The following is a 1,104,301-nucleotide window of genomic DNA, read 5'->3' as shown; positions in this document are numbered from 1 at the left end:
TTTACCAGGTAACTTTCACTAAGTTAAGGTATCTGTTCTCAACGATGGTATTTCTCAAACTACCCACTACAGGGTTTACCTCTCTATAGGACAATGTATTTATATTATGAAAGAACCCATGATGAAACTTGGAAGGGGACTAAGCAACTGGATCTCTGCATTCACTTAGCTGTCTTGAAACTATTGGTTCCTAATGCCCCACACTATCAAGTGATGACCTGCTTACTGGTTCCTCTTCTCCATTACACTGTGGGCAGGAGAGGCAGGGCTGCTGACTTGTTCTCTCCTCCATCCCCAGTGCCTACACAGTGCCTGGTACATAATGTCCCTCTCCTTCCTCACTCCGCAACCTCTAAGTGCCTGGAGGCCCAGGTGGGGCTGCCTCACTTTGTGGCCAGTGGTAGGGAGCCCACACCCAGAAGTCTGTCCTTAGGCTTGCTTACAACTCCTAGCTGGAATGAAGAACAGATGTTTCAGGGTCTGGGCAGGGCTCCAGGCGGACAGACAAGGTTTGCCCACCAGGCACTCCTGCCAGCCCCTCCCTCTCATGGTGCTGTGGATTCAGCACTTCCTTCTCGAGGGCACACACAGGCTCCCTGGGCAAGGGTAAAGGCTGGCGGAGAGAGATTTCTAAGCTCACACTTTCTCTAAGGATACTGCTATGCCCACAAATACAAAATCATCAGTTATGAACTATTTCACTCATGTCATAAGCAGGGGCCCCTGGGGTGCTGGCCGTGTTTTATTTCTTGACCTGGGTGGTGGGTACAGGATATTTGTATATCACAGTAAGTCAGTAAGCCACACACCTTTGTTCCATATACTTTTCCATATGTGTATTATATTTCACAACAAAAAAAGAGAAAAAAAGAAATCCCTGCCCCTTCCCCATCTCTTAATCTGATCAGTCCATTTTTAACCCATGCCTACATGCACCCAGACCCTGATGGAAATGGAGATTCTTGTCTTGAAGGAATTTCCTGGAAGAAGCTAGGTAACTGAAAACAAAACAAAAAAAAACCCAAACAAACAAAAAACAAGACACCAAAGCCCGCTCTGAATTATATCTGGCAAAGAGCCATGTTGTCATTATTTTGAGGAGTCCAGAGGTTAAGGAGGTGGTGAGGCTCCAACCTGGGCCTGAATATACAGGTGGGATTTAGGTAAGTGGAGAGAAGCAGAGGAGGGCATTTTAGCTGAGAGAACACTGCGAGCAGAAGCTATTAACTGGGGCTCAGCCTGATGTGTTGGGGGTAGAAGGCAATGAAAAGATCTTGGTACTGAATAGCTTATGGGGGCAGGGCAGTACTATAGAGCCCTAGATGCTGCCCCCAGCCTCAAGCATGGGCAAGGGGATGCCACTTACAGCGCAAGGCTGCCCCATCAGAATAGGGGGCTGTGGGCTCTTACACCAGGGCAGACGGTGTGCGATTTGCATTTGTCGGTTGGTTCTGTGTCTGTCCTGTTGTTTTGCTCATGCCAGCGGCCCATGTAGCCTCATAATCCTCATCCCAGACAGACTGAAAGTTCCATCTGCCAGACACATTCCACGAGCACCTGCAATGCTGCGGAGACACTTGCTCAACCCTGACTTTTAACCCTGACCCACCTTGTCGCCACCTTCAGGTCCATGCACTGATAAGGTGTGTAGGAGCAGGAGTGTGGCAGGGGGCAGAACTCCGGACTGAGATTTCAGTGCGGTGGCATGGGACAGGCTATGAGGTGACTCCACCCAAGCCCCAGAACCCTGGACCCAGGGACTTTACCTGCCTTCACTAAGGAGGGGGCTGGTTATCTGAGACTGTCGGTAAAGATGCCAGGAAGTACCGGGAGCTTCTCAAACTTCACAAAGGGCTGCTAAGTTTAATATAAGCAGACGAGACTAGGCTGTTTTTCCACTTACTTTAAGGCGTGGAAACCATCAGCCACAGGCAATCTGTATACACAGAGTGATTGTGAAGAAGAATGAGGTCTGAAGCAGAGAAGAGATGCTACTAACACGTAGTGGTAATTGTAGTAGTGATGATAACTACCAAGCATGATAATTAACTACATGCCTAGCATTATGCTGAAAATTCATTTCTTTTATTTAATCCTCACAATAATCCTATGATGGGGATGCTATTATTTCTATTACACAGATGAGGGAAATGAAGCCTCAGGGAGTGAGCTGCTTTGCCAAAGTCACAGATGGTGGTAAGTGCAGCACTAGCGTCTGCATTCCGGCAGTCTGACTCCAGAATCCATCCCGTGGAAGCTGGCGGTGCCCAGGTCAGCCCCATCTCAGCCTGGGGAAGATACCCTCCCTCACCAAAGCAGGCCAGCCCGTGGTGGGAGTGGCCCCCTTAAAGACCATCTGGCAAATTTTACTTGCTCTGGTTTCTCATTAAACCACTTTTGGATTGTCTTCCCATGCGACTCATATACTAGGGGGAAAGGCCAGGATCTGCCAACACCACAGCTGTATTTTTCATTAGTAAATTAACAAACTGGCCGTCCGGTTCACACATACATATCCATTTCTGATGGCTCGGTTAAGGTGAGCCTACTCCAGATCTGAAGCCCACCATCGGCCAACTTAATTGAGATTCCGAGCTCATAAGGGGAGCCCCCGCTTGGCCTGTGTGCCAGGGAAATCCCTCTTGGCCTCCTCTCGCAGACTTGGCCAGCCTTCCCCAGTGACAGCCTGGCTCTTTGGCTCAAGCTGCCTGGGCAGAATGTGAGGGTCGTCTGCAGAAAGAAGAAACAGTGCCAGGTTCCACTGTGCTTTCCAAGTTCTGCATTCCGCCTGTAGACTCCAGGCACCAGAGCAAAGGCTGGCCCTTGGCAGTGGACCGGTAAGGCTTCCTCTGGTACAGTTTTTCTTCTACACGCAGAACCTGGGGCTTCCTGGACGTCTGCTCTCTCTGCTTCCATTGACACTGGCTCCCAAATCTGGTGACCAGCAGAGTTACCCAGGGTGTCTCCCCCTCCCCAGCTATTAGTCTTATTTAAGAGCAGATAATGTTTTTCTCTATTTACAAAAGTGCCATTTTTAAAAAGTGACATCCTAAATTGATGAGGGAATTTTTTTTTTAACTTCCAATAACAGTTTGTGAGGATAAACCCAAAGTCTTGGTCTTTGTCACCATTACTGGGTCATTTTCCACCAAGTTTGGTGAGTAGTAAGTACATCTTTCTGGGATACCACTCTATTTTTTTATTGTGTTAAGAAACATAGAGCATGAAATCTACCCTCTTAACAAATTTTTAAGTTACATTGCAGTATTGTAAACTATATGCACATTGTTGGACAGCAGATCTCGAGAGCATTTGCATCTTGCAGGATTGAAACTCTATAGCCATCAACTTCCCAACTCTACCTCGCCTTTGCGCCTGGAAGCCACCATTCCTTTTTCTGTTTTCATGAATTTGTCAATGTTAGATACTTCATTTAAGTGAAATCATGAAGTATTTGTCCTGTGACTGACTTAGTTCACTTAGCATGATGTCAAGGTTCATCCATGATGTAGCAGGTGACAGGATATCCTTGTCATATGTTGAAGCAATATAATAATCTATTATATGTATATACCACATATTTTTTAATCCATTCAACTCTCAGTGGCACTTAGGTTGTTTCCACCTCTTAGCTTTTGTGAATAAAGCTGCAATGAACATGAAGGGAGAGTGACAAATATCTCTTTGAGGTCCTATTTTCAATTCTTTTGGATAAATACCCAGAAATGGGATTGCTAGATCATATAGTAGTTCTGTTTTTAACTTTTTAAGGACCTCCATGCTGTTTTTCATAACTGCTACACCATTTTACATTTCCACCTATATTTCACAAAAGTTTCAATTTCTCCACATTCTCCCCAACACATTTATTTTCTGTTTTGTGTGTGTGTGTGTGGGGGGGGGGTTTTTTGTGAGAATGGCCGTCCTAACAAACGTAAGGTGATATATCATTGTGGTTTTGATTTGCAGTTCCCTGATGATTAGTGCTGTTGAACATTTTCTTATATACCTTTTGGACATTTGTACATCTTCTTTGGAGAAATATCTATTCTTTACTTGTTTTCTTTCCTCCTTTCTTTTCTTTTTCTTCTTTTAAAAATTTTTTTTGCTATTGAGTTTTGCAAGTTTCTTATATAATTTGAATATTAATTTCTTATCAGATATATGGTTTGCAAATATTTTCTCCCATTCCATAAGTTGCTTTATTGCTATACTAATTGCTTTCTTTGCTGCAGAGAGTTTGAATTTGATATAGTCTCATTTGCTTTTGTTGCCTATGCTTTTGGTGTCATGCCAAGAAATCATAGCGAAGACCAATATTATGAAGATTTTCCCAATGTTTTCTTCTAGGAGTTTTATAAGTTTAGCTCTTATGTTTAATCCATTTCAGTTGATTTTTGTGTATATAGGTATTCAGTTTTCCCAATAGAATTTATTGAGGACACACTATCCTTTCTCCATTGTGCAGTCTCAGTGCCCCTGTCGAAAACCATTTCATTGCATATGTGTGGGTTTACTTCTGAGCTCTCTGTTCTGTTCCTTTGCTCTGTATGTCTGCCTCATAAAATGAATTTGGAAGTGCTTCCTCTTTTTTTTTTTTTTTGGATGGGGTAAAGTTTGAGAGGGATTGGCATTAATTTTTTTTTAATATTTAGCAGAATTCTTCAATATAATCATCTGGTCCTGGGCTTTTGTTAGTTGGGAGGTTTTTAATTACAGACTTAATCTCTTTATTAATTGTAGATATGTTCAGATTTTCCATTTCTTCATGATTCAGTCTTGGTAGAGTGTATGTTTCTAGGAATTTATCCATTTCTTCTAGGTTTTCCAATTTGTTGGCATATAATTGTTCATAGTAGTCCCTTGTGATTCTTTTTATCCGTGTGGCATCTGTAGTAATGTTTCCTGACTAGAAAACTTTTGGACTAGATCTGCCATATTGTCTCATTATTATTTGATGACAAAAAGACGGTGAGTGTAGTAGAGAGAGAACTCTACGAACCCAGGTGCAAGTCTTTGTTCTTCTAAGGTATGACCCCAGACAGGTTGCTTTCCCTCTCTGGGCCTCAGCTTCCTCGTCTGTGAACTGAGCGGTGGATAGATGGTCTCCAGGACCTCCTCTATGGACGCTCACTCTCTCCTTCCGCCCCTTCTGCACTCCGCAGCTAAGGAGGTGGAATTCTGGAGACTCTCCCCAAACTCAGCCCTAATCAAAGGATCCAGAGGGCCTGCCACTTCTCCCTCCACCTCCTTTCCAGGAGCAGCCATGGCCCTGAGTGATGTTGATGTGCAGAAGCAAATTAAGCACATGATGGCTTTCATTGAGCAGGAAGCCAATAAGAAGGCAGAACAAATAGATGCCAAGGCTGAGGAAGAATTCAACATTGAGAAGGGACACCTTGTGCAAACCCAACAACTGAAGATTATGGAGTATTTTGAGAAAAAGAAAAATCAGACAGAGCAGCAGAAGACAATCCAGATGTCTATCATAAGGAATCAGGCAAGGCTGAATGTCCTGAGAGCCCCAAATGACCTCGTCTCAGATGTGCTGAATGATGCAAAGCTGAGACTCATCAGGACTGTGGCAGACCCAGAAGTCCACTAGTATAAGTTAGCGCTCCAGGATCTGTTTCGACTGTGGGAGCCTGTGGTGATTGTACAAAAAGCAGTACAAGAAAAGCATCCCTGAATACATGTCAGTCTCCCAAAAACGTGTGGCAGTTCAAGTTGATCGAGAGGTGCACCTGGCGGTGTGGAGGTCTACAGTGGCAATTTTAGAATAAAGGTTTCCAATACCCTAGAAAGTCGACTGGATCTCTTAGCCCAGCAAAAGATGCCAGAAATACAAAAGGACTTATTTGGAGCCAATCCCAACAGGAAGTTTTTAATATAAACCTCTGGGGAATGAAGCTCATGTTGAACTGCTAAGCCATAAAAGCATAAGTTATTAAGGCAAAGGAAACTAACTGGTCATATTTCCTTCTTGTTGTTGCTCTGATATTATTCTGTGTTCTTTTATGAAATACCCTTTGAATAAATAAAGGCATTATACTTTGGAATAAAGCCTAACTTAATGCTTAGAAATCTAATTCCAGCTCATCCATACATACCACTGCTTCTGGTCAGCTCTGCAGTCTGGCTTGAAGGGAGTAGAGGTGAGATGCCTGCTCTTTAGCTCATCCTCCAGGTGAGGATGTAAGTGGTGTTTTTGCATTATGGGTCTGAGAGATCTAAAGTTAATATCTATGTGAAGTGTGTTTTCCTTTTTTTGTTTCAACTTCCTGTACTTATGCTATTTAATGAGATTTAGAAATCTTCCTTGTGTGTACAGGGTAAATTTCACGGACATATGTAACCAGTTCAGCCACATGGGGATCCATGTTCAGGGGAGTTTGGAGCTTGGGATTTAATGCTCTGTAGCCACTACCTTGAAATTCTTAATTTTATCTTTGAGTGTGTGTGTGTGTGGGGGGGTGTCCCATGGGACTTTGGAGCACAGTGCCAATTCCCAAAGCCTACTCCCCTCTCTGGGATGGGCTCTCAACCACCACTTCCCAGCTCCCTGTGCCCCAGCCTTGTCTTCCCTCATCCAGTGAACACTGCTGCCCTCTGCCCCTGGTGAGGGCCTGGTGTGCATGCAGGGAGGGTTGGCGTGGAGGTGCATGCTCCACAGGGTCTTATGCCTGGGCATAATAATGGTAGTCATCTGTACCCCTGGTTGGCAGCTCTGTAGCACATGCAGCAGGTGGCTCAATGAGATTGAGTATCTCATCCACCAGATACTGAGCGCATCCTGGTGTGGAGGTTAAAGGTCCCAGGGTTCACTCGTCTACTGTGGGTTTGGTCAGCCAGGCTGGTGTAATGGGAGGTGTTTGGTTGGCCTTCCCTGACGTCAGCCAGTGCATAGCACATAGATTTGTGGGAAGGAGGATGCAGCAGCTCTCAAGCTTGCTGGGCCTGAGTCTCATGGCAGGACTTCAGGAGCTTGTGAGGGTCTGCACTCGCCCTGTAAAGTATCCCCGTGCCTGACATGGTTCTCCATCAGATAGCTCAGTCAGTGCCTAGGAGACTTGGGGTCACCTCTTCCCATCAGCTTGATGAACATTCTGGGAGAAGCCAAGAAACACCGACTATAATTTTGGGGGTTCTCCATATGGGCATTGCACAATATAAAGATAAATAATAAAATTCATGCTAATGATTTAAATTTTTAATTTTCATGTACATAGACATTAAATGGCAAATAAACACCATGACAAATCACAAGAGAGACAGCAGGGGGAAAAAAAAAGCTTTATATTTTAGTACCTTTAACTGTACTTTTTGAAGCTACCACATTTTTATTTTGCATTTTGGGCCCTGTAAATTATGTGGCCAGCTCTACACGGGTATGATGATTTAAAGTCTAATCTATGCCTGAGTGTAATTTATGTATTGAAATAAAAGTTTTTTGAAGAGAAAAACCCCAAGTAACTCGGCTAAGAGCAAAGGTCGGCTTGTGCGTAAGGACTGTATAAGGAACAGAAATCCTGTGAAGCTCAAACACAAATTTGGGGAAAGGTTATTACTCAGCAGGGTGTCTCCCAGAACATAGGGACAACACTCTCTCGTGGTCTCAGAAGAGAAGTGGACTTGGGAATCAGAAAGCCCTCTGAAATCCTCTATCTGGCCACTTCATTTTCTTTCTTTTTTTACTTGCCTTGACTCCTAGAGTATCTGGGTTAATTGATCATGTATTGGTTAAGCACGATTCTCACCTGTGTCACATTTTTAGACAATCTCAGATCTGTTTGGTTTTCTTCCCACTTATCAGCCACCCGTGTCTCAGCTGTGTCTCCCTTCTCTCCTACCAGGGGCCCGTCTTCCTCAACCAAGATCTTTTCCACAGTGAATCCCTATTCGCCCTTGGTAATGGAACATTTTTTAATTTCTCGGTGTATTTTCTCCCTCATTTCTGCTTCCGCCCTGGAGCTAAGCATTTTCTTTAAGGAATGACTCTCTCTACGGTCCAGTTGAAATGATGGACTAAGCATGCCTCAGAAAGTTTACATGTTGTGGTTCCAAAAACAACTTTGCTTCTCTTGGAGTTCGTCCCATTTTCCTGAGAGTCCATTTGGCCTAGCTCGGGTCAGATGTCCACCTCTGGTCTAGTTGGTATTTGGGAGCCATTCTCAGAGAAAAGGGGGTCTTTGTCAGCTAGATAGATTTCCCCAAAGGTGTCTTTTATGTGCACCCTTTGGAGTTGCAAATTCTGTCATTCAACAATGCTTTCTGAATGCCAGCAATGAGCTAGGCCTTGTGCTAAGTGCAGAGCTGCAAAGAATATGACCTGGTCCTGTCCTTTCACTAGTCACAGACACGTAAAGAGATGATGTTCATGGTTATGATACAACGTGGAAGTGCCAGCCTAGTGCTATATACAAGCTACTGTGGGAACATAGTAACAGGAAGAGAGGGTCACAGAGGCTTCTGGGGTGTGGGCAATGGAGCTGGGTAAAGTACTCCAGGAAAAGGGTCCCTAAGGTGAAAAATCAAGTGGTGTTAGAGGAACTGTGTGTAGTTCATTGTGATGAGTGTGAGTTGTGAGGGGGAGGTGACAGGGATGAGGCTGGAAAGCTGGACAGAGCCTGATCGCATGGTGCTGCCTACAACCCGCTTGGGAGTTAGACTAATGCTGGTGGGTGGGTGATGAAGGGCCATTGAGGGCTCGCGACAAGAGTGAAACCATGGGAACAGGACCTTTCAAAGGTTATTTCTGTGTCACTGTGTGTGGAAGACACATGGGGGGAGGTAGAAGCCCTGTCAGGGGCAATTTCTCAGGCTGAGTGGGAGATGGTAAATAATCTACCCAGCTCTTTTGTGAGATCGCTCAAATTCATTGACACATAGACTGGAAGAGATTAGAATCAGTGACCTGTATGTCTGATCCACTGCTGCCTCCTCTCCTCCCACCCGAATAACTACTCTCACTTGTCCAGGACCTGAGGCGTTCCATCATGATTTCACATCATCTTACAAATCTTTCTTATCAAGGTCCCCCTACTCTCAGAGCTTCTAACTTTCTCTCCTAACCATCTTTCCAGGCCCAGCAAAGCTGTCTCTTCCTAGCTGACCTAATGCCCAGGCCCCAGCTGCTCCCTGTCTTGAGAATTTTGATCCCACTTCCTGCTGTAACTCAGGAGTGTCTGGACCCCATTGGCCTACCCAGCTCTGGCCCTCTGAGCTGGCTCTGATTCATGATTGGGGCCCCAACATTAATTCATGTCCAAAAAATATTGAAAGGTAAGTTTTATTGAAAGATTTAATGACTTTGGGGTGAAATCCCCCTGAAGTCCCATTTAAACATCTCTCTGTTTTCTCCCAATTTTCTCTCTCTCAAAACTGCCAGTTTCTCTCTCCTCACAACCTTCTCCTCCTCAGACCCCTCAACCCATGGGTTCCAGCGCCCTCCCTCATAATGTCCCCTTAGCAAAAGAATAACTGATGGCCAACAAGCCCCACCACCATGCCACGGTCCTGGTTGCAAGGACAGCAAGCCCCCAGGAGTCCTTCCCTGCTGTGCCTTGATTTGCTGGGAGCAGCTTTTAACATGTCCCACCTTTTTAGACTCAGCTCCATGTGGGCAGGGACAGTGTTTATTCTTCCTTCTTTTCGTTCCCTGCTGCCTTGTTATTTCAGTGCTGACTTTGGGTGTGCACGTAGTAGGTTCTGAACAGACATTTATGGTTGCTATGTGCTTCCCTGCCTGGCTCGGGTTTCTGAATGGAGCCCTCCAATATCTCTCCCCTTCTACCCATAGATTGTGCCAAAGAAAGGGACAAGGATATGAGATGGAGGAAGGGGAGGGACAATGGGGACCTGCACTGTCATCCAGAGATGGTGCTAGACAAGAAAATCCTTCTCTGCTGCTCCTGGGGACGGGGACGGCTCTGAACGGGCGGAGCCTGAACTCCAGCAGGACTGTGCCCTCGGCTCCCTCAGTCAGAGCCTGGCTACCTCCTGGACAGACCTGGGGTTTTATCACGTCTCTCCTTCCCTCGGAACTACATGAGGGAGGGGCTTTGCTTTGGACCTGGATGCAGATTGAAGGGCTAGGTCATCCTCTGGGTCTCAGCTATGGGAGGTGAGCATTAGCCCTCACCTTTCTGTAGCCACCAACACTAGCCTTAACCCATGGGGTAGGCTGCTGTCACCATTCGAACAGCTGCACACTTGTAGAGGTCTTTGCATTAGAAATGCACACACTGGCTCTGTGTTAGATGACTGGTACTGATCCAGTCATTCTTTATTATTGTTAACCAGGAGCCCCCAAACTACAGCCAGGCCTGTGGGCCGCATGCGGCCCCCTGAGGGCATTTATCCGGCCCCTGCCGAACTTCTGGAAGGGGCACCTCTTTCACTGATGGTCAGTGAGAGGAGCATAGTTCCCATTGAAATACGGGTCAGTTTGTTGATTTAAATTTACTTGTTCTTTATTTTAAATATTGTATTTGTTCCCGTTTTGTTTTTTTACTTTAAATAAGAAATGTGCAGTGTGCATAGGGATGTGTTCATAGTTTTTTTATAGTCTGGCCCTCCAATGGTCTGAGGGACAGTGCACTAACTGGCCCCCTGTGTAAAAAGTTTGGGCACCCCTGGTGTTAACTGTTCTGTACTCAAGAAGGAGTATTCCTATTTTAAGCTCCTCAATCCCCGGGAGCCAGGAGCCGATAGGAGTAAACTGCTGGATCCACAGGCAGGCACAACCCTTCGCCACCCTTTCCTCATTAACACTTCCTCCCAAAGTGCAAGGGAAGCTGTTGGCTGCTGTTGTGGTGAGAGACTTGCTTAGAGTGGGGCTGCTTAGGTAGGCTCACTCCCTGCTGGGGGAAGAGGAATGGGACTGGCTGGCAGGGAGGGGGTCTGAAAACCCCTGCAGCCAGGCCCTGCCCCTTCCTGAGGCTCCGCCCCAGGAATCCTGTTGGCCAGGGTAACTTGGTGGAGGTATATAGTACAGAGTTAGTTCTGATTTTAAACTGCCTGGAGAGCCAGAGCAAAGGGGATGCTTTGAGCATGGGCAAGAACCTCAGAAAAGGCAGGGAAGGCTAACCTACAGAGCAGAAAATGCTGCAAGGCTTCCTGTCTGTCCCTGGGGTTCCAGGACCCCCAGAGGTGGGTCAGTAGATCTATTCTAGGCCAATCCTAACCACCCCCACCTCTGGGGAGCAGGTGCTCACTGAGCTCTGTGGGGGAAATTGCTCCAGTCTGCCCCTTCCTATGCTTTTCTATGTGTCTGTCCCTGTACCCTTCCAAATCGTTACTTCATCCTGCAATCATGCCTGTTACTGACAGCACCGGGAAAGGATCACGTCTTCCCACTCCCACCTTTCTAAACTGTTTGAAAGCATGATAAAGCTTCACTCTCTCATAGCACCCAATGCTTTCTGGCCCAATCTCAGAACTCACCAGCAACCTTGCCCTGCAGGATGGCAGCCCGTGCCAGGGAGGCAGACTATTCCACTCCTCTCTGCAGACACAGCAAGGGACTCCCCAAGTCAGAGAGAGTCCTGGCGGGCCCTTGGCCCAGCCACCACACCCTCCCACACACTCTTGGGGTGATGGAATTGAGCACATTCTTTTGCCACTGGGAGAAGAGCCCATAGAAAGTGATGATTAACTCGTCCTGGCCACTGCAAAGCTGAGTGGATTCACATCCTGGAGGTTCCAGAATGTTTGAAGGGATCTTGACAATCAAAGGTTCATCTGAATTTGAAGCTCAGAGGAAGCAAGGAAGCAGTTCAGGGTCATCATTAGCTATTAATACACTTGGGACTACAAAGAAAAAACCTGAAAAGGCTGTGTTGTTGTCATTCATTTTATGAAAGACTTACTCCATAGATGCTCTGGAACTTTGGCTCCCTGCAGGGCAGATACGTTAGCAAATGCACGGCCATAGCCATAGCCATAGCCATAGCCATAGCCATAGCCATAGCAGAATCCTCCTGGAAAAAGCCTCCATTGTTCTTTCCCAGGGTATTTCAGCCTCAGGGCTGGGCATACTGAAGGCCCACAGAGAAGGGGTAGCAGTGGGTGACTGCACCAGGGATGTGACTTGAGGGGGCCCAGGAAAGACTGGGACCCTGTGGGAGGTGAGGGCACGGGTGCGGGGGCATGTTGGAGAGCAGGGTAAGTAGGAAGGTGGCACAGTACCTAGCCCAGAGCTGGCACAGAGCAGGTGCTAATGAAGCTCTGTGAAAGGGGAGGAAAGGGAGAGAGGGAGGCAGGAGAGGAGAAAGCGGGAGCAAGGTGCACTGTGCTCAACTGGAGGAAGGGGAATAATAAAGAGTTCCGAGATTCTTGTCTTTCCTGGGTTGGCATTTGAGCCCTGGGTTTCCACTTGGTTAAATTTCAATCAGCAGACCTCTTATTCATTCATTCATTCATTCCACAAATATTTATTGAGTGGTTACCAAATGTCAGGCGCTCTGCCAGGCTTTGCATCCTTTGCAGTGAGCAGGACCGCTAAGGCCCCAGGCTTTCACAAAGGGGCATTCTAATGTGGATGGATGGGGGTCAGGGTGGTAGGAGGAGTCAGGGCTAGAATGGGACTCCAAACAAGTAGATGGCTGATTTCAGGCTGAGCTCACTGCCTTGGAGAAGGCAAGGGCTACGGGCAGTGAAGCCTTCCCTGACTCCTGTTCAAGTCGCCTGAGAAGGAGCCGGCCATGCAAACAGCAGAGGAGGAGGGTGGGAGTGGGTGGAGGGAAGGGCATTCTGAGCAGAAGGAACCACAAATTAAGGCACCAGGCAGAAAACACAAGGAGCAGAGAGGATCTTCACTAAGTGAGTGACAGGGAGAGAGAAGGGGCAAGGACACATCATACAGGGTCTTGTGGATGGCACTTGAGTAATTTAGATTTATTCTATGTACAGTAAAAGCAATTGAGGGCTTGCACGCACGAAAGGGGTATGACCTCATTTTACTGTGTAAAATGAATCAGCTTCTCCGTTAGGTCTCCAAGACTGTACTTGCCTCTCCCCTTCTTGGCACAAAGGAAACCACATTGACCCCACAGAGAAACAGCAAAGCAAATCAGCCAGCTCAAACCAATGCACAAGTCTCTTTATAGGCAACACCCCCCCCCCATCCAAAGCCCTTTGTAACATAGCTTTTCTTATAGAAAGTACCATTAACTTCACTTTATCTTCAGTAGCAGGAACTACTAACTTTCAGGTATTCAATGGTTTTTACTCTAAGGTGGGAAAAACCACGTAAATACTTATTTATAGAAATCACCCTAGCCAAGCACTCCCACCTCCCTCTCTCTTTATTCGGGGCTCACCCTGCCATTGGGATTGGTAAACCTAGTCTGAGTTACCACTCTTAACTTCTTGTGACATTGCCATATCTATGGAATTTTGCTAATTTACTCTAAGAAACTCGCCTTCTCTTTGCCTTAACTTTTTATCAGTTAAATCATGGGGGGGGGCTATTCTCATTGGGGTTGGGGTGATTTTGGCAACGCAATGAGATAGAACAGATTCCCATGCGTTTCATGCTAATTTTGATTACTGAACCTTAACTCAATGAAAATATTTTTTTTGTAATACAAGAAATAGGAAAACATTATAGAAGTTCAAAGTTTTAAAAATCACATATAATTTTACCATCCTGATAGTTATCCTTTTCTTTCTCTTAGATTTTACAGTAATATCCTCAAATAATTATGCATAATATGCCTACCATGTTTTACCTTGACCTTTTACATACTGATATTACTGGTCTTGTTACCTTCATTTTCAATGCCAGCAAGTTATTGCATCTGTTATGTTCCATAATTTATTTAACCATTCAAACAGTAATTGACATTTGAGCTTCTTTCAAGTTTTCATTATAATAAATAATACTGTAATCAGCACATGGCTTTTTAGTGGAATTTATCTGTATATAACATTTTGCCTACTCGTTAAATAAATGCACATTTAAAGACTCAGAATAGTAAAAGAAATTTAACTCTCTGGGAATTGTACCACTGGGGGATACTATTATGAAAGTGTAGAGTCTGATCTTCTATGTGTTTTCTTTGCATATGTTGTGTGTAGGGGCACACATATGAATATACATCCTTGACCTGATGGTGTGAATGTACAATGTTGTAAGCAGTTAAGAGCATGGGAGTTAAGAGACTGGGCTCTAGATTCAGATACTCTGACTTCCAATCCTGCCTCTGCCACATACTCAGTTAAGCCCTTTGAGTAAACTGGAAGCCTCATTTTTCGTACCTTAGCTAGTCAACGTTAGGGAAGTTCCTTCTCTAGGCCACAGTTTTTAGGAGGATAATGATACTATCTGTCTCCTAAGGTTGTAAGACTCAGCCCATATAAAGCATTTAGCAAAATATCTGGCAAATAGCAAATACTCAACAGATGCTCCCTATGGCCATTTATTTTCATGCACTTTCCATATCATGAAAATTTCTTGGAAATCATCGTTTATAATGACAACACACTATTATATTGCTCTTTACTGTAATCTATTCAATTCCATCATATTTTTTTTTTCAGTTTTAATAACAAGGCAGTAAATTTTGTGTACCTAAACTTTTGCCCAGTTTGGATTATTCCCATAGGCAAGCATCCTAGAACTGGAATTAATGGGTTAAAGAGTATGATGATTTTTAAAAGACTATATGCTGCCTGTCCAGATGGTGGTACAGTGGATAGAGTGTCAGACTGGGATACAGAAGACCTAGGCTCATGACTCTGAGGTCGCCAGCTTGAGTGCGGGCTCGTCTGGTTTGAGCAAAGCTCACCAGCTTGAACCCAAAGTCTCTGGCTTGAGCAAGGGGTCACTCGGTCTGCTGTAGCCCCAGGGTCAAGGCACATATGAGAAAGCAATCAATGAACAACTAAGATGTTACAACGAAAAACTAATGATTGATGTTTCTCATCTCTCTGTTCCTGTCTGTCTGTCCCTATCTATTCCTTTCTCTGACTCTCTCTCTGTCTCTGTAAAAAAAAAAAAAGAAAAAAGAAAAAAAGAGAGAGAGTCAGAGAACCTTTTTTTCTCTCTTTCTCTTCTTTCTTTCTTTCCCAGACCTTCAGTTGTAGCATTTGGAACCATACTGTTCAGGATCCTAGACTTTTGAGACGGTCCCTTGGAGTGAAAGGGGCCAGCGCACCGGAGAGGGAGGAGGGAGAGATACTGGTTAAATGTCACAAGCCCTGACTGTCTTAGTGATTGTACCACAGTTGACAGATGCGGCAGCGGTCACGTGGCCCAAGCACGACCTAATAGCTGCCACCTACCCCCCCCCCCCAACTCCCGCACCTCCCCCCCTCCCCCGGAGCGGACCCAGCGGTGGCTGCAGAAGGGAGAGGGCTTTTTTTCGTCACTCCCAGTTAGCAAGTTACCTAGAGCAGACCTGAGGATTTGGTAACAGTCCTGGGTCTCCTGAGAGAAGAAGAAGGGGTACGTTAGAAGGCCCAGACTTCTGTAATCATTGGCCATCGAGAAAATTTAACTGCATGATTATCAAGTATTTGCTGAAGGCAGCTGGGTGCTCAGTTCTGGCTGCAGGCCAGACTTGGTGCCATACTCTGTAAATTTCATCTTGCTTAATTCTTATAGTATTACCCACATCTTTCTTACTGCTGAGGGAAGTACATTCTTGGAGACACAGATGAGAAAAGTCATGACCTAGTTGGGGAGTGAGGACTAGCTCAAAGCAAAGGAAACTGGAGGAAACAGTAAGGGCTAAGCAATAAAAGTGCCACAATGGCTGGGGGTGCAGGTGGGAGCACTGTCCACCAGAAAGTTTCCGGAAGAAAAGAAGGGTTGAGACAGCTTGGGAAAATGCAGAACAGATTTCACACAGACCCGATGATGGGAAATGTGTAGTGGAGAGCATGAAACTTTGGAGGAATGCTTAAAATAAAACAAGAAAACAAAAAAAGACCAGAGGAAAGTATTGATAGGATGAAAGGGGAGCTCCTTGGTCCATTTCCCACCAACTGGGCACCAGTGAGAGTTCTCTCCCCCTTTGAGGGTGCCCACAGGTTCCCGGAGATTTAGGGAATATTCAAAGCTGTTGATTTTGCATTCATTGTAGGCATTGTAGGCACACTCCCTTGCAGGGAAGAGCCAGATTCCCTGACCCTGGTTCACTTAACTTAACGTGTTTCTCTCTCTCTCTCTCTCTCTCTCTCTCTCTCTCTTTCTTTCTTTCTTTCTCCTTCTTTCTTTCTCTCTCTCTCCTCCCTCCCTCCCTCCCTCCTTCCTTCCTTCCTTCCTTTCTTTCTTTCTTTCTTTCTTTCTTTCTTTCTTTCTTTCTTTCTTTCTTTTCCTTTCTTCTTTCCCTCTCTCTGTCTCTCTCTCCTTCCTTGCTCCCTTCCTCTCTCCCTCCCTCCCTCCTTCCCTTCCTTCCTTCCTTCCTTCCTTTCCTCCTTTTTATTTTTTTGCTAACTCCTAAAAGAATTTTAAAAATCTGTGTACCCCTTTGCACATTTTTAGAAGCAAACATTCACAAAATTTTCATAGTATAAATACTTATACAGGGTGTGCTTTCTGGTATATGCAAATATTGACATTTTAAAGTAAAACTGTTTTAGTACTTTGAAAAAAGTTTCTAAATGAAATACTCTAATGATTGAATATCTACCATCAATCATCCTTTTAAAAAATACACGAAGTTCTTTAAATGTGGAGAAAACTTCACTTTTCTTTTTTCTCCTTGAATTTATATTTCCACTTAACTGCTCATACAGAATTTTATCCTAATATATTTTTATGATTAAATGTCTTTTATGTACCACCCTATTGTACTTTCCTCTAACAAAGCTGTGTATATAAAATGAATTTATTTTTTAAATTTCCTGTGACCATAGACTCCAAATGTTAGAGAATATTTTGTCTGGATTTGTACCATGACAACTAGTACACAATTAATCAAAACAAATGCTATTAGAAATTTTAATAGATACTAAGGAAGCATAAAAAATAAAGCTTAATTGGAAATGTATTTCTTAATGAGATGAAACTATTTTCCCCCCACACTAATTAGTTCATATATCCTTGGATGACTATTACTCATTGCTAGAAGGGGTCAGGGGTCAGTATTTTATTTATTACTTTTTTAATAGATACAAGAGCTGAGCTACAAAATCTTTTCATACACATGAGCACAATGGCATGTAAAGAGTTTTGTTACAGCGATGTCACTCGATTTTACAAATTCCTTTTGAGTTGAATGTCAAAGGTCACATGAGTGGATATTAAAAATCTATCAATAGAGCCCTGGCCGGCTGGCTTAGCAGTAGAGCATGGGCCCGGCGTGTGAAAGTCCCAGGTTTGATTCCTGGCCAGTGCACACAGGAGAAGTACCTATCTGCTTCTCCACCCTTCTCCCTCTCCTTTGTCTCTCTCTCTTCCCCTCCCGCAACCAAGGCTACATTGGAGCAAAGTTGGCCCAGGCACTGAGGATGGCTCCATGGCCTCTGCCTCAGGTGCTAGAATGGCTCCAGTTGCAATGGAGCAAGGGCCCCAGATGGGCAGAGCATCACCCCCTAGTGCAGTGATTTTCAACCTTTGTTTCTCATGCACTCATAAACTAATTACTAAAGAAAAAGGGGCCCTGACTTCTTCTTCTTTAGTAACTAATTTATTTGTGCCATGAGATGAAAATGGTTGTATTTAGTCAGGGGCACTGATCTTAGTAATTAGTGTGTGTTTGTGCCATAAAAAAAAAAAAAGGTTGAAAATCACTGCGCCTAGTGGACATGCTGGGTGGATCCTGATCAGGCGTGTGTGGGAGTCTGTCTGCCTGCCTCCTCCACTTCTCACTTCAGAAAAATACAAGAAAAAAAAATCTATCAATTGACAAGTAGAATAGATTCTCCTTCATTTTTAAAAGTTAATCTTTATTCATTTGAGAGAGAGAGAGAGAGAGAGAGAAAGAGAGTCAGATAGACAGATAGGAAGGGAGAGAGATAAGCAGCATCAACTCATAGTTGCGGCATCTTAGTCATTCATTGATTGCTTTCTCATATGTGCCTTGACCAGGTAGCTCCAACTGAGCCAGTGACCTCTTGCTCAAGCCAATGACCTTGGACTTAAGCCAGCAACCTTGAGCTTAAGCCAGTGAACTTTGGGCTCAAGTATGCAACCATGGGGTCATATCTATGATCCCATGCTCAAGTTGGTGAACTCACAGTTTTGAACTGGTCCTCAGCATCCACTGCACCACCGCCTGTTCAGGTGATTCTTCTTCATTTTAAATTAAAACAGAATTGGAAGCTAGCTGATTTGCCCACTCATTAGTCCCTTCCATTTTCAGCACAGATACCAGGATTTAGATTGTCCCTTTGTTGCACTGTTCAATTTTCCCCACATTTATATGCCTTGGCAAGATTTGGGGTGGGTCAGAAGTGTGCCTTTCTTTTGGGAAGTGAGAGGAAAGTGATCATGAAAGGAGATGTATGTGAGAGAACCAGCGGCAACCCTTGTCCATGTGCTCAGACAGGATACCTGTGTGAGAGAGCATGTGCAGAAGTGGAGCGCTTATGGTGGGAGGCTCTTAAAAAGACCCAACCCAGAATATGTACCCTCTGGAGAGTCTTCATGTACCTCCAGGAGCGTTTGTACCTCAGATTGATCGGGCGTATTGTTGGACAGATGTGCAAAAGAAGGGAAGGTAATGGGATGAGGGGCTCTTCTAGGTTCTGAAGGTCTATCTGTAGGAGGGAAGGTGCTCTACGCAGAGGTGACCTCCCTGGGAAAGTGACCACCTCGCTGTAGGGCCTTTCTGCTAAGGGGACAGAGCAACAGTGACCTGAACCACAGTTCACTGGATGCTATCTGCCTCCTGATCCAGACTCTTCTCTCAGAGCCTTCCTTCTCCTTTTGGTTCAACCTGCTTTGAACCCTTGAGTGAACTTCCTTCTCATTCTTCCATGTGTGGCCTCTGCAGGGCACGGGGTGGGGGGTACCCACAGACCAGTCAGAATGGAAAGGAACATAGTGGGGCCAACGAGGGCTGGACAAAGCTAGAGTCTCTGTCAGACCCTGACAGAGGGCTGGTTCCTTTGCTGGCCCGCCTCTCCTCTCCATCCCAAGACATGCTCATTCTTGACTCCTTGGCTGGTCTATGTGGTGCCTTTGTCACTAGAGAAAGGCCTCCTCTGGGCAGATGCAGCATCATGAGCCTATGAGATGGGGAGCACAAAACACCTTTGTACTAAGAATAAGGCGCCCTTTCCTCTGGACCAACGCAACCCAGTGCATGGAGCAGGGCTTCGCCAGAGAGGGCAGGCTGCATTTCAGCTCCCACTTGTCCCCTCATCTGGACACTTTCAGGCACTACACAGCCATGTGGGGCACGTGGCTGGTTCCAGCATCTGCCTTTGAGTGCACTGCTACCCCCTCTGCAGTGTTGGCCTTCTAGCTAACCTAGCCAAGTCTCACCCATTCCTGGAGGCCAAGATCGGCGCTGCCTCCTCCTTCAAGAACGAGGCTCCTCCAGCCCACTCCCCCCACCCCCAGGCTTCCTGCAGCTCTGTCAGCCTATACACAGAACCTACACTGGAGATGGTGGGGGTTTACACTGGAGCAGTGGTTCTCAACAGGGGGCAATATTGACCCCCAGAGGACAGTGTCTGGAGACATTTTTGTTGTCACAATTAGGGGAGGGAGCCTGATAGAGGTATCTAGTGGGTAGAGGCCAGAAATCCTGCTAAACATCTCACAATGTGCAGGACAGTGCCCCTGCTCCCTGCCTCCAGCAAAGAATGACCTGGACCAAAATATCAATAGAGATTTTGATAAATGAAGAAACTCTGGATGAGATGATCTCCAGTCTTAAAAAAGATTTAATGTCACACCTTAAATGATATTGTGGGGTTTTTGTTTTGTTTAGTTTTGTTTTGCAATGTGTTTGAATGACTTCAGTGTCAGTGTTATTCCTCAACCAGATGGTGATTTGTAGGAGGACTGAGATCCTGTATGTGTCTTGCAGGCCCCTACCGCTAGGGCGCTAGCACAGGACCCCCCAGGGTTCGGGGCTGTCAGGAAGATGTAGAAGATAAATAGTGCTCTCTGGCCTGCCCCAGTCCTCTCAGATGTTTCTCATGAGCTTCTGCTAGCATTTCTTGCCAATTGGACTCTATTACATTACAAGAGAGCCAGACAGACATGGAATCCCTTAGTGTGGCTTATGCAACCACCCCAGTCTTCAGCCTACACCTCACTACATGCCTAAGCCCAGGGCTCGGCTGAGAAAACGTTACAGAAAATCATTAAACTTCCAGGTGTGGGGAGGCATGTGTCAGCTCTCTCTTTAGCCTGGAGCAAGGAGTCCACGAACAGTGTTTCCTAAATCCCTAAACGCAGCCTGGGAAAACCCCACACCAAGATTCAATAGAAAGAAAAGCTCTGATAGATTTTGCTCTTAAATGCAGCATCTCCCAGTAGGTGAGACGTTTCTGCTTGTGGGGGTCCAGAGCAAGAGGACAAACGAAGGGCCACAACTCACGTGTTTAAATACCTTATAATTTTATGGCTAGTTAACAAACTGTTCAGTGTCCTAAACTCCTATCTTGAAAAAAAAATAGCTTCATAATGATCTGGAAGTTCAAGTTGAATTGAGAATTTCCATACTTACATCACCATGCTGGAATATGGTGATTGTGGGGAGACCCAGAGCTCCCCTGATCTTATACTGATGACACATGGCCTGCCCCCCTTTTTCTCTTCCCCAGCTCTGCCTCATCCTCTGAGGGGCCTGGTAAGGACATCCCGGCCTCCCTATCCAAGCTCCAATCGCACCTCTGTGTGCTCACCCTCAGTTCAGTCTGCCTGGGGAGGCTGGACCTGGGGAAGAGGCCTGCAGGCCTAGAAACTGGTTTGGGACCTTTCAGGCAAGCAGTTCCTGGGTCCTGTATACTTGGGGTCTAGAAAGAAGGTGTGAACACAGTAGACACATCCACCTGGCCTCATAGGCTCCTTACCTGAGAGGAAGGGAGAGACTAGAGAAGAGTTAGAGTGGAGTCCTCTAAAAGTGCCAGCCCAGCATGATGTCCCTCTTATCAGATCCAAATCAAACTTTTTATAAAAACCGCCCACTTTTGCAGTGCTGGTCAACCTGGTCCCTACCGTGCAACCAAACAGCGCTGCGATTGGCCCACCATGAAAGCTGGACCGCCCACTAGTGGGCGGTAGGGACCAGGTTGACCAGCACTGCAAAAGTGGGCGGTTTTTATAAAAAGTTTGACGACCCCTGAAGGGGCTTCAGGAGGCCGACCCCCCCACACACACTCACCCCCACCACATGCAGAATTGGCAAGAATCTCAAGAGCCTCTGTGTGTGTGTGATATAATTCGTATACTCATAATTCATTCACCCATTTATAGTGTACAATCCAACGGCTTCTAGTATATTCAGAGCTGTGCAACCATTACCACAATCAATTTTAGAACATTTTATCACCTCAAAGGTGATAAACCTTAACTGTCACCTCCCATTCTCTCCAGCCCTAGACAACCACTAATCTACTTTTGTTTCTATAGATTTGCCTATACTGGACATTTTATATAAAAGGACTCAAATAATATGTGGCCCTTTGTGATTGGTTTCTTTCACTTAGTGCAGTGATTTTCAACGGGTGTGCCACAAGAATTATTAAAACATGCCATACCTGAATGTTTAGTCCTCTTTTCCCTTAGATTGTCAAATAAAAAAATGACAACAGCCAACACAATAGCTGTCAGGTGTAAATGCCCTGTCTTGAACCATAAATGTATAGGTCATATAACAGAATTGTATCTTATCAGTCATGTCACATAATAAGGTTGAGTCTTATTGGTTAGTTCGTGGCTCCAAAAATCCTTATATACAAGTATAGGTACCTGATTTTTAAAAAAGTCACTTTGAAGCAAAAAGGAATTACTATTATGATTATTTTTTGGTAAATCAATTAAAATTATACCTATTTTTTGTCAGAATGACAAAAAATATAGTTTTGATCTGTCACAGAATTTTAGTAATTAGCTTATGTGTGCCATGAGATGAAAAGATTAAAAATCACTTACTTAGCATGTTTTTCAAGGTTTGTCCCTGTTGAAGCATATGTCAGTGCTTTGTTTCTTTTTATTGTCAAATAATATTCCACTGTCTGGAATATTTCTCATTTTAGTTATTCACTCATCAGTTGATGGACATTGGGGTCATTTCCAGATCTTTCATGGAAAAACAACCATATATTTTTTAAAAACTTATTGATTTTAGAGAGAGAGGAAGGGAGAGAGAGAAACATCAATTTGTGGTTCCACTTATTTAGGTGTTCATTATAGGTACCCTGGCTGGGGATCCAACCCACAACCTCGGCATATGGGGACAATGCTCCAATCAACTGAGCTACCCCGCCAGGGCTCACGGACTCTCTTCTGAGCACAGTGCTCTGTACTCTTGGTCGTGCATAGCATATGCTTGTCTGTGGAGTTTCCCACTGGGCGTCCTTGCTCAGTTGGGCCATGCTGCCATTTCTGTTGACACTGTCATCAATGTGTCCACCTTCATGTTGCCAGAGCAGGGCTATTTTCCCTCAAGAAGTGGAGAAATCGCTCCTCTTCTGCTGAGGGGCACATGAGAGAACTCTCACTCTCTCCACGTTTCCCAAACACCCTTGCTCAGTTTCATCCCCACCACTTTTTTCATAGAGCAGGCTGGGAACAGTTGCCATGATACTTCGTCCATTAGTCATTGCTAAGCCCAGGTTCCAACTCAGTGAATCCTTTCTCTTTAGCCAAATGGGAAAGTGCTTGTCACTTAGAACTCTTGGTTCCAAGTGACAGAAAACCCAATTCAAATTAAAGTTAATACCAACTGAAAAGCTTTAAGATGTCTCTTATTTTAGGTGGATCCAGGGGCTCAAATCATGCTGAAATCCTGCTACCCCCACTCTAATCTGTGTCTTCTCATCTTTTCTTGGCTCTGCTTTTCTCTCTATTGGTTTTATTCTCAGGCAGGCTCTCCCCAAGTGGAACAGGACGGCCACCACTAGTTCTAAACAATATATTCTGACAGCTTAGTACCCAGTGGGAAAGACAGTTTACTTTCCCAAGAACTCCAGCAGAAGTCATAGTTCTGAGACTCCTTGGTCAGGTTTGGATCATGTGACAACACAAAAACCAAGTTTTTTGGCTGGGAGATAGTGGTCAGGGTTGGGTCCAGGGCCCACCCTTGACTGAGTCAGCTCACCTGAACCTCATGGACAAATATTGAGGAACAGGGAGTTCCCTGAAAGAAAATCAAGGGAAAATGAATGTTGGACACATCTAGCAGATGTCACTGGAACCATTCTGTGAAGTGGCCTGTCTGGGGTCCGCCCTACCAGTTTATCATCTATGTCCAGATGTGCCGGAACCTGAGTAGTGGGCTAGTGGGCTTCCCTGGGCTCCAGCTGAGATCCCTGCTACCTGTGATAAACTAATTTCTTATTAGATTCTAGAAATTGATATTCAAGATATTACCCCTCCTAATGATGGTCTGTAATTGATCACAAACAAATCCTTAGTTTCAGAAATTTTGCCCTAATGGTAAAATTATAGGCTTCATGGCAGAATAGTGGATAAATTTTTTTTTTTTTTTAATTTAGGAGGCCTTCTGAGACCCAGGGACACAGTAAGTGGATACTCATTCAGCCCACTCATGTTTAGGATCTAAACATCCTTGATATAATTTCATAGTAATGTGTGCAGGCTGGGGTGAGCCGAGTCAGGTGGGGCAGGAACCAGAGGGCCAGGGAGTCGTAGGCACGGTGCCTGGTGGAGGAGAGAGATGGCTGTAGACAGCAGCACAGCAGAGTTCTTTTCTGAGATTCCCCCCTCAGTCTTTCTTCCCCTTTCCTTATTTCTTTGTCACCATGACAACTAATGATGCTTCTTCCTCCTGTTCCCCTCTCTGGCCGTTTCTAGTCCCCAGTTCCCACTGCTCTGTCTGACCAACTTCATAGAGTTGTTATCAGCCTCTCTCAGTATAACTCAGCCTGGGCACCCTGCTCTTCCCTGCACCCCAACATGCTCTCCCTCCTCATTCCTCTGCTTCCAGGCCTCTTTAATTCTAGTCCAGGCTCGAGCCAAATTCCCATTTTTCTTCAAGAAGTTGTGTATGCAAATTAGATTTTTGCCACTCTAACCTGATTTGAAGTGCATTAAGAGGTCTGCCTGTCTCTTGAAACACCTGAAGGTGAGGCAATTTGTGAAGAGAAGAGTACCTTACAGCTGCTTCTGGGCTTAAACCCTGTGCTAGTGACTCATAGTCTATTTTGGTACTAGGAGTGTTTCTGTTTAAAGAAATCCCCAGCAGGTCTCTTTGTGAAGCAGACTCTACAGTAAGGGAAATCACACCTTAAGTTCAGAGATTGTGAGCTGCTGGGCCCACAGACTTCTGTTAGGTCCAGAGAGAGTGGCTAGGAAACTTGAACCAGCAGTTGAAAGTCAGCAGGTATCACATAAAAAGATTCGATTCCTGGCTGCCCTTGAAAAACTGTACATGAAGCCTGCATCCTCACGTGGTCAAAATGGGCAGGAGGGAGGTGAGAAGTGGCTGCTGTTTTTACAGTGGCTCTTCTTCTTCTGTGAGCTGCACTGGCCAGCCACCCTCTCGCACCTGCCTCGCCTGGGCGCTGTCCACATCCCAGTTTCTGGCCCCTGCCATGACCAGTCTGCTTGGAGAATTGGAATGGTCCTACAGCGTGTGGTTTGCTTAGGGCAGTCATCTGAAGTAAGCTCTGGGTGAGAGCCTGTGAGCTTTTTACCACTTTGCTCTGCCACCAGCATCTTCAATCAAAGCACATCGTTTCCTGGGAACCTACGGCGGGCTTTGTGTGTGTGAGGACACAGACACCACCCAGAAGTGGAAGTCAGTGTGCGTGAACTGTAAGATTGCTCTCTGGATCTGACTACCTCCCTCTTCTTTCTCCTACCTGCCGTAGTAACCTGGTCTCCAGAGAGAGAGTGAGGTCTAGCTGATTCAGGAGGGAAGACCCCAGCCAGCTACAGACACACCCACCTGACTTGAGGGACAAAGTGGAGTTGAGTGGGGTCCAGAGGAAGCCATCCAGGGCTTTGAGTACAGATCTCCTGCTTGCTTCTCGAGAAAATGGCGGGGCTGTGAAAGGGTGTGGGCCAGCGAGTGAGCACTTACGTCCCTGTTCCTCTGAAAGATGTTTCCCGCCACGCCTTTGGTGGGAGGCAGTGAGAGAAGGGGAAGAATAAAAGGGTAGGTCTTTAAGCGAATCTGCTACCACTAGGTGTACACATAGACACAGTACTATTTGAAATATAGTGACAATACTCTCCACATGTTATCAAAGCAGCTCCGAATCTTCATCCACAAAACTAAATACACAAGACGTATGTTTTCTTCAAATTAACTTTTATCTCTTTGCTTCACTTGGTCTCTGCCGCCTTCCTGAGGAAGCTCAGGCAATTAGTGAGCCTCTCTGCGTCTGCTTTCCCTGCTGAGAAGTTAGGGGGTAGCAGTGCCTTTTTTGGGGGAGCATGGATAAAGTAAGGAGACAGGGTGTTGGACAGGCAGGCAGAATACACAGCAGGTACTGCGTGCTCCTCCCCTTTCCAGGAAGCCTTCAGAGAGCAACAGCTCCCAGAGCCTTTCTCGGGTTGCTCCTGGCATCTTTTGTTCATTAGATCACTCATTCATGTATTCCTCGGCCGCTGATGGAGCCCCCAGCGCTGGGGTGCCCTCTGCAGCCGTACCACTCGCTGTTCCGGTGTCTGCTGGCTGCAGCCAGAGCTGGGTGCTGGGAGAAGAGCTGCTCGTGGTGAGGAGCTATGGCACTGGCCCTACCTGGGGTGGGAAGCCGTGGAAACCCCCACCCACCCACCCCACCTCCTTAGCCAAAAACTGCCTTGCTCAGCACTTTCTGCCCAGCTTCCTGGTGGCTGGCTTCCAAGGCCTGCTCTCTGTCCCAGGACTGCACAAAGGCCCTTTTGATGAAAAGTTTGAGGCAAAGTGACTGTGTCATTTGATACAAATGAGGCTCATGGGGTGGTGGTGGTGGTGGTGGTAGTGGTAAAAGTTGAGCTTTGTTTTTCTATTTTTGGATTTTATAGCCCAGGCGAAACGATCAGCTGAATGGGGATAGAGGTGGAAGCCAGGAAGGAGGAGTTGGAAGCTTGAGGCTTCTGCTAGCCCTGAAATGAGCAGCTGCAAACTTGGGGCGTGACCTGCCTGCAGAGAGCTGCCTCCTACTCCCTGATGCTGCTTCCAGAACCTGTGGCCGAGCCAGGCACTCACTTTACCTGGGAGGAGACCTCAGCTCCTCCACCACTGGGCCTACTCCAGTCAGCGGTCCCCACCCCCTTCTAAAATGCACAGCACCTGCTCCCGTCCCCCCTGCTGCTGGCCTGTCCAAGGACATAGTCTCTCAGGGTGGAATCTGAGAAGCATACCCAAAGCCCCTTACCTCAGGGGGTCTCCTTCAGAGACCCCCAGGGCTGGCTCATGGGTAGGCCTCCAGGGCAGTGGCACCAGGCCCCCTGCTCAGGGGTATTTCTGCGAGCAGAGGGGACCCTTCTGCTGGAGGGATGCCCCAGCTGAGAAGGGCCCCCACATTCAGCGAGGGGGCCACTTGGCTTCAGGTTCTGTGTCATCACTTTGAAATTCTGGAGCCTGTCCTCTCTGCTTCCCCCACTTCTTGAAATCAGGTGGGCGATCCCTGCATCCTCCCTGTGCATCTCTTACTAATCCCCGTTCTTTGTCTAGCTCTGCATTTACCACGAGCTTGCGCCCCCTCATCATAGTCACCTGTCACCACAGCCCTGGGAGGTGGTAACATCACCCACTTGAGGCTGACGAGAAGGTCATTTGTGAGGATTGTTCCTTGACCTCGAGTCCTTTGCTGCCTCCCCAGTGTTTCCCTTGAGGAACAAAAATGTCTACCTCTCGACACATCTTTAACCCCTTCCTACTTAAGGGGAGGGAATTTGCTGGTCTGAAGCGGATTCTCCACTTTGCTCTGAAAAGCCAACCAAGCCCTCTGAGGGTGCTTAATAACTACTGACTAATAAACCTGCAGCTGCTGCTCCTTTGGCTAATTAAGTCTAAATAAGTCACAGACTTTAAATTATGCAACAAGGCTTGGCCAAAACAGCTTAAAAATGCGGGAGCCCCAGCTTTTCTGCCGTACCCTGTGGAAAAAATCCCATCTTTTAATCATGCTTAACCTCCCTGAAGGAACAGTGGCAGCCTTTAAATAATGAATGAACATATATTAGCAAGATTTCCCCAAAGCGACACACATCAGAGGCACATCAAAAAAGGGAAGGAGGCAGAGACAGGCCTGGGGCATTCCGGAAGTTTCTGGTGAATCCTGGAGCACAAAATCATATGGTTCTTTAGAAGCCCAGAGCAAGGACTGTGAAAGAAAACAGAGGGTGGCCAGATGCGGCTGGGCTGGGCTGTGCTCGATGCTGATGGAGGCTCCCGTAGCACTCCCAGGGGCTACTGCTCAGTTATCCTTTCTCTCTTCTCCTGCTTGTCTTGCCTTCACATCTGCAATGTGGAGGGCAAATCCAGACCCTCCCTGCCAAGAGCAGGTCTTCACAACAAGGCATAGGTAGAAGTGAGTCACATCACCTAGACTGGAGAGCTTCCCAGACTTTCTAAGATGCCCCAGGCGACATGGATGCAGCTGGTTTTCAGATGACAGGTTGAGTAGCAAAGATTTAGGTTTTGTAATGTGGCTGCCCATTATAACCAGTGGAGTACTTTAAAGGCCGGCGGCAACTCTCCTGGATCAGAGAGGCCATTGCAGATCAATTAAACCCAACAGTAGGCTTTGATTGTTTTTAGATTTTTAAAAAATGGAGTTAGAATCTAGGTAACTTACAGGTCACACAGATGGAGCTTAGAAAGCTTAACCGACTTGCTGCAGTCAGTCATCTGTCCAAGTGGGACGAGAAACACATGGCAGAGAGGTGGCCTTTGGGGCCAAGCTTGTCCCTCTTCCCTCTACAGACTCCAGCTGTCTCCAGGACTCGAGTCTTGTCCTTGAGCTCCTGGTTCCCACCTGTGTCATTCCATTTGGGGACAGATGCGCCCACCTTTCTCTCTCTCTCGACCTGACTAAAACTTAGCTCTTGGTGTTTGATTGTTTGGGTGAAAGCTGAGGGCAATGTGAGGCTGTTACATACTCAGTCTTTAGCTGCTCGGTGTGAGTGGGCTGACAGGCGAGATGTGTGTGTATGTGGGGCACTGGGCTTTGTTCTGCGGGATCTGGGACTCAGGAGGGGGAGGGATCTAGTGGCAAACTTGCCTCCTCTTGCATCTTTACTGAAAGTACCCGCACAGAGGGGCATGCCCTTCTAAGTCCTGAGGTTGCTGTCCCGGGTGTGTAAGGTCACGGAGCCTCAGGCAGAGGTCAGGAGGATGAAGGCAGAGCTGTTCCAGTCATTTGTTCAGAGAAAACCATGACCTTCCTGCTGTGGAATGTGAATCAGGCCTTAAGACAGAAGTGGGCCAGGCCCAGATTGGCTACAGCTGTGCTCCACCCAGTTGTCTCAGCTCCACCAGAGTCGGGCTCAGTGTTGGGTAAGGGAGTGGGAGCTGGGCCTAAAAAATGCAGGGTATGGTAGACACAGTTGCTTATTCAACATCCACCCCACCCTCCCGATATACTCTCAGAATCCTGGTTTGGTTCAATTCTTCAACAATGTCCAGACAAAGCAAAACAAAATGAAAAAACCACACACACACACACACACACACACACACACACACACACACACACACACCTTGCCACTTCAGATGCCCTGCAGCTAAGGGCAGCCATACGACCAGTCTGAGCAATGAGATAAGCAGAAGTCTCTAGGCGAGTCTTTCTGAAAAGCTTCTCAAAGGCTTTTCTTTTCCCCCTCTTCTGACTTGGAGTTGTGGACCTGATTGATACCTGGAGCTGCAGCAGCCATCTTGAGATCAGCCTCCTGATCTCAGGAAGCCACGTGGTGAGGAGGATAAAAGCTGTGTGCTAAGGGTAGTAGAACAAAAAGAAGCCTGGGTCCTCTATGACTTCTTGGAGCAGTTTCATTGGTCATGGACTGCCTTACCTGGGACTTCTCAGTGTGTGAGAGACAGAAACCTTTATTTGAGTAAGCCACTGTGGCTGGATTTCTTCTACAGCGGAATGCAATCCTCACACACAGGACCTTAAGAAGAATGTTCCTAGATTGGAAATGGGAAGAGAAGCTCAAGACAAGAACATGATCCCCTGAGAGAGGTGGGGAAAGGGGCTTTCTCCCCCTTTTGCTGGGAGGGTCACTAGAGATTTTAAGGATTCTCTATTTCCGAAGGTACTGAGTTCGTATTCCCCACACCAACATTCAGGACTATAAGATTTGGCCCCAAATTAATTTTCCAAGGCTGTTACCTTTTTACACCATTCACTGGAGCAAGGATGAGCCCCCTCTCTCTCCTGACTACAGCTTATACATTCCCATCCTGATCTCAGTTCATGTGAGTTCTCCCTCCTTTCCACCTGTCCCAAGTTTACCTGCCCCTGTGGGCTGCTCTTTTGAGAAGACTTCCCATCACCCTGGGCTCCAGGGACCTCTCCTCCTTCGATGTCCTTCACCACTGACTGATAGCATCTTCATGTTTTCCTGTGTCTCGGCCTTATTTCCCTAAAAGGCTGTGAGACCTTCTCAGCCAGAATCTCGGGAGCAGAGTAGTGAGTGGTGTAGAGAGATCATGTACTTGGGAATCAGACCTGAGATCTGAGATGATCATGGGTATGTCACTTGACTTGAGCCTCAGTATCCTTCTCTGTGAAAGGGGGTTGTAATGCTGGTGGCCAAGGCCAGGCAGGTCCACACTGGATTCAGGCAGACAGTACAGAAACTCAGGCAATCTACTCTCCACCATCCACAATCTCCCTGAGACCACGCACCCATAGCTTTATATAGGCTATGCCAGTGGTTCTCAAAGTGTGTGCCAGGGTGCACTGGTGCACCCTAGAAGATTTCCAGGTGCGCCCTGTGGTATTCCAGAGAAATATGTGCCTGTTGGGGACCAAAAACCAACAAGATTTTTGGAGTTTAGATTTTTGAGGGACAGAGGTGTGGGGAATTGGCTGTAAGCTGATAGTCTACCCAACCCCCCACCTCACCTGCCTGATTCAGCTGCAAAAGGCTGTTAAGCTGTGGTGCTGGATTGTTTACACTACCCCCCATGTTCCCCAGAAAGACTGGAGGCAAGTTTCTTCTATCCTTTGTTTGATGTAAAGTTAAGATGATATGTCTGGTGGGGGTTTTCTTCTTCTTCTTTTTTTTTTTTTTTTTGTATTTTTCTGAAGCTGGAAACGGGGAGAGACAGTCAGACAGACTCCCGCATGTGCCCGACCGGGGGCGACGCTCTGCCCACCAGGGGGCGATGCTCTGCCCCTCCGGGGCGTTGCTCTGCCACGACCAGAGCCACTCTAGCGCCTGGGGCAGCGGCCAGGGAGCCATCCCCAGCGCCCGAGCCATCTTTGCTCCAATGGAGCCTCGGCTGCAGGAGGGGAAGAGAGAGACAGAGAGGAAGGAGGGGGGGTGGAGAAGCAAATGGGCGCCTCTCCTATGTGCCCTGGCCGGGAATCAAACCCGGGTTCCCCGCACGCCAAGCCGACGCTCTACTGCTGAGCCAACTGGCCAGGGCCTGGTAGGGGTTTTCTTCACTCAACACAATTAAGAGTAAAAAGAGAGGAATTCTTCAATGTATTGACAAGGAAACAAGAGTTTGCCTTTCAAATATATGCCCAAACTTCGAAGAAATCACTAGGACACATCAGGCTCATGTTTCTCATAAACACAAGAATGAAAAAACTTAACACATTTGTGCCGGGACCTGCCAAATTTACTAAATCTTACTAAGAAGGTATCTATCTATATATATATATAAAGATAACTTAAAAAAATTTTTTTAACCCCTCCTTTTTACAAATTCTAAAAAGCATAACTCAAAAAATGTAACATAGGCCCTGGCTGGTTGGCTCAGTGGTAGAGCGTTGGCCTGGCGTGCAGAAGTCCTGGGTTCGATTCCCGGCCAGGGCACACAGGAGAAGCGCCCATCTGCTTCTCCACCCCTCCCCCTCTCCTTCCTCTCTGTCTCTCTCTTCCCCTCCCGCAGCCGAGGCTCCATTGGAGCAAAGATGGCCCGGGCGCTGGGGATGGCTCCTTGGCCTCTGCCCCAGGCGCTAGAGTGGCTCTGGTCGTGACAGAGCAGGGGTCCCCAAACTTTTTACACAGGGGGCCAGTTCACTGTCCCTCAGACCGTTGGAGGGCTGGACTATAAAAAAAACTATGAACAAATCCCTATGCACACTGCACATATCTTATTTTAAAGTAAAAAAACAAAACGGGAACAAATACAATATTTAAAATAAAAAACAAGTAAATTTAAATCAAGAAACTGACCAGTATTTCAATGGGAACTATGGGCCTGCTTTTGGCTAATGAGATGGTCAATGTGCTCCTTTCATTGACCACCAATGAAAGAGGTGCCCCTTCCGGAAGTGCAGTGGGGGCCGGATAAACGGCCTCAGGGGGCCGCATGTGGCCCGCGGGCCGTAGTTTGGGGACCCCTGCGACAGAGCGACACCCTGGAGGGGCAGAGCATTGCCCCCTGGTGGGCAGAGCGTCGCCCCCTGGTGGGCGTGCCGGGTGGATCCCGGTCAGGCGCATGCGGGAGTCTGTCTGACTGTCTCTCCCCGTTTCCACCTTCAGAAAAATACAAAAAAAAAAAAAAAAAAAAAAAAAAAGTAACATAAAATGTTTTGTTTTTTTTTTATCAGAGACAGAGAGAGACAGAGAGAGAGGGATAGATAGGGACAGACAGACAGGAAAAGAGAGAGATGAGAAGCATCAATCATCAGTTTTTCGTTGCAACACCTTAGTTGTTCATTGGTTGCTTTCTCATATGTGCCTTGACCATGGGCCTACAGCAGACTGAGGAACCCCTTGCTGGAGCCAGTGACCTTGGCTCCAAGCTGGTGAGTCTTGCTCAAACCAGATGAGCCTGCACTCAAGCTGGCAACCTTGGGGTCTCGAACCTGGGTGCTTGGCATCCCAGTCTGATGCTTTATCTACTGCACCACCGCCTGGTCAGGCTATAAAATGTTTTTTAATGCCAGAATAAATTTAATTTTGCCGTATTTATTTTGTTTAATTACCGTAAAAGCATGCTTAGACTTTATATATTTTTTCTTTAATATTTGACTTAATTATTATAACATATTTCTCAGAAATTTGTATATAGTGCACCTACAATTATTTGTAGGATTTTAAATGTGCCCCAATTTCAAAAAGTTTGAGAACCACTGGGCTGTGCACCCATGCCTCTGCCAGATGCTCATGCACTAATCAAGCAAAGCACTTGCAGCTGGTACACCAGCGAGCAAGCCTAACACAGCCGCCCCACGGGGTAATATACATTTCTAGCTCCCAAGGTTTTGGTCAAGAAAGCCTTCATAAAGTACTTAGCGAAGTGCCTGGCACACTGGAGGTGCTCAAGAGTGCCGTGTGTTGACTTGTTGCCTGCTGGGCAGCCCCTCAGCTGGGCCTCTCCCATCCTTTGCATCCCTCTCCACCCTTGTCTCTCTCCCTTCTGATTTTCTGCTTTGCACTTGAACTGGGAGGCCTGTGCCAAGTTTGAGGAGTGACCCTGGGCTGTTCTTATTTTCCCAGGGAAAAGATCTTTGGCTACTGGCTTCAGTCTTCAACCACAGTAGGAGGCGTAGAAGGGAGATTTTGTACACATTGCTGAAGGGGGCGATGAGGTGCTAACTTAACTGCTTAAGCGAGTTGACTAAGTCTTTCCCTGAAGATTTGTAAAGAAAATGGATGTATCAATGCCCAGTTTTACCTGGACAGGCGATGGACTAAATGACCCTATAGCACTTGGTAATTTTTTACAAACTCTCAGTTCCATCTGCTATAACAAGGCAAACATCTGGACCTTCTTTTTTTGGGGGAGGGGCTATCCTGATCTCTCCTTTTGCTGCAACTCCACCCCAGAAACTCAGATCAGATAAAATGGTTGTGAGAAGTGACCCACAGCAAACCCCCTATATTGAGCATTTAATGAGAAATGACAGCTTTACTACTTCCCATTAACCTGTCCCATGGAGCTGTAAATGGGGGTGAATGCCTTGGGCTGAGTGGAAGATGAGGAGTCACTGTAGACTCAGATGGCAGGATGCTAGGTACTGACATTGAATCCTGGGGAGGTCATCTTCTTTTCATGCGTTTTCACTGAGCATCACTCAGCCTGAGACAGAAACTTACTGCTTTGTCCCTCTTATGGCAGAGCTCTATACCTGGGAAGAGGAGGGGTTCCTAAAGACTTGATTGATTGTACAGCTGTCTAACCTCTGTGAGTTGCTGCATTATCCCTAAAGTCTCCTATACCTTCTTAGCCAGCCGGCTAGCCATCATTCCTGGGCGGGGCTGCTGGGGTCAGTGCAGCTGACAGTGGGCTAGGGGTGTGTTCTCTCTCCTCTCTCTCTCTCTCTCTCTCTCTCTCTCTCTCTCTCTCTGACTTCAGTGTTGGGCTGTGTGGCCTGTGTTTTTCTCCTCCCAATTTCCCACTAGAGCAGCATGGCTGACTTGCTCTGGGTCTAATCAAGGGTTCAGCTCCTCCTTCCCGGTGCCCCTAGGAGAATGCCCAGGTCTTGCTACCCTGCCTCACCAGGCAAGCAATGTGCAGCGACAGGGGCACCCTCCACCAGGCAGATTCTGAGAGGTCCGTCCCGGGCTCCCTGGGGCTTCTGCATCACTCTTTTTGAACTGTATGTGGCCTGAAGAAAGGCCACATGACTGGGCATGTTCAGTCCTGCTCAGGCCCAGTGCTAAATAGACCCTTGCCAGTGGCTTGGTGATGCTGTGCAGCTCTTTGCAGAGCTGAAAAGAGCTTGGGGAGTTGTGGATCCTGTATTCGTTTCCTTTACTGGTGTTGCTGCATTACCCCATGATTACAAATGTAGTGGCGTAGGGCAACTCCAGTGTATTCTCTTATAGTTCTGGGGGTCAGAAGTCTAAAATGGGAGGGCAGGGCTGCATCCTTTCTGAAGGCTATAGGAGAGAACACATTTTACTGCCTTTTCTAGCATCTAGAGTAGTGGTAGTCAACCTGGTCCCTACCGCCCACTAGTGGATGTTCCAGCTTTCATGGTGGGCGGTAGCAGAGCAACCAAAGTATAAATAAAAAGATAGATTTAACTATAGTAAGTTGTTTTATAAAGATTTAGTCTGCCAAACAGCGAAAATTCTACATAAAGTACTTGGTAAGTAATTATTATTATATGCTTTAACTCTGCTTTATAAATTTTATAAAGTAAAGTTACTTCCCTACTTTATAAATCACCATTACTGTGGAACTGGTGGGCGGTTAGAAAAATTTACTACTAACAGAGATACAAAAGTGGGCAGTCGGCCTGACCTGTGGTGGCGCAGTGGATAAAGCGTCGACCTGGAAATGCTGAGGTCGCCGGTTCGAAACCCTGGGCTTGCCTGGTCAAGGCACATATGGGAGTTGATGCTTCCAGCTCCTCCCCCCTTCTCTCTCTCTCTCTCTCTTTCTCTCTCTCTCCCTCTCCTCTCTAAAATGAATAAATAAATAAAAATAATAAAAAGTTATGTATATAAAAAAAGTGGGCAGTAGGTATAAAAAGGTTGACTACCCCTGATCTAGAGGCTGTCTGCATCCCTTAGCTAGTGCGTCCATGTCACTCCAATCTCTGTGTCCATGGTCACTCCAACCTCTTTTCTGGTCCTCACCCTCCTGTTTCCTTCTTATGAGGACCCTGTGATTACATTGGGCTCACCTGGATAAAGCAAGATCATCTCTTTATTTCAAGGGTCCGTAATTAATCACCTCTCAATCTCCGTTGCCATGTAAGGTGACATTCACAAGTTCTGGGGACTGAGACATAGACATCTTTGGAGGGCCTGCCCCCAAGCCTACCACAGTGCTCCCTGCCTCAGCGACCTTTAAAAATGAGAAGTGATGGGTCCCAAGCCAGCCTGGTCATGTTGGGATCTCTGAGACTCTGGAAAGGCTTTTGAAACCCCTTTTTACAGATACCTCCCTAACCTGCTAAGTTGGGGGCTCTTCCTCTTAGCAGATAAAGCATCTTCACCACACGGACAGCTCAGGCTCAGTAGGTGGCCCGAGCATGGCACTCACACTGAGACGTAAGGGGCTGACAGCGGCCACTTCGAACACCAAGTTCTGATTGCAGGGAGGCGCCACGTCAGGGCAGGGGGTGCCCGGGAGGGAGGCGGCAAGGCCGTTCGGGCTAACTCGAGTCACGTCCCGACCTCCCAGTGGACCTCCCCGTGGTGGAGAGAACAAAGGCACTTACAAGTATGACCATAAAGTTTTAATCAAACAGAGCAAAATAGCTGCGATGCAGAACAGGTAGTGCTTGGAGAAGAGAAAGAAAACCATCTCCTTGGTGACGTAGATGGTATGTATGAAGATGAAGCAGTACAGGAACATGGCAAACTGGTTTTGGGGGTGCAAGAGGTCCGGGAGGCCTGCTGAGAACTGTGGGGGAAGGAAGAGGGTAGAGCTGGTGAAACCAGGGCGTGGGCCCCAGGGCGAGCCAGGCTGCAGTCCTGCTCTGTGCCTTCCAGAATGTGACTTCCAGCAGGGCGTCTCCCTCACCTGAGGGAAGGGGAACAGTGCTCCCCTCACAGGATTATGAGGAGGGAGAGGCAAGACATCAGAAATCCCTAGCAAGGTCACTGGCACATAGAGGGCACCCATGGGCATGTGCTCCTTGAGCTTCCTCTGTCCCTCTGGTCTCAGGCCTTCCTCCCTGTTTGTTTCATCCTGCTTCTGACTCACAGGGAGGCAGGCTTCTCTCTCTGAGATCCTAGATTTGGAGGGCAAGTCTTGGCGTGCTCTCTGATGGTTTGCCCTGATAGGTAACACCTTGTTTTCTAAATAGTAGCACAACAAGAGAGTGTCCCTTGGGCGCAACTGACTGTTTCTGACTCTCTTGGTCCTGGCCCATGTCCCACGGGGACAGCCTGTGATCCGTCAGCTCAGGGTTTGGTCTCTCCTGCGTACCAGTGGTGAGATGGGTGGTGGCTCTCCCTACGCCCTCAGAGTCTTGGGCACTGGGGAAAGCTGCTTGTGCCACCTATGATTCTGCCTATGTGTTGTTCTGTCCTGGAATCTACATAACTGAGGTTTGACAGAGCCCCTTTTAACTGTAGAAAGCATCAACATCTAAGTAAGGCACAAGCTGATTCAATATGTATATATATTTTTCTTTTTGTATTTTTCTGAAGCTGGAAACAGGGAGAGACAGTCAGACAGACTCCCGCATGCGCCCGACCGGGATCCACCCGGCACGCCCACCAGGGGCGATGCTCTGTCCACCAGGGGGCGATGCTCTGCCCCTCCGGGGCATCGCTCTGCCGCGACCAGAGCCACTCTAACGCCTGGGGCAGAGGCCAAGGAGCCATCCCCAGCGCCTGGGGCATCTTTGCTCCAGTGGAGCCTTGGCTGCGGGAGGGGAAGAGAGAGACAGAGAGGAAGGAGGGGGGGGTGGAGAAGCAAATGGGCGCTTCTCCTATGTGCCCTGGCTGGGAATCGAACCCGGGTCCCCCGCACGCCAGGCTGACGCTCTACCGCTGAGCCAACTGGCCAGGGCTGATTCAATATTTTGATGTAGTTGAGATACCACCCGTGGTTTATTCTTTAAAATATCTTGTAAAATCGTGCCACATTTTTTTTGTAAGCAGGCAGATGGTAGGGACTTTGGTCCCCTAAACTAGCTAGAAACACCCTCACAGAGGTACTTTTCAATACAATGAAATTTATCTACCCAGACAAAAGAGAGAGTCTAAATATCAAGTCAACTCTCCATTCAGTAAACCACTTTTGTCAGCTATTACTGGAGACTTGGGTTTTGGACACAGCATTGTTGAAACCACTACATAAAATGTGAGGGTGACTAAATCAAACTGAAGGGGGCGAGGAGAGACAATGACTCCAGTGATGCCAGCTCTAGAATGAGTATCCAGGAAAGTTAGAGACCAGAGGAAGGAACCCAGTGTTCCAGTGGGCTCGGAGGGCTGGGCAGATAGAAGGTTTCCCTATAGACTCCGTGCAGCTTTGGATCTGTGGACTCAACTTTCTGCCTTTTGCAGTCTGTGTGGGGTTTCAGTCTGAAATGCTGATGGATGACATGTACAGTTTCGATAACAAAACATGCGTTTGTGAAACCTTTTAGACTTTTTAAAACACTCTCAAGGGTCGATCTTTTGAACAGAAGACAGAAAGCAAACAGGACTATACACCAAAGGTTTCCACCTCATCCAGCAAGGAGAATGGTTTTCAAATTGAAAGGGGGAAGTAAGTCTGGTTAGGAGGAGACATCAACCAAAGGCATAGTACCATATATACCTGCTTGTAATAGTTTCACATTCCAACTTGTAACACATTTTATCCCAGGATACTGAGAAAAAAAACCCCCACAAGTTTGAAAATGGAACTTATTTGTGAGATGTCAAAAATATCAGGAAATGTGCCGGAATCTTAGAGCCAGGCAAATATTTTCTAGACTTTTTAAAAAGGGGGCAGGGGAGGTGGGCCCTGGCCGGTTGGATCAGTGGTAGAGCATCAGTGTGTCGTGTGGAAGTCCTGGGTTCAATTCCTGGCCAGGGAACATAGGAGAAGCACTCATCTGTTTCTCCACCCCTCCCCTTCTCCTCTCTCTTCCCCTCCCACAGCCAAGGCTCCATTGGAGCAAAGTTGGCCTGGGAGCTGAGGATGGCTCCATGGCCTCTGCCTCAGGTGCTGGAATGGCTCTGTTTGCAATGTGGCGATGCCCCAGATAGGCAGAGCACCGCCCCCTGGTGGGCATGCTGGGTGGATCCTGGTCGGGCACATGCGAGAGTCTATCTTTCTGGCTCCCTGCTTCTCACTAAAGAAAATTAAAAAAAAAAAAAAAAAAAAAAAAAAAAGGTGGTGGTAGGGGGGATGGATTCTGAAAATCCCCATTCAATTAGCTTGACTTGGCTCAGCAAAATTATTTAATGTATAATTAAGCAGGTATTATGTGAGCAAGAAAAAAAAAATAATTGTGAAGAAGCCAGCATGTTTGTTGAAAACAAATCATGCAAAACCAGCCCTATTTTTTTTTTTTTTTAAAGAAAGTTGGGGAAATGCTGCAGGTAGTGTAATATCTTAATTCTGGGAAGCTGTTTGACAGTGTGTGTATCCATAAAAACTATCTCAGGATAGAAAGTAGAGAAATGTGAGCTGGATAACATGCAGGAAGGGGTGGTGATTGATGGTACACTGCTAACCTATAGGGAGATCTTTCAGTGATATTCCCCTTAGGTCATATCCTCCTCAACAGTGATAGCAATGACTTGGATAAAGACAGAAGGAAGTTTCTCAGAATTGAGGCTGACTCAGAGCTGGGAAGCATAGCTCATCCGTTATATTCCAATAAAACTGAAAAATGATGAACGTGAGTTGTTGCACTTGGGTCAAGAGGTGAATTGCATGAGAACATAAGAATGGTAATAACTAACATTTATTGAGTGCTTACCTAATGTGGGAGGATCATTGCAAAGTGCCTTAACATGCATTCTCTCATTTCATCCTCACAATGACCCTATGAGGTAGGTACTACCTTATGGGTGAGCAAACCCAGTTAAGTAGTAAGTTGACTTGTAAACCGAGACAAGTAGTAATTTGACTAATGTGATGCAGTTTATATGTGGTAGGGCCAGGATTTTAACCCAGGACTGTCTGATTTTAAAGTCCAGAGGACACTGCTTAAAACCATCACATCTTTCATTACTTAGTGCTCATGATGGCTCAGTCACAGTGCTAAATACTTCACATCCCATTTAATTGTAAGTAGGTGTTTTCAGCTCCATTTAGTACAGATTAGGGGAGAATGGTACATTTCTTGCCAAAAGATGTCTAAGTTTTAGCTGACAACAAGGCAGAATGATCCAACAGAATAAATGCAACCCTGATCAGGGGACGGGGTGGTTTTATCCAAGCCCACTGGGCAGACTGCAGGAGGGGTGCTGTGTCTGGCCCAGGGGAGGGGGTGGTTTTATCCAAGCCCACTGGCCAGACTGCAGGAGGGTGCTGTGTCTGGCCCAGGGGAGGGGGTGGTTTTATCCAAGCCCACTGGCCAGACTGCAGGAGGGGTGCTGTGTCTGGTCCAGGGGAGGGGTGATTTTATCCAAGCCCATTGGCCAGACTGCAGGAGGGTGCTGTGTCTGGCCCAGGGGAGGGGGTGGTTTTATCCAAGCCCACTGGGCAGACTGCAGGAGGGGTGCTGTGTCTGGTCCAGGGGAGGGGTGGTTTTATCCAAGCCCACTGGCCAGACTGCAGGAGGGGTGCTGTGTCTGGTCCAGGGGAGGGGTGGTTTTATCCAAGCCCACTGGGCAGACTGCAGGAGGGGTGCTGTGTCTGGTCCAGGGGAGGGGATGGTTTTATCCAAGCCCACTGGCCAGACTGCAGGAGGGGTGCTGTGTCTGGTCCAGGGGAGGGGTGGTTTTATCCAAGCCCACTGGCCAGACTGCAGGAGGGGTGCTGTGTCTGGTCCAGGGGAGGGGTGGTTTTATCCAAGCCCACTGGGCAGACTGCAGGAGGGTGCTGTGTCTGGTCCAGGGGAGGGGTGGTTTTATCCAAGCCCACTGGCCAGACTGCAGGAGGGTGCTGTGTCTGGCCCAGGGGAGGGGATGGTTTTATCCAAGACCACTGGCCAGACTGCAGAAGGGGTGCTGTGTCTGGTCCAGGGGAAGGGGTGGTTTTATCCAAGCCCACTGGCCAGACTGCAGGAGGGGTGCTGTGTCTGGCCCAGGGGAGGGGGTGGTTTTATCCAAGCCCACTGGGCAGACTGCAGGAGGGGTGCTGTGTCTGGTCCAGGGGAGGGGTGGTTTTATCCAAGCCCACTGGGCAGACTGCAGGAGGGGTGCTGTGTCTGGTCCAGGGGAGGGGATGGTTTTATCCAAGCCCACTGGCCAGACTGCAGGAGGGGTGCTGTGTCTGGTCCAGGGGAGGGGTGGTTTTATCCAAGCCCACTGGCCAGACTGCAGGAGGGGTGCTGTGTCTGGTCCAGGGGAGGGGATGGTTTTATCCAAGCCCACTGGCCAGACTGCAAGAGGGGTGCTGTGTCTGGTCCAGGGGAGGGGTGGTTTTATCCAAGCCCATTGGGCAGACTGCAGGAGGGGTGCTGTGTCTGGCCCAGGGGAGGGGGTGGTTTTATCCAAGCCCACTGGGCAGACTGCAGGAGGGGTGCTGTGTCTGGTCCAGGGGAGGGGATGGTTTTATCCAAGCCCACTGGCCAGACTGCAGGAGGGGTGCTGTGTCTGGCCCAGGGGAGGGGATGGTTTTATCCAAGACCACTGGCCAGACTGCAGAAGGGGTGCTGTGTCTGGTCCAGGGGAAGGGGTGGTTTTATCCAAGCCCACTGGCCAGACTGCAGGAGGGGTGCTGTGTCTGGCCCAAACATTGCATCTCTAAAGAGAGATGCAGAGAGGAATGGAGAGTGTTGGCAATCCAGGCAGAGAGGAATTGCTGAAGACTCTTCCCCGAGAAGGACAGCATGGGCAGGTGGGAAGACGAGGGCAGTCCCTCCCAGAGGCAGCTCTCAGCATGGCACGGAAGCTCTAAAGCAGTGAGTGCCCAGCTCTGGACCAGGGCAGGATGCTGTGTTGCAGCAGGGAGGGTGGGCTTTAGGGACAGAGGCCCCCTCATGTCGAGTCAGCCCCGGGCCCTGGGGCAGGCAGGACCTGCAGAGGTCCCCCTTCCCTGTCACCTACCAGGCGGGGCGCTGCCTGCTGGTGCAGCTGCTCCATCACCGCCTCGTGCTGCCGCTGCCGCTCATTCTCCTGGTGCAGGTACTTGAGCCGCTTGAGCTCAAACTCCATGCGCACCTTCTCCAGCTCCCTCTCAGTGCTGCACTCAGTTCCTGGGGTCCCCAGGGCTGGGGGCCGCTCTGCTAGTTCAGGTCCATCGCCCGCCTGGCCCTTGGTAGCGGGGTTAGCCTTGAGGGACAATGACTTAGGCGGTCCTGAGCAACCTCTGTCTTCACAAATTTCCATCTCCTCCAGGTAGTCAAAGGAAGAGTCTGGCTTAGGGGGCTCTGTCTCCTGAGGCAGGAAGGGAAAGTCAAGGAGTGGTGAGGAGTCAGCCTGGGGCTGGCCTCCCAGTCCACCTCAGAGCACTCCCAGAGCCCCAGGCCACAGTGGACTGCGGTGTTTGCAAGAGTGGCTGCTGTGAGCTTTAAAGATCTAGGCTGAGTTCTAACTAGAAGTGCACCTACACAGATTTATCAGGACCTGCACCGAGAAGGAGGAGAGGGCAAGCTGACACAAAGGGATGAAACCCTAAAGTGGAAAGAAGAGGCATTGGGGAGTAGAAGCAGAAGGCTTTCTTCCCGGTGATTTTGAAGTCACCATAGAGGTAAGCTCCCCAGCCCCTACTCCGGCTACTTTGAGAGGAGTTGGACACTCAGTCCTCTGGGGACTACAAGGAGAAACCCGAGGTCTGTGTTGAGAGGACCTGAATCCATGTGGACCAACAAAAGGGGTGTGGAGGAGCTGGATCCCATTCACAGGGGGAGAAAAGGACACCACGTGGGGAGGTAGAAAGACCAAAGTCATCTTCAAGTGACTTCATCATCTTACGATGGGCTCCCTGGCCCCTGGATACAGCCGGGTGCCAGTTGTGGGGACGGGTGCACATCACCTGCTCTTCTTGGCAGCTCTCTGACATCTCATAGCTCTCAGTTCCTATCACATGTGCCCACAGTGCTGTCCGACCTCCTAGGGACAGGCTGGGGCAGTGAGGTGAGGCACCCTCCTTACCAAAGCAGCCCTCGACTTCCCTTCAGACATCGGGTCATCAGGCGCCATCTTGGGGGTGGCCGGGCAGCTTTCTCCTGCCCCCCGGGCTTCCATCGTCTCTCTGTCCTCTGTTGCCATCATGAAAATGACAATGCTGCCAACTGGGGCCAAAGGACATCATTAGAGGCACTAACATTTGGCCTCCTAGATTCCACAGCCTGGCCACCATCACAATTCCCTGTCCTCATAATAACCCACATTCTACCAGTTGCTAGGGACCCTCTGGCAGAGGGTGTAACACCTTCGAGGGGCCGTTATTAAGAACTGCAGGATGGGCCTTTGCCACCCCTAGGGACTTTAAAAACTAGAATTCTACCACTTGAAATCCATATATTGAAGTCATAACCCCCAGGACCTTAGAATGAGACCTTATTTGGAGATGGGGTCTTTACAGAGGTGATTACGTTAAAATAAGGTCATTGGGGTAGGTTCCTATTCAGTATGACTGATGTCCTTAGAAGAAGAGCAAATTTGGACACAGACATGCACAGAAGGAAGATGATGTGAAGATAAGGGAGAAGATGGCCAGCCATAGACCAAGAAGAGAGGCTTTGTGTGAATCAGGGTTCTCTGGAGAAAGAGAAGCAGTAGGATGGATAGATATGTGTGTATATGTTATACACGTGCTTTATTGTAAGGAATTGGCTTATGTGATTCTGGAGGTTGAGAAGTGGCCCGATCCACTATCTGTAAGTGGGAGACCCAGGAAAGGCAGTCTGAGCCCCAAGGCCTAATAACCAGCAGTGCTGCTGGTGTGCGCCTCAGTCCAAGGCCAGGACAGACCGGTATGTAGCTCAAGCAGTCAGACAGACAGAACCAGTTCAGCTTTCCTCCACCTTTTCTTCTACGCAGGCCCTCAAAGAATTAGATGTTGGCCATCCACACTGTGTAGGGCAATCTGCTTTACTCCGTCCACCAATTCTGATGCTAATCTCTCCGAGAGACACCCAGAAATAATGCTAACTCATATATTTGGACATCCCATGGCCCAGTCAAGTTGACATATTACCAGTCTGTAATACAGCCTTCAGAGGGAAGCAGTGCTTGGCTGACACCTTGATTTTGGAGGTCTAACCTCCAGAACTCGAGAAAATAAATTTCTGCTATTTAAGCAACCCAGGCTGTGGAACTTTGTTATGAAAGACCTAGAAAATTAACACAACTGCTGTTATTCATAGAATGGATGGAGGGGGACCAGCAAAGAGATCGGGGGGCTGGGAATACACTTTGCTGTCTTCAGTTTTGTAAAAATGACATTAATCATTTTTGGTAGTTGGAGGTGGGGATGTATTATGGAAAGAGAAAGGGTTGCATTTGAATTGTAGCTTTGCTATTCTGTCTAGCTATCTCCTCATTTGTAAAGATAAGGATTCAGCACTGATGGAAAAACAAGATGTGTATTTGCCCACTACCTGCCTATACAGGGGCAAAGTAAATAGTAACCATGCTATCATGATGATAAGGTGAGGGTTTGTCACTGGAGAAAGGAAAGTGCTTAAGAGCTACCTTCTTGCAGGTCTCTAACTGAACCACGACTTTCCTCTCCCAGCATGTGATGGTGACCATGGGAACTATCTTACAGCTATTGTGTAAGATGTCAGTCCTGCCTCAAGCACTAGGAGAAGGCTGGCCAGATAAACATAGGATGCCTATTTAAATTGGAATTTTAGATAAATATTTTTTAGTATACATACATTCTAAAAATTGCATGGAGCACACTTACACTAAAATTATTCATTGTTTATCTGAAATCAAGTGTAACTAGGAATCCTGTATTTTCAGTCACTAAATCTGGCCATTTTAACCTGCTCAGAGAGACAAAGAAACAATGAACTGCTATTTGAATCACCAACTATAGAAATGTACAATAAATGCTCTGGGTAGTTATGTCAGTTGTGTATCAAAACAACCAGAAAATCTCAGTGGCATACAGCAATACACATTGATGTAGCTTGAACATCTAAGAGTTAGTTGATCCTGGCTGGGCTCACCTAGGGGGCTTGCCCAAGGCAGCTTTGTTCCACATGTCTCTGGTCCTCTTATTGGGAATCATGGGCTATCCTGGGCATGCTCTTTTCATTGCACTGGAAGTAGCTCAAGGGGTCTTAGAACTGGAACGTCATCACTTTTGGCCAATGATATAAGGTGTTTATATGCCCAAACCCAAAGTCAAAGGATGGTGAAATGTACTCTGCTCCTTTAGGGGGAGGAATTGCAAAGACCATGGGCAGAAAGTGTGGGTATGGGACAGGATGAAGAGTTGGAGCCTGAGAGGCAATCTGTCATCATAGTCACGAAGGTTGGTGCTGATATGGTTGCAATAGCCAGGGACAGTTTGTTGGATGAAGTGACATGAAGGGTGGGTGGGATTTGGGTAAGAAGAAAGGACCAGCATGAGTAAATTATTATCCATTTGCCTCTCAGTTTCCGTTCTCTGCCCTTTCCCTAGGAGGCAGGCCTCCAGGAAGCTGCATTAATTCGTTAAGCAAAGTAATATACTCTAATGCAAAATGGAGTTTAGGATTCTCATTTCCCCTGTCCCAAGGTGGAATCCTCACACAGGTGTCCTTGGGGACCCTGCAGGAAGCTGGGAAGGTAGGTCTCACAGCCTTGGGTTGGTTTGGCACTTCTGTCAGCATGGAAAGGGCCCCCTTCCACCATGGAGCCCAGAGAAAGGAATGTTATAGTAAGGCCACAGGAGAGGCCAATGGGGACAGGAGAGGGACTTGGGTGACGGGGGATTGTGCTGGATCAGCAGCCAGGGCTGGTGCACCCTCACAGGCTTTGTCATTGTTACAGCCCAGCTGGTTCTGGCGTTTCTGCTGCTCTGTATCCTCCCACTTCTTACCCTTTCCTGACATTTTTCCTACCTCCTAGCTCCAGGGTATTAGAGGTTTCTGCTTCCTCCCAATTTCAGTTTTCTTGTAACCTCAGCTTCCAGTGGCCCTTCATGGCCCTGACTTCAATGTCTGTGCATTCAGTGTTGTATTTGTCCTAACTCTGTTTCCCAGTAGGCTTTTCCAAGGGCAAGAATCAGAACGATCTGGCTTGCCTCTATTTGGGCAGAGCGTTTCGTTCTAGCCGCTGGCAGCCTACCGATTGGGAAGATGCCCAGCGCGGTCAGTCAGCCGTGGAGAAGGGGAAAGACGAGGAAGGCAGGAACCCACAGCACAGTGCGCAGCAGCCTGGGGTTGTCCGTGAGCAGGCGCTGTATGTGTGGAGTCAGTTTCCCTTAGAAGGGGCATCGGGTGCCGTGGGCACCATGTTGAAGATTGTGGGCACATTCATAGAGCAAAGTGTCAATCACAGATGTGGCAAATAACCAGAGGAGAGACTTGTATATTATTACAGCACTCACAAGCTTTCACGTACATGATCTCATTTGATTCTCAGAATGCCCTTGTGAGGCCATTTAAAGCAGGTGCAATTATTGCTGCCTGGCAAGCAGGGGACCTGAGTCATACAGAGAGATGAAGTGATTGGTGTCTTGAGTGCAAAGGAGATTAGCGGCTGAACCGGGACTGGGATGCAGGCTTGTCCATCCCCCTTTCTGTTTTGTTTTGTTTGTTTTGTTTTGTTCTGTTTTATACCCAACTATGAAGATGGGTTTTAGGTGAGATAATTTTCAACCTCAAGAAAAGAAAGAAGGCGGTATGTACATAGATGTTTATTAAAACACTGCTTATTATAGCAAAAGGCTGGGGGGAATGAACTTTCCGCCAGAAGGGATCTGGTTAAATATATAATTAGTGCTGTATCCATATTGAGAATAGTATGCAGATTTTAAAAAGAATAAGCTTTAAAAAGTATCCTAATACGTAGGTGCATCAGTGCAAATGTGGAATGTCCTCCAAAATATAATATTCAGTGGAAAAGCAAAAACAATATAATATTTAGTGGAAAAGTGCATGTATTAGAATGTGAAACTGTGTTATACTTGTGTATATGCCTAGAATATGCCTGGAAAGACACACAAAAATGGTGCATGATGGCCATCTCTGAGTGGGGGGGTTTGGGGTGGGAGGCGGACATTCTTAATTGTATAGCATTTTGTACACTTTGACTTTTTAAAAAACAATTTGCATATATTGTATTTTCAGTTAAAATTTTAGAAAGGGGTCTGGAAGAGAGAGCTTTGCCCTGTACGGGGAAAGGAAGTTTAGGATGTATAACTTGCTCTAGTTGAGGACAGCAGGCATCTTGGACCAATGAGTCACATCCAACCTGCACATCATCCCCCCACCCATGGCCCTCTGCCAGTCTAGTGTAGTCGTTAATCAGATATGAACATCTTACTACTGAAATGTCCTCTTCCCTTCCTGGCTCTCCCAGCTACAGACTGTTGTGGTTTGGGGACACTTCAGCTCAGATATGCTGGAGCAGTGAGGAGATTATAACAGGAACGCTATAATAGCTTACATTTATTGGGCACTAACCATGTACCAGGCTCTGGGGATTTTTCATGGATGATTTTACATAATTTTCAGAGGAACCACATGAGTTAAGTACTATTATTTCTTTTATTTGTATTTATTACCTCTGTCATTATAGGAGTGGGAACTGAGTTTCAGAGAGGCAGAATCACCTGGCCACCATGACCGTTAGGCACGGGTGAGCCCAAGACAGAAGAACCCAAGTCCAGGTATTAAATCCCTTCCCGCTTGCATACTGAGAGTGCTGTCTGTTTTCCTGGCTGAACTCTGGCTGACACAGGGTGTATTGGAGGGGAGGAGGTGACTCGAGATGCTCAGAGGATCTGTTGGGGAAATTCCACTGAGAAGGGTGCAAGGCGTTGCTAGAGAGGCCCCCAGAGCATGTGCAGGGGCGTGTGTGAAGCCCTGCCTCTGAGCGTCGTGTCAGCCGGGGCCCAATAAGGAGACAGAAACTACACAGTCATTCCAACAGGGAAGGTCGGCTCTAAATAACTATTAACTACTAACAGGTATTGGCTACTTAGGGGTAATGAGAACTCTAAATAACCCAGAAAGGAATAAATTTGGGACAGGCATTCCTCTGAGGCTGAAATTACAATCTCATTGGGGAGAGCATGGCTGAACCTCTGAATGGTGTGAAAGCTCACTGAGGTCGAAGTCAAGCAGGTCAAGGCTGGCAAGAAACTATTCACTGTCAAGCAACAAAATGGACTAGGAAGCAGCTTAGGGGGTGTTGTTGAACTTGCCAGGAAGTCACTGGAAAGAACCTGTGGTGGGAAACTCGAGAAGCTGCACCCTAAGGGGTCCAAGGAGTCTTGGGAAGTGAGTGACACTAACTAGGTGTGCGGGTCAAGCATGACAGCACTGAGGGAGTAAGAAAAAAAGAAGGTGTACCAGAACCAGAGAGCAAAGCCCCTTCCCCCTGCGATGTCTCTCTGGCACCCTCTACTGACAAAGTTTAACATCGGGAGCTGGCAAGGGAAATGTTCACGATCAGCTTGACTGGCAGGGCAATGAAGGGTGGATTTTCCCGGGAGAGGCAGTAAGTTGATAACTGGCACAGCAGGTGTATACTAGGATTTCAATTTCCTTTCAACACACTTGCCTCGTTGTCCTGGGAGAATGTCTTGCCTTTTGAGAAGTCAATACTACACAATACCAAAACAATACTTCACAGGCCCCTTCCGGGTCCATAACCCTGTGCGAAGTAAGGGAATACCAAGGATGATCGTATGCACTATGCCATCTAGCTAGGGAGAGAGGGAGAGCTTCCTGACGTTCCCCGCCTTCGTGGCCCGCCTTGCTGACTTTCTGCTCGCTGTTTCCTTAGCCTATGAAACACTCTCCTTTACCTCCGCCTACGACAATCCCCGCTGGTCTTCAGGACATTCCAGTCACTACTCCCTGGGCAACCATGTGCTTTGTGTCCCTGGCTGCTTGCTGTTAAAATGACATGATGTTTGTGGCATCTCTTCTCCTAGAATAGAGGCTGGGTGAGCACAGAGCATGCTGCCTTGCTTCCAGTAGGTGCTGGTAAAGGGCCGTTTAGCCAATGGCCCTGGTGGGGCCGTGCTCCCTTCTGGCTAGTGAGTGTGAGTCTGGCTAGACAGGCAGACCAGAGGGGCGTGGAGCTACCCATTCGGTCTTCGCCTGCTCCAAACAGAACCAGAGGCTCGGCTTCCTCAGCACATTCCTTGCTTGATCCTTCTACTCTAATGGGGGTCAGTTAGAAGTAGATGAATTGGTCAGAGTAATGGCGGGGTAGGAAGCGATACTGATAAATCTCCCCCAAACCTCAACAAGATCTTCAACCAGAAACAGAAAAACCTATCCTTGGAGCCTCCAGATGTTTCGCAATACACCCAAAGGTATGATTGAGTGAAAAATTGGCTAAATATATAACCAAACCCCGAAGGAAATAGGGAGTAAGAAATGCTCCGCCTTCCTCACTAACCTAAACAAGGCGGTTTTCACTGGAAACTGAGCATATAGAAACTAAGGCGGGCAAAGGGGGTGAATAGATCCAGGCCGCGGCACAAACGGCCGAACCAGGCTGTGGCACGGAGATCCAAGCCGAGGAAAAACTGTTCCTGTGGCAACCCGGGCAATACAGCTAACACTCACGCCAAACCCAGACAAAGAAGGACAAGCGGGGCAGCCATTTTACCTGATCCCCTGGTCGGCGCATAGTGGGCGAGAGATTCCTTCCAAAGCCCCGGAAGGGTGCGCCCGTGTTACTCCACAGAGAGGCAGAGTCAGAGGCCTTTGTGTGGGCTGAAAGCCTCCGGGCCACCCCAGCACCCTGGGAGAGCCACACACGGGGAGGGAGCGAGAGCTAACTCCAACACTGGAACTTCTCAGTGCGGGCGGGAGGTTTCACTCAGAGGGCAAGACTCCGGCCTCACATCCTGGTCTGTGAGCATGGAGAGTGGGCAGGAGACTCCTCCCAGCACCTCGGGAGTGGGAGCCCGTGTTGTCCCACGGAGGGGCAGAGTCGGGGGCCTTTGTGTGGGCCGAGGGCGGAGTCTCAGGCCGCCCCAGCGCCTTGAAAAAGCCACACACGGGGACAAAGCGAGAGCCAATTCCAACGCTGGAACTTTTCAGTGCGGGCGGGGGTTTCACTCAGAGGGCGAGACTTCCGGTCTAACATCCTGGTCTGCGTGCGCAGATAGTGAACGAGAGTTTCCTCCAAGCGCCCCAGGAGTGGGTGCCTGCCCGTGTTACCGGACAGAGTGGCAGAGCCAGAGGTCTTTGAGTTGGTGGAAGCCCCGGCTAATTATGCTAGCGGCTCTGACTGACTGAGCCTTACCCAGAGCCCTGTGCTGAGTGGGAATAGAGTGGGGAGTTGCCAGCTCTTTGAGCCTCTTACTATCCAGGCAAAGGCAGCAGCAACCTCATAGCTGGATTCTCAGGCTACTAATTGAGGAAGGAAAAACTAGGAGAGAGGCTCCAGGAACACGGACTCTCTCACTGTCGGAGCCTATAAACGCTAATGAGCCTCGACTGCCAATGAGACCGAAGCACAATACATGACATCGCCATAGAGACTTATCAACTGCAAACCTCTACCTGAGCGTGCCAAAGGGGCAGAACCCGGGGTACAGAGTCACTGACCAGGAAGAGGGAGAGAAAAGAAAAAGCAAGAAGATAACCTCTTAAAATCAGAATAATCCGCAGACTTTATAACCTATCCCATTTTATTATATTTGTTCATTTGTTTCTCTTATCTTCATCCTTGATTTTTTTTCTTTTCTTTTTTTTCCTCCTCCAATTTGGTTGTTTAACTCTCTACCGGTCTTACTCTCTCCTCTCCTTGAACTATACTACCCATAAGTGTTACATCTCCCATTATCTTTTCTTTCCTCTTCCTTTCTCTCTATGAGGGTTGCACTCCAAAACCCTTAACTCTCTCTCTCTCTCTCTCCTCTTTTTTCTTTTTTCTTCTTTTAGTGGTTCCATCTTTTTTTCTCTCTCTCTCTTTCTTTTCTCCCTCTATATTAGTTTCTTCCTTTCTCCTTTATGTCTCCTTTCATTCAAACCTCAATAACAAACAAATTATTTTATCTGGGACTCAAACTTATGTTTGTGGCATTTTGGGGGGTTTTTACTTCACCTTTTTAACTCACTAGCAGTGCTCCCATCCCTGGCTCTCCATTTTATCAAGCTCTTGTTCCACTAAATACAATAGTAATTTTTTAATTTGTCCCCCCATTTTCCTGTTTCCTTCTTACTCCTCTCATCATAACTCTTAGTCAACCAACACCTAAACGCAAATCATTTTTTTTTAAATTTTTTTAAATTCATTTTAGAGAGGAGGGGGGGGGAGAGAGAGAGAGAGAGAGAGAAGGGGGAGGAACAGGAAGCATCAACTCCCATATGTGCCTTGACCAGGCAAGCCAGGGTTTTGAACCGGCAACCTCAGTGTTTCCAGGTTGACGCTTTATCCACTGCGCCACCACAGGTCAGGCTCAATCATTTTATTCTTGATCCAAATTTTTTCATTATTTGCTTTTTGTGGGTCCATACCCCGCCCCTTTTTTATTTTTATTTATTATTATTTTTTTATTATTTTTTTTCTTGCCCCTTTATTACTTTTCCCCAATTCAGGCCCTCCATTACAGGCATTGTTTGTTCTATTAAATACAATATAATTCACAGTTCACCACAAGATTTTCTCAAGAAAGAGGGGAGAGGAGAGGAGAGGAAAAAAGGAGGGGGGGAATAATTTCCTTTTTTAAAATTTTTACTTTATTTTATTTTTCTTTATTTCATTATTAATTTTTTTTAAAAAAACCAACTTTTTTCGATTTTTAATTTTTTTAATTTTTTATTTTTTATTAAATCTCATTAATACTATCAACAAAACCACCCTCAGATGCCATTATGGAAGAGAAAATCGAATATCATGGATACAAAAGAAAGAGAGGTAACACAGATAGATGAGGAAAAATCTATGGAGAAAAAATTTAATATATTGGAAACCTTGGAGTTAAATGACAGAGAATTCAAGATAGAAATCCTAAAAATACTCAGAGATATACAAGAAAACACAGAAAGGCAATTTAGGGAGCTCAGAAAACAACTCAATGAACACAAAGAATATATGTCCAAGGAAATTGAAACTATAAAAACAAATCAAACAGAGATGAAAAACTCAATTCACGAGCTGAAAAACGAGGTAACAAGCTTGGCTAATAGAACAGGCCAGATAGAAGAGAGGATTAGTGAAATAGAAGACAAGCAACTTGAGGCACAACAGAGAGAGGAAGAAAGAGACTCAAAAATTTAAAAAAATGAGATAGCCCTACAAGAATTATCTGACTCCATCAGAAAGAATAACATAAGAATAATAGGTATATCAGAGGGAGAAGAGAGAGAAAATGGAATGGAGAATATACTCAAACAAATAATAGATGAGAACTTCCCAAGCCTGTGGAAAGAACTAAAGCCTCAAATTCATGAAGCAAACAGAACTCTGAGTTTTCTTAACCCCAACAAACCTACTCCAAGGCACATCATAATGAAATTGGCACAAACCAACGGCAAAGAAAAAATTCTCAAGGCAGCCAGGGAAAAGAAGAATACAACATATAAAAGAAAGCCCATTAGATTATCATCAGATTTCTCAGCAGAAACTCTACAAGCTAGAAGAGAGTGGACCCCAATATTTAAAGTCCTGAAAGAGAGGAACTTTCAGCCACGAATACTATACCCATCAAAGCTATCCTTCAAATATGAAGGAGAAATAAAAACATTCACAGATACAGAAAAGATGAGGGAATTTATCATCAGAAAACCCCCACTCCAGGAATTACTAAAGGGGGTTCTCCAATCAGATACAAAGAACAAAAAAAAAAAAATAAAGCCACAAGTAAAAGCTCCAAGAAGAACACAATAAAACCAAATTTAAACTGTGACAACAACAAAAAGAAAGGGGGGAGAGGATGGAGATTAACAGTAGCAAAGGACGATGGAGTGCAAAAGTACTCACAAAATAGTGCACTACAATGAACAGGGTAGGAACCCTTTTCATTACCTAAAGGTAACCACCATTGAAAAAACCACCACAGAAGCACATGAGATAAAAAAGATAGCAACAGTAGAAAGATGTATGGAATACAACCAAATAAAAACAAAAGATAGAAAAACGAAATAGAAGGATCAAACAAGACACAAAACTAACAGAAAGCAATCTATAAAATGGCAATAGGGAACTCACAAGTGTCAATAATTACACTAAATGTAAATGGATTAAACTCACCAATAAAAAGACACAGAGTAGCAGAATGGATTAAAAAAGAAAATCCAACTGTATGCTGCCTCCAGGAAACTAATCTAAGTAACAAGGATAAAAACAAATTCAAAGTGAAAGGCTGGAAAACAATACTCCAAGCAAATAACATCCAAAAAAAAGCAGGTGTAGCAATACTCATATCTGATAATGCTGACTACAAGACAACAAAAGTACTCAGAGACAAAAATGGCCATTTCAGAATGGCTAAGGGGACACTGAATCAAGAAGACATAACAATTCTTAATATATATGCACCAAACCAAGGAGCACCAAAATATATAAGACAGCTACTTATTGACCTTAAAACAAAAACTGACAAAAATACAATCATACTTGGAGACCTCAATACACCACTGACGACTCTAGATCGGTCATCCAAACAGAGAATCAACAAAGATATAGTGGCCTTAAACAAAACACTAGAGCACCTGGATATGATAGACATCTACAGGACATTTCATCCCAAAGTGACTGAGTATACATTTTTCTCCAGTGTACATGGATCATTCTCAAGAATTGACCATATGTTGGGCCACAAAAACAACATCAGCAAATTCAGAAAAATCAAAGTTGTACCAAGCATATTTTCTGATCATAAAGCCTTGAAACTAGAATTCAACCGCAAAAAAGAGGAAAAAAATCCCACAAAAATGTGGAAACTAAACAACATACTTTTAAAAAATGAATGGGTCAAAGAAGAAATAAGTGCAGAGATCAAAAGATATATACAGACTAATGAAAATGACAATACGACATATCAGAATCTATGGGATGCAGCAAAAGCAGTGATAAGAGGGAAGTTCATATCACTTCAGGCATATATGAACAAACAAGAGAGAGCCCAAGTGAGCCACTTAACTTCACACCTTAAGGAACTAGAAAAAGAAGAACAAAGAAAACCCAAAACCAGCCGAAGAAAGGAGATAATAAAAATCAGAGCAGAAATAAATGAAATAGAGAACAGTGAAACTATAGAAAAAATTAATAGAACAAAGAGCTGGTTCTTTGAAAAGATCAATAAAATTGACAAACCCTTGGCAAGACTTGCCAAGGAAAAAAGAGAAAGAACTCATATAAACAAAATCCAAAATGAAAGAGGAGAAATCACCACGGACACCGTAGATATACAAAGAATTATTGTAGAATACTATGAAAAACTTTATGCCACTAAATTCAACAATCTAGAAGAAATGGATAAATTCCTAGAACAATACAACCTTCCTAGACTGAGTCAAGAAGAAGCAGAAAGCCTAAACAGACCTATTAGTAGAGAAGAAATAGAAAAAACCATTAAAAACCTCCCCAAAAATAAAAGTCCAGGCCCTGACGGCTATACCAGCAAATTTTATCAAACATTCAAAGAAGACTTGGTTCCTATTCTACTCAAAGTCTTCCAAAAAATTGAAGAAGAAGCAATACTTCCAAACACATTTTATGAGGCCAACATAACCCTCATACCAAAACCAGGCAAGGATGGCACAAAAAAAGAAAACTACAGACCAATATCTCTAATGAATACAGATGCTAAAATACTAAACAAAATACTAGCAAATAGAATACAACAACATATTAAAAAAATAATACATCATGATCAAGTGGGATTCATCTCAGAATCTCAAGGATGGTTCAACATACATAAAACGGTTAACGTAATACACCATATCAACAAAACAAAGAACAAAACCCACATGATCTTATCAATAGATGCAGAAAAGGCTTTTGATAAAATACAACACCATTTTATGTTTAAGACTCTCAACAAAATGGGTATAGAAGGAAAATACCTCAACATGATAAAGGCCATATATGATAAACCATCAGCTAACATCATATTAAATGGCACTAAACTGAAGGCTTTCCCCCTTAAATCAGGAACAAGACAGGGGTGTCCACTCTCTCCACTCTTATTTAATGTGGTACTAGAGGTTCTAGCCAGAGCAATCAGACAAGACAAAGAAATAAAAGGCATCCATATCGGAAAAGAAGAAGTAAAGGTATCACTTTTTGCAGATGATATGATCCTATACATCGAAAACCCCAAAGAATCCACAAAAAGACTACTAGAAACAATAAGCCAATACAGTAAGGTCGCAGGATACAAAATTAACATACAAAAGTCTATAGCCTTTCTATATGCCAACAATGAAACAACTGAGAACTAACTCAAAAGAATAATCCCCTTCACAATTGCAACAAAAAAAATAAAATACTTAGGAATAAACATAACAAAGAATGGAAAGGACTTATATAATGAAAACTATAAACCATTGTTAAGAGAAATCGAGAAAGATATAATGAGATGGAAGAATATTCCTTGTTCTTGGTTAGGAAGAATAAATATAATCAAGATGGCTATATTACCCAAAGCAATATACAAATTTAATGCAATTCCCATCAAAATTCCAATGACATTTTTTAAAGAAATAGAGCAAAAAATCATCAGATTTATATGGAACTATAAAAAACCCCGAATAGCCAAAGCAATCCTAAAGAAAAAGAATGAAGCTGGGGGCATTACAATACCTGACTTCAAACTATATTATAGGGCCACGACAATCAAAACAGCATGGTATTGGCAGAAAAATAGACACTCAGACCAATGGAACAGAATAGAAAGTCCAGAAATAAAACCACATATATATAGTCAAATAATTTTTGATAAAGGGGCCAAGAACATACAATGGAGAAAAGAAAGCCTCTTCAATAAATGGTGCTGGGAAAACTGGAAAGCCATATGCAAAAGAATGAAACTGGACTACAGTTTGTCCCCCTGTACTAAAATTAACTCAAAATGGATCAAAGATCTAAACATAAGACCTGAAACAATAAAGTACATAGAAGAAGACATAGGTACTAAACTCATGGACCTGGGTTTTAAAGAGCATTTTATGAATTTGACTCCAATGGCAAGAGAAGTGAAGGCAAAAATTAATGAATGGGACTACAACAGACTAAGAAGTTTTTGCTCAGCAAGAGAAACTGATAACAAAATAAACAGAAAGCCAACTAAATGGGAAATGATATTTTCAAACAACAGCTCAGATAAGGGCCTAATATCCAAAATATACAAAGAACTCATAAAACTCAACAACAAACAAACAAACAATCCAATAAAAAAATGGGAAGAGGACATGAACAGACACTTCTCCCAGGAGGAAGTACAAATGGCCAACAGATATATGAAAAGATGCTCATCTTCTTTAGCTATTAGAGAAATGCAAATCAAAACGGCAATGAGATACCACCTCACACCTGTTAGATTAGCTATTATTAACAAGACAAGTAATAGCAAATGTTGGAGAGGCTGTGGAGAAAAAGGAACCCTCATACACTGTTGGTGGGAATGTAAAGTAGTACAACTATTATGGAAGAAAGTATGGTTATTCCTCAAAAAACTGAAAATAGAACTACCTTATGACCCAGCAATTCCTCTACTGGGTATATACCCCCAAAACTCAGAAACATTGATACGTAAAGACACATGCAGCCCCATGTTCATTGCAGCATTGTTCACAGTGGCCAGGACATGGAAACAACCAAAAAGCCTGTCAATAGACGACTGGATAAAGAAGATGTGGCACATATACACTATGGAATACTACTCAGCCATAAGAAATGATGACATTGGATCATTTACAGCAAAATGGTGGGATCTTGATAACATTATACGAAGTGAAATAAGTAAATCAGAAAAAAACAGGAACTGCATTATTCCATAGGTAGGTGGGACATAAAAGTGAAACTAAGAGACATTGATAAGAGTGTGGTGGTTACGGGAGGAGGGGGGAAAGGGAGAGGGAAAGGGGGAGGGGGAGGGGCACAAAGAAAACTAGATAGAAGGTGACAGAGGACAATCTGACTTTGGGTGATGGGTATGCAACATAATTGAAAGACAAGATAACCTGGACTTGTTGATCTTTGAATATATGTAACCTGATTTATTGATGTCACCCCATTAAAAAAAATAAAATTATAATTAAAAAAAAAAAGAAGTAGATGAATTCCCACAGAGCTGGGTGTAAATCAAGGTCTGGTAAGTTTAACTGTATTTTGGGAAGTAAGGTGATGGATATGGGAACTTCGCTGCATAAAGGAGTTCTGTGTATGATTTCACAAAGATGCTTTCACTCAATTTTATGTAAATCCAACAGCCACTCATGCCCTGGGCTTGTTAAAGCAGAGCCCACCTGTGGGGACCCACAGGTGCCCCTGTGCTCTAACTGGGTTGGAGCTCCAATATTCCAATGAAGAGCCTGCTTAAGGCTGAACTTCTGGATTTCGGTCAGTCAGTGCTGGAAGTAGCTTGGAGACCCTCCAGCCTGGGCCACAGTGGCTCTCAGGAGCAAGTTCTGATGAATTCAGTTGGGGTCAGAGGAGCAGCCTAGTGGACTGTATAGGAAACTGTTGAGCACCAGTGATAGGGGTCCTGGGGGTCTGGCCCAAGCTCTGCCGTAGCTCAGCCAAGACCCTGGCAAGCCGTCGAAAGCCCCCAGGGGCACGGCGTCCGCATGTAAGATGCTGGGAAGTCAAAGCTGCCCGCTCCATACAGGCCTGTTGCCATGGTTTCTACCTGAAAGCGGTGGGCTTGGAGGCCTGGGGTGCACTTGCCGCTGGGGCTGCCCCACCTGGCCTCGTCCACACGCTTTCCAGTGCTGGGTCCAATGTCACTAGACCAAGTAGTGACATTGACATGGTTAAAGTTGTCCACACGCTTTCCAGTGGTGGGTCTGGTTGGGCTCAGCTAGACCAAGTAGTGACATTGACATGGTTAAAGTTGTCCACACGCTTTCCAGTGCTGGGTCCAATGTCACTAGACCAAGTAGTGACATTGACATGGTTAAAGTTGTCCACACGCTTTCCAGTGCTGGGTCCAATGTCACTAGACCAAGTAGTGACATTGACATGGTTAAAGTTGTCCACACGCTTTCCAGTGCTGGGTCCAATGTCACTAGACCAAGTAGTGACATTGACATGGTTAAAGTTGTCCACACGCTTTCCAGTGGTGGGTCCAGTTGGGCTCAGCTAGACCAAGTAGTGACATTGACATGGTTAAAGTTGTCCACACACACACACAAAAAAAGCCTTCTCGAATGTTTTCTATGACACCCTTTTTCATTTCATGTAAATTTACCTAACGTGAACTTATTACCACGGAGAACTGTCCTCTCCTCACCTGTGGGCTGCCCCATCCTCCCTCTCCCTCATGCGGGAAGGTGACCTCAACTCTGCGAAGATGGTGTGGGCCAGGACTGCCGCCTGGTGCTCCAGCTTGTCCTCACAGGGAGGCTTTCTTCCCAGAAGTTTTTCTAGGGTTCTGTTCCTGGCCATCTGCAAGATCATCAGAAGGGCATCTCCGAAAAGCTGAGCCCACAAGACCCTTTGGGAGGCATTCCAGCCCAAGAGAATGCCTGGCGGCAACGCAGTCTGCGGAACTGGCTCGTGGAGGCCTGTGTTCCTGGGAGGAGATTAAGGTGCGGGTAACCTGTCAGCAGCAGAAACATGTGGGCACAGCCCAGCCTGAGTCCCGAGAATGAGCCCCATGATGAAAAGGGCCACGAGAGGAGCATTCGGCATTGGGGACATAGAGGGAAGCAGTGGGCCGCCCTGCCAGCAGACAGGAGAGCTGTGACAGAAAACAGCGGGGTCTGTCCTGGGGCTTGGGGTAGGACCACTGATCCTTGAAGGAGTATAGGGCTTATAGGGCTATAAATGCGGGGCCCGAAGTAGAATGACAGGCAGACAATTAAGACAGGAGGCAGGGAGGGTCTGGCAAGGGAATTGTGTTGGGTGCTTAGAAAATAAGGTAAGGGAACAAGGGTAAGCAGTCAGGTCTTGGAACTGGGGTAGTAGGTAGGCTCAGTTACCAGAATTGGAGGTCAGGGTAGAGCAGGCCTGGCCCTGAGTCCGACCTGTGCCTGTAAATGTTAGGCAGTCACTCAGGTGACTAGTAGCCTCGGGACAGCAGGAGTCTCCAGAGGGAGCCGAACCTGTGGGGGTGGATTAAGTCCCTCCAGCTGTACGTGACAGGCTGTCATTTCAGGCCCGGGTGTAACTTGTTACAAATTCTGAAAGAGCTGAGCTTCTGGAGCTGACCCCTGCAAAGCACCCCACCGACCGAATCATACCATGTCTGCTGGCGGCTGGAGGCTCGGCAAGCCCCTCCTCCTAAGCATATTTGCATTTGGACTGGCATCCAGGCCTCTACACCCCAATGATGGAATTTTAGGTACAGGAGGAGAAGGATGGGAGAGATGGCTGGGAGCTTGGGGAAAGCTTCTCAGAACCTCTCCTTGCCCCACAAGACAGTGGACACCCATCAGCTTAAGATCCAAGCACTTACCGTGAGATCCTCCTTAAAAACCCACAGGTGGGCCATGGCTATGCTGTCTTTGCTGGCTAAGAGGCTAGTAGGATCAAGAATGGTTCACTCTGATAGGGACTGTGTTAGCACCTGTGTCCTGCCTGCTATTCATAGGAGTTTTGGATGTGGCTTTGCTTTCGAGTGTTATTTCCTCCTAAAGCCAGTTCTGAGGGATGCACGTGAAGGTCAAGTTTCTGTGACCACATCAGTTTGGGAAGCGCTATACAGCACAGCCCCTGCTGGAATCCCCATGTGCACTGGCAGATTCAAGTCTGAGAAGCCTAGCAGTGAAGGAACCGTGTACTTCTGTTTAGTGCCATTTCCCAACTTCATCTGATCTGGAGTCACTTGCCCTGCACGCTCTGTGCTTCCTGCCCTTAGAACTACTTCCCACGGAACTCACAGGGAACCTGTCTGAGTGTCGCTGGAATCAATTAGTCGAGGGCAAATCAATCAAAATGAAGCTCAGACCTGCAGAAGCTGCCTGAGTTCCCCCGAGGCTTTGGGGGGCTTCCGAGGCAGCCTGAATCCATCATCTCCCTGGGCTACCTTGGGTCACACCCCCAACATGGGATTGACATTAGGGCTGCCAGATTTAGCAGCTAAAATCACAAGGGGACCAGCTAAATTTAAGTTCAGATAAACAACAAATAATGTCTTTAGTATAAGTATGTCTCGTGCAGTGTGTGATAACCCCATTTTAAAGACGACTGTGAGGTGTGGGAGAGTCTCTGGGAACAGGTGAGTGCATACACGGCTCCACCAGAGCTCTACGAGGATCTTGACATCACGCCCTGATGTCCCCCAGCCAGTCACTTATGGTGGCCAGCACGTGTGAGGCCTTGGGCTGGGCTCTGCATGCATTGCCTCATTTCCTCCCCCTCAGGAGTGGTTGTTATTATCACCCTGATGTATGGCAAATCCCCCCCCCAAAAAAAACCACAAAAAACCCCCCAAAAGACAACCCCCCCAAAACAAAAACCTGGCTCAGAGAGGTTAAGCAATTTCCCCAGGTCACACAGCTGTTAAGTAGCAAAGTTGAGATCCAGGTATTTTTTACTCCAAAGTCTAGTGTTTTACTTCCTCTCGGCCACAGCACTTACTGTCCCACGCCCACAGCCTGAGCCTATGGCCCTAAAAGTGCCCTCACATCATCTGCAAGAAGATCCCCTAACGTTTCACCTCTCCTACTTCTCTGGACGCCCCGGAGGTTCCAGCGACCCGTGTTCTACTGACAGTGCTGCTGACCACTACGGGTGTGAGGGAAGTGCTGCTGACCACCGCGGGTGTGAGGGAAGTGCTGCTGACCACCGCGGGGTGTGAGGGAAGTGCTGCTGACCACCGCGGGGTGTGAGGGAAGTGCTGCTGACCACTACGGGTGTGAGGGAAGTGCTGAGGCTTTCCGACTCAGTGAGACTTACTTGACCCTCTGTGCGCTCCCTTGGGGCTGCTTACCATCAGTCAAATGTCACATTTTCTGTTCCCGGGAACCACTTCTCCTCTCTTCCCCAAGTCGACTTCCTTTCTGGGGCCTTGCAGCATGTGGCCACCCTTGGTGGCCCTGCACATCGAAATGGTGCTACTGGCTCACATGTTCCTGGACCTCTGGACTTCAGGTTTCTTTCTTTGTAAACTTAATTTTTTTAAGAGAAATTTTAGTTACATAGAAAAAGACTTTAAGCTTCCCTCCCTCCCTTTCTCCCTCCCTCCCTTCTTTTCTTTCTTCTATTTCTTTATTTCTTAGAGGACCGCCTGATCCATTTCTACCCCTGGACCTAGTATGACATCTGGCACATAGTAGGTACTTAACTATGTGCTTATTGAATGTAGAGAGAGACAAGACAAGTGGAAATGATTAAAAACAGAAATAAAGAATGCATCTTTGCTGTAGAAAATGAAACTTATTACAGGCATAGCTCATTTATTACGCTTGGAACTTCACAGATGTTGTATGTTTTACAAGCGGAAGGCATGACCCTCCACCAGCAAAAAGATTACGATTCACTTTATTATGAGACTCGCTCTGTTGTTGTATTCTGGAACTGCACCTGTAATAGCTCTGACATATACCCTTTGCTGGCTTATTTAAAATAAAATTTTATTTAGAAAATTAACAGGGTGACGTGATCAATAAGAGTACATAGGTTTCAGGTAAACATTTCTATAGCATTTGGACATTGTTCATTATGTTGTATGCCCATCACTCAAAGTCAAATCATTTTCCACCACCATATATTTGTCCATCTTTACACCTCCCACCCCCACCTGGCCCCGGACCCTGTCCCCCTTCCTCTCCCCCTGGTTTGCTCTAGAAACCTCTGCCCAAGAATTCTCTCCCTGGAAACAGTACCGCCTTTGTCCACAAGATGGCGGGCGAGGCCAGTAGGAAAGCATCACGCCGCAGCGGGCCGCCAAGTGAGTACTTTTCCTAACAGATGAAGAAAATTGAAACCTATCAGCTAACCCTATAAAGGCGCTTGGATGATTAAGAACTGGTTCTCTGGCTGATCCCTGTGAAAAGCAGCCTTTTGAAGAGACATTGTGACAGCTGGCCACAAAGTGGCTGCTCTTCATAAACCTTTGGAGAGTGTTTCCAGAAATGTGTGGAAATGAACTTAGTAAAGACGGGACACAGCCCTCAGACTCTAAATGACTCAGGACAATATCTTGTTCTGTCTCATCAAGCACATTTGCTTTGAAAAACTCCCAGTTCTGTGGCCGTCTCCCCAGCTGGAAGCTTCTCTCATTTCCCATCCCTCTTTGTACAAGTCTGCGCACTCTGAAGAGGTAAGCAAAGACTTTTACGTCTTGAGGTAACTGGAAAGAGGTGATAGCCTAACAAAATGGCCTGGGGAGTTTCCAGTATGATGGGAAGTTGTCAGATGGCTCCTTTGCAGGGCTAATAAGGGTTACCAATAATGTCTTCTCAAAGTCAGCACTAGCTACTAAGGCAAGGCCGGATCTCCCAGCCCCGGGCTCAGGGTCATAGGTATGACTATGGAAAGAGGGGAAACATCTTTCTAATCCTGTGCTAAAGCAGATTTAAGGCTGCAGCCACCCCCACCCCCACCCCTACTTTCTTTCTGACCTAAATCCTCCCCTGAAGCTGAGCTGGGCTCTGGGCCAGGGTGTCCACTGTGGACAAAGGCGCCCTGTTTGAAGGTCTGGCTACTGAGTTTCCTCATACAGTCTGACAAATGGTGTCAAACTCCCCCAAGTCAATGTGATAACACAGAAATAGGCACAGATGGCAGTGGCTTCCGCCCTACCTCCCAGGTAACCAGAAACACTGCCCCCTTGTGTCTGTACCACATAGCAACAGGGCTGTTTCTATGAAGCTGCCATGTCTGCCCCTTGGCCCCCCGCCCCTCCCCCGGCTGGCTGATCACGTGGTAGATGTGGGCTGGATGCTTCCTTAACCAAGAGCTTGCCCTATTTTTTTCTGGCTGACTGGGGAGCTTCCCATTACTCACAGCTTTTCCTCAGGGTCTTTGGAGCGTGAGTGAGTGACATCTCTATCACCCCCCTTGACCCCTTCTCCCCTCCTCCTTCCAGCACCCTGGGTTCTTTTCCTCGGGGTAGTGGGAGAGGACGGGCTGGGCTGGAGACCAGGACTTGTTCTGCTGAAACTGCCCATCTCTGTGCAGACTCAGAGACCGGGCGTTTAGCTCGTTAGGCAGTTTCTGCTCCTGCACATGGGGAGGTTAACATGTGCCCTAACTCGCCGGCTGTCTGGGGGCCACGCTCATTCAGACGGCACAGATGACAAACGGGGTGCATTTGAGATGGGCGGGGCTCTCTGTGGGCCGGGAAGTGAAGGAACAGGGGAGGTCAGGAGGAGGAGAGGGACTGGACATGTGCACACTGCCCGGGTGGGAGGGAGGGAACAGTGGCACAATAGCAGGAGTCCACGGCATGTTTCCCGGGAACCCTGGGTCCATCATGCTGACTTAGTCGAAAGCTCTGTGTGTGTGTGTGTGTGTGTGTGTAAGTATACACATGCACATGTGCCCATAGTGGGGATACGATTTTGGAAACTTGGTATGAGGCCCAATGATGGAGTATCTTGAAGTCCGGCTCGTTACTTTGAGGGATATTGTACATGTATGAGCAAGGATCACATATGAAGTAGTGGGGGAAAGATTAATGTGGCCATTTGTGTGTGAGTTAGGCTTGGAGAGACCGAGGGGAGGGGGCCAAGTTAGGAGACGGTTGTAATTTCTGGGTAGAGAGACTGGCGTGGGAGACCAAGATGGCACCCGGGGGACACATAGGAAAGCCGCGATGCAGGAAGAATCAACAGGACTCAGCGAGTGCAGTCTCAGAGATCAGGAGGATGGTGGTACATGGAAGACACAGGCAAGGCCAGCGGCAAAGCCTGCTGAGGGGAGAAGGTTCAGCTTGAAGGGGATCCCGCCTGAGGAGACTTGGTTCATTTGGCCAAATATAAGCAGTAACAGGTCAGGAGGGAAGATGCTCACAATTGATAGGACTCCTCCAACAGACTCTCCTCACACTCTAACCCAGGGGTCGGGAAACTTTTTGGCTGAGAGAGCCATAAATGCCACATATTTTAAAATGTGACTCCATGAGAGCCATACATGTACCTTACACATTATCCAATAAAAATTTGGTGTTGTCCCGGAGGACAGCTGTGATTGGCTCCAGCCACCCGCAACCATGAACATGAGTGGTAGGAAATGAATGGATTGTAATACATGAGGATGTTTTATATTTTTAACGTTATTATTTTTTTATTAAAGATTTGTCTGCGAGCCAGATGCATCCATCAAAAGAGCCACATCTGGCTCGCGAGCCATAGGTTCCCGACCCCTGCTCTAACCGAAACAAAACATGCTCTTCACCCTGCCCCTGCGTCTTGCCTCAGCCTGACCAATCAGCTGAAGACAGTGGGCCTGCTGGCCTGCTCTCTGATGAGAGAGGTCTGACCTTGGCCTGGGCAGAAAGACCCCTGGCTACGGCAGGGCCCTACCTCACCGGGGCTGGTGTTCCTATCCCTACAGCGCCAGGCCTCAGCTGTTTTTGCTGGGTAGGGAAAAGACTCAGCCGCCTTTGTCAGGCTCTGTCTGGGGAGTTGGAACCCGGAGTTCTGTCTAGAAATGGGCAGAGGAACAACACAGGTGGGCGATCATTTCCTGGGAAAAGCACAAGGCAGCAGGAGGCTTTTTGTTCCTCCAGTTCGGATCCTTTCAGACGGCTGCTCATATGATTGATGGAGACGTTTATTGGCTGCAATAGTCTTGGAATTAGTCAATGCTCAGCACCCCATGGGAGAATGCTGTTAGCATTGTGAGGTGTGCGTTTTGATCTCAAGGGAGTCAGAGATGCAGGCAGGACACCGATGAAGGTGTCAGTGCCCACAAAAAGGAGTTGGGTGGGCAGGGAGGGCAAGCGCTGTGGCTAACCAACCCCCTCTTCCCTTCAGACCTCAGTTTTCTCACCTGTAAAATAAAAGTCTTGGCTAGAGGACCTCCTCACTCCTTTTGTACCCTCGTGTTCTGTGACTCGTTTTGTGCCACTGTCCCAGCCTGGACCCAGAGTCTGGGGGCCATGGTGGAGAAAGAGGCATGGACTTTGTCATCTGGAAAAGGCCACTGCAAAAGTATCCATCTCAGGCCCCTCAAAGACTCTTGACCCAGTCCTGACCAGCTGAACTAGAATTCCGGTCTTGCTGTTCAATGTCAAACCTTACACTGTCCAGAATTTGGCTCCTCCCGAAAGCTGGTTGTAAGAAGTAACTTTTATGAGATGGTCAAAGACTAATTATCAAACATTTTAAAAGCAATTAAACCCGGGTTTTTTTGCGAAGAGAATTTTATGTGGACTTCAGATAGCACAGATAAGACTCTGGCTGTTCTGGTGGAAGGGACGTAGAGTCCCCCCGCTTCTCCTCAAACCTGCAGGCTCGGAAGAGCAAGGTTTAAAAGTGGCTGCCCTGAGGGTCAGACTATCTAATGACAGCCACAGGGACAAGTCAGGTCCCTGACTCCATGTCCACCTTATGCCTTTGCATTTTAGCGAAAGTCACTTTAGGAGCTAAGCTGTGAATGTCCCTTCTGCCTTTCATTGAAGACACTGTACCTTATCATCATGTAACGTCCACTATGGAATGTCCCGCATGAGAAATTTTCCAGCACTTCATATTAGGAAAAATTTTTTTTATCATTTTTGGCCGCAACTGAGATGTACTTCAGGTTATTTTCTAAAACACATAAACAATAAATAAGCGAACAAACACTGTCTCCTCTGAGAGGACCTCTCCCATATAAAATATGTCCCTTCGTAGAAATCTCTTTGTGCAGTGGGCTGGGTGCCCTGGAATAGCATCCATTTCAAGCTCCTCCTGTGTGTCTTCCTGTACTGAAAGGCTGGAAAGCTACAGATGACATTTCTCAGGTTCCCCTGTTCATAGGATGCTGGATTTAGTTCCCACCATTTGATGCGCTAATGCAGTATCTGGAGGTGGATGTGGAGGGGCCTGTTGTCATGCTGTACTGGCTGTTGCTGGCAACCGCATGATTCTGAGTGTGAGCTGTGACTCGATGTGCAACCACTAGCACCATGGGTGTCATGGCCCGTGGGTGGGGTGGCAGTGCCTCCCTGATCCTGGGACTGGTGTTTCGGCGGTTTGTTCTTGATGCCCATGATTCTGTGTGTTGGGCTTTGATTCTCTGCCATCCCGATTGTGTCAGAAGTGGCAGCTCCCCTGGAGGGCAGGTTGGATGTCAGGGTTCTGGACGGCATTTCTGATGGCCCAGCCTAGAGCTCTCTTCTCTGCTCTTTCCACAATATTTTCTATAAGCACCAAATGTTTTAAATCACAGAACTTTTTTTCCCCAGCCTGAACAAGCCTTTGTTTATTGACAAAAATCACAGTACAGTGATTTTTGTTTCTTAGCTGGTGATCAAAGGTGGTTATATGCCTGGCCTGTGGTGGCGCAGTGGATAAAGCGTCGACCTGGAAATGCTGAGTTCGCCGGTTCAAAACCCTGGGCTTGCCTGGTCAAGGCACATTTGGGAGTTGATGCTTCCAGCTCCTCCCCCCCCTTCTCTCTCTCTGTCTCTTCTCTCTCTGTCTCTCCCTCTCCTCTCTAAAAATGAATAAATAAATAAATAATTAAAAAAAAAGGTGGTTATATGTTGAGTGAGAGAATATATCTCTTCCAGCTACCACCTCTCAGAAATTTGAGCTAATTCGACTTTAAGAACTAGAACTGCATTTCCTGGAAACTACACAGCAATCGTCACCCCAGAATTTCTGTTTAACGAATAAGAGTGGATTCTGTTTCTAGTACTTGAATCCTGACTGATGCTCCTGAGATACCACAATGCTTCGATTGGAGTCTTTCCGCTCTTTGTTGAAACCTGAAGCTCTCGGACCTTAGTCTCCACATCTATAGTGCCATGATGGCATTAATGATCTCACTGTATTGTATTGGAATCGCTTGTTTCCTTGTATATCTCTCACTGTTGGCTCCTACATCTGTTTGAGGTTTTACAGTTTACGAAGCCCTTTCCCTTATTATCACTTGACCCACACAAACATCATGGAAGGTCAGTAGGGAGGGCTCATTATATAATTACAAGATTACAAGCTAATTACCACAGTGGAGGCATGTGCAAAATGTGGCTGGAGAATGAGGGGAATGCCTGGGGTTACCTGGGGGAATCAGATAAGTCTTAAGGAATATGTTATGCGTAAGCTTCAGAAAACAAGATCTCTAAAGACAGATAAGCAGGGGTAGGACATTACCAGGCATGGTATGCACAAAGGCTTGGGGGCATGAGTGTTCTGAACCAAGGAAGGACATTGTATAGCTTATGCTGTAGAAAGGGTATTCTGCCTACGTCACTGATAATAGAGTGCAGGCAGGGGAGTAGTCCAGGCAAGGGGTGATGGGATCTTGAGTTAGGATGATGGCACTGGAGGTGATCAGAAATGGCAAATTCTGGATATATTTTGAAGGTAGAGCCAACAGAAGTCCTGACTGGACCAGGCTGTGGGGTCTGAAAGAAAGAAGAAAAGGATTGTTTTGAATTTCTTAGCATATGCAACTGGAAGGATGGCATTGCTCTTAAATGAATTGTCAAGAGTTGTGGGTGAAGAAGGTTTGAGATTGGACATCAGAAGTTTGGTTTTGGACATGTTGTGAGTTTAAGCTGTCCATTAGACATCTGAGTACAGATGTTGACAGGGCATTTTCAGTGGCACGAGAGGGGTGGAAGCCAGATTATTCACGTTGGGGAGTGGATGGGAGGTGAGAAAGTGGAGCCTGAACCTGGGCCATGAACCTGGCGGTAGGAGGAGGGTGTTCTTACTGCACGGTGGAAGGAGGGAGGGATGGGCTGAAGGAGAATTTTCTTTAAAAGAAGAGGCATGAGATTGTTTACAGGAGGAAGTGAAGAATCCAGTGGGAATTCATACGTTGACAGTCATGGAAGAGACATTGTTCCTGATGGAGACAGGTCCTCGAGGAGGCTGGTGGTATTGGGAACATGTGAACATTCAGCTTGCCTTTTCTTCCTCCAAGGGGCCATGCTGAGGACAGAGGTAGTGGTGATGAAGGGCAGGAAGCTGAGAGATTTTAATGTATATTTCTGCAAAATAAGAACTAGGGACAACTAACAGAGAGGCTAGTTGAATTTGGGAAGGAGGAAAAATATAAAAGTTAGAAGAGTCCTTGAGGGAAATGAGAGAAATCATGGAGTTGCTGAGAGTGATGAGAGTGTAGCTGATGCTGTAAATTCTTCATTGTGGTGAGATTCTCCAGCCGTCCTAAAAGGCATCCTGGTAAAGAAGGTGAATATTTAGATAAATCCAGGATTAGGATTACAGTGGGTGGATGTGACTTAAAGACAAGCAGATGATAAAGCTGAGGTGGTTTTCAAGAGAACAACTGAAACGGTATGATCTTGGCTAGCTGGGGAGGAAGTGAAGTCAGAAGATGGCTGGACGATATGGAGAACCAGGTAGAGTCAAGTGCTCAGAGGTCAAACGTAGGTGTAGGGGAGAACCCGCGGGAGAGCTGGAGGAAGCAGAGGTTGTGACGTGGGAGTGGGGTATTGAGGGTAAGACTTCAAAGATGAGGTGGTTCTCAGTGGTTGTAATATAGAAGGTGGGGGCAGGGGGGTGAGCAGCCCACGACGGAAAGGAGGTGAAGGTTACTGAAGCTGAAAATGTTAAGGATTTACAGATTGGGATGTTAGATATCATTTAACTACATGCAAATCCTTCACAGATGATTCCGGGAATTGGGTGAAATGGAAGTCGTGGGTCTGGGTTCAATGAACTCCTCAATCTAAGTTAGGGAGAATGCAGGCAGTCCCTAAGGAGTCATGATAATGGGGGGGTGGTCAGGGAGGATGTGATGGTTGGCTTAGTCCTCAAAGAGGGAAGGTGTTTGCCTCAAAGCTGAAGAGGAATAGCCTGCTAAGCTTGTTCTTTCTGAGATTCCTCTGCATAAGTTTTGCATCTATCTGACAGCCTGTATTTCATCCGGCCTCCTGCTGTTACTTACCTTTTTCAGTCTTTCTTTTACCATATTGTTAGGTCCTTGAGGATAAGTCTGATGTACTTGAAGATGGGTATAGTGTACTGTCATGTTGCAGGTACTTAAAAAAAATGTTGGTTTAAAAATGGAAAGTTGGCCAGATTGTGACTTATTTGGGTATATTACCTGAGACAAATTCTTGGGGGTTTTATCCCCCCCTCCATCAATGTGTATTTCAACATGAATACCCTATCTCCTAAATGCAAGGTCAGCATGGTTTGTCTCTCACATGGAGAATAAGAGAGACTGAGTTCCGTCTCCTGGGGCCTTGGGGTCTGAATCTGTCCCTGAACCTGAGTGTGCTCAGGCTCCCAGTGACCTGCTGACTGATGGGGCAACACAAGACGCCAGGCCCAGTAGGGGCTGCTGGAAACCAAAGACTCTAACAGAAGATCAGTGCACAATGAACAGCGAACTGTACGCAAAAGCAAATATTTAATTTGAGGTGGAGCTTTATTTTCCTTATATCAGAATAATACAGACTTTGGATCAAAGCCTTGGGGACTAATGTCAAAAATATTAAATTAAGTGTAATTATATGCCACTCAAAGACTCCTGGGAAGCTATTCAAATATGCAAGTGTCCTTTGTGAAAGGTGGAGTTAGTTCGTCCTGATTGAGAGAGGCAAACTGAAGAGGAGGTGGGTTGAGTGGAGGTAATTGCGTTTGATAAACTCAATTACCACTTCTCAGCAACTGTAATGGGTTCTGCTCAAACAATGGAAAAATAATTATATGTTTTATCCCTTTGATGATGCAAGTGAATAAAAGAAGAAATAACAAAGTTTCTAGAACCTGGAAACTTTAAGGCCAGACCAGAACTTAAATTATGAAAGCTACTTCAAGACTCATTAATACATTTTAGACTGACCCCATTAGCCTTCTGGTGGTTAGCAGATATTTGAATGCCAGGGACAGAGGGATGTTGGGAGCCCCATCAAGGCAGGACCATGTTTAATACTCTTGGGTGTCCTCCTGCATGTGGCACAGACTTGGGCCACAGTTGGTTTGGGAATGCTCAGTTTTGCACCCGTGAATAAGGAGGACTTGCTGGTTTTTCTGATGCAGAGTTTTCTCTTTGAGAGTGATTGTAAAAAGCAGTTCTAGTTCACACATTGATTCCATGTTATCCCTTAGAGACTTAGATCTGTAAAAACTAGCAAACAAAAACTAAACCATAGCTTTAGCCAAAAAATAGATATGAGTAGAATTAGATTAACAATATTCTCTTTTCATATCATTGGTGTTTTGCCTCATCAATTTTTACCCCTATCTTTATCTTCATCTTCTGACCACATGTGCAGCAGTTTACTGACTGCTTTCACGGGTCCTTCACTTACAGTCCTTCCCTTCTCCCCATGTTGTCCCCCACTGTTCTCCCCAGTGTCTCCACCCAACTGGGGTCATCTTTCTCTCTCAGCTAGTCCAACCGGTACTTCCCTTCCCAACTTTCCTCTAAAACCCGTCCTCTTCTCCAACGCCAGGAACACAGTCCTAGCTCATGTCCCCGCTACCCATGACTTGGATGGGACATTTCTCTGCTGGCCTCCCTGACTGTGTCTTCTTGCAGACCCTCATTTGCATGAAGACAGACTGATCAGGGGCAGGGACTCTTGTGTTTATAAGCCAGCACCCCTCTGACTCAGAGACTACACTTTCTTTTTCCATGGAAGAAGGAAGAATGAAGATTGCATCTTCCCGGCTGAGCTGAAACGATGAAGATGTCTCCCCAGAGCAGAGCGAAGCAGACTGGTGTGCAGTGCAGCAGAGCAGAGCAGAGCATGGCAGCACAGCACAACCAACCCCAATTTGAGAATTCCTGTTGGTGCTGACTTGGTACCAATAATCATCAGTTGACACATTCAGTCAGGCTTAGCTATCATTAGCCTTATGAAAACCCTTCAGTGACTGCCTGCAGCTTATAGTAATGGGTTTTGCACTGTGTTTTACGGAGGCTGGGGTATATTTTCAATGTAAGCTTTTTGGTATTCCTGGGTATGTACGGGCAGGTAAGCATTGGCACATAAAAGATTATTCAGGGTCTACTTTTGTTTCAAAATGTATATTAACATTATAAGTATGAAAACTCTTTAGTTTTCTCTCGAGCTTTTAAGTTTAACCTGAAAATTTCATAATTCTTTTTGTCAATCTGGCAAATATTTAGAATCACATTGAAGGGGGACCATTATATTTATACTATTCTCTAAAATATTCAAACTGCCTTTAAAATTCAATATATTCCATTTTTAGGTTTAAGTGTGCCAACTCTCTAATTAATACTATCTTCTAATTTATGTAATACTTAAAATGTTTTTCAAAAATATATTAAACATAAATATGGTAACTCCAGTATTTTCTATAAAGTTAAGGAAGTACCTTAGCATTTTCAACTTAAAATCATAGGTCTAGAGGTAACACATTTATTTTAGAATCACAAGTCTAATTTGTTAGATACTCTAAAGTACAAATTCTCTTATGCATTTATGGACTTGGATATTTATTTACACAAAAATGTTTCTAAATGTAGCATTTTACCTTGAGTATGGATTTGATTTATTTAATAATTTTTATAGTTTTAAATATGCTAGGGTTAGAAGCATTTATTTAATACAACAATTATATGATTTCAACTTGAGTAGCTTGGGGCTTCTGATACCATGTTGCAAGTTTCTCATTGATCAGAGAAAATGGGGCCTCATGCTTGCCCAGGGTGACACTGGCCATGGGGCTTGATGCTCACCCAGGATACCAGAGCAGGCCTCATGTCCCTGGCCTCTAAATGGGTACTGTAAGGCCACTCTTCTGCATTCAATATCAGTTTACACATTGTCTAATTTCCATAGCAGTCTACTAGCTCACCAAGATCACAACAAACGCTGCCACTCCTTTAGTTCAAGTTTGCATTTCTTTGACTTAAGGTATTTGAATGCATATTGCTCCTGGACCTTTATACCCTTGCAAAATAATTTTGGTCATCTCTTTGAATTTTATCATCTGATTTAGGAGCAGGTAACCCCAACCCCCATATTTTTTACTTTTTAAATATCAACATAACCTAATTGATACGTTATAGAACTCTACTTCAACAATAGCACGATATAGTTGTCAAATATACACAGAAAATTTACCAAGATAGAATATATTCTAGGCCATAAAGCAAGTCTCAACGCATTTAAAAGAACTCAAGTCATAGGAGGTATATTCTTTGACCTCAGTGGAATTGAATTAGAAACCAATAAAAGAATATCTGAAAAGCCCTCAAATATTTGGGTACTGTAGAACACTTGTAAATAAATAACACTTGAAGAAAAAATAAAAAGTGATATTAGATATTTCATTTTATGAATGGAAATGAAGACAGGATTTCAAAATTTGTGGAATGCCACTAAAGAAGCACTTAGCAACGTTGTAGCAGTGAAATCCGTATGTTAGAAGAGATTGGAGGTCAATAACCTCAGCTTTCATCATCAGAAAGCAGAATAAGATGAGCAAATAAAACCCAAAATGCAAGCAGAAGGGAAATTATAAAGGCCAGAAAGGAAATCAGCAAAAATGAAAAGGAGCACAATAAAGAAATGGCACTGTGAGACAATCAAGAAAAATGATAAACCCCTTGTCACACTTACCAGGGAAAAAAAAAGAAAGCCCGATGACCAGTGTCAGGAATGAGTGAGGTGTTGTATGAAGAGGACAATAAGAGAGTAGTATGAACAAATTTATGTCAGTAAGTTTGATAACTTAGATGAAATGAACAAATTCCTTCAAAGACACAAAGTACCCCCTTTTTCACTCAAAAAGAAATAAACTAAATATTAAATAAGTTGAATATGTATGTACTATACTGAATTATGTTTTCTAGCAATATGCAGATTTTGGTGTTTTTTTTTTGGGGGGGGGTGAGAATCAAACAGACAAGACTGACCTTTGGAGTATGACCCACAGAGGCAGGGGAGTGCGCAGGCACATGCAGAGGCAGGGCTGGTGTGGACCAGAGGAGACCAATCTTTCATTGTGCGGTATTAGAGCAGGTACTGGAGGGCAAACACTGGGCTGGATGCTCTGGTCAGCTAACGCATTGTGACTTTTTCCAGGTTATGAGATGTTCAACAACTCCAGTAAAATAGATACGATTTATAAACCAGGTAAATATAATAAAATCGAGTGCCTAGGTTTAGGATTTTAAGGGGCTAGAAAAGTCCATGTATCTCCATCTGGAAAGGTCCTTTGGGATCACTGCTCAGAAGGGACATCAGGCTTGGGGGGGAGGAGGAGTGAGCAACCCAGGGCTTCGGCACATGTGATTCTGGGGACTGTGTTTTCTCCAGGGAGACAGGAGAGAGGGGTACACTGGCTTTGATCTGCAACATTGACGTCACCAGTAAAAGTTCTTTAGCTTTCCTAAGAAGTGGGAGGGCTTTCTCCCTGACTGTCAGGTTGTGGGGAATGTTAGCGTGTCAGTAACTCAGAAACACTGGAAGGAGAGGGTACTATTTCAAAGTACTCCTATGGCTGTGGGTTCACTTGGAAGAACAGGTCACCAGAGGATAAGGATGGCGTCCAGGGAACTTGACTCTGCAGCAGGAGAACTCGGCTAAGCACATGGAGTCATGAGTCCCATTCCAGGAACCAAGCTGGGGACTATGCCTCATGTCCAGGGTCTGCGGGGTGTTAAGCTTTGAATGAGCAGCAGGGCACCAGCTATCCCCGAAGGAAGATGAAGCCCTGAGCGGTGGGGCACCAGCATTTTGGAGTGGGTATTGCAGTTGGTATCCATGCCTTCACTGGCGGCCTCTTCCTGTGGTGAGGGCTTGAGAAATTTCCTGGCTAAGAAAATGAAGCATGAGGCTTATTGCTATTTTCTTATGGGGGTGTCTCCCATGTGTGAAGCTTGTAGCTTCAGAAAGAACAGGAGGTGGCAACTTCAAATAAAAATCAGATTAAATAAATCGGCTCCAGTTCACACGTGAGTGTGTTTTGGGGAAGGAAACTGGCCTTCAAAAGGTAGTGCTGGAAAAATAGTGCTGGAAAACTTGTTTATATAAATTGTTTTGTATTACTTGCTGTGCAACCACTTTTAAGAATTTAATAAAAAATTTAAATTGGGGGAGAGAGAAGAAGGAGAACCTGCCCTTCAAATAATTCTCCCCTGAGGTCATTTCAACTATTTGCCTTAAACAATTTTTCTTTTTATATAACTTCACATATGCATGCATAGTGGGTAGAGTTACGACCCTACAATATGTAGTTTTTTTCACCTTGCCTTGGAATCTTTATACATTGGTTCATGGATTTGAAATTTTTCTCAGGGCTGCATAATATTGCAATACATGAGCAGTGCAGGATTTAATGAAATGTTCCTCTTACATTGAAGAGATAAGAGGTTTATAGACAGTATTGCAACCATGCCACATTTAACAATTTCTTAAAGAAGAATATTTTGGGTACAAATTAGGGAACAATTTAAGAAGGAAAGCTAAGCCAGGGATCCCAGAAGTGGGCAAAGAAACTTGCAACCAGTACAAGAGTGGGTCATAGTCAGTGTCCTCTGCCTCCCAGGGTGACCCTAGAGGGGGGGTATTCTCCTGGATGCCGTGAGGTTTGTTCTGAATCCCCTCCACTGCCCTGTGTGAGGCTGGCTCACGTGCTGTGTCGGCAGCTGGAGTTTATTCTTCTCTATCCAGCATGAGGAGGGTGGGACCCTCTCTAAACAGAAAAATCCAAACTTGTAACATTTTTCACTCTGCAAAGGGATGATTGACTTTGAAAAACCTTTTACTAATGAGCTCTATGGCATCTAAAATGTTTTATTCTTGATCACATTGGTGGGACTTCTGATTGGGAGCGGAAATGGAAATTAGGGGACTTCAAACCCAAAGTCTGGGAGTCTTTGTCCCCTTGAATATTGATGGAAAAGCAATTAGTACAGTCACACAGCACAAGGTTCAGTTTGGAAGAATTTAGGCAAGTTAAAAAAAAAAAAGACAGCTAGAAAGTAAGGCGAGCAATGTTTGCTGAGCTTCAGCATCAAATCTGTGGTGGATTCATCGAATCTCAGCCTTGGGCAGGACCCTCGACCCCTCGCCCTGCTCAGCGTATATTCTTTGAGGCCGCCTGGCAAATGGGCATGGAGCTTTGGGTCTAGAACACTTCTTGGGGTGTGGAGGCCACCACCCCGTGAGATGCTTGTGGGTAAGCTCTTCTTCCAGTGGTGATGTCATCTGCCTCCCCCGGAGTTTTCTCTGGTGGCCCTGAGTTCAGCCCTGTGGTGCAACATCAAACCTAACCTCTCTGCCCACCTTTCAGCTGGCTGCGGCCATCACCATGTTTCTCTTGTCTGCTCCTTTCCAGCCTAAATGTCCTCATTCCTACTCTTTCCTCATCAGACAAGGTTCCCAGACCCTCCCTTGTCATTCTAGTGTGTCTCTGCCAGGCCAAGGCCAGTATGTCAATGTCTAGCAAAAGTGTAGTACCCATAGTGACAGACCTGGGATGAAGACTTGATGATCAATACCACTTAAAGCCACCATGGGTAAAGAAAACCTTGCAGTGACTTTTTCTTCTTTGTGGGACAGTGAGAATAACAAACAAACAAAACAAACCTAGTAATTCCATTCAACTTTAGTTACTCATTGGCTCTCTAGTGATGGGGACACTTTTCTGTCGTTACGGGTCATGAGGGGGAGAATGGATAAAGGAGCATGATAAAGGAAGAGCTGGTTTGACTCACTTCCTCCCAGCACAGAAAACAAAATCCCTTTTATTTGCAGTCATAGAAAGTAAGAGCTTCACATTTCTTAGAGCTCACTTCCATCAACCTCTTGATGTTCATATGACAAAACTAATGCCTAGAGAAGTTAAGTGACCAGCTCAAAGAGATTAATGACAAGTCCTAAAGCAGAGCCCAAATCTCTAAGGTTCTTTCCACCAATTCCTGCTGCCTCTACGCCTCTCCCTTGCCTGCTCTCAGACTCTACCTTTGTATCTACCCCCAACCATCAAACCTCTTTGTCCCTCTGACCAGTGTTTTTACTTGAAAACTGCATTTTAAAAATACAAGCACCAAAGTCAGAAGATACCTTGGCACCTTTTTTTTTTCCCATGAGAATCTTTTGCACTGTGGTTTGTGGAGGAAGCTGACTTTACAATCTAGTGCCGTGGTGGTTATCAAAAGAGAACAGTGGCCGTTGAGATAATGTATGATCTAAATATGTCAGCAGGTGTAAGAGATGTCTTGTCCCACTGGGGCTACAGGAAATGTTTTTACCCAAATATGCAGGTCACAGATAGGTCAGAGAGATAGTGCAGTACCAAGGGGGTAAATCAGTCACAGTGTGGTTTCTATAGACTTGTGGCCTGTCTAGGGCCAGGGGAACAGAAATGCCCATCTCTAGAAATTGCCTGATTGTTCACATGGGCACCCACAGGGAGAAATTCTCATTTAAACAAAATTTCTCCAGAGTCAAGGGCCATCTTTAGTTTTAGTCTCGGGTCTACTCAGGGCCCCTATAGCTTGGACGTTTGAATCTGTTCATTTGTGTATCTGCTTCTGGTGCATCCATTCGCTCATTCAATAATTATTTTTGAGTACCTCTTTTAGGCTAGCCATTTTCTCCTCTTCCCTATCTGAATTCTACTTTATTTATTTATTTATTTATATTTTTCTGAAGCTGGAAACAGGAAGAGACAGTCAGACAGACTCCCGCATGCGCCCGACCGGGATCCACCCGGCACGCCCACCAGGGGCGACGCTCTGCCCACCAGGGGGCAATGCTCTGCCCCTCCCGGGCGTCGCTCTGCTGCGACCAGAGCCACTCTAGCGCCTGGGGCAGAGGCCAAGGAGCCATCCCCAGCACCCGGGCCATCTTTGTTCCAATGGAGCCTTGGCTGCGGGAGGGGAAGAGAGAGACAGAGAGGAAGGAGGGGGGGGGAATGGAGAAGCAAATGGGCACTTCTCCTATGTGCCCTGGCTGGGAATCGAACCCGGGTCCCCTGCACGCCAGGCCGACACTCTCCCGCTGAGCCAACCGGCCAGGGCTTGAATTCTACTTTAAATCCTTTAAGATTCAGCTGGAATCTGACATCCTTTGGGATGCCTTTGTTGTCCACCCCAACCTACAGAATTCTCCCTCTGTTGTTTGCACTTCCTGTGCCTCTCATCTGCTTTGAACGCTTGATGCTCTCCCATGTGGACACTGACTTACCAACTGGATAAACAAACCTAACTTTCGTTTAGTCATTTGCAACCAATCAAGTTTATGTTTATTTTCATATTTTGTCCTCACAACATTAGGTAGGTATTATCATCATTCTCCTAGCAAAGTGAGAAAGATGAAGAATTAAGAAACTTTCTTGTCACATGGTTGGTGGTTATGGTGCAAGACTCAGGACTCAGGCTGGTCCATCGGATCTCCTACTAAATCTTCTATTGTTTTGTCTTCCACCACACTATACTTGCCTTAAACTTCTTTTTATTTTCTATCGAGTTTTACATATTGTCAGGACTCAACTACATTCTCATTGATTGAATTGCTCTAAAACTTTTCTGCTCCAGTTTAATAGTTATAGAAGCACACTCTCACTTAGAAACTGTCACAGAAAAGAGGAAATGTTGAATTGTATTGTGGCCATTTTTGTTTCTAGTGTTTTGTTGATTTCTTGGGTTGAACCTGCAAGAAGATGAAGAGGTGAAATAAATATATTTGCTATTATAAAGCAGCTTATTAGTACACAACTGTTACTTCACGCCCTCCCCTCCACAATAGAATTTGATCTCTGGGTTGGAGGAGGAGAGAGAGTATGCTACTAAGTTGGCCTAAACAGAAAAGATGACTTAATGTCTGACATTTAGTAAAATTCTTTACTTTTTTTAATCTAAGTACCTTAGCATCTATAGCAGTGGTAGTCAACCTGGCCCCTACCGCCTACTAGTGGGCGTTCCAGCTTTCATGGAGGGTGGTACTGGAGCAACCAAAGTATATACATAAATAAAAAGATAGATTTAACTATAGTAAGTTGTTTTATAAAGATTTATTCTGCCAAACTTAGAGAAAATCTGACATAAAGTACTTGGTAAGTAATTATTATTATATGCTTTAACTTGCTGTAACTCTGCTTTATAAATTTTATAAAGTCAAGTTACTTCCCTACTTTATAAATCACCATTACTGTGGAACCTGTAGGTGGTTAGAAAATTTTACTACTAACAGAGATACAAAAGTGGGCGGTAAGTATAAAAAGGTTGACTATCCCCTGATATAGCAACTCAGTTTAAATTTGCTATTTTTTTTGTTTGTTTTTTTTACAGAGACAGAGAGAGAGATAGACAGGGACAGACAGACAGGAACAGAGAGATGAGAAGCATCAGTCATTAGTTTTTCATTGAGCATTGCAACACCTTAGTTGTTCATTGATTGCTTTCTCATATGTACCTTGATGGTGGGCCTTCAGCAGACCAAGTAGCCAGCGACCTTGGGTTCAAGCTGGTGAGCTTTTGTTCAAACCAGATGAGTCCGTGCTCAAGCTGGCGACCTCGGGGTCTCAAACCTGGGTCTTCCGCATCCCAGTCCGACGCTCTATCACTGTGCCACCACTTGGTCAGGCTAAATTTGCTATTTAAGCTGGGGGTTTAGTTGGTTGGCTCTGGCAGGTCTCTACTCTAGTATGAGCTTAAGAAATTAGTTTCACTATCTTGATTCAAACTTATGCTACCAAATTATTAAAGGTCCCTCCCATACTGGGTGCCTTGTTGATCTATTTCCATAGGTAAGGAATAAAGACAATTTCATTCCTTCCTTTCCCATCTATATACCTTATCCCCCCCCCTCATCTTATTTTAGCAGCCAGGACTTCCAGCATGATTGTGGAAAGGAATTGTGAGAGTGAACATCTTTGCCTTGTTCCTGATTTTAGGGGGAAAGCCATCCATTTATCACCATTAAACAAGATGTTAGCTGTACATTTTTTTTTGTAGATGTTCTTTATCAAGTTAATAAAGTTCTCCTCTATTCCCAGTTTGCTAACTTTCTACCATGAGTGAATGTTGGATTTTTATCAAATGCCTTTTCTAAATCAATTAATATGTTCGCATAAATTTTCATCATTAGCCTATTGATGTTATGGATTACATTGGTTGGTTTTTGTTTTTTTGTTGTTTTTTTCTAGAGAAACAGAGAGAGAGAGTCAGAGAGAGGGATAGACAGGGACAGACAGACAGAAAGGGAGAGATGAGAAGCATCAATCATTAATTTTTTGTTGCGCATTGCGACACCTTAGTTGTTACATTGGCTAATGGTGAACTAGCCTTGCATACCTAGAAAAAATTCTACTGGGCCTTGGTATAATTCTTTTTATTCATTTTTTGATTCTGTATGTTAATATTTTATTGATAATTCACACAGCTTTATTTTAGCCATAGCCATGAATAAATCAAATCATTCACTCGTTCAAAGGTCTCAGTGGCTCCCAAGAGTCATTAACTAAAATCCTTAGTCATTCAAAGTTCTCTATAATCTGGCCTCAGATCACCCTCTTATGCTTCTCTCTCACTACTTTCTGTGAGGTACCCTCTTTTTTTCCTAAATATCTTTGTAATTTCTCATCATTCTGTTTTTTAATATCTTCTTCCCTTCATTGGCAGCTATGCATAATATTAACTCTTTTCCACTCTAATTTTCTGAAATCCTATTTTTGTTTAATACCAAGCCCAAATTTTAACCCTTCCCCATTTTGGGAATTGTGTCTGTTACATCTCTGTGTCTCCTGAAATACAGTGTCTCATATATATAAGAAAAAAACCAATTAACAAAGAAACAGCAGACTTAAAGGACATACTAGGTCAACTCAATTTAGTAGATATATTCAGAAATTTCACCCTAAAGCAGCAGAATATACATTCTTTTCAAGTGCTCATGGTACATTCTCTAGGATAGACCACATGTTAGGGTACAAAAGCGGCCTCAACAAATTTAAGATGATTGAAATCATATCGAGCACTTTCTCTGATCACAATGGCATGAAACTAGAAATCAACCACAACAGAAAAACTGAAAAATACTCAAACATTTGGAAACTAAATAGCATGTTATTAAATAATGAATGGGTTAACAATGAGATCAAAGAAGAAATAAAAAAAATTCCTAGAAACAAATGATAACGAGTATACATCAATTCAAAATTTATGGGACACAGCCAAAGCAGTCCTGAGAGGGACGTTCATAGCATTACAAGCATACCTCAAGAAGCTAGAAAAAGCTCAAATAAACAACTTGATCCTGCATCTAAAAGAACTAGAAAAAGAACAGCAAGTAAAGCCCAAAGCTAATAGAAGGAAGGAAATAATAAAGATCAGAGCAGAAATAAATGACATAGAGGCTAAAGAAACAATACAAAGGATCAGTGAAATCAGGAGCTGGTACTTTGAAAAGGTAAACAAGATCAATGAACCTTTAACCAGACTCACCAAGAAAAAAAGAGAGAGGACTCAAATAAATAAAATTAGAAATGAGAGTGGAGAAATAACAACTGACACAACAGAAATACAAAATATTGTAAGAAAATACTATGAAGAACAGTACACCAAAAAACTAGACAACCTAGGTGAAATGGACAAATTCCTTGAAACACATAATCTTCCAAAAATTAATCTGGAAGAATCAGAAAACCTAAACAGACCGATTACATCAAATAAGATTGAAACAGTTATCAAAAGACTCCCAAAAAAGAAAAGTCCTGGGCCTGATGGTTTCACAAGTGAATTCTACCAAATATTTAAAGAAGAACTAACTCCTATCCTTCTCAAGCTATTTCAAAAAATTCAAGAGGAAGGAAGACTTCCAAGCTCCTTTTATGAGAAGAGTATAATTCTGATTCCAAAACCAGGCAAAGACAACACAAAGAAAGAAAATTATAGGCCAATATCCCTGATGCATTTAGATGCTTAAAATCCTCAACAAAATATTAGCAAACTGGATCCAGCAATATATGAAAAAAATCATACACCATGATCAAGTGGGATTTATTCTTGGGAGGAAAGGCTGGTACAATATTTGCAAATCAATCAATGTGATTCACCACATAAACAAAAGAAAGGAGAAAAACCACATGATAATTTTATAGATGCAGAAAAAGCATTTGATAAAATCCAGCACCCATTCATGATCAAAACTCTCAGCAAAGTGGGAATACAGGGAACATACCTCAACATGATAGAGGCCATCTATGACAAACCCACAGCCAACATTATACTCAATGGGCAAAAATTAAAAGCAATCCCCTTAAGATCAGGAACAAGGCAGGGGTGCCCCCTTTCACCTCTCTTATTCAACATAGTGCTGGAAGTCCTAGCCACAGCAATCAGAAAAGAAAAAGAAATAAAAGGCATCCAAATTGGAAAAGAAGAAGTAAAACTATCATTACTTGCAGATGATATGATATTGTATATAGAAAACCCTAAAGTCTCAGTCAAAAACCTACTAGAGCTGATAAATGAATTCAGCAAGGTGGCAGGATATAAAATTAATACTCAGAAATCAGAAGCATTTTTATACACTAACAATGAACTGTCAGAAAGAGAAATTAAGGAAGCAATCCCCTTTACTTTAAGCAACCAAAAAAATAAAGTACCTAGGAATAAATTTAACCAGGGAGATTAAAGACTTGTACTCAGAAAATTATAAAACATTGATAAAAGAAATCAGGGAAGATACAAACAAGTGGAGGCATATACTGTGCTCATGGTTAGGAAGAATAAACATCATTAAAATGTCTATATTACCCAAAGCAATTTATAAATTCAATGCAATACCAATTAAAATACCAATGACTTACTTCAAAGATATAGAACACATATTCCAAAACTTTATATGGAACTAAAAAAGAACACGAATAGCCTCAGCAATCTTGAAAAGGAAGAATAAAGTGGGAGGTATCACACTTCTGGATATCAAGTTATACTACAAGGCCATTGTACTCAAAACATCCTGGTACTGGCATAAGAACAGGCATATAGATCAATGGAACAGAACAGAGAACCCAGAAATAAACCCACAGCTCTATGGACAACTGATATTCGACAAAGGAGGTAAGAGCATACAATGGAGTAAAGACAGTAAAGAATAAGTGGTGTTGGGAAAATTGGACAGCTACCTGCAAAAAAATGAAACTAGACCACCAACTCACACCATTCACAAAAATAAACTCAAAATAGATAAAAGACTTAAATGTAAGCCGTGAAACCATAAGTATCTTAGAAGAAAACATGGGTAGTAAGCTCTCCGACATCTCTCACAGCAATATATTTGCTGATTTATCTCCACGAATAAGTGAAATAAAAGGCAGGATAAACAAATGGGACTATATCAAACTAAAAAGCTTCTACACAGCTAAAGACAAGAACAGAATAAAAAGACAAACTACACAATGGGAGAATATATTTGACAATGCATCTAATAAGGGGTTAATAACCAAAATTTATAAAGAACTTGTAAAACTCAATACCAGGAAGACAAACAATCCAATCCAAAAATGGGAAAAAAAAATGAATAGACACTTCTCCAAAGAGGACATACAGATGGCCAATAAGCATATGAAAAAAATGCTCAACATCACTAATCATTAGAGAAATGCAAATTAAAACCACAATGAGATATCACCTCACACCAGTCAGAATGGCGCTCATCAATAAAACAACACAGAATAAGTGCTGGCAAGGATGTGGAGAAAAGGGAACCCTCCTGCACTGCTGGTGGGAATGCAGACTGGTGCAGCCACTGTGGAAAACAATATGGAGATTTCTCAAGAAATTAAAAATGGAACTGCCTTTTGACCCAGCTATCCCATTTTTAGGAATATACCCCAAGAACACCATAGCACTGTTTGAAAAGAAGAAATGCACCCCCATGTTTATGGCAGCATTGTCCACAATAGCAAAGATCTGGAAACAGCCCAAGTGTCCGTCAGTAGATAAGTGGATTAAAAAGCTTTGGTATGATACATATATACTATGGAATACTACTCAGCCATAAAAAATGATGACATTGGATCATTTACAAAAACATGGATGGACCTTGATAACATTATACTGAGTGAAATAAGTAAATCAGAAAAAACTAAGAACTGTATGATTCCATACAGAGGTGGGACATAAAAATGAGACTCAGAGACATGGACAAGAGTGTGAGGGTTACGGGGTAGGGGGTAGGAGAAGGAGGCGGTTGGGGAGGGGAGGGGCACAAAGAAAACCAGTTAGAAGGTGACGGAAGACAATTGGACTTTGGGTGATGGGAATGCAGCATAATCAAATGTCAAAATAACGTAGAGATGTTTTCTCTGAACATATTTACCCTGATTTATCAATGTCACCCCATTAAAATTAATTTTAAAAAAAGAAAAAAACCAAATTCAGCTTTGACCTCATTTTTCAGGATCTTACTTTGTCTTTGTTTTTTGATTTCAGATTTTGAGATCATCTAGTTTGGCTTTTCAAGCTGAGTAGCGATCCCTGTTATATTATTTCAGACAGAACGTTGTTTCTGTGCTAATTATTTACTACCTCATGGTCTATTTTGTTGTTGGACTTTGTAACTGTTAGAAGGTTTATGTGATATTGAGCCAAGGTTTGCCCAACTATGACTTCCATCATTGTTTCAACAGTCACTGGAGAAGCTTGTACCTGTTCTGAAGTGTTTTTAGGGAGACAGCAGTGGAAAGAGCTTAGGCTTTAACACTGGGCAGTCTTGGGATAAAAGTCCAGTCTGCTGCTACCTGTTAGCTGCACTGTCTTGGATGAGTCAATGGGTTTCCTAGAGCCTCCATTTCTCATCTTTAAATGGGGATAATAATGCCTTGTTAGGAGAACTCTTAGAATGAGTGACAAAGTGAATACATGAAAAAAATTATGTAAAGCTTCAAGTGCAGCACCTGTAATAAAGTTAGTATTCACCAAATGATAACAGTTAATAAACTCCCACAGTACATGCAGTGCTCCACGAGGTGCCATGGAGAATCAAAGGTGTATAAACTAAACTTTCTCTCTTAAGGCACTCAAGGCTAATTTGAATTGTGTTCCAAATTCATTGTTCCAGATGAGTAACAGAAGACACTTTGCTCCTTCACTTGCCCATGGGACGAGTCCAGCTTGGCAGATGAGAGTTGTGATTTCTGATAGGGGCAATGTCATAGTTTCTTGGGATCAGGACTGGCCTCCTAGACTTACATGATATATGAGTAATCAGTTCCATTGAAGTTGGTGGTGGTTTAGAAAGGCTAGACTGTCAGTGTAATGCTTGTGTGGGAAGGAAAAAGTGAAACAGACTTGTAGGTTGATTGGGTGAGCTGAGTGAGCTGTGGACAGTGGAGCTGAGGGGAAAAACAAATGACACTTCCTTAGAACTTTCTTTTCATGTCATCAGAAGACTTTGGTGGGGACAAGTATCTATTTTTATTTGCTTTTTTTTGGCTGTCAAATAATCTCTGATTGAAATATTTCCTTTTGGAGTTCTTAACTAGCTGGGCATTCTGTTAATGTCATCTATGATATCATGAGGGTGGTGGCCACCAACATTTTTTTTCTAAGCGCCTTAGATGGGTTGGTCGCCCACAGATGGGTTGGTCCCCAGGATCTATTTAATGGTTCCAGAGAGTTCTCTAGGTAAAGATTGGTACCACATCTGTTGAACAATGTTGACGATCTCATCAAAAGTGATATTTCCGTTGTGCTTTATGGTTTTTTTACTTGCTTGTTTGTTTGTTTGCTTCCTTTTTGTCCCGTGGCGGTTCTTTGAGGGCTCTTATGATCAGGGCAGAGGCAGAAGGCACTACCTCAATCTGGGCCTGTCTGTTCTGAATGGTCGGTTTCACTGTAATCCTCAGGCCCTTTAAATCACTGCTTGCTCTGGTGATGTTGTCGCTTTTTATGGAGACCAGTCCAGGAGGTTGACCTTGGGGGCCAGGGCAGATGTGGCACCGACTTTCCCACCATTGCACCTGAGGTATACAGCTTTGATCTCATTGGGGTCAAACTTGAGAGGTATGGTGGAGGCTGTCCTACCCTATACTTGGCTTATGGTCAAGGCCTATCCAGTCTTCCCTTAAGAGAAACAATAGGTTATCTGAACCTCAGGCCTTTGGTTGATAGTATAACTTAAACTCTAGAGCCTCAGAAGCTCATTTTTAAGAAATCATGTGCATGGAGGATTACTTGAAGGTTAAATCATTCATCTGCTTCTTTATATTCTAAATCTCATTCTTGGGTCAAAGGATACTGTCAGATGGTTACAGACTTGGACTGCATTGTCTTGGTTTTTCAAATAATTCATTCTGATGAATTGAACTTGGACTTGTGCCATTAGTCTGTATTGAAAAATAGGCAAAACTTTGAAACCTGCTGTTGTATTTATTTTGGGCCATTACTGAAGGCGAGATTCAACACACTACATTGGGGCAGGAAGGAAATTCTCTCTAGTTTCAGTACCAGTACACCTGTGCTTTACCTGGGCACCTGTTTTTACCTTTTAGAAACTAGGAAACTTATAACCAGTACCATGCTCTGTGCACTTGCCCCGGGAAGCATACTGTTAACCTTGTGGCCATCTCTCTACCTAACATTGTATCTTACATCTTGTTTTTTGCTTTTGCCTATTTTATTTTTCCTTCAGCACAATATTGTCATTGAAACAAAACTCTAATTGTGCTGTATGGATATTTATAACTGGCACAATTCCCTTCCTGAGCAGGTCAGGGCAAGTCTGAATTCACGAAAGCTTACTCTCCTTGATGAAGGTCAGCATGGTATGTGGAAAATTCCAGAGAAAAGGATGAAGGGGAGGCATTCTCTTCAGAGACCACAGGTCAGCATTTGTTTCCATCTCAGTGCTGCAGAACTTTCCCTCACAGGGAATACACGCAGGCCAGCAGGCTTGGTTTTCTCAGGAAATCATGGAGCCATGTCAGAAATGAAAGTCTGGGCCCGTTGACCAGAAATGCCATCATACTGGGTGGATGATTGCAGTCACAGCCAAAGATACCCTCTCTCTGTTAAGACCCCACAGCCTCAGTCTGCCTCACCTCTGGGAGGAGCAGCAGCTGCTCAGAAGACGCCCCCACCCCCACATGGCATCCAGAGTTCACGTATCTCTGTGGCTCTGCTCATATCTGCAGGCCTTTAATTAGTTGTCTGTATTTCACCCACCTACGAGACAGATGGGCTGGTGAGCTCTATACAGTCCTGATGAAGAAGAGGCAGAGGTCACTTGCCATGACCCCTCGGAGAAGTCATGGACTCCTCAAACTGAGACTGTCTCCTCAGCCATGGCCTCTCCCCTAGAGATGTCCCCAGGCTGTGCCCACCTATAGCAGCCTCCTGAGCGCTGCGCATCCTTCAAGGCTCACTCGAGTCCTTGGAGTTCTCTCCACACCACTAAGGGCTATCCCTCCCGACGTGCAGTTACTGCAGCCTTCGGTCTGGAGCGTGCTTGGTCCTTAAATTCTGCTCTCCTTGTGTCTAGACCATTTTATTTGTCCATGGCTCCACTCCAGCTAGATTTTAAACGTTTAGAGGCAGCATATATGTCCTAACCTTAGTATTACAGTCCTCACAGACATCAACCTGATTCTAAGCACAAATAGATACCCAGAAATGTCTCCTTCTCTCCTCCTGTTGCTCTGTGTTGCCTTCTTTCTGTTCCTCCTGCTTTTCCTTCTGTCCATAGGCCTCTATTACTCAGTTTTGCTGCAGTCAGAGGTAACCCCAAACCACAGTGACTTACAGAACACAGATTTGTTTCTGTGTTGTGAACATGCTGGGTCCGCTGTGGCTGTGCTCCACATGGGATCCCTTCTCGTGTGGGATCCCTGCTGCAGGGGAAGCTCTGATCTGAGAGGCGTCATGGCTGGAGGAGGGAGCTAGAACTGGAAGAAACGTGCACTGTCCCTAAGGCTTTTTCTCTGTTACTTCCCTTCGTCCCATTGGCCCAAGCAAGTCATGTGGCCAAGCCTGACATGGGCAGAAATGTGAACCCCACCTACGGGAAAGCACTTAAGACACATAGGAATGGTGGGTATGTGATTATCTTTCAAGGAAGGGAGCCAAGAGTTGGGAACAATGAAACATTTTATCAGGTAGGTTCCTGGCCCTGCTGGGAGCATCACATAGACAATGTATGCTCATATCTAGGTGTAGGAGTTTTAAGGAATGTAACAATTTTAGGTCTAATTTATAAGAAGGAAACAGAGGCTCAGATAATTTAAGAGTTTTTGAATGAATGAATGAATGAATGAATGAGTGAGTGAATGCGACTCACTCAGGCCCAGCCCCAGCAGTGTCTTCCTTCTCTAGATGGTCTACCATATCACTCACAGTTTTCCACATGGTCCTATAGAAGAACATTCAGTAGGGTTTAATAGATGACTTGTTATCTCTTCAGATTAAGATATTTAGATGCCCAATGCCTAATGGTGAGTCTGTGGTGGAAACTTCAAGCACCACCCACAGGTAGGACTAAGGGAGTTTTGTTTTATTTTTTTATTTTATTTTTTATTTTTCTGAAGCTGGAAACGGGGAGAGACAGTCAGACAGACTCCTGCATGCGCCCGACCGGGATCCACCCGGCACGCCCACCAGGGGGTGACGCTCTGCCCACCAGGGGGCGACGCTCCGCCCCTCTGGGGCATCGCTCCATTGCGACCAGAGCCACTCTAGCGCCTGGGGCAGAGGCCAAGGAGCCATCCCCAGCGCCCGGGCCATCTCTGCTCCCATGGAGCCCCGGCTGCGGGAGGGGAAGAGAGAGACAGAGAGGAAGGAGAGGGCGAGGGGTGGAGAAGCAGATGGGCGCCTCTCCTGTGTGCCCTGGCCCGGAATCGAACCTGGGACTTCTGCACGCCAGGCTGACGCTCTACCACTGAGCTGACTGGCCAGGGCCTAAGGGAGTTTTGTTAATAATACATGTTAAACTTCTCTTAATATATGTTCCAAATCTGGTCTCAAGTCATTAGTGGGTTGTGACTTGAAATCAATTTAATGGGGCATCAAAAATATTTTTTAAATGAAGTAAAAAGTATCAAACTCCATAGCATGTAACAAGAATAAGTTTCATCAAACTTATGTCTCAGTTACGTGTGTGTATGTGTAATCCAAAATGTGTTTTTTATTAACTTGCTGTCAAAAAAACCCCCATGTTTTGAAAGCCATTGCTTTAAAGAATACCTCCCACTGTTTATTCACTGGGTCCATCCCTTCTGGGATCCAATTCAATGAGTAGCCATGGGAGTGGAGGAGCTGACCTGGGTAATAAGGATGGGCTCTCTCTCTCTTCCAGGTGTCCAGGGCCTAGGACTAGGGATGCTGTAGGCTTCCAAAAACAAGATGGTTGATCAAGACACTCACTGTAAGGCCCCTTTTGGCTCTATGACTCCATGAGACTATCTTTTTTGTTGCGGAAAAAAGCGATCCACTAAAATATCTCATTATTTTTTTGATAACATTAAATTCCATTTTGGGTTCTGTCTTTATAACTCCAATGCCTGTGTCGACTAGATGATGTTAAATCCTCAAATATTTGCTAATTCATAAGGATAATAAACATTTTTTTTTCCTCTGGCTATCCCTCTTTCCTGCCAATCTGTCCTACTTTTTATGAACAACATTCAACCATAGTAATCCCACCAAGGGATAAATGTGACACAACCATTAGAAACCTTTCTCAAGATTTTTTTCTAAGGAAACCAAGATAGTTCTCCCTTTCTCTGTACTCATTGCTGAATACTCTAAATGATGTTAAGCCTAGAGCCTTTTCTGTCCCCCATCTGCGCTGTGCACAGTAGGGGATGAGGGCCACACTCCGAGAATGGGTCTGTGGTGGTAGTTTCAGAATAAAAGGGAAATCACAGAACACACCTCTAGTTGAAGACACCATGATTTGAACTCTTGGATCCATCTGGCCTGAGGTTAGATTTCTTTTTTTTTTTTTTTATTCCCAAGGCACATGTTCCAATACATTCTTTTCTTGTATAAACTCATTTTAGTTTCTGGTCACATATCTTTTGTTAAAAAGATTACATTTCTTCTTTCCACAAGTATTTATTGAGCACAAAAATGTACCATACACAATGTTAGATCTAGATAATAACAATTACGAATTATACCTGCGTCAAGTTCTGCTTCAGCTTTTTTCAATTTTTGTTTAGTGTGAAAAACATAACGTCATAAAGAAAAGTTTTCAAAGGCTGAGATGTATCTCTGTTTCCATCAGTGTATGTTTTTGTTCGTTTGTTTCCCATGGTTCCATTCGGTGTTCCCTTATATGCAAGATAGTTTTCCATGGTTAAAATCCCAGTATATCCCAAATTCAGAATTCTACTTTTTCTAATAACATTAAGTCATAAAGTATTCATATTAATAATACTTAATTTCTGTATAAGAGGGTTTCTTAACCTCAGCCAAACTGACATTTTGGAGCCTGCTGTCCTAGGCATTGTAGAATATTTAGCAGCATCTCTGGCTTCTCCCCATTAGATGCCAATAGAACTTACCTCTCCCTCCACTGGGACAACAGAAAATGTCTTCAGACACTTTCAAATGTCCCTTAAAGGTGGGTGCTGGGAAAAATTGTACCCAGTTAAGAACTATTGCTGAATAATATTCCTTTGATTTAACATCATAATTTTTAAAACCATTTTGCTATAATTTGGATTTTGAGATTACCGTCAATTTATTGCTATTACAAATAATGCAGAAATGGATACCCTAGCATGTACTTATTTATATTATGAAATTAGTATCCTAAGAATAAATTCATCAAGGTCAAGTGGTAGAAATGGTATTTATTGTCAAGTTGCTTTTCAAAAGAATTCTACCAGTCTCTAGTATATGGTAAAATTTTAATTAATTAATTGTTTCCTTGCCACCTTGCCAGTATATAATCTAATATGTTGCAATGTCAATGCAATTTCAGCTTCATGTGGTGAAAAGAATCTAGAATGTGGAGTCAGACTGGTCTGGATCAGAATCCAACATTAGCACTGATAGATTGACTTCAGGTACTTTCTTAATCTCTCAATCCCATGTCCTCATTTGTAAAATTGCTCTAACAATCCCTACAAGGGTTGTTGTTCTCAGAGCTATGAACTGTTATTGATCTTTTTTGGTTTGAATGTTTAAAATACCTCTGCCTGTGATGTCTGCCCTGGAAAATATCATTTGTGCTTTAAAAGGCCTGGGGAGTAGAAGAAATTGACAGTGATCACATAGAAGATCTGTTTTCCTCACAGAGGTGGAGGTTTATTGCAACAGAGAAGTTGTTGCTGCACATCAGCCCCTGCTTCACATGGGCTGCACTGGGTACCCGTCTAGCTGAAGGCTACGGGGGGCCGTCGGAGAAAAAGGAGGCAGAGATTGCTGATACCTGGAATTACAGGAGCAGTAGGCAGAAATGACAAACTGAGGGCTGACCTAGGTGGAAACCTGTAATAAGGGCCGTGAGTGAGCTCAGAAGGATGGGAGTCCCGGGGGCTCTGGGGTCGGGGGAGAAGGTTTTCTGAGGACTTTGGGTAGGCTGCAGGGAAGCACCACCGAGGTAGGGAAGATGAGGAGGTGGCGGTTACAGGGTGTGTCAGTTAGTGGGGGCAGGGAGGGGCCGAGAGGTGCGAGGAGCCTGAGCCAGCACTGCGGGGAGCAGGACTGTGGTGGGAAGGAGTGGGGTGTAAAGGAGGACAGGCAGGGTGGGGCACAGGTAGAGTCAGGACAAGGCGACGGGAGTGGCCCAGCGCTCCGTCCTGCTGCTGCTGTTGGGGTGTTTGAGACCAGTATTTGCAAAGGAACTGATGGATCGCTGAGCAGACCAGAAAGAGGATTTGAGCCTATAACCATAGGACGCTTCTTGATAAATGTAACAGAAATATAATATATACAACTTTAAGCGAGAAGAAAATGCTACTATTCGTTATTCCTCAAAAAGTTGAAAGAAGTTGCATATGACCCAGCAATTTCACTCCTAGATATATACCCCCAAAATTGGAAACAGAGGCGGGAACAAAAACCTTAAGTGCAGGGTCATAGCAGCACTATTCACAATAGCTACTCAAATGTCCACTGGTAAATGAATGGATAAACAAAATGTGGTATAACTGAATAATGGAACCTTCTATTACACACTACAACATGATGAACCTTGACATCATGCTAAGTTAAAGAAGCCAGGGCAAAGGTCACATGTTATATGACTCCATTTATATGAAATGTCCAGAATAGGTAAATCCATAGAGACAGAAAGAAGATTGGTTGTTACTAGTATTGGGAGTGACTGTTTAATGTGCATAGAGTTTTCTTTTGGGATAATACATGTATTTTGGAATTAGATAGGGATGGTGGTTGCACAACATTGTGAATGTGCTAAATGCCACTAAATCATACATTTTTAAATTGTTAGTTTTTTGTTGTGTGGTTTTCATCTCCTTAAGGGTCACTGCCACAGGCGCAGGAACGGTAAGCACACTGCTGGTCCTCAGAAACAGTAGGAAGTGGGATTTGAAAGCCTGTCAAAGACTTTCCTCTGCTGCTTTCTGGGTACCAGTGTCGGGGACTCTCACTCCTCATGGAGGAGATGCAGCTCTGAGATCTCCGGGATGCACTGAGCGCGGCGGCTTCCCAGACTCTCCATTGCTATGACAGTTCCTTATTGGTTCAGCATGGATCAGCTGCTCACTCCCATCGCTCCAATGCAGCAGGACAGGGTCTTACAAAGCCTTCAGGGTTTGGGGCACCAAATGGAACTGACATGCTGGGATGAAGTCACCCGGAACCTTCACCTACATGGACGAGATGCGAGAATGAAAAAAGCTCCCCAAGTACATCCATCTCTCAAATTTAATACAAATGTTCAAAGTAAATGCCACCTTTCTGAGGAGTACCCACCTCCAGCCCCTCACCCCAAGTTATTATGACAAATAATTCTCTTTCAGAGAGTCCAGAACAGATTTATGAAGGTGGCTTTGCTTTGCTGCTGCTGGGACCCCGCAGGGTCAGCCCTGCACAGAGTAGGTCCTGAGTACATGCTCGGTGCTGCTGTTGATTCTAGGCCTCCAAGGGTTCACCTCTCTCCTTCATTCCCAACACTTCCTCCATCAGCAAGTCCGGTAGCCCTACATCCACTGTGTGTCCTGATTCCCTGGACCCTCTCTCTCCAGGAGGCTTCTGCTAGTGTCCTGGCTTCTGCTGTTATCCCTCCACGTCTCCCTTCCAACACAGCACAGGCCCCCAAGAGGTAAATCAGGTCATGCCACACCTTTCAGTGCCTTCCCACTGTATTTTGAATAAATGCAAACTCTCTTTTGGGAACTGCAACTCTGTACCTCAGTGTCTCTCAACCCTGCTTGTGCTTAAATCACTGGGAATGCTTTTTTGACTTACTGATATCTGGGTTTTCCAAAGACCAAAGGAATCAGCATCTCAGAGTGAGGAGATTAGGGACTGAGCATGAATATATCCTAGAAGCTGTAGAGCTGATTCTACAGTGCGGCCAGAGTTGAGAGCTACCGCCCTACACCCTACTTGATCTGGTAGTGGTCTGACTCTCTGAATTATTCTCTATCACTGTCTCCTTCATTACCACATTCCTTTCACATTGGCCTTCTTTCTGCTCCTCAGGCTCAGGCAAGCTCATGCTGACCTCAGGGCATTTGCACTGACTCCTTACCTGGCCAGGAATGCTTTATCTTCAGATCTTCACTTGACTGGCTCCTTCTTGCTTTTCTGATCTGTGCTCAAATCTTCCCTTTCCAGAAAGTCCTGATTGTTTTATCTGAAATTGTTTTACCTTTTTTTCCTCCAGTTGTTTTCTATCAAGTTACCCTGCTTTTTTTCCCCCACAATACTTGTCACCAGCTGAAATGAACTTAAAAAGAAATCTGTTCATGTCCTGTGTCTCCTACAAGTATGTCAATTCCATGAGAAAAGGGACCTTTCCTGCTTTATTCACACTTTATCCTCAGAGTCTAGACCAGTGTTTGGCATTCAAAATATGACTGAACCATTGCATCTCAAATACCATACTGTTTAAATATGGGTTGTTCATTTGGCTACTGAGCCCTTGAGATATGGCTAATTTGAATTAAGATGTGCTGTAAATGTAAAATATCACTGAGTTTTCAAGTATAAAAAGAATGTAAAATACCTTGTTAATAGTTAAAAAAAATTTTATTACATGTTGAAATGATAATATTTTTTTGTATATTGGGTTAAATGAAACATTAAAATTTTCACCTTTTAAAAATCTTTTGGTAATGTGGTTAGTAAAAAAATTTAAATTACAAGTGGGTTACATTAAATTTCTATTGGATAGCTAAGGAGTTGAAATAGCAGGTGACTTTGTCAGTGGTGTGTCCCCATTGTCTCCCATAATTCCATAGGCCCTACACTTGGAGTTTCAATTCTAGATAGATTTGCTGACCTTCACAGTTTTCCTATTAATGCAGACAACATCCCACGGCTTTGCCAGGCTAGGGACCTTTATTACATTGCTTTGAGCCCTCTCCCTGCTTCTGTTTTTTCTTTCCTTTCTCACCCTGAGTCCATCTCTGTTCTCTTCTAGAGCTTTTGCTGTAATCTTATGAACAATCGGATACTATGCTGTTTGGCAATCATGTTTTTTTTTGTTTTTCATTGTATCTTTTCTAAGAGCCACAAAACCCAAAGGTATACTCATAAAAGGTAGTAGGCTTAAGCTTAAGGGATGGAGGACATCAACTTGAAGCAACTAATTTGTCACCTTTTAAACCCCCCCCCACCATGAACATGGGACTACAGGACAGTGGTTTGCCCAGATTTAGACAGTTTCCAGAGGTAGACAGTCATCTGAGCACCCAGGGATTCCTGAGCCAAGTCTGGTATTAAAATCCTTACTTTATCAGGCTGATTGGACATTTCTATTCTAGAAAAGCCAGGTAATAAAGTCATTCATTCTACAAGGTCACTTGGAGAACCTACTATATGTATCATATCAAAGAACCTACTATATGTAAACACACAGTTGAACTTCACAGTCAGCTGGTACCAAAAGGAGAGATCATTTGAAAAGAAGATAGCAGAGCAGAGAGATGAAGAGGACCTGGTATTAATGGCTTTCCTGGGTCTCTGAATGAGCCAGCCCTGCAGTTTGATCTATGTTTGGATTTTCTTTTTTTAAGGTTTTTTTTTTTTTTTTTTTAAATCAAGGTTTCCTAATTGCCATCAGCTGAAGTATCCTAACTGATAAGACTGAATGTTCTTGAGTAACATTTCTATTCCTGGCTGTGTTCATTGCATCAATTCAAGATCCCCATTGCCTCTCAGTGAGATAAACTATAGAAAGGTACAGAATTAGATGACAAAGATGGTGACATGGTTTTCCTTGGGGCATCCACTTTCCATTGATCCCTTTTCTATCTCCCAACTCATCAGCATCCCCATTCTTTATGTTCTTTCTAACCCAGTTTAGATACTTTCATCTGTCATTTGAGGATTACTCTTGCCAATATCCTAAAACTTCATCCTGCATCAGTTTTGCTGTCAGCTGTCTTTGTACATTCATGCTTTCCTATCTCAACTCGACTCTCAGGACTGGTCAGTGGTTGCACCATGTTTCTCTCGTGAACTCACTTTCTCACATTCTACAAGGACTACTTGAAAACTCTTTATTTTTGCAAACTTCTATTTCACTCCTCAATATCTCTCCTAAAGCTAAGAAAATTGAAGTTATCAGTTGGGAACCTTCTTCAATTCCCATACCAATCTACAAACCAACCAATATTTACACCCACCTTTTCTTTCTTTCATTTTTATAAATGTGGTGTTCCCTTTGCTTTCTAAAGCCCTTCCTTTCATCTGGCTTAAATCTTCTTGCACCAATTGTCAGCCATTTCTCACTTTTGTAAGCACATTTAAGTCTCTCCCATCTTTAAAAAAAAAATCTTCTTTGATCCCATGACCTATTCTAGCTATCACCCTATTTTTCACCTCCCCGCACTGCCAAACTTCTAGAAAGAGTTGTCTGTACTTTGATTAGGATTGCACTAGCTCTATAGATTGGTATGGGGAGAAATGATATCTTTAAAATATTGTTTTCTAATCCATAAACATGGTAAAGCCTTTCATTTGTTTTCATCTTTAATTTTTCTCAATAAGGTTTTATATTTTTCTATATGAAGGCTTTGCAAAACTTTTGTTAGATTAAGTCCTAAAAATTTACTTCTTTTGCTGTTGTAAATGGTATTTTTAAATTTTCATTTTGTTTCTTGCTTATACATATCTAAAAATATAATTGAAACTTTTTGTTGAGCTGTGGCAGCAATCTTGCCTAGTTCACATATCAGTTTTGATAATATATCTATAAATACCTTTAGATTTTTTATGTACACAATTATATTATCTGCAAATAACATTTCTTATGTACAGTCCTTTTCATTTATGTACTTGTTTGGTACCTCCAATATAATGAGGTAGAGGTAGTGATAGTGTAAATCTTGTCTCATTTCTGAATTTAAAGGAAAAGCTCTTAATCTTTCCCCATTAATTATAATGTTTGATGTAAATTTTTTTTAATTTTATTTCTTTTTAATGGGGCGACATCAATAAATCAGGATACATATATTCAAAGATAACAAGTCCAGGTTATCTTGTCGTTCAATTATGTTGCATACCCATCACCCAAAGTCAGATTGTCCTCTGTCACCTTCTATCTAGTTTTCTTTGTGCCCCTCCTCCTCCCCCTTTCCCTCTTCCTTTTCCCCCTCCCCCGTAACCACCACACTCTTATCAATGTCTCTTAGTTTCACTTTTATGTCCCACCTACGTATGGAATAATGCAATTCCTGTTTTTTTCTGATTTACTTATTTCACTTCGTATAATGTTATCAAGATTCCCACCATTTTGCTGTAAATGATCCGATGTCATCATTTCTTATGGCTGAGTAGTATTCCATAGTGTATATGTGCCACATCTTCTTTATCCAGTCATCTATTCACGGGCTTTTTGGAATGTAAAGTAGTACAACCATTATGGAAGAAAGTATGGTGGTTCCTCAAAAAACTGAAAATAGAACTACCTTATGACCCAGCAATCCCTCTACTGGGTATATACCCCCAAAACTCAGAAACATTGATACATAAAGACACATGCAGCCCCATGTTCATTGCGGCATTGTTCACAGTGGCCAGGACATGGATGTAAATTTTTTAAAGGTGAACTTTATTAGATTAAGGATGTTCCTTTCTATTCTTGGTCACTTAAAAGGTATAGATTCTTTTAAATTATGAAGGAGTTTATGTTAAATTTTATCAAATACTTTTTTTGTATCTACTTATATAATCCTTTTTCTTTTATTCTATTAATGTGACAAATTACATTAATTTACTGTTTGATTTTATATTCCTGTAACAAAATTTGTTAGGTTATAATTGGTTGTGATGTTGTATATCACTAGATACAGTTTACTAATATTTTGGGTAGGAAATATTCATCTATGTTCATAAGTGAAATTGGCCTATAATATTTCTTTTCTTAAAATATCCTAGTCAAATTTTGGTATCAAGGTAATGTTAATCTTATAAAATCAATTTTTAAGCTTGCCTCTCTTGGTTCCATGAAAGATTTTGTATATGACTAATAAATATCTTCACTAAATATTGGGTAGAATTCACTTGCAAGCATCTAGGCCTAGAATTTCTTTGTGGGAAGGATTATAGAATAACTTTATTTATTTTTATTTATTTATTTATTTATTTATTTTTGTAGCAGAGACAGAGAGAGTCAGAGAGAGGGACAGACAGACAGGAAGGGAGAGAGATGAGAAACATCAATTCTTTGTTGCGGCTCCTTAGTTGTCCATTGATTTCTCACATGTACCTTGACCGGGGGGCTACAGTAGACTGAGTATACCCTTGCTCGAGCCAGCAACCGAGGGCTCAAGCTGGTGAGCCTTGCTCAAACCCAATGAACTCGTGCTCAAGCTGGTGACCTCGGGGTCTTGAACCTGGGTCCTCTGCATCTCAGTCCAATGCTCTATCCATTACGCCACCCCTGGTCAGGCTATAGAATAACTTTTTAAAAATAGTAAGATGACTGATTAAATTTTCTATTTTCTCTCTTATCAATTTGGTGCAATTTATTTTTCTCAAGAATTTGTTCATTTCATTCAAATTTTCAAAACTGTTTTAAATTGTTCAAAATTTCTTTTATGATCTTTTCATAGGATCTGTAGTGATATCTCTGTTGTTTTTCATAATATTAAGTATTTGAGCTTTCTTTTTTTATTTGAATAATCTCATCAAGATTAATAAATTTTATTAGTATTTTCAAAGACTCAACTTCTGGCTATATTTATCCTGCACCAGACATTGTGGAGTCTAGGGCAAGAGTACATATATTTATATATTAAGTAGAAATATATGTACAAATATATGTATATTAAGCTAATATTACATATATTTATAATACATATTTAAAATAACAAATATGTATCCTTCCTCAACTAATAAAACTACATAACAACAAAACTAGAATATTTAAAAACTGTGATTTTTATATGGCTAAAGTTGGTAAAAGATCAGATACAACTGAATTTAATTTTTATCGGATTTATCCAGGTGTTCTGTATATAGACTAATACTTTTTAAATTAAACTTTAATTTTTCTTCTTTTAAACCAAATTAATAACTCTGTTGTTATAATCAAGGTTTTCACATAATTTGTGTTTGGTTGACAGTATTGCCAAATTAGACATTCTTGAATCTTTATTATTCCTAATTTTAAAAATTAATTTTAATTAAAGAAACTTCTCTCTGCTGAAGCAGTAGCAACTGAAATTGTCAATTAGATACTTGAAGCATTAGTCAATTTGGAAATGAACCAAGAATTTTACATACAAGTACAAGTATTATAATCAGGTTGCATAACATAAACTATTGTCACTGTAGAAATATAACAAAATATTTTCATTTTATTAAACAAATATTTAAATTAAATTAAATTAAATTTAAATAAATTCTTATCACCAGAAATGAAAGCAATATCTGGATCTCTATAGTATTTTTTTAATTGTTAAGAAAACTATTGTGGTTTTATTGTATCATGAGGCACTGAAACATCTGAACAAATTAATATTGGGGTGGTGAGGCAGCTGCTTTCTTCTTCACTTTTTTAAAAAATTGTATTTATTGGGGTGCAGTTTCTGGTGTGAAACTCAGTAAAACATCATCTGCACACTGCACCATGGTGCACCCACCACCCCACACAGAGTCTCTTTCGTTCCCATTTCCTCGCCTTTTTATTTTTTCTGTATTTTTCCAAAGTGAGAAGCTGGGGTGGGGGTGGGTGGGGAGGCAGACAGACAGACTCCCACATGCACCCTACCCGGACTCACCTGGCATGCCCACCAGGGGGCAATGCTCTGCCCATCTGGGGTATTGCTCTGCTGCAATCGGAGCCTTTCTAGTTCCTGAGGCAGAGGCCATGGAGCCATCCTCAGCACCTGGGCCAAGTTTGCTCCAATGGAGCCTTGGCTGTGGGAGGGGAAGAGAGAGAGAAAGGGGAAGGGGAAGGGTGGAGAAGCAGATGTGGGCACTTCTCCTGTGTGCTGTGGCCAGGAATTGAACCAGGACTCCACACGCCTGGCTGATGCTCTACTGCTGAGCCAACTGGCCAGGGCTCCTTGCCTTTTATATCTCTACCTACCCACCTTTCACTCTGGCTTATCACCACACTGTTGTCTGTGTCTATGTTATATATATATATATAAAAAATAAAAACATATATATATAACATATAAAACATACATGTACAAAACATAAAAACATATGTTCTTACATAGATATATGTTTTTACATATATGTAAGTATTTGAGCTTTCTTTTTTTTATTTGAATAATCTCACCAGGATTGATAAATTTTATTAGTATTTTCAAAGAATCAACTTCTGGCTATACTTATCTCACCCCAGACATTTGAGGAGTCTAGGGCACGAGTACAAATAGAAGCTTATATTACATATATTTATAATATATATTTAAAATAACAAATATTTATCCTTCCTCAACTAATAAAACTACATAGCAACAAAACTAAAATAATATGTGAAAAATGGTTTTTTTTTTTTACTTGAAGAATCTTACCTGGCCCTGGCCGGTTGGCTCAGTGGTAGAGAGTCGGCCTGGCATTCAGGAGTCCCAGGTTTAATTCCCAGCCAGGGCACACAGGAGAAGCGCCCATCTGCTTCTCCACCCCTCCCCCTCTCTTTCCTCTCTGTCTCTCTCTTCCCCTCCCGCAGCCAAGGTTCCATTGGAGCAAAAGTTGGCCTAGGTGCTGAGGATGGCTCTATGGCCTTTGCCTCAGGCGCTAGAATGGCCCTGGTTGCAACAGAGCAATGCCCCAGATGGGCAGAGCATCGCCCCCTGGTGGGCATGCCAGGTGGATCCCGGTCGTGTGCATGCGGGAGTCTGTCTGACTGCCGCCCGGTTTCCAACTTCAGAAAAATATCATACAAAAAAAAAAAAAAAAATCTCACCAGGATTCATAAACTTTATTAGTATTTTAGTATTTTCAAAGAATCAATTTAAATATATATAAATTGTTTTTGTGTTGTAAATTAGATAAGTTCTTTTTATTGTCATTGTTTTGAATAGCTATCACATATTATACACACACACACACACACACACACACACACTTTTTTTAAATCTCTTTACCCTTTGTTCTTCACTTCTTCGGGTTACTAGAGCAACTTGTCAGTGTATTATTTTTAAAAGAAGAAGACAGTCTTACGCTTTATTGAAGTCTTTCCAAGTATGCACTGGTACAACACAAACCTCTGCTGTCAGAGGTAACTAGTCTAGCATCCCAACATCATGCACAATATCTAGGTAACCGCAGCGCACTGCGCCCCCTCCCACTCAAGCGGCTCTGCTCATTTGTATAAGATATTTGAAGCATCTAGAGGAGTGCAAATAGGATCCGGAAGAGGAGGGAGGAGGAAATAGCTGGGAGGAGATAAGCGAAAGTTTTGCAGGGCAAACCTGAATGTATCATTGGTGTAAACCCAAGCGCCGCTGATGTTCTTTAATAAGAACCTCTGGTAGAACTCCATGATGGGGTCTTCATCGGTCTTAAGCTGGCCCAAAACCATGCTGCTGAGGCAGTGGGTCTGGTGTGGGCGGATAGTCCTGCAGAGGGTGATGCCACGGTCGAGTTTCCGGAACCAAAGGCTTAGACAACTTCTCCCCGATGACAGCTGTTGGCTGGAATTGCTGTCCTTCTCATGTAAGACATGATGCGTCAATGTAAATCGCGCCTCCTTGGGTTCGGTCGTTATCAAATAACTGGTGGTAATGTTGACTGAAGCTGGGTCCAGTCTGCTCTCAAAGTAGCTTGTCTCCCGTTCCGGAGTGTCGCCTGGCCTCATTGAGACCCGAGGGGCAGGCACTGCAGCAGCAGCGGTAGGCAGCGGCAACCCAGCGCGGTCTTCTAAATTCGTAAATTCTTCTTTCCTCACACTTTTCAATACTTAGAAATTACCAAAAAAGTAGCATTGGTTGCTTAATTTCCTCCTCCACCGAAATTTCCTTCAAGCAAGACTACGGTTTGAACTATAATTGTCTGAAGACAGATTATAAAAATTACATGCGGGCTTATTTATAGGTGAATCATCTCCTTTATATTTATGCAAGTAGTTTTATTTTCTTGTTTCAATTTTCTCGTTTCTTATTGGACTGTCACTTGATTGAATATTTCTCATGTAGTGTTTTTTTTTTGTTTTGTTTTGTTTTTACTTTAAAAAGTAATTTTCTCTAAAACCTTGGTGTTAAGTGGAGTGTTAAATCTTCCATGTTTGTCCAGTGGAATATTCTAAACATTAATTTACATCAGATTGTATTTTGTGAGAAAGGTGGGTGCCCTTTCTTAGCATCACTGTCCAATAAGCAGAATAAAACTATTTATTAATGTTACAAATACAATTTTCTTATTTTAGTGGGAAGACGAGTTTAATTTGTTGCTTTTGTGTTGTTAATTAGATAACTTCTTTTCACTTTTTTTTTGAATAGCTATTACATCTTTATCATGAAGTCACAAGAATTTCATTTGATGTGTTCAAATTGTAGAATTCACAAGAATAATTTTCTTGCTTGTTAATGTTTTGTTAAAAAATGTAGGCTTTGTTGAGTAAAGATACTCTAATGTCTTTTTCTCAAATTCTATTTCAGGTCATGCCTGACAGAATTCTGTTTACTTTTATTACTTCCATTATTTAGAAACTTAAGTATATCATTCCTTAGAGTATTTTTCTATTACCTTTTTCTTTTCAACATTTTTCTTTCCTGAGTTTTAATTAGCTATTAAAAAATAATTTTTCAGTTACGGTTGATGGATGATATTATCTTAGCTTCAGATGTGCTTTAGTGATTAGATATTTATGTACCTTATGAAGTGATCACCTTGAGAAGTCTAGTGTCTAGCTGATATTGTACATAGTTATCACAATATTATTAACTGTATTTTCTGTGCTGTACTTTACATCCTCATGACTATTTTTATAACTAGCAATTTATACTTCTTAATTTCTTTCACCCTTTTCACCCATTCTACCTAACCCCCTCACATATGGTGACCATCAACTTGTTCTCTGTATCTGTGAATTTGTTTCTGTGTTGTTTGTTTATTATTTTTAAATTTTTATTGAATTTTTGGGAGTGACAATGGTTACCGCAAACTTAACAAAGTTATATAGGTTTGAGGTGTAGAATTCTATTCTACATCATCTGTATGTTGTGCATTCACCACCCAAAATCAACTCTTTCCTCACCATTTATTGCCCCTATAGAGCTTCCTACCTTCCCCCTTCCCTCTGGGAATCACCATACTGTTGTCTATGTCTATGAGATATTTTTTTTTTGCTTAATTCCTTCAATTTTTTCACTCAGCCCCCAAACCCCCACTCTGTTAAGAGCTGTCAGTCTGTTTTCTGTATCTATGAGTCTGTTTCTATTTTATTTATTTTGTTCATTAGATTTTACTTGCTTTGTTTTTTTTAGGTCCACATATAAATGAACTCACATGGTATTTGTCTTTCTGTCTGATTCATTTCACTTAGCATAATAGCCTCTAGTTCTGTCCATGTTGTTGGAAATAGTAACATTTTGTTCTTTTCTATGGCTGAGTAATATCATATGTGTATGTATATATATGCCACATCTTCTTTATCTATTCATCTATAGATGGACATGTAGGTTGATTTCATATCTTGCCTATTGTAAGTAATGCTGCAGTAAACAAGAGGTATATGTATTTTTTTAAATCAGTGTTTTGGAGTTTTTTCAGGTGAATACCCAGAAGTAGAATTGCTGGTCCATATGGTAGTTCTATTTTTGATTTTTTGAGGAAACTCCATTTTGTTTTCCATAGTGGGTGCACCAATTTTACTTAGTAATTTTTTTATTTCTAACATGTCTACTTCTATACATGGTCAAAGATTTAGCATTAAAAATTTAAATTTATTCAAATAAAATACAAGTGTTCAAATACATAAAATTTGAATATAGTATACTAAAATAAATTATAGTTATTATTAAAAATTAAAATTATTTTATATGTTTCAAAAGTTATGTATTCTAAGCTATGCTAAATTATTTACTAAAAATAAAAGTAAGATACAAACTATAATTAAACTATCAAAATTTTAAATACAAATTATATAAATCTGAAACATTTAAATATGTTACTATTTAAAACATTAAATGTTTTTAATTGAAAAACTACTTATAATTCTAACATTTAATGTTGATCTAGTTGCCTAGATGAAGAATTAGAATTACATTTTGTTCATGTCACATGTAGCCCCACATATATACAAATTTAAGAGTGATATGAATGGCTTAATATTGTAAAATGCTCCTCAGTCATCATGAGCAGCTATTGTGAAATCTGTAGTAATATGTGAGTACTGCCAGAACCATTAGTTGGAATATAAATAAAGCAAGAAAATGGATACTCAGTACTGCTGGAAAATAGTAATTTTTTTAATGTAAGAATGTATTGAATTGATGCTGAGGGTTAGGATTTGAGAAGTTAATCAATTTGCCTTTTTTTTCCATCTAAGTGCTCTGTTACTTAAATCCTCTCTATTGCTGATGTTGGCAGTGGTAGGGCCTATAAATCTTCCTGGACTTCTGATGGGTGGAAAAGATTCTTTGAGAGTCTCTGGAAGTTTGAATGGTGTTAGTCATGAAAATGAGTATTTAGATTATATATTGTGTGGGCACTAGGTGCCAGATCCTAAGTGCCAGAGGCGACCATATGTTCTTCAATTAACTGTGTATCTGCGTGTGTTTTTGGATGTTGCAAAGTATGGAAGGTATGGATGGAGAGTCACTTTTTCTGCATGTGAATACCCAATTGTTCCAGCACCATTTGTTGAAAAGTCTATTCTTTCCCCACTAATTTACCTTCGCATTTTTGTCAAAAATCTACTGACCATATCTGTATGGGTTAATTTATGGACTCTATTTTGTTCCATTGTTCTATATTTCTGTCTTTAAACTGTCCTTATTATCAGTAGTTTTTTAATGTCTTCATTATTATAGCTTAATAAAGCCTTGAAATTGGGTCGTTTATGTCCTCTAACTTTGTTCTTAGTTTACAGGGTTGTTTGTGTTACCATTTGAATTTTAGATTTAACTTAATTTCTACAAGAAAGCAAGCTGCAATTTTAATTGAAATTGCATTGAATCTGCAGATCAATTTGGGAAAATTGACCTATAATTAATGTTGAATCTTCTGGTTTATGAACATGCTATATCTCTATATTTAGCTTTTTCTTAATTTTTTTATCATGTCAGCATATTATTTAATTTTCAGTGTATAGGTTATAAAAATCTCTTGTTAAATATTTTCCTAAGTGTTTCATATTTTTGATGCATTAAATATTTTAAAATTTTATACTTGTTTATGGCCAGTTTATAAAAGTACAACTGATTTTTCCTGGATGGTGATCTTCTAGCCTACAGTTTTACTGAATTTATTCATTAGTACTAGTAGCTTTTTTGTAGATTCCTTAGAATTTTCTACTGAGATAATTATTTCAGTTGTGAATAAAGACAGTTTTATTTCCCCCTTTGCAATCTGGATGATTTTCATTTACTTTTTGTTGTTGCTTTATTATAATGGCTAAAACCTCTAGTACAATATTGATTAGAAATGGTGAGAGCAGTAAACTTGGCATTATTTACGATCTTAGGAGAAAAAGTAATCAATCTTTTGCCATTAAGTAAGATGTTAGCTGTGGGCTTTGTATAGATGTTCTTTATCAGTTTAAAGAAGTTATCTTTTACTACTAGTTTGTTGAAAATTTTAAAATCAGGAATGGATGTTTAATTTTATCCAGTGCTTTCCCCTGTCTATTGATATGATTACATGGGTTTTTTGTTTATTTGTGTGTGTATTAAAATAATGAATTATGTTGATGAATTTTTAAATGTTAAATCAACCTTGCATTCTGGTGATAAACACCACTTAGTCACCATTATTATTATCCTTTATATATACCATTAGATTCAATTTACTGAGAGTTTTGGGAAGAATTTCTGTACCTTTGTTTTATGAGCGAAACTGACCTACGATTTTGTTTACTTGAGGGTCTATCTGGTTTTGGTATAAGGGTAACGCTGGATTCAAAAAATGAATTGGGAAGTATTCTCTTCTTTTCAATTTTTAGGAAGAGTTTGTGTAGAATTGATATTATTCTTTAAACGTTTGGTAGAATTAATCAATGAAATCATTGGGGCCTGGAGACTTCTTAAAAGATACAATGCCATTTTGTTTATTCATTTCTTCTTGACTCAGCTCTAAGTATTTTATGTCTTTCAAGGGATATGTCCATTTCATTTAAGTTTTTGAACTTATTGGCATAAAACTGTTCATAATATTCACTTATTATCCTCTTAGTATGTGTAGCATCTGTAGTGATGTCACCTTTCTCGTTCCTGATATTGGCAATTCGTGTCTTCTCTCTTTTATTCCTGATTCATTTGGTTAACAGTTTATCAATTCTATTGATTTATAAGGATCAGCTTTTGGTATCATTGATTTTTCTCTTTTGTTTTTGTTTTTCTTGTTTTACTGATTTCTGCTTTTCTCTGTCTTATTTTATTTTATTCTAGTTACTTGTGTTTAATTTTTTCTCTCTCTCTCTCTTTTTTTTTTTTTTGTATTTTTCTGAAGCTGGAAACGGGAGAGACAGTCAGACAGACTCCCGCATGCGCCCGACCAGGATCCACCCGGCATGCCCACCAGGGGGCAACGCTCTGCCCACCAGGGGGCGATGCTCTGCCCCTCCAGGGCATCGCTCTGTTGCGACCAGAGCCACTCCAGCACCTGGGGCAGAGGCCAAGGAGCCGTCCCCAGCACCCAGGCCATTTTTGCTTCAATGGAGCCTCACTGCGGGAGGGGAAGAGAGAGGCAGAGAGGAAGGAGAGGGGCAGGGGTGGAGAAGCAGATGGGCGCTCCTCCTGTGTCCCCTGGCCGGGAATTGAACCCGGGACTTCTGCACGCCAAGCCGACACTCTGCCACTGAGCCAACCGGCCAGGGCTAATTTTTTCTCATTTTTAGGCTGAGATCACTGAGTTCAGACATTTCCTCTTTTCTGATTAAAGCCTTTCAGTACTATGATATAAAATACTTACAGTAGTTGCATTTCCTTTCTCCTGACCTTTTTTCTGTTGTCATATATTTTAGTTCTACATATGTTATAAGTCTCAAAACACATTGCTATTATTTTTGCTTTTAATATTTAATTATGTTTTAGAGACTCTAAACATAAAATAAACTTTTAAATATTTACCCACATATTGTTTCTTTATTTCTTTATGAATTTGATATATTTTCCTTTTGCTTAAAAGGCTTTGTTTAATATTCTTTTTTATAATGCAGATCTGCATCTGATGAATTTTTTTCAACTTTTGTAATCTGAGAAAATCTTTATTTTGTATTTCTTTTTAAAAGATTTTTATTAGATCTAGATCAATAGTTTGACAGTTTTGTTTTTTTCTTCAGTATTTTCAAGATTTTATTTCACTTTTTCTAGTCAATATTGTTTCTGATGAAAATTCTCATACTTGTTATTCTTTATGTAGTATATCTTTTTTTTTGGCCTCCTGATCTTTTATTTTTATTTATTTTTGTTTTTTTTATTATGTGTTTACATAGATTCTAATGTCCCCTGTGTTCCCCAGTACATTTCTCCTGTCCCCCTCCCTGTAATGCCCTTCCCCCTTCCCTCCAGGATTTGCTTTTCTGCTCTTGTCCCATCCTATCACCTTATCATCCCATTTCCCTCTGTCTGCTTTCCTTCTGGATCCTTTGATCCCGCCTCTGTCTTTACACCGCTCCTCCATTCATATTGTTTATCAGATTCTTCATATGAGTGAGGTCATATGATATTTTTCTTTCTCAGCCTGGCTTATTTCACTTAACATAATAGTTTCCAGTTCCATCGATGTTGTCACAAAAAAATATTTCCTTCTTTTTCATGGCCCCATAGTATTCCACTGTGTATCTGTACCACTGCTTTTTTTTAAAAATTTTTAAAAAATTTATTCATTTTAGAGAGGAGGGAGGAAGGGAGGGAGAGAGAAAGAGAGAAAGGGGGGAGGAGCAGGAAGCATCAACTCCCATATATACTTTGACCCAACAAGTGCAGGGTTTTGAACCAGCGACCTCAGTGTTCCCAGGTCGACACTTTATCCACTGCGCCACCAGAGGTCACGCCATACCACTGCTTTTTAATCCACTCATCCACTGACGGACACTTGGGCTGTTTCCAGATCTTGGCTATTGTGAACAATGCTGCCACAAACATGGGGGTGCATTTCTCATTTTGAATCATTGATGTGGTGTTCTTGGGATATATTCCTAAAAGTGGGATGGCTGGGTCAAAAGGCAGTTGCATTTTTAATTTTTTGAGGAATCTCCGTACTGTTTTTCACAGTGGCTGCACCTGTCTGCATTTCCACCAGCAGTGCAGGAGGGTTCCCTTTTCTCCACATCCTCGCCAGCACTTACTCTGTGCTGTTTGTTGATGAGTGCCATTCTGACTGGTGTGAGGTGATATCTCATTGTGATTTTAATTTGCATTTCTCTAATGATTAGTGATGTTGAGCATTTTTTCATATGCCTACTGGCCATCTGTGTGTCCTCTTTGGAGAAGTGTCTATTCATTTCTTTTGCCCATTTTTTGATTGGACTGTTTATCTTCCTGGTGTTGAGTTTTACAAGTTCTTTATAAATTTTGGTTATAACCCCTTATCAGATGGATTGTCGAATATATTCTCCCATTGTGTGGTTTGCCTTTTTATTTTGTTCATATTGTCTTTAGCTGTGCAAAAGCTTTTTTTTTGTTTTGTTTTTCTGCACTTTTCTGAAGCTGAAAATGGGAAGAGACAGTCAGACTCCCGCATGCACCCGACCGGGATCCACCCGGCACGCCCACCAGGGGCGAAGCTCTGCCCACCAGGGGGCGATGCCCTGCCCCTCCGGGGCTCGCTCTGCCACTACCAGAGCCACTCTAGTGCCTGGGGCAGAGGCCAAGGAGCCATCCCTAGCGCCCGGGCCATCCTTGCTCCAATGGAGCCCTGGCTGCGGGAGGGGAAGAGAGAGACAGAGAGGAAGGGGGGTGGGTGGAGAAGCAAATGGGCGCCTCTCCTATGTGCCCCGGCCAGGAATCAAACCCGGGTCCCCTGCACACCAGGCCGATGCTCTACCACTGAGCCAACCGGTCAGGGCCTACAAAAGCTTTTTAGTTTGATATAGTCCCATTTGTTTATCCTGTCTTTTATTTCACTTGCCCATGAAGATAAATCAGCAAATATATTGCTGCGAGAGATGTCGGAGAGCTTACTGCCTATGTTTTCCTCTAGGATGCTTATGGTTTCATAACTTACATTTAAGTCTTTTATCCATTTTGAGTTTATTTTTGTGAATGGTGTGAGTTGGTTGTCTAGTTTCATTTTTTTGCAGGTAGCTGTCCAATTTTCCCAACACCATTTGCTAAAGAGACTGTCTTTACTCTATTGTATACTATCATCACCCTTTTCAAATATCAATTGTTCATAAAGGTGTGGGTTTATTTCTGGGTTCTCTGTTCTGTTCCATGGATCTATATGCCTGTTCTTATGCCAGTATCAAGCTGTTTTGAGTACAATGGCCTTGCAGTATAACTTGATGTCCGGAAGTGTGATACCACCTACTTTATTCTTCTTTTTCAAGATTACTGAGGCTATTCGTGTTCTTTTTTTGGTTCCATATGAATTTTTGGAATATTTGTTCTATATCTTTGAAGTATATCCTTGGTATTTTCATAGGAATTGCATAGAATTTATAAATTGCTTTGGGTAATATGGACATTTTAATGATTTTTATTCTTCCTACCCATGAACACGGTATATGCTTCCACTTATTTATATCTTCCTTGATTTCTTTTATCAATGTTTTATAATTTTCTGAGTACAAGTCTTTAATCTCCTTGGTTAAATTTACTCTTAGGTATTTTATTATTTTTTTTGTTGCAATAGTGAAGGGGATTGTTTTCTGAATTTCTCTTTCAGACAGATCATTGTTAGTGTATAAAAATGCCTCTGATTTCTGAATATTAATTTTATATTCTTCTACCTTGCTGAATTCATTTATCAGGTCTGCTAGTGTTTTGACTGTGACTTAGGGTTTTCTAGGTACAGTATCATATCATCAGCAAATAATGATAGTTTTACTTCTTCTTTTCCAATTTGGATGCCTTTTATTTCTTATTGTTGTCTGATTGCTGTAGCTAGGACTTCTAGAACTATATTGAATAAAAATAGTGAAAGGAGGCACCCCTGCCTTGTTCCTGATTTTAAGGAGATAGCTTTTAACTTTTGCCCATTGAGTATGATGTTGGCTGTGGGTCTGTCATAGATGGTCGTTATCATGTTGAGGTATGTTCCCTGTATTCCCACTTTGCTGAGAGTTTTTATCATAAATGGGTGCTGGATTTTATCGATTGCTTTTTCTGTATCTATTGATATTATCATGTGGTTTTTTTTCTTCCTTTTGTTTATGTGATGAATCACATTGATTGATTTGCAAATGTTTTACCAGCCTTGCCTCCCCAGAATAAATCCCACTTGATCATGGTGTATGATTTTTTTCATGTATTGCTAAATCCAGTTTGCTAATATTTTGTTGAGAATTTTAGCATCTAAATTCATCAGGGTTATTGGCCTATAGTTTTCTTTCTTTGTGTTGTCTTTACCCGGTTTTGGAATCAGAATTATGCTCATCTCATAAAAAGAACTTGGAAGTTAACTCTCCTCTTGAAGTTTTAAAAATATTTTGAGAAGGATAGGAGTTAGTTCTTCTTTGAATGTTTGGTAGAAATCACCTGTGAAGCCATCTGGTCCAGGGCTTTTGTTTGTTAGGAGTTTTTTTGATAACTGTTTGATCTCATTTGTTGTAATCAATCTATTTAGGTTTTCTGATTCTTCCAGATTGATTTTTGGTTATATTTTTCAAGGAATTTATCCATTTCACCTAGGTTGTCTAATTTTTTGGCATACAGTTCTTCATAGTATTTTCTTACAATTTTTTGTATTTCTGTTGTGTCTGTTGTTACTTCTCCACCCTTATTTCTAATTTTATTTATTTGAGTCCTCTCTCTTTTTTTCTTGGTGAGTCTGGCTAAAGGTTCATCAATCTTGTTTACTTTTTCAAAGAACAAGCTCTTGGTTTCATTGATTGTCTCTATCGTTTCTTTAGTTTCTATCATTTATTTCTGCTCTGATCTTTATTATTTCCTTCTACTTCCTCTGGGCTTTACTTGCTGCTTTTTCTCTAGTTCTTTTAGTTTCAGGATTAAGTTGTTTTTTGAGCTTTTACTAGCTTCTTAAGGTATGCCTGTAATACTACAAACTTCTCTCTCAGGACTGCTTTTGCTGTGTCCCACAGATTTTGAATTGTTGTATGCTCATTTTCATTTGTTTCAAGGAAAATTTTTATTCCTTGATCTCATTGTTGACCCATTCATTGTTTAATAACATTCTGTTTAGTTTCCAAGTGTTTGAGTGTTTTTTAGTTTCCCTATTGTAGTTGATTTCTAGTTTCATGCCATTGTGATCAGAGATGATGCATGATATAGTTTTAGTCTTCTTAAATTTGTTGAGATTTGTTTTATAGCCAAATATGTGTTCTATCCTAGAGAATGTATCATGACCACTTGAAAAGAATGTATATTCTGCTGCTTTAGGGTGAAAGGTTCTGAAGATATCTATTAAATCCAGTTGATCTAGTGTGTCTTTTAAGTTTGCTGATTCTTTGTTAATTTTCTTTCTTGAGGATCTATCCATGGATGTTAGTGGGGTATTGAAATCTCCTACTATTGTGGTATTTCTGTTGATCTCTCCCTTTATGTCCATCAAAATCTGCTTTATATATTTAGGTGCTCCTATTTTAGGTGCATAGATATTTATAATGGTTATCTCTTCCTGTTGGATTGCTCCATTTATCATTATGTAGTGACCTTTATCCCTTACTATAGTCTTTGTTTTAAAGTCTATTTTGTCAGATATAAGTATTGCTACCCCAGCTTTTTTAAATTTCCATTAGCAAGAAATATTTTTTTCATCCTTTTATTTTCAGTCTATGTGTATCTTTTGTTTTGAGGTGCATCTCCTGTAGACAGCATATGTATGGGTCCTGTTTTCTTATCCATTCAGACACCCTGTGTCTTTTGATTGCAGCATTTAATCCATTTACATTTAAGGTTATTATTGATACGTAGTTGTTTATTGCCATTTTATTACTTAAAGTTATATTCTTTTTTTACTATATTCTTTTCCTCCTTTTTTTCTGTTTATAACAGGCCCCTTAACATATCTTGCAGCATTGGTTTGGTTGTAATGAATTTCTTGATTTTTTTTTGTCTAGGAAGCTTTTTATTTCTCCTTCAATTTTAAACAATAGCCTTGCTGGATAAAGTAGTCTTGGTTGTAGGCTCTTTTTCTGCATTACTCTGACTATGTCTTGACATTCCCTTCTGGCCTCAAGTGTTTCTGTTGAGAAGTCGAATATCATCCTTATGGGGGCTCCTTCATAGGTGATAGCCCTTTTTTCTCTAGCAGCTTTTAATATTTTTCTCTTTACCTCTTAGCTTTGATATTTAATTATAATGTGTTTTGGTGTAGATTTTTTTGGTTTCTCTTTAATGGAATTCTTTGTGCTTCTTGAACTTGTGTGACTTTTTCCTGCATCAATTTAGGGAAGTTTTCAGCCATGATTTCATTGAACAAGGTATCTATCCCTTGTTCTTTCTCTTCTTCTTCAGGAACCCCTATGATGTGGATGTTGTTTCTATTTAGGTTGTCACAGACTCTCTTAGAGTTTCCTCAGAGTTTTTCAGTCTCTTTTCTTTTTGCAGCTCCACTTCTGTGCTTTCACTTATCTTGTCCTCTAAGTTGCTGATTCAATCCTCTGCTTCATCCAGCCTGCTTTTAATTCCTTCCCGTGTAGTCTTCATTTCTGATATTGTATTTGTCATTTCTGTCTGGTTCTTCTTTATTATTTCCGTGTCCTTTTTGATGCTTTCAATTTCTTTATTGAAGTGTTTATTAAGTACATCCATTGTAGCTTTGATCTTTAAGCATTCTAAAAATCATTATTTTATACTCTGCATCCAGTAATTTGATTACTTCCGATTCACCCAAACTTTATCAGAGGATTTATCTTGTTGAAGCATATGACTTATGCTTCTCTGCCTACCCATTATTTTCTATGACTTGTAGGTTTCTTCCAGCTGTGATCTCCTTACCTAGTAGAGCCTCTTTGAAGTCTTGATTTGTTTGTTTTCTTCTCAGTTTTCTTAACTCAGTGGTAATCTTGTTTACTGATCTCAGTAGGGTGCTTATTTGAAATTGTATCCAAGAATACGGTGGGTGTAACCTAAGACTCTGGAGGCCCAATCTGCCAGCTTCTCTCCAGGGGCAGGGTGCTTTCTCTGTTTCAGTAGGGGGAGGTGTACCTCAGATCTCCATGGAGACCTGAGTTACTGCCCCTCCTCCCCACTTCCTATTTTCAGCTGTGTCTTGTTGCTCTGATTGGAGCTGGAGAGCTTTCTGGAGATGGGTCACCTGGAACCACTTTAGGCTTGTGCTGTGTTGAGAGATCAACCCCTCCCCCAGCTATGGCCACCTCCACACTAGATGAGTCAGCTTCTCAGGTCATCCCATGCATTCCTCTGCCCATCACTGTCTGTCTCTCTTTCCCTACTTTCCTTCTGGAAGACAGTCCAGCTCTCTCAGCACACCTCATTCCCAGGTCCCCAGGCAAGTGACTGTGAGTGATATTTTCTACTCTTCTCCTTGTAACGAGAGCCCTTCTGGGCTCTCAGTCTCACCCCACCTTCACTCCTGGAAGCAGGGGAGTCCCCCCACCATGGCTCAGAGCTCCCTACCAGGCTCGATGTGGCTTCTTCTTTGCTCCTTGGTTTTTGAGACCTGTTCTTTTAATCCAAGGTTGGTTTTTCATACTGATTGTTCCTAAATTAATTTGTAATCCAGTTTGGTGGTGTGAGCTGGGAATCTGTGCATCTGCCTACTCTGCTGCCATCTTGGCTCTCCCTTGGCCTCCTGATCTTAAGATTTTCTCTATCTTACTAGATTCATGTCATTTAATTACAATATTCTTTGGTGTAGCAGTATTCATTTTCTTTTGCTTGGGGCTTGTTGAGTTTTCTGTATCTTTGGACTTATGGTTTGCATAATTTTTGGAAAGTTTTGGCCATTTTTTCTTTGAATAGTGTTTCTGTCCTCTTCCCACCTCTCCAGTGCATGAGTTTTGTTCTCTCAGCTCACTGATGCTCCGGGTTTTTTTGTTTTTCATTTTGGATACTTCTATTGCTATATCTCTTCAAGCTCATAAATCTTTGACAATGTCTAGTTTCTTTTTAATCCTAGCCAGTGTTTATTTTATTTCAGACATTGAAGTTTTTATTTTTAGAGTTTGATTTGGGTCTTCTTTTTTTCCATTTCCACGTCTTTACTTAACACAGTCAATCTTTCCTCTACCTTCCTAAACACATGGAATATAGTTATACTAATTATTTTAATATTAGTTTTATCTACTAATTTTATTAATTGTGTTATTTTCTTATCTGTTTCTATTGATTGTTCACCCCCTCTCCTATATGAGTTGTACTTTGCTGTTACTTTGGATGCCTGACAATTTTTTATTGGATGCTAGACATTATGAATTTTAGCTTTTTGGGTGCTGGATATTCTTATATTCCTTGTATTTTGTTCTGAGATGCAATTAAATTATTTAGAAGTAGTTTGATACTATTGCAGCTTGCTTTACCGTAGGAGGGGACATCATAACCTTTTGTTTAGGGCAGTCTACCTGATATGTCATGAATTAGGCGGTTTTCTATTCTGGTTGATGGGAATACAAATTGCTCCTAGCCCTGTGTGAGCACTGGTGGTATTTCTCCTCTCTTTTTGAGTGGCATTTCTTCAGTCTCAGGTAATTTCCTCATATGAATGCATTGATTCCTTCCCAGATAAATACTCACAGGGGCCCCTCTGCAGATCTTTGGGTTTTCTCCCTCCCATCCCTTATGCCCTGAGAACTCTAGCTTCTTTGAACTCACCAGACTCCCAGCTCTGTCTCCTCAATTCAGGTTGACATCCAGATTCACCTGGCTTTCCTGCCCACACTGTGACTGGTAAGCACTCTCCAGCAGAAAGCTGGGATGATAATGGTGCTCATGTTGTTTTTCATCTCTTAAGGATCTCTGCTCTGTGTGACCTGATAGCCAAAGTCTACAAACTATTTTTTCCCCCAGCTTCTCTTATTGTTGAAGATGGGAGGGTAAATCTAGTCCATGTTACTATATTTTAGCCAGAATAAGAAGCTCAAACCTCTTTTGAACTCAATGGATATTGCCTTTCTACTTCCTACAATGTATTGTCCCAAGCTTAACACAGTACTCTGAAAAACACAGTAATTTTGAATTGCTAAAGTCTGTTTAAAAATTCTCATTGCTTCTAAAACTGTAGGTACAATAAATCCATATTGGACTTTTTAATATGCCATCAGATTGTTTGAAGTTCACTGATGGCCAACTGTGCAGTAGGCCCTGCTCTCGATACTGGGAATATGGCAGTGAACAGATTATAAGAGAATTCTTGTCCTCAGGAACTTATATTCTAGTGAAAGATTCATAGATTTGACCATGTAATAGCTAACATTTATTGAGTGATTACTGTGTGCCAAGGATTATCTTTGGCTCTTTATATTTGTAAATTTAATATGATCCTTAAAACAACCCTATGTGATAGGTACCATTATTATGCCCATTTTATAAAGAAAAGGAAAGGTAAATTACATGCCCAGGGTGGGACAGTTAGTAGGAGGCAGAGCTGAAATTCAAATTTAAGAGTCTGGCCTAAGCACTATGCTATATTGCCTTGCTATGTGTAGTAATGCATATGGTTTCTGGGATTGGCTTGCCTCAGGTATGCTTTTTGAGCTCAGATCCCATTAATACATAGCTTTACAAATCAAGGTCATATGCTCCAAATTATGCAGAACTGAGACCGTTCTCCAGTGGGTCTCTTTTTTTTTTCTTTTTGCTAGTAAATACAATGTCACCTTGAGAAGAGGTCTTGTTCCTCTTGAACCACTTAAGAGCTGCTCAGAATGTTGGGATCCAATCTCTCCTTGACTTTATCATTTCTATAGGTGCCATCTTGACCCCTTCAGAGAAGGTAACTCTCTACCCCCTCAAATCATCCAAGTGGCTGAGTGAGTATTGCTTCTAAAACAAATGCCAGGATTTTGCACAATGAATTGCAAGTTGGGGCTTCTTGGTCCAATGTTTTACAAGAAGTGCAGACAGGTTCCAGGCACAGCTTTTCCACTTTAGAATGTGTTGTCACACCTCGGGGGAAAGTCAGGCCAAGAGTATTAAAAGTGGGAGTATTTGATTCTGGGCTGGAATCAGTTACGACATTGGGCTGAATTACTGACCATGATTGAAGAAAGAGACTGTCTGGATTATTTAACTGACAACTTTTAAAGCTGTGGGTCCTGTGCTATGTTATCTTTTATTTAGCTTGTGCTACCTGATTCAGATCACACGCTTCTTGGGAGATGAATACAGTCAATATTCAGTTAAGGTGAATTCCAGGGAAGAGTGCCTTGCATATTGTCTGCCATACATATGACAGTAACTTGTCCATTCTGCTCCAGTTATATGGCTATTTAAAAATCCTAAATATGTAGACCTGTAAATAATTAAATATTATTTATTTAATTATAAATTATACATGAATTATATAGTTGTAAATCAATTAAAATTTAAAAATACTAAACACAGTATGACTATTGGACATGTTCAACAACATAAGTGGTGATGTGTTGATCTCATGATTTGTTTTATGGAATGTCAAAATAACTTTGGGCTCAGAAAGTCAGTCTAAATCTGTAACTTTTGTTTGAAAATCATAGTTTTAATGGCTGTATATGACTTAGAACAGCTTTTGGCCAAAACCACAAGTCTTTACCTGCCCAAGTGTGGATATTTTAGCTCCAAATTAAAAAAAAACAACCAATATTTGGCTGGGAAGTAGAGTTGGTCTATTTGTTATTTGCACAGTAGGCATATTTCTTTTATTCTTATGTTTTAAATCAGGAGCATTAGAGCACTTGGCTTTGTATTTTCTTGCCCACTCTGGGCTGTTCATTTCTGTGCTTGGCAGAAAAAAGAACCTGGAGAAATTAGCTGCTCAAATGTGTGATTTTCGGTCTGCCAGGCTGGACACAGAGCAGGTGCTCCTGGGGCATTCATGGGTTGTCCAGGCTGTTTGTAAGGGGACCAGAATGTGCCCACTCTGTCTAGATGCTGCAGCAGTGTTATTTTCCCGTGTCTTATGGGTTCCAGCAACCTAGGCAAGTCCAGATCTTTCTAGTTCTCTGTGACAGATGCTGGCTGGTGATGCGTGGGGCCACAGTTACTCCTGAAACTTGGAGAGGAGGGGAGCAGGGAGACGGGCAGTGCTGTGTACCCTGAAGAGCCCCAAGAAGGGGTGGGCATGAGTGCTGCAGAGCCTCCAGAAGCAGACGTGGGGTCAGGCTCATGGGCATTTAGCCTCTTCCTTCCTTGCCTGGAGTCTGTGTAAAGCAGGGACTGAGTGAATGTTGAAGACCCTGGGCTGTGTCCCTAGCTGGTCATGGGACAAATAATTTCTACATCTGTAAATGCTGTAAATGAGAGTGTTGGACTAATAAATGATCTGTCAGGTCCCTTTGAGGATACACATTCTATAGTGTATGATCCTCCCTTCTCTGTATATGTTCTTTTCTGTCACCACTTTGGGGCCAAGAATAGGTGTGCTGTCTGTAATTGGAAACAGAGTGGGGGAGGGGTGTCAACTGAGGGTGAGGGCAATATTTCCCCTGTCCCTTTGGCTCTCACTCTCCCTCCTTTCTTATCCTCTCCTCTTCCCCAAGAAGAGAGTACTGTGGAAATCTGAGAACTTGGAACACCCCCCAGTAATTGTTGAAGCTCATTATGTGAATTATTGAACCAGACAAGGCCTTTCTCTACTAACAGCTCTTAGCTAGATGAACTGTTGAGTTGTTGAGAGGGAAGGAGTGTGTGTGTGTGTGTAAGAGAGAGAGAGAGAGACTGAGAGAGATATATCACCTGAGCCAATGACACATTCAAACAGGCGCCCTGGACCAGTGGCTCTCGAGGCTGAGGTAAACACCTTGAGAAGCTTTTGTTGACAGCATCTCAACCTTGTCTGCATGTGGCCTGGGAGACAACATTGGGCCTCACAATAGCCCAGAGAGGGTTGGTATACTTCCATGTAGAGTACTCAGTTTTGTCTCTAAAAGCTGAGCCTAATTCTTTCAGCCTTCCCCTCCTAGGGCCTCTGGGGGAGGAAGCTAATGCTGTGCTTGCCTCACCAGCTCAGGGAGGATATGTGTCTGGTACAGGCTCCGGAAGAGGGCCAGTCCTGCCTGTGCTCTCTCTCTGGGCTGTGGGGAGGATCTGCAGGGTAAGAGGCCCAGCGCTAGGGCAGGCTTCCCCCAGCAGGCTGGTAGGGAGGGAAAGGAAGGTGCCTTCTGGGTCCTCCTGGGGAGTTTCCTGGCTGCTGGACCTCTCCCTCAGGACCCCTGGCAGGCCAGAGCTCCTCTCTTCACGTTCAGCACTTTCCCTTCTCCTTCTCACATACTACCTGACGATCTCATCCCCCGGTGCTCTAACTACACCTCACTTCTGCTAAGCAATAGACACTCAACCAGTATGTCAAGGTTATTGAGGAGCAGAGCAGTTAATAATGCAGGCTCTAAAAACCACATCATGACTCTGATACAAGTTTTTAATCACTCTATGCCTTGATTTCGTCAGCTGTAAATGTGGCTAAAAAGCAGCACCCTTCTCAAAGAGTGATGTGAGATTTAAATGAAATAATTTATATAAAGCTCCCAGATAAGTACCCAGGTCCTATTATTTTGTTATTTCTCTTCTTTACCCTCCCTCCTCCAAACGGGCCCCTGCTCCAGTCTTCCTGGTCCTGATAATGGTTCTGTTGATGACTCAAGTCATCCTGGACTTGCCTGTTCCTCATCCTGCGACTAGGCACCTCCAGGCCCCAGAGCCTCGCCTCCTCTCTGGTGTTGCTGCCACTGTGTTAGCTAGGACCTCTTTATTCCTCTTTCCTATCACAGTAGGCTGCCTGCTGGGCTCCTCACCTCCAGGCTCACTGCCTCCAGTCTAGCTGCTTTCTGATCCTTCCCCCAGTCGGACCATTAACAGGACCAAACCCACACTCTGTAGTGCGCACAGCCTGGCAGCATCAGGCCTCTGCCTGCGTCTCTGGCCCCATTTCACCGTGTGCCCCATGCAGCCACCGTGCAAGCCGCAGCATGTGGTTCCACTTCCCGGCCTCTCTTCCTGCCGTTCCCATTTCCTGGAGCACCTAGACCAGGGGTCCCCAAACTACAGCTCGTGGGCTGCATGTGGCCCCCTGGGGCCATTTATCCAGCCCCCGCCGCACTTCTGGAAAGGGCACCTCTTTCATTGGTGGTCAGTGAGAAGAGCACATTGACCATCTCATTAGCCCAAAACAGGCTCATAGTTCCCATTGAAATACTGGTCAGTTTGTTGATTTAAATTTATTGGTTCTTTATTTTAAATATTGTATTTGTTCCCATTTTGTTCTTTTACTTTAAAATAAGATATGTGCAGTGTGCATAAGGATTAGTTCATAGTTTTTTTTTATAGTCCGGCCCTCCAACGGTCTGAGGGATAGTGAACTGGCCCCCTGTGTGTAAAATGTTTGGGGACCCCTGACCAAGACCCTTCCTTACCAGCCAAATACCTGCTTCTCCTCCAAGACAATCATATTAATAAATACAAAATCTAGTATCCCACACCATTCTAAATGTGCTCTACAAGTGTTAATTCATTTTCTCTTTTCAACCACCTTATAAAGTAGGTGCCATTTACAGAATGAAGAAACTGAGGCGCAGAGATGTTAATAAGTTGATCAGCTCGTAGAACTAGTAACTGGCAGAGTGTGGGTGCGAACCCTTGGGGCGAACTCTAGAACTGTTCCCGACCTCCACAGCACACTTCAGGACCCTCGGGGGCACTGCCCTCCCATAAGCGCCCCACCCCCATCCCATACTCTCCAAGCTCGGTTGGTTGGTTTCTTCCTCTTCCATGATGGTGACTGCTGTTCCTTTGTCACAGTGTCTGTCATTTTACTTTCTCCTGTGAGCCTCTGGAGGTCAAAGACCATGTTCTACCCATTTCCACATCCCTGGTACCCTCAGTGCTTGGCACTTAGTGGGTACTTACTACATATTAAATAAAAACAAAAGAGCTAAGGGAGTGACTTGCTTTCTCCAAGAAGCCTCGCCCGCCCTCACTCTATTCCTCTGTTTGAAGCATTCCTCTCCCTTGCCTGCAACTGTCTACGGTCAGCTCTCAGCTGGGTCTGCTGGTGGCAGAGGAGACCAAGGAGCCAGTTGACTTGGCAAAGGCCCTAGTTTTCAGCTCTCTCTGGTTTGGGAGAAGGAGGCTTGGTGGTCAGACCTTGCCCAGCTGGCCGGAAGACAGAGTGAAGAAGGGTGTGGGGCAGAGGGCAGGAAACAGACCAGCAATGGATCCTGTCGGTACATCTCTCTGCCATCACAGCTGCCTTCTCTTTAATGACACAGAGAGTGGCAAGTAATCCAAATGCAGAACTAGGGGCCATCCTATCCCCACATGACTGTAATCAAGGAATCCATATACAGAATAAAGGAAGTGTCTTTCTCACAAAGTTTTTATTCTGAAACCAAAACTATGAGTCAGGGGTCACGCAGGGCACTTTGAGGCCAATGCTAAGTTCCCAGGGCTCCTAGAAGCTCCCTCGGTCTAACAACCTGGGTTTACAGGTGCTGACAGGGGTAGCAGAGTCCCCCCACTGACTGTGCATCCCTGTGCCCTTTGCATACAGTCCTTATGGAGGCTCAAGTGCTGAGGATCATGTCCTTTGTTCGGAGGGGGAAACTGAGTGGAGAATCAGCTTGCCACCCCAACTGTCTGTCCCCCAGGATGTCTGGTAGCTCTAACATCAACCACACAAAATTTAGGATACAATTCTTCTCTTTTTGTCCCATCAAGGGGGATGCACACCCCAGAGGAACTGAAGTCTATGAGCTTTGGCATTGTCGTCGCTTCCTCCAGGAAGCCTTCCGTCTTTAAATGTGTTTTGTTCTCAGATGCTTCCTGCAACTCTACTGTACACCGTTCTGTCCGCCACCTAAATATAGCAGTGTGCCATGAATGTGTCACAGTGTCCCTGCCCTAATGTAAAATCATTGGTTATTTTTTCAGTTAGCAAGTACTCTGTCCCTTCCTTGGCCATCTCATCCAACCTCATCTACCTTGACCCCCACACTCCATCCCTGACTTCCTCACCATCCCTCATCCCCTGCTTGGCCCTCAGATCCCAAGTGATGAGGGGGGAGGCAAGGAGAGACTAAAGCATTTACACATTACTTTGTAGTTTTTCAAATGCTAAACATTTAGTATGTGTGTGTATTGCTGTGTTGGTTTTAGTTGGCATTAAAATATCCCCAACATGAGACCTGTTCTAGAGTATTAAAGCTTGGGGATGTCCCTGGGAAGTGCCCCTGCAGAGGGTGGGGCTTCCTGACCACAGCCTCAGATATGCAGACCTGGCCAGGCAACAGGTTAGTTGGGACATTAGTGTTCTTGGCCACTGGGCCCTGCTAGCTCCCTTCTTGACAATGGGTGGGTGCTAAGAATCCCAAAGAGCACAGCTGGGCTCAATGTACACAGGGCAGGCCACCCCAGGGGTTCAGTTGGGGCCCTCAGAGAGTTCAGCCAATCCTGGTGGTGGCCACAGGGCCAGGAGGGATGCACTCAGCTGAGCACGCGTGGGCTATGGAACCAGGTCACTGAGCTCCAGCTTTGCTGCTTACTATGTGGGTGACCTTAGACTGGCTCTGTGACCACTCTGAGGCTCATGTCATAATTCATAAAAGGATAATTATACCTTTCCTTTAAATTTGTTCTAAGGGTAAAGTAGCAATGTGAGGTTCTCATAGTTCATATTTCTCAGAATTCTATTGACCTGTGCAATCTCCAAACTTACCCTTATTCCTGACATTTCTTTATCTCCCCCGACCTCCGCCCTGTTAGGAACATAGCAGAGTTTTGAGAAAGATTTTCTGTACAACAGTGGTTGCCTAGAGATGGAGGGGAAGGAAGGAGGAACCTTTTGGGGGTGATGAATCCATTTGCTATTTGATGATGGTTTTATATATGTATGTCAGAACTGATCAACTTATGTACTGATCAAATGAGCACAAAGAACAAAAATATTCTTTAATGCTACATTCACATTTTATTAAACTACAACAGAACATTTCACAAAAGCTTTGTTGGTGGTCACATTGATAGACCACCACTGTGAGCTGGGCCAGTACGTTCTATAGCTCATAAGCTCTGTAAGGCTTGTGTTTGTGGTTATATCCTTATGCTGAGCCGAGAGCCTAGTGCCTATTAGGTATGCAAAAAGATTGATGGCTGGCTGGATGGGTTGATTGAATGGATGAATGGATGTGGAAACTAAGCTTCAGTTCAAAGAGTGACTGGACATTGAACCAGATCTTCTATATCAAGCCTAATTTGAAGCAGGAAAATGTCGTCAGTAGTTTTCTCTGGTTTCCCCCACCGTCCATCTGCCCAGGATGCTACGTAGGAGTCACCCGCCCTGTCCCCTGCACCCTCCTCCGGAAGACCTGCTTTTCCTGTACACATTAACTGGGGCTTTTGTTACTATCTGACAGCTTCATCTGCACACAGATGGAAAATAATGGTGTCTCCCAGATGATGTATTTTGCATCCAGAAGGAATGTAGACAATGGGTGCCTCAGTCTCCGCCTGGTGCCTAGTGAGGGGTTGGACTGGATGGCCTCTGCCCTGCCCTTCTCTGGTGTCCTCGGGTGCTTTCATTCCTGGCCACCATCATGAGGCAAAGACCACATTTCTGTTTGGATTAATAAATTTACACTCTGGTACCAAATTGAAAAGGTCCAACAGGGTGATCCCCCCCCCCCGTAATTCCCCTACCCCCCTGGTGATTCCCCTCCCCCCGTGATTCCCCCCCCCCCGTGATTCCCCTCCCACCCCCCGGGTGATTCCCCTCCCCCCCCCCCGTGATTCCCCTCCCACCCGGCTGATCCCCCCCCATGATTCCCCTCCCACCCGGCTGATTCCCCTCCCACCCGGCTGATTCCCCTCCCCCCCAGGTGATTCCCCTCCCCCCCAGGTGATCCCCCCCCCCGTGATTCCCCTCCCATCCGACTGATTCCCCTCCCCCCCCCCGTGATTCCCCTCCCCCTGGGTGATTCCCCTCCCACCCTTGTGGCCTCTTCTCCTGGTGCCCAGCCACAGAGGCTGCCGCCATTGCTCACGCAAGGGACATTCCAGTGTAAGTAAACCTAGAATGAAGATTTAGGACTTGGGCCAGATGGGGTCAACATTTGTTGGTTTTTAACAGTGATATGCTATTGTTTAACTGTCCCATAATTTATGGAAACAGTTTCCCCGCCCCTGACATTTAGGTGTGAACATAAGGCTGCGATGAATATCCTTGTGCATCATTTCTGTGCACACGTGAAGGTGAAACTGCGAAAACGCAGTAAGTTCAAGAGATATACACAGCATCTCAATTTGTGTAAATATGACCAGACTGCCTTTCAAATATATTTACAATTTACACTTCTACCCACAGTATAGAGTGCCCGTTTCCCCATGTGCACTAATAATGAAATTTATGAAACTTTTTTTCCATTTGATAATATTTTACTAAGGTATAAAATTCTTGCAGAAAAGCTCACAAAGTTTAAGAGTAGTTAGATAAAGTTCCCCAAAGTGAAACATAGCTATATAACTACCTTCCACGTCAGAAAGAGGATGTTTAACAGTAACCTCAAAGTCCTTCTCCTGTGCTTTGTTTTCTCACTACTCACCATTCTGTCCAAAGGTGACCAATACGTGACTTATTTATTTATTTATTTTGACAGAGACAGAGAGGGTCAGAGAGAGGGACAGATAGGGACAGACAGGAAGGGAGAAAGATGAGAAGCATCAGTTCTTCATTGCTGCATCTTAGTAGTTCGTTGATTGCTAGTTCATTGATTGCTTTCTCATATGTGCCTTGACCTGGGGGCTACAGCAGACTGAGTGACCTCTTGCTCAAGCCAGCGACCTTGGGCTTCAAGCCAGTGACCTTTGGGCTCAAGCCAGCGACCCCACACTCAAGCTGGTGAGCCCGCACTCAAGCTGGCGACTTCAGGATTTCAACCTGGGTCGTTTGTGTCCCAGTTCGACACTCTATCCACTGTGCTACCACTTGGTCAGGCACCAATACGTGACTTTTAACACCATCAATTAGTTTTGTCTGTACTAAGCTTGTACACGGAATGCAGTGGTTTGTAATTCATTGCTATGGTTCCTAACCCTCAACATCTATAAAATTCATCCATGTTCTTACATGTGGCAATAGTTCATTCCTTTACATTGCTGCAGCATATTCTATTTTTTGGATATACCACAACTTATTTTCCCACTCTATTGCTGAAGAATTGGGGCTGTTATTAGTCTGGGGCCATTGGAAATAATGTCACTATGTATATTCTTATACCTGTCTTGCAGGACAAATGCGTTCGTTTCTCTGGGATATGTCTATGAGGAGGGAAGCTGGGTAAGAGAATAGGCTTGTGTTCCATTTTACTTAGTGGCTGTATGTATTCATATCTTTCCCAGGGCTGTATGAGAGTGCCAATGGCTTCCTATCCTCCTCAGGACTCAGTGTTGACAGATTTTCAACTTGAGCCATTTGGTGGGCATGTAAGTGGTTTCTCATGGTTTTAACTTTCATTCTCCTGATGAATACTGAGTTTGAGCTCCATTTTATGTTATAATTGGCCATGAAAACTTTTGTGAACTGTTAAAGGCTTTTACTTGTTTTTCTATTGTTTTTTAAAATTTTTATTGATTTTAATTTATTGTGTTTACATGGATTCAAGTGTCCCACTGAATATATCTTCCCCACACCCCCGTGTTCCCCTCGACACCCCCCTTACTCTCTCCCCCCAGCATCTTCCCCCCCTCCAGGATTTGCTGTCCTGCTATTCATAACATTGTGTTATGTATATATAATTTCACTAATCTCTTTCCCTTCTCTTATCCCATCCTCTCATCCCCTTTCCCTCTGTCTGCTTTCCCACTGATCCCTTTGATCCCGCCACTGCCTCTCTTCCATTCCTCAGTTCACATTGTTCATTAGATTCCTCAAATGAGTGAGGTCATGTGATATTTTTCTTTTTCTTCCTGGCTTATTTCACTTAGCATAATAGTCTTCAGGTTCATCCATGTTGTCGCAAAAGGTAAGATTTCCTTCTTTTTTCACGGCCACGTAGTATTCCATAGTATATATGTACCACTGCTTTTTAATCCACTCGTCCACTGACGGACACTTGGGCTGTTTCCAGGTCTTGGCTATCGTAAACAATGCTGCTATAAGCATGGGGGGGTGCATTTCTCCTTTTCAAACTGTGCTATGGTATTATTAGGATGTATTCCTAAAAGTGGGATAGCTGGGTCAAAAGGCAGTTCCATTTTTAATTTTTTGAGGAATCTCCATACAGTTTTCCACAGTGGCTGCACCAGTCTGCATTCCCACCAGCAGTGCAGGAGGGTTCCCTTTTCTCCACATCCTCGCCAGCACTTATTATGTGTTGTGTTGTTAATAAGTGCCATTCTGACAGGTGTGAGGTTGTATCTCCTGTGGTTTTAATTTGCATTTCTCTAATGATTAGTGATGTTGAGCATTTTTTCATATGCCTATTGGCCATCTGCATGTCCTCTTTGGAGAAGTGTCTATTCATTTCTTTTGCCCATTTTTTGATTGGATTGTTTATCTTCCTGGTGTTGAGTTTTACAAGTTCTTTATAAATTTTGGTTATTAACTCCTCATCAAATGTATTGTAGAATATGTTCTCCCATTGTGTGGTTTGTCTTTTTATTTTATTTATATTGTCTTTAGCTGTGCAAAAGCTTTTTAGTTTGATATAATTCCATTTGTTCATCCTGTCCTTTATTTCACTTGCCTGTGGAGATAAATCAGCAAATATACTGCTACGAGAGATGTCAAGAGCTTACTGCCTATGTTTTCTTCCAAGATGATTATGGTTTCACAACTAACATTTAAGTCTTTCATCCATTTTGAGTTTATTTTTGTGAATGGTGTATGTTGGTGGTCTCTAGTTTCATTTTTTTGCAAGTACCTGTCCAATTTTCCCAACACTATTTGTTAAAGAAACTGTCTTACTCCATTGTATGCTCTTACCTCCTTTGTCAAATATCAATTGTTCATAAAGCTGTGGGTTTATGGACATTTTTGGGTTCTCTGTTCTGTTCCATTGATCTGTATGCCTGTTCTTATGCCAGTACCAAGCTGTTTTGAGTACAATGGCCTTGTAGTATAACTTGATATCAGGAAAAATACCACCCACTCTATTCTTCTTTTTCAAGATTGCTGAGGCTATTCTTCTTCTTTTTTTGGTTCCATATAAATTTTTGGAATACTTATTCTATATCTTTAAAGTATGTGATTGGTATTTTAATTGGTATTGCATTGAGTTTATAGATTGCTTTGGGTAATATAGACATTTTAATGATGTTTATTCTTCCTACCCATGAATACGGTGTATGCTTCCACTTATTTGTATCTTCCTTATTTCTTTTATCAATGTTTTATAATTTTCTGAGTACAAGTCTTTAATCTCCTTGGTTAAATTACTCCTAGGTACTTTATTTTTTTTGTTACAATAGAGAAGGGGATTGTTTTCTTAATTTCTTTTTCTGACAGTTCATTGATGGTGTATAAAAATGCCTCTGATTTCTGAATATTAATTTTATATCCTGCCACCTTGCTGAATTCATTTATCAGGTCCACTAGTGTTTTGACTGAGACTGTAGGGTTTTCTATATACAATATCATATCATCTGCAAATAATGATAGTTTTACTTCTTTTTTTCCAATTTGGATGCCTTTTATTTCTTATTGTTGTCTGATTGCTGTGGCTACGACTTCCAGAACTATGTTGAATAAGAATGGTGAAAGGGGGCACCCCTGCCTTGTTCCTGACCTTAAGGGGATTGCTTTTAATTTTTGCCCATTGAGTATGATGTTGGCTGTGGGTCTGTCATAGATGGCCTTTATCATGTTGAGGTGTGTTCCATGTATTCCCACTTTGCTGAGAGTTTTGATCATAAATGAGTGCTGGATTTTATCAAATGCTTTTTCTGCATCTATTGATATTATCATGTGGTTTTTGTTCTTCCTTTTGTTTATGTGATGAATCACATTGATTGATTTGGGAATATTGTGCCAGCCTTGCCTTCTGAGAATAAATTCCACTTGATCATGATATGTGATGTTTTCATATATTGCTGGATCCGGTTTGCTAATATTTTGTTGAGAATTTTAGCATCTAAGTTCATTAGGGATATAGGCCTATAGTTTTCTTTCTTTGTAGTGTCTTTGCCTGGTTTTGGAATGAGGATTATGCTCACCTCATAAAAGGAACTTGGACATCTTCCCTCCTCTTGAATTTTTTGAAATAACTTGAGAAGGATAGGAGTTAGTTCTTTGAATATTTGGTAGAATTCATCTGTGAAACCATCTGGCCCAGGGCTTTTCTTTTTTGGGAGTTTTTTGATAACTATTTCAAAAAACTGTTTCAAAAACCTGTTTAGGTTTTCTGATTCTTCCAGATTGATTTTTGAAAGATTATATTTTTCAAGGAATTTGTCTATTTCACCTAGGTTCATGATGGCGAACCTTTTTATAAAAACCACCCACTTTTGCAGTGCTGGTCAACCTGGTCCCTCCCGCCCACTAGTGGGTGTTCCAGCTTTCATGGTGGGCCAATTGTGGTGCCGTTTGGTTGCTCTGCTACAGGACCTAGGTTGTCTAATGTTTTGGCATATGGTTCTTCATAGTATTTTCTTACAATCCTTTGTATTTCTGCTGTGTCAGTTATTACTTTTCCACTCTCACTTCTAATTTTATTTATTTGAGTCTTCTTGCTTTCTTTTTCTGGTGAGTCTGGTTAAAGGTTCATCAATCTTGTTTACCTTTTCAAAGAACTGGCTCTTGGTTTTATTAATATTCTATATTGTTTTTAAGCCTCTATGTCATTTATTTCCACTCTGATCTTTATTATTTTCTTCCTTCTACTTCCTCTGGGCTTTACTTGCTGTTCTTTTTCTAGTTCTTTTAGATGCAGGGTTAAGTTGTTTATTTGAGCTTTCTTTTGCTTCTTAAGGTTTGTCTGTAATGCTATGAACTTCCCTCTTAGGACTGCTTTTGCTGTATCCCATAAATTTTGAGTTGTTGTATGTTCATTTTCATTTCTTTCAAGGAAATTTTGATTTCTTTCTTGATCTCATTGTTAACCCATACATTATTTAATAACGTGCTATTTAGTCTCCCAAGTGTTTGAATGTTTTTCAGGGTTTTTTTATTGTAGTTGATTTCTAGTTTTATGCCATTGTGATCAGAGAAAGTGCTTAATATGATTTCTGTCTTCTTAAATTTATTAAGACTTGTTTTGTGTCCTAACATGTGGTCTATCATAGAGAATGTACCATGACCACTTGAAAAGAATGTATATTCTGCTGCTTTAGAGTGAAAGGTTCTGAAGATATCTGTTAAATCTAGTTGATCTAGTGTGTCCCCTAAGGTCACTGTTTCTTTGTTAATTTTCCTTCTTGAGGATCTACTCATTGATGTTAGTGGGGTATTGAAATCCCCTACTATTATAGTATTGCTGTTGATCTCTCCCTTTATGTCCATCAAAATCTGATTTATATATTTAGGTGCTCCTATATTAGGTGCATAGATATTTATAATGGTTATATCTTCCTGTTGGATTGCTCCATTTATCATTATGTAGTGACCTTATTTATTCCTTACTATAGCCTTTTTTTAAAGTCTATTTTGTCAGATATAAGTATTGCTATCCCAGCTTTTTATTCATTTTCATGAAATATTTTTTCTATCTCTTCACTTTCAGTCTGTGTGTATCTTTTGTTTTGAGGTGTGTCTCTTGTAGACAACATATGTATGGGTCCAGTTTTTTATCCATGCAGCTACCCTATGTCTTTTGACTGGAACATTTAATCCATTTACATTTAAGGTTATTATTGATATGTAGTTGTTTATTGCCATTTTATTCTTTAAATCTACATTTCTCTTTTTTCTAGATTTTTTCCCCCTGTGTTCTGTTTACAACATGCCCCTTAACATTTCTTGCATCATTGGTTTGGTTGTATTAAATTCCTTGAGTTTTTTTGTCTGGGAAACTTTTTATTTCTCCTTCAATTTTAAATGATAATCTTGCTGGATAAAGAAGTCTTGGTTGTAGGCTCTTGTTTTACATTACTTTGAATATTTCTTGCCCTTCCTTTCTGGCCTCAAGTGTTTCTGTTGAAAAGTTGGATGTCATCCTTATGGGGACTCTTTTGTAAGTGATTGACTCCTTTTCTCTTGCAGCTTTTAGTATTCTTTCTTTATCTCTTTACTTCGATATTTTAATTATGGTGTGTCTTGGTGTAGGTCTCTTTGGGTTCCTCTTTAATGGAGCTCTCTGTGCTTCTTGATCTTGTGTACCTTTTTTCTTCATCAATTTAGGGAAGTTTTCAGCTATGATTTCTTCAATCAGGTTCTCTATTTCTTGTTCTTTCTCTTCTCCTTCAGAAACCCCTATGATGTGATGTTGTTTCTCTTCATGTTGTCACAGAGCTCTCTTAGAGTTTCCTCAGACTTTTCAATCCTCTTTTCTTTTTCTGTTCTGCTTCCATGCTTTTGTTTATCTTGTCCTCTAAATCGCTGATTTGATTCTCTGCTTCATCCAGCCTGCTGTTAATTCATTCTAGTGTAGTCTTCACTTCTGATATATTTGTCATTTCTGACTAATTCTTTTTTATGATCTCAATGTCCTTTTTGATGCTTGCTATCTCTTTATTTAGGTGCTCATTATGTCCATCCATTGTTGCTCTAAGATCCTTGAGCATCCTAATGATCATTATTTTAAGCTTTATATCCAGTATCTTGGTTATTTCCATCTCATTCAGTTCTTTTTCTGGGGATTTCTCTTGTTGAGTCATTTGAATTGCATTTCTGTCTTCCCATTTTGTCTGTGTATAGACTGCTCCTTTGGGTGTGCTGTTTGTGTATCTAGCTGAGTACAGAGTTGATGTTGTCTGCCTCCAGTGGTGTTGTTTCTACATCTTCTTGGGTTGGCATCAGCTGTTTTTTGTAATTGCTGTGGGCTACTTGTCTGCTGCTACTACTCTTTTTGCTATTTGTGTCAGCGTTTTCTATGCCTTAGCTGGGTCAGGTATGAGGAGCCATTCCTTAAGATACCACTCTAACTGGGTTGTTAGGATCTGAGCTGATGCTCTTCGTATCTGGCTCCTGGATGTGCCAGCCCTGGACCTCCCTGGCCAGAACCTGGTGCAGACCAGTGGGGATCAATCACTGGCTATGACTGGCCCTTAGCAACCTTCTTGGAGCTACAGGCAATCTAGAATTTGTGGCTGCCTTTGCTGGGCCCAGGTGCCATTGTAAATACAGCAGCACTCCTTGGCTAGCTTTTATCTACTCTTGGCCAGTGGGTGTGGTTTCTGTGTTCCCGAGGTGTGGTCTGCCTGCTGACCCACTGCCACCACCACCTCCTCAGGCATTCGGGCATGGGCACCACTGGGTATATGGGCTGCCTCACCCTGTCACCATAGCCAGGCCCACCCGCCCTTTGGGGGGGTACTCAGCAGCATGGAAGGGTGGTATAGCCCAGACCTCAGCACTCAAAACCTGTGTCCCTGACCACCCCTTGCTTCTAAGTGACTCTTTCCTCTGACTGGAGTAGGAGAGCCTCTGGTAGATAATTGCTTCCCTTTGCTGATGATGCTTCTCCCAGGAAAAATGGCCATTTTAGGTTTAGGGAGTGACTCAGCAGCACAGGGGTCAGGGTGGCTGTCTCCCACAGCATCTCTTCCTGTGCCTTTGAGATTACACACTCCTCTTACAACTCTAGTCCTCTTGGTGCTCCCTGCTCCTGGAGCCCTGGGTAAGTGGCTGTGAGCGAGGTTTTCTGCGTGGTCCCTTTAAGATGGAGCCTGGGTCAGAGGGTTCTACTGTTCTCCCTTTCACAAACAGTAACCTAGTCCTTTTTTCAGCTAAATACTGTCCATGCGCCTCTTCTAGTCTGTGGGGCTCCAGGCTGGGGCTCTGGTCCTGGGGCTGAGGATCAACAATTCTCCTGGCAACCCACCCACCATGAAAGACTCTCTGGGCTGCTGCTCACTCCTGGAAGTGGGACAGCCCTTTCCACATCTCCTATCAGTCTCAATGTGGTTTCTTCAGTAATCCTTGGTTATAGATTCCTCTTAGTTTAGTCCAAAGTTACTTTTTCAAGATGATTATTCCCAAGTTAAGTTGTAATCCACATTGGTTCTGGGAGGTGGGAGTTAGGACATCTGCCTACTCTGTCGCCATCTTTCTATTGGTTTTTAAATTGATTTGAAGAGTTATCCTGGATGTAACATTTTGTCAGATCTGAATATTGCAGACATTGTATCCCATTCTGTGGATTGACTTTTCATGTTTAAGAAGTCTAGAAGTCTTGCCTATTTTGAGGTCATAAAGATATTGTCCTATGTTATTTTCTAGAAGCTTTATTTATTGTTCACATTTAGATCTCCATTCCATCTGGAAATTTTATGTTTGGTATGAAGTAGGAGCCAAGAATAATTTTTTTCCCCAGACCTTATTGACTTGGTACATTTATTGAAAATATTCTTTCCTTATTATTCTACAATGTTACCTCTATCATATAGTGTGTGTCCACATATGAGTGGATCACTTTCTGGAGTGTGTTTTTTTGTTTTATTGGTCTATTTGTTATTTGTCTATCCTTATGGAATACCACACTATCATTATTTTTGTGGCTTAAAAATGAAGGTTTTCTTTGTTTTTGTTTTTTTTTTAATTAAGTGAGAGACAAGGAGGCAGAGAGACAGACTACCATATGCACCCCAATGGGGATCCACCCGGCAAGCCCCCTACCAGGTGATGCCTTGCACATCTATGGCCATGGCTCTGTTGCTCAGCAACCGAGCTGTTTTAGCACCTGAGGTAAGGCCATGGAGCCATCCTCAGTGCCCAGAGCCAATTTTCTCAAACCATTAGAGCTATGGCTATGGGAGGAGAAGAGAGAAAGAGAGAAGGGAAGAGGAAGGGGTGGAGAAGCAGATGGCCATTTCTCATGTGTGCCCTGACCAGGAATCAAACCCAGGAGTTCCACATGCCAGGCTGATGCTCTATCACTGAGCCAACTGGCCAAAGCTAAAAATGAGTTTTAATATCTAGTAATTTAAGTCCTATAACTTTGCTTTTCTTTAATATTGTTTTGGATGCTCTTGGTTCTCAGAATTTCCACATAAATTTCAGAACATGTTTTTCAGACTGCACAGACACTTATACATACCAACTAAACTTTAGTATTCTGATTGGAATTGAATTTAATATATAGCTAAATTTGAGAAGAATCAACATGTTAGACATGTTGACTTTTCCAGTCCATGAATATGGGGTAGCTCTTTATTTATCTTGGTATTTATTCTCAATATTTTTAAAAGTTTTATATTTAGCACTCTTATACATCATTTATACCTATTCTTAGATATTTTATTTTTTATTAAAACCAGTACAAACCTGACCTGTGGTGGTGCAGTGGATAAAGCATCGACCTGGAATGCTGAGGTTGCCGGTTCAAAACCCTGGGCTTGCCTGGTCAAGGCACATATGGGAGTTGAAGCTTCCTGCTCCTCCCCCCCTTCTCTCTCTCTCCCCTCTAAGATGAATAAATAAATAAAAATAAAAAACAAAACAAAAACCAGTACATAGTATTATTTAAAAATGTGACTTTTTAGTTATTTGTTGTTGGTATGTAATAATATGGTTGATTTTTGTACCTTATCTTTGAACTCAGCAATCTTGCTAAACTCACTAGGAAACCTTAATGGTTTATCTGAAGATCCTTTTGAATCCTATTGACTCAGTACATTTATTGAAAGATCATTTATATACACAGTTATGGTGACTGAAAATAATGACAGTTTTTTTCCTTTTAATTCTCATACCATTTATTTATTCTTCTTGTTTTATCTCACTGGCTAGATCTTCTAGTATAATAGAAGTGAATAGAAGTGATATAGAAGCTGAATAGAACTAGTAATAGTTGGTATCTTTCTGTTGTTTCCTTCAGGGGGAAACTTATATTAGTAAAGTTTTAATTTTACCACTAAGTATAAGATTTATTGCAAGTTTTATCAGTTTGAAGAAGTTACTCTCTACTCTAGTGTGCTAAAAAGTTGTTTTGTTTTAGTTTTTTTTTTTTGTATTTTTCCAAAGTTAGAAGCAGGGGAGGCAGACAGACAGACTCCCGCATGCACCTGACCAGGATCCATCTAGCATGCCCACCAGGGAGTGATGCTCTGCCCATCTGGGACATTGCTTCATTGTGATGGTAGCCATTTCAGTGCCTGAGGTGAAGGCCATGGAGCCATCCTCAGCACCAAGGCCAACTTTGCTTCAGTAGAGTCTTGGCTGTGGGAAGGGAAGAGAGAGATAGAGAGAAAGGAGAAGGGGAGGGGTGGAGAAGCAGATGGGCACTTCTCCTGTGTGCCCTGGCTAGGTATCGAACCCAGGACCTCCACATGCAGGGCTGATGCTCTACTGCTGAGCCAACCGGCCAGGGCCAAGAGTTGTTTTTTTAATAATGCATTTAAAATGTCATCAAATGTCCTTTTTCCATGTATTGAGGTTTTTCTATTTATTCTACAAATATGGTAAATTACTTTGATCAGGTGTTTAGTGTTACACTAGCTGTGTATTCTTTAATAAACCCATTTTGCTCACAGTACATTTCCCTTTTATAGAATAATGGATTTGATTGGGTGATATTTTGTTGAAGATATTTGAGTAGATGTCTGTAAGAGAGATAAGCCTTCTATAAATTGTTTTTCTTGTTAAATGCTTGTCAGGCTTTTGTATCAAGAGTATGTTGGCCTCTTAAATGACTTCAAAATGTTCCTTTTAAATCTATTTGTTAAATATGTTTGAGAAAGTGATTTCTTCAAACATTTTAGAGAATTTAATGATGAAGTCATCAGGGACTAATTTTTTTAGTGGGGAAGTTTTATTTAAGGATTCAACTTTTTAAATAAATAATAGAATTCATATTTTTTATTTTTTCTGTCAGTCTTAATAAGTTTGATTTTTCAGATACTCTATTTCATCTAGTTTAATGGCATAAAATTATTTCTAATATTTATTTATAATCTTTAATTTTAGTTTCTGATACTAGTGATTTGCAGCTACTCACTTTTCCCTGATACATCTTGTAAGGTATTTATCAATTTGATTACTTTTTTTAAAGAACTAACTTTATAGCTCTGTTGCTTTTTCTCTATTTTATATTTGTTTTTTATTTCATTAAGCTTTTCTTTCATATTTATTTCCTCATTTCTGTTTTCTATTAGGTTTAATTTTGTTTGTTTTCTAACTTCTTGGTATAAATACTTATATCACTAGTTTTCATCCATTCTTCTTTTCTAATATATCCATTGAAAGTTATAAATTTCCCTTCAAGCATGGCTCTAACCAAATCCCAGAAGCTTCAATACATTGTTTTTATTAATACTTAAAGTATGTTCTAATTTCCAATGTGACATTTTTTAACCCATAGGTAATTTAGAAATATATTGCTTAAATTAAACACACTGTAATTATTTTTGTGTGTGTGAAAGTTTATTAAAGCTGGAGGCAGTGAAACAAGGAAGGGTTTAGAATAGAAGAAGCCTTATGGGAAGGAGATGAGCCCACATTGGGAAGTCAGGGAAAAAGGGGGCCTCAGAAACAGGTTCAGGGGGTTAGCCCACTGTCCACTGTTTCCCAGGTTGTAGTCTCATGAGGACCCTTTAAGTGTAGGAAATATATGCCTGGTGTGGGGGAAGGATGGGAAAAAGGGAAGAATGGAAGGAGAAGAAGGGATGAGGGAAGAGGGGAAATGGAAGGGAGGGAGAACACATTTGGCCCTTTATTTTGAGAGTGCTTTTAAAGACTGGGAGTTTAGGGGTGGTCTTAGGGGACAATTCAAATAGAATATTCATCAGCTTTATGGGGATGTGCCAGAATAAGATTTATTTCCTTACCTTCATCCGTCCCTGGGTGTGGTTGGCAAACTTGGAACTAACTGGATTTCTGCTGTCTCCCGAGTAGGGTGATTTAAGCTTTTATCCCTTTGTTTGGGAAGGAGAAGTATTGTATAAACCATTTACATTTGATTACAGAAGGTAGGATTTTATGATTTACTAGATGGCTGTAAACTGCCTGGCTGTTTAACTCTCTCAGTTTCCCTGTTCCACTTGTTCTGGACTGTTTCATTCTCCCCTCAAAGACCTCCATCGCTGAAATCTTTTAGGGGTGATGAGGGAGGATGATCTGTCTTCAGTAGCTGCTTCCTGCTGACAAGGCTGTGGTCCCTGCCTGGGTAGGGTATGGGAATCTCCCCCTGCCTGATCTAAGGGGTACAAGGGAATGGAATCTGAGACTGGAACAGAGAGGCTGTCAGCTGATTCTTCCAAAGTAGAGATTGGTCTGGAATCTCTGAAGCATCACGATATTGATCTGGAACTGTTGTATCTCTCCAGAAGCAAAGGTGAAAGCTTGCTTTATATTTCACTGATTCAGTTACGTAGTTGTGAAAAGAAGTCAGTTCAGTTAAATTGTTGAGTCTTACCTCAGGAAGTGGGAATGCAGACTGGCTTTCAAAGTAAGACCTAGACTGCACTCGGATATTTAATAAGGGAAATGCCTATGAAAACAGAAGAAAAAAAAACACACAAAGGTTAATAATTATAGCAAATTATAAACTAGTTTTAGGCTGTCAGTTGTGAAGATTCTTAGATGTAAGACTGAAAGTTTCTTTTGCTGGAATGAAAGCAAGCAGGGACAGTCTGACAGATTCTCATCTGTAGTTTAAATATTTCAGATGATGTCAGAAAGTGTTTAAGGAAATTACGTATGGCTTACACTTAATAATTCCAAGTCAATGGATGTGAGAAAAATAAACATTAGTTTGGAAGGAAACTAGAAAAATTTAAGTCAGTTTAATTTGTAGAAAACGCCTTGTGATTCTTAAATTTGCATTTGGTTTACTGACTTCTAATTTAATCTCGCTGTGGTCAGGGAATATACTGTGAGTCATTTTAAACCTTTGAAATGTGTGAAGGCTTGCTTAGTACTGACACTGTGGCCTAGTACCTGGCTAATTTTAGTAAATTCCCTACGTGTCTATTTTGTAGTTGTTGGGCACGAGGTTCTATATATGTCAATCAGGTCTTATTTCTAAATTGAATACTTCAATCTTTTATGTCTTTATCTACTTTACTTTTTATTGAGATATAATTCAAATACCATAATATTCACTCTTTCAAAACTGTACAATTTAGTGGTTTTTAATATTTAATAAAATTGTACATCCATTACCATTATCTAATTCCAGAACATTTTATCACTTCAGAAAGAAACCTTCCACTTCCCCCTTCCTCCAGCCCCTGGAAACCTACTTTTTGTATCTATGGGGTTTACCTGTTTTTTTTTGTTTGTTTTTTTGTGGGGGTTTTTTGGTATTTTTCTGAAGCTGGAAACGGGGAGAGACAGACAGACTCTCGCATGCGCCTGACTGGGATCCACCCGGCACGCCCACCAGGGGCGATGCTCTGCCCACCAGGGGTTGATGCTCTGCCCCTCCGGGGCATCGCTCTGCCTCAACCAGAGCCACTCTAGCGCCTGGGGCAGAGGCCAAGGAGCCATCCCCAGCGCCCGGGCCATCTTTGCTCCAATGGAGCCTTGGCTGCGGGAGGGGAAGAGAGAGACAGAGAGGAAGGAGGGAGGGGGTAGAGAAGCAAATGGGCGCTTCTCCTATGTGCCCTGGCCGGGAATTGAACCCGGGTCCCCTGCACGCCAGGCCAACGCTCTACCGCTGAGCCAACCGGCCAGGGCCAGTTTACCTGTTTCTGACATTTCATATATATATCTAGTATCTTTTACTCAGCAGAATGTTTTCAAGATTCATTTACTTTGTGGCACTTTATTATTTTATATGACTGAATAAATATTTCACTGTATAGACATACCACATCTTGTTTATGCATTACCCAGTTGATGGCCATGTGAGTTGTTTCTACTTTTTGGCTATTGTAAATAATGCTGTTATAAAAATTTGTGTGTAAGTTTTAGTGTGAACGTATGTTTTTCACATCTCTTGGGTATTAAGTAGGAGGGGAAATGAAGGGTCATATGGTAATTCAATGTTTAACATTTGGAGGACTGCCAGACTGTTTTCTGAAGGGTGGAACCATTGTACATTCCTTTCAGAAATGTATGATGTTACAATTTCCGTACATCCTCACCAACACTTGTCAGTGTCTACCTTCAGATTTTAGCCATCCTACTGGGAGGTGAAATGGCATCTTTTTGCAGTTTTGATTTGCATTTCCCTGGAGCATCTTTTTATCAGCTTATTGGCTTTTGTATATCTTCTTTGGAAAAATGTCTAAAATATCTTGCCCATTTTTAATTGGGTTGTTTTCCTTTTAATTGTTGAGGTGAAGTATCCTTTATATATTATAGATCTTTGTCCCTTATCAGATATGTTTTGCAAATATTTTCTCCCATTTTGTCAGTCATTATTTCATTTTCTTGATCTTTATTTACTTTATTCCTGCTTATTCTATCAGTCACTGAGAGATGTGTGTTAAAATTTTCTATTATTATGGGGTTTCTATTTGTTCTAGTAGTAGTATCAATTTCTGAGGCTTATTAGATACCTATAACTATAGAATCATTATATCTTCCTGTTGCATTGATACTTTTTATTTTGTCCCTTTTTATTTTAGTAATACTTCTTCCTTACAGTCTACCTATCTGATATTTGTAAGCTACACTGGCTTTTTAAATTTAATGTTTGTATATCTTTTTTGTTCTTTAACCTTCTCCTGTATGTATTCTTATTTAGGAGGGATATATCCTGGCTTTACCTATGGTGGCACAGTGGATAGAGTATAGATATGGGTTGCTAAGGTCTCAGATTTGAAACCTTGAGGTCACCGGCTTGGATACAGGCTCATCCAGCTTGAGTGTGGGTTTGCAGGCTTGAGCATGATCCCATGATTGCTGGCTTGAGCCCAAAGGTTGCTGGCTTGAAGCCCAAGGTTGCCGGCTTGAGTGTGAGAACCTCAACATGATCCTATGGTCGCTGGCTTGAAGCCCAGTGTCTCTGGCTTGAGTGTGAAGTCATCAACATGACCCCATGTTCACTGGCTTGAGTCCAAAGGATGCTGGCTTGAAGCCCAAAGTTGCTGGCTTGAGCGAGCGTGAGAGCATCAACATGATCCCATGTTTACTGGCTTGAGTCCAAAGGATGCTGGCTTGAGCCCAAGGTTGCTGGCTTGAGCAAGGGGTCACTGCTCAGCTTGAGTCACCCAGTCAAGACATGTATGAGAAGCAATCAATGAACAACTAAAGAAATGCAACTATAAGTTGATGTTTCTCATCCTTCTTCCTTCCTGTCTCTACCTCCTCTCTCTCTCTCTCCCTTTTTCTCCCTCTTTCTCTTGCAAAAAAAGAGATATCCTGTAAGCAACTTACATTTTACTCAGTCTGACATTTTTAATTTAATTGAAATGTTTAACCAACTTATATTTTATGTAATTATTGATACATCTAGATTTAAATATAGTATCTTATTTTTTGTTTTCTATTTGTCACACTTATTCTACATTTATTTTCTCTCCATTTTAGCCTTTCTTTGGAATAATCATGTACTTTTTATTTTTTATTCTTTTTATTTTTTATTTTTTTTGTATTTTTCTGAAGCTGGAAACGGGGAGAGACAGTCAGATAGACTCCTGCATGCGCCCGACCGGGATCCACCCAGCACGCCCACCAGGGGTGATGCTCTGCCCACCAGGGGGTGATGCTCTGCCCCTCCAGGGGGTCGCTCTGCTGCGACCAGAGCCACTCTAGCGCCTGGGACAGAGGCCAAGGAGCCATCCCCAGTGCCTGGGCCATCTTTGCTCCAATGGAGCCTTGGCTGCGGGAGGGGAAGAGAGAGACAGAGAGGAAGGGGGGGGGTGTGGAGAAGCAAATGGGTGCTTCTCCTGTGTGCCCTGGCCGGGAATCGAACCCGGAATCATGTACTTTTTAAAGATTCTACTTTCCTGCCCTAGTAGCTTGTTAGTTATACCTTATACTGCACATTTTTAGTGATCACCCTACTGATTTGTGATACCTTGACTTATTGAAGTCTAATATAAATCCGTACATTTACCCCTTCCTAGACAATGCAAAGAATAAAAGTCAATGCCATTTACCCCTTTCCACCATTTATATTCTTGTGTACACGGTCATTAATTTCATGTTTATTTTAACCTCACAATATATTATTATTATTATTGTTTTTTACAGTCAATATTCACTTAGATTTACTCATTTATCTATCCTTTTCTCTGTTCTTCATTTATTCCTGCACTTCTTTGTTTTTATATGACTTTTTTTCATTAAATAAACATTTCTGTTTAGAATAGTTCTTTTTTTTTTTTTTTTTTGAGAGAGAGAGAGAGAGATACAGAAGCATCAGTTTTTTGTGCCACTTAGTTGTGTAGCCATTGATTGCTTCTCATATATGACCCTTGACTGGTACCCTTGGGATCAAACTGGTGGCCCCATGATCAAACTGGTGACCGCAGATCACACTGGTGATCCTGGGATCAAACTGGTGACCTTGGTGCTTCAGGATGACACTCTATCCGCTGTGCCACTGGCCAGGGCTAGAATTGTTTTAGACTTACAGAAAAATTGCTAAGATGCTACAGAGAGTCGCCATTTACCTTGTGCCCATGTTCCTTCCCTATTACTGTATTAACATCTCACATTACTATGGTATATTTTTTATAGTTAAACAACCAATACTGATACATCATGTATTAACTAAGTACCTTCTTTATTCACATTTGCTCAGTTTTTGCCTAATGGTTTATTTATTCCCACTTAAGTAATCATAATTACATTTAATCATCATGTCTCTTTAGGGTCCTCTTGACTGTGACAATTAGTCAAGTTTACTTGTTTTTATGACTTTGAAAGTTTTGAGCAGTATTGGTGAGTTATTTCACAGAATGTTTCTTCATTTGGGTTCCTCTGATGTTCTTCCTGTGATTAGATTGGTATAGGTTGTGGGATGAAGAACCACAGAGGTAAAGTGTCGCTTTAGCACATCATGTCAGGGGTACATGCAATGAACAGGTCCCTCAAATTCTGGCACACTCTGGATCTGCCCCAGACTGTGGGTAACTCTGCCCATTGACTCTTACAGGAAATGACCAAATGTCCCTGACATGAAGAGAAAGGAGTTGTGGATCAAACGTCTCCTCAGGGGCCTATTCCAGACCTTACCCTTCACGGCCACTGCACTAACTGTCGGGTTTTGCTTTAACAGGAACACCTTCCTAGCCGGCTTCTACTCTAAAGACCTAATTATTGAACTGTTGGAGTGACGTCACGGAAATGGCGCCGTGAGCAGCGCGTCCGACAGCTCTCCCCTAAATCACAACAAATTTATCAACTAGAAACAGAAAAATTTATCCTCGGAGCATTCCGGAGTTCCACACAAACTGATAGCGAAAGGACTGTTATCACTTGAATCTGAGAGATGAGGGTGTGGAGGAATCTACCACAGGGACGTTCTTTCAAACCGCAAGGAAGTGCGCCTGTGGTGAGTCAGCCCATATACTTGGGAACCGCGAGCGGCTGACGCGAGCCGCCACCGCGAGCGGCCGCCACGAGCCGCCGCCGCGAGCCGCCGTGAGCAGCCGCGCGCGCCCGGTCTGGTTGAGCACCGCTGACGTTCCCAGTGCCCGCACACTGCGAGTGGGGGTCGCCGGCCACCGGTGCCCGGAGCGCGTGCCTTGGGCATTCCACGCGCCCAGGGCGCCCTGCTGGCCCGCACACCCAGGGGGCTCCATTATCCTGCGCCTGGTGCGGTCCAGCCGCCAGCGGCGGGGCGAGCGGGAGAGGCTTGGGAGATTCTCTCCGTGGGCGGGGCACCTCACCCAGCCATTCAAGCTAACAATCAAGCGTTGGGGGAGGGGCGCGCGCAGGCAGCCTAAAATACCTTCGGAAGCACAGCTGCGACCCAATCACTGAAATTAGCTTAACCCATGAAATCTGCGCACCCTCGGTTCTAATTGATAAGATCTCTCTCAGTTCAGCGATCCAAGACAAGAGGTGTGATATTTTTTAGTGCCTCTCGCTAAAGGGGCGGGGGCAACTTCTGATTGATAGAGCCTCCATATTCAGGGATAAACGCTAACAAGAAGGACTTGGCAGATAATAAGGTCTATACTACACTAGTCGTAAGCAGAGACTAGTGCCTCTTCTACCCTGCAAAAACAGGCTACAAAGTGTGGAAAGCCTGGGTTGAGAGGTCCAACTAAATGATAGGCGCTGAACAGTCACCTTGACAACAATTGACTCCCACCCCCGCCTGATTACACTGGAGGCCCTGACTGTCAGAGCCTTTCCCAAAGCCTTGCACTGAGTGGGGATAGAGTGGGGATTTCCCAGCTCTTTGAGCCTCTTACTCCCCAGGCAGAAGCAGTTGCAGCCTTATAGCTGGATCACCAGGCTGCTAATTCAGAAAGGGGGGACTAGGAGAGGGAATCCAGGAAAGCAAACTCTCTCATCGTTGGACCCTGCAAACGCCAACAAGCCTTTACTTCCAGCAAGACTAAAGCCAAATATATGACATTGCCATAGAATCCCATCAACTGCAAATCCCTACCTAAGAGTGACACAGGGGCAGAGCCTGGGGTACAGAGTCACCGACCAGGAAGAGGGAGAGAAAAGAAAAAGGAAGAAGTTAACCTCTCAAAATCAAGAAAAACCCACAGACTTTACAACTTGATCCACTAATTTTTTTTTTTTGTTGTTGTTGTTTGTTTCTTCTATCTTTTTGCCTATATTTCCTCCACCTCGGTCCTTCTATTCTCTGCCCATCTTATGCTTCCCCTTTCTTGAACTACACTACCCATGAGTGTTGCATTTTATTTTTCTTCTTCATCCTCACCCTCCTTTAAGGTTATACTCCAAAACACTTAACTCTCACTCTCTCCTCTTTTGTTTTTTTTTTTTTTGTCTTGCTTTATTTTGTTTTTTTCTCTTCCTATTTTATTTCTTCCTTCGTTTTTCTCTTTTTCTTATTTTTTCCTTTCTATTCGTTTTTTCTTTTCTCATTTTACTTTCCTCCCATATAATCCTCAATCACCAACAAATTAGTTAATTTGGGACTCAAGGCTTTTTTTTGGTTTTATTTCTCTTTTTTGCTTTTGTTTTTATTTTTTTTTCTTGTTTGTTTATTTTTGTGGCATTTTGGGTCCTCCCAACCCAAGGTCTCCATTGTATTTAGTCTTCGCTCCACTTAATACAACAGATTTTTACTTATTATTTTTATTTTTTCTTCTTTATTATTCTTTTTTGGTCCTTTTTTTCTGGTTCCCTCTTATCCCTCTCATTATATCTCTTAGTTGACCATCACTTACAAGCAAATCATCTTATGCTTGTCTAAGATTTTCTTCCTTTTTTTTTTTTTTTTTTTTTTTGCATTTAGTAGGTCCCTACTCCCTTTTTTTTGCCCCTTGAACTCTTCACCCCAAATCAGGCCCTCCATTATAGGCACGATATTTCCCTGAGGAGGGGAGAGGAGGGAAAGAGAAGAGAGAAAAAAAGGGGGAAATAATAAATTATTACTGGTTTTTTTTGTGGGGTATTTTACCCTTTTTTTAATTTTTTTTAATTTTTACTTTTTACTCTTTATTAATTCTAATTAGTGCTATCAATAAGACCACCCTCAGATGCCGATAAGAAAGAGGAAATCGAATATTATGGATACAAAAGAAAGAGAGGTAACACAAATAGATGTGGAAAAATCTATGGAGAAAAGACTTAACATATTGGAAGCCTTGGAGCTAAATGACAGAGAATTTAAAATAGAAATCTTAAAAATACTCAGAGATATACAAGAAAACACAGAAAGGCAATATAGGGAGATCAGAAAACAACTCAATGAACACAAAGAATATATTACCAAGGAAATTGAAACTATAAAAACAAATCAAACAGAAATGAAAAACTCAATTCACGAGCTGAAAAACGAGGTAACAAGCTTAGCTAACAGAACAGCCCAGATTGAAGATAGGATTAGTGAAATAGAAGACAAACAACTTGAGGCACAACAGAGAGAAGAAGAAAGAGACTCAAAAATAATAAAAAACGAGAAAGCCCTACAGGAATTGTCTGACTCCATCAGAAAGAATAACATAATAATAATAGGTATATCAGAGGGAGAAGAGAAAGAAAATGGAATGGAGAATATACTCAAACAAATAATAGATGAGAACTTCCCAAGCCTGTGGAAGGAACTAAAGCCTCAAATTCAAGAAGCAAACAGAACACCAAGTTTTCTTAACCCCAACAAACCCACTCCAAGGCACATCATAATAAAGATGAAACAAACCAATGACAAAGAAAAAATTCTCAAGGCAGCCAGGGAAAAGAAGAGTACAACATATAAAGGAAGGCCTATTAGATTATCATCAGATTTCTCAGCAGAAACTATACAAGCTAGAAGAGAGTGGACCCCAATATTTAAAGCCCTGAAAGAGAGGAACTTTCAGCCAAGAATACTATACCCATCAAAGCTATCCTTCAAGTATGAAGGAGATATAAAAACATTCACAAATACAGAAAAGATGAGAGAATTTATCAACAGAAAGCCCCCACTCCAGGAAATACTAAAGGGGGTTTTCCAACCAGATTCAAAGAACAAAAGAAAACAACACCACAAGTAACAGCTCCACCAAGAACACAATAAAACCAAACTTAAACTGTGACAACAAAGGAAAAAAAGGGGGGAGAGGATGGAGATTAACAGTAGCAAAGGATGATGAAGTGCAGAAATACTTATAAGATAGGGTACTACAATGAATATGGTAGGTACCCTTTTCATTACTTAATGGTAACCACCCTTAAAAAAACCACCACAAAAACACTTGACTTAAAAAAGGTAGCAACAGAAGAAAGTATGGAACACAAACAAACAAAAACAAATGATAGAAAAACAAAAGAGAAGAATCAAACTAGATACAAAACTAACAGAAAGCAATTTATAAAATGGCAGTAGGGAACCCACAAGTGTCAATAATTACACTAAATGTAAATGGATTAAACTTACCAATAAAAAGACACAGAGTAGCAGAATGGATTAAAAAAGAAAATCCAACTATATGCTGCCTACAAGAAACACATCTAAGCAACAAGGATAAAAACAAATTCAAAGTGAAAGGCTGGAAAACAATACTCCAAGCAAACAACACCCAAAAAAAAAGCAGGCGTAGCAATACTCATATCTAATAATGCTGACTACAAGACAGAAAAAGTACTCAGAGACAAAAATGGTCATTTCATAATGATTAAGAGGAAGTTGAATCAAGAAGACATAACAATCCTTAATATATATGCACCAAACCAAGGAGCACCAAAATATATAAGACAGCTACTATTGACCTTAAAACAAAAACTGACAAAAATACAATCATACTTGGAGACCTCAATACACCGCTGACAGCTCTAGATCGGTCATCCAAACAGAGAATCAATAAAGACATAGTGGCCTTAAACAAAATACTAGAACACCTGGATATGATAGACATCTACAGGACACTTCATCCCAAAGTGACAGAGTATACATTTTTCTCTAGTGTACATGGAACATTCTCAAGAATTGACCATATGTTGGGCCACAAAGACAATATCAGCAAATTTAGAAAAATTAAAATTGTACCAAGCATATTTTCTGATCATAAAGCCTTGAAACTAGAATTCAACTGCAAAAAAGAGGGGGAAAACCCCACAAAAATGTGGAAACTAAACAACATACTTCTAAAAAATGAATGGGTCAAAGAAGAAATAAGCGCAGAAATCAAAAGATATATACAGACAAATGAAAATGAAAATACGACATATCAGAATCTCTGGGATGCAGCAAAAGCATTAATAAGAGGAAAGTTCATATCACTTCAGGCCTATATGAACAAACAAGAGAGAGCCGAAGTAAACCACTTAACTTCACACCTTAAGGAACTAGAAAAAGAAGAACAAAGACAACCCAAAACCAGCCGAAGAAAGGAGATAATAAAAATCAGAGCAGAAATAAATGAAATAGAGAACAGAAAAACTATAGAAAAAATCAATAAAACAAGGAGCTGGTTCTTTGAAAAGATCAACAAAATTGACAAACCCTTGGCAAGACTCACCAAGGAAAAAAGACACAGGACTCAAATAAATAAAATCCAAAATGAAAGAGGAGAGATCACCACAGACATCATAGATATACAAAGAATTATTGTAGAATACTATGAAAAATTATATGCCACCAAATACAACAATCTAGAAGAAATGGATAAATTCCTAGAACAATACAACCTTCCTAGACTGAGTCATGAAGAAGCAGAAAGCCTAAACAGACCAATCAGCAGGGAGGAAATAGAAAAAACTATTAAAAATCTCCCCAAAAATAAAAGTCCAGGCCCAGACGGTTATACTAGTGAATTCTATCAAACATTCAAAGAAGACTTGGTTCCTATTCTACTCAAAGTCTTCCAAAAAATTGAAGAAGCAATACTTCCAAACACATTTTATGAGGCCAACATAACCCTCATACCAAAACCTGGCAAGGATGGCACAAAGAAGGAAAACTACAGACCAATATCTCTAATGAATACAGATGCTAAAATACTAAACAAAATACTGGCAAACCGAATACAACAACATATTAAAAAAATAATACATCATGATCAAGTGGGATTCATCCCAGAATCTCAAGGATGGTTCAACATACGCAAAACGGTTAACGTAATACACCATATCAACAAAACAAAGAACAAAAACCACATGATCTTATCAATAGATGCAGAAAAGGCTTTTGATAAAATACAACACAATTTTATGTTTAAGACTCTCAACAAAATGGGTATAGAAGGAAAATATCTCAACATGATAAAGGCCATATATGATAAACCATCAGCCAACATCCTATTAAACGGCATAAAACTGAGGACTTTCTACCTTAAATCAGGAACAAGACAGGGTTGTCCACTCTCTCCACTCTTATTCAACGTGGTGCTAGAAGTTCTGGCCAGAGCAATCAGACAAGACAAAGAAATAAAAGGCATCCATATCGGAAAAGAAGAAGTAAAGGTATCACTTTTTGCTGATGATATGATCCTATACATCGAAAACCCGAAGGACTCCACAAAAAGATTATTAGAAACAATAAACCAATACAGTAAGGTCGCAGGATACAAAATTAACATACAAAAGTCCATAGCCTTTCTATATGCCAACAATCAAATATTAGAAAACGAACTCAAAAAAATAATCCCCTTCACGATTGCAACAAAAAAAATAAAATACCTAGGAATAAACTTAACAAAGAATGTAAAGGACCTATATAATGAAAATTACAAAGCATTGTTAAGGGAAATCGAAAAAGATACAATGAGATGGAAAAATATTCCTTGTTCTTGGATAGGAAGAATAAATATAATCAAAATGGCCATATTACCCAAAGCAATATACAAATTTAATGCAATTCCCATCAAAATCCCTATGAGATTTTTTAAAGAAATGGAACAAAAAATCATCAGATTTATATGGAACTATAAAAAACCCCGAATAGCCAAAACAATCCTAAGGAAAAAGAATGAAGCTGGGGGCATTACAATACCTGACTTTAAACTATATTATAGGGCCACGATAATCAAAACAGCATGGTATTGGCAGAAAAATAGACACTCAGACCAATGGAACAGAATAGAAAGCCCAGAAATAAAACCACATATATATGGTCAAATAATCTTTGATAAAGGGGCCAACAACACACAATGGAGAAAAGAAAGCCTCTTCAACAAATGGTGTTGGGAAAACTGGAAAGCCACATGCAAAAGAATGAAACTCGACTACAGCCTGTCCTCGTGTACTAAAATTAATTCAAAATGGATCAAAGACCTAAATATAAGACCTGAAACAATAAAGTACATAGAAGAAGACATAGGTACTAAAATCATGGACCTGTGTTTTAAAGAACATTTTATGAACTTGACTCCAATGGCAAGAGAAGTGAAGGCAAAGATAAATGAATGGGACTACATCAGAATTAAAAGTTTTTGCTCAGCAAGAGAAACTGATATCAAAATAAACAGACAGCCAACTATATGGGAACTGATATTTTCAAACGACAGCTCAGATAAGGGCCTAATATCCAAAATTTACAAAGAACTCATAAAACTCAACAACAAACAAACAAACAATCCAATAAAAAAATGGGAAGAGGACATGAACAGACACTTCTCCCAGGAAGAGATACAAATGGCCAACAGATATATGAAAAGATGCTCAGCTTCATTAGTTATTAGAGAAATGCAAATCAAAACTACAATGAGATACCACCTCACTCCTGTTAGATTAGCTCTTATCAACAAGACGGGTAATAGCAAATGTTGGAGAGGCTGTGGAGAAAAAGGAACCCTCATTCACTGTTGGTGGGACTGTAAAGTAGTACAACCATTATGGAGGAAAGTATGGTGGTTCCTCAAAAAACTGCAAATAGAACTACCTTATGACCCAGCAATCCCTCTACTGGGTATATACCCCCAAACCTCAGAAACATTGATACGTGAAGACACATGTAGCCCCATGTTCATTGCAGCACTGTTCACAGTGGCCAAGACATGGAAACAACCAAAAAGCCCTTCAATAGAAGACTGGATAAAGAAGATGTGGCACATATACACTATGGAATACTACTCAGCCATAAGAAATGATGACATCAGATCATTTACAGCAAAATGGTGGGATCTTGATAACATTATAAGGAGTGAAATAAGTAAATCAGAAAAAAACAAGAACTACATGATTCCATACATTGGTGGAACATAAAAATGAGACTAAGAGACATGGACAAGAGTGTGGTGGTTACCAAGGGTGGGGGAGGAGGGAGGACATGGGAGGGAGGGAGGGAGAGAGTTAGGGGGAGGGGGAGGGGCACAGAGAACTAGATAGAGGGTGACGGAGGACAATCTGACTTTGGGCGAGGGGTTTGCAACATAATTTGATGACAAAATAACCTAGACATGTTTTCTTTGAATATATGTACCCTGATTTATTAATGTCATCCCATTACCATTAATAAAAATTTATTAAAAAAAAAAAAAAAGACCTAATTATTGAAGTCACCAATACATCGTACACCAATGCCTGAGCCCTATTAATTACCCTTCCAGCCACCTCCCTCAGGGTGTCTGTCACCACTGCCCTGTCGAGGCGTGAGCACCCTGCTGTGCTGGGTATCGCTGTGTTTATAGACCTGCCTCTTTACAACAGCCATTTCATTGGTGCTCATTCAGAGAAACCACAATTGTTCCGACACTGGAGGAAGAACTGGCTGTGCTGGGCCGACTGAGAGGTGAGGTGGCAGTTCCAACCTGGCCACACCTTTCGTGGGGGTTCCCAAGGGTAATTTTGACTCAGGTGGTTTTTGCTTTGCTCACTGACTATAGATGTGACTCCACAGTATCTCCCAAAGAGAAGCAGCAATTCTTAGTGACCATACAGCCTAAATGCATATTTAGAAAACATTTTTTTGCCTGACTAGGTGGCACAGTGGCTAGTGTTGAACTGGGATGCAAAGGACCCAGATTCAAAATCCCAAGGTCGCCAGCTTGTGTGCAGGCACATCTGACTTAGCACAGGCTCACCAGCTTGAGCATGGGGTTGCTGGCTTGAGCTCAAGGTCACTTGCTCTGCTGGAGGACCCCCCCACCCCCGTCAAGGCACATATGAGAAAGCAATCAGTGAACAACTAAGAAGTTGCAATGGAGAATTGATGCTTATCTCTCTCCCTTCTTGTCTGTCGCCATCTGTCTTTCTCTGTGTGTCTCTCTGTCTCTGTCACAGAAAAATAAAAAGGAAAAACTTTTTTTTTTTGTTTTTGTTTTTGTATTTTTCTGAAGTTGGAAACGGGGAGGCAGTCAGACAGACTCCCGCATATGCCCGACCGGGATCCACCCGGCATGCCCACCAGGGGGCGATGCTCTGCCCATCTGGGGCTTTGCTCTGTTGCAACCAGAGCCATTCTAGTGCTTGAGGCAGAGGCCATAAAGCCACCCCCAGTGCCCAGGCCAACTTTGCTCCAATGGAGCCCTGGCTGCAGGAGGGGAAGAGAGAGACAGAGAGGAAGGAAAGGGGGAGGGGTGGAGAAGCAGATGGGCACTTCTCCTGTGTGCCCTGGCTGGGAATCGAACCCAGGACTCCTGTATGCCAGGCCGACGTTCTACCACTGAGCCAACCGGCCAGGGAAGGAAAAACATTTTTAAAGTCTTAAGTTCAACATAATTTGTATTTTTCTCTGTGCAGACAGGAGATAACACTTAAGAGATAGTGCCAGTTCCTCTCTGCTTATCCTGGATTCCATGGGCAATCTTTGTCTGATGGCCAGCATTTATCTACACAAAGATCTGAGCAAACATGTGAAATTATGGCTTCTTTATCTTTGCTTTCATTGGTGGTTATAGAAAGGCTATTCTTTCTCAGTTATTCTGAGAAAGCTAACACTGATCAGAATTAGAGGAGTGAAATTTACTCTTGAGCATATTTGCATTGAGCAGAACTCTTGTTTTGTTTTTGTTTTTTTGAACCATAGACCTAGTGCTCTACTGTGTGGCCACCCGGAAAAACTCGACACATGTGTTTGTTGATATTTGAAGGTGGGCTTCTGAGCTCCCCAATCTTATTTCTTCCTGGACCAACTGTCTCAACTTCTCCAGTCAATTGTAACACAATATCAAGTTTTATTACCATTTTATTCACTTTCTTTGAACAAATTTCTATTTATCTATATGTCTACTGAAGTGTGGTGTCCAGCGAAGGACATGATATGTTGGAGTTGCTGCCTAGCCCATGGTATTGTGGAACTATCAGCTCCCACAGCTCAGTAAGGCTCAGAGTTTGTGCTTAACCTTCAGGTCCTTGATATGTGGGGTGGTGGGCATAACTGACCCTCATGGCCGGACCACCTGGTCAGCACAGCTACCTCCCTATATTTAAGCAGCAGCAGGAGCAGAGACACATACTATGGACTTCTCACATCCATCCAGGTCCACCTATCCCTGTCCAAGTCAACTCTCTCATTTGTATCTGAATCTTTAGTTGAAGCCCTGCCTTATTCTTTGAGCAAGGTCCCCCAAATGGTGTCAGTGTTCATGCTCAGCTGCTGTCGATTCAACCAGGCTAATGAGGACAGGAAAACATCCCATTGTTTCCAGCCAGTGGGTCCTCCAACTGCAACTGTCTTTCTTTGTTCTTGGAAATGCTGGGCCCACCCACAGGGTTTAAAACTAAGATCCTGGCAGGCAGAGAGGGAGAGCCACCCCCTGGCCACCCTCACACCTGTTGCTTAGAAAGCAACAACCCCACCTTCCATTCAGTGCGTGCCTTTGCATGATGGTCCCCAGGTGCTGCAGGATATAAGGAAGGCCTAGAAAGTACCACAGACTGGGCAGAGGAGCTGCTATACCCCCTGCCATGCCCCCGGTCTTCTAGCTTGAACCTCTAAGAGATCTTAGGATCATATTCCATCTCTTCCAGTCAGCATTGGCAGACCAAGGCTTCCGGGTCATCTGTCACCACCTGGCCTTTGTCCCTGGACAGTTCATTCTCTCCCATCTTCCACCTTTCCCACCCTCCAGGCCCTTCCACTGTGCTCTCTGGAGCTCTGTCTGACATCAGCCAGCTCCTAGGTCCTCCCTTCATTTCAGAAGGTACCTTCACCTTCCTTTTTAGCTGGAGCCCCACTGTGCTGAGGGCCCCTGCTCGCTGCAGACCTCAGGGCGAGGCCAATTCCTTCTCCCACAGGCAGTGATCAGGCAGGGTCCGGAGGGGGAGGGGATCCTTCTAGCTTCTCCATGTTGCTTTCAACCCACTTCTTCTCCTTTTTTCCTCCCAGTCATGTCATTGAACTTCTTGTTTTTCCTCATGGCTGTGAACCCTGGCCTCTGATCATTCTTCCTTCAGTGATGTCCAGTTCCCAGTTCCTATCTCCTCATCACTAGGCTTAGAGTCATTGTAACGCCACCTCGCCAACCAGACAATATCCTCTGTCCCCTGCTTCCTCAGACCTTCTCCTCCATGTTATTTCAGCCACTTCTGAATCTCAAAATTGTTTTCTTTTTAAATTAAACTATAGTTGACATACAGTATTATATTAGCTTCAGGCATATAAGATAGTTATTCAACATTTATATACCCAACAAAGTGACCACCATAAAAGTCTAGTAACCATCTGTCACAGTAAAAAATTATTACATTACTGACTATATTCCCTAGGCTGTGCATTATATTCCCGTGACTTATTAATTTATTACAGAGCCTGACCTGTGGTGGCGCAGTGGATAAAGCACTCCCTGGAAATGCTGAGGTCGCCGGTTCAAAACCCTGGGCTTGCCTGGTCAAGGCACATATGGGAGTTGATGCTTCCAGCTTCTCCCTACCTTCTCTCTCTGTCTCTCTCTCCTCTCTCTCTCCCTCTCTGTCTCTCTCTCCTCTCTAAAATGAATAAAAAAATAAAAAAATCTTAAAAAAAAATTTATTACAGAATTTGTACCTCTACTCCCCTTCACCCCACGCCTACCCCCTCCTCTTTGGCAACCATCACTATATACCATAGCAGGGTTAGCAATAGAGAGAACTGGGTGCAGGATCTCTCTGCTATCCTTCCAACTTCTCGGTACAGTATATCTGAAATTATTCTAAAATAAAAGTTCATTCGATGCTTAAAAGGAACCACCCTGGCCTTCTCCCTTTCTAGCTCCACCCCGTGTCCCTGCTGCCCTACACAGGGACAGCTCTTGAAAGAGTTGTGCATGGCTGTGACCCCCGTCCCTCCACCCCAGCGAGCTCCTCCCTCAGTCCACTCCCGTCCACTACTGTCCTTAGCTCTCCGCCAAAACATCTTCAGTCAAGGTCAGTGATAATCTCCAACCCCAGAGCCAAATTTTTCTTCTTATCTTGCTCTTCTTGTGGCTTCTACAGGCATGTACGTGGCCCGCGGCTCTGTCTCAGGACTCTACTGCTTGTGCCCTTATCTCAGAGGTATATTTCACAATCTCATGGAGTTAAGTACAACTTAACTACTACTAATGGGAAAATCTCTATCTCAGCCTTAACCCTATGAGATAAGGACTGTTCCCACGCTCATCTCATGGCAAAACAGACACAGGCTCTCACACATTACGGGGCTTCACTGGTGTTGCACAACTAGGAGCCGCAGGACTTGAACCCAGGTCTGGCTGACTCCAGGCCTGTGCTATGAGTGACTACGCTGCCCTGCTGCCCTCTCCCTTCATCCCAGCTCCCCATTTTGCTTGCTCTCCGAGTTCTCCTACATGTGCTGCTTAGTCTGGTCTCCTGCCTTTGTCCTCCTTGTCACTTCTCTTGCAATGATTTCCCTCTGCTTCCCCCTGTCTGACCCTCTTCCCTCCCAGCTCTGGTGGGGGGGCGGTTCTCTACTCCTGAGGCCCAGGCTGATCTCTCCTGGCCTCCTCTGCATTCCCACAGGACCCAGAGTCCACCCTAAAGCAACTGAGAGCTCACTGGCATCTCTGAGTTTCATGCTATCTGAACCCAAGATGGGCCCAAGTAAAGTGCACACTTGGGGACATGGAAGCACAATGTCTGAGATCGGGACTGCTGGGAAAAGTGGGCCATGGCCTCCGCTATTATGCACCATCTCGAGGGGGCGGAGTTGTCCAGCGTTATTTTTACTTTGTTTCTTCCACTAGCTGGTGAGCTCTTGGAGAGTGAGCATAACTTCACCAAATAAGTATCATTAAGAAAAGTGTGTTGTGTGTATGTGTGTGTGTGGGGGGTTAGGGGCGTATGTATTTTTGATCCACAGTTGGGAATATACATATGCACAGTTATATGTGGCTTCAGTTATATGTGGATTCTTGACTGTGTTGGTAGTCGGTGCCCCTAACCCCCGTGTTGTTCAAGGGTCAACTGTACTTCAAAACCTTATTCTCCCGCGTCCTGGGAAGCCAAGGAAAGTTCAGTCTAGAAGTGAAGGAACTGCTTTAGACTACACCAAGGTCACAGAGAGGCCAAACAGTTCCCATAGGGGCCACTGAGTTCAGAAACCATGTTGAAGAAATGGGGCTGACGCTGTGATAGTGATCGTTCTGGAAGAACTGAGAGTTCTCTGAGGGAGGAGATCTGCGCGGAGGTGTGGGGGTTTGGGGAGAGCTGTGTGTGGGAGGGGCCTGAGTGCTGGTTGAGAAATGGAGAACTGATGTCATGGGTATCTGCACTTCCTGCATTGGGGCCGGGCCATTGGCCCCTTTGATTTACAGTGAGTTTGGCCTCGGTCCCCATGGTACTGGCCTGGGTCCTGTGCCCAGCCCTACCACCCTTCCCTGTGTGACTGTAAGCAAGTCTACTTGGCCTCCCTGAGCCTCGGTCTCATTTCTAAATGAGGAGACTAAAAACCAAATGATGGGACCGGGATACGTCATTTCTAGCTCACTCTGCTTCCTTCATGTTTTGTCTCAAGTAATTCAGTGAAGATTGACTTACAGGTTCCTGATGTCATATTTTACTTTCAAAATGCAGGTGGCTTCAGAGTAGGTATGTGTCTACTCCTTTTTTCAGCATCCTGAGTCAGTCTGGGAAAATACATCCAGGCCCATCTTACTGGGGCCTCCCCCTGGCTCAAGAATGGAAGAGCCGTCTGATTAATGGTGACTCAGTGAAGAGAGCATTGGCCTGGGATGCTGAGGTCCCAGGTTCAAAACCTGAGGTCATCTGGCTTAAGCACAGGCTCATTAGCTTGAGCATGGGGTCACTGGCTTGAGTGTGAGCTCATTGAAATGATCCCATGGTCACTGGATTAATCCCAAGCTCACTGGCTTGAGCCCAAGGTCGCTGGATCAAGCCCAAGGTTACTGGCTTGAGCAAAGGGTCACTGGCTCAGCTGGAACCCCCTGGTCAGTCCAGGCACATATGAAAAAGCAATCAATGAACAACTAAAGAGAGGCAACTATGAGTTGATGCTTATCTCTCTCCTTTCCTGTCACTCGCTTGCTAAAAAAAAAAGAAAAAGGAATGGAAGAGCCAAGTTAGCGTGATCATTCTTACACAGGCCTCCTGGCAGAAGTTTTTTCATAGAAAGAGGATGGACAAGAGCTGAGGAGAGCAGGCTGTGGATGATTAAACCGTGCCTGTTGTGGAAAGGGCCTGCATTTTTCTCTAGTAAAACCACAGTCCAAACCCCCAGCCCCAATCTGAAATTTGCATCAGAGACCACATTTCAGGGGGGGAAATTCTGCCGAGTGGACCAGCGGGAGCCAGGGTGGCCCTTCTCCACCAGGCGGGGCTGCCTCCTCCCGCAGCTCTGGGTCTGGGCCCCACTCCTGGGGACACCTCTCAGTCGGTGGCTACCAACCAAGGCAAGAACTGGGAAGGTGTCACTCTTTGCTGGGACTTGCCTGCCTAGAGAGGAATGAATCTAGAGTCAGGAGCAGCCCCCCGTAGCTGAATGAGTATTAATTCTGCATACCCGGCCATATAGGCACATGTCTACTCCTAAGCCACCTGCATTTTGGAAAGTAAAATATGACATCAGGAGCCTTTAAGTCTGTTTTCACTGGCTTGAGGCAAAACATGAAGGTTGCAGGGAGAGCCTATCTTGGGCTTGAGTGTTTCTGGAGGCCAAGCTCCTGTAATCCATTGGGACAATGGCCTTGGTACACCCCTCACCCCTGCCCCCTTACTGGACTTGGAAGCAAGCAGCTCAGAGCCGCCGCCACCCCCAGAGGCTGGAGGACACAATCACAACCTTCAGGTGGTTAAGGCCAATGGTCTTGCCCACGGATGCTTTGTAGAACCACAACCCACTAAAGTTGTTGGGGTCCAGGAAGGTAGTGCCCATCCATGTCTGAGTCCTGAACCTGCCACTGCTCAGAGACAACTCTGCTGTTGAGGGCCTGGCTGAGATGTGTCCCTCACGAAACAGCTTCAGAAAGAAACAGATGGATTTTTCGGCAAGTCCAAGACGGCAGGTAAAGGTGAGTAGGAGCTGGGCAGAGCCCAGAAAGTCTAATCTGAAGTCCCAGGAGCCAGGTTTGGGAAAAGATAAGGAGAGTAAGCAAAAGAACCGGAAAAAGGTCCAAAGGTTAAAGTAATAAAGACAGGAATGTTCTATTTGGCAATGAAAACAAGAGTTCTAGATTAAAATATACCTCCCAGCCGGCCGAGTCGCTGGGAGAGAGTAGCAGGGCTAACACTGGCTGACGTTTCCTTCCCTTCATTTGTAGGGTGTGACTTGTAGAAGCCGCTGAACTGGACTCGGTGTCGTCTGTGAATTGGGTGCTCAGAGGATTGCTCAGCTTGAGGGTCAAGAGAGCGAATAAGGTATGTGGGAGAGCACGCTGTGTGGACTGAACCGTTAGGCAAACAACGTGCAGGATGCTGGAACGGCTGGTTCTAGGGCTGACAGATATGAGCAGAGGCGGCTGCTGGGCCTGCCCCCAACCCTCACTCACACCATGGAGAGAGCCGTCTGTGCATAAACATGATTTGGAAAAGTAAAATTTGAATTAGGAAACCCATCAAGCCCATGTCCACTTTGGGGTTTTCACTGAGCTCTGTCTGCCTCTGGCTGAGGTATTTTTCTTGGCTCTTCCCACTAGGAAGTCCCCACGTGAGCCCTGCCACCGTCAAACTAAGTCCCTTCTGACCGCCGGAGCCCAGGGCCCATGGCTTTTTCCCTTGGTTCTCCCACTGGCAGAAAGGGCCCTGTGGCAGAGGGAAACATGACCACGCAACGTGGCTGTCCAGTCTCGGGCAGCTGCCGGGTGTTAACGTCACTCTTTCTGCCTTCGCCCGCCTTCCTGTCAGCTGGCCTCTGTTGTCTCACAAAGATCAGTGCCCACGTTTAATAAATCCTTTATTTATGTCAGGGTAACCGCAATAAATCGCAGGACACAAACAAGGACCACCAGTGGAAGGATCAGAATACTTTAATAAGATATCAGTGTCAAAATACATTTCCTTATAAAGTTAAGCTCCCATACAGTAATAATGTTGTCAGTAGGAATTCAACAAAATAGTAATGTACATGTAATTGTTACACTGACACGTAAAGTTAATATTGAAGCTGGGGATAGTTTTCAGAGTGTTTAGTAAAACCGCGAGGGTAGATACCCATGGTGCAGGGGAACCGAACACCGTGCGTCCCGGCAGGAACCCTTCAAGCCCTGTTGCCGTGTGAGGAACAAAGCTGTGGTGCTGAAGCATGACCTGGGCAACACAGTGAACAGGCGATTTTTCTCGTATAGCTTAGATTTCTTTTGAAATTTAAATTTCGTTTTGTTTTTGGCAATGGGCCCATCCAGGCTTACCCAATTCTTGGCCAGTTGTGCCTTAAGTGTGTGTTTCTAGAAACTGCTTCATTGCACCCAGGACAGAGAAGTTCTACGTGATTGGTGTTTAAAAACCAAAGGTATCGTCCCTCTTACCCGGTGAGTTAAAGTGCTCTGAGAACACTCCATTTCCAGTGCTTCCTACCTATACAAGTCACTTCAAGTTACAGACAGACCTGGGGGAGGGCTGGGGCTGGGGCTGTCCCTGAGGTCCGCCTGCTGCTTGCCGGCGGGGGACACTGCGCCCCGCTCGGCCGATCAGGGCGAGCCGAGGGCAGGCTGCGGAACGGGGCACCAGGATGGGGCTGGTCAGGACTAGCTGCCCCCACTTTCTGCACCCTCTCTCAGTCCAGTGCCACGTGCTCCGAGGTGGTGAGCTGGGAAGACATGGACTGGCTCACTGATCCATTTCTGAATCCTTTCTTTCTCTCATGGATTCCCATCTAAACCATCTTATGGTAGTTCTGAAAATATCCAAATGTGTCACGCCAAAGCCATTTAGAGTCCCATAGCTCAGTGCACTTGAAGGGCTAGCAACAAAACCTTAAGAAAAGTTAAAGCACTTCCTCTCCCTTAGACTCGCCCCACCCCACTCCTGTACCCCACGATGTGCCATCAGACCCCCCTTGGCAGCAATAATAATATATACATACATACACAATACATACAGAACACGAGGAGAAGACAGCTCGCAACGCTCCCACTTAATGATTCCACTCTCAGATTGTTTGTCACGCAACAGCATACCCCCAAAGCCAAAGCCAACAGAAAGGAACCTTGAGCGGTGCTGGGACAGGCCCGTGCAGTACTGTACAGTTCTGCAGTGTCCGCAGGGGGAAAAAACCAACAGCTTAAAAAAAAAGATTTTAAAATGATTTTGTGAGAGGATTCCATTTCCGTTTCTAAGTGTTTAGATATTACAAAGTACCCATATATATGATAAAACACTTAACCCAGATATAAATTTAAAAAAACAACAACTCAGTAATGATTTTTGAATAATAATAATTAAAAAAGAAATCCACTGACTGCGGGGGTGGGAAACACCAAACAGCTCGGGAGAAGCTGCACGCGCGGCTCTCACAGGGAACCACGTTCAGTGGAGTTCGCCCTTCACATTTCTTTCTCTTTCCCAAAAAGTCATCAACATTATTAGACCGAAGAGTTGGCTTACCAAAAAAAAAAAAAAAAAGTAATTTACAATATGGTGATTAATTTTTAAAAAGAAAGGAGAGAGGCTTTGCCAGGGCGAGGCCACAAATCAAGCTTGGAAAGCAAAATCATTTTGTTTCTCTTTGGCAACAACACAACCTTTTTAGTTAAATGAAGCCAAAGCTTTCCCTACAGCAGAGCAAACATGCACCGGACTCGTTAGTGTGAATATCAGGGTGCGCATGAGAGAGAGGCCTACGAAGAATATAAATTAGAAGTCATTGAAGTGGGGAGAAAAATCTTACAAAATTTAAGAACAATTTCATTGACAGAGGAAAACACAGCAGGTAACACAATTGTGTATTTTAAAAATATGGATAATAAAGTGAGCATCTTCAGAAAAAAGGCCATTACTTGGTAACCTGGGCAAGTTGGCCAGGTAAGTACATCTTGTAAAAAGTGTGTTGGTGTTAGAAATACCTAGTTTTGCAAAAATAGACGTAGAGAGTGAAGCTGGCGGAGGGTGCGGCCGGGACACCCGCCCCGGGGGCGGCTCCGGTTCAGGTGGCTTGGTCCAGGGCCCTGAGAAGGTCCCTTCCTTGCAGGAGCGTGGAGCTTCCTGGGACAGGGACGTTCACCTCACAGTCGTATCTGGTCAGTTCGGGCAGCAGGTAGGGCTCGAAGGAGGGCCCGAGCAGCCGGCTCGCCGTACCTGAAAGAACGGTTGGTGCCCTCTTTCAAAACCTAACCCATCTGGAAAGGGTTCTATTCCCTACGAGGCTAGCAGGGACGTGAAGGGCACATGCGGAGAGGTAGACGTGTTTCCAGTTTTCGTGACTTGGGGGGGGGGGCTGACTTCACTGTGTCTTCATCGTCACCTTACCTGAGTGACCTACTCCATGCTCAGAGGGTAGACCCGGCAGAGAATGTGCCTGCCTCTGAACCCATCTGGCCAGGTGGGGTGCTGAGCTCCAAGAGCGAGAATGCGAGGTACAGACAGCAGCGAGAGGTTTTAGGGGTGGGGTTGTGGGGACGAAGCCCCCACGAAGGCTTCTTGGCCTTGAAGGAGGAGATATGAGTCTGAGCCCAGGACCGTGTCCGCGTGCTCCGGCAGCAGGGAGGGAAGGGCGAGTGGAAAGAGGGAATTCTGAGCCCAGGACTGTGTCCGCGTGCTCCGGCAGCAGGGAGGGAAGGGCGAGTGGAAAGAGGGAATTCTGAGCCCAGGACCGTGTCCGCGTGCTCCGGCAGCAGGGAGGGAAGGGCGAGTGGAAAGAGGGAATTCTGAGCCCGCTGCTAAGTGCACACACAGCACACATTTACAGGCATATGTGCCACTGCTCGTGTGCATGAATATGTACACACACAAACGTGTATATGCACATGTGCATGGAAGGGCAAAGGGGGATCTCACAGTACCCAAACCCCACTTCCCCGGGAGGTCCAGGTACCCGGAGGACTGCCTAGAAGCCCTTTGTGGGGTCCCTTTCTATAGGTCACCCCTCTCCCTTCCCTTGGCTTTTGTGCAGTGCCCCCTTTCCACAGTCCATGCCTGCCTCCCCCACTCGAGGGTCTCCCGCCTCTCTGAAGCCCCCGCAGGGGCGATGGGTACTTCTCCTTTATCCCTTTCTAATGCCCCATTCTCTTCCATACTCTCAGAAATAATTCCCCTTGATTTCTAAGGTTCAAGGAAACTTGTGGGTTCACAGCAGGAACAATAATGCTGGTTATTATTTACTGAACACAAAATATACTAGAACTTAACACTTTGAATGCAAACCTCTCATTTGAAGGTGTGGCTTGCTGTGTCCACCCACTGGTCGGATACGGCTGGATTTAAGCCAGGGCCGTCCGGTGGCTCTAAAGCCTGGATTCAGAAGCACTGGACAGCAATTGGCCCAAACTGCATTGCTGAGGAAGCTGCCCTCTTTTAGGGCAGGGGTCTGGGATGTTTCACCATAACCTTGAACTGTGTTTGTGGTAAGTTAGCAACCTTTGGTGACAACATCTGTGCTTTGCAAGACGGTAACCGAGGGCATCAGGCGGCTAACCCTGCAGAAGGTCCAGTAGGGCTCCCTCCCCCAGAGCTTTCCAGCCACTGTCCCCCCCACTAGTATATGATCCACGCGTGTCCTCAGCTCCTCTCCCACCTGAGCTCACAGTGATGCCCCAGTAGGCCAATGGGGCATTAGGTGATTCGATAACAAACTGAGTAAGACACAGGCTTGAAGACTCTGGATTGAAAGAGCCTGGGCTGTTTCCTGATTGGTGGAAGGTTCCTTCTAAAGCCCTGTAGACAGATGTCCTTCTAGAGCCTGCTGCGACACTTCTGAGAAGGAGGGCTCATTGTCCCTCTTAAGGCAGTGGCCTTTCGTGGCAGCAAGCTCACCCCCATACTGAGCTGAGACACGCTGCCTTGTGATGTCCATCTCCTGGCCTTGCCACACACACGTTAGACCCTGGCATGGAGGCTCCAGGCCCTGTGTGTACCCACCTGTCGCCTTCTGAGCTGATGGCAGACTGTAGTCCTGGTACTGAAATGCACAGCATGGCAAGGGGAACCTGCTCTTGGCATCCCCCTCGGGGCTCATGGCAGATGGTGGCTGTGGTGGTGGCAGGTGTCTGAGAGGCTGACTCGGTCCCCTCATGGAATTTTGAGTGAACTCCTCTGAGAGATTAATGTCAGAGAGTGAGGGCAGTGATGACTTGAGGGAGGGGAGAGACCATCAAGTCCCCAGTGTCCTCCCTCCCTTCACGAAAGGTGCTCGGAACCACGAGAACTAGAGCGAGCTCGAGGCCTCAAAGCCCAGAGGCCTCTGACGGTGTCATCTGAGCCAGAGTGGAAAGGGGAAGGTGAGTGGGTAGTAAGGTGGGTGGTGAGTCAGTGGGAGAACCGAGATGGGCCCCTGAGCCCCCGGCCCTGCCACCTGCACCCCCCAACCCCAGGGGGCCGGGCCTGCTGCTCACCGCTGGGGATGTTTGCGCTCAGCTGCCTGTCGGGCATTGGAGGGCAGTTCGTGCAGCCCCTGAGACTCTTCATCCTTTTCCACATCAGATGGGAAGGGTGGCTGCCTGGTGGGTCCCCCTGGGTGTGGGAGGAGTGGATGTAGAGGGAGAGGGCCAGAGAACCAGGTCCTCAGACTGAGTCGGGCCGTGGCGGGTGGGGTTGATGCAGCTATGCCCAGAAGTGGGCGGGTGCTCCCTCTCTCTGAGAGGCACACCTGAGCCTCACAGAGTATGGGAGCCTCTTGACAGCCTCCTCCTCTGTTCTCAGCTCCAGTTCCCTGCCCCGCCCGCCCCATGGGCTGTGGAAGAGACCCACGGTGGCGCTGGTCAGGAGGTGGCTCACCCCACTCATGTCCTGGAAGGCTTGCTCCTCATACTCCAGCTGTCGCTTCAGCTTCAGCTTGTTGGAGAGGGCGACCATGGCGGGGCTCATCGCGTCCGGGCCCTGAGGCCTGAAGCCCTTTGCAGACCTGCCAAGCCCGAGAGGGGCGGTGAGGGGTCTGCAGCCCCGGGCCCCAAGGGCTTTCACCTAGACTCGGCCTTCACAGGGCCCTTGCAGGGCTAATCCTTATGACCGTGGTGGCTCTAAGACCCAGAGGGACGAGTCTTAGAGGAAGGCTGTGGGCATCAGGGCCTGAGCTTGGTTCAAATCACTGCACCTCCCTCCACGTGTGCCCGCCTGCCCAGCTAGGCGACATCAGTCTGTAGGAGGGTTTCTTCTGCCCCGTCTCGCCCTGCCTGCAATGCGCCCACTGAGGACTGCTGAAGCTGCTCTGTCCAGGGCATGTGCCCCAGGGCAGTGGACCCAATGGGCCCTGGGGGCTGGAGGTCATACACCAACTGTTGTGCCTCAGCCCAGTGAGATCCCCGCTGGCTGCAATGGAGCTTGCTGGGAGTGCTGGAGGGGCCGGGGGAGGGGAGCATGGGGGAGGATGGGGAGGAGCATGGGGGAGGGGAGGATGGGGGAGGATGGGGAGGAGCATGGGGGAGGGGAGGAGCATGGGGGAGGGGAGGATGGGGAGGAGCATGGGGGAGGGGAGGAGCATGGGGGAGGGGAGGATGGGGAGGAGCATGGGGGAGGGGAGGACGGGGGAGGGGAGGATGGGGAGGATGGGGGAGGGGAGGATGGGGAGGAGCATGGGGAGGGGAGCATGGGGGAGGGGAGGAGCATGGGGGAGGGCAGCCAGGGGAGGGGAGGGTGGGGAGGGCAGTGTAGGGAGGGCTCCGCTGGACCGCCAACAGGCAGGGGCCCCTTTTCTCTTTCCCCAGCCAGGGTTCCTAGGGAACTGAGGAAATCACCACGCAGATAACTTTGTGTTCTGTGGCTCAGATAATGAACTCGAGATTATAAAAGGTACTATAAGGGGTGCTCCGGTTAAGAAGACATTGACATTCAAGGCCTGAACAAGCTACTTCTCTCCCTTTTCCTGTCCTCAAGCTCCTGGTCCCTCCAGCTCAAGGCCTCAGCCCTCGGGTGACCCCTCCCGGCCTAAGCTCTCGCAGTTACAGTTCCGAGAAGAGCTGACTGGTGGAGCTGGAGTTGGTGACAGAGCAGGGAGTCCTCCTGGGCCCAGGTCCCCTCTCCCCCAGCGGGTGCCCATCCGCTCCCTGCCTTTTCAGCACAGCTTTCACTGAAGCAGCCAAGGGCAGTGCCACTTACCGCTTCTGGAGCATGGAGAGATGGGGCGAGGTGACGGGGGACCCCAGTGGTGATGCCCCCAAGGCCTCGCCACGCTGCTCTCCCATGGGGCACTTGGTGGGCCTGAAATGTAATGGTGGATCAGGGGGCCACTGTGTGTCAAATCTGCCCCCCAAAGAAGAGAGGGGGGTGCTGGCCTGGCCGCAGCACGATGGCAGGGACACCTTGCTCCCGCCATCAAAAAAGATGGAGGACAGGGGCTGGTGCTCAGGCTCTATCTTCTTGCTTTGCAGCTGCTGCTGATACTTGTCCAGGAGGAAGGGGTCGTGGGGAGCCACAGGCTCCAGCGGCTGGAAGATGTTCGTCATGGTGCTGAAGCAGTGCTGGGGGGTGAACGGAGGGTTCTCCGGCAGCAGGCTCTCCTCCGGGCAGATGGGGCTCAGCTGGAAGTCCTCCCCATCCATGGGGATGTAGGGCGCCAGCGTCTCCAAGTCCAGGTCATTGAAGTCCGTCTGAGAAGACACAGAGCAAAGGCAAAGAGGTTCAGTGGTTGGCACCGCCTCACATACTCTTCCATCTCAGCCCCTCACTCCCGCCCCGCCTCCCCTGCCGGAGTCCTTCATCCCAGGCGCAGTGACGGGCACGCCCCTGCTCCAAGGCCTTTACGGGCTCACTGTGGCCCATCAGAGAGAAACTCGGACCCCTCTTCTGGTCTTCCCAAGCAGTCCCTCCCCCTTCAGCCTGGAACACACATTTCCACACTCCACTCGGACACCCCTCCGAACACCACACTGGCGTCAGTCACTGCTGCCACCCAACCCAAAATGCTCTCCTCTCTCCACTCTGCCTGCCTACACCTGCTGTGTCTGAGCAGGCCTGGGCAAGCTCCGCCTCTGCCACAAACCCATCCCTGCCTAGTCTGGGCCACAGCTACTGTCCCATCCCTGTCCTCACGGGACATTTAGGACTGTGGTACACACAATGGCTCCAGAGAGCCAAGGGCTGCTCGGTCTTCCTCTTCCTCATGGGTCTCAGCACCGGCCTAGACATGTGGTCCGCGGCAAGGCACACCTGTGGATTGCTCACGAGAGGCAGCTGGCCCCAGGAGGGACTTTCATTCCAGTCAGCAAGTCCTCAGAGATGGCGCCTCAGGTTCCCTGTGTCCTTTCTGGGCAGCACAGGGAATACTGACACGCAGAGGCAGAAAGAAGTTTCTACCTTCTGAGATTGACGCCCTCACTGGGGGGATGCCGCTTAATGTATTGATGATTACAACTAAACCAAACGGTTAAAGACAGAAGCAGACAGGATGAGGTACCCAGTAATAAATCCTATCGGAGTTCAGAGGAGAGAGAAGGGAGGGCCGAGTGTGAAGTTTGGCGGAATGGCTGGAACTCGTGCCAGGCAGGATAAAGATACAAGCTGGGGAGCAAGGAGGAAATCTGAACAAATAACCCAGACTAGGACAGACGGGAATTGATGATTTTCCTTTGAGTTTCGTGAAACATGCACCCAATCAGCCCAGTTTACACAGTTTTTGCAAGAGCATTTGGCCTTGTGTCATAAATGCTTTCCTGGAAAATTATATATGTAAATGAAAAAGTTATGAATCAGATGCATTTTTAAATGCATTCAAAACAAAATAAGTTTGTGAAGGGAGTAATTATCCCCTATGCTTATAAATGTCTTCTACATCTAGAAGTACTTTTTAAATATCGGGCTTCCTTAAAGAAAGTTTTAGTTGGAGTTCTGGTTTTCACGTGCTCTAAGGAAGCTGGCCCAGGGAGTAGGAGATAAACCAGGTGAGTTAAAGGGGAAGAGCTGGGACTGACACAGGGAGAGCAGAGGGCAGTAGGAGCAGGGACCGCCACGACTTCCCTGCACCCTCGCCCAGTTAGGGACCAGGGCCTTGGCCAAGCACCTCCACTGCTGTCACAAAGAAGTGAGGCTGCAAGACCGATGGGAGCCTCCATCTGCACGGCACACCACCCTGATCTCCGTGCCGCCTACCTGGGTGTTACACTGGTCCTTCGCCTCCGTATCCATGGCAAAGAGCTTCTCAATCACTTCAATCTTCAGATCATCACTCAGAGTTGTGTAGTAATCTTCTGGGCTGCTGGGCTGGGGGCCAGGAAGGAGAGTGACTGTGTCAAGGGTGTGACACTGGTCTCCCCTCAGTCCCAGGTGGAAGAAGAAATACACTTTTGGGCCCATAGATCAACTTCATTCCACCCAACAAGTACTTGTAGAAGGTCCGCTCCCTACGAGCTGTATGGATTAAGTCAGTTTATCAGCCTCTCTGCAACTCAGTCTCCTCGTAAAAGAAGCCTTTCTTGAGGAGCAAATGGGATGAAGGCTGTGGCCAGCAGGGGTCTGGGGAGCTGTACAGCTCTGTGCCCTGAGCAGGGATGGAGCTAGGAGCTCAAAACTGTGTGCAACTCAGCCCCTGTCTTCAAAGAACTTGTCATTTCGATGGGGCTGGACAATGACTGCAGGTACGCAGCTTGAATACCTGTCAGGTAAGTGCTGCCACCTCTCTAAGGGAGGCTTGGATAACCTGAGTAGGAGGGGGCAGGACTTCTGTCCAGACTGTCCAGCTATCCAGCGGCCAGAGGAGCCCACCCCCTCCATGGCCTCACTCAGGGCTCACCGTGGAGCAGCTGCTGCTGCTGGTGGCACTGGGGCTGGTGTCCCCTGGGGCAGCTGCCTGGGGCATGGTGAAGGCTGGCAGGCTTCCGACCTCACTCTGGGCACCGTGAGTCCTCAGCTCCTCAGCCCACAGCTGGCTGGGGTGCAGGATGGTCTCGCCGTAGGCCGATGACTCCTCGAAGTTCTGGTTTCCTGTGGAGACGAGGGTCTGGCTCGGTTAACACCCACAACCGCTGGGCTCAACCCCAGTGCAGAGAAGACCAAGAGATGCACAAGAAGATCCCTACGGGGTCTGGAAACCACGCCTGGGGCAAGGCCCTCAGTGCTCTGAGGCTTGCTGGGACAAAGGGCCTTTAACGGGGGCTTTGAGTCAATGTACAGACTCCCTTTTCAGAGGACAGCCTCCTAGAGCTTTTCCTTTTCAGAGACTTCACGGAGAAGGAGCCGCTTGGCCTTGACGAGCGACCCGGAATGTAGATGAGGCTGCGAGAGGAGAGCCGGGCAGCTTGCCCCGCATTCCCACAGAACGGGAGCTGCGAGACTTCCCGTCCCAGGACCGTCCACCAGGACTCTCTGAAGCTGCTCTGCTCACGCGGCCTCTCAGGAACACCTCTAACGGGGCGAGGCCACCCAGGGCAAGCACAGGAGTGGCACCTCCTTCCTCAGCCGCCAGGACAAGGCTGTGGGCCACACGCAGGGGAGAAGGGGGCCCCAGGGGCACAGCAGGGTGCCTCCAGCATGGCAGCCGGGAGGGACTGAACACTCCCTCTGTGGCCACAAGACCCCACGTCCCTGTAGGACTGGGACACGTTTTAAAGAAGTAGTGTCTATAAGGGCTCAATCTGGGCCTGAATCTTTTCCTCATCCATGTTTCTGGAATCATTTCTCCCAACATTATTTCAGTTTAGCCCTCTGCCTACAAAGCAATCTGTCCTTCCAGTCCTAGGCGAGAGCTGCCTGCCCTGTGAAGTCGGGCCAGGGGCCTCAGAGCAGATGTCCTGCGGTCCTCTCCTCTCCTCTCCGACTCCTACCCCTGTGGTGGAGCTGTGGCCACTCAGGAGGGAGTCCTCCATCGCCCCTCCCAGCTCAGCACCTGCCGAGGTCAGACTTAGCAGTCTGACTCTGTGCTAGGTGTGTGTACTGTTCTTTTGCGCCCAGAATCTGGTCACTAACTGATGATTCATGAGACTTAGGGAAGAAACGAATATCTCTGGTGAAGGAAAAGCTGTAGCCAGGGAGGCCTGTTATGGTAAATACCTCCCCCATCCCAAGAAGGTTCAAAGACACCCCCCCCCCAAGCTCAGCACCCACCAAAATCCAGAGAAATGATGGCATCTCCCGCAGTGGGGGCCAGCTGGGCCAGCTCCTCTGGCTCCTCCTTCAGCTTGGTGAACAGGAAGTGATTCTTCTCAGACACAGCCACCTCGCTACTGTTGTCAAAAATGCTGTTCATGGCCATCAGGTGCGGCTTGAACAGGGATTCAGTCTGGTCCATGGAGAACACCACGTCATTCTTCTCGATCTCACTGATGGGACAAGAGGGTGCTTTAGACCTTCCACATTTTCTAGCAAAATCCTTTTGCTCCCCAGACAGGGAAACCCTGATGCTAAGCCTCTTAGCTGAGCACATGGGTATGGATGCCCTGTGCCGTCATCTTGTAAAGAACCACACAGCGGAAGTTCGGAGTTGAGGTAGCAATGTGGAGAGTGCTTTCGGACTATGAATCTGTTTTGGATGCTGTGTGAGGTGCACGGGTGTGAAGGTTTCTGTCTGTTTCCCTCGAGCAATGACTTTATCCAGCTTCCTTCCCAGGTACAACAGAGTGGAGGGGTTACATCTTCTTTTCTCAAAACACATGAATGTTTTCCCCATTCAAAAAATACTTACTAAATGACAACTTTGTTCTATCTGCCTCCCCATGTGGGCCAGAGGCGTGACATAGGTGCTAGACTAGGGAAAGGGTCAGAAAAAAACACTGGAAAGGGGAAATCCCAAGTGTCCCACTGTTCCCAAGACACCCATGGAACTCTGGGCCATAAGGATCAGCACCGCAGAGAGCTCACAAAGCGGCTTGAGAGAGGCTGGGTGTTCCTTGGGCCTGCCACTCTCGGTCTGGGGAGCTCAGGCACCCCACACACCCCATCCCCCACACCCCGGCTCCCACCGGCCCTCACACACTCACCTCAGGACATAGTTCACACACATGATGCACTGGGGCTGCAGGTTGCGAGGGTTGTAGATGACTGTCCCCTGCGTCTCCAGCCACACGTAGCCCCCGTGCTTGGCCAGCATCCGGTACTGGCCGCTCACCACCTGACCCTTGGTGCACACTGCGGGAGGAGAAAGGGAGCCGGCGGTCAGGGAGGTGGGGGAGTGGAGACCCCACGGGAGGGCAGTCTGAGGGGGAATGGATGGGACTAGGCACCAGACCACAAAGACCGGAGCTCATAGATCATCTCACCCAACTCCTCATGTTAAATACAGGGAAAGAAGAGCCGGAGGGGTTAAGTGACTTGTCCAAGGTTGTCAGGTGAGCACGTGTCCCGTTGCCAGTCCCTTGGTGAGTCCTCTTACCACTCACCTCACTGACTAGCTCTGTCCTATCCACCCCCCTCCAGGCTCAAAGACAGGAGGCTCCACAGGGGCGACAGGGCACCCTCCTCCGCCAAGCACTCCAGGTCAAGGTGGGCACAGCGTGGGGAAGGCTTCTCTTCGGGGCAGCCCTTTAGAGCGGACCTGCCACGTTACTCAGCTTGTGAATGTATGAAGTCTTTTTTAAAATGATATTTTCGATTGTTCCAGGCCATCTGCCGGGCCTGCCACCACAGGGCCACAGCAGCTTTGTGGCCGGTAGCGAAGGCAGAGGGACGAGGCTGGGGCTGAAGAAGGCTGGGCTCCTAGCAGCCTGCACTCGGCCTCTTCTAAAACCATGGCAAGTCCTTCCTGTTCCTCCTCCCGGCTGCCCAGCGGGGCTGCCTGCTTCTGACCTGTTTCCAACTCCAGTTCTAAATGTTCACTTAACACCTGTGTGTGTAACACATTGAGGAAGGGGTCCCACATCCCGGACTGTCCTCCTCCTCAGTCCGGAATGCTCTATCTGCTCCCCCTGAAAAGGAAGCAGCAAAACCCTTTAAAGGAGAGTCTACTCCTGTTAGAGATCTCTGGGAGTTTTCTGAACTGCCCAGTTACTTTTATCCCTTGGAAATTCATTCTTCAGAATCCCAGTTCAGAAAGCCCCGAGTCACAGAGGGCTGGAACATCTTGCTAGCCTGGGAACTCTGGGAAAAGAACACTCTCCTGGTTTTGGTCCCCCCCCCCCTGCAAAATGGGCATCAATAAAAATAATAGTAATGGTAATAATCATCATTATTAGCTACGAAGTATACCACAACTGTTTGTACTGAGGGACAAATCTACCCTATCAGGTACAAGAATGTGGACCGAATGTCACTGACAAATACTATATAGGAAAAGCCACCGCTTTCCCAAAGTTACTAATACGGATCGCACCCAGGCTCTGATACATCTGCAGGACATGTCTGTGAACAGTGCTGTGAAGGGCCCTGTGGGAGAACATCGCAGGGCCACCTCCCCATTCACCTCCGCTGCGTGGCTGAGAAATGCAGCTTAGTCCCATGCTAATGCTGCTTGTCATCCTTTACATTTAAGTTTGGGCAGAAATTACCTTCTTCAAGTTTAACAAGCACCTCCAAAGTGCAGGAAATACCACCATAGCTTACATGTGTACCGTGCTTTGCAGCGTTCAAAAACGTCTCATAAGATGAATTCTGCCAAGCAATTACAACCGTGCCTGGCACATGCAGCGCCACCGAGCCTTGTCCTCAGCTCATTTAGGATGCAGTAGCACCATGAGGTATCTACTACCGTTCCTGTCTTACATCTGCAGAAACCGGGGCTGGGAACTATTGAGTGATTTCCTGAAAGGCCCCCTCGGTGGAAACAGTAGACAGGATTACAGTCCAAATTAAAGACTCCTAGTCTAAGCTTGCTTTTGTTTAAAGTCAACTTGAGTGACGTTTAATTTACCTCACTTTAATTGACCTCAATTTAATTAATAAATGCACCCATTTACGCATACAGTTCAATGAGTTTTGACAAATGCATACACCCTTCTAACTATCACCATGATCAAAGGTATGGTGATTTTTCCATCACCCCCTCCCCATCAAAAAAAAAAAAAAATCCTTGTGCCTCTTGAAAGTCCATCTCCATTCCCACCCCTGGTCTCAGGCAACCTCGGATGTGTTTTCTGTCTCTAAATACTGAAATGCTCTCTTCTCCTCTTGCATAGAAGTGGAATAATACAAGTGTATGCATACTCTTTCGTGTCTGGCATGGTTGGTTGGTTTTTCACGCAGCATGTTTTCCTGATTCCTCATGTTGTTGCAGGTTTTTGTGGTTTGTTCCTTTTCACGGCTGAGTACTATGAGTATTTCACTGTACGTATGTACCATAATTAGTTAATTCACCTGTCAACAGATGTTTGAACTGTTTTCAGTGTTTGGTGCTTATATGAATATAGTTGCTATAAACAATTGTGTGCACACCTTTGTATGGACATACTATTCATTTCTCGTGGGTGTAGCTAGGAGTGTGATGGCTGGGTCATATGCTAAGTATACGTTTACTTTATAAGAAACTGCCAAATTATTTTTCAAAGTGGTTGTATCATCCTAATCTTTTTCAGAAAATCCTGTGCTGCAGAGAAGACAGAGGTCATCTTCTTTGAACACGAAGAAACCGAGGCCAGAAGGATTGCTGACCTGCTTAACATCACCCGGGACAGGAGCGACTGGCTCAAGCCCCGTCTCGTGGCTCCTGGTTCAGCACTCTCTGAGCCACAGTCCACTGCGAAGCCTAAATTTGCTGTTGCCCCTGTCCTGAACCACCGTGGACTCTGCCACCAAAGAAATGACTTCTGTCCTCCTTGACTTCACTTTTTCTCTGCCCCTGAGGCTCCCCTGCTGCAGCGAAATGATTCTTGCACAATTTCAAGTGACTAGAGTTAACTTATTTAGATGGTTCTTAATGCAGACAAAATTCAGGGCTCTTACTCTTGATTAAACAGTGCAGCGAGCAAAGGCTTTAACTGCATTTCTAGCGATTGCAGGCGAGGGCCTGCTCTGTCAGTAGAATATAATTACGCCTGCCTTCTAATCATCTGCTCATTAATGCCAGCCTTGGTGAGGGGCCTGCTACTTGGTAGATAGGCTTTTTATGACCTTTAATCTTGTTTTCCTAAGAGCACATAATGTCCTTACACAACAAAGAGAAACCAACCCCCCCAGCCCCTCCCCTCTGAGGGTAACAATGTATAAATTACTAATCCATTTGGAAATGAGGGCTTTCAATTATCTGAATCTGGTTCGAGGGCTGAGCATCTCCAGTAATTTCAATGGTAAATGTTGACAGGCTAAGACATATACGTGTGAAAATCTGGGCTGCTGCTGTGCCAACATGGACCAGCCTCAAACCTGGGCCCCCAGCTATTTCACAGCATGAGTGTGGGTCTGTGGTGCAACTCTCTTTGCACAAACCAAGAGGGGGGTAGGGAGAAAGGGAGAGGGAGGGGGAGAGGGAGAAAGGGAGAAGGAGAGAAGGGAGGGAGAGAAAGGGAGAGAAAAAGGGAGGGAGAGAGAGAGAAGAAGAGGGAGAGGAAGGGAGAAGGAAGGAGGAGGAAGGGAGAGAGGGGCAGGAAGGGGGAGAGAGAGGGAGAGGAAAAGGAAGGAAGGGAAAGAGTGAGGGAGGGAGAGGGAGAGAAGGGGGAGGGAGAGAAGGGGAGGGAGAGATGAGGAGGGAGGTGGAAAGAAGAGGAAGGGGAGAGAAGGAGAGGTGGGGAGAGAGAAAGAGATTTTTGTTTTAGCCATTATTAACCCACTTTCCAACCCACTCAGATTCCCTTTGCTGGATTTGGGCTTGCTGGCTGGGCACATGCCTCTGAGCCCAGGGCAGCTTTGCTTGGTTCCACCAGGGGAAGAAGGGAGCCTGTGATTTCTATTTGGGCTGTAAATTACCTTTAAGGGTTCCTAATGCGTAAATACACAGATTAAATAAAAAGCACATTTTCCCTGGAGTCAGCAGAAAAATGGTGTGACAAATTTTTATCCCACCTCTTTTTTATGAGTCAAAGCTTTTCTACGGAGGTATATAAAGAATACTTCCTATATGCCTCAGAGAAGTTGGCATTTTTGTTCCCTTGGACAGCACTTTCCTTTCCTTTCCCATTCCAGAAAATAAAGTATGCCACTGTTGTCCAAGAACGCCCAGAAATATTTACATTTGTCCCCTGCTTTGACTTCACCCTTGGCCGAGGGGACAGCTGGGCTTCCCCCCAGTTTTACACCTCTAGGATGGAGGACCCAAAAGCCTAGCCCCAGGGAGGCAGGGGGGCAGTTGAGCCAGAGCCTGGGCCCCGAGTCCCAGTGTTAGGGTACTTTGGGACGAGGACCAGTCATGGACCAGAAAGCACGCAGTGTCAGGGCACTTTGGGACGAGGACCAGTCATGGACCAGAAAGCACGCAGTGTCAGGGCACTTTGGGACGAGGACCAGTCATGGACCAGAAAGCACGCAGTGTCAGGGCACTTTGGGACGAGGACCAGTCATGGACCAGAAAGCACGCAGTGTCAGGGCACTTTGGGACGAGGACCAGTCATGGACCAGAAAGCACGCAGTGTCAGGGTACTTTGGGACGAGGACCAATCATGGACCAGAAAGCACGCAGTGTCAGGGCACTTTGGGACGAGGACCAGTCATGGACCAGAAAGCACTAGGAACTCCACAGTGAAGGCTTGACCCACAGCCTACAAGTTCAGAGTTGGGGCAGCTGGGGCTGGATCACACCCATCCTGTGGGCTGGGCACACACCACTCCCTCCCCGACCCTCGGTCCAAAATGGGGCTCCATCTAGGTCGTTTGTTTGCATGGTTGCTAGCTAGCATGAGAAGCTTTTGTGAAGTATCATAAAGGACCCTGTATCGCTGTCAGATCAAAACCAAAAGCCAGGGGAAGCAGCAGAGAACCCAACTAGAGAAGACTTCACTCTATAAGAGGATATTAACTGTGCTCAGATACTGATATGCTGATCTTTAGCTGCTCTGAACTTCAGCTATCCTAACCTTGGGATAGATGGGTGGATTTAGGAACAATGGGCAAACAGCTGTACTTCCATTTTCTGCATTGCCACTCCAAGCCACAGCTAATCCTGGGAGCTCAAGACCAGCAGAGCCACTGGGAAGCTCCTCAGACTTACCCATTTCCAACCCTGTAATCCTCTTGACACCCGTGTCTGTGCCACTGCAGGCACTTATTCTGAAGCATTCTTTTCCAAATGTATTTTATGCCTTTGGGCTTATAATTTATCTAGTGCCTGTAGTGTATCTAACGGTAGGCTAGATACTGTGGCTAATGGTATGAGCCTGGATCCCTGGGAGCCCACAACCCTCCTTCCCCCTCAGAAATGAGATTCCACAGGGGAGGAATCAAGTCTATCAATTGCTGTGTCCTTCAGTGGACCAAGTATGAGGATTATAAACACTGAGTCCTTGCATGTTGATGGGCTGTATTGACTCAAGAAAATTGTTTTGGATCACGTGCAAATGGAAAACATTAACTGGCAATATGTGGCCAAGTGAATGCACTAGAACTGCCCTGCCACAAGCCAAATAGAGCTATTTACGTTTAATTAAAATTAAATTAAAAATAAACTCAGCTCCTCAGTGCCCTAGACATATTTCAAGTACTGCATAGATCACATGTGGACTATGCAGATGTAGAACATTTCCACTGCAGATAGTTCTACTGGACTCTCCTGTTCTAGAATCCTTTCGTAACTTGAGTTTCTTTCAAGCTGCAAAGCAGTTTCCAAATGCCATCACTGGTGGCCTGGACAGCCTCCTCCAACTGAGTTCTCTTGATCCAGCAAGCATGCTTGCAGGGAACCATGGCCTGCCTCAACACATTGATTACGGCTGTGCCCTACCACCTCCCCTCTGTCTAACCCTCCCCGTCCTTCAGGGCATACAGCGCAAATGCCCGTGCCTCTCCTTTCCTGCGCTTCCCTAGCACTTCTCTTCTCCCAATGAACCTGCTTGCTTCGAAAGCACCTCACCCAAGGCGATTACATGTTGTCCCGTGTTACCCTCTACACGGCTGTTCCACGGGATTGTGCAGACCTCCGACTCCATTCACAAGAGTGCTCAGGAGAGATGGCACCTGGGGGCTGAGATACAGCCCACCTGCTACTCTCCAAGCTGTTTTGCATGTGTGGGTGTGTCCCCCTGGAGGAAGGGTCCCTTTTCTAATTCGCATGAAGGTGTCAAACAGGCTGGTGGCAGCCCTGGTTCTCTAACCACCCTGAGGTTATGAGTCTTTCCACTGCACGAGAGAGTGGCTCTGTGAAGGAAGTGGCTGGGCTTCCTCCTGTCTCACCAGTCAGGCCCCAGTCAAAGCCAAGTTCCACAGCCCCACAGGGCACACCAGGAACTTACGGTTCTGGTGGCTTTTGGTCATGTTCTCTGAGTCCAGTGCGTGGTAGAACTCGTAGGCTGAGCGGCCAAGCAGCTCCTCTGGGTGGTAACCAACCAGTTCTGTGATTCTGAATTAAAAACAAAACAAAACAAAACAAAAACATATGAACATGGGCAATGGCTCAAGGAGCTAAATCCAGAAGGTAAACCAAATGAACACGTTTCCTGGACACACCATGCATGCAAACAAGAAACACACGGTGGCCAACCTGCAACCGTGGGTCCCCCCAACCTCCACGCTTTCTTCCTGCCCTTCCTGAAGGCATTTGGGGAGGAAGGAAAAGCAGTTCCTCGGGGGACTCCCCCGCAACCCAAACACACACACATGCCTAGCCTCCAGCAGCTGTGACAGGCTCTCACAGCCCCTCCCCCAGTCTTTGCAGATGAAGGAGTAGGTATCCAGGGAGGGAAGACAATTTTCTGAGGTCCACACATGTGTCCAGGGACAGAGCAGGAGTGAAAACCAGGGCCTCCTGATGACTAGATCAAGCTTACCCTCGTAGGGGGTCATATCATGGAAAGTGAAAATTATGTGGCCCCAAGCGGGGAGAAGCAGGGAGATGACCTTTGTCTGTGTGTGAACCCCAGAATGAGGAGGAACCTGGGTCAAGGAGAACCCCAGCTTAAAGCTTCACTTTTCTGGTTGTTTCCCCTCATGTCCTGTCCGGTGAGCTCAACTTCCTCCTGGACGTAGGGTCTGCCTTCCATGGGTCCTTCTACTCATCCCTCCCTATTTCAAGGAAAGGAAGGAGACAGGCAGTACAAGAAGAATATAAGATCATAGTCATTGACACGTGCCTCTCCTTATAGTCTCCGACAAACCTGCAGCTCTGGAACGACATGGCCCGGCTGTCCTAAATGTGCCTTGCTTCATCCTGTAAGGGGCGTTTTTGACGAAAAGTGGGTGGAAGAAAGGAAACGTGGAGAAATACGGAGAACCATGAAGAATCACTTCACACTCCAAGGACTCCTCGCTCTGCGTAGGACTCATTAAAATAAACCAGACCTACCCAAGAACCACCAGATCTGCCACAACCCCACATCAGACCTAAATATTATTTTTCATCATCCTTGTTATCTCACACAGTGTTTCCTAATGGGCTCATTGTCTCGTTAATTTGGCCTATCACAAGTTAGAAACACGCTCTCCTCCTCATCCCAAGCTCTATTTCAGAATGCGGGACTTTTACATACGGCCCAACACTTACCATCTAAGTTAGAGACTAGTAGTAGGGGGAGGAAAGCAGGAGCAGTGTCTCTGCCCTCCTCCAGGGGTTTGTACACATCTACGGGAGTAAGCCATCCGTAAGATACTACCTCCATCCTGCCACGCCCCGATTTAAGCATCTACTGCTTTCCCTATTTGCAACCATATCCGGAGTAAATAAACTCTGCCTCACTTCCAAGTCCCCCCAGAACCTAGTCTCCATCTTCTATGTAATTTGATTTTCAACAAGCCTTCAGCGTGTCTTGTACCCGCTGCCCTGGCATACCCCTCTCCTTGCCGTCCCCGCGGCTGGCCCACTCATTCTTGCTGCAGAGCCTTGCTGCCTTCTTTCCCCCTCTCTCCTCTAAGTTCTGGCTGTCGCAGGGCCAGCGCGAGGCCTCACCTTCACCACGGAGCCCTCGCCAATTCCTCCAGCCCTCACCACTGTCTCCTCACGAAGTCCTTCCAGGTAAACACAGCGTCACAGAGGATTATGTCTTCGTCTTTCCACATTCTACCTAGGCCGTCAACCTCGGAAGTCAGGGGCTAAAGAATCGAGCAGCTAACCCGTGGACTGTTTCCCTCTGAGGACCTAAGGTACAACCAGAGCCCTGTCTGTCTGCACTGCTCAGGGATCTGGGCACCAACTCTCTGCTTTTCCTCCCAGAACATGATCAACCGCCTCAGTGTGTGCTGTGCACGCACACACACATGTACATACGCATGCACACACACAGGCCTCAGCAGAAACCCTCATGACATTTGATCCACTTTGTCATTTTGGAAGGTGTGTCGTGGTGACGTGAGCAGAGAGGAGGCAAGCTCTTGGCCTAGGTGAGACTGAGGATTAACGCCTTTGGCAAATGAGTGACAGCCCAGCAGGGCTGAGAAGCTTAGGTCTCAGCTGATTCAGCCCAGGGGAGATTTCTCCACGAGATTCCAGTAGCTCACTTGCACCAGCCAGCTGGTCTCAAACTAGGAGGATCTGTCCCCTCACTTGGCCTTGAGCAGAGAGTCTCTGAGCTCATCAGCAGGGGACATGTTCCCTGTCATCCGGCCCCCAGGGCTGGTGCCCGGTGGCACCTTGGCCGAGGTGAAGACTGGGGGAGAACGAGGAGACGGAACAGTGCTGGTCCCCCTGACAGATCTGCTCTGTCGGGCCGGGGCCCACCTAGCTTGGCCTGGGAATCAGAATTGTTCGTGTAGGCCCTGCGGGCAGGGAGCCGGGCAGGCTCCCAGATTTGCCAGAGAAGCTGCTTCCTTTCCTGGACAGGTCCAGGATTTTACGGAGACGCAGAAATAAAGCTATTCTGTGAAAGATTTGATTCTATTTCCTGAAGAAGTTCAATTCTCTTTCAAGATTAGAATCTTTAAATTAAAATGTTCAAAGCAAATGTTTGTGATAAGTAGCCTCATAATAAAATATTTTAAATCTAACTAATGTACCAACCATTCAAAGGCATACAATGGGCATGTTCGCGAAGTGGACAAACAAACCTAGATGTCGGGATCAACTGCTATCTTCCCAGGAGCAGCCTTCATTTATCTTGTCAACTAAAATAAATATTTAATGTCTCCTTCTTCATTTCTTTAAACAGACTATAAAAACTGGGAAATACGCATACACCAAACACAATTGAAGAACATTCAAGTTGTCAGACTTCACAAAGCCAGGAAACCCCAACTTAAAGCTAATGGTCATTTGCCTTCATGTGTAGGCACGCAGACGCCAACAGGGCGGTTAATGAACCCAGCCTGTTTACAGGGTCGGCTGCTGCGGCACCGAAGGGCCTCCCTGCTCATTTCCCTGCGTCCCAGAGAGGCCCCCAGAGCCGGGCTGCGATAACACAGTTTCATGTGCTGTCTCTATAAAGGATGCTTTTATTTTTCTTTTCTAATTAAGAACCCCTGACTCACTCTCAGGAACAAACAAACCGGCCTGGGGTCGCCCATCAGTTTAACAAGTCCACGCAGAAGGGCTGGCCTGTCTTCAGAGGAGAGGGGGCTGTAGAGAGGCTCACCTTCCTAGACCTCAGAAACGAGAAGAACAGAGGTCTCCCGTCCATAATAAAGTAGGGAAAGAAGCAGATCGAGGAGGAGGTGGGGTGGGAGACGGAGACACAGGCAGCCCCGGGAGGCAGAGGAAGAAGGAAGAAAAAGAGAAAACAAAATATAGCGAAAAAATGGTTAAATTCTGTGTTAAATTCTGAACTTGGCGTTAGCCTGAGTAAATACGTGGGTCATACTACCTGGGTCTGCACTTCAGGGTTAGATGTGCCTTTGCAAGTAAAATGACAGTTACTCACTGCTCTTCATGCTGAAAAGGGTTCAGAGGCTCTTTTCAACATGGGCTACCTGAGCCCGAGTGCTAGGAAGGAAAGGATTCTCTTGGCTACAGTGTCAGGACCACCACCACCTCAAGAGGCAGAGACGAACTACAGTGAGGACCAAGAGGCTTGATACTCTTCCCAGGGACCCTGCAAGTGCCTGCCCCCAGGGGGCACGTTAGTAAGCTCCCTGATTCAGAAGCCACTGCCTGGAGTCAAAGGAGGTCTGGCTGCAGGCTTTTCCTTGTTCCCCACACGAATAAAGGATTTGCTAAGTGAATTAATCATGTAAACAAGATAGGTTAGAGTATTTAAACTATTAAAGAGGATAAAAGTTTTAAGTACTTTATAACCACTTACTTGTTTTGCAAAGAATGTATTTGCTAACAAGCCATACTTCTTTTAAAAGTCTGCTTTCTTTCCTTCCACCCACCCTCCTGGCCAGGGCCTCTCCTAGGTAACACTGGCTTCGCCTCATTTTGGTTTTTATATGTGCATATCAGCTTTGGAATTGCATTTCCTAATGTCCAGACTATTTCTAACTCAGATTTCAATGCCTTCTGTTTCAATATATTCTTACTCAGACTTTGTTGGTTTTAAACAACAGTACTTTCAGCCTTGTGCTCTCCTCAAATGTGACACGATTATGTGAAATCTATACAGCCAGCTCTCCAGCATGGGCAATCAATTTCCATCCTGTCTGTGTGATGTGTTCCGGGCTGGGTTAACTTATTCATAGGAAGGCTGTCCTGGCTCAATCCTGGACTGACCCCGCTCTGACTGCCACGAAATGCCATGGCTACCTTTCATGACCTTGGAACCCACACACAGTAGGAGGAAACCTGCCCTGCATTACAGTGAGAGACATGCAGATTGTGTAGAAGGAATTCCTTTTGAATTGTGAGGTCTAATCAACGTTGAAATAAGTTCCAAAGAGAGTTTGTAAAGCTACCCCTTGCAGAGATTATTTCAAGTAGACTAGATTAGACAGGACAATACCCAGGCGTTTCTCATATGTATGCTCAGACTGATTTCAGAACTTTGTCATTTGCAGGAGACAGCAACACACAGGAGGAGCATTTCAAGTTTCTCCTAACTCAGGGTTTTAAAGAAACACACTCTCCTCTCCTGCAAGAGAGATGTAGAAAAAGGCTAATTCCAGAAAAGGCAAAAATATGTAGAAGGTATATTAAACTAAAAAAATACACATAATGTACTAATCTGAAAGATCGTCTTGAAATTAAAAATGCCAAATATCCTCTAAAAAAGTAAAACAAAACAACTTATTAAATGTATCACAATACGCAATGAAAGTATATCATCTTTCACTATAATTTGCCTGAATCAGCCCATTTTCTTCTCAGACTTCAATAATTTCACCTTCCAGGTGTTTTGATATATATCTGTTTTACAACTCATGGCTCTTTATATTTTCTTCATTGACATTTTCTGTATAAGCCAATTATCATTTTTGCTATTCCCACTTTGTATAAAAAGAAATACTAAATCTGATCCACAGAATTTAAAATGCAGGCATCTTTATTGAAACTTATTAATATTTTGATATTATTATGCCCTATGCTGCCTTAATTCAAGAACAAAACCAGGTTGCCCTCAAACTCTGCCCGTGAAGATTACAAAACCCCTTTGTTAATTTCAAATTTTTACTGTAATTTTGATGCCTTCCCCCCACCGTACTCTCAGTAGTACCGATCCCACTCACATAATTTGCTTTTATAATTGACTTCTAAGATACAGGGAGACTCATAAAACTGACAAAAATCACAGTGGAATTATGTAAAAATCCAGATTTTGCTGTATCCTCCTTGATGGTTTGGCTTCCTTCACAGTTATTCTCTTTCGCCACTAGATGGCACCTCCACCTGAATAGAAGCACCCCTTTTAAAGCTCAACCACTTGGGAACACATTTTGCCTTCCTTTTGGGTGACTGGAATGCTCTCTATTTTGTAGCATACACTGTGGTTTCATTAAGTTGCTCATGTATCAAACTGTACACTTTTGGAGATTAGGCACCACCTCTTTTACTTCTTTAATATAAAAGTCTCTGGCACTGGGCTAGATAATACAGCAGATGTTCAATAAATAAGAGTTCATTAATTGGCTGCCCAGTATTTTAGAAAAAACAGAGGATAAATGAAGATGAGATGATCAATTACACTGATAATTGGGACATTATTCTTCCTTAACCTTGTTACTCAACTTGACCCTCCCTGTCTAGAGCAGTAGACCATATACACATAAATGGGATAGACATATATAAATTGTTATAGAATTCACTTTAAAAATGTTTACTATGTTTCAGATAGTTAACACAGGACTTAATATGGTCCTTTCTTTATTAAAAGGAGCAGGAAAAACACATTTTGTACCATCTGCATTCCTTCATTCAGGTTCAGGTATTCCAGATGTTTCAGGTTGAGCTGATTTTAGAAACCTGAAAACACAAGACGAGAGTCCTCTTTTCTTTCTTCTTTCATTCCCTCTTCCCCAGGTTCCTCTCTGTTCTCCCTTCCTTTTTTTTTTATATGACCTTTCCCCTTCTTTTATTTATTTGGTTTGATTAGGTCTGTGATCTCAATATATCTAAGAAAAAGTACCAAACAGTCTCAAAAGTGATCCTGTGAATTCTGATTGCCTTATATTTTCATCAAATTCTAATCCTCCTTATGGTAAATGGTGATTCTCCTTCATGGGAAATCATAGCCCTTCATGTGTGTGACATCATTAAATCTAGTGAATTTCATGATTAAAATGAAAAGCCTTCCCATCAGCTATCATGTGCAACTGTTTGTTTTTGAAACATTGATCTCGGAAGGGTATTAAGAAAAATGTGTGTGTGTGTGTGTGTGTGTGTGTGTGTGTGTGAGAGAGAGAGAGAGAGAGAGAGAGAGAGAATATGAGAGACTAAATATGCTTTCTCCCCATTTCAACACAAATAAGGAAAACAAAACTAAGCTACCCAAACTAAAAAATACCAGTCCTCATCAAAGCAATTGAGAAAAACACTTAAGGATTAAGGACTTAAAATAGTCGCTTTATAAATGGTCTAAGCCACGTCTGTGCCCTTGTTAACTAATCTGCTAATCGGTTAAACACAACTTCTGTGTAGCACAGCATTCTATGTCTTCAAATACCTCTGCATTCATCTCTCTGGCACCACGGAACTCAGGGTCCGAGCCATATAATTAGGGTTCGTGAAAGGCGAGATTTTGCTGAAAGTGCAATGTGTCCCACACACAGAACTTACCAGAAGGATCACCCTCCACACTTTGAGTCACAAAGCCCTAAAATCACAGATTTCTTCAAGCCAGTGTGGCCTCTGCTTACCAGCCTTGAACCCAACTAACCAGTGAGTGTGGGGTTGCTCCCCTTTCTGTCCCTTTCAACCACTTCCAGGCCCCCAATTCCTCAGGCTTTTTCCCTCCTTTTTTATCCGAAGGTTGATTGCTTTCAGGAAAGTACCTGAAATGCACTCAAAACAAGGCAATGAATAAAGAATAACCTCAAATTACTGTTTTCAGATTATTTTTTCCCCCTCCATTTTAACAAGGATCAGTCTTAAGCTTAAAAAAAATCCCTCCTTTCTATTATCTAGGAATGACGAGTTATTTTCTAGGACAGTAGGGTTTTCTCAGCATGTGTGGGGTGACTCTGGGCACGTGCTGCTACCTGCAGCTTTCGCTGTCCACAGCAGCACAGCTGCTCCTGAGCCGCGGGGCCCCCTCCGAAGCCAGAGACGCACGGGCTCTGCAGCAGGGTGTCCCTTGTCACCCAAGAAGGCTACGCAGAGGGGTGCGTGTTACAAAACTGTCTTCTGCCAAGAATGTTCATTTTAATACGAAGACTGCATCTGATAAATAACCTTACATACATGCACGGATTTCTCTGGTGCCTGCCTTTGGAGCAATCTCTCTCTCTAATCATCATCATCATCATTACAATAATAACAGTACTAACAACTGTAATTAATGCTGACTGTGTCAGTTCCAGGGCAAAAGTCTTCACATGTGACATTTTCTCCCTATGAGGTGAGAGCACTTCTTTCTACTTATATAACCACCCACTACCTCCAAGAGCCTTGAGTCCTGGCACTAGGATGATCAGGACTGGGGGACAGAATGACTCAAGGATATGGTTACAAAAATTCTTCAATTGTCCTGGAGTGGTGGCCTATTCTAGGAAGAGGCGCCAGCCAACATCAGGATAGTCTAGAATCAGAGGAAAGAAGCTCAGCCTTGCCTAGAAAGCAGGCCCCGCCGTGAAGAGAGCTGCGTCGCCCTGAGTGGCGGGTGGGTGGTGGGAAGGGGGCGGGCCTGAGAAGGTGAGCAGGGCTCTCTCTGGGCCCCGGTGGCTTCCTGCTGGCTAGGAAGGCACAGCAGTTCTTGCTGGGGGTCTTTCCTTCCAGGCCCCCAGCCACCACATGCTTCCAGATGTGACTGAGTTTAGTGGGGAAACTTGCTTTGGGGGAGGATAAGGACAAGAAGTAAGACAGGAGCAGAAACACAAAGCTGAACATCAGTTACGGTGTTTGGACCTTTCAAAGTGCTTTCATAGTCATGCTCTCACTTTGCAACGATCCTGTGGAATGGGTTGAGACAGTATCATCGCCACTTTAGACAAGGGGAAGCTGGGATCTCAGAGTCTGCGGAGAAACCCTGCCGGTGAAGAGTGACCACAAACACTGGGCCTCTGGAAAGAAATGGTGACTCTGGATGCCGCAGAAAGCTGAGGTCAGGGCGAGAGGTCCCTGCCCTGAAAGGCCTACCTAGGGACACTCTCATCAGGAGGCCGCAGTGGCACTGACCTGACGCAGACCTATCGGGCCCAGATGCTTCTCCGGGCACTTCCTTTCCTCCTGATGGTGTCACTGCTCACGGCTTCTATACTCCTCTACCTTCCTTTCTCTGTTTCCTGACCTCCCCGCATCCCCAATACCAGGGCGCAGAGGGGAGGGCAGGGGCGAGACAGCGGGGCCATCAGGAGCCCCTGTGCAGCTTTACCACCCCTCCTGGGCCCCCCTCCCAGGCCCCCCTCCGCAACCCAGCCTCTCCACCTGTTTCAACATCACCCTGAGCTAAGATAGAGCTGACCCGGCTTGCTTGTTCCCTCTTCGGTGCTCCTTTGACAACTTCCAGAAACCATTTAGGGTGAGAATAACAGGTAACACTGAGCATTTCCTATTGGATTTGAACCTAGGTCAGCTCGCCCCAGAGTCAATGCGCTTTACCCGAGAGAACCTCCAGTCGGGCCTGGCTTTCAGGGTCCGAGTCTGGCTTAGGGTCTCTTCCTTGAAAAGCCTTCAAAACTAGGCTGGACAGTGGCCAGGACAGAGGTGACACAGGAGGAGCAAAGACTGAGGGGAAAGCGTTCAGCAATGGGAGAGAATCCATGCCCACCATGTGGCCGTGGGGCAGTCTCCTCCAGAACCCGAGCTCCGGGCTGGCGCCTGAACTGGGAGTGCTAATGAGAATCTCTTGCCCCTCATCTCCTGGGGCAGCAGCCTGGCTTGGGTGTTTCCTCAGGAGCCTGACACATATGTGGAGGAATGTGCACGTCACAACGATCAGCGATGACAACAGTGCCGCACACCAGCACGGCGCTGCCCTCAGACCCTGACGCTGCGTCAACGGGGAACCAATGGTGTTAGGAATCCCCTCGCTGCAGGGATGGAGGGAAACAGCGGCACAGCCCACACGCAGGTCAGGTACCCAGCAGTACAGCATTGATGGCCCAGACCCAGCCTTTACCACAGGCACAACTATAAACACACACTCACACACACACACACACTCACACACACACTCACTGCCCACAGCACACACACTCATGGGCTCTACCTGTCATCGCAGTAGGTGAACTTCATGTCCATGCTGTGGCGGCTCAGGAAGGTCTTGCTGTCCAGGGGAATGTCCATGTGGGACGGGTGCTGGATGGGCTCACACATGATGATGAGGCAGGACATCAGGGGCTCCTTGTAGCCGCAGAGGCTGCTGTGAGGGGCGCAGTTGCTGTAGACCTTCACCTGGCCAGTGCAGTGCAGGACCTGGGGAGCAGCCGGGCAGGGTTAGACAGGGGGGCTGAGAGCATGGGGCGGGCGCACAGCCGGGGCTCCGTCCCCTGCCTGATGTCATCCTACCTTCCAGGTGGCTGACTTGAGGTTGACAGTTCGACCTCTGTTGGTGACTGTACACTTCATCCTCATGAAGAAGTCCCGCTCTGTGGACACGTCTTTGCCTTTCTTCCCAAAACCAGAGCCTAGATGGCGGAGGGTGGAGGGAACCAGTTGAATTTAGTTTTTCATTTATACACAGGAGAGAGACCCAGCTGCAGGGTTGTCTAAGCAAGTATGGTGTGTATTTGCCCAGGATGTGCCCTCTCAGCACCTGTAGCCTGCTATGAACACCGAGTACCACCTTAGCCTCCGGACTACAGCTTCCTCATCTCCAGCTTGCCTCCCCAACCAGAGCACACGCCCTTGAAGAGTAGGGTGCTATGCTGCTTTTCTTTCACGGCACCTAGCACGTGGGCAGGGCTCCCTCCAGAGCAGAAGGCTATGAGTGACTGTTAGCCACAATCTCAGCAAATCTCCACTGGAGCAGGTCCAGGCTCCCGAGGAGGAATCCCAAGGGACAGTCAGAGTGAGACTACGATTACTACAGGAGATAAACTGCTCAGATTAGCAATGTCCCTCAGACACTCCTGTCTTTTCATCATTCCTGTCCCACAGGAATTTGAACCTTCCTGTGTCCTGTGTTCAACCAGTAACGGCTGCATTCAGGATAATGTACCCTCAGCTTTGCTTCTACCACGACATAGGTCAAGCTCAAGAGAGACCTCGGGTACAAATCTCCTGGGATTTGTTGAGCAAGTCCACTCTGAGGATTAACTCAACATGGATATCCTTTCTCAGGCAGAGTTACATAAATCACCGAGACACACAATATAGCTTCCTTCCTCATAGTCTCCAAGTAGCCTGCCTGTTCAGTAACTTTCTCCACTTTCTGTAAAACAAAGTGACAAATGCAGTAAGTGTCAACTGAGTCCCCTTATCCAGGTCTAAATTCTGCCTAGCCCACCATCCTCACCCTGGGTCTCCCAAAATACACGCCTGCTGCCCTTGCCCAGCATCAGTGAATAATCCAGAGGCTTGTTTCAAATACTCCCTCTCCGCCCTCCAGGCATAGCCACCAGCCTCTGCACCTAAACCTCCAGAGGGCTTTCATTTACTCAACTGTCATAAGCCCAGAAATCTGTGGGGCCACTGAATTGTGTCATCTTTGAATCTATAGTATCTTAAACATCCCTAGGAAAGCCCACTATGTGATGGACCAAATGGTGGATCTTTTTTCTTTTTAGAAAGACCATTCCTTCATCATGATCATAAAACCATGCCTTCTATGCTTAATGATGTATCTTACAATTTTATTTTTCATAGATGGGGTTGGCATATTATGAGATATTCTTCTATCTGGGCCTGGGGCCACCACCAGGACCAGCTCACGTGTTGGAGATAAATGTGGCCGTGGCTTAGGTTATTATTATTGTGGCCTCCTAACTTGTTAGCTTCTGGATCCTTGCCATTCTACCATTTGATTAATCCTTCTAACCACAGCTCCAATCAGATTACTCCACCCCTGCACAAAATCCTTCAGCAGCTCCCCTCTGTCTACAGGATAAAGTTCAAGGCCCTCCACCTGGCCTTCAAAGTTTTCCACAATCTGCCTCCTGGTCTTATCTTCCTCTAGGTGCCCACATTAACCCTATGCTTCCAGATCATGAGTCCACTCAGGCCGGCACCTTCAATAAGGAGCTTGCTGATTTGCTGAGCTTGATCCCAAGTCCCCGATACATGGGCCAGGAGACCTAAAGTTCTACTCAGATAAATAGACTAGGCTCATGCTGTGAATCATGGAACCCGAGAGCTGGAAGGCCCTAGACCTAGACTTTGCCTGGGACAGCTGTCAATCTGAAAAGAAAGATTCCGAGGAACCGAGCAATGAAGCGACTTGCTTCAGGTCACATGGTCAGACCGAGCCTGAGAACCCAAGGACCAAAGGGTTTCTGGAGGAGAGAAGATATGAGACTTTGATGTTCTTAGGCTTCAAGCACATGCTTTAGGAAGGAATGCAGAAAGACTGGTAGCCCCTTTCCCATAGAACCAGACAGGACTTTCTCAGCAGCACAGATAAGACACTGAATAGCCCATGGAGTGCTCTCCAGACTGTGTACTCTAGGAGCTAGGCGGTCCAAGGCCTTTAGGGAGAGAGCAGAGGGACTGTATGAGGGCTGAGTGGGTGGGTGGGGTATGGGGCTGCTTGTAATCCTGCATTTTGTAGGCCCACACGGCAAGCTCAGTCTGTAACAAGGGTAGAAGTGGACCAGTGAATTGTCTGCTTTAGCAGTGTGACAGTAACCATGGCCAAACCTTGCAGGCGCAGTACCACTGCCTCTATTATTCAGGTTGGACAAGCATACATCACGGTAGTGACAGGTGAGAGATGTTAAAGGGGCTGTTTAGACATGGGCGGAATCTGCCCAGAGCAGTGATCAATGTCAGGTTCAGAAGGGACCTTGCAAGTCACAGAGCTCTACTTCTGCCCAAAGCTCCAGTCCTCTTGATAATATCACCACACATATCTTTGCCTGAATGCTTCCATTTATATGAGATGAAGGAAGCAGCAGCTCCAACTGTCATTGCAAAGTGCTTTCCGTTGTATGGCCCTCCCACTTACCAGTGTTTCCTGGACGCCCCACAGGTAGTGTGCGAGACCTTTTACATTTCTTTTCCAGCAGAAACTACCTGTCCTTTGTTTCCACAGGGGGCCAAATTAAGTCTTTGCTCCAGGGGCAGCTAGTTTCCAAAGATGGCCCCGATGAGCCGGCTTCCAGATATTCACGACCTGCGTAGCTCCCTTTCATGCTGCCTCGGGGCGGACTCTGACTCGCTCTAACCAACGGAGTGGGGCAGAGTGATGCTGCCCCAGCTTCAGAACTAAGCCTCGGGAAGGTCTGGCAGCTACTACTTTTGCGATTTTGGGAGCCCTGGGCTGCCATGTAAGAAGTCTGGCTACCTTGGAGACTCCAAGTGAAGAGAGAGCGACTCTGAGACTCCATGAAGTGGGACAGAAGTCCAGCTATTCCAGCATCCCAGCTCAGCCCCAGCCTCAAGCCACACTGTCCCGGAGATGTGGGTAAGCCGCCTTGGTCATCCCATCTAGCTGATACGACACGGAGCCAAAGAACCAGTCACGGAACCCACAGAATTGTGGGAGGTGACAAAATGATTGCTTAAATCACTACATTTTGGGTGGTTTGTTACATATCAATAGACAGCCCCCACAGTTCCCATGAACACTTTGGTACAGATGAATTTGTTGATTTGGGTGCCATTTGTGGCAGAGGTGCTGAACTCCAGGTGCTAAAACCTCCCAGAGACACTGTCCTAACCCAAAGGAGTGCCCCACAAGCTGGTACTGGGCACCAGGCAGGGCCAGAGGGGAGTTTCTGAGTGTCAGGTCCTCGCGGGGCCCTTCATCTCATCTCACAGGCTCTGCTGGAGTTCTTTGCATGTCAGTTTTTTCTAGATCATGATACTCATGATCCATCTCTCCTACATTTGTACACAAAGGGACTACAGACCCCCTCCCCGGTGTCAGAGAAGGAAGGAGACACACAATAAAGAATACTTTACCATCTTTGAGACTCAGGTTCTCACGGATCTCCTCATGGTCACAGGGGTGAGTAAAGTCAAAGATACTGTGTCCTGTTAGCTCCACCTGTTTCAAAAACAAGGTCGGGCTTCATTATTCCTAATATTGAAGTAGAAGTTCCCAAGAGGCAGCTGAGCCACCTTCTAGACTTGGAGATAGGGAAGAGACTAAATGAGGTCTTCTCATATTCCTCATTCAGTGTTAGGTCCACAGACATACAGATGTACCAGAGGACTGCTGTGGATGTTAGAGACTTAACTCACAAGGGCTGAACTGTTAACTTAAGAGTTTTCCACCAGGATGGTCATCAGCAATGCCAAACCCAACGCCAGAGGGTGAAAATGTGGTCCTGAGGCTTGTGGGCTGAGATCAGAGCGGGGGCAGGGTGGGTGCGTGCAGGGAGGGGTCAGGAGGGATGTGATCAGAACCTTCCACCAACTTCTACCCCCAAAGAGAAACATGCCCCCTTTCTGAAAGGGCCAGAGGAAGGTGTCACCTGTGTGAGTCCCATGAACTTGCTGATATTTTCCGACAGAAAGATCATGTCTCCATCTTGGGTCACCACAGCAATGAAACCCTCCAGAGCTTTCAGGTACAAGTTGTCTATCTGCTGGTCAGCCTCAGCTTCAGACTCATTTTCAGAGCAAACTGGAAAGAGAGAGGGTTTGCATGGCTCACGTGGATGTGGTGTTAACACAGATGTGGACAGACAGACGTCTGCCAGGGACAGTACAAAGGCGTCAAGTGGACTCCTCTGGAAAAGCACGCTGCCAACCATCCAAGTGTCTGCCACATGCCCAAACGGGGACCACAGGATGAGCACACAGGGTCAGTGAACACGCCAGAGTCATAGATGCTAGATATTTCTTCAGAGGAATAGGACAGGCCCATCTAGGGACAAGCCAGCCTTCAGAGTCAAGAATTGGGCTGGACCGAGTGGTATCCTGATAGCTGGCTTTCCCTCTGTTTTGCTAAAATCGTGGAACCAAAGGGGGGAAGTTCTTTCCTCTCCACACTCTGGTTCAGGAGACCAGCCTACAGGAGGGGAGACCGTCTGGGAATGGCTTTATACTACACACATAACCACACTTGATCCCTGCTTACCTGGGTGTCTGCCAACTAACTAGTCAGCCAAACTGATGACAATGAAGGGAAGTGCAGGTGAGGGTGACACCCTTGACAATGTTAGGGTTCTCAGTTAACATCTACCTTTAAGCAGAGGCTTTAGGACAGACAGTGACCAGACTCAGTGCTTTCAAATCTCAGCAAGTACCAGAGTCTCCAGAGCAGTGTTCTTCACCCGATGGAGCAGAAATTGTGCGCCAGTCCGCGGAAGAGTTAACCATCTTGATGTTGTATATAGAAGTCATACACTCATGAAGCGGGCCCTAGACGGGCCCCGTCCCCAGAGCTCCTAATGCAGTAAGTCTCAAGTCAGGGCTGACAACCTACTTTTCTAGTAAGTTCCCAGGTGCTGTCAAAACTGTTGGCCCTAGTATCGCAGCTTGAGAATCACCACCTTAATTCCAGGTCCTCCAAATGACCCTTATGCTGGGAAAATCAGCCTATTTTGGCAAGTGGTGACCTATTTTGGGATGCATGAGGAGAGGTTTTCAGCACCATTTAAATCACACCAGATAGGTGACCACCTTCTCCAGACAGCAGAGGCCAGCCCTGTGATTTCTGGCCTATGAAGAAGACTTTTTTCTCTCTTTAACTTCTTTGATCTCAGTGGCAACACTGACTTCAAAATCTGGAGTAATCCCAAGACAACCTTATTTGGGTTAACTAGGCCCAGAGGAAATAGTTCTGCTTAAAATTTCCTGTTTTTAACAGTTCCGACACAGCTCAACTGGTTTCCATCCATGCCCGGTACGCTTGCTTCCAGGAGGTGGCGAAATCGGCTACAGCAGCTGGCCAGCTGGCCAGCTGGCCTCTGGGAAGGAGGGAGAGGGTTGCTCGGGGGGCCACAGATGGAAACAGAACATCTTGGAACTGAAGTCACAATGGCTGGAGGACCAGGAAGCCAGCAGGCTGGGCCCCCAGGGACCCTGGGACAGGCGGGCCCCTTTCTTCTGTGAAACTGTTTGCTCTGGCAGCACCTGATTACCTTCCTTGGGGCTTCTACAGGAACCTGCCAGCTCCCTGCCAGCTGGGGGCTGAGGGTGAAAATGGTGGGTAGAGGCAGACCATGCAAGAGGCCAGGGCCATGCACATCACCGCCGCCCCACCCCCTCACAGTGAGCATCGTGTCTTCCCTAACGTACCATTAATCTCCAACTCGGTGCTAGGCACACGGGAAATGCACTCACTAACTCTGCAGTTGTTATTGCTCCTACTATGTATGCGGCTGCTCTGTGCCACCACAAAGCAGGAAATCAGGCATCTGTCATCAAGTGCCACTCACTCTGTGCTAAGTCCTGTCCTAGGAAGTACAAGGATATGGAGAGGTCTAAGAGCCATCCTTTCCCTCAAGGACCCTCCAGGGGCGGCAAAGACAAAGAGAAACCACTGTAAGGTCACACAACCAGAGACTCTCTAAACTGCCTTGGGTTCTTGCTCTCAGTTACTTGCTTCCCAAGACCCTTCAGAGTCTGACCCCAGAGAAGAGGGACAGGTCACCAAAATCAGAGGCACTTTGCTGAGATGCAGCCTGCTCAGCCCTCCTCTGCCCAGGGAGCCCAACAAGAGTCTTTAATGCTAAAAATAGCCCTGTAAACAGGCTTTGATGACTCCCCACCGCCAGGATATGCGCGGGCTGAGGTTTTGGAGCACTTTTTCCGGAGCATCGCTCATTTCCTTCAGGCAGCACCACCCGGGTGGGGTGGGACCCATGGGCAGCAGGAGTGGGCACGGTGGCGGGGCAGACACTCCTGACCAGGTCTCTGAGCCCAGGTCGTCACAAGGGGCTGCTGTTGGTTAAGATGCATGACCCCACAGGGGTCATGTTCCCTCGGTTTTCTACTCTGAGAGGTTCCAGCACTGCTTTGACTGTTCTTACAGGACCATTCTGCTGTGATCTTCCCGGTTCAGATGTGCTTGGCCCTTAGTTACCCTCACAGGGGCTTTCCTTTTTTTTTTTAATTTTTCATGAGGTGACAGGCAGACGGAGCAGATGAGAAGCATCAAGTCAGAGTTGTGGTACTTTAGTTGACCACTGATGGCTTCTCATATGTGCCTTGACCGGGGGCTTCCAGCTGAGCCAGTGACCCTTTCTCCAAGCCAGTGACCTGGGGCCTCAAGCCAGCAACCACGTGATCATGTCGGTGATCCCATGCTCAAGCTGGTACCCTCAGCATCCCAGGTCCGTGCTCTATCCACTGTACCACTGCCGGTCAGGCAGGGGCTTTCCTTTCAAACCGGTTCCTCTCCTCCAGTTCTCCCAGGGCCATAGACACCCCCCATCACCCTATTCCTGGGTACGCTGACTACACAAGCATTCTCAGTCAAGCCATGAGGACGTTATTTTTGGATCACTTGCGGTATCATTAGCCATACCTATAAACTCCAGCAGTATCAGGTAGTAGGCTTGGGCTACCCTCACAGCTTTTGCAGAAGGCATTGGTTTTACCTGATCTTTCTGGCCTCCTAAAGGACCTGGAAATTCCATCCTTAGAGATTCATTCCTCTGCTCTTTACATAACTTCCTATCCTATCTAACCTCACTCTATTCACCTTCATAAGCCGTAGCACAGGACAGGGGTGAGCAAATCTACTGACTGACCAGATTCTTCTTTGGTTGAACAATTTCAGTATCTCTAGAAGAGATTATACATCAGCTGCTCTTAGACATTAACATCCTAGCATGAATCGCCTTATCAGCTCCTCTCCGAGCAGGACAGAAAAGGGCCTTCATTTGGAAGGTGAATGTGGAAGGGGAGGAATAGTAGAAAAGTAGGGGGTGGAAAACTAAGGAAAGAAGTCTGAAGGTGATGCGTGAGAAGGTACCAGAAACCATATCTGCCTCCACAGTTCTCCCCTCTGGTTCCACCATTCCTGCATGAAAACGTCACGGTAAAAACTTCAAAATTACTTGCCTTACATTTTCTCATACCTTTCCCTTAATAGTCTAAAGATCAGGAAATCATCATTTCTTATTAAGACTGATGTCTTCACTAAGCAAGTGCCAATGAATCAATAGTAAACCTGACATGTCTCTTTAGAAAGCTGGCTTCACACTAAACTCCAGCTCGTGTGTAAACTGAATTTGCTTTCCCCACACACAAGTGTGGGGAAGTCAAAAATCCTCTTTACAGGTGAAAAGCCAATTTTGCATATTTACTGCTATTTGATGCCCTTCAAATACAAAAGTGACCTTCATTTGGTTATGGTTTGTAGAGCTCATCTTGAAAGAGGAATTAAGACAATCAAGTGGTATTTCCACCGATGTTCCCGTCAGAGTGTGTTCTGTTCTCGACCCAGCGTGGAAGCTAATATCATAAAGCTATTGTTTCAGTTTGTTTCCTGTGATACAAATCTCAATCGGCAGCCCAGACTCCTAGCCTGACTTTCTTAGCATTGAGGTTTCCTCTCCAACATTCCCACACAGAACAGCCTACTGTGAAAATCAAAGGGAAACATGTTACTAAGTTAAGAAGAAACTTTTCTAAAGCAAAACCTGGTCTTTTTTAGCCTTTTGAACTCTGAGGTATGCAACCAGCTACTTCCTATTATAAAATGAGCCAACATCAGTGCTCACCTTTGTCAGAAATGTTTCAAGAATCAGCCTATTTTGATTTGGCAACTCTGCATTTTGACAGAAATTGTCGAAAGACAGGTAAAGAGGATAATGTCCGTATTACACATTATTTATATATACTTACTATAAATTGATTTATTTATTCCTAGTCATTTTGATTCTAAGCTATAACCTATTGAGAGCCTAATATGTGGCAGGCAGGAGGAAAAGTAAGGGCTTTATAACCTTATCTCAATCCATCAATAGCATCGCTTAGTTAAGTGCTGTTGTCCCCTTTGTGCAGATGAAGAAAGTCAAGCTCAAAGACAGTGAAGAGGCAGACTGAGGTTCCCTGCAAGTCTGTCTGTCCACGGATCCTTACTCCTTTCCATTGAGCTGCATGTGTTGAAAAAGCAAAATATGACTAGAAAAAATAAAGATCCTGTTTCCCACACAATTCCTGGAAACAATTTCAACAACTGGCGGAGGGAATGCGTGGCGGGAGCCTGGAAGACAGGGTCGAGAATGGGGTGGAAAAGCCGTCCGTCTCCTCCCTCCCCGGGCGACACTTGTTTTATGAGAACTGCTCCTTCAAGGACGCCCGGATCAGACGGCTCTTTATCCTTTTCTGTCATTTCTTACCTGGGGACAAAGAGGACCAGAGCGGATATGCTAAGGACTCTGGTTGGTCTGGGGCCAAACCCAGTCAGGGGGCAGCCAGTTTGTGTCCACAACTTGCAACAGCTCCTGAGTGGAGATGTCTCACCGTGGCCAGTCTAGTCCTAACTCCCTTGGTGAGTCTGGTGCACAGGGGTCCACGTCGGCACATACACATGCAGACGTGCTCAGACGCCCAGCCTCAGGTTCACGGTCCCCTCGGTTCAACCTCTGAACCACGGAGAGGCTTACGAGTGGGAGAACAGAGAAAACAGGCTGTGCAGCAAGAGAAAGGACAGCGACAACCCACCGAATGTGGGGGGGATCTCCTCCCTCCCCGCCCCCACTGCTCATGGTTGGCCCAGGGCACATCCATTTAACTTTGGTCCCCTTTTCCCTTTTCTTCCCGACACACCCAGCCCCTGGTCACCATCTTCATCCGACCAGGTTTGCGGAACGCTCCTGCCCTCCTGTGCCTGTCTCTCCCACGGACCGAGATTCAAACTGACTTCCATTTCAGGTGCAGATTCCCCGTGTGCTAAACGTGTGACTGTGGGCAGTTTTAGGTTTCCCAGGTTTCACGTTTCATCACCTCTGAAATGTCCTACAAGGCCAAATTCAATCAGAGAGGTGTCCCAGAATTAATGGCTTACTCCTCCTGGGGCTCTCTGGGGGTGCAATGATTAAGCCAAAAGAATTAATGTCTAAGAAAAGAATTTCAAGTACCATCACTGGGAAGTCGAGAAGATGTTTCTGGGTGTCGGCAAGGGTCTTCATCTGTTAAATCCTCCGCTGCCTACTCTGTGTGTATGTAAAGGTGAATCCAACACTACCAGACACTGCCCTCACCTTCCAGGAAGACGAGCCTCTTTAAAAGAAAGAGGGACACACATTCCCTGAGAGGGCATCCCCAGGCCTTGGTACACTTCAGCCCACTGTGCCCTCTTCCTGTAGCATGTATGGCAATGGAGCTGCAGCTTCTCTGCACTGTTTCTTTGCACGTATTTTATAGAGCATGCCTTTGCCCTTGGTGCTCCCCCTCCACCTGCACTTTCCCAAGACTCTTTAGGCTTGTAGTACAGGGTTACCTCCAACCCTTGGACCCACTGAGCTGTCATCCTATTTTCTGAAAATCTTTCCTCCATATCCTTCCTGTGCTCCAGGGCCCAGAATAGCACATGCCGGTCTGGCCTCCCAGCCTCACGCTGGATTCCCTTTGCTCAGGGTTTCTTTCCCAGAATAGCCACTTCATAACAGGATGGCAGCGTGCACCCGGCTCCCAGGCACCCGCTCACTCAGGAAAACTGGACACGAACCACACAGAACCCTCCCTCCCCCGCTCACCACCTTGGATGCTTCCACCTGTCGTACCACACCTGGCAAGGAGGGACACGGCCCACTGCCCCGTTTCCTTACGAAACTGACAGACTGGACAGGACTGTCACATGGGATCTGAGGCTGGGAAACTCCTTGGGCCACCTCTTTCTGGTCAGGACTAACAGGAAATGGCTTTACGAAGAATGTAAACTCTGAGAAAGAAACGTTTTGTGAACTCGAGACTTGCAGAGATCCCAGGGAGGGTGAGAATGAGTTAGTGCCGTGGGGAGGTTGTTATCCATCCTAGACTTCCCGGTGTGAATGAGGGTGGCTGGGCCAGGTGCCTTACAGACACCATCTTGGTAATTCTCACAGACACCCTGCGCAGTAAGCATTGTTCACCCCGGTTTACAGTGGAGGAAACTAATGGCAGAGACACCACAAACTCTGGCTGGCACACTGGCTAGTAGGAGGAAAAACGACCACATGGGCACACCTCTGCCCCCCTGGAGAAAGCAGCTGGAAGATAAGCACTAAAACACTTCCCAAGGATTCAGTCTGGAGTGCGGGGTGGGTCGTATGGCCGATGGAAAGGCCTCTGCAAGGCCAGCAAAGGCTGCTGTGCTCCCCTGGCCCTCTCTCTCCTCCTCAGCTTCCGTGCCCATGCACTCCCTTAGTCCTGGCCTTGCCCTGCATCTCACGGCTGTCTTCACTGTCAAGGGCATTGCTGGGAAGGAGATGTGTAACATGCAGGAATGAAGTCACATGATGGTGTTTCTGTGGGTGGAAGTTTTGCAGAGTGGGAGCTCCTGGTTGAGAAGACCTTCTCAGTGGTCCTCTACCTCTGCCACAACGGAGCCTCCTGGCGGAGTCTACCAGCCTCACCTGAGGACAGGAGCTTGTGAGTTCGCAGGAAGCTGATGGCCAGTCGCATGATGGAGGCCTTGTCCAGGTGCGAGCTCACGCTGTGGGGCAGAGGCAGCTCGTGGGCCAGCTCATAGAAGACCTCCGTCTCCTTGCTTCTCCTGCAGCGCGCTGCATCCCGGGACTTCTCCTTCCTCCTCTCCGAGCTACTCCTAGAATGAGAGAGAAGAGGTTAGCTCCCAAAACGTCACTAGCATTCTAGCAATCCCAGACCAAGACACCCCAAGGGCCCCCAGCCCATGGTACAGCCAAACTCTCACAATGAACCGACACGGACTCACAGTGGTCGGCTGGACCACACGGCCTGTGTTCTACTGTCAGCTCTGCTCTCATGTGCACGTGTGTCTAAACCGCCTCCCCCTCCTGCGTGCCCACAACGCCCTGGACAGCGCTTCACACGGGGGGGGGGGGGGGGTTGAGCAAAGACCTGTCAATTAAGTTCATCCACTGGCAATGCCTTGGACGTGGTCCTGGGTTATCTTGGGACTGAGGTGACTGTGCAGTGATGGGCAGGGAACTGTGAGGAAGCTATGGCCAGTGACCTAGGTGGCTGTATCAGAAACCTTGGAAATCAAGATGAAAAACTGCTTTAAGGTTCCCTTTCTGGATAAAATGAACTTAGAAAAAAATTAAGCCCAGATTCCATTTCATACTGATGTCCATGGCAAACACTGAAAACGCTATTAGAGCCCAAGAACAGCCAGCCTGATGCCTGTCAGTCTGGTGTCCCTGAGAGCATAGCCCCTAAGGGTTACAGAGGAGGGGGCACATGTTTTCTCTCCAGTCCTGCCAGCATAGGTTTCCAGCCTGTCTCACGCTCATTTTCCTTCTTCTTTGCAGGACAGAAGGAAAGATGACTCACACCCAAACCTGCCTCTTTCAGGAAGTCCTAACAAAACCTGAGATCTCCTTATAAAGCCCATGGTACAGTCTAACATGTGCAAGTTTAAAAGCCAGCTTCTCTGTATTGAAATTCTAACTTCTCCTCTTGCCACCTCTACACACTCAAGTTATTTAAACTGCTTAGCCTCAGTTTGCTCATCTGTAAAATGGTCATAATAGTACATATACCCCACACAGTTCTTGTGAGGATTAAGTATGATAATTTATGTAAAATCTTTAGCATCAGGTCTATCCCAACTGGAAGCAATCAATATTAGCTATTGACAAATCTATCCATGAAAAGATGGTCACAAGAGTAAAAACATTAGAAAAGTGTACGATATAATCTGATTTTCACAGAAATGTATTCTGTATAATAGTTCTATGTATTAGAAAAAGTCTAGAAACAGAATAAAATATTATTCTTACAGCTATCACATTGTATTCGAGGTACTGTTTTAAGCACTACGACCTTAGCTTCTTTAATTCTTACAGCTACCTTTGGAAGTTATTGTCATTATCCTCTCTAGTTTGCAGGTGAGAAACTGGGTCCAGAGAGGCTGGTTTTCCTGCAGCTTCATGGCAGACGACTGGGAAAGTGGGACTTTGCAGTGGGCTGGTGGGTCTCTGAACCCAAGCTCTGAACCATGGATGATTGTCTAGTCTCTATATATAAAAATGTTAGCAGTTTCAGGTTGGTGAGACTATGGGGGATTTTTTTTTCCTTCATGCTTATCCATATTTTCTTATGTGTTCATAAAAAATCTGTACTGCATGGTTAATAAACAAGTTTGTGTGTGTGTGTGTGTGTGTGTGTGTGTCTTTTTTAACAAATGTCCAATGTAGTTCATGACTCTCAAGCCTCATCCAGCCAGATCCAGCTCATTCTCTCTGTCCTCCCTTCAGAGATTTCCAAACCATGTGCTGCTGCTCCTTTTGTTTGGTTTTATAGTCTGTTATCTGGACAGATAATCAGTATTTTGGGATTCATGGAATGTTGACATGCCTTTCAAACCCTTCAAGATATGGGGCAGAGGCATGGTTTTGACTTTATGACATGTTTCATTTTAAAAAACGTAACATCCAACTCCCTGGGTGGATTAAGCACCATTTAACTCTGACTGCAGAAAGAATGTCCAGGAGCTGTTGATGGTCCAGAAGAACCCTCAGAAAAACTGAAATGGGTACACTGGTTTTTATCCAGTTTTTTCTCTTTCATGTTTCCTTTACCTAATCCCTGCTCTCTCCTCTCCCCGACTTCCAGTGCCCAGCACTTCCTCCCCTGTGCCCCACCGCTCCCCACCCTTTACGGTCTGCCCTCACAATCATGTTGCTTTGGCACCAGACCTGTAGTGACAGTTTATATATTAGTTTCTCCCATTTGCGTTTGAATCCTGACCTCTGTGTGTGGAGCAGAGCACTTGTTCAAGGTTTGCAGGCACCCTGGCACAGGAAATAAGGGTAGGAAGGGGACACGAAAAACAGCACACAACATGCCTATGTGTCGTGAAAGTCAGTGTCTTAGAGATGCTGGATCCCATTCTCCAGCGCCTTGCACACCTTGACAAAAGCAGCATCAACATATGACCAGTCAGCAGGGGCACCTAGAGAAGCCATGTGGGGTGGAAAAGACTCTAAGAACAGGCTATGACATCAACTCCAACATGTATATGCACCAGCTTCCCTTTGCCATTGTCCCTTCCTTAGAGTCGAAGAGCTGTCAAAGCAGAGAGAACAAGGGAGGGGAAGGCAGTCTGGTGTCGGTGCTGTCTGGCAATGGAATTGCACATTTGGGTCCTACCATGCTCTTTGGACCATGCAAATATTTGTTGAGATCTACTACTTTTGTGCTCGGCACTGCACCAAGCACCTTACGTCTGTAACCGCATTATAATCCTCCTAACAACACAACAGGGTAGGTACTGTGAGCACAATGTACACATGTGGACACTGGGGCTCAGACATAATATGTAACTTGCCCAGGATCACAAAGCAAACGCCTGCATAAGCCCTTGAAAATTGTCAGTGAACAGACACTTAGAAGTCCTGAGACACAGAGGTGACTCCTTAATTCTACCCTCATACTCCATAGGCGAGATAGGCAAGAAAGACATTACTACTGTCCCCATTTCACAGACCTGGAAACTGAGGCCTGGCCTGGTTAAGTGACTTACGAAGAGCTGTCCAGCTACTTAGTGGTAGAGATGGGGCTAGAACCCATTTCTTCCCAAGCCAATACCCTTCCCACTGCTTAATGGTAGGAGATGGCTTTAGCAAGAAATAAAGAAACAGTAACATCTTAACTTTTAGGAAGAGAAATATTGAGAATCTCACACAGCTGCTTAGTTTAAAAGTCATGAGCTCCATTTTAGCTACCTTGTTTTAACAGTTGCACTCTGGGGACTAACATGACTTTAATTAAATTGTCAAGTTAAATGTGACACAGCCCAGAGATATCTGTCTAATGTTGACTCTTGGAAGAACAGACAAAAATGTGTAACACTGCCATGATTTAATTAGAAACACTGAAGATCAAGTATAATTAACACAAAGTGTGAAGGTGAGATGCCTCCCCCACCCTGCACCACTGCCCAAGCCAAACTAATGCATATAGTCTACTTCTTCACCTAATTGATCATGGGTTTGGTCTCTTAGCAAATAGAATAGGGGACTGGAAGTTAGGAGGACTCATGTTTTAATATATTGGCTACAAGACTAGCTATCTGATTTTGGACAAAAAAAAAAAATGCATTCTTAATACCCTTATAGCCTCATCTGTAAAATGAGAGAGAGCTCATGCTTATTTGTCAGGATAAAATAAGATGAATGTAGAAGCGTTGGAAGTACAGGTGTACCTCGTTTTATTGCTCTTCACGGATGTTACATTTTCTACAGCTTGAAGGCAAGACCGGCCACAAACAAAGATACTGACTCACTTTATTGCGATACTCGTTGCGGTGTTTGAGAATGGAACCCACACTCTCTCTGAGGTATGCCTGTACTAGAAAGCTCTCCACAAATAAAAACCATCATGACAGATAACAGTAATTACATTATCTGGCTAATGTGAGTATTAGTCACATTCAGACTTTGGCCATAGCAACTGTTCTTCATTGCCGAATCAATGCTGTCCCCGGGCTGGAGGCTTACTCGTGGCCAGGTTGATCTTGACCAGTTCTTTGTGTCATGTAGCTGAATCTTCTTTGGTCAACAAGGCTTTGTTTTCTAGAGCTTTATTTTCTCTCCCTAGATGGGTTCTAGACTTAACTGCAATAGACCAGATTTTTAAAAAATGACAATTCTAGACATGACATGTTAGAATTCTCTGGCTTCTTATAAAAAGGTATTTTATCCTAAGTTTTCCAAATCATCAGAAAAGACTCAGCTATTTCTTTCTTACTCCAAATAGCTCTTTTGACAAAGTTCCTCCTCCTGTCTTTCTTGGTGGCCCTCCTGCGACCACAGGGTGGTCTTATATAACATTTCATATATGGGACACACAATGCAAACTGCCCCAAGTAGCTGGGCCCTCATGCAGACACAGAAGTGTTCACTGAGCTCTGTATCGGTCTTTGAGGAACTGTAGAGTGGTTAAGGCATATACTCCTTGTTTTCTAGGGAGCCAACAACTTGAAACATTTCTGTTAACTACAGAAATAAGTACAAACAATAAGCACTATAGGCAGTTAAGATAAGAACTAAGCTGATGTGAGTAAACAAAGCCAGGGAAGGCTCCTCAGGGAGGCAGGATTTCAGCTGATCCTAGCCAGACAAATGACAATACCTTGAAGGTATTTGTCGGGTTCAGAGAACACTTTGCTTTCCTACTTGTGTTATCTCACGTGAGTTTCACAACGGCCCAGAGAGAGAGAAACTATTATCCCCATTTAATAGATGAAGAAGTGGGGATTTAGCCATCTAAATGGCTAAATCACTTTAAGTCACTTGCTAAAAGATACCGTCTCCAGCCCAGTTCTTCTGGGTCCAGGATCAAAGGTTTCTTCACTGGCAGCAAGGAACTCTTACTTATTGCAGACCTCTGAATGCATGGGGCTGCATTAGATCCTGTCCCTACACAATGGATGCCCACATACTGGACAGAAGGAGGAGCAGGATTTAGGTTTAAATGAGAGAGTGACATCTATCTAGACCTTAGGAGTAGGGTTAAAAAATAATATCTGAGTTAAAATGAGGGTGTGAAGTGCAAAGAAGGGGAAGCAGTGCTGTGGGTGTTTGCAAGAGACTGCCGGCATCACTGCAGAGCTGGGGGGCAGTAGCAGAATGACTCCATACTGCTCCCTAAATGCTGCTGGTCCAGCCCGCCCGTATGGAGCTCTCCATGCTGCAGGTGGAGAACAAGCAGTTTCTGCTTCTTTCTTTTTTTTTTTTTTTACAAAATTTTTTTTTTTTTTTTTTTTTTTTTTCATTTTTCTGAAGCTGGAAACAGGGAGAGACAGTCAGACAGACTCCCGCATGCGCCCGACCGGGATCCACCCGGCACGCCCACCAGGGGCGACGCTCTGCCCACCAGGGGGCGATGCTCTGCCCATCCTGGGCGTCGCCATGTTGCAACCAGAGCCACTCTAGCGCCTGAGGCAGAGGCCACAGAGCCATCCCCAGCGCCCGGGCCATCTCTGCTCCAATGGAGCCTTGGCTGCGGGAGGGGAAGAGAGAGACAGAGAGGAAAGCGCAGTGGAGGGGTGGAGAAGCAAATGGGCGCTTCTCCTGTGTGCCCTGGCCGGGAATCGAACCCGGGTCCTCCGCACGCTACGCCGACGCTCTACCGCTGAGCCAACCGGCCAGGGCTTTACATCTTAATATACATAAATTTATACTTAAGTCCTCCCCCACCCCCTACCCCCAGTTGGAAACTCAAAATCTGAAACTAAGGGAAGTAACCACTGAAGGACCAGACAGCCACTCAAAAGGCAAAACAATATTGATTGTCCCAAAGTTCCAGCAGGTATATGCTACAATTCAACCAGGAAAAACTTCTGGGGCCAGAGCTTCCTCAACTTAAAAATGTCTCTCTAACAGCTGGTTCATTGCTCCAAAATGGAACCATTACCAGTTCTTGGGCAAAATGATCCTGGTTTCTGACTTCCAGGAGAACACAGCCTGATGGGACCTTCAAGGTGTCACCAACTGCAACAATGGGGTTGGTTGCCTAATTTGCTAGTCTCCTATGTTTAGTGTGATCAATACCTCAACAATGAACACCTGTGGGCCATCAGGGTATCAAAACCATATGTCCATCACCTGTAAGGTTAGATGGCTTAGAAGCAGAATGGATTACAGGTCAGGGAGAGAGACTGAAGCTAATTAAGCCATCTTAGATGAGTCTATTGGTTGGTGGTGAGATTCTAAGTGGGTACCAATTTGCAGGAGTGGTGAATGGAGGAAATGAAGGTCAAATGAAATTAGGAGGAGCTCTTGTGACCCCCTCAGTGAGGCTGTGCAGCTGCTGCACGAAGGCTGCCTGACGGAGGCACAGACCAGCCTCAGGCCTCAGAAGTCAGGACAAGTGGCTGGCCCGCACACCCAGGGGTGGTTACTCGGTGGACTGAATTATATAGCTGAGCCAATGCCAGTGCTTCCCAGTCTTGGCTACTCACTGGAATCATCAGAGGAGCCTTAGACATTGATGCCTGGGTCCTCTGTGGGATCACCCTGAGATTCCCACATAAAAGGTCAGGGTACAGCCTAAGCATCAGAGGTTTAGAGGTTTAGAGCTTCTCATGTGATTCTCAAGCACAGTCAGGGCTGGGAACCACTGTTGCAAACAGCATTAAAATAAAAAGCCCGCCCCCTCCCCTTTTCAGTGATGGTGGTGGTGGTAGGGGGTGCGCCTAGTTGTGTTTCATAAACACCTTCATCCAATCCACACTTAAACTGTGCAGTGTTTTTGTCCTATTTTTGCGGGAGCAGTGGTTTGCAACTTCAGCCTGCAGCATAGTGACCTGGGGGGCTTAGTGGACCACAGGTTTCTGCACATGTGCTCACATGCCTGTGGAGGACTGACACCCTGCCTGCTCTCGCTGACAGAGGGAGGAGAAACGAGGAGGCAGAGATTTGAATAGCTGCCACATAAAAGGCAGCTGCCCCACAAAATAGCCACCTGGGAGAAAGTACAAACTCTACCCCATGAAGTGGTCACTGTGCTAAGTATTTTGTGAGGTCTTTTTAGAATTAGTTTCAGAACCACACAAGAAAATCAGTCATAACATTTCACAAAACATGCTTCATTCTAAACCCTAAATAATATTATCCTGTTACCCACCCCCTTCAGTGGCCAGACTTGGCTGTGGATGGAATTTGGTTGTTTGGAAGAAGACAATGTGCCCTCAGAGATAAGGCCTTGCCACAGCTGAAGGCTTTCAAAAGAATGGTCTTTGGCTCCGAAGACAATTCGAAGGGAGTGGCAAAAATGTTTTAGAAGAGGGTGGTGTTCTTTCCGGGGACGTTCTGATGTCTATCCAGCGGCAGTGGTGAGTAAGAGGGGAATGCATTATACCGGGGAGGAAAAGGCATCAACAAAGGCCAGTCAAAATAGAAGAAATCGAATTAGCAAATTCACGAGGAAGTGGGCAGAGCAAACAAACCTGGAGGCGGGGGCAGGGCACCGAGGCACCTCAGGACGCAGACTTGTGAGGGCACGAACTCTGCCCTGACGGGGCCCACAGCACAACTGGGAGGCAGCAGAACCTATCAGAAGTCCTCACAGAGGGGCTGCGAGGAGGAGGTGAGAGCAGGAGAGGCTCAACAGGAATGGATGTTTTCACTCACCCCCTCCCTGAAGGAGGAATCCTGAAAAGTGTCTCATACCTCAACCTCCCAACCTCCCCTCCTTTGGGGCCGAGCCCCCAGCTCCCTGACTCGCTCTGCTGGCCTGTGCCCCTGGAGAGAGGGCCTGGACTGCATTCAGAGCTGACAGTAATGTCTGAGGCCCACCCAACATGGCCCTCTAATGGTCAATTCTGCTTGGGGCCCACTGGAGATGCTTATCTGGTGGCCTTCTCTGCTCCAGGCAGCCTCCGAGAGCAGCAGATGCAATTACAGAGCAGCCCCATAGGTACAGCCCATCTGGGGCTCCTGATAACCCAGTGCCTTGCATAAGCAGCGGACGTGTGCAGTCCCCAGCCCGGCGGGGAGACGCGTGCGTGTGCAGGAGTAACACTGACAACTGTCCCTATGCTTAGCTTCACCAAGCCAAGTGTTAGCAGGGTTCTCTCTATTCAACACATTAATGAGTAATACCACTTTACACTCGTGTCACTCATTATAAAGCACTTTGTAAGTAAACCTGTGAATCTTACCCAATAGGATAGAAAGAGCAGGTATCATGATTCCCATTTTAGAGATGAGGAAAACTGAGGCTCGGAAAGGTAATGGGAATATGTGGAGTTGGAGCAAAACCCCTGCGCTCTGACTCTTTCAAGGACACATGAACAGAGAGCTCATTGCCAACCAGCACCAGACATGTCACACAGTTGGGAACAGACCATCGTGCGTTACCATCTCATACCCTAATTTATCTTAACAGATCATGTCCTTTTTAAAAGAAAGGCTCTCTTTGAATATATGTACCCTGATTTATTAATGTCATCCCATTACCATTAATAAAAATTTATTAAAAAAAAAAAAAGAAAAATTACAAAAAATAAAAAAAAATAAAAAAAAAATAAAGGCTCTGGTGAAAATAAGGGCAAAGCATATTTAGTTTAGGCAATTATAAAAATACAGAAAGATAGAAAGAAAAAAATTGAAATCCCATTGAATTTACGGCATTTTACTTAATATTTTATCACATTTTAAAAACTTCTTTACACATCTAACAGCCAGCAATAGCATGTTATGTGGGTGGATCACAGTGCGCTTAACTGTTGTTCAGATATGGTTTTTAATTTCTAGCTGTTATAAATAACACTGATGTCTACCTTTTCTCAGGTGTTGTGCTTTATTGTTTATAATAAGAGATGACACGTGTCCAGCTTGCTGCCCCTCCCCCCAGCCGCCTCCCAGTGGTCCCCTGGGAGAGTTGGGGAGGCGAGTTTGGTCACGGCAACACCGTCAGGACCATGGCCACCACTGCCGAGTGCAGAGCTCCGGAGGAGGTGACGCAGAGACAGAGACGGGGAAGGAAAGCACGCAGGGCCCGCGCATGCGCACCATCTCAGCAACCTGCCCCGCCCAGTCACCGGCTCCCCTCGGCTGCCTCTTCCCAGGGTGCCACACCCAGGGTCAAGCATCTGAACAGAGATGACCAACTACTGAAACTGGGGAGTCCAGTTGTGAAGATGGCCGCTCTCGTTCAGCAGGACCTCATCCCCCAACATTAGGACGGAGTGATCTCGGTCTCCCCGGACCCAGGGCACGGTCAGAGGAGAAGCGGTGGCATCTGCACCCACGGAAAGGGGAGGACAGCCAGCAGCCACAGCGGATGTGCCTGTCTCTCCACGGCTCTCTCTGGCCTATCCCCCTACACTGGGCAGACTCCAGCTGAGGGACTCCTTGATCCCCGCAAGCTCAGAGGCTGCTGCAGTTAGGAAAGGACCATATGCAATACTTGCAGAATGGTCAAGAACTCTCAGCACACTGCCTCTGATTTAATCCTGACATAATCTCATGAGGGAGGTATGGTCTCATCTCTATTTTACACACAAGGAAACAGGCCCCAAGGATATTAGTGACATGCCCAGTGTCACCCAGCACTTACTCCTATCCTTTGACCCTAAACCCCATATTCTTGATGGAAATTGGGCAACTTTTCTCCAAATGCCCATAAGGCAAGCTCCCTCTTGCAGAATCAAAATGTTTAGCCGAGTTGGGTTTACTGGGGGTGACGCCCTCTAAGGACACTACTTGATGAGCTCCTGATGTGGGAAGCAGCAAAGGAGATATCTTGACCACCTTCTTGTCCTAGATCAGCCCTTAACTGAGTAACAGGCCCAGTGAAATCCTTTTTCTCTGCTTGGAGATGCCTTTAGAAAAAAAAAGTTCTTACTTTGCTAGCAGAATCTACAGACGGCACGGGTTAAATGTTTTATTCTCACTAGACTATTTTCTTTGGTGCCACTTCCCTGGGCTTGAGGTTGTATCTCCACACCCAAGCTGTGATCAGGACCGATTTAGGGCTTGTCTTTAGGGCTTCTACCCATCAGCAGCCTTCTTTCTTTGGGTCCCATAAGCTTCCAACAGCACAATCTATGGTTTGGCTCAAGCCATTCTGCATGTATAGTCATCCTGTTCCTATAACACTGCCTTCAGCTAAGAACACTGACAAAGAAATTACACAGCAGAAGGATAAAGTGCCCAAGATGGAAAACAGGTTCCCTAGCATGAAGTAAGCGTTCTTTTCTGGAGCAAGCGGGGAGCAGCTTACTGCCCATGTAGCCCCTGAGACAGAGCCCTGCCCCTGCCCCTTCCCGCACCCTTGCTGGAGAACACACTCTTCTCTCCTTGGCCTGTCCAGATCACACTCATCTTTCAGCATCGCGCACAGCTCATGTTTTCCCAGGAAGGTCTCACCTGTGCTGACCTCGCTGCACCCTACTTCAGAGAGTCCACACTGCATGGTCCAGCCCCGTGTTTGTCTCACTTCTGCAGCTTCTGTCTCCCTAACTGGGCCACACATTCTTGCGGGAAAGGACCCCCTCATCTGTTCCTTTGGTGTCTCTAACGTAGAAATAGTACAGAGTGGTACAAATGGAAGACACTGGATCAAAACAAATGAATTACGTCTGTGAATTCCTCAAAGTCACTCACTGTTCTAGGTTTTTTTTTTCCGTAAAAATTCTATTCCAATTCTTAATCAGAATAAAAGGTTTCCCTCTGGAAAGAGCCCCAGTGCAGACACTCCATAATGCTTGTGTGTGTGTGTGTTCTCCACTCTGAATCAAATCTGGGCTCCGAACTAGAGCTGCGGACAACCGCCCACGGTCACACAGTCGGCCCTTCTCAGACTGTGTGTACCAATCACCCAGGATCTTGTTACAGTGCTGTTTCTGACTCAGTAGATCCGAGCTGGGACCTGTAGGTCTGCACTTCTAACAAACTCCCAGATGGTACTCATTCTACTGGTCTGTGACCACTGTTTGAGTAGAAAGAAACCCAGGGACACAGGAGATCTCGAGACCAAGGACACAGTGGAGATGCCAACATCTGGCAGGGTTAGAGCTACCTTCATGGCATTCTCACAGAAGCCCCCTAGTCTCACCAGCCAGGTCTCCTCTTCTGCCAGGAAGACTCTTACTCTCGTTTTATGTTTCTTTATGGGATTTCACTAAGCCCCACTTTGATGTCTCCTCCTCCACACCTTCCCCATCTCTATCATCTCACCCTTCTTATTTCTTCAAACCCTGTCCTCGGAGCCAGTTCAAGCTCTGCTTCCCCCCAGACGCTTCTCTGGCCACCCTCACTTTCTCCTCCAAGGTGCTTCCTGCCCACATTACTCACTTGCCTTCATTAAAGGCCTCCCTGTCTTGCTGGCTTTTCTCTGCAAACTTTCTGCTGCTACAACTGGACTGTAAGTAGTCTGGTGCCTTGGGGTGGGGGTGGGCATGGGGGGGTGGGTAGGGCACAGATACAGCATCTACTTCTGTGCACCCATCACGGGACCCTAGGGCACGGCAGACAAATGGGGTAAATATCTGCTACTTGAGTGCAAGGATAATTTGCTCTTCTCCTTTCCCTCTTGGAGAGGAAAGCAAAAGTGATCCCAGCTGCCTTGGCCTCCATCCCCAGCCTGGGGGGGGGGGGTTGCTCCTCTCCCGGGAGCTGCAGCTGGGCCAGCCTAGGTCTTCGTTCTGTGCCACGCCTCTTCCCTTCAGTGAAGAGTTAAAGCATCGGGAAGGCTGCTTCCCACTTGGAAATCTCCATTTCCTCATGCTGCGTGAACAAGAGAACATCTATGGACAGAGGCTGAGCGAGCCAACTACACAGGGAGTGAACTCACATTGAATGGGGCTGTTCTAACCCCGGCCAAGTCCAGTCATTAAGATGCCATCCCTGAGGTGCAGCCCCCAGCGTCACCTCTAGATATCCCCTGAAGCCTTGCTGGCCAAAAGGATGACCGGGGAGCACAGAGCCCAGTGCAAGCAAGCTCTCTCCCGAGCAGGGGAAGTGAGGACCTCTGCTTTTGCACTCGAGTGGGGGTTGGGTTCTACAGGAGGCAAAGGCGAGGTCCTTCTCTCTCCTGCTCCCCCCCTTCACCACACTGAACTGAAATTAACCCCCTGATTTATGCAGAGTTGCCAAAACAATTGCTTCTCAAAAGGCAACCTAGGTGGGGGCTTGGGGGGGGATAATAACATTAGAGAAAATATGTGCAATGCCAAAAATAATCATCATGTCATGAGAAAACAGAACTAGGCTGCCTCAGGGGCCAGTGCTGGGTATATTCAGGAAGGAGGGGACAGAAATTTCCCTGGCGGTGTCATCAGACATTCTGGGTGAAAAAAATTAAAAAGCCATAACTGGAAGAAGCAGTTGTCAGAGAGAGCTCGTTTCAAGGACAGAATATGATTTTAAGGGTCAGTTCTCTCTTCTTTATTTCAGACACTTTAATTTCAAAGGAAATAACATTTGTTTCATCTCCTAATAGGGCTGATGCTTAATCATATGCTAATAGTGAGTTACCCTAGGATCTGCCTTGCTAATTCCAATTTGACGCCAGAAATTCTGGTGCCTGGTATTTAAAGTATTTCCAAATGCAAGAGAAGGGGGTGGGGGGGAGGAGTATAGGATCTCTCACTTTCCTCCCCCCATCCCATAACCCCTTCTCCCTATTCAAAAGAAGAAAGAAAGAAAGGCAAAGGAACAGAGAAAGGACAGAGAATCCCAGAGCCCCTTTCTCTCCTGGGCTTCCTTTAGAACCCTGATTTCTAGCCTATTTACATAGTCACATGTCCAGAGCTGTGGGATCTGATTCATGGCCACAGAGCCCATGCTTTCTCCCAATTCCACCCCGTCATACTACGATGAGACGTGAGACGTTCATACGCATTTAGGAAACTACATTCCATTCCTTTGTAGAGGAGTCATCAAAGGCTGTGGGAGATGCCAAAACGTCTTTCCCAAGTTACTACTACTCTCAAACGATACGATGGAGCAATGAGGGATATAGGGCCGTTTTCCCCTCCAGCAATAGCTTTTTTTTCTTTCTACTCATTCATCACATATCTACGAATACCTCTTCATGTGCTGGGGCTGTACATAAGAGAATGAAACATGACACCACTATTCCTGACCTCAGGGAGGTTGTAGAAAAATGAAGGGCTAAGTCCTGAAGGACTGGCTTAGTGACAGTGAGGCAGTGGGAGTCTGAGAGAGGGAAGTCTGCAAGGCTGGGCATACAGGGAGAAGGGAAAGCTCAGTGCTGGAGGTGTGCTCTGAAGAAGGAACAGAGATGAGGGGGCCATCAGGAGGGCAGGAGGGAGGAGAAGGACAGAGATGCTGCTGGGGCACAAATAGGGGTGCCGGTGGTCAGGAGACAGGCTGGAGGGCAGGGTGCACGACAGGAAAAGTCTGAGTAGGGAGAATGCGTTCAGTCCACAAACACCACCGAGAATCCACAAGGCTTCCAACACAGACAGGGACTTCAGCAACCAAAGGACTGATCAATGAAGTCAAAGGATCTGATAACTGCCTAGGCCATTGACGAGTTAGAGGCTGATGTTCTAGGTGGCAGAGGGCCGGGAAGAACCCAGCCTAGACCCCTCTTCTGCTGGTGCGGCTTTGGCTGCACTGTATAGCAACTATGAGAAGCCCACTTTCTCTGCAGCAAAGCCAGGAAAAACTAGTTCCTTTGTTAGGAGCTCTAAATATGGCAGCAACCCCTGGGCCACCACAGACTGGAGCTTCAGCTCAGCCCACAGAGACCTTGGCAAAGAATTCTTGCTGAACAGTAACTCATAAACACTACCCATGGGACAAAAAGCAAACTTCACCAAGGGCACAGGCCTACTCTGGTTCCAGTGGGGTTCTGCTTATTTTCAAAGACTTGAGCCCCAATCTTACAGCTCGTTCCCCTTGCCCCTCACCTTCTTGACCACTGCTCAAATGGAATACAATTCTAACCAGGAAGCAGAGAGAGGACAACTCGCCAGTCCACACCCCTCTTCCCATTTACATTCTGGCATGTCACTGTGGACTTAAAAATGAGAGTGACTCCCTACTGCCCTCGCAGTCAAGTGCAACCTCCAGGTGCCTTTTGAGGTCTGCCAGCCCCAACCATGCTCTTCAACCTCGTCTCCCACAGGCCTGCAGCACCTGCCCGCCCCACCAGCTACCTCCACACCGACACCCACCGCTCCGCACTCCCAGCTGCCAGCCGGGAAACGTCATCCTCCTCTCCCACATTCCAGACCCCAGGCTTCTGGAACCAACGTAGGCCCACCACCCCACAGAGCTTTTCCTGATCGCTCTCCCTCAGCCCACACTGCTCTCCCCACCCACCCCTACCCGGAACACCTGGAGAATTGACCTAAACTCCTTAACTGCAAGGTAGCCTCACTTCATTATTCTGTATCTTCCAGGGTCTTCTCCAAGGGCACAGGTAGAATGTCAATAACAGTTTTGTCTGGCTCCTTCAGATCCAGTATGGAGGGCTGGCGTGAAGGCTAAACCAGGCATGGCTCCCCGACTGCAGGATTATTAGGATTGTAGAGTTATATGCTTTGGTGCTTTCCAAAGAAAAGCACCAAAGAAAGTGGTTGATAAAGAGGAGTGATATAGCGGTTGGATTCGTCATTAGGTTACCTAATATCCAATGACTCCTCACTGTCCCCAGGAAGCTGAACCCATCCCCTAAGGATGTTTTTAAACAGAAGTTGTTGGCTGTGTCTCCTGCCCTATCACAGGGGGTGTTCAGTGAGCCAGATGCCAGCCAGCTTTCACTGATACTGGTGAGCAAGCCTGGACAGGGGTGGCCCTCTTCCTCCCCCTCCCTCCCCCTCCCCTGAGACAAGAGACCAGGGAGGTTTCTGCCTGTGATCCTACCTCCTTGACACAACAGAATAATCTGTGGCCCAACACCACCCATCACCCAAAGCCCTCACATCACATGTGTGCATGCCCTCCTTAGAGTCAGGTTTCTGCCAGGGAGGATGCCAGCACTTGGCCAGGTTTGCCCCTTTGGTGATGTAACATGGAGGTGAGAAAATGAGCCAAGGGGGGGGAAAAAAAAAGTCCCTAAACACAAAAAATCCTAAGATAAAACACCAAACTAATTAAAAACGATAAAGGTCAGCAAGTGGGGTTTGAGAATGACCTACTTAGTGATAAATACTCTCTGTTATCCCAAAGTTCAATGTCTAAAGATCTAGATCCCAAACCTACTTCTCAACACACGCATCTGACCTGGAGGGGTTAACAGAACCCAGCTGCTCCCCTTATCTGGCTAAACTGCTAATGGCGAATCTCTGCTACTGAGATTCTATCAGTGATTTCTGCAAATCACTTTTATTAGAGATAATGTCATTTTTACTTCATTATCCAGCCCCGCAGTCAAAGGGAAAACAAGTTGATATTTTTTCTTTGAAACGCCAGTTCTGTCCATTAATGCTGACAGTGACGGCAAACTGAAACTCTTGGCCACTATTTTGAAAAGATTTTGGTCAATTAACCATGGGCAGTTAACCCTCTGTGTCCTGAGCCGAGCACAGCACCCCCAGCAGCCTCTTCCCCAGCGACTCTAAAGCGAAGGTTGGTTTCTGTGTTTGTGCAGCTAGCTGCCCTGACTGCTCAGCAAGGGACCGCGGTTCCTCTGCGACAGTCCTGCACACTCCGTCTACCCGGCAGATAAAACAGTTTTATAATACCCAGGCAGTCAGTTGCAACGTTAATTCCACTTGGTGGAAAGCAATAATTAACGTGTGAGTCAGCAGCAGAGAAAGACTTTAAGCCCAGGGAAAGAGCCCCGAAGTCCCTGAAGGCTCGGAGACCTCACTGTATTCAATGAAACGACTTACAAGATCAGCCCGGGTGTGGGGGAACCCGAGCAGTGGGTGCTGGTGCAACTCCAGGGCTCTCGCCAGCCGGCCCTCGGCGGGGCCAGGGACACTCACGTCCTGCCACCAGGGTGGACCAGAGAAAGGTTCCTTTCTCCAGAATCAACTCAGAAGGGCTCTTCTCGGTGTCCCTGCGTAGTTCCTTCTCCTAATTATTTTAAAAATGTCAGATGTAGCTTTGGTTTCATTGCAGCAATTTCTCATTGCCCCAGAGATGGTGACAAATGTGTCCTAAGCCCACTGCAGTCGGCCATATCCCACAACTGTGACACCTAGAAGAAAGTTCTGAAGCAACCCGGGCTCTAAAAAGCCATGAATGAGCAAAAAGAGCAAGAACTCCTTTGCATTTTAACACTTTTGCAGGAAATGAGGCTCTCTGGAATTAATATCCTGTCGCTGTTCATGTGCGGTGAGCCTTTGCTTTCATTCATTCAGTGATTACTGAGTGCCTTCTCTGTGCCAGGCCCTGAGGATCAGAAGGAAGACTGGTCTCTGCCCTCAGTGAGCTGAAAGCCTGGTGCTGGAGACAGATAAGCAAAGGACACGGGGCCTGATGGACTGTCTGGGCTTGGGGGCTTAGCCTCTTCCTCTGTGACCAGGGCAAGTTACTTAGGTTTTTCTAAACCTCAGTGTCCTGTAAACAGTTGCTCTGAAAGCCTCTGCCTCCTAGAGCTCTTGTGAGGACTATAGTAGGTACGCGTAGCCTTCTTAGAACCATGTCCGACACAGACCATGCACTTGGCTGTGTTGAAGCTATTGCTACAGAAATCAGGAACAAGTGCTCTGGGAGCACAGAGTGTGCCATCATGCAGAGTGGAGAGAAAGGGAACCTTAAGCTGAGCTTGCTTGGTGGGATTTTAAGAATGGGAATAGCCAGGAGGACAAAGAGATAGTGAAGGGGTCCCAAGAAGATGGAGCAGACTTGGGCATGTGAGGCCTGCTAAAGCGGCACTCAGCTCAGGCTTTAAGAGCACAGGCCTTACCATTCGAGGCTGGCCTCCAGAGCAATGGCTGGGACCGTCCCTCCTGGGGTGTCCCAAGGTGCCCTCGGCCAGGAACAGAATCCTGGGTTAGCTGACCCCCGGGGCAACCCTGTTGTGGCATTTCTTTATTTTCGCATTCCTTGTGCTTTTGACAATGAGATGATTGTGTGGATATTACAAGAGGTGATTATCTCCATGGGCACTTAGCCTATTTTAGCGCAAAGACCTTGCCCAGCCAGAGCCAAGACTTCTGAGGTCATCATGGAGTTGCCAATTCTAGAGACCCTCCGACAGACGTCAAAGCCAAGAGGGAACCTGCTCTTTGTAGGATGACTTATTTTAAAAGATAAGTGGCATGGACATGGAACTGTGTACTAAACATCTCTGTGTGCCTAACTTTGTGTACAGGGATTGGAAGGAAGGAGTAACAGCTCAGGAATGAGCATCCACGTCTCTGGATTCCATAAATCCTCTTCCAGGAGACCTCGGTGGGAACAGGAACACCTGGTGCAAGTTCACACCATCACAGGGGCGGGAAAGCACAGAGCTTGTCTGACTCTGCCACCACTGAAAGCATTAAGATGGAAACTTGAAGAAAAAGTTTCAGGAAAAAGGAAACAAAATATCACTGGTTCTTCTACATGTTACAACAAACACAGGGCAACTACACATGTTCTGGGACCTCAATCAGAATATGTTAAGCAGTTGCGCATTCTTGGTTGGAGTTAAGTCATTCTGAGAATGATTCACCCTGATGCCTACAGGCGAACTTCCTGGCTGCGAGGGGAGAGATTACTCGGGAAATGAGAATGTATGATACGAGGCATCAGAGGCTACACAGGCAGCCAGCAGTATTTTATCTTTAGGAAAAATTTCTGGGCTTTTAAAATATAATTTTATTTTTTTATTGATTGATTTTAGAGAGAGGGGAAGGGGGAGAGAAAAACATCTTGTATGAGCTCTGACTGGGGATCAAACCCACAACCTTGGCACATTGGCACAATGCTCTAACCAAATGAGCTACTGGGCCAGGGCAGGTATTTTTTTTTTTAAAAAGAAATCTTACTATTCTTATGATTTCTTGAAGTACAAATAGAGATGAGTAAGTACATGAACAGGCAAGGATTCCGGGGGAAAAAAAGAACCCTGGTCTTACAGGGAGAGGCCCTTGGTCCTAGTCCCTTTAAGCTGCCAGCTTCCCTTGAGCATCTTCCTGCTCTTTTCTGGCCTCCCCTTGCTGCAGATGAGGAAAGCCCACACGCTCCTCTCCTGCCTCACGAGGATGGAGAGAACAGAGACCGGGTTCTAGGAAAGCAGGAGCATTCTAGAAATGGCACCTCCTCCTCCGCTGTTGCCTAGCACCCGGGTGACGCTAGATCCCCAGTCTAGCGTCAGCAGCCAACCACAGGTCTCCACTTTTGGACATGGTCTAATCAGCCAGGAAGGATTTCTAGAACTGACCTTATTAAGGAAAAGAAATGTAATATGTAACTTGTCTTAAAAAATCCAGGAAGCTCTAACACTCTATCAAGTTCTTAAGACTTTTTCTTTCCTCCATAATCCTTGGCCGAGTTCAAAGGTGAGCCCTTTCCCAGAGACTCATTAGGAATAATGTTTATTTCATACATTTGGAGGTTGCAAAGTTTGATTCCATCTTGCTTATTTGGAATTTTTATTTTTTTTTTAATGAAAGCAAAGGAGGGGGGAGGGGGAATGAGACAAGGGTAAAATATGGAAGAGAAGAAAGGTGCTTAGCACACTGGCCTGGAGAGCAGACGCCAGTTCTGACCGTTTTTCATCTCTGATTTTCTCTGAAGGGTTACAACGGCAAGTCACTGCGCCTCTCACCCTTCTGAACCTCCGTGACCCCATCTGGCCTCCCTGCCTTTGTGGGTGCTTATGTGAAGGTGTGTTTTGATGGCAAATGTGATATGTACTTGTGCCTCACAGATGGTGCTTGATAAAGAAAACGTACTGACAAGTCTGACCGGGATTTCTGGGTTCTTTACTGTGAGGAAGATTCAGCAGGGAGCTCTGGGAGGGTGTGTGGTCTGCTCATCTGAAGCCAGGATGCCACATATTAGCCTATCAGGCCAGGCCATTGCTGAGTGCGTAAGTGATGAGTAGGAATTCTCAGTTACTGAGAGGCCAGGGAGTTCATGCTTGGGCCTCATCTATCGTTGGCATTTCATTTCCTTCCCCCAGAATAAAGCTCCAGACCCATGCAGTGACTGGCTAGTCAGGAGTAGTATGAAGGGTGCTGGGTGACCCGGCCTCTAGTCTCTCTTCAAGGCCCGCTCAAGCCTCAGCTCGCCCCTTCCAGGAGGTGCCCTCAGTTGGGGTGACCTCAGTGTCCACAGCACTCTTTTAGCATGTAGGAGTCTCTGCCAAGTATTATTAAGTCTCCTGCTGCTGGTATAGGCCAGGGTCACTAACGGCTCAATCTGTTTATCTACCTTGAGGGCCTATGGGATAGTGAGGTTGCAGGAGAAATTTGAGGCTGTTGCCAAAACCTAAATTCAAACACTGCTGGGAGGAGAAGCCTTGTAGTCACTAAGATGGGGAAACCTTAGGGAGCAGGAGAATTCATCTTGATCAGGAGGGCTCAGGAGGAGTGAGGCTACAACATAGCTGTGGCAGAAGGGCTCTACAGGCCCGCCTCTGTGTGCTGCCCTCTAGAGGAGGGGCAGGCTGCTCAGGGCTGTTCAGAGCTGTAGCATGCAGAGCACTGGATTTTCCCACAAGTCATTCAACGGATGGACTGTCTTGTGCCAGGCATTATGCTGTACTGGAATAATTATTCAAGAATACATGGAAAACCAATGGAAGCATCTACATAGTTTCAGGCCATACTACTGCTCTGGGCAAGGAGTTCTAATCTTGTCCCGCCTAAATACCAAACAGTTAACTGTTGTTTTTCTATAATTCAACTTTAACTGGAATATTAATGCAATGTTCCAAGCTTCAGAATTCTGAGATTTGGTAAACAAGTCTGAGCGCCTATGGTCTTTGAGGTTCTATATACTGGATTTATGGTTGCTACCAAGTCTCCTGGCTACTCTGTCTGGTCCAATCTAGACTCTCTGTTCCTATTCTCTTACCACCATACAACTAAGTTTTAATTTCTAATATTCTTTAATTCTCTAATAGTCTCATGAATAGTAATGGCCTCTCCTCACTTAGATTATAGCTCCTTGAGGGTCGGGACCACATACTCTACTTCCTCTTTTGTTCCACCATGCTCAGCACAGTACTGGGCACACAACACTTAATGTCTGCTTGCTCACAAAATAATAGAATTTCAGAATAAGCAAAATGTTAGTATTTATCTAGTCCTATCCAGAAGCCCCTTTAACATACAGATGAGGAAGCTGGGGATGAGAGGTTGTCAGTCACTAACTCAAGGTCAGCCCGGCCCCTCCCCTCTAGCCTTGGAGCTAAGATCAGTGTTATGAAAAGACTTAAGACAGTGGTTTTTAACCGCCAGTCTGCTGACCAGTGCCCAGTCCATCAGAAATTTCATGCTGGTCCACGAAAGAATCAACCACCCTGATGTTGTACAAAATTATAGAGTCTATAAGCACTGGGTCTGTAATCCTCATACAACAGCAGGGTGGTTAACTCTTTCATGAACTGACACAAAATTTCTGGCATACTGGCAGTTGAAATACTGCTTTAAGACACACCCTCTGACATAGAGACTACAATAAGCCCCATTTTGCAGTTGAGGGAACAGGTACAGAGTGTTAAGGTAACTTATCCAAGATGCCTCAGCATCTTGAAACCTAGATGATCTTGCTCCAGAGCCCACAATTTCACCTCCACTACAGCCCATTTCTCCTTTTCAGGACTCCCTAGAACCATTTCCCTCACTTCCCAATCGTGGCATTTGCCATCTCCTGCCTTGACTGTGATCAGCTGCATGCTTGCCTTCCCCCTACCTAGCCCGCACTAGACTGTAGTTGTTATGGGCAGGAATAAAAGCATCTGATTTTCCTTTCATCTCCGGGGTCTCCAGCCCAGTGCCTCCCCTCTAGAATAGGTGTTTGTTGAATAAAACTCTAGCAAGGTACAAATGAAGTATGCTATGCTAAGTAAGGCGATCAGTTTCTTGACCCTAAAATGCTGTGCAGAACTGTTAATACAGGTGTACCCCTGAGTTGTCATCTTTTGCTGATAGAGGGTCTTCCTTTCAATTCGTAAGAAATGCAACATCTGTGGAGCGCAATAAAGCGAGGTTTGCCTCTACTTGTTTCCCCTACGGGGGAGATAGGGATCTACTAGGAGCATAAATGCCTTTGCCAAGGCCACTCCACCCTGGCCAAACGTTTCCCAACTCTTGCACAACCATGAAGTAACATGGGAGCTTCAGCCCACAGGCAGGTGATCCAGCTACTCTTTTCTGCACCCTATTCATGCTTTTCATTTCCTTATTCTTTCATTCTATACAGAAGACTCCATCCTGCCCCCCCCCCACACTTAAGCCACTCCAAAAAGTCTTACTTCCCTTGATATTATGTATCTGGGACTGGAAGCTGGTGAAAAGCAAATCTGCCCCTCTTCCAGCTTGACCCCCTGCTGGTGGGAGAGTCAGCCATGACTACTAAACTCCAGAGCTTCCCAAACCCAAACAGGAGAGGAAACTGGGCTGTCCCCAGGGGCAGCTGATGCCCGGAGGGAACCGCCTTGGTGCCAGCGGTACCGTCATTTCCATTTTACGTTGAATGTCACCCTTTTCTCAAATATTCAAAATAGCATCCACGCTATTCCAAGGCTGCCTTCGATGAAGACGAACTGGGCCCTGTAATTACAGTTTCTTTGCAGGAAGTAATTGCTACAGCTCAGCTATTTTCTCTCTTCAGGATTTGGAGGAGTAGAGGTGAGGGGCTCACATTAACTTTACTTTGTAGATAGCTGTTTTCTGTTTCTTCCATATTTTATGTCCTATTTTTAAAAGCAAAAAGCCCTAACATGGATTCTGAAGAACACATCACAGTCATATAATTTCAACTTTTTAAACAAATTTTTCATCCATGCAGCCACAGCTATGGGTAAAGGTATGTAAAACCTCCTGGAAGTGAAGGTGCACATCTCAGGGGAGTGTTTCTGTTGCAGACGGCAGGGACAGAAAACACGGGCCCCACAGGCCGGATTCTCCTGTTGAGCAACAGAAAGGCTGACTAGCTTCCATAAAAGTACCCTCTATTGATCCGATTCACCTTGAATCTCAGCTGGACTATCAGGAGGTCACCACCAGAGTGAATCATATCATCTTTCACCTGCTTACATGACATTCTTACCCCAAGACTATTAGGGCTTTTATCACAAAGTAAGTGTACTCTTAATGCCTCTCCTAGTTCCCCAGCCTCCAGAAAACACCCATATTAGCAGTGTGGGTTTTTTTTTATTATTACAATCTGTTTTACATGTTTCTCTCCCCCTCTCCCATCTCCAATGGATAGGACAAAACAGCCCCCCCCCCCTAACTAAAAGAATTTCAAAGGACATCAGTATTCTTAGAACTATTTATCATCTAAAGACTCTGACCTAAAACACCCACTGGAGAGCAATGGGTCGTCCAGGTCCTAGGAAGCTGCCTTCTCCTGCCTGTAGGTAGAAAGCATACTCCTCCCAGGATGTGTCCTTAGGGGATTTCCCTGCTCCATTTGAATAGGTCCAGTCCACCCTAAGGATGAACTGGATAGTTTTTCTTCACTTTCAATATTAAATGAGCTATAGAACATACCTAAATATTAAACAACCCCTCTGTCAATGGGGAGCTTCCCAATCTAACTTTAGCTGAAGTCTGTACACACGCTTGGTAGGACAGAGTACGGCTCACACAGGCTGTAAGACTGGCTCCAGCTGAATCTCTTTTTGTACAGAGCAGAAACATTAACAGATTTTGGATTTCCCTACCCTGACATTTAACAAAACGGCTCCAAAAGGAGGACCCTGCCTCTCCTCTAAAGCCATTTATAAGGTGCTGTTAGTTTCCCACCTACGTAGCCACTTTTAATACATGGCTTTAAAATTTAATGTGGAAAAACCTTAGCATCCAGGAGCTGCCCAAAGAGGACCATTTTGCATTCTAACTAACTCTAGTCTTGCCCACCATGGGGCACCATCACAGCCAAGTGGGCAGCAGAGATGATATCCTTCCTTTTGGGGGGGCTCGCAACATCGACACGCTATTCCCAAACCAAGATAGATTTGTCAAGGTATGGATACTATTCAGCCAGGGCAGGAGAAATCATGGAGGATCCTCTTTTTTCTCTAGAGGGCCTATTTTCAAGTTTTTAATCATTAAATAATCTGTGCTCATTGATTTATTTCATTTGCTCTGCATCACCATGGTCAATGTCTTGCAATGGCCAATTGAGTCACCATTGTGTCTGCATGAGCCCAACTTTCAACCACCCGCATGGTCTCATCAAAGGCAGATGTGGTCTTTTGGAAAGCTTTCTTGTCTCAGGATATATCATTGGATAAAGTTTTCTTCCTCCTTCTGCCAATTAGGCCATACAAGAGGTCTTATTAAAAATAAGTAAATAAAAGATAGCATGACGATGCACATGCTCACACAGAAACACAAGCATTAAGAATGTACAAAGTTAAAATTTCTGTACAAAGGGGGTCTCCAAGGTAGGGATGGTCAAATACCACAGTCTTTCCTCTCAAAACAATCAACACAGCCAAACCAAGGCAGGCTCGTCAAGGAAAGAAACACAATTGCTCCCTGGAACTGCATCCTGGTTTAGCCAGAGACAGCCTTGGACCAGTTTGTTCTCAGGGTTTCTTTTCTCCCCATTCAACACATGACCTCAGCTCCAATCTTCCCCGCAACCCCATCAGGTGCCCAATTCAGATCTGAAATGCAAAGACATCCAATACTTAAAAAGGTACACACACACACAAATACCAACAGACACATACTTTCATGTCAGATATACAGGGTAGATGTGCACAGATAAGCATGCCTTACATGTACGCTAAAATCATCATACTGCTTTTTCCCCAAGGTTTTAAAAGGAGATCTGTACTTTCAGATAACAAATACTTATTGAGTATCTACTACACATCTACTACACATAGGCCGAAGTACTGTGAGGCACTTGAGACATAAAAACGTAATTCAGCCTGCCCTTGCTTTTAAGCTGCTTACAAACACCAAATGATACTAGATACTACCTTCCTGAACACACAATTGAAACAGACCTAAATATTTGTTGTTGGTGATGACCAGAGTCAGATATTGTTTTGGCTGGCAGAAACATGGAAAAGACAGCAGTGGGTTATTCCAGAAAATGGGAACATCACACCTGATGTAATCAGTTTCCTTTGATCACTCAGGTATAGAGTTTAGAAGACTCTTGACCTTTGTAAAATTCTGCTTTCATTAGCTCCCATATTTTATGTCCTATTTTTAAAAGCAAAAAAAATTCTGCTTTCATTAGCTCCCATTGTAAAACTATAAGCAAGATTCTGAGGAACATAACAGTGGCAATGCCTGACACAATAAATGACTTTTATAGAAAAAAAAGACATATTCCCTTGATCTGTCCATTTGACTAGTTTCCTACTAGTTTCTCATTTCATAAGACTGTAGAGAAGATATAAATCTATGGATGCCTTTAAAACTCAGATGTGCTACGAAAAAAGCAAGGTGTTATCTCTGTTCAATCTTACTTACTCCTTCAGTTCATTTATTAGAAGAGTTCATCAAGTGTGGACATAATTGTCTCTGACAACTACTTTATGTTTAGCTTAATAAGTATAGAGCACTATTTTCTACCCATCACTGAACTTAGTGCTAAATAATGACGCATAATATTTGAGTAGAGTATAGCAGAGATGAATTAGACAAATTATGGCTACTTAAAAAAAAATTCTCCTTATTCACGTCACCTGGATTTTAAACTTTTTAAGGCTAAGTGTTCCTGGCTGAAGCATGAAGTCCCAGCACGATTTTGGACAGGGACGCTTCCTGCTGCTCCCAATCCACCAACCACTTCCCTCCTAAACAGAGCACACTGAAGCTCAGGCTGGGGCTCTTTTTTAGATGTTAAGAGATTGTTTCTTGCTAATAATGTCTCTATTTTAGAGAGCTTACCTGCTTGTCCCGGGGTGGACTACATGAGGGATGCTCAAGGGCTGTGCACCTGCCACTCCTGATACAATGGGAACAGCAGAGGCTCTGGCGTAAGGACCTCCACTGTCAAATCTGGGTCTTGGCACTCTTGTCTATATGACTCGAGGCAAGTCATTTGGCCTCTGGACAACTCAGAGCCTATAAATGGGAATAGTATCTATTTCACAGGGTTGATATAAAGCAGTGGTTCTCAACGTGTGGTCGCCAGACCAGCAGCGTCAGCGTCACCTTGGAACTTGTTAGAAAGGCAAATTCTCAGGCCCGACCCCAGACCCTAGACCTCCTGAGCAATCAGAATTTTAATAAGTCCTCCAAGCGATTCTGATACACGCTAAAATTTGGAGCTCGTATTGTAAAGAGTCACATAGTAAGTCCTACAGTACTCATTTTAAAGACAGAAGTCATGTTTTCATCTGCTACAGTGACTAGCAAAGTGCTCAATTAATTCTAAGTTTTTTCCTTTTCTTGTCAAAATACAAGCAGCCAACACAAGAACCTAGGCAGTGGGGAAGAAGAGGGGGTGGGGATAAAGAGGGGGTGGGGAAGAAGAGGGGGTGGGGAAGAGGAGGGGTGAGAAAAAAGAGGGGGTGGGGAAGAAGAGGGGGGAAGAGGACGGGGTGGGGAAGAGGAGGGGGTGGAGAAGAGGAGGGGGTGGGGGAGAGGAGGGGGTGGGGATGAAGAGGGGGTGGGGAAGAAGAGGGGGGTGCGCATATTATTTCAGGTGGCAAAATTAGACAGGGGGGTTAGTTGAAAGACCTAAGAAAACTGTTGGCAAGATGTCTGGGGGATTTCCTCCCTAGGGAGAGGAAAGAGGACAGGCTTCTGCAACCAATGACAACAATGACCCTTCTCAGGGAAGAGGGACACTCATGCCCACACATCACACTAAAGCAGGAAGGAGTACAAAGAGCAGGCCCAGCCCACTGCAAGCTTCCTTAGTTAACTCTCATCCAAAGAGGTGCCATTACTTCAGCCTCTATTCTAAAATAGTTTTATTTACTCCACAGTAAAAACTTTGAAAACAGGTCTACTGAGGCAAATAAACTGCTAATCACTAGGGATATGCAAGTTAGAACCAAATGAAATATCACTTCGCATCCACTAGGATGGCTTTAAAAGAAAAAAAATAGAAAATAACACGTTGATGTGGATGTGGAGAAGCTAAAAGCCTGTGCGTTGCTGGTGGAAATATAAAATGGTACAGTGGCTGTGGAAGACACTACGGTGGTTCCTCAATGAAATTAAACGTAGAAGTGCCACATGATCCAGCAACTCCATTTCTAGGTACATGCCGCGAAAATTCAAAAGCCAAGCCTCCAACAGATATTTACGTATAGCCATCCATGTTCCTAGCCACATTATTCACAACAGCCAAAGGTAGAAACAACCCAAATATCCATTTACAGAAGAATAAACAAAATGTGATATATCCCTACAGTAGAACATTACTCAGTCTTAAAAAGGAATACAATTCTGACATGCTACAACATGAGTGGAACTTGAAAATACTATACCGAGTGGAATCAGCCAGACACAAAAGGTCAAGGGCTGTATGATTCCACTGTTACGAGCTACCCAGAATAGTCAAATCCACAGAGAAAGTAGAATCGTCGTTAATAGGGAGTTACTGTTTAATGTATATAGACTTTTCAGTATGGGACGATGGGAAAGTTCTGGAGATGAATGGGGTTGACGGCTGTGCAGCAGCATGAGTGTACTTACTGCCACTGAACTGTACACTTGCAATGATTAAAGTGGTGAATTTCACAGTACATTTATTTTACCACAATAAAAAAAAAAAAGTTAACCAGCTTTACCCCACCACCGCCACCAAAGGAAAAACACCACAATGTAAACCTTCGACAGTACTACTCCTAAACTCTCTAAGTAAACGTCTTAAATAAAAAGGACTCCAAAACCTCCTCATGCTTGAAATCTAAAATTATAATGGCAGCTACACCCTTTCAAGACAAACAGTGTTCCCAACGTGCTTCCCAAGCCCATCTGATGGGAAAAAGAGACACCACAGCTGTGGCTTTGCAGTGTGTGCACTCGTTGACTTCAAAATCCCCATCCTTCTTCCTGTTAATGAAGGTTTGCTTCGACCTTTCCATTAGCCCACAAACTACTATTAAAAAAGCCATTTATCAGATTAACACTGAGTACTGCAAAAGTCATCTGCCAGCAGCGTGTGCTTTTCCACGTAGGGGTTGCCATGCCAACAGCTGCTGCACGTTCACTGTACAGAAGTATCAATTTCAACAAAGTCCTGTTTCATAATTCTGAGGACCAATTCAGTCTTGTTGTCCCTCCTCACTTCCCAATAGCGCACACATGGCGAAGACCCCACCCAAATCAGGTAATGACCAAGAAAGGGAGCAACTACAGAATCAACTTGCTAAAGTTGTAAATGTTATAAAACAGGCAAAGATGATACTATTTCCTCTCCCTAACGCTTATCCCCCTCCTAATACCTCAGGAGCACAATACAGAATTTGATGTAATAATAGTCTGGCCAGTAATTCTAGAAAAAGGAGTCCTGGGTGAACAATCTGAAGGACCAACTATAATAATGCAAATTGTCATAATAAGAGTATTTCCCTGGAAATAACCAATAGGGTAAAATACTTGGATTCTATAGACGCTAAATTCTGTTGTAAATTTTTGTTTTAAACAATGGCGGAGGCCTTTTGAAGAAATGTGTTTAAACTGACCAGCACTGTCATGCCTTTTGATTTAGAAGAAGAGTCTGAAACAGCTCTAGAAAACAAAAGTAAGCCTAACCGCAATTTCTAACCATAAGCAATGAGCCCCAGCCTCATACTAAAATTCCTGATTAAATAAAAGAAATAGCCAATCCAACTTAAAAATGATTTCAAAGAAAACAAGCAAATGCTATAGACACCTATATGGCTCCCAAATGAACAGGAGTCATCTCCATGTTGAAGTTCATGGTAAATTTAGGGCACACTTCCAACTGTGACCAGCAGTAGCAGAGAACAAACTCATCACAATCCTTAGAAACAGATAGCCTTCAGATATTGGACAGAAACGTTGGATTGACAGCACTGTTTTTATTTATTTATTTTAGAACTTCTAACTGTAACAAATATGAATGATACAGAATACGTATTAAAGTTTTCAGCACAGTAAATACACTACTGTGTAAAGAGGAAAGGGAATCCTTAAAAGACAGGGATTGTGTCACAAAATTTTAGGAGGACAATCACCAATTAAAATTTCAAATGGAGCTTATTTGAAATCTTGGGCACAGTAATGCCTCTGAAGACAAACTCGTTCTCCCAGCTAATAGCTTCTTGCTCAAAGCAGACACATGGTCTGCGCTGGGAGACCCACCCCGGCCCTGACAGTCCTCACGGCCACAGCCTGTTCTCTGTAATCACGTGAATTATTCTAAGCCTAGAGAAAGGCCTGGATGGACACAAAACCTTTTAATTTGTAGTTATTTCTGGGACACCAGAGCTAGCTAGCACATTGGTCGGGCATATGGAAGAGATGCTGTTTTCAGCTTGGTGAAGGATCTTCAGGCTGGTTAGAACTTGTTTTCTGAGCCTGGACATGTCAACAAACAGGGGTGGCATTGTGACACATCTTCCATGGAACTGAACACAGCTTTATTAAGTCTATGTGCCTAGATAGAGATAATTCGAATATATTGCTGTATAGAAAACGCATTTTCACAACAGTATATAATAATTCTGTAGTTACTTATCCATTTTTATTATAGAGAATACGTATGTTCACTGAAGTGTTAACAATAGTTACCTCTGGGTGGTGGCATGTTGATAATTTTTATTTTTATCTGGATGCCTTCCTGTACTGTGACTTTTTACAGAGAGCATGTATATTTTTTTAAAATCAGAAGAAAACAACTTAGCTACTTTAAAAATAATGTTACAGGAAAGATAACTTATGGGACTGGTGTTTGTGTGTGCATGTGCGCACGCTAGCCCAGTCTCCCTAACTACCCTTACGCTACAATCTTCTGCCAAGTAATTTTGGGAGCCCTGTCCCTCCCACTCGCGATCCACAGGGCCCAGTGCACCCCTGGGTGATGTTCGCACATCCCTGTCCTCCCTCCACATCCTGCTCTCCGGCCGGCAGCGTCAGTGAGCTGCCCCCGCGCTGGGGGCAGCCATTCAAGAAGCAAGGAAATATTATGCAAGAGCACAGGAAGTCAGAGGAGACAGGATTCTGGGCAGGCCTGGCAAAGAGTCTGTGTGAACTCCAGCGAACAAGCGGACTTTGCTCAGTGGGGCCAGAGCCAGAAGAAAGCCTTCCCAGGGCGGCAAGGGAGAGCCGTCCACCTCAGGTCTCCGGCCAGGGGGAAGCCATCCAGAACTTGATGTACCTGATGAAACGCAGATAAACTCAAGTCCCAATATTTCTACTTTTTTGGCACAGTTTCAAGGTGACTCCCCAACAGTCATGCACTGTGCCTCACCTCTGTCCCACAGTGCGCTCCCCCTCCTCCCCACGACAGCAGAACTCCATTCAGTAATTTTCAAGCCTGTTCTTCTCAAGGCCACTGGCTTTCTAGCTCAGTTCTCTCTCTCCCTCCTCCCCTGCTTCTGCCTCACATCAAACAACACTGTACTTCCAGGTGTGTGTCAAGATGTGTTCATCGTTGCACATCAGTATCCACCCTGGGCGCCCAGATACGTTCACTTACAGACACATAAATATATACACGTGTCTATACAATCACAGCGGTAATAATCCCCTCTTTTGTAGAATGTTGTCTTCCAAGCCCCAAACCAATTGGCAAGGCATCAGTGAATGCAGCCATCTGACAGATGTGGAAATTGACCCTCAGAATGAGTTCACCAGAGGCTGCGGCATGGTGTCAGCGCTGGGAACCAGGTCTCCTAGTTAAGGGTTCTCTCGCTGGCCTAGCAACCCACCTCCTCCTTCCCTGGCATTAGGAGACCAGACACTGTACTTCCTGATAACACAGCTGTTCCCTTTTGTAGAAATCACTGGGCAGTGCACATGCTGTCACACCTCAACCCACTTCCTTCTTAAAGGTGGTCCTGCTGTGGAAGTGAATCCAGACCCTTCTCTCTGGCATCATGCCGTGCCCGATAGTGATTTCCAAGTGTCTGCCCCTCTTCACTTTAACACAACCTCCTCTTGTAGAGGGGGTGGGGGGAGTCACAGGGGAACTCAAGAGGTTGCCTCCAACTCCCCACTGATCACCTTACGCCTCCCATCTCCCTTCCCTTAGGAAGCACCTGGAAACAGGGTCAGAACCAGGCTCCACTCAAGACTTTACTTCACAGTGGAATTGGAGCACTGGAAGGGATGGTTGAGTTTCTCTCGCCTGGTTTCCACCTACTGGCCCATTTTAATGATGGAGAAACTGAAGTCCAGAAGTCACCCAGCTGGTTAGCACTCCTCTTCCCTTTCCCACCAGGCCACAGGAATTCCACTAGACACATAAACAAGACATGTCCCAAGCAGAAAGGGCCTGGATGTGTGTGGTAAGATAGATGGTACCTGGCAGAAGTGGGGGTGTGGTCCTAGGACCCCCATTCCCCTTTGCCTTCGTTAGATGCTGGCAGTGGTGTTTCAACATGCAGAACTAACCACATAGGGAACGACACCCACCCAGTCACTACCCCTGGCCTGACAATTGCTAATTGTGGTAAGGACCAACAGTGGCATTCTCCTGGGACTCTGTTGTGTATTTCCAGACGCCACCAACACACAATAGCTTCTACCTCTCCGGTGTAAACACATTGCCAAATAAGACAAACAATAACATCACCATGAGAGAAAAATAAGGTGCCTGGAGAGACGGCACTGGCCAGGGGAAAGAGGCTGGGGCTGGGGACTGCTTAACACGGGCTCTATCACTCTCTGGCTTTGGGATCTCATTGTTTGCCTCAGCTATGGGAAGGTAGATGCTAGCCTCCAATGTCTAGCTTTGGCTAGATTTATGTATCACTACTTTCTAGCCTATGGGTTTCTTAGGATGACCCGGAAGCAGCTTCCTGGGGAATGTCTACGGCCCCAGGCAGCCTCATGTCTGGAAGATCTAACTCAAGAATGACATATACTTGAATTAACATCATGAGCTCTGGAAAAAACAAACACTAAACAAATATAAGAAATGAATGCAGAGTTGAAGCCAAAGACCCAGCAACCTTGGGTTAATATATCTCTTAACCTTGCCTGACCAGGCAGTGGTGCAGGGGATAGTGTCAGACTGGGATGCAGAGGACCCAGGTTCAAATCTACAACATTGCCAGCTTGAGCACAGGGTTGCTGGCTTGAGCATGGGATCATAGACATGACCTCATGGTTGCTGGCTTGAGTCCAGAGGTGGCTGGCTTAAAGCCCAAGGTCGCTGGCTTGAGCAAGGGGTCACTTGCTCTGCTGGAGCCCCCCTAGTCAAGGCACGTATGAGAATACAATCACTGAACAACTAAAGGAGCCACAATGAAGAATTGATGCTTCTCATCTCTCTCCCTTCCTGTTTGTCCCTATCTGTCCCTCTCTCTGTTCCTATATTACTTGCTTTAAAAAAAAAAAATTCTTAACCTATATTTAAGGAGCTTCTTATGTATGCTCAGAGCAAATCAGCACAGTCCCTGCCCTCAAGGAGCTTACAAACCAGAGGTGAGCAACAGACCATAAGCAGACAAATAATTACAGCATGTAGGGAGTGTTTCTTTTTTATTTTTTTTAAAAATAGAGATGGAGGTTAACTGAGGGAAGTCTAGAAAGGCTCCCGTGAGGAGGTTATTTTTAAGCTGAGATCCAAGGCCTAGGTCAGCTAGCCAGCCCCAGGTTAGGGCTGCGGGAAGGGTAAGCTCAAGGACGAGAGGTAGCAGGGGTGCTGCAGATGATGAGTCTGAGGCCAGAGTTGAGAGACCTGCCAAGACTCCTGGTCATTATGTGGCCAAGCCAGACCCTTCCTACCCAAAGCCTCTTCCCAGCTCTAGTAACTCCCGCAGGCACAGCGTCTTCTAGGCAATGGCATGCCCCTCAGTTCTAGATCTACCAATAAGCTGCCTGACATTTTAAAGACCTTGGGTCAGGCTCTCTTTGGGAGCCCACCATGTTGTACTGCATGCAAGATATTAAGCAACAAATGGAACCTGAGCAGATGTGATGGGGATACAGTCATTTAGGTCTAGAGAGGTGAGGGTGCTTAAGCAAAGGGCAAATTCCCACTCATGACAGGGTGGCAGCTGGTGTGGACCCTCTATTTCTCCGGGTGAGGTGAGACCAGGCTAGGCATGGAAAGGGGTACAGCTGAGGCCAGACCATTTTTCAGGAGTCCTACAGGGCTCTGTGGTCTTTTTGTGTGGTCAGGTTTCCTTGCATCTCAGAGTATGGGGAAAATATATCATACCCTGACATCACTATTGGAAAGAGCCCATAGTGCTGAAATGCCCAGCCAGGGGATGGAGATGGCAGTGGGATTTAAAAGCCTGAGAATAAGCATCTCCTTTTAGAATCTCCTAAGACTCCAACTGCAGTCAAATCCCTCTAGTGGGTCATGATGTGCCAGCGACTACATTGCTGTGCTTGTCAATGATGCCAAATGGTCTGCACTTTAAACTTTTCAAAGGTCTTCATAAGTGAGATAATGGTTGCAAAAAATATCTTAAAAGTGTAATATTCTTTAAAATGTGTGGTTTTATTGATATTCTGGCTTATATCAATCTCATAATAGTCCTCTTAAAAAGCAGTTTGTGTGTCAAACCCCCAAATAGGAATTAGAAACATGCAGAGAGATTCAACGACCTGTTCTAGGTCACACAAGTCAGAAAAGGATCTAGAACAGTCTTTCAGATTCCTAGAGCCTTTTGAGAGCTCCCCTGAACCTCATATGCAGGCAGGGTTTGCCAAGGACCCAAAAGAAGGTGGCCCTGGGAGCATTTATAATCTGTTTGGAAAAACAGATGCTAAGAAATATGGCACTCTTGTGGTCAGCCTCTGACACTAATTTTGGAGGAATTCAAGTGGGTGAAAGTTTACCTGTTTCCAAAATAAACATGTACTCTGCCTTGGCCCGGAAGAGCTAACTCAAGGAGAATTAAGCTGTCATCATTACCCTCGTAATATTTGGATCCATAGAAGAAGCTATGGCTGGCCCACGATCATAAGACTTATGTTGATCTGAATATGGAAAATGGTTTCTAATGTGCTCAAATGAATGGCTCAGAAAAGAAAGAATCAACGTTCACAGGCATCTCAGCCTCCTAAGGCTTGAAGCCAGCCAGTGGCTGCGATGACCATACCATCCCCGGGCGTGCCGGGTCCCATCACCTCACTGATCCTGGTAAGGAAAACAGTTGGCTAGGAATCCAGCAGATACATAGTTAAAAGTTTCAAAAGGAATTTTTACTTTGAAAAGGAAGAGAAATGAAAAAACAAACAAACAAACAAAAAAACAACCCAAGAGTAAATATACAGGTTTCATACCCTAATGGTATATACAGTCACACAGCAGCTTGGTTAGGACACCTTCCTTTGCCTTCGCGTGGCCTGTCTGCAGCTACAGGAAGGTAGAGGATAGACTCCAATGTCTAGCTTTGGCTCGATTCAAGTGAACACCAGTTTCTAGCCTATGGGTTTCTTAGGACAACCCTAAAGCAACTTCCTGGGGCATGTCCAAGGCCCCAGACAGCCCAATGTCTAGGCTGCATTGGCTCTGCAGCTCTCTGCCTTTGAAGTACCAGAGGAGGGCTTCCACCGGGCTCCAGAGGCCCCTCCCTGGGTTCAGGTCCAATGTTTGGTAGCCTGTATAGAGTAGGTGCTTAAACGATTACTGAGCATACCACTGAATAAAGCAATCCTGCCTGGGCTGGGCAGCAGCTTCCCAGTTCTACAGCCATTTACTGATTACAGAGGGGATAGAAAAGGAATGAGATGAGACAGGTAGTTGTCACGATGAGATTGAATTCCAAGCCAAGAGCACTGAGGAGATGCAGCCTCCCTCGAAGTACCACTGGCCAGGGCACACTCAAGTGACTTGCTTGGCCTCTGCTGGTGTGGGATCTTCTCCAGGGATTCAGGATCTCTAGCCAAGACCCTGCTTGCCAGTGTCCAGCCATGACCTTAAGAGCTTCTAAATACCTCCAGGGGAAAGGTTAGACCTACTGGGGGAGGGAAAAAGCCCCAGCTGCCCTACCCAGGTGACTCCAGAAAGGTGGCTTCTTTTTCTTTCTCTTCTGGCAGTATCTGGCCAACAGCATTAGGGCTCGGGCTTTAGGGGATGGTGTGACACCTCACAGGGAAGGAGAAGGCCAAGGAATAGCTCAGCTGCAGTGCTGCACACAGGGAATGAAACAGAGTTATTGGTACGGACGACAAAAGAGGTAGTTGGACTTGGATAGGGCCCCCTACCTTCAAATAGGGGAGTGTTGAAGGGACTGTTCCTATATTTTTGTAATGATCAGATCCTAGAATCTGGATCAAGGGCAAGATGGGGTAGAATGAAAGCCCTTAGAAAATTCTCAAGGGGACAAAGATTTTACCATCAAAATGAGAGCAGAAGATGAGGGTCAGTGCACTCCTTCCCAGAGCCTTTAGGATGCAATATTAGAATACGTAAGCTGTCCCCTTCCAGCTCCCCCTCTGCACACTGCAGGAAATTCATTCCACTGAATGGTGGTAAAGTTTGAAAACACACACATATACATGCCAGAGTGATTCGGGCCCGTTTTCAGGTGAGTGATTTCCTAGGGGAAAGAGTGGGACATTTTCAGCCCCTGAGGTCGTTCTTACAAAGAACAGCCATAGCCTTCTCCAGCCACCCCTTGGCGCTCACTGTACAGCCAAGCTCCTGGTTAAAAGATAATGGAGGTGCCCTGAGCAGCTCCCTCAGCTTCCACTAATTCCTAAGAGAGGCATGCACTGCTCCCATGGCCCCAAGGCATCCCAAAGACACCATCATAACATGACTCAGGGAGGACTGCCCCTAAACTCCCCAACACCAGCTCAGGCCCGGGCCCCATCTGCAGCTCCATTAACAGAGTTCCAGATTCAGTCCTGGGAGAAGCTGCTCAGCAGCCCTCGTCTGCTCACCTGACTCAGGCTGTTCGCCCCAACTGGAATGCCCCAAACCCATCTGCCTATGGAATTCCACTTCATATTCAAGGACCTAAATCTTTACCCTTCTCCATTAACCTCCCTCTAATCTATGCCGATCTATTCACAGCACACAAGATTCACCCTTATTCACTCTCACTTAATTACTGCCAATCCTCTATACTGTTTGCTTCATGTTTTATCTGAGATACTTTTGACTGCCTAACAAGATAGCAACATCTTAAAAGATGTTTCTAGACATCAGTTAACAAAACCATCTGGCAATGTTGCAAGAAAATAATTTTAGAAACTTTTGGTGTTCCAACTAGACTAATAAGGGTCCTAAAGGCAGGGGGTCCATCTGATGCCTCTTTGTAACTTTATTTCAAGGCATGGATGGCACCTGAAGTGGGTAAGTAACTTACAAATGTTTACACACAGTGATGATACTGTCATTCCCACAAACTCACTACATGCCCGGTGGGTGACCAAGGAGGGTGGGTCAGTTGATCTGAAAAAAGGTTTCTGCCTGTGCTTCTTCTAATCCTCTGCGCTAAGCTCCCAAAGTTTCTGATCTAGAACTCCTGAGTCTACACACAATCATTACTGGGCACCTAAATGCAGGCTTCTGTTCTGGGTGCTGTGGGAAGAAAAAAGAAAAAGAAAAAGATGACGATATCCCTGCTCTTGGAGAGCTTACCACCTAAGAGGTGGGCAGGGACAGTTACACACACATACACACACACACACTCCACAAAAGTTGTAAAAGCATCGTCATACAAGTAATAAAATACAGGCTAAAGAGCATGTGAATACAGGGGTAACCTATGTACTGCTAGTCAGGAAGGGCTCCGCAGGGAAGATGATTTCTGAGCTGGGAGCTAGGACTCCCGTGCACACATTCTCTTGCCTGGCTTTTTCATCTTTGAGATCAAGCGGGAGAGTTTTGTTCAGCTGGGCACTCTTGAAGTGAAGCACTGGCCTGCTATTGCCTCTGATGTAAAATCATTTACCAACAAGACCTGCCTGTGATCCCCCGATGTTTTTCTTTCCCTTTTTCATTCTTTTTAAAGCAAAATGAGTAATTTCAAATCTACATGAATGAAAGCAACAGAGCAAGAGGCAGGCTTTCCAAGGACCCAAGGGACAACAATAAAGCAATGCTATGATTTTGTAAAATTATGACTTTTAGTGACTCAAAATATGCAAAATATCACAGAGGCACATCAGAAAATTAGACATCCTTGCCCTTGAGCAATAGGCAATCTTGTTGGAAAGACAAGTTTGTTGGAATGTCATTAGATGACAAGGAAATATAATCAGGCAGCCTCTTTGGCAAACATAACGAAGACTTAGAAACAAGTGGAGGGGGAGGTGTCAGCGTGGGAATTACTACAGAAGGGTTTGTAGGAACTGGGGGACTTGAGCTCACACTGGGAAGTGGGAGATATTTGAGTAGAAATCTAGAAAAGGAGCATCCAACATGTAGGGACTTGGGTGAGAGAACAGGGGTAGGAATGAGTCTGTGACACAAAGTAAACAACCCTTTGGAGCAGAGGGAGGAGGTTTGCATACCTGGAGCTCAGGAGGCATGTTGGGTGATGGTGAATGGGGTGAGAGTGATGGGGTGAGGTCCTTTATTGTCAGTGACATGAATTCCCACTGCCCTGTAGACTGCCCTTGGGAAGAAAACTAGCCCAAGAACTCATGTCTTCCTTCAGGCTCTGAGTGTGTCTACCTAATCCTTGATGATCTTTAAAAAACACTCAAATCCACAAAAGACACCCCTTTCCCACCCTGAGGACTCTTTGTGCTCTGAGGACACGACCACACTCTGCCTAAAATATGCCTAAAACTATTAGGACAGTCTCAGCACCTTGCAAACCTCTTCTGAGAGGCTAGGAAAGCTGTTAGCAGCCAGAATGCCTCCAGTTGGTCAGACAGCAGAGAAATGCACAGGACACTAATGTCCATGGAATGCCAGAGGCTTGAGACTGGGGCAGCCACAGAGTGCACTAAGATGTCCCCCTCACTCTTGACCAACCCAAAGGGCCTCAGCGAATGGGAGTGGCACCCTAGGTGCACCAGGACGCCTAGAGTGAAGGCAAGAAAGTCAAAAAACTGGGAAGGATCTTGGCTAGCTCCCAAGCCCCTCCCACTATTAATTCCCCTAAGCCCCTGGTATAGAATAAAAGACAGACTCCTGCTACATGGTGATATGGTTACATTTATAGAAGCTCTCTTGTCACCAGTGAAATGTGACCTTCATACTTTTCTTATCTTAATATCTGGGTAAACACCTGTTGTGCAAGCACACAAATAAAGGTTCTAAAGGTGAAATGCCGTGTGTCCAGTAACACCACACTACTCCAGACCCAGGCACCAGAAAGTCCTTTTGGCACTGCAGATGGCTTCTTTCTCCCTTTAACCTGGGCACCAAAATTAGCTCCATCAACCTCAGCCAGTGCTGTAGTGAAGGCTGCCATTCTAAAATAGCATCTGAGAACTCTTGGAAACATGGGAGAGGAATACAAGGGTACAGTGCTTTACAGACACTCCCTGGAGAAAGCAATTTCAACAGAGTGCTTTGCAAACCAAGTAAAAGGAAATGAGCACTACTAAGATTTGTTCTAGAATCTTTGTAGAGTAAATGATATCCTTCTTAACTCCCCAAGTCTGCCACATAGCATGTTGTATACATTCATTTTTATACCATTAAGCAAGATGGTTTTCATTCAGAAAAATACCACAGAGGTCATATATTCATAGAAGAATGTTCACCAAATGACCTGTGCTTTAACTCAAAATTTTACTAACTTGTACAGTCCTGTTGTTTCTAGAATAAGTTCTAAAAATACCATAAGATGTCATATGTCCCATTTCCCCATATATTTGATAATCTAGAATTGATTTTTTAAAATTGTCTTGAAGTTCAAAGAAAGAACTCTCAAACAGTTCCCCAAGCACAAGTTTTTGTTGTTTGCACACAGATCTCATAAACAGAGCCGGGCAACTGATTTGGTGTGTGTGCTTAGAGCCACTCTTTCTGCAACTGTGTATGACGTATTTTTCCAGGACAGTCTTTCCCAATACTCCAAAGTGCTTCAGCAACAGGAAGTCGTAAAGGTAGGAAGGAGGCCTGTAAATATTTGCTGTAATTACTCATTAGTAATGAGAATAGTTAGTATTAAAGTTTGAGTCATCCCCTTTGTGCTCCAGCCTCTTCATCACTTTGTCGCAGGAGCCCGAGGTGAGATATAGGGGCCTCGCTTCACCGGGGACACCAGGGACATCTACATTTCCCTGCAGATGGCACGGCGTGCTTCTTTCAGCAGCTCATTCCCCAAATATTAGGATAACATGCTGCCCTTCCTTCCCTCTGTCCCTTACCCCCTCCCCAGAGGCAGTCAGACAAACCTTATACGAAGTGGTAATAGTATAAAAATTCTTTCATCAAGAGTAAAATATGTGTATTTGTTAATATAAATATAACATCAAGAGACCCAGAGAGAGCACCATCTGGCTAGTCGGTGATTTAAATGATTACTACCAAAAAATAACCACACGCTGTCACTGATGTATTTTTAAATTTTTATGAAATGCTTCTGAACTGTCTCAGATTGAGCCTATGTCCTCTTATTCATAGCAAACCACTGACACCCCACTGTCATCAAGTTATGAGCAGGGGCACTTGAGGCTGAAAATGAGACCCAAAGAGTCAACTAAAGCTATCATAGAGTTGGCTCATTTCTAAAAGCACTATCCTATTGGCTGTACCCCCAGCACTTGTGAGCAGCCGGCACGGCAGTGGGGGTTAACCTCCAGCATCACAATCACAACTGAGCAGCATAATGGAGTCGTTTTCCCACTCGTGTTCTATCACACAGCCTGACCCAATAAAAGCCCTCATCAGTCAGTGTTCCTGGCACTAACTGGTCAGGTTTGATGTTTTTTACTGGAGGGTACCTTGGAGAGGGTGTACACTGGAGGGAATTCGTTGAAGGAATCTAAAAGAAGAGAGTTACAATAATCCACTGTCATGGCTTTTGGAGCTGGGAAAATGCCAGGTGGATGAACAGCAAAGAAACATGTTTTTTAATCAGGTCATTTTCCTTACTGACAAACCATCCTTTCTAAAATATCTTTCCCTGTGAGGAAAGGAACTGTTTCCCAGAGTCATTACCTTGCACAGAAGTTGCTTGTAACTCTAAAACTGAAGAATTTTGACATTGAAGGGGAGGAGGGGGGATGGGCCCCCTGGGAACACATGATGCTTCTGGTGGTCATGCCATATAATAAGAATTTTGCTGAGGTACAAGTGGCCCCTAGAAACAGCCTAAGGCAGTCAAGCAAACCAGTATTTCTTGAGGAACTAGAAAAAAAAAGCCACTTAGCAGTAGATAACATTCTGGTCCATTCCACACCTGTGTCCTCAGCTCCAGAAATCTTCACGGGCCTTGCCACTCATGCTTGCAGATTAGTTCTGTGGCTTCCAAGAGCAGGATCAGACAACTGGCACCAAATGACACCCAACCTTGACTTGAAAATCACAGAGCTGTGAATGGCATGCACCCATGCACGACTGTCACACACACACACACACACACACACACACACACACACACGGTGATGTGCAGCTGCCAACATGGCTGGCTTCTCTCTGTGTCATATGTGTTGGTGCAATCGCTTTGCAGCTCTGCGAAAACTCAAGACGACATCTCAGTTAACAGTGCAGAGGCCAATGGTGAGATGGCTGCGAAAGCTTGGGGCTCAGGAGGGAAAGGGCTCTATAAAAACGCAACATTATTCTTGCAACGATCATAGCTATTCTTTATTCCCCCATCCATCTTTCCTTCCTGTGCTTGCAATTTCAAAAGATCAAAAAGAGTCAGAGGAAGTCTTGTGCATCTTGATTTGGAGATGGTTCTTCAGAAGCCACGGAGGAACACTTCTAACAGGTTCTTCTGCACAATGCATCCGAAGGCTAAAGTAATTATTGAAGTCTTGCCACCAGTTAAGGGAGGAAGGTGGAAGGCTTTGAACTTCTTAAAGGCAAGAAAGAACTGCCTCCTTCCAGAATTGAGGAAAACCCATGAAAAATAAGAATTTCCAGGACTGCCAAGTCCACCCTTCAGATCTTCCATTTCTGTCTGAGTGTGAGGTTCAATACAAGTGATGAGTCACAAAAGGGAAAAGTAATTATAGTAATTACAAATCCAACAACAAAAGCACTTATCATTTATGGACTACTTACCACCAGTCAGGAATGGTAATAAATACTTTATAGCTATCTTAGGGAAGGTAAGGCATATGCATCACTGGTTAAGAGTATAGACTTGAGAGATTTTGCCCTGTTCAAATCCTAACTCAGCCCGGACTACCTATTTGACCTTTGGCAATTTACCTTTCTATACTTCAGATTTTCCATCAGTGAAATGGGGATAATAACAGAGCTTATCTCACAAGGTTGTTATTAGGATTTAAATAGTTAATCCATGCAAAGTTCTAAGGACACTACCTACACAAATAAGACTAAATTTTTCAGTTTTGTTTTGTTTTGTCCTATTGCATATATAATTTCTACTAGGACATACAAATGTATTCCTAGTGCATAAAATGACCTCCAAATAACTGTGCAGGGCCCTCTGCTCCCCTTCCTTCTATGATGGGGCAGACATGGGGTACAGGTAAGGTTAAGTTGCACCACAGAATCTTTACTGGATTTATGCACCAATTCCCACCCCCATCTCCAAGACAGTGAGGGACAATGGCAGTGAAACATCGGAAGAGTTTGGGACCCAAACAGAAAGACACTGAAATGTAAGGCAGTCAACGAGCCAGACATCTAAGAGCCAGGGCTTACCTTTTCCAAATCATAGAGCCTTTGAAAGGTTATTAAGAACCAAACAGACTTCCCTCAGGAAAAAAAAATGCTTATATATAATACATAATACCTTGTATAGAATTTCAAAGGGCCCCTCACCATCCTCTGAAGCCCATTCACAAAGTCTAACTTAAGAAGCTCCCCCCACCTTGGCCTTCCTGGAGTCATGCAGCCTCTACCATTATCCTCAGTTGATCAAAACTTCAAGCCCTATCCCCCTAGTAGGTGCCTTGCTCTGTGCCCAAAGTAAGTGTGTAGAGAACAGCATTCATTGTTTGGGGCCTTTCTGATGATGGTGTCAAAGTATACGATAGGGAATACTCTTGAAATCCATTTTTTCTCTATCCTCCTAACCCTTTACACTGACTACCTAAATCTGACTTCCCTCAGAGCTGGTCTTTATGCTGGTGGTCAGCACCCAACCTGCATAATTCCAGAAAGGACTATGAACCAACTCTCCCACCCCCAAACATACACAATACCTTTTAAATAATCGTGTGTTGGTTACTACTGCCTGAAATGCTACTGAGAGCTTCTTATATTTAGCTTCAAAAGATTTGATCCTAACAGAAAAGTCACTTGTAGCTGCCAGCTACCTATGTATTTAAACTTCCTTGTATGTCTACCCTCCCAACCCCCACCAAACAAAACAATCTGAAGACAAGGACCACATCCCCTATTTTTTAGTCTCCTCCTCAGTATTTTATTCATAGTAGGAATAGATGTTCAATACAGATTTGTTGTCTTACGGATTTACATCATGGTGTGAATGAAGAGCAGAGCCGGTTTCATCATGAGAAAAGACAGCATAGTACTGGGGAGAGTTGGGTACTGGAGGCCCAGTGAGCAAACTCTGCTAACTTGACATTATTGGAAAACACCCTCCCTATTACGAACTATCAGCGATGGGCAGTACAAAAAGCAAGAGGGAAGATTCAATAGGATAAAATGAAGAATTGGTACGGAACAAAACTGGGGAAAATACAAAAAGCGAATACTACTGGACAGATTTCCCAAGAATTAGAAAAGCCTAGATCTTGAGATTAGTGACAGCAAATACAATATTTTCAAATGTATTGGGCTAAAATCCTGGGGCTCTAAGACTATCTAATTGGCTCCTTCTATTTGTAAACATTTTACAATAGATTCCTAGAAAGTTGAGAATCACCCTATACATACAGAGGGGGGGGGAGAGCAAAGAGAGAGGGAGGGAGAGAATAGAGAGAGAGAGGGAAGGGGAGGGAGAGAGGGAGAGGGAGAGAGACAGGGAGAGAGACAGGGAGAGAAGGAGTAGAGGAGGGGGGTTTACATTCAAAGTGAATTAAACAGTTTTAGGGTCTCATAGTTTTCATTACTAGTGAAAATACCACCTAACTCAGTATAGGAAAGAGTCCAGTAGCTGCTTAAATGTCTCCTCTAACAGGGAGTTCTCTACTTCCCAAAGCAATTTGCTCTACTGGGGAACAGCCCTTGCACTGGTTTTGCTTAATGAGATCCACATATAAGTGAGATAAAGGGGGTGCACCAAAGCAATGAATTTGCAAATTCCCAAAGTTTATAGACGCTGGGACCAGCACAACTCTACTTCCTCTTTTGCAAAAAAAGGAAACAAAATCACTCCTGGTGTAGCCTGGAGTCTTTTATAATCTAGCAAAGCAAGTCTCTTTTTAATAAGACTGAGTTTTGGCGTGGAGAGGAGGTTGGGTGGGGGGACATGGTAATCCTTTGGAACTTACCACCAGTCAGGAATGGTAATAAATACTTTATAGCTATCTTAGGGAAGGTAAGGCATATGCATCACTGGTTAAGAGTATAGACTTGAGAGATTTTGCCCTGTTCAATTTTGCCCTGTTTTCACTATCTAGAAGCACTTCAGGACCTACGGGGGCACTACTTTGTTAACAATAGAAAAATACAGACTTAATTAAAAGTAATGAACCAGGGTTCTGATTCTTACCAGCACTAACTTTCCTTTGTGACTGAAGGTGACTTAACTTCTCTTGACCTCAGTTTCTGTATCCAAAAGGGAAACATTTGATAGGATGACTTCCACAATCCCTTATTAAATAATTCTAAGCTCCTATCAGTGACACAGAAAAAAAAAAACAAAAAAAACCCAACCAGTAGCCACGGCATTCTTGCACACTCCATGAAAGCTGTTTGAATGACTTGTTAAATACCTGAACCCATAATGTGTCACATCCATTCCTCATCCCTAAATTCTGGCAATGCCACAGAGACAGTTATCAAATGTTGAAGGAATATTTACAGAAAATATATGTAAATCGAGAAAGACTATTCAGCAATAGTTCTGCCTTCAGCACTGGAAAAAGATGGACATGGGTTTTATTTTAGCAGAGCAACAATTATGTCCAGCTGGCAGGGGGAGGAGAGGATGGTTTGAAAACTTCAGATCCAGGTGTCTCTTACTCCTTGTACCACTGGCCCAACACTAAGTGATATGAGCCTTCACTGGAAAAGGTGTTTTGAGCTGGGTCTGGCTTTGGGAATGGGCTTTGATCCACACTATCGAAGGATCTCATTTACATTTGTTGGAACCCTTTCCAATCTCTACAGTACCTTAAAACTTCCAGACTCTTCTCTCTCCCAGGGAAGGGTCTTAGAAATTGTTTTATCAGGAAGTTAATCACCCAGACACTTTCCAGCTCTTCATCGAGTCAGGAACCATGATTAATGAGGCCTCCACTTCACTACTGACAGCTCGGTGCAGAAAGGGACGTGCAGCACCTCTACCAACCTTCAGTTTCTGACCATCTCTGATATCAACGGGAACGCCCACTACCACCAAATGAGTGCACTTTGATACCTTCTATCAAGGCCAGCCAGCCAGCCAACTCTTAGAAAGCAAACTCTTTTTGTTATTAAACATTAACATCTCCATTGACACATGAACATTTTGGAACAAATGATCCTGCCCAGTTCTTGAAGGGCCGTTAGAAGAAACATTGCATGTATCCATGCATCTTGAATTTGGGGGAAGAAATGGCTCTACGGAACCAGAAGAATCAAAACTCGTAGGAACTGAGGTTCGGAATCATCATCTCAGAGCCCCCTTGGCAGGCAACACACTGCACTTGTGTGGAACTGCAAGAAAGTTAAGGACAGCCACTTACTTACATGTTACGCTAACTCTCAATGTATTGGTCACATATTTTAATTATACCTTTGTCCTGCAAGGAGTCTGCAGCCAGCAAACAGAGACATACACAAAAAGTAAACATGTCTCTAAACAATTAGCCCAACAGGAATTGGACAACCCCTCAAGGGGCTCTGGACAGTGAGGGTCATATCATTGTTGCCCTGCCAGTCTGCGACACAAAAATCAAGGCAGGTCGCAAAGGGCAACCGCACTGGGCGATGTAGCACCTGAAGCAGCCTCCTAGGCAACTCTCAGACAATCTAGCATTGGTTCTTATACACGCAGCTCTCACAAATAATCCTGAGTTTGATTACCCCACTTTTTTTCCTGTTCCCCTTCTGGCTACCTCTGTCTCTAATGAAGGAGGCACTATGGACGGATATGTCGAAATAACTTGTCCCCTGTTCCCAAGTTTCTTGCAGCGATTAACACACATAATGCTGTGTCGCACAGGGGAAGCGGAGACTGCACACATCTGTCAAGATTACCGTCAGGCCCCACCTCTGAGATTTCAACATTCACCAATATGCTCTGCCAAATCCCGTGCTGAGGAGCTGACTGTTTTGAGTTTTGTTTGTTTTGATTTTTCGGTCATTATTATTGGTATTGTAAATCAGACTACATTGATTTTACTAAATGCGTTTCAATCTTAAACTCTCCTCCCTGCTTCGCTGCCCTTCAGAGACACAGGACTCCAGAGCTGCTCCGAGGCACCAGAAGCGCAGTCCCAGGGCCCACGGGTGGCCGGGCCAATGCCCCCTCACCCGCCTCAGGCTTGGGGGCGCCACAGTGACGTGGGAGGGAGAGCTGCGGTCGGGAAGAGGGAGCTGGGCTTAGTCCCCTCCCACCAGTGATCAGAGAGCGAAGGGTCTGGGCGCCAGGCCAAAACCGGCGCATTTCGCTCCCTTTTATCAAATCCTTATCGGTGCCCCGAAGTGGGAACCGCCGCTTTCGACCAGAGGATACACGGTTTCTGGCTCCCATCTCTCAGTCGAAGTCAGAACAAGAGCAATGCCACAGAGGCCACTGAGGAGCTCGGGGCCGGTCACCTCCTCCCTTCGTGGCTGGGTCCCGCATGCCCGCACCTTCTCACCGCCGCCCAGCAGCTGTTCTCCCGACACTCGGCTCGTGCAGGCGGCCGTGCGTCCGATCCCCGTCCCCAGAACCCAGCCCCGCCAAGCCGCGGCCAAGCGCGGGGCTGAAAGTTTCAGCGCGCTGGGGCAGCACCAGGGGAGACAGAAGTGAGGGTTTGGCGGCGAGCGGTGCACGATTGTGGGAATGAAGCTGTACCCACGTCTGTGAGGCCGCGCGGCGCGCTCTCACGCTCGCCAGGAGAGAGCCGGGCGGGGAACGGCCGGGAGGGGGCGGGAGGGCAGTGAGAGTTGGCCGAAGTTGCCTCTTACCCAGTGCCTAGAGGCTCGGGAGGGCAGGCAGCAGGAAGATCGCGGCTGCCCTTCTCTGTCCTCTTGAAAAAGAAACACCAGAACCAGCCAGGAGCGCCGGGTGTCGCCAACACCTCGCCTCACACCCAGACACCTGCCCTGCGAGGGAGCCCGCTGCACGCCCCACTCTGCCCCGCGGAGTCAAGGTGCAGGATCAGGAAGGGAATTTCTCCAAGTGTCAGTGGGATCTGGGGACCCGAAGTGGGGCCCGTTGTTGCGTCCCGGCCCCTCCGCGTATTGGGGCCGCGCACCCCCTCCGACCCCTTTGTCACTTTGGAGCTCAGAGAGAGCACAGCAACTCATTTGGAAGGACTCAAAGAATCCAGAATGCATGCTTCCCCGCAAGCGAGACTTAAAGTTGAAAGCTGACCTGAGTTAAATCAACCCAGAAACATTTCAACCCGCTGGTGCGGGAGATTTTGGAAGATACCGCGTGAGCACCTCCGACCTGCAGGGCTCTCTCCCTCAGCCTTCTGGCCTCGTTGCACACTCAAATCCCCCAGTTCCTTCGGGCCACACAACTCTTCACTGCGAAGCCGCAGCCCTGAGTCCCCAGACGGAGCATCTGCTCCACCATCCTCCCCCCAAAACTTTCCAAACTCCTCCTCGGGCCTCAAAGACCTCCGCACTCCTCTCCCAGCTCCTCTGGGCAGCGCCGGCCCGGGGAAGTTCGGCTACCCTCTTGGACGAACTCCCTAGCCGGCTCGGACACCCCTTTACCTTTTCTTCTCCTTGTCAGCTGTCATTGTAGTTGTGGCCCTTTGAGACGCCGAACACTTGGGCTTGCTCCCCAGCCGAGGAGGTGGAGAGGTGGGGGGCTGCAGCCGCTGTCCACGCTCTGGCTCTCGCTCACTCCCTGAGGTCCCGGCCGGTGTTAAAGGTCCTAAACGCTCGCAGGCCCGAGAGCCCTACACGATCAGGTGGAAGTTTGCGGGAGGCTGGCAAGGTGCGGGGAAAGAGGGTGGAGAAAGGTGACAGGGAGGAACCTGCAGCCGGAGGCGGGGTCGGGGAAAAGAGTGGGAGGAGGCTGTCAAAAGCCAAAAAGAGGGCAGCGAGAAGGGGACTGAAGTTCCTTATTTCCTCAAAGAAAAGAGTCACTTTCCTGGGTCTTCAAAAACAAAAGTAAAGAAGAGAAAAGGAAAAGGAAGAAGAAGAAGTGGCTCCAACGACAACAGTTAGAAGAATCTGGGGACGGGCGGGCGCGGCGGCTGAGATGACCATACAGTCTCAGGACACTGCCGAGGATTGTACGGCCGGCTCAGGAGAGCTGGGCGGGAGCGCAGCGGACGCCGGAGCAGGGCGGCGGGTCGCTCCCGAATGTCTGGTTCCTGGGGCTGCCTGCCCACTTTAAAAACTCCGGCGGCCCACGCGGGGGAGGGCACGAGGAGCGCGGGCTCAGGGGGCGGGGCCGGCGCGCGCCGAGAGGCCCCGCCCGCGCCGCGCAGCGAGCCCGGGCAGCCCACGCGTCCTGGCCAATGGGAGGCGCCGCTGCAGCCTCGGCCCTGACCGCGGTCCGCCCTCTGGCACGCCGCTCCGCTGCAGTCCGCCTAGCCGCCTTCTCCCTCCGCTGTGGCCGGAGTTGTTTATGAGGTTGGCAGGTAGCAAGGTGGGACTCCGCGCCAGGTAGGCGCAGTTTATGTGGACTAAGCGACAGCAATAAGTCGGTCTCCGGGAGTGCCCCTCTGAGCTGGTGTCCCCCCACCCACGCCGCGCCCTTGAGACTAGGGCAGAACAGCGAGCGCAAGGGTCCCGCGCCCGGCCGCGTTTGGCAGAGCGGCTCCGCCTTCCCTTGCCCCACTGCGTAGACCCTAAACTGAGTGGGAATAATTCTGAGGGCCCCAGCGGCTGCGGTGCCGGCTGGGGCGATGCATTGTTTCGGCCGAACGCGCTGACTTTACCTTTTGAAAAAAGACAGGGAAACCGATCATCTGCTCCTGTCGGGTCTGGGGAAAACAGTGCAATCAAATTGCAGTAGCGCTGCACCTGTTTTTTCTTCTTCAACCGGCAGTTTGGTTGCTTGCGGAGTTGTATTGAGAGGTATGCCGGTTTTGGGGATGCATGCGGGAGAAGGCCTCTGAACTGTCTGGCCTGGCACACCCTACTCCCAACACCTGGCCATCTGGGCAGTTCAGAATTCACAAGGGAGTCTGGCTTCCCAGTGTTATCTTGGAATAAGAGTGACACCGCGTCCTCCAATCATGAGATCTCAGGCTTGCCTAAAAGGTGTCTCCAGGGTCTGAATGAAGGCCTAGGAAAGTGAAGGCTGCAAGTGTTAAGTGTGTGGAGATTAGAAATCTGAGGGTTAGGTGGTTAGAGCTCAGGGATTTTTCAGATGCGCTTTAAATGCTACTCTCAACACACACCTGTGTCTTTGCCCTGCACTCAGCTACTCTCCCAAGAATCCCACCCCATTTCCTACCTAGATTACTGTGATCCAACAGGGATAGCAGAGGAAGGGACCAGGAGCACTTAATCTTTGAAGCTCTGAGAGGGCCCACTGGCTTCACAGGTGTGAGTTGACCAGAAGAGGAAGCAAGGGCCAGGAAACTGGTCCTCCCTGTGACCTGAAACTTTGCCATACCTTTTCCCTTTAGCATCACCACATGTTATATTAAAATAATCTGGCCTGACTTGTGGTGGTGCAGTGGATAAAGCGTGGACCTGGATTACTGAGGTTGCCGGTTTGAAACCCTAGGCTTGCCTGGTCAAGGCACATATGGGAGTTGATGCTTTCTGCTCCAACCTCCTTCTTTCTCTCTTTCTCTATAAAAATGAATATATAACATTTAAAATAAAATAATCTGCATGATCAACCTTCAGGACTTGATGCTAAGTGAAATAAACCAGTCACAAAAGGACAAAGACTGTAAGATTCCACTCATATGAAGTATCTAAAGTGGTCATCCATAGAAACAAAGTAGAAAGGTGGTTATCAGGGCCTGAGGGAGTGCAGGGGAAGAGGTGGGAATCAGTGTTCAGTGGGTATAGAGTTTCAGTTTTGCAAAATGAAAAAGTTCTAGAGATCTGTTGCACAACAATCTGACTATTTAACTATTGAACTATACACTTAAAAGTGGTTAAGATCTAAAATTTAATGCTCTGAATTTTTTTTGCCATAATAAAAAAATAAATAGCAAGAAAAAATCTAGCTAAGCTCAGTTTTGAAAATATAGTTTTGTGTCACCACCAAAATACAAAATAAATACATTTTTCCCTTGCACATGGTCAGAGGAGCAGGGATAACTTTAAGTAAACTTTGGAAGGCATTGTAAGGCAGAATTAGGGATAGATAGAAAAACCTGCAAAGGATTGGGGACTTAAGCATGTTTCTCATTTCCCTAGAGCCACTGAGCACTGTGCACACAGCCTTTAAAATCAGCTGTCAGGCTTAACAGTCAAGGAGTTCAAACAAAAATTGAAAATTTCTCTAGGAAGTTATTTCTTGGGGCTGGTGAGTTTCAGGAATGGGGTGATTTCAGACTGGGCTTCTCCAGCCAGCCAATCTTAGTGGACACATATATTTATCTCAATGAGGAATTCAAATTGGTAAGACAGGGTTCTTCCTTAATCAGCCATTAGCTTATCTCACCTGGGACTGGAGTGAGAGAAGGAACAGGCTCTTTGATGGTTTCCAGGTGCCCAAAGCCATTCCTTGCCAGAGCAAGGAGAAACCACTGAGTCCTGGGCTGTGCTTGCAAGTCTCAAAGCAACACCTCCAACCCATAGAGAACATTTCAGCAGGTCTGAGTTTATGACAGTAGCTTTTTAGAAAAAAACAAGAAGAAGAAAGGTAAAAGGTCACTGAAGAATATATTAACCATATTAATACTGTATAGCTCTTTCCCCATAGCCAGCCTGCCATCTTTCTAACTGGGATTTTGCCCTCTAAGTGAAAAGTCCCCAAGCTAAGATAAACAATTGGACAGATTTTGTGGAAATCCCAGTGAGTAACTTTGAAGTCCAGGATTTTGACACTGTCTAGGGACTGACCAAAAGACTGTATAATTCCCAGAAGTGTTGGACCCAGCCTAGGAGCCCAATGACCTCTTAAGATTTCTCCCAGGATATGGTTCAACAAACTTTGCAGGAAGGAGCTGGAAGTCTAAATAAGACAAAGGTTTGCTGCTCGAGTGTCCCGTTTTAATTTTTAAAGCCCACGGGAACTAATAGAGAAATGCTTTAAAAGATGATGGCTGGGAGAGGTAAGGTGGATCCCAGGACTTAAGAGTGTCTCTAGAGACTTTGATATTTTGGCCACAGAGGGCAGCAGAGGGCACCACTAAGCAAAGCTCCCGGGCTGCTGAAAATGAGACGGATCTCCCTACAAATCTCTCCACCTGTCTCAGCGCTAGACTAGACTGCTTGATAACAAAGGCTGTGACAGCAGGGAAACACCCAGTTGTGTTAACAAGGACAAGACTGGGTCTCTAGCTTCTTCTGTCCTCTATAGAGCACATCCTTAGGAGGACGGGGTAGAGATAGAAGTTAGTTTACAAACTTGGTAGAGCAGGCACATGGGGTGAAATAGGCAGGTGGAAGAAAGAGGGGCCTCAGGGATCCCATTACTACACAGACACTATGGTCCAGGCTGGAATGGGTGGAATATAACAGCAGAAGAGATCTTGCAAGGCTGGGCTGTTTCTGTAGTGTTTTATAACTTTCAATGCATTAAAGCAAGAGAGGTGCCTGGGGTGAAAAAGAGGGCCCTCACTCTCTGAGTCATGCAATTCCCCACACTAGTCCTGGTCTCCCATGTATGTTACCTCCAGGATTACCCGTCTGGCCATGTAGTTGGTTCGGGGCTAGAGAGAGCACATAAGCTAAGGAGCAGAGATGAAGAGAAGGACAATCTGACAGAGGCCATGGCTTCTCTATTGAAATGCGTTTACTGAGTCACCCCTACACTTGCATGTTACTCCCTCCAAACAAAACCAACTCTTAAATTGCGACTTCCCAATATCCATCTTCACATTCCCTGTCACTGAACTCCAGGATAGGAAACCCCCCCACCCCATGTTTGGCTTCAAACCAGAGCTGCGGGATATTTCACACAGACATACTATGCCATAGCTACCATTAAATTGTGACTTTTGATGTCACAAATCCAGAATTTGTTATCTTTCACAGAGTTCTGTGATTTTTATTGAGAAAGGATCGAGCTTTCTTTTTTCTACTGGTAAGGGTACAGTTCTAAAGAACCACAGTTCCTCCCACCCCTCAAATCTGGATTATCAATGACATAGAGACTAATGTCTTCCATTTCTAAGTCTAGGGGTGAGATATTTGTCCAGTGAAGGTCTTGGATCTTATCATTCTGTCATTCAATTAATAGAGAAGGAATCATTGGTCCACGGCCACCGTGCTCTGCTGCTTCAGGAGACTAGAAGGCATCTCTTCTGGAAAAGAGAGCCTTCTGTCCAGGAGGAAGTAATCCAGTTGTGTGCACATTGCATTTCCCAGATTATGATATACACGTTTACTCAATTATTAAGGCTTCTGAAGTTGATAAGCATCTCTTAATGCAGTAATGATTCCAAAACCATTTTTAAATTCATATATACAATTTATATATTCTTAATTTTTAAAAAATATAAAAATTGAGAGCAAAATTATCTCGTCTAAACAATAGGTGTTGTAAGAATTTGGTGGTGGTGGGTGAAAAGGTGGAATGAGTGAGTGAAAAGGCAGAAAAAGCTATGGTCCCAGCTATGTGCACTGCTGGGACCCAGAAAAGCCTCACCTACACTGGCCCACCTGCCAGGTGATTAGTGAAATCTCTGGGCTGTGAAAATATCTCCCATAGGAAAGGAATAGTAGGAAGGACATGCCAGCCCCACCTTAGAAAGAAAAGGCACAGCAGAAATGAAGGTGCTATCACTAAAAATGGTGGCACTGGGCCTGGAGCCTTGATAGCTAAGAATGACACAGAATGGGGGTCATAGATGCCTTTTCCACTCCTGTAGTGTGGCTTCAGCCTGTAACAAGAGTTAAAATGGGACTTTTTCTAACTCAGTTTCAACTGAGGTCCCAAGACATCAGGCTGCCCTTGGGAAAGGATAAGATCTTTGACAACAGCACTTGGAGGAATATGTCCTTCATTCCTGACGAGTGAGCTAGGCAGCATCACAAGACCTAGCACAGTAAACAATGTTTGCAGAACAGATGGGGTATCCACAGAAGGAATGCCCATCTAGGATTTCTAAAGGGATCTTGTTCATATAAGCTTCTTCAAGCAGATCTCAGCAGAAGAAGGTGGGGGTGCCACTGGAGGTAGAAGCTAAAGGCAGATCACAAGTGGCTAGCTGAAGGAGATCCTTCTGGGGCCGTGAAGGCTGCTAAGACATCGAAGAGGGAAACAGCTGCCATGGCCAGAGAAAACCAGGGAGAAATTACACTGATGCTAGTAAAAAACAAAAAAAAAACCTCAAACAACATCAACAACAAACTGTTCTTACTCCTCAGGTAGGCTGTTGGGGGGATAGGAGCAGAGCTGCGAGGTGAGGATTATTTTAGGATTCTCAGTGCCTAGCAGGATACCAGGCATAAAATGGTCACTCAGTAATGCCGACCAAATGAATGTATGAATAAATGAATGTATTCATCAAGGGTCTAAGTTACAAGTAACAGCTACATCTGTGCTCTTGTCCACACAGGATGAAGGAAGTCTGAATTAAGGAAGACAGATTTTAATTTGGGATGAAGCTTAGAGTTTCCATTATTATACTGGACTCAGACTTTTATTAAGTATGAGAAAAGGAATGTCTATTTTTATTATCTAAGGGTGATTAGAAAATTCTTGGGAACTAAATGAGGTTTTATGCAAAGTGGGAATGCAATAATCCAACCAATAGTCTACTTAAAAGTTTAATGGAAGAAAATAATAATGTCACCTTCTAATTGTATCATACAAATCCTACTTGTCAACATAAATATTTCAGGGACCTTTTGGGCCATTTCAAGTCTGTGCATGTGGATGATGTCAGAAGCCACAACAATGCTGGTGACTCATTGGAAGGGACTCAAGAAATGGCCCAGAAAAATAAAAAAGGTGAGCCCAGGAGGCAGTGGCAAGGGTTTTAACCCAATTTTGAAGAAGGCTTTAACTGTGGACATTACAGGAAGTGCTGTGGAGCATTGGGAAGCAAATGGCAGCTACAGACAGACAAATGCTGCAGGGACTGCCAGAAAGAAGTGATAGGGAGACCGCAAGAGGGAGGGACATTTTTGCACAAGCCAGCCGAATGGAAGCATACAGAGCACGAGTCAGCCAAACGCACAATGGACTGACGTCCTGCACTGTACATTTTCTCAGTTCATTCATGGTAATGGGCAGATTTTTTTTTCTTTTTAGCCCCTTAACCTCTAGACCTCAGCGTTTTTCTATGTTTATGGAGTTCCTCACTCATGTTATGAAGCAAAACTTTCCTTTCACTGCAGAAAGTATAAAACACCAGATACTCTCAGCTTCCCTGGAAAACTGGGTATGGACATGGCCCCAGGTTCTTTGAATCAGATATATCTACCCAGACATTGAATCTAGTGATTGAGGGAAACAGGCACCTTGCAAAGCAGGTGCCATGTCGGGGGCAGCAGTTGTGGCATGAGCGTCCAGAGTTGTGAGTTGGTGGGCTGGCCACAGAAACTTCAGCCACCTGCAGCAGCCGGGTGGTGTTCTTGCCTCCAGTTTGGGGCTGCAGTCCCGGTTGCTGAGTCTCTGAGCCTAGCTCTCCAGCCCTCCCAGAGATCTTGTGAGATACCCAGGACCTTTATTAATGAATCATTTCTTCTCAAATTAGCTAGAGATCATTTCTGTTACCTGAAGCTTAGATTCTTGTCTGATGTATTATTCATTCATTCACTCACTCATTCATATACAGTATTTACTTGGTCAGCATCTGTTGATTGCTCACCTAATGCCAAGCACTCTGCTAGGCCTTGATGACACCAAGGTCAATGAAACATACTCCATTTGTCAAGGAGCTGATAGTGTGGTATGAGTTTCTTGAGCAACTGAGTTTCCTTTCCTTTAAAGGGAGGAGACTGATCTTTTGAGTTCCTTTAAGCTCTGACATTTGAGTGCTTTGCTTCATTGAATTCAGTGGTGGTCTCATAAGTCTATGCTCATAGAAATGTGAGGCCATCTGTGGACTGCTTAGGGTCAGGCCATAAACTGTGTCATCAGGGCTTTCATTTCCTACATGGGAAACTAACCACCCTGGCATCTTGTTTTGGCAGATGTGCTGCTACAGTCTGACTTGGCAGGAGTTAGTCTCCAGTGTCTCCTTGCCTCACCTCATTTAGAACAGTTCCCCTGCCAGCCTCAAACCACTCTTTGTGGCAGATGACAGAGCGCCGAGCGGTGACCTTCAGGGAGCTTCGGTACTGACAGAAGATCATGATCGTATCTGATCTGCTCTCCAGATTTACCAGATTTAAATCTCAGATTTAAACTAATAGTGAAAAGTGAAATGGGAGGGAAGAGCCTTACAGACTCAGAAATAGTTTTCCCTCCAGATCAACTTGTTTCCCCACAAAACCCCTATAGATTCAAGAAGTGCTCCAAGATAGCAAGACAACTAAGGCTTTGGACCAAGTTAATTAAGAAAAGTTACATTTTGGGGATCTGGATATGGCAGGAATTTGATTTTGAAATGTATCAATATACAAAGAATGAGGGAAATGTTTGCCTCTTTATGATTTCTGTGGCTACGAAAAGGCCTTTTCTATATGCGTCAGTCTGGGAAAACTGCAGTTGGATCCTTCTATAGTGTTGGCATTAGAAGGGAGAGCATTGGGACAACTTCTAAAGCACACATAAACATACTTCTAAAGTACACTTGCACATACATATGCACATGTACCTACCCAGGTATGGAGCCAACAAGTTCCCACAAAAACCTCCTTTAAAATTTTTCAGTTCTTTTGAGTGCATATCTCTGTCTTTCCCCTTTGAAGAAAACCAGGGATACAATGCTGAGAATGTGGCTGTAAATACTTAAGATTTTAAACTTTGAGGATTTTTTTCTCAGTCTCCCTCCCACCAAAGGTTGTACTCTCTGATGCATGAATGCTGACGTTGCAAGATTAGCTCTGACCAATATGCTCAATGATCTACCCCAGTGGGAAGAAGAGAAGGCACAGGCATTTCAAAGCCTTTGGGTCTTGGCCCGCCCCATCTTAGTTGGTTAATTTTATATCATAGCAGATTAGCCCCACTAATTATTCTACCTTGGGCTAAATTAAAGTGGATCCTTATCAGACAGTAATTTTTTGTAGAGAGATGCCTTCTAAACTAAAAGCACGCCAGTAGTAAAGCTCTCAGTGAGTAACTCCAAAGCAGAGAACCCAGAGTTCACTGTGCATGAGAGCGTTACAGAGTGAGATATGGCCAAGGTTTAATAATTAAGGCCATAACCGGAAGAGTAATGGAAAGACCCATAGACAATTACAAGCTAACTTTTCCTATTAGGAGCAGAAAGTGCATCTTTGAACTAAGAAAACTGCAGTGTTAATAAAATGCAACTTTCTAAATTCCATTGCACGTGAGGCATCATCCCCTTTGACTATGTTCCAATCTTTGTTTAATTATTAAATATTTTCATTCAGTCAGTCATTCTTCCATTCTTCAGCATTCATTGAATGCCCACATCATCAATGTGGTTGAAACTCAGCTTAGAGAAATAAGACACAGCTCTTCCCTCTACAGCTCAGTCTACTGTTGGAGGCAAACTTATAAATGGGTAAAATACCACACCTAAGAAGTTAAAACCCAGTTCTTCTGGAGATTCAGAATGGAGACCAATTCTGTCTACCTGGTTAGGGGTATCCAGAAAAGGTGACTTTTTGTCTGGATCTTGAAGGGTGACCAGAAGCTTGCTCATCAGAGAAGAATCAGAAGAGCATTCTGGACTGAAGGTAGGGACTAAATTCTTTCTCCTAACTCTCAAAGTCAAGGACAGAGACAGAAGCAATTCAGAAGATCCTTCGAGGAAGTTTAGTTGTTGTTGTCCACGGGAGATTACCAGCTGTTACTGGCTTTGCACAGCACTTAGAACACCTGAGTTCATGCCCGATAAGGCGTTTTGAGGATGGCAGTGACACCTGTACTAGTGAGGAATGGGATGTGACCCTTATCTTTTAGCCATGACACCCCAGCTTTCCCACCATGGGTTTGTTCCCAATAATTAGGTGGCCGTCATGGCAGTAATGACACCGAAGTACACTGATGAGTATTTCTCTGCAAACTGCAGGGGCATCCGTGGGACAGAGAGCAGATGTCCTTGACCTGGGCAGCCTTTGGCTCAGGTCTCCAGGTACCTTCTTCCGGTCTTTCACCAGAATAGTTTTTCTTGTGCAGCCCAAGTTTTATCAAGCTTTCATGCTTTCTTTATACTGAAATTTTGCACAATAACCATTTGCATCAGAGAAAAGTTTCTGTGGATTCTAGAATTTCCCAAGTAGGCCCCCTCTCAGCAAGGAGGCAACTAGCATAGCCCTGACATGGAAGGGAACACTGGTCTCTATATGTGGCCCTGGAAGTCTAGACGGGTGGCTCTGAAGTACAGTAGGGTCAAGGGCAAATCAGACTCTCCCCGCAGTCCGACTCGGAGGTTATTGAGGTGTGGGCATGAGGATATCCCTGCAGCTGGGAGTGGGCCTAGAGCAAGTCCCCAGCCCTGCAGGCTTCCATGCAATTCTTGCCTTGGCCAAGCTTGTCCCTGACCTGCTTCCTGTTCCTTTGCTTCTTTTTCTCCTCTCTATTTCTTCTTTCCTCTTTGCCCATTCCTCTTTCCCAGTGAATATATAATTTTTCTCCAGAAGTTTCTTCTGACTTTGAGCCTTTCAATGACTCAACCTTTCCCGACCATGATGAGCACAGGATAAGAAGGTCATTTCCATTCATCTCTGCAAAAGAGAGAGCAGCGAGGGGGCCCCTACCTGCAGGCCTGGCTGGGATGCTCATGAGGAACTGTAGGGAAAGATGTGCATAGGGGAGGTCGTGCTTCAGCCAGCTCTTGTGGCTGGAAGTCACTCAGGCCAGTGCTAGGGGATCCAGCACCAGGCCTTGGGAGAGGCGCTGGGGAGGGCGTGGGGACAATTGACGCTGGAGCGGTGTGGCAGACAGAGCTAGAGGGAAGGTGTCAGGGACAAACAGTTCCATTTCCCATTTCTTTCTACATTTACTTTTCTTCCAAATTAAAGGAAAGCTATCTTTCTTACAAGGTGAAAAATTAAGTGAGACATAGGATGGGAGAAGTCTAAAGTTCTATAAAACATTAGGGGCTTGATACGACTGAACTGGGTCTGTGTGAGCTAAGGTTTTCTGACTGGGGTGAATCCGGAAGAGGAGGCAGTTGAAAGGTTTCCCTTTTCTCTTTGAGGCCCAGAAGTTTCTACAGTTTCTACATAGGGGGGTGATTTGGAGCCCACTGGGCAGGGCTTGGAGTCTGAGGCCTAGAGCCCAGGTGATGATTTTCACTTCTTCAGTGACCACCGACCCATTCAACATCTCTAAGTCAACATCTTCCTCGTCTACAAGATGAGAATACTAATAATGCCGACCTTACGGACTTAGGGACAGACTGAGCTGCAGTGCAGTGCCCAGAAATGCCTTATAAACTAGAATACACACATGGTTGTCAACATCCTACCAATATCATATTTTCTTAACGGATCTCCAGAGAAAGATCATTAACAAGACAGAATAGTCTCAGAATGGACAAAAAGAAAACCTAAATCTTGCACACTGAGTTCATACTGATTCTATATATTTCAAAACTTAGTTTTTATTTGAGATCATTTTAAATCAGTTATATTAAAATTAAGAGTAAAATTTTTAAGACTTAGCAAGGACCCCGGTCCCCTGCTCTCTGCCATTGCTAGGTTAGCCTGCCGGAGGGGAGGGCCCATGTCCCCCTCCCCACCCACTAAGGCAAGGCTGCTTAGGTGAACTTCTGCCTGAACAGATGGGTGGGACAAGGTAAGCCTCTGGTTACATTTTTAAGATAGTGTTGAGAGAGAGAGGGAGAGAGGCCCACCTGACAGGAAGGGCAGGTTCTTCTGCCTCCCTCCCTGCCCACAGTCTCAAGGAAGGCCAAGCAACTGAGCCCACACCCTGTCACCTTGTCACCTCAGAGGAGCTCACGTTAGAAGGCTCTGCACTGGCTTCACACAGTCCACAAGAATCTGTCCTTCCCACTGATTTCCCCTTTTCCCCAGAGGCCTCCCCCACCTAGAAAGAACTCCCTTCTCCTAAGACAGTTCCTGCACCCGGGCCCTGGGCAGCCTCAGTCCCCCTGCCAGCCATCAGCTAGGAGCTGGCAACGCAGAGAGGATGGCTCTGGAGGGGAGATGGACGGTGGGGCCAGGGTCACCTGCGCCAGCCTGGGCTGTGGGTATGGCTGTATTTGGGACTCCCAGAGTCCCAGGCCCTGTGAAGGGAAGCAGTCAGGCCCAGGGCTTTCCCATGGTGGCAGCTGAGCCCATGGCATCACCCTCGGCCTCCTTTCTGTGGCCACAGACCCTGCCTTCCCTAAGCTCTGGTTAGCTCCCTCCTCAGGGTCTGGCACTGCCCCTCCACTGGGCAGAGATGAGTCTGTGTCTTTTTTTTTTTTTTTTAACATTTTATTTATTGATTTTATGGAGAGAGGAGGGTGGGGAAGCCAGAAGTATCAATTCATAGTTGCTTCACTTTAGTTGTTCATTGCTTGCTTGTCGTATGTGCCTTGACCAGGCAAGCCCAGGGTTTTGAACCGGTGACCTCAGCATTGCAGGTCGATGCTGTATCCACTGTGCCACCATAGGTCAGGCATGGCTATTTCTTGCTCTTGAGTTATTCTCAAGTTTGTACGCTTTCTGCCTCCCCTGCCAACCTCTCACTCAGGCCCACGAATGATATTTGCTGGAATGTTGGTTATTTGTCTTTTAAAGGACTGAATGACAAACCAACCCCAAGAGGTCTAAGCTTGTCCTCAATCATTTCAGGCATGAGGGGTTCCCAGGAGTCTAGAGTGCTGGCCTTCATGGAAAGAATGATGGAGAAGCATGTCGAATGCTTGAGGTTGTAAGCCTGAGGACTAGGGTGCACAGGGCCTTAGAATTAGGCTGACCTGGGCCAGCTACTCCCAGCCCTGGAACTCATCTGATATCCTTGGACAAATCCATTACCTTTTCTGAGTATCAGTTGATGATACCAATTTGTAGGGATTATGTGAGGATTAAGTGAGCTTTCACACATACACACATACACAGTGCTTAAGCTAAAAATTAGCTAAATACCATTCAAATTGTGCATGTGGCTAGAGTCTGGCTTCTTACTTTTTTTTTTTTTTTTTTTGGTTTGTTTGGTTTGATTTTTCTGTTTGTTTTGCTTTATGCACATGTGTTTTCAGAAAAATTCTCTTCTGTTGAAATTCAACCTGCAGGGCTGGGGCTAGGTACAAGGTGACATGTGCTGGGGGAATACAAAAACCTTTCTTGATGTGTCACAGGCATGCTTTCCCAATCCACTGACAATGGGAGCAGTTCGCTCAGTAGCAACGGCAGCACAACTAACACACCAACGTGTCCCAAGGGTTTCTGTTGATCCCACATCTCCCTGTGAGGAAACCAGGACAAGGTTCTTGCCCCTATTAGCCTTAGAAAAAAATCACCTTGGGAGAAAAGCGAGGCAACTCAGCCGGCTTGAAGCTCATCTTCAAACCCAGATCACATTTTCTCGCACAGAGGGTGGGGGCCTGCCTCAGTGGTAGGGAAGGACCACTCTCTCGGTGGGGCTGGTGATGATTCGTGACATCCAATTGGAAGCTGTCTGATCAGCTTGGGATCAGGAGGGTCAGGATCTGGCTCGCACTGGGGTGCCTCAGTTGTTTGGCCTCAGCCTAATTAGCTAACCAGCTGTGAGTGAGTCAAATCTCAGAAGCCATAATGTTCATGTAAGAAATTAACTCAAGTTATTATTAGGTAGACCCCACTTAACCAATTAAATTTAGTGAGTATTTAATATACTGAGCAATCAAGAAGATACCATCGCCTTTGCTTGTCTATAGCCTTTTGTTCTTTAAAAGTAACTTTTAAAATGGTCTAGCACTGCTTGCCACCCTGTCTCTATGACATAAAGAGCACAGACGGTACCATTGGCACTTTAAGGACAGATAACAGGGGACTAAGGGACATATCTAAGATCGCACATGGCATATTGAGGAACCCAGGGCTCCTATCTCTTAGTCCATTGTTTGGTTTTGTTTGGTTTTCTCTTGTCACTGCTACAGACTATTCTCTACACAGCAGCCAGAGTCATCTTTTAAATCTCAGAGATGAGATCCTGTCACTCCATTGTTTATACCGTCCAATGGTTTTCCATTAGGGGCAGAATACATTCCAGGTGCCTTACCTGGTGCAGCTGCTGCTCCTTCTCTAAGCTCCCCCGTGCCTCTGTCATGCTGTGCCGCTAGCATTCTGACCACGTGCAGACCTTCTTGTGATGCCCCTTCACCCCACTGGTTCCTTGCAGCCTGCCTTCTCCTCATCAATCCCAAGCCTTCCCAGGCTTCCAGGCCCTCTACACCACCGGAATATTTGTTCTCTGGAATCATGTTTGTTTCTTGTCTCCCACCATCAGAATATCATCTTGGTGGGGTCGGGGATTTGTCTTGTTCATGCTTGAAGAGAAAGTGAGGAAACGAAATGGAGTCACTATAGTCAAGCCGCTAAATTACTAAAATGCAGTAGTCTAAGATATGAGCAAAAAATTCTACTCTTGCTTTAATGTCCTGGGAATGTAAACTTTTGAACATTTTAGTTGCGCATCAATGCCTGAAGATATATAAATTCCAATAGATAACCCTGTGGAGGACTTAGGAAAGAATGAAGAGTACAGGAAAGAATGTCCACATGTCCACATTGCCTAACATTTATTATCTAGACCACTGGACATCTGTAAAATTACCATCTTGGACCAATCCAGAGGCTAAGAATGCAGGACTCTGAAGAGTTCTAACATTTTCCTGTTAAAACTCTCAGTTTTTCTTTCTCCTTCACGACACTTTGGTTATTGCCTATTGAATTTCCCATTAGTAAATCCTAAGACCCTTGAATAAATCTCTTTGCCATTCATTTCTAGCCAAAGCCTGCTGACTCTTTAGTGCTCGGTTGACATTTAAGGCGCCACGGTTGTAGAATCTGAAGAACACTCTGCATCAAATTCTGGTTCCAACCTTGGATCTGAGCAAGGTAACCGCCTGAGCACTCTGTGCCCTGGGATTCCCATGGTGAGTTCCGTCAGTTCTGAACTTCCTGTTTTCAGTTGAGGTTCAGATCTTTTATTCTTGGGCCCTCTGATACCGGCTTTTTGTCATGGGCAACCTCTGTCTAACTCTGCTTGGGAGGGACAAGCCCATTCTGGAACACCGCTGGATTTACTGTCCATCCTCAGCTAAATATTTCTCTTGATGAGCTTTTGGTTCAAAGGACAATTTGAAATTACAATGGCCACTTTAGGGATCTTTCGAGATTCCGAAATTAGTATATTTTCACGCACAGTTAGAGAATCTTGGAAATGCTAAACAAGCTGAATGGGAAGTATTTTCCAACTGATATTTAGAGGACTTTAAGAAGTTAAATGATTCCAAGAGAGCCACGATGTCTCTTTTTGTCCAGCCACGACAGCTTTCGGGGAATTTGTGTTTAACATAGGACCTCCATCCTCTAATAAAAGTTCCCCAAAAGTTTCTTCCTTGGGAACTCTAATTATATATACAAATATTTTGGTTCCTCCTCTTGTGCCTTTTTAGTAAAATGAAACAACTTAGACAAATCATTTAAAACTCTGATGGCCATTCAGAAAAACTCTATTGATTGATTTCAGTGAGAGAGGGAGTGAGAGAGAAAGACAAGAACACTGTGTTTTCCTGTATGTACCCTGATCAGTGATCAAACTTCTGCATTTTGGGATGATGCTCTAACCAACTGACCTATCTGGCCAGGGCTGCAAACCTTTGTTTTAATTTCACCTCAAGGGCCATGCCTAAAAGAGAGAATATCAAATCTCTGGAGGACAATGGAATGCATTCTTTGATTAATATGCAGAAGCTTCTAAAAGACAAAATGACTTTTTTAAAAAATCAGCTCTAAAAGGATCCTAAAAGAAACTTTGGCCATCTGAGCAAGTATTTTATTTATTTATTTACTACTTTTTCTCCCACTTGAAACCTGACAAGGTAATTGAAGGGATTTAATAACTTTTTAAAATCAGAAACATGGCAAAATTAAAAGCTAAATATTTAAAGTCTAATAAAAAATATTTTAAAGTCTAAAACCTCCTCCCCTGAGCTAAAATAAAACTATGTACCCAAAGGGAAAATAAACTAGGAATTATATAGTTGAATGAGTAGATCACCCTATGACAGGGGTCCCCAAACTACGGCCCGCGGGCCACATGCGGCCCCCTGAGGCCATTTATCTGGCCCCTGCCGCACTTCTGGAAGGGCACCTCTTTCATTGGTGGTCAGTGAGAGGAGCATAGTTCCCATTGAAATATTGGTCAGTTTGTTGATTTAAATTTACTTGTTCTTTATTTTAAATATTGTATTTGTTCCTGTTTTGTTTTTTACTTTAAAATAAGATATGTGCAGTGTGCATAGGAATTTGTTCATAGTTTTTTCCGGCCCTCCAATGGTCTGAGGGACAGTGAACTGGCCCCCTGTGTAAAAAGTTTGGGGACCCCTGCCCTATGATGTCATGTAAGTTAAAACCCAATTCTTTGGGGAATTTGACAGTAACTGTCCTTATCTTACAAATCTTTGTGAAACCAGAAATATAACTCTAGAAGCAGTTCCAAACACACCTATCTTTACCATCTTCAATTCCTAAGATTGAAGGAGAGGAAATATGAAATGAGCAGTTTTATTTTAAAGCACAAACTGCTGCTTACCAAGAACAAACAACTCTTAATTGTCTTTTCCACAAATATTAATGAGAAAAAGCCTTAGGCATTTGAACAAATAAATTTAACTTATTCCAATTGCTATAAACTAGTGGGGTTTTTGTGTGCCTTATTGTACCTGTCTCATTACTAAACTTTTATTTTTAATTTCCCAGTTATAGTGGCATTCAATATTATATTAATTTCAGGCATACAGCATAATGGTTAGACATTTATATACCTTACGAAGTGTTCTCCCTGGCAAGTCTAGTACCACTGACAGCATACACGGTTATTATAATAAATTTGATTATATTCCCTATGCTGTATTTTACATCTCCATAACTATTTTGTAACTGCCGATTTGTACTTCTTAACCCCTTTATTTTTTCACCCAGCCCCCCAAACTCCCTCCCACCTGGCAACCATCAGTTTGTTCTGTGTATCTACGAGTTTGTTTCTGTTTTGTTTGTTCATTTATTTTGTTTTTTAGATTCTACATGTAACTAAAACCGTGGTATTTGTATTTCTCTGACTTATTTTACTCACCACAATATCCTCTAGGTTTATCCATGTTGTCACAAATGGTAAGATTTTATTCTTCTTTTATGCCAGGTAACGTTCCATTGTATGTATGCACCACATCTTCTTTATCTATTCACCCATCGGGGGACACTTAGGCTGCTTTCATATCTTGGCTATTGTAGATACTGCTGCAATGAACATAGGGGTGCATATTCAAATTAGTGTTTTGGGTTTCTTTTTTAAATTATGTTCATTTATTTTTTATTTTAGTGAGAGGAGGGGAAGCAGAGACAGCCTCCTGAATGTATCCCGACCAGAATCCACCTGGCAAGCTCACTAGGGTATGATGCTCTGCCCATCTGGGGCCCTTGCTCCATTGCAGCCGGAGCCGTTTTTAGTGCCTGAGGCAGAGGCCATGGAGCCATCCTCAGCACCCGGGGCCAGCTTGCTCTAATTGAGCCATAGCTGTAGGAGGGGAGGAGAAGAGAGAGAGAGAGAAGCAAGATGAGGAGGAATGGAGAAGCAGATGGGCGCTTGTCCTGTGTGCCCTGACCAGGAATGAACCCAGGACTTTTACATGCCTGGCCGATGCTCTACCAGCCAGGGCCTGTTTTGGGTTTTTTTGGATAAATATCCAGAAGTAGAATTGCTTGGTCTTTCTTTATGTCTTGTTAATAACCTTTGTTTTAAAGTCTACTTGTCTGATGTAAGTATTATTACCCTAGCTTTTTTTTTTCCATTTGCATAAAATACCTTTTTCCATCCATTTACTTCAATCTGTACTTTGTCTTTCTGTATGAAGTAGTCTCTTGTAGGCAGCATATGTATGTATATTGTTTTCCTATTCATTCAGCCAGTCCATGTCTTTTGATTGAAGCATTTAATCCATTTACATTTAAAGCAATTATTGATAAATACATAGTTATTGCCATTTTATTATTCATAATTTTGATCTTTTAAAAAAAATTGTTCTTCTTAGAGCATCGGCCTGGCGTGCAGAAGTCCCGGGTTTGATTCCCAGCCGGGGCACACAGGAGAAGCGCCCATCTGCTTCTCCACCCCTCCCCCTCTCCTTCCTCTCTGTCTCTCTCTTCCCGTCCCGCAGCAGAGGCTCCATTGGAGCAAAGATGGCCCGGGCGCTGGGGATGGCTCCTTGGCCTCTGCCCCAGGCGCTAGAGTGGCTCTGGTCGTGACAGAGTGACACCCCGGAGGGGCAGAGCATCGCCCCCTGGTGGGCAGAGCATCACCCCCTGGTGGGCGTGCCGGGTGGATCCCAGTCGGGCGCATGCGGGAGTCTGTCTGACTGTCTCTCCCCGTTTCCAGCTTCAGAAAAATACAAAAAAAAAAATTGCTCTTCTTAAAAAACATATCTTGTAATACTTGTTTGTATTTTGTTTGGTGGTGATACACTCCTTTAGCTTTTCCTTGTCTGGGAAGCTCTTTACATGTCCTTTGATTCTAAATGATAGCATTGCTGGGTACAATAATCTTGGTTGTAAGACTTGCTTTTCATCACTTTGAATATTTTGTGCCAGTCCTTTTTGGTCTGAAAACTTTCTGTTGAGAAGTCAACTGACAGTCTTATAGGAGCTCCCTTGTAGGTAACTAACTGTCTTTCTCTTGCTGCTTTTAAGATTCTCTCTTTGTCTTTAACCTTTGGTGTTTTAATTATGACGTGTCTTTGTGGGGGCCTCTGGGTTCATCTTGTTTGGGACTCTCTGTGCTTCCTGGACTTGTGTGTCTATTTCCTTTTCCAGGGTAAGAAGGTTTTCAGTCAGTGTTTCTTAAAATAGGTTTTAAATTCCTTGTTCTTTCTCTTCTCCTTCTGGTACTCCTATGATGCAAACATTGTTATGCTTGATATTGACCCAGAAGGCCCTTAAACTATCCTCATTTTTTAAAATTCTTTTTTCTTTTTGCTGTTTGAATTGGCTGTTTTCTGCTTTCTTCTCTTCCAAATCACTGACTTGATCCTCTGCTTCATCTAGGCTTCTGAATATACTAATTCTTTCTGGTACATTCTTCACTTCAGTTACTGTTGTCTTCATTACTGACTGGTGATTTTTTATGGTTTTGATGTCCTTTTTTATGCTTACTATCTCTTTGTTGAAGTCCTCACTAAGTTCTTTGAATATCCCTATGACCAGTGTTTTGAATTCTGTATCTGGTAGATTGCTTGCCTCTATTTTGTTTAATTATTTTTCTGAAGTTTTGTCCTGTTCTTTAATTTGGGACAGGTTTCTTTGACTCCTCAGTTTGGCTGACTCCCTATGTTTGTTTTTACATATTATGTAGATCTTCTATGTATCCCAGTTTTAGCAGCATGGCCTTATGTAGTAAGTGTCCTATGGGACCTAGTGGCACAGTCTTCCTAGTCCCCTGAGCCAGATGCTACAGGGGTGTCCCTTGTGTGAGTTGTATGTGACCCCCTTGTTGTAGTTGAACCTTGGTTGCTATTGTCATATTAATGAGGGGAACTGAATGAACATCAGGCTGACTGGCTGTGGATACTGGCTGTGACTATAGTGGGTGAGTTATTGTGTGTGGGCTGACCCCACAGAGTGGGATTTGCTGTAGCGGGGATTTGGTGTCTGCTGAATCCACCCTTTGGATGTGTTATTTGTGGAGGTAAGTAGATGATATCTCCACAATAATTGGTGTGGTCTGAAACGAGTCACTGGGTGTTAGCTCTGCGTCCCCTTAGAAGGAGCTCTGAGGCAGGCCCAGTCAGCCACTGCCTGCACCCAGCCCAGGGCCACTTGGTAGGAGCTACAAAGTTATCCACAGATGGTAGCTGCCTGTGCTGGGCTTGGAGGCACCTAGGAGAGGCTTTGCTGCAAACGAAGACCAGCTGCCACTAGTGCTGTGCTGTGCTGCTTATGCTGCTTAGCAAGAGGTACAGGGGATGCTAAGGCCAGTCACTGATGTCTGGGGTTTGTGGTCCTTTCAAAGATTTCAGGGAAGTCCACAGCATGGGCTGAGGCCAGCTGCTTGAGAGTAACGGCTGCTGAAAGACATTCTAGCCTGTATACTAGTTGGTGGAATGGGTTCTCAGAGAATCACTAGAGTGGGGTAAGTTTGATAAAGAGTCAGATTTGGTGCCTGCCTGTAACAGTAGGCTAGGTTGGCGAAGGGCTCAGCAAAGGAAGAATGGCTATCTCTGAGGGGGGAGGGCTCCAAGCAAATTGGTGGAGAGAGCTACCTCTCCAGCCTCTGTTCCGAAGCCAGACAGTTCTGTTTCTGTTCATGTGTCCCTGGTACTTTTTGGTCTGCTGCCCAGCATTGGAGTTCAGAATGAGTAAGTCCATCAGTGAGTAATCTGCGCCTGACCCCTTTAAGAAGATGCCTAGGCCTCCAGAAGACTTCTGTCTCACGTGGACGGAACCCCCATAGATTTTCACAGCCAGCTGTTAGAAGGTCTTCTCTTCCGCGCATTGGAGGTTTGGGCTGGGCTGTCTGGTGTGAGGCTGGGCACTCTCACTCCTCAAGGGGGATCTTTGTAGCTGAAATACCCCTCTTGATTCTTAACCACCATGTAAGGGTATGGGGCCAGCCCATATAGTGTCTCTACCCCACCTACCAGTCTCAAGATGGCTTTTTTGTTTATATCCTTAGTTACAGGAGCTCTGTTGAGCCAGCTCTCTGGGTGGTTCTCAAGGGTGCCTGTTCTATAATTTAGTTGTAATTTTGATGTTATCATGGGGGGAGATGAGTACAGCTTTACCTACTCTACCATCTTGACCAGACCTATTCATGGCTGACACTTTTAAACAAAACTATTGGATCTCTGGTTGCATCTGTCTATATATATGTATATGTATGCCTATCTCTGAAGGATATTACTAGAATTGGTTTGTAAAAAGCTCTGTTTAATTGGCTTAAAGGAATTAAATGTTTATACAAAAATTCTCAGAAATATAATAAACATTAACCCAAATGCTTTTCAGAATCAGGTGATCTGGGAACATATTTAATACTAAAGCTGGTTTGAGTCTGGTTTGGTTAAATAGGCATGTCTTTAGAGTTGTCAGTATGAAGCATATTACTTTTGTTCTACCTGGGGTTTTTAGTCAAATAAGTTCATGTTACCTCTTGCAAAATTTATCAGCAAAAAATCTCAGTATGATAAAATTTTCATAAGTAATCTAAACATAATTATTAAGAACTAGTAAATCAAATAAATGTAAGTAGGATAAAAAGGTTTTTTTTAGTTGAACTCTTTAGCAATAATTACATTTGATATGTACAAAAATAGTTTCCTGAAATCTTTTGAAAACTTGAAAATCTACAATTTTTCTAGTTGAACTAAATAATATATAGTCATTCACTATTCATACCATTTACAAACAAGATAAAATACTGACATATTAATTGCCAAATAAGTCCAAGTTTGCCTACTGTTGATGTCTTTTTTGTACATAAACTAAAAGATAAGTTTGGATTTGTTAATGAATATATGTAATTATGACTAGTAACAAGGGAAATTACTTTGAATATGAGGAAATAGGATGTGTGTTCAGTAAATAAAAGATATACAATATAAAAATGCATTTTGGGGGGATTTAAAAAAGTGGTTTGTCTTAAAAGAAGTTGGTTATTTCTGAATGAGTAAGAGACAAACTAAAAGGGACAAGAAAGTTGTAGAGTTTGTTAAAAAGTAATCTTGAAAAAGGAAATTTTATGTGTGGTCAAGCTAAATAAGATTAAAATGAATTTAATAAAATAAGTATTTTATTATTGTTATTTTTTTATTAAGTGAGAGGCAGGGAGGCAGAGATAGACTCCCGCATGTGCCCTGCCCAGATCCACCTGGCAAGCCCCCTACTAGGCGATGCTCTGCCTGTCTGGACTGCTGCTCTCAGCAACTGAGCTCTTGTAGTGCCTGAAGCGAGGCCATGGAACCATCCTCAGTGACCGGGGCCAACTTTGCTCGAACTTTGCTCCTGTGTGCCCTGACTGGGAATAGAACCCAAGACTTCCATATACCAGCTGACACTCTACCACTGAGCCAACCGGCCAGGGCCAAATAAGTAAATTTAAATATCAAAAGTAAGCTGATACAAAATTTGAGTTTGATTCTTTCTCTGCTAAAAGACCAAATTTTCCCTATACTATTGGTATGCTCTAAGAGATTATGAAGGGAAAGCAAAGATTTTGTGTTTTATTGAAATGATTTCTTATTCTTTGTATCTTCAGGTCGTTGATGACTTAGGTAATCCTCAGAATTTCAGCTCTGCTGAGGATGTTGCTCCAGGGCCCCTCCTTTCCCTAAATATCAGTGCAGGAGATAACAAGGAGTCCTTCCAAGCCTTGGGAACATACAGGTGGGGACAAACCAGAGATTGTGCAGCTACACACCTATATGGAAAGGCTTTGCAGTTTTCTGAAGGGTTATGAAGGGATGAGGGATACTAGGAGCGTGTTGCTAAACTTGGAGGCAATGATTAGAAAGATGCAAGCTGGCACCAAGCCAGACTCATTCCTGGTTTGCACATCCTCCAGCACGTTGTTCTTCCTCCTCCTCCATGAATGTCCCCAACCCCTCCAACTGCTGACTTCTTCTACTCATCCTACATTAGAGGCTCCGGTGGTACAATGAAAAACAAGATAAACTGTTTATCAGTGAACTCAATACCCAGCATATACATGTTGATTCTAAAACTGCAGATCCTAGAGGAGACACTGCTGTCCGATCTCAAAAGACCATGTGCCGGAGCATCCCACATTCGAAAAGACCTTAACAGGACTGAGAAGCCCCCAGTTGAACCATCACTTTGCTTAGATAAGGTCCAAGCAGCCTCAAAGCCAGAGCAGGGGTGTATCACTCCTTCTGACCTGGCCAAGATAGCAAAAGTGATGGAGAACTTAAGTTCCACCACTAAAGATACTGTTATCATTTCCTCACCTTTTCTTCTTCTTCTTTTTTTTACTGATCATGTGTTCTGAAGCTAGTAAAACTTGGGTTCAAATCTCAGTGAGACCACTTACCAGTTGGATGGCCTTGGATAATTCACTTTCCTCATTAATTCTTGGTTTATTCATCTGTAAAAAATAGGGATATTTTCTTCTTTATTTGGAAAATTCTTCAAGGATTAATATGATAGGCATAAGATTAATATCTTTAAAATATAAAGAGCTCATTTAAAATAACAATACAATGAAACAAAAACAGTTAAGTGGATAAGGTTCCTGGAACAGATAATCTCAAAAAATGAACTATAAGTAGCTGATAAACATTTATAAACATGTTTAATATTATTAATAATAAAAGGGAAAATTAAAGAGATGAAGCACATTTTGCTAATGAAAAGCTACTACAGTTTTAATTTATAATAAGCAATATTTCAAGGGTATGGTAAGATGGTCGATCTCTGCTTAGTTAATAAGAATGCTTTTTGGAACACAATTGGGCAATATGTACCAATGCTTTGACAATGCTTGCATACTTTGGCTTAGTAATTTCACTTCTAGGAATATATTTGAAGGATATATTCAGAGATGAGGTCAAAGATTAATATTCACAGATGTTCATATATTTATAACAGAGTTATTAATAGGAAATTTTGGAAACAAAAATCTAAATGGTTATGTGTGAAAGAACACTTAAATTTATATGCTGCATTCTTAAAGTGGAATTGCACAGCTGTTAAAAATAATATTTTCAAAGATAATTTATAACATAATGATTATACTAAACTTTGTATATACTATGTAATACTAATTTTATGAAGGTATATTTATTTATACCTGTATATATATATCATTGGAATAAAAGACTGAGAAATAAACACACAAAAATGTTATACTAGTCATTTGAAAAGTTATAGATGATACTTTCATGTGTTCTAAGTTTTTCACAATAAAAACCTGTTACTTTTAAAATCAGAAAACGAAATCACTACTTAAAATCACAATTGCACTGTTTGACCCAGTAACTCCACTCTTTTTAGTTAGCCTAGGAAAAACTAAATTCAGATAAATATGTTCATACAAAGATATTAGTGAACTATTATTTTAAATTTCAAAAGATAGAAAAACAGATATTTCGCAGGTGGGAAGCAGTGAAGAAACTAGTTGCATTCCCACATAATGGGCACCAGGAAAGCACTACAGATGCTTTTTTCAAATTTTTAATGACATGAAAATATTTTTGTCAAAAAGGTCAATTTTTAAAAAGATAATAGTTGTATATGCAATGTGATATTTCATGTGTTTAAAATGAATTTTACAAACTGGAATATACACATGTAAGTGCTAATAATTGTATCTTTGCTCTGAGAGTATAGATGCTTTTTCTTTTTTCCATGTACTTTTATATTATTATTATTATTATTATTATTATGACAGAGACAGAGAGAGAGACAGAGAGAGGGACAGATAGGGACAGACAGATCAGAAGGGAGAGAGATGAGAAGCATCAATTCTTCACTGTGGCATCTTAGTTGTTCATTGATTGCTTTCTCATATGTGCCTTGACCAGGGGGCTCCAGCAGAGTGAGTGACCCCTTGCTCAAGCCAGTAACCTTGGGCTTTAAGCCAGCGACCTCTGGGCTCAATCCAGTGACCATGGGGACATGTCTATGATCCTACGCTCAAGCCAGTGACCCCTGCTCAAGCTGATGAGCCCGCGCTCAAGCCGGCAACCTCGGCATCTCTAACCTGGTTCCTCCACGTCCCAGTCCAACGCTCTATCCACTGTGCCACTGCCTGGTCAGGCTATTATTTTTTTATAATATGTCTCTAATGAACACTAATTACTTTATGACCAGAAAAGAAAAAATAAAGGAAAAACAATAATGAAGAAAGGGTGTGAGAGGAAACAAATTTCTGTGTTGGGAATTCAGCTAATGATAGTGCTATCCTAAGATTGTTGGGAAGATGAGATGAGTTTAACAAATGGGAATGTGGCTAGCACAGTGCCTCGCTCATAATAGGTGTTCAATAAATGCAAGGTCACCCCTCCCTTTCCCTCTATCCCCACATTTGTGTTTTCCATTCTGAACCCTATGCACCATTGGCGTTGTCTTGGTCTCTTTGTTTGAGTAACATTTGTCTCCCCAGCAGATCTGTTAGCACCTTCCCACAGGTCTTCCTTTCAGGCAGGGTGCTGGCAGGAGCTCCAGGCAGCCTTGCTGACCAAGGACAAAGGGACAGGTATGACACCTGCTCTCCTCTGCTCAGGCAATCTATGCACAAAATTTCTTCTCAGGGATGACATCTAGAGAGGTAAAGTTTGCATGGAGTGAAGGAGTGAGAGGTGAGCTTCCGGGTAAGTGGGTAGTACCTTTCTCCTCTTTCTGCCTACAAGCCCAGACCTGGCAGAAGACCCAGGCAAAAAAAAAAAGGCAGAGAGAACAGGGTATCACTGAATAAACCTAGGACAGAAGTGTCTGAAGATGATTCTAACATTGGCAGGAGAGGACAGAAACTGTTAGGGGGTGGAAAGCAGTGAGCCAGGAGACAATCCAGGCCACCCATCCATATGTGAAGACAGGGACATGGATGAGGACTGTGCAAGTGGGGATGGGGATGGAGAGTCAAGGACGAGGGCTTTTAAAGGAAGACTGGGCAGGCCTTGGGGGCCTAGTGTGGCTGACCAGCCAGCTTGCTGCACTCTCTGTACATGCCACTGCCCCAGGAGTGCTCCAAGTCCCCAGGAGAGGGAGAGGAAGCCCATTTCTCACCAGGGTTCCCAGGAGTTATATGGCCAGCCACAGACTAGCTCTCAGGGAAGGGGTGGAGCAGGGAAAGGCAGTCTCTCTTATTCTCTTTGACAACAATGCCCTGTAAGCCAGCCATTTTCTGTGGTTAAATTGAAGGCCTTTCTCTGTGCCAGTTCCTCACCCACAGGAAATCTGTGTCCTGGGAGTTTCCAGCTGTGAATAAACAGTCTGTTAAATAGCCCCGGGAGACAAGAGCCTGCCTGACTCAGGCCCCCAGGGCCCTTCCAGGAGACCAAAGCAGTCAAGCCCTGGGCACTCAGGCCTTGACTGAATACCCACTCTGTGCCAGGGGAGTGCTGGAGGCTGGGGATACAGAGGTGAGGGAGACAGGGCCACAGTCCACTTGAGCCTTGAACAAGTCAACACATAAATGCAATGCTGCCAGACACCTGCCAGTCAGGTCTGTGCCAGGCATCATGGAAGCAGAAACTGGGGCTGGAATGTTCAGGGGAAAGTGAAAGAAAGCTTCATGGAGCTGGTGATGTTGAACAGAATCATGAGGGAAGAGTAAGGGTTTGTTAGGTGGACACTGGTAGAAGGCGAGTGTATGACGTTCCCGGGAGATTCCTTGTGCCAACGCCTGAGGCAGCACGGTGCACCTGGGGAGCCACAGGTCAGGGGTCAGGTTGCAGGTGTAAGAAAGGGGTGGGAAATAGGCCTGGAGAGAGAAACAAGGTCCAGGTAATGAGGGTATCTATGGGCACCCCAAGGTATATAAATTATCTTGCAGATCATGGGGAGCCGTTGGAGCATAGTTGTGGCTACCACTGTTGGCCCTGCTTCAGGGAGATTGTTTTTCCTCCAACTAAGCGCTGGGAGTTCAGGTAAGCCTCTGTTTATAACTCATTTCTTCCCTACTCAGAGCTTTGTATAGTCTTTCCTTTACCTAGACGCTCTTCCTACAGATAGCCCCCACCCCACTATTGATTGCCCCACCCCACTCTACTCTTTCTGTCCACAGCACTCACCATCTGCTCTATCACCTGCCTACTTATGTGTTATATCTGTTACTCATTGTCTCTCCACTGGAATGGGAGCTCTAGGAAGCAAAGATCCTCGTGTATTTTGTTCCCTGACTGCATCCACAGCACCTAGAACAGTGCCTGGCAATGCAGAGGCTCAATAACTATTTGTGAAAGGAATGAGTGGATGGATGGATGGATGGATGGATGGATGGATGGATGGATGGATAAGGCAGAAACTGTATTTGCAATTCCAGTATCCAACACAGAGCTTGGGAGTAAGCCCTGTAATGATTAGGGAAATGAAGGAAGGAAAGAAGTGGCAAAGAAGTGCGTGTACTCAGTTTCCCCTGCAAACAGCAAATGACCTGGTTTGGACACCAGCATGGTGCCACACCCCACCCCAACCCAGCAGGGCACTTGGCACAGCCAGAGGCGAACGTGCCACTTGGAGAATCCAGTGCTTCCTCGGGCGGGACCGTCTTGCCAGGCTGCCCGGCTGTGGGTCCCGGAAACCCTCCCCTCGATTCAGGGCCGGACTTGGGCACAATGGCTCACAGGAAGACAGTGCGGTCAAGGAAGCCTGGGCGGGGTTTTCTAGGAAGTGGCCCCTTCGCCTGGCCTCCTCCTACTCAGAGAAGGAGAAAGAACGTGGGGTCTTTGGGGCCAGCCCTCTGCTGTGCGACAGCTGGCTGCTGGACCTCAGAGACCCCCTAAACAGGGCCACTTCCTAAGCACTGACGATATCATGGAGTCCTGGCTCCCATTTGTAATTGTAGACTTACATAGCATTGATTAATTTTGTTAGACAAATAGAGAGCTATATGAACTAACAGAAACATAAGTTCAGGATTAGGGCATGGATGTAAGGACGCTCAGCCTGTCTATTCTTACAAAATAAAATAATTGGAGGCAAAGGTGAAAAAAAAACTTAGCTTAAATTTCAAGTAGTAAAAACGTGATGCTGGTTATATTATTCTTTCCACTTTTCTGTAATTCTAAAATATCTTGAGATTAAAACATATATATCCATAAGTAAGAGTGACAAGATCCATATTTTTTTCCCTATAACTCTGAATTGACTGAATTAATTCAGAATTTACTAAATTAATGCTGGTTGCAGCCTTGGTGCTGCTGTTTCACCACTTGGGAGGCCAAGGCGCCAGGACAGTTCTGAGGGCAGAGGAGATTGGTGGGGTGCGGGGAGGGGTTCAGAGTGTGGGGAGGTGGGGCTGTCTCGCAGGGTCTCTCCGGTCCGACACCCAGAGCGCTACCTGCTCTTCCCACGTAAAGGCCGGGCCCACTTCCTCGGCTTCCTGCATGTTTTGTTCTCTGCCTCTGAGCTAGACTTCAGTTGTTGCCACATGAAGGGGAGGGTGGATGAGTTGGATGGAGGGAAATTCGTATGTGAGGTGGTACCTGGCAGGAGGGACGGGACCAAGAGCATCATCTGGTAACTCAGGTCTACATCTATCACTGTAATTTCCGAGGGAGTGAGGGGTTTAAGAAGATTCTCACGAACTCCTAAGATACAATAAAACTCAGCACTCCAAAGTAGCACTCTCTAGGCCCCAGGAAAACATATGAAAATTTTGCAGATTTCTAGTTATCCATAATCCCATGAAAGTATAAACCAGGGGTCAGGAAACTTTTTGGCTGAGAGAGCCATGAACACCACATATTTTAAAATGTAATTCTGTGAGAGCCATACAATGACCCATGTACCTTACGCATTATCCAATAAAAATTTGGTGTTGTCCCGGAGGACAGCTGTGATTGGCTCCAGCCACCCACAACCATGAACATGAGTGGTAGGAAATGAATGGATTGTAATACATGAGAATGTTTTATATTTTTAATGTTATTATCTTTTTTATTAAAAATTTGTCTGCAATCCAAATGCAGTCATCAACCTCGCGAGCCATAGGTTCCCGAACCCTGGTATAAACCATAGAAGAATTTTTCCTGCTTTTGTGACAGACAAGGGAGAAATCTTTCTTTTTTGTAATGCTTTGAGCATTTCATAGGGTCCCATAAGGTTGGTGTTGACTCAGTGCCATCTCTTGAATCTCCATGAAATCAATATCCCTCTGATGGTGTTTTTTGCTATTGCAAAAAAAGTGGTTGGCTTAACAACAGACAGTTATTTCTCATAATTCTGGAGGCTGGGAATTTTAAGATCAGGGTGCTGGCTGATTCAGTTCTTGGTACGGCTTATTGCCAGCTCTCTTCTTACGTCATGGTGGAGAGAGGAAGTTACAGTGTCTCTTCCTCCTCTTCTTATAAGGTCACTGACATTTTCATGGGGCCCCACCCTCAGACCTTATCTAAACTTAATTACCTCCCTAAAGCCCCATCTTCTTATACCATCACATTGAAAATGAGGACTTCAACATATAAGTTTGGGGCACACAGACATTAAATCCACAACAGGTGGGAAGTGTCGTGGGAGCCAAACCTCGTGGGTGACATAAACACCCGCCCTGGCTGATGCATGCTCGGTGTCCTTTCGAACTTCCCCAGCGGCAGGAAGCTTACTCCCTCCATCCGCTGAACACAGCTCTGGTTGGAGATGCACCAAGTCTGCCTGACCCTTATCCACAAGGCTTCCCTTCCCGTATTTGCAGGCTGAGTCTTTCTCCAGGCTGAAAGCCCTGGCTCCTCCCAAAGGCCGCCTACTCTCTGACTGAACAGGTCTGTGCATGCAATGTGAAGGCTGTTCCAAAGGGTACTTTGAAATCCCAAAGTATCCTGAAATACTCCTGACACATTGGAGAAAAACTGGTTAAGTTTGCTTGACAGAGCTGTTCTTTCTAGATTGATAAATGGTCAGTCTACTAGCCATGGAAATTACAGCTTGGAGTTAACTGAGCTATAAAATTACCCAGAGCTATTCCAGCTCAGGTGGGTTACAGAGTTAAGTGAAGATAGAGTAACCTTTTAGAATTATTTAATTTGGGGCTCACATTGGGCTTAGAAATTTTAGGACATTTTTCCAGGAGTATGCATCCCATCATTGCTCCATGAAAGTTGTCAGGTATCAACTTCTCTGGGCAATGGAAGGCTAAGGAATCGTCTACATTTAATTCAGAAAATAGACAGTGTAGCCTGACCTAAAACCCTTAAAAATACACGTCTTATTTAGTTTCCATGACACTCCATGTATCCCCATTTCAGGGGTTGGGCACAAAATTCAGCTATGGCAAATGTTTGCTGTGAACGGGAGGTGTTGGCCAGGACCCCTGATCTCCGGGGAGAGAGCTGCCAGGCATGGGGGTTCTAATGACAGTGGAAGAATGGGTCCTGGCTTTCTTTCTGAGATACTGAATCATCTTGCCTCTCTCACCCAGAATCTGGTTCAGTTCCCCATTGGCTCCTCACTCTCTTTACCTCCACCCCAGCCTGAGATTTGCTTCAGAGATATCGTTCCATAGACTGTGGACACAATGAGTGAGCCATTTTAAATCTAGGTTGCCTGATCACTCATTTTGACTCTGGATAATGACCCTGGGCTGGGCACAGAGTCTAATGTAACACTCTGCAGCTCAGCTCCTGGGACCCAGCCTGGCATCCATATATGTCAGGAGGCCCTAGGGAGAGAGAACAACAGAGAATGAATCTAGAGACCCAAATAGTGACCCAGTAACATAGGTGCCAGGGCCTGGGCACCTAGCTTAGTAGATGCCTCTGGGGCATAAGACAGTTTTTCTGAATGCCTCTGTGGTTTCTTTCTAGGCCTGTTACACATATTGAGGAGTCAATATATAAACTGATGTTTCCTCCACCCAAGCTCTGAAATACAAAATCAGCAGGTAGGCGGGAAAATGTCACCTTTTGTTACCTGGCTGGGCCCTGCTTTTGACCAAGGGGAAAGGATGGAGCAAGCAGCCAGGAGGGTACAGGAAAGTCCCCCCTCATGGAAACCACAAGACTGGGGAGGAAGCCATCTCCCATTCCGTAACTTTGAGGAAAGAAGGTTGGGAGGCGAGGTAAAGAATTGGGTTAGGAATTGACTGGGGGAGTTGGAAAGGACTCACTGAGGCAGGACAATAAGTCTCTTGGCAGGGAGCAGGGAAGAAGCGTTCAGTTCAATTCTGTGTGAGCATCCACTCGAGACAGGCACCATGCTGAGGACTGGGCATACAACAACAAGTACAAGAGCCTGCCTTCTCCATTCCCCACTGGCGGTCATAGTGTGCTCTCTGGAACTAAGGTATGAATGCAGAAAAAGAGGAGGGAGCAACGTTACTGCAGGAGGACATTCTAAGGAAGGTGAGCAGGTGAAGGGAGCCCTAATGGGAGGAAAGGCATGGACACATAGCATGAAGCTTCTATGACATCCTGTCCAGAGGTAGGGGGCTGTGCCACTTAACTGGCCTCTTAAAATCCCCAACAGTAATTGCAGGGGTGTTTATGTTCCGAGTAATAATCCCTCAGGGAGAGAAGCAATCCCACATATGTCCCAGCTCAGCCAGTTTGCCAGCACCTCGGCACTGGCCACGGCTGCACCTGCTCCACGCACACCCTCACTGGCTGGACTTCTCCCCCAAGTGTCCTCACAGAAGCTTTGGGGGCCTCACATCAGTCTCCAAAGAACCGATGTTGTCTTCCCAACTCCTCTGTAAAAGTACGAGGCTTTTGAAATCAAATGGCAGGTCAGGTTTGGAGAAGTTTCTTAAGAGTGTCCCCTTTGCAAGTATTAGAATTGTCTGCCCTTTGGGGCAACAAGTGTTTTCACCCTAGAAAAGGGACCTGCCTTTTCTAGAAAACTCTTGCAATCACAACAGTCCCACAGGACTGACTGTAACTGACTAGAACTTCCAAGTCCTGATGAATTGCTCCAGGCTATGGCCACTGCCACTGTACCCAGGCAAACCAAGGTCCTGGCTTCTGTCCCCAGAACAGGATTATGCCCAGCTCTGCAAAGCCATTACCCTTAACACACTCACAGGCCAATTATAGTCCACCCTGATTTAATAAGATGTTAATGCCAAACAATAACAAAAGATTAACTTAAGCAAATAGAGAAGCCCGAGCTTGGACACTGTGTGTCAGATTGATTTGCTTTCCTCGGGGCCAGGGCTGGGTCCTGGGAGGCCACAGGGCTGGTGGAGGGAGCTGTGCCAAGGACAACTTCCGAGGGGAGGTGTGCCAGGAGAAAGGGGTAGGGTTGCTTGAAGGGCCCAGGGGCATCGGCAGCTGTCATATGCTAAGGGATTTGTCTGGTGGCATAAGTTTGAAATGAGACATGAGGAGGTTCCAACCAGGAGCTACCTGTGTACGGTGGGGCCAGAGGTCTGACCTCTCTAGGTCTTGGTTTCCTCATCTGATCTGAGGGCAGGAAGATACCTCAAGGATGTCATGCAAAGGAACTATGATCAAATAGTCACATGGTAAACTCTTAGCAGGGAGTAGTGTGAGCTAACTTTTCCTTGCGTCTTCTACAGTACTTATCAGAATATTCAGCTCTTAGAAGCCACTCAAGAAAATAAATATTTGTTGGATAAATGAATGAATCTGTTTCCTCCCAGAAATCCCCCATCCCCAAAGGGAAGTCGGTTTGGGGTGAGTCACAAATATTCCAATTGTATCCAGGACCCTCCACTTCCACATTGTCTGTCATTCTAGGAATGTGCTGAGAAACATCAGCACAATAAGGCTTTGCTTTATAAAGAAACAAAAAGTTGGGTCTAAGTCAGATTTTTTCAAACCATTTAGTATTTTAAATGCACAATGGGAACTGGCTTTTTAAAGAACACTGCAAATGAATATAGAACATGAGTAATTTGTTAAGTTTGTTTAAAGTGAAATCCAGCTAAATCACAGAAATGAGGCTAACAAAGGTACATACTCAATGCATTCTCCCCTATCTTTATCTGATGCCCAGATTACATTAGGTTAGTCAAAAAGAGAAACAGGAGAGAGAGAAAAAAAACCCCACTAGTGCTATTGCCTTTAAAAATGCAGATAAGTGATAAGGATTCTCTGCTCTTCCAGGATTGCAGCCTCTGATTCCCAGGAGGAGCTGACAGGAAAATAGGCTGGGGCATCCCTAATCGGCCTTTCTGATGATCTTCTGGGAAGCCGATGAGTCACACAGTGGCCCCTGCGGGCAGCCCACATGCGCTCCGCGTCAGCTCCTCGTCAATGACCGTGAGTCTGCTCTGAGAAGAATTTAGGATGGGATGCTCAGAGCCATCTGGGCAGACCCAGCTCAGAGTGTAGAAATGGACTCAGAAATGAATAGACATGGAGGAGACCAACGGAGACTTCTAAACCCCAAACAAATCCCCCTAACTGGGCTTTGCAGCCTCGCCTGCAGAAGGTAGAGGTGTTAAGCGTTCTTTCGGTGGGGCAAAGGGTGTGGGATGAAGGTGGGAGTAGGGGTGGAGTTCTCTCCAGCCCCCCAAATTCTTCCTTCAGAGGTGAGAGAAGTGTTGGGGGGCTGAGTTGGGGCTGTGTGCTTGTAAAGCCAGTAGTCACGGCCAGGGCCACCAACACAGCAGCCTCCTGGCCCATGCAGGTTCGCATTGGATTCGGACAGTCGGTAAAGAAACAATGGAGCCAAAAACTGGTGGGCCATAGTCTTTAATCCTAGCTTGCACCTGGCGGGCAAGTAAAAATACACACTGGGCTCCAAAACCCACTCACATTCAGTGCTCACAAAGCCACTGACTTATCCGAGTTTCCTAGAATTAAAGGTTTCTAGCTCACCAGATTTATTCTCCTCAGTTTCCCATCTCCTTCCTTATCCCAGATACAAACTGCACAAACTGGCTTCTCACTCAACACTCCGCCATCTTGGCTGCTTCTCCTGGCAACATGGCCTCTTTCTGCTCTCTGCTCTGCTCCCTCTGCTCTCTCATGCTAATCATCCCAGGAACCAAGAGAGCAAACTCCTGTTCTGCCCCCATTTTATAGTGTAGCTTCACAACCTCTAATCCAATATACAAAATAGGGAAGTCTCTAGTAGAGTCACTTCTCTGAGGCATGATTGGATTGTACCACCCCACATCAAAAAGGGTGGGAAAGGCTTAATCCCAAAACCAAGCCCCAGGCTACAAGGATTCTCAACACACATTAATATCTCCTGGGCGATGGCCTCACGTGGGCAGCGCCATTTTTAACAAAGTGAACATAATACATTTTATCTGCCCAACAGTGCTGTATTACTGTTCCCTAAGAGTCAGGGTTCTCCCTGCAGGATTATAACTTCCCACCTATGTTAAATCATGCTGGATGGGCCACACAACATGCTTTAGACAATGAAATGTGAGCAGAAGTGACCTGGGTCATTTGCAGGCAAAAGCTGCAAGAGCCAGCACCCATGGTCACCACAGTGTTCCTTAGAGTGGCTGCAGCAGCCTCCTAGCTCCCAGAGGGACTATGACACAGAGAAGAGCCCAGTCACCCTGTGGTACATGTGGAGAATGAATAAGAAATAACCTGATGTTTTAGGCTACTGAGATTCGGGGGTTGTTTATGACCACCATATTGCCCATACAGAAGACTTCATGCATCAATCCCATTGGAAGAAGCAAGGAGCACACATAACCTGAGCCAACCCCTCGGGAGGGTGAAGGAGGAGGATGGAGGGCGCCATGCATCTCCAGGTTACCCCTGAGACTCCAGTAACCAGGCCTCAGAGATCTGAGGAAAGGCTTGTCTTGTCTCTGGGAGATTAAGATAACCTTCAATGAAACCTTGTTAATAGTTTCCCCCAAGTCAACAGAATTTTTCTTTCTGCACTCTGCCCTTTTCCATCTCGTGTCGATCCCTATCTGTGGATTAAGCAAGAACTAATACCCAGATCTGTCTCAAAGAGCAAACTGCGTTCCAGCCCCGGATCACATGGAGCGCGGTCGGGAGGAAAAGTCTAACCTGTGGTAAATATGTAAAAGTGAGATAGTGCAGAATCGAATGGTAAACTCCGCCGTCCTTGTTTTGTTTTAAATTATGGTTAAACACATGTAACTCAAAATTTTCTATCTTAACCATATTTTAAGTGTCCAGTTCAGTGGCATTAAGTACATTCCCATTGTGCAACCATCACTACCACGTACATATCTCCAGAACTCTTTTCATCTGCATTACTGCAACTCTGTCCCCATTAAACACTAGCTCCCCATTCCCCCGCCACCAGCCCCTGGCAATGACCCTTTGACTTTCTGTCTCTATGAGTTTGAATATTACAGGGATCTGCAGTACTTTTTGCTCATGCTGAAGGACAGCGATCTCCAAATCTTTTTAATCATGAGCTCCCATTGGTTAAATAAGTTTGTACACAGCACCATGTATCTACAACTGCTCATTTATAAATGAATACACATACCTCTCTATATTAATATATATTGTGTTTTAGAACATAGAGCAGTAAAGCTTTTATTCCTTCTTTTTTTATACTTTTTCTTTTGAAAAAGAAATTAGACTTATATAAAATTGGCACAAATAGTGCAGAGTTCCCGTACACCCTTCCCCCAGTTTCTCCTAATGTTACTGTCTTACACAGCCACAGAACGACGATGAAAGCTAAGATGGTAACATGCGTACAATACTGTTAACTGAGCTACAGACTTTGTTTGGATTTTCACTAGTTTTTTTCCACTAATATACATGTTCTGTTCTGGGATCTAGTCCAGAGCCCCATATCATTGAGGTGTCATGGTACCTTGGTCTCCTGGTCCCATCTGTGATAGTTTGTGTCTTGCCTTTCGTGACTGTGACATTTTGTAGAATATCCCTCAGTTGGGATCTGTGTGAAGCTTTCTGATGTTTAGATTGTGGTTCTACATTTTTGGTAAGAACACTATAGAGCCAATGTGCTTTCCTTGGTGTGTCGTGGCAAAGTCGCCGGGATGGCCACATGTCTCGCTCTGGTGATGTCCACTTTGATCACTTGGTTAAGGTGGTATCTGCTGGGTTTCCTCACTGACAAGCTACATTTTCCCTTTTATAAATGATAAATATTTTGGGAGAGGTACTTGGTGATTATATCCACATTCTCACACTTTTGCCCACTAATTCTAGCATCTGTGTGGCTCTTGCCTGCAGCGATTACTATGGTGGGGGTCTAATAATGATTTTTCTATTTCCTTCATTCTTTCTACATTTATTAGTTGTAATTCTTCTGAAAGGAGGAGCTATTTTTTTCACTTCCATGTATTTGTTTATTCACTTATTTCTCTACATCAGTATGAATTTATTGATGGGGATGTGCTTATAATCTAAGATTATTATTATTACTATTATTATTTATTTCGTTCCTCAATTTGTTCTAGCTCCGGTTGCTGGGGCTCTTTCAGTGGCTCCCGTGTCCCTCTGACACAGTCCCACTCATTTTTCTTTAGCACTTCCTTACTCTCTGGCTCGACAAGATGTTCCAGGCTCATTGTATATTTTCCCTGTCCCAGGCCTGGAATCAACCACTTCTCCAAAGAGCCCTGGTTCCTTTTATTGGAGAATGGCATTTATAAACCAAGAACTGGCTACTGGGTGTGTTCATTGTCACTGGTATCATTGCTTTCAGGCCCTCTCATCAGAGGGAAACACAGGTCTGCAGACTAATACATGGATATACCAGGCGTCCCCAAACTATGGCCCACGGGCCACATGTGGCCCCCTGAGGCCATTTATCCGGCCCCCTGCTGCACTTCTGGAAGGGGCACCTCTTTCATTGGTGGTCAGTGAGAGGAGCACTGTATGTGGTGGCCCTCCAATGGTCTGTGGGACAGTGAACTGGCCCCCTGTGTAAAAAGTTTGGGGACCCCTGAATTCCATATTTCTGTAGCTAGCTATCTGAATGGATAAACAAAATGTGGTATATACCTACAATGCAACATTATTCAGCCTTAAAAAAGGAATAAAATTCTGACAAATGCTGCTACAGGGAGAGCATTATGCTAAGTGAAATAAACCGGACAGAGAAGAACAAATATTGTTGTATGCTTCAATTTACATGAGACACCTGGAACAGGATTATCCATAGAGACAGAAAGTAGAATAGAGGTCGGTGGGGACTGGAGGGAAGGGGGACGTGGGGAGTTATTATCTCACAGTTACAGGGCTTCTGTTTGGGATGAACAAAACATTCTGGAAATGGATGGTGGTTATGGTTGCACAGTATTATGAATGCACTTAATGCCATTGAATTTTATATTTAAAAATGGTTAGAATGACAAATGTTATGTGTATTGTACCAAAAATTACAAACAAACAGAGTTCATGCTGATGCCTCTGAATCCAATCCGGCACCACAGAGTTCATTCTGACCTCCCTTTTCTTATTTGTCACTTCTTTCCCTGCCAGTGAGAAATCTTCCTCCCTTTATATATATTTACTCATTTGTTCAACCTAAGTATATCCATTTTCAGAATAGCTAATGCATACCTCTTTGAGAAACAAATTTACTAGTCACGTTATTTGTATAATATATATAGTTCATTTTTTCATTAGCCTTACATGTTTTTCAAAATTAAGTAGGTTAGTTCTTTTCTTCCCCACTCCCCTCACTTTGGTGACATTATTCATTTATAATACAGTTAAGTTCATTTGTGACAATTTGTATTCTATTTTAAGTTCACCCCAAGTCCTGGTTCTTATTTTTTTCTTAATTTATATACCATAAAATTCACTTTCTATAATGTTCAGTTTTATGGGTTTTAAAAAATGCATAGAACAATGTATTGACCACCACAGACACATGATACAGAACAATCCCATCATCTCCAAATTCCCTCCTGCTGACTCGGTCATCAACTCCTCCCGACCTCTGGCAACCACTGATTTATTCTCGATCCCTATCGTTTTGACTTTTCTGGAATGTCATGGAGACAGAATTATACAATGTGGAGCCTCTTTGGCTCTGGCTTCTTCCACTTATAAAACACAGTTAAGATTCATCCATGTCGCTTGAATCAATACTTCTCCTCTTTCTATTGCTGAGCAACCCACCTTATCAATGCACCATAGTCTGTTCCTTTACTAGTTGAAGGATGTCTGGGTTGTTTCCAGTTTGGGACAATTATGAATAAAGCAGCTACAGGCATCCACACACAGGTTTTTGTGTGAACTTAAGTTTTTCTTTCTCTTGAGTAAATACCTAGGCGTAGGATTGTTGCATCATATTCGGTTGGCGTATATTTAACTTTATAATGGTTGCAAAACTGTTTTCCAAAGTGGCATTCCCACCAGAAATCTATGAAAATGCCAATTGCTCCAAATTCTTACCAGCACTTGGTATTATCAAGATTATGGATATTTATGCTTGCTTTTATTTTATTTTTTATTTTTTTTACAGAGTCAGAGAGGGATAGACAGGGACAGACAGACAGGAATGGAGAGATGAGAAGCACCAGTCATCAGTTTTTCTTTGCGCATTGCAACACCTTAGTTGTTCATTGATTGCTTTCTCACATGTGCCTTGACTGTGGGCCTTCAGCAGACTGAATAACCCCTTTGTGGAGCCAGCGACCTTGGGTCGAAGCTGGTGAGCTTTGCTCAAACCAGATGAGCCCGCGCTCAAGCTGGTGACCTCGGGGTCTCGAACCTGGGTCCTCAGTGTCCCAGTCTGACGCTCTATCCACTGCTCCACTGCCTGGTCAGGCTATGCTTTTGGTTTTTGTTTTGTCTTAATTCTAAAGTATGTGTGGTGGTATCTCATTATGGCTTTAATTTGCACATCCCTGATAACTGATACTGAGAATCTTTTATTCATTCCTGAAGATAAAAAGTAAATATGAGGTAGGGCTCCAGTATTTCCCAGCTTGACCCTAGTAATAGGCACTTGGGAGGCCATCGCTATAGGAGGTGAAGACAAAGAGCTCAGCCCAGGATGAAGTGGTCCAGAGAAGTGCCTGGGCACGGAGTGGGTGGGTGCAGTGTGGTAGGGAGTGATGGTGTTAAACTGGCTCTTTAGCAGAGAGGAATATCTGGCCACTGCATTCTGCATCCCAGCTTGGGGTCACCTATTCAAAGTCGTGCAGGTGAACAAGGAGGTAACAATAAGCCCCAGGTGCAGAATCTTGTCTTTACTAATCCCTGCTTGATTCTCACAACTAACTCCCATCCATAAAGTGCTTGTACATTTCATATTCATGATCTCCTTTAACCTTTATAACTGCCCTTTGAGGTAGCCGTTGAGACTGCTCCCACTTTACAAATGAGGAAACTGGCTTGGAGAGGGTAAATAACTGGCCCAAGATTATCCAGTTATGAGCAGCAGAACTAGGACCCAGGTCTAGATCAGCTCCTTCTAGATCTTGGGCTTTTGCTATTATTTATGCATGATGGAGGGGGATGCCATTGTTTTCACAACTGAATTAATCCTGGCTTTATTTTTACAGACAGATATACCCATGTAGTTTATAGATATTTACTGAGTCTTTATAGTACTCCTAGTTTAGGTGGGAGTTCAAACATAATTAAGACACAGTTTTTACCTTGATGGTCCCTACCCAAACACAATTAACATAAATATGATGACTCTCAAATGTACATCTTTGGCCTGGATCACTTCCCAAAATTGTACTCTCATATCCAACGGCCTACCTGACATCTCCACTTGGATGTCTAACTAACACCTCAAACTCAAAGTGTCCGGAGCCACACCCCTGCTCTTCCCCAGCCCCCACCAGCCCTTCTTGTGTTCCCTCAGTTAGTGACCCTCCTCTTCTAGCTAAAGCCTTGGAGTCATCTGCAAGTTCATTCTTTCTTTTATATCCATGTTCCATTCATCAGCAAGACTTATGGGCTTTGCTTTGGAACATATCCAGCAGCTGACCACATCTCACCAGCTGCAACACAACCACTTTGATCCAAACTGCTGTCATCTCTCCTCACGTCTCCTACCATCTCTTCTCAACACAAGTGAACCTGTTAAAATGGCGTCAGGCCAGGTCATGGCCCCACCAGAAAAATAAAAGCCAGTGTTCTTACAATAGCCTCTGAGGTCCTGCCTGATGTGGTTCCCTGTGGCCTCTCTGACCATCTCCCACCAGTGTCCCCACCCTACTCCACTCCACTCCAGCCACCTTGGCCCCCACTGCTCCTGCTGGCACTCGCTTGTTTTTGGTGGCTTTGTACTTGCCTTTGTCTGGACCACTCTTTCTCCAGATCAACCCAAGGTTTACTCCTCAACTTCCTCAGGGCTTTCTCAAACTTATTCTCACCCCCTCCACTCATACACATTACCTAGTCCCCTTTCCTACTCTGAATTTTTCCATAGCATCTATCACCATCTGATGTATGTTATAAATATAGGATGTTTTATTTCTTATTGTGTCTGTCTCCACCAGAACATAAGCCCTATGCGGCATCAACTTTATCTCTTTTGTGCATGATATATCCCAGCCCCCAGAACAGTGCCTGGCACACAGAAGGTCCTCAATAAACAAACACATCTTGAGGAAAGGAAATAACTGATAGTAGAAGGAAGGGATTCATGCCCCAGGTGACAAGCAGAACAGGCGCCATAGGATTGCCTAAGAGATGTGATCACATCAGGGGTAGCGAGATAAGAGGGGGGAACTATAATTACTGGAGGAGAAAAGGACTTATTTTGTAATTCTGCATGCATGCCTACATAGCTTGCATTTTTCTACTATATCTTCCCAACTCTTTGTTTTGAAGCATTTAAGATCAGGATTTATAAGTAAAACAACTTAAAAGTAAAACTGTCCTTATCACAACTGTGTGCTTATACACACACAAACGCAAATTGTTCTTTAAAAAGCTGATGTCAAACAACCCCTATCTAATGCCCTTCTCCCCCTTCTCCACTGTTCCAAGAAGCCGCTATGGGCGCAATGGCTGGGCAAGAATGCTTTCCTGACAGCCCTCGCACCTGGTGCTTCCCCCAGCCCTACACTGACTGCTTATTTTCTCCTGTTTCTCACCTCTTTTCTTGTCACTGGAGTGCCTTAAGGACTCAGGAGCACTTTTTTCCCTGTCCAAATCTTTCTCACACCAAAGAAATTTAAAACAAACCCAAAGAGTAAAATGGGGCAGCTTTACGAGGATTTTTTTCCCATCAGACCCAGTGAATCAAGGAGCAGTGGCTTTGGAGGCCCCTCTGATCAGGCCTGCAGATGATATGAGGTTTCTCAACCATGCCTGACTACAGATCTATTAACCCATTCCACACTGCCTAGCTGGCTCCAGCGTCACCCAGTGTGAGAAAGAGAGAGAGACTGTCCAAACCAGAGACTCCCGGCATAACAAAGTAGAAAGCCTTTCTCTCTTTCAGCCCCAAGTCCAGACCCTTCCTCTCTACCCTCTGCAACATTCTGCTTTACAGAATTTGGATACTGGTTCCTGTCCTGCCTTCTTCCTTCCCCAACTCAGGCAGGGCCCACCCATACCCCTGAATCACTCACTCATTCAGTCAACAAACACATACTGTCCTCCTACTTGGTGCCAGGTCCAGAGCAAAGTTGGGGGCTAGAGAGACAGGTAAGACCCATACCTACTCCTGCAGAAGTCCTGAACTTCTAGTGAACATGCCTCATCTCTCTATGTTTTGGGGGCTGGTCTTCAAGAAAAGCTATCCCTGAAAGTTTTGGGAACTTCAGGATGAAGTGAGGGAAAGTTTGGGGTAAGGAGAGATAATGGCAAAAACAGATAAGATGGACTAGATGACCTTGAGGTTGGGAAGATGTCTCTAGGAGAAAAAATATTATAATATGTATATTCCCCTAAATAGTAATTCCCCTAATAGCATTTAGTGTTTTAAAATATTCTTTTTAGAACCTTCCTATGTATTATTCTCTGTGAAGGAGGCAAGGCAGGAACAATTATCTCCAATTGACTGATGAAGCAAATGAGGGCTCAGATGGGTTAAGTACCTCATCCAACATTGTAGAATGAGTCAGCAGTAAAGCTGAAATGAGAATTGGGATTTTCTTTCTCTTCTGCTAGTGTCAAGGACATTATCCTATTACGATGATGTCATATGAGGCATGTGTATGTGTCTCCTAATTAGATTCATTTTAGCCAATTAAGCACAATAATCTTCTGTGAAGACCAGAGGCGGTGCTCTTGCCCCAGCCTGTTTTGATCTATGGTTGGTTGGCCAAGACAGTGGGCACTTTGGTGATGGGTTGGCCACCAATAGCTCACAGGCTCCAAGCAAAATATTTTGTTAGGAGTGGTCATTATGGATGTTGGTGTGGTTGAGATTCCTAAAATGTTAGTTGGGTGTCTATTCTCAAGGTTGTATGCTCTAGCAAACACCCTTTTCTGGAAATAAAATAAAGAGAGAAGCCTATGGTCTCTGCTCTCATGGAAGTCCTTCATGTGGTGAAGAGGGAGCCCTGAAAGGGTCCCAAGTCTGAAGACAGAGGCTCAGCCTCCCCTTCATCAGTGAGCCACCTGCCTGGGAGGAGTGGCATAGCCAGGCTACGAAGGGCCTCCTGGTTTGATCGTCTGGGTTGGCACCTCAATCCATTCTGTAGGTTTCTGATCCAGAACCCTTTCCTTCCCCATATAGAGCTCAATGTGCAAATTCTCCATAATCAAGGGTTTCCTGGTCAGTGCCGGTGAGTGTAAGAGACATGGCATGCCTCCTTGGAGTGAGGGTCCCTTTAGATCAGAAAGAGATCACTCAGCAGCACCAGTTGCTCTCCTGTTAAAAATGTAGGCATAGTGTGACCATATTTGATAGTTTTCTAAAAGAAACGAAAAATCAGATTTTAAAATAAAATTCGCCAATGTTTAAATACTGGCTCAAAATTTTTTTAAACAAGGTAAACTTCATGTAATATATTTCTATGAGCTAGAATCAATTTCTTTTAAATTTTATTTATTTTTCTAACTCTATGATATTTAAAATGTCAAATCCAGGGAAGTTGAAAAAGGAGTAAGATGAATATATCAATACATATTCCAACTTCACCTCGACCCACCTATTGTTAGCATATTACCACATTTACTTAGTTTCTCTCTATACACAAACTTTCTTTTTGGCTAAATGTTTGAGAGTATTTTTCAAACACATAATCCAAATACTTCAGCGTGTATGTCCTAAGAACAAGATCTATTCCTACGTAACCAGAACATGATCGTCACGTTTAAGAAACTAAACATAATATAATGTTAACTAATAATGTGGTCCATATTCAAACTCCCCAGCTGTCACAATAATTTCCTTTGTGACTTCTTTTTAAAATCACGACCTAATCCAGAATTACACATATCTTTAGTGTCCTTTACTCTTTCACAGGTCCCCTGCCTTCTTTGTCCTTTATGACACTGACAGTTTAGAAGAGCCCCAGGCCAGTTGTTTGGAGACTGTGTCTGGGTTTGCCTGATTGTATATCCTCTGGAGTAGAAGGTCAGACATTTTTGGCAAGAATACCACATAGGTGACTCTGTGTCCTTCTCGGTGCATCACAGCAGAAGGCACATGATGTCAGTTTGTCCTCTTGTTGGTGATGCCAAACTTGACCACGTAGTCAAGGCGGTTTCTACCAGTTTCTCCATTGTAAAGTTACCTTTTTCCCTTTGTAACTAATAAGTCATCTGTGCAGTGATATTTTGACTGTCATCTTTGGTTTATATAAGCACCTTTCCAGGTGTTTTGGGAACACAAAAAAGAGACAATGGTACGGCGGTAACCAAATGCCTCTGTTCCCAAACACTAATCTGTGGCCAGGTGCACTGGAATCCCCAGGGGCCTCTGAAAGCTGCTGGCCTCGGGACTGGGAGCTGTCTGTGACCGTCAGGAGTGCGGACTGTATTTTCCACAAAAGACAGAGCATTGTTAGTCTGAAACACGCATGCACACTGGTGTAGACAGAAGTTCAAGGACAGCTACATCAGGAAGACCCCAGCTACTTCTTCCCATACACTTCTGCTTCCCCATCTGTAGAGTAGATTGTTATTATGTTATTTTTTCCAAAAGTCCATTTCAACTGTAATATTTTTATTGTTAAAATTATTGAGCATCTACTATGTGCCATGAGTTTTTCCCATATCATATCTCATTTAAGTTGCCAAAAACTCAGTTTTTATGTATGAGAATTCTGAGGCTGTAGATGGATGGCTAAGTAACACCCCTGCAGACACAAGCGTCCTTAGTAGGTGAATCAGGGTTTGAATTGTGGTATTCCTGGGTACAAGAGTAGTGTGCCTTAGTCCATAGGGCAGGAAGCAGATGAGTGGCTGTGCCGTTTGGGGAGAGAAGAATGGGCAGTGACAGTGTAATGGATACAGGGGTTCTTTCTGGACTGATGAAAATGTTCTGGAATCAGTGGTAACAGTTGTACAACATTGTACATGGACTAAAAGTCACTGAATTGCACGCTTTAAAAGTGTTAAAATGGTGAATTTTATGTGATGTAAATTTTGCCTCGATAATTACAAATATATAAGAAAAAAGTGTGCTTTTTCTTTATAGCATGTTGACTTTCTGGTCAAAGAATAAACTATAAATTAGTCAGAAATGTGAGCAGATTTGCAGACGGATGCTAGCCTCATTATTCTTCATTAAAATGAAAACTCGGAAATAACCTAAATATCCAAGAATAGGAAATTAGTTAAATAAATTGTAAGATAGCCAACGAGGGAATGTTATGGAGCCATTCCAAATTATGTTTCAAAGGAACTTTCGATGACATAGAAATGTGCTCATGATATAATGTTAAAGGAAGGGAACAGGATGCAACACTATATATAATTATGCAGAGTGCGTGTGCTCACGTGTGCGCATGTGTGTGTGTGTGCTTAAATGAGGTCTACATGGAAATATGCCAAACTCTTAATATTGGCTATCTCTGGGTTGTGGGATTATGGATGATTAGTTTTCTTCTCTATACTTTTTTGCATATTCCAAGTTTTCTCTAGTAAGCAGTTGTTACTGTTATAATAAAAAAAAAGTACAGTAAATGTTATTAAAATAAATTTAGCAAAGTTTTCCCTGTGCTCTGGGCATAGTTCCCAGGACCTCTCCTCTCCTCTCCAGCCTGCCCAGATAAATAACAAGCAGATAAATATTTCAAAAGGTCCTGATCTCAGATGCTGCCCAATTCCAGCAGCAAATTAAAGGGACACTGTGCTGCTCACAGGCCCAGAGCCGGTTATGGCCCTGGAATGCCTTATTTTTATGGTTGGAAGCCCTAGAGAGCCTCTTAAGAATCCAGACTCCCTTGTGGGGGCAGCCAGAGGGATAGAAGGGAAAGGATATGAATGCAGAAGGTCCCCATGGCTCCTCATGTTTAGTGCAAGAGATGTCTTGTCAAAAAGCTAATTATCAGTCATTGACACCTCAGTGTGACTAAGCTTGTCAGTTTCCTGAGAATGGGTTGATAATAAGAGGATGAAGTCACACTCCCGAGAATAATTACAAAATCCAAGTTAAGTTTTTCTAGCTCTTTGGACACAGGCTTTGAGCAGTGACTTTTATAAATATACAACATTAGCAAGGATTGAGGTCATTTTAGGGATAGGGACTCTCAGCCCTAGCTGCACACAAAAACAGCTGGGAAGTTTGAAAAAAGACCAATGCCCAGCACCATCGCCCAGAAACTCTGATGTGATTGGTCTCAGGACCCAATAATCAGTATTTCTTAACACCCCCCCCACACACACACACACACTGAGATTCTCCCCCCCACACACACACACACTAAGATTCCTGCCAGGGTTGAGAAGCTCTGAATTTATATATCTTCTTACTACAGCTCTTTGCTGTTAAAAATAAAGTAATTTAAAGAGTATTGCTATGGGTAGAGCTACAGGTTATTATGCTAAGTGATGTCAGAGAAAGACAAATACCATATGATGTCACTTATATAAGGAATCTAAAAAAACATAGAAAATGAACAAAGAAACAAGACAAAACAGAAACAGACTCATGGATACAGAGAACAAACTGAGGGTTGTCAGATGGGGGCGGTGAGGAAATGGGTGAAGAAGGTGAAGGGCAATAAGAGATACAAACAAACTCCCAGTTAAAAAATAAATAAGCCATGATGATGTAGTACAACACAGGGAATATCCACATGTCAATAATATTGTGATAACTTTATATGGTGACAGATGTGGGCACCAGAATTACTGTGGTGAACACAGTGTAAGGTATATAAATTTCAAATCACTATGTGGTACACCTAAAACTAATAGAATATTGCATGTTAACTCTAATTTTAAAAAAGAGTGCTGCTAATAAAACTTAAAAGAATTCATAAGCACTTGACAAGGAGTGATTTGTTCTTTTCTGAGGAATAATGTAGGATAAGGAAAAAAAAGACAACCTCATCTTACACTTGGGCATAACCCAATTATTCTACTGTTGGGAAGAGAGCCAGAGGAAATGATCAGAGACGCAAAGAAAGTCTTATTCAAGATATGTTATAGAATATCAAACATTTTGAGACAATATTATCATCTTTTGTTGTTGACTCCCAGAAACCTAATACAAATTGAGATTGGTCAAGAAAAGAAGCAGGTAAATGATTTTAAACACAATACTGAGTTTCCATATTCCTCTCCGTGTGAGTCAGGTCCTTCTGTTTGCAAATCGAGGAGATGCGTTTAGGTTTTTCAAAATAACCTAACAGGAGACAACCTCAAATATACTAAACAGCCAAATCTCCAGGAGCCTGAACTGCCAGCCTGAACTGGAAAATATTTGAGTGTTTAGAATACAACACAGCTGTAGTAACACAGTCCCCTTAGCAACAAATACTGAAGCTCTTTCTGTCTCCATTATTCCAATGACTGGAACCTTCTCTGTCCTCTGACTGAACTGACTTCTTGAGTCTTTCCAGGGTGGACTCCCAGGAAAGAATATAAGTGGTATAATCATTTTCTAACTCATTAATTCAACAAAATTTATTAAGTACTTACTATGTACCAGGCTCTTTTCTAGGTATCAAAGATATACAGCATTAGGCAAAATATACAAAGTCCCACCTGATAATGGTATTTATATTTTAGTGAAGAAAGACAAAAAAAAAATGACATATACATGCATATGTCAAATGTCAGATAGTGCCACATGCTGAGAAGAAGAAAGCATCACACAGGAGGAGAGTGAGAGGAGATGGTGTGTTTCCTAGAGCAGTAAGGGAGGACTTTGCTGACAAGGGGAAGATCGAGGTGAGATCTGAAGACAGCAAGGGAGTGAGCCTAGGAGCCAGTGGAGGAAGAGATCTCCAGGCAGCGGGGAAGGCAGAGAAGTAGGCTTGCTGTCTGCAGTGGAGGAAGAGCAGCCAGGTCATTGGCTGGAGTGTGATGAGGCTGGGAGATGAGGGTGTAGACCCCACCACAGGTGGCCTCGTGGTGGCCGTTGTAGGGGCTTTGCCCCTCCTCCCAAGGTGAGGTGGAGGACCCTGGAGGGTTTAGAGCAGAGATGAGACATGATTTACGTTTCTCCCCAAATTAATAGACTATTTTTTAGAGCAGTTTTATGTTCATAGAAAAATTGATTGTTAAATACAGTTTGTACATACACCTTCCCCCAATTTCCCTCTATTATTTACATTTTATATTATTAGCATAGTATGTTTGTTACAGTTGATGAACCAAGACTGAGACATTATCAACTCAAGTTCATAGTTTATAGTGGGGCTCACTTGTTCTGTTGTATAACCTATGGGTTTTGACATATGCATAATGTGTTCTACTTTTATGTCATAAAAGCATTGGTCTGGCTGCCATGAGTGAAGGATGGGGACAGGGATGGAGCAAGGAGAGCAGCGGAGAGGCTGTGCAGGCCTCTAGGTGAGATGAGGGTGAGTTGGGCCAGGATGGTGTGTGCAAAGTGGTCAGGTAGATAGTTACTGATGGATTATAGTTAGAGTATGAGAGAGAGAGAAGAATCAAGGATCAACAAAGGTTCTTAGTTTAAGTAATTGAAAGAATAGAGTTGCTAAGATAGGGAAATACTAGAGAGGAACGGGTAGAGGATATTAGCAGTTTGGTTTTGAACAGTGGCATTTAGGGGAAGTTCTGGACTGAATTATATATTTATGATTATCCGTGTATTCGCAGTTGAATATGGGTCTGGGTAAGCTCAACTGGAGAGCAAGTATAGATAGTGAAGAGAAGAGTTGAAGATTGAACCTTAGGGTCCTTCAACTTTCAAAGATTGGGAAAATGAAGTGGATTGTGCAAAAAAATAAATAAATAAATAAAAATAAAGTTGAGAAGGAGCAGCCAGTGCGGTTAAAGGAGAACCAGGAAAGAATGGCCTTGGACTTCAAAAGAAGAGCTACCTCAAGGAAGAGAGTGAGCAACTGTATCAAAAGCTGCTAGGGGCCTGATCAGGCAGTGGTGCAGTAGATTGAGCATCGGAGCCAGGTTCGAGACCACAAGGTCACCGGCTTGAGTGCAGGCTCACCAGCTTGAGAGCAGGGTCGCTGGCTTGAGGAGTGGGATCATAGACATGACACCATGGTCACTGGCTTGAGCTGGCTTGAAGCCCAAGGTTGCTGGCTTGAGCAAGGGGTCACTTGCACTGCTATAGCCCACCCCCACCCCCCATCAAGGCACAAATGAGAAAGCAATCAATGAACAAGCAATCAACGAGCAGGTAAGATGCTGCAATGAAGAATTGATGCTCCTTATCTCTACACACACACACACACACACACACACACACACACACACACACACACACACAGAAATAAGCAGAGGAGAATAACTCCTTCTCCCAGGAGACAGTGAGTTCAGACAATCTTTTGAAGAGTTTTGAAATAAAATGTAGTAGATAAATGAGGTGATGGCTATATAGGGTTGTGGGTTCGGGAAGATTTTTAAGGTTGGGGAATGGACCTGCATGCATTGTGGATCACTCAGTTAGCACCCAGGGGAGTGCACCCCTTGGGGGGGAGGAAGCAGAGATTGCATACATGCTATCTTGCCAGCCTAGGGTTGCCTACACTTACCCCTTATCCTTTTGGCTATAGACCAAAGGTGTGTCATGTAGTACTGAGCCTGATGACTCCTAATGGGAATCTCAGGGTGTGGCATGCAGCACCCAGGCTTCCGGTAGGGTCCATTTATGATCAGCACCTTGTATGGCTAGTCTGGAATGATCTTTTTCTTTAAAGAAAATAAAAAAATAATGTATTTTAAAATTCATCTCCATGAGCCCAAGCTTCCCTTTCTGCATGCATGTGGGGCCATGCCAAGGAGAGTGGCTGTCTGCCTTGCCCTGTGCAGAGGAGAAGGGTCTGGGAATCAGGCCAACCCGATGTCAATCCCAGGTCTGTGTGACTTTGGGTAAATTACTTAGCTTCTCTGAGTTATATCCAGGAAGTAGGGCTGAGAATTTCTATTTAACTTTAGTATCTTCATTTATTAAATTAAGTGTCTGTTCTTTTGAGGTATTAGAATCTCTTCTTCACAGCTGCATAGTAATGTCAGTATTGATCGTCACACCTTGCTGTGCAGGAGAACTTTATATTTTTCCAAGCTTCTTCACAGACATATTCCATTCAAATCTCTCAACCCCATGGGGTAGGAAGGGTAAGTATTATTTTCCTCATTTTATAGCTGAAACCTAGAAATGTTAGTGACTTGAATAAGGTCCACAGGAAGCTGGTATTAGGGAGCAAGTGTCCCGTTTCTAAGGCAATGATCTTGATTTTATCAGCTTGCCTAAGTGGTCAATCAGATCCAAGATCTGAGGTATATACAAAAACGTTTTGTCTACATTGAGGTGCAGGGCGGAGCCTGAGCCTCATGAACCCTGTCTATGATCCAGACACAGGGGTGTGATGGATTCCCTTGGTGGTCAAGTTGGTGGTCATGGTCCAGAGAGCATCATCAAAAAGCTTCGGTCCAGATAGAAGACCCTACCTAGGGTTACGCAGAGCCTGAGAGAGCAATCAGATTAACACCTCCATTTGACACACATGGAACTTCTGGCCCAGAGAGCAAAGTAACAGCCAGCCAAGTGTCTTGGTTCCCAGTCCAGCTGCCTCTCCTCTTGCCATATTCTCTTTGTTCTTACTGTGGGGTTTCTCAAAGTCTGGTTAGCAGTGGTGATGAGACTTGGCCATTTTGGAAGTTCTTTGGTCAGGTCTCAAATCCCACTCTAGGGAGTTCTTCTCCTTCACACAGGCCCAGCCTCTTTCATACTTGACTCTGGGCAAAATCTGGCCTCTGGTGTGAGCTCCAACTTCCCTCTCCTTTCTAGACTTTTCTGACTTGCTTTCCAGGTCTCTGGGAACACAGGACCTGCCTTCTGCCCTGGGGCTCTCCTGCAGCAAAGAACAGCTGCTTTTTCTCTTGGGGGTAATCAGCGCTTAAAAGGGAAGAGCTCATAATGGGAATATTTTGTATGAAGGCATTTCCAGTGGCTCCCATGGGCTTCTGGGGAGCAGAGGACCTTCCCTGCAGGCTTTAGATCCTCTCTCTATCCCCTTGCCTCAGATCCTGAGCCCTCCTTTCCGACTAACGCTCAGTCTTTCTTAGCTCCCTCTGCCTCTGCCTCTGCCTCTCTCCTCCTCCATCTTTCTTGGCACACCACCCATCAAAGTAGCTGAGTCACTCGGAAAATGTGAGAAATCACTTAATAAAGAACTGCCCTGGGGAAATGCACAGGTAAAAGACTATAAATAAATGATTTCATCTCATGCTTAATTTAATAAGAACTAGGCCCACAGTATCTCCGCTAGTAAGGAAGATAGACGGCAGATGAGTGAAGAAGACAAGCAGTCCATCAGTGCCCAGCATGTGATCTCTGCGAGCCCGAGGTTCCCTCTCCGGGTGCATGTGGGGCCATGGCAAGGACAGCGGCTCTCTGCCTTGCCCTGTGCAGAGGAAAAGGTCTGGGAATCAGGCCAACCTGATGTCAATCCCAGATCTCTGTGACTTTGGGTAAATTACTTAGATTCTCTGAGTTATATCCAGGAAATGGGGGTGACAATTTTTATTTAAATTTAGTATCCGTGTGTGTGTGTGTGTGTGTGTGTGTGTGTGTGTACTATGCTAAGTGCCAGGCACCATGCTAAATGTTGGAGACACTCAATAAAGACAATTATGTCAGGCGCACCACAGACTGAGGCGAAATAATGAGAAGACTGCAATGATAAGGCATAGGGGGTGGTCAGTCTTGACCATCAAGGGTGAACAGGTGCCATTGACATTTGATATATCGTGGTCAGGAATCCTGGAAAGTCAGACACCTGTCCTGTTTATAGTTTCTTCTCTCTTCCTCTCAGCCCCATAAAGCATGTACCTTAAACCAGTGGTCCCCAACCCCCGGGCCGCGGACTGGTACCGGTCCGTGGGCCATTGGGTACCGGTCTGCAGAGAAAGAATAAATAACTTACATTATTTCCGTTTTATTTACATTTAAGTCTGAACGATGTTTTATTTTTTAAAAATGACCAGATTCCCTCTGTTACATCCGTCTAAGACTCACTCGTGACGTTTGTCTCGTTAGTTTAACAATTATATTTAAAAATATCACAGTTTTTACACCGGTCGTATAATTTTATTTTGTGCATTTATCCGTCCCACCCTAAAGGCTGGTCCATGAAAATATTTTCTGACATTAAACCGGTCTGTGGCCCAAAAAAGGTTGGGGACCACTGCCTTAAACTCTAAGTGGAATAGACTTCCTAGTTCTCTGTGGCCCAAATCCAAAGTCTGTGAGCTCACCAGCTTCTGTCCGGGGCTGCACGAAGGAAGTCAAGGAGAAAGGGAAGTAAGATGACCAGGTTTGTAAAGTAAGACATGGCCTAATTTACTAAGTCAGCCTGTCTATCTAGCTGACTGCAGAAAGACAAGTGGATGTGGATGACTTGCTAATGCATAGCACTTCCACGTACTTCTCCATGGGGCCGTGTCAGCAGTTCTCAACTTTAAGCATTTGGGTTAGTAACTCTCCTTGGATTGGAGCTAGAAAGAGGGTAGGAGCTGAGGTTATAATAAATTGTCCTTTCTCCTATGAGAAAAGAGTGAAGAAATGGCATCATTGTATAGCCAAACTGTTCATTACTAAGACCAAATAGGCTGAGGCTTGAGGAAACAATTCTACTCTGGCTTTAACTAGCCTGGGAACTTAAACTCTGAACTCTTCAATTATGTCTGAAGATATGGACATAAATATATACATCCTATAGGGAACCCTCTCAGTACCCCCTGAAGAATGTAGGAAAGAATGTTCACATGTTCAACTTGCTTGACAGCCATATCCAGACAACTGGACTTCTGGAAGATTACCATCTCAGGCCAGTCAAGAGGTTAAGAATGTAGGAGTGATTCTTCTCAAAAATGTGTTTTTACTATAAAATTCTCAAGCTTTTCTTTCTATTTGGAACACTCTAGGTATTGCCTAGTTGTGTTTCTGGTTTGCAAACCCTAAGACCCTTGAACAAATCTTTATATTTTCTTTGCAAAAGCCTCCTGGTTCATTAATACTCGACTGATGCCTAAATCAGTCAAGTTAAGAATCCAGAAGCCCAATGGGAAAAAAATGAATGCTTCTCAACCAGGTAAGTGATGAGCTGAAGTAAGATTTGCATGCAAAAAAAAAGTTTTGTAATGTTAAGGACCATTATTCCTCCTTAAATTAGTTATGAACATATACTAGTTAAAACAAAAAACACAATAGATCAGCGATTTCCAACCTTTTCTATTTCATGGCACACGTAAACTAATTACTAAAATTCTGCAACACACCAAAATATATATTTTTTGCTGATCTGACTAAAAAGAGGTATAGTTTTGATTGATTTACAGAAAAACTAATAATAGTAATTACCTACTCTTTTTTGCTCCAAAGTGACTTTTACTTTTTTTTTTTTTTTTTTTTCATTTTTCTGAAGTTGGAAACAGGGAGAGACAGTCAGACAGACTCCCGCATGCGCCCAACCGGGATCCACCCGGCACGCCCACCAGGGGCGACACTCTGCCCACCAGGGGGCGATGCTCTGCCCATCCTGGGCGTCGCCATGTTGCGACCAGAGCCACTCTAGCGCCTGAGGCAGAGGCCACAGAGCCATGCCCAGCGCCCGGGCCATCTTTGCTCCAATGGAGCCTTGGCTGCGGGAGGGGAAGAGAGAGACAGAGAGGAAAGCGCGGCGGAGGGGTGGAGAAGCAAATGGGCGCTTCTCCTGTGTGCCCTGGCCGGGAATCGAACCCTGGTCCTCCGCACGCTAGGCCGACGCTCTACCGCTGAGCCAACCGGCCAGGGCTCCAAAGTGACTTTTAAAAAACTCAGGTGCCATGCTTGTATATAAGGATTTCCAGTACCAAGAATTAACCAATCAGAGGCAACCTTATTATGAAACGTGACCAATAAGATACAACTCTATTATATGACCCATATATTTATACTTATAGACATGGCATTCACCACTGTATGGCTACTGTTGTGTTGGTTGTTGTCACTTTTTAAATTTGACAATCTAAGGGAAAAGAAGTCAGCACTCCTGGCTAAATAGTCCGGTATTGCATGTTTTAAAAACTCTTGTGGCACACTGGTTGAAAATCACTGCAATAGATGAATAAAAGGCAAAATGGTTACAATTGAGAAATGAACTCACAAACCAAAAGATGAAATTGAAGAAAAACTCCCGCACAAAAAAGGGAAAGAAATAGAAATCGTGCCAAGAAAGTTAGGAGGTACAAATGAATAAATTTGACTATATTAAGATTTTTTTTTCCCAAGAAGCAACCTAAAGAGAGTAAAAAGACAAGTAATGCATTAGAAGAAGATATTTGCAATATACACAACTGCAAAGGATGAGTATGAAAAATATATTCTCTTATGTATGTAACCATCACCATCTTAAATAAAAAGATGGGGCCAATCAAACCAAAAGAAAGATGACCTGCAGACATGTACAGGGATTTCACAGAAAAGAAGCACATATGACCAATAAACATACAAAGAGATGTTCAACATGACTGGTGATCAGAAAAACACACATCAAGACCAGAATAAAGCATCCTTTCACACCCATTCAATAGGCACATTTTTTAAAAAGTCTGACAATATCAAGTGAGAGAGTATGTGTAGCCACAGCCACACAGCCCCTTGTACATTGCTGGTGGGAGGGCCTTGGTGGGGCCAGTTTGAAAAAACAAAACAAAACAGCCTTCCGTTATTTACTGAAGTGAAAATTAACGTAACCTATGCCCCAGATTTGTACTCGCTCACGTGTACTCAGGAAACATGTGTAAGAGTATTCATAGCAGCACTATTCACAATAGCAAAAATCTGGAAACAACCCAAATGTCGGTCTACAGAGAGTGGAAGAGTATACTGTGGTATATTCCCACGCAGGGGTTAAAAGAAACTGCAGTGACAGACAACAATATGGATAAAACTCAGCAATACAATAGTAAGTGAAAAATAAAAAGTCCCTCTCTCCAAATTACATGTAGCATGATATCATTTTTATATAGTTACAAATAGGTAAAAAAAAAAATTAAATAACATTTTAGGGATTGTATAGATAAAGAGTCTTAAGAAGGAGTACAAGGAAATGAAGAATGAGGAACTCAGAATTATTATTACCTAATGGGAGGAGAAGAAGAGAAAGGTTAATTGTGAGGAGTTACCACATTATTAGATATGTTTTTATAGACACAGAAGCTCAGTGGTTGCCATGGGTCTGGGGGCGGGGTGGGAATGGGGTGGGGAGGATGGGGAGTGATTGCTAATGTGTACAGGGTTTCTTCTAGTGGAGATGAAAACTGTTCTGAAATTAGGGGGGATAATTACACAACTTTGTGAATTCATAAAATCCACTGACTTGTATACTTTAAATGTGAATATTATGATATGTGAATTATATTGCAATTAAAAACAGGAAAAAAAATCTTATAAAACTACAGTAATTAATAGTATATATTGGTTTGAAGGTAGATAAATAAATTAATGGAACATTATAGAGTCCAGAAATAAATCCACAGGCGCGTGGCCAATTGGTTTTTGACAAAGGCGGAGAAAAAATTATTATAAAAGTTCTAGAAGAACTTATAATAGGCGAAAATCTTTATGACCTTGAGTTTGACAAAGATTGTTTAGACACAACACCAAAAACATGATCCCTTTTATTTAAAAGGGGATTTTAAAAAAAGGGCAGGGGATAAATTAGATTTTATCAAAATTAATAACTCCTTTAAAGACATTTAAGAGCATGAAAAGACAAGCTACAGACTGGGAGAAAATATTTGCAAATCACATTTCTGAGACAGAACTTTTTATGCAGAGTATGTGCAGAACTCTCAAAATTCTGTAAGAACTAAACAAACAACCCAATAAAAAAAATGAGTAAAAAATGTCACTAGACACTTGACCAAAGACAATACAGAAATGGCAAAGAAAAGCACATGAAAAGATGTTAAACTTCATTAGTCCTTAGTGAAAAGCAAATTAAAACCACAATGAAATGTCACTACTAATTTTAGTATGCCTAAAATTAAAAAGACTGATCATATCAACTAACTGTTGGGTACAGCTGGTGGGAATGTAAAAGAATACAACCACTTTGCAAAAGAGTTTGGCAGTTTCCTAAAAAGTTAAACATACCTTTCCATATTACGCAGTCATTCCTCTGCCAGCTGTTTGCCCGAGAGAAATATAATCAGATGTATACACAAAGACTTACACAGGAATGTTCATAGCAGCTTCATTTGTAAAAAACTTTGAACTGGGAAACAGCGTGAATGTCCATCAACAGGAGAATAGATAAACAAATGGTATGTAATATGTCTCTACAATGAAATACTACTCAGTCAATAAAAAGGAATGAGCTATTGGTACACAGAACAACATGGAGGGATTTCAAAGCAATTAGTCTGAGTGAAAGAATCCAAGAAGAGAGTACACAGTATATAATTTTATTTATATAATATTTTAGAAAATGCAAACTATTTTACATTGTCAGGAAGGAGATCAGGGGTTGCCTGGGGGTGAAGTGGGGTGGGAATCAGGAATAGATTTCAAAGGGGGACTAGGAAATTTTCAGTGGTGATAGATATGCTCATTATCTTGATTGTGGTGATGGTTTCATGGGTATGATGTCAAAACTTACGGAACTGTGCACTTTAAATATGTGCAGTTTATCGTATGCCACTTATAACTCAATAAAGCTGATAGATGCCCTTGGCCTGTGTTCAGAGTTGCTCATAAATGGCATATGGGGGCTCATTATACTATTCTCTCTGCTTTTATACATGTTTAAAATTTTCCCTGTTAGAAACAAAAACATGTACGTAACTGTGACCGTTGTAAAATATTTTCATAAATTCTTTGATATTCTTCCCTTCTACAAGTGAAATCTAATTCCCCTCCCCTTAAGTGTAGGCTGTAATTAGTGACTGGTTTTCATGAATAGAAACAGTGTAAGTGATGATGTGTGACATCAGAGACTAGGTCATAAATGACAGTGCAGTTTCCTCCTTGTTCTCTCCTACTTGGATCACTCACTCTGGGTGAAGCCAACTACCCCATCATGAGGACACTCCAACATCACACAGAGTAAGGAATGGAGGCCGTCTGGCTAATAGCCAGTGAAGAACTGAGTCCTCCTGCCAACAGTCATGACAGTGAACTTAGAAGCAAATCTTCCAGCCCAATCAAGCCTTCAGATGAGAGTACAGCCCCTGAAAACATGAGAGACCCAGAGCCAGACCACCCAGCCCCTTGGCCACTCCAGAATTCCTACCCATAGTAACTGTGAGATAATATTTGTTGTTTTAAAGCTACTATGTTTTGGCATAGTTTGTTGGGCAGCAATAGATAACTATACTAAATATACTAACATCAAAATAATCAAAAGATAGGCAGAAAAATTACTTGTCTTAAACAGGATTGGACATCTTAACCAATCAAAAGTGTCAGCTTCTACAGCAAGTGTCTCCTGGCTCATCCAGACTGCCCCCTTTCTAAGCGACTGCAGGCCCTGCTGTCAGGCCCATGCAGTTAGTCCACACTGCCCTGGACACAGGCACAGAGCTGTCTCCCCAGAGCCAGTCTTTGTGCCTCTAGGGAGGCCTGAACATCCCACAGTCCACCCCTGCTTGCTGCAGATTACCCTATGCTGGGCGTGGCTCACGGGAATAACTACTTTGGCTAGACAGAAGTCAGGGAATGCAAACAGTACCATTCTCCACCTGATTCAAATTAGGGAAAGATTGGAAATTTCTTTGGAGAGTACTGTCTCACTTCAAAGAATAATGAAACCAAAAGTAAACAACCTTCAAGGTAAGAGTTATCATTTCTGCTCTACGATGAGGACACAGAGCCTCAAAAAAGTGAAGTAATGATCCTGAGTTCGCATGTCTAAGGGAAGTGGCAGTATCATCATTAAAAGTCAGGTCTGTCTTGACTGGGCACTCGGGGTGTTCACACCAGGGCCCGTCCTCTCTGCACTGTTGAGGGAGGTCAAACCCATGAGTTACGAAATAGTGTGTGCATTACCATCACCCTAACCGTGTTGTTCCTCCCTGTTGAGGATAACCTTCCTGATCCTCTGAGCCCGCCACCCCCCGCCCCGTCCTCTCTCTGCACTGCCTCTCAGACCCTCCAACCCCCCATGTGCTTCCCTACTGACTGTAATTGTCCAGCCCTGCTTTCTGAGCTTATTACCCACATTCCGGTGCGAGCAGACTGGGTGTATTCAGCTCCTCTCTCCATGGGCAGGAAATGCAGCTCAGAGATTTCCCCCGCAGTGCCGGGTGCTTGTCCTGGCGTAGGTTACATGAGGCAGCTGCAGAGAATACGGCCCATAGCCACCACCTCGCCCAGACCCTGAGGCTGCGGTGAGACACCTCCAAGGTGGCTCCTGGCCCCAGAGCATCTGGCCAGGTGCCCTTCAGGGGTCAACTGCACCTGGTTCAGGCCTCCGTGGGAATAGGGCTTTGGACCATACTGGAAGCACCACATAGTTTTATATTAAAGCTGCAGGGGAGATGGGGAAGCCCTCCTCCTTCCCACTTCCTCCCCACCCAGGCCTGCAGACCCAGTGCTCTGGGGGAGGGGTGTCAGAAGTGAAGGGTTGGACGGAGTGCAGGCTCCAGGGTGCGGGGGATGCTGCTCTTTCTGTCCCTGTCCTCAGAGCTGTAGGAGCCCTTTGGGACAGTCAAGCCAGAGTGCCATCGCTGCCGTAAGACTCCTCCTCCCAAACCAGGAAACTCTCTTACAAGAGACTCCTCCGGTCACAGTGTGTCTGATCTGAGACAACACAAACCCCTACCATGACCTTGAAGCTGTCATTTATCACCACCGTCATCCTCATCTTGTCGGCATGAGAGTCTGGGGAACAAAGGGATAAAAGACACAGTCCCTACCCTCAGACACATACAATCTGGTCAGGGAGGTAGGTACTATGTCTTAAAAGTACCGTAAATATGTTGGAGACAATGGCGAGGAGTGTAAGTTGGGATGGCAGCTGTGGCACACTAGGATGCCAGGAGCTCAGAGGCTGACCCCAGGTTTTGGGCGTGGAGCCTGAGAGGCAGGCAGAGCTGAGTTCATTCCCAATGGTCTCAGTCTGCTGGTGAGGCCGTGTGACCTCAGGCAAGTTCTTAGACATTCTTGGACCTTGGTTTCCTTGTCTTGAAAACTGAGGTGTTCATAATGCCTATTTCATCACATTATTGGAGAATTAAATAAGATTGTGTGTACACCAAGGTCCATAGTGTATGCAATTCATGCTTCCACCATGCCGGTGCCCAGTGAGCTGGTGCTCAGGTAGCTGCCAATGTTCTTTGTGGCAGAGGGGGCCCTCAGTACTGAAGGAAAGGAGGGCGTGTCAAAAGAGAAACAGCCTGAGCGAAGGTGCAGAGGCAACACTGGGTAAGACTTACTTAGCAAAGAACAATCAAGTTCATTGTTTTCCTCCTGGGTCTGAGTTCAGGAGAGGTTGGGGATCTGGTGGGGTCTCCCAGAGTTTCACAGGCAGAGGGACCCTAGGTCCTCTGCATAACAGCTATGCCCTTTATCCTGTCCCATGCTCAGGCCTTCCTTCAAGAGTAGAAAAAAAGTGGAAGCAGCAGACTTGGAGAGGGCTGAGCCCCGCTTGCTCCTACAGCTCAACTCCACCCTGTGATGCTGAGGGAAGACTTCATGGAGCATGGGGCGGGTCGGGGAACGTGAACAATTAGGGGAGCAGAGACAGCCATCCCAGAAGCTGCAGAGTGGTGAGGAAATGGCTGTACACGCACTCTACTGATGCCTACACATAGGTGCCCCCTTCCTGGCCATGGGTACAGAGAGGCTCACCAGGAGATTACATACAGCACAGCCCTTTGGTCTGGGTGTGGTGTGAAGTGGGTTAGCAGTTTGTCCTTCTGGCTCCTGCTCTGTCATAGAGGGCTCTGTGGGAAGCTTACCCCAGTGGTCAGCAAGCTGGGCCCATGGCCCTGAGCTCCCTTAGGTGAGTCAGAGCCCTCTGCATCACAGTGTGCCTCAGACAATTCCCTGGGCTGAACTTCAGAACAGCTGTGCCAGCTCCTGTCCCCTTCTGGTGTCATCTGAGCCTCTGAGCACTGCTAGGGTCAGCGGCATGCTCTCCATTGACTGGGGAGGAAGACAGGCCCTGGCCCAACCAAGCACAGGCAGTGAGCTAGGAGGCTTCTATCTCTACACTAAACTCCCAAAGGCAAGGCGTTTCTCCCAGGGGACTTGGCCAGATCCTCCTCTCTCCTTATTTCACAACCCGTCTCTTGACAAGTCTTGCAGAAATGCTAGAAGGACATGAGGGTGATGTCTGGGATAGTCGGAATATTCCCAGGTGAAAGGAGCCAGACACAGGGGCCACAGTGGGAGCTGAGAGGAACAGAGGGTGAGGCAGCTCAGGCACCTTCTTTCAACCCCTCTCTTCCTATTTCTCCATCCTCAGAAGAGCCCTAGGGCTTCCACGCTGAGGACTGGAGGGGACTGTGGAAACCAGCTCCCTCTGGCCTCAGCACTTTGGGGTGCCCTATAGGACAGAAAGTTAATTAGCACTCATACACATCATGATTTGCATAAGGCCAGTGGTGAGCTGGATGCTGGTTATACTACACTAGGCAAGACTGAAGTTAGATATGAAGAAGGACTTTCTGTCTTTGGAGCTAAAATGCAATGCAATAGTCTGTGGGTCCAATTATAACAACAGCTATGACTTTGAAATCAATTAGGACCAACCAGGGTGCAAGGCTTGTGGGGAGTGTCATCCAATTCTCTGGTTCTCAAAACCTGCTGACAGAAACGATACCAAGTAGCATCTGCACATCTTTGTTTACTAACTGCTGTCAGCTGTCATTCATTTTTGTCAATTAAAACCAGGAGGAAGAATTCATGAGCCCAGAGTAACTGCCTACAGTAAAAAACTAACTCCATCATGTTCTGTTTGGGCTGGGGCCATCTTTCAGCTTCTCTGAGCCCCGGTTTTCTTATTTGTAGAATAGAGATAAATAATACCCACCCCCTGACTTGACGGTTAAAGGAAGTTGTTAGTGTGATGACTGGCACCCAAGAAAGTTCAAGAGATGTTAGCAATTTGAGTTAAATAATTCACTGATTGATGCCCTGCCTCTACCTCTAAAGTTGGCTGCAAAATTGGCTTGAATCCTTCCAGCAGTTGTGGAAGGAGGGGGACGTGGCTCAGGAGCCAGAGAATCTCAAAGATCGAGTACCTCGCCCCAATCATAGCTTGTTACTCAGGACGCTCTCCCAGATCTCTGACTCCAAGTCCTGAGTTTGTTCCCTGCACTGTTTGTTGATCCACTGTCCTGTCACACAGCACCTGGAGCAGGTGTGGAGGGGGTGCCTGGGAAAGGGGTGGAGAAGGCAGGGCCCCTTAGCTTCAGAGCTGGGTGCTGCTTGGCAGTCCATATACTCGCAGGGCACGGGGTCTGGTGATGTCTCCTCCACTGCAGATCGAAAGGCTGATCTAAGGGCGGTTGGAAGGGGAGGGGCTGAGAGGGAAAGTGTGTGAGGAATCTTTCTGGGGAGACAGGAATATTTTATAACTTGCATAGTGGCTGCACCCAAATTATCAAGAATGATCAAACTGATATTCACAGTTTATTGATGTTAATTTATCCAGTGATACCAAGTTTTGATATAATTATATCAATTCTATAAAAGAAATAGTTCAAGCCTGCCATCTTTGAGCTCAATAAGGGCTCAGTGCCCGCTGCAGCTCTGCGCAGTGGCCCTGGCGGGGCGTAGAGACCCAAGTAGAGGCTTCTCCGGAGTCTGCTGTCAAGAGAGTGCACCCTTGCACACACGCACTCAAGCACACACTGAAACCTGATATGGCCTGACCTGTCGTTGTGAAGTGGATCAAGTGTCAACCTGGAACTCTGAGGTTGCAGGTTTGAAACCCCAGGCTTGCCTAGTCAAGGCACACATGGGAGTTGATGCTTTCTGCTCCCCCCTTCTCTCTCTCTCTCCCCCCTCTAAAATGAATAAAAATAAAATCTTTTTAAAAAAAGAAATAAACCTGATGTGGGTTTAAGTGATTGGAATAGGGTAGGGGGGCGTAGGGCACTAGCAGCTGACCTCTCAAGGTATGTTTGAATCCCCTGTTTACCCCGTAGAGCTGGGTACTGTGGAGGGCACCAGAATAATGTGGGGTGGGGGTGGGAGCGGAGAAGAACGTGCCCTGAGCCGCAGCTGGAGTGAACTGGCTGTCGCCCCAATTTCACTGCCCCCTGTCCGTTTCCTGGGCCTCCCCCTCCTGGGAGCCCTCCAGACACCCTGCTGGACTGAATCGGCTCTCTGTCTAGGACCAGGGCATTCATCCACGAATGGAGGTGCTGGAGCCGCGTCAGAGGAGAGGGGAAGCTTCAAGGACGTGAGGGAGAGCACGCTGGAGCTGCCCGCCCCTTCCACTCTGCCCTGGCCCCAGCGGCAGACACATCCCCGGCTGCCCTGGCAGGCCCTCCATGCAGAGCCCATGATCGCACAGGCTCCCGGGTGGCCCACGCTGCACCCACCACAGGCTGCCCACTGGGACAGAGGGACGAACCCTGGATCTGGCGGAGGAGGAGCTAGTACAGGGTGAGAGGGGAGGGGCCTTTCAACTCTCAGGGTTTAAAATGTGTTCTCGGTGTTTAAAAAAAATGTATAAGATACATCTAAGAGAAAGAGAGTTAATTTGGGGATAATCTGCTCTGCTGGTTTATCCAGATCATTTATTCATTTGTTTATCCAACAAAGTAACTGAAATCTCAGTCTATGCAATGTTCTGCATTAGGCACTTGGATTATATACATAAAAATGGATAAAATAGTTTCCATTTTCCCAGCGCCTACAACCCAATTAAGAAGACAGGTAACAACTCACAGTAATGAAAGAAGGAAGGAAATCAGTGCTAACAAGATATTATTAGCAACCAGCCATAGGTGCCCAGAATGAGGTACTCATTATAGCTGGAGGGGTTTAGCGAAGGCTTCCTGGGAGGGGACAGCTGGGGTGGGGAGCACGGATCTGAGTCCCAAGAGCTGAGTGTGGCTGGTGGGGGTTCCAGTATGGGAAAAGATGAGGAAGACTAGAATTGCACTGTGGGTTCTCACACAGCTAAGCCTCTGGAGATGGCGGGTCTGGGTCTGGCCGCTGAACAAGGCAGGCCAGGCCTTAGAGGGCTGGCCCATCAACCGAGGATGAGGAGACCCGCTCACCCGGGACCCGACCTCCCTGCCCCCGTTGATTCGATTAGGCTGGGCACCTGCGCTAAGGTGGTCTGGCAAGCTCTACCCTAGGAATATTGTGACCAATTGGATCAATGGATTCTTTCCCTGGGGGTGTTAAAAGTAGAGAGAAGAAAAGCATTTAGCTGGTGGTGAGAATAGAAGGAAAATGTAGATGGAGGAGAGAAAAGAGGGTGCGTCCCTCTGTGAGGAGCAGAGAGAGTTCAAGTGCTCAGAAGGTAATGAGTTGGCCAGGCTGCACCTCTACCAGCCTCGGGAGCCCTGACCCCGCTGTACTCTTTGTTCTTTCTTGGTGGCTTTTCCTGGCTTTTTGCCAGAAGTGTCTTGCTCTGTGGCTGAGGTTTGTGCTGCCCACTTGCTGGTACACCTGGCTTCCCCATCTTTGCTAAGGGGGCAACCTGATCTGTAAAACTAACATCATAATGAAACAAGCACCATGCAGGGCAGGCTAAGACGCTAGAGTTTCAGCTTCTGGGCAGTGGGGCCCGAGGAAGCTGTTTTAGGAATACCTCGCAGCAGCAGGCAGGAGAACAGGACGGTGCAGAGCAAAGCTGGAGGAAGGGACGGCCATCAGGAGGCCTCCCTTTGCCCCAGCAGAGAGCCCTGGAAGTGCAGCTGGGCAGTGGCTGTGGGGTGGGAAGGTATGAATGGACTTAAATAACCGTAAGGAGGTAAAATAGGCCAGATGGGGAATTAAGGATGAGGGAAACAGTCAAAGATTCCTGGGTGCAAAACCATGAGGGAGGAACAGGTTTGGGAGGGAGCGTGGGTTGAGTTGTAGGACCTTCTAAGACATTCAAGTGGAGCTCAGGAGGGATTTTGGGGTCAGGGCATAGAAAAACAGCAGGTACAATGAGAAGCTCGAAACTACAAAGCATGACCAACCCCGTGGGTGGGTTGAACTAAAGCTGTATCTGAGTGACACTGTCTGGAACTCTGTCCCTCCTCTTGGATCAAGATAAATAGATGACCAAGGGTTGAGGTACAAAGACATCCGAATGTGAATGAGGTGACCAATAAAAAAGTGAGCAATAGCCTAGAACAAGAACTTTACAAAAGAGGACATCCCACTGCCACAAATGTGGAAAGTTATTCAACAGACCCACCTTGACATTTTTGGGAGGCTCAGACCCTATACGTCTAGTGGCAGCCCAATGAACAGAAGTCTTATATTTCAAAGTTTAAAACTGAGTTAACAAACTATTAAGTAAAATACATTCTATCCTCCAAAGTTCACAAGTACACATTCATAGTGACCTAGAAGGCCAGGCTCAAATTTAATACTTAGAAGTCAAAGTTTTAAACTTGAATTTTTTTTTTAGATTTTATTTATTTATTTTAGAAAGAGGAAAGAAAGAGGGGAGGGAGGAGCAGAAAACATCGACTCCCAAATGTGCCTTGACCAGGCAAGCCCAGGGTTTTGAACCAGCAACTTCAGCATTCCAGGTAGATGCTTTACCTACTGTGCCACCACAGGTCAGGTCTTAAATTTGAATTTAAATGTAGCAGTTCATGTAGAGAGGTGCCCAGCCTTCAGCACCAAGCCCATTCTCTTCTGAACCCCAGCCACATCCTGCACTTTGGAGGACTTCACACTCATTTGTGGGGACATTCCAGTCTACATGTCCATGTCCACCCACATCTAGCAAACTTGCCTTGTGACCACCCTTGAGACTAGAGCTAAAGCATGTGCATAGTACGGTCCACAGGGCTGGGGAAGTGGGCTGTACAGGCTACAAAACCCTGTTTGGGAACATCTGGGCGAGGAATTCCGGAGTCCTAAGTACCAGCTCCATCCCTAGGTGGATAACTTAACCTCTGTGAGCCTCAGTTTGGTCCCTATAAAGGCTTAACAAAAGCTCCTCTACTAGGTTGTTATGAGATAAAAACATTATGTAACTAAATCCCCATTGAAATGTTAGTCCGATAAATGTAGTGGTACTGGGCTGGGTGCTGACCTGACAGCTTATCCCAGGCTGTGCTGTGTCACCCGGCATAGTGACAAGCTGAGAGGGGGCTGGGCTCCACCTGAACCTGGCCTGCAGCCCCACTGCGGGAGGGGAAGAGGCAGCTAACCAGCACCAGCTGTAGCAGTGGGCCAGGAGGACAGGAGCCTTGGCCAGTCTCGGCCCCTCTGGGTGATCCACAGCTTTGGCCCGGAGGCCGGAGGCCCGAGGCCCGACTGCTCCGAGCTCAGGCGCCACCCCTGCATTGGGTAACAGAATTCTGGCCCCCACAGGGTGCCTGACAACTGGGCTGGCTCCCAGCGTGAGTGGGGTGGTGTGTGTGCCAGAGCGGGGAGACCTATTTTTGCTCCAGCCACAGGCCAACAACGGCTGAAAAAAAGTTAAATTCAGATGACTTTGCTTGTTCTTGGCAAAGAAACAGTGCAACTTGCCTACTGTTTAGCAGAAGTGATTGAAGAATCTCTTCAGTAAAGATGATGAATCCTGAATGTGTGTAGGTCTGCCCTGAGACTGGCAATGTGAGAGGCAGGGTGAGGGCTGAGGACAGACGGGGAAGAAGTGAGGGAAGGGGGAGGGAAAAAGAGAGACAGAAAGAGAGATGAGAGGGAGCGCTGGAGGGAGGCTGGAGGGAGACAGGCAAAGGGAGAGAGGGGGGAAGAGGGAGGGGGGGAAGAGAAGGCCGGTACAGACACACCAGAGGGTGAAGGAGGGGAGGGGACAGAGGAAGAGACCAAGAAACAGAGACCAAGAGATGTAGATGGACAGAAAGAAAAGGTTCTGTGGGTTCTGAGGAGCGTGTTGATGGAGATGGTGGGGGACTGTGTATCTGGATGCGACTCGTGCTGGTTAACCACTGTTCAAGCTCAATTATTCCTCTCTGTGAACTCACGGAGGGGCCACGTGAACTAATCCAAGCAGTCTGTACAAGAGGAAATTATTCTCTGTTACCCTAAGTGCTGTTTCAAGCCCAGGGACCACCTTCTGGTGTCCCTGTCAGTTCCTGTTAACAAGGACAGGAAAAGAGTTAACCTGGAGCAGACTCCAGTGGACAGGTGCAGCCCACCTCGTGGTGAAGACATTCAGAAACAAAGAGCCTTCCAGAAAAGCGTGGTCCCAGGCCCAGTGGGCAGCTACTTCCCAAGATGAGATTTGAGAAGCACTAAAGAGACAGCCTGTCCCCAAAATATCTCCTCCACAGCTTGCCAGGGCTTTGACTGCCACCTCAGGGTAACAGCTTCAACTGAGGCAGGAGTCAGGAAGCTGAGCTCGGGGTCCCTGGCAAAGCCTCCAAGTTCTAATGTTCACTCTCTGCCCATTTCCAAGGGTTTCTGTGACGAAAGATAGGCAAGATTGTGGCCTGGTGTCCAAATCTGACTCTGCTCCTAACTAGCCAGGCAGTTTGGGCCCTCGCTTTCCTCACCTGTAATATGAGAAGAAATAAGGCTGTTGTGACAATGAAGGAAAAAGTATTATTTGAAATGATCTGACACCAGTTGGTGGCCAATAGAAAGTGCTTAGTTACTTTCTCGCCTATAAACTGTAAAACTAAAACACTATTAGGATTCCTTTGTGTGTAGGGATCCATATTCCTTTTTGGATCCAAATGCATATATTCCTGGGAGAGAAAGACACCTAATCCATTGTTAACATCTTTCCATAAATATTTTTCAGCAGGAGAAAATTTCAGCAGGAGAAAACAGCTGAGAGCAAGTTTTCTCATAGCAACACAGCACAGGTGAGGTTCTATAAAGATAGATGAACCGGCCTGACCTGTGGTGGCGCAGTGGGTAAAGTGTCAACCTGGAAATGCTGAGGTTGCCGGTTCAAAGCCCTGGGCTTGCCTGGTCAAGGCACATATGGGAGTTGATGCTTCCAGCTCCTCCCCCCTTCTCTCTCTCTGTCTCTCTCTCCTCTCTAAAAATGAATAAATTTAAAAAAAATTAAAAAGAAAAAAAAAAGATAGATGAAACGTTTTTCCGAGGTTGGGCACTGCCTGCCCAGGCAGTGTGTTGATTCTCCACCTGGCACATTCTAACATGTTCTTTAAGACTCAACCCAGATGTCAACTTTACAAAGCCGCCTTCCCAACGTGGGACAGTTGTTTCGTTGAGTCCCACTACTCTCTGTCTATAGTTGTTCTCTTGCATTTCTCCTCCCTACCACACATTCGAAGAGCCCACATATATTAATATCAAATAAATAAGAAAGGAAGAATTCAAACCCCCTTAAATTGGTTTCAAGCCAACACCATAACCACTATGTCTTTCTCCATGGTAGAGGTATTAGTAAAATTTACATAACTTTGTCAAGGTTAAATTATAGGTGAAACCCCTATATACCTCTATGGCATACCCATTCCAAACAGGCTTCCAAGATGCAACCTCTCCTAAAATTGCATTTTACTGCAATTATTAGTGGTATCTCTTCCCAAACTGAATTCTTTGAAAGCAAGGACTGCATCATGTTTAACTCTGGATCACCAACCCCTGGCATAGGGCCTGGTCCAGAAAGACACTCAAGGTTCATTGAATAAACACCGAGGCTGGCCTTCCCTCTGGGAAAACCAGAAAACAGAAATGTTTAACCTTTGAGGGGATCCTTCTTGCTGTCAAAATCAAAGCTCTTCCCTTTGTGCAGCCTTGACAGATTCCACGCCGATATCCCCATGACCTCATCTGCTCCTCACAGCAGCCTCATGAAGTAGACAGGAAAGGTCTTGTGCCCTGTGACAGCTGAGAAAAGCAACTAAGAAAAGGCAAAGGACTTACTCAAGGTCATCCAGCTAGTGAACAGCTGAGCCAGGACTGGCACCCAGTTCTCCTGAAGTCTAGTCCAGAACAATTCTGCTGAGGTCTAACTAGGTCAGGAAACTCACAGGCCAGCTGGGGAAAGAAATGGGGGATATTATTTTCTAGGTTTTTTGAAGCTAAAAGATTGTACTTTTTATAGGAAGCTTGTTGTTTAAAAAGAAAAAATGAAAGTCCAATAAGTAAAACACACAAAAGATCTGAAAGCAGAAAGTTATTTGTTTTTTTTCTAAGTTCAAATTTATTACATGTAATCATTATTAAGTTGATGAATGAGAATAAGAAGGCTGTTGTAAATCACACAAAAATGTAAAGTCAAGAGTATACATGACCTCTGCAGCCAAGGGAGCCTCATTATCAAATGAATTTTTGTATTTTGTTTTGAATTGCAATCATTGTTGAGTCTTGTAGCTTACATTAGAGAAAGTAGCTAAGTACTTTCTAATGACCATCAAGTCGGTTCCAGGTCATCACAAGCACTCTTCCCCTTGTGTCACACAAATGGACTTATAACTGTAAATACTGCCAGAAACTTTTAAACTTAAAATATCTTGTCCTCGCCTCGATCTGAGCATACCCAGAGCATCCTCTCTTCTTAATGCTGCAGAGCAGTTTGTGTGCTATGGACGGAATGTTTTCTTCCCTCAAAACTCATGTGTGGAACCTAATCACCAATATGATGGTGTTAGGAGGTGGGGCCGGTGTTAGGGGATTAGGTCACGAGGATGGAATCTTCATGAATGAGGTTAATGTCCTTATAAAAGAAATCCCAGAGAGTTTCCTCACCTCTTCCACCTTGTAAGGACTTGGAGAGAAGTGGGTCCTCACAGCTGTCTGTGAACCAGGCAGCAAGTGTTTACCAGATATTAAATCTGCTGGTGCCTTCATCTTAGACTTCCTGCTTTTTAAATTGTGAGAAAAAAAATGCAGTTGTTTATAAGCCACCCAGTTATAGCAGCCCGAACAAACACACCACGAGTAGGATGCATCATTATTTGTTTAGCTAAATATATGGAGACATTGGTGTTATTTCCAATGGAAGCCTTTGAACATAGACTGTATACCTGTGGAGTAAATGTGTAGGATAAAGTCCCAGAAGAAGGGTTGTTAAGTCAATATTATACATTTCATAGATATTTCCAAGTTGGTCTTCAATGAAGTCTACCCTATCTACCTGCTAATCTGAATTTCTTTTATAAGTTTTGCAAAAGATGAATATAAAATTATTTTATTCTGTGTCAATATGCTACTAAAAATTGTCATAATATCATGTTAGTTTGTATTTCTTTAATTAGGAATGAGATGGAACATTTCTTCATGTGTCTATTGATGATTACACTTCTTTTTTCTGTAATGCCTATTTATATTATTTGCCTATTTTTCTCATGGTCTTGTCTTTTCTCCCATTTTGGTTTATTTATCTCTGAATATTAAGGGGTTTCCACCCTGACCCCACCCCCATCAGGTAAGAGTCCTTTATCAGACAAAACTGTCCTTTAAAAGTGGGAAAGAAGTCGTGACATTGACAGACAAACAAAGGCTGAGTGAGTTCAAGCAAGAACACAAGCGACCACCTCCCGGGCACAGTCTATGTCAAGTTCCCATGTGAGGTAGACGCAGAGTGGGCGGTGGGTGAGCTCAACAATCACTGATTCAACAGGCAGGCTGTGTGTGCTGAGCTGTCTCCTGTCATCAACTATTGGGAGTCATGCTGTTGGCAGTACAAAATGGGGGAATGTACCCTGGTGGCACCTGCAACTTCATAGACCTGTGACCCATCTCCTGGGACTTCTGGCAGCAGCTCTATGGGTGGGGACCCAGGCAAAGTTACCCTAAGACCAGCCTTCCAAGATTTCCTCATACCTTAAGGCCCCTATACCTTGAGATGAACCTGATCCTATGCCTAAATACAGTGTCCCAAGCATTTTGTACCTCAAGACTAGTACCTAAGTCCCAATGGGGGGAGGGGAACAATTTTTTAGGTTTTCTATGTCTTTATTGATATTTACATAGACTTTACATATTCCTTTGATTTTTTTTTTATTGAGAGAGAGACAGAGAAAAAGAGACAGAGAGAGAGAAACATCAACTTGTTTCACTTAGTTGTGCCATTGATTGCTTCTCACATGTGCCCTGACTGGGGTTTGAATGGGCAACCTTAGTGGTTGAGCCAGCACCCTTGGGATCAAGCTGGCACCCTCAGGGTCGAGACCTCAATGGGGCTTAAACTGCTGCCCTCAGGATCAAGCCAGTGATCCTAGGATCTAATCAGCAACCTCAGCACTTCAGGGTGATGCTCTATCCATTGTGCCACTGGCCAGGACTTCTTTTAATTCTAAAAGTACCTTTAAGTTGATTGTTTTAAGTCCTTGTCTAGTAGATCTGTTTTTTTTCAGGAACAGTTTCTGTTGATCATTTTTTTCCCCTGAATGCGCCAAACTTTCCTGTTTCATTGTATGCTTCTTGATTTTTTGTTGAGAACTGGACATTTAGATCTAATAATGTTATAACTCTAGGAATCAAAGTCTCTCCATTCCCCAGGGTTTGCTGTTTTTAATTATTGTTTTTGTTTTGACTCTTATATTATTATAGGCTGTCTCTGTGACATAGCTATGTCTGAGGTGTAAATTTAAGATCTTCTCAAGTGTTTTCTGAGCCTGTACCTCTTCCTGGGCATATGTGGTCGCTTTCTAACTTTCCCCATATATGCAGTTGCTTTTGAATATCCTAGTTTTTAATGACTGGCTCCAAAGAGGTGAAAAAGAAAATTGAAAAGTCACCCACCTCTGTTTACACCTCTGTGATCAGAAACAGCAGTCAGCTATCAGAGCCCAGATCCCTGATATTTTGAGGACAGGGTCTGTTATGCCCACCCTGGTTTCCACAAGCTTCATGCAAACTCCTGAAATATGTGTACTCAGCTGCCTGCCGTGGGGCTGGTGGTGAGGGGTGGGTAGCTGCAACAGTGCTAAGAACTGAACTTGACTGAAATTAATAGCAATTTATTGTTCAAGTCTTTCCCTGGAAGTTCCAAGCCTTCAATAGACTCTAGACTTCCAAAATAGTCACATCAGACAGATTCTGCTAGGGTAATTGTTGACTAGGTAGGGAGAAAGATTCCTGATGCTTCCTACTTTGCCATAGTCTCAGAATCCTATTTAGTTTTGTTCTTATTAAACTTACATGAACAAAGTTGAAAGATTACACTAAGTATACAAGGAGCATTATGAAAATTAGCACCTCGATCCCCATATCCTCTGCTAATTGCTGTTCCCCAGAGGCAACAATTTTCAATATCCGTGGTGGATTTATTTGGTATGCACACCCACATCTCTAAGGAACATGATACTGCTACTTATTGATATTTCAGTTCTAGATATTATCTATTGATTTCCCACTATGGAAAATACAGTTAGTTCTCTTTTACCCCCTGGTCTGCCCTATCACATACATGCACACTTTTTCATTCCTCTGCCCTTCCAATACAGTTTTTTCACTATTTAGTTACATCACTATCTACGTTTTTTGTGACCTTTAAGTCCCAGTCCCAGCTGAGACATACAGTAAACTTTGATTGCTTTACCTTTCCTGCACAGTGTTTTGTTTTGACTGGAACACCTGTTTTATTTACTCATCATCTTACTTTACTGATGACCTCATTAGTAGTTCTATTTCAGACTCTCTCCCAGTTGTGTAAGTCTCTCAATATGTTCAATCAATTAGGTGTCCTATCAATTTAATCTTCACATAGAACAATCTCCTGAATCTTCTGACTTGTTCGGGTCTATTTTCTTTGCCCTCTGCACTTGGCACATAGCTGTTGTCCTTGGAATTTCTTTCTCCATCATTTTGAGAATTTCCTTTTATTCTTCCTTGTATTGAATGTTTTGTTTCCTGGATCCTTTATTTTCCCAAAGTTTCTGAGACAGGGTGTGTAGAAGACAATTTTTTTAACTTGAATATCTAAAAATGTCTCTACTCTACATTAAAACTTGATTGATGGTTTGTCTTGAGTATAAATTTCTATGTTTAAAATATTTTTTATCAGAATTTTCTTTATTTATTTTGGATACCAATCTTTTATTATTTATTTGAAATGTAAACTTCTTCTACAAATATTGTCTAATTTTTTCACATTATTTTTGATTTTATAATTAAATTTATTGAGGTGACTTTGGTTAATAAGATTATATAGGTTTCAAGTGTACATTTTTATGATACATAACTGTGTATATTACATAAATACATTGCTTTATTATATTGTCTTACAAAGTTGCCTTTGAGAATTATGAAGTCATTCTGATTCTAAATGTTTGTATGTGATATCCTTTTTCTTCCTTCCCAGAACCTTTTGAGATTTTCTCTTTGACGTTTAGTGCTCTGAAATTTCATATGCTTTGGAGAGGGTCTGTTTTAATCTATTTTGCTAGAAATTTAAGAGCCCTTTAATCTCAGATGTCATGAGCTTCTTCTTCTCATCTAGTGAATTCTCTTCTATTATTTATTGTTTTTTGACCCTTCCCAGGGATCCCCATCTCCTAGCATTTATTCTCTTGTATAGCCCATTTAAAATGGAAAGGGGTGACCAGTTGGATGTTGTAAATGATGGATGATATCCAAAGGTAGTCGTAAAAGACATTTCCTTGGTCTCTAGGATCACTTGCTTGGGGAAAGCCAGCTGTCTCAAGACACTAAAGTCATCCTATGGAGAGACTCACACAATGGGGAACTGGTACTTTCCACTAACAAAGAGCGCAACCTTGATGGTTATATAAGCAAACCACCTTGAAAGCATATTCTCCAGCCATAGTCAAGTCTTAAGAAAACTGCAGCTCTGACTAACCTCCACGTGAACCCCTTAAAAAATCCAGAGCCAGCACCCTTCACCAAAACCATCCAGCAAATAACTCCTGACTCATGCCCACATAAACTATGTAGTACTCATTCACTGGAGAAAAGTTTGAAACCTTTCTACTAGAGATCTGTTGTTTTGTTTGTTTGGCATTTATACCTCTGGTGAAAGAGTATCTCTTATCCTCTGGGAAATCACTTGTGTACTTTGGACAGGGCCTGCCCCCTCCCCTGACCCCAGCTGGAAAGATGAGTCAGATATGATCAGTAAGACTCATTGTCAGGATTTCGTTAGAACTATCACCTAGCGAATTATTCCTCAGTACACAGAAGGTGAAAGCCTGGAGCTGCTGGTGGCCATCTCACACTGTGCGCAGGGAGCCTGCTTAAGAATGAAGTCAACAGAACAAAGCAGAGCCAGCAGAGAGCCAGTTTTGTCTTGACTCTGCTGGAGGCTTGCATTGTAACCATTACTAATGTTAATAATGCCCTCTAACCTCCCAGTTACCTGAACCAATAAATTTCTTTTTGTTAAAAAAAAGGGGGGGGGAATCTGTGAGTGCCGTATCTGTCTCTGTCCTGACTCACGTGTTAAAAAGTGTGTTTTTTTATTATTTTTAAAACCAAAACTGAATGTTTATCTTTTAACAAATATTTATTTACATCTATAAAAATTATTATTTAAGTTTTGAATTATTAATATGGTAAATTATATTAATTGATTTTATTATATTAAGCAGTGGTTCTTGACTAGGGAAAATATTTTTTATAGCTTTAACAATATTTTTTTAAGACTTTATTTATTCATTTCAGAGAGAAGATAGACAGGGGAGAGAGAGAGAGAGACGAGGGGAGGAGCAGGAAGCTTCAACTTCCATATGTGCCTTGACCAGGACCTCAAACCAGTGACCTCAGGGATCCAGGTTGACACTTTATCCACTGTGCCACCACAGGTCAGGTGACCAGGGACAATTTTGCAGAGGACATTTGGCAATGTGTGGAGACATTTCTGCTCATCATGAATGGGATTGGTGGTGCTATTAGTATCTAGTAACCTCGGCCAATGATGCTGCTAAATATCCAGCAATGAACAGGACAGTCCCCCACAACCAAAAATTATCCAAATGTCAATGGTACCCAGGTTGAGAAACCAATCTCACATTACAAGTATAATCCAACTTGCTTGATATATTTATTTATATTTTATTTGTGTGTGTGTGCATATAGATATATAGTTAGATTCAGTTTTCTTTTATTATGTGCAGAGCTTTTGCATCTTAAGTTGTTGAGTGAGATGGGTCCTTAATCTATTCCCAATATCAATTGTCTTATTTTGATATCAAGATTTTGTTAGTCTTGTAAAATAAGGTGTGGGGTATATACTTTCTTTCTGTTTTTTTGCAGGTTTGCATAAGATTGCAGTTATTTATTCCTTTGATATTAAGTAGAACTCATCAGGGACACCCACAGTTTGGAGTTTCCTCTGTGGAAAAATCTTAAGCTGCTGTTTCAATTCATTTTATAATTATATGATTGTTTAGGATTTCTGTTTTTCTTGTGATAACTTGTGGTTTTCTAGAAATTTAGAAATTTATATAATTCTCAAATGTATTGAAAAAATTTTTATAGTATTGCTTTATTGTCTTTATAAGATCTGTAAAAAATGTAATGCTTGTGGCCTCTTAAATTTATAATGTTTGTTAGGTATGCTTTTTTTCTTTTATTCTTGACTAGTCTAACTAGAGGTTTATCCACTTTATTAGTCTTTCCAAAGAACCACTTTTTTTGTTAATTCCACTCTTTGATTTTTTATTTTTTTATTTTGTTAATTCTTGCTCTGATCTTTATTCTTCTTCTCTTCTACTTTTTTTGGGTTATCCTGCTGTTCTTTTTCTAACTTTTTGAGATGAGTGGTCTATTTCTGTTTTCTATTGTTTCTGTAACTTTTCACTACCTTGTTTCTTTTTGTGCCTGATATTTTTTTAAAAGATTTTTTTTTTTTTTACTCATTTTACAGAGAGAGGAGGGGTGGGGACCAAGAAGTGTCAACTCATAGTTGCTTCACTTCAGTTGTTTGTTGGTTGCTTGTCATATGTGCCTTGACCAGGCAAGCCCAGGGTTTTGAACTGGTGACCTCAGCATTCCAGGTCGATGCTTTTTATCCACTGTGCCACCAGAGGCTAGGCTAGGCCTGATGCTTTTTGATTACAGATTGGTAGAGTGTATCTGAAAATTATTTTGAGGGATATTTTTACCCCTTTAGTAATGTTATCTTCCTTTGCAATAGATCTTTGCTTGCTTCTGCCAGGTTGGTACATGTTTCTCCTGTCTAGGACCACCTTAATCCAAATTAAAGACTTGAAACACCCTTGACCTTCAGTTGGTGCCAGAGCTGATTTATTTCTGGTTTATCCTGAAGACACAATAAGGAGTGCTTTAACCAGAATGCCTACTTCTGGTAAGCTCTTGACTTTGACTTTTGTCCCAGCTCCACAAGGCAACTAGGAGTTCAGGTTGGCTTCGGGTAAGCTGTTCACCCAGGTATATAATCTCATGGCAAACATGGCTTAAAGCGCTTGGCTTCTTCTTGTTTCCTAGCAATTCCTGAGCCCTTGGTCAGTTCTTTGATGTTTCTAAAACAATTTTTAAGAATATCATGTTTTGCTTTTTGAGCAATTCTCAGTAGGAAGGTAGGTTAGAGATACCTAATCCACCATTATCAGAAGGGAACTTTCATTATATAACTCTATACCTTTTAGTTTGTGAGGCATGAGAATGCCCTATCTATCTATCTATCTATCTATCTAAACAAACAAACAAACAAACAGAAAAAAAATTTAAAACTACGGATATCAACTTCCAGTTTCCGGTTCTGTATATAAGGAGCTTTGAAATTGCCACTCAATCCGAACAAATAAAAAGCCAAACAAACTGAAAAATCAACTTTTTTTGAATCCATAGGAAAGGTGAGGATACAGGGCACATGGCTGACAGAGGGATAAACACAGGTAGTCTCAGCTTACTGAAATAGAGACTCTTTAAACTACCATGTTGAACCCTTGGCTTGCAGATTTGGGAGCCTGGAAGTTGAGCTAGTTTAGGGGAAGTTCCCTCAGTGGGTCCTCTGTGGAGGGGGGAATAGGGAGGAAGGAGAACTCCTTGGAGGTGGGAGTGTGTCAAAGGTTCACAGCCCAAACCACACCTTTGCAGGTTGCAGTGGCTCTAGAGGGCAGCGGCCTCAGGGGGAGAGGAGGGATGAAAGGTTTCTGGGCAGAGATAAGGTCTAGAGGAGATGGGTTAATCAGCAAGTGGTGTCTTGTCCCCTTATCCTTGCTCATAAACTCAGATTCCAGGAATGTTGTTGACTTGGGCTAAGCCCACAGCAACAGTATGGGTCAGATACGTAAACAATAGTTTCAAGGAGCCCCGTCAGGCCAATGCCGGGGAAGGACAGCCCTAATAACAATGCATGCTGGCCATCCCCTAGGTCCTGAGGATGCCTATGGGGCCACCAACAGCTGGAGGAGAGGAGACTGGTTTCCCTCTCTAGGCAGGCATCTGGGCTCTGCCTTAAACAGGGGTGAGAGAGGCAGCTGCCTGGAGCTGCCCGGCACAGCTGCCAGCCTACCTGGAATCCAGATGCCTGTGGAATCATAGTCAGAGATTGATTCCTTGGGTGAGGCTTATATCTCTAGCTAAAATACAAATCCCTTTAGGGCTGGGGGTAACACACATCAGCTATTATCAGATGACTATGGATGAGTTTGTCATATCAATGTACTGGGAGAGTATACAACAAAAAGTACAAATCTTTGTTCAATAGGAGGAATAGTGCTAGGTCACAGCCCTGGCAAGTATCAGTGAGAAAACAAGGGACCTGCCCTCTGGAAGGACCCACAGGGAAAGTGGGGAGAAAACAGGGGCAGGTTCAGAACCCTGGGCATTACGCTGGAGAAGCAGGTCTGGGAGTGCCTGCAGGTCTGGCAGCTGCTAGAGCACGCAGGAAATCCAGACTTTACAGAAACAAGGACGGCTCAACCACTGGACCAGCAATGGGGAGCAGGTGCTTGGGCCCCTAGAGAGGAGGCTTTGTGGACAAAGCTTCCCCATGGCCTGGGAATGGCCAGGGAGACTTTTTAATGCATCTTGGAAGAATCTGATGTGGTGGAAGTTGGCTGGGAGACGAAGGGAATGGGCAGAGAAACAGTACGGATAACAGGCATGTCTGTGCAGAGGACCCTGCATTTGAAGGAAGAGGGTGGGCCAAGAGGATGCGGCTGGGGGCCTTGCTAGGCCGATCAGATACATAAACAATGACCGCTGAGGGCGGGCTCTGGCCACTGGCTGTATTCTCTGTCAGCAGTGCCTCCTATGCAGTTTCAGAAGCAGCAGGAAAGGTGGGAGGAAGGCAGAAATGATGGGGTCCCTGAGCCCTCCACACCTAGGCCTCAGCCCTAGAGAGGCCCTCCCTGACCCCCACAGAAATCTGCCCCGATGCCTTCCATGGAGGAAATATTTTTCTTTCTACCCTTCGAGGTTCTGTGGCTATAGAAGAATTAGGTACATTGACATAAGACATTAACAGGAGAAAAAATAAATAAACTATTTTTATTATCTACATAGGCGCAGAAGCCCCACGGAGACCCAACAGGAGGCCAGGCAGTTGAGGATTCAACGTTATCCTGAGCTAAGTAAGGAAAGGAAAGGGGCCCGGGGCCTTCGCAGGGAGGAGGCAGTTCATGGGCCGATGGGAAAAGGAACGAGTTGAAAAACAAAGTTTGCCCTGCTACGCAGGAAAGTCTCCCAGGGGAAAAGAAGTCGTCTCTAGCGGTCTCTTCTTAGTAGAGAGAGGGGGATACCTTACTAACGAGGTCTCATTTACAAGTGTACATTTCCCTGGCAGAAGGCTAATTCCTACTCTGTTTCTGGAGCTTCTCCTGTGTCTGTACTTTTTCAAAATAATCAGCTCAAAAGGAACCCTAGGCCCATCAGGTGTATTGTGGGGTGGAGTATCTGCTCCCCTTCAGGCCTCTGTCCCTCCCATGGCCCCTCACACTGAACATCTTCTACAAGATAAACTGGTGTTTTAAAGCTCTAGCTCACGTTCATGGGAAGAGGAGTACTCAGTTCCACTCCAGCCAAGGACCTGGCCCGCTCTGGCGGGGTGTTTTCTCCCTCCCCCAGACGTGGCTGGGGACTGCAGTGCCTCTGCAGGCAAAATAAAAAGGCGGATTAAAGAATTACAACCTTAAAAAAATAAACTAAAAAAAAAAAAAAAAGCCCAAGAACAACAGGAAGCTGAACAGGAAGTTCCCATAGCAGATGAAAATATTTGAGAGTCACACTGAGAGCAGAGGCTGAGGGCAGAGGGGATTTCAGGGACACACAGCCCTGGTGGTGGTCCCTGCCACCCCCTTCTCCCACCCTTTCCTGTCACAGGTGCCCCCAGACCTGCTGGCCAGGCCCTGCCCACTCCCAGGGGCTCTGCAAAACTGTGCTGAAACAGGCCCATGCACACACATATGTGCACACACACAACTTTCACATGTGCTTGCCCAGACAGGCCCGTGCATACACATGCACACCTGTACTCTAATGGCGTGCCAACTAATAGGCGGGCGTGGTGAACCTGTACGCACACAGATGCAGAAGGCCAATACTCAGAGATGCCCCGTGTGAGCACATGTAAAGAAAGTGAAAGTCAGGCTGCAAGGCCTTCCTGTCACTTGCTGTGTCTAACCACCTCTTTTCCAGGCAGACAGGCCTCTGATGATGTTTGGCCGCAGTGAGGCTTCTCATGACGTGTCCCCCACCCCATTCCACCCAACTCACCCCCACTCAGGGCAGCCCTCCTTGGGCAGGATCTTAACTCTATCTTTCTAAAGCTCAGATAGTAGTTCGTAGGCTTTTTGATATCAGAACCCTTTTATACTTTTAAAAATTATAAGTCTGGCTTGTGGTGGTATAGTGGATAAAGCGTTGACCTGGAATGCTAAGGTCACCAGTTCAAACCCTGGGCTTGCCTGATCAAGGTGCGTACAACAAGCAACTACTCTGAATTGATGCTTACCACTTCTCCTTCCTCTTCCTCTCTCTCTGTTTCTCTCTCTCTCTGTAAAAAAATTATGAGGACCCCAAAGAGCTTTTATTTAGGTGGGTTATAGCTATCAATATAGTAGCAATGTTTTCCATTTCTGCAAATCTCTTTAATGTGCCACTTAATAGAGGACAGCTGGATTCCTCTATTAACTCTCCAGTGATGTGTTTTGGATGAAGTGTACAAAAATCCAGCATTACAGAAATATGTAGTTGGAAAAGAGAGAGCCTCCTGGATTCTCTCTAGAGGGTGACAGGCAGCCTCTAAAGTCTCCAGGGGTCCCCACCTCCTGGTCTCCAGACCCTGTGGAAGACCCACCCTCCCTTTGGGTGTGGGCTGCACCTGGTGATTCCATTCTAAGGACTAGATATGGCTACAGGGAGGGGACATCACTTTGAAGATTAAGTTACAAAGACTGTGGCTTCCACCTTGAATGGGTCCCCTCTTGCTCTCTCGCACTGAGGGAAGCCTGCTGCATTGTGGAGAGCCTCCCCCCACCCCAGCAAGGAACCCAGGGAGGTCTCTGGCTAAGACCCAGTGAGGATCAGAATCCTGCCAACAACCATGGCAATGAGTGTGGAAGCAGAACCTCCCCCCTAGTTGAACCGTCAGATGAGACTGCATCCCTGACTGACACTCTACTGCAGCCTGTGAAGGACCCCAAGGAGAGGCTTCCAGCTAAGCCATGATGAGGTGATAAATGTTTATTATTTAAATTTTGGAGTACTTTATTAAACAGAAACAGATTCCTAATACACCCTATGAAAAGGTCTTGGCGACCCCAGGAGTCCTCAGACCTCACTTTGAGAACGGCTACTGCAGACCCATCAATCCTCAGCTGCTCTGGTGGCTTTTTCCCTGGCAGTCTCTGTCCTTCTTGCAGTGACCTGCTCTACGCTGACACAGGAGGAGGGCTGGCAAAAGAAATGGGCCCTATGCAGTGGCCAGTGCCAGGTAATGTGCAGGTCAGGGGCAGAGAAATGCCAGTGCACGAAGTGGCTACTCCCTGACCATGGATTTGCAGGCAGTGTACACTTAATACAGGATTCGCTTATTAATTAAGTTAATAAGTACAGGACAGAGGCAAGGTTTCAGGTGGCCACCTGTTCCCTCCAGAGCCAATCCATACTCTACACACCCCCATCCTGGTAATCTCTGAGGAAACAAACCGTCACCTTGTAGCTCCCGTTCTGGGCCTTCATGGGCTTAATCACACACCATCCCGTTTCCTCTACCTTTTGGGTCAACACATACATAGCTGAAATCCAACCCTGTCGTCCCATCGGTGAAAAGTCTTCCCAAAGTTCCCGAATGGCTGGTGTCACATCACAGCTCTCTTTACAGATGGAAACACTGAGGCAGGAAGAAGAACCCATGGTATCCAGTCAGGGCTCCTTCATCTGTGATGGAACCGGAAAACCAGGGCTCAAACAGAAGAGGGATTGCTTGAACTCTCATTGACCACACAGAAGTGAAAGTGCCTCACCAACTAAGTCCTCCTGTTTGGCTCTCCTGCTTCCCAGAGTGACATCAACCCTGACCATGAGGCCTTGCATCCTACACCACCTTAGGCTTCCACTATTGGCATGTGCCACTGAGAATCAAAACCTCAGAGAACACCTGGGCACATGGTCCCACTGCAGAGGACTGCGTGGAGGTGATGTGACCAACACAACGGCACCCAACCAACTAGAGGTTTCAGACAAGGCTCCTGTTCCCCTCCTCCCCTCCATCCCACTTACAATCTGATAAGAGTTTCATGTGTGGGGCCTGTCTCCTCCCTGAGGCTGCAGAGTCCATGAGGGTTTTGCTGGACTCACAGTACTTGGCACTCAGTAGAAGCTGAGCGATTAGGAATGGGCGAGGAGGCTGTCAAGTATTTGAGTTTGGTCTGTGGCCAGAGTTAGAAAGCTACGCTGCGGTTAGTATTGAAGGTTAGTTTCTGACAAGGTCAAGGTTAGAAGGCCAGTCTGTAGCAGGATGGGGAAGTCAACTGTAGGAAGGGGCTATGAAGTCAGGCTTTGTGAGGGTCAGCCAATCTCTGACGGGGTTAGAGAGCTCTCTGGTTGGGATGAAAGGTCAGCCATTGGTTGGGGTGGTCAGTAGTCAGTATTTGTTCCTTGCATAGCTAATGAGCTGCTTCACACGGCATCCCTGGCATCCCAAGCCCTCTTGCCCAGCCCAGAATGCCTAGGATCCCAGAAAAATCAGGTCCAGCTCCAGGAGCAGGGGGAGCGCCTAAGATAGCACTAAGGACCACAGTCTTAGGGCTGGAGGTCAGGGTTACCTTCTTCCTAGAGTTATCCTCAGCAGCTGGCCTAGGACGCAGACCCTGTGTGCAAGGAGCAGCCACTTAAAGGACTTCAGACCCTCAGAGGCATTTCCTGTTTTGCAGTGAGCTGAAAACTTGGCTTCCTGCTTAGAATAGTCCATAGGGATGGTTTCTTTTTTTGGTGGTGGGAGGAGTGTCTGAGGTGGAGGATGCAGGCGTTGCTGGGCGGGCAGACCAGCTCTCGGGCCCTGCGAGGAGGTGGCGGGGGAAAGGGTGGGCCAGGAGAGACGGAACCCTGAGGCCTCTGCACTGTTTCCTGGCTGTGCTCTAGTATTCACATTCAAAGCCGTGAGGAAGAGTGACACAAGTCTAAGTCCATCAGACAATCGTATAATTTCAACGGAGGCAAAATTTCTCTGGAAAAGAGAAAACAAAAAGCGAGCAGGACTCATGTCGGGATGGTGACCAGGAGGAGCCCGGTGGGAAGAGCTGGGTCTTTGGCACCAACTCGAAGCAGATTCAAATCACAGGCCTGTGTCCTGGGAGCTGACTACATGTGGCTCAGACGATTCTCTCAGCTCACTGAGCCTCAGAGCCCTTATTTCTCAAATGGGAAGCCTGATGACATTCCCGGTGGCCTGTGGCAGGCACCTTAGAGGTCGGTCTCCTTCCCTCCAACGGAGCCCAGGGGAGACAGGGGTACCTGGGTGAGAGAACAGAGGTGGCTCTGTTCCCACAGTAAGCTTCAGCTCCATTTCTTCCAAATAACCTGCTAGCAGCTACCGCTGACCCCTCCCAGCCCCTCCGCCCGCTCTCCTTGCTCTCCTTCCCACACACTGCAGGCACGGCCTAGGCTCCAGCTCCTCACTCCACTTAGCTCTTGGCTCTTTGATTGCTTTGTTGGATTGGGTGACTTTGGAGGATAGGTTTTCTTCTTCCCCTGCAAGGTATCAACCAGGAGTGCCCCCCACCACCCTGCCCCAAACAGCCACAGAAAATATAGATTAACACCCCAGGCTCGGGATAGAATATGAAGTAGGCCCACTTAAGGAAGGATATTAGCATAGACCATAATGTTTAAGCAGGTATTGGTGAGGTCAGGGCACTTGGATTCCGCCTGATCACGGGGCTGAGCTCCACAGGAGGAGCTGGCCTTGGCTGAGGTGGAGGAGGGCGTGATGCAAGGGTGCGTGGGGAGGGACCATCCTCTCCTGCCCTATTCTGATCTCAGCTGCAGATCTGAAATCTCTGGCGGCAGAGTCAGCTGACTCACATCACCCCAGCAGGGCCCACGCCAGGCCCACAGGTCACTTGAATAGTAAGCAGCATCACTGTCACCGTGTGGCCCTGCTGGCTCCTCCCTCCTAGTCTTTCTCCTCCCTGAGAAGTCTCTCTTTCCTCATGCTCTCCTCCTACTCTCTAAATTCAAAACTGGCCTTCCAGGATGTTATTAAGGTGTCTTTTGTCAAGGCATGGGGCTAGAACACATTTTATTTAACAATAGTTTGATTTATAACTTAAAAAAGAAGTGAGCCCTGTGGCCTGGGTCTTCCTTTGTCCTCTTGCTTCAAATGTTAGGAGAGGCCTGGATCTCTTAACACATTATATGATTCACTTAATGGTCAGATTTATTCTTATTGCCTGTCGACACCCTGCCCCTAGATAAGTTCTGTAAGGGCACAGGTTTTTGTCAGTTTTGTTTACTGATGTCCAAATGAACAGCCGGCACGTAGTAGGAACTCAATGAACATTTATGGAAAATATGAGAGAATAAGTAGGTTTGTTTCACCTGTTCTATATGTAAATACTTTCCGTCCTGTCTGGACTTGAACTGTCACTGGGTCTGAGAATGTGAGCAATTTAGTTTTCTTATCCGCAGAACGAACATGCGGATTCAATGCTTTCATGGAGCTGTGAGGATCAAATAAGTTCTATGGTTTCTGAGCTTCCATTTTCTCATTTAGAAAATGGGACTCTATCTACTTCACATAATTTTTGTGAGGTTTAAATAAAGTACCTCTGTGACATGCTTAGCACAACATCTGGAACAAAGCAGATAATAAATGTGAAATGACTGATACCCTACAGAAGGAAGCGTGAGCAGTGGGGTTCCCTGACCGGTGCCCAGCAGGGCCTGCGGCACAGCCTCCATAGGCAGCCCGTGGGCGGCCGCCCGCCCTGGTGGGCAGAGGCAGAGAGAGGATGAGGGCTGTAGTCGTTTCCTGGCAGGTCCCAGCACTGAGGCTGGCCTGCTCTAGCCCTCAGGCAGCATCTACCTGACCCGTGGGGAGGAGCAGGCAGTGAGATGAACTCTCCAGGCACACACAGAGACAGGCTACCTCCATAGAAGGGCTGTGCTACGCTCTCTTAGAGACACCATCAAACCACTTTGAAGGATTGCCATGACTTTGACAATCGATTCATGTTGAGAAACGAGCCACAGATGGGCTTTCCTAAGGCAGGTCCAGAGCCATCTAACCCTGGCCAGGGACCAGTGGTCATGGCTTCCCTGGAATGGACCTGCCTGGAATGTGATTGAGGTGGATAGACAAGTTCCAAACCAGGGATGCTCACGGGCAATTGGCCTTTCTTATAGCTTCAGCGTAATTTGTGGAGCACATAGGTTTGGGAGAATGAGTTCTCTCATCTCCAGGACTTCGGAGCTATCTCTTCTGGGCCCCTGGCAAGAGAGGCATAGACTAGTCTTACTTCAGTCAGTGAAATGCCTGGGGCGTCTTCTGGCCTTCCCAGAATGGCTCCTCTTGATTTGTTTCTTCTGATTTTTATTTAAATTCATGATAAGACAGACACAGTGGTGGGATGCTTGCTTTTCCTGGGGTGGTCACATAACTAGAAATCTGATCAGAGAGGAAAATATATGATAAATACAACCTTTTTGGGGTGGGTCTGAGGTCCATCTTGATGTAAGCAGGAGACGTTGCCAAGAGGAGGGCCCTGTGAGAGGAAAGTGCTTTCAGGATGCTGCACAGACCAAAGTCATTCCATACCAAAGTCATTGGTGAGCTTATGAAGAAGTGATTTTGTGGGCTAAGTTTGGTCATCCTCTCAATCTTAAAATGACACAGTGCAACTGCAATCTTTCCCATAACTCTTAAGGAACAGGGAGTTTTGGTTAATTAAAATTCCTGGTGTACTCAAGTATTTTGAGTTTCAAATGTTCTTGACAAATCCATGCTGGAGAAAGAAGAGGAGGAGCCTTGTAGAACCAGCACGGCATGAGTCGAGTGGCAGGAAAGGAGCCCTCAAGTGAAGGAGGAACTCAGATGGCCATGAATCTTGGCTGAGCAGGGGAGGTGGGCAGGAACTGAGCATGCAGCTCCACTGGCCTATCTGCATTCCCTGCCCAGCCCGCAAGGGGCTCTCAGACTGGGAGGGGCTTCTTGGACTCCAAAGGCCTGAAGTTCTGAGTAGCAGGTCAGAGACTGAGTGAGTCCTGAAGTGGCATGGCTGGGCACCGGCTGCAAGAAGATCCAGCATTTGCTTCTCGAGAAAGACAAACACAAGCACACCGCCTGTTGGGTTTACCCGGGTCCCGGCACTTCTAGTGCTCAGGGCCACAACAGCTGTGCGCCATGTGCAGGACACTCAGGCCCCCTTCGTCCCTCTGGGTGGCAGTCCCAGAAGCACAGAGGCCAGTCAGGGGGAGGCAGAGGGTATTTGTAAGTAAGGTTATCGGCGACTTTTGTGCAGCTTCAAAGGATGAGGGGAAAGCTGGAACTATGCCCAGGCTTTCGAATTTTGGGATCTCTCATTTCCAAAAGGCAGCTTCATTAGTGCCACCTGCCACTCACAAAGGAGAGAAACATACTCAAGGGACTGAGAAGTAAGATTTAACATCATTGTATTTATTAGGTTCTGAAACAATACACATTCACATCCTTTTGAATACAGTACATTTGGCACAATGTTTACAATGAAATAACACTAACGAATGGCAAGAAATTACAATTACGTCCAGAAGGGAAAAAATATACAAATAAAGCATCACAATACAAAAAAAAAATCCCTAAAATTGAATACATTTTCTATTTAGCCAGAATTACTTTGCACATAATTTAAAAAGAGGTAATTTTTTAGCCTTTTTTTTTTAAAGCAAGAATGCATTTTTTTTCACCTTTGGAGGAAAAAAATATGTTTCCACTTCACAAAGTTTCTCACTTCCATAATGAGAGAACACAGGAGGACAGCCATCCTTCATATATTTTTTGGCTTTTTTTTACACTTCATTTTTTTTTTTTTAATCTTAGAGAGAGCTGGAAAGATTAGAAAGAATCAGCAGAAATGTAACTGTGTGTCCACTTCCAAACTCTTGTGAAAACTAAAATGAAACAATGAATGCTCAAGGAACACACAAGCGTTTTTCTATAGACTACATGGGATTTGAATCTGCCAGTGTGAAAATTGAGCAGCTCCAACCCCAAGGAAGTGGCGTCCCAGCAAGTGTGGAACTTTGGGTACTGACCGACAGGGGGCGTCTCTGGGTCAGGCGACCTATTGGAGCTGCCGGGTGGAATGTATTATTGTTTGACTTCCCAGCAAAAACGCCAGGTGTCCTGCTGGAAGGGCCCAATCCCCACCGACATGGGAATGCCACCAAACCTTGGCCAAGGCCATCTGGCATTGCAGTTAGAGCTTGCTTGGCTGTTCAAGGTCCATCATGGTGAAGGAAACAGAGGAAAAAGAGAGCAGTAGTGGTGCATGAGTATGATGGGCAGTATTGTCGTGTCTTCCTAAGAAATGAGATGATGCCACCATGAAGATGTTTCTGTGCTTGTACTCAACTCCAGAGATAGTCTCTCCCCAGTGCGTCAAGTTACCGAAGATAAATTAAATTAATCTACTGTTCCTCATCACTTCACTGGTATGCCAAACACACAGATTGATATAGCATAATATTTGAAATTATCGTAATAACAGATAATAATTACACCTGAGTTTTTAAAAAATAAAAACAAAAGAGAACTGAATGTCACCATTAGTAACAAAGGCTATGACCAGCCAGGTGCAAATATGGACACCAACTCCCTATGGGCTCGAGTAGTCACTGTCCAAGCTTTGACACCACCATCAAAAACATTCCTTTCTCTTCCCCATCTCTATCAGGGCATAATAGAGCACAGGAGAACTATATTTGAGATTTAATATAGCTTAATATATGTTGACATCTTTTAAAACAAACCAAAATGAAATAAACAATACAAAGGACCCCCCCTCCCCACTCCCCACCAAGGAAACAAACACACCTTATCTCTCGGTAACTTGAACCAATACACATACAGAGTATTGCACCTGGACATTATTAGAATTATTCTTTCATAGACTAAAATTTTATAATATGCCTGAACATGCAGCAGTTGATACCTCTAAATTCAATGAATTAATTCCACAGGCCTTGCAGCAAACACTATATACAAAAATCTCAAATGTACAAAAGGCAAAAAGCTTCATTAGTGCCACTTTGCCACTCACAAGTATATATATTTAGGGGGAGCTGGGAAATCCACGTGCAACAGTTGGAATGGATTCCATTCCCTGATAAATCAGTTCAGGAAAACAGATAATCAAATGACCTTCGGGAAACATATACACAAAGCCACAGAGAACCCTTGCAAATCAAAGAATGTAACACTGTTAGCATATCTACAGGAGGTAACATCGCATCCATTAAATAGTGTCCGCATGAGTTGCCATGACATGTCACACAGAAACAAGCTTCAGAGTCCGCCTTGCCACACTGTCAGTTTTCAAGCAAGTTGCTTTTCAGTCCCTTAACACCCTCTGCATAACCCATGTTTAACCTCATTCTGCTTGTTCCGAAAGCAGATATTTCATAGTCCACTTTACATGTTTAATGTTTAAAAACCACGACACAGTAGTACTACCATTTTGTACAAGTGCGCAAAAATAACACACTGCTGAAGAAAATAAACAGAGCTTATACTGGGAACTCAAGACAAAACTGGAAGAGAATTGGAGAGCCACGCCTTCCTAGACCCCCAGGGTCTCGGCCATCAGTGAGGTGGCCTTTGTGTTCAGGCAAAACTTCAATAATGAGGACCACGGCCTATTTCCTTTTCTCTCAATTTGTACAGACCCCATGTGCCACTCACGCATTAAGAGCATAAACCCTGGACAAATTGGTTACTCATTGCATATTAGCCCTTTAGTATCAGCCTGTATTAATACTGGAATTTATATCTTTTGGCCAATGAGCAAATTTGAGACTATATTTTTCAAATGTTAAGAGAGTTCAAAATTAAATTTCTTCTACAGAGTGATTTCTTCCAAGACGTACATGCTTCCACAGCTTTGGCATGCCCCAAAGCCAAAACCAAAGCAAGCAAGAATTAGCCATTCCAGACAAACCAACACAGGTGGTAACCTGTGCACCACCTAGTCTCTCTCCTTCGTGGGCACACCCCGAGGGCGCCTGCCCTCATGCTGAAGAAGCACAGTCTCTTCTCCTGGACAGAAGGCAGAGGGTGGCAGGTGGGAGGACTGGAGGGTTGACAAGCAGAAGTCACTGGGAACTCTACGTCCAAGAGCAGAGCCTGAGACTTCTTGCTTGCTTTTCAAAATTTCCTTTGCAGGAAAAGAACTGAAGTTACCTCACTGCCAGGAACCCCCGAGACATGGAAACAGGATTGCCAACAGATACCACAGCAACGTGTCCAGCTAACGGAGGACCCAGCATGATTCTGCTTTACTGGTGAGTCAGGAACCAAGAGTGCCTTCTGGTCACCAGGCAGAGGAGGGAGGGACTGGCCTGGGGTGAGGAGATGCAATAAATAGAGTGGGCAGGGACTGGGGCTCTGGGAGGAAAAGTAGTTCAAGACCTTCTGAGCCTCTGAAAAGCAAGAATCTTCTCGGCACCCCTTCTTGCAGCATCACCAAACTCCACCTGGACGGACTGCTCAGGGCATCAGGTCTTCACCAAAGTAGGAGAAGCCTTTGAACTCCTCCTGGTTGATCTGCTTCACAATCGCCTCATCCACAAGCGTGAGGACCGGCTCTTCCCGGGTAAAGTCTTGGTCAAAGTTATTGACGTCTCTTTTGGTTTTCTGTGAGAAGAAAAAAAGATAGCACTGACTCCAGGCTGACCTTCCTCCCTGGGGCCCCCCCGTGGGAAGTGGCCATCACGCTGACCAGCCTCTTGCCAAAGCGGGCTGCTAGCTACCAACAGCAGATATAGAGCTGTTCCGATGAGGTCATGATGGATGGCCCCAGGACCGGGAGGTGACAGAGGACTTGAAGAGGAAAAAATGAGTTCAGGTGAGAAGGAAGAAGGGGTGACAGGGTATGATGGAAAAACAGGGAAGTGGGATCCCCATAGACTGCGTGTGTGTATGTGTGTGTCTGGGAGAGTGGGGGAGACGGCTCCCATCTCACACTCCTCCTGCCAGCATCTGCCTTACCCTCTGGCTCCATTGAGAGCCCTTCCCTGGGACCCAGGGGACAAACTCAAACCTCCCCCTTCCATAAAGTCTCCAGTGCTCTTTTCCCCCACAAGCAGACCCCCTGACTTTGCCGTGTCTGTTCCATATGATGCCCTACCTAGCGTGGACAGTGAGTAGGCTGGGCACATCTCCTGGAAAACCTGCCTTGGTCCCCACCTGCTCTCCCTATTTTGTGGTCCCACATTCTTTCCCTTATTACAATCAACACTCTAGCTTGCAATGAATTGTTTATGCTTTTGTCTCGACTAAGAGCTCCTTAAAGGCAGGGGCCTTGTCTTAGTCAACTTTGGGTGCCCAGCAATAAATGTGTACTGAGTAACTGAATGTGCAAATAAATAAACCCGCCCTTGACTGACCAGCTCAAAAGGACCCATCCCCAGTTGGAGGTTCAAGCTCTCCAAACAGGGCTGATGGCAGTCAAGTCCTGGATTGGGAGACACTCAGGAAGTGTAAATGACGCTCTCTGCCTCTAGGGGCTGAGATTTGAGTGCCGAGCCAGTGTTCCTGCCTGGAACAGTTTGCAACGGTTAGAAAAACTGGCCTAGAGAAATAGGAGCTTGGCTGAGACTTGAAGACTGAGTTACAATCGTGTTGGTAGAGATGGAAGAAGGGCACTGTGTCAGGAAGAAAGATGGGACAAGAGCAGGGAAGCAGGGACACGGAAGATGTGCACACAGGACAATGGGTTCAGCAGGCTGCCTGGGGCCGAGTCCAACGTGAGGATGGCAGGAGGTCAGAGTCCGACTGCAGATGCCTCCAACACCAGGCCCCCTGTCCCCCACAGCACACAGCACACAGCACACGGCACACAGCACGATGCCGGGAGGATCGAAGGGGCTCCGGCAATACCTTTTCAGACACTGATTAACTGGTGGTACCCAGGATTAGTGACCTAGATGATGGATTATTACTTGTAGGAGGGATAATATTAATATATGTTGTGTTCTGTAGAAACCAGTAACCTGAAAGATGTTAATAAGTAGCCTAGGAAAAGAGTAGTTTTGAGATAAAGCTGTATTTCATGCCTGGCTCTTGGATCTGCCATGCATTTTGCCAGATTAAAGCCTCTGAGATGCCCTAGAGTCAAGAAACCCAGTTCTCACTGTTTGGGCCAGCCTTCTGCAAATGTGGCATAATTTGTTTTTCCTGAGTAGCTTATTACGATTTCTTCCTGAAGCAGAACTCTGCTGCACCTGGTTTTGGAAGTGCCGCTTTACAACTTCCAAAGAACTCTCACATTCATTTATTCATTGATCCTTGGAAGAGGGATTATCACCCCAATGGTAGAAATGAGAAACTGTAGTTCACAGATATTTGGGGACTTGCTGTAGTCACCCAACTAGTGAAGAGCAGCACCAGACTCAGATCCAGGTCCCAGCATGACGCCTCCCGTGGTGTGGGAAATCTGCAAGGCTGGACGCTGGAGAAGTGGGAAGACGCAGCCAGGGTCAAATTCAGTCTGGAGACGTTTGGGTAAAGCCACTAGGCTGAAATGAAGCCAGAAAGGCCCGCCAGCAGGCCAGCATGGTGGCACAGCACCGTGAGTCCAGGAGAAAGTGCATAATGTGGACTGGACAGCTCATCAGGGGACTCTGTTTTCAAACTGTCCCAGATTGAAATTAGAATCAGATGGACAGCATGGAACAGAGATGCAATAATGTTCCAGAACCCATCAGTGAGGCGTGGCATCATCTCCTGGGACCTAAGCTGCATAGCAGGTAGGGCTCAGAGACCTCGGTGGGGAGACAGAGGGAGACACAGAAAACCCGAGGGATGGAAACAGGACCTGAAGCTGAAGGAAGCACATGTTGCCCTTGAAATGGGAAGCCCAGTGCTTAGTCATCCCCCCAGGAGGGCTGGCTCCAGGCATGGGGACTATCTGTGTTCCATCTCCAGTATGTACAGAGCGAGAGGAGGAGGGCCCTGCGCGGAGAGAACAACAAAGCCCATCCCCACAGTGACGCACGTTGGACACGAGAGGCCCCACGCCTGGGGAAAAGGTGTGCTGACGCCACTCCTGAAGATCTCTATCGAAGGAGGGATGGGTGCCCTTGGACAGAGGGCGGGGGACAGAAAACGGGCCAGCGGTGCAATGAGTGTAGAAGGAGGACTGAGAAGGGGAGAAGGTGGCAGTGACTCGGGAAGCACCGAGGATCACCCCAGAAGGCGACCATAGGGCACCCTCAGTGGGGGCAGGAGTACAAAGGGGACTGACGGGGAGGAGGGGCAGGAGCCGGGTGAAGAAGAGTGGCGGAGGGATTGGGCAGGGGGAGACTCCACGTGGTATCACCAAGGTGGGCCGTGCCCAGGTCTCCTGTCTCAGGGGCAGGACCACCTCTTCGCCAGCCCCCTCCCACCGGTCCCTGATGAGGGGAGTGTGCACAGAGAACCCGGGGAACCTGCAAGCGCTCTGGCATTGGCTCTCCCGGGGCATCCATTTGTTTGTGCTCCACCTTCCCGTCATCGGTGTCTATTAGTCATGAAAACTGGTTTTGTGTCCTGAGGTCAGCTGAGCATGGTAACAGACCAAGATGCCACGTGATGTTTAAATTTCACAACTTGCTGATTATGTACCAGGAAATCAGGCTCAGTTAACATGGCTTAGAGGACCTCTAGCTCCCTGGGGGTGGGAGGTGGGGGCTAGCGTGGGGAATCATCTAGTTCCCTCTGGGCTTTCCATGGCTCTCAGAATCATCTGTGGCACTTGAGCGAGTGTGCCATTCTTGAAGAGCACTACAGGAAAGCACTTGGCTCACCCACCCGGTTGTGCAACCTGACCCAGGCCCTATTTTCCTTGGACATTTTAGGTGCATGTCAGCTACTCACTTCCAATTCATATAGCCAGCATCCCCACTCTGCGCAATTCCTGATGATTAACCACAGAGACTTGAGAAGTTTTCCAAAGCAATTATCTCTGGGAAACACCACTGCCTATTAATAATAGTATGTCTACAGCATAGCATCCTCAGATTTGACGAGGACTGGGGATTACATCCTCACTGTTTTTATTTTTTGAAAAGCTGCTGCCTCCCTCGCAGGCACAAGACTGGACTCCACGGTTCTGACAGGCAAATTCCCAGAGACACCCCCTATTCACCTAACTCGTTGGTTATCCCGGATGCCTCCCCTTACGTCTAAGCCAGGTTCTTAGCCCACACCGCACAGCCTGGGAGGTGACAGTGGGCATGTGGGACGACCTTCTAACTCTTCAGACCTTTGCTCCTCCTTGAAGCCCCCCCCCCATCCCATGGCCTCAGTGTGGGGAGGGTGCTCAGAGTAGGAGGAAGCTCACTGGCTGACCTCTTATCCCTGCAGTGTCCCTTCCTGGTTAGATGACATTGTGTGAAGTCACTCTTTGAGCCTTGGTCTTTTGATCTGGAGAATGTGGTGGTAACAGGTGCCTTGAGGACTAAATGAGATGTCATGTGTCAGGTGCCTCAGTGCCCCTGATCCATAATGGGCACCCAATAAATGTGAGTTCCTACTCTGCCTCCAAGTCTTAGCACTTGTGTGCCACGGGCAGGCACCACGCACAACTTGGCTGCATTACCCAACAGTCCATGTGATCTGCCCATCAATGCCACGAGTTTCTTGGAGGCAGGGACGAAGCCTTACATTTCTCTCTAAGCCTCTGGATCCTGAACTACTGCTGAGCCAAGGCCCACCTGAACACCTGAGTGCTTCCTCCAGTAACTAGGGTTCTTCTAACAGCGCTTCACTGCCCTTGGGAAAAGGCCCGATTCTTACACACACCCTGTAGGAACCCGAGGCCCTTCAGGATCTTGTCCCTGCCTGCCTGCCCAGCCTCATCTCCCGTGAAGTTCTCTGGACTCACGGGCTTGCTCCTGCCTCCAAGCCTTTGCACAGCTGGTCCTCTACCTGGAACCGTCTCCCCTCCTTACCTTCTGCCCCATGTCCTCGTCACCAAGCTGACTTCTGCTCACCTTTCCTATCTCAGTTTAGAAGGCCTCTTACAGATGTCCATCATTTCTCCTAGCCCTTAACACAGCACTCAGCACACTGGATGTCCTCCTCTTCTCCACTAATCTGTGAGCTCCTTGGGGGTGGGGGCTGGGCCAAACTCACCGTTCCATCTCCCACCAAGCACAATGCCTGGCATATAGTGTGCGCTGAGCAGACATCTACTAAAAAAAACATGAATAAATGCACCCTTCTTGAGCCACTTTATCTAGAGCAAAAAGTGATGTAGGTTCAGAACCAGTGGCAGCTGACCTGCCAGAGGGTTTTCCATTTGGGAAGTAAAGGTGGAGTGGGGAGAAGGCTGCGGTCTGATTCACGAAGGGCCTGGAACGGGGCGGCCCAGACCACTGCAGCCGCACAGGGCCTGGAGAAACCGACAGGTGGACACCTGGTCAGCGGTGTTTCCTCTCCCAGCAGCGGTCAGCTTGGGCATGAGGGTTCCCTGATCGCCCGGACAAGACAGAAACAGGTTCAACCAGGATTTGGGAAAACTGCATCAAGACAGATGGGTCAAGGGGTGTTTAGGGACTTGGTGGCTACGTATCTAGTCCTTGTGGTTGGGGTTCAGGGAAAATGACATTTCTTTTCCTCTGGCATCCCTTCCGAAGTAAGGTCCTGGATTTGAGAGGTCTAGGGGTGATCTTAGTGAAGGGGCATGACTCTGGTGTCAGCAGTGGGGGGTGAAGTAGAACTTATGGAAACAACATTATAGTCATCCTAGATCCATCAGCTGCATCTGAGCAGCAAAGCCACCAAACTCATCTTATAAAGCGCTCCAAGGCCACTGAGCCCTGGGGTCTCGGCCGGTGTGGTGGTGCTTGGACCGCAGCATGGCCAGGGACGGGCGGACTCCATCCTCGCTTCCTCCACAGCTGTGCAGTTCCCTCACAGCCCTGCTGTACTGAGTCAGAGACAGGGTTTCAGAGGAGCCAGGGACACGTGCTCCTGTCCTCATCTGGTCGTCAGCAGATCCACACATGGCTGTGTTCTAACGCCCCGAGAAACTCCCTGATCGTCCAGGCCCGGGCACGGGGCGGCTGCCCTGCTGTCCCCATGGGGTCTCCAGAATGCCGGTTTCCCTTCAGGCCCCTGTTGGGCTCCCCCTCCCTCTGAGCCTTCTCTGACACCAGCGTACCCCCATCTCACCAACGGCACCTCCTGGATCACGCATTGGGTTCCTCCCTCTAACATTTCACGTGTGTCCTAGTATCCTTTCCTATCCCGGAAGGGACCTAATGCAAAGCAGGACACACGGCAGACTCTGAACATTCATTTACTTGAAATAATTTTATTCACTGTAACGGTCAAACCTACAATTCCTCCTACCTTTGAAATGTCAATAGGCTTATCTAAACTCAACTTTCTTTTTTAAAATATTCTACAAGAAAAAGCAAGAATTTCATAATTAAAATGCTTGTACAACATCGGTGAACTGAAACTTGACTGCCTAGTGCCTTGCCTGGTTGGAATGCTGGGTTGGAACAGAATTTTAAGTTATCATTTCGCTGGAATTTTCTCTAAATATAATACTCCCCCCCCCCACCTACTTTTAATTTCGTTAACCAAGAACTGGTTATACTTTTGGACTTTCTTTATAGAAACAGGACAAAACGTCCGGACAGTCCAGCCTGTGCTGGGCTGCCCATGACCTGGCCCGGCACCCCCGTTGCCCTGTGCTTGCTGTGGTTCCCGACCGTTTCTCCGCCATCTCCATCTCAGAATGTGGTAGCCAGAGCTGACTGATCCGTTCCCCACTCTGGTCTAAGCAATGCCATGTTCGGTGGAATGACCCCCTACTTGGCAGAAACCCTCAAATTAATCTGATGCCTAAGATAATATTAATGTTTTATCATTTCTTAAGTAGTTGTGATTAATCACAAATTTGTCCAATCTAATTAATACTGTTATAGGTTGAATTGTGTCCCTCAAATAGATATGTAGAAATTCTAACTCCCAGGACCTCAGAATGTGACCTTATTTGGAAATAAGGTCTTTGAAGATGTAATCAAATTAAGATGAAGTCACCAGGTTGGGCCCTAATCCAGTATGACTGATGTCCTTATAAGAAGGGGAATTTGGACGCAGAGACAGACATGCACAGAAGGGAGGTCACGTGAAAAGCCATAGACAGAGTGACACTGTCACAAGTCAAGGAACCCCTGAGGCTAGTAGGAGCTGAAAGGGGAAAGGAAGGATTCTTCCTCGCAGGTTTGGGAGGGTGCATGTCCCAGCTGACACCTGAGACCTCTAGCCTCCAGAAGGGACAATTTGTTATTCTAATCTCCCCGGTTGGGGGCACTTTGGTGTGGTAGCCTTAGGAAAGTAATACACACACCCAATTTTCTGAAATTGATTTTCCAAATCCAGATGCAATCGTTTTTATGTAATCTTGATTTCTTCTTATTTTTGGAATTTATTTCTAGCCTGTCAATGATTCTATAATTTCCCTCCCTAAGTCTCAGTTTATTTACCAAAAAGTGGGGATAATAAATATACCTAGATGCTGAGCTCATTTAAACTCTGAAGCACTATGCAAATGTCATTTTCATTCTGTCATAGACCTATCTGCTATATCCTTCAGATTTTGGTCATCCTGAAATTTGACGGGCATGCCTCCTGTCGCTCTATCCAGATGCACATAAAAATCGTGTGCAAGACAGGGTCAGGCTCAGAACCCTTTCCCTGGCCCTCTACAAACGTCCTTCTCACAAAGCTGACATCCAGTCCCACCAGCTCACTTTGTGAGTGTGGTTGTTAAAAATCCATTGTGAACCAACCAGCCATGGTCATTTCCTCCATCTTGTTCAGGAGGATGATAACAGAGACTTGCGTTAGGAGGCTAGTTATTCATTATGTTAGGAAACATTCATTTTGTTTAGGAATATGGTATAAAAGGTTCATGTTAGATCTCCTTATTTTTTAATGTAAGCCTGGCTGAGTGGGTCCCCCAGGTGGTGACCTCTACTCTATTGGGCAAAGTTGCTTCCACCTTTGAGGGGAGAAGAAAAATCAAGACCCCTTTGCTTTATAAGCCCAAATGATTAGCTTCATGGCATTTAAACACGAGAAGCCACTTGGCTCCCGGCCATTCCCTGGTCCCAGGGAGAGAGCCATGGCAGCACGGGGGCCCCTGCTGCTGCTTGCAGGGGCAAAGTGCCTCCGGTGGTGGCTTGAGTGCCTCGACCCCTACAGTCTGGTCTGCTACCTTTCATCCAAACCACTTCTAAGAGAAAGCTGCTTCACTTCCAGGGCAGTCTGTATATATAAGGTCTACCGGAAAGTTCTGTCCGTTTCTATCACAACAAGTTTCCACACGTAAGCACATGTTTATTTGGCGCATGTGTACCTCTCTATTTTTATCACTTAATGTGTACATACTGATGTAGCAAATTAACTAAAACAAAGTTGATTCACATTAGTCTTATGTGTGAAGCGATAGTCTACCCATGGCTACTGATAAAGTTCATTTACGCCACTGTAATTTTTATGAATTTCAACAAGGAAGAAATGCTACAGAAGCATGTCTGTCACATCCACCATATTCCCCAGACTTAGCACCCTCCAACTATCACTTGTTTTTGTCCTTACAAAATTTTTTGAAGGGCAAAAAATTTAAAAATGAAGAAGATATCAAACAAGCACTGGTTCAATTTTTTGCATCAAAAGATAAAACATTTTTCAAAAATGGGATATACAAATTGCCCTCACGCTGGCAAGAAATCATTAATAATAATGGCAATTATATTATTTAATAAAGTTTATTGACGGTAAGAAAAATTTGTATTTTGTTTTATTCCAAAAATGAGCAGAACTTTCCGGTAGACCTTATATAACTATAGCTCAAAAACAGACCAAGTCCCTCGGATCACCAGGCATTCTGAATAGACAGCCACAGCTAAAGTCTGTCAAAGCAGCTTTTGATGGAATTCAACTATTTCCTCTCTCTCCTTGTCCCCTCCTTATTGCTGGAATATAAAAGATACACATTTCTACACACTCTATTTGAAGCATTACTTTGGAAACTCTTATTAGCTAACACTAACCTTCTCCCTCACACCTAGCAAATATTCCAGCTATCAAAGGAGTTCAGCTAGCTACAATGTGTCTATGAATCAGACGAGACTTCTATAGGGGTGTTTAGACCCAGCTCTCCTGACCTGCATTATAGGGGAGGGAGGATCCCCGTTATAAAGCAGTTGTTACCAAACTTCGAAAACTTGTTATGATGCTCTGGAAACAAACTTCAGGGAAACTACCCGAAGGCTGTCTGCAAGGCTGCCAGTTTAGAAACCTATGGAAGAGTGAAAGGAGAACCCAGGACATGACCCCCCGAACCCTGCTTCCAAAGACACGGGGAGCACCGTCCTCGTCTGCCCTTGGTAATGGGGGTGCTTTTCAAAGGCCCTTCTCCATCTAAATTCTATGGCTCAATCATTTGAAGTAAAAGTGATGCATTTAAAGCAAGCCTTCTTAACCAGGGTTCCTGCTGTGAAAAGCAGGGGCAGCAAACTCTCTGTGAAGGGCCAGCTGGTCAGTACTTTAGGCTTAGCAGACCACGGGCTCTCTGGCACAAAAGCAGCGGCGGACAAGACAGAGATGAGTAAGCATGGCTGTCTTCCATCAGAACCTACTTTATGGGGACTGACATTTGAACTTCATACAATGTTCATGTGTCACAAATGGTTCTCTCCAACCATTTAAGACAAATGCAAAAACCATTCTTAGTTTGAATGCTGCACAAGAAGAGGCAGAGGGCTGGGTTTGGCTTGAAGGTCAGGGTTTGCCAACCCCTACATCAGCTTTCCTTGAGGTCCCATGTCAGGCTTCTTCGAACCCCATAAAATGCAGCACAGTGTGCCATGTGTATGGGCGGGTTCAGATTTTCCTGGAGAGAGTTCACTGTATCAGATTCTCAAAGGGCTTCCAGAGTGGGGGCTGACTTCACGGCAAAGTTAAGAACCACAGATTTTAAAGTTTTCCCTCAAACACAGCCTGAATTTCTCAGTACTACAATAACTCTCTGAGAAATCCATACAGAGGAGGAAGCCCTGAGAAGCAGGCTTAGGACCTGAAATGTCCTCTTTCGCTCCGACCATGGGGTGGGAGAGGAGGCAGCACAGGGGGTTCTCTCTGGCCGCTCGTTAGGGGACCAGCAGGAAGGCTGAAGGTCCCTGTGGAAATGGCAGGGTCAAGTCCCCCAGACATAGACTGTGTATTGAAGGCTCTTCCCAGAGGGGTCTTTTAAGACCAGGTGAAGCCATTTACCTCAAAGTTTTAGCTCCACAGAGTCAGTATTTCTTCAGTCCTTTTGGGGAAGGAGGTATTTCTGGGTAGTCCAGAAGGACAGTGCTGTACCTGCTTCCTTGACCCCCCTCCCCAATCCCCAGCACACCACCCTCCCAGGCCTGCCCAGGTCCACACCTGTGGCTGTGACTATTTAACTCTAAAATTTGGTAACAGAAGTATACAGTATACGTTCCAGCCAAAAGTCCTTTTGAGTCCTCATCACCTGTAGAGGGAACTCGGGCCCTTGATGACATTCAGTATAGAATTTAGAAATGGCCTAAAGGTATCTCTAAGTGCCCCATGGATCTTGGCTCCTCAGTGAGACAGGCAGTGTCTCAGGTCACAGGCTGGCCTTGCCAGCTCCCGTTCTTTAAATGGACCCTGCTGAGTCCTCAGAGGATGGCAGAGAGCAGTCGCTTTTCTCATACAGGTGAGTGTACCACCCTCCAAGGTCAGAAACGAGAGCAAAGGAGGGTCCATTTCCCTCTCAAATGCAGCAGAGGAGCTCCTCAACCATTTCTGAGGCCACCAACAGGATGGTTTTTACACTGCTCTGCGGGGGAAGGCACGCTTCTTCCTGGGGAGGGTCCCCAGCCCAGGCTGGTCCCCGCACACGCCTCCATCACCCCGAGCCTCTCTTTCCTGGCACTCTTTGTAACTGGGACCAGCCAGTGACTTACTTGATAACTGTTTGTCCCCTGGGCTAGTGGCTGGTTCCTGCTTGGGAGCCTGTCCCAGCACAGTGCTTGGCACTGCCTCAGTTTCTTCATGTGGAAGATACAATAGAGCTCACCAATGGAGACATTTCCTAAGAGCTTTACCTTCCTGACTCATTTAACCTCACACACCACCCCCTGGGAGTGCCACCTCCCACTCTGTAAAAATGAGAAAACAGCTTGCCCAAGGTGTACGCCGGCCAGCCGGAGGCAGAGCCAGGGCCCAATTCAGCTTGTTCTGACCCTGAGGCCCTGTCCCTGGCGGGTGCTGGCCTGCCTCCTGCCTCGAGGCGTCGATGCGGTCATGTGTGCAAAGGGTTGAACGGTTTCTGCCGGTGGTGTTGTTGCTGAGTTACAAAGAAGTAAACAAGCAAACCTCTGCATTCTGTCCTGTACCCCTCAGTGTGCACGAGGCCACCACCTCCATGATGTCTTTTGGGGTCATTTCTTAGACATCAGGGTGAAGAGAGGCACTGCCCCTCAAAACTTTTCATTATAATTAACAGTAAGAAATACATTTTTTATATGACCTGGTGCACAGCACCTCATTGTACTACCCCAAGAACAGACTCCTCAAGCTATACACTACCTTTACTATATGTGATGCATTCTGTGTTCCAGTCAGTGTTCTGCTCCATCCCACTCAGCCCATCCTGTCCCAGCCCACCCCCCCACCCCCCCACGTCCCATCCCGTCCTCTCCAACCTATCCTTCTTTAAAAGGTTTTCTGTACCAGGCCACTGAACTGATTTTACAACCCACTGTTGAGTAGACCCCGAAGTGGAGTAAAGGGGTCCCCATAGTGGTGCCTGGAACTGAGAAAGTGCAGAAAGCACAGTGTGGATATCCAGGAACGATGAGCCTCGGAGGAGACAGCACCCAGCCTGCCATGGCGTGCCTGAGGCCGCGCTGCTGAGCCTGGCTCCGCAGAGAGCTGGCCGCATGCGGCAGGACGTGCTGTGGCAGGACCCGTTCCTGCTGCTGCACCAGGGGCCTGGGTCTCTGGCTGACAGGGGGGTGGCTCACGGTGGCAAACCTGGCCCCCCCTCTGCTTCTCACCACACGGCCCTTTCTCATTTATCACCCGCTTTGCGAAGTAGTGTTATTAGTGACAGCTCTTGGGTTTAGCTTTCCAGGGATAATTGTTGGTACCTAAAGCAAAAACTTTCCAATCTGGTTCTGGCAAAAGCCCTGAGCCTCCACTCACTAATCTTTCCCCTCCTTGTTTATGAAAATGTTCTAGATAGAGATCAGTCCTCTCTTGGCCCAGGATTCATTACTGCTGTGCCCGCTGGCTTTGAAACAGGAACTGTAAATAATATATGCCTCTCAAGTCAAGATGAGGTCACCCACCTCCTTTCACCATTCAACAAACTCAGGTATCCCAATGCAGGGTCTTATTGCCCCAAGTTCCCGGCAGACACTGAATTCGGCCTCGGGCCATAAAAGGTGAGAAGAGAATTCAGAGATGGAGCTAAGAGAGAAACATTTTCCAGGAAAAACCCTGTAGATCTCCACAATTCATTTATTCCACAAACAGACCGAAGCCCTACTATGTGCCAGGAGCTGTTGCTGAGGACGCCGCTGAGACCGTAACAGATAAAAAGCCCTCCCCTCACAGATCAACCAGGCCAGGCTAGTTGATGTGGGTGATGGATACATGGGCATTCTCTCAACTTTCCTCTCTACTTTGGTATGTACTTGAAATTATTCCATAATAAAAACTTAAAAATAGAGTTCTCACATCTCAAACACATGAAGCTGAAAAAGCCAGACACAAAAGAGGGACATGGCTCTCTCTCTCTGACCTGAGTGAAGATGATTTAGGCCCAGTGACAGAGAGCAGATGGGGGACTTGCCGGAGGTAGAGGGCACCTGGGACCTGGCAGGGAGCCACGTCCTAGGAGTCATTGTGCTCAGGGTCACGGGGTGTGGCCATTCGTTCAGGCGCATCAGAATGGATACTTGAAACGAGTAGATTTTATTCTATGTCAATTTTATTACAATAATGTTGATTTTTTAAAAAAATCCTCGAGTCCCTGTCCTCACGGAGCATGTTTAAATGGAGCGGCTGTGGCTGGAAGAAAGCTTAGGTCTCATTTTACAGGAAGGACCAGAGAAATCCAGGGACTTGCTCAGGGTCTCACAGATGCTGATAGCAGAAACTAGTGCCCAGCTCTGTCCAGCATTTTCCTCTTAACTCCCTGCCGGTGGCCCAGGCGGGGCTAAATCCTGGAATCCCATGTTTGGGGTGACTGTTCTGAGGCATCAGGTAGAACAGCCGGATCCCAGGTGCCTGGCTATGTGTTGTACAAATCTGTGTGCCTCTCCAGGAGACCCCCTATTATTTTTAAACACTAGCTGAGAGGCCAGCAGCTGTGGGGAATGGCAGGGAGTCTGCCTGATGCCCCAAGTCAAGGTCTGGCTTATTTTCTAAGTCATCTCAGTTGATAAGCTCTATTCTGGCTTATCTTCCCATCTCTATACTTAAGGCAAGAAACATATTTCACTGTCCCAGTCATTCCCAAGCCCCCTCTACACCTGGCTGGGCTCACAAACCTGAAATCCACTATTAACTTCCAAGCTCTGAGCTCTAAGAAAACTCCTTTGTGGTTGGAGTAGATCCCGGATAGGATGAGCCAGAAAATATGGAGAGTCAGTGGATACAGGTTCAGAGGCCAGGTCTTCTCACTTGGAAGAGACCAATGTGGAACCTTAATGAATTTTCACAAACCAATTTGTGTTTGTCAGGTCCCAGAATTCTACAATATCATTTGAGTGTCATGCTTAGGCCAAACCCTATTGTTGCCACCTGCTACCCCAGCACGCACAATGCGGGATAAACAGGGCACCAGTTCCCCCCTATGCAAAACTGGGTTTTCCACGAGGTTCTTTCCTCCATGACAGATGTGCCCTGGAGGATCCAGGTCCTGAACTTGGAGACTGGTGTGGGCGGCAGGGGAACCCAATCAGCTTGTCAAATGTCCCTTGGTGCCTGCACCCTTCATAGAGCAAATTCTGGCCTCAGGGAAAGAGGACTGAGCCCCTCCAGGGGGAAGGTTTAGTGTTCTTTCTGCTTTTACTTTGATGCACATTACTCAGCCTCTGACCACTGCCCCTCCACTCCTGGCTGCCGGTCTACCCTGTAGCCTTCTCTGCAGAAACGGGCAGGAAGGCACTGTTCAAATGGCCCCACCTGGACAGGATCTTCTACAGGACCCCAGATGGGAAGAGGCTCCTGTGACAACAGAGGCCCCGCCTCCCAGCCTGTCCTCTACTAAACTTCTTCCTCTCCGTCCTCTACCAGACCTCAAGACTCCCCTCCCAAGGTCAAGTCGTAGATTTTACCCTATTGCCTAGTATTCCTCAAGTGTCTAGTGACGCATCTCCTCCTGTCATCTAAACTCCTCCGGGTGGTGATATTAACGTGATAGCAGGGGATGCTTTTTTTCTCAAGTCAACCTTCTCCTCCGGGGCTTCACGGAGAGCACAAAGTGCATGCTCAATAACTACCTGCCAAAAAGCTTATCGGAATCCTGCCTCTGTTTTCCATGCCTTTTCCCACGTAGTCCACTCTTCCTAACTCTTCCTGGCTTTCTCTGCCAAGATCCAGCTCTTTAAGAGAACCTTCCCTGACTGCTCCTGCTCTTCCCTCCGTCCCACAGACACAGCCCAGTCGGTCCCATGTGCCCAGGCTGGGGTGTTACCAGAAGTGCCAGTGCAGCAGGGAAGAGATTAAATTCAATGTTCACTAGTCTGATGAACCCATGATGTCAAATACCAACCTAGAAACCTTTGGTACTTATAGAAATACCAGCCTAGGTCTCAAATTCCTACTCCACTCCTTCCACATGGTGGGGGGAGAGCAGAACTAAAGTGATGTGCAGGCGGCCCCCCTCACCCCAGGCTGCAGGAACGCTCCTCCAATGAGAATTCACAGGTGGAGAAAGCTATGTCAAGATGCCCCACTGGGGCTGTGTGGCTTAGAAACACTTGGGAACCTGCTGTACTAGCATGGAGTCTCACCACTGATGGCTACCATCCCAGGGCTGGGCACCGAGAGCCACACAGCTATGCTCAGCAGAAACACCGCTGAGAACAAAAGCAGAAGAAAGAAAGGTGATGAGCAGGTTCACAGAATAATGGGGAAGGGTCAGACGGTGTGAGAAACCGGGGTGCTATTCCAAGGGGCGGGGAATTCTGGCATCTAGGTGGAGTCGTCTATGGTCTTGCATCGCCGCCCTTCTCCTAGGACTCCCCCAACTTAGATTTTAAGCCCCAGCAAGCTCTCTGGCAGAGTCTGAATGATGTTTTTTTGCCAGTCTTCAGCTGCCTTCCCTGACCACATGGTGTCATCCTGCATCTGAACTCCTGGCCCCTTCACCCCTTTTGGAGCAGGAATATTGTTCAGTCTGCACCTCCCCCCTTCTTAGACCGCCACTGTCTCCAGCACTGTCAGCATCACGCCATCCCGAGGGCCCACTGCACATAAAGGACTGTCCTAAACAGTTCACACACACAATTAGGATTCTTACTCTTCACAGCAATCCAGTGCGGTAGGTACTACTGTCCCTACTCTGTGGATCAGCGGAGTGAGGCTCAGAGAGATGAGATGACTTGCCCAAGATCCTGCAGCCCAAACCGGAACCTGGTGGCATCTGATTCTACAGGCCAGCCTTTAAACCTCACACTACTTCCTGCAGTCCTTAAGTCTTGATTCTGGGAATCTTGGGGTAAGAGGAAGAGGGGCTTTGATAGACTGGGTGAGGGAGGATGGTGAATGGAGAGAGAGGAGCTAAAATTTACTGAGAACTTACAGTGAGCAAAGCATCTCGGGCTTGTTATCTAATCCTGTTCATGATTCTCAGAGAGGGTATTCTCATTCCCATTTTATAGGTAAGGTTGTCAGGGTGCAAGGAGGCCAGAAGTCTGCAGGTGGAGTGAATCTGCAGGTTCACATGGCTCTCCTGTAATAACATGTTTATTCAACCTCAGTCTCTCTGAAGTCAAGGCCAGTACCATGTCCACTGTCCCATGCCACCACCTGGGCCAACTATCAAAACTGGGCTCCTGGACTTTTCCCATGCCCTCCAGCCCCGTGCCGGAGTCCTAGCTCTTCGAGGGCCCTTGCAGCCTCTGGGAGGCGAAGGGCTCTCACTACAGCCTGGACAGTGCTGGGGGCGCCGTCTGGGCCCGGCTTCTGCTCTGTCAGGGGGATGATGAGGGCAGTCTCTAACGACCACCTGGGCTCTGCGCCTTTGTGGTCCCTGCCATCAGGTGGTCTCTGGGCAGGTGGGCTGACTTTAGGGGAAGGGGCTCTTCCTCGGGCCACTAAACTGGTGAGGGTGTGAGGGTCTCGAGCCCACTTCCCAGGTTTCTCCCAGCACGGCCCGGTCATGCAGGAGCATGCAGGCAAGGCCTCCCTCGCGTCCCGCCATGCAGTGTGGATGGCCGGATGAACGGAGCATGAGGTTGAGCGGGGCCTCCACGCCACCGGGCCTGAGGGCTCACCTACCTGGACAGACGCCCCACTCTGGAGGCCTTACCTTAAAGAGGGATATTCACACTGAAGCGAACTTGAAAAGAGAGAACACGTACACAAGAGAAGTTTACTTGGCCAGCATTTTCCCTCATTGCCTTTGGCTTTTAATGAGGACGGCTAGGTTTTTGGGGGTGCAGGTCTCTCGCTCCTCCACTGGCTCCCCCCAATATGTTGCCAAAACCCGGGGAGCCATAATCTCAGAGCCTAAGGCTTTGTGTGTGTGTGTGTGTGTGTGTGTGTGTGTGTGTGTGTGTGTGGTGAGAGGAGTATGCAGGAAGGAAGCTAGGAATGAACAAAATACTTGCAAGATCTGCAAGGTCAGATGATGCCCTTCGACCACACCAAACATATCACTTCTGCCCTGTATGGTCCCAGAGTAGACAAACTCACCAAAAACACAAAAGCCAAACGTGCTTCGTTTACTGGCAACTAGATCATGCCATCATCTCGGACCCAAATCCGCCGCGGGACAGACCAATGCATTCTATGCTTGGAGACTTTTTCCAGCATCCAAGGCCTTGGCTCCAGCCTCTCTGGCTTTTCCACTCCCCCACCCACTGCTGTGCACCCTGCTCTGAAGCCAGCCACCCCCAGGAAACTGAACTGAGCACCTGGCAGCACAAAGTCTTTGGTTTAGTGTCGATGGCACATTGCTTGCCCAACATCAGTGGAGTGTGAGCGTGGACAGGAGGAGGAGAAAAGGGAAAGTGGAGGGTGGGCAATGGCTGCTACAGCCAGGAGGAGAAGCACGAGGACAAGCTCCACATGGACGCAGGAGCCACTGAAAACGTCCTGGGGAAGGGGCCAGAGCAAGGAGCATACACAGACCCGAAGGCAGGACACCCAGGGAACTCGTGACAGCTCGGGAGTCAGGGCAGGGGTTAGACGGGGAAGCTCTGGCGCCAGGGAGCAGAAATATCAGTTTAGCAAACATCCCAAGAAGGCAAAGGCCCGGAGGGGACAGCAGCCCGTGGAGGTATGTGATAGAACCTGACCAGAGGCCAAATTCCAGTGGTGAATCTGGACAATCTCCTTTGTGCTATCTTCAGAGGGGGCGGTCCTGGGGAGGCCATGGGAACCAGGCCCAGAGCTGAGCTCCTGCCATAGCCTCAGCCCCTGTGGGTGACCCGGGGCCCCAGCCTCCTGCTGCGCCAGCCTGGGCAGAGTGCGGGCTCACTGTGCCCACCACAAGGTTCTGCCAAAAAGGGGATCCAAGTATTTATATGCCATGGGAGTGGGGATAGGTGGGAGCTCTGGAAAACACGCCACGGCATCTCGGCTCTTTTCAAGTCCTCGACGGGATGGCTTGCCCTCTCCCAGCCTCACCTCCAGCACCTGCCACCAGGCAAAACCAAGTCCTTCCTGAATCAGACAGACGCCCCACCCCAGATTCACTACGGCCCGCCGGGGTGCAGGACAGTGGCTATTCAGCAGGTTTCTGGGATGGGTGGCATTCTTATGTGGTGTCAGTGGGCACGGGAAGGAGCAAGTGGAGCTAGTGCAGGACGGAGGAGACCCGCTGTTCCCTCACAGCCCAGGCCCTTGACCGGACGCCGAGATCAGGGGTCCGTGCCCGGGTTTCCCTGCCTGCTAGAGCACATGCGCCGTGTCTTCTAGGGCCACCACCAAACTGCAAGGCTCGGGCCGTTTGCTCAGACTTGTCCCCCCCTTTTCTCCCAGTGTCCTCCCTTTGACTTGGGGTCTGTGCCTAAGCTCCAAGCACCTCACTCCGTCCCCGGCTGCCCGCCACCCACTATCCAGGCTGCTTCTTCCTGATGACACCCTCCACGCCTGCTTTCCTTCGTTTCCTCCTCAAAACCTTTCTCTCCCAGCGCTCCTTGAGAGGCACCTGATGTCTCCTCAGGTCATGTGACACTGGGAGCCTGTCCTGTGATGGAACTTCCTGTCCCATGAGCTGTCCTCACCGCCGGTTTCTGAGCCAGGCAGGGACCCACACACCCAGGGCTAACCCTGAGTCAGTGAGGGGTGGGGGAGGGGCGCGAAGGCTTATAAAACCCTCACAGAAGTTTTCACATTGGTCCTGCAAGGCTTCCAGTGATGAGAAGTACAGCATATGCATCGCTGTGGTGGGATTTAACCCAACTTAAAATTCGCTTCTGCTGCACACACGCCCACAGATGACTCAGAGTGGTGCCATTCATGTTTTTCAGAAAAGAGCTTTCAGCTTAGGGGCAGAGGTGGGACACCTTTCCAGCCTGCCAACTAGATGAGGACTATTCTTTCCTTTCCTTATTGTGGTATTTCCCTAAAGAGAAATCTCTAGTCCAAAGGATATAAATGTGATCAGATATTTAAATAACTTGTCTTTAAAGACCTGTAGCTGAGAACTCTGTAAGGATCAGTATCATTCAGCTCAAAATGTGATCGGAAACACCTTGTTGCACAGTGTGCGTTTCCATTTTTATTCTTCCTTCAGATGTTCCAGTTCTTTCCTCCAAACTGAATTCAAATTAACTGAATAATTGCCCCTGACCCCCAACAGTGGTGAGGGTAACTCTGGGGTGGAGTGGGGCATAGGAACAGGTACAGAAGCTGATTCCCAGGCTGTGATGAAATCAGGCTTCAGGAAGGCGAAGACACTGAGATTGGCGGGAGCTCCTGGACAGCCCCTCCCTTTTTCACTGCTGTCCTCTCAGGGGGCGGTAAGGCTCTGAGGCTACCTGAGCCCCTCAGCAAAAGGAGCATACCAAGTGTTGCCCTCTGCTCCCAGGTGGGGGCTTCTCTGGAGGTCCAAGGGAAAAAGCATAGGTCCCTTGTGCCCTAGGTAGAGATGGAGTCCCATCTAACCCCCAGGTGGTCCCGACCCAGGGATGTACTTCTCTTGCTGGTATCCGAGGGCCCCCTCACACCCCTGCCCACAGGAGTACCTGCACTCCTGGCCAGGGACACTTTTTGGGGCTCTCTGCCTGTCTGGGCCCAGTGAAACTTGCAGACTAGTGGGCCGGGTCCTGTGCTCAGCCTCCTGCTTTATTCCTCGCTCTTCCCTGTTCCCTGTATCATGTGACTCCCATAGAAACCTCCTGACTGTTCTGCACACCTCTCCCTCGCTCTGGGGAAGCCTGGCGCTGCTCCAAATGTCTCTCCTCTCAGGTCTGCCCTTTCGTTTGGCTCCGAGTTCAGACCAGAGGGCGGAACCCCAGCAAGGAACCCCAGTACTGCTAGGGCTTTGGGAAGGGTTTTGGGGACCAGAGCTTCTCAGCCTCCTGAGATCTCATAGCACTCTCTGCTGGATTTGGACAACATTCTGCCACCTAGTCTGTGTCAGTGAGAGGCTTCCCCGTGAATCCACACTTAAAAACTTCCTTGTGCTTTTTATCTTTATCGCTACAGATCTTCCCAAGTGCTTGCTTCCTGTGATCTCTTAGCAAGGACGCAGCCTCTCTGCAAAGACCTGCTGCACGCCCCTGCCCGACCCCAGCCTGTCTCCCCTGTACACTCCTGCTGATGGTCCCATGGGGCCCGTCCTCTCCTCAGTGTCACAGGATGGGCTACTCCTCCAGCCCCACCCCAACCCTCTGCAAGCTTAGCTTCAAGTTGTTTTGTTGACCTGAAGTTCAAATTGATGGTTAACTCATTTAGTAGACCTGCGCTGACCGATCCGTCCTTGACCTTGTACTGGATTTCTGTTTGTTTGGCCTGGATTCTTTACTTTGCCCTATTTCCCAGTTTTATTTGGGCTGATTAACTTAGATTAAAGCCAAATTAACATGTCACCCTCCTATCAAGACTCTAGTTTCTCTTCCTTCTCTACTTGGCCTCGGCTTTCCAATTTCCCCTCACTTTGCCAGGAGTAGAGTTGACCTTGTCCTTAGACCACCTGCACAGACCCCGGGAAGGGCAGGACAGGCTTCCGCTGGCTGGCATGTACAGTGGCTCCCGTCCCAACCCCCCAGCACGGGCTTGGCTGAGCTATGGGGGAGATGGGTTGGGCTGGGGGTGAAGTTAACCAGGAAAGAAGGTGGACCTGAATCTAGCTTGTGCCAAGCTGTGTGCTAGCCAGTGAAACCTCATAGAACTAAAGAAGAAAGCAAATGAAGAGTGATGACAGGCTGAGTGTCTGGGGCCGGTCCACCCACCATGCTCTAGAGTCTGGCTGAGGCCTGGACCATGCCCTTCAGCTGAGAGTTAGTCCCTCCCCACCCCGCCAACAGAACACTTCTGAGAAGCACAGCAGTCAATACTCGCTCCCCAGAAAACCTTCTGGAATAGAATGAGAGTCCTCTCTGATGACTCGCAGCAGAGGAGATCGTTGGTGCCCCTAGTAGTGAGGGAGGAGGGGTCATCTGACAAAGGGGGCAACTGAGGGCTGACGGGGGCTTCTGCCTGGTAAAGTCTTATATCACACATCCTTCTTAACTCCCAGTAATCAAGCCAGCTGGTGACCCAAAATTCCAGCCTCATCATCATGCTAAAAGTCAATGGAATTAAGATATCCCCCCCAGATATGCACACGTGTGTGTGCGTGCACGCACACACACACGTTCTTCAAGGAGAGCAGCACCAACCTTGTCCCCTTCCAAGGTCGCTGTCAGGAGACAGTCTTTGCTCTGAGTCAAGGCCAGACTCAACAGTTCTATTCCTCTTTCCAAGCTCTGAGCTTCCACCCGTTATTGTATCCCTTCGCTGGCCACATCCTAACAGGCCTAAGAACCTGGAAGGAAGTGTGTGCTGAGCTGGATGGAAGTCAGAAGGGACAGCGGGACCAAGGAGGGACAGGGGACCTCTGACGTGGCCTGAGGAACTGGCCTCCTACCGATCTGGTTCCCTAGGGGTTCCCGGGGGACAGTCCTCAAATGTCAGTCACTGAGTCCCAGCTTCATGCTCTCTGCTAGTTCCACACAATAACTCTTACTTAGTTAACATTTTTCTCTAAATTGACTCATTTAAAAAACAAACCTGTGTATTTATAAAGAAACCTTATATTGCTGCCATACACGGAAAACTATTATCCTCTGTAATTTTGGATAAAAATAAGTAAGCAAATCTCTATTAAAGTTAATAAAAAGGTCCTCCTGTGGCCCATAGAAATCACCATCTTGGTTATGGCTGTAGGCTGTGTATTTTCTACAGTAAACTCTCAGGGCTGCAGAGACCCTTTCTTAGGGAATGTCCTGACTTCCTTGTGCCCTTGTCATAGCGGTTGTAAGATGTGCCTCAGACCATCACCCCACGCATGGAACCCAAGCCCAGCCCATGGGATGGGATGAGCTCTGGGCCCTACTTACAATTCGAGGTTTGAAGGGTGGCTTGATCTTCTTCTGCTCCAGGAGCACCCAGTCAATCTCCTTGAAGAACGGGTGCTGCTTGATGGCATCTTCGCCATTCTGTGCTGCCACGCAGCCCAGGCGCTTGTGGGGGTTCTTGGTCATGAACTGCGAGGATGAGGACAGAGGACAGAATTAGTGACCAAGGCCCAACAGGCACAGGCCTTGAAGGAAAGCAGAAGTCAGCCAAGGTAACATCTTCAGTGTCACTGCTTTCTGCACTTTTAGGGTCTTACCCTGCAGGGTCCTTGTTAACTCTTATATAGAACTTGCTATGCGCCAACCACCATTCTAAATATAGTATGTGATAGTGTGTGTGTAAGTATGTGTGTGTGTGTGTGTGTATAAATTCATTTCAGTCAAATGTAACCCTCTGCGCTACTATTATTGTCCCCATTTTATGAGTAAGTAGTTGAGGCACAGAGACGTTAATCAGCTTGGCCAAGGTCAAAGAGCCAGCAAGGTACCAAGCTGGGGTTAGAAATGCAGGCTCTTACTGATGCTGCCTCCCCTCAGATTCTAAAGTCCTTTCTTCAGGGAGACAGAGGTCTGATAAACCATTTACATTTGAGAGGTCAATGGTCCTTTGCGAGGTGTGAAAAGAGGATCAGATATTCCTATTAAGGTAAATTATCAATGGTACCTTCTGCCCTTTCCTTTTTCTGGACCTGGGCCCTCCTGGTTTTTAAAGATTTGAATTTGTAATCTCCAGCCAAAAAAAAAAAAAATGCAGATTAAAAAAAATCAAAACAAGAAAAAGGCTTATTGCTTCTTAATGCTTATCCATAACAACCACATTGATGGGTTATATTTTTGGCTGGTGTCTTATGACCCTGAACACCCAGCAGAACTTATTCTTATTAAATGAGTCAGTCTTGATGACAAATATTAATTTAACTGAGTAGCTATGTAACAATATAACCTTGGGAAAAAAATCAGTGGTAATAGGTGGGAATATTTCTGATAGCCACCCAAAATAAAGGTAGAGGTATGTGTGTGTGCATGTCTGTGTATTAAGAGGGACAAAGTGTTAAGTTTCATAGCATGAAGGCTGAGTCTGTATTTATATAAAGAAACTTAAGAGGAAAAGCCATAAACCAAAGGAATAAATCTATAATGGTAGAAGTTCAGACTTCATTAGCAAGAGAGATTGGGAGAGCCTCCTACAATCTCTTACCTGGTATTCCTAAAACCAAACCGCATGGGCACAGACCAAATGCTACTGGAGGGGTGAGAGCCGTAGATAAGAGAGTCAAGGGGTGGTGAGTAGATGTGAGCTAGGAATGGTACCAACACACTTCATCTTTCTAATCTAAAAGTCAGCAGGGTCACCTCTGCTTAGACATCTTCGATGGCTTCCCGTCACCGGCAGGATAAACCCCCGGCTGCATACTTTGGCACACAGAAACTTCTTGGCCTGAACCTAATCTATTTTGCTGGCCTTTTACATGTCCCCTCATTGGATGCCCTTCTCCAGTGCCTATGCACCCTCTACAAACTAGTCAAAATGCTGCCTCCTCTGTGAAGCCTCCCCGAATTTCCCCCTCTGTGGAGACCTGGGACCTCATGTTTCTTATTTAAATTATAATTTGTCTAAACAACCCCTTCCCTTGGCCATCTCTGTGATATAGACGTCAGTCTGACGTTCCCAGCCCCTGCCTCAGCGCTGGCTCCACTGGCACTCTCACCACACTGACATGAGTGGATAGGGGGCTGAAGGCCGGGCGCTGGGCGCAGGGCGCAGCAGCGAGGCAGGGAAGCAGCAGGACCCGCACTCACTGTTGCACAGGTTGTACCCTGCGTCACTCTAGGAGGCAATGGCCTTCGCTAGGGCCCTCACCACCGTCACATAGGCAGCAGCCCTCAGAGACACAGCTCAGTAGCCAGTCATGGAAAATCTAGCCTGACCCTAAAATCAAGTGACAATATGAGGAAGTGAAGTGCTCCAAGGCCAAGGGAGTAGAAGACTGCTCCTTACTTCCTGAACTCTCCCTGTCCTCCCATTCTGGGAGGGGACAAATCAGGGCCACGTATAAACTTAGGTTTCGATGCCTCGGGAAGCAGCCCCTGAGCCAGTGGCTCTTCTCACAAGGAAGATGTTTTCTCTCCAAGACATCGCTGTTACCAACTGGTGACACAGGCATGATCCCAAGCTTCTGACTCTGTAGGTCAAAGTTTCCCAACCTCTGTGCTAGTGACATTTTGGGCCGGATACTTTTGTCACAGGGGCTGCCCTGTGCATTGTAAGATGTTGAGCAGCATTCCTGGCCTTTTTCCACTAGTGCCCGTAGCACCCCCTGCTCCAAGCTATCACAACTAAAAATATCTCCAGACGTGGACACTGCTCTGGGTCATCCAGCTGGGGAGCTGGCAGGGCCGGTCTCAGGAGGGTGTGTCAGGCTGGTGCTCGGAGCCTGGGGGGCGTGGCCGGCTCTGCTGGGCTGTGTCCCAGCTGCCGGGGGTGCACGAGCATGGGGCCTGCCACCCACGAGATGCTCAAAATATATGCGTTGAATAAATGAATGACTAAATAAACAGACTCCTTTGCTAATCTTATACCAACTGCGACCACATAAAGACTATTTTTTATGTATTGCCCACCTTCTCCAGTTGGACTGCAAGCTCCACTGAAAGGGACAGCTGCTGTTACAGGCACCAGCACTTATGTAGCGTCTAGCACAGTGCCTGGCACATTGGGAGTGCTCAACACATACTAGTTCAATATTAACTGAAGTAATTCACAGAAGGGAAAAAGGGAAAGAAAGGGAAATTGATAGGGAGGGAAAGAATGAGGTGAGGGACAGAGGAAGGAAAAAAAACCCCAACTATAGCTAAAAGTAACATGTTCTGATGTGACATTTTCCAAAATATGGTACGTGACCCCCTACCCTTGGCCACCTACAGAATCACTTTAGATCTTTTTAACATTTTCATGTGATGAATTCTGTTAAGTAGTTATAGCAAATAATTCTGATTTTCCATTTATGATAATGATATAAAGTTTCTTTGTAAAATACATATAACTAGGTAAATATAGGGAGGTAACCGAAAGAACAAGTAAAGGAAATCATGGTAGAGAGGGCACGAGGAGAGGGCAAATTTGGCGAATGTGGAATGCCAACTACTGACCGTCGGGCTTCCTGGCAGGTGAAAGAAGCCAGCACTGAAGCCAATGCTCCTGGGCTGCACCGGGGTCCTGCCCAGCAGGGTGACCCTTCCCAGGTAAACGGGTCTGCTATTCTCTTTACCACAGCCTCCGAGCTTCCCCAGGGAGACAGGTAACCACTTATGTGCCTCAGTACCGTGTCTTATGGTGTAGAAATGGCTGCCTTGAGCGAGCATTAAGCACTTTCACATGGGAGGGATTATCTGCGGGGTTGGGGACAAATTATTATATTATAGGTCTGAGCCCAGCACAGCTGCATAGATCTCCCAATCTACGGACACTTCTTTCCTGATCAGCTCTGCAGCCACAGTGAGGCTACCGTGGACACAGGAGCACAGTGCCTGCCCAGTTCTCCCCTCCCCTCGTCCCTGTCACAGGCCCCAGAGGAAGAGAGGCCACAGAACAGGTAGAAAAGGAGGGTCCAGCTCAGAGCCTCAGCAGCAGGGGTGACCCCAGCACAGTTTGGGTTGGTTTTGCTCCCTCTGAAACACTCACTGGAGGACCCGGTGTACTCAGAGCCCCCTCAGGAAACACAAACACACTCCTTTTTCCACAAGAAGAACCATACCCACCCGGACCCGATTCTCTCGGCAGTGGCCCTCTGTTTAGGGCCTGCACCCCCAGTGGGGACTGCCCTTGCCTCCTCCATCCATTGTGGAGGGGCGGGATGGGACAGGACAGACAGAGGCAGAGAGAGGGAGAAAGGGAGTGTGCAGGGAGGGAGGAGAGAGAGAGATGGTGGGAAGGCCAGGGGAGCAGAAACATGGGTGCAGGGTGACAACTCACAGCTTTCAGGATGCTGACGGCCTCCTTGCTGAGCCACACAGGGTAGAGCACATCATCATGGAGGATGGACTCAAACAGGTCGTCCTCGTTGTCGGCCTCAAAGGGGGGCTGCCCAGCCATCATCTCATACATCAGCACCCCCAGGGCCCACCAGTCCACTGAGGGGCCATATTCCAACTCCTGCAGGATCTGTTCAGGAAACACACGATGTCAAAGCCCAGCAGACTGCTGTCTGCAGCCACGGGCACCACAAGTGCCCACAGGAAGTGCCATGCCTGCGTTTCCAGCTTGCTCCTCCCTGAGCAGAGCCATGTGTTATATCCAGGTTCTAAACCAGCAAATTCAGTGACAGTTCAGTTTGGGAGGCACTATATTGGGAATCAACTATCAACTCTGCCAAACCAATATCTGCTGTGGAGACAATTCACTGCTTCTTTGTTTGAGCACCAGCTCAACAAGTTCCTGACTTGCATTAATAGCCACCTTAACAAAAAATAAAAAAGCATATCTTTGACATTGAAATCAGAGTCAGAGGAGCAAGATGCAGCTTAACAGAGACACAAGCAAGCTGTAAGTGACTGTGTGCAGCAAATTCGGGTCTCCTGTCGCACACGCAGGCCAAGGGCATGGCTCATTGAGTGGAAAGGTGAGCAGAACTGCAGTCTTCTTTCAGTGGTGACAATGTTGAATTGACCTGAGCCCTGTGCTCTTGAAAAAGAAACTATAGTTAATCAGTCTCCCCACTCTTGTGTTCTGATCTCAAAGGAACACTATACTCTTGCATATTCCAAGGAAAGACCCATCTCCAATGTTTTCCATGACTCCCACAACACTTGCTGATGAACCCCTCATTTACTCGCCTCTATAAAGCCCCACGGCCCTCCTCCTTTTATTTGAGGTGCCCCAAATGGCAGAGGCCATGTCTAATCATTGCAGCTTGAAGGACACCTCAGTCAAGTAACTTCTCAGATAACTTGTTCCAGAACAAGGCTCCAGCTCAGTTCTCAGATTTCAGGATAGCCAGGAAAGAGGAGGCTGACCCCAGCATATGGGCTTTCTGTGGTCTACTCCAAACACCTCTCTAGAGATTACAGATTGCTTGAGATTAAATAAAAAGACCTGGGTAGATTTTGAAAATAATAAAAACACATTCCAAAAATCCTTTTAATTTAGAATCAAATGGAATACAGGGGGTCCTCGGGTTATAACAGTCTCAACCAGTGGTGGGATTCAGCCAGTTCAGCAGAACCAATGAGATTTGCACTGGTTCAGCAGAACCAATACCTAACTTTTTGTTGAGTTTGGCAAACTGGTTGTTAAAATGGCACTTGTAATCAGGCTTTTCTCTAAGGTGGGCACCTGGGCAGATGCCCAATGTGGAAATCACAAATTGACATTCCTTACTCTTTTTTAATTTTCATCTGCACAACAGCATGTTCTAAGAGCCATTGTACACTAAACTAAATTATATTATAAGAAAGAGTTTTGAAATATTAATGAAAAAATAATAAATAATACCTGACAAAAAGCAATAAAACTGTTATTTAAGATATTTCCATATTGCTTCTTGACTGACATCCTTACTTGCAATTTTTTTCATCTATGGACAGAATGAACATTACCATTAGTTTTGCTTTTTGTCAGGTATTATTTAATATTTTTTCATTAATATTTCAAAACTCTTTCTTATAATATAATCTAGTTTTCTATACTTCTTTTATTGTTCTCATTTAAGTATTAAATACCATGTGGATGTCCTGGGTTTGATTCCTGGTCAGGGCACACAGAAGAAGAATCCATATGCTTCTCCACCCTTCCCCCTCTCCTTTCTCTCTCTCTCTCTCTCTTCTCCTCTGCAGCCAAGGCTCCATTGGAGCAAAGTTGGCCCAGGCGCTGAGGATGGCTCCATGGCCTCCGCCTCAGGCGCTAGAATGGCTCTGGTTGCAACAGAACAACGCTCCAGATGGGCAGAGCATTGCCCCCTGGTGGGCTTGCTGGGTGGATCCCGGTTAAGTGCATGTGGGAGTCTGTCTCTCTGCCTCCCTGTTTTTCACTTCAGATAAATAAATAAATAAATAAATAAATAAATAAATAAATACTAAATGCATGAAATAATAAACTATCTTTTAGTGTATCTTTTTTTATACTTAAACCTCCATTAGGGCAGAGAACTGGTTGTTAAATTATTTGAATCCCACCACTGGTCTTGACATACAATTTCAAGTTTATGATGCTCTCTCCCATAAAAACTTTAAAAAATTGAGACGTGAGCGTTTCAGCTTACACCGTTAGCATTGTACTTACGGACTACGTGGGCGAACTAGTTTGGCTGCGCATGGCGGAAGAATACACAGTACAGTGTACAGTACAGTATATTTGTGTTCTTTTCCTTTTTCTGTGGCTTAGTGGTATTTTATGTTCTATATTATGATTTTACAACTATGTAAGCATAGGTAAGTGACTTAGGCTAACGTGTGTTTCAACTTGCACCAAAATTTGCATTACATCACTGTTGTAGGAACGGAACTGTGTCATAATCCAAGGACCTCCTGTATAGGCAACTCTAAATTATTTGGGGCTGGTAAAGTGTATGGTGAGTACCTTTGGTCTTTGAGCCCAAGGGCCAGCACGTGGTATCAGTTAGAGGTCAGAGTTATAGGCTCCACTGTCCTGGGAAGTCAGTAATGCTGCTGGTCCAAAGCCAAAGCCAGTGCCTCCCTCAACCTTGAAAATCCAGACCCCAACCTGTGTCACTACAAGACCACCCGTTTCTGTCCTTCAGGGTCATGGTTACCACCCATCTCTTCCAGAAATCTTTCGTGGATCTCTCCAGTCCTCCTATCCTCAGACCCTTACCTCTCCCTAACATCTGCAGGCACCTCCCACATACTACCATGATTTTAGTTATTTTCTCATGGTCAACTGTCTTTCTAAGGCATCTGTAAGTAAGCAGATGGCAGAGGCTCTAGCATTCTTTTGAGTCCTGACTATGACCAGCCCGGTTCTAACATTCAGGAGACTGGTGACCACATGTGCCCATTGTGTGTGCCTTTGGGCATGCTCCTTTCTATCCTTAGTTCAGGGGACTCTGAGTTCTAAGGTGGCCACCCTCCAGCCTCCAGGAGGTGGCACAACTGAGTTCTATGCCTTGGCATGGTGATGGGGAGGTAGCCTCCAGGTGGCCTGTGTGTGCTCTGACAGGATGGCACTGTGGGAACCACAAAGTGGCCCTGCCCACCCTTCCCCAGGTCTCTTCCAGACCCTGCCCATTTGGGTGGCATCTTTTGTGAAATTCCTTTTAGGCTTGACCTAATTATCTGCTTTCTAGTTGGCTTGTTTGTGATGGAGTTTGTGAGAATGGCAAGGCTTCGCACGCTATGGGAGGGCACCCAGCAAGGCAGTCAACCCTTTGAGTGGGTCAGAGTTGCAGTAGAGAAGGGTAGGCATTGGGTCTGATGACGCCAGGAATTACCCAGGGCTGGCTGCCATTCCTGGGGGAGTGGGGGAGGGCATGGAGAAGGGAGAAGTGACACGGTGGGGGTAAGCCAAGGGCACAGGGTGGGAAGAGAAGCCCCGGGGCAGAGCTAGTGCCTCAGAAGATGTCTCTGGTTTCAGTTAGCTGCCACCTCACAGCCCTTCCTCTTTGAATTGAGGCTTATGCTTTCTGAAGTATATTCATGCTCCATGCTTTAATCTCATTAGATACTCAAACAGCTTGACAAGATGGGTAGGGCAGGAACTGTTATTCCCATCGGAAAGATGAAGAACCGGAGGGTCAAAAACATTTTGTGATTTGACCAAGGTCGCACAAGGGCATCAGTGGTCAAGTCTGGCCTGGGATCCCAACTCTCGGATCTATGCTTTTCCCACCCCAGTGCACAGTCCAGCAACCATGGTAATGATAGAGCACCTGTTTCTTACCCAGTGCCTGCTGTGGGCCGGGCACTGTGCTAAATGCTTTAGAGGCATACTTCCATTTAATCTTCCCTGTAGCCCTTGATAAACATAGCCATACCTTTATCAGCTTACCTACAGTAAGACCAGGGATTATTAGCCATGTCACGTGCTGTGGTGATTGTGGCTAGTGGGCACGAGTGTAGAATAGGAAGGAAGAGTGTCTAGGTCTCTTAAGCAGAGGTCAGAGTAGTTCATTGTGAGTCTTGCCAATGGATTGCCTTTCATGAAAATTTCGTTCATGAAAAGGTGAATGTTTGTCTTGGGCTGGGCCCTCAACTGTTACACTGGCCTGTCAACCCTATGACTCTGGCATCAACTCAGAGGGACTGGAACCAAGCATTCTGATGATAAAGGATGAGTGAGGAGGATGCTGAAAAAGCATGTCCAGTTGAAAGCCCTGACTCTAACTGATTTCTCCTTGAAGGTTAAATACCTAGTATTCCTGCTAAGGGAACACACTGATAAAGACTGGTTGAAATCTCACCTCTTCAGCTCTCTTAGAAGATAAGATTCTAATGAGAATTTACCTGTTGCTTGATTCTTACTTCTCTGACTCTCCCCAGGCCTCCCCATATCTCATCTGGTCTGTGAAAAGTCTCTCAACAGTACTTGCCTCTCACTTTGCCCTCTGATCCACACTAATGATGCCCATCTTCTTTCCAGGACAGGTCTGATTATGACCCTTCTACACTGGGGAGTCCTTAGTGGGTCCACAGATTCTACAGGATAAATGCCATCTTCTTTGGGCCTTTATTCTAATCATGTTCATTGCTAAGAGCATGAAGAAATCCTCTGTTCTAGCTACACTATTTTACTTTCTTTAAAAAGGCCAAGAATGTTCTTATGTTGGAATGCCCCAAGTTCTCATTCTTTTATTCATTCAACAAACCATTACTAAGAGCCAGACTTCTGTGCTGAATCCAGGAAGTACCCAGATTAGAAACACTGCTCCTGCCCTAAAGGATTCCTAGCCCAAGGTTGCTGAACCTCCTCCCCTCCCCCACTCCCACTCAGTCCTCCCTATTGTTTTCAGGAATGTTCCCCATCCCCATCACCAAAGGAAATCCTGCTAATTCTTTACAACTCAAATCATTCACCAGGTGTTCCAAGAAGCTTCCCTAATTCCCCAGGACCCCATCTTGTGTTTCGTACCTATTTATTCTACTTAATTAGTTGTTTACTTACCTGTCACTCCCTCTAGACCAAAAGTTCTTTTAGGAGAGAGACCAGTGTCTTATTCAATCAATTATCCCCTCTTTGCTTTGTGTCTAGCAGGTGCTCAAATAGTGCCGGCTGAAAGGAAATGAAATCTAAATGTGCTAACACACACCTATCCACCATGGGCAATGTTTAATGGGGATCAGTACTTCCTTCCCATCTTCCAAGTGTCACAACCCTCAAGACCATTTTATTTTGCATGTCGGGTACGCTCTGTCTTAAATCTGAATCATGTCACCCTAGGCATCACTCGGTTGGGCAAGCTTGACTAAAGGCAAAAAAACACTTTACAATGAGCAAAACATCTAAACAACTTTCACAAAAGGCAACCCATTGGTGAGACTCAAAAGGAACATCTCAGATCTCCATTTATAATGAGGCAGTTAATCTCCTCCTCCCCCTCTTCTTCCTCCTCCTCCTCCTCCTCCTCCTCCTCCTCCTCCTCCTCCTCCTCCTCAATCCTGTGTGTTCCTTATGTAGAATCACCACTACACTAGAAATGGCAAATTAATCCTGGTTTTACTGTAAGCAAGTTATAGCCGGTTAAGTTAATTGCTGCCTTTATCAGTGGTGCTCCTTTATTATGGTTAGAAGTGAAAGCAATATGTCAACAAATTTCTCTTGGTCCCAGTTCCATTGGAAGTTCTGGGCTGGAATGAAAAGATAATATTTAGAAGGACCTGCCCAGATTTGGGGAATGGCCTGATACTTTCAGCTCACCCATTATCTCCTCTATCACCACCACTTCCTTATGCAGAAATCAGCAAGCCTTTTCTCCTTTTTCCATGGAATCCATCCTGGTTTTCAGGAGCCTTCCCCCAGCACCACCAAGTGGCCTCCGTCCATGGGAATGAAGCCCTGGCTCAGCCGTGGCAGCAGGAGGAGCTGGCCCTTTGCACACAGTCTCACCTCAGGAGCGATGTAGTCAGGAGTCCCACAGAATGTGGTTGTTGTCACACCATTCAGAATCCCTTCTTTGCACATCCCAAAGTCGGCCAGCTTGCAGTGACCTTCTGCATCCAGAAGGATGTTGTCCAGTTTCAAATCCCTGCAAGGCAGGCCAGAAGCACAGAGTTAATGCTTCACTCATCCCAATATGGTCCTTTCAGTTAGAGAGGTGCACATCTCAGGAAAACCTGCTACAAAATGGAAAGTTCTGCCTGACCAGGTGGTGGCGCAGCGAATAGAGTGTCAGGCTAAAATGCAGAAACCCCAAGGTCGCGGCTTGAGGAAGAGGTCACTCACTCTGCTGTAGCCCCCTGGTCAAGCAATTAATGAGAAAGCAATTAATGAACAACTAAGGTGCTGCAATGAAGACTTGATGCTTCTCATCTCTCTCCCTTCCTGTCTGTCTTTCTCTGCGTGTTCCTCTGTCTGACTCTCTCTCTCAGTCTCTGTCAAATAAATAAATAAATAAATAAATAATAGAAAGTTCTGAGGAGGCTTAACCTGCCAGTAACCAACCTCAGACCAGGTCTCTCTCCCACGATGGCCAACCCCCAGAGGTGTCTCCATTCTCCCCAACATGAGGGAGGGGCTTCACAACCCCAGGACAACTGCAGTGTAAAAGATTAAAGTTAGTGGCTATTAATTGAAGCTATAGTATGTGCTGAAATTCATATTATTTAGACCTTGATATGAGAAAGAAGCAACTATGTCCCTGCCTTCATAAGTTAACCACGCAGATCACCTGGAGGAACAAGACTGGCACCTGTGAACATCTGTGAGTCAGGTGAAACCACACAAGAATCAGGTGCCAAGCATGTGAGCTATTGCCTTTCAAGGGGAGGCACTGACAGCTGGTGGGGGCAGGAGGGCTTCCGGGAAACAGTGACTCTCAAGAGAAGCTTGGGTAGATGGTAAGGTTTGGAAAGAGAAAAGGTCGGAGGGAGGAGGAAGCTAACACAGTAGACGCAAAAGGTAGTGAAGACCAGAGAACTGGGTCCCAGTAAATGGTGAGGCAGGACTGGCATGCTGAAACCAACCACAAAGAGCCCCGAATGTCAGGAGGAGGGGCTTGACATTCGTGCTGAGGGCAGTGGGAGCCCTACCTGCATGTGCACCATGTATGTGCAAGATCCATCTTCTGGGAGCAAGCAGGCTGGGTGAGGGAGTGCCCGGGGCAGGAAGGAAGGCACACTGGTTGCAATAACAGACCTCTAGAGCCCAGGTGGGTCTGCGCATGAGTGAGGATCGTGGCGGCAGGTGGATCAACCAGTGCAGCTCCCTGTGGCCAGTGTTACAGTTTCGGGGTCTGTGTAAGATCTTGTGTAAAATCTGGGATTTGGGGTGAGAATTACCTACCAACCAAGTCTGCAAACCCTAGACCTGTCCCATAGAAAGATCTAGTCTTGAATGGAGGCCCCCCAGGGACTTCCTCAGGAGCCACTGTGGCATGGGGTGGGGCCTTGCAAAAAAGGCCCATTCTCCCACACACAGAGCTGGAGGGTCCTTTCTTCCAAGCCTACTGGCATCTGCACTTGAACCCCTCCCCAATCAGGAATCCGGGCCTGAGCGCAAAGGTGGGGCAGGAAGCACTGGGGCCTGCCTGCCTCACAGCCGTGGCCACATTTCCACTTGCAGTTGGGACTTCTTGAGAAAAGAGCACATAAAATGTGCTGCTCTAAGCAAATGCTCAGGAGCTGCAGAAAGAACAGTGAGCCCAACCAGCCCAGTCACTGTGACTGGGATGCCCGACTCCCCTACCCCACCCCATCCCCCAGCCCTGGCCACTGTGTGTGGTCAAGGCTCCGCTTCAGCTGGGGGTGGAAAGCAATGAGATGAACAGCAGCTTGGAGGCTGGGTTTTAATCACTATAGTGGCCGGATCCTGGTAAAGTCAAGTTGCTGCTCTGTTACCTCTTATCTGTCAAGTTGGACCAGATACGTTCCTGCTCCTAGGCTTGTTTCTGTGCCTGAAAAGTAGCAAGGTCTTAAACATTGCTATACCCACTTCCTTCATGAGGAAACTGAGTGGGAGGGAACAGGTGTGCTGTCAGCCCACCAGCTGGAGTCCTTGAGAGGTGGATGTATAGGCCCAGAACTTTCCGGCCCCTCCATACTCTTTAAGTTGCCTCTCCAAGACCCAGGTGCAGGTGTAATGATCACCATGGCAACACTCACCTTAATAGTAACAATAACAACAACAACAGCAACATGTGGAAAGCACCCCAGTCTACAAACCACACTCAAGTTCTGAACAACACTGAGAGTTAGGAAGAGCACACTCAGCTATTATTTTGGCAAAAATAAGTAAGCACAAGCCGGAAGAAGGTAAGTGATTTCTGTAAGGTGACAGGGCGTTGGTGGAACTAGGGCCTGAACTCAGGTCCCCAGCTCTGGGAGCTGGTGTTCTTGCCTCCGTGGGCTACACATACTTCAATGCCAGCCACCAACCCCAGCTTTATAAAGGACCCCTCATGCAGCTGCTCAGAGCACTCTCTTCTAAAGCCCTTGCTGTTATAGAGAGGACTACTTCTAATTTGTATGAATGGAATAGATTCAGAGGATTCCACACCAGCCTGAACCTTGCCCTTGTTCCGAAAATCGAGACTCAGCATTTCCGGCACATCAGGCTCAGCCTTTCCCTCAGCTCAGGGCTCCGGCTCAGGGTGAGAGAGGGTGGAATGTCTTATCCCCCCTGCCCCCTCCACCCTGCTGCCCTCTCTCCCTGCCCTGGGCCAGAGGCACACCAGCCCTGTGCTGCCTGACCCCCTTCTCTCCGAGGAAGAAGCTGCTCTTGCCGAAGGCTCAGAGGACCCTGTCGGGCAGGCAGCTGCCTCTCTGCAGCGGTGAGGGAGGCCCCAGGCTGAAAGGTTTCTTCCCACCGTCCTGCCACTGGTGCCTGAGATCCCTCCACTAGTCACTTCCTCAGAGCCCCCTCCATTGCCTGCATTTTTCTAGAACTCTAGTTCCCCACATAAACCAAGTCCCATGGACGAGGCGGTGACTTAAGTTCTTTTCCTTTGTGACAGGGAAACTAATGAAGCTTCAAAGACCCCAGAGGGCCAGAAAGGCCTTTCCTAGAACATTGTTCCTCTGGGATTAGTGAGTTTCATTAAAAATAAAAATACTGATACCACTGGGACCAAATTTGTCTGGTCCTGGGTTCTCAGTGAGTTCCTGAGTGGGATGTCAATAGATGGGAGAGCTCGGGGCAGCCCAGGGCCATGCTCGCTCAGACAGAGAAGATGGGAGGAAAAAAGGCCCTTCCCTAAAAGGGAGTCGGGGGTGAGGGCTGCTGAAAGAAGGTGGCATCCCTGGAGTTCTGCTGCTGCACAACTGGCTGAGGGCTGAGCTCCCCTCATGCTCTCTCCCTCCTAGCACAGCTGCCCCAGGACCCCAGACATTCTACTTCCTCTTCCTGCTTCTCCCACCTCTTGGCTTTAAGTGCTGCCCCTTCACTAGGGGCTTCCAAGTCTTCCCTGCCCCCTTCCCAGTCCTGCCTCCTCTGAGGCCCAGCTCATCAAACGTGCTGACTGACAGCTCTGCAAAGAAGGACGTCTGCTTAGCTATTAATCCCTGTCTACTCGGTTCTCAAATACAAGGCCAGGGCACTTCTGAGCACTGGGGATAGTTCCAAGGAGTGGGGTCATTTTTTTTTTAATAGTGGGGGGAAAAGGCAGCAAAATCCCTGTCCCTATATATAAGCCAATGTGACTAGCCTTTGCTTATTACGTTTATCTATTAATAGTTTCATTTATTTTTTTCAGTTGGTAATACATTCATATATTCATAAAGTCTAAAACATAAAAGGGCATGCAGTATATACTCTCCCTCCTGCACCTGTTCCTCAGACACTCCTTTCTCCCCCTGAAGGCACTGCTTTCTGTTTAGCTTCCATGTGTCCTCTTGCTCACACTGTGTACGTATATGAGAAAATGTGAATATATTCAGGCACACTTTGGAGATATCGTGGGTTCAGTCCTGATCACCACAATAAAGTGAGTGTCAATAAAATGAGTCACATAATTTTTTTGGTTTCCCAGTGAATATAAAAGTTATATTTACAACACCCTGTGGTTTATTAAGTGTGCAATGGCATTGCCTAAAAAAATGTACATACCTTAATTAGAAAATACTTTATTGCTATAACAATGCTATCAGCTAAAACTTCGTAAGTTGTAACTGTTTGCTGATAGAGTAACATCAAAGATTACTGATCACAGATCACCATAACAAATATAATAAGAGAGTTTGAAATATGAGAATTACTAAAATGTGAAATAGAGACATGAAGTGAGCAAATGTTGGGAAAACGGCACTAAAAGACTCGCTTGATGCAGAATTGCCACACACCTTTAATTGTAAAAAAAACCCCAATATTTGTGAAGTGCAATAAAATGAATATTCATTTACCCCCTTTTAACTAACTGGAGCTTACTATATATACCTTACTTTTTCCACTTACTATAGAGTAAATATCGTTCTGTCTTGGTACATAAAGAACCTCCTAATTATTTTTTATGGCTGCATAATACCTCACCCTCTTTACTGGGGAACATTTAAGATGCTTCCAGTACTGTGCTATTACAAACAGGGCTGTGGTGAATAAGCTTGTATACAATATCTTGCATATACATGAAGGTAACTATATACATTTCCTAGATATGAAATTTTTGAATCTGAGAGTACAAGAATGTGGATTTCAATAGATATTAGAAGTTGAATAATTTACACTTTTATCAGCAGTATATGATAGTACTGCTCACCAACATGATATGTTAGCAATTTTTTGGTTGCGAGACAGTATCTCAGTATATGCTTAAGTCTATTAAGTTTGAGCATTTTTCATATATTTTAAAGTGATCTGTATTTTTTATCTGTGAACTGTCTGCTGCCCATTTTCCTTTAGTGGTGTTTGTTTTTTTAATGATTTTTTGGAGCTTTTTATATATTAAGGACAAACTAGGTATGAACTAAAAACTATATTTGTCCTAGTTTACTGTTTTGAAATTCACTTTTGACATTGCTTGCAGCGGTTTTGTCATGCTGATACAATTTAGTTTTATGTAATTGAGTTGATCTTTAATTTTTATGGTCTTTGGATTTCATGTCTTAATTTCAAAGTCATAAAACCATTCTCCCAAGGTTTCTCATAGTACTTTGATGCTTTCATTTTATAAACTCGTCTTCGATGTATTTAGAATTGGTCCTGATAAAGATGTGAAGTATAGATCCAACTTTGTTTCCAGACATTTAGTGAATTGTTCTAATCTCATATGTTAACTAGTTCATATCTTTTCTTCACAGACTGAAATACCACATTGATCAAATACTGGTGCTAGATCCCCACATGTATTTGGATTTATTTCTGTACTCTTTATTGTATAATACTGATCTATTCCACACTTGTTTACTTATTATAGGCTTATAATATGTTTTAACATTCATTAATAAGGCTGGTCCCCTTATTACTGTTCTTTTTCAAAATTACTGACGACTCTTGCTTGTTCATTTTTCAATAGAAACCTTAGCCTCATCTGTCTAGTTTTAAAAAGTATCCTGGTGGTGATTTTATTTGGAACATGTTTAAAATTATAAATTAACTCAGGGAGAATTGGTATTTTTATGATGTTGAGTCTTCCTATCTAATAATAGTGTTTGTCTATTTGAGTCTTGTCTGTGTCCTTTAGGAGGATTTTAAAGTTCTCTCATATAGATCTTGTCCATATCTTGTTATATTTTATGGCATTTTGATAGCTGTCCCAATATTCATTCTCACTCTCTTGCTTAGTGAGAGAATTTTTTTTAAGCCATGTACATAGTGACATAGCTGTAAACTAGAATTCAAAGCCTTCCTCAAAGCTAGGTGTGGTTATGTGACTAATGTAGCCAATCAGATGTGAGAAAGTCTTCTTAAAAGGAACAGCCTTACTCTGCCTTTTCTCTCCTTCCTTTATCCTGTTGCCTGAATGAAGATATAGTGCCTGGAGTTCTAGCATATGCTCCTCTGACCAAAAACACAAGGACCAGGCCCCAGGAATGGTCACTGGAATCCCACCTCTCGATATTTACCTTATTTAAAGCACTGTTGTCTGGAGTTTACATGGTAATTGAAGCTGAATCCACTTTAAATAACCCAAATTATTTTTTATCTTAAATTCTTATTGTAGATAGGGTCTTTTCTTCCATTCTATCTTTAATTTTGTTGCCTATGCATATGCAAGCCATCGACCTCTGCTTATCATTCTGTGCCCTGCCACCACACGGAACATGACTTTTAAAGAGGAGTTTCCCAGTTGATTCTCTGGATTTTCCAAATCATTTGGTACGAATGACTATTTTACCTTCTCCTTTGCAGTGTTTATGCAGTGATTGTGTAGACTAGAATCTTAACAACAAAGCTAAATAATAATGGTGATAGCAAGCATCTTGGTAGTCCCCGATTTTTTTTGGGGGGGGTACTTCCAGCATTTCTCCCTCAGGAAGAATTCCTTTATCATTGCCCTTGCCACCTGACATCCAGATTGAAGGCTACCTTACTGTATCCTGCACCAGAATGAGGACTGTGAGAGCTTCCATAGGACCTCCCATCCACCCCAGCTACCAGAGGGCCAAACGGACTGTGAGGACAAGGGGAAGGAGCAGGCCATGCAGTGTCCCTTCCATCGAGCTTTTCTCAGCCGTGGCACATTGGAGCTGGATTAATATTTGAGGCTGCACAGTTCTTTGTTGTGGGGGCTGTTCTGTGCACTGTAGGATGTTACACAGTATCCCTGACCTCCATGCATTAGATGCTATTAGTAACACTTCCTGGCAAGTTTTGAGACCTAAACATGTCTCTAGACATTGCCAAACGCCCCCTGCAGGGTCTGTGGTGGGCAACTACTACTTAATCTAAGCTTTAGCAGTGATCAAAGCTCCAAGATGGTCTGGCCCAGATCATTAAGCCGAACAGGAATTCGGGAGCAATGTTGCAGCTGTCAGAGAAGAGTGGGTTTGCCTAGAGTGCCCCTATGATTTTTATCCCTGGGAGTTGGCAATCCTGACTATCCTATCCCTGTTAACATTTGAAATGTATGAGGAAACTGAGACTCAGAAAAGGCAAGTCATTAGGTTGCCAAGCTGGTAAGAGACAGAGCCGGGCTGACTCCATATGACCATGCGTGACCATCTTTCCCAGGGGTCCCCAAACTTTTTACACAGGGGGCCAGTTCACTGTCCCTCAGACCATTGGAGGGCCGGACTATAAAAAAAAACTATGAAAAAATCCCTATGCACACTGCACATATCTTAAAGTAAAAATACAAAACGGGAACAAATACAATATTTAAAATAAAGAACAAGTAAATTTAAATCAACAAACTGACCAGTATTTCAATGGGAACTATAGGCCTGCTTTTGGCTAATGAGATGGTCAATGTCTGGTTCCATATTTGTCACTGCTAGCTGTAACAAGAGATATGACGCACTTCCGGAGCCGTGATGCATCCGTCCCTCATCACCAGAAGTAATACTGTACGTGAGCAACGCCGCGCTTTGTGGCGCCACCACAGTACTCCAGGAGCATCCTTGCTCCTCTCACTGACCACCAAGGAAAGAGGTGCCCTTTCCGGAAGTGCGGCGGGGGCTGGATAAATGGCCTCAGGGGGCTGCATGCAGCCCGCGGGGCCGTAGTTTGGGGATCCCTGATCTTTCCGGTCAAATGTAAAACCCATGAGTTGGAAGTCCCTATCTTCTGGTTTTACCCAACTTTCTTTGGGCTGGGAAAGGAAGGCTTTGTGGTAGGAAGGGGAATACAGCTGCTGCCAGGGAAGAACTGAGCTAGAGGCTGCATGGTATAACCCAGGCTACCATGGGGTGGGCACACAGATTTCTTCCAGAAACTCAAAAAGCAGCAAGAGAGGAAATTCCAAAAACAAAAAAATCCATTAAAAAAAATCTTTAAAACCTGAAGGGAAAAAGAAAGATCTAGCAGTTAGTTTTATGAAGGAAAAAAAGAAGTTTTTCTAAGACCAATTATGCTTCTTTACTAGGGAAGGGGAAAGGGATCTGTGAGTAAAAGCAAAGACCCCTAAAATGAATTTTCTGTGAGGTGGGGAAGAAATGGTTTCACGGTGAGGGAGCAGTGGTAGGTCACATTATACTTTTACTTTCAATGAAAGTATACTTTTAAAGTGATAAGAAATCAATTGTTGATATCTCTAGAAATGTGGGTGATTTGGCTTTGAAGAATTGCCATCCCCATAGCTACCTTTGCATCTTATCCGGTGTCTGGCTTACATATAAGCCATAGCTGGCGCCTACATGCTATGATGTGAAGTGCTGGGTGGCTCCCCCAGTTTCTCTTTTCCTGGGGTGCAGGTAGGAGGTAAAGGAGTTCTGAAGCTGAATCATAACTCTGCTGCTTACTAGCAAATGATGTTGGGCTGATCCAAACTACCTCTGGGATTCAATTTCCTTATCTATGAAAAGGGGATAATCTTGCCACATTGGAATGATGTCGCAGAGGTGACAGGGCCTGATACATGGAGGTTACCTTGGAACCTCTGCCCTTGCCAGCCATCTTCAACAGTCATTTCTTTCTTTCTTTTTTTTTTTTTTTTTTTGTATTTTTCTGAAGCTGGAAACAGGGAGAGACAGTCAGACAGACTCCCGCATGAGCCCGACCGGGATCCACCCGGCACGCCCACCAGGGGCGACGCTCTGCCCACCAGGGGGCGATGCTCTGCCCCTCCGGGGCATCGCTCTGCCGCGACCAGAGCCACTCTAGGGCCTGGGGCAGAGGCCAAGGAGCCATCCCCAGCGCCCTGGCCATCTTTGCTCCAATGGAGCCTCGGCTGCGGGAGGGGAAGAGAGAGACAGAGAGGAAGGAGGGGGTGAGGGGTGAAGAAGCAAATGGGCGCTTCTCCTATGTGCCCTGGCCAGGAATCGAACCCGGGTCCCCTGCGCGCCAGGCCGACGCTCTACTGCTGAGCCAACCGGCCAGGGCCTCAACAGTCATTTCGTAAAATATACATCCTTTGTGAGGGAAAGTCATGAGATCCCTAACAACTTTTTTAATTTTTGAAAAATACTTATTACCTTCTATTGTGTATAAGCCACCGAGATAGATAAGGTCGAGACAGATACTGTAGGATGGAGATAGGAAGCATATGCAACTATAACATATGGGAGGAAGTGATGAATAATACTTAAATGACAGAGAGAGAGAGACTGACACTGTCGGTCTGTGAGAGCATCGGGGACCCCTTTCCTCGGGGCCTGGGGAACGGCACTGCGTGGGAATGCCCAGAGTCCCAGGGGAGAAAGCAACATGGGGGGGCAGGCAGGGAGTAGGGGGTAGGGCTGCACGGGTGTTACTAATCAGGGATGTGACAGCTTCCAGATCCTAGTGAACCTCTCAGGACCTGGGATGGCCATGCTGTGAGTGGGGGTGCATGGGGGGGCTTCTTCAGAGAGAGCCACGGGAGCTGCTGTGGTTAGCAGCTGTCTGTCCTGTGCTCTGGGGTCCCCCATGTGCTGTCACTCACCTCACCACCTTTACTGACCACAACAGTCCTGGGCAGGGGTATCACCATCCACACTCGACAGATAAAGGACTCAGAAAGCACACGGCTCCCAGGGGAACTGGACCTGATCATCAGAAGTTGCATGGGATCCTGTTTTCTTGATAAGCCCCTTCAGTGGTGTCATCTGAAAACTCATCCTTTCCCATTTATAAAAGTTTATTTTCCCAATTTGACTGTAGATTCCTCAAGAATAAGGGCCGGAAAACTCTTCTCTGGGAACCACACAGCACTAAGCAAAGGGCTGGCACACGTGACAGCCTTTACACACAAAAACTGAAAAAAACCTTTTGCTTGACTTGAAAACCCTAAAGGAGGAGCCAGGAGCCCCTATGCTCTTCGCCCAGGCTCTGCGGCCCCCACTCCCCGCATGCTGCCCTCCTGGGCATGCTCATCCTCAGAAGCTCAGGCCTGAGGGCCACCGCAGGACAGCAAATCCTTCTATTTACTTAGAGATAAAAGATGAGAACTATTAATTCGCAGATGCCAAGTATCTGGATCACCAGAGAACAGGCCCTCGGGGAGGTTATGAAGAAACTGTGCTTGTTTTTGAACAAATAGTAGAGACTTGTGAATGACTGTGGTTAATCAGATGGGAATACAGGCTCTTCTGGTAGATGTTGCCAGACACCTTCATAAATTTAACAACATATTCAAGAGGAAGACAATTTCCCTCTTCAGTGGAGTCAGACTCTCCTCCATGTTGTGACCAGTGTTGGTGACTGGCTGGCACCCTCTACCAGCTTTCTCTGCACAGCCCCCTCCGAGTTCCCCCCAGGAACGCCAGATCACTCAAACCCCACCCAGGCCACACGGGACGGCAAGCAAGACGTCTGGGAACATGCGCCACTTGCCTCGCCATCATATAGAAAAGCAAAATTTGCTTGTATCAGAGTCAAGGTAAAGATTTCAAAATTCTCTATTGCAGTCCTGACACCTGAGAGTCAATGGTAATATTTCACTCTGGGCCATTCTGTAGGTAAATTCTTCTCCAAGCCTTTCAATAGAAATAGCTCATTCATTTAGGAACAAAATAATAACTACCTTCCCCCCCCCCCAAAGTTTCTGTATGTCACGCACAGTGTTTAAGTCTCTTATATGATTTATCTCATTTTATTTCACAAATAGCCTATGAGTCTGGTAGGACTATTATTATCTCCATGAAGAAGAAGGATATTTGGGGTCACCTACCTGGCCCTGGACACCCAGGTGGTGAATGACAGAGTCGGCTCTGCCTGACATTAACCCTCATGCTTTTAACCACTTTGCTCTGTTGCTTGAAGAGGAAAATAATAATTGTGTCTACACTCCTACCTTTCTGTGGGATTGAGAACACAGCTGATGCTGTTGAGGTGATGGTTGTTTTTGATTAATAGCAACATAGTTCTAAGATGTAACTGATAAGCTAAATGAGGCATTTTGACCAAACAGATGACTCCTTGTCCGAAGTGAGCAGACAGACCTTCAGCTACTACAGTGACAGCGGGAAACCTGAGGTGTGAACCAGTATCCCCATTCACAGCCAAAATAAACAGCCTGAGACTCTACCTGGCCCTTTAAACCTGGAATCATGACAGAATAACTTACCTGATTGCACGGCTGCCCAATTACTTATTTTATCACAGCAAGGAAAGCAAATTCTTATCCTTAATGCTGATGGATAATAAATATTCTGACCTCCACTATGAAAAAGAGGCCTTGACTTGTGTCCCCAGCAAGCGGGGAGGGGGCTGCACTCCCTGTCATGACACTACACCTAGTACCCCTATTCCTCTCCAGGCTATCGACCAGCTTGCACTCTGAAACTGTTATTTGGGGTTCAGTGTGCTGACTGGAGCTAAGGATAGCAGTGACCTCCAGCAAGCCACTTCTCTGAGTTAACACGGCTCAGAAAATGAGATAACACGGCTGGATGAGTTAATCCCCAAGGACCCTTCTTGTCTAAGATCCTGGGAAGTGAAGGCAGCTGGAGTCCATGAAACTTGAACTTACAATTCTGGCTGTTGCACACCAAATGTTTCCCTTTCCACTTCGGAGCAAACCTTTGCCTGGCAGGCGTATTCCACAGCAAGTAAATCAGACGAAGCTCTCCTCTGGCTTGCATTCTTTAATGACGCCCCATGGACACGCTTCCTAGAGTGACGTGAGAGGCCTCTGGTCTCCACCAGTCTGGCCTTTTAGTCTCCTACCTCACCACCACCCCCCAATCCAAACCTGGGGTCTGAGGACTGTGGGAGGGGGCCCAGATATGTCAGGTTATCTCCTGCCTCAGTGTCCCTCTTGAGTATCTGTCTTCCACAATGGAGCCATGAGGGCAGAGCCTGCAATCCTCCCAGTGCCTGGTGCATCCTAGCTTCTCTGTACCTGTTGGTCAAATGGATGAAGGAATAAATGAGTGAGTGGAGAGGTGATTTGTGGACCATGGCTCCAGGCAGCCAGATGACCTGAACAAACATTTTCAGGTAACATATGGAACTATTAAAACATGTTATTTAAAAACTATTACAACTAGGGCCCAAACCATCAGAGGCAGCTGAATATGACATTCTCTCAAACTTTTTAATCCCTTCTCCTATTACACTCAGGAAGAACCCCTTGGCTAACTTCCAGCAGCTTCCATGGCAGTCAGAGTGGACCTCAAGCGCCTCATTCTAGCTCTGGGGATGGCTGCCCTCTCCCCGTCTGTCCAGTCTCTGACGGTTAAAGCTCACCAAGCACTTGCCTGCCTTGAAACCTTTGCCACACTGCTGTTCCCTCCCCCTGGAGGACAGACTCCTCAGCATTCAGGTGTCTGTCTCCATCCCCTTTTCTCAAAAGAGACTCTCTTGTCTACCCTGTCTCAGCCCCTTACTTTACTCTCAGTCACCTTGGTTATTTTCTTTGCAGCAGTGATCACAATCTATAACTACTTTCTTGTTTATTTCCTTGAGTTTTCCTCAGTGAGCTCCATGAGAACAGGGGCTGTGACTTGACTTCACATTCACGGTTTGGTCCCCAGAGCCCTACAAAGTGCCTGACACTCGATGTTCATTGACTGGATAGGAAAAGATAATGGGCAGGATCTTGATGAAGTCCATTTTAGGGCCGGCCTAGTTAATGGCAGGATTACTACTACTAATACATTGCCTAGTTGGCCCTATTATGTAATATTCTACAACATTTACGGAGTTGCCACTCAAAAGTCTGTTTTCGTGCTAGGTCTGGAGGATACTGAGAGAGAAGACACAGTCCCTGCCCTCCAGGAGGGGACTGGAGGGAGCGGTAGACACGAGGGGAGAATTCTTGGGTGGTAAGTTCTATACCAGAGGGACGAACAGGACACCACCATTGCCCTTAGAAGGCAAGGGCTGCCGGTCTTGCCTTTTTTGGGCCAGTGACTTGTAGCTAAAAATCCAGCCAGCATACTGTCATCACAGAAAGGGCCACTCCAGCCAAAGGACCAAGAGTAACCTTTGTGGGGGAGGCGTGCTGGAGCCTGGCGGAAGCAGACTGTAGAACCCTCCACGGGGCAGAATTCCTGGACCCCAGGGCCAGAAAGCCACTCTTCAGGTTCCTTTGTCCGGAGAGAAGTTGCCAAAAGTAGTAAGTGTAGGTCTTCCATGTCCAGCCACACAAGGAGCCACGTGCTAAGAGAGCGGTCAGCACCTCGCAGGTCACCCCGCCCCAGATCGAGAGCTGAGGAAACACAAATGGAGCTCCACACGAGTTGAGGGGGATGTAGGGAGAGCACGTCTTCCTGGAAAGTGGGGGTCACCCAAGTGACGGAGGATATCAGAGGCCTCGTGCAAGGCCAGGGAGCTGAAAAGGGCTGACCTCCGAGGGGACAGGGAACAGATTTTATTTTTCTCAAAAAAAGAAGTCTTACATTTGTATTTGTTTAATTTGGCCACTTAAAGCAAATTTGGTATTTGCTTTAAGAGCGTGTGGTGCTTTTCAGCTAATCAGAAATGTGAACGCGCGCACACGTATGTGCGCCTGCGTACGTGCAGCGGAGAAAGGCTCTAGGGCTGTGCTCAGGCCCATACGCGTGTCTGTGCGCTCGGGCCCACAGCTAACGAACAGGGAGAGTACATGGGTCCATGAGCATCAGGCGGGTTAAGAAGACTCCTGTTTTTCATCAGAGCGGACACATCCTGGTAGAGTTTACAAAACAAAGACAATGAGAGCTAAAGACAGTCTTCATTGCTCCACTTGATGAATATTGACTGGGTACTTACTATGTACCAGGGAGGGCCAGGTGCTGGTGTGAGGGCAGGGCTCTACCACACACACAGTCTGAGTCTGAGGTACCTGGGAGACCTTTAACCGGATGCTGAGCGGGTGGTGAGATATAAAGGTTTGGGCTGGGGAACCAATGAGTGTAGGTGAATTTTTCTGAGAAGAGGATATAATCTAAGAAAAGAAGAAGGCTAGAACTGGTCTGTGAGCGAGTCCAACAATTAATGGGCAGGAGGAACAATTGAACAACAGCCAGAGAGGAAACTCAGATGACTGAGTGGCCAGGAAGCCTCAGGAGAAGGCGGACTCCACCCCAGGTCACGGCCAGTCACTGACACGCTGTCTTACGTCTGGTGATTTAGCCTCTCAGAGATCTTTTTATCCAAGGGAAATAGAGTTATTTGTCCTTATTTATGGTTACCGATACTTTCTCTTTATACGTTGAGAGTCCAATTTAGAAATAATAATAATAAACAGCAATTTTCCAGAAAAGACTTTCCAGCTCGACTCAAGTGTCATGTGTTAGGGTCTACCCAGTGAAAAGTGTTAATAATAAAAAAAAATTGTAAGCTTCAAATCTGCCAGTGAGAGGAAGAGAGGGATTTCCAGAATTCCACTAAGAGAGAGAGATAAAAAGGGAAAGCAACAATTTTGTAAGCGACATTGGGAGACATGCCCTTGTACAGCCATCTCCTTGTCGGAACCCCCGTTCAGAGAAAACCTAATGGAGCTCCATGTTCTCTTGACTGGAGCCTTCCAGTCTCCCACAAGGAGGACCTAGCTGCTTCTTCTCCTCCTCCTCCTCCAGGAGCGGAGGAGTGCACAGTGCATGTACACAGTGGGTGCACTGTGCTGCAGTCCAACAATAGTTCAGTTTTCTGCGCCCTTCTCTCTCCACTCCACCAGGCCCATTGCCTTCTGGCTGTCCTCGCTGGCACACCTACCTACCACGCCATCTGAGGGGGAGACTGTACTCTGGATAGTTCTTAACCTCCATATAAAAATCACCTCCCCCCAAACTATGAGCCCTTCTGAATACCTTGCAAATCTGTTCCATGTCATTGAGCTAAGGTAGCCACTATGGCTTGATAATGTAACTTCCCCCAGAGAACCCACATATACGAATCAGAAGCATAGATTGCTTAGAAGACTCTGGAAAGTTATTGGAGATGGGGTGTGGGCACAGCTTCCATAACACTTCTCAAATCCTGGCTGGAGGAGGCCTAGATCCCTCCAGGACCCTCCTAGTGGCCACAGCCTCATCCCCACCTCTGAGTCCAGCCTGATTCAGTCACTTTTATTTCCCCTTAATCCCAGGACCATTCCTGAAGCAGGACTGTGGGATATTTTAATGTCATTCAGCTCAAATTCAGAGTGCTGTTCATCCCCTGACTTGGCTGGCAATCACTGACTGCATGTTATCCTCACACTGCAGCAGGTTGCTTGGGAAGAGATGTGGGTGAAACAGTAGTCAGTTATGGTCAATGGAGGCAGGTACTTACGGTTGACCTGTCTCTACTTTGGGAAAAAGTGATAACCAGCTTTTAAACAAAATCTCTTTTGATTACAATCAAGGTCATGGCAGTGTCCTGAGCACATGGGGACTTACACGCATTGCAGAGAGGACCCTGAGATTGAGCATTTATAGCGTTACTATTCCTGAGCTACCCTGAGGGCCCACAACAAGTAGCAATTGCTACCTGTATTGAGCACATATTTCCATTGGGACTTTAAGCTAGTGTGTGGTATAAGCCAGCTGGCCAAGCAAACGAGCCCAACCAAGTAGAAACAGCGACAAGGGCTGTGAGAGAAACAGTTCTCAGCCAGGAAGCAAGTGGTTTGACCAAATTAAACACAGGGATGTGCAAATGGTTGGTGGTTCAGTTCTGTGACAAGTCCTCCAAAGAAACTATTCTGAAATAAAGAAATCATGATTTATGAATTTATTTTAGCAAGTGCTATGGCACAAATTGAAACATCAGTAAAACTAAAAGGGTGGTTAACATGAACTATGAGTATGTACCCAGGCAACACATAACTCTCAACATCTCTCTATATATATATACAACATCTTTGTTATATTAACAATATTATTTATTACACACATATTTCGTTATATATTGTATATGTACTTTATTACATATATAATTAATATATGTAGTTAACTAGAAAGATATAGCTATATAGAGAAATGTTGGAAGTTATGTTTTGTCTGTGTATATACAAAAAAGTATATGTGCAATAAAGTAGTTAACACGTAGTATGAGAATGAGGTCAGGCAATATATAACTCTCAATTTTTCATTCTCTTATATATTAATCATACAACTTTATTGTATGTTATATAATAAGGCATATATATAATAAATACATATGTATAATAAATATACAGTATGATTAATATACTCAATATATAGATATTAAGAATTATGCATTGCTGATATGTACACATAAAGTATATTGATAAAGCATCTAGTGTCATTAATATTTGTAACAAATATTTAGTATAAGTATCTGTATATGTGCATTTATATTTTATATAATATATAATATAATACATGTCCCTATAGTGTATGTTTTATATAAAATCAATAGAAGTTTAAGTGACTCCTTAGATTATATTTGGTGTTGGTCTCTTCCCAAATTTGCAATATATTTTACTTACTGCTTTATGCTAATGGAGCTAAAAGCAACAGGAACAATCACTCTTGAAGCCTTAGAATAGACAAATGTAAAATCTGTCATCTTTTCAGGCTAGAAAAATAAAATCACTATTTTTATGTGCTAACAGCCCCAAATGGAGGTTAATTAAACAAATGTCAATTTCCTAATCTGTTGATAACTGTCAAGCAGTTTTTATTGCCAGAGATTAGCTGTTAAGATATACATACCCACAACCATACCTGCTCTTTTCTGAAACATAAATGTTCTGATTTAATGGAAAATCACTGCAGGGCACAAGTATAACCTATAAAACAATTAAAATCATAAATCCAAATGGCAGCAATTCCCAGTGAATCTTACAACATCAAACTAAGCAGCTGCCAATCTGAAAAGCTCTGCCCTGGGCCCTGCAGGTGAGCTGGCTGGAGCTGGGGCCAGAGGCAGGCACAGGCGGCTTCCTGCGGGTGGCCTCCAACAAGGACCCAAGGCTGGCTGGCGTCCCATGGGACAGTGGGAGGGCCAGCCCCAGGGCTTAGGAGGCTCCTTCTGCCTTCAGAGGAGATGCCATTCATTCATGCATTCAAATATTTACCAAGCAACTATTGTTGTGACATGTACTGTTGTTGGCATGGAGGAAACAAATTCTTTGCCTTCATGGAGCTTACATTCTAGTGTGGAAAGAGACAATCAGTTTACAGAACAATAAATAACATGCTAAGGAAGGAAAGTGCTATGAACATTTAGACTGGGATTAACTCTGGTGCACATCCATGTTTCTCTTTCTTAAAGTGACAAGTATTTATTGGGCACCTTCTAAGTGCCCTGGCCTTTGTGAGATTGCTTGCAAGAGACAGAATTCTAAGACTTGGCTTCTGCCATCCACAGGTACAACAAGGAGAAAACCATTAAGCCACGTGCTCAATGATTTAGTGAGTATTTACTAGTGCACATCATGTGGATTATCTCACTTAATGCTCTCAAAAACTCTCTAAAATGGGTACTACTATCACTCCCATTTTAAAGATAAAACTGAGACTTAGAGAAGGTATCTCGCCCAGAAGTCCACAGCTGGTACAGGGGTGGTATTTGTACCTTGCAGAGGGAGCTCTTAAGCACAGACTCCACGTGAGTCTAAACTGGGTGGTACAGACAATCAGCACTGAAGGAATTCCTGAAAAGCTGTAAGCCACTCAAAGGAAGACCCACATCTGCTACATTGTCTGTCTTCTCCTCACATTCACAGTGTCTGCCCCAGTGCTAGGTGCCAGGAGAGGCCAGCAAATATTGACTGCCTGGTCCGGTTCTGGGGTCTCACTGTAGGATCACCCACATATCCATCCCAGAAGAGCTTTAGGTGTGTGGTCATTCAGTCTTAACTTCTCAGTAATGGCATTTCACTGGCTTATCAATCTTTTTTTTTTTTTTTAACAGAGACAGAGAGAGAATCAGAGAGAGGGATAGATAGGAACAGATAGACAGAAATGAGAGAGATGAGAAGCATCAATAATCAGTTTTTTGTTGTGACACCTTAGTTATTCATTGATTGCTTTCTCATATGTGCCTTGACCAGGGGCCTACAGCAGAGTGAGTGACCCCTTGTTCAAGCCAGCAACCTAGAGTTCAAGCTGGTGAGCTTTGTTCAAACCAGATGAGCCCACGCTCAAGCTGGCGACCTCGGAGTCTCAAACCTGGGTCTTCTACATCCCAGTCTGACGCTCTATCCACTGTGCCACTGCCTGGTCATGCTCAATCTTATTTTTAATGGTCAATCAGTTCTGGCTAGTTGGCTTAGTGGTAGAGCATCGGCCCAGTGTGTGGATGTCCCAGGTTTGATTTCCAGCCAGGGCACACAGGAGAAGTGCCCATCTGCTTCTCCACCCCTCCCCTTCTCACTTCTCTCTCTCTTTTATTCTCTCTCTCTTCAACTCCTGTAGCCATGGCTTGATTGGAGCAAGTTGGTCCTAGGCACTGGGGATGGCTCCATGGCCTCTGCCTCAGGTGCTAAGAAGAGCTCTGTTGCTGAGCAATGGAGCAACACCCCCACATGAGAGGAGCATTGTCCCTTATCTACCTGGCTTGCCAGGTAGATCCCAGGTGGGATACATGAAGGAGTCTGTCTCTGCCTCCCTTCCTCTTAATGAATAAATAAATAAATATAAATAATGGTCAATCAAAATCTAGGAAAACTGATTAAACATCAAGGACATAGTATTAGGGAACATTTACCAAAACAGAACTCTCCATGATGCTACTTAAGGATGAGTAAGGCTGAGATGCCTGAGATGGGGCAGGAGACTATGTCAGCTCACAGACGTGAGTTTGAAGATTACTCTGGCTCTGACTTATTAACGATATGTGAATGAAGTCACTGAACCTCAATGGGCCTCAGGTTTCTTACCTGCAAAATGGGGATAACTATATTCATTTCATAGGCTTACTGTGATGCTTACACGAGATAATGTGTAAGGAATTCATCACTACACTCACAAAGTGAGTACTTGACAAATAGTTCCAATTCTCCTTCATGAGCAGTTTCTAAACTTGATTATTCAAACCACTGGTTTCAGACACCTCTCTTGCGTATAACTAAATGACTTTCTGCCACATAAATAGATTTAAATGTCTGCTGTTTTTGCAGATTGACCATGTTCCAAGTGATTCTGTAAGGGAGGAACACAATGGCAAACAAGCACAACAATCAGAAGGTGAAACCAAAATGAGAAAATATAAAGGGAAATTACAGAGCGATGGCTATACTCTTGCTGCTTTGATTTCATCTTTATTTCCCACTGTAGCCGACTTTGTCATGGGTAGGTGGGGATGGTACCTCAGAGCATGAGTTGTGGAAGGACATGAGACACCAAGTCTTGGCCACTTTGATACTCCCTGTGACTTCTGAGGCAGGGTCATGAAGATGAAGGGACTATGAGCTGACCAGGCTGTGGTGTCCCATGGTCATGTGTAAGAGTCATGGCTGTGTCCAGCCTCTTTGGTTCCTACCCATTTTCTACTCATTTTTCAACTTATCCATTTTATCTACAACCTGTCCTGTCTCTGCTCAGCAAACTCCTTTTTGTGCAAGTTAGCTAGAGCTAGGCTTACTACTAAAACCCCTGACTGAACCCCTTGTCCCAGGCCAGTCTAAAAATTCCTTGTGCATTAGTGGTAGCAGGTTGCCCATCACAACAGCCACTCACTGTCAGACTTACAAACTTGGAACTCAGGATCCTGGCCAATGTATTTTGAGAGGAGAGGCCCTACTGGCCATTATACATTCACAAGCACCTGTTGATTACCTACTATGCTTAACAGCACTGAATGAGAGCAAGGCCAACACTGTGAATAGCAGTCAAGGGCAGCAGAACCAGCAATACCAAATGCATTAGGCCTCCATGCTCTATGAGAAGGCTGGGGCAGATAGTGGCCACTCAATGCATGTTGACATGACCTATTGACATCCAGAAATTGAAAGGTTGGGATCAGATGCTGGTTGAGGGCTCTCTTTAAAAAGAAAACAAACAAGCAAATGAAGTCTAAGGAGCTGTTTCTCTTCCAGATTCAAAATAAGAGAAAACATTATGCATATTATTAAAACCTGGAGGAGTCATTTTAAGGGACAAGGTATTAACAGAGATTCTAAGAATCCAGGGTTTTAGCAATATGCCAAGGAGGTATCAATGACAAAGTGCTTAAGGGCAAGGATCAATGATTCTGAACTGAACAAACCTGGGAGCAAATGAAGAATTGAAACCGAAGCCACAGAACTAACCAGGACGGCCCAGATCAGCAGGCTTTCCGGAACTCAAGCCGTTCTATTTCCGTACTTTGCCCTTCACTTCCTAGGATAAGGGTCTAGAGGTTTAAAATAGCACCACTGATTTTAATTTTTAAAACTGAATAACAACACCCATATTTCAGAGTCGCTCATAGTGGATAAGTTATTAATGCCAGGCCTTAAGAAAACTAAAAATGCCCAGATAAGTAAAAGCTAAAGGAATTCATCACCTCTAGATGCTTCAGATTGGAAGACACACACAGACTGAAAGTAAAGGGATGGATAAAGATAGTTCATAGAAATGAAAAAACAAATCAACCAACCTGGGGTAGCAATACTTCTATCAGAGAAAACAGACTTTAAAACAAAGGCTATCACAAGACAAGAGACAAATAAGGACATTTCAAATACAATAGCCAAGATATGGAAGCAAGGGAAGTGTCCATCGATAGATGATTGGATAAAGAAGATAAATGGAATATTACTCAGCATAAAAAAGAATGAAATCTTACCACTTGCAAAAACACAAATGGACCTAAAGGGTATTATGCTAAGTAAAATAAGTCAGACAGAGAAGACAAATACCATATGATTTCACTTATAAGTAGAATCTAAAAAACAAAATCTACAATCAATCAAAACAGACTCGTAGGTACAGAGAACATTTTGACGGCTGCCAGATGGGAAGGGGGTTGGGGACTGGTTAAAAAAAGGCAAAGGGCTTATAAGAAGTACACATTGGCAGTTACAGCATCGTCACAGAAATATAAAGTTGAGCATAGGGAATATAGTCAATAATATCATAATAGAAATGTATAGTGCCAGGTGGGTACTGGATTTATCAGAGGATCACTGCGTAAGTTATCTAAATGTCTAACCAGTCTGCTGTACATCTAAAATTAATATAATATTGAATTTCAACTGTAATTGAAAAAAAGGTTTGTTTGTTTTTTAAAGAAAACTGTAAATTAGTGAGTTGTGACTTCACTAGCAGGAGCCTCTCCTCGCCTCCCCCGTCTCTCCTCAGTGCTGCCCTCTTTCTGGTCCAGAGCCCGCGGCCTCTGTGCTCTCCCACAGCCTCCTGGCCAGCTCCCGGCAACAACAGGACAACAGTGTTCATCCTCAAGGGTGGACGCCCAGGTGAGAGGGAGGGGACGCACCTTTGTCCAAGCTTTACCATATATCAGATTCTGTGCTAGGTTCTGTGGGGGAGATGCCACCGAATGTTAAGAAAGGATTTTTTTTTCCCACCAGGAAAAAGTTTTAAGTCTGGTATTAAAATGGGAAACATATATTTAAGTGTTAGTAAACGTCAAATAAACGGTATAAATAGTAAGTGTTCACTTTGGGGCTTTTGCAAAACCTGTTCTCTCTGCCTCCCCAGCCCGCGCTTTGCTGGCCACCTCCCATCAATCAATTCCTGCAAGAAGCCCTCATGGACACGCCCATTTAGGTTCAGTGCCCCTCCTCAGGGGTTCCAAGGCACCTGGGCCGCCCCTGCCATAGTGTTCATGACAATGAAATTCAATGTTTGCTTAGTTGCCTGTCTTCCCCACTAGGCAGTGAAGTCCACAGAGAGGGGATGAGGACAGGGATAGAGGGACGGAGTCCGGTTCACTACTTTACCCTCACAGGACCTTGCAGTACCTGGGAGATAGTAGGCACGTAGTAAATATCTGATGGCTGACTAAGAATGAACATAGGCACGGAGGGGAGAGCCAGAGAGTTCTCTGTGGGCTGAGGGGGTCAGCTTCCATGACAGCAGGCACTAAAGAAAAATGCATTAAATAATTTTCTTCTGGAAACTTGAGTGTTTCCTGTGCCATGGCTTGGATGCCAATCTGATAAAACAACACTGCCTGTACCCACTCTACAAGAACCAACCTGCTGGGTTATTCGTACCCGGGCTTGGCAGCCACAATCCTGTTGCTTATATCTGCCGTGCTATTTGCACAGATTAACTTGCCTTAAATAATTTTTAATCATTTTAAACAGGTATTTCACTTAGACACAACGGAGACACGTACAATCCGATTTTGATTCACACTCCATTTTGTCATGGCAGTCATCATGTAAAGGACGGGCTTGGATTTTCATGCTTAATTAATCCTCATGTGAATTAGGAATGACTCATTGTCATAGGCACAGCGTCTGTTTTTCTCAGAAGGTCCTTACTTAGGTTACCTACTAAGTATCTCTGTACTTTAATTTTTTTTTATATCTATATTTGTTGCCATGTGTGAATTTAGGAGAAGGGAATTACTCAAAGACACCGAAAAGTGGAAAAACTCCATCAGGCGGTTTTATTTGGCTGGATGAAGTCAGTGACTAATACATTTCCCTCCTGATGATATACAGTTAACCACATCCAGGAAATGGACTCTCCTTCCCCTCTTCCCTACTTTAAGCCAACCTCTAGTCCAATCTACCAACTTTAGAAAAGATTCCTTTCTTCTAGACAAATTGATTCCCATATGCTCACACTTTTATTTAAAACCCAGTCATTGTTACCAAAATGTCCCCCAAAACTCACTGTTATTTTTCACTTCTCAGCTGGTTTCAAAAAAAATTTTCTAGAGGAGCACAGTATATAGCAGTGGTAGTCAACCTGGTCCCTATCACCCACTAGTGGATGTTCCAGCTTTCATGGTGGGCGGTAGCGGAGCAACCAGAGTATAAATAAAAAAATAGATTTAACTATAGTAAGTTGTTTTATAAAGATTTATTCTGCCAAATTTAGTGAAAATCTGACATAAAGTACTTGGTAAGTAATTATTAGTATATGCTTTAACTTGCTGTAACTCTGTTTTAGAAATCTTATAAAGTAAAGTTAAACTTCCCTACTTTATAAATCACCATTACTGTGGAACCGGTGGGCGGTTAGAAAAATTTACTACTAACAGATACAAAAGTGGGCGGTAGGTATAAAAAGGTTGACTACCCCTGGATAGGCATCATATCCTCTGCTTTTTAAAAATCACTTTATGCCTTTTTGCTTTTATGAAAGGCTGACATTAGTACCTGTTTCTGATAACTAAAAAAAAAAAAAAAAAAAATTCCAAAAAGAATTTTTGCTCTTAAAAAATAGGTATAATGCAAAAACAGCGATCAGCATTTGTTTGACAGTGAGCTGTTAAGGAGGCAGGTGCACCCAGAGCAGCAGGAGCAGCCTCACCGGGCTCCTGCCCTGGGAATCGGGTGTTGCAGCATCAAGCTGCAGAGCTCTGAACTGTGTCTGTGATGTCTGTACTTCATCTTGATTTACAGGGTGCATCTTTTAGCAAGATGTGTCCTAAGGTCATTCCTTTTTTGCTTTACGCCACTTCAGTTTACAAAAGGTTTCTTAAAAAGGCTCTGTAACACCTGTATCAGAAACCAAATAACCCTCTCTGTCAACCTCATAATAGGGGCCAGGCTTATTTTTCCTTTCTATCAGAATTTGGATTACTGCAGAATGGATCAACTATTGTAATGGCCATCAATTCATTTTCCTAAACACTCTTTCCAAAGATATTTCTCCTAAAAGTTAAATAAATGTAATAATAAATCAAGTAAATTCTAATTCTCTAAAGCTTATATACATATATATATGTGACTTAAGCATGGCAATAAAGAACTTGAGAAATTGCTACAGAGAGAAAGTATTGGCCAATTAGTGGCTAAAGTAGTCATGAAACAAATAATTATGCCATGCCAATAATTATCTAAATGTTTTATTTGTGCCCCGATAAGATAGTACAAGTCAGGCATCCCTTTTCCCAGAAAAGATGTAACTGTGTGTGCAAAAAGTTCTTTTCAAGACTCAACATATTTACCAATTAAGTAGAGGTTGCTAGTGGAGAAGTATTTTTAATTGTCAGGGCCACCTGACATTACATAAACACGCAACATAGCCATTCCTATCATTCCCCAATTGACTGCAAAGGTCTTTGCTAGCTGTAGTGGAAAAGCAGAGAAATAAAAGACTTATTCCCAGTCCTTAAGGAGTTTGTAGTTTGTCAAAGGTAGATCAATGAATAAAGTGTTGGGTGCAAAGAAGATGATCTCTTTCCTCTACCCAGAAGCCCTCACACAAATGCAGGATCAAGGATTTTTTTTTATATGGTCTTTTTTAAACATAAGTAGGGAATCTCCAACTGGGGAATGAACATAAAATTATATGGCAGTATCAAGGGCACTGATCAAATGTTTTCATAGAGGAGAATAGGCTTGATTATGTTAATAGCTATTGATCAAACTATTATTTAAACGGGAATTCTAAGATGGTTGTCTATTCATATTCCTTATGCGTATCAGGAGGCGGCAACACCATTATGATTAGAAATGTAAACTGCCTGACAGTAGCATCTATTCATTAACAAGCAAACATTTAAAAACTACTTTTCAAACTAGTACAGCTTGTAAAATCACTTGATAACTATCAATTCCTTGAATTCAGCAATGCCTTGAGTTTGCTTCCGTTTAATCAGTTTGTTTCTTCATTCATTGTTTGGTAACTTAATTTCTTTGTACTTGGAAAGGCACTAATCCTTACCATCAAACACCATAAGAGGGTCAAGAAGGATTAAGATTCAATTTAACAAAAATCATTACATTTGCTTTTGGTCTATGTGATACAGAACAGATTTCTTAAGGATTCTGAGAGTACCAGGTAAAATCATTCATTCCTCCAATAAAAGTAATTCCTTGCTTTTGATTAATACTTTTGACTCCCCCTCCCCCAATTTTTTTTATCCTCATTATCTCATTGCACCTTATTTCAGTCTCACTTCTTCCCAGTAACTGTCCCACAATTGGAGGTAACAGTTTAAGACATTAAAGGGGGTTGACTTGCTTATCTTTTTACTCTGAGTTTCCTTTCAACAGTGGGCAGACAAAAAAAGGGGAGGGAGGGAGCTCAAGTGTTTTCCTTTGTAAGGCTTTTCCTTTCCTTGTATTTGCACATTTTTGCTAGTGAACTTGAGTAAACTTTCTTCTTAACTTTTAAACATACATTCCATAGAGAGTTCAGAATCTATGACCATTGGGCAGTAAATATCGCCTTGACAATGACCAATGGCAAGGAGGTCTTGTAAAGTTTTCTAGAACCTCTTCTCAAGCTTCACCAGGGAGGACTGAACTCGATTTTATAGGAAAAGCAATTGGGCTTCACCAGCTCTTCTAAGTATAATGGAGGCAAACACTTGTTGGCACAGAGCTAAAAAAACAGACCCTGGTGCCAGAGCCAGGTTCCAGTGCTGCTCCCCTGCTTCCTGGTTGTGCGACCTTTCTGCTTCCTACTACAACTTGAAGTCTCAGTTTAGTCATCTTTAAAACAGGGACAATACCATCTACCCCACAGGCTATGTTCCCAAGGGTTAAATGAGAGAATGTAGGGAAAACACTTATTGACAGGAACAATTTAACCCCTCAATAGTAATCATTAATAATTTTCAAAGTGGGGAGCTTCACATGTCAACCAACCTCGGGCAAGATAGGAGGGCTACAATAAGGGCTATTGAGGGTATTTCCCCAGGAAGGTCATTTAAAGAGACATTAATATAAAACTTATCTATGGGTCAGAATGGTGAATACCTCTGGGGGTAGGGGTGGGGGTGGTACTGGCTGAAAGGGCACAGAAGAGGCTGCTGGGAGCTAGAAGTAGTCTACACAGTGATCCGGATTACATAGGTGTACAGTCGTATAAAATTTTGTTGACATCTAAAAACTGTGGACTTTACTGGAAGCCTATTATGAAAAAAAATATATGAAAAAATAAATAAAAAAGGAGGGAGGGAAGATGAGAGGGTAGGGGGAAGGAGGGAGGAAAAAAATGTGGGGGAAAGCAAAGAAAAAAATGGGGCAGGCATAAGTGATTTCTTCCCATGGTCTGCTTTACTCCTTCTAAGCTGCACACAAATTCAGGGAAGGCTTGTTCAATGAGTGGGTAGACTGGCTAGAAAAAATAGTGCTATCTTTCCTCCATGAACAGATGCTAACTCCTGTACAGAGGCATCCATGAGTGTCATTTTTTGGTATTTCTTTTAGGTATAGGAAGCCATGGGGCATGTGTTCAGAGATGGCATGTTGGTCTGCTTTCAATCCAAATGTGCCTATTGACATGTGTTCAATGCCTAGCGCTACGTGAACCTTGCACTGATACTGGTGAGTCTGACCTTCAACCCAGAATTTCCCACCAATAAGTTGGTCAACATTTTGTAGCCATCTACTGCAAGCCTCCCACTCTGCGGGGCCCCGTGAATTCCCTATGGGTGACTATACATCTCAGGAGCCACCTGCTGGCTGTGCAGACTGGGCAGGTGTTTGCAGGCACCCAACCATGGGTGTCAAAGACAGTAAGAGAATGTATCGGGCACCGTGGTATCAGAGAGAACAGAACCAGGTGACTTCCCTAGTGTGCGGGGTGGAGCCCGTCTCAGGACATAGGGCTGGTGCCTCCTCAGACTGACGCATGTCATAAAACATTCAAGGCAGTCTGGTCCTAAAAGGCCATAAACAAGGCAATGTCTACTTTACGATGGGTGTACTGAAATGGAAATGAAAACTGTCTCCTTGTGTATTCTTAATCCTTTTAATCCCAAGAACACCAAACCATTACTGGCATAAACTTCCCCATAAAAGGTACTGAAAGGGTGGGGTGATATCAAAGTGCTCTGGTTCGATCAAGTTGTGACAGTAAAATGACTTTCTTTAAAGAATTGTTTTGTTCGAAATAAAATTTATCCAGGGAGAAGTGGCTTGAGTTTGGGCATGAATCCAAGCAGTTCCAAAGGATACTGCCACATGCTCATGTTAAACACACATAGGGCCATAGTGGTGGGAAACGGATATTAACACATTAATACGAAGAGGGGAGCATTTTTAGAGTATTCTAGTTCTTACATTATGACTAGATCAAATCTTTCTTGATTTAATACTTACAGAAAAATCACTCTAGTTTTTCACACATGGGCGGTAGTCTTTGAAAGAAAGTTCAATACAATCTGAGAAGTTATACTATAGAATCTTAGTGAGTGGAGAAAAAGATATAATAAATGGAAGTCTCTCATTTATGTCACACCCCCCCCATCTTCAAAGGGGTTCAAAATGTCTTCTCCATCTTGACCTGATTCCATCAGGGTCTGAAAACACTGCAATTCTGTCTGTATAAACCTTAACAGCCAAAACAAAGGACCTATTAATATTAACTCAACAACCTCTCCAAGCCTGGACCAGTTGCATAATGATAGGACGTTAGGGCAGAGTTTTTCAGCCTCGGCACTACTAACGTGTTGAGTTGAACAACCTGTGGTGGGAGCCATGCTGTGCTTTGGAGGCTGTGTAGCAGCCCTTGGCCTCCACCCACTAGATGCCAGCAGCAGCCCCCCCTCCCCCAAACTGGCAGAACCAAAACTGTCTCCAGACATTGCCAAATATCCCCTGGGTAAAATCACCACCAGTTGAGAACCACTGTGCTGGCAGAACATCAAGAATCACCTGGTCCAATCTCATCAGAGAGGTGATATGTTCTGAACCTACATTCAGCACTTTTCCCTTTTCCCCTGTCAACAGTGTTGCCACTTAAGAACCATATTCCTTTTTTTTTTTTTTTTTGCCTGAGTTCCATGGTGGGGAACTGAGTTTCCTAAGTTTATTGTCCAGAAAGACAACACCTCCTGTAACCTCTTGGCTGCAGGCAGAGTGCAGCATCTCTGAGACAGTGCCCAAGGGGCCGCTCATTTGCAAACTCCCAAGGAACTGACCAACTGAAAGCCAGGAGATTCCAACAAATTCCCAGGTGGCAGTTTAAAAGATGCCTTGTAACTGCAGACTTCAACTGCTCTATACAAATTCCAGCAAAGGAACTGAGAACCCCTACAGCCAAAATGAAGACGTCCTAAATGAATTCCACTAACAGGCTGGGCGGGGTGCTCGCGGCTAGCTCTGGGTTGGTGAGAATTTAGCTTTCTGCTGCCGGAATGTTGTGTATCTGTAAGTTCATTGGTTCAGGAGGTCTTGTTGCAGGAGTGTCTTGACTTGATAAGAGCTAATAGTTTCTGAGAATAGAAACCTCTGGAAACAGTATTACCTCCCCTGAATAATGTAAACCACCTTGCAAAAGGAGGCCCTGGGCAAAAAGCTAAACGCATCCTGTTCAGCCATTAGAAATTGTAGGAATTCAGAAAACATGAGCCTCCTCCCCCCCCCCCCCCCCCCCCCCGCCAGGGCTAACAAACCATATTTAGAACGATTTGAATGCATTTTATACTTACAGGAATTTTATTAATGATAAGAACTGAATGTCTTTTGACCCCCACCCCCTCCTTTATGAAGATTAAGTGACATCATTTAGCTGGAGTACTGAGTGCCCTAAAAAGAACAGGCCAAATTGTTTCTACCATTTCAGAAAGGGGGAAAAAAAAGAGACCCAAACTAAGCCTAACAAACCCTCTGTTTTTTTTTTCCTTCTTTACAAAAATAACAGAAGGAAAGCTGCTACTGTAATCAGCAGTGATTGCAGGCATTTCCTGTATTTTTATATCAAGCTGGTTGTTTGTTTTCCATTACATACCCAGTGAACTCTAGTTAGGTCAAGACTAGAGAGAAACAGGACTAATTATGCCTCCAAACCCACAAATCTGCCTACTTAGCTCTCTGCTAATTTTATTGGGTTGGCTCCGCAGTTCCCGGAGCCAGGGGGAGGAGAACCTCCGTGAACCCTTGGTTCTGCTCTCCTTCCCCGGAGCCCAGTCCTGGCTGTCCCCACCCCCCCCCCCCCGCCCCCCATCCTACCCAGTTTACTGCCCAGCATCCTAGGAAGGAAATTTTGCTCTACCTGCCATAGGTTGACATTCAATCAAGTTGTTCAAATGGGAGAGTTCTGAGTCAAATATCACCTTTCTCATAAGCTCCCTGGGGTCAGTACCCCAGGCCGGCCTTTGGACAGGATAATGCCTCACTCCGCAGAACCCAGAGCTACCCTTGTCCATCACAAGGATCTTCATTCTTATGTTTTACCCCAACAAGGGCAAGAAGGTCTTCTTCCTTATGCCTTACCTCTGTGTCTTTGGGTTTTAGGCCGTTTCTTCCTGTTTTGTCTTGTATGGATGCAAGAGAGTATTAGGGGCCTCCTTACTGGAGTCAATTACTATGCAGTAACCATCAGATAGCCTCTGTTTCTCTTTTGCTAAGACTTTCCATGAAAGGTGTACTCTATTGTGTCTCTGCCTTTTTGTCCTGATTTTTCATATCTTGCTTATAACACTGGTTTTTGCAGTCAGCATACTGTTGGGGTTTTTTTTTTTTTTTTTTTTTTGCCATTGCCAGTATCTAGTTTCACTTTCAAACCTTCTGAAAAGCTGTGAAAACCTTCTTTACCAATTTAAGAACATTGCAAAATGGTGACGACATCTTTGGCCAAACTTGGGCATTTACTCTCTCTCCACCCTTTCCCACAACCACGCAAGTGCCCACTCTCCTTTGTTTTAGGATTTTCAGGTAGGTTTCCTTTTGGGGACGCCTCTCATGCCCAAGTTAAACAGATTACTGCATGGTTTTAAGTGACGAGGCCACAGAGGTGTTTGTTTCTCCAGTTGACAATTCCCCAACACTGTCCTCAGGTGATCAGGCCATTTTCCCTCTAAGTTGTACCTGCAGGGTTACTTGACTCTGACAGTTTATTCTTCAATTATCCATGCTACTTAACATTTTTTCCTATTGTTCATATTAATTCTATTGTTTGATGTAATAGTCAATTTCATCAACTATTAGAGCGGGGTGGAGCTTTTAGGTAAATAAATGCCATTCTGAAGTAGTTTCACAAGATTAAGGATTAGAGATGTTTTCCTTGTCCTTTTGCAGTTACCTCGAGTGACCCTACCCTTCAAATACAGGTGTCCATGCAAGCCCACACCTGACATCTCTAGCATCAACCTTGCAACCAGTGGACCGATTTTAAGTGATTACCTACCACATACCTGGCTCCATAGTAAGGTATTATAAGAGAATAATAACAATAAACAATTACTAAGCCCTTCCTATGTGTTTTTCCAGCATTACCTCATTTAGCATTCATAATAATCGTAGGTATTTTTTAGATGAGGGAATTGAAGGTCAGAAAGGAAAAGAACTGGCCAGCGTGCAGAGCCAGGATCCCATCCATCCCAGGTGAGTCTGGTTCAGTTCCCAGACGTTCCTGAGCAGAGCACTGAGGACCTTCTGCTCACTTGCTTTCTGGAGCTTGTGTAGAGTTTCTTTCAGAATCCACCCATTCAGAAAAATCAGGGTTTTTCCATTATTATGATACACACATTATTTTTGATTTACATGATTTTAGAAATCAGATTTACCCCCGAAGGAGAACTATTACACAAGAGACTATTCAAAGAAAAACCTAGAGAGGACTGTATAAATACCCAAAGGAAAAGCAGTATTTTTGCCCTGAGAATCAAGTCTCCCAGGAGGACTCTTTTAAAGGAGATGACAATACTCATTTGGTTGTATAAACTTTGCTATGTTTGCTTTAAGAAAAAAAAAAATCAGTCTATTTCCTTATGGAAGAATTGAGAAACTCCCAGCCTCCTGGTGCCCTCCCATGCTTTCTGGAAGAGCCTATTCAACAGGATTCTGTAGTACTTTGCTAGTCAATTGGTTTTTTTCCCCACTCTCCTTCAAACATTAAGTTGGGTTCTTAGCTATTAAAGATAAAATCCTTAGTTTCATGTTTCTTATTATGTGAAATCTAACCTATCATTTTCTGTACCACTGGTTTCCCTTTAAACAACAGCAATAAAAACCACCCCAAATTTTGTTAAATCCAAGTGAAACATCTTTCTAGTATCCGCAACTTGGTCTCCCCTCTGCAAACCAGACCGCTGCGGTCCTGAATTCTCATCAGCTACTCTTTCTCCTTCCCCTAACTTCAGCCTAGGATGTTTTTCATCCTCCCATTTCTCTAGCCTGACTTTCAAGGAGTTTTTTTTTTAACTGACATTCTCCTCAGAAAAAGCATTATTTGTGATTTTAAATTTATTGTCCCTGGCCAACCACATACAGAGTGAAGATGGACAAACATATGGACCATAAACTTGGTTAGTAAGCACATGAAGGCTGTGGGATTAGTACTGTTATAAGAACAGACCCAATCCCACCAATTAAATGCCCTCTTGTTTGGGGGTGAGGGCAGAGGGAGGGGACTCAGGGTAACCCAGCCTTCTTATTTCATAATTGTTCCAAGATGTCAACAGTACCAGGCAGGCTACCCTAGCAGCTCTCCAATTTCCTTTCACATGTTTCTTCATCGTGTTATTTTATTTGAAACTGGAATGCAAGCATCCAGGTCACAGTGGCCAAACTGCTTACTGCTCATTCAGAGGGATGTTTTAGATTACAATCCTGAGGCTTCTGCTGTGGGCTGCAGTTGCAAAGTGCCCTGTATCCACACGTGCACCCTGCTCTCTGAGAAGTTCTAAAAGGCAACTGCCATTTGACATTCTTCTCCATCTGTGGAAATGTGCCCACCTGCCAACCAGGAATATTCTCCCAGAAGCAGGCTTCCCTCACACACAGCCCTATGCCAGGTGCATTGGAGGACCCGAGAGGAAGAGGTGTGGTCCCTACCCAAGGACTAACAATTTAGTTGGGGAGACAAGACTAACAAAAGTGAAACAAGCTGAGATGGAGCAAGCACTACATCCCTACCTACACTCTGAAATCCCAGAAGCCATTGGGCAAATGCTCCTTCACCTTTTAGGGAAATCTCACCCCAGCAAGATCTTTACCTCTGTCACTTTCGGGCTTTGTTTCCTAAAGGTAAGGAATTTAGTTTGTCTTATCATGAAACGAAAAACAAAGATGAAGAGTCATATCCAAAGATAAAAGAAAAGGTGGCAAATGATGGGAAAACTCTTTCTGAGCTGTGTTCCCCAGGGTACCTTCTGTGAGAGGGTGCTAATTACAGAGGGGAAAGAAACCTGTGTCTGATTCCAAGCATGTCCTAATTATAGCTCTGAATCTTGCTTCCATTGAAACCACTGATTTATAATTCAGACAAACACACACAAAAAACTTGGTAGCTTTGAAGCAAGTACTGACGCAAATATAGATAGCTCCAAAATGTGGCCTAATGCATGCAAAGTCATCTCTCTCATTGATGGTCAGGCACCGTGTTATGTGCACACAAATGTGCCCTTAGACAGTGAAAGGTTCCCACTGGAGAATGCTGTGGGACCTGAAGGAAAGTAGGCTTCCGGGTTTTTACACCCCTCAGCTATTTTTTTCTAGGGATGCGTTCAGTGGCTTAAATCTCTGGATAAGTGACTTAAATCTCTGGATAAAACAGACTGGATGGACATTCTACACTAGGGATTTGGGTTCTATGAGATATGTATTTCTTTGTGCAAAATTAAGGTAGGTTTTCAGACTTTCACCAATAACCATCCCTTCTGCTAACTCACAGGAACCTGGAAAGGTTGGGAAGCAGTGTCTGGGAACAGGCCTTGTCTGTGGAAGCTCACTGGGTCAGGCGGTGAGCGTTCAAGTTGACAGGCTAAGCTTGGAAACTTTGTTCTGCTTTGGATAGTTGATAACTTGTGGAAATAGTGTTTCCCTGCCACTTTATCTAAGTATAGCCCTCCAGTAGCTAGGATTGAGGCTTGAACTTCACTGTGGTCAAGCAGGAACATCAGATAGAGAAATTCTCCCAGTGTGTGATTCATGAGGAGGGTGCTACTCAGGACAGGCAGGCTATCTCATGGGACTGTCCCTGCTTTTCTTATACAGCCCAGGCCAATGAGACAGGGTTTCCTGGGACCCTCTAGAACATATAATCTTGGGAAAAGGGATCCCTAAATATATATTATTAAGGCCTCGAGTAAATTTTCTCTAAATCCTGCACTTCCCTTGGCTTCAATCATCCAGGAAATTTTTCTAATTCACCATAATTTTTAAACACATGTCAGTATATCGCAGAATTCTCAGTGAGTCATAAAGGACAGCAAAGGGGCTCTCTTGAGAGAAAGAGTTTTAGATTCTTCTAGAAAGTTTGGATCCCAGAAGGACATTATTATTTTCAGCCACATTGGTCAGGTGATGTCCAGGCTCTGGGAAAGTTGAAACCTTGACTCAGTTTCTATAGTCAGAGGTCAAAGTCCTGACTATAGAAAACTAAGACACATGGAAATTCCCTCGCCAGGCAGGCCAGCTCTGCACATGTTTAGTTCTATGCTGTGCAATGTGCCCGTCACCTCTGTGAAGCACAGTCAACTCTACGGGATTCTGCTGTGACTGTAATCCTCACTGCTCATCTGGGTCCAAAGGCCCAGCCTGGTAGCTGTTCATTCATCAAAAAATGTATCTGGCGAGTAAAGAGAGAGGTAGTGATTCATTTCCATTAAATCCAAACTGCAGATTCAGGGAAGAAAAATATAAGAGAAAAAAGAAATAAGGAACTAGAAGGAAATGAATAACTAGCAGTTATCTAGCATATTTTTCGGGACAAAACTGCAAAGACAAAGCAGAACCCCTGTGATGGCCTGGAGTGAGATGCACACGCAGCCATACGAGGCGCCACAGGAAGCAGCCCACCCCTTTACGTGCCCTGTCCTTCGTCAGCTCCTGAGTACTCCTGCCTAGAGTTCCCAGCACAGACAGGGAGACCGAGTTACACAGGGAGCACCTGGCTTAGAAGAAGAGAGACGATGACAGGCAATAACAATGATGGGCTCTACGATTTGGGATCCTGCTAGGTCCTGAGCCCATTCTATGATGAAGGTATTAATACAAACATTTTACAGGTAAGGAAACTGAGACTTAGAGAAGTTAAGAAACTTACATATCTGTAAGTGAGTTTTATATCTGTAAGTGGCAAGTCTGGGACTCAAACACAGGGCGGACTAACTTTAACGGTAAACTACAGAACAATCAGGCTAAGAGAACATCCTTGCAGGAAGTAACACAAAAAACAAACAAACAAACAAAAAACAAAAAACCCCAAAAACAGCCCAGTACAGAACTATAGTCCTATGTATTTAAAATACTTATCTTCATCTGTGATGCAGTGATGGAATTGAGGTGTCTAAAATAGATGTAAGGTCCATAAAGTAATTGGGTAGTACTAGTACAGTAATTATGGTAACGGTTAATATCTAGCTTACTGCCAATCTAAATACTGTGCTAAGTACTTTGATGCATGCACTCAAGCCCCATATCCACCCCATGAGAGGGTACCACCTTTCACAGACTCTAGAATATACTTTTTTTTTTCACATTTTAACAATTTTGAAGTTAAGTTGCATCTTACAACTAAAATTAGCAATTTTTATTTCTAGTAAAAAAAAAGCAAGAGAAAAAGGGGGCGGGCAAGGGAAATAAAGGACAAATATAATGAACAGAAAAGAGTAACAAAGATGGTAGAGATTAGTTCAACTACATCAAAAATCACTTTCCTGTGAATGGTCTGAATACTCCAGTTAAAGACAGAGATTGTCAGAGTGAGTTCAGAAAACAACAAACAAGACCCACCATACGCTGTCAACAGGACACTTATTTTAAGTATAAAAATTCAGATTGATTAAAAGTAAAAGGACAGAGGAAGAAATACCATGTTAACACTAATGAGGATAAAAAGCTGCATTTATGTATATTAATGTCAGACAAAGCAGATTTCATAACATGAAAAATTATCAGGAATGAAGAGGCAAATCAGAATGATAAAGGGGTCAGTTCTTCAAGATGACCTGGAAATCCTGAACAGGTATGCACCTAACAACAGAGTATCAAAATAGAGGCAAAAACTGACAGAACTCACCCCACAGTGGGATACACATCACGTCCACTTGGGTATAAAAATAAAAAAGACAGAAAATAACAAGTAGGGGTAAGGACATGGATAAACTGAAACCTTCATATGTTGCTGGTGCGAATGTAAATGGTTCAGCCACTTCAGAAAACAGTCTGGTGGTTCTTCAATAAGTTAAACATAGTTGCCATTTGACGCAGCAATTCCACTCCCAGGTGCATAACCAAGATAAATAAAAATACACGTCTGCTCAAAAACTTATACACTAATATTTGTAGCAGCAGGTGCACAACCCAAATGTCTATCAACTAATGAATGAATAACCAAAAGGTGGTATATCCATACATTGAAATATTATTCAGCCAAAAAATAGGAATGGAATACTGATACATGCTACAACATGGATGAGCCCTGGCACCATTATGCTAAGTGAAACAAGCCAGACACCAAAGAGCACACAGTGTATAGTTCCATTTATATGAAATGTCTAGAACAGGCAAAATTGTAGAGAAGTAAAGTAGATAAGTAGTTGTCTAGGGCTGGGGGTGGGAGGGTGAAAGGATTGGGAATGATGATGATGGGAGGATTGGGAGGATGATGTTTAAAAAAGAACAGAGGGGTTTTTCTTGGGGGGGGGGTGACGAAAATGCTCTAAATTTGATTGTGGTGACGGTTGCACAATTGTGTGAATATACTAAAAATCATTGATTCTACACCTTCAGTGGGTGAATTGTATGGTATGTCAATTATATCTCAGTAAAGCTGCTAGAAAAAAAAAATTTGAGCTAAAAGAAGAAATGGCTCTGGCCATTTGGCCCAGTGGTAGAGCATTGCCAGATGTCTCAGGTTAGTTTCCCAGTCAGGGCACACAGGAGAAGCAACTATCTGCTTCTTCACCCCTCTCCCTCCCCCTTCACTCTTCTCTCTCTCTCTCTCTCTCTCTCTCTCTCTCTCTCTCTCTCTCTCTCTCCTGCAGCCATGGCCCCATTGGTTAGAGTGTATCAGCCCCAGGTGCTAAGGATGGTTCCATAGAGCCTCTGCCTCAGGCGCTATAAATTGCTTGGTTGCAAGCATGGCCCAAGATGGGCAGAGCGTCCTCCCCAGACCAGGGTTACCAGGTCGATTTATGTTGGGGTGCATGCAGGAGTCTATGTCACCTCTTTTCACTTGGAAAAGAAGAAAAAAAGAATAAGAGTAGACAAATGCCCTCTTCCCGTGATGAATCAAGCAGGTATAAAACTAATAACAACAGAGTTGATCTGAATTGCAGTGCCCAAATGAATCTATGGATTCATCTTATAGTGGTATATTGGTAAATGTTTAACCATACCTCTCCTGGAGGAACAAAGCTTGATATATAATTTGCTGATTTTCATGGTATAAATATTTCCCACCATCTTTGACTTCAAACTACCAACAAAAGTATTTCTGCTCATGGACTTGGGAAGAGATGTGCACAATCAGCTTTCTCTATGGTGTGCTGTAGTTGGCACAAATCAGATTGTGAAATTTTCAGCAATTTTGTGAGCTGACTGTTAAACATGGTTAGTTTGAAATGGGCCATGGTGGAAAATATTTTCACATGAAAGTCAGTGATAAATAGGTGTTTCTGCTGGTTCAGAGCTAGTTTACCAACCCATACCAGCAAAAAAACACCAGAGTCCCAACTCATGGTTCTTCCTGTGCCACCAAGAAACGATGACCTTGGCCAAGTTACACAACTTCTCTGAATCTCAGTTTATTTGTCTATCGAAGATGGAACTGGAGTAGCTGACCTCCAGGTTTTCTTCCACTTCCGAAATTCTATTAAATAGTATGCCCCACTTCCACAGTTCTGACATACAGGACCACATCAGTGTGAACGCACTTCTGGCAGTCATCCTGTGGCCCTTCAGGATTGGGTCTCTGGCCTCCCTCAAGCCTTGTGGCTCACTAGGCCTCCTTCTGTGCTTTGAGTTCCAGGTATGTAGAAATTCTTCAGCCCACAGTCCCATTTTGCTTCCCCCTACCCTAAGCTTTCACACTTCCTGTTCCCACTCCTGGGCACACTCTCTCATGTCCCTTTACTCTGGCCAACTCCTATGTACCTCTTTGGGCCTCTCTGGGAGGCGTCACTTCCCCCAGAAAGCCTTCCTTGATTTCCTCCAGTAGCTGAGGTATCTCTGCTATATGGTTCCCTGGCACCCTATCTTTTCCCTATCATGATCCTTATCAGTTTTTATTGTTACTGATTGTTTGATTGCCGGCCATCCCCACCCAAACTGCCAGGAGGGGCAGAGAATGTGTGTCTCTTGTATCATTGTATCAGGAAGGCCACACAGGTCACACTATGGCTGAAAAAATGACGTCTGCTTGAACAGATCTTCTCCACACAACAGACTTCTTGGTTGCTCCTCCAGGGAAGGTACAAAACCGTACAGAAATCCCTTTCAGATGAGTGCTTCTACATAAGCAGATTTCCAACAAGGGAAGGAATTTCCTCTGAGAAATGGACCACTGCTGGGAGGGTTCTGACCCATGGCTGTGACCTTCTCCATCCCGAAGAGATTACAACTTTCTAAGCAAGCAGCCCTGCTTCTCAGCCGGTTCTTGCCTATGTGGTGGGTATTGGCCCCTTGAGGAGGGAGATCTGCTCACAACAGGGATTCACACTCAATTTGGCAGTATCAGAGCCTTGAAAACGATTTATTCTTAATAAAGGCGGGGGGGTGTACATATATTACAGAAGGGAAACCTACCTACAGTGATTCGATACTCAGAGAGCATGGGCCACCTGGTGATGAAATTTCACAATCCAAGGAATCATGGGCCAGGACCTCTAAACCCTCCCAGCGGGCACTAGGCATTCTCACTCCCTGGATTCACTTCCCTCCAGAGCCTCACTGAAGCCATTTGGAGAAGCCATTTCAGAGGTTCATTTTCAGATTCTGTTCAAGGCATTCCCAGACCAGCGATCTTGGGATCACAGAGCCAGATCATCCAATCCAACTGTAATGTATGGACTGAGGTCCAGAGAGAAGTAATTTGCCTGTGGTCACTCAGCTGAGGCAGAGGTTTATTAGAGTTCTGGCCCTGTGGCATTTCCACGGCAGTGCTGCCTCAATAAGACACTGTGTAGAACAAAAAGACCCATGGAATGGAGCAGGGCACACAAAAAGGAGGCCCAGGGAGGTGTTAGTCCTGCAAGAAGTCCAATTGAAAACACTTCCTGTGGCCAAATATGCTTAGAAAATCCCTCCACCTCCCTGCAGGTATCTTCTGGGTATATTTGAATAGGTTGGTCAAGAAATCGAGAGCCATTAGGTAAAACCATGAGTTTAACATAATCTGATAAAGCTCTATAAGAACTTCCAACCAAGAAGTGGTTATACTACAATGTCAGAAATGCTCTAAAATAATGTAGCAGACACAATGTTAACTGGGGGAAGAAGATGCCAGCTTTGCTCGACAGGGTCAGGGGAAATGAGCTAAAGCTGAATCTTAAAGGTTGGGAAGGGTTAAAGGAAAATAAAAAGTAAAAAAAGGAGGTATGGCATTCCAGGAAAAGGTATGGTATTTCTAAGCAAAGGGAGGGGTCACGTTGTGACTGTTGATGCCCAGGATCTAGGTAATAAATGCGCACTGTGTGTGGCTGTGTTGATGAGGACACCTGTTAGGCTAGAAGAAATGTAAGGAGGAGCACAGCAGTAGAAGCACTTGGGAAGACAGGGATAGAAAGAAACTTGTATGCAAGTGCCAGAGATTAACTTGTGAGAGGGTTAAGCTTGGGGTAAGAGGCAGAGGAGTGTGGACATTATCCCGAGGCAACATGGAGTCACTGCAGAATCCTCAGCAAGAAAGTGCCCCAACTCCTTGTTTTATGACAACTAATCTGCAGAAATGGTCAGCCTGTTACCACATGACCAAAGAGAGAAGCAAAGCCATTGCAGTGTGGCCCCTATGGCCTCCACATGCAGGGGCATTCCTGCCCAACCCCACCGCAAGTCATCTTGGACTCAACCAGGGCCCACAGAGACTGCGGGACCAGCTCAGATGTCCACACAGACTCTGCTTGCACGTGGCAAAGCCACTGCCCATTGTTGGCTAAAACAATTCCTGTTTTTAGTAGCTCAATCATTAGCCAGAGTCATCGAAGAAACATCAATATGACTTAATCCAGGAGAACAGGCTCTACTATTGGATACATTGCACTAATATCATACATGTCCCAAGATTTCTATTTTCTGTAGAACACTGCACAATCATAAGATAAAAGCTAATATATAGACATTGACTTTCCTTCGTAAGCTAGGCCCCAGCTCCTCCAACTAGCTGTTGTTCAGAAAACTTTAACCTGACACAGTGTTTTCATTCGTTTGCCATCTGGCAGGATACATTCAGGGTGAAATTTTCTTTTTTTTTTTTTTTTTACTTTTTTTTTTTAGATTTTATTTATTCATTATAGAGAGGAGAGAGAGAGAGAGAGAGAGAAGGGGGGAGGAGCAGGAAGCATCAACTCCCATATGTGCCTTGACCAGGCAAGCCCAGGGTTTTGAACTGGCAACCTCAGTGTTTCCAGGTTAACGCTTTATCCACTGCGCCACCACAGGTCAGGCCAGGGTGAAATTTTCAACATGGACAAAATGAATCTCATCAACTGTCCCCTTAGCCACTTGTGAAATAGAACAATGATGACAAGAGTAACAGCAGCTAACATTTAGTGGCTACTTTCTCTGCACCAGACACAATCACAATTACTTTATACATGTATTAACATGTATTCGGTTCTCACAATGTCTCTTTGAGGGAGGTAATATCCCCATTGTACAGATGAAGAAATTGAAGTTTAGAGAAGTAAGTTGCTTGCCCAGATAATATAGTATCTGCTGAGGAGTAGAGACAGGGTTTGAGCCCAGGAGTCCTCAACCACTACACTGGGTTCTCAGTCCTACGTGGGTATCATGAGACACACAAAAGTAGGGTCCCTGATAATTTTTTCTTTGAACAATCTACCAGCTGAACCATGCAAACAAATTTAATCAAGAATTTCCCTCTGGTTCCAAACTTCCTGTTGCTCTGACCTCCAATGTCAGTGGGAGTCAGAATTCTACTTCTGATCTGGTCAGCAAGAATATGGCTTCTTCAGAGGAATGTCAACTTGTCTTTCACCCCAAACACTTCAGTCTCCACTCTCCCCTCCCCTTACCATGTTGCAATGACTTCACGATCACTGGCAGGTAACAACACCATGTGCTGGGGTGGAGATCTCATGTTTAAGTAACCCTGGGCCCAGAAAGCAGTGACTGTTCCTGAAAGACTCAGGATAATACTTAGCATTCCTTTATCAGGAAGACAAGCCCTTAAATTAGTCAACAGGGTAGAGAGATGGAATGACTTTATCTCATTACCAAAATGCTTATTTCTAATGACAGCTTATTTGCTGAAACGGGTCATTTAGGGCCCGGGGGGTGGCAGTGCTTATGAAGATGGACAGATGCAAAGGGAGCCCACCAGGGAGGCTGTGGCACCAAAGCCAGACTTTGCAGCTTTCCAATGCAAGCACACCTGTCAGTTCTCCCAGCCTATGGTTACTGCCACATGCACTGATTAGTACTCACTTATCCTGTCCCTGGGTCCCCAAATGTTCATGCTAATGGAATATTGCCAAAGAGAGGCTCCCTTCTCTGGAGTATTGCCTGGCCTTGAAATCTGGCCTGGCCCTAGATGGGCCCTTAACCTGCAAAGGGGGCCCACTCTCACATGCTCACCACCCTGTTCCACCCCTTACCCAGGTAGGAGCATTGCTGCACTGTCATCATTGCTGGTGGTCTATACTTTCCCCAGACCTGGCTTCTATGTCCATTAGCTTATATAAATCTTTCAATTTATGCCCAAACTGCAGGTCTGGCCATCTTTTTTTATTTAATATCAGTTCAGCTCCATTTTACAGATGAGAAAACTGGATCAGAGAGATTAAGTCATTTGCCTGGGGCTATACCATTAGTAAGTAGCACAGCTGTGCTTTGAACCTGGGTCCTCTGCATTAGTTTGCTGCCTTAATTAAGTACCACAGACTGGATGACTTAAATAATAAATATTTATTTTCTCACAGTTTTGGAGGCTAGAAGTGCCAGATCATGGTGCTGGCAGTATTGGTTTCTTCTGAGGCCTCTCTCTTAGGTTTATAGATGGGTCTTCCCAAGTGTCTTTGGATGGTCTCCCCGCTGCATGTTTCTGTGTTCTAACCTCCTCCTCTATATAAGGACACCAGTCATATTAGATTAGGGCCCACCCATATGATCTTACTTACCTTTAAAGCCCTTCTCTCCCAATAGAGTTATATTCTAGGGTATTGGGAATTAGGACTTCACCATAAAATCTGGAGGGGACAGAGTTCCGCCATAAGACCCCCTGACTCCTTAGCTCTATGTTCCCATTCATTCAACCAGCATCCAGGGAACCTCCCAGGTACCAAGGGTTGTACTCAGCACTTCTGCAACTGTTTCCTCGTGTAATTTTCGAAACAGTCCAGGGAGGTTAGTGTTTTAATTCCCATGGTACAATGAAGAAACTACATTTCAAACAGTTGAAGTATTCTGCCTCCCGCCCAAAGGACAGCAAAGATGAGGCAGACCCAGGATTCCATCCTCCCAGTTCTCTAACTCCAAACTCAGCACTGTCTCCAGCATACAACTTTGCTTCCCACACAAAACCACAGCTGGCAGCAATGGGAAGAATGGCCTGACAGTTGCATCAACGGGGTGGAATTGGGCAGGATCTCCTTTTTTGAAAAGATCATAAATCCCATGCATAATATTGGGACCTACCAAACAGGGTTATTGTAATGATTAAATAAATCACAAAGTGCTCAGAATTGTGTTTGGCTTGTAACAAAGGCTAAATAAGTTTCTTGCTATCGTTGTTGTTACTACTGCTAGAGTGGTTGTTATTTCTATTAGTATTATTATTGACTTCTGGATAAAGAGAGTAGCTTGAATACCCACAACTATATGTTTCTTCTTCCAAAATTATACACAAAGGCTTAAATACACAAAGATGAGGAGAACAAGGGAAGAAACAATAGCAACACAAATTTGGAATCTGGAAAGCAAAGGGGTGAGTGGTAAATGACTAAATAGACTCCAAAAAAGAGCTGAATCCTAAACTAGCAATGGGGAAAGTCGAGAGCAGTCAAATTTATGCTGCAGAACTTCCCACCTTCTGCCCCACCAAAGCCGAGGCTCGGGAATTTGCAGTAACAATTATCTCTGGAGGTAAGGGTGATGTGAAGAGAGACAAAATATATTTGGTTGAAAAGCAACTATAGACTAGGTTTTCTTCTTTACATAGCCCGTTCCTGCCCCCAGGGGTTTATTCTCTAGAGAAGAGAGACAGAGGGTCCCCAGACCCAGGGTGGGAACAAGGAGAAAGGACAGGCACCATGGTACAGAACTGAAAACAAGCAAATTAAATGGACATGTGTACTCTGGGAGCTGATCCTTCAAATCCACATCCCCCCTCATTTGGCTCCTACCGTATTAGCTGCCAAGCCCTCTGTCTTCAGGTAGGACTCTGGAAGTGTCTTCCCAGTAATCTAACACTCTCAGAGGAGAGGTCCAAAAATATTGATAGTCAAGGCTCCCCTACTAAGTGGTCAGCCAGATTAATCTACTATGAACCCCAAGTTGACTAATCCGATATCTGAATAACAGTTTCAGAAAGAGAAAGCAGAAGAGAAGAAATTATTAAAGAAATAAACATTTTCCAGAATTAAAGGACATGACCTTCTAAATTGAAAAGTCTATCCAGAGCCCAGTGCTATGATAAAAAAGGCCCTCATCACATCAGTAAGCAATTAACAAGCTTCAGAAAAAAGGAACAGGTCCTTACAAGGGATCAAGAATCAAAATAGTTTTAGATTTCTTTTTTTTTTTTTTTTTTTGTATTTTTCTGAAGTTGGAAACAGGAAGGCAGTCAGACAGACTCTCGCATGCGCCCAACCAGGAACCACCCAGCAGGCCCACCAGGGGGCGATGCTCTGCCCATCTGGGGCGTCGCTCTGTTATAATCAGAGCCATTCTAGAGCCTGAGGTAGAGGCCACAGAGCCATCCTCAGCACCCGGGCCAACTTTGCTCCAATGGAGCCTTGGCTGCGGGAGGGGAAGAAAGAGACAGAGAGGAAGGAGAGGGGAGGGGTGGAGAAGCAGAGGGCGCTTCTCCTGTGTGCCCTGGCCAGGAATCGAACCCGGGACTCCTGCATGCCAGGCCGATGCTCTACCACTGAGCCAACCGGCCAGGGCCTAGTTTTAGATTTCTTAATAGCAACACCAGGAGTTAGAAGGCAACGGAACCATATAAAATTTTGAGAAATAATAGTTTTCAACCTAGAATTCTGTAACCAGCCAAACTCTTCATCAAGTTTAAGAGTAAGATCAAGATGATTTCAGATATAAAAGGAAGGTCTCAAAGATTTACTTCCCATACTGTTTCTCAGAAAACTGTTGGGGGTGCTTTCCCATATCGAGGGAACATATCAAGAAAGGGGAGACAGGAATAAAAAAGAGAGGAGCTTCCATGCCAAAGAGAGGCAGAAGGAAGCCTAGGACAACAGCACAGGGAGATCCCAGGGTGACAGCTGTGCAGCAGGCACGAAGGACAACCATTCAACTGGGGCAGTTTAGAAGGCTCTGGGAGAAATGTTCCCAGGACTATAACATTGATAGAATTCCTATGGCACCTAAACATCCTGAAGGGAGATGTGGACATTCTGTAGAGAGTCTGAGTTGAATTAATAATAACCACATAGAAAACCAATGGATGATTCTTATCTGCAGGGAACACAAAGAAATTGTATGGGAAAGGAGAAGTAATTACAGCTTACCATGTGGCTTAGTTCCAAGTAATATTTCAGTCATAATAATGCATACAATGTATATTCATCTAACCAAAATTACAGTAAACTTTATCAGGAAGATGGGAGGATGGGAAGGGTGGGGCAGAGAACTGAACTCATTTTCATAGTGGCAAGTCATTAGATAATGCCTGTAACAAAGTTTTAAAAAGGAACAATCAACACATATTATTTAGAAATATACAGGCCCATACCCAAAGTGTCAGCTAAAAGAACTGAAAGTGGTTGTCTCTGTGGAAGGGGAATAAGGGGGCAGGGGAGGAGGGAGGGCAGAAAAAGGCTTTTTATTTCTTTAAACACCTGGTAGAACAGTTTGACTTTATCTATATGTACATCTTTGATTAAAATAACATCTGAGGTTTATAACACCTCACTGTATAAACTTGGATGTGTTACTGCCCAGTTAGGGTTTCCAAATTCCATCTATAAAATGGAGTTGGATTAGATAGTCTCTGGGCCCAGCCCTTGCTGATCCAACCTTCACACTCGAGACTCCTGCCATGGTGGCTGCATCCTCCCATTACATACTCAGCCCTTAGACCCTTAGGAGTTTTATTAAGTATCATTTTCTACTTCTGGTGAAGATGGAGAAGATAAGGATTCTTACCAGGAGTGATACTGGGGACTATAAAAAGACGGAAATAAAATTTGTGTGTGTGTGTGTGTGTGTGTGTGTGTGTGTATCCCTATGGATGGAGAAATGTCAACAGATGAGACCAATGCTCTGTGGAAAAATAGATCCCCAAGTGCCCTAAACTGATTTTCTCAGGGCCAGGTCCTAGAAGACTGGGAAGGAGAAAGGGATCACCCCAATTCCTTCTCTTCCCTTACTTTGTATTAACATCAGATTAATGAAAAATGTAGTGAAAGATGAGACTCTAAATATTAGCTCTTCCACTTAGTAACATAGGCTTTAACTAGAGACTTCAAGTCAGGAAATGCTCACTGTGCTAATGGTAGGAGCTGATTCCAGGGCTCAAGGCAGGCACACACTTTTCCTGCCATCAGCTAGCAGGAAGGTGAGACTACAGTGTACATTACAACTTCATATGCATTTTCCAGGGAGGCCCGGCTTGCAGAGGGCAGCCAGAGACCTCAGTCTGTCTCCAACTTTTTCCAGGGCAAACCTGTCTAAGCCTCTCCTTTTGGGCTTTGTCTACCAGGCCTGGAGAGAACAAGACATTTAAGACTCAGGTGTCTGAGGTTTGACTATATATCTTTGTTCCCTGCTCTTAATTCTTATTTGACTTTTTTATAAACATTGTTATTGGCAAGGAAAGCCTTTTCTGAGCACCTCTTGAATAGGGAGAGACCTAGACTGGGCCAGAGCAGAGACACCCTCTGTCTCCTCTGGTCTCCCCACTGGCCACCCAGTTCTGGCAGCTGGCATATGACAGGCTCCCAGGGTGGACTGACTCTGGGAGAGAGATGATGACGGCTCATTGAAGATGGAAAGTCTTGGAGAACTTAAGGAGCAGAAGGGCTTTAGAACTTATAACTTCCTCCTCTGCTGGATAAAGACCAAATTTTAGTGCTTCAAGTGACAAATGTTAATCATTAATAACACTTTACACAAATAAAGTACCTGTCATTTCTCACATGCTTTCATATCCTCCACAGCCTGACTTCCAGCCCTCACTCTCAACTTCCATATGGAGACAAGGCAATCAGTCTCTGAACTGCTCAACGGAAGCCGGTCTCAAGGAGCTTCACTAACTTGCCCAACAAGATTTCTTGAATTTTCTAGAAATGGTTCAACTGTTTTACCTTGGGGAGCTATGAGGTTGGTGAAGGGAAAACTGACTTTATACCTTTCTTTGCTGCTTAAATTTATATTTTTCACATGACTATTATTTTTATAATTTTTCAAAAAGGAGTTTAATTTTATAGGAAGGAAGGAAGGAAGGAAGGAAGGAAGGAAGGAAGGAAGGAAGGAAGGTTACCCTGAAATCATCATTCTTTAAAAAAAATTATTATTATGGCAAATTCAAAACATACACAAAAGTAGAATAGTGAGCCCACATGTACCCATCACCCAGTATCAGCAATCATTAACTTTTTTCTTGCCTATGTCCTTATCTATTTCCCCTCCTCCTATATTATGGAATCTACATATTTTTAAAACCAGGAACTCTGAGGCAGCCAAACCATGAATGTGAACAGGGAACTACTCACTGACCAAGACACAGAGGAAGAGCAAGAGAAATCCAGGGACAGTGGGAACACAAGGCTCAGAAAAATGAAAGAGAATGGTATTTGGGGGAGAACAACAAATAACCCAGAATGCTTGCATGGCAGGGGACATAGTCAGGACAACGGTGGTTAGGGTCAAAGGATTGTTGCAGGTCACCAGGGCCCTATTCGCATATATGTGTCTTTTTTAAAAACACGAAAAGGCGTCTCCTCTGGGTAGTAAAAGCACTCTTTTCTCGGGCAGACACCAGGCACACAGCAGAGAGAGCCCCACCCCCCACTCACTGCCCGCACTCTTCACTTCTGTGCCCAAACCACAGAGCTGTGCACAACAGCCTGAGGACCAGGGTGTCAGGGAGTCTAAAAGCTGGTGAAGGGGACAGTGCTTTATCTTATAAGGGATGTAGGATGTAAGGAAGGGAAGCATGTAACCATTAGCCTGTACTTTGAAAGACTGCTGGGCAACAATCAAGTGAGGGGGTGGAAAGAGAGAAGGGCGGAAAACCAAGCAGCAGTGAGTCACGTCTATAAACTATTGCAAACTAGCCAGGGAAGAAGGCAGACGGCCCTGAAGGTCAAGTCCTGAGAGTGATGTTTGAGAGGAAGATCTTGTTTGGGGTTCCAGAGGAAACCGGGGGGTTAGGTAGAGTGATACGAGAGTCGCTGGCACATACGAGTCCTTTGTAGGCAGGCAAATGTCGAGTTTGCTCAGGGAGTGTATTTAGGGTACGAATAAAGCGAGATGAAGACCCTGGGGAAACCAGCATTGAAAGAATGGGGGTTGGAGGGAAGACGGAGCCAGGCCAGGTGATAATAGAGACTGAGGAGAACCACTCAGGGAGGTGAGAAGGAGAGTGGGGGAGAGAAAGTATGGCTCATAGAAGCCAATAAATAGAGCAAAGGTGTTCACAGGTGTGGCGTGAGGGACATATTCATTTGAGAATGTGTATAGGAGAAGAAAACTAGAAATGTAAGGGAAAGTCAAGTCCTGGAGTACCTGGAAAGACAAGCTAAAGAGTTTTGGGCTTGGACTTGAAGAGGCTGGGTAACAAGTGTCATCGTGTACAGCATTAGCTTGTTGATCCATTATACTTTCTAATGGCCATGGGGAAATTATTCAAGGTAAGCATGTCTCTGAATCCCTGCTAGTAAGCTGTGGATGATGATATCCACTCTAACAGGGATGGTATGGGGAACACATCTCAAAGAATGAATTCTTCTTCATGTCACGGTACCTAACAATGCACTGCCTTGTAGTATTGGTGATCTTTATACACATCTAACTCTTATATCTCTAACTAGCTTGTAAACTGTTCTGGGGGCAGAGATTAGGGTTTTAAACTAATTGAAGTTAATGATCACTTGTTGACTATTTACTCCTTGCAAGATGAGAAGAGCATGTAAAATAAAAAGATTAAAAGGTCAGAAAAAAAAAAGAAAAAAGAAAAAGAAATGGTCTTTGTAAGTCCAGTAGTCACAGACAGCCTCCATCACAGCCGCCTGGCCTGTGCAGGTTCTTATTTGATTAGATGTTAATGAAACTGTGGAGCCAAGAACTGGTGGGCCATTTTCTTCATTTCTAGCCTCATATTCGGCTGGCGAGTAAATACACCCCGCGAGAAAACACTTCCCTTTCCATTCAGGGCTCCCAAAGCCACTGACTCATTCCAAGAACCAAAGGCCCCACCAGTTCAGCGGAGCTTACAAAGCCCCTCTCCTCTGTTTCCCATCTCCCTTCTCCTCTCTCCACAAACTGGCTTCCCCTTCAGCTCTCCTCCACCTTGGCTGCCTCTCCTCTGCCACAGCGTGGCCTCTTCTCCCCCTGCAACAATGTGGTCTCTCTCTCTGCCCAAAATGGCCTCCTAGCTCCTCCTTTTAAAACTTTTCAGCAGGAAAGCCCTCCTCCAGCACACATTAGCATAACCAAACCCCTCCCCAAGCATGAAGGTAGTTAGCTGCATCACCTGGGTGATGCCCATTCACGTAGGCAGCACCATTTTTAACAATAAAAGTGAGCAAAACCAGAAAATACAGATTTTACAAACTCATTTGCCCTACAGTCCTTAAGAGGGTTTGCAACTTAGTGAAGGATCCACATGGATGCCTAACCCTAGCACACAGTGAATAGTGGTAGCTGAAGCCATGAAAGTCTCAAATTGCAATTCATTCCCAAATTGCAAATAAAAGTATGGGGGGATAAAGACACTCTGGTGGGAGGGCCAGGCTTTGCGCAGGCAGGCGGTACTGCAGGAGGCTTCTGGGTTGGACACAGGATAGAGAGGAGGGGCATAAGCACAGGAAAGTTGGGAAATGGCAGATGAGTTTGAGGAAAGCTAAGAACCTTGGTGGGTTCAAAACAAGGTATTGTGGGAAATGAGAAGACAAAGGTGTATTGGACTGTAGCAGACAAAAAGCTAAGGTGACTTCCGAGGATTCCTGCTCTGGCAAATTCTATAATCCACCCCCCTCTTGAGTTTGGTTAGACTTACCTCTAACCAAAAGAATGTAGAAGAGGTGATGGGACATCACCATCTTGATTATGTGATATTACAGGGTAAGGGCAAAGGGACTTTGCAGATATAATCAGGGTCTCTAATCATTTGGCTTTGAGTTAAATGAAAAGATTATCTTGGTTAGGCCTGATATAATCCAGTGATTCTTTTAAAGGAGGGTCCAGGCCTTACTTAGAGACTTTCTCTCCTGCTAGCCTTGAAGAAGCAAGGCACAAGAAGTCTAGAGCTGCAAGGAAATGAATTCTGCCCACAATCACATGAACTTGGAAGAGGACCCCAAATTTCAGATAAGGATGCAGCCTGGCTGACACGTTGACCAGAGCAGAGAGATCATGAGCACAGGGCCCACATACACCACGCCTGGACTCCTGACACGTGGACACCGTGAGATAATAAATAAATGTTGTGTTAAGCCACTCGGACGGTGGTGATACGTCATGCACCAACAGGAAACACGTACATGAACTCACAACACAGAGGGCCATGAACAGCAGGCTGGAAAGCACCGGCATTTTATACAGCTCACAGGGAAGCACTGACTGCTTCTGAGTGGAGACACACATCCTTTAGGAAGCTGGCAGATGTCAGGAGGAAGCCAAGCCTGGGGTAGGAGTTGGTCAGAAGCCCTTTAAGAGAGTTCAGTCAGGGCACTGCTCCCAGGAGCGGGAACTTTACTGACCAGGAAAGTTCTCGTGAGTGACTAAGTTCTGAGGTGAACCACGCCCATTAATCTTCCACCCAATTAAAAAAAAAAAAAAAAAAAAGGAGGAGGAGAAAGCAAAATCCAAGATATTGATAGTCACTTTAAAAACCTTAAGGAACTTTAGCATCTTGGTTGCTAATTATAAATATTTACTCCTCCCAGAGCTCCTGACCTCACAGAAGAGCCTGCATAAATAGCCCCCTGTTGCCTTACTGGAAAATGTGTGTGTGTGTGTGTGTGTGTGTGTGTGTGTGCGCGCTCACGCGCGCGCATGCTTGTGTCTCGTGTTTTCTTGGAAGGGTGACAGGGCAGCAATATGGGACTAGATGATCTGCAAAGAGTCACTTCCTGCTGGATGTTGTCTAGTTCTCTTCCCCTCCTTGGCCGGGACCATAAACCCTGGGACCCCCAAGCAGTTCCTCCTCCTCTGAGTCTATCTGCTGGAGACAACTAAGCCAAACAAACTCAGGAAGTGGCAAGGGGTTGGGAAGGGGAGGAAGTTCGTGGCACAGAAGGGAAAAGTAAAGAGAATACCCTGATGTTGAAGGAAGAGGGTGGGGAGAGAAAGAAATGAAGGTCACCCCAAGGTTGTTGGGCGCCAGGCCTTTAAAATGTCGTTCTTGGGCTTTCAATCAAAACTGGCACAAACAGTGGGTCTCCCGGGGCTCTTCAAATATTAACATTCATAGTGATAAACAGCCTCCCTGCCCCCAAAGTCCTCTGTAAGCAAATTAAAACGAACAGCTAATCTAAAGCGGGTTGCTAAGCGATCCAGTTGGGCAGGAGCCAAAGTCAGTTCAAGTGTCTGGAGAATTCCTTACTTTTTCACTTTCACGAAAGAGAGGAGAGAGGTGCTACCTGTAGATGACTCCATGTTGGTGGAGGAACATGAGGGCGGACGTAACCTCAGCAGCATAGAACCGGGAACGAGGCTCATCGAATTTTCGGGAGCGCTGAATCTGGAACATGAGGTCTCCTCCATTTACATACTCCATGACGAAAAAGAGGCGGTCCTGAAAGGACAGAGAACATGTCCTTTACTAGTGCTATCGTAGCTTCCCTCAGGGCCGCATGCTGGGAGCCCAGAGTGACCAAACCAGACTGCCGGGGAGGAAAGTACCACATGGATGAACGCTGTAAGTACGTACACAGTCCAGACAAAAGGTGAGTGAGCACAGCACACAAATGATGGTCTGAGGTGTTATTCTAACATCTCTTTCTCTGCATTACTTTCATGGGCATCTGCCTGGTCTAGTGGAAGAAGTCCAAAGCGACATAAGGAAACCCGGGTCTTTGTCCGATTTCTGTCACAACCTTGAAATATGGCCTTGGACAGGTCTGGAGGTTCCAGGAAAGGTTCCTTTACATATGTGGCAGGTTGAATAATGGCCTCTCTAGAAGATGTCCCCAAACTTATAAACATTTCCTGTGATGGCAGAAAAAAGGACTTTGGAGATGACACATTAAGGATCTTGAGATGGGAAATTATCCGGGATCACCAGGGTGGGCCTTAAATGCCATCACAAATGTCCTCATAAGAGGGAAATTTGAGAAGGGAGGAGAATGCAACATGACCACAGAGACAGAGATGGGAGTGATGCGGCCACAAGCCAAAGAAAGCAGCCACCGCCGGAAGCGGAAAGAGACAAGATTCTCTCCTAGAGCCTCTGGAGGAAGTGTGGCCTAGCCCACACCTTGCTTTGGCCCAGTGACACTGGTTTTAGACTTCTGGTCTCCAGGACTGTGAGGAAATAGATTTCTATGGCTTTAAGCCACCAAGTTCATAGCAATTTGTTAGGGCAGGCCCAGGAAACTAATACAAAGTAGCATAGAATGATGAGACTGCGAGAGCCTCTTCCCCGGAGGGCCCCTTTCACTTTGGATGATGCTCTTTCTGGGATTCCCACTTCAGCCAAACCACAGTCACAACTCATGGTGGGTGGTGCCTTCTTACCCCCATTCCATGATAACAGGGGAAGAAAATGGACTAAAATTCAATTTTACGTAGGTTCTTAGCTACTTTTTTCTAAGCCTGTAGTGGATGGGGTGCTATGCTTGGCAGGAGGTAAAAATGATAAGCCATCACTGTACTTGGGGGCTTATTATCCAAGGGTGGAGATGGAAAATGGGCAGAATGATAAAAACAAAAATAGGAGCAGAGTTCCTTTAAGACTCTCTGAAAGGTGCTGGAAGGGTCAGAAAAAGGGAGAGCTCTCTGAACTAGGGTGTGTGTGTGGGGGGCGGTGTCCATCGAAGATTTTAGATGGGGTGAGCCCTGGAGAGGAGGAGGAGGTGGGGGCAGACATGACAGATGCCTGCATGTGGAAATGCTTAGGGACCGGTAAACTGAGCAGATCCACTGGGGTGGGAGGGTCACGGAGCAAGGGGGGAGCGGTGATGTCTGGGAGGCCCGAGGAGCACGGTGCCTTCTCACCATAAAGGTAGAGTACAAAGTGAATCTCCCAGGAGAATGTTAGCATATTGTTTTCAATCAAAAACCACAGAATCCTTTCCATTAAGACGGAGTAAAAATCACAATGATACTTCACCCATGAAACTGATAGCACACCGACTGACAGCTCTTTGAAAATAAGTCCCTTGTTAAGAATTGTTAGAGGCCCTGGCCGGTTGGCTCAGTGGTAGAGCGTCAGCCTGGCGTGTGGAAGTCCCGGGTTCGATTCCCGGCCAGGGCACACAGGAGAAGCGCCCGTTTGCTTCTCCACCCCTCCCCCTCTCCTTCCTCTCTGTCTCTCTCTTCCCCTCCCGCAGCCCGCAGCCGAGGCTCCATTGGAGCAGAGATGGCCCCGGGCGCTGGGGATGGCTCCTTGGCCTCTGCCCCAGGCGCTAGAGTGGCTCTGGTAGCGGCAGAGCGACGCCCAGAGGGGCAGAGCATCGCCCCCTGGTGGGCAGAGCATCGCCCCTTGGTCGGCGTGCAGGGTGGATCCCTGTCGGGTGCATGCGGGAGACTGACTGTCTCTCCCAGTTTCCAGCCTCAGAGAAATACAAAAAAAAAAAAAAAAAAAGAATTGTTAGAAATTCAGACTACCTTCTCTCACACTACAAGCTCCACCAATTTTCAGGCTTTACTGGTATTCACAAAGGGCCCAAGGTCGAGTCTTCCATTTGCTCTGCCCTGCCCCTTCAAGATTCGCCTCACTTTCTTATCAGAGTGCAGTTTTATACTCAGAAGTACAGAGGCTGCCTGCGAGCATTCATTCAATCATCCATTCCCCGTCTAAATCCTCATTTCAAATGCTCAGGACAACCCCAGCTCAATGAAACCAGAATTTCTGAGGGGAGACCTCAGGCATTAGTCATTTTCAAAGCTCCCCAAGTGATTCCAGTGAGCAGCCGCTGCTGAGAACCCCTGACTCTCCCTCCATCTGGTTTTGGCCGGCGTGTTTTGCACCTATGAGATGTATGGGTTATAAATTATTCGAGTTTTCCTTTCCTTCTTTCTAGTCAGGGATCTGCAAGAGCAAGGATTCTTAAAGTTGTGCATCAGAATCACACGAAGGTTTGTTAGAATGTGGATTCCCGGTTCCATTTCTGATTCAGAAGGTCAGGGATGGAGCCTGAGAATCTACGTCCCCTCGCTCCCAGGTGACGTTGATGCTGCTGGTCCGGGGACCCTGAATTTGAGAACTGCTGCCCTCGAGCCCTCGTGGAAGGGCTTTCACATGGCAAGTACAGCTGTGTCGTGTACTCAACACTGACCTAATCTAGCTGAACCACACCATCAGAAATAGCCTCTGAAATACCACTCCAGGGTCACCGACCTGGACTTGGGCTTTAGTGATCGCGAAGTATTGCCTTGGCTGTGTTTGAAAGAATCCAAATCCTTCAGGAGGAAAAACCTGCCCTCCCTGATCACCCTCCTTTGCTGTGTTTTCCCTTCTAACACGGGACCCATGGCATCTAAGAATAGGGGCTGTGAGTGCAGGAGAGCTCACCCCGATTTCATCACTTACTGGCAGTGACCTCAAGCAAATGACATCATCTCTCTGTGCTCAGTTTTCTCACCTGTAAAAATGAGGGTACAAGGACCTGCCTGACAGACTTCTTATGTGGATTAATTTGTATGATAAAGTGGCTGGCTCACAAGTAGTGCCCCAAATTGTCTATTACTATTGTTTCTGACGATATTATAGCGTTATTCTGGTCATGATTGTCTTTATTTTTCCTGTCCTTCCAGCAGCATTTTCCCCTGATCGGTTTCTCTTCCAACAAACACTGGCTTCCCTTGGCTTTCAGGCTGGTTTTCTCCCTATGTTTCTGGCATTTTCTGTTTTTCTGCTTCCTCCTATAGGCTTCCCCTCTCCCCGGGCATTAGGTGCTGCAATCCCACGTGGCTGGGTTCTGTACTCACAGAGTGATGTCGTTCACACCCCAATGTCCAATGTACCCTAACTCAGAGGACTCAAGGTCCCCTAACTCAGTCTGCCTCCCTCCGAGACCTCTCCTCCAAGCTGCACATCCATTTATCCAACTGTATTTCTGACATCTCCGTCTACATGCCTCAAAGACACTCAGACCCAATGTGTTCAAAATGGACTTCATAATCTTCCCCCCACGAATGGGGCCTCACCCAAGGTGCCTGTCTCAGGGTGGGGCTTCACCATCCAGCCAGTGTGCAAGTCCGAAACCAGAAAGTTGTTCTTCACACCCCCTCTCTTTCACCTCTGACACCCCCACCAAGCCCTGCTGCGTTTACCTATTGTATCTCTGTACTTACTGTTTTGTACCTGTTCTATCTGTCTATTTCTGACCATCTCCAGCACCACCATGGCCACCATTTGGCCCAAGCAATTATCACCTGCTGTCTATATTCTTGCAAATACATTTTATTAATGCTCCTTACCATAACTCCAGTCCCCCCAACAAATGCTGGTCACACTATAGGCAGAGAACCTCACTAAAGTGAAGTTCTGATTTGTAACCCATTCCCCTTCCTCCCCTCATTCTACTGATTAATTCTTTTGAAGGTTTCCTTTTGGAATAAACAGAAAACTCCTTAATCTGCCGCGCAGCCCATGAGTCTGGCCTGCTTACCTACTGAGTCATCTCACTCCCAGGTGTCTCTTGTTCCCTCTTCACCAATAGCAGGCTCCTGACACCTTTGCCCAGGCTGTTCCCTTTGCTTAGAATGTTTCCCCCTCTCCTTTCACCTGGTTAATCCCTCCTCATCCTCAAGATTTAAGTGCAGTCATCTTGTCTTCTAGGAAACTGTCCTTGACTTCTCTGATAAGGTCGAATCCCCTAATATGTGCTATGCTCTCCATAGTAGCACTCAACACAGAGAAAGTTTTATTTGTTTAACTTATTAATGTATTTCTCTCCCAGTAGTTTGTATACTCAACGAAGGCAGGAACTGTGGGTAATTCCTTTTTTTTTTTTTTTTAAGCTCAAAAGAAAAGTTGCTGCAATTTCCTTTAAAAACAAGCACTGTGTGGATAGAAGAATAAATAAGGTTAGGTGCTATACCAGAGAAAAGCAACCAAAGGGTGTTCTGATATTTATATCTGCACATTCTTACTGCTTAGGGAGTTAAAGACGAGTCAGCCTGCTGCCCTGAGACTCCTGCCTGCGGGATCAGAGATGGATGCCCACTCTGGCCGTTCGCCCTTGTGGGGTCTCTCTGAACCAGCACCCACTATTCAGTTCCAGTTTTGAAGAGCACTTTTATTGTGTGGACAGATGTCTTTACTTTCCCATGAGATGCTCAGTTTCTTGAGGAATACATCTTATTCTTCCTCCACCACCAATGGCTCTGAACTCCATAACTTGGGAGGCACTGGATAAAAACCTGCTCATCTAACCCTCCCTCCGTGTGAGCGCCGTGAGGGCGGGAGTTTTGTTGGTGGAGATCCTTACTGTATCTCCAGCAGCTAGAACGGAGCCAGGCACACAGTGGGCTCCTAGCACATCTCTGTCAAATGCAGGGTTCCTCAAACTTTTTACACAGGGGGCCAGTTCACTGTCCCTCAGACCACTGGAGGGCCGGACTATAAAAAAACTATGAACAAATCCCTATGCACACTGCACATATCTTATTTTAAAGTAAAAAAAAAAAAAAGGAACAAATACAATATTTAAAATAAAGAAGAAGTAAATTTAAACCAACAAACTGACCAGTATTTCAATGGGAACTATGCTCCTCTCACTGACCACCAATGAAAGAGGTGCCCCTTCCGGAAGTGCGGTGGGGGCCGGATAAATGGCCTCAGGGGGCCGCATGTGGCCCACGGGCCGTAGTTTGGGGACCCCTGGTCAAATGCATAAGCTACCAAACACTCACCATGGTCAAGGCTGTCGATGCTGGAAATTCAACAAGAAACCGTAGTTGGTTTCCCCGTGTTATGTCTATGGTTAACCTCATTTGGAATTATTCTAACTTTAGCCCATTTTGAACTTCAGTTTTAACCTGCTTTCTACTCAACACAACTGAATGTGCATGGCCTCAAAACATAATGAACCCTTTCTACATAGCAAGGAATGTTTTCAAGCAAGATTCATTTCTCACTTGCCCTCCCTTCATTCAGCAAGTCTGGATTCTTTCTGGCCTCCACACCTAACATATCTGAGAAGCATGTTTCGGAGCCGAGTGAGAACCTCCAGTCATTCTGGGAACTGCCTAATTACATAAACTGAAATCAAAAGAGAGCTGGCAAACCCAGCGGCTACTCATTAATCCTCTCTTGGCATCCGTCGAAAACAAAACAAAAGAAAACACCAGCTTCCTGGTAAAGTAAGCAAATACGTTTTCTGAGGTAATCAAATATTTTAAAAGCTTTATTGCATCTCCTCCTCCCTTAATCTCACCTGAATGCCTAAAAAGTTACGGTCTTGTGATACCAAGTAAAATAATAAAATTATGAAAGCGATTATATGTCATGGTCATTTAGGGTAAGAATCATTAAACAATGACCTATAAGCCGGAAGGGCCACACCATGTGTTAGAAATTCCCATTGGGCTCCATTTTCCCAGAGCGCTAACCTTTCTTGCCTTTGAAGGGAAGACTAGGCCCGCCCTCTTCATCTTTCAAGGTGTGATGGATAGCCAGGGGCTTCCTCTCCGCAGCACCGCGTGTCCTGCCAATTGGGTTTGTTTGGACTCACACTCTCCATCATTTGTTAGCTGTTTATATGTGCAAAGATTCTATCGCTTTTGAATCAATTTCACATACATGCCCAACAAAAGCCTGGACTTGGAACAGTAGGCCTTGGACGTGCCAGTGACCGGATGAACCATTTCTCCAACGAGCCGCCTGGAAGTCCTCACTCTACACTCTGTCACATCTCCTTTTTCTGAGTGTCTCCGTCATTTAACCTATCGGTATCACAGGTCTCTCCTGGGTGCCCAGCTCCAGGGTAGGTGCTTGGAGAATATGGAAGATGATATAAGCCATGGCTCTGGTTTCTAGGAGCTAAGAATTAAAGACAGGAAACCATAGAAAGCAACACAATAGGCTCTGTCATTAGGTGCTAAACTCTCCTATATCAAATCATATTGTGACATCTATGTATCTGGGTCATATTTTCCTGGCCCCTCAGAGAATAACAGTCTGGCATTGAGGGCTTACCACTTATAGAAGACCATTATAGGAAACAGTCATATGAAAATCCTTTCTATATTTTATTTTTCATAAAACAACTGATATCGATGGAACGGGCCATTGCTATAGCAATTTGGTGAGGCAAGTCTAAACTAGGGGAAAGATTGTACTTGAATAAGGTCTTGAACACTGGGAGGAGGGAGGGATAAGGAGGAGAAGGCCTGGCAAGTTAGAAGCACAGCCCTGCAGGGCAGCAGTGAGCAAAAATGAACATAGTATGTGGGGATGAGCAGGATAGGAGAGAGCCAATGAGAAAACTCGCCATCCAGGAAACAGCGCAGAAACTTTGGATATGGGCAGGAAGGAGGCAGGCTGAGTAGTGGCAGGGCAAGGGAGAGGTGGTTCTGACAGCACAGGTGGAAAGTTAATAACTCTAGAAATCTTTTGAGTTACAAAATGACATCAGAAAAGCTGATGTTAAGAAAACTATTCCAGAAGGCAAGTTCAAGGTGGACTGAAAAAGGCGGCCTGAAGTTCTTCCATGTCTTCCCGATTACCATTGTCCTGAATATCTTATTATCCTTGAGAAAGAACAAGCAGCCCTTGGTAGAACCAAGGGAAAGATCCACCCTCTCTGAGGAGCTTAACCAAATCAACTTTATTTCTCCACAAAGAAAGCACAGCCATAATTATAACAAACTAAAAACAGTCCATGGTGAGTGGGACTTCCTAGCTCTTTAAGCAGACCGACCACGCGTGGGGATAGGCAGAGCCTGTTTAAGTGAAGTCGCAGACCTGTCAACTATGTACTGTTGAAAAAGGTGGTGTAGATGATAAAAAAGATCTTTGTTCTTACTGGAGACTTACCTGTCCATTAATAGAGAATGAGAGTGTCATCTAAATAAAAGTAATTATTAATAATGTAACTTTTTCCTGTGCAGTAACAATAATTATCATCTAAATAATATGTTTTTTAAATGTCATTTTTGCATATTCTCAGCTAATAGGCCTTATCTTCCTTTCACCTCCTAAAGTCTTACTCAACTAATGACCTGTGGTCTTTCTCCAAATTCAGATTTATTTCAATCAAATTTCTAGATGCAATGTCAACACCAATAGTAGTACGGAAAATAGAGAGTGGGTTTTCACATGGATGTTTCTTATAATGACCTTCTGTAAGCCATGGAGGATAGAGTCCACCTTACTGTGGGTACAAGAGGGATGCTTGTTTTCTTGGGGGAAAGCCTTAATCTAATCTGACTAGCCAGACAGTAGAAATTCCACATGGCAGTCTGCTGGTTGAGAAAGTATCAACCTCACTCATGTACATCTGATTTTTGTTTTCAATGCTTAAAACTATGATTATTTGACTTATGTCGGATGCCCTAAGTTTAAATTGACCTAAAGCTGTACCAAACTGCCTTACACAATATAGCTCTAGTAAACATTTCCCGCCTCTCATCAGAGCTGCGTTTAGCCTAGGGAACAACTTCGAGTTACTGCCAACGTGCCCCATGTACTGGGATCTGTGCAGGAAAACCAGAGGAAAGGGAACAGTTTGGGTTCAATACAAGAGAACTTACCTCATACAAGGGTGATCAACATCTTATGATGTTTCTATCATGTGGCATGACAGTACATTTGCTATAGCCCACCAACAGGCTGCATCTGGGCAATGCTGACCACCAGGCTAAAGTTAAGTGGGAATTATGACTTGTCCTTCGTTTCCTCTTTGAAAATGAGAGAATCAATGGGTTTGGGGGGCCACATGGCCAGTGAAAAGAACAGCGGTGCTTCTGCTTCCCCACTGCATGCACTGCATCATCATAGGTCACTGTCTGGTACCTCAGTGTCACTTCACGGTACCTGGCTTCCTTTGAGTCCGTCAATTGACTGCTTTCTCCATCAAGCCACTTCTGTGGCATGGCATCCGGCTATTGTTTTCTGTCCCTGGCAGTTGACTCGGACTCCAGGGAAGCAGAAAGGTGTCGGGAACCCTGCTCCCCCTCACTCATCTGTCCAGCTTACCAGCCTGGCTATCTAGCAGAGCTTTCATGCTCTGTGGTGCATCTGTTGCCCACCAAGAATCCAGTCTGCGCACTCTGGGAAAGATGGTGACATAGGCCAAATCTGTCCTGGCTGATACTGAGATAATTTAAACAGAAAGAAAACATTGATTGCTCACTAGAGCCGACTGTCACCAGTAGTCAGCTATTTGAAGTCAAAGTTAAGGATCTATGACAAGTTCCTTGTGTTTTTAAGCATAGGAATAAAAGTATTCTTGTTTTAATCCCATTTCCCCAACCAAGCCAAGATCACACGACAGTCTTGTCCTTGAACAACGCCCTTCCCATGAGCTCAGGCTGTTCTTCCCAATTCAGTGTGTGACTGCGTCAAACTCTGATTATTTCCCACACATGTGTCTTCCTGTGTCCTCCACAGGCCATAAGCAACAGCTGTGGCTCAGAATGCCCCTTTCTTGTGTATCCCCATCTTGTCTTTGCTCAGTGTATCTGTTGCTCATGAAAGAACTGAGTTTCTGCCTGACCAGGTGGTGGCACAGTGGATAGAGCATCGGACTGGGATGCAGAGGACCCGGGTTCAAAACCTCAAGGTCACCAGCTTGAGTGCAGGCTCACCAGCTTGAGCATGGGGTCGCTGGCTTGAGCGTGGGATCATAGACATGACACATGGTTGCTGGCTTGAGCCCATAGGTCACTGGCTTGAAGCCCAAGGTCGCTGGCTTGAACTCTAGGTTGCTGGCTTGAGCAAGGGGTCACTCACTCTGCTGTAGGCCCCTGGTCAAGACACATATGAGAAATCAATCAATGAACAACTAAGGAGTCACAACGAAGAATTGATGCTTCTCATCTCTCTCCCGTCCTGTCTGTTTGTCCCTATTTGTCCCTCTCTCTGTCTCTGTCACAAAAAATAAAAATAAAAAAGAACTGAGACTCTCTGGTTTCCAGCACAGATGCTAGAGATGGACTCCACACAGAATTGAAGCAGTCCATGTAGCTGCTACTCTGATTCCAGAAACTCAGACATCACCTTACTGTTTGCTTTGTGCAAAACAAAACGATGCACCTACAGTGTGATCATACTGGAGGTGTGGCTTCCAGGAGGTTCGTGCACCTACTCTGGTAAATAAAGCCTCCAGTCTCATGTCAGATCAATCCTTGAACCGTGTTATTGCTGCTGCTTTTTCTTTGTTTTTTGTTTCTTTGTCTGTTTGCTTATTTGGAAAGAAATTCTACTCACCAATCAGGGGATTAGACTGCACCCCCATTGATGTTAAAATAATCAGTCTATTCAGTGGAAACCAATCAAGGAAATCTTTTTCAATCTTGTGCACATACAACAACTGACTAGTTTAACTGTTTACTTTATAACCAGCTGTCAACATCACAATAGTTCTCTTTCCTTCCCTTTTCTTCCCAAAGAACATGCAAAGGTAGCAAATACAAGGTAGCTGACCTTAAATAGAGAGGGTACATCAATATTTCCTTTAATTGTGGGAGAAAACATAACCTGTTTTAGGTGGAAATATTTAGGTTGAACACATCATTCAGAAAAGAAAGAAATGCTGGTTGTCTGCTCAGAGCCCCAAGGCTTTGTATAGCAGTCAGAGCTGATCCTACACATAAGAAGCAATGATGTGGTGAGAGCCTCTATTTAGCTTGCAGACCAGATAATACATACATACTGTGGTCTGTGCAGCAATTTTCCAAGTTGTCAATGAAACTTCATTTCTCTACTAGAAGGATGATACCTCTCTTCCATCCCAAAGTTTACCCAATTCACTATGACCTGGCTCATTCCTAGTAAGTTCAGGCAACCCTGACCTTTTCCCTTCCTGATTGGCTACGAAGCTCTCTGTCTGCATCAGTGTGGGCCCTTGGTTATCTATACAGCCCTCTTTAGTGGGAGCAGGACATAGGTAGCAACGGTTCCTGTAGCTCTTGTTGGACTCTGTCGGTCAGAACCCATTGCCAATGTGGTGTCTGATTCTGGGTACCATATCTGACACGGACAAACTGTAGTTCATCCAGAGGAAGGCCACAGGAGGGCACGGAGAAGCTGGGACTCATAAGATGTGGCTGAAGGAAGTGGCAATGATCAGCCTCCGTATATCCACTCTAAAAGGACGCCGACTGTCCAAACTGTATGAATGAATGAACAAATGAGTAAACACATGGATTGGCTACCAGACAAAGGAACAAACTGAAGAGGAACTCTCTTAAAACATCTGAAGGATTGCCATGTTGGTAATCAAGCAAAGAATTACCATATGGGTAAATTCACTCTGTTACTGCAGAGAGTACAACTAAGATGGACAGGCAGAAGACAGAGTGGGGGCCCCTCTTACTATAATCTAGGAAAGACTTCCAAGAACTCCAACCCTCTGTCCAACATCGGATCCCACTGTCTTCTTCTGCGGTGAGTTCCTTGCAGCCCAGGATGGCAGCCTCGGCTGGACGGTCTCTTTGCAGGGTTGTTAACAGAAACCCTATTTGTCCATGGAGGGGAATGAACCAGATGAGCTGGCTGAGCTGAAGAATCCCTTGGGGGCATTTTAAAGCATACAGAGTTCTAGTCCTTCTATCAGAGCTTCTAACTCTGGGGTGGGCTCTGGGAATGTTCATTTAGTTTTAAATTTCTCAGGTAGCTCCTAATGATCAGTGAGGTTTGGGAACTACTAGACTAGGCGACTGCTCAGGCACCTCCTACCATCAAGATGTGATTTCACTGCGTTTGGTTCCACGTCTTTCTGTGAGAATTCCATGTGTTGATAAGTCCAACCAGAGTGTAAGTTCTTGGGCCAGTGGTTTCCAGACATCCTCCATCCCAGTATGACGATGGACAAGCTGTACTCACTCTCCTTGCATAACAGAGGATCCCTCCTGGAGTGACCAGGGCCCTGTCTCCTGTACCTGGCCGCGTCCCTACAATCCTTACTGCCATGCTGGGCTCATCTCAGCCATTCCAGTAATGCCGTAACAGATCACATACTGTGCAGCTGATACTGTGCTTCTACAACTCTAGAGCCCCGCGAAATCAAAGCAAGGGCCTGAAATCTCCACCCGTTGCTGGAGAGCTGTGCTTTCACTACATAATCGTAGTTCTTGTCTTTTTCTTTCTCTCAATCACACTTGGCTTGACTTTTAGTCCTACAGACATGCTGTTGGGCTCATATGCATGGCTGCCCCGAACCAAACAAACCACTCCGTGCCAGCGAGAAAGCGCGGTTGACACCACTGTGCTAAATCCCCTTTCATGTGCTGACTCCTTTAATAAAGCCCAAATGAAAATGTGCTAATCTGGGGGAAATTGGCAACTTGGAAATAATACATTAACGTATGAATACAACCCAATCCTGTGGATTCTGAACACTTACTCACATTGTTTTAAATCTTAAGTGGCAGGGCTGGTGGCTGCAGGCCTGCGGACAAGGATTTCCATACCATTTCACTAATGCTTTCCTCTGATGACAGGTAGAGCGTGAAAGGAAATTTGTTGATTACTAAAGTCTTTGATCTCCCTCCGCACTTCTGTCCAGGTTTACTCTGAAGGCTGAGCACTGTGGTGAGATAAACTTATAAATATTTGGTGTAATAGCACAGGGCCCTCTCTGAGGAACCGTTTCATCACGATTGTGCTGGTATAAGGAGGTGTTAGTTGCGGGCATGTGTTGTTTTATGAAAATCAATGAGCACAGATGCCAATCAACACCCTGCGGTCCGCACCAAGCAGGCATAGGTGCTTGAGGAAGCAGAACAAAAACAGCCTGTGTTTAATCTGTCCACAGACCTTTTGTCTGTAAGGACCTGGAAAGGTAGTGATGTAGACAAAGCCAGCGGCAGTTCCAGGAGCGAGTGGCCTCTCTGTCATGGCCCCGGGCCCTACAACTTGGACAGGCAGCTGGTTTCTCTAAACGGAGAAAGCCATGATCTAAAACAGACTCCTAATGCCAGGAATGGGAAGAAAAGACTTGGGAGCTTGAGAACCTCAGCCGAAACAGATAGTGACTTGACTGTGTTCGGTCCCTGCGGAACCTGTCAGGGGTGTTTTTGAATATTCTGATAGCTTTTTCCACACACATCTGCACCTACATAGTCCACACGCAGCCACTGCATCCCGTCTGCCTGTGTTCGAATCCTGACCCGGCTACTTACTGGCTTTGTAAACTTGGCCAGGCAGAAGTGTTGGTTGCCCCAGCGGTAAAACTGAGATTCAATAATAGGTATTTCACGGAGAATTAAAATAGATTATCCTTAATTGTAGATGTCTAGCAAAACAAAAACAAAAACAAACACAAAACTGCTCAGGAAAATATTAATTCTAATTTTTCATGCACAAGCCTCCATTTGGCAGCTGCACATGATATGGTGATAGGCAGATGACAAATCAGTCAATTACTTTGCATTTCTAGATGACCTTCAGAAAGGCTACAATCTAGTTGGAGAAATAAGAAATTCCAATGCAGTAAGACTTACCACCACAAGACAGGATTTTATTGTCTGTGATCTGTGCTGAAGAAATAGCAAAGGCAAACTCCATGGAAGAGCAGGGATTTAGAGGGCAGAGGGCATCACAGTGAGTAAGGGTTGGGTATCCCAGGTGCAGGCAAACCACGGAGGCATGAATAGGGATGCATCCGGTATTCTTAAGGAACAGGGAGGAGACCTCGCTGTCTGAAGCAAGCCAGCTCCATCTCGGCCTTTTGTGTCTTTCTTAGAAAAATGTAATCTAAGGTTAATGTGAGACAATTAACAAGGAGAGATTAATAATGGCTAACATTTATTGAGCACCTACTACATGTGAATTACGAACGACCTTCCCACTGACGCAAGAATCTTGAAAGCAGGTGTTAGTTAATATCGGCATTTTTCCATAAAGAAATGGAGACTCAGAGGAGGTACATAGTTGAGATGCCCAAGGCCACAGAGCTGTTCAGTAAATACAGCCAGAATTTGAGCTCAAGTATGTTTGTTCCAAAGCCAGGCCTCTTTGCATTATACCTAGAGTCACCCCTAGCATCATTCAATAAAACTGACAATAGAGCTCACATTTTATGCTCCAAAAATAAAGGTGCCCGGGACTAAGATTCAAGACCATGTGTTCGGGTCTGCACATGAAGCCTTTGCTCAGGCTGTATTTATAGAGGTGGTTTCGAATCTCTAGGACAAAAACTCCGCTGCTTTGTGAGACAGCACAGGAGGGATCTGTTCTTCTCTCTGGGACCCTTCTTGCCCTCTCTAGGGTCAACCTAGAGTCTAGTCTAGGTGAATACAATATCGCATCCTTTATACGGTCCACTTCCTGGCAAGCTCCAACATCAGGACCACTGCTGACCATAAGGGGGAAAAGGTCCTCTAAGGGGAGAGGGAAACACTAATGCCGAGGGCCACGTGATGAACAGTAACAGACGCGAACACCACTTGCAAGTCTGTGGGCCAAGAACAACTCTGTGATACTGTAGGCAAATTTAAGGTTAGGATTTTAACCTGAAGAAAACTCTCTTCTTTCTTGTTTCCTGGAGCAGTAAGATGGGAAATAAAGGCATACGTGATTGCTAGAACTGACCAAAAAATTGCCAACCTGGGGCTCTTTAGAATAAGAACAGCAGTCCTCACTTCTTATAGCCCAGAAGGCATTATCATACCAAAGTCACCAAGTGAAACTAAACTAATATCGAAAATTCTTTTTACCAAGACTTAAAATTATGAGCTAATTTTATCATCATAATAATTCCATTACAGTGTGGAATTACCAAATAAAAGGAAAACTCTCCCAGTTTCATACCTATTCAGTGCAGTTCGATGTGTGGGCTCACGCACAGATTGTTTAGGGCTCCTTAGGTAGCTATCCCGTATAGCCTCTACAGACTCGTCACTGACTGATGGCCTACCAGAACAGGGTTTCTCCACCAAACTGCTGGTTTCCTTCAACTGCTTATCCCACCAAGTAATGTTATTCCTATGTGGTGGCGCTTTGTTATAAATGCGCTGATATTCATGTTGCACTTTGGTCATGGATTCAAATTTAGCGAGCCACAGAACACACTGAACTTTCCTCTGTACCATCCACATCTCAACTGGCATGCCCGTGGGCTGCTCCACTGTATACACGGTGTATATACATGCTGCAACATCATCCTACAGAAACTGGGAGGGTTTTCCTTTTATTTCGTGCAGATTTCACATTTCTATCGTCTTTTGTTGCGTTCCTATGACTGGTCAAAAGTGCACCATGAACCCTGGCCGGTTGGCTCAGCGGTAGAGCGTTGGCCTGGCGTGCAGGAGTCCCGGGTTCAATTCCCGGCCAGGGCACACAGGAGAAGCGCCCATCTGCTTCTCCACCCCTCCCCCTCTCCTTCCTCTCTTCCCCTCCTGCAGCCAAGGCTCCATTGGAGCAAAGATGGCCCAGATGCTGGGGATGGCTCTGTGGCCTCTGCCTCAGGTGCTAGAATGGCTCTGGATGCAACAGAGTGACACCCCAGAGGGGCAGAACATCGCCCCCTGGTGGGCATGCCATGTGGATCCCAGTCAGGCACATGCGGGAGTCTGTCTGACTGCCTCCCCGTTTCCAGCTTTGGAAAAAAGAAAAAAAAGAAAGAAAAAAAAAAAGCACCATGACTTTACGAACACACTGTATATGATTATACAGTGATGTAGTTTGGGACATTTTTTTCCATTGAAAAGGTTTACCAGTTTATAAGAGCCCATATTAACTAACTATATAATGTGGAAATCTAAATTGCCCAATAAAAACCAGATAAAGGAATTGATTCGAAATGGTGGGAACTGACTTTTTTAAATGGTCAGAAAATATATGAATGAGTATATTTCACACAATAAAGCATTATATAGGTGGTGTTTCCTATTGTTGGTGATTTATATACTTTTTGCAAAACACTCACCTTAAAAAAATCCCTACTTATAAAAACAGACCATAGATACAGAAGACACCATTACTCGGACAAGGCCTACCCTTAGCCTTGAGAAACCACTTCTGAGAAGTGTTAAATGACTCTGAAGTTATATGACTTGTGAATAAAAAGTTATATGACTTCAGCTTCAACAGTTAGATGACTGGCAATTTGGACAGATTTCATCTCACAGATGGTAAGCACAAGTGAGAAGACTGAAGAGGCTTCCATGTAAAAGTCACTTCTGAAATGCCCTGGATTGTCAGCTCCCTAAAGTGCACTGCTCACAAAAATTAGGGGATATTTTATAACTTCATATTCATTTTGAAATATCCCCTAATTTCTGTGAGCAGCATACATGCCACAGCTTCACTCAAAGCCTTCGCTGTCATTTGGAACAAAGCCCGAGTTATTGGTAGTAATGCTTTTTAAACTCTAGCATGCACAAAGAATAAACTGGACACTTCAAAAACAAAAACAAAAAAACACACACACAGATCCTTGGGTCCCACCCCCCAAAATTCTGGGTCTGTAGGTCTAAGCTGGGACCTGAGAGTCTGCATGTCTAAGTAGCTCTCAGAGGTGCCATGTGGCTAAAGATCAGACTTCGAGCAGGTTAGGTTGGAACCTTCCCCGGTCTATCTCCACTACTTCCTACTTAAGATGAACAACTTGATTTCTTTTCACATCGCAACCACCTCTTGCTCTTGGTCACTTCTGAACCATCCAGGCAACTCTGCTCCAAGTCCCTTTTCCCCACATATCAAACACTTCCTCTTTCCATTCTCCTCCTCTCGGGCGACGCCTTTTCCAATGAAGACTGCATTTACAGAACTCTTCCTCTTGAGAATGCATGGTGGTACTTCAAGCACTCATGTGAGCATTAATCATATCCTATATACATTATAACCTTATACCACTGTTAAGGGGCTAAGGTTATTTAACTCTGTTATTTTTCCACCCTACTTCCTCAATTGGCCTTTTCTCAGTCCTTGAGAGCAGGAATTATACCTTGCATATATATATATATATATATATATATATATATATATATATATATATGAGTCAATCAATAAATAATGACTGACTAATGAGACTTATCCATCAATATAGTTAACACAATTTTGGTTTTACTCAGCTAAGATTGCTTAAATCACCCAGGTGGGTGAGCACCATTACCTTTAGACAACCCAACTCAACAATGCTTCGTGGTCTGGGTTCCCATAGCAGCCCCTGAGGTCTCTTTCTGAATCCTTTTACTGAACCTAACAGAGTAGGCATGCTAATCAGACGGGTGATTACTTAAGCAGCTCAGTGAAATAGATGACTTCTCTTCATCCTGGATACAGGCCAGCTGAGGTTTATACACATTCATGACCCTTCTTTTAAAAATTCCATAGGGGGAACCTACCCACTGATGATGTAAAGTGTAAGCAAACCACCAGAGTCTCTCACAAACAATGAAAACAAAAGAGATTTCAATTGTCTTCTGACTAATCCCCTAATTAGTAAAATAATCAGTGAGTTGGTGAGGAAACTCTGCTTTCAACCACAGTATTATGTTTAAAATGTGTAATCTTTTGCAATACTGACCTACAAACAATCTAGTGCCAGGAAATTTTAAACAAATGCCTGGAAAAGGGATATATTTCCAGATACACATGACTTTTACTGTTTCTCTACTTGGTGTCAGATTCTTGATGTGCCGAGGAGGAGGAGAGCTGAGGGTGATGAAGTGAGATGGTTTCACCAGGACGGGCAGTCCCGCAGCCGTGGCTCCCAGACTTGGCCACCTGCACTGGGAGGCTGGCACGTTAATGTCCTAAGTGCCAGTCACTCGCTGGCAGCCATCTGTTGATCTTCCCTGAGATGCAAACCAGTGTCGCCTCCAATTTGTACACTGTTCATTCTCTGCCTTTCTCTCAGAACTCCAAGGCACGTCTACCCTTGAAGTTATAGCTAGTGTTTTATTTTGTACTGTGGTGTCGAGGCCTAACTCTGAATATTGACTGGTGATGCAGAAGAGCTCACTGCCCTGGGCTGGGCTGACAGTGACAGGTGTCTCCTCACCTCGGCCCTAACCACCTGTCCCGGGCCACCTCTGGCTCTCTCGGGGCCCTACACCACTGCATTAGTACCATTTTCTTCTCTTGAAATCAAACTGTTTGAACCAAATTATTTTGATAAACAAAGACTCACTATAGAGTGCACTTCATCCATTTGGCATTTGTTCACATAGGGTATTGGGGTATCTTGAACAGCAGCAAACTGAAGATTTATTTTTCTAAAGGAAAGCACTGCTTGGCCACTTCATTGCCAATTCAAATGCAGGAAAATTTGCAAACTAATTTAAGAACACAAATTTTTAAGCACATGGATGGTACCTGTCTATTTAGCAAATGTGCTAATTAAAATTACCCTTACCTTTTCTTTTTTTTTTTTTAATAATGGAAAGTTCTGAGGAACTTCTATCTGGCAACAATTCATTAGCAGTCCTAATTCCTGTCCATGCCCAGAAGTAATATAACATCATCTTTTTTAACATATTCCATATAATTCAGATTTGCCACCAATGCTCACTCCCCAAATGAGTTTTTCTTTGCTGTGTATCTCTGTTTGGATAAGATAAAATTCTGCCAACTTGGTTAAAACAGAAGCATTGACAATAATTAGCAAGAGCTCCCCACCAATCCAAAGGCAGACTTCACCACAGAACTCACTCTCCTCCTCCTCTGCTCTGGGAAGGCCTCGACCCAAGTTCCCACATACTTACAACCCAGGGTCAGCCAGTGACAGCAGTGGCCTGGAGTCTAACAGCACAGCAAGAAATTTCTGCCCTGCTCCGATAATCCAAATGGTAAGTTAAGACAGACACAGACAGATAAGTTCAAAGACTATGCCTCAAGCACTAGAAATAACTTATTTTCACAGTCTACTTGGACAAAATTACTAGGTAATATAAAGTTTTAAATGAATAGAAAGAGGTCTAGGATTTCTAATCAGTGTACGTGGTCTCCCACCCCCTTTCCCAGAGACTGAAAAAATCAAGATGCAACCTACAGTCATAGCCCTAATTCAACCTCTGCTTACCTATTTCCATTCCTAAATTTGGGGGCAAAGAAAAGACGGAAGAAAGGCAAGATCTAAATTAAGGGAGGTGACTCTTATTACTTCAACATTTCCTTTGGGGTGACTTTAGCCAAGCCGGCACTCAAATGGGTATACTGGCAGAAACAGGGGAAACAACTCTACACAGGAAAAGAAGTTTATAAATCCTTCCCCTTTATCTAATATGGATTGTACAGGGCTATCTTACCTCCCCCCTGCAGAACCCCAAAGCCCGTTACCACTTCCTTGTCCTTCCTCTAGGGCACAGACGGCTACTCCCATATTCTCTCAAAGGAAATGACAAGTTAACATGGCTGTTGAGCTATCAGCACCCAGCCCTTTGGAATGTCTGTGAAGCAGTAATCTCTGGAGGGCTGCTGCTTCTAGATCTTTGCAAATAAGCAGGAGTTGAGGGGGGGAAGGAATGGGGGGAGAAAGGCAGCAATAAGGTCTCAGAAGAGACAGTTAAGACAAATCGAAGAGCAGCATCCCACAAGCCCGATATGCGTAAGTCAAGGGTGCCTTCGCTTCCCAGGAGACAACACCATCAGTTTAAGCATGAATCAACTGGTCTGCTCTATTTTCTAAACTTGCGCAAACACTTTCCTGGAATCAGCAACATGACTCAAAGCACCTGTGATCATTTATGGCTTGCAAATAGAATAAAGATATTTCAGGATAATTTTCCAATTATAACATTTTTAAATTTCTTCTTTTTATTTTGCTTATATTTCTGATCTCTAGTCACATCATACCTTGATCATTAATATAAAGCAAAGACCTGGCCAAAGTATATGATTCTAGAATAAGAGGTACAAGGGTTTCTGCTAAAATCTGGAAAGAAGTTATAGTAGATCTTATCTGAACTGTGGTCCTTACATGTAAATAATATTTGGCAATTCAATGGGAAGAACAGCAAATCATTTAACAAAATGGCCGTGTTCTTTTTCAGACTGTGAAGCTTAAATAAACCAATAATAATGATAGAAAGTCTGTTGGAAGAGTCAGAAAAAGCCGTTGTAGGAAATGACGTCTGTTTTCACTTGTTGGGAAATAGACTATTTCAAGAGTAAATTAGAAACTATAATAAACCCCATACACTGTTTCTCAATGAGATTTCTGGAGGTGTTACTACACCCATAGACACATTCCCTGCCCTTTGAATACTATTATAGATAAAGAGCATTTTTTCAAGGTTTTGAACAGCTGTCTCTCTCCTCTCTCTTTCCTCGGTAAGTAGGCATCTAGGCTTAAAAAAACTAGGAATTACATTAACTCCCCTATTCCTTTACCTGTCTGAATAAAAGAAGCTTGAATAATTATTATCAAATATACTCTACGATCCTAGCTCTGATGTCTAGAATAAATTAAGTAAAATATTTCAAAAAAAAATCAAGAATGTGCAAGGGTTACATAACTTAGAAAGTCAAGATCTTCTTCTTTATATTCTAGTTAAAAATGAAGAGCAACATCTGTAGAAAACTCAAGCTCACTATCAACAACAGTAGTGCCCCTCCTATTCCTCTGTCCTCAACCCAGGGAGATACATTCCACAGATCACAAACCAGGGACTTAGACAACCAAAGGGAGACAAGTTAGCATAAAGTAGCAAAATTCCACAATACTAAGGAGCCCAAAGAGAGAGCCCAAGAGAACTAGAAAAAAATCTGTAACTGTAACTCTGCCTCCTGTAGTAATTTATCATGCTGCTAGTTTTAGACAAATAAGTCACTTTGCAATTCCTACAATTTGTACTGTCACCTGAATCTTAGTATATAGCCAGCCTTAGAAAATGTTTCCTTGTATTTCCCTGATTCTTCTTTCTATCTAATCTAGAAAACAGACACCATTCAGTAAGACTTTGCTTCTGGGCAGGCTTCTGATGGTAATCTAAATCCCTTGGGCTATGATTTGAACTTTTGTTGCCAAGACTGTTCTTTCCATTGCCATGCAATGCCATTTTCCAAAGAAATCATCCGTGCAAAGAAACAGTTCATGTGAATTTCATGTGTAAATATATTTACATGATTTTGGGTGTCAAAGAAATAAGGCTAGAAGTGAACTTTTCTCATATAAGGCAAAATGTGTGAATGAAGGGTTTAAAGATTAAAACCTCATTATAGTCAACAACTCTTGTGCCTCAGAGAGGAACTAGGATTCTGTGAAGTCATTGGAAATGACGTCTCTCTCTCCTCTTCCCAGGTTATTTAATAACGTACATCTTCAATGAGTTTGTTAGGGAGATGCTGCTCCAATTTATGGAGGAGAGGAGTCACTAGCAAGGATTATTACAGCAAAAAGAACAGGGACGAGGTTTTGTCTGGCATAACACGGCAAATCCTTTCCTGCCCGTTTCAAGATGGTCACCGTTGCAGAACTTTCTGTCCTGGGAGCAAGTATGACTTCCATTTTCAAATACAGAGGAAAACAAACAAATGAGCCGCTTCACAGAGCCTCAAATAGCTTTTCTCAAAGATGGCTTCATCCCTCATCAGATGGGTTTTTGAGGGCCCAGACCACAGAAGCTGTCTGGGAGTCTGTGCTCAAATGTCCAGAACAATTCAGAAATTATTTCAGCTGTTCTCATTTTAGAAGTACAACAAAAACACCCAGTAGAAACAAACACATGCTTCTATGTATCTATTTTTAAAAGAGAAGCACCACTATGCCCCTGACTTCTTGTTTTTTTTCTGTTTAACTTCAAGATCTTGCTCACAAAAAATATACTGCAATACTGGAAATGGGGGCAATTACAAAATTTCTTCTCCTTGCATATTAAAAATTTCCTCATTTATCTTAGCCTAAACCATTTTACGTTTTTGTCTGCTCTTTTTGGCCCTGGATCAAATGTAATAACCAGTTGCTATTTCATCAAAATCCGTTGGTTCTATATTGACCTTCTCGGTTCTACCTTTCCAACTATGATCACCCTCTAGTGGCAAAAGAGGTTAACTGCAGGCTACTCCACAATTGGATAGTAGAGGGAAAAACATGACCAGTTTTTGCCCACTAGACCTTCTGATACGATGTCAAAGATTACACTTAGAGCTTGAAAAACTCTGCTTGAAGATCTGCATGCTATTTTTTTTAAATGTAAGAAAAACCTACATTAATAAGCTGAGTTTTTACCCTTCAACTCCCAGTTAAAAGAATATGGGTAGCAAGGAGGGGAGTGGCCAATCCAAAATAAAACAAAAAAGTTATTACATTACAAAGAACCTCCGCCATCATCTGTCTGATTTCCCTATGTATCTTAGTTCCCACAGTGTGTGTCCAGTCCCCAACTCCCAGAGAGAGTTTTAGAGTCACCGCAGGACTTCCTTGGCATGCTGGCTTCACATCGTTTCCTAAGGGGAATGCTCTGTGTGAAGAGGCTGACTAGATCTGGTAAGACACACCCACCCAGGGAGCGCCCTGGCGGGGACAGGCGTGACCTGTCACCAGAACACACAAATTAGCCCATGCACTGAGACAGCCTTGGCTCTTAAACCTCTAAATCCCTCTCCTCGGCCAGAGGATAGGGACCTGTCTGTCTTACTCATTTCCACATCACCAGCATCTAGTACGGCTTTATACTGAGTAAAAGAGCAAGAAATATTTAGTATATGCCTGAATAAGAGCAAGACGCTGAAAGGGTGCTCAGGAAAGCAAGTGCAATGCTAATTAAGCTCCACGAGACTCTGACCCAAGGTCCTGTTGTCCCCTGACACTTAAAAGAGGAGATTTTAAACTCTATTGCAGGAATCTTATTAGTCAAGGAGTGCACAGGGGGCCAGCCGCCAGGCAGCCTAGTCCCCGGCTCCCTTGAATAAAAGGGGATTCCCTTCTGTAACTTTGCAGAGTGAGTGCTCTGTAGGTTTCATTCTGAGAAAAGATTCTGTTACTATAAACAGCCTGAGATGACTGCTCTAGGCCACCGGCCTCAGCAGGATAACAACAAATCAGAGAGAACAAAGTCTAAACACATTGCAGGGGGGAAAGAGATCAAATAGGACACAATTAAGAAATAAACTCTGACTGTTAGGTTGACAGGATTAGATAGAGTATTCCTTGGGTTACTGGGATGCACACTCAGATGCAGACACCCCCAATGTGAGCAGGGGTGAACATCGCGTAAGCACACTGAACTATTCCCAAGGCCCATTCCCACTGCCCACTGTGAGTCAGTGGCATCGGAGGGAAGGACTGCTTTGTGTGGCAAATGCGAGTGGGAACTGTTTGCCTCTCTGGTCTTGTCCATTTCCCTCTGGATGTCGTCTCTTTCTCAGCGTGTTTGGGGGCTGCCCTGGGCAGTAGAGCTCTGAACCTTAACCCTCCACTGCTTTGCCCAGACAGAGTCTCCTCTGCAGCAGGCATCATGAGAGCTTGGAGTCTTCTCTCCAGTGGGGCAGGTCCTTGGACTGTCCAGGCAGCGCTCACGGAAGGGAAGGGCTGCCTGACCTTATGTGTAGGGGTTATACATGACCTTGCCTCATCAGTTCCTCTTGCTAACTTCAGTGGTTTTTTTTCTGGGGGGGGCGCTGAAGCCACATTCCTAAATAAAATTATATGGTCTTTAGAGTAAAGATATACCACAAAACTACTTCTCCCAGCATTTAATAGTACACAATTCAAAGCTAAAAACATGCTCTGCTGTTCTTTAATAGAAATACAGAATAATTCATGTTCCATTAAAGCAATGCCTTTTTTCCCTCTAGTCCTTTTAAGGTTTGTTTTGTTTGTTTGTTTGTTTGGTTTTCATTTTTACCAGACGTGTGGTAAGAGTGCAAGCACATGACCCTGAGTATAAGGCAGTAAGGAAATGTCAAATTAGTGGTAAGAACATACCCTCGCTGGCTAATCTCTAAAATGTTCAACATCTCTTGAATTTTAGTTTATTTAAGAAATAATTCAGATATCATCCTAAATGAGCTCATTACAAGTGGCGAGCAGATGGCCCAAACCAGACTCGGGGTTGAGAACCTTGGGATGCCCAGGCACAGGGGCAATAAGCAAAATGATGGCACATCTGCTCGGAAACATCCACAAACCCACTGATCCCTGCACAAGCTAAGTAAATTCCAATGGTCTCGGAGATGAATTTTTCTGAATCACATTCTGGGTTAGTCAGTTTGTAAGTTCTAACCGATGACTTACAGCCACGTGGGTTACGTAACAGAGCTGAATCACAAGAATTATCCCGGCTGATGCAATGAGCTAAGGAGCCGAGGCCACTGGACTCAAGAAGTTTCAGAAGAGGAATTTATTGGCCAAAGGAAAACAATCGAAAGTGCAGGCAAACAGGCATTCATACTATTTTATTTCACTTAAATGTATCATTCTGAGCTATAGTGCAAAGGGTCATTCAATGGGACCATAGCATTTGGTGAGGCTTTTAGGACACGTGGAAGACTGGAAGCACCTGGGTGTGTCCTGCTGCGGTGGGAGCCCAAACCTCCTCTCCCCAGGTGACATGCACAGTGTGTCCTGCAGTGACATCTTTGCCACAATTTTCTGACTGGAAACACCTCTGGCTTTCCCTTCCCCATGGCCTGCTCCCTCCAGGACAAGGTTGTGGGATTTAAAATCCAGACTCTTTGGCTTCTTCAGCTAAAGTTTGGTTTGATCAACTAAATATTTAGCATCTTAAACAATGAACCAGTTCCTTTGGAAACATTTCATTCCATCTCCACACAATGAGCACCTGGCCCCCAGCCAGTCCTGTTCCAGCTTTCCAGAGGCTAGAGGGACGGGGTGGCCAGCTGACCTCCTCTTGTCCTGACCTGCCACTTAGCCCAGGGCATTTGTGTCCTGTCAGAAGAGAAAGCTATGGTCACCCGCTCCCCTCAGAAGCTACGATCCCCAGTCTAACTCCTGCGTGCGCTGGGGTAGGCCACTTCACCTCACAGGAATCAAAGTAGATGATCTCTGCGGTTCCTTCCAGCTTGAACTGCTAGTGCTGATAAAGGCACGGCTTCGGCCCTTATTTTGCTGTTGCAAACTGCAAAGTGAGGGCAAACCAGCGGCAGAGGAAAGGGAACTGGGTTAGAAGGTAACTCCTGAGTTCTAAATCTAACTTTTGCTTTTTATCTGTTAATCACGTGGTAAGCGGACTCTTGCCTCCATGATTTGGCTACTGTCAGAAGGGTCACTGAGAATAATCCTAACAGAGACATTTCTACTCGGCTCTTCTCACAAGTGGTTGCCCTTCTGGTCCTCACAACAGCCTGGCCAGGGAGACCAGGTAGCTATATCTAAGTCTCCATTTTTGTGGAGGAACAAGTTGAACTCCTGAACACTTGAGTAAAAAATCACACACACACACACACAAACACACACACACAAACAAAACAACACAAAAGACTGTAGAGTTGAGCCATTTAGCAAATGAAAAGAAATTTGAAGAGAGAAGCTTTGTTTTCTTATCCTAAATCTCATTCTCCTTCTAACACTTCATAGTAATCAGTTTATCAGCTATGTTTTTAAAGAGTCCTACTTCAGGAGGGATGGGTGGGAAGAAGATTGTGTTTTCTAGATTGTTGCCACAGAATTTCTCATTCCACAGCCCCCGAGACCTGCGTGGGCTCTGGGGGCCGCAGTGGGGCCCTGGGACTCTCAGGGTTTAATCACTGAGGACAGGGCAGCCTCCACATTGTTCACAGGAAGATTCTCTCTGGAAGTCCTCAGCCACCGTGTGAGCAGTCTGGCTGCCCTGAGGCCACCACGGCTCTGAGGAAGCCCGAGTCAGCCCATGCAGAGAGACCACACAGAAAACTCAGAGACCTCCCCGAAAAGAGAGAGGCCCAGGAAGCTCCCAGCTGCTGCAGCCCCCAGTGTTCAGACCAGCACCTGACGGCAGCCACCGAGCCGGGCCCTCACGTTTTGAGCCCATCGCCTGCGCAGCCCTGGGAATCACAACAGTTCCCAGTCCCCGCTGTCCATCGGGGCGGAAGTGCCTTCACCTGCATTATACACTGGGGTTTTCTCTCTATCAGAACCAATTCTCACTATTACTAAAACCATGAATTCCACCATTAAATAAAATAAAATTTAAAATATAAAATTTAAAAAGAAAGGGTGTAACAGCTATCTTTAAGAATGGGAGCAGGTAACTTTAGCCCAGCCACCACCCTTTGGAAGGATGTTGTGATGAGGGCACAGTCTACCTCCAGACATGACTGATATGTAATAGTTATATTCAGATGTAGAGATAGTTACAATGCATAGTAAAGCTCTGAATGAGCAGCAATAATGATTTAAGAGGTAAAGATCTAAAATCTGTAAACACCTAAATTCACTAATTGCTACCAATTTCTGTTGATCAACACAATACCTTTTGAAAAGACAAGACGAGAAGATTTGGGGTAAGTGCCATGCGATCCCTCCAGGTCACACTATGGGAGGAACAGTTCAGCACTAGACCTCACTAGGATATATTAATCCCACCTAAAAGTTACTGGTGCTTAGCTCACATGGGGGCATGGGCAGAGAGTCAAGTGGGTACCGAGATCCGTTCTGGTTTCTATTTTTGGGACAGATATTGGAAGATTAGGGACACCCAGAAAATCAAAAATTTCAAAGAGATGGGCCTGCAAGTCACTAGATGTAATAAAGGAATAGTTTAAAGAATCAGGGGTATTAATGTGAAAAAGTAAGATTAAGATAGAATGTAATTGTTGTTTCCAAATATGGTCACAGCGAATAGCTACTGAGCTTCTGCAATGTGGCTTTCCAGATGTATTCCTCTAAACAGCTTGTTTCCATTTTATAGATGAGGAAACTAGGGTTACAGAGTGTGTCTGTGCAGAGTCAGGACTCAAACCCAGGAAATCAGGCTTCTGCATCCCGCTTTTAACTACAAAAACTGGAATATAAAAATTAGACTTACTGAGCATTGTTCTAGAGAGTAGAACCAGAATTGAGAATGGATGTCACAGCAAGGCCAATGCCAATGCCAACTAGGGCTCACTGTTGGTCAAATAAGCTTGTGAATATGATATATGTTTGCTTGCTTATAGTTTGTATTTGGTATGGGGGACAGGCTGTAAGCAGGCCCGGTCGTTTTAGCACTCTCATGAGGAATCCCATTATGCCTCAGATAAGTGACTTTGTATTAGACACTTCCTTATTTGTATATTGGATTAAATGCTTTGATTTCTATACTATAAAGTGGGGCAGACCAGGAGCTTGCTCTCTCTCTCTCTCGGTTCCTGCTATCACCATTGCAGGGGCCTCCCTGATCCCTTCATGGGCAAAACCTGCTTTTCTCTTGTCTTCTCTTGTGGCTTGCCTGTCTTGGTGAGACACCAATAAACAGAATGGCCCACCACCCTCCAACTCTGCCATTTCTTTACAGTCTGCCCGAATCCAATGGGAACCTGCATGTGAATGGCCACGATGGCAGCTCCTGGCCTTGCACTCACAAAGGAGTATTTTCTATCTAGCAGGGGTATCAAGTAACTGACAGCTACAAGGTATGGAGTAAGCTTTCTCTTGCAGAAAATGCACAAATAGAAGCTATCTAACAGCTTTCGACGAATTTTAGTTCAGATGGAGAGACCAAAATAGAAGATTTCTAAGGGAAACCTTTGAACCCTGGGATTCCGTGCATGGTTGAAATTGTGGAGATGGTAAAATTGGACAGGAGATGCCCAAAGGATTGAAGGATTTTTGTTCTCTTGTAATGGTTTCTAACACCCTACATATGTGGAATGTGAATCCTCAGTGGGCAGGGGCTGGTAAGTAGAAAAACACTAGATGAAGTGATATGGAACTTGCTGTACAACCTTGAACAATCACTTAATGTCCCTGAACTGTAGCTTCCTCAATGATTGAGTGCAAGCGATAAGAGGCAGTACTGGGTGGGGTGAGGAGCCACAGTCCTCTCTCTAGACACCTGGCCTGAATTTGTGCCCAGCTCTTCATCTGAATAGCTGCAAGTCACAACACCACTTGTGCCTCAATTTCCTCTTTTGTGAAATGGGAGTGGTCACAGTTCCCACCTCCTAGGGCTGTTGTGGGAATTCAGTGAGTTAGTAATTTGTCAAATGCTAGGATCAGAGTCTGGCACAGACCAAGCAGGATATAAGTGTTAGCTAAAAGGAAGGTGATGGAACTCTTCCTAGCTCACCAGGAGCTTGTGAGAGTGAAAAAAAAAGAAGGAGGAGGAGGAGGAGGAGGAGGAGGAGAAGAAGAAGAAGAAGAAGAAGAAAAAGAAGAAGAAGAAGAAGAAGAAGAAGAAGAAGAAGAAGAAGAAGAAGAGGAGGAGGAGGAGGAGGAGGAGGAGAAGAAGAAGAAGAAGGAAAGAAAGAACTATATATAGTAAATAAGAAATAAATTTGAAATATGATAAGAAGGAGCTGTTTTATGTTAAAAAGTAAGCTCCCTTATAACATAGTAAAGTTCCTTGAGGTCTTTCTCTCTCTCTCTCTCTCTCTCTCTCTCTCTCTCTATATATATATATATATATATATATATATATATATGGAGTAAGCTTTCCATATATATATATATATATATGGAAATATATATATATATATACATATATATTTAAAAAAAAATTTTTTTGACAGAGACCATATCAGAGAGAGGGACAGATAGGGACAGACAGACAGGAAGGGAGAGAGAAGAAAAGTATCAATTCTTCATTGCAGCATCTTAGTTGTTCATTGATTGCTTTCTCATATGTGACTGGGGGACTCCAGCAAGTGAGTGACCCCTTGCTCAAGCCAGCGACCTTGGGCTTCAAACCAGCGACCTTTGGGCTCAAGCCAGTGACCCCACACTCAAGCTGGTGAGCCCGTGCTCAAGCCAGATGAGCCCATACACAAGCAGGTGACCTCAGGGTTTCAAACCTGGGTCTTCCATGTCCCAGTCTGATTCTCTATCCACTGTGCCACCACCTGGTCAGGCTACATTTTTTTAGACTACAAATGTCTAGTGGAGTCCAAACAGTGAAAGAATGTTTCTTCCTCAGATGAGGAGTTCTCACCATGTTTTCACTATTTATTTTTCTCTCACATCCAGTTATTTCTTTGAAATCACTGAGGTTCTCGACAAAAAGCTAATCTTACACTCCTGCGTAACCCTTCCTGTCAGCACCTGTAGCCTTCAACATTCTCATCCTTGTAACTTTATAAGAAGTTGGATGGCAAGCTTTACATTTAGGTTTATGATCACCTTGAGTGGACTTTAGTACATGGTGTGGTTTGCCATTTGTTCAAAGAACCATCCTTTCCCACATTGAATAACCTTGCCACTCTTGTTGAAAATGAACTGACTATAAAGGTAAGGATTGATATCTGGACTCTCAACTCTGTTCCATTGATCTAGAAGTCCACCTTTATGCTGGCACCACACTTTTAATTATTGTAGCTTTACAGACAGTTTCAAAATCTGGAAATGTGCATCCTCCAACTTTGTTCTTCTTTTTTAACATTCCTTTGGCTACTCTGAGTCCTTCGAATTTCCATACAAATTTTAAGATCAGACTGTCCATGTCTGCAAAGAAGGTTGCTGGGATTTTAATAGGAATTAGTTGACTATGTAGACTAATTTGGGGAGAAATGCCATTTTAATAATATTGAGTCTTCTAATCTATAAACATAGACTGTTTTTGTTGTTGTTATTTATTCCAGAAGAGAGTGAGGCTTTGACAAAAGGGAAGAAAAATGGGAAGAGACATCTTCAAAATGTGCCAGCCTGCCCCCAAATTACTCCCAGGACAGGATTTTGAAAAAAAAAAAAAAAAAATCAAAACTCTACCAGGAGTTCTTTCCACGGTGAAAGAACTTTTCAGTGTCCTGAAATTACCCCCAATTACCTTTGGAACGTCATCAAAAGGCCACTGTTGTGGGAGCAGGAGGGAAGAGGAAACAAAATCTTTGTTCCTTCGCAAGCCCCAAGATCACACCCAATATTTTCTAATCCATTCAGCTCACTAGGGAGGGGCAAGGAGAGAGACTGGAGGTGGGAAAGGCAGGAAAGGAAACCAAAAGACTAGAAGTAATGTTTCCTCTCCACTACAACCCACATGGTTGATAGCCATTAAATCCTGAGCTGATTAGAGAAATCAGACACCTTTTAAGGAGCGGAACACCAGAGCCTAGGTGTGCCCCAGGACGGGCATGCAGGGACGGCTCCAACAGCTTCTCACGGCTGGCTCAGGGATTAGGAGGAAGACTGTTGACTTAAATTTCAAAAACTCTACAATCACAAAGGGCTCATAAGAGATTACCAGTGCTGGAGTCTTGGTGGCAGTGCCTCTGTTAAGCTTTCCTCCTTTGGCCTTTTTCTTGTGAAAGGTAAACATGATCTAAGGGTCTTAGAGTCATGATGGGGAAATAGAAACCACAGGAAATTAATCACAGGACATAAAATGGGAGGTCCTGAAGACCTAGGGTCGTGTAAAGCGGGAGGAGTTGGGCAGAGGGAAGCCACGAGGGGAGACCAAGCCAGGCTTTCTAGAGCAGGTGGGACTTCCCAGAGCACAGAGCAGAAAAGCGGAGGGGAGATCCCTCAACCCTTGATCACACATGGAATCCAGGGAGAGTACTTTCTCATAGCTACAAGGAAACCCGAAGGTATTTCCTGCAGTGGGTATAAAACCTTGCCCCTGACCAGAATACTTCTCTGGAACAATTCAGGCTTAAACTGGCTTGACTTCTCAAGGCCTGGACTCTGGTCTGTTGCAAAATGTAATATGTTAAGGGCTTTGCACCAATCCAGAGCATGCTGTTCCATCTCATCCTATCTCAGACACTTTAAGTCAGCAGAGGCTTAAAGGATTTGTAGGCCTAAGAGAGGGCTCGGCTGTGTGCGCCGCCAGGATGGAGAGATACTGGAGCAGCACTGATCCAGGGGTGGGGGCTCCCACCATACTCCAGGCCCGTTCTGCAGCCAGTGACTACTTGGGAGTCTCCTAAGCAGAAACCCTGAGGCCCCTGGAAATCAAGAAATCGGGTAAAGGATGGGGTAAGTGAAAGACCAGGAAGGATGGGTCTGAAAAGAAAATCTGCCCCAAGCTCAGTCCAGAAGGGGAAACCAGGGCCTGGTTTTGTCCTCCTGCCCCTCCAGTTCTGACTGTAAAGGTCAAGGCATCTCCATTAGGGATTCCAAGGAAAGCCTGGCACTCTAGATGCAGGGAAGAGCCAAACAAATTGCTGCTTCTATCAGATACCACGGGAATGTTATACGACCAGGTCCAATTTCTATACTCCGTGGCTTTTACATGTGGAGGACTGCATTTTCTTTGGGAAGGAGAATAAAAACAAGATGGCAAGAGTCACAGGTCTGGCAGGATGACTAGAATTTCCCCACATAGAGAAGGCTCTGAGTTCACTGTCCTATTTGCACTCAAAGCCCAAAGTGTTTCCCACCTGAAGGAATGGCTCACCATCAGACACTGGTTTCCTTCAGCACCACCACAACCCCCACGCCACGCAGAACAAATCACTTCCAGCTATCACCTGTCTCTCTCTGGAGAAAGGCCAAGTGTCAGGAAAAAATGTGATCAAGGGCAATTGGGCTGATCTCTACATTAAGCAAACCCACCCTTCCCCTGTGTTCCAAGACTCAGATCCTTGCTCAAAAAGCCATCTGCTTGGTGGGAGGTGCTGGCAGAGGCGTGCACTGACTGTCGTGAACCAACTCCACGTGGGTCTCTGCTGAAGGTGAGGAAAACCAATGGGGGGATATAAAATACAAAAGCAGCACATGGTGGGACTTTTCTATTTTACTAATACTCTTAGGACTTTTCAAAATGCTGCCCTTTAAGTCTCAGGACAGATCTGTGAATGAAGTAGGCAAGGAGCATTGTCCCCATTTCACAGATGAGAGAACTGAGGCTTAAAGGGACCATCCTGTAGTTGCTCTAAGGCTCTACATTTGTCAGAAAAAGTGAAAAGAGAACTTAATTCTAATTTTCCCCACATGCCCTTATGTAAGTCACTAAATTTCACAGAGATGGGTGGGTGAATTTATCTGTGGAGTTACTGTCCCCTGAACAGAAATATATGAGTTAACACTGATTTTGTCACTGTTGATAATAGTTAACATCCATATTGGCCTGATAATGTTTAAAGCACTTTTTACACTTAAATGAGCTACCCATAGAATATGTGTCACCTCATACTGCTGGAATTGCATTTTAAAATCAAGTTCAGTTTTCCAGGATTTTCTTGGCACTTGAGAGAAAACATCCTGTATGCAGGTCAGAGGGCAGTCAGCAATCAAAGTAGAACTGCTTTGACAGAAGTTTTTTAGGCCAAAATATCCTCTGTTAAAAAAATTTTCCCCAACTTTTTGCTTTTCTGTCATTCAGCAATCTCACTAAAAAATAAGTGAGTTAATTAAGTAAATAAATAAAAGGAGGGGAGAAAAGGAAATGCTTTGACCTGAAGCTCTGAACAAGTCAAACAACCGACATTGTCAAGTCTGTCCTGATGTACTTCATTGTTTCGAAATGCGCAGCTTCTCAAACATTTAACATCTAAAATATGATTAATGGCTCAAAAGTTATGGTGAACTGTAACTCAGCAACTTACCCAGGATGTGCCAACTAAGTCCCTTTTTGTGTTGCACACATGGCACCGTGAGCTTGGCAGCCTGCTAGGTGGGCAAAGGGCATGATGACCTACTAGAATGACATTTTTCATGACATGTGTCTTACCTATTTCTTGTTTCAACCACTGCCTTCATTGCTCTATAAAAGAGCTCTTACATCATCAGGTATCAGCTCATCAGGTATCAGTTGTATGAGTTGTATGTATCAACCCCTAGGGAGACCTTGTCAAGTTCAAAAGCCTGGGGTTCTCTTGACCAACTGGAGATCAGATTTTGTGCTCTTTAGAACTCTGATCAAGATGGAGGCATAGGTAAACACAGTACTCGAATCCTTCCACAAACATATTAAAATTACAACTAAATAACTATCATTTAGAACTGTGTGAAATTGAGCTGAATGGAAGTCCTACAACTAGAGATTTCAAGAAGAAGCCATACCAAGATTGGTGGTGGGGGCGGGGGCAGAGACATGAACAGGCTGGTCCCATACCCGCATGTGTCAGATAAACTGGGAGGGTTATCTAGGCTGCAGAGGTCTCCTCTGAGGATCTAGGGGTCCCAGATCCATACCAGTTCCCCAAGGCCAGGGCTCCAGTGCTGGGAAGAGAAGTCCTTATAACGTCTGGCTGTAAAAACCAACAGGAGTTGAGGCTGAGTGAGACAAGGGCTGCTGGAGTCCCAGACAGTTAAAGGGCCCACGCCCTCAGATCTACTCCCCCTGAGGTACAGCACTGAGGTACAGCTCAATAGGCACCGGGGACATAGTAGGAGGAGCTGAAGTGTCTGCATCAAGGCAAGAGCTGTGGAGGCAGCCTTCTCCCAGACAAAAGTGCTGGCAGAGGCCACTATTCCTTTGGTGAGCCCGCTCCCCACAGAGATGGCAGGTGAGCACCACATCAGAGTCTCCATCCACCTGGCCATCTCTGTTTACCCTGCCCAGGTGAGTCCCTGAAACCCTGCCACACCAAACTTGAGGGCCCACCCAAGTTGTTTCAGGTGCATTTTCCATATGAATGACATGTCTTGGTTCATGCTTCAGATTTTCCTAAAATATCTCTAACAAGCAGTATCTGACCTCTGCATGCTCTGTACCTCTTGCGAAGCGGTCCCAGCCCGGCACTAGTAACAGCCAGAGCTGTGGTTCACAGCCTAGCCTCTCCTGGGCACTTCCAAGCCCAGCACAAGTAGCAGCCAACTGCAGATTGCTTTGTAGTTCAAGTCAGGTGGCCCTGGGCAGAACACAGGTGGCAGCTGACCTTGGTCTGCACCTCCTAAGAGACCCTATAGCTAGGTCACCCAGTGGACAGCTTCAAATCACATCTAAACATCACCCCACCACCTCTACAGTGACACTCAAAGGGCAGACTCAGCAGGCACCAGAGCCCTGCGGAAGTAAGTCCTGCTCTGTGGGATGGGTCCCTGCATAGCTGATCCTTCACAGTGGTCAGTGGTTGGTGGTTGCAGCAGTCCTTGCAGTGGATAACCTGGGGGTAAATCCCTCCCATTGAGGTGCTAACAGCAATCAAGGTTCAACTGGTGGGATTCAAGGGCCACAGTTGGAGTGCCCAGTTTGATTGGTCAGGGAAGCTGTGCCACTGGACCCGACAGAGTGGCTCGGGCCACTCTCCCGAGCCCAGGAGACATAGCAGCTCTACTTAATACATAGAACCAAACACAGGGAGGCAGCCAAAATGAGAAGACAAAGAAACATGTCCCAAATGAAAGAACAGAACAAAACTCTGGAAAAATAACTAAATAAAAAGAAGACAAGCAATCTACTAGATGCAAAGTTCAAAACAGTGCATGTAAGGATGCTCAATGAACTTAGGGGAAAAGTAGTTAAACTTAGAGAGAACTTCAACAGCATAAAAAAAGAACACGGAACCCATAAAAAAAAGTCAGAAATGAAGGATACACTAACTGAAATAAAGAAAAATTTACAGGGCATCAACAGTAGATGAAGCTGAGAATCAAGTCAGTGATTTGGAATATAAGGAAACAAAAACACCCAATCAAAATTGAAAAAAAAAAAAAAAACTAAACTAAAAAAATAAAGACATTATAGGGAGTCTCTGGGACAACTTCAAGTATATCCACATTTGCATTATGGAGGTGCTGAAAGAAGAAGAGAGATCACAGGAAAAGTTCCCTACCATGGTGAAGGAGACATACAAGCCCAGGGAGTGTCGAGTTCCAAACAAGATGAACCCAAAGAGGCCCACACCAGGACACATCGTAATGAAAACGCAAGAGGTTAAAGACAAAGAGAGAAACTTAAAAGCAGCTAGAGAAAGCACTTATTACCTACAAGGGAGCTCCCATGAGACTGACAGTTGATTTCTCAACAGAAATTTTGAAGGCCAGAAGGGATTGGCAAGAAATACTAAAAGTGATAAAAAGCAAGGATCTACAACCAAGATTACATTACCCAGCCAAGCTATCATTTGGAATGAAAGGATATATAAAGAGCTTCTCAGGCAAAAAAAAAAAAATCTAAAGAAATATTACATAAAATGTTAAAGGGTCTTCTTTAAGATGATGAAGAAGAAAAAATAAAAAATATGAACAATAAAATGGCAATAAATACATCTCTGCCAACAAACAAATCTAAAAATCCAAAAGATAAACAAAGAAGTAGAAGAACAGAAATGGGCTCATAAATACAGAGAACATTTTGACACTTGCAGATGGGAGGGGCTTTGGGGGAGATGAGTGAAAAAGATGAAGGGAAGTACTAATTGGTTCTTACAGAAGAGTCACGGGGATGTGAAGTGCAGCATAGGAAATACAGCCAGTAATATTCTAACAACTATGTATGGTGTCAGATAGGTACTAGATTTACCTGGATGATAATTTAGTAAGTTATATAATGTCTAGTCACTGTGATGTACACCTGAAACAAACACAATATTGTATGTCAACTGTAATTGAAAAACAAAAGTGGTTTTAATTTTTTTAAAAAAGATTTTTGTACTCTTTTTTTCCAATGAGTTTTTAGAAACAGCTTAGCAAAGAGTTATCAGACGAGCGGCACAGCGCAGTAAGAGCCCTCGGCCGTCGGCTTGCCTGGTCCAGCCTGCTCCAAATCCTTTGCCTTGAAACTTCTCTAAGTGGGGATGAATATGACCAGAAATGCTGGATCTCCAGGAGGAAAAACAAAAAAATCCACTGGATTTCTCAAGCACTTCTTGAACCCTATCCAAGTGATTATAAGATGGTATTTTAGACAGGATTCCTGGAGTCTTACTCAAGGTAGAGGCCCTATGGGCAGTGCTATACTGTTGCCCTTAAAGATAAACAGTTGAATCCCTGCCCCCCTGCCCATTTAAGTTTTCAACCAGCTATGTAAAAATCCTGACCAAGAAGAACCCAAATTAAGCCACCTTAAATGTATTTTGATTATAAAATAATATACCCTACATGCTTAAGTTTTTCCATCTTTCAACATAATAAAAATTACATTGAAATTCTTACATTGTAAAAATTACATTGAAATTAAAGCTGAAATTCTCAAACTTTAATGTGCAGAAGAACCTCCTAGTTTTGAAGGCTTGTTAAAATCACCTGGGAATTATCCCAGAGATTCCACTTCAGCAGGTGATTATTATGTGGAGCAAAAATTCTCTGGGCCACTTTCTGGTGCTATGTGTCATCACATACTGCTAGAAAAATCACCTCTATAGCCCAAGAGGCAGGGCAAGCTCAAGAGCCACACCAGAGTGCTGGAGAATGCCAAACCAGGCTAGACACAGGGACCGGCTGCTTGGCCAACCTTTGAACAGCTGGTTTGCTCAGAACAAAGGCAGCTGACCTTTTAGGAACTGGGCTTGCTCCCATGGCCCTCACTCTAGGTCTCCTACCAGGAATGAATCCCAGCCATAGCTTGCTGGGTGAGTGGGAACACGAATCTTTCCAGAAGGTGGGGAGGCATTTCATTTACCATCAGACACCATCTTCCATGACAGCTGATAATGTTCTCTGTGATTCAGGTCTCCTTCCAGCTGTTGTCTTAGCTCTCCAGAGATGCTATTCTGGCCTCCTACTTGCTCACTCAGTTCCCTCTTCCAGGGCCCCCACCATATATAGGTCAAGACCTTCAGCCTAACACTCCACTTTCTACAGTAGAGTGGACATCCTTTGGTACTCCAGAGGAAGAAGAGAGAAGGAATGAGACCAACATGCAGATCCTACTCATCGGATCCCGAGAAGTCCCTCCAATACCATCAGCCTAAACTCTCTGTGAACCAGCGAATGCAGTGATAGGCTGTCCTAGGCAGGACTGGGAGATAAGTCCTTATGTGAGGCATAATTGTGTGTGTCAAAGTACGGCCGGCATTGCTTTGAACAACCCTTAAATCAGTTTTGTTTTTTGAACAACACACAATGCTGATGATATGTATGTGTAGACACACACAGCCAATGTATTCACATATATGAGGGTAGAAATATGACAATAAATCCATATTTTCTACATATACATCCATATGTGTATACACACAAGTCGCTGAAATGTTTCCCAATGGAACTGTTATCTCTACTTCAAATATGGGTGTACTCTTATATCTTCTATTTTATGCTATTTCACTAAAGAAAAAATGTTCATGGAGACACACTAAAGGAATTTCATGACCCACTAGTCCAACATGGGCTAGAGTTTGAAAAAGGCTGCTTTAACTCATCTGGAGAGTACAGAATACACGGTTCTGTGTATACTGCTCTGTGAAATAAAATGTGAGTACAAATACATAACATGCCCAACAAAGTACACTAACGAATAAGAAGGCACGGGCTCATGCTTAACACATCCCAGCCTCCCACTCAGTGTGCAGAGCTGCCCTCCTCCCGAGGAGAGTCACTGGCCTGGACAGGCAGGCAGGAGGCGCTGACGATCCCTGGACACCGAGTAGGTCCACAGCTCACTTGCCCCAATTTATTTATTTGCCAAACACCTATAATTAAATCAGCATAAATGAAAGCTTTGTGTGTGGTGACCCTATGACATTTCTATGGCTGTCAGGAGCTGTTGGGTGTTCCAGGTTTTGACAGGACTTTGCATTAAAAATGTTAAAGGATGCAAACCTTATATTGAATAACAGCTGACTAAATCAGGAACTCCCTCACCTCAAGAGTAAACATGTGAAGAGAAAATTCTGAGCACTGGCACAAACATGGGACCACGTCACAGCTAAATACAACAGTATTGGTTATACGGGAGGTCTTCGGATAAAAATCAAGTTGTCACACGTGAATGAAAGTCCTCAAACCACCAGGTGAGCTCAATTGCTGGCCTTCCATGAGACATAACAGTGTAGGGAACGGTTAATGCTCAATGGAAAAACTGACAGAGCCACTGGCCCAAGTGTTATGTAAGGAAAGATATTGATACTTGAACCACTCCACGAGAATGACAAAGCCATTGTATGATATTTATTGTCCTACAATTTCCAGTACAGTATACATAGCGGTGGGCCCACTGCTCAGTCAGAGGCAGTTTTATTGTGTGTGTGTGTACAGCTCTATAACACATCATCTGCACACTGCGCCATGCACTCACAACACAAAATCGGTAATTTCCCACCACTGTTTTTCTCCCCTTTACTCTGTTCTACTTCTTCCCACCCCCTTTCTCTCTGATAATCACCACACTGTTGTCTGTTTTTGGTCTGTTTGTTTTGTTTAATCCCCTTATCTTCCTCACACAGCTCCTCTGTGTGAAACCCCGCCCCTCTGACAGCTGTCAGTCTGTTCTCTGCATCTATGAGTCTGTTTCTATTTTGTTTATTAGTTTATTTTGTTCATTAGGTTCCACATATCAATGAAATCGTATGGTATTTATCTTTCTCTAATTGGCATATTTCACCCAGAATAATACTCTCCAAGTCCATCCTTGCTGTTGCAAAAGGTAATATTTCTTTCATTTTTACAGCTGACTAGTATTCCATTGTGTAAAAGTAGCACAGCCTTTTTATCCGCTCACCTACTGATGGACACGTGGGCTGCTTTTTATCCGCTCATCTACTGATGGACACTTGGGCTGCTTCCCGATCTTGGCTATTGTAAAGAATGCTGCAATGAACACAGGGGTGCATATATTCTTTCAAATCAGAGTTTTGGGTTTCTTCAGATAGTCCCAGAAAGGGAACTGCTGGGTCATAGGACAGTTCCATTTTTAATTTTCTGAGGAAACTTCATATTGTTTTACACAATGGTTACAACAATCTACATCTCCACCAAGAGTGCACGAGGGTTCCCTTTTCTCCAAACCTCACCAACACTTATAGTTTGTTGATTTACTGATGATAACCATTCTGAAGGCATGAGGTGCTATCACAATGAGGTTTTAATTTGCATTTCTCTGTTGATTAGTGAATATCAAGCATCTGTTTATACGTCTATTGGCCATCTGTATGTCCTCTATTTACTGTCTATTTAGGTCCTTTGCCCATTTTTTAATTGAATTGTTTGTTTTCTTGGTGGTGAGTTGTACAAGTTCTTTATAAATTTTGAAAATTAACCTCATCAGATGTATCACTGGCAAATATGTTTTTCCACTCAGTGGGTTATCTTTTCATTTTGTTTATGGTTTATTTTGCTATGTAAAAGTTTTTAATTTGATATTGTCCCATTTGTTTATTTATTTTTTTTTTGCTTCCCTTGCCCAAGGAGATATATTAGAAAAACACATTTCTCGTAGAAATGTCTAAAGATTTTACCGCCTATGTTTCCTTCTAGGAATTTTCTGGTTTCAAAAGTTAATCCAGCCCTGGCTGGCTGGCTCAGTGGTAGAGCGTCAGCCTGGCATGTGGAAGTCCCAGGTTCGATTCCCGGCCAGGGTACACAGGAGAAGCACCCATTTGCTTCTCCACCCCTCCCCCTCTCCTTCCTCTCTATCTCTCTCTTCCCCTCCCGCAGCCAAGGCTCCATTGGAGCAAAGTTGGCCTGGGCACTTAGGATGGCTCCACGGCCTTCGCCTCAGGCACTAGAATGGCTCCAGTTGCTACGGAGCAACACCCCAGATGGGCAGAGCATCACCCCTTAGTGGGCTTGCTGGGTGGATCCTGGCCAGGCGCATGCAGAAGTCTGTCTCTCTGCCTCCCTACTTCTGACTTCAGAAAAATACAAAAAACAACAATAACAACAAAAACAACTTCATCCATTTTGAGTTTATTTTTGTGTGTGGTGTAAAGAGGTGGTTTAGTTTCATTTTTTTGCATGAATCTGTCTAATTTTCTCAACACTATTTATTGAATAGACTGTCTCTTTACCTCATTGTCTGTTCTTGCCTCCTTTGTCAAATATTAACTGACTATAAAAGCATGGGTTTATTTCTGAGCTCTCTATTCTCTTCCATTAATCTATATACCTGTTTTTATGCCAGTACCATGTTGTTTTGATTATATGGCCTTGTAGTATAGCCATATATATATATATATATATATATATATATATATATATGTAGTATAGTGTATCAGGTAGCGTGATACCTCCAACTTTGTTCTTTCTCAAGACTGCTAAGGCCATTTGGGAGTCTTTTGTGGTTCCACATAATTTTTTGGAATACGTGTGTGTGTGTGTGTGTGTGTGTGTGTGTGTGTGACAGAGACAGAGATACAGAGAGGAACAGAGAGGGACAGACAGACAGGAAGGGAGAGAGATGAGAAGCATCAATTCTTTTTTGTGGCTCTTTTGTCTCCTTAGTTGTTCATTGATTGCTTTCTCATATGTGCTTTGACGGGGGGGGGGGGGGGGGGGCTACAGCAGAGTGAGTGACTCCTTGCTCAAGCCAGTGACCTTTGGACTCAAGCCAGTGACCAGAGGGTCATGTCTATGATCCCACACTTAAGCCAGGAACCCCATGCTCAAGCTGGCCCATGCTCAAGCCAGCGACCTCAGGGTTTTGAATCCAAGCCTCAGTCCAACCCTCTATCCACTGTGTCGCTGCCTGATCAGGCAAAGTTTTGGAATCTTTGTTCTAGTTCTGTGAGATATGCCATTGATAACTTAATAGGAATTGCACTGAATCTACAGATTACTTTGGGTAGTATGGACATTTTAATAATGTTAATTTTTCCTATCCATGAACACAGTATATGCTTCCACTTATTTGTATATATATTCCTCAGTTTCTTCAGCATACATAATTTTCTGAGTATAGGCCTTTTACCTCCTTGGTTAAATTTATTCCTAGGTATTTTATTTTTTGTTTTTGCAACTGTAAATGGGATTGTTTTCTTAGTTTCTCTTTTTAATAGTTCACTATTGGTGTATAAAAATGCCACATATTTCTGAATATTAATTTTTTTATCTTGCTACTTTTCTGAATTCACTTATCAGTTCTAGCAGTTTTTTGGCGGAATCTTTAGAATTTTCTATATACAATATCATGTCGCCTGTAAATGACAGTTTTATTTCTTTCTTTCCAATTTGGATGACTTTTTTTTTATTTTCTTGTTTAATTGGTGTGGCTAGAACTTCCAGTACTATGTTGAATAAGAGTGGTGAGAGTAGAATCCTTGTCTTATTCACAATCTTAAGGAAAATGCTTATAGCTTTTACCCACTGAGTATGATGCAGGCTGTCATATTTGGCCTTTATTGTGTTAAGGTATATTCTCTCTATGCCCACTTGGCTGAGAGTTTTTATCATAAATGGATGCTGGCTTTTATTTTTTATTTTTTTTATTTTTTATTTTTTGGATGCTGGCTTTTATTAAGTGTTTTTTCTGCACCTATTGATATAAACATATGTGTATCATATTTATTGATTTTCAAATATTGTATCAACCTTGCATCCCTGGAATAAATCCCACTTGATCATGGTATATGACCTTTTAATGTTTTGCTGGATCTGGTTAGTGTTTTGTTGAGGATTCTAGCATCTATGTTCATCAGGGATATTTGCCTATAATTTTCTTTCTTCATGGCGCCTTTATCTGGTTTGGTAGTAGGATAATGATGGCTTTGTAAAATTAGCTTGGGTATCTTCCTTCCTCTTGAATTTTTTGGAATAGATTGAAAAAAATAGGTGTTAACACTTCATTGAACATTTGGTAAAATTTGCTGTGAAACCATCCAGACCAGGACTTTTGTTTGCTAAGAGTTATTTTTTAAAAAATTACTGCCTCAATTTCACTAGTTATAATTGGTCTATTCAGGTTTTCTAATTCTTTCTGATTTAATTTAGAAAACTGTAGGTTTCTAGGAATTTACCCATTATGCTCAGGTTATCCAATTTATTGGCATCTAGTTGTTCATATTTTCTTACAATCCTTTGTATTTCTTTGGTGTCAATTGTTACTTCTATTCTTTCATTTATGGTTATATTATTTAAGTTCGCTCTCTTTTTTTCTTGATGAGTCTGGTTCAAGGTTTTTCAATCTTTTAAATTATTATTTTTTATTTCATTTATTCATTTCAGAGAAGAGAGAGAGAGAAGGTGGGGAGGAGCAGGAAGCATCAACTCTCACATGTGCCTTGACCAGGCAAGCCCAGGGTTTCAAACCAGCGACCTCAGCATTCCAGGTCAAGGCTCTATCCACTGTGCCACCACAGGTCAGGCAAGGTTTTTCAATCTTGTTTATCTTTTCAAAGAACCAACTCTTGGTTTCATTGTTCATTTATATATATGGTCTTTATATCATTTATTTCCACCCTAATTTTTATTATTTCCTTCCTTCTACTTACTCTGGGTTTTGTTTTTTGTTTTTTATCTAGTTCTTTTAGGTATAGGACAAGATTGTTTGAGATTTTTCTTGCTTCTTGAGGTAGGTCTGTAATGCTATAAATTTCCCTCTTAAGACTGATTTTGCTGTATCCCATAGATTTGGGGTTGTTCATTTTCATTTGTCTTAAGGTAACTTGATTTCTTCCTTGATCTCACTGTTGACCCATCCACTCTTTAGTATCGAGTTTTTAGCCTCCAAGTGTTTGAGTGTTTTTCAGTGTTTTCATTGTAACTGATTTCTAGTTTTATACCATTGTCATCAGAGAATATGCTTGATATAATTTCAATCTTTTTGAATTTATTAAGACTTGTTTGTGTCCTAATATGTGGTCTATCTTAAAGAATGTTCCATGTGAACTTAAAAAGAATATATATTCTGCTGCTTTGGAATAAAATGTTCTGTAAATATCCATTAAATCCATCTAGTCCAGTGTGTCATTTAAGGTCATTGTTGCCTTGTTGATTTTTGTCTGAAAGCTCTATTCCTTGATGTCAATGGGATGTTAAAATCCTCCACTATGACTATATTACTGTTGATCTCTCCCTTTATGTCCACCAAGATTTTCTTTATGTGTTTAGGTGCTCTTATGTTGGGTACATACATGTTTACAAGGGTGATATCCTCTTGTTGGATTGATCTCTTTAGAACTGTGTAATGTCCTTTCTCTCTTGTTATAGCCTTTGGTTTGAAGTCAACTTTGAGTCAGAGATAAAGTTTTAGACCTACCAATGGATTCACACTTGCTCCTCCAGCCAGAGGAAGACTGTGGACCAAATACATGTCTGTTTTGCCTCATGTTATCCAATGAGGCAGCTTTTTCTCTGAGTGGGATCTATCTACAGTCTTTGATCATCTGGTCCCATCCTCCCTTCCCAAACTCTTCTTCCTGCTCCCACTCCTCTGGTCAGGTAAGAGTCCTCATTGTCCTCCCTAACCCTGACCCTGCCCTACCACTCTCCCTCTCTCTCTGCTTATATCTGTCATCAAAACTTTAGTTATGCAGATCCCTGGCCTATAGTGTTCCCCCACTGCTCATCTCTGGGAATTCAAATGCTACCATTCCACTTCCTTGATGAATGAATGCTTTTCCTGACTATCCTAGATTCCATCAATATCCCTTTTGTCTAACAAATAGTGTTATATAATTGGGACTTAAAGTTCCCTTTATTTCATGTAGCTAAATCATCCTTGCTAAATAAGAATATAAGTACCTTAAGGACTTTTCACCCTCTCTCATTTATTCATTGAGTCATCCAACAAATATTTTTATCACTAAGCACCAAATTATCCTTCTCTTATATTCTTAGTCTCTAGACCAGGGTTTTGCAGAGCCTCCAGTCTATGCTTATTTACTGTACAGAATTGAATTTAATGTGCATAATTGGTGACCACAATTAGAAGTATACTTTGGCCTCAGATCCAAGGTGGTTGACCTGAAACCCTAACAAAGACAGAGCCCAAGATGTCACCCATCACTGCTATGTTCCCAACATTTAAGCCAGTGGGCCCAGACACTCTGTAGGAACAGCCTCCCCCTTCAGAATTCTGCATCTGTGTGAAGATGGTTGCCATGAGAATTTATGAGACTCCTACATAAAAACCACTATTTCACTCATAAAAACACCCACATTTTCAGACATATTGAGAAGAGCTATAATGATTCATGAACATAGAAATAGAAATTCCTCTCTGATTCCTTCACCTGGAGTTCCATAATGAAGATGCAGAGGAACAACCAGTAGTCACAGAACACCTCTCCTACCTTACTTTCTCTGAGAGATCATCTCAGTTGCCAAAAACCCTTCCCCGTGTCCCTCACCTCCAACACATCACCAGTACCCATACACAAAACCAATGACTTACTGTTTTTTACTGATAATGATAAAGTTTGGTGGATCTTTCTATTAACTTACCATTAGTACCTTATCGGCAACAATTTTCTTCAGACCCATATCACCTTAGGAGTATTCTATATAATCACCCTTTGAGTTAAAAATTTTTAATGTAATATATTATAAAAGATACCACCTGAGTATTTCTAATATTACTTTTTCAAAAAGTCAAACTGGAATAACTACCACGTATATGACTCTTACCCTTCACTGTTGGACTGAATGTTGTTTTTCTTGCTATATAAGCATGTCTATAAGAAGTCCAAACAAGCTCTGGGTTATATAACATATTTTGCATTTTGGGGGGGTTATAATTAGAGTGATAAGATTATGGCAGTGATCCTAGAACAGATTAAGGACACAATTGTGATGAAAGAGGGCTTTGGGTCAGTAAAAGTGCAAATCTGAAACTGTTTTATTTAACATGATTTTGGCACAATGCACAGTAATAATCCCATATTTATAGAACACCTTTCAGAAACTGTTTTTATGAAGGCCCCACAGAGTTTTCCCACGTCAAATGTTTAATTTGGATGGGAAGTTGCCTTGTGAGTTTCAAATGAAGTTCTATAACAAAGAGGGTCTCTCAGGAAACCACCACAAGCTTAAAAGGGCTTGAAAAGGCAGGAGCTACAGAGGCCAATACTGTTTCGGAAATTTGACTATGTTCCTCTTCTGTTAAAAATGCTATGCACAAAACAACAATATTGGTATACTGATGTTTGAAAATTAAAGTGCTGACAAGGTCAGGGCCTGTGAATAGCCTGTCCATGGAGAAGCCCAGAGCCAGGCTGCAGTAATCACACTGGTTAACCTGGGAGAACTAACAGAGGGTCTCTTAGGCTGGGCTGTAGGGAGTGAGCCCCTGCCCCTCACCTCTGGTGATTTATAAGATGGATAGAAGACTTCTGTGGGAAAGGCCTGGGGAAGAGCTCTTCTCCCATTAGTTACTTAACAGTACTACTCAGGACTCATGCCATTGGCTGAAATGAAACAGAATGGCCAAGAGGGATTACACCATGGGCTTTAAAGGGGGGCAGGTTGACCCTGGTTCTCTAGAGGCAAAGGGGAAAGAACCTCAGGCTAGTGTACTTACCTCTTAATTTGGGCTGGCCATTCTGCTCTGTGGCTAGACCTTATTTAAATTTGGAACAGCCTCTTGCACTCTGACCTCTCCTGCTTATTTTTGTTTACTTTCCCTTCTTACCAATGTTCCTTTTGAGAAACTCTAACTGACCCAACCCCCTGGGTCTCTTCTCTCATAGTGCCCCATGCCAGAGCCAACTGTGGCCTGGAGCCATTCCCTGGTTTCTGCCTGTAGGCGGCAGGCACTGAAGCAGGTTACACAGTGTGTGTATGTGTGTGTGTGGGGGGGGGGGGACTCCAACTGATCTAGGCAGTAAACAAATGGGAAAAACATTTTTCCTCACTTTAATAAATATAAAAAGGGGCAACATTATTTTTTGGAGGACTGGGATGTTGGGGGAGGGGAAGGAATAGTAAGGGGGAACTCACAGAGATGGAATGTGGGTCAGCAGTAGCGGCCTTCTTAGCTGAGATCCACGTGCTATAGAGACCATCAGGTTACGGTCCATAATAAACTGCTAACTTATTAATGTTAACTTTTCCTTTTCATATTAAAGTACTATTTTCAATAATGTTAATATTAACTGGCTGGGTTTCCCAGTAGTCAGCTTTTGGAGTTTAGCTAAAACTCACATATAAAAGATACAACAAAAAATAAAAACGGGATTCCCGGAAAAGGGACAGCCACATCAAATGATATGACAAGCCATGCTATAGAAGTCACACACTGCACTAACTAAAAATCAACCACAGGAAAGAAAAGCTCACACAATGTCTTCAGGGTAGAAAACAAGAATATGCAAGCTGACGTGTTAAAACGAACACTGGCACTGTTGGCAGTGCCACGGGGTTCTAGGGGTGCTTCCCCTAGCTCAAACAGTTTAAACTCTACAGAGCCAAGTAATGTAAATTGACCTATACTTTTCAATGATGCAGATGGAAAGGTATTCACAAAGAACCGTTTCAGTACGATGGTGCTTATTCCACTTTAAGCAAAAAGCTATTTGTGATTTGCCAGTTAGTTTGGTAAACAAACCCAAAGTCACTGTCCTCAAGTCACTGGCCAGTAAGAGTGAAGCCTGTTCAAGACGGTGCTGAGTTTCTCAGAGCTCCTGAAAATGCTACAACTTTCTGCTCTGTGAATTTTCCTGCCTTTCTTCTAGAGGACAGCATGAATGTGACCTGAATTTGGACAGGCGTAGGGAGAAATACGTATTGTTCTATAAGTGTATATGACGTTGATGAAAGCTCAAGCATCAGGTAGGGAAAGACTAATGAACCAATCCATCCATGAAAAGCATTTTGTTTTGTTTGAATACTGCTTTAAAATTCTTACATAGAACATGGGCATACCCAGTATTCTATGATCAAGATTAATTGTTTGTTAAAGTTCTATGGCTTAATTACTGGTACTAAGATAAGAAACACTTAATTCTGTGTCTTTGTCATGAACTTGAAGACCCACGGAAACAAACTTATTTATGAAATGAATATCTTATGTCACTGACGAACAGAAATGGTTTTCAAGATGTCAGGATATGACAGTTAAACTGAATGATTTATTTTGAAAACTGGAAATATAAACAGTTCCCTAATTAACGTGCAAACATCTCATTCCTGGTCCATATGGTAGCTTTTGCATGGACTTAGATATAGGCTGAAGTCTGAACTACATTGAGATTAGTCAGTTTGCAAGCATTCAGGAAATCAGCAATTTTCAGAGTATGAGAGTTATGATAAAGGAAAAGTAAGGATGGTGAAGTCTTAGTAAGTCTTCAGCATTGCTCACCCCATTGTTATTAGTCCTTATTGCTAATTCTGTATCATGAACAGATCTCTTGTATTGATTCTTATCCAATTCTTTCTGAGGTCACTCTAGAATTCTAAACTCCAGCTTGGGAGACTTGGCAGATTCTGCCATTTCCCCAAGATTGTTGGCACTTGATATTAAAAGAGGCCTCCTGGTGTGGGACTCTCACCACATTCGGTAAAGTTACCTTATACATCCTAAGTCTGTGGTTCTCAGCCCATCTCCAGAACCCTCCCCAGCCCCAGGTCCAACTGAACTAGGGTGAGGTCAGGAGGGGATATGTTTTGAAAGTAGCTCAAATGATTCTAACCTGAAGCCAGAGTAGACAACGCTGCTCTAAAGTATTCAGAGCATGCTGCCCTCTGTCTGTCTTCCAATTACTCTCATAATTCAATTGCGGTATATTCGCTGTTTACCCTTCAGAATTCTTGCTCCCTCCTGTGTCCTCTTTCATGTGGAGACCTCTCCCTGGAATGCCCCTAACTCTCTAGTTCTTCTAGCTGCAGTCTGGTCCTCCTTGGAGGCTCAGTTCAGTTCAATCCAGTTAACATTCCCTGGGCACCTACTGTGAGCCAGACACTGTGTTCAACTCAGAGGATTAAAAAAAAAGTGCACAAAACCTAGGACCTGCCTTCAGTGAGCTTCCAGCCATGGTTGAGAAGTCAAAATTTTCTGAGATATCAAATGTCTACCCTCAGCAGGTAAAAATAGCAATTCTAGAAATAGTATAGGTTTTTGAGCATGGCATCCCAGCACAAGCACAGTAAATTCAAGTAGGGGATAAATCAATCTAGCATGCCACAGAGACCCACAACGAACCCCAATGAGTGCAGACGGAGTGGAACCCCTAACCTCCTCCTCCTCCTAGACGGGGGGCGAACATGAGCTGCAGAGAAAACTAGCAAGCACAGACTTGGGTCTGAACAAGAGGGCCTTATTCTGAATGTCAATATTGTCATATTCACGATTCCTTGAATAAACAATAAGTAAAATGAAAGAGAATGTTAGCCAGAGCATGCTTCTGGAAGAGGAAGGCTGAGTTGATCCAGAGATCCAAGTGATATCGGGGGAGCAAAGTTGTTTTTTGTTGCTGCTGTTGTTTTTTTAACAACATGAACCAATATACAGCCAGAAAAACACGATCAGAAGAGATAAAAAGGACAGCCTAGGTTGAGGTTTATTCAGTGACAGTTTTTTGGAACATCAGTGTGGGGACTTGGGACTCCGACGGGTCAAGTGCAACAGTGAAAAGAAAATGGCGTCAGAACTGACCACTGATCTCCCAGCTCCCTGGAACTACTCTCACAGAAGGAAGGTGGGAGAAGCCCAGAGAAATTGGGTGGGAGGCAGGTGAGCAAGAGATGGTAAACTTAAATGGAACAGTAATAAAAATCGTAGCGAATCGTACGTGTTGTATGGCTTACTAAAGATTCATATTATAATTACTCAATCTTCAAAATGATCCTACTACTGTCTTCTTCATTTTGCAGATACAGAAACTGAAGCTCCTGAGAGGTTAAAGTGCTCGGCTACAATCACACAGCCAGTTAAAACAGACATGGAATTAAACTCAGGCCATGATCTTACCACCATGCTAAACTGCATTTTAACAGTAGGCAGGAGGCCGTGGGAACTAGATAATTTGCATTTGAGAGACACTTTCTGAATATGAACTAGGAGCCAGGAACACGCTGCCACTTCAGATGTTGATTAGTAAGATCTAGTCCCCCAACTTGAAGAGATTCATAGTTGCTACAGCTAAAAGTACAAAAATTCCAAGTAAATCGGCATTACAAAAAAATAATTCAAAAAATCATCTATTTCAGTCATTCCCCTGTTTGGAGTTGGTAGAGGAGCTGTGTTTATCATTACAAAGTAGGGCTAAGTCTGGAAGCTTGATGTAATGGAATAAGAAGCTTACTCACAAGGAAATATCTGGAAAAGTGCTGTGTGTGAGAGTGTATGTATTCGGGAGGGAAGTTGTTATCACTATGCCTTCATTTCATCTTTCCAGATATTTAACACCCTATCGCCAAGGACCGTGTAAGCACTGGGAAACATTGGGGAGGCAGGAGCATTTGTGGGTCAAAACATTTTTCGAGCCTCTGCTGAAGCCAGTTCACTTTAAGTTCACACATCACTTGGGAGCTAACAGTAGTTTGAACTTTTGGCCTGCAAGATATCCTGCCCATTGGTAAGTAAACATGCGGTGGGGACAAACAGTTTTTATATAACTCTTTCTTCATTGTACAATGATAAGATCTGGGGAAACTTTTTTTTTCCTAATTTAGATTTCTTTATTCAAATATCACACTCAGAAATTCCCCATCCCACTTTGCCAAGACGCAACGTTTGTTCCTTCGTCTGGGAACTTCAATAATTTGGCAAATTGCTACAAGCATGTTTTCTAAAAAGAATTTTAAATGCTATGCTGCCTCTTGAATTTCTTTCTCAAAATTATACCAAGAGTGTAATTGGCTTATAAAGAAGATAAATATAGAGAAAAGGCCTGTAGCCCGCCTTTCAGTACCACACCCAGCTGGTTTCCGGTTACCATGCAAGGCATTTCATATACATCCTCACACCCAGCTCTGGGAGATGGTCATTATCACCCTGTCCTCATTGTTTCCCAGCTTTATTGAGATATAATTGACAGATAACATTGTGTAAGCTTAAGGAATACAATGTGTTGATTTGATACTTATATAATAGAAAATGACTATCACTACCGCGTTAGCTAACACCTGTCCCATTTATCAATTTAAAGTGAAAAAAAAAAACTAGGGTTCAAGGAGTTTCAATAATTTTCCCAAAGTCAACCAGCCTTCCATGTAGAGAAAACATGTGTGCCTGGGTTTGAAGTCAGTGATCATTTCCTCTTTGCTGGAGCTAAGCTGCCATCTTGAAGATGTTCTCTTCAACTCCCAAAGGCCTCTTAATACTCCCTGTAACCTGACAGTAACCCAGACCAGTCTGTACAGGTTAAAGGGTGGCTGTGGAAAAAACAATAGCCTCACAAACATCCTGCCCACAGAAGTAAGGTTTGAGAGTTGTGGTTATTTCTTTCAAAAGTATTATTACTAGGCTGAATAATGGCTTGGGTATTTTTCTCCCTCTTTTAAAAAATGGCAAGTCAAACAATACTCAGCTATAGTGTTACCAACCCGGAGATGTAAGCATTAGCCCAGGGGCCATGTACACTCCCTCAGAGTCGTTTATGTAACAGTGCCTCTCTGAATCAAATCAGCAGGTGATCCACTTTCTGCCATGTCTTACAGCAGCAAAGCCTCCCTGCTTTGCTCACACACGGGAGATCCCAGGTGGAAGGAAAGAGCTGAGCGAGCCTTAGGGCTTGTTTGCAGGGATGCCTGACTTGAAGATGGGATCCTTATCTTCAGCTCTTGCACGCCTTTTTAGTCCAGAAACTGAGCAATACTTTTCATAAGAATAGCTGCCCACCCACCCCCTGCCTTTGGTTCCAGAAGGACTGAAGGAGAATTCCTGCAGACCTCAGAGATTTCTGTCTGGGGAGGGTGGGACCCAGCTTGTGCTGCTGGCAGAGCGATAGTCATCACTGGAAGAGATACAGGAAAGTCTGAGTCATCGATGGACGAGTTGAACCCGAGGCAGGGTGATGGGACTGGGCCTGGCTGGGTTTGGGAAGCTTTCAAGAGCTGGCATCTTAACTGGGCCGGGCCAAGCTGCCTGTTTGGGGGAACGGAACATGGGACAGCCAAGCTTCTGTTGATTTTTCTCATTGCCATCCAAGACCCTTTACACACAGCACCCACCTCTGTGTGCAGCTACCCCTCCACCTGAGAGCCAAAGCAGATCAAAAACAAAAAAAATATATGAGTCCCACCTCCTCTCAGAGTCTAGTTTGGTGGGAACTACTGACATGGGCATAACTACCTTGTGAAGAGGCATGAGGTGCAGAGACCACAGAATCACAGAGTCCGGAGGACTAAAGAAAGACATTAGACCTGTTTAGAAGGAGAGGAGGCTGTAGAATCTACAGTGTAGATCAGAGGTCTCAAACTCGCAGCCCGCAGACTGGCCCGCAGATTAATCCACGAAGTTTGATTAGTCTGCGGGCCGCACAAAATTGGTGGGCGGGCCGCATGGCAACGAGTTTGAGATCCCTGGTGTAGATCATGCAGCTATTGCAAAGAAAGAGACATGGACCTTAAAGGTTAATAGGAGAGAAAATTCTCTTTCTCTCTCTCTCTCTTTTTTAACTGAGACAGAGCCTTAAAAATGACTCGAGGAGGCTTGCTAACTTTCCCTAGTGTGGGGTGGCAGGGAAATCTCAGCTGAGGGTCATAGGGCCTGCACAACAGGCTCGATTCCACCCCATACCACTGTGGAACTTCAAAAACACCCCACGTGGGTTCTTACCTATTAAAGGAGGTGACAGTTTCCTAAGTTTCACCAAAGGATCACATAAAGGTGGTGCATCAAAAATGTGGACCATACTTTATAAGCAATATCAAGGTATAAATACCGAGAACTTCCACAGACCACAGGTTATGCGGCCCCAGGACACCCTTTATTTCAGAGCAAAATCTTTAAAAGCCCAGAGTGTGTCTGCCACCAACAGCGTGGTCTGGGCTAAGAGCTCACCTTCTGATGGTGGGCTGAGCCACTGCCCAGTCTTGGTGCCCATTCCAGGTTCATAAACACCAGATTCCAGGGAGCCTCGGTCAATGCCCGCTGAGCCTATGACTTTCTTGAAACTGAGACATACATTTCAGGCTGGTGAAACAGCAATCTCGAGGCTGCTCTCACACTCGTGGCCCATCATCACAAAAGCCCTCTTTCTCCTCGAAGTCACTGGTACAAAACCTACAGCCCTGCAGGCTCAGCCAGCACAGACCCCATGCCTAGTGGGCCCTCTGGGAACTCCTTCAGCAATTCACCATCTGTTTCTGTCTAAGCCTGCACGGCCCGCTCCAGGTCATACACATGCTTCATGAAGATAAGGCTCAGAGCATATGAATCTCTTGCAAATGCCAGTAGGCCAAGAACCATGCTGATTGGCTTTAAAGCCAACTCTCTCCAACGGTAGTTAGCTATGCCACTATCAAGCACTCCTTCGCAAAGTGTGGTCAGTGACTACTCTGCACCCCCCCACACACAGACACACACAAAAGCAAATCCTGAGTCCTGTTGAATTAGAATCTCCAGGGGTGGGAGCTGTAACCTGCTATTCAAGCAGCTCCATGAGAGCTGCAATGCACACTAGTGTTTGTGAACCCCGCCATGAGGGCTAATGCAAGAATCCACTTGGCAAGATCCATGCCTGACAGTGACCAGGAGACAGGGTGTGGGGCTCTGCTGTGAAGACCAAGGAAGGCTCCATTTCTCGTCACACCTAGTGACAGTGAGGAGGAGTGATGGGGGCTACCCAGCCCCTCTGCTGCTCCCCAGATGCTGATGTGGTTAGGTTCTGTCATGCCTGCAGATAAGATGAGAGACTGAAGTCCATACCTAATATCTGGTTTACCTTTCCTCCTCTAATCCTCCCAGAAGCAATGATCTTTGTAAATACTACATGTTGATTTCTTACTATTGCAGCATGTGTGGAGGGCAGCTGGTCCATGCTTCTGCACCTTCCACACTGATTACAGATGAGAACGGGCCTTTCTCCTCCAACTGGATGGCTCCAGTTCTATAAATGAAACCTTGACCTTTAGAAGCAGCACTGATGATAACTACATCATTTTCCATACTTTCCTGTTTCCAGTACATGGTGAATTCTTGGCAAAGAGTTCCTTTCTCACAGCCGAAAACACTGGCAGGCCACAGATGTGGAAATCTCAGCTGGGAAACATGAAATTTCATTAATATCCCCAAACACACACACCTCAGAAGAGAAACTTTACCCATGACTAATTAGAGCGTCACTCTTAATGAGGAAATAATGGGAAGGATTAACATGCTTCATCCCTTTCTCTCAAGCTCTTGATGGAGAATGTCTAAGGTTTCTGGGGTTCTCAGAAATCGCCTCTTGCTTTGCCCATCTGACTCCAGGCCTCCGCGCACCCTCACCGCCTGGGTTGTTTGCTGCCTCGCCAATAAAAACTCCCAACTCACCCTGGAACTTTCTGGGATAATGAGGATGCAAGAAAAATACATGGTAACCTTTAACAAATCCTGTTCCTGGGGGCAAGCAGAGGAGAAGTTTTCGGAAGGCTGGGGTGAGGGGGTGGCCTGACCATAATGAGGGCCAATCCTGCCAGCAAACTCATGGACATCATAAGAGAGGGATGGGAGCGTCCTCAGGCAGAGCCCAGTGCTGGGGTCCATCCCATAGGTGCAGGCTGCCCTCTCCCCATCGCCCGGAAATGAATGCAGCCTGGAGGGTGGTGCTGGAGTGGGCATGGGCCACGTGTCATGGGCCCGTGAGCAAGTCCCTTCACTGATTTGAGCCTGTTTCCTCCTCTGTTAAAATACACTACCCTCTGCTTATCTCCTAGGTTCTGTGAAGACAAAGTAAGGTGATAATGGGCAAGAGACTCGGGGCGGCGGTTTAAGAGCTGCACGGGCTGCCCGCCAGGCACGTACGAACAGGAACATTCTCACTGGATTCTCACGGCAGCCTCTGGGGGGGGGGGGGGGGGCATTGCTACTTCCGCCTTGGGCAGGAGAAAACCAAGATTCATGGGCATCCTTAATATTTGCTGGTAGCTAAATAAATAAATAAATAAATAAATAAAATAATAAGAAGAAAATCAGACAAAACAATAGGTCTCTGAAAACTAAACGCCTGTTCAAAATGAAATACCCTGATCCTAGGGAGCTATGAGATGAGTGTGTGTAAGGCAGGGGTCCTCAAACGACAGCCGGCCCCCTGAGGCCATTTATCCGGCCCCCCGCCGCACTTCCGGGAGGGGCACCTCTTTCATTGGTGGTCAGTGAGAGAAGCACATTGACCATCTCATTAGCCAAAAGCAGGCCCATAGTTCCCATTAAAATACTGGTCAGTTTGTTGATTTAAATTTACTTGTTCTTTATTTTAAATATTGTATTTGTTCCCATTTTGTTTTGGGTTTTTTTTTTTTTTTACTTTAAAATAAGATATGTGCAGTGTGCATAGGGATTTGTTCATAGTTTGTTTTTTTATAGTCTGGCCCTCCAATGGTCTGAGGGACAGTGAACTAGCCTCCTGTGTAAAATGTTTGGGGACCCCTGGTGTAAGGTGGTTCTCTCCCAAACTGACTGCAATCCATTAGGGCGTGGCTGTGAAGGGCAATGTGAGGAAATAGTGTAGAAGAGTGGTTTTCAATATTTTAACACTTTGGGGACTGGTGAAAATAAAATTATTTTGTGGACCACTTAGGCAGAAATCACCCTGAGCATACATGAATTCAACCAAGGTCACTGGGTCTTTAATCTTCATACAATATCAGGGTGGTTAACTCTTTCGCAGACCAGCATGAAATTTCTGGCAGAACTGTCCATGAACTGGTGGTTGAAAAACACTGGGATAGAACCCTGCTCTGGATTCCACAGCCAGGTGAGGAAAGCGGGAGGATGAAGAATTAATTAGCTGCAAGACAGTAGCTAATAAATCAGCTGATTTTAATTCCTCTGAAATGATTACTGCTGGGTGTGATCACACTCCACAGGATGTATTTCCTGAGCACTTACTCAGGGTAAGTGGGCTTTTCTGGAACACACACACACTTAGAAATTTGCATTGGCTGCTGGGTGTTTATCGTTGGTTTAAGGACATAAGTCATTTGTGCATACAAATCTACCAGAGAGTCAGGTTGTATATGCTGGGTGCCAAATGAGAAGAGCAATTAATAACCACTAAAGGATTCAGATGAACTGAAGAGGCTAGATGTGAGCAGAATGGTGGGAAATTTGGAATCAGACGTGTGGCTGCATCATCCTAGGCAAAGAGGACAGGCAGGAAGGCAGGTGTTTGTATGGCACGTCTAGAACTCGGGCAGGGAGAGGGAAGAGAGCAGGTCGAGATCCGACAAAGGACATTTTATTTTATGGGCCATGGGCGGTGCCCAAGTCTCAGAATAGGGTGGTAAAAGTGGGCAAGCTCTTTTGGTCTGTTTATAAAACTCTTCCACGAGTGATTCATTTCAAATAAAAATCAAAATGGCTGTCCCACTATAATCTATTGCTCCTGTTATTACCCAAAATAGTGCTTAGGGGAAGTCTATTTCAATATTCATCCCTGCTCACGTGAAGCTTGCTACATCACTCACAAGGAAGCCATATAAAAATAGTACGCCCTAAAGCAGGGGTCGGTAACCTTTTTGGCTGAGAGAGCCATGAACGCCACATATTTTAAAATGCAATTCCATGAGAGCCATACAACGGCCCATGTACGTTATGCATTATCCAATAAAAATTTGGTGTTGTCCCAGAAGACAGCTGTGATTGGTTCCAGCCACCCACAACCATGAACATGAGCAGTAGGAAATGAATGGATTGTAATACATGAGAATGTTTTATATTTTTAACGTTATTATTATTTTTTTTATTAAAGATTTGTCTGCAAGCCAGATGCAGCCATCAAAAGAGCCACATCTAGCTCGCAAGCCATAGGTTCCCGACCCCCCCGACCCCTGCCCTAGAGGTAATGAGTTCAAGGAAAAGTGCAAGCTACACACCCCAGAGAAGTTCCAACCTATCATGAAAGGAAACTCAAAATGAAAACAACCATTTTCAGGGAGAAAAACTCGCTCATTCTATGGATGACGAAGATGGCAGGATGCTAAAGTTTGTGGGGCAGGGAGACAGGGACTATCCCACATCATGTGGGACAAGGAGAAAGGTGGTAGGTTGGGACAGGGAAAGGCAAAGTCATGCAAGCGGATAATTCCTTTCTGCTATTGTTACAGCTTAGTTACAATTTGCTATAGGAAGTGCTACTCTAGCAGAGGCCTTAGAAGACATTGATTTCAGCAATCCTAAAGGTAGACCCTTACATCTTACACATCCCCCCAGTCACCTCTGAGAGGAGCCATCACTCTTCAGAAGTTCCCCTGATGGGGAGAAGGGACAGCACTTAGAATCCTCAGGATGGTGCAGGGTTGGAGAAGCCCAATGGTCATTCTGATGGTTGCATATTCTGCCCTTTTCTCCCTTACTCCCTAACCCCCGACACCCAAATACTGCTGTCCTGAGAGATTATGAGATGACAGGATAAGCTTAAGTCTGATGATCACCAAGAAGGTCCTCCAGAGAGTCCCTGGTGTGGATTTAAAGGATGCAGATATTAGACAAGGAGGTTTATGGCTGGGGACTGGGGTTTTTCTCAGCAAGCTGGCTGCGTTTCTGAGCGTTTCCTTATCTGGACGCTTCTCCAGTGCTGCCTTTCTTCTCCATGTGAAAGGGAGATGTCTACCACACTGCCCATGTTCTTAGACAACAGAGACAGAAGTGGACATGTCCCACCCTAGGATGTAAGGACCATAAAATACTGTCTGCTTCGTCACCCCACTCAGCCGCCCAGCAATTTTGTAAGTGAGGACTTTTCACCACTTCCTGATGAGAAGCAGCTTAACTTTTTAACGGATGCATAGAATCTTCCAGTCACGCTTTGCAGGTAGGCTTTCCTCCTTCTACCTCTCTGAGGGCACTGAGAAGAAAGCACGGGGTAGGAAATATTTACTCAGATATAACGCAACTTGAGAAGGGGGTTCATTATGTATGGAACCTTCTATTACAAGGATCCCAGCAAAACCCCCTAGACATCATTTCCTCCGCTTCTATTAAAAAGAGAGCAAGAGCGGGCTGGAGGAGCTTGATATTTTCTTAGTTTCCTTTTTCCTGACTCTCTCTGCACGAAATGATGTAGTTGTTTACTTTAAAGCTCAGACGTCAGCCAGCATTGTATAAAAAGCTTTCCCACAAAAAACCCATAATAAGACAAACTCCTTTCCATGAAGTCTAAGCAATCGGCAACACATGCACGGGCTTGCTCATGCTCTCGCCCCAGGATCTGCCCCTTCCTCCTGTTCTAGGAGCCAAACACCCCAGGACTGGGGGACACGGGGAGGACTTCTCATTTTATGGGGGGTTTGGAGGTGATGCGAAGAGGGAGATAAAGAAGTCAAGAACAATGAACAAATGAATCTTCACTGGTCCCATCCCCAAGACACTTTCAGAGCTCCCTCTGTTCAACCCTCTGTGAAATGAAGTTGTGAACCTCAGTATGCTCAGCCTTAAAATGGGGGAATAAAAAAAAATGGTCAGAGATAAATAAATAAACAAATTAATAAACTACTGTAAGATGTGTGGTAAGAGTAAACCAAACCTGTCAAGTCATTGGCATGTTATCTGAGACAGCACAGCAGAATGGTGTGCACTAGGGCCCAGTTAGTAGAGGCTGCCTAGGTTCAAATCTCAGTTCCACCACTTCTTAGCTGTGTGATTCTGGTGAGGGCCTTCTGCCTCTCCTCGTCTCTGCCTCTCAGAGCCCTAGCAAGGGTTATGTTAATCAATATATATAAAGAGGCCCTGGCCAGTTGCCTCAGCGGTAGAGTGTCAGCTCGGTGTGTGGAAGGCCCAGATTCGATTCCCGGTCAGGGCACACAGGAGAGGCACCCATCTGCTTCTCCACCCTTCCTCTCTATCTCTTTCTTTCCCTACTGCAGCCAAGGCTCCATTGGAGCAAGGTTGGCCCAGGCACTGAGGACGCTCCATAGCCTCCGCCTCAGGTGCTGGAATGGCTCTGGTTGCAATGAGCAATGGAACAACGTCCCAGGTAGGCAGAGTATTGCCTCCTAGCAGGCATGTCGGGTGGATCCCGGTCGGGTGCATACGAGAGTCTTTCTCTCTGCCTCCCTGCTTCTCACTTCAGAAAAAGACAAAAAAACCAAAACAAATATATATATGTAAAGAGCTGTAAGAAGTACTGGTACAGAGTAAGCACTGTCAAAATGCCAGTTGCTATTATTGTTGGCTTCCAGAAAACATCCTATAAATGTTTGCTGCTGGTGATGGCAGCAATGAAAGCGATTTTCAACCAGTGGCAGGAATGAGGGAGGGCGGCACAGGAAGGGACAGGTCCCCGACAGAGGATAGATACGTCAGAATCTTGAAAGCACATTATGTATACCGCTTAAAAGCAGAACCAATTTATAATTTTGTAGATGGAAAATGTAAAGATGTCTATGGTTTTCATCATTTACTAAATGAAATGTTTGACTACCTCTTCTTGGCTCTAGAACACATAGCTTAAAAAGTATTGAGAAACACCAAAGTTGTGAAAAGCAGGGAAGGGTTCTCTCCTACTGACAGCTGCATGCTAAGAGGAAGGCTGGGCTGGGGTTCTTCCTAAGAATTCTCAACCAGTGAAAGGGAGGCCCTGGCTGGGCGGAAGTGGGCCAGCTTTCTGCGGATAACCCCTGATTCCAGCCCCAGCTTGGCCTTGGTCTTGGGTCAGGGGATGGGGACTCTGCTTTATCCTTTCAGCTAAACAGACCATGTGACCAGCGGCCACACTTCCTCCGTCCTTGAGACAGTCCTCACTGCCAAAGACAACAGGAAAAATTCAAGACTTCGTGGCAAAATAATGTTATGCAGACACTGTCCTCAAGCTCAGTTTTCACTACAGTGAGAATTTTTCTTCTTTCTTTCTTTCTCTTTCTTTCTTTCTCTCTTTCTTTTCCTCCCTCTCCCTCCCTTTTTTTAGATATCATTATTTAAAACACTAATATAAATCTATGGCAGTCTGAGTATCTTCATGGTCTTGTTCTCCTCTTCCCTCTTTCATTATAAAGTATACCTTCAGAAGAATATATAAAACATACATCCACATTTTAAAGAATACTCCAATAGAGCAAACTCCCATTTAGCCATGACGCATCTTGACAAACAGAAGATGATGACCGGTCCTCCGAAGCTCCCATAAACTCTGATCACACCCCCCCCTCGTTCCCTCCGTGCGGGGGGTGGAGGAGGTAATCCTATGAACTTCCCTGGTAATCACTGCCCTGTTTTTCTTTACAGTTTCATCACCAATGTGCTTATCTCTAAACAATATATTGTTTAGCTGTTCCTATCTGGGGAATTCACATAAATGTAGTCATGTAGCATGTATCTTTCCGGGGCTTACATCTTTTATCTGTGTATCCTCCTTTTTAATCACCGAGTTTTATGGCTCAGGTCTCAGTTCTTAAGGGGGTATCACTCTCCCTCTTTTAAAAATATCCTTAAAAAATCCCTCAAGCATTCTCCTTAAAATATGTCACAGCAACTGCACTGATTCATCCTGTTCCCTTGGATGCAAACTGTGACATTTAGGTCGGCTGTGGCCAGTGCCTCACCTTTCCAATTCAAATATTTTCTTACATCAAAGTGACATTTTTGGTAAGTTTAAAGATCCAAGCAATTCATTCAAACATTATCATCTTCCAAAAAGAGACACCCCCCCCAAGCACCATAGCATTAATATTGTTGTACAGTCTTTATGTTTCTTTCTAGTTTTGTCCAACTGCTCACATTCCCTTCGTATTCTTGTCCTTCTTTACCTATGCAGTCTACATATGCCTTTTTATAAAATTGGGATTTTTAAGTTTCACATCTTCACCTTAAGCTTTGACCAGTTTCTATAGATTAGAAAGAAATCCACTAACCTTCAATTTTTCACTCCCACAAAAATGCCTATTTGGATAAAAATGGGCTTTTTACTCTCATAATCCTGCAAACTGTTAGTACCGTTTCCTGTAGATGAGGAAGGAATGTCTGAATGCCTGCATTTTATGCTCAAGTTTATGTCTTCAAGATTCAGGAATTAACGAGTAGCTCAAAGAGCTAAACAGAACCCACCCTTCTGGTGATAGAGCGGTGCAGGAATCACACGGGTTTTGAGCTGGAAGCATCTGTCATTTAAAGTTTTTGGAAGGACCCAGTTTGTTCCAGCCTGTGACATCCACAAGATATTGACAACTGTCATACCTCCTGGTAGCACTTCTGATGTAGGACCATTAGTTATTGAAAGTGTGTTTGAACTTGGAACCCGACAGCCTTGTGGACATAAAGGCTTTGATCAAGGTAGAGACCTTCACTGAACTGCGCTTGGAAAAAGGAACACTAGACAGAAACACTTTTCCCCCGTGCATTAGAAACAAGTCTGCACTGGTCCCATGGTGTTTACCAATGAGTTGCATTTTCACAGATCTTTAGAATCAGGTTTGGAAATCTTAGAGACCATGTTGTTTAACTCCCCTCATGTGTTCTCGTCCATCTTTCACTATGAGTGAAGAAATCAGTGCCTAGAGAACTGCCTCACAGCAAGCTTCAGTGGCAGAAGCCAGAGCTAGAACCACAGCTTGACTGATGGTGCCTTCTTTCCTGTATCCCACGTTCACTACAAATCAATACAGCACACAGGAACATGCATCGCTCAGTGGGACGTACCCACCACCTGGCAAGATCTTCAAAGTCAAAGCATGAAGGACCAGCAAGGTCTAAAGTACCTGAGACCATTGGGATAAAAGTTCAAGTTATATGAGAAAAGCCATTGTTTAATCTGCATAATCTCAATAGACTGGAAAGAAGTTTCTCTGCAAAATACCCCATCTGTAACACAACAAAGATTCAGTATGAATCTAAAAATAAACACATTTATAAAAAGAAAAAAAAAAGGCAAATCCTGAAATCCAATAGATGGCACTGGAGGGTTACGGGAGGTCTGACGTCAACCAATGAGGAAACTGGCTTTGTTGGGGGAACGAAACCAGTTACATAACTTGGACCTCTGGTTTTAGATTTCAAGATGAAACTTCTTATTTAAACTTGACCATTATGTACCCATTGAACTGAGGGTACATGACATCTTAGAAAGATATAGGTCATACAACCCAACTGGCAGCGATTTAAGTTCTTGTTTCTCATCCATCCAGGGTTACCCAGCCAATATTTTCTAGAGTATATTTTTTTTTTGTATTTTTCTGAAGTTGGAAACGGGGAGGCGGTCAGACAGACTCACGCATGCGCCCGAATGGGATCCACCCGGCACACCCACCAGGGGGCGATGCTCTGCCCATCTGGGGTGTCGCTCTGTTGCAACCAGAGCCATTCTAGCACCTGAGGCAGAGGCCACAGAGCCATCCTCAGCACCCGGGCCAACTTTGCTCCAATGGAGCCTTGGCTGCGGGAGGGGAAGATAGAGACAGAGAGGAAGGAGAGGGGGAGGGGTGGAGAAGCAGATGGGCGCTTCTCCTGTGTGCCCTGGCCGGGAATCAAACCCGGGACTCCTGCACGCCAGACCGACGCTCTACCACTGAGCCAACCGGCCAGGGCCTTTCTAGAGTATTTGATGGAGCGTTCTACTTTCTTCACAAGCAGGCTGGCCTTCCCGGATCAGAGGGGAAATGGGTGGCCCCTGACAACCCGCTTCTGTTCTCCCGCTATGCCTGGATCTGTGTTACTGAAACAGCCTGCTCTCCAGTAGCTCTGCTTTTCATTTTTCCCTTTAATAAACACCACACAGAGCTGCCACATTGTGCCTTCTATTTCATCACTTCCTGTGATACCTTCCAGGAATCCTTTACTTCCAGCGTAAGTCCAAACTCCTCGCCTGGCATTGTAAGAACTCCAAAGCTGAGCCAGGATCTCCCTTATGAAACTGCCTTTCTCATGCTCTCCCAGTGTGCGCCTGCTGTTTCAGCAGGACATGGCATTACTCTCCTTAAATCAGGGGTTTCTTCCTGCAAACTCCTCCCTGCCTGAAAGTTGCCACGCCGCTCCTCACCCTCCATGCAGCGACTCCCCACCTCCGAGAGCACATTCCTCTCCCGCGGTGGTCCTTCCCTCCCACAGGAGGCAGGACTACAGATCATTCAGCTGAGCCCCAGCTCTCTCACTGAACTGTCTGTGTGACCCTGGCCAAGTTGCTGAGCCTCCCTGAGCCTCAGTTTCTTTACCTGTCCAAAGAAATGACAACAATATCTCTACCACATGGAACTGTATAAAGCTCATAAAATTAGTACTTGCACAAGGCTTGCTACAGAGTAGGTGCTAAGTCTCTCCCTCTTTATCACATACTACTTTATTCTAAGTTACTGTTGGATATATATTGTCATCTCTCTTTGAACACAAGAGTCCCTGTCCCTCCCCTCTCCCAGGGGCACCTAACAAGGTTCTGCCACAGAGCAGAGTCTCATGCTCAGAATTGGGGATCCCTCCTATCCCAGCCACATGCTCTCTATCACTCTGTCTTTTTCTAGGATGAAAAACCTCCTTCCAGGAGCCAAAATGGTTTAAGCACAGGCTTTTAGGTACTTCTACTAGTGACCCACCCAAATGAGAGACGGCGCTCACAGAGAACGCTAGAGATGGACATTTCCAGTCTGCTTCCCAAATTCCATCTCTACTCAAGTCTCAGGAACATGCCCTTATTAATAATGGACAGACACTTGTAATGGAAACCTCCAGGAAACAATGCTGGTGTATACACATCTGATTACATTTAGGTAGTTAAAAATCATCAAGACCTGCTCCAAACTCTCAGCAGACATTGCAGTGGTTTTAAACTCCCTGGCTCTCCCAAAATGAAATCCTCTCTTCAAATGAAATTCTACTTGGAATACTAATATGTGAAGCAGCTGAAAGTGGAATTTCTCTGAATGGAATAGGAGGAGCATGAACGTCCTCTCGCCACTGCACACACACAGGGCCTGTGTGTCCAGAAGCTTGTGCATGTTTGTGCACACGTGCAAAGGGGAACTCCCGAAGTACCTCCCTAAAACCTAATTCAAAAACTACAACTTAGAAGAATAAGTGGATAGCTGGGTGACTATACTCCTTACTGGTGATATCAACATACAAATATAATGTCAAAGGAGTTTAAATCTCATTAATATAAATCAGAAAAAGCTAAAAAAATGTATGATTTCACACTTAGGTGGGATATAAAGTTGAGACCCATGGACATAGATAAGAGTGCAGTGGTTACCAGGGGGCGGGAGATGGTAGGGAGAGGGAGAGGGAGGGGGCTTGGGGGAATGGTATAAAAAGGGACAAATATAAGGTGACGGAAAATGATTTGGCTTTGGGTGACGGATATACAACATATAACTGACAATTCAAATGATGTAGTGATGTTTGCCTGAAATCTTTGTGCACTTATTGATCAATGTTACCCTGTTAAATTTAATCTTCTAAATTAAAAATAAATCTCATTAATGTGATTTACCCATGACATACATTAATGTCAGATTCTTTACAAACTGTACTCAAGTTTGTTATAGAAAGAGAGGACTATAAAGAGAATGAGGCAGTTCTGTGGCACCAAGGCAAATGCCATCTCTGGGCCACCCTGGGTAGTGCATTCTGGGTCACTTACCACTAATAGCACCGCCCAGGGAGCCAAGGACTTATTGACAACCTGCAACCACCAAACGCAGGATTTCTCTGCAAGGAGCCCTCCCATGTTGTAGAAACTTAGAAACCATTTGGTTGAAGAATGTTTAGTGACAATAAAAGCAGTCACAATATATATCACTTAGTGAAATATTTTCATAGAGGAGTATGGTACCAATTTTAGAAGTATATATGTATAAACAGATAGGTGTTTTTGAACTGGAATTAGACACATCAAAATGTTAATAGTCATTACAATCATTCTCATTGTCCCCTATGAATTTTCCAATTTTTTAACAATCAACAAATATTATTTGTGATAAAAAAAATTAAATATTATTTTTTAAAAGCCAAGGCCAACAGTTTCTGAAGGAGAATGAAGCAATGAGTTCTAGGCACTAGCAGAGGCCAGCATTTTTCACATTGTAGAACAACAACATGTTCCTGTGTTCCCACTAAAGCCCTCAGCAGGTGGCACATCGCCCCATGGCACGGGACATAGTAGGTACTCAATAAACAATGGCTGAATAGACAAGTGTGAGTGCCTCGTCTCGCTCCAACCCATTTTAGATATAATTCCTGTGCCCATGTCCCTTTCTCTCCCCTTCTCTCTTGCCTTCTCAGTAAACAAACATTTCTGCAAACAGGCTGATAGATCTTACTACTCTCACCAGGTCATTAATTTTTTAATTCCTATCTCATTGAATGCAAGTAAAACACACCCTTTCTCACGTGTGTATGACAGCAGATAGGAACTGGAGAGAGGAGACTAGGAGGTGAGACTATTTGAAGTAGAGAATTTGGACAGGAGGGAAAGGCTGGAGACACAATAATGTCCTATCAGGGAAACCTTGATTACAATCCTGGTGCTTTTACAAACAGGCCTGAGACCTAGCTGAGCCTGTTCTCTTATCCCTAGAGGGAAGCAACAATCCTTGCCTCACAGAGACATCAGTAGGAAAAGGTAGGATGGCTGATTCAGTGAAGCCATTTTTTAAAGAAACAGGCCTATTCAAATGCAAGGTTTCCTTAGAGGCAAAGAAGTTACAAACAGTAGGCAGCAGCATTCTAGACTAAGTGCCAACAAGTACGCCTTTCTGCCTTGGGGGGACATATGAGCATCAAATAAAGTCCACAACCTTTTGTTTCATCACACAGAATGCTTCCTGATATGCTTCCAGACCTGGTTCTTCTACTCCATGAAGCCTTGCTTGATTATGAAAACCATGATCTGTTCTCTTTGACTAGTTTGGGCACCTCTGACCTATCTGCACATAGACATCCCTCAACCCCACCCACCCTCTCATTCCCCACCAGTCCTCATAGTCATTAAACCAGCCCTCCTCAAGTGAATAGAGTTTATAACCCCACAAATTAGACAGAGGCATAACAGTCATGTCATACCCTGCGGTGCTCTGCACATTGTAGCCCCTCACTGAAGATGTCTTCTTTAGCTGATTAAAAGAAATGGCATTGTTGACCAACCCACACTCTCAGGCAAGAATGATCTTCAGGACTAAGGGGATGGACTTTGCTGGAGTCTGATCACTTTGACAATTGACTCTGCCAATGCTAAGTGCGTACCCTCTGATACAGAGCTCATTTCTACAAAATCTGTTAAAAATTACTGAGGCTATCTTGACTGGAAACCTTTTATTGGCAAGCATATTGATTCCCAGGTGGCTAGCTGGCTGCCTGACCCACAGACTGATTCTCGGGTTGAACATCTCAATTCCCTTTTGTGAGACAGTAACCAAAACCAACCAGCCCGCCCAGGCCCTCGGGTCCATGCGGCCTCGGACGGTGCATTCAGAGCAAAGAGACCCACACTTCATTCAATTGTCTCCCTGAGTCTTTTAGATTTAAACGGACACAGCCAAATCTTTTATTTTTATTTTTAACAAAAACCTATCAAAGGCCTAATTTCTTAATTTGCTGTTTTGCTTTCGTGTTTGCTATACTTCAGAGTTAATGGTCAATATACACATCAGAGTTCCTTGAAACTACAAGTTTACTCTGAATTGTCAACTCTCTTTCTCAGTAGTTCTTACCCCATGCGCACACTGGTTATTAAAACTCATTTGAAAAATGTTTCTCCAGTTGCTTTTTAAGGATTTTTCCATTCTGCATTTCCCCCAGGGCAGCAAGGGAGGCTGGCCAAGGGAGATTCTCTAGGAGTTCGCCCTCCGTTTCCTGTGCAGGCAGCTCACACAGGCAAAGCCCTCCTGGAGTTGGCTTCCCAGGCCTGGTGGGAAATGCCAGAGGGTGGGGGATGGGGACAATCAGGGAGAGGTTAATATTAAAGAGGAAAAATCATGTATGGGCTTACTCAAATCAGGTTTTGTGGGATCCAGTTGGAAGAGATGATGTCACAATGGGGATCATACACAGAATCTAAAATGCCTGATAATTGTATTTCCTGTAACTATAAAAACAAAAACAAAAGCAAAACAAACCCACCAATCAGTGGCTCTCCTATCGCTAGGAGAATGGGACCCCACAGAAGCAATTCTTGAAATCACTCCTCCCCCTAAGCCCATAGTTCAAAGCTTGCTGAGTATCCAACCCAAACCAGCAGCCCCAATATTACCCTCCCCTCTCTACCATTCAGCAGTTGATCTGCAGATGCAGGTATTCCTTCTTTATTTTGCAAATACCCTTCCCTTTCTTCCTCTCCTTCTTGTTGTTGTTCATCCATTGTCATTTCCTTGGAAGAAGTAGGATACAGAATGAGTTGGGGGTTCTGGCTTTGGAAAAATAATAATGCAAATGAGATTTGGGATTAAGTCTAGATCTCATCAACTATTTCTTTGCCTTCATCCTTTTCCAAATGCTACCCATGCTTCAAGGTCTATGTTAGATCCCACCTCTTCCAGGAAGCCTTCCAAACTACCTTCAGCAGAGCTTCAAAACAATCACCTAAATAGGTCCATTAGAAGAGTTACCATGCTACAGGGTATCACTCTTCATGTGCCTCTCTTCCCACTAAACAGTAACCTTCAGGAGTTTGGAGTTGTTATCTTTTGAGCTTTGTAGCTCCTGAATCTAACAGTGTCTGAGATATAACAGACACTCAATAAATACATGTACATTCATTAAAATTATTACAGGCCATACTTTTTTTTCTAACCAAGGGGCAGTTATTATGTATGTGTATATGTATGAAAATATTAAACACTGCTACTAACTCTATGTCATTCATTAAATCATCTGGCAGTGTTAAGTAGGAAAATTTCAGTTTCTGGTGCACATCAACAGATAGTACAATTTCTATAATTCTTTATGGTTGTCAGTCTTCAATGGCATAATGCCTTTATAAAACATGAATTATGCCCAGGGTTTTTTAGTTGTAAGAGAGAGAAGCTGAGAGGAATGAGGCTACTCCATCTCGGCTGGAGTCAGAAGTCTCTTATCCCCTTTTCATCCCACACATTTGATAGTTAATTAAATACTCTTGTAGTTTTCCCTAGCTGTTTCGGTTTATTCTAGCATCCAAAGAGCATGCAATATAGTGGGAAGTGGAGTCAAACACTGGATTAAATGTGATTTAAATGCACGTTATTTACTTAATTTACTGGCCTGTCTGCCTTTTCTCACTAGCCCTGGAAAGCTGGAACCATTTCATGGTTTTTTTTTCCTTCTGGATCCCACAGAGAATGATCAGCGTACAATGAGCTGAGGTTAGGCAGGCTTGGTAGAGAAGAGGCCAAATCACTCTTCTTTATTATATGCGGCTTAAGTGTCTGTTTGTCGCCAATAGCTTATTGGTTGCTTGCGTAACTGTACTAGCCAATGGGGTGAAGTTGCCATGGCTGAACGCAAATTGAGCGGGTCAGGGGGAAGGTGAACATTTGTTTGCATTGGCAATCATCTGCTTTTGAAACAATTTAAGGCTGAATGCAAATTGAGCGTGTCAGGGGGAAGGTGAACATTTGTTTGCATTGGCAATCATCTGTTTTACATAAAAACTACGTCTTAATGTAATTTCTTTTAAGAATGCCTCCTAGAAAATACAGCACTGAAGAGGAGAGAAAAGGAGCTAAAGCTGCACAAAAATGGCTTTCTCGACAAAAAGAAACCACTGAGCCGAGAAAGACAAGGCTTGCTTCAGTCGCAGAGCAAATGCGTCTTTCTCAGCAAAATGAGACTGATGAGCATAGAGAAACAAAGCTTGCCTCAGATGCAAGACAAAAAAGCCTGTCTCGACAAAATGAGTCCCTGAACAAAGGCAGAGAAGGGAACGACACGACATATTTAAGTGTTGATTCCGTTGTAGCTGATAATAAAGCAAGTGCCAACAACTTTCCAATGGAATTTTTAAATAGTCTGTTGCCTTCTGGCATGCCACCTCACAAATTGAGGTTAAAGATTGGAGCAATTATTATGCTGTTAAGAAATCTTAACACCAGAAGGAGTCTTTGCAATGGTACAAGACTAGAGGTTCTCCAACTGAAAAATAATGTCATAATAGCTAAGTCTTGGACTGGCTCCTCTAAAGGTGAAATACATGTCATTCCAAGAATTGATTTGGCTCCATTTCAAACAGGGTTGCCATTTCAATTGAGACGTAGACAATTTCCTGTAAAACTTGCCTTTGCTATGACCATCAATAAGTCTCAGGGCCAAACGCTTAAGCGTGTTGGCATTTTTTTACCTGAGCCTGCATTTGGACATGGTCAACTTTATGTTGCCTATTCAAGAGTTCATGAAAGAACGACGTAAAATTAAAAATAATTGATGGTCCTTGCAAGGCGAGCTTAAAAATGATGGAAAGATCTACACAAGAAATGTTGTGTACAAAGAGATCTTTGACATGTGAATTAACATTTTATTATTTAAATCACCTTTATTTATTGAGCTAGCGGTGGCTCTTAAGAAATGTACCACCAGTGGTTTCCTTCATTGCACTCTACTTTAAGCAATTAAGCAAGTAGAAGGGGGAAACCCCGTGGGGCAGTAAGCAAAGGGGTGTCCTCGCCGCCTGCCCTGGGTAATTCAGTTTGAATTAGCAGACACCTTTGCACAAATCATTTTAATTATAATTTATAATATCTAGAACAGTGGTCATTTCGTATGACCACTGGGCTTTCTAGTTAAGAATAATGTGCTTATTCAGTGGGCTCTAGGGACCAGAACTAACCCGTGACCCTACTTCAGGATGGATGCCTATGGATTTGCACAATCATTGCACATCCTTCCCAGGCCTGAGACCCACACCGCACACACTCAGAAGCCGAGTGCAGCCTATCAGAAATATTTCCACCGGGGTTCCTTTCAACCCACAAACTGAAAAATAAAGTCTCAAAAAAAAAAAAAAAGGTAGAAAGGCTCACCTAAAAATAATTAAACCTGACTTAACATTATCAATGCTCTGTGTGTCTAAATTAAACAAGAAGGCAAGACATCTTAATTCGATTGCAGTCAGGTCTCGCGTTCCTTAATGATGTATAGAGTCTTTGTCGGAACCAGGTTCACAGTGGCTCAGATGAACTGCCCTTCCCGTTCAGGAAAAGTGAAACTAACTGAAAAAAAGCAGGACTGAACTCTGGCTACTTAACTCAGCTCCCATTCCCACCCGCTCTTCAAAGCCTGGCTTACGCTCCTTCACTTCTTCAGACACCAAAGAGCACCCTCCCTTCCAGACCCTCCCGGTTTGCACATACCACCCAGACTGGAACCCGAACTGTGCAGTGCTGTCTGCTGCTCTGATTGCTTATGGAAATTAGTATAACCTTCCCCTTCCTTATTGGGTAAGCCCCTCCACTTGAGAATCATCTTTCTTTTTGCTGATAGCCCCACATAGAGCACCTACTTCGGAGTCACATGAATAATAGCCACTCTTTAAAACCATGACTATTGGTTGTCATAAAAAAAGTCACGTTTTCTAAAAGTTCAGTTGGAGGTTTATAACATAAGTCTATATAAGATTCCTTTCATTTTCCTTCAGTGAGGTTAAATATGATCTTCTTTAGAAACATTAGATGCACATACATCTGTTGTGCAGAGTAAGGTGTGCTGGGTTGCGCTGCACAATGGTGGCATGGGACATAGGGAGCAAAGCTGCTCCAGTAACTGGCCACCGGACATTTGATTGGCCTGAGAAAGAGTTAATTAATCTCTGAACCACAGAGGAAAGTTACTTCTCTCCCCAGCCTCAACTTGCAGCCATCCAGATTCCCATCTCCATGTCAGCTGGGTTACTGTTTTCCCATAAAGAAACCCATGGTGTCATTCAACACCATTTTGTGCCCCCAAAGCTGTTACACAATGAGGAGAGTCAGCCTTGATATTCTAAAATGTGCTGAGGGAATACGGCTGGCATTGGGGACACCCATTTGTACTACCCCACTCACTCACCAAGAGGTATAGGGAAGCTGACCTTTCACAGTGACTCCCCAAGCTCCACCATATACAGGGGTCTCACAGGGTCCCATGACTACAATGGACCCCTCCTAGGATGTTGGGTCTCTTACTGACAGATCCAAAGAAAGAACGCTAGTGTAGATCCCTGCTCAGGATACCACCGCAGGCAGTGAAAGGCATGGCTGACCTACTAGGGGTAGGAGATAAGGGGTGTCTCCCACAGAGGGGGTGTAACACTATGAAATCAGAGCAAGGCTCTACTGGATTGGGAGTCCCAGAAATCAAATGGTTATGTCCAATTTGGCCAATATAGAGCGTCTGTGTGCAAAAGACTTTGACTTCTCTGAAATCTGATTTTCTCACTGGTGAAAAGACTAGAAGAGTTCATTTAAAAAGTCTTTCAATCCTCTGATTCTGATAGTGAACAGCTACCAGCTGTGATAGGCCCTGTGACAGGCACCATGGGACATAAAGAAATATTAGATACATTTCTCATTAATCTATAATTATTCAAGTGAAGAAAAGAAGGAAGACCTTAAGACTAATCTTCTATTAAAATGTTGGGCTTTGCATGTGTACATATCCACACAAATGCATAGATCCAAGAATCTTAGGTCTTACATAACACATATCAAAAATAAGAATAGCTATTACAAGTCCTTTACTTGTTTAGAAAAGGGAGTTCCAGATTTTCTAAAGATATTTCTTATTCTCCTGCGGGATCAGACTAATAGAAAATTTTGGTGGGGCAGAGTTTGGGATCAAATAATTAGGACATAGTAGATTAAATAAAGGTAACCATTTTTTTTTTCATTGCAGGTCTCCTTGGGGACTTTAATTAGCAAATGTATATTGAGGTACTAGAAGAGAGGTCAAGACTGCAGTGTTCCAAATTATAGGTCACAGAGTCCTTTAGTCTTAGAGTTTCTCCAGTGAGGAGGGTTCTGAGAAATACCCTTTGGGAAACAGGATACCAAAGAGCTATGAATTCCCTGAAGTCAGGGACTGTGCCTTGCTTACCACTGTATCTCCGGACCCTGGCACGAGGGAATGACTCAATAAAATATAATAAACCAAAAATCTGCCAAATGAATAACTGTTGAATTGTAGATGCGGAGAGTGGCATTCACCATGACAGAGGTGAGAGTATGCCAAGGAGCAAGGACTCGTCTCTAGGCAATGGCACCCTTTGGTCTGGGCTCCGCATGGGCACAGGAGAAAGTTTCAGGTAAGGTCACCTTCACCTTTCCAAGAAGCCAAGGGCTACAAATCTGTAAGGCACCCTAAAGAACTTCAACTATTCTTTTTTCTAAAAAAAGAGGTAATAAGAGCTTCATAAAGAAATGTTGGCATTTCTCTTCCTTACTAAGTAAAACTCAGTCAGAGTTTAGACTCCCTAATGTAGTTACAGATTATCTTCGTTTCTTTACTGCCACCTTCTGGTTACCAGGTTCCTACACGGTGAATTTGAAATGCCACCTATATATTGCACTACGGCATTTTAAGCACTTGTTTACAACCCTTGCCTCACACGGACATTACGCAAGTTAGGAGCGGTTAGGGTGCCCTTCATTCTTTTTCATTTTACCTGAAAACAACACAGAACTTGAGTGATTTTGCGTAGTGATAGTAAGTTACGAGTAGTGCAAGGGCTAACCACACCTGTTTGTTTCTCTAAGGAGCAAACACAGGGTTTAGTCCTTTGGTTTTGTCCAGATACATCTGTAAAGAGTTCCACGGCTCTCTCAGCCCCTCACAAGCACAACCTTGAATGGAAAATTCCATGCCCTTAAAAAAGAGGATGCTGTTCAAATACACCCTGATCTTTCCAAGGGTAAAAGTCATTCCTTTTTACAAGGTTTTAGGGAAATAATAGAGCAGGTCTATAACTGATTTTTCATTTGACAGTTAACACACCATACCCAAGTTAAGATGCTATCCCAGGACAGAGATCCAGAGGTCCACCAGCTTCTTCCTACCCATACCTTGGTTTGGAAGCAGCAATAGAGTTGGGTTAGGTACGGGTGTTTCCGCGCTAGGGCCAGAATCCTCTTCTCTGTCATCGTGCAGTCCACATCGTCGTCCTGAAGGATGACATCCTTCTTTAAGACTTTTACAGCATATACTTCATCTTTGCCTTTGAGCTCCGCCAACATGACCTGCAATCAATCAAAACCACCCTCGTCAGCCTATACATGTAGGGAATCAAAAGAAGAAACACAAGTCAATACCAAATACTTAAAAACCTGGCTCCTTTTTTCTATCATTAAATAAGTATGACAGCCTTAAAAAAAAATTTTTAGAAACAGTACCCAGCCCAATACAGTTACTACCATTTATTTATTTTTAATTTCTAACACAGTATCCACGTAAAGAAAAGTTCAATGCACATCTGTTAAGTAATTACTCATATGTTCATATAGCTTTGTCCTACTTGCAATTATAGTACAGCAAATACAGCATAGCATTTTTTTAAATCACACAGTATTTCATAAGCATTTTTCTACAGTCTTTATCATTATCGTGATTTCTGATACTCAATCCAACTAAATATATTATAATTTATTGAATGTTTTACCTCCTCTTAGACAAAACAGCATAGAGTATTTTATTTTTGTACATATAATTTTTTTTTCTTTTAAATCATAGCCTCAAGATAGAATGTGTTAGAAGTGAATGATGGGGTTAAATATTTGCACATTCCTAACTGATTTTCAAAAAGGACGTACAATATAATCGGCCACTAGCAACAGGGAAGTGCTTTCGTTTCATGGCAACTTAACAACATGGCAGGCTTTTCGACTGAAGTTATTTTGCTCAGGTACTAGGTGTGTAATGTTACCTCAATGCTGTTTTAACTTGCAATAAAACTTTTAAAATATTTGTTTTCTAATTAAATTTTTTTGTGTGTGTGAACTATTTCTCTCAGTTTCCTCTGTCTAGTCATCTACAGTTTTTTTATTTTCTCACATATTTGTATAAGCCTGGTATATAAAGAGATGAACACTTTACTTTCCACCACGGTTTTATTAAACTTGTGTAATAGCTTTCTGTTATTTTTTTTTCTGATTGAACAGGATTATTTCTCTTTCTGTCATTGAATCATCCCTTGTTTACTTCTGTGGTTTCTTTCATAGCTTTAGAGCTAGGAGTGTGATTCCTTTTCCAGAGAACAAGTTAACAGTTCTACTTCTTAAAGTCTTTTTTGTTGTTGTTGTTTTCCTTTGATACACTTATTTCCCTACAACTGTGACAGCCTTTCTCCCATTTAATAACCAACTCCTCAGTAGAGTCGCAACTTACCCTCCAGGGTAACTTGTTAGAACTTAAGAGCAGGAACCCAGAAGTCCAATGAGAGAATCCAGGATGTTAACCTGAAGACCTTCAGTTACCCACATAAAATGCAAACTCTTTAAAACTGCCTCACTTCAACTGATTTTTCCTGAGAAGCAATCTAAATCAGGGGTCCCCAAAGTTTTTACACAGGGGGCCAGTTCACTGTCCCTCAGACCGTTGGAGGGCTGGACTATAAAAAAAAAACTATGAACAAATCCCTATGCACACTGCACATATCTTATTTTAAAGTAAAAAAACAAAACGAGAACAAATACAATATTTAAAATAAAGAACAAGTAAATTTAAATCAACAAACTGACCAGTATTTCAATGGGAACTATGGGCCTGCTTTTGGCTAATGAAATGGTCAATGTGCTCCTCTCACTGACCACCAATGAAAGAGATGCCCCTTCCTGAAGTGCAGCAGGGGCCGGATAAATGGCCTCAGGGGGCCACATGCGGCCCATGGGCGGGCTGTAGTTTGGAGACCCCTGATCTAAATGCTCCAGAGTCATCAAGTTCTTATCCTGCCTGCAAACATCATATGGCAACCCAAGGACTGTGGGGCTACTCGTTTCCCTTAAATCTTGCTCACAATGAAACCTGCTCACATCCTCAGGGGATGCCTGCCAGAGGACTGGGGTCTGCTCCTTATTTAGCCAGCCTCTAAAGAATGTGATTACTTCAGCCTTTGCATTTCAGTAAACCCAGTTGCCTCCCTGCAGCACTGATCTCATGCTGAGATGGGGCAGGGAGATGGGCCAGGAGCCACACCCTGGGCCCCTGGGGTTTTAACAGCCATTCTCTTTGAAGTGAAGTGGCTCAGTCCCTCAGCAAGCCTCTGACCCACTGGCTGACTGCCACGGAGGGCCTGTGATCCCTGGGAGCTCCCAGAAGCAGGTGTCCCGGCTCCAGGGCAGGGCCTTTCTGCCCTGGGAGAGCCTGAAAGACCACACCCACCCACTCCCAGGCACTGCTTTGCGCACAGCCGAAGAGCTGTGGAATAATCAGAGATCACAGCTGAAATGTTAACCAGCTTCTTCGTCTCTCTGCCCTTCCATCTTTTTTCTAAAATGAATAGGGATTATTTTTCCATTCCACCCCACCTTCAGGACGGTGGCTGATCACGAGTGCTTTCTCTGTGCACTTTCTGCATCTACGTCCCAGACCACTGTGTTCATCTCAGTGGGGGACCAGCTGGGGGGCACCGAGGGCAGAGAACCCAGATCCAAGCTATGAGGTGATTGTTCCCATCCTCTTGCCACAAATGGAGCATAAACAAAACATTTAGTAAGTACCAGAAAAGTCAGTTACACAATAGCTAATTTCCAAAATAAAGCATGCTAAGATTTGTTTTGAGCCCTAAGTTCACTGAGGGCAGAGATCCTAGAGTTCATTTTCAAAGTTTCTGTAATGAATTAAAACCAGAACTTCAGATGACTCTCTGAAGGAGGGAAGACATGTATTGTTACTATTATTAATAATGGAATACCAAACATACGTAAAGCCATTTAAACTTTTCAAGATGCTTTCTCACTCACGAGGTCACTTGATTCCTGCCCCGACTGAACAAGTGGGATATACTGAACCTCAGAGAGGTCAAATGCCCATATTCGGATCCCACAGCCAGTTCAGGATGGAATGGCTCCTGTCTACCTCTGGCCACTTCCATTCCATAAGGAAGGAAAACATATCAAGACCAGGTGGAAAGGTGCATCGCTTAATCACATCCAACAAATGAGGGGACTGATGCCACGGGGTGGAGAAAATTGGCAGTTCTACCCACACAGGCCACAGACCTTGCCAAAGCTGCCTTTGCCCAGCACTTTGATGAAGTTGAACTCATCCAGGCCCAAGCGCTTGGCCTGGCCTTGCCGGACTTCGCCGTTCTCGCCGGGGCTCGCCAGCTGGCCGTCCGTGGACGCTGCTGCCCTGTGCTCCTCCCCGCGGTTGTCAAATGACAAGGCCTTCCGGATGTTGTTTTCAAGTTCTTTTAATTCTAGGGCCAAGGGTGACAAGATACCGCATTACTACACACCTCGCAAGCCCTTCTCATGAGGACTCACAACTCAGAATTTCACCCCCATGAGCTCACGACCCTCTTTTTGGGTCTTCATGGCAACAGATCCAGGGTGGCATTCCTTTTTGTCCTTCCTCTGCTCTACACACTTTCATTGGCACCTCACATGCAGCAGGACCTGGGCACGCATAGAGGGGTGCAGAGCCCATCGACCCACTCCTCTGGCTTAGACCAGGAGCTGGCCACCTCTCTGAAAGTCCCCTTTGGATAGGAGTCTGTTCAATAATTCTCAGTTAGTGCAAGAACCTCAGCCTTCTCTGGAACCTTATAGAGTCCCAAAGACAATGGATAACCTTTGCCTCTGAAGACTAGAAGAATGACTCATTGAGAACTGTTACCACAGTGATCTTAGTGATTAAATGATTTCACCTTCTAAAGGACTTCTGTGTGTAGTTGGTCCGAAGGTGGTGGGTTATTGTTAAGCTGATTAAAGGACTTCTGTGGCTGGGTTTACTCCAAATACCCATCTCATGCAAGGCTTTCTTAACAAAACGAGCAAGGAGCTTATCATTAACCAAAGAACACGCTTCCCAAAAGTGACATGCTGGAAATTTATCCCAGATGGAGCAGGGATTCCTCAGTCCGATGTCATAATGGTGAGAGAGTCGTGCACCCCTCTGGAGTATGTGATGGAACTCCCTGGGGATGATAATGCCGAATGATCCTTTTACCTTTTCTCTTAGACAAAGCTTTACAGTTAGCTGTTAATTCACCAAGACATACACTCCTCCGTGTAGAAATGGGCATCTTGAACCCGGGTTCGATTCCCGGCCAGGGCACACAGGAGAAGCGCCCATTTGCTTCTCCACCCCTCCGCCGTGCCTTCCTCTCTGTCTCTCTCTTCCCCTCCCGCAGCCAAGGCTCCATTGGAGCAAAAATGGCCCGGGCGCTGGGGATGGCTCTGTGGCCTCTGCCTCAGGCGCTAGAGTGGCTCTGGTCGCAACATGGCGACGCCCAGGATGGGCAGAGCATCGCCCCCTGGTGGGCAGAGTGTCGCCCCTGGTGGGCATGCCGGGTGGATCCCGGTCGGGCGCATGCGGGAGTCTGTCTGACTGTCTCTCCCTGTTTCCAGCTTCAGAAATAGCAAAAAAAAAAAAAAAAAAAAAAGGGCATCTTGAGCATAATCCAATTTTAAGACACCCAAGAATAAAGCTGGGATTACAGAAGGGGAATGTGGACTCTTGTCACCTGCTTGACTTAGAGAGGTCCTCAGCTTCTTTTCAGAAGCAGTGAGGCTCATAATAGCTCACTCAAAGAACCTGGAGATTTTTCTTAGATCTGGTATTTGGCTCCCCTGAAAAGGGGAGGGGTGAGGAGAGCTACTGAGTGCCCCCGCCCCATAATCAGCAGTTTCCCATCACATTCTCTTAACTAAGTATAACTTTTAGTCTCAGCAGAGAGCAAGAAGCCTCAGTTCCCAAGGCAATTTCTTTGATGTATTTTGGAAGGTAGAGCCTGGGTGTATAGGAATACTGAAGTTTGAAGAAAATGTCTGCGTGTTCTTACAGTGGAGGAAAGAGAAACCGTATCTTAGCTGTGTTGTAATAATGCCATGTCTTGCTAAGAGGGTTTTCACATTCATCTGTGCTCACGTCACTGCTGGGGAATACCGGTGCCTGGGGACAGAGAAAGGCCCTGGGAGGTTCTGCACCCTGCAAAGGCTGGACAGCACTCTGAGCAGGAACAGGCCTAGAAACCTGGTCACCGCACTTTATACTGAGGGTCTTTTCACCATACGACACCATCTCCTTGAAGTTCTCAAAGGAGGTCTCAGCATTTTAAAGGGAAACATGGAAACACCTACACTGGGTCCAGGATAACACCTACTTGTCTGGAGGTCACAGAGCATCATCAGATAACTCACCAATGGGTTAGGTCTCATTTGGAATGATGCTCAGTGTTCATGTGCAGAGTAATCAGAACAGCACCAAGTGAGACTCAGCAGTTACTCTGTGGCCTCAGGACTGGCACGTTGGCCCTGCGGCTGCCTCGTTCACTCCTGGGCAAGAAGAGCTGGGTCATAACAATGACCTCACAGCAGGGTCTGACGGCACAGATTCTGTGAGTAGGGTCTCCAAACGAGGAGGGGCACGGGCTCGCCCTCACCACTGGCTTAGACCCTGACTTTTGGACTTTTTCAACTCTCTAACCTTTCACTTCCTGCCCTGTCACACGGGGACAATAAAGGAGCACCAGCATAGAGTTGGTGTGAAATGAAATTCAGATAATGACTATATACAAGGGGCTACAAAAAATCAAGGCACTGCAACGGAGTGAGGATGGACCCTGCTCCGCAGCTGCTCACAGATGCCTCCTTTCATTCCCAGGGCTGGCTGGTTCTGGTGACCAGAACCGAAGGTCCGAAATGTGTAAGTCCCTCCTCAGCCTCGCCATTCCGGCCTATAGAGTCAGAAAGCTCTGACTGCTGTCCACTATTCCTGCGGGGAAGAAGGAGACAGCTGCGCTGAGCTGGAGAGGGGTGTGGCCCAGAGCTGGCCTCCTGCCCACTCCCTGCAGTCTCTTCCCCAGCTCTGTCCGAGTCCCTCTCCCACCTGGGCCGGGGTGAGAGACGTTCTGCCCCACCCTTCCCCTGATTCCTGTCCTGATCTCAGGTTTTGGGCGTGATGAATAGTCAAGAAGGAGGAAATCAGACTCAATCGAGTGGAACTGACAGGCCTAGGGCAGACATGGGGACAGAGTGGTAAAAGGAGGGCCTGGACCCCCTCCCTCTCCTTCACTCGGAGCCCGGGACAGAAAAAACCACAGCACCAGTACTCCTGCTCTCTTACTCTGGCCTGGAAGGGATTGAAGGCAAAAAGGCATTGAGTGCCATGCCCTCAAGAAGGCCTTGTAGAGAGAAAGAACAGCTCTTGTAGGGAGAAAGAAAGTGTGTCTGAAGACCTTCCAGGGCCACTGGCTATTTCGGCTAACACAAGGCCATTCTTGGGCAGAGAGGCCTCAGCTCCTCAGAATTTCCAATGACCAAGCTCTGAGGTAAAGAAGCAAATCTGAGGGTCTCACCCTGGTCACAAGGGGAGGTGGGTGCTGACTTGGACCGATCTTCCTCGGAGGGCGAGCTTCCAGAAGCAGGCTGTGGGGACTCGGCACCAGCAATGAGCTAGAGAGAGGGGAGAGAGGCATCAGAAGGGGGGGTGGCGAGTCTCCCTGAGGTCAAAAGCATCAAGATCCCACACCAAGCTCCAAAGGAGTTTCTGTTGCACAGCGACGCTTACTGACAGTCTGCAGACAGTCTCGAGGTGTCATTTGCCAATTTAGGGGAAGAAAACAAGAGACTTCAGTTTGTTTAATTTTAATTCTGGCCAAATATGACTGATCTTGTTAAGTAAACCTCAAACATACCCCTTTCCATAAAACCTCCCTTGCCTGTCCAAGCAACGCAACTTACCTCATCCGAAGCAATGGGACCCTTAGTGTCTCTAACACCAGTTTGGCATCAACTCATTATCTTGTTCAGCTTTAGTTAATAATACCGGTGTGTCTATATTATGGGGGGCTCTCTACTTAGGGAGACAATAGGTTTCCTGAAGGTAAGACCCTACCCAGTACGGTATCAGCATCGCCCCTGGTGTTTTACACACAAAATGATATACAGAACAGATACTGAGGAAACAGTTTCAGATGTATTGATATTTGTTGGCCAAGTTCACCAGACCGTGTCCAGTGAACTGTATTTTCTACACAACAGCTGGCATGTCCATTTCAGTTCCCATGAAAGCCAGAGTTTTGGACTGAGAGACCACAACACTTCGGTTCCCTTTTCCTCTTGGTCTCCCGGCTACGCGCACATGTCCTTACTGGACGCCAGGCTGACTATTTGCAAGGGGCAACCCGGGAGCTCCAGCAAGCCTGACCCTCCTGCCAAGAAGCCCTTCAGCTTCTGACCCAGGGCACCTGTCTCCCAGCCTCTCATACTAACGTGAGCTTCTACTTAGTTCACTTTGCTTTTTCCAACTTTTGCATCAGAAGTATTGCAGAAATAAAAATACCGGGACTGAGCTGCCTTAGTCTTTTACTCTGCTTCTTCCTGAATTTCTCCATGTTGGCTTCTTACCACCAGGTTCTCCAAATCCAAGACAGACAGAAGACGCCTGGCTACTGGCTCATAGCTCCTGTACACATGGGGGAGAGGGCAGGGACTGAGTTGTTTTTCAAATGTTTCATGACAATAAAGATTCTGTCTCAATTTACTTCTAGCAAGGAAAAAAAAACAAACCATCTTCTGAAAATGGCTCTCTCTAGTGCTCGCCAATGTGCGTGTCCAACATCATCCTCACAAGGTGTTTGCACAACCCGCCTGCTCGGTGGGACCCTAGCACGCTGGGGTGCTGACATTTTGCTGACAGTTTCAATGCCTTGGGTCAAGGACTGGAGTCCTGTCTCCACCAGTGGGGTGTACAGAGCTGAGCAGGGCCACCAGCAGCACAGAATCTCACAGTTCACCAGAAAAGGTGACTTGGTTTCTGCAACCCCTGCCAAAGAGCTTTGCTTATTGGGAAGCTAGAGAAGAAGCAGTGTAAGAAGATGAAAGTAATCCACACCTTCCTAGTCAAGGGAGAAGGCTTTCTGAGAGGCACCAGGAGAAAGGCGTGGGCAGTTTCTACAATGAGATAGGAAAACACAGAGCTATTCAGATTGTACGTTAGGGCAAAATTTAGGGGAAACAACTCTTCCACCAGGATTTCTTGCCCAGTTACCTTGGTTCTGATTTTGTCAAAACTTACTAAGTTAGCAGCCAAGGATAAGAAGGGCCTTCAAACAAAATGCTATGGATACCGTTAACTCTCATTTACATCTGTGGGCCCTGATTTACCAGAACAACATTTTAGCACATGGATCCCTTCCCACTGACATTCAGAATGTCACAGGAATAGAGACAGGACAAGCCCAGATGTTCCGTGTCATGGGGCATTAACTATAAGCCCTGGGCAGCTGAGTGCCGGCACTATCGCAAAGCTTCTTGGCTTGCTCTGGAGAAAAGAATGTGGTCCCAGCTCTTCCATTTATCCTCATTACAGCGATACCAGGGGTAAAGTTCAAACACTGACATTGCTCTCATACCAGCTCTGGAGGCAGATAAGTCTCTGTCCTTGTCTAGAGTTGTCCTGCATTTTTCTAGAGGCAATTCCCAAGTCTCTATCTCAAAGTTTATGCTCTCTGGAAAAACACAACACTTGAGGCTTGTTTTGCCCCCCCCCCCCCACATCTGGGTCTCAAAGATACTTTAATGTTACCTGCCTGCCCTCTTTTTTCTTGTTTTCCCCCTCTTTTAAGCATATGATGTTTTGAGTAGAGTATCTCAAATCCAACAAGTGTGTCACCTCACCCAAGGCACCCTCAGCAAGGCAGCCTGGAGACGCTAGTCCACAAAGAGCTTCAGAAACACCACCAAGCGGCCCCTCACCTTTTTCCTCCTCTGGCCGCTGTTGGTGATTTTGTCTGGAGTGACGCCAAGGTCAGCCAGGACTTTGGCGATGCCCCTGGCATCCACACCACAGTTGGGGGCCACGTTGGTCTCACAGCGTCGGTGAACGTTCATCTTGCAGACTGTAAGGAGACATGGAGAAGAAACCTCACAACGTTCATGGCCTAAAACAGTACCTGATGTTTTGTCTGATTGTAAAAGTACTACATGTTCATTGGCTAGGGATTTGGAAGAGGCAGAAAGACAAAAAGAGACAAATAAAAATCCCCCATCATCCCATCACACAGAACTAAACTCATCCATCAAACTACCATTCACAGGTAATCACTGTTTAGCAATTAAATCTCACACTTAAGTTTCCTTTCAGGGAACAGAAAACTGACTGTAGAAGAACTTAATTTGTTTATCTGAAGAAAAGTTCATTTGGATTGTGAACCCAATAGGGTCATATGTATAATCTGCTGAAAGGTGGGACTATCACCCAGTGAGGAATATCCTGAAGAAAGCCTATTAAGATGCTCATCTGAAAATGTGGAGATTGAATGAAGTGACCTCCAAAGCACCTTTCAAACCTAAAATCCAATTTCAGTGGAACAAAGACCATGCTTGAATGTCTTCATTTTGTCCACACCGCCTTGATGTCCTTGATATAGGACATCAAGGAAGAAAACAAATGACTCTGGTTTCAGGTTCAGCATGGGAAGGAGCTTGGAAGCAGTCACTCTGTCCTAACAAGTAAAAAGCTGATCAAACTGAAAAATAAACCACTCTTATTGGATTTATCAAAGAAGTAAGGTCACAGGGCAAAGCTTCACCCCAAAACGGAGAGACAGGCGACGACAGTGAACGACAGTGAATCACAACTTACTGGAATAGAAATTGACGGTAGCAACCTCTGCAGCACCAGGGCCGGGGTAGGAAAATCTGAACTAAAATCGGCTAATTGCTGGAGTCTCACAGAGGACAAGTCTGAGGGCCAAAAACTTTAGGCAGATCTGAGTGTTTGTGAGTTTTACCTTTAAGAGTTCGACAAGGGTATCATAGCAAATATTGGGGGGGGGAACCCCATAAGCTTCTGGCAGAAGGAAGAATAAAGAAACCATTTTAAATATATCAGAGCACTCCACAGCCTAAACTATTATAGTTTTATCAGGTCCTAACCATCTGTGGGAATAAAAATACCCAATGCCAGCCTGCTCTAGCCATCCTGTCCTGCCTCCAAGGGGAGAGAAACCCGAACTTAGGAAGATCACAGTCCAGCGGCACAAACTCACTGAAAGGCAGGTCTAGTCACGGGGCCATGGAACATGTCCCTTCCCCACACCTCACCACCGCATTACTAATGGCCTCTCAACTGTGCATCATGTCCAGCTATAGAGGAAAAATTACAAGGCATACTAATAGGCAAACCACATCGCTTGAAGAGGCAGATCAAGCATCAGAACCAGAACCAGATATAACAAAGATGCTGGAATTATCAGACTATGAATTTAAAACAACTACAATTAATATGTCAAGGACTGTGATCTATAAAGTACACAGCATGTAAAAACAGACAGACAATGTAAGCAGAGAGTTTAAAATTCTAAAAAAGTATCAAAAGCAAATGCTAGAGATCTAAACCCCTGTAGCAGATGTGAAGAATGCTCTTGGTGGGCCCATTAGGAGAATGGACATGGCCGAGGAAAGAATTTCTTAACTTGAAGATATACCAGTAGAAACTTCCAAACAGAAAAGAGAAAAAAGACTGAAAACAAGGAACAGAATATCTAGGAACTATGGAACAACTACAAAAGGAATAACATATATTTTTTGGGAATACTGAAAGGAGAAGAAAGAAAGAAACAGAAGAAATATTTGAAGCAAAAATGACTGTGAGTGCCCTTGAATTAATGTCAGACACCAAACCATATCATGACCAAATGGGATTTGTTACAGTGTGCGAGTGCTAGTTCAATATTGGAAAATCAGTTAATATAGGCCCTGGCCAGTTGGCTCAGTGGTAGAGTGTTGGTTCAGCGTGTGGAAGTCCCGGATTTGATTCCCAGCCAGGGCACACAGAAGAAACGCCCATTTGCTTCTTTACTCTTCCCCCTCTCCTTTCTCTCTGTCCCTTTCTTCCCCTCCCACAGCCAAAGCTCCAATGGAGCAAAGTTGGCTTGGATGCTGAGGATGGCTCCATGGCCTCCACCTCAGGTGCTAGAACGGCTCTGGTTGCAACGGAGCAACACCCCAGATGGGCAGAGTATTGCCCCCTAGTGGGCATGCTGGGTGTATCCTGGTCGGGTGCATGTGGGAGTCTGTCTCTGCCTCACTGCTTCTCACTTCAGAAAAATGCAAATAAATAAATAAATAAATAAATAAATAAATAAATATCAGTTCATGTAATCCATCACATTCACAGGCTAACAATAAAAAAACTTACAGATTCCTATCAATAAATGCAAAGAAAAGCATTTGATAAAATCCAACACCCATTCATGATAAAAATCTCTCAGCAACCAAGAAATAGAGGGGAACATCCTCAACTTGAAAGATAACATCTATAAAAACCTACAACTAACATCATACTTAAAGCTGATAAAGAAGTTTATACATAATATGCAAAGAATTATTAAAAGCTAACAAAAATAAAATGAATAACCCAATTAATTAGTGGTCAAAAGACCTGAATAGAAACCTCACCAAAGAAAACATACAGATGTCATAAAAGCACTTAAGAAGATGTTCAACAGATGTCATTAGAAACTGCAAACTAAAGCAATGTGATACCACTACACACCTATCAGAATGGCCCTAATCCACAACACTGGCAACACCAAGTGCTAGTGAGGATATGGAGCAACAGGAATTCTCCTTCAGTGCTAGTGGGACGAGAAAATGGTCCAGCCACCTTGGAAGGCAGTTTGGCAGTTTCATATAGAACTAAATGTACTCTTAGCATATGACCCGGCAGTTACACTCCTGGCATTTACCCAAATGAGTTGAAAACTTATTTCCACACAAAAACTGGTGCAGGGATGTTTACAGTGTGCAGTTTTCTTCATAATTGCCAAAACTTGTAAGCAACCTTGATGTCCTTCAGTAGGTGAATGGGTAAATAAACCGTGGCACATTCACACAATGGAATATTATTCTGCACTAAAAATGTTAGCTTATCAAACTATGGAAAAACAAGGAAACCTTAAATGCATATTACTAAGTGAAAGAAAGTAATGTATTCAATATAGTCTGTAATTCCAATTATATGACATTCTGGATGAGTAAAACTAGAGACAGTAAAATGATCAGTAATCGCCAAGGGTTAGAGAGAGGCAGGAATGAACGGGCATGGCACAGGGGATTTTCAGGGCCGTGAAACTACTCTGTATGATACTATAATGGTGGTTCATGTCATTATAGTGATACATTTGTCCAAACTCATGACATGGACACCACCAAGAGTGAGCCTTAATGTAAACTCAGTGATAACGATGTGTCAGTGCAGGCTCATCGAGTGTAACACATGTACCACTCTGGTGGGGAAGGGGTATAATGGGAAATTTCAATGCCTTCACTTCAATTTTTCTGTGAACCAAAATCTGCTCTTAAAAATTAGGCTATAACACACAGGCACCCTTGTTTATGGAATGAAACCAGGCAGGATGGCCAGACCTCCTGCTGGCCTTGCATGGCCTGGTCGCTGGCCTGGAGGGAGGGACAGCTCAGATGCCACCCTCCTGACCACCAGCCCAGGCTTGAAGAGTTCACCATGAGCTCTGAAGCTGAAGGCGTGTACAGAACCACAGGTGGAGGTGTGGGGGTGGCGGTGCTGGTGGAGGAGGCTTTCTCAGGAAATACAGCAAACAAGAAAGCTCCACCACAGCCTGGCCATGGTGTTGACTTGATTCACTGAGTATCACTAATGATGCCTGAAAATCCACAGACCCATCATGTATACCCTGGGGAACAGCATTCTGTTCTGAATTCCTTCCTACTTCCCTTAGCAACAGCTACCCTTTGACACTCAGTGCATTTTACCTGCGCCTACCCACCAACGCCATGAACATCCTATTCGTTCTTTTCATCAGGCAACATAAAGCATGTGGGAACTGAATTTCTTAGCAAGGGCATAATTTAACCATTGGCGCCCTCTAGTGTTGAAAATCTGGACCTGCCTGTCCTAAAAAAACAATTAGCTTGGTTTGACAGGTCAGCAAAATAGAACCGGTCTTTGAAGACTTCTTTTTTTTAATGTTTTAAAATGTTATTTACCTGGATGAGCTGTGTAGTTGTGTGTAAAAAAAAAAATCCCAATTTCATGTCTGTTAAAAATGATGATATGAGATTGACTTTGAAAGTGCTTTTAAAAAGTCTGGGATCAAGAGGGCAAAGCTTGCTGAGGGTGAGGAACTTGAGATACTTCAGGCAGCCAGAATGGGGCTCCTGCAGGCAGGAGGGTGACAGCTGGAGGCTGCAGTCCGGTAGAAGAGAGTGGATGCGCCATTTGGAACCAAAAGAAACCTGAAGTTCGTTTACAGTGATGAGGCCAATCCAACCATCCAAATGCCCAGCCTCCTACCCCGTCACTGCTGCTGGGCCCACGCGGGGCCCGAGGACGCCCCTGCGGCTTCTCTGTCCAGGCTGCCTCTCATTGCTCATCGTCAGCTGGTTTTGCAATAAACGGGCTGTGCCGGGAAGAAACAGAGCAGCCTGGCTGGGGCTCTTTTGAAAGGAGGATCATTATTCTACCACTGCCAGTTTTTCATCACATATTTGTTGAGCTCCTACTATGTGCTGGGTGGTATTGCAGCAGCAGTGTCGCCCTCAGGACGCATGGGGGTGTGGGCACACGGGTCTTCATTTTGGCCTCCATGTTTCCACCCTTTCCATAGCTGAGATGAAAGGAATCCTTCCCAAGCAAGCAGACAGTGTTCTGCGAACAATGACAAAGCCACGCCTGAGGAGACAGGCAGGCCTGTGTGCCCCCGCCAAAATTTCTTTATGTTAGGGGGCTTTGGCCCATCAGGATGAGCCAGGGCAATTGTCTGATTTCACAACAGGTTAGAGTCAGCCATGCCATTCTCGGAAAACAAGCCATTGTGACCAGGAGATTGTGTGATTGTGCGGTGGAAGCTGGCAAAGGACTGCCTGCATAGTCCTGGGCAGCAGACGAGAAAGGGAGGGCGGAGGGGTCACTCCACAGAGTCACGCTGGCCACCGATTGTCACCTGATCGGGAATCGGGAGACCTAATTACAATGGAAATGTCAATCAAAACTTTCCAGAGACTATGACAGGCCAACTGCCTGCTACGCAGCATTCCTCAGATGAGAACATTGACGGAATCTTCTGCCCACCTGCCATGCATGATGGGGGCATGGTCACTAAGTCTTGATTTACTTTTTTTTAATCACAGCCGTAGAACCAGGCTTAAAGCTGGGCAAGAGGGGGCCCCGCTCTGGCCCAAGCTGGCCTCCTCTGGCCACCACCTTCCCCATAGTAAGGCGTGTAGAGGAGTGTGAAATCTGAGGCTGAGAAAAGATCAAGAGAGAAGAGCAAACACGAGGGACTTGGGGACAGTCAAACTACTCTCTGTGAGACATGTGAGGGTGGGTGTGTGTCATCACACATTTCTCAACACATTGAAAGTCCAACAAGAGTGAACCCCGATGCAAACTATGGGCATTGGACCATCAGCGTGTCAGTGTCGGTCCCAGCAATGGTAATAAACGCACCACTCTGGTGGGGCATGTTGAGGGTGGGGAGGCTCAGTGTGTGTGAGGGCAGGGGGCATAGGCAAAATGTCCGTGCCTTCTGCTGTGAGCCTGAAACTGCTCTAAGAAATCACGTCTACTGAGAGAAAGGGAGGGAGCAGGGGAGGAGGGGGGGAGGTAAGGGGAGGGCAGGTGATGATGGGAGGGAAAGGGTACGGAGTAGAAAAGAAGCAAGGGAAACAAACTGTCAGGGTAACAGAAGAACAGGAGAGAGAACTTTTGATGGGGGCCCTAAATTCTCAACAGTCTTTGCCTTCTAGTCTCCGCATGGCCTGACTCCGCCACGTTCTCTGGGCTCCGGTGAACAGGTATCCTTGCTCCTGGCAGCCTCATTCTCCCATCCTTTACTTGAGCAGATGGGAGAGTATTTCTTTCCAAAACAGGGCTGAGAACACAATCTCTGGGCCCTGCTTCTTCCAGGGTCATCCAAGGACCCACAGCCTAGCAGCGACATCCGGGTGTCTGGGTTGCTTTCTTAAAATATCAGTATTTATGAGATGATGGTATCTTCATTTGAACTCCCTAGAACAGGGATCAGGGAAACTTTTTGGCTGAGAGAGCCATGAACGCCACATATTTTAAAATGTAAATCCGTGAGAGCCATACAACGACCCGTGTACGTTATGCATTATCCAATAAAAATTTGGTGTTGTCCCGGAGGACAGCTGTGATTGGTTCCAGCCACCTGCAACCATGAACATGAGCGGTAGGAAATGAATGCATTGTAATACATGAGAATGTTTCGTATTTTTAACATTATTATTTTTTTAATTAAAGATTTGTCTGCAAGCCAGATGCAGCCATCAAAAGAGCCACATCTGGCTTGCGAGCCATAGGTTCCTGACCCCTGCCCTAGATAGATCAATAATTAATACATTTACTCAAACCCAGACATGGCCTCATCGTAGTCGCATCCAAAGCAGGCTCTGTGTTTCCCAGCAACTCTACCCAACCCTCCAAAAACTCAGCACTCCTCTGCTGAAAACACTCAAGACTCCCGTTCCATTAGTTTCCTACTTTTCCTCTGTTTTAATGTCATTTAATGTCAAAAAGGACTCCTGCGGACTCCGTTTCTTTCAGGACCAGGTGCTAGAACACTAGAAAGAGAGACAGGAATGTCTGGGAGCCTCACACAGGACTCCACGTATGTCGACAGTCAGCATGTCCTCCTGTCCCGGGTCAGATCGTCCTCAGTTCCCACCAGGGCCGTTTGCAGCCTTCGCCCCCCTCCTCGTGCCTTCCACACCCCTACTGCTCACCTCAACTTCAAAAAGGATCTAGTTCAGAAAATAAGGGAACTCTCACTGCAATGCCCTCAACAGACTCAGGACTCCGATGACCACTCTGCCCCCTCACCACCTGGACGCCTGTTCCTGGACACAGTAAAGGTATCACTACCCAGGCCGCTGCTCAAGGCTTTCCCTCCACCTCCCCCCCCCCAAGGCCCGTCATCCCTTCTCTGCCCCTGTTGTATCAGTGGTCCCCTCTCCCTCCTGACTCATTAATCTCTCCTTTTCCACTGGATTTTTTGTAATTATATAAGACATTCTGAAAATGCTACACCCTCCAGCCTCTACTCAGCCTCTGCCTCTAGGCTTCCATCTCCACCATCCCACCAAGACAGCTCCTGTCACACTAGTGGCCTCTTCGTTGTTCAGTCCAACCCCGTCTTCCACTTCTTAGCTTAAATAACCTCTTAGAAGCACTTGGCACTACCCATTGCTTCCTTCCTCATTTTAAAAAAATACTCTCTACTCTTTTGGCTTCCACAATGCCATCTCTCAATACTTTTCCTCCTGTCTCTGAGCTCCTTCCCTATTGCTTTTGCAGGCTCATCCTTGGATGCTGGTGCCCCTCCTCCCCCCCGAACCCCAAGGCCTTAGCTTCTCCCTTCACACTCAACATACCTCTCCTGGGGATGACACCCACTCTATAGCTTTAATGACTACTTCACATTGACAAATCCCAAATCTAAATACTTGGCCTAAACCTCTCCCCCAATTTCAATGAGAATGTCCAGAAGTTGGACAGCTCCATGTAAATTTTCCGCAGGCGCATCAAATTAACAGGTCCCCAACTCAACACATCCGTAGTCTCTCCTATATTCCCTATCTCAGCAAATGGTGTTATGGGCCCCCCGGGTGGATCTGGACGCCCCAGCCTGGAGCTCACTCCTCAGCAGCGCTGAAGCCATGTGCCTCTTCCTGGTTCCCACCGAAGACATTGTCTTATTTCCAATCCCAACAATTTCCCACTGGGATCCCTTCAATGACCAACTTGTTCATGGCCTCAGTTTTCCTTCTTATACTTTACCTCCTTCTCTAACTTTTCCACAATGGAAATTAATAATAATATATTCAACACCAATAATAGAATACTGTTTTTAAATAGTGGCCATGCAGTATTCCTGCCTAATAGTTCATAGTTGTCCAACTCCGTGAGTGGACTGGACCAGATTATGAAAGTGGACACTCTGTTGAGGCCCCCAGGTATGTCCTCACCTTCTCAGATTACACACTATCACCCACGTTGCCTAGCACGCCCATCTGTGCAGAAGATAATCCTCGGGCAGGCCAGCAGGAAACAGAGGAAGAAACTCCAGCACCAAGAGTCAGAGTTCAACTATTAGTGCTAACAAGTCCTGTCACGGGAACCAGTTACATAGTCTCTGAGCCTCAGTTTCCTCACTGGGGACATGGGGATAACATAAGGTAACCACAAGCCTATGAAGGATCAATAAAGTATCTCATGTGACAGTGTTGTAGCATGGCTCCTTCCAACAGTAAGCTCTGAATCATTTGTGACAGAAAAATATCTATTACTAATTTCAGTGCCTGACTCCAAAAATATTTGTTCCCTTCTGTTCCAATGTATCATTTCCTTAAATTATCTCTATGCTCTTATAGACTCATCTTGTCTCCCCAGCTCGTTAGCTACCCTAAAAGGTGAGGTCACGCCTTCCTCCTCCGCGTTCCCTCTGCCAGTGTCAGCACAGCAGTTATTGAACAAAATTGCAGAGTAACTGATGAGAGCCTACCCAGACCTTGTGCTCAGTCCTTCTACCATGCCTGGAACTTGCTTTGGAGGCTCTGAGAATAGAGAAAGGTTTTTAAAAAGAGGAGACAACAGAGGCTCGGAGCTCCTTACCTTTGCACTGCAGACCTTGCCGCAAGAGGCCCCAGAGCAGAGACCCACAGTGGTCGCAGAAGGTGGGGACCTTGTAGTTGTGGATGCTGAACTTGTGGGGCATGTTGACGCTGAACCGCTGGGAGCCCACCTGCAGGGACAGCAAAACACAGGGTCATGGCCACGCTCCTGTGTACCCTGAAGTGCTTATCACAGGACCTCCCATAAAACGTCTTTCCACATTGTAGGTGGCAGGCCCTAAATTGGCTCTAAAAGCTGCCCTGAGAAATGAGAGGAAGAAAACCTCCCTCCTACCCCAGGGCCTTTGCTCCTGAGGCCCTTAATATTTCCTGCCACTCTGTTTGACCCTGTGAGGCCAGTCGTGCTCCCCCGTGCAGTCCCCTCCAGGATGTCTGGCCTCTGCCTCTCAGGGCATACAGCACTCAGTTTGCTCGGGGTCATCAATGAGATGTCACCATGTGCTTTCAACGCTGCTTTGTGCATGAAAGCCTCATCTGGGCAGAGTCTTTCGGTGGATACGGAATTACAGAAACACCCTGAAACCCCCGCCCAGCTGCAGAAGCTGTAGGTTGTCAGGACAAACACGGAGCGGAGCAAAGACAGCTAATACAGAGTGGTGACCACGAAGGGTGCTAAGGTGTCAGCGCCAACCACAGGCCAGGGACCAGCAGCTCGGAGACACCTCACCACCCCCCGGCGGGGTGGGGACCAGTGGTGGCCCGAGCCTGCAGATGAGGACATTACGGTGCAGGGAGATGAAGAAATGTGCCTCTAAACTGATGAGGGGCAGAGCCAGGATTTGATGCCCACGGGTCTAAATTCAAAACCCAGGCCTTTTAACCACTATGCTGCCACTTACTGATTATTTAAAAGGAGTAAAGAGAAGGCGGCAAGGTGGACGGGAGAGGCGGGGAAGAGGAGCAGGCAGGCCTCTGTGGTGCCCGATCTGTAGGGCTGGGTTGGTTACCAGACACCCATGAGGTCTCAGGCCAGTTTTCCAACTGCTTAAGGTTCCAGCTTTCTCATCCGGCAAATGATGATGGTACCCCCATCCCACCCAATGTCACAGGACCGTGGGGTCGAGGACCAGGGGAGGAAGAGTGGGAAACATCAAGTGTCCCACAGAAGGGGTCATCAGCACGGCCTGGCTTTCTGTGTCTTTTTGATGCTCCACAGTGCCACTCTCCACCCGTATCTCTAGGGGATCAGTCACAGGAACCCGGTCCCTCTCGAAACAGGCAGGGGGCCACCACCTGAGACCCCCACGGGCTGGGGAGAGGGTTGTTCTTGCTACTCTGGGAACCAGGGAGTGGAAGGCACACAACAAGGACGCTGTTGTTGGCTCGCTGCTGACTGGTGAGTGGCAGGCCCCGCGGGGGACTGCGAAGGGGGACGGGAGCTGCACAGACACGGACATGACGCTGATGGGGACATGGACTGGCACACCTGCACAAGGCATGTGCGTGCATGCACACACACTCGGGGCCACTCGACTTCATAAGAGTTCCTATGATCCAGCAACAGGGAACAGTCCATCCTTCCACTGGACTGGAATTTTGCTGACCCCTGCTTAAGATGCACAGGCTACTACTGAGGGTCCTGTCCCAGTACAAGATCCCAGCTTTGCTAGAAACAATAGTAATTACCCCTCCTCAGATTCACAGCTTAGGTGTGCCTGTTTGGGAATGCAGTCACGTCAACTCTACGTCCACCTGTTAACCGCAAGGATATTGGAGATCACTGCGTCCACGCTATTCCTGCAAATGCTGGTGACTTGGTGGGCTTATACAGAGAATAGGTTCGTGGTGTCCAGGAGTAGCTGCATAGGGGTGCGGATGACAGACAAAGGTGACGTGTTGGGGAAGAGTCCCGGGTGGCTAGGAGGTTCAGTGTGGAGTGGGACAGCTGTCTGCCCCTCAGTGGTAACCACTGAGGACTCTAAGGTATCAGAGAAGGCCGAGAGGAGGAGGATGAAGCACACACAAGAGCATGCCTCAGAAGGGGAGCAACGTGAACCAGACACAAAGGCCACATGCGTGTGCACGCACCATTCTGAATGGGGGAGGCTCGGAGACAGAGAGCGCGGGAGACCAACAGAGAGGACATGGGGAGGAAGAAAAGGTGGAAAGTTAGAATGAAAGACTAAAAAAAAAAGAAGAAGAAGAAGAAGAAGAAAAGAAAAGAAAGGAAGGAAGGGGACATCGAGAGTAAGCCATCTCTTTCTTTTGTTTATTTGTAAGAGAAACATACTCTGGATTATGATCCTAGACCAGGTTATGATCCTAGACCAGGAGTTGGGAGAGTTGGGTGGTGATTGATGACCTGTAATTTCAGCCAGGATGGCAGTAGCCCTGCAAACAAATTTGGTTCTGGGCTGTCTGCCCTGTGGGGACATGGAAGGTTCCATCTAAGCTTTGTCCCCTGCTGCTTTCCAGGAATAGTGGGGAAGCAAAGGGACATGAGAGATGGGAAAGGCTTTGGGTGCCAACACGTCATTTGGCTGAATCATTTTGAAGAAGCAGGCAGGCCTCTGAAAGTCTCTTCTTTTGGAAGCCAAATTATAAATCCACCTGGTTCTAAGCCCCTCTACTGTTTCTGACCCCCAGTTCTAGTGGCCTATGATTATGCAGTACTTTTTATTTCACTGAGAATCAAAACATGGCTTTAAAATCAACCACTGTGAATACAGATGACACCGATACTGACATTCACACCCTTCTCTCAAACAGTCAATAGCAGAAACCTAGCTTTGCTTTGAATTTTCTTGTTTCTTTACCCTTAGCAACTTCCCCAATGGTCAGTCTGACACTAGTTTGTAAGGTTAAGAGACAACAAAGTGCAGCGGTCAAGGGCTCAGACTCTGGAGCATACCACCTGGGTCTGAACGTAGCTCTTTCACATACTAGCTGTGTGATTTGGGGCAAGTTAGCTCGACCTCTCTTTGCTCCGATTCTCTCTATTGTCAAACAAAGATGATAATAACATTAATAGCATTAAGGTTGTTATGGGACTAAATAATATATGATAATATATATGATAATAATCTATGATCAGGGCATGGTAAGTACCCAGGGAATGTTGGCTGTTGTCATTGTGGTTATTTCCGCCTCCTAAGTGTTTCTTGGGTTTGCTAATTCTACTCCATTCCCTCGTCACCTCATAAAGATAAGGTGCCTGCTTGTGCCTGTGTCTCTCTCGCTGTTTATGAGCGGTGTGGAGCCATCGACATGTCAGCTGCTTTACTGTTCCAATGAGATAATGGCGTAAAACAATTCACATGTTCCTCGTGGGCTTTCGCTCTGGGATCACACAGCTCTTGGCATTACATCCACAGATGTAAGACTGAGTTTGAGCCACACTCACTCTGTAGACTGTGCCTCATGCCGGAAGGCTGTGGACAACTCCCTTAGTTTTTGATCAACACAAGGAGGAAAGCAGTGGGATCTCAGAGAGATAAGGTTGTTCTTCAGGACCACAGAGGAGGCAGCGGAGGGCAGGGATGGCAGTGAAGAAAGCCCAGAGTTCCAACGTTATAAATATTTACCTCGTCGGGCGCTTCCTGTTTCTTTAACCCAGCACACTTCGTAATGATGAGCTCATGGCATCGCTTGTGGACCACGCAAGTGCAAACTGCAAACAGCAAAACACGGGAAGGCTGAGTGACAAGTAAGGGAAGGAAGGTTCCACCCCAAGATTTAATCAGGCTTCAGTGAAGGGACGAGGGGAGCCATGGTGCCCCGTCTACCACCGGGTCTTAATGTGAAGCCCTATGGAAGCCCTTCATGTGGGTATTTCAAAGCCCTATGCCACCAGAGCCATTAAGGTTTCTTTTTTTTTTTTTTAATTATAATTTTATTTTTTTAATGGGGCGACATCAATAAATCAGGTTACATATATTCAAAGATCAACAAGTCCAGGTTATCTTGTCTTTCAATTATGTTGCATACCCATCACCCAAAGTCAGATTGTCCTCTGTCACCTTCTATCTAGTTTTCTTTGTGCCCTGCCATTAAGGTTTCTTAAATGCTCTGGAGAAGAACAAACCGTTTATACCCAAAGGGCATTGGCAGTTTTTTCTAGTTCCAGGAGTACTGATCAGTTGTCTTGCTTCTACATGCCAAGGTCAGGGAACAATGTCCCTTCCGTGAAGCACTGTCTACCCAGAGGCACAGCAGCCCTCGTGTGTCCCCTCAGGGTCATGTCAGGGGTGGCTGGTGTGTAGGAAGGACCATCGTGGGATAATGCAGGTTTTGTGGCACAGAAGCTCTTAAGCTTTTGATGTGGTTGTGTCCTTATATGCCAAACTTAAAATTTTCCATTTAATTGACCAACTCCACCAGAAGGGGCCTGCAGTGCTGTCTTCAGAGTCATGGGGCAGGGTGGGCAGTAAGTGCTGATGAGGTCAGTAACTGTCTGCACACATGGCAACGTCCAGAAGAACCTACCCAAGTCTCTGGAGGTGGGGCAGGGGGAGGAGACCCAAGTTAACCAGGGGCTCAGTGAAGAGACAGAAGGATCTCCCAGATCAAACCGCAGAGAAGCCTCCACGCAACCACCACGCCCTCCAATTCTGGACAACAGAACCCTTCATTTGTAGTCAACTAACTGCAAACAAACAAACTTCAATAACTTCAAGTGAGTTTTAAATGTTTAAGAACTAAGGATTCCAGAGCAGAGACAAAAGAAGAGACTCAGCGAGGACCACCAGCAACAGTGAATAAAACAAGCAGGTGTGAACGTTCCCCTGGGGAGTGAGAGAGTTAGGGAGCTCCAGGAGTACACAGAACCTGGCAGAGTGCCTGCTGGGCCTCTACTCAAAGCACGTGCTCAGTAGGAAAGATGGGAGCGATACCTACAAACAGGCTAGACCCTGGGACACCTGGAGAGCCGTGGCTCCTACGAGGTACTCCCATACGTCGCCTCCCCTAGTGCGTGTGGGAGCGACGGCTAAACAGCGACAGGGAAAACAGGGTCCTGCTCCTCAAAGAGCATGGAAGCTGTGCAGAGCCTCTAAGTGTCACCAAATCCAGCACACACCTCCTACGAGCATCAGTAGCATTAGATCTGGATGGTTTTGTGGGTACCCAAGGGTTTAGTTCATATAGTACCTCTTACCTTGACATTGGTATCCCTGCTTTCCTATGACACCCCTGAAAAGAAGAACACAACCCTGTAAGAAATCTTAGTAGGTCAGAGACCACACAGAGCCACCCCGTGCATGCCGGTCACCACCCACCAAGCACCTAGCACACTGAGTGGACCTGGCACTGCTATTCCCCTCCAGTTGCCAGTTGCCCTGAAAAGACTCCTGCAGAAGGCCACGCAGAGCAGCCCCAGCGCTTGGAAGGAGTGCAAGGTTTGGTCAGTGTCAGGGCTTGGTATCCTATACAAACAGCCATGCCAGTGGGACCAGCAGGGCTCTGGAAAGCCACAACGACTCTGCTCGCTCTCTGCAGGCCTCAGTGAGCCGAACGTGCCTTCCTCGTGGGCAATCGTGGAGGAGGGCTGGGCTGGCAGACACAGTCTCCGAGCATTCCAGAAGTAGTCAGGATTATAGGTTAGTCTGTGGCCAGGACTGGGAGTTCAATGTGCCACTTGGGTGAAGGCCAACATTAGAAGTTCTTTCCATGGCCAGAACAGAGTCTCCTGGGGCCAGTTTAGGGTCAGCATGGACACAATCCAATCAACCTGGCCTGAGCCCTGTCCTTAGTGCAGCAACAACAACTGGTCCGGGAGCTTCCTGAAATTCCCAGCCCAGGGGGCGGAGCCAGAAGTCCTTCGGGCTGCCCCTCAGGAAACCTAGAGCTCAGTGGTGCTCACCACTGCTTAGCTGGGACCCGAGTCTGTAAGACTCCACTTTCAGAGCCTCTTCCCTCCAAACACGCAACTTATGAACAAAATAGAGAAAACGGAGGTCAGAGGATTGAGTCAGCCCTGGGAAGGAGACCTGTCTGTGGGCGGGAGCAGGTGCTATTTCTGCTTCTGCTGGGCTGAGTTGCCCTGAGCTGTGTCGTCTCAGATCTCCATGCCAATCTCAGTGACAGGTTCCGGAACACCACAAGGAGAGGACGATCGAGCCACTCCTGGACCCCCTGGGGATCCAGGGGGTCCTCCAGAGTACCAGTCAAATGTTCCCCACTTGGGTACCCACTGCAACTTGGCCTCAGTCACTTCTCCCCACTGGATCCAAGTGTGTCAGCAAACTCTAGTCAGCTTCAAAGAACTCCGAGAGGTTGCCAGAAAGGCTGGTAGGATGTCAGGAAAAGCCTGAGCTTTTAGCTGTGCTCAGCAGGGGTGGAATCCAGCCTCTGACACTTCCCAGCTGCAGGACAGCAAGCTAGTCCTGTTTTAATTGATGAGCCTCAATAGTGTTGGTAGGGGAATGGGGTTCGTAGCACATAGCTCATAGGATACCAGGAAGATTTAATTAAATATTTCCAGCCTCTGAGAAAGAATCTGGCACATGGTAGGTATTCATTAAAAGCCCTTCCCCCCTCCAATCCCCATGGCCAGTGTTCCTTATCTTTTTCCACCTTCCAATTAGGCCTACTACTTACTTATTTCTATCAAAATCCTGCCCTGGCCGGTTGGCTCAGCGGTAGAGCGTCGGCCTAGCGTGCGGAGGACCCGGGTTCGATTCCCGGCCAGGGCACATAGGAGAAGCACCCATTTGCTTCTCCACCCCTCCGCCGCGCTTTCCTCACTGTCTCTCTCTTCCCCTCCCGCAGCCAAGGCTCCATTGGAGCAAAGATGGCCCGGGCGCTGGGCATGGCTCTGTGGCCTCTGCCTCAGGCACTAGAGTGGCTCTGGTCGCAATATGGCGACGCCCAGGATGGGCAGAGCATCGCCCCCTGGGGGGCAGAGCACGGCCCCTGGTGGGCGTGCCAGGTGGATCCCGGTCGGGCGCATGCGGGAGTCTGTCTGACTGTCTCTCCCTGTTTCCAGCTTCAGAAAAATGAAAAAAAAAAAAAAAAAATCCTAGTGATTATGAAAAGATAAGTACCACCTCCTCCAAGAAGCCTTCCCTGAACACTCGAGCTGATGCTGCTGTCTAACGCCTCTAAAATCTCCACATCATAGCAGCACCAGTGTTACAACAGTTACTAAAAACTGCTTTGTATTATCAATATTGGCAATCAAGTACTTTTTAACTTTATTATGGAAAAATTCAAATGTATACAAAAGTAGGGAGATGGACCATTATGTACTCCTCATGGAGTTCCAACAATAATCAATACATGGCTGGTCTTGTTTTGTCTCTGCTCCTCTCCCTTTCCCCTCTCCTTCTACCTTTTTTTTTTTTTTAAAAAAACAAATCCCAGAATCACATTTCACTTGTAAATAATTCCGTTTATCTCTCTAAAGATAAAGATTCTTTTTAAAGAAACCACAATCACAATATTATTGTGGTTATAAAATCTTAACTCATTAAATGTGACAGATGATTATGATCCTAAGTATAAAGTCACCAGAAACCACAGTTTCTTTCCATTTACTCGCCCCCAAAGCACCAAACACTCAGACTTCCAGAAAAGTCTTCTGCAATTAAATCAAGAAGAAATGCAGCACATCAGCACTTTCTACATAAAGTTTGTAATCTCCCAACGTCCTGTCCCAGAGAGGGCACAACTAGCCGCCCCGTCCCGGGAGAGGGGGCCTTACCAGATAAAGTCTCTGCAGTGGGAGCAGTAGGTGGGCTGCCGAAGGTAGGTGGCCATGAACTTGTGGCCGTTGACCTGGTGGACCCTGCGCCTGACGGCCCCCTGCCGCTTCCGGGGTCGCATGCGCTCCCTGAACACGCGTTCTTCATTGTCCTTAGGGGCTGGGGAAGGACGAGAGCAGAGAAGAAAACAGTCCGGGTTAGCACGCTTTCAAAGGGGCCTGCTGCAGAGAGCTGCCCCCTCCTCAGGTGCCGGGAAGTAGGAGGGGATGTGGGGGGCAGCCTTCACTGGTGGAGGGCTTTGGGGGTCTGAAGGTCCTCACTGCTCAGCTCCAGTGAGAGGCCACAAAGGGCGGAAGGCCCAGACTGAGGTTTCCAACACTAGCTGCTCCCTTAGCACCCACCCCAACCCCGTCTCTGCTGCAGGCGTGGCTGCTCGGCCGCTCCCACACCCGCTACACTTCGTGAGGCTGTGAGGCCAGACGGCTCAAGGTTCAAATCTCACTGCCACTTCTGAGCAGTGAGTGGCACATTGGACACATTGCCAGTGTTTCCTCGGTGGTGCCCTCTGTGGGCATCGCCCCGTCAGTGGGGATGACAGTGCCCACCCTGTGGGGCACCATGGTGTCCATGGTCTGACTTCCCTCCACACTCAGCCACCTGGCTCAGAGCAGTGGCTGCCTAATACATTTGACTCTTCTTCCTCCTGCTTCTTATCTACATGAGGACAACAGCAAGCCTTCCCTCAAAGGTCAGAAGGAGAGGGAAGTGTAACGTTTTGGAAGGAGACAGTTTCTAGAAGGCTGAACGACCACCACCATGGTAGCCATCGACATGTCAGGAAGGGGTTCTCACCAGAACCCAATCGTGCTGGCATCTTGGTCTCTGACTTCTGGCCTTCAGAACCGGGAGAGAGAAAGTTCTGCTGGGTAAGCCACCCAGTCTGTGATAGTTTGTTTAGGCAGCCTGAGCTAAGTAATACAGTGAGGATAATAGCTGACATTTATCAGACTTACTCTGTGACAGGGGAGGTTAAGTATACTACCTAGAGTAACCCACTGACTTTCTGCAATTACCCTATGTGAAGGGTACTGCTGTTAAGTCCATTTTGCAGGTGTGCAAACTGAGGAATAGGGAGTTTAAGTAACCTGCTCGTAGAGCTATGAAGTAGTGGAGCTGAGGTTCTAATCCAGAGAGCAGGGGAGAAGCCAATGTTTTCTGGTCCACTATCGCTACAGCAAGGCCCAAAGCTCTCATTCAAGTGGCTCTCATTATGGAAAAGAGTCTAGCCTCCTGTGGCTTCTCCGAGGGCAGGAGAGGCAAGCCCTGAGTGTCCTGCCTGGCTCCTAGCACTAGTTCAGGCCCTGGAAGGTTGTTTGCATGGCATAGCTTAAAATGCACTGGGAAGGCTCTGTGTCCCCAAATACCCTTACCCCAGACATCCCACCATAACAGTGTCAATCCTGGGGGGAGCACTACCCTCCCTGGACCTCGTGGAAAACAAGACTCCCGGCAGGGGAGATCACATGTGTGAGCCAACAGCTGCTCAATCCAGGGGCATCCTGTCTGTCCAGAGAGGGTGGGGGTAGAGGGCGAGTGAAACTCAAGGGGGGAAAAGGCAGAGCGTGGACACATGTCCAGCGAGGGCTTTCAGAGGGAAGCAGCCTCCAAGCAAACGGGGGAGCTGAGGCCCGGGAGGCTGCACCCTCAGCACAGACACCGATGACCAGATGCAGGTCTACTTGCAGCCCCTGCTTCCCAGTGCCCAAGCCTGCTGCAGCGCCCTCTTCCACTGGTGCTCAAGGTTCAAAAGGTCTCTGACACTGACCACCTTTGGGGTGTGGAAACCCACCACCTCCTACCCTGCCACGACCTGGGGGCCGAGACCAGCTGGCCAAATTCTCATGTGAGGACCGGAGTTCCGTTTAACACAGAAACATCTATACCTACATGCATGCACGCACACAGACGCACATACAGAAACACAGCAATCATCACTCAGTTGTGCGGTCTCAGGTGATTTTCACTTCTGCCACATGCTTTTCACGACATTGAGAATAGTCTATTATTTTTATAAGCTGGAAAATAAATATGGTGATTTAAAACAAAAGTCTACTCAGTGGCCCTTACTTCCTACAAACCTGATCTACAAAACCCAAACCAAAAACCCAGGCGTGGGCAGCTTCTGCCAGAGGGTGGGAATTCTGTCTGCCAAAGGCTTCCTTCCAATTCTTTTACAGAAGGACTCGCCAAGGACTATATTTAAACAGTAAGCCAGTCCGTGGCCTAATGCATTTAAGATACAATTTAATTTACAAACCCCTCAAATTTATTAGTCATTTTAGTCCTAGAAAATTGTATTCTCGGTTAAAATGGTGATGGGTTCGATCTGGCTTTATTAAGGGAGCACTGCTCTAATGGGGTCGATCGCCATCCCTGAAGGCCTTAGCTTTCAACTTTTTACAGAGATGACCAGCAACCAAATGTTGTAAACTGTGTTTACGTAGATTTAATAGGTAAATACAGCAACTGATCTATTTAACTCCATTTATTTTTAAAGACTTCTCAGAGAAGCGCACTGACCAGCTGGGTGGGGTGGGGACATGGCAGAAGGTCTAGGGGGCCAGTGAGACAGAGAGCCAAGGGTAACTCCTGCTCAATCAGGGTGGCATTGAACCTCCCCAATGGGTTCTGTCACTCCTGCCTGTCACACTGCCTTGTAAGTCAGATTTTATGTCAACGATGTGGGAATTCTCACACGAAGACCCAAGTTCTGTTTCACACAGAGGCATCTATACCTACGTGCATGCACACGCACGCCCGTGCATGGACAGAAACATGGCGATCGCCACTCAGTTGTGCAAACAGAAGGCTACAGGAAAGGAAGAACATGAGTACGCTTCATGTTCTGGATGAGGTCCCCCTTCCTAACCCCTGCATGCAAAACAGCAGGACAGGCAATCAGAGGAAAAAGGGGGCCCCTAGCTGTGGAAATACCACATTCCTCTGCACCGGGGAGCAGAGAGTCTGGCCGGAGAGCCTTTGTGCCCATCACCCACGTGCACAGAAGCAACAGCACAGTCACGTGAGGAGGGGAGCCACAGGGCTCCTGAGCCTCGGAGGATGACATTGCTGTGGTCGGGAATCACCAATGGGAACTGGTCCTTCCAGATTTCCCACTGCTGCAAAGGGTCTCTGTTAAAATGCAGCTCCCATGGGGTAGGGGTAATACAGTGTGTGTGTGTGTGTGTGTGTGTGTGAATGAGAGAATTAATAGTAGTGTGCCTGACACAATCGATTTATAAATGTGTGTATAATATATCAATTAACTTAATATATAATGAATAACATGTATTTTAATATATTATATTTATATATTTTGATGAATATATCATTTATAATTTAAACATAATATATAATTTAAATATATAATTAATATTTTAACATAACTATAATTATAATGTAATTATATTAAAAATATCTTTAGTAATATTCACTATGATAAAAACATAGTTTTACAGAGTCAAGAAATTTAACATTGATACAACATTATCTGATATATAGTTCATATTCAACTTTCTCCAGTTGTCCCCAAAATACCCTTTATATTAGTTGTTTTAAAACTTTTTATCCAGGAACTAATTAATCATGCATTTCATTTAGTTGCCATGTCTCTTTAGCATCCTTAATCTGGAACACTTTTCTTGATTTTTTTCCTTTTTATGATACATTTATGAAAAGTTTAGGATGTGGCCTTCTGGAATGTTCTCCAATCTGGATTTGTTAATTTCTCCCAATCAGTTTCTGATTAAATGGCAAGAACATCAGAGAGGTCTATGTATCAACAAGTCCAAATATATACATCAAGGCCCTTACATATAACTGTGTAAATGTCATGAATAGAAGGAGAAATATAAAATATTCATTCTTATCGGAAATTTTTAAAATGCAAAACAAAGCAGTTTTGATATACCACTAACTTATCATTTGATACCTAATAAAGAAACAAATTGTTTTACAATGGTATTATCCACTAATGGGAAAGCTGCTGTAAAACTGATGTATTCATTCATTGCTACAAGCCATGTAACAACATTTTCTGAAAGCAACAGGGTAATACATAGCAAATACAACAAAGAGATTCGTATCCTTTGATTTGGCAATGGCTTAGGAATTTACTCTAACTCAATAATTAAACAGAAATAAAAGCTATACACTTATAACTAATAGATGTTCACCCATTGCATCTATATTGGCCAACATATTGTAGTAAGTGCCTAACATTAGGAGAATGTTCTGTTATATTATATGCACAGCAATTTAAAAATGGTGAGGAAATTCTATGTAGGAACATGGGGAAACGTGATAAAATGTAAAAGCAGAATGCACACTATTTAAAACTATCTGCAGGTTTAAAGTAACACAAGAATAATTATGTTATACTAGGATGAGGGGGTTGTGTATTGTCATATCTGAAAAAAAATCTCGAATGCTCTTTAGTCACTTTTAAAAGTAATTCTCTCTGCTAAAAGCATTAGGTAGTGGAAAGGTCCCTCATGTTGCAGGCGTGGAGGGGCTCCACAGCATGAACAGGAGAGGAAACCAAATGTTGCCATGTAAAAACAGGACAGAGAACAAATTTCATCAGTTTCCCAGCTGCCCATGGTTCTGAACTGAGTGAAGAATTACCTCGATCTGCCCCCTACACCTGTGATCTGTCGGGTACGTCTGTACCTCACTCTGAAGGAAGCTCATTGCTGTCATTGGATGCACTCAGCCACACCCACCTGGTGTGACCATTTATTGGCTGCAGCCGCTGAGGCAAAATCAAAGCTGGCTTTCCTCCCAGAGGGCCCAGTGGCCCCTTCCAGATCCTTTGTTTTATGGCTGCATCTGCCACATAGCAGAAGGGGTGACCGCAATTCAGGGAGAGGCTAACACAAAGCTGGATAACTTTTGTGAAACTTTCTGCGGAAATGAAGTTCTTGGCTGGTCAGATACAATGACAAGGATTCACAAAGGCATAAAGCAAAGCAGAGACATCGTCTGAAGCAGCTATGAGATCCTCAGTAATCCTAGCCTCCAACAACATTCCATCAAACTCCTAGGAACTTTTACACCAATGAGTATCTTACAGCCCCAGTGCACAAAGAACCTATAACAGATTGCATGTTGGTGGCAGGAGCAACAAAAAGAATCCCCACCTTGCAGTTATTATTCTGTCGATCTGACCCCACCTGGCCCCTTTTCCTTGGACAGAGACTTCTCAGACTGGACCAGGGAACACTCACAGCCTCAGTGAGAGGCAGCCCCAATACCAAACCTGACATCACCTTTTCTGACCAGTCTAATTACTGAAGATCTCACTACTCTGCCATTATCTCCGTCACCCTGTCTCATCTCCTGCACAGAGAGGGAGTCAAGATGACAGACTGGACACATGAGGTTAAGTGCTCGTGGGGTGCCTTTTGGGTTTGGAATATCTACCAGGAGATTTCTAGCAGGCCCAGACTCATGAATGCCAGCACTTCTTCCAGAGTCTATGTAGCAAGACTGCCAAACCCCAGCATCCATCTTGCCCAAGCCCCTTGATGAGACTGACCAATTAAGTCATGTCCGGCCACCTGGAGGCACCACTGTCATTCCTCACTGCAGGATGTTCACCCACCCTTTACGTTCAGGGCACACAGGGTCCTTCCCTGGAGCAAGTAAGTGGTGGGGGGTTTCCTTTATTTTTTCTGAGCTACCACTTTTGACCTCTTGCTGCCACTATGGTTAAACTAGGTGTTAAGAGATTAGACAAATTTTGCCTTTGCTCCAGACCTGCTAGTGTTATGTTCTCAAACAAGTCATTTAATCTCGTTGGGCCTCTGGTTTCTAATCTATCAAAAGGGAGTAATGTAATAGCTCTGACTAAACCCCAAGGTGGTACGCTTCTTTCTCTCTCCCTGCTGCCAACGTGACACCTCACTACTGAGGAAGAGTGAAACAGCCTCAGCTCCACCCTGCATCACCTACTGATACCCCCTTCTTGTACCCTCCCTGATGGGGTCCAGCTGCCTCCAGATGTTCCACACCTGCCACTGTGAGTAAAACAGAAAGTCAGCATTATCTCCCCCACCTCCATCCCTGAGGGGCTTTAGAAAAACAGATTCCATCCTCAGACTTGGAAAACTGTCAGGAAGATTAGGCTCGGCAAGGACCACTGACTCCGTCCCAAGACAAAAGCAGTAAGAAATGTGTCTGGTTTGAGAAAAGGCTGGGCTCAGAAGACTAACCCAAGCAAATAATGAATTCTGTCTTCAAGGCAGGTAATTTCACCACACAGAGAAAACAATTCAATCATCCTAGCGTTTTTGTCTACATAGCTATCAAACCAGCTCTAGCCGGTGGCTTAGGGATAAAGCGTCAGGTCACGTCGGAGAAGCAACTAAATGGAACAATTAAGTGAAACAAGGAGTTGATGCTTCTCTCTCTGCTCCTCTTAACCCCTCCCCCCCCTCTCTCTCAAATCAACAGAAAAATGAAAAATAAATAAATAGTCAAACCTTGGACTTTTTTCAGAAGCTGAAAAATAATAGCTACCACTGATGGGACCCCTGCCACATGCTGAAAATCATTCTAAGTATATTACACCCATGAAGTACTATTCCATAAACATGAGGTACTATTCCATATTTCCATATACATGAGGTACTGTTCCATATACAAGAGGTACTATTACATACTCATGAGGTAGTATTACATATACATGAAGTACTGCTGTATACCCATGGTGTTACTGCATATTCATGAGATACTATTAGATATACATGAGGTACTATTACATACCCAGAGGTATTGGTTACATACACATGAGATTTGTAGGCAACTTACATATATCCTCTAATGCCATGAGGTAGTATTGTTCTCAACTTGCAGACAATGAAATCAAGGTTCCAAGAGGTTAAATAGCTAATTTATTGAAGGTCACACAGCTAACAAACAGTGAATGTCAGTTCAAGAATTTCCACCCTGGCACATCCATTCATGCCTCCTGAGGACAGCAGAAAAGCCTGGGCCCCACTTGTACCCAACTCTGTGCATGGAAGTCCCCTCCGCTGCCGTCCACCCCTGCACTCATCTAGGGACTTAGAAAAGAAAGCTCAAGGGTTCTGACTGATTCATAGTCCACCCACATCATGGAATTGAATGCCATAATTTCAAAAAAGCAGATTTGCTAAGTCCACCAAAAAAACCCCACAATAAATGGAAAAAGAAAACCAAGAAACATGTGTATAGTCTATACTTGTATAAAATAAAAGAGAGAAGTGGATAAATATACTCAAACAACATAAGTACACATAAACACTGAGAATTTCTGAAGGGTATAAAATAAACTGATCATCCAAAAATGTTTATTGTGTGGAGACTGGGTGCCAGGCATTGTTCTGGGCACAGACCCTTGGCCACAAAGGATGAACTATGGCCACTCTCTCAGTTATGTATTATTCTCTGACTTTCTGGATTTAGTCCTTAATAGACAGGCCCTCACTAATAGAGCAAGGAATTACCTTGGCATTCCAGACAGCAGTGATGGGGTTTGCTCCTGACAGAAGCTACATGGAACCTTCCCACTTAATCTCTGAGGAGTTAACTCTCACTCTCAATAATTCTCAGGTTTGATTTTATGGCCCCATTGGTTAAAAAAAAAAAAAAAAAAAAGGCAAGATCAATAAAAGAAAAAAAAAATTGAAAACTAGGTACTGAAAACCAAAGGACCAGTGCATTTTATTTTGCTTCGAGGAAAACAGGTTATATGTTCAAGTCAAATAAATGCTTCAGGACAGTTTTAACTACTAAGTAAATATTTATGTGATGCCAAAGAATATGTTCCGCATGTTGTACTCACACAATACATTACAGAAAATTTCTGTTCAAAACAGGAAAGAGGAAACAGCAATGAATTCCCTGGGAGGGATTACTCCACGCTATCAGTATCTTCCCAGAGCCACGCGGAGTGGATCAGAAATGTCTGATGGGAGAGGCTGGGGACGGCCGCCATGTTGCTCTGTGTGTGATCTAATCAGAGGAGACCTGGTGGCGTTTAAGATTAGCATTTCAGATTTAAGGTAAATCGTTTCCTTCTCTCTCTTCTTCACTTCCTGAGTGATCTGTTCTGTGCATTGCTTATGGTCTGTCCACTTATTAAAACAAAACTTAAGCTAGTTTTGTGCTTGATAGGGAAATTTTTAAAATGCATGAAAAAAATCAGACACACATGAGGTAGGGAGAGCAGCACTAGTGTAAACTGAGGTAGAACACAGTGGTCGCTGGACGATGGGATGATCATGACCAAGGAAGAGGCCAAGGGAGAAAGCTGAGGCCATCCCCCCAATCCCACCACCCCATGCTCTGATGCAAAGCACACATGGACCCGAAGAACCACTGGAGAGCAGGGATTCACTAAAGCAGGAAGTCTGCTTGCCTCCTGCCCATCTGTACTCATTCATTCATTCTCTCCCTCCCTCCCTCCTCCATCCATTCAAAATTACATATGAGTCACTGAAACTTTACTGTATGCCTCTGGTACCCAGGAAAAGTCACTACTTGCCAGAAGGAAACCACACAGCAAAACCCCTCCAGGCAAACCCGCTAAAAGCTCAAAGAGTATGCCCAGCCTGGGAAGTCAGCCAAGTGAGGCACCAGCCCAGGGTGGGGCCGGAGTCCCTGCTGGTGCCAGGGATGGGCCTGTGATTCATGTAACAGGAAACCGAGCTGGTGCTGAATTCTTGGGTACCTGAGCTCTATGGGGCTTGTGTCCATGAGACCAGGTTCTGTCCATTGTTCATATTTCTGAAGTGCTGTATTACAAAATGCCCATGGAGGACCTGAGGCAGAGTCCCAGCAGGCCGGCCATCTATCCCACGTGCTAGCTGGTGGTCCTGGTGGCTGCGGCGGTTGGGGGGGTGTTAATGTCAAGTGAAGGTTGACAATCCCCCACCACCACCCTCTTCCAATATATAACAACTCTTTTAATGCCACAGGCACTTAAGCTAAAAGGTTTGGGGGTTATTATTGAAAAACGCACACCTACCCAGGGCAGTTGATATCAGCCATTCCTGATTAACCAGACAGCAGCAGGCAGAGTTCAGGAAGATTTTAGCAGAGTGAGCTAACACTCATATCCTCTGATGCCCAAGTGGCCCCCACCTACCTACCTCACTGGGACTCTAGAGAGCTTCTCAAAATCAAGTACCTGCACAGGTTCCCCAAATGCCACGATGCACTCACTCTTCATTCTCCCGGAGCGGCTTCCTTGCTAAGGCAGTTTTGAGCTCTTTCACTAAGGTTTGAAATGTAAAATTTAAAAGAAAAGACCTGGCCCATCCTAGAGAGAGCTGGAGTCCTGAGCAGGAAACCTATTAGGCTGGCCAGGTGGGTGTTTCTCATTAGATGACCTGGGAAGGGAGGAGAGTTTCAGGTCATCAAAAGGTTATAAAGGAAGAAAATAAAAGCAATGAAAGAACGACAAGACAAAGGAGGTGAAGAGAGAAGATACAAAGAAGATGACTATGAAGTCACAAAGTCCAGGCTGGCGATTGGCTAACTGAACTCCTCATCTTCTCAGGAAGCAGATGGACTTGTCTCAAGTGACACCTTGCTCGCCCCAGTGCACTGGTCCGTACTGACCGAGAAGCGAGCTCACCTTCCGTCCACCCTCCAGCCTAGCGGCCCAGGCTGGCTCAGCTCCGGCAGGGGGCCCGAGGGTGCCGGACCTTCCCTAGGAAGATTAACCTGGGGGAATAAGCCCCCAAGCTTTCTACAGAAACAGCTACACTGGCCATCCATAGCTCTTGAAGAATTTATATCTTTATCTCTTGTCAAAACCTGCTTAAATTAAACTTCTTCTTACAAGTTTTTTATCCTACTGAAACTGGGACCAAAACTCTGCACATGAAAACAGGGATAAGACAGTCACAGCTGTAAGCATCCCATAATCCAAACTCTGCTCTGACCCCCCCCACACACACACACACACACAGTGTATGTCCCACTGCCACCCCCACCCCCAAAGCTGGCACTTCTCCCCTGCCAGGGGGTGCTGCTCATTACTTCTTAGGGACCCTGAAGCCCCCACCTCCTCCCCAGCAGTCTTCCATGGAGATATGAGAATGCTGGGGAAGGAACAGCCGCCATGTGAGGAGAAAAATATGTTTCCAGTTGCGCTGCGAAACAACACAGACATCCGCTCAATTATGGGCTGCAGAGCTATAAACTCCCAGACAGTGAACACAAAAACTGCCAAGGGCAAAAAGGGGGAGAAAACTTTTTTTCTTATTTTAATGAACCTAAGAAAATATTCTGAGGCCACAGTTTCTTAGGGGAGATGCTGTTAGCTTAGGTCTTAGTGCTAATAAAGTGTGAGTGGAAAGCAAATTCCCCAAATAAGTCAGTCATCTTTGTCCTGAGGTTCAAACAGCACTGGCCACAGGCTCTGGCTTGAACGAATCTCAGCAAACTTTTTGCAGGTATATTCTTGGTCACCTGGGGAAGAAGTAGTTATGTCTCAACGCTACCCAACCCATCCTATACTTCATTACCTCAGGACAGGCCAGGAGTGAAGTTGTGTCTTTTATATATAGACGGTGGCACTTTCCTAACACAGAAATCTGAGCCCTTCAGGCAGTGAAGTTACCTGCCTGCCCTTTCAGTCAGTCTTGGTTTAAGCGGTAACTGGGCATAGGCAGCAAAGGTTAAGCTGAAGTTAAGGTCTACCATACAGTCTTAAGAGTCTTAAGAATCCTAGCAACGGCTAAGCCCTGCCCCTGGCCCAAAGCACACTGCTTCCGCATCTCTGAAGGGTGAGCGGGTCCAGCTATCCCTAATGAGCCCCGAGATGCCTAAGAGGAGAGAACTGAAGTCTATCTAGAGGAAAGAAAAACTTCTTGTCATTTTGGTTTCTGGGAGAAAAAAGGAAGGGTTGAATAGGAAGTATGGTATCAATTTCCAAGATGTTCCCCCGTGACTCCTGCTTCCTAGTATCCACACCTTGTATAGGTCCTTCCTTCCCACAATAAATGGAGATGACCTGCTGGTTTTTGTAACCACAAAGATTCTGCAGAAATGACAGAGTGTAACCTCTGAGGCTAGGTCATCAAAGACCTTGTGGCTTCCACCTTGCTTTCTCGTGAATCACTCACTCCGGAGAAAGCCAGCTGCCGTGTCACGAGGACTCTCTGGAAACTCTATGGAGGGATACATCTGGTGGGACACAGGCTTCCTGACAGCAGTCAACACTGACCCATGAGCTGTGTGTGTTTGCCATGTTGGAAGTGGACCCTCTGGCCTCAGGTGAGTCTTCAGTGGAACAGAGCCCGGGCCACCATCCCAACTGCAACCTCATGAAAGACCAGGGGCCAGAGCCATCCAGCCAAAGCTGCTGACTCCCTGACCAGCATGAACCTGATGAGATAATACACATTCATTATCACCTTACGTTGCCAAATTGGGGGCGATCTGTTATGCAACAAGGGACATCTAATTCAAGAGAAAAACAGATAAACCAAGCAGGGGAAATATAGAATAGACATGAGAAGGAACAGTGTTTAACTGTGAGAATTATTCATTCCCTCAATAAATATTTACTGAGCACCTCCCAGGAGCCAGGTACGGCGTCTCTACTTTGTGTTACACATTAATCTCGCCTGCGGAGAGAGAGAGAAAGGAAGAACAAATATTGACAGGACGGGTTACATAAGACTCACTGTCACATGGATCCCTGTAATATGTAAAAGTGAGTTAGGTGACCTGGTTCCCGAGAGCTGGGAGATCAGAGGTGCCGGTGTCCTAGAAAACAAAACGAACCCTGTTGCTCTCAGCTCCACTGTGCTAGCTTTATCCCTTGAGCTTGCGGATCTGAGCCCTGTTACAACACTGGGCCTCTGGGAAGGCCGTGACGAGTTCAGCGCGGATGGCTTCCAGATCCCGTTGGAGAGAGGTCCTGTTGGGAAGCTGGGGAAACGGTGGGGAATAAAGTGCTGTGGGGCCTGCAGGGAGAGTGGCGGCAGGAGAAAGATTTTAGAAAGTTTACGGTCAAAGACTAATGGGTGCTTGGCATAGCTCAAGCAAAAAAGATCTAATAATAAAAATAATAGGCGCCACTTAACTATCTAACGTGTGATTAGAACATATTTTCTCTGCTTCTCAAAAGGATCCTACAAGATTGGTATTATTATCTACACTATAGAAACGAGGAAAGTGAGGCTAAGAAAATCGAGGTGACCCGCCCAAGGGTGCATAGTTATTAAGTGCAAGAGCCTGGTTTTGTACCCGGGTCTGTCTGGCTCCAAAGCTCGTGATTTCCCCACCAAACACCACATGTTAAAGAATATGGAATGAACACTATTTTCCTCTTTTCATCTCATGTAGAAACTGGGAAAAGCACTTAAGAAAATTTGAGCATGGTGTTCATATTTCTAACACGGGTGTTTATAGACTTTTAAAAAATGAAATTTCCTTCTCAAATAGTATAAAGGAAAAAAAAACTTTTGAGAAAAATTATTAACAGATTGGAAAGGGAGAGGCCAATTTCTTTCAAGTGAATATGGGGATTGATGAGAAGTTCCAAAAGTTGTTTTGGAAACCAGACGGCTGGCAAAGTAACAGAAAACAAAAACTCAAAGAGACAGCTCTGTCTCTCATATGACAGTCCCCAAGCACTGGGAGTGACAGAGACCAAGACCCCTACTTACAGACCTAATGTACTGATTCCAGTCTTTTCCTGCCAAACTTTGAAAGGTACGACACAGGAACAAATACAGTCCTTTATATAGGCAACCATCTCCTGGAACAAAGAGTTGATATCTGCTTGAGTCAAGCATGCAAGAAAGGTTCAGATCTAAGCATTCCCGAAATCTGTCCCAAGCCATCGTGTGTTTGGCAGGAACACCCAGTCTAGTCTCTTCCAGGTCAGTCCCCTCCTCAATCCTAATGCTAATGCTACAAAGGTGGTAGTTTAATGCTGCCATTTTCAAAGTAAACATTATCCTCTTTCTCCAAACAGAGCACATTAACAAAGGCCCAGACCAAATCTATTACTGGAAAATTAGAATTGAGAGGTTAAAAGTGTATGTGTGTATGTGTGTGTGTGTGTAACATTTAAGAACTAAAAAAAAAAAAAAAAAAAAAAAGATATGACAGTATATCACTTGTTCTTTCAAACTATCTTCCTCTATCTGCCTGAGAAAAAGAGTGCTGTGTTACAGGAGACATTCTTCCTGTGCTCGAGCCGCTCTAACCTCTGGCTAGCAGCCTGGTCCAAATGGAAGAATGGGCGATGATGTTCCTCTTGAACTGAGGAAGCTTGAAGCTTCTTCAAAGTTTGCACAATATTCTATACTCCTGTCTGCAGCTCAAGAGAACTCCAGTTGATTTCAGAGTGAGGATGACCTGAAACTTGACCACTTATTAACCAGAACCACTGGCTAATTCTCAACCCATGAACCTGAAATGTAGACCCACTAGACCCCTGATGTGGCTCTATCTGAAGTTGATGTCTCATTTGAAAACCTTCCTATATATCAGAAACAGCTTCTCATTTCTCAAGGGGAAATCTCATTTCCTGTTGGAGTATGATAGCTAAGGGAGTTCAGAAAAACATTTTAAAGACTGGAAGTGAGGAGAAAATGGATCTTTGCTCTTTCAAATAGACAATGGCCACAGTGTCTTATCATATCAAAATTAGAACACAGAAGAACCTATATCAAGCCCATTAACATAATTCCAGCACCATTTTCCTCTAAATGACCTACGTTCTGAGGTCTTTGCCTCCTTAAAATAATACCGGTTCTCAAACTTCAGCCTATGTCAGAATCACTTGGAGGGCTTATCGAGATACATACACACTGTTGGACCCTGTCCCCAGAGTTCCTTTCAGCAGGTTTGGGGAGTGGCTGAGAGTTTCATTTTATTTTATTTATTTATTCATTTTAGAGAGGAGAGAGAGGGAGGGAGGGAGGGAGGGAGGGAGAGAGAGAGAGAGAGAGAGAGGAGAGAAAGACAGAGGGGAGGAGCTGGAAGCTTCAACTCCCATATGTGCCTTGACCAGGCAAGCCCAGGGTTTCGAACCGGCGACCTCAGCATTTCCAGGTCGACACTTTATCTACTGCGCCACCACAGGTCAGGCCGAGAGTTTCATTTTTAACATGTTTATAAGTGATGCTAATGCTCCTGGTCTCAGACCCCATTTTGAGAAGTGTCACCACATTAGCCACCTTACCTGAATAATTTAAAAGTGATATACTTATTTATTCAAAAGTAACTAGGACCTGCTCAGAATATAGGAAGCTAAAAACATCACCACTCCAACCATCACAACAAAAAATAGGGAGACAGATAGATCAAGGGAACAGAACAGAGCCTAGGGATTAGCCCACACACACATGTTTAATTGATTTTCAACGAAGATGGAAAGGCAAGTCTATGGAGAAATTATAGTCTTTTCAACAAATTATGCTGAAACAATTAGATATCCATAGGCAAAAAATAAGCAGAGATCAATGCATTTTGTATAAAAATAGACTCTATTGCCACAAAGGGACTTTTGAAGGGATAAGTGGAGATTTAAAAAATAAAATAAGAAGGCAAGGAGGCTTTTTGTGCTGTATTCTCTAAGTCATTAATTGATGGATATTGCCACAAAGGGAATTTTGAAGGGATCAGTGGAGATTAAAGAAAAAAAAAAGACTCAAAATGGATGATTGACAAAAATATAAAGCCTAAAATTACAAAGCCTCTGAAAAAAAAAACATAGGAGAAAATCTTTGTGACCTTGCAGTTAAAGATTTATTAGATATGACACCAAAAGCACAATTCATAAAAGACTGAAAAATTAAACTTCATCAAAATTAATAACTTCTGTTCAAAAGACACTGTTAAGAGAATGAAAAGATCAGTCCCCAAGTGGGAAAAATATTTGCAAATTACATATCTGTTAAGGCATTTATGTCTAAAGTATCAAAAGAATTCTCAATAAAGAACCTAATTTAAAAAATGGGCTAAAGATCTGAAAATACCTCATCAAAAAAGATATAAGGATGGCAATTAAGCACATGAAAAGATGCTGAACATTAGTTTTAGAAAAATGAAAATTAAAACCATAGTGAAACCACTAAATACCTGCTGGAATGACTAACTTTAAAATAATAATAATAAAACATGAAAATATGAAGCACTGATAAGGATGAAAAGTAACTGGAATTTTCATACATTGTTGGTGGGAAAAGAAAACTTTCAACACTTGGAAAACAGTTTGCAGTTTCTTATAAAATCAAGCACATACTTGACACACACATCCCAGCAATGCCGTTATAGATATTAACTCAAGTGAAATAAGTTGCATTACACAAAAACCTATATGCAAATATTTGTAAGAGTTTTATTTGTAATAATTAAAAACTAGAAGGCCCTGGCTGGTTGGCTCAGCAGTAGAGCTTTGCCCAGCGTGTGGATGTTCTGGGTTCGATTCCCGGCCAGAACACTCAGGAGAAGCGACCATCTATTTCCCCACCCCTACTCCTCTCGCTTCTCTCTCTCTCTCTCTCTCTCTCTCCTTCTCTCTTTTCCTCCCCTCCTACAGCCAGGGATTGATTGGAGCAAGTTGGCCCTGGTGCTGAAGATGGCATCATGGCCTCCACCTCAGGCACTAAAAAAATGGCTCTGGTTGCAACAGAGCAAGGGCCCCAGATGGGCTGAGCATCGCCCCCTAGTGGGCTTTTCAGGTGGATCCCGGTCGGGGCACACGTGGGAGTCTGACTCTTCCTCCCCTACTCTCACTAAAAATAAATTTAAATTTTTAAAAAAAAAATAACTAGAAACAAATTAAATAGCCCTCAACTGCAGAATGGATAAACAAATTGGTGTACACCTACCCACACAGTGAAATTCTACTCAGCAACAAGAAGGAATGAATGACTATGACTAATACAATCAACAACATGGACGATTCGCAAATGCACCATGTTCAATGAAAAGAAGCCAAATGCAAAAGGCTACATGCTATATGATTCCATCCAAGTGACCTTCTGGAAAAAGCAAACCTATAGGCCCTATTAGAGGATGAGTGGTTTTCTGGAGATGGAGAAAGGGTTTGACTGTGAAAGGGAAAGATAACAGGAGAATTTGGTAGAAGATGGAGCCACAATATTCTATATTTTGATCGTGGCAGTGGTTTCATGGTTGCATGCATTTGTCAAAAGTGGCAGAAATGTATACTAAAATGGGCTATTTTTTTTTACTGTCTTAAATTTACCTTAATTGTATTTTAAAAAGGGAAAAACGTAATAAGGGAGTACCTACTATAACCTTAGTCCTGTGCCAAGAGCTACTTCAAAGAACCACCCTAAGAAACTTTAGAATGAACATCTGCCCAAAGCATTTAAATAGCCTACACTGCGAACTCAAGTGGGGAGACTGTCAACGTGACTCCAGAGACAGCTGGGGTATCTGGTGTAAATCTGCCCAACCCCCACTCCCTGCTCGCTGTCTGGTTCTACCTTCCCTCCGAAGGCTATTTGTCCCGCCTCTCAGATTCTTATCACCCAAACCAGGTTGCTTTCCTGACCACCCTTCACAGAAGTCATATTTATTCCTGTATCCAAGCTCCTAAATATATCAGTTCTCCTTCCTACAACACAGTTCTTCCCACCCACCCCTCCTAATCTCAACATTTCTCATCCTTTAAGAGATTTAAGACATAAATCTTCCATGAAACCTTTCTAAACCAGAGCAGTCCACAGGGATCGCCTTTTCTTTGAACAATCATGGCACTGGGAGTTTTTATGATTCTGTTTGATACCCATTCATTAAACATGTAATTTATACTTTCTGAGTGCTCGACATGGTGTTCATATTGTATGAGATTCCTTTCGTGATGGCACATTGAAATGGTATTTGGATTGAAATCAGGATTGGGTTATTATTTTAATCCTTTTTTTTTTAGTTTTTAACAATAATGAAACAAATTCTATACATTTCTTTTCCTTCCAAAAGTCTCTGGCCAAGCATCTTCAGTTAATATGCAGCCTCTATGAATGTTTCCTATTTTCATGCATGCTATGTTTAAATTAGATAAGCCAACTTAATTAGTCTTCAAATCCTGCAGAACAGCAATGCAGGAACATCATTCTGGGTCTTACCATCATTTTCTAAGTCCCATGTTACATTTTATTATTTGTTCTTTGGTTATTTTACAGTAAAGTATAAATGGGAAAATGAAATATTTATAAGGAATTACATGATAGCAAAGAAATTATTTTTTTCTTCAGAAATTTTCTAGCTGGTATTAAACTCTTTCGACTCTGTTGAAGTTTGGATGAGAAAACCTTCAGTCCTCACTTGGTTTGAATATAAAGACCCCTCCAATCATATCACAGAGATGTGTGGGAGATGAGTTTGTGGCGTGTTTCCTTCCCTGCCCAGAACCTTTGGGGTTGCCCAGAAGTCCCCATGCTCCCCTAAGGCCCTCTTTTAAGTGGGAGAACATTGAAAATGCTTGGAAAGTTGATGGGATCATTGTCTTCTAAACTGATAATGTTGCCAAAACCCAGTCCTTTTTAGTTATAGCTTAAGGCAGTGGTTTTCAAAGTGTGAGCCAGGGCACACTGGTGTGCCCTAGAAGATTTCCAGGTGCACCCTATGGTATTCCAGAGAAATATGTGCCTGTTGGGGACCAAAAAACCCACAGGTTTTTGGAGTTTAGATTTTTTGGGGACAGAGGTGTGGGGAATTGGCTGTAAGCTGACAGTCTGCCCAACCCCCCACCTCACTTGCCTGATTAGGTTGCAAAAGGATGTTAAGCTGTGGTGCTGGATTGTTTACACTACCCTCCATGTTCCCTGGAAAGACTGGAGGCAAGTTTCTTCTATCCCTTGTTTGGTGTAAAGTTAAGATGATATGTATGGTGGGGGTTTTCTGCACTCAAAACAAGAGTAAAAAGAGAAGAATTTTTTGGCCCTGGCCGGTTGGCTTAGCAGTAGAGCGTCGGCCTGGCGTGTGGGGGATTCGGGTTCGATTCCCGGCCAGGGCACATAGGAGAAGCACTCATTTGCTTCTCCACCCCCACCCCCTCCTTCCTCTCTGTCTCTCTCTTCCCCTCCCGCAGCCAAGGCTCCATTGGAGCAAAGATGGCCCAGGCGCTGGGGATGGCTCCTTGGCCTCTGCCCCAGGCGCTAGAGTGGCTCTGGTCGCAGCAGAGCGACCCCCCGGAGGGGCAGAGCATCGCCCCCTGGTGGGCAGAGCGTCGCCCCTGGTGGGCATGCCGGGTGGATCCCGGTCGGGCGCATGCGGGAGTCTGTCTGACTGTCTCTCCCCGTTTCCAGCTTCAGAAAAATACAAAAAAAAAAAGAAGAATTTTTCAATGTATTGATGAGGAAATGAGAGTTTGCCTTTCAAATATATGCCCAAACATTGAAGAAATCGCTAGGACACACCAGGCTCATGTTTCTCATAAACACAAGAATGAAAAAACTTAACACATTTGTACCGGGACCTGCCAAATTTACTAAATCTTACTAAGAATGTATCTATCTATATAAAAAGATAAAATTTTTGTCATTCTTTTATTTTTAAGCCCCCTTTTTTATGAATTCTAAAAAGCATAACTCAAAAAATATAACATAAAAATGTTCTTTAATGTTAGAATAAATTGAATTTTGTCATATTTATTTCATTTAATTACCATAAAAGCACGCTTGGACTTTATATTTTTTTTCTTTAATATTTGACTTATATAACATATTTCTCATAAATTTGTATATAGTGCACCTATAATTATTTGTAGGATTTTAAATGTGCCCTGACTTCAAAAAGTTTTGAGAACACTGGCTTAAGATATGAGGTTAGGTATTATCCCCAGGCCAACAAAATAAAATAGACTGAATACCAATGCAAATGCCTGTATACCAGCGAGTATAAAAGAAAACTACTCGTGTACCTGTTCTCAAATTTTCACCTGCACCATCCATAATCCCCTGGAGGTCTGAGGTGGGGTCTGAGAATTTGCATTTCTAAACAAGCTCCCAGGTGATGCTGATGCTAACGGGCCAACCACTGAGTGCATTATTGAATTGTACACCTGAAATAGTCATAATTTTATTAGTCAATGGTACCCCAATAAGCTTAATAATAAGAAAGAAAGAAAAAATAAAAGAAATTAAATTTTAAAAAATCGCTGACATCCCTCGACTATCTGTGGGTCTCTGAATCACGAGAATTATCTACTGAGAGACAGGAAATAGCCTCAGAGAAAAGAAGAGCAACAGAGCTTTCTTTTTCTTTGTTTTGTTTTATATTTTTTCAAAGTTGGAAGCAAGGAGGCAGTCAGACAGACTCCCGCATGCGACCAACTGGGATCCACCTAGCATGCCCACCAGGGGGCAAATCTGCCCAGCTGGGGCGTTGCTCCATTGCAGCCAGAGCCATTCTCGCGCCTGAGACAGAAGCCACAGAGCCATCCTCAGCGCCTGTGCCAACTTTGCTCCAATGGAGCCTTGGCTGTGGAAGGGGAAGAGAGAGACAGAGAGGAAGGAGAGGGGAAGGGGTGAAGAAGCAGATGAGTTCTTCTCCTGTGTGCCCTGATCAGGAATTGAACCCCGGACTTCCACATGCCAGGCTGATGCTCTACCACTGAGCCAACCAGCCAGGGCTATTTGAGGCTTTTTATGGTTCCATACAAACCTGGTAAATTTTTGTTCTTTTAAAAATGACATTGGAATTTTGAAGGGGATTGCATTAAATTTGTATATTGCTTTGGGTAAAATGGCAATTTTAACTATGTTGATTCTTCCAACCTATGAACATGAAATATTTTTCCCTTTCATTGTGCCGTTTTCAATTTCTTTCAATAACATTTTATAGTTTTCAGTATATAAGTCCTTCACATCCTTTGTTAAGTTTATTCCTAGGTACTGTTTTCTTGCAATTATACAAAGAATTGTGTTTTTTTATTTTTAGTTCATTTTCCAATGTTTCATTGTTGGTGTATAGAAAAGCAGTGGACTTTTGTATATTGATCTGGTATCCTGTGACTTTACTGCCTATGTTTTCTTCCAAGATGTTTATTGTTTCAATTTACATTTAAGTCTTTTATTCATCTTGAATTTTTTTTTGTAATTGGTATAAATTGGTGGTCTAGTTCCATTTTTTTGCATGTACCTGTCCCTGTCCAGGTTTCCCAACATCATTTATTAAAGATACTGTCTTTACTCCATTGTATACTCTTCCTTCCTTTGTCAAATATCAATTGACTACAAAGGCATGGGTTTATTTCTGGGTTCCCTGTTATGTTTCATTGCTCTATGTGCCTGTTCTTATGCAAGTACCAAGCTGTTTTGATAACAATGGCCTTGTAGTATAACTTGTTATCAGAAAGTGTGATATCTCTCACTTTGTTCTTCATTTTCAAGATTGCTGAGGTTATTCAGGTTCTTTTTTGGTTCTATATAAATTTTTGGAATATTTGTTCTAGATCTGTGAAGTATGTTATTAGTATTTTAATAGGAATTGCACTAAATCTATGATTGCTTTGGGTAGTATAGACATTTTAATGATGTTTATTCTTCCTATCCATGAACATGATATATGTTTCCACTTGTTTGTATCTTTCTTGATTTCTTTTTTCAGTGTCTTATAATTTTCCAAGTACAAGTCTTTTACCTCCTTGGTTAAATTTATTCCTAGGTACTTTATATATTTTTTCTTGTTGCAATAGTGAAGGAGATTGTTTCCTTAATTTCTCTTTCTGACACTTTATTGTAGGTATATAAAAATGCCACTGATTTCTGAATGTTAATTTTATATCCTGCCACCTTACCAAATTCCTTTATCAGGTCTAGTAGCTTTTTGACTGAGACTTTAGGGTTTTCTATGTACAGTATCATATCATAGCAAATAATGATACTTTTACTTCTTCTTTTCCAATTTGGATGCCTTTTATTTTTTCTTCTTATCTGATTGCCATGGCTAGCACTTCCAGAACTATGTTGAATAAGAGTGGTGAAAGAGGGCACCCCTTGTTACTTACCTTAAGGGGTTGCTTTTAATTTTTGCCCATTGAGTATGATGTTGGCTGTGGGTTTGTCATAGATGGCCTTTATTATGTTGAGGTATGTTCCCTGTATTTCCACTTTGCTTTGATCATAAATGGGTGCTGAATATTATCAAATATTTTTTTTCTGCATCGATTGATATAATCATGTGATTTTTACCCTTCATTTTGTTTATGTGATAAGTCACATTTATTGATTTGTGAATATTGTACCAGCTTTGTCCCCCCAGAATAAATCCCACTTGATCATGATGTATGATCTTTCTAATGTATTGCTGGATCCAGTTTGCTAATACCTTTTTGAGAATTTTAGCATCTAAATTCATCAGGGATACTGGCCTACAGTTTTCTTTCTTTGTAGTGTCTTTACCTGGAATGAGGATAATGCTGGCCTCATAAAATGAGCTTGGAAGTCTTCCCTCCTCTTGAATTTATTGGAATAGCTTTGAGAAGGACAAGTGTTAGTTCTTTGAATGTTTGGTAAAATTTGCCTGTAAAGCCATCTGGTCCAGGACTTTTGTTTGCTGGGAGTTTTTTGATAACTGTTTCAATTTCATTTGTTGTAATTGGTCTGTTTAGGTTTTTTGATTCTTCTAGATTGAATTTTAAAAAATTGTACATTTCTATAAATTTATCCATTTCACCTAGATTGTCCAATTTTTGGCATATAGATCTTCATAGTATTTTCTTACAATCCTTTGTATTTCTGTGGTGTCAGTTGTTACTTCCTCACTTTCATTTCTACTTTTATTTATTTGGTTCCTTTCTCTTTTTTTCTTGATGAGTTTGGTTAAAGGTTCGTCAATCTTGTTTACCTTTTCAAAGAACCAGCTCTTGGTTTCAGTGATCTTTTGTATTTTTTTTCCAGCCTCTATGTCATTTATGTCCACTCTGATCTTTATTATTTCCTTCCTTCTAGGCTTTATTTGTTGTTCTTTTTCTAATTCTTTTAGGTGCAGGGTTAGGTTGTTTACTTAAGCTTTTTCTCACTTCGTAAGGTATGCCTGTAATGCTATGAACTTCCCTCTCAGGACTGCTTTTGCTGTGTCCTGTAGATTTGGGGTTGTTGTATTTTCACTCGTTTCAAGAAAATATTTTATTTCTTCCTTGATCTCATTGTTAACCCATTTGTTATTTAATAACATGTTATTTAGCTTCCAAGTGTTTCCTGGGGCATTTCTATAAACTGTCTCCAGGTGCCAGGGAGTCTGCAGCCCCACAACCTCATCAATCTCTGAAATGAGCTTCTAGGAGACTAGGAGATGAAATAATCTCTTGTGAGCTGGTGACTAAGACTAGGAATGAGCTCAGCAATCAAGTGACCAGAGAGGGAGTGGCTGTGTGAAGAACATGTCAGTTCAGAAGGGACAATAGCACCACTTAAGAGGAGAATGCTGGAATCCCACTTCCACCCCAGGAAACCTGTTGTGCTGAGACCCAGCCCAGCTCTGTGAGGAGTTTACAGAGGCACTGCCTCCCCCCGCCCAGGAGAGGGGGCTGCAGGCTGGACATCCTGCCCTCCCCTCAGCAGCATTTAGAGTTTTCACCATCTGGAAAGCCGAGGAGAAGCTCACATTTTTTTTTATGACTACATCCTTTTTTTTTATAGGGACAGAGAGAGAGTCAGAGAGAGGAATAGATAGGGACAGACAGGAATGGAGAGAGATGAGAAGCATCAATCATCAGTTTTTCGTTGCAACACCTTAGTTGTTCATTGATTGCTTTTTCATATGTGCCTTGACCACGGGCCTTCAGCAGACCGAGTAACCCCTTGCTCAAGCCAGCGACCTTGGGTCCAAGCTAGTGAGCTTTTTTTTTTTTTTTTTTTGCTCAAACCAGATGAGCCCGTGCTCAAGCTGGCGACTTCAGGGTCTTGAACCTGGGTCCTTCTGCATCCCAGTCGACATTCTATTCACTGCGCCACCGCCTGGTCAAGCTGACTACATCCTTTCTCTGTTCTCCCAGGGGGAGATCTTGAGCCTCTCTCACTCTATCACAATAGGAGCATTAACCCTTTGAGTAGTGAGGTTTTTTTCATGCTCTCTGACCCCCAGGAGTAAGGTTTTTATTTTTCTTCAAAAAGGAAGTTAGTTCCAGTTACAGTTTTATTAAGATCATGTTTGTTTGCTAACCAAGTTATGGAAACAAGAAGAACATATATTTGCCTTTTTTAAATGTTGTCTTACACATTTTTAAAATAAAAATTTTTGTTATCTGGATGGCCAGGAGGCACGAGGATGTACATGAACGTTCATACTACTCAAAGGGTTAAAATACACAGAAACCTTGGGCTCAGCCTCAGAGATCCCCATTTAAATGGTCAGGGAGCATCCCTCCAGGGGGCTTTTCAGCTTCCCAGGCAATTTTTAGCCAAAAGTCACAATGGAGAAACATGGGTTCAGAAGAAGTCTGTGTTCTTTCTTTCCCTGTGCTCCATCTTGCAATGAGGGCATTTTCATAGCCAGATTTGTTTTACTCCAAAAACCAAAAGAGTTATAGAAAATGATATTTCTCTATGTCTTATTTTTCTCAATAGTTAAAGGCACTAGAGAAGACTGTAGGGAAGGAGAGGTAGTATTGCTCATATGCCTTAATGAATCCATTCACCTCCCTGAAAACCTGACCCTCTCTGTGCTTTGCCCACATCAGCTGGAATTTTCCTTTGCCCACAGGAAAATAATTAGCACTAATAATGTATGACAACACTAGTTCTCAATTAGACTCACCTGGAGAGCACTGAAATTTGCCAGTTCCTGGGGTCCACCACAAACAACTGAACCACAATCTCTAGGGGGCAGAGCCCAGGCACTGGTAATGCTTTAAAACTCACGAGGGGGTAATATGTCCAGCCAGGATTGAGAAGCACTTACGGAAAGGGTGGGTGGTAGTGCAATGAAAAGTCAGGAGAGGCATGGAGGGACAACAGCATTGATGGGCCCAGCAGCTCTGACTCAGCAGTTGTCAATGACATTAAAGTGTTTGAGTTCAGTGTTTTGGGGGCATGACTCAGAAATAGGTATTCCAAGAGAATAAGAAACTGGAGAAGAAAGGGAAGTTGGTATTCAGGGAGAGGAAAAGAAAAGGAAAGAGGGGACAATACTGAAAATTATATGAAAAGTGCCCTTGACTGAGGAGTCTGGTAATAGAAAATAAGATCTTGACTATGACACTAATCAGATATGTGACTCCTGTATAAGCCATTTCTCTTGTCTTGATCTCAGCTTCTCCAAGATAAAATTACAGGGATAGTTGTGTGTTTTCAAGTCCCTTCTGAGCTAAGATTTTCTAGGTGTGTTCCATCAAAATCACTAGAATGTTAAATGGGCGCTTGCGTGGGCCCTGTAACAATGAAGGAGAGGCAGGGGCTCAGAGCTGAGTCTCTTCAGGGTCATCCAACACAAATTCCAAAGACTGAGACGGATTGGTTAAAGGCTTTTTTGGAGCTATCAATTATTTGAGAATTTCATTATCACAAACATCACCCAGTAATGTCAAAAAAGGCTGCTGGCTTGAACTTCCTGTCCATTAAATTAGTTTTGGGGGTAAACCCAGCCTAATGTGTTAAACGAGTCCTCATACTGTATTCTGTAGTTTTCTTTGGCTACTGTGCTTTGTGTTTTCATAATCTATAAGCTCCCTGAAAAGCAGGACCTGGTTGTCTAATAGAACCTTGGTGTTCTGTGGCACAGCTTACACAAAGCACTTTGTGTTCTTTCTTTTCTGCAGAAGTTATGTTTTTGGAAAGCTGCATGTCAATGAAACTGCCATCAATCAAACCCAGTTTTAAATGTATGTTAAATGCTATATAAAGAGTCATGTGGTGAGCACTTTTGAAGAGTGCCTACATTTTTTTGAAAATGCTAATAATTACACCTTAATTCAACTGTTTGTAAATCTAAATTTTAACATAGCAATTTCAATGTAAAATAGAGGTTGCTTTATGTTCCTTTAATTTGGGGCATGTTATAATAAATTCTGTCACTTGTGCTCCTCCAGAATACTTTCAGCAAAAGGAGGGTGTTTCACTGGTTTAACTTGAGTCTGATCCTGTATGGCGGAACACCGCCATACACAGAGCAGCAGCGACAGCCTGTGTGCACGGACAAGGCCCTGTGGTGAGTGGTGACATGAAACAAGTATAAGCACCGTGAGTGGGAGCCCTGGTCACCCTGCTCACCACGGGCTGTGTGGCCCTGGGTCAGTCCCGTTCCTTTCCTGGGCTCCAGTTATCTGGGTGACGGAAATATTGCACTAGGTGATTTCTAGTGACCTTTTCATCTCCAGCATTCTAGGATGTTAGGGTTCCTTGGAGAGTCTAGCTCATCACAGGTTGTCAAATTTTCCATTCCTAAAAGTACTCTTGGCATGAGCCGGGAGGATGGGGTGTGAGAGGGCAAGCCTGCTGAGCGGGGGGTGGCAGGCTGTGCCCTGTGGAGAGAGCTCTCTGCCGTTGCTACATTTACGCAGTGGGGGCCCCCGCCTGGTTTGGGTGATAGCATGGCCTTACAACCTAAGGGCAACAAAGCACAAATCTTGCGGTTAACATCAGTGTCGTCCCATGACAAGAGAGTTCTGGCCCAGGCTTAGCTCTCAGGTGGAGCAGTCAGGTACTCACAACTGTCATCTGGTTTCAGGAGGAAGTCAGGGTTAAGGGAGAATTATGAAAGCCCAAGGACCAGTAAGGCAAAGGGACATATCTGAGGAGGCTGTTGTGCCTGGAACATTACTTATTGAATAGTCTACATGAAGCTGCTTTTAGAGGACTGGTTCCTCCCCAGAGCCTCGGGCTGAAGTTGTGTCGGGCAGCGGTTCTCAGACCTGGCTGCATGTTCGAGCCCCCAGGGCAGCTGGTGCTACCACATACTCCTGACCCCCTGCTCAATCCCATTGGGTGAGGCTTGAAAATCTGTCATTTCAATCAGCTGCCCAGGATATCTGTGCAGCCAGCACAGCACCAAACAGCATGACAATGTTTGAAGAACTCCGGTTTAGAGTAACCACCCGGGCACTGCGTGAGATTACGCCGTGGGGAGGACCGGCATACAGTTCACAGTCATGACCAGAGGTAGACTGACTCCACCAGAGCAAGTGCAAGGACACTGTTTGGGGGCTGTCATGGTGGCCAAGTCAATGCGGTCCTAGACAAAAAATGTGGGGCCACCCAGTGGACCTGGTAGTTTGAGGACAGTTCATTAGGGGAGCCGAGTGCTCAGAGGTTCTCAAGGAACGTGGACCCTCCCACTCGTCCCCCAGCGGCTAACCTCATCCCTAAACAGTTCTCAGCTTGAGCCAACAGGAGTGTGAACCAGAGAGGTGAGGCAGACCCCAGCTGATCTGCACCCCACCCCCTGGGTGTCCACCTCTCTCTGCCCTCCATGTGCCTCCGGTAATCTGTTTAACTCCATTACTTGTTAGACACTTGGCCTGGGGCATCATCACACCAGGCATCTGCTAGTCTCTGGGGAAACCGGGCAGAGTCAAGAATAAACCTTGGTGATTGACCTTGAAAGCAATTTATTTTCTCCTCTCCCAGCCAGAGCTCCCCATGCAAATGCACTGTGACATCTTTATCAGCCACCCTCAAAATTAGAAAGAAAGAGGCAGAACATTCATCCTCAGTGAGTGGAACTGAAATTCTGCCCGGCAAATTTTAAGAGAAAGTTTTTTATATGAAAAGGTGAAAAATCAAATGCATTCATCTAATGACCAGAACTTGGCTGGTGCCCATCACAGAGATAGACAATGGATCTATAAAGCAGTGGCCTGTTTGTATGCCTACTAGTTAAGCATTAGTTTTTGGTAAATATGTAGATTTTTATTACGGAGGAAAAAACCCTAAGCTAAAGATAGTTTCAGCCTTTGCTGAAACTTTCAAAAATTCATTTTGCGTAAAACTACTTTCATTATGTTCCCCAGGACACCGATTAGGGACATATTTTGTAAGGATTTATTTTAGGCAAGTGTTCAGCTTTCAAAGATATTTAACTTGGGGAAAAATAAAAAACCTAAGTAGATCTCTAATCATTTTTAAAAATCAATAATTCAAAAATCAACGTCCTTCCAATTTAAATCACAACAGGTTTTTCGAAGAATTTGAGAAGTTAATCCTACAATTCATAGAAGGAAAATGGCCAAAAATAGCTGAGAGAGAGAAAGAGAAAAGTTAATAAATTAAGAATAAAGAATGGTAGCATGCTCTATCAGACATCAAGATTTATTTCATGGCTAAAGCAATTAAAACAATGGGTATTGGCTAATGGATGGACAGACAGACTAAAGCAGGGGTAGTCTACCTTTTTATACCTACTGCCCCCTTTTGTATCTCTGTTAGTAGTAAAATTTTATAACCACCCACCGGTTCCATGGTAATGGTGATTTATAAAGTAGGGAAGTAACTTTACTTTTAAAAATTTATAAAGCAGAGTTACAGCAAGTTAAAGCATATAATAATAATTACTTAGTGGTAGAGCATCGGCCTAGCGTGCGGAGGACCTGGGTTCGATTCCCGGCCAGGGCACACAGGAGAAGTGCCCATCTGCTTCTCCACCCCTCCCCCTCTCCTTCCTCTCTGTCTCTCTCTTCCCCTCCCGCAGCCAAGGCTCCATTGGAGCAAAGATGGCCCGGGTGCTGGGGATGGCTCTGTGGCCTCTGCCTCAGGCGCTAGAGTGGCTCTGGTCACAACATGGCGACGCCCAGGATGGGCACAGCATCGCCCCCTGGTGGGCAGAGCATCGCCCGCCCCATGGTGGGCGTGCCGGGTGGATCCCGGTCGGGCACATGTGGGAGTCTGTCTGACTGTCTATCCCTGTTTCCAGCTTCAGAAAAATGCAAAAAAAAAATAAAAAAATAATAATAATAATTACTTACCAAGTACTTTATGTCAGATTTTCGCTAAATTTGGCAGAATAAATCTTTATAAAACAACTTACTATAGTTAAATCTATCTTTTTATTTACCCTTTGGTTGCTCCGCTACTGCCCACCATGAAAGCTGGAACGCCCACTAGTGGGCGGTAGGGACCAGGTTGACTAACACTGGACTAAAGGGATAGAACAGAGACATGAGAAAGGAGAAGCAATGGGGAAAACATGGATCTGACAGCAATATGATCATAGGTCTGCCAGTCATCAAATTGGGATAGGGGTGGGAGGATGAGACCCAAGTGTAAAAAGTAAAACACTAAAACTTTTACTTAAAAGATAGGAAAATATCTCTGTCATTTAGATAGGGAAGGATTTATTAAACAATGTAAAAAGCACAAACCAAATATAATCATATTAAAATGTGAAAGTGCACAGAAGACACGGTAAGTAAATTACTGTGACAAGCCACAGACACGAGAAGATAAAGTGCAACCCTTAGTAATAGACTCAGATTTAGCAGTTCTGCACTTATCAAGAACTCTTCCCATCAATAAGAAAAAGACCAACAATAAAAAGTAATAATCAACAAAATTTAAGAATAGTTTCTACTCAGGGGAAATACAGCTGGCCAATAATCCTAAGATTCTAATCCTAACAGAATTCTAAGCCTTACAGGTAATCAGGAAATGCAGATTAAAACAATAATGAGATGCCGCATTATACTTAACAGTTGGCAAAAATTAAAACCTGACATTACTAAGTGTTGGTGAGAATGTAAAAAAGCAAACTCTTGCCTACTGCTGGTGTGGATGTGAACTAATACACCCACGCAGAAGAACGACACGGCAGCAATGAACTGAGCTGATGACACACATGTCCTATAACCTGGCCGATGCTTCCTAAGTAAATATCCTAGAGATATTTAAATGCATGTACCCAAAAAGCCACACACCAAGATGTTCACTGGAACACTGTGGTAGCAAAAAACCGAAAACAACTTAAATGTCCACCAACAAGTGAATGGATAAGAAGTGTCATACTGTCAGACCAGCAATATCGTCTCAGAGTTAAAATGAATGAACCATGTCTACTACATCAACAGAAACAAATCTGTGAAACATAATGTTCCCCTGAAAAGGTACGAAAGAATACCATTTATACAAAATCAAATTCACAGAACAAACATTTATAAACACACATACTAAAAAAAAAACCCCAAACAAACATATAAACACCAATTTCAGCCCAGCAGTTGGTTACCTTAGGGGAGAGAGGAAGAGCATAAATCCTTCCACAAGGGGACCTTGACTATACCTGATGTTTTATCTTTTCAACAAAAGCCAACAAAAAATAGCCAGAGCAAATATTAAATTCTTTTATTTCTTAACTAGGGTTAATTAGATTATTCTTGCTTTTTTTGGTCTATTTTTGAAATACATGCAACATTTTTTAAAGATTCCGTGTGTCCATGTGCCAATGAACATGTGTTTGAAAGTATCATATTAGTGCATAGCAAAGACTTAACCTTAGTGCCCTGAATGTGAAAATGTGACACGTGAACAGTCATAAGAGGTTGCCTTGCACAGTACAACTTTAAAACAAATGCAATATATGGACTAATTGTTCCCCACAGCTGTGGTGATCAGCTAGTGTCTAACATGTAGACAGTAGACATTTCTATGCGAGCATCACCTGAACACAGTCTAGGATGGGGGGAGTTTTGTCACTGTGCAAAGAGGCCACTGCTGGCCTCACACAGGCATAGTTCTCTGATCTCCTCCTCCTGCTAAACCATTTTTATATCTCTAAATTTGATCAAGTAAAGCAGGCTAGAAAAGGAATATAAATTTCACTGCAAGAAATTTTGACTGGATAGTCCCATACCTAATAAATAACCCTAAAGAAATTTTTTAGCTCTTTGGAAATACTGTCTATAATAATAACCAACACTGCACATATCTGGAAACCTGAGTGCCTACCAAGTGGTAAATATCAAACTGATAGACTACAAATGATATTTAGAAAGTCTATGTATCGGAAAAATGTTTGCAAAAAAGAACAGTAACAGAAGTACACTAAAACTACGTAAAAAGATATTTTCCAATAGTCGAAGATAAGTAGATATGTAAGAATTAAAAGCTTTGTTAGCATGTATTATAAACATTATTAAAAAAATTTTTTTTAAGTGAGAGGAGGGGAGGCAGAGACAGACTCAGGTATGAGCCTTGACCAGGATCCACCCAACAAGCCCACTAGGGGGCAATAATCTGCCCATCTGGGGCCCTTGCTCCATTGCTCAGCAACCAAACACTTCTTAGACCCTAAGGCAGAGGCCATAGAGCCATCCTCAGCGCTTGGGGCCAACTCGCTCCAATCCAGCAATGGCTGCATGAGGGGAAGAGAGAGTAAGAGAAAGAGAGAGAGAGAGAGAGAAGTGAGAGCGGGAGGGGTAGAGAAGCAGATGGGCACTTCTCTTGTGTGCCCTGATTGAGAATTGAACCTGGGACATCCCCATGATGGGCCAATACTCTACCACTGAGCCAACTGGCCAACAGCTATTTTAAACTTTTCTTTAGCATTGTTTTCCTTTAGCATTTTGATGTATTTATTCCTGAAGTACCTTTTTTTTGCAAACAGCTTTTTTTGAGGTAAAATTTATCTATCATACAATTGACCCATTTAAAGTGTAGCATCAACGGTTTTTAGTATATTCAGAGTTGTGCAACCATCTCTACAATTTTAGAACATTTCACCACCCCAAAAAGAAACCCCCACACCCTTCAGCAGACATCCCCCAGTTTCCTTCCTCCTAACCCCTGGCAATCACTTTTTGACTCTATGGATTTGCCTGTTCTGGGCATGTCATATAATGGAATCACTCAATATGTGGCCTTCTGCATCAGGCTTCTTCCACTTAAGCATAATGTTTTTAGGGTTCATGTTGTAGCATGTGAGAATACTTCATTTCTTTTTATTGCTGAATACTAGTTCATTGAATGGATATACCACACTTTATTTATATGGCACTATTTTTACAATCGCAATAAGTATACTATGTGATGGAAAGAGGCTTGGAGAATTTTGCTTCTACCCTATTCTGACAAGAATTACTTTTGGTCGTTGAAAGGTGATCTCAGGAGCTAAATGTCTCAAAGTCTAGGGCTACCAGGTCATACTTGGGTCTTGGCTGGTAGGTAGGACAGGCCAGATGGGTGGGGGGGCTGGGATCCAAAAACCAGAAGTCTCTACGGGGCAGAGCTCAAAATTGGCACAGCCTGGTAGAGAGAGAGGGAAGCAAAGGAGGGTTTCCAGCACAAGCAGGAGACAGCCGGACAGCTGGGAGTTGGGAAGGAGAGTGCAGGGCAGAAAAGAGGAGCTTAAAGGTGACCAGCTTCCCATGGAGATGCAGCCACAGAAGGAGAAGTCCAAGTGTAGGACTGGGCTCAAGAGCAGGCCCAGGTGCATGGGAAGCCCTGGGACACTGAGCAGGACACCAGGTCTCGGACCTTGCCGTGGGGTCAGAGTGACTACCAACTCTAGAAAGCCTGGTCAAGGCAAAGTCAGGTTGGTCATCCAGGGGCTTGAGGCCAGAAAAGGACCAGGGGGCAGGACGGAGAAAATGCTGTCATTCGAGTCCTGTAAACTGAACCTTAGCCGGAGGTAAGGCTTACAGAAGCCACGCATCTCAAAGGACTAGGAGGGAGGGAGCATTCCCCAATCATCACAATGTAAAGCTCCAGTGATTATTTGCTGGGCACCAAGAGTGGTGGGAGGTGGTTTATCATATATACCTCATTAGACTTCACGATCACTTATAAGGAAAGAACATTACTACCCTAAGTTTACAGTTAAGAAAATTAAGACTCAAAAAGGTTAACCAATGATCCAACAGAAAATAACAAGGCAGGCTCTGAAACAAGTCTAAAGCCACAATCTTTTTTTTTTTTTTTTTTTTCCTGAAGGGAGAAGCAGGGAGTCAGATAGACAGACTCTCACATGTGCCCAACCGGGATCCACCCGGCATGCCCACCAGGGGGCGATGCTCTGCCCATCTGGGCTGTTGTGCCATTGCAACCAAAGCCATTTTAGCACCTGAGGTGGAGGCCATGGAGCCATCCTCAGTGCCCAGGCCAACTGTGCTCCAATAGAAATTTGGCTGCGGGAGGAGAAGAGAGAGAGAGAAAAAGGACAGGGGGAAGGGTGGAGAAGCAGATGGGCGCTTCTCCTGTGTGCCCTGATTGGGAATCAAACCCGGGACTTCCACATGCCAAGCCGATACTCTACCACTAAGCTAATCAGCCAGGGCTTAAAGCCACACTCTAAAGCAGGGGTCCCCAAACTTTTTACACAGGGGGCCAGTTCACTGTCCCTCAGACTGTTGGAGGGCCAGACTATAAAAAAAATATGAACAAATCCCTGTGCACATTGCACATATCTTATTTTAAAGTAAAAAACAAAACGGGTACAAATACAATATTTAAAATAAAGAACAAGTAAATTTAAATCAACAAACTGACCAGTATTTCAATAAGAACTATGCTTCTCTCACTGACCACCAATGAAAGAGGTGCCCCTTCTGGAAGTGTGGTGGGGGCCGGATAAATGGCCTCAGGGGGCCGCATGTGGCCCATGGGCCATAGTTTGGGGACCCCTGCTCTAAAGCCATGTCTCCAGTTCTGATGGTGGCAGAGACAATTTGCTGAATCCACATCAGACAGCAGTTCTCTTGGCCACTGCAAGCCAAGACCAGGTCACTTTACATCCCATGGTGTGTAGGAGTTGAAACCCTTGGAGGGCAGGAATAGCTAAATTTTGCATTGGAGTGGCATCCTGAACTTGACCCATCTTTATCCAGACTTACTTTCCACAGACACCCCACAAGGCAGGCAGGGGGAGTTTAACGCAACAAATCATGTTGTATCTTTATCTCAATCTGGTTACCTGACCTTTAACTCATCTATCTCATCACAGCACTTCAACAGAACTCCTTACAACTGGCTACTTCCCAGGGCACCAGCATAGATCTCAAAAAGATTAAGGCACAGTGGGCTGCAGGGTGACTGTGTGCGGGTCACCACTATTGACCTTCTCAGAACAAAAGCTCGAGGGCAGATGTCTTTGGGATTAGACCGCTCTGTTCTCCAGGAACTCACCTTCTCTCCCCTTTGGACGATATTTCAGCTATACAGTATCTACTTTCCCTGAAAATCCTGGGAAAACCTTGAGCTGGCATGTTCCAAGGTTCTGACTTGGGTCATTTATAACCCATTTTATTTCCATAAAATTTAAATAAAAAAATAGAAAGCCTGGTCAAGGCAGAGCCAGGGTACTCAACCAAGGGTTTGAACAGAGAAGGACCAGGAATAGCATGGCTGAAAGAATGCCGTCATCTGAGTCCTATAAACCGAAACTTAGCAGGAGGTAAGGGCTACAGAAATCTCAGGTGAAGTAAGCCAGAAAACAAATGAGAAGGCAAATAGGCACGAGGCCGTATGGCACCACTGGTCAAAGACTGACCGAGTATGACTCACAGCCACCGATGACCTTATCAAGGGTCTCGTGGGCCTGCAGCCCAGGGGCAGGCAGGGATTTAAGAGACACGGGGCTCCTCTGGGCTCTTCTGCAAACTCCGGTCACCTTGCTTGGTATTCTGCCAATGTCTTAAACCTAGGAGGGCCTCTGTCAGGTTCATAATCAACCCCAGTCTTGCAGATAAGGGATTAATGGCAGCCCTAGTCATTAATAAACACAAAACAACTGGTGCATGAAGATTACTGGGTCCACGCCAGTTTTTTGGTTTATCATCACTGCCATCCAGAGCTGGCCTCACGGAGAAGCATAAGTGGCCCTTCACGTGGTCTCACTGCAGAACATGGAGATGCCCCTCACCAGTCTTCCCACCGTGCCCAACACTCTACCACCAGCAGGTCATTCTTGCCTCTCAAGGGGCTGTATAAAGCAGGAGCAAAGAGCCCTAGCTTTCTGGCTCTTCCCAGCAGGACAGTTACACAACTTCCCTTTAAGACAGCTACAAGAATAACAGTAATAATAAAAGTGGTATTTGGGAAGCACTGAGCACAGTGCGTGGCACATAGTACGTGACAGAATGCACCAGACAGCTGCTGGGGAGGTGTGGAAAGATGTAATATATGCCGAGATAGTAGAATAAATGACAGCTATGGTTTTGGTTGTTGAGTGGCCCTCTTAGGTTCTCCTCTAAAGACTGAAATCTTCCTGGAACGTTTCCTTGTCTTCGTGCATGTGTGTCACTCGTTCCCCTGTCTCATGGGAGGGACCCGTGGCAGCTGCAGGCTCAGGGAAGGGGCGGTTGGAAGAGGAGCAGGGAATGGAAGCACCACTGTTGTAGGGAAGGGCACTAAAAGGCATGGCTGGGAACACAAGTGTCTCCACTTGACTGAGGGCCTCCTTTGTATCCGTCACAGAATGGTTTTGGGTGTGGGTGAGACTCACCAATCTAAATGTTCAACAATATGTGAGGTCACTTGAGGGTATTTTTTAAAATTGACGATTAATATACATAAAGTGAAATGCATAGATCTTAAGTGTACAAGTAGATGAGTTCTGACAAATGTATATATACACCAGAGTAGCTACCACTCCAGCCTGAGCTCTCTTTTATGTACCAGCTCAAAGACTTGCATACAAAGCTCGCACATCAGCAACACCCACTGGGGAAGACACAGACCCTTCCTTACAGTCCTGGAGCCTGAGGTCAGCCATGGTGTGCAGAACAAAAGCAGTGTCCACGAGTCATCATGGAGTAAACAGAACGAGAGCAGTAAAGCAGAATGACGAGGTGAACAGAGTCACCAGCTAAGGGCTTCCATTCTAGAAGGCTGTGGTATCAGTGACCCTGGGCGAGACTCTGCATGGAATGGCCCTGTGGGAGTGTCATGGTAGCTGAGCACTGGAACGGACTCATGATACCTAGATTCTTTCCACACCTGACTCAGCCAACACCCCACTACCTGTCTCTGAGAAAATCACATCACAGCGCAGTGCCTAGGTCTCAAGCCTTGTAAAACCGTTAGAGCGAACCAAGCACTTTTCTGTGTCTGTTCCGGTTCCAGCAACTTCATCCTCTGCTGATGATCTAGACAGGGCCGTTTCACTGCCTGATGACTCCAAATTCTCCCTCGTCTACTCAACACAGACACAGCCTCCCTTGCAGCTGTCTGGTGCGTTGTGCAGACTGGGACTCTTGACAAAGAGGACACAAGAAGGCAGGCACGCACAAAGGCTCGGTTTATGCCAAGAGAGTGGAATTCAGCCGACACACTTCCATATCCAGGAGTCTGGTGAGAACTTTGTATTCCTCTGTCCTCCTCAGAGGCATTTGGGACTGTGCAACTGGAAAACACTTAAGAAAAAAATATTAAAGGGATATGGAAAGAAGAAATTCTCATCTCTGTAATTCCTAAGATTTTGATTGTAGGAAAGTAGTTCTCATGTGTATGTGTAAATTCTAACTAACCTTCAAGGCCCAGTTCAAATGTCACTCCTCCAGGAAAGCCCCCTAGGCCCTGGCTAGAGGGGTCCGTGGAGAACCCCTGTGGCCCTCTGCCTGCACCCCCTCTCCACATGAATGCACGTACTACATATGCTGTAACTATGTGTAGGCAACTCCTGTCTCCCAGCTGAGATGGTTACAGTCCTTCACAGGCCAGTGAAAAGCTTTGTGGAAAAGCTTTGTGCACGGTAAATGCAAAATTCTTGTCTAAAATGGAGAAATAAATAGGTCTCCTGTGTGTTGGTCAGGTTTATGGCATACTGAATTATGCCCGTTAACAAAGGAATCTACCTCCTACAATATTCAAAAGTAGAAAATTATCTGAAATGAACTCTTAAGTTCTCCTACATCTTCCTTAACGTGTCCTAGCCCATAAGGTGTAAGCATTTCACTCTGGCGAAAATGAGTTGTCAATTTAGAAAATACTGTAAGAGCTGGAAGATTATCTGGAAGAAGTAATAGAACAGTCGCATGCATTTGCGTAGCACTTTGCACTACTTTGTAAAGAAAGGAAATGCAGAGGCAGCTAACTTCTGGGGGCGGGGCCGTGAGAGGGCCGGCAGGTCAGGCAACTTGTGTTCCGCTCCTTCCAGCACTCTGTCTTGTTCAGTTCTTTCCTGTAAGCCTGCATGGTTTTATTTTTTAAATCACATTTCATTAAAACTAAAGTTCATAGAGCCTGACCTGTGGAGGCGCAGCGGATAAAGCGTCGACCTGGAATGCTGAGGTCACTGGTTCGAAACCCTGGGCTTGCCTGGTTAAGGCACATACATCCTGCTCCTCCCTTCTCCCTCTCTCTCTCTCTCTCTCTCTCCTCTCTAAAATGAATAAATAAATAAAGTCTTTAAAAAAAAACAACTAAAGTTCACAGAGAATTTTTACAGATTCACTCATTTAATAATGTCTTGTAATACAGACGATGCACCATAATGCATTTTATTGTTGAAAAAACAGAAGCTCAATAGAGGCTAAATGAGCTGCCCAAGAGTTAACTGGAGAATCAAAAATTGTATGCTTATGTAACAAAACACAGGGAAAAGGGACGTTAGTGTTCCATTCACATTCTCATCCTTCCTATGAGGACCTACCTCATCATTAGATCAATATAACTGAGTGTGCCCCCTGTGCCAGTGCCTGCTGCCCTCCCGAGAGCTCTAGAGACTGTGCACACCACAACAGCTGAATGTTCCTTCGGGCATGACACGTACATACCACATACAAGGGACTTGCTCATTTATGTCACCTAAATGGAATCTAGAACAGAAATGTTGCCTATATCATTATCTTTTGCTCAACTGTATAGTTTGGAAGTCATCAAACAAATGATGTTTTTATTTTGGTTCACATGTAAATTTTTCCAGGCATCTCAGACTGTACCCAGATAAACACTGTTTTTGGCCGGAAATGTTTCTCTAATTGGTGTCTTTGGAACTTAACTAGCACAATGATTCATTCTGTCAACACTAAACAGGTAGACACAGAATCAATATCTTATTGGATCTGCCCCAGATGAACAGGAGAAGTAAAAAATATATATTTGTTTTTAATGTCTGGTTCCCACATATCTCTTTCTAAGCCAGAGCGCTCACTCTCCATGGACCACGCCAGAGGTGTCATGCCTCAAGAAGCAGTAACAAATTCAGAACAGCGATGAGGTTTAGCTCCCAAGAGGTTGCTTTGATAGCTATCTGGAAAGACGGAGCCCGCTCAGACAGAACTCACAGCTGATCGCAGCAGCCTCTTGCCTGCGTCTCCTGTTTTAATCAGTGTGAAAGAGCTAAACCTCCCTAGCAACAAGGGTCTTTCATCCCAGGGAACAACCTCCTCGTCATCAGTGGATTTATCACCTCCTACCTAGAGCCAGCCAGGAAAGGCTGTCATGTCATCATAAAATCCCAGGGCTCAAGTGGACCTTAAAGGTTATCTAGGTCAATAACTTTCCATTACGAGAATCCCTCGGGATCCTGCAGTGTATGCTCGAGTTGCCTAATGAGCAGGCCACTGCTCACTTCAGAATAAATGGCTGTAGCTCAGCTGGTCCTCAGTCCCTCGACAGATGAAACTGTGCTGGTGGAATCTTCCCTTCCCTTTCCTTTTAAAATTCAATTATCCATCTCAGCTGAAATCCTGCTCCTTCATCAAAGTGTTCTCATTGACTCCCTCCTGGCCCTCCTTCCTCCGAATTGCATACTCCGGCACATTATATAGCACATACCTGTCATGCCTAGTTTGACACAACTCTGTACTGCCTCCCAGGACAAATACTAGGTGTCTCAAGGCTGGAGACCATGTCTTTTCCTCAAGCCTGCCTTCGGGCCCCCGAATCTACAGAAGACTATACCAATGGTGTCCACCCAATACCTGCTGAGTGTGCAGAAGATGCCTACGCTTCAGCGTGCACATGCCACATGCTGGCTGCCTGTGGCTCAGGTCTGACCCTGGCTGTCAGAACGGGCTAGGTCAGTCAGTCAGTGGCTACCAGTGCTCTCCTCGGGATGACCCTTCCCCTTCCCATCCGCGGAGCGTGTGTCCCCGCTTTGGGTTACCACACAAGTCATCTATTCCGTTGGAAACAGGTGTCTGTTAAGTTTTCAGTCATTGTACGTTCTTAAGCAAAAGGTGCACGTACATGTTGGAGAATGTGCAGTGTGTGTTCGTGAGTGTGAGTGCAGGAGGGAGAGTGGGAGCCTGTTTGTGTGATGGTGGGGAGTGAAAGTGGGTGTCGTGTCTGTGGAGTGATGCGTGTGATAGTACAAGCATGTGAGTATGTGAGCATAGGGGAATGTACAAATGCATGTTGTGTGTTTAGCGTGTTTGAGTGCACAAGTGTGCATGCCCAAGGGCATGGACATGCCCTGGGATGCAGTAGTCACCTTTGCTCTTGCTCTGACTGACATGAGCTCTGCTTCTTCCATTCCTTGGACCTACTCAGATTGACCAAGGCAGAAATCTTCAAATATGTTTGATTACAAATACCAGTGAAAACTTTTATATTTTTAAGTGAGAGGAGGGGAGATAGTGAAACAGATTCCTGCATGTGCCCTACCAGGATCCACCAGCAACCTCATCTGGGGCCAATACACAAATCAACTGAGCTATTTTTAGCACCTGAGGCTAATGTGCTCAGACCAACCAAACTATCCTCAGCGCCCGAGGCCTATGCTCAAACCCTCTGAGCCACTGGCTGTGGGAGGGGAAGATGGAAAGAGGGAAGGGCAGGGGAGAGAAGCAGATGGTACCCTTACCAGGAATTGAACCAAAGATGTGCATACGCCTGGCCAACACTCTATCCACTGAGCCAACCAGCCAGGGTCAGTAAAAGCTTTTTAATATGTAGGTTTATTTTCTTATAAATTATAAACATCTGCTATTAGAAATCTATATATTAAATATTAAAACAAAATCATTTTATTATTTCTTAGGTAAGAAAATAATTATAGAAGTTCTGTTGCTTCTTTCCCATGTCCCGGGAGCTCTCCTCACCTCGCCCTGCTGTACTCAAATTCCCTTTGGAAGTCGTGCCTCTGACCACAGCAGCACCTCATCTGGGCTCTCACCCCACTCCTAGACACACGCACACCTGCTTGCACTTGAGGACACCTCCAGTTCGCACTGCTGATGCCAATTTCTGGCCCCTAACAGAGGGACAAAGGGAAGAAGCCGGGAAGATGCAGACGAGTTCTAAAACATGAAGTCAGCCAAGCAGGGAGACTCTCTGAGCAGATACGGGGATAGCATCTGTTGTCTCCCAAATGGACCTGCTGGCAGTTCACAGCCAGCCCAGCAGGGCAAAGGGCTGGGCGACACCACGTCTCAGAAAGGACAGCAGAGTCCCACAACCATTTACAACAGGCATGCCTTAAAAGTGCATTAGCTAACTGCTGCTGGAATCGCTTAAGGAAAACATTTTTTTAATTCATTGCATTTTCTCTTAATGACGGAATTGAGAACATCTCTTTGAAAGCCTTAGTAAGCTAGTGAAAGAGAGTGCCAACATTCAGCTTTACAAGGGAGGACGGTATAATATGACGACCAGGCAGGAAAAAGGTCAGCTCCAAGGCCCAACCACCCAACACGAGTAAGGCTTATTAGGGAATGAAATGGCGACACTGAGGAAGGTGGTGGTACTGGTTTATACCAGCCTGTCTCTTGTCTGTCACTATTGGGGTGCGACCAAGATAAACTCTTACGATGTTTAATTAATAACATTTCACACTTGTATCAAATTTCCCTTTCCCAAACACATCTATTCAATATATCCATGATTTCACCGCAGATTCGCAGCAACTGTATGAACAAGGCTCAGAAGAGTGTAGCATAAAGAGGTCTGTATTGGTGTTTTTACACTTTCTGGGAGAAGAAGTAACCCAGAGAATGGCAGTCCAGCACCTCCTCCACCCTGGCGGGGTACTCGGAGCTGGATTTCACTGGATGGGTGCCTGGCCGGTGGGGTTGGATAAGGCCGGAGCCAGTGGGGAATTAGCCTACTGCACTGGATTCCTGAGTGTTGACTCAGCCACAGAACTCCAAGAGGGCAGAGAGCTAAAAGTGCCACAGCCAGTCACGAATGAGGTGCCCACTGTGCCCGACGGGGTGAGAAGACTGGCCTCTGCCCTGAGGGGGTCACAGTCAAATATATCATAAATAGGGACAATGTTTTTGAGACTCGCAAATGAGTGAGAAAAAAAAACTGGCACATTTTCTAAGTATACACTTTCTCAGTTTAAGCAAATTTGTATGTTTGTTCCTTTTGTTAGGAAAGTTGCTGAATAAGGCATAATCTACATAGTTATGGCCAGTTAATCAGGAAAGGGCAACACTGAGGCAAAGGAGAAGGGTCCATGAGTTAGGAAAGAATGCAAATTGGAGGCCAGAAAACGTTTGCTAACTGAATAAACAGCTGCACAAGGGACTGGTGGGGTGAGAAGGGTAGGTGACAGATGTTGAAAGGGCCCCAACGGGTCAGTCAAGGAAGCAATGTGGGGAGTTCAGGAACATTTACAGAGAGGGTCGGGAGAGTGTGGGTTCTGATTCGTCCAAGAGGGTCCTAGTGTTTGCCTGTTTTCCCAGAGAGATGATGAATGGTAGCTCCTTTGCCTCTCAGTTGTGTCCTCTCTTTGAAGGCAAGCAGCACAGCCACCTAGCCCTCAAAAGCCCACGAGGTGTCCTGAATTACTAGACAGCACCTCCTTCAGCCAAGCCACATACTCTGGCATCTACACCTGTAAACTCTCCCCAAGGGGCTAAAATTCGCCCCTCTGCCTGCCCTGGGGAGGAAGAGTTCCATTTGTTCCTGAGCAGGTAGTTAAGTGGGCAGTTACAGCTCTTCGTGCCTGGGCCACAGTGGCTCCTGAGAATGCCAGAAAAATGGGCGGAGGGTGGAGAGAAGATATGGTAGGGAAGAGAGTCAACTGAGATTTGGGGACCCGGGGACCTCTAAGTGAGATTTATGGAGAGTAAAGTAGAAAAGCCTGCGAGTAGGGGGAGAGGACCTGGGTACATAAAGACCTATGCTCTGCTCCCAGGTCCCACGGCCATGTGATGAGCCTCAGTGTCCTCATCTCGAAAATAAGGAATTACAATGCCTGCCTTCCAGAGCTAGTGTGACCTACAATGTAATCATTATAAAGTACCAGGCACACAGTAGGTGCTAATAATGATAGCTGTTATTGGAATGAGGATGGATACCTAAGAGAAATGTTTTAAAAACCAAACCACCTAACACATGGGGCCCCTCTGGTTTTAGTCCCCCTGACACCGTAACTTAGGTCACCCTCAGGCGGAGAGACATCGGAAGTCACAGGGGCATTCTGTGGGGGACCTCAGTGGCAGACCAAGGGATTCAACTATGGCTAGGGTACTAACAGCATCTGCTACAACCTCCCTATCGGGAGTTCTTATTTAAGTACAATTATAAAACTGCACACAAAGGAAAAATTTTAAAGGAGTAGATCAAAAATATATGGACAGAAATTTGGATCTTTTCTTCCCAAAGGGGGTCACCCTGCTCACCCCCTAGGAAGTACATCCTCTTTCTCGCTCATGACCACTGCCCAAAGGACCTATAACCGAAGTCCAAGCACCTGTGGAATTCAGAATACAAGCACTGGAAGCCTCGCACGCATCCCAGGCCCTGGTCTCCATGCTGGAGATTCAGTATACAGCCCCAGCAGGTGTTTGGCAAATGCGTGCTGATTGTAGCCTGAAAGTGTAAGCGGGACAGACAGAGCGACAGCTTTTGTCTCTGCTCCTTTTAGTAAAAACACACCCTTGTAAGAGGCGGTGGGGTTGAAGGAAGCATCCCCAAATTGGGAAAGGACATACCCTACATTCACAGAAAATCTGTGGGTCCCCAAAATCACGCCTCACAACTGAAGTTGAACAAGTCTTAGGAAGATTAAGAAGTTATGGCAATGAAAATTGGAAATTTTTAAAATAAACAATCAAAGATAATGCAAAATATCTGCTTTTAAGAGTGGGTGCAGGGGCGGCATCCTCCGGCCTTGGTCTAAGAAAAACCTGGCTGTGTTTTCTAAACGCGTCTCCCAGGGCCACAAGGGGGCGCGCAAGCCAACGCTACGAATCTGGGCTTCCTGGGGCCTTCCTCCCAGTGAAGTCAGAAAAGGCGTTGGAGGACCGGGACCGTGAGCAGGGAGGCACTACCAGATGATTCGTAGCTTGGCCCACGGCCCACCAAGGCAATGACTCAGGCCTTGGGTGTTTCAAAACTATGTGGGTGCTGGCCCAAAAGGTCCCCCTCACTTTCTAAGCACTTTCCCAGTGCTGTGGCCTGGAGCACTGGTTGCTGTCATTACAGCGGGGGGGGGGGGGGGGGGGGGGGTAAAGGGTGGGGTGGAGGCCAAGCGAATTAATGAATGCAATTTACACATAAAATAACCTCCTATGCTGCCAGCAGGGGAGCAATTGGATACCTCCCCCAAATGAGGAACTCGAAGGACAGCCGTCTGGGGGAGGGGAATTGCCTGTTCCTCAGTGTGTCACCGCGGTGTCCTTGGCATGAAAGGCATGCTCACTCTCAGTCCTGCCAGCTTCAGTAAAGAGTCCAGCCAGAGACAGCTGGCTGGCTCCCGCACAGAGCAGGGCTGGGCAGGGCATCCCACACCGCAGGCTGGCCGCACCTTCACTACCACACATGCCCAGGTGCACACCCAGGGGACGGGCCAGCCGTCCAGACACCCACCCACGGTCACCAGGCAAGGCGCAGGTGAGCCTGGGCACTAGCTCCCAGGCAAGGCGGGCCCACCTTAAAAATCCAGATGGACCTTAACAGCACTGATCCAGCAGACAAATTAGGAGGAGGTGATTTAAATCAACAAACTCTGTCACAGAAGAATTCAGTAGGCTGATTTGGGGGGTGGGGGGATCTTGGGAATAAAAAATATTTTTGTTTTTAAACATGAAGTAGAACGCAAATTTTGAAGTATTAATATTGCTATCTTATTAAAGACAAAATGGTACTTCAAAGAAGTTTCTAGCTTGGGGCCCACTGGGGGAGGGCAATGTTCCTTTTCCTCTGCTCTTCTTGTAATGAATAAACAGTGCTTACTTAATAAAAAAAAATCAAAGCAGAGAATCATGCAAAAATAAGACATAAATACTTTAAATATTTTAACAGCATACATATTGAAAACAAATATGTATACCCAGTAACATAAGGCCAAGGTCTTTTCTGTACGCATTCTATCTATGGTTTCTAATTTATATTTCTCTATAGTAGAGCAAAAACGTAAAGATAGTGATGAAACAGCCCAAACTGAGAATCTTTCTAGAGCTTTATTACCCAGTGCTCCCTAGGATTTCATTGGGGGTTTTTTTTTTCTCTCACATATAATTAAACAGCAATTTTATTAGCAACTCATTCATCATTGACTCTTCCCAAAACATTCAACTTAGTTTTCATAGAAACTTTTCTCATGCTAATGAGATTAAATCAAAGTGATATAATTACAAATAAGAACAGTAAACACAGTGATGTTTGATAAACGCACAAGGACCACGATGGGGACAGCGATGGGGACAGCGGTGCACGGTGGTCTAGAGCAGCTGCTACACTACACTCTGAGAGCTCTCACGTGCACCCTGGGGCACTAGTCAGAGGGAGTAGGAGGCAGAGGTCATTTAGAAAGTCAGTAAAGCAGATACAGGTTAAGAGAACATCCCCCAAACTTTGGTAGACATGTCTGAAGACACATTTACATGGCAAATTTATTAGATATAACTTACATGCTACTTTTTTTTTTTTTTTTGTATTTTTCTGAAGCTGGAAATGGGGAGAGACAGTCAGACAGACTCCTTCATGCGCCCGACCAGGATCCACCCGGCATGCCCACCAGGGGCAACGCTCTGCCCACCAGGGGGCGATGCTCTGCCCCTCCGGGGCGATGCTCTGCCACCACCAGAGCCACTATAGCGCCTGGGGCAGAGGCCAAGGAGCCATCCCCAGCGCCCGGGCCATCTTTGCTCCAATGGAGCCTTGGCTGCGGGAGGGGAAGAGAGAGACAGAGAGGAAGGAGGGGGGTGGGAGGATGGAGAAGCAAATGGGCGCTTCTCCTATGTGCCCTGGCCAGGAATCGAACCCAGGTCCCCCGCACGCCAGGCCGATGCTCTACTGCTGAGCCAACCGGCCAGGGTCACATGCTACTTTTTAGAAAAGCAAATTCAAAGCTTGAACAAGGAGTGCCTGCACCCACATCACCTGACCCCGTTATAACTGGCCCAAGTTCACATGGTTTCACTGCAGTGCTCCCCAAATCCTAGGTTTGAGATTCAAGCGACCCTAGTTTACCTAGGATTTAAAAAACGACTCTCCATTGAAAATGCAATCATATTAGGTGAAAGGTAAAACAATCAAACTTTTGGAAGAAATGATTGATATCTTCATGATCTTTGGGTGGGCAGCAGTTTCCTTAATGAGAACACAAAAAGTGCTAACTATAAACAAAAAAAAACAACATGACTAAGTGTGACTACATTCATTCAGAACTACTACTATTTATCAAAGCATGGTCTTAAGGAATGGCCAGCAAGCCACAGATTAGAGTACTTGCAATTCATATATTCAACAAGGACTCATATCTGGAATACATAAAAATGCCCTACACATCAATAAGAAAAAGGCAGACAATTCAATTGAAAAATGGACCAAAGACTTGAGCAGACACCTCTAAAAAAGGACATCCAAATAGACAATAATCATATAAAGACGCCCAAGAGAAATAAATGCAAAGTTACAGAAAATGCAATTAAAATCGGAGTGAAACTGAAGGATACCTGGAGCAAGAGAATGTGGTACATGGATACAATGGAGTATTATTCATCCTGAAAGAGGGAGGAGATTCTGATGCCTGCTACAACACAGGTGAACCTTGAATACATTATCCTAAGTGAAATAAGTCATTCACAACAAGACAAATACTGTACCAGGCTACATATTCAAGGTATTTGGCATAGTCAAATTCATAGAGACAAAGCAGAATGGTGGCTGTCAAGGGTGAGGGGAGGGACAAATGGGGCGTTTGTGTTTAATGGGTACAGAGTTAATGATTTGAAAAACAAAGTGTTCTGGAGATAGGCAGAGGTGGTGCTTACACAACCATGTGAACTATACACTTAAAAATGGTGAATTTGAATGTTTTCATGTTTGACCACCATAGGAAAAAGATCAATCCCACTGAAACACATCCATTGGAGCAGCTGAAAGGAAGAGATGAACAGGCCAGGTTTCGGCAGGGCTGTGGAGCAACGGTGGCAGTGTAAGTCAGCATAGACATTTTGGAACAGAGTCTGCTAAAGCTGAACAGCCACAACCTATGACTCAGCAATCCTGTTCCCAGGTATGCAAGCAACACCCATGTGTGCATTTGTTCCCCAGAAGATGAGAACTAGAACGTCCATAGCGACATTATTTGCACTAGCCCTGCACTAGAAACAACCACATGTCCACCAAAAGAATGGGTAGAGTCTGATCAGGCAGTGGTGCAGTGGATAAAACATCGGACTGGGATGCAGAGGACCCAGGTTTGAAACCCCAAGGTCACCAGCTTGAGCGCAGGCCTATCCAGCTTGGGTGCGGGGTCACTGGCTTGAGTGTGGGATCATAGACATGACACCACGGTTGCTGGCTCGAGCAAGGGGTCACTCACTCTGCTGTAGCCCCTGGTGAAGGCACATATGAGAAAGCAATGAATGAACAACTAAGGAGCTGCAATGAAGAATTGATGCTTCTCATCTCACTCCCTTCCTGTCTGTCTGTCCCTATCTGACCCTCTCTCTGACTCTCTCTCTGTCTCTTTAAAAAATAAAAATAAAAAGAATGGTAGATGTAATCCCACAATGAACTATTCTACAGCAATGAAAATGGAACCCCAACAAACCCACTACAAGGCACATCATAATAAAGATGACACAAACCAATGACAAAGAAAAAATTCTCAAGGCAGCCAGGGAAAAGAAGAGTACAACATATAAAGGAAGGCCTATTAGATTATCATCAGATTTCTCAGCAGAAACTCTACAAGCTAGAAGAGAGTGGACCCCAATATTTAAAGCCCTGAAAGAGAGGAACTTTCAGCCAAGAATACTATACCCATCAAAGCTATCCTTCAAGTATGAAGGAGATATAAAAACATTCACAAATACAGAAAAGATGAGAGAATTTATCAACAGAAAGCCCCCACTCCAGGAAATACTAAAGGGGGTTTTCCAACCAGATTCAAAGAACAAAAGAAAACAACACCACAAGTAACAGCTCCACCAAGAACACAATAAAACCAAACTTAAACTGTGACAACAAAGGAAAAAAAGGGGGGAGAGGATGGAGATTAACAGTAGCAAAGGACGATGAAGTGCAGAAATACTTATAAGATAGGGTACTACAATGAATATGGTAGGTACCCTTTTCATTACTTAATAGTAACCACCCTTGAAAAAACCACCACAAAAACACTGGACTTAAAAAAGGTAGCAACAGAGGAAAGAAGTATGGAACACAAACAAACAAAAACAAATGATAGAAAAACAAAAGAGAAGAATCAAACTAGATACAAAACTAACAGAAAGCAATTTATAAAATGGCAGTAGGGAACCCACAAGTGTCAATAATTACACTAAATGTAAATGGATTAAACTTACCAATAAAAAGACACAGAGTAGCAGAATGGATTAAAAAAGAAAATCCAACCATATGCTGCCTACAAGAAACACATCTAAGCAACAAGGATAAAAACAAATTCAAAGTGAAAGGCTGGAAAACAATACTCCAAGCAAACAACACCCAAAAAAAGGCAGGTGTAGCAATTCTCATATCTAATAATGCTGACTACAAGACAGAAAAAGTACTCAGAGACAAAAATGGTCATTTCATAATGATTAAGGGGAAGTTGAATCAAGAAGACATAACAATCCTTAATATATATGCACCAAACCAAGGAGCACCAAAATATATAAGACAGCTACTATTGACCTTAAAACAAAAACTGACAAAAATACAATCATACTTGGAGACCTCAATACACCGCTGACGGCTCTAGATCGGTCATCCAAACAGAGAATCAACAAAGACATAGTGGCCTTAAACAAAATACTAGAACACCTGGATATGATAGACATCTACAGGACACTTCATCCCAAAGCGACAGAGTATACATTTTTCTCTAGTGTACATGGAACATTCTCAAGAATTGACCATATGTTGGGCCACAAAGACAATATCAGCAAATTTAGAAAAATTGAAATTGTACCAAGCATATTTTCTGATCATAAAGCCTTGAAACTAGAATTCAACTGCAAAAAAGAGGGGGGAAAACCCACAAAAATGTGGAAACTAAACAACATACTTCTAAAAAATGAATGGGTCAAAGAAGAAATAAGCGCAGAGATCAAAAAATATATACAGACAAATGAAAATGAAAATACGACATATCAGAATCTCTGGGATGCAGCAAAAGCAGTAATAAGAGGAAAGCTCATATCACTTCAGGCCTATATGAACAAACAAGAGAGAGCCGAAGTAAACCACTTAACTTCACACCTTAAGGAACTAGAAAAAGAAGAACAAAGACAACCCAAAACCAGCCGAAGAAAGGAGATAATAAAAATCAGAGCAGAAATAAATGAAATAGAGAACAGAAAAACTATAGAAAAAATCAATAAAACAAGGAGCTGGTTCTTTGAAAAGATCAACAAAATTGACAAACCCTTGGCAAGACTCACCAAGGAAAAAAGGCACAGGACTCAAATAAATAAAATCCAAAATGAAAGAGGAGAGATCACCACAGACATCATAGATATACAAAGAATTATTGTAGAATACTATGAAAAATTATATGCCACCAAATACAACAATCTAGAAGAAATGGATAAATTCCTAGAACAATACAACCTTCCTAGACTGAGTCATGAAGAAGCAGAAAGCCTAAACAGACCAATCAGCAGGGAGGAAATAGAAAAAACTATTAAAAACCTCCCCAAAAATAAAAGTCCAGGCCCAGACGGTTATACTAATGAATTCTATCAAACATTCAAAGAAGACTTGGTTCCTATTCTACACAAAGTCTTCCAAAAAATTGAAGAAGAAGCAATACTTCCAAACACATTCTATGAGGCCAACATAACCCTCATACCAAAACCTGGCAAGGATGGCACAAAGAAAGAAAACTACAGACCAATATCTCTAATGAATACAGATGCTAAAATACTAAACAAAATACTGGCAAACCGAATACAACAACATATTAAAAAAATAATACATCATGATCAAGTGGGATTCATCCCAGAATCTCAAGGATGGTTCAACATACGCAAAACGGTTAACGTAATACACCATATCAACAAAACAAAGAACAAAAACCACATGATCTTATCAATAGATGCAGAAAAGGCTTTTGATAAAATACAACACAATTTTATGTTTAAGACTCTCAACAAAATGGGTATAGAAGGAAAATATCTCAACATGATAAAGGCCATATATGATAAACCATCAGCCAACATCCTATTAAACGGCATAAAACTGAGGACTTTCTACCTTAAATCAGGAACAAGACAGGGTTGTCCACTCTCTCCACTCTTATTTAACGTGGTGCTAGAAGTTCTGGCCAGAGCAATCAGACAAGACAAAGAAATAAAAGGCATCCATATCGGAAAAGAAGAAGTAAAGCTATCACTTTTTGCTGATGATATGATCCTATACATCGAAAACCCGAAGGACTCCACAAAAAGATTATTAGAAACAATAAACCAATACAGTAAGGTCGCAGGATACAAAATTAACATACAAAAGTCCATAGCCTTTCTATATGCCAACAATGAAATATTAGAAAACGAACTCAAAAAAATAATCCCCTTCACGATTGCAACAAAAAAAATAAAATACCTAGGAATAAACATAACAAAGAATGTAAAGGACCTATATAATGAAAATTACAAAGCATTGTTAAGGGAAATCAAAAAAGATACAATGAGATGGAAAAATATTCCTTGTTCTTGGATAGGAAGAATAAATATAATCAAAATGGCCATATTACCCAAAGCAATATACAAATTTAATGCAATTCCCATCAAAATCCCTATGAGATTTTTTAAAGAAATGGAACAAAAAATCATCAGATTTATATGGAACTATAAAAAAACCCGAATAGCCAAAACAATCCTAAGGAAAAAGAATGAAGCTGGGGGCATTACAATACCTGGCTTTAAACTATATTATAGGGCCACGATAATCAAAACAGCATGGTATTGGCAGAAAAATAGACACTCAGACCAATGGAACAGAATAGAAAGCCCAGAAATAAAACCACATATATATGGTCAAATAATCTTTGATAAAGGGGCCAACAACACACAATGGAGAAAAGAAAGCCTCTTCAACAAATGGTGTTGGGAAAACTGGAAAGCCACATGCAAAAGAATGAAACTCGACTACAGCCTGTCCCCATGTACTAAAATTAATTCAAAATGGATCAAAGACCTAAATATAAGACCTGAAACAATAAAGTACATAGAAGAAGACATAGGTACTAAAATCATGGACCTGGGTTTTAAAGAACATTTTATGAACTTGACTCCAATGGCAAGAGAAGTGAAGGCAAAGATAAATGAATGGGACTACATCACAATTAAAAGTTTTTGCTCAGCAAGAGAAACTGATATCAAAATAAACAGACAGCCAACTAAATGGGAAATGATATTTTCAAACAACAGCTCAGATAAGGGCCTAATATCCAAAATTTACAAAGAACTCATAAAACTCAACAACAAACAAACAAACAATCCAATTAAAAAATGGGAAGAGGACATGAACAGACACTTCTCCCAGGAAGAGATACAAATGGCCAACAGATATATGAAAAGATGCTCAGCTTCATTAGTTATTAGAGAAATGCAAATCAAAACTACAATGAGATACCACCTCACTCCTGTTAGATTAGCTATTATCAACAAGACGGGTAATAGCAAATGTTGGAGAGGCTGTGGAGAAAAAGGAACCCTCATTCACTCTTGGTGGGAATGTAAAGTAGTACAACCATTATGGAGGAAAGTATGGTGGTTCCTCAAAAAACTGCAAATAGAACTACCTTATGACCCAGCAATCCCTCTACTGGGTATATACCCCAAAACCTCAGAAACATCGATACGTGAAGACACATGTAGCCCCATGTTCATTGCAGCACTGTTCACAGTGGCCAAGACATGGAAACAACCAAAAAGCCCTTCAATAGAAGACTGGATAAAGAAGATGTGGCACATATACACTATGGAATACTACTCAGCCATAAGAAATGATGACATCAGATCATTTACAGCAAAATGGTGGGATCTTGATAACATTATAAGGAGTGAAATAAGTAAATCAGAAAAAAACAAGAACTACATGATTCCATACATTGGTGGAACATAAAAATGAGACTAAGAGACATGGACAAGAATGTGGTGGTTACCAAGGGTGGGAGGAGGGGGGACATGGGAGGGAGGGAGGGAGAGAGTTAGGGGGAGGGGGAGGGGCACAGAGAACTAGATAGAGGGTGGCGGAAGACAATCTGACTTTGGGCGAGGGGTTTGCAACATAATTTAATGACAAAATAACCTAGACATGTTTTCTTTGAATATATGTACCCTGATTTATTAATGTCATCCCATTACCATTAATAAAAATTTATTATAAAAAAAAAAAGAAAATGGACAAAAATTCTCACACAAAAGCATGGCCCAATCTCATAATGAAACCAGATAAAAAATCATTTGACATTGAGTGATGGGCACACAACGCAATCAGTGGTTCAAATGCTATAGAAATGTTTACCTGAAACCTATGTACTACTCTGATTGATTAATGTTACCCCATTAAGTTTAATTTCTAAATAAAAAAATAAAAGAGAAAAAACAAATAAACAAAAAACAAAAGAGTATATACCATAGAGTCTATTTATCTAAAGTTCAAAACCAAGTAAAATCGTTCTTTTCTCTTAGAAGTGAAGACAGCAGGAGGGAATAATGACCAGACAATAGCACAGAGGGAGGATGGTCAGGGTCCAGCTCGTCATCTGAATGCTGATCACGTGGTACATCACTTTGATAACGCATATGGACTATGTGTTATTCTGTGTATATGTCACTTTAGTAATAAAAAGTTGACATAAATGAACAAAATCAGTCATCTGCATCACTGAATATAATAAAATATTCAATTATGGAATATTTAAGACCCAAGAGTGTGGGGAGCTTAAGCCATAATGGGATGCTGGTGAAGTGAAATAACACAGGCGGCGGCTTCATCTAGGGCGTAATTCACCATCCGGGAGTCGTCAGGAGTGGGGAAAATCCAGGCCAAGGAGCTTATGGCACTGGAAGGTGTTGTTAGAGCATTTACCACCTCTGTCATTCATCTTGGCATCTAATCACATGGTGCCTTGTTTTGTTATTTAACTGTCTGATGAGCATTTCCATTAACTATAAGCTCCCCGAAAGCAGGGATTCTGGTGACACTTCTATAGTATGAATCAGAACCTAGCCCAGGGCCAGGAATGTAAGAAGGCTCAAATTACACACACACACACACACACACACACACACACACACAAATATTGCATAATTCTAGAATTATATGACAATGTTATAATACATTAAATGTGTTACCATCTAATGCCAGGACTTAGAAATATTAAAATATCTATCTAGGGGCAACTTTATAATAATCAAAGAGCTTGGGCTTTGAAGCACAGCAGATCTTGGGTGAGTCATATAATGTTCCTGGCCTCCTGCTTAGCAACCTCAAAGTGAGAATATCAGTGACCTCATAGGATGGGTGTGAGGATAAAATAAACTATGAGCTAAAGCTGAGGAAATGGGGAATCCGGATGCAATAATGTGCCAGCAGCACACAGGCAAGTGCCGTATCTGTCTTCTCCAAAACCCCATGGATACTTCCGACCCCAGGGAGAAAAGAAGGCAGGAAACAGGATCTGGATTCTTCACCAGGCTTCATCTCCTCAAATCTTTCTGAAGCCAGCTCCTGCCTTTCTGATCTGTCACCAGTAATCCCTTTTGCAGCCACAAGTCTTTTTTTTTTTTTTAATGAGCCAGATGCCTCTTCTTTATTAATTTCATAACTCAAGTCTTGATTAAGTTCCATAACTCATGAATAACTTGATACACCAGTTCGGGCAGGGGTTGGTTATAAAAAGCATCACACATTTCTAAGTACAAATATGCACTTGATGCCACATTTAACTGTGACAGGCCTCTTCCCAGGTCTCCCTCCCATGAAGTCCCCTTTTTTTCTCTAATTCTACACCCACTTCGAGCCTCCTACTGCTGGAGGGGCAGGTGCTGGGAGCTCTTAGCCCTGCTGTGATTCTCCCAGGCGACGATGTGGGTGTTGGATGGGGAGTCCAGGGACTGAGATCCAGTTCAATTTCCGTCACACTCTGCTTGTGAGGTGCTGGCCACAGCACTCCGTCTTTGAGCTTTGTTCTCTCATCTGAAAAGTGAAGAACTGGATACTCTGCTTTCTTCCTACTTTAGATCAGGTCAGCCTCTTTCCACTGTAACTAACAGAGACTAAAAGCAGCAGCTTCAGCCCACAGGGGAATCTATCGGAAGGATGCTGGACTGTTTCCTGGACTCCAAGGAAGCCCTGAACCCCAAGCCACAAGAAGAGCGAAGCAGTGCCGCCCAGGACTGCCCAGCAGTGAGAAGTTGTGGAGCTGCCCTCTCATTCCTGTCACTCTGCAGCCACAAAATTTTGAATCAGACAAAGACAAACAAACAACAGATACAGTAAGTGGATCCCAGATGGACTAAATGTGAGTGATGGTGATATATATATATATATTCCCAACCAGGAGGCCACAGCCCATTATGGAGTAATTGCAAGTGCATGCCCCCCACAGACCAAATACAGTCATTCTAATTGGAAAGTGGGCAGCGAGAGCCCGTCTTGGAGCTCCCTGTGGGGGGCTGCTCTGCATCGTGCATCTGTGGATGCCCTTTTCTCCCTAGCAAGGGGCACAGTGGCATCTGGGAAGGGCTCTGAACTTGGGCTCTGAAGACATGCTGTACATTTTTAAGATTCACTAAGCATCTAACAGGAGCCAGGACAATATCCATTGTCCTGGATCAGCCACTAAGTAATCATATCATCTTGGTCAAATCTTCTGAACATCTTCAAGCCTTCACTTCCTCATTTTTGAACTGATCAATAGTACCAGGTCATCTCTAAATCTCTTACCCATCCATGTGCTTTCCAAACACTGAAGCTAACCTTCCTCTATTCCAAATTCCCTGGACAAAAAAGGCATCTTGTTCGGCTGTCTTTAGAACCTTTGTGTCCTCACTGTGGGGTGTGTCACATGAACAGTGCCCAGGTGACTGATAAGTTGGATGGATGTGCCAAAGGAGACCAGCATCAGACCTGAATAGTAAGAGCAGGGTTCATCTCTTACACTGTATTTTTCAAAAATCATAAAAAGTCCCCATTGGTTTGTTCATTCACAGATTCACTGAATGACTCACTTATTCCACAAGCAAGTATTTGGTGCTCACCTTGGATCAGGCATCATGCTGTGCACTGGATTATATATCAAGGCCCCAACCTCAGGGTGGTCATGAGCTATAGGACATGCAGATCCTCCATACTAAGCATACACAACGTGACGTGATAAGGCAGGACTTAGCACGTTGTAGGTGGGGGTGGGGGGTGGGGGGTGGGGAGAGAACCCAGGACAAAAAGTGAGGAAAGATGCAAGAGAAGGAGAGGACTGAACTGAGGAGTGAGATCCTGGGGTTAGGGCTGGCAGATGGAGATGGAGCCGGAATAGACAGTGTTCCCTTCGGAGTTTAGAAAAATCCCTAAGGTTACATAATTTCCAGGGCAGAAAGAATCCTTTGATAATTGGAGTCTTCCAAGTGTTTGGATTTGGAAGGAGTCAGAAAGTGGGAACTTTCTTTACCATCTTAACATCTGGCCAGGCCCTTAGACACTGTCTTGTTCTGCCCTAAGAGGCAGCGGCTCTCTATATTTTTCCTTTGACTCTCCCTCACTCTTGGTTTCTGCTGCCCGAATTCAGTCCCACGGGAGGGTGAGTGGGAACTGACCACGGTTAAAACGCCACACAATAGAGAGCGTGCACAAGAGTAAAACTATTCGTACATGGGCATCCCTATCACTCTTCTATGTCTCAGACTAAGGTTTAAGCACAATTCACTTTTTGCTTTTCCATTCCAATTAGCTGCATATTTTTAGCACGTGTTATATAAGGCTCATCTGCCCAAATTTGTTGGCTTGGGGCCTTCCCTTCCTTTCATTTCAGTGGTAGGTTGACCCACGTGGTGGGATGACAAGTCTGTAAATAGCCTGCCCGAGGAGGGGTGGATGGAAAGAGAGCTCTCGAGATGAAGTGAGGGCTTGCGTTTGGCATGCCAGAGCTAAATCTATCCCTTCTAAAAGGGGAACACAGAAAGAATGCACCATTCCAAACAGAACTGTAACACATAAGGAAAGGGCTGCTCCACCTACAACAAGCATGTGAGGGCAGGAGACACAACTCAGCCAGATGGGGCTCAGCACCCACAGAGAGGCCCCCCGATCGCCACTCAGAGGGGCGTAGAGGTGGCCGGCCTCAGCTACAGAATGCTCCAGGGCCTCCAGCAGCTGCAGACTTGCCTAATGCTGGTTTACTACATGGCTTGCAGGCCTTTCTAGGAAAAAAAAAAAAAAGGCCCATCAACACTGTCAATGGAAGGCAGTAAAAAGCATGAAGTGGGATTGAGAAAAACTTCAGCCTCACCCCTTCTCTGTCAGCTCCTGTTGTTCGAGGGAAGACATTTCCCCTCTCCCAGGATCAGCGTCCCTATGTTAAAAATATCTATCATCACTTCTACACACAGGGTTGCACAGGGACTGAAATGTAACAAAGAATATGTCCAGATAAGTATAATATTACATTCAAATGTAAAGCATTATTGTTGAGTCTGAGCCATAATCTATGATTGCACTCCCCAAGTAAAGTCTGCAGAGGGTACTATAGGCCGCCTCCTCTCAGAGGTCACACCGTGGAATGAGTTCCTCCAGAACCAGAGCCTAGTGAGGCTTGGAGGCAGGGGAGAGGGGACCCTAAAGTCGAGGAGTTCCGTGCTACCTTAGAGGGGCACTGCCTTAGAGCCCCGAAGAGACACACCTCTCCCCAGGTCCCGGGCTCACCGAAGCCAAGTGCACGGACACTGGGCCCCTCTGCAGTTATGTGCGTCTCCCCATCGGTCGTCTTCCTCCTCCTCCAGGTGATGCAGCAGGCAACAGTCAGCACAGAAGGCACAGAGAATAAAGCCGTGGACGTTTCAAAGACTACCCACCGTCGCTATGGAAAAGTCTTCCTCAAACTAAAGCAAAATAAAGCTGTATTGTTCCCTCAGCATTCATCTAAAGTTAGCATTCACGAACTTAATAGGAAAAACCAATAGTCAAAGCCACTGCAAGAGAAGACCAGCCTCTATGAGATGAACATGGCCTCCTGCTGGTTTGAGTTCTAGAGATGAAACCCCTTCTCCAGTACCCATCTGGCTGAGCTGCAGAACTGTGTAACAGGCCCTGGCCGGTTGGCTCAGCGGTAGAGCGTCGGCCTGGCATGCGGGGGACCCGGGTTTGATTCCTGGCCAGGGCACATAGGAGAAGCGCCCATTTGCTTCTCCACAGCCCCCCTTCCTCTCTGTCTCTCTCTTCCCCTCCCGCAGCCGAGGCTCCATTGGAGCAGAGATGGCCCGGGCACTGGGGATGGCTCCTTGGCCTCTGCCCCAGGCGCTAGAGTGGCTCTGGTCGCGGCAGAGCGACGCCCCGGAGGGGCAGAGCATCGCCCCCTGGTGGGCAGATCATCGCCCCTGGTGGGCGTGCCAGGTGGATCCCGGTCGGGGGCATGCGGTAGTCTGTCTGACTGTCTCTCCCTGTTTCCAGCTTTGGAAAATAAAAAAATAAAAAAAATAACAACAACAACAAAAATAACTGTGTAACATATTCCAGGCTGCGTACCGTGGGCCAGCAGTGACTGCCTAGTGCTTCCCCGCCTGGGTCCTGGTCAGGCACTGTAGGGGTGCAGTAGAAAGTTATGGCTTTGGGGCAGACAGGACTGAGTTCATGTGGCTTCCCTAGGTGACCTTGAGAGAGGTATTGATTCTGTTTATAAATCTGTTTTCAACTGCGATAATAATACCTGCTCCAGGGAGGTTGTAAAGATTAAATTAGATGGATATACATAAGAGTATACATTTTTCAGAAGTGTATGTTAAAAGCACAGGGCCTGGCACATTGAGATAAACCAATATTAATTTCCTTTCTTTCTTGAGGTTTCATACCCAGGAAAATCCAACTAAATTTGTTAGTTCACAAATTACACCTTTTCTTTTTAATATCCCTTTTCTCTAACAAAACCTGTCTCGACACACACACATTCCCACTTGCACATACAACATTCTAACACCTCTGACGGTCCCGTGTCTACTTTTCAGCCCAAACTTATAAGCTCAAATTCTATTAGGCAAGAAAAAAATAAATGAAAGACATACAAATTGTAAAGAACTAAAACTGTCACTATTTGTAGATGAACATGGTATTAAAAATAGACAACTATAAAGATTCCATTAAAAAAAACACACTTGTTAGAATAAAAAATTGCAGTGAAGTTGTAGGATACAAAATCAATAAAAAATGTGTTGCATTTCTATACACTAACAGTAGACTATCTAAAAAAAGAAATTAAAAAATGGAAATAGTTTATGAAGAAATACTATAACTTAGAATTACTTAAATACTATATATTTATAAATACATAAAAATAATATTTCTATTTACTAGCAAAGAAAAACCTGGAAATGAAATAAAATTCAATTCACAATAGTGAATAGTGAATCAAAGATTAAGATTAAATTTAATGAATAATACAGAAGACATGAATATCAAAAACACTGTAGGGAAAAATTAAGGGAGATTTATATAAATAAAGAGAAAGTCCATGTTCATAGACTGAAAGATTCAATATTAACAAGATAGCATTTGTGTGTGATTGTGTGACAGAGACAGAGAGACTGAGAGCGGGACAGATAGGAACAGACAGACAGGATAGGAGAGAGATGAGAAGCATCAATTCTTCATTGCAGCACCTTAGTTGTTCATTAATTGCTTTCTCATATGTACCTCAACCGGGGGGCTACAGCAGAGCAAGTGATCCCTTGCTCAAGCCAGCAACCTTGGGCTCAAGCCAACGACTGTTGGGCTCAAGCCAGTAACCAGGGGGTCATGTCTATGAGCCCATGCTCAAGCCAGCAACCCCACACTCAAGCTGGTGAACCCGCACTCAAGCCTGCGATCTCAGGGTTTCAAACCTGGGTCCTCTGCATCCCAGTCCGATGCTTTATCCACTGTGTCACTGCCTGGTCAGGCAAGAAAGCACTTTTTAATAATTGATGTTAAAATGGAAATCAATCTTCACCAAAAGGCAGTTTTTGTAGCAATTGACAAAAAGATTCTAAAATTTATATGAAAACAAAGGACCTAGAAAAGCCAAACAACCTGGGGGGAAAAAAAGAGAGAATAAATTTGGAAGCCTCATAATACCAAATTTCAAAACCTATTAAAGCCATAGTAATCAAGACAGTGTGTTACTGATGCAAAGGTAGGTATACAGATCAATGGAATAGACTTCAGAGTCCAGAAATATATTATTATCAACAAACAGGCCAAGGCCCTTCAAAAGGGGAAGGGTAGTCTCTTCAATAATTGGCGTTCCAGTAATTAAATATCCACACACACAATGATAGACTTGAACCCTCACCTCACATTATACTTACACATTATCCAAAATAGATCATAAATCTAAATCTCAGAGATAAATTATAGAACTTCCAAGAGAAATCACAGGAGAAACTCTTCAAGATCCTGAGGTAGGCAAAGAGGTGACAGACATGATCCTTAAAATGAAAAAAAACATGTAAGCTGATAACTTGGATTTGATCAAAATTAAAAACTTTTATGCTCTGACAGATAGAAAAGACAAGGTGAGCCACAGATGGGAGACCATATTTATAAATCATACATTTCATAAAATGATTTGTATCTAGACTATATAAAGAACTCAAAACATTATATTTCCAGAAACCCTGTCTGGTCCCCAGGAGCTCTTTTCTGTCTGAACACTTCTAGGCATGACTTCCATGCGACATATTTGGTGCTCACTGACAAGAGACACAATGATGTCATTTTAAAAAAAGCAAAGCACTGGCTTACAAATCCTCTGAATTTCAGTCTCTCAACTGGAGAGAATAATAGCTGCCTTGTCTGCCTCCTGGTTTGCTTTAGGCTCAAATAAGATCACCTGTACAGAAGAGCTCTTCTGTACTGCTCTTCTGCAGGTCTTCTGAACTGCTCTTCTGCAGCTCTTCTGAACTGCCAATAATGTATAAGTACAAGGTTCCCTCTTCTTCACCATCACCTCCATAATCATAACCATCACCACCACCCTCACCACTACCACCATCACCACCATCGCCTCCATAATCATCACCACCACCACCCTCACCACCACCACCCTCACCACCACCACCTTCATAATCATCACCACCACCACCCTCACCACCACCACCATCACCATCACCACCACCACCTTCATAATCATCACCACCACCACCCTCACCACCACCACCATCACCACCACCACCTTCATAATCATCACCACCACCACCCTCACCACCACCACCATCACCATCACCACCACCACCTTCATAATCATCACCACCACCACCCTCACCACCACCACCACCATCACCACCATCACCACCACCACCTCCACCATCACCCTCACCACCACCACCACCCATCATCATGATTACTATCACTACCACCTCCACAATAGTTATCATAACTACCACTATCACCATGATCATCACCAACACCATCGCTGCCTCCTTTATCATCATCACCAAAACTATCATTCACCACCATCAATGTCGGAATCACTGCCACTGCTACCACCATTGCTGTCACCAACATTATTGCAGCAGCAAACACCACCACGTCCATCACCATCACCACCACCATCATCACAACACACAAAGGATCCTCAGGATGTACACACTCGCATAACTCATTGAGTTCACTAGCTCCTTCCTGACAAACTGCGTAATGGAAATTTATTTGTTTGATGGAAGTGCTTACTTTACGGCAGTTGCCCTGAAACAAGGAGTGAATACCCTTCCGCTCCCCACAACCTTGGCTAGGGCCCCAGAGAATGGAGAATTCATAATTTTTAAAAAAAATTAGCCAGCCAAGTTTCTATGCACATCACTGCAAGCCCCAGGAAACTCAATCAACTGCTGAGCTGCAGACTGAAAATTCATGCCTGCCAACCTTGTCATTTCTCAAAATTTCTAAGTTATTTATATTACACAAGTCTGTGAGCTCCAAGTTCCCAGTTTCCTGGGATGTAGGAGAAACTGGCACAATTTTCTTCTAGAAACTCCCAACCAAAAGTAGATGGTACTGAGGCTTCCGATACTCTGCTCCAGTGGATTCTCCCAGTCTGATTCCACCACGTACACTACTCCTGATTCTCTCACTGAACTCCCCCCCCGGGTTACCCCTGCTTTGGGGCCAGGCGTGTCAACCCCATCATCCCGTCTGCTTATAGAAAACCTTGACATCTTTGCCCCAGTCCCATCTGTTTCTAGAAGTCAGCTGAAGTTTTCCTAGCCCACAATGATTGACAGCAGCTTTCTCTCATTAACATGACAGATCTTAACTCCTGAGATGGGTAACCTCAATCTAACTGATTCTTGACCGCCCTGTGAGCTCCTGAGCTCACACTCCAGCATCCTTCTGTGGGTTCGCTGCTGAGCTGGACGTACCTCAGCTACACAGTAAACACCTACTGATAGTAAGTATTATAGTAATAAAAAGCAGGATGCTTAGCCCTGGCCGGTTGGCTCAGCGGTAGAGCGTCAGCCTAGCGTGTGGAGGACCCAGGTTCAATTCCCGGCCAGGGCACACAGGAGAAGCGCCCATTTGCTTCTCCACCCCTCCCCCTCTCCTTCCTCTCTGTCTCTCTCTTCCCCTCCCACAGCCAAGGCTCCATTGGAGCAAAGATGGCCTGGGAGCTGGGGATGGCTCTGTGGCCTCTGCCTCAGGCGCTAGAGTGGCTCTGGTCACAACATGGTGACCCCCAGGATGGGCAGAGCATCGCCCCCTGGTGGGCAGAGTGTCGCCCCCTGGTGGGCGTGCCGGGTGGATCCCGGTCGAGCGCATGCGGGAGTCTGACTGTCTCTCCCTGTTTCCAGCTTCAGAAAAATGAAAAAAAAAAAAAAAAAGCAGGATGCTTAGAGAAGTGGGTGAAATGAGAGTCAGGACAATTTGCTAGTATATCAGACTTGTGAGAAAAGAGAAAACCTACACCCTTCAGTACAAGTCATATGTCAAAAGTGAGAAACTGGACATCTTAATAAATAGTCCTCACGCTCTGGCTGCACAGTATGAGGCTTTAGGTATTTCTCTACTTTAAGATTTTAGCAAGCGTACCCTTGAGACAGGGTTGGTTACCTTTAAAACATTCTGCCCACTCCACTCAGCATCGTCTTCCCTGCTCCTGTCCAGTGTTCCTCAGTTCCCCCTCCCTGAGCCCTGGCTGCCACGGGGGGGGGGGGTACCTTGTCCTCAGTACGTAGCGCTGTCTACACCCCAGCTGGCTAATGAGCACTGGGCACCTGGAGTTCTGCTCGTTTCTGCACAGCCCAGGCCTGACTTTGGTAACTGACCTGTGTCCTCCACCGTATCTGCCCTCAATCCAAGTTTTGCATTCGGCCTCTGCTTCTCCCATCAATCACTTTCTGTGCAAGTCGGCTACAGCCAGTACAGATCAAAATACTTGTTCCTCTCAACACTGTGTCCGAGGCCAGTAATATGACAATAGTATCTCCAAGTAACATTTACTGAACACATATTATTGGCCATGTACTCTTCCAAACACTTTTCATGCATGTACCCTTTTAAGCACTGCACCAGCCTGAGGAGGTGGGGAGGTAGATACTAGTATTCTCCCTGGTGAGTTAAATAACTAACCCAAGGTCCCACTGCTGGGGAGTGGCAGAGCCCTGATGGAGCCTTGGCGGGAGGCTGCATCCCAACCTCTGCCATCCTGCCTCCAAAGAACACCCACACACTGAAGAATGCTCCCTTTCAACCAACCCCAATAATCACTGTTTTCTTAGGATCTCCTCGCCTTCACTCCTTCATCTTCTGATTCAAAAACAACAGGACCAGTAAAGAAAGCCTCAAATTTGGCATTAGGATTTTTCTCTGGCAGTAGATGTATTTGTTTTACCTCTCCCCAAACAAAAGTATATTTGTTTCCCTTTGTTATGATCAAGAAATGGGTTACTTAGCAACGAAAGGGCCAGGTCAGGGATGAAGAGTCAATGCCACTGCCCATTCTTCACCCACAAAAAGAGGCTCCTGTGGACGTTCGTGAAAAAAGAAATCTATAGCCTGACCAGGTGGTGGCGCAGCGGATAGAGCGTCGGACTGGGATGCGGAAGGACCCAGGTTCAAGACCCCGAGGTCGCCAGCTTGAGCGTGGGCTCATCTGGCTTGAGCAAAGAGCTCACCAGCTTAGACTCAAGGTCACTGGCTCCAGCAAGGGGTTACTCAGTCTGCTGAAGGCCCACGGTCAAGGCACATGTGAGAAAGCAATCAATGAACAACTAAGAAGTCGCAACACGCAAGGAGAAACTGATGATTGATGCTTCTCATCTCTCTCTGTTCCTGTCTGTCTGTCCCTGTCTATCTCTGCCTCTGTAAAAAAAAATAAAATAAAAAAATAAAAATAAAAAATATATATATTTAAAAAAAAAAAAAAAAAGAAATCTATATACCTACTCATTCATTCCAAGGAGCACGGGACATACCAATCCCTATTTAAATGTTAACTTATTCATGTCACTCTTCTAAAAACTTCCAATAAAACTTCCTCCTGGCACTGCCCACTGCGCCCAAGAACACTTAGCTCTGGTGAGTGTGGTTCCCACACATTCCCACTGCATTCCAAGCACACTGCAACTTCTTCACCTCTGCTTACTAGGCTCTGCCTGCCGGGAATTTTCTCCCAAGTCTTCCCACACCCTGAAGTCTTCCCCCACCCCTGTTCATAGAAATCCACCTTCCAAGGCCACAGCTCCAGCCCTGCCTCCCCCCACCCACCCCAACAAAGCCTTCCCAACTCCTCCAAGCCCGAAGCCTGAGGGAGAACTCCTTGCTCTGTGTTCCTACCTCACAAAGCCGTGTTACTAAGTCAGCGCTTGCTGGCGTGAGCCCAAGGTTGCTGGCTTGAGCAAGAGGTCACTCGCTCTGCTCTAGCCCCCCACTCAAGGCACATATGAGAAAGCAATCAGTGAACAACTAAGGAGACTAAGGGGCTTCAAGGAAGACTGGATACTTCTCATCTCTCTCCCTTCTTGTCTATCTGTCCCTCTCTCTGTCTTTGTCACACACACAAAAAAAGAAAGAAAAAGTTAGTGCTTAATTATATGCCACTGTTCTACATGTGTCTTCTCAACAAGTCTGGAGGCAGTCATCACATGTCTTATACGTCTGTGTCTGCTACAGCATCTGAAACAGGGCTGAGGACACAGTAAAGGCAATAAACACACTTCGCTGGCTGATGGAAATGGGAGATATCCCTGGGCTCTGCTCTACCTCAATGCCAGTGTCAAAATGACAGTTGGCAGAACAGAGTCACATTCAGCATCTCTTCCCCAGACCCCACTGTGAGCCTCAAGGAATGGGGTTCATGGCTTGTCCACCTGGGCACTGCTCTGGACACACAAACATATCTGTGAGTGCAACAACTGGTTAAGTCATCCCAACTCACCCAGCACCCCTATCTGTAGCTCTGAAAGCTGTCAAAACCTCAAGAAGAGGTAAATGTGTCATAGCATCAGCCTGGGGGTCCAGGGACCTATAATTTCTGCATTTCCTAAAAGGCTCTCAGTGCCACAGTCTCTTCCAAAGGAACTTGCTGAAATGCTCTCTACTCAGCGAGGCCTAGTCCTCTAATTATTTCTCCACACACAAATAAACACTCTGAGGAAAATTGAAAAGCACCATTTCCCTCCCCTCCATTATAAGCACAAAGGCTCAATTTCTGTTTCTTTCCTTTATCCTGCTTCACAGAAAGCATGTGGTATTTTCTCCCCTTCTATCCTAAAAAGGAACTGCCGATCCCTGTAAACCTGGGGATATCGAAACTTGATCTCTGTACACTTATTATTTCCAAGGACTAAGGCGTGAAGGATATATTCTCAAGTTGCAGGGATTTACCATAAAATTAGAGCTGCAAGAGAAAGGTTGGTGGTTCTTAGATGTTCAAGCACATCCCAGCACCAGGTGACATACACACATTTTCACTGTGTGGTCTCAACTCCATGATAATCTCCAGGCAACAAAAGCCAGCTGCTTAGCAACACAAGCTGGAGGATCAGCTCAGCTCCTGTGTCTCTATTAAAGAGGGGCTCTTACTTGGTGGTGAGCACAGGTCTGAGCTGGAGGAACCCTGGGCAGCCCGCTGCCAGGTAGAGACTAGCCACACGGGCTTGGGGTGAGGGCAGCCTGGGAGGAAGGGTTTAATAAAGACAGTCAGTGGGAAGGGGGTGAGTGGCAGGTTCTTCAGAAGTTACAGGAGAAATTCAAATAGGACACTAATTCCAGAGGGGAATGAACACCCTCCAGGGAGCTTGAGCACTTCCTTGCATTTAACTTCTTATTCCTCTGTCTCTCTCTCTCTGGACACTGCACCCCTTTGAGGGCACAAGAGGACTTGACTTGAGAAAGGTCTCGTAGTCAGTCAGCATCTCAGCCCATACAAAGACTTTTGGGGGCTCTAGTCCAGCTCTTTCTCACTGAACACAAGAGGAAAGAGAACAGGGATTTGTGAAATTATTATTTGACAGACTGTCATGGAACTCAAGCTTTCCCAGATGCTGTGAAAAATAGGAACAAAAATACAGGATCAGAGAACATGTAGTTTTTCTGGACTTAGGGTACCCAGGCTGAGGAGCAGACTACTGCTAACCAGCTCTGGAACCGTGAGAAGGGTGCTTCTCAGGCCTCATTCATAAAAGAGGAATAATAGTACTTGCCCTGTTCACCACTGGGTTCTTGTGAAGAACAAATGAGGAAATGCAGGTCTGGAGGAAGTTTTGCCCCTCTGTAGAGCTATAATATCAATACTATGATACATCGAGGTATCTGCCCTAGGAATGTGCTAAGCTGGATGGAGAGAGAGACCAATGCACGAAGCAACATGAAATAGCACAGGGGTACATGCAAGGCTGCAGGAAAAGGAAATCGAGCAGCTGGACTCTTTTTTTTTCCCCTGTGGCCCAATTTGTAAACCTCTTGCCTGAGAGCTGGGCAGTGGAAAGTATAGGAAAACCAATTCACCTTAATCCAGAGGGGTCCTCGGAGACAGGCAGTTCCTTCATCACAGGTTTAAACTGGTCTGTGTCCTGGGCCAATTCTATGGATTTTAACTATCCAGGCTACAGCAGTTGCCCAGAGTCACAGACAACCTCAAATTGATGTCAAGAGACACTCTGCTCTCTCCACCCCAGATCTTTGAACTTGACCTCCCAGAGCCCTGGTCGGCAAACTGTGGCTCACGAGACATATGCGGCTCTTTGGCCCCTTGAGTGCGGCTCTTCCACAAATACCACATGCGGACACTACCTCGATAAGGAATGTACCTACCTGTATAGTTTAAGTTTAAAAAATTTGGCTCTCAGAAGAAATTTCAATCGTTGTACTGTTGATATTTTGCTCTGTTGACTAATGAGTTTGCTGACCACTGTCCCAGAGGAACATCAGGTCATTAACAAGCATGCTCACACTAGGCGGTACACTAAAGAAAACAGAACCCCAAGAAGAAAGAATGCCCTGTGGCAAAAAAGGGTTAACTTTGAGATCTCAGAGTACCTGCCCACCTGTAATCTCACCTAAACCTTAGTTCAAAAACAGCCTAGAAATCAGTTTAACCCGCCTCCGTTTATTGTACATCCAAATCAATTCAGTCCAAGGCAACTGTATGCACTGAGCCTATTGTGTGAGCCAGGAGGCGTCACAACAGGAGAGAGCAAAGCGAAGACGATGCTGGGCCTCCAACCCTCCCTCTCACAGGAAGGTCATGGCCCAGGGGCATCACAGAGCTCCGCCTCCACGTGGAAGGGAGTGTGTGGGAAATGATCACGTCTGACCAGCGCACAGGGTAACTACATGAAGCTGCTCACAGCCCATGATGCACCCAGGGGCTCTGGCCAGCGGGACCGCCCTGCCAGTTCACCCTAGTGCCACTACTGACTAGCTGTATAATCTTGGGCAAGTGACCCACTAACAGTGTTAGCGTGACTGAGTTTCTCAATTTGAAAAATAGGAACAATAAGAGCAAATAACTCACCAGCTTGTTGTGAGGAACAAACAAGCTATTTACATGAAACACTTATGAAACAGAGTCTGGCCCAGAGGAAGTGCTCAATTTGGGTCCTCTATTGTATTTTCCTCGTCTTTTCTTTTAAGAAGGCCTTGTTCATTCCTCTCAGGCGGCTGTACCTTATTCCCATTTATTTTCTAGAATCCTCGGCCACAGCGGGTCTCAGAGGCCGTAGGAATCTCAGCGGCTCCGGTCCACACACACTTCCTCTGGGCAGCAAGTCTCCTCTTCACCAGAACTGCAGGAACTTCACTAGGGGCTCTGTCGTGTAAAAGGACTGCCTTCCCGACACCCCTCACTTGGCTCATGTTCTTCAAGCTCCTCAGCTTCACTGAAGACCTCTGTCCAATCAATTTATTCCTATTTTGTGACAATATTTCTAGGCACATTTTTTTAGGGCAGAGACTGCTGCCAGGCATCCTGGCCTCCCCCCTGTGTCTTACAGAGCTCAGCAGGGTGTAAGCAGCTGAAGGGTGGCTGGATATTGGAAATGCCTGAACTGCAGGCATGTGTCTGGGGGAGGGGTAGGGAAGGGAGAGAATGAAAGGAGACAATTCATTGCTTGATTTGAAAAACAATTTTATTGAGATATGATTCACATACTCTAAATTCATTCATTAAAGTGTATAACTCAATGGGTTTTTAGTAATATGTGTAACATTACCACAGTGATGATTTTAGAACACTTTCATCACCTCAGAAAGAAACCTCTTAACCTAACCAGTGTGGTGGTACAGTGAATAGAGCATTGACTCAAGATGCTGAAGTCCCTGGTTCAAAACCCTGAGGTCACTAGCTTGAGCGCAGGCTTGCCAGCTTGAGCTCAGGGTCACTGGCTTGACTACAGGATCATCAACATGATCGCAAGGTCACTGGCTTGAGCCCAAAGGTCACAGGCTTGAAGCCCCAGGTCGTTGGCTTGAGCAAGGGGTCAATGGCTTGGCTTGAGCCCTCCAGTCAAGGCATATATGAGAAGCAATCAGTGAACAACTAAAATGAAGCAACTATAAATTGATGCTTTCCATCTCTCTCCTCCTTCTCTCTCTCCTTTCTTGTTTCTCTCTCTGTCTCTCACTCTTTCTCTCTCTCTAAAAAATATATATATATATAGTAAAGAAACCTTTTATACTTTAGCTATCTCTCCCCTAATCCTGCAATTCCCTACCCCCTACTTTAGGCAACTACTAACCTACTCTCTGTCACTACAGATTTCCCTATTCAGGACATTTTGTATGACTATAATCATGCAACACGTGGTCTTTTGCGACTGGCTTTATTTTCTACAATATTTTCAAGGTTCATCCATGTTGTGCATGTTATCAGTATTTCATTCTTTTTTATGGCTCAGCAACAGTCCCTAGCATGAATATTATACAGTTTATTTATCTTTTCTATAGCTGGTAGACAAATTTGTGTTGCCTCTGCTTTTTGGCTATCACACATAATTCTACTATGAACACTCACACACAAGTTTCTGTGTGGACATAGGTTTTCCTTTCTCTTGGGAATATACTTAGGGTGGAATTGCTGGGTCATAGGATAGTTCTCCCTTTAATCACGTGAGGAACTGCCAGACTGTTTTCCAAAGCAGCTACACTATGCATTCCCATATTTGGTTAACTATTGAAGGGGCAAGTTAGGAAACCTGAAGCTGAGGCCTTAGTACATACCCTTTCATCCTCTAAAATTTACCCTCAGGCTGCCATCACCGTACTCTCCTCCGTGAGACCTTAGGAACAAGTTTCTCTCTTGTCAAAGGGAAACTCGATCATGAGGTGGTTCAGACCCCTGTGTGTACATTGAAGAGTAAAGCAGTGTCCTTACCAGTCAGCGGGGGTCCTAGTTCTTGCCCTACTGGCCCTGGGGCTGCAGAGAATCTAGATGACAGGGGTGTGTTTGTACCAGTTGGGCACATCATACACTCATGTGGGAACAAAGCCTGAGAAGATCTGGTGGCCCAGCCAAGGTCGCTTGGCAATGAGTAGGGCAAGGAAGAGAGAAGCCAGTTCTGGCATCCCTTGAGCTGTCCACTGTACTGGGTGTCTGTGCTTCACCCACCCATCTCCTTTCCATACCTCATGGGCGCTAGTGCCAGCGCTTGCCCAAACAGTGAAGACATCCGCACCTTTGTTTACCTCTTCAGAGAGGCCCTGACATTTACCTCCTTCTGCTTTCATTCGTTCATCAGAATGTTCCTTTCTGCTTTCGTTCATTCCTCAGAACGAACCCCATGCACATGCTGGCTGATGTCCCTACGTTGTTTACTGTGCTCTTCTCCAGCCCCCAACATACAGCCAGAGACGGCCTAGGTTTAATCAAGGAACGGTGATCCCTAACAGCCCAGTGCCCTTGGGCTGTCTTCCTCAGCGTTTCTGTGGCCGTTGCCTCCTGGCAGCCTTCTGCACCTCAGGTTTTCCAAGTGTTCTCCAGAGCACAAGCCCCACAGACTGAGCATGCCATGGGTGCTGGCTCGCCACAGGAAGGGGGATACAGGAGGAGAGGCACGGGCTCTCTCCCAAACTCAGGCCCAAACAACGCACTAATGCACATGCTTAGTGGAAAGGCAGGATGCGAGTGAGACTGGAGGGTAGAAGACAAGCACCTTGACGTGCACTGGCTTTCCTGTGTTCTCCTCACCGAGCCAGGTGGAGATCCCGTGCTTTAGAATGCCATTGGACCTCTGGGGCCAAGCCAGTGCGGGAGGATCCCACTCAGCCTGCCGCACCTGGATGATTAAGCTTAACTGATGCTAAAACTGTCTATCTGCCTTCGTTCTCTTGACAGGTTGTCTGTACTGCATCAACAGTGAGCCCAAGTCAGGCTCTCTTTTCTATCCACCTCTCCCCTTGTCTTCCCACTCCTGGGGGTCTCTTGTTTTAAAATAAACTAAAGTGAAACCAGCTGTTTCCATACAACAACCCTGACTTACGTAAACCTTCTTACCAAGCCAAAATGGGCTGGCTTCTGGCCTAACTGTTCTGACACTCTCTGGGTGGCTGTCAGTCCCGGCTGTGACACTCTGGCCACTGCCATACCATGCCAGCTCCTGCCGGGCAAGTGCCCCTTCAGCCAGGCCCGGGGTTCTCATCCACGGAAGCTCCCCGGGGCTGCAGCCCACACGGCCCCCTCGCGCACACTGTCGGCACCACCCCCATGGCATTCTGTTCCATCTTTCTCACAGCTCTCGAGTGGCCAACTTGTCATGTCATTTTCATTGAAACACTATATAAGGTTATTAAAGAACACCTGGGAAATTAGGTGTGGAAGAAAAGTCAATCAAAACTCCACTATCCAAATATAACACTATTTTGCATTATTTCCTCTCAGGTGTATGTGTGTGTGTGCGCGCACGCATATGCGTGTGGGTGCGTGTGCGTGTGTATTCCTTTCCACCACAGATCTTGCCTGTGTACCTTTCCAGTTCTGCCCCTCCCACATTTCTATTTACAAAGGAGACTCCTTGAAGACAAGGACAGTTTAACAAGAAAGAGGAACAAAACTTGGGTACTGAGAGGAGCTGAATGATTCCCAACCTCTGCAGTGTTCTGTATAACACAGTCTGTCCTCTGGGCTTCCGCAGGGCAAATTCGTGGCACAGGTTCTGTCCGAGAGCCTGCGCTTCTCCCCTTCCTCCCCGCTGCCCCCTTGCCAACCTCTGCCCCTATCAGGCTCCCGTATGCCTCAATCCTGGTCTTCCCAGCCCCACCACGCAGGACTCAAGCCAGCAATAAATCTGGCCCATGAAAAAGAATTCCTATATGTGCCTTTAGTTCCCAGCTGGCGGACAGATTGGTTTACTATATACAACCATGAAAGCTTCAGGGATTTGGGCTGAATTTGAGTCATCTGGCTTTAAAGAAACTGTAGAAACCTAAAAGTGATTTAAATGGTTGGGACCCCTAGTTTATTGTTGGAAGCCCTTTCTGGTCGTTAGTGCTCTGTGTTCTTTCGTGATTGTCATCTAAGTGTGCATGTTTGCACACGTGACCCTTAGTAACAACAGCTACCATTACCTTGACTCTTCAACATGTCCAGGTGCTTCTTGACTCTGGTCCTGTTTTCCTCCACTGTCCTTGCAAAATGTTAGTTGAATAGTAGAGACTTAACCTCATATGTGTATTCTTGATAATACTACTTAGTACCGTGATCAGGAGTTAAACTAAAAATAAGTCACTGAGTTACAATTTTGAAAAAAAGTTATAGTAAAGCACTATTAGAGACTAGACATTAAGAAATAAAGCTAACATCCACCTCACAAACTCTCCACTCATGGTGGGAAGAAATACTCCACCTAACCCCCTCCACAGCTGGCATATGAGGTTTCTTCTGCAGTAGTAAGTAAACACTTTACCGGGGCTTTGCTGTGGGTACATGCTCTTTCAAAACTATAGCCTAGCAGGGGTCCCCAAGCTTTTTACACAGGGGGCCAGTTCACTGTCCCTCAGACAGTTGGAGGGCCGCCACATACAGTGCTCCTCTCACTGACCACCAATGAAAGAGGTGCCCCTTCTGGAAGTGCAGCGGGGGGGGGGGGGGCGGATAAATGGCCTCAGGGGGCCTCATGCGGCCCACGGGCGTAGTTTGGGGATACCTGGAGAGAGATCAGAGCACCTAAGATTCTGTATTTAGCTAATGCTCTGATCTTCAACCAGTGTGTTGCCAGAATTTTTAAAACATGCAATACCTGACTATTTAGTCAGGGCACTGACCTCTTTTACCTCAGACTGTCCAATAAAAAAATGACAACAGCCAGTAACAGTCAGGTGTGAATGCCTTGTCTTGAACCATAAATATATAGATCATAATATAGAGGTGCATCTTATTGGTCACATCATGTAAAAGGGTTGAGTATATAAAGAAAAAATAAGCAGTGACAGAAAAGAACAGCACAAAAGCCATCAGGTACCAGGCTGGTTCTCCTCTAGGTCTACAGAGCTCCTTCTCAATATGGCTGTCTCTCCCATGAGCCCCAGCACCATTCTAAACCCTCCAAGTTCCGCCATCTTTTCGGAATTAAGTGGTAAATTAAGAAAAATTGTCCTAAGTTTTCCAGCTGATGACATTCCTGTTCTGAGAAGTAGGGTGGAGGTAGATGTTATAGAAGGCTCCATAGGGGGACATGCCCTACTGAGTTCTCTCAGCTTCCTTTAGTTCACCCATATCTCTTGTCATTTCTCCGAACCCATGAGTCACATCAAAACAAGGCCATGACATGGCCCCACCAGCACCACCCTCTGCTGAGCTAACTGCCAAACATGGAAAAGACTGTGTGGCTTTGGAAAAACTTTGGGGAGAATTGAAAAATCTGCATCCATCTCCAGGAGACTCCAACACCTTCCACTTGTCCGTTGTTCACTCTACTGTTAGGAAGTGTTTGCTCCTAAAAAGCTCCACAGGGAACCTAACTCTCTAACGATGAAAGGCTGAGTTCTCTAGGCTTCCTGGGAGCTTTAGTGAATTCTAAAATACTCATACAAAACAGCCCATTCCCAATCTTCTCAGTGTTTAAATCCTTCCTTCTTGCGAATTCATGCCATGGAGTCTAAGGGTGTGCTTGGAGGCTAACAACAGATGCGCTCGCTGAACACTTTAAAAACTCCATTTATTCCTAAAAATAAAAAAAATAAAAAGTCGTTGGCTTTACTCCTTCATTATATTACATTATTTTGCACAAAGCTTCAGGTGCAAGGAAAAACAAAAATCTCTTTAGCCTAGAACACACTACAGTAAATCCTAACAAAAGGACACTTTTTCTACCCAGTGGCTGATAAGAGAAAATTAAAATTTGAGGAGAGAAGACCCAGAAAGAGTTCTCTATTTGTGTGCATGTGTAATTCCCAAGAGCTGGGTGCTCCTGGATAGCTATGCATGCCATTCCTTCCTTCCTGCATGTGCCCAGCCTATTAAAGCAACATTTGATTAATTCACCATCTATAAAAGACCCTATGGACTCTTAAAAAATTCCTAATGCGATTATGGCTCATTGACTTTAACATGAAAATGAGAATAATACCTGCTGTTGAAAGCCATATGCCCTCCACCCCACCCCCACCCCCAGTTAATACTAAAACCAGAACTTTGGGAAACGAGTCACTCAGCCAAGTAGCCCCACTTTACAAATGAGGAAACCAAGGTCAGAGAGATGAGCTGGCTTGCCCAGGGTCACATTGCTAGCACTGGCAGAAGCAGAATTCCTTGCTCGAGTGTTGTTTCCACTGGATTTAGTGAAATGTGTTCTCTTTTTGACAAAAGAATCATTCAGAGATGCTAAAACAGGATGAGAAAGGCTGTTCTACTGGAACCCATGAAGGATGGTTAAAGACCCCAGCTAGAATTGTTTAGCTTGAGGGAATAAAAAAAGTTTTAGGAGAAAACAAAAGTTGCTTTTTAGTCTCTGAAGAGCTATCAACATGAAGGACATAACAGATATACTCCACAAAGCCCCAGAGGATTGCCCAAAGCCTGCCAGAGTGAAAACTATGAGCACTGTAGGGTTTGGATCAGCCCCTAGGAGAAATTTCTAATAAGAGGATGCATCCCACAGGCCTGGGCTGCATGTTCTGCATGCTGCAGGCTCTTCATGCCTATGCTTGTGTGAATAGGGAAAGGATGCTGGCACCCAGATGCTTGGTTCTCAACTGCCAGAAATAATACACAGGGAACCTCTTTAGAGTGGGAGTTGGAACCAATCAGCAGATCTGAAACATGGTTGCTGACTGGGAACTCTGGGATTGCTCTCATATGCAGATGACTGAACCCATGGGTAGAACTGGTCTGGAAACAGGTACTTAACACATACAGACACACACTCTCACTCTGATTTCAGTGATTCTATAAGTAGGGAACCAACGAAATGGTTGTGGTCAGACTATTTGATCATGACTCATAGTATAGAAAACACTTGTGCATGAAAACTGAGGAGACATGCATATTTACATAACAGACACACAAGTTTCACAGAACAATTGCTGCCTCTACTGCATGATGCATTGTGATATCAATATTTTTTTATTTCATTTTACACATATTTTTTTAAAGTTGGTTGAAACTCATTAAATTCATTTCACAACCAACCTACTAATGGATCACTTTGGAAAATACTGAACGCGCAACCTCCAAAGACCCAGGAAACAGAAAGTAAAGATGAAGAGAGTGTGCCCAGATGGACAAAAAAGGACCATGGGTTTAGATTCTCTTGATGTTCCGGGTGTATGTGGTTTGATTGGTTTAGGTACAGATGAGAAGGGACCAAGGATAACCCTGAGGCAGGAGTTCATTCAAAAAAAGTATCCAAAGAGGTGACTGCTATACTTAAAAATATTAACGGTACAAAGGCAGTTGCTGAATCCTTTACAAGCAAACATCTATGTACATGAGTTATTGTCCCTTAAAGTTTTAGATAGGCAGCAAAGATCAGACTAATCTGTGCAGTTTAATTATGCTAGTGACTGAAAGAATGTTTTCTTCCTTTGCATCTGCATTATTATTTAAAGAAAATGGCTGTTAATCAAAAATGTAGCAAAACTTGCCCAGAACCCAATGTGCCACTATGGCCTTGGCATGGTAGGAGGGCTTGAGGGCCAGCAGATGACCTTCCCTGTGAAGGTGAGCTCTTCAAGGTCAGCTGAAGACATGCAGATGTCTCCAGCCTCTCAGACAAAGAAGAGAGTTGCATGCCTCTCCCACCTATTTCTCTGCTTTTTTGTCAGCCAGATAATTCAGGTCCTGCCCGTTGACTAAAACGCAGTACAGGGGGGAAGCACACAGTGCCTCTCACAGTTGAATGTGCACGTGCATCACCTGGACCTTATTAGTATGCAGCCTTTGAGTAGATCTAGGGTCTAAGAATCTGCATTTCTAATGAGGTCCTGGGTGATGCCCACATTATAGACTTTGGACCCTGGTATACTGAGATTTAAATTGTTACCTACTCTGCCAATTTTTATTTGCAATACCTTTGGAAAACATTTTTAATCATCATTATGGGGTGGGAGTTTCTGTTTATAATGAGAATGTAAAAGAAGACAAATTATTTCACCTCTCTGAGCCTCAGTCTCATCTGTAAACAGAAAATAACAACCCCCACCTTTTGGGGCAATATTGGAAGCTCTCACCCATGCTCTCTCCTCCACTTACAGTCTGGAGAGTAGGGTCTCCCTGCACTTTCCCACTCCTTCACTGGCCCTTCTTTCTAGTCAGGTCAGTGCACACGGGCCTCTGCCCTTAACTTACCCTCGAACCTGCTCTGCCCACGGATTCTCAATGGATCGCTCTTTAACACTAGACACTGCTAACTACCCCCTTTGTTCTTAAAATGCCTTTTGGTTTGGGAACCAGCCTCCACCCTCTAGGTTTTCCTCCTGCTCCTCTTGTCAATCCTTCTCCACCTGCTTTGTAAGTTCTTCTCCTTCTGCCTGTCCCATGCGACAGGGGTTCCTCAGGCTCTGTCCTTAGCTGGGCTTTCTGTCAGGTTCTTCCCACACATACTTCCTTGATCATCACAGCACCTGGGTTCTCCAAGTGCTAACAATTCCCAAATCTGGATCCACAGCACAGCATACTTCTCTGAGCTCCAGACCCAGAAAGCCACCAGTCCTCTGGACATTATGTCCTCAGGACATATGCAACTTTACATGTCCAAACAGAAACTGTCACGTCCTCTTGTGTTCTGTATTCAGTCCCTGGATCTACCAGCCACCCATCTTATTAACTATTTAAGGCGTTACGGCATTTACCTTCAACCTGGCTGGTATCGTTATTTTTTGAATTCCCACTTGGATTTATCATCTCCCTAACACTTATGTAGTAAATTCCCTGATGCCCTCAGAGCACCTAGCATGATGCCATATGCATATCTATAATTTAACTCACCAGTAAGTAATTTCAGGAACCAGAATGTGAATTACACTTTGCTATGCATGCAGAGAAAACTGCATTAGTGGTTTCCACTCACAAAGGAAAGTACTAGGCTCCATTAAGTTTGTAGGTCACAAATAAAATCTCAGGAAATTCTGCATAAGAGAGAGAGAGAGAGAGAGAAAGAGAGGTGGGGAGGATCCTTGCTTTTCTAGGACTTGAGGACTAGGCTAGACACTCAAGTTATGGCAGGCCAGCATTATCGGGAATGTTCTGAAATTATCAAGGATGAGAGGGATAAACTGTAATTCATTATAACATATGTTTATATAATACATCTGGCTCCTCTCCTTGACTACATAGGAAACACTCGGGTGGCAGGGACAATATCTACAGGTTATATCCCAGAAACACAGACTGCGCTTAATATATTAGAGTTGTCCAACTGAGTTGTGGGTAGATGGACAGGGGAACAGAAAAACCAGTTTACTGATGCTAGGTCTTTCAGCCCGAAAACTGGGGCTGGAAGGTTCAGGGCAGTCCTTAGAGACTTCCAGCAGCTCTCAACTGAGAATCATCTCGTCCAAGGTACCCCAGAACCCAGGGCTCCACTTGGTGTCTGACTGAGACTTCTCCTTATACAAAGTGTTCACAGCTATCTTATGTCTCCATAATCCGGGCATTAGAGAAGACAAACAATGTGAGAAGACTTGTTTATCCCTCATTATGTAGGTGGTTCCATACATTTCAACAATGTTACCATGTTACTGCTGTGTTCCTAGAGTGGCCTAGTGAGGTATGGGCTTAAATGTCACCAGGATACTCATTCTAGGCTCTGGTGCGGCCAGTTGGTGGCCCCCACAAAGTTTCTAGACAGAAGACTACACATGGCCCCCTTCCAGATATCTCAGCTAAGTAAGTTTATTTTGTCATCACAGACTCTCTTCTCTTCAAAGCTGTTTTTTTTGTGTGTGTTTTTAATCTACCCTGTATTAAAAGCCTTCAAGTTCCACCTGGCAGAACCAAGAATGGGTCCTGGCTGATTCAGTGCTGACTTCTGAAGAAAAATGCTGCCAAGGTGCATTTCTGAGGCCACTCCATGCCACCTGTAAAGTCTGTCCCTCACGGGAGGCTCCTTTCTGCATCCTGAATTATCACTACTGCCAGGAGATGTCAGATGCCTTCCCTTGAGAAAGGCTGGGGCTGTGAGCCTCAATCCTCCACAATCAGGGCCCTGCAGCACGTGGCAGAATCCGGCCCCCATGACAGGAATCAATAGTCCCAAGGCAAAGCACCCCTCCTCCAATGGAAGGCAGAGCAGTCCCAGATTGACAGGAGGTGATGGCGGTGATTTCCTGCCTCTCTATTTCCTCGTACCTTCCCTGTACCTGGCGCACACCCACAGGGTCCCCATTTGTTACTGACAAGTTGTGTGGCTTCAGGCAGAACACTCACCCCTCATCTCATCTATTACAGAGGATGATACCTTTCCTGCTTATCTTTCAGGTCCTTTGGAAAGGGCCAATACATTATGAAAGTACATTGGAAAATGTTTGCTTTTATTACTGGTATTTTTCTTTTTCTTATAAATTTTTTTTTTATAAATTTTTGTCGGTTTTTTATTTATTTTATTTATTTATTTTTAATTTTTTTAAATTTTATTTATTCATTTTAGAGAGGAGAGAGAGAGGGAGAGAGAGACAGAGAGAGGAGAGAGAGGGGGGAGGAGCTGGAAGCATCAACTCCCATATGTGCCTTGACCAGGCAAGCCCAGGGTTTTGAACCGGCGACCTCAGCATTTCCAGGTTGACGCTTTATCCACTGCGCCACTACAGGTCAGGCCTACTGGTATTTTTCTTATTGCTACAACCAATATGCCCTGAGGGTAAGAAGCCACTCTAGAGGAGGTGAAAGCCCCCGCCCTAGAGTGGGGAGTAGCTTTCTCCTAAACTCAGTAACCAAACCACACTCACTCCCCTAAACTCAGTAACCAAAAGCTTTGGGCAATAACATCCTAGTCCCAGGCAAGCCTAAAAGTTTTCCACATCTCTCTAGTTTCTTTGTCAATGGCCCTGCCCATGACCACGACACACGGCACCACGGCACCACGGCACCACAGCAGTGTCTCCGGTCCTTGCAGACAGATAGCATTAACAGACTAGTTATCCTTCGGCCAGGAGGATTCCTAAACTGCAGAAAGTGAACTGACGGAGACTGGCAAACCATCCTCTGCCGCTAGGCAGGGTTTACAAAGAATATTCTTTAAAAGCAACTTCTCATCTGGTCTCCAGAGTTTAGGGAAATGGAACCATAAGCAGACCAGGGGCATGACCTCTCTGGACAGGGAGAGTCACAGCTGCTTCAAGTCACATTTGAGATTTGTTGACCCATTATCCCAAGAGACTGCCACGTTCCACATGCATAACACAGCGCTTCTGAACAGGCAGAGGCTCACCCTCTAGCCCTGTGCAGGCGATGTCTCCTCCACCACCTGGCTCCTCAGCGACTTGGTTTTTAAGAAATGGTGGGGAGAGGTGCACAGTGGTGGGGCTGGGGAAGGTGTCTACAGGAAAGAAACACCGCTTTTTGCTTTAAATAACCCATATCTGCCCAATGTTGATTGATAGCATTTTCCCTCCTTTTCGGTCAGAGAAAATGTGTAAAGAAAATCCTCTTAGGCTGAAAACACCAGTGGTCAGTGTCTCTTGGGAAAATGAGGCAGGAAACCTAAACCTTTCCTGAAGTTCAGACAACAGCACAGCAAGGTGAGCTGCTCACGGCATCCCACCCAGGTCTGCAACACTGAAAATACTCAGTTTGCGATTGCCATCACTCCTTGCCCTATTTCCCTATCCCCTCTCTTCCACTTTTCTTTACACCCACGGCCTTCAGCAAGCGCCCCTGAACACACGCTCCCCTACGGGCCGGCATACTGCACTCACTGCTCCCTGTCCAAGCCTGCAGCTCCAACCCCCGAGCCTTGGCTGTGTCCTTCCCCGTCCTCAAACCTTCTTTTCTCCTGTTCCACCACTAGCCCGCTCCCCTCAAACAGGTAGGAGGGGGGTGAGGACTGGAACTAGTGTTGACTGAGCACCAGCTACAAGCAAGACACGTGCTAGGCTCTCCAATGACACACATCACTTCATTTAGCGCTTATAACCACTTTACTGAAAAAGTACAGAAGTCAAGGTGCTGAGATATTAAGAAATTCTCCCGAAGACCCTGAGCTAATAAGTGGGAGAATTAGAATTTGAAGCCCGGCCTGCCTCTGTGGAAGGTGCTCCCTGTTTCCCTTCCCAGTGAACAGCCTGCACCCCAATGCAGCACTGGAACAGAGAGGAAGCACGTTTGGGGTCAAGGACGGTCTCCTGCAAATCCTTTCGGGGCAGGGTGCCTTGGCCCTCTCTGGGTTCCTCACCAGCACTCTCTTTCATTTCCTGGTTACTCCCCGCCTGGGACTCTGTACACAGCCTGTGGGACTCGAGAACAACAGCCATTTTATGGTGAGGCTCCAGTTGCGCACATGACATTTTTTTTTTTTTCCAATCAACAACTTAGCCGTGACATTCCTAGAATCATTAACCACAAATGGAACTTACAAGTGATTATTCTTAGGTGTTTTGTTTTGCTTTGTTTGTTTTTTTTTTAAGTACGTTATAGAGTGAGCTTAGATGACCTGCTCACACATTCCGGGCCCCTTACCTGGGGGTGAGATTACTGGAAAGGGCCCTGGACAGAAATGCCGCTTCGTCACGTCTCCCTTGAACATAAGCAGAAGTGTGATTCCGGTTCTATTTGAGGGAGAAGGCAGTAGACTGTTGCTATGGCAACCCTAAGCAGCATGTGGAATGAGAGCCTAAAGAAGGTTTGAGAAAAATTAAGTTGTGGTTGGCCACGTGTCTGTCCCACCTCGTCACGGGCAGTGGCTTGGAATGCCTGCCGGAAGGCAGGAGACAGGTACGGTGACTTGGAGGGGACGTTCCAGGAACAAGTCCAACAAGCACTGCATGACTGACTCTTGCCTGGATGGCTTTCCTACATGCTTCTCTGTGGAATGTTAACCCAGCCAGGAAAACTAAGCACAGAGAGAAAGAGAGGGAGAGGGAGCGAGGGGGAGGGGAAGATTGAATAATTTAAAACACATTTCTAGAGTATTTCCCTATGGTTTCGTTTGTGCTGATATTGTTTGCTTTAGCTGCTTTCTTAACACTTTTTTAAACTTTAGAGAATTCTCAGCTATGCACTTTAGAAATAATACAGTCAATATCATTTCAGGAATGGTCCTAACACCCAGTTATAGGTTGGCCACACATTCAGAGTCCTCTTAGGTATGAAATCACAATGTTTAGACGGGTAGGTTATGACCTGCAATATCAGCAAGTCTGCTGAACTGTCAATACCCTCTCTAATATGAATGCATGTGTGCATCCAGTTCTGTTACCCACTGCCCTGTGATCTTGGGCGAGCTCATAAACCAATAGAAGCCTCATTTTCCTGAGAACGATAATCTTCTTTCATCTCATAATGGCAGTTTGAGTATCAAATAAGATAATGACTATGAAAGTGCCTTGGGAAACATAATACAATCCACAAATGGAAGGAGTAGTACTGTTACCATATTATTAATAAATGCAGGATTTAATGCAAAGAAGTTGCATTACTACTAATGACAACATTATTTTAGCAAAACGGCTTGCTGTTTTTCCTCCCTAACCTCTCTCCAAGTTCAAAGAGACAATGAAAGACAGAAGCCTGCGTGGCTGGCTGGCTTCAAGGTCAAAACTCAGTCATGCATTTTTTACGTGGCACAAAGAGTGGCCAATCGATTAGACACAGAAATCAGAGTACTAAGTAGAAAGCTGCCTGAACAGATGCCTGCAGGGCTCAGCGGAAGGAGGTACAAATTTGCCAGTCACACAGCCTGCCTGCTCCCCTCTCTCCAGGGTTTTGCCCACCCTGGAGGATAATTCTTCTCTCACAGGGAAACCGTAGTAACACTCTCTGAGAGGGGTCCTCCACTTTTCCCCAGGGGCATGTGATTAGCCTCAGTCAGACTTGTTTCCATCTGGCTGGTATTGAGAACATATGGGTGTGAGATGGAAAAGAAAATCAGTGTACAAGGAGGGTTCATGACACCCAACCTATGCCAATATATCCTCCAGATCCTCACTACCCAGACGTGGTCCATGCATAGCAACATCAGCGAGCCCGGGCACTGGGGAGAAGTGCAGCATCTGTGGCCATCTGCTGACCCACTGAGTCAGAATCTGCACGGTGAGACAATGCCCGGGTTACCCTGTGCCACTAAAGTTTGAGAAGCACTGCTCTGGTACCCAAGAGTTGGGGGGTGAGATGAGGCCTCCTGGTGGAGTGTTTGATGAACTTCTCCTCTCACCTGCCTTGGTTCCGATGAGTTATGGCAGGACCCTCACCCCCACCCCCCAGGGTGTGCCAGTTTTCAGCAAGAAGTCAAAAGGCTAGATCGGCCCCTTCAGAGGACAGCTTTACCCAGGACAAGCCTTGGTCCCCTTTGGCGTTGTGGGTAATGTGCCTTCCCAGTTCACTAGGCCTTTATCCAAAGACAGTGAGAGGCTGGAGTGGTCACTTCCAGTCATGTTTCCTTAGCACATGGGAGCAAGCTGCCCGCAGGCCTCGGAGCCCAGACCCTGGGGCCCGCCCGCACCCCTGCCGGGCTGCTGTGGGGCCTGGGCTGCAGAGCTGTCCTCCACGGCCGGGCTGAGTGGTGCCTGGGCTGCAGAGCTATCCTCCACGGCCAGGCTGCTGGCTGCTCTTCAGCACTTGCTTTCTCCTCGTTCTGAGGAGTTCTTTTATCATCTGTCCATTAATCTTCAACCGGTGCCTGGGGAGCAGGCCCACAGGGCCAACGCCAAGCTGGGAAACCGAGGGAAGCCGAGGGGAAATGGGGAGCCAGCGAGGGCCGCAGGGCTCAATGCGAGTCCTCTCTCCCCGGAGGTGGGACAGACACGCGCTCAGGGTTCTTGGTTTCCATCTTCGCCTGTCCGCCAGCCAGCCACCTGCTCTGGAAAACATCCCACAGTTCCTGTATGCTTTCCCTACCTCCAAACAGGGTACTGACGGCCTTCCCCGCCTCCCTGCCTCCCGGGCCTGGAGAGGATGCAGTGAAGTGGAATCAAGGAAGTGAAAACAGAGAGGGACCTGAGAGACCATCTGGGACAAGGTGCTTTATTTATGTGGGTGTCAGACACTGCTCCCAGCACTTTATAAACACTACCATCTAGCCAGCACGACAAGGCTATGCCGTAGGTATTACTAATATGCCTGTTTTAGGATGAGGCCCAGAGACCCAGAGGGTTCCAGAGTGTGTTCACAGTCACCCAGGTGGAAAGTGGCTGAGAGGTGCCATGAGGCCAGGCAGAGTTCCCGGGCGGTGCCCCACCTGGCCTCTGGTGCCCACGTGCTCCTAGCCTGTGGCTCCTTCCCCAGGACGGACAGTGCACAGGACAGGCAAGGTCACGAAGACTGGCTCTGGGAAAAGTAGACGAGGTGTGTGACAAGGGTCAGCTACACCCCCACCGGCTGCCTCCACCCCACGGACAACCTAACGGGACGACTGGTGAATACTTCAGGGAAAGGTACTCCACCACGGTCACCTCCCCGTCGGGGACAAATCGAGTCTAGTCCCATTTTTTCCTAATTCCACAGGACAGCATCCCCAGAAGGAGAAGACACAGAAGGGCCTCAAAAACGCTCTTGGCCTCTGAAGCCAAACACAATCTGGTACATTCAAATGTTTCCTCAATATACAATTGTCTGCCGCTCATTCTTGAAAGTCGTTCAACAGGGGGCTGATTTATTTCTCCCTTTGCCAAGGACCAGTCCACTTAAGGCCCTTTTAGTCTCGGTCAGATGCTCTGTGATACTGAATGCCGGATTTTCTCCTTCAGGCTTTCTCCTCCGTTGCTGACAATTTTAACCTTTGCTCTTTAACAATTTAACATGCCCTCCGACTTAACTTGCATCTCCCCCATACTTACAATTCCCCTACCTTGTTCTGAGCTGACCAGGTGCAGCACCCAGCACAATGCCCACAATGGGTCATGGGAGGAACACAGTCTGTGCCCCCTGAACTCACCCAGGGCCCTTGCCCAGTTCTCTGGGCCTGGGCGGACAAGCAGAAGCCTGGCACACAGCCCTCATAGAGGAGGATGGCAGGCAGACACCCTGCAAAACACTGCCCCAGCCAAGGGAGGATGAGACCAATTTCCAGACAGGTTCTGAGAATCACACAGGAGTTCCAGTCAGTGCTGGCCCCGGGCCCCAGCCGGGCTGCACGCTCAGCCAGGCATCTCAGAAGCTGCCAGACGCTGACACCTAACAGAGGGGTGGGCAACAGCAGCAGATCATGCCCTGGTTCCTGCTGCCCGTTAACCGGGGCACGTGTGGCGGAGCACGTCACCCTGTCGAGGCAGAGGCAGCTGCTCTTCACACAGCCCAGCAGAGGGTAAGATCGAAGGAGGACCCCAGAGCCACACCACCCAGGCCTGAGTTCAGAATCTGACAAAAGAGATTCAGAGAGAACAAAGGACACCCTTTGCCTGTCTCCGCACCCAAATTAACCTGCAGTGTGGTACACAGTAACACATGTAGGAAGGGCGCACCTTGGTTTAATTGTGGGTGTTGGTGTTTTGTTTTAGTAAATGCACATTTTTAATCTTCAGAGCATCTCAGAGCAATTCTGCAACTGGGGATCTGTAGGGGTTCAATTAACTTAATTACCTCCAACTTCCTGCCTCTCGAAACCTGTTCTCAGAACCCTGGTAGCGTCCTGGCCCTCAAAACTTCGCCAGTCAGAGCTGCCTATGCCCTGTGAGCAGTGCCAGAAATCTGGACCAGCAAGTGCACGCCTAGAAGCAGCCCAAGTGAGCAGAAGATGCCCAACAGTCCAGGCGCTTGAGACTTTTTGGCCCTTTGCGACCACCTTACTGGCTTTGGCTCAGTCAATCAGCAGGAGAACTCAGATTCCAGCGTGCTATCGGATACCATTTCATGCTCCTTGCCGAGGACCCGAGGGGGAGGGGGAGAGAAACACCGAGGTGCTTCTCCCTGCCCCCCGCCCCCGCACGCGTGCATGCACAAACACACACGCACACACATGCACCGCACTGTGCACAAACACAGCTCTCCTCCCACTGAGCCTCTTGAACTAAAGACCTTAAAGGAAACCGTTTCCCACCATGGGAACCAGGCCTCACTCAGTTTATGACTCTGTGATGATAAGAACAGAGCTGGGTGAGCAGTCAGGTAACATGTGTGTTCATGGACTGTACCCATACAAGAGCCAGTCCTCATGAGCCCTTCAATACACACTTGCAGTTTTACGCCCTTGCCTCCCTCCTCCCTGCCTGTCTCCCTAGGTTCACCCCAGCACCAGCGCAGGCTTCAGCTGGGGTCCTGGCCAGCCCATCTATCCCGCAGGGAGAGCGTGCAGGGCCATGATACAGGGCCCAGTGAAAACCCGCTCTGCCTGGCTTTTAGGAAAGCTCGCCAAGCTCCGACATGCGGAAGCTGTGTTTTACTAGACTGCAGGATGTTTTTAGCTTATTATTAAAGTCACAGTCTACTATGGCCCATCAAGTAGCAATTTGTCCCCAGTAAAATGGATTCCAATTCCCTGAGCACTAGAGTCCTAGCAATCAGCTCATCAATATACATACTGCTTAGAAGCTGGATATTGATTGTGGATTCTAATGGACTCATTATTCAAGGTTTAGCTTCACCTCTGGAATAACATTTCATTGGCTCTTCCCTCTCCTCTCACGACCAAATTCCAAAACTGGGGGGTGGAGTGCAGATAGGGGTAGGTATGTTGGAGAGCAAGCAAAGAGGTTCCCAGGCCTTGGCCATAAATCAAGGATGCTCATGACCCAGGGTTTCCCCAGCCACTGTGAAGTCGCCTGTAATATTGCCTGCCCCCAGCATCTGAATTAACAAGGAGCTGCTGTTGCCATAGGATACAGCAAGAACCAGTGGTGTGATTAACACTGGTGGCAGCCAGTGATCCTGTGTGTCACAATACCCTCAGAGGCAACTTGGGAGTCCCTGCCACTGTCTACAGTGGTTGGCAGAAGCTGCATGCCTTGGCCCTCAAATACAACCTCCACAAATCCCTTTCCCCAACACTCCCTCCACTCCTCACCCAGGGCCCGCTGACACACAGCTACAGTACAGGGGCTGCCCCCACACCCCCCCCCAAGTCCCTACTGTCAGGAGCATGTTGCGCAAAGGGCTGTGGGAAAGGTGGACTTCTGAGGCAGACAGGAGAATAAGCAAGTCACCTAGAAGAGTATAGCTGGGGCAGGTGGTCCAGACCCCCAGCAGGTCATGAGGAGACCTTTCCCACAGACAGATGAGTTGGATTCTCTTCCCTCCTGATGCTATCCCTGAGCAGAGCCAGCTAGTAAGCCCCAGTCTTTTCTAATCATCACTGGACATGGAACTAAGATGTTTGCCTTCTCGACAGGGAAAGGAATACCAGAGCCTCCAGCAGCCCAGTGAAGCTCGTCTCTCCCTCCTCAACTCTCATCTCATCTAGGGTCAATAGATGGATATATTTTAGACCACTGGTCCATTTTTACATGTGAGATAATTTGGTGTCCTCAATTATATTTTAAATTCCAAAGACGGAGAGTGGAAGTGTTAAGTAATCCTATCCTCTCACCTTCTCCTTCTCTGAGGTTTGCCTTAGAAGACAGATACTGGGTCTTCCCGCACTACGTTCATTGTGGGCAGGAATTTGTAGTTCTTTTAGTTTCAAGAGTTCTAGGTTCAGACACAACTGACTTTTGTTCTATGAAACTGAACTTTGCATATTTTCAAAAGAAGGTAAAAATCCCCATTTTTGTTTTTGAGCAAGATTTTGGCTCTTACATTTGTTTGTAAAACTATGTGAGTCACAGTCAAAAACTACTAGACCTGATAAATGAATTCAGCAAGGTGGCAGGATATAAAAATCAATACTCAGAAATCAGAGGCATTTTTATACACTAACAATGAACTGTCAGAAAGAGAAATTAAGGAATCAATCCCCTTTACCATTGCAACCAAAAAAATAAAGTACCTAGGAATAAATTTAACCAGGGAGATTAAAGACTTGTACTCGGAAAATTATAAAACATTGATAAAAGAAATCAGGGAGGATACAAACAAGTGGAGGCATATACTGTGCTCATGGTTAGGAAGAATAAACATCATTAAAATGTCTATATTACCCAAAGCAATTTATAAATTCAATGCAATACCAATTAAAATACCAATGACTTACTTCAAAGATATAGAACACATATTCCAAAAATTTATATGGAACCAAAAGAGAACACGAATAGCCTCAGCAATCTTGAAAAGGAAGAATAAAGCAGGAGGGATCACACTTCCGGATATCAAGTTATATTATAAGGCTATTGTACTCAAAACAGCCTGGGACTGGCATAAGAACAGGCACACAGATCAATGGAACAGAACTGAGAACCCAGAAATAAACCCACACTTTTATGGACAATTGATATTTGACAAAGGAGGTAAGGAAATACAATGGAGTAAAGACAGCTTCTTCAACAAATGGTGTTGGGAAAATTGGACAGCTACCTGCAAAAAAATGAAACTAGACCATCAACTTACACCATTCACAAAAATAAACTCAAAATGGATAAAAGACTTAAATGTAAGCCATAAAACGATAAGCATCTTAGAAGAAAACATAGGCAATAAGCTCTCCGACATCTCTTGCAGCAATATATTTGCCGATTTGTCTCCACAAGCAAGTGAAATAAAAAACAGGATAAACAAATGGGACTTTATCAAACTAAAAAGCTTTTGCACAGCTAAAGACAATAAGAACAGAATAAAAAGACAAACTACACAATGGGAGAATATATTTGACAATGTGTCTGATAAGGGGTTAATAACCAAAATTTATAAAGAACTTGTAAAACTTAATAACAGGAAGACAAACAATCCAATCCAAAAATGGGCAAAAGAAATGAATAGACACTTCTCCAAAGAGGACATACAGATGGCCAATAGGCATATGAAAAAATGCTCAATATCACTAATTATTAGAGAAATGCAAATTAAAACCACAATGAGATATCACCTCACATCAGTCAGAATGGCGCTCATCAATAAAACAACACAGAATAAGTGCTGGCGAGGATGTGGAGAAAGGGAACCCTCCTGCACTGCTGGTGGGAATGCAGACTGGTGCAGCCACTGAGGAAAACAGTATGGAGATTTCTCAAGAAATTAAAAATCGAACTGCCTTTTGACCCAGCTATACCACTATTAGGAATATACCCCAAGGGGACCCAGGTTCGATTCCCAGCCGGGGCACATAGGGGAGGCGCCCATTTGCTTCTCCACCCCGCCCCCCTCCTTCCTCTCTGTCTCTCTCTTCCCCTCCCGCAGCCAAGGCTCCATTGGAGCAAAGATGGCCCAGGCGCTGGGGATGGCTCCTTGGCCTCTGCCCCAGGCGCTAGAGTGGCTCTGGTCGCGGCAGAGCGACGCCCCGGAGGGGCAGAGCATCGCCCCCTGGTGGGCGTGCCGGGTGGATCCCGGTCCGCGCATGCGGGAGTCTGTCTGTCTCTCCCTGTTTCCAGCTTCAGAAAAATACAAAAAAAAAAAAAAAGGAGTATACCCCAAGAACACCATAGCACTGTTTGAAAAGAAGAAATGCACCCCCATGTTTATGGCAGCATTGTTCACAATAGCAAAGATCTGGAAACAGCCCAAGTATCCGTCAGAGGATGAGTGGATTAAAAAGCTTTGGTATATATATATACTATGGAATACTACTCAGCCATAAAAAATGACATCGGATCTTTTACAACAACATGGATGGACCTTGATAACATTATACTGAGCGAAATAAGTAAATCAGAAAAAACTAAGAACTATATGATTCCATACATAGGTGGGACATAAAAATGAGACTCAGAGACATGGACAACAGTGTTGGGGTTATAGGGTGGGGGGAGGAAAAAACCAAAAAACTATATGAGTCAAATAAAATACCTTCCAGGCTACAACCTCTCCTATATAAACTCTCCCAAACTGAGGAGAAGGGGAATGGGAAGGGAGCTTGAGGATGTGGTGACCAGTCTCCAAGTACGAGGGCCTGAGCTCTCGAGAAATGAGAAGACATCTGTGTTAACCTTGCCTGTACAGTGTAAGTCATTTTCTGTCTCTCGTGTCTAGGCTCCCCTAAGCATCCTGGGAAAGAAGATCAGATTGAGAAAATAAAAGAACACAAGATGCCCAGTTAAATTTCAACTTCAGATAATGTATCGTGTATGTGTGTATATGTGTGTGTCCCAGGCAATATTTGGAATGTAGATACATTGAAAAGTTATGCAGAGTTTAGTTGAAATTCAAATAACTGTCATCCTGTATTTTATCTGGCAACCCCAGTCCCACCAGCTTTTTGAACTTCACCTTCACTCACAGCCCCACCTACAGGGTCACCACCCCAGCGACAGTGACCCAGGCCTCTGTCCCAATGGTGAGGCCGTGCTGTTGATCCAAGACCCTTCCCCATATTTGAAGAGAAGAAACGAGTGACATTAACAAAGATAATATATTGTTTAAAGTCCATGTTCTGCGCTTATTATTGAGAAATAACCTCTGAACAGAGATGGCCCTACAGTATTTTACTCCAGCTGGGCATCTTTGCAGCACCACTTATTCACTGGTTTCTCTAAATAAAGTCCCTCTAACTTCCTTCCAGTCAACCCCCCTTGGGCTTTCAGACCACTGAAAACATAATTCTCTTGCTAGTGACTTGCACTAAAAACACACTGAAATAAAATTATTTAGGCTAGCATTTCCTCAATTCAATTATACTCTTTGAAAGTCTATTCCTGCAGATACCTCCTGGAAAAACATCATGGCTCTGTGGTTGAATGAACAGAAAAGTACATGCTGTTATATGCCCGTCTAGGAAAGTCACTGTGAACATCAGAATATAGAAAGCTTGAGGGGTCTTGTAGTAAAACACACACACACACACACACACACACACACACACTTTGTTGCTTATTCCAGCATTATCCTACTTAAACTTATCCAACCACAGAGCCCACTGGCCTCCACTTGCCCCATCTAATACCTATTAACCCTCCAGAACACTTCAGGTGACTGTTTCTCAAACACAACCAACCCTGGAATTAACATTTCCCTCCATGCCCTAGTTTAGGTCTGGGGTTCTTCTGGGCTCTTCAGCAGTCTTCCCAGTTCTGCTCCCAGACCTCTTTGGTTATGGTCTTCCCTCAAGGTCCTACCCCAGCTCCACCTGCTCCATGAGACCTGCCTGACCTCTCCAGCCCACAACAACCACCTCCTTCTTTGTTTATCTGACCTTCCATTACGCAAGTATTCCTGGCATCCAGGTTCACACATCCTGTACCATCAGGACATGAATCTAAATATTCTAATTAGACTCTGTCAGGCCCAAGACAGGCTGCCCCTCAAAATCCCACAATGCTATACTGATTACTTTGAATTATAGTTTCTTGGCCAGAAGCCGGTGCCAGCAGGGCACCTTGATCTTCCCTTGTCTCCTTGACTGTGGGAAGAAAAGCACCCATGTGAAAGGTGTTCTCCCCAGGCCTGGAAAACAGCCCTTGTCAATAGAGGGAACGCAGAGCTGCAAAATCTAAATAATCAAATCTTCCTGCCTCTTTTCTAACTTACTACTTTGTTTAGAGTCCTTAGTAATGAATATTTGAACTTTGATCAAATTCCTATCTAATAAGCATTAATTTTCTTTGTCAATTCTTACAACTTTATTGTTTCCTTATCTAAAAAGTATAAAATTGTACCTGGCTGGAACATGTGAGCCTCATTTTATGAACTGAGCATCATATTATGATTCTCCCAGGTGCACGTAATAAATTGGTTTTTCTCCTGTTAATATATTCTAGTCTTGTATCAATTTTATTATTTTATTATTAGTCCAGCTGGAAGAGCTAAAAATAGGGGAGGCATTATTGCCTTCCTAATAATTTTTTGGCTATTATTTTCTGATCTTTTCATTTCCACATGTTTTGGCTCTTCAACCAGACCCGAAGCTACTTGGAGGCAAGACTTCTCCCGCGTAACCAGAGCCACCTAGCACAAGAAGGACCGGACATGCAGCGGGTCCTTGGCAAACGTTGGTAATAGAATTATGTCTATTCATGCACCTGTGTTCCAACTGTTGCAGATTTCAGAAACGATGGTTCCTCTAAAAGAGTCATGGGCTGGCTCCTCTCGTGCACCACAGATGAAACACTAATCCTGAAGTTGCTTTCTTAGCCATGCACTGTGTGCTCTCGCATCAGTTACCATCCCCCTGGCAGCAACCCCCACTCTGACCCAGACCGACAGAGGTGAGAAAGACTTGAGAAAACCAGACAGTTTCATGAAGCTGAAATAACTTCCCAATTAGACTATAAGTCAAAATTGTCAAGGATGATGGGATCTACAGCCTAGAAATTCAATGATTTCAATCCTTCTGTCCTGGGACATACCACTTCACTATCCTAAGGCAAAGAAGGCTGCGTGCTCTTAGGAAAAAGAACAGGCTGCAGAATGACCTACTCTCAAACTCTGACGTCACTGTCCTCTTTAACTTAAAGTGCCTGGCTGGAGTTCAGGGCTCTACAGACATTCTGCTATGTGCTCCATTGCAAATCAAGGCCCAGGCAAGGCAGACTTATAACGATTCAACTGCCTTTCCATACTCTTCAGAGAGCTCTGATCTTCTACCACGAGACCCTGACTTACAGAGAAAAATCAGGGCAACAGCAGGGAAGTCTCTAAAATACATAATGGGAAATCTGAAACATGTTGTACAAATCAATCATGCCCACCCTTCGTGGTCCCGGAAGCCCATTTCATTCCATCTCAAGTCAATTATGTATATATAAATCTTCAAACTCCACACTCAATGCTTTAAATAAATAAGATTGGTTTCCAAAGTGACATACTGATCTCCTTCTGAACAATAAAAAAGTGATAAAAAATATCAGTAATAAACTGATTTTTTAAAATCAGTTATTTTCTAAAAGGCATAAAAGTCTTTCCAAGAAGACCCATGACAAACTTTATTGGATTTAGCTTCTGGAAAAATTCAGTGTGAAATATGGGAACTGGCTAATCCATTTCCTGGGTGAAAACATTGCCGGGTCTGAGCATTTGGTGTTTGGGAAGAAAGATTTTAACGTTCTAAACCACTCGTGTCTTGCCTGTCCCCATTTCCATCCTCAAGCCATCAATTAGAAACACGTAACATGGGCACTGCTGGTTTGTAAGCACGATTAATAATAAGTTTTGGATTTTGGAGCAATTTCTGTATCTCAGAAATCTCAATGAGATTTCAGATAAAATGGAATACAGATACATTCAGTAAGGTTTGATGGATCAAACAATTTCTTATTGTTCAGGACTTAGCCCAATGTCAACATTTCAGAGTCCTTTCCGCATCCCCCCCCCATTAAAGTAACTCCGTCTCATTCACATGTAGACATAGTTCTCCATCGCATTAACTACTTGATTTTACCTTTCTCAAGTCTTTTTATAGCACCTGTGTTGCCTTCCTCATTTGTTAAATATTTGCTGTCTGTTCCCTATCAATAGAAAATAATCTAAAACCTCTCTCCCTGAAGGTAGGCCCTGGCCTGACTCAGTGCTGTATCCCCGTATGCCTAGATCAGGGCCTGGCAGAATGTGTTTGTAAACCTATTACATCTTTAAATTTTTTAATGTTATTGTGGTAAATATATATTGCCCCAAATCTACCATATTAAGTGCACAGTTCAGTGGCATTAAGTAATGCACGTTGATGTGCAACCATCACCACCATCTCCAGAACTTTTTAATCTTCCCCAACTGAAACCCTGAACTCATCAAACACTAACACCCCATTCCCTTCTCCCCCCAGCCTCTGGCAACCACCAGTCTACTTTCGGCCTCTAGGACCTTGTATAAGTGGAATCACACAAAATTTGACCCTTCGTGTCTGGCTTATTTAAATTAGCATCATGTCCTCAAGGTTCATTTGCCTTATATCATTATTTCATTCCTTTATAAGGCTAAATACAATTCTGCTGTAGGTATAGATTACGTTTTGTTAATTCATCCATCTATCAATGGACAGTTGTTTCTACCTTTTGGCTATCATAAATAATGTTGCTCTGAACACTGGTGTACAGTGTCTGCCTTCAATTCTTTGAGGTATATACCCAGCATTTGAATTTATAAATCCTATGAGAATTCTAGGTTTAATTTTTTTGAGGCAATGACTGCCTTACTGTTTTCCATAGTGGCTGCACCATTTTATCTACCCATCAGCAAAACGGAAGGGTTCCAATTTCTCCACATCCTCATCAACACTTTCCTTCCTTCTTTCCTTCCTTCCTTCCTTCCTTCCTTCCTTCCTTCCTTCCTGCCTGCCTTCTTTCCTTCCTTCCTTCCTCCCTTCCTTCCTTTTCTCTTTTCTTTTCTTTCTTTTTTTTTTTGCAAATTGAATTTTATCTGAAGCAACAATTCCCACTTATACCCGCTGTAGATTAATGTATATAAAGAGAAGTAACTTTGAATATGACTTAGTTTACCACCTAAGGCACAGTCAGAGGTCAAGAACAGCTAAAAGAAAATAATTTATGTTGTTAGCCTGGGCTAACAACACAAGGGTATTTCTAAATATGTGGAGTCATCTCACACTAGAAATGTAAGTAAAAGGAAAGAACACCAAGTGCTGGATGCCTTTCTCCGCAGACCAGTGTCATTTTTTCTGCAGAGAGCCCCTGCCAACAGCAAGTGGAACCTTCGGCAGGAGCTGCTCCTGGAAAAGCATGAAAGGCCCTTTGGAAACTGTGTGGTGTTGGCCATTAAAACTTGGAAGGAAGGAGGAGTGGAAATTACAGCCATCTGAATGCAATTGCTTGGCTTTATCTTTGCCCAACACTCTAAGAGCCTATAAACATCAGTGGAGGGGAAAAGGTTTAATTTCCAAAGACATAAAATTTTCAGAGCAATGTGACCTCTGAAAGAATAAGGCCATCTGAAAAAACTATTTCCTGAAACTCAAATCCAGGTTTGGGGAACGAGGCCATCAGCCAAGGCTCCATCTTCCACTCCAAATGTTTGCACATGAGCCTTTCCTGATGGATTTGGAGGTTGGGGAGAAAAAGGTGTGGCTAGTTAACTGTGTCTCCCCAGTGTGGCGCCCAGCTGGGAATATTCCTGAATATTTACTGAAACAATAAATGAATGAATGACCAATCTGAGAAGATTGGGAGCTTTCTGGTTACAAAGGTAAGAGAACGTTGCTTTTTGGCATATTCCACCCTGGCTGTTGCCTTTTTCGTGAATAAGGCCTTAGTGTTCTCTAAATACCCAACCAAGCAGTCTTCAGAGAAACCCCTATAACTGTCATGGCCTCACGTGAGTTCACAGTCGAGATGGGCCTTCTCCATCACTGCTGTGCAGCCAGCACTTAGAGATACTAGCCTCACTAGAATAGTTTTCAATTCCCTCTCTCTATACCAGAATCCATTTCTATGTCCCACTCCTCCTGGTCTCCTGTATTGGTTCCCCTCCCAACAATAACAATAGGGGAAACAATGATACCAACAGCCAGCTTCTCTTATTGCTTTACAGTTTATGTAGGGCTGTCAACTGCATTAGTTCATTTGGCCCCGAGCATAATTGATAAAAAAACCAAGGGGAAACCTGACCTACCAACAGTATATGAGCAATATGTGGTACAACCATATCTCCAGATTCCAAAAGCCCAGTCTTCTTTCAGTTACTGGCTTCCTGTTCCTTACATATTACTCCAGCATATGTTACTCTCCAAACCCAAACTCTAATCCCTCTGGACTGTTCCTAATTACCCACGCAGAGCCAAGATGGCTTTCAGCGGATAGATCCTAATCATACTAATGGGTTAAATGATGGCAAACGAGTTCACATGTTTGTGTTTGTTTAAAAATATGTGCACTAATTCTTTCATACTCCTCTCTTCAAAGAGATGGAGCTTAGCTCCCTTCCCTTCCCTTCGAGTGTGGGATGGCCTTAGGGACTTGCCATTAGTGAATAAGTAGAGGTTCGATATGTGATTTCAGAAACTGAGCCCTAAAAGCCACTGTGGCTTCATCTCAGCTCTCTCTCGCCAATCACTCTCTGGAAAGGAAGCCAGCTGCCACGTTGTGAGGACACTCAAGCAGCTCTGTGGACAGGCTCACATGGCAAGGAGCTGAGGCCTCCTGCCCAACGCCATATGAAACTGTCATTTTGGAAGGGGGTCCTTTAGCTCCAGCAAAGCCTTCAGGTGACTGTAGTGACATTCAAAAGATTGATTGCAACTTCACAAGAGTCCTGAACCAGAAGCAACAAGGTTAAGCTTCTCCTGAATCCTGACCCACAGGAATATGAAGCTAAAAAATGTTTACTGTGTAAAAGCAGCTAAGTTTGGGGGCAATTTGTTACACAGTGGTACGTACCTAACACAGTTTTCTATCACTCAGGGAATACTTATACTTTAAGAAAGGTTACCTTTAAAAAAGCTTATTTATTTTAATACCATTAATGTATGCTTATTTTATTGCAATTTTATTTTTTTTTTTTTATTTTTTTTTATTTTTTATTCATTTTAGAGAGGAGAGGGAGAGACAGAGAGAGAGAGAGAGAGGAGAGACAGAAAGAGAGAAGGGGGAGGAGCTGGAAGCATCAACTCCCATATGTGCCTTGACCAGGCAAGCCCAGGGTTTCGAACCGGTGACCTCAGCATTTCCAGGTCGACGCTTTTATCCACTGCGCCACCACAGGTCAGGCTTATTGCAATTTTAAAGAGAATTTTTAAAAAATTACCCATGTTCTCATTCAGACATAACTAATTTCACCATTTTAATGTATAACTTTTTGTGTTTTCTATTTGCATGTATTTATTTTCCTTACAAAAATAAGTTCAGATCACTTGGAACCTGATTTTTGTCATTCAATAATACTGGATATTATTTCAAGTCATTAAAGATAATACAACAATATTTAGAAGTGCTGCATAGCATTTTACTGCATAAGCATAAAAAACTGTATTTAACCAATCCTTTTTTAAAAAGAGGTTTAGACTTACGAGTTGTCTCTACCATTAATGAGGCCACAGTGGACAACGGTGCATCTGCCTTCATGGGCTTGCCCAACTATTAGTACAAGTGAAACTGCTGGGTAGGAAAACATACATACTTCTTAAATAATTGTCATACATATTACCAAATTATATCAAAGATTGGGCACTTTCATATCTTCCCAGAAGTTTACCAGGGTGTCCTTCTCACCATATCCTCGTCAGCAGTGGTTATTATTAAAAGCCAATTTTTAACTCAAAGAATTGAATCTCCAGCAATAAGAGTTTCTGGAAAGCCAATAAAAAGGTATTTGGGTGCTCAAGAATGTTTCTGTTAAATCATACAGCATATTGCAGCACTCCCTCCTCCTCCATTAAGTCTCTCCCAAACTGAACTTGACCCCTCTTACTTCAGCCAGACAGACCAGGGGACAGCCAGACAGACCAGGCAGATCATCTCTGTCACGTCAGTCACCAAATGCAGCTGTGGAAAATGTGGCACCACCTTCTGGTGCCCCTCCAGCTGTCTGGCAGTTACCCTGGGCCAAAGTGCCCTTTTGCCCCCTGAAGATCCTCAGTTGCACTATGCTCTGTAACAGTAGCTATTCATTCATCCCTCTGACCTACATAACCTTTTCTAATATTTTTTAAATAAAAATATAAAATAAAAGCCATCAAATGACTTATTTCTGTTAGCATAGACCAAGATGGGCAGCCTGACCAAAAAGAGGATCCTGTATTCCTCAGACCCCGATACACTGCCTTGAACTGGAGTTGCCAAGCTTTGTCCTGAGAAAATCCAGGTTCCTACAAGTCTAAAGGTATCGCCTTCCATGCGATACAGCCTGGGGAATGCTGGCCAAGGTGATAAGCATGGAGGCATGGACGGATGGACAAATAAACAGTGGACAGATAGATGGATAAAACATATTAATGCCTATACTTCTACAGAACTAAAGAGTGGAAAGTTCTCTACATCAATAGACTGTTTAATATAATTTTAGCTATTTCAAAGAACATCTATTTAATGAAAACCACCAATCCAGTTATTAATGGTCATTACTTTTTTTTCACACATCCTTGACTTAACAGCTGCACACGAAGCTCTGGACTACAAGCGGGCCACCTCTCGTTACCTCTGAACACGTATATTCTTATGTCAGAATTATTTACCAGTTACATGTTTTCTCTATAATCCCTTCAAATAAAAGTAATTGTGTACTTCACTACTTTGATAAGGATCTATCGACTCAAAATTGCCTCTTATCTTGTAAGGAAAATATGTACATTATGCTGTTACCAAAAAAAAAGAGTCAATTCCTTGATTCAGATGTGTAAATCCAATATTGAAAAGCCATGGAAATGGAATACAAAAAAAAAAAAAAAAGCTGGCAGGGAAACCTAGGCATCTGTGTGGTCATATCACCCGTCTAGGAGGACTGGGCGATGAGATTTCCAGGAGCTAGAATGGACCAAAGGGGTTCTTGAACTCCTTCTCAGCCAGGGTCACTTAAAGCCCAGGACTTTCAAACTTTTTCCCTTGAAACCCATGCAAACCATCTATAAGCAGGGTTGGGATGACTACAACAATTTAACCAACCTACAAAGAGTTATATGTACCTTGAAAAGGTTAAGTGACTTGGAGAAGGGAACAGAGCCAGATTCAAAATGAGAGATCCCAGAACCCAGATCTCCTTACCCCATGCAGGGGTAACATCGAGGTTACAAACGCTCCTCTGTGGATGACTGCCCTGGCTTAGGCACCTCCGGGACGACTATCAGAAAGTTCTGGGACTCTACTGGAAGTGCCCTTCTGCACTTGAGGCCTTCCTCTGGGACATACTCACACAGCGAGCTTAGGCTGCAGCCTGAACACAGCTCTCCTGGAGCCCCTGGCCTGTGCTCCTCCCTTCTGTGTTAGTGGCTCCCCCTCCTGCGGCCCCACAACGCTTCTCTCCCCCTGCACAGACCTGACCAGCCCGAGTCTGCTCCTGCTTTCCTAATGCGCTGGGATGGGAACAGAGCACAAGGCTCAGTAAAATTTAACCCAGCTGAGATGGAAAAGCTGATATCACCTACCCTGCATGCCTTAAGAGTGATGAATAAAACATCACACTTTGCATAAACTCAGAGAAGCATTTTTTTCCTCTGACCAAATTGAAGAAGTAAAGAATGAATCAGGCTTTTCCTGGTGGCCAACAGTTATTCTTTCTAAAATCACCACATGACAATCTTGCCTTGGTCGGCTGCACCATGTATCCCCAGCCGGGTGACATCAGGGTCCATATGGACAGCCAGGCCTACCATCACTGGGAAATAGAAGGGTTAAGAGAAAGTCTCCCTTTTTTCACTGAAACTCCCCCAAATCTGCTTTCCCCGGGCCCAGGCTCATGCAGCTGGAGCACTGTTATCTTAGCCGTGTGTGTTCCAGAGAGCTTACCTGCCACCTATAGTGAACACGAATGAAAAAACAGAACAGAACAGACATTGGTTTGTGAAGATGTACCCAACCTACACTGTTTACCCTGGGAAAACGCATTTCATTTCTCAGCAGATGTTCTCCTCAGCCTGAAGCCAAACCTTCCAGCGATGCCCTCTATGAGCACCTCTCTCTCTCTCTCTAGCTCCCAAGTTCACCCAGTTTGATGACACTGATGAGCTCGTTTTCAAAATAATCTTTTTCTTCTTCTTCCCCCTGCCCCCCCCCCGTATTTTAGCAGGAAGTGGAAGGGAACTACTAAAAGCCAGGCAACGCAGAGGGCATTTCTCATACATTGTTAAAATCCTATCTTTGCATCAGCTCCGTGAAATGGCATTATCACCCCAGTTCCAGGGTTAAGGAAACTGCTCAGACAGGCTGAGTGATTTGCAGGATTCTGCCATCCCCCCCCCCACACACACACCCTACAAGCTGCCTTAGCTTAGGACAGGGGTCCCCAAACTTTTTACACAGGGGGCCAGTTCACTGTCCCTCAGACCACTGGAGGGCCGGACTATAAAAAAAACTATGAACAAATCCCTATGCACACTGCACATATCTTATTTTAAAGTAAAAAAGAAAACAGAAACAAATACAGTATTTAAAATAAAGAACAAGTAAATTTAAATCAACAAACTGACCAGTATTTCAATGGGAACTATGCTCTTCTCACTGACCACCAATGAAAGAGGTGCCCCTTCCAGAAGTGCGGCGGGGGCCGGATAAATGGCCTCAGGGGTCCGCATGTGGCCCGCGGGCCGTAGTTTGGGGACCCCTGGCTTAGGAGATGCTCCAATGCTAACTCCCAGGCATTCAATCTACTTCCCTCCTTTGAATTTTTATTGGACACTCCCTTACCAAATAAACTGTTTTCTTAATCACCCTAAGACAAGTTCCAGGCTTCCCCCAGGCGGTTTTAGTTCTGAATACTTGTAGGCTAAAATCAGAGCTCTAAAAGAGACCTTTGGAAAACTGATATCACAACAACTGTCACCATCATTAATCAACAGGCATGTACATATGGAACAACAATTATGTACCAATCCCGTGTAACAACAGGTATGGGCTGCAGGGTATTAGAGAGAGTGGTCATCCAGTGTTAGCCGACTGCCTACTATGCCCAGGCATAGCCCGTTACCCTCTCTAATCTAAGATATTGATACTTTTGTATGTACATTTACAAGTGAGCAGACTTAGAGAGAGGCTAGAAGTCCTTCACCTGGAAGCAAGATAGGCAGGACAATGGCCCTAGAGCCCAGCCCCTCTAAGGGCCTCCTACCTGCTGCTTGGCACAGAGCTAAGCTATATATGCCCTTGGGCATATATAGAACAAATTGGCCCAAGACTTGGAGATTCTGTCTAGTTGGTACACTTGGCTGTTCAATAGAAAAAGAAACTTCAACTTCAGCGAGTGTTTGCAGTGGGACTGCTGAGTGTCTGAACAAGAGCGGTCCCTGAGATGGGAAGAGCTAGACAATTGGGAAGCCCTGAGCAGAGAGACATGAGTCAGGCTGTGATGAGGGTGAGAGAGGCTCATCCTGATGGACAGTATCTCTTGTGAGTGTCCTGCATACTGACCCCACTGGGCAGAGGTCATTGACAAGGGTCATTCCCTTCTCTAACCGACTCCCCTTAAGTTCCCTGAAGAAACCAGTCACTTCTTTCATTTCCATGAAACTGCTCAGCTACACACTTTCTAGGTGCCCCAATCCTTCCCAACTCTCCCCTCTCACTCCCCCCTGCTTGAACTTTGCTGTGGACACAGCCTTGAGAGTTCTATGAGGAACACAGAGAGTCAGTCCAAATCGGAGGCCCTTTTCATCACTTCTCTGAACAGCTGACTGAGGGCAATGGGGAAGCGGGCAGGGGGCCCAGGGCCCCAGGCTGACTTTCCTGCTGATTCCCTGAGCTGTCTGGGGATGTTCCCCTTGAGAAGTCATCAGTCAACAGCAACCCCAGGGACGCATCACTGACTGTTACACATTTCTGCAAAGAGCACAAGGATACATGTCAAAGTTCTATACCAAAGCACAAGCTGTGAGGATAGTCCACTCACCACCAGTGTGTGGATAAAGCCACATCCCACTAAACAGCCAATGTTGCTCGAGTACATACCACTCTTAGTCCTATTCACACAGACACGTGCCTGAGTCTCTGGAAAACATTGCTGTGTAACTCTGGGCCCCCTCGGAGCATCCCTTTAAACCAGGTGAGCTCTCAAAGTACACCCAGGAGCATACAACCAAAGGGTCTCCATTTGCTCTATACTGTAAGCACTCAACCACCCTGTCTTCCCACACTCACCACCCACGCCAGCCTGCCTGACCTCCACTTACAGCAATGCAGTTCTTCCTCTGAATTTTACATTGGACCTTCCCTGTTTCTAATGTTTTTTCCCATTTGCTCATTCCATTAAAAAAAAAAAAAAAGCATCAAATGTCTTGTGAGCTTCCCACATGACAGCACCGTGATGGCACACATGAGAAATTACAAAGCCGTTAGCATGTTATCTACTGAGTGCATCAGCCTGAGTCAGCAATTTTCAAGTGGAGTGCCACAAGAATTTTTAAAACATGCAGTACCTGACTATTTATTTAGTCAGAGGCCCTGACATCTTTCCCTTTAGATTGTCAAATTACAAAATGACAACAGCCAACACAACAATCGCTGTCTGGTGTGAATGAATCAAAATTAGACCTTTTGTGTGTGTGTGTGTGTGTGCGCGCACCGCAGACTTTTAGTAATCAGTTTATGTGTGCCGTGTACTGAAAGCGGTTGGGGATTGCTGGTCTAAGGGAATGGATGTGAGACTGAAAGAACCTAGTGAGCAATGCACCCATGCGCCACAGGAGTGGGAAGGAAGCGCTGCTCTCTGAGGAGGGAGCAGAACCCGAGTGGAACAGGCAGGGTGCAGAGGGAAGGCCTTCTGGACAGCAGAGCTGTCGTTGAGCAGAGCAAAGCACGGAGCTGGCATGGTACAGGGTGTGTTTGGGAACCTGTTTAGCCGGAGAGAAGGGTTTCCGGAATGACAAAAGGCTAAACATGGAGACCAGATGTCAACTGCGGAAGGCAGGCCCAGCGTGAGGAGTCAGCCTTCTCCAGGCAGCAGGAGGGCAGCGGAGACTTTCCCAGCCGCCGTGCTGCTTTGGTGGCGCAGCCTCACTGTGCAGGAAGGACTGGAGGTGGGAGCAACCAGAAGCAGGGATGCTGCACAGGAGATGTGCCGGGCACCTGGGCTCTCACAGTTGCCATGGGAATGGACAAACAGGAGCCAACTGATGTGAATGGCCTTTTTGAGGAAAGTGAAGAACTGGTGACTGTGCTGAGAACTACGGAGATGCAGCAGCTCAAGATGACGGTGATGTTCAGTGTGGACACGTGATCCTTTTGGGTGTTCAGCATCCACATCCATTTCTACCTGGGGGAATCCCCCAGCCCATGCTTCTTGATGTAAGGCAGGGCCCCATGTCTTCTAGAGAAGCTGAGGGAGCCGGACCTCCTCTGCTTCCCCTGGCAGTCTCTGTTCAGATGTGTGGCCCACCTCCACTGATCAGACGCTCTCATCTGGAAATTTGAAATTTGAAGGGTGACAAGAACATAGGGACAGTTTAGAATTCAGTCCCAGAGACGGCGCCCAGCAGTGATGGCCAGATTCAGAAGTGTGATTGAGCCAGTGAGCTTTTATGCTACAACTCAGGCTGAGCTTCCTGTGGTCTGAAATAGTGGGGTTCTCCTGCCACACTCCAGGCTGGCAACTCTGTAGTTACCCAATGGGCTCCCAACAAACTCCTTTCAGCAGAATCACATGGATAAAAGTATCAAATCAACCCATACTCTGTGCCTCTCCTCAAAACCTTTGTCCCCAAACACCCAGACCACACAGCCTCTTGCTTTGCTGAACCACTCTAGCACATTCCAAAAGAGAGGCTCACTGAGCACCTAGCTCGTGCTCACTTCTGTCTGCCAGGGTTCTAAGAACTAACTGGACTGCAAGCACCATTAGGACACTGGCTGACACCTTCTCCTACAACCACCCACTCTACCATCCAACAAGACCTGACCCATTCCCACACCGAGCACAGCACCTCGGGCAGGGCACACAGCCTGTACTTCCTGCAGCGTGACCTGAGTATCATCTATTATTCTAGGCAAAAATCTGAAAAGCCCTTGTGTGAGTTCAAAGTCCTACTGCTGCAATGTTTGGGAAAATTTGTAAATGTATTATGAAATAAGGTAGAGAAAGAATAGGACTAGAGTAACAACTTAAAGTGTAGTTTTATGACAATTTTTGTTTCACTATATCTCCAGGGGGAAGAGGAGATGGATGAAACAATACAGCCATGCCAGAGTAGATACCGCTTAAGCTTAGCAACTGACACATGGGGATTATATTATTCTACTTTTGATACTGAAATGTTCCACAATAAATACCTAAAAAGATTAAATAATACGCAAATTAAATGACACTCCTTGAGAGTCTAAGCATAAACAGAGAGGGGATTGAAATCTCTGATAACTGGAAAAAGTTACTCAGACCGAGTAAGCCCTGAGGCTCCATGTTTTTAAAGAAAAGCAGAGATTTAGTAATAACTCAAAACCTCCATTTATTAGTGTGCTTATTACAAGGGGAAAAGGGTGCTTCAATAGGGAACCACCCCAGGGGGCTTTGAGCCCAAAAGCAGAGAGGGGGAAGGGTGACACTCTCCACCGTGCATCTCACACTGTTTCCACAGCCAGGTGCTCATTAAGGTAACTGGAGAAGTGGTTGACACTGTGAAATACATTTGTACACATGGAAACTGTGTCTATCACATAACTTTGGGCTCAGTAAATCAGAACCCGTAGAAACTTCAGGGGGTCAGAAACATGCTAACGACTATGCAGAATTAAGTTCCACCCTTCAGCAAACTAACTGAATCTTGTAACTCCTATTTCTATGTTCCCAGGAAGGCTGCATATACATCTACTGAAGGCGTGTCTATCTCAATGACTTCCTATGGGCACCCGCCTGTGTTAAGAAGCAGATTCCAGTACTTTCTCCAAGAGCCAGGGCTCTGTTTCAGTGCTTAAATTGAGACTTCCCAAACGACTTGCTTGAGAATGACACACGCACATGCCACAAACTATTTGATAGTGAAAGGTAGGAAGTTCAAGTCAATGAAAGACACACTATACAATGTAGGTTCATCCCTGAGGGTGTCTTCTTTTACTCTGTTCTGCATCATCTGATTTTTGGATGATGCTGACTGACTGACTGACTACATGTACCGCTGGTCCAATTCTCATCTCTATCTCTGGGACTTGGCTGTCCTGGCTACAAATCTTTTTTTTTTTTTTCATTTTTCTGAAGCTGGAAACAGGGAGAGACAGTCAGACAGACTCCCGCATGCACCCGACCAGGATCCACCCGGCACGCCCACCATGGGGCGCCGCTCTGCCCACCAGGGGGCAATGCTCTGCCCATCCTGGGCATCGTCATGTTGTGACCAGAGCCACTCTAGCGCCTGGGGCAGAGGCCAAGGAGCCAACCCCAGCACCCAGGCCATCTTTGCTCCAATGGAGCCTTGGCTGCGGGAGGGGAAGAGAGAGACAGAGAGGAAAGCGCAGCGGAGGGGTGGAGAAGCAAATGGGCGCTTCTCCTGTGTGCCCTGGCCGGGAATCGAACCTGGGTCCTCCGCATGCTAGGCCGACGCTCTACCGCTGAGCCAACTGGCCAGGGCCGTGGCTACAAATCTTTATATTCAGGGGGCCACCTTCTCCTGCCCTCACGCAGTTCACGCATGCTCAGCTGCAGCTGTCACTCATACGGTCTCCTGTACTCACACCCCCACCATCCCTTCCTGCACTCAGGACCTTCTCACCAGAGACTCTGAGCTCCCTAACCAGCTGCCCTTATTTTCCTTGAGCTAAGTGCAGTTCCTTCCCTGCAATACCATCTGCTCTGTAACAGATCAACACCCCTGAGATGTGACCTACAATTGATTAATGCTTTACTATTGTTGTGATTTTTACTAGTGACTACAAGGCTACCTCCTTAGAGGCTCCTAAGGAAGAGTCTCAAACCCTCTGGATTCCTAAGAACGCCCTTTGTCCACACAGGCTCATTTCACGAGGGGTGGGGGGCTCCTCCCTTTTGATTCCCCTTGAAGGGCATAGAACCATCATCACTTAAAGAAATCCTATCATTTTTTAAACATTCTTGATCAAAGCTACTGAAAAAGTCAATTCCCTGGAAATAAAACAAACCTTTTCTCCAAGGTAATCCCTGGGTTCCTCTTTGAAATAGCATTTCTCATGAATGTTGGAAAATACTTCTGCATCTTTTAAATATGGGGCTTTCTTAAAGACAAAAAAGTTTGAGAAACCTTTGCATGTTGTGCCCCCATTTGGAGATTCAGGCACACCTTAGCATAGGAAAGGCTGCAATTAAGATAGTTTTTAATATATCGTTTCCTCTAATAACATCCAGTGAGTTCTCTAGAAGCCTCCTCCCCTTGAGATGTAGCTACAGCTTAACAGTTCCAAAGAAGTCAAGCAGAAGCCAGAAGGCAATCATGTGGCCTTTTCCCGCCTGTTTATCTGGGGGTTATCAGCACTCAACCCCTTATATACATGACTACTCCCTACTCCTGCTACAACCTCAGTTCTGTCCTCCTCATCTAATTCTGGAAATCAAAGTCCGTTTCTACTGGTCATTGAGCATAGAGAATATGAGGGATTGGTTTTCAACATACATTCTACCTTCCTCCTAGAGTGCCTACCTGCCCTGCAGAAGATAGAAAGCTAAAACCACATCTCCTAAACCTCTTCCAGCTAAGGTTCCAGATGTGAGTTAGGCTTGGCCAACCAGATGTACTAGTGTGAAATTTAGAAAGCAAAAGGGAGCCAGTGACCAAACTCCCACAGTTACTGCCCATTGTTCATCAAGCAATGTCCAGGAGGTATCTGGTTCTTCTGTGACAGTGTTAGCCAAGGTGTCAGCATCTAGGTGCAGCTTCATGGGTGTCAGGAAGCAGGACCAGGACACCCATCTGCATGTATGGATTGTAGCAGTGTGACATATTCTGATCATGGGAGCCTCTTGATTATGGCACTCCTAGTATGGTTCTGGAGAAGCCGCCTCATGACTATGAAGGAGGCAGCTGCTTCCTTGGTGGTCCTTCTTTACTTTTGCTTTGGGGCTCTCATTCCTGAAACCACCACCTGGAGACCAGTGTCTTCAGAACTCTTCAGAACTCTTCAAGGCATTTAATTCCCTATAACAGATCCCTTCTTCCCTAAGTTTGCAAGAGTGAATCCTGCTTTCTGCTGCTGAACCTTGGCCAACACTCCAAGGCAAACTCTGTTCAGCAAGAATGATCTCACCTTCCAGTCTCCCCTGGATGGCTGTAGAATTCCAAATAGAGTTGCTGTCTATGTTCCACCCATGCAGATGGCCTCTTGTATGGCTGACTGCATCCAAAAGGCTAGAAACCTGCAAACCTGACTTTTTGCAAACAAGCATGCATCCTGGGTCAAGTGAACATAGATGTCTGCCTTCCAAGTAGTAATGATACTGAAACAGGAATGATGCAGTAATAAAGCAACTATCTGTTAGAAGACACTAGAGATAGAAACCATGCAAAACCTAGTCAGCAGAGTTATAGGAAGGAGCAATATACCCAAGTTCTAATTCCAGCCCATGTCACTTAAACTCTCTGAGTTGCAGACATCTGTTCTGCCAGGTGAGGACAGTGACATCATCCACCTCACTGGAAGACAGTAAGGAAGACAGTAGATCTGAGAGGTCTTTAGGGTGGAGAGGGGGAAGAATGGCCGATTGGCTCAGTGGTAGAGCGTCGGCCTGGCGAGCAGGAGTCCCGGGTTCGATTCCCGGCCAGGGCACACAGGAGAAGCGCCCATCTGCTTCTCCACCCCTCCCCCTCTCCTTCCTCTCTGTCTCTCTCTTCCCCTCCCGCAGCCCAGGCTCCATTGGAGCAAAGTTTGCCCGGGCGCTGAGGATGGCTCTGTGGCCTCTGCCTCAGGCACTAGAATGGCTCTGATTGTGGCGGAGTGACGCCCCAGATGGGCAGAGCATCACCCCTTGGTGGGCGTGCCGGGTGGATCCCGATTGGGCGCATGCGGGAGTCTGTCTGACTGCCTCTCCATTTCCAACTTCAGAAAAATACAAAAAAAAAAAAAAAAAAGAATGGCATTTAACTACTAATTAATATTATTAGCATATAGGAATCATAACCAAGACAAGAACCTTTTTTCCATACATTTATTTATTTATTTATTTATTTATTTATTTATTTTCATTTTTCTGAAGCTGGAAACAGGGAGAGACAGTCAGACAGACTCCCGCATGCGCCCAACCGGGATCCACCCGGCACGCCCACCAGGGGCGAGGCTCTGCCCACCCTGGGCGTCGCCATGTTGCGACCAGAGCCACTCTAGCGCCTGAGGCAGAGGCCACAGAGCCATCCCCAGCGCCCGGGCCATCTTTGCTCCAATGGAGCCTTGGCTGCGGGAGGGGAAGAGAGAGACAGAGAGGAAAGCGCGGCGGAGGGGTGGAGAAGTAAATGGGTGCTTCTCCTGTGTGCCCTGGCCGGGAATCAAACCCGGGTCCTCTGCATGCTAGGCCGACGCTCTACCGCTGAGCCAACCGGCCAGGGCCTTTTCCATACTTTTAAAGACACTTGCCAATCTTTAACACTCACGCTTTTTAGCATGTTGGCATTTGGAGAAAAGTTTTATGAGCTTCAAAAAAAATCAGAGCATTCAAAGTACAATGCTTTCTTTAGATTATAGCCAAGTACTGGAAAGGTTTTTCAAAAATTATTTCACTTCAACAGTCAAAACTCACTGCAAAGTCATTGTTTTCATCTTAGTTGTCTTTTTGTGCTGGTCTTTTTGTCCTACGAGTTGGCTGGACTATTTCCTGGCCCCACATAGTTCTGGGCTTTTTTTGTTGCTTGTTTGTTTTTAAAGAAGCACTACTCCTGCTTCTTCAGTTTTTGACACAACAGGAAATCAACATGGCAGGTCTGTTTCACCGCTAGTCTTAAAATGCCATGTCCCCCTGAAGCTAATCCTCTCAACACAATCTCCAAGTGCCACTCTAAGATAACAGCCAGCCACAGGCAGGGCTCTCAGGAACAAATAGTCTCCAGACAGGAAAGCTGGCAGCAACCTGACCAAGCGGAAAGAGCTCAGGGCTCTAAGCGTGTAGAGGGGGAGGCATTCAGAAATTGGGACTAATGACGGGAGAGGAATGAGTGTCACTAGCAACAGGAGCTCCCTTGGCTAAGAGCAATTTTGAATCAACTCCATCATGCATTCCAGGGCCCAGGAGAGAAGTCATCGAGCATGTGGGGCCCAGAGCCCATTGGCCAGGGCAGAAGTTACACCTGCCAGGAAGAGCTGGGTTGGTAGCAAGGGATCCAGGCAGCCTTCTTGATGATGATGATGATGATAATGATGATGATGATGATGATGATGATGACGATGGTGGTGGTGATGGTGGTGATGGTGGTGATGGTGATGATGGGGAAGAGGGAGAGGAGGGCGGGGAAGGAGGACAAGGAGGAAGAGGGGGAGAAGGGGGAAAAAGGGGAAAAGGGGGAAGGGAGAGGAGTCAGAGAAGGAGGGGGGAGGAAGAAGGAAAAAAAGAGGAAGGGGGAAGGAGGAGGAAAGGGAGAAGCAGGAAGGGGAGGAAGGGGAGAAAGAATGGGAGGCAACCAATCCAGAGTCCTAAGGAAAGAATCAGGCCCTGAAGAGGTATGGGACCAACATTCCTTCCACACCTGAGTCCTGGATTTATGTGACTACCAAAAAAACCTTCATTAAAACAAAAGACACAACTCTACAGGATTCCTTTAAGGTTCCCTAGTGCATTTAAAATAAGATTTAGCTTTTTAAACTTTCTTACACATAACATTCTGAAAAAATATCAACATAAAAAAAATCAAAGCACCAAAACCCACAAATCTGTGGACTTTTTCTTTTAACCATAAGAGAAACCATTTCACACTGCAACATGAAATCATAGGAGTTGCTATAACCCCAAACTATGTGCTTTAGGATGTTGGAAGTGTTTGCTTTGACTAGAGAACTAAACCTCATTTGTCATCAACGACAGGCAAAGAAATTTGCTTGTGGTCTGATTATGCACTACCCAAATCGCCAGGCCAAACGCAATCAAAGGAATTTATACATTCACGTAGATGAAGTGCTTTTTCAAATGAAGTTGGCTCTACTTGTTTTGTATGTCAGAAGACAAATTTAAAAACATACAGAGCCACTCTCTACAACCTGATTACTGGCAACAGCTTCCTCCAAGGACAGGAGAGTGAACTGCAAATACAAAAGACCCAGGAAGAAGGGTCCTGACAGCAGGGCCTTCCAAAGAGAGCTTTGCTATATTCTCTAGAATCTCAAAAAAAAAAAAAAAAAGAGAGACGCTTTGTCAGGTCCCTTCCCTTCAGCCACACACATCATTTTATTTGGAAGTCACATGGTGTGATTAAATTTAACTGGGTGGAGCAGTGGAAAACCACAGTATTAACAACATAATTCTTTTTGAGGGGAGATTGTGCCAAGTGCAGGAGCTATAATACTGAGAGCTTCGCGCCGCTAGGCACTGCTCTCAACGTTTGTTTTCAATCCGGGGGTATCAAGACATAAGTGTATCTCTGCTCACGGTAGCGCTGCTTCTAATAAATGAAATACTGGACACTCCCTGAATATTTATCATTTGGGCTCTTGGTGAAAAGCAATGATGACCTATATATGAGAAAGTGCATGCAGCTGATATAGTTATATAAGTATATGTCAGTGTGTGCCCATGTGTCCAGACAATTTCTGGAAGGTTACACAAGAAATAAACAGAAGGCACCTCTGGGGAGTAGAACTGAGTGGAGGGAGAAGTGTCTTTCATGCTCTACTCTATGCCCTTCTGTCCTAGTGGAATTTTTACCACTGGTAAGAATGACTTCTATAATGAGAAAAACTAGCCATGAAAGGATTTTAAAAAATCACCAGGAGCCCACAGGCCAGGAACTCTAAGGAGCTCAGTGGCCAAGAAGCTATAAAGGTAGAAATGTTTTGCAGCTATAAAGTTTTTGACAGTTTACAAGGCACTGACTGCCTCCCTTTATTCCTGTAACACAGTCAAAGGCGTCCAAACGAGACACTCCTGAGACAGTGACTTCTCCCATTTCACCTATACAGAAACAGGGGTTCTGGCGGCTGGTGTCCTGCTTGGGCCACAGGGACAATACAGGGGGGACCTGGACCTGACCCTGGGCCTCCTTCCTCACTACCACCCTGTCTTCATACTGTGAACCTTGGGCAGGTCACTTCTGGGCCTTGGTTTGCTCATCAATAAAATTATAGACATCCTCTCAACAGAGCAGTCAGTAGTATCCTCTCCACTTTTTCCAAGAGGAAACTGACCCCAGAGAGGTCAAGTGATAGAGACAGGACTTGGGCCCAGAACCCACTCCCTCTACTCCCTGGCTGCTATTCCAGGCCACCTCCCTAGCCTTTCTCTTCCACCTTATGCAATGCTGGTGGCAGGTCCCTAGAGGTCCACAACAGTCTTGGTTTGTGACAATTCACAAAAATAATTATCTAGAAACTGTGTGGTGGGGACAAAGGCTGAGCATCCACAGAGCCAACCACTTTCAAGGCTAAGAAACAGTCTTGTGAATTCCAAGCTGCTCAAAAGAAACAAAACAAAACAAAAACAACAACAACAAACCTCGGTTCTGCAGAACACTGACAATGAGGGAAGCAGCTTCCAAGGAGAGACTCCTAGGACTGTCTCCTCACCACTCCCGTGCCTGTGACTAAGTCATCACCTTGCACAGCGGCTGTGCAGAACTGAACGAGCCAGCCCAGCCTGCCCCTTCTTCTAGTGTAGCAGGCAGGGAGGGCAAGACCTTCCCAAGGAGCTGACGGACACCTTGCATACGGGGATGGGAGAGTGGCAGCTGTGAGTGCTCACTTTTAGCACATATATAAGAATAACTACACACGTATGAAAAAATACAGTATAAACTACTCTCACACACCCCCAAAAGCAAACAGATGAGTGAAGAGGAGGAGGGGCCAATCAGAATGGCAGAGGCAGAGAGAGAGGGAGCTCTGCTCTGCTCTGCCTGCAGCCCTGCTAGCCCCACGTCCCAGGGAACTCACCGGAGCAGGAGCCTTCCAGACTCTAGGCCTGGCTCCCTCAGGGCACCAGCCACTGGCCACAGCTGGAAGCCTCCAGAGCTCTGACACTCACCCACACGGGGCCAGCCAGCAGTCCTCCCTGCAGGGCTTCAGGGTACCCACTAGACTGCTCCACAATCACGCTGCCACTTTCAATCAATACAAACTCGATGACCAGATCAACTCTACTAAATCAGAATCCATACTTGGCTCTGTTCATGAGCAATCTGTTTAAGGTGCCCCCCCCCCCAATGGCAGGGTTAAAATGCAGTGAATTCACACAATGAACACACACACGGCTGGCTGGAGGAACGAGTGAGCACTTAACAACCGTATAAAACGTGAAGCTGAATAGGTGAGGATCCCCTCGCCCTCAGGGATTTGAGGCCCAGAGGGTCACACACGTCAGCAGTGCCTGGCCAGTGCCACACACTGCTGGGGAGTGTGGTTTCAGTCCGCTCTGCCAGATGGACCAGCGGCAGACCCTGACATTTCTGAGTGGTGGCCAGCTTTATTAACAACTTCCAAGTCCTGAATGTAGCCTGCTGCCTCCCTCCACACTGGATAGTCCTGCTGGGGACTGTGGCAGAAGCCAGGGCTGCCTGGAATCAGCAGACTCAGACGTAGCACATGAAGACTTAAAAAGAAAAGTTCAGTGCAGCCCCAAAGAGGCAGGTGGAATCACAAACCCCAGCTCATGAGGCAGGCTCTTCCCTCTCCTTCTCCTCCATTTGTGGACTGGTCCCTAGGGTCAGGGAGTTATTGAGAATTAGGCCAATTTTTCCAACAACTCTAGAAAGAAAAATGCCCACCCAAAATCAAGGTGAGGAAAAGCATCTGGGGGAGAGCCAATGAACACCTGCTTATGTGGCAGTAATAATCCCGCAAGCATCATTTTCCCCTGGGGTTGCTGAGTGCAAGTATCCGCGACACCTCTGTATCCCTCAATCCCAGTGGTTGTAAGGGGACCCAACACCACATAATAACTAATCCAATGAAGCAACCCCCAAGGACACTGCCTCAGACCACTGTGTGACTGAAGTCATTAGGGCAAGGGTGTCACACCAACCGATGTGTTCCCCTTTACCGCCTCCACATGGAGGTATTATAAGAAGACAGCTTACCTCAAAATCCAAATACTGCTTTCCAGATATTACTAATTACATCGCCATAAAAGAGTTAGAAAATGAGACAAGTCACCAAAGAGGAGAAATAACTATAGTAGAAAATTTTCATCTTTAAAATTTAAAAATGTATTTACTTGTAGTTGGTTTTCTTTTGTCTTTTCTTTTTGTATAGAAGCACCTTTTCCCTTCAGCAGTCAGACCTGACATCAGCTTTCTGCAAAGGACTCAGAAGCCCAATGAAGGCAGGGAGATGTCTCGGCTGAGGCTGAGGTATAACGATGCACAGAGCTCCGTATGCCCAGAGGTCCTCAAGCTGCCTTCTGGTTTCTGGTTAACCTGAACAATTGCGTGGAGCCCTGGGTAGCTCAGAAAAACCACTTATTCTTCAGTCTTGTTCCTTGCACCAGTACAGTGTAAGACTAAGAACATAGATATCAGAGCTAGAAGGGCTGTGTTCAAACCTTGGCTCTGCCTCTAACTATGTGCCTCAGTTTCTTCATCTCTAAAAATAGGTACAATAATAACATCTATAACATGGCATTATTGAGATAATTAAGTTTATTAATATACATTACATGGTTAAAATAATTCTTGGGATACAGTAAGCACTATGTAAGAGTTGGCTATTAGTATTAATTATAATTACTTAATGCACATTTACTGAGACTCTACTAGGTGCTGTGAATACAATGAATTTTAAATTCCAGTAAAAATAATGACTGTAGTCATAAATTTCTGACTTGGGTACTTAAAGGTCATTGGTTTTATATATTATCAAAAACTAGTAATGGCCCTGGCCAGCTGGCTCAGTGGTAGAGCATTGGCCAGGCATGTGGAAGTCCCAGGTTCGATTCCCGTCCAGGGAACACAGGAGAAGCGCCCATCTACTTCTCCACCCTGACGCCTCTCCTTTCTATCTCTCTCTTCCTCTCCCACAGCCAAGGCTCCACTGGAGCAAAATTAGCCCGGACGCTGAGGATGGCTCCATGGCCTCTGCCTCAGGTGACAGAATGGCTCCGGATGCAATGGAACAACACCCCAGAGGGGCAGAGCATCGCCCCCTGGTGGGCATGCCAGTTGGATCCCGGTCAGGCACATATGGGAGTCTGTCTCTCTGCCTCCGTGTTTCTCACTTCAGAAAAATACAAAAAACAAACAAACAAAAGAACTAGTAATGAGGGCTGGAAAGTCAATAGGTTTCAAATGTGTAGACCTGGAGTGCAACCTTTGCCTCATCCTTTGTTTTTCAGTATGTACAGGACAAAATGAAAACACAGCATGTTTTTTATATGGATTGCCTTAATTCTGTGGTTCCACTTCTTCCAACAGACACTACACGGAGGGGGATGTGGGCATGGTAAAATGCCAGCTGCAGTCCCTAAAGGCAAATGCACCTTCAAATCTTGAAAGAGATGTTCTGAACCCTTAATATCTAGTTCTTACTTATTAACCTATGAAAATGTGACAAATAATGCTTCTTCATAAAACTGATTTCAAACCACTGTAGTCCTTTGCATTTAAGCCAGTACCTACATATCAACAAAAACTGCTGCATACATTTCTCTAGAGCCCAGATATTTATTGTGCATGTACTATGAACTAGCCACTTGTGCTGAGTACTAACATATATACACTCTTCTCTGACATAACTATCTAGGCAGAAAATAGATTTTTTAATCATAAAAATAAACAAGATTAAGATAAATATCATGAAGGAAAAAGTAGAGTTATGCTAGTAGATATCAAGAAGACCTAATTAGGATTGGGCTCAGCCAAGTTCCTGAAGAAGTGACATTCAAAGTGAGACCTCCAGTTTCTGGTAATGGTACACTAGACCACTTGAGCCAACTGTACCACTAAAAATAACAACAACAACAACAACAACAACAAAATGCTGGATAAAACTGTTAAAATTTTTATTTAAAGCTTCAGAATATAGATAAGATAGGAATGAAGAACAAGGAATCCAAACAGCTCCTTTAACCCTGAGGATATTTGCCAATCCTAGAAAATTAAAATTTAGTTTGGAAGATTTTTTAAGATTAGGAGAACAGAAGTAAAAGATCATGGCCTCCCATAGCCGACATCATACTCAATGGGGAAAAACTAAAAGGGTTTCCCTTAAAATCAGGAACAAGACAAGGATGTCCACTTTCACCACCTTTATTTAACATAGTACTGGAAGTCCTAGCCACAGCAATCAGACAAGAAGAAATAAAAAGCATTTAATTTGGAAAGGAAGAAATATTGTCATTAACTGTGTACATCCAGTTTATGGGATTCCGTTACAGCCGCCCAAAGGGACTAAGATAGAAATAGCAACCTGAACACTAAGACACAGACTCAAGCTCCAGACTTGACCTAAGGTGGACAGATACCAGGTACACACCAGAAGCAAACACTGAAGATGGCCACCTTCATAACAGGTCACAAATAAAAACTTCAGCACTATGAATCCAAGATAACAAAGTCCACAAGGAAACAAGGCACCATGAGCCAAAACTAGCAGAAAATACACAATAAGACCAAAGCTACAAAAACTTCAAGGTGTGAAATTATCAGACTAGAAGCCATGCTTCACATGTTAAAAGATTTTTAAAAAGACAAATTTGAAAAGATCTTTCAGGAACAGAAAGCATAGTGACCTAGAAGATTTTTAAAAGAATCAAATAGAAATTAAACATATAATGGCAAAATTTTAAAACTCAGTAAGACTTTAATATCCAATTAGATACAGCTAGAGAAAGACTTAAAAGGTTGGAAGAAATTATCCTGAGTGGACCATGAAAAGACAAAAAGATGGAATATACCAGGGGTCTCAAACTCAACTCAGCATGTGGGCCGCAGAACAAGATCACAGCCGTTCGGCGGGCCGCACTAGGTCTACAAAAGGCAACTGTTACACAACACTTTTCTCACTGCAGTTGAAAACAAAAAAAAATCAGTACAACAAGCACAATAGTACATGCAGTTTACTCAGTGTCACAAAACGACCAGAAACTGTAGTTCACATCACAACTGCTGTTAACTAAGCTAATATCTAGCTAGGATGCTAGAGAAATGAAAAATACAAGTAGGCCCCTAGGCTTACTTAATTTTATCCAAAATATTTTGAACTTCCTGGATTAGTCTGCGGGCCGCACAAAATTGTTCGGCGGGCCGCGAGTTTGAGACCCCTGGAATATACAGAAGAGAGGATAGAGATATAAAAGAGTGAGAAAATGGGATCTATTTAATCAGGAAAAAGGACAGGGTAGAGATAGTATCTGAAGAGACAATGGCTGATAAATTTCCCACAACTTTTGAAAGATAACAATATGTAAATTAAAAGCCCATTGGATTCTAAGAAGTTAAACTTAGATACATTACTATGAAAACATATACTAGAAAAGACAAGCAGAAAAATCTTAGAGACCCTGAAAAAACAAAGCAAAAATATATTACCTTCAAAAGAGTGACAGATTGACACTTTTAATGTGCTAAAAGAATATAAATCCCTATGTAGAATTCCATACCAGAAAAACAAATCAAGAATAAAGGTTATTAAAAGAAATGTTCAAACAAACAAACGTAAGAGTTTGCCCTGAGCACACCAAAATGTATTTTAGGCAGAAGGAAATGATCCTAGACAGTGAGTCTGAAGTGCAAGAAAGAATGAGGGGCAAAGAAAGTGGTAAATATGAGGATATATCAGCATAAATATTGGCTACATAAAACAACAATTATAATATTTTTAAGGTAGAGTTTCCTTTAATATAAAATTTTCATTAATAATAGCATGGGGAAAGTAAATGTAATTAGTTATTCTAAGATCCTTGAATTATCCAGAAAGAGGGCAAAAGTTTGATCAACTAAAAGGGGGTGAGGGGAGGTAGAGATGGATATAGAAGGGTTATGTATATAGATGGTGGTGGAGGGAGACTTCACTTGGGGTGGTAAACACACAATGCAATATAGAGATGACATATTGTAGCATTGTGCACTTGAAACCCGTATAATTTTATTAACCGATGTCACCCCAATAAATTCAATAATTTTGTTAATTTGATAAGTAAGCATAAATATAGTTAAGTGGTCATTTCCAATGTAATCACTAAAATAAAATAAAAAATAAGAGAATGCAATTTTTGAAACTAGTAAATGAGGAACACAAATGATATTTTAAAATCAGTCCAAAAAAAAAGGAAAGAAAAAGAAAAATAGACCAGGTTACATGTAGAAAGACTAAAGTAAAATGTTAGTTTTCAGCCCAAATATATCAGTAATTACATGTAATATAAGTAGACCAGATACTCTAGTTTAAAAGCAAAGACTGCCAAACTGAAATGAGAAACTGACAACTTGGCCAAGAATAGCCTTCTAGGCAGAAGGAGCAGCAACTGCAAAGGCCCAGGAGTGGGAAACTGGAATGGACAGGTCAGTGTGGTGAGCTCTAGAGATTAAAAGGAAACATGACCTGAGTCAAGCATGGAGGGGTAGGCGTGGTCAGTCCCCACCTGGGCAAGCAAAATGAGAATCACAGAATTATCCCAGATGGTTGATAAGTATTTGAAGATGTACAAGAGACACGATCTATGACATCAAGTTGTAAGACAATAGACTAACCATAAATAATAAAAGAGCAACTTGGTTTGTTTGGGAAATAATATGCCTATAGTGTGAATTCTGAGGTGAGGATAATCTGAAGATGACCTGGAAAGGACCATAGGGGCCAGATAATAGAGGATTTGTATTCTAACAAAGGAATTTAAATTTTGCAGATGATGGAGAAATGCTAAAGGATATTAAGCTGGAGAGTGATTTGATGAGATGTGAATTAAAAACTGCTCAGGTGAAACCGCAGAAGATGAAACAAGAGGGGGGCTGGAAGTAAGAGACCAGTTTGACCACTGTTGATTTCAGAGCCACTGTCACTTTTTTTTATTACCCCACCCACTCAGTGATACAGAGAGAAGTGTGTACTCTTACTCCTCACTTCCCAGATGGAGAGATGAAAATTGTCAAAGTTGAGGTAAATTTTCAGGACCCACAGAGGGTAATTCCTGCCATTGTTACCAAATTATTCAGAAATTGTCTTAATTTTGAAATTCCAAAATCTGCTCACTATACTATTAATTAACGAACAGTTATTTATTTAGCATTTTCTGAGGACTGGGTATCCACCTAGCACAGTAGTAAATATAAAAGACTCGGCACCTTTAGATGGGAAGAGCTATGATGGCATTCATTTTCTAAAGCATCTGTGATGAGTTTGTGAACTCATTTAGTCCAGCTGCCCAGGCATTGGAACCCTTTTCAGACGGAAAGGCAACCAACATCTATATGAAAACTTAGAGGGAGGGGAGCGTGCCTGCTTCACAAAGCAGTCAGTTTAACAGCGGGAAATCTTTATCTTGAACCTATATTATCCCACTGGTTTTTACTGTATTCCTGATTGATGCAGAACAACATTAACACCTCATCTATTTAACCACGGTTCCCATGGAAAGGACCGCCTGTGGGCTTATTTGTGCAAAGTGTCTCTTCCATCAACTCTCCACCACTAAAGGCTCCGGACCCCTTTTCTGATCCCTCCTGATCCCTCCAGTGCTGGGCTTTGCTGTGTCAACATCCTCCTTAGCATGTAACACCAGCACTGGTCCCCAACTTGAAGAGTCTTCAATACAGTTGTGGACGTTTAATCAGCAGGTTTTAAATCACAGCAACTTGAGGAAGTAGATGAAAATGCTAGCCGAGATGGAAATCAGATATGCTGTGAGAATTTCACCACAATATTGCTGGTTGAACTTTGGGCTCAAATGTATAGCTTTCTCTTTTAATGGACAAGGAAATCTGTATTTGGCTGTTCTTTCCTCCCAGACCCTGTTGTACCATATCTGCTCTAGCTCTGCCCTGGAGAAGCTACCTGAGGGCCTGTGTGCCTAGTTACTCAAGCCTACACCAGGCACATGCTGAATCTTGCAGCAGCACCTAAGGGGACACGTGGAGACCAGATGCTCCTGTTTGAAAATCCCCAAACATTGGTACCTGATTTTCATGGGTCCCTTAAATTAATTCTAAAGTGTGTGTGTGTGTATACACATGTGTATATATAAATATATATACATACTATACATATTTTATACTCATATATCTATAGCTGCATATGTTTGCTCTTACTGAATTAAGAAAAACAGGCTACTCTTACCTGCTTGAAACATAAGCCAAATAGATATGTTATCCCCTCAAATTAAAATAGGCCAGAACCAAAAAAAATAAAATGAGGCACTTAAGTCCCAAATATCCCCAGCTGCCATCTGTTCTGTGGTGTATTCTGAAATCTCCATGATCCAGTGCCAGTAGAAAGCAGAAACCCTCTCTCTGTGAACAGTGGAACTATAAGCCTCCAGCTTCATATTAATCACAAGAAATTTAGGACCTGAAGGCAAGGGTTACTTAAATGGCACTTCAACACAATAAATAAGTGGGACACTCAAAGCTAGGTATCTGACATACCCCCTGGCCATGCCAGCCCAATGTGATTCTTCCAAAGACCCAAGCCAAAGAGTTAAAAGGGAGGCAGGGAGCCTCAAAAGAGTGGCAGTTGGCAACTGGCTCAGAGTGGAGTGACAAGTTGAAAGAACAGCTCTGGGAGGCCTTGCCTGACTGTAGGGAGGGCCTACGTGAGAGCTGGCAGCCCAATCTACGCTGGGGAAGCTCCTCCCTCACTCAGCCTCCAGGACAGCAGGGTGGGAGGCGAAAGCACAGGTACAAGTTCAAGGCAAGCCAAGGCAATCACAAAAGCCCCCACAGCCTCCTCCTTTTGTCACTAGCAGGAATGAAGCCACTACATGAATGAAATAGGTCACCCTACATGGTGGCCTTTCCAGCAACTTGGGATCTAGCACACTGACCATAAAACCCTACAGACAGGGTAGGGAGGGTTCAGGAGAGGAGGGACCACCCCAAGAAACTCAGTATGGGGAGTCTGAGAATTGAAAGATCAGGGCAAGTGTGGATCCATACATAGGAAGTTACCCACATGATGTGATAGAACTCCTGTTGGCCATCTCTTTAGTATCGGTTCTCCTACTAGGCACCGATATACCACCACTTCATCTAAGCCTCCCAACATCCGCTATAGACAGGGAAGGGTTAAGACTCAGAAGGGTTTAACAATAGCATTTGTCCAAGGTCTATCTCCCTCCAAAATTCCTATTCTTTGTACAATAGCTCAGTGCCTCCCTCTAGGATAAAGCCAAAATATGTTTCCTTCCTTGAAATGTCAAGATGAGACTCAGCTCTTGTGTGTTACAGGCATCCATTAGTACACACAGCTGGGCTCACACCAGGACAGTTGGGAGTCGCCCGGAGAACACTCTCAGGGGAGACTGACACTGAGCTGAGAGACCTGTTGTCTCCAGGGCACAGTGAAATCATAGGACTCCAGGAGGAGGAAGAGGAAGCCGAGATGCTCCAGCACGGAAGGAAACTTCTGACTTCATCATTTGGCAAAAGGCATGATCCGAGATAACAAAAAAAGGAACACAAGATTCTCTGCATTTTACTTGTAACATATTTTCTGAGTGTTTTCCTCAGAAGGCATAGTGCTGGGACTGTGTTTCTCAAACTATCTGCGGTTAAGGATTCATGGAGTTTTTTTATGTATTTATTTTATTTGCAACATAATACCTGGCCCTCTTACACATGACTAATATGCAGCTCACACCACAAACAAGTCACCATGTGATATTAACAACATCCAAATTTGTCCATACCCTGCCCAACAAAGTGAGGCCACCAATGTTGCTCTTGGATGTGGTGGCTGTGAGAGTTTCTAAATGCTTCCTGTCAACTTGTGGTCTCTTCTCTTCACCACCAATAGCAGGCAGTTCCTGGACTATACCATTCTTGAGTAGCACTCTAGCAATTAGGTCGGGAGACTGGGGAGTGTCCCATAATACGACAGCGGAACACACATATGTGAGCCAACTCCTGTTGTCCAGACAGACTCCCTGCAAACGCTGTCAGGTTTATAGCTTTAGTCAAACACTATACCGAGGCACATCTGGGTAGGTATTAGGAGACCTGGGTTCGAATCCAGATTTTGCACCTGACTCAAGATATAACACTGGGTATAACCTTTTACTTCTCTGTGATTGATAAGGTGACAAGTTTGAACTGGGCAACCACTAAGAACTCTTCCAACTCCCAGGTGCTGTGCTCTCTTCCTGACTCATAGTTCACAGACCACTACATGCTGATGACGCCTAAATTTGTATCTCCAGCCTGTTGTCTCCCCTGAATGCCAAAGCCGTAAATCCAGCTATGTACTTGACATCAGCCCTCGGTGTCTCACAGACATCTCAAATTTTACATGACCCAAAGGCAGCTGCACAATACCCCACCCCCTGCAGTCTCTCCTGTGTCAGTCAATGGTAACTCCATCCTACCAACGCTCAGACCAAAACCTGAGTCACACTTATTTCCTCTCTGTCTCATAAATTACTTCCAAGGTGTCTATATAATTTATAACTCATCTGCTCAAATATATCCAAAATCTAACTTCTTATCTACCATCACCCTAATCCTGGCTCATGGCAGTGGCTCCTAACAGACCTTTAGTCCTGCCCTGTCCCTTGTGCTGTCCATTCTTACACCGTGGCCAGAATGGTCCTGTTCAAACCCCAATCCAGCCTGTCCTACACTCAGAACCCTCCAATGCCCCCCATCCTTACTTCAGAGCAAAGACTAGGTCCTGACTGTGATCTGCGAAGCCCTGCCATTAGCTGGCTCCCTGCTGCCTCCCTCACCCTCCCTACCCTAGCCACACCGGTCTCCTGGCATGCTGGGCTTTGCACTTGCTGTTTTCTCTGCCCACAGTGTTTTCTTTCATTCCTGCATGGCTCACTCCTTCAGGACTTTACCCAGAGGTCTCCTGGCCCCCTAACATCTCAGAGTCCCCAACCCCTACAATTCATATCTCCCTCACCTGCTTCATTTTTTCTCCTTAGCAGTTACACTTATGTAACAAACTATTACTTACCTTGTCTGTGGTCTGTGTTCCCCACCAGAATGTAAGTGCCACGAAGGCAGAGATCTTTTGTGTTTTTTCCATGTGACAGCACCTATGTCTTACAACAGTGCCCGGCACAAGGTGGGTGCTCTATATATTTGTGGAATGAGGGAAGGAATTCTGTGGGGCGCTGGTCTGGCTGATCCAGGGTCCTCTGCTTCCATTTCTGCACTTGGTCACCAGACAGCAGCCATCTCAGCATTTAAGGGGCTGATTTGGCTGTGTGAAAGAGGCCCATTTCTATGACCCTATCTCGAGAGAGAGGGGGGTCTGTGCAGTCCGACCCTCACCACTGACCTGGCTTACAAAACTGCTGCTTTGCACCCTCACCTCTGCAAAGGAAAAGACCTCCTAGGATGGCTTTAAAAAACAAAACAAACAAACAAAAAACCCCTTAATCTCCTGTAAATCCTTTAGCTGTTTACCTGAATTCCATTTAATCTCCTATAGAGATGCCTCTAAATCACCTGCTCTGAAAGAGTCAGGAAAAAACCAACTCCTCCTCTGAAGATGTTTTTATTGCTCTTGCTGCTGAGAAAACAGTTTTAATTTCTGTCAAGAGAAGAAACACAAAGCAACAGAGCAATTATTTATAGCTTTTTCCTTGGTGCTGGATTCGCTAAACACAGGTCTCACAGAGCGTTCAATCTCCAACAGGTAGAGGGTTTCATCCATTTACAAGCACCTTCAGACAAAGATCCTGGGTCTCAGCTGCAGGTGCATGTGTGAACCAGCTGGGCTTTCCATTTGTCCCGACCAAGGAGAGCCTAAAATGCTCTCAAAGCCAGAGTCATACACAAATGAGATTTTCTTCCCCTGGCAGGCCAGGCCAGCCACCTGGAATGGGGGGAAGGTCTCTTCCCATCTCTGTGGGTAACTGAGGTGCCTGATTTACCATTCCACATCCAACCACAGCCTCTGAAAGGAAGCAGAGACCCCAGAATCCTTGAAGACAAGAAGCATTTGGAGGCCCCCGGAGCATGCCACTTTCCCAGAAGTCCCTTCTACAATGTCGCTGACAACCAGGTCCCACTGTTTGCCCTAACACTTCTGGGGACAGGGCATTCACTCTGCATCTTCTGGGAAACATGTTCCTCCTAAGTGCTGTTGGTCCCCCTGGGTGTATTCTCTTCAAAGATCTAGTAGCTTTGTAATCACGAAATGCTCACTACATGTCCAGAACATTACATGCCTTATAATCACCTCATTAATCACCATAGCCTGAGGAGAGAATTACCATCCCCATTTCTAGATGAGAAAATTAAGGCTTCCACCCCTTCCTTGCCAATCTCCTGGTGACAGGGGTTATAAGGTACTTGAATTTATGAATATGGTCATCACTGTCTGAATCTCTTTCATTTTTATTCTAAAAATACAAGTGAGCATCTTATAGAAGCATACATCCCTCCCAAAGAAAGGGAGAAAAACACAGCATGTTTAGCCCAACCATCTAGAAAGAAACGAGGAACCACCCAGGTTCATCACAGGATCAATTACCGAGGCAGGTCATTCTCTTAGCTGATGGGAGACTCAAAACGTGCCAACCAGCTCCAGGCATCTTCATTTTACCAATGCCCTGTATCAATTTTTTATTATTATTGATAGATTTTGTTTTAGAACAGTTAAAGGTTCATAGAAAAACTAATTTGGAAGTACAAAGTTCCCAAATACCTCCGGAACCCTACAAACACAGTTTTCCCCTATTATTTACATCTTATATTATTAGCATGGTGCTTTTGTTATCATTATTGAGCCAACATTGATACATTAACTAATGTACACAGTTCACATTAGATTTCCCTCTGTGTTATATGTTCCAGGGGTTTTGACAAGTATGTAATGGTGTGTCCATCGTTACTGTATCCTACAGAATAGTTTCGCTGCCTTAAAAAACCCATGCTCTATATACTCATTCCTCCCTCCCTCCCTCTGGAAGCTGCTGATCCCAAATCACTGACAAAATATCCTGCAACTATGAAGTAGAGCAAGGTTGCAGAATACAAGGTTAACATACAAAAATCAATTACTTTCTTACATACTAGCCATAAACAATTGAAAACTTAAAACACTCCTGGACTTGGCCAGATGGCTCAGTGGATAAAACGTAGACCTGTTGTGCCAGAGGTCATGGGTTTGACCCCCGGTCAGGGCACATACGAGAAGTAATCAATGAGTACACAACTAAATGGAACAACTACATGAAACAAATCAATGCTTCTCTCTCTCTCTCTCAAATCAATGGAAATTTCTTTTAAAAAACAACTTTTATTAGCAACCTCCTAAAAAATACTCAGATATAAATCTAGCAAAATATGTACATAATCTCTAGGAGGAAAACAAACTTCTGATGAAAGAAATCAAAGAAGACCTAAATAAGTGGAGAGCTATTCCACCATTAAATTTTAAAAGCAAACTCTCCTACTCTCTGTTGTCCTGACCTCAAATCAGAGGTTTCAAAACACCTTCCTTCTCAATGATAGTTAACAAGCCCTGGCCGGCTGGCTCAGTGGTAGAGTGTTGGCCCAGCATATGGATGTCCCAGGTTTGATTCCCAGAGTACACAGAAGATGTGACTATCTGCTTCTCCACCCCATCCCTCTCGCTTCTTGCTCTCTCTCTCTTCTCCTCCTGCAGCCATGGCTCAATTGAAGTAAGTTAGCCCTGAGCGCTAAGGATAGCTCCATGGCCTCTGCCTCAGGTGCTAAAATAGCTCAGTTGCTGAGCAACAAAGCAACACCAGATGGGCAGAGCATCACTGGGTAGGGGGCCTGCCTGGTGGATCCCAGTGGGGGTGCATGTGGGAGTCTATCTCTCTGCCTCCCTACTTCTCACTAAATAAAATAAAAAAAACAATGACAGTTAACAGAAAATCCCCTAACTAAAAGTTGCCTCTGGCTGTGCAGTCCCAAATGACAAGTTCAGGGTGCCCACACCTGCCGGCTGCAGTAGGGTAAAAGGCTCTGAGACAGAGCTTCCAGAGAAACACAAATAAGGGTTTAGTATAAGTATCTCCTAAATATTTCATGGGATATACTTATACTAAAAATTCTTTTAAATATTTGCAGTTTGGCTAAAATTCAAACCTAACAGAGCCTCCTGTGTTTTATCTGTAAAATCTGGCCTCACTGTAGCAGGACTTCAACTAGGAAAAGCAACAAACCTCTCAGGTTTATTCAGTGCTCAACATTCCTCAAAGACTTTTCAATGATTTTTTGCTCCGGATTTTACTCAGTATCTTGAGAAACAAGCAGGACAAGTACCCCCCCCCCCCCATCCTCATTAAGCAGATAAGAAAAAAAAAAAAAACAGCCACCAGACAATGGAGCGAAGGCCACGCAAGTCAGAAACACAGCTGGCCCTCCCTTTCCCTTAGGCCAGTGGGTTTCAACCCTGGCGGAATCTTGGAGTCAGCTGGTGAGCTGCCGAACCCACACCGATGCCTGGGCCCACCCCAAAAGTGCCTGATGGAAACCACATCTGTGCTGTCCGACATGTGACTCACGAGCACTTGAAAGGTGGCTGATGTCACCGAGAAACTGCATTTTCAATTTTTTAAATTTTAATTAATTTCAACTTAAACAGCCGCAGGTGACTGGTGATGTATTGGATAGCACAGATCAATACCCTCACCCATTTCTCCCCCCAACCATGTTATTTTAAAGCAAATCTCAGACATATTATTTCATCCAGGTATCAATATCTTTTAGAGCTTTGTAGATGATTCAAATGTGAAACCACTGTTGCAGACCAATGATTAGTCAATCAAATAGTCAATACTGTAACACTCCGTTTAATTAGAGGACAGACCTACAGCAAGTTCACAACCTTGAGAACAAGGTTCTCAGCCTCAAGTGCACAGCCCACCCATCAGCTGGGAGCCAGACCGATGCCCAGGGCCCACCCCCAGAGAGTAGCACTTATCTGTTTGGGGATATGGATTCTTTTTCTTTCCCTCCTCTTACTCCTCCATTCTCCTACAAGTTCTTCATATGATTCTAAAGTGTTGTCAGAATGAAGAACCACAGCTTTAAAGTCTTTCTATAGAAAACATGTCCCACGGACTAGCACCATCATCACTATCACCTGGACCCAGTTAGGAAAGCAGACTCACGGGGCCCAGCCCAGACCTTCTGAATCAGAATGTGCATTCTATCAAGGTTACCAAATGATGTACATGCACTTTAAGGTTTGAGAAATACTTTAAGATAAGTGGTTCTCAAAGAGTGGCCCACCGATCAGTGGCCTCAGAATACTTGAAAATTTGTTAGGAAAACAAATTCTTAGGCCTCACCCAGACCTATAGAGTCAGAAGCCCTGAGGGTGGGACCCAGTAAGCTGCATCTGTGTCCTAACCAGCCCGTGGATGCATGTTCAAGACCCATGGCTCCAGAGTCTAGACCAAGGGTCCCCAAACTACGGCCCGGCCCGCGGGCCACATGCGGCCCCCTGAGGCCATTTATCCGGCCCCGCTGCACTTCCGGAAGGGGCATCTCTTTCATTGGTGGTCAATGAAAGGAGCACATTGACCATCTCATTAGCCAAAAGCAGGCCCATAGTTCCCATTGAAATACTGGTCAGTTTCTTGATTTAAATTTACTTGTTTTTTATTTTAAATATTGTATTTGTTCCTGTTTTGTTTTTTTACTTTAAAATAAGATGTGCAGTGTGCATAGGGATTTGTTCATAGTTTTTTTATAGTCCGGCCCTCCAACGGTCTGAGGGACAGTGAACTGGCCCCCTGTGTAAAAAGTTTGGGGACCCCTGGTAGAACATGGTTCCACATTGCCTGAGCATCAAGGAATGATTATAAAAACAGCACGTTCCTTCAAAGGAGGTGTTGAAGTTATCCTCAGGCTCCCACGCAAATAATTATATATAACTGACGATCTCTTTTTGTGATCTATGATATAGGAAAGGTACCTGGGAGTAGTGAGGCGGAATTTAAGACAGAGAAGGCAACCTGGGGTCCTTAGAAAAGTAGAGGCCAACAACTGTTATTTATAAAGACGTCCAAGACATTATAACCCCATGGTTATGTACAGTACATTCTCCTGGAGAAGGGAACCGGTTTGCATTTTAGATATATTTCTATTATAACGTTTTACATTTCTCTCAAGTGAAAAATAATTGCTTAGATTAGAAGTCTATTGTATCAAGTGTTTTATGCCCAAAAATATGGTGGTGGTGGTGGTGGCAGGGGAAATAAAAACAAAAAAAGTTCCACCAGGGTGGTGCGGTAGGACCCAAGACCATTCTCCAGAGTGGGTCTTGTTAAGCTTTTTGATGTCTTGAACTCTTCAGAGAGCTGTGGCAAAGCTACAGACCTTCTGCACTTAAAATACATGTCCAGAATATACAGAAAAATTTTCATGCAATGTCAGAGGATTCAAGGCCCCTACGCCAAGGGGTCTGGTGCCGAGGATGCCTATTCAGATGCAGAAAACAGGCAGAGAACAGAATGCAGCTCTTTCTTTTGGGGGTAGAACCATTCAGACCTCATGTCAAATACTGGCTTACTCTCTAACCAGCCACAGGCCAATCACAGACCCAGCACCTCTAAAAAAAGTGGCTGGAGGAAGAGCAATTTTATTGTTGCCATTCTACAGGGGTGGAAATTGCAATATGGAAAGTGAAGGGCTAGTCTAGGTGGGCCAGAGATAACCTTTAAACTCTGATGGTCTGCCAACTGGCCTATCGATTGCCCAACAGTGCAACACTGCCTTCCACATACCTCCAGGTCTACAAGGCACACCAGTCCCATCTTTACTGCCCACTCTTTAGAGACCGTCTCCTACACATCCGGGGAAACCTACATCCATGACTTGTTGCGTCCCATTGGGAGAGACCTATCTCTGCTTCTAAGCCTCTATAACAGAACAGGTAGAGTTGGCCAGCCCATCTTTTAAACTTCAGTTAATCCTGAACAAAGAGAACTCTTATATCAACGGCATTGTATTGCACTGACTCTAACGTAATTCCTATTACTACAAGTAAACCATGAATTCCTTTAGAGTAGAACTGTGTGTGACTCATCTTTGCATCCCAGAGCTGGCCAGTGAGCACTCAGCAGGAGGGAGCGAGGACAGGCAGGCACCACACCAGCCCTTGGAGATTCATGGTGGAGCAGTCTGTTATAAGAGTTAGTCTACCCTGGCACTGTTGTGCTTGTAGACAAGTCTGTCTCCAGGACTAAACTTTAAACTCTTTGAGGATGCGGTGGAGTTTTTGTATCTTTATGTGGGAACTACCAAGAGCCACATTATATAGGAGACACTGTGGGTGGCCCGGAGACCCTCTATTTTCTTAGAGTTAAGTTCTTGCAAACAAAATAGCAGTAGGTTGAATGCTCCTGAGATGTCAGGAAATGGGGAGCCCAATTCTGTATACCCACCTCCCAGGAACCACATATCAACAGAACAAACTGCAGCTGCCCTCTCCTACATCCACACAGTCCCTCAAATCTCATATACTGTGCCCCCTGCTCCCTTCTCTTCCAGCAGGGCCCCAGCAAGCTTGGGGGAGGGTGCTACACAGCCTGCAGGCACCAGGGAGTAGAACAGAGGAACCAGAAGGCTGCATTTTTCATAACAGTGCTCAGCCAGAATGCTGTGTGTAGCCTCTGCTGAGACTGGAGCCCAGGAGCACCCTGCACAGATGATTGTAAGTGCATGTGTGTGTGGTAACATGGGCACACGTGCTTCACTATGCACGTTCATGCATGTGCGTGCACATAGCCTTGGGGGCAGAATACATTTGACTTTAGTAATAAGATGCCTGAGCCCTGGCAGCACCCAAAGCATTGGGCATTGCACCCTTGATCATATTACCTGTAGGGTGACAAGGAAACAGGTTTCCCAGCACTGCCACCCTTGGGACTGGGCCACAGAAGTCAGTGACTCAGAGAGCAGCTCCAGGAACACTGGAAGTCTGAAGACCCAGGCAAAGAGAACCCTGACCCTCAGGCTGCAGTGTGACACCTTCGTTTACACCAGGGGTCCCCAAACTTTTTACACAGGGGGCCAGTTCACTGTCCCTCAGACCGTTGGAGGGCCAGACTATAAAAAAAACTATGAACAAATCCCCATGCACACTGCACATATCTTATTTTAAAGTAAAAAAACAAAACGGGAACAAATACAATATTTAAAATAAAGAACAAGTAAATTTAAATCAACAAACTGACCAGTATTTCAATGGGAACTATGCTCCTCTCACTGACCACCAATGAAAGAGATGCCCCTTCCAGAAGTGCTGCGAGGGCCGGATAAATGGCCTCAGGGGGCCGCATGTGGCCCGCGGGCCGTAGTTTGGGGACCCCTGGTCTACACAGTACTGTCTTCCCTCCTAATGGTCAGGTTGAAGAGCAGCTGACACCATGACACAAGGCAGAGAACAGCCCAAGACAGGCCTAATGTGCTGCTAAGTGGTATGACCAGGGAGTTCTGTGGGGCTTCGGAAAGGAGGCCAAGAGGCGCCACAGAGGTGCCCAGGTGGGGCTGTGGAGGTGGTGAGGCCTGGAAGAGGGAGGAAGATCAGAAGTGGGGAGGAGGTAGTTGTGTACACTAGGAGGCACCATAATGAGAAATTCAGATGAACACATTTTAAATGTAAGTTCAGGGCAAAAATGTCAATGATTTAGAAGGATATAGGGAAAAGCTAAAGCCCTTTGGTACTCCTTCCCACTTCTCAAAAGTAAAAACTTTTGTGTGTACAGAAGTCTAGTGTGTGTGTGTGCATGAGTGCATGTGTGTGTCTTTCTATATGAGTGGGATCATACCATATATCTATTCCAACTTACTTTTCTTATGTAACCACTTTTTCTTTTTTCTTTTTTTTTTTTTTTGTATTTTTCTGAAGCTGGAAATGGGGAGAGACAGTCAGACAGACTCCCGCATGCGCCCGACCAGGATCCACCCGGCACGCCCACCAGGGGCTACGCTCTGCCCACCAGGGGGCGATGCTCTGCCCCTCTGGGGCGTCGCTCTGCTGCGACCAGAGCCACTCCAGCACCTGGGGCAGAGGCCAAGGAGCCATCCCCAGCACCCGGGCCATCTTTGCTTCAATGGAGCCTTGGCTGCGGGAGGGGAAGAGAGAGACAGAGAGGAAGGGGGGGGGTGGAGAAGCAAATGGGCGCTTCTCCTATGTGCCCTGGCCGGGAATCGAACCCAGGTCCCCCGCACGCCAGGCCGACGCTCTACCGCTGAGCCAACCGGCCAGGGCTGTAACCACTTATTTTTAACATCTTCCTCCATTAATACATAAAAATAAGCCTAAAAACTTGTAATGCTTGCTTATTATTCTGTTTAGGGAGGTCATAGGTATTAATTTCTCTTGTCCACAGTAGTTCGCTGGCTCACATCCAGTGATCTGTCTCTGCATTAACCATGCAGGTTTGCGGGGGGGACAAGCCTGGAGCAAAATTTCTAGGTCAACAGAAACTTCACTTACATTCCCACCAACAGTTCATTTGGCACTTACTGAGTACCCACCCTGAGCAAGAAAGAGGTAAGAAGAAAACAACTTTTATTTGAATGACACTGGTCTTGGGCACCAGACCCCAAGTAGGAAGAGACCACATTTATTGACAAGTGGGTTAAGGCAGTGATCCCCAACCTTTTTTGGGCCATGGACCAGTTTAATGTCAGAAAATATTTTCATGGACTGGCCTTTAGGGAGGGACGGATAAATGTATCACGTGACCGAGACAAGCATCAAAAGTGAATCTTAGACGGATGTAACAGAGGGAATCTGGTCATTTAAAAAAAAATAAAACATCGTTCAGACTTAAATATAAATAAAACAAAAATAATGTAAGTTATTTATTCTCTCTCTGCGGACTGGTACCAAATGGCCCATGGACCGGTACCGGTCCACAGCCCGGGGTTTGGGGATCACTGGGTTAAGGGAATTTGCACTCTTTCTGTATGTTTTTTTGTATTGTATGTACATATTTTTTTATGACAAATAGTCAATGTGCAACCTAATATATGGGTTATAAAACATTACTGCAGAGCAGGTAATTACATGGCATATTTACCTCAGTTTATTTTATATCATAAATTCTTTTCACTGTCTTCAGCACAACCCAGTATGTGATAACTTGTGTGTATTAAAAAAATCACCTTGTGCTTTTTCAAAATTATCTCCCAGGGATTGCAAAGATTGCCTGTGGAGATCAGAACCAAATTGGTCTCTAGCCTCAAGCCCACCCCTAATATCAGCCCCCGCACGAGGGAGCATGAACATCAGGCACCAGCTCAGCTTGCTGTTGCCCCAGGCAGGAAACCTGAGTGAGTAGGAGGCAGGGCTTCTCCTTGGGCTCTGATTTCCTGAAAAGCCAAAGTCTTACTGTTCTCCCTACCCAGACCTTTTCCCTGCCCCCACCCTCTTATCAAAAGTGAAGGCTTTGCTGCAACAGCCCCTGAGCATTGGCATCAAAGGTCTGCACTCCTCACTGGTCCCCAGAAAAACACTTGTCTGGAACATGGGTTAAGAGGCAGCCAAGAAGAGGTCATTGATCTCTGTCTCCAGGGCTCTGTGGCTTTGCCACGAGGAGGGGCCAAGGCTTTCCAGATGTTCCACTGAAGGACGGGCTGGACGGCTGCCAGGGGAGCCCTGCAGATCTACAAAGGGACGCCTGTTCCCCAAGTGTGCATTAGGCGCAATCAAAGCTCTCTGAAGAAAGTGCCCTCCGGGGTGGGCAGGGCCTTCTTGGAGACTTCTGTGGTGACCATCTCCCCACTATCCTCACTCACTTCCCATCCACGGCCACTACCCAGCTCTGGTTCCCCGCCACTTCCACCACAACCCTCCCACCCCCAGGGTTTACACGCACACACATTTCCCCCAAACTACTAGCTCTGGTGTTCATAGCAACAAAGCAAAAGCCAACAGGGTTTGAAAAAGCAGCATGCTTGACAACAACCACACAGAAAGGGCAAAGAGAACAGCCTGGGAAAGTCTGGTCTCACTCAGAAGTCAGCCCTCAGAGGACTGCCAGCCCATCACAGGCCCCCACTACAAACCCAAACATGGAGCTCTCAGCACCACAGGGCACAGTTCCCTCACTCTGGCTCTACCTATACAGCATTTGGATGATTACATAGCAGTGATATCATGACTACTACTAACATCATCGATTTAGTCATCTGTTGAACAAATATTTATTGAACAGCTGCTATGTGCCAGGAACTATTTCAAGTTACTAGGAATGCAATGATAAAATAATTTTTCCAATATGATTCTTGACCTGTGAAGCTTACATTCTAGAGGAGCAAACAGATAATAAGTGAGCAAATAAATAATTTCAAAAGGTACCAAGTATAATAAAAACATCAGCTCAACAAAACAAATGGTCCCAGAGAGTGTATTACAGTAGAAAAATGGAGGCCGTATGATAACATAGGAAGAAAAGAAGACTTTCTATATGTGTATGGTGCTTTACTTTCAAATTGTGCATGTGAACCCATTTTGCTATTGTCCACCAGTATGCTCATTTAACTGGGCAGAAACGGAAGCCCAAACATGAGAAATATTTTTTCAGGGTCCCCAAGTTTCATTCTTTGCATGTTTATTTATCAGATGACCACAGAGAAAATGAAAATATTAGTCACAAATTAGGCAACAAATATAACAGCCTCTGAAGAAGTAAGAAATAGGCCCTGGCCTGTAGCTCAGTTGGTTAGAGCATTGTACCGACATGCCGAGGTTTGCAGGTTCGATCCCTGATCAGAGCATGTACAAGAATCACAGACAGCATGAATAAGTGGAAGAACAAATTGATGTTTCTCTCTCTCTTTCTCTCTGACTCTCTCCTTTCCTCTCTCTCTGAGAATCGATAAATAAAAATTAAAAGAAAATAAATAGGCAAAAGCATAATAAAAATACATAAAAGAAATGAATAGATATTTTTCAGGAATGATCAAACATTGGTAGATACATGAAAAGATTCTCAGTATCATTAATAACCAGAGAAATACAAATTAAAAATATACCCACATATCATACTGGTAGAAATTTAAAAGTCTTACAATACCAAGTATTCCCAAAGATTTAAAGCAATCGGAAATTACAAGTATGTCTGTGGCAGCATCAGTTGGTACAATCACTTGGGAAACAATTTATCATTACCTAGTAAAGTTGAACATACACATACATATTGAATCATCAATTCTACAGCTAAGTCAATAACCTATAGAAACTATAGATGCAAGTGTGCCCCAGGGTATAGTATTGACTATAATAGCAAAAACCTGAAAACAACCCATATGTCCATGACTAGGAGAACAGATAAATAAACGTTGATGAATGAACGGAATAATATTCAGCAATAAAAATGAAAGAGCTACATCCACACACCTTCGATATGGATGAATCTCAGAAGCAGAATGCTGCACAAATTGATGGTATTATGCAAATAAAGCTTAAAAGTAGGTAAAAGCAAAAATAATATATGTTTTATAAACATACATGTTGGTAGTAAAAATCACACAGTAATGCAAGAAAATAAGCTAAAATTCAGTTACCTTTAGGAAAGAAAGGGTGAAGACAGCAGTGAAGGGACCCAGGGGGCTGCACAGGCACCAAAAATGTCTTTTTTTTTCTTAAATCAGATCATAGGTACATATGATGTATGGTAAATAATGATGTTGTTTCAAATAAAAAGAGCGGAAGGGAGGGAGAATAAGGCCGGTTTAAATTAAACCCAAAGGACTGATTGATTCAAGGGAGACAAATCACGAGGGTATTTTTTCCAATGTCAGAGAAATGACATGTCGTTTGTTTTCTAAGGCAAGGAAACCTAGTGGAGGCCACATGCCACTAAGAAGTGAGTGCTAAATCAAAAGGACCCTTGTTTGATATTTGCTTTAAAAAATTAAAAATAAAGGCAGAATAGGTCCCTGTCCAGGCAGAGCTAGGTGTTTCTAGCCAGCCTGTCAGTATGGCGGACACGAGGGCTATAATTACAGCAAGGGAGAGGTCAAGTAGCTAGTGGACATCTGTAATTAAGCAGGTGAAGTCTGTCTTCCAGGCTCCAGCTGCTCGGCTGACGACCCTAGTGACTTCAAACCCACCTATTACAGACAATTCTTGACTTTTGTATGTTTAGGCCTCAAACAACACACATGGACGCTCAGCCATGAGCTGGCCACAACACTTCACAGGTGTGCTCTCCATGTGCCCAGCCACTGGGCCACCTGCACACCTTCACCATACTTACCTGGACAGCAGTTACTCACTAATTCATGGAACAAATATCTCCTAATTTCTGTGCATCCTGCCACTGTCTTAGATCATAAAGGTACAGCAGGGACCAAAATAGACACAGTCCTTGCTTTCAAAGAGTTTAGAATCAAAGTAAGGGTCTGTGCAAGTATTTGAATATTTTATTGCCTCCTGCCCTTTTTTGCTAAATAAAAATGACCAGTAAAAAAAGAAAGAAAAGAAAACATTGGCCCTTGTGATAAGAAGCATCCTTTCTACTTCAGAAAATAGAGTCTAATACAGCAAATGAGTGAATGGTCCTCGGGGGGCCACAAAGGCCCCTAGTTAGGCTCAGCTAACTAGACCCCTCCCAGCACTTAAGCAGGTTGACGGGCTGCCCAGATGACAAAGTGGGGGGGAAATGCTGGAAATCACACCAAAGACATAACGAGAGACTTTATAATGTTTTAGTTCTCTGGGGATCAAATCTCCCATTATAATATTTAACTCAGATATTCAAATTTCCATGCCTTTGAGCTTCAGACATGTTTTTAGAAAACACTACATGCAAAAGTAGGGAAGTTCTTACAAACCTAGCTGTTAGCCTTTTATGCCTGAGAAGATGCAAGAAAGGCTTAGGTTTTCATCTTTCTAAAATGGTTGGTCCTTTTTTGTTTTTGTTTCTGAGGGAAGGAAGTTAGCTATTTAATAAGCAGTAAGAGCTTAAACCACCATCAGTGTAAAAGTTCTGAAGATTAAATTTCAGGCATCAGACAAAAGGTAGGTCAATGTAAAGGGGAGGAGTCAACCACCTTCCCGGTGCCCTAACTCACATTGGAACATCAGTTCTTCCTACTCCTCTGGCTTCTGGCAATACCATCCCTAACTTTGAGGAGAAAGTCCTGACCTCACAACAGGCATGAACATTGTGACCAAATGACGTTTCCCCCAAAACCGGAGCCTCTGTTACCATTCTCCTTCCCCTAGATGGACCTTGTCACAGACACGCACCAATGGACCACAATTTTTTATTATTCATTTTAGAGAGAGGATAGAGAGAGGGAGAGAGGTGGGGGAGAGGAGTAGGAAGCATCAACTCATAGTTGCTTCCTACATGTGCCTTGACTGGGCAAGCCCCAGGGCTTCTTTCTTTCTTTCTTTCTTTCTTTCTTTCTTTCTTTCTTTCTTTCTTTCTTTCTTTCTTTCCTCCCTTCCTTCCTTCCTTCCTCCCTTCCTTCCTTCCTTCCTTCCTTTCTTCTTTCTTTCTTTCTTTCTTTCTTTCTTTCTTTCTTTCTTTCTTTCTAATTCAGTGAGAGGAGGAGAGGCAGAGACAGACTGACAGACTCTTGTATGTTCCCCAACCAGGATCCACCCAACAAGCCCACTAAGGGATGATGCTCTGCCCATCTGAAGCATTGTTCTGTTGCTCAGCAACCAAGCTCTTCTTAGCACCTGAGGTGGAGGCCATGGAGCCATCCTCAGCGCCTGGGTTCAACTCGCTCCAATCAAGCTATGGCTGCAGGAGGGGAAGAGAGAGAGATAAAGAGAGAAAAGCAAGAGGGAAAGGGGTGGAGAAGTTGATGGGCATTTCTCCTGTGTACCCTGACTGGGAATCGAACCCAGGATATCCATACACCAGGCCAACACTCTACCTACCAGTAAGCCATTTAGCCAGGGCCAAGCCCAGGGTTTTTTTTTTTAAGATTTTTATTTATTCATTTTTTAGAGAGGAGAGAGAGAGAGAGCAGGATGGGTGGGTGGGAGGAGAGGAAGCATCAACTTCCACATGTGCCTTGACCAGGCAAGCCCTGGGTTTTGAACTGGCGACCTCAGCGTTTCAGGTTAATACTTTTATTCACTGCGCCACCACAGTTCAGGCCCAATGGACCACTTTTAAGTAAACTCCACATGCATATCCATGTGAAAAAGGATTAGGATCGAATACTGATATTACAAGAGATTTTTTCTACTTACAGTCTTCACAAGAGTGGTTCACATTTAGGGTCCATTCAGAGACCTTTCCTAGTTCTTTGGAAACAAGATTTGTGTTTTAACATTTCCATTTTTGCCTAAATTTCAAGAAATATAACTATTCTATAAATAGCTGTTATATCCAATTTATTCATTTTCCCCATTATTTTATATACTCATTTTCAGCCTTTTCTAAAATATTATTTTTAAATGCTCAGTCACTATTTGAACACTCCAGAAATGGAGATCTCCCTAATTACTGTTCAAATGTATTAAACCGCTGACAAGCTTGTCTTTTAGAGGCTTTTTCCATATATCAAACTATGCTTAAAGCTGCCTCCCTGTAACTTCTACTCCTGTGGTCCTAGAACTTTCTTAAGAAGCCACAGGATAAGTCCTCTCCCTCTTTTCTATTCTGTCACACTTTAAGTTCTTAAGACACCTACCATGTCTCACCCACTACCAAGGAGCCTGTGCTTTGGCCAGAAATAACTGAGTCTGGTTACCTGGTTAATGTATAAAGAGAGATTAGGAAACCTTCTCATTGACTTACACCTGTATTCAGAAAGTCTTCAATCTGGACATCTGAAATCCTGGGCATTCACTGAATCAAAGCATCTTAAAATGCTGTCAGTATGATCAGTTGAGGGCTAGTCTCACACAATGATTTGTTCACCTTCAATTGGCTGGTCAGTAGCAGGGCGAGGAACAGAACTGACAGACTCTCGTATGTGCCCCAACCAGGATCCATGGATGGCTCCATGGCCTCCACCTCAGGCGCTACAAACATACAGAATTCAAGCTTCTGATTTAATAAAAGGGGTTCCTCCCATTACATCTCACCAAGCTGCTTAATGCTGAATTCAGTGTCACTAACTGAAGGCTTGTGCCCAGCACTAGTGGGGCCCTGCAATAATCAAGGTTCCCACGGACTTCGTCCAAGTTCAGAGATGGCCCTTGCTCACAGTCTTGCTTGGTGTAATTTGAATAGCAGGACAATGCTCCAGGCTCAGCACTGCCAGGTAATGAGGCCAGCCAGTGCTGGGTCAGTGCTCAGCTCTGGGTCCATTTTACAGAAATCTCTGACCTTGAAAGGCTTGTGGCTTACTGGGAGGAGCAAGACACAACCAGGACTCTACTTATAGGTACAATATAAATATATGAGTATATAGCTGTACAAAAAGACACCAAAGAGTGTGGGAGCAAATACAGGGTGGACCTAGCAGGTGGGAGTGGGTGAGACCAATCTGAAAAGCCCCCCAGGAGGAGGCAAACTTGAAATCAAATTTTGAAAGAGTAGAGGAAGAGTTGAATAAAGAAGGAGGGGACAAGGTATTATGACTGGAGACTTGGTGTGTGGGAGGCTCTGAGGCGGCCTTAAGTACCAGGCACAGAAGGCTTAAACACGCAAGCCCACTCACACCTGTGAAACCGATTGTGCACTGGGATATGAAAAACTGATTACCCAAAGCAGTCCAGCCAAACACCTTGTTTATCCCAATAGTCTCCTTATAAAGTGACACTTTTCCCTGTTGTTTCATTTAGCCATGCATTCATTTATCCAATGAGTAAAATTCATGCTCCTCCTATGTACCCAGCACCTACTCCAAATACCCTCTGTGTTCCTCCGTCCATTCAAGGTAGGTGCAATTTGCCTACTCGGAGGAGGATCACATCAAGATAAGTTCTAGCCAGGTCCCTGTGTGAGCTATTTTAATTAAAGGCCCAGGAACCGGGAGAAAATTAGCACAGTGGGTACAAATTCAAGCACCACTCTATACTTGAGGGTATTTATAGTAAAATAAACAGAAAAATGAAAAAAAATCCAATATCCTGACCAGCTGCTTTTTTGTCTTCCTGGTATAAATTGGCCCTGGTTCTCTTCGCTAAAGAACACTAATGCTGTCCATTCTGACCTTCGGCAGACGATCAAAGTCAGGGCTGGTAAAGCAAAGACTGGGCCCTGCCCACCCTCCCTGAGAACACCCAGTGCCTTCTCCATCTCTTTCTCAGAAGAAAGGAGAATGGGGAAGGAAAAGATACTAAACAGAAAAGGGTTCAAAGGCACTGCCTTGGAGATGGACTAAACGGGGGAATTTGGGAGAGGGAGAAATCACTAGATCATCCTCTTAATTTTCTACCAAGTGGAAACCGGCGCCTGCGCAGTGTGGTGCAGAGGGAAATCAGGGTTGGGCAGTCCCTTGCTGCTCAAAGAGTGGCCCAGGGCCCAGCAGCACGGGTATCTCTGGAGAACTGGCGAGGAATGCAGCATCTCAGGCCCCGCCCCAGGCCCAAGGAGTCAGAAGCCGCAGTTTCACAGGGTCCCAGGTGGTTCAGTCTTAAACCCTTTAAGCCTCACTTTTCCCATATGGAAAATAGCAATGGTAAAAGCTACCCGGGAGATCCATTCATGCTTAACAACATAACCTCTGTGCAGAGATTTGGCTTTAAAAACTTTGTTCTCTCCCACTTCCCCCTTCCAGGTGTTCTGTCTGCTTGCAAACTCCTCTTGCTTGTGACTCGGAACCAGAGAGCGAAAAGGGGCGCTTAGTCTCACACCCTCTCCACGTGCAGAGGAAGCCACCGAGGGCCGAACAGAGTAGGTGACACACTGCTGACATGTCCTGGCTTTGGAAGCTCCTAGAGAGCAGGGCCTAGGACTGTTTCGTCTTTGTTTCTCCAGCTGCTAGCATGGTGCCTTGCACACAACAGATTCTCAGCATATGTTTGTTCAATTATTCAGTAAATCGAGTAATTAGCTAACTGTGGAGCAGGAACTACACAGCAGGTGTCTGAAAAATCATAGTCCCGGTAACAAGGAGATACTCCTGAGAGAGAACTTCCCCTGCGTTCACTCTTCCTGACAATTCCAGAAAAACTCACACCTGGCTAACAGTGCAGGCCACTGAACTAAACCACAGTTGCTTTCAGCGGCAGGAAGCAGGCACTGAGTACCTGAACAGAGAGAATAACCCACTGGCAGCAGGTCTGCCCTACTTAGCTTGGCAGAAGGTACCTCAGCTGATGAAGCCACCTGGTCTGTAGAGATGGCCAACCTTGGGACAAGTAGTAGTGGACCCTAACAGCTGGGGAGTGCCCTGCGGTGCCAGTAAAAGCTGCCATGAGGCTGTCTGCCAAAGAACTGTGGCCCTCTCTGCAGGAGAGGGTGTAGGCCCTAGGAGAGACATGGCTCCCTGGCGGAAATACCATATTTCCCATGTATAAGGTGCACCTTTTTTCAAAAATTTTGGGTCTAAAACAGGGGTCGGGAATCTATGGCTCGCGAGCCAGATGTGGCTCTTTTGATGGCTGCGTCTGGCTTGCAGACAAATCTTTAATAAAAAAAATAATAACGTTAAAAATATAAAACATTCTCATGTATTACAATCCATTCATTTCCTACCGCTCATGTTCATCGTTGTGGGTGGCTGGAGCCAATCACAGCTGTCCTCCGGGACAACACCAAATTTTTATTGGATAATGCATAACGTACACGGGTCGTTGTATGGCTCTCATGGAATTACATTTTAAAATATGTGGCGTTCATGGCTTTCTCATTCAAAAAGTTTCCCGACCCCTGGTCTAAAAACTGGGTGCTTCTTATACAGTGGTTGTAGATTTTTTTTTTTACTTGCCTTTCCTGCTTTTTTTGCACTTGTTTTTGCGCTCATTGTTGTAGATTTTTTTTACTTGTATTTCCTGCTTTTTTTGTGCTTGTCCTTTTTTCAAATTTTAGGCCCCCAAATGAAGGTGTGTCTGACACATGGGGAAATATGGTCCTCTTCATGCCACTCATCACCCACTCTGCAGGCTAGCTGTCTGGCCCGCCTGCTTCTCCTTCTGGGAGCGTTCAGTCCTCAGTGACAGGCACAAGCTGAGGAGATCTCCAGTTTCCGCATACCCATTACAAATTAGAGGTGTCGGTGGAGCAGTGTAGATCATTATCCTTAGAGTTCTCTGTCCTTAGTCATGTTATTCTGTAGATTTGATGAGTTACTCCTCTCTGACAGGCTCTTCGGCAGCCTGTCATAGCCTCTGGCCATGGGCAAGTCACTGTCATTGTGAGTATGGGAATGGTCACATTTCCACCTAATTTTTTTTTCCTCAAAATTTCTAAGTAATTGTTTTAATATACTGCTCACAAAAACTAGGGGATATTTCTAAATGAATATGAAGCGATACTCCAGTACTTTCAGCCTTTTGTGTAGTGCATTTTCACCAATGAAATAAAAGTTGGGTTTGCATCTCATTAGCATAATCGAACAACTTTCTTTGACTTGTCGTTTGCTTTTCTGATGTTCTTGTTTAATAAAGAGAAAAATCAAATGCTTCTTTTTTTTATCGCTTCATATTCATTTTGAAATATCGCCTAACTTTTGTGAGCAGTATAGCTCATACACATATATAGGAAAGAAGACAAGATTACAAGCCCTGACAAGAAAGATTTCCTCCTTTCTTTTTAATTAAATTTATTGGGATGGCATTGGTTAATAAAATTACATGAGTTTCAGGTGTACCAACTTACAATACATCATCTGTATAATGTATTGTGTGTTCACCACTCCAAGTCAGTCTCCTTCCATCACCATTATTCCGACTATACCCCTCCTACCTCCCCCAGGTTCCCTCTTTCTAAATCCCCTTTCCCTTCCCCAGAGACAAGTCCAATCCCCAGTGTGTTAGGTAGGCTTGCCGAGAAACCCTACACACACAAGCACACCACTAGCATGGATGGCCCATAAGGGCAGAGGTTTCAGTTTATATTGTTTGCTCCTGTGCCCTCAGCACTGAAAAGTGTAACTGGCACGGGTGCCCAATAGCTATATGTTGAATAAATGAACATACAAATCAGAGGTATTTCTAAAAAGTTCAAATTTTGATAAATTAAGTTCTAGCCCTGGCTGGATAGCTCAGTTGGTTAGAGCTTCATTTCTAAGCACAAAGGTTATAGGTTCAACCCCTGGTCAGGGCACATATAGGAACAAATAAATATTTCTGTCTTTCTCTGTCTCCCTTCTTCTCTCTCTAAAATAAACAGTTTAAAAAAGAAAGTTCTAGTCTGCCTTTATTTTATCTTCTGATTAGCTGTCTCTTCAGTGAATGGTGACTCTGTTTCTTTGTCCAAGGAAAGGTGATACTTGTTATTACCTGCTGTTGGGAAAATAGCTGTGTTAGGCTTGCTCATTTGTACTTTGCTTGATTAGCGCATGAGCATCTGGCAGCGCCATGTGTGTATGTAAAGGCTATGGGTGCTTGCTCTCAGGACGGATGGTGGATTGCGGACTGCCTGCCCACCACTGTGGGGGGCCATTTTGCTGTCTTATTCACCAGCTGCCATGAGAAGAGGTTTGTCCCTACCAGTTTGGTCATCCACCACTGTGAGATTCTGTTAAACAGGAATGGCCCAGCACTTTCTGGCTCCGCAGTTTCTCTGCCATCTGTCCGAATCCAAGGTGAACCTGCCTGGCCTCAACCAGCGGCATTACACCTGCCTTTCAGGGTTGCCATGGGGAGCTGACAAGGATATGTGGAAGTGTTGGTAGATGTCATTTATGAACAGCCTGCTCCAAGGAAGAGCCCTCCAGCAGAAGGGAATCTCCTTGGTGGTCCTACTGTGCCCTATCCCGCCAACAGCCAAAGCACATTACTGTATTGTGCTTCTTGGTCTACTGTTCACCTCCTTCTGTTAAGAGTATAAAACCTGACAGCAGGGACCATGCTCATTAGTGCTATACTTCCAGGGCCCAGTCTATCTTAGCTAAGCAAATAAGGGATGTTTCCAGTGAAGGAAACTGACAATGAAGGAGAGACAGAACAGGTGATTCAGAGACATTTGTTCCCATCTGTGTGCACATATGCAAATGCACATATCTTCATGGGCCCCACAAGCTCACACCAAAGGTTTACAGTAAAGGAGGAAGATAAAAGCCCCAGTTTTAGCAGCTCAAATAAGATGGTGAATGCACTTGATTGTAAAAATTGAATGTCTCAACAAAACTAGGTAATAAGGAAAGTCAATAAGATTGTCAACATTGGCCAATTTCAACTAGATAAAATAATAAAGTAATTGGTCTTAAAAAACAACTCTCCAAATCAGGTTAGATGAATGAAAATGCCCTTTTGTTTTAAGCCAAATCACGAGGATGTCAACAACAGTAAATGATTAAATTACAGGCCATTCTGACCCAGTATGATCTAAACTGCAAACATGAGTTTTCCAAAACAATTTTCTTTATAAAACTCAGAAATGATATATAGCAAGACAACAGAGACAGAATTGGAGACCATGCCAGGAAACACAGGCTTCACTTCTTGATGAAGGATCTATTATAAACCCACCCTTTCTATAAGTTTATTCCTTCAACATGACTATTCCTTCTTCAATGACTTCATTAGTAATACAGGCACACTGGCAGTAGAAAATACACACGTATGCTTCCAAAATGGCAGAGGGAAAGGGAGCTTTAGGAGTGATCCTAAAGAGCTCTGCTCTCCCAACACTCAGGATTCAATTGTTTCTCATCTGCTAATGGTCGCCATTTGGTGTTGTTAACCACGGATGATTCATTTTAGAGGGACTGCTGTGCCTCTAGAGCCTGTTTGGAAGGAAATGAGGGTTTCTTGGCTTATTGCTCATCAAGTATTTTAGCATCGTTGTCTCCTTGTGACATTGTAAATCCCTTGATGGGGGGTTTGTTGCTCACTGCTATCCAGCTGACTCCTCTGGTCACATCTGGTACACATGGTCACTTCTAAGAATAAGGATTTATTTAATCAGAAGAAAAGATGAAGCTAAAAATCTAGAGACTAAGGGACCCACTCCCTGGGCCTGAGTATCAGTAGCAAGCAGTTATGGGGAGGGGGCATTGTGGGATAGATGTTGCAAGATCAGCATTTTTCAACATCTGGATTTTGTTAGTTTCCTTCTTATCAAGCACTGAGGCTGTCTCTTTCCACATATTCCTGGGGAAGCCACATGTCCATTCATGTCTGGGGAGCCCGTGGGGTGAACCAAACCAGGATCTCATTGCCTAAGGCACACAGGAAGGAGACCTATCAGCATCCTGGAGCTGGTTTCTGACTTTGAAGTCCACTTTTTGGGAAGGTGAAGACTGCCTTTAACCTCTCATTAGAGACTGAACAGAACTTGAAAAGAGAAAGAGTGGAAATATCAGGGCTTGATGCCAGGACCCCAGCTCGACAGGCTGGAGAGGAGGAGAATGCTGAGGGTGATAGAGTCCTTACTGTGGATACCATAAGATTGCTACGGGAGAAGTGAATGTGTAGGAAAGACCACAAAGGGCTTGACCTTTTATACCTGGGCTTGACCTTTTAATCACCTAAGTCCCATGCTTATAAAATGTGCTCTACTCAATGTCCCAGCCTTAACCAAACTTGAGTTACAACATTCTTCCTTCTTTGGGGCCAAAGTAAATGAGAGACCTTGACCATGAAAACACATAAAAGAACTGCCTTCCTTTCAAACACAGCTTAATCACTTGAGACATTTCATTTTCTTGCTGGCATAGCATGAAATTTTCTGTCTGCAACACTGATAACTGGCTTTGTTTGAATGCTCCTACAGAACACAAATTGCATCTACTTAATTCATCATGTCTATCCAGCCTTATCTAAAAGTAAGAGCATCAAAGCTCTTTGACAGTGATGACATGATCTCCTCTGCTCAGAATAGCCTCCCCACGTCTTCCCTGTCAATCCAGCCTACCTATCTCTTCCTTTTCGGCCCAAGCCCTGCTTTTTCCTTGAAGTTCTCCTGAATGACTCCAGCCCCAATGTATTCCCATTTAAAGAACTGCTGGTAAAACACCCGATTGAGTACTTAATATGGGATTGCCATGCATTATTCTCCAATGCTTTTGCCCTGCAAGGTTTGGGTTCCTAATTCAATGGCAAGCTTCTCGAAAGAGAGGCCATGCGTTCTTTTGAATGCCATCTCTCACTGTCCATGTTCTTCACCACTTTCCAGACCCAGGTAAGGCACCAAGCTGGGCACATTTCTTAAAGTGCATTGGTGACTACTGTTCATTTCAACAAATGGTTCTTTCTAGTTAGAAAGAAGGTATTAGATTAATTAATGTAGATTTTTTTTTTTTTTAAGAAAAAAGGTAGTGTTATCAATTGAAACTTCAGGGAAACTCCAGGATCTGAAAGATATTATCTAGATAGAAACTGCCCAATGGCTGAGGCAGATTTTCAAGAAAGTCCTCCCCCTCTATTTTAATCCTGAAGGCAGTGCTCTAAATGTTGGCCATGGATACAAGTAAGAAAGATGATTAACTTGCAGGGAGTTGAATCAGGTATAGTTGCAGACCAATACTCAGTTATAGATCCACTGTACAGGGAGCCTGAAAAGGAGCTGACCATTTCTGGACCAACAGCATTTCATTTCTAAGAGAATGGAAAAAAGATCTGCTTATTTATGAATGAGACTCTCTGAGTCACCTTTGGGTTCAAAGCTAATTAACTTGAGCTTTATAGTTCTGTAAAAAGCTCACTGCAGCAAAGAACTAAAATAAAAAGAGCAGCAGGGAAGTCTTTGGCACGTTAGCAAACTCATTATTAGGCCGTGATTTAGAGCAGGGCACTGGACCATAGCCTGGGGTCTAGACCCAATAGGGCCCTGTAATCAACCTTGTGGCCTTGGGCACATCACTTGACTTCTTAGTGTCACCATCTCCCACATAGAGGTCATATTGTCAGGCATTTGATCTACACATATTATCATTTCAGAATGGAGCAAAGCTATTGTAGTTTGATCATGTCTATCTGTGCAACTGGAAAAAAGTTCAAAAGACAGCTGCAAAGATGAGTTAAGATTTCTAAACTGCCCCTTCAGAAAGGTTAAGGGATTTGATTGATTCAGCCTGAAAAAGAGAGAATTAATAACGGTCTTCAAATAGATGAAGGCTTTTCACCCAGGGCCAGTGAGGGTATGGGAACCACATGTTCTCAGTCTGCACTGAGCAGGGAGCCGAAGCCAACTCTGACAGGGAGAAGTTTCTGACACTCAAGGGCCACAGGCCACAGACAAGCTACAGAATACACTTTCGGAAACTACTTCACTGGGTGAAGGATGGGGAGGATAAAGGGAAGGAAGAAAGAAGGGAGAGAGAGGATGGGGCAATACTATGGCAAGGCCTGAACACTTCAGAAAGCAAGCTCACCTCCCCTGCCAGATATATTAGTCTATAAATTACCACTTTGTCACCTCACTCTGTTCTTGGTCCTTTTGAATATGCACGCCTCAGAGTCAGAAACCTGCCCTCAAACTATTTCTCTGAACTGTTTCTCTGAGTCTGCCTGCTGCTACTTCATGGGCACTAAGGACTCCCCCCACCTCTCTGTCCTCAGGTCTCCAGGGCCTTTGGGCACTTACTGAGCGTCTCCTATATGTGAGGGCACTACACCCAGACCCTGTTCTTACAGCAACCCTATCATATCTAGTATCTATCCTAAGTATTGTTTTTATTTTATTTTATTTTAATTTTCAGTGAGAGGAGAGGAGGCAGAGAGACAGATTCCCACATGTGCCCTGATCAGGATCCACCCTGCAAGCCCACTAGGGGGTGATGCTCTGCCCATCTGGGGTATTGCTCCATTGCTCAGCAACTAAGCTCTTCTTAGCACCTGAGGCAGAGGCCATAGAGCGATCCTTCACACCCAGGGCCAACTCACTCCAATCAAGCCATGGCTGCAGGAGGGGAGGGGAGAGAAAGAAAGAGAGAGAGAAGGGGAGGAGAAGGGTGGAGAAGCAGATGATCACCTCTCCTGTGTGTCCTGACCGGGAATCAAGCCCAGGGCAGCCACACGCCAGGCCGATGCTCTACTGCTGAGACAACTGGTCAGGGCCTATCCTAGGTATTATTATCCCCATTTAGAGGTGAAAATATGAAGCTCAAAACTGGTAAGCACTAGAGCTAGGATTTGGACCCAGGATTGGTGGACTTTTAGGCTTTTCCCACTCTCTCTGCTGCCATTTCCAGAGGAGACTGTCACATGTGGCTGCAGAAGGAAGGGCAGATGGGTGGCCCCTGCCCCCTGCCCCCTGCTTCACGTCTTCTGCTTCCACAATACACAGTCACTCCAGAACCTGACTCAATGGTGTTATTTTTGAAGTATGTGTTGCAAAAATCATTCAAATAATTTTTTATCTTCTTCATTTTATTGGAGAAACAGTTTGCTGATCCAAAGATACCAGTACAGCCTACTTCTTGTTCCTCTTATTGTTGGTTTAGACTCCGAAGAACTCTCCCAGGTAAGCACTACACCTGGATGGAAGACAGGGAAAGAAGAGCCTAGAAGGCTCCAGGTCAGACTGATCACCCCTTCTCTGGGAGCCTGCACATCAGGGTACCTTATCATATTATTATAAAGAATAGAAATAATATACAGATCATGTCACAACAAAGGAAGAACTATTAAGTATAGTGCACAGCAGGAAACATAGTTTGTTCACTTGAGAATTACATCGCTGTTTATGCTTCTGTTACCTGGACTAATTACGCTCTGGTTTAAGACTCTGATGAGCCTGTAGTGTCATGTTCACCTGGAACCCCATGGTTATTACTGATGACAGAAGCAAAACACTGAGAGGCACCTGAGACTGGATAGTCACACAGGAGGATGGATTCCAAGAAGGTGTGCTACTTGGGATGATGTAGAGAGAGTGCCTCACACAGTCCCTTTCCTTCAGCCCCTTCTACCTGCTACAAGATATTAGCCAGCCTTGAGCTATGATAGCTGTCTATTCAAATTATACCAAAAAATAAAATCACATGACTGGAGATGCTCTTAACTGTCATCCAGCCTGACCCCTTACATCTGGGGTTGAGTTGTCTGGTTTAGACAACACACACACTGGTCAAATCCCATTATGATGAAGTACACAGGACACGCAAGCAGTGGAATTTTATTAGATGGTTAGAAATCACATTAGCTCCAATTCCAGCAGATGTCCATGTCCAGGCTTTCTACACAGTGTATTAGCAAGAAAAGGAATCCTCACACATCCTAAAAGAAGGGGGTACATATATTCACACCATCTCAGCCCTATACCTTTCTCTGAGCTCTTCGGTATTTGCATGTGTTGTAAAGTTTACTGAAAATTCTATAAATACATTTCTTTTCCATTGATGGGACCGGAGCATTTAAAAGGATGCTTGGTGGCAGAATAATAGAGTAGTGAGAACATCAACTATGCCTCATTTCAACTCTTTTCTTCCCTTTGTGGAATACAGAGTTAAGCATTTCACTAAAGAAAGGGACTTAGGTAAGAATCTGTGAATGTGCACAGACTAGCTGTGACAGCGTTTTTGCATTGGACTCTTCTCGTGCAGACTTCAGGCAACAAATGCACTGGCTACTCATCCTCCACTCCTCTCCATGCATTCCCAACCCTTCCAAAACCACCTGGACCAGGAGCTCTCCAAGTCCCAGCAGCAAGACTGGGAGAGCAGGTGTGGAGGACACAAACAGAGCACAGCAAGATCAGCTTCTAGGAAGAGATTGCCGGAAGTCCCTCCCACACCCAGAGAAAGAATCCCAAATCACCAACACCAAGAAAAAAAGACCAGAATATTTTCTCCTTTTCTTCAGAGCAACACATGCTAGCACTTTAGAGAATCTGGCATGTGTCAGCATTTCTGAAGTAAGCTCTACATTTTTTAGATGAAAGAGGGTTTTTTTTAAAAAGTAGACTAAGAATTCAGTCCAATGAAAATGCTTTGGCCATTCACATAGAATAAGCCATAGAAGCAAAAAGAAAAAAAAATCAATTGCTTCCAATTTATGTATTCATTCATTTCTCCATATTCTTTCTCTGTAATATAAAAAAGAATGTCTTCTATAATTTTGCAAGTAGTTCATCTTTTCCAAGAGAAAAAAATCAAGCCTCCCATTGGTTGCCCAGCATCTTGGCACAGGAAATACATATTTAATTATCTCATAGCATATAGATTGTGTAAGAAAAAAAGTATATTGATTTTACTCATCTAATGTTTTGCCTGTGTCTATAATTTGGAGGCCACTGTATCCAGACATGCCTCGGAGACATTGTGGGTTTGGTTCTAGACGACCACGAAACAGTGAGTATCACAATAAAGTGAGCTGTTATCTTTTTGCTGGTGGAGGGTCTTCCCTTCAGTTAAAAAAATAAAGCAACATCTGTGAAGTACAATAAAGCAAAGTGCCATAAAATGAGGTATACCTGTACAGTTCACCTTGAACAAAAGGGAGTTAGGAGCACCGACTACTTGAGTAGTCAAAATCCCTATATAGTATCAGTTGGCCTTCAGCATACACAAATTCCCAACCATGGATTGAAAATATGTCCTTTTAGCCCTGGCTGGGTAGCTCAGTTGGTCAGAGCGTTATCCCTATACTCAAGGTTGGGTTTGATCCCTGGTCAGGGCACATACAAAAATCAATCAATGAATGCTTAAATAAGTGGAACAACAAATCGATGTTTCTCTCTCTCTCTCCCCTTTCTTCTCTCTCTAAAATCAATCAATAATTTTTTTTTTAAACAAAAGAAAATATGTACTTTTAAGTCTGGTGGATTTGGGATCACATATTTTGTTAAAAAGCAATGCAAGCCCTTCACCTTACTGGGTGCTTTATTTCTTATCTGGGTGGTGGGTACAGTGGTGCCCTTTTAAACATTCTTTAGGCCCCTTTGTACATCTTAAATATTTCATACGAAATGTTGCTAAATCTCTAAATCTTTTACAACAGATTCTATTCTGTTCAGAGCTAAGAGCAGAGAAACAAAGTTGGAAACACCAATATGTAATTGCAACAAAGAGTAGAAAATGTAAGATACCAACTTTGGAAGGATGTTTAAACTTTTAAACCCATGTCATATAATTGCAATTTAAAAAGAACCAAACTCTATTACGAGCCCTCTATACATACAATTATTGAATTATTCTGAATGTCTGTTGAAATTGGGTGATAAATCAGCCAAATGGTGGGATATAAAACTGAGATTCATGGATATGGATAAAAATGAAGTGGTTACAGGGGGAAGGGGATGTGGGGGAGGGGAGGGGGAGAGGAGGATGGAGGGAAGGGTGTAAAGAGGGACAAACATAAGGTGACAGAAAATGATTGGACTTTGGGTGATGAGTATACAACATAATCAATAGTTCAAATGCTATAGAAATGTTTACCTGAAATCTATGTACTCTTATTGATCAATGTCACCCTGTTAAAGTCAATTTTTTAAATAAAATTTAAAAATTAAAAAATAAAAGAGAAAATCATCAGGCACCACTGTCCAGTCCACTATTTGATCAGCTCCTTTGAATTTGCTTACAGGATCTCTTCTTCCATTACTGAACCTTGGACTAGAGCTTCCTCCCTAAAGGAGGCGAGACCATCTGGGGTTGTGACTTTGTGCTTGCAATCCCCAGGATTCAGGAGAGATGCTGTAAAAGGCCCACATCTACCAGCCAGGGCCTAAGTGAGCTGTTTCTTTCCCTTTGGGCCACAGGCCTTCAACACCACTTGTTCTCACTGCTAAGAGGAACCAGCAAGAGTCTTCCAACCTATCTGCCATGACATTAAAACCACTGTTCAATCCCCTTGCCACAGAGAGGAGAATAAAGATGGTCCCAATAACTAAATTTCAGTCCTAACTCCCAACCTTCCTAGAACCTAAGTCTGCCACAATCTCCCCGTTCCCCTGTGGCCAAGGTTGGATCGTCCCGTCTTCCCTTTAACCCTGGCTGCTCAGTCCTCATCGCTGTAAGCTCTTAAATGTAGTAAGAACTCAAAGACAGGATCGATGGCAGAGCGTGTAAGGCAAAGGAAGGAAAATTAAACTACACAGAGTAGAGAGGACGTCTATACCCTGTGTAGTCAGCCAGTGGGCGCAGATGGTCCCCCACCCTAGTTAAGTCCAAGAGCAGGGGGCTTTTCCCAGCGTAAGGAAGTGGCTTATATATATTGATATATTTTAAAAAAAAAGTAGCACTTCTATAAAAGCTCTACAAAACTAAGATTCTGAAATTTGACACCTTATTTGTTTTATTTCTGGATACCGTTAGACCAACTGGTTTTACTTCCTTCCCACCACACACACAAACCCCACGGGAGCCCCCACCCCCCCAAAGCCTGCCTGGCGCACCAGCATGCAGGAACGCCTGTGTTATTGGCCTCTCTGGGTAAGTTGCAAATCCTCCCTCTGCTCCACCAAAGTTAACAGATGGCTGGTCCCTTTTGGTACCCAGGCACAATCATCTTCAAAATAACCTTTTCCTCTCAAGTGTTCCAATTAATTAAATGTCACGGTGAAATGTCCCAGCCAAGGAGGGAGGGGAGAGTCCAGAAGACAAAGGGTCAATGGAAGAGAACAAAGCTGAGGCCGCTCTCTCCTACCTTCACCCGACGACCCCGAAAGATCGATGATCACATACACTTTGCCTTCTGGCTCCAGATCAATCTGCAATTAAGAAAATGACAGTGACGCTGTTAGTATATTGTCGGGACAACCCAAGAGTTCCATGACAATTCCACCCCAAATTGCTAAAACCTAGAATCACAGTTCCATTCAATTCATCGACCTATAACGTGTCAAGCAAGTGCCAGGTGAACCGGGATGGAAGGAGAATTCACGTTTCCAGACTATCCATAACTTTCTGGAAGCAGCTCCAGGAGGTCGGATGCATACCCAACAGGTAGATCATTCCAGTAGTTCTCAACCGAAAGCAATTGTGCACAAGGGAAACTTGGCCCAGGGAACATTTAACACAGGGAACATGTTGGGGACATAAAAATATCAGGAGAGGCCTGGCTGGTTAGCTCAGTCAGTTAGAGCATTGTCCCAAAAAGCCAAGATTGTAGGTTCAATCCCTGGTCAGGGCACATAAGGCAAGCAACCAATGAATACACAACAAACTGGAACAATAAAATGAATGCTTCTCCCCCTTTCTTTCTCTTTCTCTCTCTCTCTCACTTTCTCTCTCCCTCTCTCTCCTCCCACCCCCTTATCTCTCTAAAAGCAATCAATTCAAATAGATGTAGCTATAGCAGGAGACATTTTTGATCGTCATGACTGGAGAGGGAGAGCTGCTACTGGCATCTACTAGGTAGAGGTCAGGGATGCAACCAAACATCCTACAGCACACAGGACAGCCCCACAGCAAAGAACCATCCAGCCCAAAGTGCCAAGAGTGTTGAGGTTTAGATACGCTGTGTGATCCCATTTTGCAGTTAAGGAAATGGTGTTCCAAGTTCCAAAGTAGGTGGCAATGCTGAGATTCTGCCAGAACTGTGTCAAGAAACCTATGTCCTTGGTTCTACAACAAGGTACTCACAGGAGAAGTAAGAGAAGCATAAGATACTACTCCTGCTCTCAAAGTGCTTACTGTCTCATCGGGGACTTCAAGCCCAGAGAACGAGGCTGAACCCAGCTCAATGAGACGAGACGGAGAATAACTGAGAGTCTGGTGAGCCTGAAATCAATGTGAAAAAGCAGTCTGGGAGACTCTATGAAAGCAAGAAAGGGGAGGCATTCAAGGTGGCAGTAACAGTATAAGGAAAGGCTGGGCATGTGCACTGTGCTTGCATGAAACTGAAGGACCCCCACGCTCAGGTTGTGTGTTGGCACATGCATTTTGCAAACTCCAGATTCTCACAGGGTTGTAAAGAGAGAGGCCCTATTGCTAACGTCTTGCTCGTGACCCTCTCTCCAAGCACCCTCACTTCCTCTCCACACCTCTAAATCCAGCTAACTACTACTTCAATACAGAACCAGGCTGATGAAATCATAAGACAGCATGAAAGTCAGAGGGGCTGGGCCTCTTCGCAAGCCTGAACTATCCTTACAGAAACTGTGTCCTCCATGAGAGACAGTAGGAACTCTGAAAAGCCAAGGCCACCAAATGCCCCCAGTTGCCTGCCCCTGCCTGCAAAATCCCGTCTATCTCTGCAGGGCTTTAATTGGCTACCCTGTGCCAGGCCTGTCTCCCAACAAGCTGTGAATTTCTGGAGGGTGGGAGCCACTACCTCCCCTTTTCTTTTCCACTGTCTCCTGCAGAGAGCAGGCACACATGAGCAAGTGCATGTGCAAGGGTCGTTCTGGTGAAGACCTCCTCCTCCTCTAAGGTCCAAGTCGATTATCACCTCCTCGCTAAAGCATTTCCAGATATTCCCAGCAAGACTTAATTATCCCTCGTGCATGTTCCCACAGTACACATCCGTATCTTCACTCTGGCTCCTATTCAGCCGCACTCCGTGGTCTACGTCTGTCTCCTCTGCTAGACAGAGAGTATGAGAATCTTACTCCCATCCCGAGTGCTTAGCTCACTGTCTGCCTGTCAGGGGACACCCAATAAACATTCGAAGAAGTGGGAAAAGGCTCTAGGTTCAGAACTTCCATAGCTTATTCTGGGATCATTCCCTCCTCCACGATTCTGTTCCCCTGGCAGGAAGGAGGGCAGGTGATCTGTACCAAAGTGACAGTCAAATGAGGTGAGCAGGGGGAAAAAAGAGGCAGCTGTACCATCAGTACCACATACTCCCTGGAAGAGAAAACGCTCAGCTTGAACTGACATGCTCCAGTCCTCACTGAGCTCACAAGCCAGGTTCCTCTGGCCACTCCCACCCATGAGCCCCACCGTATTTCCAGACTCAGCCACGAATGGCTGAGAGTGCTTGATGTTTCCCTAAAAACTTCACTTTCATCAACACGGGTCTTCGATGCCTCCTAGGGGAGGTCCTTGGTGACAGTTCAGGCGCCCTGTCAGGGCAGGATGTGGGCACGCACCACAGGAGACATTCACCTAGATCTCAAGCCGAATACCCATCCAGATGGGAACCAAATAACAAACTGGTGATGCCGTGAGATGACTCTCCCTATCCCTTCTGCCCCAAGAGTCTGTGATTTCAGATTTCTGAGTAAAGAAAACGTTCTCCAGCACCCTCACCAACTAGTACTGTGTCATCCCCCCTCCCACCCGCACCCCACCCGCCACAAGCTTAACCCAGCCCTTGCACTGAATTACAAACAGGAAAACCAGCAACAGTCGGAGCTGTTGGTTGGAGCCAAACCAGAATCCCGTCTCCACCACATCGCAAAAATATCAGGGGCCCGATTGTCTAAAAGCATGGGATTTAAATAATATATGCCTTGTAGAGATTAGATCATCCCCCATTAAACCCCGCAAGGCAAAATGAAATGCTTTCTCATATCCTCTAAGTCAGAGATTTCCCATGACTGTGGGCTTCATTGGCCAAGCACAATGCTATCTGTGAAAAGCAGGGAGGAGGCAGCAAAGGAATGAGGCGGGCTGCGAGGCGACCCAGAGGCCGGCAGTGTGCCTATCTTTGCAAAAGGGGTAGTAGTGAGACTTGCGGCAGGGGGGACAGGTCACTGACAATAAAATGTTTTAGGATATTAACATTCAAGATAGCAATCAGAAACCATTTTAGCACCCACTGCAGCTTCAATGCCAACGAACTGCATTTCCAAACAGAGAACTAGAAATTAAGCTATTAAACATGCCAAAAGCAACAGAGAGCTTTGCAGCCTCGGCAGATGGCCACAGTACGCTGGCCCAGTCCCAGCCAGCGAGTGAGAAGGCTCTGAGAATCCATCTAGGGTGGTGAAACTTCAGCATGGGTGAATGCAGGGGTTATCAGGTTTGACAAAAGGTGGTGGAAGTATGGAACAACTTCATAGCCAAATTAGTTTCATCACCGATTCTGCTCACAATTATGGGGCCTGGATCATGAGGCAGCGTCAGTGCCCAGCCCCGAGCAGCCTCTGCAAGCTGTCAGTGTGATCACCACCAGGCAGCTGGCACTACATAAAAGCAGGCCTCCTCCCGCCCTCCTCCCAGCTAAGCCAAGGGTTAGTGCTGAGCTCCCTCTTCTGCCCTCCAGGCCCCACTTAGTTCTCCCTGATGCAACCCTATTTATTTATCAAATCTCCTTGAACTTTGTACCTTTATTGGATGAGTCTTCCCAGCTACTATCTCTGTTCCTTTGACTATGATTCTCTTTCAAGCTCCAGGGCCTCTGGCTACCCTGCCAGCTGAGGCCAGAAATAAGGCAGTAGAACTGTGAGGGAGACACAGTCTTGGGAGTCAGACCAGGACTGGATCCCAGTTCCATCACTTACCAGCTCAGGCAATTATTGACTCTCCCTGAGCCTTGGCCTCAGTCTCTTCACCTGTGAAATGGGCTGTTGTGAAAACTCAATGAGACACACGTGCAAAGCTCTTGGCACTAAGCAGACACTCAGCTCGTGTTGGCAAACCGTGAACTTACTGGTTCTGCAGCCTGAAGCAAGCAACTACCTTCTCTCTGCCTCAGCACGCTCCTCCATAAAATGAAGTTAATAATAGGTCTTGTGTCATTTGGGCTGTCATGATGTTAAATGGGATAATCTATGTGGAGTGCTTAGCATGATGCCTGGCACGAATTACTCAGTAATTGTTGGTGCTGTTGTTATAAAAAAGCCAGTCTTCAAATATGTCTTTTAGGTTACTGTTCTTTCCACTATATCGAGCCTTCCCCAACAACAACAACATCCAAAAACAAAACAAAACAAACAAAAAAGACATTCTCTTGCCTAAAGTTAGTATTACTATATGTTATTATAGGACACATAATGATTTTAGTCTCATTGTGATTATCAAATAAAGAATAAAGTAAAAGTTTTGTGCTCAACCCAGGGGAACTCAGGACAGGAAAGGCTACAGCCCTGGTGGTCATCAGAGGACCACGAGCTGTTCATGACAAAAGAAGGGGAAGGTGACCGTGTATGGATGAGCCCCATACAGTGTTCATGCCTCAGACACTATATTCGGTACTTTACCAGCATTCGTTTATTTAATCGCCTGGGAGGCCAGCAATATTCCCTACTTTTCAGATGCAAAAACTTAGAGAGCTCTAAGCCAGATTCCCATCCAGGGCTTCCTGGAACATACAGGAGAGATGATGCTGGAGTTTCTGACTCAAGCCCTGCCTGGCCCTTGAAGCCTTCTCTGACAACCCAGTCCCGGGCTCCTTCCTCTAAGCCTTGCTGGGTTCATCCTCATTCTCAGGTGCAGTCGTCTGGCTCCCCAGCCACGTTGGTTTAAGGCAGAGCAATGTCTCCCACACTTTGCCCCACTCTGCCCTTTAGCCCATGGGGAAGGTCTGGGCTTAAACCATTTGAATTAAAGAACAAGGCATATATGCCCAAACCATTCACAGACCTATGAAAATAAAATCTCTGGAAAGCAAAAAGACTCCGGGGCACTTTTTTGGGGAATGGTGTTTGACCATTCACAAAGCCCTTTACACACATTATTTTATGTATTCCTTACAACCTGTAAGATAACAAGTATTATTAGCACCATTGTATATACGAGAACACTGAGGTTAAGATAACTAGCCAATATAGCGTGACTAGTAATAGCACACCACTGCCCAACTCAAGGGGGCACCATTCACCTGAATGAGTCCCCTGGAGCTGGTAAACCTGGAGGTGAGTGGCACTCTCAACTCCTGACTCTCAGTCCAGTGTTTTACCACCACACCACAATTGCCCAGTGGGCTAGCACCCCACCAAGGCTGCAGCACTGGGCAGCAAGCTTAAGTGTTATTGCTGTGTGTCACTGTGACCCACAGGTATCTACGTGCCTGTGTTTTGGTGGTGATAAGTTAGAGGCAAAGGAGGTCATAAATTCACAGTCAAGCTTCCTCCTAACCATAGGCTCAGCTTTCAGTGGAGACCTCTGGGCAACAGAACAACACACAAAGGTCACACGTGCCCAATTTGAGTTTCACTTCCTTTTCCATGTTGTCAAACATGAGGACCTAGAAAGAAACCAGAAGTAGGGATTGGGTCAGAAAGGATGAGAAGGAGGAAGTAAGGCTTTCACTGCCCACATTATGCCAATTAAGTCTTAAATAATAGACTGTTTCTTCTTTACTTGGAGAAGGGTGGGGAGTGAGGAAGGAGGTGGCATGAGAGAAAAGAGGGAAGGCTCAGGATTTCTTTCCCAAAGCAGAAGACCTACTGTCCAAGTCCTGCCCCTTTATTGCTGGCCATTCTTTGCTGGAGGCACCTCGGGCATGCTCTGGTCCCCAGAGGCACCTGGCATGGCAGAGGCAAGCCAGACAGAGCAGGAGACCTTCAGGCAGCAAGCATCCTTCTAGCTTCCACTTTTGGAAAGCACAAATCGTTAAGGCACTACGTGGGCAAATCCTGAGCAGCTGCTGGGAGCAGACTTGGAAGTTAACAGCTAATTAAATTAAAGACTCTTCATTTGAGGAGGAGTTTGCTACCAGCCCTACTGCTAGAATGCATTAACTGGTTGAAAAGCAAAGGGCACACACATAAATAAATACTTTAAGGTTCTACTCTGAAAACAGGCTTCCAATAGTACTGACTTTCATATAATAAGGGAAAGATTGTTTCTTTTTCAATCACTTTCCACAGCAGTGCAAAAAGATTATTCAGCCTTTAGTGTACATCCCTGCAGGGAAGAACCCTTTCTGTCCAGCACCCGAGAGGGATTTAATACATATTTATACATGTCAACTCAATGAATGGATAGCCTGATTTTAAACTGGACCTTCACAACTGAATTATGGAGATGATTTACTTGGGAAGCCATTAGTCTATACACAAATGTTCTTAGCAGCTTTCATTCCTAACAGTCAAATACTGGAGACAACCCAAATGTCCAACCATAGGTAAATGAATATGCAAATCAAGCTTTGTCCATCTGATGGCATTTTACTCAGCAGTTCAATAAAATGAACTGATGATCCTGGCTGGTTTGCCCATTGGTAATGTTGGCTGGACAAGTGGATATTCCAGGTTTGATTCCTGGTCAGGGCACATAGGAGAAGTGATCATCTGATTCTCCACACCTCTCTCTCTCTCTCTCTCTCTCTCTCTCTCTGTCTCTTTCTCTTCTCCTCCCATAGCCATGGCCTGATTGGTTTGAGCACATCGGCCCTGGGTGCTGAGGAGGGCTCTGTGGAGCCTCTGCCTCAGGTACTAAAAATAGCTCAGTTGTGAGCATGGCCCCAGCTAGGCAGAGCATCGGCCTCAGATAGAGGTTACCAGGTGGATCCCAGGCAGAGCACATGCAGGAGTCTGTCTCTCTATCTCCCCTCCTCTCACTTGGAAAAGAAGAAAAAAAAATGAACTGCTGATATATGCAATAAAAACAGCTACCACTTATATGATGTTTTAGAACCGGTAAAACTAACCTATAGTAACAAAAAGCATATCAGTGGCCTCTTGGAGGCATATGTGGGAACTGAATGCAGAGGTATAGGATCATTGAATGATTTTGTCAGTTTTATATGTTACAATACTAAAGTATATATTCAATTTAAAAATTTTTATAAACAAAGAGGTACAAAGAAACTTTGGGGGAAGATGAAAGTTTTCTATATGTTGATTGGGTGGTAGTTACATGAATGCACAGCTTTGTCAGGGCCCTGGCCGGTGGGCTCAGTGGTAGAGCATTGGCCCAGTGTATGGAAGTCCCGGGTTTGATTCCTGGCCAGGGCACACAGGAGAAGCGCCCATCTGCTTCTCCACCCTTCCCCCTCTCCTTTCTTTCTATCTCTCTCTTCCCCTCCCACAGCCAAGACTCCATTGGAGTAAAGTTGGCCTGGGTTCTGAGGATGGCTCCATGGCCTTCACCTCATGTGCTAGAATGGCTCCGGTTGTAATGGAGCATCGCCCCCTAGTGGGCATGCCCGGTTGGATCTCGGGCGCATGTGGGAGTTTGTCTCTCTGCCTCCCCGCTTCTCACTTCAGAAAAATGCAAAAAAAAACCCAAAACACATCAAGCTGTACTCTTAAAATAGAGGCACTTTTTCACACATAAATTATACCTCAATGAAGTCGTTTAGTTATTTATTTATTTATTTTAGAGAGTGGGGGGAGCAGAAAGCATCCACTCCCATATGTGCCTTGACTGGGCAAGCCCAAGGTTTCAAACCAGTGACCTCAGCATTCCAGGTCGACACTTTATCCACTGCGCCACCACAGATCAACGAAGACGTTTCTTTAACAAGGAAAAAAATGTCATCCTTTCATATAAGGATTGCCCAACAATTTTCCTTGAAATAACAAATCATCCTCCCACCCTTGGGCCATTTGAAATTTCATATTCCATTTTTAAAAATGAAAGGATTCATTAGGATTCATTCAGAGTTTTTCAAGAATACATCTGTCATGCAACAGAATGCACATCTACCTGTGTAGGCACATGCTCACACGCCAACCCACAGGTGCAAAACACACTCTAAAGCACGGTCACCTGCCTCTGTCTTCTGTGATCAAAATACGATAATAGCCAGAAAAACACACCCCAGAGGTAGGTTTGAGAGCCAGCTGAATTATTTAAACCTGCCTTTGTGTGTATGGATCTCAATTTCCTCTGACGCAAAACAAGACAAGCAGAGCAAATGCTCTAGAAGGGCTTGTAACGACCTTAAGGATCTAAACATCCATGAATAGGGGACAGCTTAAATAAGTTACACTAGATCTGGTTGATCACTATGCAAGCCCTAAAAAAAAGAATCAAAAGATGTAAATGTACTGACTGGTAGGGTCCTATCTCTGGGATATACTAGTGTGTGGGGGAAGGCAAGGTGCAATGTATTTATTATGCAAGTCTACCCCGTGAATAAAGTGGGTGTATGTGCCCTTTCTCTCTCTCTCTCTCTCTCTCTCTCTCTCTCTCTCTCTCTCTCTCACACACACACACACACACACACACACACACACACACACACACACTTGTCCCACAGAGATTACCTCTAGGAGTTTTAGTCAACAGGAAACAGGGGTTGCCCCAGGATTGGGCAACCAGAAATCAGGAAAGGGGGCTTATTTTTCACTCTATGTATGCTCTTTCAAACCATTTGATATTTGAAATCATGTTCTTAAATTAGCTTCTTACAAAATGGAACTTAATGCCATGTTGGGTTTTTTTTGCTATCTATTTCTAACCGCCAATAATCCCCCAGTGAACAGCGTGCTTCAGTTACCAGACACATCCTAAATAACGTCCCTCAAAACCGGCTGACACAGTGCTTTCCCATTCCCCAAAGCCTGTCACAGGAACCAGCAGGAGCCGCAGCCGTCATCTCTGTGTGCAAGTTCAGTTGGCTGGGCAGAAGGCCTGTGTCACGGATACTAGCTTTCCCCAGGCCCCCAGAGGAATAAACTCAAGTTAGCACCTGCTTCCTCTTTTCAACAGGCTCAGAAATAGACCCAGAGAGCTGGCTTCCGTCTGATGACTGACTGCTAAAAACAAACAACTCAATGTGTATGTATATTCTTTCCTGCACTGAGAAAACATTCAAAGGTGCTAAATCTAATATTGGGCGGGTGTAATGGTTTGCAAAGCATCACTCAGTCACAATATAGTTTTTCCATCTGCTTTCAGGGAAATGAGAGCACATGACTGTGTATCCTACAGAAGAGGAGATGGTGAGTGCAAACAGCAGGAAATGCAGCCACTTACCCCCAGAGTTGTGAAGTGAAAAATCCCCTCTAACTGAGCTGCACTTTGCATTTTGCTTTGCAATGGTCTCTCTCACTGGGTGCATTTGTATGTATGTTTCTATGCTTCCTATTTATTTTAAGGCGGTATATTGTAATGATTAAGAGTAAAGGCTATAGTCCTGGCCTGGTTACTCAGGTGGTTGGAACATCATCCCTATACTCTAAAGTTGTGGGTTCGATCCCTGGTCAGGGCACAAGAATCAACCAAGGAACGCTTAATGGGTGGAACAACAAATTGATCTCTCTCTCTCTCTCCCTTCCTCTCTAAAATCAATAAATTTAAAAAAAAAATTCTTATGAGTAAAGTCTCTGAAGCTAACCTACTTGGGTTCAAATCCCAGCTCTGCCTGTTACAAGCTGTGCGGCTCTTGCTTTGATTTCCTCATCTATAAATGGAGAATGTCAGTGGCACCTGCCTCCTAGTGTTGGGAGGATTAAATGAGATGGTTTAATTTAAGCACTTAGAGCTAGTCTGCTATACAGCTAGCATCCTATAAATGTAAGCTGAATGGTCATTATGGTTCTTTCCTGCCCAGACTGTGAGCATCTCTAGAGCAGAAACCTGTGCTCCCTTTGGGGGTCACAGTTCCTGATCAACAGTGGGGCGCAAGGCAGTTCATCACTCGAGCCTCCAAGTGAAGCTGAATGTATCCACCTGGATCACAGAAGCTCAAGATTGTGAAACCAGAAAAATTATCTTCAGACCAGGCACTTTTCTGGCTCTGCAGTATTACCACCTAGCAGAACTGTTCATGAATGGCTGCTCACAAAGATGTTCAGTTCCTAACTCCCTTCAAAATCTAGACTTTGTAAGTGTTCCTCATCACTTGGAGCTCCTCAAGAAGAGAGATTGTTTTATTCTTAATAATAATCACAACGCTAACAAACACCCCTTACACATGTTTGTTCTCTGGGTAAGGAAGGCACTAGCCTTATTCTTAACCATTTCAGGGATGAAAAGATTGAGGCTTGGAGATTTAAGCAACTTGCCCACACTCTCACAGCCTGGAGAAGCCTGGATGAAACCAGGGCTCTCCAACTCTGAACCCAATGTGCTCTTACCTCGGGGCCTGGGAGACAGCCCAGCAAATGGCATGGGCTCAAGGAGATTGTGTGGAAAGAACACGTTGTGAGCTGTTCAAGGAGCTCACGCTGTGTGCATGATGACAGTGAAGCTCCTTCTAGTCAATGATATTGTAATAACTGTGTGTGGTGCTGGAAATATTGGGGAGAACGCTTTGTCAAGCATATGATTGTCTAACCATCAAGCTACACACCTGAAACTAATACAAAATGATTTTGGATGTAAAAGTAGTTGAAAAAATAAAGTTAAAAAAAAAAACAACTATTATTCTCAGGAGAATTTGAGATCTTGCTCCCCAGCATATGTCATCAGTTTGGCTCAAATATACTCATTAAAGAAAGAAGAAGAAAGTCAAGTTTCTTCATCGTCCTTCTGGAGTTCACAGCTGAAGGTGCATCAAACCCAGAGCAAAGCAGTTGGGAGGCTCAGACAATAAGACACAAATGCACCTGCCAGAGGTCCGGCCTTGGGGAATAACACACAGCTGGAAATACTGCTGGATGGTGCCTTTTATGTACATCAGGTCCTGTTTGCCACTACTTTTCATCATATATTTAGAACTATGTCTTATGAGAAAAAAAACACTTTTATAAAAATCACAGAAGCATGAAATTTAAGTCACAATCAATTTTAAAATCACTTAGTTCAAATATGCAAAGAAATATAATCAAAGGCTGATATTTTTCTTTTATTTTGCCTGTCAAAATCGCCAAAGTTGCTTTTCGGGCATGTATTTCTGTGCTGTTGGCTTATTAAAATACAAACAAAACTAAGTAGTGTGACACATTCCGTTTTAAAAAGTAGAAGACCACATGTGAACTTGTATTGAGAGTCTCCAGAGGGAGCCAATTTTAATCATTTCTATTTAGGTTTCCAAATGGTCACTGCCATGTCCCTAAATAAAAAGCTTATACCTCTATCTCATGACTTCTTATTTTAGACAATCTCTCTTGCCTGATGAAGATTTAGTTCACTCACCTTCTCCCTCCACAAAGTAATTATACAGCACAAGTCTCAGTTCCTCCTCTGTCCTTCTCTACAACTGCCAAAGAGCCATGCAAAGCGTCCATTTCCTGGTCCATGAACTATAGATGATATCCCTTGGCCCTCCATCTTCTAACTAGAGAACATTAGTGCTTCCAGCCCTCCCGACCTCTGCCTGCCTCTCCCCCCACATTTTGTGTATATATTGATTCTAAAATCTGAAAACTAATTAATAGTATTTACTGTTATGACTTTTAAAGTGGTATTACATATCAATGGAGAAAATAACTAGTATCAAATTCAAATGGATTTTTTTTTTCACTCTACCAATTGGCTTTCTTAGATCTTCACATCTTCCTAGAATCCCTTTCTCTCAGGGTTGCCTTTCTGGAGCTCCCCACTGTCCCCTTCGGGTGGAGTGACTGCTCTCTGTTCTGCCGCAGAATGTAGTATTGTCACTTTTTTTCCCTGCTCTGCTGGGTGCTGCTAGTGATGGAATCCATCACCTTCCCTGTGCTGGGTTATTACCTTGTTTTTGCCAGTAAAGACCATTCTGATTGAAATATTGATTAAGAGTGTATAGAAAGCCAGCTTTCGAAGATTTTGTATGCCTGTCCTCTCACACATGATTGATAGCTCGGCTGAATACAGAAATCTAGGTTTAAAAAAGGCATTATCAGAACTCGCTCCTAACATAAATATTGCCAATGCATTCTGATGTCAGCCTGCTTTTGTTGCTTAGTAGATGACTTTGTTTTGTTTCGACTCTCTGGAAGATTTAGAATATTTTATCCTCAGTGTTCTGACATTTCACAATGATACGTCTCCGGGTATGTGTTTTGGTTCATTGTGCTGAATGAAATTGAACTTGTGGGAGATACTTTTCTATTTCTTCTTTGTTATTGGCCTCTTTTCGATTTCTCTATGAAATTTCTATTATTCAGATGTTGGACCAATAGAATCAATCCCTATGTCTCTTACTATTTGTTATAAATATATATTTCCATTTCTTTTATCTTTTTAGTCCACATTCTAGGAGATTTCCTTTACAACCCTTTCACTGAACTTTTATTTCTGATGATATGTTGTTTCCAGAAGCGTTTTCATATTTTCTATGCATCCTTTCTTATGGCATCTTTTCCTTTTTTGTTTTGGTTTATGGATACAACATAAATCTGAAGGTACCAGCCTATCTGCCTTAGGTTTAGAGCAGCAATTTTCAACTGGTATGCCACAGAATTTTCAAACATGCAATACCTGACTATTTAATCAGGGGTATGACCTATTTTCCTTAGACAAGTAAAAAAAAAAAAAAAATGAAAGCAGCCAACAGTCATTCATTTCGTGTGAATAAATCAAAATTATACCCATTTTTTGTCAGATTGGCAAAAAATATATAGTTTTGGCAAGCCACAGAATTTTAGTAATTAGTTTGTGTGTGTGCCATGAGATGAAAAAGATTGAAAACTACTGGGTTAGAGAGTGGGAGCCAGCCACTGGAGCAGGGGATCCCCACGCCAGCCTTGCTAGTCCACTCCAAGCCATTAGATCATTTCTCTTCAAAAGAATCTTCCAATTTTTCACACTGAAGTTAGGGTCTGGCTCCAGGGTCTCTGGCAGTGAGGGAAGTCTACAGTTCCACATACAGACCTTTAGTCACAGGTTTTCAGCTGCCTCTCCCACTCCTAGTCCTTAAGGTTGTAACTATAGACTCCAAACCTGGAGCTCCTTTAGGGTTCTGTAGAACAGCTGGCTCTAGGCTCCTCTGCACATGTTCTGGGCTCTGCAGTACCTCTATTCTGTTCCAGCAGCTGCCATCCTGTCCTCTACTTTCATCCCTAGAAATTCACTGAAATAGCTTAATGATGGCTTCCTTCTGCTTCCTGGGTTGTCACAGAATTTTATACCCCCTTTCTTTCCTTTTCTGTGACTGAAATGGGGTCTTGAGTAGGCAAAGAAACAAACACATTTGCTCCAAGACCACCTTAATGGGAAAGTCCTAAAACATGTCATCTTAAATGAAATTATCCAGTGCTGGTGGGAATGGGGAGAAATAGGCACTCAAGCACACTGCTAATGAAGTAGAAATTGGCGCAAAATTTGTAGAGAGCGGTTTAGCATTATATAACAAAAATCCTTTGACCTAGCAATTCTACTCCTGGGAATTTATCCCAAATCACACACGTGCAAAAATAATTTAAATACAAGGATGATCATTACAGCATTTTTAAAGAGTATAAACTTAGAAACTAATTGTTCAATAATAGCTAACTATTTAAATAATTGTGGCATATTCAAATCGTTAGATACCATGCCATAGTGAGAAAAAAAAAGCTTGTAGAATTATACTCGCTGGCATGGAAAGATATTCAAAATATAGTGTTAAGCAGAGTAAAAATGAGATTATAAAGGAATATGTAGTTTATAATCCAATTACAGCATGTATGGGTAAGTACATACACAGAGGGAAAAATAGATTATCTATGGGGGAGTGGAATAATGGGTGATTTTGTCCTTTGTGCATATCCACAGTATTCTAAACTTTGTACTTTTCTTCTACTTTCTACTATAATTTGTGATTTAAAAAATCAAATAATAAATTTGTTGCTTAAAGAACATTATGTAGCTCAATGCTCTTGTTCACAGGTCAGGAAGCTGAGGCACAATAATCAGATGCAATCTATTCAGGCATCTGAGTAACTGGCCCCCTGCTGCAGTCTCAGGACTTATAAAGTGAGCAGGCTGACGCAGCTAGACACACAGCTTAGACATGCATGTGCTGAACCCATACCAGCATCCGCACTAGGAGGGAAGATGACTTCCTGAAGCACATGGCACAGGGCATCCGAAAATGGTCTGGTCAAGCTCTGAATGTCAGCACTGCACCTGAATCCATGGCTGTGTAGCACAGATGAGAGATTTCCATGTGATATTTTGGATGAGCACAGAAAAGAGCTATATCACATGTATGTTGTGTTATAAACCCTAAAAACGGGATCCTAGGAACTCACATCTACTTTGAAAGAACAGTTTAGGGCCACCTACAATCACCACTTATGAAGGGAAGCGGGCTTGAAATAAACAGAAGAAATAAACCACTTCCCAAGCACAAAGATAGTCCTCAGCCTTTCAAAGACTAATGGAAATTTAAGTTTAAACTTTTCAAATCTATCCTTATAAGAGTACACACTTTATTTATTGCCCAGAGTAGATGTAACTTGAAGCTAGTTTTAGTTTATAGATCTTTTCCAGTGAGTTGAACCTCATGCTGGTTTTCATTTAGAGTTATTTCATGTCATAGTCGCAAAAAGGCAGGTTTCAAAGTCTGAATTTGGTGACTGTGTGTTATCTATTAATTTATCAAGGAAGGCCTTCCAGATGCCAGAAGGAGCCAGCCCTGTGGATTTCTGGGAGGGTAACAGGAGCATTAACAGGCAGAGGGAAGAGCAAGAGCAGAGGCCCAGAAGGGGAACAGGAGATGAGTGTGACTGGAGCGGTCAGAGAGGCGCAGCGTAGTCAGTACTCGGGCTCTGGGCTCTGGGCTCCGGCTCCGCGTGCCGTGAGGGGCCAGAGGGGCTTCTGAGCAGAGCGAGGACATGCTGCACCAGACACTCTGAAGGCTCACTCTGGCTAATGTACCGGGAATAAGCCTTAGGCACACATGAAGAAGCAGGAAGGCCACTGAGGAGGCTATTGCAGTAATCCAGGTGCAAGTTAGAGGCCAACATAATAATAATACTCCAGGTAAGAGAAACTGGTGGCTAGGAAGGGTTGGGAGTAGTGGAGGAGATGTGAACTGGTCAGCTTCTGAAGCTATTTTGAAGGTAGAGCCAAAAGGATTACTGATGGACTGGGTATAGTGAGTGAGAGAAAGAGGAGCTCCAGGCCGGCAGGGAGATTACTGGCCTGAGCAAAACACAGAACTGTCCCTGGGAGAGCAGGAGGCTGCGTGCAGCAGGGGGGAGGGGACACTGGGAGCAGCGTTTGGACAGTCTTGGCTGGGGGCAGCTCAGCGACAGCCAAGAACCACCGATGGACAAGCCTGAATTTGGGGGGCAGGTCCAAGCTTAAGATCTGATTTTGGTCTTCACTAGCAGATAGGTGGTACACATCCAGAATCCCTGATTCACAATCCTGACATCCAAAGAAAGCTCCAAAAACTGGATTTCTTTTGAAGTTTAGCTCAAAATCATTTGGCAACAAACTCTGACCCAATCTGACATAAGGCTACTATGGTCTATATTTATTTCACTTAGTGTGACTATTTATACAATTGTATTACAGAGATACTAATTTGTTGCATCATAAAGGGTTGTCCCAGAATCTGCTGGGAGTGTTATATAATGTACAAGATATATACTATATTCACCTTCTAATGTCAAAGGAAGTCTGAATTTCTAAAACCTGGCCCTAAGGCTCTTGGATAAAGGGTATCAATCTGTAGTTTAAGCCATGAGCCTGGAAGGCTAAGAACTGATGCCAGGGGCCTTCCCACACATGGAGACTGAGAAGATGAGGAGAGACCTGCCCAGACATCTAAAAAGACCCTGACACAGAGGCCTTGCCTTCACTGCCCTGGGTGGGGTCCATTCTGACTTCTCTCCCTCCTCCCTCCAAACCACTGCCACCAAACACATACGCGGGGCACAAACATGTGGCTTATAAAGCCTTGCATTTTTTTTTTAGCTTTCTATATCTTCAAAAGAGATGACAACCCCCCCCCCTTGTGTGCACCAGCATACACGTGCACACGCACACTCACACACACACTGACATCACGCACCACTGAACTGACTTGTTGCATTTGTTACAAGGTGGTTGCATTTGTGTGATGAGAGAAAAATGGAGGAAAACTGAAATGATGCTTGAAGTTAGCATAAAGGCATTCCTGCTTCTGAGAAGCCTGCTGGCCTGCTGCTGTTGCTCTAACAGACTGAGTGTCCCTCCCCTGAGCGCTAAACATCTCACCTCCAGAATTCTGTCAGAAGGCAGTGGCGGGGGGCTGCAGCGGGGCACCCCTACATCCCAGGCCTGTGGCCACAAGGGCCCCACAGGGTATTCTAAGGCCAGACACAGGGCAGGGTGGGAGGATGCGGAACAGAGGCCAAGTGAAGACTACATGATGGTGACACGGCTGCTGGTACAGAAGGTGTTACACCTACGTCCATTCCTAGGAGAAACATGCTCCAGAGTGGGCAGGTCTGCTGAAGATAAGTAGCCTTATAAAGCGTTAAAAGTAAAAATGAAAAGATAATTCCACTCACGAATCCATCTAGCCCACCAAATGGGCCCGGTCCTGCTGCCCTCCCAGCCTCCACCACCCAACCTCCTCCATCCGCTTCTCCAGCCCTGGAGGTAGCTTCTCAGGCTCCATAACCTCTACATCAGCCTAAATTGTTGGCCCACTGATCTTCTAAGAAAGAGAAAGAAAAGACAAGAAACTTCTATCAGAAATTCTAGCCCTGGCCAGTTTGCTCAGTGGATAGAGTGTCAACCCAGCATGCAGACGTCCCAGGTTTGACCCCCAATCAGGGCACACATGAGAAGCGACCATCTGCTTCTCTTCCCTCCCTCTCCCCCTTTTCTCTCTCTTCCCTTCTCACAGCCAGTGGCTCAGTTGGTTCGAGTGTCAGCCCCTGGCGCTGAGGATAGCTCAGCTGATTTGAGCATAGGCCCCAGACTGGGTTGCTGGGTAAATACTGGTCGAGGCTCATGCAGGAGTCTGTCTCACTATCTCTTGTCCTATCACTTTAAAAAAAATAAAGAAATTATGGGAGCTCCTTCATTAACAAACAAATGAACAACACACAATAAATAAGAACACCCTCATAGAGGCAGGGGGTGGTCATCATTAATTACCAACTAGAAAACTGGTGATTGGTCATAACAGTTGAAACTGGGTAGAAGATATAAGGAGATCATTATTCAACTCTGTCTACTTCTTTATGTGTTTGAAAATTCCCATAACAAGACATAAAATAGATAAAGTGGAGAAGGAGAAGGGAGGAAAAGAGGGAAGGAGGGAGGGAGGGAGGAAGTAGACAGCTTCAGTATCCCAACTGGGCTGATGTCCCCTGGCTGATCTGATGTTTACTTACAGATCTCCACTGAAGAGCAGGGTGCCTCATTTATCCCAAATCCTTCCCACCTCTCACCCCAACCAATCTTACAAATACCCTGCAGGAAAGAGGGATGGACAAATCCATCATAGCGGTCCCTTCTAGCCCTCTTCAGCATGACCTCTGAAGAGACTCTTCCCCACCCTTCCCCTGATTCTCTCCTGCACACATAATAAGTGGTGATTGCTTTTAACGTTCTGTTCTTCTGTTTGAGAATCACAAAGATAAGTGCCTTGGAGAAAAAAGGAGTCGATCACTTCATCTTCTCCTTTCTTCATAAAGATGTTTTCTCTGACTTCAAAGGCTGTCTGTTTACCTTAGATGATTAGAGAGGATTAATGAAACTAATTGTGTTAACAATATGACTGTCCTGCTGAAGCCTGCAAATTATTCCTGATTCCCTTTGATTGCCTCGAGATTACCTCACTGCCACCAAACCCAGTAAACTTCCATGACCATACTCAGCTGTACCCCTGGAGAAAGCCAGATGTGCAAAGTCAGCATTCTGCAGGAACAGAGGCTGTGACAGCCTCCAGACTGTGAAATAAGCCTGTCAGCCTCCCAGCAGTGCAGAGGATAAACCATCGAGCCAACAAGCATAGGCTGTAAGTGTGAAGTTCAGCCCATGTTAGCTGAGACAGATCCCCTGACCTCACACATCCTGGGAGCCATCACCCCCTCGCTGGCATCTGCTGTGCAAAAACTCCACCAGCCCAGGAACAGGACCAGCTTCCCAGAGCACACATATCTCAGGGGCCTCTGTGGTTGCCAGCAACAGAGTTGGACGTGCCCCAGAGGTGGAACTGGTCCCAGGGAACCACCTGGGAAATAAACAAAATATAGCCAGAGTAAAGTATGAAAAACCTGAAGCTCTCTGTCACAGGCGGATGAAAGATGCCATCCTCGGAAGCCTGCAGGTGGCATTCCAACCAAGCAGCTGTGGGGAGCTGCTGCCACGGACCACTCATGGCTTCTACTCTGCTCCTCCCCCTGACTTATCACTGTAGGTGAGCCTCCCTCAAGGGTAACATGTACCGGGGTACCCAATTAGTCAAATATGAGAAAATCCAGCATGTGCTTCTCCTAAGTCAAGTTACTGTCTGATCCTTATCGGTGAATCACAGGTTTCCCAATTTAATAGGACCAAAAACTTGCAATAGCCGGTCTGAGAAAGTGAATTCAACAGCTCAACAACTTGGTGTGAAATATTTTCCAACAAATTCCAATTTCTTTTTGTTCAGGAAGAGCAGCCCTGGGAATTCATGCCAATTCAGAGTCCTCGCTGAGCCCTCCTCACTCCTTGTCAATCGCTTGGGGCACGGGGCTGGACAAGAAAGAGGAGCGACCTTAGGGAAAGCCTGGCTCTCCTGAGACAGGTTCCCATTCATCTCTGTCTGCCAGACCTAGCCCGGCACCTGTGCAGCTGGGACAGGGGTGAGGGGAGCAGGTGTGAGTTACAGGGAAGTGACTACCCCAGTCAGAAGACTAAAGAGAGACTTCACTTATCTGGTACTATGTTTTCTTTGGGCCATTGCATATGGATCACAGGACCTTCTGTAGGGGATAAGGGGAGTGGTTACTATGCTCTGTGTAAGAGAATCACTGCCAAAATAAAAATTTAAGGAGCAACTCTTACAGACAGAGGTTAAAAAGCAAACACTCCAAACTAATAGAGGAAAGAGAAGTCAGTCTTGTGAGAAACATTTAACCCTTGATTATGCAACTCATTCAGTGAGTGACATAGAGTCCTACCTCTTGCCCCAAATGCACCCTTACCGCCTCAACTGCCATGCCATCTGAGTGAACCATGCTGAAAGTGCAAAGCCCAGCAGCACAAAGCTCTCTATTGCCCGGAGTCCTTACAGAGATTCCAAGGTGAAACAAAGGAAGAAAGTAGCCACACAGACTTGAGGATCACAGGCAGTCACCCTCCACTCCCAGTTCCAACCACCAAGTCATCCCCACAGTGCAGGCAGGATGTGGGGAGCTCCACGGGGCTTGTGCCCTGTAGGCCCCCCTTACCTACTAGGGCTGCTAGTGGGTACCCAGTGCTGGCTGCTGCCTAACCATCCCAAGAGCCACAGCACTTCCCTCTGGGGTTGGCTCAAGTTTTAGTCTCTGGAAACCAAACACTTTTAAGAAGCCATGGGCCTTCCCCAAACTACAAAATTACTTTCTCCCCTCTGGAGAGTGCAGGAACACTAGCTCTCCTGTCTCTGTGGGCCTCTGTCCGTACACACATTTGCATATACACAATAACTGAGGTATGCTGACATTACAGAATAACTCCTGAAAAGATATATACAAAGAACTTGGAAAGAGAGAGCTCTGGACAAGTGCCAGAACCTTCTGCAGCCTGCTCTCCCAGGGCCTTCCCAGGGAGCCGTCTCCCGGTCGACCACAGGCTGCCCCTCATAGGCAGTCATCACTGAGCCCTCAATCCTTCTTCGTAAGCTGCTGTGCCAACCCCCGGGTTCCGTTCCCACCGCTGATGCCAGCCATCGTGGAACCCAGCCTCACAGCCCCTACGTCCTCCTTCATTCTCAGCGCTGCTCCACCTTACACACAGAAACCCAACTGACCTATGTACAACACAACCATCATCATGAGGCCCCTGTCCCCAAAACTTCCCTCTGTCCACAGGGGGACATTCAGCCCTTCAACATGACACCACTTCCTCTATGTCATCCCCAGTGTTCCTCCCACATAAGGGAGAATAAGGCAAATAAGATTGGGCCACTGCAAATGCCCAATGCTCCAGCTGGGCTCACCTAGCCGCCGTCCTGCCCAAGGACTCCCACAGGTGCCAGTCTCCAAATCAGCCTTTCGCTGGACTCCAAATGCACCCCTGCCCAGGGTGCAGTCTGACTTCTGGCGCCTCCTCTGGCCTTCTCCATCTGAGGCACGTCTCTGGCATTGAGCATCCATCAGGAACACTCTTCTCACCTGTACAACTGGTCCCTAGGCAGTTCTTCAGGGGAATTACCTACCGTATAACCCCCCTTATCTCCTGTCCCCCAGTGCCCAGAACGTAGCAAAAGGACGTGCACCCAGGAGCTGTCCCATAGTGTTTGCTGCTTGCCCCCGCTCCAGGAAGCGATGCGCCGCCTCTTCCTTCAGCGTCTGTAACTTATGAGTGATAATCACTTCAACTTCTAAGTGACTAATGTCAAGGAAAGTGACTCTAGACACAAAAAATATTTTCAAACGCTGCACCTCCTTTCCATCAATCAACCAGCTCCTAAGTATCACAGAGAGGTAGTGTGCCTACAGACTGTGGGAGCGCCACAGGGCACACGAGGCTTGAAAGGGCTGCAGAATCCCAAACTAACTCTGGAAGTTCTGAACACAGAGCACGACACTCCACTTCTCTACCCTGAGCTTGGCATCCCCGGGCCTTGAGGCTCGGAGACGCTGGCTCCATGCCATCTTGCATGAGATGTTCTGTGACCAGACCTAAACAGGCTCCTGGAAGTGAGGGGACTGGAGCTAGGACCTCATGGGATTCCAGCTTGTTGTCGTGGGGAGAAGGGCACAAAGGTCAAGTTCCTTGTCTTGCCTCTGCCCAGAGGACCCAGGACACTCTCTCAGAGCCTCAACTGTAAACTCCCACAGGGGGGCAGGGGAAAGCTGCAACAATCATGCATAAAACAGTGCTTAGAATAGTCAAGAACTCCACAAATGAAGAAAATGAAGCTTTCAGTTGGCGTTTGCATCCTGAATCAAGACTTAAGGACAAAAGCCCCCCCCCCCTTCCCCTAACCAGGCATTTCACTTCTAAATAGCCAAGTTAAAAATCTTCAGTTTTGTAACTCCTAATGCCACAGTCATAACTTCTCCTACTGGCAATGAACACTCTTTAACTCAGCCCCAACTGGAATTTCCCACTTTTTCTCTCACCCCCATCTGCTTCAGCCATATTGCCCTCCTACTATACCAGGCCTCTGCCATTCCACCCCCCATCCTTCCTCTGCACAGTTTGTTCCTTCCTACCCCACACCCCCAAAGTCCATATAAAAGGTACGTAAACTTTCAGGCCTCCCTCAACCTGGAATGCCACTCCTGTCTCAAAACCAGGGCCCCCCAAAGGCAGGTTTGCATACGTATTCTTCTCCCTCATCCCTGGAGAGGCCCCTCTCCCCTGCAGGAGCGCACGGCACAACGCCAGACACTTGCAAAGTGCTCAATAACTCTTATTTGTTAAATGATGTAATACTAAGAAAAGCCGAAGCTCTGCGATGTTTCCATTGCAGTCGGCTGGCAAATCCCATGGAAGAGTCACTCCTTCAGTCCAACCCCCTTAAAACATCCTCCTTTATTTTGCTGCAGAGCTCATCGTGGTCCTGTCAGAGGACTGCACCCCAGTTCCATCTGAATTCCCCAGACCTGCGATCACTTCCAATGCCTGTTCAGCTCCCTCTTACTTTTCAAAGAAACGGCCACCCCAGGCCCATCAGGAAGAAGAGACTCAGCCCAAACCCATCTTGATGCAATTATTTCCTTATGCTGTTGCTTCCCTGCAGTCTTACCATTGTTCTTCATCTACTCACAGAGCTGTGTCTGAGACTCTAGAGGAACAATGACTGTGACTCGAGTTACATTCCACACTTCCTAGTGCACCACCATGGGTTTCCAAGTTTTGTCCGTGCCTCTCAAAGCTCTGAGGTGAATGATTTCACAAAGCAGCTTGCCATACAGTGTCACCCAGATCTGTCCTGGCCCCTGGCCTCCAGCCTCCCACATCCCGTCTGTAGTATATGTGTGCTGCTGTTCCATCACCTGGGCTCTCATGCCCAGTCCAAGCTCATGAAAAACCGCATGCGAACAGCCAGCCAGCCTGGCAGAGAGTGCGCAGTAGGAAATCAGCCCTGAAACCACAAGCTTGGAGGAACAGGACAGGCACTCAGCTCCACGGCTGTCACAACTGGGGACAACATGTCCTCTTGGATTCACACTTGTAGACCTTGACTCATGAGAGTGTTCTCCCTGAGTGCCCCAGAGGAAAGGCAGAATTCTGAGCCGGTTGAGTTCATAAGACAAGGAAAAGCCATACTGCATAGTGCAGGAATGTGGATGTGGGAGCCAGACTTCCTGGGATCCAGTTCCACTTGATAGCAGTGAGGCCTTGGGCAAGTCAATTACCCCCTTTATGCCTCTCAGTCTGCAACCTGGGGGTAACAACATAGGGTTGTTGTTAATTTATATAAAATACACAGAAACTATGTGTGCCAGAGTAAATATTTACCATCATCATTATCACCATCATGGTTATAGGTATTACCTCCTTGACTTTGTTTATGCAGAACAGCAAATGCCTCATCCTCAAAACAGATCTTCCTGTTTCAGGAGACTACACACCAAATCTTTTTTCCTCCCCACCTCCTTTGTTTGCTTCCAACATTTCAAACATGCAACATTCACTCAAGCATTCAAGCCATCACACTGTCCTGTTCCCATGTGCTTTGTCTCCTTAGCAAACATCCCAGGTTCTTGCAAGCTACCAGATACACTCGGTGGCAAATTCAGGAATATTTATACAGGTTTTTTATCATCACACATGTTTTAGAAACACGCGTGGTGAGTGGTGAAGGAGGGCAAAGGAAAAAGCAGAACATTACAAAGATCAAAAACAGGTCTCCACCTCCTGGTATTAAAACTGCAGTGGTCACCCTCAGCCAAAGCCAGAGGCTCGTCTGAGGTTTCTGTTCTTCTGCATTCAAACTGCCAGCTCCCAGAGCTGGTGGGGAAAGAGATAAGGCAGATGGGAAAGCTGAGGACAAAAGGTTAAATCCCAAAATGTCAGATGAACCCTTTAGAAGTTCTCGTTGAATAACACAGTTCCTGAGACCTGCCCACCAGAGTGCTGTCCTTCCTAAGCAAACATCTGTTATGATGACTGAGACCCAGGCTAGTTTATTCTTCCTTTGCTAAAACTTCCTGTGGGGTATTGATCTCATAAATGTTATCCTTATGGCTGAGATGAAAGTCAACTCTCAAATCCAGGATTGAGAGTCACGGGACTGATTTTTGTTTATGCCTTCGATCCTAAATATTTGGAATGAGCACTTTGATGTAACAAAAACATGTCCCATGAATGCCAAAAAACAAAAACAGAACTTAAATTTCTATGTGACAGATAATTAATTTTACCTTATGCACCAACTGATACTGCAAAATGATTCTGAAACTCCTACTGCGTGGAAAGGGAGGAAGTCCCCAAATAAATGAGTCACCTTCTTTTCTCCTATTATACTCTAAAGACTGATTTAAATTTTGCAGGACTCCAGGGTTAAAAAGGAGAAACTGCAAGGAGACAGAGCCTTGTCCAATTCCTACCACAGCTGGAATGAACCCCGGCCTTTCCTTGCCCAGAACCCTGAGAGCAGCAGGTAGCTGCCCCCACCCTCCACGGGCAGGTAGAGAGCACTACCCTGGGCTTCATTTACAAGACTCCATCCTTGGCTTCTCCTTTATTTAATAGGGTGGCATCAGACGGGTCATGAAACCCAACTGAGCTTGAATGTTGACAGAATTTGAAGGCAGTTTGAGGATTTTAAAAGATATTTGGGTGAAAGTTGATACTTGGCAAACGATAAAGCCCTGTTACATGAATACTGTAACACCCAATAAGGAGTTAGCTAGTGCTTTTATTAAAAACGAAAAAATTGCAGCTGGTGTTATAGAGTGTCCAGCCCAACACACACACACACACACACACACACACACACACACACACACACACACACTGTAGACTTTCTGTCACTTGAGTCATTTCCTTACAGAATAATCTTTTTTCCTTCCACTTTCTATGTCCCTATGGATTTTTAGTAATACTGTCATTATAAAACTTCACACAAGTAACTGTAGAGAAGAGAAATAAAATAGAAAAATATCACCATAATCTCACTACCTTAACACGATTTGCAGTACATCCTTCTAGACTTTCGTATTTGACTGTGTGTATATGCATACATATGTGTGAATAGCTTTTTAACAATAATAGTAGCTAACACGTATTGAATACTTATTATGTTCCAGGTACTAGACTAACCACTTTGCGTGTTTTTAATTATTTAATCTTCTCAACAGCCGCTGAAAAGGTTTTATTCACCCTTCATTTTACAGATCAGGAAACAGAAACTCAGAGAACTTAAGAAAGTGGCCAAGGTCACACAGCTTGTAAGTGGCAGAGCCTGGCTTCAAACCCAGACAGAGACCACTCAACGATTACAACATCAAGCCAGACACAATAATGGGACCTGCAAACTTTTTCACGTAATACATTTTTTAAATCTTGGCTTTTTATTCACTATGTTTTTCTATTTTCATGATTGCATAGTTGTCTATAGCAGTGATGAGGTAAATTTTAATCAACTGTTTGACTATTTTTGAGTACCTACAACACACCCCTATTTGCCAGTTTTTTATATTTTAAACAATACTAAAAAGTACATCTTTGATATACACCTATTATCATTCTTACTGAGAAGTGGAATTGCTGGGTCAAAGGAAATGTATATTTTTAAAGTTCTTGACATTTTTCGCCATATTGTCCTCCAGAAAGATTTCATCAATTACGCCCCCACTTGCAGCATATGAAGAAATTCTTACATCTTCATCAACACTAGGTAGCATTCTTGTTTCAGTCTTAAAAGCATTCTCTTTAAAAGTGCAAGACCTCTGAAAGCAATTAAACCTACCCCCTCGTTCAGACCTTGGGCCAGATCACCCTGTAACAATTAGGGAAGAGGAAATGGAGGATTGACAGGAAGACCCCGATGGTCAGAGGGCCAACTGGAAGGCAGGGGAGGGCCAGCCTGGTGTGTGGGGTGCAGGTGGGGTGCTGTGTGGTGTGGGGGGCCTGGTAGGAGTAGGGTGGGAGAAGATAGGGCAGAAGGAAAAGCCAGAGTGTTTGAAAAACCAAGTCTTGAACAATAATTATAGTAATAAAATGGCAGTGATCTAAGAACAAGGAAAGATTAATGGAAAAGAAAACAAAACAATAAAAGCCAGGAATTTCACAAGAAGTGTGGATTCTAGCCAGCGCTGGATTGCTTCTGTTGAGCTGACACAGAAAGGCAAGTTCATGTCCTGGTCTTCAGGGCAGCAAGGAGCCCAACCATCCACATATGTGCTGCACCCTGGAGAAAGTCCGCCTTCTCTCCTCCCCAAGAAAAACCACTGATTTCCTTGTTCCAGAGGGCCAGGACACCCCACAACTTTAAATCTCACTGCAGTCAAAGGGACAGTGAACAAATACCATTCAACCCAGTCATTTAGAGCAAACTAACCTTCCATAGGTACAGCCAGTTGGGGACACAGAAAAGAGAAAAATGGGGCCTTTAAAACGCATCCTGAGATCATACACTCATATGGGAAAGCCACACATCAAACCTCCATACCCCACAGTGCCAGGCAGCAATGGTAGCTGTGACAAATGAACAGATGAATAAATGCAATATATAAATACAAAATATAAATAAAACCACGTCTTTCTAGTTCTCTTTACAGACTGAGAGAAACAGTTAAATGGGAGTCCTGCCTACACCTGGAATGTGTCTTGTTTTTTAATTGCCACATACACAAATGCACCATGCACACTCTTATCTCACCTGCACGTTGTGGCTAGCATTGGACTAGAGGGGCAGATACTATCGCTCCCATATTTCACTTGAAGAAACTGCAACTTAAGGATGATCTACTTGAGATCACCTCACTGGAAAGTGGCCGAGGCAGCGCTAGATGCCACCAGTTCCAATGGTAGCCACTGCCAGGAGTGGTGGCTGTCTACTCTAGCTCCGTGTCATTCCTCAACAACATCCCCTGGTTCTTTCTCATACTAAGATGAAGTAGTACCCTTGCTGGAATATTCTATCAATAAAATACTCTCCCTGCGTGGAGGGTGGAGATGCTGGCTAAAAACTTCTGGTTATGTACTATCGCCTGGGGGGGGGGGGGAGGGTGGAATGTTCACTTAGGCTGTCCCCGCCTGAAGTGACTGATTGGGAAGTGCTTGTGAGGTCTACCCGAGGGAACCCAGGAGGAAAAGCCAACGCCCCAGGATCGGAGACCTGGAAGGAAACGATGAAATGCAAAGTAAGAACAGGAGCCTGTAAGGCAAGGTCAGAGAGAAAACAAACCTGCCATTTGGGGACAATCTCGGAAGGCACCCCCTCAGCTTTGGAGAATGGATTCAAACACCCAGAATCATAGCCAGCCTGCTACGGCCACAGCTCAAAGAACACACTGCTTTCTTTTGGCTCCAGAACCAACTCTTTACTAAATGCAGTTCTTGTCTAACATTGTGAATTTTTTTTTTAATATATTCTTGACCATGAACCACCTAAGAGAGAGCAAAGAAAAGAGGGGGGAAACTGCGATATCAAATTTCCTGTGTAATCCTCTTATGAGATTAATGCCTTCTTAAATGGTAATGAGGTTCTGGCTTGGGAACTAAATTATGCCACCGGGTAATTCTTCTATGGGGGGACACGAGTATATGACACAGGGTAGCAACATGGAACCCTGCTCCCCTGCTCTGGATGAGTCCATCTGGAGCCATTTCAACCCAGGAGCTAGGAGCGTGGAGCGTGAGCGTCAAAAGGAACTTAGCACCCAATCCAATGCTTTTGTTGGCTCATTTGGGGCGGACGTCATATTACCAATGGCCTCTAAGCTTAGAACATGGGATGGCATCCCCAAACCCCTTCTTGGCTCTCTTCTCCCCCTAAGGGACAATCTAAACAAGTGCAGCCTGTGGCTGAGGTGCTACAAAGGTCCCCTCCCCCATCTTCCCTTCCTCCAGAAAGTGTGAAGCGCCTGTGAGATGTTGTCCAGGGCTGGGACATTTCATCAACTCTGTTGTACTGAATATTCTTGGCGCCTAAGCCACCTCCTGAATGCGCTTGAGGCCTTGAAAGAATCAAGATGCCTGGCTCACACCTCAGAGCCTGGATCCCAGGAGTACTGGGCCTGCTCATTTCCCTTCAAACCGGCAGTGATACGAGATTATCCATCCCTCCTTATCCACATACATACTTGGTCCATGAGTTTTGTTTGCCTTCCTCGTTTTCAACATGAAAGATTCCTCAAATCCCTCTGGAAGAGGCCTGAGCTCGGACCCCAGCAGCAGTGCCAGGAATGAAACCGGAGCCCTGGACAGAGACAGGGCTCTGACCTCCAGCCGCAGCCTGGAAACGGCTGCCTCCCCCACAGGGAGCGCTCCTGTGGGGTCACCTGACAGCCTCCACAGCAGGGCAAGGGGACAGGGGCCACCGGGTGACTCAGATCTGTGGCCCTATGGGGAAAATGGCTCTGCATCATTCCCGGCAGGCTGCGTTTTATTAACCCCATCAAGTTTGGCACTTCCAGTCTCTCCAGCTCTGGCTTCACGATTCTTCTCAATCAGGCATCAAAGTCACGCTCAGGTCCCCAGTCACCGTAAGCCTCATTCCCATGGCTAACGGGGGTAATGGGGTGAGGGTGTGGGTTACCTTCTTCACCACTGCAACTCAAAATCCAGCTACCTAAATTTCATTGTTTTTTTTTTCAAAATCACTTCTGGGGAAGTGGTTGGGGAGGAGCCTTTCCTGATTATCCTACCTGCTCTGGAGGCTCTGCGCCCCGTAGGCTCCATGAAGATGATGCGTGTGGGATACACTTGAACTAGACTCGTTTTCTAGCTGACCACAGGTGTTCTCGCAGGGGTAGGCTCCCCATTATCCAGCTAAGCTCAGCTGTGTTTATATCCAAAGAGGAGAGAACCGATGAAGACATCCTGGGACACATGCTCCATGGGCCGTGTCAGGGACCTGACTCTATCTCAATAATCTCTCACATGCGCCCTATAGCGTCATTTCCATTTTATGGAAGAAAATCTAGGACAGGCCACCATTCACTCTTCCCCCCTCACTGTCCTCTGTGGCCCCCAGAACAGGACCCTGATGACCTGAGTTCTGGGTCTGGCTTGGCCCACCTCTCAGGCTCCATGGGTCTGTACAAAGGAAGGCCTCGCTCCTCAGGTCCCTTCGTGGTGGTAAGCCAGGGGGCTGGGCATACACTTGTAAGGAAATGAGGAGACAAAGCTGCCCCTCCCCCTCCTCTCTGCTTAGGGACAGCCCTGTCATTAGCACCTGCATCTGCTTCACATCAAAGACTCACCAGTAAGAGCCATCTGCACCCAGCCATTAACCCCACCAGCCCTTTCCTGCTAATGCGGCCAGGGGGTCACTCTAAAGCCTTTTTATAAACTGACCGGCGGCTGAAGGCCCTGGCAGAGAGAAGCCCGAAGCCCGTTCCAGGAGCTCAGGGGCCGCTGTGCTTTGAAACGCCACCCATAAGTGCCTCAGGAAGGTGTAATGGCTTCCGGGAAGGTGATTAGCTCACTGGATGAGATAATGCCCAATTCCCTGAAGTTTTGCAGCCTGGACCTTGATGCCAAAAGCTTACTGACTCCATTCCAAATAAGGTTCATTCCTGGGCTGCTGGTGGGGCCAGAAAACCCCAGAAAGGGAATTTCTAAGTCATTTTATTCTAATTGCCCTCCATGTTGCTCACAACCAACCTAAAAACTCTCTGTAAGGTACTTGTTAACCTGCCAAGGCTTATTAACTCTAACATGTGGACTCGATGTTTAGATATTCACCCTGTGTACTATCATTTTCTTGGTGTTGTATCTTTTCATACGAGCCTTTCCACCATCAGATTGGAAGTTTCACAAAAGCAGAGAACAATGATGTTCACATGTGGGCTTCTATTCAAAACTCTCCTACCAGGAGGCCACTTCCCTGGGCTCCAGGCCCTGCGCTGGGGTGCTTTACAATCAATAGTACACTTAATTATCACCCCTACTGTGGTAGGTACTATTATTATCCTTTCACAGCATTTGCCATGTGCCAGGCATTGCTATTATAAGTGTCTTGCGTCTATTAACTCATTCATCCTCACAACAAGCCTGTGGAATGGGTAGTAATATTAGTCCTGTGTACAGAAGAGGACACTGAGACACAGAGAGGCCAAGCCACCACCCTGAGGTTACCCAGCAGGTGGGAGGAGGAGCCAGCACTTATGGAGTTTGTGCTGCTCACAATCACACACTACTGTCCCCCCATCTCCCCCCTCAGTCCCCTCCTCTACCGCCACCCTGCCATCCTCAGCACAGAGCTCCATAGAACACCATGCTCCATAAACACGGGCTTTACTGGCTGCCACTTCCACAGCGGACTCTCTAGGCTTCATGTTTCAGACAGCCTTTCTGCTGTCTAAGGTAGAATTTCCTGTACGAAAGCTGAGCTCTGTGGCTCCCTCTCTCTCCGTGGGTAATAATAATCCATTGCATTTCAATTACGCTTTACATTTTTCACAAGTGCTGACAGATCACCTCCCCCCAAACACAAATCCTGAGGATGTTCCTGCAAGGTACGTGTTACAAGTGTATGTAAGCCCGCTTCACCGAGGTGAGATCTCTCCAGAGAGGAGAAATGACCCACCCAAAGTCGCACAGCTCATCAGGGTTGAGGCTAAGGCTAAAACCCAGGTTTCTTAACTCTTAGTTCACTCTTCCTCCGACTACAAGTCGTGCCAAGAGGTTTCCCTGATCCTGGAATCCCCTAGACAGGAATAGAGATACAGACATGGATGTCGATCTAAAGATATAAAGAGAGGGTGTGCACAGGTATGCATACATGTAATAGCTACCATAATTTTAAAATGCCATTTAATATTTAAAAATAGTATTAAGATTTTAAAATAACAATAAATCCAAGTGGTTCAAACTTGAAGAATCAAAAGGAACACACAGTAAAAATATTCCTTATCATGTGTCTTTCATTCCAGGACTATACTGTTCCTCTTCTCAAGCTCTCACTTCTCTGATACATGGACAACCTGTGCTAACTGCCTAGAAACCTTCCCCTCCCCAACCTCAGACCAGCTCAAATTCCTAGAGCCACATGTAATGGTGATTTTCATTTTTATTAGCAATAGGTTATACATGAACATAGATTCAAAAAGTACCAGAATCAGTTACAATGAAAAGTCGGTCTCTTTTTCTCTCTGGCCCTCAGTCACTCAGAAAAGGTTGCTCCCTTCTTTTGTTCCTTTCGCATAGTGTTTTTTCAACTCAAACAGTAGTCTGTTATGCACAGTCTTCTGCATATATTTTTTCACTGAACAATCCATCTTAGAGACTTTTACATCAATCAGTACTTATACAGATGCCTCCTTCTTTTAATGATTACATACTACTCTATTGCATGGAGGTATCTGATAGACCTTTAGTTGCCCCTAATTTTTTTGCTATAAAAAATGCTGCAATACCATAAATGATGGCTAAAGCAGAGGCTGCTAGTCTCTCCACTATTTGTGAGCCCCTTCCCGAATATAAGAAAAAAAAATTTTTTTGGTATTTTTTTTCTGAAGTTGGAAACGGGGAGGCAGTCAGACAGACTCCCGCATGCGCCCGCCCGGAATCCACCCGGCATGCCCACCAGGGGGTGATGCTCCGCCCATCTGGGGCATTGCTCTGTTGCAACCAGAGCCATTCTAGTGCCTGAGGCAGAGGCCACAGAGCCATCCTCAGCGCCTGGGCCAACTTTGCTCCAATGGAGCCTTGGCTGTGGGAGGGGAAGAGAGAGACAGAGAGGGAGGAGAGGGGGGAGGGGTGGAGAAGCAGATGGGCGCTTCTCCTGTGTGCCCTGGCCGGGAATCGAACCCAGGACTCCTGCACACCAGGCCAACGCTCTACCACTGAGCCAACCAGCCAGGGCCTATAAGAGAATTTTATAAAGACCACATTCCCACCCCACCCCCTCTTGCAACTAGGTGAGGCCACCTGGCTCAGTTCTGGCCATATGATGTCAGCAAATGCGTATGTGGAAATTTGGGGGAACTTTTCTTAAGAGAAAGCAGATGTACATGCTTCATCTTTATCTTGTCAGAAAAAAAAATGGTGACATGGACAAAAACATTATGGGTGTCCTGTCTAGAGCACACATCTGTGTTATATCAGACTGGGACTGTCTGAGCTATTTACAACTCTGGGATTGGTCAAGTACTGTTAATAAGGCCAATGAGCCCCCCTCTTAAAGATGCAAATGATGTCCAGGGAGACCGAGTCAACAGTGCAGTGAATACTGATCAGTTTTAACATCTAATTGTGGGTTCACTTCAGCCTTCTTGGCGGCCTATAAGTGTGTGTGTGCTTTTAGCTTTACTTTGAAGAAGCTATAACACCTCACTAGTTCCCTCATTAATTGAGGCAAATAAAATCTTTACAATGTGTTTATTTTACATTTCTATGATAAGTCAGGATATTATCTTTTCAAAAAATTATCCGTTCATAATCCCTTTCTCTATCCTGCCGCCTGGAACCCAGATGGTGTTTGTCTTAGACAATAAGATTGAGACCACCCTAGATAGAAGGAGCCTGGGTCCCTGTGACTTTTTAGGGGACCACGCCCACCTTGGACTTTACTCAGGCCTTTTTGTGCAAGAAAAACACGTCTATCTTGTTTAAATCACTGTTATTTGGGTTTTCTGTTACAGTGAAACCTACCCATGAAACAACTTCCAAGAGAAAGTTTTCCTAATAGAATATGTAGGGATTTCATCTTTGTGCAGCTGAAAATTCTCCTTTAGACTATTCTTAGCAGGAACCATTAATCAATCATGATGCTTCCACCTCCGCCCCAGAGCCCTTGTTCAAAATGCTTCTCAAGGTCACATTCTAATTTGTTATTAGTATCAGAAAGAATTATGAGTGACATTTAACTGCCATTTCGGTTCTAAGATGACAGATCAGCACAAGGGTCCCAAATGCCCAGGTCTAACATGGCTTATCAATGTAAACCCCATCTTTTTCCTGACAAGATTTAGATCAGCAAAGCACAGGGACTGATGTGAAGGCCTATAGGGTGTCAGGACAAGGAGGGATCTCAGCCTTTCCCATCAGTCCAGCATGGACCCGGCCCAAATTCCTCATCTTCAAGGGGTTTCCTCACACAAATCAGAGGGCAAAAATCACTGTCTAGATGAGTACTATCAGATGCTAGACTCTGGGCAGACTGGTGTGGGTACAGTAGTGATTTGGAAAGACTGGCCTGGCATTGAGTAGGGGGCAAATTATAGTTCTATACAAGCCCATCCCAGGTACAGTTTGAGAATGAGCACTCAGCTAGGAATCAGAAAAGCCAGGGTCCCCTTCAGCTCTGCTCCTACTTAGCCATGTGACAAGCCAAGCACCTTCCCTCACTGGCTCTCAGATTCCCTATCTGAGACTGGACTAGATGATTCCTAGCTCTAAAATTACATACTTCTTTCTACTTAGAACAACACAGTCTCAGAACAAAGAGCATCCTCAGTTCAGCAGGGCCAAGTGCAGAGACAACTCTACCCCCCACCCCCGCCAACCTGGCAGGGGAGGGCCTCCAGTCCTGGCAGCAAGCTCTGTGGCAGAGGGAAGGGCTGGCGGAACTGGTAACTTTGGCGTTCTCTAGACTGCACACAAACAGGAAGCCAGGGCAGGGTGATAATTGTTTAATCAGCACTCCAGCAGCACCTGTTGAGGTTCTGCTAATGATGTGAAAAGGCAGCATCCAGGGAGTAACAGTTTCTCGTGGCAGTTAGTGTTGATCGTGATGCACCATCCAAGATGACAGGAGCAGCATTCAATCCCTGACAATTTCCTACAGTTCGTTTTCTCTAACTTCCAAGCATACACATGTCAATTGATCAAGTAGCTATATTTTGAGTGTCTCCCATTGGTGCTCATAACGGTAAAATATACTCTGAATGTTGAAGGGGAAAGAGAGAACCAGAAGGCCCATTCCTTGCCAGTCAAGCACCTATGGCTCTAGCTTGGATGACAAGACTAAGCTCCAGAGAAGTTAACTGGCAGTAAAATTAGCAGTGAGTGGGTTGGATCCTAAGGGTTATAGATGATCAGAGAGGGAGTGGCCTCTATGGGCTGGCTGGCGTGTCCAGGAGCAGTCCGGTTGAGTTGAGGTCTGAGGGCAGCCTTGGAGGATGGGTAAGATCTCAGAGAGGTGAGGATAGAATATTCCGATTGCAGGAAGTGGCACAGCAAGGGAGCGATGATCACAATGGCCCTTGTCTTTTTAAGAGGGAAGCCAGTTGGGATAGAGCAGAGTTTGTGTTAAGCAGCAAGGGGAGAGAAAGCAGAACTGGGGAAAACAGAAAGGGGCGGCATGAGTGAGCAATAATGCTCACACCCGAGTGTGCATCAGAGGCTTGCTGGGCTCCGCCCTCAGCGTTTCTGATTCAGTGGGTCTAGAATGTGGGCCTCAGAATTTGCATTTCTAACAAGTTCCCAGGTGCTGCTGCTGCTGCTGGACCAGCGACCACACTTTGAAAGCCACTGGGCTACACTGCAGAGGACTATGAACACTAAGCAGCTGGGAGGTCTTTCCCCAAGGGAGAGATGGAACAGGAGTGGTGCTGTTTAATTTGCACCCTGCTCTTTTTCATGTCTACAAATGGCTTTCCTGTCACCTTTGCTACTTTACTTTTTGTTTCTGTATAGACATCAAGCCCTACCTACCACCTTTACTCATATTCCTATTCTCATTTCTGTGTGAAACGCCATGCTTCTAAGAGAAGCTGGCAGCTACGACTTGGGGCCATCAGCAGAGGTGAGAAAACACTGTGCAGATTTCATCTTTTAAACTGCCGAGTGTGAATGCCCATCCATGATGGTTCTCTTGTCACTATTTGTGAATGCCAACTTTGTGCGAGCCCACAGCCTAACACTTTATGTGTATTACACTTTCAGAACACTAATGCACATTAGGAACTGTCATCCCAATTTTACAGATGAAAACGCAGAGACCAGTTGAGTGGCTTGCTCAAGATCACATTTAGTAAAAGACAGAGCCAGCATTCAAACCCAGGTCTACCTGCTCCCAAGTCTGTGTCCTTCAGCCTGTCCTCTCTCTCCCCAGACCTGAGGGAAGCTCTTGGATGCTGCCTCGGCCCAGTCTCGTCAGTCTCAGGGAGGACTGTCTGCAGTAGCTCACTAGACAAAATGTCCCTCAGGACCCAACTCTGAACAAGCCTCACAGAAGTTGAGTGACAAGCCCCCATCGTCCTCACGGATCCCTGGGGTCGCAGAGCTTCCCCTTCTGTCCTCTCCTTAGGCCCTGACAGACACAGTGTCCCTCCCGGCCCTGGCACTTCCTCGCTGACCCCCGGGGCCTCCCCCATCTGCCCCACAAGCTGAAGACAGCTGGGAAAGAGTCAAGTGATCCAAGTAGCGCAAGACAGTCAAAAATGACAAATTCTATATGATTCCACTTATAGAACGTACCTAAAGTATGCAAATTCAGAGACCAAGAGTAGAATGGCAGTTGCGAGGGACTAGGGGCAGTGGGGAGGGAGAGTTGCTTATTGAGATTCGGTTGGGGATGGTGGAAAGAGTCCTGGAGATGGATGGTGATGATGCTTGCATGAGGTAAATATACTCAATGCCACTGACATGTCCACTTCGAAAGGGTGAAGATGGCAAATTTTGTTATGTGTATCGTTTTGTGTGTGTGTATGACAGAGACAGAGAGACAGAGAAAGAGACAGATAGGGACAGGCAGGCAGGAAGGGAGAGAGAAGAGAAGCATCAATTCATCACTGTAGTACCTTGGTTGTTTAGTGATTGCTTTCTCATGTGTCTTGACTGGGGGGCTACAGCAGAGCGAGGGACCCCTTGCTCAAACCAACAACCTTTGGGCTCAAGCCAGCGACCATGGGGTCATGTCTATGATCCCACACTCAAGCCAGTGACCCCGAGCTCAAGCTGGTGAGCCTGCACTCAAACCAGATGAGCCCACACTCAGTCGGCGACCTCAGGGTTTTGAAGCTGGGTCCTCTGCAACCCAGTCCCATACTCCAGTGGGCCCAACCCCCGGGCCGCGGACCGGTACTAGTCCGTGGGCCATTTGGTACGGGTCCGCAGAGAAAGAATAAATAACTTACATTATTTCCATTTTATTTATATTTAAGTCTGAACAATGTTTTATTTTTAAAAAATGACCAGATTCCCTCTATTACATTCGTCTAAGACTCACTCTTGACGCTTGTCTTGGTCACGTGATACATTTATCTGTCTCACCCTAAAGGCCGGTCCGTGAAAATATTTTCTTTTTTTTTTTTAATATGATTTTTTTTTTGTATTTTTCTGAAGTTGGAAACGGAGAGGCAATCAGACAGACTCCCGCATGCGCCCAACCGGGACCCACCTGGCATACCCACCAGGGGGCGATGCTCTGCCCATCTGGGGCATCGCTCTGTTGCAACCAGAGCCATTCTAGTGCCTGAGGCAGAGGCCACAGAGCCATCCTCAGTGCCTGGGCCAACTTTGCTCCAATGGAGCCTTGGCTGCGGGAGGGGAAGAGAGAGACAGAGAAGGAGAGGGGGAGGGGTGGAGAAGCAGGTGGATGCTTCTCCTGTGTGCCCTGGCCAGAAATCAAACCTGGCACTCCTGCACACCAGGCCGACGCTCTACTACTGAGCCAACTGGCCAGGGCTTAGAAAATATTTTCTGACATTAAACCGGTCCATGGCCCAAAAAATGTTGGGGACCACTGCCATACTCTATCCACTGCACCACTGCCGGATCAGGCTGTTATGTGTATCTTACCATAACTTAGTGAATGAATGAATGAATCAATCAATCAAGTGAAAGGAGAGAACTGGGTTTCCTGAGTCCTGGGCCAGCCAGCCTACATCTTCTGCACTCACTGCTCAACTGCTCACAGTGGGAAGTGAAAGTGAACGTGAGCAGGGGAGACATGGGAAGGGTCTAGTGGGGATAAGGCAGTGCTTCTGCCGCACAAAGCACGGAGTAATAATGCTGGACCTTTGTATGGTGCTCTCTGTTCACACGCTTTCTCTCACACGTGGAATTATCGGTTTATATAGTGGCCAGGATCCTCAGAGCAAAACCCTTCTGGAATCTACTTTCCCAAAGATGTACATGTGGGTGAAGAATTTTGCCCTTGAAGTTTGGGATGAGGGCCCCAGACTCATCTCCTCCAACCTCCTAGCTGCCAAAAGCCTACATCACAATCCCTAGCCCCTGAGCTCAATTAGGCAACTATCTACTGAAATGGATCACTTGGGAGCTCAAGGGCATGGAGGAAGACATGTAGGATGGCTGTGTGACCTTGGGCAAGTTTCTTGTCCTCTCTGCAGGTCAATTCTTTCTGCATACAAACAGGAGATCTGTGATAGGATAAATAAGATAATGAATTCAGCGACTTAGCATAAGCTCTCAATAACTGAAAGTTCTTTGAGGACCTTTCATTGTCAGGATCTGTGTTTATACGATCCACTCCTGTCCTCCAGAAGTCATGGGCCAAGGAGGCCGGTAAGGAGAAAGCAGGTGCAAGTCAACAACACCACGGTGTGCTGTTTCAGTGGCCATGGATGCAGAGAGAGGGCACCAAATGCAGCTCAAGAGAGAGGATCTACCTCTAATCGTGTCCTCCACCAGGCTCTGAACTCCCTAAGACGCCCTACAGGTGGGGGTTAAGGGCATACAACCATGTCGCCAGACTGGGATGGAACCCAGCTGTATGATTTTAGGCAAGTTACATTCTCTCTGCCCCTGTTTTCTCATCTATAAAACAGGGATTGTAAAAACAGTGTCTAAGTCTTTGGGTTCCTATAAAGACTGGGTAAGTTAATGCGCAGAGCACATCTGAAAAGGATAAAGATATTTATGACTTAGCTATTCTAATTATTGGGTCTTTGACTGGTCTTTTGCATTTTCTTCTCCTTTGTGCCCACATACCTAACCAAATTCCGCTAAGGTTTTACACAGCAGAGCTGTGGACATATAGTAAGTGCTCAGAAAAGTTTCCTTTTCTTCCATTACAATAGTTTTGACTCCTGTTACCCAATTCACCTCCCCCTCTTTCCTTCTGGTGACCATGATTTTGTTGTCTGTATCCAAATATGTATTCTTTTCATTAGTTTCTTTGTAATACGATTAGTTACTAGGGAAAGACCTCACAGTAAGACATCACATCTAACTTGTTAGAGTTTTTTTTATCAAAAAAGATAAGAAAATCACGAGTGTTTATGAGGATGTGAACAAAAGGGAACCTTTGTGCACAGTGGTGATGTAAATTGGTGCAGTTGCTTGGAAACAGTATGAAGGGTCCTTTAAACCTTAAGACTAGAACTACCATGTGATCCAGCAATTCCTCTTCTGAGCAGTGTCCCTCCAAAGCGTGAGAACACTAATCCAAAAAGATGTATGCACCCCTGTCTTCATTACAGTATTAGTTATAATAGCCAAATATTGAAGCAACCTAAGTGTTCATGACAGATGACTGAATTAAAAAATGTGATATACACACACACATAAATGCACATACACACATACCATGGGATACTACTCAGCCATAAAAAGTGAAATCTTGTCATTTGCAACAACATAGATGGATCTTCAAAGTATATGCTAAGTAAAACAAGTCAGAACTAAAAAAGGCAAAAAACACATGATTTCACTTAGATGTGGAGTCTAAAACAGAAAGTACCAAATAGGCATTTGTATTTTTTAAAGCTCCTCCATATAATGCCGATGCTTAGACAGGGTTGAGACCCACGCCACAATTTTCCCTAACGGCTCTCAGCTTTGGCTACACTGCATTAAGTGTGCTTCTGCTGGCTGCAGCATCTTCATAAAGCTCCCACTAGGCTCATGCACAGAACTCTCATGACAGGTAAGACACTGAACTTAATGCTGTGGGAGTGGTGACAAAGATAAACCAGTCACAGACAGCCCAGGACCCCCAGGCCAGTAAGGGAGAACTGTTCCTGCAAGACTGCGAATCTGAGGCTTGGCTCAAATGTGCAGCCAAAGGTTTCTCTCCTGGGACGGGGTGAGCATGAGAACCCAGGAATCCTGACTTCTAGCTTGGCCCTTTAAACAACATTCTGTCTGCAGACTCTGCAAGTTTAGACAGACTATTTTATGGAACTTACCCCCGCAAAAAAAAAAGAAAAAAAAAAAAGAGCATAATACATTGTTTAAAAATAGCTAAATTTACAGTGTATACAATATTTTGGGGGGAAGCACTCTGTTTCTAAAACATTTCAGAAACAATTTGCTAAACATTTATTCCTTTGGCCTAAATAGAGCAGAGCCCACGGTGGCCGAGCCAGCAGCATTCATTACAGCCGAAGACGGTAACAAACCCAGGACCATCCAGATCCAAGCCATTGACAAATATTAAAGGCCAGCTTAGAGCTGGGAGCAGAGAGAGATTAAAGTTAAAAGCTTCCCATGACCACTCTCGTAAGTCAAGTGTGACAAGCAGGGCCGAAGGGATTCAGGCAAAACCTTCCCTCTATCTCCATGATGCCAGAGGAAAAAGCAGAGCCACAGGCCACCTTCAGATGGCCACCCATGCCGAAGACAGCTGAAACTGCCCATGTGGCAAAATCCTACGGGGAGCTTGACTATTGACGCGGGACATCTGACTATTCAGGGACTATGATCCCACCCAGACCCCAAAGCACTGTCCAACCTTTTTGTCCTGGGATTTAATTCCAAATGTCTCATTTTGGGGTGCAAAATGACCACATTAGCTGGTAAATTTCAAACACCTGGGCATAGACCAGATCTCATTATCTTGCATCTAAACATCCTCCTTTTCCTCCAAGTCTTATGGAGGTAAAATGATTCCCCTAAAATACACAACTTTCTGAGACATTTAAAATTTTTAATTTCTTTAAAATTGCCTTGGCATATTGTTTAGAAATCAAGTTCCACCTTTCAAACCATGTTTTACTTTTAAAAAAGAAATGTACCTATGTCCATGTAGTGACATTTTGCAATACCTTTCATAAAATGAGTTCACGTAACACTTGAGCCTTCCTCAGTAAACATGGGAGAAAATGACACTGCATCGTATACAGATGCTAGTTGTGTTCTCAAGTCAGGGACTAAAAGAAACTTAAAATAATAGTCAAAGTTATGCTAGAAAACTTGATCAGCCATGCCAATATAGACAGAGTATATATTATGAATGTTTATGCTTTTCAAGTCCAACGATCTTAATTCACACTGAAGCCTGAGAATCACTGAACTGAATCCCTGTGGAAGGAACTAAAGGAAAGCCCATGCATTCAAACCTTCCTGCTTTTAGAGACCTATCGAGTCTGCTGCAGTGACTAGGGGCTAAGTGGCACATTCTAAAGAGTTGCAGCTTCCCTGGAGGGTTTATTCCATCTGTTTAGCATTATGCCTAATACATTTTAATTTGTTTGTCATTGTGAAGATTAAGTCAGAAGACAGCCCCATCTTCAGGGGAAGGCAGTCTGTCAAAGACCTTATAATTGTCTAGCTCTATTAAGATTTTCAAAGCACACATTAATTACAACAGTGCATCTCATCTGAGACACTATCACTTTTAAGAGGGACCATTATTTCATCTATCATTAAGAAAAAAATGCTTCCAATTAAATATAATAGGTTACCTTTGTAAGATGTACCTAGCATTCATCGATGTTAACAGGTAAAAGACTCAATGAAATACAGTATTAAAAAAATAAATCCACAAAGAAAAGAAGAAATACGTACAGTGCTTTAAACCTCAACCTAGAGAAACGGTAGGTACTCTTTTCCACATTTTGCAGGAAAAGAAAGAAGAGGTACAGGATTGGCCCCAGGCACAGGACTAGCACAAGCAGCCAAGCTGTAACTCTGACTCAGTTTCCCTCCAGTTCTGGTCACTGCCCTCAGACCCACAGAGACTGCCAGAAGACACCAAGAAGGACATCCTCTCTGGGGCCTCACCTGCTTTCCTATGGAACCTACACTCTCACTGTGCCCCAACTGGTCTTCCACTGACACCCTCCACCAGCTCCCAAATTGCCTCCTGCATCTCCCCTCCTAGCACCACATCCCAAATTCCTCTATCCTGTATTTCACCAGAGCTAGAAACCTGGGAAACATTCTCAACTCGCTCTCTCTCTCTCTCTCTCTACTGTCAACACTCATCAAGCACTAAGTCCTGTGTAGTCTCCCTCCTAAATACTTCTCCGTCCTCCCCTTCCATTCCAATCAACACAGCCCAAAGTCCCTCTCTCGCCACCTTTTACTTGGATTTGAGAACAGCCATTGCACTGGTTTCCCTCCTCTTGTTTTCTCTTCTCCAAATGCATCCCCGAAAAATTCATTTTAAAATCCATTCTCTAACGAGGCACTAAAATGGCCACTCTTTAGCTCCCATTGTGGCCCCTGAGATCAAGGGCGGGGAGGGAATACCTACCTGAGCCTAGCAAACCACGCCCCCGGGGGTGGCTGGCCCTCCTCCAGCCTCACTCCCCAGGGCCCTCCACCAGACTTCATATATTCTCCTGCCTAGTGATCCCAGCACACTCCCATGCTCACTCACCTCGCTACTTTTGCTTGTGCTGTTCCCCTAGCCTGGAATGTCCTTTACCAGATATTTCTTATCTGTCTTCTGAGACTTGCTAAGGAATCTTTCCTGATGCAGCTCAAAGACACATTCATTTCTTTTTGGCTGCATTGGTCTCACTGTATTGCAGTGACTTTCTCTTCTGGCTGCCTCGTATGGTGGACTTTAATCACCTGGTGAGAATGGGGCTGGGGCCATGTCTCACTCACACTTCTGTATGGGTGCCTAGCATAGTATGTGGTACATAGGCAAATCATGGATATTTCTAGGAGGAAGAAATGAAAGAAGGAGGGAAGCCAGCTTTACTGCTAGCTCTGCTTCAACTTCCTTCCCCAGTTTTAATGACGGGAATTTAATTTTGTTCTGTTTCCAATTCCATAGGCTGAAACTACCCCTCAGGCTTAAGGCATGGACTTGGTCCCTTGCTTAGAAGCCCAGTTCTGCCAAGACTGTGGCTCTCCTTTGTCCTTCTCTCCGGTCCTTAGTTCTGCTGGGGAATAGAGGCTGTCCTTGAACCCAAGTTCAAAACTGAGGTCTCACTGCATGTTGCCAGAGCCAGTAGCCCACTGCTTATTAAAACCTCCCTTGGCACCTGCCAAGCTGCAGGTCTGCTGGGGCTCTGGGCATTCTAGGCCTGGCCTGAGACCACAGCCAAGACACAGGTGACCTGACTGCTCTCAGGAGTGGCCCGTGTAGGGGGGGAGGCTTCAGGGCATTGGGCCAGCCTGGGTAATGTGATTCAGCCTGGGGAATTCCCAGGTTCTCAAAGTTGACAGCCCATACTGCTCATCGTTGCCTGTTGTGTTCCTTCCTGTCTCTTGAACACGCCCACAGCCTTCCCCTGCAGCCTGTGGCTGGACTATGTGGAGTTCACAGCACAGCTTTACACTTTCACGGAGCTACACTGTCTTGAGCAGTTTGACTACTTGTACCACCCCTCCCTACTCTACCCGTGCAACTGTTATTTCCATCTACTTAATGTGATATGGCCCACAGAACTAAGGGGGAAAGCCCTCCCCACTTGGCTGGCCTGAAGGGGAATATCCACATCGCTGTCCTTCCCCTCCCCAGGGCATACAACGGGGACAGTATTCACCCAAGGCCTTCCTCACCTAGTTAATGAGAAGTCCAGACATCCAGATGCGGAGGGCTTCCCTCCCCAAGCTGTAGCCTAGTGCCATGATTCTAACTCCTCACCCTGCCTGCACTGGACAGCCCTGGTCCTGCCTGGGCCCAGATTCCGATAAAGACCCCCTCAGCAAAAAGAAACCAGGTCTATCCCCTGGACAAACCAAACTGTGAGTGGTGCCACCTGTAGATTTGAGTATGAGGAGCTCTGCCCTGGGCCCAATGCTTTAGAGAGCCCTGTGTATCACAACACACACACCGAAGTTTCATTTAGTTAAAAAGTGTATGGTATTTCTGTTGTTAAGAGCTGGTACACAGTGCCAACCTAGTATAACGCATTGCCCTAAACATCCACTCTCCTATGAATGTAGTTCAGGCCTCACGTCTCTCGTCCTAGGTGCTCAAAGCCAAGCTAAATGCATCCAAATGCCAGGATGATGCGTCTGTTGTGGTGCTTCGGGCAGTAGAGACAGACCCTGCTTTGAAGTGTGGGGACATCTGAGTGATCTCAGTGTGTAAAGAGAAGCAGCAAATTAATTAACTTGAACAATTCTTCCTTTAAAGGTCACACGAATGAATGCAATTGAGTCTTGCATAACCAATAGCCTTATCTATTTCTCAGTGAGCCAAACAATCACTTTCTTGCTTCTCTTTGCATTCCAGTTCATGGTTAGAGAGATACTAAGGAGTTTGTGTGACATTAGTGGTGGCCCATGGCATCTGGGACATTTTGAAATATCAATTCATATTACTCTTTTTGTTTCTTTGTTTAAGAAAGAAAGGAAGAGAGACCCTGGCTAGTTGGCTCAGTGGTAGAGTGTCGGCCTGGCATATGGAAGTCCCAGGTTCGATCCCAGCCAGGGCACAGAGGAGAAGTGCCCATCTGCTTCTCCACCCCTCCCCCTATCCTTCTTCTCTGTCCCTCTCTTCCCCTCCCGTAGCCAAGGCTCCATTGAAGCAAAGTTGGCCCAGGCGCTGAGGATGGCTCCATGGCCTCCACCTTAGGTGCTAGAATGGCTCCAACTGCAATGGAGCAATGGCCCAGATGGGGAGAGCATCGCTCCCTAGTAGTCATGCCGGGTGGATCCCAGTTGGTCACATGCAGGAGTCTGTCTCTCTGCCTCCCTGCTTCTCATTTCAGAAAAATACAAAAAAAAAAAAAGAAAGAAAGAAAGAGAGGGAAACATTGATTTATTGTTCCAATTATTTATGCATTCATTGTTTGATTCTTTTATATGCTCTGACCAGGGATCAAACCCACACCTTTGGCATATCAGGATGATGCTCTAACCAACTGAGCTACCCGGCCAGGGCTTCAACTCATATTACTCTTAAATACATATCAACTCAAGACTAGACATAGCAAAAGAAGGTGATACAAATTTTGTATATACAGTTCTATATACTAGCAACTACAGTGATTAGAATACTAAAATTGTGGATAGTTTTACTTTTAAAAAATGTTTCGTAAGATTTAATTTCCAAAAGTTAAATTAAAATTTTAGCTTTACTTACATAATTTGTATTTAAAAAGTTAATATTCATTAATTATATTGACATTTTAATCTTTTAATTTCACAGGATAATTTTGAATGTTTAAACAATTTTTAAAACATCAATTTTTCAATTTAATTGCAATTTATATATTTGATAAAAATATATGGATTTTTATATTCTGTCAATAATTATATTTTATTGATTTATTCTGATATTGTGTTATATTGATAACTGAGAATAAGTTCATATCACCATAGAAACAGAAAAGAAAGTGAAGCTCAGAAAAGAAAGAATGGAAATCAAAAAGGAAATAAAAAATGAGTAACAAAGGAAAATGTTCACATTTTTAAAAGCTGAAAACAATGAAGAAAAGATTTCTGTTGAACATGACCTACATACAACTTGAAACAGAATATTATAAATTACTGATTTAATAAAGATTCAAGACTTAATTACTGATCAAAACAATGCCATTTAGCAAGATAATTATCCCCATGAAATGTGTAACCAGTGAACTTGATATTTTGCTGATTTTTAATCATAAAACTCTGGTGTCTCACATTTTTTTAATTTTATCATTCTGAAGGTATATTTGTCAAACTGGGAGGCTAGAACATATTTTATTTAATGGTTAGTTGTTTGACATATAACTTTCCACTATCGAGACACATGGTATGTCGATCTCCATTAGCTCTGACGCCAGGTCCTATAAATGTTGGGGGACAGGCACGCGTATGAGCCTGAGCAGGAAGCAGTGTGTTTCAGTGGTAAGAGCTTGAATTTTCAAGTTCAGATTACAGCTCTGCTACTTACTAGCTGATGAGTTTACTTTTGGGAGCCTCAGTTCCCATATCTGTAAAATGGACGTAGTAAAACCTAGCTCATATTTTTACAAATAGTTCATATTTTGAAGACAAGACCCTGCACTAGCAAATGGATTATGACTCACTGTATTGTGACACTCACTTTATTGCACTGGCCTGGAACTGAGCCCACAGTATCTCCGAGGTATGCCTCCTGGAAACCTTATTAAGCTTGGCTTTAACCAGGACACCCAGGAGCCGGCGCCTGGATTTATCACAGTATGCATTCCCGAGAATTCTTCACAGGGATATAAAATGAGGAAATGGAAACAAACCTACATTCCTGGTTTTTGGCAAGTCAAGGGGCTCAGTAAGCCCAGCACATAGTTTTGCTGTACTGGCAATTTGCATTTTCCTTCTAGCTAAAATCTAGCTGGATGCCAGGGCCCCACAGGAGACCTGAGCCCCTCAGCCCCTACTGAGACAGAGCACAGCAGTATATACGCTAAAAGCATAACACCAAAGATGCCAAGGTGGCTTCTGTTCAGAAAGATGGGGTTTGGGACAAAACAAAAGGCTGAAGTGCAATGCCGTCCTTCCTGAGTGTGTGGAGTTCCAGCCGTCCATTCCACAGCACCACTGCCCCAGCTGTGAGACTCTCTGATGGACCAGTGCTGGTCTGGGGAAACGCTGGCTGTTTTTCTGAAGGGCTCTGCCTCCTCCCACAGCCACAGTGGTTGAACTGGTTTACACAGTGATTAAACTGAGGTGAACATCGACCTCAGGACCTCAGCTCCGTGCCCAGAGGACACCTGCTGGAAGACTGCAAACTAAGATCTGGAAAGGGCACCGTGAAAGGTAACAGGTGTGCGATGGGTCCACAGGTGTTAAGTGGGGCCGTCCTGGGCACACCAGGATGTGTAGTCACCCTAGTCATGGACAGCTGAGTAACTCCAATAAGACTAGATTTTGTGGGTCCTTCTCCTTCCCCACCCCAAAGCTGTCTTTGGCTCAATGAAGACAGTAATGTGGCAGGTGGAGTAAGGTGACCCAGACCCTGAACTCCACAAGTGACCAGCTGTGTGAATTCAACTAAAAAGGGTTTGGGCTCAGTGGCTCCACATGGACAGGAAGGCTAATAACCTGTCAACCTGATACACAGAGGTCTTTGAAAATATCACATACTATCCAGAAAGCATTATTCTCTATTCCTCTCAAGTCTACGTTGTCTGAAATATGTTGGACTGAAGTGGGCACATACTCTCGTATTGTTATATCTCAAATAAATGACAAATAGAGCTGTGTGACCTTGAATTTTTTTTTTTTTTTTTTTTTTGCTATCTTTATTTGACAAGTTAAACAGCCTCATGACTTCTGTAGTTCTTTCCAGCTCTGTCATTCTTGACCTGCATCCTGGGAGAAATGCAGATGTAGCTAATAATAATGGCTCACCCTTATTGACCAGGACATAACAGGCACTGTTCTCAGCACTTTTCTTCCATTGACTCATTTCACCTCCCCAGCTACCCAATGAAGAAGATATTATAATGACTTCATTAGCAGATAGAAAAGCTGAGGCCAGAGGGGTTCACTGACTTGCCTAGAATTAGACTGCCCAAGTCAAGCTAAGACAGTGCCCCTCTCAAGAAGTTCAAGTTTAGTGATCATTTCAGTTTGGTAAATATTAAATGCTATCAGAAGAGATCAATAATAGCCAACCTTCACATATGTGGCACTTACTACATACCAGGAATTGTTCTTAGTGCATAATGCATATTAATTTGTATAATGCTTATGCTAACCCTAAAAAGTACAAATTATTGTTATCGCCTCTGTTTATACATAAGGAAATCAAGGTATAGAGGTATCGGCTAGGAAGAGTTAGGATTTGAATCTAGCTTCAGAGTTGTGTTACCCACCATCAGATGACACTTGGACATTTTATAAACATTGAAAAGGAACAGCTAACCTTGGCCAGCCACTGAGTGTATCTGGGAGATGTCAAAGAATTTGCTCAAGTTAGGCAAGTAGAGCAGGGAAGGGCATTCTACACTGAAGGAACAGTATAGGCAAAGGCACGAAGTATGAAGAATAATCAAAGAAATGCAAGTAAGACTAGAGTAAAGGGAAATGGAGGATGGGAGAATTACTTTGAAAAAATAAACTATGTTTACTTTTCTATCCTTTTCAACTTTTCTGAACATTGGGAATTTTTTGCAATAAGAACATTTTAAAGACACTGTCACATCTCAGTGGGGTCATGCTAGAAAAAAGCAGCAGAAATCTGCAGTGCACAAATGGATGGAGACGAATGCCTTGGCCAGCTTTGCTCTGCTCCTGGCCACCTGCAGCCAGTAGACACTTAGGTGGGGGGGGCAGAGTGGACAACCCTCAGGCAGCCCTGCTGAGGGAATCAGCGCCCAGGCAGCCAGTTTATGTGGTTTTGAAGCCTCTGACTATGATCTTCAGGCTAAGCAGGGAATCCAGTGAGACCAAGCAGCAGACAACAGGCTGAGCAAATTGAAAGCATTCATGCTTTAAGGTTTGAGGGAAAGCAGAGCATGGATGTGGAGGAGGGGAAGAAATCAAGGTGGGAGGTAAGAACCCTGAGCTCAGAAGGGCACATGTTAAGATGTCTCAAGGGCAAAAGCTGCAACTGCTAGCTATGGTCCCTGCCTCAGCTGCATGCACACCAAGGAGCACCAGGAACTATGAGGCGGAGGCCCGGCTGGCTCATCAACATGGGTGCTATGGTCTCTGGAAACCCCAGCAGGGGACAGCTAGAGGAGAGGAAGAGGTGCTGGCCTCACCTCTTCAGGAAAGTGGAAATGGGTCCCTAGACCTGGCAGTAGTGGTCTCCAGACAGGGTAGGGTAGGGGGCGTCGAGAGTAAAGAGAACAGTTTGAAAAACAATAACAAACCAACAATATAAACTGAGTCTGAATTGTTCTGCTCTCTGTGACCTGGAAATGTCTACTTCTTTGAGGTTCAGTTTCTTCCCCTGTTAAAAAAAACAGGGGCAGTCACAGCCCCTCCTGCTAGGTACCCTGAGAACTGAGTGAGACACTGTACGATCACAGTAACCAAGCACACAGCCGGTGAGCAACATACGATGGCTACGTGTACAACTACTCTTTCAAATAATTAAAAATGGAGAAAGACAGTACTTTCAGCATCCGAAACTGACACCGCCCGAGGAACACAAGGAGTCAGAGAGCCTCCGGAGGGAAAGGACGGAAACCAGCCGCGCGTCCCCTGCCAGGGGCTGCGTGGTCGCGCCACTTCATGCTCTGAGATTTCTAGCAACAGTCATGCCTCGTTTCTTCCCCAAGCACTTTGAGCCACACAAAAGAGTTGCATCCAGGTCTGTGCTAGAATCAGACACGAGTGGGGGAGAAAAGCCTTATTGCTTCATTCAAGATAGTTCACCCCTCCCTGAAGGATAAGAAACCCAACCCGGAGTGTAATTCCTTCCTGTGTATCCAGCCAATACATTTGCCATTTTCAAAAACAAGAAACCTCTCCCTGAATAATTCATTATTCAAAGGAAGCCTCAGCCCGGAGTGTGCCACTCCACTCACTCTGGCATCAGAGCCCGTCTCAGGCCGTGTGCATGTGTTTCTGAAAGGATCCACATGAGAAATCGCTTTTTAAAATGTCGATAGCTGAGGAGGCCAGCAGAGAGTTTAAAAGGGCCATAATTCATAAATCAATGACGCCACACTCCTGGGGAAGCAGTCTGCATTGACTGCTCAACAATTCCATTTGCAGCAAACTAACATCTGCGTCTCCCTGGGTCACTAGTCGGGGTCCCTGGGCTGCGGCCCATGGTAATGAGGCAACATTTCAGGGATGATCAGAATCTTATGTTCTTTAGGATGTGGGCATGGGGATGTGGGATTGCTGTGGTGAATTTTATCTAAATCTATTCATTTCTGTTCATGTAACCAGAACAATCTGAGGCAAGTAAAAAGCAAACAAACAACAACAAAAAAAAAAACTAGAAAAAAAAACACACAACAACTTGCACAGTCACAGCTCAGTGTCGATTCAGCCTGGCTATTTCACAAGACTGATCATGAGTCGGTGTGAGGCCCTGTCCCCTCATCCTTCACAGGCACCTGCACAGGTTTCGGTTGAGTCTGGATCCTGGTTCCAAGCATATCGGTGGGGCAACTTAAACCATTGTTGCTGCTGTTGATGGTGGCCTCAATGAAAGCACAGTGGTTGGTGTGGATCGGGGCTGCACAAACAGAACCGCACATGTGGAATTGGCTCACTGCTCGCACAGCTTATGCAGAAGTAAAAGCAAGAACATCAGAGGGAAAACCAGTAAGCTGAGTCTGCCTTTTCAAGTTGCTTTCTGCCACGAACCTCACCAAGGCTAGAGGAGAGCAACCCGACTGATCGGGAATTCTCATGGCAGAGAAGCAAGAGATGGAACACCTGTGAGCTCTCAGGGGTTGCAAGGGTGGGGGGGACTTGAGGAAGTCCAGGAATAATATCTTCTGTCTTCCTCTGTCAGCTTGGCTCCCTCCCCCTGAGCTGTCTGATCAAACACAGACACACGCTAGCAGAAGAAGAAAGAGAACAAGTGGGAGAGAAGAGAAGCCCAGGGAAGACCAAAAACACCAGTGGGATTCAGAGCTGCACGTTTCACCATTCGCCAAGATTCAACAAATAGGAAGGACCCTTCACCGCTGGGTCCTGGTCATCAGGAGCTTTCCAGTAACATGCTGGTACTGAAGACCTTTCTGTGTCCTGTTTACATCTGTTCTGGAACAAGGAAGGGTGAATTCATTATACCACTCGCCATTTATCAGTGATTAGGACAGAATGGGTATATTTGTTTTATATAAATATCTATATTTATATATTTAAGTGCCTTCAATCCTAGAAACAATTCTTAGAGGAAGAAATTATTCTTAGCCCATTCTAGAAGTGCAGAAACCTAGAGATTGAGAACTAAATCAATTGCCCAAGGTCACACATGAGTGAGTGGTGGATGTGGGACATGATTTTGGGCAGTTTGGCCAGAGAAGCCATGTTCAGCCACCCTTTTCTTGGTATCTTAGAACCAGCAGAATACGCTGTAGTTTGTCTAGCATAGTGTTTAGGATAGGGAAGGGAAGTGGCTAAAAACAGTAACACAGAACATTTACTGAGCGCATAATAGGTGTTCACTGAGCACCTACACGCATGTGGTCGTTTACAAAAGCCTACGCAATGGTAGTCAACCTGGTCCCTACCGCCCACTAGTGGGCGTTCCAGCTTTCATGGTGGGCGGTAGCGGAGCAACCAAAGTATAAATAAAAAGATAGATTTAACTATAGTAAGTTGTTTTATAAAGATTTATTCTGCCAAACAGCGGAAATCCAACATAAAGTCAGGGGTCCCCAAACTACGGCCCGCGGGCCGCATGTGGCCCCCTGAGGCCATTTATCCAGCCCCCGCCACACTTCCGGAAGGGGCACCTCTTTCATTGGTGGTCAGTGAGAGGAGCATAGTTCCCATTGAAATACTGGTCAGTTTGTTGATTTAAATTTACTTGTTCTTTATTTTAAATATTATATTTGTTCCCGTTTTTTTTTTTTTTACTTTAAAATAAGATATGTGCAGTGTGCATAGGGATTTGTTCATAGATTTTTTTATAGTCCGGTCCTCCAATGGTCTGAGGGACAGTGAACTGGCCCCTGTGTAAAAAGTTTGGGGACCCCTGATAAAGTACTTGGTAAGTAATTATTATTATATGCTTTAACTTGCTGTAACTCTGCTTTATAAATTTTATAAAGTAAAGTTACTTCCCTACTTTATAAATCACCATTAATGTGGAACCAGTGGGCACTTAGAAAATTTTACTACTAACAGAGATACAAAAGGGGATGGTAGATATAAAGAGGTTGACTACCCCTGGCCTATGGCATAGGTAGGCCCCATTACCCTCATTGCACGAAGGAGAAAGCTGAGACCCAGAAAGGCCCTGGGGTGCGTGAGGAGTAGAGCCAGGATTCCCATCCAGACAGCCAGGTCAGAGCCAATGTTGTCACCATAGCGTTCTCCCGCTGGCGGTGAGCATCTGAGCTTCACACTGCTGATATATCAGCAAGGGCAGACATGAGCCCAGTGACCCACATCAAGGAAAGGCTATCTTTAAGGAAATAAGGCTACCCATAAAGATTCGGGGGTCAAATTAAACTACGAGAATTCAGCTCAGTAGGTATTAGTTGAGCTTCTATCTGGTTACTCAAGATCAGTTAATCGACTGCGCTCTCCAAGAGAGAAAGAAAAGAAAGAAAGGCTAGGGAAAGAAAACAAGGATTTACAGGTATACAGTGTGGAATGGATCCTACTGGCTCAAAGGGTACCTGAGAGAAGGAAGTAAGACCTCCTGAGCACAGGACCAGGCTGAGGGACTAGGAACGGCCTCCCCAGGGGAAAGGGCTCTGCACTGGGACCCCCATCTGCCCAGAGTAGCTCTTCAATGAAAGCCAGAGCTGGACTTACAATTCCTGGCGTCTTCTCTGTCTCTAGTGGGCTGCTCTAAGCAGTGGATTTCAGCCCTTTAGTATGAGGATCCTCTTTCTCATGAAGCTCAGTATCTAAAGTGAATGGACACAGGGAAGTGATCTGGTAGGAATGGGGGGAGGGTCAGCAGAGTCTAGGCCACCATGACCTATCCCCACCCCCCACATCCAGCCTGATGATAAATCAGAGGCAGCTCTACAAGCTAATTTAGAAACCTTTGTTTTTGCCTGATCAGGTGGTGGCGCAGTGGATAGAGCGTCAGACTGGGATGCGGAAGACCCAAGTTCGAGACCCCGAGGTCACCAGCTTGAGCGCGGGCTCATCTGGTTTGAGCAAAAGCTCACCAGCTTGAGCCCAAGGTCGCTGGCTGGAGCAAAGGGTTACTCAGTCTGCTGAAGGCCCGCTGTCAAGGCACGTATGAGAAAGCAATCAATGAACAACTAAGGTGTTGCAAGGTGCAACGAAAAAACTAATGATTGATGCTTCTCATCTCTCTGTTCCTGTCTGTCTGTCCCTATCTATCCCTCTTTCTGACTCTCTCTCTGTTAAAAAGAAAGAAAGAAAGAAAGAAAGAAAGAAAGAAAGAAAGAAAGAAAGAAAGAAAGAAAGAAAGAAAGAAACCTTCGTTTTGTCATCAAAGTATGAGCTGTAGACTACACTTGGGGGGGTACATTTACCAAAGGAAGCTGAGATGCCTTTATAGAGGTGTGAATCACATACAGGCCTGAGGTTTCCCAGGGAGGTATTCCCATCCCCTCTCCTCCACGGCCACCACCACCATCACCCAGACCACAAAGTTCAACTGTCAGCAGCTTGGCTACAGAATCTACAACCTTGAACACTTCCAAGGAAGGCACAGAAAGAGATACAAAGTGTATTCACAAATCAATTTCCACAATGCCCAGAGCTTAGGACATCCCTCCTTGAGAGTGATAACCTTCAAAGTCTGCAGAAGATAAAAAAGGGAGCAGAAAAAAGTAGAGGGTTACCCAAGGTTGCCAGCACAATGGCCAGAATGTGTGTAAATACTGGTGTGGCCCTGTGCTGCTTCGGATCCCCTGATATAATGGCCATTTCCTGGAGCCCCATTTCCTCTCATTGTATTTCAGTGGAACAAAAATGTTATAGTGAGCAGCTACTCAGTCGCATAGGTTATTTTAATAGATACATCCTACAAGCCTTGAAAACCTGCTCTACGCACTGTAACAAGGCTAAATATATCACAGGCCCTAATAGTGACTTTGAGAATGTAAAACAGTGAGAGTGGAGCACACACGTGTGTGTTTTTCTCAGTGCACCCTGCAAGTTTTCTCACACTGTGGCCTCCCCAACGCATATTCACATGATCCTTGCTTGCCCCTGAATCTCAGTCTAAACCACTTTCATTCAACTCTGGAGAATTTTGTTGCATTGGTTTAGCTCTTCAGCATCTGTCATTCAGCTGCACATTTCATCTGAGGGCTGAAGCGTGATGCTCTTGCTTATGGATATGAACATTTCTGCAAATGCAAATGTGCACACTAGAGCCGGTTACACAGTCCTACCTGTCCAGGCAGCCATCACAGAAGCTGATTGTTCCACAAACCACGGGTGAGCCCCTGTAACATTTCCACTTTCGTGATCAGAGACAAATCTGTGGTGCCCCAGGTGTCTGATCACAGTTCTCCTTTCGTTCGTGTCACACCAACATGGAGAGGTGCTACCACTTGGGTATAATAGACTTGTACAGCTAATCTAAAGACAAAAGTTGTCATCATCTCCAAAAATACACTGCTACATGAAGAAAGATTTCTAAGCCTCTAGGAAAACAGTGATTTCTAACCAATAATACTGCAGGCAAAATATCTTAAAGCTGTGATTCTCAACCCTGACTGCTTGTTAAAGAGTCCTGGCAGGGATACTGTCAGATGCTTCCTAGCACCTGTCTTAAGGACACAGGTCTTTAGTATGGTGCTTTTGAAAGGGCCTAAAATCAGCGGTTCTCAATCTTGTTGCCTATTAGAATCTCAGAGATTTGTAAAAATATCAATGCCTGGAACTCACACCCAAGAATCCTGACTTACTTGGTCTGGGATGAGACTGATTCTGGTATTTGAATATTATTTCAAAATTCAGACAGGGTTGAGGGTCACTAGCCTAAGTCCATGAACTTCTCTGATCAGCTTCTCCTTAAACCTATGAAGACGAAGAACTCAGAAAATTTATCTTCATCTCTTTCTTCAGATCTAAAAATCCGAAGGACAGCCCTACTTTGCCTACCTTAAACAGGAAGTAAGTAATAAAGGCATCTGGATGAACAATTAAGTTTGATGTCATGGTGATCACGTTCATCCCTTTCAGGCTGAGAGTCCCATGGGTCCTCGTGAGGCATGTGGAGCTTGCTTCATTTCATTCCATACAAGATCATTTATCTGGTTTCTACACCAACAGCAAATCAGAATCAAGCAACTTGGAGGTGGTAGAGGGGGCATGTGGCAAAGAGGAGAGAGACTATTAGAAGCAGGTGCACCGACTGCAGTGAGAAGTGACTGCTAATAGGGAAAAGACCGAAATTTCAGAAAAACTGAAATAAGTGGAGACAGCACAAAAAAAGGCAAGGTTCTTTAATAAAGGGACTGTGTGGACATCAAGGTGCCACCTCACCAATAATCCTAAAAATTCACTCAGGACAAGTTAAATGAGGTTCATTATGTTACCTATGGAAGCTGAAATATATGTGATGACTTCTGTTAAAAATAGTAATAATAAAAAGCAAACGCGATTAAAGGGATGAATCTTTAGCTATTTGGCAACTGCCGCAGCCCAGAATGAGTCACTTCCTGAGGATCCCAGGTAGCCACAGGCTTCTTTCTGCTGACACGTCAGCAGAAAAAGCCTCAGCTTGACCAGGAAGAAGCCCCTGCCCCAGTCAGAGGCAAAAGACAGTGAGGCCTGAGACGTGCAATGGATGATCCTGACCATCAGGGTTCAGAGGCACCAGGCCACAGAACAACTCAGAGCTCCCACTGAGAACCTAAGATCAGGCACAGCTAGGTCCCAGGGGAATCCTATCTTGCTGGCAGGACCCAATTGCTCTGGGTGGGCCTCCTGTTAACTGTCTCTCCACTGCACGAGGTGTCCAAGCCTGCAATTCTTTGCTCAGAACATCATCCCCTCCCACCCTGCCCACGTCCCACCATCCAGATACTTCTTTTCAATGCAAAACTCTGAAATGGGTAATAACCTGAATCCTGAATACCTATGCAATTTGTCAGTTTCCGTGGTTTATAAAGTAAGGCCACTGTTTTCAAATTTTTTTCCCTTTCCAGATGAAATCTTATATGGGACCCAAATATATTATGAAGATAAAATGAGACAGCCCTGGTTGAAGGGCTCTTGGTAGCTACAGTCTTATTACCCTTCCCTCCCATCAAAGTCCCATGAAACACCTGGTTAGAAAACCATCTGGAAAGAATCTACTTGGCCCTGCAAGTGAACTTCCCCTCCCCAAACCACTTGCAGGCTCTGTGGCCGACCCCCTGCTCCCGTGTTGATGACTAGTGGGGGACCCCTAACTGCTAAGCTGGTGGTATAGGTGAGCACCTCCCCCATCTCCATTACATTTTATTCTAATAGGATTTCTTTTCTTTTTTTTTTTTTTTTTTTAGTTTATTCATTTTAGAGGAGAGAGAGAGAAGGGGGAGTGCAGGAAGCATCAACTCCCATATGTACCTTGATCGGTGTTCCAGGTTGAAGCTTTATCCACTGCGCCACCACAGGTCAGGCTACTAGGATTTCTATTTGTTCCCCAAATTCATCCCTAGAACTATACAGGTCTGAGAATTGGCCTCTTGTGCCTGGAACCCTGTTTTGATGCAGCTGGGCTCCGCTATACTAACATCAGGAAGCTGCTGCCAGCATGTTCCCAGCAAAGCCCACACCCACCGCCCCACCTCCTCCCAGCTGGGGGTTCTGCACCTGACCTCACTTCCAAATGGTCAGGTGCAGAACTTCCTAAACCTACCAGCAGGCAGAATTCGCTTAGGGTCTCTATTTGATGCGCAGATCCTAGTTCCTGATGGAGCCACCTGGGGATCCAGATGAGTCTGAGAAGCTGGCTTCAGAGTCACCTGTGAAGCTCTGGAACCGGACCTCCTGAATCTCACCCCTGGCTCTACTATTACCTTGCGGTTTTGTGCAAGTGACTTAAACTATCTGAGCCCTCAGTTTCCACATGTGTAAAGCAGGGGAAGCGAGAATGGCTGCCCTGTGGGGCTGTTGCAAAGTACTGAGAACCCTCACAGTACATGGTATACTCCTAGGAAGGTTTAACTGCTATTTGATAACAAACTTGGACACTTGCCACCTTGCCCCCACTTCTGACTTCTCACACAAAACACTCTGCCTTCCCTATTGACTCTCCAGCACCTGAGATCACCCTGTTTGTGCCCCAAAGGCCTGTCCTGTCCTAGGGAGAGGGCCCTGGCCCCTTTGAATCTACTTTGTCTTATTGCAGTGAATGAGGTCACATGTAGAAGGAACCTAAAGATAGATAGCTGAAAGGGGGTACTAGGAGCAGCCAGGAAGAGATGGAGTCGGGTGACAATGGCATACAGGAATGGAAGGTGGGGTAGGGAATCCAACTTCCCTAGCATCAGAGTTTTCTAGGAACTCCGCGGTTGGGGCGGTTAAACAGCAACTGTCACTTAACTCTTCACTCCTCCTGGTGACTTGGGGTGAATTTCACAGTATGGCCAGACCAGAGAAACACAAAGACACTGGCCAGGTGACCTGGATAGCAATGGCTCCGGGGCACCAACGGGCAAGGAGCAGGACAAGACATAAATAAGTCACTGCAGGACTGCCACTGATGTTCCCCGTACATTATTTATTTCAAAAGCAGGTTGCCATCCCGTGTCTACGGAAGGCCGCAAGGCCCAGGAGAAAGGGGGTATCTATTCAGCCCCACGATGACCCAGCAGGGCTGTGAGACTCGGCCCGTGCAACACCAAGGCAGCCTGGCTATAACCTGTTTCTGCAGCAGAGCCCTAGAAGGTACTGGGTTGCAGCAACAGGTAAGTTAAGGAGAGAGCTCAAGGCTACTCAATGACCCCGTTTCTTACTCCTACAGACAGCACGGAGGCCTCCCGCTCACCCCCTGCTGCATGTGAGGTGGAGGTCAGAGTTTTGCTTCTGGCTGAACCCTCCACCTGCTGTGTTTCCTGGGCCTGAACCCTCCACCTGCTGTGTTTCCTGGGCCTGAACCCTCCACCTGCTGTGTTTCCTGGGCCTGAACCCTCCACCTGCTGTGTTTCCTGGGCCTGCCTCACTTCCTCCAGCCCACCACAGGAGCCCTACTCCCAACAGCCACCTTTCAACGCTGGGCACTGAGAATTGTCACTGTGCGTTCAGAAAACAAAACTGGACTTAACAAGTAATGTGTGAGAGAACTCCAAATTAGAACAGATAGTTTTTCGGCAAGACCCTTCTCACCTGTCCCACAGGGCGCCCTGAAGTAGGAACCCCCCCATCCCACTCGAGTTTCTCAAACGCCTGGTGGTCATGTACCACCTCATAGTTCTTCCTCCATTAGCTTACCATTTCTATCTCTTCTTCTTAAACAAGTTTATTTTGGAAAAATAATAATAATAATAATAATAATAATAATGCTACTCAGGAAAGCTAGTACAATGACCATAAATAATTATCTTTAATGCAATAAAAACAAAACAATATTGTTCTGAAATCCTTTGCTTTTGTTTAAAAAGGGAGATAAGTATGGGAAAGATGCTGTGGACACTCTGGCCCCAGCTTCATAGTTCCTCCTTCATGTGATCAGAGAATTGAAAGAAAATTAGGGGAAAAGGAAGAAGAATATTTTCTGTGGCGGAATTATATACAGTGCAAGGCTCTGTTCTCAAGTACACAGTTTGCTAAGTTTGACGAATGTATACACCTGAGTCCCAACGTCCCCAAAAAAGACAAAAAACTATCATTATTCCAGAAACATCTCTCTTGCCCCTTCCCGGTCAACTTCCCCCGCCCCTCACCAAACAAGAGCAATCACCATGTTGATTTCTATCTCCATAGATGAGTTTTTTTTCCTGTTCCCAAACTGCATAATATTGGCACTGGAGACAGCTTTTCCATTGTTAAATAAAAGTTGTGATAACGTTATACTTTTGTATATGTTTGAAAATTTTCATAATAAAAAAATATTTTTTGTAAACTATGGAATGCCCTGTCTACACATTACCTCTAGTCTTCTTCAGCCCCCTCCAAATGAAACAAGAATTGTAGTATTTAGGGCACTTCAACTAATGGAAGGGGAAGAAGGTGCCAAGTTAAGAAATATTGTATTCTGACTGCAAATCTCAACATGATCCTAATTAGGGTTTTGACTTGCCAAATTTTTTGCCCTAAATCCCAACTAATCTGATTATCTTTTAAGCTCCCCAAAGGGAAGCCTTCTCTAAGACTCGCATTCCTTCACAACCAGCCCAATCAACCCTCCTCCCTTGGGTGGGTAGGGGCCCCTTCCTCACCCCCACACACCCATCAGCCTGTTATGTGCCATGGTCACGTGCCCCCTCTGAGGACTGCTCCTCTGCCCCGCCCCCAACACAGCATCCTACCTCAGGACCTCGCACAAGGCCAACATCTCTCCCTTCCTTTAAAATCGACCTCGTACTACACATTTGCACTGAGCCTTCTTTGCCTTCAGTTGTCACTTATCTTTTAAGATGACCATACCTTATCTCTTCAACTAAACCCCCAAGTTCCTTGAGGGCAAGCCCAGACTTATCTTGACACCGATGAAAAGATCTTAGAAAGGGAAAAGTACATATGGATGAACACACAACATGACTGAAACGGAACTAAAACTGCCTGCAGGTTGGACCCTGACAAGGTTTAACGTTATTGTTTCAAAGAGAAAGAGAGAAAGAAATGGAGGCAGCACCACTATCTGCCATGGTGGCACTTAATCTTCAGGCCAACACGGTCCCTTGGACTTTCCTATCACAGATTCCTGGCTTCCCACTAGAGATTCAGACTTAAGTCCTGATTAGGGCTGCAGAACTCGTACGTTCCCCGGCCCCTGGAGGAGTCTGACGCTGGTTCACGGACTACACCAAGAGGAGCACCACCTGGGCACAACAGAACACCCCCACATCTAGAAGACCAGGGAAAAATGAGTTCCTGCCTGGCATGTGGAGCCTAACTTGTGTTCTGGTGAATGCCCTCTCTGTGGGGTTAAACAGTAAGAAGACCACGTTTGTCCTTTCTGCCTTATAACTTTACACAGTGGTGTTTTTCTGTTCCTCGAAGGAACAGCGGTACTAAGGTAAACTCCAAGGTGCAGCCTTGGGTGGGTAGGGCTGTATGTGTGCACAAATGCACATAATGATTTAAATTTTTTTAAATGTTTTTTATTGATTGATTTTAAGAGTAAGAGAGAACAGGAGAGAGGAGAGAGAGAGAAACATTAATTTGTTGTTCCACTTATCTATCCATTTATTAGTTGATTCTTGTATCTGCCCTGACCAAGGATTGAACCCGTAATCTTGGCATATTGGAATGACACTCTAACAAATTGACCAGAGCTAATTTTTTTTTTAAATAAAAAGGCTAACTACAGAACAACAAAACCTATAAGATGGTGCTGAAAAACTAGCATTCTTACCACCACTATGAGAACCCCAAGTATTTGTCCTCTGCACCCCAGGAACAAAGGGGGTTTTGAGATGGCAGTGCACAGAGGAGGTAAAAGTCGTTCCAGCACTTAGAGCTTCCATTGAACATAAACAAGCAGCCCAGGTCTACCCCAGGCCCCGGGCTGCCGAGCACCAGCCTGGGAGCACGCCAGCCGCTGGAGCAGCACAGGGATGTTCATACAAGTAGTCCAATTTGGATTGGGAAGATGCATGAAAGTTAATTGATTATCTTAACATTATAAGAGCAAAATTTGACCCCGGTTGGTTGGCTTAGTGGTAGAGCATATGGATGTCCTGAGTTTGATTTCTGGTCAGGGCATACAGGGGAAGCACCCATCTGCTTCTCCATCCCCCCTCCCCACTTCTCTCTCTCTCTCTTTCTCTCTCTCTCTCTCTCTCTCTCTCTTTCTCTTTCTCTCTTCCCCTCCTGCAGCTATGGCTCAATTGAAGTGAGTTGGCCCGGGCACTGAGGATGGCTCCTTGGCCTCTGCCTCAGGTGCTAAGAAGAGTTCGATTGCTGAGCAACAGAGAAATGCCCCAGATGGGCAGAGCATCACCCCCGAGTGGACTTACTGGATGGATCTCAGTAGAGTTGCATGGGAGAATCTGTCTCAGCATCCCCTCCTCTCACTAAATTAAAAAAAAAAAAAAAAAAAAAAAAAAAGAATAAAGAAAGAGCAAAACTCATTGGCACAAAAAGTAACAGAATAATAAAGAGGAAGTATCTGAGTAGGTGAACTGAGGGAATGTTTCTCATGGACCGTCTCTAACCTAGTTTGCTTTCTGGATTCAAACATGAGGAAACCATGACTGACGACTTGACAGAAAGCATTTGCCAACCTGTGGGCAGAGGTTTGCGGGGTTTACCCCTTGCCATATGTGTGTGTGTGTGTTTGTGTGTGTGTCTGTGCATGCACGTGTGCATATATTGTATATGTAACCAACCAAAAAAACATTCCAGAGATTGTATGACAAAGAACTGATTAACTCAATTCAGTTTACAGCTTGTGAGGAAGAAAAGTGAGTAGTTCATAAAAAACAACCATCGTTCCCAAATCTAAGGGTCAAACAAAGCATACATTATCCAGAAAACACTGCCCTTCTATCCTAGGTCTCTCTCATCCCCCCTTTCCCGGGGGCTGGATTCAACTCCACCTCTCCATACTAACAATGGCAGCCTTTTATGAAGCATGTGGTATATGCCAAGGGCTGGAGATGCACAATCTGGAATGGCCACCCTAGTCTTGGGGTAGAGACTGTCAGCCCACTTTAAAGATAAGGAAACTGAGGATTATAATCTACATGACTCAAACACCACATTGCTACCAAGGAGGGACTCGGGATTTGAACCCAAGTCTGTCTGGGGTTGGTTTCATATACCGTACTGCTTCCACACAAAAATGTAAACACAGTCCCCAAAATCAACACAGAATCCCAGGATGTGGACAGCTGAGACCGTGAGCAATGGTGGGCCAGAGCAGAGGACGGACAGAAAGCAGAGGCCTGGTATAGCACTGGAAGCTAAGTCAAGACAGTATCCCCCCTTTTACTCAGCTCAAAAGAGTTGATACGGCAGATTAAGGAGGAATAACCCCCAGTTTACAGGATGCATATATGAAGGATGCCCCTTATAATGGACTTAACCTCTGTGTGTACATCGTAAGAAATAAAAAGGATGGAGCTTAAGCAGACATAATCAAAGACTGGGCTCAAACCGCAGTTCCATTTATCACCTACTGATTCTGAGAAACAATGTAACTCATCTAGGATTCGGATAATAGCTTTCTTTAAGTGTCCGGACCGCAGAGGGGATGGATCAGGCAGAACCCTGGGCCATGTCATCTTCTGTGGTTCTCCCAAGCAAGTAGGTTGATGGATGTAGTGACGAGGAAAAGGAACCCCACCCTGTGGTACCCCAGACTCCTAGGAACCTAGAAAAGTGGTGAGAAACTCTTTTTAATATTTTAGGAGGCCTAAAGAGAAATACATTTCACTAAGATAAGACTACACAGTAAATGAAACAATCATGTTCAGCTGCTTTATTGTCATGTCAGCATGGAAGTCCTGTATAAGCAACTCTGTTCCCAAGTCTCTGAATCATAGAAAATAGCAACTAAATTGTCTTTAGGAAATGTGGTTTATTCCCATGGTCAAGGGAGGGAAGGCTAATCAAAGATATTAAAAAACTGGGAATAACCGTTTAATAAAACTGTAGCTGAAGACGGGCTTCTGGGGATGGGGGAGGGGAGTAAGATTCAAAGCTAGGCGTGTAATTTCTAAATGAAGTGATCATCCTGCAGTGTGACACAGTGCGGAAAGCACGGCAATAGCTCTGGCAATTTCCATGGACAGTGCCCAGAGTTTTCTCGGCTCTGAGCTGAGACAGTTAAAGCTGTTCTCAGTGGCTCAGCGGTGTCAAGTGGATAAACTGGCTGAGAAGAAAAGAGAAAACCTTTTCTTTAGGGTTTTTTGTTGTTGTTTTAATGAAGATATATGACTTATGGGCAGAAGGGAAGAAAGACAGTACAAAACCACAAAAGTTGGCCCTGGCCTGTTGGCTTAGTGGTAGAGCGTTGGCCTGGCGTGCGGAAGTCCGGGGTTCAATTCCCGGCCAGGGCACACAGGAGAGGTGCCCATCTGCTTCTCCACCCCTCGCCCTCTCCTTCCTCTCTGTCTCTCTCTTCCCCTCCCGCAGCCGAGGCTCCATTGGAGCAAAAGATGGCCCGGGCGCTGGGGATGGCTCCTTGGCCTCTGCCCCAGGCGCTAGAGTGGCTCTGGTCATGACAGAGCGACGCCCCAGATGGGCAGAGCATCTCCCCCTGGTGGGCGTGCCGGGTGGATCCCGGTCGGGCGCATGCAGGAGTTTGTCTGACTGCCTCCCCGTTTCCAGCTTCAGAAAAATACAAAAAAAAAAACCCCACGAAAGTTACAGACTTCCACTTTCTACGTGAGCTGGTTGCTGGTCAGCTCCAGCTATCCAGATGCTGGGATCACATAGTCTCAAAGGCCCTCCATGGATGGTGTGATCAGATGAGACCTCCCAGTGACTAAGCATCCCTGAAGTCAACCATATGGAGGTTTGGGGTGTACCCTTTTTGTCTCCCACCTGAGAATCCAAGGGGCTGCGTGGGGAGGCCAGCGCAGTGTCTTCTTTCCTAAAGCCACCACTCCTGCTCTGAGTCACTTCACCTTCCTGCCTAAGAAGCGCCACCCTTTTTGCTAAGAAATCAAATCTGATTCTGCTCAAGCCCATGGAACTAACCACCTGTTTACAAGAAATATAGGGACAGAGGAACACATTCAAAGACACCACAAGGATCCAATCAGCAGAATCCACAACGTGGGAAATGCTACAGGACAATGACTAGTTTCTTCAACAAATGAATGGCAAAAACAGCGAAAAGAAAGAGTAGAAATCTAGGAACAAAGACTTAAAAAGCATCAACCAAAGGCAATAATATGAACCACATTAGAATCCTGATTCAAACACATTACAGTTGTGTTTTTAAAAAAAAAAAGTTTATAAGGCAAGTGGAAAAATGTAAATACCGACTAGATATTTGATGATATAACAGAATTCATGCTTTTTTTCTGTGATAATGGCATTGTGGTTATATTTTTTGAGAAGTATTCTTATTTTTTGACAAGTGTTTTTATCTTTTGAGCTAGATACAAATGTACTTACAGGTGAGTTGTATGATGTCTGGAACTCCCTTTAAAATAACCCAGTTGAGAGGAACCTACAGAAAGGGGTAGCGGGAAGTAAGGTTGGCTAGGTATAAACAAATGTTGAGCCTGGAAGACTGGGTTGATTAAATTAGCCTATTTTCATAGATGTTAAATACTTTCAACAGTAGAAGATTTTTTGAAAAAAGCTAAAAGATGACTTTTTAGGGGGAGAGTTGACAAAAACAACTATAAAACTATTTAAAATAACTTTATATATATTTATTTATGTATATGTGAATTTACATATTCATATATTTAATTTTATAGGCATGGGAAATCTTCTAGAAGTATATACACTAAACTTTTAACTATTATTTCTGTTTTCTAGAGGAGGTAAGACTGGAGAGATATTTTTTACTTTATGTACTTCTGCATTATTTCAATTTCTCCCATCAAGCATGTGTTACTTCTCAATTTACCAATGTCACATAGTAGCAGATATGGTAAGTCCCTAGAGCCTCAACCTAGCTCTCAAAGGATCTGTATCCTGGACCGTCATCCATAACACCAGGCTTGGCTCTGGACTGGCAGTCTGTCCTTGCCCACAGATACCCCCATTCTTGTGCCACCTCTGTACCTTCCTCTACAAAATGCTCTCGTCCCATGCCACCTTCCAAATCTCAGCTCCAGACTGCCCTCTTCCATCTAGGCTGTCCTGCTGAACTACCTCAGGGCACAGGGTCTCCCCCTCTGCAAGACGGCCGGGACCTGACCATGCTGTGCCACTGTGTCTGGATGGTACACTTTCAGAGGAAAGCAAGCTGTAATCCACATACTACCTGGGGGGGGGGGGTTACTACATGGTTTAGGTAGGTGCTAGCTGCTCAAAAAATTGCTCAGTCACTTTTAACCATTCTGAACCTGATTTCCTCACCTATAAATGGAGACACAGGTACCTGACTCACTAGACTGCTGTAAGAATTAGTCAAGGGAAAGGAAGTAGAGCTCCCTGCACCTGTTTCAATCTTCTGTCTAGTGCACATAAAATAGCTCCACTGACACTTGCAACTTTTAACAGAGTGAAAAGGGGACTTGAAAATCCCGGTCAGGGCCATAGGCTGGGGAGATCACTGCAGTCAGAACTGCTCATTAGTTTAAATATTAATTGCAGAAAACTGTACTGGAGTTGGGAGGAGGAGCTCTAAAGGTCACACCCTGGGTTCCCACACGGTGGCAGTGTTGTTTTCTCATCATTATGCAAATTGAGGGGAGGGCCATCAGAAGAAAATCAACAGTTTTCTGAAACTGATAGAAAGAACATTTCTGTGGCAATTTTCCCATAATAGAGAAATAAAGGTTAACTTGGGATGATGCATCAACTTAAAAGAACACCCAGGAATACTATGTATGAAAGCCCATCCCATCCAGGATCCCTTGGTCTCCCTGCAGGGGATGGGCAGAAATGTTGAGAATAAATGAGGGGGGTGAGGTGCACAGGGGATATTTTGAGTGGGAGCGAAGCTAACATCTCCAAGAGCAGACTCCAGTCAGGAGTGAGACTTGCTAGAAGTCCAGACTACGACTCAACCATCCTCCTCTGAAAAGAGACATGAATGTGACCAATGGCAACGAGTCCCCCTGTCAAGGACTCCCAAGGCACAGACTCCATTGATCTAAGCAGCCAGGCATGTCCTTTTGGAAGGTCAGTCTCCAGAGAAAAGTAATTGGAAGATAAAAAGGCTCTCAGGTTTCATCTCCCTGAAGCAATACTTTCTCCTTCATGTCCCAGTGCCTAAAACCTCACATTGGCTCCCCACTGCCTCAGGACAAAATCTAACCTCCTCTGCCCGGTGACAGTGTCATCAGTAACAGGTCTGAATTCTACCTACCATCCAGTGGACCCTGAGAATGTTACATAACACACCCTCACTCTTCCTCAGTGTTGCCAGTGAGGAAAATGAAGCCCAAAAGATGAACGGCCTGACTCCCAAAGCCGGCCCTTCGCTCAGCTGGGCTTGCTCATCTGTGTCCTATTGTATGTTGTACTGTCTTTTCTCTCCGAGACGACCAGAGCTCTGTGAGGGCAGGGAAAATGCCATGGTTCAGCAGACACACTGCAAGCCAAGATTCTGGTAGGAGGAAGTGCAAGGTAGTAGTTAGACAAGAGGGCGCTCTGCAGTCACACTGGGTCTCAATCCTGGCTCTATCCTGAGCTGTGGGACCCTGAGGGGATTACTTAACCACTCTGAGGTGTTAGTAAAGACCGAATAACCAGCCTATAAAGCTCTATAAGTGTGTCTTATCATATAGGGACAAATGTGGCTGTGCTTTCTGGTCCCAGTGCTGTTGCTCATCAGCTGAGGGGCCTGAGCAAGTCACATTATCTCTTAGGCTTCATTTCTTTCATTGGAAAAATCTGGGAAGACTGAGGGTAGAAGAGGGTGGGTTACATAATGTGCTCTGAAGACCTCTAAGGCTCTGAAATTCCACGCTTGTCTGGAACACGGGGCCGTGTGTAGGCCTGTGAGGGGACATGAATCCAGGTACTGACTTTGCATACTGAACACTAGCCTTCTATCAAAACACGGCTCAAACATGGATGTTCTCAAAGCTGTCCCTGACAGCCCCACTCCCACCCACCCACCTTTTCAGCTAGGGTTAGGTCCACCTATTCATGCTCTCAAAACACACTATATTTTGCTTTTAATACATACCCCAACTGAGTGATTAATTGTGGATCACAATTCCCATTTTTCAACTGAGCAAACCGAGGTTTTAAGAGCTCATGTTATTCATCTAAAACTCATACAGCCAGTAAGTGGGAGGCAGGATTCAAACCCTCATCTATTTTACCATAGAACCTGAAGGATCTTTTTTCTGTACCCTCATGTAGCTTATTATTTAATATTTATAAAAGGACACTTAAAACAGATATAAGTTATATGAGTTATGAAACATAACAAGAAGAATTTTAATAACCCTAATATCCGACCTAAAAAGTGGGCTGGATCCTGGAACCTGCCAGTGCATGTCCCCTCGGTGCCATCCTTCCGCCCTCCTCTGCCCCTAACGGGCACTCTCTTAAGTTTACTTTTTAAATTCTCTTGCTTATTTTTTCTTCTGCTTAACTTTGGAGGGGCTTGTGGTGTATTTACAGAAAAGAGCACAAAGTGATGATGCCTGTGTGACCACACCCAGCTCAAGTAAACATGCAGCACCCTGAAGCCCCGATGCCCCTTCCAGTGACAAGACCCTGCGTTCTTCTCACTGGTCCACACTGCCCCGAAGGGATGCTGAGATCTAATAAAATGAAAATGTTCATGTTAAGTCTGGGATCTTTCACGTACACGCGATCCTCAATTGGAAGAAAGGGTTGGCATTCTGGGTTCTTGGGAGGGGTTTGCTTAGAGAGTTCTGATCCAGAAAAGAACTGACGTCATCTATGTAAAAAGGCCAGTGGGGATACCCAGCCACGGGAGGCTGGCCACCTCCAGAAGTCTTCTCCAAGGCCCTGGAAAAATAGTCGGGCTTCTTTAAACAGAACCAGAATGCCGTGGGGGATAGGAGTGGGCAGAGTAGAACCATTAAAGCCTCATGTGTGGTTTTGATTAGATCATCTGAATTAATAGGTCTCACAGGCAGGTCTTGAGTATAAGCAAGTAAGTTTGCAAATGGACCACCTACTAGAAAATATCGAGCTTGGTACTGGAGTGTTGTCAAGTCTCCTGAGCAAAAGCTGGCGAGATCATGAGGATGAGACTCAAAGTTTAGCCAAGTATAATAGGACACACTTGGTCCTTTCATCTGCAAGTTCCTGGTTATTGATTCTCTTCAGTGGCCAGTAGCAGTTTCTGTTTTTCTCAAACCAACTGGTTTATTGAGCCTGTGTGAGAACAAGTGCCAAAGCTTGTAGGGGGTTCAAACGATGACATCTGATCCTTGACCTCAAGAAAAAGGTCAAAGGAATGGCTCAGAAAATAAAGAGAACAGTGGGCCTGGCAGTCAAGAAAGAATGTCTCCTAGGAGGAGGGGTTGAGGGGGGAGGTTGAAACTAGGCCTTAAGGAGGGGCAGGGTCTCCATCAGATTGTCTATTCTCAGAAGCTTCACTTAGTGGGAGCCAAATTCATTGTCTAATTAACATCTTGGAAGACAGAATTACAACTCTGTAACGCTCCAGTGGTAAGTGAAATCCAAGAGCTGCAAGAAGAATTAGTTCAGCCCTGCAAGGCTCTGTTATAACCCTGCTAACATTCCCCACAGCCGGGAGGACCTGGGCCTGTTCAGGGAAGGGAGGCAGCCTGGGTCCCTTGGTACCTGAGAGCAGCCGGGGATGGGAAATGCCCTTAAATTACCACACAAAACCCAAGTGAAGCCTTCCTGTCTCCATGGAAACTTCAAAAGCCTCATTTCATTGGAACCCCGTTATTCCCCTCTCAGCCAATGGGAGGGTTTTTCCTGGCCAATATGGGTGAGATGGGTATCTACTGCCAAAGGTGTGAGCCACCATAGCCCAGGACAAAGCTTGATGTATCCTGGTTCAAAGTTGATGCTATTCCTGTGACAAAACCTGCAATAGGCTGGTGCCCCTTGCCCTACATGAAGATTGGCCATCAGTTTGCCATATTGTCCACACTTCCCCTATGAATTTTAAAGAACGTCTTATTTATATGTTGATAGTTTTTTCATTTCCAAAATACCAACGGAGAAAATATCCACAGCACATAGCTCACGAATTATATTTACATTCCTGCTTTGTGGATTTGTAATATTAGTAATTCTGCTTGTCTGTCTAATCTGCATGAGTAGACCAGAAACTCCTTGAGTGAAAAGAATGAATTCTTCTTTCACTGAATCTTCGTTGGCCCTCAACATTATCTGGACAGTGAGTCCTTCTGAAATGTATGAGGCTTTCAAACCAATTTCATGTCGGTTCTCAACAGCTTGAAGGATGTGCTACCAGGGAGCAGTCTGAGGAAGATGAAAACAGCAAGTTGGTCTTACTTCTGGCCCCTGCAGCCTCCCTTCAGGAAACCAACAACTAAGCCTGACTGGGGAGGGGACAGACACATTGGTGACCTTTACTGAACAGCCAAACCCTGTAGTTGCTATTTTGCAACCTCCTGGTTTATTTTGGCTGGAGTATGGGCAAGTACCAGAACCTGACTAGTGAGGGCCCATATGGATGTGGTCATGCCACCCAAGACCTCACAGGAAAGGAAGAAGGCCCAGCCCACATGATACTGGGGGAGGGCAAGTGAACTCAGATGAGGTGGGCTCAGCATCAAGTCTGGTGCTCCGTACAGCTGGCAGGAACACGGGGTGGGGGCAAACAGCTAGGTTAGCAGTGCCATTTCCTCCAAAGATGCACAGGAAAGAGGCTTTGAGGACACACAGACCTTGGGTTAAACCTAGCTCAGTCTGAGTAGCTGGGGCCATGGGCATGTCATTTATCTTCTTTGAGTCTCACTCTCCTCCTGGGACAGATGCAGACAGCATGGGATAATATATGCACAGGACCTGGCACATATTACATGCACAGTCCATGTGGTACTCATCTTCTGCCTTCTATGCTCAGGTTAAGTTCTGGTTTCTCTCCAAAAATAAAATTGTTTTCTTCTAACATAAAACACTTGGGGCCTGACTAGGCGGTGGTACAGTGGATAGAGCGTCGGACTGGGATGCAGAGGACCTAGGTTCAAAACTCTGAGGTCGCTGGCTTGAGCGTGGGCTCATCTGGTTTGAGCAAGGCTCACCAGCTTGAGCCCAAGGTTACTGGCTTGAGCAAGGGGTCATTCAGTTTGCTATAGCCCCCCGGTCAAGGCATATATGAGATATCAATCAATGAACAACTAAGGTGCCACATGAAGAATTGATGCTTCTCATCTCTCTCTCCTTCCTGTCTGTCTATCCCTATCTGTCCCTCTGTCTCTGTCACAAAATATTAAATTAAATTAAATTAAAAAAACAAAACACTTGGGGAGTGGGGGTTCCTTATTTGAAAGTAAGTGACCCTGGATAGTTGGTTCAGTGGTAGAACATCGGCCCTACATGTGGAAGTCCTGGGTTCAATTCCCAATCAGGGCACACAGAAGAAGCAACCATCTGCTTCTCCAGTCCTCCCTCTCTCCTTTCTCTCTTTCTACCTCTCTCTTCTCCTCCTGCAGCAAGTTGCCCCAGGCACTGAGGATGGCTCCGTGGCCTCACCTCAGGCACTAAAATAGCTTTATTCTGAGCAACGGAGGAGCTGTCCCAGATGGGCAGAGCATTGCCCCATAGGGGGCTGACTGGGTAGATCCAGGTCGGGGCACATGTGGGAGTCTCTCTGCCTCCCCCTTCTCACTTAAGAAAAATAAAAATAAAAAAGTAAGTAAAACACCAGGTTCTAGTCATGAGTCCCTCACTGGCCTGATACGCTATTTCCTTCCTTCATCAACTATTTATTGAAGTGCCTACTATGTGTCAGGCACTGTTCTAGGTATTTGGGATACATAGTAAACAGACATGGTGGAAAAATCACTGACCTTATAAAGTCGACATGCTAGCTGTAAATAAAGTAAATTATATGATGCTGTAGAATGTGATAAGTGCTCTGGACAAAAGAATAGATAGAGCAAGGTGAGGAGTGTCAGGATGGGGGAAGTGGATGTTCAAGACAAGCCTCATGAAGGGGTCATTGGAGCAGAGACTTAAAGGGAGAGATTCAGATATCAGCAGTCCTCTGGGCAGAGAGAATAGCTAACGCAAAGCCAAGGAAGTGCCTGGTTTGTTCAAGGAGAAGCAGGAAGACCAGCTGAATGAGTTGGGAGAGAAAAAATGCAAAATAAGACAGAGAGGTGGGGATTGGGTGCAGACCATGCAGGACCTTGTAGGCTGCTATAAGGATTTTGGTTTTGCCATGAGGAGGACTCATCATGGGATTTCAAACATAGGAATAACATCATCTGAAGATCACGCTGGCAGGGACAGTGAGGAGATAGCAAGGATGGAAGCAGAGAGGCCAAGCAGGAGGCCACTGCCATCATCGTGGCAGGAGACAGCACTGCGGATGTTCAGACAGAGGTGGCACAAATGCAGAGAAGGGGTCAGACTCTGGATTGATTTACTTTTTTGATCCTCAATTTCCCAGTTGGTAGTAGTTTCAACACCCCCTTTCCATAGTCCAGGCAGGTATGAAAATAAGTAGAAAACAACAACTATATGGAAATGTTTGGGGCCACTTCCATCTAAAACGCCCCAGAAACTCAGAGAATAAAGAAAAAACTTGCTGTTGGAGGAAGTTTGGGAGCCTCAAATCCCATGAGCCCTGCACAAAGGGGAGGGTGACAGTCAGCACGGAGGCCATCTTTCCACGTGTCTGGTCTCATGTACACACACGCACATGTACACACACACATATTGACACACTTACAGGGTGGGAAGACAGCAACCCCTGGAGCCAGACAGAACCGTCAGGGGCTTGGCTAAGACACTTTTGTAGCATATGACTAGGCATGACTTATTTAAAGTTCATGAGGCTTAGTTCCTCTTGAGCAAATGGTATAAAAACATGGACAGGTGAGGTTTGGGGACAATGACACAAAGTACCTGTCATAATGCCTGGCACATGGTACAGCCTCAATAAATCTTAGTTCCTTTCTTACTGCTAACCCCCTTTGGTAACCAAGCCCATCTTGGGAATAAAGCTATAGATTATCCAGAATGCAGATAAACCCACTTGTAAATAACTAAAAAGTGTTTACACTGTTATTGTTGTTTGACTATCCTGTTTACCATTAATAAAAACAACTTCCTTCGCTACACCCTGCTAGGACCCTGTCACTGTGCCTGGGTCCCCGTGACACCCTGGACTTGGAGACAGTTGGTCTCAGGACCGGGAGGAAGAGGGCTGGTGTTCGCAGCACGTGGAAAGGGTGCATCGGCTCCAGGGGTCCGCAGCCTGGGCAGGCCCCGCCAGAAAGGAGTCAGAGTCAGGGGGACTGGATGTCCTGGCTTGTTTCATCTGTCAGGTGGCAGCGATGGGGGGTGTACAGTCCCAGAAGCCAAGGCCTGTCTGTGACCGTGGGCCTGTGGCTTCAGAACACCGTGTGGTGACAAGTCACTTCTTATCTTGCCCTGCTCTGTATGGTCACACAAAACGCATGCCTCTCTCCTAACATTCAGCTCTCCCCAAGGCAGATAACCATGAGGGGGAGAAGGAGTACAGAGTGCTTTGGGATAATGGAAAGAAGACAGGAGGGACGGGGGCAGGACATTCAGTGAAATTCAGTGAGGAGAAAGAAGAAGTGGCATTCAACCCCTGAGGCTGCCGAGGCTGCCAGTACAGGTCCTGCCATGATTCGGCCCCACCCTATGTCCACAACTCAGCTCCACAGGGGCAAGCTGGGCTCTGCAGATGCTAGTGAGCCACCCTGCCAGGCCAGCGTCACATCACCTTCCCTCGGCTCGGGAAGCAGGTACCGAGGGAGAGAGTGCCTTGAGGCGGAGAGCCCGTTGCAGGCCCTGACTACAGGGTGGTCACCCCCAGGCTCCCCAGCTAGGGCCAGCCCTGGAGCTGCCAGGCCTCCCTCTGCCCTCTGCCCCTCCCACGGAGCCCCATCAACCGGGGCAGCACAGACGCGTCCCCCAGAGGAGTGGCAGACAGCAGAGGGCAGGGCTCCGGGGCCCAGCAGGCAGTTGCTATTTCTAACCTGATGTGGCAGGCAGCCGCTGCGTGGATGACAGCAGCAGACAGCTCTGATGGAGCAGCGCTCTGCAGGGAGGATGATGCTAAGGACCTGGCAAACCGGGTGCCTCGGGCACTCCACCCCAGTGTACTTGCTCCTGCCCCCAGGGACTGGTGGCCCTGGGTCTAAGAGCCCCAGGCTCCCCCAGGGGCTCCCCGCAGGGCAGCACGCTCCAGGTGATGAGGGGAGACAGGAGCTGAGAAACCAGTCCTCCGCTTCGGCTGCTGCGGGCATGCAGGGGCTCAGCCACCAGGTCTCCTCCCTGTCATTTCTGAAACGCCACCATTCCCAAAAGCCTTTGTCTACTTGGGTGCACCCCTTCTGTAAAATTCAAGAAAGATCATGCCAACAGGGGCCCAAGCAACCTGCTCACTCAAGTCTTAATCTTACAGGGGAGAGAAACAAGGCCTGGGGGGGGGGGGGGGAGTGATAACTGGAGGTGGTGGGCCTGAATCACTAGCACAAGGTCTTGGGAGTCAGGAACCCACCCCAGTGCCCCTGAGTTCTGTGAGCTTCCGCTTCCTCATCTGCACAAAAAGGGTAATGACACATGTCCCCCATACAGCTTCTGTGATGACCAGGAGGGTGGCATCTGTAACGCGCTTAGGACAGGCTAAGCACAATGAGTGGCGACTATTGCTACCTTCATCATCATCTTCACCTAAGTCACACAGCTGGCCGGGAGCAAGCCCAGACCCAGGTGTCCTTTGTCTGCCACTCCCTCATTTCCAACCCTCCAGTACTTCACCCGGCCACCTGCCAACACCACTCCACTCAGTGAGCTTGGGTCTAAACACCTAGCAGACGGGGCACTCGGCAGGGTGTCCCGGGGCAGAAGACAGTCTCGGACCACGGCCGCAGCGCTGCTCACTTTGCCCTTCTCAGCTCCTTTCCACACAAAGGACGAAGGGGCCACCTTCTTCAGCTCGTGCTCCCCCTCCCTGAAACACCCTCCCTGTCGCCTTCCCCACTCAGAGTCTGTTCCTCAGAACCCACGACTTGAGTCCAAATGGTGCCGAGCACAAGGCAGATGCTCACCCCATGTTTCTTCAGTCAACAACCTTTTGCTACTGACTTAACCTTTCCAGGCATGTTGGTCCAGCAAAGGCTGCAAGCTCCCTGAAGGGAGAGCCCATCTCTCCTCAGTCTAAGTGTCCCCAAAGCGCCCACCAGAGAGGGTGCCCAGAAGGTGATCAACAAGCTTTTCTTTTTAAGTGACTAGTGAAAGTGATTAAGAAATAACAGGGCAAGCTAACAAAATGTGTGTTTATTGGCAGATGTATCTACTGCATTTCCTTCCCACTGTGACTGTTGAGGGCGGCATGAGAATATCTCTCACCAGCTCCTAAAACTCTCTAGGTTCTACGACTTCCCTTTGCTCATTCCCATGACTCTCTGTTTCCCGTTCTCCTGCAGTTACTCCGACACCCCTTGCTTTTCCTTTGTTTCCAACTTCATGAAGAAGCACTAGATTAGGCACCAGCATATGCCAGTGCTAACTCTGACTTTACCACCCAAACTGCCTGCTTACCCTGGCTGAACAATCTCTCTCAGCCTCAGTTTCTCCTTCTGTCAAATGCGGACAGTCACATTTCCAATAGCTACTCAGAGTACAATATAATATGAGGAGTGGTTCCCCTCCACTTTCAGTCCCTCCACCCTTTCACCATGTGCTTTTGAAGGATAGAGGCCTGTGGTTTGGTCCTCATGGCAACAACTGAGCTGCCATTCGGGGAGCTGGAGTTACACAGAAGGTCCTAGCTCCACTCTCTTTCTCTCTGTCTGAGTAGCCTGTCAAGACTCGGGACCCTTGCTAAAGGTTTCTGGGGGGTGGGGGAGCAGAAATGGACTGAGTGCATGTGGGGAGGAAGGGGCACAGCCTGCCTGTCCTGACCCTGGCAGCTCCCCACAACACACACTTACAGAATCACCCCATGGAGCCGCTCCACTTCCCTTGTGTCTTAGGCAAGAGCGAAACCGGAACAAAAGTTCTGAAACAAGACAAAGGAGGAGGAAGGGGAAGATGGATGGGATTCAGTGGATGTCACAGAGGGCAGCTCTCAAAAGGAGGAAAGACCTGGGCCGCGGGGCCCGTGCTGCCCTGGGCCTCACCTCCGAGTAGCCGGCCACCGCGGGGAGAGGTCAGCGTGGGGCCAGCAGGTTCCCCATCTCTCTGGGGAGGGAGGCGGCAGCACCCGGGAGAAGGAACCTCTCATTAACTGTCTGAGCGGCTCTTCCCCAGCCCACTGCTAGCAGCATCTGCCAGGAAACAGGAGCTCCTTAATGCAAGCCCTGTGTGAAAAGATCCTGCCTGGTCCTTTCCACTCAGCCTTCCTTCTGAGTCCTTGCCTGTGTTTTCCCTTCAGCTTCCAAACCCTCCATCTTTGCCAACACAAGACAAAAAAGAATGTCAGCCTGGGGAGGTCTGAAACGAGCACACTCACCCACAGCCTCCTCTCTGCTCACCAACAGGCCTCCCAAACACTGGACCCTCGTCGTCACTGAATCTGGGGGTCAGCTGGCCCAGGCCTGCAGCACGCCAGGGCTAAGTGGACACTTAGCAAGAATAGCACCGAGCTTTCCAAGAGTCAGTATCTAATGCACTCAAACTGCCCAGCCTAAACAATGCCCAAACTTAAATATTTTCCACCCTCATTAATCAGCTCAATAATTCCTTAATGACTTCCTAAGAAAAGTGTAAAAAAAAGCCCGTGTTTGTTTTGATTTAGTTGGTCTTTTTCACCCTTGGTAAAGGATTTCATTGTCTCCACATAGCAAGAAGCAGCCTGGATTTTTAGGAAGGAAGAAATAATTTTCTGCGGATGGGGCCGATCCTGCTGACCTACAGGTCATGGGAGAGGGTGCGGTTGGAGAGCTGGCATTTCAGCCCCTGAGCCTCTTGCTGTCTCAATTTCATCATCCACCTATGCAGTAAAGATAACCATAACTACGGCCTGCCTAAATCACAGGGTATTTTTGTGGGTTTGGGGGTGGGACCGTGGCTGCGGCAGCCTGGTGCTCCTGCGAAGGTATGGAGCTCGAGCAATCTTCAGCTGGCTGGGAGAACAGTAACTCATACTTCGTCCAGGCCCGGCAGCATTGCAGAAGGGATGCCATGCATCTGACGACTCAGAACATATCCCAAATGCTGCCAATCTACGTAGGTGTGAATAGAACTCAGACGCTACAACCTACATGAATGTGAAACACTTGGGCAATACTCAAACTTTGGAAACAGAAGAACGACATCATGTCCCTAAAATAAGCCACAGACAGTGTTGTATTTTCCAGACAAAGGAAGCAGGATTTCCACCTTCCCAATGCATCTGGATAGTAATTCCAGGTCACGCCTGACTGCACAGTGCTTGACCTCAGGCAAGAGAAGCAATTCCTCAAAGGGGGAGGGCATGGAACATCGCTCATCGCTGACACAGCAGTCATGAGAGCAGGATCGAGCTTACCCCCAAGCCAACACCAGGCATCCCCTCTACAAGAACCACCGAAGAGAAAGGATAGGAGAGCCACGGGCATAAAGGAAGGAGAACGTTTCAGAACTACTGCTTTCGGAATTGCTAATCCTTTGAGGCGGTCGTGCATGAACATTCACTTGGGCATCCAGGAACATAGATGTGCGTGACTGAGTGACAGCCTGCAGTGTGTCTGTGCCTGCTGCAGCCTGGCAGGAACAAAGAACCATGGAGATTGGGACGGTACACACTGTCTACCCCTCCCCTTTCTCCTACAGCTTTATCCAGGGTGCTGGAATGTGAGGATCTGGAGACAGGCACACATTCGGCAAAGGCTAAAACACCCACAGATTAATCTATATCAGATTGATCCCAGGCCCTAGGGATGACCCTACGTGGCAAAGCACATCAAAATACGTGAGCAGGCCCTGGCCGGTTGGCTCAGCGGTAGAGCGTCGGCCTGGTGTGCAGAAGTCCTGGGTTCGATTCCCGGCCAGGGCACACAGGAGAAGTGCCCATCTGCTTCTCCACCCCTCCCCCTCTCCTTCCTCTCTGTCTCTCTCTTCCCCTCCTGCAGCCAAGGCTCCATTGGAGCAAAGATGGCCCTGGGCGCTGGGGATGGCTCCTTAGCAACGCCCCCGGAGGGGCAGAGCATCGCCCCCTGGTGGGCAGAGCTTCGCCCCTGGTGGGCGTGCCGGGTGGATCCTGGTCGAGCGTATGCGGGAGTCTGTCTGACTGTCTCTCCCTGTTTCCAGCTTCAGAAAAATACAAAAATACAAAAAAAAAAAAAAATCCATGAGCATAGAGTACAAATTTCAGGCCAAAAGCCAACTGGCTAAAGATCAGGAAAGAGACAAAATTTACAAACCCATGAAACAGAATCCTGCCACGATTCTGCAGCACAGGCTAAACAAACTTAACGCCAGTGAGAAATAAACTAGTCGGTGAATTTAAAAAAAAAAAAAAAAAAAAAAAAAGCTGTGTTTTTGTTGGGGCCCGAGATCCTACTCAGATGTCACGTCAGTCATCCAGGAGCTACTCACTAACAATTGTACATGACTGTGTACACACGTATTACAGTCAGATACACACACAGACACCCACACATGCTTGCACACACAGGTGTGTCTGTATACATGTATACACATATATACAAATGCATGGGCACACACACAAGTGAAGACATACACACACATGTGCACACTCCTCCCAGTCCTGCCGAGGGGAGGCAGCCTGATTGTGAAGCCATACAACCTCACAAAAGGGATGAAAGAGAAAATGGCAACTGAAAAGTACCTGCAAGGAGGAAGAAGAAAAAAGCTCCTTGAAACATGGCTTGACTCACAGTTTCTGAGGCGCAAGGTGGGCGAGGATGAAAAGACCTTCGTCAAGAGTGTTACAAAGGAAGCCAGTGCCACGGTTGGGCCCTGCTGGCTCCCGCACAGAACAAACCCAGCCAGACTCCAGGTGACTAAAAATGAGCTAATCTGATTAGCGATTTTTAAATTTGGATTGATTGTTCAGTTCAGCGATAAATGGGAACAAATCACTTACATCTTGTTCCCCACCCCGCCCAGCTCTGAAGCCAAGATTGCCCAGAATCTGCCAAACACTGAAACCAGAGTTGGGTGAGATGAATGTGTCAATAGCAGGACAACCTGCTGATCAATACAGGCCTGTGGCTAAGCCCTGTCCTGGCAAACTGGACATAGAAAGATGTCCAATCAGCTCCAGGCCACCAGGAACCTACCGCTAAGGGGACATACAACATTTGGATAAAGAAACAGTAGTCAATAAAAAGAGGTAAACTTTGTGTTAAACGGCATGATAAAGACCATAACTGTCCTGGCTGGTTGGCTCAGCAGTAGAGCGTCGGCCTGGCATGCGGGGGACCCGGGTTCGATTCCCGGCCAGGGCACATAGGAGAGGCGCCCATTTGCTTCTCCACCCCCACCCCCTCCTTCCTCTCTGTCTCTCTCTTCCCCTCCTGCAGCCAAGGCTCCATTGGAGCAAAGATGGCCCGGGCGCTGGGGATGGCTCCTTGGCCTCTGCCCCAGACGCTACAGTGGCTCTGGTCGAGACAGAGCGACGCCCCGAAGGGGCAGAGCATCACCCCCTGGTGGGCAGAGCGTCGCCCCTGGTGGGCAGAGCATCGCCCCTGGTGGGCGTGCCGGGTGGATCCCCGTCGGGTGCATGCGGGAGTCTGTCTGACTGTCTCTCCCCGTTTCCAGCTTCAGAAAAATTAAAAAAAAAAAAAAAGACCATAACTGCTGTAGATATTCTGAGAAGGGACAGATTGGTTCCTAGCGACAGAGGTGGGTTTTCCTGTGTCTGGTATGTGAAAGACACAGAATTTGGATAAACAGGGAAGACAGCATATTGCTCAACGTCCATTCCCCTGCCCGTTTCTTTGGCCCACTCATACAGCGAGGATCTACGTAAGAAGGAAAATAACTATCTAGTATTATTCGGCCCTGATTGTCCCCTTCTAAACGCCCCCTATCCTCTTATCCCTCTAGCCAAATATCTGTTACTTACACTTGTGTGGAAGCAAACAACAAAACGATTTTCATTTCTCAACCTAATTAGAAAGCACCATAAAAGAAACTCAAGGAATAAAATGCAATATGGTCTGAACTGCTGCTTCCAAAACCCAGCCTCATGGAACTAACACCTAAACCATGTCATTTGGAGTAAATCAGATATCTCTGTAAATAATTAGAGCCAGGTCAGGAAAAAAAAAAAAAAAAACAAGGAAAAAAGCACTCCCACAGTACACACTTAGCAACAGAACTGCTTTTTGAGGTTCTTTATTATTTTGACTTTTCCCCACTAACACAATTGTCAAATCTCCTCAGAGGTCATGTCTACCGCCCAGAAGACATCTGGATGAAAGAGAAGTGAAAAGCTTGGCCATCTCAGAATTGCTACTCCATGGTCTCAGACATCTGGGTTTGGGTAACCATCCACAAGAGCTGGCCAGCCTGTTTGCCTCTCACCGGGGCATTGAGACCATTGCCAAGGAATAGCCCCTCTCTCGGAACCTTCTGGAGACTCAGCTCTCAGAATTTTAACTCCTCTGCTTGGTATCAGGCTAAATTTTACCCTTTGGGATACTTTCACATAAATTCAGCATTCCTACAAACATTTTTCTATCCCTTGGTGTTTCTAGTTCATCCGTCCTGGGAAGCAACCATCTATCACACTTTCAAGGGAGGGACCAGAGATGCCCTTAACTTCTAAAATAAAGCCCCAAGTTTTCCTTCAGTAAAGCCATCCAGGAAGGAATATAACTCATACATCCATGAGATGGACAGCAAGTCAACAGAAGTTCTGCTGAGAATGAAGGCATATTCTTTGTAAGGCTGTTTCTTGGATCCTTCATAGAAACCGATGGCAATGATTAGAAAATAGTATGGCCCAGTACTTTGAGTGTGCTGGATTATAAAATTCTTCTGTACATAAAAACTCCATATTACAAAGGTTATAGCAGAGTCTTCCAGTATAAACTCTCTCAGCAATATGAAGTTGGTTGATTACGCACTCTCTTTCTACCTACACACTCCAAGGATGAGAAGAGGCAGGAAGCTCAAGACTTTCAGATACTGAGACTACATGTGTTTTTGACATCAACACTCTCCCACATTTGAAAGTCTTAAAAAAGCCCGTTAGGGGTTGGTTAAAAGTGATATTGTTGTACAGATATTTTTTGTTCTTGTTTCTTTTAAAAAAAAAATCACAAAGAGCATCAATGTATTGTGTTAGGTGGCTGTGCTAATTCCTCTCTACCCTCCCTCCAGAAGGAGAATATTTGAGAAAATTGTTGCCTCCTTCTTATTGTTGCAGAGCCCTTCAAAGTGAAAAGTACTTCTCTATGGGAGGCAAACAGAGAGCCAAGTGTTTCAGGGCCATGCTACCTTCCCAAGTTTACTCCAGGAAGTCAGACTTGCCTTCTGTCCCATCATTAGGGACTTGACTGTGAGTGGAAGAGGCACCTACGAAGTATGACTCAAGAGGCTGACGAAATGTTACTACCCCCATCCATTAGCTCCTCTGAGGGTCTGAAATGCCACCATTAAGATTTTTCATTGAGAGTTCAGCAGTTATACCTCAGGGTCTTTTTATCTTACTGTGTTTTGTTTATCAAACTTTTTCCACTACCTCATCTCTACCATTCTCTATATTTCCATTAACTCACTAGATATTTCTCTGATCTTTGTCAAAGTAAAACAGAAGGTCTGAAGGCTGGAGAAAAATAAAAAAAAACAACAACAACCTGTGAGTGGCCACAGGACTTTCTCTCTACTTAAGTGAGAAAGTGCTAGCTTGGCCTCTCACTCGATTCTTTCTTCAGAATTGGCAGAGATTTACACACCACCCTGAACCAAAGAGTTAACAGAACATTGGTATAAGTCCTTCACAGTAATAACCAATCTCTTCTTTTCTTTCCCAAGTTGATTATCTTGGCCTGAAGTTTTCAGATGAGCAGGAAACTTAATTGACTATGAAGTCCACAGACCTACACACTTCTATCCACTGCAGCTCAACACTGCAAATCCCCATTAACACAGATGAAGTGGGCACCTGCCAGCAACAGAAGGGAACTGCTCTGTGTGCCGGAGTCCTAAAAGAACCTCCCCTGTCTCTGCTATCTATGGGTCCTAGTTGCTGCCTGGAGGTAGGAGTGGGCTTGGGGGGGGGGGGGTCAGGTTAAAACCAACTTCTGGGCTTGCAAGTTTATTGCAATAAATGCCCTTGGTTCTTTCAGCTCTTCACATTAACACTTTTCCTAAACTTGGTCAAAGCTAGCTCTTTTGGCTGGAAGTGGGAGAAGGGGGTGGTGGGCAGGAAAACGGAGAAATCCCCTTCCGTGCAGTAATGCTCTATGTTCTAAAAGGCACAATCTGCCAAGTGGCTGGTTCTGGGAAGCAGCTCTGGGGACAGCCAGGATCCTGATGGGTGGTCTCATCTTTGGGTCTGGGGTGTGAGGGGTCAATGGCCCAGAGTTCTATTTCTAGCACCATCGGAACTTCAGCCAAGATACTTGACCTCTTTTCATAAGACATTTCCCCCAAGTGAAAGGGAGAAGGGTAGGAACAAGAAAAATGTAGAAGGGGATGACTGAAATGTACAGAGAAAGATTTGGCATTGAATAAAAACCCTTGAAAGAAAACCACAAAAGGTATGGTGGCAGCACAGTGGCTCTGTAGGGAAGGGGTAGAGTTTGAGATGAGACCACTTTGAAGCTAGTTACCCTGTGGCTTCGATCACCAGGAGTTCAAACAAAACATCTCTTCAGAATTCCACCCACAGGTCACCCTGAGAACCCAATCTGGCTATTCAACAGGTCTTGGCCATTAGTTGTACCTTTCAATAAACACTGTATTTTTTTTGTTTTGTTGTTTTTTTTGTTTTTGTCGATAAAACTTCAGAAAGCTTCATTTCCAGGCTTACTCATCATGGAACTTCTTATTTTAAAAAAAAAAACTGAAGAATTAAATACAAATTAATTAGAAGCACATGGCTAAATTTCTCTTAGAGTTAAACATGACTTAAGCACATATTAAGGCTAAAACATTTCCTTCATCTGAACTTGAATATTTTCAGAGAACAAGGTCTATGTCGATACATGGGTTTTGAGGGTCTGGCATCTAGAGCCGCCACAGGCCAAGCCCATGAGGAGGAAGGCCTGTAGCCCCAGTGGGGCCTGGGTTCTTCCGTACATTTGTCCTGATGGCCAAGAGAAATTTAAGAGATGCCAGATGTCACTTTGTTTCTAAGGCATTCAAGTCAAAGTATTTTTGCAAGATATAAGAGCAAGAGCACAAAGAATAAATGGAGAAAGTATAAATATTTCTGATATATTATTTTAATGTTTATTTTGTTAATGTAGTCTAATTCATCTCCAACAGAACAGATGGCACTTTCTTTCCACTCCAAAGATAATAGTTACCCCTTACCTTTAGCCTCGGGCATGGAAGTAATCACTTAAATTTATTTCTAGGTGTGTTTATTAAGTAAATGGCTGGATTTTTCTCAATTTTTACTGTAAGCAGGAAACAGATAAAGAGAAATTTGGAGAGCTGAAACCTACTGTCACCCACCTCTTTTACCTAATCTCAGATCTGAATTTCCCTGGCTGGGACCATCACACGACACCTAGTTGAGTGGTCAATAATCACTGTCACGCACACATACACAGACAGTCATGCCTAAAGGACGGAACCCTGGTTGCAACAGAAACCAGTTAACAGATACATCAGTCAATTATTTAATTATTCCTTAAATAGGTCCTATTTTTGGCCTTTATTGTTCACCATAATCATTTCTTTCTTTGAACTAAAATCTTCTGCTTTCATTTACAGGCTCTTTGTAAAAAATCTAATGGCCTCAAGCCAATTAGATTTTCACCCACCTTGTACTACAAGATCATCACAGAAGCGGGCCAACAGTTTCACCCACTGACATTCACACAAGTGGGCTTTGCCGTCAGTTCAAAATAAGAAAACCTGTATCTCAAAAATAAATAAAGACAACTAGTCTTGGTTCCTCCAAAAATTCACAAATAACAAGAACTTCTGGGGTGTTATCCTTGAAGCACTGTTCTCAGCCCAACAGTGGATACCTATGGCATTTCTTGAGAATGATTTAAACAATAATCTAAAACAGTTGCTCTGGAGGAAATGTACTTCATGACCACAAAGTTTCCTTCTAGTTCTGAGATCTATGATTTGATATGAAAAATCAGAGCCAGCCTAAAACATAAGTAAGATGGAAGTATAGGGGGAGAATGGAGTTAATTAAGTAAGAGGATTTTAGATCTAAATGGAGAAATCCCAAGCGTGCAGTAAAGCATCCACCAAAACAAACAATATACAAAGCTCCCAATCTGTTCCCTGCAGTTTGGGATTCTTTCAACAAGGTTTTATAACTTTTCTTTCTCCCATGAAAAAGACCCTACTGCTGGTCTTTCTCCTCACCGATAAAATGAGTAGCTCAAACTACATGATCTCTTAGGTTTTTCTGACTGGAGGTCTTACCGACTCTAGGCAGGCGGGTGGCAAGAGACCAGGGGCCCCTGATACCTAAAGCAGTATGAGGGGGTGCTACCAAGAAGGACTCGCGAATAATCCTGAGATTGGATATTACAGGATCCAAATGCCGACACTTTCAAAGAAAAAAAAATCAAGAAGGACTGAGTTTGTCTTGAGAGGACATCAGGGAAAAGATGGGACACAGCCAAAATCTTGGCATTTCCTGTATTTGGTTGTGTAATATCAGGTCTGGGTTCAAATGATGAGGAATGCTACAAAATCACTTCAGCCCATCATTTGGCATGAGCTTGGGATCAATCTTCCACCAGACAGGTCTCTGCTGGTTGGTGCTGCAAGGTTCCTTACCTAAGGAGGAAACACCTCTCCCACCCACAGGCCCAAGTCAGAGAGCACTGAGATCGACAGGGGCCAAAGAAGGACCATCTGAAGAAGGTAGGACTTTCTCCCAGGACAAGCTTTGAGCTTTGACCACTCTGGGCCTGACAGCCTGAGGATTTCCCACAGCACCGGGGGTTCCTATCCTGGTCCTGCCACTTCCTTTTCTGTAAAATGGGAGAACAGATATGTTAGGTTACTGTGTAGATTACATAGGTCATACACTTAAAGCCTTCATCCATGGTAGCCATTATGTTGGTGGAAGAAGTGAGGCTGTCAGCACAATTTCAGGTATGCAGGCCCAAGGGAGACCTCACATGTATCTTTTAGACATCCGCCTCTTTGCCTTCCCAGGTCAGTGCTTCCCGAGAGAGCCAAATATAAGAGGCCAAGTTGATCCCATTAAAAATACTGTCCTCCAAAGGCTTCAGAGGATACAAAAGAGCCCTGGTGTTCTGAAAAGAGCTTCCTTCTGGGCCTCTGAAAGCATGTGTCTGAGGCCATCTAGCTCATCTCATCCCATTCCTGGTGACAAAGGTCAGATGGGAGCAAAAAGGAGCCTGAATAAGGACAAAGGCGGGAATTTCAGCATAAACCCGAGTTATTCAGCTGGTCACCAGCTTTCCCAACATGATGGGACCAATCTGGCATTATCCCCAGATACACAATCTCTTCCCATAGGAATAAACGCATACTCGGTCCAAAGGTAGCTGGCATCCCAAATCCTTCAGAAGTAAGAGAGCTTGGCAAAATGTTTCCCTCTTCCTCCAATGGTGTGAGGGAAAATGTTAATATAATTTAAAATATTTTTTTTTGAAAGAGAGAAAAGGAGAGAGAGACTGAGAGCGAGAGACAGAGAGAGGCACCAATGCATTGCTCCATTTAGTTATGCATCAATTGATTGCTTCTCATGTGTGCTCTGACCTGTGCTCAAACCAGTGCCCTCAATATTGAGCCAGCAACCCTGGGATCTAGCCGGTGACCTTGGCGCTCCAGGATGATGCTCTATCCACTGCGCCACTGGCCAGGGCTAAAGGATTTACGATATGATAAAATGATAATGGCAGCTATTCTCCACGAAAGGGGCCGAATGGAGTGCCAACCAGGGGACCCAGATGAGCAAGGGGCATGGAAATGTGAGCTGGGCTAGACCCGTCATTATCGATTCCTGATCTGCAGTATCCCTGATGGGTAGCAGGAACGAGCTGGGAGGTCCCGAACGAGAAGTGGCTTTAAAAACAGAGACCTGGACTCTGCTTTTATGATCCTTGGAAGGGACTGATGGGAGGTAGAAAGCATCAGCTCAAGCAGAAGGGTGAGAAAGGGTGTGACTCTGAGGACAGAATATAGAAGCATGAGGCCCAGAAGAAGAGCCTTTGAGATCAGACAAGGAAGTCATCTCATACAAAAGGCTAAGGACTTGCAGGAGAGCTCAGGGCAAGCTTGGAACAGATGACCCCAGCCAGAGACAATGAGCAGGAGAGGGGAGAGGAAGACACCCATGGCCACGGATTCGAGGGGGATCCAAGACTCGGTCCACCAGACTCCAAGTGAGGCCAACTAGAATCTTCCTCAAACTGGAGGCTTAAAAGAGGTTCTCAATCTACACAATCCCCAGTCCCTCTGAGAAAATGGAAATAATAACAGTACATACTTCCAGAAGTTATGAGGGTGACGTAAATATAATGTAGGTAAAATGCCTGGGACAAGAATAATACTCAAAAAATGGCAGCTATTAATAGTAGGAATGATTGCAAAGCCACCTACGAGCATATAATCATTTCTGATCTTGGATTTATGGTTTTGGATTTATTTTAAAATAAATTTTGAGTGAAATTATCCTTTCTGGACTTCAAACTGCTTAAGAACTTGTCAGGGACAAAAGCAGGTATTTAAGGCCTCAGTTAACATGGACCAGGGAATAGTATCCTAAGGGTGCTGGTAACAAAGACAAGACCAGCTCTGGACTCTGCAACCGGATGTGTGTTTCCTTTTCTGCCCTTGGCCACCAGAACAGTCAGCACCCATGTGATCCTCAGACAGCGTAATTACACATTGGAGAGCGGGAACCCAGACTGAGAGCATGATCATCCTTCCCCTGGGTACAATCTCCTCAGGGCCAAGAAGGTTTGTCCTCTGGATTTCCACCAGATGGGCTCCATCGGGTTCTCCCCTCTACCTGCTCTGCTAGTGAATCTTGTCTAAGTACACATTGCTTCAAGTCAGAGTCCCCAAAAGCCATACAACTGGATCTTGCCAGTTTAGCCACTGGCCCAATTACCTTCAACATGTCACACCTGGGTCTTCAATCTTCCACATTTATAAAGGCTTTTGTTGCCCATGAATCAATGTCCATTATGCCCTTGTGTCCTTTGTGTAAACTCCTACATGAGAAAATGATTTGAGAAAAATGTGCCAGGAACAATTTTGCCTCTCCTCAAGAGCCAGTAGATTTTTCCCTTTCTGATCAACAGAGCTGCATAATTAACCTGGTTTTCATGTCCTGGATGCCAAGAAGTTCAAACCAACTGTAGTGCTCAATCTGAGCCACTAGATTAGCCCATTTCTTTCCATTTGTGGCCTCAATTCTCAAGGTATGTTTGTTAATCTTCTTGTATAAGTGTTTCCATCCTTAGAAGACAAAGGCAGGTTGAGAATCAAATAAAAGCAAAACATCCTATCCCTAATATCTCCACCATTTCACGTGCTACCTCCTCCAGGAAACCTTCCCTGACCACCCCAGTCCACAGTGATCCCTACCTCCCCCACTGTAACAGCTCTCACAGCTCCTACCATGCAGCACTTTCAAATGTATCCCCTTACCTGTGCTGAGGTGTTGCTCCTGCTAACTGGCACCTAACCTAAGATTCAAGGTCTGCATCTTGTGCTTGTTAGTACCTCCCATAAAATCTAACCATAGTCACACATTTGGGACTACAAGAATATCAGGTGCTGTGCAGATCACCCAGTACAGAAACTGTAAGCGACTTAACCCAGTATTCCCCCCAGACCTTCCGCCTGCCCTCCCCCCAACTCTAAATGCCTGACTCCCGCACTCACTCAAATAGTACACCATGCCATGCAAGGATGATCCCTGTGAGTGCTTTTAGAAGATTACTCACCCACACTCACTAGCTATTTCTGTCTTACTCCTGAGAGCATAAGCGAGGCGCTTCTATACTTAAATCAAAAGCGTGTAATAACTGACATTTCAGATTAGAACCAAGAAGCGGTCTGCCCTTAAAGAGATGGTGCTAATTGCTGAACTTGAGGAACAACAGGCGTCTTCCAGCCACTGCCGCCCTGCTTCCCCCAGGGGCACAGGTGTGAGGGCAGAGGCCCAGGCTGCCGGGGCCGAGCAGCACGGAAGCCTCGCGGCAGCAGTGGTTGACCAGGGCTCCTTCCTGGCCCGGAACACACACGGATAAATCAGAGCCATCTGCCTGGCTCCTCTTCTGACACGTGTGTCCGCCCCTCTCCCAGCCTCCACGCCCCCTCAGCCTAATGCGCTCCTTATGCACAGAACCTGGAGTCAGCTCCCTATCCAAATGGAACAACTCATGGCATAAAAACGATGACCCCCACATGCCACTTTTTTGGCATTTATTGACACCGCCTTGTTATGGCATATTCGTTCCCTGAATGTATCTAGAGCAGGGATTCTCAAGTGCAGGGCATGGGCAGGAGAGAGCACAGCACCCAGTGGAGAGGGGAGAGAGCTTAGAACATCATATTCAAAATTACCTTTAAATAACAGGACTCACTTTGTAATTTCAAAGAGCATGTGTTGGGGTAGGACATGCTTAAGTCTCAAAAACAAAAAAGAAGCTTTTTTTTTAAATAAGGGTAACAAAAACTTGTATATAAATGCTTATAGCAGCACTATTCATAGTAGCCCAAAAGTGGAATCAACTCAGATGTTCATCAACCAGAGAACTGATAAACAGAATGTGTTATAGCCAAACAATGGAACGTTATTTAACCATACACGTTACCACTTGTATAAACTTGAAAAACAATATACTAAGTGAAAGAAGCCAGCTGCAAAAGGCCACCTATTGTATGATTCCATTTATATGAAATGTCCAGAATTGCAAAGAAACAGAAAGCAGGTCAGTGGTTGCCAGGGTTTGAAAGAGAGGGAAATAGGTGTGACTGCTAACAGGTGTGGGGTTCTTTCTGGGGTGATGAAAATGTACTAGACATTGAGGTGTTGGTTGCACAACTCTGTGAACATACTAAGAACCACTGAACTGCACATTTTAAATGAATGAATTGTATGGCTGGTGAGTTATAGCTCAAAAAAAGCTGTTATAAAAAGGTGGGGAGGTCAAACAACATGGGCCTAGACCAGAAGTACCCTGTGGGGCAGGAAGGAGTATACCCTCTTAGAATGCATAGTACTGAGCACAGGCACACTACCAGTTCAGATCCTGTCTACCAGGGCACTAGTTCATAAACAGAGAGAGGTGCTTCTACATTTCTACATGTCAGTGTGGCTCTGTTGGCCATGGCCTCTGACCTCCCTGCCCCCCTTTAGTCGGGAAGCTCTCTGGCCCTGCCCTTCCTTATCCCATGACTCTAATGCGCTCCCCATAGTTTCTTCACCACATCAGTCCCTTGTTCAGGACACCACACCAGACTCCTCACAGAATCAGGTTATTTTCAGGCTGAAAGACTTACTGGTGTGCAAATCCCACAATTTACAGGTGAGGAGACTGAGGCCTGAAGACCCTAAGTGATTCACCGCAGGACACAGTTTGGTAAGTCTTTCAATCAACCAATATTTATTGAGCATGTACTACATTCCAGGAAGTGCTCAGGTTCAGAGGCTACAGTGGCAGACAAAATGTAGTCTTTGTGGAGTTTACATTCTAGTAGGAGGGAAGGAAATTAAGCAATATATAGATACATATCTTTGCTATTTTCAACATGGTGTGGTCAGCAAAAGCCTCTTTGATCAGGTGACATTTAAGCAGAGACCTGAGAGATATGAGGGGTGTGAGGGGCATCAGGAGCTTCCAAGCACCTCATATTCTTTTAGTCCTGATATGTGACTGTGTTTAGATTTTATGGGAGGCACTAAAGAAGTACCAGAGGACGTCTCAGGGAAGAGTTTTCCAGGCAGAGTGGCAAGTGCAAAGGCCCTGAGTAGGGACAAGCTAGAAGCAGATCTTGTTCAGGGGCTCTCACTGCTATACCCACAGCTTGTATCCTTATGATCATGGCATTCCAGGTCCTCCCCAATAGTAGATAAATAATAATTATAATAATGGCATTGGCAATAACATTTTCTGAGCACTTAGTTTACTCCAGGCATTGTTCTAAATACTTCTCACATATGTATTAACTCATTTAATGTTCACTATAATCCTATGAGGCATGGACTACGACTATTCCCATTTTACAGATGAAAAAAGTGAGGCACAGAGAAGTGAAGTAATCTCTCCAAAGACTGCCCCTTTTCTAAGTGGCACAGCCAGGACACTCAGCCAGGCAGTTTGGATCCATCCCGCATGCCCTTGATCACTAGCCCATTTAGCCTTAGTCTCTTCTATTAGCCCTTCTCATATTGCACCTGACTTCCCCTTGTTATTCAACACACAGCTTGTTGATTCTATCTTTCAGGCCTTGTGCATTTGGCACCTTCCTGCTCTTAACTTTCCCTCGACTCAGTGAATTCCATCTCAGACCCTACAGCCAGCTGGAGCTTTCCCTGACTAGTAGCCAAAGGCTGTTCCTTTCATCGAGGTGTGCCTTCATTGTGTCCTGTTTTATAGTGGCTCTTCCTTGCTGTCTTAAGCTCCTTGAGTTTGTCTATTCTTCCTTCTCTCATTTCTGTTGAAATGTATTAATTCTCATTCAGGGATGGGAATGTACTAAGTTTGCAATAATGGTTTGTTTAATTGAACTGTACTGAATCACTCAATCACCACTTTTATTTAACAGCTCTATTGATGTGTAAATAACAGACAATAAACTGAACACATTTAAAGAGTAAACTTTGATAAGTTTTGACATACATATACACTTATAAAATCATTACTAAAATCAAGATAATAAACATATCCTCTGTCCCCAAAAGTGTCCTCAAAATGTCTTTATACTCTCCTCCTTCTTGCCCCTTCCAGACCACAACCTCCATCCCAGAGTAACCACTATATTATTTTCTGTAACTCCACATTAGTTTACATTTACAAGAATTTTATATGAATAGAACCATATATAGTATGTTTATTTTATTAATCTGGCTTTTTTCACTCAGCGTAATTATTTTGAGATTCATCTATTCATTCTTTATTTCTAAATAGTTTTCCATTGTATGGATATACCACAATATGTTTATCCATTCATCTCTTGACAGACATTTGAGTTCTCTCCAGTTTTTGGCTATTACAAATAAAGCCATTATGAACATTCATAGATAAGACTATGAATAAACATATACTTTCATTTATCTTGGGTAAATATATACCTAAGAGTGGAATAGCTGGATCACATTGTATAATCACCACTTTTCTAAGTCTGAAACTACACTTTTCCATCTTCTCCAACCCAGCCCAGTATCTTTTCCAGCTAAACCACCAGAGCCTGCAGGCAGGAGCCCCTTAATCCTGCTCTTCCTCCCTCCCTCTGTCATTATCTGGTGTTTGGGGACATGTTCTTTTGAAGTCCAAAGAACTTAGAAAATAGGGTGGATATCCATCTGATAAGTCAATGTTTATTTCTGCCTTAACCAGACTCACCCACATCAACCTCAGCAGGAACTGGAGTGAGCATCATGTTTTAAAAATTTTGTAGCCATCCCTCCCTGCGGTCACTCTATATAGTTCTTGGCAGTTCGCCGTGTGTCTCTTAAACACCCAGTAGCCCGTGGTTTCAAACTAATTAGCCACACCTTTATATTATACCCAGCAGGGGAGGTGCAAAGTCTCCCCTGATCTTCCCAACAGACAAACTGCTCTCCTTCCTCTTCCTCGCCCCCTCCTCTTTTTTACCTTCCCCATTTCCCCATGTGCCAATCAGTCCCAAGCTCACTTAGGAGCGGTCTCCTGATGGCTGGCTGAGCCATTGCTTCAGCACTCACACAGTACAGTGGGCTTGCATGTCACTGGGCAGCTACACTGGAGTCCCTGCTCGTCAGTGTGAACCACAGTGCCAGGGCTAAAGGAGACGGAAAGAGAACAAGGGTAAATGCTGCCCTCATACACCATGAGGTCTAGAGCAAGGATAAGACATGGTTAAAACTGAAATATTTCTAAATGGCCTAGTAATTGCCATGAATATTTTGAACTAAATATAATGAGGGTTAGACAAGCAGGAAAAGGTGAAGAGCAGGATGTTGAAAAGGGTTTCTCAGCAAAACAGCAGACATTAGCAGTCATTTTAGAATGAAGCCCCATGTCTTGGGCAGGGTAGGTGGACTATGACATTTGGGACCAACTCAGATTTGTTTTTGCACCATGGGCTTAACCTAATTCACCACAAAGACACCTCCTTTCCCTCCATTTCCTGGGCTCCAGTAATACATGGGACGGGGCTAAAGCAAGTTTTCAGTTGTTTGCATGGAAAATAATATAATAATTAATAAATAATAATACCAGAATAAACTGTTTTGCATACTCACAACCTTAAACCCGCATACTTTTGTACCATCTGGTATGTGCTGCACATGTATTAAGTGCCATGATGTTTCAAACAGCAATGTGGTCAACATCACCACCCCTGAGAATCTCCCAGTCCAGAGAAGGAGAAGAACAAGGTGATGACCCATCACTAACCCATTAATAACCCATTACTGGTTCCCTGAGGGAACACACTGGAGACCACACAGATGCACAAAGGGGGCTGTCAGGGGGTCGGGGTGGCAGCACAGGGAACCGCGCTGCACTGAAGTCCGGCATCTGCCATGCACTCTGCCGTCTCTTCCAGTCCTTCCTTCTGGGTCACTCGAGGCATCTCCATATGTAGTGTTACTGCTCCCCCACCTTGATGTAGTGGTTGAAATCCCCTGAAAGACCCTGACAATCAGGTCCCTGTCCAGAAAGTCCTCCCCTCCTGGAAACCCTGCGATCGCATCCTCAGCCCAGGTGCGAGCTGGCAGCCTCTCTTAGCACCGCGCTGTGGTCCACATGGCCATACAGCTAACGCTGCGTGACACAGGACAGCTTTGCTTTCCAATCCACGTCAGCCCCAGCCACGGGGACACTGTGGCATTTAAATGGCAGCAAGGGACCTCTGATTGGGATGGGGAAGCTAAATTAGAAGTCTGTGACATGTTTGAAACACCCACATGAAGGATGGAGCATGGAGGCAGGGCTGAGAGGGGGCTGGGGACAGCACACCAATATTTATTTATCATATTTCAGGCAGGAAACCAGGCCACCCAAGGGACCTAGGTGTGTGTGTATGAGTCCTCAGGGCCTGGAGCTGGAATGAATACTCTCCGTCTGCAAAGCCTGAATGGAGGCTGCATTACTAACAGAGAGAGACAGGAAAGCCCGTGGAGAATAAAACACACATCCCAGACACTCTAGAACACTGTCAGCCAAGAGTCCTCAGGGCCAGGAACTGCTTTTCCGACCCTGGGCAACTTTGCTGCTTTATAAACATTCTAGCAGATACATCCTCCCACATGAAAGCAACTCAGTGATCTAGAAGTCGCAAACGTGGTCTTCTTGCCTCTGCAGATCAAAGAAAAGAGAAGAAAGTAAAAGTGTCTGTGCAGACAACAGAGATGTCGCTAAGCCCTTACACCAGAACTGCATGCAGCCTTCTCATGATCCCAACTCAAAACCCACCTTGTCTATGACAGACGCACTTCACCAGCTTTGTGTAACTAGCAGCAGCTATGTGTCCCCAACTCACTGCAGATCTCCTGACCCCCCCCCCCAAATAGCAAATTCTAAGGGAAAAGTACCTCGCAGTCAAAGGTCAGGCAGACGACTTTTTTTGCATGCCAATTCAATAGGAAAGAATTTTTTTGAACAACTGTTGGAATCTGAATATGGTTTGAGTTTCAGATGATACTGAGGAATTACTGTGGGGTTTGTTCGTTGTGATAATGGCCTGGTAGTTATGCAAGAAATGCCTTTATTGTTCTAGAGATGCAGTCGGAAATATTTGGGAGGGGAATGTTATGATGTCTGGGGTTGGCTTTAGAATACTTCTGCAAAATGAAGCAAAATGTTAAAAATCTAGATGTTGAGTACATGGGAGTTCATTGTTCTACTTGCTCTACTTTTATAGGTGGGAATATTTTAATAAGAAAAAAAATTTTAAGTTCCAGGCAGGAAAATATGCTACAGGCATACCAGCCAGCGCAAGGTCAGTGCCTGACCTCAAGGGAAGAGAGAGAAAATGTAAAACACAAACCAAAAACTCAAACAGCCTGGGCTAACGTCAGGGTGATCTCAGAGAGCCCAAATTACAACCAACCACAATTCATCAATGCTCATATAATGATGAGTACCGGTATCAAGAAGATATTCAATTTTTTTTTTCAGTAGACTGAAATATAAGAGAATAATTTTTACCTAAAAACATGGCCAGAAATGTTTTAGTTTCAGTTTAGTTTAGTACTTAAAAAGGGATATAAAATTCTGAGTGTTTGGCGCAATTGGTTTTCAAAGTGTGACCCCTGGGCCAGTGACTTCAGCATTGCCTGGGAACTTGTTAGGAAGGCAAAATGTCAGACTCCACTCCAGGCCTGTTTCAGTCAGAAACTCTAAGGCGGGGCCCAGCCACCTGTGCTTTAACAAGCCTTCAGGTCACTCTGATATTCATCAACCTGAGGTGCTAGATAAACCAGACGTCACCCTGAGCTTGCTGTCAACACAGCAGAGGTGTAGACATGCACACGCTGTGCTCAAACTCTGTGCTACACCCACCAACGTGACCAGAAAGCGGGTAAGGGGACAAAACAAAATAACACAGCCCCAATAAAGGTGTGAACCCTGAGGACCCTCCCCCTCCAGGCATGCTCCGGAAAGCCCATAAACAACAGGTGCCCATCTGTAGTTCAAAGGATGCACACTCTATTAAAACAGATCGTAAATGGATTACATAACCCACCAAATCCCAACCGCCAGGCAAACCCCACTGACAGCATCGGGCTGGCTGGCGGCTTCCCCAGGCACACTGAGGTGGGAAGAGGTGCCTGGGTCAGGGTGACCTGGCTGCCTGATGCATACACAGAAGATAACATGCCTGCAGGTGCAGAGATGAGGTGGGAGTGGGGGTACACAGCAGAAAAACAAGTCCCTGCTTCAGTGCTTAATTCATAAGATCACAGAACATTCTAGCTGAGTAACAGAGATCCCTGAGACCAGTCCCCAGATTTATAGGTGAGGAAACTTAGGCTCAGAGGTGATTGGGATTGTCCTAACATCTTAGAACCAGTGAGTGCAAGAAAAATCAGTGTCCCTGAGTCCCAGTGCTGACTTGTTCCATTAATTTGGGGGAGGGGAGAAGGAGGAAGGGCAGCTTAGCACAGGGTTCAGAGCAGACAGGGGTGCAGGGAGGGGAGCAGGGAGGGTGGAGGAGACAGCCAGGAGGCCCAGGAAGGGGCAGGCAATCTCCAGGAATGGCATCTGAAAGCAGTTTGGGGTGAGAATGCTGAAGGAATTTGCTATGGGTCACATGATTAGTATGCAGCACTGCTGGCCCCTCTGCAGCAACTTGGCATCAATCAGTGTCAGACTAATTAGCCATTTACCTATCACAGACGTGGACAAATGATGAGACACAGAACGGGTAGTTTTGAAGTATGGGAGGAAGGAGGGAAAGGCCTAAAGCACAAAAAGGGGCCTGGCTGGGACAGGCCTGTGAGAGAGTCGCTGGGAGATGGGTTGGCAACGCGGGGACACCAGGCTCCAAGGGGGTGGTTTGGGACCCTGAAAGGTCAAGCCAAATAAATTGGGCCTATTCCACCAACTGACTCAGACTTCATTACCAACTAACTTCTCCCCCTACAAGAAACAGGGGATGGGAATAACCAAGGAGATCTCTCATTTTAATTTGTTTATGGTAATAAATAATTATGGGAATTCTATATGCAGAGTCCAATCTAGACACAAGTGCGGATGTGAACATTACAAAAACAAGGCCCTAGTCTTGAGAACTCGATAGTATAGTTGGGAAAGCAGGTGTATACAATTAGTCTTAATAGAATGATACAATGATAATGCCCGGAAGATAACTAACACATCCTGATCAATCACCAGCTGTCTCCCACACAGGCATGCTTTTATCTTAATTAATATTATTGTGTACTATACATCATCACAGTTATGTACTATGTCAGATAATCCTCAGAACAACCTGTGACGTATATGATAAATAAAAAAAACTGAAGGACAGAAGTATGCACAGCTTGGTCAGATGAGGACAAGTGGAAGGTCATCCCAACAGCGGGAGGAATAAGAGCAAAGGCACCGAGGCTGGAAAGCCCAGGGGGGCTCTGGATCGAGAGTGGTCCAGAGGGGTGGCAGGGACAGGTTCATGGGGATAGCAAGAGCAGAGAAACCAGAAAGGAAAGAAGCACGATGCCGAGGGCATTCAATGCAAAGTTAAGGAATTTGAACTCTACTCTCTAGGTAGCCAAGAGTCACAGAAACTCCCTGAGATAGTGAGTGGTCAGCACCGCTCTGGTGACAACATTCAGGCTGGAGGGCAGAAGGGCCACTGAGGGGCCTCCATTATTATTCCAGTAAATGATACAGGGCCTGGTCTAACTCATGCCACCAAATCAAGTGTGTGACACTGATTCTGAGCAATCCCCACGTGCAAGCTCTGTTCTACATACTTTCATGTGTTACCTCATGGAAAGCTCAGAGCAGCCCCAGGAGGTAGAGAAAGAAACCCCAGGCAAAAAAGTTTTTGGGTTTTTTTTTGTATTTTTCTGAAGCTGGAAACGGGGAGGCAGTCAGACAGACTCCCGCATGTGCCTGACCGGGATCCACCCGGCATGCCCACCAGGGGGCGATGCTCTGCCCATCCCGGGCATCGCTCTGTTGAGACCAGAGCCATTCTAGCGCCTGAGGCAGAAGCCATGGAGCCATCCCCAGCGCCCGGGCCATCATTTGCTCCAATGGAGCCTTGGCTGCGGGAGGGGAAGAGAGAGACAGAGGAAGAAGAGAGGGAGGAGTGGCGAAGCAGATGGGCGCTTCTCCTGTGAGCCCTGGCAGGGAATCAAACCCAGGACTTCCACACGCCAGGCCGATGCTCTACCACCGAGCCAACCGGCCAGGGCCTAAGAAGTTTTAATTAACTTTCCCAAGGTCAAGAATAAAAAGCTCTTTATCATTTCATTTAATCCTTCAACAACCGTGACTGGCTCAGAGAAGTCACGAAACTTGCCCAGCTTGGTCTCTCTGACCCTAAAGCTGTATCCACTTTGGGATACAGCTCCCCACGAGGGCAGAGGGGCTACAGATACTGGTATGGAAAGGAGGAGCCACGCGTGGTAAAATTAACAGGATATGGTATGTTTTCGTTTCTATGAAACATCCAGAGTAGGCAAGTCTACAGAATCAGAAAGATTGTTTGCCCAGAGTCGGAGGAAGGAAGAATAGGGACAGATTGCTTAATGGGTGCAGGGCTTCCCTTTGGGGTGATGAAATTATTCTGGAACTAGACAGTAGTGATAATCACACAAAACTCTAAATGTCACACTAATGGTATATTTTATGTTGTGTGTATTTTATCACAATTTTTTAAAAAAGAACCCTAAACAAGAAAGAACAAACAACGCTTTGGGTGTGGGGACAAAGGAATTGTTGAAGTTGATATACAGTATCATTCACTACCTGGATTTAAGAGTCAAGAAATATCATTCATACTGATAGAACACAGGATGCAGATAAGTCAGGTCAAGTTTCCCTTATCACAGAATATATATTCTCTTCTCCCTTTTACATGGTCCTTGGCCCCTACAGATGTCCCTGAAAGAATGCTAAGTGCTGTCAAAGGTACAAGGCATTTACATTAACTTCCTTTTTGCATCCGATGTCCCAGTTTCCAGTAGCACATGTGATATAGGGGCAGGCTGGGGCAGCGTTTGAAGGCAAAGACTCTAGAAAGGAAGCAGAATCATGTTCAAGCACAGGTTCTGTCATCTACCACTTGTGAGACGATGAAAAATTCATCTAGCCTCACTGATGATTGTACCTGTACTTCACAGGATTTTTACAAGAATGAAAGGAAATCAGGTTCATAAAATACTTATTTGTTAAATGCTCACAATGTGGGCTATTATTTTATCAGTGCTAAGATATGCAATTTCTATCAAACGAATGCCCCTCCATGTCTAGAACTATGGGACCCCTCTTTGAGGCAGGCGAGGCCCTCTCATAACGACTTCCTTTAGTTTATGCAGGGAGTGCTTCCGAGTGGTTGCTCTGTGTCCTTGAGCAGAACTGCACCCATGAGCTGCAAGTCACATGTCAGCAACACTCAATGATAGACATTTAATCCCAACTACATCGAGGCCTACTGAGATAGGAATAATGATTGCTCCAGAGATGCCATTCCTTAGCTCTGGACCACACTGTATGATTTGTTTGTAGCATATTTCCTTCCTGAGCATGTTTTGCTCAGCTTGACAGTGAACAGGTTGGCTTGTCTAAGCACATACCACTGGTGGGTCAGGGAAGACCTTTAATGTGTTCGAGAACACATTAAAATCCTGCTTCCTCCCTGTTTCAGAGCCTAGACAGCCTGCACTGCACATTTTACTCAGCTTGCCAAGGCAGCACATCTCTCCTGGCTCTCTGGTCGTCTGTGCCCTGAAGCATCCACTCCTTTGGGGCAGGACTGTCCTCCCTTCCCCCATCCCAGCTCAGAGCCTGGCCTGCTGGCTGAGCTTCCTGTTGAACCAAATTGATTAATGCCTGTGAGCAGCTCTGAGAAGCCCTAAGCTAAAAACAGGACAATGGAGATGACAGATTCAAAAAGCCAGTGTGTGCCCTCCCCAGGAAGGCTAGGTGAAGGAATACCAGGTGCGTGAGTCACGCTGCCGACATGCGAATGTGGAAAGGGATCACATTTTGCAGAGTCAGGGGTGCTGGCAGCAGCCTGCTTGCCAGGCACAGGGGTTTCTTTAATGAAATCCAGAGCATGAGAGTGATGAGCAACACATGTGTGAAGCCTGCTCACACTCTCACACGCAGCTGAAGGCACAGGAGGCAAGGGGACTCAGGGGGGGTCGGTGCCACACCCTGGTTCTGCCACTTTCTAGGCTGGAGGACCTTGAGTAAATGATTTGACTTCTCTGAGCCTCAGTTTCTTCATCAGTAAAAAGGAAGTGATAGTCGCATACCTTACAGGATTGTTGTGAGTTTTGCATGAGCTCAAATATGGAAAGTGCCTGGCATATAGCCACAGATCAAAACAAGTGTTTCAAATTACCTGCCAGCTGGCCTCTCAGAACCTTTAAGTGCAGACTCCTGAAACAGTCAGTGATTAGCAATGGGTAATCTACCAAAAGTATCCAGTTGTTTTAAATTGGATATCTGATAAGGGGTTAATATCCAGAATATAGAAAGATCTCTTATAGCTCAACAACAACAAAAACACCTGATTTAAAAATGGGCAAAAGATTTGAACAGACATTTCTCCAAAGAAGGTACACAAACAACCAATAAGTACATGAAAAGATGCTCAATATCAGTAATAATCATTAGGGAAATGCAAATGGTGGCTACTATAAAGATAAGTAAATAAATAAAACAAGTATTAGCAAGGATACAGATAAACTGGAACACATGTGCATTACTGGTAAGAAAATGGCGCGGCCACTATGGAAAACAGTATGGCGGTTCCTCAAAGAGTTAAAAGTAGAATCACTGTGTATTCCAACAATTCTGTTTCTGGGCTGACACAGACGAACAGATGGGGTCTCTATGGGTCATCTGTACACTCGTGTTCACAGCAGTATTATTCACAGTAGCCAAAAGGCAGGAGCATCCCAAGAGTCCTTTGATGTATAAATAAACTAAATGTAATGTATAATTACAATAGAATATTATTCAGCCTTAAAAAAGGAAGGAAATTCTTACACATGCAACAACAGGGTTGAACCTTGAGGACATCAAGCTAAGTGAAATAAGCCAGTCACATAAAGGCAAACACTGTATGATTTCACTATATGAGGTGCTTAGTGTCAAACTCGCAGACACAGGAAGTAGAACGGTGATGGCCAGGGGCTGGGGGTAGGGGAATGGAGAGTTAGTGTTCAGTGGGGCAGAGGGTCAGTTTTAGAAGATGAAAAGTTTGGAAATGGATGGTGATAATAGTTGCACAACAGTGTGAATGTATTTAACACCACTAAACTGTGCACTTAAAAATGGGGAAGACAGAAACGTGCAGGGGCTGAGAAGTACAGATTGGCAGTTACAAAGTAATCATGGGGATGCGAAGTACAGTCAATAATACTGTAATAACTGTACGGTGCCAGGTGGGTGCTGGAAATATCAGGGCAAACACTTTGTAAAGTATGTGATTATATAATCATTATGCTGTACACCAGAAAATAATACAAAATAATATGGAATGTAAACTGTACTTGAAAAACTAAAAACATATTTATACAAAAAAAATGGTGAAGATTATATATTTTATGATATGTGTATTTTACCACAATTTTTTTTTAAATTTACAGAAAAAAGTACCCAGTTATTCTATACCATATTCTTTAGGGGTGAAAGAGAATGAGAAACAGATGTCCTGGCCTCAGGAGGCTTTGATCTCTGGGAAAATGAGATGAACATATGCACACGAGGCAGGTACAACACAATGCGGGACAGGACTGAAGAAATCAGAGAAGCAAGTCATCATCAGTTCAGCTAAAACGCGGGGGAGAGGGTGTGAGGGAGGCGTGGGAACTGAGGCCTTGAAAGGTAGGAAGAGTCTGGAAGGGCTTGGGAGGCAGAGGAGGGCACTGCAGGCCTGGGACTGGGAGAGGAGACTTAAGAGCAGGAACATGATGAGACGTTCCCAAGACAATGGGGACGTCTGTCTCCTTAGATAGAAGAAGCATGTTGAGAAATCCTTTTCTGTAGACAGGATAAAGATGTATAAAACAGTCTTGAATAAAAGCTGGGTAAAATAAACATGTGATGCTGCTGGAAAATGGGGACAATGAATGCTCTGGAAAGGCATGTGATGTGATGTATTCATACAACGCCATTCTCCCATCATGCCCTGGTGCCACCCACGACAGATGAAGTAACCTCAGCACACTTCAGTGGGGTGGAAACTGAGGCAAGCAAGTGAGCGATGCACCTGCTGACACATCTCATGGGCTGCAGAGGTGGGAATGGGTCCACTCCTGACTCCAAGCATAAAAACATGAACTCTTCATTTTCTTATTCTTTGTTCTACAAATATTTATTGATATGAGGTGCCAGGCTCTCACTGTTCTTGACATTGAGGTGCAGAAAGATGCAGAAGGAGTAGGTTGGAGGGGGGACCAGGAGTTCTGGTTTGTCTTATAAAGTGCGAGAAGCCTGTTAGATACCCCGGCAGGTGGATATACAAGTCTCAAAGGAGAGGTTTAGACAGAAGTAAAAATGTAAGAACCCTCAGGATATAGGAGGTATTTGAAGCCATGAACCTGGATACAGCCAGTAGTTTTCTCTCCAAATACAAATAGGAGCTGAAAGAGAGAAAGAGGGGAAGGGAGGGAAAGAGAAATTCTCAGAAAGGAGAAACAAGCTTACTTTGGATTACTGTCTAATTTCCTTCTGGTCCAATGCCTGGTTTCTTTTAACTACCATATGTGGGCACATGATAATGGACATATTAATTTACAAAAGAGAAAAAAATCTTAGTGTAGTATAAGTCCACAGGCTTGCAACATACCTATCACGACCTCCTTGGTCATCCATTTAAATTAGCACTGTGGCCTGACCTGTGGTGGTGCAGTGGATAAAATGTTGACCTGGAAATGCTGAGGTCGCCGGTTCGAAACCCTGGGCTTGCTTGGTCAAGGCACATATGGGAGTTGATGCTTCCAGCTCCTCCCCCCTTCTCTCTCTCTGTCTCTCTTTCCTTTCTCTCTCTCTCTCTCTCTCTCTCTCTCTCTCTCTCTCTCATCTCTCTCTCTCCTCTCTAAAAATGAATTTAAAAAAATCTTTAAATTAGCACTGTGATGCAGGGCTAGAGAGAATTGAGACAAAGTGGAAAACAGATGCCGAACAAAATGAAATACTGGAACCAGAACTCTGGTCCTCCGACAGAACCCTAGCATTGTTCCGGTGCACATCTCACCTCTGTTCAGACATCAGGGACAGCCCAGGGGGCTGGGCTACACCTCTGGTCTCTCTAAGAGACACACTGAGAAGGCTGGTCAGAGCACATCTCACCTCTGTTCAGACATCAGGGGCAGCCCAGGGGGCTGGGCTACACCTCTGGTCTCTCTAAGAGACACACTGAGAAGGCTGGTCAGAGCACATCTCACCTCTGTTCAGACATCAGGGGCAGCCCAGGGGGCTGGGCTACACCTCTGGTCTCTCTAAGAGACACACTGAGAAGGCTGGTCAGAGCACATCTCACCTCTATTCAGACATCAGGGGCAGCCCAGGGGGCTGGGCTACACCTCTGGTCTCTCTAAGAGACACACTGAGAAGGCTGGTCAGAGCACATCTCACCTCTGTTCAGACATCAGGGGCAGCCCAGGGGGCTGGGCTACACCTCTGGTCTCTCTAAGAGACACACTGAGAAGGCTGGTCAGAGCACATCTCACCTCTGTTCAGACATCAGGGGCAGCCCAGGGGGCTAGGCTACACCTCTGGTCTCTCTAAGAGACACACTGAGAAGGCTGGTCAGAGCCTACTCTCCATCCCAGGCATCCCGTTAACCACCAAAAACAAAATTGACTGGGATTGAAAGATTTAAATTTTTTTTTTATTTTATTTTTTTTAAGATTTTATTTATTCATTATAGAGAGGGGGGGAGAGAGAGAGAGAGAGAGAGAGAGAAGGGGGGAGGAGCAGGAAGCATCAACTCCCATATGTGTCTTGACCAGGCAAGCCCAGGGTTTTGAACGAACCGGCGACCTCAGCGTTTCCAGGTTGACGCTTTATCCACTGCGCCACCACAGGTCAGGCAATTTAAAATTGTTTAATGCCATATCCACCTCCATTTGGGGTATTTATCTGTACAGAACATAAACACAGAAAAGCAAACCCTTCAGGTCTTTCAGTTTAAATTAGAAAGCTTCCTCCAATTACAGCAAGGCCCAGAGGTCAGACCCCCCGAGGGCAGAGTGAGTGATGCGATGGGACAAGGGAAAAGAAGGTGTGTATAGAGGGGATGAGAAAGCTAAACACACCAGAGCAACGGGGAAAGGGAGCCTCTGAGGCTGTGGCGCTGGGCACAGTGCTGGGGCCACTGCAGGGAGAGGTGCAGCAGACTTGTCAAGTCCAGGGAGACACAGGCATCTAGTACCAGGGCTCTGTGCCCAGCTCCACTGCCCATCACCACCTGCCTCCATCGCCACAGGAGGGGGGCAAATACAGAGAAAGCAGTGGCTTCCAGGACCCCCAATAACAGACAAGGACATTTCTGATTGACGTCAGAATCGCCAGAAAGTGGCCCTTCTTACCCTGCAAACCTCCCCCTCTATACCCCTCCCCACACCACACCCCAGAGCATGTCTAAAATTCTACTCAGGGCAACCCATTCCTTTGCTTCAACCAGGAGGCACATCAGAATCACCTGGAGAACTTGGAAACCACAGTCTCCAGTCTAGGGCACCACATGAGACTCCCAAATCAGAATTGCCGGAATTGAAAAATCAGACAATGCATTATTTTAGAACCACTTTATATGATTCGAACATGTGGCCAGAATTGAGAGAAATACATTCCCTACTGCAGGAGACTTTTTGGAAAGCAAAACTGCAGACTCTCCATTTGATAGACAGTACTAACAACAACCACTACCCTTGACTGAGAGCCTGAGTCCCCGATCCTGAGCTGTGCGTTGTGTATATTCTCTCTATTATCTATCAAACAAGGGAACTGGTATTATTATTTCCGTCCCGCAGATAAGGAAACTAAGCTCAGAAACATTAAGCAAGTTACCCAAGGCTGCCCAGCTTGTGATGGATCAGGATTTGAACCCAGGGCTCTCTGCCTCTTTCCCATAAGTCAAAACAACGGGCAAATCCACAATCGACTTAGCTCCCGAGAGTCAGGCTCCTTCCTGTCCACTCAGATCTCCACACCCTTCACCAGGGCCTGGCAGTGAGGTCATCCTGGCACTCGGGCTGTCTCTGGCCAAGTCGGCTTCCTATTTTGATGGCTCAGAAGCTGAGAGAACATCTGTCGGGACCAGGGCCAGAATCAAGCTCTCGGCAGAGTGGGCTGATGTGGGTGTGTTGGCTCAAACTCCTTGAACTAAACAGAATCGAAGAAACCTCACGCTTGGGGCAGGGTTTTAAAAAGAAAGAGTCGGGGAGGGGGGCAGGGGAATACCCACACCCACAGTACGGATGTGAGGAGTAGTAAATGTACACAGATGTAGCCAGGCAGGGCGGGATCTGAGAGATACAGCTGAGCTCAGTGGGAAGGGATGAGCTAACTTCCACCATCAGTTTTCTCCGGCTTACTTTCTCCAGGGCGACTTCAAAGGCAGAAAAGCATCAGTATGGCCTGGAAGGCTCCCGGGCCTATCTGTGAGGGGTGGGAAAAGCAGGAGAGGACAAAGACTGCCGTGAAGTCTTCCTTGGCTGACTGTTTATTCTGAACCTTGGAGACTTGATGTGGCCGGTGTGGGTAAGGAAAAATAAAAAGAGAGTATATGCAGGCTGTTGTCCTCTGCTCCCTTTGTGGATAATTCTAAGGTTGCCTTTTCGAGACCAGGAGAGCCTTGGCTGTGTCCCCAGCGGCCAGCTGGCAGTCTCTCGCCCATCTCGGACCCCCAATAACACCTGCGTCTATACCTCTTTTAAGGGAGCGGGTCCAGGAGACAGCCCACATCTGTCAAAGCCTTAGGGCACACCTGGTTAGGATAGGGACTGTTTCTATCCCTGGGAAGAGGGAGCGAGCACCTGGAAGCAGGGACACACGTCCTCCACAGGCTGACCACAGCTTGCCTTCCCAGCACGGCTACAGCACAGCCCAGCACACACAGCAGTGCCGTCGGAGATGAGCAGGTAAGGCGCGCGACAGGGGGTTCACCAGGAGACGCTGGCATCCCACGGCCTCTCCCTGAGGCGCGCAGAGAGGACATGCAGGAGCGAGCCCCGCTGAACTGCTCCGGCAGCAGTGGCTATTGTGCTGGCAGCCTTCCCGGGGTAATCCAGCACAGGCTGCATCAGCACTGAGCTCCCTCCTGAACCTGCCCTTGGAGACCACAGCCTGCACGCAGACTGTCGACCATGCCATCCAGTCTGGGAACGGGCCCAAAATATGCACATGCCCATCTGCTGGGCTGGACTGAGCTGGCAAGATCTGTGACCTGATTGGTGGACCCCAGCTAGGGACCAGGTCAGAGCAGAAGAGGCCTCTGTCAACCACAGAACCACAGCAGTGTGGCTTCCCTAGAGGAGCCCCTGCTCGCTCTCTCTAGCTCTCTCACTCTCTCTCTCTCTCTCTCTCTCTGCCAAAGCCAGGCCCTATACTTCTAATGCTATCTGCCCCAGCCAGACCCCAATATTCATCCTCGATGGTCTCCGGACCCTGCTTCACTCCTTACAACTTATTGGGTGCTTTTGTGTAACTCAAAGCCGGAAAGTGTCAGACCTGTGTACGCTAAAAGCAAACTATAAACCACCACCAGGAAATGTTTCCCAGGAGCTTTATTACAACTAGAGTATGTTGTTCAATCTGATTTTCCAGCTCATCGAAAATAGCCTCTGCATGCTGAGCACACACGACCTTCCTGAGCCCAGGTCTGACCCACAGCTTAGCACAAGCCTGTTTCCACAAAGCCAGGCCCCTCTCCAGGCACAGAGAGAAGCGGTTCCACGGGGACTGCAGAGGCCGCTTGCTAACGCCTCAACTCCACCACCAGAGCTTTCCTGATTTTAGTTCTAATCATGGTGAGCAACATTATTTTAAGAGAGTTATTTCAGAAAAAAATTGCAATGTTTGCAGCTCATCTACATTTTTGTCAGATGTTTTAAATCAGAAAATGTGATATATATCTACAACTGGAAGTGGTTTTTTATTTCCCTGTCAGTAGAGGATTTCAATGAGCAGAAGGCTACTCAAACTTCGGAAACTGCTGTGTAATGTGTATCATATCTCCTTGCCATGCTGTGCCTTTAACAACTGTGGTCTGAGATGAGACTGGGGAGCAGTAGGATGGGGCAGGGTGAAACGAAAACATTTAGGGGTACAGAAATGAACAATCATACTGGAATAAAAACACAAAACTGCCCCGATTGTAATGAGATGATTGTAAGTGGCCAGGGAGGCATTTGAGGGAATAGGGAATATGGAGACTGAATAAAAAAGATAAAAAAGACAGTCATCTAGCCTGACCAGGCGGTGGCGTAGTAAAAAGAGCATCAGACTGGGATGCAGAGGACCCAGGTTCGAAACCCCCAGGTCACTGGCTTAAGTGCAGGCTCATCCGGTTTGGGCATGGGCTCACCGGCTTGAGCATGGGTCACTGGCTTAAACGTGGGATCACAGACATGACCCCAAGGTTGCTGGCACGAGCCCAAGGTCGCGGGCTTGAGCAAGGGGTTACTCGGTCTGCTGGAGCCCCCTGGTCAAGGCACATATGAGAAAGCAGTCAATGAACAACTAAGGTGCTACAACAAAGAACTGATGCTTCTCATCTCTTTCCCTTCTTATCTGTCCCTATCTGTCCCTCTCTCTGTCCCTCGCTGTCTCTGTCACACACACACCCAAAAAAAGTCTTCTGGGAAGAATCCTGGAGCCAAGAACAGAAAAACTGCAATGAGAAGGGGGGGGGGGAATCCCACTGGATCCTAAAGAGTGCAGGTGGCAGGAGTGGAGGAGCTGGGCAGGAGAGGGGGATGAGGATGATAAATACTGTGAATGATCATACTTTCCCACTCTCATCCTGACCTATCAGCCTGCACCTCATGCTATGCCCTAAGCCTGCTGCACCAATCTCAGCCCCCCCATCCCCTAGAAAGCCCTCCCCCTGACTCAACCAAAGGGAGGGGACTTCACTGCTCCAGGTCAGATGGCAACAGCAGCAGAAGATATAGTCAGCTCAGGCAGGGCCTGCTCCCAGCTCGGGGAATGAGTACATTGTTTGTGAATGATTGTAATACTTTGTGATTTCTCATTGTTGATATTAGACGATAGTGGTATCTCAAAGCTACCTAGCACATTACAACCTAAAGTCCTGAGGCTCCTTCAGATGCACAGCACAGTGTTATGCAGGCCTAAACAGGTTCTAAGATTTGAGAGTTTTGTTGTTTTTATTAAGATATAATTTATACATTGTAAAATTCAGCCTGTTTAGTGTACAATTCTGTGAATTTGGACAAACACCAGAACAATCAAGTTATAAAACAGTCTATTACCTCCAAAACTTCCCCCATTCCCCCAGCTCTTCACCACGCCTGGCATCTGCTTTCCAAAGCTGTAATTGGCCTTTTCTAGAAGGTCAAATATATGGGATCAGTATTTGAGTCTGTAGACATTGAGTCTGGTTTGTTTTGTTTTGTTTTTTCACTTAGCAAAACATTTTGAGCTCGATTATCAGGTTTTTAAAGAGGATGGGAAGAAAAAGATCAGAAGGAACTGGGAATTAGCTGAGTTCGCAGGCCCAAAAGGGTGCAGAAAAAGGAAAATACAAGCCTGAAAGAGCCAATCTGCTACCTTTGCAACTGGGCCCAGGGCTGTCCCTAAGCTAAAGCAGCTGACACGTAGACATAAAGAGACACTGGCTGTCCAGAAACAACTTAGGGTAATTCAAAGAATAGGAACTTTAGTCAGAGACATGTACTTTCAGTGTGTTGCATGATCTTGAGTAAGTCACTCAGCCTTTCTGTTCCTCATAATTTTCTTCTCTGTCCAATGAGGCGTCAACCCAGCCAATCAGAGCACCTCATCTCTTTGGCCGTAATGATGAACTTCAAAGATAGTCCCTTATAGTGACTTCTGCTAAAGCTATTGAGAAAGACACCTTCTCTTGTCATTCTGTGGGTTCCTAAAATATTAATAGTTGAATATAAGCCTGGAGCTGCTAATGGCCATTTCTGCAACCACATGGGAAGGACTGGTCTGTGAATATAGCTAGCCACAAGACAGCAGCCTGGAGAGACAAAGACAGCAACATGATGACGTCCTACAGGCACCCTGCCTATCCAAGCTTGTTTCCATCTATCTGTGGACTGGTCCATGAACCAATATAGATTCTGTATTTCCTTAAAAATAATGCATGGGCAACCTCATTGCTCAGAAGTGTTGGAAGGCTCATAATATAACAACTATGACAGGACCATATAAATTACACAGATGTATGATGTGAAAATTCATCTCTTTCAGAGTCTAGAAACATGACTCCCAAATCTGCACCTTCAAGAGCTATCCCATCTTAACTTCCAGTAACTCTAAGACCAAAGGCAAAGCATTTTTTATGCACATATGACAATCAACAACTAAGACTTCTCAGCATCAGTTAGTCCTCAGAGACTCATACTGGCTCTTTCCAAGATGCTCTAATCCAGTAGAGTTCAGCCAATACTTACTGAGAAACAAGCTACAAGGCTAGGATCTTGTGGTTGTGTCAGGGTTAATAGATATAGTCTCTATCATAAAGGCAAGTCAAAGGAAGGAGAAGACACAACTGGCTGGGGAAATCAGAAATCCTTGAAGACATGTTACTTGAGAACAGATGGGATTTCCAACAGTGGATAAAAGGAGGCACTTAGGGGAAGGCCAGGCAGAAGCAAAGGAAGATGGAGAGGAGGAAAATACTCAGCTTACTCAGGAAACAGTAAATAAGCCCTTTGGCTGAGGTGTCATTCATCTACAGGTGTGAAGGAATTAAGTCAGGAAGACTGAGTAAATATGAGAGAAGAGTCTAATTGCTAGGCAAGAAGTCATTATTTAATTCCAAAGCAAAGAGAAAAAAACCTTAAAGATTTGAGCAGGAAAATAACATAATTAAAACTGTGTTCATTAGTGATTTTAATGAACATAATTGAAACTGTAAATCTGGTAATGGTGTGTAGGCTGAACCTGAAGGTGAGCGCGGCTGGTAGCAAGGAGGCCAGGTAGGAGGAAGCCGCAGGAGTCCGGGGACAAAGTGGCAGGCACCAGCACCAGGACTGCGGGAAGGAGGACTCTGGGATGAGAGGCTGTCAGGAAACAACAGATACGACTTGCAAGGGGTTACTAGACACAAGGGGGACAGAAAGAATAAAGGTGTTGTTATTGTCAAGAAGGGAAGCTAAGGTTAGGGGAAGGATATTAAGTTCAGTCCAGATTTGTTGAATTTGACATGTTGGGGTCATGTTCAGATTGTGATGTCCAAGAAGTATTTGGAAAGACAACTTAGCAGACAGGGTGTCTCGGGACCCGGAGAGAAGATGGTGGGAAGAATCAGCAAAGGGCGCCTGGCTTTCTATGCATCCTATGGCTGCAGGTGAGGAGGGGACTCCGTGATGGCAGATGCGAAAGAAGAGATGATCGTGAATGAGGCAGAGAAGAAGCCAAGAGGTCAAGAGAGAACCAGGCAGACTCAGCCAGGCAGCTGAGAAGAGGAGCTATGGGCCTTGGGCCAATCAGCCTCCACTGCGGGCCTCAGTCTCCAGCATGGGGATGGACACATTGCTTCCTGCCACGCCTCCTGGCCCACACGTATGAAGGCTGGACAGGCTACATATGTATGCATGTTCCGAGGAAGGGCATTAAGTGTTCAGGGACTGACAGGCTTTGATTCTGCCAGGCTCAAGGCGGGGCGGGAAGGGGGAGCAATTCCATGAGGGGTGTCTGGGAGTTCCTGATTTATCTCAAAGACGAGAGAAAGCTCAGGCAAGCAGGCAGCCTGTGAGTGAGCCAGCACGTGGGCCAGGGGTAATCCATGCTTGCTTGCTCACCCACCTCCCGTCAGGATTTCATTCGGAAGATGGCTGTGTAGGAGGAGCATGTGGTCTCACGCTGACAAGGCTGGCATAGCCACAGTCCCTTAGGAAACCGTGCAGCCCCCGGCGCTGCGGGATAGACACCGGTCACCAGGTTTGGCCCTGGCAGCACCCAGGAGGAGAGATACTCATGACTGTGCATCCCCCCAAAAGGAGGTAGCTCTCCTTCAGAATGACTGGGGACGCTTCTTCCCTCTGCCCTACTGACCCCCAATTGTTCCCATTCTCCAAGATCTGGGTTTGGGCCTCACCTCCTCAGTGAAGTCTACCCAGATCACCCTTCCCCCAAGTGATCCTTATCTCCATCGGATTTCTAAAGCACCTGTGGCTGCAGGGCCGAGTCGCCTGGACCTCCCGCTCCTTCCCATGAAACTTTCTGCACACCGACTGGGGGACACTTGGGGAAGGGCAACACACAGAAAGAGGCTCAGCCTTCTCTGTTCTCTAGAAACTTGGCTGTGTCACAGGAGTAGGAACAGCCCCACAGGTAAGCACACACCTTCAGAGAGTGAGAGGAGCCTTAGAGCCGATGGGGATGCAGGCAATCAGAGATCTCAGAGCAGCGGGCAGACTCCAGGACTGGGGGACTCAGGGAAGGCTTCCTGGAGGAGGGAGCTTCTCTGTCTTATTTAACTAACAGATTGGTTTATCTATAAGCATCAGATTTCTTCCCATGCCCCTCTGGCCCTAGCACACGGCAGTACTGAAGCAAAGAGCTTTAAGTAATATGATCTAGTCACAAGAATGTGGGTCATGTTGTCACACAAACCTGCCTTCACACCCTGAGAAAGTAACTTAACCTCTCACCTCAGTTTCTCGCCTATGAAACGGAAATGAAAGTACCTGCATGTAAAATGAACATGGGAAAGAATAAATGGGACAATACATGAAAGGACTTAGCACAGCATCTAGCACATAGCAGGTAATTAGTGTTAGTTCCCTTCTCCCCTCATCCTCCCAACTCCAAAATCCAAGCCTGGACCTTGATGAGTGGCATCTCTCCCGTCCTTGCCTCCCAGGAGAGGATTCTACCTGCCTTCCTCATTCATTCTCATGTGCATCTCTGGACAAAATACACATAATGTTCGGGTTTTAAGAGTTACTTTCTCTTTGGTACCTCTAACACTTTACTTTTCTGCCACTCCCCATCACCCCGAGTTACTGATCCTTCCTATTAATCTGCTAAGAGTCAACACTCACACAGATGTATGCCAGGCACCCTGGGATGGCGTTAGCATAATTACTTCACTTAATCAGCCCAACAACTCTCTAAGGTGGGCACCGTCATTAACCCTGCTTCACAGATGATGAAGCTGGGATACAGAGAGGTTAAATGACTTGCCCAGTGTCACCGAAGCTGCTATGTGGGGGAGCTCACTGAAAATCCAAGCAAAGTCCAACCCAAATTCTATGCCTTTAGCCCCAAACTGTACTGCCTCACTTGTCTTGCAGTTGCATTAGCGTGCTTTGCAGGGACTGAATGGCTCTGAGATCATTGTTCACGCTGAGGTGACAGTCTCTGGAAAATGCGTAGAGCCAAAGGAGAGGCTACCGGAAGGAGGAGAAGGTTTAACTCAAAGATATAAACTTCTAGTGGCGAGAGAAAGGGCAGACAGCCTGGACATTGACCCCAAACCATCTCGCAGGGATGACAGACCACAAATAGTGTTGCAATCATGTCTGTCCCTATGGCTCCAAGGGATCTGCCACCATCACAGGCCACTGTTGCCACCAGAAGCTGGCCTGGCCTGGAGTTCCAGCCTGGGCTCCTGGACAGTGGCTCTGAGCTGGAGATGTGTGCGTTCAGCACCAAGCCGCACGGAAGGCGTGACAGAAGCAGGATGCGGCAGAGGGAGAACCTGAACTATGACGTAGCCAGAAAGGTCTCAGCCAATCCTAAGAGGAGCTCTGCAGTGAGCATGGCCTCACAGAGTTGTCCCAAGATGGGGTAAAAAGGTGGGACCATTTTATTCCCCTTAAGCCAGTCATTCCTTGCAGGCTACTCCCAGGAAAGGGCAGGACCTTGGGCAACAGCCTGGGGCAGAGGACACTGCTGAGACTCCCGCTGGTCGGGAAATGGAGCTTCTGGCCTGTAGGGCAGTGGACCCCAACCCCCGGGCCGCGTGGTCCGTGGGCCATTTGGTACCTGTCCGCAGAGAAAGAATAAATAACTTACATTATTTCCGTTTTATTTATATTTAAGTCTGAACGATGTTTTATATTTAAAAAATGGCCAGATTCCCTCTGTTACATCCATCTAAGACTCACTCTTGACACTTGTCTCGGTCACATGATACATTTATCCGTCCCACCCTAAAGGCCGGTCCGTGAAAATATTTTCTGACATTCAACCAGTCCATGGCCCAAAAAAGGTTGGGGACCACTGTTGTAGGGGACCCGGGTACCACATTATCCACCACAGCACTGTGGGGCAGGGATCTATTTTTTTAATTGATTTTTAGACAGAGAGACAGAGAAAGAGGAAGGTAGAGAGAGAGAGACAGACAGACAGACAGACAGACATAAACATAGATCTGTTTCTGTATGTGCCCTGACCAGGAATCAAACCAGCAACCTTTGCATATCAGGACGATGCTCTAACCAATCGAGCTATCCAGCCAGGCAGAGATCATCCTGACTTGTACCAGAGACCCATGTCAAAAGTCCTGCTACTCCCAGGAAGGTGGAATGCACACACCCAGGAACCTTGTCTACCCTCCGGCTTGCTGACTCCCCTGCTACTCCATAAAGCCAGCTCTTCTGCAAATATTTCTCACTTCCAACACTCAACACATTCACAGGGAGCAACACATGCGCCATGACCAATAATACTGTATTGGGTTGAACGACAGGTACCCTGAAGCATAAAGCTGTCTCTGCAGTTAATAGCAGCATACAAGGGACCTCAAAACAGCCAAAGGTTTAAACATATGAGTCTGGATGAAATGTACTTAAAATGGCATTCGGGGCTCAGCCATGGAAAAGCCTGGATTCCTGAGACACATCTGTCCTCCACCTCCCCACATGAGACCCTTTGTCTACCCAGGGAGGTCCAGAGCCCAGTATTCTCTCCTTCCCTCCAATGACACCTGTCCCAATTAAAGCTCTTATAAATTTCATTTACAAGTGACTTAGAAGATGGTGTGGTCCTTCTCTAGAACATCTGTATTTTAACCTGGTCCTAAAAAGGTTTAAGTTACAAGAAAGACTTTCTAATGGTGAAATTTCAAGGACTGTGGTAGAAGGCAGGACAGGCCTTTCGCGCAATGAAAGATATCCCTAATATTTTATTGCGTTTGGCAGGCACCTGCTGCAGTAGAAAAGCTCAGGAGTTCAGAAGGCCTGTGACTTTTAGGCTGCCTCTCACTTATCTTATAATCATGACCAAGACACTCAATGCCTCTGAGTCTACTTCTTTCATCTATGAAATGACTGTAAGAACTAAGGAAGGACAACTTAATTATTCCCAACAACTAAGATACGGAAGCAACCTAAATGTCCATCAACAGATAAATGAATGAAGAAAATGTGGTACAAACATACAGTGGGATATTATTTGGCCTTAAAAAAAGGAAATTCTGCCACATGTGACACTTATATACCAGGCAGACATTACGCTAAGTGAAATAAGCCAGTTACAGAAAGGCAAATTCTGTTTGGTTTCACTTGTGTGAAAGCAAAGCAGTCACACTCTAGAAGCAGAAAGAACTGTGGCTGCCAGGGGCTATGGAGAGCTGCTGTTCAAAGGGCAGAGAGTTTCAATTATTCAAGTTGAGTAAGTTCTAGAGATCTGCTATTCACCATTTTGTGCCTGTAGTTAAACGAAATAGGATTTTATACTTAAAAATTGGTTAAGAGGGTAGGTCTCACGTTGACTATCCTTACCACAATTTAAAAAAAAAAACCAAAAACAAGACACAACTCTCAAGGGAAGGGACTCAGTAATTGAAATGTCTCCAGATAGATGTTTATTACTCTAATAATAATACTCCACCTCCCCATCCCGTTAAGCTCCTCTCCCAGGTCACACATTGATATATCAGACCCATACGAGCCATAGAATTCAAGATCCTAAAATATTGACTAGGAAACCACAACATCTCTTGCTCACCTGGTAATGGTTGTAATAACCCTCCTCTCTAAAAGCAAAGGTGAATGCTAACTAATCACTGTCATCAATGGGCCCTTAAATCTACCTTCTTACCAGTCCTCAGACTGTGTCAGCAGCTGCCTTCTGCCTGAGAATTCTCCCTGGTTTGAAAGCACCCAAACTTGCACATTTCTCTGCATCCCTATTTCCCACACCTCAGATTTTTCATTAACAGCCTCCACGTGTTATTGCAAATTAGTGGGACTTGGTTCTCTTTTAGGTAAAGCTGGGGGTATCATTTTCCTGTTCCATGAATGTAAGAATTTATTTTTAAAACATTTTTTACAAATAATGGCTCCCTGTCGGCCATGGTCTCTGTTGGGCAGACACACAAGCTAATTTCTTTTTTTCTAATGGAAACTGTTCCTTGAGAAAGTGTCACTTAAGAAACAGAAAACAAACTGGTAGCGATGAAAGCTGTTGACAGTTTAAAATGTTGTGCTCTGTTAAGCCCCCAACGGCTCTTCAGGCCCAGTGTCCTCAGCAACGTGACTGTAACCCGGGGCTGTTCTCCTGATGTGTGGTTTCACTATTCTTCCTCTTTTATAACCTTACGGTTAATGAAGACACTCAAAAGCATCCATTCTTGTCAGTGTTGTCGAATTATAAAATTATGACCCTGTATCCTTTTAAAGAATGCAAAATATGCCCATGACTCGAAGATCTGCTCCATGGTTATTTGTTTCTCTCATGAGACCCCAGATGGGTTGAGAACCCTGCCTCCAGTTTGATGGGATCATTGTCAAGTCAGCTCCCCTTGGGGTGAGATGAAGGGGCCTGTCTTCCCCCCGTAAAGGATGACCAGAGCACCCCTCATCCCCCACTCTGGCCTACCTCAGAGTCAGCATGCAGGCTGATCAATTAGACCACAACATCTCTTGGAATATTTTCTGCTCAAACTTGAAAAATGGGACTGTGTGATGCTCTCCACTGCCTTAACAGTCTAATTACCCAGCCAAAGATTCCACGGAGGCTGGAGTCCGAGGCCCAGAATCTCGACTATAGATTCAAAAACAGCTGCATTTCTGAGCATGCAGATCCCTTCCCTGCTGTGTAAGACTTCACACAGGCCAAGGTCAGGGATCATAGCCTCACGAGGTCTGAGCAATAGCCTTTGCTACTCTGGAAGGGGAGAAGGAAAAGAGAGAAGAGAAGAAAAGGGACAGACACAGATGTACATAGTGGAGGCTGCAGACAGGAGCCGTCAGCTAGCTTGCTACCTCAACCGCACGAACACAACTTTCTGTACTAGGTAGAGAACATACTCTTTGACACTAAAGATGATGCAAATGGCTCCTCCTAAGAGGATATGTGCTTGATTTGGGGATGGGTTTCATGGAGTCTTCCATCTGCTTTTTCTCTCTCCTCTCTTGTTCAGTCTTCTATAAGCCAATGCAAGAAGGGACTGTGTGATGCTCTCCACTGCCTTAACAGTCTAATTACCCAGCCAAAGATTCTCGGTCCCAGTGAGAAGGCATCAGCCCTTTTACATCCCTAGGAAAGGATTCTGAACCATTGAAAAGGCTCCAAGGGAAGGAGGCCAGGCTTCTGAGTCAGCATGGTGACCATGGTCAGAATCCTACCTTGGTACCATAGGAGAAGAGTGAGGTCTCTAGTGAGAGAGAAAAGGAGAAAAGGGTGAAAGTGGGGAAGAAATGACAGCAGAGAGGAAACCCAATTTAAGAAATACAGTCTGGTATGGCCTAATGGTCAAGGACAAGTGCTCTGGGGTCACTGGATTCTGAGTTCAACTCTCTGCACCGTTCCCTATGAACATCTGACTACCCATTACTCAACCTCTCTGACCTTAAAGGAGAGATGATGATAATACCTCTCTCATACAATTGTTACAAGAAATAAATGACATGATACATGAAAAGCACTTAGCATGGGGCCTCTATAAGTAGTAGCTGCTGTTGTGTGTTTTTTTTTCAAATACTGCAAAAAAAAATAAAAATGAACTGGTAAAGAGAGACTTGGACTTGAGTCAGACAACCTGGGTTTTCGGTTCCTGATTCATAAAGCAAGGGGCTTACAACTAAGATTCCTTCCAACTTGGATGTTCCAGAAGTCTGTGACTAAGAGGTAAAGACTCATGTGGGCATTACAGCAGTAATATAAAATGACACCCAGTAGCACATTTACCATCAAAGAAGGCTACATGTATAACATGAGCGTGTGAAGAGTGTGTTGAGTGTGAGAGTGTTGGGGGCAGTGCTGGTGGGAAAAGGTGGTTAACCACAACAGGCATTGCTCACACTGTTATTCTTTGGTTTGCTAGACCAGACTCCAGCAAAGCCTCTGGCCATCTAGGTACCAGGAAGGCAACTGGGCTCTTATTTTTCCAAGTTTCCCATAAAATCAGGAGGGAGAGATTTCTTCTTGCTCTAAACTTGATTCTTTGCCCTTTGAGGTCAAAACCAATAGTAACCTTTAATTCATATAAATAGTTTCTCAGCTGGTGTATAGATTCTCTTGATAAGCTACAAAATTCATATAAAATAGTTTCTCACCTGGGAACAGATTCCCTTGATAAGCTACAAAAGGCTTCTGGAAAGGACTGAAGTCACATTTTTTAAAAATACACTTAAACACAGAGTGAGGCATGGTGCTTACACAAGACCATGGCCCACAGCTTAAACCAGGTAAGGGTTTCAGACTTGACACTGTCCTTCTCAACTCCCAGAGCTCTGGCACAGTGTGAAAATATGTGTCACAAACGTGGAGTCAAGAGGTAAAGCCCACTGCGATGGCCAGAAACCAGTGTCATCAGGGTTCAAATGATAACCAACTTATCCAAGCAGAATGACAGATGCTACACAAAAGCTTGGTCGAGTCCTCTAAGCCAAGAGTCCCCAACCTTTTTTTAGGCCACGGACCGGTTTAATGTCAGAAAATATTTTCACGGACTGGCCTTTAGGGTGGGACAGATAAATGCATCACGTGACTGAGACAAGCAATCAAGAGTAAGTCTTAGACGGCTGTAACAGAGGGAATCTGGCCATTTTTTAAAAAATAAAACATCATTCAGACTTAAATATAAATAAAACGGAAATAATGTAAGTTATTTATTCTTTCTCTGCGGACTGGTACCAAATGGCCCACGGACCAGTACCGGTCAGCAGCCCAGGGGTTGGGGACCACTGCTCTAAGCTACTGGGAATTCCCTGTCTCCCAATCCAAATCCTCTATCCTTCAAGGCAGAATTCAAGCCGCCCTTCTCCCAGATAATGATAATACTGCATCCTACCACATTCACATTGACTGTTCTGCACTCATTGCACATATAGAACATTCTGCCATTGCTTGTTTTCTGTCCTCAATACACATTTCATTCTCATGAGAGGACTTCCAAAGGGTTTTAGTGTGTCTCCTACATCACCTGGCACTTGGCTCACTCTGTACAAATAACTATGACCTAAACAGGTAAGGACACTGCTGTCAGTATACACATAAAGTTCTTCTCAAGAGAAGACCACACCATTGGCTTCACAAAGATTAACTACACCCAGTCATATAGAATGCACTTCACCTCGGGCAGATAAGGGACTGTACCATGAAACACATCCAGGCCTACATCTTCACCTAGGGAATTTGCTCAGTTTATGCCAAGTCTATTAATAAGAATACTAAGGCCAGATCTGAAACTGAATAGAGCTCAACAACATTAAGCCTTCACATACACACTTATTCTTGTTTCCCATGAGGAAAGCGAGGCTCAGAAAGGTTAAGTGGCATGGCCAAGGCCACCCAGCTAACAATTGGCAATGTCAGCACTGAAGTCTGGTTCCAATCCCCTTTCACTACCACAGCCCCCTATAAGGTCCTCTATGTCACCTGGGTAAATAAGAGGGCTGGAAGCACAAGGTAGTAGTGTCAGAAGCCAAAAGCTCCACTGTCATATCTGATTCTTGAAACCAGCAATATTTTGTATGAGAAAAACACATTCTGAGAATCAAAACTATGTAGTGAAGACTCCAGCACCCTGCTCAGAAAAGCCAGGCAGTGCTAACTGGAGGTTCTAAACGGTTTAAGCTGCTTGAAAACAAGAACTAAATGCAGAGTATAAGAACAAGCCATGTCATCACAGCATGAAGAAATTAAAAATACATATGCTGGAATGTTGAACTCAAAACCAGTGAGCTGTCCTGAGTAGCTGAAAATCCACAGTGGGCACAGTGGGAATGGTTTATCATGACCATCACAAGGAGAACACGTTAGGAATAAAGATAGCACTTTCCCAATGAAGGAACAACTTAACCTAGAGCCTAGAAGCCCAGAAGCATATACTTGTGCTGAAAATTAACACTTAAATCTCAGGCCCTGGAAGATTCCTGGGGCTCATTACAGGCACCCTCTAATTACCACCTTGGAAACACATGTGAACTGGGTTCTTGGCTCACAAGGGCCTCTCTTCCCCCATTGCATATTTTAACAGGGAGAATTCACAGCTTTTCTACCAAGAATCTCCAGGGTTGAACAATCACATGTGTAAGCCATGTGGACTGAAAGCTCAGAGAGGGCCAAAGTGGCCTCTCAGACTCCACTGTTTCCCACCAACAGGAAATGAAGAATAAATGCTGGTAACTCATCTTCTAACCTACAACAGTGCATTCCTGGGTTTCTGAAGAGAGCCACAGGCCCTGGCCGGTTGGCTCAGTGGTAGAGCATCAGTCTGGCATGTGGATATCCTGGGTTCGATTCCCAGTCAAGGCACACAGGAGAAGCACCCATCTGCTTCTCCACCCCTCCCCCTTTCTCTTCTCTCTCTCTCCCTCTCTCTCTCTCTCTCTCTCTCTCTTTCTCCTTCTCTTCTCCTCCTGCAGCCATGGCTCAATTGAAGTGAGTTGGCCCCAGGTGCTGAGGATGACTCCATGGCCTCTGCCTCAGGCGTTGAGAAGAGTTTGATTGCTGAGCAATGGAGCAATGCCCCAGATGGACAAAGCATGGCGCCCTATGGGTTTGCCAGGTGGATCCCAGTCAGGGCACATGTGGGAGTCTGTCTCTCTGCCTCCCCTCCTTTCACTGAATTAATTAATTAATTAATTAATTAAAAATTAAAAAGAGCCACAGGTGCTTTTGTAGCGCACACAAGGTGAGATTAGAACTCAATATGCAAACAGGCCAACTCTGTCAACACTGCTGAATCACACCTGCTTAGTCCACTCAGACTCAAGAAACAGACCATAGGATGACTCTAGGAAGTTGAAGGATGGTGTCTGTTGGGCAATTAAGTGTGACAGGCTTGCTTGCTTGTACTATTCCTGATCAGTGCATGAGCACAGGGCAGCACATGCTACAGGTGCTTGCCCTCAGGGTGACAAATTGTAATGATAAATTGTGGACTGCCTGCTGCCATTGTGAGGGGCCATTGTTTGCTATTGTTTGCCAGAGAAGAGGCTCCTCCCACCCCCGCCTGTTTGCTTGTGAGCTAGGAGAGAGAGGAAGAGTTTTCTCAACCTGCTTGCTCATTCCGCCATTGCAAGATCACCAGACTCTAGTAAACAGAATGGCCCACCATCCTCTGACTCCACAGTTCCTTTACCGTCTGCCTAAATCTAATGTGAACCTGCTTGGTCATGGCCCTGGCCTTACAGTGTCTCATCTGCTTTCTTTCTTCTTCCTGTTCCTCAAGAGAGACCACCAAGACTATTATTGTCCAAGTTCAGCATCCTCTTTCACTTACCTTGGCTTGGACCACAGCAGTGGTTCCCAAAGTGTGGTTCCCTAGAGGTCCCACAGACCTTTTCAGTTGGTCTGTAAGGTCAAAATTATTTTTGTAATAACACAAACATATTTTGGGGGGTCTCTTTTACTCTTATCCTCTGAGGAGTGTACCATGAAGTTTCCAGGGTCTACATGATGTGTGATAATAGACTGAATGCAGGAGATAGAAGAGTACAGCTGACTTCTATTAAAGCCAGACATTAAAGAGATTTGCAACACTATGAAAAATGCCATGCTTCTAAGATCTTTATTTTGGAAAATGTAATCACATTCTACAAAAATATGCTTTTATGTTAACATGTAATAGCTTTGCTTTTTGTTAATGAATTTTAAAATGCATCGGTTTTACTTTTAATACTGTAAATATTGATAGATATGGCCCACATAAACAAAAAATCCAGTCCTTAATTATTTTAAAATATGTAAATTCAAATACATTAAATTTTGGTCTTGAGATCCAAAAGCTTGAGAACTACTAGTTCAGAAGAACAAAAGATGCCCACATCCCCTCTGGGTTGCATAAGGAACTAAAATCTGAACAACTTTGCTGCTTTCTGCCCATCAGACCCGCAAGCCCCACCTCCTCCACCAAATCTTCCTGATGACCCTGCTCTCTAAGAACTGGATCCTCTGACCTCTCCTGACAATGAGTTTTTCCATGCCACCTACCAATGCATTATACACTGCCCTGTGACATCCACTGCATTATTGTCCTGGGTTATGTAACTGCTGTTGTGATTTACCTTTGTCTGTGGGTGTGTTTTGCTTCCCTCAAGGCAACGTGGAACTATAAAAAATGGGTCTGAATTCCTGCTCTGCCTCTTAACTAGCAGGCTAATCTTGGACAAGTTACAGAGCCTCGGTTTCCTCATTCTAAAGTGCAGAGTAGGTAGAAACCTGCTCTTCGAACACCACCTAGTTCAGGATTTGTCTGAGAAAAAACTGCTGTAATAATCTTGAGCATCAAGCACTGTGCTGGCTTGCAAGAGACAGCTATAGTGCCATGACAGGTGGAAATTACCTTAACTATCACCCACACTTACTAATTAAACAAACAAATGATGCCTGAATCAATACATAAAGTTTGGGTCTCACCCGGGGACATATACCCTCTTAGGCACACATGTGGAAATGAGTATGGGCAAAGAGGACTACTGGCTTTTGGTGAGGAGAAATTATTGGCATTTAGTAGACAGAGACATACCTAAGAATCCATTCACTGGAATTCTGCAACTTTCTCAGACATGAATTTTATCATTTCAGTATCTTGGTACCTCATATTGTACCTCTTAGGGTCATAAGCTCTCTCTAACTCACATAAGAAGGTCCCCAGTGTTTCTCCACAAGCCTTTCCTAGGGGTGTCTGGGGTCTCCTCAGATCCTTGGGAGGAAGGACAAGTAGTTCTCTTACCAACCAATAGGTTGAAATGATAGTGTATCCACTTCGCTATATCTCAACTCCCTAAGCGGTGGAGTGCAGCCTTGGGGTCCTGTCTCACTCACCTAAAGCACCTGCCTACACCTCTCCTACCCCTCCAGCCCCTCTCTCACTTGCTCTGTCCGGCAGGCAGTCCACAGTTCCATCAGAGAGAGGCAGGAAGCAGCCAAGGAATGCTGTTTGTGTGTGAATTCAGATTCCACTGCCCTGAACTGATCTCTGGGAAGGGACTCCAGCAAATAAGCCCTGTGTGAACACAGGACAGGCGATCTGAGTGTCTTCTTTGTTTCTGGGGAGTCGGGATTCTGATTGATCTAGACTGCAAAGGAGAAAGAAAAAAATGTCTTCCAAGCTGTATCCACCTGCTATGTGTGTTTAACAGCCATATATTATATTATGTATCATGCACATGTGTTTCAAGTGTACCACACCTTGATATATTTGTTAAACAAAACCCTGATCCTGTCTTTCAAATGCAACCCACCATCAGTTCAGCCAGCCAGCCAGTCACTCAGTATACATTTCCCATGTGCCCCTGGCCAATCACTGCTTTCCCAAGAGTGGGGATGAAATTAAGACAGGCCAATGCCCAAACCCTCCTTTCCGTGGTCCACAGGACATCCTGGTGATATAGCTTAAAGGATGTCAGCACTTGGGTCTCCACTGATATCCTCCTTAAGAAAAAAAACTGGATGGAGGGTGGCAGAGGACGATCTCTCTTTGGGTGATGGGTATGCAACATAACTAAATGACAAGATAACCTGGAAATGTTTTCTTTGAATGTATGTACCCTGATTTATTGATGTCACCCCATTAAAATAAAAATTTATTTATATATAAAAAAAAAGAAAAGAAAAAAAACTTTAAAATTAGAGATAGAGTTTATCCTCTGTCAATAAAATTTTAAGATCAACACAAGAATAAATCAGTGCAGCTAGACCAGGTGGTGGTGCAGTAGATAAAGCATTGACTTGAGATGCAGAGGATCCAGGTTCAAAACCCCAAGGTTGCCAGCTTGAGCCCGGGGTTACCAGCTTGACTGTGGGATCATAGACATGACCCCATGGTTGCTGGCTTGAGCCCAAAGGTCACTGGCTTGAAGCCCAAGGTCGTTGGCTTGAGCAAGGGGTCACTGGCTCAGCTGTAGCCCTGCGGCCAAGGCAGATATGAGAAAGCAATCAATGAACAACTAAGGATCTGCAACAATGAACTGATGCTTCTCATCTCTCGCCCTTCTTGTCTGTCGTCCCTATCTGTCCCTCTCTCTGTCCCTCGCTTTAAAAAAAGAAAAGAAAAGAATAAATCAGTGCAAATATGTACATAAGCAAAGCCAACCACTAAGACTAGATCTCAGTCAGATTAAACACATTAACATAATCCAAAAAAAAGTCAGAGAGGCTGAGGTGGGACTGGAGGGGGTTGGGGAAGAGAAGAGCTAGCAAAAAGACCCAAGGAAGAGGGAAGTCTCCACATACAATGACAGTGCCCAACCCAGCACTGCCCATAGGGGAGACTCTCCTATAGTGAAGATAGATGCCTTTAGGCCTTCTCTACCTGCTGCTAATGAACCATTTTCCAAACATTATTAGACTGTGAAGTATAGACTCAAGAGATGCATCACAAGCTTAATCCATTTGGGCAACACTAGGAGAGTTATAACCCGTATTGCCATATTAAAGGTTCTGATAAGCTCTGAAATAGAGAAACCTGTTTAACTTTTAACTCAATATTTCCCAAACCCATCTGACCACAGAGCCCTTTCTTTATGGACCCACCATTTACAGCCCTCAGAACTAGTGCGGCTTAGAATGCCAGATTAACCCAGGGAACCGCTGGGCTCATTTCCTGGCCCTGACTCTGGCATTAGAGATGGGCTTTCTGCAGAGCCTGCCTCCCGACCGAGAACAGGATGGCGAACTGACCCTCGAATCCCAGCTGGTATAACACCCAACCTCCTTGTAACTTGAAGAATTGGCACCCTGACTTTATAAATTAATTGCAAGTAGTTCCCTTGGGTATACTGTTCACACTCCCCAAAAGGCTGGAGCCTCTCTCCTGTTCTAACCTAGTGGTTCTCAACTAGGGGCATGTTGCCCTGTAGGGGGGCGTTTGGTAATGTCTGGAGACACTTTTAGTTGTCACATCTGGGGAGGAAGTGCTATTGGCATCTAGTGGGTAGAGACCAAAGACATTGCTCACCACCCTACAACGCTCAAGACAGCTCCCACCACAAAACGTTAACTGGCCCAAAATGCCAATGCTGCTGCGATCAGGAAGCCTATAACCCCAGGGCCTTAGGAAGTTTGAGGATCTTGGAAATTTGACCAAAATAACAAATGCCACTCTGAAAGGAATATTGCCAACTAGCCATTAGCTTCTGCAGGGGCCCAAAAGTCTGCTCACAAAAGGAGCCTTTCCTGGAATGTCTCCCAGAGCTGCAACCTGGGACAAGACACAAAGGCCAGTCACCCAGAGAGCGAACCTGTGACAATGGGCATCCACTGACCTGTCCCCCACCCACTTAGTTAACAGCCACATGAGCCCATTTGCTCAGTATGACCCTCATTTGCTGAAACATTAATGAGAGGCTTGTGGAAGTAGCCAGGCAAGTGGGTACTGGGCCTTCAGAGGCCCCTTTCTCCTCAGGAGTCCCCATCACAGGGACAAAAGCAAAAGAGTATGAATGTTAGTTGCAGACTATGCCAGTGGGCTGAATATTATCATCAGCAGTAAAAACACAAGCTGTTAGGAAAGGAGCCCCAGGATACTATTCCTGAAGTCAAGATGCATGAAAGAACTCAGACAGAAGGGACACATTGTTCTCCGTGGGACCTGGAGATATGCACAAAGCAGGAGTGATGCTTTAGGTCTATCCCAAGACCATAAATAGAGAGTAGGTTTTCTTATACAAGCAAATGCTCCAAAATATGTATGTATCTGTGTTTATACCATGTGCCCATGTGTAGATAAATAGAGAGAGAAAAAATGAGTGACAGAGGACTGATGAACTGACTGATGGATAGAGAGTCCAGTTGGCTGGTATCTGAATGCTGCTCCGTAACTCGCAGGTCTCCAGCTCTTCTTCCTAGTCAATGACACAGGGACCGAGCAACCTGGAAGGCAGAGAAGCTGCACTCCAGGGGCAATTTGAGAGGGTGAAGCTCCCCCTGCCTCAGGCAGTTAACCACCCTCACCCGTGCCTGCCCTATGCTTGGGGGCAGCTACAGTGGGAGCACTATCCATCACTCAAGGACTCTGAACAGATTGGAACAGCCAGACTATCACCCACGCAGTAGCCTTGACCTTTGAAAGCTGAAGAAAGAACTCTTTCCAAGGATTCTAGTTCTGCCTGGGCCCTTGTGTAATAGCTGAAGGTGAATGAGAGACGCACACAGTGAGAGAAGGGAGGAAAGGGGTTTTCAGGCTTCGAAAGGCACTTTCTAGGTTAAAAACTAAAACAGGATTTCAACAGGCGGGGTTCTACTGAGATTGTGGGGCACAGCGCTGGGAGAAGAGGCCTTTGGGCCTCTACCCAGGAGGGAGGGCCCAGGGGTGTTTTGAGGTGAGAGGCCCCTGGGGCGAGGTGCCTAACAGGAGGACCAACAATAAAGACAGCCTTTGTGGCCTTAAGTTTGCCATCACCTAACACTGCCCGACTTGTCCCAAACCATTAGACCCCATCCTGCCCCAAAAATAGGAGCAAGAAGAAATAACTGCATCACCACAGAAAATAGTTTATGTGGTGAGGAGAGATGGCAAGAAGGAAGAAACCTGAACTAGCAGCCAAGAGATAGAGGAGAAGAGAAATGAGATGACCTGGGCCACATTGAGAAAAAAAAAAAGAGCAACCCCCAGTGCAAGCCACTCTGTACCAGGAACCAGTGAGAGCACCTAGCGCAACACAGGAAATGAGGCACCACACTGTGGTGACACACAGGTGCCAGAGTCCAACAGACCCGGGCCCAAACCCTGCTTCCACCACTGAGAAGCTGAGTGACCTCAGGTAAGGCGGTTCACTTCCCAAGATTCAGTTTCTGGCTCTGCAAGATGGCGACAACGACCCCTTCCTCCAGGGCTCTGAGGCCCAGGCTGGTACAAGAAAGGCAGGCAGGAGGCTCTCAGAGGCCACCCATACATAGTTCTCCTCTCCCCACTCACCCCTTCTTCCTCCCTTCACCATGCAGACGTTATCTCTGAGAGGGCCTGGATTCCTTACAATACAGTTGCCTGTTCTTACGGAGACAGTAGGCTGACACTCATAGAAAATTCCAGAAGAAGCCAAGACTTTGGGAGAGATGGCAGGAGTCCCTTACTCCTCAGACACTCCGTGACAAGGGGGCACAGTGAGGATGAAAGCAGGAGGGGGGAGATTTCTTCTGAGAGAGGAAGAGCCAAAACTGGCCAGAAAGAAAAACCAACTTTGTCTCTAACCAATTTCCCTGAGACTCCAAAAGTCAGGGACGTAATTTAAGATTCACTAGCACCTATAGAGTAGGGGTGGGGTCAAGGGGTATAGGCTGTGGAGGGGTCAGAACAGAAGAGGAAGAGAAGCTTTCCCCACCAGGAGCTTGAGCGTGGCAGAGGTGACAAGACCTATACCATGGGGACAGTCGTGGCAAAAGACGACAGAGTGCAGATCAGGGGTATGAATGGTGCCACACCCAACTGCATAAGTGGGCACTAAAAAATATTTGTTACTTGAGTGAATGAGTTATTCATTCAATTCAAAGCTTTGAGTCGTTTGCCTGAGGAAAAGGCAGTCTCCTTTTCTGCCAGGGAACAATTCCAGGCCATTTCAGGGAAAACAACAAAGCTGGGGAGGAACCTGCAAATGCTGGAAACCCTGAGGCCAAGAGGTGAGCGGCTCTGTGGTGTCCACTCAGCCCAAACTCCCAGGCTGCAGCCTGCGCCTGCTTACTCACTTACATGACAGTTATTAATACTCTCAGGCCGGCGGCCAATGCCTCGGGTCTGCCTTGGTTCTGAGGGAAACACAAATTAGACTCCAAAAACACCAAGAGATTCCAGGACAGGCTCAACAGGCTCGAGGCCCATGCCCTGAGTCAGTGAAGACATCTGCTAATTCCAACCTTGACCCCTCCCTCCGCTCTCCCCACATGATCTGGACTCCTCACATGGAAGGACATGACCTCTTTATCAGGCTTAGCAGAGCCGGGCCAAGAAAACCTTTTACTAGGCCACAGTAAGATGAGGCAGGGAGGGAGGAAGGAGGACAGAAAGACAGACATTGTTGTGAATTTTGTATAAAGCTGACTATATTTAATTTAAAGAGCCAGCCTTTATACTGAGATACACCTGTCCTACTTTTTCTGTCTGGTGCATACCAAGCCCTTTCCAACCTCAGGGCCTTTGCATATGCAGTTTCCACTGCCTGCAACACTTATTGCCCTTTCCATATCAGCTCCTTCTTTCCCTTGGTGCCTCAGTTTAATTGTCCCTTCCACAGATAGGCCTTGCCATTAAAAGGCAAGTCACTTCTCCTCACCTTGATCTCAGTCCCTTGCTTTTCTTCAGAGCCCTTCTTACACCATGCACTTACCTGATGGTTTGTTTCATGTCAATCCCCTACCCAACTCTAAGTCTTAACAGAGCAGAGGCCATGTCTGTCTTGTCTGCCATTAAACAGTCACTACTTAACACAGTGTTTTGTGGCATAGCTACTCTTAATAAATGTTCATTGACTTAAAATGTTGTTTGTTTATGAAAGAATAGTGAATTCATTTTTTAAATTCTTACTTGATAAAATTGAAGAATAACAACTCTAGGTTGCTGCTCTCTCCTTTTGGGGGTGGGGAGGCAGCGGGAATAAGAGCTATTTTACTATTTCAAGAAATCAGAATAAAAATCCATTGTATAAGGGCCCCTCTGTTAAAACCACAGACCTCCTTCTGAAATAGGTGCCTATAAATGGAATGACTGCAATCCAGACCTACAGTATTTCCAGAGAGACTTGCTTTTTCGGAGTTTTTTTTTTATATTCATTTCTCATTTAGCAACAGTAGACACTAATACCACAACTTTAGAGCTGTCTGTTTTCCCCTTTCCTCACCAAGCTCTTTATTATGCAGGTTTTAATTTTTCAACCCATAAACATATATGGGTTCCTATATGAAGAAATGCCCATGGATCCTTTCTTTAAATGAATAACCATCATCTTTGATTGCATTAATGAACCCCTACTGCTGACTTGGTTTGGATGTTCATATACTGAGTTTTCTTACCACAGGGTTCAACTATGTACCGGCCAGCTCCCCATGGGCCTGGCTCCCTGATCAGTAATGCAGCAGGAGGACACATCCTAGCAGCTACACAGGACATAATGAGCCTTTCAGCTCTCCACTTCCACCAGCCATTGTACAACTACATAGAGTGCAGACAAATACCCATTATCAGCCATCCCAGGCTTGTGCTCTCCCGTGGCTGTTCCCATCTGGCTAGGTCATCAGCTGCGGAGTCCAAGGACAAGATGTGCAAAACACACCATTCCAAACCTATTTTTTAATAAGCATCACCTGTACAAGACCTTTGGGATGAAGGTGACTGCGGGCATTTACAGGTAGAGAAACTGAGTCCCAAGCGATGAACTGGCTTACTGAAGACAGCACTGCAAGTCAGCACACGCCAGGACTAGGAAAGCGCACAGGTGCGTGAGCTCTGAGATCAGTCATGACGTGCGCTGGAGATGCAAGGCCACAGTGTTAGAGTGCTCATCATTATCCATCCGTCTGAAATCTTCCCGGATTTACCATATGCCAGATGTACTTCCAGGCTGTAGGAGGTAGGCATGCGAGGCGAATATAAAGACAGATGACGCATGGTCCCTGCCCATTAAGGAAAGGGAAGTGTACTGGAGGAGCTGATCATCTCTTAAACAAACCCGTACCACACAATGGAATTCCAGAGCCACGTGGCTGGGAGTCCAGAGAAGGACAGCCCATTTCCATTCTGTAAAAGGAAGGAGGAGGGGGCATTTGATCTGAAACTTGAAGGAGGGCTTTGCTGGATAGAGAGAAAGCAAAGGGCCACTCTGGGCCAAAGGAACAGCATGCACAGACCCTGGTGGTATAACAGATCATGAAGGGACTGACTGTACAGGTTGGATAGGATCAGCCAGGGCCAGTTGGCCAAAGAGCCTCATAGACCTTGCCTATAAGGGGAAGCTTCCCTGGAGGCCAAGAACAAGACACGTTTCCATCGGCAGCATTACACAAGGGAATGGCATGATCAGGTTTAAATGTTAGGAGACAGGTAAGGAAGTAGGTTGGCTGGCACGTGGTAAACAGGAGCACCAAGGGGCACGGAGGCCTGTGAGAAGATGTAATTATTCAGGCAAGTGACAATAGTGGGAAGCTGAACAGGGGATCTGCTCCCATTGCTAACCTTTCACCTGCAGAGTGAATAATAGTATTCGTCCTGCCTTCTTTAAGCAGGTTATGATAAAGCTATAAATAATAATGAGAAAATAATAAAAATAATAGCCAACATATATTAAGTGCTTACATATTTCATTTAACAAATACTTAGATAACATTTGCTAGGCATCAGGCATTGTTCTAAGTGCTTTACAAATATATACTAATCCATATAATCCTTATAACAATCCTGTGAAATAAGGACCTTTATCATCCCCATTTTACAGATGAAGAAATTGAGGCACAGAGAGGTTAAACAACTTATATGCGGTCACACAGGTGGTGAGTACTGGAGCTGCCATTTGCATCAGGCAGTCTGGGCCCAGCCCTTGCTCTTGGTCATGCTGTCCACAGCCTCTTGCTTGTTACGTCCCAGCACTGTGGTAAGTGCCTTACAGCCATTCTGTATTACTTTAGTCCTCACAATAATCCTATGTGCTAGGTACTCTTTTAAAGCCTGTTTTGTAGATAAGGAAAATGAGACACAGAGAGGACAGATACTTACATCTAGTAAGTAGCAGAGTTGCAAATCGAACCCTGGTCTGGATGACTGCAAAGTTTGTGCTCTTAACTGCTCTCCTCACTCCCTTCATTCTAAAAGTATGAAAACCAGAGTGGGGGGGGGGGGGCAAGGAGGGAGCAGTGACCTGGAAGGGAGGCTGAACAGTAAGAGTAGCAGACAAGCAGGTAGAATAGGTTTTGCCTGGTGAGGTTTTCCCACCCAACGTTAAGCAGAGAGGAGAGAAGGCGAGAGCCCCTCTAGCCCAGCAGCCCTGGCTGAGTCTGGCAGATAAGCAGGCAATAAAACACCCTCATCCCTTGTGGGTGAGGGTCTGCAGGCATCAGCCCTGAGAACAGGGGGTGGCAAACAATGGTATCTCAGTCAGGTCCAGGCTTCGCTGGTCGTTTCTGGCAAAAACAAGATGGCAGTTAGTAACAGCTGTAAATCCCTGTGACAGCAGCTCCGGGCACACTCCGGGCCGTGCTGGAGCCACAGTGTCCAGACCCTTCTCCTGCCACATCTCAGGACTGAGAGGCCTGGCCTGGGGCCTGATCATGGAATCATTCATCTATGAACAGACTTCATAAGGAGGAAAACATGTAGGGTATTTTACAGAATAAAAGAAAGCTAAAAAATAAATTCACCAAGGTTCAGCAGAGACCAGACCATCTGGGGCAGTGACTCTGAAGCAGGAGGGCAAAACCCCCAGGAGGATGTGTGAAAGGCTCTAGGGTGTGCACGGGCTTCGAGGGAGCACTTAAGAGAGGCTGCATATCACAATGGGCAAGGGCACGGACTTTCCAGCCAGACTTGTGTGTTCAAATTCCAGCCTGCCCACCTACTAGCTGGAAGCCTCAGCATGTTCCTTAATCTCTCTAGGCCTCAGTTTTCTCACTTGGCATATGGGAATAATGACAGTGCCTACCTCATCAGGTTGTTATGGGGAATACACGAGTTAATATAGAGAAAGCTCAGAGTGTCGGACACCTAGGCAGTGCTGTGTGTTTATTAAGTGAAAAGGGCGGGGGGAGGCTGGGAGAAACGGGGACATCTTCTGATAGTGGAGGAGACTATAATATCTAGGTTCATGGAGGCAGGGGGCTGGGATAAGATGTTTCTATTTCTTTTAAAAGAGTTTAGATTGTTTTTTAAGTGACTGATTTAGTGTCACAGAGAAAGCAGAGTGCTATTCAACAACATGCCATAGCAACTATACAAAGGCCACACTTTAGAATCTGGGGTGGGGTGGGGTGGCCCAGGAGCTCTAGAAACTCCTGGGATATAGTCTGTATTCAAGTTTTCAAAGTTCACACTCAGAAGTGTCTGAAATTATCTAGCACATACCAGCCCACAGAACAGGAAAAGAATCATGCTGAGGGACAAAGAAGAATCTTGCCCAAGGTTCTTCTGGTGTAGAGAATGGAGCTGGTGTAGAGAATGGAGCTGGTGCAGAGAATGGAGCAAGAACCAAGAGCTGCTGGAGCTGGGCCATCCTACACCACCTGGGCCATCTGGTCTCACCCCAGGAAGACTGGGAGCCCAGCGTCCAGGTCTCGGTCTGGCTGAAGTGGTTGCCACTCTGCTGCTAGTGAGCTGACCCCAACCCAGGCGCGGCTGAGCTGTACCTGCCACTGAGCTCTGGCAGTCCTTAGAGGCCTCAGGGCCAGTTCTCTCGTTCGGAAGTGGGGATCAGTGGGCCTCACCTCCTACACTATCACACCCAGAAGTACCTCTGGGTCAAAGAAGTTCCACAATCTCGCGCATCTCGGCCAGACTGACTCCGTGTTCCTAACTCAAACTAGTGTCTCTGTCCCTGAGACACATATAGGGAAGCAGGTAAGTCCCCAAATCTCAATGGCTCAGTGCAATCAACATCCAAACTGTGTGCTCGCATCCACACAGCAATGGCTCTCCTCCAAGCAGAGATTTGAAGAGCCCTGGTTCTCTGCCACCATCCTCCCATGGCCCCCAAGATGACAACAACTGGCTGCTTCAAACCAATGGAAGGGGCAGGCACACGGGGCATTCGCCCATCAGGTTTATATGGGTGATCCTAGAAGGGGCACTTTTATTCCTTTCATCTGCCTCCCATTGACCAGAATTTAGCCACATGGCCATACCTGGCCATAAGGGAAGCTGAGAGATATAGTCTAGCTGTTTGCCCAGGAATTAGAAGAAATAGGCTTTGGTGGACACAAAGGCCAATTCTGCCATAATTGACCTCCCTGCTTGGCGCTGTGGCACTGTGGTCCTGGTCTGAAGCCCCAGCGTAAGTCAATGACTTGCTCTGCCCAGGCAGACTTACCAGGAAATCTGATGGTCCTCGATGCTTATGCTATTACACGCAGGGAGGAGTGACAGAGACAGATCTGTACTGGCTGGGAACTCACGGAGGACAAGAACTGTGCAGTGTCTGCCCTCAGCACCCCCAGCCCTGTGGGCACATGACCTGTCACACAGGAGCCCCCTCCCTACCTGTCTGCTGACTCGGGGGCGGGGATGAATAGAGCCCGCAGCCGTGCCAGGCATGAGGCTTGCAGTAGGAACACCAGGGCTTGAGCACCTGGAGCCGTGCACCTGGGATTCCCAGGTCCACTTCTCAGCTTTGCAGGGGAACCGAGAAAGGGAAAGCCTGAGTGGTCTCCCCTCTGTGCCTGGCTCTCTCATCAGAGCCAGACTCTCAGGCCATCTGTGCAGAAAGCAAGCCAGAGCTGTTCCCATTTCATTTCCTGTCCATCACAAACTGGGTCCCACAGCTACGAAGAGCCAGAGAAGAAACACTCTCCCTTCCCCATTGCAGCGTTTCAAAAGCAGGGGTCCAGAGAAAATGCCAGAAAGGAACAAACACCCTTGGCTTCAGGGGGCAGAGAAAGGCTCCCCAGAAGGGACCAGCACAGCAGAAAGAGCAGGAACCAAAGACAGCCTTTCGTTTGCTCTGCTACCTTGAGCAAGTGACGAATTATCCGTGTCTCTATTTTTTCCCCATCTGTCAAATGGAGAAAATGAAGGCTGTTCTGAAGTGAAGAATGATAAAATCAATTTTTAAATGGTTCTAGAAAGTGAACTGCTTTGTACAGGAATATAAGGTGTTATTATCCACCTGCCCTTCCTGCCTCTCCAGCACATTCAGATGTTTGATAACAATTACAGTCTTGGTTAGGGCTCTGTCTTGATGATCAGAAGCCATGTGGCAGCCTCCATGTTTAAGAGATCGGCACTAGGCACAGGGCTGTGCCAGACACAGTCTGGTATGTTCCAGGACGCAAGCTCTAATCAAAGAATATATGCGTGCGAAATAACGAACTGTAACCCTCAAGGGACCCCCGCTGCATTCTTCAGAGGCTGGCTCGCATCTACTCAGCTGTGGCATCTGTTGGACTGTGAGGGATATGCGATCCAAAAATCACAGCATTCTACAGCTGGCCAGGACCCCAGTCCTAGAGGGGAAATGAGCTAGCTCCCAAGTACAAGCTGAAAAAGATTCAATTTCCCACCGACCCGTGAAAAGGCAAAACAGGTTTATGTCTATCATCACTTATTTGGTTTAGGATCTCCAGCAAACCCCTTAACCACCCTGTACCCCACTTTCCTCCTCACAGAGGTACAGAATGGGAAAGCACTTTGGCAACTAAAGACAGTTCAAATAAAGGGTATTTCTCGCTATCGATGATCAAATTTCCGACTGATGAATCACCTGCAGTGTTCTCAGACTCTCTCACGGAAGACAGGGGTTCCCATTTTCTTTCTGCTGGAATCTAATTCGCTGGGGTGGGACCAACCTGTTCTGTAGCCAACAGAGTATTCTACCTCGGGAAGAACAGGGGAGAAGACGCTGCAGAGACTGGGACGCCTGCAAACTCCATTCAACGCAGAAACAAGAGCAAAGAGCACTCTGGATTCCAGTCCAACTCCTCCAAGGACTGGGTACAGGCTTCCAGGTGCCTAACCTTACCCACTGCTTGACGGATCCTGCTAGAAGTCTCGCAGACCTGGCAGGACCACAGGATGAGGCCTGGAACAAGGGCACAGAGAACTCAGGGAAAAAGGGGAGGATGAGAATAAAGAAAAGCGGGGCATGTTGGCAGCCTCCTTTTCTCATTGCCATTACTGCAAATGTACCTGTTCTGTTAGAAGGGGAAGAAGCCTGACCAGGAGGTGGCACAGTGGACAGAGCATTGGACTTGGACTCAGAGGACCCAGGTTCAAAACCCCAAGGTCGCCGGCTTGAACCCAAGGTCACTGGCCTGAGCAAGGGGTCACTCGGTCTGCTGGAGCCCCCCACCCCAGGTCAAGGCACATATGAGAAAGCAATCAATGGGACACTTAGGTTCTGCAACTATGAGTTGATGCTTCTCATCTCTCTCCCTTCCTGTCTGTCTGTCCCTATCTGTCCCTCTCTCTGCCTCTGTCACACACATACACACAAAATAATTAAAAGAAGGGCGAGAAAAGGTTTCCCATTGAGAGTCCAGGGCTGTTCTCTGTAATATCTCACTTCCCCGCCTCCTCTTCTTGCTGACGATGACAGCCGCTGCTAAGCACTGTACCAGCACCAACCTTTCCTCCTCCTGCTGCCCTACCCCGCACGCGTTCACCTGGACACGCTTCTGTTCAGGGGAAACCCTTGGCAGAAACAGTTTCTAGCCCTCAAATAATGGAAAATTCAAAGAAAGCCAGAGAACCCTTTGTCTGCTAGAATGACCTGTGTGACAGAGGGAACGAACAGAGGACAGGAAGCCAGACACGAGCTTCAAAGCATACATCTAACTTGATGCATCTCATGGTGAGAAAAGCTCAGCACCCAAGCTCAGAACCATCTTCAAAAGGCCCCTGGATTCCAACAGCCACTGTGCTGGACAAACTCATTATCCTCAGCTCCAAGGCAAGAAGACAGGAGGCTTAATCAGATCAGCAGCATTTGATCTGGAAATAAGCACCTTCTTTTGACATTCATGTATTACAGGAATTATGTCTGGTACAGCTACCTAAACCGCCCTCATGTCAAAGGACATTCAGCGGAGAGGAATAATGACTCGGGGAAATGCTACGAAACCTACAAAAGGAAAGCAAGCCCACCCATCACTCCAGAAGCCAAAGCCTCGAGGTTGGTCTGACAGTGGAAAAAAACAGACCATTCCTGAGATTTTTCCTGCCTCCCTCCTTCCACCGATCCTGTAACCTGTCCTCGAGAGGGCAGGGATGCTATGGTGGGGTTACACACGGCTTCTGCGATGGTGCCTATGCCCCAGTTTGTCATCACGCCTGTGTTTTCTGACAAGCCATTGTTTCCAGCTAAAATTTTCCACTCCTGGATTCAACCCAAAGGTGAGTTTATTTTGGAAAGTCTGAGCCAAATTTTCCTGTAACTAGAATTTTAAACAGGTGAAATAAAGGTTGCTGCTGCTCCCCACATAAAATTATGTACTAAGAGTGCAACAATAGTTCAGATCCCTAGAGTTACACAGAGCCAAGCTCCACAGATCCAGAGACATAGTCTGCAATAAACAAGGAGTAAAAAGATATGCCTCCAAAAACAATACTGAGCAAAGAAATGAACCTTAAGTTGGATATATCCAAACAGTGATGATAGTGAGTCCCAGGCATCTATCAGCTTTATATTTCTCAAAATATTTCACTCTGTTGTCTCATCTGTGCCACACAGCTGCCCTGGGGAGAAGAGGGCGCCTTCCAGACTCCCCTCGGACAGGTCATTAAGTGGGAGCTTAAAGAGGGGCCAAAAATGACTAAAGGTCAAGTGTGACAACATGACTGATAAGGTCATTGACTCCTGGTCTTCCTAAGTCACATTGTATAGCCCCTTAACGGTAAGTATAGGAGTTACAACAGAATCTTAAAATATGCCACTGAACTATACAGGGTTGGGCAAAACTAGGTTTATAGTTATTCATATGGAAAATAATACAAGAATTAATAAATAATAATATAAGAATAAACTCTGTTTCACATAGTCATTGTAACTGTAACCTACTTTTGTCCCATCCTGTATTACTAAGGTTTCTTAAAACTGTTATCTTGTTTGTCATCTTAACAAATCAGAGGGAGGAGGAAGAACCTGGAATTTACTGAGTATACGCACATACCAGACACCACACCAGGCATTAAATTCTCAAAAAACTTATACAAGACTGGCACCGTAACACCTATTTTCCAGAGATGGCAGATGAGACACCTGGATAGTAATTGGCAGGGTGAATATTGGGAATCAAGTTGGTCTTCCGGCAAAGGCCATGTCACCATACCAGAATGACAGGCAAGTCACATTCAGGTTTGCTAACAAAAGCACTTATAAGGTTTTTGTTTTCTGTATTTAATTCTAAAAAGAATGAAATTAAATGGAGGTAAAATGCTAATAATCTCAAATACTGTATGCTGCTCCCTGCCATGACTTCCTTGGCCCTATTCTATGCAGGTACGTCTGTGGGCCTGCACCAAGTGGATGCTCAGTAAATGTTGGATAGATGGATTGAAAGATGGGCAGATAGGGCCCTGGCCAGTTGACTCAGTGGTAGAGCGTCAGCCTGGCGTGCGGAAGTCCCGGGTTCGATTCCCGGCCAGGGCACACAGGAGAAGCGCCCATCGGCTTCTCCACCCCTCCCTCCTCCTTCCTCTCTGTCTCTCTCTTCTCCTCCCGCAGCCAAGGCTCCATTGGAGCAAAGATGGCCTGGGCGCTGGGGATGGCTCCTCGGCCTCTGCCCCAGGCGCTAGAGTGGCTCTGATTGCAACAGAGTGACGCCCCAGATGGGCAGAGCATCACCCCCTGGTGGGCGTGCCGGATGGATCCCGGTCGGACGCATGCGGGGGTCTGACTGCCTCCCAGTTTCCAGCTTCAGAAAAATACAAAAAGAAAAAAAGAAAAAGAAAGATGGGCAGATGGATGGATGGATGGATGGATGGATGGATGGATGGATGGGTAGATGGAATAATAATGTTCAGTAACAATGCCTCCTTGTAATTTAAATCTGCACTATCTCAATCTTTTGGTATTTGGAGACATGTTTGCCATTTTAATCCTTGAACTATAAATCAAGCTATTTTAGCTTTATCTTCTGTGAGCATATGGATGAAAGAATATGAATGTTTTGTTGCAAGTGAACAGGCTGCATAGTTGAAGACAGTTTTCCAAAGAATGTGACAGAAGCCCAATTATTGTCTTTTAAAAAAACAAAACAGAATAAATGTTCTAGGAAAGAATCTTTACAGGAACAAGGGGAGCCTTCTACACATATTTAGAACAACAAAAGCAGACTCAAGGAAGAATCAGTTCCATAAGCGGAGAACTCTGTCTGTCCTTCAAACGGGAGACGCTCTGGAGGTGCCAAACAGGTTGCCTCTGCCCTGCAGGAGCTCCCAGTCAAGCTGCTCACAACCCACAGAACAACATGCAGGAGGAAAGGAAATGGCACTGTGGACTCTAAGTCAAGTGAGGGACAATAACTGTCACCAGGGAGGCAATTACACAGAAACTGAGGCCCCACGCGTCCCATCTTTTACTAAAGGCAGGTAAATTGTAAGATTTTTTTAGTTAAGAATAAGAATTGACTTCCTGGAAAAAAAGAAACAAAAAGAAGACATTCCTTCCAGTTCCAAGGACAGTTTCCAGTCTTCCTATCCTCAGTGAAGGTTTTCAAATGCCCCTTCCAGAGTAATATCTGATGAAGAAAAAGGATGGAGACAAAGGCAGTCTTTGCCTTGCTTTCAGCAAGAGAAATGCCTCTAAAATTTACTCTATGTGCTGGGGTTCCCCTAGAGCTTTATTTTGTAAAAGAAAAGGGAAGGGGAATCCCACTACTAAAAAAAAGTCAATTTGGATACTACTGTTGCAGATCATGGGCTAAATCTCACTCAGTAGTCATTCAACAGATATGTATGGGACCAAGTATAGAACTAGATGTTTCAAACAGCCAAGATATGGTAACAACGTTAATGTCCCTCAATAGATGAATGGATTTTTAAAAAGGTCTATATATACAATGGAATATTATTTGGCCACAAAATAGAAGGAAATCCTTCCATTTGTAACAACATGATGAACCAGGAAGACATTAGGCTCGTCGAAATAAATCAGACACAGAAAGACAAATGCTGTAGACCCTTACTCATTTATTGAATCTAAAACCATCAGACTCAGAACCAGCTGGGGGTGGAGAAAATGCATAGATGTTGGTCAAAGGATACACACTTTCAGTTATAAGAATAATAAGTTTTGGGAATCTAACAGCACCATGACTATAGTTAATAACATTATACTTTATACTTGATATTTGCTAAGAGAGTAGATCTTAAGCATGCTCTCACCATGAAAAGGTAACAATGTGAGGTGATGAATGTGTTAACTAACTTGATTATGTTAAATCACTATAATGCACAACCTAAATATATACAATTTATGTCGGTCATACTTCAATAGAGCCAGAAAAAAAATAGGAAAAAGAAGACCTAGATCCTAAAGATCAGCCTTAAGGAGGCATAAAGCACACAGCTCAGGATAAACACATCCAACAACCAACTAGGCAACTCACAGATGCTACCTCATTTGATCATCTTGACAAGAACTACTTGCAGTAGTAGAAATTATCATCCATATCTTACAGACCAGGCGATTGAAAGTGAGAAAAGGCAAATCTTATGTCCAAGAGCTGGAACTAGAACCCCAGGCCATCTGACACCAAAGCCCCCTTGGTCTCTGCATCCATCTTCGGGATGACTCCCCACTTCGGGCTTCCTCATCTTTGTATTTGCCTGGTGATGGTTATTCCTCAATTTTAAATACCAAGGGAGATGGGAGAAAATAATCTAGACTCACTGATGTCTGTAAGAATCCAGATGTTTTCTAAAACACCAATATAGAAGACGGGCTCTATCAGCCTAACATTTAAATCAGAATGGAAAGCAGCCTGCAGCCTGGACCAAGGAGACAAATCCTGCTTTCTCCTGGGGTCGTGCCTGGGTTGAGGTGCAAGGTAGGCAAAACTTGCTTCCTTCACTGTGTTATCCGTTCTGGAATGCCTCTTCTCCGTCAGGCCTTGCCCCGTAGGCCCTGCATTCTCCCTCCTCTAGGTCAAAGCCGAGCCCTAAAAGGATCTGGACATCAGTTATTTACCTGTTAGTGTGCCTGGGGTCCACTGTGACCCATATCCCCAGGGCACTGGCATGTTCGAGTTCTGTCCTCTGATCAGTGGACTAAGAGGAGGCATTTTCTTTCAACACAGAGAAGTGTGGCTACCAGGGTTACATGCATGTAAGGCAACCCAACTTAACTTTTGAGCACTTCCAGTTCTTTTCAAAAACAAAAACAACAAAACACACACCCACATACACACAGTCCAGAACACAGAACGGAACCTATCCCTGTTCCCTACCTGGTGTGAGCACATTAGTTACTGTTCCTCGGGCATCTGTTATGTCCCAGGCTTTGTTCTGGGTATAAACATATTATCTTTCATCTTCAACACAACGCTTCATTCTCTTCCCTGCCTCACTGTTTCAGTTTCCAAGGGGTTCCATAACAAGGAACTGAAAATGGGGGTTGGCTTCGAGCAACAGAAATTTATTCTCTTGCAGTTCTAGAGGTTGGGTGCCTGAGCACAAGGTGCTGGCAGGGCTGTGTCCCCTCCAAAACCTCTGAGACAGGGTCTGCCCTGCCTCTCCCAGCTCTGGCAGACCCAGGTGGTCCTTGTCTCTTGGCAGCAGAGCTCTGATCCCTGCTTCCATCCTCATATGGCCATCTTCTCCCTGTGTCTGTCTTTATGTCCAAATATCCCCTTTATGTAAGCACACCAGTCACACTGGATGGGAGCCTACCCCAATGACCTCATCAGAAGTTTACTGTATCTACAAAGATCCTATTCCAACTAAGGTCATATTCTGAGGTTCTGGGGGTTACAACATCAACATATCTTTCTGGGGGACACAATTCAACATATCACACCCACTATGGGAGAGAGTGATGAACCCAAGGTCCTACAAGGTCCTAGTCTAAGCAAAATTCAATTTCACTTCCTAGATTATCCTCAGGCAAAACAGAAGCACAGACTTGAATATCTTGAAGAAATCCATCACATGAGAAAATAACAGGACCAGGCTTCTTCCTATGGGTCCCTCTGCTTCAGATCTCTACCCTTTCCTTTCCATCTCAGTCCAAGCATCCTGACCCCAACGCCTGCCCTGACCTCCCAAACCAGGTCAAAACCCCTTCCACAGAATCTCACCACATGATCTACCTCCCTTGTTGTCCACATCACCTTTGCAATTTCCCAGTGGTTTGGGGGTTATTGGATAGCTGTCTCTCTAGGTCACCAGACGGCAAGCCCCTAGAGGGTGAGGACCTCTGCTTTGCTCATGGCTGGATCCCCACCTCTTAGCACAGCCCCTGCCTCTCAGAGGTTAGTCCTCAGCTACTTAGAACTAAACTTCAGATAGCCGTTCCATCCCCGGCCCCAAGCAGTCTAGGGAGTCAAGTGTAGTCGTTAACTTTAGGACCCATGCCTTCCAGAGGTTGGGCCCAGCTGCTGCACCCCCTGTGCAATCCAGCCTAGGCCTGGGCACCACTGAGAACCAGAGAATCACCTACCGCCACCCACTCAACTCCGCAGCCCACCCGCCACCGCACTCAGCCCTCATCAGTGTGGGACACTCATGTCTTTACTCCCACCAGACACGAGAGGCGACATCTGCTCTAGAGCTTCCCAGGGCCCCACGAGGGGCTCCCCCTTCACACCTTCCTCATCAGCTGCCGACAACACTGCCTTCTGAGGAGCATTTGGTACCTTTATTGTCCGACCCCACCCCACTCGCCACACACACATACAAACTGCCTCTGAAATCCTCGAAACCCGTGAAAACCATTGCAGACTTCCCTCAGATCAACTTGAAACAGTCACCGCAGCTAAAGCAACCGTGGCCTGTGTACAGATAAGGGCAGCAGAGCCACAGCCACAGTGGTCTAGGCTTCTCCCCCACCAGCAGCCCTCAGACAGCGGGCTCCGTGGGTGCGGCACCTACCACCCAGGAAGGCCGCCGGGCCCTTCCTCCACCCCGCACTCTGTGACACTGTCACTCACTCACCCCCTCACCTGGCCAGCCTGTACTGAGCTCTTGTATCGGTGGGTCAACTGAGACTCTGGAGTTGACACAGACAAGGAATCAAATAAGGAGAAGGCAGCGGGGTAAGTGCCCTAACAGAGGTTTGTGCAAAGGGCTGCAGGGGCATCGCATCTCTGGGGTCTGAGCGAAGCCCCTCTTTGGCTGGCGGAGGATGGTAGGACCAGGAGGAGGACAAAGGCAGCTCAGGGAGTAGCAGGCAGAGCTGGCAATCGGAGAGGAAGAAAACTGTGCTACGGGAACAGCCAACCATACTGCTTCCTGTGGTGTCAGGTGTCCGGCAAAATCAGAAATAGATGAAGTTAAAAAAGATAAAAACCCAGGCTCAGTTTATAAAGGGTCTTGTAATTAGCGGACAAGGTGTAATTTGTTACCACTCCCCTGACAGTACCTAAATTTTAACCTAATACTAATGGTGAATTTTTAAGTTCATGAATGTTAATTCTCTCAAAAGCGGTGTAATCACACACACACAAACACACACACACACACACACACACACACACATCTCTATATACTGCCTGTTCTGTTCACCTCTACACACACAACCAGACTGTAAGAAACAGTAAGTCTCGCTCACATGGCTGCCTGTGGTCACCCTCAGGGCTTTCTGAGATTGGCTATTTTTTTTCAGACGAGTTCCTAGGACACATGCATTTACCATCATGCCCAGATACAGGAACTTGAATTTGAAAAACTGAATCTCATCCTTGTTGTTTCCTGCTTACATTGCAGGCCTCCCTCCCCTTCTCTTCCTCTCTCTCCTCTTCCTTTCTCTCTTCCTTTGTAATATTTTTTTCTATGTTTGCTGTACTTTGCAACAGCTGCTGAACTGCACATATCTGGGGAGTCCATTAACTTGTTATTTACTTAGGTCCACACCATTAGAGATGGAGGGCAAAATCAATCTTCTCACGCCCCACCTCCAGAAAGCCACAGCCCCTTGCCAAGGGGGCCGGGGGTGGGGGCTTCCCTTCACTCACACTCCCAACTACAGAGTTATGCTTTATATCAAGCCAGGTTACATTAACTTTATTAAAATAAGATTCTAAATACAATTTGGGATTCTGGTAGAAAAATGTTCCACCAAATTCACCTACCAGTTATCTGGGTACTTGAATATAGATCTATAGAAAAATAATCATACACAAAATCCAGCTTGAAACATGGGTCCAGAAGCTTGCCCACCAAATGAGTGTGGGCTGCCCGTCACACAGCCAAACATTGCATTAGCATGTGGCACCAAGGCAGCGTTTGTGCAGAATAATCCAGTGCAGACTGATGTCCACTCTAACTAAAGCTGCCTTGGAAATTGAAAATAAGTCCACAGGGAGATGCCACACACTCAGAAGCTCATTAGAAACTGGTCTCTTTCTTCTGTCGAAAGACTGCTCTTCACTCCCTCTGGCTGGGGGTGAGGTGCTCAAGGGTTTTAGTGTTCTTTTTTATTTATTTATTTATTTATTTTTCATTTTTCCGAAGCTGGAAACAGGGAAGCAGTCAGATAGACTCTCGCATGCACCCAACCGGGATCCACCCAGCATGCCCACCAGGGGACGATGCTCTGCCCCTCTGGGGCCTCGCTCTGTTACATCCAGAGCCATTCTAGCACCTGAGGCAGAGGCCACAGAGCCATCCCCAGCGCCCGGGCCATCTTTGCTCCAATGGAGCCTCGCTGCGGGAGGGGAAGAGAGAGACAGAGAGGAAGGAGAGGGGGAGGGGTGGAGAAGCAGATAGGCACTTCTCCTGTGTGCCCTGGCTGGGAATCGCACCCAGGACTTCCGCACGCCAGGCTGACGCTCTACCACTGAGCCAACCGGCCAGGGCGGGTTTTAGTGTTCTTAACTTCTGTCACTGTAAAAATCAGAGACACACACAGTGAAAAAATCCAGGGACAAATCCTAAATACCCGTAGAAATATATGGGTGCAGACTCATGAAAACAAAGCTCATCGGGAATTGGGGTGGTGAGCTGAGCTGGTCTGAATGTTCAATTCAGAAACAGCACCCTAAGGGAAAGATGGAACAGGAAGCCACTTCCATTCAGCCCTTGGGAATGGAGGCAGGTGAGGATCAGGGGTGAGCAGGTTAAGATGGCGCCTGCACGGAAGCCACCCAAGGGATGAGGTAGCCAGGGCTAGTGGGAACAAAGGGGCTGGAGATGCCGCCTACATGGTGCCAACCAGTCTGCCCTGGGCAAAGAGCAGAAGCCTGTTCTCTTTTGCCCCTGCAACTTCTTTGCTTTTGTTGGGTTTGGAGTGGATTCTGGATGCCAATTGTCCTCTTGTTCCGGTTGGTTTGGTTTTTGACAAGTGTCCTTATCTGTCCCAGTAGATGAAGGAAGAAAATGGATTTTTACCCAAATTTTGACCAAGACCAATAGAGGATCAGAGCACCATTAGCAGGCAGAAAAAGAAATAGCATTAGCCAGACCTCAGTTCTCCAGAGTTAAAAAAAAAAAAAAAAAAAGAGAAAGAGAGAGAGAGAGAAAAGCCCTCAGGACCAGAAGCAAGTACAATGTTTGGTAGCCAGAGGACAGGCCAAGGCCAGCAGAGAAAGGAGCATACCCTCCCCGTCTCCCAGGCCCGCCCAGCAGACCACAAGCTTCAAAATGAGAAACCAACCAATTGTCAGCTATATCAGAGCATCTCATTCCATATGGAGGCAACTTCCTGAGTATTACAGCAAAATCCACCTTTAATTTCAGAGGATAATCCTCCATGTCACCAGGGGCATGAATGCGAGAGCCATCAGATGAGGATTTGCCTTTAACTTTGTGCCAAACATGGCCCTTTTTTGGCAGGTGCAGAAACCAATGGGGAGAAGAGGTCTCGAACAGAAAGGAAGTGGGATTCAGATCCCAAGAGGAAAACTGGAGAGCTGTGACGAGGAGAAGGGGCTGTGGTCACATGATCGATCAGGAACACTCACTTCTTGATCTTCACCTGCACAGTCACAGGAGTTAAAGCTTCTGTGAGCTCTGTGATGAATCGGAAATATAATGAAATGCTTGGTGCTGGAAGAAGGGGGCACACGGTGGCCGGGTCGCACTGTGTGAAACAGTCAGCACTCTCAGCTTCTGGGTGGGAAAACCGAGGTCTAGGCCCCCAAGTCTCCACATACCCACTGTCTCGGCAGCCCCATTGTGCCTTTTGCTTATTTCAGAAGGGCCTAAATTTTTTAAAAGAGAATAAAAAGATGATGCCAAGTGCACCTTCATCTACCATGTGGCCCTGTGGCTCTTCTCCTAACGGCTATGAGAAGATAGAATGTGGTGGTGGTGGTGGTGGTGGTGGTGGTGTGACCAGAGCAAACCCAAGGCATACATGGAAAAACTGGAGAAGCCAAGAGGAGAGCAAAGATACACAGAGCACCTAAGCAGAGGTGTGCTCACTGCCTCCTGCCAAAATTCCCACGGGGACCTGGAGAAATAAAGGGTTCCTTTTGTGTTCCCAGAAAATCAACTGCAAGGAATCACAGATGTTATTGAACAGGGCCCCAGAATGCCTTTTTCATAATTTTAAAAGAGGAATTATTTTAACCACTGATGTGTATAATAAACTTTTGTCAAGCTGACATTAAAATCTGTTTCTTTTCTCTGCTCCCCACTCCCTTCCCCAGCAGCCCTTACATCCCACAAGCATGGCATATGTTCTTTAATTGTTATTTTAGGGTGACTTCAAGGAGCTCTGTGATGGGCAGTTATCTCGTTACATGGCGGTGCATTTATCTAACAGAAACACCATTTCACTGGAGGAAAGGACCAGAAAGACTGGTATGAAGTCGGCCTCTCAACCTTCCATCTGGGACTGGGTTCTCCTATGTGGTGCTGATGGTTTCATTAAAGTCATTGTGGGGATCGGGAAACTGCAAAGAGAAATTTTATCAAGACCCTTAGGACCCTGGCCAGTTGGCTCAGCGGTAGAGCATCAGCCTGACATGTAGAAGTCCCAGGTTCAATTCCTGGTCAGGACACACAGGAGAAGCAACCATCTGCTTCTCCCCTTTTCCCCTTTCCCCCCTTTCCCCTCCTCTCTCTCTCTCTCTCTCTCTCTCTCTCTCTCTCTTCCCCTCTCTCTCTCTTTCCCATCTCCTCCCCTCCTGCAGCCATGGCTTGAATGGTTCAAGCAAGTTGGCCCTGGGTGCTGAGGATGGCTCCATGGCTTTGCCTCATGCACTAAAATAGCTTGGTTGCCAAGCAACCCAGTAGGGGGCTTGCCAGGTAGATCACAGTCAGGGCACATACAGGAGCCTGTCTGTCTGGCCTCCCTACCTCTCAGTTTATAAAAAAATAGATAAAATAATAACAATTTAAAAAGACCCTTAGGAGCTAGGGGAAGAGACCAATGTGAGGGGAGAAATAGAGAATATCTGAAAAACAGGTTTTCCCCCTCAAGCTCTACAATAACCTGCATTCTGCATGGTTTAGAGAAATAAACCCAAGCTCCTGGGGGAAGTTTTCCAACAGAGCGAAGATACACAGGAAAGAACTGCCTCCTTGTGAGTTCCACAAGAGCAGGGAACACGGCCGACCTATCTCACACGAGGCTGTTAGCTCTTCACAGTAAAAATGAAGTAGAAAAGAGAGACAAGTCTTTCTGAAACACTGACTTCCTCACGTGATCCCTTTTCTATAACTTCCAGTAGCTCCCAGTCATTCTCAGAAAAATGTCCACAGTCTTTTGCCTTGCATTCAAAGCCCTCCACACCCAGGTTCACCCTACCTGATCACAATTCACTCCCAAATCCAACCCCCTCTAGTCTGCCAGTCTTCTCATTGTCTCATGGATATATGATGTTGTTTCCAGCATGTTGGCCATTGACCCAAGACAATACTGCATTTCTTACCTATTGATGCAAATGACCCATCATTCGAAGTCCTACTCTTGTCTTCCACAGAGCCTTTCTCAACCACTCCAGCCATTGCCTTACTTGCCTCTCCTTTCTGAATCACAAAACTAGCAGATCTTCACTTCCCAGGGAACTCCTGTCTCCCCAACCTGTGTAGCACAGGCTCCAAATCCCATATAAGTCCCATAAGGGCAGCAAAGCCAACACTCTTGTATCTAATAGCATTCAGCACAAGGCTGGACAGACTATTCTTTGGTGCCCAGTAAGCATGGCAAGGGGTTGAGGCTACACATGCCAGGTTTCCTGACCCCTCCTCACTCTCCTGTCCCATTCCCTAGATCCGAATTCCAATCTAGAAATTCTGATCTAGAGAGAGGTAGGGATGATGGGGAAAGCATAGTTGTTCTCCTGGATGGTGATACAAGGAAAATAGTTATTTCTAGGTCAGGTTCCTATAACACTTTTTTTCCTCCCAAATGAGACATTTATTTGGCTTTGGTTTGGGGGCTAGAGAAAGCCTATCTAGGATATTAGAGCTATCCCTTAGTTTTGGAAATGTCATAGAAAAAAAAAGGCCAGACAATCTATAGGGAAGCTATTGGTGCTGGGGTGTGAGCCTTCAGTCCTCATGTCAGTTGGGTACAGCAGAAGCCAACAATAAAAAAAACTCTTGTGTCCACACAGGCCAATCCAGTCTTCAGGAAGTGATGTAAAGCCCACTGCAAGAGTGACCCAAATGGATTAGAAATCTCCACGTGATTCAGACTTCATTCACACATTATCTCCCTTATATTTTTCTCAAGATCCCCTCGAGTCTCAGTTAAACCTCTCGCCCTCTCCCTACTACCGATCTCAAAGCCTGCCATCTTTTCTAGAAATCAAATCATTAAATAATCTTTCTCTTTTTTTCTGTTCTCCTGGCTCACTAAAAATGCCTTCTCTCCTCTGCTTCCTCCTCTCTTCTCCCTGCCAAACTCTTCAAGAGAGTCTGCACTGACTGGCTTACTCCACGTCGCCCGCTCATCTAAACCTCTTGCAATCTGGATTCTGCCTCAGTCACTTCAGTGGAAGTTTTCTTGCCACCAGCCTCTCAGACAGAAAGAACATCAACTGTCACTGCTGACAATCTCCTTAACTTTTATTCTCCTCTCCCTAACTCAAGGCAGGATGTAGCCCTGCTGGTGTACTGCCAGGATCCTCTCAACTCTCTCACCTTGCCTTTCCAACCCGAGCCATCTCCTGCCCCCTAACCCCCACCCCCACCCTCGGTCCATATCCCAGGCATTCCCCAGGTTTGGGCCTCGCCTCCCTTCTCCTCTGCCTCTGTCCACTCTCTCTCCAGGACACTGCATCCCCTTCCATGATTTCAACTATCATGCTGGCATGCTTGCCTGCCAGCCGGTCCTCTCCTCCAGACTGCCAATCTCAAGTTCCTAACTTTTTGATGGGCACCTGTACCTGGAACCACAATCATCTCAAACTTAACATATTTACAGGAGAATGTATTATCTTCCCTTTCAAATTTGCTTTCCTCTCGAGCTCCCCATCCTGTCTAAAGGTACCACCATCCTCCCAGTCAATGCTACCAGAAATCCGAGAGTCAGCTCTCCTCTGACCACCTCCCCCTCCCCATTCATTGCCCCCTTCCCTCACCTCCCCTGTCCCCTGCCCCACTCCTCATGCTCTGCCCCTGACTTCTCATCCCACCACCATTTCCAAGCTCAGTCCCTCCTGAGCTGCCTGTCCTCCTGCAGAATCACTCAGTGGCCTCCAGGCTCCAGATCTGAACCCTTCCTTCACGTTTCTACCGGAAGCACCTTTCCTCCAGGTCTGACCAAGTGTGCTTTCGTAACTTTGTATGCACTCAGCTTGAAATGCCCTTCACTGCCTACTTCTCTGTAACTAAAATCCACCCGTCTTTCAAGACCTCATGCTAAGACAAACTCCTCCACAGAGCCTTTATAAACTTCACTTCTACATCACATTATAAATGTGTGTTTGGCATTGGCTGAGGTGTGTATCTGTGTGTGTGTGCGTGTGTGTGTGTATATGTTCTTTAGCACTGATTTCGCCATCCTTTTCCATTAGTTTCCCCAGTGAATTGGAAGCTTCCTGAGGACAGATGGTACTATGTCCCCCAAAAAATATGTTGAAGACATAACCCTTGACACCTGTGAATGTGAACTTTTTTTGAAAACAGAGTCTTTGCAGATGTGATCAAATCAAGATGAGGTCATTAGGGAGGGCCCTTTATCCAACAACTGCTTGTCCTCTGAAGAAGATTAGTTGGAGAGAGGAAGGGAATAGAGCCACAGAAAGACAGAACCAGAGCCTGGAGTTCTGCTGCCATAGGAACTCCAGGGCTAAGACAGCCAAGGCAGCCTGGGGCTACGAAAAGCTGGAAGAGACGAGGAAGGATCCCCTTAGAGGTTTCATAGGGAGCACGGCCCAGCCAACACCTTGATTTCAGACTTCGAGCTTCCAGAACTGTGAGAGAACAAATGTCTGCGGTTGTAAGCCACTCATTAGCTTCGTGGTGAATTCATGAACAGAAACGAACCATGCACCCCAAGGAATTTTTACCACGAGTACAGACTCTTTAAAAAAAAATCCCTTAGACTCGAATTATAGTCACACTTAACCCTTTGAGTAATACGAACGTTCATGTACGTCCTCGTGCCTCCTTGACCATCTAGAGTACGATCAATTTACTTTAAAAATGTGTAAGGCAACATTTAAAAAAGGAAAATGTGTGTTTTTCTTGTTTCCATAAACTGGTTATCAAACAAACATGATTTTAAGTTAATAAAACTGTAACTGGAACTAATTTCATTTTTTGAGAAAAAAAAAAAAAACACACTCCCGGGTGTCAGTGAGCATGGAAGAAACTCACTACTCAAAGGGTTAAGCCATCATTTCCGAAGACACACTGACCTGCAATCACTAGAAGCTCAGATCTGTGTTCTCTGCTCAGAAAGAGAAAGAGATGGGCTGAGTTTAAACCACCTGTACCCTCCTCACCAGGCCTCCTGATGCCTCGTGGAAACACTGGCAGAGCAGCTGGCTGGGCCTGCAGGTTCCCCCCAGGATGGCCAGGCTTTCCTTGTGCAAAGCTGCGACCTTGTACTCCCTAGCACCGAGTCCTGTTCCACTGAGCCAATGCTTTCAAATACCGGCCAACAGAAATTAGATTCACAAAAAAGGGGTGTGGGGAGAGGAGGCTTCAGCACTGTCTCTCCTCACATGCAGAGTGAAGCAGGGCAAAATCATCAGAATGTCAATGCTGGCAGTGAAATGCCTTCCACTCAACCAAGTGGACACTTGAACCAAATGCCTTTCAGGAACGAACTGGCTGGGGAGAAGGCAGCTGAATTAGCCTGAGAGTGAGTGTTTTTCATTTATCTTTCTTGAACAAACACCGAAAACCAACATGTTGGGGGCATTCCAGAAAAACCTCTGAATGGAAAGAGGGGGGACCCAGTCTGAGCCTGTACTCTGTCTCCACTCCCATTTTGAGCCATAAATAATACTCATGAGTCACAGAGAAAATCCACAGTCTCTCTGGAGACACAGCAGAGCAGCGGCAGGTGTACCTAGCCTATTCCTGTGAGGAAGTCAAATTGGGGGGCGGGGTGGGGGGCAAAACTACTGTTCCTGCCACAACAATGCAAGTGGCTGTTCTTCTCTGTGCAGGTTGGACAGGAGCGCTGCCCCGCCTGGCCACTGACAGGCACAGCTCACTGGTTTCCAGAGGACCCAGCCAGGCCTGGTTACGGCCTTTAGACTCTTGGTCCTGCGGACTTGACGCTCCCCATGCAGGTGATTTTACAGAAAACTAATACTTGCCATAAGAGAACAAAGTCCAACCAAGTTCATTCTTTTCCCATGACTACTTTGAAGCTTTTGGGTCAATATGAAACACAAAATTCTTTCCTCAATGAATTTGCAGGGTCTCTATCTAATTGGTCCCCTAAGTACGTGCTTCATCTGCCCTGGGCCCAGGCCGGGATTCTGATTGGCTCCCCAGCTCCAGGAGCAGCGGCCCGTCCTCCATTGGCTTTCCACTGTCCCAGACGTACTCCAGCCCCGAGAGTGAGTTAGTCTCATGGCTTCGTCATCAGGCCCAGACGGAAAATCCTTATACCCTCGATCTCCCTGATTCTATTAACTCTCTTATTTCCAGCCCCTAGCGATGTGCTCAAAACACTGTCTTTGAGGAGTTCTTCTGCAATCCTCCCCCCAAAATTTTAACAACTTAATGTGAAAAAACCTCTAACATGTATATATTTGTTTTAAAAGGTAGTAGTAAATTTTTGTCTAAAATCTGATCTAACCTTTGATCAGGAGCCCAGCCTTCAACAGAAATAGGGGTTCTCACCTGGGAGAAATCAATATTGTAGGAGCAGGATTGTGCTCCCTGTCCCTCCTGCCTTCACATATGACTGCCTTCACAGGACGTGCCTCCCATCCCTCCCCTCACTTCACACGTGACTGTGGTCAAGGGCTGATACCGGGTGGGCTTTTGTCTCCCAAAAGGATCAGCACACGTGTTTTGGAACCGCTATTTTTTTTTTCTTACTCAGACATCTTCTGAACCAAGATGTGGAAGTCAGAGAAATTTAGAGCTGTAGGGGCTTGAAGAGGAGATCTATGAAAATAAACCATGCACCGACAAGACAGTGAAATTAATTACTGAACATGAATTACTGTCCTGCGGAGTCTTTCAGAAGAAGAAAGTGGATTAATATGAGCCAATGATTACAATTTCTTTAAGTGTTAAGTAAAAAAAAGCAAGAATCAAGAAAGTGTATATGACTACTCAGCCATAAGAAATGATGACATCGGATCACTTACAACAAAATGGTGAGATCTTGATAACATTATACGGAGTAAAATAAGTATATCAGAAAAAAAACAAGAACTGCAGGATTCCATACATTGGTGGGACATAAAAACGAGACTAAGAGACATGGACAAGAGTGTGGTGGTTAGGGGAGGGGCGGGGGGAGGGAAGGAGGGAGAGGGGGAGGGGGTTGTGGAGGGGCACAAAGAAAACTAGATAGAAGGTGACAGAGGACAATCTGACTTTGGGTGATGGGTATGCAACAGAATTGAATGACAAGATAACCTGGACATGTTTTCTTTGAATATATGTACCCTGATTTATTGATGTCACCTCATTAAAATAAAAATTTATTTATAAAAAAAAAAGAAAGTGTATATGACATTTATCCCACTCATTTGCCAAAGATATACTTATAATATGCCTATAGAATATCTCTGGAAGGATACACGAGGAACTAGGCTAGCAGTTGCCCCTGGGAGTCTGAGATAAAAAGAAGGCTAGCTTTTCACCATTTACGTTTCCACTGTTTGAATTCTTTACAATGCACATTTATTAAATCTTTTTTTTTCGTATTCTAAGATATATAAATATCTAAAAACAAAGCACAGATTACATTTTCAATTTGTAACAAGGAAAGAGACCTTAAAACTCTCTAATGCCTTCATTTCTTCTGATGAGTTCTGGAGGATGGCCCGAGAGTGCCCGGAGACCAGACCTCTGGCCCTTGGGGTGAGTTTCTTCCACTCTTCCATAGTATTTCTGTTTTCCCAGTGAAATTCTGGTTGCCCAAGGTTACCTGAAATCTAACCTTAGTTAAAGGAGGCATCATTAGTCTTTGTTTCATTTATATTGCATACTTACAATGAGGAATTAGTGATCTGAAATTTTTTTGTTATAAATCAAATTCTATTCTCACTGTGCTACAAGAGTTGTGCTTAAGTGAAAAGCAAAGACATGCTCCCTAACCTATTAGGTTTCTTTAACCCTCCTTTCCTTTGATGAGGTTTGCTTTAAACAGAGCACGCTTACGGCTCATTCATGCCTGCAACATCCGGTTCATTTTTCCTTGTGTTCTTACATTCTGGCCACAGCAATGCTATCTGCTTTGAAATATGAGCTCCCGAAAGGTCAGCACCAACCTTCTTACGTTGCTGATGCTCAGCCAATTAATTGTGGCTCCTACAGGCATTTCAGAAGCCTTCTGATATGACCGTCTTTTCAGCTAATGCCCTTGACCCAAGGCCCAAGACACATCTGCTATAGGTGCAATTTTATAGAATTATAATAACAAGTCACTAGACTATATTCTTTCCACTCATACAGGAAGCTTTATTTGAAATTCTGTTCCCCATGCCTCATTTTTTTTTCTTTTTTTCTTTTGAGTTAACAAATGCAATACCTGATGTGTTTTATAAGTTAGGGTGGTTCTAAATGCTTGGTATCTTTCAAGAAAGCTACAAAATCAACACACTCATTTGGTGGTTTAGGCATTTGCCATTAACAAAGCCCAGACTGGTCCTCTATTTCTTATGCATGATGCATTCACTGAAGTAAAATCCTCTTTATTTTGCTAAATTCTAGCCTCTGCTGTTTATAAACTCCCAGAAGGTTGTAAGGCCTTATTTTAGATTAAGGGTGGGGGGAGGGACAAGAAAATCTAACATAGTATTTTTTAAGTGGCATTTTAAAGAAAAAAAAAAGAGCTTAAGACCAAAGTTTGGCCCTAGCCGGTTGACTCAGCGGTAGAGCATTGGCCTGGCGTGCAGGAGTCCCGGGTTCGATTCCCAGCCAGGGCACACAGGAGAAGTGCCCATTTGCTTTTCCACCCCTCACCTTCTCCTTCCTCTCTGTCTCTCTCTTCCCCTCCCACAGCAAGGCTCCATTGGAGCAAAGATGGCCCAGGCGCTGAGGATGGCTCTGTGGCCTCTGCCTCAGGCGCTAGAATGGCTCTGGATGCAACAGAGCAACACCCCAGAGGGGCAAAGCATCACCCCCTGGTGGGCATGCCAGGTGGATCCTGGTTGGGCACATGCGGGAGTCTGTCTGACTGCCTCCCCGTTTTCAGTTTCGGAAAAATGAAAAAAAAAAAAAAAAGACCAAAGTTTGAACGTCTATGACTTTCAGCTCAGCTTACCTTCTAGTATATACCCTTTTCTGGACAGATATTAGCTCAGACATCTTATTCTAGGGCTTTTTTATGCCTTATATTAATTTTTTTTTACCTGCCCATCTATTAATTACTTGAAAATACTTCCTTCTGACCTCTAACTGCTCAGGGACCTCCCTTAGCAATTTCCTTACCTATAATTATGCTGAGGGACTGTGTAACAGATTGCATCATTATCTGAGTCAAAATAATGTTGATGTAAAAGTAATGTCAAATCTGAGGGGTTGCACCTGCTGGGACCCAAGAAGATGGTCCTAGGGGAGCTTCGCCCTGAAAGCATGCCAGAATGTCAGACTGGATGCTCCCAAGTAGGGGCAGGGGCTATCAGCCCGGTGCTCCATCACTAGGGACTCAGTGCCAAAAAAGGCCACTAGCCGCCTCCATCACATTGGCCTCCAAAGTTCTTCCAAATGCATCCAATTTGGCACCGCAGTAGAGAGGCAGGCAGAAACCTAGCACAACTGGGCTGACTTTGCCCTGACATTTCAAAGAATAGGACAATTACTTTGTAATTAGGATTCTTCCTTTTTCTAAAACCTTAGAATAATGTCCTAAATTTAGAGACTACCTTTCTTCTCCTTTCAGGCAGCCTCGCTGGCTCTAAGATTCCCGTATGCCAGCCACTTCAAGTGCCAGGAGGCGCTGCAGCGAATGCTCTCGTACATATCTTTACACATTTCTGAAGGACAGCATTTCTGGCACTATTAAGTTAACGAGTATATGCATTTTTCATCTGGATAAAGATGATGAAAATACCGACTATGAAAGTCATCCCAACTTAGGCTCCCATTATGCATAAATGCCTGGTTCCCTCTACCTTCAATGAAACTTTTTTTATATATTTATTATTCTGATAGTTTTTAAAAAATAGCTCATTGTAGGTTAAATATCTTTTATATGTTTAAGAGTCAATTTTTTTTCAGTCTATAATCTGTTGTCTTTTTCCATTTTTCCTTTATGCTGTTGATCTTTTGTTAATTTTTTAGAGCTCTTTATAAATGAAAGATATTATTTCTTTGGTTTTTTATTATGACTCTCAATTCATTTGTCTGTGTGTGTGTGTATGTGTTTTGACTGCATTTTTGATGGTCCGTGAAGTTTTCAGGGACCTCGTTTTATGAAATTTACTATATCAATCTATTTGTAATTTCCAGGTTTTGTGTTATACCTAGGAAGGCTGTGTTAAAACAAGACTTAACATTTCTGGTTTTTTCTACTATTTTTAATATTTAAATTTTTTAATCCAGCTGGTATTGATCTTGGCATAAGAAATGAGGTATAGATCCAATTTTTGTGTATCCAGATGGCAACCCATTTGTCCTAAACTATTTTTGAATTATCTATCATTTCCTACTTACACAAAAGGCCACCTTTATCTAAAGACAAAGTTTCCGTATATATCAGTGGGTAGGTCTGGATTCTATTCTGTATTACTGATCTTTCTGCCTATTCAAGCATCAGTACAACATGGCTTAAGTATATATAGCATCGTTTAAAATATATAAGATCTGCCTAGCTAGCCTAGTGCTGGGGATAAAGGTGTTTGTAAAATGTATAAGATCTGGCTGAGCTACTTCATCTTAATTATTCTCACTTATCCTTACTATAAAGGGAGTCTTTGTTTTCATTCTGTTTTCTTCCTGGCTGTTTTCTCTAAAGATCTATTTATGTGTTATTTCAGGCCGAGCCATCTTACTATATATTCTCTTGTTGTTTATAGTGCGTAGCATATCATTTAATATATAAGCATATCAAATGCACATAGTAATTCCACCTCTTGCTGTCCAGATGTACCTTTAGCTTTCTTTATTTCTCCTGTCCCAGAGCATCAGCTAGTACCTACTGAGCAATGCATGATAAAGGCAGTGGTAGGAGGCAGCCTTATCTTGTTGGCAGCATGACCCCTCCCCACCCATGTAATTCTGCTAGCTCTATAGTGTGAAAACCCTTAGAGGAAGAGAAAAAAGGGAGAAAATCAAACTGCCAATTTCTACTCGAAGATCTAGGTGAAACGGAAGCACGGGAAGTTGAAGCAGAAACGCTTTCCTCTGAGGCCCTCCAACTGCACTCCCCCCGCTAGGGCCTCTGGGTTTCTGCCTGCCTCCTCCTCCCCTTTATTTACTTTTTAGGGCCAGGGTGCGTTTTATGGATGATAAATACAAAACATGGGACTAAGGTGCCGTTCTAAGAACTTCTGTGTGTGATTTCCTATACAATTTCTACAGAATCTCCCTACTTAAATTTTAAAATAACAGTAATAACCAAAACCTGCTCATCTATCATTTGCCCAGAATTACTGGGTGCTCCAAGTTCTATCAATAGAGAGGTAGCAACTAAGCTGCCACAGTGAACCTTCACAAGCTCTACCACAGGCACATCTGCCACAATGGCAGGGGGCTAGCCCACAGTGTACATGGGATCAGCCAGTCTCATCCAAATATTACCAAGTCCGTGAAAGCCTGAGTCACATCCCGGCCTCTTTACAAAGCTCTCCCACACCACTACACCCCATACTTAGGAAGAGACTGCTAGCTAGTCGCTACCTCAATATCCATTCTTTCCTTATTCTTTAGAAAGAAATGTCCTGAATTTTAGCTGTGCACAGGACTGTCTAGAATAAAGACTATATTTCTCAACATTTTTTAAAAAGAAGAAAGTATGCCCTTCTTCTCCCCTTTCTCCAGAAGTGAGTATGTGGTAGCGAGAGCTCTGGCGGCCATGTTGGACTGTGAGAATGAGGGCCACACCCTCAGGATGGTGGAGGGGTAAGCTGGATGGAGCCTGGGTCCCTGACAGCTTCCTGGAACATCCGACCAGCCCTGATCAAGGCTTCTTACCCTTGAGAAAATAAGACCTTGTATCTTTAAGCCACTATTAATTTATGTTTTGTTTGTTTCTATATTTTTGTCCCATGCAGACATACTTATTACTAGTTGTTACATACTAACTGATCATCATGAAGGGAGCCTCGGAGCCCCTTCTGGTGCCGGCACATTGGTAAGACTTACCTTCCCCTCAACACTGTCCCCGGAGGGCAAAGACTTGTCAGTTCTACTTCATGCCTAGTGCCTACTCAATCAGTGTGTTGGGGGACACAGTGGGCCTTCAATAAATATTTGCTGAATGAGGAATTCTGAGTGACACAAAAGAAATGCCAATTAGTCTTCTGTGCTTTACATGATGTTATCAGAAGCACATAAGGAAAAGAAAACTTTTTCTTACCCAAGAAAAACTGGCAATTATTTTAACTTTAATTAACTACCTGATACTCCCTCCTGGCACAATGGTCATTATTTAAAGAACAGCAGTTAAATCTCTTCTACTTTCAGGAGATAGAGGGTCAGTGACCAACCAGAAATGGAGAAAAATTTAGAATTCAAATGAAAGCCTTCATGCAGATGGGCTAATATCATCTTTAAAAAAATAATTATTGTAATCTATCATGACTACAAGAAGCTATTAAAACAACATAGTATCTGATTCTGTCTCAAATACAGAGAATTTTCCAACAAAACAATTGTTGAATTTCATTATCTTTTTATTTTGTATTACCCTTATTTTTTCCTAAGTGCTCTTTCCTAATTTTTTCACTCAGACAGAAACTCAGCTCTTCCCTTCCAAGAAATCTCGGTTACCTAAGAGTGTTCGGGTTCCACGGGCCCTTTTCTCCTTGTCTTGGTTCGGCACCTTCCTCATCTTTCAACTACAAAGTGTAGGGACCGTGAGGAAAAATCCAGGACCAGATACCCTCACCAGTGCCAAAGCCAGGAAGGGCACCCTTCCTCACTCTGGATCTGGCCTCTCCTCACCTATGACTTTCTACCTGCATGGCCAGCACCTACTGACAGGACACTACCAGCCACACGGATCCTGTTCGTAAATTACACAATGGTGCCAGGTAGGGGCACATGAGCCCCATGCATGTTTTGGGCATGTGACCATTTGTGTGCATGTTATAAAGGGCGCCTCTTCCTTCACCCAGTCTGGGTGCAGAGAAATAAGCTGAGGTGCAGCCCCCACTAGCTTCTTGACTAGGCACCCTGGTACAGAAAATCCAAACCAGCAGCTGGGCCTGGCCCTATAACTCACGCGCCACTTGTGAGTTGTGAAACCAACTTGACAGGTCCAATCGACATGTTTTACAATTAAATAATAGGTTATGGAAGTGGATCAGGTGCTTGTCACACACTTACGGTAATTACCATTTCATTACTCCTTGTGCATACGCCCTGTGTCGCAAGGCAGAATGTTTTCCTAGTGTGGGTCCAGCTCAGGTCTTTGAAAACCCAGCGTGAAGTATGCCCAGCGTGCTTTTTTGAGGACACAGGAGGCAGGCCTTGTCCTTCTGGTGTCATTTCAGACTCACACCGGCCTGTTCCTCATCTCCTTGTGATTCCTTCAGAATCCAAGCCCTTTCAGTTCACCAAGAGCAGGTTCAGAAGGCAAATTTCCTAAAAAGGGAACCGACTGACTTATGGTCACACTATGCACTAAATGGCTGATAGCAGAGAGTAGGTATCAGTGAGATGGAAAAAGACCATCACATTGCTAAATGGAGAGGAGGGGAATGCCAATAGCCCCAGTTCACAATTTCGTCCAGCATTAGCTTAACTTCTAATTCCCTCCCACCAACAGTTCCCCACAACACCAGGCCAGTTACACGCGGAAGTTGTTTACGGCCTTTGATGGCAAGGAAGATTGAAACTCCTGACCCATAAGGCCTTGGGTTGACTTATGGATGTAGCTTCCCACATTATTTCTATCCTCCTAACACCACAAAATGACCGATAATTGGCTGCAAATGTAGCTGCCCATCAATGGAAAACATGTCTAGCCAAGGGATGGCACGACAGGGGCCTCCCGTGTGAAAAGCAGCCAGTGGACCCCAGTTCAGGGTGGTGGAGAGGGGAAGGAGCGCTCAAGACTGTGTGTAAACTCAGCTTTTTTAAACTTCATTCTTTTGGCATCTGTATCTAGTTCCAGCCCTAAGGACTCATTCAAGGTAAGAAGGTACCTCCTGGAGTGGTCATAAATATTGCTCCCCAGAAGAACTTCCCCAGCTCCCATGAAACAGTAAGGCTTGATTGTAACCCGTCTTTCATTCTTTCCAACTAGAGTCGAAGGGACTTGAGAGCAAGACCGTAATCAGCTTCCTCCTGCTGCTCTGGGCCCACAGTTGGGTTTAGAGTGACCACTCCTGGCCCCTGGCCCCCCAGGTATTTCTCTCCTTATCTCACTTCTTCCCCACTTCTGAGAAAGGCAGGACTTGAAGAGACTGAACCTCAAAATAGTTCTGCCTTTTTGATGATTCTAAAGAAAGATGTCTCACCTTTCCTCATGCTACTTGGCTGACTGACTGGGAGGAAAAAAATTGTTACAGTTGATGGAGGTGCTAATTAGAGTCAATTAAGACTCAGCTGTCCTGCCCTGGCACTGAGTAACCTCATAGGACATACTTGGCACTTCTGAAAATCCAAGAGGATTCCAGAGGGAAGAAGGTCCTGCAGCAACAGGCGCATCAGCTTCCTTTCCTGACTCTTCCCACCGGGCGTGGCCAGCCAGAGTCCCTTCACTCAGCAAAATAAATCATCCCTGGATTTGTCAAGAGGAGAAAATGCCCTAAATTTCTGAGGATATTATAAACTCTCTTCCATTAAAAAAAAAAAAAAAAAAAAAAGATAACTATATGAGGTACAGATATGTTAATTATCTTAATTGTGGTAATCATTTCATGTTAATGTGCATCATATCATCATGGTGTACACCAAGGGTCAGGAACCTTTTTGGCTGAGAGAGCCACGAACGCCACATATTTTAAAATGTAATTCCATGAGAGCCATACAACCACCCGTGTACGTTATGCATTGTCCAATAAAATTTTGGTGTTGTCCCGGAGGACAGCTGTGATTGGCTCCAGCCACCAGCAACCATGAACATGAGCATTAGGAAATGAATGGATTGTAATACATGAGAATGTTTTATATTTTTAATGTTATTATCTTTTTTATTAAAGATTTGTCTGCGAGCCAGATGCAGCCATCAAAAGAGCCACATCTGGCTCGCAAGCCATAGGTTCCTGACCCCTGGTGTACACTTTAAATATACACATTTTTATTTGTCAGTTATACCTCAATAATGCTGGGGGGAAATGCATTTCAAAAACTGTCCTCTGTTAAAAAATAAACAAATAAAAGATGTAAAGTATTCCTTTTTTAAAGGGCACAGAAATGAAGACTTTTCAACTACACACACGTGGCCCTCAGTGAGCAGGATCCATCACGTGCCTGCTGTGGGCCAGGGGCGCCTCCGCTCACCATGGTGGAGCACTCCCTACTGAGATTCATCGGGACCCAGGGCCCTGCCATCACACGACTGTCGTTTCACAATCCCTACCTCACACTCTTACATAGGCAATGTTATACAAAACTGGTGCCCACTGAATGTTTTTTTTTTTAGAGAAAAATAAAGAATAAGAAATCAAGTTATCAACTCCAAATTTATCAAATGGCACACCTTAAATACATGTAGTTTATTATATGTCAATGATGCCTCAAAAAATCTGTTCAATTAGTCACTTTATAATTGTCTAAATAAACAATATTTATATCTTAATAAATGAAACACCTCCATTTCATAATTAAAGCAAAAATCAGGTTTGCTCCCCATAAAGAGAGAATTTGAATAGGGAGGGATCCCTGTATACTCACACTGCTGGAAAGTGTGGCTAGGAAGGAAAAAAATGCATGCAAAGGTCACTAATAACCCAGGACAGGATGTAATAAATGCTAAAGAGAGACTCCTGCAGTACGTTGTGGCCACAGTGACTGTGGACTGCCTTGGCCTAGGGGGAACCAAGCCACTTTGCTATTTAAAATACAAGACGTGCATTCCTCTTCAGGTCCCTGGCATTTGCATTCCCACGGGCATTACCCATCCGTGTCCACTCATGTGGTCATGGTAGTTTGTGTCACCAAGAAATGACTCTAGGTTCTGGTAGCCCTGGTCTCACCCACAAGCCAAGGAAGGGATAACCAACAGAACTAGATAAAATTTGGCCTATAAACAGCACAGATGACACTGCTCAAGGAGTCAAATGGGGCACTGATCACAGGTATGAACACTAGAATCAAATCAGACCTGAATAGCCTCTATTTAGCTGCATCAACTCCTATCTGGGCACTCACTCTGAAAGCTTCATAACTTGGCTCAATATAAGAGAAATATAATAGAATCAATTTCCAAATGGCAATTTAAAAAGCATCTGGCTAAAGTTTAGGATAACTATCAATACAATGCCCTACATATTCAATCACAATTACTTCCTGAGACAAATGAAGACTGGCCATAGTGAACATAGAAAGAAAGCACCATGTCTTTAAATGACATTTATAGATTGTAATACCTAAGTTACTAGAGCTTTAAAACCTGGAACACAGTGCCTGGAACACAGTAGGTAGTCAATAAACGACTGTTGAATGAAGAACAAATAAGAACTTTATAGAGTGTCTTAAGACGACACTAATTGTTTTATGTGTATTAGTCTGGTTTTCATTATAAGCACCTTAAGACAACCATATCTTCTTATTTATTTTCACGAGTGAAAATGTATAAGGATGCTTTATAATATGCACATTTTTAAGAAGGTTGTTCTACTATCATTCAACAGCAAGATGCCTCGGGTATGTATATATGTACCTGACAGTGTGTCAGTTCTTTTCTAATGGCAAAAATAGGCTAAACTTTACCAGCCTGTTTTTATCTTACTTTCCTAGTTTGGTTCTCCAGGTCCTGAGCATGTCAATAACTCAATTTTCATGTTTAACCTTGGGCACCATAAAACTATCAAAGGAGCAGGTTTGAGCCCAAAGGGCCAGAGTGAGCATCCCTACCAAGTATTAGCTCATATTTGGGATATCAGGAGTAAGATCTCCTTTCTCCATTCTCCCTACCGGTAGGGGAGAGAGGGGCATGCAGAGCCCATTCCATCAGCCGGGACTTTCCAGAATCTCCTAACCTGGAAGGAACAAATCTTGCTGCTAGGTCTAAGATTGCTAGCTCTCACCATTCAAACTCAAAAAAGTTGGCAATGTTGAGAGGTTTACAGCTCCCATACCAAACCACTCCCTCATTATTTGTCTAGTGACTCTTACTGTTTCCAGAACAGCCGGGGCTGAGTCTGTAAATGCTAGCTTCACACCTGTACCCTCACCCTTTATTCCAGCACAAACCTGTTCATCTCTGATTCTTTCTCTTTATCTCTCTCTCTCTCTCTCTCTCTCAATAATTATTACAATCGCTCTCGAAATACTCTATTATCTCAGAGAGATGCTAAGTCTCTTCCCAAGTCTAACAGCATGGAGTAAAAGCACGGAAAACAGGCAGAGCCTAAATTTGAAAAATAGACTTCATGTGCCCTTTGCCCTAAGAGGATTTGACCTTCATGTTGCATAGTCCCTCGGTCAGACCTGAAAAGCTGAGCTGAGCCAGCCCTCTCTGTCATAACTGGCGGGAACTTAGGTGGAGGAAGTTCAGAGTGCCTAGAAGTCAATCAACAAACCCACGGCAGGGCCCAATATTCACTCACAGGCTCGAGGCTCCCTGTACTTGGTATTCACCAACTCCCATACCCCTTCATCATGTAAGCATTCCACATCTTTCAACCCATCACTCAAGTTCCACTTCTCCCAAGAGGACTTCAAGACTATTACAACTCGTATACCCATGAACTTGACCTGCTTAGATCCACAATACTTCCTGTCTGCATCACATACTTGGCACTTACCACAAACAGACTTAGACTTTAATATATGTGCACTTTATTTTCCCAATTGGATTGCAAATGCTAAGGGCAGAATTTTCCCTAGCAAACTTTTCACATAGTAGACATACTATAAAAATACATGAATTAATGTGGAATAAAGATGAAGTATAAGCCTGTGCCTATGTAGGTCTTAGATGAAAAAGTCTCAATTCCAGTGGAAATGCATGATTAGGCTTCCAATATTGTGTTTTGCTTTCAGACCTAATATGTGTGCCTAGAGTTCAGTGTTCACAGCAAGAGATCGTCTACAGAAGTCCAAGGGTAGATTATATTATAGCTATATTGCCATTTATTGCTTACATATTTATGAAAAATTATTATTTCAGGATGAAATTTTCCATGACTGGCTTCTGATCCAAAAGAAGGGTGTTTCTCTCTCTCTTTCTCTCTCTCTCTCTCTCTCTTTTCTTTTGGAAAATGTGAACAATATCCAGTCAGCCATGTAGAAGTTAGGCATTAGTGAAAAAAACAATGACATGTTTTGTCTTTCAAAATCAATGTAAGCCTTTCTTTTGAGTGACTAATTAAAAAACAAGTAAACTTCAAAATGAGAAACTTTCCACTTGTCCAGGACTCATCAAGGATGAGCCCTGTTGATAATGAGATAATGGAATGAGAGTAGAACAAAAACAGTTGAAATATATATCTCTTTCATTTTACTTCCATTAAGTTTCACAAATACCCACAGATACAGTCCTCTTCCAATAACTTCTGAAATTTAAAAAATATATTGTAAATGTGAAATCTCAGAGTCTACTGAGGCTAAACTTAAGCTCAGAGAAATGAAAAAAGTTTCCAGAAAATTCCAGGATAAATTTCTGGACAGTAAATGATTTAGTTATCTTGAAAGAATCTTGAAAGAAGAATTCCTTCCAAATTTCCGTTAACACAGACTTCTTTGCCTTGTAACTTCTCATCTATAACATTTGCTCACCTCGTATTTAACATTCTGATTTACCCACATTCATTCTGTGCCCTTAACATTAGAATGAACTTTAGAAACAACTGGTCCACATGCACTTTTTCCTTAGCAATAAAGGTTACAAACATTTGCAATCTGCAGAATGTAACAACATTGGAGAAATATTTAAAAGCTGATCTCTCACTAATGTTACCAAAATTATACACCACACTAGTAACAAAGGACAAAATAGAATAAAAATCTCAACTAATCTTAACTTTGGTTTCTTTTATAATTTAAAAGAAAGACATTTTAAGAACATTTTGCTTTATATAATTCAAAGGAACTAAAGTAGACCCCTTGAAAAACACGAGCTTCAACTGTATGGGTCCACTTATAACAGATTTTTTTCAATAAATATGTACAGTATTATAAATGTATTTTTTCCTTCTAAATATTTTCTGAATAACATTTTCATTCTTTTTTTTTTTTAGAGAGAGAGGAGTGGGGGAGCAGGAAGCATCAACTCATAGTAGTTGCTTCTCACATGTGCCTTGACCAGGCAAGTCCCAGGATTTGATACAACGACCCCAGTGCTCCAGGCCAGCACCCCATCAACTATGCCACCATAGGTCAGGCAGAATAACGTTTTCTTTTTTTTAATTAAATTTATTGGGGTGACACTGGTTAATAAAATATGTTTCAAATGTACAAGTCTATAACACATCATCTGTAGATTGTACTGTGTGTTCACCACCCCAAATCAAGTCTTCTTCCACCACCATTTATCCCTGCTTTACCCCCCGCTACCACCCCACCCCCTTTTCCCTCTTCTAGTCTTCAAACACTGTTGTCTGAATAACATTTTCTTTTCTGTAGCATACTTATTGTAAGAATATAGTACATATAACACACATAAATGTGTTAATTGACTATGTTATTAGTAGGCTTCTGGTCAATAATAGGCTATTAGCAGTTAAATTTGGGGGAATTAATTGTTATTATACATGGATTACATGTTATAATTACATGGCACCCCTAACCTCCATGTTGTTCAAGAGTCAGCTGTATATTGTATATTCTGAACACATTTGAACACAGATAGAATACTAAAGGTTAAAAAAAGAAAGCCCCAAATTTCAATGTGAAGTATTCACATACACATACACCCCCAGAAACCCATAAAGAAATAGATGAGGAAGGCAGAAAAGCCAGGTCAGTAGAAATTGCCTTGTCACACAAAGAAACTAAGCTTTTCCCCTGGATGAGCCACCAACTTGATTGGTTGGGTCCTCAAAGAGTTTTCCAAGCTCATGCTTACATTGGAGGGGCAGAGAAAAGGCAGGAAAACCTGTGCTCATTCCAGTCCCCACTATCACCTCCCATCTTCCATTGCTCCCCATTATAAATAGCCCTTTCTATTCTAAAACAGAATTTCCCAAAGCAAACCTAAAGTGGTCACCAAGGCCCCCAGCACCCACAAAGACACCTGTTCCTTCGAATTGCACATTTCAGTAAACAGAAGCCCGTGGCTCAAGCCAGAAACCTGGCACTGATCTTAGATTCTGGCCATCCTCACCCCCACATTCAACCCACTGCCAGCTCCATCTCAATCACCATCAGCCCTGCCAGTCCCCCACTTCAAGCCACCAGCATATCTAACCTGCTATCTAAAACACTTCCCTAATTTTTCACTCTATCTCTAGTCCATTCTCCAACGTGATCAAATTCTAATCTGATCAGGCTATTTCTCTGCTTAAAAAATCTTTCCCTGGCTTCCCTGTTACCCTCAGAATACAGCACTAACTCACAGATTGCTATGCACCTAAGGTGGCCCCTCATGGTTTCAGGATTACATCTTAAGAGTAAAAAAAAAAAGGAAGGGAAAGAAGGAAGGAAGGAAAAGAAAGAAAGGGAAAGAGGCAGGGAGGGAAGAAAGGAGAGAGGATGGGAGGCAAGGAGAAGAAGGAAGGAAGACATCAGCTGACAAAAAGGAACCTTACCTTACCTTACCCCATGCCTCCAACTCACTCCCACCTACCACCCCACTTCACAATGCAGTCACATTAAACTATTTTCAGTTTCTCCTTTCAGGTCTTTGCTTAAATGTCACCTTCTCCCAAAAGCACTCCCCAATCCCATACGTCTAGGTCTAAGTCCCTTTTAAGTGCTCCCATGACACACATCACAGGCTTTTCATATGTAAGAATCACCCACTTGCTTATCTGTCTCCCAATTTGGGCATAAGCCATCTGATGTAAAAGATGCGTCTACCATGTTCCTTGTTATATCCCCGGGTCCTAGCTTGATGCCTGGCACATGGCAGGGGCTCCCTAAAAATCTGTTGAATGAATGCATGAATGAAGGAAAGGATGGAAATGCTTGATACCACCCTCCTTTGACAACTGGCAGTGACCAACCACAGAAGGGTGAGCATGTATTGCCTTTACTCACACCTCCTCAGAACCTGGTCTGAGCTTTGCCCTGCCCTCTCCATTACCACCTTCCATCACAAGGCAGCGATGTGCATGTCTGGTGGAGAATGCAAGAGGCGATCACGGCATCTGCACCCACTGGCACCACTCCTGGCTTCCTTCGGTGTGTGGGTCCCAATTTATTTCAAACAGAAACATCCTCCTCTCTATCCACACTCCAGGCTTGAACTTATAATGTAAAAAAAAAAAAAATACAATCCCCACTGGCATCATTCTGAACTGTACGTGTTAGTGAGGAAAAGGTTCTGTATTTTTAAAAGATATTATTAAAATGTTTTGAAACAGACTTAAATGGTCTTATTGCAATTGTTTTGGGTTTTTTAAAAAATCTCTTTCACACAGCAACACTTCAATCACTGTATTACTTGCTTTGTGAGGCAAACAATTATCAAAAAGCAGGTTGCTGGGGGAACCTGCACAGGTGAGCTATGAAATGTCAACAGAGCTGAACACCCATCAGAGAAGCAGGGGAGAAGGGAGGCAATCCTCAGGCTGGGAATGATTCTGGGAATGATGTCCTCCAGGGAAGCCATCTTGGGGCTCCCAGAAGATCTCCCAACTCTGGTAGCAAATAACCTCTCAAATATATATCAAATAAGTCAACAACTGGCATTCATTAACCACCATAATTGTAGAGCCGAGGCAGAAAATCAACATGGAGAGGGTAAAGCTTCAACAGAGCCTGGATGCAGGCAGAGACTTTGGGGAAAAGAAGCAAAATGCTGTGAAACTTCCATTTCCACGGCTAGAGTTTGCCCCTTCCCCTCACACTCCTGTCCCTGTCTCCTCCCACTTCTCTCTCCCCACCATCCTGCCAGCTGGAGGTTTCCCGGTGGATGGCAGCCTCCCACTGGGGCCCTCTGTGAGCTGAAGGCCAACTTCCCAAGGTGGCTGAGGATTCCAGGGGGTACTGGCTAACAAGCAGAGAGGTCTGAACACCGCCAGCATGACCTTCAGCCCAGCCCCCCCTTCCATCCTCCTCCCAACCTAAGATGATAAAAGATAACCATGCCAGGTAGACCAGCATGCTGAAAAGGAGCAAGGCTGGAGGAAAATAAGCAGTGACCAAACCAGGAAACGCACCACTGAATCTCCCCAAACCACATGGATCTTAAAACTCGCCAAACCAGTTTAAAATTAGCCGATACCCAGGATAATTTATTAAATGCAACTATTATGATTCCTTTAGATTTACTCCAATCCTAAAATGATAACACAGTGAAACAACTATATTTACCCCAAACTGGTCACAATACCCCCACTGCTCTTGAGTAAAAGATTGGAAAAAAAACATGAAAGCAAAGACTTAGCCCAGCATCACGTTCACCCTCCACAGGAAAGAGAGAGCTGAGAAGAGCTGAAGGCTTGACTCAAGATGCCAAGGGCTCCCTGGTCTTCCTGGTCTGGGTAAACATATCCTGGAAAAGGGACTGCTTAACATATGTCTACACGTGTTTACTCATACTGGCCCTATTTTGTTTGCAACATACAAAGTTCTGGACTGTTCTGTTTGCAATTTATGATGAAATCCAGTCCCCAGGATTTGTCCCTAATCAGCCAGTCTCAGAAAATCCCACTGCTTCCCTTCCTTTCCCTCAGCATGTCACCAGCATCAAACTGGCATCAGGTACATAGGGATGACATGAGGACTTCTTAGCCATGCTGAGGCAAATGTGAATGAAGACATTGGATCCACCACAGGCATCGTCCAAACACAAAAACCTTGCTACCCAAAATTACCATTTCTCTCATCCACTTCCCAGACAAACCAATCAACTGTCTGCTTCACTTAGCTGTTACGTTCATCAGGATGAGGCCCAGAATTTTCATAACCTCCTCTAGGGCACCGGAAGAGGGGCGTCTATAGCCTGACTAGCAGTCTCCTCTCCCCCTTCTCTCTCCGGCAGTGTCCCCCTCTATACAGGAAGCAATCTCTCTCTTCCAGTTGACTTTCCATAAAGAAGCTAGAGTTTTCTTTTTTCCTTGGCTTCCAATCCAAGCTTTGGACAGTGCCATAAAATTCCTCAGTAATTTATGGCCTGTTTTTCCTTTAAAGTGGAAAAGCACTAATTCCCTCACAGAGCGGGGGGAGACAGGCCTTTCAAATGTGAAGTAATCTAGAAATATGTCCATTCAGCATAGGTTAGTTCAGTGGTTCTCAACCTTTCTAATGCCGTGACCCTGCAATACAGTTCCTCATGTTGCGGTGACCCCAAACCAAAAAATAATTTTGGTGGCTACTTCATAACTGTAATTTTGCTACAGTTATGATTCGGAATGTAAATACCTGATATGCATTATGTATTTTCCGATGGCTTTAGGTGACCCCGCCGGGGTCGCGACCCACAGGTTGAGAACCACTGGGTTAGTTGAACCTCCAACCTGAATCACTGTTGAAGGTTCACGTGAAGACCCCAGCCATGGACAGAGAGCATGGGCTCAGTAACAGCCTGCTCACAAGCGAGCACCTAGTTTAAAAGGTACCTCTTGACCAAATAAACTGTCCCTGACATCTGAAAATTCCAGAGATAGAAATGTCACCCTCTGGATAAAGGATTGCTTCCTCTATATTATTCTTCTAAAATGCCAGCCTGTATAACTCATTATGAATGTATACCTTGGGGTAAATGATTTTATCAGCCAAGAGGAGCCCAGGAACCCTGACGACTGGGGCCCAGGTTCTGAGGGGCTCTCAAGGGCGTGAAAACCTAAAATCAATCTTTACCTCCTTGACATGTTTTGGGTTTTTTTTGCTACAAATCAGCCCCAGGGGTCACACTCAGATTTTTGCAAGGAGCTTTTCACAATCTTGACTGATAATCATAAGGGAATGAAATATTAAAGTGTACCTTCACAACAGAGTTGATTGGTAGCAACAACCAAGTAACAAGTGATTTCTGAAGAGAAGGAGCAAGAGTTAAATTGCACTTGGATAATATTCAGTCTGACCTGGTTCAGGAAGGAGGAGGAACATGAACCTCTGGCCTCCACCCAGGGACTCTATATTAACCTTAGCTTTGCTACTGCTTTATAAATGCCATTGGCTAGAGACAGAATGAGGATGAGCCACTAGAATGTCATTTTAAAAATCCATGATTCTCTCCTGCATACCATATTAGTCTCCCTTGGTTCACAGCCCTAAACGTTTAGTATTTGGGGTTTGGGGGGTTTCTTCTTTTAATTAGAAATTAAATTCAATGGGGTAACATTGATCAATGTACACAGGTTTCAGGTAAGCATTTCTACAGCATTTGAACTGTTGATTGCATGTGTGTTCATCACCCAAAGTCAAATCATTTTCTGTCACCACATATTTGTCCCTCTTTACTCCCCTCTTCCCTGCCCCCTCCCCATGGTAACCACTTCACTTTTATCCATGAGACTCAGTTTTATATCTCACCTGTGTGTGAAGTCATATAGTTCTTAGCTTTATCTGATTTGCTTATTTCACTCGGTATAATGTTCTCATGCTCCCCCATGTTCATCACAGCATTATTCATGGTGACCAAGATATGGAAACAACCAAAGGTGTGGCACATGTATATAATGGATTACTACTCAGCCATAAGAAACGATATATTGCCATTTATGACAACATGGATGGATATGTAATATTTTTTTTAAATAAGCAGGGACCAGATTCTCAGATAGTACTTTCCAAATGAGTTCAAGAGATAGAAGTACTGTCCCTAAAACAGTGTTGCATGATCAAATGTGTTTGGGAACTCTATTCACTTAACTGCCATCCTGGCAACTAATGGAAATTAGCATATTGAAGGCTCTGACAAGTCCTTCAAGAAATGTTTAGCTTTATTTATTCTACTGTTTCCCAAATCTACATGATTATGGCACTATTTTTTTGAAAGTATATGACCTATTCCCTTCCTTTATTCTGCAGAACACATTTTGAGAAATCCTTCTCTAACTTAAAAGGAAGGTCTAACTATGGCAGTAGGCTGAATTACAAAGTAAACGCATCCTGACACTCTAGAGAAATCTGGAAGTAAGGGAAGCAAAAAGGGGAAATTTTTTTTTTAAAATCATACCTTATCATTGTTTTACCATCCCTTTGACACACAAAGACCAACCCCTAAGAGAGAGGTAAATGGTTATCTTTATATCAAACAGACAAGTTTCAACTTTTGTCAGCCCAAAGGGAGGTCTAATCAACTGTCCCAACCTCAGTCAATAGCTAAAGAGCAAATTGAAAACACAAATTAAAAAATAAGCCTCCTGGGCAGAGCTTCGCCCCTGGTGGGCGTGCCGGGTGGATCCCGGTCGGGCGCATGCGGGAGTCTGTCTGACTGTCTCTCCCTGTTTCCAGCTTCAGAAAAATGAAAAATGAAAAAAATAAATAAATAAAATAAAATAAAATAAAAAATAAGCCTCCCTTAGTGAAAGTTGTGGACACATAGTATTGACATTAACTTATGACCAATAAACTGGATGGATGGATGGATGGATGGATGAATGGATGGATGGATGGATGGATGATGGTAGATGATGGCAGTGTGGTAGGTGGGTGTTGCTTGATCCACTGATATAGCCATACAAGCACTTTACTAGGAGTCAGAAAACCCATGTTTTCACCATTCCTCTGTCTGTACTAAACTTTTTTACTTTGATCAAATCACTTAAGTTCTGAGTACTTTTATTTTTCCACCTATACACAGGAATGTAATGAATATGTTGATAGCTACTTTGACATTGTTTTAATCAGAGAAATAAGAGAAAAAGAGAAAAGAAAGGGGAGAGAAAGGGAAAGGTAGGAAGGAATTTTAATTCACTTGATGCCCTTTGAACAAAGCTTAAATGTATAAATATATAACAGTATTACATGTGAAATTGTATCGATGTCAATACCTTCCAGACCACACACCCTGGGTCTCCTGGACTCGGTCTCCTCGGGAGGTGACAATGCCCGTACCTGTGCAGTAACGGGCCCAGTCCTCAAAACCAAGAGACCCAGATGCTCGTGCATCTGCCTCAGCTTCCAACTCATCATTTAACTTCCCTGTGTCTTGTCCTCAAATGTCAAACTACAAGGTAAAACATGTATTTAATACTATATAAATTTGATGAGAAAATGAAGAGAAAAGCTATAGATTTTTGAGTAAATGTATTGACATTGTACAGTCCAATGAGGGGTAAGGTCAAAACACATTATGTTCCAAAGCCTCCACATTCCTGATTAGAGTCTAAAACTGTCCTGTGCTGACTGAAATGTAGCTAATGATGGAGAAACCCACCATGCATCAGAAGTTTCTAACTTTGACTTTCAGGTGGTTCATTCAATCCAAGAACCCTGATGCACCACTATCTGATACTGAACGCCATTCGCAGCAGTTTCAGGACATGGAGGCTCTTGAACATAAGGTATTTCAGGTCATCAGATCACTTCCATATGCTCCATTGTTATGGACTTGTTCACTGAGTAGCTGGGCAGGTTTTTCAAAACCAGTTTATCCTACCATTCTTCAAAAGCCACCTCCCCCACAAAGCCTTTAACAGCCTTCTCCTGGGCCCTCTAACACATCTGCCCTTTTGGAATTGTTCAGGTGAGCAAATGGGAAGCTTACAGTGTGCAGAGAGACTATTAAAGTAGACATCATGTTCTAAGTCAATGTTTCCTTATTTTTACCCACAGGAAGAATAAAAATTATCATATAAATAATACTCATATAAATAAAACTAAAGCAGAAGTTCAATAAAGCAATACAGGGTAGGGCAAAAGTAAATTTACAGTGTTCATATGGAAAATAATACAATAATGAATAAATAATAATACATGAATAAACTGTTTCGCATACTCACAACTGTAAACCTACTTTTGCCACAACCTGTATTAACCTGTACTGCATGCAATGTAGCCTGAGAATGTCAATGTGGTCCTATTTCCCATATTTTAAATTGCTGTGAGATCTAACTGATTAATTTGATCACCTCAATTGATGGGTCCTGACCTATAGTTTGAAAAACTAGCCAAGATGTGCTCTTACTCTCTTTCCTAATGTTTTTCTCCCCACAAAAAGAAAAACAGATCGTCTACAAAAAGTAGAGAACAATTCTAAAACTTCTTAACCAATTTAAATTTGGAAAGGGCCAAATTATGCTCACTTGCCTAAAATCCAGATTCCCATTACAGAAGGCACATGGCAGCCTTACGGTGTGTGGGCATCCACGGGGCCTCCTCGACAGCCATCTGAGACAAGCCCCTGTCCAAATCCTAAATAGTATTAGAGAGATAGGTAGATGATAGGTGAGAGATAGGTAATATAATTGATTACAGTATATACATTATCTGGGTTATATTTTATTTCTATATATATATATTTTTTTTTTTTCATTTTTCTGAAGCTGGAAACAGGGAGAGACAGTCAGACAGACTCCCGCATGCACCCGACCGGGATCCACCCGGCACGCCCACCATGGGGCGACGCTCTGCCCACCAGGGGGCGATGTTCTGCCCATCCTGGGCGTCGCCATGTTGCGACCAGAGCCACTCTAGAGCCTGGGGCAGAGGCCACAGAGCCATCCCCAGCGCCCGGGCCATGTTTGCTCCAATGGAGCCTTGGCTGCAGGAGGGGAAGAGAGAGACAGAGAGGAAAGCGCGGCGGAGGGGTGGAGAAGCAAATGGGCGCTTCTCCTGTGTGCCCTGGCCGGGAATCGAACCCGGGTCCTCCGCACGCTAGGCCAACGCTCTACCGCTGAGCCAACCGGCCAGGGCTATTTTTATTTTTATAGATACTACCTGCCAAGTTGTTTTCCAAAAAAGGTTTCACTAATTTATACTTCCCACCAATAGGTTAGGACAGGACCCAGTTTTCTCTCTGAAACTGATGTGATCCATCTTTGCAAGTGGGCATTTCTCCTTTTGATATTCCTGGGTGCAGGCCAAGGTCTTGTCCCTTTCGGAGAACTACTGCCCGTAGCACGGCCCCAGGCCCAGAGCAGGGCCCCAGCCCAAGAGCAGGAGCACAGCTCTAATGAGGGCACACACACGTGAGCCTGGTGAAGGGTGCTGGGCTGGGCTCTGAATCTCTTCCAGCACAGGCGCAGCTTTAAAACACATTCCCGAGGGGCCTCGTTTACTCTCCAGGCACTCAGGGGGCTGCCTCAGTCCACAAAACTATGTATATCCCACCCACAAGGGGACAGCCACATGACTCCATTTTCCTACTCCTTTCTGAATTACTGTCTTATCTGTCTTCCTCCTTTTCCCCCTAAAATAGTTGGCTTTACGGTTGTCTGTGCACAGTCATATGATAAGCAGTGATAAAGAAAAAAATGTTAAGAGCCAAGAAAGGATAAGGAAGCAGAGAGAGAGACATGTTCTCTTGCACACGGTGGGGTGGGCTTCTAGGACTCCCATTTCCTAGAAACAGAGCCCGAAGCTCAATTTTAAACCTTCAGCCCCCAACAACGTGAAAGTGAGGCTGTTTGGCTAAGAAACCCAAATGCTGCACAGTGAATTGGAGACTTAGGGAAATGAGATTTGAGTTCCACTGAGTCCCTACCAGGGGACAACCTCTATCTTCAATTTTCCCATCTGTAAACTTTAGATGAAAATGCCATTCCCCTCCCCAATTCCCAAAGTGGCTCATAATTACTACTTCCATGTGTATGACATTTCATTTTTCAGATATATGCTAAATGAGTCTCAGAGCCAATATGACTAATGACATTTTACAGTTCAGGAAACTGAAGTTCAGAGAGGTTAAAAATTTCTCCCCAGGTCACACAGCTCATTAGTGGTAGAGCTGAGTTGGTAAAGAATAAACTAGCAAACTAAATGCAGGACTTTGTGAATGTACACTGGCATATAACTATATATATATTTGAACGCAGGCAGCATACACAAAGTTGGGAAACCACAGTCATTTCCTATGTAACTCACTACCTTGAGAACTACCATCTATTTAGGCATGCCCTCCAAAGAAAAGCAGCCCCCAACCCCAGGCAACCCTCAGACACAAAGAAGCAAATCAAATGGACTCTGACAACATAATAAACACAATAAGTTCCCAAACCACATAATCTACAATTTATTTTTTTGCAGTAGAATTACAATAATAGCTAACATTTTTTGTGTGCTTATTGGTGACAAGTACTTTTATAAGCACTTTCGATGCATTACATTGTTTATTCCAAACACAATTAGATATCACTGAGCTTGTTTTACAGATGAAAAAGTGAAGATCTTAAGAAGTTATACAATTTGTCAAAATCTTGCACAGCCGGTTCAGGTGTGCAACCAGAATTAGAACCTGCCTCCCTCTAGCGCAAAGTTTTTGCATTTAACCATGATGCCATGATGCCACCTGCTTCAGTATGCAGTGGCTAAGCTGCACCTTTCCCTCTTACTTTTAAATTCAAATATAATACATAATCATAAGGAAAACTATGTTTGGGGGGGAGAAGTATATGTGAACTCTGTACTTCCTGCTCAGTATTTCTGTAAATGTAAAACTCCTTTAAATAGTAATTAATTTTTAAAAAGAACGCTTAAGTAAGAGAGAAAAAATCCTCCCCATATATCCACCCCTCCCTTGCCTTTTTCTATTTTAAAGTATATACAGATGTGTGCGTGTGTGTAATTTTTAAAATACTATATTCTTCTCTGTCATAAGGGCAAAAGGAGAACACTCCAGAACAAATATCTAAAGAATATCTATTTATTTAGGTAAATATTATATTACATATTATAAATTAATGTTAAAATGTACTTAGCCAATCAAGCATCTATTATATATAAGGCAACGCGTGCTGGATATAAGCACAAAATGACATGAGTTGTTTCTCTCAAGGACCTTTTGTGCCCTCGCAAGAGAGCAGAGACAGAGAATATCCACTTGCCAACACTAGACATCAGTAATTTTACATGGAGGGCACAAATCATAACTATTACCATGATTCCAAGGGGTGAAAGAACAGTGGCAAGTTCAAGGAATGATGGGCCATGGAGGATGGAGACTCCAATGGGTGCTGAGAGTATTCGAGGAATCTGGACATGGGATTTCAGAACACAAAGAAAAACTGGACAGAGGACAGAACAAGCCCTTGTGGAGGAGGCTTCTAGCACATATCATGTGGGACTCAGCAGAAAACGAGAAGGGGAAGGGTACAAGCCATGTAGGACCCTGAGTGTCGGGTGGGATGGTTAGGCTAGACTCCATAAGCAGCTGGGAGGGGGAGGAGACATTTGTTCTGAACACCCCAGAGGGGATTTAGTGCCATTGCACAACTCTTGCACAAATCCCCTAAATTCCAGGAAACCAGACTAATAGAAAGATGAAGCAACAAACAATAAGTGCTGGCGAGGATGTGGAGAAAAGGGAGCCCTCCTGCACTCTTGGTGGGAATGCAGGCTGTGTACCCACTGTGAAAAACAGGATGAAGTTTCCTCAAAAAATTAAAAATGGAACTGCCTTTCTACCCAATGATTCCACTTCTGGAAATATATGCAAAGAAACTCAAAACACTAATTCAAAAGAATATATGCACCCCTATGTTTATTGCAGCATTATCTACAATAGCCAAAATCTGGAAACATCCCTAGTGCCCATCAGTAGATGAGCAGATAAAAAAAAGCTATGAGACACTTATACAATGGAATACTACTCAGCTGTAAAAAAAAAAAAAAAAAAGAAAGAAAGAAAAGGAAATCTTCCTTTTGAAACAGCATGGATGGATCTGGAGAACATTATGCTAAGTGAAATAAGCCCATCAGAGAAAGACAAATAACATAATTTCACTCATATGTGGAATTTAATGAACAAAATAAACTAACAAAATAGAAACAGACTCATAGATACAGAGAACAGACTGACAGCTGTCAGAGGGTAAAGGGGCTGGGAGGCTGGGTGAAAAAAGGTAAGTGATTAAGCAAAAATATACATATACATATATAATATATATATACGGCTCACAAAAGTTAGGGGATATTTCAAAATGAATATGAAGTGATAAATACCCCCTAATTCTTGTGAGCAGTGCATATAATGCCTAGACACAGACAACAGCATGGTGTGTGGGAGGGAGTTAGAAGAGGGCCAAGGGTGGATAAACAAGGACGGAAGAGATGGGTGATGGGCACACGATGCAGTGTGTAGATGAGGTTTTGTTAGGTGGTACACTTGAAACCTGTATGGTTTTATTAACCACTGTCACCCTGATAAATTAAGTTAAAAAGTAAAAAAGGTGTGGGAGGGAGATGGAAGCCAATCTTGATGATGTCATCATGAGTTAGTACTCAGGCACCTGGAATTTAAATGAGATAGTCTTTTTTGAAGTGTAAAACGTATTTTTCAACCAGCTAGATGGTCATGGCTGAAGACCGTGTACTTTCTGTGCAGAGATCCTTGATAACCACCATTGGAACAAGAAGTAGTTGCGAGGTCCTGGGCACATCACAGGCCAGTGCATGCTCTGAACTGTAAATCTCTGCAATTCTAGGCACTCTCAAAAGGGGTCCCTGATGAAAAAGCATGTTCCCTACTTTTGACTAATGGTGGGATTATTTCAACATGAGGCTAAGCCTCTCATTTTAAAGTGACTCCAAACTTCCCTCCTCTTCCTGCAAAGGGACAGAGATGATCCTCAGGAGCATACAAGAATCTTTTCAAAAGACTGGCTATTCTGCAACTCTTGCTATACCTTAGCAATTCTGACATCCTGGTCAAAAGCAAAGTCCTTCTTTCTAAATAGAGCACCTTTGTGCATTGCCTAGCTTTGGGCTGGAACAACAGGACAATCAATGTGCACTGCATGAGAGACTAGGCTTGTTTAAGAGACGGGTGGTAGAAAAATAAAGTCGCCTGGATCACACAGCAAAAAGACCTGTAAAAAACCCCAAACCTCAGTTACCACAGTAGGCTCATTAACAAGAGCAGGTGACATTCTGGTCAAAGTGCAACATTGTCTCCGCTTCTTAAAAATGTAAGTGGGAAGGGGGGCCTGGCTGATTAGCTCAATGGGTCAAGAGCTTTGTCCATGAATGACAAGGTTGTGGGTTCAATCCCTGGTCAGGGCATATACGAGAAGCAACTGATGAATGTACAACTGAGTGGAGCAACAAATGAATGCTTCCCTTCCCCCTCCCTTTTTTTCTCTAGCTCTAACAAAAAAGGAAGGAAGGAAGGGAAGGGAAGGGAAGGGAAGGGAAGGGAAGGGAAGGGAAGGGAAGGGAAGGGAAGGGAAGGGAAGGGAAGGGAAGGGAAGGGAAGGGAAGGGAAGGGAAGGGAAGGGAAGGAAGGAAGGAAGGAAAGAAGGAGGGAGGGAGGGAGGGAGGGAGGGAGGGAGGAGGGAAGGAAGGAAGGAGGGAGGGAGGGAGGAAGGGAGGGAGGGGGAGGGAGGGAGGGAGGAAGGGAGGAAGGAAGGAAGGAAGGAAGGAAGGAAGGAAGGAAGGAAGGAAGGAAGGAAGGAAGGAAGGAAGATGAAAGAAAGAAAGAAAGAAAGAAAGAAAGAAAGAAAGAAAGAAAGAAAGAAAGAAAGAAAGAAAGAAAGAAAATAAATTAGTTAAGCCCTGGCCAGATAGAGCAGTTGGTTGGAGCATCCTCCAGGAGCGCAAGGGGTTGCCAGTTTGATTCCTCAGGCAGGGCATATACAGGAGCAACTCGATGTTCCTGTCTCTCTCTCTCTCCCTTCCTCTCTCAAAAAAAAAGAAAAAAGAAAAGGAACAATGCATCATGTAGGTTCATCCACTGGGACCAAAGCCAGCCCGAGGGCAGGTAATCCAAGTTTGCTCCAACTCACACCCCAGGGGCCAACTAAGAAGGGCCAAGAGTAGAATTCTAGTTCTGCACACTTGGAATTCAGCAAACCCTGAATTCCTGTTTCCTGTTGCTAGCTTATTTCAGAGAGGGACAGAAGGAATGATGGGAAAAGGTTTTGCTCATAACACCTCAGTTGGTAATTTACTCAACAAAATCTTCAGACAAAAGCACAATCTTCCCTGTATCTAGTAATAAATAGTAATTGCAGGTATTTACTAATAATAAATTACCATTTATTAAGAACTTGCTAGAAGTCAGGCACTTTTACATGTTTCATCCATTATTACAATAATTCCACAAGATAGCTATTATTTCCATTCTATAGGGATGAGGAGACTGGTACAAATAAGTTAAATAAACTGCCCAAAATGCAGCCCAAACTGATAAAACTGGAATTCAACCCAGGATGGATTGACTCCAAAATCCACAGTATTTTTTTTAGATTCATGAATTTGGACAAGCCGCCACTCAATGACATGAAAGAAGCTACAAAGCTATTCTCCACCTCGATCAGTCCTATTGAGAAATAAACAAAAAAAAATTAACTGGAAATACAGCATGTGAGATTGAAGTTAGCCCTCAGGATAGATTTCCTTGATAACCAAAGTTCAATATATCATGAGAGATTCTGGTCAACACTTTGTTCCAAGCAAAATTCCTAGAACACAGAAAGTATTCAATACAGTACATTCGCTGAATGGCTGGCTAGTTGGTCAGCTGTCTGGCTAGAAATGAATGAATATCCATTCTATCCACCATTCCCTTTCTTTGGAAAGCCTGTTGTTTTGTTTTGTACGTGTGTGTGTGTGTGTGTGTGTGTGTGTGTGTGTGTGTGTGTTTCCAAGGAAGCAATTATTTTTGGATTGTATTCCTACTTTAATCTCACTGATTTCCTGACTCCTCTCACAATCCAAAACGCCAAAAGCTGCTTGCCCAACCCTTCTGATGCTCTTCCTCCAGTCTAGAGGGGGTCCTTCCCTGTCTATTCAGATTCCATTTTATTCAAGGCCTGGCTCAAAATATCACAAAGAAGCCTTTGCTAACTATCAGAACCTATATGAATCCTCTCTCCTGTGAATTCCCACAGTTCTTCAACTTCACTGTTTCACAGAAAGGTGTTAATGTTGAATTCCCAAATGACCCACTTGAGGAAGATCCATTCCTTCTTTTATGTAATTATGTTTTTCAAAACACTAGTTCTGTGGTGCTAATAACTTTTTCACAGATAGAGCATTCTGTGATAATACCTTCAATGTAGAAATGTGTGGTTACATATAGGGGATGTACAAGTCCCTTTATTAGAAGCCATCTTGGAGACTTAGATATACTAAATGTGCATTTAACTCTGTAACATTTCCCAACCTCTTTGATCACAGCAAGTGAAAGATACTCTGGTAAACACAGGTTGGTTATACGTTCCAGCTTTGCCTGCTGATTGATGATTCTCTCAGCTGCCTAAAATGGTTTAGACAATCATCAGTCCAGAAAGTAGGGAGATGGATTTGTAGACCTGCATTCTAGAAATCTGCTTGCTTGCTTGCTTGTTTCCACACTCTCCTTTGAGTGGCTCAGTGATCCAGAGAGAAGACTTCATTTTAAAATAAATGTATTTTTGTGGGTTTTAAACACTAGGTCAAGAAGCGAGCCATCAAAAAATGCTTTGTGTTTTTTATCATGACAATGAAGAAAGATGCACTTTTTCAGGGGAAACAAAACTTCACTTCATGAACAATAATGATGAAATATTATCAATGTGAGGTCGAGCAAAGTCAAGGCCCAAAATGCAGAGAGCCAAGTCAAAGATCCTTGTTAACAGAGGCCTTACGAAGCATCAGACTATATTATACTAAAGGTTCAACATCATCAGTTAACAGAAGTCACCTGATTTCCCATTCAATAAATTTCCCAAGGGGAAAAAAATATTATCCAACCCTGAAGAAGTAAGATCTAAGCATCCCCCGCTCTGAAAGGCTTATAGTGAGCTCTGTTTCTTAGTTGTAATGTTACATACCAGTATATTTATGCTATTCCTTGATTCATACTGTGTCTTGCAGGGGATTATATGCTCCATGAGAGCAGGGACCAGCTCCTGGCATGGTGCCTGGCAAATAAGGTGTTCAATAAACATTTGCTAAATGAATAAAAGGATGGCTGGGACAGTCAGTGAAGACATCACTCTGCCCACTGCTTAGACTCTCTAGTGACATCCACCATCTTTTTTTTCAGACTGCACCAGATGAATGTCTAAGAAGAGCAGAACCTTATAGTCAGTTTGATTAAAGAACACAGCCTGTTTGAGCTTCTACAAGACAGACCCCAAAGTGGCACACTTTATTCAACCAACTGATGAATGAACAGGTTACAGGCACTTCCTGAGTGGCTCATTCTCTGACTGGCAAACAACTTTGAGGGGGAGGGGAAAACACTTTCTGCTCACAGATGTTTACATCTGGCTGGGGAAAGACAACTGGCACCAAGAGATGCTTGAGTGGCTCAGTGATCCAGAGAGAAGGCTCCATTTTAAAATAAATGTTTTCAAAAAGAAGCAACTCTATTCAGGAAGGATATAAGCAAATCAAAGGCTATGTTTACTCTCAATAATTAATTATAGATGCACTGCCATGATTTTTCTAAAGCCTCTTGAATCTGATTGCATTTTTACTCTGATCTACTTCTTGAGGTCATTAGCTCCATGAGTTTACATTTACTCCTTAATAGCAAATAAAGATGACTTTTCACTAGCTTAAAAACTACCTGTCTGAGACTTCAAGGTGAGATAAGAGTGTACTGGGAGGGCTGAAGGGCAGGGGAGGTCCTTTCGGTACCTGGAGTTGGTAGCAGGCATGTGCTTCTCTCCCTCCCAGACACGATACTACAGAGCTCAGTCATGTTCCCTCTGCAGTTTTCCATTCAGCTTAGAAGCTGCAATGACATTAGTGTGTTCCTGTCCTCTCAGTTCCTGCCCTCTCAGCACAGTAGACTTTTAGCCGCTTCACATGGGGTCTGCCACAAAACTAGATTTCAAACGGGGCAGTCCTGCTGATTAGCATTATAATTGATTGTAATCATTTAACAAGTCCATATATACCCAGAGGAGCTTGGAGAGAAATATAATGTTTTGCCAAGTGTAGCTTTTATTTATCTAAAATACTTCAGGCCTCCAAGTGAGACTTCTGCAAGTTTTGTCTGCATATGCCTCAATGAGGTCCGTGAGTTCAGGCATTGGAATTTAAAATTTCATTTCTTGTTGCTGCCAACTACAAAGGGTTTTCTATGTAAAGCCATTACGAGAACTTAAACTTGATTTTTAAGTCTGCAAAGGAAGGATAAATGGGCCTTTTCCTTCTCCTCTCATCCCAGCATCTTGCATGGGCCCTGGGCACTGAGAGGGGATATACTTCTGACTGTTAGAACCTCAGACTTGATGGAGACACTTCAGTCTAGGAACTGCCACGTAGGAAATAATATAGCATGCCCTCATCAAAATGTCCTTATGGATCACACAGATGTTTATAAAGTAAAATATTATTTTCTTCTTCTTTCCACCGTACAGAAAGATTGTTTAAGAAATTCATTAGACTGCTTACCATACTGGATCTCCCAACTAGACTTCATACTCCTGGAAGGAAGAAATAATACCAAACACAACTTATGTTTTTACTAGCCCCCAATATCTACCATAGTAAGTGCTAGGAAATAAATACTTGTTTAATAAAATTCATTCATTTATTCATTCAACAGTGTGCCAGGAAATGTTTTTGGGTGCCAAAAATACAGCCGTAAACAAAAAACTTTGCATTTACAGAACCTCTGTTCTGGTGAAAGAAATGGATGGAAAACATAAAATACATAGAGCTAAAGAGCAAAATAAAGCAGGAAATGAGCATATAAAGTGTCAAGGAAAGGGTAAAATTTTAGAAGGGACTGACAGAAAAGGCTTTACTGAGAAAGAAAGTAATACTTGGTAAAGACTTGAGCTATGATAGTTATTTGAAGGAGGAACATTCTAGAAAGATGGCAAGTGCAAAGACTGAGGCAGGAACATGGTGAATATATTTAAGGGGTGTCACAGGGTCTGTATGGTTCGGGGAAGAATGAACAAAGTAAAGAGTAATAGGCAAAGGGGTCAGAGAGTTCATCACAGGATGCCTGATCGTGTCAGCCTTGTAGATTATGATAAGGACTTGGGTTTTTTTTTATATGTTCTTTACTTTTTAATCTTTATTTATTGATTTAAGCAAGAGCGGAATGGAGAGAGAGAGAGAGAGACAGGAACATTAACCTGTTTCTGTATGTGCCCTGACTGGGGATCGAACTGGCAACCACCATGCTTCAGGATGATGCTCTAACCAACCAAGCATTCTGGCGAGGGCAGGACTTGGGTTTTTACTCTGACAGATTTGTGAGCAGAGAGACATGACCTGATTAAGTTAGGGGAAACAGTTATGAGGCTGTTGAAATAATCCAATTGTGAGATGATGGGTACTTGGGCCAGAGTGGTGTCAGAAAGATGATCATATCTGGGACACATTTTGAAAGTGTGTAGAAACAACAAGATGTTGCTGACGGACTGGATATGAGGGCTCAAATGTGGCTTCTCAAGTTTCCAGCTTGGGCAATTGGAAGGACAGAGTTGCCATTTCTTGGGATGGAGAAGACTATGAGAGGCTTAGATCAGGGAGAGGGGAAATCATGTGTAAAGTCTTGGACATAATTTAAGTTTGAGGTGCCCTTTATAAATCAAATGGCAATGAGTTCAGAAGTTCAAAGGCAGGTATGGGCTGGAATTAGGAATTTAGAGAAAACAGCATTGAGAATATATTCAAATCCATGAGACTATATAAAATTCATACAGTAAAAAAAAAAAAACAGCAGCTCCCAAGTACCTCTATTTTCAATTACTCATAGGCTTCAATAAATGATTAACCTTTGACTACAGTGGCCACAATTCCTAGAATTCCCAAAACAATCTCATTTCAAATAATTGTAATGTTTTCAAAAAGGCAATTTGTTAAGTGTAACTAAATTTATTTGTAGACTATGTGAGACTTTTCTTAAAAATACATCCACAAATCAAGAAGAACAATTGCTTTCACTAGCTCTATGGTCTGATCTAAGAGTCTAAAACCATGAATACCTACATATAACTCTTCAAATATTAAAAACATTGTTAGAATACACTAGCCTGGCCCTTTGCTAAGAGCTTCACATACTGTCCCTTATTTCTCACAGCAATCCTAAGAGGTAAGAACTATTGTAGTCCCACATTACAGATGAAGAAATAGGTTTATAATAGATTAAAGGAACAGGTTAAGTCACATACCAAAAGGCACACAACCAGTGAGTGGTAGAGGCATCATCCTGTGGTTAGAACTCAGATTTCAGGGAAAGGGACCCATGAGGAGCTAAGACTGAGGGACTCAAATATTCTCTAAATTGACTGCTGGTAAGAAATACATAGAAGAAACAGGACAAACAGACAAGGCTTGACTGCCCATGTGTCCTGAGGCCCATTAACTTCAGGGCCCCAAAGCCAGGTGACTAATGGCACTGGGCGAGAACTCACCCTTAGGGTAATTGTTAAACAACCAATTGTGTGCCAAAGGGAACAATATTTAATTAGAAGGTTAGGATTATAAGAGTCAGTAGGGAGCAGAGATTCTAGAACTTCAGCTGCTGGAGTCCTTCCACATGCCTTTTCCAGACTCTTCCCAAACCCTTCCCTTCTCAGGTCTGTTAAAATGATGATGGGGATTTTCATAGATCCTCTAAGAGTCCCCTACAGAAATCCTGCAGACAGGGATACACTATGGGGCAGTGTATATCAAAGTGAGCTCAGGCCACTATCAGGATGACACGCAGCAGGGGCTCATTTAACCAAAAATGTCAGGCTTCACCCAGGGCATCAGCATCTAAACCAAGAGTGGTCTTCCTTGTTCTCCGAATTGTAAGAATCTCCCCCAAAGAATTCTGGGGCCAAAGGGGAATCAGCTCCAGAGCCTAACATTTCCAAATAGGGTATAGGCCAATCTCTCAGAGTCAGCAAGGTAGGATAATTTTGAGAAGCCCTGTCTATGAGCTATATTGGAAGTATGGAACAAAAAACTCTAGTGTCTCAATCCTTGCCAAATGAGATGACCTTCCTGATGAGAATATTTTGAAGATGATGTAAAGCTGGCTTCTTGGGGTCTTGTAAAACACTCAACTCAGTAAAGAACCCTCTCTAGAGCCAAGCCCATGTGAGGTTTAGGGGTCATGATAATAAGTATAGCAATTAAACATTCACTGAGCCCTTACTAAGGAGTCAATACACATCACAGGTATTGACTCCTTTTGCCCACAACAACCCCATTTTATTATAGCTAGGTACTTTTACTATTAGCCACTTTTTACAGAGGAAAAAACAGAAGCACGGGTTAAACTGTTCATTGAAGGTCACAAAGTGATTGCTAGGATTCAAATCAAAATGTCCTGGCTCCAGAGCTCTGCCCTTAAGCACTCTGCTGAACCACCTCTCAGAAGATGACTTAGTCATTACCCTGTATTCTGTGCACCTGAGTACCTCTTCTATAGGCTGAAGCAAGGTGGTGACCCAACCAAAGAGGTCCTCAGAGGCGAGGCTGGTACAAGGGAGTGGGGCAGAAGGGGAACTGAGCCCAGTACAGAGACATATATAAACTACTAAGACCATAGTGCAGACTCCTGAGTGTGAAGGGGACCAGCCAGCTGTCACCTGCATGCTCCACCTACCCTCTCTGCCATCTACTGTGCTCCCCGCCATCTGTCCTGAATGCAAATGCAGCTCCAAATAGGGTATGCTGTCCAGCCTCTGGTTCTGATATGAGTCCGCATAGCTCTAGTTTACACAATTATGCTCATAAATCTTGTTCTAGGACTTACAAAGCTCTACTAGAAAATTCCAGAACATCCCTGTTCAATAACTTGATACATTATCTGGAGCTATTCTGGCCCAGTGTTTCTCAAAGCGTGCTCTGGTCCAAATCTTGAGGAGAGCTTGTTGAAAATGAGGATTCTTAGAGTTCAGCCCAAACCTCAGGATGAAAAGCTCTGAGGGTGAGCAAGAGGATCCCTATTTTTCATACTTTCCCTTTGGTGAGTCTCATGCACACCAAAGTCTGAGTAGCATTATTATCTCATTCTTGGAAAACCAGGCTATCGCAACATTGTTGAATGGGATTCTTCAGCAAGCACAAGTGAAATCTTCCCATCTCTCTGTAATAAGCTTTCTCTAAAGAACCCCCTTTGTCATCACAGCTGATACATCTCTCATTATCTGGAGAACCATGGCCCCCAGCCTGTCTTTTAAACACCTTGATATCCTCAGTTTTCTAAACTGTCTCCTCCAGTGTTTCCAAAATGTGTCCACCATATCACTAAGGATTTCAAGAGGTACCTGAGATGAACTTCTCTTTTATTTTAGAGCCTGTGTTTATTTTAATGTGAATAAAGAAAAAATATTATTACAGTATCCAAACCTGTGATTTCACAAACACCCGAGGCTCAAGTAGAAAGTAAAAGAATCAATGTTGAAAACTCCTAAGTAAACAATAGTACAGGGGTACCCAGATAATAAGTCTTAAACTTGGGAAAACGTGATCCTTGCTGACCGGCACCCTCAGTTTCAGCCATTCTGCTCCGCTCGCCAGCCCTGACCACAGGCACGCTCTGCGTTCACGCCAGCTGCGTCCGTGCCCAGGGAACACTGCCTCCTCTTGTAAATACTTCTTTAAATGTTACCCACATTTCACACCTAGTGCATGCCTCCTTCCAGGAACCCTCCAGATTCTTCCAGCTCCCCTAGCCCACTCCCTTTCTGAATTCCTTTCAACATTCACTTAGAACCTAATTGCTACTTAAGTGTCCATCTGTATCTAGTTATTGTTGTTTCCCTAGTGAAATGGAAGCCCCTGGAGAGTCACCCATAGATTAGAGTGCTAAACTTCCCTGGGTGAATCTAAGCATCAGACAGGCACTCGAATACGGGTGAATTCACTGTGCGGTGCAGTTGAATGAAATTTTCCACAGCACCGAGGGAAGTGCTGTTTTGTGCCCCCCCCCCCCGTGGCTCCTTACTTCTGGCTAGAGTTCTTAGCCACACACGAGAAAAGGTGCATCTCTTCATCACTGCCAGGTAAAGAACACAGAGGCCTGAGGCTGGGGAATTCTACTAAATGTGTAACTCTGTAGTTGTGCCCTGGCTGATGGGAATGGGAAAGGTGACCTTAATCAGCCCACGTGCAACTGTTTCCAAGGGCCCGTAATCTCTGCTGGTGCATGCCCGCACCATGGGCTAGAGGAAGCAGAGTGGCCTCAGCCTCTTCTAGTGAAACCACCACCAGATGAGCAAAGAGAACCAGCTCCACTACTTGATTCATTATCCTCTGACTTCAGCCTTTCTGTATCTCAAGTTCTTTTAGTATAATACCTGTCGTACTTAATTCACACTTTCCATAAGACAAAAGAGACAATGATTTTGAAAGCACTTTAAATTATCAAGTGCAAAATAAAACACTCGAGGACACAGCATATGTATGTGCAGGGAAAGCAGACTAGGAGGCCAGGGGACTCAGTTCTCCATCAGGCAAGCAGTGGGCAACGGGCGGTCTGGGTCTTACTGCCAAACCCCCTCTGCCTGTCATGTGATCTCGTGTACCCACTTAGCTTCTCTGGGACACAATATCCTTGTCTGTAAAACTTGCCTGTGTACTAGATGATCTGGTCTAGGGCCAAATCCAACGTGAATCTTAGAGCCTTAGAATGATAACTGAGCAAGAGTAGTAGCCACTGCATGCTTCACTGCAAGTGCTCAGAAGTGGGCACGGTGCCCTGAGGTGCCTAGGGGCTGGGCAGGCCCCAGCAAAGCATCACCAAAGACACTAAAACTCCTGTCCCTCCAATCAAGATTTGTTTTGTGGATAAAAGCTGACCTGCTGTTCACTGTCCTGTCTCCTCACGACTATCGTCATGGGTTATTTTTTTCTTCCTATTCTAAAATAACAATAACAACTTCAAAAGCATAGTTGTTTAGTGTAAGGTATGGCTCTGAAATTAGTTATGCCTTCAGCTCCCCTCAGACACACACTGTTTTCAAGAGTAAAAGGACTAACAGTCATGTGTGGCAAGGACATGGAGGATGAGTGGGAACTCGGGTGGTGGGAGAGAGGTAAGGGGCATTGGTGGAATGGAATGGCACTGCATTCCTTCAAATTCCATAAAGGTTTGCCTGCTTCCCAAAGTGAAGGCACAGATCATCCAGGGTTGTACCTGGTGTGGTGTGTTGGAGCTTCCCTGCAAGCTCTGTAACCATGGTTTCGGGCAGACTACATCATAGCCCTGAGCATAAAGAGAACAGGCTTTTTTGATTTTCCCCTAAAATTCCTTCTCTTTTAAAAAATATGGAAGGTGATATGCCAAGGTGATTCATATGCAACCTCTGACCCTAGGACAGTCATGAAGTTATTTGTTCTCAATAATTAGGTGATTTCTCTACATCTCTCCATAAGAAGCAGAGACCTCTTTTTGTGTGTAGGTCAAAGAACACTGAAAACATATTCACCCAGAGCCACACCTGCTCTTGGTAGAAACAGGTAACAACTCTAAAAAATACAGAAATTCATTTCCTCATTCAACCATCCTTCCAAGAACAGCTAAAACAAGGCTGCTTTTCCTTGCTTCTCTGCGTGCCAAGGTTGAGTGCATTTGGCTTATTGTATACATGGACAAGGCCTATTTCCAAGTCCCTAATATTTTGACAATGTCATCAATTAACTCAACCTCAGACTTAGAAATGCTATCTCATTACACAGCATTTCAAAATGTCTTGAAAATCAAAACTGGGAAACACTATAACTTTAAGTATGTTTCAAAGCACTGATTTCCAGTTACTCATAAGGAGAACCATTTTTGAAATAACAACACTCATTCTGGATAGATGGGCAACGCACTGGGCAAAACAAGCTCTGCTGATGTTCCTTGGACCCTGCAGGGGACATCCTAGAGAACACATTTTTCTGCCCGTATGTCAAAAGATGAGCTAACCACCATGCAACAAAACAGAAACAAGCTAGCTTCCTCCCTGAGGGGAAAATAAAGCAGCTCCTCACTTGGCTACGCAGGACAAAGCCAGGACGTGCAAGAAGCCTTCAGTCTAGGGCTCCACGTGCCTCTCCAAGGACAGAGGAACCCACCCACACACAATCACAGCCAGCCAGCCCACCACGCGCCTGCGGAAGGCACCGGATTCTCCTCCAACCTAAAAGCACTGGAGGCTCAGGGCTCCCCCAGCTTGGGAGCTCCCTGTAGCCCCCGCGGTGCCCGAGGGTCAGAGAGGCAGACCCTCTTTCCAAATCTCCTTTTTTTTTTTTTAACATCAATGCCTACCTCTCCCCAACTACCAAGTAGAGTGTGCTTCTCTCCAAGGTAACTGGGACTTAACATACACACACACACCAGATAACAGTTAGGTCCCTGCACCCCATTACCAATGCCAAGGCCGTGAGTCTACCCCCTCGCGATCCTACCGTGGACCCCACAGCTGGGCTCCTAGACTGGAAGGTGCCCGACTCACCCAGTCCTCGAAGTGGCGGCTCCCGTTCTGCAGTAGCTCCTCAAACTGGATGGTGCAGTTGGCCACGAAGTCGTCGTAGCCGATGGGGGCATCGTGGAATACGGCCAGCTCGATCTTGCGCCCGTTGCACACATCGGTGACGAACTCGTCATGCCAGGCCGGACTGTTGGTCTTCTGTTTGGTGGCCGTTTGGCCAATGCGCGAATCGTCCACGTTGAGGGCAATGTAGGGGTCCAGAAGGAAAGTCTGTGGCCGGAGTCCCACTGCATGGCGCAGCGACCAGGCTGTGGGCTTCAAGCTCACAGCCTCACAGATTTTGATCTTAAGAAGGCCATTGAATACTACCATGGTCGGGGCAGGGAGTGGGGGCCGGGGTCACTCCGTCCGCCCCGAGGGCAGGATGAAGAACCGTCGCCCCGGCGCTGCGAGGCACTGGGGCTCCCGAGTCCCCGCCCGCCCCACGCCACACTCTGCCTACACCTTGTAGCGCTGCGCCCGGGCGCGGGCGATTCTCAGTGAGTGCATGTATTTCCTCGCCGGGTTCCTAACGGAAAACAGGGAGGGGGGAGAGTTGGGGAACGTCCGTGTTTGGAGCAAGTCTCTCCCCCGCTACCTCCAGCAGCACCTCCAGATGAGAGGAGCTGTCGGCTTCGCTGCCAGCCGCGGGGGCTGTCTCGCCGCCTCCCTGGCTCTCCGGGTCCGGGCTGCGGGAAGCGGGCGCCGTGCCCGGCGCTTACCTACCTTTCCGAAACATAATCCCCGGGAAATTTTGACTCCGAGAGGGCGAGGGGGCGGTGGGGCGGGGACGAGAACCGGGGGCGCAGACTTCAACCCGGATCCTCTTCGCACACCCAGCGCCCGCCTCTGACCGCGCGGGGCGGGGGATGGACCGAGGGATGTTCAGTCTATCCGGAGGGATGCATGTCGAAAGGAAATGGTCCTCCTCGGAGCCAAATTTTTAAAAATCCACAAGCCCCACAGGCAGCCTGGCCGCTGTCTCTTGGGCGAAGCAGCGCCGCGCCGCAGTCGGCGATCGGAAGACGCCAGGAGCCCGGAATCTCAGATTCGCGCGGGCTTGGAGTCAGGGTGGCCGCAGCTTGGGCTCGGGGCGCAGGCCGGCACCCAGCGGTGCGCAGCGCGGCGGCGGGGCCGGGACCGCGACTCGGCGCGGCCCCACCTCCTGGGCGCCGGCGCCCGCCCGCCCGCCGCGCTCCCCACGTCCCGGCTTTCGGCTGCCGCTCGCTCGCCGCCCGCCCGCTCTCCCCCTTGGTCCCTTCTCCGTCGGTGTGAGAGTGAGTCTCCCTCCCTCTAATGCAGGAAATGCGCAAAAGACGTCAGAGTGTGTGTGTGTTGTGTGTGTGTGTGTGTGTGTGTGTGTGTGTGCACGCGCGCGTGCGCGCGCGCCCCTGTGTTTAGGGAAATAGAAAGTTTTGCCGGTTGGGGGAGCAATACGGGAAAAGTGAGCCGAGGAGAGGACGACAGAGAGCGGGCGAGCCTGCCCGGGTTAAGGCAGCAGGCGGGGGAGCCCAGGAGGGACCCCGCGCGTGGGGCCTGGGGAGTGGCAGCGTTGGGGCCTGGGGTGCTGGTGCTGCGTGCTACGGACACCTGGTCTTTGCTCTCCGCCGGACGTGAGCAGGCCGTGGATCTCTCCGGGGTTCTGCGGTCAACGCTGTTTTGGAACCGCGGGTGGGAGAGTGGCGGGGGTCTCACCTACGGGAGAAGACTTGGGACCCTCCCCCAACCCACCTTTACTCCGGCCGCGGCAGGAGAGGGCTGCCGGCAGAGTATTGGTGCGTCTGTCTGTCATACTGTCTGGAGGAGCTAAGCTCGGCAGTGGCGGGGTAGGGGGCACAGGGGAGGCGTGCAAAGCCCCGTGTGAGTTTTTATACATTTATTCTCTCTTCCCTTTCTTTGGGGCATTGGCCCCTTTGGGATCTGTCCTGGACTTCTTAGTCTGAGAGAACTTGTTGACAAGTGAAAGCTTAGGAGAACCCCGGCTTGGTTTGTGTGTTTATTTTCTACAAAGTGACTTCATATTTACTCTGGACCTTGTCTGCCCTTTTGCGGGAGATGGCTCTCATCAGCACGCTGACAGCGGCCGTTCGACCTGCGGGAAAACCGGGCGCGCCCTCCGGGGGTCCAATGGCTATGTCGGTGCTAATTTCCTCCGTAACCTTTAAACTCTCGCTGGAACCCGCCGCGGCTGCTGGTCACGTGAGGCAAGCCCTGGGCTGCTGGGGAAGAATTTCCTCCGCCTGGAGCCGGGGACGGGGAAGGCGGCCCCGCGAGGGACTGCCCCGCGCCGTGGGACGCGAACCTGGCAGGGCGGGACGGAAAGTGAGGAGGCCCGGGACGCGGCAAGAGTATCCCGAAGGACTAGTCTGGGAAGAAGTCATCTCCCCAACCTGCGAGCGGGAAGTTGAAAATGGAAAAAAAAAAAAAAAGCTGGGCCCTCAGCCGTGTGTCAAATCAAGTTAGGAAGCTTGTAGAAATCAGCGTAAACTGAATATTTATCTGGAGGGTCTAGACAGTGAGACCAGAATTTAAAACCCACCCCTCGATCACTTTTTCTCGGTGGAAAAGGGTTTTTAACTGTGGCTTAAAAAGATTAAAGGCGAGGAAGGAGGCAGTCCCCTGAAACAATAGGATACCAAGTGCAGCACACAGGTCGCAAAAATGATCAGAAAAGTCCCCAGGTGATTGTGGCAGATGCTCTGTCTCCTCAGGATCTTTCAAGTCTTTTCTAGAAGCCAACTCTCAACCTGGTGAGCAGGGCAGCTGGGTAAAGAGAGTGCTAAAATGCAGGCTTAGAGACAAATGAGACCATTCTCATATAATAAGTTATGCCTTACTTGGCCAACTCTCACCAGTTAGAGGTTATATTTGAAAATCTGTCAGTTTGACAAAGCACAAGTGGAATATCTCATTGCTGTTTAATTTTTATTTCTTTGAACATCAGGACCTTTTTCCTCCTTGCTTTTTATTTCCACTATTCTTATTTAAGTCCGTCCCCACCCTCGTCCCTCCCCCCCCGCCGGCGCACGCGCGGGCGCCCCCGCTGCCTTTTCAGGGCATGTGATTGAAGGCAACTGGAGACTAGGGCTTGATCTCCACAAAATGCATTTGGGAAGCAGAGCCAGAGCTAGAATGAGATCACTGAGATACTTGATAAAGAGGCAAATTTAAAGGATACCAATTATATATATATATATATATATATATATATATATATATATATATATATAACCACTATATATAATTTTTGTTTGTTTATTTGTATTTTTTGTTTGTTTGTGTTTTTCCAAAGTTAGAAGCGGGGAGGCAGCAGTCAGACTCCCACATGCGCCTGACCCGGATCCACCTGGCATGCCCACCAGGGGGCGATGCTCTGCCCATCTGGGGTGTTGTTGCTCCATTGCATCCATAGCCAATCTAGCACCTGAGGTGGAGGTCATGGAGCCATCCTAGTGCCCAGGCCAACTTTGCTCCAATGGAGCCTTGGCTGCAGGAGGGGAAGAAACAGAGAAGAAGGATAGGGGGAAAGGTGGAAAAGCAAATGGGCGCTTCTGTGTGCCCTGACAGGAAATTGAAATTGGGACTTCCACACGCACGGCTGACGCTCTACTGCTAAGCCAACCGGCCAGGGCCTAGTGCTATATTTTTTTAAATCAAATTTTCTGTAAAACTTCAGCATGAACATAACCAAAGTTTAAATGGTTTTAAATATTGCATTAAAATGTTATTTATATTACTGAGTTTATTGGTACCCCTGAAATTGTGTACCCAAGATGAGCATTTCATTTGCCTCTCTGTAGCCCTGCTCTGCTGGGAAGTCCAGAAAGGCAAGGGTTTAATGAAGTGAGAGACCCTTGAGTAAATAGTGTGTCATAACTACTCTTTCTTCAGGTAAGTTCCATTTTACCATGTAGACAGAGGGACTGAGAAATATTAGCCAAAATCCTTCCTCTCCAGTATGTTAAACCAGAAATAAATTTTGCATTGTGGACACCCTGAACTTGAACTTTTGCATAATATCATATCACACCCTGTCCCAGGGAAGACCCCCAAAAATATATTAAACAGGGTCTGTTGCCATCTCAGAGTAGGCATTGTTGAAAGTATTGGTTTTATTCTTCCTTTTGAAACTGAGTAAGGTCACAGGAAGGCAGCATCTGCCTCTTAGCAGACTGTTTGTTACACGTGGGAATAATCACACTGCAATTCTCAGGGGCAACCAATACCAATGTGACCTCTCCTTTCAAGTATAAGTCTTTCTGTCAGGGGTGGATAAGGGGTTGTAACTAAAAGACTTGTCTGAACTGCCTGTTTTGGATGAATATTTATATAAAAAGGGAGAATGCTGCTAGTCTACATGCAAACCTTGTTAATTTCCTGCCCTTATACATCCTTATTTCTAGATAAATCTCCCACTTCCCTACTCCAGGGGCACCATGGAGATGCCAGGTGTGAACCTGTTTAGGGACAAACCCTTACATCTTACAGTTACCTGAGAAGGGGAAGTCTAAAATTATTCTCTGCTCCCGATTTTATGTGAAAGAAAAAGATGCACTTGCAAGGAGGAAGATTTCAAATGTAAAATTCTGATCAATAATTATTGTTTACTTCATCCTTCCCTTGGCCCCTGTATATAGTCCTGAAAGACAGGAAAGCCATTGGCATAGACATTGAGTAAAACGCCCTTTGGTTCCCAGCTATGGCTTAGTCATCTGGTGATCTTTGGAAGAGGAAAGTAAGAAAAATGATACAAGAATTTTGAAAAGATGATCAAGGCGGTGCTCCTCTCCTTTTAAAATTAAGTCTCACAGAAAAAAGGATTGAAAGAGCAAGAGTCCCCAGAGCAGTGTGGTAAGTGCTGCCATTGATAGAGTGGTGCACTGGCCTCATGGAGAGAGCACCGAAGATCAGCCCTTAGCCTGAGGTGGCCTGAGAAGGCACCGCCCAGAGGTCTAGGCTTCCCAAGAGGAGTTCCTCCAGAGGCAAACAGGTAAGGGGAGGGTGTTGAAGGCAACAATGGAAACAGACTGCAGAGCACAGGTAGGTAAGAGCATGACTGTTTGGGATGAGTAAGTGACCAGGTATACCTGGCATGTGTCAGGCAGTATGATGAGATAAAGTAGGTTGGTCCAAATAATTAAGGCTGTGTAGAGCCTGCAAATGTGTTTGAAGTTTTTTCTCTTGAGACCATGCTAAAATGGGGAAGAGCACAACCAGAGTTGATACTTTAAAAAAGCAATTTTGAAGCCCTCGTCAAGTAGCTTAGTTGGTTAGAGCATCGTTCTGATACACCAGCGTTGTGGGTTTGATCCTTTCATCAGTGTAGATACAAAAATCAACCAATGAATGTATAAATAAGTGGAACAACAAATTGACCTCGCTCTCCCTCTTCCTCTCCCTTCCTCTCTCTCTAATAACAAATAATTTAAATTCTTTTTATAAAGCAGTTTTGCAGGGATGAATATATTTCTCTTCTGTAATTTCTCCCCAGAAGACTCACCCCAAAAGAGGAGGTTAGATAGAAGAACCAAGTCCAAGATGATTTATATGCCATCTGATTTAAAAGGAAACAGTCTGTGGATATTGTTTAGGTCAACTACATGAAGCAGGGAGGGAGTATCAGGACCTTAGACTAGCATGTTAATATTCATGTCCATGTTGCTGTTCTGGTTGTGCCATTTATTGAATGTTAATAGCTTCTGCAAAGGTCTGGGAGTCCGGATCTGCCATACATTCCACACATGCTCCAGGGAACAGAATTTAGCTACTGGGCCATAGTATGGAAGGTACAGCAACACGATGACATAACACCTCCCAGAGTTTTGTCGGTGTGGCCCTGCTCCAGTCTAACCCCCACCAGAGTTCCAGCCCTGCTTCTAACTCCTCCCCAAGCCACCCTCTTCTTACTGACTCATGTGTGACCTGCCATGTCTCTTTGTTTGGGCTCTATCTCTTTTCTGAGCTCTGTTGCAATGACCCAGAGACCAAGCCTCATTCATACCTGCAAGCAGGTAGAGTGATCAAATGCAATACACTAGAGCTTCAGGATAAACGAGGGCAGCAGATGACCTGGTGCTTTTCTCCCTCACTTCCCTTGACTCTGAGCCCCGTTCTTTTAATCATCATATAGAAAATAACATCATATTGGTTCTGATGTTGAATGTTGGGCTGCAACTTGGGACATATAAGCACATAAATCAATCTATGGGACTTTACTAAGTACCTGCTATGTCCCAGATACTGGAGCAGGTACCCAACAGCCTTTATTCCCTTAGCTGAAACTAATTAGCTGTAATAATTAAGAGGTTGCAGACTCACAATTAATGGCCTAGGTCCCTGGTGGGCTAACTGTGGCTCACGAGCCACATGTGGCTCTTTGGCCCCTTGAGTGTGGCTCTTCCACAAACACCATGTGCGGGTGTTACCTCAATAAGGAATGTACCTACCTATATAGTTTAAGTTTAAAATATTTGGCTCTCAAAAGAAATTTCAATCGTACTGTTGTTATTTGGCTCTGTTGACTAATGAGTTTGCTGACCACTGGCCTAGGTCACTGCATACAGATTTCGGATGACATGGAGACGCCTGCCTATTACCAGAACTAGTGGCCTCTTTCGCTCCTTTCTCCCTTCCCTCAATATGTCCAACCTCGCAGGACCCACAGGTCCTTCAGGAGACTTCAGAACCAAGTCAGCACTAAAGAGGCATTTGGACACAACAGAACAAATATGACCTGCTTGTTACACTCTGCAAGATTTGAGCAAACACCTGGTCTGTGTTCTTTATTATTAAGTTTCTCCATTAAATGAGGAAACTAAAAACTAGAGAAGTTACCTGATTTGCCACACAAAAAAAAACTTAAATCACGAAAACACTAATTAGAGGTCTAAAATCAACTCTCTCGCTTCCTAATTTCATTTTACTGATTTTTCTATATCGTCATGTTGGAACCAGTGTAATGCCATTTAATGGTAATAAATCCAAGTTCATTTTAATTCCTTCGGAACTAAATTTCTGCAACTCTAAGGTCCAGGTTTGTTTTAATTTGTTCCAAATTTAACTGGCCTTTGTGCAGTACAATATTATAGATTTATAATACATAATTCTCAGGGGACTGTGATATTGACAAGAGTTCTGCCTGAAATTGTTTTAGTGGTATGTGTCTTTAAAACAAAAGGACTTGGTTGCCTCCTGATTTCTCCATATCTTCTCTCCTAACACCCATTAGATATATTTTCGGCATATGGTTTTATGACACCTGTACGGAGTGTGACAGCTGTTTCAGCATGCTCCCCGTGGATAGCTTATCAATTAGCTGATGACTAATCTGACTGTTCAGATTAGGTTACATAGCTCTCACACATTCTGAACATTTGGTTAATACGTTACTACTTCTTTTTTTTTTAATAATTTTATTTTTTTAATGGGGTGACATCAATAAATCAGGATACATATATTCAAAGATAACATGTTCAGGTTATCTTGTCATTCAATTATATTGCATAACCATCACCCAAAGTCAGATTGTCCTCTGTCTCCTATCTAGTTTTCTTTGTGCCTCTCCCTCTCCCCCCTCCCCCCCCCCCGTAACCACCACACTCTTATCAATGTCTCTTAGTCTCATTTTTATGTCCCATCGTACGTCGCTACTTCTAATTTACCTTTCAGGATCAAGGAGCTGGGACTCCAGGTCAGGGAAGAGTGTCTTTTGTCATGGATAACAATTATGTAGTTATAAGCAATGTAAAACAAAACTGGTTAAAATCACAGGATCCCCTGGAACCAGTATGTAATGCAGGGTGGCAAATGCTTTGCTCCATTAAGGCCCAAACCCTCCATGGGCCCAGCGGTTCTCATTCACATAGCTGAAGGTAAGCAACACTTCTCCCCCACCCCCACCCCTGGCCAACTCTACCTCCCCTTTCTCACTTCTCCTTGCAGCCCCTACCTCAGCCTGCACTGAATTCTATGGATTTGGTACCTGTCTGAATTCTGCCACTTCTTTGAAAGGTCTTTAAGTTTGCAGATGCAGGATGATTCATCTAAATACTTACCCTCCAGTAGGTACCACTTTGTACTTATAGAATATTTGTCACAAAGATGTCACTTTGAAATAACAGCGTCACAAATCTTGTTTGTTTTTCCCTTCCTTGAGCAGACAAGCTCCTTGGCGATGATGGGCTCCCTGTACTCCACTGCAAGCGGGTACTTGAGTGATTAAGTTACTGGGCGATGGCTGGGCGGTGTCAAGGTGGCACCTCAGAGCCCACAACCACTGCGCCAGGTTCTACGAGCCGATAGCGCCCTCTGGCGGGCGTGAGCGCTCCCAGCCCGATTCATCCTGAGGCTTTGACCGCTGGGCTTCTTCCACTCCGAGGGGGCTCCAGCTCTAAAAGCTAGGAGGAGCACTGGGACTAAACAGGTCAAGGGGCAGATAACAAGGCAACAAGGCATGGGACCATTGGCTTTATCCACATGCCCATTTTGAGCAGAAGCAAATGCAGTCTGATAAATGCATACCTGCTGTATAAAAAAACTACTGTCTTTTTCTTTCTTTTTTTTTTTAAGTAGGCTTTTCAGAGTGAAGAATTCTGTTCCTATCACTGCATTAGAATAACAGGCCATCCATTTGTCAGGTAGATCCATGCTGGGTTCAGGAAAAACAGAGGTGCAGGAGATGCTGTCCAGGTGTTCGAGAAGCTAGAACCTGAAGGTAAAGGAATGTTAGGGGCCTCCACACAGACCACACAGACCGACCTAGCTTTTTTAATGATTTAGGCTGTAGATCAGGTCCTGAAGTTAAGGTGAGGGTTGTGAGGAATGGCCAAGGAACCCCCAGAATGGAAAGTATTGGAAGTGTAAGGGATTGGGGCTCCCTCAGAGGTTGCTCTTCTCATTCCAGCAGATGACTTGGCCTCCTTTATCTGGAAAAGAAAAAAAAAAAAAACCTGACTGGTGGTGGTGCAGTGCATAGAGCATCAACCTGGAATGCTGAGGTCCCAGGTCAAAACCACGATGTCACTGGCTTGAGTGTGGGCTCACCAGCTTGAGTGAAGAGTCATCGACATGATCCCATGGTTACTGGCTTGAAGCCCTAGGTCGCTGCCTTGAGCAAGGGGTCACTGCCTTGGCTGAAGGCCCCCCGGTCAAGGCACATATGAGGAAGCAATCAATGAACAATTAAAGTGCCACAACTATGAGTTGATGCTTCTCATCTCTCTCTATCTCTCTCACTCTCTAAAAAAAAACAACAACAACACAGACCTCATCAGCTGGGGGTTCACTCAATTTTTGCCCAACAACCACTTAGGGAGGAAGAAAGGAAGAGCATCATTCCTCCATCTCCTGCATAATCCCTACTGGTGTGCAGTGCTTGTCACTTCAGCGCAGAGCCGGATGGGGTGCAATCCAACTTGAAAACTCAGGGACTTAGTTCTCGGATCTTGGGCAAATTAACTGTCTGGCAATGGACCCTGCTTTATTCAAATGTAACTAGTAGTTTAGACCAACTATCTTATAGAATAAGAATGGTCATTGTATTTCAGGTAAGTACAGTATCTGAAACAAGGTAATTCTTAGGAAATTATGTATTGTATTCAAACCCTAAGAAGCATTGCTTTTCTTTTCTTTTTTTTTTTTTTCTTTTTTATTGATTTGAGAGAGGAGGGGGGAAAGGGGCAGAGATAGGAAGAGGACAGGAAAGAGAGAAAGAAACATTGGTTTGTTGTTCCACTTATTTATGGATTCATTGCTTGATTCTTATATGTGCCCTGACCAGGGATCAAAGCTGCAACCTTGATGTATTAAGAAGATGCTCTAACCAATTGAGCTACCATTTCTTTTTTTAATCCATTCCATCTCTAGCACTGATAGGTCCCCCAAGGTAGCCTTTTAACCAGCTGGCTCCTGGATAGTGGGTTCTCGGTGTGAAGGCTCCAGAAACAGAAAGAAATTTCCCTGAGCCAAGCACCCCACTGAGAATGGCCCTGAGACCAGGTGTGGAGTATCCCCTATACACTGCTCCTTTATACAATAAGAGAGAGGAGAGGACTGCAGAAGAAATTCAAGGAACTTGAATAAAACATAAATAATAAGGAAACAAATCATGTGGCTAACCAGCTTCCCCTTGCAGCTGTGGTTGAGTTTTCCAGCCATTTAACCCAACTGGAACCCTAATTTACATGTACCTCCCTTAGTGGCTGTAAAGTAGTAAGCAGTTGTCTCTGTGTCAGAGAAGAAATTGAGGTGGAAATGCCACTGGGCCATTTGCCTAGCTTCCATGGTTAGCATCCCAGACACGGCTTCCTGTACAATGCCCTTCAGCGCAGAGTTGACACACACACTAGTCTCTTCATTCAAGTTCCCGCCTTGACTCCCTCATGTCATGGGAACCAGTGTGCCCACAGATGGGAACAGAGCTACAACTGACCTCGCAAGAATGGGGCCAGCGCAAGAGCTGACCTCGCTGGCATCACACGGAGAGTGTCATTGTGGTTTTCCTCTAGCAAGAGAAACTGAGAAGTGGTCAATGTTTCCCACGTTTTCCTCTGGTGACATCCACACATTCGGTGTTTGCTTGGGCCAGAGCATGAAAATTCAACAGCAAAATGAGTAGGGCATGCAAAAGGTGAGACACAGTGGGAGGGGCAATGTATCACAACCCAAGTTCCTCTATTTGTTTCTTAAAATAGCAATAGTAGTAGTAGTAGTAGTAGCAATAACAATAACAATGGCTAACTAACAATGATTGTTTGAGAACTCTTCCAGGCAGGAACATTTAACAACTCTTTTAATCACCAAAAACAACCCAATCAAGTAGATATTACCATATTTCTCCAATTCTAAGACACACTTTTTAAATCACATTTTGACATCTTGTAATGCATGCTAATAAAGTACTGTGTCATACTATAATTGCAGGTGAGACTCTTTTTACTCTCTTAATACTACATAAAATTAGGGTGCTTTAGACAGATGAAGCAACTGAAGTGGAGGAAAGCTAAGTAAATGTACCCAGGGTCTTACCACTAACAGGTAACAGAGCCTGGATTCAGACACAGTGGTCTATCTAGTTCCAGGGCCCATTGTTTGTCTGTTTGTCTGTTTGTTTGTTATTTGTTTTGCAATCTCAGGCATCTTTAAAAGCTTTTTCCCTAATAGCCATAGTTCTGTCCATGAGGAGCTAGGCTCACGCTGACCACACACTGTGTAAAATAGTAAATGTGATTTTTCATTCATACTGATTTTGTTTGAACTTGCACTTGTAACCATGATTTTATTCTGTTTCTGACAGAATACTCTGAATTAAGAAACTGCCTAAAGAAAAGCGGAGGCCAGATTAAACCTGGCAGGGTGGGCCTGGGGTGAGATAGGCATCAGAGCTGGTTCCCAAGAGAAAATCCACTCCTACAGTTGCCCACACTTCTTCTGGCTTTGACTAAGGGACTGTCGCTTTCTTGCCGCAGTTTCTACAACTGTAAAATGAGAGGCCTGTACCAGCTCCACACTCCTTTGATTGTGCATCCTTAACATTTAAAACATTTGAGCACACATCTTCAATATACGTATCCTCTTTTTATTTTCTTTATAAACAGTAAAATGTACTTGTGTGTAAATGTGTATGTATAGTTCTATAAGTTCTAATATGTGTATAGATCTATGCAACTATCACCCCAGTCAAAATACAGAACAGTTCCATAGGATGTGAGGGCGATCTGGCTGCGACATCTGTCACCCCATTGATCACCAGGATTGATTCGGCTGATCTGGCTGGCTAGGCGGGCGTCCCCTTCCTCCCTCACCGCTCCATGTGCGTCCCTCCCGAAGCTGCGTGCTCGGTCGAAGAGGACGACCTTCCCCGCTAGAGGAGAGGACCGTTCTTTGGTCAAGGGTATACGAGTAGCTGTGCTCCCCTGCTAGAACCTCCAAACAAGTCTCAAGAACAGTACCATCCTCCCACCCCCCAATACCCTTGTTTTACCTTTAGTAGTGGAAGTCCGCCGATACCTAACCTCTGCAAGCCCTGATCAGGTCTTCATCCCTATACTGTTGCCTTTTCCAGAATGTCATGTACGTGAAACGATACTACATGTCACCTTTTGTCACTTTCACTCAGCAAATTTGTCTCTGAGCTTCATCCATGTATAAATAATTTGTTCTTTTTTATTGCTGAGTAGTAACCCATAGGTTACTATGATGTACTATAAATAAATACACTATGTTTTACTTAACCACTCACTCATTAAAGGGCATTTAGGGTGTTTCCAGTTTGTGGTGATTATGAATCAAACTGCCATAAACATTCACGTGTAGGGTTTTATTTTTATTGATTAATTTTAGAGAGAGAAGAAGGTGAGATAGCGAGAAAGATAGGGACATCACTCTGTTCCTGTATATGCCCTGACCAGGGATCAAACCGACAACCTCTGTGCTTCGGGACAACACGCTAACCAACCAATCAAGCTATCCGGCTAGGGCTCTGCTGTTTTGTTTTGTTTTTTAATTTTTTAAAAATGTATTGATTTGAGAGAAAGAGGAAAGGGTAGAGAGACACAGAGAGAGAGAGAGACAGGAACATAAATCTGTTCCTCTATGTGCCCTGACCAGGAATCGAATCTGCAATCTTTTTGCATAGGGACAATTCTCTAACTAACCAAACTATCCAGCCAGGGCTCCTGTATAGAATTTTGTGTGAGCATAAGTTTTCATTTGTTAATGGTTCTCTAGGAGTGGGATAACTGGATTACATAATAAACATATATATTTAACTTTATAAGAAATTGCTAAACTGATTTCAGAGTGTCTATACCATGTTGTATTTCCACCAGCAATGTATAGAAGTTCTGGTTTCTCTGCATCCTAACTAGCACTTGATATTTTCAGTTGGGTTTGTTGTTGTTTTAACATTAGTCATTCTAATAAGTGTACAGTGGTTTTCATTGTGATTTTTAATTTACATTTTCATAATGACTAATGGTGTTGAGCATCTTTTCACGTGCTTGTCAGCCATCGCTGTACCTTCTTTGGTGGTGTGTTCATTCAGATCTCTTGCCTACATTTTAGATTGGGTTGTCTTGAGTTTTGAAGTTTGTTTACATATTCTAAATACAAATCTCTTTTGTTGGATGTGTGATTTGTTAATATTTACTCCCAGTTTATAGCTTGTTTTTTAGTTCTCATAATGTCTTTTGCAGAAAAAACAGTTTTAATTTTGATGAAGTCCAGTTTATCATTTTTTTAAATAAATTTTTATGTCATATCTAAAAAAAACTCTTTATTCAACTTTGGGTCACAATCTTTATCTCCTATGATTTTTTAACAAAAAAAAATTATGCTTTCAGTTTTGTATTTTGATCTATGACCCGTTTTAAATTAATTTTTTTATAAATTATATTCTTATGTATAGGTTGAATTCATCTTTCCGTTTTTGCATCTGGATGTCTAATTGTTTTATTTGTTGAGAAGATTAGCTATTGAATTGTCTTCATACCTTTGTCAGAAGTCAGTTGGTCATGAATTATACACTTTGAAACGATTAAAATGGTGAATTTTATGTTATGTGAATTTTGTCTTAATAAAATAATTTGTCTTTTAAAAAATCCATTGATGATCCCTGGTCAGGTAGGTCAGTTGGTTAGAGTGCCATCTATATGAGTGCCATCGATACACAAAGGTTGTGGGTTCAACCCCCATCAATAACAAATTAATGTTTCTCTCTCTCTCTCTCTCTCTCTCTCTATATATATATATATATATATATATCCTGTATTCTCTCTTTAAAAAATCAAAAATTACCAAGTATGCAAAGAAGCCAGACACTATGTCCCATAATGAGGAGAAAAATCAGCAGAAACTTATCTAGAACTGTCACATATGTTTGAATTTGAGCAAAGGCATTAAAACAGCTATTATAACTGAATTCCATATGTTCAAAAGATAAAATAGAGACAGAGAATATTTAAAAGACCCAGCTCAAACATCTAGAGATATAAACAACAATATCTGAGATTAAAAACTCATTAGATGGGGTTAATGACAAATTAGACATTGTAGAAGAAAAAACAGAGTGAATTTGAAGGTATAGCAATAGAAATTATCCAAAATGAAACAGAGAGAGAAAAACAAGGTTTCTAAAGAAAGGTTATCATCAAGCTGTAGAAGAACTCTAAGCAGCCCAATATGTATGCAATTGGTATCCTGGAAGGAGAGGAAAAAGTGGGAGAGACAGAATAAACATTTGAATCCAACACTTCCTTCTTTTATTTTTGAAATTTGAAATGTAGGCAACTAATGTCAAAAGTTAAAAAAAAATTATTGTAGGCCAGACATGCCAGTAGGCTGCCAGTTTGAAATCTGGTATAAAGGGATGAGTGAGATGAGCTAAATCGCATGGCACTTTCATTACCTAATAAAGCATGGCTTTTCCCCAAGTGCCCAAACTGAGATTCATATCATTGCTGCTCAGTGGGTAAGATGCTTGGAGCTTATTTTGTGCTTTGATGGAACTTGAAGAAGACTTGAAAAGCAAGAGTGATAACAAGACAAGAGTAATCCAAGGCAGTATCTCATAGGGTATGACTGTATAGTATCAAATGCAAATGTAAGCCCTGCGAGTTGTAGAGCTAGTAAGAGGTGGGTTCCTGGCTAGCTCAAGGGCTCCAGCTGCTTCATGAAAACTGCCTTTCTGACATTTCCTCTGGAGGGAGATGGTTTACCCTTACTTGCAGGCCACAGGTTCAAAGTCAGGTTGAGACAGATCTGGCTGATTTCCTGACAGTCTCCAAGCTGATTTAAACTTAGAGGAAGCAATCTTGGTCTTTCTTCCTCTAACTTTAAATCTTGGTCTTTCTTCCTCTAACTTCTTGCCAAACCACTTTATTCATACCTGAATAGCCAGTCATTTTTCTAAGGAGACATTCTGAGTTCTGAGAAGAAAAAAGAGGAGCTTTTTTACCCTGGTGCTTTGAAATTTTAGTATTTTTAAAACACTGAGTGGATATGCTTAGCTATTTGCCTTATGACAAAGTAGGTGTCTTTTGAAAGAATATTGAAAGAAGGATCCAGTTGCCATTCATCCAAATGTCTTCTCCCATAGCCTTTTGAATTTCAGAAGCATCAGGATAGCCCATGCAGAAGTGCTCCATGCAGAAGTGCCAGAGGCTCTTTTGCACCTTCTTGCCAACTGCCCCCAACTAGGCTGCATGTGGTGGAGCAGAGTGCATGGCAGGGGTCAGCCCTGTAGCCAACGGGGCTCAGGGGTGACTCAGGTGGAATGGAGACACCGGTGTTTGCCCTCCAACAATCATTCGCTGCCCCCCACTGTCTTGTTGGGATTGTTGTGTTCTGCTATTGACAGGAGGTTATGTGTTTCTCAGAGCTGAGTAACCCAACCCCAGGAGTGAATTTCTGATCAGTCTGAGGCTCTTAAGCCAATAATAGAAAGTGTAAAATATTCCCTTAGGCCAGCAATTTTCAACCTTTCCCACATCATGGCACACATAAGCCATTTTCTAAAAGTCTGTGACACACCAAAAAAAATTTTTTTTTTACTGACCTGACCAAAAAAAATATATATATATAGGTATAAGTTTGATTCATTCTAACTGGACAGCTATTGTGTTAGTTGTCAGTTTTGTTTGTTTGTTAGTTTCTTTCTTTCTTTTGACAATCTAAGGAAAAAGAGGTCAGTGTCCCTGACTAAATAGTTAGGTATTGCATGTTTTAAAAATTCTTGCAGCACACCGGTTGGAAATCATTGCCTTAGCCAAGATTAGTTTAGGAATGGGCATATGATGCAAAACTATTCAGTAAAAGATGGGGGTTCATCTTTTGGAGATCTTACCAGGAAGAAAAATGTTGAAAAGAAATAGTTCCATGGCAGTGCCTGAAACAGCACTATTAGCGATTATTTTTCCTTTTGAATTAATCACTTCCCTTTTTTGGGGGGTCTATATGACATTAATGATGTAGATAACCTGGGAAAGAGTACTATCTGGACTCACACTGCCATAGATTAGTTGGTCAGCTCTCTAAAAGGAATTAGGTGGTATAGTGGGTTGCAAGGTACCCCCCCCCCGAAAACAAAGATATGTCCATGTCCTAACCTCTGAAGCCTAATTTATGAAACTGTGACTAACACCTAACTTGGGAAAAGGGTCTTTGCAGATCTAATTAAGTTAAAGACCTTGAAATAAGGTGACCATCCTGGATTATCCAGGTGAGCCCTAAATTCAACGATAAGTATCTTTATAATTTATACTTTCATATTGACACAACATGGAGGAGGAGGTGATGTGAAGACCGAAGACAGAGTGATGAGGTCACAAGCCATGAAAGCCAAAGAATGCAGGCAACCCCCAGGAGCTAGCGGAGGCAAGAAGGGGGTAATGCCCTGTTGACACCTTGATATCAGACTCTAGCCTCCAGAATTGTGAAAGAATAAAATTTCTGGTGCTTCAAAACTCTGATTTCAGGTAATTTGTTGCAGCAGCCACTGTCAGTTTGCTGAGTGTTATAATGAAACGAAGATCCAGAGAAGGAAGTTTTAGAGTCAGGACAGGTTCATTAACTCTACAGGGATCAGCTTTTCCTCAGAGCCCTCACCTTGACCTTAAGTAGGCCAGTTAGCTTGTGCCTTGCTGACTGTCCAAAGATGAATTTATAAGTCCTTCTAGCCACACATTTCATCCCAACCCTGACTATAGATATTGTTCTTCATCATGGTCACTTGTCTTTCAGATGCACGCCCTTCGACCCAGGAAATCAGATTGTTCAGGACAAACTTTTCTCCTTCCTGTGCTGTACACTTCAGCAGACCCTGCAAGAGCCTCTCTAAGAGCCTACAAGTTTCAGTAAGAGGATGAAAACATTTGGTAGATTCACCCCCCCCTCCCAAGCTGACTCTGCCCAGGTAACTGACATACAGTGGTACCTTTAGATACAAATTTAATTCGTTCTGTAACCGAGCTTGTAAGTCAGTCAACTCGTATATCAAACTGCCGATACTGGACCCGTGCGCCAACGTACCAACTAGCTGCAGCTTCCCGAATCACGACTCGTATCTCGGAATTTCACTTGGATCTCAAACAAAAATATGGACCGAGTCGCAGCTTGTATCTTAAAAAAAAAAAAAAAATCGTATGTTGGTCTGTTTGTATCTCAAGGTACTACTCTATTTGGAGAATGGCAAAGAGCTAGGAAAAGAAGTTTGGGGCAAAAGAACTAATGTTTGTTGTGCAAGTACTGTGATCCTGGTCCTGTGTTAGGTATTTACATACACAATCTCACTCAATTTTCACAAAAATCACATAAGGTATGTAGTAGTATTGTTCCTATATTATATATAGGGAAACTGAGGCTCAGAGGGGATATAATGTGCCCATGATTAAAGTATTTGTAAGAGCTAGAAAACATTAAAATATCCCCTAATTTTGGTGAGCAGTATATTTGACTCCAAAGCCCATGTTTCCTACACAAGAAATTGCTACCTCTTGTTAGAAAAGCCTCAATACTGAGGGCAGAGGATGAATGAGGGAAGCGTTGGATTCATGCTTGTCTGCCACTCTTTCCCCCAGGCGGCAGCAGAGTGTCTCCAAAGCCCCCGAAAGAAGCAATCAATCCTCCCATGAAATGTGTCTGGGCTAATTGCTAAGGAAGAAATGCCACTGTGCATAGGAAATGACACAGAGCTTTAAGGTGGCTCACTGGAGACCTGTGCTTCTCAGTAACTCTGAGAATGCAGATCTCTTGGAAATGAAACAGTAAGGATAGTTGCCTGCCTCACATCTGGGACGGTACATTTTTCAACCTGGGTCTGGTGACCAAGGCAGGTGTGAGCCAAGAGCTGATGTGTAAAAGGAGGTATTGCTGTTGACTTTTGCTATTCTACTTCCCCATGCTGCCAGTCCACCCTCCCTCAGTCTGAAGAATACACCAACCTGCAACAGATATGCTCACCCTGTTTAACTGGGCCAGTGGCTTTCAGGGTAGCACAACAGCGAACAGAGCTAGAATGTCCCTTTCCCTCCAATCTTCATAACAGATTTCCCAAGAGCACCAGCTAAGGTTTTAAGAAAAAAAGGTTTAAGATTCCTAAAAGAAATAAACATTTTAAACCTCCAGTTTCTTGGTTATTATCACCAGTTTCTCTCTTGCACCTCATAGTCTGGTAAAATCTTGCTTCCTTCTCACTGCCTCCTTTCTCCCTTAGGAGGGGATTTTCCTTTTCCAGGAAACTGTCCAATTTTCAAATCAAGCAACCGCACACTTGTTCCTTCAGTTAATAAGCTTGGTTCAGAAGAGGCCAGTGGAAGGCTGTCTCTAGAAAACTGTTCTGGGAATACATATTAAGATTAGTCCTTCCTTTACAGGTTTGTTTGCTCTAATTAGCTTTGAGGTTTACCAAAAACCCGTCTGGTCACCGCCCAGCAGGATCTATTTACCTGCAGTTCAACTTTCCTTGTGCCATTGCTCTTAGAGCATGGATTGGATCCAGGTTCTCAGTCCCTGCCTGACCAGTCACCAGCTGTGTGATTCAGAGTGAATCACTTAATGGCCCTGAGCCTCAGGGTCCCGCTCATCCAAACAAAATAAGCAAGTCACCTCTGCCAAACATGAGAAGATAGAGGACGGCATATTGAAAACGCTAGAAGCCAGTGCGGATGTAAATGAGATAATTGTGAAAGTCCTTGCCCCACCAGGATGTTAGCTGGGCTAATAACCAAATTAACAGAGACGTATTGACAAGAGAAAAATAAAGTTTAATACATGGGCATGGGGAATTCCCATAGACAGGATCATTCCGTGAGAATTCCAAAGACAGTGAGCCAGCATTGGGTACATAAGACATCTTTGGACAAAAGAGAAAGGAGGGGACGAGAACTAGGTTTCAGAAGTGAAAATGGGTGACTTACGGGTAGTTGAGGAAGAGGGGACCACGTATGGGAGGAAGATCCTTGCTAGGTGACTCAGAAACAGTGAGACACAGTGGGTCTCCAGCTGACCGGCCCCTCCTGAAGCCTTCTTATTTACCGCTTAATTCAAGTTAGGGTAACTGGTATCCTGGGACCCCTCCCTGAAGCAGGTTTCTCTGTCTGAATCTCTTAAGCAGAAAAGGGAGTGGGGGGGGGATCAAATGTTCCCTTTGAATCATGTTTTTTAATAAATAGCTTAAAATCAATATTCCAAAAAAACAGTTCAGGTGGCAAATTTTGGTCCCTTCAGTCCCACCTTTGAAACTTTAAATAATAAAGGTTCACATTCCGAAGGCTAAGGTCGTAGATTGCCCCATATTTCATTGATTCTGTAGGGGCTAAAAACTTTTCCTCCCACTTTCTAAATTCTTTTAGGCTGAGCTCATAACCAAAGTAACAGAGAGAGATTGACAGGAGAAAAAGTTTAATACCTGTGTATGGGGAATTCACACGGACATATTCATTCCATAAAAATTCCAAAGACAGTGAGGCAACCCTGGGTATATAAGACATTGTTGGACAAAGGAGAAAGGTGAGCAGTAAGTATTAGGTTTCAGAAGTGAAAATGGGTGACTTGCAGGTAGTTGAGAAAGAGAGGATCACATATGGGAGGGAAGTCCTTGGAAGACGATTCAGACACAATGGGACACAGGTATCTAGTTAATAGGCCCCTGCCTAAAGCTCTCTTATTTACCACTTCTTTCTTTCTTTCTTTTTTTCATGTTTATTTTATTGATTTTAGAGAGAGGAAGAGGAAGAAAGAGAGAGACAGGCATATCGATCTGTTCCTGTATGTGCCCTGACCGGGGATCAAACCAGCAACCTCTGGGCTTTGGGAGGATGCTCTAACCAACCGAGCTATCTGGCCAGGGCATAGCACTATTTCAAATTAGGCTCAGGTAGCATCTTAAAATCTCATCCCTGAAGCAGATTTCTCTGTCTGAATCTCTTAGGCAGGAAAGGGGAAGTGGGTCAAAAGTTCTTTCTGAATCTTTTGTTTCTTAATAAGCATTTTACTATAATCAGTATCTCAAAGAGCAGCTTCATGGCAGGATTTTGGTCCCTTCACTGTCACCTCATTTCTCAGCGTTCAGCACTAGTCAGAGATCCTGAACTCCAATAGCTTACGGTTTGATGTAGAGAGAACAACTCTTTTTTTTTGGGGGGGGGGGTAAAAGGAACAAAATTACTTTATTAGAAGGAATAGTACAAATGAGAAAACATAAGTGGGCAATTTGGTACAACTTATAGAAAAAGTAAAGGAAACTCCAACATATATGTACTGCTTCGGCAATGAGGAGAGTCATCCCCATGGCTCTGGAAAGCCAGCCTAAGGCTCAGCTCTTTTCATTGTCTTCCAGGGTGCTTGTCAAATGGATACTCCGCTGTGACAGATTTGGGGGCCCCATTTTGCACAAGCTGGTTATGTGGTTGCCCAATTCTTCAGTAGATTTCACCTGCTCATTCAGGAAATGAGTCTTAGTGTAGTCACACAAATGGAGGTCATTTTTTTTCAGTGGCAAGTGTGTACAATTCCAATAGTAACTGATTCATATTTATTTCCAAGTGTAACGCACACTTACTGCATTCAGCCCATTCTCCCAGTCTTCACGGTCTGTCTGGTTTCTTGACATCCTAAAGGAAGACTGTCACCTTGTTGATTCTGCAGCTTCACCAGTTTTTCAGCATGTTCCTCACTCTCCTCATGACCTTGATGAAGAGAATATTTGGCAAAGTTCTTCAAAGCCACATCATTGTGGTTAAAGTAGTAATGTTGCAGGTGGAAATGGTGCTCTTTCACAGAGTCGCAGAGAAGGCATTCCATAGGACTCATGTAGAGGAGATAAGGCTTTTGCAGTAATATTTACTTGGGGTTGAAATGGGAGACTGTCCACAGGTTCCCAATGTCTTATCTCTCTGTCCATCTCTCAAAAAAGTCCAATCTTGTTTTTATTAAGCCTAGTACAAAGATCAGTGTCCAAATATTCTATTTAATCCATATCCAAGCGTGGTCCAGTCCAGGTGCTGTGTTGCTATATCCAGGCCACTCTCAGAACCTGGACTTGGGAGGCCACGTGGCTGGCTGCTGGCCTGTAGGAGGCTGCTTAGAGAACCCACCAACAAACAGCACCAGTTCAATTTCCTAAGCAAAAAGAGAAGAGAAGGGCAGGTTCTTTGTTACATCTGTGTTTATATTTTGGGCTAGAAAGACTAGCTTTTATTTAAACCACCTAATAAGTTTCTTTTTTTTTTTTTTTTTTTTTTTAATCTTTTTTTTTTTTTTCTTTATTCATTTTTAGAGAGGAGAGAGCGAGGGAGAGAGAGACAGAGAGAGAGAAGCGGGGAGGAGCTGGAAGCATCAACTCCCATATGTGCCTTGACCAGGCAAGCCCAGGGTTTCAAACCGGCGACCTCAGCATTTCCAGGTCGAGGCGTTATCCACTGCGCCACCACAGGTCAGGCATCTAATAAGTTTCTTAATCTTTCCTAATAAGTTTCTTCTCATGGTTCCTCCCACTAATCGATCAGATCCTTCTTCTAAGGTAGACCGACAGGCCTCTCTGTGGCCACCATCTTGGCTTTTACTGCACATGTCTTAAAGTGGAAGCATAGAAGCACTTCCCCCCATAGTCTGGGTGAAGGACTGGTTGTGCCCCGGAAAGACTGTTAATCTCCTTAGTGGGGCAAGGCTGTGATCCATCGGGGTGACCGGAACTGTAAATGCATGGCTTCCTAGTAAATGGAATGCTATAACTTTCTCCTGAAGCAGGATTTCCAGTTTTATTAATCTTAGTATTTGATTTCCTCTTCCCTAGTTTATTACATTCAGCGTCTGATTCCCTCTGCTCCCTTAGTCACAAGTTCTTGTGAAGTCATGAGAAAAGCATTTCAGGGACCCACGCATAGGAGGATGTAAGCAACTGTGGCAAGATGTACTGGAGTGAAAACAAAGGACTGTCCCAAGTGCCTGATGTCTCATCCAGGACTAAATGGCACAGCTCTGTCTCTCAGCAGAAGAAGTCCAACCTCTGGGACCTCAGACCTACACTTATCCTCACCAAGCCCAGAAGAAGATTCAGTGCCCAGAGATGCTGTGCCATCAGCCCAGCACACATCAGCATCAGCAGGGCATCCAAAGCTTCCATAGTTCAGTTCAGTCCATGCCAAAGTTCCAGTAGTCCAGCTCAGTCTCTGTCCCCCTCCGACTAGCCTAGTCTCTGTTCCTGGCTATGCTCTGACCAGTGCTGTGCTGCTATACCCTAGCCTGTGCTTGGACCCACTCTTGGACCTGCAGGGCTGTTACAGAGAGAGAATGCACGCAAACAAATGGGCCTCAGGCCTTTGTTGAGCTTTAATTATAATATCTTGGGTTTGGGAAGAGGTAACCTTTCTTTTAAACTAACCAATCTCTTTCCTGGCTCTTTGCAGGCTTGTGCTGGGCCCTCCCCCTAACCCAAGGGTCGGGAACCTATGGCTTGTGAGCCAGATGTGGCTCTTTTGATGGCTGCATCTGGCTCGCAGACAAATCTTTAATGAAAAAAATAATAACGTTAAAAATATAAAACATTCTCATGTATTACAATCCATTCATTTCCTACCGCTCATGTTCATGATTGCAGTGGCTGGAGCCAATCACAGCTGTCCTCCGGGACAACACCAAATTTTTATTGGATAATGCATAAGGTACACAGGTTGTTGTATGGCTCTCATGGAATTACATTTTAAAATATGTGGCGTTCATGGCTCTCTTAGCCAAAAAGCTTCCCGACCCCTGCCTTAACCAATCCCTTTCCTGGACCTTGCAATTTCATGACTTTATCCAATCCAGTTCTTTCCCCAAATTTTCCCAGGTTAGATTTCTTCTCTCTTTTATAGTTGCCATTTTGGCTCCTATTATGCATGCCTCATAGTAGAAGGGCCTCCTTCTATACCATTTTGGCTTCTACTGTGCGTGCCTCAGCAAAGGAATTTCCCTTTTCCTGGTTCTTCCTTCCTTTCCCTCTTACTGGTTTTACAGGTAATCTGGGGGAACAGACTGGTTATCTATTCCTTGGGGAGACTGGAAAGCCAGTTCTTCCTGCCCACTTGGGTGAACAGAGGGATGTTAATCCCCTTGATGGAGCAATGCAGCTATTCCATGGAGTATCTGAGCTTCCTAGTTAATCCAGCTTAATTAGATGTCTGCTCCATTTGCTCCCTTTCTTTTTCAACAACTAACTAGCTGCCTACTCGAACAGTAAGGCACAGACAGGTTGACGTAGGCAGCATAGAGCATCTTGTGGTTGATGGCAGCCTCTGATTCCTGGTGGTAGTTCTACCATACCTGCGAGATGGACATGGTGGTCATACCTGTCAGCTGAGGAAAGGTGGCAGTGGTGGGGGCTTGTGAGGTGCTAGAGCTGCAGTGGGACCTCGGGCACTCCCAGGACAGTGTGAGGAGGCGGCAGAAGGCTATATCCATTTACACCAATAGCTCAGCTGTGTCAGTGGTGGGATTCAAATAACTTAACAACTGATTCTCTGCCCTAATGACCATGTTAAGTATAAAAAAACAATATACCGAAAGATAGTTTATTATTTCCTGCATTTAATACTTAAATAGGAACAGTAAAAGGTACACAAAACTAGATTATGTTATAAGAAAGTTTTAAAATATTAATGAAAAAATATTAAATAATGCCTGACAAAAAACAGTAAAACTGTTATTTAAGACATTTCCATATTGCTTCTTTTTTTTCTTTTTTTATTATTATTATTATTATTTTGTATTTTTCTGAAGTTGGAAACGGGGAGGCAGTCAGGCAGACTCCCACATGCGCCCGACTGGGATCCACCCGGCATGCCCACCAGGGGGCGATGCTCTGCCCATCTGGGGCGTTGCTCTGTTGCAGCCAGAGCCATTCTAATGCCTGAGGCAGAGGCACAGAGCCATCCTCAGTGCCCAGGTCAACTTTGCTCCAGTGGAGCCTTGGCTGCAGGAGGAGAAGAGAGAGACAGAGAGGAAGGAGAGGGGGAGGGGTGGAGAAGCAGATGTGCGCTTCTCCTGTGTGCCCTGGCCGGGACTTGAACCTGGGACTCCTGCACACCAGGCCGACACTCTACCACTGAGCCATCCAGCCAGGGCCCCATATTGCTTCTTGATTGGTGTCCTCACCTGCAGTTTTTCTCACCTATGGATGAAATGAACATTACTACAGGCGCTTAGAATACGCTGTAGTGCAGATAAACATTAAAAAAAAGTAAGAAATGTAAATTTGTGATTTCTACATTGGTCAGCTACCCAGGCAGCCACCTTAGAGAGAACCTTGATTACAAGTGCCATTTTAACAACTGGTTTGCCAAACTCAACCAAAATTTAGGTATCAGTTCTGCCAAACCAGTGCACACCAGCTGAATCCAGCCACTGGCTTTGGTCCATTCTGAGTTGCAATTGAGCATTCTAAAACAGGATACTGTACTGCAGGGTGGGTTGGGGTTGGAGAGAGAATGCCTTTGAACATCCCTAAGAAGACATACTGTATTTTGTTCCTGTGCAGGAACCTATATATCCACATTTCTGGCAGTGCCACCAAACATCAGTTAGAACCCTTCTGTTAATTCTTCTAAAGGGTCCCTTCTTGCATAGGTCACTTATGACTGTTTGCAAATGCTTCATAAAAAGGAATCCAAACTGACCTCTACCTTTTTTTATTTTATTTTTGCCTGTTGGCATCACATAAAGAAGTTCTTCCCATTCCTTCACAGGTTGAAAGAAACTTCCTTTATCTCTTTTTCAGATATTTCATTGTTAGCATATAGAAATGCAACTGAATTCTGTATGCTGGCTTTGTATCCTACAACTTTACTGAATTCATTGATTAGTTCTAAAAAAATTTTGGTGGAATCTTTCAGATTTTCTATATGAAAGATTATAATATTTGCAGAGACAGTTTCACTTCTTCTTTTCTAATTTGGATGCTTTTTATTTCTTTTTCTTGCCTAATTGTTCTGTCTAGGACTGCTAGTACTGTGTTAAATAGGACCAGTGAGAGTGGGAACCTTTGTCTTGTTCTTGATCTTAGAGAAAAAGCTTTCAACATTTCCCCATTGAGTATAATATAACTGTGGGATTATCATATATGGCAATATATAAATTTCTTCTATACCCACTTTGACAGTTTTTTTATCATAAAAGGCGGTTATATTTTGTCAAATATTTTTTCTGCATTAATTGAGATGATTATATGATTTTTATCTTTCATTCTATTCATCTGGTGTATTACATTTATTGAATTGCATATGTTGAACCATTGTTCATCTTAGGGGTACATTTCACTTGATTGGGGTATATGATCTTTCTTTTTTTTTTTTTCTGAAGTGAGAAGCAGGGAGTCAGAGAACGGACTCCCATATGTGCTCTACTGGTATCCACCCGGTCTGGCATGCCCACCAGGGGCCGATGCTCTGCCCATTTGGGCCACCACTCCGCTGCAACGGAGCCATTCTAGCACATGAGGCAGATGCCATGGAGCCATCCCCAGTGCCCGGGCCAACTCTGCTCCAATGGAGCCTTGGCTGTGGGAGGGGAGGAGAGAGACAGAGAGCGAGTAGAGGGGGAAGGGTAGAGAAGCAGTTGGGCGCTTCTCCTGTGTGCCCTGGCAGGGAGTTGAACCTGGGACTTCTACACGCCAGGCCGATGCTCTACCACTGAGCTAACCGGCCAGGGTTTATTATGATCCTCTTAATGTATTATTGAATTTGATTTGCTAACATTTTGTTGAGAATTTTTGCATCTATATTCATCAGGGATATTGACGTGTAGTTTTCTTTTCTTGTAGCGTCCTTTTCTGGCTCTGGCATCAGGGTGATGCTGGGCTAGTAGAATGAGTTTGGAAGTGTTTCCTTCTCTTCAATTTTTTGGAAGTTTGAGAAGGATTGGCGTTAATTCTTTTTAAATGTTTGGTAGGCTTCTCTAGGGAAACCATTTGATTCTGGGGTTTTCTCTTTTGGAAAGTTTTAGATTACTAATTCTATCTTCTTACTCATTATTGTTCTGTTTAGATGTTCTTTTTCTTCATGATTCAGTCTTGGTAGATTGTATATTTCTAGGCATTTAACCATTTTGTATAGGTTGTTCAGTTTGTTAGCAAATGATTATTAATAGTAGTTCTCTTATGATCTTTTCTATGATACCAGTTATAATGTCTCTTTTATTTATGATTTTATTTATTTGAGTCTTCTCTCTTTTCTTCTTAATTAGGCTAGCAAAGGTTTGTCAATTTTAACTTTTCAAAAAGTAGCTCTTTGGGTGGTGGGCATACAATGCAATATACAGATCATGTATCATAGAAATGTACACTTGAAAACTATATGATCCTATTAACCAGTATCATCCCAATAAATTTAATTTTAAAAACCCAGTTATTAGTTTTGTTTAGTTTTTTTAAAGCAGCTATTTTGAATTCTTTATCAGGTAAATTGAAGATCTCATGTTGTTGAGGTCAGTCATTAAAAGATTATTGTGATCCTTCAGTGGTGTCATATTTTCTTGATTTTTTTCATATTCCTTAAAAGTTTTGCATTGCTGTCTTTGCATTTGAAATAACAGTCACCTCCCTCAGTCTTTATTAACTTCTCCAATATGTCCTATCTTCTTTTTTCCCCCCGGCGATGAGTTAGAACATCTCAACCAGAAAGTTGGACCTGCAAAAACCCTCTCATCTGTGGCTATGTTTCCCAGGCCATAGTGAAGAAGGGCTGGAGCCAGTTCACAGGACACTATAGGGTCTACAACTAGGACTGGGGTCTGTATGTCCAGTGTGCAGGTGGCTGAGACTCCTTCCAGGCCTTTTGGTGTGTGGTCCAGATCCCACAGCTCCCACAAGGGCACTTCTGTCCATGGACGAATGCCAAATTGTTGTTACTGAGGAGTGGGACATGCAAAGGGAGTCTTATTCAGCCATGATGCTGATGTAACCAGCTGGAAGATATTTGCACATAGAAACCAGGTCTTCGTTAGACTTCCCTACTCCAGCCAAAAATACATCAAGTTCATTCTACATTTGACAGGGCTTCAAATCTTAGTGCCCTCCTGGCTGTTATTCTTGGGATATAGTTAGGTTTGTCAGTGTCCCTTTACTGGTGCATATTATTTATCTTTTGCTGTGAAACATATTACTCTAAAACAGTTGCTTTAAGCTATGAGTGTGTATCATTTTACACCACTTCTGAGTGTACAACTCAGTGAATTCTTTTTAGTAGATTCACAAGGCTCTGCAACCATAACTACTACGTGATTCCAAAACATTTTCATCATTTCTGAGAGAAAGAGAGTCAAGAATCCAGGAATGGTTTAGGTGTGTGGTTCTGACCCGGAGTCTCTCATGACATCCCAATCAGGAGTCAGTCATTCGAAGGCTGCAGTCATTTGAAGGATTGACTGAAACAGGAGGATCTGCTTCTAAGAAAGAACATTCACATGCCTGGTGGGTTATTGCTGGTTTTTGGAAGGAGGCCTTACTTCCTTAACATGTAGACCCTTTATAGGGTTGCTTGAGTGTCCTGAAAACATGGCAGCTAGCTTCCTCCATTGACAGTGATCCAAAAGAGAGTGCAAGAGGGAAACCATACTATGTTTTAGGTCCTAATATCAGAATCACACTTTCTCCTTATTCTATTCTATGGAAGCCAGTCACTAGGCATAGCCCACACTCAAGGAGGGAAATTTGGCCTCACCTTTTGAAGGGAGCAACATCAAAGAAATTGTGGATATAATTTAAAACCATCAGTGTGGTTTTCAAAGCTGGCCACAAGGGTGAAGATGAAGTATAATCAGTACAATTTGCTGTCAGGCTATCATGTCTGTTGATCTGACTTTTCATCTTTTCTTAATGCAAGTATTGCACAGTGAACAGGAACATGGGCCTTGGTGTCAGATAAACTAAGTTTAAAGCCTGGCTCTCTCCCTTTCCTAGTTGAGTGCTCTTGTGCAAGTTACTTAACTTCAGGTTTCTCTTCTGTAAAAGGAAGATAGTAGCCACTTAGAGAGTTGTTGTGATGATCCTGGAAAAGCTTGACCTAATTCTCAATACTTTCTCAATAAGCTCAAGATGACATACTTTCTTAAGGAGCCATTTCAGTCTGTTGATTAATTATGAGCTCATACCACTTCAAAATTATAATTTTCTTGTTTTAACCTTATTAAACTATGAAGTCTGGTCTCTCATACTAAATTTCTGTAAATTCCTTTTAAATTAATTTTTTAGAATAAGATATAATTCATATACCATAAAATTCACCATATTATAATATACAATTTGGTGATATTTATTTTAGTCTGGATTGTGTAATTACCATCACTGTCTAATTCCAGAACATTTTCAGCAGCCCTAAAAGAAATCCCATACTCATTAGAAATCATTCCCCACTACTCCCTCTCCAATCCCCTGCCAACCACTCACCTACTTCTTGTCTCTATCGATTTGCCTATTCTGGGATAATAATGCAATACATGTGGCTGTTTGTGTCTGTCTTCTTTCACTCAGAATAATGTTTTCATGATTCGTCCATATTATAGTGTATGTCAGTACATAATCCCTCTAATGGTTGAGTAATATTCCATTGTATAGATGTGCTACATTTTATTTATCCATTCATTAATTGATGGACAGTTAGATTGTTCCTACTTTTTGGCTATTACAAATAGTGTTGCTATGAACATTAGTGTACAAGTGTTCATATTGTTCATATGAACATACTTTCAGTTCTCATGGGTACATATCTAAGGATGGGATTGCTAGGTAATATGGCAACTCTATGTTTAGCTTTTTGAGAAACCAACAAACTGTTTTCCACAGTGCCTACACCATTTTACATTTCCATAAGCAATGTATGAGGGTTCTGATTTCTCCACATCAAAAATGACTTTTTTTCCCCAAAGTTAGAAGCTGGAAGGCAGTCAGACAGACTCCCACATGCACCTGACCGGGATCCACCCGGCATGCCCACCAGGGGACAATGCTCTGCCCATCTGGGGTGTTGCTCTGTTGTGGCCTGAGCCATTCTAGAACCTGAGATGGAGACCATGGAGCCATCCTCAGTGCCTGGGGCTAACTTTGCTCCAATAGAGCCCTGGCTGCGAAAAGAGAAGAGAGAGATAGAGAGGAAGGAGAGGGGGAAGGGTACAGAAGCAGATGGACCTTTCTCTTATGTGCCCTGACTAGGAATTGAGCCCAGAACTTCCACATGCTGGGCCAATGCTCTACCACTGAGCCAACCGGCCAGGGCCAAAAATGACTTTTCTTCTTCTTCTTCTTCTTCTTCTTTTTTCTAAAGCTGTAAACGGGGAGAGACAGTCAGACAGACTCCCGCATGCGCTCGACCGGGATCCACCTGGCACGCCCACCAGGGGATGACGCTCTGCCCACCAGGGGGCAATGCTCTGCCCCTCCGGGGCGTCGCTCTGCCGTGACCAGAGCCACTCTAGCGCCTGGGGCAGAGGCCAAGGAGCCATCCCCAGCGCCCGGGCCATCTTTGCTCCAATGGAGCCTTGGCTGCGGGAGGGGAAGAGAGAGAGAGAGGAAGGAGGGGGGGGGTGGAGAAGCAAATGGGCGCTTCTCCTATGTGCCCTGGCCGGGAATCGAACCCGGGTCCCCTGCACGCCAGGCCAACGTTCTACTGCTGAGCCAACCGGCCAGGGCAAAAATGACTTTTTTTAAACAATTAAAATAGAGAAATTCAAGGTTAACTTTATTAAATTTCCTTTTATTGACTTCAGGCATTTTTTTCAGTAGTTTGAGATGATTTTGAACCATAGTTCTCACAATCTTATGTTTTTATTTGACTTTTGACCAAATAAAACAACCATTTGCATACAAATGTCAGCCTGATTGAAACTAGATGGAAACTTAACCCACATTTCTTCATCACTTCCATAAAGATAGCAAGAAAAATAATCAGAATTTTTTTTTACATCAACAAACTCTAGATCTTCCAAATTCTCCAGATTATATTTATAATATACATTGAATAGTTATATAGAATATAGTTATAACCAGAGTATAGTTAAAATGTAATTAAAAGTCAATAAATACAATCTCCTTCTTTTGGAGAAGGAGAAACAAAATGAAGTCACATGTTCAAGGTCATTAGGGAATGTCAGATACAGGGCATGAATCCTGTTCTGTTTTTCACCCAGTTATACCTGTTGTTCTTCATAGCATCTTACTTGGAGCACAGGAGAAGAGAACAGTCAATTGACTCTTGACAGGGTACAGTCACTAAGTTTATTGGCAAAGAAAATCATTTCTTTAGTTCTTTTCCTACACCTTAGACATGACCTAGCTGTGGCATAACATTTCTAGCAAACCTATTCTGATTCCTTCTAATCACCTCTTTTTTTTAAAGTATGAATTTATGCTAATAAACCATATTTTAATAATGTACTTCAAAACTTGTTATAAATGGGAAATTTGACTAATCTGTATTTCTTATACTCCACGTTTTCCACTTTTGTAAAAATCTTTTATCACATTTTCAGTCACCTCTTCTTTCCTTCATCATCTCACAAAAATTCTCCAGGATGCTTTTGTCACATCTGTGTATATTAATGCCATATTTTGTATTTGTTCAGACTCAGATACTTTAAGTTCTGTAAACTGTCAAGATACTATCTTACTATTTTTTTTCCCTCTTACAGCAAACTTGAGTCCTTCTTTATATATTTGCCCTACAGATTCCAATCTGAAGATCTTTATCCTTGGAGAAGAAAAAAAGCAAAGTACAGTTTATTGTGTTTCTTCCTTCAATCATCTTCAGTTTATTCATTATCACTTCCAAAGAGTGTGTATTCCTTGCTTTTTTTTTACACCTCCTGACTTAAAGTTCTCTTTTCACAGTTCTCCCACATTAAAAAAGAGAAGGAAATGCCTTAGGTACTGAAATAAAATAAGCTCCAAGATGTGCTGTCGAGTGAATCAAGCATAATACAGAAATATTGTGTAAAATTTCAAAAAAAAAAATAGAACACATTTTATTGATCCTAAAATGCACAGACTTTTACATTTTTAATGTTTATGGAATAAGAATACATTGTACAATAGACGTCAAATTATAGTTTATAGGCAGGGCTTTAAAATTTTTCTTTTGTAGTAGTATAATATAATAATATGTATATAACGTATACTATATAATTATATGTAATATAGTAGAATATATTAATAATCTATAAACATAATGGTACATCTTGTAATCAATGACATCCCAGGTTTAATAAAATATATTATTGGATTTGATTGCATTTCTCTGGGAGGATATGATAAAATAGATTACTCAAAGGAAGGAGTACTAAGTAGTTGGGGGAAAAGAGGCAACAGAATTTCTATAGCATTCACTTCGGTATCTTTCACATTTTGAATTACATACCTATGTTAACAAATAAAACATTTGAAAATTAAATTCAAATTTGAAAGTGGCACTGTACATGAGTCTTCTTGACACCACTACTTTGTTCAAATTTGTTTTTGTTCCTAGTAATGGTCTAGGAGCACCGTGAGGACAGGCTAAGCCACTGTCTGCACCACTCTTCACCCAAACAGTAGTAGAATGCTTACACAGGCACAAATTCTAAGTGACATCATTCTTCCTCCCCAGTTTTCTGTCATTAGTAAAACATCAACTAGATGTTTATTGGTTAAAATTAAGTTCAGTATAGCTGTTACCCTCATTGCTTCTTCTGCATTTCTATGAAATTGTTCAATAAGAGAAGGTATAAATACATTAGAGGCTCTGATTTTATTAGACTTTGACTTCCAGCAGAAACTACTGGCAGCATTCTAGAGAGGTAAAAGGAAAAACATCTTGAAAAGAAAAGAAAAACAGTTTGTCAGTAATGTACTTGGCAAAAATTGGGTTACCATGATAGCTCATCTGTGGTGTTTGCTAAATGAACCAGGAGGCCACAGCAATGAATGATTATAAGATGTTGGCAGGTTACACAACGTAATTAACAGCATTGCTTATGCATTCCTGTTGATGATGATATTTAGAAATGCAAATAGCCTCTTTCCAGACCAATCGGAATGTTTTAGATGCACAAAAAATAATATTAAATCTCAGATAAGCAAAATCAATCCTACCTATCCTGGGTGGCAAAGAATAACTGATAACCAGTGCAGAGCTAAGATATCAGGCCTATTCCACACAGAGCTCAAAAAAGTTTAATACAAAACAGAAGTAGAATTTTCAGGGTCAGAGCTTTTGCACTTGACAGAGATGAAATCCAAGCCAGGGCTGGTTGGGTGTAGATAAGATCAGGTTCTAAGGTGATTACCATCAATTACAGTTGGCATTTGCGGTTCCCTTTTATCAGCAGGCTGGTGCAAGGTGAAGCAAGCTCAAAGGTCCAGCAGTAACATGAAAAATTTTTGGTAGTTTGTGTGTTGAGGTAAAAATACAATACTTTCTAGAATTAGGATGGACCTAATTTTATATAAATTTACTTTTAGTAAGATTATTTAATGTGCAACTAACAAAACATTTTCTTGTGATAAGAACTTTGAAGATTTACTCTTAGTAACTTTCAAATATACAATGTAATATTAACTATAGTCATTATGTTATACATTACATTCCTAGAACATCTGTCTTATAACAAAGTTTTTACTGTATTATAAAAGTCTAGGGACATTATTTTTAATATACCTTTGAATGATATACACTCTTACTTATCCAGATTCTATTTCTGGACTCAAGTTCATCCAGTTTATTTACCAGGAGATTATGTAAATTATTTACACTAAAAATATTTTGTAGTGGTTTGTTAGGCAGCAATAGATAAGACATAAGGTTTTATAATGCACAAGGGTTAAGTATGTAACTCTTTTGCATATAACTTTTTTTTTAGTACTTTAGGTGTGTGATACATTTATTCAATTGTGTTCTGTAATTTTGGGTGAACTACTCAAACTCTCTAAGTTTGAATTTATCATCTTAAAATGGGATTAAATATACCACCTATCTGCCTCAAAGGGTTATTTTAAAAACCAAAAAAAAAGTATCCTAAAAATAGTAAGCAATTTGTAAGTGTAAGCTATTTTCTTTTTCTTTCTTTCTTTTTCCTTTTTGAGCGAGAGGGAGAGAGAGAGAGAGAGAGAGGAGAGAGAGGAGAGAGAGGGAGAGATGAAGAGAGGGAGGAAAAAGAGTGAATTTTAGTTGTTCATTGATTGCTTCTCATATCTGCCTTGACCAGAGGCTCAAACCAAACCAGTGACCCCTTGCCCAAGCCAGTGACCTTGGGCTTCAAGCCAGTGACCTTTGGGCTCAAGCCAATGATCATGTTGATGATTCCATACTCAAGCTGGTTAGCTTGCACTCAAGCTGACAAGCCTACAACTCAAGCCAGTGACCCTGGGGCTTTGAACCTGGGCCCTTAGCATTTCAGGTTGATGATCTAGCCACTGCACCATCACCAGTCAGGCTAAACTATAAATGTTTTCAATTAATAAACTATACCATAGTACTGTGGCTTTCTGTAATGTGTAGAACCACCTAGTGTCCTCAGACACATGTAGACACTACCTTAAACTCATTAAATTGGGGTCTTGGGGCCTAGGGGTAGCAACCATCATTTTTAAAAGCTCTGTTAGTGATTCTTATGTGAATTTGAGAAGTACTAGCTAATGCTTTCTAGAAACAGGCCTGAAAGTATAGGAATTATAGACTTGGGTTGTCTAACTGATAAAGCTCAGGACAGAAAGTTATTAGGGCTCATATATATGTAATACCTGCTTCTGTTAAACTCTAACTTGCCAGATCCAACAAGAGTTTCTTGGTAAACCATGTGTATTTTCTTAAATTTAGATCATGGTGCAGTCTAAACCAGGGGTCTCAAACTCAACTCAGCATGTGGGCCGCAGAGCAAGATCACAGCTGTTCGGCAGGCCGCACTAGGTCTACAAAAGGCAACTGTTATGCAACACTTTTCTCACTGCAGTTGAAAACAAAAAAAAATCAGTACAACAAGCACAATCGTACATGCAGTTTATTCAGTGTCACAAAACGACCAGAAACTGTAGTTCGCATCACAACTGCTGTTAACTAAGCTAATATCTAGCTAGGATGCTAGAGAAATGAAAAATACAAGTAGGCCCCTAGGCTTACTTAATTTTATCCAAAATATTTTGAACTTCATGGATTAGTCTGCGGGCCGCACAAAATTGTTCGGCGGCCGCATGCGGCCCGCGGGCCGCGAGTTTGAGACCCCTGGTCTAAACATAATACCCAGTTAGGCTCTATGCACATCATGACTTAGCCGAAGCTTATGAGTGCCACTTTCTCAATTTTAATGCATTCCTTTAGGGTGATAAACTCATGTATTTTTAGGCTCATACTTTTATCATCTTTTACTGTCAAATATGGTCATTTTTCTACAAAGAATGTTTTCTGTCTGCAGTGATGCTGGTTTCAGGAAAATCCACATGTGTAAAAATGGTGGTTTTGATACCATCTGCTAGCTAGCCTCCTAAAGGAATCATTTTTTGTGTGCTGTTATGTTGGATTATGCTGGCAGCTGCCTAAAATAACTTACTACTCTTAAAGCTGAGGGTCATATTTGATAAAGGACTAGTATCCACAATATATTAAGGACTCATAATTCAACAATCAAAAAACCCAGCTAAAAATTGTCAAAATAGGCCGTGACAGGTAACTCAGTTGGTTAGAGCATTGTCCCAATAAGCTAAGGTTGTAGGATTAATCCCCAGTCAGGGCACATACAAGAAGTAACCAATAAGTGCATAAATAAGTGGTAAAATATATCAGTGTTCTTCTCTCTCTTACTCTCTCTGTCTCTCATCAATAAATAAATTTTAAAAATTATTTTTAATTGTCACAATATTTGAACAGACACTTCACCTAAAAAGCTATATGGGTGACAAATAAACACTTCACATAAGTCAATATGGAATGCAAGTTAAAACCTTAATGAAATACTCTTAAACACCAATTGAATAGCAAAAAAACAAAACAAAAAACAAACCACAAACAAACATGACAGTAACAAGTCCTGGCAAGGATGTGGAGCAACTGGAACTCCCATACATTGCTGAGGGGGATGCAACATGGTACAACCGCTATGGAAAACAATTTAGTATTTTCTTTTTTTTAAAAAATAACTTCCACTTTTTACAATTTCTATTTACTGATTTTAGAGAGAACAGAAGGGAGAGAGAGAGAGAGAGAGAGAGAGAGATATCAATTTGTTGTTCCACTTATTTATGCATTCATTGGTTGACTCTTGTATGTTCTCTGACCAGGGCGTGAATCCACAACCTCAATGTTTTGGGATGATGTGTTAACCCAACTGAGCTACCTGGCCAGGGCTATTTAGTAGTTGTCTATAAAACTAAACACTCATCATATGACTTAGCAATCCTGTTTGTAGATATTTATTTACCTAAGAGAACTGAAAACATATACACAGAAAACCTTTTACATGAATGTTTATAGTAGCATTATTAACATGGCCAAAAAGTGGGGGGGGGGGGCTAAATGTCCATCAATTGTTAAATAGATCAACTGTGGTATATCCACACAATGCAATGCTAACTGTAAATACAAAGAAACAAACTAGTGATGCATGTAACAACATGGATTACTTTCAAATGCGTTATACTAACAGAAACCAGACTCAGATATCTACATATGGTGTGATTCTGTTTATATGATAATCTGGAAAAGGTATAATTATTGGGACAGAGAACAAATGAGTGATTGTCAGGGACTGAGCATGGGGGATAAGATTCACTACAAAGGGCATTTTACTAAGGGATAGAAATCTTTTATATCTTGTGGTGGTGGTTACATACTGTATGTGTTTGTCAGAATAAAAATGTTGTTTTACTTGATGTAAATTACACTCAATAAATTGAACTTAAAACAGAAACAACAACATTCACAAATTTGGATATAGGCTAATCTGCCACACAATGTTTTCCAAATTTGAATTCCACTTAGTGTGTGAAGCTTCAAGTGCTAGAATTCTGGCAATAGGCATTCTGATGGGTGTTTCAAGCCAGCCATTTTCAGGATAGTTCCAACTCATTAAGCTGGAGATGGAACAAAGGTTATACAAAATATTAGTTTTGATGTATAGAGTCTCCAGACATGGCTCCCTATAGTGATGAATGAAACAAATCTGGCCCCACAATGCTGCCTTTTATTCCTTCCCTTCAACTTAACCAGCCATGCCATCTATTAGGATCCAAATGAGCCTTATGAGGTTTCTATGTTTGGATCTCATGCTATTTAACGAATACTATAGGCCTCCGAGGTGGTTCCTGGACTCCACTTGAGGGAGATAAACTCACCAGGAGAAAATTCTGCTCATGAATGCAACTGATTGACTTTTAGTGAGTGAATTTGCCAGGTAGGTGATGAGTGGAACGCTGAGCCATATAATAAGATACAATATATTATCTATAATTCTGAAAATATTTTCTTAATCTTGCTTTTAAAAAACTTATTGAGCCTGACCTGTGGTGGCGCAGTGGATAAAGCATCGACCTGGAAATTCTGAGGTCGCTGGTTCGAAACCCTGGGCTTGCCTGGTCAAGGCACATATGGGAGTTGATGCTTCCAGCTCCTCCCCCGTCTCTCTCTCCTTTCTCTCCCTCCCTCTCTCTCTCCTCTCTAAAATGAATAAATAAAATAAAAATTTAAAAAACGTATTGATTTATTTTTAGAGAGAGAGAAAGAAAGAAAAGAGAGAAAAACATTGATTTGTTGTTCTACTTACTAATGCATTCATTGATTGATTCTCATATGTGCCCTGACTAGAGAGTGAGCCTGCAACCTTAGTGTATCAGGATGATGCTCTAACCAACTGAGCTAACTAGCCAGGGATCTTAATCTTGCTTTTAATTGCATTCATTACAAAGTACTTTGAGGATTTGTAAAAATTAAGTGGAAAAGCACTACATTTCAGTTTTCAGCTAAAGATAGAAATTATATTCTAGTTTAATATTTAGGTCCCATAATTTTACTACATTAAGATGAATTTAAAATATGTAATCCCTTTGAATGATGTCTGAATATTCATTTCCTGAAAAATCTGCACAATTAATTTTTTCAAGCTTAACTGAAACCTCCTCAAGATACATTTAGCCTGACCAGGTGGTGGCGCAGTGGATAGAGTATTAGACTGGGATGCAGAGGACCCGGGTTCGAGACCCCAAGGTCGCCAGCTTGAGCGCGGGTTCATCTGGTTTGAGCAAAGCTCACCAGCTTGGAACCAAGGTTGCTGGCTCAAGCAAGGGGTTAGTTGGTCTGCTGAAGGCCTGCGGTCAAGGCACATATGAGAAAGCAATCAATGAACAACTAAGGTGTCGCAATGAAAAACTAATAATTGATGCTTCTCATTCTCTCTGTTCCTGCCTGTCTGTCCCTATCTATCCCTCTCTCTGACTCTCTGTCTCTGTAAAAAACAAACAAACAAACAAAAAAAGATACATTTGGCCTTGATCGGTTGGCTCAGTGGTAGAGCGTCTGCGTGGCGTGCAGGAGTCCTGGGTTTGATTCCCACCCAGGGCACACAGGAGAAGCACCCATCTGCTTCTCCACCTCTCCCCCTCCCCTTCCTCTCTGTCTCTCTCTTCCCCTCCTGCAGCCAAGGCTCCATTGGAGCAAAGTTGGCCCGGGCGCTGGGGACGGCTCCATGGCCTCTGCCTCAGGCGCTAGAATGGTTCTGGTCGCAACAGAGCAACCCCCCAAATGGGCAGAGCATCGCCCCCTGGTGGGCATGCTGGGTGGATCCTGGTCAGGCGCATGCAGGAGTCTGTCTGACTGCCTCCCCATTTCCAACTTCAGAAAAATACAAAAAAAAAAGATACATTGAATATTTATTCAAAACTCAGGATTCTAATCTTGAATCGTTTGTTTTCTTTTACACATAGGGCTGACAGACTTACTCTTCAATATAACAATGTCCTCAGCACTAGACTAGCACTTTGGAATGATGATGCTCCTCCCAACCAGACTGAAAAAGTAACAGGTCCGGCCAAGTCTGGGAACACATCTACCAGCCTGTTCTACCTTACTTAACAAGAAGCCCCTTTCTCATTTGGGAAACTGAGGCAATCCCTTCTCTGCTTACCATTCTCTTACACTTTGCAGGAAATCTCCGTGTTCCTGGCTGAATTATTGAGAGAAGACTAGTGAAGCCAATGAGTCTCTTCAGTAATGAGAGTTTTTGATAGTGGGAAAATGGATGGACAGGGCCAATATGCACATTTTTCTAAAATAAGGCTGTTTCAGTTTGCACTTTCTCTAATCTGAAACAGACTCTTCTGTCTTTGCAAGGTAATTAAGGGACAAATGTTTGAATTTCCAAAAGTACACTTATTGTTTTAAATGGTAACCCACCTTCTGTGTGGCAGGAACTTTAGATTACTTTTCTAGTATGAGGAAGAATTTTTTTTTACTCCAGGTACATTCTTCAGTTCAAGAGTTAGTCTACTATTTAATTGAATACTTACAATTTGTCAAGCATTATTAGGCAGTGTGTGGGTGAAGGGGGAATTTGGAGGAGAGACCAAAATAGCTAGTACTTAGTTCCTAGACTTAAATCCAAGTATTTTACAATTTAGTGGGTGCAAAATTCAGCAGAAACAATTTCATCTATATTAAGAATTTGTGTCCTTGTGGAAGTTCAATTAGTTTGAAGTCAGTAAGAAAAATAGCCTTTTATGTTTTGGATGGATACTTTATGTAGTGATTCGACAGACAGTTCTTGAGCTTCTCAATGATTCAGTCTTGCACTAACCAACACAGTGGAGAAAGAAAAGATCTTTACTTTGACTTGGTGGTATATGGATGTCTTTAAAAGTATTAGGTTTAAATCCTAGATCTACAATTTAATAGCTGATGTGACTTTAGATGAGTCATTTAATTTCTATATACTTTTATCATTTATAAAAAGAGGGTAACAGCAGCATCTCATTGAGCTAATATGTGAGTCAAAACACAAATACATATAAAAGCATTAACTTAGTGCCTGGCACATAGTAGATTATCAGTGAATATAACTGTTATTATAGTCACCCTGGAGAAATAGAACCCACAGGGAAAGGACTTGAAAATGTTGACAATAACATACAAATGATAACATACCGATGAATATCATGTGAGGAACTGTATGCTTTGGAGCAATAAAATAAATAACCTCCAAGCAAATCCAAAACATGTTTTCTTTACTTCCAAACCCTATTGCATAGTCTCAGGTGGATGTCCAGATTATTCCTGGCTAAACCCTTGAATTTCTTAGAATTCAGCACTTAAGACCCAGTGGTAAACAACAGCTTGGATAAAGTACTAGAGAGAAAAGACAGTTTTTGTGGTGGGGCTGGTTTTTAGTTAGGGATTACAAATTTCCCTTGACAGCTTTTAGTGGGAATGGCTCTCTCACAAAATTCCAAGGTAAATGTTTTCTGGACAATTGTACTTGCTTTTGGAGTAGGTAACCACTTACATTAGTTTTAGTGGACCCTGTTCCAGCTTTTATTTTTCTCAGATGTCTGATGTCTAAAATCTTACTAGGTTACTTATTTTAGCTTAGTAATTCTTTTCTTCCCCAGTTGAAAGACAACTATCCCTGGTAAAAGAGAGAGCAGTCAAGGTCCAACACTATACTAATCAATCCCTACTCTCATACTCACTGTGTAGTGTGACTATTACCAAGTGAGCCTGAACTTTAAATCTAGACTGTCTCATATGCATATGTCTCTTGTGACTGTATCTAGTTCCCAGTCTTGCTTGTATATTTCTCTAGGGCAAGAATTATGTCAAAGATTTTGTAGACTATTGTTTCACCTTGATCCTTATTATTCCCTACTTAAACCTGTATAGCACAACTTTACATCAAAAGTAAGTGAATGGCCTGCCTGATCAGGCAGTGGAGCAGTGGATAGAGTGTTGACAAAGATGTGGAAGGTCCCAGGTTTGAGACCCCAAGGTCGCCAGCTTGAACGCAGGCTCATCTGGCTTGAGCAAAAAGCTCACCAGCTCGGACCCAAGGTCACTGGCTTGAGCAAGGGGTTACTCAGTCTGCTGTAGCCCCACGATCAAGGCACATATGAGAAAGCAATCAATGAACAACTAAGGTGTTGCAACAAAAAGCTGATGATTGATGTTTCTCATCTCTCTTTGTTCCTATCTGTCTGACCCTATCTATCCCTCTCTCTGACTCTCTCTCTCTGTAAAAAAAAAAAAAAAAAAAAGGTAAGTGAATAGTAAGTTACTATTGTTCATTATGATGATTTGGTTTTCCTCCCATAATCCTGAACTGTAATGTGTTCTCTAGTATGCTTTCAGTACAAGAAATTGTGGAGCAGACAGTGATTGTAGCAGACAATTCCAAAACTTCTGGAACCATTGCAAAAGGCAACATAGGAGTATAAATTAAGAAAAAAAGATTTATAAACACATTCAGAAACTTGGATCTGAGATACAGATGAATAAAAATTTTAGAAGTCTTGTCTTCTTACACATCACAAAAATTGTCCAGTAAAATTTATGTTGTTCACTTTAGGTAAATCTATGTGTAGTAAGGCCCACTCATGGATCATTTCAATAGCTTGCTCAGCTCTTCAGTACTCAGAGTTCTTAGAAATGAGTGATTAGGATAGAAAGCTGTTTTAAAAAACAAATCCAGGGGAGGCCCTGGCTGGGTAGCTTAGTTGGTTAGAACAGTGGTTTCAACCTTTTTATGCTTGGAGACTAGTGATCTAGCATGCTGAAAAGGAAACACAAAACAAATACAGTTTTATCTTACTGAGATGATGTCAGAGTAATGGTAACGTGAGAGCTACATTTGATCTCTTCCCTTGAAATTTCAACAAATTGATGACTATAATGCAGCAAAGGAACCCCAGCTGGGCTCACTGGCATGCCTGAAAGATTTACACACCAAATGAGTTAAAGGTGGGATGAGGTGAAAAGGAGGGCGAAAGATAAAATGCATTCACATAACATTTTGGAGAGGAGAGGAGACAAACTTAGAGTGATTGGGTCTTTTTTCTCTGCTGCATTATGGGAAGGAAGAAAGCTTGGGCTTCTTGAATTTCATCTAAGGAGTACAGAGAGAGAAACTCAGAGTGACTAGGTCACCTTCAGCCAGAAGGGGCAGTGAGATAGAGGGCAGAGGGAGAGATAAACCAAAGTGGCCAGAGCACAGAGTCACGGCCAGTGTTACCACGGTCTGCTTGTAGCCCACACTTGGCAGAGACAGGGAAAGCTAAAGCGCAGCCTCCCAGATCCCTCCTCCCTTACCTCATGGTACCGAGAATGGCATAGACAAACTCCACAACTAGCTCTCCAGAGCTACTCTCTCCCCTGAAGAGCAGAAGTGCTCCATGTCTGGTGCCCAGGTCTGTTGAGATGTGGGACAGAGCACCTGAAAGCCTAAGATAACCAATGCTTGAGCCATAAAGCCGAAGCCATAACATCCTCACACCTGCCCCACTCACCAACGCGACTTTCAGCCCCACCTACATCATTGTGACAGCAACATCTCAGTGGACAGCCCAGGAACTTCACAGAGTTAAAAGTTATAATATAGTGACACCTACTGAAAGAAACCTCTCAAAACTAAAATTTATTTTTCCTTTTATTCTTCTTTTTTCATTTTTTCCTCTTACTCTTTTTTTCTCTTTTGAAATTAACTTTAAAATTTTTATATTTTTTATTCTTATTTTTTGTGGGTGTTTTGTTTTTTATTTTTTGTTCGCTTTCGATCTTTTCTCCTAAGGTTTTTCTATTTGTCATAATTTTTAAAATTTTTATTGTATTTTTATATTAATTTTTCATTTTTGTAGTTCTATTTTTTTTTGGTTAGAATTTTTAACAACACCACTCTCTAATGCCGTTAAAGAAGAAGAAATAAAATACCATGGCTACACAAGACAGAGATGTAGTTCAGGAAGAAAATGAAAAATTTCCAGAAAAAAAATTCTCAATCACATGGAAATGTGATTGGAGTTAAATGATAGAGAATTCAAAATTGAAGTTCTAAAAATACTCAGTGAGATGCAAGAAGACACCAATAGGCAATTTAATGAGCTTAGAAAACAAATTAATGAACAAAACAAATACCTCACCAAAGAAATCGAAACTTTAAAAATGAAGATGAAGAACTCAATCCATGAATTGAAGACTGAGGTAGCAAGTTTAGCTAATAGAACAAGCCAGATAGAAGAAAAAATCAGGTACATTGAAGACAGGCAACTAAAGAAGCTACAGAGAGAATAGGAGAGAGACTCATGCATTAAATAAAAACAAAAAACCCTGAGAGAGCTCTACAAGAATTGTCTCACTTTATCCAAAAAAGCAATATAAGAATAATGGGTGTATTAGAAGAAGAGAGGGAGAAGAGAATAGAGAGCCTATTCAAACAAATAATGGAAGAGAATTTCCCAGGCCCATGGAAAGCATTAGAGACTCAAATCTAAGAAGCAAACAGAGCTCCAAGTTACTGCAATCCAAACAGACCCACTCCAAGGCACATCATAATAAAATTGTCTAAAATGAATAACAAATAAAGAATCCTCAAGACAGCTATGGAAAAGAAGACCATATAATGTAAAGGAAAGCTTATTAGATTATCATCAGACTTCTCAGCAGAAACTCTACAAGCCAAAAGAGAGTGGACCAAAACAATTAAAGTACTGAAAGACAGAAATTACCAGCCAAGAATACTAACTATATCCATCAAAGATATCCTTCAAATATGAAGGAGGAATAAAAAACTTTTACAGACATAGAGAAGCTGGGGGAACTTATCATCAGAAAACCCCAACTGTAGGAAATACTCAAGGAGGTTATTCAACTAGATACAAAGAGCAAAACAAATCAAAACTACAAGTATAAGCTCCAACAAGGTCACAATAATAACAAGGATAATCTGTGACAACAATAACATAAAAGGGAAGAGGATCAAGATCTGCAGTAGCAAAGAAGGATGGAGTGCAGAAGTACTTAAAAGACAAAGGACTCTTGTACATATGAACATTTTTCTCATAATAACCTAATGGTTACCACCCACAAAAAAGCCACTACTGAAACACACAACTTAAAAAAAGAAGAAACAGGGAAAAGAAGTATGGAATATGACCAAACAAAAACAACCAAAAGAAACAAAAAAGAGAAGAATCAAACAAGACACAGAGCTACTAGAAAACAAAACAAAATGGCTACAGGAAACTCTCAAGTGTGAATAATCACCCTAATTGTAATGGACTGAACTCACCAATAAAGAGGCACAGAGTAGCAGATTGGATCAAAAAGCAAAACCCAGCCCTGGCCAGTTGGTTCAGTGGTAGAGCGTCGGTCTGGCGTGCGGAAGTCCCGGGTTCGATTCCCGGCCAGGGCACACAGGAGAGGCACCCATCTGCTTCTCCACCCCTCCCCCTCTTCCTCTCTGTCTCTCTCTTCCCCTCCCGCAGCCGAGGCTCCATTGGAGCAAAAGATGGCCCGGGCGCTAGGGATGGCTCCTTGGCCTCTGCCCCAGGCACTAGAGTGGCTCTGGCCGCAACAGAGCGACGCCCTGGATGGGCAGAGCATCACTCCCTGGTGGGCGTGCCGGGTGGATCCCAGTCAGGCACATGCGGGAGTCTGTCTGACTGCCTCCCTGTTTCCAGCTTCAGAAAAATACAAAAAAAAAAAAAAAAAAAGCAAAACCCAACCATATGCTGCCTTCAAGAGACACATCTAAGTTGCAAGGATAAAGGTAGTTTCAAAGTGAAGGTTGGAAAACAATTCTCCAAGCAAATAATACTAAAAAAAAAAGCAGGTGTAGCTATACTCATTTCTGACAATGCTGACTTCAAAGCAACAAAAATAACCAGAGACAAAGATGGACATTTCATAATGATGAAGGGATACTGTATCAAGAAAACATAACACTTCTTAATATATATGCACCAAACCAGGGAGCACCAAAATATATACAACATCTACTAACTCATCTAAAAATGGAAGCAGATGTAAACACAATCATACTTGAAGATTTCAATACACCATTAATGGCTTTAGATAGATTATCCAAACAGAAAGTCAATAAATAAATACTGGCTTTAAACAACACTCTGGACCAAATGAACATAATAGACATTTATAGGACATTTCATCCCAAAACATCAAATTATACATTCTTCTCTAGTGTGCCTGGAACATTCTCAAGGATAAACCATATGTTGGGCCACAAAAATAACATCAACAAATTCAGGAAGATTGAAATAATACCAAGTATATTTTCTGAAAATGACAACACAATATATCAAAATTTCTGGGATGCAGTGAAAGCAGTAATAAGAGGAAAGTTTTTTTGTTTTTTTTTTTTTTTATCATTTCAGGCTTATATCAAGAAACAAGAGAGATTCCAAGTAAACAAACTAACATCACACCTTAAGAAACAAGAAAAAAAAGAACAAAAGTACTGGTTCTTTGAAAAGATCAATAAAATTGACAACCCACTGGCTAGACTCACTAAGGAAAAAAGAGAAAGGACTCATATAAACAAAATCTGAAATGAAAGATGAGAAATTACCACAGACATCATAGATATACTTAGGATCATAGTAGAATATTGTGAAAGATTATATGCCACCAGATTCAATAACCTAGAGCAGTGGTTGGCAAACTCATTAGTCAACAGAGCCAAATATCAACAGTACGACGATTGAAATTTCTTTTGAGAGCCAAATTTTTTAATCTTAAACTATATAGGTAGGTACATTGTTATTAACTTAATTAGGGTACTCCTATGCTGGCCTTTGCTAAACACTGAAGGGGCCAAAGAGCCACATGCAGCTCACGAGCCACGGTTTGCCGACCAAGGGCCTAGAGTAGCCATCCCCAAACTACAGCCTGCGGTTGCATGAGGCCCCCTGAGGCCATTTATCCAGCCCCCCCCCCCGCACTTCCGGAAGGGGCACCTCTTTCATTGGTGGTCAGTGAGAGGAGCACTGTATGTGGCAGCCCTCCAACGGTCTGAGGGACAGTGAACTGGCCCTCTGTGTAAAAAGTTTGGGGACCCCTGGCCCAGAGGAACTGGATAAATTCCTTGAACTTATATAATCCTCCTAGACTGAGCCATGAGGAAGTGGAAAACCTAAATAGACCTATAAACAGGGAGGAAATAAAAACAACTATCAAAAATCTCCCCCAAAACAAAAATCCAGGACCAGATGGCTACACTAGTGAATTCTACCAAACATTCAAAGAAGATTTGGTACCTATCCTTCTCAAAGTCTTTCAAAACATAGAAGAAAAAGCAATACTCTCCAACACATTTTATGAGGCCAAGATAACTCTCATACCAAAACCTGGCAAAGACAACACAAGAAAAAAAAACTACAGACCAATATCTCTAATGAATACAGATGCAAAAATTCTAAATAAAATACTAGCAAACTGACTACAACAACACATTAAAAAATATATTATATATATATCACGATCTAGTAGGATTCATTCCAGGAGCAAAGGATGGTTCAACATATGGAAATCAATCAACATAATATACTATATCAACAAAACAAAGAACAAAAATCATATGATCTTATCAATGGATGCAGAAGGGCATTATTTATTTATTTATTTCAAATTTTTAAATTTTTATTTTTTACAGAGACAGAGAGAGTCAGAGAGAGGGATAGATAGGGACAGACAGGCAGGAACGGAAAGAGATGAGAAGCATCAATCATCAGTTTTTCATTGCGACACCTTAGTTGTTCATTGATTGCTTTCTCATATGTGCCTTGACTGTGGGCCTTCAGCAGAACGAGTAACCCCTTGTATAAGTCAGTGACCTTGGATCCAAGCTGGTGAGCTTTGCTCAAACCAGATGAGTCCACGTTCAAGCTGGTGACCTTGGGGTCTTGAACCTGGGTCCTCCGCATCCCATTCCGATGCTCTATCCACTGTGCCACCACCTGGTCAGGCAGCAGACAGGGCATTTAACAACATCCCTTTATGTTTAAAATACTCAGTAAAATTGGAATAGAAGGAATGTACTTTGACATAATAAAGGCCATATATGACAAACTATCAGCTAATATCATACTAAATGTTGAAAAAATGAAGGCTATTCCTCCAAAATCAGGAACAAGACAAGGTGCCCACTCTCTTTGCTGTTATTCAACATAGTTCTTGAAGCTTTAGCCAGAGCAATCAGGCAAGAGAAAGAAATAAAAGGCGTCCATATTGGGAAAGAAGAAGTAAAGGTATCACTTTTACAGATAATATGATCCTGTATATAGAAACCCCAAAGATTCCACCAAAATACTATGAGAAACAATAAACCAATGCAGTAAAGTTGTAGGATACAAAATCAATATACAAAAGTTCACTGCTTTTCTATATGACAATGATAAAACATCAGAAAATGAGCTCAAAAAAACAATTCCTTGTATAACTGCAACAACAACAAAATAAAATACCTAGGAATAAACTTAACAAAGAATGTGTAGGACCTATATACTGAAAACCACAAAACATTATTGAAAGAAATTGAAAAAGACACAATGAAAAATATTCCATATTCATGGATTGGAAGAATCAACATAGTTGAAGTGCTCATATTATTCAAAGAAATATACAAATTTAATGCAATCTCTATCAAAATTCCAATGACATTTTTTTAAAGAAATAAAACAAAAATTTACCAGGTTTGTATAGAACCATAAAAAACCCCAAACTGCCAAAGCAATCCTGAGGAAAAAGAATGAAGCCTGAGGTATCACACTACTTGACTTCAAATTATACTACAGAACCATGATAATCAAAACAGCATGGTATTGTCAGAAAAGCAGACATACGGACAAATGGAACAGAATTGAGAGCCCAGAAATAAAACCACATATATATGGCTAAATCATCTTCAACAAAGGAGCCAAAAACACACAATGGAGAAAAGAAAGCCTCTTCAATAAATGGTGCTGGGAAAATTGGAAAACCACATGCAAAAGAATGAAATTTGACTAGTTTGTCCCCCTGCAGAAAAATTAATTCAAAATGGATCAAAGACCTAGATATAAGACCTGAAACTATAAATTACATAGAAGAAAACAGGTACTAAGCTCATGGACCTTGGCCATAGAGAACAGTTTTTGAATTTGACCCCAAAGGCAAGGGAAGTAAAGGAAAAAACAAATGAGTGGGACAATATCAAACTAAAAAGCTTCTGCACAGCAAAAGAAACTGACAACAAAAGAAATAGGCAGCCAACTAAATGGGAGACGATAATTGCAAACAACAGCTCTGATAAGTGGTTAATATCCACAATACATAAAGAACTCACAAAGTTCAGCAACAAACAAGCAAACAATCCAATTAAAAAATTGGGAGAGGACCTGAACAAACACTACTCCCAAGAGGACATACAAATGGCCCAACATATACAAAAAGATGCTCATCTTCACCAGTTATTTGAGAAATGCAAATCAAAACTACAATGAGATATTACCTCACATCTGTTAGATTGGCTATTATTAACAAGACAGGTAATAACAAGTGTTGGAGAGGCTGTGGAAAAACAGGAATCCTCATTCACTGCTGCTGGGAATGCAAATTAGTACAACCATTATGGAAGAAAGTATGGTGACTCCTCAGAAAATTAAGAATAGAATTACCATATGATCCAGTAATCCCTCTACTGGGTATCTATCCCCAAAACTCGAAAATATTGGTACATAAAGACACAAGCACCCCCATGTTCATTGCAGCATTATTCACAGTGGCCAAGACATGGAAACAACCAAAGTGTCCCTTGATAGAGGATTGGATAAAGATATGATATGTATATACAATGGTATACTTCTCAGCCATAAGAAATTATGACATAGTGCTATTTACGACAAAATGGATGGACCTTGAGAACATTATACTGCATGAAATAAGTAAATCAGAAAAAGCTAAGAACTGTATAATTTCACACATAGGTAGGATATAAAACTGAGACTCATGGACATAGATAAAACTAAAGTGGTTACCAGGGGGAGGGGGATGGGCGAGAGGGTTGGGGGATGTAAAGAGGGACAAATATAAGGTGATGGAAAATGATCTGACTTTGGGTGATGGGTATACAACATAATCAACAGTTTAAATGCTATGGAAATGCTTACCTGAAACCCATCTACTCTTATTGATCAATGTCACTCTGTTAAAGTTAATTTTCTAAATAAAATTTAAAAATATAAAAAAAAGTTTTATTGTACATAACAGTGTAACATGGTGCAAGCTGGTGCTTGATTTCTGAACTCCACATGTATGATGCATTGACTACCACATAAGTTTGTTCAAATGCTCTTTGTCTGTTGCACAGGATTTGTAAATGCTCTGCACAGTGCAAAAGGTTATTCAAAGACCCTACAAGTTCCAAAGATATCTAAGAGAACCTCAATAGTATTTTCATTGATGATACATGCTGATAGGTGGCAATCACCCTGAGCATAAGAGAATTAAACTAAGACCACTGGGTCTATAATCTTCATACACATCAGGCAAGTTAACACCCTCACCGACAAGCATGAAATTTCTGGCAGACCAGTCTATCGACTAGTGGTCAAAAACACTAGGTTAGATTCTGATATACCACGGTTATAAGTTCCATCCCCAGTAAGGGCATATACAAGAATAAACCTATGAATGCATAAATAAATGGAACAGAAATAAAATCAATGTCTCTCTCTCTCTCTCTCTCTCTCTCTCAAAATCGATCAGTATATAATTTAGGGGTAAAAAAATCAAACAAATCCATGGGGTTTTGGTATGCTAAATTCTAATCTAGACTAACAAAAGCTTTATTTCCCTATTTTACAATCTATTTTTTTAAACTATTTTTTGTGAGCTTCGAGTTTAGTGTGCTAGGTAAAAAGCACATAAAAAAAGTCATTTTTAATTTCTACTAGGAAGTTATTTTGACAAAATGTATTCAAGGCAAAGGCAAAAAATTGCTCAGAAATGCCTTTAGAGCTTTTAAATTGGATTAGTGAAAACAGTGGGTGTTTAGGGATGGTAATGAGGCTAAGATACTTGGCGGGTCATAGAAATAAAAAAAAAAAACAGGAGCTACTTTTGCATTTTGTGGGAAGAGAAATGGAAATACTGGATCTGGAGGAGGGTTCACCTAGGATACTAGGTTTAGCACTTTTAAAACATTCGAAAATAAAATGGAGCAGGGCTTTTTCATTCTTCTCAAAGAAGTGTCGGTAACTGAGACCTGTGTTTGCCTCAATCAATTCAGTGGGTATCTACCCCTAATTTGTATTGGGTACCTTTTCAGGTAAGGGTTAAGATGGAGCCGGAGGCAGGTTCAAAAAGGTACTTGGAAGTTTCTGCAAGAACCAGGTTCCCAAATCGGTATACTTGGCAGTGTGCCAAGCGGCGAGAGTGACCAAAGTAAGTAATGATTTGTAGGGCTAAAACTCTTCCCTTAAGGTAGAGTGAACCTCCTGGGCTGTGTGAGGGTTTATTATAAGTCCTTATCAGGAAATCTGGATAGGTTATAAGGTATAGGTTTTGAAACAAAACCCTTACATTTGGGCTTAGGAAATAATGAAGTACGCTAAGTTTAAGACATTTAAAAAATGACTTTACAAAAAATAAAACTTGACTGTTTTTCATTTTTCTACTGCAAATTCAAATAAAGTAATGAAAAGAGTAAAGCAATTTAAGGGGGAAAAAACAGCGAGGGAGTCCAAATTTGGAATACCTCTGGCCCTAACTCCAAACCCCCATTCCTCACCCCCGCGGTCAGCATCTTAGGACTCCCACCCTTAGCTCCAGCCTCGCCTAGGCTCCACCCTGCTCAAGGAGCCCAGCGATTTTGCGGCCAGTCTGGGAAAATTGAGGCGGGACTTCCGGAGTTTTAAAAACTTCCGGCGGGAACCGGAAGGAGCGGTTATACACATAGAATCCCGGGCCTTGAGATACGTGGTGCGGAAAGGTGAGTGGAGTGTACACTGAGTTGAGTGTCCACCGTAGCGGTGTTCCTGCGGACTCGCGTGAACCCTGCTCCCTGGCTCCGGTATTTTGGGGGCCATTACAAAAGTTTTGAGCGCTCATCTGGGAAATAACGCCCCTTTTTAAAGTGAGAAGTCCTTGGTATTTGCTGTCTGTATCTATCAAATTACAACCAGAAAACCCTCCCTCTTAACTACCGCGTGTCAGCTCGCCGGCGCGTCTTGGTTAAAATGCAGCTCTTAGCGCGTGGAGGCGGACAAAGGAAAACCCAGGCAAACCTAGGTGGTTTTTTTACCTCAAATTTTCGAAGATGGGGGACACACCCTTTTCACTATCAGATCAAGGTCGAATCGGTTGTATTCTAAACAGTATGTCTGGGGTATAGGAGGCGCTGAATAACTGTTGAGGAAAGGAATGAATGGAGGAAATTCTAGGCAGCTTCCGTGGAACCTCTCCCCTGTGACAGCATGTCATTAATATATGTGGAATGGGAAACAAGCCTAGTCTTGGTGTTTGGTACTCTGGGTTCTATTCCTTCTGCCACATAGCTCTTCCCTTTGAGTAAACCGTTAAACCTCACTGGGTCTCATTCATAGAAGAAAGCAAGACTGATTTCTGTGGTTCCTTCAGGTCTAGTAGATATTTTGTTTTTATTGCTCAGTTGGGCATCGAGGCTGACATTCTGAGCACTTCAGGGAAACTTCTTTAGGTGCCTCCTAAAACGTTCTTCCCTCTGCTTTCCTTAAAATTTTAAATTATAGTTATTCTTGTTTTAGTATTTGTGTGCCTACAGGTATCTCCGTGGCCTTCTCCCAGTTTTCACTTGCTGTGATTTAGTGCCTTCCTCCTTAGTAACATCACTGAAATCTCCAAGTTACTGATTTTGAATATGCTCATATGCCTGTAGAGATAAGACAGGTTTAGTAGGTTGGAAAATCTCAAGCCCTTAAAATAGGAGTGTGGCCTGACCAGGCAGTGGCGCAGTGGATAGAGCGTCGGACTGGGATGCGGAAGAACCCAGGTTCGAGACCCCGGGGTTGCCAGCTTGAGCGCGGGCTCATCTGGCTTGAGCAAAAAGCTCACCAGCTTGGACCCAAGGTCACTGGCTCGAGCGGGGGTTACTCAGTCTGCTGAAGGCCCGCGGTCATGGCACATATGAGAAAGCAATCAATGAACAACTAAGGTGTTGCAACGAGAAACTGATGATTGATGCTTCTCATCTCTCTCCGTTCCTGTCTGCCTGTCCCTATCTATCCTTCTATCTGACTCTCTGTCCCTGTAAAAAAAAAAAAAAAAAAAAAAAAATAGGAGTGTGCTTCTGTACCGTTACTTTTTGAAGAAAGCTATAAATGCCATGTGTGATTTTGCCTATTAGTGATGGGGGAAACATTTCTCCAAAGAGACTATTTAAAAATACATTCTTATGTTCACTTAATAAGTAGTTGTAGAGCAGCTATTAAGTGCCAGGCTCTTGTGAGGCAGAAATGAATAAGGTTTATGTGGTTTCTTTCTTCTTACTGTTTACTGCTATGAAGTACGTTTTATTGCATGTTGGTTATAACTCAATGAAGCTATTGAAATTTCTTGAAGATTCTAGCTTAGTGAAAAATCATCCATCTTAGGTGGATGATGATGCCATTTGTTGAGATGGGAAAGGCTGGGATAGGAATAGGTTAAGTAGGTGATACAGGTATTTAAAACCATGGAAATGGATGACATTTGTTTAATAAAACCTGTGACACACAGTAAAGGAACTCTGGAGAATGGAGATAGAGAAACAGTCCCTAAGGACATCAGTCTTTAAACTGGAATTTGCATACCCTGCGAGTATACCTGGCATAGATAGTTTTTAAGATATTATTTGGAGGTATTTAGCTTCTGTATATACTCTTTCTAAAACGGAAACTGCCTGAAATTGGCCTGTGTGTTTCTACGTGGTCTTCTTTGTCACCTCCTTTTTCAAATTCACATTTTATTTATTTTTTTACTTGTTTACATCCTATTAACCTTACTATGGTAACATTACCTTTGGAGTGCCTAAAAGGGGCACTATGAAATATATATATATTTTTAGGGAAGTCTTTAATCAAAATTTTATGAGCTTGCAAAGAGTTTGTCTATACCTATTTTAGACAAATTTCTGTTAAGGCTAAAGTGTGGAGTTTGAATTGGTACATGGTGGTCTATGTACAGTGTTCTGAATTCAGGATTATTGTAGAATGGAGGAATGGGGTGGTGGGAGTGGATGATCTGGTTGGGCTGTTTATTGGGGAGCACCTTCAGGTTTTTATTCTTTGGTAAGATTCTCCAGAGAAGAGCCTTTGCATTCTCCTTCCTGGAGGGTAAGGATCTGAAGGGCAGCTCTTTGGGAGCTTAGTGGGAGAAGAGGATGACAGTGGGGGTGGGCAGGTGTGAAGAGGAGTTGTCTGTGGTTAGCATTTAGTCTCTAGCATTCCCCTGCCAATTGCCTTTGGTGTCTTCTAGTTTAGGGACTCTATATTACTCTCTCCAGAGTTAAATCTCCAGACCTTTTCCTGGGGCAGTGTAAGGCCAGGAGCCGCCATCGTGGCCATTCACATGCAGGTTCGCATTGGATTCGGACAGCCGGTAAAGAAACTATGGAGTCAAAAACTGGTGGGCCATCACTTTTAATCCTAGCTTGCACCCGGCGGGCAAGTAAAAACACACACTGGGCTCCAAAACTCACTCATTCAGTGCTCACAAAGCTACTGACTTATCCGAGTTTCCTAGAATCAAAGGTTTCTAGCTCACTAGCCTTATTTACCTCTGTTCCCCATCTCCTTCTCTCTGCACAAACTGGCTTCTTTAGCATTCCTCCATCTTGGCTACTTCTCTTGGCCTCCTCCACGTGGCCTTTCTCTGCTCTCCTCTCTGATGCTAATCTCAGGAACCGAGAGAGCTCAAGCTCCCGGTCTGCCCCATTTTATAGTGTAGAAATCCAAACCTTTATTTTATTTTATTTTTTAAATTTTTATTATTTCAGAGACAGAGCGAGAGTCAGAGAGAGGGATAGACAGGGACAGACAGACAGGAACGGAAAGAGATGAGAAGCATCAATCATCAGTTTTTCACTGCATCACCTTAGTTGTTCATTGATTGCTTTCTCATATGTGCCTTGACTGTGGGCCTTCAGCAGACCGAGTAACCGTTTGCTTGAGCCAGCGACCTTGGGTCCAAGCTGGTGAATTTTTGCTCACACCAGATGAGCCCGCGCTCAAGCTGGTGACCTTGGGGTCTCGAACCTGGGTCCTTCCGCATACCAGTCCGACGCTCTATCCACTGCGCCACCGCCTGGTCAGGCGAAATCCAAACCTTTAATCCAATATACAAACAAGGAAGTCTCTGATCCAAAGTCACTTATCTGAGGCATAATGGGATTCCTCATGAGAGTGCACTACCCCACATCATGTAATCAGTCAAGGGTGTGGGGAAAAGCTTAGTCTTAAAACTAAGCCTTAGGCCTGCTTACAGCCTGTCGCAAACTATAAGCGAGCAAACATGTATCAATATATCAAACTATAAGTGAGCAAACATATATCAAACTATAAGCGAGCAAACATATATCAATTTACAAACTTATTTGACCAATAGGCAATTGTTTAATAGCATGAAGTGGACTAGGACATCTAGAGATATTCCTTTGCTTCAGGCAGCTTACACCCAGACCCTAGACCCTTTATCTATATATAGTTCCAGGGTATCAGGTATTGCTTTCTGTATTTTTTGTTGTTCTTTGAAGATATTGCAGAATAAATTGGTTTGGTTTTAAATTACTTTCACTGCTGATTTGGAATTTTAATTTTTTTCTTCTTCTAAGATCTTTTCCAAGTGGGAGGAGGGGAGATAGACTCCCACTTGCGCCCTGACTGGGATCCACCCGGAACCCAGAACCGGTCAGGCTGATGTTCTGCCCACCTGGGGCCATGCTCTCAATTGAGCTGTTTTTAGCTCTGTTGGAATCCATGGGAGTCCGAAAAGACCAGAGTAACAGGTTTTATTGAAAGGATGAAAGGAACCTTGCTAGGCACTTCTCCAGGGAGAAGGGCACCAGTTACAGACTAGGGGCGAATTTTATAGCGTTTCGGAGAGCCTGAGGGGGTACTGAGTCAAAAGTTCTGGTATGTTCCCTTTTATGGTTTTAGGATTTCAGCTTTCTGGAATGCTTTTTCTTGGGGAAGGTTGACCAGCTTCCTGGAACTCTTCTGCCTCAGGGGCGATTTTCCAGTAAGTAAGGGTGAGGTCAGGCAGCCAGGTGGGACAACAAAAGGGCAGTTGGAAGTTCTGGTAAATTCATGTATCTATCAAGCTCCTGAGGCGGAGGCTCCAGGAGCCATTCTCATTACACAGGGCCAATGAACCAATGGAGCCATGGCAGAGAGAGAGAAGGAGAAGGGGAGGAGTAGGGAAGCAATGATTGCTTCTCCTGTGTGCCCTAACTGGTAATCGAACCCAGGGCATCCACATGCTGGGCTGACGCTCTATTGTGATAGGTGCCAAGGAACTATAAAACTTAGCATTGGCAACGCCGTTTTAAAGAGGAAAAGTGGAAAAGTATCCCCTCCTTTCTGTGGAGAAAAGAAAGAGAAGAATGCAGGAGGAAGTGTTTACAAGGACAACTGGCTCAGATAAATCATAATTTAACTACAGAACCAGGAAGATGGAACTTAACTGAGAATCTCTTCACTTCTCTTTTCTTAAAAGCCTTTAGGGTGTAGCATTGTTCTCCTTTTGATAGATCCTATGTGTAAATGTAACAAGGCAGTAAAATTCAATGAGCTTGTTAATGAAATTAATGACTTTTGTGTGGTGCTCCCCCTCCTCCCAAGTGTAGGCAGTGTGTAATTTGGTCTATAAAAAGAGGCCTCTGAACTGTAGGGGGGCTGCAGGATTTGGGTTTATTTGATCCCCCTGTAGCTGCTGGCCAATAAACTCCTCAAAAATTCATCTGGACTTAGTGTCTTTGGGGAACTGGTTACATTACAACACTATAACTGAGCCACCTGGCCAGGATCAGTTTTTTCTTTCTTAATTTTCTTTTTTCTCTTTTTTATTTATTTATTATTTATTTATTTATTTTACAGAGACAGAGAAAGAGTCAGAGAGAGGGATAGACAGGGACAGAGAGAGATAAGAAGCATCAATCATCAGTTTTTCATTGCGACACCTTAGTTGTTCATTGATTGTTTTCTCATATGTGCCTTGACTGTGGGGCTACAGCAGACCGAGTAATACCTTGCTCGAGCCAGCGACCTTGGGGCCAAGCTGGTGAGCTTTGCTCAAACCAGATGAGCCTGCGCTCAAGCTGGTGGCCTGGGGGGTCTCAAACCTGGGTCCTTGGCATCCCAGTCCGACTCTCTATCCACTGCGCCACCACCTGGTCAGGCTCTTTTATTTTTGAGAGAAAGAGAGAAGCATCAACCCATTGTTCCACTTAGTTGTGTACCCATTGATTGCTTCTCATATGAGCCATGGGGCTTGAACTTGGGACCTTGGTTGGGGTCAAGCCTTTGCCCTCAGAATTCAGCCAGAGATCCCGGGACGGAACCAGTGTTCTTGTTGCTCCAGGATGATGCTCCATCTACTGTGCCGCAGGCTAGGGCCAGCCAGGATTTTAATTTTTTTTTTTTTATTTATTCATTTTAGAACAGAGAGAGAGTAGAGACAGAGAGAGAGAAGGGGGGGGAGGAGCTGTAAGCATCAACTCCCATATGTGCCTTGACCAGGCAAGCCCAGGGTTTTGAACCGGCGACCTTAGGATTTCCAGGTCAACGCTTCATCCACTGTGCCACCACAGGTCAGGCCAGGATTTTAATTTTTATGTAGTGAAATCTTTAAATCTTTTTGACCTTATGAATTTTGAATCATGCCTGAAAAAATTATTCCCCCACTTTCATTCAAAATTATGAAAACAGTCTTTATTTTTTATAGTATTTTTTGTAGCTTATTCTGTGCATTTAAGATTATAAGTCAGTTTGGAATATTTTTTTTTCTGTTTTTGTTTTATTGTAGCAAAATATTAATACATATGACAAAGAAATAAGTTACCAGTTCCTTTATGATCAGTATCTAGAAGCACATATTTCAGGAAGAATGACCTGCATAAACAAAGTCACAGAAAGGGGGTGAAGGAAAGACAAGTTTATTCTCTCTAATTCCTGTAGACTTTGCCTTTTGCTCTCCTGGATTCTTCTGGGCACTCTCCTGTCCAATACCTCAGTGGACTGAGTTGAGCTATTGCAGCTGGCAGATCATGCTCCCTTTTGAGACAGCTTTTTGGTATTTCTGTGAGTTCTTTCTTTCTCCTTCAGTGGAAATTAGAACCAGAGGCATAATAACATGTGACTGGTTGAAGTATGTCAGACCCTAATGTAGTTTTTGTGGTTTGACATACTTTGTTTAGGTAATTTATCAGCTAAAGTAAATCTGTTTATTTCCTGCATCATGCGATTTCTCTGGTCATTTGTTTTAATTTTTTTAGATCTGGGCCTTTGAATTTGATAAATATTATTTAGTGGCTTTAGTGACTTATTTAAATATCAGAACTTTTATTATAAGGGAATGGATTTTCTTGTTTTAGGAATAACACGGCTGCTTATTCAGTCAGTCAACATTGTTTAGCAACTTTGTAGATAGACTTCTTTATACTGTAAGAAGATCTAGAAGAGGGAAAATAGTCTTTTATAAAAATTATTTTAGATTTTATTTATTCATTTTTAGAGAGAGGAGAGAGTGGAGAGAGATAGTGAGAGAGAGAGAGAAAGGGGGAGAGAGAGAGAATGGGGAGAGAGAGTAAAGGCGGGAGGAGCAGGAAGCATCAACTCCCATATGGGCCTTGACCAGGCAAGCCCAGGGTTTTGAACCGGCGACCTGAGAGTTCCAGGTCGATGCTTTATCCACTGTGCCACCACAGGTCAAGCAAAAATATTTCTTATATAGTTTAATATAGTTTATAATTTGCTGTCCGATAAACCAGTGGTCCCCAATCCCCAGGCCGCAGACCGGTACCAGGCCGCAGAGAAAGAATAAATAACTTACATTATTTCTGTTTTATTTATATTTAAGTCTGAACGATGTTTTGTTTTTAAAAAATGACCAGATTCCCTCTGTTACATCCGTGTAAGACTCACTCTTGACGCTTGTCTCTGTCACGTGATACATTTGTCCGTCCCACCCTAAAGGCTGGTCCGTGAAAATATTTTCTGACATTAAACCGGTCCATGGCCCAAAAAAGGTTGGGGACCACTGCGATAAACCATCAAAAACACTCACAATATACTCAGGCATGTAACTCTAAAAAATTATGAATTGTCACACTATAAGAGCTTATATTTTACCAAATATGGTCCACGCTCATCACACTTTTGAAACCATTGGAAAGATGTTAGCTGCTTTTACAATTGGCAGCCACATAGGAGGGGAAACCAATGTTTGGGCTTGTGAATGACCCTCATTTTTTTTTCCCTATAGCTTTTTCTATCAGCAGAGCTATAGAAGTTTCAGTTTTACACGGCACAGCATTTTGTGGATAGTTCTTGTCACTGTACAAATTTATCACGACGTTATAAATTTATATTTTTATAGAAGACAAAACACGTCAACATTTAAAATGTCATTGTTGCAGTTATCGTTTCTATTCCTTATCTATCGTTTAGCAATGTTTGTCGGTGGCGACGAAGAAATAAAGCGAACGCAGTCGTTAAGTAAGTGATCGGTCATTCAGACCGTGCTCATTCCCTGTTCTGTTTCTTCCAGATGTCATCATTGCCAAGAAGAGCAAAAGTCCAGACTGCAGTATACAAAGATGAATTTTCTTCCTTTTCTGAGTTGTAAGCATGTCCTTATTATTTTTTTATGGGGGTGGGAGAATGATGTATATTTTAGGGAATTAATGCATTCTTTCACTGACTTCTTTAGTCATTTAGGTTGAAGTGGCTGTGTCTTTTTCAGTCAGTCATACAACAGTGTTTTGAACTCATGCTGTGTCCTAGGTTCTGTTCAGGTATTAGTACTATTGAGCACGGTGAGAGAAAGTAATGGACAAAAAATACAACATAATATTTACACTGGAATATAAGCTCCATGACAACAGGGAGGTTTTTTTATACAGCCTGGTGCAAAAGTAGGTTTACAGTTGTGAGTATGTGAAACACAGAGTGTTTATTATTTGTTTAATATTCGTGTATTATTATTTGTTTTTATTTTTCATATGAACAACTGTAGATCTTAAATATCAGAATGTTTATTATAAGGGACTGGATTATCTTATTTTAGGAATACCATGAATAACTGTAGACCTACTTTTGCCACATCCTGTATTGCTTTAGAGCAGGGGTTCTCAATCTCAGTGCTGTTGATGGGACAGTTCTTTGCTGTGTTGGCACTCTCCTTTGAATTGTAGGATATTTAGCAGCATTTCTGATATCTACCTAGATGCCAGTAGCATCTCCTCCTAATATTCCCCCAAATAGTAACAATCAAAAATGTCTCCAGACATTGCCAGATGATTCCTGTGTGGGCAAAACTGTCCCTAGTTGAGAACTTCTGCTTCAGAGCATCATAGTGGGTATCCTGAAGAAATGTATTAAATAAATGAATGATTAATGTTAGGCAGTAATAGTTCTGTAAGGAAACATTCAGTGGGGCAAGGGAAAGAGAGCATGGTGAGCCATTGTAGTGGTAGGACATTTTGGATACAGTAGTTAGGAAAGTTCTTTTGGAGGGTATGGTCAGAGATCTAAATGAGATTTTGGAGTATAGCTTGTAAAGATCTGAGGAATGGTGTTCCTACTTAAGGGAACATCAAGAGCTAAGATCCTGAGGCAAGGATGACCTTGGAGTGTTCAGAACAGCAAGACCAGTGTGGCCAGGCCAGAGTCATGAAGAGAGGGACTGGAAGTGAGATTAAAATGGGTAGGATCTGCCTGACCAGGCAGTGGCGCAGTGAATAGAGCATCAGACTGGGATGTAGAGGACCCAGGTTCGAGAGACCCCAAGGTCGCCAGCTTGAACGCGGGCTCATCTGGTTTGAGCAAAGTTCACCAGCTTGGACCCAAGGTCGCTGGCTTGAGCAAGGGGTTCCTCGGTCTGCTGTAGCCCCATAGTCAAGGCACACATGAGAAAGCAATCAATGAATAACTAAGGTGTCACAATGAAAAACTGATGATTGATGCTTCTCATCTCTCTCCGTTCCTGTCTGTCTGTCCCTAGCTATCCCTCTCCCTGACTCTTTCTCTGTCTCTGTAAAAAAAAAAAAAAAAAAAAAAAAAAAAAAAGGGTAGGATCTAATAGGCTTTAAGAGGGTATTAGGGTTTTATTTGAAGTGGGATGGGAAGCCACAGGAGGGTTTGGGGCAGCAATGCGACATGATCTGGTTTGCATTTGTAAGAGATCATTCTGGTTTCTTTTTTCTTTTTCTTTTTCTAAATTCATTTTATGGAGGGGGAGAGAGAGACAGAGAGAGGGAGAGAGACAGAGAGAGAAGGGGGAGGAGCAGGAAGCATCAAATCCTATATGCACTTTGACCAAGTAAGCAAGAGGTTTCAAACTGGTGACCTCAGCGCTCCGGGTCGATGCTTTATCCACTGTGCCACCACAGGCTAGGCTCATGCTGGTTTCTTAATGGCGAACAGACTGTAGGGACCAGGAATGGAAGCGGGGGATTGGTTAAGGAGATTATTATTATAGATTCCTCCTGTCCTAGAAGTGAGTGTTTTGAGAAGTGTTCTAATCTGAGATTTTTTTTTAAAGATCAGAGTAGACAGGATTAGATTTGGGATGTGAAGGAAAGACAGGAATTTGGGGAAGGCTGGAAGAGGATTGGGTGTGAGGGTGGTGGAATCAGGAGATCTGCTTTGTAGTTGGTAAATTTGAGATGATTGCTGCACATTGAATGAAACTGGACATACTGTTGAGGTCAGGTCAAGTTAAAGATATAATATTGAGATTCCCCTCTACTCAGCTATAGGATGAGATAAGGTCATTTGGTAAAAGAGTGTAAAGAAGCAGAGGGCTGAGGCAGAGGGCTGAGGACCAAGTCTTAGAGGTTCCCAACATTGAAAGGTTGGAGAGAGGAGGACAAGTTGGCAACGGATCTGAGGAGAAGCTGTGGAGAAGTGGGAGGAGAAGCAGAGGAGCGGTGTTCCTGGAAGGTGTGAAAGGCGTCCTCGTGCTCGAAGGAGTGAGTGCCAGGTGCTGCTGCTGCTGAGGGGTTAGGTATGATTAGGAATGAGAGTTGGCTAGCTGTCTTAGAACTGCCTCATGTGTAATAAAATAATACCTGTGCTAAGTTTTTCTTCATAATACCGGTAACTGAGCACTTTTGTTCCTGTCATGTAATCTTTGGAATATCCCTATATAAAATAAGGTTAGTAATTCCTCCTTGACAGATGATGAAATTGAGATGGAAAGAAGTCATTCTGCTCAGTTTGGTGATAGCATGAAGAGCAGAACCCTGGTTTTCTGATTCCTTGGTTTTCTAAATGCCGTTCCTTTAATTCTGCTGTTATTGTGCTATGTTTAATGCTTTTATTTCTTTTATTTCTTTTTTTTTTTTGCCTTCTCTTAGGTTTTAGTTAGCATCTACCTCAGAAGATAACTCACTTCTAGAGCATAATTTAGCTAAGCAGTCATCCAATCAAGTTTTTGCCTGTAGGCAGAATTGAAATCATTTCAAATCCAGACTTCTCTATTCACTAATCTCTGTGAAGGAAGTAGTTGTCCTTTCTATCAATATTGACCTTTTACATTAGGGATAGAAGTAAAATTAACTAAATAAACAGGAGCATAATGTTCCCTTACAAAAGTTCATGTGCTGCTTTTTTTCTGCTATTGCTGTGAGTTTGATTCTTGGGTTAGAAATGTACTGTAGTGGCCGGTTGGCTCAGTGATAGAGTGTCCACCTGGTGTGTGGAAGTTGTGGGTTTGATTCCCTGTCAGGACACACAGGAGAAGTGACCCGTCTGCTTCTCCACCCCCATTTCTTCTCTCTCTTTCTCTCTCTCTCTCTTTCTTCCCCTCCAACAGCCATGGCTCAAGCTGTTCGAGCGAGTTAGCCCCGGGTGCTGAGGATGGCTCCATGGCCTCTGCCTCAGGTGCCAAGATGGCTCCGTTCCTGAGCAATGGAGCAGCAACCCAAAAGGGCAGAGCATCGCCCCCTAGTGGGCTTGCCAAGTGGATCCTGGACTGGGTGCATGCGGGAGTCTGTCTCTGCCTCCCTGCTTCTCACATAATTAAAAAAAAAAAAAAAAGTACTGTACTGTATAGTTGTACCTGACCTCCTCTAATCAGGAAACTAATTCATTCTGTGAAAGGAAAAAAAAGAGTTAATTAAAAACAGTTGGATGGGTCTTGGTACTGCTTTTTTATGTCATTGAGGGTGTTTCCTATAGCTGTTTTCTACTCCATACATTGGTTTGAATAACAATACAATTTAAATGAATTTGATTAGCACTGAGGAAATTATTTAAGTACTTTTCACTGTTAAAAGGGAAAACTTCTCAATGACTGTGACATCACCCAGTAAATTGCTTAAGGTAGTAAATGATTTCCTATGTCTTGAGTGTATGTATATTTGTTTGTTAGATGAGAGGTGAATGGAAAAACCTGAGCTTTATCGCATTTTGGGGTATTTTTACATTGGTCTCTGATTAATGCTCTTGCTTCAGTTTTTAGCAATATCTGTTCATAGCCTGTTATCACAGCAACCCATTTTCTTTTTTCTTTTTTTTTAAATAAATTTTTATTAATGTTAATGGGATGACATTAATAATTCAGGGTACATATATTCAAAGAAAACATGTCTAGGTTATCTTGTCATTAAATTATGTTGCATACCCCTCACCCAGAGTCAGATTGTCCTCCGTCACCCTCTGTCTAGTTTTCTCTGTGCCCCTCCCCCTCCCCCTAACTCTCTCCCTCCCTCCCTCCTGCGTCCTCCCTCCCCCCACCCCTGGTAACCACCACTCTCTTGTCCATGTCTCTTAGTCTCGTTTTTATGTTCCACCAATGTATGGAATCATGTAGTTCTTGTTTTTTTCTGATTTACTTATTTCACTCCGTATAATGTTATCAAGATCCCACCATTTTGCTGTAAATGATCTGATGTCATCATTTCTTGTGGCTGAGTAGTATTCCATAGTGTATATGTGCCACATCTTCTTTATCCAGTCTTCTATTGAAGGGCTTTTTGGTTGTTTCCATGTCTTGGCCACTGTGAACAGTGCTGCAATGAACATGGGGCTACATGTGTCTTTACGTATCAATGATTCTGAGGTTTTGGGGTATATACCCAGTAGAGGGATTGCTGGGTCATAAGGTAGTTCCATTTGCAGTTTTTTGAGGAACCACCATACTTTCCTCCATAATGGTTGTACTACTTTACATTCCCACCAACAGTGTATGAGGGTTCCTTTTTCTCCACAGCCTCTCCAACACTTGCTATTACCCGTCTTGTTGATAATAGCTAATCTAACAGGGGTGAGGTGGTATCTCATTGTAGCTTTGATTTGCATTTCTCTAATAACTAATGAAGCTGAGCATCTTTTCATATATCTGTTGGCCATTTGTATTTCTTCCTGGGAGAAGTGTCTGTTCATGTCCTCTTCCCATTTTTTTATTGGATTGTTTGTTTGTTTGTTGTTGAGTTTTATGAGTTCTTTGTAAATTTTGGATATTAGGCCCTTATCTGAGCTATTGTTTGAAAATATCAGTTCCCATTTAGTTGGCTGTCTGTTTATTTTGGTATCGGTTTCTCTTGCTGAGCAAAAACTTTTTATTCTGATGTAGTCCCATTCATTTATCTTTGCCTTCACTTCTCTTGCCATTGGAGTCAAGTTCATAAAATGTTCTTTAAAACCTAGGTCCATGAGTTTAGTACCTATGTCTTCTTCTATGTACTTTATTGTTTCAGATCTTATATTTAGGTCTTTGATCCATTTTGAATTAATTTTAGTACACGGGGACAGGCTGTAGTAGAGTTTCATTCTTTTGCATGTGGCTTTCCAGTTTTCCCAACACCATTTGTTGAAGAGGCTTTCTTTTCTCCATTTTGTGTTGTTGGCCCCTTTATCAAAGATTATTTGACCATATATATGTGGTTTTATTTCTGGGCTTTCTATTCTGTTCCATTGGTCTGAGTGTCTATTTTTCTGCCAATACCATACAGTTTTGATTATTGTGGCCCTATAATATAGTTTAAAGTCAGGTATTGTAATGCCCCCAGCTTCATTCTTTTTCCTTAGGATTGCTTTAGCTATTCGGGGTTTTTTATAGTTCCATATAAATCTGATGATTTTTTGTTCCATTTCTTTAAAAAATGTCATAGGAATTTTGATGGGAATTGCATTAAATTTATATATTACTTTGGGTAATATGGCCATTTTAATTATATTTATTCTTCCTATCCAAGAACAAGGAATATTTTTCCATCTCATTGTGTCTTTTTCTATTTCTCTTAGCAATGCCTTGTAGTTTTCGTTATATAGGTCCTTTACATTCTTTGTTATGTTTATTCCTAGGTATTTTATTTTTTTTGTTGCAATCGTGAAGGGGATTATTTTTTTGAGTTCGTTTTCTAATATTTCATTGTTGGCATATAGAAAGGCTATGGACTTTTGTATGTTAATTTTGTATCCTGCGACCTTACTGTATTGGTTTATTGTTTCTAGTAATCTTTTTGTGGAGTCCTTTGGGTTTTTGATGTATAGGATCATATCATCAGCAAAAAGTGATACCTTTACTTCTTCTTTTCCGATATGGATGCCTTTTATTTCTTTGTCTTGTCTGATTGCTCTGGCCAGAACTTCTAGCACCACGTTAAATAAGAGTGGAGAGAATGGACAACCCTGTCTTGTTCCTGATTTAAGGTGGAAAGTCCTCAGTTTTACGCCATTTAATATGATAGCAACCCATTTTCTATTCAACACCTCCTACCTTACTCTTTTTTCAAGAAGCATATGGCTGTTATTTTGGCTTTAAAATTTGGCTTCATTTGTCCTGGAACTTTGTTTATTTACTCCTAGATCATCTGCCTCTGAGGGAGATGACAAGGAAGATAGTACCTGGGAACCCCAAAAGAAAGTCCCCAGAAGCTCCAGGCAAGCTGTTTGCAAGGAATCCAAACCAAAGAGGGTGTCCCGGGCGAAGACAAATGCCAAGAAGAATGCCGTACAGATGAATGATGGCTCAGAAGGTGTGACTGTTAAGGAGGTGCTGGTAGGTGCTTTAGCTGGATACAGGGACACTGACTGCAGTGCTTTCCTAATTGGGAATGTTACTTTCTCCTTATATATAGTAGGACAGAGCACATCGATAACTGTGGCTTCAGGGCATTGGTGTACTCATTGGTGTACTTCGCCAAGGGTTTAATAGTATTTACCATCTGATCACTGAGTTGGAGGGGGAAGGAATATTTATCAACTGGCATATATGTATCTTGCCGTAAGCACACTGTTTCTACACCAGCTTGTTTATAAAGGGAATAATGCATTACAAAAAGAATTATGCATTTCCAAAACCATTTACTGCGGTATTCCTTTAAATAACAACTTCCCTAGTACATTTAAAGTAATACTCTTTTAATACACGGTGAATGCCTGACTTTCCAGGGACACATTTACTGTGTATAGTAGGGGACATAGTTAGACCTTGCTGTTCCTTTTATAGGGCTTCTGAATGAGTCTTTTCAGCTGTTATCCAGTACCTGTGTTTCTTCGTCTTTGCATGCAAGCTTTCACTGAACACACTTTTAGTAGGTGGGCAAGCTTTACTTACAGCTGAGAAAGTATTGACTTCTATCTTGTTGGCAGAATTTGGAGATTTTTCATTAAGCATGTCATAACTATTGTACTTAATTAATAGCAGGTTGATTGCTTAATCCAGAAAATACCTCTTAGCTCAGTAGTTCTTTGTGTAGAGCTCATAAACCCTTTGAGAGTTTGATAAAGTTAAGAACCCGCTCTTCAGTGAAATGAGTACAATGTACATGTCTGTCCTTTTAAGTTTTTTTTCTTTTAATTTTTTCATTGATTTGAGAGAGGATGAGAGAGAAAGGGAGCGAGAGAGAGAGAGAGAGAGAGAGAGAGAGGAAGGGAGAGGGAAAGAGGGAGAGAGAGAAGCACCAACTCATTCCACTTAGTTGTTCCATTTGCTCACTGATTGTTTCTCACGTGTGCCCTTGACCAGGGATCAAACTTGCTTCCTCATTGTACTGGGACAATGCTTATCCACTGAGTCACCTGGCCAGGGCCTGTCATCTCAGTTTTAAAGTTTAGTTCAAGGTGGGTATAGCTTAACAGCCCTTGTCATGGTGGATTATTGATTCTGCCAGTGATGGTTGTATATGTATATTTTTTAAAGGGAAAAAGAGATTCAAACAGAAAGTTGCCTAAGAGACATTTGGGGTGGGAGGGAGGTTAGAATTTAATTCAAAACTGCCAAAAGTCATGTGTTTTATATCTCAGTGTAAGCTTGTGGATCATGTTGTAAGGTTTGGCATTTTGCTTTGCTGTGTGCACCACTAAACAAAATAATTGAAAACCCTGTTTTGGGTAGAGCTAGACCTTTTAATTTAAAATCTGTTTTTAGCAAACATTACAGACAAAATTTATCATTATTCTGTCTTTTTTCCTTCATGTTGCTGGCATTTATGAGCTCACTAGCCATGACAAGGGTTGTTAAGCTATACCCACTGTAAAGCCAGTGGCCGGGGCCACCATCACAATAGCCTGGCCCATGCAGGTTCGCATTGGATGCAGACAGTCGGTAAAGAAACAACGGAGCCAAAAATTGGTGGGCCATCATCTTTAATCCTAGCTTGCACCCGGCGGGCAAGTAAAAACACACACTGGGCTCCAAAACCCACTCACATTCAGTGCTCACAAAGCTACTGACTTATCTGAGTTTCCTAGAATCAAAGGTTTCTAGCTCACCAGACTTTATTCACCTCTGTTCCCCATCTCCTTCCTTCTCCTTGCACAAACTCTGTACAAACTGGCTTCTCACTCAACACTCCGCCATCTTGGCTGCTTCTTCTGGCCTCCTCCACATGACCTTTCTCTGCTCTTCCTCTGCTCTCTCCTGTCTAATGCTAATTTCAGGAACCAAGAGTGCAAGCTCCCGTTCTGCCCCCATTTTATAGTATATAAATCAAAACCTTTAATCCAATATACAAAACAGGGAAGTTTCTAATACAAAGTCACTTATCTGGGGTATGATGGGATTGTACCACCCCACATCAGAAAGGGTGGGAAAGGCTTAGTCCTAAAACCAAGCCCCAGGCTACAAGGATTCTGCCTGCCCACAGTCCACCCCCAACACACATTAATATCACCTGGGTGACAGCCTCCACATGGGCAGCGCCATCTTTAACAAAGTGAGCATAATATATAATATTTTATCTGCCCAACACCCACCTTGAACTAGACTCTAAAACTTAAGAGGATAGGCCCTGACCAGGTGGCTCCATGGATGAAGCATCATCTCAGCATGTTGGGGACTGCAAGCCAACAGGGTCTTTGCGGTTTAGATTTTTGGGGGGACAGGTGTGGGGAACTGGCAATAAGCTGACAGTCTGCCCAAACCCCACCTCACTTGCTTAGTAAAAGTTTCTAAAGGCTGTTTTTCTCCACACCTCCATGTTAGCTGTGGTGCTGGATTGTTTGTACTTGTCCTGTCCTCCATGTTCCTCGGATAGACTGGAGGCAGTTACCTTTTTATCCTTTGTTCTGTGAAGTTAAGATGTTATGTATGATGGGGGTTTTCTGCACTTGGGAGAATTCTTGGGTTGCCTTGGAAATGTGACTTTGTTTTAATGATCTCTTTGATTTGCTAATGACCTCACTTTGCCCTATAAATAAAGCAGGTAGGGGGGTGGAGACTTGCTTTTTGCAAGCTATCTTCTGCTTTGCAGAGTCCTCTTGAGCCCACCCTTTTTCTCTTTAAGCCTGTTTTCTTAATTCCACGCCATTCTCACTCAGGACCAGGATTACTAGCCATGCTGGTTTGCAGCATCAGCACACTGAGGTTGTGGGTTGGATCCTCTGTCAGGGAATGTATGAGATGCAACCAGTGAGTACAGCTTGATGTCACTGCCATGATCTTTGTACCATTGCTCTTACCAAATTCTTGCCAACTTCAACATTGGTGAAAAAGACAAAGTTTTAGCATTGTTTTCACTATAGCTTTGACAGATTCACAGACTCCCTGAAAAAGTCTTAGGGTCCCCCAGGGGTCTGTGAACAACACTGAGAAACAGTAGCTAAATCTTGCCTGAAGACTCCAGAAAAGATATCTTTAAGTGGCTAATTTAGTATTGGGTTTTCTTTCTTCTCTTACTTGAAACCTCCTACCTTTTTTGTTGTTTATGAGTTTATATGAGACAAACTGATAACAGTTGCTGAAAAGCAAAATCTCGATGGAGAAAATGCTCCAAATCAACCACCTTTAGTCATTTTTTTCTTTATTTCTTCATCTACTTATTTTCCCTCTCTTAGGAGGTGATCTAGGTGTTGTAGTGGTGGTAATGATGGTGGAGTTAACAAATACTTTGTGTTTACTATTTGCCAGGCACCATGCTCAACACTAAACTTGGTTGTTCTTAATCCTCACATCCACCCGTTGAGGCAGGTGCTATTGTTATCCTGATTTTATAGATGAGAAAACCAAGGCAGGAGATACTAAGTGACTTGCTCATGGTCCATAGATAGTAAGTGATGGAATGTTTTTCTAAGTCAGTAACATGATTTTGTCAGCATTTCAGGAACTGATACATTTCTCATGGTTTTTATATCAGCCGTACTCATAAGAGTATTGTAAATAAAGAGTGCTGGTTTAATAATATTTTGATCTACTCATCACAAGAACTTGCAATTCTTTTTTTATTTTTTTTTATTTAAGTGAGAGGAGGAGAGGTAGAGAGACAGATTCCCACATGTGCCCTGAGTGGGATATACCTGGCAACCCTCATCTGAGGCTGATGCTTTGCCCATCTGGGGCTCAAGCTCGCAACCGAGCTATTTTTAGTACCTCAGCTCCTGGGGCCAACATACTTGAATCAATTGAACTATCGCTGCAGGAGGAGAAGAGTGAGAGAGAAGGGAGAGAGGAGGAGAAGCAGATGGTTGTCTCTCCTGTGTGCCCTGACCAGGAATCAAACCTGGGACTTCCACACTCTTGGTCGATGCTCTACCACTGAGCCAACCAGCCAGGGCCAGGAACTTGCAATTCTTGTGACTAAAACTGTCTCACTTTAGAAGTTCACATAGGGAATTAAATAATAATCAGAAATTTACTTGATGACCATCAACTCAGAGTCGGAGAATCAGGTAAGTCCACTTATTTGGGTTTATTGAATGCCTACTGTAGTTTGGCACTATGCTTGTTACAGTGATAGCTGATTGTTTTAATTGCATGAATCTTAAGGTAGTCTGTTGTGTCCATCTCACAGGAGGGTTGTCTTACCATTGGGACCAAAATAACCAGAATCTGCTTGCTCAGCTTTCCTTTTCCTCATACCTCACTTGATAATATTTGCTTTTTACAGTTTTCCTTTTTTTGCTCCTCTATGGCTGACAATTTTCTATGCGACTGACACATTCTTTGACTATGTCAATTCATTTGATGAGGTTATTTTGAACTCTTACAGACCTGGGAGTCATTCTATTTTTCTCTGTTCTTATTCATTATGTTTCAGCTGAAAATGTAATACTAAGGGGTAGTGTATATATACCAGGGGTAGTCAACCTTTTTATACCTACCTCCCACTTTTGTATCTCTGTTAGTAAAATTTTCTAACCACCCACCGGTGATTTATAAAGTAGGGAAGTAACTTTACTTTATAAAATTTATAAAGCAGAGTTATAGCAAGTTAAAGCGTATAATAATAATTACTTACCAAGTACTTTATGTCAGGTTTTTGCTAAGTTTGGCAGAGTAAATCTTTATAAAACAACTTACTATAGTAAATCTATCTTTTTATTTATACTTTGGTTGCTCCGCTACTGCCCACCATGAAAGCTGGAACGCCAACTAGTGGGCGGTAGGGACCAGGTTTACTACCACTGGTATATACCATTTCCAGGTTCAGGTGGTAGTAGGGGATTAGGATTTGGGGGGGTACTTTTTATTGTAGTTGTCCCAGTATTTTCAGTAGTCAGGAATTTTGGAAAAATATTCAGTATGCGAGAAAATTGAATTTTGACTGAATTAGTTTGAGACTTGTCCTTTTGTTCTAGTTTGTGCCATCTGCGTCGTTTAGGTAAATAAAACGGGCTAGCTTGTGAAATTGTAAACTCCATGTGTCAGGGTCTGTATCTTATCCAGTGCCCAGATAAGTGCCGGGTCTCAGTCCTTCACACCTGAGCTGTCATTTGGGTGTGTATGTTGGGGAAGAGGGTGCATCAAGTGGCCTCTGGACATGTGTGGGCTGCTTTGCAAGCTCCTTCTAAAGAAAGATGCCTGACCCTACCCTGCTCTCATACACTCTTCTGTCCTGTAGCATGTGTCCTTCTGCAGAAATTGGTGGCAGGTGTAGCCTGTTGAGTTTTCTCAGTGTGTGTTGTGTATGTACTCTTTTCTCTCTAAATCGTTGGCTTTTAGTTGCAGGTTTTAAATCTTGATATTTCTGGCATGCGTAGCTCTATCCTTTAGTGTAACCTTATAAAATTAGACTTTTTATTTCTAAATGATTTCACATGCAATTGTAAAATAATATACAGAGAGATATGTGCCCTTTATTTTGTTTACCCCAATGGTAGCATTTTGTAAAACTATAGTAAAATATCACAATGAATGTATTGATGTTGAAAAAAAACTATTGATCTTATTTATATTTCCTCAGTTTTATTTGTACTCATTTATGTTTGTATGTGTATATTCAATTCTGTGAAGTTTTATCACGTGTAGGTTTGGGTATCTACCCCACAGATGCTTGTGGTTCTGTCACCACAAGGACCTAGTGTTGCCTTTTTATAGCCACACCCAGTGCCCTCCCGCCCTCTTTTTCCCTCTCCCCCCATTTTTGACCTCTGTCAACCACTCATTTTTTTCAGGGATGTTATATAAATGTAATCATGTAATATGTAACTTTTTGAAATTGCCCCCCCCAACATAATCTTGAGATTCTTCCAAGTTACTGTGTGAAAAATTTATTCCTTTTTGTTGCTGAGTAGTATTCCTTAGTAATTGGTTTTTATCTTTTAATTCTCCTGTATTTTCTCTGTGGTTTGATAGAATAGTTCTGTGGCTATTGCTGATGTTGATTTGGAAGACAGAAAAAATAAATTGGATACTATGCAGACTCTGAAAATAGCAAAGACAAAACGGAAAAATTCAGCTCAGTCACCTTCAGTTCCAAGGAACAAAAAGTTGAAAGTTGATAAAGATACCAACGAAGCCAGCAACATCAAGAGTGAGAGTGACAGCACAGAGACACCATCCACAAGCACCCTGTGGGATGGGGCATGCAAGAAGGAAGAGAGTGAAGATGACTGTACATCTGGTCAGTCCCCTTTGAAGAAGGTGAAGACTGAAACATGTCCTCAGGAGCAGCCTGTCAGGCTTCCGGCAAGTGCCAACAATAGTACAGAGGAGGCGGAAATGAACTGGGACATAGTACAGGTATGTGCAACCTTTTTCTGTAAGTACTTTAGTTTAGTTGATACCTTTCTTTTTGACTAGGATAAGAGTATCATTAACTAAGAGGAAGGTTGGGAGTTTTCTATTCTCTTTTCAGTTTTTGTCAATATTTCTGGAGGCTTTAGCCACTGGTTCCTTTCCTGGGTATGCTGTTTTATATCATAGCTTACTGTCATTAGTTCTTCAGCTAAGAGCTGTGACCGCAGGCAAGGTACATATGTCCCAGGGTATTTTTAGTGAACATATGCTATTTGGACAGATTGAACCAATAGATAGGGCCCTCAAAGGTTCATTGCTAAGTCTGCTTTGAATTTGGATAGTATTTCTGTGAATAAACAGTGCAAGTTATTAGGTCATGGTCCATTAGTACATCTACTTAACACTTAGTATAATGTTGTAATATATTATACTTTGAACAAGACCCAACAGTTTCTTAAATAAAAATTCTGTTTGAATTCTAAGTTGAGGTGCCATAATTATTATATCAGGGGAAATCGAGTTTTTCCCAGTTTCTTTTGCTGGCTTTGGGGTGGTAGGAAAGAGGTGATCTTAAACAGGAATTCTCATCCTTTTGTCTACCCCAACACAGTCTGAGAACATTTCACGTAATAATAGCGCTGCCCCTTAGGGTACACGGGGTGACCTTTCCCATGGGGGTCTGAGGTGTACTCTTCCCCCGTTGTGAATTGCTACTCTAGAGCCTAGGACCTGCTGGGTCCTAATGCTGCACTCAGTCTGAGACTGAGTTACTTCCACACGCCTTGTGCCCTTTAGCAATACTGAACTTACAGCAGCTAAAAGTGTGCTGAGGTTTCTCCTCAGTGGCTCTTGGTATGCTCATGTCTCATCCTGGAATTCCTGCCTCCGATTGGCTGCCTGGAGATATTTTCATTCTTCAGTTGCTTTTGCATTGCTTTTGATGTTTCTGCCTTCCCTGTGCTCTTAAAACAGTGTATGTATCTGTCAGAGTACAGATCATACTATATTTTAACTGCTTCCCTATCTTTCTTTTTTTGTTAGCTTAAAAGCTCCTTGGGAAGAGAGACTTAGTTTTTTAACTAGACAGGGAAGAGAAACTTGGTTTTTTACATTTTGATTTTCACTGGCTTGATGTGGTTATTGGAATATAATATGAACTAAAATAAGTGTTTGGCTAAATTAAAACAGAAGAAATTGGATGATTTGGAGGCCCAAAAGTGATGACTGCATATATGTAGTTTTATTATTCTTAATTTTAAGGAGCAAATTTTCTGAAGTAGCAGCAAACACTCCCTTAACACATTTGATACTTCTGGATTTGTCCAGACTTAAAACTATCCAGTTGTGGGTCTAGAGTCTCACCTGTCTTGAGCCATTTTAAGTTAATGATAGCTGAGCTAGGAGAGGGTGGTGAGAGCCTATGGGTTGCTCTAACAATCACCCAATTCCAAAGTGATGAGATTTTGGTCATGTTCACCTCTCATGTCTGTTTTCCAGAGTCTGGCCTGTTTTTCAAGGATCAAGCCTGTTTTGATCACCCCAGAGAGATCTTTCTTTTCTCTGAAAACATCATGCTGCTTCTTTCCTGGCTGTGCTGTTTCATTTGTACTTACTTGCATTAACATTTTATCTTCCCTTCTAGATTGTTAACCCTTGGTAACAGTGAAGTTTGGGACCAAGCTTGGGAACTAGTTTTAAAACTATGTGGTTGGACTGTTACCAGTAGATAGAGAAGAGTCATTGGAGCTTATGTTCAAAAGAAGAAAGAAAGAAAATAAAAAACTTGTATCTGTGTTTTAGAAATATAGTCAGTAGTAGTGCAGAGAGGTTAGATGGGAGGCCGGGAGAACAAAAAGGCTGATCTGTGGTTCAGATAAAAGATGCTATTAGCGGAAAGGGAACTCTTGGGAAGTAACAGACATTTTAAAAGTTTCGTTTTCTTCTTTTGTAACAGATTAGATAGGCGTGATAGAGAAAGCGTAGAGATACTGAGGACATTGATTAGAGTTTTTTTTCTTGCTGTTGCATTAAGGGAAACTCAGATTGAACTACGTTAAGCAATAAAGGAAATTTATTGACCTGTGTAACAGGAATGTACACTGAAACGGTCTCTATATGATTCTCTTTGCATTTACGAGCATCCTCAGTTTCAAGGTTCTACATGTACAAAATATTTCTCCCCAGAGGAAGAAATGGTGTCTTGGTTCAGATCTTGAGCTTCTTGATGACTGAAACTAATATTTCTGGCCACACTTTGATAGTCGTCAATTCTAAAACAACTAGTGACCTGAATGAAATGCTGTGGAGGTTGAGTTGAGGTGAAGCTAGATACCTGCTACATAAGGGGATGTAGAGTTGGAGGAGATAAGCACAGTATCCTCAAAAGTTTCTGTAGTAGAAGATGTTGACTAAAATAGGAACCAGGAAGGGGTACAGGTTTGAGGGAAAAATACCGAGTTTGATTTGTAGGGGTCAAGAAACATTAAGCAAGACAAGCATTTTTGAATGATAGAGCAACCTCATGAAGGTCTGTTAAGGGGAAAGTAAGTGGGCTTATTCTAGGAACTGAGGGAAAGCCATTGGGGTTGGCCTCTAATCAAGGTAAGACAGCATAAGATGAGGTTGGAGAAGGTAGTCCATGTTTTTCGGGTCATGCTAAGACGTTTGGATTCTAAATGCAGTGGGAAATCATTGAAAGGTTTTTTTTTTTTAATTTATTTTTGTATTTTTCTGAAGTTAGAAACAGGGAGGCAGTCGGACAGACTCCCGCATGCGCCCGACCGGGATCCACCCGGCATGCCCACCAGGGGGCGATGCTCTGCCCATCTGGGGCATCGCTCTGCCACAATCAGAGCCATTTTAGCGCCTGAGGCAGAGGCCACAGAGCCATCCCCAGCGCCCGGACAAACTGCTCCAATGGAGCCTTGGCTGTGGGAGGGGAAGAGAGAGACAGAGAGGAAGGAGAGGGGGAGGGGTGGAGAAGCAGATGGGCGCTTCTCCTGTGTGCCCCGGCCGGGAATCGAACCCGGGACTCCTGCACGCCAGGCCGACGCTCTACCACTGAGCCAATTGGCCAGGGCCTCATTGAAAGGTTTTGACTAGTCAAGTGACATGATCCAGCAAACATTTTGAAAAGATCACTCTTATTGCTTTATGGAGATTGGGATGGATGGAATTAGAGTCGATACAAAACAGTTAAAGGGTACTATAGTAATTCTGGCTTGAACTAGACTGGGATGTGGGGAAGAAGAAATGAGCTGTAATTGACTAAAGAAATATTTTGCAGGTAAGAGTTGACTGACTCTTATGATGTAGTGGATTTAAGAGTTGAAGGAGACAAAAGAATTAAAGACTCTTAGTTTTCTGGTTTGAACTGTGCTTTTTTTTAAATGGACCTAGTAAGTATTATACTGGAGACAGAATAAATTTGAGAGGAAGATCACTTTGCAAATGCAAGCTTTGAGATGCTGCCCATTGGCTTTTCAGGGAAATAGGTATGTCAAGTAGTTGGTAAAGGAGCCTGGAGCTCCTGTGGAAGACAACCAGGGCTGGGAATGTGAAGTTGGCATCCTCACCAAAGAGTTGCTGTTAATCCATCAGAATGGGTGATAAGATGAAGGCCTCAGGATTTAAGATGCCTAGAGGAATGAGGGTATCTATAATTGTCTCTGTAATTCCAGCTTTTATTTCATCTCTAATTTTGAAATTGTCTATTTTATACATTGACTTGATTTTGTTAACCAGTTGATTATGACAATTCTTTATTACTTTTTCTGTTTTTTTTTCTTCCATTTTTGGCAGATCTTATATAGCAAGGTTGAAATACTAATAAGATAATGCTTTTTGTGCTTAGTTTGAAAAATCTGCTTAGGTTTTGAGAACAGTTACTGAAATTGCATTTTATTCTTTTTCTTCTCCCGACTGACTTCTCTAAACTTTTCTGCTTACATGTATAGTTTGCTGAAACTTGTAGGCTTATTTTTTTTAAAGCATTAATTATTTTGAGTATGTAGTACTATATATATATATAAGTCTTATAACAAAAATTCAAAAGATACAAATCTTTCTATCCTCTTGTCCAGCCAATTATCTTTCCTAAAAGTAAGGCATGTTTCCAGTTCTTGTTAATCATACGTTATCAGTTCATATACGAGTAGTTGCATGGTATTATAATTTATTCACCAGTTCCCCATTGCAGACTTAGGTCTTGTCAATCTTTTACTTGGCTGGAAACAATTCTTCCCCCCAAAATCACTATAAATAATATCCTTTTCCAGAGGAGTAAGTTTTCAGGATAAATTCCCAGGAGTGGGATTGCTGCTTTAAAACATTTATCTATTGTAAATATTGATACTATGTTGTCCAATTGCTCTACCTCATGATTTATACCATTGTACTTTCTCACTAGTGATGATTGTGTTATTTCTTGTCATACATGCCAATATGGTGAGCTATCAACTCTTTGATCTTTGTGGCCAATCTGAGAGATAAAAAGTACAGCTCTCATTGAGCCCTGTAGAATATAAATTATATGGAGTGCTTTAATTGGATTTTATCAAATTAGTGAAATAGCTATTTTATGATTGTCAGTTTATATATCTATATCTATAGTTTTTCGTATTAACCACAGCAAGTAGTTCCTAAGTGACTAGAGAACATAATTTGATGTTGTATTTTAAACTATACTCTACATTATAATATAAATGTTTAATTTCCAGAACTTTAAATCACTAAGTTTACTTAATTTACAGGTTTTATCCGAGAGAACTAATATTGAACCTTGGGTTTGTGCCAACATCATTCGTCTCTTTAATGATGATAACACAATTCCATTCATTGTACGTTATCGAAAAGAGCTCATTAATAACCTTGATGCTGATTGCTTGAGAGAAGTTCAACAAACCCTAGAGGAGCTACGGTAAGAAATCTGGGAAGAGATGAGTCCAGTGTAAGAGCAAAGAGACATGTGAGCCAATGAGGAGAAACAGTGAGGAAGTGAATGAAAATTATATTTCAACAGTTTCAATGTTTTGTTTTTTGCATTATTGTTATCTGGATATAGTTCTATTCTGACATAGGAAATCAGCTCTATTTTACTTATTTAGGGCTATACAGAGTCCCCTGTTTGTCTGTTGGTATGTTTTGGCATAGCTTGGGCACGTATCAGAGAAAGGTGGTTTGTAGTGAAAGTCTGTACTTTCTCACAAAAGCGATCATGTATAATGGCAAAATTAAGTCTACCAGTAGGAAACTTAGAAAAATACAATTTTGTCTAAATCTTTAACAGTTCGCATAAAACTGCCCTCTTAATACTGTAAATACCCTAAATGGAAAGTTCTTTGTCAGTATAGAGTTAGGTAGGAAATAATGTATATTTTCTTTTTCTATTTTTTTAAGGGGATGGCTATTTGATATTAGGGGATTATAAGTGTTGTGTGGTTATAGAATGGAAAGTACCCTTTAAAATATTTTGCCTATGGGCTTACTGTGATAACCCAGAAATACACATAGAGAAACCATAAAAACTGTAAGACTGCAGTATGGAAAGTTGATGAGAGTACTCTTCATCGTTCACGCATTAATTGTATATCTTCTGCATGCCAGGTGCCATGTTGTTAATGTGTGTGGTCTGTGAAAGTAATCTGATTAAAATTGGATATAATACTAGTATTAAGCCTTTCTAAATTAGTAAGGGTTATTTTTACAACAAAACTAATAAGCTTCCTGTGATTGGGGTGAATTTGCAACTCACTAACTTTTCCACCCCTTTTGTTGAAGATTTTTTGATGTCAGGAGGATTAAAATGCTACTATGTAAAAAGTTATATTTCTTTGGGAGACAGAATCAGTTAGCCAACCCAGAAGTATAAATGACTAGCTAATCAAGTGGCCTCAGATTCAAATCTTCCAGGACCAAGCTAGTATAATCAAATAGCAAGGGATAAGCCCTGGAGGTCACAAGTCCCATTTAAGAGGGGTAGCCAGCCTCAACTCTTCTCCAACAAGCTACTGATGTGCTGTGTTGTCTATCCAGTTTGACAGGTCTTCCTGTTTCTTCAAAGAACTTTGTAATATGGGTTTTTTTTTTGTTTTGTTTTTTCCCCCCGAAGCTGGAAACGGGGAGGCAGTCAGACAGATTCCCACATGCACCCGACCGGGATCCACCAGACACGCCCACCAGGGGGCGATGCTCTGCCCATATGGGGCGTCACTCTGTTGAGACCAGAGCCACTCTAGTGCCTGGGGCAGAGGCCAAGGAGCCATCCCCAGCGCCCGGGCCACCTTTGCTCCAGTGGAGCCTTGGCTGTGGGAGGGGAAGAGAGACAGAGAGGAAGGAGAGGGGGAGGGGTGGAGAAGCAGATGGGCGCTTCTCCTGTGTGCCCTGGCCGGGAATCGAACCCGGGACTTCTGCACGCCAGGCCGACGCTCTACCACTGAGCCAACCGGCCAAGGCAATATGGGTTTTTTATATTTAAAAAAACTTCAGAGCCAAGCAAAATCATCTGTGGGCCACATATGGAAGCCCAGTAGTTTACATTTTCTGAAGTCCGCTTTCTGTTTGGTTGAATTCAAGGAATGAAGAAAATCTGAGGGTTTTGGGATCTGAAATTGTAAAATGTCATAAATAAGCAAGAATAGTTTATTTAAAAAATTTAAGATATCCTACATTATTTGGTGGTACATGTGGGGGACATATAGAAGCTTTATGTCATGAGTATTATTATTATGTTCTTTTTCTATAAAAACACTTCTGCAAGAGAGTTCCATTCTTATAGTTCCATTCCTCAAGAAGAGAAATACTTTTTGAAGTAATTGAGGATATTAACTGGGGCTTAGAAGATCTTTTTATATCATGGTAATGAGATAATCTCACTATTTCTTCTTCTCTTTTTTTTGGTGACAGAGAGGGACAGATAGGGACAAACAGGAAGAAAGAGATGAGAAGCATCAATTCTTCATTGCAGCATCTTAGTTGTTTATTGATTGCTTTCTCATATGTGCCTTGACTGGGAGTCTACAGCAGACCGAGTGACCCCTTGCTCAAGCCAGGGAACTTGGGGTTTCGAACCAGGATCCTCTGTGTCCCAGTCCAACGCTCTGTTCACTGTGCCACCTCCTGGTCAGGCTCTCTATTTTTTCTTAAGCTTGGTATTTTTTTTATATCTAGAGCATTGGCTTTCAATCTGTTATTACCCATAAATGAGTAGTAAAACCAATTTAGTAGTCATTACCAGTTTTTTAAAAAGTGAAATAGAGTATAAAAAATATGAGTATGGCTTTATGCTAAAGGTAAATATTTTTTTAAATTAACATGTTTATTTTTGCCTATGTAAACATGTAAATATTACTTAATTAACATGTTTATGTGTATATATATAATTGGAACAGTTTTATGAAACAATAGTTATCTTTACTATATAAACTATACTCATATTTTTAATTTCATTCTTTAAGTGGTAATGACCTAAATTTGGTTTCACTACACACATACACACAAACACACACATGCACCCCTAGGTTGTAAGATAAAATATATTTCTCACTGAAAGGTCACTAAAAAGTAAGTTAAAGACTATGATTATGGATAGTAAGAGAAGTTTTCTGTATTTTCTCTAAAGTTGTCTCTCCTTTTCCTTGTATAGAAGCCAATAGGATATTGGTTCTTTGTCAAAATAACTCTGGTAGGATTCAGCCCTTGGGCTACTAGGACTGTAAAAGGCATACAGGTTGTAATCTAAGGACCATGTAGGCTTTATCTCTAATTTGTAATCTTCTGCCTTTGGCTTTTATTTTTCTCCTTCATAATTAGATTTAATTTTCTTTTTCATCATTTTTATTACTATAATTTGTATTATCATCTCTCTGACTTTTGCTTATAATTTTAGCAATACCATTGTTAGGCAGATCCTAGAACAGGAATGAAATAGAATGAGAGGCATTAAATATAATGATCGGATTGCATATTCATAATGAAAAATTATAAAATAGAACAACTGTATCTCGCCTAACCCCTACCTGTGCATTGATCCCTGTGCATTGATTCCTGGAATCAGTTTTTCCCCTGAAATCCTGCTTCTTTGTAATGGAAAATAGTATTCAGAAACCAGTTATGAGTGCCAGGTGTCCTCATCCTGAGCAGTGATACCCATAGCAATGAGTACACCTATCATCCATAAGTTGGTGTCTAAGTACCATTCTCTTGATTCCAGGGCTGGGTAGGGTAGGGAAAGTAAAAGATGAGCCTGGAATATCTTGTGCCAGAGAATAAGGAAATACTTAGAGAATGATGGAGATGTGTCAAAAAGACACAGAATCTAGCTTGAAGGGGTTATTTCTGGCCAAATATGGAACAATTAGAGCATTAAAATAAATGATGGCAATGGATTATAACCACTAAAAAATGAGAAGCCATTAATCCATAGTGATATAAATAAGTCAGTGAATAAATTGAAAGTTTATTGAGGAATGGAGTAATCAAAGTACCTTACCACAAAGTACTTCATTACAAAAGGAATAAAAAATACCGATATTATGGAGAAACTCACAGATATTACCTTAATTAAGTGATCAAAGTTAATTAGCAATGGGGCAGATAATGATAGTGACACTTATTTGTCATATTGGATGCAGTGAGAAGAACATAGCATCACTTCTGTGATATTCTTGCTGAAAATATACCATCTGAATCAAACTGAGTAAACATTACAGAAACTCAAACGTGGGACATTTTACAATATAACTACCTGAATCAAGCCTTCTTGTTTAAAATAATTTTTTAATTTCTTTATTAATTAATTTTAGAGAGAGAGGAAGGGAGAGAGACAGGAACATCGATCTGTTCCTGTATGTACCCTGACCGGGTATCGAACCAGCGACTTCTATACTTCGCGACAATGCTAACCAGCCAAGCTATTTGGCCAGGGCCTGAATCAAGCCTTCTAAATCAAGTCTTTAAAGTGAAGGAGAGACTAAAATATTGTTTCAGCTTGAAAGACACTATTGACACATGGTGATTACATGCAACCCTTGGTTCTTAACTGAATTCACTATAAAGGACATCATTGAAATGGTTGGTGAAACTTAAATGGAATCTGAAATCTGAGGAGTAGATGATGGTAACATCAGAATTAACTGATTTTAATGGTTATGTTGTTATGTGGGAAAAGATTCTTGTTTCTAGAAATTGCTCATTGAAATACTTGAACATGATGGCAACTTATTCTCGAATGGTTTGGGGTGGGGGGGAGTTCTTTTTACTTTACCTGCAGCTTTTCTGTAAGTTGGAGATAGCTTTAAAGAGAAAGTTTTGACATATGGGTCTTGTATTTTACAAAAGTTTTTATTTTCAGAGCTGTTGCAAGGAAGGTTCGTAGTACAATCCAGAAAATCAAGAAGGAGGGGAAGATGACTGAATGCTTGTTAAGAGCCTTGCTGAACTGTAAAACTTCTGAAGAACTAGAACACGTGGTAAGGAGCCTTTATATCTTTTAATGTAAACCTGATTGTATTATGCTTTAGGTTTGTTTATAGTTAAAGAAGACATGGAAATAAAAAGCTAACCATTAGCCATCATTATTTAATTCAAAAGATTTATTCTTTATTTAATAACTATCATATATTTATGCTAGGCCCATGGGTTTACAAAGATGAATAATGCACAGTCCTTGTCTTCAAGGAGTCCCCAGTCAGATAGGTAAAAAGGAGATTATGTGATAGCAGCGTGAAGCTTAGGGGAGAATCCTGAGCTGAAGGCCTCGTTGTCAGTGTCTTCAGCATGTAGATGCTATGTGAAACCCTCAGAATGGAAGATTTCACTCAAGGAGAGTTGATGGGGTAGGCAGGTCAGAGCAGACCATTGTAGCGTAGAGAATCTACGAAAGAGACAGAGAAAATAGTGAAGGGTGAGGAGGATCAGATGATGATACCATGGAAGAGTAGGAAAAAGTCATAGAAGGAGGTAATGTTTAATAGTTAAATAATTAAGCTCTGGCAGGTTGGCTCGGTAGAGCATTTGTCCAGCTTGTGGATGTCCTGGGTTCTGATTCCTGGTCAAGGCGCACAGGAGGCCCCTTTTCTCTTCCTCTTTTGCAGCCATGGCTCAATTGATTCGAGCAGATAGTTCCTGGGCACTGAGGATGGCTCTGTGGAGCCTCCTCCGCCTTAGGCACTAAAAATTGCTCGGTTGTGAGCAAGCCCCCAGATGGTAGATCATTGGCCCCAGACAGGGGTTTCCAGGTGGATCTCGGTTGGGGCACATGTGGGAGTCTGTCTCTCTATTTCCTTTCCTCTCAACTTGGAAAAAGAAAAAAAAAAGTTAAATAATTAACAGAGGTTTGGCAGGATAAGGAGTATAAAATGCATATTTGATAATTAGGGGGTCATTGTGGAGCTTTCTGATGATCATTTTTAGCAAGCTGTATGGAAGGGGAAGCTGGATGATTACAGGTTGAATATTGATTAAGAAGTAGAAGCATTGAATGTTGACAGCTTTTAGAGGAGCTTGCTTGAGTTGAGGAGAGGATGTTGCAATTCCTGCAATTCAGGCACTGAGTTTTTAAAGATGAATGCAGCCAAACAAACTAATTTTAAGCATTCAATACAAGTGTAAAGAGTTAGAAAAAGAACAATCATCTTCGTACAGCCAGTATCATCTAGTTAGTATGAACTCGTCTCTGAAGGAAGACGCAGGGTTGACATAGGAATCTTTGGCATTCTTACCATGTCCTCTAATTTTTTGTCCTAATTTTAACTTTTGCTTTTTAAAATTGAATGATGTGGTATGTTTTCTGACTTTTTTTTTTCCTAGTCACTTCCATACAAAACCGGGAGTAAAGGCACCAAAGCCCAGAGAGCAAGGCAGTTGGGATTAGAGGAAGCAGCCAAGACACTGCTGGAGAATCCAGGGAAGCTCAACCTGCTCTCTTACATTCAACCCAGTGTGAAAGGTACCCGCTTTACGTAGAGATCAGCCCTGTTCCTTTTTTAATTTGAAAATGTATGTTAAAAATTTTGTTTCATTAAGTAATGACTGTACAAAAAATACATCATACAAAGATCAAGGAATATTTACAAAATAAATCCCAATATATCTCCTGCTTAGCCAGTCAGCTTTCCTCTTTTGATGAAGTACCTGTTCTAGACTTTTGCCATTTTTAAAATTGTGTTGTTTCTCTTTTTCTTACTAATTTATAAGCATTTTAAGATATTCATTTTTTAGTTATCTGGGTTGCAAATTTTTTCTTCCAATTTGTAACTTCTCTTTTCACTATTTTTAGAAGAAGGGCTTAGTTTTATTATAGTTAATATATTAGTCTTTGTAATTTATTGACAATTACTTTTAAGATACATAGTTGCTTTCTTTTTCTTTTTAAAGAAATCCCTTTACATTCTAAGGTTATAAAGATAATAAGGATTCTTCACATTAAAAAGATTCTCCTATGTATAGTCTTTTAAAACTTTTATGCTATTTCTAAAAATGTATGTAATAATAAAGTCATATCTACTCCTTAGAAAGAATTTTAACAGTTGTGCCGTATGTGAAGTATAAAATGAAGTCCTTCTGTCACACTTGCTGTCCAGGAGTAAAGTGTGTGTCTGTTTCTGCAATGCCTATCCTTCTGTGTGTGTGTACGGGAGAGAGAGAGAGAGAGAGAGAGAGAGACAGAGAGAGACAGAGAGAGAGAGAGGCAGAGCCACTTCTGAGAACAGCCCAAGGGGAGTGGCAACTAGTACATTTCAAGATGAATTGGTTTTATTGTTAAAATGAGGGCCTTATAGTGTGAGCTTGTTGAGCAAGAGTGGCTTTTTCCGGAGTACTCTGATAGGACTTAATGGGGAGAGTGATGTTCTGGTGATTCTTACAATCATTCTAGGTTGTTTGGGCCTTCTGTTGGCTCTCTAGGCTAGGAGACAGAGTGTCTGTAGGGGGCAGTATCTGATAACAAAATCGATAATGTGTTCAAACTGGAGAGAATCACAGCATACCTAACCTGGTTTTTAAAAAAACATATTTCACCTGAAACCTATGTACTCTTATTAATTTATATCACCCCATTAAATTTAATTTCAAAATAAAAAGTAATTTAAAACATAATTCAGCAATTGTGTTTGCATTCAGAAAATTGAAGATGTGTCTTAAAAATACATCTGTTCATATATTATACAAACACACATCTCTATCTTGAAAAGAACAATAATAAAAAGTAAATTAGTATTATTTGAGTATAGAGATGGGTAGAAATGAGGAAAATTCAAGTTTAATTTATTAAATGTGTATATTTTGTTGAATTTTGAAATTGTTGCAACATTTAATAATTTAATAGCTGAAACTGTATAGCCATGTATCATATTAAGATTGGCCACAGTGAGAACTGTCTATGCCCAGTCAGGATATGTTTAATAAAATCTAATGTTGAAGTTTTCAGAATGTTAGGTGCATAAAGCTTTATTGTGTATTTGAATTTTTCTTTTTTGGCTGATTTCCTTTCCTTCCATTTCTTATTTCTTGTGCTACTGGTTTTCCTTAGTTCACACTCAGACTGAGTTCCTGCTGGGTAGCTTTGTTAACCATGTCTGTTGATTGTCATAAATGGTGATGCTTCTGAACTACACGTGATGATGGGTTCCTGGTGATACTTCTGATAGTGGGAATTATTCAGGGTCTCACACAGTCACAGTAGCACTAACATATATATCAGCACTTTCTGTTTGCTTTACTCCCTCTTTCTGATCACAAATGTAAAAGAATTATAATTAATTCCAAACAAGCTCATTACTGTTTTTTGGGTTTTTTTTACAGAGACAGAGAGAGAGTCAGAGAGAGGAATAGACAGGGACAGACAGACAGGAACAGAGAGATGAGAAGCATCAATCATCAGTTTTTCGTTGTGACACCTTAGTTGTTCATTGATTGCTTTCTCACATGTGCCTTGACCGCGGGCCTTCAGCAGACCGAGTAACCCCTTGCTCAAGCCAGAGACCTTGGGTCCAAGCTGGTGAGCTTTGCTCAAACCAGATGAACCCATGCTCAAGCTGGCGACCTTGGGGTCTCGAACCTGGGTCCTCTGTATCCCAGTCCGATGCTCTATCCACTGCGCCACTGCATGGTCAGGCTCGTTACTGTTTTAAAAAGTTTGCCTGGAACATTTTGCCCCTTTCTTTGTCTCCCATTCTTTTTTTAAAATTTATTTTATTTTATTTTTTCTGAAGTTGAAAACGGGGAGGAGTCAGACAGACTCTCGCATGTGCCCGACCGGGATCCACCCAGCATGCCCACCAGGGGGTGATGCTCTGCCCATCTGGGGTGCCGCTCTATTGCAACCAGAGCCATTCTAGCGCCTGAGGCAGAGGCCATAGAGCCATCCTCAGCGCTCGGCCAACTTTGCTCCAATGGAGCCTTGGCTGCGGGAGGGGAAGAGAGAGACAGAGAGGAAAAAGAGGGGGAGGGGTGGAGAAGCAGATGGGCACTTCTCCTGTGTGCCCTGGCCAGGAATCGAACCCGGGACTCCTGCACGCCAGGCCGACACTCTACCACTGAGCCAACTGGCCAGGGCCTGTCTCCCATTCTTTATGCTACACACATATTCGTGATCACCCTCAGTTTATTAGTTTTCCTAAAGAAATATTTTCATTATTCCCATCATTCCTCAAGGAAAGAAATATTCAGAAAACCAGATATTTCAGTGTATGTGTAGCTTTTTTTTTACCCTAAGAGAAGACAATCTTAACTTTCTCAGTACACCCCCCCCTTTTTTTTCCAAGTGAGAGGAGAGGAGATAGAGAGATGGAGTCCTACTTGTGCCCTGACAGGGATCCACCTGGCAATCCTCTCTGGGGCTGATGCTCTGCCCATCTGAGGCCATGCTTACAACTGAATTATTTTTAGTGCCTGAGATGGAGGCTCCACCAGCCATCCTCAGTGTCCATGGCTGATGCGCTCGAACCAACCAAGCCATGGCTGCAAGAAGTGGAAAAAGACAGAGAGAGAGAGAGTGAGAGAAGGGGGAGGGAACAGGTGAAGAAGCAGATGGGTGTTTCTCCTGTGTGCCCTGACCGAGAATGGAACCCGGGACTTCCACATGCCAGGCTGATGCTCTACCACTGAGCCAGCAAGAATTTGGCCTGAATAAAAAAGATATACTATGCCACAAATGGATTGCATCATAGAGGATCCAGAATATTCCTGTGTTGTATATGAGGGGAGTGGCTTAGTGTGCAAAAAGTGAGATGTTTGACCCTTTACTTTTTGTTACAGTTGTAGAGGTTTGAAGAATCTATAGCTGGGGAGCTTTCACTGCAAGGCAAGCAGTTTTCTGGTTTGGGGGACTATTTTGTCTCCTGACTTCACTGAGATGCTAAACTTTTGAGATTTCTATATCCTTGGTTGTATTAAGCCCAAAGATCAATTTTTTTTGATGGGGGAAGGCATTTTTTCCAAAAGACACAAGATTCTTTTTCAGTTATTTCTCTAGTTTGACTGAGAAGTAATTTGGACGAGCTTCCCATATGACTGATAGTTCTACTTCCCATTGAGAACCACTGCTCTAGTGGGAGCTCAGGGCACCTCCCTAGAAGTGTTTTGGTTTATTTTTGTCAATTACAGTTTACATTCAATATTATTTTGTATTAGTGTCAGGTGCACAGCATAGTGGTCAGACAATCATGGACTTTACAAAGTGTTCCCCTGATATTTCCAGTACCCAACTTGCCCTAACATTAGTTTTTTAACTCTTAAGTATCATGATCGTCAGTGATAGTTTGTAAAATAATAAAATCTCACAGTCCAAGAATTTATATATTTAATAAGTAACTAGGGTGGATTTATTTTCGGGTTCTTAGACTGTACAAAAGTGTTGCTCTAGAGTTCTAGAATAATTTTAATTACGTAGGTTTACAAATTCGGTTCCCCCTGAATGGTAGGGGCTTTCAAAGGCTTTTGTTATAATAGCAAAATCTATACAGTACTATCCTTTCTGTTCTTTTATTAATGTTTCTCAGTGTGGGTTCCATATTTACTACTGAGTTGTCACTATGGTGTCCGTTCTCATTACACTTTGTGTAATGATACTGGGAGATGCTTTGGAGCTCTAGGAATTAGTGCATAGTGAATGGATTTTCTGAGGTGAAGATTGATAGGGAGATAGCTAACATGAGAGCGGACATTTGTTGACTGCTTGGATATACAGTCTTATACCTTTCAAAGGTAATTTGTTCCTGCAAATTCTTCAATAGGAAATTCTCTTAAAATGTAAACAGAATTCCTGCTAATGTCAGTGGTTAATTGTTTTTCTTTAAATTTCTTTGAAATAAATGTATTTACATCAGTAGCTAAGATTAGTTATCATAACACAACTCAACAATGCATTTTCTCTTTGTCAATTACTCCAGAAGTCTCTTCCTTCCTCTTCTCTTTGTATTTGTCTACTACTCATTAAACAATACTCAGAAAAACATACTTATGACACTCAGTGCTTGTGTAATTCAAGCTTTTCTGCAAGAAAAAAAAAAGCTGTAGTGGAAACAGGACAATAAAGACAAAAGAAATGAAAGAAAACAATGCAAATGATCTAGTTCAATGTCTAAGTTGATATCATAGGGGCTATATAATGTACAAGACTCAACTGCTGTAAATTAGCAAACCAAAACTACTTGGAAGAATTTAATGTACATTGATAGACAATTCGACTATGAAGATTTGAGAAATTCATATGAGTCATTGAAAATATGAATAAATGTCTCATAAGCTAAAATAGGAATATTAATAAAATTACTTATGAAGGAGAATTTTTGTAACTAGAATGAAAAAGTAGCTACTTTGGGATATGACTCAATTAAAATATATTGTCCATAACATGCCTGATCTTTGTAAGTAGTTCATGAAGTAGGTACTACTATTAGTCCACGTTTATAGGAATCTGAGGCACAGAGAGGTCAAGTAACTTGCCCGGAGTCCACATCACACATTTGGTAAGTGGTGGAACGAGGGTTAGACCAGGCAGCTGGCTCTGGTGCAGCTTACTTTACTACTAGCTTAGAGGGCAGGTGAAGGTGCTATATTATTGCTTTCGGAGACTTGTTTTTGTTAGAGAGGAAAGCTAATCACTGCTAAGATACTCTTCAGTGTTTGTCAATTTCAGGTTTTATTTTGACTAGAAATAAGTTTAATAATAAACTTACAAACCAATCTGTCGTTCTTGCTTTTGTTTCCCTTTTATCTGAAGGGCTTTCGGCACTCCAGGACATTGAAACAGGAGTGCAGCATATTTTAGCAGACATGATTGCTAAAGACAGAGACACACTTGACTTCATAAGGAAATTGTGAGTAACTTATAGTTTTTTGCTTTGTGAAGTCATACTGTTACGGGCTGCATGGTTAGTGCTAAGACCAATGTTTATTAAAAACTTTATTTTCAGATTCTTTTTAAGTAGCAGAACTCTGTTCAAGCAACAGAACCCTAATATATAAAACAGATGAAAGTAATGTTGCTTTAATTGCACTCTGGACAGGGAGCCTGGAACTCTGCCTGCTCATTCTCCTTACACTGAAGCATCTCAGTGGAGGGCTCTGGGTAACACAGTGTAAAGCACTGGATTACACAAAATGTTCTAGAGAGAGAGAGAGATTCATACTCATTTAGAGTGGGTGGCAGTACTTTTTAAACATACTATGATGTATGTACTTAATTTTATTATATCTTAGTTTTGGTGTTTACCAGTGATTAGGCTAATGAAAATATTTTATGTCAGGTATGGCTAAAAGTATTGACCTCAGAATGGATTTTAGCTAATGGAAAGCAGCTTATGTATGGTATAAGATATTAATTTAAAACCTAATTTTTATGTTTCTTGTCCTTTTTTCCTGCTGATTATCAGAAGAGAGGACAGTTTTGCCAGTGGTCTGCTCTTCCTCGCTCTCCCAGCTCTGTCTGTGTGATCTGTCTGTCTGTGCAGAGGAAAGGCAGATACTAACCCGCTGCTACTGCAGCTTGTCAGGGTTTTGTTAATGCAAGGGAGAGAACTTGGCTATTTTCTCAGTGGCTCCAGCAGGAATGAGTTGAAGTAGGAGAATTCCCCAGGTTTTAGAATGTGTTTTTATAGGTAAATTATACTGTAAAAATTCGGTTCAGTTTTATGCATTGTCACTGGAAGCTGTCCTGACACATTTCTTGTTTTTCTTCTTTTTAGCTTTCAGTTGGGTCTGACTGGTTTACTTGGTGGTTGAGGAAGGATGATATCTAGACCGGAGTTATTGGTCTGATTCCCTGTAGATAGTTTTGATCTCATATTTATATAACTGCAGATGGTATCTGAAGTCATTTAGGTATTTTATGGGAGGATTGGGTTGATAACATAAAAATATTTGAGCTCTGGCTGGATAGCTTAGTTGGTTAGACTAGAGCATCGTCCTGATAAGCCAAGGTTGCATGTTTAATCCTTGGTCAGGGCACACACAAGAATTAACCAGTGGATGCAACAATAAATGGAACAACAAATAGATGTCTCTCTTCCTCTCTCTGTAAAATCATAAATATTCAATAAAATTTTAAAAAATAAATAGATCTGTAGGACCTATGCTAGCTTAAATAGAGAGAGTCCTTTTTTAATGGATCATAACATTTTATACTTAGGCATCATTTAAAAAAAAAACTCATTTGGTACTAGCTTAACTTTTTTGTTAACCTATTCCATATAAGATGTTTCTTTACTATACCTATTAGTAACTACTTTTTAAAAAGTATTTGTATATTTGAACAGGTGCCAAAATAGATATATTTCTATTCAGTCATCTCTGGCAAAACTATCTTCAAAAAAAGTAAATGAGAAAGATGTTGATAAGTTTCATCTCTACCACAATTTTTCATGCAACATAAGAAACATCCATCATCATCAGGTAAATAAGGAAACTGCTTATGCATGCTGGTAGTAATAATATTGATAATATTTTGGATTTGCCTACTACTTTACTTACTAAGGAATTAAAGAATTTTAAGTCAACTGTTTTCATTTTTCTTCATATAAATCCTTATAATATTGTCATATCCTTTCATAAATAGGGAACTCAAGACCCAGAGAAGTCATAGGTGACACTAAGAATTATCAGCATAGCTGACAGTATAACACCTAAGGTATCTTAACTTCCTTCTTCCCTCCCTCCCTCTCTTCCTCCCTCCCTCCCTCCCTTCTGCCCTCCTTTACTCCATCCCTTCCTCCCTTCCTCCCTTCCTTTCTTCCTCCCTCTTTCTTTCCTCCCTCCTTCCCTCTTTCCTCCTTCTTTCTCTCCCTCTTTTTTTCCCTCTTTTCCTTCCTCTTTCCTCCCTTTCCTCCTTCTTTCTACCCTCTTTCCTTCCCTCTTCCCTCCCTCCTTTTCTCTCTCCCTCCCTCCCTTTCTCCCTGCCTGCTTTGAGTTTCTGTCTAGTGTCCTGTCATGTTTAGTCTGAAGGCTTTTAGTAACATTTCATTGTAGGGTAGGTCTATTAGTATATTCACATTGTTGTGCAAACAATCTGTAGACTGTTTTCATCTTGCAAGACTGAAGCTCTGCACCAATTAACTATCTCTTTTATTTTTGAAGTACAAATTTTCTGGATATAGAATTCTTGGTTGACTTTCAGTGAAACCTCCCGTTGTCTTAAGCCCCCAAGGGTTTTGTGGAGAATTAGCTGTTTATCTTACTGAGCCTTTGCACATGATGAGTTATATCTCTAATTTTTTTCAAGATTCTCTGGCTTAGGCTGTAGTTTGTTGACCTCAGCTCTTATATGTTTCTCAAGACGGGTATATTTCTTAAGGGCATATGTGTATAGTAATCTCTAAATTCTAATACATTCATGATTTTTTCCTATGGCCTTGGTACTTGAAGGATAGCTTTCATTAGTATAAAATATTTGTTTGCACTTTCTTTCATTGTTCTGTAAATTTTTGTTCCATGGTGTGTTTTCTTTTCACTTTCCTGATGGTATCCTTTGAGGTACAAAAAATATAATTTTGATGAAGCTCAATCTGTTTATTAATTAATTAATTAAAAAAATTTTGTTGTTCATTATACTTGTGATGTATTATCTAAGCACTTACCTAACTTAAGGTCTTGAAGATTTTCTTTTCTATTTTCTTCTAAGAGTTTTGTAGCTTTAGTTGTTATGTTGAAGTCTGTCATCAACATTGAGTTAATTTTTGTGTATGGTTTGAGGAAGTGTTCACAACTTCATTCTTTTGTATGTGGTTATTTGGGTGTCTCGGCATCACTTTTTAAAAATTTTTAAATTTATTTATTGATTTTAGAGAGAGAGGCGAGAAGGGGGAGGGGGAAGAGTGGAGAAGCAGATGTTCGCTTCTCCTGTGTGCCTTGACTAGGAATTGAACCTGGGACATCCACACACCGGGCCGACACTCTACCACTGAGCCAACCAGCCAGGGTTGATTATTAATTTTCAATTAGTTGAATCTGAAATGAGATTTTCAACCAAAATCTTTTCAAGTGAATGTGATAGACTTTGTACTTGTGTTTTTTTTTTAATCTTGCAAAAAGTATAAAGAAATGATAATTTTAAAATTTATTTTTGATAAATAAATGAATAACAAATTGATATAGTTCTAAGTTGGATAACCATAGGATTTGTTTTATAAATGTTGACTTATTTAAATTGACCATTTATCTATTTTGTGGATCATAGTCTTTGTCGTATATGTTTGTACTCAGATTCTGGCAATTAACCGTGGAGAAAATTTGAAGATACTGATGGTCAAGGTCAACATTCCTGATGGAGTTAAGAATGAATTCTGTAGGTGGTGCATCCAAAACAGGTCTGTGTATGGATTTTTATAGAATTTTCTTTTTTTGTTGTTTGTCTCTAAAATATCATACTGAGCCTGGCTGTGGTGGCGTAATAGATAGAGCATTGACCTAGAATGCTGAGGTTGCCAGTTTAAAACCCTGGTCTGCCCGGTCAAAGCATATACAGCAAGCAACCAGCAATCAATGAACAACTAAAGTGAAGCAACAATACGTTTGCCCTCCCCCAACTCCTGTCCTCTGTAAAATCAATGAATAAAATCTTAAAAATAAGTAAAAATAAAATACCATACTAAGATCTATATGTACTAATATGGAAAGATGTTTATTATGTAAAAAAAGAAACCTACAGTGACAGACAATGGATATAGTATCTTCTTTACATAAAAAATTAAGTATATATGATGTATGTTTAACTAGAAAATGGGGATGACACATAGTGGTATCTCTGGAGAGAGGAGCTTTTTTTTTTTTTTTTTTTTTTTTTGTATTTTTCTGAAGCTGGAAACGGGGAGGCAGTCAGACAGACTCCCACATGCACCTGACCAGGATCCATCCGGCATGCCCACCAGGAGGCGATGCTCTGCCCATCCGGGGTGTTGCTCTGTTGCGACCAGAGCCACTCTAGCGCCTGGGGCAGAGGCCATGGAGCCATCCCCAGCGCCTGGGCCATCTTTTGCTCCAGAGGAGCCTCGGCTGCGGGAGGGGAAGAGAGAGACAGAGGGGAAGGAGAGGGGGAGGGGTGGAGAAGCAGATGGGCGCCTCTCCTGTGTGCCCTGGCCGGGAATCGAACCCGAGACTTCTGCACGCCAGGCCGACGCTCTACTTCTGAGCCAACCTGCCAGGGCGAGAGGAGCTTTTACTTTAATACTTTTTCTGTAATGAGCATGTTTACTCTTGTGAAAAAATAAATTAACAAATATTATATATAATATCTGAAATGTTTTGTTAAGGATAATTGAAACAAAACTTTAATTTATTGGGTATTACAATTTTAATCTCTAAACATATCATATGTAGTTTAACTAAAATCTTTTACACATTAAGGATGATTGAAAGAAACATTAAATTTGTTGGATATTTCAGTTATTTTTAAACTTATGTAACTTCTTATTATGCTTTTTCATTTGTTAAGGGCACCTTTTAAAATAGCACCACATGGTTGTATATAGCACTTTTAACCTTAGTTTTACTTTTAAAAATATATTTAACCCTTACAACAGTCTAATACAGGGGTCGGGAACCTATGGCTTGCGAGCCAGATGTGGCTCTTTTGATGGCTGCATCTGGCTCGTAGACAAATCTTTAATTAAAAAAAATAATAATGTTAAAAATATAAAACATTCTTATGTATTACAATCCATTCATTTCCTACCACTCATGTTCATGGTTGCGGGTGGCTGGAGCCAATCACAGCTGTCGTTTGGGACAACACCAAATTTTTATTGGATAATGCGTAATGTACACGGGTCGTTGTGAGGTCAGTAAGTAAACTTCCCTCCTTTTAATCAAGTAGTCAACTAGCTAATTGCAGAAACCCTTTTGATGAAGAAGATGGCTAAAAGAAAAAAAGATGAGTATCGTACTTTTCAGTAGGAATGGACAGAGGAATTCGCCTTTGTGGAGAGAGCAGGTTCTGGAGTGTGTCTAATATGCAATGATAAAATCGCATTGATGAAACGTTCAAATATAAAGCGGCACTTCGACACATGCCATACTACATTTGCATCGAAATATCCAGCGGGGGACAGCAGGTAGAAAGCATGTTAAGAGCTACTGTGCAGAGTGCAAGTTAGTCAGCAGCAACTCCGTGTTTGGACCCAACAAGGTGACTGGAATTCGGCTAGCTTTGCTGGTGCTTTAGCAATTGTGAGAAACGGAAAGCCATTCACAGATGGGGAGTATGCCAAAACATTCATGCTTGATGTTGCCAATGAACATTTTGACGACTTTTCGGATAAAGGCAAGATAATCAAACGAATAAAAGACATGCCTCTGTCGGCAAGAACTGTTCATGATCATGATGGCAAATCAAATTGAGGCAACACAAATGAAGGACATAAATGCAGCATCATTCTTTTCTCTCGCTTTGGATGGATGAGTCAACAGATGTAAGCCATTTATCCCAGTTCAGCATGATTGCAAGGTATGCTGTTGGTGACATACTATGTGAGGAAAGTCTTGCTGTTTTGCCTATGAAAGAGACAAGAGGGGAGGATTTATTCAAGTCTTTCAGAGTTTGCTAAAGAAAAAGATCTACCAATGGATAAACTTATTTCTGTGTGTACTGATGGTGCTCCATGAATGGTGGGGAAAAACAAAGGATTCGTAGCGCTTCTTTGTGAACATGAAGAGACCCATCCTAAGTTTTCACTGAATCCTACATCAGGCGGCGCTTTGTGCTCAGATATGTGGCTAGCAGCTTCGTGAGGTGATGTCTCTGGTCATTCAGGTGGTCAACTTTATTGTTCCCCAAGCTTTAAATGATTGCCAGTTTAAAACACTGCTGGATGAAGTTGGGAATAATTATCCTGGTCTGCTTCTACACAGCATTGTGCGTTGGTTGTCAAGAGGGAAGGTGCTTAGCCATTTCGCGGCTGTCTGAGCAAAATCCAGACTTTTCTTGAAATGAAAAACGTCAAACATCCTGAGCTAGCTAACACTGAGTGGTTCCTGAAGTTCTACTATCTTGTGGTCATGACTGAACATCTGAACCAGCTCAATGTGAAAATGCAAGGCGTTGGAAATAGTCTTATCCCTTCAACAATCAGTGTTTGCATTTGAAAACAAGCTGGAACTCTTCATCTCCGACATTGAAACAGGTCGTTTACTACACTTTGAAAAACTGGAAGAGTTTAAAGATGCATGCACAGCAAGTGACCCTGCTCAACATCTTGATCTCCAGCAGCTAGCAGGCTTCACATCTAATCTCCGGCAGTCATTCAAAGCGCGCTTTGGAGAATTTTGTGAGTGCACTTGTCTTTTTAAGTTCATCACCCATCCACACGAGTGTGCAGTGGACAGCGCCAACCTGAGTTACATCCCCGGTGTCTCTGTCAGAGATTTTGAGCTACAGCTGCTGATCTGAATGCCTCAGACATGTTGGTGAATAAGTTCAAGTCACTGAATGAAGATTTAGAAAGACTTGCATGACAGCAAGCAGTTGGCAAGCAAACACAAGTGGGGAGAAATGAAAAAACTTCAATCTGCAGACCAGCTGATTGTCAAAACTTGGAATGCGCGTTTCGTAACATACCTCACACTGCAGCGTGTGAGTATTGCTGTACTGACAATGTTTGGCTTTACCTATGCATGTGAGCAGTCTTTCTCACATCTAAAGAACGTTAAGACCAACCTGTGATCACATTTAACGGATGGAAGTCTCAACGCCTGCATGAAGCTTAACCTCACCACGTATCAACCAGACTACAAAGCCATCAGCAAAACCATGCAGCACCAGAAGTTGCATTAATGGTGAGAAGTACTTTATTCACCACTGGTTAGCAACAGCATAACAACATTATTAAAAAGAATTCAGAGACTTATTGAACTTTAAAAGTGTTGGTCTTACATAAAATGCACACATTTACTTGTAGTTAGTGTTAAACATATTGTATGGCTCTCACGGAATTACATTTTAAATATGTGGCGTTCATGGCTCTCTCAGCCAAAAAGATTCCCGACCCCTGGTCTAATAGGTTGATAAGCAGATTTGTAGCTGCCATTTGACATTGAGAAAACTGATGCAGAAGTAAGGGGCTTACCTAACAGTTAGGAGATATAAATTTTGGGTATGCTCATCACTGGCTGGTACTGTATGACTTAGATTAGAGACATTGCTGGGAATGGTACTTGAAGAGTTGGGTGACTTGTTGTGTACTTTGGAAATGGGCTGTCTTACTCAACCTAGTTTTTACGCCAATTCACTGAAAGGCAGTCTGCTAAAACCTAGTTTCATGATTGATCAACTTTGTGAATGGCCAAAAAAGAAACAATGGACTCATCAAGTAAAATAAACATTAAATTTCATCAGTAGGTAAATTGCTTGAGCCAGTTATGTTATTGTATCCATATAATGGAATTCTGTGCAGCCATTTTGAAAAAGTTGAGATAGAGCTAAAGTTGAGATACAAAAATTATATTAGAATAAAAAGTCAATTTATTATTAGTATTTGTAGTATGATCTCATTAATGGCAAAAAATATTTTTATGTACTGTATTTGTAGGAAGATATCTGAAAAGGTATAAATGACCTATTCCTATGCTCTGTGTGAGAGTTTAATTTTTTATTGTATACTCTTGTATAATTGTCTAAGTCCTAGATTTAAAATATTGTATTAAGAAATTAGATAATTTTAAGATCTGATGAAACTTAACAAAATTTCATAGAAAGAACAAAATCCTAAGAAGTAGATATATGAGTTTGAATTCCATTTATATTACTTTCTACCTTCATGACTATGAGCATGTTACTTAATTTCTTTCTCAGTTTCATTAATTTTAAAATGGTAATACAGTTCTCACAGGTTTGAGAATATTAAATAATATTCCATTTAATTGTGTAGCCTTCAGTGGTATTTACTATTAAAGTGATGGGTTTATTCTTATTTTCTTATTAGAACTATTTTCTATAAATTGATCACAGTAAATTGAAGACAATGTCTATCTTATTTTTCTATGAATATTTACAGTGGTGGGATTCAGCCAGTTTGCAACAGTTCAGCAGAACTGATACCTAATTTTTTGTTGAGTTCAGCGCACTGGTTAAAATGGCACTCATAATCAGGGTTCTCTCTAAGGTAGGTTTTCAAAGATGAACATAATATCTTCAGAGAAGAGAAGTCACCTGTGTCTAATATATCAAACACAATGACTATTAGTCTAACCAGCCTACCTCTAAAGGAATGAGATCCTACTCCTACACTTGGTTAAGGATGGTTAAGGATAAATCATACAGATAAAAGATGGTTAAGGATAAATCACACAGCCGATGATGCTCGAATAAAAGCAAAGAAAATTGCAAGTGAGGATGCCAATTAAGAAGCAATATGGAAATATCTTAAATAACAGTTTTAGTGTTTTTTGTCAGGTATTATTTAATATTTTTTCATTAATATTTTAAAACTGTTTTATAACATAATCTAGTTTCATGTACCTCTTTTATTGTTCTTAAGTTTTAAATGCATGACATAATAAACTACCTTTCAGTATATCTTTTTTTATACTTAAAATGGTCATTAGAACATACAACTGGTTGTTAAATTATTTGAATCCCACCACTGAATGTTTATAATATTCAGTATCATAGTCTGTCTTATAATAGTTAAGGAATTATTAGTTATACTTTTCATCTGTTATCTTTATACTAAGTAAATGTTAAGGAATGGTTTTCTTTGCAGTGATTTAATTGGTTTTCTTGGCTTATCTATATTTTATTCACTAATTGAATAATTGGTAATAATATTTAACCTATACTGTAATACTTTCCATCACTATAGTATAGTGATATAATTTTCAGTTATATTCTAGAAGTTTTTTTTCTTAGAGAGGAGGGGGAATAGAGAGACAAACTCTTGCATGTGCCCTGACTGGTATCCCCCCAACAGCCCCTCTCTTGGGCCGGTGCTCGAATCAACCAAACTGTTTTTAGCACCTGAGACTAATGCTCAGACCATCTGAGCTATCCTCAGTGCCCAGGATCAATTTTTTGACCAACTGAGGCATTAGCTGTGAGAGGGTAAAAGGAAGAGAAGGGGAGAAGGGGAGAGGGTGAGGGAAGAGAAGCAGATGGTTGCTTCTCCTGTGTGCCATGACAAGGATCAAACCTGGGACTTCACACGCCAGGCTGACACTCTAGCCACTGAACCAACCTGCCAGGGTGAACTTTTTCTTCATTTATATAATTGAAGAAACACTTCTGTGGGACCTAAAGAACTAAAACAAGCTAATTAAAATATAATACTTCTCTCAACAAAACCACCCTTATCAAGAAATTTTTTTCCTTTTCTTTAAATGCATTTAGATGACTGAAGATAGTTGCTTGAATCTTTTCTTCTTATTTTTTTTATAACTCTCTTTGTACCTCTTCTCCCACCTTCCACCTCTCCCATGTATTTATCCATTCAGATTATGTGCTAGATGTTGGGAATCCACTTGTAAACCAGATAAATATACTGACTGTTTTTGGTGACAATATATTTTAATGAGGAAGAAATTGAGCAAATGGTTGGTTAGGAGTATGCTGAGGTTACTAAGAAGTTCTGTGTGTCATAAAAGTTTGTAACAAGAAACGTTAATCTAGTCTGGGCTGGGTGTCTATGAAGGTCAGAGACAGAAGGTAGGGGGAGACACAAGAAATGAGAATTGAGATGTAAGCTTGGGCCAGATCATATCTAGCTTTCTTAGTCATGCCAAGGGTTTTGTTCTTTATCTTAGGGTGATGTTTCTTCTGGAAGTCTTAACATTGAGTTTCCTAAATTGGTAATAATAATGTGTGTCTGATTTATATTCTACTCTTCCCTACTTCTCATGCTCTTGAGTAAAGGTGATAATTGGGGATAATAGGGATTTGGGTGGAAGGAAGGATGTATGTCCTGCTTAGAAGCACTTTTATTCAAGTGAAAAAACAAAATGATATTCTCCTCAAATAATACCTTCTTATGGAAGGGATTCAATTAGTTGTAATTAGGTAACTGAAATTTAGTTCATTTCCTTGCTGAGATAAGTAAGGGAGATGAGAGTATTCCTGTGTCTATTAATGGTTTATTAGAAACCAATATTAATATTTTTATTTAAGAGCCATTGAAGGGCAAGTGCAGAGATACTACAAATGGATGAGAACACAGGAAGGATAGTGCTCAATTTCTTTGTCATTTCTAGCTTGCATTTTCTTCTTGCTGTTTTTCCTCCAGTATTCACTACTAATTGGTTCTCTGTGTTGTATTCACCAGCACATATGCAGATACACTACCTGGAGAGCAGTACAGTCTGACTAGTGGAGTAAGTTCTACTCGAGAGTGACAAGAGGCAAGGGTTAAAAGTTTCTCCTTTTTCATATGACTTGAAGGAGGAGATAAAGAAATGGGAAAAAAAAAAAAGAATAGTATTTGTTTTAGCTCGGGCTGCCTTTATAAAATACCATAGACCAGGTGGCTTAAACAACAGTTATTTCTCACAGTTCTGGAGGTCGTGACATTCAAGATCAAGGTAGAGGCTGATTTGGTTCATGGTGAGAGTCCTGTTCATGGCTTGCAGGCTTGCAGACAGCAGCATTCTTGCTATGCTCTCTCTTGTTAGGGATAGAGAAAGAGCTTGCTCATACGTTTTTTTACAAATACCTTACCTTCATGATCTCAACTTAATTATCAAAGGTCCCATCTCCAAATACAGTGTGTCTGTAAAGTCATGGTGCACTTTTGACTGGACACAGGAAAGCAACAAAAGACGATAGAAATGTGAAATCTGCACCAAATAAAAGGAAAACTCTCACAGTTTCATACCTATTCAGTGCAGTTCGATGTGGGCTCACACACAGATGTTTTAGGGCTCCTTAGGTAGCTATCCCGTATAGCCTCTACAGACTCGTCACTGACTGATGGCCTACCAGAACGGGGTTTCTCCACCAAACTGCCGGTTTCCTTCAACTGCTTATCCCACCGAGTAATGTTATTCCTATGTGGTGGCACTTCATTATAAACGTGTTGATATTCACGTTGCACTTTGGTCACGGATTCGAATTTAGCGAGCCACAGAACACACTGAACTTTCCTCTGTACTGTCCAACATCTTGACTGGCATGGCTGTGGGCTGCTCCGCTGTATACACAGTGTTACGTCATCATCTGCGCATGCGCACATGCTGCCACATCATCCTACAGAAACTGGGAGGGTTTTCCTTTTATTTGGTGCAGATTTCACATTTCTGTCGTCTTTTGTTGCTTTCCTGTGACCAGTCAAAAGTGCACCATGACTTTATGGACACACTGTATACTGTTCACAAAAAATTAGAGGATATTTCAAAATGAATATGAAATGATAAAATATCCTCTAATTTTTATCATCAGTATATCACCCCATTGTGGGGGGGGTTAGGGTTTCAACATATGAATTTGTGGGGGACACAATTCATTTCATAGTAGTGTTCTAGTGATTTTTTTTGGCAACTTTCTTATATCTTAAGACTTTGATCATTATTATTAATGCTTTGGAGAGTCTTCCCAGAATAGGAATGTTTTTTCCTCCCTTAAGTTTTATGTGTGACCATGGTTACTAGATTTTTAAAAATATCTCTAGATGCCATAGTTAATAATTTCCAGACATTGCAGTCTCTCCTCACAGATTGTTATTGTACTTCAATAAATTTATTCCCCCTTTTCTGTTCCTTTTTCTCTTTCAGAAGCTCATTCCTGGTCTTGTTATTGGTACATCAGTTTTAGTATGCAGCTTTTTTAATCTTTTTTTCAGGTGGAGACCACGTGGCTTTGCAAGGCCGGAGTTAATGAAAATCTTACACAGTTCAGTGGATGATTCTTTTAAACGCCTTATTTATCCTCTCCTCTGTAGAGAGTTCAGGTATGCAACTTGTCTAATTTAATTTTGTGTACTGTTTGTTATTATGTATGATAATAGGCCCATCAAAGCATGTAGTAAATATTTGTTGATCTAGTCCAAAGAACTGAGTCACAAAGGCTTGAAATTAAGCTGAGATTTCAATCTACAGAGGCACTCACATGCATAGGTCATAACACATAGCTCATAATTATGATGCACTTACGAAGTCTTGGCTCCTTACTATGTACCCTTTCCGTCTGCAATGCCAGTCTTGCATTTTGACAACCAATCTAAGCAAAGGATTTAGTTGCTGAGAGATTTGGCTTGAGAGAAACAAACTAAGAAGTTAATGGAGAAGTTAGTTGGAAGCAGTTTTTAGAAATAAAAGAGAGCCAGAAAAAGCATAAGGGAATCAGTGGAGCACATGATGAACTTATTACTATGAAGAGAGAAAGCTAAGATAATGTTTTTCACTCCAAATGGGAGTTATTTTGATGAGTCATTATCAGCATTGATCAGCAAATATTAGAAAATTATTAAAGGAATCATGTAGATGGACAAGCAGAAGGACTAGAAGTTACGAAGAAGAACTGTGAAAGGTGAGGTGCAGAACTTTTTATAGGGGAGGAGATGGAAGGAAAAGTAATCTCAGGATCCAAAACCCCTTTTCCCGTCTCAGCTTTCGTCTTGGTAGACAGGACACTTTTTAGAAAACAGCTGTTTCTTCATCCATTTCTTCCTAGGTGCTATAGATTTCCTTCATTCTCACTTGTTTAGAGCTTTCAGGGGGAACCGTAGGTTTCCAGTCATCTCTTGAACCTCACTAAAATTTATAGCGCTTTTGTAATGTTTGTTTTTTTACTGGACCATAGCCATTGAGTTTGGGGTGTTTAAAGCAGGGAGTGAACAGGTACTATTAAAAAAAGAACACAGATCGCCTGACTAGGCGGTGGCACAGTGGATAGAGTGTCAGACTGGGATGCGGAAGGACCCAGGTTCGAGACCCCGGGGTTGCCAGCTTGGCTCATCTGGTCCCAAGGTCATTGGCTCGAGCGGGGGCGGGGGGGGGGTGTTACTCAGTCTGCTGAAGGCCCGTGGTGTGGTCATGGCACATATGAGAAAGCAATCAATGAACAACTAAGGTGTCGCAACGAAAAACTGACGATCGATGCTTCTCATCTCTGTTCCTGTCTGTCTGTCCCTATCTATCCCTCTATCTGACTCTCTCTCTGTCCCTGTAAAAAACAAACAAACAAAAAACCCCCCAAAAAACCACAGTTCCTTTGTCCAACCTTTTTTTTTTAATCGAAGTCATTTATTCTTTTAGTCATTCATTCTCTTGATTCATCCTTTTTAGTCTAGACATCCCTTAAAAATATTATTTCTTTAGGAATCCTATTTTATTTCAAGTTAGTGAAGCAGCTGACATCTCTTTTTGAGTACTGGGGCTTCAAATTTAAAAATAAGGGATTCTGTTCTTTTTTTTTATTTTATTTTTTAATTTTTTTCTTTAGTTGGAAACAGGGAGGCAGTCAGACAGAGTCCCGCATGCGCCCGACCGGGATCCACCCGGCATCCCTACCAGGGGGCGATGCTCTGCCCATCTGGGGCATCGCTCTGTTGCAACTAGAGCCATTCTAGCGCCTGAGGCAGAGGCCACAGAGCCATCCTCAGCGCCCGGGCCAACTTTGCTCCAATGGAGCCTTGGCTGCGGGAGGAGAAGAGAGAGACAGAGAGGAAGGAGAGGGGGAGGGGTGGAGAAGCAGATGGGCGCTTCTCCTGTGTGCCCTGGCTGGGAATTGAACCCGGGACTCCCGCACGCCAGGCCGATGCTCTACCACTGAGCCAACCGGCCAGGGCCAAGGGATTCTGTTCTTAATGAAATGAAGAAACTTATTTAAAATTACATTTCCTTTATCTGATTTACTCATGTTGCATATATGTTTAGTAGTGATTTTGACATTTTTAATATATTTGATATGCGTAGCTTCACTGCTCATGGAATAATTTCATTGAGATTTAATGAAAGCAGTTTGGTGTGGAATTAATGTATAATCCTTTTCTGACTTCCATTAGTGGCAAACAAGAACACTTTTCTTCTCTTTCTCTAAAATGCCTGTGGTTAAAAAAATATATCTTATTTCATTTCATAAGTTGGTTTTCAGACATTGCCTATAGATATGTCTCTTGATAGAAATACTTGTAATTTACCTGAACAGCAGTTGAGGAGGAAAATGCCCAATAGATTTTTTTTAAAAGAAAATTACTTTAATTCTCTAATTAAAAAGAAATCTCTCAGAACATATGTACCCTGATTTATCAATGTCACCCCATTAAAATTAAAAAATAAAGAAAAGCTCACCAGCTTGGACCTAAGGTCACAGACTCAAGCAAGGGGTTACTCGGTCTGCCGAAGGCCTGTGGTCAAGGCACATATGAGAAAGCAATCAATGAACAACTAAGGTGTCACAGCGTAAAACTGATGATTGAAAATTTTTTCTATTTAAAAAAAAAAAGAAAGAAATTGTCCTAATGTAGAAAAGTTAAATTATTAAAACAAAGAAAAAACTCAACATTTTACTATCTAGAATTAACCATTGTTAACCAGACTTTTCTTCACTCATCTGTATTAATAGCGACTGTATAATTATATGCATAGACTATGTAATTTTGCAGCCATTTTATTTAGTTGACTATGTAGGATGTGTAGTCTACTTCTGCATTTCTTAAAATTTCTCTGACTGCCATGGTCATTCCTGTGTCATTTTTCACACCTACCTTTCTTCACGCCATTAGTTACTAACTGCTACTTTTTTTATCATCTATTATTATATTTTGAATTTTGACTCCTGTTTATCTCCATTGTTACTAGGTGATAGTATCTATCCATGGTTAATTCAGGACATCATTTTTGTCTGAATGATTATATGAGGGTCATAAGTAATCTTTGTATTTTCTAATACATAGTCTACATTGCCATCTAAAATTCCCATCTGAATATTTCATACTCTTCTACTTAAAATCCTTCAATGGATTGTCCTTGTTTCCCGGGAAAAAATCCAAATTTTTTAGACGAACGTGTGTGACCCTTTGTGATTGGGTTTCTTTTTGCCTCTACAGCTTTATGTCTTGGTATTTCTTTAGTATATGAAAGAATTTGCTTCTGTAATGAACCATGAGCTGCTTCTATTGCTTCCATTAGTATAGCTCTTGTCATTGTTTTATACTTGTCTGTTTATTGTTGTTTTTTCCACCACACAGTGGTCTTCTGGGTAGGGATCTTGGCTTCCTAGCTTTTTCTCTCATGCCGAACATGGTACCTTATATAAGACTGACAACAAAATGCTTGCTCAATAAATAAAGTTAAAAGTGAAGATCTAGAATTATCTATAATGATTCTTTACATGTTACATGGCTGAACGCAGGGAGAATGATACTGAAATGGTAGAGAGGATGAGAGAAAATCCTTAGGAAATTGAATTAAGCAGAAATGCAAACTTTAGTTAGCTATGTATATCTTTAGTTAGTAAATAATTCTACATCAAAACCAATATGAAATTGTGTTTTGAATTGTTTTTGAACTCTCAATTGTTTTGATGAGAGTTGGCATGCATTTTTTAACTTGTAATAATTGAGTAGACATAATTTTTATAAATTCTTGTGAATTTCAGGAGTTAATAAGTAACTAGATGAATAGTGTTAAACTTAGTTTATAATTGCCTTTAAGTCCATTGTAGTCATATATTTTTATCCTAGAAGAAGTTTTAAAATTAGACTTTTAATAACTTTTTTGGATAAAATTGGTAAGTTGTGTATATGAGCCATGGTTCTAGACTGGTATTAGTATCTTTGATTATATCAATTCACTCTGAGAATGCCAAGGGGTAGGTTTAGGGAGTGACGTAGAGTGAGGAGATAACGGAGATATGTATAGGTGAAGATGTAAAACTAAGTATTGATGGAGGAGGCTACTTATGACTCAATAATTTATCACTAATTATGGGTTTATATTTTTAATTGCTGATAAACTTTAATTTGATATCCAAGTGATATCCAAATATTTATACACCCTGTCTCTCATATACACAAATGTTTTAGGCATATAGATTTTACATATAAGGGAGAGCAGATAGGTAAAGGAGTGTAGGTATGATGAACTTGGTAGATTTGATACTACAAAGGTGTTTGTGATACCGTGTAATTGCATTTAGCAAAAAATAGATTCAAAATAATTTTGTATATGATGTTTTTCTCTTTTAAATAATTTTGTTATAATAATGCTCCTGTGAGGAATTCTTGAAAGAAAATTTGGGTAAATGAAAGAAAGACTAAGTATGTTTTCTTTTTTCTTTTTCCATTTCTAAAGAGCCAAATTAACATCAGATGCAGAGAAGGAATCAGTAATGATGTTTGGACGGAACCTTCGCCAGCTTCTTTTAACAAGCCCTGTTCCAGGGCGCACCTTGATGGGCGTGGATCCTGGTTACAAACATGGCTGTAAATTAGCTATAATTTCTCCTACCAGTAAGTATGTCTTTTAGCTTTTATATAAAAGTTGTTTGGTCATATGTTTCACTTAATAGATGTTTCATGAAGATTTGGAAATAATATTAATATTCAAGTCTTAGAAAATGGTTTTTTCATGTACAGGGATATGGGAACCAAAGAATCCAGCTTCATATTTGTCTTATTTGTTGACCAAACACCTCAATATATTGCCATCATTTATGCTCTTCTCTTATGTTATGATGGACATTGAAGATTAACTGAGCTCAGACTTTAACAGTCTCTTTCTCTGATAACTTGTTTATTGTGATGTATTTGGTGACACATTTTAAGTCTGTATATATTTTAAATAACACAAGACGTTTTTATTGTTTTGACCAGTACATTTTTTTCTATTACATATTTATCCTTTCTATTACTCTTCACTTCATTTTTCTACATTTCTCTGTTTTCATTTGAGATAATTTTCTTTCTGCCTAAAACTCTAGGCAGTTATTTTCTTTTTTCTTTATTCATTTTAGAGAGAGAGAGAGAGAAGGGGGGAGGAGCAGGAAGCATCATCTCCCATATGTCCCTTGACTAGGCAAGCCCAGGGTTTCAAACTGGCGAACTCAGTGTTCCAGGTCGATGATTTATCCACTGAACCACCACAGGTCAGATCTAGGCAGTTATTTTCAGTGTGGATCAGTTGGGACAAATAGTCTCAGTTTTTGTTTGTCTGAAAAAGTTTCTGATTTGCCTTTAGTTTTGAAGAATATTTTTTCTGAGTGTAGAATTTAAGATTGGCAATATTTTAAAGATGTCATTCCATTTTCCTATGGGTTTTAAAAAATGTTTTATTTTAAAAAATTTTTAATTTATTGGGGTGACATTGGTTAATAAAGAGTATATGTTTCACGTGCACAATTCTTTTTTTATTTTTATTTATTTATTTTTAATTTTTTCTTAGGTGAGAAGCAGAGTGATATACTCCTGCATGCATCCCGACCAGGGTAATGCTCTGCCCATCTGGAGCCATTGCTTTGTTGCCTGGCAGTCGAGCTATTTTAGTGTCTGAGGCAAGGCCATGGAGCCATCCTCAGCGCCAGGGCCAACTTGCTCTAACCAAGCCATGGCTGCAGGAGGCGAAGAGAAAGAGAGATAGAGAGAGAGAGAGAGAGAGAAGGGGAGAGAGAGAGAGAAGGAAAAGGGGGAGGTGTGGAGAAGCATATGGTCACTTTTTCTGTGTGCCCTGACCAGGAATCTAACCCAGGACGTCCGTATGCCAGGCCGACGCTCTAACACTGAGCCAAATGGCCAGGGCCTCAAGTGCACAATTCTACTATATGATATAGCACTGTGTACCTACCACCCAAAGTTGAATCTTCTGCTGTCACCATATATTTGATATAGGGTTATCTAGCTAGCTAGTTAGTTTTGTTATTTATTTTTGTTATTATAGTCTCTTGAGAAGGCAGCCAAAAATCTTATTTCCTCTGGCTGCAAAGATTTCTTCTTTGTGGTTTTAAGATGTTTTCTTAAGACATTATTATTATCATTGTTATTTATTTGTATTTGGCATAACTTCTGCTTGGGGTTTATGGAGGTTCTTGCATCTCCTTTTGGAATTCCAACTATATATATGTGCATTAAACCTTTCAATTCCTCTTCTTTCTATTTTTCATTCTTTTATATTTTCTCTCCCTTTTTTAAAATTTATTTTTTATTAAGTGAGAGGCAGGGAGGCAGACAGACAGACTCCCACATGTACCAGGACCAGAATCCACTCAGTAAGCCCCCTACAGTGTGATGCCACTGCTCTGCAACCTAGCTATTTTAGTGTCTGAGGCAAGGCTTTGGAGACATTATCAGTGCCCAGTGCCAATTTCCTTGAACCCTTTGAGCCATTGCTGTGAGGGGTGGGGAGAAAGAGAGAGAGAGAGAGAGAGAGAGAAAGGAAGAGAGAAAGAAAGGGGAGGTGTGGAGAAGCAGATGGTTGCTTCTCCTGTGTGCCCTGACCGGGGATCGAACCCAGGACATCCACATGCTGGGCTGACGCTCTACTGCTAAGCCAACCTACCAGGGCCAATTTTCTTTTTTCTCTTGATTGGCTTTAAGTTCATTAATTCTCTGTATCTGCTATTAAATTCATCCATTGAGTTCTTTATTTAAGTTCTTATGTTTCAAGTTTTGGAATTCGTATCTGATACTTACAAAAAATAGATTACACTTCTGTGGTGAACTTCATCTTTTTTTTTTTGTATCTTTCTGAAGCTGGAAACGGGGAGAGACAGTCAGACAGACTCCCGCATGCGCCCGACCGGGATCCACCTGGCACGCCCACCAGGGGGCGATGCTCTGCCGCAACCAGAGCCACTCGAGCGCCTGGGGCAGAGGCCAAGGAGCCATCCCCAGCGCCCGGGCCATCTTTGCTCCAATAGAGCCTCGGCTGCGGGAGGGGAAGAGAAAGACAGAGAGGAAGGAGAGGGGGAGGGGTGGAGAAGCAGACGGGCGCTTCTCCTGTGTGCCCTGGCCAGGAATCGAACCTGGGACTTCTGCACGCCAGGCCGACCTCTACCACTGAGCCAACCAGCCAGGGCTTGAACTTCATCTTTTAACTTTTTTTAAATCTTTTAAATTTTTTTATTTTTACCTTCTATATCTCTTAAGGCATTTACTATTATGTTTATTTTTATAGGTTTTTTTTTTTTCCTTGGTTTAGGTTTTCGATTCTGAAATAATTTTTTCTTCATGTCTAACTCATTCCTAAGTTCTTTCATCTCATTTCTGAGGTTTTTCTAGTTCTGATTTATGTTATTCTCATTTCCTATAGTTTTTTTTTGTAGCTTGTTCTTATATATTAGGTTATAGTATTTCTCTGTTTTTGTGGGCAAGGTCATCATACTAGTCTTTTATTTTTTGTTTTAAAATAATCATTTCATATGAAATTTGACTGATTCTTTTCTTTTAATTAGTGTTACATAATATTAGTGTTCCTCAACTTTTAGGGTGGAAAGCTAGGTCATGAAAGGTTTTTTAGCTATGTATCTGTAGAACTGTCATTTCTATTTCCCCCCCAAAATTATTGGGGAAAAAACTAAATGTAAATAGAAATATAATTTTCTATTTTCTGGAATCTGCTTCCCTGTTGCCTTCTTCCCTTTTACCTAGACTCTTTTTCTTTGCTCATACTATCCTTACCTTATTCAATATTGATCTGATTTACAACAGTTCCTCCTCAATATGGGGTTTTGTATTGAAAAGAATATCCTACTGGTTAGTTTCAACAGTTCATAGAGATCAGAGCTTTCCAATCTGTTCTGAACTTACTGGGCAGCCTTTGTACCGACTTATACATTAGAGTATGCAAAGGTGGGTTTTTTTTGTATGTGTCCATCACCCCAGTTTCAGTTCCTGTTCTCAAACAGACCTGTTGTAATTTTCAGGGGAGTACCTTTGGACTTTGGAATTTTGCTTAGTCTTATGAGATGCTCTCTGCTTCCTCCCACAGAATGTTGATGCTTGTAGGTTTTCAGTTGTCCGTGCATCGTTCCCACATCCTCATCCTTTGAGTTTTGCAGGGATACTTTGTTTTAAATTGGCTGTCCTAGTTGCTCCTTTTTTATGCTATGTATTTTTGCAATAAATAGGAAGTATATTTTACAATTTTTTTTTCTATATTGATCCGTTGAGCTGTTACGGCTTTTATCTTTTTCTGTGTTTGTGTTACCTATAGTATGATTCTTTTTAAAATTTTACACACACACATACACATATCTTCAGTCTGTGTTAGTACGACTTTTTCAAGAAGTTATCCATTTCATTATTTAATCTAAATTAACAAAGTTGTTTATAGTACTCTATCTTTTAAATCTGTTAGAGAGAGAGGAAGTGAGAGAGAAAAGGAAACATCGATTTGTTGTTCTACTTATTTAAGTATAGTTTGGTTGATTCTTGTATATGAACCCACAACCTTGGTTTATTGGGACGATGCTGTAAACAACTGAGCTACCTGGCCAGGGCCTGTTTTTTATTTTATTAATTTTTTTCTTTTAAACGAGAGACAGATAAATATAGAGAAGGACAGACAGACAGGAAGGAAGAGAGATGAGAAGCATCAACTCATAGTTGCAGCACTGTTCATTGATTACTTTCTCATATGTGCCTTGACTCGGGGGCTCCAGCCAAGCCAGTGACCCTTTGCTTAAGGCAGCGAGCTTGGCCTCAAGCTAGTGACCATGGGATAATGTCTATGATCCCACGTTCAAGCTGGTGAACCTGCACTCAAGCCGGTGACCTTGGGGTTTTGAACTTGGGTCCTAAGCGTCCCAGGCCAATACTCTATCCTCTGTGCCACTGCCTGGTCAGGCAATTCTTTATTTTTTTAGAGACAGAGAGAGGAAGGGACAGAGAGGGAAGAGGGAAGGGAAGTATTCATTTGTTGTTCTACTCAGTCATGCATTCATTGGTTGCTTCCCATGTGTGCTCTGACTGGGGATCAAACCCGCAACCTTGTTTCAGGACAATTCTCTTAACCGCCGGCCAGGGCCTAATTTCTGTTTTTAATTTTTTCATTTCCTACCTTTCATTTTCTTTGAGATTATTCTATTGTTCTTTTCCTTGGTCACTTAGGTCATCATTATTTCTATTCTTTAGGTAATTACCCCCAAATTTTAAAATAAATTTTTAGCTAAAACATAATAAAGTATAGAAAAGCTCACAATTCATATATATGTAGCTGAAAAAAACTACAGTGGTAAAAGAAATTTACATATCTACAATCCAAAGAAGAAATACAAATAACACTTCTCATGTATAGTAAATATTCAGTAAATGTTAGCTTTTACTATTATTGATGTTTAGTATTATTAAAAATTAATAGTGATTTTATGTAGCAAAATAGAGTCCTTGTAACTTGGGAAGTAACAACTTCATAGTGCTTAGGGAGAAACTGATTTGATGAATATGGATGATTCAGACTTCATTTTAAAAGACAAACCAGTTCTCTTTTCTGTTTCAGCTGGCTTAATCAGATTATTATTGTATTATGTTTTGTAATTTCTCCTAAATTGGCTTATTCTTTTTATTTTTTTCTAAGGTCAGATACTTCATACTGATGTGGTTTACTTGCATTGTGGACAAGGCTTCCGAGAAGCAGAGAAAATAAAGAGGCTTTTGCTGAATTTCAAGTATGAAAATAAGTAATCTTTTGAGTACTTCAGTTGCTCAGCCAATCAGACATTCATTTGGAGCCCCTAATTTGGAGGGAGGGATTCAGGGGCTACCTTGCCAAGAGAGGAGGAACCATGTAAAACAGTGCGGGGCAAACTGCTGGAGAACTCTACATTTGGAGACTCCAGAGGAATTCTCCCTCTTCCACCTTTCTAAACAAAGTGGTAATATGATGAGCAAAGTGAGCATTTTATTTCTCTGTCTGGGCCTTTACTATCTTCCTTTTTCCCTTCCTCTCTCCCTTTTTTTTTTTTTTTTTGTATTTTTCTGAAGCTGGAAACAGGGAGAGACAGTCAGACAGACTCCCGCATGCGACCGACCGGGATCCACCCGGCACGCCCACCAGGGGCGACGCTCTGCCCACCAGGGGGCAATGCTCTGCCCCTCCGGGGCGTCGCTCTGCCGAGACCAGAGCCACTCTAGCGCCTGGGGCAGAGGCCAAGGAGCCATCTCCAGCGCCCGGGCCATCTTTGCTCCAATGGAGCCTTGGCTGCGGGAGGGGAAGAGAGAGACAGAGAGGAGGGGGGGGGTGAAGAAGCAAATGGGCGCTTCTCCTATGTGCCCTGGCTGGGAATCGAACCCGGGTCCCCTGCATGCCAGGTCGACGCTCTACCGCTGAGCCAACCGGCCAGGGCCCCTCTCTCCCTTTTTTTTTTTTTTCTTTCCTTCCTTTCTCATGGATCTGAAGACTGGATGTGGTAGTAGTTAGAAACTTCAGAGATTGACAGCATATCATATAATTCAGTCATAATGTCTTTATTATGGCTTAGAATTCACTTAACCATGTCCAAATTAGGTTCCTCCTGGATGGGAAGAAAGTTGACTGTTCTTGAGGTGTGTGACAGTAAAATATTTCTCCACCTCCTGCCATACCAAATGAAGAAGCAGTGGTTTTTATTTTATATAAGTCTGTCTCCCTTTTGAAACAGGAGAGGTTGCTTGGGTATATGAGTGGATATGAGCATCGTACGATAGTGTTTGTACCTTCTCTTCTGATTGATTTAAAAGCGTGCCTTGAGCTCATCCTGCTTCTCCTCCTGTTTCTCCCTTGAAGCTGCAGCACGGTGGTGATTGGAAATGGAACGGCCTGCCGGGAAACAGAGGCTTACTTTGCTGACCTGATAATGAAAAACTACTTTGCACCACTGGATGTTGTTTACTGGTAAGAATGTTAGAAATGTTTGTTTTCTTTGAGAGCCAAAGGAACTTTCCAGGTTCTGTGATATTTTTTCACTTTTCTTTTTAAAATATATGTGCCTTCCCCTCAACTACCTCTTGCTGTTCACCAGAGCTTTGCAGGACAATATAAAGTGTCTGTCTCTTGCAGAAATTTGAGTTTCAGAATCCTGAAACCTCAGAAGCAGCAAGTTACGGTTTACTTGGTTTCATGGGATTTTTCCAGCCTTTACAGTGTGTGAGGGCTCTGTTTAACCATGGACTTAGAAGTAGGACTGGATAACTTAGCTTTCTCTCCAAGTTTTGATGCCTATGAATCATTGGGCTTCAGAACTGAGAACCTAGGTAAGTATTACAAAATTAAAGCATTCTATAGTTCCTTTCTTACTTGTCTCTTTATCGCAGGCTTTCATTTTAGGTTGGCGTCCAGTTAGCGTGACCCACTTAGATCTTCCGTAGTTCTGCTTTCCTTCACGGTTGTTTTCTTACTTTGTCTCGGGACTTCAAATAGCTATGCTTACCATTTTAATCCACAGTACAACATTGATTCCTGCAAGGTTTAATTGTAGGAGAGAAGATAGTTATAAAGACTGATATATTTAAGGGAGAACACGCAAGAGACGTCTCCCACTACTTTTTTTTTTTTTTTTTTTTTCATTTTTCTGAAGCTGGAAACAGGGAGAGACAGTCAGACAGACTCCCGCATGCGACCGACCGGGATCCACCCGGCACGCCCACCAGGGGCGACGCTCTGCCCACCAGGGGGCGATGCTCTGCCCATCCTGGGCGTTGCCATGTTGCGACCAGAGCCACTCTAGCGCCTGAGGCAGAGGCCACAGAGCCATCCCCAGCGCCCGGGCCATCTTTGCTCCAATGGAGCCTCGGCTGCGGGAGGGGAGGAGAGAGACAGAGAGGAAAGCGCGGCGGAGGGGTGGAGAAGCAAATGGGCGCTTCTCCTGTGTGCCCTGGCCGGAATTGAACCCGGGTCCTCCGCACGCTAGGCCGACGCTCTACCGCTGAGCCAACCGGCCAGGGCCTCCCACTGCTTTTTGAGAAACCTACCAATACAGTATACTAAGCTCATGAGTATGTGACTAACAACATCAACAGAGCAAAACAAAAACAAAAAAAACCAACACAGGAGGAAGAATTCTGACTCATTTAGAAAGGGTAGAAGAAAGGGGCCTTCTATGTATTGTAGTATTTCATGTGTCAAATAGTAATTAAGATGTTAGGAAAACAAACTCAGGATAACCAGTTGGGATTAGAAGGTGCCATGGGATCATGGTTTAGAAAAGGACCAGATTTAAAAGTCTGCCTCAGCGCTTCCCACCCGCTCTGTTCCTTCTTGTTCAGGTTGGTTTGGGGATTACTGTGGATTTTTATATTCTGGGAACTGCTCATACATACCCAGTGCTTTTGAGAACCTAACAGGGACTTGACATAGCTGATTCAGTTTATTTCAGGCAAATTCTCGTATTTCTTCTTAGCTTGTTCCATTTATTTGATACATATATCTTGTATACATTTACAGTAATTATAAATAGAATTTTCAAATCATTAAAAATATTAAATAGCAAAGACTTCTTGAATTTCATCTGAATTTACTGATAGAGAATCCCTTTATTGAACTTTCAGCAGTGATTATAGTAGCAAGAGAGCGAGCTTTGAAATTAGACAACTCTGGGTACATCCTTTGTGTGTTTTGTTGTTTTTTTAGCAACAGACAGAGAAAGAGATAAGGATAGATAGACAGGAAGGGAGAGAGGGAAGAAGCATCAACTCATAGTTGTGGCATCTTAGGTGTTCATTGATTGCTTTCTCATATGTGCCGTGACTGGGGGGCTCCAGCTAAGCCAGTGACCCCATGCTCAAGCCAGCGATCCCATGCTCAAGCTCGTAAGCCCCTCCTCAAACTGGATGTACCCACGCTCAAGCCAGCAACCTCAGGGTTTTGAACCTTGGTCTTCTGCATCCCAGGCTGACATTCTGTCTACTGCGCCTCCATCTGGTCAGGCTGGGCACATCTTTTGTTGTTACCATTTGCTAGTTATGCAAGTTGGGGAAAGTTACTCTGCCTCTCTGAGCCGTACTTTCAACTTCCCTTTCCTTCATCATTAAAATGGAGAATGTTTTTGCTTTCAGTAACATACTGAAGTTTTCTTCATAATTAGATAGTAAATATTAAAACTTTCTTTTGTATTTATCTCTTTTTTGTGTTTCTATTAAGAATTACTTTATTAGATGGGCTCTCTACTCTCTGGGTATCACAGGAGTTTTGGTCTTGCGACCCTTCATTTCCTTAACAGGGGCCCCTTAAATAAAAAATATTAAAAAAAGAATTACTTTATTAAATCACTTGATTGATATCTCTATGAAAGAGCACTTTTTTTTTTTATTTTGAGGGAGAGACGGAAGGGAGAGAAATGAGAAGCATCAGCTCATAGTTGCAGCACTTAGTTGTTCATTGATTGCTTTTCGTAAGTGCCTTGACAGGGGTTTGGAGGCTCTAGCTGAGCCAGTGACCCTGGGTTCAAGCCAGTGACCTTGGGCTTCAAGCCAGTGATCATGGAATCATGTCACTGATCCTACAACAAAGGAGCACTTTTTTTGTTTGTTTGTTTTTTTCTGAAGTTGAAAATGAAGAGGCAGTCAGACAGACTCCCGCATGCGCCCGACCGGGATCCACCTGGCACGCCCACCAGGGGGCGATGCTCTGCCCATCTGGGGCGTCGCTCTGTTGCAACCAGAGCCATTCTAGCGCCTGAGGCAGAGGCCACAGAGCCATCCTCAGCGCCTGGGCCAACTTCGCTCCAATGGAGCCTTGGCTGTGGGAGGGAAAGAGAAAGAGAGGAAGGAGAGGGCGAGGGGTGGAGAAGCAGATGGGCGCTTCTCCTGTGTGCCCTGGCCGGGAATCGAACCTGGGACTCCTGCATATCAGGCCGACGCTCTACCACTGAGCCAACCGTCCAGGGCCAGGAGCACTTTTTTAACATTAATTTTGCTCCATAGTCATGGTACAGACTTCTTTTATTGTTTATAATTGGCTTTTCAGTTGATTCTCTTGGATTTCTAGGTATATGGCCATATCATCTGCACAAAGTGATTAATTTATCAATTCCTTTTCAAGTATTTGACCTTTGAATTTTCTTCTCTTGCTTACTGCAGTCTTGGAAAAGCTATTAAATAATACTTTTAATGGAATTCTTTTACTTTGATCAGATTGCTAGTGTTTCCCTTAACTTTTATACTGGCTTTTGTATGTTTTTAAAACATAATTTAGAGCAAATAGTCTTTATTTACATGTTTTAAAAATATTTATTAAGCCCTTGGCCAATTGGCTCAGTGGGGAGAGCATCAGCCTGGCATATGGATGTCCCAGGTTCGATTCCTGTTCAGGGCACATGAGAGAAGCGACCAGTTTCCTCTCTCCCCTTCCCTCTCCCCCTTCTTTTCCTCTTCTCCTCCTGAAGCTAGTGACTCAGTTGGTTTCAGCTTTGGCCCTGGTGCTGAGGATAGCTCCATTGATCTGAGCATTGACCTCAGGCACTAAAAAAATAGCTTTGTTTTAATTCAAGCATTAGCCCAAGATGGGGGTTGCCAGGTGGATCCCAGTCAGGGTGCATGCAGGAGTCAGTCTCACTATCTCTCCTCCTCTCACCTAAAAAAAAATATATATATATATATATATATATATATATATACACACACACACATACATATATATATGTTTATTACTATATAAATTTTATTATATTACTATATATTATTGTTTTAAATTAAAAAATGAAAGATCACATTTATGCTTTTTCAGAAATTTGCTGTAATCACATGGCTTTTTTTCCTATTTTTGACCTATCAATATGCTAAATTGTAGTAGTAGATTTCCTACAGTAGAGTCATCTTTGCAATTTTATTTGAACTCCATTTTGTCATAGTGTATTGTTCTTTTAATGTACTATTGGGATATATTTGTTAATATTTTTAATGAGCTTTTACAGTCCTAAACAACACAAATAACTAATCAGAATTTATAGTAAATACCATTATTTTGAAATTTAATATGTTGCATATGTTAATAGTTTTTTTCTTTTTATTACTGTGTAGTATTCCATGTGGCTAAATCACAATTAGTTTATTCATTTACCTGTTGATGGACATTTGGATTGTTGCCCATTTGGGCTGTTACAAATAAAGCTGCATAAACATTCTCGTACCAGTCTTTGCATGGACATGTGCTTTCATTTCTCTTGGATAAATGAGCAGGAGTGGAATGGCTGTGTTGTATGGTAGGTATTTTTTAACTTAAGGTACTGCCAAAAGTTTTGTAAGGTGGTTGGACCATATTACTTTTCCACAGGAGTGTATTAGTGTTAGTTTTGTATATCCTCATCAGTCTGCTTAGTATGTATGGTCAGTCATTTAAATGTAGCTGTCCTGGTCAATACAGTGAAATCTCATTATGGTTTTAAATACATTCCCTAGCACTTAGTGATGTTGAGCATCTTCATTTGCTTTTTTGCCATTCATATATCTTCCTTGGTAAAATATCTGTCTAGTTATTCTTCCCACTTAAAAAGTAGATTATTTTTCCTTCTGTTATGGAGTATTAGTGTTTTGTATTTATTCTGAATACAGATCCTATGTCAGCTACCTATTTTGTAAACATTTCTCCCAGTCTGTAACTTGCCTTTTCATTTTTTTAACATGATCTTTTTGAAAAGCAAACATTTTTTTTTTTTTTTTTTTTTGTATTTTTTCTGAAGCTGGAAACAGGGAAGCAGTCAGACTCCCGCATGCGCCCAACCAGGATTCATCCGGCATGCCCACCAGGGGGCGATGCTCTGCCCATCCGGGGCGTTGCTCTTTTGTGACCAGAGCCAGTCTAGTGCCTGAGGCAGAGGCCAAGGAGCCATCCTCAGTGCCCTGGCCATCTTTGCTCCAATGGAGCCCTGGCTGCGGGAGGGGAAGAGAGAGACAGAGAGGAAGGAGAGGGGGAGGGGTGAGAAGCAGATGGGCACTTCTCCTGTGTGCCCTGGCCGGGAATCGAACCCGGGACTTCCGCACACTAGGCCGACACTCTACCATTGAGCCAACCGGCCAGGGCCAAAAAGCAAACATTTTTGATGAAGTCCAGTTTATCAAATTTTTATATATATTGTACTGCTTCTTGCTCTATGTTCCTTATTAAGTAACAATTTGGAAAAACTAAGGTCATATATGTTTTGTTTTAGAGATTTTATAGTTTTAACTCTTTTATTTAGGACTGTAATTCATTAGTAGTTAATTTTTATATATGGTATAAAGTTTTTTTTGTACTCTGAATAAATTATTTCAGAGCTATTTATTAAATGATTTTCTTTTTCCCCTTGAATTGCTTTGTTGAAAATTAACTGACCATGTACATACAGATCTATTTCTGGAGTCTATTCTGTTTAATTAATCTGTATGTGTTCATAACTAATTTGTGTATCTTTAATACTGCTCAGAGCTGATTTGTATAGCTTAATAAGTCATGAAATGAGATAATGTAAATCATTCAATTTTGTTCTTCATTTCGAAAATTGTTTTAGCTAATCAAGGTCCCTTGCACTTGTATGTAAATTATAGAATCAGCCTTTTTACAAATGAGGCAGCTGGGATATTGACTGGGATTAAGTTGACTCTATATTTTAGTTTGTGATTTGATATCTATTCATTTAATTTTTAATTTGTTATATTTTTAATTTCTAGAAATTCTGTATTTTCACATCTGCTTGACTGTTCTTATAGAGTTTCTATTCCTGAATATATTTTTAAACCTATCTTTTATCTTCTTAAACATAATAAGTATTGTATTTTACAGTCCCCATGATAATTCTAGTATCTGAAATCTTTGCAAGTCTGTTTCTGCTATCTCTTGTTATTGCTGGTTCTGCTTTGTGCTGTTTTGTTTCTTTTTCTGTTCAATTAATTTTTATGGAAACTTCTTGTTTCCCTGGAACCGTGGGAATTCACTGAGGCCTGGATTTGCATTTGCTTCTACCAGGCTCTTGTAGACACTACCAGTTTGGGATCACTTAAATTTTCTGCTTTCTTTTTTTTCTGCTCACCCAGGAGAATTTAGGCTACAGACTAGAGCAGGGGTCCCCAAACTTTTTTCACAGGGGGCCAGTTCACTGTGCCTCAGACCGTTGGAGGGCCGGACTATAAAAAAAACTATGAACAAATCCCTATGCACACTGCACATATCTTATTTTAAAGTAAAAAGACAAAACTGAAATAAATACAATATTTAAAATAAAGAACAAGTAAATTTAAATCAACAAACTGACCAGTATTTCAATGGGAACTATGCTCCTCTCTGACCACCAATGAAAGAGGTGCCCCTTCCAGAAGTGCGGCGGGAGCCGGATAAATAGTCTCAGGGGGCCGCATGCGGCCAGTTTGGGGACCCCTGGACTAGACAAATGGCTTATGGTTCCATATTTTCATCAGAGATTTCCCATGACAGAGTTTGAAACAGACCACTGTCATTGCAATATCCTGGGTGTTGCGAGCCAGCCGCGACTAGTATATTCAGGTCCCGAGCGAGATCGGTGCAGAATTAACAAAAATACACTTAAAGAATTAAAGAATAAAAGATGGGGTCGGGAGGGCACTGTAATTACTGCTGACAGAAGCAGTCCGCCACATCTTTTATTTACAGGGCAAAGTGGGACATTAGCAAATCAATGACTTTTCTGATTAGTTTCCAAGGCAACCCAAGAATTCTACCAAGTGCTAAAATCCTCACCAATACATAACCCTACACGGAGAAGCCAGTCTTTCCAGCGAACATGGGGGGCAGGACGAGCATCACAGCTAACATGGAGGCGTGGGCAAGGGCTCAGCTTTTTGCAAGCGAGGTTGGGAGTTGGCAGGCTGTCAGCTTAAGCCAGTTCCCCACACCTCTGTCCCCCAGAAATCCAAACTTGAAAAACCCTGTTGATTTTTCGGTCCCGGACACCTGAGGGTAGGGTATAGTGAGTTGATCTCTCTGATTCTCATTCTGGATGTTTCACCCTTTGGGATATCAGCTTTATATGGGTGAGGGTAGTTGGGGAAATCTTTTATGAACACCCATCTCAGGTGGACTCTGGATTTTATCTTCTTATCCTCTAGTTCTGTGAAAGCCCTGTGGGGCCATGAAGATAAAATTTACCTGGCTCAGTAAATGTCCTCAAGTAAAAGTCAGCTTCAGAAATCAAGATTCCTAGACTTAGTCCGCTTTTTTTTTTTTTTTTTTTTGGTAGGCCATTTTCTTTAATCCTAGCTTGCACCCGGCGGGCAAGTAAAAACACACACTGGGCTCCAAAACCCACTCACATTCAGTGTTCTCAAAGCCACTGACTTATCCGAGTTTCCTAGAATCAAAGGTTTCTAGCTCACCAGCCTTATTCTCCTCAGTTCCCCATCTCCTTCCTTCTCCAGCGTCAAACTGCACAAACTGGCATCTCAGCACTCCGCCATCTTGGCTGCTTCTCCTGGCCACATGGCCTCTTTCTGCTCTCTGCTCTGCTCCCTCTGCTCTCTCATGCTAATCATCCCAGGAACCAAGAGCGCAAGCTCCCGCTCCGTCCCCATTTTATAGTGTAGAAATCCAAACTCTTAATCCAATATACAAAATAGGGAAGTCTCTAATACAAAGTCACTTCTCTGAGGCATGATTGGATTATACCACCCCACATCAAAAAAGGGTAGGAAAGGCTTAATCCCAAAACCAAGCCCCAGGCTACAAGGATTCTGCCTGCCTTTAGCCCACCCCAACACACATTAATATCACCTGGGCGATGGCCTCTTCATGGGCAGCGTAATCTTTAACAAAGTGAGCATAATACATTTTATCTGCCCAACAATCCACCCCTATGCTCACTTTACTACCCATAATTTATACCACCAGCATCCCTGTGCAAGGAAATTAGAACATTACACAAATTACAACAGCAAAAATCATACAGTTTCAACAATCACAAAGGTACACTTCACCAGTCTCTGAGCACTTTGCCCAAAGCACAAAATGTCCTCGGCCTTCTTTCTAGCCATGGGAAAAGCTTCCCGGGGCAGGGGAGTGCTTCCAGCAAAGCCACCTCCCCCCCCACCCCATCAGGGTATTTCACATTGTCCAAAATTCGTAATCCGTAAGTCCATCCAACAAAGGAGCCAATGCCCACTCCGGTCTGTAGTCCAGGAAATCAGTCCACACACATGGGGCTTCAGCCACCCCCTTCATTCCTGCCGTCCTCGCAGGTCTCACACTGTCCCAAAGAGGGGCACGTGGCAATGGCAGTCAGCATTTCCATCTTTGCTCCAGAGAGCATGACAGCGTCCACCCCTATGCCCCCAAATCGCAGACCTACCATGGGCATAATAAGAACTCCTTGCTTCTGGGCTCTCATCTTATGGAGACTGCGGATTGCAACTCCAGCCCAATTCTCCTCATCCTCCAAATATGAACTGAAAACACCAGCTACCGTTGCCGGTCTCGAGCCCCGGGCTGCCGCAGCCTTCTGCTCCGCAGACCTTGCAGCTTCAGCCTCAGCCTCAGCCTCAGCCCTGGCCTCCTGCAGCTGCTGGCTCTCCACAACATCCAGGGCAATCTGCAACTCACGAACCTGTGAATCCTCCTCCAGTAGCTGCTCCATTTCCAGGTGAATCTCGCAAACCTGGTCGGCCTCCTCCAGCGCTTCCTCCAGCTCCAGGGTCAGCATCTGTTTCTCCCGTGTTTGCTCCAGCTCCTTCCACTGCTCGGTTGGCAGGTCCCGGGCAGCCTCTTCCACAGAGCTCTCAGTTTCCTCATGCATGGCTATAAAAGTCAGCCAGCCAGCCTTATTCTCCTCAGTTCCCCATCTCCTTCCTTCTCCAGCGTCAAACTGCACAAACTGGCATCTCACTCAGCACTCTGCCATCTTGGCTGCTTCTCCTGGCCACATGGCCTCTTTCTCAGTCCGCTTTTTTAACTTGAGTATTTCTTTTCTGCTAACTCACTGATGTATTTAAGGATTTTTAGCTGTTTTCAATAAAATACAGATCCAGGTAGCTAATCTTCCATATTCCAGACAAACAATGTCACTACTTGTTTTTCTATTTTTAATCTACTTTAAATTTAAAACTTGGTGTTTTCAGCATGACCAGGCAGTGGCGCAGTGGATGGAGCTTCGGACTGAGATGTGGAGGACCCAGGTTCGAAACCCCGAGGTTGCCAGCTTGAGTGCGGGCTCATCTGGTTTGAGCAAAAAGCTCACCAGCTTGGACCCAAGGTCACTGGCTTGAGCAAGGGGTTACTCGGTCTGCTGAAGGCCTGCGGTCAAGGCACATATGAGAAAAGCAATCAGTGAACAACTAAGGTGTCGCAACGAAAAACTGATGATTGATGCTTCTCATCTCTCTCCATTCCTGTCTGTCTGTTCCTGTTTATCCCTCTCTCTCTCTCTCTGTCTTTGTAAAACAAACAAACACACACAAAAACACTTGGTGTTTTCAGATATCAAAGGCATAAACCAAGGGAAAATTATAAGATGATTATTTTTAATCATTTTAATATATACTTTTGGCTTTAGTATTACTGGTTTCTTGTACTTTTCTCTGAGTATGACTCCCTACTGAAACGTGCATGACATTATTCTCTGGCAGTTAATATATTCCGTATATGATTTTAAAAACCATATTCAAAGGAGATTTTTCAAAATCCAACATTGTATAAAGACATTGTTATATTCTTGGTATTTTACATTTTCATTCATTCAACAAATAATTATCATGTGTAAATGTTTAATTGAATGAGGCAGACTCAATGAGATGCAAGAAGAAAACTTTATTTGCTATTCACTTCTTATTGAACTCTCTTTTGGAATAGTTTTCATCACTGATTGACATAATGGACAGGTATGCATTAAAAGGCTTAGATTGATTGTGTTAATAAGAAAATACATAGTTAGAAAAGAGATTCCATCACTGGTAGATAATATCATCATCCTAACCAGTGATTAGAAGAACATGGGATGACTTGTGAGGTAGAATGAATCGGGACTGGCCTGACTAGGCGGTGGCGCAGTAGATAAAGCATTGGATTGGGATGCGGAGGACCCAGGTTAGAAACCCCGAGGTCGCCAATTTGAGCCCAAGGTCGCTGGCTTGAGCAAGGGGCCACTTGGTCTGCTGAAGCCCCTGGTCAAGGTACATATGAGAAAGCAATCAATGAGAAACTAAGGTGCTGCAATGAAGGATTGATGCTGCTCATCTCTCTCCCCTCCTGTCTGTCCTTATCTGTCCCTCTCTGTCACACACAAAAAAGAAAGCCTGACCTGTGGTGGCGCAGTGGATAAAACAGTGACCTGGAACTCTGAGGTTGCCGGTTTGAAACCCCAGGTTTGCCTGGTCAAAGGCACATAAGGGAGTTGATGCTTCCTGCTCCTCCCCACCTACCCCCCCACCCCATCTCTGTCTCTTCTCTCTGAAATGAAAAAATAAAACTTAAAAAAATAAAAATTAAAAAAAAAGAAAGAAAAGAAAAAGAAAAAGAGACTGAAAAGATAGAATCATATCAATAAAAGAAAACCAAAATGTAACTATATAGAGTGATGGTGAGAGAGCTTTAGTTTCTTATTTTATTTTTTAGTCCAAATGAAACATTTTCTGGAATTCTAGGTGGGTTTGGGAGTAAAATTTTGGTGTCAATGTCAAAAAATTGAGAAATTGTAGAATATGGACAGATATTATATATTTTGATGTTTTAAAAGTGAGATAAGATAGGTTCTATAAATGACTGTTGAGTTTGATCTTGATCAGGTAAGATATTATTAAATTATAAAAGAATGGTTTATGAACACTTAGGAAGAAGCAATAAAAAAATAAAACACTGGAAATCAGTATGTGTTTCTTATAAATAAAATGTTCCGGTCTTATCCCATTTCATTTTTGTTAGGAAAACTAGACTGGTAGAAACATCTAGATTTTAGCACATCTTTTGATAGTCTCCTCATATACTTATGGAGAAACTAAAGAATTAGAGATTTGGTTATGTTGTTACCAAAAAGATGTTGGTTATCAAATGGATTGATGTCTGGCGTAGGCCTCTAGTGGCATGCCATAGACACTGTATTAGTTAATGTTTTCTTTTTCCCCTTTTTTCTTTTTAAATCAAGTGAGAGGCAGGAAGGTGGAGAGACAGACTCCCACATGCGCCCTGACTGGGATCCACCTGGCAACCTCTGTCTGGGGCTGATATTCTGCCCATTTGGAGCTGCTGCTCCATTGTTTGGCAACCAAGTTTATTTTATTTTAGCTCCTGAGGTGAGGCCATGGAGCTATCCTCAGCACTCAGGGCCAACTTGCTCAATTCAAGCCATGGCTACGGGAGGAGAAAAGGGAGGTGGAAGGGGTGGAAATGCAATTGGTCACTTCACCTGTGTGCCTTGACCGGGGATTGAACCCGGGACTTCCAAACGCCGGTACACTGCTTTACTGCCGAGCCAACTGGCCAAGGCCTAATTAACGTTTTAATCAGTAATTTAGTCAAAGTTTGGAAGCATGCTTTTCAAGTTTGTGGACACCAAGGTCTATTAGAATCAGGATCAGAAAAGATTTTGAGATACTTGAGTTTTTGGGCCTAATCTAACCCGATGAACTGTAATGGGGATAAAGACTTGTGTGATGCTAGAAGAAAATATCAGTAGAGATTTTGATGGGATGATTTCTGAGGTCTCCTTGAAACCTGACCGAGGAAGATCTATCAGAGTAAAAAGTGCAGCAGATTACTCATGTCCCAAACCACCTGTACCTAATTTCTTTTGTTTTGATTTAAAGAAATTTACTTCCTAACAATCAAGCTTAGCCCTAGAACTTAAGATGTAAGCTATAGAACTTACATCTAGCAATGTAAAAGCTTATAATGCTGTGAAGTAAAATAATTTTATAAGGCGGAAAAGTTGTGGTTGCTGTTATTTATCTCTGATGAGAACATTAATTTCCGTTTTACATGTGGCATGTAAAATCAGTTTCTTTGTATTTAAACATCTGTCTCCTTCAGCTGCAGTTTCCAGTAATGATGAAGGCCATGAATTAGCCTTGGGACTGGGGACAGTTGAAATTATTTTTGGATGTCAGTTTGATTATTATGCTTAATCACAAGTTAATGTGATATAGTATTTGTCTCACTTCTTTCTACAGTGATAGCTTGAGACAGTGTGCCGTGCTTGTTTAGGGATTTTGTTGCCATTGCTTTTCAGACTTTTGGCTAAGATCAAGTATAGGCTTTTGTTTCCTTTCACTTATTGATATTCCTCTTTTTTTCTGTGACTATTATAAACTAGACTCTTGTTTATAAGTCTTTTCTGGGATGTTTATGACATGAAATAAATTTAAAAATAATAATTGCTTTATAATCAATATAATTTATGTTCATTTTGTTGAAACAGCCAGAATATTTAAATACATATATTTGCATATATATTGTACATGTATATTACAAATATATATTTACACATATTTTACATATACATATTTAAATAGACCATAATGAGTTATGATGGAAAGGAAGCATAAGGAATGAATAAGTGTGTGTGTGTGTGTGTGTCTGTGTGTGTTTAAAATACTATTTGGATTTGGATTCAGTTTGACAGTTTTTGATCAAAATAAAGTACATTTTACCAGTTTTGTAACTCATGTGTTTCTATATCCCTAAGTCCAATTTAAGTATTTGCAGGAGAGTTCCCTAACCCACCCCCTCACCCCTTTAACTATATAGCCCCTCTTGCAGATCTTTGTTTATTGACATAGATTAGAACTGGCTTCCAGCCCAGTGATGGTCATTTCTGTTTTAAGGTTTTGGTTACAAATCTGCTTTTGTTGCCAGATCCAATAAAGATTCTTGATTGTTTTTGTTAGTTTTATTACAAGTTCTTGCCAAAGATACAGTGTATCGTAACCAAAACAGATGTTCTATTTAGACAAGTGTATTTGCTATAGAAATACTTAAAGTATAAATTAAACAACAATATGTTCAGCATTAAGGTAACAATTGATGAATTTTGGGATTTTATGAGTGTTTTTGATAACCTTAAGAATTGAGAGAAACAGTGCTTTGTTTTGAACAATTGTTTTACATTTCTTTTGTCTATCTCAGTTTGTGTATGTAGTCTTAGATACTTCTAGACCCTCCTGTAAACTAACATTTTAATGTGACCTTGAAAGTACAGTGGAGTTAACCAATTTCATACATACAGAGTTCTACTATTTCTTAAAACATACATCAGATAAATAGTACTTTCTACTATAAAAACATAAATTAAGGAAAAAAGAATAATTTTTAATATTCTAATTCTTATAAAGAAGTAGGTGGAATACATAGACCTTTCCTAAATGGTGTACTTTGTGAATTTAGAAGCCATGTTACAGGGTTGTATATAAATCTTTTGGGACTTGAACCAGCTCTGATTAGGACCCAGTGCAGTCTTATGCTGAATTCTGTGTTGTAGTGAACACAGGCATATAGTGAATACAAGATGAATGTATTTATAGGATGTGATTTCAGCTTTTTGATCATAGTTCCTAGAATAAATTAGATGTGAAGGGATAAGATTGCTTTATCAACAGATTACTAATGAAAAAAGTTTTACCTTGAGATACTGACTCTTTGGCCTATTCTTACTCATATTTTTCTCTTTTCTTTGGCATTACATAGCTTGCCTTACCCCCAACCTCTATCTTGGGCGAACACCTTTAAAAATGTATTCAAATGATTATTGGGGAACATTTAGAGTTTTTTGTTTGTTTGTTTTTTAATTAGAACTGTTTGGGTTGTGAAAAATCATTGTTTCCATCTCATTTCAATTTCATTAGAAGAATGCAGAATTGCTAGAATCCTTTGTTGTTGAGATCCTTTTCATTTGGTTATTAGGACATGAAGATTCTCTGGCTAGAATTTGATATTTGTAAAAAGGAGTTCTTGAATCAACCTTATTTGTGTTTTATATGTTTTGTTTTGTTATTTTGAGGGCAAAATCTTTTGATTCCAGTGTTTTTTATGTGGCTAAATCTTTGTATTATGCTCTTCTAACTTATTGAAATAACCTCTTTCAAGTTCCCCACATCCGTGCATTTCTAAGGTTACACCCAGCTTAATTCCCATTACTTTTCCGCTTCACAGCACTTGCATTTTGAAGGGACCCTAACATTTGGGTTCACATTATGATAATTAGGTTTTAGGAGCATGGGGGATTAAAGATGTCTCAGGTCTAGTTGCAGAATAAAGTTCAGAAGCACTTGTAAAACTTGCCTGATTGGTGGGTAGAGGTGCTTTTATTTATTCACTACTCATGCAGCATTAATCCGTATTTCATCAGGTACCTATGGTGTTGTAATTCGAGATGTGACCTTGGGACTTGATTTACTTCAGCTTCGTTTACTTTATTAATGTGCCATGAAAGAGGTACATGAAAGATAGCTAACATCAAAGTACCTTTTAAAGTAAAATGGTTGATCGGAATTCCCTGGTATTTAACACTCTGTCAAATGTTTCAGCTGGTTTGCATCTTTTTACAAGCTATTGCTTGCTGCACTAAAAGAAATTTAAAGCAGTTGTCTCAAGGCAGGGATGGTGGGGCACACAGTTATGGTGGTGGTGGTAGGTTGGGTGGCATAGTTATTGAGAGAGAGAAAGAGTAAATGAGAAATTAAGGACATATTTTTTTTCAACTATGCCCCCCCCCCCCCAAGATGGTTGTTTTGTGTTTTTCTTTGGGTCAGGGAGTTTTTAGTCCAATGCAGTGCTTATGATTAGAGAGAGGAGGCACTCCTCTTGGTTATAAGAAGATTGGGGAGGGTGGCCAAAGAAAACTCACCAAACCTGTGCAAAAGAAAGAATAAAAGGCAATGTCGGTATCTTATTCAGAGATTGTTTAACTACTTGACCTTCACACCTGTTTATTCTTTACTGAACCATCTGAGAAAAAGCTTTTAAACACAGTAATATGGGAAACTGAGTCTTAAGAAGAACAAAGGAAAATAGGACTCAATTCCTGCTTGCCATATGTATTATGGAATATTTATTTTCTCGGAAACACATGTTTTGAAGGCTATTGTCTGTGTTCTGGGCTGAATATATAGTTAGAACTTCCTATAACTCAGTTTTGAAACTTTGGTTCCTTATTTGTTTCATAAATATATGTTGGATGTTTCTTCCTACTTAAGAAAATTAGTCAAAAACATCTTAAATCAAGGATTGTGGATCTATTTCTAATGTCTTTACTATAGAACTATCTCAATCTGAATATTGAAAAATAGAAACCACAGAATATTTTAAAAAATGAAATTAACTTGCTTTCAAATTAATATTTTATTTTCAACTTACTTATAAGCTCAACTTGTGGTAGTTTTTTTTTAAGTCCATTGTAATGAAAACTTTTTTGTAATTAGTATTTGTTAAAATGTTCTTATAGAAAGAATTAAAATGTTTTAAAAATAGCATATCCTCTTGATATTCTGTAATTTTGTTTACACTTACCTGCTTAACTAATTTTTATTCATACACAGGGTGGGGCAAAAGCAGGTGTACAGTTCTTCAAATGGAGAATAATATAATAATTAATAAATAATAATACAAGGATGAACTCTGTGTTTTTGTACACATAATTGTATGGCGGAAAAATAAGTTTCCACCCAGACCTGGTCTTGGTGATTTATTGAACTATATAGGTATAGTCTTTGGCTTGTAAAGTGTAAGAAATCAACACTGCAACTGACACAGAAGGGTTTGGTGATGGCCTTTCCATTTTAAGGAAAGCAGATATTTGTAACAGACTATCTGGCAACATCAAATGAGCTACAGAGGTCTTCTGCAGGAAGACAGCCTAGAATATGTGGGCAGTGAGCAGTGTATGCACTGCAGTTGGCATTTGAGTCTGCAATTTAGGAAGGGGGCGGGAGAGATACATCTTTCCAATTTGCTGATAGAGGAAACACAGTACTTCTTGCTGCCATTGCCATACCATATATGGGTCAAACATTAGAAAGATTGACCTGGGGTTGAGACATTAGTTGGGCATTAGAATGAGAACTGGAATATGTATGTATACCTTTCTATTAATGCCATGTTTTTCTTCAATTCTGCCTTCTCCTCTCTCTTTCACACTTAACAGCCTCTTCTTTTGTGTATAAGATATGCTCTCTAATTTGATATGACCCATCATAGTCATTGGAATTGGGAGACAGTTAAGTGTGACTTTGCCTAAAACATCATCAAGATCTTATTTTGCAAGCACTTTAGCTTTCCTAGGGCAGTCCTTTGGTTGACAGTGACTCATGCTTTGATTTTATTTTTTTAAGGTGAAGTTTTGTGTATCCTATCTAACCAGGACCATAGTTAAAGCACATGAATTGGCCCACTATTGTATAGTATATTTAATCATTCAAACACATTAACTATAAGTTAGTCTAAAGCTTGATTGGTAATGGTCAGCATAGATAAGGATCATAAGTTATACTATTTATCAGTTACTCAGTGATAAGCAATTTAAGCTTGCAAATGAGTCACCAGCTCAGCAGTTGATTAGTTATTATTTAAAAAATTTTTATTGAATTTGTTGGGGTGACACTGGTTAGTAAAATTATATAGGTTTCAGGTGTACAGTTCTATAACACATCATCTATATATTGTACTGTGTGCTCTCCACCCCAAGTCAAGTCTCTTTCCATCATCATTTATCCCCTTTACTCTCTTCTACTGCCCCCACCCCCTTTCCCTCTGGTAATCACCGTACTGTTGTCTGTCCTTAGCAGTTGATCAGTATATTTTTGACTGATTGTTTTGGTTACTTACTTTCCCTATTTACCTAAAAATTCTATTCTTCAAAGCATTTTTATTTTTCCTTTTAACATAATGAGTTTATAAATCCAGGACTACAAGGGACCATGAGCAGTTGAGGGACTACCCTTCCAACTCCCAGTAGGTTTGAATTCAGACAAAATGATTTAAATCATGATGCTGCCATCATTACATTGTCATATTCCATTTCCTATTTTAAATTACACTCAGTGAGCCCTGGCTGGTTAGCTCAGAGTGTCATCTCAAAACGCTTAAGGTTGCAAGTTTGATCCCCAGCCAGGTCAGACAGGAAGGAACGAGTGACTGCACAACTAAGTGGAACAATAAATGAATGCTTCTCTCTCTTTTTCTCTCTCTCTCTTACTCCTCCTCCACCCTCTCTCCATTCCTTCCTTCCCTCCTCTCCCTTCTCTCTTTTTTTCTCTAAAATCAATCAATAAAAAAAGAAAGTACACTTAGTAATGTATTGGAGTTGTCACTGGTTCAAAATTCAGATGTTGATGTGGCCAAAATGCCAGACTTTGAAGAGGGTTATAGATGCAGAGAGTCCTCTGTAATGTCTTCAGTGTATAATAAGAAATGTTTTAAGGCTGTTCATTTTTCAAACCATATGTTCCAATTTCTAGATTCAATGATTTTCTTCTCTTCCAGGTCTTAGGCTTACTTTGAATTCGCTGGTTATATGAGGATCCCAGTTACCTATTTTCTTTCTTCTCTGTGTTTATTGTGTGTGTGTGTGGGGGGGGGGGATGCTGGCTCTTACGCCCTTTGGGAGATTCTATATCTGATTCTCAATATGAAATGCTACTTTTAGTCAGTTAAGATTTTGGTGATTAAAGCAATAATTAAAATTTTTACCCCCAACAAGCATTCTTTTTTCTGTTTCAATAAATTTTTGTTGGATGCCGAAAGACTGGAAGGATGTTAGGGATCCCTGCTCAAATTGCAGATTTGGGACATTTACTCCTTCATGGTTTTTGGCAGGGAGATAGAAGTAGATAAAGAAAGCCAGAACACATTGGGCTTTTGAAGTACTGGGTCTTAGACCGTCCAGGTTTGCTTTGCTTTTACTCATTCATTTTCTTACTGCTTTCTTTTCTTTTTTTCTTTGCCTTCCTTCTGGCTACCTTTCCTTAGTTAGAAAAGAGGGTTTTGTTTGTGTTAAGTGGAAAATGTCAAGTGTATCTCTCTGTCTTGTTGAATTTAATATGTTGGGGTAAAATTTGTTTCCAAAGTCTGTACATACAGAATCCCTCTTTTGTTGTTAAACAGAAGTGAAATATTTCATTTAAATTCCCTTCCATTGTTAGAAGCCTGAAATCTTCCTGTAGTATCACAGTTACTTTCATTCACACTATGCTATTCAAGAATATTCTGGTAATTCTGGATAATTGTCTTCCCTTTTGACTGTCAAAATTCATTTACTCATTCGTATTCAACACATTCAACAAATATACTCCTTCATATTCAGCAAATAACTTCCTGAGTACTTTGGTTTGTCCTAGGCACTGTAGAGCCAAAGATTCATAAAACCTTATTTAGTGGCCATTTTATGTACAATTCAGTAGTCCCCTCTAAGCTCTGACTCAACTGGACTCCTTTTCATATACTGAGGTATCTCCCACCCCTTAAAAAAAAAATCTTAGTTCTGCTTCTGGTAGCCATTCCTACTATGCAATCTTGAACCTACTATTTAAATTTTTTTTTTTCTGAGTGAGAAGAGAGGAGATAATGAGGCAGACTCCTGCATGCTCCCTGACTGGGATTAACCCGGCAACCCTTGTTTGGGTCTGATGCTCGAGTACTGAGCTATTTTTAGCATCTTGGGCTGACACGCTTGGACCAACCAAGCTATCCTGAGAGCCCAGGGCCACACTTGATTTTGAGCCACTGACTACGGGAGGGAAAAAGGGAGAGAAGCAGGAGAGGAAGGGGGAGAGAAGCATATGGTCGCTTCTCCTGTGCGCCCTGACTAGGAATCAAATTTGGAATGACCATAATGCTGGGTTGACACTATCCTCTGGGCCACCAGCCAGGGCTACTCTTTACTTTTAAACTTAGTGCTCTAAATGCTGTCTTTATTTCCTTTAACTTCTCTATATATCTCTTTTTTTTCTTGGTAATTTCTCCATTCACTTTGAGGCTTTATCTTTCATATCACTGTAGGTTCTACATCTATGTTCCTAGTTTCAAGTTATCTCCAGAGATCTGGACTCAAATTTCAGTGGCTTGGTGTCATTCTCTGAGTAGCCCTCTGGTACCTAAGATTTAACCAAACTTAACTCTTTGCTTTGGTTCCCAAACCTAATTTTCTTCATGAGATTTTGTTCTTTCGTAAGTCCCCCCCCCCCTTTGTTGATGGATTTACAAAGGTTACAAAATTGGTAACCTTTGTCTTCTTATCCTGCTCCATACTGCATTTGCACTGCCACCAGATCCTGTTGGTTCTCCCTCTGGAATGTCTCTCTTAATTCTTCCTTTCCTTCAGTGTCTCCTGTTGGCCAGCCTTCTTCCTTTGAGATTTTAAGCCTTTCATAAGCTGGCCTCAAGCTACTTTTCCAACATAATCTCTGATACTCTCGTTTCAACCCAAGATGTGGTGTTCATCATTCAAGCATTCATAATGCCAGTCTACGTAATTATATTATACCATTGATACCATTTATTAAGGAATCATACAGCTAAAAAATTATACATATAATCACCAATTTATTCTTTATTCATTGTAAGAATTAACAGTTAATTTATAAACCTATATTTTATTTCTCCCTTTCCAATTTGTATGTCTTATTTCTTTATTTATTGGCCTATCTCTGTCTTGGCTAGAATCTCTAATACAATGCTGAAGTAGACAGAATAGAATCTTTATCTTGTTCCTTATAGAGAAAAGCACCCAGTTTTTTGTTTGTTTGTATGTCTGTTTTTATCATTAAATCTGATGTTAGCTGTGAGGTTTTTGGGTTTTTTTATAGGCTTTTTATCTGGTTAAAGAAGTTTCTAATCCTCATTTTTTTTATCTTGAAAGAATATTGTATTGTGTCAAATGGTTTTTCTTTGTCTCTGGAGATGATAATATGAGTTTTATCTTTTTTTTCTGTTTTGTGATATATTACATTAAGTTTCTTTTGGATGCTGAACCAATCTTACATTTTTGGGATAAATCTTATTTGGTCATAGTATATAATTCTTTTTATATTATTGTTGGATTTGGTTTGCTAAATTTTGTTGAGGATTTTTTGCATCCATATTTATAAGAGATACTGTTCCAGAGCTTTCTTGTGTTGCTTTGGTCTGCTTTTGGTATCAGGGTTATCCTGGTATAGAATGCATTGGAGAGTGTGCCTCCTATCTTTGGGAAGAATTTTTGAGGTGCTGGTATTGGTTTTTTGTTTGTTTTTTAATGTTTGGTAGAATTCAGTGGTAAAGCTATCTAGGCCTGGTTTTTCTTTGTGGGTAGTAGTTTCTTTGTTACTAATTCAATATTTGTTATGAGCCTATTCAGATAAGCTGTTTCTTCTTGAGATATTTTCGGTAGTTTGGTTTTATTGGAGAGAACCTGGAAGACACAAACTACTTTATAACTAAAGCAGCTGTACGCCTGCAGACCTAGTCGACCCAGCACCAGCACAGAAGTGCCACGGGGGACCAGAGCCTGCTGCTGCTTCCTCCGCACTACCCACCACTGAGCGCTTGTTGGGCCCTCTTTGACTAGAAACACTTTCTTTTAACGAGTAATTGCCTGGAGTGTGATTTTCCATTCTTTTACTTTTGTTCTTTCTGAGTCTCATGTTTTAGATACATCATTTTTTAAACATGAAGGACAACTTTATGAGTTTGTTGCAGTGATTAATTGCATTAACATTTGGAAAATATTAGGAGACTACTCCACAGCCATATACACCAGAGGCAAATTCTATTTGTTTGGAAGAAAAACACATTAAATGTAGGTGTCAAAAACTTTCTTGAGTTAAGATTCCAGGGAATATGAATGCACAATTTTTAAAAAATCACATACTCAGCAGAAATCATAAAATTTGCTTTTTTTTTTTTTTTTTTTGTATTTTTCTGAAGCTGGAAACGGGGAGAGACAGTCAGACAGACTCCCGCATGCGCCCCACCGGGATCCACCCGGCACGCCCACCAGGGGGCGACGCTCTGCTGCGACCAGAGCCACTCTAGCGCCTGGGCAGAGGCCAAGGAGCCATCCCCAGCGCCCGGGCCATCTTTGCTCCAATGGAACCTTGGCTGTGGGAGGGGAAGAGAGAGACAGAGAGGAAGGAGGGGGGGAGGTGGAGAAGCAGATGGGCGCTTCTCCTATGTACCCTGGCCGGGAATCGAATCCGGGTCCCCCGCACGCCAGGCTGATGCTCTACCGCTGAGCCAACCGGCCAGGGCCATAAAATTTGCTTTTGAACCAGCAAACATGCAGTTGTTGGAATTATCACAAAAGAATATACTAGCCTGACCAGGTGGTGGCACAGTGAATAGAGGACCCAGACACTGAGGACTCAGGTTCAAAACCCCAAATTTCACTGGTTTGAGTGCGGCTTATTTGGCTTGAGCACAGGCACACTAGCTTGAGCACAGGGGTCACCAACTTGAGTGTGGGATCATAGACATAACCCCATGGTTGCTGGCTTGAGTCCAAAGGTTACTAATGGCTTGAAGCTGGAGGTCTCTAGCTTAAGAAAGGGGTCACTGGCTCAGCTGGAGGCCCTTCTGCCTGCTCTTCCCACCCACCCCCATAGGCACATATGATAAAGCAATCAATGAACAACTAAAGTAATGCAACTATGAGTTGATGCTTCTCACTTCTCTCCCTTCCTGTCTGTCTGTCCCTGTCTGTCCTTCTCTCTGTCTCTCTTGCTAAAAAAAATAAAGTAAAAAATGAAAGAATGTAATATACATGTATTGAATATACTTAAAGAAATAGGGAGTCTAATGCTTAATCAAAGATAGCCTTGTAAATTTGTAAATTCCTTAAACTCCTTGTAAACCCCTGGGCTCTTGAAAAGTGCAGCAGGTCCAAGGAGCTTTTTGTTTCTCTTGGTTTGTGAAGCCGTTCTTTCCCTCGGCCAGTGGAGACCAAGGTTTAGTTTGAAAGGACAGGGGTGTAAGGCAAGGTGATGGTAAGGGCAGAGGGGTACCCGGGTTGTAGAGGTGAGGACCCTGAGCATGGGAGCATGGTAAGGACTATAAAATTGTTCCCTTTATCTTTCCGGAAATCACTGATATTCTTATTTATCTATATTTGAAGAATGTAAGCATTTTATTTCCTTTTCCAGTGCCCTCCTTTAACTAGGATCTATTTAGTCTTTACCTCATTTTTTTAACCTTTATTTTCAGGAGCTCACATTAAGAAAGCCATAGAGACAGTGGAAATCTTTCGTTTCTCTGAGCAAAAGGAAATTTAAATAAACATTTTAGTTGTGCAAACTAAAACAAAAATACATGCTTTGGCAGTTGTAAATTGGCTCAGTACTGTAAACAAAATAATCAGATCAGATATTTGTGTTTAAAGAGATGTAGTTGCTTGAATACAGCTGTGTCCTTTATATAGAGAAATTTCATGTCATTATTCTGTGAGCTCTCCTTTTCTAAACTATTCCTTTATGGTCTGTCGAAAACATAAAGAAGATGTTTCCTTGGTTGAATCTGCAGAAAGCCCCAGGCATGTTGTAAAATGTCAAGTGGGAGATTATTGCCTATCTCATCCTTGGCTGTGGTTTCTAAACAAGGTGCTGTGGATTAAGGTAATGCGAAGCATGACCTGGGGCTTTGAGGCCTCAGCTGTCCCACAGTTCTTTCTTCCCTCTCCACAACACTCACAAACTATTGGGTTGACAAGTGCTGTCAGCCTAGTTTGGAAATTGCCATACAGCACTGTTCTGCCATTCATTCTGCTCAAAATAATGTCATATAGCAGTGTTCAAGTAAGTTGGGAGGTACTGTGGAAAATTACTTAAATATTCAGTGGATTCTTTAAAGAGTCAGGCTGTGTAGAGGAGCCAGATGTGGAGAAATAGGTGTTACAATGGTTGGTGGGGGTGTGGTGATGATGGAGTCCCTCCCCAGTATTTTGGGTGTAGAGTGACTAAGAGCCCAGACTTCAGAGTCATATAATCCTGGGATTGAATGTCAGCCCTGCTCCTTGCTAGCTGTCAGACTTTGGGCAAGTTTCTTAATCTCTCTGAGCTTCAGTTTTCTAATTAGTAAAATGAGACTAATACTACCTGCCTCTATGAAGATTAATGAGATATCTATACTATGCTGACTATAGGACATAGCTCGCAATAGTGGTGAAGAATATGTGCTCTTGAGTCAGACTACCTGTGTTCCTATTATAACTGCCATTTATTAATTTTATAGACTTCAGCAAACTACCTAATCTTACTATACCTCAGTTTCCTCAGCTGTTATATGACATAATAACAAGGTTGTAGTGGAGATTAAAGAAATAAATATATATGTAGCACAATGGTGTCTGACCCTATAAGAGCCAACGCTCAGTAGTAAATAACAGGTCAACCCTATAAGAGCCAACGCTCAGTAGTAAATAACAAGTCTTCCATTCTGAAGCAGTTCCACCAGAGATGGATTAAGGTCGGTTGAGGCCCCGGGCACAGAAGAAAATATTGGGCCCCTTAATAAAAAGAGAGAGACAGGGAAAATAAAAATACTTGTTAACCATATTTTTAAATAAATACTATTAATGTTAAAATTTCACATATGAAACCAAACTTGGTGTCATTAGAAAAAAGTGTAAAGTTGGGGTTTTGCGGGGCCCCTCAAAAGTTGGGGCCCAGGGTGTGTGCCCAGTGCACCTGCTGTTAAATCTGCCTCTGGGTTTCACCCTTTATGTCTCGTAGGATGTAATTTTGTCTCCTTTCTCGTGCTTAGTTTCTCACTGAATTTGCTGTCCTTGAGTTTAAAGCACTATTGGACTCCCAAATGTCTTAGTCCTATGGCTCAGTCGTATGTTTTCTCATGAGATACAGAAATTCCTTTTAAAATAAAAGAGTGACATACAGTGATAGAAAGGACTGAATACGGGTATTTGATAAAGAATATGGTCTGTCATAACTGCTCATAATCTAAGACCAACCTGGAGTTTTTGGTTGAAAATGCTTTGAGAAATTGTTAGTGCTATAACATTTGAAGGTATAAAGAAGTTGTTAGTAATTTTAGAAGTGGTTTAAATGAGAATTAGAACAGATTTATTCCAGTGAAACTGTGGTAAAAATAGATATTTTTTCTGGAAAAGTAGACAGACTATTTACTGATTTCCATAATGATGAAGCCAGAGGTCTCAGACAGCCCCAACCCCTTTATTCCATTTTATTCTTGCTGAGAAGGGTCCAGAAGTGTGACATGTATTTGTTGTACTTTTAGTGATGTATTATGTAAGCATGTAAGGAAATTATTTTTGCCTAATTTTAGGCTGGAAGCTAGATAAACGAAGACCTAGTTAAATTGCCTGTGTTGGCATGTGTTTCTGAATGGTGGTTATGCACATCAGGAAATGATGTGTAATAGCGAAGTAATCTCTTTTTCCTTCGTAGGTGAGTTGCCAGATAAATTGTACTTCTCACATTCAGTTTTTGTTGTTGCTGAGATTCATACCCGTGACTTGTGAAGTTCCATTTGTGTTAGTGCTTCTGGTTATGCAGTATGCTACCTCACCACACCAAATTATTTCTGCTCTGTGTTTTGTCGTAGCCCACTGCTTTGTCGAATGTGATTTCATAAAATGGAAATGACTTTTTGTTCAAAGCACAAATTGGTTGTCACTTAGAAATAGTAGAGACTTTGATATATGCACTTTGATATGTGCTGTTGGTATAAATGCATGGATTTGGTGTGCCAGAAAATTGTGTTATTCTTTGAAATTTAAAAATATACTGCTCACAAAAATCAGGGGATATTTCAAAATGAATATGAAGCATTAAAAAAAGAAGCATTTGATTTTTTTTATTATTAAACAAGAACATCAGAAAAGCGAACAAGTCAAAGAAAGTCGCTGGATGATGCTAATGAGATGCAAAATCAACTTTTATTTCATTGGTGAAAATGCGCTATACAAAAGGCTGAAAGTACTGGAGTAGCTGCATGTTCCTGATCTCCTAATTTTTGTGAGCAGTGTGTATCTTCAACAGGTAAGCATACTTTAGAATGTTGGTAGGATTTTCCTGTACCGGTTCAGATTTTCCTTAGGTTGGGCTAAGTGATGGGTATTTTTCCTGAGTAGACCGGACTGAAAGTTTCTAAGTCCAGAATTGTAGTTATCAATAGGGCTCCGGGCACTAAATATACTCAGGTCATGCAAATGTGTGTTAAACTAAGGGACTATTTTCTATAGGTAGAAAATTTGGGGAAATGAGTCAATTACATGAAAATTTTCTTTTCCTTCCTTTAAAACAGTCTTCAGATTTAGAAGCATGCTTAGAAAAACAATGTTTTAACTGAAAACTCTTGACAAAAGGGTGTAGATCTCTATACTGCTTTGCATAAGATATGGATGATGGTGATGGGGAAGGAGAGAAAGAACTCAAATGCAGTATTTCAACCCCTTTGTAGGATAAGGCAACACATAGAAAATAGCCATGCTGCGTGTCTCAAAGGGCCCTTGTGTGGGTATTTTAACTTAAAAGGGGATTAACATTGGAGGTCTGTGATCATGTCAAACATTTGTAATTGAAAGTGGCTGTTGAAAATAATTCTTAACATAACTGGATTCTAGCAGTCTTACTGATGATGAGGTAAGTGGAGTGGACAGGAAATTATTTGTTTGTCATCACATGAGCCACAAAGCCAAGAAACTTAGTTATCTGGGAATGGAGACTTTAAAAAGCAGCAACTCTAGGAAATGTTTGATAACTCAAATCAAAAGAGGCTTTTTGTGAGAAGTGCAGAAAGAATATATACATGAGAATGTATACCATTGAATTTTTGTTTTTAACACTGTCCTTTGCAACAATTAAAAACAAACCTTTTGTTTCATTTTTATAATGGTTATATAATGATAGTAGCTACAGGTCATATAATGATTTTTGCCAAACTGTAAACCCAGGTAACATAAGTACATGCCTCTTGTAAACAGCTTTATTCTGTGAGCTTGTTTGTCTCATTGCCTTTATTTTTTAATTATTTTTTGTCCTTTGAAATCAAGTTTTAGAAGTTTGGGGGATGTTCATGGACCATCAATAGTTCTTTCCATTAGATTGACATGACACTCACTTCCGTGGGTAAATTTCAAGTATTGTACTGTATAAACTCATCTGGACTTTCGGGTGAAAAAGATACAGTGTGATTGGCTGCCAAAGAACGTCTGTTCCATCTGGGCACTTATGCTGCTAATGAATGAAAGCTTCTTCTGCAAGGCAGTCTCAGAGTGATATGCAGCTTTTTAGAAAACAAAATGAACAGGAAATGTTTCTCTCAGAGGATTTCATTTGCTCATCCAAGGCAATAGAGAAGCATTAAATGATTAGTGGTAGATTTTATTTTCCTGAAGTACTTTCTACAACCTGAAATTCAATCAGTTATTGTACCAAGGGATGGGTGCACTGACCTTGTCAGAAGAGTGAGCAAGGCTTTCATTTGACTGTGATTTCTTAGCTCACAATACTTATGTATATCTGGATCTCCAACCTTGGCTTTTTATAACTCTCTAATCCTAGGTAGTCATTCACTATGAAAACACTTGTGTTTCTCTTTTTTTTCTTTGTATTTGTTCATTTGAAAAGCCTTTCAAAAGGAATTGTAGCCTGAATGTGATTATAGCTATCAGTAGCACTTAAACTAACTGCTGAGATAAAACTTTTCTTTTTAGACTCTGCTAATTTCAGATATTAGTAGAAAAGGAAAATTTCCCTCCATTAAAAGGCCCGACTTGACTAATTAGTAGCTGCTCTTTGGGTTGAGCTAGCTTCCTGAGGGACATCATTTGATAGAATAATTTTTGACATTTTAATTTGACAAGAAACAATTCAGGGAAATGACTTAGACATGTGCCTGAAATGAAGTCTTCTCTTGCTATGATTATGATACTCTGCACAGGGAATGCCTTTGAACATCTGCAGCACTTTGTAAACCCTGTGATCCATTTAATAGGATAGTTCAAGCTTCTTGGCAGGTGTTTTTCATAGGAGCTTCACCTAAAATACTGTTATGCAGTTGAAAGACTTTTTTCCTCTATATATTACAGTGTGGGGGCTAATGCAGTAAATTCTGATCTTTGTGACCAAAACACAGCTTTCCATAGGGACAGTAGATTTAGGTAAATATATAAATTTTATGTCTCTCTATTCTTAATTATGGTATAGTCTGCATCATCCAACTCAGAAATATTACTTGGTTTAAAACTTTGCTCCTGGCATTGAAAATGGTGGAATAGACTAATTTCAGATACAAGTTATTTTTTGTGCTGTTGTATAACTCTATATAATGGAAGATTTACATTTTTACATGAGGTTAATGCTTGAAGCAAAGCTAGAGGACATACACACATCGTGCATGCTAATTTTTTTCTGAAAAAAATTATCTTAGAAATCTGCATTTCACTAAGTACATTGGGAAATATTTAAAGGGCCAAATTAGAACTGAAATGGGAGTTTGAAAAAATATCTGTTGACAGATGACTGGTTTCTAAGTCTGGGAAGTAGATTGAAAGAAAAGGAAAAGTGATTTTTAGTTTCTGTGTGTGTGTGTGTGTGTGTGTTTCTAATAAGTGAGGTTTTGTTGTTTAACCACTATTTTTTTCTATTTTATTTTTTATTTTATTATATAGTGAGAGGTAGGGAGGCAGAGAGACAGACTCCTGCATATGCCCAACTGAATCCATCTAGCAAGTCCACTAGGGAGCGATGCTCTGCCCATCTGAGGCCCTTGCTCCATTGCTTGGCAACTGAGCTATTTTAGCACCTGAGACAAGTCCATGGTGCCATCCTTAGGACTCAAGGTCAACTTGCTTGAATAAGGCATGGCTGCGAGAGGAGAGAGATAGAGAAAATGAGGAAGGGTGGAGAAGCAGATGATCGCTTTTCCTGTGTGCCCTTACTGAGAATCGAACTTGGGACTTCCACACGCCAAGCCAATACTCTACCACTGAGCCAACTGGCCAGGGCCTGTTTAACCACTATTAAGGTTAGAAATGAATACTCTCAAACTTGCTCATAATGATATTGATTTATTCGAGGTGAGGAAAAGACATTCATTTTACTACCACTGTATCCCCCTGAGATTAGGATGGGTAGAAGGTTTGGAGAGTAGGCTGCTTAGGGTCATCTGGTTACATTCTGTTACTTTTTTTTTTGTACAAGCCATTATTAGTTTGTGTTCTAGATATTATAGTGAAAAATCTTTTAGTGAAAAAAAAAATACTGTAATGAATTTGCCAGTCCTGTGTGTGTGTGTGCTCGCTGCCTCTCTCCTGAAAACGTGTCTGGATGTTCCCTTGCCCACCCTTCTTCTCTTCTTTCTTCCTTTTCCTTTCTTCCCTTGCCCGCCCACCCTTCTTCTTCTTCTCTTCTTTCTTTCTTTTTCTTTCTTTGTCCCATTTAAATATGAGGAAAAGGTTAACATCTTTTATTATATATCATTGTGTGTGAATGCACCTGATTATAAATAATTTGTTTGGAGACTTACAATTTAAATCATTTTTATATCTGCTTTTTAGTAAAATCATCTATTTAATTTAGCAGTTCACTGTTTATAACTGCTCATGAAGAAGAAACACCACTATTCAATTTTCCTTCAAGAATAAAAAAGTCAAAGTGATGTGCTACATTAATACTAGAGAGATTATAATTTTACTTGTAATTGTCCTGTGGTTGAGTTAGAAAACTTGCAGTTAACAGGAGAAATGTATTAGAGCTCTTTGACATAAAACATTTTCAGAACAACATCAAGCCATTTAAAATTTAATTTGGAATGGAGACTTCACTCTTAAACCAGATTTAGGGGACGTAATATAATTTTATAAGTTCTCTCAGCCATTGTGGAGAGAGTACGGTTGGAGGTGATCACTAGCACCAGGGAATCAGGAAGTGCATAGTTGAAATTCTTCAGGATCAGATTATCACAGATTTTCTTTACACATGGTGCTATGTTATATATACTGTACTTAATATATATTAAGAAACAGCTGTGACTTTCTTTTCCTTTCTTACCTCAGGGAATCTCAAGAACACAGCTTTACCTTTCTTCTAATTTGCATTATTTTTATATTTGTTTTTAATTTTCGAGAGTGTATACATTTAAGTTACAGTGTGACTAAATAGAAGAACAGCGTGCTAATTTTCATGAGTATATAGTTTGTTTAAAATACATAAATATCTACTGACTAGGATTTAAGAATTTGGGACACAAAACTTTTATGAAAAGGGGGTGAGATGTCATTACTTTTAGGTAAGATTAGACCAGGAGGTTATTTTTACTGATTTGTTCCTTTTCGGATATCTCCCCACTCCTCCAACTGTAAACACACACGCATACACACACATCCACCCACAAAATGCTAGGATTTTGTCCTAGCATTTTTGTTCTAGCATTAAGCGCTGTTGAGATCAAATTAGTTTGCCAAAAAATAAGGTCCTACCCTTAAGATGGAAAACGGCTAGGGAGAGCTTAAGAGAAGTTAAAAGATTTTAGAGCTCTAAAGGGAGATTTGACTGCGTGTGGATTTACTTTTAAGTTTTAGAAAATGTTCAGTGATTTTAATAAGCATAGCCTTTTGTGTTTTGGCTTAATTGAAGGAGTTGTTGCAGTGAGTGTCATTGGCCAGCTCACATTTAAACGCCCTGATTTGTACTCGCTTTGTTGTGATTGAAAAAACGATGGCTCTTTACAATGACATTGAAAACCATGAGATATTTGTATTTGGTTTCTCCTAATTCCGCTTATGTTTCAGTTGAAATGTGGACCAAATCCAGTTGCATTGCAAAGCGTGTCCATTTCATGTGTCTATTTACCATTTGAGTGATTTTGAGCAATGGATTTTCTTTGACAAGAGCAGCACATGTTGTTTTTTAGTAACATTCATCTTTGTTATACTCCAGACCTCTTGAACACAGATTGGTTTTTATCCATGTTAATGAAAAAAAAATTTCTCTATTTTTCAGTGGGTAAAGCAGAAAAACATGGGATTCTGGGAAGTCGGGATCAGGTTAGCAAAAGTGTAGGATAAAAGACAGTAGACATGGAAAATAATGATATCAAAATCACTTTTTTTTTTAACAGAAATGGGAGCCTACAGACTAAAATGGTGAACAAGAAATTAATTTAAAATTTTTTGCTTTAATTTACTTAATTTTATTTAATACCATTTGATTTTCAAAATGCTGACTGTATATGTGAGAATACTCAGTCCTTATATGAATGTGAGTCTGTGTTAATTTTTTTACTTTTATCCTTTATATGCTGTATGCGTTAATCGACCTTAAAATAAGATTTGAAACTACAAAGAGGAAAAATTACTTGAGCAACTGCACAGAGTTGAAGAATAGTACTTGGTGGTTGCTTAGAAGGCAAGACAAGATAATGTAGACTCCAGTGAATTTTTTAGTGTGAAAATAGGCACAAATATATGGCAAATAAATACATTTCAGTGGGGTAGCTATACGGAGTAAAAATGTTGTAGATGAGAAAAAACAATTGTTTTGTGAGAGAATTAGAACATCATTCTTTTTCTAGATGGTTCCAAATTTTCTCACATTGACCCCGTATTATTTTAATATACTACTATCTTGAATCCAAGCTAAGTCCTAGTTCTTTGTTTTAAATTATTCTAAACAGGTTTAAATTTTTTTTTTTTTTAAGAAAAACATCGATTTGTTGTTCCACTTATTTATGCATCCATTGGTTGACTGCTCCATGTGCTCTAACACAGCATCTGAAAGTGCTTTATGATCTACAAAATCAAACTATTCAATATCTTCCTATGGAAAAGGGCCGTAAGGCCCTCTTCATTTTGCCTGTGAGGTAAGAGAAAACCAAAGAGTTAAAATAAATTAGACAGAGATCATTTGAAACCAAGACTTTCAAAAAAAAAGTCTGACTGGATTTCAAACACACAACACCTGGCATATTGGGATGATGCTCCAACCAAATGAGCTACCCAGCCATGGTGAAGTCCTAGTTCTTTTTGCGCTTTGTCTTTTGAGACATGGGAGGAAGTACGGTGTTTTGAAATAATTCAACTTTGGCCCAATGACCTCTTTGTATATTCCAATAAAATATAAGAACCTAAATGATTCTGAGTTTTTTTTTCCCCATGAGTGGGTTATATTATTAACCATGTACTGCTCATCTGAGCGAATCCCAGTTTAACTTCTGATATCTGTACCCAGATGACTTGACAGTGAGTGAATGCTCCTCCCTTAACAAATAACTTATTTTATGCTTCTCCAGCACCTCCTGCTCTGAGTAGTCCTTAGAAACAATTAGTGTTTTTGCACTCAGATCTCAGGAGAAAAAGGTAGACCATCATGTTATGTTAACCTCTAGAACAAAAATGCCTATCGATTGACCTTTATAAACAATTTTCAAAAAGCTCCAAGGCTTTCTTACCACTATTGGGAAACCTGTGAAAAGATGGTTGGGAGGAGAGGAGTGGACAGATGGTAGGCACTGAAATAGAAGGCTGGCCTAAAAGTACAGAGGCCAGGATTTTTTTTGAAAGTCTTGGTTTCAAATGATCTCTGTCTAATTTATTTTAACTCTTTGGTTTTCTCTTACCTCACAGGCAAAATGAAGAGGGCCTTACGGCCCTTTTCCATAGGAAGATATTGAATAGTTTGATTTTGTAGATCATAAAGCACTTTCAGATGCTGTGTTAGGCAAATGTAGGAGATTTGTATTAATTTCTTTAGAATACCTGAAAATGACTTTGAGAAATTAATACCTACTTTTAAGATGAAGCAAAGCATTTCAGTGGCCATTTTCTTCCCTACATAGAAGGGAGCTAGTTTGGTCAAATTATCAGACAGACAGGATATGGACAGGTACCATTGCACTCAGCTGTTTTCCCGTTTGTGAGAGCCTTGAGTTGAATGTTTTTCTGGGCAGCTAATCTTTGGCACCACAGCTTTGTTCAGTGGCATCTGGCAGTAGATTGATTTAAGCAAGTCTGAGGTTTGCTCTTTTCAGAATGTGCTCTCTAGGCAGCGCCTGTGTGGCTCTGACATGGCCACATGCTGCTGCTGATTTTCCTGCCTTCTAGCACCATGTGTGAGGCTAAGGCATTCTGACACCTGCCATTTGGAACCTTTGCTGAAAAATGTCAAGATTTTTAGACAAGATAAAGACAGATATAACTGATCATTCTTTAGTCTGTCAGGATTAGGCTGAGGGCATTTGTTCATAGATGGATGAATTGGCGAAGTGGTTCAGTTCTTAGTTTTGAGTGAGTCACCCAGGTCAGGTTTTGTACAGAATATTTGGATGTATTATTTGTTTGCTCTTATTCTCTTTGATACCTGTTTGGTGTGATAGTAATTTGCTCTTTTCATAAGCAAAGGTTTTAGTGATTAATTTTTTGCTTTTCACTGGATAAATTGTGAGGGTTGGGGGTGAGTTCTTCTAAATCGCCACTGTTATTAAAGGATCTCATAAGGAAACTGCAGAGTTTGGAGGGCAGGCTTTTGTTATGATCATATTGCCATGCAGATGCATGCACTGATGACAGCAAGAGCTTAAGTGATCAGAGTAAGACCTGTTTGAATAAACGGAAGTAAACACTTCTTCTCTTTACTTTCTTTTTCTTTTCTCTTCTCTTCTCTTCTCTTCTCTTCTCTTCTCTTCTCTTCTCTTCTGTTCTTTTCTTTTTTTCTTCTCTTCTCTTCTCCTTTCCTTTCCTTTCTTTCGGGGGGGGGGTGGCAGAGACAGACTCCTGCATGTGCCCCAACCAGGATCCACCCATCAAGCCTACTAGAGGTGATGCTTTGCCCATCTGGGGTCCTTGCTCTGTTGCAACCGGGAGCCATTTTTTTAGCGCCTGAGGTGGATGGAGGCCATGGAGCCATCCTCAGCGCCCGGGGCCAACTCGCTCTAATTGAGCCATGGCTGCAGGAGGAGAGGAGAAGAGAGAGAGAAAAGCGCGAGGGGGTGGGGATGAAGAAGCAGATGGTTGTTTTTCCTATGTGCCCTGACCGGGAATCAAACCCAGGACAGTTCACATGCAGGACCGGCACTCTACCACTGAGCCAACCAGCCAGGTCCTGCTGCTTCTTCTGGTTTTTCCCTTGAGCTCTTTTAATGTCCTAGGACCAGACAACTGATTTGTATGTAAAGGACAGGGGAAGTGGTAACCTGGTGAGTTTGTCCCCCTTAGTAACTGTATCTGATTGAGGAAGGGACTTGAGCTCTGGTATAAAAGGATTAAAAACTATTATTATTTTGCTTATTCTTTCCTTTCAATCTTGGGTGAATTATAGTCGTATGCTATTAAGTAAACTCATTCCTCTGTTTCTCATATCATGATCTTTATCTTGGATATCATGTTCAGTAACATAACAAAGATGGTAATAGCCTAATTTGGTATAATTTGGGAGAGATATTCCAGTGACTCTAGTTATTTTGAAGTGCAAAAAATATAAAGAGGTTAGATGAGGTACCTTGTGAGTGACTTTATTGGGAGCCAGACTGTGTGAGAGACTGTGAGTCACATGGGAAACTGTACCCTCTGGCATCTCTTTGACAGCTTCTTCTTACTTAAGTGGCTTTAAGTGGCTCAGTGGAAAAGAGAAAATGAGTATTCGCCAACAGACTTGTTCCTTGTAGTGTAATTTGTGAAGACTAGTAGAAATATAAAATGTATCTCCAGTGATTGGAAAGTGAGGAGGACTAATGGCTTTTATGTTATCAACGGGATCTATGGATTGGAACCTAAACATTTGAAAACATTTTACAGTGGAATCTTGGTAGTTCTCTAGTAAACAAAGCTTCTTGCCTTGAGTCCTAGGTCACCTTGAATTATATAAAGAAGACTTTTTGTTGAAAATTTAAGTCAATTTTCTTCATCTTTTAACTATCCTATTATAATTTTTCCATAGACTCACCGAATATGTGTTTGTGGTCATGGTTATAGAAATCGTGTTCATATAAGTTTCTTTATCTTATGATTTGCTTATTTATTTATTTATTTATTTACTTTTTTAGATTTTTTTTTTTATTCATTTTTTTTTTATTAGAGAAAGAGGGAGAGACAGAGAGAGAATAGGGATAGGAGCAGGAAGCATCAACTCCCATATGTGCCTTGACCAGGCAAGCCCAGGGTTTTGAACCAGCGACCTCAGCATTCCAGGTCGACGCTTTATCCACTGCGCCACCACAGGTTAGGCTGATTTGCTTTTTTGATATCAGTAATCATCAAGAGAGTGAATGTAGTAGGGTTTCACCTCAGAACTAGATAATCTTAATATTACTTCTGCCTGAATCAAACATACAATAGTATCCTGTATATTCTTAAAGTATGTTTGGTATATTTACAAATATGGTCCTAAATAAGATTTGAGTTTCAGTTGCCATCTTGGACTCCTCTTTAACTCAAGGTGCAATAGGTTTTCAACAAAGAAAGGGTTGTATTGGTATGTGAATTATTTTAAAAGGTTCTGAGGTGAAGAAGAAGAAAAAGTCAGACAAAAATATCAAAATAAATCAATTGTACCTTTCAGGTAGTATGTTATTTTCTATAATCTCTACTAGTGTATACCATTTATCTCTGTTCCCATTACTTGGTAAGGTAGACACATGTCTTTAACCCTGCTGTCAGTGGTTCTGAGACCGCTGGCTCAGCAGCCCCTGTTCTTTAGCACCAGCATGCTGCACAGTATTCCCACTTCAGGCCCATTTGCAGTTGAATGTATTCATTCCATAATGTATTAAAGCCAATTCATTGCAAGTTCTCTTTTCTTCCTAAAAAGGGTAAATATGATTGGGATGATAGTTATCATAGGCTTTGCTAAAACAAAACAAAACAAAATAAAAGCAGATACTGTGAGTGACATTTACATATTGCTTATGCAAATAGAAACCAGTGAGCTGTCACTTTTTCTGGATTTAATTTTTTTGTTTATTTGTTTTAAGTTTTTAGGTTTTAGAACAATGGTTCTCAAAGTATAGTCCCAGACTTTATTAAAATCTAAAATTCTGTGTTCCAAAAGACCATTAAGAGAATGAAAGTACAAGCCAAAAATTGGGAGGAAATCTTTGCAAATCTTGTAACTAATAAAAGACTTGTATTTAGATTACATAAAGAACACTTGCAGTCAATAACAATGAAGCCAATTAAAAATTGGCAAAAGATTTAAGTAGATATTTTACTAAAGAAGCTTAGGAAAGGCCAACAGATATATTGTTATGTTCAGCATCAACAGTGATTAAAGAAATTTAAATTAAGCTACAAGTAAATGGTAAATGCCATTTTGTAAGCACTAAAATAGCTATAGTCAAAAAGACAGTAATAAGTATTGTCAAGAAAATGAACAAAAGGGAACCCTCATTCATTGTTTCTACACAATTTCTTAAAAAGTTAAACATAAATTTACAATGTGGCATTTCCACTCCTGGGAATCTATCCAAGAGAAGTGAAACATGTCCACATAAAGATTTATAAATGAATATTTATAGCAGCATTATTCATAACACCAGAGAACTGGAACCAGCCCAAAACTCCCTCACCTGGTGAACAGGTAAACAAATGTGGTATAGAGTAATGGAATACTATTCAGCAATAAAAATGAAGTGCTGATTCTACAACATGGATGAATCTCAAAAACATTATGCTAATTGAAGCTGGACAGAAAAAAATCCATATTTCATGATTTCATTTATATAAAATGTAAGGTAAAGGATAAATATGTAGAGACAGAAAGTAGATTGGTGGATGCCTGGGACTGGCATTGAGAATGGGCACAAAGGATCTTTGGGGGTGAAATGTTCTGAAATTAGATTTGAGTTATAGTTGTACAACATTTATTAAGTGACTGAGTTATACACTTAAGATGGGTGAATTTTATGGAGTGTAAATTATGCCTCAACAAAACCTTATATCTGTGGTCCCAGGACCAGCAATATCAGCATCACCTGTGAACTTGTTAAGAAATGCAAATTCTCTGCCCCAGTGAACCAGAAACTATGGCGGTGGGGTGTTTTAACAACCTCTAGCAGATTCTTTTTTTTTTTTTAATTTTATTGATTTTTTAGAAAGAGACAGACATTGATTTATTGTTCCACTTATTTATGCATTCATTGGTTAATTCTTGTGTGTGCCCTGACAAAGATTGAGCTTGCAGCCTTGGTGTATTGGAGTAATGCTCTACCAACTGAGCTACCTGGCCAGGGCTCTGCAGCAGATTCTGATGCAGGTCCAAGTTTGAGAACTACTGCTCTAGAATGAAGGAAAGTTAAATGGAGATGTGGGTAGTTTTTGGTATAGTTTATGCACATTCAGTCGACTATGTTCCTATAGCTGTAGGAAAGTTTTGAATTAAGGACTGTTGTTGTAGAGTTAAAGAAAATTACAGGGCAGTAGGAGTAAAAATAAACTGTCCTTTCATGTTCTTGATATGTCCCCACAAGAAGCTTTATGATTGTGATGTTTGTGTACTACATATTAGTAAATTCCTGGTTTCTTTTAGGCTTGCTGTTACTTAACGAACATAGCATAAACAGGTTCATTTGCCATAACGACGGTGGAAGTTTAGATCCTTGAAAGGAATTATTTCTTCTAAATATTTACATAGTGTAATATGGCAGAGCCAGAAATGTGTAATGATCCCCAAAAGTAAAGATCTGGCTATAGATAATGAAGTAAATGGAGCAGCCGGCTGAACTAACACTCAGTCTCTTCTCCATCTGTTCAGTGTACTTTTAAAACTATGATTAGAAAAGGGGTTGATTTAGAGTTGTCTTCTAGTGCGTGGCATATGCTTTCAGGGTTGTCCCTGCCCCCCAATCCCTTACCCCAGCATGATCTCGATGGTCAAAAGAAATTCTGAAGTTTAAGGCTGCTCCAGAAAAGGGCTTGATGATCCCAACTGGAGGCTGCTGGTTGGTACATGTATTAGAAGATGTTTGTGGAGTGTCTCTCTTCACTGTGGGGTGATGACTTCTGCAGAGTTAGAAGTTCATTCAGAGAAAAGTAGATGTTAGGTGGGGCTAAGAGGATAAAACAAATGGGAAAAAGGGGAGAAAAGGAGGAGTGGAGTGGGTAACCAGCTGGGCATGACAACCAGTAAATGTATCATTTATTAGTAGTGTTCCCTGAGGTTGTCAATAGTAATATTTAGAAGAATATTGGGGAATATAGCAGAAACCATTGTTATTTCCAAAACTTGATTGAGCTTTATGTAGAAAGTACGGGCTATTGCTAGTAAGATATATCTTAGTTTCTGTCGCTATTTCTCATTGTCTCCCTTTGCTTCTCTTCTTTTTTGTTGTTCTTTCTTAACACTTAATAATTAGTATTATATTAGTGAGTACTTACTCGCAAATTATTAGGTTATGTCCTCTAAATTGGTAATTCTGATTCTGACTTCTGTTATTAGATGGATAATAAAGGAATGAAATACTTCACAATAAGTTTCATTCTGAAAAGTCTTTGCCATGGCAATCTGAATTCCTCATATTTATTAGTGGATAAACTCCATAGATCTATTTAAGCTAGAAAAAAATATAACAAAGGTGGAGTAGAAAACAGCAAATGAAACTTTTTCCTTTGTAAGAAAACTGAACAATTCTCTATATACAACTCGATTTATATTTTAATAGAATTGCATTTGAAAAAATAAATAAACACAAACAACCTGTTATTATATGAGCAGAGACAAATTGAGTGTATAAAAATTTTGACAGTTTTGAAGTTAACTGCAAGAATCAGGAGAAACATACTCGTTGATTTGGTGGGGGAAGGGTATGACAGGTTGACATCATGTTCTTTAAATCAATACATTTCAAACTGTTGACCAAAGGACACTTTTAGTTACAAAATTAGATCAGTATTTGTTCCCTGCCCTCTTAGTTTTTGGGCCTTGTTAGGAGTGAGCGTGGAATGTTTACAGTACTGCTGTAAAGACCACCTTCTCCCACCAGGAGTGAGTGTTCCTTTCTCCAAGCCTGCTTTTCATGTCCGGGAGTCAGTGGGGACCTTGTTAGTTTGCTTAGTCTAACATTCATGCACCAGGCCCTGTGGTTTCTCCAGTGGCTGTCTTTTCCCTTGAATGCCTTGGTGGTATTGTGTAGTACTTATAACTGCTTCATGTTGGCAAATGGGGAAAAAGAATAAAGGAGTGCAAAAGAAGGTGAAGGTAAGGGAGAAAGAAAACAAAAGGAATGTTTACTATGGAGGGTAGGTGCAGACTGACAATTTCTGCTGGTCTCATTCTTTGTCAGAAATTGCTTCTACCTCATTGGAGGAACTCATCCTTCAAACAGACAAGTTCTCCATCTTCTTTGTCCTTCAGTTTGATTGCTTTCCCCTATGATGGCATTAGAAGGTACCAGTGATTTTGTCACATAGCACTGACAGCATTAAAAGGGATTAAAAATGAAATGTTTTGACACATTGTGGTATATTGTAGCAGCTCAGCATCACTGAACATAAACTTATGATGCTAATTACCAGAAACAGATTGTCATATTGACGACTATTGTATTCATGGCACAGAAAGATAGGTAGGTTGGTAACTTATGTCTTGAGGAATCCCAAACTCCAAATCAAAGTTCTGTTAGGTAGTTGTGAATGTGTGTCTGCCCTTTTTAGTCTTCTTTTGTGACTGGAAAGTATATATATTTTTTCATCTGATGTGGTATGAGGCACTGAAGGGAAAAGTAGCTGAGGGAGTTATGTACTGTTGAAATATTACTCTGTGGATAAGATGTGATAGGTTGTCCATCTGGGTATATACTTACCCTCTGCTTGGTAGGCATTATAAGTTCTTCTGGGCTTGTTATGGGTCCTCTTTGTGATATTTGTACCATTGCTAAACTTGTTCTCTTTGGAAAATGCTCATCTTTTAAAAGTTACTTAGAAAATTTTTTAAGCTGTTGGTAATTGCTTCTAACTGGTAATGCTTCATAACTGGTAATGCTCATCTTTTGAAAGATTGCTTAGAGGTGTTTTTTTTTAAGCTGTGGTATTGCTTCTAACTGGTTTTCCACCAGATGGTGCTAGTGTTACGTACCTGAAGATAATCTTGTTGGGTGCCATTGAAATCTTGAGTTGTATTTTCTCTTTTTCTGATTTACCATATTTTGCTTTAGTGTTTTTCACACACACTAGTTTTCTGATATATACCTCATGTCTTTTTTGCTATGAATAGTGAACTGATTATGCATTGGTGATCATGAAAGATAATTTAGGGGATGGATTCAGAGGCCAAGGACTAAGTGAAACTTTAGGATACATAATAAGTACTTTCTTGTAAAATTTTTCATCATGCATTTGCTTCTTATTTGACATGTGTGTACAGATTAAGAACTTACTCTTGATTTTCCTGCTTAATTACTTTTCTTTTATGTTATAACCATATTATAAAATGTTATTGTTTGAGATCCTAAAATCCATTTTTGGAAATTATTACTAACATATATTACATATCCACATCTAAGTTCAGAATAACTTTAATAACTTTAAAAGGAAGTTTGGTAAAGAAAAAAATGTTGGCCATATATGCTATCTGATTTCCTGACCAATTAGCAATTATCATTTTAAACTTTTTGGTTTACAAATAAGTTACAATTTATGTTAACATGAGGAAGCATGTAATTACAATTCCATGGTTATTGAAGAAAAATTTAAATAAACTAGACTGCAATTAAAGAACTAACTCATACTTAAGTACTATTAATGTCATATTACATAACCTATTTTTTCTTTTGTATACCTGTATTTTAAAAATATCAAAGTTGGACATACAGTTTTGAAACCAGCTTTTTTCCTCTTAATGTTTTGCAACAGTAATTTTAAATGATAGTATAGTTTTTCATTTAATGAACCTTATCTCATATAAATTCTTAAAAATATAATAGCTGGTTCAGAATGAATCATATTTTGCGATTTTTGTTATATATTTTCAAATTACCATCTGAAAGAGTTCTACACCTTTAACATCTTTAAGAGGATATGATTATGCTTGTTTCCCTCACCCTTATCATTACCAGATTATCTGAGTTTTTTTATTTTATTTTTTTAGATTGAGTTTTTAAAATGACTAAATACTGCTCCTTTGAGATTCCCTGAAATGATAATTTGTCGCTAAATAAAGGGCTTTAAAATTTCTTTGATATTTTCTTAGAAATAAGCTTTATCCTTCAGATACTCAATCCTTGGTCCCCTTGTATTTATGGTGGTTGATTTTTGGTCTTATCTCCTATTCATAAAATACAAACAGCTATTCTTTCATTTTGCAGAGTAGGTTATCTCATACGCAGAGCAAAGAATTTACATCTGTGTTTGTTAACTCCTTTAGCACTTTCTGTTACATGTTGAGAATCATAGGTCATTTAACCCTCTCTTCATATGAATGTTTCTCAGTCTGAAAACTGGGAAGAATGGTATTTTAAATTATTCTGAAAACTCTAGTGAAATGATCTATGTATTTAGTAGTTATTTAGTGCCTATATTTTTGATGGGAAGAAGGAAAAAAAGAAAACTGCTAGATATTGATCGTATACTTTCGTGAAGAAATAAAAACACATCAGTTTTTATTTTTTTTAAGCAATATATCCTGGCTGGTTTTGATAGTTTATTAAATAACTGTCTTGTATTTAGATTGGTCACCTTTGAATTAAATTCTCCTATTAACATAAGGAAGCATATAATTTATTCTAAAATAAGAAACAAACAGAAAAGCTGTTTTCCTATTTGGGTACTGGGGAGAGGACCTGAAGGAGACTCATTCAGAAGCTCCATGTAACCTTGTAAATGAATGTGAAAACTATTCTTAAAAAAACTTAACAGCTAGTTTTCCTGTCTAGTGAAGAGAAGTCCCCCATCTCAATTTTGTAAAAAACTGCTATTCTCTTACTGTAAGAATGAATAGTTATTGTGAGAAAACCGCTTGCAAACCTGTTCCAAAAGATCCATCCACATACAATCTTAGCAGAAGAGACTTATAAACTGTGAAGATACTAATTCTGTAGTTTAAATGTATGTTTTTAAGAAATATATATTAATAAATGAACAGATTTATATAACATTGAATTTTACTTAAGATAACAAAAATTAGTATTTTCAACTTAAAGTATTTGTAAAATAATTTTTAATTACTTTAAAAGTAAATAGTTTTCTATTATGGGCATTTTACTTGCTTTTTAAGTTATGAATATGTGGTTTGTATTTTTTTTTAACTAAAAAGACCTAGAAAGACCCTAAATAGTGCTGAATTAGATTAAATGTTATTAAAAAGTGCCAATTTAATTCTAGGGAATTAGCACATTAATATATAGGCCTGGTGAAATGTAAGGCCAATGATAGCTTCTGAAATATACTTCTATATATTTAAAGTTTGAGATACCATATGTATCTATTTAGATGCTTGTCTAAACTAGCAATTTGAAGGAGCTTTGGAGTACTGTAATAGTCTCAAAAAACCTTAGTTTAGTTACGGTTATATCAGCTAAGTTCCCTCTAACTAATAAATTCTGCTCAGAGTCTTGTCTGTCTCATAGCAAATTAAATAAAATAATCAAATTGCTGAATGGACCTAATTTGTTTACACTTGAGAGAAATTTGTGAAATATAGAACTTATTAAATCACTAGATACATGATTTTTTGCAAAGTTTATTTTCTTTCCTTAAAATATATTAGAAGTAATTGGAATAATTTTAAAATAGTTTTCCCATAAACTTATAAAATCTAGCTTACTTTCTGTTGAATGTCGGTCTTTGAACTCCAAATAGGAATGAAAAAAGGAAGGGAGGGGACATTATAACTTTTGTTCTTAGTAGTTTCTCCTGGAAAAATATCATCACCACTCCCAGCTTGATTTGTTTCATTTAATTCTTGCCACATATACTTCTTAGATCGTTACATGTTTTATATTGAAGTAATCAGTGTTGAGGTTTTTCTGTTCATTTAGATTATTTAAGCATTCTGATCTGTGCTTAGTACTGAACTGCTTATTGGATCCATGCTATCTAATAACTAAAGCATATGAAATTTACTGCATTTTGTATTGATTTAATATTAATGTTAATCTAAAATCTTTGGGTGCAGTGTGTCACATCTGTTTTGTATTCCTCTGTTTAAGAGAACTGGCAGTATGGTATTTGGAGGAATATTTATTATCTGAGTGTTTTTCTTTGCAACAGTTTCCTTAGTCTACTGAGAATTATAACTTCCAAGAGACAGTGAATCACCCAGCAAATTCTCAGGTACCCAACTGCTAAAGGCTAAAGTTAATTGGAATTTTTATTTTCCATTTAAGTTCCCTTTGCTTTAATAGTGGTAATTTAGGAGGCTTCTGGCAATGATAGAAAATAAATTTGTCATGTAATTTTAAAAAATATTCTTTTCTATTAATAATAGGTTTAACTGGCACTTGATGGATACTTTTTTTTTAAGGAAAAACTTTGTTAGACTGACTGTTAGTTTGTATTTGACACCAAATTTACCATGGCTGGTGATCGAATATTCTTATCCTTTGGTAGTGTTTCTTAAACTTTTTGGAGATAATTGATTTCTTTAAGTAATCAGTGAAAATTATAACCTCTTATCCTAGAAAAAAATGGATAAGCACAAGCATTTTGCATACAGCTTTGATTAATCCTCCCTCTTGCTGTCCAGAAGTACGAGGGCCCCAAATTAGAAAGTGCTGCTGTAATGGCAGTGAAAATCACTGCAAGTACGTTGGTTTTAAAATCATTGTGTGTCACACTAAGGATTTTCTTCACTTACGGCTATTTTTTTACATTACATTTCCTCTTTGATGATTATATATCATTATATAGTAGAACAGCGGTTTCAATCTGTGGGTTGCGACCCCAGTGGGGTCGCCTAAAGCCATCGGAAAATACATAATGCATATCAGGTATTTACATTCCGAATCATAACTGTAGCAAAATTACAGTTATGAAGTAGCCACCAAAATTATTTTTTGGTTTGAGGTCACCGCAACATGAGGAACTGTATTGCGGAGTCACAGCATTAGAAAGGTTGAGAACCACTGTAGTAGAAGATAAGTATAATGTAATCTAAATCTTTTTTTTTTTATTGTGATAAAAAGAGATACAGACACAGAGACAGGGAGAGAGATAAGAAGCATCAACTCATTGTTGCACTACTTTAGTTGTTCATTGATTGCTTTTCATGCGTCCCTTGAGCAGGGGCCTCCAGCCAAGCCCACTAGTGACCTTGGGCTCAAACCAGCAACCTTTGGGCTCAAGCCAGTGACCATGGGGTCATGTCTATGATTCCACGCTCAATTCAGCAACCCTGCACCTAAGCTGGTGAGCCGGCACTCAAGCCAGCGACTTCAGGGGCCTCAGTGTCCCAGGTCGACACTCTTTCCATTGTGCTACTACCAGTCAGGCATGACTCTTATTTTGGAGAAAAATCACTTTTAGTTTTAAAGTCAGTCTCAGAAGTCATAGACCATATTTGAATTTTATGTGCATTCGGTTCTACTTTAGATATATAAAAAATAAAACACACTTTATGTTTTGATCAAAAGTGGAGGCTCCAAAAGAAATAAACGAGTTCTTATGGATCTGTTTTAAAAAGTAGTTCTTCCTTGCCTGACCAGGCGGTGGCACAGTGGATGGAGCATCGGACTGGGATGCGGAGGACCCAGGTTCGAGACCCCGAGGTCACCAGCTTGAACGCAGGCTCATCTGGTTTGAGCAAAAGCCCACCAGCTTGAACCCAAGGTCACTAGCTCCAGCAAGGGGTTACTCAGTCTGCTGAAGGCTTGCGATCAAGGCACATATGAGAAAGCAATCAATGAACAACTAAGGTGTCACAACGAAAAATTAATGATTGATGCTTCTCATCTCTCTCCATTCCTGTCTGTCTGTCCCTGTCTATCCCTCTCTCTGACTCACTCTCTGTCTCTGTAAAAAATAAATAAAATTAAAAAAAAAAAGTTCTTCCTTAAGATGATGTTACATTTGTTGTATAGCAGTATAGGTTTTCATTTTCATGAGAAGCTGTGAAGCTAATCAGAAGTCACTTGGGCTGGTTAGGAGCACAAACTTGGGAATCAAGCTGGTTAGGCTTTGAATGCAGTTCAGTTGCTGACCGGCTATATGACATTTGGCACATTACTTATTTGTTAAAAAAAAATATCTTCTCCAAAGGACTGAATGAGATAATGTCTCTCAAGTGCATGGTTTTGTGCTGTGTGTAAAATATCCATACATACTCAGTTCCCTCTTACTGTGTGATGATGTTGGTGTTGATGAGGAACAGTGTGAGTCACTTTGCTTTGTAATTGCTGACTGTTCATTTTTCCGATTGTTAAATTTAGGATAGTAGATTTTGGTTATAAAATATTAATTAATTAGTAAGTCTTCTCCTTTCCCCAAATAATCTTTTAAAGGCTCAGTGGCTTTTTGTTGTTGTCAGAGTTCAGTCAAGAGTTCTTGAAAAGCAGAGTAGCAAGCTAACTTTTTCACACTTTACTTCTCAGTGTGGTATTGTTACAGTGGGGCAATACATGAAAAGTTATCCACAATTGAGGTAAATACTGAGAAGCAGAGAAAGGAAGAGAGGTTTCTAAGAGTACATTAAAAATAAGCACTCATATTTTCTGCTTTTGAACCTTTACAGCTAGATGGCTGCATGGTAGAGGGCCATAGGTATTGTGAATACTTGGGGTAGATGATGTTTCTTTGCACATGATGTCATAAAGAAGACTTCTAATTTTTTTTTTAATATTAATATTTTTTATTAAATTTAATGCAGTGACATTGATAAATCAGGGTACATATGTTGAGAGAAAATATCTCTAGATTATTTTGACATTTGATTGTGCTGTATACCCCTCCCGCAAAGTTAAATTGTCTTCTGTCACCTTCTATCTGGTTTTCTTTGTGCCCCTCCCCTCCCCTAACCCCTCTTTCCTTCTTCACCCCCTCCCCCCTCCCCCAACCCCCCCGCCCCTGTTGCCATCACATTCTTGTTCATGTCTCTGAGTCTCATTTTTATGTCCCTTCTATGTATGGATTCATCTCAGTTTTTTTTTCCGATTTACTTATTTCACTCCGTATAATGTTATCAAGGTCCATCCATGTTATTGTAAATGATCGACTTCTAATTTTTAAAATTTGATAAACTATACAAATACCAACCAATCAAATATCGTCCCATTGTGGTTTGAAAGGTATTTGAACCAAAAAAGAAAGACGATAAGATGTGTGATGTTTTGATGAAATAAATGATGAAATGCAATGGTTTAATGTCTATATGAAGCGGAATGTTTCAAGTTTACTGAAAAGATGACTTCAGATCATCCTGAAAAGAAGTGGGGTGATATCCTGTCTGATCCCTTTGCTCTTCCCGTTGTAGTGGTTAATTGTAATCTGGTGATAACAGTGACATTGTTTATGTCAGTGGTTTTTGTGTAGATTCACATAAGCACATACCCACACATGTGTGTGAGCTTTCCAAGATGCTTTAGAATGACTGATTCCAATGGGAGTTATAAATGTCAGTCACCAGTGGGTTATAAACACAAGAAAAGCTAAGTATATTCTGAAAATTTGTAGTTGGCATCATGGGGGAGTTTCTATTGTGTTCATCTGTCTCATTTCTACTGGCAGAAAACAACTGAATGACAAAACCTGTGTATTTTCTGTGTGAAGAAAACAAGATTGTTTAATCACTTTGTGTTAATGAAAATTTAAATGTTATATACATATTATTGAACTATAAAGCAAGCACTTTGCCCTACAAGTTTTTTTTTATCTAGCCTCATTTGCTTATTTTTTTTGACCAGATACAAAGTTTGAAAAATGATATTCTCCTTTTCTTTCTTCTCAGTATTGTCAGTGAAGCAGGAGCGTCCATCTATAGTGTCAGCCCTGAAGCTAACAAAGAGATGCCAGGACTGGACCCTAATTTGAGAAGTGCAGGTAAGAAGCTATGCACCATCACAAAGGCATGTGATTTTGACATTTTGGACTTGTATTTGTAGCAAGCAGAATATTTAAATAGTCAAGAAAAGTTAGGCTATATATGCGCTTAAGAATAGGCATGTTAGAAAGAAAAGGGTTGGTTGGAGTAATAATTGTAATTATTGAAAAGAGGAAGAATACTGTTTCTTTGTTTTTGTTTTAAGACTTTATTGATTTTACAGAGAAAGGGAAGTGGCGTAAGAAGTGTCAACTCATAGTTGCTTCATTTTAGCTGTTAATTGATTGACAGCTTGTCATATGTGCCTTGACTAGGCAAGCCCAGGGTATTGAAACGGTGACCTCAGCATTCCATTCCAGTTTGACGCTCTATCTGTTGTGCCACCACAGATCAACAATAACTGTTTCTAAAGATCACTGCATAGTATTCTAGGGTACAATGAAAAATCAGCTCAAAACAGCCACGTATGATTTTGGTATTTGCCTCATAATAATAGTAATAACAATGAAGAGGATTAGATATAGCATAATCATAGTGGGAGCTGCTAATACTAATCTTTTTTAAGCACTTAATATATGTGAAACATTGTGGTAAATGCAATACCAGGATTATTTTATTTAATCCGTACAATCCCCTATGAGACATTTATTATTCCTACATTCTAGATGAGGAAACCGAGGCTTAAAGCAGTGTTTCTCAATTGCTGAAAGTGTTTTTAAAACCATTGGCTTAAAGGGCTTAGAGAGGCCATATAACCAGCAAGAGTACTTAATATATGTATACTTCTGTAATAAAAGTATACTTTTCTTTATAAAAAACAAAATTCAGAACCCCTCAGGTTGATGCTGAAAGGTAATCTTCCAATAGGGCATTGGAAATAAATCTTGTCCAGGAGGTTGCATCCCTCAGGCCTCCCACTGCGACGGGGGCTGCTGGTTCTTTTCCACCACTGGCCCATGTGGCTACCTAACCATGATAGTGTTACAGGTGAGACAAGACTGCTACATTCCTATAGGACTATAAAAATAGGAATTAATGAAAAGGGGAATTGGTGTCTGGTCCTAATAACTCTGATTTCAAACTCTGTGTCTTCAGTTTGTGATTCACTGCAAGAATGCCTTCCTTCTTTGTCTCAGCTTTTGTCCATATGGCAGTGACTGTGTTTGATCCATAACAACTCAAAACATCTATCTCAGCGTTTTTAGTCTTCCAAGTCTGGTCCTGCAGGCAAATATTGAAAGAAGCTGAATCTTCACTTTTAGTTTTCTAGGGCCCACTTCCTTTTCTTCAATTCCTGTTTTCTTAGAGAGAGTCTGTCTTTTTTGTAGTGATTAATGCCAGGGATGACTTTATACTTCATTTGAGACCTGACCTACCTGTGAGTGTGGGTTTTATCTTTCATCTCTCCATAACTTTACTGTATCAGAATATAATATTCAGACAAGTGTTAAACACATGTAAGCAAATGACCTTCATATTATTACTATATCTTCTTGACTGTAGTTTATCAGCTTATTGAAAACAGAGGTTATTCTTATATGTGCTTATATTCCCCCATTTTAAATACAGTCTACATGAAAGGCATTTAAATTGGGTAGATAGAATAGTAGATACATGGCATTAAAATGTTTATTATGTATTTCTGATTGAAAATGGAAGATTGAGTATTCTTGTTTTTTCTTCACTTCCTTCTAAAATGTCAGTAAAATCACAGAAACAATAGAATGGAGACATAAACTCACTAGGACACAAAAAACAGGAGAGGAGGTAATAACATTAGTTTTGAAGCTGCAAAGCAGAGGGCTGAGTAATAAGTGGTCGAAACAACTTGAGAAAGTTGAATACTAAGACAGCATAGTAGAGAAGAGAGAACTGACCTAAATAGATCATGGAAACCTATAGGCTCAAGAAATGCACCAAGTACCTTTAGAAGTATTTTCGGAGGGTTCAGAAAGCAAAAGGAATTAAACATTGAATACCATATAACACAGCAATTCCATTACTAGATATATACTCAAAAGAATTGAAAACAGATACTCAACAAATACTTGTATACAATGCTCATCGCAGCACTATTCACAAATAGCCAAAAGCTGGAAACAACCCAGATGTTCATGGCAAATGAGTGGTTAAAAAATGGTATATTGTAAGGTGGAATATTATTTTCAGCCATAGAAAAAAAGAAAGAGGTACTGATAATTGTCTTTCTTCATTGAATTTCATTACCATTCAGCAAATTACCAGTTTATTAAGACTAAGTTCCTACATGTACTTTTTGTCCTCTAGTCAGTCACAATGCAAGACTCAATTACTGTGGCTTAAGATAACTTGCTTTAATTTTTTAAATTGCACTCTACCTAGCATTTCTTTTTTTTTCCATATAAACTTAAGAGTAATTTGATTAATATTATAAAAACCCTGTAGAAATAGTGACATTCTGTTGAATTTGTACCTTCATTCAGGTTCATCACACTTTATTTTTCTTACTCAAAGACCAGACACCCACATACAGTATGAATAGATTCTCCTCTATGATATATTTTTTTAATTAAAAATATTTTTTTATTGATTGATTTTAGTGAGAGGGAAAAGGTGAGAAAGAGAGCAATCTGTTCTCGTATGTGCCCTGACCAGGGATCGAAGTGGCAACCTCTGTGCTTCAGGACAACGCTTGAACCAACTGAGCTCTTTGGCCAGGGCTTCTCTGTGATACTTTTTTACTAGCTGTTGAAGATACATGGTGGGATCATCAATTTTGCCCAAGTGACTTGAAACCAGCTAACGATTGAAATCTTTTTAGTTCTGATGGTTTTTTTTAGTTGACTCACTTGCGTTTTATAGGGAGCCAATCATCATCTGCAAATAATAATAATCTAGTTTCTGTCTTTCAGTAAGTAAACCTTCTTTCTTTTTTCTTCTAATTACATTAACTAGGATTTCCTGAATAATAGTGAATAGTAGCAGTAATACAGAGAAATATTGATGTTGTATGTGGACAAAATAGTATTTATCATACATTTGGGCATATTGCATTTTAAAAATATGTAGCAGCTTCATTGAGATATAATTTACATAGAATACAATTTACCCTTTAAAATGTACAGTGTATGTTCTGTTTTTTTGATATATTCCGAGTTGTGCCAACCATCACCACTATCCAGTTTTAGAATGTTTTCATCACCCCAAATAGAAACTCCATACCATTATTAATCAACCCCTTTTTCTCCTTCTGCCCATCCCCTGGCAAACACGAATCTACTTTCTCTATTATATGAATTTATTTAATCAGCCATTTCATATAAATGAAGTCACTACAGTATGTAGTCTCTGGCATCTTTCAGTGAGAGCATAATGTTTTCAAGGTTCATTTGTGCTGTTTCATGTATCAACACTTTATTCTTTTTTATTAACAAATTTCCATTATATGGGTACACCACATTTTGTTCATACATTTATCAGTTGATAGAATTTGGGGTAGCTTTCACTTTGTCTGTTGTGAATAACACCACTATGAGCATTCCTGTACAAAATTTTAAGTGAACAGGTTTTCATTTCTCTTGGTATATATATTCCAAGGAGTAAAAATTTGGGGACATATGGTAACTCTGTTTAACAACATTATTTAGAAGTCTTTTTTGGCTTCTATTGCTATGCTTTCCTCACCATTCCTTTCTGTCTTTTCTATTATTTTCTCTCTCAAAATGTGAATGTGCCTTAAGTTATGGGTCATGGATCTTCCTTTCTCTTTATTCTCTTTTATCAGCAATCTGTTAAACTCCTTTTGTCTGAACTACTCATCTATCTCTTACTTTCTGGAACCTGTTGACAGCCTGATCATTTTCAACCTATGGGTATGCATTATTGCTGTCTCTTACAAAGCTCTTCTCTTGGTTATCTCGCAGCAGGAAAACACCACCATATTCTCTCCAAAGCTTGGACATACTACTTTCGAACTCAACTTTTAAACAGTATTCATCTCCCTTCCTCTCTCTTTTTGCCTTTCATCTGTTCCAAGGTTGGGTTTTATGCTATGTAGAGGGAATAGCATCTGAAAGGGAAATAACAATTTTAGAAATATTAGGTGCCCTGGCAGGTTGGCTCAGTGGTAGAGTGTTGGCCCAACATCTGGATGTCCTGGGTTCGATTCCCAGTCGGCGTCACCGAAGTGACCATCTGCTTCTCCATACCTTCCCCTTCCCCTTCCCCTTCTCATTCTTTCTCTCTCTTTCCCTCCCACAGCATGGCTCAATTGGTTCTAGTGCATTGGCCCTGGTGGTGAGGATGGCTCTGTGGAGCCTTCACCTCAGGCACCTAAAATAGCTCAGTTGAGAGCAGCCCCAGATGGGGGTTGCCTAGTGGATCCCGGTTGGGCGCATGCAGGAGACTGTCTCTTTATCTCTCCTCCTCTCACTTGGAAAAGAAGAAAAAAAACCCCCCAAATATTAGAATTGATGTTGAGGTTGGGGACGTTGTAACTCTGGAGGCTTTAAGGACTTATTGTAGAATTAACATGTCACCTGGATACCATCATTTCCAACCCCTGGTTGTTGCATTTAGCTATATTACAAAAGAGACATTAGTAGTGCATTAGTTTGAAGGGAACCAGGTAGAAAATAGTTTAAAATCCTTTTGTGTATTTTAGAAATTTTAAAATATGAGAATCTACTCACATTTCTCTAAATTAGGCAATTGCTTTACCCAATTTCTACATTTAGGTTTTCACAATCCTTTCTTTTGAATTTCTAATACTGCTTCCCTACACAGTGAATGTTCTGGTGCCTATATTCTTAACTCGGTTTACTATGTGGGTGTTGCTGTTGTTCTTAAGTCAACAATGTATTTTGGTGTAATATATGTATTTGTTTGAATTCAGGTATTCTTATTGTATTATATACAGATAACAGCTAGAATAAAGATAATATTTTCCCTGACTGGTGGTGGTGCAGTGGATTGAGTGTCAACCCAGGATGCTGAAGGCCCAGTTCAAAACTTGGGCTAGAGCGCAGGCTAATTAGCTTGAGCACAAGTGTGCCAGCTTGAGTGTGGAATCATTGACATAATCTCAAGGTTGCTGGCTAGAGCACAAAGGTCGCTGGCTAAAAGCCCCAAGGTCACTGTTTGAGCTCAAGGTCGCTGGTTTGAACAAGGGGTCACTGGCTCTGCTTGAGCCCCCCAGTCTTGGCACATATGAGAAGCAGTCAATAAACAACTAAAGTGAAGCAACTACAAGTTGATGCTTCTCATCTCTCTCCTATCCCTTTCTCTTTCCCTCCCCCCAAAAAGGGGGAAAAAAGAAATAATATTTGCTTTTAAAGAATAACAGGTGTTTGGTGGCATTTCTTTTCAATGTATAATCACAGATGTGGTTATTAGAGGAATTCATTTTTCCTTAACCTGCAGTGCTTGCACTAATGAACCCTTTGTGAGGTTGGATAAGAAAAGTGCATATGCACGCCTTGGAATGCTCATCTCTTTTGTTGGAGAAATAGATTGTATGACACCAGATTATTGCTCTCTAAGCTGACTTTGTAAGCTGCCATATCACAATATGTTCAAAGTAATAATAAAAGATATGAAAAAGCCTTAAATGGCGAGTAGTGAACTTGATGTTCACAATAGACCTTGTCTGTGATGGGATGGTACGAATCAGTGATGGGAGAATCTGGTAATCACTTGTAAGAGGTGGCTTCTGTTGCCAGACCTTGAACAGTTTAACATGAAAACAGGCAAAAGATTTTTGTTGATAGCCATAGTGTTTTCACTTAATGAATTTATATTTCATCCAACCTTCTATATGAGTAGGTGACACTGACTAGTTTTCATGTGTTTAGAAAATAAAACCTTTTCATGTGTATGGCTCAGTGTAACTGTGCTACTAGGGAAAAAATGACCTGCCTTTAAAAGTAGCCTTAAGATTCATATTAAATTTGTTTTTTCTAGCTAAATTTGTCTTGAAGGTTAAATTTGATAAGAAACTTTGTTAACATTTGTTAAAAAAAAAAGCAGCAATAAACGCTGACCAAGTAAAATGACATAGATAAGCAATGTTTGAAGTGAACTCAAGTCTCTCGAACATGAACTGTGATGGCCAAGAGATGTGATCAGGAGTGTGTGTGTTTGGAGACAAGCAGTTGTGACTCAGATTACTTCATTTCACAGGGTAACCTTGCAGTCATGTTCAGGGCAACACAAGTACATTCACTAGCCAACTGCCTTGGTCTCTGGTGCAATAAGATACCTCATCATTTATTCATCATTATCAGGATCTTGTCCTAATAAGCATATTTGCCATACAAATAAATGTATGGCATGTTTATAATAATGCAGGATTCTTTCGAAGTAAAACAAATATCCACTTGTTCTTTAAAGTGTGAGGTGTTCTATTATTCTGCATTTGTATTTAAAGAATGAACAGGTAATTGTATAAGTATAGCAACTAAGTGTTTTATTGATTTTTTTTTCAAATGTATAAATAACCCTTTTACTCTGTGCTCAGAAATGCCTAAGGGTCTGGTAGAATCATCAATCCTGAAATTTTACGTTTATTTTTTGTGCGAAATTGTTTTGTTTTGGGGGCAGTAAGGAGAGATGGAATTAAGTACTTGCATCATGGAGAACTGACATAAATAATTATGTGAATACTCTTTAAGACATACTTGTTTTCTGACTCTGCTTTTCAGTTTCCATAGCAAGGCGTGTACAAGATCCATTAGCTGAGCTGGTGAAAATCGAGCCAAAACACATTGGAGTGGGAATGTATCAGGTAAAGCCACCTGATCATTTAATTTAGGAAATCCATCAATATAAAGAGCAATACTTAAACTTGGCATAGTAATTAAGTGTCAGTGGGAGTAGATTCTAATTTTCAAAGGTTGTAAGTTTGTGGGGAGATAGTTAGGAGTTATAAGTTAACAGGGAAGGAAGGAATTTATTTTCCTGATGTTTATAGTTCTGATCCAGACTTAGAATTGACTGTAGTCAGATTTAAAGGCTGTTAGAACATTAGATCTGAGAAGTGCTTAATCTGGAGAGCCTCTCCTTTTAACGATATTATAAAATTGGAGTAGTTACGGAATAAGGGGAGTATGCTGGCTCTTAGTGTAAAGCAGTACGACCTTTGTTGATGTTTCAGGAAGAAGCCTTTGGTACCTACTGTGACTTTTCTTTTCTCTGTGTTCCACTTCTATTTGATTATTTTAATTAATTTTTTTTTATCATTACTCAGTATGAGCTAAAAGCTTTTGATTGTTGTCACTATGTAGTAGTAATAGTGCTTATTGTTGATGTATTTTCAATTCTTGAGGTTATGATCACTGGGAAATTGAGGACAATACTAAATCTTGGCACAGTGAATCCATAGTTATCTCTAGAAACCTTGAGTTGAATTGTTTTCTTCTTTAATGAATGTCCTTCTTAAACCTGAAATAGCATATTTCCCTCTGAATAATTTTCATGGAATTTGAATGATGGATACTGCACTTTCTTAAAAAAATGTTATATTAGGTCATAGAATCTGTGACCACTGAAAATTCAAGAGACCTTAGAAATCGTATCACCCTGCCCCCTCATTTGACAGAAAAATAAGCTGTGTTCTGGAATAGTTAGGATTTTTACCCTGGATAATACTGACAAAGCCTGGAGTAACTTGCTTATATTGGGACTTAACTGGGAGTGTTCCCATTTGATAGCAAGTTAGATTAAGAGGCATCCAGAGCTTTACCGGACTGTTCATTTGGGAAGGATAGTGACTGAAGGGACTGATTTAGCTACAGATACAAACACCTGGAATCTAAAGCACACAATTACAGCAGCTTTATGACATAGGCATTGTAGTTCAGAGGAATTATAGTTATTACAAGGTGAAGTGATGGAATGTCTCAGTAGGGCCATGGAACAAAAAAAAAGGGAAAGACACTTACAGAACCCAGGCAGGCTAATGAGCTATTGGCGTTGGAGAAGTCTTTAAGTAGATAGCAGGGACCTAATCTCCAAATTTGGATTCAGAGATAGCATTTAACATGGAAAAGTTTGGGCTTTATGGCAACAGCAGTGAGTAACGGAGGAGTTTTAAGCAGTGAAATGATGTGATCTGATTTGTATTCTAAAACATTGACTCTGGCTGCTCAGGGGAGAATGCTGTGGAGGGGAAGAGGAGAAGCAGTAGGCCCAGTTTGGGGGCTATTACATAGCCCAGGTGAGAGATGCTGGTGGCCTGGACAAAGTTAATGGCAGTAGAATTGGGAAGAAATTAAATCTATTTTGTAGGCATTGCTTGCTAATAAATGAGGGAGAGGAGTTGCTAAGAATTTGCTCCAAGAGTCCTGGTCTGTGGGTGATGCCTGAGTGGAGCAGATTTGGCAAGGAGAAGATCAGTAATTCTGTTTTGGACATGTTACATTTGAGATGTGTGTAAGAAATCCAAGAAATGGTGTCAAATAAAAGTTGGATATGCAAGTGTGAGATTTAGAGAAATAGCCATATTAACATTGAAGTACAGACAATTGAGCAAATGACACCGAGAAAGGGATCATGTTGGTAGGCGGAGCTCATGATATTCTCTCACTGCGCCACCACCACCACTGGTGTGTCCACTCCCCAGATTCCATAAGGAAAGGTGTTCGTATGTATCTGTACCTATATAAACCTACACTTACATGAACAAATTGATGATAGTCTGGGAAAACAAGAAAGGGTCCCACCAGTGGATGAAAATTTTAGGAATTCCTGAAAGATATTAAGTATGAGGAATCACATTCATGGAAAAATACAACCTGGTAGACCATACCTCAAAATACAGATGAGTAGTGTTATCAGACCAGAATCACATTCAGGTAGTGGGAGGGGGGCTGTAGTGTCAGGTAATGAGGTGAATATAGAGTGGGTAAACCTGTAGTGACACCTCCCTCAGTATACTGTGACTCCAAGCTAAAGCACTGAGTGTAACACAGAGGCCAGAGACGCTGGGAGAACCTCAGGTTGACCTTGATTGTCTGGAAGCTCACGACGCCTCATCCTGGCAAGACAAACTCCTGGCTTATACTGACACCTGTCATCATATCCCACATTTCACCGGTTGTCACTTGAAGCTGATGCTGGTAAATAGCGTACACAAACAGCCAAACAGGATCTCTGAAATGATCTTGCTACCAAGAAGCACTAAACAGTTGAGGAAAACTTATGGTAGGAAAATGAGGCACCAGACTTAATAAGCAAAAAATAACACTCAGTGAAACAATAAACAGGCAACAGATGTTGTTTTATTATTATTATTATTACCATTTTTTAGTGAGAGAGACAGAGACAAAGAGAGGGACAGATAGGGACAGACAGACAGTAAGGGAAAGAAATGAGAAGTATCAACCTTGTAGCACCTTAGTTATTCATTGATTGCTTTCTCATATGAGCCAGTGACCCCTGGCTCAAGCCAGCAACCTTGGGCTTAAGCCAGCGACCTTTGGGCTCAAGCCGGTGACCATGGAGTCATGTCTATGATCTGACACTCAAGCCAGCGTCCTCACACTCAAGCTGGTGAGCCCAAGCTCAAGCCAGTGACCTCAGGGTTTCGAACCTGGGTCCTCTGAGTCCCAAGTGGTTGCTGTATCTACTGCTCTACCGCCTAGTCAAGCCAGTCTTTGAAATATGTAAAGTTAATATTCACAGAGGCACAAGGGAATTTATTGCATTTATAAAAGGTAGAATGAAATTAGACCAATCTTAGAATTTTAAATTATGTTTTTCAAGATTAAAAAATCACATAACCAGGATAGAAAAGACAGAGCTAAAAACACATTAATGAATTGGAAGAGTGAGCTAAGAGATTCTTTAGAATGTAGTCTTACACTGAAAAAGGTGGACAGTGTGAACAAAATGTCCCATGATGTAGAAGACCTTCAAAAGCTTTAACTTTCATCTCATAGAAGATTAAATAAATAGAGTGGAGAGGATTATAATCACGGAAATAATAGGAGAAAATTTCTCCAAAGTGAAGATAGACAAATCTTTTGAAAAGGCCTAATGACTACTAAATGAAAAAATAACAGAGGATATACACTCAGATATCGACCTAGGAAATTTCAGAATGCTGGTCATAAAGATGAACTTGACTAAAAGCTTCCAGAGAGCAAACATAGTTTATCTACAAAGGAAGAATTAGGTGGACATCAGTTTCACTACTGGTAATAACAAGCGATAGAAGATAGAAATGCAGTAGTTATGAAATTGTGGGGAAAGTCTACCAGTATTTTGAACCCATAATTCTCTATTCAGGCAAAACAGCAATTCAGTGAGAGGAAAATAAGAGCATTTTTGGACCTGCCATGATTCACTTTCTCTGATTGTTACAGACCTTACTTGAAAGTATTTATGGAAGTATTCTTGACTCTAAAGAAGAGGGGGGACCCCAAAGAAGGGAAAGGCATGTTGTGGGGAGGTAGTGCTGAGGTAAGGAAACAGTGGAGAGTTGTATAGTCCACACATGCACAGTAAAATGTATTCAGAGTCAAGTCTCATAGTTTTTTCTTGGTTTGTTATTTTTTAATCTATAATGTTAATCTTTTAATATCATTCTCGATCGGATCAGTTCAACATGGGAGGAAAGAAGAAAAAGAAGTAATAAAATATTAGGATTATTTTTTTAGGAAAAAGATTTAGATACAGATTCTATAAGTCTCTAATATATTAGAAAAACATAATCTGAAATATATGAATAACCACAAATAGGGTTTTCAATATAAATCACGAGAGTAAAAAATAAAAAGTTTGTCATTCTAACCAAAGGCAGAGAAAAATGAAAACATAGTAAATAAAATATATGATGATAGGAATAACTTTAAGTAATAAGTAAAGGTGAATGGGTTAAATTCCCTTATTAATAGAATCTCAGAATTTTAAAATAAAATGTAGCCGTCAGCTGCATATGTGCAAGAAATACTTCTAAAGAAAAAAGCAATCTTGATATTAGAAACTTGAAAAAAAATATTCCACATTGATGAAAAAGAATAGCAATTTAGTATCAGATGAAATACAGTTTAAGGCAAAGTGCATTTAACAGGTTAAATAGGGATATTTCAGATTAATAACAGATAGTGTCTTCCAAGAAAATATAATTACCCTGAGAAGTCTGTTATTTAATGACATAGCTTTAAAAAATATGCAGCATTAAAAACCTGAAAATTTGAGCAAGAGACAAATTTTTTATAGGAGTGTTAATAGACCACTATATATTAATACATACATTTAAAAATAGCTTTATTGAGATATAATTACATTCCTACATGTGCATACATACATACATACATAAATTCACCCACCAAAAGTGTACAAATCAGTGATTTTTAGTATATTGATAGGGTTGAAAAACTATTACCACCAATTTTTTTTTTTTACATTTTTAAGCTTTTTTAAAAATTTTTTAAATTTTTTTATTTTTTATTTATTCGTTTTAGAGAGGAGAGGGAGAGACAGAGAGAGAGAGAGAGAGAGAGAGAGAGAGAGAGAGAGAGGTGGGAGAGGAGCTGGAAGCATCAACTCCCATATGTGCCTTGACCAGGCAAGCCCAGGGTTTCGAACCGGTGACCTCAGCATTTCCAGGTCCACGCTTTATCCACTGCGCCACTACAGGTCAGGCTACATTTTTTTTTAAAAGATTTTATTTATTCATTATAGAGAGGAGAGAGAGAGAGAGAAGGGGGGGAGGAGCAGGAAGCATCAACTCCCATAGGTGCCTTGACTAGGCAAGCCCAGGGTTTTGAACCAGCAACCTCAGCATTTCCAGGTTGACACTTTATCCACTGCGCCACTACAGGTCAGGCTACCACTAATTTTTGAACATTTTCATCACCCCCTAAAAAAACAATTAGCAGCCACTGTCCATCGCCCCTCATTTCCCAGCCCTAGGCAACAACTGTTCTACTTCCTTCTCTATAGATTTGTATGTTCTGGATATTTCATATAAATGGAATCATGCAGTATGTGGCCTTTTATGACTGCCTTCTTTTCATTTAGCATAAGGCTTTCAAGTTTTATCCATGCTGTAGCAGTATCAAAACTTCGTTCTTCTTTATGGACTATAGTATTCCACTGCATTTAGAGACCACATTTTGTTTATCCATTCATTAGTAGGGTTATTTTCACTTTTTTGGCTATTCTGAATAATGCTACTATGAACATTTGTGTACAAGTTTCTATGAGGTATGCTTTCATTTTTCTTGGATATATACCTAAGAGTGGATGTACTAGGTCATTTAACACATAAATTTAAAGTCATGATGAACTAGGGAAATGAAACTATTTGCTACAAATGTATATCTCCATGTGACAAGTACATATTTTATTCGTAAGATTTTGTTTTCTTTTTGATTTGTACACATTTGTATGCAGGTATATATAAAGCATTTACATAAAATACAGGGGTGGCAAAAGTAGGTTTACAGTTGTTCATATGGAAAATTGTAATGATCATAAATAACCTGCCTGTCTTTTCCCAGAAGAACAACTGTAAACCTACTTTTGTCCCACCCCTGTATTTATTGAGCCTTTACATACCATTTACCATAGATGAAATGTGAATTTTTCTCTTTATCAAAGAAACCCAAATTAAACAAGTAGATATTATATCAACCGGACAGTTGAGTAAAGTTGTAATAAAATGATAAATATCTGTGCAAATGAGCGTACATGAAATAAGCATTCGCATACTGCTAATGGAAGTGCACATGGTTATTTTAAGCAAATAGTACCTACCTATCAAGATGCACTCTAAGAAAGAGGCACCCCTTGGGTCTGGTAATTCTCCCTTTAGGGGTTTCTTCTAAGGCAGTAATAACAGCTGCTGATAGGATTTATATATAAGTTTGCTGTTGTGGCCAAATATTGGAAGCAGCTACAGTAGAAGAATAGTTAAATGAGTTTTGGCATATCTATCAGTTGAAATATTATATAACTATTAAAAAGTCAGGCTTAGGGCAGATTTAATGACATGAGAAATTACTCTTGATGTAATATTTTTAATTTGCAAAAAAGTTATTGATACAGAATCAAACTAATTTGTTTTAAAATTATAGTTATGCATTTACATTGAAGAAAAAATATCTGACTGGTGACTGATATTTATATCTTTGTTGATGTGATTAGGGATTTTCATTTTTTTCTTTTTTCAAACTTTCTACAGTAAATATGAGCAAATTTTGTAGTAAAATATATAGCCATTTCCAAATCCCAGCCAATGAGCCACTTAATTTTAAGCCTTTATAGAGTAGAATTCCAATACAACCAGAGCGGAACTGAATTTCTTTTCAGTTGAGACCTAAATACTTTTAGTATAAAACTAATACTTATATGTATTTTGAACCTGGACAAACATTGCTAATTTTAAAAATGAAAGCTGTTCAAAGAAAGAATGTTAAATAGATGAAATAATAGAAGCTATAATATTATTTCAATAGAAACTAAAATACTTTTGGTTTAATAACTCAAATGCTAAAGACAGTACTCCAATCCTTGTCTTAGAAATGGCGAGAGCTGATTTTAAAAACACATGCCTGTCATTATTTCTGGAGAAGAGGCAGCCAGTGCGGTCGAATGACAACATATCCCCAACTGACCCCTATAGACTTTGCTGGAAAGTGGCTTGGTGTTAGTCCCAAGAAAACACTCCAGGGTGAGAGCAGGATGATGCAGGGTTGGCTCTGTCGAGTTCTTTGGGACATGGGGAATGGTGGTTTAGCTTGGCCTTGTCATATCCTGAAAGCACAACTTAAGTCATTTGGATTTACTTGCTGCTTATTTCTTCTTTGGACCATTTTTACATACTTCCATGCTCATTAACACCTCTATTTGTTAATGAGCATGCACAGTAAAGTGAGAAAGACTGAACAGTTCTTTTTCTTCCTGTTGTGCCTCCGTGTTAAATCATTTGATGATGTTAGAGAATGAAATGGTTTTCCAAATTGAGGTTTTGGAAGCCTTAGTGGATTTTCTATATCCAAGCCATCTTTATTCCTCATTAGTTTGGATAATGAGGAGTCACTGTAAAAGGAAAATCATCTTCCCCGCTGAAATTTTTCATGGTAAAACTTTAAAGATGGGAATTTGTATTTTATTTCTCCACCTCCTATGTGGGAGCAGTTCTAGGTAAAAACAAAAAACAACTCTTCATTTTATAACTAGTTAACATGTAGAAATTATGAAATGTAGTTTTAGTTTAGGACTGTAAAAGGTTAATGCAGTTCTTCATCTGCCCTATATTGTTTGCCCAAATTCTTTCAAACATTTTAATCCTTTATTTATTATTGTGCAGTGGGATATAGAAAAGAGTTTGCCTCATGGATATTTACTTAGGTGACTTTTGTCTGAATTTTTGCCACTATACTAAAGCAATAATTTGAAATGTATAAAACACAAAGGGGAAACAGAATTGTTTTCAAAATTAGGCATTGTTCACATAACTAAGTTTCTTGCCAAAATGTAATCTTGTTCCTTAACTGTAAGTCCCAGGACATGGGCTGCAGTTGAATCTCTGCTTTACTGGGTATTATGAATGACATTAAGACTTAGTCTTGTAATTCAGGTAATCTATTCATGACTATAATTGAACTGGTTCCATAAGTGAACAAAAACAAGTAAGTGACCTCTCCTGGGAGTAGGAACTAAATGCATGTTATAGAATTTGCTAATTATTCCTTAAAGTTTTATTTTTTTGTTTTTATTCCTTAAAGTTTTAAAATTTCTGTTCTGAGTATTTTTTTTTCTTTCCAGATAAAGTATGCCTCCAAATCAGGGGTCGGGAACCTATGGCTCGTGAGCCAGATGCGGCTCTTTTGATGGCTGCATCTGGCTCGCAGACAAATCTTTAATAAAAAAAAATAAGAACATTAAAAATATAAAACATTCTCATGTATTACAATCCATTCATTTCCTACCGCTCATGTTCATGGTTGCGGGTGGCTGGAGCCAATCACAGCTGTCCTCCGGGACAACACCAAATTTTTATTGGATTATGCGTAACGTGCAGGGGTCGTTGTATGGCTCTCACGGAATTACATTTTAAAATATGTGGTGTGTGTGGCTCTCTCAGCCAAAAAAATTCCCGACCCCTGCTCCAGATGAAGTATTAACTTGAGTTTTCTCAGGTTCTTAGATATCAATGACAGTGTAATAAGCCATATATATATACATACCACTCTCTCTCTAATATAACACCATTACCCATCTTTAAAAGAAATGTGAAATGTATGATTTGAAGAAATTTTTACCAGTATTAACAATGAAATATCTAATTTCCTTTATCTTTTGTTTGCTTACTCTTTGTCATTGACCTTGAACAATGAAACTAGATTGATTTCAGCTTCTTCTTAAGTTTATCCTCTAGTTTTCATACATCAGCACAAACATCACTGTTAGGAGTTCTAAAACTTAAGGTATTTTCACAGTGTTTAAAATGTAATTATCATGGATGATTGGGAAAAAAATTAAACATGGCATTTAAAGGAAAAGATTAATAAATTCTAGTGGTTTAGAATCTAAAATGTCCCTAAGTCAGAAAGCAATATATAAAAAAAATCCACAGACAGGGGGAAGGTATTTTTAACATATATATCACCTATGAAGGATACAGAATATATAAAGTTCTCCTGCAAATCAAGAGGAAACAAGACAGTTGGACAGAAAAATAGGCAAGGGATATGGATAGGCAATTGACAGAACAGGAAACACAAAAAATATAGGTATGAAAAAAAATTATTGCTTTCACAAGTAATTATGGAAATGAAAACTAAAGCCATAAAGGGAAACCTTTCAGGTTGTCAAAAATTAATCTACAGTTTGGATGTTAACCACGTGGAGCATCAGGATTCTTGGACATTATTTATTGGGGTATAAACTGGTTAGCCTCTTTGAAGAGCAATTGGAAATTAGTCAAGTTGGAAGTGGGTATTCTCTTCAACTCAATAATTTTTTTGCCAGATACACATAGCCTTGAAAATTTTTTTCACATGTGCACAAGAAGACATGTATTTATTGTAGTGTTATTTATGCTAGTAAAAATTTGGAAAAAATATGTCCTTCATATGGAAAAAAACCAAAAATAAACTATATCACCTATATTCAGGTAATGGAATATTATATAGGAATGAAGATTACTTGATTTAGAGCTACTTATATTAATATGGATAAACAAGATATTAAGAGAGAAAACAGTTTGTATGTACAATATTTTTTGATTGGTATACAATTTTAAAATACGAAAAATAATACTGTATACTATTTATGAATTTTAATATATATGGTAATAACATAGAAATAAGCAGTGGAATTTAAGGTAGTGGTTATCTTGCTTGGCACATGGAATGGGAGGAGAATTTGAACTGGGAAGGGTATACCAGGAGTTTCAACTATATATTTTATTTCTTAAGTTATTTTTGTTATTTATTTCTTAAGTCATACATGGTGTCCCCTTATATTCTATAACTTCATAATAAGTAAGTCATAATTTTTTTAAAAGATGTAGGAAAGCTTGGTTAAATCATGAAGTTGTTTTATCTCTGGAGCTTTGGCTTTCATTTGGATTTATTTCTTCCTATACTTGTGTGTGTATGTTTTACAGTGAGGATTTATATAATAAAAAAATAAAGTTACTTTCATGTTTTAGTGAAAATGAAAAAATACATTAAACATTAGATTTCACTTCTCATAATATTCTTTCAAATTTTTATTGTTAAAGCCCTAAGTTTGCACCAAATCAAATACTCTTCAACGCATACTTTTAACCCTATTTTAAAATTTTTTCAGTGCACAAATACTGATTTTTCTTTTGTGAATTTTAAGAATTATATAAATATTATTTGTTTTGCTCCCATTATTTAAAATGGCCATTCCAGAAATATGGCATAGAACAAACTTGTAGATTCGTGAGGGCGAACCTTTATATAAAAACCCCTTTTTTTGGTGGGCCAATTGCAGCTCTGTGAAAGCTGCCCACCATGAAAGCTGGAACGCCCACTAGTGGGCAGGAGGGACCAGGTTGACCAGCAGGGCAAAAGTGGGCGGTTTTTATTGATATAAAAAGGTTCACGAACCATCACGGTTGTAGATTATATTTCTACTGCTTATTTCCAGGGCTCAGTTGGGCAGAACAGATGTTTAAGGAATGTTAATATAATGTGTTATAATAATAGTACCATAGTATGACAAGCATTCATCCTATGCAGTTATTTTTTTTCCATTCACTCCTCTTACCCCTTTCCCCCACCATTAAAAAACTCCTAAATTATCTATATTAGAAACCTTAAGATTAAACAGAGGAGCTTTTAAAAATCCTAACCTATTTCCACCTCCCCAGAGATTTTTAGTTCAGTTATTCTGGAGGTGGGTCCCAGACATAACAAACTTTAACAGTTCTCAGGTGATTGTGATGTACAAGCAGGGATGAGAACTACTGGTTCTTAAAATATGGTTGCTGGACCAGCTGCACCAGTATCTTCTGAAAACTTGTCATGCACCCCTTCCCAGACCTACAGGAGGACAGAGTCTGGGGGTGGGCCACTAGAATGTTTTAATGGCTAAGGCTTGAGGACCACTGGTCTCTACTGCTTCTCAAGCTTGACTGTGCATACCAAATCCTTCAGGGTTTATTAAAGTACAGATTCTGATTCAGGTGGTGTAAGGTGGGGCATGAATTCCTGCATTTCTAATAAACTCCCAGGTGATACCAATACCCTTGGTTTGAAGACTATACTTTGAGTAGCAAGAGACCCTACTGAAAATCTCTTGGGCGCCTACCCCAGACCTATCTGATTTTAATGAAATTTCTAGGTGTCCTGAGTGCTCATTACAGTATTTGTAGTGTAAGAAGAAAATCAGGACTTGCTAGTATCTAAGGGAGATGGGAGAATGAAGAAGCAAAAGTCAATATTATAAAACACTACAAGGATAAAGGTAGGATAAAGACCGAAAATGTGTCTTTTGTGATTAATTAAAAAATGACAGTGGTGTCCATAGGAAGAATAATTAATTTTATTGGAGGCAGAAGTCAGAAGTAGATTGAGGATTAAATGAAAGGTGAGCATTTAGAGACAAGTGTATGCAAGTCTTTAAAGAAGGCTTTTCTAAGGTTAGGATTTGAATGTATTTAAATATTGATCGGAAGAAAATAGAAGTGGAGAGGGGGAGGCTGAAGGTGAGGGAGAGGGGGAAGCTGGGTGCCTGTGAAACACCTGAGGAAGGAAGTGGACACGAGTTCAGAAGAGAGGAGCTCCTGGGGTGAAGGGAGAGGGGTGATCTGGGAGGAGGTGAGAGAGAGCAGTGGTGGGAGAGGTTGCTCCCCTCTGGATAGTTTTCTCTGTGAAGTAGCAGTCTGTTTTATAGTCTTACCTCCCCCCCCAAAAAAAACCTGCTAGTTTTTACATTTCTGAAATCATACTATGCATTTGTTTACTGTCTCTTCTAATGGAACGAAATGGTGCTTCCACTTCTGTATCCACATCTCCCAGGACCTGGCACACAATAAATATTCGATAAGTATTTGTTGAATGAATGAATGTATGAATGAATGAATGGTTTATCAATATAGTTGCTCATTTATTGTATTTTTAAACTCTACTATGAACACACCATAAAGTTTTGTAGCCTGTCATTTAAAATTCAGTAGCCTGAAGTGTTACTTACTAGTATATTTTTTAATGATTCTTTTTTCAGGAAAAGTGTTGGAGAAATGAGGACCAGAGATCATTAGAATAGCCATGTAGTTGGAACGAGAATTAATGTGAAAGTAAAGGATTGCTATTGATGAAAAAAACAGAGTTGTTTAACTTAGCACATATCTCTTCATTCCTTTCTCCCTTTCTACAATGTATATTCTGTTCTCTATGGAAATAATTCTCACAGGGACAGGTCCGAGGGAGCACTTATATAGGAATGTTTTTTGTGATCAAGTCAGTATTTCTAAGGACCTATTATAATATAGTGTGGCACTATCTTTTTGTTGTTGCTGTTGTGTTTTTCTGAAGTGAGAATCAGGGAGGCAGAGAGACAGACTCCCACATGCGCCTGACCAGGGTCCACCTGGCATGCCCACTAGGGGGTGATGCTCTGCCCATCTGGGGCGTTGTTCTGTTGCAACCAGAGCCATTCAAGCGCCTGAGGCAGAGGCCATGGCGCCATCTTCAGTGCCCAGATCAGCTTTGCTCCAATGGAGCCTTGGCTGCGGGAGGGGAAGAAAGAGACGGAGAGAAAGTAGAGGGGGAACGAGAAGCAGATGGGTGCTTCTCCTGTGTGCTCTGGTTGGGAATCGATTGCAGGACTTCCACATGCCGGGCCGATGCTCTACTGCTGAGCAAATCAGCCAGGGCCATGTGATACTATCTTTATCAAAGAAAAATCTTTGTTGCAGTGAGATTCACTGGAATAGATTCTTTTAAAATGAAATTATTTATTAAAATATACGTTTATGGAATGCCTTAATAATTTTATCTTTGTCACAGAGCCTTAAGGAAGTTTTTATTATACTGGTTAGGTCTGATATTGACTGTTGACTGTGTGTGGATAGATCGTCTATAGACTAAAAGACTAAAAATAGTGGAATAAGAGTATTCCAAATATGTTTAACTCTGGCATTCATACACATATAACTTTCTGTTTTGATGAACATTTGCATGTAATTATGTGTGGATAACTGTTTGGCATACTAAGAGAATCTTAGATGTAATTCTTTACTCAGTGCAATAAATTACCGAAATATAATAAACATACTGAAAAGAATTGTTGAAAACTCAAAATATAGGATTGTGCTAGATAATTATAGTAACAGGGAAGAGAAAGAAAATGTGAGAAAAAATATTAGAAGGGCCACTTCTGAGAATTTAAAAACAATATTCTGAATATCTGATATCTGATATTGTTCAGAAATGTTGATTAACTCTTCCCTTTATGTATGTGTGGGTTGAAGGAAGATGTTGATCATAATCTTTAAGAATAGCACAGGTAGCCTGACTAGGTGGTGGCAGTGGATAGAGTGTCGGCCTGGGATATTGAGGACCCAGGTACAAAACCCCGAGGTCACCAGTTTGAGCGTGGGCTTGCTAGTTTGAGCATGAGATAATAGACATGATTACATGGACACTGGCTTGAGCTCAAAGTCCCTGGCTTGAGCAAGGGGTCAATGGTTCAGCTGTAGACCCCCAGTGAAGGCACATATGAGAAAGCAACCAATGAACAAATAAGATACTGCAACAAAGAATTGATGCTTCTCATCTCTCTCCCTTCCTGTCTGTCACTCTCTTTCTGTGTCTCACTCTGTCTCTGTCACTAAAAATAAAAATGGCACAGGTAAATTTAAGTACTTGTAAGATTATATTATGTTTTAAATTCAAGGGTAAGTTGTCATTTTTGTCATGGTGACAAGTATGCAGAAAGTGTATGATACTGTAGAAAGGACTGTGAAGTTTATAAAATATAGGTAAGAAATGAACCCAGCTGCCTTCAAAGTGATTACAAATATTGATCGACTTACGGCCTATGCAACTTACAACCATTTGACTTGACGACCATAGTCGCTAGCCACGACTGCTCCGCGTCTGGCAGGTCAAGCGTTGCCCAGCTGGGCGTACAACAGTGTGGACCAGCTTCCGGCAGCACTACCATCTCCGCATGCACCATTTCAACTGTTATCCCAGACTCGGTACAGCAATTTGTGTTTTGTGTCTTGGATATTTTTCATCAAACCCCTCCCAAGATGTCTACCAAGAGGAAATTGTCTTTGCAAATATTAAACCAGTTGTACTGGTAATGCAGTGTTTTACTTAAACCTGATGAATGTAAAAATAAGAAACAAAATGGTGTAGAGATGATACAAATGACATAAAATGAACAAAGAAAATTATGATATATAACAATAATGAAAGAAAATTATGATAAAATATGACTTAAAGATTTTTATAACATCATTTCACAGTACTGAACATATAGCCTACTCAACTTACGACCAAATCGTGTTACAGCCGGTCTGTCAGAACCAATCGTGGTTGTAAGTCGAGCGCTAGCTATATAATGTACAGAGACAGGAAAACTGGCCCATTAAGTTATGATGTAAATTCACTTGTGACACATTCCTCCACCAAATCTGTCTTCTGCTGTGTATGGTTTTGTTACTGTGTCTTTCTTTTTGGTGATCATGGGGAAACTTCTAAGGGGAAAAGTGTTTTGAGAAAAATTTGATGAGAGACTTTTTTCCTGGGTTGTTCTTAGTAATTAAAATATAGGTAAGAAAAGTTAATTTGCCTGGATTTGTATGGAATGAAGTTTGTTTCTCAGTTTAAAATGATTTTTTTTGAACATCTAACTTTAGGAGATGTCTGGTTGTGGGTGAGATAGTCAGCTAGTTGGCTGCCTTCTTCGGGTGCTGGTAACTCTGGTGATATATTTCCTTTAATAATTCTGATCGGGCTACCTAAGCTGTTTATTGTATAATATTATTTAAAAAGATGTATTTTCTTTTCAAATATATAATTGAAAGGGAGAATTTTCTCCTGACATATACAAGGCTTTTGTTTCATTATTTATTTGGAATAAATGGGGCCAGAGGGTATGAGTGCAGTTAGGTTTTGTTGGAGGGGCCTTGCAAAGACTTTTTGAGGCATGATGTGCAAGTGAGTGTTTTCAAATCTCAGAGGTGTGATTATGTCATAACAGCTATAACCTCTGGGCTTGCTTTATTACTTTTATTAAAACAAATCTGTATAGGGGTGCTATGTATATTTTGGTGATGAAGGAAATGAGGTGGTTAATTTATTATGTGAACAGCACTTTCAACTAACCACAGCGTGATTCACTGAGAGAGCGGTGGAAAAGCCTAGCTCTGTCGAAATGACTGCTTTTTGATTTGTGGACCTTAACTTTCAACACCAGAGCATGAAGTTTATCTACTAAATGATTCCTTTTTTTTCCCCCCACTGTACTAATGTTTTTTATCCAATTTTAAACTTGAAATTTCTTCCTCCATTTTATTTTGAGCATTTACTAAATATGAATGAGCTAAATAATCCTTGCCGGCAAGTTAAGGAAGAAAAAGAAAGGAGGGGTGGGAATCCATGAGTGAGGGCATTAGGGAAGTGGGCCACATCTTTATGGTTTCCAAGCAGCCCACACATACCTCAGAGGAGGACACTATAAAATAAATCAATATACAAACCCTTAACTGATGAGGATAACTATCTGGTACCAGGTATGAGTTTCAGAAATGTGTGGCACCTGTTCTTCCCCTTTATAGGATGTTGTAGAGGAAAAGAAAATAAATCTCATGCAAAATAGTCTCTGATAACTGTTTGCTTGGAAGTGGGAATGGATAATGAGAGGAGATGAGGATGTAATGCCACAAAGAAGTTTGCACACTATAGCATGGAATCAAAAGAAGACTTATTGTCTAAGGAGTTCTCCGGGTACAGAGCACTTGCTGTGTACTCATAAACAGCCACTGAAAGACCCAGAAAGGCTGTTTCCTCTGGAGTTGCACTGTATCCAGCATCATCTGGTGATGTGAACCTGCCTAGAGAGAGTGGAAAATAGGTCATCTTTCTGGCAATAGTTTGAAAGACCCCTTCATTTTCCAGATGTCCCAAATACCAATCATTTACAAACAGAAAGACTCAGAAACCAGGGCAGACAGTAATTGATTAGAATTCTTTAAAGCATTTTATATCTCGAATATTACAAGGCTCCATCAAAATAAGGACTGACAGTTTTATATTTTATCTCTGCTTCTTTGGAGTAGTATACCACAGTTCTCTTCAGAGCCCTAAATTTGCTCTAAAAATTATGTCATTCCCTCATAGCATTTCCCCAGAGAGTTGGCAGAGGCCAGGAGAAACAATATTTGTGTAAAGACAGCGTGGAGGAGGGAGGTCCAGGCCTATGGTTTATGTAAACAGGGTAGGCGGGGAGGGGGCTCTGGCACCCCTGGTTAAGTTGTTAGTCATGAGCAGTCAGTCCTCGTGAGAACGTGTCCACTTTGAGACTGCTTGAGCCATGGTGATTAGTAATGACCATACACAGTCCCAGAGTGTGATAAAAATTTAATTTGAAAAGGAATTGGATTGTAGGCAAAACTTGATTTTAATGACATTGGTTGGGCCTTTCAAACTTTTAGGTGTCCTCACTAGTAGAACAGAACTATATGATTTGGACATTTCCAAGAGACATTGTATTTGAAACCATGTAAGCTAGCATTTAATTTGGTGAAAGGGTATTTGTCTTCATTATGGTTTGATTACTATATTAAAAAATGAGATTTTAAAAATTATTATTGAGAATTGGCTTTAAAAAGTCTGCTATACTCCCTTCCCCTCCTAACTAACCACCTCAAACCAGTGCGAAACATCAACATTATTAAAAGCATGGATAACAGAGAAGCCTTAAGTCCAAATGTGCCCTCCGTTCTCCTCTGCCCTCCGCATTTTCTCCTGCTCTGTCCTCTTTGCTGTGTGCCACTTTCCTCATCTCCCTGCCAACCTCCTGTGCGCTGCTATTTGAAGAGGTAGTTGGTTCCCTAGTCCCTTACACAGGACTCCTCTCATGGTGTGAAATACCACCTGGTTTTTAAAAAAGTGATTCTACCCTTGTTTATGATTTGAAACCTACTCAGATATGTGGTGACAAATTTAAACAAGCTTATGAGTTTTTCAAAAAACAAATTTATAGCCATGCTTCCAGAGTAGCATTAACTGAACATGGATGTAGTCATGGCAGCACACAGAGCCCAGGGCGACAAAGGGAGCTATGTTCATTTTTTAAAAATTCTTGTGTTTTGAAGAGGGAGGAAGGCAGAAAGACAGCACATACAAGGGTCGGCCAGTGACTGCGTGAATGGGTGTTACAGCGAGGGAGTTACGGTCTTATCTTGTTAGCTACCATGGTTGTGTCCTTGGGAAAGTAATTTTACTTCTTAATGGCTTGTTTGAAAATAAACTGTTATTACATGGTTTTTGAAAGAGTGTTAAAAGGAAATTTTTATATTTTTACATACATGTTTTTAAAGACACGAAAATGCCTGAAGGTACAAATGTGAAAGTGATTTTATTTCGTATGATAGGCCTATCAAATAATCAGAGTCCATTTACTTTGGTGGGCTTTTATTTATTCCCGTTTTTTATTCATATGCTAAGCTTATTGAGTATCCCTAAAATCATTTCAAGTTATAAGGGACCTTAGGAGTCATTTCAGTGACAGGTATAAGCATGTCCATTGCCTTCTCAAAGGGAGGCCAGAAGGAGCTGTGGGGAACGCTCTCAGAACAAAGGACCGGAGTGGTGGCATTGCTGTGGTCAAAATCCAGGAATGAGGAAACGGGCCCTTTGCCTCCGCTGCCTGGGACACAGCAGTAACTACAGGATGTGCTGCGCAGAGAAAGATAGGCATTGGAGGTAGAATTGGAAAGTACACTTTAAACTTCTGTTAGTTATTTTCTACAGGGTGTTTTGTTAGTTGATAGTGCTTTCCTGTTATCCTTGTATACCTGATTCTTCTGTTGTGGTTCACATCTACTGTAACTCAGTATTTTGGAAATGGGAGGGGAAGAAGGTAAAATAGTGAAAAACAACAGAAACAAACTGCTCCATTTGTTGGGATGCACGATTGAGTTATGGTTGTCAATACGAAACAGCTGTTTGTTTGTTGACAGCCTGCCTTGCCTCTCCTATAATCAAGCTGGTTCTCATCATGTAATTACCAACTCTTTAGAATTTGAGGCTTGTTGTGGATTTATAGTTGGTTATATATAACGTTTGCCAAAACATTATCGTTTAGATAAAAAATTAGTAATTCCCCTGTAGTAGTCGTTCTATTGAAATGTGAATGTGGGTTGTATAAAAGAAAGATGCTAAAGAGACTTCTGAAATTCATTTCACAATTAAGAGAATGTAGAGGCTGTTTTGTATGTTTTCTGAGAAGGAGTGTATGTAACTCTTCCCTGTCTGGTAGGCTCTATTGCCAAGCAGAACAGCGTTCTTCTCTGTTCTTTTTATTTTTTCTTTCATTTTCCCCCCTGTGTGCTCTTTTCATCAGTTGTCATTAGGCAGCACTGATGTGGGCAGCAGGATAGATCTGATCCAGAAGGACATGATTTTGTTCTTTCATTCTTTTGTTCTTTCTTTTTTCTCCCCCCCCCCGCGTCTTCTTAAAACCCTGTTCTGAGGTTGATGCCAGGAATGAGAGGAAATAAAGTTAAGTTTAAATTCTCTGAGAGTCCAAGGTGATATTTCAGCCTCCTGAGTAGCTTTACCAGTTGAAAAAAAAAGCTGAATGTGCCTCCTACCCTAAAGAGAACCTATCTAGGACATTTATAAACAGACCCCTTTTCTATCTGGATTATGCTGAGTGAGGTTCTTTTTAAATAAGGGTAACCCTGTGTCTTAGAAAAACAAGTTAGAAAGGGGAGGTTTCTATTGCTTCATTTAGTTTTACTCTTCAAAATAGAGCAAAAACGTTTTCTAATTATGCTTAAGTCACAACTTCTCTAGGAGTGAAAATTTTCTCTCTTTAGTAAGTCTTTTCACAGTGCAGAGTTATGTCAAAAAACTCCCTTTGAGGGATTTTGCCACAGTTATTCTTTTCTTAAACTCCAGAGTAATGTTACAATTTCTTCTTCGTTTAATAGATTTGAAATAATAATGGCATTTAGAATATTTTTAGTAATTCTAAATTTTCATTTCAAATGCATTACACAAGTGAATGATTTTTCTCTATATAAATATATGTTTTAAGAAATAAAATAATATGGGAATAGTAAATACTTTTTGTGATAAATAGTTTGATTAGGAAAGGGAATATTTTAGTTTAAAATTTGTAAGAATAAAATTTTGAGGGAAAAATATATTTTGTATGCATATAGCTTTTCTATTATTTGTGTGTGTTTGTACTATCTCTTTCATCAGAAGTCCACATTTACTTATTTCTAAAAGCATAAGTCATAGAAATATGTTACTTTACTTTAAAAGAGCATGTCAAAATGCTTGCTTTCTCATAGGCAAATGATTCCAAATGTCAATGTGAATTTAACTAACAGTGATTTTACCAGGAGGCTAGTGACAATATACTTAGGATTATTACCAGAATATGAAATGTTTTGATTGTGTGTGTGTGTATTTTAATGTACCAAGACAATGACATTTCACATGGCTACTTTAAACTAATTACAATTAGCATTAGGGCAAGATTTAATTTTTTATCTTAACATGTGAGCTGTACTGTGAAGTTGAAATCCTAAATTAAAAGATTATGTCTGGCTTAACTGAAACAGGTAGGAAGTGATGGAGTATAAAGATGAATATTTTCATATATGCAGCTGTGCATATATTCTTAGAGCTCTATTCGTTAGCCAAAATCTGTTATCTTAGTAGTACCCAGGTGCGTAATTCAGTCAAATGAATCACAGATGGTCCATTTTAGAAGCACTGTACTGTTTAGATGTCAGAATAAGAGAATTTACTTGTAATTTTAAGAACTTCATCCCCAAATTATTTAACCGTATATTTAATTTTAGCTGCCCCCAAGTTGATGTGGGCAACAATTATTGTTAAAAATAAAAGATGTGTAAGTCCTTACTCCAACTTTTTTTTTGGGGGGGGCAGGGGAAAGATTTAGGAGATGTTACAGGATATTACAGTTTTCTGGTTTGTTTTTCACTGTTAGACTTTTCTATTTTGTGAGGTTTTCTCAGAAACTATGCTAAATATTCATTACTATAGAACTATTAAAAATACTGTTTTATTATCCAGTGATTAATATCTATGACCTTTATTTTTGGATCAGCTTCATAAATATGTACATTTTTCTATGTCAATCATTGTCTAGAATTTCATTTTTGTTCTGCTTTCCATTACATACCATGAATTATATGAAATTAATTTAATCGCTACTACAAACAGAAATTAAATGTGCCCTAATCCAGAGTTACGTTGTTTGCTTTTACAACTGTAAGTCATAAGTAATTAATTTTCCTTGGAAAATTAATTCACTTACCATTCCCAGTAGCATCATATGTTGACACAGGGTTATAGATAGTTTAATATTTTTCTTCAGCATGCTGGCCTCAACTTTAGAAGACCTTAAATGAAAACAAATTAAATTTACTCAACTGCATATAATTTGGAGTTATTTAAAATAAGTGTTGTTGTTATTGCTATTATCCAGGTGATGACTCGAAAATTATATTCAAACTTTACAAAATCTCCATTAATATATTAACAAGTCTGAAACAATATATTTTTAGTTGTTCATATAGCATTAGCCACTAAAATTTTTATTTCTTCTGAATAAAACAGTTTACACGACAACCGTCTGACAGCAGCAGCATGGAGAGTTTTACCAACACTTAATTAATAGGAGAGCAACATGAGGAACTTACGTGCTGGACACTGACCATGTAGGATAGCAGGTCATCATATCTGATTCTTATGGAGCTTCCTGTCGGTATCTAACCTCAGTCAGTACAAAGATTTCTATCAAGATTATCATAAAACATAGCATGTGAAAGATATTTTGTTTTAAACCCCCAAATATTTTTTATTATATTAATTGCCTTTCTCTAATTTTTTCATCCTTTCCTGTTTTAATATTTTTTTCCTCTTGCTTTACAGAAAGGCTAATGTGGAAAAAGAAATGAGCAAAAGTCTTTCAGTTAAATAAGCTAGGTTTCCCTGAGCTGCTTCTTAGATTCTGGGAACTCAGAAAATGTGGGCGAACCGAAGTTAGCTTTTTTGCATTTGCCAGGAGGTTATTTTGTAAGGTGATTTTTTTCCTGGTTCATAGAACTCTATAAAACATATAGTGTTTATTACTTTATTTATATTTATTTAAGTCACTAAGGTGAAACTCTAGTGATGGTGGCAATGTTACAGTTTTAACAAGTGGGGGCTTATTTTATAAATGTGCCTTTGTGGCCATAGCTTTCAAAAATGCAGGGGGTTCGCAATGAAATGTTCTTTTTATGCCTTTTGGAAAGAAAATTTGCCATTTATTTCCAGTGTAAAAGTACTACTAGAATACAAAATCACTACTGTAATTTTTTGTTAGTATTCATTGTTATACTGAGGGTTTTTTTTGGTTTTGGTTTGGTTTTATCTGTATACGCAGGATTGAACTATCTACATTCTAAAGTTGCATTAGGAAGAAAGCATTTTATCTGCTACTTTCATAAGGAGGATGACAGAGGAGTCCCCTTTGCTTCAGAGTTTTTCTGTCTGAGTGTCCTTCAGGATTACACAGTGACTTTATTTTTTATCATCAGACAAAATGAAAAAGCTACAGGTGTCAAGTAGCTTTTATGTTTATGCTCTGACTTAAAGACAGATTGTTACACAATTAGGTTTAAGGGAATGCAGTCTCTCAAAAATAACTTATGTAGGCATCCCAGGCAATGGTTATTCTAAAAACTTTATTCCTAAATCACCATATACCCACTATTTGGTCATACATAAGTATGTATGATAATTCTGCATGCATTCCTACACAGTTTAAAAAAAAGTCTCTGCCTTCTTTCTGAAACAAGTACAACAGGTTTGGTTTATCCTTATTTTGAAGTACCAAAGAAGATGTATGCCTATAGAAATTTAATACTACCAATCTGCATTTTATTTCACAATATATTTTCATAAATTACATTTAAATAAATTTGTCTCCTCTTTTACTATTAATTGTGTCAAAATGAATATCTTTTAGAGAAATATTTAATTTTATTGTGAGCTAAGTGTAGAAGGGTTGTGTGTGTGGTGTATATACAAAAGAGGATTGCAAGAATGTGGAGGAAAGAATTGTTGAATTTAAGCTCCATGGAATTTTATGCAGAGCTTGCAAATGAACATTTTAAATTAAAAATATATAAAAAATATGGATTCAAGAAACAGATTTGGGGAAGCAAAATTTTGTCCTTTTCCACAGTTATTTTGTTGAGTCTCATTAGAATAAAAATGACAAGACTTTAGTAGAAATATTTGTTTCTTTTAAAAATTGTATAATTTGGAGATAGTACAAAGTTTATAATTTTCTGAGCAACAGTTGTTACAGACATGAAAAGCTTTGCTGCGGGTTATGGACAAGTGTATGTGTGTCAGGCAGGGTTCTTAGGGACTTCAGGCAGACTCTGGCTTCCGTTTACGCGACAAGATTTTATTTTTTCTTCATAAGTAGAGTAGAAGTAATCACAATTATTCTTGAATGGCTCCCTAAAATATGTAAAGGTCGTGTTTGCAAACTTCTGATACCTGTTGGAGAATGATATTGATGTTTTATAACATGTAAGCTAGCTTTCAATAGAGTCCTTAGCAATGCCACTGGGGTAGAAAAGTAAATTCATACCTAAAGAAATGTACAACTATCAATTTGCATTCTGTTCCACACTATTCTTTTGAAAGACTAAATTCCAGTGAGTTGTACTTCTATTCACAAAGGTAATATTTAAATTAAGGTGATACATAGAAAGCTAAAATGGCAATTTATCACCACCTGAGATTGGCAGAACTCTCACAGGTCTTTCAAAGTGAATGATGCTCCCAGTCATTATCCCATACGACTTGAATCTTACACATCGACAGTGGACTAAATTAGGTTATGTTTTTGCTTTTACAAGAAACTCAAATGAAATCACAGTCAAGGTAGGGAATACTGCATTGAACTATTCTGCTTTTATGCTTCTGTTAGGTCCGTACATTGATCTTTGGTTGTAGAAAACAACCCACCTAGATATTGCCCTTTCCCTTTGTAGCACCATTCAAAGTTTAGAGCCGTCTTCGGTCTGGTATGTAAAAACTGCTTCAAGACTGTGTACAGGGGCTGACAAAAATAGGTTTATAGTTGTGAGAACACGAAACAGTTTATTCTTGTATTATTACTTATTAATCATTGTATTACAAGTGTAAATCTTCTTTTGCCCACCCCTCTATATAAGAATGTAAAATAATGTTTCCCTTTTGACCGGTTTAAATGAATTAGAGGTCTATGTTAATTGCAGTGGATGGATTGCCACATTTGTTGTACTAACCTGCTAATCAGAAGATGAAAGTGGGCAGAACTCTTAAATAATGTCCTGTCTCCATATTGTTGTTTCATGTCTGCATATTAATCCAGAGCCTCTTTCCTCTAGTATATACAGTAATCATTTGTGAGCTGTGATTTCTAGCAAATTTGCAAAAATCTCAAACCTCTTGCCAATAAACATTGCTGCTACATGTAAGTCTGTCATTTGAGAAGAAAGGATTAGTTAAAAGCTATTAATTTTTTGTTTTAACATTTACCAAATTTATAGGAACTCTCAAAACATTATTGTTTTATCTTTTTATCCTCCATTTATATAAACAAAACGAAGTTTAAAATAACTGGTGATTCCTTCCCTGGAGTGATTAAGAGAAAAGTAATGTATTGTGTTTGCTAATAATAAACTTGGACTCATGTTGAAGTTGTACATTTTATATGCTATAACATGGGGAAAAAATATTCAAGGAATATGGAAAGAAAGACTGTTCTAGCTAATGAGAGAGCTTAATTCTAGAGAGGCCACCAAGGAGTCTATCATGATTGACAAGCATTCTAGTGGAGTCTATCTTTTCTTTCTCCCTCTCTCTCTCTCTTTTTTTTTCTATAGCAGTGTTGAAGTCAGTCAAAGTATATATACAAAGCTGAGTGAATACCAGTTTCCCCAGTACAGAGGCTATTTTTTCAGGAAGTCTAACTCAAACCAGATGTTTTGCTTAGACCCAGAGTTTGTTGCTGCCAAGCATCTCATCAGAGGTCAGAGTTCTGGGCTCTGGGCCCTGCTAGAATTCTTTCACAAATTGCTATTCGGTGAGGTTTTAATCCTAATGGAAAGAATAATGTGCTTGTAAAATCTGCAGTTATTACAAACACAGTATACATATTGTGGACTTCAAATGACTACATATTTCATTCCCATAAACAGGGAATGCAGATGAATGCCTTGTGTGATAGCTTTAGACATTCTAACTAAAATCTAGTATACAGTTTATACCACATTCACCATTTGCATTTGTAATACCCCAATAAAAGTAACTGTTATCTTTGGGTGACAACTGGTAACCAACTTATGCCCACCCACCCCACCACCAATTTTTTAAAACAAGCTTTGCAACCTCATACAGCTATTTGAACACTAGAATTAAAAGCATTTGGAACTAAAATTTGGATGTTCTCTTAGGAAGATGTATGCATGCTACAGTACTGAGTGAAAAGTTCTTAAAGCAAAAGATACCATTGTGCCAAGGCCCATTTCATATTTGGAAACATATATTAAAACTGAATTTATTTACTCAAATTAGGATGAAGAGTATTTTTCTTTATAATGGAGAATGTGATTAGTATACTGTATATGGCTGAACATGAGCTGTGGCTCTTTTGGAAATATTAAGAGAGATTAGTGAGCTTTTATTAGGTGCTTATTTGGAGGCTTTGCTTTTGTTAATTATGAACCCAAGAGAAATTCCCAGGTAGATAAAGGTGTGTGGAACCAGAGAATCACAATTTGAGCTCAAGATAAGAATGTTAATTAGATCATAAGTTTGTGAAATTTATGAAATGTGCATTTGGGACAGGTGTTTGATTATTTTGTGTTAATAAAACAAAATCTAAATTCTGAAAATGAGAGAAATTGAAGGTTTTTTTGAAAAAATAAAAGCTGACTCTAGTGTCCTGAATTATCCCATACTATATATATTACAGCACTTTTTGGTTTGAACAGTTTGTAGTTTGTAGCATTTATTTGGAGGTGGGAGTCTAATTCCTAAATACTACCTTTTTATTTTCATATTTGAGTGACAAAAATATGGGATACAATAAATATATAAACAAGGTTCAAACAGGTTCTCTATATCTTCCAAATAAATAAATATTGCTAACTGTGGGAACCAAACACTTTCTAATAGGATGTTATGGTATAGGTAGTGCCTTTTAAACTACAGTTTTCATTTTGCCTTTTATTTCTACAAAAGAAAATCAACATTGATATCATCTCTACTGCACAGATCATTCCATTGGCGTTGAGAGGAGTCATCATTTTTTATGAACTTAAATTTACTCAGTTGCCAACAAATGAAAAAAATATTTGTTGAAACGTTGGTGGAAGAAGAAAATGTTTGGGAGGATATTTTTGTTGTATCACTTTCTTCAAGTTGTGAACAATTTTAAAAATCTGTTTTCGGATTAATCTCTTTGCTTTAATCTATTTATGCATCCATAGATTGAGCATGGTGGCAAATCTTCTGCAGAGTCCTGTTTTCTCACTGCATCTCCTTAAGTCCTATCTCCTTTCCACATAAACTCTCATAGTATACCGTATTTACTACTCTATTATCAGTTTCACTTTATTATATAATTGCATGCAAGGGACATTTTGTGGGAAGAAAGACGCAATATTGATGCATAGTATCTTTGACATTCTGAATAGTGAAATAATGTTTCTTTTTTATTTTTTCATTAACTATAATTGGTGAATCAACCCCCCCTAAAATCAGGTGAAACCATCATCAATTTCTTTAAATGGTTGAAAATAAATGTCAAAATTTGAGGCTACATTTCATTCTGTATGGCATAATCATTCAAGTGCAATTAAAAGAATAGTCTGAGACTGTGATCGGTTAATGAGAAACAAACAATTTCATATTAATGAGTTCCCATTTGCCAATAATTCTGTCATTTGTAACTTGAATCAGTCATCACCCCTGCAAATAGCCCTTTCAAGACATTATTTGCAATTTTGTCCTCTGTTTTCTGTCCTTGATGTTGTGAAAATGGCCGTCTACTGTTACAGGAATGAAAAGAGATCCCGTTCAAACATCTTTTGTGTTTCCACTTTCAGTGAAAAATGTTTTTCAAACCTGCAGCTGGTTATTTCTGCAGGAGTTCCCACTTATGCTCAGATTTGATTGACATTTTGAAATGGCAGCTTTTCATGAAAAGCTGTTAACTTGTAGAATTCAGTTATGGTACTAAGACAGACTGACTTTGTTCTGTGGCTGGGACCTGTCCAAACTAAATAGAACCCTGCATCTGAATTTAATAGTGCTGCTCAGCCAAGATAGGGCATTTTTGCCTTTTTCTCCCCCCTCTAAACCTCTGATGCTTCTTATGTGTTCTAAAACTAACTTGATGGATATTCATCCCAACATCTTTCTGTTCTATAATTGCTCTAATTGACATATATAGTCATTCTCTCGTGCCTTCCCTTGAATATCTAATGGACTAGGACAGTGCTTCATTTTAGGTTACGATGCTGATTAAGAATTTATTTTGCAATATATGCTACAAAGCACAAAAAATTAGAAATAATTGTTTCTTTTCAGTATGTAGGATCTAAAATGTCAAGAAACATGTTGCTACTAACAGTTATCGATTCATTCATTATGTGAAAATATGTTGAAAAATTTACATATGATACAACACATATTTAGCTTATTACTTGTATTGATTTACTCAATAAATAATTATGTCTCCAGTTTCAAAGGAAATGTGCTGTGAAACATGGGAATCACAAAAATATATGATCCTGCCCTTAAGGAACTTTGAATTTAGTACCTTCTTTTTAAACTTAACTGATAATTAGTTCTTCATAAATCCACCAATTTATAACATTATCTAACGGTAATGATGTTTAATATTTCTTTTTTTTTTCTTTTTTCTGAAGCTGGAAACGGGGAGAGACAGTCAGACTCCCGCATGCGCCCGACCGGGATCCACCCGGCACGCCCACCAGGGGCGACGCTCTGCCCACCAGGGGGCGATGCTCTGCCCATCCTGGGCGTCGCCATGTTGCGACCAGAGCCACTCTAGCGCCTGAGGCAGAGGCCACAGAGCCATCCCCAGCGCCCGGGCCATCTTTGCTCCAATGGAGCCTTGGCTGCGGGAGGGGAAGAGAGAGACAGAGAGGAAAGCGCGGCGGAGGGGTGGAGAAGCAAATGGGCGCTTCTCCCGTGTGCCCTGGCCGGGAATGATGTTTAATATTTCAAATGCCTAGCTGTTCTTAGATTTGATTTTTATATAACAGTCTCATGAGATGAATAACAAAATTTAGTATCCTAGGCTTATGGTTTTCTTTTCTTTTTTTTTTTTGGTCTCATACCATTTATTGGGAAATGTAAGTCTCTGGTTATTAACTCCCTGTATATCTTCTGTGATGCCAGGTTTCACCTGTCTTAAGACAGAGGACTGGGACAGATAACCACCATACCACCATAGATCCTGATCACCTCTATGAAGCCTTGGTCTTCACGTCAGCTCACACCCCTGCAAGTTTAATTGAAATAGCTGACTCAGGTTGATTACAGAGTTTATGTTAACTGTCACTGGAATATTGTTGCCTCACGTAGATGGTCTCTGCATTCTGTAGCATATCCACAAGAGTGTGAGCTTGTGCTGTAAAGTGTGCCCTCTGAGACTGTTGCAGTAAGATACGCTGTTTTAATTTTTATTCTTATAGCCCTGAAACAGAGGAATTCAGGTTGATGTTGGTTGAAAAAATTAGCTGGAATTATAATTTTAATATTATTCCTGGGTTTTAGTATCTCACCCAATAACTTAGTTAATTGATATCAAATTATACATATTCATTTGTATTAATATAGAGAGTTTCAGAGTATCAATACATTACAACCCATTAGTTAAAATAATAAAATTTTGAAGTTATATTGGCATTAGTTTCAGAATCAAAATCACTTCTACTCTGGCTGCATAGTTCGGTTGGTTGGGAGTGTCGTCTCAAAGCGTAGAGGTTGTTGATTCGGTCCCTGATCAGGGCACATACAGGAACAAATCAATGTCCTGTCTTCTCTCGCCAAAATCAATAAATCAAAAATTTTTAAAGAAATTACTTCTTGAATAGGAGTTTAATTTCATTTTTCTGTTTTAATTATGTGTGAAGAGCAATTTTGGAATTTTATTTTGACATGTGTTAAAAATACCTATAGATTGATAGTTAGCTGAACAAGTAGCCAAAGAAGGCATTCCTCTGTCCTTCTGGGGGAAGGTCAGTCGGTCCATTTCAATGTGCAGGTTGACAATATGTATCAAGGACCTTAAAAATATCCTTTTATATTTTGACCAATTTTTTTTGGGGGGGGATTGTGTCCTACGGAAGCAAATTAATTTTTAAATTTTATGCATAAGCTTAATTATTAGAGTGTTATCTATAATTTAAAATATGAGAAGCAAAGGAACATGTTCAATTAAAAAAAAGACTGAATTAACTAAAGTGTGTCCATATATTTGTATCATCTACAATCTTTTATGTGTTTCCCAAAAAAATCTTAAATAAAATGTTCAAATATTCAGCCAAAAGACTAGATTTATATTTGTGTTACAGAAGAAAAACATACCTAGAAAAAGTTGAAGGAAAAATTCCTGAAAGTTAAGCGGAGTTGCCCTAACTGAATTAAATATATTATTTTCTTTTCTTATATACACCTGTGCACTTTTCTAATTTGCTATAATTAACATGTGTAACTCTTATTCTTTAGGAAAAAGGCAGATTTATTAAATGAGAAACCTAGAAAAATTGCAGTGACATATTGGAATCTAGGAATTCTGTTTTCTAATTTCTTTTAAAGGGCAGTTTGAGGGCTTGAATAATGGTCCTAGTTCAGGAGGTGAAAAAGTTACCTACGGGCCATATTCTACAGGATTTTTCTTGATTAGCACTGGAATTTTTTTTTAATTAAGTTCAAATGCCCTTAGGAGAAAGTATAAGCCTGTCTAGTGTACCACCAGCTCCTACCCGTCCATCCCTTGTTCCTGGCCTGATCCATACATTTGTGTAACCTCCCAGGCTCTGAGATTCAAGTGTGATATCTGAACAGCTCTGTGCTGAATACTTCTGTCAGTAGCAGAGTAGTCCACTCCAGTTTTTGTTTTGTGGGTTTTGTTTTGCTCACCCAGTAGATGAAAATGGTGGTTGTGGTAATCATAACCATTAGCATTTGTTGAGCCCATATGTGCCAGGCTAAAAATAAAACTTAAATTAATCATATAACCTGATTTTCACCATTCTCTAAAAGCTAGTTGCTCCCCCCCCCCCCTCCATTTGATCAGTGAAACAACTGAAGCTCAAATAGATTAAGAATCTATATAGAGTAGAGCCAAGATTTGAAGCTGAGTCTACTTGGATTTGGAGTCTTTGCTCTTAATAGTTGCCTGCATGTTTATACTTTAGCATCACTAGAAGTCTTATATTACTGAAGAAGAAACTCAGTGACAGTTGCCATTCTTGTTTATGCACGTCACAAATGAAAGGAGATGCAGTTTTTGGTGTGCTTTATACTTTTATTTAAACAAACTATATTATTTCATTTTCAGTTTATATAATTGTACATTGTGTTGAGATACAGAGAGAAAATGGCATACATGTTATTCTCTGTACTAAGAAATGGTTTATATATTTCTTATATAAAATTATGTTGACTTCAAATATATAATTCTGATATACCCATATCCTGTTGCATGCCATATTCAGGAACATAAAATTACAGAAATAATCTCTGCTTTAAACTCTTTAGGGAAAGGGTGTTATTAAGCAAATTCTTTTTTTAAACATAATCCATGTCCTTTTATTTATTTTTTATATTTTCTTTAAATTTTGAATTTTATTTAGAAAATTAACTTTAATGGTGACCTTGAACAATAAGAATACATAGGTTTCAGGTGAACATTTCTATAGCGTTTGAATGGTTGATTATGTTGTATACTCATCACTTAATGTCAAATCATTTTCCGTCACCTTATATTTGTCCCTCTTTACACCCTTTTCCTCCTCCCCCTCCCCTTTTACTCAAATCTCCTGCCCCCTCCCCCACGTTCCCTTCCACCAGGTAACCACTTCACTTTTATCTGTGTCCATGAGTCTCAGTTTTATGTCCCACCTATCTGGGAAATCATACAGTTCTTTAGTTTTTTCTGATTTACTTGTTTCACTCAGTATAGTGTTCTCAAGGTCCATCTATGTTGTTGTAAATGTCACTATGTCATCGTTTCTTATGGTTGAGTAGTATTCCATTGTATATATGTGCCACATCTTCTTTATCCAGTCCTTTATCAAGGGACACTTTGGTTGTTTCCATGTCTTGGCCATTGTAAATAATGCTATGATGAACATGGGGGTGCATGTGTCTTTACGTACCAATATTTTACTGGTAGATAGCCAGTAGAGGAATTGCTGGGTCCTGTGGTAATTCTCTTCTTAATTTTTTGAGGAACCACCATACTTTCTTCCATAGTGGTTATATTAATTTGCCTTCCCACCAGCAGTGATGAGGGTTCCTTTTTCTCCACAGCCTCTGCAACACTTGTTATTACTTGTCTTGTTGATAATAGCCAGTCTGACAGGTGTGAGGTAGTATGTCATTGTAGGTTTTTTTGTGGGGTTTTTTTTTCCCTAAGTGAGAAGAGTGGGGGGGAGTCAGGCAGACAGACTCTCACATGTGCCCAACTGGGATCAATCAACCCAGCATGCCCACGGGACAATGCATTGCTGCACTGCAATCAGAGCCATTCTAGCGCCTGAGGCAGAGACCATGGAGCCATCCTCAGTGCTTGGGCCAACTTTGCTCCAATGGAGCCTTGACTGTGGGAGGGGAAGAGAGAGAGAGAGAGAGAGAGAAAGAAAGAAAGGAGAGGGGGAAGGGGGAAGAAGCAGATGGGCACTTCTCCTGTGTGCCCTGGCTGGGAATTGAACCCGGAACTTACACACTCTGGGCCGATGCTCTACCACTGATCCAACCAACCAGGGTCTGTCATTGTAGTTTTGATTTGCATTTCTCAAATGGCTAGTGAAGATGAGCATCTTTTCATATACCTGTTGGCCATTTTTATGTCCTTTGGGAGAAGTGTCTGTTCAGGTCCACTCCTCATTTTTTAATTGGATTGTTTGCTTGTTTGTTGCTGAGTTTTGTGAGTTCTTTATATATTTTGGATATTAGCCCCTTATCAGAGCTGTTGTTTGCAAATAACATCTCTCATTTAGTTAGCTGTTTCTTTTGTTGTGAAGAAGCTTTTTAGTATAGTCCATTCATTTATTTTTGTCCTTACTTCTCTTGCCTTTGGAGTCAAATCCATAAATTGTTCTCTACGGCCAAGGTCCATGAGCTTAATACCTATGTTTTCTTCTGTGTAATTTATAGTTTCAGGGTTATATTTAGGTCTTTGATCCATTTTGAATAATTTTTGTGCAGAGGGACAAACTGTAGTCAAGTTCATTCTTTTGCATGTGGCTTTCCAATTTTCTCAGCACCATTTATTAAAGAGGCTTTTTTTCCTCCATTGTGTGTTTTTGGCTCTTTTGTTGAAGATGATTTGTCCATAGATACATGGTTTTATTTCTGGGCTCTCAGTTCTGTTCCATTAGTCTGTATATCTGTTTTTCTGCCAATACTGTGCTGTTTTGATTATCGTGGCTCTGTAGTATAATTTGAAGTCATGTAGTGTGATACCTCTGGCTTCATTCTTTTTCCTCAGGTTTGCTTTGGCTATTCAGGGCTTTTTATGGTTCCATACAAACCTGGTAAATTTTTGTTCTGTTTCTTTAAAGAATGACATTGGGATTTTGATGGGGATTGCATTAAATTCATAAGTTGCTTTGGGTAATATAGCCATTTCAACTATGTTGATTATTCCAGTCCATGAACATAGAATATTTTTTTATTTCATTGTGTCTTTTTCAGTTTTTTTCAATAATGTTTTATAGTTTTCAGTATATAGGTCCTTCACATCCTTAGTTTATTCCTACATATTTTATTTTATTGTAGCAAATTCAAACTATTTATTACACTAGCAATACACAAAAAGTTAGAAAAGAAGAAAAGGCAGGCATTAAGTGAAATTCCATCACAAATGATGACTGTTTGAAGTTATGTGAGGGTAAATGTTCTGAGTTCGTGTGTGATGGAAAGGTATTTTACTTTCACACTTGACTAGTAATTTCCCAGGGTGTAAAATTATAGATTAAAAATCATTTTTCTGGCCTGACCTGTGGTGGCGCAGTGGATAAAGCATCAACCTGGAAATGCTAAGGTCGCCGGTTTGAAACCCTGGGCTTGCCTGGTCAAGGCACATATGGGAGTTGATGCTTCCTGCTCCTTTCCCTTCTCTCTCTCTCTCCCCCCTCTCTCTCTCCTTTCTAAAATGAATTAAAAAAAATTTTTTTAAAAATCATTTTTCTGGTGGTAGAGCATTAGCCTGGCGTGCAGGAGTCCCAGGTTCGATTTCCGGCTGGGGCACACAGGAGAGGCGCCCATCTGCTTCTCCACCCCTCCCCCTCTCCTTCCTCTCTGTCTCTCTCTTCCCCTCCCGCAGCCAAGGCTCCATTGGAGCAAAGTTGGCCCAGGCGCTGAGGATGGCTCTGTGGCCTCTGCCTCAGGTGCTAGAATGGCTCTGGTTGCAACAGAGCAATGCCCCAGAGGGGCAGAGCATCGCCCCTGATGGGCATGCCGGGTGGATCCGGGTCGGGCGCATGCAGGAGTCTGTTTGCCTCCCCGTTTCCAACTTCAGAAAAATACAAAAAAAAAAAAAAAAAAAAAGAAAATCCTTTTTCTCAGAATTTTTATTGCATCTTGTTTTGTTGAATTCTATCAACGGTGCTATTGGTGCTGGTCTGATTTTCATTCCTTTGAGAGTGACCTGTTTTTTATATCTCTGGAAGTTTTAGGTGCTTGTCTTTTTCCATTCCTAGGGCTGGATGCTTCTTGTTTCTTTATAATCTGAGGATGTTTCCCACTCTGGGAAAATATCTTGTGCTGTGTATTAATAACTCCACTAAGGTAGCTATGGGACCCCTTTGATGGAACCTCTTTGTCTTTCTCTTCTGAAACTTTCAGATCTTGAATGTTGTTGTTATTCTAGGGGAGCCCTCTACTTTATCTTCTAATAATTTTATTTTGATTATTTCATTTTATAATTTTTAATTTCTGTAAAATGTTCTCTTGATCTCTAATTCTCTTTTTGTGGTATTATGCTCTTATTCTTTTGTTCATATTTTAGCTACAACACTTTCATTAATTTTCCAAAAGTACGAAGCCAAAGGATTTTCTTTCTGTCTGTTTCTCCTTTTTTGTTTGTTTTGTTTTGGTATCTCTTACTGTGGAGACTTTCAGTTTCTTGTAAGAACCTTGATGATCTCTTTCTATTTTAAGAAACTGACCATAGTAAAGCTGAATGGAGCTTTGCTATATGCAGGTAGAGCTTGTTTCATTAGCAGGTTTTGCTTTATTGTCATCTCTTGAGGAGAGATGGCTATTCTTAAAACAGGAGAATATTTACATGCCCCATTTCAGAAGACTTTTACCCTGGGCCTTTTCAGTTTCTTTAGAGAAGAACCCTACAATCCCTATAATTCTTTTCTTCTTTGGCTTAGGCAAGGGAAAGTGGAATAAATATTTAAGATGCTGTTTGTGGTGAGTTTGGAGATACACTAGGTTAAGTAGTATTGTACCCCTACCCCCAAATCATGCTTATTCAGAATCTCAGAATATGGCTTTATTTGGAAATAAGGTCTTAGTAGTCAAAAAGAGGCCATACTAGATTAGAGTGGGCCCTAATCCAATGATTGGTGCCCTATAAGAAGAGAGAACTGACACAGAGAAAGAATTCCATAAGAAGATGGGATAGAGATTGGAATGATGTGGCTGCCAGCCAAGAACACCAAGGATTGCCAGCAGCACCAGAAGCCAGGGACAGGCATGGAACGGGTTCTCCTTCAGTGCCTCTAGACATCTTGATTTTGGACTTCTGGGGTCCGTAACTCTGAGAGAATAAGTTTCTGTTGTTCTAAGCTACCCAGTTTGTAGTAATTAGTTATGGCAACCCCAGGACATACTAAAAACAGTGGTGTGGAGCAGACACGCATCAGTGACCTGACCAGCACACTTACCAGGTCCTTTGCCTTCTAGCCTTTTGTTCTCGGGGATAGTGCACAAGAATTTCAGAGGGCCACGTCTCAGACTTGAGAAAATTTCAGTTCTTAGGCCTTGTGGTTTTAGGTTTAATGGTTAAAGGATGATCAGCCCCTCTGCTGGTATAAGTAGGGGCTGGAAAGATACAGTTGAGATAGGGACACGGGAGAGTTTTCTACCTCTATGTCTGTTCGGCCCCTCGACATTTGTGGTTGGGGGACCTCCGGCCCACCCCAGCCTGATAAGGAGGACTGCAGTCTCAGGACGTGCTGTTCCAGCGTGGTGGTTGTTATGAGGCAGTGACCTGATTTCACCACAGCTTTCTCAGGCCTGTCTTAAGCATTGGGCTATTTCCATGGCAGCTGTGCTGACGGCCAACTCCTTTGGTGTGAAGTCAGTCTTCTGGGAGTTAGTATTTCAAATATTAACTCTTACCTCTCTCAGAGGCAGCCATTTTACAGTCTGACTTTGAATTGATGCCTAAGTCTAAGTCTTGTCCAGTATGGTCTCTGATAGATCCCAAAGCACAGCCTCTCTAGAGGTTCTGCCCGCCACATGGGCTCCCTCCTCAACTGTGTCCCCTGCGTGAATGCGCCAACTTACATCTTCCTCCTTCTGACTTTCCTTCCTCAAGACATCTAACTCTAAGGGCTTGTGGGGATGTGCTAGCCATTGAGCTTTCTAGTGGCAGGTACATCATAGAGGCGTAGGCAAGGGAAAAAGCTCTGACCAATTCTTCTTTTAAAACTATCTTTCCATTTTGGTTATACTTTCTGGAGAAAAGTAGTAGAACTCAAGTCTTTAAATTTAGTCCCTGTTAAGATGGAAAATGTTCCTAGTGGATTATCAATAGTTAAAAAGTATGTCTGACTTTTAGTAATAGCCATTATGCAAACAAGTATGGGCCCTGGCATGGATTTAAGTCACTGGCAACGTGGTTTTCCATGCTCTCTCTTCACTGGTTTCTGTACTGCTTCTAACTTTGTTCCATAGCTTGACTAGCACTAATTCCTTTCCTACTTTTTCTTTACTTCTGGGAAGGTATTGCTTATGTAGATTTCACATTGTAGAGAGAAACTCACCTCATTGTGACCCCTAACCTATGTAGTAAATCCTCTGAAATTAATTTTGGTTGTTTCTGATCTGTGCCCCCACATGACTCCCCCCAAGATTTCATTATTAGATTTTGACAGCCTTTTAAATTTGTAAGTGCCACAAATTTGTCACTAGAGATGAATGGGTAAAAAGAAAATTCCTTGCATGGAGGATATGGGTAAAATATTTCAAGCGACAGATCTGCATCAATAACGTTAATGTTTATAGGGTGATGAAAACCATATAAGTCTTAAGCCAGAATCTTGTTTCAGCTGAGTCCCAGAAATTTTGACCACAGAAGCCAAAGCACATTCCATTTATTCCAACAAATGTTTTTCTCAAGTTTTTTTCCAACTGTCCAAAAGACGGTTGTCACTCTTGAATGCCTGAAACCTTAAATGCTTTTTCTGCTGTATTAGTGCAAAGCATGGAGACTTTGCCTACTGTTCCCAAGATGACTTTGTCTTGCCTTGAGTTTCTAAAATGGAGAGCAGATTTGACAGTGTTATTTTGCTCTCTATTTTTCATATTCATACTCTGGCAAGGTTTTTAATAAACCTTTCTTTTTTCTTTCTTTTCTTTTTTGTGATTTTCCCCCTTTTTATTGAATTTCTTGTGGTGACACTGGTTAAAAAATTATACAGGTTTCAGGTATATAATTTCACAACACATCATCTCTACCCTGTGTTGTTTGTTCACCACCCCAAATCAAGTCTCCTCCATCACCATTTCTTTTTAAATTTCATTTTTTAAATTAAATTGTAGTTGACATACAATAGTATATTCATTTCAGGTGTACAGCCTAGCAATTTGATATTTATATGCCTTACAAAGTGATCGCCATGATGTCCAGTAGCCATTTATCTCTGTACAAAAATATTATTGACTGTATTTCCTATGATATATATCACATCCCTGTGACTTTATTTTATAACTGTAAATATGCACCTCTTAATGCCCTTCTCCTTTTTTGCACTTTTACACACGTACCTTCCCTCTGGCAACCATCAGTTCTCTATATCTACGAGTCTGTTTTGTGTTGATTTTTAGATTTCACATATGAGTCAAATCATACAGTATTTGTCTTTCTCTGTCTGACTTATTTCACTTAATGTAATACCCTTAGGTCCATCTATGACAAATTTTCAATCCCTTATGGTGAATAATATTCCATTGTGTGTGTGTGTGTATGTACACATACTGTGCATATACATATACCCACCATATCTTCTTGATTCATTCATCTACTGATGAATACCTAGGTTACTTTCATCTCCTGGATATTGCAAATAATGCTGTAATGAGCATAGGGATACATATATCTTTTTGAAGAACTGTTTTTATTTTCTTCAGGTAATTGATGGGTTGTATGCTAATTCTCTCTAATTTTTGAGGAACTTCTATATTGTTTTTCACAGTGGCTGCACCTATTTACAATCCCACAAACAGTGCATAAGGGTTCCCCTTTCTCTATATCCATACCAAAGCTTGTTATTTGCTATTATTGATAATAGTCATTCTGATAGGTGTGAGGTGATAGCTCAGTGTGGTTTTGATTTGCATATCCCTGATTAGTGATATTGAGCATCTTTTCATGTATCTGTTGACCATCTATATATCCTCTTTGTAGAAATGCCTACTTAGAACATCTGCCCATTTTTTTAAAATTTATTTATTTACTTATTTTTTACAGAGACAGAGAGTGAGTCAGAGAGAGGGATAGACAGGGACAGACAGACAGGAACGGAGAGAGATGAGAAGCATCAATCATTAGTTTTTCATTGTGCATTGCAACATCTTTCATTGATTGTTCTCCCTTATATGCCTTGACCGTGGGCCTCCAGCAGACCGAGCAACCCCTTGGGCTCTTGTTCAAACCAGATGAGCCAACGCTCAATCTGGCGACCTCGGGGTCTCGAACCTGGGTCCTCTGCATCCCAGTCTGATGCTCTATCCACTGCGCCACCGCCTGGTCAGGCTATCTGCCCATTTTTTAATCAGGTTTTTTTTATGTTGGATTGTTTGAGTTCTCTATATATTTTGGATATTAACCCCTTGTCAGATATATAATTTGCAAATATTTTTTCTCACTCCATTAGTTGATTTTTCATTTTGTTGATGGTTTTTTTCACTATGCACAAACTGTTTGGTTTGATATTTATAGTTTCATTTGTTTATTTTTGCTTTGGTTGTCATTGCCCCAGGAGACATATCCAAAAAAAGTATTCCTAAGACCAGTGTCAAAGAGTTTACTACCTGTGTTTTCTTCTAGGAGTTTTATGGTTTCAGGACTTGCATTTGTCTTTAATTTATTTTAAATTTAGTTTTGTACATTGAATAAGAAAGTAGTTTAGTTTTATTTTGATTTTTTTGTGTGTGTATCTGGCCAATTTTTCCATCTCCCAATATTGAAGAAACTGTCTTTTCCCCACTGTATATTCTTGCCTCCCCCTATGTAGATTAATTGATCATAACACTGTGGGTTTATGTCTAGATCTATGAGTCTGTGTTTGTGCTAGTACCATACTGTTTTGATTACTATAGCTTTGTAGTGTGGTTTTAAATTAGGGAGCATAATACCTTCAACTTTGTTATTTCTCAAGATTGCTTTGGCTATTCAGGATCTTTTCTAGTTTCATATAAATTTAAGGATTCTTTGATCTAGTTCTGTGAAAAATGCCATTGGCATTTTGATATGGATTACATTGAAATCTGTAATTTTCTTTGGGTAGTATGGGTATTTTAATGATATTCCTTTAGCACATGGGCACAGTATATCCTTTTATGTGTTGTATTCAGTTGCTTTCATCAACATCACATAGTATTCAAAGAATAGGTTTTTCACCTTCTCAGTTAAATTTATTCCAGATATTTTATTCTTTTTTATTTGATTGTGAATGGGATTTTTAAAAATTTCTCTTTCTGATTATCCATTATAAGTGTATAGAAATAAAACCAATTTCCATATGTTCATTCTGTAATCTACAAATTTCCCAAATTCATTGATTAGTTCTAATAGTTTTTTGGTGGAGTCTTTAGGGTTTCCTGTGTATAGTGTCACGTCATCTGCAAATACTGACTGTTTTACTCTATTCTTTCCAACTGAATGCCCTTTATTTTATTTTTTTTCTTATCTAATTGCTGTAGCTAGGACTTTCAATTCTCTGTTGAATAAAAGTAGTGAGAGAGGGCATGCTTGTCTTGTTCCTAATTTTTAGAGGAAAAGCTTTTAGCTTTTTACTGTTGAGTATGATGTTAGGTGTGGAACACGATTCTTTCCTGCTGACTTCTATACCAGATAGTTGCCTTTACTGAGCACTGAGCAGTCAGTCACAGGATCACGGATTTTTCTTGTTTCTTGCTGATACCAAAGGAGTTCCCCTAGTGGCTTCTGATTCTGGTGTAAAAAAGCATTAGTATCTCGGGAACTGTGAAGTACATTCAGAGAAAATCAGGGGGAAAAAAAAATAATTGATGCCAGTTAGCATATGAATATTATTATTTTTCAACTAAAAGAAAAGAATGAAGAACTTTAAGCCATTGTAGTATGGTCTTTTGTTACTTATTTGCATAGTATTTGCTGTTTCTCTCTAAGATATTAACAAGTATTGGACTTATTAAAAGCTAAACTATTACTATGTTTCCCCAGGAAATTAAGAGTAGTTCTTCAGAAAAAGAAATAATAAAGGAAAGAACATGCCAAAATTAAAAATGATCACCATCCCACCTTCATTTCAAGCCTGCTCAGAAGTTTTCCTGGACTGTAGATGTTCTTTACCAGAGTCATCTGGAAGTGATGCCATAACATTATCATAAGCATGATGATTTTACAACAGAAAGTTTACATTACACAAAGCATTACTGTGTTATCAGTTGATAGGAAGACAGGTTTCATGAAGTGGGCCATTCTATTTTCCTAACTCTGTAACAGTAAAGCAGATAATTTTGTATTTAGTAAGTGCTTGTAGGGATGGGATGAGCTTGGTCTCTCTTTTACAGTTGATGAGAATAAAGCAGCAAGATGTTTTTTGACTTGCTTAGTCTCTCTCACTACCTTTCATTTTTATTTTTTCCCTAACCTTAAGACAGCATGAGCTCTGTAGTCCATCTGTCTGAAGTTCAGATTTTGGCTCCACCATTTACTAGCCTAGTGACCTTGGACAGTTTTCAACTTTGTCAATATCAGCATTATTATAATTTCTAGTTAGAATTGTTGTACATTGACAGTGAGAGGTATTTAAGGGACTATCAAATCAGCCCCTTACTTTCTAAAGAAACTGAAACCTAGAAAATTGTGACATCTCTGCCACTAGTTGGTGTTTTAGTTATAACTAAAACAATGATCTTATATGTCCTTTCTACTACAGCAGTTCTTAGACTTTTGATGTGATGGACTAGTAAAATAATTTTTTAAAGAATTTATGGTCCTAGTAGTCAGTGTCCAAGTTGGACCCCAATAATTCCTGCCTCCTTGGTGCTAGTCTTTGTGTCCAGTAGAATGTGGGAGAAGTACAGGTATGTCACTTCTAAGATTAAGTTATAAAAGGCATGTGGTTCTGTCTTGGATGCCTATTTTCTCCTGGATCACTCACCATGGGGGAAGCCAACTTTCACGTCCTGAGCAGCCTAAGAGCCGTCAGGAGAGGAACTGAAGCCTCTGGCTAATGGTACCTGAGCGACTCGGGCTTCCTGCCAACAGTGATATCAGTGAGCCATCTTGGAAACAGATCCTTCAACCTGCTCAGGTGTTCCGATGATTTCAGTCCAACCAACATCTTAAATGCAACCTTATGAGAGCCACTCATGAGGGCCAGAGCCAACCAGCTAAGCTGCTCCTGGATTCCTGACCCTCAGAGGCTATACAAGTTAATAAGTGTTTGTTGTTTTAAGCTGCTATCTTTGGGGGTAATTTGTTGCACTGCAGTAGGTACCAGTGTCTTAGGAATTTGGAGAGCTGACATATTTTCAGTTATTTTTATTCTCACACAAATACAATGGAAAAAACTATTTTAGCAGCGAAATAGGAATGCTATAATTATATAGTAAAGGACAGTTGTTTAAATGGCATACTTGTATCTTGTTGGAAAACTTTCACATTATTCTTTTTCTCATTTTTGTATTGACCACTGAAAACTTGGCCAGAACTGACATTTGAGAACCATTGTAACTCATCATACTGTATTTCAATTAGTAATTTTCAACTTTCTTCTTTTGTGTCTTCAGGTGTTTGCTAGATAAAGGAAATGTTGTCTTCTTTTGAAATGTGGCTATAGAAAAACCAAAGTGAGGAAACTCAAATTGTAGTTCTTATTAGTGGTAGAAGATACAGTAACATATAAAGACTATCCTAACTTTAATCACGATTCAGTTTCTTTGTGTTTAGATTTTCTCATCTATGAATTGAAGGGTTATACTATACAGAGGTTCTCAGGTTACGAGTCTTGACATATGACATTTCTAGTTTACAATGCTCACTCCCATAAAAACTTTTAAAAATTGAGATATGAGTGCTTCAATTTGTGCAGTTAACATCACACTTAAAAACTACAGGGGAGAACAAGTTTGGTTGTGTGTGGTGGACGAATACACAGTAAGTACAGTGTACAATACAGTATATTTATGTCCTTTTCTTGTGGCTTAGTTGTGTTATGTTCTAGATCAGGGGTAGTCAACCTTTTTATATCTACTGCCCACTTTTGTATCTTTTTTATTTATTTCTTTTTTTTTTTGTATTTTTCCGAAGTTGGAAACGGGGAGGCAGTCAGACAGACTCCCGCATGCGCCCAACCGGGATCCACCCGGCATGCCCACCAGGGGGCGATGTTCTGCCCATCTGGGGCGTTGCTCTGTTGCAACCAGAGCCATTCTAGTGCCTGAGGCAAAGGCCACAGAGCCATCCTCAGCGCCCAGGCCAACTTTGCTCCAGTGGAGCCTTGGCTGCGGGAGGGGAAGAGAGAGACAGAGAGGAAGGAGAGGGGGAGGGGTGGAGAAGCAGATGGGTGCTTCTCCTATATGCCCTGGCTGGGAATCGAACCCGGGACTCCTGCATTCCAGGCTGACTGACACTCTACCACTGAGCCAACCAGCCAGGGCCACTTTTGTATCTTGTTAGTAGTAAAATTTTCTAACCGTCCATCAGTTCCACAGTAATGGTGATTTATAAAGTAGGGAAGTAACTTTACTTTATAAAATTTATAAAGCAGAGTTACAGCAAGTTAAAGCATATAATAATAATTACTTACCAAGTACTTTATGTTGGATTTTCACTGTTTGGCAGAATAAATTTTTATAAAACAACTTACTATAGTTAAATTTATCTTTTTCTTTATACTTTAGTTGCTCCGCTACCGCCCACCATGAAAGCTGGAACACCCACTAGTGGGCAGTAGGGACCAGGTTGACTACCACTGTTCTAGATTATGATTTTACAACTGTTAGGATAGCAAAGTGACTTAGGCTAGGGTGTGTTTTGACTTACACCAAAATTCAGGTTGTGTCACTGTTGTAGGAACGGAACAGTACCATAACCCTGGAACCCCCTATATATGATCTCTTGAAGGCCTTTTAAAGTCCTAAAATTTTGAGATATCAGTAGAACTTTGGACATCATTTTTTTTCTTCTACAGTGTTTGCCAACAAAAGGGAGATACTAATCAGTACTAATCATAAAACCTTGGAGTTCTACATTTTTTTAAAATACAGTTGTTTAAAATCAAAAGCAGAACCTCATTAGAACTATTAAGTTACCCAGAGGAGAAAGAAGGAGAACTTTCCCCCTGATTCTGGTACATGAGTAGGACATACTTAGGTCCTAATCCCATACTCAAGTTCTGCCACTGTGAAGGAACCGCCAGAAGTGGAAGGGTTCCAGCGCAGTCTTGTTTCTCTTGAGAAAGAAATGCAGCAGTCATTTGTAGCTGAGCTAGATAAGTGGCAGAATAGAGTTATTTTCAGAGTATCAAATAAAGTGCTGTAATTGATCTTAGTGACAGAAGAATAGAAAATTTGGAGAGGATGGGGACAGGAAAAGGTAAATTATAGTTTTGTAATAGAAAAGCCAGTGCCCTGTCAGAGCAAGTTGCCATGTAGTTTTTTCAGACATCTCCTATCTTTTTTGTTGTTGTTGTTATTGCATAGGCATTGGTACCATTTATATAAGATTTGTAATAAGAACAACATGATACAGAATTTAAGAATTATGTCTGTTATGTCAGAACATGTTTAGTCATGGTAAGACTTATGAGTGAATTTAAAATATTATCTCTTAAACAAACAAAAATTATTCCTAATTGTTACAAAACTTCCCTTTAAAAAAGAAAATAGGTGAAGTAAGTGGTCTTTCCAACCCAAGCAAGAGCGCTGGAATGTGTATTGCTAGATTAAGCAATCCCACTTATACGAAACATGGGGGTATAGTGTTTAAAAGCTTAGGCTCAAGAGATTGACCCTATGTATTCAGCTACATCCTGGCATTTTGACTCTGGGCAACTTACATAACCTCCCTCTGTGCCTCACTTTCCTCTTCTGTAATATGGAGATACTGTAACAATAATAGCAACTATACGTGTGAGGATAATTAAGTTAGCATTATAAAATTCCAGATGCCTATTAGCATCCAATGTAATTATTTTCTGGTGTTATTACTATAAAATGGATTTTCTTGTACGGGGATTTTGAAGAATTTTGACAGCTTAGTATAGCTTCTCTGTAACACTCTATTTTGCCCCCTTGTGGTAATAACAACTGCACCAAATTATGAATTCCTTCTTGAAAATTCAGCCCTATTGTAGACACTTACAAAGTATCTGTCATTAAAGATTAAGTACCTCATCTAGTGACAGTTGCTAGATGTACATGAAAAGGATTCTGCAGGCAGCACTTCTTGTAAAAACAAGAAGGTAGTTATCACCTCCCCTTTTTTAGATGAATTTCAGAATTAATTGCATATAGCAACTGCAAGGAATTATATTAAGCTTTCCATTTCTGTAACTGCTTATAGTATGTACATTTCTACTTCTGTCCCTTGATGATGCTAAACCCTTTCCCTACACTCTGCTTCCTTCCCAAGGTGTTAGGTGTTATTATGTTCCTCCTTTTTGCATGCTAGACTGTTCATACTCAGAACACTTCACCACAGAAGAGTCTCTGAACTCCAAAGTCCATATCCACTTGCCAACCTGACTTTAGTCACACACACACCAAACCTGTGTGCAGCAGATGATAGCAAGTACTGGAGATAAAGATAAAATAAGAAATGGGGATAAGGTTTGAGGGACAGAGTTTCACAGCCCTGTCTTCACTCCTACCAATGCAGGAGGTTGAGTGTGGAGTGATTATTTCATATCCTGTGGAGCTCCTCCTGGGCTCTCTGTTGACACAGTCATGCGAAGACGGGACATGCAAACGAGGGAACCATACATACCTTTTCATGTTAAAACTTCAGCTCCATGGAAACACACTATGTGTGTTCTGTGCTGGCCTCAGGTCTAATTGGGAAAATTTTACTGTCTGTAATATTAATGGACTGGGACCAGTTCATGTGCAGCCACATATGAGTATATGTGTGTGAATTTGGTGAGGGAAGATGGATCCTTAGAACTACTGGAAATATTAACAAGGAACCTAGTTTCCGAAATTTGGGTAGGAAAAAACCTTTTTTATTTCTTGCATTAGTACTCCCTTTTATCCCTAACCCCCCCCCCCCAACAGTTTAAACACAAGGCTGTCAATTTATGTGCACAAGGATCTCTCTATCTTATGCACACACATACACACAGAGTAGTCTTGGATCAGATTTTCTACACACGGGTTTTTATTAGAAGGGAAATTTCTCTCTTGTGGCTAAATTTTTGCACCCTAAGTTTTTCTAAAGTCCACTTTTATGGATAAGCTATAAATCTCTAAAAAAAATAGAGGCTTACAATGGAAATGTTGACTTCTTTGTTTTATGTTGGGTCAAAATATGTAGCTAATTGGTATGCATCTGTTCACGTATGTGTCATAGTCAGGAATTATGTTTTAATGCAGGCCCTATACATGACCACACACACGGGGCAGATTGGTGTGGTCTGGTTCAGATGTGTTAATGTTTTTCTTTATTTATGATAATTTAGGCATTAGTTTGGAAAAGTATGTGAGTAAGGCAGGCATTTAAGATTTATGGACTTTTACTTAGCCAATATTGCCCCTGTCTTTCCTCCACCATATCGACCTGTATCCACTAGAGGACATAAGAGCACCTACTAGAAGACAGAATGAAAACCAGACTAGATTAAGATTTAAACACTGGCCTCTTATGATAGCATATGAAAAGACTCATTTTGTAGCTTCATGTTTCATAAAGAAGTTATACATTTTGTTGAGATTTTCATCATCATGGGAGACTTTTTAAAGCAGGAGGGTATCTTATGTTCTAACTAGCAAGCTTGTGCCGTCTAACTGCACACTCTTTTTCCATTAACTAAGTTTCCATGTAGTCTACTGAAGCGATGCTCAGAAGGCTTCTGGCCTTGGAAATGACGGTCTAGACCAGGGGTCTCAAACTCGCGGCCCGCAGGCCGCGTGCGGCCCGCCGAACAATTTTGTGCAGCCCGCAGACTAATCCACAAAATTGTTCGGCCCGGGGCCGCCAGTTTGAGACCCCTGGTCTAGACTGAGGAGAAAAGAATTACCTTTCAGATTCAGGAGATGAGACATCTGGGGAGGCCATCTACAATCAGATTCCAAAGTACAAAAAAACCAGGAGTGGTCGCTATTTTGTACCCCAGCCACCTGCTCTCGGGCTGTGGAGGCAGAGAGAGATCTGTAGTTAGGAACATCATGGTTCCCTTCTAAAATGCTTATCCGCCTTAATAGTTCATAAGCTAAGCTTTGATTTGGTTTTTAGTTTTTTTTAGGTATAATCTACATATAGAAAAGGGTAGTAAGTTTTGACAAATCCATAACCCACATTTATTAAGATGTAGAACAATTCTGTTATCCCAGAGATCGCTGTTCTGATTTTTTCACCACACGTTACTTTTGTCTGTTCTGGGAATTAACATAAAGGAAACCATACAATGTGTATCTCATTGCACCCAAGTTCTTCAGCCTAATGTCTGTGAGATTCGTGCATGTTTTTGCATATATGAGGAGTTTTTTATTGTCGAATATTATTACAGTATGCGGACATGTCATTTTTTCTTTTCTTAGGGAAGAGGAGGAGAGATAGTGAGGCAGACTACTGCATTGACCCCAAACAGGATCCCCCTGGCAACCCCATCTGGGGCCAATGCTTTATAGTACCCAGCTATTTTTAGTGCTTAAAGCTGATGCACTCAGAACAACCAAACTATCCTCAGCGTCTGGGGCCACACTCGAACCATTCAAGCCACTGGCTGCAGTAGGGGAAGAAGGAAAAGGGGGGGAGAGAAGCAGATGGTTGCTTCACCTGTGTGCCCTGGCTGGGAATCAAACCCAGGACATCCATATGCCGGGCCGACACTCTATCTACTGAGACACCAGCAGGGCATATGTCCCATTTTTAAATCCATTCTCTTATTGATGGACACCCGAGCCATTTCTAGTTTGACTTTTAATGAATAAAACTGCTGTAATATTCTTATACAAGGTTTGGGAGGGCATACTATAAAATTTTCCCTCAGGTAAATACTTAGTAGTTGTATTGCACAAGTGTTTTGAAGCTCTGTAATTAGGCTATACACATATTATTTGGTAGTATTTGTGTTGAAGTCTTTCTTGACTGATATCAATATAGCCATTCTAGTCTTTGTAGTCTTCATGTTTGCCTGGTATATGTTTCCCATCCTGTTATTTTCAACTTACTCGTTTCTTATATATTTACTATATGTATCTTGTAGACAGCACATAGTTATATCTTTAAGTATGTCTTGATTGATAATCTTTGTCTTTTAATTGAAGCATTTACTTCATTAACATTTTGTGCATTGATATGGTTGAGTTAAGGTTTGCTATTTTACTCTTTGTTTCCTATATGCCCATCTGCCTTTCTGCCCTCTGTTCTTTTGGCAGTTTTGGAAAAACTTTTTCCATTTTAATATTCCTATAGACTCTACCTGTACTTCTTTGCATTATTTTTAGTGGTTACTCTGGAGATTGTAATTTATATTCTTATCTTTTCAGTCTTCTTAGACTTAATATTATATCACCTCCATTCTTTGAGTGATTTTTTTCATATATATAAATCCCGAAGTGTAGTGCTATGATTTTTGCTTTAAATGATCATGTGTCTTTTAAGTAAACCTAACACACCCATACACAGACACATATACATATTAACCATCTAGTGTCAATTTTCTTTGGCTTGAAGAATTCCTTTTAACTACATTTTTTTTTTTTTTTTGGAGTACAGGTCTGCTGGCAATGAGTTATTTACCTGAAAATGCCTCTTTTTTCATCTTTGAAAGGTATAGAATTTTGGACTGATAAGTATTTTCTACTTTTATATTGTTGTACTTTAAAGATGTAATTTCATTGACTTCTGGACTGTGTTGTTTCTGATAAGAAGTTAGCCATTTTTTATATTGTTCTTCATCCATTTGTAATGTGTTCTTTCTTTATGCTAACTTTCACTATTTTCTTTCTCTTCATTTTCCAGTGGTTGAATATAATATACCTAGGTATGGTTTTCTTTGTATTTATCCTTCTTGAAATTTACTTAGTTTTTCAAAATATTTAGGAAATTTTGGCCATTGCCTCTTCAAATATTTATCTACCCTATTCTCTCTTCTCTGCTTACACATATTTAGATATTTCAGTATTCTCCCACAGGTGACTGATTATCTGCTTTTTTCTTTCTCTCTGCTTTCTCTCTATTCTTTAGATAGGATAATTTTTGTTGAACTTCATTCATGTTCATCTACCCTTTCTTCTGCTCACTTCCAATCTGCTCTTAAAGCTGTCCAGTAAAATTTTTACTTAATAGATTCTAAGTTCTCAGGTTCAGAATTTCCATTAAAAAATTATATCTCCCATTTCTCTGCTGCTATTTTTCATTGAGTCATTTATGACTGTTTTTTCCTTTATGTCTTGGAGCTGCTTTAAAGTTCTTATCTACTATTTTTAATACCTGGGTTATCCTAGGTTGATTTCTCTTCACTGCCTGTTCTCAACCACCACTCTGTTATGGGCCAGATTTGCAGGCTTCTTTGTATGTCTAGTTATTTTTTACTGTGTGGTGGACATTGTGGATGTTAGGTTATTGAGAGTATACATTTTGTTGTTTTCTTTTAAAGAGGGTTGACTTCATAGGGCAGTCAGTTAATTTACTGTTAGATCAGATTGAATCTTGTAAGAATTGTTATTGTTTTTAAAATAAACTTTAAACTTTACAGACATTTATTTTTTGAACAGTTTTTAGGTTCACAATAATAGTGAGTGGAAAGTAAGACAGCAGCATCCCTACTGACTCCCACATATTCACAATCTCTCCTACTATCAACATGCCCCCCAAAGTGTTACAACCAGTGACTGTATATTGACACATTATTATCACCCAAAGTTCATAGATTATATTAAGGTTCAGTCTTGGTGTTGTGTATTTTTTTTAGTTATTATTATTGTTATTTTTTTTAAAAGAGACAGAGAGTCAGAGAGAGGGATAGATAGGGACAGAGAGACAGGAACGGAGAGAGATGAGAAGCATCAATCATCAGTTTTTTGTTGTGGCACCTTAGTTGCTCATTGATTGCTTTCTCATATGTGCCCTGACTGTGGGCCTTCAGCAGACCGAGTAACCCCTTGCTCGAGCCAGCGACCTTGGGTCCAAGCTGGTGAACTTTGCTCAAACCTGATGAGCCCGCGCTCAAGCTGGCGACCTTGGGTCTCGAACCTGGGTCCTCAGCATCCCAGTCCGACACTCTATCCACTGCGCCACCGCCTGGTCAGGCTGTATTTTTGAGTTTTGACAAATGTAAAATGACAGGTATCTATCATTTAGAGTATCATACAGAATAGTTTTACTACCCCCAAAATTCTCTGTTCTGTGCTGATTTCTCCCTCCTTCACCTCTAACCCCTGGCAAACAGATCTTTTTATTATCTACATAGTTTTGCCTTTCCCAGAATGTGTTAAGAGTTGGAATCGTACAGTATGCAGCCTTTTTAGATTGACTTCTTTCACATAGTAATATGCCTTTATGGTTCTTCCTTATATTTTCATGGCTTGACAGCACATTTTTTTAGCACATAATAATATTAAATTTTCTTGATTTACCACAGTTTATCCACTCACCTACTGAAGAATGTCTCTGTTTTGGCTATTTTGAATGAAGCTGCTTCTGTCTTCTGGAAAGAATTGTAGAGAATTGCTATAATTTCCTCCTCAAATATTTGATGGAATATACCAGTGAAACCATCTGGATAAGGATTGTTTTAGAAACTTTGTTAGAATGAGTGTAAAGTATTATTTACTCCAGGACTAGAATAGCTTCATTTTTAAGGCCTGGCCTTTCTGAGTCTTCAGTAGAGTATCTGGTGTTCAGTGAAGTCTCCCCACTATGACTGGTAGAACATCCTATGTCTTCAACTCCATGCAATCTCAGGAATCTGTACAGGGGGTCCTCGGGTTACGACAGTCTCAACATACGATGCTCACTCCCAAAGAAACCTAGAAAAAATTGAGGTGTGAATGTTTTGGTTGTTATGGATGTCTTGCAATGCTATTGGCAGATTTTGAAAGAGAAGTCATCAACCTTCCACACTAGCCTGGAACAATTCTTTTTTTTTTTTTTTTCTTCCATTTTTCTGAAGCTGGAAACAGGGAGAGACAGTCAGACAGACTCCCGCATGCGCCCGACTGGGATCTACCCGGCACGCCCACCAGGGGCGATGCTCTGCCCATCCTGGGCGTCGCCATGTTGCGACCAGAGCCACTCTAGCGCCTGAGGCAGAGGCCACAGAGCCATGCCCAGCGCCCGGGCCATCTTTGCTCCAATGGAGCCTTGGCTGCGGGAGGGGACGAGAGAGACAGAGAGGAAAGCGCGGCGGAGGGGTGGAGAAGCAAATGGGCGCTTCTCCTGTGTGCCCTGGCCGGGAATCGAACCCGGGTCCTCCGCACGCTAGGCCGACGCTCTACCGCTGAGCCAACCGGCCAGGGCCCTGGAACAATTCTTTTAAGAAGGTAGAGACGTCTGCAACAGATCTTGTACTCTCTATATTAGCTGCTTCTCAAGATGAAACACCTATAGTACAAGTAATATCATCTCCAGCGTCTCCTGCATGCTCCTTAGGCAATCCTGATTCACCTGCCCAGTAGCTCCAGCACCTTCTGCAGGTTCTCCTGCCTCTCCAGCTTTCTCTTCCCAATAGGTCACTCTCTCCCACCTTGCAATGCCCCTTCCAGTGTGCAAGCCAACCACAGGAATAAAGGTAAGGGATTTTTTTTACACTTATTTATTTATTTATATTTATTTATTTTTAGAAGGAGGGGAGAGAGAGGGAGAGAGAGAGAGAGAGAGAGAGAGAAGGGGAGAGGAGCAGGAAGCTTCAACTTTCATATGTGCCTTGACTGGGCAAGGCCAGGGTTTTGAACTGGCAACCTCAGCATTCCAGGTCGATGCTTTATCCACTGCGCCACCACAGGTCAGGCCACACTCATTTTTTGTCATTTCTGTTACTGCAGTACAATGTACAGTGCAGTATATTTATGTCCTTTTCCTTTTTCTATGGCTTGGTTGTGTTTTTATGTTCTAGATTATGATTTTATAACTGTATTAGCATAGGTGAGTGACTAAGACTAGGGTGTGTTTCACCTTATGCCAGAATTCAGGTTATGTCACTGTTGTAGGAACAGATCTGTGTCATAACCTGAAGGCCCCCTATATAGCCCACAACTTCCAGACAGCTGTTTTCTGCCGGGTCTTATACAGTCTTGTTCTAGTGCCCTCGGTGTATGCAGCTTAGAATTTAGCCAAATACTTAAAAGGGTCTCGTACAAATCTTTGTAGTCCCATTCTTTCTAGTATTTTACTCTTAAAATTCCAGTCATTTCAGCAGTTCTGAACTCATATCTTCTTCCCCAGCTCAGTAAGACTGCTGTACTCTGCTTGTCCCGCCTCCCTGTGCCACAGTCTATCAAGTGTCCTCAAACAGAGATCGTGGAAAATTGTGTAGTTCCCCTATCTCTGTGATCATTGTCCTGCAGTACCTGTTGTCTAACATAGAGACTTAGTTTCCAAATATTTTGCCAATTTTATAGTTGTTTGTTGTGAGGAAAGAGTTCTGGTACCAATTACTCCATCACAGCTAAAAGTAGAAGTCTTGTTTCTTTCAAAAACGTCTTTGACCAGATGTTAAGGTGCACATTTATAATCCAAGCATAGAAAAGCTGGTGGAGCTTTGTGATCTGAGTGGTGATTCCCAAGGCTATACAGTGCCCTGGGAACATAGGGGTTCTGGCCATTCAGACTGGGGAGACCTCACTGAACAACTGTGGGCACTCCTTTGAAACCTCTCAGTAGATCCATGCCTGAGGATTGGGGGAAACTCTTACCTTGGAGTCAGGGTGGAAGGTTAGGTTTTAAAAATGAGTTTCCATTTGTCTTGTGCAGAACAAAGAAGACAATCATTATCTCGGGGATCTTTCTGTCAAGTAATTTGAATAAATTGATTGAGGTTAAATAGCACAAGTTAATGTAAACTGGGTGCCTAAATAGTGAGATACCAATAAAGTAGTCTTCAGCACACTTTCTATGTTCTTTGTCAGAGGAGGAGGATTTACCAAGAGAATCTTTTCCTGTGTTGTTTCTTTCCTCTTATGACCACTGGCCATACTTGATGTTTCCAGATCTAGAAAATCCCTCCAGTGCTGAAAGACTAATAATGCCCTTTGCTGTCTTAATCCTAGAGTCCCATGGGTACAATGAGTTGCTCATTGTATTGTTTATGCATTTAAAAAATGAAATTGTTCTGCTGGCGTGAAAAAAAATGGTTTTAAAAGAATGTGCTTATGAAGAAATATTTTTTTAATCTTGTTCAAGAATATTTGTCCCATTATATGTAAATACCTGTGATCTATTAGAGCTAGAAAATAAAAGTTGTTTTAAAATTAAATACAGTCTTTTATAATGCTGAACGTTGCCTTAGTCCAGTGGTTCTCAAAGTGTGTGCCAGGGTGCATTGGTGCATCCTAGAGAATTCCAGGTGCGCTCTATGTTATTCCAGAGAATTGGCTGTAAGCTGACAGTCTGCCCAACCCCCCACCTCACTTGCCTGATTAGGTTACAAAAGGCTGTTAAGCTGTGGTGCTGGATTGTTTTTTGTTTTTAGAAGGTTTTTTTTTTTTTTTAAGATTTTATTCAATTTTCAGAGAGGAGAGAGAGAGAGAGAGAGAGAGAGAGAGAGAGAGAGAGAGAGAAAGGGGAGGAGCAGGAAGCATCAACTCCCATATGTGCCTTGACCAGGCAAGCCCAGGGTATCGAACAGGCAACCTCAGCGTCCCAGGTTGACGCTTTATTCCACTGCGCCACCACAGGTCAGGCTGTGGTGCTGGATTGTTTACACTACCTCCCATGTCCCCCGGAAAGACTGGAGGCTTTCTTTTATCCTTTGTTTGGTGTAAAGTTAAGATGATATGTATGGGGAGGGGGGTATTTCTGCACTCAACTCAAGAGAGGAATTCTTCAATGTATTGACGAGGAAATGAGAGTTTGCCTTTCAAATATATGCCCAAACATTGAAGAAATCGCTAGGACACATCAGGCTCATGTTTCTCATAAACATAAGAATGAAAAAACACATTCACACCAGGACCTGCCAAATTTACTAAATCTTACTAAGAATGTGTGTGTGTGTGTGTGTTTGTGTATAAAGATAATTTTTTGTCGTTTTTTTACTTTTTAACTCCTCTTTTTATGAATTCTAAAAAGCATAACTCAAAAAATGTAACATAAAAATGTTATTTAATGTCAGAATAAATTTAATTTTGTTGTATTTATTTTGTTTACCATAAAAGCATGCTTGGACTTTCTATTTTTTTCTTTAATATTTGACTTAATTATTATAACATTTCTCAGAAATTTGTATATAGTGCACCTACAATTATTTGTAGGATTTTAAATGTGCCCCGACTTCAAAAAGTTTGAGAACCACTGCTTTAATCTTTAAAGGGTGTCTGTAAAGACCTATTATGTACTGGATTTCAAGAATTGGAGCAGGAGCTACCCTTAAGCACATATATTCTGTGTTCTCAAATATTTTCTGTTCTTCTGTCAGCTGTCATTCATGGGTCATTTAACACACGCTCTCTTGGATTACTCTTAAACTGTCACATGTCAGTCAAAGAAAAATAGATGCAAGATGAGGAAATGAACTTGCTTTATTTGAAGTTAGCTTTCCCTGTAAAGTTTTTTTGCATCTGTAGTTTCTAACTATATTTTGTATTTTGGCAATAGAGACAGGAAGGGACACAAGTGAGTGAAAATTGCTGAAGAAAATACTCAAGAATATTACATCAGAAAACCACTGGCGAATAAACTTAAAAGTTTAATATGGAATATGCACCATGAAATTTTGTTTCTGTAGCTGTAGTCCACAGACAATGTTTCATCTGGAAGGACTTTTAAAAAATAATTGTGAGATAATTTTAGTGCTTCAGGACAGAAAAGAGAAGAGCAGCAATTCTTCGGAAGCTTGTGGTAGAGTAACAATAAAAATGTGGATTCTGACCTCAAAAAAGCTGACTAGCATAAATGACTGTTTATATTCCTTCTTAAAAATCTTATAAAATTTAGATAAAAATATAATGGTCCAAACAATATTTTCTTGAATTCAAAACAGACTGTTTATACAATTCAAATAACTTGCCAAAAAATTCAGAGTTAGGTAACTTAAAAAATGGAACAATTCATTTTTTCTGGCTTCAAGTCTTTGACAATTAGCATAGTCAGTCTTGGGATCCTCTTGTCTCTGATACTGTGACTGCCAATAGCGCAGTGTGTCACAAATAGCTTTCAACAAGTGTAAACTGAGCTTCTTGAAGACATGTAGTGCATATGCTTTTTCCTGTACTTTCAGCACCTAGCAAATGAGCACGGTGTCTAGTACATAATAGTTGCTTAGAAAAGTTTTTAGAATGACAAAATCAATGCACCCAAATTAATGTTGAAGACATTATTATGGGGACAATATTGAACTTTGTTCAGTATTTCCTCCCCTAAACATATATGAATTTTACTTTTAGAAAATAGTGTTAACTTGCCTGACCTGTGGTGGCGCAGTGGGTGGACTTCAGCCTGGAATGCTGAGGTTGCCAGTTCTAAATCCTGGTCTTGCCCAGTCAAGGCAACAAGTTGATGCTTCCCACTCCTCGTCTCTCCCCTTCTCTCTCTCTCTCTCTCTCTCTCTCATCAATAAATAAAATCTGAAGAAAAAAAGAAAAAGAAAGAAAGAAAACAGTGTTCACCCTTTAGTAGTTTTCTAAGCAAAATGTTGGGGAAGAATTTAGGTAAAATCCAGGATTATTGATGACAGCAATCCTTGTAGAAATTTAGCTGTTAGAGGAATTAAAAAGTATTTCAACTCAGTATGTTATCTTTGACTTGTGTGTGTGTGTGTGTGTGTGTGTGTGTGTGTGTGTGTGAGAGAGAGAGAGAGAGAGAGAGAAAGAAGTATTTTGGTAAAATGTCTTTTACCTTACCTGATACTTTTTAATGACTTCTTAATAGTTCATATGTGTCTGTTTTATAATTTATTTGTATAATTCTCCTCTGGGTAAATTTTTAAATTGAATACTCACACGTGAACACATGTACGCGCACACACACCTTTTCACATATGTCTTACTGTTTCCTTAGAATAAAATCTTATATATGAAGACACTACCTGAAATAATATACATATTATATATAATTGTGAGGATTAAATTAGATAATATCATAAAGTCTTATAGCAATGCCTGACAGTAAAATATCAAGGATTTTTTATAGTGTGGTTATTGTTTTTATTGTCATCTTCCTACTAGACTTTAAACCCCTAAATAAAATTATTTGTTTCAGTTAGAAAGACATTAGAAATCCCAATTCCTAGTGGCTTAAACAATAGGAAATTTATTAAACAGTAAGAAAATATTACAAGAACATCAGAGGAAGGTTGACTCTAGAACTAGTTAATACAATTGGATTTCAAGAGTATCATGAAGAACTAGAGTTTTTCCTTGTGTGCCACCTGCCATGCTCAGTGACTCAGCTGTGTCCTCAGACTAGTGCCAGTCACATGATTACAATGTTTACCCTGGTTCCAGCAGTTATTCTTGAATTGAAAGAATAAAAGTCCAGCTCTTCATAGAGGTTTGTATTTAAGAGCAGTGAAATCTTTCTGAAACCCCCAGCAGATTTATACTTTTCATTTTCCATAATTGAATAAATGTAATGAGTACCACTATAATTGTCCTAGATCATTATTTTTCATAACTGGTGATCACAACACATAGCAGGAAATACATTTCATACCATGGTTATACCCATCACATAAATATACTGCTCACAAAAATTAGGGGATATTTCAAAATAAACATGAAGCTATAAAATATCCCCTAATTTTTGTGAGCAGTATATTTGTGTATATGCATATATCTCTTTATACAATTAAACATAATTCAAAATAACAGCTTCTGAAAATACTTATCCTTACTATCTGGGATAAAGCTAAATGCTATTTTATTTTTATTTATATTTAAATACAGGGATTTTTAACCCTTAAATACAAAATTAGGAAAGATTTAATTTAATTTAGAGGTATAAGCTGTCCATGAATATGTTCCAATGTCCATGGGACATTGAGCACTTAATAGTACACTATTAAGCCCGGTTTTTAAAATTTTTGATTGCATAAAGATGAAAAATACTTTTTCACACAACTTAGTCATTTGAGCAGTGAATAAGTTTAGTGATAATTGATACAGACAAGAATCATCAGTGAATTCTAGACTCAAGGAGAAAGGATTACATAAGTACATGAGTACTAGGAGTTGAATATCAGGGAACCGTCTTGAAAGCTGCCTAAAACAAAATATAAAAAGATAAGTAAATGCAATGTGTGAATATGGATTGAATTCTGGACTGGGATGGAAATGCTATTGTATAATGTAGAATTGGGACAGTTGGTGAAAGCTGAGTATGGGCTGTGCATTAAGTAATAATGTTACATCAGTGGTAACTTTCCTGACTTTATAATTATACAGTGGTATGTAAGACAGAGTCCTTGGTATTTGGAAATACACACTGAAGTATTTATTTGAATGAAGCTCTAAGGAGATTCTTTTTCTACTCTTAACTAAAAGTTTTTTTCTAAATTTGAGGTTATTGCAAAATTAAAAGTTTTAAAATGCCAAGAGAGATTGTTTCTCAAAGGAAAAGAACATGTATCTGGTTCCTGAGCGCACATATACTGAATGAATAATATTTATGTCATGGTGTTTAAGCCTTTTAATGTGCTGTTAGCTTTGGTTTACTAGTATTTTGTTGGGGATTTTTGCACCTATATTCATAAGTAATATTGGTCTGTAGTTTTTGTGTGTGGGTTTTTCTTTTTTTCTTCCCTGGTGGTTATCTTTGTTTGATTTCGATATCAGGGTTATACTGGTTTCATGGAGTGAGGTAGGAAGTGTTCCTTTTTATTTTCTGGAAGAGTTTCAGAAGAATTAGTGTTAATTCTTCTTTATTTGGTAGAATTCATCAATGAAGAACTCTCATCCTAGACTTTCGTTTGATGGGAGATTTTTGATTACTGATTGAATCTTTTTACTTGTTATAGGTCTGTTCAGATTTTCTTATTTCTTCTTGAGTCAGTTTTGACAATTTCTGTGTTTTTACGCATTTGTCCATTTTTTTTATTCTTCTGCAATTTACCTAATTTAACTTATATTGAATAATAATGCACTTTTAGATTGTGTATGTCTGATTTTGTTTTTATGTTATATTTAAACCATACAAAATAAATCCTCCTTTGAATTGCCTTGCAAATCTGACCTAAAATTTATTTATCATGCTGATATTTTCAGCATTCCAGTCTCTTCACTTTCTTCCCAGGAGTTGGTATTCTTTCGTCTTTTTTATTTTAGCCATTCTAGTATAGACATTTCAAGTGGGGGTTTTTGTTTGTTTGCTTGCTTGGTTGGTTTGGTTAGTTTGGTTTTTAATTTTGAAGGTTTTAGTCTGATATCTAGAAGAACATTATTACCAGTAATACATCTGTCAGTTTTTATTATTTTGTGTATTTGTAAAATCATTTTTAATGTCACTTTTTTGAAGACTTATAGTTGTTGTTGTTTTTTTCTATGTAAAATATGGTCCAACCCAAGTTAAAGATTGCTGATTTAGTGAGTATTTCCCCTTAGTTTTGTCTGCCATTATTAACACTTCCCAGTCTGGTGGTTGAGCTTGCATCATTTTCATTTTTCTTCAAAGTTTAAATTGATTTTTTTTTTAAGGACAACTTGTACTAACCCAATTAAAATATTATAATTGCTAATAATTTGAAAAATGTTATGGTCAATTAACATTCTTTCTGAAAAATACATTGAAAGTTTGGAACTAAACTTGATTGAAAGAATCAGCATCTTGCCAAAAAATGAAAAACTTCTCATATTTACGTGCACCCTAACCAGGATCCACATGGCATCCTCTGTCTTGGTGCAATGCTTGGATAAACCAAGCTATTCTCAGCACCTGAGGCAGACACTTGGACCAACCAGGCTATCTTCAGTGCTTGGGACCGATGTTCAAACCAATTGAGCCACTGGCTGAGAGAGGGGAAGAGTGAGAAAAGAGGATAGGGAGGGGAAGAGAAGCAGTTGGTCATTTCTTTTGTGTGTCCTGATGGAGGATCAAACCCGGGACATCCATAGGCCAGGCCGATACTCTATCCACTGAGCCAACCAACCAGGGCCCCATACATTTTTTGATATTTTGCTTCATAACTCTGAAAAGTTCTTCTTTAACTTCTTCATTAATTAGTGGTTAAAATGATCATCATTTATCAGAAAATCAAATAAGATATCAGTGAACAAAACACATGTTCCTGACCCATTTATGTATTCCTTTCAGATGATAGTCTCAGTTGGCTGCACTATTTATTGCACTCTTCATTCCACGTTAAGGATATATACAACATGCTCTATGTGGTCTATTCTATTTCTTTCATGATTATTTTATGCTGGTGGCAAGCCACCAAATTAACTTTATGGCTCACTAATTGGTCCCAACCCTCAATTTGAAAACCACTGGTTTTAAACCAGTCATTATCATCTGCCAGAGATGGGGCAAGCTTTCCCCAAGCATATGGCCTCACAGAGGTAGGGTAGATGCATGAAATGCAGTCAGGCTTCTGTTGGAGGGAGAAAAGGGGTTAGAGGCCAGAGGTAGGATAGGCAACCAAGACTGTCTGCTATAGAGACTGTTCCTCACTTAAATATCTCAAGCATCTAGTGTGCTTTCAAGTAGGTGGAGCTGTTTGTCTTTATTCTAATGGCTCCCAACCATTACTCTTAGTTTTTTCTGTTTGTTTAGAGTTTTCTTCCCTCAAATAGTTTTTATTGTTGCTATTGTTTTCCTCGCCTCTATGTATCACCTGTCTCTTACTCTCATTTTTTAAGCCCTTTTCATTTTGCTGCATCTCATCTATTTAGATAAAGACTCCAGCTTCTTAAAAGCTGTAGCTTAAAAGCAATCAGATTCTCAGTGAGATCTTAGGTTTTTCTTTGTGATCTTTTTCATGATTGTTTGCTCATTAGCTTTTTGAAATTACATTTAAATGTTTTAGCTGTGGCCTGCATAGTTACTAACTAGGTTATCTCTGAAATACAAAGTAGTGCTGTACCACCCTTCAGTCTTCAGAATAAAAGCTTCTGCTGTTACTAAGTGATAATATTGTAATCACAGTACGTAGGGGCCTGTTTATTATATTGTCTTCCTGAGAGTTTAAGGTTATCAATCCTATACTTGTTTCCTTGAGATATATGGAAAAGAGAAGGATGCTGACCCCCAGTTTTATATCTGGGAACAACAAACAACTAGAGTATCTTTAATTTTAGAATTATGAATAGCAGCGCCTGACCAGCGGTGGCACAGTGGATAGAGCGGCAAACTGGAATGCGGAAGACCTCGGTTTGAAACCCCAAGGTCGCCAGCTTGAGTGTGGGCTCATCTGGTTTGAGCAAGGCTCACCAGATTGAGCCCAAGGTCGCTGGCTTGAGCAAGGGGTTACTCAGTCTGCTGTAGCCCCCAGTCACGGCACATATGAGAAAGCAATCAATGAACACCTAAGATGCTGCAAGGAAGAATTGATGCTTCTCATCTCTCAACCTTCCTGTCTGTCCCTATCTGTCCCTCTCTCTGTCTCTCTCTGCCTCTCACCAAAAAAAAAAAAAAAAAAAAAAAAAAAAAAAAAAAAAAAAAAAAAAAAAAAAAAAAAAGAATTATGAATAGCAGCAAGTGTACTATGAATTATTCATTCTGGTAATCTGGCTTTAATTAGCCAATAAATATTCTCTTTCAAATACCACATTTCATCACTTCTAGATGCACATTTTCTTGCACTTTAACATCTCTGAAACCAGGGTGCATTTTTTACTTAGTGGTGTCCCACAGTTGCCATTGGCTCTGTGGGAAATCATGGTGTATTTTCTCTGTGAGCTTGATTGTTAATCCTGAAACTTAACAGGTTTAGTCATCAAATCATTTAACAATAAAACATTTAAGAAATTTTAAAGTAAGAATATGGATTTTGTTGCTGTACAAAATTGCTTCTGTTGATACTTTCTGTTAAGAGTAGGATGGGAGTACTATCAAAACTTACATAATGAACATCTAACGCTTGAAAGAAAATCCCAGAAACTATAGAATATTCCTCTTCTAAGAAATGCTACATTATCAAAGTTCTTGATAACGTTAAAGACAATTTTGTATGGAAAAACTTGGACATCTTTGATTCTGAGCAAAGAAGTGATGGAGAAGAGTTGGATGCTGAATGTGGAAAACTTGTGGGAATACCTTAACCTGCATAGACTATTTATATTTTCTTCTTTATCTGTGCATGATATTTGATTTCAAAACTTTATAAATGAGTCTAAAAGAGCTCTTTTAATATTTACAAAATAAAAGTTAAATTAATAGAGAGCATTGCATCATTGTTAATTATCAGTGTATCTTCTTAGTGGTATAAAATAATGGTATTTCTTATAAGCAGTAGTATCTTCAATTCGATGAAATGAGAGTTTGATTTACTGTCAAATTTACTGAGTATTAGTGTGTTGCTTCCTATTATAATATAACTCTCTTAAGAAGAACTAAGGGAATACATATGCAAGTGAAGATAGCACCACAAGGCAGTGAGTGAATGTATGTCTCAAAGTATGCTCCTGGCAACAGCATTACTGGGGAGGTTGTTGGATAGAGATTTTCAGGCCACTTACCAGTCCTGTTGAATCAGAAATCTGGATATGGGACCAGCAGCAAGCCCTGTGGGTGATTTTGATGGCAAGCTCAAGTTTGAGAACCCCTCCTATAATTAAGCAGGATTTCGGAAAAGGGAAAAATGTTAGTGCTATTATATTTGAGTGAAGTGTATGAGTAATTTGAGAGTAAGGAATACACACATTCCTTAGATTCAGCTAAATTACATCTGCTAACAGTATGTTTATGAGAAACTTACTACGCTGTGTCTCTGCCAGGGATATAGGCAAAGTAATGGAATAGTCTAGGAATTTTGTTCTTTATTTTTTATTGATTTTTGATTTTTGTCTTTTAAGCATGATGTATCCCAGACTTTACTCAAGGCAACACTGGACAGTGTTGTAGAAGAATGTGTCAGCTTTGTGGGCGTGGATATTAACATCTGTTCAGAAGTTCTTTTAAGGTGAGACAAGAAATCTGTGGCTGAAGATCATAGAATCTTGAGTTTAACTGGCTATCCAATTAGAACAAGGGGCACATGTGTAAAGTTGTCAAGTATAGAAAATCTATGAGTTCATACATTGCTTTAGGCAGTCAGTCAGAAGGGAAGACATTGTCTAAGAAAAGAATTATTTTAATACTGCAAATCTAAAGCAAAGAGCATATGGCTACTTTTGAGTGCATTAGTGTCACTAATAGAATTTAAATGAGGTTAACATGGAAAAGAGCTATTTCTCACAACATGAGAGTAGATATTTTTTATTAGTTTAGTCTCTTACATTCATCTGTCAAAGTTGGCAGTAACCAAAGGACAAATTCTGAGGGTCCAGGTATAAGTACCATATAATTGACATTGATTCTGCAACTCTCACATCAAAATCTTCATTGTACTATAATCACATCATATATACTTTGTCTTCTTTTTTTTCTGGGGCTATGAAAGAGCTGCTTTTTTGTTCATAGTTTGCATTTATTATACAAGCCTGAAGATGCAGCAGAAAATTCTGGAACTCTAGAAAAGATCTGGACCTTTTTCCTTTGAAATGGGTATAGCAGAAAATATTCTTTACATTTCTTTACCTTTTTTATTTAGAAAATTAAATTTAAAGGGGTGACATTGATCAATAAGAGTACATAGGTTTCACGTGAACATCTCTATAGCATTTGAACTGTTGATAATATTGTATGCCCATTTCCCAAAGTCAAATCATTTTCCGTCACCATATATTTCTTCCTCTTTACACCCTTCCCCCCATGCTCCTCTCCTACCTCCTTCTCTCCCTGGTAACCACTTCACTTTTATCTGTGTTCATAAGTGTCAGTTTTATATTCCACCTATATGTGAAATCATATAGTTCTTAGCTTTTTGTAAAAAGTATCCCTTACATTTTAAGGTATTACTTTTCTTCATAGCTATAAGCATTCGTAATTCCACATATAGAATTCTATAATAGAATTAAAATTCTCTTGAATGGTAATCTTTTTATTAACACCAAACAAACTACCTAATTATATACTGTAGTTTTCATATTTTTGTACTAACCATGACATTCATGGATAAGTAACCTTTCTATAGTTCAAGTTTTTGCATTAATGACAACAGGCTGATTAACTCATCTTGTAAGGTAAATAGGAATAGGCAGAAGTACTACTTGATTTAGAAATGCAGGGAGTGAGTAATGTGGAGATACTGTGGGGAACAGCCCTTTTTCTTGCACCAGTGCTAAGCAGCGTACAGCATCTTTATGGTTCTACTGGTCGTGTCATTGTTTTGCTTTCTGTTTTCCTTCTCTCCTTGGACAACTCTTTCTCACTTTGTCTTCCAATTTAATCCCCCCCCCTTTTAAAAATTAATTTAACTTCGAGACATATGACAATGTGTAACTGCAATTTTTATGATATAATTCTTTTATATCATAATCTTTTCAGATGAGAGCTTTTCTTTTGATACTGTTGGAACTAGTATATCTGTCACATTTCTTATTTTATTCATGTTTTTAAGGCATATTGCAGGACTCAATGCCAACCGAGCCAAAAATATAATTGAATGGCGAGAGAAAAATGGGCCCTTCATCAACCGAGAACAGCTGAAGAAAGTGAAAGGACTGGGTCCGAAGTCGTTCCAGCAGTGTGCTGGCTTCATCCGGGTTAACCAGGAGTATGCTAGAAAGTTTTGCAGGTGATTATGAAAGTGTGCGCTTTTGGTTCTATACCGACCTCCTTTCTTACGGTGCCCCATCCTACTCACTGGCATGAATCCTAGGTATCTGTTCATTTCTTCATTCAACATATGTTGACTGTCCAGAATTTGCTAGGCACTGGGAATACAGCAGTGAACAAATGAACAAATTTTCTGTTTTTGTGGGATTGCATTTTAATGTGTGAGACAGACAATAAATAAACTAGTAAAATAAATAGTTTCAGCTGTAATAAGTGTTATAAAATTTAAAACCGAGAGATGTCACTCTATCTCGGGGAGCAGTACAACTCATTATATGAGTTACTCATTGACAAGTTACTTGAGCCAAATTATGAATGAAATTAAGAAGCCAGCCATACAAGGAATAGTAAACAGTATGTTCACATGGTTGTAAGGCAGGCCCAGCTTTGGTGTATTCAGAAAACAAAACTCGGGCCAATGTGATTGGAGCATCACAGTGGGAAGGACTGGTACAGAGTGAAGTGGTCAAGCGGACTGCAGAACGGCCAGTTCATAGAGACAGCTGTTCCCCTAAGCAGGGTTGGGCTTGTGCTTCCTTATCACTGAAAACTGACTAAAGTTTTAGTTGTCAGTTCTGTTGATTAAGAGCTAATTTTTGCTTTATAATTGTTGCAAAGAAAGCAAAGAAACTGAGTAAACTTCTTAGCATCATTTATGAAAGAATAACTTTTATGTATTTGCTACCTTGGGACTACCTGGTTCATTTATATATATTTTTTTCTTTTGACAAAAATAGTAAAGGTAATATGGACAAATAATCTTTATTTTGGAAAAGACTTAAGGGAAAACCAGCCCCACTAAATAGTATAATACCTTATAAAGCTATACTAATTAAACAGTTTGTTTTTGATGTAGAAATAGAACAGAATAGAGTATAAAATCCACCAACATATAGATGGGATTTAGTTTATAATAAAGGTGATGTTTCAAATAGTGGGTCCAGTTATTAATTCTCAGATAAGTGGTTTTATGACAACTGGCAGAAATTTGGTATGTGTGGGGGAAGCTGTCATTCCACCGCATCCCTAATACCCAGATAAATTCCAGGTGGAATGTAGACTTAAATGAAGGTGAAACTGTAAAAGTACCAGAAGAAAACATGAGTGAATTATGTAGAACTTTAGAGTGGTGGAAGTTCTTTCTTTCTAAGTAAACCATAAAACCCAGAAGCCAGAAATGAAAAATAATGAGCATAAAATAATTACATGTTTCTTAATTTGCATGGTTTTTTGAATACCTGGGTAGAAAATTGAAACAGACAAATAGAAGAAAATGAAAAGTAAAGGGCACTACATCCTCACTTTAAAAATTTCTTTAAAAAAATTTTTTTATTGATTGGAGAGAGAGAGAAACATCAATTTATTCTTCCACTTAATATTTATGCATTTATCTGTTGCTTCTTACATGTATATGTGCCCTGACTGGGGATCAAATCAGCAATCCTGGTGAATGGGGATAACACTAATCAAAACAGTGCTACCTGGCCAGGACCTAAAATATAAAATAGTTTCTTTTTTTTTTTTTTGAGAGAGAGAGAGGGCAAGAAGCCTCAACTTGTAGTTGCTTTCATGTCAGTTGTACATTGAGCTTCTCATATGTGTCTTTTTTTTTTTTTTTTTTTGTATTTTTCTGAAGCTGGAAACTGGAAACGGGGAGAGACTGTCAGACTCCCGCATGCGCCCGACCGGGATCCACCCGGCACGCCCACCAGGGGGCGACGCTCTGCCCACTAGGGGGTGATGCTCTGCCCCTCTGGGGCATCGCTCTGTTGCGACCAGAGCCACTCCAACGCCTGGGGCAGAGGCCAAGGAGCCATCCCCAGTGACCGGGCTATCCTTGCTCCAATGGAGCCTCGGCTGCGGGAAGGGAAGAGAGAGACAGAGAGGAAGGAGAGGGGGAGAGGTGGAGAAGCAGATGGGCACTTCCCCTGTGTGCCCTGGCTGGGAATCGAACCCAGGACTTCTGCACGCCAGGCCGACGCTCTACCACTGAGCCAACCGGCCAGGGCCTCATATGTGTCTTGACTAGGGCCATGCCAATGTCCCCTTGCTCAAGCCAGTGACCATTGGGCTCAAGCTGCCCAGCTTCGGGATCGTGTGGAAAATCTCACACACACCCCCCTCAAGCCAGCTACCCCGTTCTGATAAGCCTACACTCAAAACCATTGACCTCAGTGTTCCCGGTGGACACCTGCCCACTATGCTACTCCCAGTCAGGCTAAATAATTTCTTATATATTGCTTTTTGAAAATAAATTTTTGGCCTTGGCTAGGTGGTTAAATGAATAGAACTTCCACCTGGCATGCCAGGGTTGCAGGCTTGATCCTGGTGAGGGTAAGTAGAAATAATCAATGAAGGGACAACTAAGTGGAATGTGTTGATGCTTCTCTCTCACATTCTCTCTCTCTCCCTCTCAAATGAATGGAAATTTTTTTTAAATAAAAATAAATTTTTAATTATGTCAGCTTGTATAGATTTTTAAATGCATACAGAATGGATCATTCTATATAACTACTTGACACTTGCTTTATTTGTTTCAGTAATATATAATATCTTCGATCTCCTCCCAGATTTTATATATCATTTTTTATAATGTCTACATAATAGATAATTTATAGATGGATCATAATTTAATCATTGTCCATTGGTACACATTTGTTTCAAAACTTTCTTTTTTTTCAACTGATTATGAAGTACTCAAATATTCATGACTGTTAAATCTTCTTGATAGATAGATCATACCTTTATTCCCTTTATTCCGAATGGACTATTGCTATCTCATTGAATATTCTTTGCTTTGAAATCTATTTTGTTTGCTATCACTGTTGCTATTTTTGTCTTTTCTGACTATGCTTGGTATATTTTTATTTTCAAACTTTCTACGGCATTTAATTAATTTCTGTGACTTGTAAACAAATAGATTTCATGATTTTGGTCAATCATGTAATATATTCAAATTTATTGTATTTATTGATATGTTTGGACTTAATCTTTTGTTTTACATATTTTCTCTTCATGATACTTTCTTATTCTTTTCCTTTCATGTTGTTCATCAGATTTATCAGTTAACAAGTTTTCTCCTTGTTTTTTCTACCTAATTTTTATCTCCCATTAATGACTTCATGTTGTATATTTTTTATTCTTGTGGTGATTATACACTGCTCACAAAACTTAGGGGATTGGGGAACGTGCAGGTACTCCAGTACTTTCAGCCTTTTGTATAGTGCATTTTCACCAATGAAATAAAACTTGTTTTTGCATCTCATTTGCATAATTGAACAACTTTCTTTGACTTGTTTACTTTTCTATTCTTGTTTAATAAGAAAAATCAAATGCTTTTTTTTTTATCACTTTATATTCATTTTGAAATATCCTCTAGTTTTTAAGAGCAGTATATTTAAAGCTAATTGGACTGACCTCTAGTGTCTCTGTCCTGCTCTAAGAAGACTAGAACCTTAAGTCTGTCCCAACTTCTACCTTTATTCTGCATCCCATAATGAGATGACCTGGGATTTTAGTTTCAGACTGGGTTCTTTTTGTATATCTTTTTTACATTATTGATGAGCAGTTATTTAACTTAATAAGTTTTTATGTAGCCCACATTATCATTTTTCTTGAGCTCATTGTTTTTACTGGAATATATATCCTTATGGAATTCTTTTCAGAAAGGGTATATTATGTGGGTTGCACTAACATTGCATGTCTGAAATGATTTTAATTTGCCCTCCTCTTTGAATGCTAGTTTGGGTATATGATTCTAGATTCAAAATCATTTTCTCTTAAAACTTTTAAGATATTGCACCATTGTGTTCTGGCATCTGATTTGTCGATGAGAAATTTCATGCCAGTCTGATTCGAGTTCCTTTAGAAGAAATCTGTTTTATTTTTCTCTCTAGACTTACCATAATCTAAAGTTTCTCAACACTGTGTCAAATATGAGTCTTTTTCCATTTATCCTGTTTTATACTCAGTAGGTTCTTATAATTTGAGAACTTGTATTTTTCTTCTGCTCTGGGAAATTATCTTTTTTTCTTCTTTCCCTTCTTATTTCCCTCCGTTCTTCTCTTTTCTCTTCTAGAATGACAGTTATACAGGCTGAATCAGTTAGGAATGGTTTGGGCTTTAAGTAACAGAAAATTCTATTCACAGTGTTTACACAAATAAGTGGTAATTTCTGTGAAGTGAATGGTCAGGATCTGGTTGCTGTTTGTGTGTGGCAGAGAAATAAGCACATTTTTAATGAAAGTTTCTTTTCTTTTCTACCCAACCTCACCATTCCTCTCGCCCCATCCCTTGTTTCAAATGCTTTTAGTAGTCAGCAAACTGAATCTGCCGGCCCAAGTCAGGGGACTGTCATGACATTACCAGCAGGTGCTGAGGGCACAAATGAGAAGCAGGGCAAGAAGAAGAACAAAACCGCAGCGAATGTTGTCCTGAAGCCAGATCCTTTGGACCAAACTTGTATTCACCCAGAATCCTATAACATAGCAAGGAGGTAAGTCCGAGGCCCCTGTGAGAATTCTCCATGCCCAGTGTAAGTTCTCTGCAGCACATGGCCTTTGTTTTGGTATAATGGGGACTAAATATATGACCGTGTTTAACATAACAACATTTTTCAGAAGTTCCGCATTGCTGAGTTATGTAGCACATTATTTTATTTCAGTGAGGAATGAAACCCTTATTCCTGGAGCAGTGTCAAGCCAATAAACCCTGGTACTAATGGTGAAGTGTGTGTAATGGAAATTGCATGGCACTCTCCTCTGTTTGTTTTGGAAATTAACAAGACACAAATGACTAGCACCTGGCTGAAAGCTCATGCTTATCTAAAGATAAAGCCCTTTTGAAAGTAAACAGCCAGCTCTCAGATTTCTTAAGAAATACTACCCTGCTTGGTTATTAGAGTCTAAGAAATGATGTACTTTTAAAGTGCATACATTAACACAGAATGATATGAGGTGGGGTGGGGTGGAGCAGGGCTGTGTACAGGAAACTGTGTAAGGCACTAAAAGAAAAAAAATCTTAATATCACATTTGATTAATTAAATAAATCTTAATTAGTTAAAAACCAGCAACTTGCTATAAATAGTTTAAGGCTTTTGGTGAGTTAAGTAATGGTAGGCTTACAAATACTGAATATTTTAACTTTCATTGACTCTAAAGTGAGATTTTAAACTTGTTTTGAAATAATTGATATTTGATTACTTGATAAATGTAATTGATTTTTTTCTTTTAAAAATGTGTAAAATTATAGGCTATATTGCGCATTATAGAGAACTTAGAAAATAGAACAAAACAAGTAAAAAATACCGTTTTATCAAAATCAAAACAGTGACAGTTGATTTTCTCCCAACATTTTTTCTTTTTTTTTTGGTCTTTTTTCAAGTGAGAGGAGGGAAGATAGTGAGAAAGACTCTCACGTGTGCCCTGGGATCCACCTGGCAACCCCTGTTGGGTGATGCTCAAATCAACAGAGCTGTTTTTAGCACTTGAGGCTGAGGCGTTTGGACCAACTGAGCTATCCTCAGCACCCGGGGCTGATGATCAAACCCATTGAGCCACTGACTGTGGGAGGTGAAGAGGAATGGAATGGGGGTTGGGAGTAAAGTAGATGGTCGCTTCTCTTGTGAGCCCTGACCAGGAATTGAACCTGGGACATCCATTTGTCAGGCTGACACTCCATTTACTGAGCCACCGGCCAGGGCCTCTCCCATCATTTTTTTTTGTGAATTTTAAACATATACAAAAGTTGAAAAAACATTTTTACAATAAATTTCTATACCCACACATAGATTTCATCATTATTTTATCATGCCTGTTTTTCCACTTATCTAATCTATTTGTCTATCACCCCATTTTATTCTTTTATGTATTTTAAAAGAAATTTGCAAACATCAGTATACTTTCAACTAATACTTCAGCATGCCTATTATTAAGTAGAATTATATTAAGTTTTTTTTCTTTTGAAATAAATTTATATACAGTTAAATTTTAAGTGTACATTAGCTGAGTTTTAGCATATAAATAATTGTAGCTGTATAACGCAAACTGCTATCAAGGTAAAAAGTAATCATCATCCTAAAACATTCTCTTGTACCCCTTCCCAGAAGATCTCTGCCCCAGCCTCACATGTTCTGATGTTTCTCTGCCAAAGATTAGTTTGCCTCACCTAGAACTTCGTAGGTACCAAAGAGTTGTGCTCTTTTGTGTAAGGCTTCTTTCAATATAATGTTTAGAGGTTTTTATTCATGTTGTAACAAGTAGCTTGTCCCTTTTTATTGCTGAGTAATATTTCATTGTATGAATATGCCACAGTTTATTCCCCATGTTAAAGAAAATTTGCCTACTTCTGCTTTTTTTGGCTATTTTGAGTAAAGCTACTGTGAACATCCTTGTACAATTTCTTTTGTTGTTATTGACATTTATTTGCATTTATCTTGGAACAGTACTTAGGACAGCATTTGCTAGATCTTAACCCCTTGAGAAGTGAGTTTTTCTCATGCTTGCTGACCCCTGGGAGTTTTTTTGTGTGTGTGTGTTGTTTTGTTTTGCTTCAAAAAATGAAATTAGTTCCAGTTACGTTTTTTTTTTTTTGTGTGTGTGTGTGTGTGTGTGTGTGTGTGTGTGTTTTTATTTATTTTTTTTATTTTTTATTTTTTTTTATAATTTTATTTTTTTAATGGGGTGACATCAATAAATCAGGATACATATATTCAAAGATAACAAGTCCAGGTTATCTTGTCGTTCAATTATGTTGCATACCCACCACCCAAAGTCAGATTGTCCTCTGTCACCTTCTATCTTGTTTTCTTTGTGCCCCTCCCACCCCCTATCCCTCTCCCATTCCCCCCTCCCCCCCGTAACCACCACACTCTTATCAATGTCTCTTAGCTTCACTATTATGTCCCACCTACGTATGGAATAATACAGTTCCTGTTTTTTTCTGATTTACTTATTTCGCTTCGTATCATGTTATCAAGATCCCACCATTTTGCTGTAAATGTTCCGATGTCATCATTTCTTATGGCTGAGTAGTATTCCATAGTGTATATGTGCCACATCTTCTTTATCCAGTCATCTATTGATGGGCTTTTTGGTTGTTTCCATGTCCTGGCCACTGTGAACAATGCTGCAATAAACATGGGGCTGCATGTGTCTTTACGTATCAATGTTTCTGAGTTTTGGGGATATATACCCAGTAGAGGGATTGCTGGGTCATAAGGTAGTTCTATTTGCAGTTTTTTGAGGAACCACCATACTTTCTTCCATAATGGTTGTACTACTTTACATTCCCACCAACAGTGTATGAGGGTTCCTTTTTCTCCACAGCCTCTCCAACATTTGCTATTACCTGACTTGCTAATAACAGCTAATCGAACAGGTGTGAGGTGGTATCTCATTGCCGTTTTGATTTGCATTTCTCTAATAGCTAAAGAAGATGAGCATCTTTTCATATATCTGTTGGCCATTTGTATTTCTTCCTGGGAGAAGTGTCTATTCATATCCTCTTCCCATTTTTTTATTGGATTGTTTGTTTGTTTGTTGTTGAGTTTTATGAGTTCTTTGTATATTTTGGATATTAGGCCCTTATCTGAGCTGTTGTTTGAAAATATCATTTCCCATTTAGTTGGCTTTCTGTTTATTTTGTTATCAGTTTCCCTTGCTGAGCAAAAACTTCTTAGTCTGATGTAGTCCCATTCATTAATTTTTGCCTTCACTTCTCTTGCCATTGGAGTCAAATTCATAAAATGCTCTTTAAAACCCAGGTCCATGAGTTGAGTACCTATGTCTTCTTCTATGTACTTAATTGTTTCAGGTCTTATGTTTAGATCTTTGATCCATTTTGAGTTAATTTTTGTACAGGGGGAGAGACTGTAGTCCAGTTTCATTTTTTTGCATGTGGCTTTCCAGTTTTCCCAGCACCATTTATTGAAGAGGCTTTCTTTTCTCCATTGTGTGTTGTTGGCCCCTTTATCAAAAATTATTTGACTATATATATGTGGTTTTATTTCTGGACTTTCTATTCTGTTCCATTGGTCTGAGTGTCTATTTTTCTGCCAATACCATGCTGTTTTGATTGTCGTGGCCCTATAATAGAGTTTGAAGTCAGGTATTGTTATGCCCCCAGCTTCATTCTTTTTCTTTAGGATTGCTTTGGCTATTCGGGGTTTTTTATAGTTCCATATAAATCTGATGATTTTTTGCTCTATTTCTTTAAAAAACATCATTGGAATTTTGATGGGAATTGCATTAAATTTGTATATTGCTTTGGGTAATATAGCCATCTTGATTATATTTATTCTTCCTAGCCAAGAACAAGGTATATTCTTCCATCTCATTATATCTTTTTCGATTTCCCTTAACAATGGTTTATAGTTTTCATTATATAAGTCCTTTACATTCTTTGTTATGTTTATTCCTAAGTATTTTATTTTTTTTGTTGCAATCGTGAAGGGGATTATTCTTTTGAGTTCCTTCTCAGTTGTTTCATTGTTGGCATATAGAAAGGCTATTGACTTCTGTATGTTAATTTTGTATCCTGCGACCTTACTGTATTGGCTTATTGTTTCTAGTAGTCTTTTTGTGGATTCTTTGGGGTTTTCGATGTATAGGATCATATCATCTGCAAAAAGTGATACCTTTACTTCTTCTTTTCCGATATGGATGCCTTTTATTTCTTTGTCTTGTCTGATTGCTCTGGCTAGAACCTCTAGTACCACATTAAATAAGAGTGGAGAGAGTGGACAACCCTGTCTTGTTCCTGATTTAAGGGGGAAAGCCTTCAGTTTAGTGCCATTTAATATGATGTTAGCTGATGGTTTATCATATATGGCCTTTATCATGTTGAGATATTTTCCTTCTATACCCATTTTGTTGAGAGTCTTAAACATAAAATTGTGTTGTATTTTATCGAAAGCCTTTTCTGCGTCTATTGATAAGATCATGTGGTTTTTGTTCTTTGTTTTGTTGATATGGTGTATTACATTAACCGTTTTACGTATGTTGAACCATCCTTGAGATTCTGGGATGAATCCCACTTGATCATGATGTATTATTTTTTTAATATGTTGTTGTATTCGATTTGCTAGTATTTTGTTTAGTATTTTAGCATCTGTATTCTTAGAGATATTGGTATGTAGTTTTCTTTTTTTGTGCTGTCCTTGCCCGGTTTTGGTATGAGGGTTATGTTGGCCTCATAAAATGTGTTTGGAAGTATTGCTTCTTCTTCAATTTTTTGGAAGACTTTGAGTAGAATAGGAACCAAGTCTTCTTTGAATGTTTGATAAAATTCGCTGGTATAGCCGTCAGGGCCTGGACTTTTATTTTTGGGGAGGTTTTTAATGGTTTTTTCTATTTCTTCTCTACTGATAGGTCTGTTTAGGCTTTCTGCTTCTTCTTGACTCAGTCTAGGAAGGTTGTATTTTTCTAGGAATTTATCCATTTCTTCTAGGTTGTTGAATTTAGTGGCATAAAGTTTTTCATAGTATTCTACAATAATTCTTTGTATATCTACGGTGTCCGTGGTGATTTCTCCTCTTTCATTTTGTATTTTGTTTATATGAGTTCTTTCTCTTTTTTCCTTGGTAAGTCTTGCCAAGGGTTTGTCAATTTTGTTGATCTTTTCAAAGAACCAGCTCCTTGTTCTATTAATTTTTTCTATAGTTTTTCTGTTCTCTAATTCATTTATTTCTGCTCTGATTTTTATTATCTCCTTTCTTCGGCTGGTTTTGGGTTGTCTTTGTTCTTCTTTTTCTAGTTCCTTAAGGTGGGAAGTTAAGTGGTTCACTTGGGCTCTCTCTTGTTTGTTCATATATGCCTGAAGCGATATGAACTTCCCTCTTATCACTGCTTTTGCTGCATCCCATAGATTCTGATATGTCGTATTGTCATTTTCATTAGTCTGTATATATCTTTTGATCTCTGCACTTATTTCTTCTTTGACCCATTCATTTTTTAAAAGTATGTTGTTTAGTTTCCACATTTTTGTGGGATTTTTTTCCTCTTTTTTGCAGTTGAATTCTAGTTTCAAGGCTTTATGATCAGAAAATATGCTTGGTACAACTTCAATTTTTCTGAATTTGCTGATATTGTTTTTGTGGCCCAACATATGGTCAATTCTTGAGAATGATCCATGTACACTGGAGAAAAATGTATACTCAGTCACTTTGGGATGAAATGTCCTGTAGATGTCTATCATATCCAGGTGCTCTAGTGTTTTGTTTAAGGCCACTATGTCTTTGTTGATTCTCTGTTTGGATGACCGATCTAGAGCCGTCAGCGGTGTATTGAGGTCTCCAAGTATGATTGTATTTTTGTCAGTTTTTGTTTTAAGATCAATAAGTAGCTGTCTTATATATTTTGGTGCTCCTTGGTTTGGTGCATATATATTAAGAATTGTTATGTCTTCTTGATTCAGTGTCCCCTTAGCCATTATGAAATGGCCATTTTTGTCTCTGAGTACTTTTCCTGTCTTGTAGTCAGCATTATTCGATATGAGTATTGCTACACCTGCTTTTTTTTGGATGTTATTTGCTTGGAGTATTGTTTTCCAGCCTTTCACTTTGAATTTGTTTTTATCCTTGTTACTTAGATGAGTTTCCTGTAGGCAGCATACAGTTGGATTTTCTTTTTTAATCCATTCTGCTACTCTGTGCCTTTTTATTGGTGAGTTTAATCCATTTACATTTAGTGTAATTATTGATACTTGTGAGTTCCCTATTGCCATTTTATATCTTGCTTTCTGTTAGTTTTGTGTCTTGTTTGATCCTTCTCTTTCGTTTTTCTATCTTTTGTTTTTATTTGGTTGTATTCCATACATCTTTCCTCTGTTGCTATCTTTTTTATCTCATGTGCTTCTGTGGTGGTTTTTTCAATGGTGGTTACCTTTGAGTAATGAAAAGGGTCCCTACCCTGTTCATTGTAGCGAACTATTTTGTGAGTACTTTTGCACTCCATCGTCCTTTGCTACTGTTAATCTCCGTCTTCTCCCCCTCTTTCTTTTTGTTGTTGTCACAGTTTAAATTTGGTTTTATTGTGTTCTTCTTGGAGCTTTCACTTGTGGCTCTGTTTTTTTTTGTTCTTTGTATCTGATTGGAGAACCCCCTTTAGTAATTCCTGGAGTGGGGGTTTTCTGATGATAAATTCCCTCATCTTTTCTGTATCTGTGAATGTTTTTATTTCTCCTTCGTATTTGAAGGATAGCTTTGATGGGTATAGTATTCGTGGCTGAAAGTTCCTCTCTTTCAGGACTTTAAATATTGGGGTCCACTCTCTTCTAGCTTGTAGAGTTTCTGCTGAGAAATCTGATGATAATCTAATGGGCCTTCCTTTATATGTTGTATTCTTCTTTTCCCTGGCTGCCTTGAGAATTTTTTCTTTGCTGTTGGTTTGTGTCAATTTCATTATGATATGCCTTGGAGTAGGTTTGTTGGGGTTAAGAAAACTTGGAGTTCTGTTTGCTTCTTGAACTTGAGGCTTTAGTTCTTTCCACAGGCTTGGGAAGTTCTCATCAATTATTTGTTTAAGTATGTTCTCCATTCCATTTTCTCTCTCTTCTCCCTCTGATATACCTATTATTCTTATGTTATTCTTTTTGATGGAGTCAGATAATTCTTGTAGGGCTATCTCATTTTTTTTAATTTTTGAGTCTCTTTCTTCTTCTCTCTGTTGTGCCTCAAGTTGCTTGTCTTCTATTTCACTAATCCTCTCTTCTATCTGACCTGTTCTATTAGCTAAGCTTGTTACTTCGTTTTTCAGCTCGTGAATTGAGTTTTTCATCTCTGTTTGATTTGTTTTTATAGTTTCAATTTCCTTGGACATATATTCTTTGTGTTCATGGAGTTGTTTTCTGATTTCCCTATATTGCCTTTCTGTGTTTTCTTGTATATCTCGGAGGATTTTTAGGATTTCTATCTTGAATTCTCTGTCATTTAGCTCCAAGGTTTCCAATATATTAAATTTTTTCTCCATAGATTTTTCCTCATCTAGCTGTGTTACCTCTCTTTCTTTTGTATCCATGATATTCGATTTTCTCTTCCTTAATGGCATCTGAGGGTGGTTTTGTTGATAGTATTAATGAGATTTAATAAAGAATAAAAAGTTAAAAAAAATAAAAAAATAACAAATCGAAAAGAGTTGTTTTTTTAAAAAAAAAAATTAATAATGAAATAAAGAAAAATAAAATAAAATAAAAATTTTTAAAAAAGGAAATTATTCCCCCCCTCTTTTTTTTCCTCTCCTCTCCTCTCCCCTCTTTCTTGAGAAAATCTTGTGGTGGACTGTGAGTTATAACAAACAATGCCTGTGATGGAGGGCCTGAATTGGGGAAAAGTAATAAAGGGGCAAAAAAGAGAGAAAGAAAAAAAAAAAAAAAAAAAAAGGAAAAAAAAATAAAAGAAAAAAGAAAAAAAAGAGAGCGTATGGACCCACAAAAAGCAAATAAGGAAAAAATTTGGGTCAAGAATAAAATGATTTGCTTTTAGGTGTTGGTTTTCTAAGAGTTATGATGAGAGGAATAAGAGGAAAATGGAAAAATGGGGGGACAAATTAAAAACTTACTATTGTATTTAGTGGAACAAGAACTAGATAATATGGAGAGCCAGGGATGGGAGCACTGCTAGTGAGTTAAAAAGGTGAAGTAAAAACCCCCCAAAATGCCACAAACATAGGTTTGAGTCCCAGATAAGATAATTTGTTTGTTATTGGGGTTTGAATGAGAGGAGATGTAAAGGAGAAAGGAAGAAACTAATATAGAGGGAGAAAAGAAAGAGAGAGAGAGAAAAAAAGAGGGAACCACTAAAAGAAGAAAAAAGAAAGGAGAGAGAGAGAGAGAGTTAAGGGTTTTGGAGTGCAACCCTCATAGAGAGAAAGGAAGAGAAGAGAAATGATAATGGGAGATGTAACACTTATGGGTAGTGTAGTTCAAGGAGAGGAGAGAGTAAGACCGGCAGAGAGTTAATCGGCCAAATTGGAGGAGGAAAAAAAAGTCTCAAGAATGAAGATAAGAGAAACAAACAAACAAATATAATAAAATGGGATAGGTTATAAAGTCTGCAGATTATTCTTGATTTTGAGAGGTTATCTTCTTGCTTTTTCTTTTCTCTCCCTCTTCCTGGTCGGTGACTCTGTACCCCGGGTTCTGCCCCTTTGGCACGCTCAGGTAGAGGTTTGCAGTTGATAAGTCTCTATGGCAATGTCATGTATTGTGCTTTATTCTCGTTGGGAGTCGAGGCTCATTAGCATTTATAGGCTCCGACAGTGAGAGAGTCTGTGTTCCTGGAGCCTTTCTCCTAGTCTTTCCTTCCTCAATTAGTAGCCTGATAGTCCAGGTATGGGGTTGCTGCTGCCTCTGCCTGGATAGTAAGAGGCTCAAATTGCTGGCAACTCCCCACTCTATTTCCACTCAGCACAGGGCTCTGGGTAAGGCTCAGTCAGTCAGAGCTGCTAGCATAATCAGGCGGGCTTTCCGCCCACTCGAAGACCTCTGGCTCTGCCACTCTGTCCGGTAACACAAGCGGGCGCCCACTTCCGGGGCGCTTGGAGGAAACTCTCACTCACTGTCTGCAACCAGGATATCCGGCCAGCAGTCTCACGCTCTGAGTGAAACCCCCAACCGCAGGGAAAAGTTGCAGCGTTGGAATTGAGTCTCGCTCCGTCCCCGTGTGCGGCTTTTGCAAGGCGCTGGGGCGGCCCGAGATTCCGCTTTGGCCCACACAAAGGCCCCTGACTCTGCCCCTCTGTGCGATAACACGGGCGCGCACTGCCGAGGCACTCGGAGGAATCGCTCACTCCTTATCTGCGCGCGCACACCAGGATATGAGGCCTGCCGTGGTTCCCTCTGAGTGAAACAGCCTCCAGCACGGAAAATCTCCACCGTTGGGATTAGTTCTCACTCCCTCCCGTGCGTGGCTTTCCCAGGGCGCTGGGGCTGCCCAGAGACTCTGCCCTCAGCCCACAGAAAGACCTCTGACCCTGCCTCTCCGTGGGGCAACACGGGCACCCACTTCCGCGGCTTAGGAAGAAATCTCTCTTCCACTAACTGCGCACCGACCAGGAGACCGGGTAAAATGGCCGCTCCGCTTGTCTTTCTTTGTTTGGGTTTGGCGCGAGTGTTAGCTTGTATTGCCCGGGTTGCCACAGGATCAGATTTTCCTCGGCTTGGATCTCTGAGCCACAGCCTGGTTCGGCCGTTTTTGCTGCGGGGGCCTGGATCTATTCACCCCCTTTGCCCGCCTCAGTTTCTATATTCACAGTTACCAGAGAAAGCCGCCCTGTTTAGGTTAGTGAGGAAGGCGGAGCATTTCTTACTCCCTATTTCCTTCGGGGTTTGGTTATATATTTAGCCAATTTTTCACTCAATCATACCTTTGGGTGTATTCGAAGAATCTGGAAGCTCCAAGTATAGGTTTTTCTGTTTCTGGTTGAAGATCTTGTTGAGTTTTGGGGGAGATTTATCGGTATCGCTTCCTACTCCGCCATTACTCTGACGTCATCCGTCTCCAGTTACGTTTTTTTAATTTAAAATCATGTTTGTTTCCAACTTATGGAAACAAGAACACACATTTGCCTTTTTTTAATGTTGCCTTTCACATTTTTAAAATAAAAAATTTTGTTACAACATACTCTGGATGCTCAGGAGGCATGAGGACGTACATGAACGTTTCTACTACTCAAAGAGTTAAGATAGATGACTGTTTAGTTTTCTTAGAAACTTCTTGATTTTATTCCAATGTAGTACCATTTTACACTTCCACCAATAATGCCTAAGAGTTCTGGTTACTTCATATCTTTGCCAATGCTTGACATTAATCTTTTTAATTTTATAGCCATCTTATGTGAGTTTAATTTGCATTTCCCTAATGATATTCAGCACTTTCTTATGTGCTTGTTAGCAATTTGTATTATCTTCTTTTGTGAACTATCTGTTCACATCATTTAGCCGTTTTCTAATTAAGTTATTTTTATCATTGAGTTGTGAGAATTTTTAAAATATATTCTGGATATTAATTCTTTGTTAAATGTGTGTTTCACAAAAATTTTATCCTAGTTTGTGGCTTATTTTTTTATTTTCTTATTGGTGACTTTGGGTGAACTAAAGTTTTTGATTTTGATGTCTAATTTATCAATTTTTTTTAGTTATTGCTTTCTAAGTCATATTCAAGAAACCTTTGCCTATCTCAAGTAACAAGTGTATTCAGTATTTTCCTCTAAAAAAGCTTGATGGTTTTAGCTTTTACATTTAGGTCTGTGATACATCTGAAATGAACATTCTGCATTTTGTTGGAAGTAGGGTGTCAAGGTTTATTTTCTTTCTTCATTATTAACATTTAGTTATTCCAGCACCATGTTTGAAAAACAACAAAACTTGCCTTTACTCATTGCTTTGGTGACTTGATTGATAATCAAATGGCTGTCTAAATATGGGTCTATTTCTGGCACTGTGCTCTGTTTCACTGATCTGTTTGTCAATACCACAGTATCTTGCAGCTTTATGATAAGTTTTGAAGTCAGATAGTATAAATCATTTAAGTTTGTTGTGTTTACATATTACTCTGAATATTCTAGATAACAGTGACTCCTTGCTCTAGTCAGAGACCTTGGGCTTCAAGCCAGTGACCTTTGTGCTCAAGTGAGCAACCATGAGGTCATGTCTATGATCCCAAGCTCAAGCCAGTGACCCTGTGCTCAAGGTGGATGAGCCCGCCCGCGCTCAAGCTGGCGAGCTCAGTTTTGAACCTGGATCCTCAGCGTCGCCGGTCGACACTCTATCCACTGTGCCACTGCTTGGTCAGGTATTCGATAAATTTTAGAATGAGCTTGTCAATTCATTAGAAAACAAAACAAAAGTATCTGGTGGGATTATGATTAGGATTACATTGTATCTGTAGGTGAATTTAGGGACAGTTGATGGCTTCCTAATACTTTATTGTCTTTCGATCATGAGCTTATTATTATTATATCTTTGTATTATTTAGGTGTTTTACTTCTGTCCACAGTGTTTTTTGGTTTCCAGTGTACAAGTCTTGCATGTATTTTATTAAATTGTCTATGGCCATACCAGCCTGAATACGCCGGATCTCATCTGATCTTGGAAGTATTTTATTGAATTTATTTTGTTTTCCAAAACTATTATAAATGAAATTTTAAAAATTTGCTACTAATATGTAAAAATACAGTTGATCTCTATAGTAACTTTGTATCCTACACCCTTGCTAAATTCACTCCTAGTTCTAGTTGGTGTTTATAGTCTTTAATTTTTCTTATATAAACAGTTAAGTTGTCTCAAATGAATAAAATCTTTTACTTCTTTTTTTTTTTAATCTTTGTGCTTTTTATTCCTTTTATCTGCCACTTGCGATGGTCGGGCCCTTGGGCCCGTGCTGAGGAGTGGTAAGAGTAGGCATCCCTGTGGGTTCCCAAGTCTTCTAGCACACAGTTTGCATTTTTTTAATATCAAAGAAAACTATGGTCTCATAGTAATTGTATTTTAAATGTTTGTTTGAGAAGATGCATTTTTCTATTTGCTTTCTGATTAAGCATAATTTGTTTCTGAGTACTCCCCTTTTTAAAAAAAAAAAAAAAGCTAAATCATGTGACTGAACTGTAATTTAGTAATAGTATTACTGGTAATGATCTTTATGGTGGATTCCTAGAAGTGAAATTAGTCCGCCAGAGGGTTTGAAAGTTTATGTGGCTCTTGATATACATTGCCAAGTAACATACTGATTTATAATGCCACCAGCAATGTTCAAGCCTGAGAAATCTTTAATTTCTCCTGTCAGACAGGACCTTTCTGCCAATTTTCACATGATCCAGTTTCTGCACGTGGAGTGTAAGAGCCTACTGGTGACTTCACTCCTCTTTGCGCTTCCTCTGGGAGTAGCCTTGGCGCTCAGAAGCAAGGCACTTATGCACTATTTCATGAGAAATTTCTTCTACATGGAGTTGAATTCCCAGCCTGTAGAATCGGGAGACAAAACTCTGGTAATTTATCTCATTCAGCTTACCATCCTCATTATCCACTTTGGAACTCTGGTAGTTACTTCTGGCTTTTAGGCATACTTAGTGTGGACATCATTCAGCATAGCTAGCTCATACTTTTCATACAGCGTTACCTAAGTATCTTCCTAGGGAAGAAAAGGCCGTTCAGGATATTATTAGGTCATCATTGGTTTGACTTCAGTTTTTTAAAAGTTCCATTGCAATAAATTTTATTTTTAGTCAGAAAACCAGTAAGAACATAAATGACTTTAATACCATCCTACTCATATGTCACTCTCAGAAATACTCCAAAATCTGAAGCCAGTAAGTCTTTTTACTTTTTTACTTACGGTGTTCTTTCTTACATTCTTATTACAGAAAATTGAGATCAGGATATTTTGTAACTTTAGTCATTTAGAGGTTTAAAAAAAAATCTACATTCTTTTTTTTTTTTTTTTTTACTATTTTTGCTGTTATAAAGACTGTTCTTCAGCGGTAGAGCGTCGGCCTAGCGTGCGGAGGACCCGGGTTCGATTCCCGGCCAGGGCACACAGGAGAAGCGCCCATTTGCTTCTCCACCCCTCCGCCGCGCTTTCCCTCTCTGTCTCTCTCTTCCCCTCCCGCAGCCAAGGCTCCACTGGAGCAAAGATGGCCCGGGCGCTGGGGATGGCTCTGTGGCCTCTGCCCCAGGCGCTAGAGTGGCTCTGGTCGCAACATGGCGACGCCCAGGATGGGCAGAGCATCGCCCCCTGGTGGGCAGAGCGTCGCCCCTGGTGGGCGTGCCGGGTGGATCCCGGTCGGTCGCATGCGGGAGTCTGTCTGACTGTCTCTCCCTGTTTCCAGCTTCAGAAAAATGGAAAAGAAAAAAAAATAATAATAAATAAATAAATAAATAAATAAATAAATAAATAAATAAAGACTGTTCTTATTTACATGTAGGGATACTCAAGTGTTAAATTGGTTTGTTGTATGCACTAAAATTTTTTCTAGTTTTTTTACCTTTAATATCTTCATGTAATGCTGTCATGTTTTTGAAATATGACTGTTTAATTATTACAAAGTAAACCTATTCTTTTTCTTGCTTTTATGCAGATTGGACTTTTTTTTATGATCTCTGCTCTCTAAAATCAATTTGATAATACCCCATGTTTTCATATTTTTTATAATTTTATTTTTTTACTGTATGAGTTTTATTGTTTTTGCTTTTATTCACCACTTAGAATGTACAAAGCATTGTGTTGGGACCTAAAGAATAGAAAAATGAATAAAAGTGATTTATGTTCTTAATGGTCTTCTAAAATAGAGGAACATCAATAATCATAATAAAGGTCAGTAATTAGTAAGTTCTCTTTGTGAAGCACAAATGTTGTTCAGAGGAGAAAGAGGTCTTTTGCAGATAAGGTTTCATACAGGTGGTGACAGTTGCAGTAGATCTTGAAGGATTTTAACCAGTGGAAAATGGAAAAGGGATGGTTAAAGAGTTAGAGACACTGACCTGTGGTGGCGCAGTGGATAAAGCATCGACCTGGAACACTGAGGTCGCTGGTTCAAAACCCTGAACTTGTCTGGTCAAGGCACATATGGGAGTTGATGCTTCCTGCCGCTCCCCACTCTCCTCTCTAAAATGAATAAATTTTTTTTTTTAAGTAAAAAAAAAAGGACAGGAAAATATGGCTTATTTAGGTCAGGTTTGGGGAGTAGTTAAAAGAGTCCAATAAAAGCATTCATACAGTACTTCCTCATTATCAGGCACTTTAGAAGCATCATCTTGTTTAAACCACACAACCTTACAAGGTTGGCACTGTTACTACTCCCACTTTTTTAGGTATGGTGCAGGCTCTCAGCTGGGTAAAGTCAGTTGTCTAAGGCTGACGCAGCTGATGGAACCAAGATTTGAACCATATCTTTGACACTTCAAAGCCTGAGCTTTTGACTAGGTCATAATTAAAAAGCTATTTGGAGCCAGATTTAAACGTAGTCATAATGGTCATTCAGATTAAATTATCATACCTTAAAGACAATATGCATTCAGCGCAGAAAGATAGCAAGGGGACTGTGACTTGTCTTATGTGTGCCTCTTAAGGAAAGAAAAGTCTGAGAGAAAGAGAAAAACACATATCTGGAATATGTTGGCTTTGAGAGCTAGTTCCTATCTACCCCACGTGGCTGAAATCAGACTCTGCCTTTCCTCTGGAGAAAACATTACCTCCTCCAATAGAGGGAACTCTGCCTACTTATTTTATTAAAGGATCTGTAGGAAATAGATTCTTCACTTAGAGTGTGTAGAATTTTATGTTGTTTTGCTGCAGATGTGATGTTTTCTGAATTTTGCACTAAAAAAATTGCTTTCATTATGTGTTTTAGAATGAGGTGTGTGTATTTCAAAATAAGGAGCTTGATAGTGATCATATTTAATATCTTCTCATTTTAGGAGAGGACTAGGATAGAGAACAGAAATAGCCTATTCATTCTAGAGATGTACCCATCTCTGCCAGAAGATGTTTTTAACTAAGAGAGAGAGAGAAAAGAATAGTACAAAGTCTTTAGGAAATGTCAATTTAGAAGACATAGTAAGAAAGTCCATATTATAGAAGGTATAAGGGGAATGTGGGATTAAGAAACCTTCTATCGCTACATATAGATTTTCCTTCAGTTGTCCTTTGAAACCATTTTGTTCTAAATCTCTTAGGGTTTCAGGGGTCTTCTCACTTAAGAAAATTCAAAGCTATCTTACAGCCCCCTTCCTTAGATTGTCTCCAATATCTTTACTCATTCTGTCCCATACTTCCTAAGCCACTCTTCCATCTCATGGTTCTGTTCTTCTGCCATCTTCACTTCTCACAGGGTGCTTCTGATTTTGGCATTATCTTCATCTCTCTGTGTTGTTGCCTCCCCTCTGAACGTTTGGGTGTGGGGTAGGAGGTGGTGACCTCTAAATGAGCAAGGTCTTTCAGCTTTATAAATTTTTACCTCTCTTGTATCTGTAATGTCTCCACCACTTCCTCCTTTCATTCTGTCCCACAGACATAGAGTGGTGGCCTCCCCTCTCTCCACTCCCTGAAAGCTAAAAGCAGCACTACCTTTTATCCTACTTCCCGCAGATCCTCTGTCTCATCGCTCCTTCTTTTTGTTGCCACACTTCTCAGAAGACTAACCTACCTGCCTCGAACTCTTACTGCTTGCTTTCTCCCTGTCCTTACTGTGCTTCTGAAATTACTATTTCAACTAGTGATCTCCTGATTGTCAAAACCAGTGGCCTCTTTCCGTCCTTAAACCACTAACTCATTCTGCCACATTTGACACCGTCAGCTTACTGACTTTCTGTGGCTTTTGTTTTTGTATTCCATCTTCTCTGAGTTCTCTTCTTCTCTAGCCCTCTAAATGTAGATCTTCTTCAGGTCTTTTACCTTTGCTGTCTTCTCCTCTCGTGCTCTAGGCTCCCTGGGATAATCGTGTCCATGACCATGCCTGTCTTTACCTCGCCCCTCTCCACTGGTGGTTCCAGCCCTCCGTTTCCACATCTCTCCAGGGCTTTTCCCTAAGCACTAGCGCCCCCTTTCCATTTCCCTGTGAGAGATGTTCTCACGAACATCTTTGCAACTCAGACTCAGTATAGCTAAAAGTAAAACGTGTTTTCTCCTTTTATCTCTTCCTTTGTAACTCCCTCTTTCTCCTCCCTTCAATCTTCACCAGCCCCACACAAAAACAAGACAGACAAAAGGACTTGGCCTTTCTCCCTCATCCCATGATGAATAGTTAATGGCGCTGCTATCTTTCCATTAATTGGAGCTAGAATTGACAGAATCAGTGTTGACCATTAAGCATATACCTTCTGGGTGCCTGCTGTTCCAAATTGTGTTCTGCAATCTTGGAATACATTCAAAGATACCTGCTCACAAGGACAGAGACAAGATACAGCCAGCATAATGAAGCAGTACATTATAATAAAGGTGCTAAGTGCTGTGGGGAAAAGAGAATATAGATTAATGGGGACCAGGATTTATCAGGGTTATAGATAAGGGATTGCAAGCTTAAGGAGGGTAGTCAGGGCAGGCCTCATTGACAAGCTGACATTTGAGCAGTCTTGAAGGAGGTAAAGCAGTTAGCTGTGCAGCTCTCTGGGGAAGAGTGTTTCAGGGAGGTGGATCCAGCAGTATAAAGGTTATAATGTGGGAGCAGGCCGGCTGTCTTCAGGAATAGCAAGAAGGCCAGTGTGCTAGAGCAGAGGGATCGAGGAAGTGAAAAATAGGAAAGTAGATCAAAAGGGCATTGGGAGGCCCTGGCCGGTTGGCTCAGTGGTAGAGTGTCGGCCTAGCGTGCAGAAGTCCCGGGTTTGATTCCCGGCCAGGGCACACAGGAGAAGCGCCCATCTGCTTCACCCCGCCCCCTCTCCTTCCTCTCTGTCTCTCTCTTCCCCTCCTGCAGCCTAGGCTCCATTGGAGCAAAGATGGCCCGGGCGCTGGGGATGGCTCCTTGGCCTCTGCCCCAGGCGCTAGAGTGGTTCTGGTCTCGGCAGAGCGACGCCCCGGAGGGGCAGAGCATTGCCCCCTGGTGGGCAGAGCGTAGCCCCCTGGTGGGCGTGCTGGGTGGATCCCGGTCGGGCGCATGCGGGAGTCTGACTGTCTCTCCCCCTTTCTAGCTTCGGAAAAATACAAAAAAAGGGGGGGGCATTGGGAAGTTGTTATAGGAACTTGGCCTTAATTCTGAGTGAATTGGGAGCCAGAGCAAGATTTTATACTGAAGAGTGACATGCTGTGATTTACATGTTAAAAGGATTCTTTTATCTGCTGTGTTAAGAATAGATGATAAGGGGCAATGGTAGAAGCAGCAAGACCAGTTAGACTAATCGCAGTAATTATGTGAAAGATGATGATGACTGAGACTACGATGATAGCAGAAGAGTTGGTGAGAAGTGGTCACATTTTAAAAGTAGAGACAATGTGATTTGCTGACAGATTGGATGAAAGGTAGGAAAGACAGTAACTGTGGACATGAATGGCAAACGTCATATGAATACCACAGACACTGGAGGATAAAGTGGAAACTCATTGTAATGGAGGGAAATGAGGATGAAAGAAGTTAAAGAACTAAACTTTTTTTTTTTTTTGTATTTTTCTGAAGCTGGAAACGGGGAGAGACAGACTCCCGCATGCGCCCAACCGGGATCCACCCGGCACGCCCACCAGGGAGCGATACTCTACCCCTCCGGGGCGTCGCTCTGTTGCGACCAGAGCCACTCTAGCGCCTGGGGCAGAGGCCAAGGATCCATCCCCAGTGCCTGGGCCATCTTTGCTCCAATGGAGCCTCGGCTGCGGGAGGGGAAGAGAGAGGAAGGAGAGGGGGAGGGGTGGAGAAGCAGATGGGCACTTCCCCTGTGTGCCCTGGCCGGGAATCGAACCCAGGACTTCTGCATGCCAGGCCGACGCTCTACCACTGAGCCAACCGGCCAGGGCCAAGAACTAAACTTTAATCACTCTTCTGGTGATCTCCTTTAGTCTATTGGCTTTAAGGGCTTTCATAAGCACATGACTTTTTTTAATCTTATTTTTATTAATTTTAATGCGGTGACATTGATAAATCAGGGTACATATGTTCCGAGAAAACATCTCCAGATTATTTTGACCTTTGATTTTGCTGCATACCCCTCACTCAAAGTCAAATCGTCCTCCGTCACCTTCTATCTGGTTTTCTTTGTGTTCCTACCCTTCCCCCACTTCCTCCCTCTCCTTCCTCGCCCCTTCCCCACCCCTCCACCCCACTCCCTGTTACCATCACAATCTTGTCCATGTCTCTGAGTCTCATTTTTATGTCCCATCTATGCATTGGTTCATATAGTTCTTAGTTTTTTTCTGATGCACATGACTCTTAAATTTATATCTTCAGTCCAATCCACTCGTCCAAACTCCAGACTAATGCATCCAACTGCCTGTTTGACATCTCAAAGCTAACATGCCTTAAACCTAACTCCAGGTCTCCCCCCCTCAATCTTGCTCCAGCTACGAGGCTTTCCTTATCTTAGATGATGGCAACTCATTCTTTCTGTTTCTCAGTCCAAACGACTTGAAGTCATTCTTGACCTTAAGAGATACTCCTTTCTGGAAATGACCTCTTGCTCCTCTGAACAACTTTGTGTTTCACAAAGGCACTTATTAATTATAGACCTCTATTATGGCTATTTGTCCTTTTATCCTCCCTATCTTGGGAGGCTCCTTGAGAACATAAATCACCTCTATTTATTTTTATATTCTGTAGGCACTACCACAATGTTTTCCACATTCTAAGTGACAAATAAAATGGCCAACAACAAAATTCATTGAGTAAAAAATAAACCATAAAGAACAGAAGGATATATGGGGGCCTGGAATTGATCTTGGAGATCAAGGATATTAAGAGATGACTAATCTTATATGAAAGCAAGAAAAAAGAATAGTCTATTTAAAATGTTATCCTTAAAAAGCTGCTTTTTACTGTGGCCCTCAATACTCCCCTTTACCCCACTTATTCATAAATAGACTGGGATGGTCCAAAGGAAGTATGACACAGTAGAATATTATGGTTAAGGTGAAGCTGTGTGCCTCTCCAATTGTCCTTGTCCCTGCAAAATAAATAATGCATATGAAAATTGTGTACCAGACTTGCTAGATTAGTGGCAATTAAATTTAAGGTTAATTATAATTGTAGGCTATAAGCTCCAGGAGGGCAGGGGTCTTATGAATCTGATTTATTCTATCCCCTGCACCTAACACAGATTGATATAGCCATATTTTTTTAATAAAAGAATAAATGACAAATAGAAAATGTGGGCCCTGGCTGGTGGCTCAGTAGATGGAGTGTCAGCCTGGTATATGGATGTCCCAGGTTCTGTTCCTGGTCAGGGCACACAGGAGGAGTGACCATGTGCTTTTCCCCTCTCCCCTCTCCTCTTCTCTCTACTCTTTCTCTCTCCTCTTCCCTCTCGCAGCCAGTAGCTCAGTTGATTCAAGCATGGCCCTGGCCACTGAGGATAGCTGCATTGAAGCACATCAGCCTCAGGCACTAAAAATAGTTCAGTTCTCGAGCATTGGCTCTTGATGGGGTTGCTACGTGGATCCCAGTTGGGGCATATGCAGGAATCTGTCTCACTATCTCCCCTCTTACCTAAAAAAAAAACCTAGTGAAGATGGCTACATAGAAGAGCACTGAGTGAAGGGAACTACTCAGGAATTGACACTTTTCATTGTCAAGAAGCAAAATGAAATGTCTACTTTTACTTTGACGTAAATATTTTTTCTTTTGTTTAAACTGGCTGAGGTCAATGCAGTTGTGTAAGCAAACTGTTGTTAGAACATCTAGATAATTCTTTCTGCTGGTGCCTGTCCCACCTGTTGAGTGAGTAGTTCTTTCAGAATCCCTGGTGGATTGAAGGGATTTGGGGACCTCCTCACATTGAACCTCATGCCTCCACAGAGTATTGTGTTCAGAGACCAGCCTTCCTAGATTTTACAGACCAGAAAACAGAGACAGACCATGAAAGAGGATCACTTACCATTCGCTGTCATCATCCAGAAATTGTCACAATGTCACCGTGTGTGACTGATTTCATTGTGTTGGGTAATATGGGCCAGGAGTAAAGGTGCTGTTCTATTATGAGTAGAATGAAGCCCAGACATTATTTAGGGGTTGCTACTCCCCTATGCCTCGTCTATTTTTGTCCTGCCATTTTGGTTGATCAGGAGAGCTAAAGGCAAGTATCCAATTTCCCCTTTTCCTCGAATAAGGTGCCAGGAGGTATGCTTTGTGCTGCAGATTATGCTGATTTGTACATGTCACAGTGAGACCTGGCACTCTCCCAAAGAATCTGCTGCATAAAGAATTTGATTCACTTCAGATAGTTAAGCTTGAAAGTTATGTTCTTGATTCAACTTGAAAAATGCCAGGAAATTTAATGTCAAGACTGTCTCTCAGCACTCATTTTGATAAAGTATTAGCTAGTATTTAATTGTTATTTCCACTTCAGCCATTAGGGAGAAATGTTAAAAGACTAGTTTCTAGAATTGGTTAGCAGTCTGTAGCAGGAATGTGACATGCAATACCATTCTACTAGACTAGGAAATGCATATCAAGTCATGATTTGTGACAGTATCTGCACTGTAATATTAGTACTATGATATTTCCTTTATCACTGATGAAATACTTATTACTGACTCTTACTATCAATGTTGGAAAGTATGTTTTCAGAAAGTAAACAACCATTAATTTAAAATAAAGGCCTGGGACAGAAGTAATCATATAACAACAAAATATTTACTTGGAGAGGTGATGATCTTCCACACATAAACCAAGTAATGTTTATTCTAAATTTACAAAAAACTTCTGTTAGGTTTTTAAGACCAAAAGTCAGTCAAAGGGTATAAACTTCCAGTTGTAAGATGAGTAAGTTCTAAGGGTCTGGCGCACAGCATGGTGTTTATAGCTAATAACGCGGCATTGTATACTTGAAAGTTAGTGAGTAGATCTTAAATGTTCTTACTACAAAAATGGTAATTATGTGACCCAGTGGAAGTGTTTGCTAATGCTATGGTAGTAATCAGTTTTCAATTACCTAAGTGTATGAAATCAACACATTACACTCTTTGAAATTATGTTAAATGTCAATTATATCTGAATCAGCCTGGTTGGGGGAGCGGGATTAACCCAACAGATACACAAGTATTCTGTGATGAGCTAGAAGGACCCAATTTGTACTCCTGGACTAAAAGCATCCGGGGGACAACAGCGTTGGGAGGCGCTTTAGGTCTTCCGCACTCTCTGCTGCACAGCTTAGTAACAAGTCAGACAGGACTAGTGGACCGTGCTGTAGCCCTTTCATGAGTGGGCGCATTTCAGTATGTTTCTTTCTCATTCCTGTTCAAGAATTTATCGTCTCTGAACTCTTCTTTTAGAATTGCTTTCAGAGGTTTCATCACATTCTTTCCAACCTTAGCTTTCTGCATTACAAGGAAAGAAGTTTTCTAGCTAGTGAGCAACTATAAAGCAAGAAGTTTAGATTGTTTTTATTTCAGAGAAAAACAGCAGCAGTAGAGCAGTGACATTATCACAGGTTTAATGTTCATAGTTTCGACTGTGACCCAGAAGACCCATGACTTGTCATTTTCTGAGGGGTAAGTCATTTAGCTTACTGAGTATGTCTAGCACAACTCCCCACATCTAAAATTCACTGCAGCCTTATTCTGCATTCTCATGCCAGCTAACTTCTGCAATGATAAAAACATGTTTCTCTGTGGGAACCTTGCCTGAAAAGAAACCCAACTACAAATTCTGTAAAATAAATGAAGATTAGGTTAACAGACCTAAGAAATTATTTGCAAATTTAAAGATATTAAATTTTTCTGGCCTTGCCTTCCAAAAGTTGGCAGCATTCAGACCTGAAAATTAAGGCAGAATCATTGCTGGCTTTTGATAAATGATGTCTTAGAACGTGTATCAATAGTTACCTACATTAACTTCTTCTGTGGAGTTATGATTAGACAATATTAGATTGCTTTTTCATAAAGAAACAGCATTATAAAAGAGAGGTCAAACCTAAAGTCTAAAGATGATAGACAGATTACTGAAAGGGCATTTTTCCCCTTGTTAGTGTTAAAACCCAAACATTTTGCTATAATTCCCAGAAAGCAACTTTCATCATATTTTCCAAAGTGCCTTCACAAAAGAGAAAAATGATGAAAGGAAATCTACCCACTTGAGAATCAGATGAACAGGCTGTTGGGTTCTTAGCAATTGATTGTTACATTGAATGTCTCACACACCATTCCAGCACACACCGCACACGCAGTTTCCGGAGAGGTTGTAGAGGACGCTGGGACGCTTAAAAATCCTGAGTCGGTGTAGTGCCAGCCTGCCTGAGTTCAAGGCATGTCTACTTGGTCTGGGAAAGTTATTTAACCTCCCTGTATCTCAGTTTTCTTGTCTGTTAAGTGAGGATAATAATAATACTTATCTCATGGGATAACATGAGTTAGTATCTATAGAATTCTGGGACAGGAGCTTATTGTTGTTGCCATAATTACTCTTGCTGTTATTTTTGTTGTGGTTGAGAAGGGGCTGTAAAGCTGAGCTGGAAGAGAAAAGGAGGGTCGGGTGGCTCATGACTGTTAGTCTCCCAGGGGAAAAATATTTACTGTAAGATCAGGATAGAATTTGGGTCATTTAACATCAATTAACTTTAACATCCGGTCTGGGACCTGGAGCAAACGCTGGCTTTTCCGCGTTTCTGGAGCAGGAGACCAGTACCCAGTGGAGGAGGAGCGGGGGGTTTCAGGTCGCCCATGAGGTTGCGCTCACTTCAGTCTCTCCCATCGCCGAAGTATTTGCCCTTCTCCTCTTCTTCAGCCTTAGATCACTCAGTCTGGAGCCTGAGACTCAGTGGGATATCGATTTAGTCTCATTATCTCCCTCCTGCCTCCCTCCTTCCTGTCCCTAGTCCAGCTATGGATTTTAATCTTAGCTTGTCTTCTGACTCTGTGTGACCATAAGCAAATTACTTTGACCTCAGTTGCCCACTCTCTAAATAGAAAAAAAGTGGCTCTGCCCATTCAGAGGACAACCAGGGGATTTATGGAAATGGCAGATGTTAAGCATTTTCCAATTTTGTGAAAAGAGGATTCCTTGACAGGATGGAATCCATAATAAAAAGGCTGTTTCCAAGGAAGAAAGGCTCTTACCCTAATACATGGGCTTTATCCACAAGTAGTGTCGGAGCTGTTTAATTTTAGCTCTGCCATTGTTAGCCTGCATGTTGTGGAGTCCTACATTTTTATTTGCCCTTTTCTTTCAAATAGTCACAGACACTAATATACGTTAGGGCTTTATAGCCAGTAAATTAAGTTACATGAATTCTAAACAGTGTTTTTGAGCTGTTAGAGATACTGCAGCCTTTGAAACCACTAACTTAATTTTGTCCAACTCTTGTTCAGTAACTCAAACAGAGACAAACATTTTTTTTTTAATTTGGTTTTAAAAAGAATAAATTGCTCCCAGGCAGTGGTCCTGGATGCCAATTTTTTATCTGGGATCTAAATCTTCTGTCTGGATTGAAATTCCCCAGAGCAGAGGGGTAAGGAGTGCTGATGAAGATGTGATAGATGACAGCTTTTGCCTTAGCTTCAAATTTGTGGTCTCAACGGTGGAACTTTGGACAGGTCATTTAATCTGGGTCTTAATCGCAATTGTGGCAGATCTACAGCCGCAGTGAATTTTTGAGAGAGTGAAATGAAATCATCTTTATGAGCACTTTCAAAGTATCTGTTTGCCTCTATATAAACTCCTACCTCTAAAAGAGCAGATATAAACGGGAGATTAGTTATTCCCATATACTGTCATTGGTTAAAATTAGACTGTAAGCGCATTCGGGGCAAAGGCCCTGTCATCAGACTTCCAGAGTCTTTTTCCACCATCAGTAAATACTTAATGAAGAAAACTGGGCAAGTTTTTCTCAATTATTCTCAATCGGCTTCAGCATTTTGTTACATTCCTCTGAAGAGCGTTGATTTCAGCAGGAATTTTGTCGTTTAAGGATGTGTGGTGCGTGTGTTTAAACCAGCCAGACGCAGTGGGAAGGGGATGATCAAGCTGAGGAATATTTGGGTTGTTGGGGTATTTTTGGTTCTTTCTATGGGAGCGGGTGTTTTTTAAAATGTGAGAAAATGGAGTTTGTTTTGTTTTGTTACTTATAAATTTGTCTAAGGCATTAAAACAGGATTTTAGATTTTTGGGTTTGTTGGTTTGTTTGTTTTAGAGTGAGAAAGAGATAGATAGGAAGGGGGAGAGATGAGGAGCATCAACTCGTAGTTGCGGCACCTTAGTTGTTCATTGATTGCTTTCTCATATGTGCCTTGACCAGGGGGCTCAAGATGAGCCAGTGACCCTTTGCCCAATCTAGTGACCCCATTACCCTCTCTGAACTTGGGACCTCAGCATCCCAGATCAACAAACTGTCCACTGTGCCACCACTGCTCAGGCGATTTTAGAAAATTTTAGAGCAATCACAACATTTCAATACATGTCTTTCCATTTTTATATAGTCATACTCACCTGAATGTATATACATTTGGTTTTTTAAATTATAACTTTAATTCTTTTACAATCACACTACATCATACCTAGCAAGTGGTTCTGAAGTATGAAAAGCTACATAAAAATCAATGCTACTTACCCTTTATGACATTGATCATTATTTCATCAGCCTTAGATTTTTCTTTTATAACTCGATGAATGTCTTCAACTATTTCTTTTTTCCCTCTTTTAAATTAATTTTTATTTATTGTGTTTACATGGATTCAAGTGTCCCACTGAATATAACTCCCTCACCCCCACTGCATTTAATATTAAAGACTGACTATAAGTTCCACATAACAAAGGAATGTGTCTCTTTTTATACACCCTTGGCCCCGCTCCCCCTAACTCCCTCTCCCCTTCCCTCTAGAATTTGCTGTCCTGTTATCTATAGCTCTGTGTTATATGTATATATAATTTCACTAATCCCTTTACCTTCTCTGATCCCATCCCCTCACCCCCCTTCCCTCTGACTGCTGTTCCCGTTTTCAACTATTTCTTTTCTTTTTTTTTTTTTTTTTTTTAATTTTCTGAAGCTGGAAATGGGGAGAGACAGACAGACTCCTGCATGCGCCCGACCGGGATCCACCCGGCATGCCCACCAGGGGGCGATGCTCTGCCCCTCCGGGGCGTCGCTCTGCTGCGACCAGAGCCACTCTAGCACCTGGGGCAGAGGCCAAGGAGCCATCCCCAGCGCCCGGGCCATCTTTGCTCCAATGGAGCCCCGGCTGCGGGAGGGGAAGAGAGAGACAGAGAGGAAGGAGGGGGGTGGGGGGTGGAGAAGCAAATGGGCGCTTCTCCTGTGTGCCCTGGCTGGAACCGAACCCGGGTTCCCCGCACGCCAGGCCGACGCTCTACCGCTGAGCCAACCGGCCAGGGCCTCAACTATTTCTAAAGAGATCATCCCAAATCTTTTAGATTTCTGTGTAAGTACGTATTAACTGGCCTTTTTTTATTTTTACAAAGTTAATTTCCTGTTCTATATTGCTAAAATAAAATAGAACAGCTTTCTAAGGATATTTCTCCTACGTAGTATAACATGCATGAAGTATCCAGTTTCTGTGCATATGTAACAGACCTTTGAAAAGGTAGGAAACATTTAGTAAGTTCTTCCCAAGTTAGAAGCAGGTAACAGATACTTTTATAAACAGTCTTTTGGAATACAAACTGCATTTTTTAATCTTCAGTAGCTTCTCCTTTTCAGTTTCTCTTGTTTTTTCTGTTATTTATAGGTGCAGAAGTGCATTTAGATGCACGATGTACCCCCAAAGACTCCAAATGGTGCCAAGCCAGTGATGGTAAAAATGCCCCCGCTGCCACCCAGATAGCTGCATACCATTTAAAACTACACTCTCAGATCAAAATCTGTAAGGACTTTTAGAACAACCCCATTACCCTTTCTGAAAGGGTTACATTTTTAAAATCTTTATCTGTAGTATGTAAATTTTCAAAAGCCAGTCAACTGTTAAGTTCTTGTGAAAAATGACTTGCTATAACTTTCTGTGGTTGGTTATGTGTTGAAAAAAGCCATTTAAATATTATCCTCACTTACTTACTAGCTTCTTACGGCACAGTAGGTGGTTCTGGGGGCCTCTCATAAATGCACTCTACTGAGTTTCCCATTATTCACGGATTTTGTACCAGCCAAGACTTTTAAGGATTCTGGCCCAGTTCAGGGTTTCAGTTTAACAAAGAGGCTAGAAGTTTGCAAAGGTTCATTAGTGATGGCTACAGTGCTGTCCCTTGGGTTTGACTGATGAAGCATGCGGTTGGTAAAGCCCAGTACTCACTCTTCAACTAAATGTGCTGTGTTACCTGCTTACCTGTATAAATTCACCTCCCCGTGGATGCTGGAAAAGACGTAGCAGGATCTTCTCCTTTGCTATGTTGGAATTTATAGTCAGTCTTTAATATTAAATGCAGCATATTTTAAAACATATAATATCTGTGATTTTTAGTATAGCACACTATTAGTGAATTTTCCTTTGCGTCCGACCACTTAATCTACTATCACAGTTACTACTGTCCAAATGATGTGGAGATGTTTTCTCTAAATCTATGTACTCTGGTCAACCAATGTCACCCTGGTAAATTTCATTGTCTATATTAAAATAAAAGAAATGAGGCAGCTTTTCTCCTAGAGCACATGCTCTCCTTTTACAGCACTGAATGTCTGCCTGTTACAGATTACGACCTGTTTCATCTGTACCCATTTATTTCTAAAACGACTGGGCTCTTGCAATTTAATGTTTTGTTTATTGATATAATTAAAGCTGGGTAAAACTAATGGATAAAAATAAACAAGTACAGAAGTCTCTCTTAAAAATGTTGAGCAGATAGACAACTAGAAGAACTTTGCCCTTGCACCGTGGTTCTTTGTGAAGTTATAAATCCTGTGTGTTTGGTCCACACATAAGAGCTAACATTAGTCATTTCAAAAATGCATCACCATGGTTCTTCTGTGCTCTGTGGAGTATCATGTTGCTTGATCGTAATGAACCAAGTCCTGGGCTCCTAAATATTTTCTCCATGCTAGAAGTGATTACAAAAAACTGAATGGTTATATCTGAAGTCCTGTGAATTTTTAGAATTTCTTATTCTTCAGGAAAAATCTTACAAAGACTTTTATTCTTTGAGTGCATTTGTAACAACTTTCTGTTGAAAATGTCAGCGATTTCAGATTACATGGCATTCTGCACAAAAAGCAAGCGTGATCTCTGCAGCCAGTTGTGTATTTAACTTTGCGCAGATGAATGCTGAAAGAACGTGATGTGCTCATTGTTGCATCCATGCTTTCTTACTTTAAGTTAGATGGGTGAAATTACATATTAAATAAAAACAGCAGCTCTGACAGCAGTCCTTAGCAAACTGAAAGAGCGTTCCAGAGACAGTGGAGAAAATGAAACCATAACTCATTGACTTTTGAGAGAATTGTTTATTTAAATGCATTTAGGTAACAATTTCTTTGTGGGATTTATCAGCGTTAACTGTGTAATGTTTAAAACTAATCTGCCATTAAATTGTGTTGGTGAAATGTTACCAAAGCATTGAGTTTTCTATCTTAACCAAATAGTGCAATTTAATTTTTGACAAAGCTGCAGTTATAAACAGACACACATTGATGTGTATGGCATAGAACTCCAGTTACTGAAAATAGTTGTGTGGCCTTGGGCAAATTATTTAATCTTCCTGAACCTCAATTTTCCTTTTCTGTATGAAATGATATCTGTCTTTCAGGATTATTATCAGGATTAAATGAGAACATCTATACAGCACTAGCATAATGTTTGGTGCATACTTATCAGTACATGTCCACTTATATTCTGTGTCCTAGCATCATAAAGTACAATGTATTTTTATATGGTACTTTTGAGCCAGAAAGTACTTTGTATTGAGTATATAACTTATACTCAATTCTAAAATGAAACTTGTATTGGATATTGCTTATCACATTCAGTTCCAAGGTGAAAATTCAGAATATATAGAATAAGTATTTTTCCAGGATATTTAAAGAATATGTTTGAGTGGCTACTGAGTGTAAAACATTGTTTCCTATCATTCACAATCGAGTGTATTGGAAACCCAGTGAGGTAGAGGTCAATTGAAGTCTATTCCCAGGTTGTTGTATAGTCCCTCTCCCCCTTTGTTCCCTGTTTTCCTTTTCCTGCAACCCTGTTGTAACTCTAAAAAAGTTTTCACAATTAAAAGGCATTTGACTTTGTTCCATAGTCATTTAAAAATAGGTTTGATCAATATGAAGCATTAGCTAGAAGCACAGTTGGTTCCTTTTTTATTGATTTCAGTTCCCAGTGCCCTCAGGCTTATGTGTGTGAGAATGAAAATGATATATGAAATGTGCATTCAGGTTAAGTAGACCAATCTTTAATATCTGCAAGCACCATAAACGGAATTTTTTATGTGGAAGTGACTTTGGTGGCAGTTAGTTACACACAAAACCTGAAGCCTCCTGAGCCAGTGTTTTTGTCCCAGATTTGTGCAGTACTTTGGCAAGTTTCTGCCATTTAGTTATTTTTATTAATTATAAAATGCTATTGGACGTTATAGAGTTACAGCTTATGAATACTCTCCTCTGGCACTTTTAAGAGTTGGTTGTAGGCCAGAGTCTTAGGGAGTTGAAAGATGTTCTGCTAAATAGCCGTTTGCAGACCAGTCACGGCAGCAGGGTGAATACCAGGGAAGTCTGCTCAGCAGGGCATGTACTATTTAGATGTTGAGCAAGGAAGTTGGCCGTGGGCAGAGTTTGTCATGTATCATCTGCCCCATCAGTCAGAGCTTCAGCAGCTGTTCCCTGTCACCAGGGCCCTTATGTGCTACTGCCCATCCGTCAGTACTGACACGTACTGACTGCCTCTCTGGTGGGCTCGGGAAGCCGTGGACACACAGACTAATAGTGTTTTTCTCCCTGGCCATCAGTTTGGATGGAAGCTCATTTCCATAAAAGGAGACCAGGCACCAACCCCTGGGTCTTTCATTAGACCATTAATTAGATTTTGGAGAACATGTTATTGACCAAAACTATGGCTATGGAGATATAGGAGGGTTGCACATTTGAACCAAAAAGACACGTAGGGAAATGAGAGATGGGAGAGGTTCCCCTACCAGATGCCACATACCACATTATCAGTACCAGGTTATGACTGAAGAGACCTTTTCTGGGTGAACACAACAATGTGAAAAGACTGGAAATCATAAACATTTCTTTTGTGATAATATGTGGCATCCTGCAAAATGGGAGGGATCCTACTTCTGATCACAGACAAGCCTACAACAGTTTCCTTCTTCCCTTCTTTTATTTCAGAAACGTCCCTAGAGGAAAGGATTTGAGGGCATTAGGTATCACTGTCTGATTGTTGCGTTGACGTTTTTAAAGTACCATTAATCATAGGAAGAAGCTTAATGATGTAGAAAAATACCCGGGCAAGGAATATCAAGAAAGTGAGCTACAGTTCAATATTTAGGTGAAATTGAACAGAAGTGCATATTAACCCTTTCATTGTTTTTTAACTTTTTCTTAATACTGAACTCAAAAAGCTAAGTAATTGAGAGTTAGCTGTTCAGGCAAGGGAAATGGTAAACCTAGCAAAAGGAAATTGAGAAAGGCAGATACTTTTATTTTGTAAATATTGCAGCTATATAATGTATAAAGTTTATAAAGATAATATTCATCTTAAAATTATATAATTACAGTCTTGCTTCCATTTTGGAAAAGCGTTTGTTTGTTTGCCAGCCTCTGCTGTATTTTTAATTTTTTTTTTTTTTTGGTTAATGCTGAATTTACTTAATGTACTTGATTTAAATTAGTCCTTGTTTGGCTGAACTGTTGATGGAATTTGAAAATGATTAAGCTGGCAGTTTGCTTGCACAAAAATAAAAAGCAGTGGTATGGTACATGGATAGAGTAACTCATTGGTCTAAAGCTGGCAATGCTTGTTGGGTATTTTGCTGGCTTTTTATGTCATCAGTTAATTGTTGATAAAATAATTTAAATTCCAATAAGATTCGGTAACTGAAATATTAGAAAACATGAGGTAAATAGAGGTATCTTTATTTAGGAGATACATATGACCCTAAACTCTGATGGACATGACACTAGAATGTTCCTGATGCTGAGTCCGAGCAGGTGCTTCATTGGAAGAAAGCACAAGAACCTAAATCCATCTCTTCCCCCTTTTTTCAACATAGATCATCTATTCTGTTACGTCATGGGACACACAGATTTTTTAATAAAGACTGATCAACTAATCTGTGAGTCTGAGATGACTGAATTTTAGGGTGCTCTGTACAAGGAATTTGAACAATAAGTAATATTATTAATGCATTGGACTTTTTCCCCCCTGCAGGTTTTTATCATTCATGGGAGGAACACTGTGTGAGATTGGAAAGCCTGAAATGCAACAAAAAATACAGTCACTGCTTGAAAAGGAAGGAATAGAGAAAATTGCGGAGAGATTGCAAACAACTGTGCACACCTTACAGATCATCATAGATGGTCTCAGCCAGCCCGAGAGCTTTGACTTTCGAACAGGTAAACAGTTGAACTTGACGAACAGCGCCTTTCATTTGCATAGCTCACATTGCCTCCTATGGCCCTCACACCGATCCTGTGCCATACACAAAACAGATACTCTTCTGCAATTCTGCACATGAGAAAACGAAAGTTAGTGACCTTTCCTCAAAGTTATTCAGTTAGTCTTCCAGAGCCAAAGCTAGAAGTCAGGTCTCCAGATTCCTCGTCCCCTGCTTCCTTTCTAAACGCCACACACAGGTACTGCCGTCTGCAGGGAGGCACACATTTTGCATAATCCTTTTGTAAATGGTTTTTATCTCATAGGAGCCAGAAGTCCAAGGTAAAGCATTTAGTTCACAAAGTAAAAGTGAATCTTCTTTCTAAATTACATCCTTCCAAGTTCGTGGATCCTGTGTCGGTGAACACACTGAACAAATAAGATACTATCTGTCTGTTGATTTTTCCTTCTAATTAAAAGTGCTCTCAGCTTTCAGCGCAGGTAGATGGTGAGGGAAGTCTGACAGCCATAGTTGTTGAGAGCAGTGACCCGGTGAGAAAGAATTAAGGTATCGGTTTCCCTAGGAAATTTGAATAGGAAGCCCTGAGGTTTGAATGAATCTGTACTTGTCTCATAACCAGTTTAATGATACCATGTTCAGGGCTTGGCTCTTTTTTCTCTGGGTTAGGCCGTGTTGAGGTGATTGGACATGCTTATTTGAAAAGGTTTAAGGGAATTATAATAACACAAACAGCAAGCTCATTGTATTTTTACTTCAACTTTTCAGTAAGTTTGAAATTAAATTTTTTTTAAAGTTGGAGAAAAGTAAAATAAAGTAAAAACAATAAGACCTATGCTAAAAAAAAAAAGTAGAAGTAGAAGAGTCCAGATGTTCCATCCAAAGCATTGTTTAGCAGGAGTACTTAGAGCAGTGTTCTCACTCAGGGTGGGGTTGAGGTGGCATGTCTAGGGCCGCTGCATTAGAAGGTTGGCATGTGTGCATAGCTGCAGGTGTCCACTGCTGGGGTTTACTGTCCATCTTTGTTTCTCTGTTTTGGTGTTTATTGCTCTGTTATTACAGTTATACTGTAGTCTCAGGGGCAAAGATCAACTCTCAACTTACATGGTTCAACAAATAACCAACAGCTAAGTAGAGATCCTCCCCTGGTGATGCCCCTAGTTGAGCCAAAACCAGATGCACATGGGCTTTGGACTGAGCCTACCCTTACTGCAGTTTTTATCTTTGTGACAAGTGAAATTTCAAATAACTCTCTTTAAACACACTTTGCAGCTGACCTATACCGTGGTGTTAGTCACAGTTTTCAGATGTTTGAGAGCTTTTAATTTTAATACTTGAAACACCCTGTAATGCTGGTGGTTGAGGTGATGCAGGTTCTCATTGAATTCGGGCAGATGATAGAGGAACTGTGAAGCCAGATAGCATGGGGCCATTACCCATTTATTGGAGGCTCGCAAAGACAGGTGAGTGAATAAACAAAGGGAAATCTGCTTTTCACAGTGAATGGCAAGGGGTCAGGGAAACCACACCTTGCAGTGGTGGGAGAGCGATCTGCGAGAATCGCCCCCAAGGGAGAGCACCCATAGGCTTACAGAGACCCACTCGTCAGGCAGAGGGCTTGCAGCTGGTAAACCAGCGAGCAAGCCTAACACAGCTGCTTTCCCGCATTCCACCCCTTTAGGGTTGCTCGCCTCACAATCTGTGTGATAGGTATTTCCGCGATGGTCCCTGTGTGAGGAGTGAGGTACATTACATAAACATAAACAGTACAGACTATTGCAACAGAATTACAAAGCACAAGCTATGGGCAAAATGAGAGCGTGGTTAGTGGCATCTAGAGAGGCAAGTATTTCCCTTCTGGGAGAATACAGGCCAGAGTTCTGTCCACAGTCAGCACAGTACCAGAGGCCACCCCAGGCAGGCATACTAAATCTTACTGGCCTGCACACCAGGATCTGCTGGTTCGATGTGTAATAAAATGGGAGAGCTCATTTTTGGCTATAAAGAAATTACAAAGGTGCCTTTCATCATGCTGTCCCCCTGAGCACTCAAGGGATAATATACTTCTACCTTAGGTGGCCAGGTGCTCGTTTCCCAGGGAGTTAACTGGAGGTCCATCTCTAGCCTCCTACCTCATGCCTACAACATGAGCCATCATCAGTGGGGGGGCTGTACAGTCCAGGGCCAAGTCCATTGAAGCCATTGGCCTTTAAGGAGGGCTGTTGGGGTGGGCAGGAGTACATTGCCCTGCTTCCAAAACCCAGCTTGAGCAAAGCATCCTTGGTGCGTATCTGCAACTGAATGGAGGCAGCTGCCCAATGCTCCACCAGATCTGGGCCTTCCTGTTGAGGTCTCTCATTCAAAATCTGGAGTACCATCCACAAACGGCGTGTCCATCCAGTAAGGGAGCTAGTGCTCCCCTCCTGTAGCAGTCCCTGCTTTAAGAGTCCATTATACCACTCATGATACCAGCAGCCTGGAGGTGGTAGGGAACATGGTACTTCCAGTCCACCCCTAGGTCTTGAGCCCATTGCCTCACCATAGAACCCATGAAATGGGTACCATTGTCACTTTCAAAGACCAGCAACTGCCCATACGCAGTACTCAGAACCTGTATAACTGCGCTCTGGTCTTGGTCAAGGACAGGGTAAGCAGCAAGCAGACCGGTGGCAGTATCTACACAAGTGACTGCATACTGGTACCGTCTGACTTTGGTAAGGGTCCAATGATGTCTATCTGCCATCATGTCAGTGGAACACGACCCCTCTGGATCTGTCCAGGTGAAACCAGTGGTCTCTGAGGGTGCTCCTTGGAACATACTGCACATTGCTCACAGGCTGCAAGTACCTCTGCATAGGACACAGGCAAGTTCCAAGCCTTAACCGTAGCCCACATAGTTTTCTGTCCCGCATGGAGCAGGCGCTGGTGGAGCCACTGCGCCAAATCACCTAAAGGTGCAGTCTCTAACCATCGCACCCTTGCCAATGTATCTGCCTCATCATTTCTAGGATGGGCTAGAGGGGCATGCCCTGTGCCATGATATATTGTCACCTGCTTCTGGTGTCCTACTTCCCTTAAGTCCTGCCACATGGCCTGACCCCATAGTGGATGGTGCATTACCATCCACTGTTAATGTGCCAAGTAGCAATCCAAAGGGTCAGTCCATGATAGACAGACAGCCCAGCTGTCAGTACAGATCACCAGAGATGAAGGTTCATTCTGGGCAGCTAGCCATACGGCTCTTAGTTTTGCCCATTGGCTGCTTTGGCCTGTACTTGTGTCCATCCAAACAGTCTCAGTGGCCGGATGCAAGACTGTGGCCATCCAGTTGGCAGGTTAGCCCCTGCTGGAACCATTAGTATACCAGGCATCCTTGGGGATGGGCACCCACCCCTTCTGGTAGGAACTGACTTCAGGTTCTGCCTCCTGAGCCCCAGTTACACCTGACTCTAAGGTTGCACAGTGTAAGTCCAAGACTTCCTGCAGTTCTGCTCTCAATGGGCTGGTGCAAAGTGCACAGTGTTGTTGCAAGTATGCACCCTTCTTGGCCAGGTTGGAGGTTTGGGCCATACCACTATGTCGTTTAGTTGCCCAATCTCTCACCCATCCTACAATAGGGTATGTTGTCTTGACATTAACTGAAGTTTTAGTTGTAATATTCTCAGTAGCTAGGAGGGCAGCATATACAACTGCCAACTGTTTTTCCACTAATGAGTAACAGACTTCAACGCCTTTCCACATTTGGGACCAAAAACCCAATAGGTTGCCATAAGTTCTCTGTCCATTGCCACAAGCCCTATCCAAACCCTTCAGAGGTTACAGGTTACATCAAGCTCACAGGGCCTGGCAGAATCAAACACATTCAAGGCCCATGTTGCCTTGACAGCTCTCTTAGCTGCTACAAATGCACCTTGTGCCTGCTCAGTCCAATCCTAGTGAACCCTCTCCTGAATAAGGTTATATAAGGGGTGCAGTAACTGAGCCAAATGGGGTATGAATGCTTGCCAGTACCCCAGCAGACCTAGGAATTCCTGTAACTGCTTTACTGTAGCAGGTATGAGGAATGCTTGGATCTTAGCTATAACTACATCAGGGATAGCCTTTGTCTTACCCAACCTGACAACCCCCAGGAACTTAACAGATATCCCAGGTCCCTGTAATTTGCCCTTGTTGACAGTCCAGCCACACACTTTCAAATGGAATAGCAAGGTAGGGACTGCTTAGTCTAATTCTGGAAGAGAGTCGCTAGTTAGCATAATATCATCAATATAATGGTACGTACAGACCGCCTCTGGCTGTTTCCATTTAGCCAAGTCAGCAACCACTAGCCCATGACACAAGGTGGGGCTATGCAAATAGCCCTGTGGTAATACCGTAAAGGTCCTTTGCCACTCTTCCCAAGTGAAGGCAAATTGGTCTTGACTCTCTGCAGCTATATCAATAGAGAAAAAGACATTGGCCAAATCTGCCACAAACTGATATGTCCCCAACTCATGGCTTAGCTGATCCACCAGGTTAGCAATCAAGGGAGCAGCAGCATGCAAAGGGGGAACAACTTTTATTAAGTTCTCTGTAATCTACTGTCATTTGCCAGGTTCTATCTGGTTTGCACACAGGCCATACCGGGGAGTTGTAAGGGCTGTGTGTTGGCAAGATTATACCCACCATTTCTAGGTCAAGGATCGTCCCTTTGATTTCTTCATAACCACCTGGCAGGCGGTACTACTTTGTGTTCGTTAAATGCTGTGGAACTGATAATTGCAAGGGAGAATGTACCGCCTATCCCCACAACACTGCCATCACAACTCGGACCCACAAGTGGAACTCCCTGGCTCTAGTTTCCAACCACAGTCCTTGTAAGACATCTACCCCCAAAATATATTCAGGAATAGGAAATGCATAAACCTTGTATAGCTTAGGAGGCAGTCTTTCTATCCACAATGGAATAGTTACTGGCTTTACTCAAACAGTTTGGTCCCCAAAACCATCAGTGGCCGCTGGGGTCCTAGGAAATTGCTCTGGGTTCCCATAGAGGAGCAAGCATTCTGCACCTGTATCCACCAAGGCCAACACCCATTGTACATTAGAATGGGACCAGTGGATTGCCAGTTCCACCTGGGGCCTCCAGTCCCCGCCTGTCTCTGTTAGATAGGTCCCTTGGCCTTACTCCTATTCAAACTGGAACAGTGGGTCTTGGGGGTCCTCCTCTCCCTCAGCTGTTCCATCATATAATCTAGTAACTGTGTCATCTGTGCACTGTTTTATTGCTAGCTGCTGGGGCCATTCATCTGAGCAGCTAGAACTTCTGTTCTGGTTTAAGCTGCTGCCAAAGCTCCAAAAGAACTTTATTAGGTTTGCTATCTATTTTCTCCCTATCTGCCCCAGCCACAACCAAATCTACCCGCATCTGTGTTTGGGTAACCTTTACAGGCCTGTTTCTCTTGTTAGTTGGAGTGGGGGTGGGGCAGCATGGGCTGCTCACAACTTTATGATTCCATGTTCCTCCAACTCCCCCAAATCTGCTACCATCTGTGTAACTGCGTTGATGGGCTTCCCCACACAGGGGCTCAGGATAGCTAGTAGTGACCCAAAAAGAGCTATTGGAGTGCTACAGAGAATGAGGTCCTTCATTCCTGCTGTAAACACTTTCTCATCTGGCCCACAGGACCTTGGGTTGAAAGCAGGATTCTTCATACCTAGTTCCTGAAGGGGCCTGGGGCAGCTCACTACAGGGCTGCCACTAACTGCCCCGGCAAGTCCCCAGCATCTGCCAGACTGTCCGAATGGCAGCCATCACCCATTCTAATAGGGTATGGTTTCCTGGGTTGTCATGGCAGTTCTGAAGATGCTGCCTCAAAGAGGAGTGCATGGTAATGGTGGCCAGTTTCTCCATCTTTGTTCTGGAGAGCATGATGCCATCCACCTCTATGTCCCACAGCCGCAGCAACCAGACTGCCAGGGGCTCAGTGGGTTTCTGCCTGAATTTTGCCCCCAACTCTATCAGCTCTGCCTGGGTGTAAGGCCAGACCACAGAGTGCTCCACTACCTGTGGAGGGGGTTATGCCTGCCCCCCCCCCTTGGCTGCTGGGTTTTTACCTTCTGGGTGACCCTGGCAGGGCTTCCGAGTATGTGGATGGCAGTTTCAGCCTGAGCCTCCTCCTCAGAGCCACTCTACCGGCACGGATGCTGCTCCTTCTTTGGCAACCATTTCAGCTCCTGCTGTTGTAGGCACTCGATCTGCAGTTTATCCTGGAGCTTTTGACCTTGGGCATCCTCTTGCACAGAGCTCTTGGTTTCTTCTCATAGGGCTGTAAAAAACATTCAGTCTGTGGCCCCCAAAAGGACAGCCACTGGGAACCATACGCTGGAGAACAGCAGCCACCCCTCTACCCTACCCTTCAAGGGTGTTAGTGGCTCCATACCAATGGGTTCTGAATCCTGCCGACTATGACAGATGTGCTGGTGGTTGAGGCCATGCAGGTTCGCGATGAATTTGGGCAGACAGTAGAGGAACTGTGGAGCCGGACAGTGTGGGGCCATTACCCATTTATTGGGAGCTCACAAAGACAGGCGAGTGAATAAACAAAGGAAAACTTTTCACAGTGAAAGGGCAAGGGATCAGGAAAACCACACCTCGCAGTGGCGAGAGAGCAATCTGGGGGAATCGCCCCCAAGGGAAAGCACCCGTAGCCTTACAGAGACCCACTCGTCAGGCAGAGGGCTTGCAGCCAGTAAACCAGCAGAAAAGCCTAATACTGCTGTTTTTCCTGCACACCCCCAAAGGGGAAGGCAGTCATATTTTTGCAGGGATAGGTAGTATTTTGTATGTTTCCGCGTTACAGTATTTATGTTACAGCTCTTCTCCACTTTCTCAAAAATATTTCCCTTCTTGATGCCTCATTCCTTTAATCCTGTCTTCTGTTTTCCTGGAAACATAGTTCCATGTTATTCGCACTCTAGTTGCTAGTTACTTTCCATAATTGGGGTTATCATGAGCAGCCTGGTGACAGTGGACTTAATATGTATCTTGCCAATCAAAGTGTAAAAGTTTGCCTGGTATGTGGAGGATTTTCTGATTTCTCAGGGGCCCAGGCTGTCTTCAGGAGCATGGTAGGTAGTTCCTGACTCTGATTTGCCATACAAAATTAAACTAAGCTGGTGACAGAACCCTTGGGGAATTTATACCAGGTGGACATCGACAAGAAAAGGAGGAGGGAGTTTTCAAACATAGAAACGATGCCTCTGGAGCATTGCAGACCATCCTGCCTGCGCCTGGTCAGCGGCCTAGCCTCACTTTGCTGTGACTCAGGCGCTGCCAGACTAATACTACATTACAGGAGGCTTCTTGCTTTTGGAACTCACTGCTTTGGCATCAGGTGAAGTTCTACAGAATCAATTCCAGTGTTAGCATATTCCTATTTTATGAGGAAAATGAGATTTAAGGTTTAAAGAGGGCTTTTGTTTTATTTTACAGGAAAAAGGTGAGTTAGTAACAAACCTTGATTTCAGCGTGGTTGAGCTGGGGGTAGGGTACAGAGAGGTGACCAGTTGTTAATACAGATGTAAAGGATAGCTTCAACAAGTAGTCAGGATAAAGCCGACAGCTGTGGAGGAAAAGGAAGTGGAATGGGCGGAGGGGAAAATGAGATCTTAGTAAAAGGAGACCCAAGCACAGAATGTGCTCTTTGTTACTAGAGTCAACATTCAGTAATCCTAGGAAAGGGGCCCAGCGAGTGTGGATAAATGGGACCCAGAGATAATCCAGAAGCCCCTCTGAACTGTTAGTTCTTACCTCCTCCCTCCTGAAACCTTTGTTTTTGTTTTCACAAGAGCCACCGTGATTCTTTGGCACGCTTTGTGCCACCTTTGTGGGGACAGTGTTAATGAACAGAGGAATGTACACTGGCTGAGCAAGGACAGAGGGCTGTGAGGAGCTTGAGCACAGAACCCTACACGTCCTCACTGTGTGTCCGCACCCAGCACGCCTTGCCAGGAGATAATAAAGGAGTTAAAAAATGTTTGATGACTTGAATTAAGATTAGGTACTAGCTGATCTGGGTTTCTGAGCTGTAGCTCATCAAGAATCCATAAATTTTGGTTGGATAAATATATTCAGGATGGATGAATGGAAATTAATTTCTGAGCTCCAAATTTGTGGGGGGGAGTGAGACAGGAGAACATTTGGAATTCATCCACATTTGACCACATGTTGATGTACTTTCTATCACCTTTAAAAAGTTGAAGAATTCATGCACTGGGTATAATCTCCCTATCTTCTGTCTCCAAGGGTCCTGCTTTCTCAGTGTTTGTGATTTAGCCTTGTGTATTCATTGGGCAGAAATACTTTCTCATCACCTCCTCATAAAGAGGAAAATAAGAATCAGTCCTTAATGGAGTGCTAACGTTCACATATTAGGGAGATAGAGTTCGAGGCAAAGAAAGTGTTTGAGAAAATTTTCTTGAATTGTTTGTACTGTGTGAATGATGCTTCTCCAACTTGGATGCGTTTTCCCTGACAGCAGGCCTGTGTCTTCGGGTCCTTTTGTGCTCACCACCACCCCTGCTAACGTCTGGGCACATAAGTGAGGTGTGGTAAATACTTGTTTCTATTGTGTCTAGGAAGTACAGTGCCTTATTATTGACACTAAATGCCTTTTCTCCCCTTTCCTTATAGATTTTGATAAACCCGATTTCAAGAGAAGCATAGTCTGCTTGAACGATCTGCAGGTTGGGACAGTTCTGACAGGCAAAGTTGAGAATGCCACTTTATTTGGAATTTTTGTGGATATAGGAGTGGGGAAAGATGGGCTGATTCCCATACGAAATATAACAGAAGCAAAACTTTCTAAAACAAAGAAGAGAAGGAGTCTTGGACTGGGCCCTGGAGAAAGGGTGGAAGTCCAAGTGCTCAACATTGACGTCCCCCGATCTCGGATTACTCTGGACCTCATCCGGGTACTGTAAGTGTCCCGCCGAAGGCCAAGCACTTTTTTATTTTTTCATGTCTACAGCTTATCAAGAATAAGTCAGATGGTTGTGACTTCTAGGTAGCAGATGAGAAAGAAATCACTCAATATCAGAAATATTTTCCAAACACATTCCTAATTTTTCTTTCTGAATAAATAGAAAACTGACAGTTTGATCTCTTTTCCCCTTAAAGAAAACTCTCAATAGGCATCCTTACGTGGTTTTATGTAGTAATGATATTCTGACCCAAATTTTATTTTTTGTAATTCACCTTTGGCTCTTTTTGTATTTGTATACCAGATTATTTCACTCCTACTTGACAACTTGCCTTGCTAGACTGGTATGGAATTGTCTTCTTGATTTGAATTGTGCAGTGTTTAATTCTCCCATTTTATAATTATTTTTAAAAAATCAAGCCTTTTGAAATTGATTCATGATTTTTCCCTTGCCAAGTAAACCAAAAATATACCAATAAAACATGTCCTGATGTGTTTGTAATCATCATGTGGACAGTTCAGAACATTTCTCAGAAGGATGTATGTATTGATCACTTCAATAAAGGTTTGTGGCTGGTGACCTTGGTTCTGCTGTGTTGTTTCAGTGAATGACCTGGGAGTTCTTTTGATTAAGGGGGAGTGTGACACACCTTATACACATCTCATATTCACCAACTTGTACTTTTGTGGAAGAGGAAAGCCTCTGGAAATTTGAAGACTGACTTTCTGTCTGACTTAGCATAGAAGGGTATATTCTCTCTTACGCATTAGGATGAAACTTCAGATTGGGATAGAAATGACCTTTCCTAAAGACTGAATATAAATCATGTGTGAAAGGACAAGAGAAACAGGTAGACCGAGCCAGTGACTCTTCATTTTGATTCAGTGGAGAGGGTAAGTGTTAGCATGCCCATTCAGGGTAAGAGGGGTATATAAATAGAGCCCATGCTGGGTTGGTGTCTTGTACATTCGGGCCAATGTGGTTGGTTTGCCTAATGGAGTCTTTTACACGACTGAAGAGTGGCTGGTTTTATCCATGTGTCATGGGTAGCAGGTGGTTACTAAAGACAGTGATGGCTCCTGGTCTTTTGCCTGGGATGGGCCTGGTAAACACTTTCTGTCCTGGCGTAATTTTTAATAGTGCCTCTTTTTAATTTCCAAAGTGCCCCATTTTGGATAATAAATCATATGACCTCCTTAATAAGTTCCTTACAAAGTTATAAGTTGGGTTGTGATTATTGACAATTCTGCCCGATGGTT

General features: G+C 43.4%; 5 protein-coding genes, 2 long non-coding RNA genes, 1 other non-coding gene and 3 pseudogenes across 10 annotated transcripts; 4 read left to right on the top strand and 7 right to left on the bottom strand.

Moving 5' to 3' along the window:
* The first annotated feature begins 5,266 nt into the window (after positions 1-5,266).
* ATP6V1E2 (ATPase H+ transporting V1 subunit E2) lies at positions 5,267-5,893 on the top strand. Its single transcript, XM_066264746.1, is given in 3 exon segments — positions 5,267-5,674; positions 5,676-5,736; positions 5,739-5,893. Coding segments are annotated over 3 exon segments (624 nt in total).
* Positions 5,894-35,387: 29,494 nt separating this feature from the next.
* On the bottom strand, positions 35,388-42,001 carry TMEM247 (transmembrane protein 247). The gene is made up of 3 exons (XM_066266458.1): positions 41,885-42,001; positions 40,838-41,167; positions 35,388-35,576 (listed from the first exon to the last, which is right to left on the bottom strand). Exons 1-3 carry the CDS (start codon positions 41,999-42,001, stop codon positions 35,388-35,390), a joined length of 636 nt encoding a protein of 211 aa, XP_066122555.1.
* Positions 42,002-67,411: 25,410 nt separating this feature from the next.
* Positions 67,412-168,422, top strand: LOC136330361 (uncharacterized). The gene is made up of 3 exons (XR_010730282.1): positions 67,412-67,502; positions 153,328-153,424; positions 167,587-168,422. It is a non-coding gene; the product is annotated as an uncharacterized lncRNA (long non-coding RNA).
* LOC136328616 (large ribosomal subunit protein uL11 pseudogene) lies at positions 83,579-86,446 on the bottom strand (annotated as a pseudogene).
* LOC136328613 (nuclear transport factor 2 pseudogene) lies at positions 99,006-102,545 on the bottom strand (annotated as a pseudogene).
* On the bottom strand, positions 154,015-239,183 carry EPAS1 (endothelial PAS domain protein 1). The gene is made up of 16 exons (XM_066267047.1): positions 238,568-239,183; positions 192,230-192,420; positions 185,189-185,340; positions 184,674-184,758; positions 181,119-181,237; positions 180,820-181,025; positions 171,388-171,494; positions 165,061-165,208; positions 164,189-164,403; positions 162,879-163,069; positions 162,239-162,349; positions 160,250-160,740; positions 158,933-159,059; positions 158,551-158,668; positions 158,078-158,251; positions 154,015-156,298 (listed from the first exon to the last, which is right to left on the bottom strand). Exons 1-16 carry the CDS (start codon positions 238,591-238,593, stop codon positions 156,147-156,149), a joined length of 2,613 nt encoding a protein of 870 aa, XP_066123144.1. The 5' UTR covers positions 238,594-239,183; the 3' UTR covers positions 154,015-156,146.
* Positions 239,184-322,424: 83,241 nt separating this feature from the next.
* On the bottom strand, positions 322,425-835,887 carry PRKCE (protein kinase C epsilon). 2 transcript variants are annotated; one of them, XM_066267046.1, is made up of 16 exons: positions 835,310-835,887; positions 834,569-835,112; positions 650,953-651,016; positions 504,013-504,172; positions 501,466-501,500; positions 499,895-499,980; positions 496,351-496,480; positions 487,428-487,570; positions 485,027-485,123; positions 481,725-481,924; positions 478,575-478,748; positions 407,094-407,248; positions 356,904-357,042; positions 350,820-351,008; positions 346,829-346,975; positions 322,425-325,661 (listed from the first exon to the last, which is right to left on the bottom strand). In XM_066267046.1, exons 2-16 carry the CDS (start codon positions 834,914-834,916, stop codon positions 325,515-325,517), a joined length of 2,214 nt encoding a protein of 737 aa, XP_066123143.1. In that variant the 5' UTR covers positions 834,917-835,112; positions 835,310-835,887; the 3' UTR covers positions 322,425-325,514. The 2 variants fall into 2 exon arrangements, with proteins under 2 accessions (XP_066123143.1, XP_066123142.1); XM_066267045.1 differs by having other exon boundaries at positions 834,569-835,887.
* Positions 438,403-460,453, top strand: LOC136328668 (uncharacterized). Its single transcript, XR_010730087.1, has 4 exons — positions 438,403-438,481; positions 455,900-456,079; positions 459,919-460,024; positions 460,365-460,453. It is a non-coding gene; the product is annotated as an uncharacterized lncRNA (long non-coding RNA).
* Positions 835,888-854,891: 19,004 nt separating the features above from the next.
* On the bottom strand, positions 854,892-857,902 carry LOC136329827 (ferritin heavy chain pseudogene; annotated as a pseudogene).
* Positions 857,903-884,472: 26,570 nt separating this feature from the next.
* On the top strand, positions 884,473-1,103,612 carry SRBD1 (S1 RNA binding domain 1). 2 transcript variants are annotated; one of them, XM_066267044.1, is made up of 21 exons: positions 884,473-884,530; positions 892,321-892,394; positions 898,587-898,779; positions 904,795-905,181; positions 909,930-910,096; positions 914,528-914,645; positions 915,985-916,123; positions 921,398-921,494; positions 922,932-923,067; positions 924,874-924,977; positions 933,429-933,536; positions 937,882-938,039; positions 943,099-943,189; positions 944,287-944,394; positions 990,231-990,322; positions 997,004-997,086; positions 1,057,100-1,057,206; positions 1,058,746-1,058,922; positions 1,063,279-1,063,458; positions 1,093,895-1,094,079; positions 1,102,753-1,103,612. In XM_066267044.1, the coding sequence occupies exons 2-21, from the start codon at positions 892,321-892,323 to the stop codon at positions 1,103,040-1,103,042; spliced, it is 2,994 nt and encodes a 997-aa protein (XP_066123141.1). In that variant the 5' UTR covers positions 884,473-884,530; the 3' UTR covers positions 1,103,043-1,103,612. The 2 variants fall into 2 exon arrangements, with proteins under 2 accessions (XP_066123141.1, XP_066123140.1); XM_066267043.1 differs by having other exon boundaries at positions 1,063,276-1,063,458.
* Positions 947,309-947,384, bottom strand: TRNAI-GAU (transfer RNA isoleucine (anticodon GAU)). The gene has a single exon. It is a non-coding gene; the product is annotated as a tRNA-Ile (tRNA).
* Positions 1,103,613-1,104,301: the final 689 nt, after the last annotated feature.

Source organism: Saccopteryx bilineata, chromosome 3 (genome assembly GCF_036850765.1).
Source record: "Saccopteryx bilineata isolate mSacBil1 chromosome 3, mSacBil1_pri_phased_curated, whole genome shotgun sequence".
NCBI classification, from domain to species: domain Eukaryota; kingdom Metazoa; phylum Chordata; class Mammalia; order Chiroptera; family Emballonuridae; genus Saccopteryx; species Saccopteryx bilineata.
Note: the sequence above shows the minus strand (reverse complement) of the source record. Positions and strands in the feature narration are given on the sequence as shown.

Excerpts from the sequence above, each read along its gene's own strand:
- TMEM247 (XM_066266458.1), bottom strand. The coding sequence starts at position 42,001 with ATGGCAACAGAGGACAGAGAGACGATGGAAGCCCGGGGGGCAGGAGAA. Across the intron at positions 41,168-41,884 it reads GGAAGTCGAGGGCTGCTTTG|GAGACAGAGCCCCCTAAGCC; the intron begins GTAAGGAGGGTG and ends TTCCTGCCTCAG. Across the intron at positions 35,577-40,837 it reads AGCAGGCAGCGCCCCGCCTG|TTCTCAGCAGGCCTCCCGGA; the intron begins GTAGGTGACAGG and ends CTTCCCCCACAG.
- EPAS1 (XM_066267047.1), bottom strand. The coding sequence starts at position 238,593 with ATGACAGCTGACAAGGAGAAGAAAAG. Across the intron at positions 192,421-238,567 it reads GCTGACAAGGAGAAGAAAAG|GAGTAGCTCGGAGAGGAGGA; the intron begins GTAAAGGGGTGT and ends CTCTCATTCTAG. Across the intron at positions 156,299-158,077 it reads ATCAGCTCAGAAGGCGACAG|GTACGGCGAGCCGGCTGCTC; the intron begins GTGGGTACACAC and ends CCGTTCTTTCAG.
- PRKCE (XM_066267045.1), bottom strand. The coding sequence starts at position 834,916 with ATGGTAGTATTCAATGGCCTTCTTAAGATCAAAATCTGTGAGGCTGTG. Across the intron at positions 407,249-478,574 it reads ATTGCTGCTTCCAAACCAAG|GACCGCCTCTTTTTCGTCAT; the intron begins GTATGGGTAGGA and ends CTGTCCTTTCAG. Across the intron at positions 346,976-350,819 it reads CCGTCAGCATCCTGAAAGCT|TTCATGACCAAGAACCCCCA; the intron begins GTGAGTTGTCAC and ends TCATCCTCGCAG.
- SRBD1 (XM_066267043.1), top strand. The coding sequence starts at position 892,321 with ATGTCATCATTGCCAAGAAGAGCAAAAGTCCAGACTGCAGTATACAAA. Across the intron at positions 923,068-924,873 it reads GAAACATCCATCATCATCAG|ATTCTGGCAATTAACCGTGG; the intron begins GTAAATAAGGAA and ends GTTTGTACTCAG. Across the intron at positions 943,190-944,286 it reads AGGCTTTTGCTGAATTTCAA|CTGCAGCACGGTGGTGATTG; the intron begins GTATGAAAATAA and ends TCTCCCTTGAAG.